Below are 1,153,433 nucleotides of genomic sequence, written 5' to 3'. Positions count from 1 at the left end.
GTGGGGGGACCTGTAGCACATTGCAGCTGCAGCCTTCACAGCTGGTGAGGTAGGGCTGCCCCAAAGAAGCAATCCTTTTCTTGGCCTATATCATCCACTTCCAGTGCCCCACTCTACCTTTCCATTCTGTATTTGCTGTGTCATACCTTTCCCATGTGAAACCTTTTCTAATAAACCAGCAAAGCTAAACTTTAAATAGAAAAATATATAAAGCTTATATAATAATTCTCCTTAATCAGCATCTGCTGATGAATTTTATATTTTATGACCCTTTCTCAGTTTATATTTACTTACCATATCTATGAAAATGGCAATAAATCCCATAAATGTTCAGTGCATAGATGAGAATTCCAAGATGCAGCTCCTGATTATATAGCACACAGAACGATGAAGAACACATAAGTAACTCACTGGAAAATGCGAGCCATACTTGGGCACATATTTTTTGTTCTTTGTATCAGTGATATGCAAAGGCAATTATGTTTATTGGTGCTTTATCAAGCACACTGGCAGGAAGATGCAGAGATGTTGGAAGAGACATGCTTCATTTCCTTACTAGTACCTGACTTTCAAGGCATTTCAGACACAGAGAGAACTTTAAAAATATTCTCTTTGCTTTTCCTTGTGTCCCATTATAGTACTAGATCTCTGAAAATAATGGATTTTATAGTTCAGTGGCTCAACCTGGGGAGGAAAGAAATAGTCCAGGTTGTTACCGTTCTTTTTCCTAAGCTTTTATATAATTTTCAGGTTATAAACCTGTACATTTTTTATCCTTGAAAAAGTTACATCCATTTTGAAAAGGAAGGAAAGTTTTGAAAGAAACCAGGGGGAAAAAAAAAAACAACAAAAAAACCACAACCTAAAAAACCCCACAACTATCCAAACTTTAAACTTCAATATATTCTGAACCTTGCTTTGAATTAGTGTTGGACTTCTTGAGTCCATGCCAATTCAGCCAAGTGTATCTGTGCATGACAATGTTTCAGTATGTAGGACATAAGCATTGCAGACTGAGGATGCCAGGACATACCCTTCTTTTTGTGGTCTTTCCAATTGCTGCTGTCCCTGCCATCTGTCCATCACTGTGACCACTCCGTTCTGCTTCCAGAGGAGTGTTATACTAACAGTGACCAAAATCATAAGCAGATCTTGGACACAGGTGTCTCTTCTGTGCTTCCACATATAGCTCTGAGCTTGAGTGGAAGCTGGGAAGATAACATGTAGTAATAATCATGGTCTAATGTATAATTCATACTGTGTTTTGCAGTAGCATCTCCACGTAGACACACCATTAGAGTGTGTCTACAAGGCACACAGGTGCCTATCTGTAGTTTTGTTCGGCTTTCAGAATATAATATTTGATTGACTTTTTCTTGGTTTTTCATAATTTATTCCCCCTGATACTTTATGACTTGCATGAATTTAATGTAAATTTAAGATGTCTGAAGACCACTAAGGAAAAAAATTGCTAGAAAAGAGCTACCACTGCTTGATTGGTATCTGTCAAATTCAGTTGGTTACAGACTTTTTAATTGGAAGGTAGTTCTTGCTATGACCATTCTGCATGACCATTCATGCAGAATTTTGTCTCTAAATTTTATAGCTAACTCAGAAGTACAAAGAATTAGATTTTAAGAGTTTAAATAATGAGCTGCTAATTAGACATACCATGGCCAGGCTCACATAATTAATTAATGTATCAATCAGCCACCTAGTCATCGTTACTCAAATTACTATTGGGAGTTTTGTTTTTATTCTGAATATGAGGATATTATTTGGCTTATGAGTCTGCTTAAACGTGTAAGTGCAAACACATTTCTAATTTTTTTGTCAAAGATACAGACAACTACCACAGCGAACACTGGCCATATTGTTCTAAAAATTGACGTAGCCTGTGAAAATACAGAACGATTTCTAACTGGCACATTCAGATAGTCTCATATTAAGGAAATATATAGGGCAATGATGGATAACGGCTGAGGATGTTAAAATATATAAGGTCTATTACTGAAAGACATCAATTAATTACCATGTAGAAATTCAGAGAATATATCATATTATCCTGAACTCAGTTTTTATTAATACAACCATTATTCTAGATTTGCATCGGATGCTGCAAATGGCAGGTCAATAATGCAGAAAGCTGTGGGATGATTTTGCAAATATTATAGAAACAAATATGCTGATTAACAATTCATCACATTAGCCTGTCAGAAAATTTTGTAGTAGACATAAGCTGGATATGCTCCCACAACCCAAAATGACCTATGCTTATGCAAGTTACTCCCCATTTCTTCATAATTTTTGTATTAGCACTGAACTGCTGCAGCCACTGAGCAGGACTCTGAGGTACCAGACACTGCAAATGCAGATAAAAGGAGTTGTTCTTGAGAGCTTACAATATTCTCCTTCATCTTCTGCGAATGCACGTCCTGCTTTGGCAGTGGAAAAGCTGCAGCCTCCCTCCTCAGAGAAGTCTCTTTGGACAACAAGGACTTGACTTTTCCCATTTATCACATCAGTAGTTTGGTTTTCCACTGCTGACAGCAGTGTACCATAGAGCACACGCAGGCCTTGGGAAAGCAGATCTGTGGGAATCCCCTGGCCCTTAGCACGTTCTATGAGTGTGAAATGGGGACGATGGAGAAGTGGAGGCCAAGTGGTGCCCAAGGACACTCCTAAGGAGCTTCAGTATCTCAGCAGCTGGGATGATACCCATCTCCTGCACGGGGCTGTGTGGTTTACAACTGCACCTCTAATCCTACTCCAAGTGATCTTGCTTTCAACAGTTGGCTGCATCGGCCACAGGGTTTTGTTGCTGGTTTTTGTTTTTCGTAACTGTGGTCTCTGAACCCCAGACTACCTATGAATGATTACTAAGGAGTTTAAAAAAGTAGCTATGAAAAGCAGAACTATTCTCCATGGGTTTCACCCTTCAGGGTCCACAGCTCCACTGGATAAATGGCAAGGGTCTGCAGGCCAGAGAAGTCCCCTGTCCTTGGGGTTGCTGGGTTCTCTCAATTGCTGCACCCACTCCCCTCCCTCATAGCTCTCCTCAACCTCCTGTCCACAGGGACTGACAAACACCTTGAGCCTGCCCTGTGCCTTATCCAGAAGGAGCTTTAGCAATGACACCTGTACTTTTTAGATGACAAATAACCGATAAACCAGACCACTAGCTCTCAGTTAATTTACTTGCAGAACAGATTTAGATCCCAGTGACTGAAAACGACTTGTACATTACAGCCTATCCAGTGATGTAGATGGTTATGGGGTATCCAGGATCAATACCAATTCACAGAGGATACTACCCAGGACCTGCCGTTAGGAGTTTCATTTCTAGCTTTAATGAAACTTGCATTCTACATTTGGTCAACAAGATTTCTTGCAGCAATAAACTGCACTTTTTACAGTGTGCCTCTACTGGGGGAGCAATAATGCACTAAGCTCCATAGCTTGCTCCTTCACAGGGGAAGTCCCAGGCTATTAAAGTAACTATCTCTACCTACCAGCTATACAAATAATGGTTCAGTAGTTATTAAATAACTGTTAAATATCATTATGTAAATATGTATATTGAAATAAATATTCCATAAATGAAATGTTAATATTAAGCAATTTTAAGAGTGCCTCGGGAATTGGTCTGGATAAAAAATTGAGTTTTTTCCTCTATAGCATAGGGCATGAACAAATGTTCAGCTCTTTTATATTAGAGAAGTCAGCTGGTTTCAGTGAACTTTAAAGATCCAGCTTGCTGTATCATGCTTTACATTCACATTTTGTTGCTTGTGCTTAGGTATAAATGTAGGTATAAAATTTGTTATTGTTGCATTTTATTAGGAAACTCTGAAGTCCTACAGCAGGAAAGCAGAGAACATGCTATGTTATGTTGAATAATATCTCCATTATCTTATCCTTCCTGTCGGTCTTTAACAGTGCAAATGCTCAAGCAGTGGCTTAACATGCAAGTAATAGCAATGCATTCAGATCATACACACAGAAACAACACACACATTCCCTGATGTGTTTGTCAGGCTGCTCACGCAATGACCACCAACGTAAAATGGATAGGAAAAGCCCCAAATGAGCAGGAAATCAGGCAGAGAGCTTGCAGCGCTGCGAGGGCACACAAAAATTATCAATTCTAGACCAAGGCATCACATGGTAAAGCAACAAGCTCATACACCTTCCCTAGGCAATTCTAGTATCTTCCTATCTGAATTACCATGATTGCACCCATCATTACCAGGAAACTGTGGCAAAATTAGAGAGTATTCACAGTAAAGCAGCAAAATTGCTCTAGCAGCTGAAAGATTAAATTATAACATAAAGGCTAAAAGTTAAAAAGATATATAGTTTGAGTAAAAAAAAATTGTTGGCAGTAATGTGTAAAATTAATTGGCTTATAAAATCACAATGATGTTGAGTATTTATTCAGTGAGACGCACAAAACAGTAATTAGGAGTAATGGGATATAAAGAGGAAAGATGATGTGTGGGACAGTTATCAGGATGCATGTCAAAGCAAAATTCATTAGATTGCAAACAACACTAACACTGAACATGATGGAATGCTAACATTCTGCAAATTAAAGATGTACAAAACTCAAAGCTTAGGAAAAATTAGCCTGCTCTGACACTATTTTGTTTTTTTTTGTTTTGTTTTCTGCTGCAGCTGTATAAACTATCACTCAAGAAAGCAATGAAATTACCCAAGTACAAACATGAGTGATACCACCAACTAATTCTACATCTAGAAAAGACCTAATGCAATTATGACTGGGGACAGTTATTGTACTCTTATAGCTAGATTCAATCAGAAGTGCTTATATATTTGGGCTTAAAATTTTGGTTTTTCTGACCCAAGTTATCAATCATTCTTCAGTTGCCACGTGAGTTGCCTGCCATTTGAAAATCAGTCACAGCACCACTGATGACAGTTAATGATGGTGCTCCATGGAAGTGTCTTTAACAGTGACATGGTCACACCTCTGAGAGTGAGGATGGGCTCAGGCACCTGCACTCTGCCACCCAGTCATAACCCAGGTGAATCAAACCAGTTTAAATAATCACATATTTATAAAAGCCAAGTAGAAGGGAGAAAAAAGCCACTGTGATCTTCTTAGCTTCTCTGCCAGTGTAAGCCTTTCGACAGCAATGAATCAAAAAGAGTAAATAAAATATTTTTTCTCCACCAAATAATGCATTCATCAGAAATGCTATTTTCAGTACTTCCCTAGAGACATTCTATCTAAGTGGTGGAAAATTAAAAATGTTAAAATGATTTTTCATGTAAGATTTTTTTTTTTTTACATTTATGAAGTGGTTAACTTATTTTTTGAAACATCATTTTTCAAATTTGAATTGACAACAATTACAGAAAAAAGGTTTATAAGAAAGGTTAAATAACCCTTAAATGAAGCATTTCATCCATTATCCTGAAGTTAAGCAAAACATTCTGTTTTGTCCCACAATGAATCCTCTATTATTTATGCAGCTTTAATTCTGAATCATTGCCTCCAACTTGGATGTGCAGAATTTTGCTAACAGAACTTCTCCTGGCGTGCAGGCAAGAGCTGATTTTCTGTCTAGTAGATCAATCCCTTAAGTAGCTTTATCCTTTATCACCTTGAAAAGGGATCGGTGCCAAGCATAGGCCAAGCATTTATTCTCCATATGTGATAAACTTATGATTATGGTGATCCTATAAACCATGCTTTGTCTTTTTATAGTTATAAAGGGGAAAAGCAGCACTGATTTATGGTTTGTTAACCAATGCTCCTGACTGCTTTGTAAACAGAAATGTTCAGATGATCTGAACACACCTGGGGATTGCTGGACTTGTAGTATTTTACCCTTTCCAGGTCTATCTAAAGTTATGAGCATATGCAGAATCTGGGATATGGTTTCAGAGGGAAAGTAAGCACAGCAGATTGATGAGAGGTTTGCAATTTTCTAGTCACTCCGTTAGCATTCTGTTGAGTCTAAATTGGCATCTTTAGGCTCCTGACTAGAAGTGCTGTTCAGAAATTAGTTACAAGTAACCATTACAACAAATCTGTGGTACTTAGTGTTTTGTCTCAAACAATTTTTGCTTAAATTCAGAAGTGTTGGCTTTAAGAAGCCTAACATACAAGCCAAGGTACTATCTCCCAGGCATTCAGAATTAGATACAGAATATCTAAGTGTTCCCACAAATACTATTACTGATCTGTAGATGGTTGTCTATTTATAGCATATAATACAATCATTGAAAAATATAAGTTCAATGTAACATTAGACATGTTTTCATGGTGATATTGTGTTTTGATTGAATTTCCATGTTGAATTTTTTCAGTGTTTGTGTAAAGCACAAAGCAAACCAGCTGTTCTTTGGCATCTGCTAATAAAAACCTATGACTTAGAGTAAATAATAAAAAGTAATCTGCCTACTCACTGCTAATTAAACACAGAGTAGCTTTAGGATGATGTATATAGGGAAAAAATCATCAAATAGCATTCCACATATAAGGGCTTGAATTAACTCAGCGTTTTGAATGGACAAAGTGATACACAGTGGCCAGTTCAGCACTATTGCAGGAATTTCCTTCGGTTTCTGCAATGAGGCATTAAAAACACATTCTAAGTCAGAGCAGCCATAAGGCTAAATGACCTGTGTTTTTGACCTACTGTGTTCTCAGTCCTTGATAATAATGCGAGGAGTTAAAACAACAGTGTACTCAGGAGAGGAGCATGCCTCATGCCCCAGCCTGCACATATTGCCTTTCTGTCAATGTTTCAGAGAAATGCCAGCATGTGCTTATTTTATCAGAGTGCGTGCACGCACGTGTGTGTTAGCAAATAATCTAGTAACAACAGATGTACCGTAATTATGACTGAGCTGATTAAATTTCCAGGAAGAAATTATTTCTTTTTCTGTAATGGTTATTTCCATCACAATTCAAAACTCAGTACCGGATTCAGTCGGAGTCCTGCAATTTAATAGGAAAAGGATTTCAACCTTAAGTAGACAAAGTACTTTGCTAATTGCTGCTTAATGTCCTGGGGTTTAGAGATCGCACGGGCTGCCACAGTACGAAGGCAGCCTGTGGCACTGGCTGTGGAGTTAGGTACTCTCACTATGCTTCAGAAGAGGCTGTATCCTTTGATGGCTAATAGTAGTCCTACGCTTGCCAGGGTGTTCCTGCTGCAGAATTCAAAAGTATGGTTTGACAGCTCCAACTAGAGATCTCTATTCTCTCTTTGCTCCTATGAAACTTCCCCATGAAAGCAAAATTTTCTCAGCATCGGTTTCCATCTGTACAGGTTCACAAAGAGGATCAGCAAGAGACCAGACTGTACCTTCTTCAGGCCATGCCACAACACATCACATTTCAAAGGACCAAAGCAGAAGAGACAAAAACCTTAGCACTGAAGTCAAGAGAGGACCGGCCTCTTCGTGAACCTCTTTAGTTCGTTCTCCAGTGGTACATCAAATGGGGCAGAAATCATTCTCAGGGGTTTTATTTAAAAACGAACACAGTAGAAGTGGCTTCATACTTACAGAGGGTCTTTATCTACTGTGGACCTCAAAGAACAGGAGAAGCCTCACTGCTTAGTGAAGGAATATTTCTACGGACCAACCTTGCAATGAAGTGTTTTCAATTTACCAGCCTTTTCCCTTAATGTAACCAGTAGAAAAAATTGACACCCGTCTTTATAGTCTGCACACTTTTACAGTGTATCAATGGCCTGTATCTACACAGTTGTTGCTGTATTTTGCTAGGAATTTTCACCAAAAGTAAAAGAAAAACTTGCTTCCGCTGATAGTCTTAAGATACATGATATAAATTAGACCACTGAGCTGCAAGAATAGAAGAAAAAGGAACTGCAATATTTCTGTGCTGCCAAACTCATGGCAGAGTTCAGTCCTAGGCTGATGCTTGTCCTTTGCCCAGACTTTTGGATTTGCCCCTTGAATTTTGTTGTGAATGCTAGAGGGAGTTAGAAGTGATGTGCACGGACGGCATGATCTTGTGCTTACAAATATTGCTTTGCAAAAAAGCAGAGCTTATGAACTGTATTTCTGAAATATATTACATACCTTGAAGTTTTATGGATCCCCAATGTGCTTTATTTTAAGATTACTAGGACTCTTTCAGGCAGGGACAATAAGAATTCTGAAGGGAGCGCACTTTATTTTGAGAGACTATAACTATTTCTTTTTCTTGCTTAAAGTGACCAACTAGCAGTAGAAACACTGTAGTAGAAGCTTAGATTTCATTTTAATCCGGATTTATGAAATTATTCTTGTTTCAAAAGCCTTGCACAAGATAGAACAGGAAAGATGGGAGAAATAATAACCGTTTTCCATTTAAATATCCACTTTCTCCCCTGAAGGGATTCCAGAGCACTTTACAAGCCATCAGACTTAGTATGCCTCAGGGACCACTTCTCTGAAATGCCACATCCTCTGGGGTGGAGCCGAGCAGGCGTTTTCTTGCACGTAGTAGCAAAATACAATGCACTATCACAGAAACCGAGAAATGCCTTCTCCAGCTAAAACCGGTTAAGAGAAGCTGTAGTGCAGCACTCCTGAGGCCTCGTCAGTGTATACAGCAGAGTTAATGACCTGTAGCCACACTGTCCTTGAGCCCAAGGACAGCCCTGCTGCCCAGATGTGTTCCTACCTGCCTGCCGCGCTGCAGCGAGGGTTGTCCCCGGGCCAGGGTGCTTGGGGCCGTATGGCTGTCTGTTCCCTTCAGCTTCTCCTGAGATGAGTCGTGACAGTTCCTATTACTGCAAAAAACCTCAGGTACAGCCTCCATCTCCCTGGGTCTCAAACTCCCATCCCAAAAGTACTTCCCTGTGGCTACCCCTTTTTGTGTTCTGTCTGCACGGTTGGTAAACCCTAGGGGACAATTTTGAGCATAATAAGGTACGTCACCACAGAGCTGAATATCCTCCAAAAATTTTTATCATTTAACTGTTTTGATTATGTTTCTAAAATACTTCCTATTCCTACGGCTAAAGTGAGAGGTTCTTACTCGTAGCTTACATATGAACCTCACCTCCCTTCAGTCTTCCCCATCTGGATAGATGCCAAAGAAGATGCTGTATCCTTATGTTACACTATATTAAACCTCCTGGTTATAGATAGACGGTGAGTGACAAGAATGTGCATTGGGACACTAGTGTATTGGACAACCCTGGTTTCAGCAGGGAAACTCAATTCTCCTCTGCCTAAGGCTGGGACGCAATGCCCTCTGCGAGGGAATGGACTTCCACCAGTGAGTGGACAGATACTGAACTGCTTTCTCTGCCTATTAAGATCATTGCTAACAATTTTTCTTCCAGTGAAAGACTTTGACGTTTTCATATTTCTCCTAAAACCCAGTGGAGTACATCAACTTCTAAATTTATGAGGAAGAAGAATTCAAAAACATTTTGTTTTAGAAAATTCTACAATTCATCAGAAAGCTTTATTTTGTGGGTGTCAAGATGGTTCATGTTGTCACCGTAAATGTGACATGCAAGGATACAGTTTAGAATCAATCTTTTAAAAATTAAAATAAGTGAAGTTTCAGTGAAATGAAAACATAATGTTGAAAAGAAAGCAAACAAAGTAGAATTGAAACAAAAATAAAGAAAATTAAATACTATTTAAAACTGTTTTGAAAATGTTGTTGAAATTAAATGTTTTATCCAAAACATCCCAGTGTTTTTGAAACAGCATTTTTCAGTAAAAAAAAAAAAAAAGCCCTCATTCATCAGAGATTTTCCTTGCCTTTCCTTTCCTTTCCTTCATCTTAGTTAGAACCCCAGATAGTAGGTACTTTTTGCCACATTCTGGTATGGGTAGGAGACTTTGAATAGCTTCCAAAAGGAGCTTATTTTGAGGAGTCTTCTTCCAGATCACCTCCAAACATTTTGGGACTTATCATAAACAGTGAGAAAGCCAGAACTGATTAGGCAGCATAATTAAAATAAGAGCCAAAGAGAACTATTTTTGCTTTTGAGAAGCAGTACTTCCTTATCTTCTCTGCCTAAGAGTCCTGTATGCTATTGATTTACATCTGTAGAGGATTCTGACTGTCAAAATGAGCCTTTGATGGAAAATGAGCAACATTACTTGTTGAATTCTGCAGCCTTTTTATGTAGTCCAAGAGTAAAAGTAATACCACTGAGCAGCACAGTGTAAAGAATTGAAGATGGATCTGTCTGCCTGCACCTCAGGACACTGGGCATACAATACCAAAAGCTGTGTGCAGGGTTTAATGTATTTAGGATGCATCCCTGCTGCTAAACGCATCCAGTCCAAGGAGTTAACCATAGCCCTAAGCAAACTAGTGAAGAGTGGAAAATATTTTTGCTGATCAGGGCTAGCCCCTTTTAGGTAGGCTTAGGGGTAGCAGGCCACTTAACCGAAATCTTTATATATGGAACCGAGGGTAGGAATTGCAAGTCCTGGAATATGTCAGGACTTTATCACTACAGACAGGTAAGAGGAGAGATGGAGCCCTGCAGGTGGGTGGTGGTCCCTGACATGGAACGCAAACAAGTGTTGTCTCAGCAGCTCTGGTTGGTTCACTGTAAAAGAAATCCCAAAAGCAAACTAACATCCATGCAGTGCAGACAGCAAGGACACAGGATCCAGGGACTGCAATGAACTCAGGAACCAAATTATGTGCCAATGTAGACAAACCCTAAAAAGAAATAAATTGCACAGTTAAGGGTACTTGCTTGTTACACAATCACCGGAATGGAAAGGAACTGCAATTATGAGCTTCTGACAAAGTTACCACGGAGTGCATTTTAGTTATCACTCATGTAGGTTTATTAATTTCCATAATAAAGTTCTTGCTTCTTCACACATAGGCTTAGTGTTTATGAATGGGGAAACGATGCTTATTGAGAGGTCCTCAGGAAAATGATTTCTGGTTCCAGAAACTCAGACAGTTATGTTCCTTAGGTTCAAGGGGAATGTTTGCTATTTGAGCTAGTTCCCTCTGGCTGATGTAAATTTATATCAGAAAGCTTCCCGCTTTTCAACCAAACACAGGATTTCACACTAGCAACTGTGGATGATACTAATTTATATTTAGATATGTGAAAGTTAGGTGCCAGTGTAAGCAGGTCATCTAAAATACTCTCCATAACAAGTGGAGGAACTTGCTTGAGTCAGCATCTATCCATTGTCTCTACAGGAAGATCAGAGCACTGATTTAGGCTGCCTGCCTAAGTTTTATAAAGTTAAGTGAAATGAATCATGACTTGGTAAGATAGTTCATGCTCTTGGGAAAAGTAACAAAAACTTTCTTAAGTACTTTTTTAAGTAAAATGCTTAAGAAAATGTACAGCCATGAGGATTTAAAGACAAGATGTAACTGTGACTATGAAAAGCGTGACATTTTCCAATGTATAAACTAGTCTGATACAGTAGATAAACTAACTCCCTCTTATAAATGTAATACAGAAGCTTCAAAGTGTAACTTTATTAATAAATTCCCCTAATGTATTAAGTATATTTTGGGACCGGAGATATGGCAAAATCATTTATTTCCCCATGGTATCACCAAGGACACATCTACATAGCAAATAGCAAAACAACTGTAATGATACAGGAGAGTTTCTGTGGGAGTTTAGATATCTTCTTCCATGTTTTCAGAGAATGATTAAAAAAAAAAATCTATTCTACTCCCTTCTTTGCTGCTTATCTTAAACTGTCAGGATTTTTTTTTCATATTCGGAATGTATTTTGCTGCCCTTTGTACAGCACCTAACACATTGTGGAACCCAGTGTAATGCAAGTAGTAACTAATAACAATATTTTTTTCTTGGTGCAATGATAATTTTAAGACAATAATCCTTATTTTCTTAAGCCATGGGAAAGTTACAGGCCATTTTTTTTAATGGAGTGAGAAAATACTGAGGACAACAGAAATATCACCATTACCTTCACTGGTGGCAGGTGATGTTTTCATAACTGACTGCATTTTAAAATGCAATTCAATAGGAAATATTAAGAACTGTCTTAATAAATTTTTAGTTTTACTAAGAAGGTTGATTTTTCTTCTTCTAGCTTGCTATATCCTACTGAAAATTTAATCCCAATCAAATACAGTGTTACCACTGCATGCATTTTTTACTGTATTAATATGTTCTTAAGATAATGCGGTTCAGTTCTTTGGGGCCACTTCACCTGTTCTTAAAACATGAGGGTATATCTTAGCAGTCTGCTATGGCTTCCATCAACGTTTTAAATGGCTTTGACCCCAGATACTGCACTTTTATTTGACACAGGGCACTAGCTCATGTTTGAAGCATCCATAAACACACATGTATTTCAATCCAGATTAGCTAGACATGAAGTAAAATCCTTCCCCCAGCTTGAGATACCCCTGTTTTATCTACACTGTTACAGAAAGTATTAAGGTGAAGTTTACCTCCACAGTGTTATTTCTAACCTTCACAGCATTACCCTGGATTTGTGTTGGCCTCAAGCTAGACGAAGGCCATGACCACATTCAAGTACCATGATTTATTTACATGAGAGGCAAGGAATGTGACTTTTCAATAAAGGCCATTCCCTACAGAGCTGCAGGATCTCATTTGCTTGGAATGCAAAGACTTTTTCTTGTGAACTAAACTCCTCCAGATTTAGGGAATGCATTCAGCGGTCTGTAATACTTTAGCTCTGTTTTTATCACATATCTATGCTGCCTCCTGAAAAGTTAGATAATGTTTGTGGATTTTTATTAAGGTATAAGTCTATATGGCCTGATCCAAAATGTCTCAGCAAAATGCTGGTCTCTGCTTCTAAGCTAAAGAGACTGATTCTAATCTCACTTAAACTTTTGGCATTGTGAAGTTAGTTTTAATATGTACTCATATCTGTGGTTACTCCCTCTCAGCTCTCTGCTCCCAAGACTGCAGACTCGTGCAAAGGTCCTGAATGTATCTTTGCATGACCCTTCAGTCACTCACTAGATTTCTTCAAGGTAAGATTTTGCATCAGAGAAAAATTTCCCTTCTCACATATTTTCCAATTTACTGTAATCACAGCCATGCCAGTCTGAGTGACTAAAAGCTATTTGTGTTTCTGGAGTTAAATTTTCACACAGGCATTAAAAAGAGACTCAAGTATGCTTTCATGCAGTATAAGGGGCAACTAAACCAGTAGGTTAAAACCCTACCCTTCAATTAACTTCTTTTTCCCACTCACTCATCCTTTCATTCCTTCATTCCATTTAAAAGCAGGTTAAGAGACATATGGGAGACAAAATCAATCAAAAACAATGGTTTTTGTTTTGTTTTGTTTCTCCTTTGGCAGCTGAAATGAAAGCCATCAGGTGGAAAGGATATTGCTGCCTAAGTGACTGGAGGTAAGTCACAGAACTGTCTGTGGGTTCTGTGGGAAAAGCATACTGAAAGTATACTTTAAAATATCACAGAGTTTACAGAAGTGCAGTATTGTCAAAGTATTCGGGATCACCTGCGAAAAGACCATTTAAGCACATCATAGTACTGAAGTATTATCAGATGCTTATAGTATATTGGTTTGAATCGCACCCCTCCCTGTGTTTCTGCTATGGATGGACACAGCATTGGTCTCATAGGTTGCATGGATGTGGCTGTAAAATGGTTGTACTGACAGTGAGGGTTCAGACATTTTGGTGCAGTGCTGGGGATCCAAAGGCTTTAGGGAGTATTTTAAAAAACAGAAGTAACGTTTTTAAAGCCCAGCTTGTCTCTGTGCCAGGAGGTTAAACAATCTCAGCACACTGCCCACCCTGAGCTTCCAGAACAGCAGCTCCAGACCTTATTTTTTGCATTCGTTTTGGACAGTCTTCTCATGATCTAAACCAGTGTCCTTAGGGAGGCAAGTCCTGCAGAAGTGAGCCAGATCACAGCCTAGACCCAAAAGAGAGGGCCAGGGTGCCATTGCCTTAACTCTGCCTTCAAATAAATTCATCTCTGTATCTGCCTTGAGTCGCAACCTGAATGAAACATTATAAAGGAGAAACCAGAGCAAGACTTTTCCTCTCCAACCCCCTTTCACAAGAAACAAACACAGAGAGAGTTGCTTGGTTATGTTGAAGAATCAGAGAGTTGAAGCTCCTAACTGAAAAGGAAGAGTGGTCACTACCTCAGCTGATATTACTCCCAGCAACAAGAGAAAGCTTTATGCTTTCAGTCCATGTCATGATCTTCATCAGCCACCTGATAGGCAGAGAGGCTCAGGGATCAACTACTTAAAAAAAGAAAGAAAAAGAAAAAGGAAAAGGAAAAGGAAAAGAAAAAGGAAAAGAAAAAGAAAAAGAAAAAGAAAAAGAAAAGAAAAAGAAAAGAAAAAGAAAAAGAAAAAGAAAAAGAAAAAGAAAAAGAAAAAGAAAAAGAAAAAGAAAAAGAAAAAGAAAAAGAAAAAGAAAAAGAAAAAGAAAAAGAAAAAGAAAAAGAAAAAGAAAAAGAAGAAAAAGATAGAGGGAATAATTGCTTTTTTGTTGTTTGTAATACAGAAGGACCATTCTGCTGCATGTAACTCTATGAAGAGTCTTATAATCAAGTTAGAAAAGCACTTTTAGTAGACTAGAGCACAGCTTTAACCTCCCCCAGTGTTAACTGGACGACAACAGATGGAGCAGATGGAATAGTGTCAGAGGCTGCAGGAGCAATCAAAATGTTGAAGAGTCCCTCAGGCAAGAAAATTCTGTGTAAGTGTAGTTTATGTCTTGGGATTTCATTCAAGCTTAGTTGAAATTTTAAGACGTGGTCCATTCTGAACTCTTAAAAAAAATATTAACAAGTTTGCAACAGCTACTGTGATGCTTCAGTGTGCAGCCAGATCTTTCCTGCTACTTTAGTGACAGACAATCCAAGCAGATGATTTATTTGCTTATTGCGATTTTTCACTGCAGATTTTAGCAACTCATTAAAAAAAAGCACATTCCTCATAATGCGGAATGTATTGAAATTTGCCATCTGCTTCACTCTGAGTATCTATAGGGTTTGGTTGACATCCGGAGCCCATCATTTTTGGCATTGGCTAAGCCACAGCCACATGGTTTTGACTCCCCTTTTCCTGAATTTGGGATTGTTCTCAACAGGTCTGAAACAAAACCTCCACACCCCTTCACAATTGCTTTTAACCTTTTGAGTGTCGCTACTGACAAGAATGGGCTTCTGGAGTGTGAAATTAGAATATTAACAAGAGTGTGAATCTTTTCTTCACACCTCACAGAGGAGCAGGAATGCTGGCAGATGAATCCTCTCCTCCCAAAATGTTGGCAGTTGAGACAAAATACCACAAAGTGGGTAAGAAATATATATGCTGGGATGTAACTGTCTGTTGCACCCAGCCCAGCTGGCACACACTGCACTCTATGCACAAGCTGGCGGGAGATCAGCATCTATCGTAGAAACATTTAAGATGCCTATTAAGCTTTTGGCATCGGCAATGGGGGCTGTTATCATCTCTCTCCTGCTCTATGGGATCCCTTTGCAGTTTCAGACCATTTCCTTGGAGAGAAACATCCACACGACAAAACTATGGGTGCAGCAGCACCCAGAGGAAGTATCTGGAGAGAGTCCAAGGGACTCAAGGGCACCTCTAGATACTGTACTGCCACCAGCTCTTCCACTCCATTTTGGTAAGCTTTCTGCTGGATTTCCAGATATCCAGCAGCCTGCCTCCTGCCATGCTGCCTGTCCAGGGATCCCAGCCCTGCATGGCCCTGTATCACACTCAGGTACCACCATCCATCCCACGGGATGGGGAACTGATCTGTGTTTGCTCAGAGCATTCCCCAGAACATCAGTTTGTTTCTGTGGTCCAGTGCTGGAAGACACGGAATAGCTACAGAAACCAGTCGCTTTTTCTCTTCTAGTGTTGTCTTCCATGCTCATTTGGTAGATAATGGTACTACAGTGCAGAGAGGCATATACTCCTTGAATTATTGTTGTCAATCAAAGGCAAATCATGCTGTAAATTAAACAGTGACACAAATGACAAATAATTTTAAAGGAAAAGAGAACCAGGACTTTGCTGCCTACTCAGTACTTTTCCAGGAGACAGACAAAGGACTTCATATTCTTATGCTGTCAGTCTTGCACCTTTTATAAGCACTGACTTAACTAAGAAATCTTAAAACACTAGAGAATGCTGATAAATATAGCAGCTATTTTATCTGCAGAAGAGCATTGCATATTTCATGTAGCCTGTTAAATGATGTTTTATCTATATTAACACTATCTTCCAGGCAGCAACATATCTTTTGTGTCTCTCCCTGCCTCTTTCTTTCTCTCACTCCAGAGGGCTAAAATGTTTATTGAGGAAAAATGTGGTACAAAGAGAAGTACTGGATTGTTGCATAACATCACCTTATTTTAAGCAACTCTTAATCCTATGGCTAATTAAAATTTCCTGCTGCTCTAACATTTCTGAAAGGAAAAAATATATCAGATACTTTCGCAACTGGGTATTAAAAGTTTTGTTGTACAAAAATGATTTATGCTAAAACATTTTCCATTTAGATCTTTTTAAAAAATAGTAAAACCTTCCACATCTAAGCAACAGAGAGGTATTAGTCATAGTCTGAACTGGTTGCTATAATCAGTGTAATCAGACAACAATATTTAGTTTATAGGTTTTTGTAATTGTAAGTTTATTCTATTGATAAGTTGATATGCCCTTTCATTTTTCTGGTATTTTTCAATCATGTGGTGTTATTCAATTGATCCAATTACATACCTAGTATCAGCTATGCCAAAAATAATTTACTATATCTGTCTCAGTCTGTGATTGGTGAACATCTTCCACATGTAAGCGTTAGGTTGCTTTTCCATTCTAGCATAGACAAATCTTTTAGGTATTCAGTTGTAAGATATGAACAACAATTGCATTTCACAAAACAGTGCACAACTCCCTTTTAAAATTTCTTCTACAGTCCCACTCAATAAGAAAATACCTTTAAAGCAACACCAATGCATTTTATACACCTATGAGCACCTTTCATTTAGAAATATCTTGTGAATATTGAGGTCTTTATTCTGAACGTTATCTAAATTAATAGTGTCTTAAAGTAATTATTACTAAACTCAGGATGTTCCTTACCTAACAACCTCAATCTGTTTTCCTAGTGAGAACTGCCCTGTTCATAAAAGACACAGTAACAGCAGTGTGGTATTTTACCCTTGGCGAACTCTGAAAGAAGGTCAAGGAGTCAAGGGCTACAGAGAGATGTGTATTTCATGCAGGCATCTTCCTGCTGGGTTTGAGGTGCAACAGTATCATTAGCATGGGGAATTGCATTGCCTCAGGCCATACCACAAGTTTCAGACCTTTTTTCACATGAATTAATTTTAATTAAATGAATTACAATAAGAGTAAACGGAAATTCATCTACGAGTCTGTGACAATTCAAACAATTATGAAAAGACATCTATGAGGGCTTCGTTGTCATGTAACACATATACATACAAGATCATATTCAAATAAAACTTGTCTGTAGTAGGAAATTTTGTTGTGTGAAAGAGTTATGACACATAAAAGGAGAAATTCTGTTACACCAGTATACAAAGGTTTATGCAGGTACATGTCTTCCAGTCTGTGATATGAAATGAGCTAAATCAGTGTAAGATCCAACACACTTACTAGCAGGTCTATAGCAGCAAAAGTAACATAAGTGGAATCATACTTCATGGAACTGACATAGTTTTATGGCTTTCAGTCTGTAAGCCAGGCCTGAAACATTGCTTCTATCTGATATCCTCATATCAGCAAATCAACAGGAGGGCCTCTTCATTAATTTTCAACAGATTCCATAAGTACTGTACATTAAATGTATATATGTACTGAGAAAAAAAACAACAAAAAACCCAGTAGGACTCTTCTTGCATAGTGTTTTAGGTAACTTTTTAGAATATCATGTTCCAGTCAGTGCTTTCCACTATGTCACACCTGCTTATGCCATTTATGACATGTTACCCTACACAACCATAATGCAAAGTGACTTATCTACTGTAACACAAAGTGAGGCATTAACAAATGTATAAATAGCTTTGGGAGGGAATCAGATTTAGCAAGGAAATTCTGATTACATCAGACAGTTCAGATTTTGATAGACTTTTAGTCAGTTTGCCACAGAAGTCTATATGTTTGCATTATTCAGTGCAATTTAATATGAATTACAAGATGAAAAATGTAAGGAGACATTCTGGTAAAACTCTCTGCCAGAATGCGCTAAAGAAACATGGGAGCTGTTTTTATGGACATTACATATCAAATTCAAAGAACGAAAAAGACCAAATATTTATAAACCCATGTCATTTAACAGATCATGTCCAAATCTTGACAATACTTAAGCTTATGAATAATTTAACGTACTAACAGTTAAGATAATTTACATCAGTTATTCTGTTGATGTTGAAGAGACTAAGCAGGTATGTGCATTTAAACATGTGTGGACAATGTATAATTAGTCTCAGGCTTTTTATTGTCTGACACTTTTTTTCTCTTTGCTTTGTAAAAAAAAGTACTTTTAATAATTAGGAAAATAAAATAAAGTTTAAAAGTACGAGAATATATGAAAAGATGCTAAATTATGTGAGAACTGTTGTACAGGAATATAGTTTTGCTCAATCAAATGAATATTCATAATTATATGGTTACTCTACTTCCATTTTTTATTCAGAACAAGTAATAATGAGAAAATTAAAGAAAGCTTCTTCTCCACATTCCTAGAATAAATGACTGTAAAAAAAGTTGCACTGAAAGTTTCACTCAATACATTCTCTAAAAAATATGTGCTGTTGACAGAAAGAGTAAAACTGACCATGAAAAGTGCGTTAGAAAAATAGCTAAATTTAAGCAGAATAAAACCTCGATGAAGAATTTCCATTACATAAAGATAAATATAGAAATACTATATATTATTAGTTCTATGACATAATTGGAAACTATCTGGAAAACATATACATAATGATACAATGATAATATAAGCAGTCTTTACATTGCTGCCCTGCGATTTAAGACTTTTTTATTGTGCTGCGCTAGTACTTCCTTTACACAGATTTGGATGAAGAATACCTAATACTTTTATAGCTCTTCCTTGATTACTCCAGTATGCTTTACAGGAAAACATAAATTCTATCAATAAATGTATGGGAAGCCAGCATGTCTTATTCAGGTCTGAATTCTGAAATATTTTTAATTTATGTAACATGGCAGTGGTATTTCCATCTACTGAAAATTACACATGTATTTCTGCAATGAACCACTCAAAAGTGACTCACAGCAGTTAAGAAGTGGTAGAACATGTGCGCTTAGCACAACTCTGGCATTGTAATTTTTGTGATACATTATTTTTCAAAAGGGGGAACATTTCTGCACTCATTAGCAGAGCTTGCTTTTTGCAACAGGATTGCACACATGTAAATTCCAGCATAGACTGGAATATAGATTAACACTGGAACATAGATTAGCAATAACAGGATAAGAAAAAAGAACAGGTTTAAATATTCCTTGAACCTAGAAATATTTCAGGTTTAGAAGCTTGTGGATTAGCAAATAGAAATTAATTACAAATAGCCAAAAATCCCTCATGGAAACAGGGGATTAGCTATAGTGCAGCAGAGTATTTTATCTGATATCAACAGTTAGTACATATGAAATACAATAGAGAATCAAATCACATAAAAGTAAAGTACAGGGTTTTTTTTATAATAAAAAGTTAACAATAAATTAACATACTCTAATGCTTTTTCATTTTTTTAGGTTCATGGGGTTAATTGACTGTCTCTGACTGTCTTTCCATACATTTGTAAAAGTTTCAGTTCTGACAAATAAATACCACCAAAAAACCCAAACCAATGACAAAACAAAACCCTTGTAACATTTCTGATCAATTCTGTTAATCCATCTTTTCCTGGTGGATAATTTTTTCATGCTCAGATTCCTCCCACATTCCTCTGCACTGCTGAATCTTTTTAAGTAAAGCCATTCTTTGATGTAATGGGGAAAAAAAATTTTCTTATGAAGTTCCTTAACTATATTTTTCCAGTTGTTCAGGCTGCCAAATCATTCTCATAGGAAAGATATTATTATACTTTCAGGCTTTTGAGGGCAGAATTGAAGAGTTCCTGCTTGCTACGGTACAACTGTAAACACTACAAAGCTCATCCTGTAGCAGTTAGATCCCATTTTATCTGCAGGACATGAGATACCTTCTATACAGTCATTTCATACTATCCATTTTTAATTATAGATCCCATGCATTTCACACAGGGACTTTTAATTCCCAGGAAGTGGCTCTAGATGATCTTGCTGATAAACATCGAAGACAAATCTGAAACTCCCTCTTCCTAAATCCATTCCCTGCCTAGTTCTGAAGAGCTGCTTCAGAAAGAAATAAAATATAAATGCTTAATCCAGTTTTACTTAAAAAGAACAATTTCTATTTATTTCTTTGAAATTTAAAATTACATAGGCGAAAAAAGTGATGAACCTCCAGAATCCTTGAAATAGGGGTTAAGTAAGCAATGTAAGATAACCAGTTGCTGATATCATCTTGGATTCATCTGATGCCACTTGGATTCATTCCTCTCTATCTCAAGCAATGACCTGAGAGACCCACAGTGGGAAAGAAGTTGTCCGATTTTCCATTTCTTGCGATAGTAAAAGACATTTCCAGAGGGTTGTTCAGAGTTCAGGTGGACTTTGAAGAGCACAGATGACAACATGACGAGTATGATTCCAATTAAAGTCAGGTAGAACAAAACCTGCTTCCTATGATAAGATTCAGTGTTGTGATTCACTGGTAGGATGGTGACAATACTTCTGGCTCTGAAGATGGGGCTGCAGTAGCCAGAAAGAGCAAAACCGCTAAGGACTGATTCATTTAAAATCATCAGAAACCTGTGGAAAATTATGTGGCAGAATTCACACAGGAATACTAATCTATTGTTTTACTGAAACATTTTTTAGTTCAATCTGAACAAGGGGGGTAATTAAGTGTCCTCATGCTAATGGAGAGAGGGAATTGATCAGATTATGGCTGTGTGTTTCTGTTAGAAGCAGGAGCACAAAGCCAGCGGGAAAATTATAAAACCAAAACACAACAAATCTGAAAAGCTATGGTACTACTGTATAGGCATTTCTGGCATGGAGAGAGTGAAGACAGAATCCTTGGCACTGCCTGGAACGAGCCTAAGAACCACATGGAGGGGAGAGGCTGCTTGGTTTTGTTCCTGCTATGTTGGCAGAAATAGGGTTTTGTCTGGAATTTCTGTAAATAGACAGAAATTTTGTAAATTTCATTCAAAAGCAGTTACTTCTGATCATCATTTTTTCATCCTCATGGAAATAATCCCTGAGACCCTGAATTCTGTTAGAAATGCAGAGTCAAAGGAGGTAAAGTGTCTTCCTATTCATGTGTGTATAATTACACAGACTGTCATATACTCTACATTTTATTGAAACTGCTACATTTTAGCCGTAATATATTTTAATCTGTAATTTAAGAAATACAACAAAAATGGTATTACTGAACCATTTCCTCTGTAAAATTTAAAACCCTTTTACTGTTACCTTTTAAAGCACAGTGAGGCCCAGGGCACTGTACTGTAACCTTTAGATTTCTTTAACGCATTCAAATGGGAATTGGAAACACTTTCATAGCTATGCATGCTATTAAACACTAACCTAATATTACAGCTAAGTATACAAGTAACAACAGTACAGAGAATAAATTTTGATGTGCTTTTTTCTGAAGAGGAAGAGAGTAAGAAACAATTTGCTGTTTAGGCATGGACTTCATATTTTTAAAGTAGATTTGCTCACAGTTATTTATTGAAATCTCTTAACAATAAAAATACAATGCTGTATTATTCACATTTCCCTATTTCCACAGTGACACTATTTTACTTAGTGTTCCTTTAAAATAGTCTGAAGTAAACAGATTCACAAACAGACGCAAATATATGCAGCAACATCTGGTTAGTTATTGCCCTCCTTTGATCTAGTACAGGTAATAGGGCAGGATGAATGATTTTTTAAGCAGTTTAGTACAATTACACTGCCAAAAGCATCATATGGTATGTTAAGGTGAGTACTGAGGAAAAATTATGCTAAAGCGCAACAAATGTAGTTCAGCAGTCATACTAATTTGAGGTAGAGCTCTGTCTTTAAAGCTAAAAGCATGTTATGTTTCTGATTTTGAAACATACTGGAATACTACAAGACTCATTTTATTTCCTGTTTCAACATATTCCCTTCAAACAGTAAAATCACTTGAAGCAGTGTCCAAAACTCTGGATACCTATACCTTTGTTTGCTAATAGACTGAAAAGGTAGTGCAGGTCACAAAATGAGCTATTTATTCCCCATGAAATCTTTGACTATTTCAGGAAAACACAATCCCATGCTCCCTCAACTCACCCAAAAGAGCACTTCAAATTGGAAATACTCCAAGATGCCTGATAACAGGCACAGCTCAAACGTAAGTGTTGCACGGCTTAACTATCCCCCGTCTGCTTTGCTGCCTCGTGGGAATTCCCAGGCAAACGCAGCCCCTCTGATGCCGCTTGATGCTGCCAAGTGAGAAGCCAGGCATGGATGACTGCCACGTGCCGCTGCAGACAAATGCTACTCATCTGTGGCTTGGCTCCACACCTACAGTGACACTCATATAGCATTTTTAATATTACTACCTACAAATCCAGCAATTTAGTCTAGGTAAGGCTGAAAAATATAAAGCTCTGTGTCACTTCACTGGTTTGGTTGACCAAAAACAATTCCTGGCAGAACATACTCTCCCTCACACTGGAAGCATTCTGGTGGTGCTGTTGCACTTTGCTGGAAAAGCTCTTATTTCCAACTAAATGAGAATGCTTTACAAGGCATTTCTCATTCATGGTAACAGCAGGAGAGAAATCAATAGCACATTCACAGCTGATCCCCAGCAGCTCTCATTCTCCCTATTCTTAAAAAAAAAAAAAAAAAAAAAAAAAGTGCTGAGGAGTTCCTTAGTCTGGATAACTTCATTATCTAACAGTAGTCCCAATTACAGGAGGTTTAAAAGGTGAAGAGAGCCCAGTCTCCCAAACCACAGAAATTCTATATTCCAGTTTATGTCAGGGATGGTGAACACCTCACATCATTGCATTTTTAAGCTACATCTAACTTGAGGAAGGTGTATACTGCTATCTTAGTAAGAGTACTTGTTGGTTAACCACAGTCAACTGATGTGAGGGTAGGATAAACCTTAGGCTCTGCCTCAGTGTTAAGCTTGTGAGTGAATGTATGTAAACACCACAAATCTTTCCGTCTATACCAGGTTATGAACTTATGTTAGCCAACACGTATTGTCTTGGTAAGGACAGGAGTTATTCTCCCTTTCTGTTTCCCAGTTACCTCTGTTTTCCTATCATCGTCATTGTCTCTTATAGCCCATCTTCATCTTTAGGTATTCTGGAGCACATAACTACACGACACACCAACACTTCACAAGTGTGAAGTCACAAGTGGTGTTCCCCGGGATTCGCTATCGAGGCCTGTTCTCTTTAATATCTTTATCAATGATCTGGATGAGGGGAACAAGTGCACCCCCAGTAATTTTGCAGACAACACCAAGTTGGGCAGGAGTGTTGATCTGCTTGAGGGTAGGAGGGATCTGGACAGGCTGGATGGATGGGCCAAGGCCAGGGATGTGAGGTTCAATAAGGCCAAGTGCCGGGTCCTGCACTTGGGCCACAACAACCCCATGCAGCGCTACAGGCTTGGGGAAGAGTGGCTGGAGAGCTGCCTGGCAGAAAAGGACCTGGGGGTGTTGGTTGGTAGACAGCTGAACATGAGCCAGGAGTGTGCCCGGGTGGCCAAGAAGGCCAGTAACATCCTGGCTTGTATCAGAAACAGGATGGCCAAGCAGGATGCAGGAAGCATTGGTACTCAGCATCGGTGAGGTTGCACCTCGAGTACTGTGATCAGTTTTTAGCCCCTCACTGCAAGAAAGACATTTTGACGCTGGAGTGTGTTCAGAGAAGAGCAACAAAGCCAGTGAGGGGTCTAGAGTACAAGTCTTATGAGGAACAGCTGAGGGAACTGGGATTTTTTAGGGGAGACCTTATCGCTCTCTACAACTACCTGAAAGGAGGTTGTAGCGAGGTGGGGGTTGGTCTTCCCAAGTAACGGGCGATAGGACAAGAGGAAATGGTCTCAAGTTGCGCCAGGGGAGGTTTAGTTTGGATATTAGGAAAAATTTCTTCACCAAAAGAGTTGTCAAGCATTGGAACAGGCTGCCCAGGGAAGTGGCTGAGTTACCATTCCTGGCGGTATTTAGAAGACTATCACGTCCAAACATCTTGTCTTTACTAAAAGATGTAGTGCTGAGGGACACAGTTTAGTAGTAACCTGGCAGTGCTAGGTTAACAGTTGATGATCTTAAAAGTCTCTTCCAACCACAACAATTCTATGATTCTATGATTCTGATTCTTCTGAGCGCCATTGCAAGAGAAATGTTACCACTTTCCTGTTTTGCACAGAAATTGAGTTTTGCTAATTATTGGTGTGTCCTCATTTGTGTGGGGTTTATTTTTCTTGTTTATTTTTCTTTTTGAACACAGCAAACATAGGTGACTTTTCTCACCTCAGACAATGATTCATAGTTTTCTCGGCTTTCAGAGCATAGACAGATGTGAACTGCTACAGCAGAGGGATTGTGCTATAATTCTTCTCTTTTATATAATTTGACCCCAGAGTACAATGTACTGCTATTCTTTTTTATATCTATTGCAGCACCTAGAAATCCCAATTGGCTATGAAGTTTCATTCATAGGGTGTTTTATAGTCCCCTAGTAAGAGATCCCAGTTCTCTGAAGCTGAAAACTTTAATGGTCAAGGGAAAGATGTGTCCCCATTTTATAAAGGAAGAACTAAGTTACAGACCACCTAAATGTCTTGCAAGTATCACCATCGAGGACCACAATAGGCAGGGAGCTCTAAATTTGAAACACCTTTGACTTTTCAAGAAAATCTGTCTTGTGTGCTCTGGCAACTTGAGGAGTCTGGATTTAGAGAATTTCCAGCTGATGGTTCTGAGTGTGAGAAATGAGATTTGTTCCCTTCCAGTGGCAAAATATGCAGTTCATGCATACAGGGATGTGTGATGTAGCTTCTCTCATATTTCCCTGGCATAAAGCCATTTGTGCAGTAGATGCAAAACAAGAAGCTGAGAAGACTTGAAAAAATTCCAAGAACTGTGACATGGAAAGAAAAAGGGTGGCAACAAGGAAGTGCATGGAATAACCCACAGAACATGGCACCAGATGCACAGGCGTAGCCTCCAGGAGTGAACATACCTGGGTGACCCAGTACCAGCTACCTGCATACCCTGTGCTCCGATGGAAAAAGAGGAAGCTGTGTCCTTGTAGCTATGGGAAAAGGGTGTTTTCCTTTCAGTGCAAAGGCAGAGCTGGAATCATGAAGCAGCAGGGCAGACACTGCACTTGGCAGTGAAAAGAATTGTCTTGTCCAAACTATTTTTATTTTTTTTCCAGAAAAGAACAAAGCCTGTGCTTAAGCCTATCATAAAACATTCTTTCTGCAAACAGAAATTGCTAAAGAAGAAAATTCAGTTATAGAGAATCTTCTTGGAAAGTTTGACTTCTGATACTTTCGATCTCGCGTTCAAAAGGAGTTGAAAAAGTCATTTGATTTATGCATGATGACTCAACAGAGTGGTTGGTAGTGCATGCTGTCTGGAGGATGGCCTCCTCCTCTCGGCCGCTCAGGAGAAAGCCTGGTTGCACAAGATCCCTGGGAAGCAGCGCTGCTGCTCGCCCATGGGCGGAAGGCTGGGGCTGTGCTGCAGGGAGCTGGGCTGCCTCTTACCTCTGCTTACCATGGCTGGAGGGGCATAAGCTTCTAGACAGGTACTGCCAGATGGAGCAGAGTACTCTTGAGGAGGGGTACGCAGACTGAGGGACTGAGTGGTGGAGAAGCCACCAGAGCAGGCAGGTGAAGAGGGCTCAGTGGTCCCATGGGCTGGAGCTGCCTGTACCCAGACGTGGTGTGCCAGGGCTGCACCTCCTGCCACCCTGTTCTCTCCCCCAAGGTCCTGTCACTCTCTGGGTGCCGACCTGCCTCCTCCCATGTGGCAGCTGCAGCAGGATGGGGCACATTGACCCCAGGGGACATGCTGACCCCAGAGCACCAGCAGCACAGGGGCCATGCCCTGTCTTCCAGGAGAAGTCCTGTCCCCGGAAGTCCTGCACCCCACCTCTTCCCGCCCTGGGGCACCATCCTGTGAAACTCCCTTCCTAGCTGGTCTCAGAACCAGATGCCTGCCCACTATACCCAGAAGTACATCAGGGCAGTGGGCCCTGACTACCATCAGCTCATCGCTGCCATTTATGACATCATAACCCATGTGTTCTTGTACTGGATTTACTGGTTGCTATTTTTTGGGAACAGACACACTCATATGATCCCAGAGCAACCCCTGGTTGGCTGCCCTTTTCCTTTGCATTGGGAATTCCTTCCGTCTAAAGATATGTTGCTTTAGTCATGCATATTTGTCTCATAGAATCCCAGAATGGTTCGTGTTGGAAGGGACCTTAAAGATCATCGAGTTCCAACCCCCCTGCCATGGGCAGGGACACCTCCACTAGAGCAGGTTGCTCAATATAAATACATTCTATTCTATAATATGCTATATAAATACATTTATATAATATATATAAATCTATGTAGAAAAAATGTACAAATATATATTTTATTTATTTATACATAGATACACTTTATACATATATTCCTATATATTTGTATTATAGCGTGTATGTAGGGAGGGGAACACAAACAGGACCCTGCGGTGCTGCTGGGGTCACCGTAGGGCTCTGCTGGGGGCTGCCCTGTATGGGCAACACGGGCCTGTCAAAGTGGAAAGCCAGGACAAAATGCCAGCAGCAGCAGCAGAATGTGTGTGAGGTTGGTAAAGAAATAAGAAACTTTGCATCAGTCTTGTCACATTGGTGCCTCGGGACTGTATTTTCCTTTATCTGTGCACCTGATTTGTAAAATTGTACTGAGGTGCCACAATCCTGCAAAATAGAATTTTCTTACTGGTCTGGCAGATATCATTGCTCTCAAGGTTCCTTCCAATCTGTCAGGGAGCAAGAGATGTAGCAGGGACATGCAGGGTCATATGAAACACATTTTAACTATTTATTTATTTTACCTTGGTGCAAGCTCTAGTATCTGGAGCTGGATGCCACACCGGGGCTGTTATGGAGGACAAGAACCCTAACCAATACAAAAGCCAGCATAAGCTGCTCTTCAGTGAATTAATCTGTCTTTGAACACACTCTTATTAGCAGATTTTCATGATCATTCTCATGACTCTGAAGCAGCTTTCCAAATTATTTACTTAGCCTGATGATAAAGTATTGGAACAGTTTCTTTTTTTGTATTATGAAATATTATTTGTCCAGCTGTTACTAGCAGAATGTGAGACTGAAGATACAAACCTTGTGTAGTTTTTAAAGTCATGTTTCGATGTTTAATCTTGTATGAGACATTTTGTCCTGGATTTCCAATTTGGTGAGGCGTGTAGCCCCAGGGCTACCCCAGGAGCACCACAAGTCCTGTGGGACAGGGTCTGGTGGGGACCTCACAAGGCTGAGATCTACCCTGCCCTGGCTGGTGGTTGCACAGGGGCCTTTGGTGGCCCCCTGGGACAGGTCCATAGACCTGGGTTATTTTCCCTTGTGTTTATGTCAAATGTCCTGGTATCTGACACCTCCCCGCCTCGTCACCTTCCCGCACCCCAGAGGGATGAGGGCTTCTCCAACAGCCTCTGGAGGTGGGGACCCTGAGCCTGCCTTTAGATTTTCTTTAACTAATTTCTATCCACATTAAAATGTAATTACTCATTTAATTTGCTGTTGTTTAAGAAGCTGTTTCTCATTACATACCTACACTTTTAAGGATATATATACTTAGTTCATACCTGTTCAAATATAGGTGTTATATATATACATGTCTAAATATATCTTTTAAAAATGAAGCTATGTATACATAAATAAAATACATATTTATGCATATTTGCACACATTTTTCTATATACCTTTATATATAATATACAAAAATATAGATAATACAAAAATATATAGCTTTATATTTCAAAAGAGAAACATATATGTGTATGTGTAAATTTGTATTTTTTTATATAGGAACACTTGCTGGCAAAAAGGAAATAGGGAGCCAATCAGTTGGTTTCAAAAAATGCCAACCAGCCAATCACCAAGCAATGAGAAGGCATTTTGGGTATGAGACCGTTGGGGATGGTGGCTCCCACGGTGCCATACGTACCCAGCACCACCAGTGTCCCTCTGGGCAGTGCCCCTGCCAGCTCCACCCCGAGCTGCACCATGTCCAGTTGTGCCTCTTCCCAGAGGCCAGTCTGTGCACTGGTAGGAGCCCTTGGCAGCTTTGGAGCACAAAATAAACACTCCAATTATTCAGCCATCTCAGCAAAATTTCCTGAAGCTTTGAAAGCTTTAATTTGCTTAATTTTACTTTGCAAATATTACCTTTCTGTCTCTATTAATTATTCCAGTAACAGTCCAATTGCTGAAATTGCTGCTGTCATTTGTGTTGCTTTCTTTTTTACCCGCAGTGCCTGCCTGTGGGCTAACCCAGGATGCCCCACGGCAGTTAATGGAAGCATTTATTAATGCTCTGCGGTTGCTGTGTATCTTTTTCTCTCCAACTCTTGGCCAAGACAGGAAAATTAAGAAACATATCCTGGTCCCTGGTTTACACCCCTCACTGCACATACCTGAACTGCAGAGCCTGCTTTAGCTGAATGTTGATGTATTTTGTACACACTACAACACTGCCAAGAGGAAACTTTATTTCTGTAGTCCAATAGTAAGGAAACTTTCCAGTTACATGAAGGGAGCGGATCCAGATCAAACAGAAGATTATATGAAGTTGTTCTTTTGAACTGTAGATGCATATGGCCACAGCAGGGATCCAGACTATTGGGTGTAAACTGGGCTGTGCCTCCTTTTTTTCTTTCTCTTTTTCTTCTTCATAGGAAAGAAATAATTGAATTTGTTGCTTAAGACCTAAAAAGTGAATACAGCTCCAAATCCCCAAGGAGATACCCATGTCCACCTAGCCCAGATTTAGCAACCAGTGTCATTCATGAGCACAGTAGCTCTACTGCTGCTGTATTACATTGCTATCTTTTACCTGTGTAATAAATGTGTTAAATTTTTTTCACCTAGGTTGTTGTTGGCTACTAAACATTTTCATGTGTTTAGAAAGCCAATAGGCAAAGGTAAAGAAGAAACCCACTGAGAACTATTAAATACAAAGGCACCTGGAAATCCCCGAGATATGAATTACTAGAGACTGGGAGTTATTTGCCCTGTTCTTTTATGACTGCTGCTGCCCAGTGTCAGAGAAAGGATCCCACGCCAGACAAGTAGGTATTACAGTATTCATCACAGAAAAAAAACCCCAGCATCACATTTATTTGCTTTGCAGTGCTGCATTCACATGCAGTAGTACTGCAGCATTTTCGTTTTCATTGGCATTGTGATCTGAGGAAGACAAGCTGTAACTCCTGATTTGGTTTGATTTATTGTGCTGAGCCATACTTTGTTTCTGCATGATCACAAGGAAAAGCTTGTTGAAGTGAAAAGATGACACAAAGGATGTGTCAGGTACCAGGTAACCAGCATCTGTGGATCTCACTGCCTGCTTGGAACTTAGCTGGTACTATCAGTCCCTGCAAAAAAACCCGCACCAGATTTACGTTGACATAAAACCCATGTGAAATTAATCAGATTCAAGTGAATTTCAGGAGCTGAGGTAGAGTTAGAGCTTGAAAATCCAAGCAAAATTTAACAAGATGAAAGCAGAAGATGAAATAATTACATGAACTTATCTGTGCCCAAGCATAAGATTTTTCAGTTTTGTGTCCATCTTTAACTAAAGCCATGCATTTGCCAAATGCATTACTTGTAAGGATCTCAAATATGTTCTCATCTAGTTTGACTGCACAGCCATCATTCCTTTCAACACCCAGGAAATTTTGAGTAGATTTACTCTACTATATTGATTTGTGCTTGAATCACCCATGCAATATATTTCAGACTCAGTGTACAGCTTATGTTCATTAATAAAACAAAAATATTTCATATATGACCAAAACCTGAGCATTATGGCCTAACTAGAAGTTTCCTTTTCTTAAGTGATTTATATTTCTTCATCTCTCTACCAGCTCTATGATCCTAGTTCATCCTCAAGTTTTCCTAACAGAAATCTTTACCCATGACACCCACATGTTGTGACCATCATGTGTGTACTTGTGTTACACGTTTTTTATAAGCATGAGCTTGAAATGAGACTCAAATAAATGGAAGATTCAGTAAAGCTCTATGAAAAGCAGAAGCATCTCTTGAAAAACAGAGCTTTAAGCTCTCAGTGTGCTCGAATATTTCCTATTCTTCTAAATCTTTTATTGCTTCATTGCTGCCTAGGTGGGAAATGAAGTCTCTTTATGACTCTGAAATGGAAAATCCTGAAAGCTTTACAAATCAGAATTTTGCTTTAAGAGTTTTTGCACAGAGAAAGTCTGTACGTAAAGGCTGTAATATGCATAGACATTTTCAATGTTGCTCCAATTTCCAGGAAAATAGGGAAGTCTGTAAGGCATAAGCTAAAAGAGTAGAATCTTCTGGAAAATAGACTCTGGTTTCCATATTTATTAAGTAATATAAATACCCATTGTAAAAATATAAAATATTCAAGAGAGAGAATATTTCCAATAAGATGGGGAGAAGCCATTATGGAAAGTATCAAGGCAAATTGCTTTTGTGATACCTCTGTCAGGAGGGTCAAGATCATACACATGCTGTCTCCTGCTGGGATGATTAGTAACAAAGTGATTTTGAAAGAATTTGATATCTTTTGTTAATTCCGTGACTTAAACTTGCAGCACAGCTTGCATTGTCAGTATGGCTAAACATTTACGTTAGCCATGTTTGTTCCACAGTATCTCAGATGCTTTGAAATCCTAATTTGTGAAGTTATTTCCATTCGGATTATTCTAGTTTCTCCTTAAGGAGAAGTTTCCTGTTATGCCCATTAAAAATGTACCAAATTGTCCTTCACTTTCCTTGAAAGCTGGTTCTTTCTGGATGAGAACAACTAATAACAGCTCTGAATTCGTCAATTAACTTGTAGGACCTTATGGATATGTATGATCTTAAATTTTTGTCTTTTATAGTACATTGCAGGTAATCAGTCTTAAAGAGTTCAGCTATAGTGTGAATACAGGGCAAGTGTAAATCTCCTCAGTAAACAACAAAGGATATAAAGTATGTTTCCACCATTTTACATAATGATGTATGAATTTATATATAATTTCTAGCAGTGATATTTTGTCCATAGCCCAATTTATAAATAAAGAGGAAAGATTTTAAATGTCATTCAGATTTATGAGAGTCTGAAAAGATGAACTGATCTATGAAGAAGAAAACGCCCAGATAACCTGCTATTCTTTCCCACAGCAATATTGAGCTAGCCAGGACAGAGACATAACGCAGCCTGGATTAGCTGGGAAATCAGGTCATAGTAGCAACACAACATAGCACATATGCACTTCTGTTTTGGTAAAATGAATAAACCTGTGCATGAAAAAATTACTAAAAAGTAAATCAAGTGCCTGAAAACCTGTGAGAAAATGGGGAATAAGACTTGCTGAGTAGCTGCACACAAATCATTCACCCAACTCTACAGACAATACACAAAATTACCTTCAAAATTCATCTGCCAATTTATGTACAATTTATTTAAGCTCGTTCTTATTAATGATGTGTCAGACATACATCTTCCTTTAGCAGGCAGTGGAGGCTGGTGCTCCTCTCTGGGCATCGGAAGTTCTACCAATTTGATTTCTATGTTTACTTTTTATAATAAAGTGTACGAATGTTAATAGCCCCCAAGTGTGTCTGCTAGCTGGCATTTATAAAGTTCATCAGGAGCACTTAAACTTTTTTATCTCAGATGGGATGGTACAACATTCCCCCTGATTTACAAGGGCCATCTATCAAAGGCAACACCTGCTGCAACACAAATATCAGCCAAGGTCATTTTTTGATCTAGTACGCTGCCACATCCATTGATTTTCTAACTTCTACCACCTCTCCACAGCATCCTCTGGAAACAGCCTTTTTCATTTTCCTTCATAATGTTCATAGCCATACCTAACTCACATTTCCAGAAGCTATATCACAGGAGGATCATTCCCTTCCACACCTACTTTGCAAATGAGCAGGAAATTCTCCCATCAACGCCTGGGGAAGACATACCTAATAACTTCCATTAGTATTAATAGAAGTTGCCAGCATAGATCTCTGTGCATTTTATTGAGAGAGCAGATTTCAAATTGGACTCTGAATGTTTTCATTTATTTTTAATTGTGTAAGTAAGCCCATCCAAAAATCCGTTGGAAGATTTACTTCCTTTCTAAACTGTTTCTGGATGAAATGCTAGCACCTTCCTAAGGGAATAAAAAAAGAGTCAATATTGCTCATGAGAAGCCAGCTACTTTCCAATAATAAGAACTATAAAAGTCCAGTTCAATGCAAAAGGAAAAAGAAGAAAATAGAAAGGGAAAATGCAGTTAGAACTACAGCAAGCTTCTGCTTTTAAATTAGGATATTAATTATTAAAGGTGAGTGGTCCATCTTTCATTTGCATCATTTCACAGTTCAGTATAATCTGACCTGCGGTAAAGAATGTATTTTTTCTGGCTAATATAAAATGTTCTTGTCAATAAACGTGTTGCTACCCTGATGACTAAAACATATCACCTCAGTTGTGCCCTCCAAAATATATCTTCTTGACAGAGTGATGTCATTGTCACACTTCCCAATTGTTTTGATTCATTCAGTGTCCCTTGTTGTACATGGGAAGCGGGCTGTCAACACGGTGAAATGGCTGGTGTGATACTGACGGCTTGTCAGGGAGAGACATTCTGCAGACACAATGAGCAAGGAAATTCATTGACTGGTGGTATCATGGGGAGTGGAAAAAATTATTTTGGGCATCTTTTTACTTACTGATTTATGCAACAACTTCTGGAAATACCAAGGTAATTGGCAAAACAACAAATTACCCGAAAAATTTAGAACCTGTCTTTGAAGACTTAGACTATTCTTGCATCTGAAAACTTTTTTTGAGAAGAAAAGCATCAGTACAAATAATGCCATCAATGTACATTAACAGATCTCCTACAGCCAGCATCCAAGATTTAGAAATTGAGATGATATAACAAATAACTTAAATCATTTACTCTCCCTTTCAGTTAGCTCCATCAGCCCTTCCCCTGATCTAAAGGATGTTAGGCTGTTTTCTGCCATGCTTTTAGAAAGGTAACCAAGAGTGATGTTTTTGCTGGCAGATCAGCTGTTAAAGTCTTTCAAGGGGCTCAGAATGAAGAAGCAAGCTGAAAATTTAATCCAAATAAGAACAAGAAACCCCATTATGGTCAACCTAAAAATGCATGAAATGAAGATGGGTTTGGCCCAATGCTCTATAATTAAAGAGTTGTGGGCTTTCAATCAGAGAAAAATGTCATCTCGTTCACTTATTAGGTGCCAGAATAACTTAGCTTCATTTCATGGTTCTTGCACATAAATTGCACTTAGATTGATCGGTGTGGAGAAGTTCCTCAGTGTTGTACATAGCAATTTATGTCACAGCAATTCCTTTGGGTTCTAAGGAGAAATAGAGCCATCCTAGCTGAAATATAATCACTAGGTATACCATGGCTACGCTACACCAGTCACCTTCATTTTCAGGTGCATGCTATATGGCTGGGAAGTCTGGGGAACATAAGCAGGTGAATTGCTCCCAAAAGTTTCTTCCCTCCTCTTTGATCAGTGGGAAGCAGAGTCCCGCATTCACAGTTTGTATTGAGATGTGGGAGGAGTGGGGATGTGCTATTTATTGTTAGTGTCATTGTGGGAAAAGGAAAGCAAACAGATGGGTTTTGCTGTTTTGACATGAAGCTCGTTAAATCTGATATCATTTTTCTGTATTAAGGTAGGCATCTCTATGGTGAAAGTTAGTCTCCAAAATAAGATTAATCAGAGTTGTCAGAGGTACACACCTAAATACTGCACATAAGGATGGGTAGACTCCTTCTCAAAGGAGACTCCAAGGTCATGGCATCAATTCCTTTGAAAGCAAAGCCTTTTATATTGCAGTTCCTATGCAGAAATTGAAGAAGTTAAATTTGAACAACAAGGTCTGAAAACGATGTACAAGATCTCCAGTTGTCTCAAAGCCTTTTGATGCCTCTTGCACATCTCCAGTCCTACTTTCTGCAATTAATATTAAAGTGCCTGGTTATTGCAAGATAGCCTCCCAAAAAAGATTTTTGTCGCACCAGTGGATCATAACTTAGACAACAGATCCAGAATATAATTAAAATCTGATGTGCAAAACTCAGGCAGAATAGCTAAGATAAAATATGGCATCTTAGCCATACCTACAGTTAAAAAGGAGCCACAAACTTCTTATGTAGAGTTATATCACTTAAAGAAGGGAGTTGACATCAGTCAGTCCAGCCATCTGCCTCAGGTGAAATCCAGAGGAGATAAAGTTGGAAGCCAAGTTTTCTGTAGAGTCAATATTAAAAAATAATTACCCTCAAAAGACAGCTGAGTCCACCCAAATCTGATTCTTAAATCCAAGCTGTGTCAATAGCTCTGTATAATCTTTCAGCTACCAAAGAGGTTCATGAGAGGTATTTGGGGGTCTCAAACTTGAATATAGACACTATTCCTTAGCTTTAGCCTCCTAAAATATCCCACATCAAGAAAGGAAAATAACATCCACAGTCTATACTGACTGCTGTGTAAGACCTCCTCAGTAATGCTGAAGACATGGTTATGACATCTGATAGATCACTGGCATATTTTTTGTTAAAGTACGTTCTGGTATAATACACAAAGTAAAGCCATAATCCCTTAATTAACATTCCAAACAGAAATTTTTATGGTTCATTATAAATCATTAATTTCATCAGTATTGGTTTTAAATCACCAATATATTCCCCTACTTGCTTAAACTCTGATTTTTTTCTTTCACGTGTTGATCTTGGGTTTGATGTACCTTTCTTCAAAGAGCCAAAACACTGATTAAACAATGATTCATAAGAAAATTATAATTATCATCATTTATTGATCCATATTCTCAATAAATTACACAAATTTATTTGAGTTCAAATACTGTCACTTCTTTTTACACCGAGATCTCTCAACTTATTTTCATTTCTTTTGAAGTAGCTACTTAGCAGATCAAGTATCACTATTGGAGTAAAGGTGTCAGAATCTAGCTAATCATCTCCTGGTTGCTTTGTGTAAAACGGATACTTGATGTTATCTTTTTTCAATAGTGCAATTATATCCCATAATTTTCATTTAGTTCCTTATTAATCACTCTTAAAATTATTTTGTGGGCTCCTCTGCTTTGACAGAGTCTGTCAAAGGATTTTAAGTGTTTTTGCCACTGAAATGAAAAATAAGAATATGATCCCCAGTGATATTTGCTTCAGAAAGTAAGATGGGAGAAATGGTATTAAAATACAGTCTAATCATTGAAGTCTGGATTAAGCACTTTCACAGAGGAATCAAAATGTGTAAGCTGATAAACTGTGGGCAGGTACTCCTGCCTCATTCATCATTTAGGAGTGATCCTCAAAGAGCTGCTGCTCTGCCAGCGTGTCTGAGAGAAGAAGAGGTAAGGAAATCTTTACTCCACACACTGCTTGATCACAGTTAGAGAACTAGCTGTCAGTCTGCCTCAGAACAGATGCAAAACAATTACCTTGCCAGAGCAGATCTGGAGGGAAGTGATGGTTGAGTGAAATCCTGACTCTTGGATGGGACTAACAGGCGCAACAGCCTCTCTCCCCTGGAAATGTTCTTTAAATAGGAGAACAAGATTTGGGCCACTTGTACAGTATTTACAATTTATCTGCTTTTGCACTGTGGGTTCAGCAGGTCTAGAGCACATCTGGCTCACCCTCATACAGAAGGCACCTGTGCGACATGTGTGCCTGTCTTTCAGCCCAGGAAGTCCCAGGCAGAAACCAGAGGACCAGTTCCTGGCTTCTTCCATTGATTTACATACACTATGAAGAAAGTCAAAGACTAATGTGTTCCAAAATGAGTGGGTTAGGACGATGTTTGTAGTTATATATACTACTTCAAAATGAGGTGTGGGGAGATTTGTGTCTTGCTCTGAAATATCTCACACAGTAAAGGAGCACTCTTTTGAGTCCAGTTTAGACTAGCTTGCAGTTTGGCCCTATTTATTTCCACCATTAGCAGGTCTCAAAAAATTAATAAAGTTATTTTTTATGTGATCACAGATAACCCCCCCTTTTACCTCTATATCTCCTGTGTCAGAATTTTCTTGAGATCCTTGGAGGATGAACCACTGAACTTGGTAGTTACAAATTAGTGTGCTATGATTCAGAACAGAGTGTCTCAGTGCAGATCTGCTGTCCCAGTATTCTCATTTCATAATCCACACTTGAAGTCTTCCTAGGCTGCAAGACAACAGCAGTACATTTTATTTTTTACTTGCCCTTTATTCTAACAAGGTCCCTATGAAGAATGTAAGAGAGCTGTAGACTGTGGATATTTTTCATAAGCAAGTTGTGTATTTTTGTCAGTTCGATTGCTTTCCAATGCCTTCAGAAACAAAACTTCAGCATAGCCACTACTCACTGCACCTTCCTCTAACATTGTTTTTCTTGTAAATTTGCTCACAAAATGCTCCCGAGCTTTATCAGATCATATCTAAAATAAACAAATCAATATGGCTCTAGTGCAACATTTCAATCTTAAAACAAAAACTACCAGAATCATTCATCTGCTACAAGAAACAACACAAATACTTGTAGATGTCTCCAAGCGCCAGTGGAGAAGGAATCAAGTTTGAACTGCAAATCTTTGCATACAGGCATCTTCAACACAATTTTTGGATGGGAACTTGAGTTGCAAAGAAAAGTGTTTGGTGCAAATGATACCTGTGACGTTATATTCAAAGGGTGATACACACTAGGTTGGTAGATAGCTGGTAGATAGAGTTGTATGCTATTTACCCAGTTCTGGGCAAATGCTGACTGGTGGACACAAATGAATACAGGTGAACATTTACCTGCTCTCTGGAGAGTTTACAAGGAAAAATATAACCTTATCCTGTGGTACACCTCATGACTATCAGTGATTATAGCTTCAGTTTGCATTAGTAAATTTATGGTGGTCTGAGGTAATGCTTCATATCTGAAAGGAAGTACAGTCCAAACTAGCAGACACTGTTTTAGGATCCAGACTAAAATTTGGCAATGGTTTTCGCACGATCAGATGATATTTTTTAAGCCAGTTTTCAACAGATTGGAGCAATACACTTGCACAGCCATTGCAAACATTTTCAAAAGTTTTAAGAACAAATCACAAGAAAGAAGATGAACAGATTTCACTAGGTTCAAGGCAACACTGAAAAATGTATGTGGACAGACTTCATAGAGACAACAAATATCTTTAATGGTAGTTGCGAAATGCTTGGAGATACAGGATTCGCTGAAAAATGATTTTTTCTCCTTTGTCTTCTCTGTTGACTTCCTTCCAAACAAACAAATCTTTTGATAATGGTGATTTGTTTGAAGTGTCATTTATTATGACTTTCAAGAGTCTTCTCAAAGTCTCCAGGCAGGACAGGAATAAAGCTTACACATCATTAAAATGGGCAGAAATAGCTGGAAGGAGTAGAAGATATCCTGTATAAAAATATTTTACAGATATCTGAGTTTGCAATCAGTTTGCTGTCTTGTTTCTTATCAGCACATTGTAAAGACAAAATAGCTTTCACAATGACAACCTTTAAAACAATGTTACTAATTAGAGTAAATAAAATTTAAAATAGCCATTTAGTGACTTTCACAGTAAACCAGTAAAGAACAATAGTATTCTTCAGAGCATACATGCCTTGGGCAAGCACATCTACTCCAGTACTTCACCTATTAAAACTGAGCAATCCAATCAGCCTGCTTGATTGAATTGATGGTAACATCTGGTCTATGAGCCTGCTGGTCTGTTTAAAACTGTGAATAAGTTTGCTCTCAGTTCTCCATGTCTTTGCCTTTTGTCTGTCTTTGAATGGCTTTTGCTGTTATAGTTAGACATCTCTGGTAGGTGCCGAAGTCTCTGGTTGTGTATGTAAATATATTAGTCAGCTTGGCACAAGTAAGTCCCCTTCTATTAACAGTGTCAGGTGGAGAACATTAAGCTTGTACCAAACTATTTCCTCTTATTACATATTCCAGATTCAGCTTTCAGGAAGCCAGGGGCCTTACAAGAGCCTCAATACAAGTCTAGTCTGAGAAAGGGTATGCAACCCAAGTTACACCAAGCAGTGCATGGTCAACATCTGAGAATTAGATGGAGAGCTTGAGAAATGTCTCCTATGCTTTGCCCCAGGTCTCAGAGGAACAAGTGGATCAAAGAGGAGATTTCCAAGATTTGCAGGGGAAGGATGAAATTTAGCTGTGCAGAGATTTTCTTTTGTCTTCATTTTTTTCTGTGATATAAGTATATGAGGCATACCTTGATCCGAAGGGTTGCCCTTTATCCCGACCATGACACAAACGCCAAGGAGCCAAGTCAGCTGGTGCCTCTGGTGAAATCTCAAATAGTGGAGAAAAGTCCTGTGATTTGGGTGTCTGAATGTGAGATAGATGACAGACTTCCACCCCAACAGACATCTAAGGATGAGTCTGTCACTTGGAAAAAGCGGCTTGAGAATTGAAGTGGGAAAGCACAGCTAACCCTAGAACTTCATTCAGATTTAGGACATTTCCAACTAGAATTAAAAGTTCATTCAAAATCACACCCTTCGTATTACTTCACTATTTAATTGCTTTCTGCAGCAAATCATATGAATCAGACATAATGATGATAAGCAGTTCAATTATCTGTAAACCAAGCACTTTTGCTCTTTGCCCGGTAAGGTACAGACTGTCCAGTGCTAATACAATATGAGATCTAGACTGTGTATTGCAGTCTCACACATCTTTAACGGACTACAGTGCACTGACGATTATGAGCAAGGGGAAAAGTATAGCCAAACGGAATGCAGATGCCAACCAGATTGCAGGCAAAAGATACCATAATAAGCACTTTTCATGACAAGATTACTGATGATTACCGAGTATCACAGATGGAAATCAACTTATCCAGTTATTATTGAAGTATACAATAAAACAGAGGCTTGATTCTATTAATAGAAAAAACAATGGGAAAAATCATATTTCGTATTTCACATTTCATATTTCATTTCTGTTCCTCAGTCTCATGGACAGGAAAGATCTGATGAATCCCCAGAGTAACTCCACTGGCTTCATGAAGATGGACAAAGCATAATATAGCTCAGAATACTGAGATGGCAAAACTGAAAATGAACTACTCTGGAAGGGAGAGTTCTATTTCCTGATCAATCAGGTTGCAAACCGCTGGGGTGTAAACTACCTGTCACTCATTCAGTGACCGGGTGTTGGTAAACCCTGTGTGAACAGGTCTAAGCTTCCACCTCAGCTTCTGCTTACTAGTAAACACAACTTAAAGTTCTGAAATCACCTTTTCATTGAATCTCTATTATAAAGGAACTGAATTTGTTATATGCTGAGATTAAAACCAAAGCCATCACTGGTTGAACTTCATTTAACTCCTGCAAATGGTTGTCATCAGTGTCTAACACAATGCAGTAAGAACAAGTTATTCAGTTATTCAAGTCATTCCCCTAGGGTTCAGGGCTCAGGTAGAGAGCAAAAGCAACTGGCAAGTGCCTAAAGACAGTGCATTGTCTGACATTACAATAATAGCAGATATTGAATGTGCTATTATATACATGTCCTTTCAGACCGCCAGCATTCCAGTGCCTGTGCTGTGTAGACTGGCAGTGATTTCTTCAGGTGACAGGCATGGAACTGCAGCTCTACGTCAGTTAATAAACTTGTCGGACCCTACTAGCTTTTGTCTTATGCTGTGCCTATGCTCTGTTGTCTGAAGCTGGCAATATACTTTGATTTGCACGTAATCCACATTTTGCTTTAATATCTGGTTTCACAAAAATTTGACATTGGTTTATTTATTTACAAGGTATGAAATTGTCATAAACTCAATAGCCATTAAACAAAAACATTATTCCACCAAATCTCTAATAGATTCTGCTTCACTTTCATGGTCAGATTATGTATTTATTCAGTGTGATTGGAGCGTTTGGTTAAGAATAAGAATATTTTTACTAATGTGTTATATACAGAGAAGTTTCAGATCATTTGGTTTATTCTTTTTGTATTTTTATGCACCTGCACATTCAAAATTCATTTCATTTCCCATAAAGTTTTAATGTTTTTTTGGTCTTTCTAGGTAGATTGTCAAACATATTCAGTTACAAGAAATATTTTGATTTTTAATTTATTTACGATGGCGAAACACTTTCTTTTAAGTGTAGTGCACTACAAAGGCAGGTTACAACTAATGACAAATATTTAGGCATACTTTGAATATAGGGATATATTCAAATATAGCCTCTTTGGATATAGGGAAATTTTAAATTTGAAAGTTATTTTCATTCTATGAGAATGGAAATGGATTTTTTATTCTTTCTGCATTTTCTGTATACATTTTAAAAAATATTTATCCATTCTTGGTAAAACACTCAATAAAAAATGGAAACATTTGAGGATACCTTTTAAAGGCTTTTTTAGAAAAAAATATTAGAAAAAATTGCCTCAGATTAGAATTTTGATGAAGTTGGCTGCTTTTCCATAAACTTCATTTTAAAATAAAGCATATGGTTTCCCTGAAATTTTCACTCATCTGTCAGAAATATTTAGCATAAGTAGCAGAAGGCAAACTATCCAATTGCTATTAATTCATTTTAGAGCTAAGCAAATATTTGGGTTTTCTATGTGAACAACCACAGAGACACTTTTTATATTCCAAATATTTGCTCACTTTCACTACATTAATAAATTTGAATACTTAGATTTTGTAAAATAAAATACCTCCATCTCATAAAATGTAGTCAGTAAGTTAATTAAAAGCAAAAAAAAAAAAAAAGAGAAAGGGATATTTTAATTGTTTGGCAATGGAAGATCACGTAGCATGATGGGTAAGTAGCTGAGCTCAAGGAGAACACATTAATATTAACTAGACAGTGCAGCAGAGGATAGGTTAATTAAAGAATAAAGAAGCAAGAATCAATCTTCCCAACTCAGAGCTGCTGTCAGCTTTCGTAAGTTAAGCAGAGTCATGCCTGCTAAAGAAATGGACATCAGACCTCCAGTGAAACCCCCTCTGCTTCTGGAAGCAATGTTAACGTTTAGACCTCAGTCCAGCCATGCCCTTAACACTGTATGGGGACCTGAGAATAATGTCAGGGCAGTTCTGTAGAGCAAAATAAGTTCATTCGTAAGACATGCTCACCTACAAATTCACATTTCAATCACACCCGCGGGAGGAAGGATTGAATTTTAGAAGGCAGTGAATCAGGAAAACATTTTGATTATCAATAAGGCATATGTTCTCAGTGTGATGTAGTGGCTAATATAGTCGTTGGATGCATAGGCGTGTAGGGCTGTCTACCCAGTAAGGCATGCCCAAGTTATCAGTCAGAGCTGGGAGCAGCATGTCTGTCTCAGGGCAGTGCTCCACGCAGACTAATCGGTCTTGCTGAGAAGTGACAGGGCCCTCAGCTGTGCCATTTTAAACCCACCGGAAAACAACAAGTCTTGGAAAAAAACCCACAACTCACCACTCTTGTACACAGTATTGGAGAAATCTGATGAAATATCACACACGTTCTGTGGCCACCTTTCATTTTAGTGAAGATTAAGATGAATGATTCAGTCATGGTGTACCAGCACGAACTTCCAGCCACCATCACTCACTATTGCTGGGCAGCTGTCACACTCAAGGAGGTTGCTGTGCTGTTGACTACAGCTGATACACTCGTGAGAGGTACATATGAAACCAGACTGGTAACCAGCTCCACCTAATTTTTTAAGTGTCTACAGTGTAGGTGTTTACAGACCAATCGGATTTATCAGCCTTCGGTACAGCTACTGAAGATCCAGATGATGCAGTCAATGAGAGAGGACTCAGTTGCCTAAATATGTGTATCTAATGCCATTTGAGATGCCTTGGAGGATGTCATACATCTACACAGGTCTGGGCTGTATGACCTCATCCCAGAGGAAGATCAGTGCCTTGCTGCAGCAGCAGCAGTACTCACAGGTTAGCCTGCAGCATCTAATGCTATACACCGATGTTTTGGCAGCTGAACATTGCCACTAGAGACTTATTTTTCTTCTCTGAGAACAGACGCCTACATCGAGAAGCTGAAAAGGTCTCTGGATTCTCTATGTTTACCAGATTTCTATTGTCTATACTTGTCTAAACTTATCACACATATAGGCACCAACTCTGTAACACCTAAATTTGGTGTCTAAATCTGGAGCTTCATTTCTGACAATCAAAAAGACACGGGATAACGTACTGGATTTTCCAGCCTACACATTGCTGAGGCACAGTGCTACTACTGGTTTCCAAAGGGCTATCTCATTTCCAGAAACTAATTCTTGGAACATAAATTCTGTTTTCCTTAGACTTTCCAAAATACTGATTTTCAAGGGATGATCCCAGGGATGGAAAATTTCAGCGGGTGAGTATATAAAGAATTTGCAGGTGTGTGAATGCAGGCTATTAATCCAGCGAGCACAGCTTTGCTGCTGCCTCCCTTTGAAACTCCTGATTTCACGGACGTTCGCGCTTTGACTCACACCTGCAAAGCAAATCTGTCTAATCCCGGTTCCAGAGGCAAATGACCTGAGACATGTCAAATGAAGTTTATCAATCACAATCACTAAGGCCAAACCTATTTCATGCAGTGGAGCAGCATACAGAGATTTAAGGTAGCACGGGTCCGAGCTGGTAACCAGCAGAGTGTGCAATACCTTGTGAATATGCCAACTTGGATCTGGAATTAATAGAGTTCATTTACATGTAGCTGTTGGCAGGGAAAAAGCTGAGGAGCAGAACCAAGCAAGGCTTGCTGCACAGATTTAAACCTTCCCTGCACTACTCAGCGCTTTGGAATCCAGGGTTGATGTCCCTGCCCCTCTTCCAGTGAGCCCACAGCAGAGCTAGTGAGGAAGCCTGAGCGGGAACCTCCACATCCCTGTCCCACGGAGTGCTATAACCTTCCATTAAAATATGAGACAGATAACAGGAACATCTGATCACCTGTATACAGAAAGATGAAAATGTCTCGGACATAAAAAATTCACTGTAAGAGGAAATGGATTATCAGGTATTTTGTGTTCCCTCTGGCAATGTGCTGATAAAAAAAGCATAGAATTCCATTTTTGTCTCAAATAACTGGGTGTTCCCCCCCCCAATATATTTGAGTTTGTTTTAGCAGATAAGCAGAAAAATATAATTTTAAAATTATGAAATGCTGGGCTTTGATTAAAGTAGTGGGTCCAAAATCATAAGATTCCTGAGTGAGCCCCAAGATCTTTTCAGGTTTTGTGGGGTTTTTAGCTCATTTTAATTATTTTTTTACCCCTATTTGCCTTTTTGGAATACGGGAAAAATAAATACACTTATTTTATTCAATGAGAACAGTAAAATGAAGTGCAACAAAATCCTTTCATTTGCAGATACTTCAAATAGACAAACTTTAAAAGAAATAAAAATTTTGAGAAATCCAATTTACGTTTTCTATCAAAAATGGAGATTTGGTGTCAGGCGAAATGACACATTAACCAATCCAACTTATCAAATAGTAATACAGTCAATGTAGAACACACTTATTTTTGTAGTCCTCTTGCACTAATACAAACTATTTTCACATGTTTTCCCTATTTAATTCCCATTTACTCTTGGTCTCATCACCTAGAACATCATCGACAACCTACAACATCCAGTTAAAATATTGTCCTTTCATTTTTCACAGACAAAACCCCCATCTGTAGCCTCCGGCAAGTCTTGATAGGTTACAAGGCTGCAACAGACATTAGATGGGTACCTGGAAACCTTAAAGAAATCTGCGATTCACTGAGTCTGTTTTAGGCTAATAGCCAGGAGATCTCTTGGCCCAGGCGTAAGGCAGAGATAACAAAGAAGCTTCCCACAACAAGCCCTCAGAAATGGCACGCAGGGGCTTACACGCCTTGGCAGGCTTTGCAGTGGAATGTGGAGGGAGGAGATAAATTTTACATTTCTGGGCCTTTTGGATACTCTGGGAAACAGTGATAAAAATTGTAATCAGATCATTATCACATTGCCAGAATGTCCACTTCAATTATAAATCTTGGATGGATAATAAATATGTATATGTAGCCTTGGGCTTATATTCTGCAGCTTTTCCATGTACTCAAACTTCCTTTGGCTACAGTACAAGTTTCAGACAAGCAGCAAATTTCAGGGCCAGAAGAATATCATGGCTACAGGGTGAAGCTCTCTGCTTGAGTGAATTTTGGCTTGACAGAACAGAGGAGGAGGAGCATCAGGGCTCTACTTGTGTGTCTCCATCTTACTCCAGGAGGCTCCAGCCTCCTGCCACACACAGCAAAAGGCTCTGGGCTTCCTTCTGCTTCACGAGTGTCCTTGGTACTGGGTGGCACCAGAGTAACATGGTGAAGAACACATTCTTCTTGGCCTTACCCCAGCTTTACATGAGCTTTTGTCTACACTAAGAGAATCTTCACCTCTGAAACGATGTTTAGATGCATTGAGACAGTTGCGATAGCTCTGGCCTCAAGCTTCACATAACTGTTCACACCCTGATGATCCAACAACCTATTCTTACACCTGTGACCAGGTTTTACTCTAAAGGCAGTGAAGTTGTACTCCAGATAGGGAAAGTTGTGCTTTGTCTGCTGCTAAAGGCATTTTCATCAAGAAGTTTTCCTTGGTCAAGGAAACGCAGAGCTGCTCACATCTGTGCTGCTCTGGGCTGCTCCCTCCTGGACACACTATTTGTGTCACTCTGCGTAGTCAGGGCTCCAGTTGGCCACCACATAGTGACACTGATGTCCTAACCTTTTTTTTTTGGGTTTCATTTCGAAGATCTCAGCATAGTGTTGGTGCTGCCAAAGTTGCCAAGTGCCAAAGCACTGCTTCTGTCATATGAAGTGGGGCTACCTGTTGTGTGCTAGAGAGACTAACATGATACAGGTGACTGTTTCAGTGGACAAGTCCTGCTGGAATAATGCAGGATAACTGCATAAAACAGGAGTCAAACACCATTGTCATCGATGGATGAGAACACCAGTAGGTGCAATGCAAAACTTGTTAGATCGATGCATTTCAGCAAGCTTGCTGAGTTATGTGTACACACCTTATGGCAGCGAAAGAAGAATCATCATGTGGAAACACAGGTCTATATCGTACAAGTTAAAGGTGATCTGTTATTAGCTACTGAAACAGAGTTTGCCTCAAAACCTCTTTCAGTCAGTTGCTGAAGGTACATTTATTAGCTCAATAGAACTAGTGAGGGTCCTTTCCTCCAGCAGAGAGCAGCTGAATAAACCTGTATTTCTGTGCTGGAGGAGGCTTTTCTGACCAGACTGATTAGAGTGACAGAGTAATTTATTTGCAAGCAGAGAATCCGCAATAATGTAATTTTTCATAGCCAGCCATAGAGGTCAACTATATTTCCTCCAGAGTCCTCAGCATGACAGCACTTTGAAATATTCAGTACATCACAGGATCAACCCCTTGGTTTATCTACCATCACACTTGGAGCTGAGCATCTTGTTTTGGAAGAAGTTTAAGCTGCTGTAGTTCATATTTATGGACATCTTTTCCTTTTTGTTGTTTTTGTTGTGCTAACTCCCACATGGATCTAATCCAGGCAGCTCAGCCAACCTAATTCTACAGATACAGAAAAAATAATTTACTTTTTCCTTATATCTTGTTAACAAAAGTATTTATCATTCCAAGGACTGATTTTTGTGGGGAAAAATCTTCTCCAGCAGTGCATGAATTCCGTAAGGATTATTAGCTGTATCACAGCATTTTTCTAATTTATGAATGCAAATGTAAAGGTGACCTATAAAGAGAAAAAAAAATGTTAGATTCTTCTTTGCTTATATGTGATGAATAAAAAAAGACTAGAAAGTTTCTGTTAAAAATTATTTTCCCCTTTGTGCATCTTAAGTGCACTTCCGTGTTTTGCAGGAATGGTCTGGGATTAATCAGAGAACTACTGGATGTACCAGAAACCTCTAATTCAGATTGCTTTGTCTAAGGTGGGAAAGGGACTTAGTCATACTCTTTGTTTCATTAAAAATTACAGAAATGAAACTTTAGCAGTACTGTTGATAAAAATTAGCTTTCAGAAAAATAAGAATTCTCATTTATTTCCCATGATATACCAGGAAATACTGCAAGGGACTGATGTTCCCAAAAGCACCTGTCTTTCTGCGTCTTGCCAACACATCTCTCAATTCTGGTGAATTTTTCAACCAACTGGCAAATTTCAACCAAATCTGATTTTGGGACCTATAGCCTGGAAGTACTACATTCCTGTAAATTTCATTGGAAGTAGTAGCGCTACAGAGGAGAAAAATCCAAATCAGCACATCTACAGTCGAAAGTCTGGATTATTAATTAGCGTTACAGACATCTATGTCAGCTCATCGATAACACATCTCTAGCTTCGTCTGACGGCTGTAAATGGAGATCATGGGCAGAGCTGAGGGTACTTTAGGGGACATGTTGGGAAAGCAGAGATACTGTAAGGGCTTTAGGGAACATGAAGCAAACTAAATGTTGCACAAGAGATCCATTTTTTCTTATCAAATTATCATCAAAAGAAAAGGATCTGGGCTAGATTCTTTCCCGGTATAAATCACCATGTATTTAATTATGGTAGTTGATTATCTGGCCATAGCTAAAGTGCTTATGAAAAGGGAGACTTAGCTCATAAAGGAAATTCTTGTGACAGAGAATTCCTTTTATTGTTTGTCCCTCTTATATCTGTTAGAAGGCCAAATAAATGTGTTTAATATTTAGATAAAATTGGATATTAACAGAATTCTGTTCAAATATTAATAATGATTTACCACAGTACCTCTGTGAATGACTCATACATTCCAGTAAACCATGGTAATGATAATGATGTGGGGGAGACTGAGTATTTGGTGCTTGGTGAGTATTTGAGGCTTGGTGGACAAGGGCAGAGCAACAGACGTCATCTACCTGGACTTATGCAAAGCATTTCACACTGTCCCGCATGACATCCTGGTCTCAAAATTGGAAAGTCATGGGTTCAATGGATGGACCACTTGGTGGATCAGGAACAGGCTGAATGGCCGCACTCAAAGGGTTGTGGTCAATGGCTCAATGTCCAATTGGTGGCCAGTGATGAGTGGAGTTCCTCAGGGGTCGGTACTGGGACCAGTGCTGTCCAACATCTTTGTCGGAGACATGGACCGTGGGATAGAGTGCACCCTCAGCAAGTTTGCCAACGACACCAAGCTCGGTGGCACGGTCGACATGCTGGAGGGAAGGGATGCCATCCAGAGGGACCTGGACAGGCTGGAGAGGTGGGCTCGTGCAAATTGCATGAAGTTCAACCAAGCCAAGTGCAGGGTCCTGCACCTGGGACATGGCAATCCCAGGCACAAATACAGGTTGGGTGAAGAATGGCTGGAGAGCAGCCCTGAGGAGAATGACTGGGGGTTGTTGGTGGATGAGATGCTCAACATGATCCGGCAGTGCGCACTGGCAGCCCAGAAAGCCAACCGCATTCTGGGCTGCATCAAGAGAAGTGTGGCCCGCGGGAGGTGATTCTACCCCTCTACTCTGCGCTCGTGAGACTCCACCTGGAGTACTGTGTCCAGCTTTGGAGTCCTCAACACAGGAAGGACATGGAACTGTTGGAACGGGTCCAGCGGAGGGCCGCAAAGATGATCATAGGGATGGAGCACCTCCCCTATGAAGACAGACTGAGAGAGCTGGGGTTGTTCAACCTGGAGAAGAGAAGGCTCTGGGGAGACCTCATAGCAGCCTTCCAATATCTGAAGGGAGCCTACAGGAGAGCCGGAGAGGGACTCTTTGTCAGGAGATGTAGTGACCGGACAAGGGGTAATGGTTTTAAATTGGAAGAGGGGAGATTTAGACTAGATATTAGGAGGAAATTCTTTACTGTGAGGGTGGTGAAGCACTGGAACAGGTTGCCCAGGGAAGTTGTGGATGCCCCATCCCTGGAAGTGTTTAAGGCCAGGCTGGATGGGGCTTTGAGCAACCTGGTCTAGTGGAGGTGTCCCTGCCCATGGCAGGGGGGTTGGAACCTGATGATCTTTAAGGTCCCTTCCAACTCTAACCATTCCGTGATTCTATGATTCTATGATTCTATTTCTTGCTCCAGAACATGCAATGAGTCAGGAGGACAGGAATTCAGAGAATCTATGCATAGTCCTTAGGAGGACACAGCACCAGCACAGCTGAAGACATTGACACTGAGAGTCCCCTATTCCCTATCCCAAGATGAGGAAATGAGGCAGAGGGTGATGTCAGTGATCAGTTACCTGAGCAGAGCCCTTTTACCCCGCAATTCCTTTCTGCAGACCAACATAAGAGAAGCTGTGCCTGTCACACCCGCACTACTAGGTTGCTGAGTATGTGATTCATTGGAGATTGTTCAGCAATCTTTAACTAGAGCATCTCTAACAGCTTTTACTTCGATAATCAAAACAGCAGCATCTGCATCCTTTCTTCCCTATCAATTTTACCATATTTTTCTTTCTTCATTCTGGGCTCTTCATCAGCTCCATCTCCTGCCAGCCTCCCCCTCGTCCCCCACCAGTTGCAACTGCAGACAAAGAAGCTGATTTCCATTGTGTGACAGCATCTTAAGAAACAAAACCTGAGAGGCTAACTCTAAATCGTTGGAGCAACCGCCATGGCTGCCCCAGCAGAGATCTGAGTGCTGCTGTTCTGCTCTGAAATTTTCTTCTTACTGCAGAATCGTCAATGCAAATCTCATACTGCAGTGACCAAGTCAGCTAACAGAGCTGGCAACCGGCCAGCGTGTGCTGTGATGGGGGGAGATGTGGGGGGAAAAAGTCCTATACAGGTGGGACAAATCCATGCCTGTGGACCCCCTAAATTAGGCAGGTGTAGAAATAGATCAAAAGAGTTAAAGCAGCAAACTTGCGAGATAAGAAAGCCATTTGAAAGACACCACTGGAATGAGAAGAGTTTTTTTGGCTTCTTCTACTGTGTGCTTAGCTCAGGCCAAGAGAGAGAAGATGAATTCTATGATCTGGCAATAAAGCTGCATAGCAATACTTTGCTTCTTAGTAATAACTTTCAGGGAGTTTCTCATTAAAATTGCACCACTACATTGCACATATACACAGAGCTCAGCTTAACAGTGTAGCCAACTGCATAGCACTTCATTATAACTCTCTTATACCCAGTTTGAACATGATGTGTAAAATGTGCTTTATTTTTATTAACACCCTGATTCCAGAAGACAGAAGTTACATGTCTCAGCCCATCCCTGTGAGAACTGCTGATATGAATGATGACTTTCCAATATCAGACAACTATATCTCACTATAGGAACTATCTGACTAGAATTTTAATGCCAAGAACAGACTCCAAAGGAACTGAACGCATAGTGATAGGGGTACATTAGCATAGGTAGTCCTGGCAGTTCCTGGAAGGCAACTCTGGGAAATGTATCTACTGGTAGAGAAGACTGAAAGGACTTCCTGATACTCTCAGTCGCTGTCCCAGAACATTTTGCAATAGTTGCCCTGGCAAACAGAAATAGAAAGAAGGTGAGTAGTGGCAAAGGGGAAATGGGATAGAGAAGGAAACAAAGTAGAGCAAGAAGTGGAGCTGGGTATAACGCTAACTAAAAGAGGAAGACGTAAAACCTGGTCACTGGAATCAGCACCAGCCTTGTAAAGGAAGGTAAAGAGGTCAATATAAGTGTGACTACTGTTCATCTGACCCTTGGTTTCAAACTACGGCTTTATACTGTATAACAGCTTCACTCTACAGGCTATCCCTTTCAGAAAGGGAGAAGTATAGCACTTTCTATGGAAGCTGCAGATAAAGGACAGGTGATACTGAGAGATCAGAGAAATGCAGTCTTAGGCAGATATTTGGAAGTCAATATTTGTCATTGTTTTTTTAGCCTAGTTAAGGTATTAGGTTAATGTAGCCATGTCATTTATTTGCCTGAGCTTCCTCACCTACAAAATGAAAGTAATAATATTTAGTCGCAAAATACAAATTCAAAGGCAGGTATGTTTCACCAGATAGCCCTTGGTTACATACACTTCACCCTGTGCTATTCCAAGGTCACTCAGGCTGTCAGCACAGAGGTTGAAAGTGTCTGACCAGACTTTTCTCAGTATTTCACTATGTCTGAAATAAAAACTGCCTTAAAATAATGTTTACATTTCTTTCTGCTCCTTGAATGTGTCTCTTGTGTTGTGAGACATTACAGAAAATGATGATCGAGAAAATGAGCTTCTACTTTAAATGATACCTACCCACTTAAATTGGCATGATGCTATTAGAACATCATGTGACAGACTCACATTGATTTGACCTTTTACTATGGCATATTCACTGCTTAATCAGATAAAAGAATGCCTTACTACCTCTTGAAAATGTTGTACCATGAACAGTGGCTAATTATCATATATTTACATATATTTAGGCAGCTTCTGGCAGTCTGCACAAGTATTTATCTGTTAGTATGATAGCTGTCTTTTTCTTTCATAATTAAAAGGTCTTATAGATTTTCAATTTACTAAAAAACATCTCCCAGCATTAATTTGCTGCTACACTCTAAAATATCCTCTATGGTCTAGAATAAGCTGCATGTTTCAAATGACAACAAAGGTAACTTGATGAAACCAGGTAGTACACTCTGGGTGATATTTGTGTGATATGTATTCTGGATGACAGCAGTCTGTATTCCTAATGCATTCAGGGACAAGGCAATCAAGTTTTACTACCTCTTTGACTTTCTTTGAGGCTTGATCTAGAATGAGCATAAGGCAATTACTGAATGATGCAAGTTGTTGGTCCCCTGAAAGGAGTTTTCTACGGAGGTTTCTGGCATGGACCATGAAAGCATGAAACGACTGCTTCACTCATTCCTTTTCCAAAAGGCTTATCATATGGGTTCTCTTCTTCTCATGGCATCACATTAGTAACTCATCTTACTTAGGATAGACTTAGAAATCACATAGGTAGAGTGAAAATATCTCGTAGCCATAACAGCTGTGATCAGCAGCACAAGTTAGGAAGCAGACTACCCTACAAGAAAACTTTCTGAAAGGAGTTTTTTTTCAAAGTTGGAAAAAATATGCTTATGAATGGGTGGTGCTGCTGACAGTGCAATTCTTCTTATTCATTTATCCCAACCCTTATTATTGTCTGAGATGAAAGACAGCTCTAGCATCACTTACTATAGATTACTATCATAGATAACTAGCTAGCTGGCAACAGGATCATATTCTGAATAAACACACCAGTTTAATACAGCATTAATATTATTAACAAGAAAGATCCCAGATGCTTGCAAAAGAAAGACAATACACTGAAACTTTTACCAGCTGCTCCTCCTGTATGTAGAAAACTTTAAAAGAACTATGCTCTTGTTCACAGCCCTGACTAAAATATCAGTATGTATGTTTCCAAGGGCTCATTATGAATACTTTGTGTCATGCCTGTACATTTACGTATAAATTTAAGAGCAAAGGCCATAATTGAACTCTCTGGTATTTCAATAGGAAGATATATTTTCCTATTAAGAATAGAGATACTTTAGTCACGGTCATGTTTATATTACATCAACAGAACATCAAACCAAGATAAAATCAAAGTAAAATCTTTTTTTTCTGCTGTTCAACTCTATGAGCTGAATACAAAATGGTTACATTTTTGTACAGCAGAGTACAGAGGTCTCAAAGTCTGGTATTAAAATGAAGGTCCAGAGCCTAATGATAAACTGTTTTGCGGTTATAAAGTTGCATTACATATTTGTACATGGCAAAGACAGACAAGACCACTATAATCTGAATGCTCCCATAAACCCAAGAATTTAGTTTTCCTGATTGACTTCTGCTTGCAGCAGAAAGTAGGGGAGTGGCCAGTGATTTTTAAATTTCCAGTGATGGAGAAGCTGTCTACCACAGCTCTTGTTAAACTGTACTAATGATTAATGGCTTTTGCTGTTAATAGTGTGTGTTCTACTTATTGACTAGGCTTCTTTAAGTTTAATTTCAAGCATTTGTATCTTCTTACAGATGTCACTGTAGGACAGAGGTGCCTCTTTTGTTATCAGATTTCTGTTCCACATGTAGATATTTAAAAAGGTGATTGAATCACTGCTTGTAACTTTCCTTTTGATAAACTTGTATATACATAACCAAGATTTCATTAGTCCTTTGCCCGAATAATTGTACTGGAGCCAATGTTTGGCTGATTATCCAATATAGTCTCAGTATGCCTTCTTCAAAACCATTTTTAATGTGGATAGTGCTTCCCATGCTGTAATCACATTCTGTAGTCTTCCTTCCTAAATTGGTAATTTTACAGTTGATTTTCTTGAAGCCCAAATTAATTGCTTGCAGATTGATTTATCAAGTCATGATTGTGATTGGTTTCTTTCTGTAACATATCCTCACCATTACTTACCATTTTTATTACTTGTGTCTTCTGTGAACTTTCTCAGCAGCAATTTTAAATATTCTTCCAGATCAGCAATACAATGTAGAACACATGAAGTCAAGGAGCAATTTCCAAAAGACCCTGATAAAGACCCCACTTAAGTGGCATGTTGAGACATAGCAGTTACTTTGCTTTTAAACTATTCTAGGTAGATTCTGGGTTCTCAGTGAAAATGCTTATCAATCTCAGTTTAAAAACATCACAGAAATCAGTTTTCAAACTGTTCCTTTTGTTAACCCTAATTAAAAGGAAGCAACAAATTCATTTTAAAAAATTGCACATCACCCCCTTTAAACTAGTTTATTAATTGTATTTTAACAGTTATAATATTATTGTGTTTAGGACTGATGGTTGAGATTATGCCTCTAATCCCCTGTTTACAACGCTTGCAGCATTTGCTGCCTCTCAGTGCTCCAGACCCTTGGTATTCCACAACTTCATGAAAATCAGCATGAAGGAGACAGAGAGTTTCTTGGTCATCTCTCTTAAATTTATTGGATGCAAGTTATATAAAGCTGAAACTGAAAGATAAGATTCTGTATCTGATGCTTAGCGTCCTCCTGAGTGTCTGCTGAATCAGTTCTCATGAACTCTGAATGTGTCCTAGTCTTTCAAAGCTGAAGAATTTATTGAACATGCTTTCTATTGCAAGACACCATCATTGTGTCAGCACTGGTCACTACAGTAATGAATGCAAAATTATGTCTAGGAGAAAATCCTATGCTAATCTCTCCTTTGTTAATCTGTTCACAATTTTCCTCTTTCCCAATCCTGTTCACCTGTTGAAGAATTCCGGCAGGTGATGTGCCAGTCCTGTGCCCAGCTCCATTCCCACTTTAACTGGGAGGAATTCAGAGCCTTGAAAAAAATGGTTTACAGACTTTAGGGATAAAACTTCTTATTTTCTGCTGCTTTGTTCACAACAAGGGAATTCTGTGCACTGCTGGACAATCACATTTCTAAAGCTCTATTGACAAAACTAAAGTATCCACTACTACTATCTTTCAACTTCACAATCAGAAGTATGCATGTCTGTCTAGTGGTATTTTTATTGCAGGAAAGGTTCAGATCATTGTTTTGACATCCTACAACAACTGTCACTTATACTTTTATTTGGGTGGTCATACATGTGCACTGCATGATGGATGACCTGGATTTCTGCTGTTTGTTTTGTAACTTGGAACTCTAACAGAATTCATTGGTAAAACAGTCCATCTGATCTAAATATGGCACAAACAACATCAGAAAAAAGAAGGCTATTGTTAAAGCTTCTCTACACAGAGTTACAACAAGTTTTTCAGGTGTCCATTATTTCATTTTCTTTATTTTTTCTCTTTAGTGTTTTCCTTTTTTTTTCTTTACTTTTTAAAACTTGTTTCTCTTTTAAAAACACTTAGCATTGAAGAAGAAAAAAATTCTTAACGCTACCTCATTATTGCAAATGCCAGCACAAAAATTAAAACTCAAGAAAACAAGGTTGTCTAGAGGAATACCATTTGAATTGATCTGCATGTGAATATATAGGCTTTTTTTTTTTTTTTAACTTACTTGCTTATCCATGTTGCACTGATTTTTCATTATTTAATCACAGTAACAGAAAGATTTTGGATGAGGGGAATAACTAGGTCTTAACTAAGTCATTGAAAGACATCTGCCTGACCTAATGGCAGTAGCCATTTTTATGTCTCTGTGTAGAGGAACAGATTTCCCCAGTGTGCAACATATTAAAAAAATTCAAGTTGTTCATGTCTGACGAACACTTCAGGGTGCACAAGACTTGTGGTGTGCTTGACATCTCCTTCTACGTGCTGAGTCAGATGACTCTAGCTGTGATGTTGAAAACCTATGTGACATGTCTTTGGGTCTCTGTAACCCTTCAGTAACACCAATACCTTAAGTCTGTCACAGCCCAAGACATACAGAAGTCTTGTAGTTTAGTTTTTATATCAAGCCACAGCTCATGCAGCTTCTGTATTTTCCTCAGTAAAGCAAGAACACACCTGTCTGAAGAAGACTGCCTGTTATAGTCAGAAATAATTTTTTCAGTCTGCTTAAAGCAGAAGCAGAAGATGTCAGAGATCTTGTCACATATCGTCACTTACTTAAGCAAGATAGGAAGGTGTTGCCTAGAGGAAACTAACACAAGGTCAGTGCAGATAGGTCAGATAACAGTACTGGATAAATAATACTGTGCTCACAAAATGGAAAACATATCAAATGACATTCCTCATGGTTCTTTTACAAGCCCAATACTATTCAATATTTTCATTAATGACTTCGATGATAGAACAGAGAGTCCCTTTATTAAATTTTTAAACATCATCCAGTTTAGAGGGATGGAAAGTATGCTGTAGGGTGCTGCAAATGACTGGCAAATCAAAGAAATAGTTTTGAAAACCAAGACGCAATTCAAAACAAAGTTCTATATTATGAGAAGAATTAGCAACAGCAGGAATACGGAATGTGAAGTTATTAATCAAGGTAGAGGTTCTGCAGTATTGGGTGGGGATGTAATAGTGAATCCTAAATTGAAGAGATATCTAATAGCTGTGCTGTTGCAAAAGAAGTCAAACTTTATACTTGAATCTGAAACAGCACTGTCACATGAAGTGATTTTCTTGCTTTGTTTAGATGGAGTCCTGTGCTTAATTTTGGGCATACAGTTCAAGTGTAGACTGCGTGGATAAAAACTAGAGGAGAACAAGGTGAATGTTTATAGCTCTTGGATATATAACCCATAGACAAGTCATAGAATCATAGAATCATTTGGGTTGGAAAAAACCTTTAAGATCTTTGAGTCGAACTGCTAACCTAGCACTGCCAAATCCACCAATAAATCATGTCCCTCAGTACTATATCTACATGTCTTCTAAATACCTCCAGGGATGGTGACTCAACCACTTCCCTGGAAGCCTGTTCCAATGCTTGACAACCCTTTCAGTGAAGAAATTTTTCCTATTATGCAATCTAAATCTTCCCTGGTGCAACTTGAGGCCATTTCCTCTTGTCTTATCGCTTCTCACTTGGGAAAAGAAACCAACCCCCACTTTGCTACAACCTCCTGTCATGGTTTGGGCTGGAAAGGCCACTGAAAAGAATGACAGACCTCTCTCTGACCTTTCTTCCTTCAGGGAAGGGAGAGCATCTCCCTTCAGGGAGAGGAGGAAGACAGAGAAAGACACTTATGAATTTAAAACAAACTAAATTAATGAACTATTAAGAAAACAATAAAAAGAAAATACTGAAATACATACAATATATACAAAATCATATCGAGCTCCCAGGATGATGATCACATCACTGGCAGGCACTGGGAAAGTCCCAGACTGAACACAGTGATGGATGGGAACTGGATTCCAGATCTGGATTCAGGAACACATGGGTTGGGATCAAAGGCAGACAGACAGAGTCCTCCTTGGATGCTGGCCGTTGAAGAAAGAGACTGACCTCCTTGATCCCTCAGCTTTTATACTGAGCATGATGCCCATGCGATGGAATACCCCATTGGTCAGTTTTGGGTCACCTGTCCTGTCCACTCCTCCCCACAGATGAGGCCCCTCCAACATAACAAAGTGAGCTGACCTTGGTTGTTATAGCAGCAAGTATAAGCAGAAGCCTCTCTCCATACCGTTCCTTGGCATTCACTATAATGAGACCTTATCACTGCCAGAGGCCGACACTGTCTGAAAAATATGCTGTTAATTTCAGAGAGTTCAGTTAGATAGAAGAGGCTTAACTGAAAAGTAACACTGCTGAAAAGAAATTTGGTTGTGTTTTACCTCAAACCAGGAGACCTGGTAGGTAGTTGTAGTTGTAGAGAGCAATAAGGTCTCCCCTGAGCCTCCTTTATAAACCACCATTATTTAATCTAGAGAAAAAAGGGCATATCATATTGTGTATCTATACAATAAGAGTCCTCAAATACATAAAAGTGACCTTAAAGAGGAAGGAAACAAACCATCCTAAATATCTGTTGCCAGCAGGGAAAGAAGTAACAGTTCTAAATGAGGACAAGGGAGACTTAAATTAATAATCGAGAAAAAAGTATTGAATAGCGAGAATAGTTTATCACAGCAAGGTTCTTATGAGTATTGTTGGATTGTTGTTATTTGATGTTTGAAGTTTTTGAAAAATATTCCAGCCAGCCATCTGAGGGGTGGAGGGAAAAGATAGGTTACTTGGCCCTGCCTTGTGCACAGTGAAGAGCCTGGCTGTGCTGCCGAGTTTCCTTCCAGCTTTCCTCTGCTGATGATTCCAGCTCTGCCTTCTCTGCTGCATCTTCCGCCGTGCCATCCAGCAAAGGTTGCATGGCGTCTGTGGGGCTCTGACTGCAGGAACGGGCATCATCGCCACAGTGAGAGAGAGATGCTGTTTACTGTGTTGCAAGAGAGCTTCTCTGTACTTGTCACTTCTCTTCATGCTGCGAAGTGCCTCACTGCAGCATACGGGTCAGTCAGCAGAGAGCTGGAAAGCTTTTCTGATTTTTTTTCTCAAGCTCCTGCTGGCATTTTGTCTTACGGGGGAGGCCATGAACACACCATCCTAACAAAAGGATGGTGTAGGTGTTGAAACTACCCTGAGTATTTATTGACACAGATCATGCGTTCCTGCAGCAGGTGTGAACCTCTGCCTGGGGTACCATAAAGCCACTCCGATTAGTACCTTTCTTTCTCTGCTGCAAATCCTGGTTCAAAACTACAAGTCTCGCAGGTGGAAAGGTCATTTGGATTGGATATATCAAGAGAAGTTGTCTCTGTTTGGAAGGGCTAAAAGCTGTTCAACAAGAACAGTTCATGGTTTATGTTTTCAAATTTCTGTGTAGCAATGCAGTGTCTTTTGTTCCTGGTATAGATATGAGTGAGCTCAAAGGGTACAGTTAAGAAGTGTGCCTTGGTTGGCTTTGGTAGATGACCAGTTTAAATATACTTTAATTCCTTTTAACAGTCAAACTGGTTTTTTTCTTCAAAGTTAAAAAAATTAATAACAAAGGTACAGTGCATCTGTATTTCATTTTTCATGGATTTCATACTTTAGATTTATTTTATTTGTCCATTTAAAATTAAGCATATTTTAATGATTTTTTATGTGCTCTGAAACCAGCATTGTTTTTACTTTTTGGCTCAAGTTACATCAATTGACTCTTATATGAATTCTTGGCATTTTTCTTCTCAATGATAAGGATGATCCTTTTCAAATCAACACATTTCTGACCAGATTAAACTGAGGAAGTGCTGGCTCCAATGACAATTTAATGTATCATAGAATAAACATAGTGCTTGAAAAGAGAATTTTTTTCCTGGTATTGTAATTATTCTTGTGATTAAAGCAACATTATTTTATTTTTACTCTTCATTATGAGACAATTTAAAATGTTACATTTATTTAACAAGTAGGGCAATACAAGTGTTTTGGCAGGATAATATTTTTGCTGTACCTTTTTTTTTTTACTTTAAGCCGTAAGTCCCAGCACTAGAAATATTGTGTTCTTGCTCACGACATGGTAAATATTTAATCATTCATAGTCACTGCTAAGCATAACTTTTCCTCTAGTTCTCTCTTTACAGTGTGACATGACTAACTACTCTTGCCATTACGTTCTCATTTAATAATGTCATCATGAAGCAGTAGCTTGTCATCCTCATAATGAGATCAGTGCCTGGAAAAAACAAAGCAGGGTAATCATGCATCATATTTACCATAACAGACATGCTTGGACAAGAACAAACTATAATGGATCAGCAGCATTCAATAGTGAACAAGAGAACTCCAGAAGCAAAGAAAAACAAGGTAACAGTCTCATAACAGAAGAGAGAGGTTCTGCACCAGGTCAGTAAATGGTGGACGCAGTTCTGTAGAGGATGTAAGTTCATGTAGCCGAGCTGCAACAAATGGAGGTACTCAGTTTATCTAGATTCACAATTTAACTCATAAAACAAAGATGACCAGTGCAGGGAAAGAACTGTGAAACAGAAGAAAAGGTTGTCATAACCATTGGAAAGTGCCTTCCGTGGAAACCATCTCAATATGGTGGCAGAAATGTAGGGCTACTTGCAGCCCTCATTCTACAGAACTTCAACACAAGGGTGAATGAGTCTGATTAAAGGAACTTAGCAAGCAAAGCAAAGATTAACTACCAACTTTATATGAACTGGAAGCTGGACAAAAATTAGTACCATTATTGAACCTTGATATGAATTTTTCAGAAATTCCTACCCCTTTTTACCTGGTAACATTGGGCTATACGTGCAGGTGACACATTATCAATACATCCTGCCATTGCTGCTTTGCGTTATGATATGCCATTTGCTCACTGCATGGCTCCTAGCATTTAGTAGTGACTGTTTTCAAAAGTTTCTTTAACAACTCTCTAGTTTTTTTGAGAATTTTAAAACTATCAGAGATTTCTAAGGGGAGGATGTTGTTTTACGTTTTGTACAGTCCAGGCTAGTGTATGCATAGTGAAAAACTTAAATGTTAATTCCAAAAATCCTGTGTCCAATGGATCACTAGGACTTCTTCACGTTGTTTATATGTTTGTCTAACAAAGTCTTCTCTACTTCTCCAAAATGCTGGAAGGTATTATTTTCTGAAAATGCCAGTGTCACTTGTATTAGTTCTTCATAAAAAGTGCTTGCTAAATTCAACCAAAAACCAAAATCATATTCCCTTGTGCCTTAACATTTTCTCAATCTAAAGAATAGGAGATCAGCAATGCAAAGGTCTACACCTGTTTTAGCTTAGGTAATAGAGCCATCTGGACAGATGGAAAGTGAATTCACAATTTTGTTTGTGACAGTGGAACCACACAGGAGGATGTTGCTGAAATTTCCGTGCAATCCATGCAACATGCCCTGCATGTTTTTCATGGGTAAGAACTGAAAACGGAGAACATACTTGTCTTTCAGTCTTAGCAGGAAACAGTCGAAATACACAGTTCTTCTACAATACCAGTTCTTCTTCTCATGGAGTTAGAGTAAATATTACAAAACAGCTGGGAATTAAGCTAAGAAGCTGGATGATGAGGGGTCCATCTCTTGAGTTCACCCTCTGTTTTTTGTTTATAAGTAGGAATGTACTCAAAGAGAACAAGTTTAACCAATCTAAACTTTTTATCTCCTTGCAGTGTCCCTATTCAAACCTTTTCTGTGCTCCTCATGACACCGAGGACATGAGGAAAAAGATCTACATGGGATTAGCTATACAGATGCATAAATTTTACTCCCTACTTCCTTCAAGTAATACCTTCTCCTAATCCTGATAGCAGTTCTGCTTTATTGTCAGCTGAACAAATCCCTTACTGACTGAAAATCTGTATGATGAAAGTACAACAGTACCAACATATCATATACACCCAACTATTCAGTGGGATCCCTGGGTGGCTGAGATGAAACGTAAGAAAACCCCTCACTACCAGGTCTGGCAGTAGAGAGAAAATTGTTTTTCTCTTTTGTAGTAGGTAAAGGCAAGTGGCATCATAACAGTGACATGGGGGAGGAATAGAACTCACAATCCCACTGTAAAATTGTATATAGCCTAAGAAAAGGATAAATAAGCCTCCACATGCACTGTATGGGGAAACAATGAGCTTTTGCTGAACCGTTCTATATGGCACAAGCAGCCAGGCAATCATTCTTTGCAGGTCTAGAAGGAGGGAAAAAATATTGTTATAGCAACAGTTTGGATTTTTATCCTCATCTAAAGAATGCCTCCAAAATTCTGAGGTTCCAGGCAGCCAGGAATTTTACAAGCTTTCCTGACATATAAAAATTATTGTGCCCAAATATTTGCACATTGTGCTGCACACTTTGATTGTGTGTGAATTAATTACTGGTATCATTAAATAACAAATACAGTGTTGTTAATAACAGCAGCACTAACAATATTAATAAGTGAGAATTTTGGTTTCCTGTCCAGGAAAGAAACAGCATCAGGAGGATGTCAGTTTGCACAAAATGTAGTGAAAGAAATAAACATGAAAGCAAAGCTTAGCAAAGAATTAAACCGTAAAGTAAGGCTGGGTGAGATGCCTGGCCAGCTGGACAACATTTACATTCCAAGCAGCGTTCCCATGATTTACTCTGAACACATGGTGAGGTCATGACTATCAAATAACTCTAGTCCAGATTCACATATCTTTGTGCCTGAAAAGAAAATTGAAGGACAAAAAGATTAAAAACTGGTCATTTAAAGAAGTATTTTAATATATCACAGAAGTGCATAACATCTTCCATTCACGAGGATTTTAAAAATCTTTCTGTAGAGAAATCATTTTCTCCATCATTGACTTTGCCAAGATATTTGATATGGTGGGATGAAACTGAAGATGAAGTTCCCATAACATCTAGTTGAATTTTCATGTTAGCTTTGTCGCAGTAAAAATATTTGTCAAAGCTGAAGTCACAATACTGGAGTGCTTTGTCATTATAAAAGACATAAAACAAGGGCATATATTATGTGCTTGATTTTTATCTATTTTTTTATCTATTTTCTGGAATCTTTCTAACAGATAGGAAAAAAACTACAGCAGGTTAAATAAGAAATTATAGGAATTCTAACGCTTAAAACTTGTATTTAGCAATTAATAAGCAGATTGTACACTTTTGACTCAAGAGTAGATTCATGTCCACAGCTGCTCATTATCAGCCTTCTAAACTTAATCCTAAATCTCCAATTCCATTCACTCTTCGGTACCCTTTCCCCATGTTCTACTAATAAGTTCCTCTTTTTTCCCACATATGCTTAAATAATTGACTTCTTCAGTTTCCTTCATATCTGACTTCGTGTACGAAACATACTGAATTCCTTCTTTTAATTCCTTCAGTACGGGTACATCAAATTTCTGTAGTCATTAGATTTTTTTCTGTCCATGTCATTATAATAATTTTTGATGTAATTTAAGACATTTTAGTCATTTTAACATTTTTACTTTTAGAGAGTGAAGCTCTCACAGCAAAATATAGTTGACATCTACACAATTTCTTCCAGGGTTCTGATTATAAGTTGATTTTTCTACTTTTCCAGATCCTTTTGCTATATATGGCATGTCTAATCTCCTTCAAACAACCTGCTCATATGAAATATCTCGAATCATTAAGCCTGATCTTACATATAAGATATTCTTTTGTCTCATATTCAGACTCTTCCAATTACTCCAGAATCATCCGGGTTTTCTGTCATTTCTTTTGGCTGTTGTTCTTATCTGAGAGAGTAACTGATGAGCTTTTCCTCTGACAATCTTTTTTGTCATACATAGCCTATTAACCACATTCTGAAGGCAATAAGATAGCCAAAATCATATATTCTGCAAATATCAGACTTCTGAATAACCTGTTTCCTGCCTTAGGTCACCCCTAAAATCTCCCAGATTATCATGATTTTGCTTATCATCTTAGGAAATTTTAGGTGAAGGCAATTAAAAAATTATTGAGAAAAAAGAAAAGGTCCAAGAAACACAAAAAGACCCCATATTACTTGTTGAAATAACTGAAGACAAAAGAGAGAGGAGCCTAGCAGATGGACCTAGACTGAATGGTGAATCCAGAAGTTGAGCACTAACAACATTCTGCAACCCAGGAGTTTTGTCTCTTTAGTAATCATAAAGTCAAAATTTACAGTTTGTGACAAACCTAAAAGGTGATACTTCTACTACCACCATACACTATGTAATGGTTTATTATCAGTGCCAACAGAAAGGGAAAAAATCTATTCTCCTAAATACCAAAATGGGATATTGCAGCGTCATGCCCCGTCTGGGGACAGCACAAACACATAATAACTAAGAAGTGCTGAAAGATCACAGCTAAATAAATTGTGCTGCAGTCTTAAAAAGTAAAAAATAAAGCTGTGTTTTATATAGGTACATGAAGTGTTAGATCTTGAATTTTGAAGCGAGCTAGATATAAAAAAAATATTGAGTAAAATGTTTATGATTTTCATAGTTCCATTTGCTGTTCCTAGTATCTGCAGGCTTACTGCCTGAGAGGTAATACAATTAAAGTGGACAATTAAGTCTCATTCAATTGCTGTAGTCATTACAGATTTGGAGTGTCACTCAACCTATTAACATTCAGGTTTCATTAATCCAAATTTTTGTAATGGATAAAGAGAAGCTTTATTATTATTATTGCAAATGACCATATTCCTTATGCTTTCCAACTGCATATAAAATATTATAGACAGACTGAAAGTTTTTACTTTAGGCACACTGGCAAAGGCTGACATCAACACTGAGGATCAGCTGGTCCTCAGTCTGTTCTACTCATTACCATGCACCTTACTCCTAATCACAGGCTTACCCTGAGGTGGGATCCCTGTGTCCAATGCACGGGTGTGAGAAACGCTGTGTATCACTTTCAGGCAATACTAATGTGCGTTGCTCCGGTTTTGGATTCTTGGGGGCAAAATGGGGGGAAAATCTAGTCTGGGTAGAATTGGAGTCTCTTGTGCTTTTCTAAGAGCTTGTTCTAGCAGGCTGTGCCCCCAGAGATGCTGCAGAAAGCCTGGCCCTTACCCACCAGCCTGTGCCTCTGCGTTGCCTTCCCAAGCTCTAGACGATCACACTGCCTTTCTGGCACCTACTGGCATCCCAAGTCATACAGCATAGCTCTCAAGGTTCATTTCTAATGGCAAAGGCAGAAAAACTGTTCAGCCACCATCAGCCTGGCCCTGTCCAGAATTCCCTGTGGCCACTGATGTGCACGTACTGGGCTCATGTACTCCATATTTATAGTGAAATAAGTCAAAGGGGAGCACTTCAGCCTTCCTGGCAGCTTACCAATGGCCAAGCTCCCAGGCTAATATAAACTAAATATAGGCCCTTCCGGGCATCTGTATCACAGTAGTTGCAATATAAAATCCTACCTTAAAGGTGCAAAGCATCCCAGTGACTCACCTGGGGGACGTTTTCATTCTCATTTCTTCAGCTGAGTCTAACCAAACTTCCAGCTGAAAACCCAGTGTCAGCTTTCTCTCCATAACCACAGCTCACTAACACCTTTTTTTTTTTTACACTCTTCTGATTTAAGTGCATCTTCCATTTGCTAATTATAATTAATGAAGTGCTTCTGAAACTCCTGTGATGGAACATGATAACATTAGGATTAGTTTACTACAACTATTATACCACCTTCAATTTTTCTACTGTTATTTTTTCAGTGTTAACAGATAATAAAATACTAAAAGTCCTTCCTCAAGTAAACACCAGAATATTAAGTTTTCCTAATAATCTGCAATACACAAGTGTACATTGCATTGAAAAATAGCTGCATTAATTCTAAATGTTTATATTGAATTTTCTATATTGAATTATTAAAATGACATATTAATTATTTATGTGCAGCATCGATGTACTCCCTAATAATAAAATATATGAAATAGAGTTGTCAAGTATGAAAGAAAGAAAAAAAAAGTTAATATTTTCAAAAAAGGACTCCCTACTCGTTCCAGGCTGAGAAGTTTGTTGTTATCTTATCCATCACAGGTTGCCATAAACTGCTTTTCACTGAGATATTTAGTTATCAGGACATCCAGATGATTACTGCCTTTCCACATTCATAGTATTAGGGATCGAAGAAATGCATTCACTCTAGAGTCAAAGGAACTAATTAAAATTTTCTGTTCTGATAGTGAAGTGACAGAATATCTTAAAGGTCAAAATGGCACACATTTGAACGAGCAGTGAAAACAAACTCCTTAACAAGAAGCGTTTGTGTAGTGGATATTTTATCATAGAATAATAGAATAGTTCAATGCCCTTGCAATAAGCAGGGACACCTTCAACTAGGTCCAGTTGCTCAGAGCCCTGTCCAACCTGACCTTTAATGTTTCCAGGGATGGGGCATCTACCACCTCTCTGGGCAACAAGTTCCAGTGCTTCACTGCCCTCATTGTAAAAAATTTCTTCCTTATATCTAGTCTAAATCTACCCTCTTTCAGTTAAGCCATTACCCCTTGTCCTATTGCAACAGGCCCTGCTAAATAGTTTGTCCCCATCTTTCTTATAGGCCCCCTTTAAGCACTGAAAGGCCACAATAAGGTCTCCCTGGAGCCATCTCTTCTCCAGGATGAACAACCCCAACTCTCTCAGCCTGTCCTGATAGGAGAGGTGTTCCATTCCTCTGATCATTTTTGTGGCCCTCCTCTGGACCCACTCCAACAGGTCCATGTCTTTCCTTTGCTAAGGGCTCACCTGGAGTACTGCATCCAGCTCTAGAGCCCTCCTATAAGTAGAGGGGCAGAATCACCTCCTTCAGCCTGCTGGCCACGCTTCTTTTGATGCAGCCCAGGGTACGGTTGGCCCTCTGGCCTGTGAGTGCACATTGTTGGCTCCTGTCCAGCTTTTCATCCACCAGTACCCTCAAGTTCTTCTTGGCAGGGCTACTCTCAATCCTTTCATCCCCCAGCATGTATTGATACAGGGAGTTGCCCCGATTCAGATGCAGGACTTGTTGAACCTCATGAGGTTCACACTGGTACAATTCTTGAGCCTATCTAGGTCCTTCTGGATGGTATCCCATCCCTCAGATATGTCAACTGCATCGCTCAGCTTGGTGTTATCCACAAACTTGCTGAGGGTGCACTCGATCCCACTATGTCATTCATGAAGATGTTAAACAGTGCTCTTCCCAATACAGACCCCTGAGTGCCACGACTTGTCACCAGTCTCCATCTGGACATTGAGCTGTTGACCACTACCCTCTGGATGCAATCATCCAACCAATTCCTCATCAACCAAACCATCCACCCATCAAATCCCCATCTCTCCAATTTAAGAGAAGGGTTTTGTAAGGGACCATGTAAAAGGCCTTACAGAAGTCCAGATAGATGACATCTGTAGCTTTTCCCATGTCCACTGATGTAGCAACTCCACTGTAGAAGGCCACTAGGTTGGTCAGACAGGACTTCACCAGTTGGTGAAGCCATGCTGGCTGTCTTGAATCACCTCCCCATCCTCCATGTGCCTTAGCATAGCTTCTAGGAGGATCTGTTCCATGATCTTCCCAGACACATAGGTGAGGCTGACAGGTCATTTTGGAAGATGTGAACAATTATAAACTGATTTTTCTCTTTATTAGTATACTGTAGTTAATATAACAGCTCAAGCAAAAAAAATCTTCCAAAGCCAGATCATTTGACAATGCACTCTCAGTAACTACTATGGACCGTACTACAGTGCTGGCATTAACAGGAGACACCTACAAAACCAAAGGTAGGTCTTCTTCTGAAGCACACCGTGGTCATTCTCTGAAGACAGTAACAGATTAAATGATGATAACCTTCTCCCATACACATGAATGACAAACTGTCTCTCGGTACACCAGACAGGACAGCTGATTTGAAATCATGAAAAATTAACCTGTTGTGATCACAGGACTGGCAAAAGGAAGAAAATGGGATACGAGGTTGAGATCCGCTGACACAGATCCCACTTCTGCCCTGTTCCCAGGGCAGTCAAGCAGGGTGCTGCCCTTGGTTTAGGGTTTATGGAATAATCTTAGATGTACAAGCCTCTGAAGAAAAGGAGGGGAGGCATGCAAAATCACCAGTTTGCAGAGAAAGGTCTGTTTGTCTGTTTGTTAGCCTGGTTTCCTACAGAACAGAGCAATAATGTTCTGAATACACGGTTTGCCTGCTCTCTGGGCCACCTAGTGGGTTTTTGGTAGCTTCAGCTAATGATAAAAAAACCCCAAGTCCTTGAAGACACTTAGTTCTTAAAAGCTTTATGAAAACAGAGGGGACAGTCTATATGCAAAGATGTAAAGGTAATGAAGTACAGTATTGAGCTCACCTGTACTTGAGATATCCCAGAAACTACGTTTTATTAACACACCAACCAAAGAAGGAACTGTGATAGGAACTTGAACCTACATAAGTTTAAATAAAAAGATTTAAATGTGCTGGAAATGAGGCATCATTAGTAATAGATTCACAGAATAATGTGTTTGCTATGATAGAAAATTCCAAATATATTGTGGAAATATACTTAGGAAATCCTCATTACTTTTTTTTTTCCCTGTTAAGTTTTTCATTGACACTTTTGAAAGCCAACTTTGAGGGAAAGAGATAAATTACTGAAGTTAGAGGCTTCCTCAGCAATTACATATACAAATTACCAAGTGGTCCAGAGTTGCCAAGCAGGAACTTGATAATTTCTGACCTGTAGACATTCTATAATAGTCACATACAAGTGGCGAGAAATAAATTTATAATTTAATGATGAAAGAGGATACAATGATCTCAATTTTCACAGAACCCTCTAAAATAATAAGAAAAACCTACTAATAGTTCAAAAAACTATGGCTAATCAGGAAATAGACTTTTCATTCCACAGAAACATTTCTATTTCAATGTTTGTTTGTTTCTAAGTTAGAGCAAGCTAAAAGAGTAAGTGAGAGCAGAATGATATATCCTGAAATCTTTTATTTAAAACCATAATATATCTTAATGTATGAGACTGATGGAAATAATAATTCCTTTCTATAACTAACCATTAATAATTTTATTTATGAAACTAATATTTTGCATTTCTGTATCGTTTATGCTAGAAGATTGTTTTCAGAATAACTAACTCAACTGAATGTGCATTTCAAACTTCACTTATGGATTATATTTATTGTTTGTCCATAGGTTTTGTACATAACACCTCTACCTTTCATCTAAGCATTTAAATAAAAAAACCACCCACAACCCACCATGTTGATAAATTAATCTCCACAGTTATTGAATGCAATGGAATCATGGATTTCACTTTATATTCAGCATTGGCAATATTGCAATTTATCAACAGTGATAAATATATATGCAAGTAGGGCAAATTGCATAAAGTTATAGGAGAAAAAACGTGCCCCATTATGCCTATAAAGCATTTGAAAGCCGATCAACTCCACTGAAGTCTCCGAAACTGCAATTATTTCAAGAAATTGGACATATTAAGAGCAGCCAATGTAGTCAGCAGTTACATACCCTCTTAGCTCAGAGGTCAGCCCTAAAGAGAATTCTACATTTATTAGAGAGTGATGTGTAATATATGTATATGATAAAGAACTATTTGTTGCTCCCTGAAGATTATTAAGATATCAATTATTTAAGACGTTCATTTTTTTCTTTCATCTGGAAGAGTATTTATGCTCTGCTGCAGTTTTTAATAAAAGATTGTATCACTTTTCCAGTTTAATTTCTGATTTAAACAGGTTTGCCATGCACTGTATGACTGATTAGATGTTCCATCTATTATTTGAGGTTGCTGTAGCTTTAATGTAATCCTTAGGTAGGTCCTTCACCTACTTAATCTACTGTGATCGAATCTATTAATATGAAAATTGGTATGAGTTGGACTAAATTATGCTCTCTATTACATGAGCAGAATATGGTGGAATGGGAAAACGTATTCTTTGGATTCAATACACCTTTTAACAGAATTGCCAGCCCATGAACATCAGTTGTGGTACGTGCCTGTAGTATTGAGCTGATCCTGATTTTCCAAAAAGCTTTGCAAAGCAGCATTATAACTTCTATACAGCTTTCACAGGGAAGAGTTATTGGATCTCACCCTGGAACTCTTTATCAGCCACAGGAAAAAAGAGTGTTACCCTACAATATTTTTGTGGTTCAAACCCTCGTCTCTGCAACAGGGAGGGGGAAGGCATGAATCTGAAACCCAAGACATCCAAGGCGGCTATGACAAGCTCCAAGCAGGAATCCTTCCTCCTGCTGCTCTGAAGCAGGTGGGTGTCAGACACTCTTTCTGGGCTTTTAGTCTATCTTGTTTTATTTTGTCTGTGAAACATCTTCAAAGAGGTTGTATTTGTCCAGCTAGACAGGGGAAATTAAGGGAATTGTGTTTTCAACCTCTTCCCTCACCCTACATTCTACTCAAAACTAATAATTTTGGAGAGCAAAATTATAGCTTGGGTAGGTATTATCAAATACCTCGTAAGTAGTACTGGGTAACATCTTCTAAGAAGAAATTTGACCCATGAACATAATTTTCAAAATGTCTTGTGCTGTTATGGCTGTTGAATGCTATAAAGTTACTGTCTAACTGGAAGTTTCACTCAGTATTAGTATATCTTTGGGCTATACAAACACATTCAAAGGTGCTTCCTCTGCCAAAACAACTGTTGTGGTTTATACACATAAAATGACAGGACCAAAATATCCTCACAAGTCAAACCCAGAGAACATTTGTGCAGTCTCAGATTTGTGCAGTAATAGATAAGGGATTTCTTAAACTGGGAGGAAAATGTTTAAATTTGGTACATTGTTACTTAACATTTCAGCAAAGGCAGCTAAACTATTTTATATTTTAGAATGGAAAAGGTCAGTTGCCTGAGGAATTGAAACCTCACTGTCCATTTTGTCATTTCAGTTACAATAACTTTGCTTTCAAATTGAGAGGTATTCCCTAAGACTTCAGGCCACAAATGTATTATGAACTGCTAGAAAGAGCAGACAAAGCAGATAATATTAGGCAACTTCTGAGACTCAGTGGATTCTGGATTATTTGGATTCTTTTTTTAACAGTCCTAGTTCTTATCCTCCCACAGACTTATTATTTCATCCTGTCTCATCTTCCCTAATTTTCCTCTTATCAGTTGTGAAGTGGATTTTAAATATAACCACATATAAATCACTTAAAATTCCAGTTCTCTATAAAAGTTCTGGGGACTAAGACCCTGGAAACAGGCTTTACCAACAGTAAGGAGAGCTGCTAGACCAAACCAGCTGTCTGCGTGGCCCATGAGAGGAGTGGGAGTTCATGAGGACGGTAAGTTGAAATATGTGGTATGAGCCTTGCTCATTGTCTTTTGCCAGTAAACTGAGAATAGCATTTTTTCCTTTTTCTTTTCTGTATCCCTCTAGTCTATTTGTTAACTATGCAAAAAGCAATAAAAGTAATGTACTTAAACAAACCATGCAAGTCGATGGATTGTAATTTTTTGCAAGACAAAAATTATATTAAAAAATTAAAATAGAGGAGAATATAGGGTAGAATTTCTAAAAACATAGATATAATTTAGGAGTCAGTCTCACCGAGAAAAAAATTAGATAAGCCAATCAATTTTAATGTTTAGTTCCAGAGGGCATAGGACTGAAAGATCAAATATAGAACTAGGTGTTCTTAAGCATCCATAAACAATATTCATATTTGTGGTTTAAAATTCTTCCCCTTTCACAGCCTATCTCATTTCTTGTTTCAATTTTGTTAGTTTTGGAAAATATATTCAGTACTTATGGGAAAGGCACATGAAAATAAAGAAAACATTTTTCTTTCTGATGCACCAAAAAGAAGAGTTTCCTATAATGTTCCGATTCTCTCCCATTCTTCATCAACAAACAGTAAGTGATAATTTAACTATTTATTCCTGAGACTTTTCATTTCTTGTTCTGTTTCTCTGTGATATGCTCAGTAAATGAATGCTTAAAACAATCACCATGGAGTTTTTACCGTGGAGAAATAGGCCATTAAGTTTCAAATCAATGTGGATGATTGCAACGTGAAACTAACAATTTTCTTGAAATTAATACTGGAAGTGAAAAGTTGTAGCAAGGAAGTAAAATCAAGCTTCATTATTAGATACCCTCCCACCATTTCCACAGAACCTAGCTGATCATCTTATCAGAAATGACATTTCTGATTTTTGACTCAATGCCCCTTTCCTAAAACCCACTAGACTTGATGAAAACATTTTTGATAACTCTCATAAAATCATAGAATCATAGAACCATAGAATCGTCCAAGTTGGAAGAGACCCTTGGGATCATCGAGTCCAACCATCTACCCTACACTACAAAGTTCTCCCCTATACCATATCCCCCAACACCACATCTAAACGTCTCTTAAACACATCCAGGGATGGTGACTCAACCACCTCCCTGGGCAGCCTATTCCAATGTCTGACCACTCTTTCTGTGAAAAATTCTTTCCTAATGTTCAGTCTAAACCTACCCTGTAGGAGCTTGAAGCCATTCCCTCTCGTTCTGTCATTAGTTACCTGTGAGAAGAGACCAGCACCAACCTCTCTACAGTGTCCTTTCAAGTAGTTGAAAAGAGTGATGAGGTCTCCCCTCAGCCTCCTCTTCCTCATACTAAACAGTCCCAGCTCCTTCAACCGCTCTTCATACGATTTGTTTTCCAGGCCCTTCACCAGCTCCGTTGCCCTCCTCTGCACTCGCTCCAGCACCTCGATATCTCTCTTGTATTGAGGTGCCCAAAACTGGACACAATACTCGAGGTGTGGCCTCACCAGTGCTGAGTACAGGGGCACAATCACCTCCCTACTTCTGCTGGTCACGCTATTTCTAATACAAGCCAGGATGCCGTTGGCTTTCTTGGCCACCTGGGCACACTGCCGGCTCATATTCAGCCGCTTGTCAATTAGTACCCCCAGGTCTCTTTCTTCCAGGCAGCTTTCCAGCCACACTTTCCCAAGCCTGTAGCGCTGCTTGGGGTTATTGTGGCCCATGTGCAGAACCTGGCACTTGCCCTTGTTGAAACTCATACCATTGATTTTGGCCCAATGATCCAATCTATCTAGGTCTCTCTGTAGAGGTTCCTTATCCTCCTGGGAATCAACACTCCTGCTTAACTTGGTGTCATCTGCGAACTTGCTGATGATACACCCTATGTCCTTGTTGAGATCATCAATAAAGACATTAAACAGAAATGGTCCTAACACTGAGCCCTGAGGCACACCACTTGTGACCGGCCGCCAGCTGGATTTAAATCCATTGAGCACCACTCTTTGGGACCTTCCAGTCAGCCACTGCTTGACCCAGCGGATTGTATGCTCATCCAGGCCGTGTGAAGCCAGTTTTTCCATGAGAATTGTATGGGGGACAGTATCAAATGCTTTTCGAAAGTCCAGGTATACAATATCAACAGCCTTTCCCTCGTCCAATAATCTGGTTATCTTGTCATAGAAGGAGATCAGGTTCGTCTGGCAGGACCTGCCTTCTATAAACCCATGCTGACTAGGCCTGATCCCCTGGTTGCCCATTATGTGGGTTTTGATGGCACTCAAGATGACCTGCTCCATGACCTTCCCTGGTATCGAGGTTAGACTGACAGGTCTATAGTTTCCTGGATCCTCTTTTTTTGCCTTTCTTGTAGAAGGGTGTTACATTTGCCACCCTCCAGTCCATTGGGACCTCCCCAGTTAGCCATGACTTCCTGTAAATGATGGAAAGCGGTTTGGCGAGCACGTCTGCCAACTCTTTCAGCACTCTTGGGTGTAGCCCGTCCGGTCCCATAGACTTGTGTGCATCCAAGCGGCATAGCAGGTCACTGATCTCTTCCTCTTTAATCGTGTTGCTCTCATTCTGCTTCCCCTCCCTGTCTCCTAGCTCATGAGGCTGGGTGTCCAGGGAACAGCTAGTTCCACTGCTAAAGGCTGACGCAAAGTAGGCGTTGAGCACCTCAGCCTTTTCCTCATCCTTTGTGACTATGTTTCCCTCTGCATCCAATAAAGGAGGGAGATTTTCCCCAATCCTCCTTTTGTTGTTAATGAATTTATAGAAACATTTTTTATTATCCTTAACAGCTGCAGCTAGGTTGAGCTCTAGCTGCGCTTTGGCTCTCCTTATTTTCTCCCTGCACAGCTTTGCTACGTCTTTATAGTGTTCATGAGAGACTTGCCCCCTCTTCCAAAGGTCGTAGACTCTCTTTTTGTTTTTGAGATCCAGCAAGAGATCCCTATTCAGCCAGGCTGGCCTCCTACCCCGCCTACTTGTTTTTCGGCACACGGGGACAGCCTGCTCCTGTGCCTTTAAGACTTCTTTCTTGAAGTATGTCCATCCTTCCTGGACTCCCGTATCCTTAAGGGCATCCTCCCAAGGGATTTTGTCTAGCAGTCTTCTGAACAGGTCAAAGTTTGCCCTCCGGAAGTCTAAGGTGGCAGTTTTGGTAACCCTTCTCCCTGTTTCTCCAAGGATAAAGAACTCAATCATCTCATGATCACTGTGCCCTAGATGGCCTCCAACCTTTACTTCCCCCACAAGTTCTTCCCTGTTCACAAGGAGCAGGTCTAGGAGGGCACTTTCCCTGGTTGGCTCACTTACCAGCTGCATGAGGAAGTTATCCTCCACACATTCCAGGAACCTCCTGGATTGTTCCCTGTCTGCCATGTTGTATTCCCAGCAGATATCAGGGACGTTAAAGTCCCCCACAAGAACAATGGCAAACAACTGCGATATTTCTCCCAGTTGCTTATAGAAGACTTCATCCACCTCACTGCTTTGGTTGGGAGGTCTATAGCAGACTCCCACAGCGATATCACCTTTATTTGCCCTTATCCTAATCCAAACACTCTCGACCCTGTTATCACTATACTTAATTTCTGAGCTCTCATAGCATTCACTAACATACACAGCCACTCCGCCACCTCTCCTTTCCTGTCTATCCCTCCTGAAGAGCTTGTAGCCTTCGATTGTGGCACTCCAGTCATGTGAGGCATCCTGCCACGTTTCTGTGATAGCCACTATGTCATAGTTTTCCTGGTGCATCATGGCTTCAAGCTCCCCCTGTTTGTTGTTCATACTGCGTGCATTGGTATAGATGCACTTTGGACGATCTAATGGTTTCAACATCTTTTTGTGAGTGTGGGCCTGTATCCCCCCCTCCCCCCTCATATCTAGTTTAAAGCCCTGTTAACCAGTCCTGCTAATTCCTGTCCCAAAATTCTTTTCCCCCTCTGGGACAGGTGCATCCCACCTGCCACCAGCAGGCCAGGTGTCTCATATGGCAACCTATGATTAAAAAACCCAAAGCCCTGTCGATAACACCAGTCCCGAAGCCACGAATTGACCTGCTGTCTCTTCCTATTAATTTCCTCACTCATGATAGCCACTGATGGGATAGAGGAGAACACTACTTGTGTTCTCAATCCCTTAAGCACCCTTCCGAAGGCTTTAAAATCTCTTTTAGTTGATTTTGGGCTCCTTCTTCACACATCGTCACTGCCCACCTGAAATACTAACAGGGGGTAATAATCAGAATGGTTGACTAGAGTAGGAACTTTGTCCAACACATCCCTGACCCGTGCCCCAGGGAGGCAGCAGACTTCCCTGTGAAGCGGGTCAGGACGGCATATTGGTCCCTCTGCCCCCTTCAATAGAGAGTCACCCACAACGATGACCCTTCTGCTTTTCCTTTTGGAACTAGTTGTGATGCCAGGTCTACGGCAACTTGGTCTTTCTGGCACTTCCTGCCTAAATGTACCACCCTCCTCTCCAACAGCCAGTTCCTCCTGCAAGATTCCGTACCGGTTCTGCAGGGGTAACTGGGGAGGTGGGAGGGGGAGGGAGGGGATTTGCCTGCTTCGCCTAGCAGGGACCTGTTTCCATTCCCCCTCTTCTCTGAGATCCCCTTCTACTGCCGGGTGAGAAGTGGGGAGAGGGTCCTCTGGTATGTGTGAGGCCTCAACATGTTCTCTTACTCTCAGGGAGCGGGCCCACCAGTCGATCTCCCTCTCGCACTCCCTGGTAGTCCTCAACCTTTCCACTTCCTCCTTCAGCTCAACCACCAGGCTGAGGAGATCATTCACCTGTTCACATCTGACACAGGTGTTATCCCCACTCCCCTCCACGGCAAGGGCCATGCCCTGGCACTCCCTGCAGCCAGAGGCCTGGACACCCACGTGTTTGTGTGGGGCCTCTGGGTGCCCACAGCTTTCTTAACAATAGCCTTTGACCTAGTTCTAACCACAGCTGGATGTCTGCAAGCGAGAGACGGTGGAAGGGTCAGGTGGAATGAACGCGCTGGTCGTCTGACTACTAAAAGGAACTGAACTTACCTTGTGCAATGGCAGAGGCTCAGGACCCAGCCGTACAAGTTACCGCCACGTGAGGCACCGACCAGGACACGCACCCAAGCACTGGTTTCTGCTCGATGGGCAGAGCCTCTGCCCTCCCCGGGGCTCCCTATAAGCTGGTGATGAACCGCGTGAGGCGCTGCCTCCGCCCAGTCTCAGTCAGCAGCCCCCCCGCCGGCTGGCAGCCCCCAGCACGAGGAGGAGGCTTTGCCCGGCGGCAAAAAAGCCCCGAAAAGAGCATTCCGTCGGCCTTTTTAGCTGCAGATCCCCTCTCCCAGCGCAGTCTTACCTGCCCTGGAGCCGGTCTCCGTCGCAGTGACCGTTACGCACGTTAATGGCTCGTTTAATTAATCTGAATTGAACCTTTGCTTATCCATGTGTATGTTCAAGTATATTTTCATAGCACCATTTCACCTGCATTTATAATACACAAAAATTCCTGAGAAACCACTTGGAAAGAGTATGGTCTTTGATGAGGAATGAGTGTGGTATGAACCCTGACATATGTCAATATGACATATTGACACACATGACATGTGTCAATACACACCAGCAGCAGAAGCGTAATCAATACTCTTGGAAGCTACTGAAATGTCTTTTAATTTATGTAGCTAGAGCCTATGTCAAATGAGGGCAAGAAGAAACAGGAGTACAGTCATCACAGAGGGTGCATTGCTTGCCCAAAAGGAACATAAGAAGGCTCTGTCTGGCAACTTATTAAAATAGATAGCCAAAACTGCCTTTATCATGAGGAGCTTACAATCTAAACAGAAAAGAAATGAATGGGCAGATAAATACAGCTACAAAGCAGTCAAGTGGCTTTGTTAAGGTTAGTGACAGAGCTGGAATTAGAAATGAAAGTATCCTAAACTCCAACCAAGGGATTTCAGATATACTGAAGGATATGTTGCAAGTGACTTTAATGAAGTTTTAAAAATTATCATAAAGAAGATACTTGTTCGTGAAAAGTATCTCATTGTAGCCTGGCTGCAACCAAATGCAACTTTTTAATGGAAAGCCTTTTTCTTTTCTGCCTCTTCCAGAAGAAATTAAGAAAGAGGCAGAAATCAAAAGGAATTTTGATGAACAACTGGAAATTCTTGTCTGCCGTTCCAGCATATTTTGCTAGTATAGAACAAAGAAAAAATTAAAAAAAAAAAAAACTGCAGAAAATGAAAAATATATAGATTAGCTAATTTGCATTTATTGGACCTTAATCCTTTATAACAACATAAAAAGACTAGCTTAATAGAGGAGAACATGAGGGACAGAGATTCATAGAGAGTAATATAATACATTGATACAACTTTTATTTAATGATGTGTCTGGACATGTACTTGCTTTCTCTGATACAGCTTTGCTCATTTTTTTCTTAACCTTTACTGTCCCAAAGGCCAGATTAGATCAGACAGTATCACACATCTGCAATACATAAAACAAACTATTAAATGCTCAGAATTACACTTTCCAAACCTTATTATTTCTTATTGATTATTTCTTTAAAAATTATTTTTAGGGGTTTTCATGTGATTTTTTTTTTTTTTTTTTTTGCAGATGCAACATAGAGCACAGGAAACTAAGCAATAACACATGATAAGAGCCCTGACCATCAAGAAATCACAGCTTCCTGCAGGAGAAGGCTATGAGGCAAAAAGATTTGAGCTGTTACAAAGTGTTGTAATTGAGAACAGCAATAAGGCAGAGAGGGAAAGAGAACCACATCTCTGAGCTGCTGGTTCAGCGGCTGCAGCACAAGAGACAGCTGATGCTGGTGCCAGCAGTTTCTCACACATATGGTATGAGTGTGAGCATGTGTAGGTGAGTGTGCATGAGAATATGTCAGAAAGGCTGCCAAAATTCAAGGCAGGAAGACACACCTGAACGATATAAGAATGCCTTTTTCTATAATTACAGATGCAATGAACAAAGAGCAAATTATTCATCTGAACTTAACTGTGACAAACTCTGATACTGTTCCAAAACCACATGTCAATATTATCTACTTTTAAGTCCTTTGGTTTTATTAACTCATAGGATGAGTTTTTTTAATATTCTCTGGACCATAAGCCAAATTTGCTAACCAAAATTTAGCAATAAAAATAGGAAAGGAGAAGAAAACTGCTCTATTTCTGGTATTAGCAGCTGCACCATTCCCTGAGGATCATCAGAAGAGTCTCAGACAGCTATTAAAAACACACAAAAGGTGCACAACGAGCACAATGCAGACCTAAGTAACTCCAGATGAGACACTGGCTGTTATGTACAAAGCACAAACAACAACTGTTGAGGCATAAGCACATGGTTGTGAGGGCAAATGTCTTTTCCAGTTCACTTAGTGACAATGAAGCTTCCCCTTGCTTGAACAATTAGCTTTTAATTTAGAGAGGGAACTTAACATTCATCTAGCTTATAGATTCAGTAAGGATGTCTTGAAAAGAGATAGGTGCAGAAAGGTGTAGGTTCATCTTAACTTTAGTTAAGTACTTAAATCTGAACCAGTCAGCTCTATCTCACTAGTCAATGGAGAGAAATAGGCATTTTGAAAGTATATCTTGGACAACTATTTTAGGAAGCGATGAATCATGCCCGAGAAACATTTATTTTTCTTGAGCCTCCTCAACTGTAAATCTCTTGAGATAAGGGTCTTTTATATGAGATTCTGATTCTTAATGACATACAACATTGACTCCTAGTTTCAGTCCCAAGAAGGAATAGCCTGTGAACAAGCATAAAGAAGAGGCAAAAGACAATTGTTTGGAGTAATTTGGAGCACCGCCAGAAGCCTGGAAGTGGGTGAGCAATGCAAGTGGCACAAAGGCAGAAAGACAGCCTTGTGGACCATTGACTTTTCTGACCTTGGTCCAGAAATCTATGTGCTAAGAACTGATGGAATAAATCAGCACAGCTAAGTACAGGGTCTTTGTCATAGGATGAAATATTGCCTCACAAATCTTCATAACCTTCATCAAACTTGAAACTTTATATCTCTGAAGTAAATTATTAGCTACCACTGTCAGTGTTTCCCAGCTAATGTAATGGAGATGAGGAACAGCTTTACCAACACTGAGTAACGAATCCATATTAGAAATGAAAAATAGCATGTGAGTCTTCTTACCAGGTTTGATTTCAGACCACTGTGTTTAATACAGTAATTTTCCACTGAATTTATCTAATACCCTGCAATCCTTGAATTCATATTGTTCATGCTTTCACAAAAATACTTTCCTTTGATGCATTGACCCATTGCATTAAAGTAATAGGTAAATTGTTTGAGAACATGCATTGAAAGGAATTTGAACCGTTTTCTCTCTGACTCTTTCAAAAGGACCATATATACCACGTAATAGCCTGCTCCAGCCTCCAGTGAAGTTCATAGAAAGACTCCCATTCATTTTAATGAGGGCTGACTCAGTCCTGTGGTTCTACTAATTTAAACCAACTATAAATGAGTCCCCTGGTTTTTAAAATAAATGGCACAATATTACCAGGAATAAGCATGTGTTCAGTAATAATTTACTTTTCTTTTATTGCTGACTTGACATCTTTTCTTATTCCCACCAAATAGCTTGAAGAGGTGAAGAATAAAATGTATTCCCCAAATAAAATATAAAATCCTATCTTCAGAGTCTTGACCATATTCCCAAACTTAGGCGATGGCTGCTTGCCAATCTCAACTCTCCTTCAGAGCTGATGAGTTACAGTGTTTTGCGGTGGGTTATGGCCAGCTACTGCTCCTGGCTTAGACAGTTGGAGCAACTATAAAAGGTGTCACCAGTGATAAGCCATACCTCGGCCTCACCTGGAGGTGAGAGCAAAGTGGTCGTATTGCTGCCATGTGTGTGATGAAAGAGTGAAACAGAGCAGAAACAAAACCACGGTTGCTATCAGTTGCTGAAATAATGAGTGACGCAGAAAACCACCTCTTAGCTAAACCTTTAGCTAATATAAACTGGCCTTTAGCTCCACTGAAATCAACTGATGTCACATCAGTGGATATCAGCTGCAGAACCGGCCTGTTGTCCCTGCACACTGCATGGCCTCAGGTTCAGACTGTGCCTGCTGTTAGACTCGTGCAACCACAAGTGGCTTTACAGCTCCACTTTGCCCTCTGGGCTCCAACTCACAAAATGCTGGCTGGCTTCACTGCAGACATGTTTCCACCATACATTTATTCTCTTAGTAACTAAAAGGTATTCTGTGTTACATATGTGCCTTCAAAGGTAAGCTTATGTAAGCATACTTTTAGGAAGCAACGATCCATATTCATCAGCACTACAGAAATGAAAACAGGTACATTGTGCGGAGTTTGAAACTTCTACTTCAGCTCTTCTTAGCCTTTTGGTAGATTATTCAACAAAGAACAGGGAAGCAGTACCCAACAAGCACTCCAGAGCTGTTTAACGGCACGATTGCTACCTTTCCTCTCGAATACAGTGGACACCGCAGCATGTTGGAAGGCTTTGCTCCTCCTCATCCCCAGGAAGGATAGAGACAGCAGAGGTCCTGGCAGCAGTGCGTTATCTCAACCTCAATTTTATTTAATATACTGGAAAACCTGCAGAGCTTGGAAGAGTGAGACCAATACGTAGGGCAATTTTCTGTTTCATCTCTCTGTTATTTCCTTATGGCTGTCTTGGATCAGTTTCCGAGCTCCGTTCACTTCTGAGAATTATCGCTGTCTTCCTCACTTTCTGCATTTCACCAAGTGATGTAATGTATTATATTAAAAAAACAAGCAAGCAGAGAGTCTCATAAACTGTTGCTAGTAGTTGCTATTCAGACTTTTTTTTTTTTTTTAGCAGTTTATATTTCAAGACAGGATTTCAGAGTTGATTGTCTTTGCTGCTGTTATTTCGGTAGGCAGCTCTCCAATATCAGCGCCTCTAGTTTGGAGCTGACTCAAAGGAGGCAGATGCATTTATTTCTTCAGATGTAGTTGCATCTCTTTCAGTATGTAGCAAAGTCAAGGGAGAGCCTTGCACTACTGCCAAAGGCTTTGAGTTTGAGCTTACTGAGCCACTAAGAGAGCCATTGGGCATGTCTTACCTGACAGCCGTCCTGCGTACTTTTCAAGGAGAATAATATTTTGTCTGCTTATTGATAACTCCCATTTTTTGAGATACAAATATAATAGAAACTATGAGTGCTGGTGAAAAACACCACAACTTATGACTTGAGCAATTTATTTAGCAAAAATTTCTGTAATTCACCTGGTAACTATATCGCAGATAATTAGTATTTCATGTTATTAACAACCCCATGTTTTCATAATAATGTTGTTCTATTTTAATAATCTGTTCCCATAAGGCTGCTCATGTGATTGTGATTCATTATAGCCATAAAAGCATTTGTTTTTATCTAAAGAGTCCAGAAATCAGAACACTGCATGCAATTACAAGATAAAAGTTGAGGAGCACCAGAGACACAGAAGAGAGAGGTATTGATCTTGCCTTAGTCCAAGCAGCACAAGTGGGACAGTTGCACATCACTAAGTGCCTTATCACCATACTGCGGTCTGTAGCACAAGTCCATGTATTTATAAACTGCTTTGGTCATCTCTGCCCAGTCCCTTTCCTCAAGGTGAGCAGCGTATGCAAGCAGCGGGCACAGATATCACGTTGCAGAGAATTATATTAAGCATTTATCCCAACTTGTGCAATCAGCCTCTGAATTAGTCCTGAAGAAAAACCTTGGGGTTTTTGTGGTACTCTATGCATAACTGTTCAGAATTAAGGTCACAGCACTTACACATATATGTAAAAATTCTGAAAGAGGGCTGGAAATGTTTACATTGCAACACAGACCTTTGGGTACTGCTGCCACTCACTGCACTTGTTCTTCGATGCCCTTCCCACTTCTATTCATGCCTGTAGGTTTGCATTTTGGACTGTTAGTCTTTAGATCCCAAAGAAGCAATATCTGACAAGAAATTATATGCTTAAACTGAAGTATGACATATTAAGGCTAGATGTAATGACAGTATTTAACGCTAAAACAGGTGAAACACTCATTGGTTGAGAAGGTTGTGGAGGGTCCATTGCTGGCTATTCCTGAGAACAGAGTAGATTAACGTGACATAAATGATCCTATTTAGGTCCAAAGACCCAATTGATGTGTTGGTCTGTTTCTCTCCAACATCTGTAAAGGAAACCTAGGTGAGTAGGTGTCTGTGAATGCTGATGTTGCAGGTGCATATAGGAAAGGAGATATATGTCTTTAAGAGTGACCAATTTAATAGCTTTTGTCTAAGTAGAAATACAGTTGCATGTATCTCCTGTATTATAAAAATGTGGATTTCTAGGATACTGGAGTCATTCACTCAACTGCCGAATTCAAACGATGACAAGTTTAGAATTGAATGCTGCCTGTGGCTGAAAATATCTATCTGCATGAAGTTTACACAGTAGTTTGCCTGTTTGCTGCAGCAAAGTGATCCTGCTGTTCATTCCTTAGCAAATGCTCTAAGTCACTGTGGAACTTACTTTTTAGAATTGTAATTTCACAAATCTCAGTTCAGAATTATCTGCATGTTTGTTGCAGCAACAACAGAATCACAGAATCACAGAATTGCAAAATGAAGAATTTGCAACAGTCTTCCTTGCGGCATCTTGGGATGCTTCAAACCTCTAACTTCTGCATTTTTAAAAGCAAAATTTAAGAACTCTAAAAAACAACCTGGCTTATCTGGACTTTTCAGGATATGCATTTTGAATTTTAGTCTGGAAATGACACTGAAAAGTATATTCTTCCACGTGATTTTGTCGCTGTCATTAAAAATCTTGTCAGAACACGAGCCACAATCACTGCCTACTTTAATAATTAGAAGAATGGTACTTGTTAAAACAATAAAATTTTAATTGAAATGTATCTTCACAACCATGACTTGGGAAAAGATCTTCAGGACTGCTTGCTGCTTCTGACAAGACTACATTGGAAATTCGTATCAAATAACATGATAATGAGCCTGCTGTTACAAAAATAATCCTCTTGGTTATTAATAATAAATAGAGTTGGACACTGATTAATTCATTACATATTATTAAAAGCATTTTATGAATTAGAGTCATAAAAAAAGGAATGTTTATGATTAATCACTTCTTCTTTTGAACCATTTCCAAAATCAATAGATAAAGCTTTAAACTTCCTATGTCTAATGAAAAGCACAGCATGCTGGCCAACAGCATCTGCTGCTCTCTTCATCCGGGGGCTGTTACCCCAGCTCCCAGGCTGGTCTGGCTGGAAAGTACCTGTCCTGCTACCAAAGGTACCACTGAACTCTGAACTTCCCTATTTTTCAACAACGCTGAGGCAGCGCAACAAAAGGAACAGTAGAACATGTTGTAGGACCAGAAACAAAAAAATCAAGGGGAATGCATTTGATTTTAGTCTGTCCACTTGACCTTCACATTCATTTGAGCTTTTCTTTTAGATAGTGTTCATTGTAGTTGTAAGTTCAAAACTTGCTAACTCAGCTTCTGGTCCAACTGCCTCTGAAGAAACAAAAATCCCATTAACTTTTCTAGAAAGAGGGTCATGACCCATGTGATCACTTAGCAGTGTTTCCTCTTTCCTTTAAAAAAAGGGAATAGCCAGAAGGCTAGCAAAAAAGTAAGGTGTTTTTTTTTTCCTAAAGGAAGAGTAAAAGAATTCACAGTACTCCCCTCAGGGCTTAATGAAGGAAGGCTGCTGGGAAGCTTTAATGAGTTTTGCATACAGAATCCCAGAGAGATCCTCAGGAGCGACTGTGCCCCTTCCAGCAGCAGTGAGTCCAGCCTGATCCCAAGCACATCTGGCAGAAAAGTCTGAATGTCTGCAAGCAATGTATTCCACTCTTTTACTATACTACCATGAAAACACTTCCCCTAAAACCCAACCTACATTTTATTTGTATTCTTCAGAGACATGGAGAACAGCTTGCTTCTTCACAGCAGTTTTTCATATATTTAAAGAGTGTTACCAGAATACCTGATTTTTTTTACTACATCTCAGTTGTATCTCCATTAGACTAAATAATTCTACTTTATTCAGCATCTTCTTGCAGGTTGTGTCCTGGATCTATGATTGCTTACATTTTTATCTATTCTTCTCACACTTTTGCTACTTTAGGTAGCAAAGGTGAAGAGCTAAGTATGTGCAGTGTATCCTATACAGTTCTTCTTACTCACAAGTTAAGAGATGCTAATAAACTACATGAATGCTACAAAAAGATAACACTTATATTTTTTATCAGAAGCAAATGAATAACAAGTGGCTAAAGCATTGGATAAAGAAGAGTCAACAAGAGAATGTATTTAAATAATGAGAAAAATGCCTTTAGAATAAAAAGCAAAGAATTTTTCATGGATGAAAACTAGATAGGAAACAGGAAATAAATAGAAAAAATTAAAAAAAAACCATAGCAAAGTCCATCAAGGCTCTATATTGAGTCCAGTATTGTACTTATCAGTGAACTAGAAGAACACAAAACTATTTGAAAAATACCATACTAAAGAGGGTTATCTGAGATAATCGTATCTTCCACCAGACATTTCTTCTGTAGAACATAAGAAGAAGAATGGTAGCATAAACAACACTAATTTCTTCAATTTTTCTTCTTACATCAGGTTTTCAAGGTCGCTGGTCATGTTTGTTTTTCCCCTCTAGACTCTTTACAACTTTTCTTATGCTTTACAACTATTCATTATGCTTAGTATTCACTGATAGGTAAACCCTCCATGAATTTAACCGATCCCATTTGATCTCCACAGTACATTATGTCAATATGTTCCACAGTTCAGTGACGTACGCTCTGAAAAAGGCTTTCCTTTTATTGTTTTAAACCTATTACACATTATTTTCTTGGCTGCCCTGCTGTTGTTGGATCGTGAGAAACAGTGAATAATCAATTCCTATTCACTTTCTGCAGGAATTTATAGACTTTTATCCAAACTGTCTAAATCATCTCTTTTCCAATCTAATTGTTCTCCTCTATTAATCGTCTTCTTTTATAGTTCTTGAACTTTTGATCAGCTTTGTTCTACTAAATCCTCTCTAAGATGGAGTGACCACAAAGCATTCATGACCAGACATGACTTTTCTTCATAAAGTCATGCTTGGCTGCTATTTACCTTGCCATATTCTACAGAAAATATGTAGCTTTTTAATATGATCATGTATTTTTCCAAGTGCTGGAGTTAAACTGTTAGATAATGCATTGGTTTTTCTTTTGCTATGTTTGAAAGACAAGAACTAACTTAGTATGTGAAACCTTACTGATTGTTTGTGATGTCTGCCGTTTAATATCTCACTGTTCAAATACTCAACAATTTCAAATGTCTACTAAATATAAGTACTTTTTAATCCGCCTTTTTTCATCCATCTTGAGTTTACTTTTTTTTTTCTGTCCTAGTTGTGCCAGCTGTCTGACCACAGCTGACTTTGTTTTGTGAAGATTGTGGTTAAAACCCCACTTGTGCCACCTCGATATATTGATGTGTTTATCTTCCTCACTCAGTAGCCGATCAGCTCTTCCCTGGGTTCTTCCTTTCTCTCTTAAGGCACTTACAGAATGTTTTCTTGTCCATCCTAATGCTTCATGCAAGCATTACCTCATTTTGTATCTTTTTGTGTGTACTTTCTGCTATTGTCCACGGATGCTTATCTCTACTTATATGTCCCTAGCAACTTGGCTAAATTTGTCCCTCTCTCGACTTCCTTCCTGTACTGCCAGCTCTTGATCGAGCCACAGCAGTCTCTTACTGCCTTTCATCCTCTGTGTTGGCACAGTTTGCGGTTGTGCCTAGGCTATCATTTTCTTCAGAGAGCCCATATTAGATAATATTCCTTTTTATATAGAATTGCTTTGAATGGGACTCTGAGTTTAATGATGCCCTCACAATGCAGAGAGCTGCAGTCTCAAGGATTTCCTTCCTGAACAAACTTTTGTTTTGTTGAAGGACCCCAGGGACATTACAGCTTGTATTATGTCTGATTTTAGCGCCTACTCACAAAAATCTGCATCTACCTCATCTTTACAGCAAATTTGTCTATAGAGGATCCCTGGTATAGCAATTGCCTTTATTACTGTTTAAAGAATTCCTCTAAGTACACCTATCTATATGTTCAGGATCTCAGAGTTTACATATAAATCTTTGACATACATGACAACACTTTTTTTTCCTGTAAAAGATGCATATTTTGATAATAATATTTTGATCATGTAAGTATTCCTTTCACAAGACATGAGAGTAAATAATGTGAGCAATACAAAGACTTTGTAAAGGAGCAAGAGTGTGGACGTATATATGGAATATTTGCAATACTAGCTGCCTCCCCTGAAATAATGTATGGTAAAAATAACAAGAATTCAAGAAAGAACAAGGGAAATGAAACTGTGCAGCATTACACATAGGGCCTCTAACTCCCAGACTTTGATAAGAAAAATATGGTTTGTGTGTGTGGAAGGTACTATAGAAGAGGCTTCTCACTGGTTTCACTAAAATATCAGTGCTTCACAAAGCTACTGAAAGGCTGTTCACAGACGTCACAGCATACAAAGGACGTTGGCCCCTTCTAAACCAGCACCTGGAAGGAATTGCAGCATCTCAGCTTCAAGTCAACTGGAATCCCAGAGTCATTACATTTCTACATGGACTGTTTTCTTGAACCTTACAGCAGAACTCAGCTGTTCAAGTCAATCACCTCATTAATTTTATTTCACATGATAAATATTAGTTTTCCTGAATTCAGCTAATATCAGAAACACCATATATTCAACTTCAGGCCATCCAGCTAAATTCATAAATGGTATTACCTTTAAAAGCCACTGTTCTGTTCCATTACTGTCCGACTTTGTTGGGAATATGTCATCATTGCCACTATTCAAGTTCACTCTCTATCCTTTGTGAGACTTCTATAACCTTTGTTAAAAGTCCTCTCATTTTTATGAGTGCATATCAACTGCTCTGCTTCACTATCTTTATAGTATGTCACATAAAAGAGCATTAGGACTTTTTGTCTCAGCATTTTGATGCACTGCCTGTAAAATTCTGAGGTTTTCTTCCCATTTTTTATGTACAGAAGCTTCTTGATTACATTTCAAAAATAACACAAGTGTTAAAATCTACCCTGAAGCTAGTGCTTTGTATTTTTTTTGTTCCATTTTTAGCATCAGAAATAAATCATGAAATTATTTGACAGTTATCTCTTTAACACAATACTCATGCTTGATATAATGGCATCTTTTCTTACAATTTTTCAATAATCCTTTCTCTGCTAACATATAACATTTTTTCTCCCTAAGAAACTTTTCAAAAATGAATTAAATATTTTAGTAGTTCACATTCCAGGTCACAATTACTAAAATTAAAGCAGGAAATAACCTAACAACTTTATAAAAATGTAACAAAATTCAAAACAGAAATCATAGCAGGTGAAAAAGGAAAACCAAAAGTGATCAACAATTAAAACTCATCTTCTATAAAAAAGAACGTGAATGCTATTGTATTTCTTGATTAGCTAAGTTGCATTTCTAGATAAGAAGTTCTGTGTCAGCATTTCAGGAAAACTTTATAAATGAGTGAGCCCAAAGTATATTATAAATTCTTTTAGCTTCTAATGTGAAGGTCTTAATAATAAACTTTCTTTTCCAAAGAAGAAGTCCAGTGTCTGCTACTGTTTGAGTTCAATTTCTAATAGCCCTTCAGCATTAATGGAGAAGAGAATCATATTCCATATTAATGGATCCCAGAAGTGCTATTTGGTGACAAATGTGCAAGTAGTCTTATCTTTTGGGCAGAGTAGCTGAATTTGTTTGACTTGGCATTTAAAGAACCAAGATGTGCTGGTAGCCTGATTTAGTACTGAAGACAATAATCTGGGATCATCCAGAGAACAAAATCCAGGGCTACCAACAGAAGCAGAGGAGGATAAGATTTTTTTTCTCCACACCACATAGCTGGACATGCATTCCTTATGATTATAAATATTTTTTTGAGGACTTGCACAACCCTGTCGAAAGGCAGTAAACAGAGAATCTTGGCAGTGTATGTTTCTAAGGGTGCACTTCAAGAAACAAGTAAAGGAATCTCAGCTACATAGCGGTAGGCAACTCTGAACTGTGTTTTCATGCCATGAGATTCAGGCAAACCTTTCCGTCCTCAAAGATAATCCAGGAAAAAAAGTAGTCATGTAAGCTAGTCACACCAAACAGGAACCCCAGTCTCCTTTTCTCACATCAAGCTTCATGTAGCTTCCTTAAATTTCCTAAAGGATAAATTTGGATCATTCCATGTTATCAAGTGTATTTATTCACTGTTACACAGTTTTAAAGATTAGAGAACTATTTAACTGAAGCATTATTTTAATTTTTTTTTTTTTCAAAATCCTGATTTATATCAAAGGACCATTTTAAAGTTTGTTACATTTATTCATCATTTATTGGCATTGTGTTGAGTTGGTTTGGTTTTCATTTTTTCCCCCAGAGTGTCATATTCTAGCTTATATAGGTAACTCCATTTAGGCAGTTTTCTCATTCAGATACAATGTTTTGCCTTTAAATGTCACTGCAAGTGCTGCGGCTGCTGAGGTTTTAAACTCAGCCAACTACATTCAGTCACAGATTCTCATTTCTAGATGAAAACATTGATACATTTTGCCAAAACTCTCCGTCCTGCAGCTCCTCATAAACCCATCTGTGTATTTAACGCATATAGTCCCCAGTTCACATCATTTAACTTTGGAAAGGCCCACTTTATTTTTTTGCCATGTCAAACAATATATTTTTCTCCTTTGTAACACTTCATTTGAGAAACAGAATTAATCTCTGGAATTGGGCTGTGCGTGGCCCCAGCCCAGGAATGTTGGAGCAATTGGGGACTTGTGTCTTTGCTGTAGCACTGCAGTTTCAAAGGTAGCAAGTGGGATCCTTTCTGACTCCCCCTTCTCTCTGGGGGGGATGATGGCAACCAAAAAGCAGTAAGGCAAGGCTGTGAACCAGCAAAATCTAATTTCAGATGAGGGAGTATTTGGTGGCCAAGGTTCAGAAGGGAGCACACTGTGGCCTTTCCACATCTCTATTGGTAAAAGAGAAGTGAGAGGAAGAAGAGACTGGTAGTGTTGTTTCCATTCACTGCCAAGGGCAGCACAAACCAGCTCTGGTACAGAAACCGTTTAGACACACAGCTGGAAAACCATGTAGCCCATGGCCACCAGATCAGAGCAGTCCTGTGGTGACCTGGCTCTGAGCACAGGGAAAATGAACGTCTGCCTGCTTGCACTTGGCTATGCCACACCAGGAATGTGAGACTGACCAAATGCTTGGGCTGAGTTTCTCTGCTGCTTTATGAGTTATATTTCATACTGACAGCATTGCGCTGGGATATAGTCACCCTGTATAAGCCCCCAACATGCTGACTATCTGCTGATCTGCTATAGAGGCAAAAACCTCCCAAGAACAGGACTTGCAAAAAACATTTCTTCTCACTTATTTTCCAAAGCCCACCAGAACTCATTCATGTAAAAATCTTATTTCCAAAGTCAAGTTGCAACTGTTCAAGTTGAGAACTACTTCTGTGAGCAAGATTGTGCCTTTTTGCGCTAGTAACAGAAGCCTAGCCCGTGTTTATTTCCCTGGCATGGTGAGAAGTGGCTGTTCAGACACTCCCTAGAGAAGCCCCACCACTCGGCAAGTCCCTTTACCCTTTGGCTCACCCTGGTCCTGGTGACCTGCAGGGCTACAAACCTCATTTTCTGTCCCGAGACTTTTTTGAATAGGGAGGGAAGTATAGGAAATTAGAAAGGTGGGAAATGTTGGAATTAGGAGTGTATTTGAGCTTTTGAATTGCTGAGCTTGCAGGTAAAAGACTAAATTGGGCTGAATCTTTGCTATGTTTTGGTATTCGTTTTTCTGTGTTTTAAACTATATCATTGTGGTTTTAGAGTGTTTATTTTGGATATAAGCTTTCTTTTAAAGCATATGTGAATTAATGAGTAAAATGAAATATTCAGGTTCATATTATTTTCAACTATCTAGTTTATGCAAGTTTTGCCAGCTGATATACAGCATGAAGCACATGAGTAAAAGATAGCAACATTTTTCTTCCCATACAACTTTATATTTTTCTTTCTTGAGATATTTTCGCAGTCACGCTGCGATTAACATACAGTCCTGGGGAGGTAGTACAGTATTCATATATATTTAGCAGGCCTCATTTAAGTTGATATAAAAATCATTGTTCCTTGAGATTACATTGGAAAGAAGTTTTACTGCAAATGTGGAGGAATGAAGGCACTATTGTGATGGGCAAAAAGCAGCATACATAGCTATTTTTAGATAAGCAGATAGCTATCCTAATATATAATATCATTAAAATATCAAAGCAAGTCCACTGAGGCTCTTGAGAAATAACAACGTGATGCCATCAGAATGCGAGATTACTGAAAAAGCACCACATCACTTTGCCAGTGAAGCTCATTTCCACACACAATAGCGTGGAGCTGCCATGCCAAATGATGTTACTGATGGGTTTTTGGCCTTCCTGGACTTCAGCTGCACAGATACAGATTTCTGCTACCAGATACTGTATCTGTATGTACAGTTAAACTACATCTCCCGTTTTTAATTGTATGCAATACCTTTTTTGACTATTTAAAAAATGCTTTGTGCTGTGTATGCTTTTCAGCTTTACTGTGCCTGAGTGTTTTATTGGAACATTAACTCAGCTTACTTGAGAATTACTGGGTAGTAAATGCACTGGTGAGGGAATTTAGATGTGGTGGGGTGTTAATTTATTTTTCAAATAATGACCTATGCTGCAACTTACTATTATTTTGTCTAATTATTCTTGTTTGAAGGCTATTAGTCATACTTTGCTACAGACTACCCTTGCAGATTTGAAGTACTTACAAAAATAACCCTGTGATTTCAGGAGCAAAGCACATACCTTTAGTTATGCATGTGCTACCTGATAGAAACTATTTTCATACATTCCCTTCTGTGTTTTTATTTCTAATTATTGATTTCAATGGATTTTTTTCTTAAGCTAATTTCTCAGTTGTAATGAACTATATTTGTCATTTGCTGTGGAGCCATGATGGTCTTCTGTTAATATTCCAGCTATATCTAGGAATTAAGTATTTGGAGTCATTCACTAGCCACAACTTTTCTGCTTTCACAGTAGCTCTGATCATTTTAAATGTGTTTCCTTGAGGATAATTACAGTATTAAAAATATCTTAGTTAAAACTCATGACTCAGGTTTTTTACCAGCTTCAGATCTTCAGGGATACCCTTTGCTGATTCAGCAGCACGTGAACTCTGTAGTATTCAAATTACTGTCTACAGATGTATAAACAAGTATTTGGTCCAAAAGACTTCATCCATCTGCCTTAAATACTCAGGATCTTTATCCAAACACAACGAGATACCTCTCAGAAGGAAATTCCCAAAAGCTTTAAGATAGAACCTATCTCTCTAGCCTATATAAAGCACATATTTTCTAACAGGGCAATTCAGCTTCCCACACACCCAGTAAGGAGCTTCCTAGAACCAGCCCAAAAGGGAGCCCAAGAATGGGATGGTCTGAACCATACTCAGACACAGCCCTGCACAGGGCAACCCAAAGTTCAGACTTATAATACCAGACCATTAATTGACTTTCTCCCAACATGGGAGACAGAGGTAGCAATGCTTGCCCGTAAAAGGAGATCTAGTCTTCAATGCATTTTCAGTCGATGAGAGCTGGGGAGCAGGCACACTGGTGCCTACAGATGCTGGCAAGTAACACTTCTCCCTTATTCCCATGAAATTAATTACCTACAGACTTTCCAATCTCACTTTAGGTGATGCAAAAAAAATAGTATGATTATGGATCTAGGTTATTTAAACACTTTGGGAATCATCGCCATATGTCTACATGTATGTACAAGCACTGATTTCGAACAAATAATTTTCTTTCTTCCTTAATGTACCTAAATGCCTTTGCTTTCCCATTTTCTGAGCAGACTGGGAGCTGTTTGCCGCAAAATCCAATTCTTTATTACAAGAGACTGCAGCTAATTCAGGGACCATCTGTGTGTACTTATAACTTAAATCATTCCTTTCAATGTGCATTATATTGCACTTGTCAAAGTTCAATTTCATCTCCAGTGGTGTTGCCTGTTTACCTAGTTTTGCTCTTTCCCAATGGAGCTCGTCAGATTCCTTCTGAGTTTGCACATAAATAATCTTGAGACAGCAGCATATTTTACAAGTTTTCTGCATTTTGGTGAACCATGCGAAAAGGACAGTTCTTGCACAGCTACGGTGCAAAGGATGCAGTACTGGAACTGCCACCCATCCTCCCACAGTGTTCCTCCCATAGGGGCTCACACCACCTGCCCCACAAACTGTACAACGGGCAAAGTGGAATTTCCATCCTAAAGAGAGAATGGGGAGGGGGGAGGGGGGGGGGGGGGGGGGGGCAAGAGTCTCCACCTCAGCATCCCTGATGCCCATGGATCCTAGTTCAGATCAGTGAGGAGGAGCAGGTGTCTGGTCGGATAGCAGGTGTCATTTTGAGTAGTCCACTGAAGATTCACGTGATATACTGAGCATCTTCTGATGGATGACTTCTTTCAGCCAGTGTGACTATAGCACAGAGAGAGATAATTAGCTCTAAGTCAGCTGTCTTAGGCACCAAGAGCAATGATGCCTGAGGCTTCAGTGCAGCTATGTAACCGTTTGCCAAAGACTGGGCTGCTGTGAGTATTCTGCTATTGATATCAAAGCAAGCTGGACTTAAGGTACTGCAGGCACATCAGCTGCAACCCATATGCACAGGCACGTGAGCGCTCTTTAACTTGTTTTCTGTACATTTGCTGTCTTTTCAGAGATGTCAGTATCTCTCATTAGGCCCAACCACTCACGGGAGGTATAAAGGGCAGGAATTAATCTTCCTGAACTCCAGCCCCCAAGTGCATTCAGCTGGAGCTGCAGTATTGGCTGCCGGTTCCTCTGCACCCTGTGCTCTGTGTTGTCAACTCCTTGGGTCTTACCATACAGTTTTGTAGCCTTTGGGGATTTTCCTGAAAGTCCCAGTTCTTCTGTGGCTTCAAATTTTTCACAATGTGAATATTTCTTTGTCACATGAAGAGCTGTAAAATGTTAAAACTAGAGCCGCAAGCACTGGAAAGGGAAAAAAAGACTAGCATTTATGATTACTAATGACACGTGATTTTTAAAAGCTTGAATTATAATTACCAAAAATTGATTACTGCTAAATGTAGCCCCAAATCAGAACTGGAGACAACTTAGGCACGCAGTACGTCCTGTGGTTGCTGTCAGCTGCCAAACTGCAGGGATGCCCATGTCTTCCCACGCTGAATCCTGGTCTCCTCTGAGAAAATGTGCTGTAGGATTCACCAGCATCACAGGAGCCTGCAGCTGGAGAAAGGAGGAGACAAAAAGTAATGAAAACTGGAAACAAAATGGCTTCATGTTAGGTGTGAAAGCTGAAAAAAAGGAGGAAAGGGGAAAATGGCAGATCAGCGGTGCTCTGAGAAATGGAAGAACATAAGCAATGAATGAACGTGGTCACCAGGATAGGAAACAGCTAGGAACAAGTATAGAAGAGAAGGGTGGGTACATCCCTGCCTTTTAGGCAGAACCATTAGTGCTGGTTCCCATCTGACTGTTCGTCCTCTTCCACAGAGTCTTACTGAACAGGAATCTGCCAGATGGTGATCTGAGGTGAAGGAAAGCAAAATAGCTTTACATATCTGTCCAGAGGCATTTCGCACTTGAAGAGAAGGGACAGTCAGGAGAAATCCTTTGGGAGAGGGGAGGAAATATCGACAAGGGTTTACCTGGAGTGTTGTTTCTCTCTCTCATCTGCTTAGGCTGCGCATCCTTTGCAACAGAATCTATGCCTCTGTATCTGCACAATGCCTGGCATCTTTCAGGAGCTTCAGTCAATAAAAGAAGGGAAATACAGTGAGAAAATGAAAGCAGAAAGTATATTTTTGGTGTACTCAAGAAACTCAAGACGAACTTACTGAATGATAGTTTATCTATATTTAAGGGTATCATTTTTCCAATGTGTTTGCTGGGTGTCTTTAGCTGTCTTAAAACCTGAAAGGTGATTTTATGGAACACAGATTCTACAAAAAATAAACATAAAAATCACAAATCATTCGCATTGATTCTCTCTGTTGTGCAGCTTTCCTTTCCTGGTTACTGGGAAGAACCATACAGAGGCAAGCCATGAAAGGCAGGAGGAAGGTGCAGGGAACAAATACTCTCAGAAAGGACAGAAAAGACGAGTAGAAAATTAGACACAGAAAAGAGAGGAAACGGTGGTAAAATGTAAAGAAAAGGAAATGAAGACCAAGCCCAACAAGAACTACTTACCTACATAAAGTTAAGCATATGTGTAATCATTTTTTCTGAGAAACAGTAATTTTTCTAAATAAATTGCACAATATTTTTGTGCATAAAAATATACCCTGCTATTGCAGTATTCTGCCAGAGGGCTGTATAAACCTGCTAACACTATTTCTCTTCTGTGCAAATCTTATCTTAAATATTATTTTATATCATCTCACTAATGAGTGCAAAAAATCAGCAAAATGTGAGGCGTATTACTTAATGCATATTCTTCTAGCATGTAAAAACTGTATTTATACAATTTATGGGGTACTGCTGAGGCTGTGATCCAGCATTTTTCCATTAAAAGAAAACTAGGAACATCTGTAGTATTTACTGATATGTGGTAAAATTAATTTGTTAATATAAATATTGTTTCTAAGAGCCCAGAGTCAGCATGTAAATCTTCTATTTTCTGGTAATGGTAATTCTGATTGTCAAACATGGCACCCCTGTCAGAAAAAGCCTTTTTCTCTGCAGCCACAGAGATCTGCAGTACTATTAAGGCTTCCCAGGCTTCCTAAAAAATTTTAAGCAAAGTAAGATCTTCCCAAATAAGTGTGCGCTTATTAAAGGCATGATAATCTACATAAAACCGGAGGTTATTGCAGTGCCTTGACTAGAGTGATGCAGTCCTCACTAGAGGGACTTTTCTTTTAACTCCAATTTCATGCATTTTTCAGCAGGAAACAATGAGGGAAATGTATTTACCAGCTGTAAGTTGTAAGAGGAGCTTACAGTATTCAGAGTTAACATCTAACACAGTTCTGATTATGAGGTAAATGCTAATAACTTACAGTGCACTCAAAATGCCACTGCATTACTCTGCTTGTTCATGTGAGATAATTATAACAAATGGGAGAGCTTTTCAGGTGAAAGGGTTGCTCAGCTCATCTCCTCTTAGTGCAGAGCTATAATTTTAAAGTCCACGTGTCATAGTTTTCTCATTAGATAAATTAGTAATAAATAAATAAATCCATCACTGACTTAGGTTGTAACCTTAGGAAAGTTTCTGCTGCCTTTACTTCTCTTTTTTTTTTTTATCTTATTTATCAATCTCATTAGATTTCCAAGGCAGGGACTATCTCAAAACATATTTTGCTCTCAGCTATGGCTCAGTATAAAAGACCTTGATCTCATTTAGAATCTGCTCACTACTGTAATATAATGTTAATAAAGAGTTCAAAAATAGTAGTATCTCTGTTGCTGACATTGGAAACTATTCTAAAGACCAATACTTCCTACTCAAAGAAAGTTTTCCTTTTTCATGTTTTATCACACCCCTTTCCTTCTCTGCACAACTCTATCTGTTCTCACCTGTTCTGCTGAATGCTGTCCTGAACACTCCTTCTCTACCTCAAAAGTCCATTCATCAAAGATTTATAAATTGGATTAATGTTTCATCACCTCTTAAGTTAAATACACAGATTTTCCTTTCTAAATCTTTCAAATCCCCCCCCAGTCCCTTGATTTATTTTTGCGGTTTGCCTTTGGCCACCCAGTATTTCATGCAAAGGTAGCCTTTTTCCTACAGACAGCACAAACAAAATATCACCACAGTAATTGATGTCCCTAAAAAATTGCTTCACAAAGAACTGAAATAGCAAAGCATTCTTATTTGTCCTGAACGTACCATACTGCAGGAAAGTAACATGTTTCCCCAGTGACAGACCGTAAACCATGCTTCTACCAGTTTTAATACCTTTCTCAGAAGAACAGCTTCCATCTTTAATGTTTAAAATAAATGCTTGATATTTAAAGCAAAAGGATTCCTTTTGCCCTTCAGATTCTTAGCCAGTCATAAGGCACAACAGGAACTCCTCTCCCAGCACTGACATCCGGCTCTCGTGCTGCTGGTGCCACAACTGATTACCCTTTACAGAAATATGAGAACTGCTAGCAGTAGGACCAGGAAGGCTCAGCCTTCTCCCACCTTTTAAAGGCTATGATTCAAAATGCAGTTCACAGCTCCTAAGTGTTTTTTCACATGTGGATATGCATTTAAATTGCTGTGTCAAGCAAAAAATGTTTGCTTTTCTTTTGAGGGGGTATGAATACAGCACATATTTTTCAAATAAAATACTCCAGAACGCTGTATTTAGTGACAATTAAGTGATTGTGTGACAAACTTTTTTTCACGCAGAGCTATTTTCTCAAGGTCAAATCCTGTTTCCAATGAAATTCAGAGGAGATTCACAACTGATTGCAGTGGGATCAGGATATTGTATTTGAGGCCAGGTGCTTAGCTTTTGTGTATGCAACAAAATAAGTGGTCCACAACAAACATTGTTTATGTGACCATTTGCAAACTTCCTTATGGCTCCTAGTATTATTTGTGTAACTCCAAGTTAAAGCTGGTAGAACAGGAATAAACTCTAGCAGAATCCATCTACCTAAAATATTTAGTGAACAACAATCGCAACCTATCTACAAAGCAAAATGAGAGGAAAACCAGCTTCATTTTCCTGTAGAGTCATTTGAGCCATTTTTAGTTATTTTTGCTTCCATTCTGTTTTCCTCGGTGCACTCCACCTCCTCCATTATCTCTCTCTTTCTCTCCCTCTCCTCCCATTTCTCTCGTCTTAATCCTTACATAGGAATATAAATATCCTTCTGCCCTTAAGAAGAGACAAGGGTATCTTTTGTTTTCCTAAGCACATTTCTGCTAAATAATAGAACTTCTGTTCTGATACAGTTCAATAGTGGCTTTTCATAGATATTATCTCTGAGATTTCTAGAGACTCCAGCTCTGAAGAGTTTCACCTGGACACTTTCTACGCTTATGGTGGCACTAGTGACCAGGAAAGTTATAAAAACAGGGCAGCCACTGTCAGTGGTATTCAGCTGACTGAAGATAAGTGTCTAATGATGAGATACCTTGAGGTATCTGAGACATCCACAGTGTTGGCAGACATGATAGAACACAGCAACTTTCTGCCTGCATTTGTACAACAGAACCAAGCCTTAGGTACCACTGTCCATGAAAGGTGAACTGCTGTACGAGATCTGTCCCCAGAATTGAGTAGGTCTCTCATGGTTATAACCATTATACAAGGGAGCTTAGATGCCATAACTGTCATATAGACACCTACATATATATGCTTAGATTTAAGTATCTTGGTTTAGAGCTGAATTTTATTTATATGGTTTTGATTGGCACAAGCGGCACTGCGATCATTGTCGTGTAATACTATACCCTAAGGATTTCTTATTACTTGGTGACAATTTTGATGCCAAGGCAAGGCAGGCTTTTAAGAAGATTAAAAAAAAAAACAAAACACAAAACCAACTAAGCAAAACCCCCAAACCCCAACAACCTGCTACTTAATAACCACTTCTGAGGTAAAGAAGTGTCTACAGTCAGCTTACAGATACACAACCAAAACCATACCATACTAGGCAAAGTATGGGAACCAGCTTATATCTTCAGTTTGCCATGCTGAAACCTATGAAAAGAAAGATCCTTACCCAGAATGGCAATGAAGCCTCCCTGTTGGGGCTCAGCAGGAACTGTAATTCAGAAGACTTCTGAGTATTAGCAGAGATAATCTAGTGCTAGAATATAGTCATTACTATTAATCTCATGCTCAATATGTGGAGGTTGCAACATGTATGGGATTATTGCCCTGCTGAGTTTGAGACAGGAGTGTAAATAATCTTTTAGTAAACTTTCATTATTGCAGTTCAGAAACAACTGACTGGCTTTAAAGAACTCTAATTGAAAGATTTTGGTTCCATACACCAACTAGAGCATAGCAGATCTTGTCTGGAAACATTGTGTTTCACCAATACAACAGTGCTACATGAAAATCAGTACTGTAACTGATGTTATTCTTCAAGAGGAGAGGGATGTATTTTATCTATTACATACTGGAGATCAGCTAGCTACAGACCTTAACAACCTAACAACTAGACCAGAAGTCCTTGGCATGCAGCAAAACCAACTCATGGTTCAATCTCACACTGCTGTAGAAGATTCAGATGTCTGCAGATTCCAGAAGGTCTTGAGGAAGAAAAACCTTCCATGGTGTCTTACATTATGGCCATTTCTGACTCTTCATGCCAGAGTCAGCTTTGATGCTCTATGTTCTTGATCCTACAAAGTGCTGAGAAATATGAAATAATGTTTAATCAAAGAAGTGCTTAGAATTTAATCTGCATTTGATTTACCTGCACAAAGCATTGGAAGAAAGTCCATAATATGAAATGTTGGCCATGTTGATGCATGAGCGGTGTCTTCTTCATGGAAGCAGGAACATGTGGCATTTATACACAACAGGAGAAGGACTCTTCTGTTGATATAAACCACTGCCCCCAATGTTTTACAAAAGCAGCTACTCTGCTTCAACCAGTTAAATTTCTCAAGACTGAAATTATAAAAAAATATTCAATCTGGGGCACAGCGAGAAAATTTAAATGTTTGAATTTAAGGTTTGCAGAATAGCAATGGATTTCTACCTTCCTTCATGTCAGCAATTTTCAGGGTCACTTATAACTTTACTTACACAGCCCAGGACCACATCAATAAATAAAACTAATATGGGACACAATCAGAGACTGTGCGTTTAGGAAGAAAATACTTCTGAGATTATGTGATCTTGATTGTGTTTTCAGTGTCTGAAGTGGAGCATTTCAAGGAGGCATCAAAAGGATATGTATAATGAATGATGTCCTGAAAATTCATGAAATGCGTTTTCTGATGGAGAAAACTGGTTTATTTGTGACTCTGATCCGACACCACATGTCTAAAGCAATTTTAATGCAATCAGTGAAGCTTTCAACTGTGTAAAGCTAACACAGTCTTAAGATTGGAACCATCTTGATTAAATCATCTTTAAAATCAGCTTTACTTTATTGTATCTATCTCTACAGTGCTTTTTGAGGCTTAATTTCATCAATAAATTAGCACTGATCACAAGTCTATTTTGATTAAAAACAAAAACACATTCAGACTATGAGACGACATCATGTACAAATTCTATTAATGGAAGCCAGTCCTGCTGAATCCTCAGCTAAGACAACAATTAAAGTATAATGTGTTGTTCTTTTAGGCTTTCACACAATGAAGGTTGTTACCAGCACTCCTTCAGTTTTATCAGATAATTTACGGGGAAAAAATGGAAATTGAGAAATGGTTAATAATAAGGAAAATGAGATAATTAATACAAAGAACTAAAGCCTTTTGAAACCAAAGTTTCTGTGTTGATCACTCTTGATGTCCACAGGCTTGCAAACTGAAATTTCAAACAATAGTCTCACCAACCAAGGAGAAGTGAAGGCAGGGTACCTCAGTTGCTCCTTTACTGCTCATGACTATGGGGCCCATGCAGCAGGCCTAGGGTGCAGCATCCGCTATAAAGTCTACCTTCAATAAAGTTGTATGTTCCATCCCATTTTGTTGATGTGGGTCAGGCCTCAGACAATGTCTGTGCAAGAAATGGGCAATAATTAAAGAACTGGCTGAAACTTACCTGAGTGTATTGGGAGAAGCAAAGAAAACGGTGACGCAATCTCAGCCTCTTTGACATAAAGCTTGTGGTCCTTCTTAAACACAGGAGGATGCATACAAAGGATGATTTTAGACACTGTCCCTTGGCACATGCTGTTCATTGACCTGGGTACAGAACCCACTGTGCTATTTTGACAAAGGTAACCAGCAAGTATTCATTTCTTTTAGATGTGATCTTGCTGTCTTTAACTCACCCACGGACACCTGCAAATTAGAATACCAAACCCAAGCATTACATGAGGCTCCACCACAATGCCATGGTGCTGGAAAAACTGCATCGGAGAATTCAAAGACAGTCCAGCATGCCTTTGCCTACAAAGCACGTGCTAGCAGTCTCATGGTCTTCCAACTGTTTCCAAGGTGTGGAGCTGTGAGGCATGCATTTCTTAATAGCGTAGAAAACACCTGTTTGAAGAACACTTCATTTCCTTTGGGTGTACTTACAGAGGTGAGATTAGCTGAGTGACTCAATCTAATTGCCTTTTATTTTAAGGGAAAGGGCATCATCAGAAGGGCATTTCCCATGAGGTGTGGAACAGATCTCACAGAGCTGCTACAAGATCTTCTCATGCATGCAGAAGCTATTGATCTGGCAGCTCTGGGGGAAAGTTTGCAGTTTTGGTCAGAGGGAGAGGTGAAGTAGAGTTTCTTCTGTTGCTTTTCCTTATTGGCTGGATGACTGATGCCTTTATTTATATCTGGGTTTTTTTGTTTGTTAGTGTCTGTAAACAGCAACTGTAATTACAGGTCTATTAAATTAAAGTCCATAGAGGGTTTGTATTGATATTTTTATTACAATTTAAATCAAAATAACTGCAGATCTATGTAATTTTCTCAACTATACAGTTAAGCATGAAATCCAGATAAATTCCAATAATAACTGCAGCACAAAGGAATACCAGCCACTCCAGCCAGTAAGTCAGCTTCATTGGGCCCCCAACTTAAATGCCTTTATGCAAATGCACATAGCATGGGGAATAAACAGGAGAAGTTAGTGACATGCAGGGCTATGATCTTATTGGCATCACGGAGACGTGTTGGGATGGCTCCTATGACTGGAGTGTTGGAATGGAATGATACAGGCTCCTCAGGAAGGACAGTCAGGGGAGACGAGGAGGGTTTGTCTCCCTCTATGCCAGGTGGAGTGCATGAAGCTCTGCCTGGGGATGGATGAGGAACCAACTGACAGCTTCTGGGTCAGAATTAAAGGGAGGGCAGGGACAGGTGACATTACAGTGGGGGTCTGCTAGGGAAAATGTGGACCCATTTCAGAAGGAAATGGGAGACCTGGTCACCTGGGATATGGAGAAAGCTGAGGTACTCAGCTACTTTTTTGCCTTGATCTTCACCAGCAAGTGCTCTAAACACACCATCCAAGTCACAGAAGGCAAAGGCAGGGACTGAGAGACTGAGGAACCACCCACTGTAGGAGAAGACCACATTTGAGACTATCTGAGGAACCTGCAGGTTCCTGAAGGCAAGGGGTTGGAACTAGGTGATCTTTAAGACCTTCCCAACATTAACCATTCTATGATGTTATTCTGTCATTCCATTACTTTTTTGCTTTTTGTACTTTCTGAAATGAAGTAGGATTACTGAAGTGAGAATTAGAAGAACGACGCAGACAACACCAAAGGTGTGGTTTTTTCTTTCGGAAAAATTTAGAGAGCAGTTAAAAGCTTTAAAGATGGAATCCTTGATTAATCTTAGATTTCAATACATACCTAACAAACAGGAACATGAAAGCCTATTTCTACAAGTCCAAGAATGCACACCATAGTTGTTGCCCTTGTATTGTGGTTTAATCCCACCCAGCAACTAAGTACCACACAGCCACTCGCTCATTCTCCCCTGGAAGGATGGGGGAGAGAATCAAAAGAGTAAAAGTGAGAAAACTCATAGGTTGAGATAAAGACAGTTTAATTAGTAAAGCAAAAGCCACACACACAAGCAAAGCAAAATAAGGAATTAATTCACCACTTCCCACCAGCAGGCAGGTGTTCAGCCATCCCCAGGAAAGCAGGGCTCCAGCATGCATAACAGTTACTTGCAAAGGCAAACACCTTAACTCAGAACTTTCACCACTACCTTCTTCTTCCCCCAGCTTTATATACTGAGCATGACGTAATATGGCACAGAATATCCCTTTGGTCAGTTGGGGGCAGCTGTCCTAGCTGTGTCTCCTCCCAGCTTTTTATGCACTCTCAGCCCACTCACTGGTGGGGTGGTGTGAAGGGCAGAACCTGCTGCTTAGCAACACCCGAAAACATTAGTGCACTATCAACACTCTTCTCATCGCAAATCCAAAACGCAGCACTATACCAGCTGCTAGCAAGAAAATCAACTCTATCCCAGCTGAAAACATAACATCTTATTGATAGAAAAGCAAGTCAGGCTGTTTTCTGTATGTGGTTTCAACCTTTCGGCCTCCTCAACTATCTACCTAAGTATCACAGATTTCAGGAAAAAATGTTGCAGTATTGATTTAGTTGTTCTGATTTATATTCAGAAATTTATCGTTAATTCTACAAGGGATTGCTTTGCTCTGATTTTTTAGCTTCAAAAATATTTTTAGTGGAGGGGAAGGGGTGTTACATGTAAATTGAATGTGAGTATCTAGTCTTTCACGACAACATTGATCAAATGATGATTTCTGTAGCTCAGATTTTCCTGTCTCTGTGTTTTGCAGTTTCCTCTGTTGTGACAGGTGAGGTTTGACTTTTAAATGGGAGGTGATAATGTGCTAGTCACATCATCCCATTTGGTTAGTTTTTTCATAAAACTATTTTAATGACTAATCACTTTTACTGTGTCAAAATGAATCCTACTCAGTTTTAAAGGTACTGTACAGGCATAGTAGTAATGGATTAAAATTACGTGTGGATAATGAGTCTAAAATTTTTAAAACACTGAAAGAAACATTAGTGCTCTACACAGTTTGTAAACTACACATATGTCTATGCATAACAATAAGGGAACACATGACTGGCTCCTGAAGTCTAGTCGTTAATAACACGTATTATTCTTTTCATAAACCGATATGGCTCTATCTTAAAGTCAATTAGGTTTTATACCCTTACTCTTCTAATTGGAAGTCTGTTCCAGAATTTTGTTTCTCTCATGGTTAAAAATCTCTTCATATCCAGCCTAATTGCATTCATAGCTAGTTTATATGCATATATTCTTGTGTCAGCACTATCCTTTACCATAAATAGTTTTTCTCTTCCTGATGCTTATCCCGTCAAGGATCTTTATAGAGCAGTCATATCCTCTCTGAGACTTCATCTGACAGACTAAACAAGCAAAGCTTCCTTAGTAACTTTTTATAAAAAGGCTCTCCAGTCTATTGATCATCCCAGCAGCTGTTACGTTTCTGATCTGATTTTGATTCCATTTTAAAAAAAAAAAAAACCAACAAAATTTGTAATATTTTAGGTGGATTTCCTCCAGCATCTTGAACAATCACTAATATTTCTATGATCCATCTGCTACATCTCACCGTTGCATTTTACTTCTTCCATTTTACTTCTAGTTATGATCTTTTATGTATTGGTTAGCACATGCTAGTCTCTACTGTTACCAGGACCTTCTCCACCTATTAGTTTCTATGTGTACATCTGTTTTCCCTAAAATCACTATCACATTTGCTGTGATTAATCACTAAAATCAAAGCAGAGTATCTGTTACCATACAGAGTATCTCTCTCTCTACCTGATTTATAGATAATTCAACTCTACACTAACCTGAATGATAAGAGTCCAAAGCAACATTATTTCATGGTTTTGTTCCACAGATTCCAAGTTCAAAGCACCTGAACTTCACCAAGAGGACTTCACAGTGAATTAGCAATAATTAAACCCACATTCAAGTTTTTGAAATGTCTTATCGGTACTGCAGTTAAAGATATGACAATTCACCTTGTAGATGGACTCTAGCAAACTCAAGTAGGTCACATACTGTGGGAACATGGAGTTCAAACAGCAAAATCTGCCTGGTATCTTGGGTAGAGCAGGCAGACATTGCTGAATGACATAATGAGGCAACAACATTCCTCTCTGTCTTGGAGAGAGCAAATGGAAAATTTGTTGTGAAGGGAAAGCAATGTAGAAATACTCTTAGGCATCAAATTTACATTAAAATTCTGTGACGTGCATCTGGCCACCTTAGATATATGTAAAAATGCCAGTATCAAAGCTTAGGCAGATGGACTGAGTATAAAGTATAAGTCAGAAAGATAAAACCATTTACAATTTGTATATATATATTGCTTTCATTTTAGAAGAATATTCCAACTGGAGAAAGAATTTTGCCAGAAAATGTTTTGGCTGAAAAACTGGGGTAGACCTGAAAAGCCTTTAACATCTAAACTGTAATGTGCTCTTGATTTAAAAAAATCTGACGCAGTGCAAAAAAAAATCATGAGCCACTGAAATTCTTACAATTAAAAGTGATTGCTTTTGCAGTGAATCTCTTCACCACTGTGTACGCAGGCAGTTACTTCAAGAGCTCCGTCAGTTTGAATGAGTTCACAAGCAGCTGTCACACATCTTTAGCCAATTTTTCCTTGTCACATACAAAGAGCTCTGTCACCAGAACTGGAATGACTGTCATTAGCAGTTATGCAAACCACATGGATTTCTTGTAATGTTTTTAAGTGAAATTTCTGTAATATTTCTTGAACTTATGCAGGATGGCAGCCTGCTGCTATGGGATAGTCTGCTAATACTCAGGACAGGTCCAGCACAGGTGCATTTTCCCACACAGCCTTGCAAAGCAGCACAGCTGTGTTTTATCACAGTGTGAGAACCTCTGGGAGGAAGGATGGGCTAGGGGCATACTTCTGCTGTAAACTCCCTGTGTGACCATGATCAAAACCAGTCTGTCAAGCGGAGATGAAGAGGTGATGATACTTCAACACTGGGCTGTGGACACACTTTAATGAATGGTGGTGGGATGTTTGTATGGGGCTCATACAGGGAGAGCTTTGCTCATGGCTAGATGCAAATCAGCTCTGATCTAGAAGGCATTTAGCCATGGTAACAGGGAAAGCTACCTTGGGATACCACAACACTAATGTAGTTATTTGGCTTCAAGGATGAAGACCGCTCTGGTCCAGGCAGCTCAGAACAGAAGTGATGGAGTTTATAACTGTCCAAATCTATCAGGCAGAAAGTTGCACATCTAAGAAGACGTGTTCAGAGGAATTTCTGCCTTCACTTCTATTATAAGTCTGATTAATAATATTTGGGGGTTTTGAACTATTCTGATATATTTAAAATGGTAAAACTGGCTTCTAGGATAGATAGAGTTATATCAAAACAAAAGTATAGCCTTTTCTCATTTGACGAAAAGTTACTGCTAAAAAGCACATCATGGTGGTGTAAGAGTGTCTACACTAACTCTTTCACTGGAATACTGATGTTTTAAAAATTGTAGCTTCTACTCTGTGGTCATAATGGTAAGGCTTTATACACAGATACAGGATAATACTCCCTTTTACACTGATTTCCCAAGGAAGTGTTCTGATGGGCAAAAGAAATCAAGCTCTAGAAAGTCAGTTGGAATGGTTCTCCTACAGATTAACGAACTTCCCTCAGACAGAAGTAACTTTCAGTTGTAACTTTTCTCTAATACTTTTCTCTAATATTTTCAAAATATATTAATGCACTCAACTCCTATTGACTGCAGAGAGGAACTGGGTCAGGAAAATCAGTGTAACCCTCTGCCATCTCACCACCTCTCTTGTTTCTCTGAGTTGTAAAAGAGGATTCCCTGAAGGCAATACCCTCTACTTTCCTTTATTGCTAGTTAGGAGTGGAATGACTGAAGAGGTAAATAAATATCAGCATTTCTACAAGGGAGTGACTGCATCAGTGGACAAGGGAAGATCTATGATGTTTTCTACCTCGACCAGTCTAAGAGCTTTGATATAGTCCACCACAACATTCTTGCTGCTAAATTGGAGAGATTTGAGTTTCACAGATGGACTGTTAGATGAATAAAGAATTGGCTGGATGACCGCACACAGAGTTACAGTCAATGGGTCAATGTCCAAGTGAAAACCAATAATGAGTGGTGTCCCTCAAGGGTCTGTACCAGGACCAAAACACTTTAATAACTTCATCAAGGAGATAAACAGTGGGATTGAGTACACCTTCACCAAGTTTGCAGATAATACGAAGCTGAGTGGTGCATCTGATTCGATTCAGGAAAGGAATGGCATCCAGATTGGCAGGCTTGAGGAAGGGGCCCATGTGAACCTCATGAAGTTCAACAAGTGCAAGTTCCTGCACCTGGGTCAGGGCAATCCCAATATCAATACAGACTGGGGAGTGAACGGATAGTTCAGCCCTGTGGAAAAGGACTTAGGAGTCCCCATTACAAGACATGGAGCTGTTGGAGGAGGTTGAGAGGAGGGCCACAAAAATTATCAGAGGGCTGGAGCACCTCTCTGAGAGAGCTGGGGTTGTTCAGCCTGGAGAAGGGAAAGCTTTGGGGAGACCTTATTGCAGCCTTTAAATATATAAAGGGGGCTCATAAGAAAGATGGAGAGACATTTTACCAAGGTCTTTAGTGACAGGACAAAGAGTAGCAGTTTTAAACTGAAAGAAGGTGGATTTAGTTTGGATATAAGGAAGACATTTTTTACAATGAGGGTGGTGAGATGCCAGAACAGATTGCCCCGAGAAATTGTGGATGCCCAGTCCCTGGAAGTGTTCAAGGTCAGGTTGGACAGGGCTTTGAGCAACCTGATCTATTGAAAGATATCCCTGCCCATGGCTGGGGGTTGGACTAGATCATCTTTAAAGGTCCCTTCCAACCCAAGCAATTCTACGATTCCACGATTTCAAAGCTTGTTCTGTTCTGCTTCTCAAAACATTAACGATGTATTTCTTGATCACCATAATATGTCTGCACAGATGTAATTACAACAGGATAGACTGTACAATTCATAATCAGATTGATCTTTGGCAAATTGTTTTCTTTGGCAGTATCATAAAGTTCAGCCTTCAAGCAAGGTAAAGGTCTAGGAATCAGTTTATTTAGGGCAAGCATCTCTTCTGTACTATAATTAAAAACTAGTAATTAGGCTTATGATACATCATTATTTGTGCTTTGAATCCTGATCACAGCAACACACTCTTCACTGGTGTTTTGATCTTTTCTTTCCCTATTGTAAGCAACACTAACTACAGTAGGCAGAGGATAAAATCTCCCCATCATACCAATTAAAAATTCAATGGGAGATCCAAACACGTATTATCAGAGGGAAGCAGTGATTGTAAAAAAGGGAGAAAACTGGGATTCTACTTCTGGCTCCCTCTCCAAGCTGAGTACGCAGCCCCACTACAAAGAGCAGAAGGGAAACACTGAAGCACTTGGTCCCCATGCATTCCTGTGGTACAGGCCTTTAGTCCAGAAGGACCTATTTCTTGGCTCTGCATAGTCCACAACATTTGCGCAAAGGAATAAGAAGGAAGGTATGCCAATAAACTGCTGACATGTGAGATACTGTCTTCACATCTGTGGAGCAGCCGATAGAGAGCAGTGATGGAGTTAAGCTGCCTGGTTAATTCCCGCCTGTTGCTGTTATTAGTGCATTATGGTAGTACATCTCTTCGCCACTTGGTCTCACTTCATCTTTAGATTATCAAGTCCTGTGCTGTAATAATTCTTACCTTATAATGTGATATCACTCAAGTACTTTTTTTTTTTAAACAAATTGAAATGAACTTAGCCTCACCCTACTTTTTTTTAGATGCTTGGCTGAGGTGGCTGAACAGGTTAAGCGTGTGGGTTCCTTTGATGTTCAGATAGCTTCTAACACCTATTTGCTGGTGAGACCTGTGAAAATCTCAGCCCCAATCATGACTGTTAATCCATTACACTATTTGGGTTATATCTCAGATAGTCCACATGACTATATTGTGGTCAAGGAGTAATGAACCAACAAAAGTTTCAGCTGAAGGTCATGCCAAACCCCATCTTTTTTTCTGTATGCTTTCCCCAATGAACTCCAACTATGTGAGCTTCTGCCAAGGGAAATGGAGCTCAGTCACAGGCACGCAAGTTACAGTCCTGAGCTCAGTCCACAATGTATTTACATGGTCAGTTAATCATGAATCTGAGCCCATCCCAAGCATCATCATGAGTATGCACTCCAGGGTTGATTGAGGCACAGGACTGTGCTCTTCATGATGCCCTATGGACAGATAAGGCACAGGCAGCTCCATCTATGAGAAGCCAACTGAAACTGGTTATTAACAAGCATATTATAGATCTTTTGTTCCTAAGCTACGGAGATAATAAAATATTTTCTTTGAGAAAGCCAGCTGAAATACAGAGAAGGGAAGTCCTTTGCAAGAGCTCCTTCCATAACACACTTTGCTGTTGCTGGTCTCCTAAGTGGAACTTAAATATGTGCCACTCATATCAAACCAAGAAATGACTAAAATAAAACCAGGGAAAGTGCCCCTCTCACTAAAATATCAGGTCACAGAATGCAATTCAAGTGGTCTGTCTCCTTCTAGGGCCTAGAGAGGTGGATGGCTGAAGGGATCGGAAACTGAACATCCTTGTGCTCAAAATCTCTCTACCTCATTGCTGACCTAATCATAAATTCATGACTGCTGTAAAAAACTCAGGCTGTGAGCTTTATTGACCCAAGCATGACACCCAGCAATTCAGGAGGGAACAATCTGAACATGTCGTTTCATTTTCTTTCATGAAGCCAAGAGCCCATGTCACTTTCAAGTTAATTTCAGCTTTCTTGTCTGCTTCAGCAGAAAACAGCCCCCCCATGTACACTTTTGGTCCACTAAAATTATATGAAATTTATCTATGCTGAATTTCACAGATTTTCTAAGGCCAACGTTATATAGTTTTTCATACAGAGAAATGAATCATGCTGAGAAAAAGAGTGAAATTTATATATAAAAATGTGTAATGCCTGAGTTATTGTATCCTTTAAATAGGAACAACCCTTGAAAAGAGTAAACAACTGCACAGAGCTTCTCAGAGGCCTGCTCATTTTAAATAGAAGGGATTCAGCAAGTACCCTTTCTTCCTCTCTGCTCGTGTGACACTATAGGGAGTGAAACAAAATAAAAAGTTTAAGATATTCAAAATCAGGCTAAAACAAAAGGAATGGAAGGACAAGGGTTGGAACAGGAGTTTCTAAATATATATATATATATATATATGTGATTTGGAATTTCCTTTCTTTTATTTGGAAAATCCCATGGATGTTCTTTCACTCAGGCATTCAGTTAGTAAATCAATCTCACTGGAAATATATTCAGTTTCCAAGAAGAGCTAACTGTATATTTCTTTTATGACTGAAGCACCAAAATTCTGACTAAGAATTTTTTCCATTGTAGATAGTAAAGTCATCTTGTATCTCTGAAAAATATTACCTGTAAGACACAGTTTGTTGACACACAAACACTCTAAAAGTTACTGTAAATTTGGGTTGAACATTTGTGGGTTAAATGGCATTAAGCCCATGTGAGTAGTTTAATTCACTTTCGGACTGAAATAAATGAAAACAAAGTGCAACCACTTGAATTCTGAATAAGGGTGCCCAATCAAGGATTCAATCACATTCATCTTCTTTAAATTCATGTTTTTAATTTGGATTAATGGCCCTAAGAGTCCTCACACAAGGAAATCCTGAGTCTGTTTGGCTCACTGAAAATTCAGATTTTTCAGAAGTGGGAACCTTTGGCAAGTGGACAAAAGTGTTTTTAAAAGGTGATATTAAAAACCTCTTGAGTATTTGTCATATGCATAAATTGAACGTGCAGCTAGAGTAACAGATGAGGCTCATTTTAGTAGATAATAATAAAGTAACAGTAGCTGAATTTATCAGATTTGTCTGCCGAAGAATCATAAGATCAAGTCAATAAATTTTAACGCTTATGTTACGAGAGTCACCTTCAGGTGAGCAACAGGGAAAACTCAGGGAGAACTTGATCAGGTAACGGGAGACCAATAGATTTTGGGAGTATGATTGTTTTTCAATCAGCTATATAGGAGAAATAGCAATGCATTTATTTCCCACCGGTTTTGCTCCTACTCCAGCAGTGTTCTTGCTCAGAACAAGCTTCTTATTTCAGGTCACGTAAGAACTTGACAAACTTATTTTGTGTTGCACACGGCCCACAGGGCCATCAGTCCCTGCTCCAGGGAGGCCATAGGACACATCTCCATTGCCACCACCACTTTGTCCTGCCCGGCCATGCGCTGTGCTGAGTCAGCCGTGGGCCAATGTCCCACCCCTGTCCTCAAAGATGTGCCCAATGCCCCAGGCTGGTGTTGCCCCAGTGGGCCCCAGCCTGCTTTGCTCCTGTTTGGGAGGTTCTGCCCCTCAGCCCCTGGGCAAGGGTGCACAGAGAGGACAGGTGGGGTCCAGGAAGCCGTGAAAAATGAGCTAGCAATAAGAGATGAGTAAATCACACCCTTTCAGGAGATTCAATAACTTGCCGAGCAAAAAGGTAACAGGGATTCTCCTGGATTGCTAATAGGACAGAGCAGTTACAAGTTCTCTTTTATTCAGAGAACAGCAGCTGAAGCTGACTCATACAAAATGTTAAATCTTATACTGCCCTACTATACCCTCTATTACAATTACCGTGTCTCTACCAGAAGAGTTATGTTCTCCATACAATATGTTCAGCTTATCAAAGTGATACATGCACACAAGCCTACATACTCATGCTGACTTTCAGGGATATATATATATATGAAAATGGATTATTGAAAGTATAAATATATATATATGCTTTTAGACAGGACAAAAATCTCCATAAAATATTTGCATATGAAGTCAGGTTGTTTTTTAGGCATACAGTTCAAGCTTGGTAATTGCTCACATGAATGCTGCCTGGAATGTGGTAGGACTTTTATCAAATATGTGTCTGTCCAGAAAATTCAGATCTGTGCACATACAGTATATTTGTAATGTGCAGAGGGAAATATTTCTTTGTGAAGATTTAAAGTAATTAGTTGGGAAGGTCATCAATCAATCTTTAGGCAAGGAAGACAAAAGTGAAAAGTCATTTTTACCTAATGCCAACCTCTCTCTCTGAAAAAGGATACTCGAAATAATAAGATTAAAAATAGTATCAAATTATCAATAGCATTTTTCTGATATGAATTTTCAATTTATTATTTTTTTAGGTAACATTTTTGATGTTTTCAGATCCATAAACACTTCTAGGAAAAAACATTGGTCATATGCATATCTATTTGCAATCAATGAATGAAATACTTCTAACACCCTTCTAAGAAATACTTCTAAGTCTCAAATCGAGCACCATCATCTTATTCATAACAGGGTTTTTAATCACTGTTCCCCAGCCAGCTCTGGAGCAAAACAGTACCATTGTGTGTCACAGATCTCTCTGTGCTCCCTAGCAGAACATACTGCAAATATTTCCTTGAAGACCTTTCATATGCAAGGGATCTGTATGTTTTTCTTTTTCTGGCCACCCTAAATATCTAACTTTACCTACCAAAACCTGAACTAAAAAGAACTCACTAGCAAAATGACGGATTGTCACATTTCTAACTTGATTCTTCATGTTCACGTTAAATTGATCTGTCTCAGCAAAAGGATCGGGACCATTGTTTTATAGACAAGTCAGTCTAACTGATCAATAATCTAGTATCATCAGGCCATGAAAAGTATTTGCTTGCTCTCAGTGAATGCCAAAATTCCCTGTCTAATTCAATAGGCTAACAAATGAGGACACATTAAATTGCTTTCCTGCATGTATATGTCTATTGACAAGAGATTTCAAGCTAATCTCCTTTATACCACAGAAATATTTTAATGGGTGAATGCTTCAGCCTTTGTCTCTGCTGGGTAGTAGAGGTAATCATGCTTTCTCTACTGTAATTTCTCTCCCCAGCCTGCATTTGTACACAGAACATTTTCTCTCTAAGTTTAATGGAACTTTACTTTTTTAAGAAAATGCATTTATTCATAATAAACACAAAGCTCTATAAATTCGATGCTCAGGTCTGGAATTCTGCATTTCATCCAGCACCATCACATACTTTCTGTGCTGTCAGGATATATTTTCAATATCTTGCCCACCTGCCAGGCCTAACCTAAGGATACTTGGTACAAGGCCTTACGAGAGAATCCCCAAGTTTTATCTACTGGGTTAGAGGCATGATTGTGACAATTTTATGATCTAGGCAGTCAAAATTTTCAAGAGTTGTACATATATCACATCAGGTGTTCAGAATGTGGTAGGAACCTGAAGTGAATCTTTCTCCCAGACATCATGGCCTCTCAGATGTCAGGGTAGAGTCAGGTCATGCAGTAGGTCACTACCACCCCAGTCCAAACAGATTGTATATGAAACAAATTATCCAAGACACACATGATTTCACTAGCATGGAAGCATGTTCCAGTAAGTCTCATCCACCATGCCAGTTCAGAAACAGCACCTTCATTACAGATTTGGCCAACATTTCACTAGGTTGATGTATAAGCTAAATTGGTCAGGAGTATCTGTGAATGTTATACCTATAACATTATCAACTATAAGCATGGCATGGATTTTACAAACATACCATATAATCTGATTTTTCAAATTCAGAGATACATAAGTAAATTAAAAAAAACACCCAAAACCTCATTGAATAAGTGATAGGACAGATCTAGCCATAGGTTCATGTTCATCAAAATACCACCCTAGCATCTAACTCATGATCATATGCTACCAGAAAATAGAACAGTATTTTTTTGCCACCCACAAGTAATATTTGCTGCAGTAGCATGCCAAGGTCAGATGAAGTCTTTTCAGTGCCTTTAACTGTTACAAATTTAGTTTACATTTACTTTCTCATGTTAAGAATAATAATGTACCTTTACGATCAGAATGTTAACTTTATGTTAACAGGCTTGATAAGGTGGATATTCTTCTTTTAAAAAAGGAATACCTAATGGCTTTTGAAAGACAGCCCTTCAATTCTTCAAGTAATATAAATCAGGCAATATCTCTCTGTGCTACCACAGCTGTGTACAGGTTCCTTTCCGCATCGTGTGTGCTGATAAGATAGTCAAATACTACAGGGCTGTGATTTGTAAACATCTGAATCAAGGGCACTGTTACATTCTCTGATCGTTCATGCAGTATAGTGCAGCAAAACAGAACAAAAAAGCTCTTTGGAGCTCTGACTGCAATGCCCAGAGTTTAATAAATTAGCTGAATCTGTGGGAAGGTTAAAAGAAGCAAGCTGGTTTGATTCAATTTATAATTATTTTGCTTGTATAATTTCTGGCATTCTCAAAGCTTGTTTATGCCCTAGAAAGGCATGTACTTCTTCCAGCTTCATGCAAATTATTACTCTATGCATGACCTTGTCAGGCAGCCACATTGAGCATTTCATTGTCTTTGGGAAAGCTCTGTTTTAATTCATCCAAATAATTGTCACAGAAGTGGCGCAGTGAAAAAATAAAATTAAATCCCTGGGTCTGATGCTGCATTACTCCAATTTTTTTAGTCACTTACAAGACATACAAAGTGGATGTAAGATAGTGTTAAATCAAAATAGTAGTGATTTCCACTCAAGCAACTGATAAAACAAAATCTCAAGGCAACAGGGCCATACATATTTGCAATTTAATCATAAGACTATGTGCTGCATCTCAAAAGGGACATCTGAAATACCACTAAAGATGTGACTGCAGTTCTTGTTACCACATCTGAACATTTGCCAGAAACCTACAGAATCGTGTGTATCAAGAGGAGCTTTTTACTCTCTCTCTTCATTTGACAGTTGCCTCTTCCATTGGAATAGGAATTAATACCCAAGGATCCCCAACGTCTCTTGGATTTTTGACGCAAATATTACAATGATGTTCTGTGTGGATTCTTTGCCCCCAGAGAAGCAAAATTGATTCACTTTAGAATATTAGGCAAACTTTAATGGCAAAATAGTTTTCCTTAACAATCCTGCTTTAGCAGGGGAGGTGGACTGGATGATCTCTAGAGGTCCCTTCCAACTCTGACAATTCCACGATTCCGTGATTTCATGAAAGATACATCTCTTCATTATCAAATGAAAATTTAAGAGGAAGCATCGCTCCTTGGGGAGCAATTCAGTTGCATGAACATTAGTACCTAACAATGAAGGTGTTGGCATTTGTTTTTCTTTATTTTTTTTTTCTTTTAAGAAAAGAAACCATAAATGATATATTAATCTAACATATATGAGCTATGGCTCAAATCCTTTCTTTTCTGTATGCATAAACACTCTTAATTTTCAGTCTTTGTGTTGCACACACCCAAGCTGTGTTTCGCTTCGTGAGTTCAGGTGAATGATGTAGCCATGCAATAGGGTTCAGGGCACCTGCCATGTCCTGGACTGTGGATCGTTACCAACCAGCTTAGCCCAGACCTAGCTCAATGCTGCTTGAGATACACTACCATTAACACTGAAGCTGATTAAAGGTAATTCCTGTAGGACCCCATGACCTGCTGTGACATCTTTGAACTGCAGGGCGAATGTACTATTAGAACATGAAACCACCACGAGAAGACATTACAGTGGAACCTAGTTCATTATACATTCCCTACACCAGTGCATCCAGTAATTTAAGGTGTGCAAAAAGGTCACAGAATCACAGAATCACAGAATCTTAGTGGTTGGAAGGGACCTTTGAGATCATCGAGTCCAACCACATTAAAAAAAAAAAAAAAAACAAAAACACACAAACAAACAAAAAAAACACAACACAAAACCAAACAAACAACAACCCCCCCCCAAAAAAAAAAAAAAAAAAAAAGCAGCATCCATCAACTAAACCCCACACACAACACCCCACCACAAACCAACAATCCCGGGCACTAGAGCATGCCCTGAAGAGCCACGTCTACACGTTTCTTAAATACCTCCAGGGATGGTGACTCCACCACCTCCCTGGGCAGGCTGTTCCAGTGCTTGACCACTCTCTCAGTAAAGTAACTCTTCCTAATATCTAATCTAAACCTCCCTTGCCGCAGCTTCATACCATTTCCTCTGGTCCTGTCATTATTCCCTTGGGAGAAGAGGCCAACCCCCGCCTCTCTACAGTTTCCTTTCAGGTAGTTGTAGAGGGCAATGAGGTCTCCCCTCAGCCTCCTCTTCTCCAAACTAAACATGCCCAGTTCCCTCAGCCTCTCCTCATAGGACTTGTTCTCCAGACCCCTCACCAGCTTGGTGGCTCTCCTCTGGACACGCTCCAGCACTTCAATGTCTTTCCTGTAGTGAGGGGCCCGAAACTGAACACAGTACTCGAGATGAGGCCTCACCAGTGCCGAGTACAGAGGCACGATGACTTCCCTGCTCCTGCTGGCCACGCTATTCCTGATACAGGCCAGGATGCCGTTGGCCTTCTTGGCCGCCTGGGCACACTGCTGGCTCATGTTAAGCCGGCTGTCCACTAACACTCCCAGGTCCTTTTCTGCCAGGCAGCTTTCCAGCCACTCTTCCCCAAGCCTGTAGCGTTGCTTGGGGTTGTTGTGACCGAAATGCAGAACCCGGCACTTGGCCTTATTAAACCTCATCCCATTGGCCTTGGCCCATTGGTCCAACCTGTCCAGGTCCCTCTGTAGAGCCTGCCGACCCTCAAGCAGATCAACACTCCCACCTAGCTTGGTGTCATCCGCAAACTTACTGAGGGTGCACTCAATCCCCTTATCTAGATCATCAATGAAGATATTGAACAAGACTGGCCCCAAAACTGAGCCCTGAGGGACACCACTGATGACCGGCCGCCAACCAGATTTTGCTCCATTAATCACAACTCGCTGAGCACGGCCATCCAGCCAGTTTTTTATCCAGCGGAGGGTACACTTATCTATGCCATGATTCTCCAGTTTCTCCAGGAGAATGCCGTGAGGGACGGTGTCAAAGGCCTTACCAAAGTCCAGGTAGACAACATCCACAGCCTTCCCCTCATCGAGAAAGCGGGTCACATGGTCATAGAAAGAGATCAAGTTGGTCAGGCAGGACCTCCCTCTCATAAACCCATGCTGGCTGGCCCTGATCCCTTGGCTGCCCTGCACGTGCCTTGAGAGCTCACTCAGGATGATCCTCTCCATGATCTTTCCCGGTACCGAGGTCAGGCTGACAGGCCTGTAGTTTCCAGGATCCTCCTTCCGGCCCTTCTTGTAGATGGGCGTCACATTGGCCACCCTCCAGTCATCTGGCACCTCTCCTGTTGACCAGGATTGTTGATAAATAATGGAGAGAGGCTTGGTGAGCTCTCTTGCCAGCTCCCTGAGAACCTTTGGGTGAATGCCATCCGGCCCCATAGACTTATGCGTGTCCAGGTGCATAAGCAAATCATTAACTACTTCCTCATGGATTACAGGGGAGTTGTTCTGTTCTCCATTCTTATCTTCCAGCCCAAGAAGCTGAACTCCCTGGGGGTAGCTGGTCTGACTATTAAAGACAGAGGTAAAGAAGGCATTAAGTATCTCAGCCTTCTCCTCATCCTTGGTTGCAAGGTTTCCCCCCGCATCCAGTAAGGGATGGACATTCTCTGTCACTCTCTTTTTGTTGATGTATTTATAGAAACTTTTTTTGTTGTCCCTTATATTAATGGCCAGGTTGAGTTCTAGCTGGGCTTTTGCCTTCCTGATTTTTTCTCTGTATGACCTAACACAATCTCTGTACTCCTCCCGAGTTGCCTGTCCCCTCTTCCAAAGGTGGTAAACCTTCCTTTTTTCCTTAAGTCCCATCAAGAGCTCTTTGTTCATCCAGGCCGGCCATTTTCCCCGCCCTTTAATTTTGCGCCTCATGGGGACAGCCTGCTCCTGGGCCTTTAGGATTTCCCTCTTGAAGAGCGTCCAGCCTTCCTGGGCTCCTTTGTCTCTCAGGACTACCTCCCACGGGACTCTCCCAACCAGGGTTCTGAACAGGTTAAAGTCTGCCCACCGGAAGTCCAAGATGGAGGTTTTGTTAATCCCCTTCCTTACCTCACTATGAATGGAAAACTTAACCATTTCATGATCACTAAGCCCAAGACTGTCTCCAACCTCCACGTCCCCAACTAGCCCTTCTTTATTTGTGAACAATAGGTCTAGCAAGGCACCTCCCCTGGTAGGCTTACCTACCATTTGTGTCAGGAAGTTATCCTCCATACACTCGAGGAACCTCCTAGCCTGCCTGCTCTCTGCTGTGTTATATTTCCAGCAGATGTCTGGTAAGTTGAAGTCCCCAACTAGAACAAGGGCTGGCGTTTGCGAGACTGCAGCCAGCCGCTTATAGAATACCTCATCAACCTGCTCATCCTGGTTGGGTGGTCTATAGCAGACTCCCAGCACAAAATCACCTTTGTTAGCCTTCCCTTTCACCCTTACCCATAAACACTCCACTTCATCACTGGAGTCTATCTCTATAGAGTCAAACAACTCCCTAATGTACAGAGCCACACACCCCCCCCTCCTTCCTTGCCTATTCCTTCTGAAGAGCTTATAGCCACTTATTGCAGCATTCCAGTCATGACCATCGTCCCACCACGTTTCCGTGATGGCAACTATGTCATAGCTGTCCTGCCGCACCATGGCTTCCAGCTCATCCTGTTTGTTGCCCATGCTACGTGCATTAGCGTAGATGCACTTGACCTGGGCTACTGATTTCACCCCCATCTTTGGCCCTTGACACTCAGGTTCATTACCAGCAGGCCTGGTTTTATCCCCATCCCCCTTAACTTTCGGCTTAAAGCTCTGTCCATGAGCTTTGTTAACTCTTAGCCTAGTACCCTTTTCCCCTTCTAGGAAAGGGTTTTCCCATTGTTCTCTAGCAGTAATTTCTAAACGTCTATCACCTTTCTCTGATGAAATGTCAGAGTGTGAGTCCTCACTAATGTGGCCTCCTTCAAACCGTGGCATGCTTTCCTCAGGCTTAATCTTGACAGGCCCAGTTATCTCCCCTTCCCCCCTCATATCTAGTTTAAAGACCGGTCAATGAGCCCTGCTAACTCCTGCCCCAAAATTCTTTTCCCCCTCTGGGACAGCTGTGTCTCACCTGACAATGGCATGCCAGGTGTCTCATATAGCCACCTATGTTCGAAAAACCCAAAGCCCTGCCTGTAACACCAGTCCCGGAGCCACAAGTTGATCTGTTGCCTCTTCCTATCAATTTCTTTATTCACAGTTGCCACTGGTGGGATAGAAGAGAAGACTACTTGTGTTCCTGACCCCTTGAGCTGCTGCCCTAAGGCTCTAAAATCTCTTTTAATTGATTTCAGCCTCCTCCTACCCATTTCATCACTACCCACCTGAAATACTAACAGGGGGTAATAATCAGAGGGGTTTACTAGGTCTGGGAGTTTGTTTGTCACATCCCTGACCCGAGCCCCAGGGAGGCAACAGACTTCCCTGTGTAGCGGGTCAGGGCGGCATATTGGTCCCTCTGCCCCCCTCAACAGAGAGTCACCCACAACTATGACCTTTCTCCTTTTCCTTTTGGAGCTAGTGGTGAAGTTGGGTCCGCTGTGACGTGTACTTTCTGTCTTCTCTAGTCTTGGTGTGCCATCCTCCTCTCCATCGGCCAGTTCCTCCTGCAGGACTCCATACCTGTTCTGCAGGGGTAACTGGGAAGCTGGGAGAGGTTGGGAGGGGACTCGCCTGCTTCCCCGAGCAGGGACCTGTTTCCATTCCTCCTCTTCTCTGAGATCCTCTCCTGTCGCTTGATGAGAAGAGGGGAGAGGGTCCTCCGATTTACACGGGGCCTCAACCTGTTCCCCTACTCTCAGGGAGTGCACCCACCAGTCAATTTCTCTTTCACACTCCCTGATGCTCCTCAGCCTCTCCACTTCATCCTTCAGCTGGGCCACCAGGTAGAGCAGATCATTCACCTGTTCACATCTTATACAGGTGTTGTCTCCGCTACCCTCCATTGCCAGCGCCAGGCTCCAGCACTCTCTGCACCCAGAGGCCTGCACACCCATATGTTTGCGTGGGGCCTCGGTCTGGGTACCCACAGCTTTCCTAAACATAGCCTTCGATCTGGTAGCAGCCATAGCTGAGTCCCCAGGAGCGACTGACCTTACCGTGTACGCCAGTAGAAGCACTGGGCCCAGCCGGTACACACACCAGCTCCGGTTGCTCCCTCCGTGCTCTGTGGGCAGGGACTAGTCCCTGCCCTCCCTGACACCTTTTATCCCCTGGAGGTGGGATAAACCGGGGGTGGTGGCGGCTCCGCCCAGGCTCGCTCAGCAGCACCGCCCCCCCAGCTGACAGCCCCCAGGACAAGCAGGGGCCTTGTCCCGGCTTCAAAAAAAGCCCTAAAAAGAGCTTCTCGTCGGCCTTTTCCGCTACAGAACCCTTCCCCAGCGCAGTCTTACCTGCCCTGAAGCTGGTCTCCGTGGCAATGACCGTTTGGCACGTTAATGGGTCGTTTAAAATGACCGGGGGTGGTGGCGGCTCCGCCCAGGCTCGCTCAGCAGCACCGCCCCCCCAGCTGACAGCCCCCAGGACAAGCAGGGGCCTTGTCCCGGCTTCAAAAAAAGCCCTAAAAAGAGCTTCTCGTCGGCCTTTTCCGCTACAGAACCCTTCCCCAGCGCAGTCTTACCTGCCCTGAAGCTGGTCTCCGTGGCAATGACCGTTTGGCACGTTAATGGGTCGTTTAAAATGACCGGGGGTGGTGGCGGCTCCGCCCAGGCTCGCTCAGCAGCACCGCCCCCCCAGCTGACAGCCCCCAGGACAAGCAGGGGCCTTGTCCCGGCTTCAAAAAAAGCCCTAAAAAGAGCTTCTCGTCGGCCTTTTCCGCTACAGAACCCTTCCCCAGCGCAGTCTTACCTGCCCTGAAGCTGGTCTCCGTGGCAATGGGGTCTTTGGGGTCCTGTTTACCCTGCATAGGTCTGAGCACTGAAGAACCCCTCACTTCACCCTCCAGAACCATAGCTTTAATACAACTTAAAAATAGCACAGAAGAGGTAACTTTGCCCCTCAAAATAACAGTCCTGTCTTAAGAACCCTACGTTTATAAGAGTAAATTAAGGGGGATAGAAACAATACTGTAATCAATGTTCATTTTTAGGCTCATTTCATTCTAATTTTTATTTCTGGGTTTCAAAATTGGATGAATAGTCTTCTTTATGAACTGTTGTATTGCTCTGTAAATCTGAAAGCCTATATCTTCACAGAAGGGCTAAATGTATAATATCTAATTTGATTCCGCTGGTTTAGGACTAAATTTATATTCTTACACAGAGCTTGTCTAGCTTAGTTTTTAATATATTTTCAGTCATTTGCCCTCTCTGTTTTTTGGGGGAGAAAAAAAAAAAAGTGTAATGTTCAATTGATCCTAAATCATTACGGTTAAGCAGCAAAATTTTCTTTGATAATAAAGTAAACCCTGAAGTCACATTTCTTCCCTTCAGGTTTTAAGCCCTGATAAGAAAGATAAATCAGATGTGAGGAAGAACCTGTTAATTAAATATTCCTCATAAAAACTGCTGATTGTCTCTTTAAGGTCCTGAGACACTTATTGATTGAGAAGTCTCCCAAAGCCAGATGTTTCAAGGAGGAAAAAAAAATAATGTATATTTTAAATTTTGCAGCCATGTATCCCCAGTGTTTTCATGTGCTCAAATTTGTTTTTCTTGTAAACCAACAAGGTTGTCCTTTGTTTGGTTAAGTAAACGTAAATAAAGTTAACAACTGTGTAATACCTGTCTGTGCTCACATGAGAGATTTTGTGGCTTTTTAAACCATAAAATTAAGCCTCAAACAATGTTGTTACTGCCTAGAGCTTCAAGACAGAAACATTTTGCATTACCATATGTCTGAGATTTTTCTCTCATTTAATACCCTCAGTTTGAATGAGGCTCTTTCAAGGGCTGCATGCTGGGTTTGCTGGTGGCATTACACGAGAAACTCCAGGAAGGCTCGATGTCCTCAGTCATGAAAAAACAAAGCAAAAATAGGTTTTATCCACACCCCCAAAGAGTATCTCATCTGAAAGAAAACATGAAAATATGAAATTGTATGTCCCCATCTGAACAACAATATGCCATAAAAGGACCAGAGGGGTTTTACTGGGAACACAATAAAATTGAAATCAGCAGTTAGATCTGTTTGCAGCAGCACATCTCACACTTGGTAATAATTTATCAGGAATAATTATCACGTTGTATTTTGCACTGATGAGTTTAACTTGGAAGCGGCATTTTGCTTGTCACCTAATTTTAAAGAAAAATATTAATGACTCGGAGAAAGACAAGAGGATGGCAACAGAAGATAAAATGTTTATAGAATATAAAAAATATTGTATGCAGATAAGATGGTAGGGAAAATGTTCTGCATAAAGAGGTTGATGATTTAGGGTTCAAGAAAGTTTGCTTCACAGTTTGTGGTCCTCAGATGTGCAAGGTTTTGCTGGTATGTTCTCAGAGGTCAAGAGTTAGCTAAGAAAAAAAGAACCTGCCAAAAGCAGTGTTCAAGGTACCATGCAAGGGTTGGTACATTCACTGGACAATCTCTAAAAGCCACAAACTGAAAAAGGCTGAAAATCACCTGGAAAAGAAAAGGAAAAGAAAGGAGACATGCTTTACAGCACACAGAAGTGTGTTATAAATTGGAGGGTGATACGTCGTCTGTTCTCTTTGGCCACTGGGAAGATGCCAAGAACAAATCAGCTTAATTGGCAACAAATGGTCTTTTTGACCAGTTGACCAACAAATGGTGCCCCAGGTGGGATATTAAGAAAAAACTTTCAAGCCACAAGAACAATGAAGCAGATTCCTCATTTCCACCAGATAGGCACTGAAATCAGCTGCAATACATGGAGGTGGTACCTTTGTAGCATATCCCTTAGACATCAGAAGTACCGAGGCACTTGTACGTCACAGGATCCAGGCTGCTGTTCAGAGGCTCTATGTAGTTTGTTCCCTTCCCTAAGAACTGGGATGAAGACTGATCCCGTGGAAAAATTATCATGCACTTCTTTAGAGACACAGTTTTAATTCTGAAGTGAAATTACAAATTTTTCAGTCATATTCTTCCTCCAAGTCAACTTCAAGATAAAATAGTCTCAGACTGTCCTTCACAATGGACAGTATAACCTGCTGAACTTCTTTTAGCTTCTTCCATTATTTTCTGCTTGCTTTCTTCCTTTTCTTCACCAAGTTAAAATACAGCTTGTTATAGGAACAATGGGAACCATAAGAATAGATGCAGCAAGGCACCACTATAGGAGGATAATGATGTGTTCTCCAGCACCTACCAGAAAATGAAAAAAATAATCATAGTTCCATTTTGGAGGACATCCAGCAGAGCGTTAATACTTGTGTACGTCTCACTGCTTACTAAGCAGCACAGAAAACACCTGATATTGAAGCTTTCTCTCAGGCTCAAAAGAAACCTCACATTTATTATTAGGGACACAGAAACAAATCATATCTGAAAAAGATACTCAAAATGTTTGTGGGGAGAGAACCAAGAACCATGTTTGTGAGCGTGATGTATTCTTGTAAACCAAGCCACAGAGGGAGTGAGATGAAAATGGAAATGCAGATCTCAGCAGCCCTGTGCTCTTTTAAGTCTCCAGGAATGCCAAATAAAATCTAGTCCTTTTTGAACAGCCAAACCTCTTTCAGAAAACAGGTTTCTCCTCCCAGGTTTACAATGCAACACTTTTCCAAGAAGCTCCTGCCTCCTACTGAATCCCTGGGCTTCCATTTTCCACATGTATTACATCTCTTTCTCAGCACACTTTATTTGTAAAATCATAACATAATCATCTTATCAATTTAACAACCAGGGAAAACCACTGAGAAAAATATAGGCTAAGCAGAATTCCAGATTGAAAGAATTCTATGATTTTATGAATGAAAGAATTTCTGGTTTTCCACATTAATTTATGCCTTTGAGAGCTTGGTTTAAAACTACTAAATCATCTCTTGCGAATGCAGATTGTACTTTTACAGTAAAAACAAGCTGAAAATTTCATTTACTATGATTGTAAGACCAGGTATTGAATTTTAAAAATGTATTTCTGCAAAGGAAAGGTCAGAGTTTTGAAGCATTGGGGAAATGTAGAAATCGTAGGCAATGAGTAACATGGCTGGAAACATTATGAAATCAGAGGAAAGAATGCAGGAGTATTGCTTCTTTCTGTAGTTTGACTTCTTCAGGATAGTCTTGATGGTGAACACTGGGCCAGTTGTGACTCCCAGCTGCATGAGGTTGGATCATGTTTTCATTATGCTGTCTATTTGCTGCTCTGTTTGTGGGTATTATTTCCTATACTAATGCAGTTACAGTCTTCCTGACTTCTTGACACTGTGACAAAGAACAACATGTGCCACAGTTTTCAGGCCAAATTCAGTGGTCATCTAATTGTGCCATGGTTTTGAAGAAATCTTGGTAGGCACCAGAATTTGTCATAACACCTGTGCTGTAGGGGAAATCCAAGGGCAGTTGGCCTCTGGTCCCTAAAAAAGTGTTTCCTAGGAAGTTTTGATAGAACCAGTTTTAGAGTATAGCAATGAGAATAAAGAACACATTTCCAACAGGAAATGGATCCGTTATTGGGTGAAGAAGCAAAGGCAGTAATGAGATGATATAAACCAGTTATGCCTCCTACCAAAATGAGAGCAAGTTAAATGCAGAAACAGAGCAAGTGCTCCAGCCCTGTCTGGGTAAAGTTGCTTCACCTAATCAACGCTACTGCAAATCTGCAGTGGTTCCTCTATCACCTCCAGCAAAGAAAGGGCACTGGCGTTTGATTTGCCAGTTTGCCACATTCTGCCACTACAAGTCATGTGTGAAAGGTTATCTCAGACTATATTATTGGGTTAAAGAAACCAGTATTTTAAAGAGCAGTGACTCTGTGTTTGTGCGTACGTGTTTTCTGGTCCAGCCTTCCCAATTGGCCAAGGAAGGGTGAAGGTGCAACAGTGTATCTTACAAATCTTCACAAAACCAGTAGAGGATTTAGCCCTCACATGTAGTCTAGTCTGATGTAAAAGTCACTGGTAGAAAGAACAGAAGACTAAGGAAAGACGACAGATACAGACTCTTCCAATGACAGAGTCCATCTCACCTTCTTGGTTATGAAGGCAGACAGAGAGGTGGCCTGGCACACAGCAGCACCTAAGCATCCCTCCTCTCTTTGCTTTCCAGCAGAAAGACACCACACCCTGCCATGCCCACACACTTGTACCTGTGTGTCTTGTTTGGTGCTGCTGGCCAGCCACTACAGATCTAGCAGGCACCTGGCCAGTGAATGCATTTGGAAGTCCTTGCTGGTCTGAATGCACTCAGTACTAGGGTATCCCTGAGTGACTCTGGGATGCACTGGTTTTGGCTAGAATACAGTCAAATTTCTTCATAGTAGGTTGTATGGTGCTATGTTTTGGATCTGTAATGAAGACAGTGTAGATAACACACTAATGTTCTGGCTTTAGCTGAGCAGTGCTTACACGGCATCAAAGATTTTTCTGCTTCTCACACTGCCCCACCAGTGGGTAGGCTGAGGTGCACAATAGATTGGGAGGGGACACAGCTGGGACAGCTGACTCCAACAGACTAGAGGTTTATTCCATACCATATGATGGTGTGCTCAGCAAAAAAAAGCTGGGGAAAGAGGGAGAAAGCAGGGAGGCATTCAGAGTTACAGTATTTGTCTTCCCAAGAAAACATTTAGCATGATGGAGCCCTGCTTTCCTGGAGATGGCTGAACACCTGCCTGCTGATGGGTAGCAGTGAATGTATTCTTTATTTCACCTTGCTTGCACATGCAGCTTTTGCTTTACCTATTAAACTGTCTGTTTCAACCCACAAGTTTTCTAAGTGTTGCCCTTCGATTCTCTCCCTCATCCCACTGTGGGGGGGAGTGAGCAAGTGTCTGTGTGCGGCTGAGCTGCCTACTGGAGTTAAACCACGACAAAGAGATTAATCCGATAATAATCCTATATTTAACCCCATTGCTTGGTCTGAAGGCATAAGGCGTTGTAACACTGAAAGAGAACACAATGTTTCTTACGAGTCACATCCTTTAACACTTACTGGGTTTCTGGACACATTCGCACCTCCTGGCTTAGTAAGTGCTTGTGAAGTGGACTCAAAGGTCAGAACCCTTCAAATTCTGTGATATTTGTGGAGCTATCTAGATCAAGAGAATATCAACCAGCTTTCAGTCAAAATTTGTTCATTTTATATGGATGAAAAGATGCACAGTTTTACTTAGTGGATGTTAGAACAGAACTCAGAACATTTGGTTATTCAGTTTTTGCCTAGGCGTGCTTCATCACAGCCCAACCATTTCTGAAACTCCACAGGGATTATAGAATATAAGAGATAAAGGGCCTGTTAGAACACCGTGGTTCTTATAAATTCTTATCTTGTCAATTTGTCGATTTTTTACCTGCAAGGGATGACACAAGCATGAAAAAGCATCCTAACAGGGTACAGAGACCATCAGTGCCCTTAAAAGAGACATGAGCCTTGTAGTCATTCAGTACTGTTGTCTTTGAAGGATGGATAAGAAAGAGCTAGAGGTTGCAATGTGCAATGAAGATTAAAAGCACTTTTCCTGTATAGAGGAGCGCATCTGACATCCATTTAAGGATAATGATAGCAGTCTGTTGAAAGCAGGTGAAACAAAGGGACAAGGGAAAATGTGTCTAAATAAAAAATAATGGTCATGAAGCTTAAAGGACTTAAAAAGAAACACACATCAGGTCACTAACTGGTAAACAATAAAATCTTAAGTGACATTTATCACAGAACTGAACAGATATACATAAAAAGAACAATGTTCTTCACCTCAAATGGTAAACCAAAAGTATGCTTTTAACCAGGAACAGCCCCACAGAGGGAAACAGAGAAACTCTTTTGATTCACTCTTCACATTGCAGAGATAATGGCATCACCTCTTAAGACAATGAAGGCCAAGTCTGAAGTCCCTTCTTAGGGCCTTTTTGATTTAATTAAAAATAAAAGTAATTGAAAGGAAGATAGGGAGTTTGGGAAGTAACTTGTGCTTTATGCTCGGAGCTGAGTGACAATGTCATCCAGCTGAACTGATATGTCTTAAATGATCTATAAAACTATAAAAACTCATAAAACTCAAACAGCATTCCCAACCAATCTGGTCACCACCAAGAGTAAGACTCATTTCATGAGTTTTTTAATTTCCCTCATTCAGACTGTGCTAAGAAGATAAGATACAAATACAGATTTCTGCCAGACTGCAGTTCACAGAACAGATTCTCAGCTTTTATACATGGTTGCATTTTGTTAAACTCCACAGGAACGTAAAGATTCAGAGAAGCTGAGTATCTTGTCCATCAAACAAGTAATGCTGTTGTATTTGCGGAAAGGAATGGTTTATTTTAGGACTAGAAAGGAAACTATTTTATGCAAGATTGCGCTAACCTTGCACAGCTTGGTTTGCAACAAAATTTGCACACAGAAACTGGATTTGGTTCACCTACTTGAAACTCATAAATAACAACTTGCTCGACAGGTCTGACCAAATTTCCTCAATAAGTTGTAGGACAACTTTTCTGTCTCAAGTATCTTCCAGAGTCTTAAAACCTGCTGGCATAGAAGCCACTTATACATGTTGGATAGTTTCTTCATACCGGAAGAATTTAGAACCTCAACTTCTTTCCTTTTATGCTAAAGGAAAGCGATTATTTGCTTGATCATTGGTACAAGTGTGGGCAGTTTTGATGACACCCAGCAGATGGCAATGGTATGTGCACACAGCCACATGCACAAGCATGCGTGCATACACATACATCCATGCATGCCAGCCGGTCCATTACAGTCTTTTTGAATAATGTTTTGCATGTGAAATTTTTAAAATTCCACGTCTACTTTGCATGTAACCCACCTGGAAAAGTCAAATGAAAAGCAGAAAGATGAATGTTTGAGTTAGTACTCTAACAGGCTTGGATTACTTAAACACACACTACCACAAAAACGGTGCAAGATCTCTCATGAGAACTTAATATACAATTTCAGTATTTTTACTTGTCTGGTAATGTCTCTGGAAAGCTAGTCATAATCATAACCTTAATTAAAAGATGTCCAAAATTAGACTGACAGAACCATGAGCCCAAGTCTGTCTTCTGTCAGGCTCACCATAATATGTTCTGAAGCTGCCCTGTATCCCACGTACTTTCTTGCTAGTTACTATGTGGCTATTAGAGAAAAATGTTTTTCTTTGCATTGGGAAGCACCAGAGAAGAATTTTAATGCATAGTAAAGGCTACTTACAGAGGAATATTTTTCAACCCTCAGTGTTTAAAAAAAACCCACAATTTCTATGCAGGTAATATATGCAAACCACTTAATGGAACTAGTCACAGTAATGCTTGCTTTGGTGTCAATTCCCTTACTTTGATCAGTGCCCCTTCAAGGTGGAAAATAGCTTGTGGGGAACAGTTTAAAATGCTTTATCCAGAGAAACAAATACTTAGAGAATTTCTGACTTTTGCTCCACAAAAATCACAGATGTATTTGACTGAAATGCTGAAATTAATCCAGAATTAATAATGGAGAAGAAATGGCTCATGTTCACTTTTTCAAATTTTCATTCTGTACATCAGAAAAAAAAAATCCACTGAAGCTGAAAATAATTCCCTGCTAAAAAAATGATGCAAATAAGATTTGACTCAAGCCTCCCTGTGTGTTACCTGTTTGTCTGATTTCAGATTCTGATGATTTAATGTTGTTCCTATCTCCATTGCATTCAAGTCTCCAGTTCACCAGGTTCCCAAAAGTGTGGAGTCGCCAACCTCCTTCCATCCTTTTCCTCAGGGGAAAATGAAAAACATCATGAGGGAAAGGTTTGGCTGTGAATAGAGCAGGGGATTTGACAGGAGAAAGCTTTTTTTGCATGTTCCCACCAAATCTGCCACCACCATCCTTCCTTCTCTTCTCCTTCCCCCACTGAAGGAGTGCAAACTTTGAAGATGTCTGTGGAAAAGTATGGAAGGAGAAAAGGGAAGACAGGAAAATCAGTGTTTCTTGGGCCACACTGCTCAGGGACTAAATCTGGTACCCTAGGCCCCCTGAATCATGAGTCTGATGTATTTCCTCCTTGCAGATCACGGAATTGTGTCACAGACTCTGTTTTGTTGAGGGTTGTGTAAGAATTCCTTGCAAGAATAAATTACTGTAGTCTAGCACAAATCAGTTGTCTATCTAGACTATTGTTCACAGAAACAAGTGATGGGTAGAACAAATATCAATATGCTGTAAAATAATAGCAAACATTTATTCCCAAGTTCCTAATGCACCCGTCTGTGCTCTATAAGGATGACCCATCTTTCCTTTCAGCCAGTTTTTCCTCTGGGTATACAGGGGACCTAAGTCACTTGGCTCCAAAACCACTTTGGTACTTTTTAAAAGGTTTCCCATTATGAACTGCATCAGACTTTTTCCTGAACCTTATGAGGTCTTCTGAAATGGATGAATTGAAATGCCTTTGATATTATCATTGTCTCTCAGAGTAATAATTATAATTAGCTCTTTTCTAATATCCTCTTTTGGCTTTAGTACAGCTAAGGCTATAAAACAGACTTGAAATTTATCCCAGGCACTGTTGGGAAGTCTTTTGTATTTTAAGTCAATACCTAAATATAATCAGCTTTCTTAATTCGAATGAAAAGTCTACAAAGTCAAAGGACTTTTATGACGTTCTACAAAAATATTAGACTCCTACTTCTGTGAAATAACCTTGACTAGATGCCTAGACACTCTGGTGAGGGGCACAGTAAAATGTTTCCTGTTTTTCTTCCCTCCTTCCCTCATTTAATGCCTTTATCCCTCTCTTACTCCTTTCCATCTACATATAATCTTCCTTTCCAAGTGACTTGAGCCTCTCCCACATTCTTGCCTCTCCAAAAACTTACTCCCTTTTCTCCTTTTAATTTTTAAATGCTTTATATGCACCATTTACAGCTACTGTATTTCCTTCTGGAGTCAGAAACCATTTTCAAAGACATCTGCCTACAGCTCCCTAATAAACAAGCTCATATAAAATTGTCTGATAAAAAGCAAGTATTCCATCTCCACCACTGCTTGCTGAGGACTGTCTTGTCTTCTCATATTTTGGAACTGTTGCTCTCTTTCAACTTTCATGTGTTGGCCTTTTGTTTGTCATCAAGGTGTCTACAGGTGTCCCAGAGGGTTCAGTCATTGTCCACTGCTCTTTCCCTTCTGCATAGTGTCACTGAGCAACAGAATTCAGAGCACTTTATTCTGAGGAGTCTCCATTTTACTTCCATATGGAGTTTTCACCTTTGATACTGATGTAAACCTCATCTTGTGTTTCTGCCATATTCTTATTACAGGACCATGTGAAAATTCAGATGGAAGGACATCAGGTCTCTGGTCCAACCTCCTGCTCAAAGCAAGGTCATTCCAGGCTGCTCAGGACTTTAACCAGCTCCATCTTAAAAAAGTTTCATAGAAAGAGACTGTGCAACCTCTCTGGAAGGCCTGATCTAGTGCTGGACTGTTCTTGTGAATCTCACTCTTGACATCCTGAAGAGTACTCAGAGCGCTGCTTTTCTTTACTACTCACTTACTATGAAAAATCTCTATTTCTTGTCATCAAGTTCCATCACCTGGCTGCTGGTCTCGCACAGAAACTCAGAGACAGAATTCTTTGTGTAGAAATTAATTTACTTGGATTGAGACACAGGGTCATGCACAGGGCATAGGGGATTGTGGCTGTCTGGTGACAAGAGGAATCACTGTTCCAACGGTTCTCATAACAGCGTCTTCAGTTGGGTAGAGTGAGACTCACTGATTTGCTGTTCTGCTCATTTCGTATAATCTAGCTGGCCTGTGGTGGTACGTGATCACTGCAGCACATGTGTAATAAATTGTTATTGATTGTCTCAACTATATACAAAACCTCGCCGAACTACCCTGCCAAAGAGCTGTCCTACGTGACCATTTCTGCATCTGTAGGAACATTTTCTATTGACTATTTACACGTTTTATTCACGTACAATTTGATTGATCCTGCAGCAAGAATCTCTGTGACACTCCACCCACAACATTAATCAATAGACTTAAGCAAATAAATTGGACTTGACAGCAGGAGCCTCCCGGTGGAATCTCTAGGGCTGTCTGAATTCCCACCTGGGGAGCTCTTGCAACAATCAATAAAATACTTAATTTTCAAGGTGGCTGGGGTTTCAGACAATCACCTATTTTTTTTTCAATTCTCAGTTGTAAAGTGACAATGAAAAAAGCTTAACTCCCAACTTTCATGAGATGGGGGAGTAATAAAGTCCTGGGGGTCTTTTGCTGTCACTGGTATGTATCTCAATCATTTCAATAAAACATTTATTCCTCCAGGCTCTAAGTGGAAGTCTCCAGCTGGGATTCAAATTAGCAAATTGGTTTACTATAGCACCATCATATTGACACAAGCATAGAAATGGATTTTTGCTTGACATTTTTTGGTTACTGTATTTAACTGTGTATAAAGAAGGACATTATATTCATTCATACAGGATGGACTGGTCTGGTTTGTTCTCAGCTTGTACACACTTTTTATTAATGTATTTTTGTTTCTTGTTGCAGGTGTATTTTTCTATTTTATTCAACTCTGCTAAGCCAGGGTTGGTGTCTGATAGTGTTGTTGTCATTTGGGGAAAAAAACACACACACAAACCCCCAAAACAAATAAAAAACCTTTCTTCTTTGGTCTCTTACTTTGTATGAATATCATATTATTGGAATGAAAGACTGAATGAACATATTCTGATGTTACCTTGTTAATGCAGATTCAGGACTGATGCTTGCTTGTCTAAATCCTACTTTCAGTTACCCTGGTATGACACAGCAAGGCTATTCATTTGATCAGGTTCAGAATACACTTAAAACTCAGAATTTATGCATTTGAGATTGTGAAGAGAGGGAGGGTATATGGTCCTATGAGAAAACTTTTACACAAAATGAAACTCTAAGTCCTCTGGAGCTTGGATATCTGAGGTGAAATGACAATGAGTGTAAGAAATTGTAATGAACATAATTTGCTTTTACATGTTACTTTAACCTTTTCCATGAAAACCACTGAAAAGTCTCGGTCGTGGTACTTCCTTGAAAGCTGCATAGGAAAAAGTTCATAAAATTAAATTTCCAAATCATTTAGTTACTATTCGGTCAAACAGTCCAGAAAAACTGTCCATAATACTGTAAATTATCTTTTTGTATTTTGTGTGTGTGATTTTTAATTAAGATAGTCCTTACACACTGGAAAATTTGAATATGCATAAGTACATTTGACCTGACTGACTGGAAGCTTTACTTTGACTTCAACCTGAAGACTGCAGTCAAGTTTGAGAATGAGCATACAAATGCACACAGAAGACCAGATGCTCCAACCCATGAAATATTTGCATTAATTATATTTTTACAAAACAAAGAAACTTCAAAATGCCTGTTGTTAACTTTGCTGTATGCTCTGGGTAAGGAAATTGTCCACCAGCAGAACGCACCTCGGTAAAAACATAATGGCAAGTGGATATGTCCTGTATAAGAACAGACACATGTGCTGTAAGATAAGCACAAAAGCCCGCCCAGCCTGGTATCCTGTGGCTGACATTAGAGCTAAAACAAATGCCCTGAGCATATGGGAGAGGAATAAGCACATAATGTTTTCCCCAGAATATTTTTCTGCCTCCCCACAGTTTGCAATTAAAGATATCTTGGAAGAAACATGATATTTTTGCATTTAAGAGAACTGAGGTAGGTAGATCATGACCTGTATAAGCAATATTCCGTTCCCTGCTAAAAAAATAAGGATGAGCAGGTAAAAAAAACTTTGGTTGATGAGCAGATTTCAGGGGGGGCAAAATCAACTTTGTTATTTTTCTTTCCTGGTAATTCATGTGATACAACAAGCACAAATCTTGCCTACGTGGCCCTGTCAAGTCTAACAGTACCTAAGAAAAGATAGGGTTTGGAGTTTGAGAATTAATATCTTTATGTTTGGCAACACAGTATTTGGATGTGTTTCATGCTTTTGTGTCAACATTTACATCTATTTGGCAGGGAAGGTGTGAAGGCATTCAGGCCAGCAAAGTTTCATAGCCCTTTTCCAACAGAATACAGCTTGCCAGTGGCAAGTTACTCTGGTTTAAAAACCTGACTTTCACTAGAAGGGGCATATGTATTACTTTCAAAATATCTTTAAATCTTCTGGACTGCAAAAAAATTGCATTGATCATTTAAAGATTTCCTAAGGTGGAGACACTGCTGAACAGGACTGAAGATTTTCTTCCTCCTTCCTATTACTTTTGTTTAACTAACATAGTCAAGAAAACCTGATCTGGTTAACCAGTTTAATTAAATAAGTGTGATCTTTTTGTGTAAACATTATTGTTTTGGGTTAATTGAATTTAGTTTTAATATTCTGAAAAATTTATACTAAAAAGAAATAAAAACAGTATTGGACTGGAATTCTTGTTCATATACAGATTTCAATGTTCCCCATTTAGCTCTACGGTTCAGGATAAGCTAGTGTGATTCTGGATCTTGGACAGTGTACAATGCCATTCCACAGAATAAATGATTTTTGAGACAATGTTTTCTGGGGTTGCAATTATTTCATCACCTATTTCCCCTTAAAAATTCAACACTGAGAAGAGCATTTGTTAAAAAATAAAAAGAGCGAGAAAATTATTTTCATGATTAACAATAGCAAAAACCATACTTGCAGTTTACCAATGTTCAGATCCAGAAGCTAGTGAAATCAGTGGGAAAATGCTTATTGGCATTAAAATTTTGGATCATGCCCAGCAGACCAAACCTTTAGAACTGATAACAAATTTTGTGGTGACTAACACTTTCCAACATTAACTTTTTCTCTTATTTGAAATACTAAAAAGAGCAGTTCCTTTTGGCTGTTTTAGAGAGCTAAGCATCAAAAGGGTCTATAATAGCCAGATTTAAGGTATTAAAAGGGAAATTTTTAAAGGCAATTAATGGCGTTTTTTGCAAGCCAGTGTCTTGTAATGTCCCATTTGTGACAGTTTTATGACACTCTATTAAGAAGCTTTTTTTACACACAGACTGTCAAAGGAAGTTTCTCTTCTTACAAACATTTTGTGTTAAAGCTTAGAGAAATTATTGTTAGATGGAAATTACTGGTACATTTTTTTTCCCCGATTGGGACATTACTTATCTTTAATTAAAGATATGTGTCAAATTATTGTCCACCCATACTATGCTTTATGAGGGACTTTTAGAAACTTTACTGAAACAAAACACAGAGCTGGTGACTGCAAAAGGTATTTGTATGTAAATGTCAGGGGCACTCAGGTCCTGCGTATGTACAGAACTGTATAAAGTGTCTTTGAGAGCAAATGAGATGTGCACCTTTTGTCATTGGCTTTAAAAGGAGCACAGCTGGGTCCTGATGGAGTGAAGGCAAGATGGCAGCAGGATTCTATTCCTCATGTATTAACAATGATGGAAACAGAGAGAAGAACTGCATGGGCAGCCAGGTCCACACCTCCTGGCCAGTGTCAGGGAAGGGATGAGATCATTGCGTTCCACAGCTTCCTGAGGGAAGTGCAGAGGGAGGTGCTGAGCTCTTCTCCCTGCTACCCAGTGATAAGCTGTGGGAATGGTTCAAAGCTGTGTCAAGGGAGGTTTAAACTTGACATTAGGAATCATTTCTTTACAGAGACAGTGGTCAAACACTGGAACAGGCTTCCTAGAGAGGCTGTCAATGCCCCAAGCCTGATAGCGTTTAATAGGCATTTGGACAATGGCCTTAATAACATGCTTTAACTGTTGGTCAGCCCTGAATTGGTCAGGAAGTTGGGCTAGATGATCGTTGTAGGTTCCTTCCAACTGAAATTATTCTATTCTATTCTATTCTATTCTATTCTATTCTATTCTATATTGTAAAACATCAAATTTCATCTATTCTTCAATGTGTAATAAGTTCCTATCTTTACTGTGATTCCTTAGCATTTGATGAAAGAGATTATATTGTTAGAAACAACCCAAAATTCCCCCCTCTAAAATCTGGGAAAGAGGGTAAAAAGTGTCATCTTTGATTCAGCAAATTCACTTTTAAAAATAAAATAAAATCTTCATTTTCATAATTTTTCAGAATATAACTTATTCTTTGAGCTCTCTCAGGAACAGGGATAACAGTAGTTCAGCAGATGAAAATAAATTATTCTCTGATTCTGATTAGTTTTTAGCCAGATAAGTCACTCAATTTTCCTGGTAGTCATGTTCTGAAGCCTCTTTACAGAGCTTTGCTAGCTCCCACCTTGTGTACGTTAGACACAGCTCCAAGTAGAACAGCAGCATGGAGAGAATATTGCATGCATTCAGATACCTCATGTTCTTGTTCCAAAAATTACGTTCTCACCAGGCAAGCCCATGAGATCTCATTAACGCAAAGCCCGATTCTCAGCTCTGTCTGTCAAGCTTGATGCCATTGAGTCCATGGAGCTACTCCAGAGCAAAATTGATGTAATAGAGTGAAGAGAAAACCCTTTCTCATCATCCACATCTTGTCTCTTTTAATAAAAAAGCATACATTTCTTCTGTATTCCTGAAAGAAATTTATATTTGCTGGGAATGGGTCTTGGGGCTTATAATATGACTGCATTATTATTCTTTCTCCTGCTTGCTTTTTTCCTAACCCAAGTTAACCTGAAATTGAATATTGCATTGTTATGTTTCAGTCACAGAAGCCAGCTGTACTTTTCATCTTTGATGCTTGGCTGGGAAGGGGTCCCAGAATCACGACCCTCTCCCAGCATTAGTGGAGACAGTCCAGAGCCATTTTGGCAAACTGCAGCAGTGGTATCCTTTTTGGTCCATTCAGACCACTTTATGTCAGCATATGTAATAGTTCTGCTCCCACTATGCAGCAGTCAAATGGTGTAAACTGAGTTTAAGCAGAACCCAATTTTGTTCCTGGAACAGGCAAATTATGGAAGCAGGATGCTTCTCAAGGGGATCTCAGAAATCTCTTTAACTCTTGTTCCACTCTAGAGTCAGTTTGGTTGTATTTGTGTGTAGATTCCAAAGCAGTCTTGGAGAAAGAGGTAGGCTCTGGTCTCAGTGTTTGCCTTTTCTCAGTTCTCTGGAGTATCTGCTGGCAAGAAATGGTAAAACATGGAGATCCCTTGGTTTTATTAATTGTCAATGTTCATGTTAACTCAGTTGTTTTAACAGATTTCAACAGCTGTGAAACCCCACCACAGAGATGTTTGTGGAATAATTATCTCCTGCTGCAGTCTAATCAGAGTAGAGATTGTGACTGGGTCAAGGCTTTGGAGTTTGTTAAGATGAGATCCATGTGATGATAAATAATGTATGTGTCTAATGTAAAACATTGCAATAAGATGCAAAAGAAAATTAATTCCAGAGGCACTTTTTTATTATTCTCGAATCTGTAACCTGTAGTCTTCACTGTAAGTCAAATGCCAAATTACAGCTAAAATCCTGTTCTGTAAATGAAATCCTTTAGTCATGCTAATTTTAATTTTAAATTTAATTGTTTGCATTTTACAACTCTTACTACTAGCCTGGAAACCAGTTCTACCTTCTAAATTTTAAGACACACAAAAAGCTATTTTCCTATTCTGGTACTGCAGATACAACTGATGATGCCCTAGTCTTACCTCAACTGCTTCTCAGGAAAGCCATGGATAATGAACTGAGAAGGAAATAAGGGCTATTGGGAAGGCTTGTAGAAAGCGGAGGACTTGGGGCAGGAAACATCTAGAGACCTTTGGTAGATATAGTATGTAGGCTACAAAGCTATAGAAACCCAGGTTTCATAGGTGTCATGGTTTAACTGCAGCCAGCAACTAGGACCATGCAGCTGCTTGCTCACTTTCCCCACAGAGGGAAGAGGAAGAGAAATAGAAGAGTATAAGTTCAGAAAAACTCGTGTGTTGAGATAAAGACAGTTTAATAAGTAAAGCAAAAGCTGCGCACACAAACAAAGCGAAACAACGAATTCATTCACTACTTCCCATCAGCAGGCAGGTGTTGAGCTCCATCACCTGTAACGGTTACTCAGGAAGACAAACATTTTAACTCTGAATGTCCCCTCCTTCCTTCTTCTTCCCCCAGCTTTACATACTGAGCATGAAGTCATATGGCATGGAATATCCCTTTGGTCAGTTGGGGTCAGCTGTCCCGGCTGTGTCTCCTTCCAACTTTTTGTGCACCCCCAGCTTACTCACTGGTGGGGTAGTGCAAGGAGCAGAAAAGGCCTTGACTGCTAAGCAACAACTAAAACCATCAGTGTGCTATCAACACTAATCTCATCCGAAACCCAAACCATACCATTATACCAACTGCTAGTAAGAAAATCAACTCCATCCCAGACAAAACCACCACACACAGTTACTGTGCCTGAGGCCTGAGGACAGTAACATCCTACCAGCTTTAACACTATATAGCTCAAGTGCTACTCTTATACCTCAACATTTGGATCTAGTCCTGAGCTCCAAATGCTTAAGCTTTAAAATGACTTCAAGGCACTTCACCAGCTAAAAACAATAAAAGATTCACTTTGGCCCTAAATGAAATGACTTTGGAGTAAAATATGACTTTTTTTCCACAGAATGAATCAATTCTAAACCATATTTTATTAGGGGAAATGAAACATACCAGGTGGAGCTGCAACAGGAATTTTTAATTGGCAAAGTTAATCAAACTGCAAATTTGACAGGTCAGTAGAGTTAATATAACCAGACTTTCAGAAAGTGCCCACTAGTGAACATTGTGCAAGGCTGTTACTTTCCAAATGGAAGAAAAGACCCAAACCATTTAGATGCCATCCGCTACGTGCTATCTCCCCTTGCACCCAAAGAGGTTACAGTACTGCATTCCATAACAAGTGACTGGACATGTACAAATGGCATAGATTAATCTTTTGCTCTAAAAATTCACTAGCTCCAGGCAGACCTCTGTCTGGAGCAACTGCAAAAGTGGGTTTAGATGACCTTGATGTATACACCACTGAGTACAGAGACAATCATCCGAGAATACGTGTCAAAATCTAAACTACTAAAGCTAAGTGCTAGAGCTCTATGTTCAGCTGAAATTTGTTTAACATATTTGCAAAACAGCTTGGCTAATATCTAATTTTAACAGCAGAATTACTGCTAATTATTTCAGTATTCAGCAACTGAGCTTTCAGACACCCTTTTCCCATTGACGTAGGTATATGCATAGACCAGTTTATGAGAAGACAAGTTAGTTAGAGAGGGAAAAATAACTAGTATCATAGCACACAACACAACTATTGATCTGGCAGCTGATAGTTTTGAATCTCTAACAGGACATTTCTAATAACCTAAATAAGCAACAGCTGAAAATACTTATCAGAGAATTGAAAACAGAGGAAGAGAAGACAAGGACAATATTCACTGAATCATTCAGAACGTGAATGAAAAGCAAAGAGTGCATATAAAGTTAAATAGGAGAGATGATAGGAATCTTTTATTGAGGTGAATGTAAGAATTTCTTTTATATCTACTGTACAGTATTCTTTGAGATAATCTTCAACTTTCTAACTGCCATTAAGTTGTCCTGGGATTCAGTAGTTACTAAACTGATAAAGTGAGCAGTGCTTTAAAACATTCACTCCCTCGGTGAGGGACATTCCAATCACAGACCCAGCAAAGGAGATTATACCATTTCCTCACACAAGCCATTCAGAAAATACAGTATACTCATTTTCACTTAGGGCCAACTGCATATGCCAAAAACCATGTGAGATCTTGTGTTCTTAGACTGGTCAAATTGCTCAAAGCTAGGCAGGATGGAGATGTCTAAATAAAAATCTCTGATTGAAGGAAATCTTTCCTGTTGATGACCCCCTACAGGAGCACTTAATTCAACATGTACATGTTCATCCTACTTTGAAGGTTTCCAGGCACCTGAACTTCTGTTTTTATGCATGTCTAGGATCACATCAGTGCCAGAATCTGGGTGCCAACCTCCCACCCAGCTGGGAGCAGGACTGGAGGCTCAATGGAGCATCACCCATGTTCTCCAAGGGACTCTGCAAAGATTTTTTTTTCTCTGAAATTGTAGCTCCATCTGCTTCCCTTTAAAATGGACCTGGAGGAGGCATTTGCCCCTAGAACCCTATTTTGGAAGTGGGGCACCAGGGTCTGCAGTCAGGGGTGGGAGTATTCCCCACTCTTCCTCATGATGCTATCCAGCAGATAATTCAAAACTTTTGGCTATAGTGGAGGCACAGGGAACATATCTCTGCAGCACAGCAATTATTACAGTCCCATGGGATAACAGGAATTACAGAACTGATACAGTTACCTGGCAGGCTTTCCCTAGGTCCAAGCGGATTTAAAGCACCTCATGTTTCCAGCCACAGGCCTCCCTTATTTTTGGCAAATGGCTTAATAGTACTGAAGAAATGTCACCAGGGGCTGGTGTGCTCAGGGGCCAGATATTTCATCAAGGACTACCCTGTATATGGAAATCCACCCATGACCAGGCAGGGCTCATGTGTAGTGTTACTAGCAAAATGTGGGGTTTGGAAAATATCTGGCTCACTAATCCTCTGCTACAAGTCACAATATACAAAGGAGTTCTGACACTTACTGTACAGGGACCCTGCATTCACTGTATAGAAGCCCCAAGGGCTCATTGTTTAATAGATTTGTGTATTTGCTTAGATGGGTGTCTTTTCAACAGTGTCAACTCCTCTGTGTCTCCAACTTTGCATATGGAAAAGCTTCACAAAGCAAAAGCTATTCTTGATTCTTTGGGTAAAAGAATATGGACATCTCAAGAGAATTGAGATGCTAGAGGCTATAATCACAAGATAATAAATTAATATAGCCTAAGAATCAAAACTTGAGGGTGATGTGCAGTCTCTTATAGATTGGAATTATGTATATTTGTACCATATACATTTCCAGAATTGAGCTTAATATCTTAAAAAGACAATGTAGATGACAGCCAGAAGAAAAAAGAAAAAGAAAGCTGTGTTGCTGTTTTCCATATCATGTAATTCTATACCAATGAATTCCTTAAAACATAAATTGCAACAAAACCTCCTGCTATTCTCATTGTAGCTTGCATATGCAGTAAGCTGTGTAGTATAAAAAAAGTATACAAGTCATAAAATAGTTCTTTATTCAATGGTCTAATGTTTTGGTATTTAGAAGGGGACATTTTCTGGGGGTAATGTTGCAGTACATTGCCACACTAAAATATGAACCACTTTTATGAGGTTACAGTACAGATCATTTGGATCTTTTTGTAAAACCTCTCCTGGCAAATACTTCCTATCATATTGATTTTTGAAGAATACTTGAGATTCTCTTGCTCTCATCATGGCTTATTAACATACAGTAACTCAAAAAATACATCTATTTTTGGACATTTTTTCAATCAATATTAATTAACTCCTGGCTATGCTAGAATGATTGAGACAGAAGACAGTTGTATTTTATCTTTTTCTGGGAATCTTGCTCACAAATTTTGAACCACATATGTGTGTTTTCATGAAGATAAAAAAATAATCAAAATTCTCCTAGGTTTCTAGGCTCAAAAATTCAGAAGAAGGAGGGAGAAGTAGGATGGCAAAAAAATCATTTATGTATGTAAATGCTGTCAGTCACTCTTATGTGCATCAAAAAAAAAAAAAAGGAGTACAAATAGGCAAGGTGAAAGGAAGACTGGGAAACAGGAGTTTTTGCTGACTGTTTGTGAAGAGGGAACTCATTCCTTTCTGTGCCCTTAACTACTGTTGCAAGACACTGTAATACTCGGTCCTCATTAGAAATCTACTGTCAGCAACAGCCTGAAGGCTTTTGCCCTTCAAGTTGTTGAAATGGAAAGTACAGAAGACACAATATAGTCAGCCCCCTCATGTCGGGCAGTTTGGAGCACACTGGATGCGCACAACTTTTAACAGCCAGGAAGAAAGGGAAGTTTCTTAAAGAATCCACTTGTGTACTGTGTATTCACTGATCACAACTGCTACATTCATGATGGAGGAAAGGCTCTTCTAAGGAATAATCTTGAAATTAAGGGTTAGACAGAAAATATAAAAGAAGCCACTAGAGATGAACTACTCCAGTACTTTGTGGTGCTCATGAATGCGTCCTTGTTTGATATGTTTTTAAGACCCTGTAAAGAGACTTTGCAGCCACCTTCTATGACCCTAAATAGATCCCTTTCACAATGATTAGAAAGTGTTTCCTAATATTTAATTTAAATTCTTCTGTGCCAAAAGTTAATTCACGTTCCTACTTTAGGCACATAGAAAAATAGCTTATTGTCCTCTATTATAACCTTTGACAAATCACAACAGCATTATTATGATTTCCCTTTTGTATCTCTCTTTCTTAGACCAAACAAAGCTAATCCCTTTATGGGTTTGGTTTTGACATTCTAATATTACTTCAATTACTGCTCTGGATAACAGTGAGTCTCCTTATCAAATGCTATCATTAGTAATGGTAAGACTATTATTTTTGTTTCAGTTACATTCCCTTTTATAAAGCTTGGAAGATAAAAGTTTATTTGATGTCTAAATATTGAACAAATAAGAGTGTTTCCAGATGGCCAGAGCAGAACTGTTAAACTACCAAAAAAACTTTCTATCATATTGTCATGGATTTGTAAGAAGTCCCTTGGCATCTCCATTGCTGGTCTTAGCATCTGAAAGTGTTTCCATTTACAGATGACCTGCAACACATGTGAAATGTTGGAGTGCCGTGCTTAGAAAAAGATTTTGTTTCTCTTTTGGCATGAAAAGCAGAGAATCTGTTCATCAGTATTCTAAATATTTAATAAAGGCCCTTAAAATTAGACACATCCAACATCAAGAAATTGTTCATTCCAGTCCCAAGGTCAAGCCCTTCCAGGGGAAAACACACAGATTGAACTACCTCATTCTTCATTAAAACATGACATTGCTTAGAAAAAATCCCTGGAAAAGCCTCTTGCAAAACATGACCTGTAAGATAATGGTAATAATAAATAAATAAATAAATAAAAGATAGGGAAAAAAAAGACCCAAACCAAACAAATCAAAATCTTTGCCTATAAATGATATTTTGTCTTAACAAGCATGTCAACCTGTCCTCTGTAGTGGGGGCTGGACTTGACCAGAGGATCAGTTCACCTTGTTATCCATCATTTAGAAATACCATACATCCTGCCAGCATGAATTTGTGCTGGAACACAATTGGCTATTGCTATTGCTTCTTGTCTCTTTAATGTCTTAAAAGCAATATGAGGGATGTAAATTCAGAGCGGTTTAGAAAAATCTGCCCACTGGTCACCATTTTAATTTCTCATGTCTACTGAGCCTTTATTTAAAAATAAAACCAGAAATTTGATGGAGGAAAGAAGGAGACCAAGTCACAAAGTTTCTGTGGACAATGGCACTCATGAGTTGAGAGTTTTGGCAACAGTTGATTTGTAAATCACTGTTCCCTTGGATTTTTCACAGGGAATGAAAAGTTCTCAAATCACTCTGTAGATAGTGTCTCTTTGTATTTGAATGTACAGTGCCTGATCCTAAAAAGAATATGATTTACTAATTGGAAAATTAAGGGTAAGAGGATGAGAATATCTGCATTCTTAGAGTGAATTAGTTCTGTCCAGAATAACCTCCAGCGAGAAATGGTCTCCTGATAAGGGAAGGGACAGATTATTGATTCAGTCTTATTGTCATCCCTCGTGTTGAAGAAAGACTTTCCCTCACGTTTCAATGGCTCAAGGCCCAGGGAGAGATCATGTGCAATTATTTACTGCTACTATTCATGGGATTCTCATCTTCTTTAAAAAATTATGAGATTCAAGTTCAAAGCAGAGCAGAAACACCCTCATGTCACCAGCGGATTGAATTACTATAGTCAGTTCAACATTAAAGAGATTCTCAGAGGTGGATTTAAATTGAACACAAAGCACTCCCCAGTCAGAGACACCTTCTTCCACAAAAGTAATATTTACAAGGTAATCAGAGATAGGAGAAGAGAAAAGATGTTGTGGCTAGTATATTAAACAATGGTGGGACTTGTGTTCAAGTATACAAATAGTGAAACCCACCAGCCCACCCATCCCAGTCAAATAAAGCCAATTCCATGGCCCAGAGAGAAGTTAGCTTCATCCTGCCAATACAGAATAGTTATCAATAAAATTGCATCTGCATGAAAAATAACATGATCCTATTGAATAATTTTAGGCTAATTTTCTATAGTATTCTAAATTTAAAATGGGAGAAAAAAGTATTTTATATTAATTCATACATGTCAGCCAACAGTAGAAGAAACCTTATGATTGTGTGAAAAAGATATTTACAAATGTTTCCATTTTGCCATTTTAAATTAGATTTGTGAACAGTTGATGGATTTTTGTATTTAATAGATACTGTAGATGTGGCTCCCATTATATTATAAAGAAAAAAAAAAACTTTTTCCTTCAGGGTTTATAACACCATTTGCTATTCACTATTTTGATCTAGTGTTTTCTGTTACTATCAGACAATGCAATTTAGTCTTTTCAGTCTATATAATGGCATTCAAAATCCCAACAAACTTTAAGGAAAAAACAATATACAACCTCCAGGGAAAATATGTTTACTTTATGTGCCTTTAATATATGCTTTTATATGCCAGCTTCTTTACTGCGACTTAGCCTGAAGAAATTTTGCCTGTCATCTCATACACTGGGAGGTGGAAGGATGATCTTTTCAAAGGCTTAAATGTGTATTAGGGTCAAATTGCCTTTAAACATTTTCTCCAGGGTCCTGAAGAAAATCTATTGTACTGATTGAATCAATTGGTTGACAGATATATGTATAGTGCCTTTCAAGTACAAGTTACTGGGCTTCTAGCGAGAATTCCTAGCAGAAGTTTTATGCTTCATGTGCTACAGAAGAAATCAGACTACATGTTCATTATGGTGTAATCCGTACAAAAAATTTAATAGTCTGTGAGTGTACCTCAAAAGTATGTTTCAGAGTAATTAAAACAAACATGTAGACCAAAGCAAGGCAAAAATTCATAAAATGAATATGTTTTAGGTTTGGTTTTGGTTTTGTGGTTTTTTGGGGGGAATATACTACTTCTTTCTTTCTACAGAATAATAATTTTAATATTAATTAATTTAAATACCTAATTTTATTTGTTTAAAATAAATAACGCACTATCTTTCATTGGTTAAATACCAGGATTTTCAGCATTTCCTGGAAAGAAAGTGGAAAAATTGAAAATATATGATGGAGCAAAAGTCAAAAGATCCCTAGAAATTAATTGGCAGTGTGATGACTGTCAAAAATGAAAAAAAAAAAATTATAGTGTCATAAAAGATAAGTGGGGCATGAAGCATTGATGTGGATTTTCACATTAGCTTGAAAACTAACAACAAAATTATTCAAAAATTACTTAAATTTGAACAAAATAATCTGGAAATGTATGAAACAGTAGAATTCAGTAGACAAAACTGGTAAGTTTGAAACTGTGAAGTATTTGAGTATCAGCCTATGAATACATCGAAGCTGCAAAAGACTGAATTAATGATGGAGCAGAGAGGAACCATTAAATCTAAAGGTCATAATTTTGGGTCACAAGAGAGATGGTGTAAAATCTGTTCTAAATCTGAGTGCAAAAATATTTCCTAGTGGGCATCATGTAAAAATACAATACAGAGTTATTACAAATTAATTCAGTGATGGTCGTATGGCCAAACTTGACTGAACTGTGCAAATCCAGCTGGAGTGATGCAGAAGAGTCAGTGAATACCAAATCTTCACATCACCTGAATTGACTGGAAATATGTTACACTGTAAAAATAAAGGGACAAATTGGAAAAAGAAGTGCATTAGACTTAAGAATAAAAATAACCTTCTATGGAGTGCAGTTGTTTACTGAAGCATAACTATAAAGCTTATTGCATTTGATTGGATGGCTGCAAACAGGAATTTCCTGTAATACATGAAAGGATTTGATTCAGGATGGTGCTTTATAAACAAATGTTCCTAAAAAGGCTGGATAAAACCCAGAATGCAGACCTGCAGACCCTCAAAAGGGGTGCAGACATCCAGGGACAGAAGTACAATGCTTAAACTTGACTTCAGCATCAATAGGTCACTTGAGACATTGATAGTTCTGCTACTACATTGTGCTTTAAAGCCACAGTAAATTTCCCTGTAAGAAAATTGCTACATAAGTGAGCCTATCACTTCAATCACTTCAAAACCACCAGGCAACGTAAATGGAAAGAGACTAGAAATAAATGCACAGCTGACAAAAGTCTTTAAAAAATTGATAGTAAAAGAAATTATATTTTCCATTCATCACTAAATTTTCTGAAAATCATCAATGATGTTAGATAACAAAAAAAAAAAGAAAGAATCTTCACAGGGTGCAGATGACAGCAACTAATTTTTGGAAATACAAACTTGCACACTTATTTAACTTATTTTAACAAAATTTAAAAACAAAAAGTTTAACAGCTTCTACTGTTGTGTGCTCTCATCTTTATGCTGGTGTTTACCCTTTTTTCTGGGGTTCTCTCAGGTATGACTGTTTTATTTGAATTAATGGATCCTGTGATGCTGTGAAAAAAAGACTCTTGGCGAATTCTGTCATAGAACGCAGAGTAGAAACATAGGCAATCATAGTTCCATTAAAAAAAAAGGTTTTGGTGTCAAAGTCAAATAAATGAAAAAAACCAAACAAATGAAAAAAAAACAACAAGAAAAACAAAACAAAACAAAAAAATTGTTGGAAAGAAGGAATTCAGGTTATTCAGCCTGGAACTGCTCGAAGTCAAAAGTGTTAAGACTATCCAAGAGAATACCTCTGTAGGAAAGGATTCCACATCTAACAGAACCTACAAAAATAGAAAAATGTTTTATTGAAACAAATGATTGACAGAGTAGTTATCAAAGGTTCATTGTGAAAATGAAAGGATTTATTGCCTGGGATTCTGAAAAAGTCTATTGTGGACTGAAACTAATTGATATTTTCAAGAATTACTTGAATGATGGAATTAAGCATATTTTTTACATTTGCTAGTGACACCATCCTGGATGGAACTGCAAGTTCATTCATGTAAAATTCAAACAGTCTTGATAACTCAGGAGACTGCCTGAAGAAGATAGCGTAAGGACAGCATAAGCCTGTCCTACAAACTAGGGCAGGAGTAATCAGCTACAAAAATACAAGAAAAGGACAACTGATTAGGGAGCAATTCTTCAGGGGTGTATGGCTTAGAGAGGACTAAAAAGTGAACCTGAATCCTTCAAGTGTCATTGTTGCAAAAAAGACAAATACCATCTAGGACCTACAAGGAGGAATACGGTTTCCGAAGTACTGGAAGCAATACCCCAGAAGCCTCAGCTGATGGATATTCTTGGCCTCAAGCATGGTAAGAATCAGTTGGACAGAGTCTGGAGAAGAGTAATGAGACAAATCTGTAGTCATGCACACAGGTTCACCCTAGGGGAAAAAAAAAAAAATAGGGACTGGCTGGCCAGAGGAAGAGACAGCTGGAGCGCTACCTCAACAATTACTCAAAATTGCAAAAAGTTGCTGCAAAGAGGACAGAAACAACCTATTATTCATGTTACTGGTGAAAAATGCAAGCAGTAATCCATTTAAATTCAAACAAGAAACATTAAAATTAAACAGCAGAAAGTATTTGATAGAAATTATAGTGAAATACTGGACTTGAGGAAGTAGGATAACCCCTGTGACTGGAGATCTTTAAGAACAGGTTAGACAACCATGTCACAGTGGTCTTGGTTTGGGACAGGAAGATGAACTAAATGACCTCTCGCGGTCCCTTTCAGCACTGCGATTCTATATTTAAGGTGTTAGAAATAAAGTGATACTGCGATAAAGTGAGACTTGTCTGAAGGAATGGTCAGGGAAATCTTGAAAAGGACTATGGGAAATAAGAACTAATAAAAAAAACCAGAATGGGTTTTATCCATATAAATATAAAGATATAGAGGAAGAAAGAAATAGGGTGTAATATAAGAAAAAGAAATAGATTTTTAAAATAATATTGAACTAGAACAGATATGTCAAATAAATGCTGAAAAAATCATTGAAAATCTAAGAGCAGGATGGCAAGTTTTTCATCTGATGTGGAAGTAAAAAGGTTTAGCATTTTAGAAGGACTGGGCAACCACCATTGCACAACGAATAAATAAAAAAAAAAATCTGGGCAAAATTCATGATGGAATATAAAATAATTTTGAGAAAATGTAAATGCCAGAAGTGTATCTTTAAGAATAATGAAAATAGAAACCATATGCCACAGGATAAAGAGATATCAATAGCTACAAAATCACTTTTTCTGACTTTAATATTATGCAAGACTTTAGAATAAATTTTTGTAGTAAAAATTAATTGAAAACATGCAGAAAAATTAAAAATGAGATAAAACATAATCTATGTCAACCAAACAACAGATTGTCCAAGGCTTGCCTGAAACTATTTTTACAGGAAAATTTAAATATAGTAGGTTTTTTTTTCTATCTGGTCTTCAAATGTAGTGCTTCAAATATAGAAAACAGATTGTAAAGCCTGACTGCGTGGGAATTAGTAAATGAATTCTGATGGGAAAAGGAAATGACTTATGGAAAATGACACCTGGTCATACTTGTGGGGGAAATACCAATCTGGATAGAGGTTACCATTCTCTACCATTATCTTTTGAAATGTTTTTCAACAACCTAAGCAGCAAGGTTAGGGTTATGCTGCTGAAATGTAACAGGGTTAGCACAGAGAAGGATTGGGATGTCATAGAGAAAGAGCAAGAAAGCCATGGCTCATGAATAGTAGAAATGGGATAAAACTCAAGAGTACAACATAAAGCACAATGCATTTAGGGACAATAAACATAAATTTGCGATGTATATTAGTAGAGAATGAGATAAAGAACATCAGCCTTGTAGATGATAAAAACTGGTTCTCCCACTCCTCTCTTTTTTATCACATCAAACAAGAATTCTGTCCTCTTAGTTCATAAACTATGCTCAGAACTGCCACTTGGTTTTCCTTTTTCTAGGAGGTCTAGCAAAATGCCTCACACTGGCACATCACTGGCCGAGCAGCTGGAAGAACTCAACTCAGAGGCTGTGGAAACAGGACATGAGTACTGGCTCCTGTTGAATGCAAGATATCTGATACAGCACCGTATTACACTCCAGTGACTTGGCTACACAGGTCTCCCATGTTCTTTCCATGCCCTGAGGTTTCTGACATATATCTATTCTGATCACTACACACACAGTTCAGAAAACCATGAGCCTAAGCACCTCAGATTAATTACTGGTAATTCCTCTCAGCATTTACTCAGGTATGTTAATTTTATCACTATCGGTACAGGGTCCTTTTGTAAAGCAACATAATCATCTGCACAGCCTCACCTCTCCATCTTTAAGTCTTAACATTTGACGTGGGTGCTCAGTTGTGTCTAATTAGACCTATCTCTACAGTGAAGAGGAGGACCTGGCCAGTCACAGAATCACAGAATCACAGAATCACCTAGGTTGGAAGGGACCCTTTAAGATCATCTAGTCCAACCAATGAAAAAAAAAAACCAAAAACAAAAACAAAAACACACACCACACCACACACAACCCACACACACACCACCACACCACCCAACACTAATCCATATTCCCGAGCACCATGTCAACTCCTCTCTTGAATACCTCCAGGGATGGTGCCTCAACCACCTCCCTGGGCAGCCCATTCCAATGCCTGATAACCCTTTCAGTAAAGAAATATTTCCTAATATCTAACCTGAACTTCCCCTGGCGTAACTTGAGGCCATTACCCCTTGTCCTATCATCTGTAACTCGGGAGAAGAGACCAACCCCCGCCTCTCTACAGCCTCCTTTCAGGTAGTTGTAGAGAGCGATAAGGTCTCCCCTCAGTCTCCTCTTCCCCAGACTGAACAACCCCAGCTCCCTCAGCCTCTCCTCGTAAGACTTGTGCTCCAGACCCCTCACCAGCTTCGTTGCCCTTCTCTGGACCTGCTCCAGCACCTCAATGTCTTTCCTGTGGTAGGGGGCCCAAAACTGGACACAGTACTCAAGGTGGGGTCTCACCAGTGCTGAGTACAGGGGGACGATCACCTCTCGGGTCCTACTCACCACACTGTTCTTGATACAGGCCAGGATGCTGTTGGCTTTTTTGGCCACCTGGGCACACTGCTGGCTCATATTCAGCCGACAGTTGACCAACACCCCCAGGTCCTTTTCTGCCAGGTAGCTCTCCAGCCACTCTGCCCCAAGCCTGTAGCGCTGCCTGGGGTTGTTGTGACCCAAATGCAGGACCCGGCACTTGGCCTTGTTGAACCTCATCCCGTTGGTCTCAGCCCATCCAGCCAGCCTGTCTAGATCCCTCTGCAAAGCCTCTCTACCCTCCAGCAGATCAACACTCCCACCCATCTTGGTGTCATCTGCAAATTTGCTGAGGGTGCATTCGATCCCCTCGTCCAGATCGTTGATAAAGATGTTGAAGAGAACCGGCCCCAGTACCGAGCCCTGTGGGACACCACTCGTGACCGGTCACCAACTGGACTTCACTCCGTTCACCACCACTCTCTGGGCCCGGCCCTCCAGCCAGTTTTTAACCCAGCGGAGAGTATACCCATCTAAGCCATGAGCATCCAGTTTCTCCAGGAGAATACTGTGGGACACTGTATCAAAGGCCTTGCTAAAGTCTAGGTAAATAACATCCACAGCCTTTCCTTCATCCACCAAGCAAGTCACTTTGTCATAGAAGGAGATCAGGTTTGTCAAGCAGGACCTGCCCCTCATGAACCCGTGCTGGCTGGGCCTGATCACCTGGGCATCCTTCATGTGTTGCATAATGGCACTCAGGATGACCTGTTCCATCACCTTCCCAGGCACCGAGGTCAGACTGACAGGCCTGTAGTTCCCTGGATCATCCTTCCGACCCTTCTTGTGGATGGGCGTCACATTTGCTAGGCGCCAGTCGGCTGGGACCTCCCCAGTTTGCCACGACTGTTGGTAGATGATGGAAAGTGGCTCTGCAAGCACTTCTTCCAGCTCCCTCAGAACCCTCGGGTGAATCCCATCTGGGCCCATAGACTTGTTTATGTTGAGGTTATGGAACAAGTCCCTCACCATCTCCCTTAGAATTACGGGGGCTTCATCCTGCTCCCCGCCCCTAACTGCTAGCTCAGGGGTCTGGGTCCTCGGGGGACACCCTACTCCACTGCTAAAGACTGAGGCAAAGAAGGCATTCAGTACCTCAGCCTTCTCCTCATCCTTTGTCACTATGTTACCTCCCATATCCAGGAGAGAGTGGAGGTTCTCCCGAGTCCTCCTCTTGCTATTAATATATTTATAGAAATTCTTTTTATTGTTTTTAACATCCAGGGCCAGGTTAAGTTCTAGCTGAGCTTTGGCCTTTCTAATCTTTTCCCTGCATAACTTTACTACACCTTTGTAATCTTCCCAAGTAGCCTGTCCTTTTTTCCAAAGGAGGATGACTGGGATGCTGACTAGGTGCTGGCCTGAGGTTAAACTGAACAGGACATGAGAAACTGCTGGACAAGCCATGAGAAAAATAATGGGTTTAACAAATAACAATGTGAGAAGTTGAAAAAAGTAACAGCACCATGAGAAATAGCTAGATTTTTAGGAAGGTATAAGGAGGACGTATGTGAGAAACAGACAGACTTCATAGATAATTGGTGAGGGAATAAGGGGGAGCTTCAGGAAGCAGAGACTTGCAAGACTACCAGTGCCCGAGACACATAGTGATACCATGTAAGGTTGCGACCTCGTTACCTGGGTAACTATCAGAAATACTAATTATGGGTACAGATACAGTAAAAGTGGGAGCAATGGAGAAAGTAAGCAGAGGCAGGTTGTGTATGTTGGATGGCATAAGGGTGGTAAATGGGAAGAACAGTGAGGCAAAAAGGGGACAAGAATAGACAGAAAATGCTGACAGAAAATAAAAAGAAATTTTCCTTTTTCTTCTGAAGAAACAGAAGAAGGAGATTTCTTGACTGCTTTCTGACAAAAGAAGAGGCAAAATTTTGAATTTGCAAAACTTTGATGGTATCCTTTCAAGAGCCCAGGTGAAATCTATCTGTGTAGTTCTGGTGCAACATCCTGACATTAACATTAGGAAAGGGAAAGGGTGACCCAGTGAGAATAAGCGGTAGAAGGAACTGTAGAACTGAGAGTAAATAAAAGAAAATTGCTTTCACTTCCCAAAGGATTCCAACAGCCTTGAAGCTATGCAAATCAGCATCTTCCTAACCTCAAGTAATCTAAAGCTATCCTGCACCTGTCCTTGCTGAAATTGTAAAACCAATACAACTTTGCAAGAAACCACTGCATGCTATAATAAGCAAGATCATTCAACTGCAGCCCAGTAACGGAAGTAATTAAAGACTTCAGTATTCAAAAAAGAGCTGTGTGCCAACTTGATCAAATTTGGGAAAAGAGTATGATCTGGATGAGCCCCACCTTTATACACATTATGGACAACTTGTATCAGACTTAGGAACAGCTAATATATTTTTGCTGAGCGTGATAAGGGCTATCTCTCTCTGCAATAGTGGTGATTTACAGTGGCTAATGAGAAAGAGGAAAGGAGAGAACTCGTATCAGGATCCTAATCCAAATGGATCCATTCCTCACCAAACCGATTCACTCAACTCTAACAGTCCAACAGTCAACTCTAACAGTTCTTACACTAAAGTAAGAAATTAATTGAATTCTGATATTCTTATATTCACAAAATTGCATGTTTTCTAGCGTTGGAGAACCTGAAATTCCCAAAAGATCTGCAATAACATTTACATTTTAAATGCCTAAATTGTGGCCACTGAACAATTTCCAGTTATTCTCCAGCCATCTGTTCAAGACAAAACCAAGCTCAACAGTCTAGCAGAAAAAACACTTAGGGAAAAAAAAAAAAATCTTTCGCTTCTTATTTTAGCATTTGATCATTTCCAGATTAAGGCATTCATGAATGATGATGGTGGGGATAGAGTATAGTAGAGTAGGGCAGGATAGAGAGAATAGAATAGAGTAGAACAGAACAGAAAGAACACATGCCCTTGTCAAAATATTCAGGTTGCACAAATGAAGCCAATTAGGAACTCAACTGAAAAGATCTCCTTTCCCAGGCAGGGAAATTCTTTCTACACATATAGCTTTATGTTTTCAACAGCTAGAGGAAATGAATTTACATTTCTAAAGAAAGTAATAGCAATGATTTTAGCAAAGTATGAAAGGTCCCTTGTTTTGTGAATCATCCATATTTCTAAGTGCTCACAATTATATGTCGAAAACTCCGATTTTCTGAAATTGTGCCCTAATTTGCCCTCAACCCAAAGAGAAGTGTTTTTAGACCCTTAAGCAAAATTGGCTGAGTTTACTATAAACATTTAAATACGTAGGCACAGCTTGCTGATGTAATTTAGTAGAATGGTTTCCACAGCAAGAAAAAAAACTTAAAGTCTTGGTTTTTTCTGTAGCTTTTATTGAGGTATATGAAAAAGGGATAGCAACAACTTGAAAAGATATGAATTTTTAAACACGCAGTTTCATACAGGCTTCTGAGACTGCTGAAAAGAACATATGGATGATGGACTTATTTTGTCCTTTTATATCTAAAAGTAGATATATACAGATTAGAGGTTTGGTTTGCCATGGATTGTGAAGGCCTCAACATTAGTAGGAACTCCCAGTTACCACATATGAAGCATACAGATTTTTGGAGCAACACCTATATACTATTTTGTTTAAAACTAATTGTGACATTTGAAGCACCACTGATACAGCTGCAATGCATAAAAGAAGAGAGAGAGAATCATAGAATCATAGAATGGTTAGAGTTGGAAGCAACCTTAAAGATCATCGAGTTCCAACCCCCCTGCCATGGGCAGGGACACCTCCCACTAGACCAGGTTGCTCAAAGCCCCATCCAGCCTGGTCTTGAACACTTCCAGGGATAAGTCAGTTCTATTAAAAGATGCTAAAAGAATCTAGGAGTGAATTTCTGTATCTACTCAAATCAATGGTAAAACTTGTATTCACTTTAGTGGCACAGGCCCTAAATTTGCCTTATTTTTGCCTGCAGTTCTCTCCTCAATCTGCCTCACCTAAAGTCATTCAGGTTTGGAAGAGAATTGTGATTCACTGATATTCCGCAAAAAGAAAGAAGTGTTACACCGTCTGCAGTAACACCTCCAGGTGGCTTTGTTTCTAACTAGGTGAGTACAAGAGGAAGAAGAAGGACAGTAAACTGATCTTCCGTTGCTCACCGGAAAGATGGGAATTGCCGTGAATGAGAGACCTCCAGTTGGATATCGACAATAGTCGTGCAATCGATGTTAGGCAGCAAGCAACGCTGAATAACAATGTTGCAGATACCTTTAGGGCAGAGCGAGGGCAGAGCGACTGACGTCATTTACCTGGACTTATGCAAAGCATTTCACACTGTCCCGCACGACATCCTGGTCTCAAAATTGGAAACTCATGGATTCGATGGATGGACCACTCGGTGGATAAGGAACTGGCTGGATGGCCACATCCAAAGGGTTACAATCAATGGCTCAATGTCCAGGTGGCGGCCAGTAACGAGTGGTGTTCCGCAGGGGTCGGTACTGGGACCAATACTATTTAACATCTTTGTCGGTGACATGGACAGTGGGATAGAGTGCACTCTCAGCAAGTTTGCTGATGACACCAAGCTCGGTGGCGCAGTTGACACGCTGGAGGGAAGGGATGCCATCCAGAGGGACCTAGACAGGCTGGAGAGGTGGACTCATGCAAATCCCATGAAGTTCAACCAAGCCAAGTGCAGGGTCCTGCACCTGGGACGTGGCAATCCCAGGCACAAATACAAGTTGGGTGGAGAGCAGCCCCGAGGAGAAGGACTTGGGAGTGCTTATGGATGAGAAGCTCAACATGAGCAGGCAGTGTGCACTGGCAGCCCAGAGAGCCAACCGTGTCCTGGGCTGCATCAGGAGAAGTGTGGCCAGCAGGTCTCGCGAGGTGATTCTGCCCCTCTACTCTGCGCTCATGAGACCCCTCCTGGAGTACTGTGTCCAGCTTTGGAGTCCTCAACACAGAAAGGACATGGACCTGTTGGAACAGGTCCAGCGGAGGGCCACGAGGATGATCAGAGGGATGGAGCACCTCTCCTATGAGGACAGACTGAGAGAGCTGGGGTTGTTCAGCCTGGAGAAGAGAAGGCTCTGGGGAGACCTTATAACAGCCTATCAATACCTGAAGGGAGCCTACAGAAGAGCTGAAGAGGGACTCTTTGTCAGGAAGAGTGGTGACAGGACAAGGGGCAATGGTTTTAAATTGGAAGAGAAGAGGTTTAGATTAGATATAAGGAAGAAATTCTTTACAGTGAGGGTGGTGAGGCACTGGAACAGGTTGCCCAGGGAAGTTGTGGATGCCCCATCCCTGGAAGTGTTCAAGGCCAGGCTGGATGGGGCTTTGAGCAACCTGCTCTAGTGAGAGGTGTCCCTGCCCATGGCAGGGGGGTTGGAACTAGATGATCTTTAAGGTCCTTTCCAACTCTAGCCATTCTATGATTCTATTCTATGATTTATATAAAACCCTCTATGCTTAACAATGAGGAGGTTAATGCATATTAGTTAATGCAGCCTCACTTACAGGCAGCACTCTGTTCTTCAGCAGCAGAAGGGGTGACAGACAACACGACAAAGCATAGGAATGAGCTGTGCACATGCACCAATGTCTGCCTGTGGCCTGTACAATGTGAAAATGTCTTGTGCCAGTTTTTACAAGTAGATCCTTTTTCTTGCATTGTAGGCCTCCTATTTAACATAATTTTCAGCTGAATATTGTCATTGACACAACCTGGATCTCCAAAATGTTCTAGAGTGTGCACAATGCAGTTACAAATTCAAATAGTCATTCAAAAAGTAGAATATTTGCAACAAAACCATGAAATTAAAGAACAAGGAGGTCTCTCTCATGTGACAGGCATAACACAGAGGAAGGGTCCTGCTCAAGAATTAGGGAAATGGGATTGGCCAGAAAAGATGGCTAATGAATGATAGGAAAAAGGGCAAAAACAGTGGAAACAGAACTAGGAAATGAGTCTGCCTTTAAAATCAAGAGCTGTAATTTTTAGTAGCTGCTGGACACTTTTGCTCCCTAAAATTTCTACTTTCTTTCACTCCCTAAATTTTCTACTTTGGTAGATGTTTCAGATGGTTTGCTTTACTGATAGCTAGAAGATCTCTGAGTAATTTGCACCAGATTCTTGAGTTGTGTGTGAAGTCACTGGCGGTGACTAATGAGGTGGATGATATAGCCTGTATTCCTAGAATAGCATGAGAGCAGCAAGAAGTGGTTTAAATATGCTTGGGTCAGCAAGGTGAATCTCAACTAAATGAGTGCTGTGATGGATGAGCTAAGATGAAGGTTTCAGCAGAGGAGGTATCAGGAAGCAGCAGTCATGGATAATGCCATGGTGTTCGTAATAGGATGATGAGCAGACTCAGGGAAGCAATAGGCTTCAACATATAGCTGACAACACTAGAATAAAATTTCCAGCAATCCTCCCCCATCAGAGATACACATCTGGCTCGGGTAAGGACGTCAGAGTGCAGCTGCCTTCTCAGTGACTGCTAATGCTGCTCAGTGACTCCAGACTAATGCAAGAGCCTCCAGCCACGCATTTGTCACTAAAGTAGTTCCCTGAGTCTAAACACCAAAACAATCTCAACCAGAGTGCCTAAACAGAGGTAGCATCATTTATCAGACAGAACAGAACCTCACCAGTTGCTCATGGAGGAAACTGAGGGTCTCTCTTTAGTCTCTGCAGCATAACAAATATAGGTGACGAATTTCTGGTAGCTGCACATAGAGAACTCCCCTCGAGTTTTCGTGTCTCAGTGTACATCCTAATTTGGTAATTGAAATGGTCAAATTACAAGCTCTTTTAAACATGGGGGATCTCATTTTATTACCACTAGGATTATTTTGTCTCATAGGTAGCTCAGTGGATTTTGACTCTGTTTTCATTAAACTGCAAGAAGAATTGGACTTCAGTAGGTAGAAAGCAGGATAAAATCTCGCTGCAGTGGTGCTTTCCCCTGCAGAATTACAGACTCGGAGTAAAAGATGTATCCCTGGCAAGGAAAAAGCAGTCTGCAATGAACATCAATTCATAAATTTGAAGGCCAAAAAAAAGATTATTAACATCATTTATGCCTTCCTGCATAGTTCAGGTTACAGAATTTCCCACAAGTGATTCCAGTGTCAATTCCAATAATTTATAGCTAAACTAGAGTACATGCCCTGAGAATGATGGGAGTTTTCCCATAATGATGATGCAGTGTAGCCCAGTGTGCTCTGTAACAGCAGCTCCCTTGCTAGAAAAGCATTGAGAAAATACAAATAACCTCACAATTTTAAGAACTTTGTTTAAAATAAATTTTCAGCATTCTTCCATATCTTATTTTGAATATAGTTAGACTGAACTTGGTTTTCAAAAGCAAATACCTTGTTACAGTATTCACCGACCTGTGCTACATAAGATGTTCATTGACAACTTGTCCAAGCACCACCTCTGACAAGTAGGAGACCTAACGCATAGCTGGCACGCCGCAGTTGCATTTCTGAAGTGAGGATATGTTGGTAATGAACAGTGTACATGACCTGATCCCTTCTTTGCCTTCTGCTCCGTATTATCCTTTTGTCAGACACAGTAACGCTGTACTTGCCATGGCTGTGCATCTGGGTACATGTGAGATGGATCTCGGGCAGTTTTCTGTGAGTGTTCAGTATATCTGCCCTTAGCTGTGTCAGGGTTAGTGTGGCATCCAAGAAACTGTTTCTTTGATGCAAGGAGCTTCCAGTCATTCAGCTAACACTCTTATTAACAGATCTGCTCAAATGGAGGCTGCAAAAGGGAATTTCATCTTAATATAATTTCAAGGTAATGAGTCTCAGTTCTCAGCTGATGCACAATTGGTTTAATTTACTGAAGTGAAGAAAGCTGCAAGAAAATCCACTCTAAGCAGATGGGGAAAAAATCTTCTCCAAAAACTCCTGAAATGGCAATGCTACCTGGAAAGGGCCTATTGCCCAGCTTCTGTGGCAAAATGTGGTGCTTAGGGACACGGTTTAGTGGTGGTTTTGGCAGTGTTCGGTTGGTGGTTGGACTCGATGATCTTAAAGGTCCCTTTCAAGCTAGATGATTCTATGATTCTAAGAACATTTCTCATCTGAGCTCCAGCAAGCTGCTTCCATATGGTCAGTGCACCCATCAGCATGCAACCACCATGGAAAATGTGCAGAAGAATGGAACCAATGGACTCCGTAGTGTCTCTTCTGCCCTAGAGTAACCACGTAGCTACTGGAAGTCCACTCCTAGTTCAGTGCATAATTATTGTTATATTTCTTTTGGAAATGACTGACTTTTATCAGCATTGATAGCTCCTCCCCTGGAAAAGGTCAGTGTCTCCCCAGGGAGGTAGTGCTCACAGCCTGTGAGAGATTGCCTGGGAGTCATACCCTTTTGTCAGCTGACCTTTAAATACAATAATGTCAGTTTGTTAACAAGAAAGTTTCATTTGTTAAAGTCCTTGGTGTTAGTCTGACATGACTTGCCATTTAAAACATTTATCTGATTTTTTTCCTACCCTGTGATCTCATGATAATGCTATAGTGTTAATCTTTGAGATCACGTACTAGGCAGATGCCCTCTCTAGCCCATATTTGCAAGCTTAATATAAATATTTTCCCCTGTCATTAAACTACTTTTAAGGAATTTCAGACATAAGTTCAAAGAAACATCACACAATTTCCAAAAGCTTTTACACTGGGGGCAAGAAATGCTCCTTCTGTTTCTCCCTGTCCCTGATTGCCAATCTTTGGGAAAGTTTTTGATTGATTTCATGGGTCTCGTTAAATCAGTGCTCTGATCTGCCAAACAAATACTGTACTCATCCTCTCTGTACTAAAGGGGCAAATACTGAGCATTTAATTAAAGACAACAAGAGTGCAAAAATGTTTTCCAGATAAGAGTTTAGCTAGAGTATAGTTGGGTGAATGTGAGTCATCCAACACTGCAGCATAAATTCAGACATGGTTTCCTGGACTCCTAGGGATTCCTAGATTCATAGATTGGTCCAGGCCGGAAGGGACCTCCAAAGGTCACCTAGTCTGACCTTCCCGCAGTCAGCAGGGACACCTCCAACTAGACCAGGTTGCCCAGGGCCTCGTCGAGCTTCACCTTGAATATCTCAAGGGAAGGGGCCTCAACCACCTCCCTGGGCAACCTGTTCCAGTGTTCCACCACCCTCATAGTAAAGAACTTTTTCCTAATATCCAATCTAAATCTCCCCTTCTCCAACTTAAAACCATTGCCCCTCGTCCTGTCACTGCAGGCCTTTGTAAACAGACTGTCTCCAGCCTTCTTGTAGGCCCCCCTCAGGTACTGGAAGGCCGCTATTAGGTCTCCCCGGAACCTCCTCTTCTCCAGGCTGAACAACCCCAGCTCCCTCAGTCTGTCCTCATAGCAGAGGTGCTCCAACCCCCTGATCATTTTGGTGGCCCTCCTCTGGACCGGCTCCATCAGGTCCATGTCCTTTCTATATTGAGGTGCTGCTGATCTTCTGGTGCTGCCTGTATTCAGAATTACAGGCATGATATTAAGCCTTTAGGTGAGAACATATATTAGTGGCAGAAAATAAAGAATTTTCTGTTGGACTTCTTGGGGGGACACCATTTTACTTGTCACACTCTTACACAAACAGGAAGTCAGGCTCTTATGGATCCTTTCCTAGGAGTTGCTCAAGTAGTTTAGAGACTACAGGTAGCAGGCTAAATGTAAATCTTCCCTAGAAACTAGCTGAGTCCCTGCTGCACAGCCCTTATTCCCAGATTGCTTGTATAGACAATCTATCAAAATGCGTGGGATGCCTTTCTGCCTACCCAACAGGTTTGCTTCCAAAGAAAACTGAGGAAAATATGTACGCTGGTAACAGCCATATGGGGACTAAGGCTGTGGGACACGATGCAGGGCACACCTGCCTCCAGTATGGACGCATTCATGGAGAAGGGAAGAAATTAGGAAGTTGTCTAGGCTGACTGCCTATTGTCATTTGAAACTCAGCTTTATCCGGACACCTCGTATGGATTGTAAAATCCCAGCCACTCAGTCCTGCTAGTGAGAACAAGGGGAGAGGGAAAGAGTGATGTGCCGTCACAGTCTGAGAGCTACTCAGTGTCAGAACACCGAGTAGACCAAATACGACTGAATATCCCTTACCCCACACTGCAAAAGCCAAATTAAAATAAATAAATAAATAAAAATTTAAGCCACAGTCCAAACTAATCTGCCCAATCCAAGAGAAAATGTTCTTCCAAACTCCGATAATCACCTTGATCATGAATGTGTGATTGCTTTACACTCGCAACATATCTAAAGACACGGCTTCCCTGCAACTCACTACAGCACTGGCAGATCCGTGCTTATGTTCTGCCTCCAGCTGTGCCCCATAAGCAATGCTTCAGGTGAAGAAGCACACACAGAAACTTCAGATTATTTTCCTACCTCTGCTTGATATATCTTCCCCTTAATGTAATTCTGAAGTTCGCATTATCCTTTTTAGTCACAGCACTGCAGACAGCTCATGTTATGGTAATTATCTGTGATGACCCTGAAGTCCTTCTTGGAGTCTAATGTACCTATCATGCTCATTACCATAATATCTGAGTCTCCATAGTATCAAGGCATCTGAGTCAGTCATGTCAACCTGCAGAGCACAGCCTGGAGAACAGCAGAGAAGTAAAGTAGATGAAGATTCAAGACCAAAAGCACAGGATTTTCAAATTTTAGAAGTAGATATTTAGGAGATGAAAAGGGGACTGTAAATTCTCAGTAATAAAACGAAGAAGTATTAGTGACAATGTTTCACTAGAGATACTAATGCAGAAATCACTTGGCAAAACAGCACAAAACTGCATTGCAGGAACAGACAGGAAATCCTTTTTACTAAGAACAAATAGATTGAACAGAAGCAAACTGCAATAGAAGACTAATGCCCCTGTCACGTACACTACCTAAACCAGGAGTAATTTCATTGAAACCCATGCAGTTACATGCGTGTAAGAGTGCTATAAGAGTAGAATAAAGCTCAAAGTAAGAGAAATTCGGGTGTATTAGTATTGCTGTGTTGCAGTGGACTGTCATGTAAAAAAACGCACATTACTCGGCATGGATTCTGTCAAATTATATATTCACTATACTCTTACAGATCTTTCCTTGGCTATTTTTTTCTTGCTGGTTAGTCATTAACTGACCTCATTTTACAAATGACACATGCTTCCTAGCATCTATAGCTTTGCAGCACTAATAGAGGAAGTATCAATCACACATTTTTTCTGTTGAATTACACATCTCCTATTTGTGACTGTATTGTGGGAACAGTCATGCTGGAACAACAGGGTCTCAGGGTGGGAATCATCTCACCTCACTTTGCATGTCTGCATTTCAGGCAGTCAAACTCAACTCTTCTTATAGCCAATAACAGGCATTTCTGTATTAGGGCATAAATGGCATCTACTTTAAGTGTAGATGAGTCATGATCTAAAAGTGCCTATTTCTTTTTATTGGCTGCAAAGGGAGCCAGGAGGGACTAGATCAAATATAGCCTTCTACAATAGACAGCTACAGAAAGTCAGCTGAGTATTGCCCCCGCAGTTTATAATTTTGACAAATCACACACACATTTTAAACCCAATTTTTTTGGTGAAGCATTCTTTTAACAGAGCTTTTGGCAACCAACATGCACTCTAGAAAATAGGTCTTTCTGTATAAACCTTCCCTGCCAACACACGTGCGGGGAAGCACTGGAACAGGTTGCACAGAGAAGCTGTGGATACCCCAGCCCTGGAGATGTTTAAGGTCAGGCTGGACGGGGTTTTGAGTAACCTGATGTAGTGGGAGGTGTCCCCACCCATGGTAGGGCGGTTGGAACTAGATGGTCTTTAAGGTCCCTTCCAAACCAAACCATTCTATGATTCTGTGAACCCGTGTGCTCTGTGGGATTTGTTGTCATATATTGTCTAGTACTCATGCAGTTAAGTGGTATCCTCATTCACCTTGTACTCTTTTCTTCCAGTTGCCACTGCAGGTACCAAACCATCCATGATGAGGTAAAGGCACAGCAGCGCAGATGCCCAGAGTTTCATATCTGTTTCAAGTCAATCTAGAACATGGTATTTTAGTCTACAAGACATCTAATCAGTGTAGGGCATGAAGGGCACTGGCTAGGACCACTCCTCTCTTTCCTTCTCATTCCCATCATAACAGTAACATGCTGACATCGCAAGGGCTTTGCTTACAAACAAAAAGAAAAAAATTTATATCCCAGATGATCAAGGAACAATACTAGATAGAATCTCCAGGTGGAACAGGTCACCTAGGGAGCTTGTGGAGTCTCCCTCCTTGTAGATATTAAAAAGCTGTCTGGACAAGGTTCTGGGCAGCTAGGTGGCCCTGCTTGAGCAGGGATTTGGACAAGATGATTCCCAGAGTCCCCTTCCAACCTCAGCCATTCTATTATTCTGTAAAAATTCCCACAAACCAGCTGTTAGGAAAATTGGTCAACAGGAAACGGACTTGATGCATTTGTACCTGTGCCTGTAAAAGCAACTTGTAGAATAACCTTTAAATATGCAGTGAGGCAGGGTATCACTGCTGCTGCTATGCTCACTGCTGCTGCTATCACTACTGCTGCTGCTATTAGAGATTCTTGTTCAGGTACCCAGGTAAAACCAGAGTTGTAGATTTAATCTGGCCGTACGAAGTAACTGGAATGTCATATGTCCCTCTCTATTCATGGCTCCCTTCAGTAGCTAGTTCACAGCAAGGTGCCAATTTCTGCTGTACAGTTTCAAATATAACAGATCTATCCATGACACTGCATAACAGCAGCTTTCATTTTTATTGATTTCAAGATGATTCTTACATAGCAGATGTTGGAGTTACTCTTACTTCAGTCTGCTCATAAACAGTCATAGGAAATCATGTAGTTGTTTGCAAATTAACCAGTCTAGAGAAAAATCATGTGCAGTAATAAAATTCATAAGATGCCAGCACACAGCAGGGCAGTATTTTCAAGGTGCTGAAATCGCACGAAAATGAAGGACTTTTTTTTTTTTCTTCACAAATACTATACATATGAACTAAATTGACACTCTTCACATGAAATATTTAAAAAACGCATGCCTCACCATGTTTTGGATATTTATCCATATTTCAGATTGGCTTAGGCTTCAAAATGAAGATCTGCCAAATGAAAACCAAGATCTGAATGATAAGCAAGGCATCTTGATGCTTGATGAACAATTATGTTTTTAAAACTTCAATTATTTTGCAAATAGAGGCACTAAGTCTCACTCATGATTCACCAGCTCACATGAAATACTGAGTTTCCAAAGAGAAAACAACAGTTCTGGGGTTTAGTTCTCATCTTACATCTTTAGCCTACAGTCCTAGAACCCCAGAGCTGGATTGTTTATACCACCTCACACTGATTACATTTTGTACCTTCTAGAGCTGCTGTAATTTCGGTATTGAAGAACACTGTCTTGTACCTTTGGTAGTATTTTTGTAATATGCCCATGCACCATCTTAGGAAAGACAATCTGCAGATGCAGAGTTTTCAAGATAGTCTTATCTTCCTTTGGTATTCTGTTAGTTATTACAAGTTGAGAGAAACACTGAAGGAATTTGTGTTTAACATCAATCCCAGAGAATGGTGTACAAAACAGCCTCATTCTATTTTCTGCATACAGATGCCTAGAACACTTTTAAAATCTTTCTTTTGGGGGGAATACATATGTAAAATTCTTTTCTGACACTGAATTTTCTTGGAATTTTAAGAATTTATATGAGATGAGAAGTTGCCTTTTAAAAAATTTTGGTTTTCTAGAAATTGACATTCAGGACACCTTTTAAAATTCAGATGACGTAAGATTGTAAATGTTTTTACCATCCCCAAAAGAGCTTACATGTCATTCTGGTCTTTAAAGAAAAGAATATAAAGCCAAAGAAATAATTTTCTCAGTTGTTATTTTATAAACATAAACCTCACATATTTACTACAGCAGCTACTGTTACAATACTTGTTCATGCTTTGTAGCTTTTGTATTCCGGAAATACAATAGGAAGTGAGGTGAGTTAGATCAGAATAGTTTTGGAAGTCACCTTTGCATTCATGGGGAGAAGAAATGAAGGGGAAGCTCAGCCAAAAGGGAAACAGTTTCCCAAATTACTCTATGACATGTCAAATGATGAGTATTTTCCCTGTGGGAAAGTGGCACACAGCAATAGTATCAGCGACATGAGGGCTTCGGAGAGAGAATTTGAGCCCATGAGACCTAGAATGTTGAATTAGAGGAACTGAGGAAGACAGGAAAATAAATCAACAGTGCTTTCAGGGACATGTTGGAGCCATCTAATCTTCAAACAGGCATAAGTTCTACTCAAAAAGCAAACTGAGAGCTGGAGCTGTTCAGAAAGGAGAGGTTCAGAAGTACCATAGAAGCTGCGAAAGGTAAAAAAGGATCCCAGTGACAGGTTTTCTCCATTAAATAATATCAAAGTAGCATCCTGCACTAAGGATACTCCTCTGAAATCAGGAACCCAAACTAGAAGGAGGGGAAAGGTTGGTAGGAGTAGACGTAATCATCAGGAAAAAAAGATAGATGTGTTTGCTACCTTGAGGATCATTGTAAAATTACTTCCCTCTTGCTCCTCATAAACGTGGTAGGCATCATGAGGAATCTGAATCACTGCAACACCAACAGGACAAGGCAAAAGGGAGGAGAATGCTTGGTGAGAAAATGATGGAAATAAGAAGTGACTCCAGCTCTGTTGTGAACAGAGATGCTCTGAACAGGAGAGATGAACTGTAAGGGAATAAACCAGCTGGCATTTAAAATCAAGAAGGTTATGAGGAAGCTTTTAAAATATGTTGGTCAGAGAATTCCAGTGTCTGGGATGATACTTCAAAGAAGAAACCTGCTGGAGCCCAAAGTATAAAGGAGACCTCCTTCTAACCCGCAACATATATGTTCCCTTTCTACCCCATACCATTGCCGTTCCTTTTGTGCCTTTGGCTATGCATTTTGATTTCTTTTCCTAACTGGGGTCCTATCCCCCGTGAATGTCCACTCTTACACAAATAAGTAGCTGTCTTGCCATCCCCTTTAATACAACTGATAGCCTTCCTTGCTTTCCATGCTGAGATTAGGTGCTAGTCCTGTACCTTCATGTTCCATTAGGCATCCTAAATCTTCTCTACAGCAAGGTCCCACATTCCCTTTCCAACGGCTTCTGTGGGATAGGCTAGGCTATATAACGTAAAATGAACAGCACAGGTTTTCTTTGATCATCTGGCATTCTGGCAAAATTCCTAAAATATTGTCAGCTGATTATGCAAATCCAGTGAAGAGGCTGCTTATTGAAGGAATATAGTAGCTATTGAACTGAATAACTTTTAAATTGAACTATAAAAGCGTAAATAACCAGTGATTATTTACACAGGTACATACATGCACAGTATGTACCCGTGTTTGTAAATTAGATCACTACAGATAAAGAGCCATTTTATAAGATGCGTATTCTCAAATGTAAATTAAATATTTTTTTCCTTTAAAAGAAAATATAATTTAATTCTGATTCTTTAATGCCCCTTAACATCGTTTACATTCAATGAAGATTTTCCATCACAGTTTAAACAAAATCAGGGCATGAAGAGCTAGGATTTATTGGTTAAAAAACTAAAACCATGGTCTATTGAAGTTGCTAAGCTAATTTTTGACAACAGTTGTGTTTCATGAAGATGCACAAGAGTATTTTTCATCTCGGTTTATTTGACTAATTTAGTTTAATGCCAAGCTGAAGGAAAGCTGTGAGATTCAGAGCGTGTTGAAAGAGGAGGAAAGCTCATTTTCCAGTTTCAGTTTGTAAGTAATGAAGAGGTGTGAAATGATGAGACTTACCCAATTTAAAAAATTGAAGAACATGGTAAGCAAAAATGAACAATTGACTAGTGATGGTTAATACTTTCTCTATTAAATACATTAATTAATTTTGCATTAAATCCTGTTTTGAGGAATCTTTTTCTGTAATTTCTGTAGTTTTGTTTCCCCAATAAACAATATCAAAATACTAGTTTGGTTCATTTTCAAGTGTCAATTAAACTGAATTTCCATTCAAATGCAACTTCACACAGATAATAATTAAAAAGATAAATTATCCACTAAATAATGAATTCACTATTCATTGATTTCCAGTATAATAAAACCGTAAGTACTAAAATGCACAATAAATGCATGTAGTTTTATAAAAGCTTGGACAAATATGTAGCAGACATGCACCTTTCACTGAGTAAATAGCTTCATTACGTTTATCAAATTATATCAGCTAATTAGAACAGACTTTATTCTGCAGAATATCTCAGTAAAAGGATAAACATTATTTAAATTAATGCATGTTGATTTAAATGATACTTAAAATCACTACAATTTAAATCACTCGTCTTGGTGTATGTATTGCATATACACTCTGTTTTTATATGCAGGAAATGACAACTTGTTTGGAAAATGTTGAAATCCACCCCTGTTCCATTGTTAGCTGTTGAAGATTTACATTTGCAAGTCTGATACTCTTCTATCATCTATGTTTTGAAGATGTCTGTTTGAAATTAATGTAAATTACAAGCATTGCCTGCTTAATCTGCTGGTGAAAGATCCTTGTTAAGAAATCTGAGTACAAATAGAATTTCCACAGTTGTCATAGATGTGGCTAAGGCATCTAGATAGGAGCGTCACACAGGAGTGAGTACATCTGCATTTTTTAACATTTGCAAGTGACAGTATGATTTGCAAATAATGTGAAAACAGAAGTTTCATAGTACAGCTACAGGATGTAAAATGGTGGAAAACTATGAACTACTGAACTACAACACTCAGCTGCAGAAACTTAACACTAGACATGATTGTGCAGTGCCTCAAAACTCTTCATGATTGTCACCTAGATAAATCAAGATATATGATGCTGAATTTTAACATGTGGGAGAAAGCCAAGATTAATTTCTAAAAGGCATTATGCACAGAAATAGTGCACTTGAAAACTCACAAAATAAATCAGGAAAGCTCACAATAGAAACCCCAGAAAAAATGGAATTGGCATTAGTTTATTAAAAGAATTGTATTTAGAAAATCTCTTTTGATGTAATTCACCTTAGCCTCCGTAATCAGTACTTATGGAGTTGGCTACAATAGCAAAATGTAAATTTGTATGGCATAAGCAGCCAGTTCACGCTGCATTAGAGGATGTTAGAGTGAGAGAGACGAATGTAGCAATCAAAAGTGCTGCACTACCTGCCAAACAAATCCAAAGAAGATATGCCACTGACAAAGCACAAGCCAAATAATTTCCCCCTGCATATTCATATTTGTCACAGGGAAAATACTTCTTTCTGAAGTACTTCTTAAGTTCAAATGTAAATATCCACATAGTATTTGGCAGGTAGCATAACTGTAGAACAAACTGACTAATTAGTATTAGTGGATATAAATACAATAGTTACATATAAGGTTAGATTGTCAGAGGACATGATTTGATTGAAATGTTTTGAGAGCCACAGGAGAGCATAGCAGTTGCTTTTAAAGCTAGATCACAAAGGATACGTATGGCAAATTATATCTGAAATTGAACATTACATTGGAATTACACATTGATTTGGAAGAATGCAGATGATTCAAAGAAGAGTAAAACTTCCATGCTTTCTCTGCTGTGGAGAGAAAAGCATAAGAAAAAAAAAAAGATAATATTTAACAGACATAACTAAAATACTTTTTCAAGGAAATCAGAATACAAGCTGGACTAAGAAAAACAAATTGCAGAATATTCAGCTGACATAGATGTATTCAAGTAGGCATGGCCAGATGTAATTCATCCTTGGATGATTAAGGAAATAGAAAAAATAAGCTCTGATTACTATCTTTAAGAAGTCGTGACAGGCAGATAATATCTTGAAGATTGGAAAAGGACTACCAAATTCTCTATCTCCATCCTAATGGGGAGAAAAGAGGACTCAGTTAAATACAGATCTAATCAGCCTAGTTTCAAATCTTGAAATATACTGGAAAACTTATTAAAGGTTCAATTTGCGAATGTCCAAAAGATAATGAGATGATAAACAACAACCAACATGATTTTGAAAAGAAAATTAATATGAAACCACTCTAGTTTCATTAAATAGCTTATTAGATAAGAGCAAAAGAAAAATATGCAATATAGCATGATTTTAATAAGATTTCTGACATTATCTAGCATGACATTCCTTAATGTAATAAAATAAGAATAAGAAGTAATAACTCCAAGATGAGTGAATAATTGGTTAAAAATTGGATTTCAAATTGGCTTTTACCTATGGTCAGCTTTTAAAATATTATGCACCGTCCTAAACAAGTCTGATCTGGGTTTCATTCTATTCAGAAATACATATTTAAATAGGAGGTTGGACATGTAATGTACTTCCTAGCTGGCCTAGAATTTTCAAACATTCTACTGAAATCCCAGCAGATGAGATTCACTGTATTTTCTATTTCTAGAAAATTAGGCACCTCTTAGATGAAATATGGCAAATTAGTTTGGATTGATCTGATTTAATAAAAAAATATTGCATTTAATCCCATTTTCCATTTATCTCCATGTCTTAATTATTCTTCTCTTCCAAATTTGTTCAAAAAACTTTTCATTATACTTAGGTCAAACTGGCAGATATCGAGTTTTCAAGATTACATTTTTCCTTCTTAGTTATCATTACTGTAATGCTGTTCTCACTGCTGTACTATGCCTAGTTTGACAGATTCAATAAAATTTCTTGCTGCCAACTTCGAAACTTTATGTACTAGTTCTTTCCAGGATTATGCAATGCACATTACTCTTTCTCTCCAGACTGAGCATAGGATCTTCACTTCCACCTAAAATGGACAGGCACATTCATCACTCGTTTTCTAAAAACTGCAGGGGAGATGCCGGATGCTGGTGCCAACCTTCCTGTCGAGGCCGTGCTTCATCTACTAGCCTGTTCTCTAACTTCTCCAGACATAAACTCAGCCCACACTGAGCAGTAACCAGGTTTCCTTGTGTGCAAGCAGTTTGTCAAAAAATATGTCAATGGCTTCTTGCAGGCTGAACAGCCACTGACATGCAGCTCTCTAGAAAGTGGAAGTTCAGCTGGAGGCTGTGACCTCCAGTTCCACTTAGAACTAAGCATCTATGAATATGCTCAGACTGTCAATCCTTTGATTTCTTTGATTAATCAGGCTTCTCATTACTATCCGTTTCAGTCCAGTTTCCCATATCTTGTCTCTTTATCAGAAACGGTCCTTCTCTGTCTTATGGGTTGCCATAAGTTACTACACTGACAGTCACTTATAGTTAGAGCCAAACCTGCACTGGTATTTCTCTGCCTTCTACAGAAATTGTATCTTCATGGGTCCTATCCTGGAGGCCCGTTGCAGACTCTTAGTATTGCCATCTCCAAAGCAATCCAAATCAGAGAAATTCTGTTTTACCTGTGTTATCACTTATCCCTCCAATTTGTTGTACGATTAATATGCAAAACCACCTAGCATGTGTATCTTTATTCCTACCTTTCCTGAATAGTTCTTACTCTGTGTATTAGTCAGACTTCTGCCATACTTCTGACACCTCTGTAATATCCTGTTTCACTTCATTCACCAGTATCGTTTTGTTTTGTTGCATTGCATTAGTGTGTGTCAGTGTCTTTTCTCTGTATATGTCCAGTCTGGTAGCTAGATAAACAATCTTTCACTGTTTATATTCCTCACACACTCAAGAACAGTGCTTTTGGTTTTGTTTTCTGTTGTCCCACTTTCTTTTCTTGGAGGACTACTCCCTTTGTTCCCTTCTTCAGTTCTGTCTGATCCCAATCTCTCCTTCATTTGTGAAAATCCTTCACTTTTATTTTTTTCTTTCTTCATCTATTCTGTAATTCTGGGTTTCATTTGTACCCATCCTCCTTCTTGCGTTAGACTTCACCCCAATGTGTACCCAGTCAGCACTTATTCAGGTGGTGCTAATCTGACCGGCACTCATGGATAGCACAGCCTGTGGGTTTTCTCATCTGCTCATCTTTGTTCTTTCTTCTCTCTGCATCATCTTCATTTATAATATGCATTACTGCACTCAACTCTTAACACTTCCAAAATATTTTGACTTCCCTCACTTAAAATATAACTTATTGAAGATTTCCTGCCAAAACACAGTTCATATATAATATTGAGAGTATTCTCCCTTCTAAAACCTCTGTTAGCATCTTGGAAGAAGTTTTCTTCAAGAAAAGTCATGCTGATTATGCAATACTTACTGTCCTCTGCTGCTTGAGCCCTGCAATCCTAGAATTAACTTCTTCTATAATTCTCAGCTCCTTGGTTAATCAAGCACAAATTTTACACTACTAGATAAAGCAAAATGAAATTTTCCTAGTTACTGATGTGCCTGATTTACTATAACTTCCCTCTCCATGCATACTAGGTCATGGATTATATTAATTCTAATGCCTAATTGTAATACAGCATATCACTAGTAATTTTTGCATGCAATTTTACAGCACTGATAGCATACATTTTCCATTGTTGTCAGAGTCAGACAGATTTTCAATCCCCTTGGATATTTTTAACAGGAATTTATTGAAAAACTGAAATAATATTGCATTATATGTACAGGTATAATAATTATGTTATTGTTTGTTTTCGAAGCAGCAGAAAAGAATAGATCCTGTTTTCAAAGATGGTCTATGTTTTTAGGGCTGGGGACCAAAATCCCATTTGACTTATACCAAAGACCCAGTAATTTTCTGTGAGGCTTTAACAGCCAAGGTCTTGGCCCCACAATAGATGTAGGTGCTCAACATGGATTTAGGCAGGATTTAAGAGCACAGCTTCAAATCCATGATTTTGAGAATTCTGTACTTAAGTGCTGCCTAACTCTGCAATTGCCAAAGCTCCATAATGCCTCAGGTTTTAATTTTTAAGTTCCCAAACACATGAAGTTCTCCCACTGCTCATTTCCAGGGTGATACCTTTCTTGACTAATTTGACCTCTTTGCTGCCTAATACATGCCTATACACCAGATGGACCACAAGGTTGGTAGTACTGGTCTCTGCTTGCAATCTCCATACTAAAAGGGAGAAGATTACTTTCTCCAAGGACATACAGATAAAAAGACCAGGTTATCGCAGCCCACTGCACCTCAATTGACAGGTGCACACTCTTGGAATCTCTATTACAGATGAACATTTCCTAATTCAGAGCTTGTTATATCCCTGTATAGAAGAATCCAATGTTGGACTTTATTTTGGCAGAGAGAAATAATTGAACTTCAAGTTAAAAAACTGTTGAAACAGGGCATGGTTCTTTCATATTTTGTGCAAACCACTGAAATCTGACCAAGTCATCTGGGCTAACATAAGCATTAAAAATTTATTGTAGTAGGTGAAATAAAACTTTACCGGAGTTTTTCAAGACCCGTCTGGATGCAGTCCTGAGTAACATGCTCTGACATGCTCTGGGCAATCCTGCTTCGGCAGGTGAGTTGGACTAGATGATCTCTATGGTCCCTTCCAACTCTAAAAAAATTCAGTGAAAATTCAGTGAAATTTTAAGGCTCTATTTGCCTTACCAGGCTGCTTACACTACTCTGTTCTGTCAAAACTAGAAAGTTGTACAGTCAGAAATAAATCTAGAGAAGGCAGGTTGATAGTGAGGGCTCTCACCTGTAAAGGCAAAAACCTATGAATCCACTTCACAGACCTTCTTTAATTTTTAATCTAGTGAATGTAGGATGTCAAGTATATGAACAGTCAAGGAGTACAGGCTAGATCAGGGCTGCAATAACTCACATTGGGAAACCCAGGATGATAGCACTAAATGACATGTAATACAACACCACTAGCCAAATGAAGGAGAAAAACTGTCTCCAAACCAGAAAATGCAAGCCTTCCGCAGCCTCTTCAGTCATATCTGTCCATTGCCTTTATTTCAGACCCAAGGCCAAGCTCATTAGCAGTGGAAGGCACCAGAATGAAACAGCTAGTACCTGATCCCAGCAGCTAAAGCAGACTACTCCCAGGAGCTAGATAGCCATTTACCATGGCATTAAAAACTGACTTGTCCCTAAAGTGGAAGGGAGTGCCAAAACAGTCTGCCAGGATTTCAGCACAGCAGTTTTAGGCCTAGAGAATGGAAATACCAATGGATTTCAGATAATTACGAAATATGTTACTCCTATTCAGCATTTGAGCGTTGAGGTCTATTTCATGGAGCAGATCCTCCTGGAATCTCTGCTAAGGTACATGGAAAATAAGGAGGTGATTGGAGACAGCCAACATGGCTTCACCAAGGGTAAATCGTGCCTGACAATTTTGGTGGCCTTTTACGATACTGCCACAGACTTGGTGGACAAGGGCAGAGCAACAGACGTCATCTACCTGGACTTATGCAAAGCATTTGACACTGTCCCGCATGACATCCTGGTCTCAAAATTGGAAAGTCATGGGTTCAATGGATGGACCACTCGGTGGATCAGGAACTGGCTGAATGGCCGCACTCAAAGGGTTGTAGTCAACAGCTTAATGTCCAATTGGTGGCCAGTGATGAGTGGTGTTCCTCTGGGGTCGGTACTGGGACCAGTGCTGTTCAACATCTTTGTCGGAGACGTGGACAGTGGGATAGAGTGCACCCTCAGCAAGTTTGCCGACGACACCAAGCTCAGTGGTGCGGTCAACACGCTGGAGGGAAGGGATGCCATCCAGAGGGACCTGGACAGGCTTGAGAGATGGGCTCATGCAAATCCCATGAAGTTCAACCAAGCCAAGTGCAAGGTCCTGCACCTGGGACGTGGCAATCCCAGGCACAAATACAGGTTGGGCAGAGAATGGCTGGAGAGCAGCCCTGAGGAGAAGGACTGGGGGGTGTTGGTGGATGAGAAGCTCAACATGAACTGCCAATGTGCACTGGCAGCCCAGAAAGCCAACCACATCCTGGGCTGCATCAAGAGAAGTGTGGCCAACAGGTCATGGGAGGTGATTCTACCCCTCTACTCTGCGCTCGTGAGACCCCACCTGGAGTACTGTGTCCAGCTTTGGAGTCCTCAACACAGGAAGCACATGGAACTGTTGGAACGGGTCCAGTGGAGGGCCACGAAGATGATCATAGGGATGGAGCACCTCCCCTATGAAGACAGACTGAGAGAGCTGGGGTTGTTCAGCCTGGAGAAGAGAAGGCTCCAGGGAGACCTCATAGCAGCTTTCCAATATCTGAAGGGAGCCTACAGGAGAGCCAGAGAGGGACTCTTTGTCAGGAAGTGTAGTGACCGGACAAGGGGTAATGGTTTTAAATTGGAAGAGGGGAGATTTAGATTAGATATTAGGAGGAAATTCTTTACTGTGAGGGTAGTGAAGCACTGGAACAGGTTGCCCAGGGAAGTTGTGATGCCCCATCCCTGGAAGTGTTTAAGGCCAGGCTGCAAGGGGCTTTGAGCAACCTGCTCTAGTGGGAGGTGTCCCTTGCCCATGGCACAGGGGTTGGAACCCGATGATCTTTAAGTTCCCTTCCAACTCTAACCATTCTATGATTTATTCTACATTGGACTGGAAGATAGAATGAAACATAAGCAAGTAATAACTCCTGCTGCTACTCTATGTGAGCCATTTGAGAAGAGTCTGAGAAAACAAAGATTTGTATTCATCTCTGGTTTTTCAAATAGTGAAAAGAAGTGTAGAAATTAAGTCTAGAGATAGTCATGCTTACTGTTGCCTGAATTATATTAGTCAACCTGCAGTCTGCGGCATACAGAGGAATCAAAGGGAAGGTATATAATCTGACTGTGTGTGTTCATGAAGTGGCATGTATATAACTCTTGTTCAACAGCCTTGATTTCTCTCTTCCTTCTCTCCTCTTTTCTCTGTCCTCTCTCCTCCTTTTCTTTGTCCTTCAAGATATCATACTTTAAAACAAAGTTTTTGATACAACAGCACTTGTAAAGTGCATGATGGCTCTTCAGGAATTCTCCAGGTTGGACCTGGTTCATGGATGCTGTTGTCCTCTCAGAGAAGCCAGAGAGCAAGTTTCAGGGGCAGAAAATGTTGCATCTTCCTGGCCCTACAAGTAACAGCAAGTTAGACAGGAGGAATCATTGTTAACCAACTACCTGATTGCCTTCAAGAGTAGATTGGGTGAAAGAAATAATGTGATTCTCTGAAATATAAGGAGAAAATACTGGATTTGTGTGTAGATATTATACCAGTAGTTTAGGAACTGTACTGCTGTTACTGAAATATTATGTCTATTTCCTGCCATATAGGATTGAAGAAGAACTGAAGAATGGAGAGGGTTCAGGGTGATTGAAGGATTGGAAAGCGTTGCCTGCAATGAGATCTTCAAAGGTCTGAATCCATTTAGTTTTAAAAAATAGTGATTTGGTTATGGGCTGTAAATTCTAATTTGGGTAACAATCTGATTGTAGCAGGCTCATCAACCTTGTAGATAAAGATAAAAGAAGATCCAGTGACTGCAAATTGAAGTAAGGAAAGTTCAGATTTAAAAATGAAAGAAGGTGAGAATTTTAAGAGGGATAATTAACCACTGAGATAACCTAACAAGATTTTTGTTAGGTATATTGTTAGGTTGTTGGGGGTTCTTTGCTTTTTTATCTTTTTTTTATAAAAGGAATATTTAATTCAGGAAAATTTATTCAGGAAAGCCTTATGGCATGCATTATTCAAGAGTTTAGAATAGATGATGGTGATGATGATAATAATAATACAGAGCTGACATCTCTTCTGAGTGGAAGCCCGAGCTTATTTAATCCACGAGTATTTTGCCACGGGCTTGATTTCATTGTTGCTTTTGATTATATTAAAAATTCTTTCACCGCACCAAATTTACTGATAAAATAAGCATACACAAACCCTACCTGAAACGAAATATATTATTTCTGAAATAATTAAAAGGAAAGGAGGAAGCATTTGCTGAATATGATTGAAATCCTCTTATTGCTTATTCCATTTTCAGAGCAGCGTATCACAACTGTGCCAGGGCAACTGCCCACGGCCCAAGCTCATGAAAGGGATCTCCCAGAAATAAAAGGTTTGTTGGGGTTTTTTTAAGCCCAATTTCCATGCACCTGTCTACAGTACACCGCCACAAATGTTTAAACTGGAACAACTGAAAACACAGCTGACTCTTCCAGAATAGCATGATGAATAGTCAAATCTGGCTTTGATAGAGGGGAATTTTTACCGCCAAAAGCTGCATCTCATGTAACTATCTCCTAAAGCAGGTTACTGGACATAAGAGGACAACACTGGTACATTGACCTTTTGTAACCAGGGTTGTTAAGACAGTAGATTTTTTAAATGCAGTTTATTTGACATGTGCTCCTTGGGCCTGTTAATGAAAGAGTGAGAACTGAAGTGCTTTTACCACAGAACAGTTTTGATGCAAACCGCAAACCCACATTACATTTGCTAATAGCTATACTTCACATTTCCAGTCTCTAAAGGAAATAATGGACAGTTTAAATTGCATTCTTCTGTTTGAAGTTCAGCCTCTCCCATATCTGTACATTACACCCAGCAGTCATCATGGAGGGAGAACAGGAATGTGTTTTCTTAGTGTTTAAGACTCAGTGAGCTGCTGACTCAGAACCACCTTGCTTGGAGATGCGCCTTCCTCACACGTGAGTCTTTGCTTAGACTATTAGGGCCATTTAAAGAATATTTGATTCTCAACAAGGCAGTAAAAGTTTTGAGCAATATTCCCATAGCACTTACTCTATGGTTCAAAACAGCATCCATACACAGTTATATCTTTAAAAGATAATTTATTTTTAGTATACAGCCCAGAGCATTTTTTATTGCCCATATTTCATACTACATTTGTCTTTGATTTGTGTTATGGAGAAGCCCTAGTTAATGCAAAGTTCATCCAATTTTTTTTTTTTTTTTTTTTTTTTTTTAGCATTTTTGAACTGACGTGCTATTTTTAGAAAAGATTATTTATTCCCTCATCTGGCTACTATATTTTGATCTGCTGCCTCAAGCCATCTTTAATATGTCATGTCCTAAAAAAAAAAGAGGAGAGAAACTGGAAAGGAGACACAACTGTGTATTCTTTGTAAAGAAACGCAGTTAAAAATTCTTGTAAGCTTCCAGGTAGCTAGTGTGCTAGCCAGAAGTCATCCTCGATAGCTTGTTAAGCTTTAGGTGGAGTGTCGCTGCAGTTTAAGAACCTACCAGAACAAGCACTCCCATCATTGCTCCTGACCCTGGTGAATTACTCCAACTACCTCATCTGTGATCACCCAAGCTTCAGGGGAGGTTTAGATTAGATATTAGGAAGAATTACTTTACTGAGAGAGTGGTCAGGCACTGGAACAGCCTGCCCAGGGAGGTGGTGGAGTCGCCATCCGTGGAGGTATTTAAGAAACGTGTAGATGTGGCACTTCAGGGCATGCTCTAGTGCCCAAGAGTGTATGGTTGGACTTGATGATCTCGAAGGTCCCTTCCAACCATGAAGATGCTGTGATTCTGTGATTTGTATCTCAGCTGGAAGCAAGGTCAGGGTCTCAATTCAGTTGAGTCCCTCACCTTGGATCAGGTCTGGCTGGGCGACTGATGGTGCTGTCACAACAGAGTGGGAACGTGCATCTCAGAGGGAGAGAGCTTGGAAAGAAGCTGTTCAAGCTGCCTGGCCAATGAATTCACAAGTCTTCCATGTGTATTAAATGCTTTTCTACTAAGAAATTAGGAGTATTCAGTCCATATGAGCTGACACAGAACCACTATCACCTACATTATTACAGAGCATCTACTAGGTTTTATAACAACGAGATTTAAATACAAACTATTTTGTAACGTATAGTCTTAGATTTAAAACCAAACTGCCATGGAAATTCTCTCCTGCACAGAGCTGGCTTCAACAGCCCCTAACCTAGCAGCTTCTCCATACACTCCCTCCTCACCAAATACAGTTAGAGGCCACAAGGACCGAGACTTGCCAGGTCTGCTCTGCCTGAACTTCTCTTGACCTGTCTGCAGCTCTAAGGTGTCTATGCTTAATTTGTTCTGCTTTTGCCTATCTTTGTGTGGTACAACCATGGTTGCACACAGATAGCTGTAATGAGCAGTTATTCTGTGTAGAATGAGATATTTACTACTCCAACACAATGATGTTGTGTAGAGAAATACAAGCCTGCTACAATAGCCGAGACCTTGAGAAGGGGAGAGGCAAGATGCAACATAGAAGAGTGTGAGTCTGAGATAAGAGATGGAGCACAGGCTGGCACTGGGGTGCCCACGGCTATAAACCACTCACCAGCAGGAAAAGCAATGCAGACCTGAAGCTGGACAAAGCTGGTTTTAACGGTAACAAAGAAAGGAAAACAGTAGTATCTAACATAAAGAGCACCACAGATAACAGGTTTGGGTGTAACATGGAGCGATGAACAATGCGAAATGTGCAAATGTATGTTAGTAAAAGTATAAAATTGGGTAGAGTAAGGAGAAAGAAAACAGGAACATCACCATTGGATTCTTCCCAGCAAAGGAGTCTGGAGATTGATGGCTTATGGTCTTATCCTCTCCATCAGCACAAAGCTGCTGACTATAAGTTCAGAGGAGAAATGCAAGGGTGAGCATTCCCCAAGAAAAGCATAGAAAACTAAGAACTGTGTTTTAACGGTTTAATTGTGTTATTACTATTATTGAGACTTTTTCTGTATAGAAGCACTCTAATTGCATTATTACTCTCTTTTGATTGTAACAAATAGATCCAGAATAATAATGAAACTTGAATTAGACTGTTAAGGTTTCCATTATACTAACAATAAATTTTTGGCTTTACATATATGTAGTGTGCTTCTCCTTTGCCCATAAACAAAATTTTGAGTGTAACAGCACCACCTCCTCCTCAGTCGCACTTGTTTACGTTTGTAAACAACAACTGCTCTGTGAACAGGGCAGTGACCCTGGTGATGGAATGAAGCCACATTCAAAATAACTCTGAAAGGAAATTCAGCAATCATCCAACAAAAACCACTTTTTTGTTCCTTGTTATCAGCTCCTTATCTGGTCATCCACATGCTCCACAAAAGTTATGCGTGTTATAATGAAGGGTGGTACGGGAACAGAGCAAGCAGAGATGGGCACCGCTTAAATCAACTGTCACCAATGGAACCGCAGCCACAGGTGCTGCTCTGGCTTCAGAAAAGAGCTGAGAAAACGGAACAGCCCCAGGTGCTCCAGCAAAAGGCTGAAGATAACATGAATACAATTTAGTTATGTTATTTGTGAAACAATATCTTTGTATCCCTTTTCTTCTCAAATGAGAGACTAATGATAATGTAAACCGAAATCATTCAGTTAGATTTTGCATATGTAAAACAACCACAAGTGACAAAGACCAAACCTGAAGGTACAAATATTGGAGGCACCTATAAACCTACTTAATGAGTTTTCAAATCAACATGCATATAATAAACAGTTAAATGGCTAACAATGACTAATTTAAAATTTCTATCCAGATTTGTTTTGTATCAGAGACAGTTCTCAGTTTGACAGTGTTACCTATGAATCACCAAAGGGCCCATGGATAGTTATGGTCTCCCAGAATGAGGGGAAACGACTGTGCCGTGAGAGAAATCATGTTGCATAGCTGAGACGGGGACATGATGCAGAGATATAAGGGTTATTAATGGTTTTACATATCTGGGAGGGTGAAGATACTTAAATTGCTTTGATATTGAATAACCTCTTGTCATAGGAGAGGCATTTTAAAACACCACCAGAAAAAATGTGGGTTTTAATGAACTTCAGATTTCCACCTTTCTACAAAATAAAGACTAACAAAATTAGAGATTTTTTCCTTATTTTTTGTTGAGCCAGACTTTTTCAATTATTTAGAGACATTGCTTTTGAAATTTTTTAAGATAAAAACATAATTTTGAAATTGTGTCTCATATTTTTATTACATTTCTACATGGTAAATTCGTGACATTTTTCAATACCTTCTCTTTGGTATCAACCTAGAATCAGCTTTTTCAGGAGAGAAAAAACAGAGCTTTATCAACTGCATGAGCTCTCTGAACAGCTTGATTAAGTCTATTGTGACTGAGATGAGTAAATCATTTTACAAATGTTTATTGGTTCTGAAATACCCATAAATTTGTATCAATTAAAAATAAATAAAAGTCTTTGTCAAGTGCATATAATTCCTTCCAGACTCTAATTTGCACCATCTTCTCTTTGGACTTTAAATTGGCTTCTGCATCTGTTGTTCAAGATCCTCCTTGACTTTAAGAAAATATTTCTTATGCTTCTCTTAAAATCTTCGCTATACTATTGACTGCAAAATATTCTTGACTCCAGTTAAACTAAGTAATTAAAAATCTCAGTTAATGCATGTGAAATGTCACATTGAACACATTTCTTCAGTGTTGATCAGTTCTTAAAAGCTTGGGTGAATTTGGCCTTAGAGAATGCTTCTTCTCTCAGAGCAGCTCTGTCTTGGCAAAATGAGTCGTCATCACTCATTTATCTGCTGCTGGTCCTCTTCAAAGAGGTGAGTGTTACCTTTTGATTCAGAACTAGATCTCATTGCTTAGACTTCAAAACCTGCTCATTTGAAGAAGTAATTAATGCTTATGTCATGAAACGGAACATTTTATTATCAGGTTTAAAATTTTTCATTAGGGGTACAGCTTGTTCCAAGGAAAAATAAAATAGTTACTATAGCACTGAGCACTGTAATGTCCTGAAGTTTATGTTCTTTGGCTCCTTATCCTCAGAGAAATTCTAAGTGGTGCCAATAATAAGAATTGTGTCAGCAAAGAGCCACCTAAATGTATTAGGACCCACAGGAGATTGGGGTATCTCATAAATCCCATCTGGCCGCAGAGCACCTTACAATCTCCTTACTTGCACAGCTAACTCAGCTCCAACCAGAGCTACTGTCTGCTTGGTACTACCAGACACGTGCCAACAGTCCCCCTTCAGTATGGAGTTGATGTACCTGAATCAAAAATTGCTAGACTCTCTTGAGTCATATGCTGTCCTAGCTCTGATGTGTGTCCAAGAAATTAAGAATTGTTGGCCACTGCAAATACTGCTCTGGGCTATGTGGCACTTAGACCTGAGCTGGTACAGCCATTCCTACCTTCTCTTAGAGCACGAAGGGTGAAAGTGTCTTCCCATGCTTTGCCCTTCTGAAAAGGGCAGTCCCACTCATCTCCCCACCACAGCCACATGATCCTTCTGCAACCTCGCCCCTGAAAAACATTCATGTGTGCACACTGAGCCCTGCAACTAGGTGATAACCCAGGAAAAATAAAGATTATTTTTTGGTTATGTGGGTTTATGATTGGATAAGAGCCAGGTCCAATTCCACTCACACCATGAGAGGACTCACATCTGCAAACAGTCTGAGGTGGGGAACAAATTCTGCTCTACCTGTTGCAACTGTAACTGATTATATCTTTTCATTTGTAAGATTTACCAGCTCTAACTTGACTTTCAGAGACAAGGAAAGGGAAAGTTTCTCCCAGGATCAAATCTATCACATCAATAGATTGCATTTAGCAGGAGCACATTACTAAGGCTTGATGGGGGACTCACGTGCCAACTCAAGCATCTCCTCTGCAGTACCTTTCTCCGCAGCTCCCATGTGCCTGTTTGTCTTCAACTTCACCTTCACTTTTTAGGGTAATCCTTCTTTCAGGGTCCTAGGCTGGAATAAATCTTAAATCTCCACATGTATAATTTAGCTACACAGATATAATTTTTATCTTTTCTTCTAAAAGGAATAGACATTAGTGGTTGGACTCAAAAGCACTTACTTTCTTGCATGTATCTATTTATCTATCTGAAACTGCAGTCTAGAGATGCCCTTATTCCTTTCCTTAAGTCTTGACCCATCTTATCTTCAGAAGATGTAACATTTGGTAGCATCCTTGTCATGTAATACGGCATGTAACTGTTTCTTTATTTTAATTGATCATTTTAGCATGTGATTTTTTTAGTGATTCTGCACAATTAAAGCCAGCAAACACATTCAGAAACAGAAACTCTACAAATTCAAAATTCCTTTCAAGCATAATTTTATCATTTGGGGAAGTTGTTTTAGTATATATAAGGTTTCACAACTGCCCAGCTGAGATACTGATTAAAATGTGTCTGGTTTAAGTATACAATTATTGATTTGGCATCCCTGGATCATAGAAAATTAGTACAGGTCCTACCCTGAGACATTGTATTTAAATTCTCTACAGGGTCAGGTGACATATAAGTCTGGAAGGAGCAGTTATTAAAATGATAAATGAGATATTTACACAAGTGCAATGTCTCAGACTCTTTTCAGTGGTTGCCAGTGAGAGGACGAGGGGCAACGGGCACAAGCTGGAACATAGGAGGTTCCACTCAAATATTAGAAGAAACTTCTTTATGGTGAGGGTGACAGAGCCCTGGAACAGGCTGCCCAGGGAGGTTGTGGAGTCCCCTTCTTTGGAGATTTTCAAGACCCGCCTGGATGCAGTCCTGAGTAACATGCTCTGACATGCTCTGGGCAACCCTGCTTCAGCAGGGAAGTTGGACTAGATGATCTCTATGGTCCCTTCCAACTCTAAAAAATTCAGTGAAATTCAGTGAAATACTGATTTCCTTTTTGCACGGAAGACCAATAAACTCTAATAATTTTAAGAAAGTTCCTAAGCATTTTCAATGATCACATGTGAATACAGAATCACAGAATCACACGGGGTTGGAAGGGACCTCTGGAGATCATCTAGTCCAACCCCCCTGCCAAAGCAGGTCCACCTAGAGCAGGTTGCATAGGAACATGTCCAGGCGGGTTTTGAATGTCTCCAGAGATGGAGACTCCACCACCTCCCTAAGCAGCCTATTCCAGTGCTCTGCCACCCTCAAAGTAAAGAAGTTGCTCCTCATGTTTAGGTGGAACTTCTTACATTCAAGTTTGTGCCCATTTCCTCTTGTCCTGTCACTGGGCATCACTGAAAAAAGACTGGCCCCACCCTCTTGACACCCACCCTTTAAGTATTTATAAGCATTGACCAGATCTCCCCTCAGTCTTCTCTCCTCTAGACTAAAAAGACCCAAGTTCCTCAGCCTTTCCTCATAAGAGAGATGCTCCAGGCCCCTAATCATCTTTGTAGTCCTCTGCTATACCCTTTCCAGCAGTTCCCTGTCCTTTTTGAACTGGGGAGCCCAGAACTGGACACAGTACTCCAGATGGGGCCTCACCAGGGCAGAGTAGAGGGGCAGGATGACCTCCCTCAACCTGCTGGCCATGCTCTTCCTGATGCACCCCAGGATGCCATTGGCCTTCTTGGCCACAAGGGCACATTGCTGGCTCATGGTCATCCTATTGTTCACCAGGTCTCCTAGGTCTTTCTCCTCAGAGGTGCTCTCCAGCAAGTCAGCCCCCAACCTGTACTGGTGCGCGGGGTTATTTCTCCCCAGGTGCAGCACCCTACACTTGCCTTTATTGAAGTACACCAGGTTCCTCTCTGCCCAACTCTCCAGCCTGTCCAGGTCTCGCTGTATGGCAGCACAGCCCTCTGGCATGTCAACGACCCTTCCCAGTTTTGTATCGTCAGCAAACTTGCTGAGGGTATAATCCATCCCCTCATCCAGGTCATTGATGAATATATTGAAGAGGACTGGACCAAGTACTGACCCCTGGGGGACTCCACTTGTTACAGACCTCCAACTAGATTCTGTGACCCTAATAATAACCCTCTGAGCTCTGTCTTTCAGCCAGTTTTCAATCCACCTCACTGTCCATTCCTCTAATCCACACTTCCTAAACTTACCTATGAGGATGCTGTGGGAGACTGTGTCACAAGCCTTACTGAAGTCAAGGTAGACAACGTCCGCCACCCTCTTCTCATCTATCCAACCAGTCATGCCATCATAGAAGGCTATCAGGTTAGTCAGACATGGCTTCCCCTTGGTGAATCCGTGTTGACTACTTCTGATAGCTTTCTTTTCTGTTAACTGTTAACTACTGTTAACTGTAGTTTGTCTTTCAGTGAAAGGATAATCTTACTTTTACAAGTCTTAAAACAAGATTATGTCCCAAGGGTCTCTTCCAACCTGAACGATTCTATGATTCTATGATTCTATGATTAGATATCTATGAATTAGCATTTTAAGATCTACCTCCTTTAATCTGCTCAACATAATGAAAATATTTCCATTTCTGCTGAAAACCGTTTCAGCAACTTTTAAACCAGACTCTCTGATAATGGTCATTTTATATCACTACTAAAATATGGGTTTAATATGGTACATTCTTCACAAGCCAAAACCTGCATTCAAGTATTTTCATCACTCCTGTAATTGCTATGGATGGCCACTAATACTTAAAGCTATCATTAAACCCACTAATTTTAATGATACAGCTTATAGGCTATAAATTAGGCTATTCTTCAAGCATCTAATCAAATCAAATCCTAAAAGAGTAGCTGGATCTGCATTTCCTGAATTCCTTTAATGTTATGATAAAGTAATTTGAAACGATTATGATATCAAATACTATTTTATACTTCTGTACCTCCTTGTATACAAACACCGCAGTGCACTGCAGAAAAAAAAAAAATTGTTACACTTGGAAATGACCCATTATTGCCCATCATTGATCATCATTATCGGAGAAACTTCAGTCGTATAGGTAATAAGATAACTGTGTCTGTCTAAAAACAGATGCGTGAAGTATAATTTTCAAATATGATTTCTAACTCCATGTAAAGGTGAGGTTTGATTCTCAAGGCTGCAGAACAACCCTAGCTCAAGTTATACTTTTTTCAATTCCTCTGAGAAATCAAGGTGAAAAGTGTGACCATTTTCACCTAAATAACATGCTGAACATCACCAGGGAATATAATGGCATTGATAGTACAAACCATATCTTCCCGATTCCATTTTTGTCATCAGCTATCATGAACTATGACAGGTACTGCATTCATTTTTTCAATGTTACTTTTTCAGAATGTATTTTCATGCTCTTTAAGGCGTCTCATCCAAGAATATTTTTGATCTGGAATCATAATAGTTGCTAACTTGTTTTTATGAATTTGTTTTTATGAATTTGTTTTTATCCTCATTTTAAAATAGATTTTCAGATCTTGAAAATACCTCTTTCCTCAACAAATTGTAAACCCCAGTGTATGCACAAAGCCAGTTTATTTCCTTTGTAACTGCCCTTTTAGCAAAGAAAAGATAATTGATATTAACATTGAATCAGTCACTTTGCAGAACTACTTTAAAAAGCCCTGAGAGCCAAAGTGGTAACTTTATGTTCTGATCGTTAACAGCAATTACTGTTCAATTGAGCACAGAAAATAAGGATCTTGACACACCCTCATGCAGAAGATAAGAGCAGCTCTCAACATATTATTCATAGGTATAGTGTCCATTTTACTAGAATCCCTGGAATTTGATGCAGTGACAAAGAATGGGCCATTGACTGCAATAGTAACACTTCCTATATCATGATTCTCTTCACAAATTTGCCACCAAAAGTAAATAATCTAGACTGGGATAGGTTCATTTGCAAAAGTGGCATGCATTGTGCTTTGACTTTTGAGCTGTTTTCAAGCAGTAGCATAAGAGCCACATTTTGCTGTTTTTGAGTAGCTTCTAGCTTGTGTGGATGAATTGTTGCTATTTTTTCACCTGGTGTTTGTTCTTTGCACAGTACAGAACAAAATCCAAAGCCCATGGGAGTTATTTTTTTCTTTAACTTCCCATTATCAGTAATGAACATTAACAAATCTCGTCTGGGTTATTAAAAGAAAGTCGGGAGCTACATAACCATGGAAACACAACTTCCAACCCCCTCAAGCACATGACTATTCTAAGCCATGACAGGCGAAGCCCTGGCAGCAGAAGGGCCTGATCCAGTGGATCTGCTGACAATCTAGGCTTTAAATCTTGTTCAAACTTATATTCAGTGGAGTTATCATGATGGAATTTGGCTTTTTTAAGGGAAAAACCAAACATTTAAAAGGACAAAGCAGTTTTTCCATTAACTTGAATGAGCTTTAAGTATTTTTTGCATGTCTGTTAATTTGTGTGTTATGACAGCACCCTGGGACCCAACCATGGACATGTTTTGTTTTAGGCATTTGGAAAAACAGAGAGTGCGACTTGGTTCTGGTTCTGAGGAGCTTATACTGCTTACAAATAAAATAGACAAAGTAAGTGGACAGAAAAAAGGTCCTCATTTGACCATGTCTTTAAACACATACTATCAATCACACCACCAGAAAATCAAGTTGCTTTACAGAGTCAATGCCTAACTGATCCTACAGATACACAGAAAAACTGTGCTGGGTCAAAAGTTGAATCTACGTTTCCCAAGTACCACTGTTGCCTCAGCAACAAAACCCTATCATCTTTCTAAAAGAGACATGCATCTCCTATTCTGCTGATCAGGTGCTTTTCACAAGAACAGATTTCACTACAAATTTAAAAACTGCCACTATCACACTCTTTTCACTCCTCCATAAGGGAAGACTACAACCAAAGATCTTCACAAATGTCTCACAAACAGCTGTTACCTTTGCATGCCAGGTACTCAGGATGGTGACAGAAAAGGTGTTGAAACAATGTGTTATTTCAACACTTCCTCTGTTGTTAAACCTGTCATTTCAACATTTTGCTCCTTGGGAAGTTCAGCTTTCACCAGCCATTATTATTCCTGACAGGCCATGCTGTGCAAGGCTGTTTCCAGAATTCAGGCATCTTCGATACACAGAACTAGAGGGAGAATCTTGTTTAGGAATAGCTTCAAAGATCTTTGTTCCTATTGAAGCTATTCCTAATATACCCAACCCAGCAAAATTTGCTTCCTGGGTTGTACATTTATGTATGAGCTTGCTGATCACATCACTTCCGAGAAGAATCCCACTGGCCCATGGAAGTTCCTAACATAAGTATTATCTCACTAATACACTTGGCTCTGGGAGCAGTCCATGATGCCTAAAATATCTGCCTCAGATTTCTGCTAGTGAAAACCTGCAGAGGGAAAGTCACCCGGCCTGAAGTGAAGTGCCCACACAGAGTACAAGAAATCAGTAAGAAATGTCAATGTTGTTTATCCACTTGTCATCCACACTACTCAGCCCTCTTCTAAGGACAAGATCTTAATGGACTAGGACTGCTGCTCTGCGTCTTTTGCATTTTAGTCCAGCAGTTAAGGCAGTGACCCAAGAAGTAAGAATTCTGAATCCACAGCACTGAATATTATTCCAGGAGCACAGGCAGCATTTTGCATCAGCTTGCTTTGTCCCCATCCTGTTAAAGCCAAGCCACTGATAGTCAAGAAAGCAGGACCTAAATGTCTAGAAGGAGACCAGGCAAACAGGAACCTGCTCTTCCTGTTTGAATAGATCTGCTGAAAACAAGAATTCTGTTTATATAACAGAATATATATAACAGAATACAACTTCAGCCCCATAAGTATAATGAAATGAAAAGCATAAATGAAATGAAAAGCATAAATGACAACCCTGTGGCAGATCTAATGCAGTGTGAGTTGCTCAGCTGCCAGGTACATGTGAGCTTCCCCACTGCTGCAGAGAGGCTTCCTCCAGTGTCAGTGCAAGCAGGACATGCCATTCCCACATCAGCCAGCTGAAGAAGTGCTCTGGACACACCAGTTGGAGTGCAAGAACACTTTTCTCTCATAAGATTAAAATGTCAGATTCAAACAAATATAGTCAGAGCATTGTTAGGAGTCCTGTCCAAAATGAGCGGATGTAACGACATACAGCTGCAGGAAGGGCAAACGGCTTCACCAAGAGCAAATTGTGCCTGACAAATTTGGTGGCCTTTTACAATACCGCCACAGGCTTGGTGGACAAGGGCAGAGCAACAGACGTCATCTACCTGGACTTATGCAAAGCATTTGACACTGTCCCGCACAACATCCTGGTCTCAAAATTGGAAAGTCACGGGTTCGATGGATGGACCACTCGGTGGATCAGGAACTGGCTGAATGGCCTCACTCAAAGGGTTGTAGTCAACAGCTTAATGTCCACTTGGCGGCCAGTGATGAGTGGTGTTCCTCTGGGGTCAGTAGCGGGACCAGTGCTGTTCAACATCTTTGTCGGAGACATGGACAGTGGGATAGAGTGCACCCTCAGCAAGTTTGCCGACGACACCAAGCTCGGTGGTGCGGTCGACACGCTGGAGGGAAGGGATGCCATCCAGAGGGACCTGGACAGGCTTGAGAGGTGGACTCATGCAAATCCCATGAAGTTCAACCAAGCCAAGTGCAAGGTCCTGCACCTGGGATGTGGCAATCCCAGGCACAAATACAGGTTGGGCAGAGAATGGCTGGAGAGCAGCCCTGAGGAGAAGGACTTGGGGGTGTTGGTGGATGAGAAGCTCAACATGAGCTGGCAGTGTGCACTGGCAGCCCAGAAAGCCAACCACATCCTGGGCTGCATCAAGAGAAGTGTGGCCAACAGGTCATGGGAGGTGATTCTACCCCTCTACTCTGCGCTCGTGAGACTCCACCTGGAATACTGTGTCCAGCTTTGGAGTCCTCAACACAGGAAGCACATGGACCTGTTGGAACGGGTCCAGTGGAGGGTCACAAGGATGATCAGAGGGATGGAGCACCTCCCCTATGAAGACAGACTGAGAGAACTGGGGTTATTCAGCCTGGAGAAGAGAAGGCTCCAGGGAGACCTCATAGCAGCCTTCCAATATCTGAAGGGAGCCTACAGGAGAGCCAGAGAGGGACTCTTTGTCAGGAAGTGTAGTGACAGGACAAGGGGTAATGGTTTTAAATTGGAAGAGGGGAGATTTAGATTAGATATTAGGAGGAAATTCTTTACTGTGAGGGTAGTGAAGCACTGGAACAGGTTGCCCAGGGAAGCTGTGGATGCCCCATCCCTGGAAGTGTGTAAGGCCAGGCTGGATGGGTCTTTGAGCAACCTGGTCTAGTGGAGGTGTCCCTGCCCATGGCAAGGGGGTTGGAACTCGATGATCTTTATGGTCCCTTCCAACTCTAACCATCCTATGATTCTATGAATGCTGTGCCAGGTACTGAAAGGTTTCTGCTCACACCATTACTGAGAGTGTGAGCACAACGAGAGGGAGAAGAGCAGGAGCATTTTGATCCCAGGTGTTATGCATCAGGCCCTGGAAACTCAGGTTCAGATGTGCAAGAGCAATTCCACAAAGTGCCACCACACCTGTTAACTATAACACATTCCTTGCCATTTTTTGTTTTAACCCCACCAGCTGACTGATGCCATTTCAGCCATTGCTTATTGTTCTATCTTGTCTTAAAATGTCTGCTGGGTCCTCACATACTACATTTGCTGAACTATTTAGAGGTTGATGAAGAAAGTTTGTCCTCTCTATTCCACAAAGCAGCCACCTTGTTTTTACTTTATCATGCTCCATAAGCCTTTTACTCCTGTTGCCTTTTAAAGATAAGCCAGGTAAATACCCATTCTTTAATTAAGTTCATCTCAGCCAACAGCCACAGAAAGCTGCTTGAGTTATTATAAGAATACCGTAATTTTGCATAACAGAAATGAAACATGAAATACCCTGTAATGTAACTTCAAAGCTCCCTGAAACAGATGCACAAAATTCAACTTCTTGATGGACAACTCTTAATTATTAACCTGTTTTGCAAAAAAAAAAAAATAAAAAGGAGGGGTAGGGGGGAGCATCACTACTAGTTGCAGTGCTGACCATTTTAATGTTGGCACTTTCTCTGGGAATTTTGCCTGAGGTGGGTGCCCATCTGGCTACAAAGCACCCTCAGGCAGGATATGGGAGCTCATCTCTCTCCTACTACTCCATGCAACTGAACAGCTACACTTAGGCATCCAGGGAACATTTAGGCTAAACAGAAGGGCATGTTATGGTTATAAGCACCTACAGGGGCAATATTCTGTCTATTCTTGGAGAATAGACAAGACTAGGTTGCTGTTGATTTTACATGTCCTTAATCTAAATTTAGGCAAGATTTAACTAGACTAAATTTCATTAAAACTGAGGCTTAAAGGAGAAAAAACCATTACAAAGATTATTTTCTTTATATGCATAGCCCTATTGTCTGGATAGGAACAACAGATATCAGAGAATTTATCTTTGAAGAAAAGAACTGCAGGAAAACCTGTCTCTCAGTCATGTTCCTTTCTCTCCAGAGCCATGTGATATACATTTTCAGTTGTGAACTCTAACTATCTGTGTATTTTGTCATGATCCTTGAAATAACTTATTTACTTAGTAGACCTCACATTTACATCACTTCAACTTTAGCCAGATTATTAGGGTCACAGTGCTGACAGAGCTTGACTTGCCCAGTATTGTTATATGTTTGGCATCAACAAAGTCTGAGTTCAGATATCTCACAATCTTAAAAGTAATTTATTTACATGCATGCCTACTCATATGTCCATCATACCAATTAATAAAGCTAGGCATCTCAGAAGACTAATTGATTTCTATTTATAAAAGCAATGTTTATGTCTTAATATATATATTAACTTATCTATATATAACAAAATCTTTGTTTCTTTCAGCCTGTTGCCACCTGTTTAACTGTTTGTATCTTCATTCTGAGTGATGATGTTTTTCTACTGTGTGGGAGTTACTAATAAATGGTAATATATCCAGTATCTGACCATCACACAGGCAGAGATTCTAGCCCCAGAGGGGTTCTTCCTTCTCCATTTTTATTTCCTGTGCATCATAGGACTACACAAGAAATTAAAAGAAAGAGTGCCAAAGAGCAGGACACATATGAGTCCCCAGATGAAAACAGATGCAATCATTGCCATCCTTCTCTGCTTCTGTGCAGGGCAAATGACGTTCCTGTTACTCCCAATAGGAGTGCTGGGTTCTGTTGTTCATTCTGACATCACTCTGGGGATGAATCTGCCTCAGCCAGACAAAGCAGCTCTCCAGAAGAACCAAGCAGACCTTACTGGGGTCTTGCTGGTCACAGTGAGGTACCCAAACCTCCTCCAATCTCACGGTGGGCATGACTATGTTTACAGCATGTTAAAAGCACCCTAACTGAAAGACATTTCCAAGAGGCAAAACTTTAGATTAATTTCTAAGGATGAGCAGAAATTATGAAGTATGTAATACATTCCTTTTATTCAAGTCATTAGTCACACAGATATCTACGTCATTCCCATGGAGTCCCTCAGTGTCAAAGGGGAGGAAGAAAATGCAATACTGGATCTGGAGGAGCAAATGAAATGCTGGGTGTGAAAAATTATCTCTGTATTGCAGTCCACTGCTCCTCCACTTCTAAATGTAGCTGGGCAGGTGACGTGCTATAGCTATCTCATATAAATTCAGCACAGCTGAAGAGCACTTCATCAGCCAGGAGATGGTTACGAGTACAGGAATAGTGAGAGCTGGCAGCTCGGATCCCACTCCTTTTCTTGTGGCTAGGACCATGGCATCATGCTACACCAGAAGAGTATAATGTTATTAGCAGATGCCTTACTCTGTTATCTACAGATGTGGATCAAGGCCCTTATTGTGCTTGGTACATGATGAATACACAAAGATTAAAAACATAAAAAAACCACTTTCAGAAAGTGCTTATGCTTAACAGATATCCAGGCAAACAGACAGAAGAAGTACTTGTCCTCCCTTGAAATATTGGCTATGTGTTCATTTAATTACCATGTAATCATTTTTAATGGGAATTAGAAATTTGGTTCTATTTCTAATCCACTGAAATAATTTCTGCTACCACTGATCTAAGCAAATAGAAGAACCAAACCCCAAACATGTACTGCCAATTACTGTCTATTTTTTAGCATTTTTTCTGCTCAAACACAAATAGTGGCTCCATCTACAAAAATTTTATGACTGTGAGATAATTTTTGTCATCTCTGCATCAGGTCTTTACTATGATATATATATTCTTCATAGTATTTAGTAACAAATACTCAATTATCAGCCTCCAAAGGTTCTTACAGTATGTCCTGCCAATAACAATTAAGTTGATATTGACTTTTAAATAAGTGAATATCCAGATTTATTGATCCAAGAGTTAAATATTAACTGAGGAGATGCCAAGGTCAATACTCTCCTAGAGCAACAATAAATCTTGATGTTCTTCACAATAAAAAAGATGCACCTAATCCCATGTGTACTGAAATCTGTTGCCTAGATCCCCAATCTTTGTGCTAGGCAAATAAAGGATATTTGTGACTGAGGGAAATCTTTGTTACAGGTGACAACAAAGAGGGAAAGGCACAGCCAGCGATCCCAGAGCCCATTTTCCATGATGATCTTTAAAGAAACTGCCTGTTGTTCTAACATATGCCAGGAAAGGTTTCAATCTGTAACCCGAACAACATGGAGAGAACAGCTGGGCGCTTGCCTCAGCTGCAGAGGTTACTCTTCCAGATCCATATGCTCAGACTGTGAGTCTTTATCCAAACTTAGGTGAAGCCACAGAGAGAATTAGATTTCTATTTTATGCCAATGAGCTGGGTAACCTATCTCAGCCTCATTTGGGGATCATCTGAAGTATTTGAAATTTCCTATTATGAACATTTATTAGAATATATGAATGTATAAGAGAATAGTTGAAAATGGAATTAGATAAGAGAGAAATTTCTGATGCAAAGATCTCCCACTTCTTTTCAATTAAAAAAAAAAAAGTAACAGTTTCAAGGAATCCACTCACCAATAAAAATTCAATGTTCATACCTGATCCATTGTTGCACTTTCATTGCAGATAGTCAGAAAACATTGAAGTTGACCAAAGTGAGATGCTAGCATTTATATTTCAATCATCTGAATTATCTGCATGTGTAGTCTCAGTAGGGGTTTATTTTTCCCCAGCTGCAGCTCTTTCAGACTCAATAGGATATATTCTGTTGCAAAACAGCATTCAAGTCGCACCAAGAAATGCAATTTAGCACCTGAGTGACTCACCCAGGTCACTCAGCAGATCAGAAGGCAGGGTAGGATCCAAACCAGCTTGATTTCCCAGTTTCGTGGGTGGAATACTTGCCCACCTCACTGTTTAAGGTAAGGGTTAAAAAATGATCTGTGAAATTATAAGGTGTCCTGTGAAAGACTTGACTATACATTAAGTTTAACTCTTACCCAAGGTGAGAATTGGAAGGCTGCATTTCATTTTGTTAAGTCAAAACAGCACTAAAGCAGCTGATGGCTTAGTTACTGTTATGAGATCAAAGCGATCAACACAACTCCACTGTGAGAAGCAAAGTCATGAAAGCATCTAAATTTGATTGATTAAGCATGGTAAATAGATACTTCCACAGATAAACTGACTGTACCATGTTAAGCATCAGGCTCAAAGAGAGTGGCAAAATGATTCTACGCGTAACTTGTGCTTGAGGAGCAAACGACCTGTGGAAAATCCTGACCCAATTAACTTTAGTGCATAGCCTGAAAGCAATGTGTTTTGTATGGATGTAAGGATGAATAATGCAAAGACAGAAAGATAAATAGTGCAAGTTAGAACATCAGGGTGGGAAATTACATTCTGAGAACTGGAAATGTACATTCAAAGAGCTGTGTGTACATATTAGTTACTTGCACGGGCCCGATTAGACACAATGAAAATTCTTCTAATTTTTCACACACACATAGCTTGTACAAGACATTACAGGATTCAACATTAATAGGCTTTTCTTTTTTTTGTATGTGTGTGTGTGTGTGTTAATCCGTTATTTCTCCATGTAGTTTCTTTGGAATAACGTTTATGGAATAAATTCAGATAAAGTTTTTGACCAGGGGAAGTTTAGAATCTATATGTCAAAGTGCATGATCCAATATCAGTTAAAGGAATTTTCAAATACTTATTTGTACTGCTGCATTTTCTCCTGTGTACGTATGATGTTAAGAATCCATCTCATCATATATTTTTACACTGTTTGATACTAACCATGGGGAAAAAAAGCAAGTAATTTTTTTCTTATTTGCTCATTCTAGCTTCTGATATTTAAATGCAAATCACCTACGGTTAGCAGGATTGTTATTCTTATCTCCTGAACCTTGTCTTCCTTGTCTCTCTCATTTGTTCTGCTTTAATACATGTGAACTGTCTTTTTTAATTCCTCCAGGGAAGTTCCCACAGGTCTGTTCTAAAAGGCACAGTGGTAAACGTTCTCTTCTTTCAGCTGGGAGAGCCACTCATTTACATTTCAATTCTCATGCTGCTGAAAATTGTGAAAAATAATCAGAAGATTTGTTTATATATCACTGTTTCTCTAAAGTTCAAACCATTATAATAAGAAAATCCTATCCAGTATTCATAGAGAAAAATGTCAAACAGAAAATATGGATATATCAGGTATGCAGATGACTGAATCTCAAACAATATTGTACTAGGGGAAGGGGACAAAAGCAAATTTTTAACTAAATATTTCAGATAATTTAGAAGATGAACAGCAGGCAAAGGTCTCTTATTCACAGCTCTTTGTGTGTGTGTGTGCTAAAATCCAAAATTGTAAGACTGTGACTGAGCAGAAAGATAGTGCAGAGAAAATTGTTTGGCTCATTTTTTGACCTAGGAGTGTATTGCTGTAACTGAATTCCAATTTCCAGCTAAGAAGGTTTTATTGAAAACTACATTTCTGAACATTTGCAAGATGGAAAATAAACTAGCAATAACATGCACAAGGGAATGAGCCTGACGATAGATTCTTATGAGTATGCCCAGATTGCTTTATAAAAAGTTTAGGAAAACTGCATAGAAACTGAAAGGATGATGCTTCTTATTGCACATAACACAGATTTAGGGAATAAATACTGGTCTTTAATTATTTGTTGTTGTTTTTATTCTTTTAATTTAATTTAGTGTTTGGGGGAAATGCTGAATCAGCAAACCTTTTCTACACCCAGAAAAAGGAAAACAGCCATAAAGCAGCTTCTCGTGCACAGCCCTGTAAATGCCTTTCTGCTCTGACCTAAGGGAACAGACCTCAACAGACCTTCCTGCTCAGGTTTTGGGTACTGTGATGTGGCTTTCCATAAGGTGGCCCTACTTGAGCAGGTTGGTTGGACCAGGTGACCTCCAGAGGTCCCTTCCAACCTCAACCATTCTGTGATTGTGTGAAGGTGGCTAAATGTGTTGGTAACTTTGTGGGAAGGGTCCTGGCCACCCTAAACTTCTCTGAGTCCTTTAGGCTTTGTTCCTATGGATCACAAAACTGTCAAGAGGCACTAACAAATTTGACTCCCTCATGGCCTGTCAGGTTCAAACGTCAGGACAGGGAAGACATTTAAGCGCATGAGTAGCTTCAATATATAAGCAGTGTCATCGAATCAAGCCTACAAGGGTTTTACTTATTTCTTTAATAGCGCTATCTATATGCTTAAAATGATGCATCTGCATTTGTGTTTTGCCCCAGGCCTCAGCCTTGTCCTGAGATTCCTCCACCCTGACCCCCAGCCCCAGCAGAAGCTGCTGCAGCTCTACATGGGCACTGGCCATATGGGGGGCAGTGAAGTACCAGGGCTGAGTGTCCCTCACTTCTTCCAATTTTCAGACTGTTTCCTTTCTTTCAATATTTATCATTGCTTAAACTGCAATACCTTTCTAAAAAGGTGTTCCCTTCACTGTAATGCTGCAAGTCCCCTCTGGACAGCTTCATTCTCTGCTGCTACTGTGGTCTTATGGCACATAAAGCCACAGAAATCCTTGCAGCTAAGCAGAGTGGTGACCTCTGGATTCTGAAACAGGTTTTTTTGTATCATCAGTTTGTGTGGGGTTAGTCTTTGTAAGACCAACACTTCTGCCTATGGCCAGGATAAATCCTCAAATGCTATTTAAAATCCTTCCATCAGCTTCTTTCTCCTATAGGTTCAGGGATAAACACTTCAGCCTGGTTCTTCTAACAAATACGACATTTTCTTTAACACTGAAAAAGGAAATTTGAGAGTGTATTACCACTTCATTTTTATGTAGGGATTAATAACTCAGTACTAGGATTAACTAGAGAGCCAAGGGTGGTGTCACTTTCTCCCCAGTGGGAGAAGCCCATCCTTGCTGAGCTTTCCCTGTGACACAGGGATGCCCCATCCACACACAACTTGGCTCAGTTCAGCCTGGGAAAAACAGTCCAGGAACAGACTGTGGTTTTTATACCTTAATTCTGCCTCTTATGTCAGTAGTAAGACTTGGAAGTTCCTTTGTAGTCTGGAAAAGTTGATATAAACCTGGTCCCCTGGGGCCAGGTTTTTCTCCTTTTTTTTTTTTTTTTTTCTTCTCTTTTAAAACCAGAGTATCTTCACTGAATCCTGTAACATTGTATCTGAATTGCAAATTAAGTAATTCAGAAAAAAAATTATCCTTACTTTCAGTCACACTGAAAGAGTTGCCAGTTAATCCCTTTTTCACAGAATAAAGTTATACTTTAGATATTAATTTTTCTCTCAGTTTAACAAGTATACTTTGAAAAAATAAATACTCAACAACCCAAAATCTAATATTTTTCCAGTCCTTGACCAATTGCTAATTTATTCTTTACGTAATGCAGAGCTGGGTAGCACAGAAATGATTATTTCACTATTTCTCTGAGAAAAAATGAGTTACGAAACATGCTGGAGCATTCTTTAGCTAGGAAAGAGGTCCTCAACTAGGCTTGGATAAAACTAGAATCTGACAATCAAAAGACAATGCTTCATAAAATTTCTATTTTTTTTCCACAGAGAGATACTTAGAAGGGATTTATAACCTTCCCTTTCCTAAATTGCCCCAAATCCAACTGCATGAATTTTTTTTAATAATGTGAAGCAGGCAAAAAGCCAGAAATTTAACACCTCCACACCTCCACCGCAGGTTTTGTTTTAGTGCCAATCTATTTTCCCAGGAATTTGTTCAGGCGTTGTAGCAATTGGCAACAGTACAAAACATGTAAATGGATGGGTCAGAGTGCTTATCGGCCATGTTCAGGCTCTAGATGTCCTTTTCTCAGTGTCAATGATGTTGACTTTAATCCTATTAGATATTTCTGTTGTGCTGCATTGGTAATAGGTCACTGCTGAACTGTATGGACAGTTCGTGGGGGAGAAAGGTTTCCTGTCTGTTTTCATTATATTTGTTATAGATAGATGGGCAGTGATTGTCTTCAGATCAGATTTAAGTTTCAGATGGGGCTTCAAAGTTCAGACCTAAGTTATATAGGTTTGGTTTTGATGGTGGCCAAATTCTGCAAGCTTACCTTGTAAGATCTCTGCCATCCCAAACTGGTAAAATTTTGCTCTCATGATGTTTTTCCTATGCCTATATTAGAACCAGAAGAATCGAGATTTTAGTTTGGAATTGTCCTAAGTGTGACTCCCTAGGAACAGATGAAAATTTGAATATACATATTTCAAGGTTCTGGGAATTAAAATATCACTTTTTTTTTTCAATCATCTTTAAATCCAAATCATTTGCTGTCCGTTTCCAGTTTCTTCTTGGGCCCCATAAACACAATTTTTAGAGCCCATTATCATTCAAGCACTTCACATTTACTTGTTTTCTTCAGTGATCTAAAACACGGATTACATTTCCATTCATATGTTAATATTGTGCCAGTTTCTTTGAAGATCAGTTCTAATCTTTCATCCTCTTCGGTCCTTGTGTGAGCTTTCCATGAGAAAATAAATGCCTGGCTAGTCAAGTACATATTAAAATACAATGCTAATAAAAGTGAACTATTGAACTGAAATATGCAACTTTCAGATGCCTTATTCTTTTCATTTTTTTCTCTGCAGTGCCCTTTCCTGGTCACACACTATCAATTTAGCTAGTAGGCTCAACAATATTAGGGTTCACTGACTATGTATTACAAAACAGCCATTCCTAAGAACACAAATGTATGAGTCGATTTGTTCAAAAAGCAAGGAAGATTAGCACCTCCTTTCTGAAAATTGGCTTAAGAGCATCATTTCATTTAGATAGAAAAAGAATACAGTATATTGCTCTAAAGACAAATGTTTTCACAGCATTTTAATATGACAAGCATAAACTATCATGTCCTTTTTATGGAAACAATGCTTTTTGAGATCTCCAAAGAGGAGGATGACTTAAATGGATATTTTGCAACCTCTATTCTTTCTATGAATGAAAAGATGAAGTATAATGATAATCTAAAGAAATACTACTGAAGAGTTTATTGGGATCAAATCTCTTTATTGAGATCAATACTAGGTCAAGTTACCAGTACTTTTACGTCAGAATGATGCTATATTCCCGTAGTAGCAGAGCACACGTTTTATGGCCACTGCACTTTACAGAGATCTGTCAACAGTTTAAGAATAGAGGACATAACAGCAGCTCATTTCTAAGAGCAAATTCTTTTGGGGAAGCAAAACCTACACAGGAAATACAGGATGTAATGAACACAAGAAAGAGTGATCAAATTCCTACTTTGTTATGCTTTCAACTTTAACTAGAAGCCCAGACACCCAGAGACATTTTTACTATATCTTAACTAATTCCTGTCAAGAATATTCACAAACCAGCTATTTCAAAATGAAGGCTTCATTGTTTCAGTGCTTCTCTCGCTTTACTTCGGGTTAACTGCTTCACAGAATCTTGGCTATTATTTCACGATATTCAGAAAATGTTACGCTGTGACCTTGAAATGAAATGGTCAAGCGAAAGGAAAGCCAGAATTTTATATTATTAAAACTATAATTTTTAAATTCCCAAATAAAAACAAAATAATCCATTGTGACAAATCGGGGTTTACTTGCCTTTGATATTTTTCATTTTTTTCTTCTAGTCTTCTTCCAAAAGGAAATAGAAATCAGAAAGAAATGAAGAATGCTAGTATGTTGAAGTAGTAATCTTATTAAGATTTGCCAGTCAGAGCTCATTTTTTCTTAACTTTCCATAATGACATTCATCTGAATTAATAAACTCACATACAGAATGTAGTTTCTGTTTTAAAAGGGGCTTTTTTCCCCTCATGAGATACAGCTATTGAAAACAGATACAGAATGTCTTAGTGGGATGGAGTCGGCTGCCTCAACAAACAAGTCATACTGACACAACAAGGCAAGACTCTCAAAGCAGTTGCTGTATCAGACACTTCCCTTATCAACCAAATTGAAACATTTGATTTACATAATTAATATAATTCTTCTTGCCACCTGCATAACATGACAAACAACTGACAATTTTTAAAAAGCTTTAAAAATATATTACCCTGAAGCGGTGACTCTCCAGACTAACACAGGTCAAGGTTCACTGAGCTGAGGTGAAATACAGGTAAGCAGCAATTGGCAGGTGATTCTAGTTGGCTTTATATGCTTTTCTTCCACTATTTCGTGATAAAAATATCACAGGAGTCTGTACAAGGTTTCGTCAGTAGTTTTCTATATTTTTTTTTTACAACTATAGAAAAATACATATTTTCTTTGCCTGCTACAACGCACATCTCTGCTGAGGAATTTAGCTGCAGAACCTAATTGCTATATTGTGTTCTCCATCACTCCTATGACACTCCAGGGAAGTAAGAATGAGAAATTTATAACTGCAAAAGGAATCTTTTCACCCCTTTGGGCAACTATGTCTTGAAATACTTTTAAATGGAACTTCAAGCATTATTACTTTAGCAGACAGTCATCTTTATTCTAACCACATCTGGTACTCACCCATCACTTGCCAGTCCACCTAAGAACAGTCGCTCTTTTTCACTTTAAAAGAATTCAAAATGAAAGAGTTAAGAGTGGTATCATTAGTTCTTTATTACATCTCAGAGTTAATGATTCAAAATTACACTGAGCTAACTGAAAACATTTTAATTCTGTCAGACCCATGAGACCTGGTCTTGATCTCATACTAAAATACATCAGAATTAATTTGGGTGAGCTCAGCAGGTCCATTGACTCCAGTTGTGTTAGAAACTCAGGAATTTGGTGTTGTATTTCTGAAGACAGCTCCAAACTGAGTTTCATTTTCTGTGCACTTCCATCATGCCACAACTCTTCCTGCAGTGGATCTATTGTGTACAAATGGTAGAGTTACTCTGGTTCTCAAGTCTTACAGGTAGAGTAGTCAAAATATCTATCCTGTTCAGCACCTGTGAAACCATAACATAGTGACTCAAAAAGAGAATGGGATAAATGCTAATTAATCAGCAGAGAAGAATTCATGGTTTCGTACTACTGTAATTTTTTAATGTTTTTTGGTTCAAGTCTTTGCCACAGCAAAATCACTTCCTAAATCCAGAATATGCATTCTGTTCTTGAACTCATGACATATTGCTCCTATTCACTGGACTCCACAGACTCCCTGAGTGCATCCATTCTCCAAGATACTGTCCAGCATTCTTCACCAAACCTTCCGAAAAGCCTATGGATCATCTCAGGCTGCAAAGGGACACTGACACTTATTTCTTCTAGTTCTGATCATTTTGCTACCTCATCTTTCCAGATTATTAGTCTGAGTTGCCCATTTGACTCTTCAGCTCAGATTAGTATCTCACCTATTAGATACCTAATATAAGTGAGAGTAGAATACTTGTCCTCAGTTCCTGTAAAATCGATGAAGAAAGACAAGCAACTCCCAAGAGCCGTTAATGGCTTGGGTGGGTTGAGTCTCCCCAGAGGTGCCCATTATTCTCCTCTCGCTGAAGAAAGATGCTACAACAATTGTATTTCTCATGGAAGCTTCTGAGAAAGGTGTGTAAAGTTAGCTGCAACTGCTCCAGACACGCAGTCTCACACCCTTCACTGATGTCAGTTTGCATGGGGACAATAAAATAGGGCCTGAGTCCTTGAGAGGGTTTTGGTATTATTGTGACACTATTTGTGCTGCTTTTGGCACACTTTTCTGCATACCATTTTTCCATTACCTCCAGTTTGTAGATTAAAAGACAAGTGAGCCTGATGTGTAATATTATATAATCGGAGCAGTAACTAGTCCCAGAAAAGCAGATGGGATTCTTTATTTTGTTTTCCTTCACAAGCCTTTTACTTCAATTTTCATATCACTATTGTCATAAAGTTTTAAGATATGTTTTCTAATGGCTTCTTAGTGGAACAAGAATTATACTCTAATAGACAGAGCTCTTTCCTAAAGCAACCAAAATGGCCATATTAAAATTTCTCACTTGAACTCTCCGTGAGATGAGGAATAGCTTGAAGAAAAGGAGCCATGCACTGTGCAGTGCCAGCAAAAATCTTTTTATCTATCTCATCCATTCCAGATGCAGGATGTTGACAAGGACTGTCTGCATGTTGGTGGTGGCCAACAAACCTACACATAGAGAATTGTGCTAGTACCTATCTGAGTGTGGAAACAAGGATGAGAGAGAATAGGAGGAAATGCCTGCATCAGTTTTGAAGCCTAAAGGAAAAGAATAACCTACTCCATATCCCCCAGAACCATCCACTCCTCCATTCCCCCAGCTGAGCTGAGGTGGAGAACGTAGAGCAGGAATTCATACCAGAAATGGATGTTACTGTAATTTGATCAGTTGGAGACCAAACTCCTGGAACTGATGTCAAACCCAAGTGTTTAGATGCTGCAAGTCACAAGAGTCACAATACTGACCCCAGGTAAAATCCAATTCCTCTTTAATTCACACATTTTTAATTTTCTGGACAGCCTCTCTCTCCCCCTTTCCATTCCTGCAGTCTCTGAGTGTACTTAGCTAAATTTGTCTGTTCTTTCTGCCATTATCATTAGGAAAGACTTTTTCTTTATTATCTTTCACTTGACATCATTGTATCCCCAATCAACAATCCCACCTACATACATTCTGTGAAGCCCTGCAATGCCTTCAGACACCAATCATGTTTACATATGCTGCATCTTTTCTCTCCTACTAATAAAGTGCTGTCACCCAACAGGTTTTTGTATCCCATCTGGCATGAATGTAACACACAAACTAATTAACCTGAGCCTGTTGATAACAGCTATTCTTCAGAATTATTTACAACATGATTTAACATTGCGCTTTATACTAAAGTTGAGTGGTTACACTCTCCTGGCAATACCTCATGGGGTAATATATACCTCTGGGGTTAGGACTGAGGGGCAAAAGAAGAGGCCAAAAGACTTTGAATATTCTCAAAGTCCTCCCAACGCATTAGAAACACTCAGCTTAACATGTCGTACTGTGAGCAGGAAATGAAAAGCAAATAGCAAGATAAAAAGGCTCTGCAATAAAAATGCCAGGGGTTTAACCTTTCCAACAACAAAGCAAACAGATTCTTGCTTAACATTACACTTCCATAATCATAATTTTTGTTAATATTAGCATGTTAATTATCTCTCCACTGTATACATAGGAGGTTGTGGTCAGAATATGTTTAGAAATTGTAACCTATCTGTGAAGGTTTCTCACAGTGGGAACTGCTTAGCCAGTTTTGAATCAGTAATGTTTTGATGCTGTAAGGTAGTCTCGTGCCCTGCTAATGTTTATCATTTCCATAGAGCATCTTCAGATAGTGCTCACCAACAGTAAGCTATTTTCTTACAGTACCCTAAGGGAAGAGCTGCACAAAGGGATGGATCTATAGAGGTATCTGAGCACCTTACGATGCTGAGAAGTACCTACTCATTGGGATTTACAGAAGCATCTAAGCACAGTTGAGTTTATCTAGACAGTAGTCTTTGCCAGCCAAACCCAGCTGTGTTCCCAACATTTCTTTGCCGTGTGACTGAAACTAGTTGTGTCCATACTGCTTGCAAAGGCAAAGTGCTCATTTGCACATGCCCCTGTGTGTTGCTGGAGGGTCCCTTCTCACTGAGCCTGCAGGTCCCATCCAGAAGAAGGTTAGGTGACAGGCAGATTCTTGTTCAAATGTCTGCTCAGCGTTGTCCTAGCTGAACAGCATGGCTTTCACCTGGGGCACTGGACGTCCAGTGATTTTACTCTGGCCCGAGGAGAGAAATTACACAAATGACCATCAAGGGTAAAGGTGGGATCACAATCCAAGTTTGGGACACTGAAAGTGTGCCAGGAAAGACCATTGTTCACTGTGCAAAGATCTAAGATAAATACATATAAAGCTTGCATGGTTTGTGTTAAGAAGAATGAGGAGCAGTGATTTCGGCAGTAGTTTTGAAAATTAAAGACAGGGATTCCGTTGTTAACTTCTCTCTCATACATATGAACATATATGTGAACATTAATCTAAGCATTTTAGGCTCCATTCCCAAATTTGTCACTGACTCAATGCATGCCTATGAGAAAATGATTTTCTCCCCTGTGCCTCATCATCCCTTTTCTATCAGTGGAAACTTCTAATATAATAATTTTAAAATTCTTACAGAGAAAAATGTTTTCAGGCTTAATATATTAAGATAAATAAATTGTACAAAGATGTTTGAAAAAAACAGACTGCATAAATGCTGAAAGATTTATCACAAAGAACAATTACAGCAAACACACTTTGAGTATTGTCTAAAATGTTTATAAGTGTATAAATCTTTAGAGCAAATCCTTTGAACAAAGCTGTTTCTTTCACAAGAAAGTCCTATGCAAGAAAAAGAATAAGATTAAACATTGTTTATGTATATTCCACACCATAATAATGTAGCTGCATTGGCTAAAAGCAGTAATAACATCACATTAATTACTCTAAAGCACTAAATTACACTGCAAGTGCCAAAGGCCTCTTAGCTCTAGCTGAGCTAAGACAATTCCTTCTTAGTTTAAAATGCGTTGTTTTATGATACACTTTTTGCACTTAATATATATTGTGTTCATATGTGTGTTAAATGAAAACCAAGCAAGAAGACATGATAACTATCTCTAAATAGTTGAGGTGCATAAATAGCAAGGATGAAGACATGTCACAAGGTAATAACAACAAGATACAAACAGAAGAGTTCAGGCTGAATATGAGGGGAAAAAGGTCTTAATGATAAGGCCTATTGGATTGTTGAATAGTCTTTAAAAGAAAATAATAGAAACCCCATCTCCAGGGACAGGTATAAGCACACTGGAAAAAAATGAAATAAAGTGTTGCAAGAAACAATCCTGATGTGACTTAAGATGAAGCAGATTATTGTAATTGGTTTTGTTCCTCTTTAATACCTGTGATTCACAGTGGACAAAGACAAAAAGAAAACTCACTACACAAGCGTTCTAGACTTGCAGTGACAGAATCAGTTCCACAGATTAACATTTGGAAGACAGTTTTGCCCACCTATTGGTCATTCCACAAAAGCATTTATTATTCAGAATATATATTGATAATAACTGATTATTCATATTTAAGGCTTGAAGTCTCTGTTCCTTCCCTTCATTTCTGCTGGGCTACATTTAACAAAAAATACAGTCAACAAAACAATGGAGTCTCTGATATTTATCTCTACAGATCCTGTCAAGACATGATCACTACGGAAATCGTGTTGTCAATGAAGTCAAATTTCCCTTGAACTTTTATCTTTATTGCCATGGATACTTTCATCCCTATAAGCTCAAACATACAGAATAAATAGAAGAATGTGTTTTATGATATTATGACTTCTGGAAAAAAATACTGAAATCATAGTCTACCTCTAAATTGAGGCCCCTGAGACGAAGAAATACAGTAGTATTTTCCATTGGTAGAAGAGGACATTCAACTCCAGGACAATGAAAAAATTACTGCTTAGCCAGTAATAGGCCAGCAGCCATAAATTTAGTCTCCAGAAATGTTAAGGTCACAGATGCTAAAAGAATTTTAGTTCAAACAGTCTCTTCTAGTTTCTTTCTCAAATCTGTATTCTAGTTATAAGACAAACACTTCAGAGAGGAACCTCTGAAGATTCCTCCACCTTCCAAGTCTTCTGCACTTCAGCAGACAGGGACTTAAAAGAACAAGTCACCAACCTTGAAAATCTTGAACTTTTGTTCCAGAAAGAAGATGGCAATGTTTAACAGAGCATAGTTCACAGGTATCTTCAGGCCATCATCCATGCCACAGACTCTGTGACACCCTGAAGACCACAGCAATTCCTGAGAGTTCTCCATCAATGCCTATGGCTTAAGTGTAGAACCAGATGAAATATTTCAGCTAACCTACATTATGATTATGCATACCATTTTGTCTTATTGTTGAGTAACTATGTATACTGTTGTTCTCTCCAGGAATACAAAATCTGGCCCATATCTGAAGCTGGGGCAAAGAAGGTGGCATGGCTCTCAGTGATGAGGATATTTTGATACAAAATGGACAAGCAGTTCAAACACGAGGTTTGAGATCTCCTAACCTGTCTTGCTAAAAGACTAAAATACATGGCAGATGCAAGCCAGTCTTGTCTGCTCTCTGCAGCTGAACTTTTGATCGTGCCTGTAGCTTAATTTTATCTTCTTTTATTTATACTCTGCTGCCATAGCAATTTAATTCTACATTCTGATTCCTTTCAAAATGGTAAGGATAAACAGAACAGAGACTTCTTAAATAAAAATTCTCACCTCACTTCTCTACTTAATATGACACATTGCATTTTAGTATGTAATACATATTTTCACCTGTGATTCCTGGTTCTCAGGTGTATGACATTGTGTGCTCATGTACGCTCTCCATCACAACTTCAAGTACATAGGAACCAATAGTTCTTTTGCTTCTGGTTGCTCTGTTTCTCATTCCTCATTTTCACTAGCAAGAGAGAAACACTGTGAGCAGTAGAGGGCTAGTTATTGTAGATAAGTACCTCACATGCCCCTTTTTCTCTGAACAAGTACATTGTATTCCAAGTTCTTACTCAGCATCCCTGGTGAATTTTCAGGGTAGGTGGTAGCCCACGTGTTGCCTGCTTCTGAGTTTGGGACACGCTGACTGACAGCCATGCATGCTGATCAACCAACTTGCAGGTACATTTGCCTTTTCCATAGCAGAGGGCAGTAATTTACTCCATCTCTACTTGGCTGCAAATTTTAATGACCAGATGGTTCATTATGGGGGTAGAGGGAGACAGACAGACGGGAGAAGAAGAGGCAGAAAATCCACTATCACTGTTGCAGTTTTTACCGATTTTATGTGCTGAATTAACTTCAGTCTCTTAATCTATTGAAAAAGGCTCACAATAGTATCTACAGATTTCTGAAACTATAAAGTGAGAAAATATTTCACTTTCTATGGTCAGTTACATTTTCTAAATATCAAATGCTATAGGTACCTGGGATAATGAAGAGAAACATTTTTCTATTTGCTGATACTTCCAATTATAATGTAGGATTTAAGATCATTAAAAGTTGCTCATATGTAGATGGCAAAAAACTGAGACAAAACCTGGTAAGATCTTTTTCTCAGAGGAATTCTGCGAAGCACCTAAAACCAGAATGACAAGCCATGTAAATCCACTGCTTTGGCTAAAGCTTTAAAGAATCCAAAGAATATTATATTTATATATAATAATACACAGAATATAATAATATCACAGAATATACTGTGATTCTGTGATTATAATTTGTACACTCTGAGCTTTGTGTCAGCACATAACTAAAACCTTAAGCTGGAGCTACCTTTAGAGAAAAGTAAAATCATCTAGGAAAAATGAATAATCCTGAAGTATCTTTTTATCTAGAGTTTGAAGAGAAGTGACTCTTGAGCCGTTATAAATGTGATCTTTAACGGATACGATTCCCAAATAGAGGTGATATTTATGTTACATTTAGCTGTCTAGAGTCAGGTATCCAGCCTAAGCCGGTCATCTAGATTCACTTTGTAGATGGAGGGAGGTCAGCATTCATGTCATCCTCCACTGTTCATCTAAGACAGGAATTAAATAGCCCTTCAAGGTGTCTACCATTTTCTGCAGTTATTTTAGAACAAACAGCTAACTTTTAAGCTTCTGAAGTTGACTAGATGACTCCTGACCAGGTTGAGTGGGTTGCTGTGCACAACGAAAGATTTGCAGACAGCTACAATGAAGCATATACTTAAAAAATCAGGTGAACTATGGGCACTTTTGTTACTGAGGGGTCGCCATGTGCTATTAGAAGGGAAGAGGAACCAAGGTGCAGAGGTAGTGAAGGGGCTGGCCACCTCAGCATGGCAAAGGCAAAACATGGGCATTCAATGCAAAATGATGTAAATTTGAAAGCAACAGAAGAGCTGAATGCAGTCCAGGACTTGCACTTCAGGCTTGCCTCATTATTGTACCTTACATTTCTGCAAACACTGGGCCTATCTTGAACTACCACCAGCCTGCTGAGCACCTGGCTTCCAGTGTGTCACACTGTGACTGAGGAACTTCTTTCTTTTATTCCCTGGAAAACTTGAACTCAACAATCCACTTATACATCCACTGTATAAGATGACACTGATGCAAAATACAGGACAATGCAGAATCTTAGGTCCTCAGATCTCTATGTTAATTTTTTAGCCTGTGGATTAATGTTTCCCCTACAGTTTTTAAGTTTTCAGAAGCCAGTAGCATTTTAGATCTGCAGGAGGCTATGAATAATAATATGCATTAATAAGGTAGCAGAAGACACAAGTTCCTGCTGATTGCATATCCAAGATTGTTGTTAATGACTACGTTACTTGCTAAAAAAGTAAACACATTCCTGCTTGGAGACATCCAAGATATGCCAGTTGCCTAGTTGCTAAAGAATATTAACATTTCAGCAAAGAAATGCTCAACTGTGCTGTCACTTTCAAGGGATGAATTTCACAAGTAATGTTTTTTTTGAAAGGATATCAAAAACATTTGAAAGTAAGAAACATTTTCAAAGGAAGTGTAAGGATTTTATTCCCTTCATTGTCCACACTATTATAGTTTCTAGCATCAAGTCCAACACTAAAATGCCCAAGTAATGAAGAAAACCTTCAGATATAAAATACAAATTGTATTTATTAAACTAAAATTCAACTTTTAGTGCTACAATTTAAAACACCCACATTCCTTTAACCAGCAGCTTAGTTTGAGAATCTCATGTGCCTGGTTAGAATTAGAATTCATCTCATATCCCTGAGGTGGATCCTCATACCTCCAACTGATGCCAACAGGCTGAGTCTTTCCTGTTGACTTCAGCCTTGCTTTTCCCATGAGGCTGGATTGTAAAAGGATTAGGCTGCTTCCATGAAGAATCTGCTTTAGGTATATGAGCCCCGAAGGAGTTTATTTTTGGAATAAGGGAAATTTAAGTAGGCTATTGCGTTAATAGGTTTATAGAAAGTTCTGCAACATACAACAATACATTTCATATTTAGCTTTCTAGATAAATAAAAAGCTGCAGAATTCTGGGATCCACCTAACAGAGCCTGACTTACAATTTTGTCTGGGAAATGACTTATTACTAGTCACACAATATATGGCTTCCTGAGCTGCATTGAAGAGAAAGTGCAGGCTCCAACTGTAGGCACACAAATACAATACAGCATTGTTTGGGGACTACCATAGAAAGCCAAGTAAGGGCATCCAAATGAGAGTTAGGCTCCTTTTCCCAAAAGCTTCCACAAAAAATAAGAAGCAACCAGTTGTGAGCTATTCCAATAAACAGTTTCATAAGGGATTGGCAGAGTGGGGTACCCAGTTAAGCACTGTCTGGCTGCTATATGACTCACTAAGAAAGTTCAGGTAATGGTTGCTCATAGGGTAAGCGTTTTCTGACCAGAGATGCCGACTGCCATAGCTACTACCATGAAATAAGCCCATATGTGACAGCTATTCCAAAGTAGCTTCTCCATGTGAACATCCATTTCCAGACCTTACTCCTCCAGAATAATGTTCATAATGATAAATTACTTCAAAAGAAATTGAACTACAGTTTATCTTCCAGAATAATTATACTTATCAGTTTACTCTTTAGTGACAAGGCTGAAGAAGACAATGGGAAAGCCTCAAAGAACTGCACCATGTCCTGGGCATGGGTACAGGACCTTTTTCTGAAGGTTACTTTCTTTCTGGCTAATATATGTTGCTCTTGGACAAGGACCTACCTAGATGCAGACAACACACCAAACGGAGATAGATCATCCACACACAAGCACCTGGTTTGTATTGATTAACGTTCTAGCAGAACTGGGACTAGGCACATGCTATTGGATTATGTACCATTTCCTCATGCATCAAATATTAGGAATGCCCATTTTAGGCATTAGTATTGTAAAATATAGATGGCAAAGCCTAGGCTGGGTGTAAGACATCTTTGGCAGTGGTTTGATTTCTCCATCTGATCACTGGTACCTGAGAAACACACAATACGCAATCATTTGCTATTCATATTTTATCATGCCTGCCAGTTTATAAAGTGTTAATGTAATTTCTACTTACATGTATAAGCAACATTATATAGCATTTGTTTATAACATGTAAAATTTTACTTTGCACATGGACAATTATTCTGAGTATTTGAAAACAACAAGATACAAAGCAAGCAGTGTGTAAAAACAGCAAGCACAATGCAAATTAGGAAAGTTTAGAAACACCAGGGCAGCATTTGAGCATAGTAAAGGCAGCTATTCTTCAAGATAAATACCTTGCTTTTGTCAGAACAGCAGTGTTTGCAATGCTTGCAGAAAGTTATTCTTGCTCTTGATGTTGCTAAGAACCATGTCTTTGTCATGGTTCAACATGACAAACTTCACAACATTTTTCCTAAATTCTCAGGAAATGTTTGGGGTTTTTTCTTCTTTTTTTTTTTTTTTTTTTAAATGGAAATTTCCTACTCCTTACAATGTTACTGGAAAGCTTGGAAATGTATGGGCCCAGAAAAGAGACCCAAAAGAGTCTCAAAAGAATCTCCAAAACTATCATTATTTTCAATACCCAAATTTTTGATGTGTATCCTACTTGTAGGTTTGTGGTACTGGCTTTACTTGTAAATTATAGCAATTTATTATTTAGCTAGTTATGTTTTCATATTTGGATACCTATATTACTGCATAATTTTAATCCTACTTGAGGACCTAAAGAGCCTAAACTTTAAAAAAATACAGAGTAAATCTGGGTGAAAAACAGGGTTCCAGTTTGCAGACATTTTTCTAGAACTGTGATTTTGGTATGAAACAAATGAAGCAGCAAATCAGTACAAACTTTATGCCAAACCAGCAGCTCCCTAGACACGGCAGCTGGTCAGTGAAACCAATGCCCTTGTTAACTTTGCTGTGGAGAGAAAGAACAGTAATTTTGCTGCTGAGAAGTGGCCGGGGGCTCCCTGCCTCCCTGGCACAAGGGCAGACCTTCCAATGGACTCCTCTGGGGACAGCATCCATGGTCTCCTAGACTTTCCCTGGGAATTTTTTATAATTTGACAAAGCACTCAATAACACAAAACTTCCAGATTTTGATAATGGCTGGACCAGACTAGACACAAAGCTCTGGGAAGCTGTAAGAATAATGACTTTTTTTTTTTGATTAATGACATTGTTGTATTCATCTTAAAGGAAATAATGGCAAAAGTCAATGTATTTCTAGTATGGTAATAGCCTGTAACTGCAAAGTGATCCTTTGGACAGAAACAGACAAAGCAAAGTATGTTCTGGAATCTGATAATAATATCAAAGTTTTGGGGACATCACCTGTACATAGGTCTGAAAATAGTGGTATTTCTTTTCAATATTCCCTCTCAATAGAGCAAATAAATGTTAGCATTGGGTGAGCAGGTTGAAAATCTGAGCCTTTCCAAAGGTAGCACTGGTTTAATCTTCAGTATCAGTATCAGACTCTCCATAAAGAGAAGGCACAACAACAGGACAACATCTTTAATCAGAAAGATGAGCCACGAGAGAGAGAGAAAACTGCTCATTCATCCCAATGATCATCCTATGTATTTCTTTCCTCATCTGACATTTCACACTGCCTTTCCTCTAACATGTTCTCCTTTTGAGGATCTCATCAGGAGTTGTTTTGGGTACAGTTTCCCAGAGCTGACTATGCACATTGCTGGGTGTCCCTGCTGCTCTACTGGGATACTGCCCTTCTCTGGAAACCTGCAGAAAGAAGGATGGAAATAGGACCAGCTGAGAGACCTCGGGCTGAGAGAGCTGGATTTGCTTTATTGGGTGGGTGAAACCTATATGTCACTGGCAGTTAGTAACTGGCATTGGAAAGGATAAAATGGACACGAAGAGCTAGCTGGAGCTGAATGCCTCCTATTTGGAAAGGGAAATAAAGTATGTGGAAGCTGGAACATAGAAACAATAGCAAAAACTTGTCTGTACTAAACGTTCAATGAATAATGACATGATTAACAAAATAATAGTTTTAGACGCTTACAAAATGCAGCTTCAAGCATTACAGCTTCCAGAGTGAGGGATTGCACTCCGCTCCTACTCCTTGAGCAGTCATTGAGTCCGACTAGCAGGACAGGAGAGGCAATGGCAGAGAAAACCCTTCCCAATGCACAAAGCAAGGAAACTGAGAAACTTTTTCATAGAATCATAGAATCATCTAGGTTGGAAAAGACCCTTAGGATCATCGAGTCCAACCATCTACCCTTCCCCTTTCAATCCCTTTCATCTTGATTCATCTGTTCTCACTGTTCCTATAGCATAGGCATGGAACAAGCAACCCTGAATTTAAGGTTAGACTTCTTAACATGGATAGTTTCTCATGGTGGGCACTGCAAAGAACTAGCATATGGCTCATGGAAGACATATACATTAGAATGAATAAATATCTGTGACGTGCTTGGATGAGCAGGGAAAACATGGTCCACTGGTCCCATAAAAATAGGAGAAGGCCATCTTTAAGAAACCAGGCAAACCCTGTGCTAAGGCACTAGATTGGGAAACAGTAGATGTGGTTTCCACTCCCATCTCTGCCTATGCTCCTCCTGCCTGAATTTAACAGGTCTCTAAGTCTTTCTCTGCTTCAGTCCATAATGGAGTAATAATATTTTCCTGACTCCCTGTGGGACACTGTTATCCAGATATTGTGCTGATGGGTGCAGTTAAACAATCTACCATATATTAAAAAGAAAATATGTTCAGATGGATGGTGACTTTATCACTGGAAAATGTCAAGTGAATGAGGTGCACTCATTTTTTTATAGGTTCCTTGTAAGTGCTTCGTTATAATAAGAAATAAACTGCCACTGCGGGGACCTGAGTCATCTTTGCCCTTATTCTAATTTTTTGTCAGTGTTTTTCCTTGAATGCAATATAGATAAATCAGTATAAAAATGGAGTAATACCATGGTGAATCAGAGCTTTTGTTTTTCTCCCTGGAAGTTGCGCTAGCCCTGCAGTCCAAAACAATTATTACCATGTAATTTATTTTCACTTTATTATGTTTCTCTGAAATCAGAATTGGAGTTTGCTGGTTATGCAACTGCTCCCCATATTCATTTCCCTTCACAATGAAACCTCAGCTGGGAATACTTACAAATTAAGGATTCAAATCTTTCTAAGAAGTTTTGCAAAACTTCCTTTATAGCTAGCTTCTATCGAATCCCATTTGGTTTTGTAAGCTGCTGAAAACCCTAATCAGAAGCGTCTGTGCTTATGGGCTCAAAAGAGAGTATCATCTACATCTTACCTTACTTCCCTGCAAGAATCCCTGAGTAACGTCAAAATGGCATGCCTTTCCTAATTCAAACATTTGGCAAAACAGTGTTATAATAAATGATGTAACAAGGGAGATCCTAATAAGAAACATGTGTACAGATTGCTGAAGGCAAGCTCAAAATATGTCAGAGTCTAAGAATTTACCACAAGGAAAAATTACTGACAAAAATATGTAAAAAATGTTTATGTTCAATGTTGCTTGAAATGCAACATGAACAAAATGCATAACAATACCACACAAGTAGACCACAACCCTCTTTTCATATTTACAAAGCTATTGAAGGGTTGGCACAGGGAAGAAAAAATGCAGTCCTTGACAAGCAGCAGCTTAGAAATGCATTTACTGTCCGTACGCACAGGTCTCTCCATGGTGCCTCAAACCGAGTACAGCTGAGCCTCATTTCACACAAATGAGCACATTCAGCCTTAGACCACTTGTGCAGAATAGAGAAAGACCATTATTTCTCCTCTTTTCATTAGAAAACTGAGGTACAGAGAGGTCAAGTCAAAATTGTTCCTCTGATCTGAACGTAATAAAACCCGGGCAATCAATTTCATTTACCTGTTACTTCACTGAAAAATGTAATGCATCTGAATCTTCCATCGCTTTCAGCTAAAGAAAACAGCATTTGGCCTCTTTGGACACCATGTCCAAGATTTCTCAAGTCAGAGACCCTCAAAATGAGTATGTGAACTTGAAGGTCATTCGCAGCATAAGGAATTTGCCGAAGGACAGCCTGATTCCCTGTGCTTCATCACGATACATTTTTCCTTTTTCACAGGACTTTTTCTTCATTCATCTGTACCAGCCTGAAACGAGTAAGGAAACCAAAGAAACTGCTGAAACACACTGTGTTTTCAAAAGCTGTACCGGGCCCTCACCAGCAGGTAGGGAAGGCGGCCACTGGGGCTGTAAACAGGGATATAGAAAAGAAAGTGCTCTCTGAATGTCATGCCTTTAGGCTCCAGGAGGAACAAGCAATGAAAGAAAAATAACAAGGAGATTAGACATATTCTGGAGAATGAATAATAAAGTTGGACAAGCGAGCAGCACGCTGTCAGCCGCCTGCTAACGAAAAGCTGACTTTGCCAGGAACTGATGCCCTGTGCCTGGAGTCCAAAGGCAAAGGTGCTGAGAGCCTTCAAGGTCTTCTACTTTCTTAAGGGCTTGGTCAGGTCTAGAAGGAAAATACTTGAAGTATTATGTAGTATTGAGTGGGGATGTCTCTGCTGTACCAGATACCTGATTATGAGAGCTCAGGGACTACTGACACTGATACTCAAACTAAAATTTTTCCTCCATGCTTGGCTAGTAGCTGGATTTTTATTTTTTGTCATTCCTCAGAGCTTTTCAAAGTGTGTTTTAAAAGCTGGAAAGAAACTGTTTCATGGTTTTAGTTGATGTTAATTGTTTCTCCACACATGAGGCTACATACTTTGGAGGAGAGCTGAGGATGGCTTTTTAATAACAAACTCTGTTACTTGTAAGTATGTAAAATATTTTTGTGTTCTATAAAAATAATGCTGATTCTGTTCAAATAAACTCACTGCTGAGATGCTGCAGTGAGCTTCAATATTTTTAGACCATTTGGGCCCCAGGCAATCTGAAGTAAATATATTTATTTTAGCTTATCCCTGGTGTAAACAGAGAAAACCTGAACATCAGGGTAAAGGTCGTAATCCCATGGGCAACATCTGCTCTCTTGAATTTTGAGGAATAGTTCTGACTGCATGTGCAATAAAGCTTGACAACCCTGCTCTAGATCTCAATCTTCTCACACGCCTCCAAGTCCCCCAGTTCCAAAATGTTGGAACCTTTGGATTTCACCTGGTGCATCAGACAGGAGTGGGTCAGCCACAAGTGCAGGACAAGCTTCAAACCATGAGTCACTCTCAGATTGTCCCAGCTTCAGTGAAAATCTCCAACGAGCTTTCACTACCTTTTATCATCACTCTTTAAAACAGGGAGCAAGAAACTCTACATATGAAGCCATCTATTTTCACCTTATTTTTGTGTAATCTGTACTTATTTTTCTAAAGAAAAGATGATGTTCTTCATTAAAAAACTGCAGACAGAACAGATATCATCTTTATGCTACATTTTGCCACACAGATATTCGCATTTAAAAGCTTACGCAGTTTCTAATAATTTGTTTTCCTTCTATTGTGCTAGAAAGTGAGGAATGGCATTTATTAATTGTTTTACTCATGATTTCCTGCTTTGGCAGGAATCAGAATCCATTTCAAAATGCCAGACGTCTCAGTTATGCCTGATTATTATTTATGCAAAATCATTTCATGTTCTGGACAAACAAGAAAAAATCATGTATCAAAAACATTTATTATTGAAAAGTGACTAAAAAGTGAAAAGTAGTTATTGTTTCATATCAGACAGTCCTTCAAGATTTTAGATCTAAGCAGATCACAATCTCTCAGATCTCTGGGATATTCAGATGTAAGACATTGCTGCAGGTCCATCTCTTGTTTTCTCAGTGTTTGCACTGCTTATATACAACAGAGTGCCTATCTTCTGTGTGCCTGAAGTTGTAATTTATAAATAACAGTTCATAACAAACTGTTCCTGTGCTCTTCTGCTCACAAGAACTGAAATACGCATAAAACATAAGTTCTTCAGGGATATTATGCACTGGGACTATATCTATTCATCCAAACTAATGAAACAGCTTGGTTAAAACCTCAGTATTTTTAACTTTATTTATAGTAAAGCAGCTGTACTAGTTCAAGGCATTTTATTTTTCCAAGTAAGCTTTTGCATAATGGTCTGTCTTTCTTGTTCAAATTATGAAGAGAAAAAAAAATTGGCAACGTATGAAAGGAAGAAAGCAGACATAAGAAACACATTCCTAACATGGATCCACAGTGACACAATGAAGACCCTAGTCTGGGAATTTACCAAAGTCTGGACATATTTGGAAGAAAAGGAGGAAGTCACTTGGAGAGGACTCTCTCAAAGTCAGAGATATTCTTCAGATGAGCTCTAGATCTCCTTGAAATGTCATATATCAAATCAATTCCTTACTGCAGATCCAGGCTCTGGAGCTGAGAGGGTGCAGCCTCCCCTGAGCTACAGTGTTTTATCATTCTAACTGAGCTCCATCATCTTTTGTTATCTAAACAAGCTGAAGTCATGCCTTTACTCCTACAAACCAGTGAAATCACAGAGGGACACTGAACATTGTTCTATGCCAGCATGCATAAGAAATTTCATTTTGCATTAAATCACATATTAACTGATAGCAAGCAATTATTTATAAAGCTACATGGAAAGACTCTATAGGAAAACCACATGCAATTGTAATTTCAAGCTCAACTCTGTCTCCTGACTGCTGATTGTTTGATTTCTGAAGCTGTGAGATGCATAAACACTGGGCAATTATTAGGTTATTTCAGATGTAGGCAGATTTAGGCCAACTATGGATATATCTTCCATATATTTACATATTATTTATACAGATGACAAAGGGTCACATCCTGAGTATGTTGGCAATTTATGAAATCTCAGGATCTGGTCTAAAGAATCACATGCAGCTTTTGCGTTTATCTAAAGTTCCCTGCCAAGAGGCCTTGGACTCCCAGACCATCCAAAGCAAAGGACCATGTCAACAGTCACAACTCTCTGTATTGCCAAGCTTTTTCTTTGCCTTGCAGGTGCAAGTGGTTCACAAATCACAGCATGGGAATCACTGTACTAAATTACCTTTCAGTTCCTGAATCATGCAATTACATAATCACGGAATTGTTGGAGTTCAAAGGGACCTTCTAGAGATCACGTAGTCCAACTCCCCTGCCAAAGCAGGATTGCCTAGAGCACATTACTCAGGACTGCATCCAGGTGGGTCTTGAAAATCTCCAAAGAAGGGGACTCCACAACCTCCCTGGGCAGCCTGTTCCAGTCTCTGTCACCCTCACCGTAAAGAAGTTCTTCCTCATATTTGAATGGAACTTCCTATGTTCCAGCTTGTGCCCGTTGCCCCTTGTCCTGTCACTGGGAGCCACTGAAAAGAGTCCGGCTCCATCCTCCCTCAAACCACCCTTTAGAAATTTATAAGCATTAATAAGGTCATGAAATTATGTGGCAGTTTAACTAACACTGGAAGCGACAGAATGGATCACTGAGTCCAGTCCTGCATAATCTCAGGCAAGTGTGTCATTGTCATGAAGGCCAGAAGGGTGCACAAGGATGTCCCCTCTATCCTATGTACCACTATGCACTAAACATCCCACTGACTTAAGACCTCTCACTTTAAGGAACCAAAAACCTAAAAAAATGATCATGTGCAACAGCAGGAGAAATTGAGACTCTCACCGATGGGGCGGGCCCTTGCGATGGCCAGAAAACTGCTGGCACTAAACCACATATGACCTATATTTATGCTACCCTAAAGAGAAAGAGTTCTTCCTCATTTCTGCAAAGGAAAAACAAAGGACAGACATTTAAATAATACAGGCAGTCTTATAGAGCTTAAAATGTTCAGTACTGTGAGAGATTTTACTGGTCCCTCCATGTACTGTTAACACCTTAGCACTGAACCTGTACTACAATTAAGAGACTGAGATAAAATGGAGAACATAGGCTCAAGGCAGAGAGACTTATAGACCTTAGAAATGGATTTCTAAATCTCTAAACACTTACATTTTTTCTGGATTGCAGTGATAACCTTTTATTGGAATCTGTCTTGTGCCGCTTTTATATTTTATCATTGTAGCACCAACACAAGTGCACTTGGGATATGTGGTCATGAATTCAAGCCTAATGTGTGTGTTTGACCGAACCTTTGCAAGAGAAACACTCTTGGTGTCACACAAGTGCCTGGATTTTCATTTTTTCCTACCAACAAGAAAATTTTGCCCACTTTCCAGGGTCCAAAACTGCAGTGGCACTAGGGCATGCCCCTATGATGTTGAAACAGGACCTCACCATGACACGTGCCTGACACTGGCACCACGAGCTGCCTGCCAAGCCAGCATCTGACACTTACACTGTATGAATGCACATGGAGAGGTAGAGCATCCCGGTACAGTAGCTGGGACTGAGACACCCTGACCAGGGCCCTGCACTCCAAGAAGTCCTTCTGAACGCAATTTAGTACTTAGGCTCCATGCACAGCAACTCCCTTCTTTGTCCTATGGCCTCAGAGGAGCCATATACATTGCAATATGTAAGCTGTGCCCCTGCTACCTGGCCCATGGCATGAATCCCCCATGTTGCTTCAATCAGAAAAGCAGATGGTCTGAAAGCTCCTCTACATATTTACTCAGGGAAATGCCTGTTTAGAGAGTAACCCCCAGCTAGGAAGAGGAGCTCGTTCCGACCCAAAGCCTCTATGTGGCTAACAGAGAGACTATAACAGCAGGCACATTTCTTTCATTAATAAGTGGTTTTATGCTGAGAGTTTCAAAGCTGCCCAGTGCAAATATCAACCTTGTCAGATCTCTCCACAGATATATCCACAAAGAAGTGAATATGACAGTACTATAGGGAGAATATAATAAATAAGTAAATAAAAATTAAATAATAAATACATAAATAAATAAAACAACCCCCAAAACACGAACAAAACCAAACAACACCCCCTTCCCCAAGGGAGACAAGGCATAGATTGCCTCCTACCACATTTTCTTCTTTGGTCATATTACCACAACCCCAACTTTTACCCTCTAGCAATGGATTTGTCAGTATCTCTATGGTATAAGTTATCTGAAAATGTGAAATGATATATATTTCATATGCTTCAGTAGATGTTTAAATACTTTGTTCTTATTTTTCCCTTTGGTTTATTTAGCATATAAACAGTTGCTTTTTAGTGTTCGGTATGCTTTAGCTCTTCAGACAAAATATTGTAAGCTACAGGTTAAAAAACAGATTTTCTATAATACTGCTCTGCTTTTAACCTACTGTGGCTGCTAAAATATCAAATATATCAAATATATATCTACTATCATAAAATTAAAGTAGCAGAGAGAAGAACTGGCCCATGGATTGATTCAATTCAGGATACCAAGAATCAACAAGAACCAAAGTGTCTACTTAACCCATCAGGGAACTGTGCAAATATGACTCAAAAATAATCTGCCCCATGGTGCCAGCCACAGCGAAATACAAAGCCTGCCTCACATGTACACATTTTAGCTCTTTTCACAGCCACAGCAAGAGGAGTGTTCCCAAGAGCTAAACGCATGTAGCCTCGCCAGCTGCTGTCACTAGCTCAGGAGAAGTGAGCACCAAGTCCTCTGAACCAGGGAGAGCTGGAGATGATGAGCATGAGCTGCAAGAAGCCTATGGAGGTAGCGGTCACTCCCACACTGACTATGATACAGCTGTGTGGAATATCTTTCTAACCTCTCTCTGAATGACCAAATAATACAGAAAATCAATTTTAGGGAAGTAATCACCTTTTGCCTAACTTTTCATATGGTTTGACTCATTAGAAATATGAAAGTTGTTATGACCAGCCAGCTCTCTGTGCACCATTTCATGATTTCTCCGGGGGCCACAACCGCCTGATATGAGGATCAGACCCATTTGACAACAGCCTCATTTCAGCAGAAAATGTAATAAAGATGGTAAGCCCCAAGAGAAATGACTGCGTTTTTCCAAGGAAGGCACATGGTATTAAACCAAAGAACAAATTCTCCCACAGTCGGGTGGACATGTCAATGACCGCTCCTGCTTCTGTTCCAGGCCAGCACATAACAGAATGAGCAATCATGAACATCTCTTAATTTTGAAACACATAAAATTATGTGTTTTAATGCAAATAAAAAAAAAAAAACCAACCCAAATCCAAATGCAATTCTGATCCTGTGTTCTGAAGCTTTTGGAGGAAAACCAAATCTAACTCCATATTCCTAATGAATACAAAAAAGCTGATTCTTCACAGTTGGCAGGTCAGTGTGAGCCATATAATGGAAATTTGTGGCTGTTCTAGCTCCGGAGTTAGAACTAGGGCTATCAAAATAAAATGATGGATGGCAAGAGATGTTTACAATGTCTGCTCCAAACCTGCTTACATTTTGCATGTAAGTCCCTTTCATTGCAATGTGCTGGGAAAGCAGCAGATCTGAATGTTCTCAATTATAATTGTCAGCTTCAAGTAACTCAGGTGGGATCAACAGCACAATACTGGCTTAAAAACAGCCCACATGAGAAGGGAATCAGGCCCAGCAGTTACAAAACAGCTATATTAGAAGATGGTTAGCTGTTTCCATAGAAATGGAAAGGAAATATAAATTCAGTCCCTTCAAATCAGAGGTCTGAATGAAACAGGAGAAACCAAACTGTTTGTAAACGTGTCATGTCAACCAGAAATGTCTGGTAAAAGTACAGACTTGCAATACTTATAATGCTAATGTAACTAATGTTTATAATATAAAGCTAGGCAAAATGCAGGCCCCAGTGTCTCCGGTCAGCCTCGCTCACTCTTGCTGCAGTGGGAAGAAGGAGGACTGGAAGGCAGTTATGGGTCGTGGATTATTGTGATAGCCCAGTTCCTGCCCTTGGGTAGGGCAATTTACAGTGTCCTGGTATTTCCCACGTACTGGCACTTACCCCCTGAACATTTCTTGTCACAGGGGGCTCATTCCTCACGTGGACAGTGAGAGGATACAGTGCCAGCAGATGGCACTCCAGAATACTCAGCGGCATCCCAGCTCTTGCTGCTGGGCAGCAAAGGTACCTCCCTCCCAGGGAACCAGTGGTCAGGGCTCATAACGAAATTGCTAGAAACCCTCCCAGGCAGAAATGTGTGTGGGATGGGGGCAATGACATCCCCCCCTGCAAGCATAAAGCTCCCCAAGTTGTGCCTGCAGCGCAGAAAGTCCTCGCTCCGTGCTCTGCAGCATTCAGTGTTCAGAGCACAGCCATCCTTCCCTCGGATGGGTTTTAAATACCAAAGTAATCACGACTGGGCGGGCAAAGCTACAGCAAGGCACCCAAGCAGAAACTGAAAAGAAAATCAAGGAGTAAGGGAGGAGAACAAGCAGCAAATTGTGAGTGCAGGAGGCACCAGAATGGCAATTAGGGCAAGGAAGACTAAGGACGGGTCTCTGCAGCTGGGAGATGCTAATAACAAACGGACAACCTGAGCACCAGTGGTGCCTGGCCTGTCAGGAGGGAGCCACAGCTCTACCTCGAACCCCTCCTGCCCCATACATAACAAAAATCAATCAGCAGACACTTCTCTTTCACATTTAATCCTGATCTGGGCTTTTTCAGTAGCTTGGGAGAGCGTTGGCGACTCCCACATCAGCAGGAATTTCCCCTTTGCTTTCAGAAAGGCTGCTGGCCGCATTCCTCTGAGAAATGCCTTCCCGTTGGCACAGCGCAAACAAGCACACGCATGTGCCACATCTTCTGAAAACCCTTTGCAGCAGTGAAAAGCAGACACTCCTCCACATGCCCTTAATTCTAAGCATGAACTTTGGCTTCTCTGCTTTTATCAGTACTTTTTGAAGAATTTTTTTGTGGTGAAAGGAAAAGAGGAAAGAGGGTAAAAGCAGGAAGAGTAAAACATAGCTAAAATAACTGTTTGACACTTCCTGGGAAAGACTGAAAAGAAAAAATTAGTTTTGTTAAGTATTTTGCAATAGGTTTTACTCTTAATTTTCAGTATATCCTCTTGTCCACTGTAGTTTCATATGGTCTTTTAATTATCTTTGTTCATAATGGCAGATTCCAGATGCTTATTCCTAATTTTCAGCACTTTGTCCTCCATGTCAGCCTACTGTACTTGCAACTGAGTAGCAGATGTTTGTGCTCTTGGTGAGGAATTTACTATGTGCCTTTGTTCTTTATTAGGAATGGCTGATTTGTGTAGGTTGAAACTATTGATGACAGCAACAAAAACATGGGGGAAATTCTGACATATTCCAAATATTAATTTCATTATTTTTGGGGTGCATCAGGAAGAGTGTGACCAGCAGGTTGAGGGAGGTTATCCTCTCCCTCTACTCTGCCCTGGTGAGGCCCCATCTGGAGTACTGTGTCCAGTTCTGGGCTCCCCAGTTCAAAAAGGACAGGGAACTGCTGGAGAGGGTACAGCAGAGGGCTACAAAGATGATTAGGGGCCTGGAGCATCTCTCTTATGAAGAAAGGCTGAAGGACTTGGGTCAAGAGGAAGGGGCCAGTCTTTTTTCAGTGGTGCCCAGTGACAGGACAAGAGGAAATGGGCACAAACTTGAATGTAAGAAGTTCCACCTAAACATGAGGAGGAACTTCTTTACTTTGAGGGTGGCAGAGCACTGGAACAGGCTGCCCAGAGAGGTGGTGGAGTCTCCATCTCTGGAGACATTCAAAACCTGCCTGGACAAGTTCCTGTGAAACCTGCTCTAGGTGGACCTGCTTTGGCAGGGGTGTTGGACTAGATGATCTCCAGAGGTCCTTTCCAACCCCATATCATTCTGTGATTCTGTGATTTTAAGAATGGTAACATGCTCTTCCACAGTATTTCTATTCTTACTAGGATGTTCTAGGTTGATGTTCAGGTCCTTCAGAATGGTCCTGTATTTTCCTTTCAGCTCAGTCAGTTGCTATAACAATCTCCTAAACCATCATTAGACTTGGAGACAGCAATTCAGTAATTTTAATAATTTTTGCTTAAATATTTATAAATTGAGGTAAATAGAGGTATAGAGCTAAAGGTCCTAAAATACTATGCAGATGTGTTCCATGCAGAGCTCTAGGAAGTCACGAAACAGCTGAACGTTGTACACCCACTTTTTCAACACTGTTTCAGAGAGCAATAAGTTGGTTACTATGTCATAAATACCTTACAATTTCTACTGACTTTGACAGAAAAAAGACAGGGAAGCAAATCCTATTTCTGAACCATGAATGGAAAAATATGTGGCTACATCAATGCTTAAAAAAAAAGAATTACTTGAAAAGCCCAAAGCATTTTTGAAACGAAATGATTAATTCTTGAATATTCTCGCACATGTAGATACAGACATAAAAAGCTGAAAAAGTACAGAAAACCCTAATCTGCCTGATTATGTTTCTTTTAAGCAACTGCTCATTAAAATGATTTCATGCATGTCCTCCTATCATGAGCAAAAATTAGACTGATTGTTTAAAAAAATAAATAAATAAATGAAGTTTTCTGTCTACCTTGCAAAACAAGGTTGAAAAATGAACATAATTTCCTCTCCCCTCTCACACCCACCCACACATTTTTTGTTCAGTGAGGATTTCTTTTTTCATTCCTACGCCTTTAGACCTCCTCCAGGTCTTCCTTCGAACAGTGCCCTGATCTGTCTGTCTGTGTAAGTGCCATACGAAACTAGCTGGAAAGGATTTGTGGCCACTACTAAACATGATTAGATCTCAACTGCTAGTCTGATGACAGACAAGTTTAGGCAGGGTATACTCATTCCTTCTTGTGGTCCCCTTTCCAGCTCCATGTCTAGCCCCTGTTGAAAATCACGTGCTAGGTTTTCCATCACCTCTTTCCTACAATCAGGTCTAATAGCAAAGCACACCCACCATTTGGTCCCCAGAATTTAGCAGCTGATAAAATACCCACCTCTTACCTAGCAGCTAGCACAGTGTTTGTGTGATGCACAAGAAAAAAAAAAAGGTGGTTTTTAGGTCCACGGAGCTTTGAACCTGCCGCATATTTTCCATGTTAATGCTTTTAAACACAAGGCTATTGGAAGCTTTGTCCTTCACACTGTTCCACTGTGCATGACACACTGGAATAGCCACTTGATGGAAACAAAGAGAGACATTATGTGAGATATGATGTATGCACCACAAACCTAAAGGTGATCAATTCCTGCTGGGAAGTTACATAAATTTCAGCCCTTGCTCCAAGTACTATTTAATGTAGGCAGTACAATACTGAATGTGTGCTCTCTACCCAAAGCTAGTGCAAAATGTCATGCCTTCTCTCCCTTGAATACAAGTAGTTATTTGCTCTTCGTAAAATAAAAATGCCACATCATGAGAAGTTGAGAAACATATGTAGTGTCATTACGCTGCAAAGGGAGATAATCCCAGGTTTTTCACTTATTGAGTGAAGACTAACCATTAGGTGTTGGAAAAATTAGGTATAAAACATGACTTATGCAGATAAATGTCCTTTCTTACAATTTTAACAGGACATGGGGTATAAGAATGTCGTGGCTCATACTGAAGACATTAGTGTGTATCTTTCTTGGTCATCTAATTCTTCCTATACGCCACACAGACATCTAATTATCGATATATAATTTATACATATCCAGGCATAAGCTCCGATCTTCTCCTGAATGCTCAAAGTTGACTCTGCAACACTATAATGCTGCAAGACCCAAGACCTTCTGGAGTCCTACATCTGAAATAAGTGTTATGTGTTATTGAAAGATGCTTACCCAGGTCTAGGACCAATTAGTAAATTATTCTCTTCCGCAGGAGTTTTTAGAAATCAAGGTGATTATTTATAATCCTAACTGGGGACTTTGGACCCCACCTGTTTAGTCCAGTTTGAAAAGTTTCACCACAGCCATTTTATCTGCTGTCTGCAAGATCTGGATTTGTTACAGTATTTTACAAAGTATATGGATTTAAACATTTTTTTCCCAATTAAGTTTTCGTATTTCCATGAAAACCTGGTTTCCAAATGATACTTTAAATGAACAAGAGCTCATTTTGGTAGCTACTCTACAGAAATATAGCACTTGGAGTCTTGCCCACAGTACAGCAGTTTTATGGGTATTAAGAAAAGTAGAATTTATACTTATACAGAATTATGTATATGCTTCTTGCAGCTACTAATGTCAAATTCTTTGAATATAACCTGTTATACACATTAATTTTAAGATTCAGAGTTCCCACACAAACAATGAGACAAATACATGTCCATATTTCACCCACATGTATCTAACTCCGCAGGAATATAGCACAATAATAAAGGATTAGTATCTAGTAAGAATAAGTTTCAAAGCATTTCACGGCTTTTAATGAAAACTGCCTGGGCTACCTGTAGGTAAGTTACCATGCTTGCTTTTTCAAAGGGAGAGGCTGTGTATGATTTTGGAGCTCCATTTTCTCACCAGTTACCCGCAGGTGGGAATGGGGACTTGGGAACACTTGAAAAGGGGTTAAAGGAAATGCTTGACCTGAAAAAGCCCAGCATATTTTTATGAGTCTGTGAGTGTGAAGGGAGATGCTGTAGACCTGATATACCTGTGGGTTTTACATACATGCTCTGAGCCCTGCCTCACCGTTGCTCTTTCCATATTGCTCCTGGGATCTCTTCCATTGCTGTGATGGTTGTCCAAGTGGACACCCTTTTCCCACTACAACTCTCCATCCAGCTCCTGGAGACCAGAGAGTTTCTGCTTCTCCTCTGGTGCTCCTGGAGACAGCTCTGGCTAAGCCATGTGCTTGAGGGCGCTGGTTGGACCTCCCTGTTCGAGATGTAGTGAGCAGAGGAAGATCTCACCTCTTTGACGTAACACCAGATATTGAGAAGGTGATAGTCATAGTCAGGTGATTCCACCCACCTCTTGTCTGCTGACAGCTCAGTTATTTCTCTGAGGCTTGCCAAAAGTGCTTGAGAGGAATCTGAATAGGGTGGCCTTTGCTGGGTGTACCCAGTTTTTTAGCTGGTTATCAAATAAAGCTTCAGACACCAAAACTAAATTTAACACCTATTTATTTGACCTGGAAGAATGAACACCAGCACCTTACAGACAAGAGGCACACCGTAAGGAAAGCAAATCCACTTCCTAATAATATTATCAAGTATTAATCTGCATCTCTTTCAGTCATCTAATTACCCTGTTCCATTAAAAACATTGCACTATATGTCATAGTATGGATTTGATCATGTTTGCACATACACATTTGTTAACAGATCTGGGAAATAATCATAAATAGTTTAAGTATTATGCTAACTTGTATTTGGACACAGTAGTTATTATTTCTAAATAATAATTACATTATTGTTTTCTCACTTTTGTGTATATAGGTAATTAAAGTGCCCCCCTCGAGAAACAGAATGATTTCTAGCTCACTATCAAAAGCTTTTTAGTATGACAGGTATATTAATGCTTCTAAGTCAGAGAAAAGTCAAACATGACTGCCATTCAAAGCCAGTTTTAAGGTAATTCCCTGCTCAAATCAGGGCTTGGCTAGATTTACATTAATTTCTTCCAACAAGGGATATGTAAAGAGGCAGAAATTCTCAGGCTGATGGATCTGACTAAATATGCCACGTACAGAGAAGAAACAGAAAAGATTAGCACAAGGAAAAAAAATAGAGAAGATTACATTTTCCATTACTTCTCTGTCATTTCTATTCTGTCTGACTATTTCTAACTAAATATTGTCTAACATAGAAAGCAGTGTGTTTTAACTTCCATCTACTATTCCACAAAATTATTCTTCTGTCCTGTTATATAAGTAAATCTTGTTTGAGTGCAATAATGCATTAAAAGGATAATAAATAAAGAACAACTTAATAGAGAATAAATTCTGCAAAGGGCAGTGCATGGCGACAGCATTCTGTCCAACTGATTCTTTCCCAAGAGTGTGGTCCATACATTTGGAAAAATTTCATTTGTTTAAAGTTAAAGATTTGAGCATCAGACTTTCATTACTGTGCTAGTAAAATCGAATAATGGATTCATAATTCATTGTACTAGTTGAAACTCTGTAGGTAAAGTACTTTTGAACACATTTTGTACACCTCAAATGTAATTTCAAATTCTTTACCCTTTTGCTTCTTAAAGGCCATATCAACACCATTTTCTATGTCAACATAAGCATTTAGGTCACTGATCTTAGAAACACCTGCAGGAATTTCGTACTCCTTTAATGAGTTATCCCCTTAAAGTAAAGAAACCGCTTACTTGTTTAAAGTTCAATGCCTATTAAAAAATGTGTGCATTCAGAATCTAAATCCATTTGTCTTGTTCTACATTGCCGTAAATCACAGTTTAACAACAGGCTACAGTAATTGTTAATACTTCTGTGAAAAAAACATCCAAAATCCAAATGTGAAACAATGAAACAAACCTGGAAAATGCAGGTTACTTTAAAAAGTATTAGCTATACTTTGGTTTTGCCGGAAGATTAGCTCATTGATTAATTCAGAAGAGAAGTTTAAGTTAACAGTTAATAGTTGCAATACTCTTCTTTTAACTTAAAAGCATCAATTAAATTAAATTCACCAATACCAAAATACTGTGATGGTAAATGGCTAAATTTCTTGACTAATTTAGTTTGGTGCATTAGATACACCAATCCCTTTTAATAAATTTTTATTTGATAACCCAAATAAGGACACTTAAGGAGGTTTATTCCTATTACAAGAAAAATGAGCTGCATCCTCAGGGATGGAGCCACAATGCAGTCCTATAGTTTGTTAAGTTTTGATGGTCATGAGGTAAGACTGCAGAGTACAATATTTGCCCTTCAGTTTGCCACAGTATTTGCCATTTAGATAATTATTGTGCTCTCTATGTTAAGTTGAATAGAAGCATGGAATACAAAAAAATCCAAGTCCCCAAAAGAGTTTACAAATCTGGATTATAGCCAGACACAACAGTGAGCAAAGTAAGCAGATGGAAGAATAAGGGCTAGGATAAGGAGCAAGTTTTTCCTGGTAAGTAGTAGTCACAGAGTAACACCTGCCTACTGCCATCCTCTGATCACTGCAGAAAGCCAAGTGTTAGTAGTAACAAATACTGTCAAGTGCCATGGTTTTGTAAAAAGGAGTGAGCTCATAAGGAGTGAGCACTCATAACAGTTAAAAACGCTGTTTGAATCATAATTTCTAGAATCTTAACCAAAAAAAAGTCTGTGATTCAGAATAAAAAAAAATCTAAGCAGTTACATTCATTGTCAGATGAAAGTAAACAATTTATGTTGCTTTCTGCATCTCCAGCAATTATCCTAGAAAATCACCCACTTTTCAAATGACAAACAAATCTTATAACTAAATGTCAAACTAAAGGTAAACTGAGGGATGTATGCACTTATAGTAGAAAACTGAAGTTCAAAATAAATCATTAAGAACAGAAATTCAAGTTTAATTTTTAACTCTTTTTTCCCCCTAGGATTAAAGTGAGTCTGTTAATATTAAACACAGACTTTGTTTTGATAATTAATTATAACATACATGGTACCCAAATCAATTCAATGGAGTTAAATACTATCTTATTTACACCAAGAAGGAGGAGTGCAAACTACTTTACTTGCTCTTTTGGGCCGAAATAGACTTGTTATTTCTAAATCACAAAATTTACTTATTTTCCTTAAATGTATAAAAACCAAGCCAACCTTGAAAAGGTTCTTTGACATATTTCTTATCAGTGCAGTTACTGCTGTTTAAGAAACAAGGTGACTCCTTGCTCTGTTGCAATGACTGAAAATGTGTTCTTCAGAAAGTCTTTCTGTAATGAAACCACGGTGAAAAATCTAGTCTGATTCTTTGTTTGCCGTGGATTTAATTTTTTAAAAATAAACTGGCTAACTTCAGAAGATAGTAGTTTAAAAATGAATGTCTTTTAGATTTTGCAACAGTACAATCCAAAAGCAATAACTTTCAGTATTTTTTCATATACAAAAGATTAAAAAAACCCTGACTACCTTTATCTCTTTTGAAGACAACACTATGACTGATGGACCTTAGCAGGAGTCAAGATACAACTGTTCAGATCTGCTTTAGAAAGATCAATGCATACACAAAATCTGCAGGTGGAAACCTGTAAATATTTTGCGAGAAGAGCATCCTGAGTTTACTAAGTACCAAAACTGAAGGAGTGATACCAGGAAAACACTGAAGTACTTCAGAAAACAATCTTGTTAATTGAGTAGGTCACACTTTTTCTCATACCAGTAGTGCAGGGAAACAGCTGCCAGTGAAGCACTCATTTTTTTAAGTGCAAGGAGAGAGGGCAAATTTTTTTTCCATTGACGTGTAAAAATGCATACACAACATTTACGTCAGACATTAAATGCAGCAGTATGTGGGGTCCACTGAAAATTTGATTTCACCTTCTGAGACGTCCTGTAAAGAGGTAAAAATATAATTCACTATTAGTTTATCTGTGCAGTATGATGCAACATCTTAGTCTATTTCCAGCACTCACAAAAGAGACAAAATCCTGTCAAATAAGTAAGTTGCCATTTTTGCTCATCACTGGGAGAGATCAGTTCCAATCTAAGACCTGCTGAACTAATACCAGTTGCACCCATTTACTACTCCAGGAATGCCAATATATTAACCCAGTTAATACATTATTAATTCATTCAGGGCTCCTAGGTCTGGAAATTAAGAGGTATATTAATCTGGGTTTGGAAGAAGTGTCTTAATAGTGCCAATTAATTTTTAAATTGAATTGCCTATTAACAGCTTAACCGTCAGGTCAAGAGGTGCTCAGAAGTCAATTTAATACATAAGTCAATGGGACGATTGGTATGAAGAAGTACTACTCAATCTAATAATTAAACAGCTGCTCTCCATCCATAAAAATATCGGTTTTGTACAACTTTATGGCAAAGTTGATGTGGTTCAAGGAACAGTTTTGTCATAAGACTCCAGAGACTTAGGTCGAGTTGACTTTGCTCCTAACACAATCACACAAAGTCACTGAATTGTTGAGGTTGGACAGACCTCCGGAGATCACCTAGTCCAACCCCATGCTCAGAGCAGGGTCAAGTATAGCAGGTTGCTCAGGGCTGACTCCTGTTGGGTTTTAAGTGCCTGCAAAGACAGAGACTCCACAGCCTCTCTGCACAACCTGTTCTAGTTTTCAAACACCCTCAACTTCTGTTGTATGCTCAGAAAGTAATCTTGGAGCTATGTGATCCTGCCTGCTTTTACCCATATCACCTACTACATCTGGGTTATAAACTGTTCAGAGCATGAACCATCTCTTATGATGTAACTGCATAGCACAAAGTTCATGGTGATAGCAGGAGTCCTACGAGAAATGCAAGTTAACGGTATCTGCCTGGGAGATCATTCAATTTGAAGGCTAAAGTGAAAACAAGACACATCCCACATCAATATGTACCACAATGTCTTGGAGAGGTAATTTAATTTTTTGTGACATTCTTTCTGATGACAGTACTTCTTTCCCTCTTCCTCTCCACCCTATGAAAAAACCCCAAAATTTAAAAATCTCAATGCATGGTGTTAGTCTCGTTATTTACCTGATGGTATGTTCATGCTTATTCCACTACCTCATTATTGACTTTGGGGTGAAAAACAATGGAGTGAAGGACATCATATTGCAGTAGGAGAACTATGGATTGGAGGTACCAATTCATACAACATTAGCTGAAAGAGACGAAAGAATTAGTGATGCTGTCTTCAGATACAGCAACCCAGACCCTGGCCATGACAAGAAAGAACAGGACTTGCAAATAAAGAATTCTTATGAGAAAAAAATACCATCATGGCATGAAGGTTATGAGAGCTCTGACATTATTTAGGTAGAAGAAAACCTAAATGCTTGTCCTTGAATGAAATATCTCAGATTAATTAAATAATCTGCAGGAAAATTCCAAAATCATCTAATTGCTCATGCAGTGTTTCTTTTTCAGGTGTTTTTCTAACTACACAGTCAGTTAGTAAGAACCTTTTTCCCTTTGAATAGTGATAAAAAATTCAGCACCTATGCCAGTCTAGGAAACACAGTATTTCTTTCATTTGCAGCTATCGTATAACAAGGCAAAGATAAAGTACAGTATCTTTTCCTCCCAGCACAAGCAAATACATTTCCAAAATCAAAATCAGAATAATTTGACTTTTGAAACTTTTTTTTCCTATTTTTATATTCTATGTGTTCAACACAAATCTCTCAACTGACTGCAGGAAGAACTACATTGTGCCTGTCTTGCTTCATGGGGGCGGGGGGCACACTTCTTTCTTCAAATTCAGTGCAAGTACCTATCTGAGAGTTTTTTGTGGGATAATTCATGGTTCTGTGGTTAAGTCCCAAATATTTCTGGAGACTGTGGACTTGACCTATGACTTACAGAAGAAAAAATCTTGAATTGAAATCTTGATTGTGTCTTCTGTCTTCAAATCATTAGATTCAGGTCATTATGTCAGCTGAAGCTTCTTTTTTCTGCAAAGGTCATCCAAGAACAGACCTAAAGCATTAGTGACCTGGCAATACAGTGCAGTCCTACTCTGTGAGCTACTGTTGATGGAAGCACCTGTGTAGAAATATGTTCTTATTGAGTCTAATGTACAACCAGTAGCATAGCTGAGCATTAAGCCATATTCTGAGAATAACACCAAAACTGCACAATAATGTGATTCAGCCTCCTTGAATGCACTTTTGTTTATCATCTCAATTCCAAAGCAAAGCCCATCACATGCTTTCAAGCGTGTGCACCAATTCCACAACTATATATACAAAATTGAGTAAAATCTCAGTGGCGAGTTCTTTTCAGGACACTATGCATATGCATGGTGGCACAAATGCCTTCATGTCACATCATCTGGAGCACACACACTCTGGTTGTGAGGCAGACAGAAGGGGTTATCAGCCTCTAAGCCTACGCTAGTATTCAAGTTTGGAGAGTATTTATATATCGTTCTGGAATGAAGCCCTGGAAATTGAAAAACATTTTTGCCACTAAACTCAGTGTGATGATACTTTTACCTAAACATACATCCATCACTAGATAATCTATCAGTACAACCAGCTTTTGGAAGCAGTCTAAATCTTTTTTGTGGTTGTGAAAAACACCCTCAGCGGGGACTGGAGACTAGCCAGAGACTGGTCCTCAGCAGCCTCTGACCAGTCAGGGGATGCCCTGCCCCCCAGCTGCCATGGGGCAGCACAGGTGAGCAACTCTGTTGAATTTAAAAGCTTGGCAGAGCAATGGAAATAAGACATCATCCTCACCCAACTCTAAAGCTTCAGGCTTACTAAGGCGACAAAGTTGAGAATTTGGCCAGTTCAGTGCTTCAGCACCACTTGCACTGAAGCTTTAAGTTGACTGAGGTGTAAATCTTTCCTACACACTTCTGCTCATGCTCGGCCTCTGAGCAGTGACAAGCATTTGGGTGAGTTTGTGCAGGTATTATTTCAGACCCATTTTCTCCAAACTCCTAGCTTTACCATGCTTTAATATTTATGGAAACTTATCTACAAAACATGTAATCTTTTATAAATTTCCATGGTGATGTCTGTGTGAAAATACGCTCCTTCCAACTTCAGAAGTATTTGTTAATTTTCATGACAAAAAGTCTTTGCAATCACATTAAGCGCAAGAATCTTGACATGGAAAGGTGATTCCTCTCAAAGAGATGAGAGAGATGTGCAAATAAGGTTCTGAATGGACATGCTGTCACAATTTTATGTGGAACATGAACAATACATCCCTAGAATAATATGCTTTCATTTTATCTTTTATAAGTTCATAAAATATTCATCTTCTTTCCCAGCTACGCTGTGAGATCAGTCTCAGCAGCACTGTTAGTTCATACGAAACGTAAAATGAAACTGATTATAGACATGAAAGAGGAAAGCCTCATTTTGCTCTAATCCGAGGGAAATGAAAATGCAGCAAGGAAAAAAGAATTCAGATAATAGGTCTTTTGTAGTTTGTTAATCTAAGATATCATCATGTAAGAGCGATAACTAATTTTTATAGATATTTTAATTGTGAAATAAATCATTGAATACTAAATATTACAATGGGAAATGAAGACACTAGAAATTCAAATTCAGTGATTCATCATTCAATGTGGTAATACCCTAGTGGTACCCAATGAAGCTTACCAGTGGCTATAGGGTAATTTAAGCCAGTGAGCACACAAACCAGTGCCACTGTGGTGGAGAAGTCATTATTCCAAACCCAGGCAGCTACCCGGCCACTTCACTTGGTATTTTTCAGAATCCCAGCCACCTCCGCCCTGTGTGCTGCGGGAATCTCGGCAGCAGTAATTCACTGTGGGAGCCTCACGCTTCTCTTTCCATTTGCAGTAACAGATACTTGTAGGCTTGCTATCTTTCTAGTGTGAGGTCGAATTTAAAGGATTATTCACTGATTCTGTGTATTCTGTGCAGTTTTGTTTCTGTCTTATTCTATCTCCTAGTGTGGGTATTTACTGGGATGCAATTTAAACTTGCATTTCTGTGGAAAGAGGCCACCATTTGTTTATTCTAACGGCTTTTACCAAATTTATTTTGACAGCCTGTCTCCCAGAACTTTCTCCCTGGGGAAGTTTTTGACCTCCAACAAGTTTCCTGTATCTCACCTTAATCAAGTCGTGAGCAGCTAGCAAGAGCAGCACAGGAAGTATGTAATACCGAGGTTTGATAAGAAGAGAGAGGAAGGAGACTGGAAAAGATCACATTTAAAACAAACACCAATACAGAGATGATGATAAGAGAACAAAATGTCTCCTGCAATCTTACAAACTCACTGTAAACTATACTATTTAGATGAACTCCTCTCATTAATTTGTCCTTCACTCCCAAAGGCAGCTTTTATTTTTCAGTACAGGCATGGAGGCTATTTTCTTTACACCTAGAAGCAATCAGATTTGCCCTCTGTAAGACCTACTCCCACAACAGAAATCCTCTAATGGGTTGAGAAAACTCAGTATTTCCCATTACTTTCCATTCTAACCAGATATATGTTTTACAAAGTTTTGAAGACTGCAATTAAATAACAAATTATTTTGAAGCACTGATGGCCAAAACCATGGAAGACTTAAGACTTTAAAAAAACCCCAAAATCCTTCTTTGGCTCTGTAGTAAAATAAAACATGTATTTTTTTATCAAAGCTCTCAGAATGTGGAGGGCTTGGGAAACGGGATTTTAGATAAATAGCCTCCAGTTTTAGCCTTTCTGAAGCAAAAGTTCTCAAAATCCAGAAAATTGGAAAAGACTGTATTATTAATAGTACAAGGCTCATACTATTAAAAGAAGGCTCATAAAAGACGTGAGTGGCAGCAGTAAATATAATAACAAACTTTCAGTGACTTTTTGGTAAAATTTGCATCTGCAAAGGCTAGGAATTTGCAATTTTTATCCAAAGAAAAAAAGGACTTAGAATCTTCTCAGAATTCCCAGGAGAACATTTAAAACTCCCAGCAGAAGACCGTGAAAGCCGCTAAGACACCGGAGCTCTCCTGGTGGGAAGATTAGCTATGACAATCTTCTCAGGCAACTAAAGACATAGGCAAATTTTTTTGTGAATTTGGATTTAAACATCTAAATTCTGCCCAGCTCCTAGATGAACATATGTTCTGTGGTGGAGGTAGGATGTAGAGTTGAGAAGCCTCATGTAAGAATAAGGCTGTCAGGTAGTGGACATCTAAATAGAAAACCATGAGAGAAAAGAGTGACTATGCCCATACTAAAAGGGAAAAAATAAGAGATGGCAATGTCATGTAGTTAGCATCCAGTCACACTGGAAGTGTGAGCCAAAGATGGAAATTTAACATCTTCTGAGTTCAAGTCCAATGTTTCAAACACAATTACAAGGTAGAGAACTCTATTCCTGCATAAATAATCGTAGATAATGGATGTATTTTCCCTTTTTGCCCTATGGCACATGCAATACATTATTTTCTACTTGAGGAATTCACTTATCCAAAAATGTTGCATAATGAAAATACAGACAGAATTCAGTTACTTTTTACTGAATCTGTAGTGTTACAGTAGGAAGGATTACTTTCCAGCTACAGAATACATTTATTTACTGAAGTCTCACACTTCAGCTTCCTCGTGTGCTCAACTTTACTCCCAAAAGTACAGTGGCTTACTGGTTCCTGTGTACCACCTTTAAAGGAATAATAAAAGGCATTTATGTTGTTTTTGGTGAACGTGTTTCATTATGTGCTACTGTTACTTCTCCTCATAGGAAATCCCTTGTGTTAGATAACCTTACATTCACGCTCAGGACCAGTTCACGCCCTCCTGGGATGAAACCCAGTGGAAGGGACTAACAGAAAGGTCTTGGCAAGTCACAAAGTCCTTTTCTGGCTCTTCAGAGGCCAGACATAAAATCTGCAAACTCGCCCCCTCAGCCATGTGCTGGCACACTTGCTCTGTCAGTAGCAAAGATAATCTTGTTTTACAGCTACCTGTCTCTCACCGTAAAACTGAAACACAGTTATCTGAAACGCTGTAATTGCTGCAAAAGGACCTTATATGAGGTTTATGTTCCTCACAATATCATAGAATCATAGAATGGCTAGAGTTGGAAGGGACCTTAAAGATCATCAAGTTCCAACACCCCTGCCACGGGCAGGGACACCTCCCACTAGAGCAGGCTGCTCAAAGCCCCATCCAGCCTGGCCTTAAACACTTCCAGGGATGGGGCATCCACAACTTCTCTGGGCAACCTGTGCCAGCGCCTCACCACCCTCACAATAAAGAATTTCTTTCTGGTATCCAATCTAAATCTTCCCTCTTCCAATTTAAAACCATTACCCCTTGTCCTGCCACTACATCTCCTGACAAAGAGTCCCTCTCCGGCCCTCCTGTAGGCTCCCTTCAGATATTGGAAGGCTGCTATGAGGACTCTGGCCAACTAGATTGTGTCTGTCTCATCTTGTTCTCTAAGGCTCAACTTTTTCATTTCAGTGACCTCTATTCAAAGTAAAGAAATTTCACACTCCTCTTGTTTTACTATTAAAGTAAGAACAAACAAGGCCGAAATACTAACAGTGTGATAAACGTATGTCTGTGTTTTGAAAAGCTGATGTGTAATATGTCACTACGACTCCAAAGCTGGACACAGTACTCCAGGTGGGGTCTCACGAGCACAGAGTAGTGGGGTAGAGTCACCTCCTGCGAGCTGCTGGCCACACTTCTCTTGATGCAGCCCAGGATGTGGTTGGCTTTCTGGGCTGCCAGTGCACACTGCTGGCTCATGTTGAGCTCATCCACGAGCACTCCCAAGTCCTTCTCCTCGGGGCTGCTCTCCAGCCATTCTCTGCCCAACCGGTATTTGTGCCTGGGATTGCCACGTCCCAGGTGCAGGACCCTGCACTTGGCCTGGCTGAACTTCATGGGATTTGCACTAGCCCACCTCTCAAGCCTGTCCAGGTCCCTCTGGATGGCATCCCTTCCCTCCCATCCCTCCCTTCCCTTCATATAGAAGACCAAAGCAAACTATGCATTTCTGTCAGTGTCCTTACTGCCCTAGAGCCCAAGAACATAAACCAGCGATGATATGATGGCAAGACTTCATCTATACATGGTCAACCTAAAACTCTAAAAGCTTATTCCCCCTATAAGAGAATGCTGAAGAAAAACCACTTAATCCCTCTGTCATCCTTTAATTACAGTATCCTTCACTCTACCCCGATCTTAACAGGTACAACCTGCCTTTCCACTCACCAACTTTTATCTCTAAACCTGAAAACTGCTATCTGCTCCTGGTGTGAAGATCAACTTCCACACAGCTCTGCTTCGGGAAAACTGCTAAGGCTCCTTCCATCTGCCCCCACCTCTCTGCCACACTGCAGGTATCTGTGCTGGGGTCCCGCTCACGCTGCTGCCCACCTTCAGAAGGCAAAGCTAATGCAACTGTGATTGATCTCCCTCTCAACCACCACCTCCATTAGCTCTACATGGGATTATTTTAGATGAATACAACTGTCTTAAAATTGTTAGAAATGAAGAGTTTGTTCAGCTTAATTTGTCCACAACCTGTGTTAAATCAGAAATGCTCTGACTTGTAGGCTCTTTAAAGCGGGGGTTTGTGCCACCACCTATTCAGCAAGGCATCTACCTACTACCTACTGTTAATGTCATTTGACTTAAACTGCTAATGGCGACTGATAATAAATCACAATACATTATCGGAGACCCTAAGAAGCTCCACCTGGAGTACTGTGTCCAGCTTTGGAGTCCTCAACACAGGAAGCACATGGAACTGTTGGAACGGGTCCAGCGGAGGGCCGCGAAGATGATCAGAGGGATGGAGCATCTCTCCTAAGAAGACAGGCTGAGAGAGCTGGGGTTGTTCAGCCTGGAGAAGAGAAGGCTCTGGGGAGACCTTATAGCAGCCTTCCAATATCTGAAGGGAGCCTACAGGAGAGCCGGAGAGGGACTCTTTGTCAGGAAGTGTAGTGACAGGACAAGGGGTAATGGTTTTAAACTGAAAGAGGGGAGATTTAGACTAGATACCAGAAAGAAATTCTTTACTGTGAGGGTGGTGAGACACTGGAACAGGCTGCCCAGAGAAGTTGTGGATGCCCCATCCCTGGAAGTGTTTAAGGCCAGGCTGGATGGGGCTTTGAGCAACCTGCTCTAGTGGGAGGTGTCCCTGCCCATGGCAGGGGTGTTGGAACTTGATGACCTTTAAGGTCCCTTCCAACTCTAACCATTCTATGATTCTATGAAATAGGAAAACAGCACCCACAGGATTCCCTTCCTCCATCTCCTAGGAATGTTTCAAATATTAATGACACGTATTTCCTGACGTATTTTTAAAAGCTGCATTTTTGGCAGATGCCCTAGTGTTGTATATATATTGTGGTGAACATAAAGTTATTTAGAAATTGCCTTTTAATCATCAGACAAATCAACAACTGCAATACTATGCTAGCAGAATGACTATAAACTATATTAAGAAACGGTGACCACTTCAGTAGAGTAGGCTTTAGAGAGAGCAGAGGACTCGGCAAAGAAGTGACTGTGGAAACATTTGAGAAACAAGATGTTATGTCTTGCAATTCCTCTTTCTAACCATTCGCTTCCTACCCGACTTATGAACTAAAAGGGCAAGGGCAGGGCTACAGAGAGAAACAAACCTACTGACTTTCTTGCTCACTTTCCAAGTGTCTTAGCCCATTTCTGTCCAAACTGGAGACCTTGCTCCTAGTGGCAGGAGGACATTCCTGATGGTCTTTCGAAAAGGAGACCACTACTGTAATCCTTGTCCCACCAGTGAAAACCTCTTAGTACCTTCCTGTCAAAGTACCTTTCCAGTCCCATCTTCAGCCATCTGTGCTCATGGATCTCATTTCCAGTTTTGTGGGGTCTTGGTTTTGGCTTTTTTTATTCTTTAACCCCACTTTTGTGAAGTCCCTCACACACAGAGCTTTGAACTACTGGTCAGGCCCGCGCAGCGAAGCAGGTGAAATGACTTGCAGGATACAGACCTTAGTAATTTTTCATTGCTTTCTTCCTCCCCCCTGCATGTGCCCATTCCATCTCTGAGTGCATGAGGACGTTAAACAAGTAATTCTGGGAGAACATGAACTGAAGAACCCTGGTTTCCCACAGACTTATACCGAGGCTGATAATGAGCTGTAATTGAAACTTTTCTCATTACCAAGACATTTATATGGTCTCTCAACCATGTGAATCACTGTTTAATAAGAGGCAAGTTCGTGTTACAGCCTTTGGGACATTTACAGGATCTCTCAGCCCTACCCAGCTGCCTATTTTCATAAAATATCTTAATTATATTTGAGATAGATTTGGGTGAAACTGCCCAACAGCTTCAAAAGTTATTGGAGAAGTAAAGGAGACACAGCCAAGCATGATCGCATAAAGGCCTGTTTCCATAGGAACCTAGAGGGAAAACAGCAATACAATTTGTGAAAAATTTCATTGCAGAGTGACTTTAATTTAAATTTTAAAAATATCTGACCAGCTTTAAATCACGTGCTGTAGCACACGCTACATTTCTCCCGCCTTCCCCTATTTGGTACCCGGTCTGCAGACCCCTGTCTTCTCATATACCGCTCTCCTGTATCCTCCAGGCACAAAAACTACACTTCTTAAAGTCAGGAGGTTGCTCTGCCTGTATTTTGTCAATCTCCCCTTCAGATGGAGACTATTTTTTTAGGCAAGGCAAGCATCTCAGAAAGCCATGCCAACTGCTACACTCCACTGCTCGCACACATGTTAGGCATATGACAGAACTAATTAAAGGCGAGCCCACAGGAGGAGCGGCTTACAGTATCACCTGCTGAACAGAACGCGCCCCAGGGTGATGCTCCGGAAGTTGGAAATGTCCGTCTTTGGCCACTAAGGTCACTTGGGGTTTAAGGCCAAAGAGCAGACAGCAGCCTGACTGAGGGTGAACATCTGGCGGGTGATGGTAAGTAGATTTTATAGAACAAACTGCCACCTCTCTCTTTGCTGTACTCTCTTCAGGTATAAAGGTATAACCCATCTGAGCTTTTAGCTCCTGTCTCCTGTGCCGGCAGTAACCAGTGTTAAAAATTATACCCATGTTCAACTCAACAAACTGAAGTGCGAGACCTCCGAACAGAGGGAAAACACTGTGAAGGTTCCTAAACCCGAGATCCTCGACCCAAACGGTGGCCTTTTCCTCTCCTGCCCACAAACTCCGTGGCTGGGTCCTTCCCCGCCGTGAGCAGCGCCTCGGGACCGCAGCATCCCCGACTTCCCCAACTCCGGCACGCCGCTAGGGACGATGCGCTACGGCCCGGGGGGCTCAGCCCGCCCCGGCGGAGGGGGAGGCCGGCCGGGAGACAGCCAGGGGCGGCGGCGACCCCCCTGCCCCATCTTTCCACGGGAGCCCCCTCTGGGCCAGGGCAGGGGCCGGTCTCCCCGCCGGGTGCCTTCCCCCCCCCCCCCCCGCCGCCCCGCCTGGGCCGCTCTCCGCCTTCTGCCGGCCGTGCCAGGCAGCCTCCATCTCGGCCTTCACTACCGGGTCAGGCGAGGCGGGAGCGGAGAGGCAGCGCCCGCCTCGCTCCGCCACCGACATCCCTCCTCCTCCTCCTCCTCCCGGCGGCCGTCCCCTCCCTCCTCCCTCCCTCCCTCCCTCCCTCCCTCCCTCCCCGCTGCCAGTTTCTCTACAACTAGTACATCCAGGCACAGGCAGGGTCCCGGCCGCCGCGGCTGCCATGGATATCAGCTAGAGCCGGAGGGAGAGGGCAGAGAGGCGCTCCCCGAGCCAGCTCCCAGCCCCGCGGGGCCGCCGCGCCCTCCCTCCCGCTCACAGCTCCCCGCCCGCCCCGAGCCTGCCCCGGCGGAGCCCCGGCTGCCCCGGGGAGGCGGCGGGGGGGGGAAGAGGAGGGAGGGAGGGAAGGGAAGGGAAGAAGGACGGAATCCAGGGAGGGAGTCGGGCAGAGCATCCCCACGGCAATGTCCAAGGGCTTGAAGAAGAAAAGCCACTGGACGAGCCGAGTCCACGAGATTGTAATCGTGAGGAACCCGGAGGGGCAGCTGGGCTTCGAGCTGAAGGGGGGCGCCGAGAACGGGCAGTTCCCCTACCTGGGGGAGGTGAAGCCCGGCAAGGTGGCCTATGAGGGCGGCAGCAAGTTAGTGCCGGAGGAGCTGCTGCTGGAGGTGAACGAGACCCCCGTGGCCGGGCTCACCATCAGGGATGTGCTGGCCGTGATCAAGCACTGCAAGGACCCCATCCGGCTCAAGTGCGTCAAGCAAGGTAAGGCGGGGACGGCCCCCCCCCCCCCCAGCCTCCAAGCCCCCCCCCCAAGTGGGCCGGGGCAGGTCTAGGGGGCAGCAACTTTGTTGCCGCAGTTTGACTTTACCCCCCAATTCCCCGCCGGAGCCGCCCCCCTCCCCGCCGGCGTAGGGGGGGTGTGGGGGGGGAAGGATGCGAGCGGCGCGGCGCGGTGCCCGCAGCCGGGCGAATTAAATGTGCGTCAGTGACAGCGCTTCGCCATGCCGCGGGAGGGGGCGGCGGGGCGGCAGCATCACCCACCCCCCGTCCCCGTCCGTCGCCCGCCCCACCGGCACCGGTACCGGCCGCTGGACCTGCCGGTGGGGCCGGAGGAACGGGGAGGGGAGCGGGGCTTGCCCTTGGCTCGGCTTCGCTCCGGGCGCCTCGGCGTGGGGACAAGGGGCTGGCTGGCCGCTGGGCGCCGGGTGGCATTAAGGGCGGCTTGAGCATCTCTTAAGTGTCATTAGCGGAAAAGTCATTCATTTGATCCCTGGTGAAAACGATCGCCTAATCCTGGGGAACGGGGAGCTGCGAAAAAGTGGGAGGGAGAGGCAGAAAGAAACTTTCGGGAGAGAGCGGTCTACTTTTGCCCCTCCTCTGTTCCTCGTATTTATTTTTGAAGTACTGTAATAGGTTAATGCATTTCTAGGAAAGTCAATAGAGACGCCGCAGATGCTGTTTACATGTTTGTTTCTGTCCTCTTTAAACTCTGCTGAGTTGGGCTATCTGCAGCTGAACGCTTGGGAGGAGGTTTCTGCTACCCCAGCAGCATTTCTGAAGCAGAGGAGCTGTGAGCTGCTCCGGGAACCGAGTCTGTAGGTGCTCCTTGGACATGGATGGTGCGGTGGCTGGACGCGTTTTGCTAAAGTATGTGTTTCAGCCGGGCAGTAACCTCAGCCGTTGAAAACTTGGGGATTTCTGCAGTGGGAAGACTTTTGATGCCGTGCATCAGAGACCTTTGTGCTCTGTGACTGTAGCCGGCAGCCTTTGCTCAGAGGACATACAGGCGAGGTCCTCTGACATTTGGTATAATTTTGTCATTTAACTTCCTCATTGTAATTGGCGGTTTATTGTTTAAAGTGGCGTTTGCGATACTTCTGAATGCTTGAAAGAGATGCCAATTACAAGTTTTTCCAAACACAGCAGAATCAGTAGAAAGAATTTGACTTTCACTCAGGCCTCCAGCATGTACTTTATGATGTATTCAGCTAGGTCAAACCTCTAAATAAAGATATGATCTGGGATTTTTCTGTTTGTCCTTTTGGGTAAGTTGTGCAATATGTTGTAGGTCATATCTTGATCGTCAGGCAATGCAGGGAGACACAAAAGTTTATGTGATAAGTGAAGATTAGAAAGGAGTATAATGGATTCTGTCTTGCAGTATAGTGTCATCTCTGGGCACCTGAACTCCTCTGTAGTTTCCTCTCTTTATCAATAATTTTAGTGTGAGTGGTCTTACTGTGATGGGATTCAAAAAGAAGCGGCAATGGAAGTGTCAAGAAGATAAGGGTATATTGTCTGTTAAGTTATTTAAATTCTTTTTTCTCTGCTTTACAGTAATGCCAATTTAAGGTTACGTTCATTTACTATGTGAAACAGTCTCTGTCCCACCTCTTCATTGTTTTTCTAATATTTCTCTTTAAGTCAAAGCAATCACCAGTGATTCATTAATGTGTGCACTCTCAATAAAGATATCTGTCATACATGAATTAGGGACATTAGTCAGGCTTTTAGTCTGTGGATTACTGCAAGGTTCTTGAGTGTGACATAGAGGATGAATTCTAAATTCCACCTAGTTTTTATATATATATCTGTATATCTCTGAGGAGTTTCACTTCAGTATGTTAGCACACTACACTTTTGATGCAAGTCCTCAAAGCACTGGCCAGATGACTGCGTGTTTGGAAGTGCCAGTTCTGCATAGATTCTTGGACTGAGATAGACTTCCTGGCTGGAATGATCTTTCTTGTGCTCCAGCATCCTTTACTTCGCCAAAGGGAGAGGCCTTCTGGATTCAAGTTCCTATTTAAAAAAAAAAAAAAAAAAGCTCAATGGTTTGTGTATTTTATGTCCTTCAGTGTAATTCAGCCTAATCTGTGCACCTCCTGGTTACAAAGCGCAGACAGCAGGCATCTATGTTACTCACAGTAACAAATTACTATTCCCCAACAGTACTTTGCAGCAATGTGTAGGAGAGAAAAAACATGGCAGTAAAATCTTTACATGTTTTTGTAACTTTTGTTTGCCTTTTAATTACAAAACACCTTTACTGTGCTGGAACAAGGTTAATGTCTCCCATTATCATTGTTTCTGCATAATTTATCAATGATATCTCTGTAAATTAGAATAGCATGACCTTGAATGCACCATGTGACTGTAGCTGCTTCTTCAGTGCTGCCTAGGAATGAAGTCAGAGAGAGAAATGTGGAGGTAGGACACGACTATTTATAATGTGATGTTTAAGAGACTGTGAGTATTTCTCTTGTTTGAAAGTTTTGCTAATTGAGCAGTGACAGTTCACTCGTAGATGAAATCAGGGAATGGCTAATTCAGTTTACAGGAATCAGCTTAGCTGTTTTGAAGTAAGGAAAATAAAGGTGCTTTCATGATTTTTCATTATGTTGTGTTTGATTAAACACCCCCCTCTTCGAAATAATGAAATACTTTATCTTTTATCACAATACAAGGTGAAATACTTCTTTAAAAAAGGTCCAATGGCATATTGCTGTTTTATGTTAACTGAACATCTTGAGCTAAAAATATTAACTTAGAAAAAAACAATCATATAATGTAGGAGTTGCTGTATATATTCAGGAGGAGTAAACATCATGAGAAACTAATTAGCAGTTCCACGATATCTGACATACAACTCTCCTAAATATGACAACCAATAAATAAGGTTTTAATATAGGAAATTATTGCCTGATTTTGCACGGGGAGAAAAGATTGGAAAAACCATTATTATTACTATTTTTCAATCCTAATTGTAAGGGTTCGCAGAGACCTATTCCTTGGAGACTATTTCCTGTTTGATTTTTTGTTAGTTTTTTTTGCAAGCCGCTTATTGTGCTACTGTAGGCAGAATCACAGGGATTCTCTTAAGATACATGGGGTGAAATCTTGGTCCAGGTGAAGCCAATGGCAAACCTGTCCTTGACATCAAATGAAGACAACAGGATTTCCTCTGTAAAGTCTTATGCTTTTTTGAATATCTACCCTTTCTGTGGGAGAATTTTGTACAGCAGTCAAATTAGTTGGGCATATTTTGCAAATGTTACGCATTCTGACCTTCTACTCACTCTGGTGAAGAGAAGAGCCTTACTGTTTCTGAAATAAATACTTCTCAATTTTGATGTGATTGTTTTTACATGCAGAACATTTTAGATTAAGTACTGTCTTCTTCCCACAGATGCACAGATGTATAGTTGTAAAAGTAGCAATGTGTTAAGGAAAGGCATCCTAATTTGGATAAGTAATCACACGGGGAAGAGTCATGTGAGGAGCAGTGGTGTCTCCAGTTCCACTCTCTGTTCATCACTGCTGTCTCAAATCCACAGCATCTTTCCCCAGCAGTTCCCATCAGTAGGCGACACAGGTCCATGATGTACACAGCCTCCAGTACAGCTTTGGTTTTAGTTTGAAGGGTTGTGGGAACAGCCCACTCAGTTCTACTGCATAAGCCAGGATCTTTTTTCTTTTCATGGAGTTATAAACTTCCACAGATGCACTCACCAGAGTCCCAATGAATGGTCTGGAAACATGGATTTCAGAAGTCAGGAGCATTGCAGCAGATTTTGTCCTGGAGCTGCTGCCTCACACATCTCTTCCTCAAGGAAAATGGTTTGGACATACTAAGTAACCAAGTGATCTGACTAATTGAGCAATTTAATTTACTTTTAGAAGTATGTAGTTGTATGACCATATGAAACTAGTAGTTGAATTGGTACTTTATGTTGACACTTTCTAATGTCTCTGATCTCACTAAATCGCCAGACTTTAGGCTTCAGCCCATAATGCCTTAGCTCCTTATGCAAAAAGGCATTTAGGACATATAGTGTAAGCAGGGACTTAAAACCAGTTTTACTTTCTCAGTCTAATCATTTGCTTAACAGTAAGCATACGATGAAATGTTTTGCTGACTACAGATGGACTTGGGCATATTTGCAAGTGCTTTCCCAGTCAGAAGATTTGGACCTTTATCAGGGAGTATAGCAACAGGATGAGGGGTAATGGTTTTAAACTGAAAGAGGGGAGATTTAGATAAGATATCAGACAAAATTCTTTACTGTAAGGGTGGTGAGACACCGGAACAGGTTGCCCAGGGAAGTTGTGGCTGCCCCATCCCTGGAGGTGTCCAAGGCCAGGCTGGATGGGGCTTTGAGCAACCTGGTCTAGTGGAGGTGTCCCTGCCCATGGCAGGGGGGTTGGAACTTGATGATCTTTAAGGTCCCTTCCGACTCTAACCATTCTATGACTCTATGATTCTATGACCCTCACTAGGATCGATACAAAAGTGGCTGTTTGGGCAGAGTGCAGGTCCACATCCTCCACATCCTATTTCTGGTAGTGGCAACAGCAGTTTCCCACTGAAGAATAAAGGGACAGGACAGGACTGTCCTAGCACCCAGTGATTTGTGGTTCTGGGATTTAATAGCCTTGTAGTGGTTTAGGGGTTTGTTGTTGTAGTTTTGTTTTGTTTTGTTTTGTTTTTTTTCTTAATGAGTTCATCCATGAATTTTGCAATTAAAACCTGGATTGCCGTAAACTTTTTTTTTTTCTTTAAAAGTCTGTGATGAGGCTTTCGATGGGGAAGTATGGGAATGTTTTGGTTTTCCAAAGTTTTGCCTGCCACATGTAAATACCATGTCAGCTGGTCAAAATGTTACTATTTTCCTATTTTCCTACAATCCTTTTCATACACATTTTCCTATGTATAGTTATTTTTTAAAGAAATTTATTTCATTATTTAAATTCATGAAGAATTTCGTTATTTAAATTCATCAAGAATTCCCTTCTTTGTTTATTAAAATACTCTGTGCATACAGATTGTCTTTTTGTGTTTTTTCTTCCTGGGTATTGATATATACTATCTTCCAAGATCTGAATTTGGATAAAATTTTCTTCACTAATATAAAGAACAATATTTTACAGGAGAAAGCTGCATGATTTTCCCAAATAAAAAAAAATAATTCACGTGTCTTGCAAAAACCAAACGCAAAGAACTATGAAAACCTGCAAGGTTGCACTTCTGGTCTCTTCTCACAAGCAAATAGCGATAGAACAAGAGGGAATGGATTCAAGCTGCAACAGGGTAGGTTTAGACTAGACATTAGGAAGAAATTCTTCACAGTAAGAGTGGTCAGACACTGGAACAGGCTGCCCAGGGAAGTGGTTGAGTCACCATCCTTGGATGAGTTTAAGAGTCGTTTAGATGTGGTGTTGGGGGATATAGTGTAGGGAAAAACTTTGTAGAGTAGGGAAGATGGTTGGACTTGATGATCCCAAGGGTCTTTTCCAACCTGAATGATTCTATGATTCTATGATTCTATAATGCAAAGATATTATTTGAAAATAAACTGTACTTCAGACCTAGTCCTTTTTCCTAACTTGTGCTTCCTAGGATTTTACTAACTCTAGAAATTAAATTCAGAGTTCTCTTTTTACCATTACTTTATGTCATTCTTATGGTTGTCCATCTTAATTTAAAGACCATTGAAGCTGACTTCTGACTCATGTAGCTGGTGATTTATTCTTCAGCTCCTCCAGAGAGATTGTGATGTTTCATGTCAGGAACTCTGTGTGTTCACTGGCAGTAGAATTATATTCATCAGTCTTTTTCCTTCTCTGAGAATTACAAATGTGTCATTAAAGGATGGGGCCATGACTTTGTTAGTGCATCATTTCCTTGAAGAAATGAAATAATTGAGAGTGCTCTGCTTAGTTCTGTTAAGTCACATATGGTAAAGTTCATCTCACACTAACATTTGTCCATCTGGTGATACTGTTGACATCAAAGTACTGGTATGAGGGGGTAAAATTGCATCTGACTTATTTTATACATCCTATAATCTCAACCAGAATTAATTCAGCATTTCATGCAAGATACGGATTTTGCGCTTTTGCTTTCAGTGTTCATGATCTTTTCCTTCCTCCTTATAGATGAGGAGCTCCTTTCATGACATGAAAGAGTTGATAAATTATTCATCTACATTTTTTGTGTAAAAGAAATGGTGTATACATGGAAAAAGTGCTCCTTCAGAAGGGATTTATGTGAGGAGGTGGTCATAACTGTGATTTAGAAAGGCTGATGGAGAGGAAGGCGCTGCAGTAGTTGTAGAAGCAGATGTTTCTTGTTCTTTTCTTCCTCATAGTGTTATAAACAAATGAAAAAAAAAAAGGAAACATTTTTTGCTGGAGACCATCAAGGCAAGGGTCGAAGAACATAGTGCTATTGCTCAACTGTGTTAACATACTGGAAGTAATTTTTTTTCTTCCATATGTATACTATGTGTTTATAAATATATGAGTATGCATATATCTGAATAATTTTTTTTGAGAGTTATTGGTAGGACTTTGTAGGTTGAGAACGTGTAAGACTGTGTAGTATTGCTACATAGTACTAGAATATCTAATTATATTTATGGGCTACAGTACTAATGTAGAATATTTTTCATGTAAGTTTTGATGCATATATATATTTACAATGAACCCATCCACTCTCGTGGCCAAGCAATGTGCAGTATGGCACGGTATTCTGAAGCAGCAAAAAAAAATCATAAACTTTGGAATAAGATTGACTAGATGCCTACCCAAGCAGGGCAGTCTATAGTGCAGAGTTTGAAGGTATTGATTTCAGTAGCAAAGTGCCTGTCTCTGGTTTTTGTTGCTGAATGTCATTGCAATGCTGGCCTTAACTGAATTTTCTAAACTCACAGGGGCTGTGATCCCAATGCTATCTCTTCAGCATGCCTAATTTATTACAAATCCACTTTCTTTCAGCTTCATGTAAATCTACCCAGTAATAAGGTGTAATAATTTTACTTGCCATTTGTATGGCTTTCTCACTGTAGGCTGAAGTTGCCACAGTGGAAACTGGAATAGCAGACAGAAGCAAGGGCAAAGGAACAGAGTGAAGGGCTTTAACAAAAAGGAAATTTATCTCGCATTCCTAAACTGGACAAAAATTCTCGTTGGTAATTGATAATCTCTAAGCAATACTTATGGTTTGAATGCTCTTTTAATATTGGCCTAAAAATTCTAATTTATTCAAACCTCCTATCCATAGTTTGGACTCATCAGTAGAAGCTTAGTTGACAGAAGGTTGCTGTTTGTTTATATCTGCCATGTATTTACCCTTTTTACAGTGTGTAAATGAACCAGAAATGCATTCTTTCTGAACTCTCAGTCAGGACATACAGATTTCTAGGATCCAGACAGCTTAATCAAAAGGTATGTTGCTGTCAACGCAGCACTTCAGGTGTCTTCTCATTCATATATAGGTTATGATTAGTAATATATGAATAATGCTGTTTCACTCTGCGTATCAGCTTCAGACACTTCTCCTGAATGTCTTTGATTAGTTCCACAATGCATGAAATCAAGACGAAGGAAAGTAAGACAAGGAACAAAGTGGAGAAAGTAAAATGTGGGAGATAGAGTCCCAGGAAAAAATATTCAGAGCTTGTTAAACTAAAATATTATTTGGTTTGGAAATCGTATGTTCTGTCATATTCAGGAGGGGGTGTACAGCCCTGAGGAGATTCTCCAGCACAGGGAAAGTCAGCACAGGGAACATGCATTTCCTAGGTCTGTCTTAGTTCCTCAAAATTGAAATCTCATGCTGAGCTAAAGCTGGCCCTCTGAAATGCCCACAACTGACCCAATGAAAAAATTGTGTTTCTTCTTCTTTAGCTGACACCACAAGTTGTTCTTAATGTGTCTCTATTTCTGTCCCAAGTTCTTGCCAAAGTGGGGTGAAACAATGGTGCCCCGTGAGAAACGGGGGAGAAACACATATTTGTGTTGGATGACACATATTTGTGTAGGATGACTTTTGTATGTGTGTGACAGTCCTACAAAAATGGAGATCTACCCAGTAGTGTTTAGTTGCCATCACACCAGAACTGCATGCCTTGCTGCTGAGGTGGCCCTTCACCTCCCCGGCTCACTGTCTGCATCCTCCCCATCTGTGGTACCAAACCAGTTGTGGTGACATTGACCTTCAGAAGTAGTGCTGGCCCACAAACACTTGAGTGAGTTCTGCGCCTTTCTTTTCAGACCTCCGACCTTGGGAAGCAAGGCTTACAGTTCAGGTGTTGAAGACTGTGTAAAAATGGAAGAAAAAAACCAAGCATGCATGTGTTGTATGGTTTACAGACAGACCAGAGTTTCCATGTCCACTGCCAGAAAAAAGCCATAGTTGAAATAATGCCTCCTTACATTTCTATATCACATTTTTCTGAGTCTCTTGAATCGTCCTTGGTTCAGATCAGTGTCCTTCAAGAAGCTCCCCCATATACCTTTTCTTTCTTACAAACCATGGAGTCTTACGTGTCGCCAATGTCCTTCTTTCTTGCCAACTCCACAGCTTTTCTGCTACTGAAGCATCTTTGTTCAGAGCTTGCTGTGTCCCTGGAATTCACCTTAACCCTTTCCAGTAGTGCGTCTTTCAGGTTTGGCATTAGCACCAGCTAGTTTAGTCTGCCAGTAAGATATTTCTACCCTCTGTGCTCAAATTTACTTAAGAAAGCATGCAGAAACTTGTTTTGACCCAGAATTTTTGCATTCCATGGTTCCAGATCATTCCTGTTCTGATGGGAGCAAGCCTGGTATAACAATCTCCCATTGTCCCTGGTCTGGGAGATACGTGACACAGCCTTGACAACATATGGTAGTCTCTATAGCCATCAATGGCAGTCATTTCATTGAATTATCCAAAATTACTAAATCGTTCACAGAGTCCCCACATTATCACACTGGGGGCCAGAGTTTTCCTTTGGAAGTCTGTTAGGTCAGACACTGAGGACAAACTTGAGATCAGTCACTGTCTGCAGAGTCATAGCGAGTTTGTTTGTGTTGAAAAACTCAGAATAGAAGAAATATTGCATCCTCAGTACACAGAAAAAAAAAAAAAAAAAAGAAAAAAACCAGAAATCGATTTTATAGTTATGAGTAGTGCTGATAGATTTGCTATGAATAGCAGAACAACTGGAAAATGATAGTAGGAATATAATGAGCAAAATTTTGTACACTGTATACTAGCAAGTTAATTTTCTAGCTGTGTTAATGTAACATTAGTATTCCAGAGTGGAAGTCCTTCCTGGAAACAGGTACAAGTCATCTTTTATTACTTACCTATTTAATCTTGGTATCTTCATATCTCACATTGGCCTTGCATTTGTCAAAATGAAATGTGGAATATGATTTGTTAAATTGCACATTTTATGGTGGTTTTTTTTTTTTTAATAAAATAAAAATTCTTCCAGCTTTGTTTCCTTAATGGCAATCATAAATTAATCTGCATATTTTGGATAAAATATATCAATTTCATAAGGCAACACCTAACTCATGCTACAGAAGCCGAAAGGGAACAAAATTAGGGCATCAGTCTCATTCCAGGACATCTGTTTCACACGTAAGTTCTTACAACATACACATTTTTTGGTTGCTTGACTTTAAGCTTAGATTGAAAATTGAGGAATGGTCCTGTTTGTACCGTGTATGAGTTATACTGAATAGTTCCTAGCATGTTGCATGCGCAGGGCTGGTTCTTTAACTGGTATGAAATGAAGTGGCTGTGTTAGTTTTTGTTATTTCCTTACTAAGTCCTTCTTTGTGCTAAATCTGCATTAATAAATGTCACGTAAGCCTCTCTTCCGCTTCCAAAGTGGTACGTTAGTATAAACAAGGATTAATCCCATTATATTTTAATTCTCTGTCCTTGTATAGGAACAGCATTTTATATTTCAAAGTGTTTCAAACTTAATAAGCTAATAGAGGACCTAGGTGCTCCCATCATTGAAGGGCAGTCCTTATGGAGCGGGAAAGGCAGCAGCTGCTGAACTCTTGTAGCAGGCTGGGGCAGGAGGTGAAAACCTTTTCAGTTTACGTTATCATGTGTTTTGGTTAGGTAAAGTGTAATTACCCCCCAGATTTCCCGCACAGCCACTACACTGTTCTTTTGCAACGCTCTCCTTGAAGCTGAGTGCTGAGGAGATGCCTGCTCTGCACTTGGCAATATTAGGTGGGGTGCTGTGACTCCTGTTCGTTATATTGACTTTTTTCTTTTTTCCCGGTATTTTTGATTTCTCTGCCCTTGTGGGTTTGCTACATCTGCCCGTTGTCTCATGCATAAAGTCTTAAACATTTTGGTGAGAAGAGCTGCCTTTTTGTTACAGCAACTAGCATGACAGTTTCAAGTTGGGAGTCTCTAGTTTCTATGGCAATGTAAGTAAGTATTCACATTAAATTCAGAGTTAGCCATAATGACTTTCTTGGTAATAGTTACTGGAAATATTTTGTATCATTTTAACACAGCATCTGTAACTCAAATTGGCAATATTTCAGTCTTGGTAATAGAAGCTGTAAAGTGGATGAAAGTTGAACAATAGGATTTAAGAGAAAATACCCGGTTATGACTAATGTGGAGAGTCTATTATTGGTAGCGCTGGTCTGTTGTCTCATGGTCTTTCCATCGCAGCTACTGCTAGTGAAGCCTGTTCAAAAAACCTTAGCTATTCTGAATACAGAGAATATATTTTCTGAACAATTTAGTTTTTTCTTTTTATCTGCTCCATTTACTTTTGGAAGAACATTTCCCCCCTGTAAACTTCTAGAAGAATTACTGGAATTTCTGATAAGCCAGTAAAAAGGGCTTTTTCAACACTCACTCTATTTGGTCATTTTCCAGTAAAAATAGCATAAAAGATTTCAGGGAAAGAATGCATCACAGCACTGGAAATTTTGTTGGGAAAATAGAGTAAAGCCAAGATGTTGGGTTTTCTTAATTAAAAGTCAGTAATTGAAATATTAATTAAAAGGTCTTCTGGATTCATATTTATGTTGAGTTTTTATGTTATGCCTGTGGTACTTATGTACTGAAATACCTTTCAGGGCAGATGAACCCATAAAATTTAAAAAGGTCTCCTTTAAATATGTGTGAAATATTGTAGGGGTTTGTGTACAGTTAATATAACTTGCAGAAGTATAACAGCTGCTTTGCTTTGATAGGGATTCTCGTTCATATGTGTATTTTAAGGGTAATAAAATTAATGTTTCTTAATGTTAAAGTTGGAGAAACTGAAGATTTTTATTTTTTATTTTATTTTTTCATACCTGAGAAAGCCCCTCCTGCATCGGAACAGAACAGTATCAGCTTCTCTTAGGAAACATAGCAGATCCAACTGGGATCCAACAGTGTTATTTCGGGTCAATATTAAGTAGGTTTCTAGTAAGCGGTAACCAGCTTTCTCCCCAGTTGCTTGAGGAGCTAGTTGCAGTGAGCTTCAGAATTCCTCCCTCCGTATCTGCAGGTTGTTGGCCAGCCAGTGAGGAGGATGCTGCTGGGAAAGAGATTTGCAGCTGAGGCATTAAAACAGAAGTCTTCACATGTATCCCTCTAGACATTAATATTACTCTTCTGAATAGCTTCCAGATTCTGAAAGGCCTTTATAAAAAGAGCTTATTCAGACTCCCCCAACAGGGAGCTACCATCGGTGTCCTCACCAACCTCACTGAATTTCAGTGCAGGGTGGGAAGCTGGGACGGTGTAAAACTTCCTCTCACCTTTGGTTTCCTGAGCTAGGCTTTGAGATATTGTTCTTAAAAACTCCTGGGAAATTGCTGAGTTTCACAATCATAGTGATTATATTTTCATCATGTGTGCTGTCTTTTTATATTTTTTTTAATGTTATTTAAACTAGCTTTTTAGAAAGAAAGGATTTATCTAAATATGTAACATTTCCCAGTAGAACTGGCACTGTATTTCTTCAGTGCAATTGCTTAGTTTTTTCTTTTTATTCTTTAAAAAATTAATCTCTTAAAACATGAACGTTATTATTAGCCTATCAAGACAACTGAAAACAGATCCCATGGAGACAGGTACTACAAGCTGGCAGTGAGAAACACTCACTGCCCCAAAGGGTTTATAAAGGCTAATTAGACACAGCGGATAGGTAGGAAGAGACAGAACCGCACAGTGGTGTAATGACTTGCCAAAAATCTCAGATCAATCAATAGCAGAGTGAAGAACCCTGCAATGTAATTTAAAAGTCTATACAAGCAGTTCTGCGTCCAAGTAAAGGCACACAAGCTGCAAAAAAAAAAAAAGCCCTTTTCCTGTTCAATGAGTATTTCTATTGATTGCTTGAGTAAAATATTTTTGTAGGTATTTATTTTAAATTCCATGACAAATCCTGTGTAAAGCAGAAGCTTTGTCAATAATAAAGAAGCACAAGCGTGCAAAGGTCTGTTCAGAGGAGAGAGTGTGGTGGAGTGTTGCCTGCTAAAATAAAATGCCTTTCAGAAAGATATTGGAAGTTGTGAAGTATAGGAAACCAAAGTAATATACATTTATATATTTTAATGAGATACTTATGTTTGTTTGCAGTGCTAATTGGACATGTAGGCACATCAACCACACTGTACAATGTATTTGTTAAAATTTTCCTGGCCTGTTAAGGCTGCTGCCTGATGAATGGCAAATTATAAATAATTTGAGTGGGGTTTTTTGGGATGTGGGGTGTTCTTTTCCTTTTCTTTTTGTTTTAAAAAACTTCTGATTTGTCTTGGAAATATGAGGAGTCCTAAAAAATGCTAGCACAGGCAAAGTTTGGTTTGCCAAGGGAGATGTACAAAATACTAATTAAAAACCCAGTGTGAACCTCTCTCTTTTCACAATGCTGGGGGGCTTCAGATTGGCTTTGGTGGATGGCGGCATCTTTCAGAGCCCTGATCTTGCCGTTTTTTGACCCAGATTGAGTGGGGTTATTGGCAGAATCCCAGATTTAGCCTAATTTGCAAATAGGTTAGGCTAGGGTTTGGAGCTGTCACTTGACATCCCCACAAATTACTGAGCAATCGTGGAGAAGTGAGACTGTCCTGATGTTATGAGGACATCTGGTAATGCCAGGCAGGGCTCCATTCAGGCCATTTCAGTTGCATGAAAGGTTATACTTTGTGGTACTGTACGTTTGCCCCCTCTGTGGAGAGCTGTTGGTCCCTCTTTGTGCTTTCACATCCTTCTCTTTGGCATCGGTTTCTCATTTCTCACTGGAAGCTCTTCCCCCCACTTCTCTTGGAGAGGCTGGCACGGAGGAAAGGGCGAGGGGACTCCCTAGCATTTACCTGCTGTGAGGAATGTCTGCCTGAGCTGGTGGAGTATGTTTCACTGTGAGGATCCTCTAGAAGGTCTCCATGACCTCCTCTTCCTGTGCATGGGGCCTGCATAGAGACAATCAGCAAGAGGCAGGGTAGGATTTTACCTTGTGCAAGCAACAAGGCTTAGGTCTTGATAAACCCACCCTCGTTTTTCAGGAGAAGGGAGTTGCGTAACATTAAAGATGTCATCCAGCTGAGGTTCTGCGATACTTTTTTTAAATCCCCTTTTATGTACCACAATACTGCTAGGTCTTTTAAATGAAACTGGCACAGGCCAGTGCAGCACGTTATGGCCACCTGAACTGATAAAAAACCTCTTGTCTTCATTTGACAACCAGACAGTACTGTTCACTGCACAGCACCCTTCGTTATGTCATTAGTCTGATAGGGCTTTGGTCCTGAAGTTCATCATGATCATCATGGTCTGAAGTTGCGGCAGGGGAGGTTTAGATTAGATATTAGGAAGAATTACTTTCCTGAGAGAGTGGTCAGGCACTGGAACAGCCTGCCCAGGGAGGTGGTGGAGTCGCCATCCCTGGAGGTATTTAAGAAACGTGTAGACATGGCACTTCAGGGCATGCTCTAGTGCCCGAGATTGTTGGTTTGTGTCTGTGGGTGGTGTGGTGTGTGGTTGTGGGTGTTCGTTTTGGTTTGGTTTTGGTGTTTGGTGTTCTGGGATTTTTTTTTTTTTTTTGTTGGTTGGACTCAATGATCTCAAAGGTCCCTTCCAACCAAAAATATTCTGTGTGATTCTGTGATTCTATGAGCACACTGTTGCCCTGCGTTTGCATTATTAATTAATTAATTGAGGCTTTTTACATCCCCTGTTCAGAAGCTTTCCTAGCGAAGAAGAGGCGACCACATCTCATCATGTTTATCTTCGAAGATCTGATGGATCACAGAACTAGCGTGGCGTTGCTTTGAGTCAAAAGTTTATGCACGTGTTTACTCGTGTTTCGCCTGAAAACAGTGTTGTGTGTCACTGCTGAGAGGCGATTTCTGATCAAATCCAGGAACAGCCGAGCCTCTGTGTCTCTATAGGCTTTTTGTAATTTTCTCCCCCTTGGGCTGGCAGCCTCAAATGCTGCTGTCTCCTGACAACAGCCTGCAGTTGGGGGGGCAGACCTGCAACGCGTGGTTTACACAGAAGTTTTTCAGAGGGGCAGCAGAAAAGAGAGGGGGAAAAAAACCAACCAAGGTGATTCACCCAGGTCTGCAAGTCAAGGATCCCTCTTTATGTTTTAGATTATTTTTTTTAAAATATATTTTTCTGTTATGAAGAGCATATCTGTTGAATTTGCAGTAATAATTTTCTGTATCACGGAATCACGGAATGGTATCAAATGGTTAAATTTTATTATAAAATACAGATAACTTTGCAAATACCAGATTTTTTTCTGACTCTTTTTTCCCCTCTTGCTGCTCTAACCTACACACTGCAAGGGCTGTTTGCTCTGAATGCTTTGAATTTTATGTAAAACATATCTTCATAAGTAAAAGGGACCTGTAGCAGAGAAGCTCCATCTATAGTCCTATAAGGTATTTTACATGTTTGAAGCTTTGTATAAGAAACAAGAAACTCTTACATTTGGAAAATGAAATAATCACTTTGATTAACAATATTATAGCTCATATAACTTCAGAGTTTGGCTTCAATGGGCTAGAAACTGCAGTTTTCTCAGCATAAATTGCAGGTTTTCTGTAGCTTTCAGGGTGAGATAGACATTTAGAGTGTCTGAGCCAAATGGAGCTGCCCGTGCTGAGCAGCCCAGCCACTGGCCCAGCTGGAAGTGGCTGCCATCCCCAGGGATGCTTCATGAGCCTGCTGGAGCCGGCTCCTCGTTCCTGTAGGAGCAGCCTGTTTCCAGTGTCATCCTAACATAACGCAATAGCTTCTGACTGCTCCAGCCCAGGGATGGTCATAACTACTTCCACCTGGGGTTTTTTTATTAGTCAGCTTGGAGATCTTCCTTGAGCTCATTTTCCTTTGAAAGAAGTTCGTCTGTTAACAATCAGCTGGGCGTCATGTTTGCTTGCAAAGCACCTGCAACAACACATAATTTCTGCTTTGCTTATGTCAAACAAGACAGCCAAGAATTACATGCTCGTGCTGATTTATGCTATACTGGTTGGGATTACATTGGAAATGCATGAGTTTCATGTGTCTTGCTGAGCTTTGCTTTATTTTTGTGTGCCAATATCAACTACTCAGGGCAATTTCATATCAGTATTATCAAGTTCACAGTACAATGTGGAATATTTTGCATTTCTGTTGTAGGAGAATTGCCAGTCGACTGTAGAACTTGCACTTCCATGTGTTAGAGCTGTGTTTTAAAGGTTCGTAATTGAGTTTTGCTTACTAAAGCTGTCCGCAAACAATGTCTGTAATTTTTTTCTAAGAACTGTTTATGAAACAAGGAGATTTTGGATTGTCTTGTTTTTCAGAAGGGTTTGTGAAGTATTTCTGTAATTGCTTATTATAAATATAAAGAATAATCTGGCTGGCAAAGTGAGGAAAGAGGAAAAAAAAGAGGTAGGTGTGGAAGACAGTGCTGAGTAATTCCATCCAGTTGCTTAACAGCCTACAAAGATTTGCCAGGCTGCAGTGCTGGTGCTACTGCATGAGAATTTCCATCTCTTCAGATTACATATCATAGCATAGGACTCTTTAGTTGTGTTTTTTTTTTTTTTAAGAAGGACAGCATCTAATATAAGAGCTGTGAAGTTTCCCTGGGAAATTCCCCTGGGAAACAGAGATGTCCTCCCTTCTCAGCCCTGGCTCTGATGCAGAGGAAGGGCTGTGCTGCACCCCAACCTAGGACATGGAAGAGGCTTGGAGCTGGTGCCCTAACCCTGACTACAGGAGGGGAGAAGTGAGGGAGCTTGCTCTCCCCAGGGAGATGATTCCAGCCTCTTCTGCTTGAGGAAACCATGGGAGACGGAGGGGAGTTGTTCTCTTAGCCCTGGGACTGCAGCCTGCCCTCCATTCTTGCTGCCCATCTCCAGAGAGGAACTTTGCTTCCCTCCCCTCTCCCCTTTCCTCCAACATCCCTTACAGTCGGATTGGCACCTAAAACTTTGGCTTAGCATCAAGTCAGCCACCTTGCGGACCCAAAGGCCTTATCCACTGATGAGCTCTGTGCTGTGCCACTTGTCCCGCGGCGTGGGCTTTGGGAGCGGGGCAGAGGCTGGTGCTCTGGGCAGGCTCCTCTGCGGTGCCTTGCCAGCCAGAACCGATGTGCGGAGATTGGTTGAAAAGTCTCATCTTAACAGCTCATTAAAACTGATTGTTGTCCTTCATGGTACAATATAATTCAGCTCAGCAGAGGAAATAAATGTACTTGGTCTAAAAAAATTTTATGTTCCTCCCAATTTTTATGAATCTGTATAATGAAAACCTTTGGAGAAACTGTATGTTTAATGCATAAGTGGTTAAGTTAAGGTAACATTAAGAATTTGATTTAAACCAACAGAATCAAGGATTTCCAGATGAAAACTAAAATCTGTCTTTTCTTCCAAGTTTTGTTAAGCATGTAAAATGTCCTGGGTTTGTGACCATTTTCTGATTTAGGACATGCTTTTTTTCATTTTATTAGCGGAAGAGTTTTTCTGTACTATGTCAAAACAGATCCAGAGCAACTCTCCAATCCCATGTGTTTGGGGCCTTACTGGTACGGTACGCTGGAGTATGTTCAACATCGATCAGATAAACGCTCTCCTGTATCGCAGCCTTCAGTCCTGTGATTTGAAGGGAGTTACGTGCATAATCTCACTGTGTTTCAAAGACGTTGGAGCTCTCAGCTCTTTTCACGCTTCTACCCTGTGTTTTAAATGTGTGTTTTATTCTACAGCTCAAATAGTAGAACACTCAATATATGAAGTATTATGTTGTTGCTATCTCTGGCACTTAATGGACAAAAAAACCCAAAACAACCACCTTCCAGTCCTGAGGAGCTCAATATTGATAAATGTGCTGTCTCAAGGAGTAAAGATATAATCACCGAAAAAACCCCTAAGAGAAAAAAAGAACAAACATTAGGGAATGAAAAATAAAATTTAAAGCATTCAGAAGAGGATTGGGAGACTCCATAATTTGAAACCAATATTAATCCATTAGAGTTGATGTGAAGCTTTAAAAACCTGACAGCAGTGATTTACTTGCAGCTGGTGGAGTCTGGGGACGCCTCTGCCGCAGCTCATCAGCCCCACGGCCAGGTGAAGGGAACCAGGGAACCCGGGTGCTTCTGCTGGGGGTCAGCACGGGCTTGGCAGGGGGGGCTGCTGCTGGGAGGGGAGAGCAGTGCCGGTGCCGTCTGGGGGCTTGGGTGGTGACATCTGGGAGGACAGAGGAAGGGCTGGAGGTAGGCTGCATAACCACTCCTTACGATACCACGACAGACCAGTACGTCACTTTTTGAAAGCTCACTTCTCGAAAGCTCACTTCTCTAGTTATTTATATACAACTGTATATGTGAAGGGGTCTGTATGTGTAGTCATGACAAAAGAACAGCGGTTTATGATATGTCTCTTTTGATACAGCGCTGAGATATGATAATGTCACTATCGTGTTTGTTACCTGTTTTAAAGTGACAAATCTACAGGCAGTTTCAGTATTTCCAATGAGGTGTTTGAAATGCACGGTGACGTACATTTTAAAATGTACATTTTTAAGTAGATTAGGCATTGGGCAAGCAGTCAGGAGATCTGGGCTCTCTCTGATTCTCTAGAAACCTTAAATAAATTTCTTGGTCTCTCTGCCTTAGTTCCCCAATGATAATAAAATCATATTCAGTATTAAACTAATAATAGGTCTGCTCCTCAGAAAGAGGTTCTGAGGGTAACTCAATTAATAATTGTGGTGCAACAGAAGACAGGGTAGCATACTAATATAACCTAGAGACAATGTAATTGCTAATTATTCAATATTGACCTGGGCCTTGAAAACTAAATTCTCAAAGGTAGTCAGATTTTGTCTAAATAAGAGATAAATTACAATGTGGTTTTTCTTTAGTTCAAGGGTGTATTTGTATTTGTTCATTTTCTCTACATATAATGCATTAGTCCAAGATGTTTCCCATATCAGTTTTGAGACAGTAATCAAGTCATTGATCTTTTTTTCCTGTGTCTGTCTTCTTTTCTTTTTCTTTGTTTTTTAGCTGCATGGCAAATAAGGGCTTTTCCCTTAGCTAATAAGTGTGTTTTCTGTTATTATTGCTTTTCCAGAGGATAGTTTCTCTCCCAGCTTACCTAGCTGGGAGAGGTAAGGAGGATGCTCACTGAGTGCATTATCCTTCTTTCACCAGGGTAGCATGTGTGCTGGAGGTTTTATTTCAGCATTTATTTAATACCTATGGCCAAATGTTTGGACTCTGGGGTAGTTCCAGACAATTTAATTCCTTACTTTCCAACAGAACTGTAGTACTAGAAGTTAATGTTGTTTGTGATTATTATCTTTGCACTAGATTTTTTCTCCTGAGGGTATGTGAACACTTCGGAAGATATCTGGCCAAAAATACATCTCTGTGTTGCTTTGCTATTCATTCTCTACATTTTTATCATTCTGTGATTTGTCTATTTTATTTCTTTATGTAAAGAATCTACTTTCTGCATTATATTTCTTTGTTTTTCTAAGCTTTTGCCCTTCATTTTCATTCCAAGTCATACTTGTGGGCATTCTTCTGTTTGTTGTAGAGGCAGCATTGAAAGCACAGAGAGTTATAAAAATCCCGGTCTCAGAGTCAATACTAAATGTAACTGGATTTAACTCTTGATCCGCGTTTGCTAGATTTTAATTGGCCAAATCCTACAGGCTAGCTGCAATATTTCAGTAAAATTTGTGAGTACTAGATGGATACAACATAAGGCAAGAAAAATATGAGGCCCCACTACACAACCAACAACCAAGTTTCAAACTTGATTCCAAATGAAGGTGGTTTTGAAAAGAAAAAAAAGTGTTTTTCTCCTTTGATCTTTCTGGTTGATATTAAAGGTATTGAATTTCAGCATTTTTTTCTGAAGATATTGATTCTTTTGTGCGCTTTCAAACTGTTTGGGATTTGTTAGGTAGCTTGTTAGGTATTCTAGATTCCAGGACTGGGGTAGTTCATTGTTCTCAGCTGTCAGGTAAGATAAGGTGTCATCTTCTTTTATTTTGCCTCAAACTGATTTTACAAAACTATGGTTAGTTTATTTGAATAGTCTTGAAAGAACAATTCTTTTAAAGGAAAAGATTTCAGCTGCCTCAACAAATATAAGATGTAAACAGGCTGAAATAGATTATTTCTGTTTGGAGATTTTTACCTACACTTTGGGGTCAAAATCTGCTGTCAGTTAGGACATTGTAAACCCTGATTAAATCTTCTGTGGAATTGCTCTGGATTCACGGCAAAACTGAAAACACAGTATACTCCACTTTGTTCTTTGTATTTTAAGGTACCAGAGACTCTCATTACTCCATTTACAGGGGCAATATCTGAGTTTACTGAAAACAGGTATTTTCTAAAATTTTTTTTTTAAATGTTTATTTATCCCCCAGAAATTAGGTTGAATTTCCTATGTTGAGTAATTGGCTTTGATGCATAGCAAACTGTTATGCACCAGAATATTTGTATGAACCCCAAGAGATTCAACAAGGCCAAGTGCAGGGTCCTGCACCTGGGTCGGGGCAACCCCCTGTATCAATACGGGCTGGAGGATGAAGGGATTGAGAGCAGCCCTGCCAAGTAGGACTTGGCGGTGTTGGTGGACAAAAAACTGGACATGAGCCGGGAATGGGCGCTCACAGCCAAGAAGGCCAGCTGCATCTTGGGCTGCATCAAAAGAAGCATGACCAGCAGGTCGAGGGAGGTGATTCTGCCCCTCTGTTTGGCTCTGGTGAGATCCCACCTGGAGTACTGCATCCGGCTCTGGGGCCCTCAGCACAGAAAAGTCATGGACCTGTTGGAGTGGGTCCAGAGGAGGGCTACCAAAACGGTCAGAGGGCTGGAGCACTTCTCCCATGAGGACAGGCTGATAGAGTTGGGGTTGTTCAGCCTGGAGAAGAGAAGGTTCCAGAGACATCTTATTGCTGCCTTTCAGTACTTAAAGGGGGCCTGCAGAAAAGATGGGAAGGGACTTTTTAGCAGGGCCTGTTGCAGTAGGACAAGGGGTAATGGCTTTAAACTAGAAGATGGTAGATTTAGACCAGCCGGAAGGAAGAAATTTTTTACAGTGAGGGTGGTGAAACACTGGCACAGGTTGCCCGGAGAGGTAATAGATGCCCCATCCCTGGAAACATTAAAGGTCAGGTTGGACAGCGCTCCAAGCAACCTGATCTAGTTGAAGATGTCCCTGCTTATTGCAGGGGAATTGAACTTTAAAGGTGCCTTCCAACTGAAACTATTCTGTGATTCTATGATTAACTTTCAGGCACTCTATGTTTCTGCTTTATATTTCTGTTTTATTATTTATCATAACGTCCAATGTGAGGAGTTGTGGGGGAAGGATTTGTTATTCATTCTTCTGCAGCATGAAAAGCTGAACTCTGGCTTGAAGTGATCTTTGAATCCATCGTCTACTCAATGGCAAATATCTTAATCTATCAAATATTCGTCATCCACATATAAACCAAGAACCAGTATTGTAAGCTTTAGTCACCTTTAGTTTCATGTAGTCTGCTGCCCACAAAGCAATTGAGATGGATGATGCTATGTAGTCCAGTTGCACTTCCTCAGCTCAAGTTCTTAGCCAGTACATAAGTTATAGAAAAGTATTTTTATTTTTTTAAACACTATATGGTAAATTACTGTGGTAAACCTGTGTTCAGAAGGGATCAGTACTGCACCACAGCTGACTGGAAAAGAAGCTCAAAGTTAGGTGGCTGCATCACAGTGGCTGAAAAAGCAGTTTGTAGGTGAAACACTTGTGTAAGGTTGATATCACGATCACATTATCTGGGAACAAAGCAGTAATGTGCAATTTTTTAGCATTCTGAATGAAATTCAAACTCTATTGTCAGATTTTAGAAATCCCCCATCAGCTGTAATGCAGATAAACAGGCAGAGTTTGCCAAGCAGCTGTATAAGCCTTGAGAATGTTTTTATAATTTAATTATAAATTTCTCAGTGATAGCTTTCTAATATGTTCTAATATATACCCTTCAGTTTAGCTGTAATGAGAAGCTCTACTACAGGTCAATTCATAGAGTAGTTAAAATTAGTATCAGGTTTGCCCTGGAATGAAAACCAAATAATTTTTCTATGTGTAATAAATGAAAGAGTAAAGTATGTGATAATTAAGACTTTTACCTTATCAAATTTATCAAAGGCCATTTGAAATGGAAAATATATTTTGAAAATCCTACCTGGGATTCACATAAGAAATCAGGAGTATTTTGGATTTCTTTTTAAATTATTTTAATAATTTGTTTAAATGCTGGGCAGTTCTAGCTTTCATTGATGTTAGAATTATGAGTGGTTGATATTTTTGGGTAGTAAACCCTGGTATCAAAGACCTAAATCCATTTGTTAAAGTGAAGTGCTGAACTTGGGGTGAAACGGAGATGGTTTTCATAGCTTCTCAGAATCATAGAATCATAGCATGGTTAGAGTTGAAAGGGACCTTAAAGATCATTGAGTTCCAACCCCCCTGACATGGGCAGGGACACCCACTAGACCAGGTTACTCAAAGCCGCATCCAGCCTGGCCTTAAACACTTCTAGGGATGGGGCAATCATCATTAATCTCACTAGGAAATATGTACATCAAATGTTTGTAAAAAAATCATATTTGAATTTTGGGCAGCCTGGACCATAGAACATTGAAAACAAGTTTTGAGGTAGAATATTCAGTATTGGGATGCTGCGGTGTCTAGACCTGCAAAAAAGCATGTCAAGACTAGGATTTCAGAAGGACATAAAGCAGCAGGAAATCACTGAAATGCAACAGTCCTTTTGAAACTTCCTCTAAGAGAATAAGGTTTCAATACTTGGTTAGCACAGTGTTGGTTTCCTCAAATGATTTGATGATCTGGGGGGCCCCGAGAGAGCTGTGGGACTGTCAAGCGCCGATGATCACTTGGGATTGAAGCCGAAGCTTGTCTCGTATTGACAATAAATGCAACTTGACCTCAGTCAACATCACAACTGTCTTTTGTCCTCTGGGGTTCCAGTATATGCACTAAAACTGGTAGGGCTATTAGTGATTTTGTTTTCTGCTGTCCTGTAGTGCATGATTTAGTTCGCTAATTTATTCATTTAAAAGAGCCATTTGACTGTTTCACCAGTTCATTATATTTGGTGCTGCCTAATTCCACTCAGTAATGCATGGTTCTTCATTTCTGCAGAGTGCCTTATTCAAGGGGAGGAAACATTGCATCTTATTCCTTTGTTGTATACACACATAAAATAAGAATCAGTGTTTACGGAAAGGGAAAAGGAAGTAGCCATACATCTCAAAGATGCTAATGGATTCTTTTTTATCTTTGTGGAAGAGACAAATAACTGGTTAATATGAAGAGGAAGTGAGGATTTGTGCTTTGTTTTTTGTTTGTTTGTTTGTTTGTTTTTTAATTAGGAGTGTCACACATCCCCCTTAAATAATTGAGTGACCATGGTGTATTCAAGTCGTCTTGGTCTTGGTAAAACATACTGATTTTCCCAGGGTAAATACACTTGAGAAGCGGTAAGTTGGAAGGTACCTGTAATGCTGCACTTAGAGAGCAGCAGTGTGAATTCCTTCACACCACAAACAGAGCAGCTCACCTCTGGCTGGGATGGTCCACCGGTGGCTTTTGTGGTGTGGATGCTGCTCCATGGGCATTTGGAATGAAACAGAAAAACATTTTTCCCCTAGGTCACTACCTAGAGGTAGGCACGTCAGGTAGGGAGGGTGCCCAGGGTGGCAGGTCTGGGGAGCCCTGGGCTGCACGTGCTGAGAATGCAGGGGAGGATGGTGTCACCGAGGTGTATCTGGTGTACCTTACAGGAACTCCTTAGGGCTTTGTAACACGTACACTAGGGTGGTTCTGCCTGGGTCCTGCAGGTATTCATGCAAAATTTCTGCATGTTTCAGTTACCAAAAGAATTCAAAAACTTTGTGGATCCCTTGTAAAAAAGCAGATTACTTGTAGATATAGTAGGCTTGGGAGCCATCAATGGCAGTGCTTATGTAAATTTATTACAGTTTCCAGTAACCTTTACTCACTAGCATTCGAGGCTGCATTTGACCACCTGATTTACAAATTTACAAATTTAAGGAAACAAAAAATATATATATTGTATTTCTGGAACGACCAGGAATAGTCTGTGAAAATGAAATACATAAAAGTTGTCATCACAACCCAAGGAGTAGGTTTGTGTTTCAGTATCTGCATCCTTTCCTAGGGGGAAAAAATGAGACTGAATTGAAATTAGCTAACTCTATTTTTAATATGAGATATTTGTACAAGGAAGACCAAAATTTAGATCCTTCAGTAACATAATAAGATTACGCAATGAATTTTTTTCTCCCTGTAGTTAAATACTTATTTTATTTTAATTTTATTTTATTTTATTTTATTTTATTTTATTTTATTTTATTTGTCTGATCCAGGCTGTAAGATTCTTTCTTTTGTTTGGTCATAGATGACTCTGCATAAGCTCTATATGCATTAGTATTCACTCTAACAATTTAACAGCAGCACAGGAGAAAAGTAAAAATTCCTTGTTAACTGCAATAAATAAATGGCTAGATTTTAATGCATAATAATAAAATAGGCAAGTATTGCCAAAGGCCTGTCAGAGTCTAAATTATTATCTGCATTTATAACTGCATGGTGGAATTTTGCAAGAAGTTCAAACTTCATCTGTAGAACTGTTGCCCAGAAGAATGCTCTTTAGCTTTGGCAATCTTAAAATTACTTAAGTTAAAAAAATCTAAGTCCGTTTTAAAGGGCATTTTTTAGAGAGTATATTTCAAGTGAGTTTTAATAATGGGAACACAGAACCAGAGACTGAATTTATGTCTTGTTTTTGATTTTTTACTGGACAGTAAAAGAATAAATTAATCTCCCTTTCTCTATGCTCCGGCCTGACCACTGAGGATAAAATTTACCTCATTTACATGTTGTGTTGATTCACTTGTCGTAAAGATGTTTTGTGCGGAAGAAAAGCAGATTTGGTCTCTTATTTGTGATATACTCAGAATCATGTGATTTAATCACTTTGGGTAGTAACTGGAACAGATAATCCCCTTGGAGCTTAGGAAGTGCTCCAAAATCAGGGTATGATCTTGCAATCCTTGATTACTTGACCAAGGACCATCAGCTCTATTTTTAAAGATTGGTGCTAGAAGGTGTAGAGGCAGCTGGTGAGATTTTCGGGTAGTTTAGGTACTCAGGAAAACTTTACTTACCAGCTGCATCTTTATACACTGACAGACTTTTCTGGATATTCCGCAGTGTGTGTTAATATGGGATTACGAATGGGAAGCCTGCATTTTGTTCAAACCTAAATATGTTCATGATTAAATTTAAGAATGTGGATCAACCAGTTTTAATTCCTAAATGCATTAAAGAAAAGTGGAGCGGAGCTCCTCTTCGAAAAGCAGAAGGGATCTCTTCTTCAGTGATTTGACCATGTGTCCCCTCCTTTCTTCAGCTTGTTCCCTGAGGATGTATGGATGCAGGAGAGAGGAAAAAGTTGTTACCCAGCTGGCTTCCAGCTTTTTGATGCGTTGGTTGGAACAGCACCCCTAATGATGACTAATAAGGGATTTTTTTAAATTTTATTCTATTTTTTGTGTTTCCCGATCTGGGAATCCCAAGCTGAAGGAAGAACACCTTTTTTCTGTTCTGCAAAACTGTTGTAGTAGAGTTTGTAGAGCTGTGATGTTGGGGAGTTCACCAGCCCTGCACCTGTAGTGGCCCTCCATAGCGCCTTCCTCCCTCCAGACCCCTTTGAACAACAGGACGGGTGCAGAGCAGGTGGGATTGGACTGGCTGGTTTCTCTGCCTCCGCCAGACCATGAATCCTTCTCAGTTCTTCAGCTTCCTGCATATTGTTCTGTCCTATTCTTCTCCGTGCTATGTCCCACCACCTCTTTAATGCTGTATGTAAGACTTACTTAACGTTGTAAAACTTTGGTTACATTTGCAGAAATGGAGAAATTAGTGGAAGTGCATTCCTAAACTTGGGAACAGGTTATGGGAAATAGTTTTGCTGACATCAAAAGCACAGGCTACTAAAGAGACTGCAGTTCCGTGGATGTTGAGCCTCTGTGAGGAACAAAAGTTTATAATAGCAGATAGTTGGCTTTTTCCTAGCAGCTGCAGGTAAACTGCATTTTAATTTTGTTTTCTTATCATTTGTAGTAGGAGTATCTGAAACTGTTTGAAGATACCTCCTAATCTAATTATTACAGAATCCAAATACCTGAACACAAATAAAAAACCTATATAGGATTTTTCTTGGCTTAGACTGCTTAACAGCTTATGTTTGAAGAATGATTTCAGCATCTCAGGGCTAGAATGGAATACCAATACCCAGTTCAGACTGAAGAATGATGCTTTCGCTGTCTTTTAGTGAATAGCAGCAGCCTGAAAAAACAAAGCATCTGTGATGTCTTCCCCATAGGAGCATGTGCAACCACTGTGCAGTAGTTCGCATGCTAAAATACATACTGCCCAAACTGGATGAACAATTTTTTAAGTTGCCTTCATACATATTTATATGAGTGAATGAATTATTAGTGTTTCACTTCTCTTTACACTTCATAGTTGAAATTTATGCCTATATGATCAGGTATCCATTACACTCTGACATTTCACTGCTCAGCCACTTTCCCAGAGGATAATTTATTTATTCTTTTTATCTGCTTGTTTATAAAACTAGTATAGAAAGAAGTTTTACATAAGGGAAAATGAGGTTTTGGCTGCAGGGAGGAAATATGGAGCATAAGAGAATAGCTAGAAACCCTGCAGGCTAAGAGGATGCTCTATTTCATGGTGTTGTTACATCCTTCAGTGGTACATCAATACCATATTATGTCGGAAGCAACCCCTGCAGTTTCCCAGCCAGAGTGTCTTGTGAAGTCTCTGAGTCAGCAGATAATGGAGACGAATTTGGGATTTGAGAGAGTCCTTAAAAGAGACTTTATTCTTTTTTTAAATTGACATAAAAAATCAACAGAGCTTCCTAAAACCACTCTCTTGGTCTTTCTATATTTAATTCCTTTTGTTCTCATTCAAGTGTTATTTTCGTAACACTTTGTTTCAGTCTGGTCTGTTTAGGTTTTTATACCATGACTATTGTTTCTGAGTGCATTTGAATACTATGTAAAATGACATGACAAACATCTGTCACATGTTGCTCTTTCATCCTCTCCCCAGGGAAGAATCATGCCTGCAGCGCTGCATTTTTGTAAGACTCTTGTTGTTGGTTTTGGTTGTTTAAGCTATATACATGTTGCTGTAAGTTTATGTTAGAGCAGGATGGCTCAAAAGAGAATCCTTTGTAGTTGGAGGAGAAGGAGGTGAAGATTTTGAGTTATCATCTGAATGCCTCCCCCATAAATAAGGGAAAGGGAGGCAATACTCGTCCACTTGCACTTTACTTTCTAAACCTGCTGGTATTTTTGTGGGGTTTTCCGAGGTGTGCTAAGAGGTTATTGTGGGAAAATTAAAACAAAGGACTTGCTTTTGCATTTGTCTCAGAATGTGGTAGAGTCATCCAAAACCAGCGGTCATCCTGGTTTGAGTTTGGGATCCACTTCCAGCTTCTGGGAGACTGTCTCTGGGACAAACCTTCTGCCCTCGCGAGTGATGGGCAGGGGAGGTCTGCAGGTACTGCCAGACACCCTGAGAACAGTGAGCCTTCCCTGTAGCGGTGGCATATTTTACAGCAGCATCTAGTCAAGGAAAGGGAGATAATCATGACCACCTGTGTCCTGTACAGAACGGACTATGGCATTATGTTAGGCAGTAGATTGAGACAAATATTCTCACAGTCAGAGTTGCCTGGACGTCTCTGTCTCAGTGACCAATTTAGTTGGAGCCTAAGGCTGCAAAGTGACATTAACTGGCAGAGAGAGATCATTGTAAGTGACTTCCCATACTTTTAAGGAATCTGGCTGCAAAACCTGCTTATTCAGTTCTAGCCAACTGCTCATGATGAAGTCCTGGAAGAAATGAAAATGGTTGCTTGAGTCTGGGATGAAGAAGCTACTGGAGTGGGTGATTCTTCCCCCTTCTCTTTTAAAAAGATCCACTTTTAATAGAAACAGCTTTTATTTTTCTGACCAATTACATGATTTAAAGCTGCATTTAAATTACTTTCTCTTTTTTTTTTTGCATGTTTTTTTCTAGGACTGTATAGGATGTACTGTAACAATATTCATTTCTGTGGGAAGGCTACTTTTACTCAGTAATGCAGTAGTTGATTGTGCAATATCACGCCTTCAGTCGCAGAGGCACTGATTCTGGACATGTGGATTTATCAGTGAAAGTTCAGCTGGGTCTGGCCTTTCTTGGATTACATCTTGCGGCATGCCTCATTTTAGGATGCATAGCTTTTTAGCCTAGGCAGGACTATTACCGTCACACAATTGACCCCACCTCATATTCACCATTTAGCTTTAATAAATGGGTTTTTTTCATGAAGGCTGTAAGTTTTTGATTTTGTGGTTTAGTTTTTTTTGTTTGTTTTTGTTTTATTTTGTTTTTTTTTTTTTTAAATTTAGCTTGAGCATATCTTTTAGAAATATGCACCATCTTGATTTATGGTCCTTAGGGGATGAGAAATTCATGATAGGTGAAGTGTTCCATTCAAACTCTTAAAAAACCTTTATTTATAATGTTTCTAGCTTCAGCTTCCAGTTGTTAAACTTTGTTAGGCATTTGAATGAAAACTGAAGAACTCTCAAGTATCAAAAATATCCACATACTTATACCTGAAGAGGATGACTAAATTACTTCTTAACCTTCTATGTGCATACTACATACATGAACTTTATTCAGTGATGCCTGTTTTCCAGATCTCCAGTTGTTTCTGTAGCTCCTTTTGAACTCTTTGTAATTTATCAACATCTGCTTAAAATACCAACACCAAAGTTGAACACAGTATTCCGCTAATGATCTTATGAAGGCAGAATGAGGTGCTAATAATGCTTCTGAGCATTGGTTGAATAGTCACCTTGTTATCCACGTAGTGATCATTTTCACACCGGATCACCATTTCGTATCCATGACTTAGTATAACTATATAGTTTCGTATTCTAAAACACAGAAAATGGTAGGATTTATGCCCAATTAGGCAATAAATCTGCATGAACGGAGCTGTGAGTTGTGAAATTAGACCCTGTCTCTTTACTTGCATGCTCCAGAATGTGTGTATCATACCGAGTTACTTGTAAAGTCGTAAGCACTACGTGTAAAAGTAACCATTCTGACAATTGCAGTGGGAAAAAAGGCAGACGTCAGATATCTAGCATTTCTTTGCAGTGAAAAAAATAACCCCATATTAACAGGCATCCATACCCATCCAAAAACTTAGAAAATAGGATTACATCATTACTAAGTGGTGCCCTGTATTAGTAACGCAGTCATTAGCAGTGATTTATGCCACTTTTAGGCAAAGATAATTTTGTGAGGTGTGGTAGGAAAGGAAGACAAAACGATGTTAGGAGATAAACAATCAACAAGTCAACAAGTTTAGGTAGGACTCCTAGTCACAGTTTCTGTGTGAGAATTTTGAGAGGATAGCGAAGCAGTTAGTTTTCCAAATTCCACTCAAACTCCACAACTGGTAGAGAGAAAAAAAAAAAAAGACAAGGTCTATCTTCTTCCCAAAAGGACAGGGTTGGTCTGGCCATAACCACTCATCCAAGCGAAGGAAATACAGCTGTCAGACGGCTCAGGAAATCTGTACTTTAGTACTTGCAGTAGGCTGGTGGGGTCTGCGACTTCAGCATCAACAGGTCAAGCTTGGCCTTAGCTGGATAATGTAGGATGCTTTGAGCTGCCCTTTTGCCTAAGGTAAGTCAATAGCTCGTGTCTGATCATCTAGGGCAGCTTTGCACAACATAAAAGCATATGGCAGATAGGAGGCATTAAGGTAGAACTGAAGGGATGAAGAAGGGAACATGGGGTTAAATGATAGGAGTACTGGGAAGAATATATAGGGGAGTCAAGTGATACTAGGGAGAGAAAAGTGACGAATGCCAGGGATTTCCAGAGGGCAAAGAGGATATATGGACAGAGAGATATCCCGGGGGAGAGATGGGAAGGGGTTGGTCAGACACAGGGTGTAGTGCAGAAGATGGGAGCGTTTTGCAAAGCGGGAATCTCTAATGACCTGCTCCTTCATCTGGTTTGCACACCACTCCCCTTTGGCTTCATTTGCACGGCTTACATACCAAAACGCTGTGATTTGCTGGGAAAAAATACTTAATCTATAAAAAGCAATTTAAGAAGCAGGATACCAAGAAGGTGCTCGGGGCATGAAGAATGGTACAGCGGATAGGAATGCAGTGCTTAGAAACATAAATAAGAGAATTTTAGCAGCATTATTTCCATTTGTAAAGTTTTTACTAGAGTGCATGTCAGTATAACAAGTAACATTTTTATGTCTTATCACAGTAGTACTCTGCACATTTATTCTACTGAACAAGGAGTAAACATAAACTATAAATAACTAGGGCTTCAGATAGTGGAGTTTTTTTCCCCCTTGGCTTTTCAGATAAGATGCAAAATTGGCTCAGCATAGAGCCAATTAGAAAGTGGCTGTTTGTTCTTATTTCCCTGCTTTCTCCATTTGAAAGAAGTTTGGCAGTACTCTATTTTATTGTCTTGGGTCTACTGGTCCTTGAGAATGAAGTTTACAGCCCTAGATTTACCATCATCTGCATTGTGAAGGGAGAGTTAGAACCTCAGAGAGCAATCCACAACACTCTGTGTGGTGCAGGGGGGGAGATGCCTCTTCCGTCCTCACCATATCCTCCTGCTGCTGAAATCCACCCCTTTCCTAAATTTATGGTGCAGGCAGACAGTCGAGAGGCAGGAGCCACCTCTTTACATAGCTGTTTGGGATACAGGTAGTACGCTCTGCCTTTTAAAAGATACCTAAGGAAGGATGGCATTTACATATGTATATATGTGTTTGTGCACATATATATATATATTCACTAGCCTATATTGTTTATATGTAATAGTCTAATGACTAGATCTCTTGGCCAGGAAGTGGAAGGCCCAAGTTGCAAATGCTCTTCTCCCTGATGAAATCTAAAACCTCATTTGCTACCTTCTAGGTAGATACCCTCACCCTAGATGCCAGGCTCGCTTGTACAGTGAGAAAACACTCAACATAGTACTTTTGAAATTATATGACTGTGAAGAACTGAATACAGGCTGGTCTGCCTTCACATTGTGTGCTTTTCTTTAATTTTGCCTTTAAAGAGCGAAGTGTTTGGAGTTAAAATTATCTTCTATGGTTGTTTATTACATACAATGGGGGCGTCATCCCAGTTGAGACCTTTTAATTCTGAATCATTTTTTTCAGACAGTTAAATAGTTTTTTTCAGAATATGAACTTATCAAAAGCCTAAACTTAAATGTTTTAAGACCGTCCAACCCACTGTTCTATATATAAATCAACATAAGAAGGGTGTTTTACTAAATTGTGCATGGTAGGTGGTTGCTCTTTTGAGATTTGGGGATAGGTCAGAATTTGCTGAACCCAATTTGTCATGGATTGTGCAGACAGAATTAACACAATATTTATGGGAAACCTAAACCTGGGGTTCTTGTCTCTTTTTTTTTTTTTTTTTTAGCATATCACTGACAAAATCTCTGGCTGTAATATGTTTATGATTAAGCCTTTTTTAGTATTACCATGGATTGCAGAGTTTAGTTCTAATTAGTGAATATTTTTTGCCTTACACAATTGAAGTTAAAACATTCGACAATCCTTTTTCCATTGAGAAATGTCAGAATTACAGTCGGCTCCATTCCTCTCATTCTGTGACTTCCATGTGAACCAAGGTCATGCCACTGTTCTCTGTTCACTGTTCACTGGCTGATTTTAAGATCAGATGAAGAGTTACACAGAACCTTGGCCATCGGTGGCCAAATGTTTTAGTAGTCTTTTACATTCCTCTGGTCTTACATGGAGAGTCATTACGGAATGAAGCTATGATGAATCATAATCTGGTGACATCTGATGTGGTCTGGTAGGAATGCTGGGGAACTGCCCGGAGTGGTGAATTAGTCTTGATCTATGGCTGGTATCTCCTGAATTTGGTAAATAATCAGCCTGGGGCCAGCACGTGACTCCTATTACATTCCATACCTGGATTAAGGTTTACAGTAAGCGCATTGAGCATGCCATATGTATGTTTGCCATAGCGGGATTTTTATGTAAACAAAGCTCTAGAAATGGCATGAACGCCACTCTCCATAGGGGAGCAGCCACTGGCCCAGCTGCCTGGTGAGCTTTGGGGTGAAGAAATCACTGCCATATTTCAACACACAGTTGCACAGTTTACCAGGCATGCTATGCTTAGGTAAATAATAATGTTATAGCAAGTAATTAAGTTCTTACTCCTAACTTTTAATTACTGTTTAAGCACCAAATTATTCCCATGTGGCACAAAGAATTATGGATATAAGCAGTCCTGAATTTTCTTTATTTTCAGCAACTGTGAGTTCTTTTGTAAGTCTGCCCTGTACTGCTTAGTGCACAGGCTTATATTAGGTCAGATTTTGGAATATAGTGTCCTTCACTGTGGGAAATAAGCAGCATAGAAGGAACTTACAATTTCAGGAAAATTGGGGCTTACAGGACAAAGTAATGTTTTGTACTGCAGACTGAAAGAAAGCACATGAATAATTGACTGGATGCTGAGATTCAGGTCCAGTTTCACGCCTACATCTTTTTTGTGGGTAACGTAGCTTTTAAAAAAAATGAAATAGCTTAAATGCTGTGCAGACTGTGTTCACACCATACTGATTATAGTCTGTCTACTTAGATGATAAGCTCCTTAAGATACAGGTTTTTTCTTCACACAGCAGCTACCATTATGGGGCTTTGATCTCAGGGGGTTTTTGTGCAAGCGGTGTGGTACAGTCCGTAATGATACCTGAATAGCAGGACTACTTAGTAAAACTCCTTCCTTCCATGAGACCATAAAATACGTTTTTGTTGGAAGTCTTCTATATATAGAACCGTGAAGTGTTTAAAAATGAGCTCAGAAACTGCCCTGTGTGGGTGTGGAGTGTCCCCATTTATTTCCTTTTCAACTGGAATGCACCTGGTTGGTTTAGCCCCAGTTGATTTAGGCTTTCTTTCCTGTGACGGAATCATTATTTCATAACATATATTCATTTTTGAAAGTTAATATAACTGTTTAATTACAGCTTGTAATTCAGTAGTTTATTCTTGACTGTATATCAGAAATTACATCGATTATAACAGTGGTAGGATGCTAAGGGCATGGGTGATTATCTACGCTATTTCTAAAATGCAGTTTTCTAAATGGCTAATTTATTAGCAGCACTTCAAAGCATTCTTTTTGAAAGAAAAAATAAATCTGCTCATGAAGGCTGTCTCCAGCCAAAAATGCCTATCAAATTTAAATTTGGTATGTCAGTGAATCGAAAGAATATACTTCTAATCTGAACACCCAGAATTTTAGGAAAGTCATGGGAGCTATGGGTACATAAAATATTTGAGAACTGGTCCTTAATTAGAAGGTTTTATGTACAAAGTTTCTTAATACCCAAAGTTTCTTTCATGGACAGGCTGCATTTCTGCTGTGGTTTGGTTTTTAACACATGGTAATTTATTCATATACAATCTTTATTTCACTCTAATATATTTAAAATAATTTTAAAATAAGAAGGACTGTATAGTTTGTTTTAAAACTATTGGGTTTTTTTAGATATAAAACTAATGAGGCAGATGAAATGAATTTATTTTTCTTAGGCGTCTTCTGTGGTTTCTCCTTCGATGGAGAAGTCTTACCTTGTGTAATCTGTGTTTAAGCAATCACAGCTGCAGAGTTCAGCACCTGTACAGCGTAAAAAGTTCCGTTAACGTGCAGCTCTGCAGCACATGTCTTGCCCCTGTGTCACTGGCAAGGGGTATCTAACTTTGGGGCAACGTGGGAAATTTGGTAGAGTTAAAACCTTATTCTCACTTTTCCTACCTGTAGGGACCTCTCCTGCTCCCATTAAAGTGGAGTCACTCACTTCAGACAGAATGTGTTTGGCTGTTCCTAGCTTTTAGTTCCTCATTGAATTTTTTATTTATTTTGGAGAGTAGCAAACAAACTTTGGAAACAATAATCACAGAAAACCCCACATTTTTTAATTCTTCTGAGAATTTGTTAGGTATTTCTACCTGCTGGGTTAAAAAATTGAAATACACCGTTAGACCTAACAGATAAATTTGATATGTCAAGAAAGAGTTCAAATTACCAAAAAATTAGTGGGCCATTGTACTGGTGCCTCTGAGGGAAAAAAGGCTCTAATGGTGAAAGAACTGGCATACACTTTTTCTGTGAAAGGAAAAAACGTGCATTTTGTAATAGCAGAATTGTTGTAGTTTGTGATTATCCAAAGTTATACAAAAGGTGGGATTTTTAGGGAGAGATTTTCAGACAATTATTATACCTATTTAAAAAAAAAAAAAGTGTTAGCCATACAGATTCTTCCTCAGATCTGGTCCTTTTTTTAAATATTTTTTTTTTTTTTTTTTTGCATGGAAAGCAAAAGTCTTCCTGTATATATTGAACTTCTCAATTTATTCTTTTTTCTTCTTGTGAAATGACAACAACCTCATACTCAGGGGAAGGAAAGCAAGCCAGTGTGTGAAGAAAAATGACCACCCCTTCCTCCCTAAGATTCACATCCCAGAGGGTCCTGAGACTTCTTGGTTTCTCAAGAGCTGTATAAGGTTTGGCAGCTTTTATCCCATATAGTGAAACTCATTGCAGTATGAAGTCATCCAAAGAGGCATTGTGTTTGCACTTCACGAGTTGGGGTTTTATATTCTGTAAAACATGAAGAAAATGTTTATCAGTTGAAGGTAATGAAAGAGTAGCCAATTAGTTGCTGTATAAACCTGACTGCGTGGATGGTGTCTGGAGAGAATTCGCACTCTGTCTGCAGCTGCATTGCAGTAGTACCTAGACATATATTTTTTAATTGCTTTCCTGTAAAAATCCCGTTTGGCCACTAGCGAAACCAGGATTCCAGCTGATACAGACAATTGATATAATTTGGTATGATAGGTGGTTTACTCTCAGGTAAATATAAATAGTGGAAAAAATATGAGAAAATGAGTGATACAAAGAAACAAACAAATAAAATTCCTAAAAAATATACTAACTCAACGTAGCATGTAACCAGTTGAATGTAGACAAGAAAGAGTCCAGCTGTACAAAACATAAGTGTGCCTTGTGATGAGAGATGAGCAATGCCTATTGGGTGCGTTACTTATTTTGAGAACAATCATTCTATTTTTGGACTGTTGTGACCAACCATTGCACAATACCCACCAGGGAAGGCTATTACAGTACTACCCATTATTTCAGTTATACTTAACATTCTATTAGCATTTGCCTGATAAATCCATTTCTAAAGGCTACAACAAGGCAGTAAACGTTCATTCAGCCACAAAGACAGCTGTGATTAGCCATTTAAAAAATTTAGAAATAGAAGCAGAAGTTCATGAAAACAGTCTTGGATTCTGGCACTTGTGTGGATTTTTCTGGTATGGGTTTGTACAGAACCTAGAGCAGTGTCTCTATCATGTTCTGCAAGAAAGGTGTGGAGTTGCCTTTGAGACCCAAAAATGCTGATTATCCAAACTCTCTGAGCCATTAGAAGTCCCATCTGGAGTGCCATGAGTGATCCTTGAGGACCAAGTAGGTGGTTTGTATGACCAAAATTGCCTGGAAGAGCCTGATGTCTATGAGTCTGAAAAACTAGTGCCATCACCCTCCTCTCTGTCCTTACATCTCTTGCTAGTCTTCAAGACCTCACTTGGTACAGGCAACTCAGTGTCAACTGGTCCCAACGGACAGCCGTGTCTCTTCTTTACGTAGGAAGAGTACACCTGGTACCACAACTTTGCCAAAGCCTCATTGGTGTAATGAACTCACTGCTTGGGAATATCCCAGCAGATTGGTCACCAGTACTACAATAAGGCAGCAAAGCTGGAGGAGGTTGCAGCCTGGTTAAGTACAGCTGCCCTTGCTCATGGGCTTCTACACTCAATATAATGTTTTATGGAACTCACCAGTTTTGCCATCCAGTTCATGCTTTTATGTCAGGCTCTCTGTGGGTTGGAGGAGAAGAACAACTCTTAGGTCTCTGGAGAGGACAGAAGTGAAACATCTGTATGTTCACATAGGTTCAGACCTCCTCAAGCACTGGTAAGCTTGCAGTGCACTGAGGCATACACTAGTCACGATCGTGCCACCAGTGGGAGGGACCAAGCTCTCTCCATAAACATTGTCAGATCTTTCTCAGCACGATCCTCATCCTGAAACAGGCACCACTTATCCCTGAAACACTCCAGCCTGTAGTCTTTGCCTTGGGACAGCCAGTCCTCCTCTTCCTCCTTCTGCCAGCAGGCCCCAGCTCACAGACAGGACTCAACTATTCATCTCCAGGCCATCACCACTTGACAGTTGGCTATGAGCCCTCTGGCTGAATCGTACACATCTGCCAGCTGATGTGGAGGAGAGCTTGTTCCAGGCATCCAGCCCAGATCCTGCAGAAGAAAAGTCTTCCTTCCTCCTACTGGACAGCAAGCAGGATTCAGACATTGGTGAGTCTGTTTTTGGGTCTCCTGTGTTTGGGAGAGGGAGGATAAGTTGAGGCACCCCTGGGCAATTTTAAAGGGAAAAGCTCTGAGGCTGTAGTCACATAAAGCGAGGCAGGGACAAGGAGAAGCTGAGCTTGAAGGAGAAGAACTGGAAAGAAGTGCAAAAGAATTGGGTCTTCTGCATGATCTGGACCTAGCACTTCACAAGTTTCTTTCGGAGGAAAGCAGGTTGGTCAGACTGTCTAGAAAAAAATGTGTCTGCTCAGCTACTGTCTGTCTGAGAATCTGACCCACCTCTGGTCAGAACAGTCAGTTAGGAGTGACAGACTTGTCCCTTGCTTTCTTCACAGAGTCATCAGGCAAAGTGGCTCAGTGCGATGGATTTTCCTGTGTCTCGCTACCTCTCCAGCAGAAGTCCAGGCTGCAGAGAGCACACCAACTGTGTAACATCCCAGATCTCCTGGCTCCAGAAGGCCTGTACGATTGCCATAACAAAGCTCACCAGGAGAGTGGATGAGCAGGAAACAAAGCTGCGGCAGGACCGTGTAGAGCAGAGTTTTGGTGCAGCTGGGAGCTCCTGAGGTAGAGCAACTTTGTGGCACATGAGGAGTTCCTAGCACTTCTTACTCCGGACACGAGAACTTGACTGCCAGTTTCCTGGGGAAGTCCATAACCACCTATCATGTGGAGGCAGCCAGGCATCCCACACCACTTCCAAGCAGAGAAAGTGTTTATGGTCCTGGTCTGCTGGCCAACTTTGTGAGCTTTTGTTCTCAAACCTAGGAAGTCCACTCAAATGGTTGCATTGATGAGTGATGCAGCTTTGGAGGGGGCACCTACAAACTCATCAATACTGGTAGTGGGATGTTCATAGTCTTTGGTGGGAATGAAGGTTGTAGTATTCTCTCTTTTTTTAAGGTTTTTTTGTTGGTTTTTTTTCCTTTGCTTTTGGCATTTGGAGGAGATGCTCTGTCACAAACTGGTAATTCTGATTAAGATTGGACACATTGTAATGTAATCAGTGGACAGACTCATGGACCATTATGGTAGGTCAGAGAAGACTAGAAAGCTTCATATTTTACTTAGCACGTTTCAACAGACATAAGCTGATGCTATAGGTACACTTTTTAAATCAGGTTACCCTTGAGAACATGCAATATTTTTGTCCTCTTTGTCATCAGCCAGAGGGATAAAGCCCAAAGAGAGCTCCTTGGTGCATGCAATTTGTCTGAACTTAAAGCCTTGCTCACTAAGGATGGCCAGTTGCCCAGTCCTGTGTGGCAGGACTGTGCCTGATCTCATCTGGTCCTAGTGAACAAGGGAAGCCTGTATGAACATTTATGTATGGGGCAATTCTACTTGTGGAGTCTGAGTGCACTGTCTGCAACAAGAACAGCTGCCCCATTTTGAAATGTCTTCTCTTTTTGCTTATCAGTGTCCCGTTGTGGTAGGTAATCCACAGAGTTAAATATTGGTTGGCTTTCAGGTCTACTCCTTGCCAGCAGCTTTTCTATATAAGGTTAGTACAGTTGCCTTGCACTTGTCAAACCGGAAAACAAATGTGGTAACTAATAAAAGTTTTTTTGCACTGTACAGTGTGTGACTGTTCTCTGTACTCAGTGTCCTGTGGGAAGACTCGTAGCTTTATGATTGCCTCAGCCGTCCTATGGAGTTTAAATGCCACTTGTCTGAGGGTTGGGGGACAGTTTTGGGATGAACTCTTAGTTTCTTACAGAGACAAATGGGGAATTTGGCATGGACTGGGAGGACCTGACTCCGCAGCAAAGCTGCTGTGCTGAGGAAAGAGGCAAGTGTTGGCAAATGTGTGACTGGTATTTTCTGGGCAAACCTATGGACTTGGCAGGCATCTGGGACATTTGCTGCTGCTCTGTATGTTTTGTGCTGTTGCCCACAACCCCTGGGATGCATCAAGCTTCCCTAAGTTGTAGCTACAGAGTTCAAACAAGAAGTTATTTTCCTGCTTTAAAAAAAAATAATGCTTTGGATGAGCAGACATAAGGAAATTTGACATTGGTTAACTCCTAACAAAGCTGCTGTCCATTTTCATGGCAGTTAGAGGAAGAACAGGCTGTTGTCTCCACATCTTCTCCAGACAGCGATAGTCTGTCTCTGGCTGTATCAGAAAGAATAATGTGAGAAAACAGAGGAAGAACTGTTTAAAAGTCCAAAACAGGAGTTTGAAAGGACTGGAAAAAGAGGTGAGCCTGAAGTTGCAAAATAAAGCTGATGCACGATGCTGGCGTAGGGGGACCTTGGTGGTGGACAGGAGATTTTGCAGATCACCCTTGCTTGCAGGTCCTGTGTTACTAGGGCTGCGTCCAGAGTTGCTGCTGGGCAAGGACTGGAGCACCTCATTCTCAGACAGCCCCAGTATGATTTATAAGTATATATTGTCTTTGCATATATTTGCATCAAGCCCATCTTACAGTCACTGTCGTTCAGCAGAAGCTGATGACTATTTGAAAACTCCTGGGCACCATGGTCACTGGAAAAGATCATACGTGTCACATGTGGTATCAGAGAATAGCTAGCTTTGCAAGTGATGAAGCCAAGTACTTCCACTCTCACACAGCGGGAGTTCTGTGGCAGGAGCAAGATGTCCCAGGAAGTACATGCTGGAGCTCTGAACGTGTGTGAGAAGTACATGGTTTTACCTCTGGGGTTCGTACATCACCATGGAGATTTCTGAAGCCTGACTGTGTGATGTGATTATATCCCTTATCATCATAATGATCATGTATTTCCTCCGGTAGCGTTGAAGGGGAAAATATATGACATTTGGACCCTTGCTTGTTACTGTACCTCTTGGCTTTGCACATCTTCAGTGGGGAATTACAATCAGCACAGCAATGGCCTTGTAAGCTTGACAGATCTGCTGACAGTGTAAGAGTTTAGAAGCCCTTAAAATAAACCCAGTGCCTGTCACTGCAACACTGATGATTGCACTTTTCCATTTGCCTGGCCCTCCTTGGAGCCTTTAGCTCCCTCCTTGCAAGTATTCACCTGTCATAGCATGGTAATGCAGCAAGATCAGCGTGAAGGCAGGAGGGCACCGACAAACCAAGCCCTTCATGGTGGATAACGTGATTACCTGTGGAACAGAGAGATGCTAAGAGAGATGGATGAAACATGTTGATTTGTGGAGTATCTGGGCATCCTGAAAGCCTCCCCTCTTCGATGTAGTACTGAGACACAGAACACAATGTCAGTAACATAGACACAGGTGGGCAGTTGTAACCTGCAGCTCTCCCCTAAGGTCCATGGGAGGTTGTACCTAGAAATTTGAGAGAATTAGGTAGATGGTAGGTTTTGGCATCTTTTCTGTGTCAAAATTCTTAAGGCAAAGGGACTTCAGCAAGGTCACACAGAGCACAACCTTGCCTGTGGTTTGAGTGCTGAGCAAAACATTGACCCATCCTGTTGCAGTTGTGCATGGGTCATATGTCTGGAGGGAAGAAAGGAATCCCTGTGCTGTCCCAGGAGGGAGAAGCAAGTTGTGGATTCTCTCTGGGGATTCAATATGCAGTTTACAGTCATGAGTTTACACTCAACAAGTGTTGAGAATAATCCTGAGGTGCATAGGGCCAAAATGGAGCCTAAAGAGATTCAGCTGGGATGGGGGGGAGATGTCAGCTGAATGTTCCTAAGATGTTCAGTTAGACTCAACTCTTCCAGTTTCTGGCTGAATGCCTTAAACATTACTTTATGTTAAATATTTAATACTTGCCTATATATTAAAGATGGGTAGTGGCCAAGTCTTTTCTTCCTTTGAAAGAAATTGGCTCTGTCTTTTCAACCAGACTGATCATGGTGCCTTTGGGGCATAGTAGGTAACCTTAGAGGAACCTAACAAATTAGATGCCTGTAGGGATGTAAGCATGAGTCTGAGTTATTGCCAGAATAGGCAGTAGCTAATTCTGCTGAGGCAGCATGGTGGTGACTTTAGATGTGCGCAGTCTACAGACCTCTAGATGCTGTTTTGGTTTCCTGGTGTAAAGTAAGATGCCTGAGATCTCAGGAGGCTGTGCACTTAAATAGGGTTTCCGTGGCTTGTTCACTTGGATTTATTAAATTGCCTGTCAGTAGAGAGCGGGTAGTAGGACTCCTGTACTTGACAAAGGGAGTTTTGAGGACAGACTATTAATAACTCTTGAGTGTTTATGTAGAGCCTTCCTTATTAATGTCTTCTTAAAAGTTAGAGTGTCCAAATACTTACTTCTTTTTCATAGATGATTATAAAAATGTACTTACAGAAAACATTGGTAGGGGGCAAACTCTGAGACTTTTGTGTAGTGTGACTGTAGTATCAGACCAATAGTTTTTTTCAGAAGAGAAGGAAAAAATTCTGGCCAAATTTGTACAAGATATTTACCATGAAAACAGCAAAAAATCCTGGGTCTAAATGCCAGGATAGTGATACTTTACAGAGCTAATGACTGTTCTTTCCAGCTAATTTTTCTTATGAAAATCTAGACCTAGAAGGGGAAAAAAGGGGAAAAAAAACCAGTCCTGGACGCTGGTACACGCAAACCAAAAACTAACTTGTAGGTTAAAATTCCTAGTCTGGATCTCCTGGTTTTCCCTGGGTTTGTAAGTGCCCTTTGGAAAGTACCTAAATATGGTTCAGATAATTTACTGCAACAGTTCTGATAGTTTGCTGGTCAAATATTCTGTGTCTGGAAATTTCCATATAAGGTAGTTTAGCTGCAACCATGAGGAATTACAGGGCAAGGAATTTATACCTCTAGTTTGTAAAAAGTTTATGAACTATAATAGAATCTTAATCAGATTCTATAAATCAGAGTGCTTAAAAGTGAGAAAGATTTTCCCTTCTTTTAGATGCTCCAACTAAACCCACCTGAGGCAGCCTCAAGGCACTGCACGGAATGGGAGCTGCCTCAGGTATTGAGTTATATTTACTTTTGAAATACATCCATAAAGAGCACTACAGAAAATCCTTCATTTGTGCTAAAAAGGAGAAGCTGTCCAAAGTTAAGGCTCTGTGGGAGATCTTACCTAGGGTACGCTTGGAGACAAAACTTCCATCTCACTTCACAGTGACCCTGATGCTGTCAGGTGGTAAGCACCTTCAACCTCCTTTGCTGTCCATAGGCGAAGACTTAACACCTCCTGAGATCAGGCCTTTGATCTTTGGTATTTGCAGACTCATGCTGTCGATACGTGTGCAATGGGATGGATGCTTGTGCTGGTGCCAAGAGACTGACAGTGCAGGTGTCCTGGAAGTACCGGTGTTAGGGGTGGAAGGAGCTTTTGCTTTGCTCACAGGATAGGAAGAGCTTTAGAGCTTCTCTGGTATTCCCTTTTGAGATATCATGCTAGTAATTATGGCTTTCTGTTTCTGTGCTTAACATTTTCTGGCTTGCAGCTGAGTCATTGGTGCTAGTTGTCTCTTGGAGACTGGAGAATCCTACCCCCATCTCTTCTTCTTTCAAAGAAGAGAATTCATAGCCATCAGTCACTCCGAGTGTCGTGATGCCCTGGCTCCCTTAGGTGCCCCCAAGCCCCTGGAGCCTCCTGTGCTGCTACAGAGACACCGTGGGTCTCAGCCCTGGCCAGCAGATCCCCACCAGCCTCTGCTCTGGGGGACCTGGGCTCTGCAGCTTGCCCAGGGTACCCATGCCCGAAACAGGGACCGGAGGAGGGGTGTCACTGTATTGAGTCAATGTTCTCTGCACTAAATCTGCTCAAGGTATCTGTTCTAATGTATTCTCCTCTTTGAAAGGCTGGGTAGTGAGTATGGCAATTCCCATTACTAATTCAGTGACTTTAAACAAATACCAGAGAACTACTGAGACTCCTCTCAAGGGAGAGCAGGCCTGAACACTGAAAAGGATAAATGGCATGCTTTTTTCCCCTTTGGTATTTTCTTTGCTGAGTATACCAGTGCATTTATATAATCGCAGAGCCCGCATTAAATGTATTTTTTTAAGTTTTGAGGTGTTTTTTTTTAATCCATTACAAATTCTGTTACTGGAATCAAGAAGTACATCTGGACTGTAACTAGCCTGATCGTAGTTTTATTGGTTGTGTGGATGTCTATATGCAATGTTTTCATGTGCCTTAACTTGAACAAGAATGTTACTTGCATTAGTGTGTGTATTTCATGGCCTTTCAGAATTAAATGGAGAAGATGGCCTTTCAGGAAGCCTTAATGCCTTTCCATATGGAGGCAGTGCCTTCTTGTGCACACGATGTTTGATTTCTTTTCCGTTACAAAATTTCTTACCTTCTAGTGTGTGTTCCTTTATTCTTTTTCTTTTTTTTATGAAGGAGCAGAATTAAACTTATTATATAAAGGGCATAGTTCTTTACCTCATAGTTGTGTAAAACTGCCTGCACAGAGATTATTTTCTTTTTTTCAATCTGAGCAATGGAACTTGATGTATTTATAATGCTGGAACTTTTCTTTTTCAGTGGGAGAAGTTGTAAATATAATTATTTTGTAACAGAAGAACAGATTGCTATATGAAATTGGAAAGATTTGCTGGAAGGCTGGTTTCTGTCCTTGGAATAATAATATAGAACTATAGATTGGTATAGGATACAAATTGCAGAATATGAAACAGAATCATACTATCAGAAATACTTTTTTTGTGTGCTGGGTGTGATTAGCTAGATCTTCACTGGTCTGAAAATTAAATTAGAACTAATAAACATAAATGGCCTGTCTGAACTGTAAGGTCAAATGTACTGAATCTTAATTTGATTGAGGTTACCCCTTCCCTCTGTCAGGGGATTTGATTTCCTCAACCTTAATAACTGGCTGGGGCTCAGATGCTGGGACTCAAAGTAAAATCCAGTGAACTAAAATCCTTAGAGACTAAAACCCCACCAACCCAGACAGTGATCCAGCAAATTTATTTTCCAGGACTGCACAACTGAGTAAGCATCTTCTTTCCTAGCCTGAAAGCTTCCTGGGTTCCTGTAACAAGGAGATAAGCACTTACCTCCTGCCTAGATTGTATTTGCAATTGGATTTAAGGAGGGAATCATTTATACCTCAGCTGGGTCCCTCGAGAAGCCCCATACAGTCAAGAATTTAAATGACTGTTTCAGGCTGACTGCCTGTCCATCCTTCCATGCTCTCCAAACAGCACCCAAAACGCTGAGCTCCTGTGACACATAAGGGTAAGGGCTGTATCAAGGCTGCTGCCACGATAGATCAGCATTTCTTCCAGCACGTCCCTAAATATAGCTCTTGATGGAGTGATATTAGTCACGAAGGGGATCCCTCACTCTCCATGCTGCTGTTCCTGGAGGAGGTTTCACCAGACATGAAATGAGGACAGACAGTGTTGCCAGAGTCAGGACGAACATTTAGGCACTGGTGTTGATCCTTTGGGCTTGAATTGCCCTGTTGAGAGAGTGGACAACGTGGAGCAGAGCTGTTTTTGCCTTTCTTCTGTTATTCAGCAGTATCCTTTAGAATCTGTGCAAAATCAGAGTGGTGGACTCAATACTGTATTCCCTGTAGCTCTCAACCTGTGATGCACCACATCTTTGCCCACAGGAGTCATTGATAAAGCTTGAAAAAGAGCTACTCTACGCCAAGCATCTTTTCATTTTTGATGTTGCTAGTGTTGTTATTCATGATTAATCTCTGTGTACAGCATACCACAATCCCCTCATACTTCAGCTGAATTTTGTGTTTTCCTAGTGCTTTGTCACCTGCAGTATGAATATTCAGTTGTTGACATGACTGTAAGGATTGAGCCAGTTTCTGAAGTGGTGGAAATAGGCTATGGTGCTTCAGCAATTCAATACCAGGAATTGTACCTCATCTTTAGTGCCCATATTAATTCAAAATGTCACACCTATAAACTAGCAACATAAAGCTCTTTAATTTATAGTTAACATAAGAAGTGTTATTAGATACATCGCTCCTACAAGAGATGGAGGAGAAGAGCTTGCTTTCATCAGGCTGCTTCCAAACATTCTTAATAAAACTCAGTGACTGCAGCTTCAAATCTGGTGGCATATGTATGTAAAGTTAACAAAACCAGTAGGAATACTGACTGTTATTGTTACTTTCATAGAAAATTAGAAAGGTTTGACCCAGCTGAGCGAAGTTCTCAGGGTTCTGAGCACCCTTAGCTTCCAGGAACTTTAAGGAACTTGAAAGCACTGAACTAACTAGATTGGCTTGACATGAATTAATCAAGACACACCATAAGCAATTTAGGAGAGTAAAACTGAGCAGTATTTGAGTGGTCAGATATCACTATAAGAGAGTGCTCTAACTCTCAACAGGAAAGTTATGTGTCTGGGGTAGTACATGATGATTTCTTGCTTGATGGATGAATAACCTGCAGGGTGATGAAATAAGTGGTGAAAAAGGCTTTGGGTCGCTTTTAGAAAACTTGTATTTTTTTGATGAGCAACATGCATTATTTAGTTAATTGCTACTTTAGTCCTTTTTATGGATACTAATTAAGGTAGTTTGAAAAGTGTGTTGGAAAGAAATATATATCCTGTTCATCATTGCCATGTGCACTCTAGCATGGGAGAATTGGGACAAATATACCTTTTTAGGTCAGAAGCTACTGTAAGAATTCTGCAGCTGTTGAAAGAAGATGATTTGTTTCTGAGAAGACTATGATCTGTACTCACCGAGTCAATGAGAGCTGACTCATGATTATGTAGCAAATAGCTGCTGCACTTTAAGGTACGATCAGCCCTATAATAGAAATGTCAGACGAATTACATCTGCCCACACCTTCAGTCACGCCAGTAAAAAACTGCCAGTGTAGCTCAAACCCATTTTTATCAATGTGCTGCAGGCACTTGGAGAGACGCTGTGTTATAGTGGGGTTGAATCAGTCCAGACAGGGGAGGAGGAAGGCTTGGATATCTTCTGCAATAGATCTTGGGCTTTGGAACTCCGTCCCAGCAGAGATGACAAAGCCCATCTGAATTTAGGAACAGGATACACATTTTTAATAGAATTACACTCCTACATGCTAATGTACAGCCCAAAGGAATAGGAAAATGGTTTTGGGTTGGTTTTTTTTTTTTTTTTTGTGAAGTCATGTGGCTTTATAGCTTTGTCATTTGTGTACCTGCTTCATTGTGAAAATGTGGGTTAGCATTTGGATGATACAAGCTGTTCACTTAGGTGTAAACACAGACATATGCAGCAGCCTGTGCAGGCTCTGTGTGTTAGCGTATCTCAGACTCCTGCCTGCTCCCCCCATATTTCTGCAACTTGTGTGTGTTGTTGGGTTCAGGCAGCAGCTCTTGAAGCAGCATCCATGGCTCTGGATCTACCTAGGACTTCCTTCCAGCTGACCAACCTGCCAGGTAGATACAGAGCATGTGGCCAGATGTGGCTGGAGCATAAAATCCCTAACGGTCCTAAGACACCCAGGAGTTAACAGGCAGGAGCCACGCTATGTGACTGCTCATTTGCAGCTGTATAGGCATCATCAGGGACTTTAAGAGAAAACGCCCAGTTTTTGGATTGGTTCCCTGAATTTTCCATCAATTCCTAAGGAGTTAGAACCGTACCTGCAATGGGCAAAGCAATTTGTCTCTTCAGAAGCTTTGCTGAGCCACATAGTGAAATAATCTCTGCAACATTTTTGTTGAGCTGTGTTTTTTTTATGGGCAAAGAGATTATAAATTCTTATTAAAAGAAGAATCATGTAAAAATAGAGATTACATTTGAGATAGTATGTCCAAAATTCCGCATGCTCGACAATGATAAATTACACCATTTAACATATCAGAACCTCAGTGAAGCAATATTTTAAGAGGATGCCTAGAACTAGTAAGTTCTATAAATTAATGAAAGCACATAGAAACTGGAGTGTAAAACTCAATGAAAAAAGGGATATATTTTAAAAGAAAAACAAGAGGATATAGGGTAGTTTAGTACATGCTTTCGCCCATGAGACAAATACTTCTGTGAGTGAACAGGAAAATTATCTGATTATGGTCAGTTTCATAATTAATTTCAATTTATTCTTTATAAAATATGTCAAGAGGAAATGCATTGCACCCATTGCTTCTAATGTTGGCAGGACTAGAAAGGAGACTGTATTTCACATACACTGCCACTTCTGAGTGGGAATGCCACTTCTGAGACTAACATTGAGTCTAACACACTTTCACAGACTAGAAAAGAGAGCAGAAATTACTGGTAGTGTTTCCTTACATACTTTCAGGTTTTGTTGTTAGAGAGCCTCTGGCAGAAGCCATGCTAGCTATAAAAAAATTGGTAACATGGACTTAGCTCTTTGCATCACAAGTAGCAGAAGCTCTTGACATTTCTTGTCATCTACACCAGACATGCCTTCACCAGGTATTAAAAATTAACCTAATCCTGCAGCTGAGTCTCCTGTGGGTTTGTATGCCTTTGGGAGTTCTGCAGTGGCAAAGGAAAAAGAAACAATCACAGAAAAACAACAACAGAAAGCAACCAGCCTTGACTGAGCAATCAGTTTCCCTTTCTCTAAGACTAGGGGAAGCTTTTCAGTGTGCTTTATTAGCAGGATTGGAAGCAAAGTCCTTGCAATAGCAGCTCGCAGTTCAGCCTGCTGCTCTGAAGACCATGCTTTATCTTCGTCAAAATTCTCTCAGGGAACATGAAGCTCCAGAAGTATGTCATGCCCTCAAGACTCTGCAGGTTGGGGCTCCTTTCCTTTGACACCTTTCCCCAGAACTCCTCAGACCGGCAGGGACACTTCACTAGATTTTCTGGTGTCTGCTCTTTACAATGATAATGAATCTGGCTGCTTGCCTCTGCAGCTTTGTCTGCAAGACAGAATTTCACTATTGCATCTATGCCATTGTCAGTTCACAATGAGTTTTATAACACAAACACATTATTACAAACCCTGTAGCTACAAAAATTCCAGAAATAGTTTCATGAGTTTGCTTCTGACCAGGGATAGCCATTCTGTCACCCACTGTTGCCACAGCAGTCGCTGCAGTAGTCGCGGTGTCACTGCAGCAGCAGTGCTGAACAAAGGTACCACACAGACACAAAGATGTTGTGGGTCTTCCCAGTGCCATCATCTGTCATTGATGGCTTATCTCCAAAGCAGCACGTGCAGTGCCTGAACAGTGTCTTATCCCATTCCCACCATCATTTGCAGAACTCAGCTGTGGTGTTACGTGTCTAGCCTCAGCTCCGATTCTTCATTCATCAGCCCTTCTTCCTAGGCTCAACAGAGGGACACAGAGATAGAAGGGAAAACTGTAGCAAAAAAGGCAGGGTTTAGTTGGGTTTTTCTTTCCTGTAGGGAAATTCATCTGGAGAATTCACCAAGGAGACAGCAGAACGTACAGTGAACGCACATACACAAAGTACCCTCCGTGTCCTCACTGTCTTTATGAAGTTCAGCTGTTGCCGGTGAACTGAGATAAGTTAAACAGATAAGCTAAAACTCATTATTAGTTTTTGGGTACAAATAAAGGAAGCTGTGCCAGAACTCTGCTCTTTTCCCCATTTTCACCCTTTTTTCTGGCAATGCATATACCCAAGAAAATAACGGGTGGAGACAACCTGCCTGGATCAGGATAGGAAGGCACATAGAGCAATAGTCTCCTTTGCACCTTGGCCCCAGCAGACCCTTTCTGTAGATACTAGCAGAAGCTGAAGACAAAGAAAATAGTTAAGACAGAAAACAGTTAAATTCCTTAAGAAAATGAGATTATAAGAGTGAAAATTGTAGGAATTAGGACAAAAAGAACGGAATTAAATGTCTCCCTTTATTTTTCTACATCTGCAGTTCATTAAGCCCTGACAAAAGCCCTCCAGGTATCAGGGCACTTACTTATTTGCAAGTAGCCTGTAGGATTTGTTGCCTGTGTTGTACTGTCGAACAGTTCAACAATAACAGCACTTGAGTTTGGCAGTGCATACAGAGCTCCTCCTGTCTTGGGATTAGGAACTGACAGTCTAGAAAAGCCTTCACATACCACGTTTTGTTTCAAGGAAGGATTTTTCTTAGCTTGTCTTCTTGTTTTTATTTTTTAAGGCTGAGAGTCTTGGTTGGGTTTCTTTTGTGTTTGTTTTGTTTTGTTTTGTTCTGTTTTGTTTTTACAGAAAGCTACCACCAATATCGAATCATGTTTCAGCTTTGAGTTTTCAGAGTTTGGCAAGTATTAATTGCCACACATCCCTGTCGATGTTTTCTGCTTGTATGGAAATAAAGCACCTCAGTTATATAGTTAGTCTAAGACCTATTAATATCAAATTAATAGCATTATTTTCATATAAGCTTATATATGTATTTGTCTTCCCCAGCTGTAGTGTAGATTCTCTCCTATCTTAACTATTAGTTATTGATTGGATCTCATTCACAGTTTATAAGAACAGAATGGTTCAGCAGGTGGGTTGTAAGCCACATCTGGACTCAGGATGGTATCAGAAATACCATAATCTTTTCTTCTGTAGCCTCAGTGCCTTCCCAGATCTGAAGATCCTTGTCTTTCTTGCCTAACTTTATCTAACGGTTACTGAGTGAGGGAGACTGGTGACTCATTGCTCTCTCCATTGGTCAGTGGCCATAGACAGTAATTTACAGAGGCTGAACCCACCCAGTATATGAAAATTTAGATTAGATATTAGGAAGAAATTCTTTACTGTGAGGGTGGTGAGGCACTGGAACAGGTTGCCCAGGGAAGTTGTGGATGCCCCATCGCTGGAAGTGTTCAAGGCCAGGCTGGATGGGGCTTTGAGCAACCTGCTCTAGTGGGAGGTGTCCCTGCCCATGGCAGGGGGGTTTGGACTGTGTGATCTTCAAGTTCCCTTTCAGACTAAACCATTCGATGATTCTATGATCATCTTCCTTGTTCTTTTAAATACTCATCTGATGAAACTGTCTGCCCATGCCTTGGATGGGAGCACTCTCTGCTGGGTTAAAAACTGTCTGGAGGGCCAGGACCAGAGAGTGGTGGTGAATGGAGTTAAATCCAGTTGGTGGCCAGTCATGAGTGGTGTCCCCCAGGGCTCAGCACTGGGCCGGTTCTTTTTAACATCTTTATCAATGATATGGATGAGGGGATTGGTGCACCCTCAGTAAGTTTGCAGATGACATCAAGTTAGATGGGATTGTCGACCTGCTGGAGGGTAGAAATGCTTTGCAGAGGGATCTGGACAGGCTGGATGGATGGGCCGAGGCCAATGGGATGAGGTTCAATAAGGCCAAGCACCGGGTCCTGCACTTGAGTCACAACAAGCCCATGCAGCGCTACAGGCTTGGGGCAGAGTGGCTGGAGAGCTGCCTGGCAGAAAAGGGCCTGGGGGTGTTGGTTGACTGTTGGCTGAACATGAGCCAGCAGTGTGCCCAGGTGGCCAAGAAGGCTAACAGCATCTTGGCCTGTACCAGGAACAGTGTGGCGAGTAGGACTTGGGAGGTGACCGTCCCCCTGTACTCGGCATTGGTGAGGCCCCATCTCAACTGCTGTGTCTAGTTTTGGGCCCCTTACCACAAAAAAGACATCGAGGTGCTGGAGCAGGTCCAGAGAAGGGCAACGAAGCGGGTGAGGGGTCTGGAGAGTAAGCCTTATGAGGAGGAGCTGGGGTTGTTCAGCCTGGAGAAGAGGAGGCTGAGGGGAGACCTTATCGCTCTCTACAACTACCTGAGAGGAGACTGTAGAGAGGTGGGGATTAGTCTCTTCTCCCAAGTCCCAGGTGATAGGACAAGACCAAACGGCCTCAAGTTGCACCAGGGGAGGTTCAGATTGGACACCAGGAAAAATTTTTACATGGAAAGTGTTATTAAGCATTGGAACAGGCTGCCCAGGGAAGTGGTTGAGGCACCATCCCTGGAGGTATTTAAAAGATGGGTTGATATAGAGCTTAGAGACATTGTTTAGTGATGGGTTGTTGTTGATTTATTTATTATTATTTTTTTTTTAATCAGAATTAGGTTGATGGTTGGATTAGATGATCTTAAAGGTCCCTTCCAACCTAGACAATTCTATGATTCTGTGATTCTATGGTAGGAGAGTTCAGGTTTGTCTGATTGAGGGTAGGAAAAAAGCAAGAACAGTCTTTAAAAGAGTGAGAGAACTTACAAAGCCTGGTGTACCATGCAGTTTTCTCTTATATTTCAATTATTGCATGTTTAATAAAATGGAAGTTTTATTAAATTTTTTTTGTAGTTCAGGTGTTCATAACAGCTTTGTCCCCTGTATTTTTGTTGTTGTCAGAGAAAGTAGTTGAGCAATCTTTCAAACTTGGCATTAATATGGATTACGTTTTCTATCCTGTATGAACAAGCCTTTCAGAAATACAGTATCGTAAAGACCTTCCCCCTCCTTTGAATTTAATTAAAATTAACTGGTAGGCTGGAAGGTATTTGAAAAGGCTTGATGGATAGTTGAATGAGCGACATGGTTGCTTAGGCTTCATTTCATTAGTCAGGTATATGACAGAGTAAAGAGCTCATTCCTGCAGTGCTCCATAGAATCTATTCCAAGCTTGGAAAACATGCATTCTAAATTTTTAATGAGCAGTATGAAGTTTCTTGGTTATCCTTGCTCCTTGGACGTAAGCACAGCAGGAAATGGAAGCTGATAGAACCATTTCTACAATGGACAGGAATAAACCAGTTCCACTAATTCACCCCACCACTCCGTGGAACTTCATAATCGTGCAAGACTCAGGTCTATGGGCTTGTGGTTCTTTTGCCTTTGAGACTTCATGGAAAGGAAAGGGAGCTTCCATTTATCTTTACTGTTTTATCAAAAAACCCAGAGCAGGAAAGAGCAGGAAGAAGTTATGTTACTAACGCAGTCAGTATGTTGAAAGCCTGTGACTTTCTATGTTCTGCATCTTCTAAATCCAGGGGCTTGCACAGGGCTCCCAAGGGAAGCGTTGAAGGAGTCCTCCAACGTTTGCGGGGACTCTAGTGCAAGAGGAAGAGTGGAAACTTTGTCAAGGCCTACTTTATTTCAGTATTTCACATTGGCATCAGCTGATGTCTAATAAATGCAAAAATGATATTTCTATCATTACTGAACTCAATTTGGCTGTCTTACTGTATTAATCCAGATAAAAGGAAGTACTCTGAGAACGTCCGCCACTATAAGAATGATGATTGCATTAATATAATACATTTCAGCTCAAAGTACTTCGCAAGACACCGAGCTTTACAAGCACAGAAATATAGGCCTCACTAGGATAAAGAAAAAGTAATGGTCATATTACAGTGCAGTGCACAGCTGTGGGAAGAATATACAATGCACAGAAATTTCTTACAGTCCAAAAAAATAATATAGATTGGAGGTGTGCTTTATGGTCTTTTTGACATCTAATATCCTGCTCTCAATTTGTTCCCATGTAAAAAAATCAAATTCCAAATGTGCTTTTTCCAGATTTGTGCATATTTATAGCAAAATTTATCCCTGCATTGACTTCTTGTTTAATTTAGCTTTAACAGTGTTTTTTCTTCAGCAATCTAGAATATACTATTCTTGTTTTTAAGGTACATGAGATTCTCAGTTGCTAAACTGGTGGTATGAGTTTACATTAAGGGAATTCTAGTCCTGTGTACTTAAGGTATATAAAATCCTTGTAATAGTTATTTTTGACACTTTGGTCTCTCAGATTCAAAGCCTGGTGAAAAGTCTGACTGCAGTTCTGACACTTCCCTACTGTAACACTGAAAAACCATCAGAGTATTCTGAATTTCCGGAGTTTTCACTGTTAATACTTTGCTAGTCATGATTGATTGTACGTGAGAAATGACGTGATAAACTCCTGCCTTGATTTTGGGGGATTTGTGCAGAGAAATACAAATTTACTCTTAAATTTTTCTGGGAAAGACTATTTGGAACACTTAGAAAATAGAGCACGTGGTACAAAATATAATTGGAAACAGCCATCGGTGACATCATTCTTTCTTATTTTTGATGTTTACCTTACATTACTGGATTTAACCTGACCTGATGTAGTATCTTGTTACATACGTGATATGACATATAGTATTAAAACCAGTTTCATTTTTCATTTTGAACAACTGATAATAATTTATTTGGAAAATGAAATTTGAAAGCAAAGTAGCATGGCCTGTTTGTGAAAAAGAAATTATTTACGATTAAAAACTTTTAAATTCTGCTTGCTTTCATCTTTTATTTTATGAAACTCAGTAATGAGAACAATTTCCAGTACTAAAAAGGATTTTTACAGGCTGCTTAAATATGTGCTTTATTTTCTAATTTGACAATAGATATTTTGATTTGCAATCTAAAAGACCTTCATTGACTTGAGGGAATTTTGAATTGGACACCTTATGAAATTGTCACCATTAGAAGTTTTACACATAATTTAAATCTATGTGAAGAAATACAGCATCATAAGAATCATAGAATCATAGAATGGTTAGAGTTGGAAGGGACCTTAAAGATCATCGAGGGACACCTCCACTAGAGCAGGTTGCTCAAAGCCCCATCCAGCCTGGCCTTAAACACTTTCAGGGATGGGGCATCCACAACTTCTCTGGGCAACCTGTGCCAGCGCCTCACCACCCTCACAGTAAAGAATTTCTTTCTGGTACCCAATCTAAATCTCCCCTCTTCCAATTTAAAACCATTACCCCTTGTCCTGTCACTACACTTCCTGACAAAGAGTCCCTCTCCGGCCCTCCTGTAGGCTCCCTTCAGATATTGGAAGGCTGCTATGAGAACTCTGGCCAACTAGATTGTGTCTGTCTCATCTTGTTCTCTAAGGCTCAACTTTTCCATTTCAGTGACCTCTATTCAAAGTAAAGAAATTTCACACTCCTCTTGTTTTACTATTAAAGTAAGAACAAACAAGGCCAAAATACTAACAGTGTGATAAACGTATGTCTGTGTTTTGAAAAGCCGATGTGTAATATTCAGCCTTGAAGGGTAGAAGCTTTTCAGAATAAGCTTTTCTATTCTTTATATGGGATTTAAATATCTAGCGCCTTGCAGTCTCTCTTAATTACCTTTGTGAACCCATAGGGACTTCAGAAAACCTCCATAGTTCATGAATTGCAACTGTCCAGTATTTGTAAAAATAATATACCACATAGATGGAAAGAATTAAATGTTCAGATGGCTGAGTTACATCTTTGCAACAGAGTCTGCATAAAGGAATGCAGAAACTGCCAGAGACCTAGGCCGGTATCCAAAAAAAAAGTCAATAAATTGTTCCCAAGAACTGCATCTTAATAAGGGTAACTCGGTGGAAAGCAGAACTTTCTGTTTTATGAGCACATTGTGAATAAATTGTCCTTTTTTATCGAAACTCAAGAAACTGTAACCCAGGAGTTTACCCAATGACTGGAAGTAATTGTGAAACACTAGATTTTACACAAATCCAGCCCAAGACTTGTTAAGATTGTCTGGATTCTGAACGCAGAACATGGACTTCAGGTTTGGTTTGGTCCTCCCAGAGTGGTCCCCACCTTGTGTGACTGAGTAGCATAATGTACAGGCAATAAACTGACAAGGAACAATGATATATAAAAGATGAATAATTAGTTGGGACAATGCAATGTCAGCTGATACCACCAGAAAACATACAGTTGAAATTTTAAATAAAATAATGGAGTCGTAATACAATGTAGCCTCAGTTGGCTTTGTGTGATTAAATATCAGTGGAGAGACAAGAAAGATGAGAAAGAGTGGAAATGGTGATAAAGCAAAGGAGTGGAAGGAGAGGTTCTTGTCAGTAGATTTTGTCCAAGTTGTTCCTAAGGGACTGGTTAGCTCTTGCCGCTGCAGACGGGAAAATTATTCAAGGTCTAGAGGTGTTTCACCACTTATCATGCACCACAGCTGCTTGTGCCCCATGATCAGCACTGGGCTTCAGTTTATTTGCATACTCATGCCATTTAGAATATAGGAGCTGTGACTCCAAGACTGCAAAAGATTTGCACATATAACTGTTTGCAAGATTTGTTGGGAATTTTGAGAAGTTTTAGACAAGAAAAAAATTAATCTTCAAGTCCTTGTTTCCATCTTCTTTCACTTTTCTGTGATCTTCATTTGGTCTCTCTAGGTGATGTGGGAAAAGAACACAGAACCAATGAGACAACTGTCTTTTCTCTGTGCAGTGACACTGTACATGGAGAGTCCTTTAAATACAGAATGAAATTGTTCCTTCTCCCTTCTAAGTATGCGTACGTTAGCTGTATAGAATATGCAGATCATTGATAAGCACACTAGCAGATTTCCAGCACCAGATTTGAATTTTTATTCAACAATCAATAACAGATAAATACTCCCTTACCTCACCAGAGCACAACAAAGATAGCTAGCATTACACAAAATAAGGACAAAGAGAAGGAACTTTACCATTTTATGTCGCTGCTCAATTTACTAAGAGGCAAAAACTCTTGAAAAGAAAGTTAGGGTCAATAAATATGACCAAAAGATCCACTTTTCAAGTGATAAATCTCTAGAGATTAGCATAAAACCTCAAAAAAAAGGCAATTTACACCGTTGGCTTCAACTATAATTTTCTTTCTTTATGTGCAAATCAGGCTAAGAAGTTTAATACATAATTCATGTATGTGAGGAAATTTATTTATTTTGATGGCACGGAATGATATTGTCTAAATAGGGAAGGATGTGAAAGCACGGCTACTCTGTAGGATCGTAAGATAGGATTCATTATCTTCAAATGTATTCTGTATATTGTCAATGGATGATTTAATATAATGCATCTCCATTGCCAGTGTTCTTTATGCCACACAAGCTTTAAAAGGCATTATCTGGCTAAAAGACAGGGATGGCCTTATTTAGATCTCTACTTATTATCTAACCTCTGACAGTGAAGGGAGAAAAAGCCCACAGACTTTAAAGGGGTTTTATGTTAAAGGAAGATATTTAAGCCCATTCATTTAAAGCTGAGAAATTTTCCATTGGTCCTGAGATGTTGAGATGATATATAAAGGGAACAACTTTGTAATTTAAATTCCTACCAACTGTTATTGTTTTGCCAGCAAAATTTTCAGCCTACTTCATATAAATTCCTGTTCTTCCTTAGTTCACAGCAGACTAACACGTGTGTCAGACATACCAGCAAGTCAAAGACAGATACCTGGATAGAAAAAGGTGATATTCTATATCCTAAACAAAACCACTTTAAAAAAAAAACAACAAAACCAAAACAGTTCAAGTAACTGTTCAGTGGATGTCACAGTAACACCAAAAGATGAGTGACTCAATCTTTATCCATTTCTAGGGCTGCAACCCCAGTACTCATCCTGCAGACCTCAAGAGCTCAGACCTCCCATCACAGACTGGGTGATGTGGTGGAGAGGGTCTGAATGGATGTTGTACAAAACACCTTGTGTTTGATAGACAGGAAATCCTGTTTCTCAAAGTGTTCCCAGCTTCTCATTAGCAAAGTGATACACTCAGAGTCTTATCCACATTAGGTAGAACTCAACTGCTTAAGTTGTTTCATAAAAATGTATATTGATGGTTCAAATCATTTGACATGGAGCAGGGAACTCTTTGGATACTAGGTGAGGAAACGGAAGACTGCAGGGGGATCTTGTTTACTGAAGCCTCGAAGAGGTGCAATTTTTTAAAAGATTCCAATGGGAGAATTATACAAGCAAGCAAATGGTCAGGTCGTCTTTTAAGATTTGGCATAATTGCATAAATTTTAATACTACCCTAAAATTGTTGCTAACCTCTCAGATTTGTTTGCTTGTCCTGTATGAAGCATGTTGTAGGAGGTACATTCATTGCTATGAATTCATTCATTGCTATGAATGTCCATTGCTATGGACAACAAAAAAAGTTTTTATAAATACATCCACAAAAAGAGAGTCAGGGAGAATCTTCATCCCTTACTGGATGCGGGGGGAAACATTGTGACCAAGGACGATGAGAAGATACTTAATGCCTTCTTTGCCTCTGTCTTCAATAGTCGGACCAGCTACCCCCAGGGTGTTCAGCCTCCTGGGCTGGAAGATAAGGATGGAGAGCAGAACAAACCCCCTGTAATCCAGGAGGAAGTAGTTAATGATTTGCTTACGCACCTGGACACGCATAAGTCCATGGGGCCAGATGGGGTACCAAGGGTACTCCATACCAAGGGTACCATAAGTACCCAAGGGTACTCAGAGAGCTGACGGGAGAGCTCACCAAGCCTCTTTCCATTATTTATCAACAATCCTGGTCAACAGGAGAGGTACCAGATGACTGGAGGGTGGCCAGTGTGATGCCCGTCTACAAGAAGGGCCGGAAGGATGATCCGGGAAACTATAGGCCTGTCAGTCTGACCTCGGTACCGGGAAAGATCATGGAGAGGATCATCTTGAGTGAGCTCTCACAGCAAGTGCAGGGCAGCCGAGGGATCAGGGCCAGCCAGCATGGGTTTATGAAAGGGAGGTCCTGCTAAACCAACTTGATCTCTTTCTATGACCATGTGACCCACCTTCTCGATGCGGGGAAGGCTGTGGACGTTGTCTACCTGGACTTTGGTAAGGCCTTTGACACCGTCCCCCACAGCGTTCTCCTGGAGAAGGTGGCAGATCATGGCATAGACAAGTGTACTCTTCACTGGGTAAAAAACTGGCTGGATGGCCGTGCTCAGAGAGTTGTAATTAATGGGGTGAAATCCAGTTGGCGGCCGGTCACCAGTGGTGTCCCTCAGGGCTCAGTTTTGGGCCCAGTCTTGTTTAATATCTTTATTGATGATCTGGATAAGGGGATTGAGTGCACCCTCAGTAAGTTTGCAGATGACACCAAACTAGGTGGGAGTGTTGATCTGCTTGAGGGTCGGAAGGCTCTACAGAGGGACCTGGACAGGTTGGATCAATGGGCCAAGGCCAATGGGATGAGGTTTAATAAGGCCAAGTGCCGGGTCCTGCATTTCAGTCACAACAACCCCAAGCAACGCTACAGGCTTGGGGAAGAGTGGCTGGAAAGCTGCCCGGCAGAAAAGGACCTGGGGGTATTGGTGGAAAGCCGGCTTAACATGAGCCAGCAGTGTGCCCAGGTGGCCAAGAAGGCCAACAGCATCCTGGCCTGTATCAGGAATAGTGTGGCCAGCAGGAGTAGGGAAGTGATGGTGCCTCTGTACTCAGCACTGGTGAGGCCTCACCTCGAGTACTGTGTTCAGTTTTGGGCCCCTCACTACAGGTAGAACATTGAGCTGCTGGAGTGTGTCCAGAGGAGAGCCGCCAAGCTGGTGAGGGGTCTAGAGAACAAGTCATATGAGGAGAGGCTGAGGGAACTGGGCATGTTTAGTTTGGAGATGAGGAGGCTGAGGGGGAACCTCATTGCCCTCTACAACTACCTGAAAGGAGGTTGTAGAGAGGTGGGTGTTGGCCTCTTCTGCCAAGGGAATAATGGCAGGACCAGAGGAAGTGGTCTGAAGTTGCGGCAGGGGAGGTTTAGATTAGGTATTAGGAAGAATTACTTTACTGAGAGGGTGGTCAGGCACTGGAACAGCCTGCCCAGGGAGGTGGTGGAGTCGCCATCCCTGGAGGTATTTAAGAAACGTGTAGACGTGGCACTTCAGGGCATGCTCTGGTACCTGAGATTGTTGGTTTGTGTCTGTTTGTGGGTGAGGTGGGGTGTGGGCGTTTGGTTTGGTTTTGGTGTTGGTGTTCTAGGATTTTTTGGGTGTGGGGTTGGTTTTTTTTTGTTTGGTTGGTTGGTTGGTTTTTTTTTGTTGTTGTTGTTGTTGGTTTTTTTATGGTTGGACTCGATGATCTCAAAGGTCCCATCCAAACAAAAATATTCTGTGATTCTGTGCTTCTATCACAGATGATAAAAATGAGGGCTGTTAGGGTTTAAAGGGTTATGATTTTTGTTACGGTCTCATTGTTTCGAGGTATTTCGCGCAGAATTTGTCTAAAGCAGTGTTATTTGAGGTTTTATTGAAGAAGTTGTTTGCCCACAAAAGACACAGTATCCTGAAACAGGTCTATTTCTTGCTCAGTGCCAATTCATTCAGAAGCTGATGTCTGAGCTGAAAATACAGAAGTCAACATTATTTAAGGCTGTTTTGATCTCCATGACACTGTTGGCTGTAACTTCTTATCCCAGTAGTATTGTCATTGAAGGTACGGGAATGACCTGCTGGAGAATTTCCAAATAGACTTGTACTTGTGATTCATTATTCATTAAAGGAGACAATCTATACAGCGTTTTTAGGCTAGTCTTCTATGGCGTGCTGCTTTACTCCTCGTCCCTTGTTCTTTTTTCTGCTGATTAGAAACTGAGTTTTCTGGGATAGAAGGGCAGCTTGTCTAAGACAAAAAGCAAGAATATGACTTAAAAGTTAGTGTTATGTAGAATGAGCCTAAGCGACAGAACAGAAGCCAAGAACCATGTCCCCAGCACACCGGTGCTTACTTACTGCTACTCGCTCCAGTAGCCAGAGCATGGCAATAGGCAGAGGTGGTCCTGGGATGGCATTTCTCATTGCCCTTGGATGAAGGGCAGAGCCCCAGAAGGTCATGCTGGCTTCCGCAGGGGAAGAAACCCAGGTGACTCTGAATTGGCAAAGACAGAGGACATGCCTTTTGGGCAAATCTCCTGATAGAATAAGCTGAATTATTTATTACAATTATTGATGTGATTCTGATGTCTCTGTTTTATACATGGAATATCCCCATAATAGGCATTTTAGAAAATAGCTAAAGAAGAACATTCCTTCTCTCACACCAAGCATCTCTCAGACAAACAAATGTAATGAGTGATGGGAGTCAGCACTTCATTCACTGTCCAAAATTTAAGAGAGCATGATTCTCAGTTTATTTTTGATTAATCATATGCCCCAGTTGAAAGTGATAAATGCATCATTTTCATTGAAATATTTAAGGCTTGTGCTCTGTAAGAAGTGAATGATGCTGCTGAATGCTGAATTTTGAATAATGCATATCTCCTTTTCTGAAGTATAAGGCATCTGCGACTTTTGCAAAGGCCCTTATTTCTCCCTTGCAAAGACCGTACTTCAACAAGTTACTTATGCTTGTGAATAGTTTTATGTGTGGATACTCTTATTGATTTTAGCTTAAACTTTTAAGCTTTAAAGCTTTAATTTGTTTAATTATATTACTGAACTAAGGCCAGGGTTGTTAAAAAAAGTCTTGAATTGAGTTCTCAGAGATGCTATAACGTTCAATGAAAATTTGTAAATCACTTATTATGGCATAATTCAGTATCCATTGTTAATTTGTACTTTATTTACTGAAGCACAGGATAAAAGCCTCTATACCAGAAGTGGAACATGCTTTGCTTTGCAATGATTCCACTATGTACCAGGCAGGGAGGAAATGAATATTTGGGGCATTTTTCTATGGCAACATTCTCCACCATCACTAGGACACAAGTCTATCCTACAACCACAATATTGAGAGAGGGAGATACAGGCTGTAAAATGAGGGAGAAAGCATTCACATACTGATAAGGGAGGAAAAGACAGTTGTAGAAGTGGGATGTGACATGATTTTCTTGTGGTTTTTTTTTTAGGCAAAATGCTCCCTTGACATTGTTTTACCTGTAATTGTAAATAAACCATGTATGGGAGGGAAGTAACTCTTTAGGGTCAGGTCTATAACTAGTCAGAGCCTATTTAAGTCAGGGGAATTACAACAGAGCTTTGGCACATAGAGTTTTAGTTATTCAGAGATGTCTCCTCTGATGGAAAGCAAAATAAAAAAATAAAATACTTGAAAGATATTGTGCCCTTTGAGGGTCAGTATAATCCTGTCAGTATTTAAAATTGATTTCCGTATTGGTAAAATGTGACTACAGTTGGTTCCGCAGCAGATTCCTGGTTCAGTGAACAAAACCTAAAGAGTCTGTGTCACTTTGAAGATAAAATAGTCTCTCTCAGGACATGCTGTCAAAAATCTGATGAGATGAAGTGCTGAAGCTTTGACTGGTTCTTTAGTTGTGCTTTGACTTCAGAGTCCTTTGGGTTATTTTTTATTAATCTAAAGAAATCACACCTTCTGGCTATTTCACACTGTTTGAATTGCTAAACAAGCCTGGCTGCTAGATTTCTGTTTCGAAAGGAGTCCTCTAGATCTTATGAATGACCTCGGGCCGTATTGCTGATACCTGAAAACGTTCTCCGGATTTAGTTACTAGAGGTGTAGTCAGTATTACACAGGCTTATTATGGGAATTTCTTTGAATGCAGAAAATTCACAATAGCAATGCTTGACTTTTTCTGGCTCAATCCTCAGTTCTGGGCTTAATCTTCAGTTCTCTGTGCTCTTGATCCCATACTAGCAAGGTACCGAAATTAACGGCTGTTTCAAATTAGCTGGAGTCACTAGGTTTCTCGGTATTGAAGTATTATCACATATTCTCCACATGGAGATTACGAAGGCTCCACTTTCCCACATGGAAGCTCTAAAACCCAACCTACGGATATGCTGCATTGAAAAATCCTTTTAACAGAGAACAAGAGAGCAGGTGACTTTTTTATTAGTTTCTTAATCTGTGCCCAGCACAAAGAGGCTTTGATCTCAGTTGCTATACCAAATAATAATAAAAGTAATTGCTAATGAATTATGGAGTTTGGAGAGTCATCATGGGATTAGTAGGAGAGTTTTGTATTTCCTTTATATCACTGGTCAACTAAAAGCTGCCAGAGCCAATCATGACAACTTAGTCCTCTTCCTACTGAGTAATAGGTTGGGTTGTTTCATTTGTATTATTTCACTGATGTGCTTATTGAATGTTGAAGTTACTTAATGCTGTATTTTGTCCAGATCTATTCATCCCAGAAATAGGAGGTTTCAATTTCCTCCTTTTTATGCTACTCAGTGCAGAGTAAAAGCAGACTGGAGAAGATTTCAAGAGACTGACAGTACATATTCTCTTGAGATTAATTGTTGTCTCAGGCTGGAGACATTTGGCTCAGATTCTGTTATTTTAAAGTCCTCTTCTGTTTTTTTGTTGTTGGTTTGGTTGTTTGGTTGTTTTGTTGGGTTTTTTTAACATTTAAATTATACCGAGTAACTCTGCTCTGATAATAGCTTCTCTGAAAATAGATGTTATTTCTTCCCACTTTATTAGCAGTGATTCCTGATGTAAAACATTGTGGAGGATGAGAGATTTGTAACACAGTAGGTTATTCATTAGCTGTTCCAGTAGAGGAGCTTGGCAGAAAACTGTTCCAATCTACTGATTATTTTATGTTTGGAGTAAAATGAGTCTAATACTTTTGATAAATCCCAGTTGATCTGAATATTCTTTATCCTTTTGTAAAGGATTTCTTAGGAACATCTTCTTTAAAGGCAATATTTGCAAGATCTGGAAAAAGCCTTCCATTCCTCCATCCCTGCTCTGTACCTTTGTTTCTCTAAAGCTACTGTCCCAGCCTTAGATCTTCAAGTTCTTGACTTCACTCTGGTGGACTCATCCACTGGCTTGTCCTTCTGCTTTCTTCATATCTGCAAAATCTCTTAGCTCAAATTTTTCTTGTTTCACTAGCGCCTCTTTTGCAGTTTTCCTGCTGGTCCTAATGGCTGAAGTCCTCCTGACGAAGCCTGCTAAGAAGGAGTTTAGGTCAGTCAGCACGATGCAAAGAAATGGTGCAGCTTTCCAATCTCTTAGAAATCTGGAGGAAATCACTCAAGTGATCAACCCAAAATGTAGTCACAGTGTAGAGCCTGGCTTGTCTTACACAAGTAAATCCTAAATTAGTATGGATATTTGTGGCAATGCAGACCTTGATGCATGGAGCCATCATGACACACAGTATTTCAGATGGGTTTGGTAACCTACACTGAATCACACATTCCCACAGCTGTTACTGGTACCTAAGCTGACTTGAAGTTTATATGTGTACATATTTGTCGGCAAGATAGTAGGATAGATCTGTCATGAGGCAACAGTTTTCCATAAGGACCATCAGAAAATTGTGGGAAAATGCTGTATAAGGGAAAACTCTGTTTTCTGTCACAAAAAGTCAATATTTTTCATTGAAAAATCTAATGAAAATGAAACCTTGTAATCTGGGAAAAATTCTCATGAACTTTCTGAGTTTTATTAAAATATTTATTTTCTTCTCTTGCTTCTATTTCTACTCATTTTTCCCCTTCTCTCTTCATACCAACCATGCCACTTAGGACCCTCACCATTCCCTTAACATATTCTTTCTTTCAGTTCATTTTTTAGCTCCTCTGCCTGTACCAAATGCTTCTTATCTCAGTCTTTTTTTACATGTTATCTCCTGCCACAAAAAAACCTTCTCAACTGAGTAAATAGGAGATGGTGTAAATCTTCAGTGAATAGAGATTCACTGAAGATTTACACCATCTCCTATTTTCTCAGTTGTTTCTGAATAATCACTTTTTGCTTAAGATCTTCAGTCTTACACCTTTGGTACTAAACAGTATTTATTCCTTCATTTATTAGATTCTTATTGTCCCCCAGGTAATCCTGCTCTTTACCTTTCTTTTGCGTTGTAAATTCCTTTTGTATTGGTCCTCTAAGAATTTATAGTGCAGCTGTTGTTCTGACTCTGTGCCTGGCTTTCTGTTAATGATATTTGAGCTGATTTATTGAAATCTATGGCAGTGAACTACAGTATGACCTTCAGACATGCTTTGAAATTGTGGAGTAAACATTCTAGATGATCAACAGTTTTCCCTGGAATCATCAGAAATTTATCTTATTTGTTGTGTAAGGGAGGAATATGCTTGCAGTATTGAACTACAAATTTTGGACATGAATCTTGATTTTAAAAAAAAGTTTAATGTCACTTTAATGTCACATTAGTGACCATTTCACTGCTAAATCAAACGCTGTTGGTATTGTTTTGGGGAGGAAATATTGCTTACATAGACTCATTTTTTTACGAATATGAAAGGCCACAAACATTTCCAGAATGCCTATGACATTTAACACTGTTTAGTTATTGTGTTGCATCATACACTGTGCTGTTATTTTTTGTCTTCTTCCATTCTTTGCTTTTTCTTTCTTCAAAACAATAGAAAATAAAATTAATAAATTTTAAAGCTTGGATGTTTGTCTTGTCAGAGTTTAACCAGAGCATAGACAGATGGGAACAATCCCCTGACTTAATGATGTTCTGTAACTGAGGTGTTAGGAGCAATTTTTTAAAATCATGCTAAAACAAAACACACACACAGTCTCTAAATTTCTTTTATAATAATAATATTTCCCGAAGCACAGTGCATGAGCTGCAGAGGCAAAAAAGGAGTCATCTCTGAGGAAGGCATGAGGAAGACATGTCTGTGGCTTATTTAATTTGTTTGATGGCTCTTTGGTACATTACATGCATGGTTTTGAGAGCTCTGTTTCTTTTCCGCTATGGAAGATTTACTCTAAGTCCACAAAGATGGCTTATATATTAAAATCACGTATTTTCATTTACAAATATCAGAGTTTTCTACCTTCTGTTACATGCTCCTGATTTTTCAGAGGTTGGTATGAAATTAAAAAAATATTTCATGAGATCTCAGAAATGGTTATGATAAATCATAAAATAATAATTTGAGCCTAATACTTTATTGCCATTATTGTAATGGAATTGCACCACAAGCAGAGAACTTACTTACTCTGTTATTATTTCTGCTATTTTGGATATTGCTGAAATAACCAATAAGCAAAATAAAGACTTCCAACTTAAATCAACAGTAGCTTATTAATGTAGACTGGCTCTATGCAACTTACTGGCATGAGCAATGACTTTCAGAATTTTGGGGCTTGCAGACGGTTGCCAGCCCTCTTAGTTTCTCCTTCTGTGCTCTGAGCATTGCACAGGAAATACAGATGCTCGGCTCAGCTGCAATCCGGTTATCACAGAATTGGGGGCTGTTGATGGTCGGGAGAACACAGTTTAGAAATCAGTGGGCAGAATATTCAGTCTTAGGACCCTGCTGCTACCGTTGTGCTAATAAAAGTGTTCTTTACCTCAGGCAACAGCTTACAGCCAGAAATGCTTCATTCAATTTATGGAAAACAACCTGTGGAAAAAGACCTTAAAAGTAACATAGAGTGTATTGAACATTAATGCTTTGTAAATCTAGTCTTCTAGACCTGCCTATGCACGAGGTCTTCTTTGAATCATTCTTCACCACTGCTTGCTGCCACTTAGCTTATATTTCTGTTTTCCAGTGCTGAAATGAACGGGGGTAACGATCTCCCTCACAAAGGCATTGGAAGTATTAATTAGCACAGCTCTTGAGCAGCTATTGCAGCTCTTAATGGTTCTTTTGTAAATAGTAAACAAAATTGTTCTCAGTGACTTATTAAGGATACTCTGACACACTTCATCTAGATGGTTTTCTTAACTATAAGAATTTAATAAATTGGGAGCCATTTAGACACCTTAGGCAAAATCCTGCCTTCAGCTGAGTCTGTTGGAGTTCATCCTGAAACGATGCCAGGATCTCATCAATTCCCCCGCGAGCCAGGCGCAAAGCTAGTACCTGTCTGTACCGATGGATTGAAGAGAACTGCAGCGAGACTGCAGTGGTGGTGATAACTCTGTGCTGGGTAACGGAGAAGTGTTGGATAATAAGAAGACATCTGAAAAATACCTGAAAGACTCAAGGAGCACAGAAAGGTATAGGTGAGGAAACCCTTCTCTCTTGAGGAGGAGTTGTCTAGTGGAGACGTACCCAGCATGAATAAAGATTTACATTCATTTTGGCAGATGCAGTGTGCCATGTGATGGTGCTCTTTTGACTCACAGGCAGTTGAAATAGAAATACATGGCAGTTTTAATTGCTCAACACTGCAAGTGATAATTTAAATATTGAGATCTGTTATAACAGTTTTTAAGGATGTGCTATTCTATGAGTGCTTTGGATTTTAGCTGTGTGCAGTGTAGTAGACTAATTCTCCCTCAGGAAAAAAAAAAGGTCAGACTTCTGATGCTTTTAAATATTGGCAGCTCTCTAATAACTGTAGTCGTGATGTTCATTTATGCAACAGCACAAACCTAATTTGAGGTTTTAATAATTTTAATTAAAGGTATTATTTCAACCTAAACTCAGAAATAAGGGTATAATCGGCAAGCACAGTGTTTTGACATCAGTGTTACTGTTGAGTTTGCCTTCCTACATACCATTTATCATATAGAAAAGAAATATTACTACAGGTGGAGTTTTGTTTGTCTATATTGTTTTTAAACCTGAGGAAGTTGTAGTTGGGCTATGTAAGACCTTCCCTGTGAGCGTGCTGGATGGCAACATGAGCCCTTTCGGTGTCTGCAAGGGCAAACTGTGTTTAATGAAGGGATGCTGCTTACAGAGAGGCTGCAGTTTCCACCAACAGTGTTTTCATTTGGTGTGATACTGGGACATCGTAGTGCATTTTCATAGCTCTTCTGATTTCTTAGCCTGAGGTTCCTCTGTTGGCTTTGACACAGGTTACTACTTCTTCCATGTTAGCAATCATTTCAGTTATTGTGCTATTTGTGAAAACAAGCTGATTCTGTGTGACCATAGTAAAGAGCCTGCTCTAGGTATGAGGTCTTCATCTCCCATTTCAGGTTGGTGGCCTAATAGTCCTTTGTGGTTTGTCCTACTTTTAGTGTGTGCTGCTTTTTGCTTCTGCCCCAACGGGTCTTTCATTTGGTTGAGCAGACACACATTGATCTGTCTGTGCTGCTCTTACACATCCTCCTGACTCTCCTGGGTCAGACCTGCTGAGTGATTCAGCTTATCCTACTTACTCCTGATCCTTTGACCCTATCCAGTCTGGTTTCCTGCCAGTCCTGTTCAGTTATTTTCCATTCCCGCTCCAGTACCATTCAACACCTGGAACGCTTTTTATGACTGTGTCCCATCAAAGTTCAGAGTGTTGACTTTGCCATTCACACTCTACTTATTTGGTGGTTGTATATGAATGCATACCTCTTGCTGTAAACAGTTTCCTGCTTCACTTGTCATTCTCCAACTAACAAAGTGTCATCTCATCTCTGTGTGCGTCTACAGCAGTGCCCATCATAAGAGGCGATTGTGGTTCTCTTACTCATCCACCTTGCTGGTTACAGGAGCAAACATGTGGACAGGACCAGATTTTTGCTTAAAAGGGCATAGACAACTTCACTAGAAGATTTAAGAGAAGATACTTTGCCCAAATGGATGCTTTACATCTTAGGAAAAACGCTTGAGACAAGTCAGTAGTGATATTTATACTAACAGTGATAAGAGGTTTAGAGCTAATGTGGACCAATTGATCATGTTCTATGACCAGCTGTACATCACGGAATCATCATGTACATCATAGAATCATCATGATTCTATGATCATAAGCCAATTTTATTTTTCCTGGCTTTTCCTGTCTTAATCCTAATTTTAATAGTAGATTTCCAAATACTGTATGATTTTATATTGCTTTTTGCTGCAATCTCCAGCTAAACTGATTTCCAGTAATAGAAACTGGAAAGGATATTTAAAAAAGTCTTTTTCATGGTTCATCTTTGTACACTTCTATGTTTTATGGAGAACTGAGGTAAATCTTTTCAGTATTGCTCACATATGCTTTCAAAAAAGATGCTTGATGTTGAGCACTGAGCTGAAGAAGAATCTATCCAACTGTTCCATAGCCTGCTGTAGCTGTCTTTCTGTAAATTGATAATGACAGGAAGACTTTAAAAGTTAACAAATTTAAACAGCCCAAACCTAGGATATTCATAATTATTTTGAATTTTCTGCTGGGTGTCTGGTAACACTTGAAACCCAAATTCACACAGACTTGCTGTTGTTTATACCTGCACCATTTGGTATCCTGAGATTTGGAGGGGTCATTTTTACAGAAGTTCTTACTGCATCCTGCATCAATTCCCAAACTGTATAAAATTTTCTGTTATGTCATATCTGATTTCTTTTTATTTTCAAGCTTAAATTTTTAATACTTTTATTTTCCTGCCCTGTCAAAACACTTTTATCATGAAATCTCATGATATCCTCAGTACCTGGTGACTACAGCATATTGCAAATATATTTGCTATATGCCTATTGCTTATTTATGAAACATATGCCCAGTGTTTGTCCAATGTTCTGGCACACTTCACAGAAGGTAACATGCGGCACCTTAGTTAAGGAAAACGCTGCTGATTCAATCCTATTAAGGGTCCCTTTGCTGCACACCCAAAACCCCACTGCCTGAGAGAAGAAAAGAAATAAATTGAATAACTTTTACTGAAAGCACTGTTTCATTGACAAATGTCTGCCTAGCCACTATGTTGTCCTCAGGATTTCCCAGTGTGCTACCGAGCCTTCACAGAGTTAGGCGGCTGCTAGCATCTATTAGCTGCTTAGGAAGCTAATCATAACTTTCTCCTGCTGTACTCTTTTCACAAGGATTTGTGGTTTCCATTAGTTATTTCCTATCATATAGTTAATATGATTGTAAAATCATTGGTTTTAATCTTTTTTCCTATATGAGTCCACAGTACTTAATGTGTATAGGTGCATCCATAACTGAAGCAAATAACTTTTAATACATTTCCAGCTTTCTGCAAGAGGATTTAATCAGTTCTATTGGAGAACTGCTGATTTCATCCACAGGAAATACTTACCTATCCATCCCCTTGGGCTGTGCAGGAGATAGATACACGTTAGATAAGAGAGCAGCAGCCTTTGTGCAAGTAAACTCAAGACTATTTCTCTATCTTGAGATGATGCACAGATCATCATCTGCCTGAAGAATCCCATGGTCTTGTGGAACTGGGACTTGCTGTCTCTACAGTTTTATTTAGGATCTTCTGCTTGTTTTATGGCTTCATTATCCCTTCTGTACCAGTCAGAAATAAAACCATCTGGCCTTTGATTTTCAGTTAGCAGTCATTCAGAAGTATTTTTTCAAATGTGTATGATTTTCCTAAGATTCTTCAAAGAAATGTAAACTGTTCTTAATATTGGTTTTTTCACCACTAAATTCGTAGAGAAATGGAGCTTTTTTTAGAAAGAATAACGTTTGCATGAAAAAAAAAGTCAGTTAATTATCTGTGGGACCAGCATGGTATTATATATGAGGAGGACAGAGCACAATAAAAGTTAATGTAAGAAATGTTTAGTCTAAACTGATTGAAACTTGTGTTCCTTTCTCTACTGGGTTAAGCACCATTGTTGAGAATGCGGTTAGGGATTTTTAGAGGGTCTTTTGTTGTTACTGTACATTCTTTTTTGCATTATGAGTTAAATATTTTTTAGCTTGCAATTTCTTTCTTATCTAAATCCTTTCCTAGCAATATTTTCCTTACCACAAGTTTAAATAGCCTGCTATCAGTCTGATCCCACAATACCCGTTGACTCCATCTGAATTTTCCATATTGGACAATTTTAAGATAAGATGTTAAATATTAAATCCACAATAATATTTTTCATTATTGCCTTGAAGTGTCATTGGATTAGATGGAACAAGCAAAGCTGAGGAGGCAGCAGAGAAAAAAACTGTTCAAAAAGTCAGAGAATATAATGTACAAATATGAAGGACAGAGAGTCTGCATTAGCCAACCCTGCCAGGAAGAGATCCGGAGACTAAATGAGTAGCCAATTAGAGCAGTTTGTTCTCACATAAAGATTAAATGCCATATTATACCATTGATCCACACCTTAAACACTCATTGATTTTTACAAGGTGTTTCATCTGTAAAAGGGTGGTAAAAGATAAAGCTTTTAATGAAAATTCATTTGAAGAGGATAAATGAAGGTAGAACCATACTGTTTCAAACCACTTAAGAAGATCTGCTTTTTGGGAACAAGTACATTATATTGGCGTGTGCTGTGTCCAGAGCTGGGCTGCCCAGTACAAGGACATGGACTGACTACAGCAAGTCCTGGGAAAGGCCACTGAAACACAGAAGGGCTTGGAGCATCTCTTCTGTGAGGAGAGGCTGAGGGAGCTGGGACTGTTCAGGCTGGAGAAAAGAAGGGTCAGGTGGATCTTAGCGCTGCATGAAGGGAGGGTGTAGAGATGACAGAGCCAAGACTCTTCCCAGTGGTGCCCAGTGCAGACAAGAGGCAATGGGCACAGACTGAAATACAGGAAATTACATTTAAACATCAGAAAAAGCACTTTTACTGTTAGGGTACAGGTTGCCCAGAGAGGTTGTAGGATATCCATCCCTGGAGATATGCAAAGCACACCTGGACACAGCCCTGAGCAATCTGCTCTGTCTCACTCTTCTCTGAGCAGGGGGCTGGATGAGATGGTCTCCAGAGGTACGTGCCAACCTCATCCATGCTCTGATTGTGCAATTCTGTCACATTGGACAGTTTTCTTATTGTCCTAACGTGTTTTCTAGGAGCTCAGATTTTCTCCAACTTCTGCAAGCCAAGATTAATTTTATAGATTTTCAGATTTGCATATGCTGCTAGGAGAAAGACCTTTTTCATGGTCAGGTCCATAGATTTTGTGCAAAGAAAAATGTCCTTGTTTTTCCCTAGGCTAAGTGGTTCTGAAGGACCATAAAATATTTGCAAAGAAGAAAATACTTTGCAAAGGGAGGAAAACACCAAGAATTCATTTTGAAAAAGAGAAATATTCTTGAAAGACTGTGTAACATTAGTTCAGGTTAAACATCTGCAGAATGATAGCCTGCATTATTCTGTCCGGGTGCTCAAGATTTTATGCAAATATATCCAAAAACTTTAAAGAAAGTATATTTTATAATTACATTTTTTGTATTTATTTTACAGTTGAGTAAATTGACCCACAAAGAATGTAAGGAAACAGTGCAGCAAAGCAGTGGCATACGCAGAAATAGAAACCTATCTAGCAGGTCTAATTTCTAGACGCTGACATAAGAGTCCATTGCATTTATCACACATCACATTATGTTATAGAATAGAGCTTGTAATAAGGAAATTCTGATGATTATATTAAATCGATCAGAAGTTAAATTTAATAACTTGCAGATTAAGTGACATTGTAGAGAAGAACAGACTTGCTCTTGTTCTGTAAAACAACTGGTTTTGAAGAGACCTAAGAAGGTGAAATCACATCTTCAATAGCAATTCAGTGAAAAACAAGATCCTGACTCCCAAGTTCTTTCAAATAGTGCACCCTCTACATCTAACAGCACACATTTCTGTAAACTAACAGAAGAGTAGCTGGAAAATAGTGTGAAAAAATGTTTGCATAAATACAAAGTTGGGCACAGCTGTTCTGAGAAAGCATGAAGCTAAAATAGTATAGGAAATGGAAGCAAGGAATTCTTTTATGTTTAAAAAATGAGCCTGCATGAGAAGAGATTAATGAGAATAGTTGTGAAAATGAATTTATTTAAATATAAGCTATTTCCTTTTTTGGACCCGGTAAGTTACGGTTTTGTGAATATTTGTCAAAGTTAATGTTGTGAAGCTGAGCTGTTGCTTTTTCTTGGAGAATAAAACTTGTTGTCTTCCTTTGTATTACATATTCTCTTTTAAAAATGGAGAGAATGCAATGATTAATACATATGCTGCTAAATTCTCAAAAGCTTGATTCAGCTACGGAACAAGAACATTTTGCTTCTTGTGAAAAAGTAATGAACTGTATAAATATAGGAATCAAAGCTTAAAGTTGCCTGAAAATGATGAACGGCTCTTCTCTTTGGCAACTTAATCTTTGTTCAGTTTCTTGACTTTCAGATAAGAAGAGCCATCAGGCTTTTCCACACTTGCTCATGCGCTATCACATCCATTATGGTGCTTCTGATCTTATGGGAAGAACAATGCCTTGTCCAGTTATAAGGTGACATACTTGGAAATAATATAGCTGCTACTGTAGATTTAAAATAAACAAAGAAAAAAAAAACCCTCATGGTTTTTCACAGTGAAACAATAAAGCAAAACCTTTGTCAAAGACAGTTTGCATATGTATAAAAATATGGTAAGTTTCTAAATTCTAATTGCACAAAAAGCCTCAGATATATGCTTAATCTTGATTTTTAAGAAGCCAGTATAATCATGCATTAATTAAACTTGCAAATCTATTTTTTCTGAGATGTGTTTTCTTCTTGGTAGGATATTATTTTAAATTAACATTCTGCTTTTAGGCAAACTAATAGCAGATTTCCAGGAAAAGATAATTTGTCTTTCCACAAAGAGTTTTCAGACATGGAGGAAAGTCTGTATTCATTTTTAGATTGTCCTCAACTTTCTTTCATTTGTTACAGTAGAACACAAGGCACTGAAAATAAAATTCATAAAAAAAATGTACAAAACTGAGGACTTGAGAGATGGCTAAATGTCTTTCCACAAGTTGCTCATAACTTGTAATCACTTTGGCCATGTTTGGTTTGTACATTGTTGAGAATTTTGACCACAAATTAGATAACTATGGTGTTATTTATTATGCAGTATTCATTTGTTTGATTAAAGGATTTATAAAAACATGGATGGATGAACCAGACTGTTTTGATGAAGCAATGAGGTTCCACGTAAAGCAGTACAAACCTTAGTGAGTACATACTCATATTCTAGTTGAAATTGGTAGGTTTTTGGGTATGGGATAAAAATATCTCTGAATACTTGAGATACACCCATGCTGTAGTTTGACGAAGTCACACAAGTTGTAGGAATTGTAACATCTTAAAATTATTTGTATAAAGACAAGGAATTGCTAATATGTGTTAATCCAGTATTTTAAACAGTGCATAGCTCTGACTTTGTCGATGTACCAGCTGTTACAAACCCAAGAAAGAAGATGTTTTAGATAACCGCATATGCCAAAAAGTGCCTATAATTGTTTCAGCATAACTTCTGTGGGGTCAGGGGAGTTATTCTGCCTGTAGTAAGCGAAGGTAGCACAGGTCTAAAGTGCAGCTGTTTGCCTGAGCGTACTGCTGAGTGGTGAAACAGTCAACATTATAATTGTATGTGCTAATGCCCTTCAACATTTGAACACAAAGAACTGCATTATTTTCAGAGTGTTAGGACTTCAAAATAATGTCTTCTGGGTAGACTTCAGCCAGTTTCATAGAACCTCAATATGGCATAAAATCTCAGTGAGAGCTTATAATGTGGGACTTGAAACACTTTTACAAAAAAACCCCTGGCATTGTTTAACTCTAAGGAAAATTTACCATTAGCTTTAATGGATCCAATTTTTTGCTGTACATTGGTTTCACCTTGAAAACTGGTTTTTAGTGTTGTTTATGACTATTTTTTTTCTGAGGGAGGAATGTTCCAGCCTATGGAGATGTTTATTAAAAGTTAAAATTAGTGCTTTTGCAGTTTCTAATCTTATTAAAGAGAAATTCTTCTTTGTGTTTTGAAATTCTATCTTCAGTACTCAAAAATTTACCTACACATATATCTCTAGTGCCATATGAGATGTAATACAGTCTCTGGCACAGCACAGCCAGGAGAGGAAGATGGTAGAACACAGGGTGATGGAGATGCTGTGCTCTTGGGAGCACAGGAACAATATTCAAAAACATCCCAAGTGTTGCTGGAAACCTTTTAGGCAATTAAACTCAGAGCCCAGGTTATATGTAGATACCTAAATCTAGATTCTTACTCTGGATCTGAATCTCTGCCTCATGGCTTTATTCAGTTAGCATAAAGGAGCTGAGCAAAAGGACGCAGTACTGTATTCTAACCATATACCTTACTTGAAATGTGTGTGTGTGTATATATATATATTTAACTGTAAACAAAGGAATAATCCCACATGGTGCATTGGTCTTGGTATACACATGTTCTTTTGAGAGATCCTCTCAAAATATCTTTTGAGATATATCTCATCCTTGGAGATATTCAAAAGCCATCTGGACATAGGCCTGGCAAATCTCCTCTAGATGACCCAGCTTGAGCAGAGAGGTTAGACAAGATGACCTCCAGAGGTCCCTTCCAACCTCAGTAATTCTGTGGTTCTGTGAGAAATGTTTGCTTATATGCAAATTATGAGCTAATAGGGAATATGCCAGTAGATGGTGCTCATGAATGTATTGCTTTGTTCTCATATCATTAACAATTTTTTAGTATTGAATGTTACCAGGCTTCCAGCATATTGTTCATGTGGCTCTTTTAATGGTTGCATAATTAAAGTTCAGCACATACATAACTATTTGCAAGTTAAGAACCTAAGTGATGTCTTAAGGTTGTAGATGAAACTGATCCTGCAGTAAGCCCCTCAGTTGCCTTCGTGTTAGCATGAGTCCTCCAAAGCCAAATTATTTCCACACTGTTTGAATTCCCCTCTACAGAATGACATTTTTTCTTGGCTCTGGAACTATCCAAAATCAAAGAATTTTGAGCACGTCAGGGAATTCTGAACATGAACTGCTGGCCTCAGCGCTTTATCACTGCTAAATTAGGATAATAACATTTTCTGTTTTCTCAGGCTGCAGGAACTGACCTCAGAACTGTATTAGACTTGACTCTGCTGAACAGATGTTGTAATGAGATGATAAAAAAAATCTAATTTGTTCCATAGAGGAAAGGAACAGGAAAGTATTTTATTTACATGGAGGGCATAACCACATTAAAACAGTTTGATGAAAACTTTATGTATTTCAGAAAGTTGTTACTGAATAGAGTTAGGGCTAGGGCTTATAAAAGACCCATCTGCAAGATGGTATCTCAGTGGTTGCTGTAGACATAATGACTCAATGAAAGTGCTACAGTGAGAACTGAGTGCCTGAGCTCCAGGAAACTGAATGGGGAAAACTGGAAGCTCAAAGCGGGAACCTGAATACCTAAGGCTGAATGAGAAGTCATCATAGGTTAGCTGTTAGAGAGAGTACAAGAGTATCTGAGCTCCTACCCCATGGCAAGAGCTAATCTCTGTCATTTGATCTGGCAGTGGGATGCCTCCATCCATGGAGAGAGCGGAGTTTGGAGTCCTCTCCCTGTACTAACCACCTCCAGATTTTTTTTCTGGAACAACTAAGCAGAACCTACTGCCGTCTTTATAAGGAAACAGAAGTAGCATGACAGTACCTGCCTTTTATAGGCTACCATAAGTGGGGGAACACCTCCGGGGAAGTAGGATAGCTGCCTTCTGCAGCGTCCACTCACTTCCATGTCTCCCAGGTGAGAACTTCAACCACCACGTGCCAGGCTGGTGCAGATGGGTGCAGATGGCCCAACAAAGCCCAACAAAGAGTAGCACAGGAATGGGACTGAACTGAGGGAGCAAAACAGAGCCTGACCCTGCAGCCTGGTGCCCGGGCACTCATTGGTGAGCTGTGCAGACAGAGGCATTTCACCTGAAATAGTCAATACAGAAACTATCCTGAGACCAGGCACCACGGATCAAGACTACCCCTTCTAGGAGATTTCCCTAATTACTCAAGTAGAGCCTGTTCCTCCACACTGGGTCCCCATGACGCTTTGTTTCCTGCCCACGCAATGCCTTTCTTGCAGCAGCACAAGGATATTATTTCTCCTGGCCTGCAGCCTGCCAGTGCGCACGCTCTCTTGGCAAACGTGCTGTCGTTCACCTCAGGCTAAAGAGAGAGTTCAGTCCAAAGTCATCTTTATCCCAGGAGAAGGTTCTCTTGCGTAGATCAGAGGCTACCAGCGTTTTTTCTCAGCTAGTGAAATAATTTCCATGCACGTTTCCAATCTTGTGACCCCTTACTGAGATTGCGATGCTCTGCGATTTGGGAAATGTCTCATATTCCCTGAATCCAGCACTGAAGACCGTTATTGCCCAGGTCTTCTAGAGAACTTCAGCATGCCCATTCCGCTCAGGACCCAGTGGAGCGCAGGGGGAAGAGCATCTGCCTGGTCAACTGGGCAGCTCTTGGCATGGGCAGGGCACAGACCAGCGGGGACTTGTAGAAGGAGCGGCTGCTAGAAACTGAGAGAACCAGCCTGGATCGCAGCTCTTGCCTTCAGCCCTTTCTGGATCTTACCCATACTTGAATAATACGCTATCATTATTTAGTAGCTTCTGTGAGCAAATTTGTACTAACAAATGATAGGGAAATGTTGTTTTATAAATTTTAGACAGAAAAACATACACTATCCTTATTTTAGTGCAGGATGTGGCAAAAGCTGAATGTTTTATGTTAACAGATTCACGTACTGTTTACATTTTATTCATATTATTTTGTTGGACCTTAAATATAAAAATATCATTATAAATATTTTAGATGTTTTCTACTTGTAAGATCTTTTCCCACAGCTGGTGGTCTATTTTGCCAATTTGGGTTGAAGGAACGTTGTCAGTTGCAAATCTAATCCATTTTAAACACAGAGTTAGAAGGAGAATAAATTTCTACACCTGCTAATAACCCCCCTGCCAATTTAATTTTCCTATTTTTTTTTTAAGATTTTTTTTTTTCCTTCTCCTCTTTCTCGCTGTGCCTGGGTTTGGTTGTTCCCTGGTTGCTGTGAAAGGCAGCATTGCTGTTGACCCTGCTGGGTGCGGGCTCTGAGGCTCTGAAGGTGGCTGCAAGGCTGGATGTGGTGTGGGGTGGGGAGTTGCAGAGCTGTAACCAGGTCGCGTGATGGACTGACTGCCTGTGGGGCCACCCCCCCCCACCATACATCTGCATTCAGGTATCAGCACTGCAGAGACTGCTCTCGGTAGAGATTTTGGCATTATCTTTAAATGAGGCAGCTCGGTCTTGCCATGGCAGAGCAAAACTGGGGGCAGGCTGATTTGATGTGCTTGTGCCCTCAGAGAGGCCGGCAAGCAGCTGAAGGAACTGGCTACAAAGGGAAACCAAACAACTGTGCCCAAAGGAACAAAATATGCACAAAGACTTAAATTAAGGGGAGAGGAGGAACAGAAATACTCATAAATAAACTTACAGCTTTTTTATGTGTGCTTATAAAATTAATTTCATAGCACACAGACTCCTGAGTGCATCATCTTCCACGAGGTACCTAGAAGATTTGTGAATGTGAAAGCACTGCCGGCAGATGGGAAGCTGCTGCGTTGGGCTGACACGGAGCTCCCCGTCAGTCTCACTCATCCACCCATGGTCCATGCTGCCAGCAAGGTCAGAATTCACGGGCGCTTTGCTTTCTCTGCCTTGTACCGGTTCCCGTTCTCGCAGCGGCACGTGGCATGCCCTCCCCTGCAGGACCACTGCGCCATCCTTCCCCGCTTAGATCCCTTGCCAGCTGGGTCTGTCCTAGGATGCCAGAAGTAGACAAGGCCATCAGTAATGGCAGGCTATCCAGGCAACAGGGCAGAATCGGGGTAGCTGATAAAATCAGCTGATTTCTTTATCATTAGTATAATGGTTTTGAACTGATTACCTGTCAGAATATCTCCTCTTCATCCTCCCCTCTCTCTTCACACATACGTACACATAACCTTTTGGTAGCCAGACCTCCCTCCTTTTTAGCATTTTAGAGGCAGGAGAGTGGCTGAAACTGCCTGACGCTCATTCACAGCTCAAAAATCGACATCCGCTGCCACAGTGCATCAGCTCTACCATTCATCTCGTTCAGCATCTTGCAACAACCGCTTACAAATGTTTCATGAAAATGTGTTACTCTCCCTCACTATGCAAGTCATACAACTACAAGCCTTAGAGGAGAAATTTCTTTTTAACCACAGGCATTGTAGCATCTAACTTGTCCTTTAACATTTTTTTTCCCTAGGACAAAAGGATATTTTTGTTTGTCACATGCATACCTTTTCGTGTTTCATTAATATAAAGGTCTTGATAAAATGACTTTCAGTTTTTTCCAGATTGTCTCAGGCAGGAAATGTTTTGTCTCTTCTCTGACAATTAATCAGTAAAACCCTGTTCCTGCGATGCATTAAAGAAAGCCGCGTTCAGCACTAAAGGAATGATTAATTTATGCAACGTTTGAATGATTTTCATCAGTTAGCAGATACAGTGATTTGATTTTCCTGTATAATGATTTCATCTTAGATATCTCACTTGCCGAAAGAACCTGACAGACCTGATGTGAATACTATTTTTTTATTATAGTAAATCTCTTTGTAGCCAGATTTTTTACATTTTGATACTTGCTTACCTTAAAAGATAATTCAAAATTATTATACTTTAGGTTTATTTTGAAGTTTTGTTCTTTTAAATGAGTCATTGATGAACCTGCTAATTCCCTAATGCAATTCAGAATCCAGTCTACTATTTAAAATAACCAACTGCTTCACAAGGAGTCCGCAGTGAGCAGTTCTGCCTGTCATCGTTTTGTTTTTTTGCCTATGCATTCAATAGAGGCACTTCTGAACATCTACAGGATCCAGCCTGTCTCATTTAAACACTCATTACTCTCCTTTGACTGCATGGGGTTTTTCAGCACCTTGAGAGACTTAGTCACTCAGATCAGGTTCCAGCCACCTCCACTGAAAATAGAGACATTTATTTGGCATCCAGTCCGCCCAGTCCTTTTCGGTGGTGGTTGGTAGTGTGCCAGCAACAACCTTATGCATTTTTATACGGATGCTTATCAAACCATAGGGGTCTACGGACTTTTAAGGAACAAGGAAGAGACAGCTAATTGTCAGTAATCTTAAAATCACTACGCAGAGCCTTGCACTTCTGTGTGAATTAAGGTTATAGTCATCGCTCCCTGGAACTTTTGTGTGTTTTACATTACATTACTGTTGTATAAAAACCTAAAGCTGGTCTAAGAAGCAAAGCCTATATCTCCCCCTTTTCACGGATGCTGCGTGCCCAAAGTTACAGGCTAAAGCCAGACCTCCTCCTCTGTGCTTTCCCGTAGGGCTGCGTCACTCACCTCCGGCTGCCTGGGCCAGCTGCCCTGCCTCGGGGCGCGCTCAGGTAGCCCAGGAGTGGCTACTCAGAGAATATCTGGCAGCATAAAACACTGTGCTAATTTGCAAATATAGGAATGCCAACGTCATCAAATCGTCGTATTCAAGTATACTTGGGTGATTAAATTTAAGCACGCAAGAGGTTTTCAGACTAACTGGAGAAGCACCTAATGACTTCAGATTTTTCTGGAAAGCAGGCAGTGGATCACTGTCTAGGACTTCAAGGGACTTTATAGACTCACCTCCATGCTGAGATAGAAACCTCCCCTTGGTTTTCCCTTTAATAGAAATAGATTTTTGCAAATGGCAGTGCTAGTTTTAAGCTGGCCTTCTGAGCTTAGCTTATAAGAAGGTCAGGAGATAGTAGAAAGGAAGCCTGGGGGGTAATACATTGATAAAAGTTTCCAACCTACCACCTTCATTAACACCATAATTGGGGTGCAAAGCAAGCACCCTAGCTGATGGTTGGCCTTTCTATTATCACACTTGCTGGGTGGGAGGCTGATCAGGATACCAGCTGCTGTTCAGAGGTGTTTTCCTCTCTCAGTCAGAATGCAGAAAGGTGTAGCTAATTAAGTACTCAACCCTGCATTAGTGAACTTGGCTAAACAGCTGATTGCTTTGTTGGCTTTATCACTATGCAGTCCTTCTGACCCTCTATTTCTCTTGTCTGGTGTTGAGGCTGGAGGAGCTAAAGTACTCTTAAAAGTTGCCTGGTAGGAGATGAAGAGTCTCAATTGATGCAGGTAAGGACGGAGCGTGCTGAGGCCTATGGAGGGAGAGGTGTGGGTGCCTGTGAAAGAGCAGAGGCTGCACAGTGGGTTCTTGTGGGGCTGGTAGTGGTGGAGTGAAACTCTGAGCAGCGGAGCTCCAGGAAGAATTTAAGGCTGGAGGGTGTAGGATTGATTAACCTGTATTTTGGGTAGGGGGGAAGAGAAGAGAGGCAAAACTTGTGCCAGGAGGCACAATGTTCTGGAAAGGTATGTAATTTCATGCGAATTGAAGAATTTTATTTTTTTTTTGTTGTAGTCTACTGGCAGATGAGATCGCTGGCGCTTACTACAGTGCAATTATGTTTGTTTTGCTCCTGGGGTAGGATTAAATGCTCAAGCAGTTACCCATATATATTTGATTAAATGTATATAAAAGTTTACCAAGAGTATCTTAGCATTGCTCTGTTTAGGAAGTATTCATTGGAATGGGTAAGGTAATAAAAGTTGTCTTTGTTGCCGAGTTAAAAATATTATAGATATCGAAACAAAAAAAAATCAGAAACATCTTGCTTGCCAAAAAGGGAATGTCCTTTTCTATGTTATTGTCTTTCATGAAGAGAAAGTTTTGTTCTTTTCTCCATGGTGGTTAGGAGATGTTGTTTTGGAGATGTATGCAATCTACATCAAGAAGAAATTAAGTCTTGAATAGTTCATAAATCAGTTATTCCTGGTTGGATTATGAATACTTCTGAGTTTAAAGATGTGCTTGTAAGAAAATTCAACTTTTGTTTGTAACAAAGTGTACAAAATCAATATGGAGCCATAAGCACTGTAATCATTACTTTTTTTTAAATACAGGCAGAAAATATCCCCCCTAATAGTAAAAATAATGGGAAGTTTTGATCCACAGGTGTGCGTAGAGAGGCAATATATTGAATTCTCTACTAGGATCTCGTTCTGGAAACTATGTTTATAGAGACTAGTCACACAAGTAAGTAAAGGTCTAATTGTAGTTGAAGGTTCGTAACTTTGATTTATAGGTTACATGGCTTTTAATTAAGTGTCTCATTCAGGAATAGTACACTTAAAAAAAAATTCTGTTCTGAGGGTTTACTACTTCAGTTTCTCTTATCCCTACCTGCTACAACATGCTTTTTAATTGTTTACCTGAGATCATAAGGCACATTCTATTGGCTTGTAACTGTTTGAAGTCAGAGTGGTGATGATCCTCCTCATGGTTCCCTTGGTGCTTCACAGCCAGGTAAGTGACTCTCTCTGTTGAGTTAGAGTAGCTTCCATGGGACTTGAAAGAAGCAGACAGGTCTCTACCACTCTTCCAATAAGTAAATTTGATTTGTAATCATGTAGAGGCTGGACATCTTAGAGGTGCTCTTGGTGTGAGAAGAACATTCAAAGAGGACTTTGGTGTCTGATCTGGTCTGTGGTGGGGAGGCAGCAGAAGGTATAAGTACCTTTTGGTACCTCACTTGGAAGTGCTACCATCAACTTGGAGGAAAATGTGACAATGAATCTGTAACATTCAAACCCTGTACATAACTCTGTTTCCAAGAAAAGCGTTAGATGTAATCAGTTTAAGACTTTTTTTTTTTTCCCCTGTGTTCAGCCTGTACTTCAAGAACTGGAATATAATTAAAACACTTCAAAGAACTAAGGATGATATCTTCTTACGCTTTTTTTTTGAGGTTGCTGTCTATAATTTTTTAATAGACTTTTTAATGTGATGTAAAGGTTTGATTGGTGAAAAGACTTTAAATCATTACTTTTGTGTGTTGAAGGATGGACTAGAAAACTCTACAGTTGGTTAAAATTCAAGTCACATTTGAGCCACTTGAGGAGTTGAAATGTAGTCTGTGTTATATAACTCCGATCATGAAAAGCCCATGAATTCTTAAATATGTACTTTGATACTGCCTGTCAGATTGATTTTACTGTACACAGACTCCTTCGCATGCATATGCCCATCTCTCCACACTAGAGCTCTGAATGGAAAGGGATTTGTCTCACTGAAGTCAATGCCAGGGGAATCAGGCTCCCAGCATGATACTAGGTTGTTGTAATTCCCTTTTTACTGAGATCTGATTTCTTTTTTTTTCTCTCCTTTTTTTTTCCCCATTTTTCTTTCTTCGAGGCATTGTATTTTTAATTATATGCAATTTTTGCTTACAGATGGGAAAGAGTTTTGTTATTGTGGTATATAACAGAATTGGAGAAATCCATCCCCTTTTCATGGCATTTTTGTGTAATGTGTGCTAACGTATTTGTTGTGTTTAAGGAGTGGGGACGTTCACTGTTCTTAAATGTTCTTACCCATCTTTGTGCGGTTGGACTAAAACTTCTTCAGAGCAGGAAACTGTTCTTACTTTGTAAGAAAGTCTTGAACTGAAAGTCTCCTGATCTTCCTCAGGCCTAAGGACATTACTATGCAACAAATTTAAAAAAAAAAAAAAAAAAAAAAAAAAAAAAAAAAAAAACCCAACCAAACAACCAATCTTAATTGCATTGGTCTTTCTGCAAAACCTGCTCAGTAATGTACCTGTTCACTCTTAAATCTTTTGTTGTGTGACATCTCGTAAAGAATGGAGTGTGTTCTTGAATACATGTTATAAATTATTGCTGTCCTTGTTGAATGTGTAATACTCCTTGGCTGAGAAACTTATGTTATGAAATGCTGTTTATTTTCTTCCCACAATACATCGGCATTTGAAGAGCGACATAAACTTCAACATCCCTAAATATCATCTGGCAGTTTAATCCACTGCATTTGCTTACTTCAGTGCAGTTTACATAGAACACAGCATGATTAAAAAGAAAAATCTAATGTTTGAAACTTTGTTTTTCCACAGTTGGAGATTCTAGTGTTTCTCAAGCCACAGTTGCATCTCTTGCTACTGCTTTGCTGCTTTTACATTCTCCATCTTTTGATAGGCAATTCTAGATGACATCTTTAAATTGTAAATACAGTTGAGAATCAATGATATAAACTACCTAAACAGGTATTTTTAAATGGTGAAAAAATAAAAATATTTTTTAAGTAGATGATTTTTAACTTTGACTCTTTATTTATTGATGATTATTTTTCAACATAACGCAATACATACATTCAGAAGCTTGTGAATGTAAACAAGACAAAACTCAACTGCACTTGGAGGAGCCTACTGAAAAATTGAAGTTGTTTCATTGTTACTGAATAAGTGTGCATATGAAAAGATAGAACTTGTTAAATATTAATAAAGCAATAGTATTTCTGACTCTGCATCACACCCAAGTATCCTTTAAATGTGTGCTAAGTGGAGGATTTTTCAAACTCGAAAGGTGGGCTGTTAGCAATAGTTTGGAGTGCTTGTGTTGGCTGCAACATTTCTTTTATAGCCCTTCTATCATTTTTCAGAAACGAATTGGTGCATACATTTAAGATGATTGTCCAGTGCAGGTTATTCTATTTGATTTGAAGTCATTGATAGAGCCCCAGGAACATCTGTCCAGTAGTATAATCTTGAAATTTTAGAAAGAATAATGTTTTTTTTCAGCACTAGTCAAATGAAGGATGTGGCTACGGGCTGAAATTAAATTGAATGGCAGGATTCCGCAGTACTCTCATTAGTTCTCTCACCAACACCAGGCTGCTACAGTGTATGGTAGGTCTGGCTTTGAAACTTTGAGTTATGGATTTTGTCTTTGTAAAGCACACATTTATGCAGTTATCTGAAAATAGTTATTTTACCTTTCAACTTCGACGATGTAAATCTATATGTTCTGCTTGCCCAGTAAGTAATCCACTAGAATTGAACTAAAAATCAGTGGTCAGACTTCTGCTGATGTGTCCTTGTTCTGCTACCAGTGTTCTGGAATCTATGTCCCCATTACCAGAAATGCCATTACTGATTATTTGAGGAGTTTGATCGCGTTCTGATAAGTAGCGCATACTTATTGTATATAAAGGACTTAAAGGAAGTTATAATTTTCAGTAGGTGGCAGGAATGTTCTGGGATCAAGCTGTTGCGTTCCGTGCATCCCATAATATGGGATCTGAAGAGACTTCCTTTGAAAGCTTCTACGTTTATACTCTGTCAGCCAACAGAATAGTGAAAGGAGGCAGCAAAGATTAACTAGTTCCCAATCCCCTTCCTTGAATCCATCTCCTTCCTGTGCTGCCTCTGCAGTCCTTGAATCAAATAAACTTATAAGTCCTCTTTCTAAACCCAAAACTATCTGCTCCTAGGAATTAAATCGCTCCCAGGAATTGCTGCTGTATATAACACGAGGTAGTGTATACAGCTGACATACAGAAATTGAATGTTTGATCACAGAGCATTCAGCTGCGTTATTTCTATTGTAAATATTTTATAAGCCAGAAAGTACTAATTTAGAATTTTCAAGGAAGTGCAAAACTTCTTTATGTCTCAGTGTTTATGTATGTGTGCAACAGTCTAGTTGTTGACTCTGAAATATTGATTTTAAAATGAAGCTGTTATATCTCCAGTGGAAATATGTTTCTAGAATAGAAGTAATGTTCATTCTATAAACTGGAATAATCTCATAAACTTTCTTTTATTGTGTGTCTTAGGGCTAACTTCAGAACTTTCCTGTGAATCTGAGAACTTCAGTAGCTGCATGAAACTGGCTATTTTTAATTTATTTTTACTTACATATAGAACATGCTGGTAAAGGTTACAATTTTTAATCAAATTTATCTTATCTCTCTGTAATTCATCTTGTTGGTTGGTTTGGTTTTTTTATTCAGTGAATTCGTGTATCATATTTTATTATAATTATGGAAAGGTAAATAACGTGTTCCTTAGCAGCAATATAACATCTCACTATTCTGCTTTAAGTTGTGCCAGATGACAAACAACACTATTGTGTAGGGCTCATAACGCTACAGCAAATAAAACTTTAAGGATAAATAAAAGGCTTCTGTGGAATATGTCAAACTGAATTTACTCCAGTCCTTTAGGAATAACAAACTTGTTCATGATCCTTTAAATAAAGAATTGGGAAAGAGAAATGCAAACAATAGATGAAATAAGAATAAAATTTATGCTATGGAAGTAATTAGCTTATTCTGCTCACAAATCAGTTTAAATAATTTATTTAAACTATTTTTTCCCCACAATGGAAAGTTTAAAAAAATGTAAAGACAATAGATTGCATGCAAAAGAAAATGGCTTCTTTCGTTGTAGATTTTTGTACTGGAGCAACTATCTAATAACTAGGAAAGATTGACTGAATTTTCTACACAGATATTACATATCTAACCAATAATTCAGCTTTTAAAAAAGCCTTCTAAATAAATGTATTTATCTCTTTCAGTACCATTAGACTGGGACACATCTTATGTTGTTTATAAAATACCATGTACATTTGCAGCACTAAGAGAATTTTATTAGTGATTAGGTCAATAAAAATCCCATTTAAAATCCCTTCATTATCTATGTAAGTGACAGATGAACCCTCTGAAGAAACCAGATAGGCTCATCAGTCCAGTAGTGCACACTCAAAGAAAATATCTAAAACTGATCAGTAATAGACCCTAATAGATAGCATGGAAAGCATGCACAGATTGTATTATCAAATAAATCTCAATACTCTATCTTTACTTGAAATAATCTAGACATTAAGATTTATACTTGCCATACACTGTCTGTAGTCTTAAATTGTTACTCTTCTTGGTTGGACTCGCTTTCACGTGTGGAGCTGCCCTATCCTGTGTAAAAGGGTTCAGCTTAGATATACTTTAATAATATAAGCAATAGTTAGCCTTTTATAATGCTTTTTTATCCATTATTGTCTACAAAACTTGCACTTCTTGAGTGGGTTATTGTAAAGCTTCTTTCTGTAGTGGATTCCTTAAAAGCCTGTTGTGAAGCCAGTTGGTTCTCTTACATCTCCCAGAGCTTTTCTTTATATCTAAAGAAATATTCTCTGTGTAGCGTGGCTAAGCATTGCCTTCCTCAGTGCTGCGATTGCCACTCTCAGGGTGTTAATTCAGTGCTGTACCCCATGTCAGTCTCTGTCCTTAATATTTCTCTGGCAAAGCTGTCCTTTCAAGTGTTCTTCCAATTTTAAAGCAGTCTTCACCATTATTGAAAGCATTTACCTTGCCAGACAGAGTGAGAAAAGAAAAGCAGCTTTTTTTCTTCTCTTGAAGCTGGCCCCAGACTTCCTGGTGGGGTCATGAGTCACAAGCGCATTGCTTGTTCACAATGCTCAAGTAGATGTTTTCTACAGTAAAAACTTGGGGCTGTGTTCTCTTGTCAGCATCTTGGTGATATCAGCTCTGATACTGCTATTAGTATTAGTGTGCTGTGTCCATTGAGAAGCAATTTGATGGTTGCTTCTTGTTTTCTGTGCTCATCTTGTTTGGCTGGCTTTTTTTTTTTTCCTGAAATATGCGTGTATAATCGTGACTTTCCTCCTGAGGCATTACTGTTCCTTTTAAGAGTCTTAATATTTGTGTCTGACTAAGGATTCCCACCTAACTTTTGCTTTATCGTCTTTGGCAATTGGTAGAGACCATTATCTGTTGTTGCTTTTATCATATCTCTCTCTGAAGGGATTTTTTTATCATATCTCTCTCTGCTTTCCATGTTGCCTTTGTTCATTTTATAGAAGGTCTCATTTTATTTGAGAGGCCTCAAGAATGGGTTCACTAAACTTCAATAATTTGATTTGGGAGAGGAAAATACTGTAAAATGGCATTGGATTCTTCTGTGAAAACACTGTGTTCCTGGACCTTTAACTTGGATGTAAATATTTCACAGATCAGCTAGTATAAATAAGATATACTTATATAAATATATCTTATTTTATATATATAAAAATAAGATATATTATAAGATATGCATATATAAGATATATATGCATAAACTAGTGTAAGATATATTATTGTTATGTATTTTGTGTTTGAGTTTAAGGACTTGGAATTTTCATTATTGTCGGTTTGTTTGTGTTTGTCACTCTTTATCCACTGGATTTGTTTCCTCCCTCTTTAAATTTGGCTGTATTCTGCATGTAGATAAGAAAAATATTCTAAGATAGTAACAAATTTGCCTTGCATCCTGGAAACAATCCTGAGTTGGCTGTAGAAATACTTAAATGCCACAATGAGATGACTTATACCAGCTTTTACTTAACTTTTTGGCATAAGTGGAATAAATGCTGATTAAAAAGGTTAATTTGTATGTGAGTATGTGAATATTTCAGGCTGAAATGAGATGGAGAGAAACTTCTTCAAGGTGAAGAAGATACGTCACTCAGGCTGTGAGCCTGGTCAACTAATATAGTTGGTCTGAGCAGGGTGAAGACCACGCTTGAGGCTTGAAGAACAAACCAGGAACAGACTTAGGAGCGCAGACTATGGCTTCTGAGTCACTGTGATAAGAGAGCGTACGGATCCTGAAGGCATTGCAGTTTGCACTGTCATAAAGCTTCATTTGGAAGTATGGGTTGCTCCAGTTGTCTTCCCATTCCGGGTACTTAATGTGGATGTACTTTAGTGAATGAACTTACTTTGAAACGATTGCACTCACCTGATTCAAAGTGCAGTAACACGACAGCCTGTACACGCTGTCACATATGTGGGGTGATTAAGTGGACACAATGAATTTTTGACTTTTGTTCATTAACATGACATTTAAATGAGGTCCTGCCATGTTAAGAGTGTGTTATTAAGATGATGTGTGTGTGCTGCAATAGCTTAATTCCAGCTGCTTTATTTTGTTGTCATGATTGGTGAAAACGTCAGGTGATTTTTCTAATTTTAAGTGTTGAGAACTTCTGGTAATTAGAGGGAAAGAGAAAGCACTGCTCGTGAAGTGAAATAGAGAGGGTGAAATGGAATTCTTTGACTGAAACTTTCAAATAAATTACTGTTCTACCAGACTGACATGTAGACAAGCATTTTCTTACAGAGCAGCTCACATTTCTGTGAGTATTGGGGTAAGCTTTCTTTATGTCTTGAAAATAAAATGATTTTTAGAGGATTGAGACTGCAAAATATATTGAATCCATCCCGGCCTTGCTGCCTGACTCGAGTGTACCTCGAGGCTTGCTAAAGTCTGTTTTAAAGTCACTTACCCTTGCTTGCAATATCTGCAGAGAGACTGTTGTGTCATAATTGTCACTCCTGTCCTCTGTCAAGTCAAAACACAGTGCCGGCAATCTGCTTTGCAACCTGTTGGCTCTCCAAGGTTGTCTCTGCTCATGCTGGTTGAACAGATTTTCTTGAGCCACTGTTTTTGGATGGGTTTGTTGGTTTTTGTCTTTATTTTTATTTTGGAGTATATTCCCCTTGATTTCTGCTGTCGCTTTCACTTCTTGCTTTTTTAGCTATCCAATGTTAAGGTACACAAGTGGAATCTGTGAGTCAGAGTTCATGTTATTCTGGAGTTCTGGAAAGTCTTGGGGGGGGGTTGTAGTCAGCCTGCATTTCATGGAGGATTAGGATGTATATATTTTTAATCTTAAAAATATCAGGGTACTTTTTTTATGAAGAGCATTTTCATGATCAAAAATGTGATTCTTTAGGAGACTGGGGGGAAGAAAATCTGTTTGACTGAGACAGACACTTCCAATGCACTTGGAAAGGATTCTCCTCGAAGCCGCCTTTGGACCAAGTCCTAAACTGCCACCAGTAGTAAAGCTGGGGCTGTCACTGAGCCTTCAAAAAGCTTAAAATTTAATTGTTATGATGGAAGCAAACAGGAAAAGATGGGAAAACATTAATTGAAATTCTTTTTCTCTTTTTAGATGAATGTTTGGTTTGCTTCTTTTAAAATTTATTTTCATAATATTCCAGAGACTTGATGTTTAGTTTCATTAGTCATCTGACGTTAGTCATGGCACAGGCCTTCTCAAAGGCTTCTTGCAGACTGTGCAGCTCTGACGCTTGTTAATTGCAAAAACTTAGTGCTAGACAAACTGATTTCTGTATTTGGCTAACCTAAAAGGCACTAGAAGCTACGTGTGTGTGGAAGCACAAGTTAGGTCACATTATTTTTTTTCTTGAAAATGCCGTGATACTTGCATGGCAAGTCCTAGACATTGCTGGTACTCTGAAGCGGAGTACGTGGGTACAGCACCAAGCGGTAGAGGGAAGGGTTGGACCTCCTCGGCTGAGTGTTAAATTGCTTTGAGTTCTAAATCGAATTGGAAAACTTCCGTGCAGTATCCCTGACAGGCCTTCTTCATGTGAAATCCCTCTGTAGATGGATCGCTGTTAAAATCTGTAAACTAAGGAAAAGAAACAGGAGCATTTTTCTAGTCCTGGGTCTGTAAAGATTTCTGGAGTTGGCTGGCTCTGCACCTGAAACAGCTAATGTAACCTGGAAGCCTTGTGCTCTCAAGGTATTTGATATCTGAAGTACTGGGAACTACCAAGATACCTATGATCTTGGTGTCTTCACAACTAGTGTCCTGAACTTTACTCTGACGCAGATTTTGCAAGATTGTTCCTTGTCTATTGGGATCTGATTCAGTGAAGAATAGTCTACAGTTATCTTCAATGAGAACAGGCCTTTTTCTGAAGAAGGTAATAGAATTTTGTCATAACTTTTGTGTTTGGCAGAAATGTGGAACAGTGCTAACTAGAGTTCAGTTTTAGTTTGTAAATATCTTAAATATCTTTATGGTTATTACAAGAAGCGTTATTTAATACCTGGCTTGTTGTTATATAACCTCAGTTTGCAGTACCTGTTAATCTACAGCAATATAAATTTGACTTCGTCTACTCAGGAAACATTTTCTTGTGTTACTGTATTGAAAAGCCAGTCCAGGTGCAGGTGAAGTTCTACTCTAGTCAGTAGCTGAAATGATTTCCCTTTAAAACTGAAATGCAAGCTATACATACCGAACTGCCAGGGTGGAGTCAACTGTTGATGAATTGCTACAAAAAAGCAATTCCAGAGCAAGGGAACAAAATGGCTGCATTAATAATGTGTAATGATAACAGAAATTTAACTACAAAGATCTCATTCTCCAGGCTTCTTCCATGGCTATTCACAAGAGAGGTGTCTCAGCTTTCCATTATGACTGGTCACGAGACCTGAGCAACATATTGCCTGACAGTCTTTGTTCAGGCTCTTGGAGATCTCCACCAGATCGGTTTCCACTGAGTGGTATGTGGAGACTACCATTTTGTTTTAAAACGGAGCTGAAGGGGTAGGTGATCCTCTTGCGTCTCCTTTTCACGTAGTAATCCAGGAATTGGAACGCTCCTTTGGTACTCGCTTTTCAAGTGGAGGAGATTCAAATACCTGCTTGACTGTTTGTAAAGTAGAGAGTGGTTTAAAAAGGGGGAAGGGTGGAGGGGCACTCATACTGTATCTTCTCATAGACTTGTGGAAAAATCAAAGTGAATCAGAAAAAGAGCAATTTAGATAGCAGGTATGTTCTCCTGTGACTGGGGAGTCTTAGAGACCAGTTATATTTCCTACTTCTGATTTTTAGTTACTGGTACATCAAACAGCCCTTGAGGAGACTGCAAACCCAAGCTTCCCATTTTCACCCAAGTGTCCTACGCAGATAGCCATAGACTCAAGCCTAAGCTTTCCATTTTCCTCTTGGTCCAACAGTTCACAAAGTATGCCCACTCCGGAGAGCACTTGCAACTGAAGGAGTTCCTGGACCAGGCTTCTCTGTACATTTAGAGAATACCTGTAAAGGAGGGGTTTGAGTCCCTCAAAATAAGGAAATTATTATGTTTGAAGTTAGCTGCACTTACTTGCCCATGTAATGTTCTGAGAAACTGTTGGATAAAACTGGTGCAACTAGCTATAATTTAAAACAAAATGATGACACATGTACTTTCTTGAAAGGAGACTGAGTGTTTGGTTTTAGAGCAGCTGCTGATGTATGAAACCTGAGTATGGAAGAGAATGCCGAAGACTTTCTGAAGGATAACATTAAAGGTGCACCTCTATCTTCTCCCTGTTTGTGCTAACTGAATTAGGTGCCTCCCTATTCGACCTGTTTTCTCTGTCTGGTCTCCACTACAGCCCCTGTACATGCTAATGTAAGAAGTTAAGGCAGATCTAACAGATAAACCTTTAGAAGTGCCTGATTCTCTCCACCAATAAGTAGGTAAAGTCAGTGACCAGCTTTAATTTAGATACCTGAATTTTGGCTTTCTACAGTTAAAAAAGATTAATCTTTTGCTGCTAAAAGGGAGACAAGTTTCTTAAATGTCTTGCAGTAAGTGAATGGCCTTTTCCTTTTTGCTTACGTAGTATTCTTACCCTTTTCAAGGTTTTGTGTGAACCTTACATTATGCTAGTCTAAAGAAAATTAATTTTACTGTTAACTTTTGCTTTTCCAGGGCACAGTTGGCCAGAATTATCAACTGCTGTCTTATGGTACTGTTAAATACCATAATTCTGAATACACTTCAGGTCACGTAATTTTTTGTTGGTGCTTTTTTGGGTTTTTTTTATAATAGCTTGCTGTTTATTACTACCTGATCTGAATAGTTATTGTACATCTTACACTTAGTAGTTTAAACAGAAAATAAAGATGAAGAATTGGCCTAACAGTCTCTTTCTGATGGATGACCCTGTATTATATAGCTAATAGTGACAAGTGGGTTTCTTGGAAGGGTTTGATCAATAAAATTCCCCTGGATTTATGATCCCATTGTCTTTGTCTCCTTACAAAGTAACAATTGCTGTTCTTGTGGGCTTGACTGGCATTTGATTTATCAGGTGCAACTTGCTGTTTTGCCCAGTTGAGACTGTCATTGTAATGCTCCGAGACTCTTAGGACACTAAACTGTAAGAGAAGAATCTGTTCGTTGTTGGTAATTGGTGTAATGAAGATTTTTTATTTTTTTTTTTCCCCATGGGTCAATTTTCAAGGTTTTGTAGAAACTGAGTTGCAGGTAGGAGCATATTCTGCTTTCTAGCACTGGGCTAGACTAATTGTAGTTAAAAGGAGGAGGGGTTGTGTGAAGCAAAATCATAGAATTTGCTTAGGTTGGAGAAGACCTTTAAGATCAAATCCAACTGTTAACATAACAGTGCCAGGTCTACCACTAAGCCCTGTCCCTCAGTGGCACATCTGCTTGTCTGACTCAACCACTTTCCAGGGAAGCCTGTTCCAATGCTTCTTAATCCTTTAGGAAAAGTTTCTTCACTGAATATCCAATCTAAACCTCCCCTCACGCAACTCAAAGCCATTTACTCTTGTCCTATCACCTGTTACTTGGGAGAAGAGACTGATGCCCACCTCACTACAACCTCCTTTCAGGTATTTATAGAGCGCTACATTAATCTTGTAGCTCTTGACCAAAAAAAAAAAGGCCAAGAGTTCACTCTAAATTAACTGGTTGCTCTAACTGGCAGAATGCTGCTTCATTGTAATTTTTCTAGTCTGATATCAGGACTTTATAGAATAAAGCCTAATTTCTCATAAATGCAAGTCATAAACCTATTAATGTATAAACAATTCATGCAGAGTTATTTTGTGGGAGTTACAGGAGTAGAGGAGTTAATATTTATTGGTACAATGTACTAGGAATGCAGCCAGATATCCTCTGATGCAGGCTGTGCTCAGTGGTGGCGAATATAAGATCAGCAGCACATGGAGGGAAAGGCTGGCAAAGGCAGGACTCCAGTTCATAAACAGAGAAGTTGGATTTGTGCATTAAAATTGTTATTGTACAGCACTGTACAAAAGACAGCGCTGGAGAGAGTGTTTGCCCTGGGTTTACCCCTACTTAACTAATTGCTCCCTGGCTAGCTGCTGCTGTTGTGGTTATAAATCTTGGCATAAATGCCTCCAGTTTTCACTATAATTGGTCATAATAGATCTTTTGCCATCAGAGCTCAACTGAACCCTTTCAGTGGTTTACTAACAATTATTTTCACTGGTCTCTTGCCTAAATTTGGCATATCCTTAACTTTATGTTAGTCCGCAGAGACCTGAGCTTGTCCAGATTATTTCCATGAATCTTCCATGTCCTCTTTCCAGAAATATCTTTAAGATCTGTTGCTTTTACATGGGCAGTACTGAAGATCAGATAAAGAAATTCCATCAGCTTGAAATAAACTCTACTTTTTTTTTTTTTAAGGAAAAAAAAAAGAGAGAATTCAACCTAGAGGGGCCTTTGGAAGTACAGTAATGACCAAGATAGAATTTATGCTTTCAATAGCTAGAAAAAAATTGCAGGAAGTGGCCTATGGGCTTGGCTAGCAGTCATAGGAACTGCATATATGAAAAATGGAGCAATTTGGATTTTGGTTGTTCCTTCTTATAGGAATGAGCAGCCTCAGTGAAGGCTTTTGCTCGAGAAGGATGCCTGGTGCTTGCAAAGCTACAGACTTGCTTTGCATTTGCGCAAGCAGTTTGTTCAGTAAAAGAATATGGAAATTACCGGGACAGGAGATAATCCCATTGATTTATAATTAGAAAACATAAAAACAAGAAGATAATCTGTCTTATTTACACAGTGGGCCTGTTTGACCTTTAACATAGTATGACTGCAATATTGTTCAAATGGCAGCTTTTTCTGTTAGTGTGTTTGGGCTTGTTGTTTTGATCCAGGGATTGTGCTACCCGGCATCACTTATGCTAGAGGAATGGACTTCATATAAGGAGGAGTCCTTTGTGGTAGGTGTTTCTTTTATCAATAGGACTGCTAAGCAGTAAAGACTTTGATCTGCCACTTGTAGATTAACAAGTCTTGATGCTTTAAATAATTCCACTTCTTTTCTAGAGCCTGTTTCCTTCCAAATGGTGACCTCCAGTAGGGTTCGTTAATAAGTAGCAATAGCTTTTATAAGGACAATTTACAGAAATATTAGCATAGTAGTTGTATATGGGATTATCCATCCAAGGAGGGCATGCAGCCTTTGTAACTACTGTTGTCCAAAGCAGAGCTCAGAGGACTTCTAGAAACCCCATTGGTGCTCTCACTGTAGGACCTGTGGCTGCTTTTAAGTATGAAATGCTGGTTACACCTCAGTGTGGCTGTATTGCCTGTCTCGTCAAACGTCAATGACTCTTCTTTCACTTCTTTAGTTTTGTATTAGGTACTGTACTTTTTTGCGAAGTTATTTGATGCCACAGTATCCATGCCACAGTGTGGCTGCATTATGTCTTAAATTTCCTTTGTTCTCCAAAATAATGTTCCCCACATGATCCATGGCACAGATAACTTTGAACACCTTTCTTCAATGTCTAGCAAGGCATTCTAAAGCATTAAACTGTTGTAGTCTATCCTGAAGGCCTTTTTATGATGTGATCGCTTTCTCTCTTGAACTTCATTTGCTCTACAATTTTCATCCAGTCTCCAAATTTTAGCATTCACTATATGGGAGTAAATAAGTGCCTTCAAGTTGTGTACTTTTTGGTCCAGCAGAACAATTTTATAAGATAGTTTGAAGCAAACTACCTTTATGTTTTGTTCCAGTTGTTATGAGAACTTGTTGATTAATTGAAGCCTCAGCTCTATGATGCAAATATTTATGGGGAAAATTTGAGGTGTAATGTAAAAGTGGTAAGACGCTAGTTCCCATGATGGTAGGGGAAAAAAATCTGATGATATGACAATGTGTACCAATTGATGAAAAAGACAAGATAAAATCCCAAGCCTTTATTAAAGCCAACTGTGTAATTTTTGGGTTACCAGATGGTGTGGTGGAGCTGCGGAGGTTTGTGTTTGGCATTAAAATGTATTGTAACTTTGCTTCTTCAGAGGTAAAAAAATTGCAAAGCCTTTTCCATTACCTTAAATAGAGGACACAGTGTGGTATGAAACTAATTACCCTTGTTACACATGAAACATATCATTGTCTTGAAAACATACCCTGGTAAGCATCATACTCCCCAGTTTTTCATAGCACTTGCACAGTAACAATCAGTTGCTTTTGACTGGATTAGTGTTAAACAACTCTTAGGGAAAAATATTTTAACTGATGGAGAACCAGCATTTGCCAAGCATATAATATGATTAAAGAGCTTGATAAAAATTCTGGTAGTAGGTTTTAGGAGCATATCACCTAAAACTTAGTTCTTTATCTGTATAAACAATGAAACTCTTAAAATAATAGTCTCAAAACACTTTGATCTGTTGTATTTATAAGAACTGATACAAAATTATTTTTTTATAAAGAAAATCAATCTTTTATGTGTTGAACTGATATAACACGTTGATTTTGTTTGACTCTTAAATAGGAATCTATTTGGGTTTTTTTGTTTTAGTTCTAACAACTTTTTTCAAACATTTAGAAGTCTATACTTTTAATTTGATTAACAAAACTAGAGAAGTGCTTTGTGGCAATTTTGAAAGATAACCTTTTCAAATACTTTTTGATTTTGACTTTTTAACATAAACACAGCTTCCAAGGAAACACTTAAAGGCCAACTAAGGTTATTTGCAGGTTTTTCTTTTTCCAAGTTTACGGCTAAGGATTGGAAAAGTTTCTTGTACTGTGAGGTTGTGGGGTTTTTTATTTTTATTAATCCTTGAAACTCTTAGGTTGTCAGTTTACTGTTTGGACGGATTTGGCAAACTTTCAGTGAACATCTTTGCAGTATTAGTTTGACATTAAAAGTCTGGGTACATTTTCTTTCTGAACATTTAGGTTTTCTGTGTGTAGTGGAGGGATTAGAAGCTTATAGCATGATATGCTTTTCTACTATGCCTGTAAAAATCCACCCACATTTGGCAAAGTTATAAACATTTGAAAAATTGCATTTCACACATTCTTGGTCAAGTCCTATTAGATTTCTTAGCAGCTACGTTTCCAAAAGATTATGTATGTATTGGATGTTTGCTTTCCTCAAGCAAGATAGGACTTTCCTTGAAATTGCTGCTCTGAGTTGGACACGCCAAACCAGTACAACCAGAGGAACTGAGATCAAGGTATTTGCCTGTCTTGTTTTCTAGTGAGCATCCTGTTAAGATCGGTTAGCACATCAACATGAATTAAACATTGAATATTAAACTTCAGAAGAGACTGGAAATGTGCAGGTGGGTGAGAGTGGTTGTTAGTTAAGTGTAGTTAGTTAAGTTGTGTTTGTCTGCATGGCCACCCAAGAATGGTAGCAGGACTGAGATAAGACAAGGATCATAGGCTGAATTAGTGCCCTTGAAGGAAGGGCATGACAAAGCAGTGAGATCCAGTGAGGAGCTGGATTGCATGAAGAGAGTATGCTGCAGCTGGAGATAAAACATGAGAGGGTAGAGAGACTGGGTGACTTAGCCTTGATATGGTAAAGGAGACAGCCTTCTTGTTCTGGATGCAATCTCCTATGTGACTACAACCTGAGTTCTACCAGGAGATAAAGTACTTCAAGTGTGCTGGAGGTGTGCTTGATTACAAACTATGTGGCACCAAGTATAGGTGCAAGGCAAACTTCTTGCTATAAAATAAATGCCTTCAGGGCATTAAATTGCTAATATAGATGTACGCAGTGTCCCCCCAACAATACTTGCATGTGCTGATGCAGAGCTTCTCACTCATTCGGTTATATTGACTGCCCCTTAAAGCCAAGATTCTTGTGACAACTTTCTCCTCCATGTTTTTTGGCTAGGCCATATTCCCTTTTCTTTTGCATTGTGGAAAATCCTTGCATTGATTAGACAAAGACCTATTAAAACGCTTTCCTCAAACTGTTTTTCTATAACTTTGAACTAAACTTACCAGCTGCAGTTAGAGCAGAGACAGCAGGTTGTCTCTGGTGTCAGTGGAGAAACTTGGACCTTTTTGCAGCAGAATTTAGCAGTTTCCGAGGTTTAAAAAAGAAGAGAGGACGAGTTGTGTATCTACTGACTTAGTTCTCTTAGGAGGTCCTGCATTACGTCTACTATCAGTAGATACTGTGTGCCTGCCTTCATTGTTTTGCCTGAAATCTATGATATGGGAACCTCCAGTATGTCCAGTTTTTTTTCTGGAACACTGCTGCAGTTGCTCAGTGCTTCCTTGGCCTGCTGATATCCTCTATAAGACAAGAATTACTTTCACATAAACTTAGCATTCCTTCCTGCAAGAACAAATGGTCCTCTCCTTTTTTCTTTCTCTCCCCCCCCCTTGTTGAATTACAACAACAGTGTAAATACATTGTTGTTGTGATTCTTCCCCTTCCTCAAGTGCTTTGTCTACTACTCTACGTCTTCATAGTCATACTTTTACATTTCTTCCTGTGTGTAAACAATTTGGTTTTCTGTAATGTAAAAGCACCTTCATAAACCTAGATAAGTTTATGACGCTTTCTCTTTTTCCATATAACCCAGAAAGGAGATAATTTGGCCTTTTATCTTTCCCTTTTTGCAAATATTGTTTGCATAAAGAAAAGACAATTGTCTGTCAAATGTGAAAATCAAATGGTGTATCAGCAGAACCTGAACCTGCTGAAATAACTTCTGCGCCCTGACCCACTGGGTTGAAGCTGATTGACACAGCTCAGTGTGATTGTTTGAAGTGAAAACATAGGGAAGCAAAGTGAGCGTTTAACAAATAGCTCCTTTGTGACTGGCCTGTTAGCTTAGGAAAGACAGCCATTTTATGACTCCAGGAAGTATGCTTTTCCCTTTATGCATCAACATCATTGTGATTTTTGGCTCACGTACAGTTGAGTGGGTCAAAAGTCGTAGGTAGCTTCTCTAACTCAAGGCAGAAGTTATCTTCCTTTCCCTTCTGTTCTGTCCAGGTTCACCTGCACCTTGCATAGGAGTTCAAGGTTTGAAGCAAGAATGTCTGGTTTTTGACTCATTATCGTCCTTATGAATGTCAATTGAACAATACCCTTCTGGAAGGCAGAATAGCCAAAGCATAGCAATGCCTGAATTCTGCACTAAGTGATGACTTCTTGGCTTTGACAGAAATTTTCTAAAGAAAAATAGGATGACATTGCAGCACTTTAGCAAAGGTTTTGATATGGAATTGGGGTTGGGTTTTTTTTGCCTTTTCTAATGGCATTCTTTGTTTGCTTCAAAGCAAAAGAGAAAGAAATAGCCAAAAACTGCATACAGGTTTTGATTTACTTTATCCTGGCCAAGACAAGTAAATCAAGTGAAGATTCAAAACTATACAGCTCTCTATAGTTGATTACTTTTTTTTCTGATTACGTGTTTTTTATTTTTCTTAAGAAAAGTGGTTTCTTATAACTATACAACTGAATTCTTTTGAGATGAATAGAATGTAAAATTGGTTGATGCTCAATAGAAAGGAGACCCAGGGTAGAATTACTAGGCTTTTCCCTGGGCGCATGGTGGAAGTTTGATCTCTTTTGTAAAAGGAGTAGCTTAGGCTCAATCCAAATTACATTGAATGGAGTGGAAAGAGTCACTGTACTTTTAATGGAAAAAGAGTTGGGGCCTTTATTAGTAGGTTTAATATAGTGCTGTCTCAAGAGGTTGCATTCTACTGCATTTTATGTTTGAATGTGACTGCCTTGCTGCAAATGATCCGGTTATTGTGATTGCAGCAGCAGCAAATTTCTTGAACAGATTACTATTACGAGTAATGGCATGGAGGGGGAAAAAGTTTATTGCCTGCTTGAATATTTTTGTGGATGAAGAGCTAGAAACACAAAAGTTCAAAGAGGAGCTGCATTCCTTAGTTTTAATGCACAGTGCTATGTTCCAGGAAAAGGTGGGGTAAAGGGGAAATATATGTGGGTATGGAAAATGTGTTATGAAGTAACTGATTTGATTGCAGTAGGAGCTGAGGTGCTACAAAAGGTCCCAAGAAGGTAGTTATGAAACCTTGATATCAAGCATTGTCTGGAGGAAGTGGAGCACAACTTTTCTTGTCATCTTAGTAGGAGAAATGCAGAGCTGTCTCCTTGCTTTTCCTGTGAATGATGCATCTAAATGCTACAGAGCAGTGCTGCACAGAAACAGGAGCTCCGTAACTGCAGACAAGGTAACACTGGCATGTGGCAGGACTAACTTACTCTGGCCCTGTCTAAGCTCTGAGCCTCGTTCACTTTGTAGGACACCTAATGCCACAGCTGATGTGCTGCCTACAAACTGTTGGTTCATTCTTTTTTTTTCTGTTTTTTTTTTTCTTTCCCTCCCTCCAGGAAAGAAAGAGGACATTGGTAGACTCTGCCAGCACAGCTTTCCTCCTGACATGTTAGAATAAATTGGGAATAGTTCCCAGCTCCAGATGTGAATTCCCATGTTCCCCAGTATAGCTCTGTGCAGAGTCTAGTGGTCATCTGAGTGGCTTTTATCTTTCAAACTTAGAGCTGGCTTGTTTGAAGCCAGATTAAATGTATCTGGATGATGCTGTATTGCATGGTATAGGTAAGGCCGTTCTGAAGCTTACTTGTTTTTTGTCTACTTGATGATTGCTATATTTCTAGATTACTTATATTTTCTTTTAAAGGCTGTAGCCTGCATTTCTGTACTGAAATCAATCACCAAACACATTAAAAAGTTAGGTAAATCGTATCTAGATGGTATTCTGACAATTTCATTGCCATCTGTGTAGCAATGGAAATGCAACATAGAATCACACAGAATCACAGAATTGATTACACAACAACTGATTACACAGAATCACAACATTGATTAGATAATCAGAAAATTTTACTTTTTTTTTTTAAACCAAATCTAAAATCTTCTAAAGTTTACTTTTTCTGTCACTTCGGTCATATTTTAAAATATACAGGCAGAAGATTGTGAAGTGCTAAAGTGATACAAATTAAAATTCTCCTTTTTTTGTCAATGCTGACATGAGGTGGTTGTGAAGTAAGACAGAAGAACATGAGTTTAAGCTTGTCTAGTGTCTAACTGTCTAAACAGTTAAGAAAACAGTTAATTTCACAAGGACATTAGTTTTAAATATGGTCCTATAAATGTACTTTAAAAATGCTTTTCAAATTAAAATATAGTAGAGCATAATTGTTTAGAGTGTGCTATTACCTAGCCATGAATTGAAGTACTTCTAAAAACCTTAGTTTTGCTGTTGAGGTTTAAATTTCCTCCTACACGTTCAAAGGAGAATATTGGAATATTGACTCTAAAAAGCTTCAGAATAAAAACTAGTATGTCAGAATTGGTTTTGATTGCCAGGGCGTTGGCCACAAGAGGAGACAGCTGCTGCCTTTTCTGTGTTGAGCATTTACTGGCAGGGTGAAAGAGAGCATTTTGTGACCCTGTCACCAAATGCTTTGTGTCCCTAATTTTCTTTGCAGTTTGCAAGGGCTTAAATACTTATGTGTATATATGTTTATGAATTAGTCACTCAAGGGTTGTTTAACTCCAAGTTTTACTTCAGAGATGTGTGATTTCTGATTTCATTTGCTCAGTCTAACAATGTTCCTTAGCTGAACCACCCTTATGCAGAACGTGAGTCTCTTTACAGAGTAATGCTAATGAACCCCCGTATCACCAGCTCTTCTAATGCTTCGTTTCCGATCAGTTTATTATCTCAAGAGGAAATGTACATTACTGCAGGTCATGACTCATCATAGACCAGAGTCTAGAATAAATTTCTGCCTTTGTTTCCCTTGCAAGGGTTTGTTTCTACTGTTTGCAGAACAGAGAATAAATGTTTGCATGCAGTGACTTTACTGCAGTACGTAGTATAAAAGGGGTTAAATTAGCTTAGCATCGATGTTTCCATTAACTAAAAAATATGAAAACTCTCTACGGAAAACAACATTAAATTAGTACAATCACATATCACCCTAATCACAGCAAACAGTAGTAGTAGTATTTTTACCAACTGCTATGGGCATGAAGTAATTTAAAAAAAAAAAAGTGGGGATGTGCACATCTCCACTTGTCTTTTTCCTGAAATAAGCTAGTGATTGGGGTGTCAGTAAGAAGAGATGATTTACAAGAAAGAGACTTTTCTTAGGGCTGTCTTCCTTCAAAATTCTGCATACCTGTTTTCTTCCATGTCCTAGTGGTATAGAAAGAACACTGGCTTTTTTTTTTGTTAGTTGTTTTTTGGTTGGTTGGTTTTTTAAAATAGAGTAACTGAACTAACATTCATTATAACACCCAATCCACTTTTGTGAAAAAACAAGGAGGCCATGGGAGATAATCAGCCTTTTCTTTCATCATGTTATTAGCTTCATCTGTCCAGGTTGGCACTTTTTGTGGGAATGGATGCCAAATACTCAGGATTATTTCTTTGGCCACACAGCAAAACTTCATGGCTTTCTGACACTTTGGTCAGTCACCTTTAATGCCTCCTTTAATGCACCTCCTTTGATTCCCTTATCTGATGCTGTTTTGTGACTTGCTCAGTGGTTGCTAATTTTGTTTCAATTAAAAATACCCCTTTTCAGCTACTGAAATATTTCACTTGCTACTGTGTTCCATGTAGCTATTAAAAAATTCTTGCTCTTTTTAATATCTTTTCCTTTGGGACTGGATTTCAAAGCAACACAGGTTTCTTTTTTTTTTTTATTTCATATTGCTTCATTTACAGTAGCCTGGATTCAGAAAAGCGGCATAAGCAAAATAAATTAGCCAGTATATTTAAAGTTAAGAATATGTACTTAGTAAAGGTATAAGTCTCTTGGGAGATGGTATTAAAAAGCCTGTGTAAACTGAGCAATTAGAATTCTTGCTTGGAAAGAAATTTACTTAAATTCTCTTTCCATTAGAAACACAATCAGAGGGTTCTTAAGGAAAATTGTGATTTAAATTGTTTTGTACCTACCGAAATTATTTTCATCCCTAGGTGCTCAAAAATAGTAATTATTCTTTTACAGCTCATTTTAAATTTGAATGATGGCTTTCACTTATTAAAAAAAAAAAAGTAAATAGATTGTTTAAGTGAAAAGTGCAAGTTGGTGAACAAGTACTCTATAGATCTAGTATGTGCTGTAGAATCTAGTACAGCTCATGGCTTTAAGGGTATCTGTATTGAATTTTGTAGACACTCCTGTACATTAGTACTGTGGGTTTTTTTTTCCAAATTAAGCACCCTTTTGCCTTTAGGCTTCTATATAAGAGAGTGATCAATAGCATCTTCATAAATCCCATTTAACCTTGAGAATACAGCACGTCCTTCAGTCTTTCCAGAATTGGGGCCAATAATTTTACAAATAGACTGGTAGTAGAGAAGGTTCATGAATGACAGTTTCATAGTTCATCCCACCCGCAGTCATCTATTCAGGTGTTGGTAGCGGGGAGAGAGAAGCACTGATTAGGCTAAGAGGAAACTGCAGGGGAAAATCTGAGGGGTTTGAATATATCTGTTACATTAATTGCATTTTCTGCCTATCCTTTCATCAAAAGAGAAATTGTGACTTTTGCTTAGTGATGTGCTCACACCTTGCTGAAATGGAATATTTTTTTTCTTCTCAACCCCTTTTTCTTGAAACAATGTGATGGAGGTAGTATTTGTGGGATATCCAACAGATTTTTTTTAAGACTAATAATAGTGATCTTTAGCATTCAGGTGTTTTAAAACTTTAGGTTTAATTTTGACCTTTTTTCAGGCTTCAAAATACACATGGATTTATGTTATTTACACTACTGGGTAGATAGTTTCTTACATTCCCTTTCAAATAAATTAAATTGGGGAAAGGGACTTAATTGATGCCTAGCTCACTCACTTGATTGTTTCTTGATTATTTTGAACTATGAATCTTAAATAGACACATAGGCATCTCTCCATCACTGGGCCAGATGGGAGTAGCTTTCTCACTTAACAGAATCCAATTTGACTTGAGCATATCTTTCTCTTATTTATTTTAATGTGTTTCATTTCATATCTCCAAATGTTTTCATTTTTACTCAACTCTGTGGGTCAGTTCCAAAATTCACATGCTATAACCCTTCCTCTCCCCACCTCTACCAAAATGAGCAATCGTATTTTATTCCTTGTTCTCCCAAGTGGGCTACTGCTGCCAGACTTGTGTTTGTTTTGTTCACCTGCCAAACTCCAGCAAATGTCTTGTGTTTTAAGGCTGATGGGCCCGTCTCCGTGTGAATTCAGATGGTTCTGCAGATTTTTTTGGAGTTCTTTTTTGGTTTTTTTTGTTGTTGTTGTTTTGGGCCTTTCTTTTGATTTTTACTTGCAGGGTTTTTTTAGTCTGAAAAAACATAGCAGCTAAAATGATCTTCAGCTAAAGAGTGAATTTTGTTCTGCTCTTCCAGAATGGTAAACGTTAAAATTCAAGTCAAAGCAATTGGGAATTCAGAGCACTGCATGGTAAGGTCTTTCACTCATTTATGAAAGAAATATCAGCTGTCCAGGAATTTGTGGTTTCAATACAGTATTTACAGCTAGTATGCTTTTAACAGCTCTTCACTGTGTTTACATGACCCGTTAAGGGCAAAACTTATGTTCACTCATATTCTTCTACAATCAGTGTAATCCTGAAACCTGCCATGAAAGTTCGATTTCAGTAGGTCACTGCTGACATTTTTATGAAACTCCTCTGGGATGTGAATTTTTACTTTACCACTGTGGGTAATGCCTATGTAAATCTGTCTCGGAAAATAAACCAAATTCCATCCAAGGCTGAAATTACTTTTTTTCCCCTGAACTATTTATCAATTCTATTCCATTCCACAAAATGATAATGATGTGGCTGTCCAAGCTGTCATCTGAATATTACAATGAGTATGGGGTATTTTTCATACTGTTGAGACCTCGGCCAAAATAAACAGTTATGAAAAATAGTTGGAAATATTTTTGGTTTGCTTTTTAAATTTTTTTTTTTAATATGAATTCAAACCTTTGTTTGGTGTTGGCTACTAACTGCCTGTATAGGAGGAGCAGAGGGATTTTACTGATCATATTCTAATTGTCAACAGATAGGTTGCACTTCCTTCTATAAATCTACTCTTTCACTTTTGTAAGATTCTGTTTTTAATGCAGATGGTTGTACACATGGAAGCAGGGGGTGGGATGGAGGAAAACCTCTTAAGCATGGTGTGGATGCTCAGAAGTTATCATGAAGAACTCCCATGTTTGGACAGGATGCAAGTTTGAGGTGAGGTAGAGATACAGGGAAGAAGAGAATGAGAAGCAATTATAAAATAATAAAAGAATACTTATTTTCAACTTTGTTAAAGACATTAGTTTCAAAAGGGACTTTACTGAGAGAGAGGGTGGAAAGAGAGGAATGGTCAAAACAGGATGAGGGCAGCCAACAAGTCTCTACAGATCAATCGTCTCTTCCGTGTTCCTGGACCCTTTTGTTGGGAGTCTTTACATTGGTCAGGGTGCTCTTTCCAGTCCCACTTCAAGCCAGCAACATTATCATTAAAAGAAGCAGTTGAGTTTATAGGCCTTTAACTTAATCATGTCCTGTACATGTGCCAGAATTGAGCTCAGTGAAGAGAACATTGTTCTTCTGATGGTGGAATGGATGGATGTGTCATAGTCCTGGGAAGGCTGTATCCTCGCAAGACCCTGGGGGATCCATATGTGCCTGGACCAGTTACAAGTTTTGGGAGATGATGAAGGTTGTGTGGCAGCCCATCTTCTAAGATGCTAACATCACTTCAACTGTTTTAGGCAATGACTCTATGTAGGTTCTGAAGAATAACAGGAAATCCTGAGAACGCGCACTGATCTCGGTAGTGGTTTCCCTCATTAAAACTCCTGCTAAGGGTCTGGTGAGGCCGGCCAGTCAGGTGAGAAGGGTCTGGTGAGGCCGGCCAGTCAGGTGAGAAGGAACTCAGTGCACAGAATATGTTACAATCTGGGGCTTCTGTTCCTCTGGTAGAGGTGTCTGGGAAGGACTATGAAAGGCGTCCAGTGTTGAGCCCAATTAATAACTAATATATTCTATTTTTCCATGTTTAAGACTTTCCAAGTGAGTCCCTTCTCCTACCAGTCCCTTTCACCATACTTTCTCAATACCAAATTCAAGAAGACTATTTCTGTTAATCCCAGGCGACACAGACACAGACAAATAGAAAAATGAGTAATTTCCACCAGTTTTCCTATTCCTGTCCTGTGAAGTCTTACGTCACAATCTAGTTACCAAAAATGGCAAAGGAGGGAGAAAAGAAGGCATATAAAATCATTTTCTTATTATCCAATTTTACAGCTTCATAATAGTGAAGTGAAGAGAAAGATTTAGCATTTGTGAATTACCTGTGGATTTAGCACTTCTAGATTGCCTTTATTTTGGAGGCACTTATCCTGATTGAGTCTGCTGTCATTCAAATAGAATCATCTAGGAGAGAAAAATTTTGTGGATGACCTTATAACATCTGGGTTTGTGAATCTTTTGATCCCAAAGTGCTTTGATCCCAGGGCAACTCAAAGTTGCTACTTTGAACCTTGTGCAATCATTTACAGCCATGAAATGAGACGAGATCATTGCGGTATCATTTTACTCTGATTTCAAAAATGTATAAATCATCTATAAGACAGTAGGTAGTGGAACCCTTGACCCACTCTTCTTCTTCAGGGAGTAATGATAATGTGCTAATTTAAGATTAGCAGTATTAGAAGTGGCTATTTAGCATATATTAAGTACATAGAATCATAGAATCATTTAGGTTGGAAAAGACCTTTAAGATCGAGTCCAACTGTAGATTAGAAATTGATGATTTGAAGTTTACAGTGGTGCACTTCAAAGAATACATTAAGCCCTCTGCTCTTTCCTGTCCTGGGGTTTTTTTTAGTTTGGTGGGGTTTTTTGTTGTTTTTTTTTTTCTCCCTTGTTTTTTTGTTCCTTATAAAAGAAGGAACAACATAAAGATATAAAAGGGATGTGCAGCAAATGTAAACAAAGGAGGGCTGTTACCCTTGAAAGGGTCAGTGAGATGTTTAGTTTCTTCTCAGCAAGTCCTATGTAGCTTGAATTAAAATATTTTGCCCCAGTGTCCAATTTTAGTGTTGTGGTAAGTATTTCATTTACAAATAAGGCTCCCTGATAAACCTTTTGGGCTCCCAACTTTTTTCATTTTTTTTAAAATAGTGTTGTTTAATCATTTCCTCTGTGATATCCTTTCCAGAGACTTAAATTTTGGACTATGAGAGTCAGTTTTGTTTACATATAGGCAGCAGCATGTAGAAACCGCTTTGCGGAAATGTCACTCTATGGTGAGTATTCCTTGGGTATTTGCACCAGGGACAAAGCCAAAAACCCACAAATCTCCAGCTGCTCTGGCATAAGGAGTTTAGAGGCCAGCATTTTAAGGCCATTTCAAGTAAGACTACGATAGAGACTGCTGATGTCTTTTTGTTACCACCATTCAAGCTTACCGTCCTCTCTTGCCAAAGAGTGGAATAAAAGAAGCGGTGCATCAGATAAAGCCTGATCCTTCAGCACTTTTCCAGTCTTTTGTTGTGTGCTGATTGCCCATGGAAATGTTTGCCAGATTCTAATGAGTTGTTTGAAGAGACTTTAAACTAGGGGTAATATTAGACCAAGCGATCAAATAGCATCTTTCCCTTCTGAAGGTACACTGGAGTATGATGAAACTCATTGGATGTGTAGCACTCTTATAATAGCAGATGATGAGCGAAAGTAGTTTAAAGATGACCCTTGAGCAGGGCTAGGATTTCAGTGAACTACTGCTGAAACAGAAATAAGTCATCTGCAATTTCCTTTGGCTGCATAATGTATAACAGAGATGCTATAACTGGTGTTATTTAGCAAGTATGGTAGTTAGGTGCAAAGATAATAAGACTATTTTTAAGTGCGTCTGCTGAGCATGCTACACAAAATTTACAACTGGATAGTACTTCTTAGTGACTGAAGTTTGTATGTATGTATAGGAGGCTGTAAAATATTGCACATTTTTAATCTAGAAGAGAAATAATTTTAGCAATGAGGAAAGGGAATGTGTGCCTCACATGTCCTCTCTTGCTGTTTTTATTCCTATTAAGATGGGCTTTGCCAGGATGAAGAGATTAAGACTTGTCCACAGAATCAATTTGGAACCCACCAGCAAATGAATCATTGCCTGAGGAGAACACGTTTGAGACCTATGTGTGTGTGTTTTTTAAGGAAAAATTCAACTTGCTTCCAGACTTGTAAACAGATGACACTATATTTGCACAAAGAGGTGTCAACATACAGAAGGAGCAACCAGAAGTCAGTGGTTTGAGGCATGAGGCAGACTTTTGCAAACGTGCACAGTGTTTGGGCCTGTGTGCCAGCTTTCCCATCCTCGCAGCAGGAGGCTGCTGCAGAACTTGGGTTGTAGCCCTCAAGGTACATTGTCCTGCTGCAGTGTCTGGAATGGGGCCTTTTCTAGGGCATGTGGTGATTTATAGAAAAAGTCTTATTTTGGCACATGCATGTGTCTGCATGCGTATGCACACGTATATGCTGTATGGACACAGTTCTAGTATACATAAAGAAGTCTTATTTGACAATATAAATTCAGAGATCTTTAAGACATTAATTACACGGCAAGAGAGGTGATAAAAAACCCTAAACCCAACTCTGTAGTAGTGAATGCTTTCTAGAGTGGTCCTTAAGGTAATAGATTTGATTTTTTTTAATTTTGTAATTCTTGAAAGTGCAACTTTGTTAATATCTGTATTGCTTTTACTTTTTCCAAAAGGAAAAGCAATTTTTTTTCCCACTTGCCTACTGGCTAATACATCATGGTAGAGAACATCAGAATCGCTGTAACTTCTATCCATTGATGGTGGGTGTAAGCTGACTACCCCAATAACAACAGGAAAATGTCAGATTTGTAAGAAACTGTCGTTTCAGTGCATCCTTATCTCTAAAGGCTGGATTTATTGCTAGGTCTATTTCTGTACAGTTCTGTAACTGGTTTGGGATAGTTGTCACTGAAGCTTTAATAGAATTGCATGTCAGACAAGCAGAAAGGAGAGTGGCAAAAGCTTTTTAGTACATCATCAAAATGTTATTTCTTTGCTTTTAATAAAATCTAGTTAGGGAAATGTATACATAGGACTTCTGGTGTATTTTTGAATTCTGTAATATAAAAGTCCTCAATGCTTGCATAGCTCTAAACCAAAATGTTGCTCTTCAGACATTTGTTTCCTTCTGCTGTTTTGGGTAACATCTTACTGAATGAATAGCTAACAGCACCAAACTCCTACGATCTATCACTCTATCACAGTCTCTTCTGTGCTGGATCAAGTACTTCTGGCTTTTAGCTTTTCCAAAATGCACTTTGCACTTGTGAGTGGAGCTGTTGATCCCTCTCTGGTATTTGCCTTGGCTTTGCAGGGTGGTTTTCCCTGATCTGCGCTGTCTGAGCAAATCAGGGCATGCATATGGATATACCTGCTGGTCTGTTTTTTTCAGGTCTGTCTGAGTTGTACTGCTTTGCCCTCATCTCATCCTCTTTCTTGGCTGGTGAGAGCACAGGAATATGGCAGAGGTCTCCATCTGACATTTCCAGGTGCCCTACTCGGGCAAAGAGAGCTGCTGTTTCTTTTGCTTCCCTCGCTTGTCTGCTTGCTGATGGCTAGCACTGGCCCTAATCTGGTGGACGCATGCTCAGCTCTTCCCAGTGATACACGCGTACAAGGTGTTACAGGCACACGTGAAGCCCTGAGCATCTTTGGAACTGTTGTTCCAGTCCTTAGTTCTCTGCAGCCCCTGGACTCTGCCAAGGCAGTGAGCTTGGCCCCATGTAGCAAAACCTGAGGGAGAGGGAACACATGTTTCTCTGGGGCCGAGGCACCAACATTCAGCAGGCTTGTTCCCTGTTTCTGATTCACCGAAAACTGCAACGATGCTGCTGAGCTCTTCTCTTCGATGAGCTAAGGTCTACCAATATATAACCTGAAGTTGTTTTGAATAACTTGGCATATAAATATACGATAGATTTCTTTTAAAAATACTTCTTCACAGGAAACTTGAAAGCACTCTATTCTGAATGAGGGATTGCTTTATACTTGCCACGTCTAACAAGAAAAGATGAAGAATGAAGTGATTCTATGGGGATGACTGTAAACAGTCATGATGTTAGTTAATGGTTTGCATTGTGCCTACTGAGAAAAGCATAAATAAGCAAGTTTATCTTTTTTCTTACTTTATGCTAATGCTTTTTAAGTTAGCAAAACAGTTATTTGACTGTCCGATAGTTCAGAATATGGTTTTCATTCAGTGTTTACTTTCTTTGAAATTTTGATTGAGAATAATGTGTATTTGCTTACAATTTTTAAGAGGTCCATACTGCTTTCCGAAAATAAAATCTGCGTGTTAGCTTTGTGATGAAATGAAGGTGTCAGTCTGACAGTGCTACCATGGTCTCTATAATTCTGATCTTGCCCTTTCTCAAGGAAGTTGGGGTGGGAGACATTAAATATAAAACAAGGGAGGCTGGCGGAGCACAACTGCTTTCAGCAAGAATGTGTGCATTTCGGTTGGTGGGGTTTTTTTTTTGTAATTTTTTAAAGTGCTTCATAATGAAATATTCATGCTTTATTTTATTAGAATTGTAATTAGGTCACATGCTTCTGGAGGGGGAGACTGCCAGGCATGACTGAGCTGTTGGGTCTTCCTCAGTGTTGGTCCATTTTTGTTTTACAGATTTAATTGACTCCAGATTCCCTTTGTGCACTGAATACAAATGTATTGTTAGGGTAAAATCCTAGAGTCCAAATCAGACATGAGTCCCACTGGCTCAAGGGGAAATCATTCCTGAGTAAGAGTCATAGGACCGAAGCAACTGAGTCTGTTGTGCTTCAGGGAAGCAAAAGCAGAATTATCTGCTTTCATATCAGAACTACTTAGAAAAGCATTAACACTATAAATTGCTCAGCTAAGCAGCATCAGCTCTTCAAGTTTTGGCTCCGTTTTTACTTCCTTTCTAGTTGCACAAAAATCCCTGTGGGTGGGGAGGAGTAAAGCTCTATGAAGACGGAGTTTGAGCTTTTTTAGGTTTTTCTCCATATTTCCCAAAACCTTCACATAGACATCCCTATTTTCTTTTATCACTGCCTTTTGGGTTGCCTGATCCCAAAGAAGCCAGGCTGGAGGCAGGGAAGTAGGCCCTTCTCTGGACACGCTCCAGCACCTCACTGTCTTCCTTGCAGTGAGGGGCCCGAAACTGGACACAGCACTCGAGGTGGGGCCTCACCAGTGCCCAGTACAGGGGAACGATCACCTCCCGAGTCCTACTCACCACGCTGTTCCTGACACAGGCCAGGATGCTGTTGGCCTTCTTGGCCACCTGGGCACACTGCTGGCTCATGTTCAGACGACAGTCGACCAACACCCCCAGGTCCTTTTCTGCCAGGCAGCTCTCCAGCCACTCTGCCCCAAGCCTGTAGCGCTGCATGGGCTTGTTGTGGCCCAAGTGCAGGACCCGGCGCTTGACCTTGTTGAACCTCATCCCGTTGGCCTCGGCCCATCCATCCAGCCTGTCCAGATCCCTCTGCAAAACCTTTCTGCCCTCCAGCAGATCAATGCTCCCACCCAACTTGGTGTCATCTGCAAATTTACTGTGGGTGCACTCGATTTGGTTGTCCAGATCACTGATGAAGATGTTAAAGAGAACAGGCCCTAATACCAAGCGCTGGGGGACACCGCTCGTGACCGGCCACCAACTGGATTTAACTCCATTCACCACCACTCTCTGGGCCTGGCCCTCCAGACAGTTTTTTACCCAGCAAAGAGTGCTCCTGCCCAAGCCATGGGCAGCCAGTTTCTCCAGGAGAATGCTATGGGAAACCATGTCAAAGGCCTAACTAAAGTCCAGGTAAACAACATCCACAGCCTTTCCCTCATCCACTAAGAGGGTCGCTTTGTCATAGAAGGAGATCAGGTTTGTCAAGCAGGCCCTGCCTTTCATGAACCTGTGCTGACCGGGCCTGGTCACCTGGGTGCCCTTCATGTGCCACCTAATGGCAAGATGATGGCTCAAAGAAATTTCTTTTAAATGTACTACACAAGCAAGGGCCTGGAATGGATTCCTGGTTGAGTAGCTTTGACTAAGGTATGCTCTTATTATCTTGTGAGCAAAGGTGTTGCAGTGCATAAAGTAATTTGAGAATCTCAATTTTGGAGCTATGGAAATCAGTAGGATGCATAATGGATGTTATTTTAATTTCCATGTGCTTTAAGATTTAATAATTTCCCTTAAGAATTAATTCAGTGTCAGTCCTAATGCTGCATTTAATGTGTTGTGAGGATGAGAAGTACAACTGCTGCTGTTGTTGCCCTCACAAGTTTCAGATGGTTTCTCTAGGTTATTTGTGTAAGGCAGAAAAAGCTTCATCCTGGCTGTACGAATTCAGTTATGGCTGAGACGAGGAAAGAGTTAGTTGGGTTGAGGTAGTCACAGTAAAACCTTTACTGAAAGAGCTAGGTCTAGAAGGACAATCCTTAGAAGGTCTCAGGTCTTGGAGAGGAGGAAGCTTGAGGTTCCACTCAAATATGAGAAGAAACTTCTTCACAGTGAGGGTGACAGAGCACTGGAACAGGCTGCCCAGGGAGGTTGTGGAGTCCCCTTCTTTGGAGATTTTCAAGACCTGCCTGGATGCAGTCCTGAGTAACATGCTCCAATGTACTCTGGGCAATCCTGCTTCAGCAGGTGAGTTGGACTAGATGATCTCCATGGTCCCTTCCAACTCTAAAAATTCAGTGAAATTCAGTGAAAGCTGGAAGCAAAATTGCCTTCTCTAGGGTGACTCGCTGTTACTCATCTTAAAAACTGAAGTTGGTGTAAGCATGTGTCTTATTAAACTGAAACAAGTGACTAGGTCCCCCGAGGTAAAGGGGAAATTAAAGGATTAACTGGTGAAACTTTTGTGTTGTCGCCCCCCCCCCCCCCCCCCCCCCCCCCGATTGAATAAAAGATTTTGACTGAGTAATAGAAATCACACTGCATATAAGTGATGGATGCATCTGCTGATTGGCTCCAATAATCTACACCTGGCATGGACAGATGAATTGAAGTAAATTTCTCTGAAATTAAATTTTAAGAAGTCTCCAATTTTCCTGAAATTTGGCCTAGCTGTGGTTTGCTTTCCCCTTTCTGGAGGAGGGGAAGGGGAATAAAGATTTTAATGTTATCAAAAATGTATGGTTTGGGAAATAAAGGGTATACATATTTTGCTTTAAAAAAAAAAAACAACAACAAAAAAAAACAAGTACCACAGCTACTTGAAATCAGTGAAATGAGAGGAGAAAAAAAGAAGAGAAGGAATGTTGGGAAGAGTCCAAATCCACAAACCCCACAGACATTCCACATGGGCAAATGTCTTTTGTTATTGGGTGATGTTTTTGACAATGCTCTAGATTATATATTGGGAGTGGAAATAGCAGATTTGCCACATAAATGCAGACTACAGCTGTGTGATAAAATGTAAGTGTGTAAATGAAGTGATATTGTTCACTCCTGCAGAGAGAAGGTGATAAAGGTTTAGGATAGTGCCAGGTGACCACAGAGAAATAGCTGAAATACGTAAAGAATTGAAGGATTTCACTCCTTAGCCTTGTATTTTTGCTATAGACAAATGTAAGAAGATACATTCTCAAATGTACTTACAGGTTGTGATCCACCAGGACTCTTTTGGGTATGCCCAACTTATATAAACACAAGTAGTGTTTACTTAATGGGACTTTGCACGTGATTAAACTTATTAACCGGCTGTAATGTTAGAAAGCAGGTGCTCTCTTGCCACTCACATTAGCAATCAGGTAAAGCGCACCAGGGAGAAACCAGCGATGTGTGTATTCCCACAAAATTCAGTGCAAGGACTAACATTTAGCAAATAGCAGCATCTCAGTCAGGAGGCATGGTGTAAACCATGTGGTTGTACGAGCGCATGTGCACATGTATATGTTTGGCAAAGGAACAGGAAACACAGTACTTTATTTTGACAAATATTAGATCATGCCAGCTACAAAGCTCTGGTTATTAGGTAAAATTAACTGTAAAATGAGATCTCTGGCTAGCTTTTTGCCATTAAAGAGGACTGTTATGTTAATGTCAAAAATTTATGAAATAAAGTATGATTCATTTATCTACTTAATTTTGGTTTGAAGCTTTGTATTTATCTTCTAAAAAAATAGTATTTATGACTTCAAATGTTCACTGGTAATAATTATTGTAGAAAAATTAATGTTAAAGGTTTATTGGGGTTTTGATATTGGTTTTTATTTGGGGGGGGGGGGGGGAGGGGGAGTAAAACAGACTTGGTGACTTTTGAATTCTTCAGTGAGAGCATACCAGAAAGTTTCTGGCAAAATAATTTAGTAATGAGAAAGTTACACTGTCATTACAGTATTTAATAAAACCATAAAAATAGCATCTCTGTTACTTAGACCTAAAATAAGGAGAGGGTTGCCTGGGAATTTGAGCGTTCATTTAGCTCCCCTCTTATCTGGAGGCAGGATTGACTATACCTACGTACTTCCTGACAGATGTTTATCTGGCTCTTTCTTAAAGATTTTCAGTAATGGAAATTCCATAGTCTTTGCAGCCAGGCAGTCTGTTCTGGTTCCTCTTTTACACCAGAAGCATTTTTTTCCAGCTTCATAACCTGAATCTGTATTACTGCAGTTCAAGGTCATTTTGTAGAAGAGAAGACATTCTTTTATCTGTAGCAGCAACTTCCATGTATTTATTTAAGGAGTTGCTATGATCCACCCAAGTTTTCTGTTGGTTAAACACTGTTACTTTTTCACTTAACATTTAACCCAGGATTATACTGAAATACAGAAACTGTAGTGTAGGGGATCTATCTACTGATTTGGAGTACTTGAATTATAGGTCTTAATTATAGCTGGTTATTCTAGCAGGTACTTGCGACGTCACCAATGATTGTCATGCCAGAATGGGAAGAATAAAAAGTGTGTAGAGTATTAAAAGCTTTTAACCATGTGAAGTTTGTGATTGCACTATTTTAATGTGATGGCATTTCTGTTCTACTCCAGGTACATATATTTTTGTTGCAAGTTTTATATATGATAATATTAAAACAAAGTAGAGGTTGTAATGTTCAAATTTGTATGAATTTGGGCAATATTGTTATAGAAAGTGTGAGATACGGGAGATTTATTTTTTTGTTTACATGTAGAATCATAAGGAACCTGCTTATTAAGAAGTTGAAGGGGATTCGATTAAAAGATTGCAGCAAATACTACAATTAATTTGTAATTAATTGCAAGTATTAGGGAAGCCTTTCCAGCTTTTACTGATCTTCGTTTCATTTCTTTTTATAATGTTCCAATTCTGAAAGCCAGAAAATTTCATGTTCCCTCTTTTTAAATTCAGAGGACATTGCAGCTTGAAGTTAGATGTACTGAATTATATTGAATGCATCAAATTTGCATTTGTGCTTGGCTTCTTGATTGGTTTTGTTTTCTTTTTGTTTTCATCTGGGAATAAAAGCAAAATGTTCCTAAAAATTTGTATTATTGAAATGAGGGACTACAAATAGAGTATATGATGGAAGCGGAAAGATCTCCAACAATACTGTTTTGCTGAGTATCCCATGAGGGATTGTAAGAATGGAGACTTGATTAGCTTGAAAGTCCAATTATATTAAAAACAAAACCAAAACAACAAAAAAATCCAACCCTAGCCTGTTCTAAATGGGAAATGTAAAAATGCCAACACATTTGTGATCTGCCAAATGCGGGGCTAGGGGTAGCCGTGATCAGAACAGAAAATCACCCAGTGTTTAAAGCAGTCTTTTTCTGGATGTAAGATGGATTTCTCTTAATTTAGTTCTAAGAGAAGTACAGCCACAAGCAACTTCAATGAGCTCTCCTGACTTCAGGTCAGCGTGTCAGAGTGGGCTGAAATACAAGTTCAGAGATACTCATCAGTAAGATCCAATAACTTGTTACACACTCTCCCTGTGCTCTCCTCATTCTTAATGTTTTATTTTAAAACATCAATTTCTTTTTTCTTCTGCTTCTTTTACCCAGAAGGCAGAAGCCAGTAACGAACAGTAAAACATCTACTGTAACTTCTGGTGTATGCGAGCTTTGAAAAACCTCATGAGCTTCACAGTTGTGGCATTCAGCTTCCTTTTATCTATTGCTCTGTCACACTTATTTTTGTGGTATCTCAGTGGCCATGACTGTTCACAAACATGTTTTTCTCTTCTCTGTGGGGGTGGCAGATTCTTCACATGAAGACCTGGACCTGGGCCATCCTTGCACCAACAGGAAATTGGGGATCATTAGTTTAGGGTGGGAGTGGGGATGAACGTTAACTCCGTATGCGTATAGGATGTTGTGGCTCGTAGAGAAAGGAAACTCATTGATCTGAGCGCTGTAAGTGCCTGCTGTACATGTTTTTGAGACGCAGGAAGCAAATTGATCTCTGAACCCAATAGGTCAGCAATCCTTGTGGAGAGTAGGTCATGAGTGACAGGCTCTCCTTTTAGATCGGTGATGCATTTACTCAATGCATAGGAGTGTTTTATCATGGTGAATTTTGAAATCGTTATTGCAAAGAATCATCTCCTTTCAACCTTTCCTGTTTGTGGTCATTCCCATATAGCAATTTATGTTGAAATATATATATGTATGTATGCAGTAATCCGAATTACAATTTTGTTTCCAGTGAAAGTAATTAATTTTCTAAATCATAAACTTGTTCTTAACAGTATGAAATTCAAGGTGGGTTTCATCTGAACAAATGTAGTCAACTAAAATACATCCTAAAAGTGTTTGCATATTCCCACAAAATATGAAAGGAACTTGTAGTGAGCAGCTAAAGATATATATATTCACAATGCAGATTTTAAGGTTGATTTGTCATGGGGTATTTTTTGGGGGGTAGTGGTGGGGGAGGTTGAGCTTGAGAAACAAAAGAATGTATCCTACATCTGGAAATCAGAGCAGAATTCTTGGGGTAATTGTTTTCTTGTGTAAAACTGTGTGTGTGTGTATGTAGATGTACGTGCATCTGATGCAACTGTGTTTTTATAATTAAGCTTAGTCCTCAATAGCACAAAAAAAAGTATGAACCTGTAGATGAGTATAAGCATAAAATATAGCATAGGCCCAAACACGAGCAGAGCTGCTGTCATAGACAAACAGTTTCTGCATTGTAGATTTATATCCTGAGCTAAGATGGTTGTGAAACATTTTGAATTATGGGGTAAAAAGCATTTCTTCTTTGAAAACAATAATATTGCTAGCAGTAATCCAAGTCGCAGTTATTAAATTAATGCAATTTCAGGAAAGTAATTAAAAATCCAAATTGTTGTTATTGAATTAATGCAATTTCAGTGAAGTAATTAAAGTTAAAGCAGAAAACTACTTTTTTGGCATTGTATCAAGCTATAGTTTTAGGAGGTATTATCCCAAATAATTGAATAATAAGCAGATACTTAAAAGAAGCATATGCCAATAAATTAAGTGAATTCACAAGCAGAATTTTGTAATGGTGACTTATTAAAGATACCTGTAGAATACAGTGAGGAAAATATAATCATGGATATTTAAAACATCAACGAACCCCCTTGGTACTTTAATGAATGTAGAAATTACTGGTGCCATCTACTGTTGGGAAAATAGAGATGACAGAAAGATCGAAGTTGAGCAGTGGAGAGGAGTGTTAGAAAAGAGAAGTTGAATAATTCCCTTCCTTAATATCAAACTGAAGAAAAATGTTTTGGGAAGATCAGATTATTTTATCATGTTTCTGAGTTCTTACCAATGAAAAAGTTGAAAATAATTAAGAAAATATTTGGAACCTGTTTAGTTTTTTTGTGTGTGTCTCAAACTCTGATTGTTCAGAGAGGAAAGTCAGGACCGGATATGTGTAATTTGGCTATTTTTGGATTGGAGTTTGTCTTGATAACTTTATCCTGTTTGTCTTAACTTTTAAATCTAATGAAATCAGTTCTTCAGCTTGTACAAACAGGTGGTGTTCAATTAATGTTGCTGTTGAAATCCCATACCAAAATATGACTGAGAGGAATGCTCTTGCTTTTTTTTTTTTTTTTTATGGAACAAATTTCCTTCTTTGGACTCTAAGAAAGCAGATAAATGTTGGAGTAGTTTGAAAAACATCAGCAGCAATAATAGAGATCAAAAGGGTGACTGTAATAGAAATAATTCAAGTTTTGAAGAAATAAAAAACAATAAAGAACAGAACCTTTCAACATAAGAAAACACTTGAGGAATTTAAGAAATTCAACTGCTTGGGTTGTTCAAGTGAGCTTGAAGCAGTGACGAGGCAAGCACAAAATGTTTCTGTCTGTGTGCATGTAGAGAACTTTGAGGGCTCTCCTGCTGGAGATTTAATCTTACTCATTAAGGTCTGGGCACTTTTTTTTTTTCCCCTTGGTTTACACCTTGGTTTCACTGAGATCGATGACAAGTCTTGATTACTTCAGCCAAGGTAGGGTTCTGCCCGCAGGTTACACTGAAATATGAAACTTGCTTCCAGGTCCATCTCCTGGGCAGAACCGTGCTCTGGAGCATAAGCTTTTGTTGCCTTACAACACAGTTTTGTAACCTTTTAGATGACTTTGTTAATGTGACTAGGATTTAATTTAAAGTTCAGGGTCAAGGAGGTGACCGCTCTGTCAACATCCAGATTGAAATATAAATTCAAAGGTCCAATTTTGTTTCTTCGTGCCGCTGGGAGCTTGCCTATAAAACTCAATGGGAATTTAAACGTCACTGGTGAAATAAATGTACCGTACAGAAACACACAGGTAATGCATCAGGGTTATTTTAAGAGGACTATAAATTTCAGGAAAAAAAGCAACCAACCTCAAACAAAATGTGGGCACTGATCTGCCTGAGGACAGAAAGTCTCTACAGAGGGATCTGGGCAGGATGGATCGATGGCCTGAGGCCAATGGGATGAGGTTCAACAAGGCCAAGTGCCGGGTCCTGCACTTGGGCCACAACAACCCCATGCAGCGCTACAGGCTTGGGGCAGAGTGGCTGGAGAGCTGCCTGGCAGAAAAGGACCTGGGGGTGTTGGTTGACAGCTGACTGAATATGAGCCAGCATGTGCCCAGGTGGCCAAGAAGGCCAACAGCATCCTGGCCTGTGTCAGGAACAGCGTGGCGAGTAGGACTTGGGAGGTGATCGTTCCCCTGTACTGGGCACTGGTGAGGCCCCACCTCGAGTGCTGTGTTCCGTTTTGGGCCCCTCACTGCAAGAAAGTCATTGAGGTGCTGGAGCGGGTCCAGAGAAGGGCAATGAAGCTGGTGAGGAGTCCGGAGAACAAGTGTTATGAGGAGAGGCTGAGGGAACCGTTTTGTTTTTTTTTTTTTTTAAGTCTGGAGAAAAGGAGGCTGAGGAGAGACCTTATCACTCTCTACAGCTACCTGAAAGGAGGCTGTAGAGAGGTGAGGGTCAGTCTGTTCTCCCAACTAACAAGTGATAGGACGAGGAAACAGCCTCAAGGTGTGCCAGGGGAGGTTTGGATTGGATATTAGGAAAAATTTCTTCACTGAAAGGGTTGTCAGGCATTGGAACAGACTTCTCAGGGAAGTGGTTGAGTCGCCATCCCAGGCAATACTTAAAAGATTTGCAGATGTGGCACTGAGGGACATGGTTTAGTGGGTGGACTTGGCAGTGCTAGGTTAGCAGCTGGGCTTGATGATCTTAAAGGTCTTTTCCAACCTAAATTATTATATAGTTCATACATGGCTTAAATTTAGGACAACTCCCCAGCAAAGCATAATCCCAAACGTGGTCTGTTCCCTGGGTTCCCTTGGTGGTCCTAGAGGAGAATGAAGCACCTCTGGCTGCTGATCTGGAAAGCTCATCCGGAGCTTAGTAACTACTTGTGGCTTTGTGTTCACTGGGTCCTAGGCCTGAGGAAGTGTTTGAAATCCCTGTCTGTATCCAAAACGGACAGCAGGAGACTGTGGGCTGCAGAGCTCCAAATTGATTCCTCAAGGTAGTCACAGTGAACGTGGTTAGAAATGGTACAGATGAGTGTGAGGTGCCAGTGTCCTTCAGCATTTACAGCAATTGATTGATCAAAGCTTCCCTTATAAAGGGATTTAAACAAGTGTTTCTGACCACAGAGCTGCGGGTTACCTTGTCAGGGTGAGGAGCATCACTCTCTGGTTCCTCCAGCCGTCTGTTGAAGCTGGCTGCTATGCAGCTCTGGCTGCGACATCAGGGCAGGGTGAGGAAGGGGACACCTGTCCTGAAGTCCCCAGACTGCTTATGCTTTTCATATTACACAGCCAGTTGATTACCAGCCCCGCCACTGCTTCAGAGCAGGGAGTGCTGCTACCCACGAAGACCAGTCTGGGTGCTCTTGTGTTTCTGGCTGTAAGGGTGGCCCGTTGTCAAGGTGGTGGTAACAGTTTGCTGTGCTCGCCTGCCAGCAGAGTCTGGGTATGTGTAGGTGTTGGTACAGTTGCAATAAAACCTTCATGGTCATCATCTTACTTCTAACATACACAGTACAGAGTTAATTTTCTTTTTGCCCAAAATTCCAAGCAGATGGCTTTGCCCGCTTGCTTTTTTTCTATGACACCACTAGAGGCATCAGTGGACAGGATGGAGGGGATTTAGGCAGAAAGGATCCTGCATATTGGGAGAGAAGGAAATTGAGGGACTAAGAACAGTTACAGCCAGGGAAGGCCAAAATTGCTGGGGCGAAAATAAAGAATCTCTATAGAAAACCATGAAATTCAGGGTTCTTGTGATTCACCATGGTTGATTTTTATAACCCTGTTTCATTTAATTCAGAAATGGGAAGGTATTGAGTGAATCAAGCAGGAGGGTAGAACAAGAAGGGACTGTCCTGTGTTTGAAGCAGTTCAGTGCTGCTCTGAAGGGCTGGATTATATATATGCCTGTGCTACAGAGCTCCTATATTGTGTTAATCAACTTGTTTAAATCTGATTTTTCACTGAAAGGAGAAGCTGGGATCTCAGTTTTAGGCATGCTGAGCACTTCAAATTGACAGAGAAGTTGAATGCTTTGGATATGCAAAGCCCAAGTAATGTGATGAGTTCCAGAAAGTGTCAGATTTTCTTTGGTAACTGGGCACTGAATCGCTAAATATGTGCTAAATAAGCTCTTTGTTTTACATTTCTTAATCTGAAAAGTGCAGATAATATGATAACCTTCCTATAAGGAGTCTTGTGAAAATAAATGAGTATCTATGATGATGTTATATATTATATCAAGGAACACTAGAAAAATTCCACAAGAAAATGAATCATTGTGTTTGCAGAGCATGTTTGAATGGAGTATGCTAAACTAAAGCATATGGTCACGCGCTGAACACTGAGGAGAAAGCCAGATCTTAAGTGTCTGTTCATTGAATGAGTATCGCCATCCAACTTTTGCATTAAAATGGGCAAAGGTCTTGTAGAAGAGTTTGTATATGGTCGTATAGTTAAGAGTGACATGATAGTGCACACATGTGGAAGACTATCACTTAATTAGGGCATTCTGTAAGTTTTTGAATGTATTTTAAGATATAGCTGAAGTTGCTGTAAGATACTGTGGTTTTATGCACTCTGGCTTTTACAGCCCTGTTCCCATTTAGTTTGTATATGTTCTGTGTTGCAGCTCTGTTCCAAACACTGTTCTCTGTTAAACTGATGATTCAAGAGTGAATCAGTACATATCAATGTATATAGACTGTGAAATTGTGCCTTAAAATGACTCAAGGCAAACCTAGAAAAAAAAATAAAATTCTTATTCTAAATATGTTTTCCTTACCCAGGTAATTGATGATCAGAGAGTCTGTTCCAGGAGTACAAATCACTGCATAGATGGCTCTCAACTGTGAAATTGGTCAGCCCATCCAAGGTCTATACTGCTTAAAATATTGAGTATTAAATACATTTTCACCTATGTGTAAAATCTGAATAATAGTGTTGTATCTTCCTGTGACTCTTCAAGATTTTTCATAGACTTATTAACTCCCGTTTAGGACTTCGGTAGTACAGATAAAACTGCTGGATTTATCTTTGTTGTGTATGCTTTACTTTTAGTATACATTGCACCAAAAGGTTTTCTGTGCTGTACGTGTATGGTTTTTGTTTGAATGTTTTAGCATTAGCTGTTGTTCAGTTTTTGTTAGTATTAGATTAATGCAGCAGTGCTGTTGTAAAGCTGTGGTGGTGTAAACGCACAGCACTGATCTGCATGTGTGTGTAGGGACAGGCCTCTGCTTTGATTGCTTTTTGGTGGGTGGTTTTGGGAGTCTTTTTTGGTTGTGACTTTTCTTGGTTTTGTTGTTTTGTTTTTGTTTTTTTTTTCTTTTTCTTTTTTTGGTGTGTGTTAATGCTTTAGTCAGTCTATTGTCTGCTGCAGAAGTACTTGTTTGTCCCTGGGGAGATGAGAGGAATTTTAGGCAGGGTATTGTACAGACTCTGAGTACTAGTGATTTGTGCCAGTATCTTCCCTTGAAAGGAGATGGTTCCCAGCCTTGATTGAAGCAAGAAGTGATTTCTAAGGTATGACTCAATGACTTGATAGCATCTCTGAACCTGGATGGGTCAGGGGGAGGAGAAGTCTCTGTGAAGGTTAAAGCTTTGGCACAAACCCAGGTTAAAGTCTTCAGTGTTGTTAAGCAAGTGGTACAACTGGAGATGCAATTCATTAGTTGCTAATCTAATAGCACTGCATTGCCTCTCAGCAAAGTTCAGGTTTACACCCTTCTAAAAAAAAATAAAATAAAATTTTGTATTGTTTAGTGGTTTAGGTTTCGGCCATTCCCTGTTAGTAATGAAAAACCTCATATATGTCATATTATCAGACTTTCCTTATCGGTATGTTTCCATACAAACATCCGTACTTCATTTTCATAATGATGTATAAGCCAGACAAGTAGAATTGGAAACTGAAGTAATTTTTACCCTATGTTGAAGGTACTTTGCCAACAGGTACACTAATTAAGTATATCAAAATAATGTATGAGTTTGCATCAGTTTGCACATCTAAATTACAGCTCTTTACCAGTGTTATAATATAATAAAGCTATTACACATTTGGCTTATCTAAATATCAATACGGTAAATTTACCTCCATTCTCCCCCTGTTCTGAGAAGGTTTCTTAGCAGTCCTGGTGACTGCGTCTGGCTACATGTTTAAATAGCAGGCATTTGTCTGAAGTGTGAGAAATTCCTGGAAACTGTCAATCTTAAGTTATTATAGTAGATAGGCATATTTAAAACTTTGGAATGCATGTCTTTTTTTCAATGTAGCTTTCCCAGATGACTTTTATTCTGGTCTAACTTGAGTGAAATAATTCAAAATCAAAATGCCTAGGTTTGGTATTTCATTTTAGTATATTTAATATGTATTTTTAAGGCTATGCATTTGAGTTTCAGATCCCACCAGAGGATAAAACTTGATAACATTTCTGGACTTTTGGTTTGGGGAGTGTTTTGTTGTAGAATGCTTCCTTGCTTTTTGTTAAGCAATTTTTCTTTCTCGGTCAATAGAAATCGTTTGTGCTGGTAGGGTGGGGGATGAAAAGATCAATCTAAGCTTTAAAATATTTTATTGGTTTTAGTTCAGAGCAAAGTGATTTTAGACTATATTGTACCCAGACTTCTGGTGAATGAGCTGTTTGTTGCAATGACCACTTTCCTGTGACTTGGCTCTTAGAGTGTTTTCTAACAGCAAGGTGACACTGCCTGGAGAAGATTTGTCAGGTTTGGCAACAATTAGCATCACTGGGAGAGGCTTAGCAGAAAGCTCAGGGTCAAACTGATTTCTTTTTTCCCTTTCCTAGGGAGGTGACCCTTGCACTGAGGGGTTGAGGCATTCCTGGGGTTGACTGGGAGAGGATAGATTTTTATGCTTTTCTAGATAATTAAAGGCCTTTAGTCTCCAAAGTTCTCATCCTGCAGCTTTCATGAGCATTGATTTTCACTAGAAAAAAAAAAGTCTTGGGGGAGAGAAAAAGCAGGAGAGACTGCATTACACTTCATTTATGAGAACTTGAGCTAAAATTCCAAGCAGATCAAAAGAGAAAATGTGTTCAGTGGACCTGGCATTTCTTAAGTGTCTGTTTTCCTCAGAAGACCAGCCTGCTACTGGGTGGTTTCAGCGATGTCCAGTCAGCAGAGTCCTGGCCATGAATCACCAATGACCTTGCAGTGCAGGAAAATTTCTTGAGCAGTATTTGAGGACTCTTGTTCAGATCCTTTCCTCTCTGTGGTCATGCTCAGGTTAGTGATTCCCACCCCCGCCCTTTGAGAGTTTAATGCTGCATTTTTAAAAGGGAAAATGTAAATGAAGAAGGTAGATAAAAGAGATATCTGTTGGACACCTCATTTTAAAAATATTACTTTATATGCAAAGACTGAAATTAAGCATGTTAATCTTTTCTTAGACTCAAGATTTCCTCACTCTTCTCTGCCAGAATAATAGTACAGCAGTTCCCACCATAACTGTCTGCATGGTGTGTAAAAGAAGGCAGTGATATTGCAAGTAATTGTTTTGGTCTGGAAAATGTTTTATTCAAATGTAATTAAAATACCTTTAGGATTAAAGAACTGAGTAAGACTTGTTATTCTATTATATTAACTACTCTCTTCACTTAAAAACTTTCTTTTATGAGTAGCTGTTTCTGGAGTCCTCCTGGCAAAGAGTGGGCAGTTTCTGCCTTGGTGGTGAGCTACTATGAACGCTCTTTGTAGTATATGTTGCAAGATTTATTTTTTTAAAAGCATTGAAGAAAAATAATCAGCTACTGAATATTTTTTTAACAAATCGGAATACTGTACTAAAACAGTAAAATAATATACAACATGGGCGTTACTTATTGGTGAGGTGACCAGAGGAAATGTCAAATAATCAATCACAGCATTTGACGACATGTAACTCTTATATTTTGCAGTTGGTTTGGAGCATTCTTGCTTGTTGGCAAACAAAAGTGTTTGGAGGCAGATCAGGTCATTTCCCCATGCTCTTTTTGGCTAGTAGGAAGCTGTTGAAGTTTCTTTTTCTCCCGTGGGGGAACTGAAGAAGAGAGAAATCAGATGGTCTGCGTTTTAGATCTGAATGTGTAGCTCTGGGCTCCCATGTTCAAACATGATGTTCTTTGTGTGTGAATTATATATAGTATCTAGAAAAACTGCAGCATTTACTGTCAGGGGTTCCCTGAGGTCAGGGGTCTGGGAGCTGTGGGTGGGGGTCAGGATCAGGCTTGTTGAGGGGAGCCAGGGTCAGACCCAGCCTGGGGTGGATGGCCAAGGTTGTGTGGATGAGGTGGGCCAGGACACGGGTGTGTGGCTTGGCAGGGCTGGGGATGTGTCCTGTGGCCCCTCTGGGACAGGGATTCCAGTCCCCAGGGCTGTCAGTGGGGTCCTGGGCCATGGGCAGGGCATGGGAGAGGAGCATTAAGACCCCCCGAGTGCACTCAGGTGCTACGTTTGCAAACCAGCATCATAATTTTAGCCAGTGGTACCAGAAATGTAAAATAACAGGCATCACTAATGCTGTGAAAACCAGAGCTATTAACTGTCCCAATGTTTGCAAACTGTGCACCACAAAAGTGTAAGATGAGTTTTGGGAACTGAGGCCAACTCTGTACAACATCATTTTACCCGTTATGGAAACTTGACAGTAAACATGCCTGCTGGTATGCAAATAAGCACAGTCTTGTAACTGTCTCTTTTCTCTGAAGTAATTATAAACTCTCATAATACTGTACAATAACACTTCAGAGAAGAGCAAGCTTTAGAAGACGTCTAAATGGGCCATCTCATGTAGATACATGGCTGTAGTCCCTTCGGTAGCTCTGGCAACAACTGTTCTGTAGGTGGACTGGAGATTTTCCTTTTGCTGCTTAAGTGAGAGAGTGCACAGCTGGATTCCAGCTGTGCTGAGTTTGGATAGAAGTGGTTTATGTGCTCTCACTGTCTCGGAAGAGCTGAGTGCTAAGCTTATTCACTTCAACTTATGTTGCAAGTTGAAGAATGTGTAATGGTGCCTTCTCAGGAATGAATGCTTATTTGCAAAAGGTTTAATTGCAACCTTTAGATAATTTCTGCTATCTCCCTAAACCATGTGTTTGTCTTAATAGCATTATTCTAGTCGATGTACTTCACTAATTTCTAAACATAAAAACACCAACTACAACAATGGGGGTGGGGGAGGAACCTTAGTCTAGCCATTTTAAATTAGTACCTGTTCCTACTATGAACTCAATAGTGTCTCCTAAAACTTAAGATATGGAATTATTGGAAACATTCTGTCTCATTTTATTGAACCCTGTGATTCATCTCACAGACTTAAAGAGCTTGTATTATCAAAAGCCCTGGTTAGTCTCTTCCTTAATATTGCTGTGCTTAAGTAGAATGGTATTTTGTCTGCTATTTATTGCACAGAACAGGACATCAGACACACTCTATGCTTCTTCCTGAGCAAGAGGAAAACAAACCAATATTGTCTAAAATCCTTTCCTGGTTTAGGAAAGTTGACTGACCTTACTGAACTACAAGGCAGAAACTGGCTGGGGGGATTTGATCCGAGAGATGAAAATCTGTGCTCTGAAGAGCAGGGGCATCCCAGGGGGCACTTAGTGGAAGTCTGCTTTATGTCTCTCAGGTTGTTTAACAAAAAAAAAAAAGTCTATAAACTACATTATTGTGCAAAATGTAAAAATGAGTAGTGAAAATAAGTCGACGATTTAAAAAATTACCCAGCCCAAACCACAGTGATTATGTAGCCTAATAGTTCTAATATAATAATCCTAGAATCATAGAATGGTTAGAGTTGGAAGGGAACTTAAAGATTGAGTTCCAACCCCCTGCCATGGGCAGGGACACCTCCACTAGAGCAGGTTGCTCAAAGCCCCATCCAACCTGGCCTTGAACACCTCAAGGGATGGGGCATCCACACCTTCTCTGGGCAGCCTGTTCCAGTGTCTCATCACCCTCACAGTAAAGAATTTCTTTCTGGTATCTAATCTAAATCTCCCCTCTTTCAGTTTAAAACTGTTACCCCTCGTCCTATTGCTCCACTCCCTGATAAAGAGTCCCTCCCCATCTCTCCTGTACCCTTCAGGTACTAGAAGGCTGCTATGAGGTCTCCCTGGAGCCTTCTCTTCTCCAGACTGAACAACCCCAGCTCTCTCAGCCTGTCCTCACAGGAGAGGTGCTCCAGCCCTCTGTCACTAGCTGATTTAAAAGATATCAAAGCTGACCTTTCCAGTTCTAAATGTTTTCCAAATATACTTTGTCACTAGTTCGAGTTGCAAAGAGTAACTTTTTTACTGTTGTTCTCTTCTTGAAACGCCTATCACAACTGGAGAGGTCTGCCTCTTCAGTGTTCTCCAAATTATTCGAAGTGTCAGCCTATGATGTGTCCTTTTTCATTTATTTATTCCTTTATCCCATCTTACTCCACTGTATCATGGCCCTGATCCATGTGTATGATAGTAAAATCTGGCTGTTGATTATTCCTTGTTGCCTCTTTACTGGAACTGATGGGCGTGATTTCCTTTGAATCCCTCTGGGAATAGAGTTTAAGAACTGCAGTGTTTGACTAAAATATTCTAATTTCAGAATGGTCATTAATCTGAGATTTGGCTGTGTGTAGTCCTTTTGCATTGGTAGCTCTGATGGGGCTGTCCTGCTAGCTGTGAGGTCCATTGGTCTCGTGTTTGTTCAGAGACCATTCAGTTAATTTCCCTGTCCTTCAGGGGCTCAAGCCCAGCTTCTCCCTCACATGAAAAAAGAGCAGTTGAGGATGAGTTTGTCTTGTGGCATGGCTCAAGTTCCCTGTTCTTGCCTCAAAATGAAGACAGTGTCAGAGCACTGAACGCACAATGGCCCTGAGTGGCCCTGGGCAGGCTTACAGGGGACCCCTACCTGCACCCTCGGCTCAAGGTCCAAGGGGGATGGTAGCCCCCATAGCTCCTGGCTCGCCTGCCCTCCTGGAGCAGCTGTGCTCTTGCTGGTCCCTGGCAGGCAGTTGGGTGCCCAAATCCCCTTTTCTCATTTTGAGACACTTGCCCCCAATGGCCTCTGCTTGTTCCCAGCGTTCTCAGCCCCCCTTTTGTCCTAAGGAGATTTTATATCTTGGAGAAAGCCATATCAGATTATAAAAGCCCATGCAGAGGTTAGATGGTGAGCTGGAGGGAAGGTAACATTTCATCTGCGTAGTCTGCTTCTTGTTCAAGGGCTTTTTGCCCCTGCAGAATCCCTGTCAGCCCTCAGGACAAGGATGTTTTGCTGCACGGAGAGCATGATCAGCTTTATTGCTTAGAGCAGACCTGTGCAAAAGCTGCATAGTATGGCTGAGAGCCCGAAGGGCAGTGTTTTTTCTAGTGGAGTGTGTATCATGAGAAGGATGATTGACTCTTACACTTCCAGTTTTTGGTGCTGATACTAGAATGAGCATTTCCAGCATGGTACTGGATGGATCTTAATTTGTGCACACAGCTCTCTTCTGGTTTTTCATCACTGTAGTTTGGCAGCCTTCATTGTTGTAACACGTGGCAGTTCTTGGGAAAGAAAGAAGTATTTTTTCCAAGCTTGGGTAATGTAATTTGATATACATGTTGAAATAATTGTGCTAGGTATTAATGTGCTGTTCCTGTCTTTCACCTTACAAAGGCAAGGACCACTAAGGAACACAATGACAAAGCACTTATGGGGCTCTAAAAAGCCTGATATAAGTGTTCTGTGCATTGACTTCATGTATTAGCTGGTGGCAGACTTGGTTTTTGTTTGGTTTTTTTTAAGTTGCTATTTGTAGTGCATGTTTGCTAAGAGATCGCACTCATCACAGGATGTTGTGGGTACTAATTTAACAAGGGTTAAAAGGGATATGAGCTGTGGTTCAGGAATTCCCTCAACTGCAGACTGTTTTGAAATATAGAGTATGCTATACAAGTACAGTATCGCACTATTTTCACACCGTTATTTCTGTATCCCATCTTGGCACCTGTTGGAGACAGGATCTTGGGCTAGGGAATCTTTGTAAGAATGTTTGTACTGAGCCGGAGCGCTTTTTACATTATGTTCTTAGGATATTCAGGGTAGAGGTACATGAGAGGCAAAATGATATTCCCCATTCTGAATAAGTTAAGTTTCATATAAAATCTTCTCACAGTGAAGCAGGCGTTATTTCCTATGATATTTGAATTCATTAAAGGTGAATAGTGTAGCTTTTGTAGAAGCTTAGAGAGTATTCAAGCAGTGTAAAACTATGGGGCCTTTTGGCCTTAGAGCCATTGGAGAGGTAGTTACTGTTGTTGAACTGCACTGGTTCGTTTCAGCATAGCTTTATGCATATAGGGTATATTTTGCTTAATATTTGTATAAAACCTGTAATCTAAAGTAACACATGCAGTTCTTCGGTGCACGAAGGTCTACAGTCTGTAAAAAGGAACAATTTGGAGTACTTCATGGTTGGAGTGATGCAGTGTGAGCAGTGACAGCAAAGACAAAGATGGATCAGAACCATCAATGACTGCCATTAGGTGTTGATGAAGGCTCTCTCCATGCTTTATAAACACCCAACAGAACAGCTCCAAAAACTTCTCATTTAACACTTTTGAACAATAATTGCAATTAGTCATCCAAGTCTAGCTTTTGCTTTTTTGCTGAGTCTTTCTGCCTTGATGCTGGCAGCACTGGTTTCAAATGGAGGAGAAAGCCAGAAGAAAAAGCAAAAATACCTGCTTCAGTTATTCTTCCTTGTGTTGCTGAGTAGCTTTTCATACCACACAGAGTTGCTTTGGCCAGAAGAAAAAGTACACAATATTGTAATTGTTGGCTGAGGTGTGAAAGGTTCCCCATTTTCTGTTTTCTTTCCCTAAGCAGATTACTGCCAGTGGGGCAGTGAAGAGACACCTGTGTCCTTACAGCTGTCTTGGCAGTCATTCATCTGGTTGAAAAACTCAACTTTCTGGACACGAGCTTGAGCATGCAGTCACAGAGTTCAGGGCTGCCTTCCTTCTTCACACCAGGCTTTTTCGGAGACATGTCCTGAGATCTCAGCCCTTCTTCAGGGGCAACACTGATCAGAGGTTTCACGTCTTTATTTTGAACCATTTCCTTGGACCAAGGGGAGTTCAGAGGAAAATTAAGTCTTGTTTTTCAGAAAGCTGAGACATCTGTAGATACCTGGAAATGTCTGAGTTCAGTTTTGCTCATCTTTCCACAAGGGAATAAAGGGGACAGATTCCTCAAAGTACATAGAGAGGGCATGCGGTCCAAAAGATAATCTTTTGGCACTTTTTTTTCTTTCATTTGCAATTTAGTAGGGAGGGATAATCTTTTAGCCTTCAGTTATCCTTCTGCCCTCCCAATGAATGATGGAGACTAAAGAGGAAAGAACAAGGCACAGATCTAAGCTGATTTCCCAAGAGGCATATACTCAAAGATATTTTCTTTTTCTTTTTCTTTTTTTTCTTCTTCAGGGAGAAAAGCCACCTATCTGAACTAGGAGATTAAATGGCAACATTTATGTATGAGTAGTTATTCCTCTGGGTGGAATTTCAAGTACTGTGAATGTGTACTTAAGAGGACTACGAGTATAGCTGCCCCAGAAAAGCTATAGCCACTTCTGTTGTTCATGTTGCTCGGGAAGCTGGAACTGAAAGAAAAGGACTTTATTGTCACTCATGAAAAACTAAAATAGTATCTGGCCGTTTCCACAAAGTACTGGTACCACTGTGAGTTTCTGTGCCCTTATGTCTGGATCAGTAGCGCTGCTGCTGCAGACTACAATTTTTTATTCCTGCTCCTCTCTTCCCATGGCTAAAGGGAGAAGACCTGATACAGAAAAAGTGGCCTCTTGCTTGCAACATATTTACTAGCCTACCCTCCTGTCTGCTCCATCTCCCAGACACACATAGTCTTCCCTATATTTTGTTAGGCTACAAAATTTATCTGTCCTAGTATCTGTACTCATGATTTACGTGACTGTCTGAAAAGGGTTTCTTCCTTGTTTTTAACTTGGAGGTGTTTGTTCTTTTTCATTTTAACCCTTCCCAGACTGCAGTCAAAGCTGTAAATTCAGCTTCCATGTATGTACACTAAAAAAATCTCTCAAAACCAAACTTTTGGCTTCAGCCTAATACCAATGAAGGTAAAAGCCTGAAATGTCATGTAACATTGTGCCCATGCTTTCACAAGTGATCCAACACTGGTCCTCAATTTATGGTTTCTACTCTTTCTAAATACAAAACCAAACCACTTTAGTAGGAGCGAGATACAGCTGTGTTGGCATGTTGTGCATAGTCTTCCACATCCCCTCTTCCATTGCAGAGTTTTATCTTTGAAAATGATATATAGGCATTGAAATTTGATGCTCTGGCAAATCCCAGTTCTTAGTGTCTTAGTGCCAGAGCAGAAAATTTTGCAGAAAGCTTGAGGCAAACCAGAATCAATCATAGTTGTTTGTGAGCCTTTTTTTTTTTTTTTTTTTTTCCCCTCCTTCTTTCCATCAGAATCCACAGAAGGGAATATGTGTTGAGTGGCAAGTCTGAAGCAGCCCCCAGAGCAAAACAAGAGGGAGTATCACTTTGCAAGCAGTTTCTGGAATAACTCCAGACCTTAGAGCAAGCTCTATGGCTCCTGACCCGCCCTTCCTGGAGTTAGTCCTTGCAATTAGCCAGGGGCTTTCAGTCTGGGAACAGACAGCTGACTATAGCTTCAGACAAAAGGAGGGAAATAGGCATTGTCCGGAAGGGGAAACTGGTGGAGCTGTCCAAGAATCTTGCTATAAAGATGCCAGAGGAGTAGAAGCCATGCAACGTGGATGGTGGATCACACCAATGTAGGATCTTTCAGAGTCTTTGAATAAAGCCATGAAAAGCAAACCAGAATTCCATCTGTAAATACCTCCAAAGGAGGTGCTGTTGTTAAATCCCCACTCACTGTCCACATCTCCTGCAGTACACAGGTGGTTTGATTAATTTAGGGTGTTAGCTTTTCTTTGCCCAATGTAAATAATTTTCATTTGACCTGAAAAAATATTTCTAAATAGGCAAAAGTCTCTTCAGGTTATAGAAATATTAAAATCAGTGTTTAAAAAAATAGCAGGTGGAAACATGTTCTGATGATGATCATTCCTTCCAGAGACAGAAGAATAAGTATATTCTCTTTTATGCAATATCATGATTTGTGATAAAAACGAGACCTGGTGTAGTAAGTGCTAACTAGGAAGCCTGGATGGAATATGTAGTCTGTTTTAGTAAAAGCTGATCTTGGGAGGATGTTAAGTGAAGATACTAATTAAAGACATGTCTGTGTCAGAAACAAAACTATAGCTCTTAGAGGAAACCATCTGGGAATTGTAATTTGTTTTACAAGTATGCTTCAGTGAATTGGTGCTCATGTTAATCCTCTCCAGTAATTTCTCCATACTGCATCATATTGCCCTACTGGCAGAAGTCAAGATCCTAAATTTCATCCATTTTTAATGGGTTTACCTATTCAGCTGACAGATGATCCTTAGTGAGGTGTTATCGGGAATAGTGAAATGAAATAATTTGGGAACTGGGCATTGAATAGAGAAGGTGTAATATCCCCTGAATCTCAAAAGACCATTGTAATCTCTCATGAATAACTGCTTTGTTCCCACTATGATAGCCAGTGTGCCTGGCAGGCTTTGCATGAAGAAATTGGAAGATATATAGTAGCCCATTGCAGCTGAGAAAAATCAGTATCTTTCTTGGACCAGGTAGCAGTACCAAGGAGAAAACTGACTCCAAGGCTTACAGAGAAAAGCCTGCCCCCAGAATATCCTCATGCATTGGAAGTCAACTTGATGTCCTTTTCTTCTTTTTTTGTCTTTTTTTCTACCTGGTACCAGTTATAAAACACGTTGTGGTCTCTTCAAGTGTTGCAACTCATCTGAACGGGTGATAAATGGTGTCTCGCAGATCAGAAAGGTTGCTGCTATATATCTTCACATAGCTCTCCAGAGCCAGATAAAATACAGGAAAGAAGCAGCAGCAGTAATATTCATGCCTTTTACTGAGAATGCTCTGGCTCACAGTGCTGATTAGCATGAGAACAGGGTTTTCAATATAGTTCTTTCTTCATTAGGGAAATGTAAGTAATCAAATTCATATATCAGTTCTTAGCAACTCAAAATAGATACCTGCATGAAACAGTGGTCCCTTTCATAACCCATATAGTGAAGCTAACAAACCTGGCTTATTCTGCTGTTGGAGTCAAAGCAATAGTGTGAATATATTGTGTCTGGTATCTTTATACTTGGATGCCTTGGTCCTGTTGCTGCATTAAATGCATTTTTTCTTATATTCGTTAAAACAGTCCCTTTAAATAGGCCTACGTTTAGCCTATTAAGGGATGATAATCTGCTTTAAAAGTTAGTACATCCCCTTGGAAGCCCTTCTGGCAGCATTACCTACACGGATTTATAGCTAACGCATACTTTCTGGTTTGTCCTAAAGTAGAGCATTGATCATTTGTTGAGTTGGAAGCCTTCTTGGATGAGACCCAGAATGATACTTGTACTTTGGAAAAGTCCTCCTAATAGCCATAACCACAAATTTCCTCAGCAAATGTGATAAATATTTATTTTCCCTTTAAAGGAAATCATTATCAGTGCTCTTACAAAATGAAAGTGGGGAAATTGTATGTCGTGTAACGGGATCTGCTTGTTAAAATGCTGTGGTGTTCTGCAAACTTTAATATGTGCATTTGCCAAATTACTTATAATGGTCACCTGGTGACAAATTTGACCAGGTGTCTTTTTCAATGGCCAGAGCTAAATCAAAACATGTAATTCTTAATTCTGAGCTGTTCATATTTAAAGAGCAATTATGTTTTGCATATTGGGGTTGATGATGCTATGAAAATCCTCTGTTGATAATTCTCCCTATATCATTACAGTAAAGAATAAGAAAACTCTGCTCCCTCCTTCCCTTACAAGATATGTTTGCTCAATAAACCTAGGCAATATTTACAGGTTTATAAATGTAAACTTCTATCAGAAGTTGTCACTGTATTACACTAAAGACCTGTGATAAGAATCACTAAGGAAAAACACACCAAGTAGGCATAACTCCTCTGTATTTTAGGAAAACAGAGTGGAGTTCTGGTTATAAAAGTTAGATCAATGGATTAATTTCCAGGGGTACTTGATATTGTTATGATGGAAAGCTGCCATCCATTTTAATTGATCTACACACATTATTAAAGGGCATAGAAAGAAAGAAAAAAAACCCAGCACACAAAACTCCAAACCAAAACAGTAAAAGTATATGTAGTTTACAGCTGTGCTAGGGTAGGAGTCTTAGTCTGTTATTTTGTGAAGCTACAACTGCTGATAGAGACTTCCAAGCAGAAAGTATGGAGTACTGTAGATTTGCCAATGCTATTTGCATGAGAAGAAACCCATTTTTTTTCCTCAGGGCTTCAGAGGTTTTCTGAAAACTTGTCCTTTTTTTTTGTGCTAAAATGTTAATGAGCATTAGTAGCTTATTTCCATTCATCTCCCCTGGGGAAATGAGACTTTTTGCAGTGACACTTTCTCTGAATGCAGGTAGTGGGATGCAGGTGATAACTTCAAAATCCGTTGTCCAACTTAAGCCAGGATTGGCAGAAAGATGAGTTTCCAGTGATTGTGACACTGCAGGCTTTGGGAAAAGGGAGAGTCAAATACAAAGCTTCAGTTTGAACACAGTAATATTAAGATGTTGGAGAATTCACATGGGGAAGAGCTGGTGTAAATGCCCCATGCTGGACTGGTACATTACCAATACTTTTCTTGTTCGGACTTTTGTAAATAAAAGTGTAGCAAATGTAGAGGAAAACAAAACAACCCCATAAACAGTTTCTCTTCTGTTTCTGGTTCTACGAAAATTCACACTTTCACAGGGAGCCAATAATAGAGCTGCAAGCAGCATAGTGAAAGGTCTTCTGCATTGTTTCTTTTGGAACATCTCTTTGTTTCTAACATTGCTCCTGATGTAATGTTTGTCTTTTTTTTTTTTTTTTTTTTTTAGGAAAAAGATAAAAGCTTATTTTTTCAAATGCTTATTTTGCTTATAACTCAGGTAATAAATTCAAGCCAAAAGGCACCTTTTACCTTTACAATGTCTTTAAAAGTTCTTAAAGAGATGTGTTGACAGCATCTTGAGAGTCTTGTTCCAGCCTGTGGGTAGATTCATTCCACAGTATGCACTGGCTCCTGCAGACCTCAATACCCCATCCCCCATGCCTCTCGGTTCCTTTCAACAGGGAAGAAATTCACAGGCAAATGCCACCTCAGCCTGCCTTACCATGGTCTTCACCAGGGGCTGCAGGGGAATCCCTGCTCTGGTGCCCGGAGCACCTTCTCCCCCTCCTTCTTCACTGACCTTGGTGTCTGCAGAGTTGTTGCTCTCACATTCTCACTCCTCTCTTCTGACTGCTGCCATGCAGGGTTTTTCTTCACCCTTCTAAAATATGTTATCCCAGAAGGTGCTGTTTCTGACTGGCTCGGCCTTGGCTAGTGGTGGGTCCCTCTTGGAGCTGACTGGCATTGCCTCTGTCAGACACTGGGGAAGCTTCTAAAAGCTGCTCACAGAAGGCATCCCTGCAGACCCCCTGCTACCAAAACCTTGCCACGCAAACTCAGTACAGGCATAGTCTATGAATGCTGTCCCTTTAGCTGACCACCTTCATCATAAGAAGAAAGATGATCTCTCTACTGGTATTTGTCTCAATTCAGATGTGTTTTGTAGTGGCTTATGAATGCATGAAGCCATTTCTTCTTGCAGCTACTACCATGTTCACATCTGTACCTCCCTTAATTGCGTTGGATCCAGAAATATCTCGTAATAGAATGAGCACCAGATTTTTCAGTGTCACTGCAGTCCCATCCATCAAGAACTTTATCCGTCATCTAATTGTATTAACCTTGAGTGATTTCACTAGTTCAGCAGAACACAAAAGAAAAAAGCCTTTACCTGTTCTGTCTCTATTCTTTAAATGTAGAAACAGCTCAAATATATAGGCAGATTAGCACAGAGCCTGCCAATCATATATTATTACCTAGAGTAATTTTATTGGTTTTTAATATTGATTTCAGTTTCATTTGAGTGAGATTTACAGTGGGCAACAAAAAAATCATATTCTTCTGGGACTGGTGTTGACCTCAACCTGGAACATATTTTCAGAATCCATCTCAATGTTCTCATATTAAAGATATTAAACAAGGGAACTTTTGCAGCCTATGTATTTCCTTGATAACATACAAGGCTGCGAAGTCCATGCAGAAAGCAGAACAGTCTCCACCAGCTATTCTTTCACTTTAAGTGCATTTCTCAGGATAGAGTCAATGACACTTCCAGCTCCAGTGTCATCCGGCCACTTCAAAAGGAATTTAGAAGAAAAGGTCATGAAACTTGCTGAACATAAGATGAATCAATGACTCTTCCTTTTATAAAAGGCAGAAATACATTATTTAGGGCACATATTTGGAGGAGAGAATCAAATCTTCATAAAGATTAGGGGGAGAGAGGGGTGGTGGTGTCTGTCTTATGATCCCAGAAGTATGTTGCCTTATGATGTATGTCATCTTAGCCTGGTTTTGAAACTAAATGTTCATTTGAGAGAATTCTATTCCTTTTTTAAAAACATGTCCTATCCTCAGATTTTGCTGAACACTTTATATGCATGTACTAAAGAGCTTGTTTAAAAAAAACCAAGCAAATCATTCATAGGACTTTTAGACCCTTAGAAGCTCTATTTAAAGGCTTTAGTTTTTAATTTTACCTATCTTTGATGTAATTATGTGTGCAAAAATGTTGCATACTAAGTCCCTAGCTTACTGAACATGAGCAAAATCGTTTCTTCCACTGTTCCAATTAAAATAAACAAACCTCTAATTCAGTTCTGGCCTGCAAACCCATCAAGAACGGTGCAAGATGTGATTATCACACAATACTATAGCACACAGAAAACAATGAATGAAAAATTCCCTTCTCATACACACGTGTACCAACACTTGTGTCACAGCTCAGGACCACTGAGCTCCTGGGGTTACAGCAGGAAAATGTTTTGCTATCTCTGCCATTCTGTAATTGCTCGGCTTGTTGGATACAATGGGCAAGGACAACACTAAAAATTCAGGTCTGTTGGAAGTGCTTGGATCTTGTACAAAGATGCTTTTAAGTAATCTGTTATAATAGTTGGCTGTTTTTATTCCAGACACTATAAATGCTTATGGTGGTTCTCCTTGGTTCTCTGTTACTTGCGACATACTCATTCCATATCTTCTACCTTTCACTTTGCTGGAGAAGATGGGTTTTACACAGAATGTATCCGTTTCTTATTTGTAGTTAGTGTTAAGAAAGTAGAACCTGGTATTTGTCATTTAAATAAAGGCACTGAACTGAATAAATAATTGAATTAAAAATGGTGAGTTATCTAGGCATCAGATTTTAGTAATTTGTCTTCCCAGTGCCACTGTGTGTGTGTGTATTTTCTGCATGACAGTTGGTTAATCTGTTTCGACAGCTACTTAATTTTACGAGCTAAGATATAAGGCTGAGCATCTATTGAAAAGTATTTATTGTTAGGCACTTGCCTGAGGCTAGTTTCTTATTTAAATGAAGAGCCCTCTGAAACACAGCAGCTAAGTAAATGTACCTGGGTGTGTTTGAAATATTATGCTTCTCTCTGTTACTAATCAGAGAATGGCATAGAAATAAGACTGAAAATCAGTGCGTGAAACTCAGTGTTAATATGGGATTCTTGTTTTCTTTTGTTTTCTTTTGAAGAGGAACTAACTAGTCGTTGTCCTTTTCTCCTTTTATTATATGTCTTCTCCTTTTAGGTTGCTATTATTTTAACTATCCCTGTATGCATTAAAAATGCCAAGTATTTGTAATGTGCTATGATTTTAGAAGTTGCACAGTTTATGCTATTCTGGTTTATCAGAGATGGGCTGTTGAGTAATCTTGGTTGAGCATTTGAAAGAAAAAAGAACCAGCAGCCACTTCTCTCATCCTCTTTATCCAGAGTAGGGAAATGAAATGAAAAGGCTAAACTAGTGCTCAAACATGCAAATGCAATATGAGTGAAGGGTGCAGCAGCTGAAGGAGCATCATGGCACACTGAGTCCAACTCCCGGCTGCCTCTTGCATCCAGCCAGGAACATCCAAGCTTCTCTTAGCATCTCTCTGTGCAGATACAACTAAAATATTGAAATTTGAAAGAAGAGTTTGAAGTAACTGGCCATGGAAATGAGAAGAGTTGCTCCATGTGCCAGGGAGAGATTAAATTATTTTGTATTTTGATGATATTTTAACCTTACTCTACTGCAAGCATTTTTAATATCATTTTGGTGCTCAAAAAAGAGCCAGAAATGTGTTGATACCATTCTGGGTGGAAAAAAACCCTCCAAAAAAGTGGACTAAGTTTTTTGCCTGTGACCTCTGAATTCGCTGTTTATGAAGGATTAATGACCAAAATGTTTAGAGAAAGAAGCTCCTTTCTGAAGAAGCATGGGTCTTTCTATCAATACATCTTGAGTCTAGATAAAAATAAAAAATGTGTGTGGCGGAAAGAGGGAATGGATGAGGGTATATGTCTTTGGTTCATATAACATCTGCTAGAAATAAAAAGATAACCATTTCTAAAAAAAATATCATTGGTAGCTGACCTCTAAGCCTATTTTTAGGCTCTGTTTTTATTCATTTTTATTTTCTGACAGGTGACAGTTAAAAAGCCATCTTATTTCCTACTGAAACGTTTTATTCCCTTTCAGTTTGCTTTCCAGAGTCTTAAAATGACAAAGCTATTCCTAGTCCTGTCCTTGTGGCATTTAAACAAAATTGAATGAAACGTGTATATTATCTGAAGAGAAGCTACAAGAAAGGACAGCCATAAGGAGAAGTGTGTTTGTCTAAAATTGTTTGAGCTATCATATTGCTTTACATGGCATAACCAAATGCAAATATGGCATTTAAAGAAAAATGCTGAAGGGAGCCATGAAGACTGGAGAATTACTGAAAAAAAGAAAATGCAGGTGGGTAAAAAACCAACAGAGAATCTAAAAGGTGGATTCTGGTGGGACAGGTGTGGCATGTGTGACAACAAGGAAGAAAACACACAAAATAAAGCAGTATGTGCAGGAGAGGACAAGAAAAGAGAAAGTAATAGTCAGAGATTAAGAGAATGACATAAAACTGGAATAAAAGAGCAAGAAGAAGATAAAGGAAAAAAAATAAGATTTGAGATAAGACTAAATTAAGCTTTAAGAGGCTAAATGGGGAATTAAAGCAATAAGAAAATAAAATCCAGACTTGGGGTAAACTGGCGTGTTTGGTAGTTGATGTTTAAGAAATATTGAACATTGTATGTAAATTTTCTCAAATTAGTGAGCTTGTGGTTCTAATATCACTTCAGCTTGCAAAAATTTTTGCTTTCAGGGAAGGCACCACAAAAACTATCTTTCTGGACAACCCCAGCAATTTCAACTTTTAATAAATAAAAGGCTAAATGCAATTAATGCAAATGCTCTGTTAAGTACTTGCTGTTAAAAATTCCTTTTAAAATGCTGTTTCTAGAATTACATCCCCTGTAGTTTTTTAAATATCCCAGAACTGGTAGAGTACCCACAATTTCCCTTGAGCGATTATTTCACAATTTAAGAAAGCTGTGAAGATAACTTCTGAGCTCAGCTTCAGTCTTTTTGTTTTACTCAGTTAATTGCACATCCATGGGCTAATGTAAAGCAACTCTCTCAGTATTAGCTTTTGTCCCTTACAAAGCTGTTTCCAAGCCCCTTCATGAGCTGTTGTTTAGCTGAATTGCATAGGTATCTGAAACTATCGGTTTAGCTTCGACTTCTCAGGTCATCCTGTGGTTCTTTTCTGGCCTCTTTGCAGTTTTTCCTTCTTTCCTCTACACTATGCAAAATTGAGATGGTTGATTTTATGTGGACACCATGGTGTGTTACTGCAATAGAAACAATTACTGTCGTATCTTTATCTGCGTTGTCTCTAACTTGTGATGTTTAATGCAAAGGTCAGAATTAAGCAGAGGTAATCAAGGTGTGATCTGATCTGGGATTTTTTTGGTTTTGGGGGGGGGGTGGGGTGTCGGTTGCTTTTTTCTTTTTGTCTCTGGTGTAATGGAAGCATGCTCGGACACTCCTTTACGGCAGCGCTGCTGAAATGGAGGGCACGGCCCCCAGATTTGTTCACATGGGCCTGTAGTGCTTGCAGCCAGATGGAGAAGCTGGCGGGCTTTCGCAGCAAGCCCTGTGCTGCTCCAGTGCTTCCACCAACTTGGACGTGGGCGATGCTTGTGTTGCAGCCTGCCCAGCGGATGCTTTAAACATTTACACGTGGACTATGCTCCGGCAGTGGTGTCGGCAAGCCCCGGGGCTGGCTGTGCACCAGGCCCTGGCAGATCATAGGGGAAAAGGGGACGTGTGGGTCCCAGAGCCCTGATCCCTCAGGATCTGGCAGTTCCTCAGCTCTCTGCTTCCAGGCTAGAGCATATGGGTAGGGACGGCCCATGGAGGCGGGAAAGAGGCAGAAGGCAAGGACAGATCAAGAGCTTAATTAGGTAAATTAGTATTTTTAATTTTTTTTTTTTTTTTTAATAAACTGTAGCCCGTGCAGTTAAAGGTCTGAGATCTCCTACATGCCCTGAGGTAGAAGCAGTTTGCTGTGCTGAACTATTATCATTTAATGACAGGCATGTCTGGTATGCATATCCAAGAAAAGTGCTGCAGTCCTTATCCGTGGAAAAGAAGTTGGCAGGTAGTAGAAACAATTTGCCATAAATAAAGAGGGATTGTTGGACAGCAGACCTCATTTGTGGACAGCTATCAAATGTTCTACTGAGAGTGCAGTAACTAAACCTTAGTTACTGCAGGTTTACAGTTAATTTTGTTCAGTGGGATTTTTGTATCACGTCAAGAGTCACGCACAGGGCAGAGTGTTGCATGGCTTCCTGTGGTGATTTCGGGTTTGGTTTGTATGGCCGTGCAAGTGTCCCCTAATTCCAGTTCATCAGTATTCCAGTTGCAGAAATGCTCCTTGTTCTTTTCGCTGCAAGTTCAGCTTCAGTCTTACTGGTCTAAAAAGAGATTAAATTACCACATCTATTGAAGAAGGAATGCAAGTAGGTCATTCCTACCTGAGTAACCTGATTTTGGCTGTACTAAGCCCAGAACTAAGATCTGCCCCTGTCCTCGGTGGTGGCTGACACAGGTGTTTAAGGTGGTCTCTGAGGATAGTCAGATAGTGATACTTCTCCAGACTACTTTGATTGCTTTCAGCACTTTACAACTCATAGATTTCATAAATTACAGGGGATGACTTGATATTCAATAGCTGTCAAAATATTTTTTTTTTCTTCCATACATTTGTCCGGTCATTTCGTGCACCGAGGTAAGTGTTGCAAGTTCTGTGGGAAGGAATAACATAGTCTAAGATGTATGGAGAAGTATCTTCTGTTCAAATCTGTCATGTGACACCATCTTTGATGCCCCTTAATCCTTGTATAGGAAGGCAGTGAACAAACATTAGCCATTCCGCTGCTCCGTACCAGTCCAGATTTCTTGGATTTCTTTCCTGTCCCTCTCCATCTTTCTTTTCCGGGTTCAGGAATTCCAGTGTGTACAGTCTATGTCCTCTTCTGTAACACTTTCTATTTTGCTTTGTTTCAGTGACTGTGCAAAGCCCATTAGCTTTGTATTCATTCCCCCAGCACTTCTTAACAGTTGTGTTGGCTGGATCTTTCTCTGAAATCCTAACCTTGAAATCTCATTTCTCAGTGGTGATAACTATTTTAGAGCCAACGACAGCATGCTGCTTTTTTTTTCCTCACATGTATCACTTCACTTCCATTCATATTTGATTTTGTCTTTCTTACCGTTCAGTGTCTTGAAGCTCTTCTACAACATATCGAGTTGGCCTTTGTCTTTACTCCATGGAATAATTTATATTCTCCACCACCATTGTTACTGCACTGTTCATTCCCTCATCCAGATAGAACTTGCCCCCTTAATTTTTTTTTTCTTTTCTTTTTTGCTGATTTAGCTGTAAATACACAAGAGAAAATAAAATTGAGATATCTGTCATTCTTGTACAGGCTTCCTAAAGCCTCATGCAAATTTGTCTCAAGCCTGTGGCTAAACCTTGGCAACTATAGGGATACCAGCTTTACCTTCTCCTATCACTGACAAGCTGTTCCACCTGCCTGCCAGGTGGAACTGTACTGAAGTAAAATAACCATTTAAAGCAACATTCAGTTTAACAGTTAACTTACTGATTAATCATTGAACATTTAATTGTTCACTTTCAGGGTCAGATGAGTCCTGTTGCTTTCAAAAATAGCCATTTATATGTAATCTGCTTTCGTAAGTGTTATTAATTATGTGTCCTGTGATTATCTATACCGTTTTTAATAGCATGTTCTATTTGACGAAATAAAATAGTGATTTATAATTCAGTAAAGACCCCTATCACTCTATCCCAAAGGAAGGCAGACATTGAGCTAATTTGGAATATGCAAAGTGTAGTGGATAACTGACAATTGAGAAGGGTCTGACATCAAGTATAGCAGCTGTACTTAACAGATAATTGAAAGTATTGTTATAATGGGAAAACAACGTAGAACATATTACATCTCCACTCAAGGTCTATGTTTTGTGGATTGAGTTGGTTGGTTTTTTTTTTTTGCTTTGTTTCTTTGTTTTGTTTTTTCCTAAGCTACTAAAACCATTTGAGTCTGAAAAAGAATGCTTAGTAAGTTTAAGAAAATTTACCAGGGTTTCATTTTGGTGAAGAAATCACATACTCATGTGTCACAAAGCCTTAGGGTCCAGGAGGTCAGGATCTCTTGTTGCTCAAACTATTCTGATAATCTTTTTCTGTCATATCCAGGTGGTTCTGTTTAACATTTTTGCTTTCTTCTGTTAGAATGTTGGTATTCCGAATTCCCCAAACTCTGACGCTTACTTTTTTGCCATTAGAAATAATCCTATGAATATCAAAAAACTAGAATATCATGACAAGATTGATTATACGAGTTAATAACCTAAGAAATTCAGCAAAGCTTTTAAAATAAAACCTGTTAATTAATCTGATGTGCCTGAATAGATATAAGAGTATTTGAGCTCCTTAACCAGGGCAGTAGTTTAGCATCCACAGTGGAGTATTTAGTAGCATGTGTTTGATGTTATTGTAGATTTTTCAGTATTTAGTCATTCTTCAAAATTAATTATGTCTGTCTTATTCAACAATGCCCTTAAAATTAGTAAGTTCAGCTGTACTAATTATATCTTCATTTTTTAAGGGCCAAAATCCTGCCCTGGTTGCAGCTGTTTTCTAAAACCAGAAGAGAACAAAGACACACTATTCCTAACAAAGACTCTTGTCTTTGCTAGGACTGCTGGCAGTGGCCAAGCGTATTACCAGAATATGTTGTTAAGACTTTGCACCAAGTGACATATAGCAAAGGTACCAAATCCTATAGGTAGCATTTAGCTCACAACAGCCAGTTCCCAACTGTGCTGCTTTCTGTGTCAACCATAAAACATGTGTTCTCTTACTGAAGCCTGACTAAGCAGCTTTGGATATTACAAAGGCTCCGCTGCGTCTTTTAATTTGCATAGATTAGTCTTTCTCCTTTTTATTACATTGACTAATCAGGAGAATTTCTTAGCCCTGACATGTTTATAACCTTGTATGATCGTGTTTGGCTATATAGATAAAATATCCTCTCATTTGCCTGATTATTGCATGAAAACAGTAGTCTTGGAAAGCTAAAACAGTAATTTAACAACCCTTCCCTGCCTCTCTACTTTGTCTTCCCCTTTTTCTTCCCAGAACCCAATTGTTCAAATCCTCACCTCCTTTTTGCTCTTCTTCACTTTGGTGAAATTCTTTAATGGCACAGACAGAACTACGTGGCTCGATTCACAGGCTCAAAACCAAGTGGAAATGTTGAATGTGCATTTAGCAGGGATGGGGTTTGCTGTGGCTGGAGATGACAGTGCTCAGCAATTGCCCCTTCCCTGTGTCACGCCAGGGGAATGGAGCAATCCAGGCAAGGAGAAGCAGATGAAGCCACTGAGGGAGCAGAGAAAGGGAAAGGGAGTGCTGTAGTTGACTGTAGAGAAAGTCTTGGGAAGGCTGATGACAATTTTTTGGGTGTTTGAAGGCCCACAGTAGAGTGGCTTTTGTGGCTGCCTGGTCTCTGCAGCTCCTTCCCAGGCCACATGCTGGCAGGCAGGAGGAAACACCCTGATGCTGAGCTGCTTCTCCATGCTCAAAACATAAACTGCCTGAAGTAGAAAAATAAATAATTGATTTCACATAAAATTTAGTAAAATAATAGGTTGCTATCTTTTTATTTCAGGAAACACAGTTATGTCAAAGTGTTACCAAATCTGCAGAAATGCAGCTATAGTAGCTGACTCACTGAAGTGTACAAATACAAATGCCTGGTGAAGTCTTAAAGGAACTCCAGGCCTCTCAATTTTTTTAACAGATGGATAAAATAATGTATAGCACAAACTCGGGCCTGAATACTCATTCCAAGTTTTCACTGAAATCTGTATTAACAGATTTAGGCTTTGACATTTCAAATCAAGTGTTTCATACCTCTGTAATGAAAACAGAAAATATTGCCTTAGTTTCTGATAATAAGGAGTGAAGCTTAGAAGTCAGTTATCAGGCAAAAGAAAGGCAAACTTAAGGATGGCACATGTAAACCAATCTGGCATCTTAGTTTTGCGAGATTTTCATAAAGCAAAACAGATAAACATCCAACAACGACTACTGACACAGTTTTGAGAGATGAAGAAATGCCATTTGAAAATGTGTGATTTTTTTTTTTCATCGTTTGGAAAGTGGGAATTTTTCTCCTAAATGGATTTTTGTGGAGATACAAATAATCTGTGAGCTCAACAAATAATTAAGACAAAATACTCTGGAAAAGTGCCAACTTCTAAAATCAGGAGATTCACATGTCTGTGAATAGATATGAGAAATTTTCAAAACTGTGATTAAAAGGGTTTAACCTTAAATGCATCTTCAATGCAGTACTTCATTTGTAACTTTCTTTTGTCTGTTATTTCATCAGAAAATGTAATATACACCTCAGTGAGTGGTATACTTACAGCAACTGCCTGAGCAACTGAAAAGAGCAATAGTGACTTAAGAATGCTGGGGAGATGCTTTTGTCGTAGCCTTGGCTTATTAGCTCTAACCCCATTACAAACCAGCACTGGCTGCGTGCTCCCAGTGCCATCGTAAACAATTCACTTAGTTTCCTTATACAGTCATCTGAACATTGTTCCAAGCAGAGAGAACAGAGTGAACTGTCTTCATAGATGGATGAATGTGCACTCTGATTTATTGTATTGATTCTGCAAAGCCAGCTGTTTGAATTAACCCAAGGACCATGAACTGCAGGCCAAGTTGCCATTGGAGAGCAAGGGAGAACGGCTGATAATTTCAGAAGGAGACAGGTAGACTTATCCTTGTACCTATTCTATCACAGAGCCAACAGACAGTCAACATGAAGCATTTTCGTACTCTGTTGTATGTTTTGAACACTGAAAATTTCTCACTACCTTATCAAAGAAATAAATGAAAAGCAAGTTCTCGTTTTTCACTTGGACTTGCTCCATTTATTTCTTTATCACCTGTCCTTATCTGTCTATTACCAATTTCTTTGCTGGTACACTCATGGCTTCTAAATTAAACTATAGGATCACGGTACCCTGATTTCTTTCAAATCATCATGTGTTTGGAATAATTGGAGTGCACTGTAGAAGGGTTAATTGTGGAACTGTAACATTATTTGTTGTTTTCCTCAGCTTTTCCCTCTCTCTTGTCTCTCAGTATGGGGTTATATAGCTGATTTGGAACAAAATGCATATTTTGCCAGCCTAATGTCTTTCACTTTGTACACTTATTAGCTATTGCAGTGGGTTTTCAATTCTAAGTAGGGCATCTCTGCACTGCTGAAGTACAAATGCTTCCATACATATTCTAGATGAGTGGGAAACTATTGCTGTATCATACCAGAACACCCCTTAATAGCACTGTTAAGAATGGTTTCCTGAAAATGTTTCCTAATAGCTATAAAGATCCATTTTTTACCCTTAGCTTCACCTACATTCAAAATCTTTTTGCTAGGACTTGTATGGTACAGTGTCTGATATTATTGTTAATACTTACTCAAAAGATGGCATTATGAGAAGCTAAATGTATAATTTCATATTCATGGCTTTTAACAAAACCAGTCTATTTTTCTGATCTTACTTTCTCTGTCTGGTATTGTACAAAATCATCTGAGCTTGTCTGGAAAACTGGGTTTGTGTTACTCCTTGGTCAGAATAGTAAGTTCTAATTCTGGCTCGGTATGCATGAACTGTAGTTTTCATTAATTCTTGTTACTACTTCTTTAGGGAGGTGAGGTAGCGGTTTGTGTCTGGATTTGCCCTGCATGTTTTTTAGTTTCTGTAGGGTGTTGTGAATTGTGGACAACTGTGTAATAGTTGGGACATGACAGGATTATTATTATTTTTTTAAAAATTATATTTAAATGACTGAAACGAGCACAGCAATTCAAGAGCGGGGAGCTGTCAGTACAGCGTGGACAATCAGTGCTGCATTAAATTCAGACCCCTATTACTAAAACAGTCATAATTTTAAAGTGAGTTTATTGAAACTTAGTCACCTGACTACCAGTTTCTGGTAAGAAATACATTCAATTAACACATGTACAGTTTTGCCGTTAACCAATCTCTATGTATCATCATAAAGTTGAGTAAAGTATTTACCAAGAGAGCTTACCCAGGCTTGGAAATCTTTTCCATATTATGATTCTTGCAATTCATTCCATATAAATCACATGAATAAATTGCAGAATCAAGCTGTCAGCTTTCTGTTTCACTTTTATTGCTTTAAATTATAAGCTGTATTATTATACTGGGACAAGTAAATCAGAAAATCTAAGGCAACACCTCCTAGGGTTGTCTTAAGCTGCTTATATTTCAGATTTTTTGCATAAACCTGGCTTGCTTACTTCTTATTCAGCATAAAATAATGTTTGTATTCCTAGAAGAAAACTTAAAGGACTGTGGGAGGTATTTAACAGTTGTTGAATGGAGAATGGCTTTTCACAAGTTACTGGTTTTAAATTGAAGCAGTTTGAAATGTCATTGAACTCCACTCCTTCAAGCACTAGCAAAAACATGATAGGTAAGGCTACCATGACACAGCTACGCTAGTCTTAGAAAATATGCTGTCAAGCGTTCTGTATGATAGCTTTCTTCACATTCATATTGAAAATTAATTTGCAACTGTCAAAATAAATGATACAATCATCCAAATAAATGACACAACTAGTAAATTAGAGTTTGACTATGTTTTTCAGTGAGTGATTCAAAAAAGTCATTTACTTACTCATGCAGTTACGTGATGGCCTGTCAAACCACCTGCCTTTAAAAATGACTCATTAAAATGTAGAGTTCTGTCAAATCTATCTCGGTGAACTGCATTCCCAAATGTTTTCACTCTAGTCTCTCAGCTTCTGCAATGCATAAGAGAGATGTTTGCTACCTTCCACGTGGCCAGAAGCAACATCCGATGAGTCTTGTTTCTGTGGTAGTGCCGTGAATACTTTCAGATCTAACTTTGAGTTCCTTCCCACTTTAGGCTGACTTTATGCCAAAGGTGGTGTGACTGAAGTCTTGCAGATGGTCCTTGGGTTTTGTCTCTTTACTGAGTGTAACTTTGCAAAAATGTATTGCAGCAGTATTCTTCCCCCCCCCCCCCCCCCCCCGTTTTTATCATAACCTTTAATCATGACTCTGAATAATTAAGAGCAGGATGTCAGAGCAGATTTCCACTGAAAAGGTGTGCCCAGTAATCACGCTGATCTCAGATGATAAAAAAGATTAATTACTGCACTCATCCTGGCTACTGTTGGAGATTCTGCTAGAAGGATCAGCAAAAAAACCTGCACAGCAATTAATTAATTGCTCTGTATACATTCCACTGCTAGCTCTCTCGCTCCTTTCAATACTTTGGAGTGTTATTATCATTTTTAAGCCTTTATGAACTCTTGTGAGTATTTAAGCACTTCTGAAAAATTACTTAACAAATATAACCTGCGACACTCAAATCCATTACAGTTTTTTCTCCCCCCAGATTGTGTGAGACTAATAAATCACATAGGAAAGAAAACAAAATGGCTATCAGTCTTTTTCTTCCACAGCAGATGTGGTATCTTATACGTGGCAGTGGTTGGATATAATTTTACCAGGAAATTTAAATCCGTAAGCAAATGTTAATATTGAAAACATCTACAGTGTTTTATCTACCACATTATGGAGAGTAAAACAGGTGCAAAATGTGTTCTTCTACAAGATTAATTTTATTTGACTAGTTTTTCTCTTCTTACATTAAAACCAAACCCAACTGCACCACACGCTGATTCTATAGTGCCTATAGGCTACACCTACAAGTGGTCGGCGCATTTGAAAATAGCGTTTCATACTCCTTCGTAATGTTTCATACTCATTTCATGACATTTGGCGCATCTCTCGGGTCTGAGTGTTTCAGTTTTAGCAGTTTTAGGAGAAAACACTTCGAAATGGAGGAAGAGGTGAGCAATGGCCTGGATGGCAGCTCAAGGCTGGCTAGCAGCCCATGCAGAAGTCCCATGCTGAATTGCTGCTGCTGCCCTGGAGGCATCAGTGGGACTGCAGGGTTTGATGGAGCTGGGGTGATGGTTAATGGAGAGCGTGTGTGTGCATATGCTCCTCAGCGGTGCTGTCACTCCTTCAGTGCATGACAAAACCGGGCCTTTCAGCAGGTAGCAGTAGTGGAAAGAGATACAGAAGTCTTAGTGACCTGACTGAAATTCTCAACATTTGTGGTAGGTGATTCTCGGCACTTGCCTCCCTTCTTCCTTGGGCCAGTACTTGTGCTTTTCGCATTTCTTGGTATTAACATGACACTCCTTTAACTCAGTTTCTTGAATAATGCAGTGAAGTCCTTTGGTCTTCGTCCAGATATTTCTGTTCATGAAGGCATAAATTACTATTATTTATTAATTATTATAGTATGGCAGATAAGGCCTAACAGAAATTATGGCCCCGTTATGCTAGGCAGTGATTCAGCACAAAACCAGAATGTTGCTCTGCCAAATAGTTTTATAGTTCTTACTTTTCTGTTTTATAGAAGGGAGTTAAAGGCAGAGCATGAAGATATATCTCTTCCAGTGTCACACAGGAAGACTGTGACAGAATCTGGAATTTAAGACCTTATTAATCTTAGTCCACTGCCTTAACCAAAGCAGCATTTTCTTTCCTTACAGTAGTTAATAATATTTACTTAGTGTACCTAAGCTTTCTCCCTTGGTTGGTAAGAAACACTTTTAAACTATGGTATAATAATGTCATAAATCTAAAACAATTAACAGTATATTCCCCGGGGCAAAGACTTTGTGGTTTTAACATGTAGAGAATGTAAAGACTATTTATTTTTGCTCTCAAGCAAAAATACATGTGAACATTATATGCAAATATTGTATTTGCTTGTATTTTGCTTTTCCCGTAAAGGAATAAACCAACTACTTCCCTCAAACAGAGCATGACATACTTGAGTAAATGTTAAGAAAAAAAAAAATAGCCAAAGTTAAAATGAGCAGTTACAGTAAAACAAAACAAATGCCCTCTGTGAATTCAATAAATTTGAAGTTAGACTATAACATGGCAAGAAGAAAATTACAGTAGAAATTTTCTGTGATATAAATGATGTTGCTCTGCAAGCAAGGATTATGTAGATCTTTCTACTCCATTAGGTTTCATTCACCTTGGAGATTATAGGATTCCCTAAAATCTAAGTGTAGATGTACCCTCCTGCAGGTGTCTGAAAAACAGCTCTGTGGCAGTGCAGAGAGAGAGGAAGAAATCTAAGTAAAATAATATTGATTTTTATTACTTGTAATTTATGAGTTGAGGAGGAGATAAATGCTGTTTCTCATACCTTTTATTTAGTATGCTCCATGAGCGTCTGTTTTTGCAGAGCTTCAAGCCATGTAAATGTATATGCTCTTAGCAATTCAAATGCAGCACTCGGCTCTGTAAAGTGATAGTGGATTCTCGGATCCAGTAACACTCCCTGGCCCAGCTTGTGACCTGGGCTTCACTATGAAAAGGGAGATCTTCTCTGCCAGGGCTGGAAGAGACTTATAATCTTCTTCAGCAGATCATGGTTCAGAAGTACCAACTGGCAAAGGTCCAGGTACATAAACGGGTTTGGAGTCTCTGTAGTTGTGTAGCTCTGGCCTGAAGGCTATTGCCAGTTGCCACCAATATGACAGCTAGAGTTCAGTTCCTCCTAACCCTCCCTCATCCAACTCTCATGTCTCCACTACCACACATTTCTTCAAGTATTTGTGACATATTTAATGTTTCTAAGTATTATATTGTGACATATTTGATGTCTTTAAGTCTTTGTTTCCATAGAGGTGTTAGTAGCAAACTAATAAGAATTATTCCTTAGCTGTTAAGTCAAAAAAAAAAAAAAAAAAAAAAAAAATCAATCCTGTGTGCTGTGAACTGCATTATAAGGAGTGGCCTTTGTAAAATACATCTGGGATTTTAGCTGGTATTATTGGATGTTAATAAGGAAGCCCTGTCTTCTAAATTGCTAAATTAAGCAGTTTACTTAGTAGTTAGAGGTAATATATATGCATTTTGGCACACAACTTTTCCAACTGTGTCAGTAACAGATATTGCCTTTCCCTGAGAACTTGGCTCTTGTAGTCAAGGTGTTCTCAAGATACTACGTTTAATGCAGCTTTTTTATGTATTTCACTGTGTCTGCATATTTATGAGTGCAAAATTTTGAGTTCTTCCTCAAAAAAAGAACTAATTTCATCTTTCTGCCTTTAGTGTTCTCAGCCTGTTTTCTATTCCATGTTTTTCTCCATCTCCTCTGCTTGTCACTGTGCTGACAGCTGGACCCCAGTGCTGTAGAGGGATGTCTGCACTTGCAGGGAGAAACCACAAAGGTCTCAAAGAGCGCCTTATTGTACTAAACGAAGGCATCAGGAGTACCACTCTCTTCTCAAAACAGAACGGAAACTTGGAAAGGGAATCTGAAGCTTTAAGAGAGAAATTGTTCAATTCCTACTTCTTGACATAAATTTGACATCTTTTGAGTAGGTAGCAGCCGGGAGCCTGTAATTTTAAAACAAAGCGTAAGAAAACTCTTTTTCTTGATCTTGTTGACTTGAATGGGCATGCATCAAAAGTGCATTGTGTACAGAGGATTTTAGAGCTCCCTGTTTATGCTTTACTTTTAACCTGGAAAAAAAAAAAAATGTGTGAAGACGGGGCTCCTAAATGTCAGTGTCAGTGAAAACAGTGCAAACTACACTTTTCAGTTGTATTTGGAAGTGAAATGAAGCATTAGCCAAAACTGTCTTTGGGAGATACAAAAACAGTTCATATATTGTAGATAATGCAAATAAAACAAAATGTGCATTCCAGAATAGGTTTTCCAGAGCAGTGGTACAGAGTCCTCTGTATCAGGCTCTGATACTTCTTTGGGGAACTCTTCCTGAATAGTCTGAAATCGTCCACTAATTCTGTGGTCTAAACTGAAGAGGAGTGAGTCAGTGATGACAGAGGCTTTTCTTGAAGGAAGCTATAGCAGTATCCTGAGGAAAAAAGATTCTCAGGCAGAACACAAAGATCATTGAGAGCCATACTGCTATTGTATCTCCTGATTTGTGGAGGAGTTTTTTTGCCTCCAGTTTTACAAAGACGTGATTAAGGTGAGGTACAGTAGAGGTTTACAAAAGAATGAATGGATAGAAAGGAAAACGACTCACTCATAAAAAATGGATGTTTTTATGTACAGATGAATTCTTTTGCCTCTATACAATTTTAAAATGAAAAGTTTTGTACTGTAACACTCAAACTTGCAGTCTGTGCTTAGCTAAACGTGCTAGCGAAATCAATCACTGAAGTCAGTACAAGTTTTCATCTGGATAAAGGACTGCAGGTTTCAGTTCATAATTATTAATATATTCCAAAATGACTGTCATTATAGCTCCATTATGGAAAAACTGTACTCCGTGGCTCTGATTGTAATCTGACGATAGGGTAAATTAGGCATGAGGTCAACAAAATTACAGGTACATAAAATACGGGAGTAAAACCTGTCCTGCCATCTCTGAGCTGGGGAGAATCAACCTAGAAATGATCCTTCTCATGACTCGGTCATGGTGGTACATTTTATGTAAAGTGGAAGGAAAGCATTAATGATCAAGGCCCAATGTCACTTTGATCTTGATTCATAGTCCACTGTCAGGTCTGTAATTTACCTTAGGCCAGAAGCTGCAGAGCTGTTTTATTAGTGAATTAAATCCTTGGAGATGAGAGGAATGCACATGCAGCATGACGATAATCTTTCGAACTACATCTTTGCACTCTGAAAGTTAAAGAGAGAAATGTTTGAATTTCAAAGACCTGTAGAGCATGTGGACCAAAAAATAATGGAAAAAATTCCATTAATTCCCTGGGCCACTTTGGAAACAACAGCCACTGTTTCTGTGGAAGCTGGTGTTGATTCAGGAGATCAGTGAGTGTAATACATGTAGGGGCATTCACTGAAATCTGTAGGATTTTATTATTCTAAAGTTACATATAAGCTGATGTACAGAGGAACGACTAACAAAATTCATTGTTTTAAAAGGAAAAGAAAATGTAAAAAAGTGTTACAGTATCTCTTGGATCCTGCTTTTTAAATAAACATGCCCTGCTTGCTTTCCAGAAAATTAATAGGTGCAAGGAACGTGTGTGAAATAAATTACGAAGCAGTAAGCTTTCCTTCTGCAGTTCCTTCGTTGTGCAGTCTTATCCCTCATCAAGTTAAAATATGTTCTAACTTGTACAGTCAAATATCTGACTACTTCATTACTAAGATGATCAAGACTTGTTCTGTGACAGCAGGTGGCAAATTAGTTTTTAACAATCTTGCCTGCTGAAAAAAGTAATTAGTTCCGTGCCTTTTTTAAAGGTTTTGTTTTAAGCAGTTGCTTTTCATGCTGCCTTTTTTTACTTTCCAAATTTAATACTCCTTTAGTTAGCTGTAATCCGTGATTGCCGTACAGCATGCAGCCACTTGCTTGGACAACTAGAATGTAATATTTCTCAAGTAGATATCCATTAAAAGGGATTTGTCTATCCAAATTTTATTCTTTATAGGACATAAATAGACATTGCAGTTGAAGTAAAGCAAAATGCTTGCTGTTCATAATAATCTCATATTATTTTGCATTTTTTTTCCTCAAAAATATTTTAAAATTTAAAAAAAATAACCTACAAACCTGTGTGAGAGTTCAGCTGTGTATCCAAGACCTTATCCACAAGAAGCCATCATGTCTGGTGGGAACTGAGATGAAGAATACAGATATATTGAATTTTAATTAAAAGAAGCATCTAATTTATTTAGTTATGATTTTTTTTTTTTTTTTGACCATAGGTAAGCATAGTTGACATGCCTGGTTTTAAGAAGATATTTCTGTTATGTGCTGCTGACCTCTGTTGGCTTATTTCCACTATATGCTGATGTTCTAGCACTGCTCTTCTCCTGGGAATTATGAGTGTGTGGTGTTTTTAATTTAGGGAATTTTGTAGTAGGGTAACAAAAACTTGAGCATATATTTTACTTGTCACACATGAGTACACTCATTAACTGACTTTCCAGTCTCAGGTAAGTCAATGGAAAAGCCATTATGTTGAAGTAGTGATTTGGTAGGGGCTTCTCATGTCTATGAATTTACAAATATGCTTAAATAGGTTTACTGAGGTGGGGCTCTGAATATACTATGCTGTAAAAATGAAAATAAATGCCGTAGTTGCAATTTTCCTCTGCCTCTGTTAGTCAAACCCTACTTTTGTTTTAGGATAATTTGGCAAATCATCAGACTGTAACACAGCCTAATTGGTTTTGAAGCTGCAACATAAAATTTAAATTGGAGAAGATATTTAACTGTGCAAAATATTCTATTGATTCCCTCTTAAAAGTCAATGCCATAAAGTTATTTTCTGAGCATTTGCTCTAATCAATTTTTAAGTCTATTCCTAATACTTTACACCATCTTTTTGATATTTGTACACAGGTGCATAATTTTATTTGCATTTCTAATAACACATATTCCAATGTCTTGGAATAATTCTTAGCCTAAAGTCACCTGCACTGGCAAATGCAAATATTAAGGATTCTAGCTCACACTGACCCTGTCAAATCGTGATTTTTGTGAGGCCACTTACAAAGGCCGCTTTCGGTCTTTGAGAAGTGGAGTCTGTAATGGATATTTTCCAAGTTTGCTTTATCAGAGAGAGGGCCTATGGTTAACTCTGTACCAATTAACACAGCCCAGTGGAGTGCATGCAGTAGGTAAAGTGATGCTCAGTGTGCGCTTTTTAGATGAAGCCTTGGCTTGGAGTTATTTTTGAAAGGAATAGTTGGTTTAAAAATTAATTTTTAAAAGCAGCTGTTAGGATTTTGCTGGTTAGAGTACTGCCCTGGAATTTCAGGTCTTAATGGCTTCACTGCCTTGAGAAAACGGTTCAAGGAAATAAATGTCTAAGAGAGAGGTTTTATATCATGGCGGCGTGCGTACGGGCTGCAGGGGCAGCCTGTAAAATCGTGACGATTCTCTATGTGAACCTTCTATAATCACTCAAGCCAGTGGGACCAGATGTAAGAAACAGGCTTCAATGGCTACATTAGGCTCAAAATTTCAGAGAATAAGGTCCAAAGTAATTTGGGATTTTCTTCTTTAATTTTCTCCAGGGAAACATAGGAAATAACACTGAGAGGGCGAATAATAAGGCTTAGGAAATGCTTAGGGAACGCTGTATCCCTCTGGGTGAGTTATGTGACACATGCAGAAAAAGCAGATCAATTTTCTTACTCTGTCTTAAAGCTGCCAGAGACCAGGAAGTTTCTAAACCATTGGGATTCCTTCAGATCTAAAACTGTCCTAAAACAAGCCGGGCCATCTTTTTGAAAAATAGAGAGGAAACTGCTGTTCTGGCTGTTCCCTATTGAAACTTCTGTTGGGCAGGAACGTTTTAAAGGTCAGTTCCTTTAAAGCCAGCACTTCGTAGACAAAGTCTGTTTCCAGAGAAATGTTTCATAGCTCTTGGCTCTCCCAGCAATCATAACTTTGCTAGTGCTTACTAAGTCAAAAATATCCCATTGCATCAAGGTGGATTTAACTGTATCAAAATTCTTTATAGACTGCAATTATTAGTGTTCTTGCTATATACTGCAGATTTTTCAAGCCAAAAAGTACTCTTAGCCAGTGGAACTCTAATGATTAGGCTATTTACAGTCAAACCTAAGGTTTAGGCTTTGAGCCACATAGCCAAGGTAATGAGGTAGCAGGGATCAGAAGGATTTGCTGAAGGTGAGGTGAGGCAGAACCAAGGGTCAGGCAAACAAAACATCTGTGCAGCAAGCAGAGTCAGGCAAGAAGAGTAGGGACAGCTTTGAACAAGGCAAAGGACAATGCTGAAAGAGACCCAGAACGTAGATCCTGATGTGAGGATGAGCATTGAAAACTGAGAGATACTGACTCTGTGGTAGGCTGGCAGCCTCTGCTTTGGAAAACCTGTCCTCCAGCAAACGGTGGTACCTACATCTCCAGCAATCACTGCGGGCACTGTGTAGTGTCTGCCTTTGGAGCTTTCAGGAAATAAATTTCAAATGGGAATGACACCAGATATGGGGAAACTGTAGTGTAACAGCCTCTGCAAGCACAGAGTGGCTGCATTAGAGTGAATGTAGAAGTGCCACTGGAGAGGTAAATCTGGCCCTCTTGCTTAACGGACTGCGTCCTGGACTAACTGGTATCTGATGATTGAAATTTCTAGGTATTTCAAGTGGTCTATTAAACTTCGCATTAATGGCTAGTAATCTCTATTCACCAAATCGCTATGGATGCAGCTAACCATATTTTATCATTGTGATAAGAAGTTTCAAAGTGTCCTGTTTAGTCTTACCACATAATGTATTCCATGGCTGTGCTAGGCATATGCTAAGGATCTAAACACTGTCTTTTCTGAGGTTTTTTTCTCAGAGGGAGCTATATATTATTATAATCATTATTATTATTTTCTAAGAAAAAGTATTAAAAAAATTGCAGGAGAAATTGAGTATTTTCCCTTGAAGATGTTATAAAATTCAAGCAAGGAAAACCACTCTTCCATTTCCCTTTCTTGTTTGAGTAATCAGCCTTGAAGAGCTTGAAATTAATAGAAAATGAAAGTCTGAAAGATTGTATTTTCAACTCAGACTGGTTTATCTGATTCCCACAAGAATTTTACAAATTAGATTTCTCTGTGTGTCTCTGCGAGTATATGATTGCATAATGATGGTGTGAGTATTTCTGTGTTGGTTTCAAAATAAGATCAAACCTGGTATTGAAAAATATCCAATAGGCTGGTACATCTCTCTTTGCAGGTGGGGAGAAATCTTTTTTAAAAGGCTCTACCAATTTCTTACAGTGGGGTTTGGGTTTTTTTTGTGAAAAGGCAATGAGCATGAGGCATCATGGAGAAACAGTGTGATCTTGGTAAGATACAGTTTTTGAAAGTTCTAACTGTAGTTTTTCTTCAAGCTTACATTAATGTTCAGTGGTATTCCAGAAGTTTAGAAAAAACTATTGTGCATTGAGTCTGTTAAGTCTTTGGCAGGAGTGTTTGATACTTTAATCTTGTAGACAGCAATGAGTGAATTGTGTTAATTAGCTCTACAGCTACCCTGCCTCAGTGGTAGCAAGAATGTTTCTTAAGAAAAATGTCTTTTGTAAGGTATCTTTTATACATTTAAAGCCTAAACTTATCCTCTTAAAATATTTATAATAGAGGGATTGTGTCACTACTCTATTTGAGATAGGTTTGTAAAAAGAGGACCAAGCCCTGTGGTATATGCGGTGAGTAATTAGCCCACTGGTGAGAGGGGCCAGAAAGCTCTTTGTATTTTTCTGTACAACTGCCAGGAGCAACGTAGTTCAAAGTAAAGGCAGTTTGAGGAAAAGTCTGCTGAATTCTGCAAAATTCAGTCTCGTGCATTGGATTAAGTTTTAAGAGCACGTATCATAGCAATAGACTCGTATAAGGTTAAGAATTTAGAATTTTTGTCCCTCAGAAACCAAAGAAAAATCCAAGTAACTTTCCTAAAATCATCATCATCTTTCAGCGAAGCACTAAAAAATTTTAACAACTATGTGGCAAGACGTGTAACTCCACCTTTTCTTCTTCAGATGGACTTACAATCAAAGAGGTTTCCTGCCAGCATTGCCCATTGCACTGAGGGTACATTTGCCCTATGAAAAGTTTCAGTGCTCCGTGTGTTTGTGCTTTGTGGCCGTAGGGGCTGTTTCCCGGTGCCGTGAAGAAGGCTACAAGAGCCTGATGTTTTCTTGAAAAAGCACTATTGTTCCAAGAATAGATTTAATAGCCATTTGTTCTCACCACCTTCAGAGTGCATGTGCGCTACAGTTCCTCCTTCTTTCTCCTTCCTCGGGTCATGGGTTATTAAGCGATGACTGGGGAGCAGTGGGTGACGTACGAAAAGCAGTTAATTATCATTAAAAGCATTGTTGTCAGAAGAATATCCAGCTGACTGGGTAAAAGCGTGTCCAAATTCAGTTTGTATTATTTGTCGGTGCCACCAGACTGAATTTGTGCAAATGAAATAGTTGATTGTTAGTATTTAGCCCAATGGCCTGCTCTACGTTAAAAAAGCTTCAAGTTTCCTGTGACTGAAACTCTACTATTTTAGCAATATTTGGAGCCTTAAATAAGAGACGTTGGAGCCACAGGCAATTTAAGTGTCTTGTAAATTAGCCTCCCTGAGAGCTCTTGCTTGTATCCACTGACCACAAGATTTGTTTCCTTCGGAATATATGTGGAATTAACCAGCGTAGGTGGGAAAGTTTTGATGTCTGAGATATAAGAAAAGGCTGAAACTTTTTACCCGTCACTGGCAAAATAATCCCTTGCTTGGGGATTTTATTTTGCTTGCCAGACTGGGAAACGTATCCAGCTGCTTAGCCAGGGGTGAAGAAATGACTATCCTTGTGTCCCTGTTGAATGGCAGCAGGGATGGGAGCAAAGCTGAGATCCTCACCCGGTCTTACTCTCTACTAAAAATAGGAAGAGCGTGAATATTGAAAACAAAGAGCTAACTGCTTATTACCATTTTGTTTACTTGTGTATTCGTACTACTGTTAATACCCTTATTGAGGAAGGAAGTTACATTTTTCAAACTATGCTATTGACTTCAGGTAAGTGCATCAATTTACTATAATTTCTAAGATTGTGATTCACACTGTACATACCATAGTCCAAAAGAGTCACAATTTTGACTGTTGCTGATAAGACTTGGCAACGCCTTGTAAAAGCTGGAAATCCAGAAGAATTTCTTGTGTGAAATTAAATGCAAAATCTGCAACTAAACAAAAAGAAAACTACATATTTGGAAAATAGTATATTTGTGTATCATCTTCCCTGGCTAGACGGGGAATACTGGATATGATACTGAATTTTTTACTTGAGCATTTCTTCTCATCGTATTTTTCTCTTCTAGACATGTTTTTCTCTTCCATGTTCTCCTCTGTTAAAAAAAATCGTTCTGCTTGAAGAACATATTCTTCTACAGACCTGGTAAAAAATGAAAAAGATTGTGACTTCAGGAGGCCCTATTTTTTGACAAAAGCAGATAAAGATAAGCCATACTGCTGATTCATGTAAGAGTGGTGAACAACTTGGATTAACTGTTCCTTGAAAGTCTCTTCCTGTTTTAACACAAATGAAGGTATTAGCTACTTACTGCTTAAGTAGCTGTGTTAAGGTAGTAATGGTGGACAGCTCTGTTAGCAACAGCTTTTACTCTGTTATAAGCAATACTCAGTTGTTTTTATTGTGCCCCATTTTCATTCTTCGTATTATTTTTATATCTGACCAGAAGCTCGGTTGGAGATATTCTGTACTGTACAATTCCGTTTTTGAGAAAATGAAGTATTTTGTGTGAGTATGTTTGAAATTTGAAGGGGAAATAAAGCGTCCTTGCTTGTTGAGGTTCAAGTATTTTGGCTTGGAGGAAAAATTAATCAAACGGGTTTTGGGTAAGGATGAAGAGTTTTATTAGGGCAAAAATAATAACAGGGATGAAATTTTAGGATTTTATTGTGATAGTTGCTGCCTATTAACAACTACTATATCTTATATAAATAGGAAATTCACTCTCTTGCAACACAATAGAGAGCTTTTTCTGTATAGGTGCTTATTCTCCTTAATTCACCCCTTAAAGATAAGAGAGCTTTGTATGCTGTACTTCATTATAACTGCAGTAGGACTGCAAAAAAGCAAAACTTGAGGAGTTGAATAATATGGTGAGTTCTTGATTGCTTTTCCCATTGAAGTTCTTTGCTGTGACGCCAGGCTGCAGTGTTCAAGTTTCAGGTGCTGCCCTGCTTAAGCTTCAGGTAAACAGAAAGGAGTGCCGAAGAAACTATTCACAGAAATGTTAAAACTCCTCTTGTTTCCTTACATCAAGAAAGCATTTATTTGAGAATTTCATTTGCAGATAGCAGATGTTCAATATTTCTGGGATCGTTCACTTGGGAAACTCCAGTAGTGCTACTGGATATTTGTGCTTGCATTATGGAAGTGCTCCCATGCGTTAGGTCAAAATTGACCATTGAGAAAAGTGTTATTCTCATCTACAGTGCAACCAGCTAAAGGTGTTTGCATATTATCCAAAACTGAGCAACTGTTGCCCAGTGCGGTGGTGGAATCACCATACCTGGAGGTATTTAAAAGGCGGGTAGACGTGGTGCTTAGGGACATGGCTTAGTGGTGGGTTTGGCAGTGTTATGTTGATGATTTGACTCAGTGATCATAAACATATCTTCCAACATACACAATCCTGATTCTATATCAAATGGCTATGATTCTATAATTAAATAACAGAATCTACAAGTAACAACAGTACTTCTGAGCACAGCAAAGTAGTGCTTTTGTGCCTGTTTAGGGGTTATCCTAACCCTCAAGTCTATCAGCTGATGTAAAGAGGTGTGCCCTGTTGTTCTGCTGTACACTGTAACATCTCCGGAAATACTCTGCTCTTACTGTCTCAAAGGAGCAGTGGGAGGCGAAATTACAGATCCTGAGGTAATATGGTCAAGGATGATTGCACCTGAGTTGGGAAATGAAATCAGATCCTGTGCTGTCCCCTGTATAATACTGGTTCTTACCATGCAGTGAATTTGGTCTAGCAAAGGGTCTGACAAAAAGTTGCTGTAGTCTTTCTGTGTCCACTTGCTTAGTATTTCTACATGTCAGTAAATTCCCTGTGATGCAGTTAAATATTCACTAATACTTACTATGACAGTACTTGCTATGGCGGGTGTAGAAGTATGGGAGGTGGGTTTTTTTCTGTCCAGGAGCTGTGTGTGATTTAGGAAAAATGAAGGAAAAAGTGTTTTAAGTCACCATTTGATCCCTTCAATAGTTATTTGCATCCAGTTTGAGTTGTAGAAAAGTGGCTGTTTCCTTGGCAGTTTTAACAAAGACTAGAACAGTTGCAATGAAAGGCTGTCTATAAAGTGCTTATTCCTACAGGATTTCAGACTTTTATGTTAAGTTTTAAGATAAGAGTAGTTTTGCATATTTGCTTCAACAGGCCTTTCATCTGTAATAATAATACTACTTAGCACTTTCCAGCTTCAAAGTGCCTTACAAATGATAATTCCACAACACCCCAATGATACAGTAAGTATTTTATTTGCCCAAGGCAATGAAGGGAGTTGCTGTCAGCACTAGGATTAAAGTAAAAAGGAGAAGGGTATGTATGGAGAGGAATATTTTCAGGAAGACTTTACAACTGTCCCTTATTTCATGCGAACTCCTCTTCTTCCTTCGCCTTTTTCAAAATGCACATTTTAATACTGAAATACTAAGAGCACTAGAACCAAACTAAGAGAGAAAATCTCAAATTTGGATTTGTTCATGGACACACAGATTTCATGCTCTTCTGTCTGAAGTCAGTATTCATCTTAAACAACTAGGGCTAGGTAAAAGTGTCTTTTGGGGAGGAGAGTGTGAAATCTAGTGCTTGAGATTATTTAATGTACTGAAAACAATGTAATATTACTTTAGTGGATAAGTCAGGGTGTAAAAATTAGAAATGAAATGCAATTCAATTGTCAGTGTTCTGATTTTTCATTTTTTGCTTGTTATCTACAGAGGGCAGCAAAGAGCTTCAGTTCAAAACCTGTGCAGCAGGTAACCTGCAACGTCTGGTTTGTTTTTGATAATAGCTTTAAAGTAACATCATGAAAGTATTTTCGGAGTGTTCCTCAGTTTTCTGAGTCCAAGTATAATGACAGGTTTTTTGGGAGTAGCTTTAAGTTATGAGACAGGATGGTCAGTATTAACAACTTGACCACAGGCAAAGGATGTTAGCAAATCAAGACAAAGTCTCATAATCACAACCTAAGCTCAATTTATCAGTCTCAGTGCCTCCTGGTAATTTAGGATATTAGAAACAGGATTTTTATTAAACCTCTAGAAACCTACTCATCATCAAATCCGTTGCCACGAAGGAGCAGGCTGGATGTGTACCCCAGACAGACTTAGCAGACATTAAACTGAAATTCACTGCTTTCATTACTTTTCACAAGGAAATCCTGCTCCCTCGTGCACAGATATTGCAGGAGGCTGATTTACTGCTGGCAGAGGTGAGGAGTCTTTTGCAAAGGGAAGGAAGGAATGTGGGCTATGGATATTTGGAAGGCAAATGTGCAAACACTCTGACATGAAAGAAGGAAAAGATGATGGGTACCAGTCCAATGTCCAGTGGATTCAGCGGAGCTGACTCCTTTGGAGCAGAAATGTAAGAACAGTAGGACATCTTTGTTAAATACAGACTCTTACAACATTTGAACTTTCCCTCACACTGTTCATTATTCACAGCTGCCTGGTGTAAGTCCAGATTTTGGTCCCAAGTGTTGCTAGTGGGAATTTTGCTACTAATTTCACTAAGACTGGCATTTGAGATTAGCAGAAGCATCCTTACTGAATTTCCTGTGTTCCAGCATGTTCATCTACAGCACTGTTGCAATGTGTCACGTTCACAGCCATCTCTGATTACCAGCTTGTATGTTTTGTGATTGGTAACTATGCCTGCCAGCCTGAACAAACCATGGGTTTATACCAGTTGTATTTTCCTCATACTCTGGGACCTAAAAAGGGCTTTATTTTTACTGTAGTGTATCACTCATACATTGTTTCTTTAGTATAGACGGAGCAGGCTAAGTGCTGGCCCTGACCTCATGCATTGACTAGAATTGATTTCCATAACATCCCTCTTGAAAGCAGAAATTTATATCCTCTTCTCGGTGGAAATTCACTGAGAGGGGAATCAGCACTATGTTATCTGTGCATATAAATATCTGATGGAGGGGTAAAGAAGACAGAGTCACTCTGCTCGGTGACAGGGCAAGAGGCACAAATTAAAATGTAGAAAAATGCATTCATACATAAGAATTAACTTTTGTTGTTGTTGTTTAAACTATTGGAGTGGATCAACCCTTGACACGGGGAGCTCAGAGAGCTTGTGGAATCACTGTTCTTGGAGGTACCCAAAAGCTGCACAACCTGCTCAGTGACCCTGCTTTAAGCAGGGGCTTGGATGGGGGGATCTCTGGAGGTAGCTGGCATACTTCTTGTATAATCTTCTTGTCATAACCTGCTTGAAAACAATTGAAAGTTATGAAAATCCAGTAAAAGCTGCATGAAATGTTTATTTAAATATAAACACTTGTTTTACATTAATTTGATTCTTTTCCCTAATTGTCTCAACAAATTAATATAGTATTTAATAAAAATGTAGTACAGTATCTGTTTAAAAGATGATCTCCTTATCCTGCTGATTTGCATAAAGATTATTTTTTCCTAATGACTGCAATACTGTATAAATTTCCTTTAAATATTCCATTTGATAATCTTCCTTCCATCATAAAGTTTTTGGATGTCAAATGTCATTTGAAAGTCCTGAGCACAAATAAAAACGTGAGTCACGGTAGAAATCTGTCAAAGTTGTAAAGAAAATGGGCTTTTTCTTATTCTTTGTTTGCTAAACGTTGTGGCATTTTGACTAAGAGATAAAATATAGCTTTTACTGAACTGTGGAAAAGTAATGGCTGAACTTTTGGTAGTGTTCACTGGACATTCCTGAAAGTCAACACTTGAAGTTCTTACATCGTTCTTACAGCCTCAGTGCTGTTGTGTGAGAGCTTTCCTAGTCATGAAACAATATCAAAAATAGTAATTTTAAAAAAAGTAAATAACAAAACTCCTGAAATTGTGTTGAACATTGAAATAATATCTGGCAGAGAGGAGCAAAACCAATTCAGAAATGGCTACACCATGCTGTTTCGCTTGTGTCAGAGAAGATTTTCAAGTGAGTTCTTTAGTAATCTCATATTAATCATTCTCAGATGTTGGGTCTATCACTTGCTAATAATCTCTAGCAAATGTTACTATCTTACTCTTGGCAGCAGCCTTTTGAGTAATTGAAGACTGTTTTCATGTTCTAGCTCTTCATTAGTCATTTTTAGACTAAGCTGTCCTGATCAATTGTTGGTTTGGGGTTTTGCCGCCACCACCCCTCACCACTCTCCTTTTCTTTATTCTTACTGCTACTGTCCAAGTGGTTAACATCTCTCTTGATGGATGGACAGACAGCAGTCATACTCTGCCAGCCAGCAGAGAGTCTGCTACAACAATTTAGAGTTGCACTTTTGAAATAGATGGAAATATGTCTGATGCTCTCCTCCTCCTAGGGTGTTTGCCCTTTCCACAACAGCCTGAGATGTTTCTCATATTTGACCGGTGGATGGTGGATCCATTGAAATCCATAGGTCCTTTTGTACTATTAAGCCAGTTGTTTCTCATCCTTAGGAAAATATGTAAGGAATTCTGTTCCTTATTACAGTTCATTTTTCTTCTTAGAGTCCTCTGCCCCATCCCCTGTGATCATCTTGAGTAGCGGCATTTTTTTTTTTTTTCCAAAGTGTATTTCCAATTTGTCAAGATTTAATTATGCTCTTCAGGGTGCTGGTGGCTCCTCCCAGCCTTCCTCCTTGGTGCCCTTCTGAAAATTTACTCTCTGTTCTATTACCCAGGTCCTTGCTGCTTCTGAAAATTGCTATTTTTAAGTAAGGAAGACGAGTCATATTGAATGAAAAATATACTCGTCCATAATTTCTATGAGTGGAAAACATATAGTAATGGAAACCACCTGCTATCTGTCTAGTTGTCCTTTCTTTTTCATCCGAATTTCCATCTTAAATACCTGAATGGTATTTATATTGAATCGTATCACTGTGAGGCTCTTATTTATGTTAAAATCTATTATTGGAAGTGGACATTTCTAATTTGAAAGATGGTGGGTAGATCCACCATTATATGATGGGAAAGTTATTACTTGTGTCTTTGTAATCTGCAGAGCCACAGCAGTGCCTACATTGTTGTTGCTGGCTAGGAGGAGAGAAGGCAGGAGGGAATTGCCAGTGAGTGACCCTCTGCGGTGCCTGCAATGGTGTGTCAGGTTTCTGCAGGGGAAGGGTGTAAGAGGGGGGGCAAATCTGCTGCCTCTCTGGGCAGCCAGGTCAGCCTGATCTCATTAGCTCCAGTCCTGAGACAGAAGAGTAAAGAAATTAGATAGCAGAGAGAGAGAAGTAGGTGAAGGATAATAAACCTTAAAAGGAAACTTTAAACACCAGCCTGGGAGTAAAATTCAAGGTGTGCATTGTTATGTTGTTAATTTGAAAACAGAAGACAAGTCAAGAAATGAGTGGGTTAGGATTGCTAGTATCAGTGGTTTTGTTTGTGTTGAAAGTGATGTTTAAGTTTTAGCTATTCACAGTTCCCTATGTTTGTTTTAGTTTGTTTGAAAATAGCTCAATTTTAATGAACTAGAACACCTGAAATATGCCTGAAGGAAATAACTATGGAGTTAAACACTGTATTAAGAAAACCAGCCCAAATCTTCCTGTGTGCTTATTCTTACCATGCAGAATAAAAATGAATTGAAGATAAGGGGTCCCAGAAGAAAGAAACTCAGAAGCCTTAGAGAAAGATAACTTCGTGTGCTCCGTGTTTTGAATGAATGCTATTTTTCATGTGACCTCTAGACTCCCTCAAAAAATTGGTTTGACCCTTGTGATGAGCAGGAGGAAAAGAGTATGACGAAGCAGCAGCTAAGGAACCACAGGGGAACAGACATTAATGGAATAGGCATTGCTTCAATCTCAGATCAAACCTTTTTATTTATTTATTTTTTAACTGCCTTGTTTAATGCTGCATAAAGTACCATTAAATATCCCTCTAGGCTTTAGGAGTCCTACTTTGTCTGTGATGGATCTCAGCCATTGGTAGATAGTCAAGGACTGGTGAAAATGAATGTCCTAGAAGAGTTCAGAGGAGACAATATGCCCCAAGGACACAACAAGAAAAAAGCTAGTCCCTGTCTCAGTTTAGTACCTACAGATTTGGAGCCAGTTATGTTTTCTTGGCCTTCAAATATATCTCCAGTACCACTGGTTTGCCAGCACTGTATCCTGGGTGATTCTGCGGGTCGGTGCTTCCTGCAATGGCTTAATTACACTTTTTTTTTTTTTTCCCCTCTTGATGGGATTCCACAGAAGTCACAATCATGCATTTTAAAATATAGTATTACAACGAAAGAAGATGATCATGAAAGCTTATTCAGTGAGTAATGTTGTGTAAATACTGTCATGGTATAGTTGGATTTATTTTTAATTATTAGGCCAGCCTGGGGAAGTGCTGTCAGAGAGCAGTGATAGCCTGTCCATTGCTCGTTTGAGCATAACAAAGGGCTTGACTTGGAGCAAGTTGCAATGCAGATAAAGTATTGTCTGAGTTTATTCTGCCTTTCTTGTTCTCAAGCAGCAGCAACAATATAATCTAGAGTTGCAATGGAATTTAATACTAGGGCAGATCCCTGTGGAGTAGTAACTCGACTACATTTCTCAAATTAACCATAGTCTTCCATTTTATTGTTTTGATAGGTTTTTGCCAGTTAGGAAATGATAATACTGCTCTATCAGGTCTGTTCCCTCCTTTACTTAATATTTTTCTTAAATCAGACTTTGTTTTCTTCTGAGAAGGGTCTCATTATATTCAAATCATTATATTGAAATTGGACCCAATAAAATCTTAGTTTTTTTGCCGCTATGGATTTGTTCACATTTTGTTGTTTTAGGTTTTCAAGGGGATTTACATGTATGTAAATATGTTAAAAGAAAATTGGAATAAACTGAGTAGAAATAACTAATTTACACAAAGATGCATACAGTATGTTGTCCTTTCTAATCCTCGACTACAAGAGTTCTCTTCTGTTTTAAAAACCCACTGTTCAGTCTAGTCAGACTAGTTGCTGCTTTTCAGAAGTAGATGTGTGCCGAGAAGCTGGTTATTTTTTCTGTTGCAGAGTTGAGGCAGATTGCTGCAATTACAAAAGGAGTTTATTCTATTTGTTTGAAGGAAATAATGACACACGGGAGTAGCTTGTGTTGAGACATTGATATTTCGGGAGAGGAGTTAAACCAGCCTGAATAATTCTGCAAACTGAGAGATGAGTAAATAGCCAGGACGTGACATCTGGAGCAGGACTCTATTGCATGAATATGGACACCTAGTGCTATTTAAGATGTCCTGAAATATCTGACACATCTGCAGAGGGTACAGTGATAAGGCACAGGAGCTAATGGAGACCTGTGCTGTTCTGGATGGGCAGCTTAGTGGCTAGGTGTCCAAAAACCACCTAAAATAGCCCCAGATATCTTCTTTTTGGTAGGCAATAAAAACTACTCCCGCACTCTAATTTAGCACAGCAGCCTTGTAGTGAGAGATGGCTCTCTGTGCTTTGCTGTCTTTATTTCATTCTCATTCTCCCTGTATCATAACTGATGCTTTTTTGGATGGGTTTTTTTTGCTTGTTTGTTTGGTGGAGTTTTTTCTTTGGGGTGTTTTTCCTGACAGAAGTACTGATCCTCTGGAAGCCATTTGGAAGGGAATACTTTCAGAACATGTGAAATGTAGGCTAGTTTTATGTATTGATTATAAAAGTGTTAGGAGCCTAAATATGGGCTCTTAAACGCACAACTTGAATCTCATGCCTACAGCCTTCCTGCAGAGGTTTTATGCAGGCAAGTTCAGCACAGCAAATACAGCAGTGCACTGCAGCAGCTGTGGGTGCTGAGATATCGGGAGAGCCAAACTCATCTTGAGCTCAATGAATTCAGAGGATTACTGTGGCATAAGCTGTATTTAGTGTCTAAAGGAGCTATGCTGCATTTCATTCAAATCTCTGTCAGATGAAATCTTCTTCTCAACCAGGCTTAAGTACATACATTTCAAATGTTTTGGATCAACGACAACAACAACAAAAAAAGTCCAGAAATTATTGTTAGGGTCTAGATTGAGAATGAAAGTCATGAAACCAAACCGCATAATGTCAATTTTCTACCTTTTGCACTAGAAAGAAGTCGTAGAAATGCTTGTGACTAGTCTGGTGCCCACAACTGGTGCGTAGTATCTAGGTGGCAGAACCGTGTTGAGTGGACTGGGAAAGGCTGGAAACCCAGAGGAGACGAATATGCAGAATTATTTCAACTGTAGCTTTTGAAACAACTTGGAAGGCCCTGGGGATTCTGGATGGGAACACAGCAAATATTGGCGCTCATTCCTTGAAGAGCGCCAGGATGTTCTCATAGTGCAAGGGAGATCCCTACACAGCTGTTAAAATATTAGAATTTAGAATGTTAATGTGTTTAATTTTAGGAAGCTTGAAGAAGGTTGAAAATGTCATGTACAACTTATTTTTTCATTATTCCTAAGGAGACATATCCAACTCATCATGGCAGCTGTTTTAGTGAGTGTCAGCTCTAATCCCCTTGAGAGAAGGCAGCTCTCATTTTATAAAGGAATAGAATGGCAGAAAGGCTAAAATATTATTGTTCAGAGGATCTGTTGAGAAGAATCTGTTGTTTGAGGCTCTGTATACATATAATAAGGGTATGGTCATGATATAAGAAATGATCAAGATAGCTTCTCCCTCATCTGAGAGCTCCTCATCTGAGAAATGGCTTCTGCGTGTACTCTTCTTGTCATCTGGAAACGAGCAGCAAGAAGCATTAGCTAATCCGCTTTCATGGCTAAAGGAAGATAGAGTATGTTAGTTTAAACCTTAGTGAAACCTTCTGTTCTCAGCTGGCTATAAACACACATGAGGTGGCTTGAGCTGACAGACAATAGTTTGGTTAATCTCACTAGATGGTGGGCTTTTAACCCAAAGAGAATAATAGAACTATTGTTGTGCTCTTCTCTATGGGGAGCTGAGGAAGCCTGTCGGAGAGCTTCAATGCAAGCCCTGTCTGTTGGTTCCCAGCCAAAGTCTCTATCTACCCAAAATCTCCCGTAGCCTTCATACTCTGAAAAATCACTAAAAGCTTCAGGAAAGATTTCAGCTTTCAACATTAGCAATAGAGATGCCAGGATGTGTTTTTGATGAAGTCTAAAACTCATATTTCTTGCAGTAAGTTCAGAGAAACGTAATGAAAATCAAAATACGTTCTCTAATAAAACTAGTAATGTCTAGTAATGTCTTAAATTCGGTTTTTATTATCCCTTAAATTTCCTTCCCTTTTAGTCTCATATATAAAATGATTAAATCTATTTGCATGAGCTACCTGATTTTGCTCAACTAAATATTTTCATATCTGTGAGTGAGATTAAATTAGATCACATGTATTGGAGTTTGTTCCTGTGGTGCAATTGTATTTTCTGTGAAGACATTGTCACAGTCTTTCTTCCCAGAAGTTGTAGAGAATTGTCACTGCTTTCAAAAACCTTTTTTTTTTCAGAGACATTTTTGCGTAAGAGCTTAGAAACAGACAGTTTCATGAGAAAAGCCCTAATGTGTGTGCCCTAATGCTAACAATTTTATCCTTTTTTCACCACTTAGACTTACTTTATCCGGTACTTTTGTCAAGCGCTTTTTTTAAAACCCTACCATTTCATAATTTCTATTTGGACAAGAACGTAGTATTAAGCATTTGCAGTAGCTAGCTTTTTTTTTTTTTTTTTTTTTTTCCATTCCTGACTGCAGTTATAATAGTAGAAAGTTGGCATCTATCCACAGGTTATCTACAGCTATCTACAAGTTTCCTCCTATTCATAAAAGTGCTGGGAAAAATGCAAAGAAAATATTCACAGAAATTTCCTCAAATGAAAGTAGAGCATGTGATTTGACCTCAGCCATACCTCTATTGTGATAATGCCATATAAATGTTCTAGTGCAAAAGTTAAACATGGAGATGTGCCTTCACTTAAGTTCTGTTCTTTAAAATTATTACTTCTCAGAGAAAATGACCTAGCCTGGTGTCCTGTTACTCCTGCATTACATAGGGTAATGGCATAAGACATGAACCTCACTAGTTAGCCTGCACTGAGTTACATGCCAGGAGCAGCCCATGATTCATCAAGTTAGAAACATGTGCCCAACTTGTAACTTAAACAGGGACCTTTAAACTTGCTATTGTCTGCATGTGAATTTTAAGGGACTTGGAAATCGTAGACAAAATCTGTGTTTGGCATAGCTTCTATAAGTGTCACAAGATGGGTAATAAGAATAATGTCTTCTCTAGCTCCTACTGAAGGTTTTGCTGATTATTGGGTGTTTAGCAACATCCTTTAAAATTTTTCAAACATGTTAGTGGAGCTGACGGGTTGTTGACATGTTTAATCTGATATCTTTAAATATCAAGCAATTCAGCTGATATATTTTGTAAATCTAAACCAAGTCTTTGCTATTCTTCATAAAGTAGTCAAATATCGGTGCTTTTGGCTGTGGACAAGGACTGCAGAAAACAGCAAAATTATTGTCTGCTTACCTTGATATTAATTCCAAAGTAATTACATGCACAAATTAAGTGCACAAAGTCTCAGTTTCTCCCTTCTTTTCTCTTTCTTTGTCATTATTTTTATCATTATATTGCACCTCCCTTGGCTCTGTAATCCTCTGAAACATTTCACAGTCTTGATTTTCACATTCCAGCTCTACATTTTTTCCTGTGCCTGGTCAGCTTTGTGTTCTTCATAATCTTTCCTGCTTTCATGCACGTTTTTATCTTTCCACATCACCTTATCTATTCCCTCCCAAATCTCCTTATCCTAGATCCAGAATGTACCCTAACCTTGCTTATGCTTCAGTCTCCCCCTTGCTTTGATGATGCATATGTCTTTCAGTTGCCCAGCCCTACATGTATGTCAGAGGTTTATCCCTTCTGGTTGCTTTTCCTCTGCTACAACACTTTCTGCCCCACTTTGGAATTTTTTTTTTTTTTTTTTTTTTGCCAATTCCTACTCAGTGATCAAACTAACATGCTGTAAATCACTGCAGGAAGCTGAAGAAAGACTGGCTGTAGTGTTTGCTGCAAGAAATCCACAGTAGTTCTAATTCAAACCTGGGTCCATAAAACCTATGAAAAATTCCCATTATCTTTATAGTAGGAGTTGGATCAAGTCCATTATTACTGTTGCTTTCATTCATTAGCTGTAGATTGTGAAAATTCATAAGGACACTAAGAGAACATAGATCTGAGCATAATCCCTTAAGTGGCCTGACAATGTCACTGTCAGAACTAGGAGTAATATTCCCTTTTATGTATGACCTGCTGAAGTTACAGGTTTATGTGGAATGGCCGCAGCAAGAGCTCCAACCAAGCACCTCCCAACCTACTTCTATAGCTTGAAAATGTGACTTTACCTGGTACTGAAGTAGTTGTTGATTCTAACACTCCATCAGTTCATGGAAATAAGTGACTATTTAACACACTGATGTGTGTCCTAGGCTTATTGCTGGCTTCTTGCTAAGTATGTCAAATCTAGTCTTCGCCAGTTTTGAAGAAGAATTTTTTTGGGGAGAGTGTGCTAAAACTACACCTTACTATTTATCTATCTATACACCTTACTTAAAACACCTTCTTGCATTGAACTGAAATGGTCAGTTGGTACAGAGACTACTCTGGTTTAGGTGAGAAAGCATGCAGTGAGTTTATCAAATTTGAACTTATTTTGAAATAAATTATTATAGGAAAGCCGCAGAGCTTTCAGGTGGGCCTGGATCCTGTCTCATGTTCTGCCAGACAGGAGCAGATCAAAGGGCAGCACATAGCTGAAATGTGCCAAGGCATTGCCTTTCCTGCCTTGCTTCTCCCCAGTCAGCCTTCTCAACAGAGAAGTGACACTGCCTGAGCGAGTACAGCAACAAGGAAGGGGAAGTTGGTTTCTTCTGCTGCTTGCAGAAATGATTTTTCTAGCTTCTTAGTAGGAATCTCTGTTCTCTTGGAGATGAACAATTTAGTGCACGAGGGCAGACTTTGCACTTCTGGCTAATACAATATTATTTAAATGCTGGGTAGTGTGTCCATTGAATTCAGAGGCTTTACTGATGTAGACATACAAATATCCGAATATCTCGTATCCTGGGATGCTTTGTAAAACAATTTTCCTTTTTTTTTTTTTGTGTGTCGTGTCCTCGGCTGCTGATTTGTGTTATTCAACATCTGTTGCCTTTTATCACAGTGAATTTCAGCAATAGGGGGAGTGATTACCTTCAGTTTATATATAATTTTTAGTGCAGTTATGGAAGGAGCAAGACTGAAATGTTGTACAAATACTGTAGACAAAAAACCACAAAACTGCCCAACAAAAAATCCCAACCAACCAAACCACACTACTCCTGTGTGTAACAATAAGTGAAATTTGTGTTTCTTCTTTTGACTGTTTTGATCTTAGGGGTGATTATTCTGAAAAATAATCTTATAAATACTAATACTTATGGAATTCTAAATGATAAAAATAAGTAATTGGATTTATAAGGCTACACACAATTTTGCCCCAAAGAGCCAAGAGTGCATTGCTTTAGAAATGCAGACTTAATCAGCTTTAGAAATAAAAGGAGAATTTGGTAGAGAAAACATGACGTGAAGGTGTCATGCATCAAGTGGATGTTTTAGACCTCCTTCGGTCTTTTGTCAAAAGCTGAAATTGAAGAGATGATTTTTTTCTTATTTTTTTTTTTTTTTTAAATCACTAAGATTCAGTGAGTAATTCATTGAAAGCTTTACCTAACAGCTTCTGAAAAGTTATCAACGGGAATATGATCAGATTTGGGTAAGCCAAAACTGAGTTAGAGTGCTATGGGACTTCCTTCTGATTTCTTTAGAGAGAAACTTTCCTTTTTTTAACATTCAAGAGAACTGAAATTTTACATTAAGACTTAGAGGTCCCAAAAGGATCAAACAGTTAATTATTTAGTACAAGTCAATTTTTTTCATTAGTATAAAAAGGCTAATGACTCAAAGTATGCATGAGAAGAAAAGTACACAGGGAAGAGAAGCGATGGCTATGCTTGTCTCGTGCAGGGGCAAATGGTATTTGGAATATACCATAAGAATGAACTTCTGAGGTCCTCAGAGAAGATGTGAATGGGGAAGGGATATACAGGATACAGCCTTTGTATTCTAGAGGTCTTATTCTGTAGGAGGTAAAGAAGTATTCAAAGATGATTAGACTAATGGGGGGAATTAACTGATTTTTTTTTTTTAAATTTTTTTTTTTTGTAGCCACCTTCACTTGGAAAGAGTTGTTGTGGCTTAACCCCAGCCAGCAACTAGGACCACACAGCCGCTCGCTCGCTCACTTTCCAACCCCCCCCGGGTAGGGAGAGGAGGGAGAAAAATGGGGGGAAAAAAGAACTCATGGGTTGAGATAAAGACAGTTTAATAAAACAGTAATGGAAGAGGAAAATAATAATAATGGTAAAAAAATATACAGAATAAAGTGATAGAACACAAGTTTCTCTCACCACCCAATGATTACTTGCCCATCCTATCCTGAGCAGTGATTGCAGATTCCCGCCCCCTGGCCAGCCCCCATTTATATCCTGAGAATTACATCTATGGTATGGAATATTCCTTTGGCCAGCTTGTCCTGTCTATGCTCCCTCTCAGCTTGTAAGATGTTAAGTCCCAGTCCAGTTGTTGGTCCAATTGTTGGCCTGGGTCTCTCTGTCAGTCTCTTACATATGGGAACCTGAAAGAGTCCTTGTCTAATGTAAACACTACTTAGCAACAAATAAAACAGTATGTGTTGTCAATATTATTCTCATACTAAATCCAAAACACAACAGCTACTTGAAGGAAAATTAATTCTACCCCAGCTGAAACCAGGACAGGAGCCTAGGGAAGCTGTTATGCTGGAACTGTTCTTTACAGAAGCAAAGGATCTGCCTCAAGTCAAGGTGCCAGTAGACAAAGTTATAGAAAAATAAGAGAAGAATAAGATAAGAAAGAACATGCTTGCGTTGACTAAAACAAGTCAGGAAACAGGATAGGAATGATGATTTTCATATTAGATGGTATTCATTGGTAGAGTTTTAAAAGAATTTGTGTTATTCAACCTGGTCATGAGTCATCTGCAAAATTATGGTAAAACTTGCTGATGATAGTAAATTATTCTGTATAGCAAAGACAAAGGCCAACTTGAAGAGCTACACTGAATAACTGAGAAACCCAATGGCAGAGAACAGGATGTTCAGTACCAAAAAAAGGAAAATGATGCAGATGAGCGAGAAACGTTCCCTGCTTTTGGCTCAGCAGCGAGCACTGGGATAGTGTCATTCTGGTTTCTATGCCTTATAAAACATCCAAGATGCTTTTTTTTTTTTTTTTTTTTAATAATTTGGGAGCTGAAGTTACCAGCTGGTGGTTTTCCCTAAAAATAGTTTTAGTATGAGCATAGTATGTGCATTTCCTTTCACTGATTTTGTAAAGGTACATTACTATTGATACAAAATAGCCATAATTTACTCTTGGATACTAGAATTACACAAAAAGATGAATGGGGTGTATATGTACTATATACACAGCTTTCCTTTTGTTGCTTTGGGCAACCATATAGTTAAGTGATAATGTTCCTGGAGATTGAGTCTATGAAGCAATAAATGGCTTTTATAGTTGATTAAATGCTGAAGTGCAGCTGGAGCTACAAAAGCCATCTCAAGCAGTAAGTATGTTATTACCATTATGGAAAGATAAAAGGAGAACATCATGGGGATAGGAATCTTTAAAATTTTGAGGCAGGGGGAAGAACAGAAAGGATAGTATTTTCATTTAAAGTATTTGCAGGGTAGATGTGAACCAATACTGTTAGTCTACAGCCTTTGCTTTTTGAACAAATCCACATCCATAATATATAACTGAACATTGTTAACATACTCTGTAAAACTTTAAAGCAATTTATGTGATGACACAAATTCTGAGCTGGTTTGGATCTGAACTGGGCTGTTCATTTCTCAAAATAAGCATTGAGAAGGGAGATCAGTGGGTTTTGCAGCAAGAGTAGTTTTGCACAATTTTCCTAAATTGATTCTAGTTCCACATTACGTCAGGCTTAGAAGCCAGCCTGTTAATTTGTCTTTATAAACTGTGGTCTTCTGAGACACTTCCCTCTTCATGGCAAATGTCTTTTATGTCTGCGGAAGGTTTGGAAGGGAAGGAACCGTGGAAAGAACAGGACTAGAGGACTTTCTGACTCTGTCTCTAGTTAAGCAGACAAAAGCCCTGCAGTGACTGAATGTATCCATTCCTTGTTCAAACCTACGGTGGAACTGAGGTTGCAGCTCCTTTTCCCAGGGAATGGGTACCAAACCCCTTCAGACTGGGACTGAAGTGAGCAGAAGCTTCTTGTGTTGGTGCTATAACTAGGTCCCTGATGACCAAATGGTTATTCCTGGTGTACAGTGTTGGGCTTCCAGGAAAAAATGATAATGGATTATGCCAAAAATTGAATGTCATGAAGCAGTGTGCTTTATCCTAAATATCTGAAGTGACTCATTTTCTCACGCTTTCTGACCCAGTGAAAGATATAAGAAAAGATGTATGCAACAAACCAATCCATAACTAGTGTTGATAATTATCAAAAGTGCTCAAAGCGTATGAAATATTCCCATTAACATTGTGGATGCCCCATCCCTGGAAGTGTTTAGGGCCAGGCTGGATGGGGCTTTGAGCAACCTGGTCTAGTGGAGGTGTCCCTGCCCATGGCAGGGGGGGTTGGAACTCGATGATCTTTAAGGTCCCTTCCAACTCTAACCTTTCTGTGATTCTATGAAATAAATCTTCCCAATTTATTACCTGAAAATCATATGCTTGCTTTTGAGCCAGCTCTTCAGGGCTGGGCAGGCAAATACATCAGCACCTAAGTGTATGAACTGAATGGCTCTCACATTTTCTCTGTCCCAGACCGTTTCAGTCATTGGCAATGTTTTATCCAGAAAATGAGGGTGAATGCGGGAATACTAGGAGTTTAAAACTGTGGGCATGGAGGACTGATTTTATGTCACATTTAGCCAACTATGTCCTAATCTCAGGCCTTGTAATCGGACCCAAACCTCCAGCAACTATTGTCCAGTGTATGTGTCCCTGAGTTCAAGACCTCAGGATGAGGCAAAAAATGAATAATGTGCTGAGCAGAGTTGCTTCTTCATGGCTTCTGCATTGCCTGAGATGTCTGGAGATCTCCAGGGCTACAGCTCCTGAATAATACATTTAGATTAACAGATGTGTCTTCTTTCCACTTATTTTAAGATTAATGAAAACTTGAGGGCCCAATCTGTTCCCATTAAGTCAACAAAACTTTTGTCAGTGACTTAAATGGAAGCAGACCCAAGTCCAGTACGAAAACATCCTGTCAGTAGGAAAACGAACTGAAAAAGCTCAATTTAACCAGGCTTGCCTTGGATATTATATTGTTTATATCAGGTTGTCTACAAGCAAATGTTTCTTGTTGGTACCATAGCTTTAACTCTAACTATTCATTGAACTTGAAATATGTTTACTGTAAATAAGTAACATTGGAAAACAGTTAGTTTTACTAGATCTTGTATATAGATCTGTAATGTATTACGTGACGATAGGAACACCATCGTTCATGACAGCTATCTTTCTGTAATGTAATCCTGATGAATAAAAATTCCCAGGGAATGAATGCCAATCTTTATTCTGAGCTACAGTTTGCTGCATGTCTCTTTTTTTCAGCCATTTGTCTAAATCCTTGCTTTGTTTCTTAAAAGAATTTTGAATGTCTCTGGGGGAAAAAAGTCTTGATACCACATTAGGTTTTTTTATATATAAAATAAAATAAAATACATGTTATTTTGTTTTGCTCTTGTTAAAGGCATGAGAGAAAAAACATACCTGCATTTTTCTCCTGGAAGCCTGTTCTTTTGGTCAGCCCTTGAGCAGGTCACAGTTCTTAACTGGAAACTTTAACTTGATCAGGTAATTATAGCAGCATATATTCACCCAGGTGGGAAGGATCTCAGGAGACCGTCTGCTCAAAGCAGAAGCAACACTGAATTCAGAGCAGGTTGTTCAGGGCTTTGTCCAAACAGGTCTTGGAAACCTCCGAGGATGAAGATCCTGCAGCCTCTGGGAAACCTGTTCCAGTGCTTAATTATCCTCAAAGCCATTTTATTTTTTTCTTATACCCAGTAGGATCCCTCTGTTTCAAGTTATGCCTATCATCTCTCTTTCTTCTGCACTTCAGTAGAGGGCCTGGGTCTATCTTTTTGGTGATCCTTTTGTTAGGTATTGGCAGCCTGTGGTAGTTACCCCTGAAGTGTTCTCTTCTCAGGGCTAAAAAAATCCAGTCCCTCAGACTGCCTTCATAGGCACATGCTTATGGAATTATATATGTTTTGTTAAACCTACAATGTCTTGAGCTGCAACGTGCATAATTAATTGCATATGCTGCTGTGTTTTTCCTGAGGTCAGATCATTTCTAGTAGTATTCATTACAAATTTCAGTGTGTTTTCAAAGTGGTAACTAAGCAAATGGCTTATAGCTATTAAAGATTAGTCATAGAAAATGTCTATCTGAGATTATTTGAACCTATAATTGCATTTTCAGTCAGTAGAGTCCATTATGATTGTGTGTTTATCTCAAGAAATGCTGATGCATACCTTTATACTTCATATGCTTTAATCCTTAAGCATCAAATCATACTTCTGTCTAGGGAACTGTTACGTTACTCCAGGCTACTTTTGCATAGACATATTAATGTAGGGCGCACACAAATGCATACTTTATGGAGTAAGACAAGACCTGAACATCTACATTCTGAGACACACACCAGGGATCTTTTCTTGCTTCAGTTGAATGTTGTGCCAATCGCATGGTCACCCTCAGAGGTGGCAGATCTACTGATCACACGCAAAGGTAGCCCACACAAGACATCATGCTTTTATTACTAGATAATTACCTACTTCACCCAAATGAGGCACAAAAGATCTTTCATTACTACATTAGTACCAGAAAGCTCAAGACAAGGTCCTGGAGATTTTAGTGTTCAAATAAACTGAGTGTGGTGTTGAGTCAGTGCTTCAACATGCATGAGTAAGACAGCTCAGAGATTTCTAAGCAGACATCGTTCCTGTAGCATCTCTCTAAGCTGTTGGGAGGTGATGAAAGAGTCAAGCTCATGCTATGGGACCCATATTTGAGACTAAATTTTATTCCTTTCTTCATAGTTACCAATATGTGGATGGGCATTCATAGCTGGTGTATAACTTTGGTACCTATCCACAAGATTTTCATGTTCAGTTAAAAAAAGTGCAAACAGAGACATTTACTTTTTTCCTACTTCTACAACTAGGAATTGAAGCAAGGTAGTATTTTCACTTTTCAGCAAATGACATAGGATGCTCCTGTTCTAACCCATATTCTACTAGAGTGGCTATGCTTTGCAGGACTTCAAAGACACAAAATTAGATAGTTTTAACTTTTTTTTTTTAGTCGTTAAATTAAAAGAGAGAGAAAAACCAAAAAAAACCCCACAAAAAACCCCAAATGATTGTGCTTATTTTGCTTATTTTCCACAAAGGTTGACATCTGACTCCTAGCAAAATTGGACTTCTTTTGTTGTTTGTTTTTCACCTGCGGAAGCAACTGTTAGGTAGGTGAGGCTGCTATAGATGAAAGAGAAGCCGTGCAAGATAAATTGGATTTCATAAGCCATTGCGTTTGAAGGAATGGGATCTTTTGGCTTTCTGATTCGTGGGAACTGAAGGAGATCGATAAGCGTATGAACAAGATATTCCTAGTTGAAAGAAATATATATAGACATTCTACTATGGGCATGTAACATATCCCCACGCATGGGACATGCTTGAAATGATACAGGCCCTGTACAGTTCTAACCTGCAGGTTGTATGTTTCTGGTGAGACATATAAATTGCATTTCTGTAAGGAAAGGAAATGCCTGTGAAGTATAGATTTGTAGCGCTTGATGACTGTTGGCAATACAGTTTATATAGCAAATAATTTTCTGACTTGAGGCATGCATGAATCTTCTTCCTCCTTTATTTCATCCAGTGGTCACGCGGTAGGTCATTCTGTCATTAGATGGCATATTTCTGTCTTGTAAACACAGATGTGTTTAGTGGTGAAGGTTAGTGGCAGTGAGAAATGAGCAATATCTCACCTGCTCTTGCCAATATTATTATTATTTATTATTTTTATGGCCCCCAAAAGTGTGCTAGGCTCTTGGAGGAACCATTAAAGCCATTTAATGCTGCTTGTAATGCTCCAATAACCAGGGAATTTTTTACACGTTTACCTTTATGTAGATGATTTTACAAGATATGCTGCAAGCAATCTTCTAACAACTCCTTTTTGTCACCATCTGATGGTGATGTGGAGGGCCCTGCTGATTTTTCCTGCTCTCCTGTTCTTTCCATTTCACGAGGCTTTATATCTAAGTGTGATATTGGGTTTGCATTAATTACAATATAATTTTGTGTTCTGATTATCTTTAGTCACGCTTGTATGTATGAAACCTACGGACCTAGAGAGACCATCTAATGTCCACAGACGTTGAGTCAATGCTTGCTTGCTTGAGCCCAAGGGAGAGTTTGTTTTAAGGGAGAATAAAGGTGCCTAGTTCTGTTTGCTCAAAGTTAGCTCTGCTTATTTTATAGCCAAATCTCTAGGTGTCCATTTACATTTGGAGCTATTGCCAGTTTATTGCAAGGGTTTGCAACGTGAAAAAGTCTGTTGCAGCAAGCCTTAGCACGTCTGGTTCGTGTGTGTGGCTGCTCAATGCTTTAGGCATGGTCTGGGTTAGTACTTGTACGTAGCTCATCTTTGTGTACATTCCCGATGTCATAAATGCAGAATTCTTCTTGCCTACAACACAATTCAGAATTCAGTGCTCACGTATGATACAATTCCATTGCACTTGCCTTTACCATCCAGATAAATTTGTTTTAGTTTAATTTATATTTTTATGTATAATATTGATATGTTATATTTATCTTATATAATTTATTTTCTTGGTATGTTTTTATGCTTGGAAAAATCTCATGAACATTTTTTCTGCATAATTTGTGATAAAGCTTCATCATCATGTTGTTAAATCAAATGAGGATGCTTTTGCATATAATATTGAATCCTGCATGTTTAAGTCTGTAGCCATCAAGAACGTGCAAAACAAATGGACTGTGTCCATCTCTTTCATTCTTAAGCGAACCTAAATCACTTCGTCTTAATTAAAATTTAACTTTTTCTTTCACTTGCATTTATGAATGAACTAGAATGAAGAGCAAATGCTGCTAGGTTTAATAAGAATAGAAGCTGTATTGAACATCCAAGTGGAATGCTGGAAGCACAGTTTGTTAATCAGATTGGGAATATTATACTTGACATTGTAAATGGGTGCAGTAGCAAAAGACCATTAACTTTAAGTGCTATTTGGAATAGAAGTGTACTATTTCTATTTGTATATGAGTATTTGGAAGCACGTAAATACTAGGAGCAAACAAATTTAAACTGCAAAGAATGTGCTTCTGTATTTAAAGAGTAGATAGAATTCATAAGCTATTGAAACCAGCCTATTAATTTGAGACAGTTCCATTATCTGAAAAAAAAAGAAGAGGGAGAAAAAAGGAACTCAGTGAAGTGTAACTGATTCCATTTATGTGCTGAAATGAAATCACAGTGATAGAGATTTTCTCAAACAGCTGCTCAGGGCAGATTGAATGTTGTTCTAGAAACAAGTGTGTATTTTTTAGTGTAGGTTGTTAATGGTAGAGGTGCTACATTAATATTTTTCATTTCAATTAGAGAAAGTCAGTGGGTGTTTATGAGTGCATGCATCCTCTTGGCGTTTGACAGCATTTCCCTGGAATGCGAATTACAGCAGTTTGTTTAAAAGATCGGTAAGACAAAGACAGTATTTTGTGAATGTCCAGAGGGTAGAAAGAGTTTCAGTGTCTGTTTATAATAACAAATATATCTTATAGTACCCTCCATTGTAACACATCCCAGAGAGCTCTGCAGGTTGAAACACAGATCTGTGTACCTGCAGGTGTTTGTTGCAGCCACCTGCCAACTCACAGGTGAAATAGAAAGAGTTTATTGGTGCTTTGCGGGAGCATGCACCTGCATCAGAGAGGAAAAGGGAAGTTTCCTCTAAGATTATCTGCCTGTCTTAAGGTTTGCTGAATTATTATTTTAATATCTAAGTTCTCCTCAGGTCTATCAGACTTGCGTAAAAAATGTAGGGGGTTGTTTTAATACTTAGATGTCCTACCTGGTATCGCCTGTTCTTCCATCTTGCTGTTCATGGGAGATTGTTTGGACCACACGTACATCCATACTAGCCCTTTCAGAGCCCTCAGCGGTGTGGGCTGCTTCTTTTGAGTTCAGTTCAAACGGAGAGTTAAGAGGGGGGATTGGTGTTACAAAATGATCCAGGCATGACTGAATGAATGTAGTATCTTCAGAAAGTTCTTCTGCCAGTAGTTACTTGATTTGTCCATAAAATCTTGCTGTGGAGATGGGGGGAGCTTTGACATCAGTGTGAAGGAGCTGTGTAGCAGTGGCAAATGCCCAAGAGTTGCTGGCTCCAGCGCTGCAGTGATCCAGATGGATACTGAGCCCCAGCATCAAGCATCACCACTGCCTTCATGGTCAGGCACGGTGTCGTTTCCCCAAATTAATAACGGCTACAGGAATGTTATTCTGCCTTTGGAGGGCAAAGATCTTTCTATAATAAAACATTGCTAGCCTTCAGATGAAATACCTATTTTTTTATTTTTTTTTGCCATTTTGTTAGACAAAAAAACCCTGTTAAAATCCATTAGATTAAGTCCTTGAATTTAAAAGGTCTTGATATTAATTTGGTTATTGAAGCTTGCAGAATATCCTTATTCAGGGCTTTTTATGCCCTATTCAAACTGCAGGGGCTTAGGAGTTGTTTGCACTTTCAAGTGTAAAGATTGCCCTGAGTGATTTGAAGCTTCAGAAATAAATTGCTACGTATTTACCGCTATAAAGATAATCTTCCAAACATGAATTGATGCTGCTCTGACTTCCTGAGGGTTCAGCGCTTTTACTGTGGAAAACCTTCCCAATCAACAAAAGAGGGGAACTGCCAATACTTTGGTAAGATTTGTTATTGCTACTGGGAAGCCTGAAGGACGAAGAGGATGTGATCTGCAAGCATAAGTACAAAAATATTCATGGGATGGGGAAAAAAAAAAATCACATGGCTAGTTGGTGGCTAGAAATGCTTTTGAGCATTCCGAGTAGAACTAGTTTTTAATTGTAAAACTGTGCCTGACATCTTGTTCAGTAAACCAGCTTCTGTACACTGTTAGTACATCTAATATTTGGAATTACGCAACTGAGAGTAACTCAACTCAACGCTCTTACATTTGTTTAAGTTTAACTTCATGAAATATAAAAAATGGGATTACTTAATTGAGGAACAGGTTTTTACTATGAACCTACCACTCCACTTAAAATTGTCTTTTGCCCCTGTTCCCTTGAAGATCCTTTGTAAATAAGGACAGCATAAATGGTGGGAGATAATCCTTTCTCATAAAAATAATTCTTGCCTTCCTGTTGTTCCAAGTCTCTGGGAAAGCAGCTTAGATAAGGTGACTATTCTATGTACTATATATTTTATATTTTTCTTTAAAAAACAATGTTAATAAAGAGTTAAAAATGTTAGGAATTTTAGACACTGTATGTGCTGAACGAACAAATTCAGAGATTGAATGTAAGTCAAAAATGTCTGCAAGATGAATGAGTAAAGGAACAGAATCGAGATGTACTGGTGAAGATTGATAGTTCATTTCACCTTACCTTTTCTAGAGCTGCGACATGGAGCATGTGAAGGCAGAGGTAGAGATAATGAATTTGTTTGGAGGAAAATTTTGGGAAAAGTGGATCAAAGCATTAAGTAGCAAACATTAAAAAAAAACAAACAACCTAACAGATCCATTAAAAAAATTAATTTCATTTTTAAGTAGAAAAATATAGAAGCACTAGAATAGACTAAAACCCCTTAATGTTTTTTATTGGATGAATAAATTATCTTTGAATGAGAAAATCAATGTATTGTTGATGTGCTAGGCAAAGATTTATGCACATCAAGATTGTTCCTGATGGATTAATTTTCAGGATGAAGGTGCCACTGTTTGGAATAGTGTGTGGTATATTTTTGTAATGCTTTCAAATGACTGAAATCACTGCCTTTGGAAAAAGAAAAAAAAAACAAAACCCACAACCATATTTCCTGTGAATACAAATGTACAACATGTTCTTTCCCTTTTTAGGAGCTAACCTTTGCCTTCTGTTACAGGTCTTTTCTATGGGCATGCTGAATTCAGTCAGTGTGACATGACAGTCACATTTGTTAACATATGTGACACAATCAAAGCTGTATTAAAAAAGGAGAGCAGGTTGTTTTTTTCTTTTTGAAGACACAATCTAAATGCTTTGAGAGAAACGATACACATCTTTCAAACTTATAATTATGTGGTGTTGTCTATTCAGTGTCTCTGTTAATCCTGAAAAAAGCTATTTTCGTTCTGTTAAGGATGTGATCCACTGCTACTGAAGTGAATGGTGAGAGTCCATTAGATTTTAATGGGCTTGGGGTGCCATGGGCAGTGAGAAAGGATATTCTAGAATTGATAGCCTTGTTGCCTCTTGGTCATTTCAATTTAAACTTTGGAATCAGAAAAGATGAATCCCGTAAAACCCTTTCGTAATCAGAGATTGTATTTCACTGCAGTTATTCAGCACAACAGAAGTACACACCACAATTTCATCTCTCCGGCTAAGGCTTACAAGCTGTTCCAGTACTGAATAACTTACAGAAGTGAATAAGCCACCAGCTTGTTTTCTTTTGTGAGTTCTCTAATCCACTCTAATCCATTTAAAAGATGTAAGTGATACTGGTGATATGTGCACTCCGCAGAGCTCCTTGGGATCAATCATCTTTCCTATTGCTAGAAGGTACCTCATTTAATGAAATCAGGAATTTAACATTAACTATTCATATTTTTTGTTAGCTCAGATAATGTTGTTGGGTCCAAGTGACATGTTTTGATGTTTCTTTACTGTGTTTTTGTATGTGTTGTGCACATATTTTGTACCATGCAAAATCTTGTTGAAAAATCATCTCCGCGTGGTGTCAGAACAGCTTACTGTCAACTTGAGACTGAAGTAAAAGAATTGGAAACTTCAGGTGATTTGCTTGTACTGAGATTCCATCTTTTCAATACTTGTACAGCTTTATAAAAAAAATATCTGATACTACCCAGCTGTGAGGATCAAAGAAGGAAAAGCTAGTATTAAATATAATACATGGGACATCTACATACTCCCTAACTTAAGCGTAAATTATTGAGTTTGTGGGGCATATGGTATCCACTATAATAAAATATAGGACTAAAGCCGTAGAAACCTTCTCTGCTGTTAATCAAGTTCTTTGGTAAAGCCACTTTCCTAATAGTATTGAACCATGTTTTTCTCAGTAGGATAGAAATAATTCCAAATGATTAATTGATTACAAGTTGAAGAAGTCCTGTGTGACATTCAGAGAGCTCAAAGACTTTTTTGTATTCTAGATAATAACAGAAGGTTAAGTCTGTTCTCACCCCCTGGTGCAGCTGGCATGGTCTGGCTCACGTCCCTATTGCTATACTCTTTTCCAGTCAGTGACAGTGGCAGTAACTGTAAGGCTGGAAAATTGATTATCCTATCCCTTACACTTTATCCACTGAAAAATCTATCCACTTTAGATATGTTTTTCATAAATTAAATCTTTGTTTTGGAGCTTCAGAAGATTTTCAAGTCAGTCATCTGCACCTTCTGAAGTATTATGTTTGCAGGCAGCTTTAAGATCGGTTTATACAATTCCCTGTGAGAATTTTCAGTTAAATTTCCATTCTGGTTTACTTTGTAATCCACTTTGTTCCCAAGATGTTAGCCTGCTATTTAAAGATCAGAGCTGCGCATGTTTTTCTAAATGTCACCATGAGCTGCATCTAATATTTTTTTATGAATACCCTTGTCATCTCTGAGTGCTTTCTACTGTACGAGGCTCCCAAATAGTTAAACCAAATAAGCTTGGTGCAGGAACTATTGTTGGGCATGTTCTGGTTTTCTGCTTGTAAAACAATGGCATAAGAAGGCAACACTAGGAACAAATACGTAAGGAGCTGTAGTGGTCAGTGGAATTTCATATTGTACTAGAGAAGGCAATGGGGTTTATGACTTTGGCTCCATTCCAGCAAAGTACTTAAAGCCAAAGCATAGTCCTATTATGTAAATCTATTTATAGAGGTAGATATATTCCCTCTTTAATAAATGCATGCAACTCATTAGCATTAATAGAATTTATGAGTTAGCAGTAAGGAGAAAAGGTAGCTATTAGTTCGAACAACAGTTCTTCTCTCTTTTTTTTTTTTTTTTTTTTTTTGGTAATAAAATCTGACCTTTGTCCAGAGAAAAAAGAATAATCTATAAATTAGGTTTGTTCACAGGATATCTCTGAGAGTCAAATAGCTTTGGCACACAGAAAAGAACATGATGTCTGTCACATTCATGATTCAAGCTGCAGCTTTTGACATATAGGTTATATAAAAGAAACAGAATTGTAAATTAAACGATAATCGATTAAAATTAAGAAGAATATTTAAAGCAGCAGCACAAGTATGCCTATTTTGCAAGAATGGAAACCGGTGATATTCTCCCTTCCACAGTGTCTTTTAACAAAGTATTCTCAAAAATTGTAAGTCATTGGTATGTCATTTGATACGGGATCCTGCAATTATTGGTGAAAGTTCAGAAGATTAATGTCTAGAGGTTCAAATCATCTTGACACATACTTATTCAACAGCTCTTGGGGAGTAAAGGGATTATTTGATTTAAAGGAAGAGGGCCTATAGACTACTAAAGTTTAGTCAATTTATATTTTTGAATTACATTAGAAATTAAGTAAGAAGCAGTGAAATATTGTTTGTGCTTTGAGTTCAGGTGCACATGGGTCACGTTTGGCCTAGTATTGCCTATTACAGAACTGCTTTTAGTTGCTGAACCCTAAAGATGTTTTCAGACTTGAACCACTTGGGAGCTCTGAGCCTGTGGAAACAGTGGTTGAGATTTTGGCAGACAGCCGTGAAGGCAGGAGAAGATGTGGCAGAACATATAATGGAAATTGGAAGAATTTCTGCAAGATAGGATGAAAGGAAAGGTTCAGCAGAGTTGGAAAAGAAAAGCATGAGCCAAACCAGAGCAAGTGCTGAAGAAGTGAATTTGGAGCAAGGCTGGAAGACTCAAACCTGGGGTAAGGGATGCAGGGGCAAGGAACAGACAGGGATGATAGGACAAAAATTGTGTGCTGCTGGTGGGATAGGCTTACTGCCAGCCCCAGAGCCAGGATTTTAATGGACAATGTTCAACATCAGAACCAGCCTAACGCTGCCTGGCAACTTAGACAAAACTGAGTATTTTTGCCCTAAGTAAAAGAAAAAAACCAACATGCTCTGGCTTTTGTGGTGTGGGACAAGAGTGGGAACACTTTCGTCTGTTTCCACTGCTTCCCGTGTGCTCAGGATGCTACTGGTGGCCATAACAGCGGCAAGACCATTGCCTCAGGGCCATGCCATTGAAGAGAGCTGGCAGCATGGATACTTCTTACTAGGAGAGTCTGCCACTGTGGACATCTACTTATTTTGCCTCTGCCTGAAATTGGCCCTATGTTCCTTTCCGGGTGGTAAATCCATATAGAAAGAATGTCCTTTTACTACCAGCCACTGCTCTTTTGCATGAGCAAGCTCTCTTAGTCTGGGTCATGTCCCAGAATAGCATCGTTAGGATTTTTATCTTCAATTTTCACATTTTTTAAATACAAAAAATCGCTTACAGTTTATTACCTCCTTCTTTCTTCCTCAGTGCCCCCAAACCCTTGTTTTCTTCACAAAATTCTTGTCTCAGTCAGAGCATGGGATAAGTGGTGATCACTGAACCAGTAACTACTCAATATTTCTTTTTAACATCAGCCATATGGTAAGTCTGTGATCATTCCCTAACTCGGTCAGGGCTTAGAGATGTAAAGCTTCTTATGCCTTTGTGAGGCCAGCTGTTTCTATTGGGAGGCTGAAGATCAAGCATCCATACTGCTGAATTTATCTGAAACAATCTTACTGCATAAATCTCAAAAAGGGAGGATTTTAAAAATCTGACTCTAATATGTGCTGAAAATTCTTACCTAAGAATTCTTACCTACTGTCCGAGGCTATTCAGGAAGTGAATCCTTCTTTCAGGAATTCAGGAAAGATCCTTCTTTCCTGTCCTTCTGGCTGGTTTTCTCCAGTTCTTAATCACAATATCAACCATCCCTTTCCTTTACTGTTTAGCCAATTTCAGCAGTGTCAGAAGGGAAAACAAGAATATTTAATTTCCAGTTTTGTTTTAAGCACAGTTCAAAAGTTTCTATAACAGTTAGTAGCAATGCAAGAAACATTTTGTGTCGTACTCGTTTCAAATAAACTTTACTGCTCTTGTGATAGCGCTGAAGCATTACAATTGCAACAATTAGTTGTATATGACACGGCCATTACATGACAGATTTCTAGTAGCTTCTCCCTTTGCTGCAGATTATGATCGGATGTGCTTTAAATGCACCTTATCGAATAACACTGTCCTTAAAGCTCTTCAGGACATGAATAAGCTTCCTGGTGATGTAGTTGCTGGGAGTGGGGAGAAAAAGGTTTATTACTTAGAAAAATAGGAAAAAAAGCTTGTGTTTTTCCTTTACACATAATGGCTTTAGCCTGAGAATAGAGGTGGCTACTGAGTGGGCTGTGTGTGTGTGCCGTGGTCCCAGTCAGAGCCCACCCAGCTCTGCCTTTGGCTTTCCCCAAAGCTCTCCTGTTAGCCCAGGCACTGGTATTGCTGGTCCCATTCCTGCGGGTGTGTCTCCTGCTGTTGTAAGTTGAAACAATTGGATAGAGAGAAATTATGCTCATCTTTCTAAGCCTTAAGCTTGAAAGGGGAAGAGAACTTGGTTGAGAGGATCTAAAAACATCTCCTGGAAATTAACTATCATCAAAATGGGTGAAGTGCTTCCTCATCTGCAGAAGGGTGATTGATTTTGCCTCTCCTCCCCAGCTTAGGAACTGTGGTAGAAAAAGAAGAATTTGTCAATCAAAAAAGTCCTATTCTTGAGTGCAAAACCACAATTAGGAGTTCTCAAATGGATCCTTCGAGATCAGTGTTGCAGAACCATTGCTGCTGTAGAGCCTGCACAGAGGGAAAGAGGGTTTTGTGCCTCCTGGAACGGGAGAAGGAGGTGTTGCAATTCAACAAATAGAGCTGCAGTATCTGAACGTATGCAGTTACTCCTTATTCTAGCTTTCCACGTGCTTCAATAACTGCTGGCAAGTATTGACTTTGGGAACACTAATCTCACTGCTGACTTGTTCAGGGTACCAGCGAGTTGCTATTATAGCATGTCAACCATTGTAGTTACTGCCCTTTCCATTTCTGCCTCTAGGTTAAGAGGCATTTTCCCGTGCTCTGTAATTACCAGCCAAACACCAAAGAATTAACACTGTCCATCTGACAGATTCTGTGATACTGTGTGATTGCTCCCGCTGAAGCAATAACCATTCGCTGACCTACCAGTTCTTGCAAGAGGCTTGTTTTATAGTTCCATTCAAACACATTTAAGAAAACAAGAATCTGAGGAGACTCTCTGGGCTGGTATAAGTAAAGCTATGACATTGTAGCTTACACACTGACATTTTCAGAGCTTTAATTTCAGAGAAAAAATGGCACAGTCGCTGAGGCAATCAATTTAGAATGACAAAAACATTTAGATAAACACAAAATCATCCACTGCATAAATACAGGTACGGGGCAGGAGGGCAAGAGAAAAGTTTGCTAATGGAAGGAAACAAGTTAAAAGCTTGCCTACAGAAGAAAACTGAAATAAAAATGGAGTAATGTAAAGGATCTCACCAAATAACTGTTTATAATGCATAGTCATTTCAGTTTATTACCATGAAGACTGAAAAATATAAGCCAAGCCTTTTCAGCATTGAGGGCTTCAGGCCAGATCTAGTCTGCTGATTGTCAGCAAATGGTGAAAACACTGTCAATTAGCAAAAATGATCTCTGTCCTCTTGCACCAAAACAGTGATAATGTGCCTTTTGATTGCCTGGCAGCCTTAGCAGGAGAGAAGGCATCCCTACTGATTGGGAAAGGCCTACGTAAATAACAAAACCCTTTGTATGGCTTAGAGGGGCTCACGAGCAGAGCTGCAGCCGTGGCTTGGCTGAGCCCGTCTGGAGAAGTGGTGATGTCCGATAGCCTCTGAGGGGAACAGCATGAGCCTGGGGTCTGGAAAAGTAGGGGAAAATTCCATTTTCATACTTATTTATACGACTGGGTGATGAAGTCATCCCCTGTTGAAGGACTGAGGAAAAGGAGGCAGTGGATCCCGGGTAGAAATGAATGATTTTTTCATAACATTTAACATTTCTGGCAGGTGTATGCAATCTGTATGGTGGTTCTGAGATGCAAAGGAGAGTGAGACATTAAGAAAATCGTATCCAGGATCAAGATGTTGCAAAAATTATTCAGGAACCATAGGTGCAGAAGTACAATCTTTTTTATTTTGGAAGATGGCCTCATAGGCATTGAAGTAAAATCTGATCTTGATTATGTTGCTATAAAACCACTAACTCCCGTAGTAAGCATAGTTGAGAGTAGAAATTGATCTATAAAAATCAGTCGTAAAACTGAAAATAGAGAGGTATTAGGAGTTTTTTAAAGCAGAAAAGGATATGGACAGACTGTGCAAGAGCCAAACCCTTTATCTGGAAATTCAGATGTGGTTCTGCTTGTCATGAGGTTGAGATCCTGCAGTGACAAGATCCTTACAAGAAATTAGACTGTACAAGTGCAAAGATAAACTGAAGACTTGGTCACCTTTTGCTTTAAATTATGGTAGATGGGAAGCAATTTTTCATGATCTTGTTCTCTGAAGTTTTCAGTTTGTTAAGTTCAACAATAAAAACTGACATCAGCAGCATAAAGTTTAAAGTAGCGAATTGATTTTTAAGCTCGAACAGCCAAAGGCAAAGTTCTCAGTAACATAAAACTGTTAAGCCACAGGGTTCTGAGTCTGAATGCTACCATAGATCATTTCCACTTGTAGTGCAATGTGTATAGGACAAATGCAGATCTTGGTAAATGCCTTGCTTTAATCCCTCTAGCACAAATACATTAAAATCATTCATAGGTACTTAGAGCAACAGCATCTGAGTAAGAGATCTGAATGAGAATGAATTTCTGCATCCCTACAGGTCATTGTCAGTGAAAATTCCTTATGACTAAAAGTGAAAGCAGTTGCTAACGGATATTCAGTAGAGAACTGTGTTATTGAATAATGTAAGAAAAGAAGTCCCAGCTGATTAGTCAGTGCACTGCTTGTAAATGTCAGAAGTACTACTGCCCCGTGATCACACCTTTGGACGGCTGCTTCTTTTTTTTTAATCCCAAGGTTCTGTGTTGCTCGTTGCACCTTTTTGCAATCCTTGCAGTTTTGTGAAGGTTTTAAGCTTTTCAGAGCTGAGCCTTTATCTGATGCCGGCATCCTGCACTGCGTAGCATAACGCTGTGCTCTTCTCACTTGCCACAATTGCTGGTGCTGCAGCAGTAGAGAATAAAAATGCAGGTTGCATCTGCCTATTCATTGCGTTTGGAACTTAATAGAAAAATCAAAATATTTTGTTATTTGGAAATTGGAAAGACAATACTCATCCTTAATTCAATTTGAGTTAACAACAAAGCCTGAAATCACTGCTGATATTAGGAACTGTGTGGTATGTGTTTACTTGCATTTTGCCTCTGTGACTCCATTGGTAATTTCAGGCTGCTGAGCAATGTTTATTAAATTGTTCTTAATATTCCTGGGTGCCGACTTGTGTGTGTGTGATTAGAATAGCAATCCTTTTGCACATTTGTAGACATTTATATAATATAAAAGGCTTCATGGAAATAGATGTGGCCCTCAAACAGGAGCTGGTTTGTAGAATGTGTCTCATCGTGCTTCTCCTTGCTTTGATCTCAGGACATGTTCTTCCTGAGGTCGCCAATGAACTTGGGGAGCTTTGGGGATTTCCAGAAAGTGTTGACGATGTTGGCACTTATTCCATGTTTGTGCGGGATGGAGAACATTTTTGACTTCCCCATTTCAAATCCCAGAAGTTGCTGACCCTTTCTGCCATCAACCTTTCTTGTATATCAATGCAGAAGGGCAGCAGATTGTGGGGGGTTACAATTTACAAGGTTATTGTTACATTAGATTTAATGTTTCTTTGATATTGAAGAGTAAAACAGCGAAGGAGGTGGTATCACTTCTCTTGATGCTTTGGTGGCAAAAGTGGTAGAATGGTTTCCTTCCTACATGTGATATTTTGTGCAGTTTCAATGGGAGGTTTGCGTCAGTGGTTTTCTTAGCAATTGTCATTCACGTAGTTCTGAATTTTCATAAAACTGCCAGAGCTTCTCAGAGGGATGGCAGAAGTGAATGCGCTCCTTATCTCTGTCCCTCACAGGCTATCCTGTCCCAGACTTATTTTTAACCTCGCAGTTTCTTTCACTGTGTAGGCAAACTTGCACGGCCTCTTGAGATATTAAGGTGGGAGAAACCTGGTATAAAAAATGTTGTAGAAAAAACAAGCTAAAGAAATGTTAAGCAGTTGGAGAAAAAACAGCATCACAATTAAAACTACTTCTAGCAGAGGATCGGTGAAATCAAGGGCTTTTAAAATTCATGCATTATTTCCCCATTGGGCACGTGTAGAGTGCAGGTAAAGAGTTACAAAGCAAAATGTTGCTGTATTAACCTTTTCTCCCGATTTTTAATTCACACAATCTAAATGCAGCTGCTGCAGAGAAACACAGATAGTTCCATAAGACAGTTATTCAGCTGGAAGAAACATTAATCTTTAAATATAAGATTGTTCAGTTTGTATTCTGTTACAGATTATTTAGTGCTTTTCATGTACTATAGCTCAAAATGTTTTACTAAGCAATGAATTATAGTAGAGATGTGCCATGAATGCAGAACTCACCAGAGCTGTGGATACAAATGCATTAGAGTTATTTTTTGTGTCTGAATGCTGTCACTTGCACCTATACAAATGATGGATAAGGATGAGTCCTGTGCAGAATAGATGTGCGCTTTTATGGACTAACCAGGAAATATGAATCCAAAAGTAATATTTGCAAAGAGGAAAGCTGTCTTTGAGATAAAGGTTTTTTGCCACCCAATGAAAACACAGCAGAGTACCTGTGAAAAATGCAGGCAGGGAAAATATTAGTAAATACAAAGCAATATTCTACTTTTTTTTTTTTTTTTTCCCCTTTAATTTCTTTTTTATTTCACCAGCAGCTAGAATTTCACAAAGTAACTAGACACATTTTCCCATGCGTTGCAAAAGTGCGTGGTAGGAGACAGGTCTTCCCAGAAGACCTTGCGGTCTGAATACATAAGACAGGAAAAGGTTGGTGGTGGCAACTAAAAGATGAGATTGATGTTTGAAAGCAAGCGAGTTACAGTTGTATAACAAATTAATGCTGAGCAGCTGTAGAACAATGCACGTATTTTTAGCCTGTTCAGTCATGAGGTTATATTAATTTGCTTCATCATCCTTCACTGGTAAGAGAGGAGAGTCCTTGCAACTAGTGATACTTCCTTGGCTGCTCTGAGGTGACTTTATTCACCACTGTGACTTGACCTTGTTCGATCATTTGGCTACATCCTCAGTCACATAGAGATTGAAATAGTTTGTGCAGTGTTTGATATTTGAATCTTGATGTTTCTAGTCCTCTTTCCAGTATTTTAAACCCTCTTATCTTCCATGGAAGTCCCCTGTCTTTTACTGTATTTAATGAGGCTTATAAGAAGATAAAAAGTCAGGATGGAATTAAAAAAGATCAGAGAATATTACATCTACTGTGCCTGTTTTCAAAGGTGTTTGCTTTAAGTCTCGTCCTACTGTAGCACAACAATGTGAAAGCAACAGTCAATAACTCTGGGATAAAAAAAGAAAGGTATCTTGAAAATGGAGGATTACAATACAGTGAGTATCTTCAGTCACTTGGTATATTGTTATAGCATTTCTTAATGGATCCCTTGGGCAAAGTGAGAATCTTCACCACTTACTGCTCTTACTGGTTATCACAGAAAGGAAACAAATCTGAAAATTATTTCAAATAAGAGGAACAACATTACACTGAAGAAACTACATTAGCTTTTTTTCTCTCTCTTTCTGTTCTTCACACTACCTTTATTCAGATGAAGGATCACCAGAATCAAGTTTTAATAATTTCCTGCACTAATAGTTTTTCTTATTGCAGAAGAGCAGAACCCCCATTTTTCTCTGTATTTCATGCTCATGTATACAGTATTGTACAAAAAGCACAATTTGATAAATATAATAATTGGCCTGATATGACATCAGCAGCAGAAAAGCACAAGAATGTTCCCTTTTTGAAGAGATGGATTATGGTCTAGGTAGCCCACTTCCCGAGTATCTATTCTTCATGTCCTGCTACAGGTAACTGTCCAGTGCCTTATCCTTTGGACTGGATTGCTCAAATTTATTTTTTAAAGAGAGTTTTATTTTGTTCTGTTGTATTTTTACATCTATGCAGAAAGGTTGTGGGGTGCATCTCCTTCAAGCACTAGGGAAACTGATTTTTCTGTGATTATTAGATTCTTATTCACAGTCTCTCTGCCCCCATGACTCTTGAGTTTGAAGTCTGATGTAAACAAACATTAAACTCTTTATTTCAATTAATCTTTATATTCCAAGTAATGGATAATCTATTTAGGTGTGCTCTGGAACTTTGGAGTAAATGCTTCAAGCAGATCAAACAGACCAGACCCATTTCTTTCAAAATCTTTTCTGTGTTATCCTCTGCCACCAAGGGAGGTCAGCTCTGATGCCATACATAATCTTCATGGAAAGTCATTAGGAACAAACACATTTTTCTCTGTGGTTATGTTCTTTTTTCTGTGTGGGTTTAATAGTCTTTCTGTTCTTTGTTATGAATTGGTTGATTCTTGCTACAAGCACAACAGTACATTATTATTTTTTAAAAAAATCAGTGGCCTGTTAACATGAGGTCTTGGTTAAGTCTAGCAGGACTATTTTTTATAACAAGATTGGCTATGGGTTAAAATAACAAGATCTGTGTTCTGCCCCTCACTCTCTAACAGCTTCTTCACTGCCCCTGAGCAAGTCACTTAAACTTTGACTTTCTTCTCTGAAAATTGTGGATAATAATGAATACTTTGGTATACCTCATTGTGCTGGAAAACAAAACTTCTGCTGGATAATCCACAAAGAGAAGGCAGTATGGCAAAGGAAAGATACATTATTAGTCATATTTTAAAACAAATGGTATTAAAAATGGCATAAAAATCACATGTGTTTCAGGGAAACATACCTTCCAAGTGGCTAATAACGGGCAGCATCTGTTATATACTGCAGGGCGGGGAGAAGAAAAATGTAAAATGTGCTGTGCTTTGTCATAGTTCTCGATGCACCCGTCGCATGCTTCAGCTCTCAGATCACACTGATGCCCTCACTGGACTTGCTCCAGTATGTGAATGTCTGTCTCGTGCTGGGGAGCCCAAGCCAGGACGTACACCAGAGCTCCAGCTGTAGCCAGTGCCAAAGTGGGGTGGGAATCACTTCCCGTGGGAAAGTCACATGTAGTGCAGAAATAGCTACTCCCTCCCCATTTAATCTCTTCCAGAGCTTTGCACATTACTTTTCTCTTTAAAACCACTGAAGACGTCGCAAACATTTTAAGATTGGAGCTATATTAATTTAACAGTCTTTTGCCCTAAGCATCCTGCAGTGCAGGGAGGAATCCTTGCTATTTTCTGTGTAGAAAACTCAGGATAGGATTCTTTGCTGTTAACTGCTCTGGACCAGTCTCTCTATGGAGCAGTTTTATTCATGTTCTCGCAGCTGGTGTTCAGCACATCTAATATATTAATTGTCACAGAAATAAAAATGTCTGACTCTTCTCTTGCATAACTTTTATTATTGTCAAGATTAAAAGCTCACCAGCAAAGACAAGACAGCAGTCTGGTGTGGCGGGAGGGACGGTGCTACCCAGCTCCACCTAGCACTTGTACAGGAAAAACACTTAGAGAGAAGTCACCTATAAAATAAATGAAATTGTTTGGCACTGATAAATACCATGGCAATTATGTAGAACTTAGAAGTGATAATAAATGGGAAAATGTGAAAGTTCATTTACTGAAACGCGTAAGTATTGTAACCAAAAGAGTGATTAAGACCCTGTTTGTCATTGCTGTAACGCATCTCAGTTCATGGCATAAAATAGCAGGGCAATATTCCAGTATTTGATGTGCCGAATAGAGCGTAATGAAATAAAGTCTATTGCTTTGCAACTTGTCAAACAGCTGTGTAAAATGTGAAACTAATCAAACAGGTTATGTTTTCTTTTTGGTCATTCAGCACAACTGATTTAAAAAGCTGCACGCGTATATAAATAAGGCATTAGTCACCTTAGAAGAATATAACTATGCAGCTAAAATGCTTATTTCTCTAGTTATGTTGTGATTTAGTGAAAAACCGTTTTCATGGAAGGGGCAGCAATCAGTTCTTAAAGTACATAAGCAATCTCTTATACTTGACTAACATTTAAAGCTGTCTTATGGAATCTGTTTCTTGCCTTGCTCTTAGCCATTTGAACTTTCCTGTTGTCAGTAAAATCTATAAAAAAATGACAAGGGGATTCTGGTTTATACACAAGTGAACTTTGAGCTCTTCTAAGACAATAGTCACAAGCAAAACCTGAACATCTCTGAATTATTATTATTATTTCAGAAAGCAGCGATGTCTGACTGTTAAGTGCACTTGATCTTCAGCTCATCCAGCAAGATTCCAAAAATGAATAAGCATTCCTGAAGTACGGCAAAAATTACTGCTGTCCAGTATGGGAGACAGGGTGTTTCTTAAGTTTCAGATGTATTTACCCATCAGTATATTTTGGACAGCAAACTGTTTGAATAGACCAGTTGTAGCTGCTGTTTGGCAGTGCCCCACATGCAAACACATTCAGTGCTTCTGTGGTATCCACCTCTAGAGACTGCTAAAATATTCCAGTAGGAAAAAACATGATAAGCAAGTCACAGCTTCACCTTTGAACCACAGCAGGATGCTTTTCCTTAGTCAATAGAATACTGAAGTCTGAATAAAATATTGCTTGGTTTTTGTTTATCTGCATTCATCTGTAATGCATTAGCTGTATTTCTATATCATTTAAATTTTGTGCCCTTCCTGGACTTAGAATGATTTTTTTTTTTTTTTTTTGTATTTTCATTGCATTTATTTCCTTAGGAAAGTATTGGTCTAGGAAACAGGTATTCTGTGACTGCTTAAATGAGCATTGCATTGAGGTTTTAGGTCAAATTCTAGACTTTATTATATATTCGTAAGAAATTACTTTCAAATTGCATATGACATATCCTTCAATTCTCAATAGTTTAGGAGGTGACATCCAGTAGGAAATATATTCAGAGACCTCGGGTAGCAGATTTATAATAAAATTGCTTTCCTGATTCCATAGCATGCTTTATAGAACGTTTATGAAAAAGAAGATATCAGGTTTCCTATTCTTTGAGGAATGTCTTTCATTATTTGGAATTTCTTTAATCTAAATAATCATCTGTAGCACTATTGCAACAATTAGTAGATGGCTTCCGTTTTAGGAACTATATACCAGTTTTACAAATGTGGAAATAATTTTCATTAGGTTGGCTGTAGCTTTCACTGTAGGTGACTGAAGGTACTGTTTAACTGGGTAAAAATAAAAGCACTTTCTTAGGCATACTGTGTTTTACTTATAATTTTTCAGTTTCTGTAGTACAGCACACTTACTGTGCTACTAAGCCGAGATTTGAGACTAAAATCATATATTCTATCATAAATATTATTTTTCTTTAAATAAGAATAACCAAAAACTGTAAAGTAAAAAACTCAGATCCATTCGGCTGGTGTTAAAATCCCTGTTGAGTTCAGCGTGCCAGGATTTTACAATCAGCCTTGCTGAGCCTCAGAAATACGTTCCTTTCTGGCGATGTCATCTGAGGATGCGGTTAACCCAGTGTCACTTCGAGTGCTCCCACACGGCTGCTAACAGGCCCTGGCAGCCTACTTGCAGGATGTGGTGCCTTCTGCCTTCACACCTAGACAAGTGCCGCCAGTGTTTTGTGTCATACGCTGAATGTACACTGTGAAAGAAAAGCCTTCAAATAATAGATCTTTCAAAACCGTTCCCCTGTGTAATGTTGTTTGTCCTTCAAAACATACCTGCTACGTGTCGTTAGTGCTTCTTGGAGTCTAACGTTGCTTGTCTGTGCAAAGGGTTTCAAAGATGTAAAAACAGATAGATGTTTGATAAGTAGGTTGGTATCCTTACTATAGGAGCTATGTATGCCAGTAGCAGGAAGGATGGAAGAATGCCTGAAATAAATTTGGAAAATCCAACTGTATTTTATTGGAGGAAAAAATAGCAAAGATTTTCTCTATTATAACATGGTTGTAAGTCACCAGTCACTTACCAAAAGGCCAACCAGGACAAAACCAAGAAACTCCCCTTCAAACAGATAAAGGAATTTCTCTTTTAATTTGTTTTGTATTATTAAATGTAATTTTAAGATTTTTGTATTTGTGCTGAAGAAATAAAAATCCGTGAACCGAATATTGCCACCCACAGGTCCTTTTTCTCAAAATCATGTTTAATTTTGTTTTTGGTTGTGTTACTCACTGTGACATTTGCAGCCCTTACAACTGTTAGGCATCTTTTTTCATCCTCTGTCTAAAAGATTGAGTTTGTTTCTCGTTCCACAGCAAAATTAGGCAGTACCTTTTGAAAAACATAAACAATACAATCAAAAAGAAAAAAATTTAGCTCCTTCAAAGACCTGTGTCAGTACCCACAGAAAGTTGTACAGCACGGACAACTAAAAAGACTGGGAGAGAGAAAGATTTGTTTAACCAGAGGTGCTGCAGGATAATGAAAAAGAAAGATTTAAGACTATTTTGAGAGAAAAATCCTTTAAATCTTAATCCTAGTGTCAAGACGTAAATAGGAAGGCAAACTGTTAGCTGAGGTATTACTCTTCCTCATGAATTATATATATATATAAAAAAATCTTAAAAGACTTTATATTCTTGCTATTGCAAGGCACTGTGTCTAATTTAAAATACAGTATCAGGACGGCCTCCCACACAGAGTTCAGGGGGGTAGGTGGGTTAGGCCCTGCAATCTCTGGTTCAGGTGTGAATACGCTGTGGTATAATGGGGAATTGTTGGGTCTGAACAATAAACACAACAGTTTTGCTGTTTTAATCTTGACCTCTTTGAATTTGAAAATAGAGGTCTAATTCTGCCGCTTTTCATTGTAGCGCTGCTTGGATGGCGCAGCGAGAGCCTTTGGATTAAAGCAGCAAGGGCTGGTTAGTGGCTGCACAACTGGAAAGCTTTTCAGCTTGAGTAGGCGGCTGGCTTTAACGAAGGTCAGCAAGGATACCCGCGGGTTTATAGATCCCCTTCGTTTACAGATGTTACCTGATAACCCTTGTTATTAGCACCAGCTCAAGAGGATGTGCAGGTTGTTACTGACTGAATTGCCAAAGCACTGAGAAAGGGCAAAACACACTTACAATTATCCTGACAAAGCAGATCCAGTCCAGCAAACCTCGGGCTAAAGCCTCTTATGGATGAGTATTTCATTCTATGGTATCCAGGTAGTTTGTTGTACAGCAACTTCTTTATAGATTTTGCAGTATTCTTTAATATCAGATGTGTCAGCTTTTCTTTTTCACAGCTGTGTTTCTGAGCACATACGTAAACCCCAATTTAAATATATGTGGACAATGCAAAATACCAAAATAACAGAGCTGAACTGAGCTACAGGCACAGCCCAAATCCTCTGTTAAAAAGCCACACTGTGAATTTGTCTCTATTTCTGTGGTCATGGCAGTTCAAATAATAGAGCAGTTCATACCCTCCAAATGTATTATTAAAAGTTTTTATGGCCGTGCTCAGGCAATTTATACTGCATGTGACTGATGAAAAAAATTATTGAGCAAGACAGAACATTGTAACTATGATAAGCAATATTTCATATCCTTACTAATTAAGAAATGCAACAAGAAAATATTTCACTTATTTTTCTGTAGTGATGAGGGTAAGATAATTAACTTTTAATAGAAAAAATATTTAAGCAAGTAATAGCAAAACAATCCACTTTTTTTATCCTTCAAAAATACTTCGTTATAAAAAAACAATTGTTTCTTTAAAAATAAAACAAATTGTTAACAAATTGATAGTTACATTGCCACAATCACAGAATCAGAAGTATGTCAAGAATATATAATTTGATAATAAAACAATTATTGTGCCTCTCTGCAAAGGCAAAAAAAGAGTTGGTAATAATAAATATACAAAACAAGTATACTTAGAAAAGCAATAGAAAATACAAACTAAAAATAATACCATTTTCCTTTTTTCTTTCTTTTTTTTTTTTTTAAGCAAAGAATGACTTACCATATCTTTTACTTTGTCCACTTCTGAAATACTTATGCACTTAATACACTTTGCATACTTTTAAATCGGCTACCCCAAATCCACCCTAAAATGGCACTTTTCACAGGCAAGTGAAAACCTTTGTAAGACCAGCAACTGACAGCAAACGAAACAAAATTAGGTCAAATAAGGAAGAGAATGGTTAATACTCCAAAGAAAATTGACTCAGTAGCGATCACCTCCTCTTAAAAAGAGTGCAACTAAACAAGAGGGGTTTCACAGAAAAGCAATGGAGATGATGAAGGACTTTTAGGAAGAAATTATCATATAAAAGAATTGTGAAAAAGGCTGAGATTCAATTTTTTAGAAAGGGAATTAATAATAAATGTATGTTGGATTTGAAGACCTAATAATGTGAAAAAATATATATTGAACTTCAGAATATTTAATCCTAATTAATTTCAATATTTTTAAAAAGCTGTGAAGATGTACCCCTCAAGGCTTATACTAATCTCTTCTGTTAGATATTGATCAAATGTAGAGAGTAGATTACTGCACATATGTATGATACGGGATTCTTGCACCTTTTTCTGAAGCATCTGTTACTGTTAGGAACAAGATACAGAGCCAACTAGAAATTTGTGTAGAAACAGCCTTGAATTTCCTTCTGGTTTTGATAAGCTCAGATCAATCAGTGGCTCACTGCTGTGTCCAAACAACTATCAATCTGTGAGCACTTTTCAGTATCTACGGTTTTGCATCCCCTGTTCATGAAAATAAATCTGTTCAGTTGGATAATTTTAGTTTCAGTCTTCCTGGTTCAATCTCCAAGGAATTCATCTTGCTGTCCTGGAGCCTGAAAATTCCAAAGGATTCTATTAGAAATGAGTTTTGTTTTTTTATTTTTATTTAGTAACTCAATACAGTCCACTTGAAATGTAGCAACGGCCATGAGTATTTTTGAAGACTTTATTACTCTTGATGTTATGTTCTTCAGTAGTGGGATTAGTGGGTATTTTGATTTTCACTTGCATTGTAAAATGCCTCACGTGCTTTGTGTTATAGCAGGAAATAATATTAGTGTGGTGTTCTTTAGAAAAGAAAAAATAATAATGAAACTCTCAACTTTTTTCATTTTGAAGTTGCCATTTCACCCGTGCTGGTGACTACATCGGCAAAGGAGGTAAACAGTTAAGGTCCATCTATCATCTACTTGACAGGCCTGGACAGAAGACTGACTTTTGAGGCTTCTTACCGTGGGAGGCTTATAGCTCCTTCAATCGCACCTACCAACAGTTGTTTCTGAAGTGCATTAGCTCCCTACTGCACCAGTGGAAACGGGGACAATTCCAGATGGAAATTCAGATCTTACTGATTTGCCTACTGAAGTTGCCTATTTCTTTTGTTGACTGTAGAGGCAGTTTACAGTAATTACAGTGTGATTAGGGTCACCTAATTTTAGATTTCTGCAGGCATTTGTGGAGTGAGGTTTGTGTGGCATATACTAAACAGCTGCTTTAGGAAGAGATGAATCATGTCTAAAAATGCTCATTTGTTCCCATTTACTCTAAGGGAAGTCTATATAACTACCTCATAAGTAGATGTCTCCATTTTCTGTGTAGGAGAATCATTAGGCCATCAGCAATTCTGCGATGAGGGATTTATTCAGAATTCCTTTCATAAGGGCTGCTCCACTTGGCCTAAACAATTAAGATCCACTAGCTAAAAAGAACGAACATTAATGAACGTTAACATAAAAAAGAAGAAGAATGTGGTTGTCGTAGTTAATTAGCCATACCACTGAGGAACACATGAGTTCTGGTTTCAGGAAGGTGCAGCAAGGACTGGAAGCCAGAACTACCATGACAGATAAATGCCTTAAAACTAAGCCTTGTGCTGAATCTGTCTTTTACCCAGCAAATACTTATGCAAAATGGAAAGCAGGAACGACTGAAAGTTGCCTGCAGCCCCTCCTAGGATACCCTACAGGCTTGTGCGTGGCATACCGTGTTAGTTGGGCTGAACCTGGATGTGTTTGAATCACCTTCTGCAGAAAGAGGGATTTGAACACAGGTCTCTTAACATATTTCTGAGCACATTTCTTAAAAGCTGAAAGGCAGAGCAGTACCATGGGAACAGCAATCACCATTTCCTTCAGCCATGTTTTGAAGGAGATTGTTAACTTCTGCATGGCTTCCAAAAGACAGGGCTCATGCCCGTAACTGTGAAGGTTGGACCAAGTGCCTCCATGCCTGGACAAGATCCCTCTAAGTTGCAGGGTACAGGTTGGGGTTCGAGGCTGGAGTTTCCTACTCCTTACCTCGCGTAATTTCACATGCAGCATATCTGTTGCAAATGCCTTTTTTTATTGGTGGCATCCAAGTCGTCCCAGCATTGTCCATACCATCAGCCTGACACAGTACTGTTCTTTCTAAAGGGAAAGGGAAAAATCTGTCTGTTCCTTCATTCTTTAGTGCTGAATTCTACTGAATTTTTCCAGCCTTACTGCTATATGACCAGACCTCCTGAACCACAGAGGACATACCTTCTGTCAGCTCAGGGAAGCATTTCAGTCTCAGCTGACAGTCTGAAGGTTATTGAAATAAAAGGAAATAGAATATACATGTGTGCAAATTACTTTTTTCAAGATGCAAAAGACAGCTTAGCGCCTGTTCCTTCATTATATTTTTTTCATTACTTAGTATGCTGCCTGTGTGAGATGGGGTTCATCTCTCAGGGATATAGTCTACCCTCAAAGTAAATGAAAGAGGTCACTATATCCTGTAGGGTCGTGCTGATGCTATATCTTAAAAGAATCTACAAATAAGCCCAGGCACCTTGACCAAACAATGGTATAATTTTACTGGGTTCAGTCTAGACTATGCTGGATAGTAAGACCTTACAATTATGTAGAACTTTTCATTTTGAATAGTCCATCTGTGCTCTGTAAAGAAACGATGAGTTCATGTGCCACCTGAGAACAAGCAGCCGATGAGCAGCGGTTGATGCTACACTGTAGAAGAGGGAATGAGTAGAAATCACGTGACCAAAAATAGAACTTGGCCAGATACTGGAAATAATTCCTTACTTATTACTTGCTGGTTTTTGACCTTTATTTAATCTGAATGAATGGACTAATGAAGTAGAACATTAGTTTTAAATGTTGTCACTGCTTTCCTTTTTTTATTAGCCAGTTTGCCATGTGAATGAGTATGCTTTCATAAGCAGACATTACTGTTGAATTTTTTAATGCTAATATTTATCATAAAAATGTGCATGCTATTGCCACAAAAGTGTTAAATTAGATGCTTTCATTTATGGGTGGAATGAACCAAACAGCAGTAAAGGAACCCAGGTAGGATCAAGGGTAACACTAAAGATGAAGGTAGAACATTTAGATTCATCAGTAATTTCATAATGTAAATTTTAAACTATAATTTTTTAAATTAACAGGCTTCTTCTTGGTAAAAAATGCAGAATTATCCTACTATTTTTAAAATTTATTTTCAAAAGGAATTGTTACCTATCATACTTCAGTGTGTGAAGTATGCAATTACCAATTAGTATGCAACTATGTAATTTAGGCAGAAATAAAGGCAGGTAATCTCATAATATCTATGCTGTCTTTATTGCGCTTTTCTTTGAAGCATCTAGATTAGCTACAGCCAGGAGTTCATTGGACTAAATGGACCCCAAAAGCAATCCCATTTGTTGATTTCTGAAAGGAATTATTCTTTTTTTATTATTATTTTTGTTGAATATGAGCTTCAATAATATATACACAATAAGAAAAAAAAATAATCATGTTTTAGAGTGCCTTGGTGGAGCTCCTGTATAGTTTCTGTATAGCCTTCTAACAAAAATCAAAAAAAGAAATGAAGTGGATTCTGTCTAGAAACATTTTTCTGTATGGAAGCATTTGTAATTCTTTATCATTTTCTGTTTTTATCAGAAATAATTTTAATTACATGCATTAAATAATAAACTAAAGGGGAGGATGTGGAGGTGTGGGGGAGATGATTGCATTTCTTACTTGGGATGCTCATTATGGATTGTTTGTAACATCTGAATGTATAAACTTCTTTAAGTCTTGTTAAATCAGTCATAAGATGGGCTTTGTCCCAAGAGAGCATCTTTGCTGGTGTCCTGTTAAATGGCCAAGGGCCAATCCAGACCCAGAAGTAGCTCTCAGCAGATGAGCTGAATGGTGTGTCTTGACGCTTCAAGCTGCTCGTGTGGGAGAGCTGCACGCCCACTTCTGTGTGCACTTGAGGGTCTGCAAGGGCTTTCCTGCCCTCAGCATGAGGCTTCCTGACCTTGACACACAACTTCAGCACACAGCACGTGCAGGGTGTGATCCTCCTGAAGCTCAAGCACCTTGCTTTGCATGATAGAGCACAGAAAAATAGGTCGTCATTAGTTGGCACTATTTTCAGGCTGCACAGATCTTTGTAACCGTAGTTTACAATGAACCGTCACTGAAGCATCATATTTTGCTAGTGAGTGTTATGAAGCTGCACAGAAAAAAGGGAGTTTTTCTTACTGCTTTGGGACCTATTAGGGCAAACATTTTAGTATTCATAACACAGACCATATAACTTAACTGAGCCATACTGAAAGATACCATTGGCTGTCCAGTGGGTTTTAACTTTGTTAAGCTTTATTGCATTCCGGAAAAGTACGTTGTAAGACTCCCTCTTCTGTGCTGGGAAAAAAAAAAAAAGACTCTTTTTTTGACACTAAACATATTTTATTCCAATGGAAACTTAGAAAATACAAAGCTGATTAAACTTAACTCTAAATAATGTATATATAGATAAGACCTGAACATTTGCTGTGTGCATCTATTTATGTTTTCTCTCTAAAGAACAATAACAAAATGTTGGCCTGTGACTCAGATTAGAGGACACATGAGTCAACAACATGCCATGAGAATATCTAGTTGTCAAATCAAATTTATCATTTGTGTTAGCAGACTTGTTAAAGCACAAACAATTATTTCACATTGGACTTCAGAGAATTAGGTCAAAACTTTATTTACAAAACAGATTAAAAATAAGCTGCCATTCTGTTGTATTATAACATTAGTTCTCACGGTAGTGATTTGGTCTTACCTGAACTTCTGTCTTGATGAGAGACACCACTGTTTTCTAAATTATGCAATGAGTAAAGAAGAAATTACCAGATTCTTAGGCAAGCAAGTAGCTTAAAAACATGTATAATGTGGAAAGTATAAATAGTCTTACCGGGAATCACAAGAGTTTATTCATACACAAACACCTCTCAGATTGGGTGGACCCATCGCTAGCAGAAATATATCTGTACTGGTGTTTGAACCTTTCAAAGTGAGCACATTTTTTTTTCCATGGGGAAGTATGCCTCTCTAAAATGTCTCTTGGAACTTCAAAATAGCTCAGACATGTTCATTCAAGATTTTGCTGTTCTTATGGTTCCTGAAACCAACCCAATAAGTTAAAACAACAAAAACCATAACAAAAAACAACAAACAGATAGAGAATTATTAAAATAGACTGAACCCACCATTTTGCACTGCAACTGCAATTGGTGGCGTGTGGAATAAATGTTACTTTATTTACCTGTGGTTGTTCCCAGGATAGGTCCAGATGTAAATGCAGTTTGTTTCTAGGAAGACAGCAAAGAGCTATTCCTGTATGTCAAACCTCTTCTTGCACAATTTTTCCTTTTGTGCACAGGCTTTCTGCCCGTGCAGGGCGCGCGGGGCAGTCTGTGCCCTACAGTGAGCAGCGTGGGCCTTGGTGGTGCCTGGTGAAGGGAAAATGAGTTGGTCTTTGCAATATCCAAACTGATTCCAGTTTGTTATCTCTAATAAACAGTCTTTAGAATTGGCTGTTATACCCACCTCAGAAGTCTTTTGACTCAGATATACAGATAAAACTGAAACCATCTCTTGGGAAAAGCTAAAGGACTGTCCTCCAGAGCTGTGAATAAACTGCTCAGCCAATATCAGCTTTTTAGCTTTTCTGAGCAGCTGCTAACATCTTCAGTGATTACATATCTCTACAAAAGACTGCGGCTTCAGTATGTTGCAAGGGGGAGTCTAAATTCAGTTCATTTACCCTCAATGGCTATTCCACAGCAGAGATACTAAGCTATTCCTTGTCTTTGTGTCTCTATTTAATGTATGATCATGGTTTCTTAATTGCATTTTAATACCTCCTGGTTTTTAGTTCTACATGCTCCCTCTAGGCATGCTTTTATTCGTTCACAAGATGAATGAATGTTTTTATTAAAACATTTTTGAAACTAGGTCATTTTGTTTGCTTTTTAGTAACAAAATTTATTTTAAATTATAAAAAATGCCTAGATCAATCTTACGTATGTTTCAGCTTTATTATTAAAAATATCTGATTCAGAAGAAAAAAATTACAAATTCCTGCTTTTAGATGGCAGCCCACCTAGTGACTAAAAATCTCAGCTTGAAGGTTACCTGCTTCTGCACAACTTGCTGCTAGCAAGAAAATTCACAGAAAGTTTCTTAAATCTTACAAAATTGCTAGAGTCAATCCTGACTTGACTGAGATTTTCTTTTCAAAAAGTACAGACTCTTGGGCATTAACCATGTCTGCCAATTCTTATTACCTAGGTATGCAGCATCTCCACATTTTGATTGACTTCAGTGGAATTATTTTTGATAAAGAGTGGACAAAGTGGCTGTCTTGGATGCGAGCAGCCCATTGTGTGAGTTAACGGCTCTTTATGCTAGAATTCAAATGAGATCTTTCCAGCTCTGCACAAACTTTTGAAAACAAAAATATTGCCAGCAGAGTATCTTCTGGGAGGAGTGAGGAATCCTATTAAGTGGACCTTCCTTCCAGGAAAAATGATTGGTAGAAATTTGAGCAAGCGGCAGAACTGGAAAGCTTCTTCTTAATGATAGGATTGTGGTGAGGAATGTTTGTTGCTTTGTGTTGGGAGGCAATTAGTTGTGGAAATGGAACAGTGGAATAAAGTTAGCCTGTTAGTAATGAGTTGGGGACAGAGGGAGGAAGGGGAGTTGCTCATAAACAGGTGGTTGAAGTAGAAGGATTTACAAGATGCAAGATGAGAAATCTCAGTAGGTCTATCTTTCTTTTGCAAGAACAAGCTTGATTAGAATTGTTTAGAATCAGGTTCATTAAGGGATTGAAGTACTTGCAGGTTAAAAAGAGTAGTCCTCACATTTTAGGCCCCTAATCCCAAGAGAGGAATCTGAAGGCAGAGTTGAGCAACCAGATTGTCTCCTTCAAGAAGGGAGAACTACTTCAAGCAGTCATTATTTTAATCTCTAAAATGTGAAAGATGAACAGGTGTATTAGGTACACCCTAGGTACACCTGAGCAAGGGATTTTTATTCTCCTCTAGTTTCTACATCCAGATGCAGTTTGGTCAGGATCTCGGGCTCTTTCTGCTCAGCTGTAGCCACGCTGGCTGTGAAGCAAATGTGTGTGCCTGAGAAATTTTCAAACCATGAAGCAAATGCTGCTTTGTTCTTGGAATCTCAGTTCTATTTCTTTTTGTACTTAAAGTACACCATACTGAAATATGATTTTTTTTTTTTTTTTTTTTTTTTTTTTGATTGGGCTCAAAGCACATAATATGCAATTACAAAGTGGATAAGGCCCTGTACACAATTTAACATAGTTCTTCAATAGTGTGAGGTATAGTGTAAGATATATATGTTCTCCTTCTGGTAGCACCAGTTAGAAAAGCGATGCTAGGAGAAAGGCCAAGTGATGTTAGCATGGATCAATCAGATGTGAAACTGGTATGTTTTAACTTCCTCCACTTGAGCCTGTGTTTATGCATTAATGCATAGTCTCACATTCTTCTTTCTGGCTTGGAAATTCTTTGCAAGTAGTCACTCCTTTTTTGGCAGTTTAAGGAAGTTCTTTCATTTATCAGTGTTTTGTGCTTGCACTTCAGAAATGAAGATTTTTTTTTCAGAAGGCATTCAGTTTAAGATGTTTCACATGGTAAGTATGCGCTGAAAGAAGGGATTATAATGTAGTTAAAGCAGTGGACAGGACATGGCACGTGGCCATAAATGGTTCAAATCCAAGGATATGGCTGTTGCGAGTGTCTGACTATTCGGAAAGTAGAAAGCAACAAATCTGCCAAGGATTGTAGTAAGCCTTCAACAAGTTATCTTCTCTGTGCTGACGTGTACAGTAACCTTAATAGGTCTTCCTGGTGAAGCAGACCATGAACTGAAGTTTGTAATACTAACTTGTACTGTGTCATCTAAATCACCATATTCCTGCCAGAAGCAGACTGCAAAAATAGTTTTGCAGTAAAAGACAAAGAACGATGATTGAGTCATACATGGGTCACTACAGAAACATTTTAAAAAAATGTTACCAGCTAATGGTTGCAGCACAGAACACCTCAATTTCAAAGTCATTCTTTCTGCCAGAAACTTCTGTAGAAAAATAACAGGGTTTAAGGTTTGCAGAAGAGGTTAGAAGTTAAGGAACTGGAAAGATGACTTACTAGAACTCATACATATTTTATTCCTTTTAATACCTCACTTTCCACCCCTCCAAAACAGCTTCTAATGGATTCTTAAGTGACCCTTGGGTCTCTACTCCAGAGACAAATTTTAACAATATTTTTTGATAGGATAAAGTGCATCCATATGCCTGCTTTACTGAATGTTCCTAATGCTCTTTGGAAAATAGCCCTTCTGTTGACAGCAATACTTTTTTTCTCTCAGTTTCTTCAGTTAAACCTTCTGAAAGACTAATCCCTGCAGATTTAGGATCAAATTCTGATTTTGGACACACTGCTATATGATGTGGTGTGAGCAGGTTTAACATTTCAATAGATGCCTGAAAATAATTAATTAAAAGATCCCAGTTTCTGCATCACTAAATCACTGTTGTGTCCTAAGACAAGGAATCAAAGTGATATTCTCAGTACAACACAAGAAAAACTTTAACAGCTTATTCACTTCCCATATGGTATTCTAAAAAGAAATTTAAAATGAAGATTGACAGATTCTTTGGCAAATTTTTAATTGATACTTTGGCTAGGAAACTAACTGTCCCATCATGAAATCTAATTAGGAATTATGCCAGAATATTGGAGGTGGGGAGAAATGCATTGGAAGGAGAGGTGATATTGGTAGAAAGTTTGGAAGTGGGTAGAACAAAAACTTCACTGTAAGCAGTGTTGTGAGACACTTCGGTGTCTAAATGCCGGTGTCAAGTTTTCCTGTGTTAACCTAGGATCAAATCTTTTTTTTTTCTCTTTCTCATTCCTGATCTCACTTCTGTCTGAAGTCATGTCTGCATCCAGGCCTTGTAACTGCAGTTCGCCTGGCCCAGACAGTGGAAGTGACACACCGCTGTCACAGCACTGGGTTGCGCTCCAGCAAATTAGCCTTGCTGGGAAGCAGGACTTGTAATGTGGGCACAGCCTTCTGCTGCTGGAGACACATCGAGCTTCTGTCTCCTGGTGCTCCGCTCTGTGCTGCAGAGGTGCTGGGCAGGACGTCTCCTCTCAGCTTAAGCGTGTAAAAATTAGGTAAATGAATTTCAGCCCCTCTGCTGGCATTGGAAAGAAGCAAGCTGTCCAGCACAGTCATTCGGTCATTCATTTCAGCCTGGAGAAGAGAAGGCTCTGGGGAGACCTTACAGCCCCTTCCAGTACCTGAAGGGGGCCTACAGGAAAGATGGGGAGTGTAGTGATAGGATGAGGGGTAACAGTTTTAAACTGAAAGAGGGGAGATTTAGATTAGGTATTAGGAAGAAATTCTTTACTGTGAGGGTGGTGAAACACTGGCACAGGTTGCCCAGAGAAGTTGTGGCTGCCCCATCCCTGGAGGTGTTCAAGGCCAGGCTGGATGGGGCTTTGAGGAACCTGCTCTAGTGGGAGGTGTCCCTGCCCATGGCAGGGGGTTGGAAATAGATGGTCTTTAAGGTCCCTTCCAACTCTAATCATCCTGTGATTCTATGATTCTCCCATCTCAGACTTCTGTTTCTGTACTGGATGATGGTACCCATCTCCCTGTGCTAACTGCAGAGGGAGACCAAATTACTAGTTCAGACTGGATGTCTAACTCTTAGATAGCTAAATATGAATCATATTTGTTCTGTTACCATTTAATTTTTCCCCAGTAAGTAAAGAATGGAAGATGAGTGGGGCTGTGAGAGTCATGAATCCCTCAGCTTCAGTGGTTTAGTTTGTTTTCAATTTTAGTTTTCCTTTTCTAATATCCCTAGCATCAATTCCCTGACAATTCAAAACAACATCAGGGAGGCCTTTAAGAAATTAAAAGCTGAAAGAGAATGAAAGCAAGTGGTGTATGACAGTGAAAAAAAGGATGGGGAGTAAGGACCTCTCTAAAAATTGCGAATAACCTGAGCAGTGCCCCACAGGCACAGGAAGCAGCCAGGCATCTGCCATCTCTCTGCCTCCCTGGCCTGTTTGGAGCTTATAACTTCAGAAGTTTAGACACGGGTATCTTCTTTTGCATCAAAAAATATGTGCCTTTAGTTTTGTAACTGTCCTAAAGGGATTTTGAGAGGAATCTGAAATTTATACCCTCACAGATAATAGAGCCACGTAGAGTTTTTTACTATTATTACAGAAGTGAAAGATGAGAAGTGTAGGAAGAGGGGACAAAACCAAATGGATAGAAAAGGATTTGATTTAGTGACATAATGCCTTTTTTCTGTAACTGTCATTCTCCTGTTTTATGAAAGTGGTATCTTTATTCAGGATTATGCAGTGTAAGAGCTACAATGCTGTCTTACTTTGGGAGAAAAGACTATGGGGAGAAGCAAACTGATTGATGAGAACAGCTGCTAACAGCCTAATACTTCTACTTTTATACAGTTGAATCTATGAGATTGTAAAGTGATTGCCTTAAAGAAAACCAAAGCTTGTACTTCTATAGGTATGGTAAAAATCCAATTGGAAGGAATCTGCAAGACTTTTCTGAGACTGGTCAAAATTTAAAAAGTCTTTCTGTAACAAAGCAACAATTTTCTTTTTGGGGAAGTGTAGCATGCTGCAGCTGAAACCTACTGATGTGAAAACACCATTGAGATATTTTGCTGCAAATATGTTCATGTGCAAAGCACAGGTTGTGAAGCAGAGCAGCAGATTATCTGTGAAATTTGATCTTTTGATCTTACCCATTTTGTGTAGGTATGAGTAGAATTAGAATTTCCAAACACAGTAAATATAGCAGTTGCATGGTCCAGAATGCAACTTCATAAACATGCTGGTTTTACAAATTGCTTTTAAATGGTGGTTTCAAATGCAGAGGCTGGTGAATGATCTTCTCAGATAGCACCTCAGCAGGAACTTATTAGACAGCCCGGGAGGTGGGTATTTAAACTGATTTCATTCTGTGGGTAGGAGGACAGCATTATTCTAATTGACCTTCAGCACATAAAATACAACTAGTTTTTTGACCACCTCATATGCAAGGGAGAGAGAACAAGGTTTTATTTTAAAAGCGTATATACTTCACTGGATCCTTCAGCTTTCTGGTGCATCTAGCATTTTTAAGGTAGCCTTAATATGAAATAAAGAGCTATATTGGTCTTTTTGTAGGCTTTTATCACTTGTTAGCTGTTTATTCTTGCAGAGAAAAGTAATTCATACTACAGTGAGGTAAGGGAAGTTCCTTTGATTTTCAGCATGTCTCTTCTACCTCTAATGCACTCACCTGCAGCAATCACAGTGCCTGTAACGAATCTGGCTCTGTTCCAGGAATTCCTGTTTAAACAATTATTTTCAAACCCAACACCAGCTATAGCACCACAGTATGTGAAATCCTATTTTTAAGAAGCCTGTAATGCATTTCACTGATGTTCTGTGTCTTTTATTGAAAAAGTTTGTAAAGGACTGTTTTGTTTCAAGAAAAGCATCTTCCAAAGTAATTTTTGAAGGAATATATGACATTTTAATAAATGGAAGACTGTTACTGAATACTAATACCATTTACAATCCAAACTTAGATCGCTTTTAAAATAAAGCTTGTAAAATTTTCAAATAATTAAAGCAAGCACGCCATATTTACTACTTTCCATCTTGAGAATTGTTGATAAAACAGCTGGAAATGAAATTTGACACTTCCTTTCTTAATCATACCAGCACTGGAGACAAACAAGCAAAAAATCCTGGTTGAGAAAGAGTCTCAAAAAGTTGAAAAGTCTCTCTCTCATAAGCTTCTTCTAGAGCAATGATAATTCCCATTTCTCAGAGAAATGACCAGCCCAAATGATTTTTTAAAAATGCAGAAAATCCTTTCCAGCAAAGAGCATTTTGTGTCGAATCTGATTTGGAATGCAAAAATTAACATACCAGCCAGAAAGGATCATACCTGATTATGCAGGCCAAGGCAAAATCGATTCCTTTTGAAAGCACTGGGACTTCTGGATGCTGCAGGAAGCTATCTTAAGACCTTGAGTGATGAAAACTTTTAACTGCAGTGCTTACAAACAAGATAAAAAACACACTGTAGGAAAAAATCTGCCCAGGCTAGAGTATCATTAATTTTACATGTCCTGTTATGACACAGGAGCAATTCAGAAAAGTGACGGTTTAGTTGACCAGGTCAGCAGTCTTTCAGATGCAGGAAGAAATCAGAGTTCCCATTATTCCTGGAAGAAATGTCTTGGTATAAGGTGTGAGTGGTGTACCATACCCATCATTATAGGCGTGTGCCATAATTTAGAGCATGGTCTCAGAAAAGCAGAGAAATCTTATTGTTACTGTAGGCTGAGGAAAATTGATTAAAAATAATAATTTTCATGCTGGATAATCAAAGTTCTGCTTCTGTGAGCATTGACTGCTATATCTTCCTTTTTGGGGGGACCTAGATCTGCAGAAAACCAGGTATGAGCTTTAATTTTTTAGAAGAATCCCAGGTTAAGTAGAATGTCTAATATAATAATACTATCCAGAGTGGTCTTCTCTCTTCTGTGATGTGCCAAAAAGAGTTTGGAAATTTTAAGAAATATCTTGTGTTGGTTAGAAAAATTTTGTCATTATTTTGTTCTGCTCGTCAGCAACACGTGTTTTCCTGTATAAGCATAGCAGCTACTGAACTATCTGCAGAGTGCTTTAGGGGGAGGAAAGAACCACCTAGCTACAATAACATTTGCCTTAGCAAAAAGAGTGGTATAAAGTACATCCCTAGAGTGTAAGAAGAATGTTAATGTTAGACAATTAAGCCTTCAGAAGCAGTGAAATGCCAGTTAAGGTTGAATGAATAGTGTTAACTCTGTCCCTTGTGCACATATATATTCTGATATTCCTTAATGATATGATTGCTTACAGTTTATCACTTAATATTGTATAATGTCACATATTTGTCTTCTGTGGCTTTAGATCTGTCTCTGTTATTACATATGACTAATAATAGCAGAACTGATAAAAATGAAAAGGGGCTGATTTTCTAATGGCCTTCCTATTATGCATACAATTTAAAGTGAGTAAGGTTTTAAATGGTTTTTTGGACAAGAATCATAGTTATATACTCATTTTAAATCTGTGTAAAAGTCTACTAGAAAAGAAACCAAGGGGTGGGGAATCTCAATGATTAGGATGTCCCAAAACACCTATTTTCCCATCACATTGCAATGTTTTATTTTGATAGATTTAAAATTTAAGATACTTTTTCAGTAATAATGAGAAACATGATTCTGCCATAGTAACTTTGTGCTGTAAAATATGGAGTTTGTTTTGCATCATAAACAACTTCACCATTTAGGGCTATGAATACATTAAACTGTAGGCAAGTAGGTGAAAATTATGGAAATAATTTTCCAAATGAGTAAATGGAAACTAGTTAGTAGAGATATTTGTGCAAAAAGGTGCAAGTCCAGTTTCATGGAGGAAATAATATTTAACACTATTGTTACCTCTTGCAAATATTTTTCTGTTTGATTTATCTTACCTCAGTTTTTCTCTTTCATTTTTATCTTGTGATGCTGAAGTTGTCTAGGGTTAGATCAGCAAAAGCATATAGATATCCACCTCCTATTTTAGTGCCTGACTGAAATAACAGTAAATTACTTAATCTTTTCAAATAGCTCCTTAGAGCATATCTTATACTGGTCACCACTGTCATTGAACAGAGTGATTTATGGTGGTAATAAAATATTTCCTACCTTGTTTTATAATTGTTTAACATTTTCCCTAAATAGTCGTATCTTCTCTTTTTCTGAGTCCTGTGACTGTCAGTTGGAAGAGCATCACCACTGAAAGCTTTCTTGTTCTGACACTGAAACATGCATAAATCTACAGTATTCTATAGGCGGTGCAAAAAAACAGGGGGCTTTTCAGAAGAGCTAAGGATTGATTTCCATTAGTTCCTGTAAAGAGGCATTAAACTCCCCCTGATTTCAGTTGTGGTTCTGTCACGAGTGCTCTGTAGCTCTTGGTGAGTCGGTGGGGAGTCTATGTGCAGCTCCAATCTCTTTTCTTTAGACGTGGTGGAGACAAGTTAGAAATCAGCTGCAGGGAAAAACATGCAGGAGATGTAAAACCAGAGAAATTCAGTCCCTCCATTTGTTCAGCTCAACAACAACAGGGCAAAAAAGAAAGGAAAGAAAGTGATTTCATTTACAACGTAAAAATTTTTTCATGGAGCTATTCCAGGTATTTCACTGTTGCAGGGACAGTGAGATACTCTGGCCAAGGACTGGAAACTGAAGTCAGAGACATTCAAATTAAAATTAAGGCATAAATTTTTAAGAGTAAGGCCAACTAAACTACCAAAGAAAGAGGAAGGTCTCCATCTTTTCTCATCTTCAAGCCTGTGGACCCTTGCTATAGCAGATATAAATTAACAGGCTTAATACAGGAGTCACTGGCTGAAATAGTGTCTCCTGCAGCGTGTGAAAGGTCAGACTAAATGATCTAATGTTGGTTTTTTTTCTGACCTTGAACATCAAGCATCAATATGTGTGGTCTTAAAATATAACTGCATGCCTTGGCCTATCTTTGTGTGATTTTTGATCTTTCCAAATCTCCAACCATCAAATGATAAATCTGACTTCTCTGTGTGATGCTTTTAACTTCCCCAAATTTGTGATGCATAAATTCAGAAAATGTAATTTGCCTTAAAACATAAAACTAAAAAAAAAAGTAATACTAGGTCTGTCTCGTGCTCAGTTCCGTGTTTACGGACATAGAAATTGCTCAGTGACATTTTTCTAACCCAGTCGTTGTTTCAGTAGCCTTTGGCAGCCTGGCTACTTTGAATCTGAAACTTTGAATAAATTATTTATACTATCCAGTATTTTTCAGTAACACTCCAGTAACAATTTTCTTTTTTTGTGGTGTATATCCCCAAATACATCCTTTTTCCTCTTGTGGTATTCTATTTTGGGCACAAATTAATACATGGATTATGATGATTATTACTATTAATAATAATAACAATAATAATGAAAGTAGCAATAGTACTGAGTATCTCTTCAGGTACTTGTTAGGACAAAAAATAACCTTTATGTGTTGCCTATAGAACAGAAGCAAAAGAAAGAGGCATAGCATATGTTAGTATAGCATAAAAAGAAAGAATTTATAACAACAGGAATGAGATACTAATTTTATAATATTACCAGTACAATTCTCATTTATTAATGGATAGTGATTTATTCCCAGCACAAATTAATCAAATTTGTGCAATGATTGCAAACTGAATTCCTCTGAACTGTTACTGAAAAAGTTCTAAATATAGTCAAAACCTGCTTTAGTTACTGCTTTTGTCAAAACACTCAGTGAAATATGTGTACACACATTACACATTATATCTCCACAGCTGTTGGATGAGGGGATAAAATCTACAGTCATTACAAAGATTTTTCTTCGGAGTTGAGGGTACCAATGGCAATAAGCAAGAAAGTAGATGTGGAGCGTATGCATTAGTGTTTCCGTTCAGATCAGGAATGTTCTTCTGAAATAAATATCCTGATGGTCCCTGTTTTGTTGCATTTTAGTTCATCCTGCAGATCAGTCTCACAGGATGTGGACTGGGTTTGTTTTGGATGAAGATAACCCAGGAGGTAGCCAGCTGTGAATGGTCACTGAGTCCGTGGGATTAGACTAGAACAAGTACTAAGTAACAGCCAGAAAGCATGTACAGTCTGGATGTTAGGTCCTCAACCAGTCACTCTACTGATCTGCTGGCATTGCGCCACACTATTTGCTAATACGTAGATATATCCTCTCTTTAACCATTCACAAAAGCATGCGATATTAGTTGATAATTTTTGGGAGACACTACAATGCTGGCGGTATCCTCAGATGTTAGCTTTCCTCTTGGTTTTCCTTGATGTACGGCATTCCCTTCATTGTTGAAATATCTCCAACCAAAAAAGCTGTTAACTCCATACATTGACTATTCCTTTCTGAATTAGGGCATCTGCCAGCTCTTCCTTGACAACTGGTGAATTAGTAAGTCTTTTATGTGTTCCTTAAGAAAAAAAAGAAACAAAACAGCTTCTTTCTTCCAGGTATCTTTGCTCTTTTTGCTGATTAGAAAGATACCTGTAGACTGCAGTACAGGAGAGACTACTCAATTTTCTTTGAAATATCGCTCCTCCGTTTGTTTAATTAAAACACAAAAAATCAGAGGCCTTTGTGGAATACTTCTGAATTCACCTCATGAATAAGAACATAGATTCAACTGAAGTCTGCCTTGAAACAGCCAGCCAGTCTTTCTGATGATTTGCTCCAAGCTTCAATCAACATTACACATTTAGAAACTTCTTGAAATGGTTTTTTTTTTGTTTGGTTGGTTCGTTGGTTGGGTGGGTGGGTTTTTTTGCTGGGGAAAATGTGATTTGCACTTCTTTCACCTTCTCAGTTAAAACAAGAATGTTCCCTGGCTCTAAATACTCTCTCTCAGGAATTCACTATTTTGATGTAGAAAGCTAGTACTGCATCTGGGTTTTAAGTTAAACTGGCACGCCAACAGTATTGCAACTTGCTTTAGATAGTTCTGCAAGAAATATTTGATCATTAATAGGGGGTCTACATGGTGTTTCTTTTATGATGTTCTTTAATTGCAAGCAAAAGCATTTTTGCCCCTCAATATTATAGACATACTGAAAGTCCTTAGGCTGGTTGGCTTGTGCTATACTGGTACAGACACATAGAGATCTTTCCCTTATTATAAGGTATTTCCTTGGCTGTGACATCTATTGCATGAAACAGGCATAAGGACATAGATGTGTTAGATTCATGCAGGTATATAAAGGCCTTTCTGATATTGCACTCGCTTGCTTGTTTGGGATATCAAGAGCTTTGAGCTTTCAGAGATGGCTTCTTCTGGGGTGGACTCAGTGTGACTGGGATGGCTGGTGAGGCGTGGAAACAGACTCTACAACTCCCGAGGAGTTATAAAGCAGGCATGTTTATTGTGGCGCCGGGTGCAAGGGGGATCACTCCTCCAAACTTGTACACTGGGTTGTAAAACAAGTGTCTATTTATGATAAAAAGCATACATATTCATTAATATGGGCTGGGTTATTATAATTAATTCTAAGAAAAGGCATTACTATTTTAATTATTTCTAGGAGCTCATTATCATAAGTCTCCTCCCCTTGCCGCGTGCATATTGTCGTCCAGTGGTTGTGGGCCAGGGTCTTCTGGAGGAAGGCTCATAGTCTTCTTCACCGTGTACTTTTACCTTTGGCTTAGAATGCTGAGCTGGCTGGACCCCAAGCCGCGAAACTGGTCCCGACCAGATGGACACTTCACCCAGACAATTGGGTTCCTCCTTAGCATGCAGGCTGTTCCTACTGTCTTATACACAAGGCCAGTTCCTTATCTTGGAATGCTGGTCTCCGAGCTCTGTTCTTTGCCAGGCTGTACTAAATCTACACTAACTACGTTTAACCATTCATTCTCCGAATCACTGGTGCTCACTCCAGCACTCACCAGCTTACGGCATACTTGAGCTGTCCTGCTAGGAAGTGAGCAGGTATTGAGAGCTTAAAGAAAAGAGTGGAGAGGTGGGAAAGGCAAGATGAGAATGCAACAGGGGAAGAAAAAGAGAAGGAGGAAAGGCTGGAAGGAAGGTGGAATTCAAGGTAAAAGGAAAGATTTTGAGAAGTAGGGAAAGGTTAAAGAACAAAAGGAAGGAAAAGAAAGCTGTTCTAGACAGGGTGTCTTTATACATTTCATGCCCTTAAGCAGTGAATTGGATTTTTGTGAAGTCTGAAAGATTTAAATTACTCAGAATGTCTCATCTACAATATGAGTATCAGTGCAAATTTTTGTGCAGCATTTTTCATGTATTAATATGTCCAACATGTTTCAGGCCAAAGCATAACTAACTGTTTATCAGGATTGCTAATATATGAAAGGTCAATAGGTAGACAATATTGTCTATTAATATTGATCCCCAAGCCACATGGTCTTTTCAAATATCTAGGCAGTTCTCAAGAACTTCAACTAGAGTAATTCCAATGCATTCTTTCAGTTCTTCTGTCACATAAATTAACATGATTTTGGGGGATCACTTCGCAGCTCAAGGAGCCTTCAGAAAGCAACCTCAACATTCAAATCAAATGCTTAGCACATTTCAGTCTGAAGGGACTCCTGAAACAAAAAAGCTCCTTCCTAAAGTGCAGTGAATGATATGGTTTATTTATTACATAGAAAAACCACTGTTTCTTCCTGTGTTATCATCCTTCTTCATCTATCCTGCTGAAGAGACTTGCAGAGACCCTAAATATAAGCCTCTGGGTGCATTTCTGTTTTCTCTGCTCTGACACCTTATACTCTTGAAATCTGAATGCAGACCCACTGTGGCATAAGCATGATTTGAGCTTATTTGTATAGGATGAGTAAGCAATCTGACCTGAACACTAGCATTGTTCTGTGTATGAGGCCCAAGTCCACCAGTGTGTGTTCCAGAAGGCCTCACAGTAGTGTTTTAAAATGGATACAGGTAAAAAATTGAAGCTGATGGTGAGGCTCTTCTGTTTCCTTTCAATCTTTATGTGTGTAGAAGAGAATCCATGAGATGAACATAAGTTTTTCTTTACCATAGCTGCATAAGGATCCAAGAATCTGGCCCTTTATTGTTTTAATTTCCTTTTTATTGCAGTCTTATAGAAACAGAAAATTTTTACTGCCTTCCTGATTTAAAAACATAAATCTCTCCATGATCTCTGCATGCTAGTTTAATACTGTCAAGCTGTAAAAAAAAGAAAAAGGCAAATTGGTTGCTGACATTTCTTATATGGTGTAAAGCTTACTTATAGTACCTTGGGTCTGTAGCACTAGAAGAAGGAAATGGCATTGGGAAAGTACAGATCAAATATTTTATGAGATGTGCATCAAAATCTCAACAGAGAGAGGCAGGTGAAATTAGAGGCACATCCTGCTTGACAATATTCATATCTGAGGCACTTTTATGGCTTCGTACCATATGCACACTGATACTGACCTTAACATGCACAGATAAAGCTGGAAATGTGTAACTATTAATCCACACCTCAGTGGCTTGCCAAATTCTTTATTGTCCCATGATTTTAGCCCACTAGTTTTCTCTTTTAATTAAGTAACAACTGTGAAAATGTAATAAATTCTGTATGAAACAACTAAGCATTCTTTTGAAATCCAGACTGTATTGGTTTCAATCCAGTAGATCGTAGCCAGGGGGCAATGTGCCTGAAGGGTAACAAAGTGAACCTAGAACTCTGTCATCTCATTTCTGTCCACTGTTGTGATACCTTCCTGCTTCTGGGGATGCAGAGTGAGCAATTTTAGTCCAGCTGTAATCCTGTGTTTTGTTCCATGGATCAGCAACCCGGGGTATTACCAAAGTGCAGCAGCAGTCTCTTCCCCAGAGGTTGAGGGCATCGCTTCTCTGCAGGCGAAGTGCATGCTCTTGCTGGAGTACCCACCATCTGCCGATCTGGAGCTCCTGGGAACAGCAGCATTTCATTTCTTTGTTGAAGCATATTATGTAAGCACACGTATTTTGCACAATGTAATTTTGCAGAATGCACAGTGTCTCTTTCCGTCATTTACATTTTCCAGCAGTGCTAATTAAATCAACACAAGGGGACTCAGCTACCCAACTGAGACTGTCCCAGAATATAGCAGCTTCTTCGTGCACTGAGCAGCTGGTTCAGTGCTCCAAAACCAAGTGCAGTCTTTTGTGCTGAAGTACCACACTGCAGAAAAGGTACCTTTGATTGCCTAAAGACGTTGCTTTATTGACTGGGCTTAGCAACATACAGTAATTTGAAAGTGCTTATTGAGTGACGTTACAAAGACTTTCGTTTCTTGATTTAAAAAAATCAAACCTATTTTTGTAGCTTTTTGAAAACAAGCTAGTTTGAGACTACCTTGTCTTTGCATGCTGGGGATCTGCTATTGCGACTGATAGAGACATGAGCTCATGCAGTCTGTGTCCCTGCCTAGATATGAAGAACAGTATTGTCACTGCATAGAAAGCACTGTTAGCAGTAAGTACATGGAAATAATTTGCTTGGTCATCTACAAATCTTGCTGTTGCATTTGATGTTTAGTTATTTGTTTGCTCCAATTTTATCCTGCTAGGTTCTCTCTGAAACAAGTAGGAAGACTTTCCTTTTTATATGTGGAAAAAAGAGGGAGCGTAGGAATTATATCCTAAGAGCGAGAGATTTGGAGGCAGAATTAGAGAAGATGTCTGCCCTGCCACATTGCAGCAGCTGGAGCACCCAGGCTCTCATGGGCACTTTGGATTTTCCATTGCCTTGGCAAAACACTTGCCAGAGACAGACTACTAAGTGTAATGGCCCAGAGCTTGACCCAGAGCAATAGTTCCCCTGATCGTAAATGTCTCAGTACCTGTAGCTGAGTGATTTTATGAAATATATGGCTGGATTTAATTAATGTATACGTAAGGCAAAATGTCAAAGTTGTTCTAAAGACACTCTGTAGCAAACGCACTGCATTGTGCTGCACAGTGCTATTGAGGCCTCAACAGCTTCATTTTAATTTTTTATATTGAAGTATGACTCAATCTTTTACCAAAATTTACACTACTTTTATTGTACTTTTACTGTACATCTTTGATGCTTGCCTCATGTGATAGATTGTGCCAGAAAATACTTTGAATGGGTTTTATATTAAGGTAGCAGATACCATCCATCATGCTGCTCTGCTACAATAGCTAATAAGTTTGTCACGATAAAAGATGCTTCACTGACAAATTAGTACTTTCTTCAATCTTACATCAAAACCAAGAAAATGCCTTGGATTATTTGTACCTTCAGTTTTCTTTCCCAAACAAAAAACTATTCTTTATGCAAGTCGTTTTATTAGTAGTATAAATTATTAATTATTCTTGTAAGGTTATTAATCGCTTTATAAGAAAGCACAAAAAAAGAATGATGAGGTTTTAGATTTCTTCATGAAAGAAATTAGGATTACTTACACCTTACTATGCAGTCATTTTAAACTGTAAATGCTTATTTTGTTATAGATTTTTCTAGCTATATCTAGCTCTTTTAAAAATTAGTTTTATACTGAAATTGTGTACTATTTCCAACTTTTTGTATACTCTTTATCGGAATTTTGGGGTTTTTTTCTGACAGTAATTACCTATTATCTAATAGGTACCTAATATCTATCCATCCTGGATGCCTTAGAGAGAACGGACCCCACAGACAGGGAAAGAAAACCACTTTTTGGTGAAAGGCTCTAATTCCCAAGACAGTGCAAAATGAAAAACTGAATAATATATAGCCTTAAAAATATGTCTGCTACACTCCTTAGGGGATTAACAGTGCATTCTTTTTGTAAAGCTTTAAAAACCATGTCCATTGCTAGTCTAGTGATTTCTTGGTTCATTTGGTTTTAAGCCTAATAATGTGTTCAATTAGTACTGCAACTTTCTTTCCAGAGAATTCCAAACACTCCACAGATTTCATCTCCTCTTCTGTCTTGACTGAAATGCAGGTCTCTTAGCATGTAGCACGTATCACCGCTTCAACGCTATCCGACGAGGACTGTATGGTGTGTCCACTGGCCATGTGGCCTCAACGTGTTGAGGCACTCGCCCGCTCTTGGCTTAGAATGAAGAGCGTGACTTGCTCAATTTCCAACATGACTTTCATTTTGGTTTCATGTGCTGAGGAATTTTCTGTTCAATTACTGACTGGGCACAACCCTGTTTAACTTGTGTGATGGCTGGGAGATGGTATCACTGTGGACTTCAGGCTGAAAGGAGCATCACACAGAAATGAAACAGAAGGGACCGTGTCAGTTAATTTTTCTTGAGTACTCTGTTGTGTATAAAGCTGGAGGACACCTTCTGGGCCTCAGGCTTATTTGCATGTTTTGTGTTGTCTTAACTTCCCATTACTGAAAAATAGCTATAAAGCACCTTTTCTTAGCATTTTACTCTTGCTTTGACGTAGTATGAATGCAATGACACTTCATTCGGGAGAACAGTTTTTGGGGTGAAGAGTATGCATTTGATAACATAAATGCTATCCAATCTCCGAGATTAGCAATAATTTTGTGAGCTCTGCTTTCAAAATTCAGTTTATCTATTGGAAGTTGAGTTCGCACTTGACAAGTTTCATGAGTATAAAGTCTGCAAAATGGTGTTCTGCTATTTATGCAACAAGCTATTAGAAAGCCAGGAAGTAATGTGTTGTGGTAGTGATTTTTCACGGTACATTATGGGTTCAGACTGAGATGCTGTGAAGACTTTTAAAAAACTGGGTTCCCATGATTCAGATACCAACCTAAATCATATTTTGGAACTATTATTATAACTCATACAACGGTAGCCTGGGAGCTTGCTTCTCTCATAAATTGTGTGTTACTGGGAATTTTTTTACCCAGATTAATCTTTCTCTTTTTACAAAACGTCAGCACACAATTCACAGCCTATTAATATGGCAATATTGTTTCCAGAAGTAAGGAAAATAAGTCTCTATCTCAAGCAATTAAAATTGGGCAGCTATGATTTAAGTAGAAAGCCTTTCAAATAATTCAAGTCTGGTAAAACTATGCCACTATTCCAATCCAGTCTTTCATATTTTATTCAAATACATGTCAAACCTCAAAGTTCCATCACAGTTGTCTTCCACAAAGAAGATAAAACTAAAAGAGTATTAGAGAAAAAGAACATTTGTGTCCCTAGTAGATGAGCAGTCATATTGCTGTATTCATAGAAAAAAGAGTATTAAACAGAACAGTAACTTTTCCATTAAAGTTGAGGAGCAATTGCTGTCTACTTTTAAGTGGAGATGGCTTTACCCATTGCAAAGCCAGGACAGGAGAATATTTGTTCACAGTAAAACAATTTTGAATATATTCTTTTAAGTTCAACTTTTGCTTGAATAATAAAACTTGTAACAGATTCTTCTTGAAGACCGACAATCTATGAAGCTCTCAGCACAGGTTTTTAGGAGCTGACAGCCCGGAGGGGAGCACACAGAGGACTGTAGAGGCTCTGAATGTGAAGAGCAGCGGTTGCATTGGGGACAAGTAAAATGTATGTGGTTGGTTCTGGAGGAATAATGTCTGAAGATGCCCTTCATGCAGGTGTTCTGGACATTAAAGTAGCTGCTCCACCAGATGACCCCCAGAGAGGTTGCAGGGTTTCAGTGCTGGGTGACTCAGCCTTACAGCACAGAGAATTGAACTGACGCAGTGAGGCATCATTTGTACCCAGCCAGAATGAATGAGCCCCATATTATCCCCATTACTGTGTATCAGTGATTAATGCTGCATTTAAGCTTCTCCGGAGAAGTCAATTTGTAAGTGTGTTTTTTTCTAATGAGCATGTCAGTAAGCAGCACACACAGAGAAGCGTGGAGGTTTTTTTCCAAGTAGATACATGAAAAAATATTCTGCTATAGTTTGATTAAAAAATAAATTTTTTACATCTTTATGATTTTTTTTTTTGCCTTGGCTAGCTTGTCTGCTGGACAATGTGGATTTTCCTAGAATTCAAAACAGCTTCCTGGCAACATGTCCAGCCCAAATAACAGTATAAATGTTTTTCTGAAGCTAAAATCAGCCTTATTAGTTCTGTTCAAATGCTTTTATTATGCTACATTCAGTCTCTGGTTAAGCTTATTCTGTGAGTTTTCAGCTTTATATGCCATCAATTTTCAAAGGGGTTTTGTTTTTAGAAGAATACCAATATGTTGTTTTATTTCCCTCTTGCAACTGTTCTTGTCGAAGTCAGCTGGGACCTTTCTGTCATTTTCTTTGGGAGCTCTATCTGGGAGTTCGGTCACATAACAAACATTGGCTTTAGCAAGATTCAAGCTCTGTTGTGGCACCCTTTGTCCAAATAAAAGGAGTTGTCTATGAGTGAGAGGATCTGAATACCAGGTAGTATTTGAAGTAAGACTTCTGTAAATACAAAAAAAGTTTACACAAAACTGATTTACACTTCTGTAAATACCTTCAAGTCTCAAAAGGAAAAGCCACGCCTTGCAGATATTGCTGGGCTCTATATAACTGCGCAGGCTGAGTGTCATTTTTGACATTCTCACTTTGTAAGTAAATGTGCACTTACAATTTAGTGTTTGTCAAAAATATCTGTAAAGGTAATTATTTCCCTTGTAGTAAGTCTTGTAGGAACAATTACAGTCTTTTAAATATCTCAGTAACAATCATTAGTGTTTATATGTAAGTTATCAGTCAAGTCAATGATATACTGGAGGCACCTACAAACAGCTCTGTTTCATAATTAGCTTTAGTGAATTTCAAAATTCGAGTAAAAGGCAGCTCATTTCCAGACAGCCTTTGTAGAGAAGCAGCGGCGGTGTTTGAACATACTTTTTACTTTATTTATGCATCTACTAACTAGAACACCGACTAAAATGTAAGTATTCTGAGGGCAAAGTGTCCCAAACTGTCCTCTCTGATACATGAAGTACAGCTTGACTTTTTTTTACCAAGCAGTTAAATCATGGTATTTCCCAGAAACTCCAGTCGAGAACTGTGCTGGGCGGTCAATTAACTGAAGAGAACAAAGCAAAGTACCTCTAAATAGCAAAGGTACAAAATGGTTTTACTAGTTAAATGGCAGTTCTGTGAGGTTAAGTTGGGAGTGCCTATCTCAAAGCCAATGTTGCACGCTGCCAGCAGGCTCTGGAAGATGCTGCAACTGCCTTCCCAATGGAAGGCTGTTTCTGTAGCCACGAGGACTGGAAATGTACTATTTTATTGAGAGCTGAAGTTCACTAATCTGAGACAAGGTACAAAATGCAGATACGTTTGGCTCAGCTGACTCTCCTGATGACACAGTCTCCCCGTATCACTACAAACCACGTTTGCTTCCAGCGCAGTGCACACTTGGGTCTCGTATTTCAAACAGAGGCTTAAGGTTAGCCACAAAACTAAGAAAATAAATCCAGGGCACGTTATGCTTTCACATTATTCCAGGGATCAGTCTACCTCTGGTGTTGCTGTTCTCATCTTGTTGCTGCTTCAGGGTCTCCTGTTGATCAAGTCCTTACTCAGGCAGCCCCAGTAGAAGCTACCACAGGGCAGGTGTAACATGGTGGAGAACGGAACCCAGGCTGTCCTTAGGCAGTGAGGATTTCTCCATTCCCAGCAACAGAGAAAGTGGAAACTTTCTCCATTGTGAAGATCAGAGTGTGCAAACCTCGGCCTGTCTCGTGGTCTGAGGATAGCAGGTGAAATACATCACCCACAAAGATTAGGGAATGACATATTTCCGCAGAGACGTACATCCAAATATTGATGTAATCTTGATGTGGTTGAGTTTTAGGTAGTCCTGCACGGAGCAGGGAGTTGGACTCGATGTTCCTTAAGGGTCCCTTCCAACTTGAGATATTCTGTCATTCTATATGAATGCTCAGGGACCTGTCATGGAGAAAATTATTCATTGTCTGGCTAGATTCTATTGTTTTGTTTTGTTTTTTAATACAGTCCATATTCTGTATATAGTACCATCCCTATGCAATTTATCCTGTAAGCCCTACACTCCTGTATTTTAAATCTTTGAATTTAAAATGCTAGGAGGGAGAAATAAAAGGATATATCTAAGGATGGAAAGGTGTGTGTATGATAAATACAATATGATATATAAAAAATCAATAAGCAAAAAGGTTAGTAGTATAATCCATATGCAAAGAGAAAAGGAAGGACTACAAAATAGTAGGCTTTAAAGAGAAGGCCATTTCTCCATCAATAAATTAAATCTCAGTGGTTTTCATCATATATGGCACATATAGGAACTACAAGGTGTACCTTTTTGCAAAGCCTTTACTCTTGAAATTTGTTTAGATCTCCAGTAAAGGATCATGAAATTGAATTTATTGCAGTAGTCCCAAGTATGAAAGAAATTAATTTTCTTCCTGAGGAGTCTAATTTTCTTGCATAATTCCCTCTTGGTTCTGGGTCACACTTTATCTTACCACATATTCCACAGTGACGATAGCTCAGACCTGACATTTGAGACCTTCCAGGTAAGTCTGATGGCAGACTTGGCTGAAGGTAGTGGTGGAAAGCAGGCAGAAGTTCAAAGACCCACAGAGTTTTATGTAGAAAGGCTTTAAAAATAAAACGTGTAATCTGCAGCTGACGACTGGAATGTAATACATGCTTCTTGTAATTTATTAAAGTTTTGTTGTACTGTTTTCAGACTACTGTTACAGAGATTATGTAATTTGAGATTATTTGAGCAACCTGGTCTAGTGGAGGTGTCCCTGCCCATGTCAGGGGGGTTGGAACTTGATGATCTGTAAGGTCCCTTCCAACTCTAACCATTCTATGATTCTATGATTCTATGTATTTTACATGGAAACCTGAAGGAACTTCCAGGGTTGAATATGCCCAATATATGATGATAATGACATTCCAACATTCATCTTTATACTCCTCTGAGCACTATATAGGTTTGTTGAGAATAATTTCCCTTAAATAATAGACTTAGCTGCAGGCTGTATTTTAATAACGAATCCTTATAAAATCCAACTGAGAGGTTTGATATTACTTGGAATTTTCATATTCTTTCTAAAAAGTGATTTTTTTTTGGTTACTCTCGCCAGTTAAAGAAACTATTAAAGCAAATCATCTCATGCTGGTTCAGAAATATTAAATGCATGAAATCTTGATTAATCAAGTACTAAGATAAGATACTTCATTTGTTTAAAAAGTATTGTTTGTACTACAAACACTAGCAATTTATAAGAGTGATGGTAATCATCAATTCCTCTTTAATGAATGTCTTCTTAAGGATTTTTTTTTAAGTTTATTACAATAAAATATCACTGGACTTGTGAAAACAAAAAAGCCTGGTGGACGTATTTTACCTCTTTGTTAACAAACTTTATTATGGTCCATGGGTTAGGTGGAGTCCTCAGGAGAGGGGAATGTTGCTCTTTTCCGGAGAGCACCATCTGGGGAAAGAAACTGAGAGAAGAGGAGACGTGGCAGTTAGTATTTTTTTAATGTTTAAAGTCTTTTCAGTTACTTTAGGGAGCTCCCTAAAGCTCCCTAAGTAAGCTCACACGCTCAATGTGGTGAGAAGCGTGCATTGGCAGGAGTGTTTTGGAGCCCTGGCTGACACAGACTCTCTCACAGCTGGGTGGTGCCAGGCCCTCACTGCTGCTCAAGCTTGCGTTGCTGATTTTCATGCATACCCCAGCCTAGAGCTGTGTGGGTCTGGAGAACAGGGCTGGAGGAGGGGAATTACAGGTCACCTCAGATTAGGTCGTATATGCCAGAATGAAAAAATCATAAAGATTTTTATAGGTACGTGGGCATGGTGTCACTGACCTGATGGGGATGACTGAGAGGGATTGTATATGATAATTTCAGGTATTCTGAATTCTTACTGGACCATTTTGAAACTATTCAGAGATGAGCAATTAAACCATATATGCAGCTTTATATTTATCACAGCTATGATTTTCTTGGTAAACCCTGGAGAGAGTCACAAAAAAAATTCTTGCAGCCACTTTCATGGGCAAAAGACCTTTTAATCTCATCAGTAGAGAAAAGAACTAATAAATATTCCTGATATTCCTGATATCTGGTTTAAAGAAGTCAGGCCATCATTTAGGGTACTGATTGAAAGGTCGGTTAGATCATCTGTGAATGATGAAAGATAAGTTAGTCTGACATGCACCAAATTGTATGTCTTCTACTGAAGAGGTACAGAAGAAACTTTAACTATTGTTGGATGTCCTTGGAGGCAAACCATAGTATCAATACAAAGCTCCAGGTAGCAGCTGAGCAAATATTTGAGGTAAGACTCCCCAGTAGAATAATGCTACGAAAGCTGGTGAAAGCCTGTTCAGCCAAGGCATTTGACTTTGCTAAATATGTCTTATATTTACAGTCAGAAGCGGGAGCTTGCTGAAAATGAGACACAAATTTATGCCATTAAGGCAGTAGAAGAGGAGAGGTATTTTATACTAAAAGTTTATGAGTTTGTCTGTTTTCACAGGTCCAGATCCTAAGATATTTCCTTTATTTTTCTCAGACACAGGTCATGTACAGATGCAAATCTAGATGTAAGAGTCTTGCTTGCTCATAGATTTTTCTAACCAGGAGTATTTATAGAGCTCAGGGAAACTGAAATCTTGTAAATTCTAATCCCAGCAAATAAAATATCTAAGGTAAATCATTCTTGTCTGAGATGCAATTGATTATACTGTTAAAAAACAAATAATGTACTACACCAGATTTTGGGAAGTCAATTCACTGAAAGGTTATGATACAAGATGAGAAAATACTAATGGGTGAGTACTCAAAAATGTTTTTTGAGAAGTTATAACCATAAAAATTGTGTTAAGGGTAAGAAATAAATTATTTAGAGCTAACGTTGTTGGAAAACAAGAGGGATATTTGTGTTTTGCAAGTAGTCCTTCACTGAAAAATGAAATACAGGAGTAGACTCCAGCTGCTGCATTGGTGGGTTACCAAATAGGAAGATACAAAAAAACATTTATATTTAGGGCTAGGGAAAATTATAAACCTTTATCCCTGTCATTTTCTCGGAAATGGCAATTATCTTCTTCAGTTTTGAATCTCTTAATGAGCTACAAACTATTCAATACCCTTTTGTACGTGTGTTCTTTATTGTATTTCTTTTCTGATTGGTCTTTGCTACTAGATTTTGAGAAGGGAAGGAAACTTGAAAGAAATACATTAAAATGCTATAAAAAGATATACTTTGCTCATTAAAGTCATAAGTAAAACATGCAAACAGAGCATTTTTTAGTTCATCCAAGTGTATCTAATTTTATAATCTCTGGAATCAAATTCAGTCATGGTTATGAGTTTGCCATCATGATTGGTACAGCGTACCTAAACCAGACATACATTATGCAAGAGATCGTTACTGGAAGTATTTAATTCACGTCCTGTATTTCCCAGCTAGCACAGCAATGGGATTCATTGGAGTGAAATGAAACTGAAACAGAGCATAGGCCTCAAGCCAGGAGGGAAAAAAAAAAAGCCCTGCATGGCTGCAAGCCAGTGCATGCTCCGTCGCACAGTTGTCAGCCTCGTCCTGTGGCAAAGAACATTTTTAATTATAGTCTCTGGGTTTCCAAACCTTGTGCTGTATAATAACCCTGACAGACAACAGCCCTTCCTTTCGCTGCCATGCACGGTGGGCAGGATGTGGCCCTCATCAGCTCCTTCTCTCTAGGCTCCTCTTCGTGAGCCGTTGTGTGGCTGCAGCAGGGCTGGTGGCACAGTACCACAGGCACCAGTGGTCCCTGAGCATCAGCCCGAGGTCCTCCACTGTGGGCTGGCTGGGAATAATAGAAAACTAGGGGGTTAGGTTCGTGTCAGGAATTTTTCAAGTAAACAATGGGAAGTTGAATTTTATAGAAACCAAGTCGCTCTTGGGTACCGGACACTTGTCCAACTGGGCTGGATGGGACCAGTGAATAGCGGAGTATTGTTACTGCCTGTAAAAACAATTTCTCTTTGATTGGTTCTCTTTCTGTGAACATATTGACAATGTCACTAAGTTTCTTTTTCCCCTTCAAAGTAAACCAAAAGATAATATTTTCTGTCTCTTATTTCAGCCTTTTGGAGGGCATAGTCCTACTATTATTGCTCATGTTACCCTTGATTTATATTGCCTGTAACACAAGAGTTCACTTATGTTACTTGTGTTCAACAGCCCTAAATCAAGGCTGGTTTACATTCTCACGAATCACTATAGTTTCTTGCAAAAAGTCTTAGGGCCCCATACTACTACGCTCAAGATTTTGTTCTGCTTGTACTTTAAAAGGATCAGGCTGCTCGAAAGCTCAGGTGTTTTAAATATCTGGAAAGCGCATCTGGAGTCAAGTATGCTTTTGACAAGCATCGGGTAAAACAACAAAGCTTTTCAGGGGAGAAAAGCAGAAGAATGACAACTGGAAGGATGAATTTAAAAAGTTACATCTGCTATTCAGGACTTTGGAGCTATTTTATTTTTTACACTTCCCAGGATGTAAAATTTGTTGTTATAACAGATTAAAAAAAACCCATAGCCTATGCCCGAAGAATTGAAAAATGTCAGTTAGGTCAGAAAACAGAATGACTTTCAAAGAAGGAAATTTGTCAATTGTACATGTGCTGTCTGTAGTTCATCTGGCTGGTCTTTGAAATAGACTTTGCTAATGTTACAGTGTATACTCAGATATTAAGAAAAAACCTCATGTTTCCCTTATGCTTGGAAGCTTTTTTTTTTTTCCTCTGCACCTTGTACAGTTTTTATTTCTGTTACAAACTTTTGCTTTTGAATCTGTATGTAACAAATACAAGGCTATAGGTATCTCCTCTTGTGAATATAGATTTTTGTACTCCAGTTTGGAATATGCAATTTGCCAAAAATATCAGGTGACTCTTTTGATGAAGCGCTTAGGAGGCTTTAGTGCATTCATTATCACATGGGGAAGTAAATGGCTGCGTTTGAAGCAAAAGGCTGTAAATAAAAAAATGCACTTTGAGGGTCAGAAATCTCTGTAGGTTCCTAAACTTACCTATGTCACAAGTTGAATGATTCAGGTTTATGTCAGTGGGCAGGCTACAGCTGTTGTTCTGGAGCTGGCATTTTCTCAGACTGCCAGAAAGCATCTGCATCACTGGGCATGTTCTGTATATTAGAGCAAGAAGAGCAAGAGCTGCAGGACCTTTACTCTCTGCAGCCGATCAGAAAGGACAGCTGATTCTGATCAGGAGCAGAGCGTCTCTCTGCAGCCTCCTCTCGCCCTCGCCTCCTCTGCAATCTCTTAAGAAATTAGCAGGACTAAGGATGGTCTGGTCTGCAAACAGAGACCATTGCTAGAAATAGGGTTAGTAGTGCCAAAGTAGTAACTAAGTGGCTCAACTGGAATCCTGGAAGAACAGAGATGTGTATGGAAGTTCTCAGCCTCTGGGAACTGAGCACACAGGTATTTCTTTGTCTGTTTTGAGTTGGGGCTTATTTTATTTTTTTTTTATTATGAAAGGCTGCTGTTTTTTTGCCTTTAGCTAAAGATGAGAGAAATTATTTATAAGCTTTTTATAAACCTGGAACAAAAGGTTTTGAAGTTATTGACAAAGAGCAGCAATAATAAGATCATGGACTTGTAATTGGCAGATAAATAGGAATAGCTGTAAGGAGAAATATATTTTAATTTATAGCCATTTGTGCACTGCAGTGACTTTCAAATAATTAGGTAGGAATGTTATTTGTTCCTTTTTACAGGAAAATCTTTATATAGTCCAAGTCAATAAGATTTTCAGCAGAGAGTTCAATAGCAGATGCCATTTGAAAAAATGTTTTAAGGTTGAATGTATGAAGCAACAAGTTAGGGAACTATCAGCTTGCAATTTTTCATCTCAGGAATATATGACAGAACTCAGTGTAATAATGATTTTCTGTATTTTTTTATGTCAGAATTTCAGAGAAGGAAGAAATCCAGTTTTTTGTAGACTTTTTTCCATAATTATAAACCTGATACATACTCCAGATCAAAAGAAATGGAGAGGAACTGTATCGGGAAATGTTTATTAATCGCGTTGGATTAGATCTATGGGTATGCCTTTAATAGTGGAACATGATACACCAGTTAGTGTAGTTGTTTTGTCCTAAAGTTATAGTAAAAGTGGCAAATACAGGGGTTTGAATGCAATTTTTTTTCCATGTTTGCAGTATTATGCTGAGATGTTTTGTTACTAATGACTCTTCTCAGTGGTGGAAATAAAATATGTACCTTTGTTTGCTATAGTATTTTTTTCAGATATGAATAAATTAGAAAAAAAAAACATAAAAGTTTATATCATTTATATGATCATTAAGTACAGCTACATTTTATTCTGGTTACGCCTGGACTAAAAACACTGAGCATTACAGAGACATTTCGAAGCAAGATATTTGGGAAAAGCTGGTGGAAAATTGATACAAGGTCTTGGGGAACACAATATCTAAAAATGTATTATTTAGATATATGAATATATGTAATATGTTCCAATTTGTGCAGAAAAAAAAAATGACACCTTTGTCTATAATTCTATATTTATTTTCTGAACTCTACAGATTTAGCCAGTTAGTTGTCATTAACTGTTTTAACCTTTGCAGTTATTGATAGCAAGTGATATTGTACCAACTGCATGCATTAACCAGAAAGCTCTGGTCATCCATCGTGACAGAAACACGAAGGAAAATGAGCCACTGAGACTTTACAAGTGATTCATTGCTTCCGTCAAAGCAATATATTTTTAAATCATTCTTTTATTTGTCTTTTCCTTGACAGGAGGCATTGTTGATAAGGACCTTCGTCACTACCTCAATTTACGGTTCCAGAAAGGTTCGGTAGACCATGAGCTCCAGCAGATCATAAGAGACAATCTCTACCTCCGCACAGTGCCATGTGAGTAGTGTGGAGATGAACAAATCTGTTTTCTTAGCGGAGTAGATGTCTGAATTAATGCTGCTGAGGCCATCTGCAAGGTGTGAAGAGGTGGACTGCAGATGAAACAGTCTTCCTGTAAATAGATTTGCGGCTTGGTTCCTGTCTTCCATGTTGTTGCTGAGAAACTGAACTGTCTAATGCTGAATTAATTTCTGAAGCTGCATGGTGTTTTCAAAGTTGCAGTTCTCATAAACCGCAGCTCTAGAATAATAATGTTTTTCTTCTGCAGTTTTAAGAAGAACAAATTGAAAGAAAAAAGCCGTTTTCTGGGCTGGTTAAATTGATGTCCAACAGAGAGAGTTTGATCTGCCTCGTATTTCACACTATTATACTTTACATAATACCGTGGGGTTTAGAATGCAATAGGGCAACAGAAGAAACAAATAAACTAGGAAATTTTGTTGTTTAGGTGCAGCAGGCATAGCATTGAAAGTTCATATTGTCTTGCATATGTGTTCTTTTATTGTTGCATAAGTCAATGATACCTATATCTGAAATATTCTGAAACCTCTAAAATAATTTTTGTAGCTATTGACATTATTCACCTATTTCTGCAGTAGATGTGAAATTAGGTAGAGTAACATAAGCCTTGTCCAACTGCGAGGGCTGTGCCTTTCAGAGCAGATCTACTTGACTGACAGACAATATATCATTAAAAATGGACTGAAGTGCCATTATTCTTCCCGCATAAAAATAACTGCTTGGTAGACAAAAAATGGAGCTTCTGGTTTGGGTGAAAAAAAGGGTGCACCTTTGAACTTGCAGGCTTGACACTGGAATGATAGGCAGAGGAAGGTATACTAAGTGACTGCTATTGATATGGTAATGAGAGGATGCTCTTTGAAAGCTATGTTGTTGTGAATGCTACTGTACGTTTTTTCTTTCATTACATTAAAGAGTGGCTCTTTGAAAAGCTCTATCAAAAAAGACACTCAAGCATTTCCCTTTTCTTTTGGAAGCTGAAGCTAAATAAATGTAAAGTCTTAATTTCAGGAGTTCCATTCATCCCTGATTAGAAAGGAATATGGAGAAAAGCCTGTATGCAGAAAATGAAAAACATTACATTAATATAAGATTTATGATAAAATAGGTTTGTCTGAAGGTGTTGAGAAACATCCCAGATGAAGTACAAACACAAGTACAAAGATGCTTTGAGATTAAATCCCACTTCTTAGGATGTATGGGGGGTCATTAGCATAGGACTACACTTATTATAGACCCAGCACATGCTTGTTAATGATGGAGATCCAGATTAAAAAGAAAGTCCAACGATATTGCAACTACTGCATACGTGTAATAGATACTGTCTGTTGGCAGTATGATGAGTAGGTTTTGGTTTGGTTTTGTTTTTAATCAAGGCAATAATAAAGTGCTCTCATTTGTCAAGTGAAATACAGTACTCACAGAAGGAAATTTATCATTCAAAAAGTAGCGCTACAACCACAAAGAATGCAATTTGGAACCTGTAAACACTTAATATTACCTTTTCTTTATGCTATGACTTATCCAACTTCTGTGTCATTTTACATGGTTAGATTCTTAAGTCATTATTCTATTACACATTGAGAAGCTTTAACTAAGAACCAGATTTTCAAAAATATTATAGTGGTGCAGGTGACAGCTGCTGAATGCTAGGTAGGCAGGCGTGTTCTTGGATAGAGTGGGAGACTCCAACAGTGGTGGTAGGAAAAATTAGAAAAAAAAAGTAGTGCTGGGTGGCATATTTTCTTTGAGATTTTCTTGAAAATCCTGTGAAAGTAGCCCTCCTGAAAGGTGGATGTTTAAAAATAAAGAAATTAACACATGCAGACGGGGTGATGTATGGTTAGCTAAAGAAGTTTCCATAATGAAGTAAATGAGAAGGATACCATCACATAGATTGAAACCCGGTTTTCCCTCAGTCATCATTGAAGTGAATTTTTTTTAATGCAATTTTATTCTATCTCCAGCATTCATCTTTAGGAGGGAAAACATTCTCAACTCTTTCCTTTTTTCCTTTTTTTCTTTTTTTTTCCCCATGTAACTTAACAAATTTTTGAATCATGAACTTACTTTTCAAGGGTGGTGGTATTAAAAATTTTGGGCTTTGGACACTCATGGGTTTTTTTTAAGCTTTGTATACAGGCTAAGAGTAATGGTTAGTCATCCAAACAGTATACTGTAAAACTGCTAGGGAGGTTTTCTTAGTATGCAGCAGTAATATTTAACTGATTATACCATTGCCCACAAGCTCACTTAATGAGAACAGACTAAACATGTAGTTATTACAAATCTTGCAATGGATGCCAACACAGAAAAAGCACTCAGTTTGGTCAAATTCTTGTGCAGAACAGAGAGAAAAAGGCTACGTTGCCTGCAATTGGCTATTTCCAATGGCAAGGTTGTAACATAAAGAGAAAAAAAAAAAATCTGAAAAATAGGTGGCAACCTTTTCCCTTTAAAAATGCACCTTCAATCTTTCTCAGTTATAGAGGTATAATTGCCAGTGAAACCAGGAAAACCCTTATAACAGAGTCCTTGACCTTGACTTTTTACTGTTCTTTGCTTTTTGTTCGGACTGACAGCACCGGCCCTAGCGGTGCAATGGGCATGACCACTGGCTTCTCAGCCTTCCAGGTCAGACTAAGACATCTTTCACTTATGTGAATTCAGTGAGTATTCTCTGTGAAATTTGGAAGCAGAGAACTAACTCCATATCTGTTTTAAATCAGGATAAGCCAAATGTACTTAGAACAGGTAAGCCAGTATTTATTGGATAAGAATTTGAATTGTACATTATATTTTACCCTGTGTGCACCAAAGGATAGATGGGCCAGAAATGCATGACGAGGATAATGGATCAATTCTGCCCTTGGAAACTGTGGCCTCTGTGGATGGGGTGAATTGGTTTCGTTTGTGATCCATACATTTCTCTATTTTTAATAATGCAGTGCCACATTCTACCAAATTAGAAATGACCGTGTAACCCTAAGAGTCAAATGCTGCCTTCCATAAGCAGTTGCAGTTCTCAGTGCCATACCAAATTGATTTTCCCTGCATTGTCAACAGGAATTACACACATATATCCCAGGGCAGAACGCGCGATTGTATTTGCAGCAGTTGAGATGCAGCCGTTAACTAGCTCTGTCCCCAGAGCTGTGTGGCAGCAGTAATGAAACTGATACGTAAACAAGAAAATGAAGAAAAAGTTCTGTTAATTTGGAGCTGAATTAGAAAAGCAATGAAGCTTCCAACAGACAAGGTCACAAAACTGAAACTTTTTTAAAGATAGAGTATTGCGAATAATATCAATGAAAATATGCACCCTTGAGAAGGAAGACTGGGCAGTGGTGTTCTGCCAGGGCACAGCTCTTGTATTAATGCAAGCAGGAGGACACAACTTCAGCTGTTGGGAAACAAATGAGACGAGAAATATGCTGAACATCTCAGAGGAAAACAAAAAATGAAAAAAGACTGTTCTGGGGGAAAGAAAGGTTCACAGGTCTCCAAGTTCAGAAGGCCTAGCTGAAGTTTGTCTCATGAATTTTCTTCTTGTTTTTCTGTTGCATGGGTTTCTAGCATAGTTTTCATACCATAAACTTATTCCTGAAGTTACTTAGGAGCAGTAGCCATTGACGTTGTCCTACAATACAGAAAAATATCCACGGTAAGAAGTGGTAGTTGTTAAACACAGGTAAGTAGTTTCTGACACTCTCCCTTTCTGCCCAAGTCCAGGGGTCTGGAGAAAGCATTCATAGTCCTAGATGTGTTTCGTGATCTATTTGCAACAACAAATTAGTCGTGCTGCACCGTGCTTGGTTTTCCTCTCAGCAAACTACAGTTGCCATGCGGGCAAGCATCTTTCCAGTCTTCAATAATGTGAGAAGAGATAGCTCTAACTTTGTGGTAGAGTATGTGACAGGAAAGCAGTTTTGGTAGTGACAGTCATGGTCAGACCTGTCTCCTTTGATATGTCCTTCCATGCAATTACAAATTCCATTTCTTTAAGAGCTGGCAAAATAGGGGAGATGTGGTTGAAAATAAGAGTCTGTGCTTTCTTCCCAGATGGGGAATATGAAATCGTAGTGGAAGGCATCCTGATTAAACAGCACTGGAAAAAGTCAATGACAAGCTGATTTATAGAAGTAAAAAATAATCTATTAATTTGAAGAGATTCCCGTTGACATCCTCTGGGATATAACTTCAGATTGACAGTGGCTCAAATGAATTACTCTATACCACTGCACTGATTTACACCACTGAAGGATACAGCCCAGAAGTGCATCTTTCACTGGGCACACGTCAGAAGGCATAATGTGAAATAATTTAAAAAGAAAAAAAAAGTCATGGGGATGAGAAAGTTTCCTTCCTAGTGTTTGAATTTGGAAAAACAACAATGATGAAAGAATAGAGAGGACTGGGTGTGTGGCTCAGGCTTATTGCACTGGATAATGCAGTACTGCTGTTAATGCAGAGGAGGGGTGGTTTATTTAAGACATTTGTCAGCAACATAGGAAAAAAGGTTTTGTTTGTGACTCAGCCACATGCTATATGTGAGTGACCAGAGGCAGGAAATGCAGTTACTATGTGCTATAGTTTGCCACGTATGAAATAGTGATAATTCCTTCTTTTGCCTTTTGCTTAGTTTGCCTATTGATGTTATGATTGCTCTGCGTTAGGTGAACATATGTGACACACTGAACTGCAAATATGAAACCTATGAACACTTAATAATATCCCTCCTTTCTGCTGTGATTTCTTTCTTTTATTCATTTTCTGTGAATAATTAGATTCTTGGGTCACTTTGAGTAACTTTAAATAAGAGCCTCATTTTCAAACATGATTTTGTTCGAGTAAAATCTGGTCTATGCATAAATATATTTAACCTACATGCTGCAGTATTGTCTGTGTACTTTTGAAGCCTTATATATTACAAAATGCTTCTGTTTATTTTCTAGTCCTCTTCTCAGAAGAGAAAGTGTATGCAGTGATTTTTTTTTTTCTTTTTTTTTTTTTTTCTGGACTTACTTTTGTCTGTCATATACAGCAAAGGTAGTACCATTAGCTTTTTTTTTTTCTTTTTTTTTAGATAACGTAGTCAATAAAATGTGTTTCTACTTGAAGCAGAAATTGCTGTAGGGTGGTGAGGACACTCAGCTTCAGAGGAATTCTCTCCACACTTTCAGCCCTGGAGAAATTGGCAGCTTGAAAACAATCAGGGTCTTTCCCTCTGGCAAAGAAGTGTATTGTGTTAGGAGACCGTAGTCACTTATACTCTTCTTCATGGGTACCAGTCAGAAAACTAAGGCACCTCTGAGTGTGTGCATACTGAGTTATGATGAAGCTTTCCTCTCCTGCCTGTCCTCACTGGGGTTGGAGTTAATAGGCATTATCATAGAACAGCAGTTCATATAAACTCTAATAACTTTTATATTAGTCACTATAACAAGGGAGTGATAATACTGAGTAAATACTGAAGAGTATTTACTGAAGGAAATCCCAATTGCATACCCAGGTTTTCATCTGAATCTTCTGAATTTAAAGGTGAAGAAAGAGTGGCAGAAGTCAAATGGGCAATAAATATATACTTAATGAGGGTACCTCCTGTGCAGAAATTCTGTGTGCGTGGTTCTGCTGCTCTGAATAAGGATGTGAGATGTATTTGACTAATCTATATTTGGACAAATATAAGGCCTTTCAGATTTCATTTGTAAAATACTTTTTTCCTCTTCTAAAAAGTGTATAGCCAAGAGCATTCAAAGGGGAATGTGTGAAACAGACTTGCCAGTGGTTTCATGTATTTTTCTTATAAGTTTGTTCAGTGTCGAAAGTGTCTTTCAAGGGTGGAAATTCAGTGCACAGCTTTGTTCTTAAAAGAAACAAATTAGAAAGTCCAGATATTGTCAGTTAAAAGATCTGCCAGTTTGACATCATATGGAACTATTCTTAGGATAAAATAACCTGTGCTTAGCACACCGTACAGCCAAGAAATGTCACCATCACTGGAAATAACTACCTAACTTTAATGAGTACGTTATTCTTTCAGACAAGTGTTAGTTATTGCTTAGGCTTGACTTTGATTGCTCAGAATAGAGCAATGGAGAGCTCTAGGGTAATGTACTTCTTGTTGTGTATCTAATGGAGCACACTTCCAAAGTGTATTTAAAGCAAAATCAATAGCAAAACGTATTCAGCCTTTTTTGTATCCCAAGCAATATTAAACCAAATCAGGTAATTACGTGAGATGAGGGCCCCACTGTGCTATGTGCAGCACAGCTACGTGTGCCAGAAGATGATGATGAGGTCACTGCTTCAAATAGTTGAAAGCCTAAATAGAAGAGGCAAAGAACAGTTAGCAAACAAACCCACAGCACAGACAGTGCCTGAGTTGATTTGCCTGAGGTGGAGTGGTGGTTAAACTGGTGTCCATGGACCTTGCTTTCTTTTCCGCTGCTACACGTAGTATTCCTAATTACCTCCTGGAAATGCACATGGTACACTGGCCTGTTTCTCTGAAGACACTGGGAATGTCTGGAAAAAAGACTTGGGCTTATGCATCTTTATATTAACTTTCTGTATGATTTTTATGTGGGTTTTTTTTGTCTGTTTTAGGGCAGGGTGGTAAGGGTTACAGTCGGCACTTCACTGCCTCTCAGTTAGTGGGCATGAAGCGTTGCTCGGGCTTGGGGTGTGTTCAGGTTGCAGGCACTGCATTGCCATCAGTGGGAAGCAGCAAATGAAAAGAAAACCAAGCAAGAAACAATTTTGGTTTTTTTGGTTTGTTGTGGTTTTTTTGTTTTTTTTTTTTATTTTATTTACTGAAGTAAATTACAATTTTGTCTTAATTTAGATCTAGGATAAACAGATGCCCAAACTTTGTCTACAAATAGCAAGGATGATGATAGAAAATATTGGACTGGTAGTTATAAGAGAGAAAACATATAATTTCTGTCACCTTTTCTCAGAAATTTCTCAACTCTACATATTGAGGACATCAATGCTCAGCTACTCAGTGACTAATACATCTGTTTTAAATACTCACCTTAAAATAGCAGGTATCCAAAGAAAATAAATACTGCTCAAGAACAAAGGGAGATGGAATGTGTCTGATGTGGTATAATTGTAGCATGAAGCGAGAAGAGATTTAACAAGATTAAGAGCTGTAGTTGTGTACAATTTACAACATTACAGCTTGAATGGCCCATAAAAGGTTGCCTGAAGGTGTTAGGATGATTTCATTGGCTGTGGAGTTACAACAGTTTGTGCTTCTCTGAGGTCCTTGCACCCAGATCATATCTGTAAGAAAGCGAGATTGCTAATTCTGTCCACCACTTCCATTCTTTCCACTCCTTCATTCCTTCCATTCTGCTCCTTTAAACACCAAGCTTTTCTCTCCCATTTTCAAAATCAAATCTTCCAAAGTTAGTGAATTTCTTTTACACTGCAGTGCAAATATAAACTATTTGTATAACAGGTAATGTGATGCACTGCCAACTGGAGAGTTGATATAATACCATTAAAGTGATTAGAAGTATTTGCTGTGGAAAAAAAAGGAGGAAAAAGCTCTGAAATTGCAAACCTGACCTTTTTTAAACAATTTTCCTAAAAAGAATATCATATATCTTCTTTAAGTGATGTTAACCAGCATGTGATTTAAAGACTAACATCTCTGGCAGGCAGCTTGGGTTGCTTATCGTATCTGTCTGTAGTTATTTGTATGTGATATAATACCTGCATAATCCCAGATGAGAAGTTTAGTTACAATATTTGTGCTGATTGCCCCCAAGAATTGATCCATTTTTCTTTTAACTTTGAGGAAGTTTTCTAGTGTTGCAAAATGAGTCCTCAAATTCACATGATACCGAAAGGATAAAGGATAGTGACAGTTTTAAATTAATTTTGATGATAGCACTAATCTTATTGATTACTTGAGAACTACCAGGAAACTAGAGGGGCAATAGCATAAATCTGATAAAGTACCTTGTCTCTGCAGAACAAGAACAGCAAATAATAGAAGAGGCCAGAATTAACTTATTTTACAAGTACGAGTCATAGCTCTTGACTCGCCTAAAGCAGCTTAAAGCTTGGTTAGAGACTCTATCTCCCTATGACAGTAGGCTTTTCCAGCCTGAAGGTCTTAGATATACTGTTGACCTTTTTCCTGAAATAACTATCCTTGAAATTATGAGAATTAGAAATACGATTAACAAAAGTTGTACCATTATTGAACATAAGCATTCCTATGATTTCTAAACCATGTCTTGTTTACTCCGTGATCTTTTTGAATTGACTTCTTGATATTAAAATATTTTAAAATAGATCCTCTAGATAAATTTAGCTGCCTTCTACAGTCAAATAGGTTAAAGAATTTTTTTTTTTTTTTCTTAAGGGAAGCTGAGGTACTTTACATAAAGGCAGAAACGTGTGTCAGATTGTACAAGTTTTGTGATAAAGCATGGGTAATGCTATTCACCTGGGAACATTAGAACTGCATAGACTGAAGTTGCTTCAAAAAGCTTCTTCATGTTGCAACTTTTCATGTTTTTGGATGACCTTTGGATTTGTTATCTTTCTTAGTATCATTTAAAGCCTTTTTTTTTTTTTTTAGTCCTCTGTCTTCTCTCAGTCTGTAGAAGATAAACTGTCAGAGACAGTGGATAATCTTTACTTTGTGATTTTTATCTGAAGAACAACTGAGCAGTGAACATGGAGCACCAACAGCTGCTCTTAGAAATTCAGAACAATAGCAACCAAAGAAAAAGAATAAGAGTTGTGTAAAAGAATCGATACTTAGAACAGGATGCCCAAATTAAGCTACTATGTCCGTATTTGCATTCAATAAAAAGGTCCAATATAAATTTTGGCAGGATGTGCTGCTTCTGTTTTTCTTTTCTGGGGCTTTCATCTACAATGACAACAAAAGAAAAACAGTGGTAGTGAGGATGGGACTTCCTTGTGAATAGATCTTCTAGTGAATATTGAGCAATTTATGTGAATTGTTAAGCAGTTGAACAAGTTCGGGTTCATCAGATAACCAGCTTACTCACATCTATGTCTCTCTCTAAAGTGCACCTGCAGTTCAGTAGCCTCCTCACACCAGCTGGAGACCAGGTTCTCGCTGGTTTGTTCGGTCACCTTCCTTTCCTTTAAAAACATCATGTCTACGTTGCATTAATGAGATCATACAACGGAGTTTACTTTAAAGCTTTTTTCAAGTTTTGCGATTTTTAGAGAGCAAGGTACACCTCATATTTTCTGGGTCTTATGAAAAAAGAAAGAATTTCAAACCTTTTGTGTCCAGTAAACCAATGTTAACGGACAAGTGACTCTAGAGGCACCACGTTATAGATTCAAAAGTAGCCTGGCTAGAATAAATCCTTTTGAGGAAAAAAAAATAGACACTGAAGATTAAAGAGGTGTCTTTTAACATCTGAAGAGTGAATAAAGCTTTGGTTTTACCAGTAGGAATAAGATTAATTTATAATTCACTAGTTGAAAACTCATTCCTGCAAGTTCTTTCCTTTTTATTTCCCTTTATCCTGAGGATACCACTGTCCTGTTTTTGTCCCATGACAGTTTGTCACAACTTTATATTTCTCCTGTATCTCCAGGTTTTGATTCCCCCCAAGCACTTTTCTTTTTCCGATGTATTACTGTTATTAACACATCAACCTCTTGAGTAGCTATCAATCTAATATGGATTATTCAAACCATTCTGTCAAATTTATTTCAATGATTCTGAATATGGAAATGTTCTTACTGTGGAGATGGCAGAAATACATTTTGGTTTAAAAAAAATTATAATAATGCAGAGGTTCCAGAGTGTATTTTGAATGAAAGCAGCAGTCTGGATTTAAATACAGAACAGTGTTATAATTTCAGCGTTAAAATTCTTGTCTTAAAATTTTAAAAGGCTGGTATGGACATACATAAAAGGCTCTAGAAAACAATATTATTTCCAGTTAGAGATTTTTTTTTTAGTAGTAAATTTTATAATAATAAATTATGTGTCATTAGTTTATGAATGTATTTCCTTTGTATTTTAGTGGAAAATAATCAGTAAAACAAAGAAAATATATTGATATTTTCACATTGTTCACAAAATTAGTGGATCACTTTATATGTAGTAAAGAATGAAATTCACTCTAGACTGCTGATGGTGCAGTCTCTACTTGTGTTCGAGTGGCCTTCAGCTAATGACAAAATGCACACCAGCACTCATTTCGAGTCATCTCTATTCTCTGATTCATCTCCCCCCTTTTTTTTTTTCCTGATTGACTGATAAGCTTTCTTTTTCAACTCATATTGGTACTGACCAATCCTTGACCTGTCTTTTGGTGTTTGTTAATCTTATCGAAACTCAGAAACATCATTTTTTTTAATCTTTAGATTGAAAATATCCTACCCCTTCTTGCAAAAACAGAATTTTTTATTTTTTTTTTTCTTTGCACAAGGTGTAGAGCACTTCTTGGAAAGTTTGATTGCAGCTGTGTCAGGAATCATGCAGTAGAGCTGTCCTGCTATGATTCACTTGTTTCCCAGGAGACTTCATTTGACTGGGAAAAGCACATTGCACTGTACTCCTTCTTGAAGAGCTCTTGGACGCCGAGAACAGCCTGTCATTTAATGACCTTTAATTCATTGGAAAATGTAAACTGTGGTGGCATTCAAAATATTTATTTTGCAAGATTTCCTTTCAGAAACTGTTTTTACACAAGATTTCCTGGTAGTAGTAGTAGCATCTGTAAAAATAAAATAAAATCTCTTGTTCCTTTAGGGATGTCCCATTCTGCATTGTGTTCTGCTAAAATGCATTAAATGTTGAGTGATTCTGAGCCTCTGCAAGTTCTGTTTGCTTGTGGAAGGTTATCAGCCCTCCCTGTGTTTCCTGACTGGGCTTGCATTCCTGGTGTAGCCTCTCTCTTCCCTTCACTACTTTGGATACCCCATGAAGTGATAAGCTGGGCTGCTCCCTTTTCATTCTATCCGTGCAAATCCTCTGTAAGTCTCTGTGTACCTGTTCTGATCTGTGCACTCTCATATAATAAAAAGGCTTTCCCTCTTTTTCCCTGCCAGAGGGAGCAACTGGGGAAAAGAGGATATGTGGAAGGCATTGCTATATGGTTCTATTATACAGTTGTTTACATTCTCAGTTAATAGTTGCAATGTAGACAAGTTGGCACAACTTGGTGCAGAGCCCCTCAGTCTGTCATCGTTGTGCAGCTTCTCCTGCTCGCCCTGTGCTTTGCTCAATTGTGGCTGATGAGGCTCAGCTGGCTGAATACTCCGGTTTTCATGTCTGAATACAATTTATTTGAAAAAGATGGCAAAAGCATTTCATGTGTATGAGTGCAGGTACTCTAAAGCATTATGGGCAGACTGAGCCTCTTCCAGTCATTTTACAGCTTTTGGCAAAGAATTAGTCTTACACTAATTGGAATGAACTTAGTTATACCAGGTCAGTGCAGTGCACCTTTTATCATTCCTTCTTAAGTCCATGTACCTATATACTGTCAACATCAATACCTAATCTCACTCTGATTTTCTTGTTGTGAATGGCTTTGTATGACTTAAGAAGTGGAAAGCAGAAGATTATATTTTGTATATTAATTTCATCTCATAGTGTTATCTAATTAGAATAACTTAAAATAATATGACTTGCGATGACATTTTTCAGATTAAAATAAAAAAAAAATAAAAAATATTTTTGAACTAGAGGCAAAAAAGACAATCTTTGATTAAAGAAGATTTTGGTAATGTACCACTGAAATTTGGGAGGTGCTATAGTAAATTAAAAATAGGTTAAAAGCATTCAAATTCCTCAGTGGTGTCTGAGTTGGCACATCAAATTCACTTAGGGGTCAACACTACCAGAACACTGCTGTGAAGAAGCTCGTATAGTTGCAGCTAAAACAGTATCTTGGTAGTATACACAGCTTACAGTGCCAAGTTTTCATGTGTCTGAACAGAATGAAATAGGAGGTAGTCACTGAGATGTCAAAAACTGCCATAGGTGCCTAAAGCCATCATTCTTATTCATGCTCCAGTTACTTTATATTTCCATAGCACTGCAAAGGACCTCAGGGTTAGAACCACAGAGGAACATAGGTAGGTTTAGGTAGACTTTTGGTTCTTTTCTAGATCTGTGGTCATTAAAATCCGTGTTTTTGCCATATAACTTTACAGAGAGAGAAAATACTTAGTTGCTTAAGTTTTCATCAGTACAAGTACTTAAGCACCTATAACATTTGTCTGGGCACTCATGAATGGCCTAGCTCATGTCAGGATTGATTCTATTAAGGTAAACATTCAGGTCCCCCAAGGAGTATGTTTTCTAGATAATCACGTAAAATGAATCAAGTGCCATAGAAAGCACTGTAGAAGTAGTTGCTTTTGGTTTAAAACATTGCTGGTGGAGAGAAGAGAGAAACACTCCTTGTTGTTGTCTCCATATTACTAAACCCTGGCTGACTCCCTGCTGGTCAGGGACTCCAAGCCTTCAGCGACTGGTCAGGGAAAGGAAGCTTATGACTCGAAGCTGTAGGTTTTACACAGGTTGGAGAAGGTGGCTTACACCAAAGCTAATTCTTAGGTGATGAAACTTTGTAAGTCTATTCCATAGAATAATCAAGGCTCTTTCCCAAATATACATCAAGGTTTATGTCCTGTAGATAATTTAGTGCGGCTGCCTTCTAAGAATAGGATAAAAATCAGGCTGGTTGCATGTTTCTCTCTTTCTCTTCTTTCCTTCTAAGTCCTTTGAGGAGATGGTAAAATGGACAGCTAAGTAGTGAGTCATTCTACTATTTGGAGTTTCATTCAAGGAATATGGGAAATAATGTAGAGTTCCCCGTTGATTCCAAAGGCTATGGGGCAGATTTTCTCTTTTTTTTTTTTTTTTTTTTGCCTGTGCATCATATAGAAAGAGGTTAGCTGTAGTATATATTATCTAATCTTTAGTTTATCTTTGAGTTTCAAAAATAATTATAATTTCCTATAGTGCTTCAAAACTTGCCATGAGATAATCAGTCCTTTTATGTACAATGCAAGTGCATCTGTACTTGGACCAAGATTTGGGCACCAACTCACCACTATTTAAATACACAGTTGAAATTGTACTGACTCAGAAACATGGCAATTAGAGCCAGAAACAATTTAGTAGTCTGGATTTTAAAGCTGTGAGAGAATAGTTGTCATTCTGGTTTTGTACTTTTTAATGCCATGTCCTGGAAGAGGGCGATGAATTTTGGAGAAAATCCTTACTTTCGTCATCTTCACACAAAGAAAGCATTTAATTACTCCTGTTCTTTCCTGTCATTATCCTCAATTTACATCTCCCAACTATGATTCGTCTGGTGGGCTTTTGTAGAGATTTTTACTTTTCAGACTCTTCTAAGTAAGGTGCAAGATGATTTCTGGCCTGACACAGGGCTATTCATTCTGAACCGGAGAAAGGAAGTGGAAGAAAGGCCAGGATATCTAAAGTGTTTAGTGGTCAACCATGTTTCCACTAGCTTCCATCTTTTTCTGAAAAATATTTGAAGTCCATGAGGCACTGTGTTTCCAAGAGCTGTTTTTACCTACTAAGTTGCGGAAAATATCCAAGCTCTATGCTTTAAAGAATTTATTTCTGTTAAGTAGTTCCTATTTTACTGAAATTCTTTCAAAAGTTTTGAAAAAGCAGTAAAGTCTAAAAGAAAAGAGAAGGCTTCTGCAAGATGCAATTATACTGTCTCTCTTTGTCCCTCTTTTATTAAATGTGGAAGACTTGAGCAACAATAATAAACATAAGAAAAAGTTAGTTCTTGTATAATCCTCCATTAGCATCATAAAAGAGAATTCTGAATAAAGATTAAAGGTTTGTTTTTTTTTAAAGAGGGTTACAGATTTAAGTTCTCTCTTTTACAAAAGAAGGAACCTTAAAAGAAGATGAGCATAAAGGAAAATGGAAAAGATAAAGTAGAAGGGTTTGTTATAAAAACAAATGTCTTTGCTTCTTGTGCCTGGCGTTTTTTGTCCATCAGACAGTGGAACGGCCTGAAATACAGAAACATCATGGAGGAAACTGAAGTGCAGCTTTGTCCTTTAGCTCAGCACGGACCTTGGAAGTGATGCTGTCATTTTTCAGTAAGAGTTTCAAGCAGTGAGCACATATACCAACATTTCCGTAACACTGTGGCAATGATGTATCTTCTTTTAGTAACTTTAGGTCAAGTGAACCCAATAATAACTTTAAAGATTCTAACTAAAATTCTAGTAATAAAGCTGCAATATTTTGTACTGAAGGAACAACCCTTACCGAGTTGCCTTTCAAGGTCATGGGTAAAGCTCAATAAAAAGACATTAAACATTTAGGTACCACATATATCACTTTCATTTTTAAAAAGCAAAGCTCCCCGTATAAATTCCATGTAGCTCATCAGTCACCTCAACCTTCTAATGGTAATTTTTACATTGAGGGGTTGCTGAGAGTGTGTCTTTAAGTACATTATGGCCAAAGGCCAGGTCGTGCTCTCGTAGAAAGGCAGAAGTCTTCCTGACTTGGACACGAGCTTCCTGAGGCGACAGCTTTGCTGTCGTCGTTAAGGACATGCTATGGCATGGACTGCAATTTATAATACAGTAACTGGTCTTTTACTCTGCTTTGGAAATATCTGCGGCCATAAGCAGTTACCAAAGGCTAGACAAAAGCTGAATTTGAAGAGGATAATTATGGTTTTGGAGAGACGGTAGTCTCTGAGCAAGAAATGTGCCTCTTATCCTCCTGTCGAGTGACTCAAGTGACCCCCCTGTTCTCAGGGTACACAATACAGGATAAGAGCACACGGCAGTTGTCGGTAAAGCCATTTGGGTGGTGGAGAGAACATGTAGATAACTTCTGAAGATAAATTTATACATGATTATGTAATACATTGAAAAAGTTCTACAAGGGCCTGATTTTTTTAATAATCTGCAAACAGTCCATTGTTTTAGACTGAAGATCACCTTAAATCCAGGGTGTGCTGTATATCCAGTTAAAAACAAAAGCAGAAAAACTTGTATTTCATTTCATGAAGCCTTTTCTGAAGTGATTATTATTTGTTTCCTCAATCCTGCTGTGAATGATCTTATGAGGAGGAGGAACACTACCAGCTTAGCCTGGCTTAGGCTTTGGAAGAAAAAAAAAAGTTGCTTGAGTGGTGATTTTAATTTACCAGCTAAGAACATAAGCAGTTACATAGAAAATGTATAGCCATAACTTGGAGTGCATTTTTTACTGCTCAAGTGAAATATCATCACGAACTTTCATTGAATTGAAGTGAGAATTAATTTAGTTTTCTAGTGGGAGGTGTCCCTGCCCATGGCAGGGGGGTTGGAACTCGATGATCTTTAAGGTCCCTTCCAACTCTAACCATTCTATGATTCTATGACCCTGGTAGAATTTTGTTAAATTACTACAGGCCTTGACTTTCTGCATCTTGTAAGATAATGCTTTTCTTCCCCAGACAATGCAGTGATGTTTATAGCAGCTTAATTTTCTTTCATTATGTGATTCCATGTAACACCTATAAAAATGTGATCTGCACAACACTAACAATTCTTCAAAGTTAAAGCTGAAGCAGATCGATGTCATCAGGTCCATTAAACTCAAAGCACAAAGCACTTCACGCTGCTGGCCAGAAGGATTAATAAAGGTGTAAGAGTAATATAGAAATAAGAAAACCATGAGTAATTATGGAAACTAGTCTTTCAACCTGAGTATTCCAGAAGTCGTGCACAGGAGGCTCTGCAGTGCTCCGGCGCTCCGCATTCCCCAGTCCACTTCTGTTCTGGTGAAGGATCATGGCACGAGGTTGAAAATGTCTTTTCTTTCTGTTAAGTACTCCATGATATATGTTAAATATGTGCTTATAGAAACTGCTTCTAATTTGTTGCCAAAACTACACAGAAGAAGGAGAGAAGGGGGATTTGCTAGAGAGAGAGGAACATTTAAAATGGGTTGATCTGTATTTTGGTTCATGTTGTGTATGTACATCATTGTGCAGAGCTGCTCTGTTCCCTGTGAGTTGTGTGCTGTCCCTGTTCAGACAGAATCGTGCAGAACTGCAGCATGTGGCAGACAGAGAAATGTGTCTCCATGCGGTATTCCATACAGTGGTTTAGCTTCCTTTCATACCCCAAAGAGAGACCACAGAAAATACGGGAACACTTAAAGAGCAATTTCCTTGGCCAATATCAGGTGGCCAGTGGCAATAACACACAGTCCTACCCCCTTTAAAGGTGGTGGCTGTGGCTATGCTAGAAAAACCACATAGAGATGAATAGACCGTAGTGACCCTGCAGGCCGATGGGAAGGGATTTATTTCCCGTCATCTCCACTTAAAAAAACATACGACATAGTTAAATGTTCCATTAGCTTTGTCTTCACTGCTCTGTGAATCTCTCACATAAGTGCACTGCTAAGTTTATTTTCCAATGACACATGCTGCCAGGTTTGAGATGAGAAAACTGATTCTGAATGATTTAGACCAATTTTTACTTCTGAGGGCTGAAGAATATCACATCATCTTGGAAAATATTATTCTGCAGCTATTATATCAAAGCAATCATAGAACTTTTAAAATATGTCCCTTAGCACGCATGTAGGGGTGGGATTTTTGTTTGTTTCTTGTTCTGTGTAGAATTATTTAAAAGATTGAGAGTCAGAGTTTGGGTGTTGTTCTTATTGTCCTTGGTTAGATTCATGATTCTGGCCAATTGCTTTGTTAAATCTGGGCCATATACTACTCTTTCTGTGTCACTGAAAAGCTTGAGAAAAGAGCCACAGTCCCAATTGTAGGAGAGACTAGCAGTGAAGAGAGTTCACCCTCACCTTCCTATCACTCTCCAGCTCTACAAATGAGTTCTGCGATAGCATAGGGAAGAGATGAGTACAGATAACCAGAGCCTACTCTAACTACATAGGTTCACTCATCAAGGCCAGAAATACACAAGCATAACTTGTCTGTTTGTTCTCTGCAGGCAGCCTGAACACCAATATCACTCTGCTAAGAGTCTGGGCTTGTTTGACATCCACAGAGGCAAGGATTTGGTTCTCTGTATTTCATTCTATCCATGAATACAGCCGTGCCGCAATAACGCTGCTGATTGAATATAATGCTGCTATTGCATATTGTTCATACGGAACACTTGAACGATATGATAGGCTTCTGCAATATATTTCAGATGAGCAATGCCATAGAAGTAAAAATAATTGGTCTTAGAGTTGTTTGGTAATTTGAGGAAACAGCCTACTTTACTAAGAAAAGTAGCTGGCAACTAAATAAACCGCTTCTTAACTTCTTAATTTTCTTTTCAGTTTCATCTGTTTTATTTTTTTCTCCTTTATTGTGTTACTCAAATGAAAATGCAGTGCATGACAACTAAAGCATAATGCATCACAAATCTATTTCTTTCTAAAAAGAAATTTCTGCATTTTCTATTTATCCACTGGTGTTTGAACCTATGTAAATGTTACTTTAATTATTATATATGTTGTTGCCTATTCATACTGCCTGCAGTTATCTCATTCATACATGTAGAGAGATTGCAATGCCTACATGGATTGCAGATGTGAAGGGATCCATACATCCTTGGTGAGCCACACACAGCATCCTGTGAGATTAAGGTCTGAAATCTAGTACGCTCAAGGACTTTGGTGGAGCAGGAGACTTGGAGAGTGTCAAAAGCTGTACCTTACTGATTTAATAGCTGAATTAGGTCTGCAGCTAGAACTCTTCTCATCTTTTGGAATTTGTTCTGTACAATGCAGTTTAAGTTAGTACTCTTAACAGTAACTCTTAAGAGTTTCCATTATTCTGAATATACTCTAGCAACCAATTCTCAGCTGATGTCAATCAGCATAACTTCATTACTGTTGGGGAGTTTTGGAGATTAACGCTGTCTAAGGCTTTAACCTTGTTATGATAGCCAGGAAACGGCAAGTTCCATTTCCAAATAATTACAGAATGCTAACAGCTCTCTTGATTTTACTGGTATAGATTGGCACAAATAGCTCAGATCATTGCTGAGCTAAATATGTTCCTGAAATATCAGAATAATTAAATTAGTAGTTTTGCAGCATTTTTCTATAAAGACTTGTAAATTGCTTTGTTTCCAGAATTGCAAAAGAAATTAGGTAAAACTTTAATCATAGAACCGTAACAGGCTGCAAATGTGAAAATCAGGATCTTCATTGCTTTCTTTAAATAATATGTTGTTATTGTCAATTCCATAGTTAAAAAAAAAAACACCATCAAGTTCAAGTTAAGAAAACTGAATTCAGTTATTTTTATGTTTTTGAAATAATTCACTTCTGCAGGCTAATTTTGCTGCACAGTGAAGTGCAGATTGTCATAATTGCTGCTGGGAAGGGATACCTTTTCCAAGGTCATTTCTGTCACTTCGCCTCATTTTTTTCTTTAATCTTACCTCTGAAAATAGGTGTCATGTTGTAGCTTAAACACTTATAAGCAATAGCATGCCTGAATGCAGCTGTAGTTGAGGATCAGCCTATTCTTCCTCTTACAAAATTGGTGCAGGTTTCACTGCTAAAGCCAGGTACACCAATCTCAGGTAACGGCAGGGTGAAAGACTGCAGCTCTGTATGATCTCATTTTCATAAATGTGATTTTGATTAGGGCTATTTTACCTCACATGTGCCTTTGTGAACAGAAGGATAGCAACAAGGCCATGGGCTAGGACTGTTCACATAGGCAAATGGTATTCATTTCCTTGAAAGAGAGTAGATATTGGAGGTAGACAGAATATTTTTATGACAAGAGGAGGTAGATCATGTTTTATCTTATTCTTCTGAAGAAACTAGTGATAAACAAAGAGGTTATGGGGAGCAAGTGTAAGTCACAGGATTCAATTACTTCAGTGATGATTTTTAGACTAGGAATGCTCTTTGTGGAGAAGGACTTCAGGCTGTTCCAGGGATTTTCACCACAGTGCAAGCAAGGTCAAAAGAAACAGGTGTGAGCAAGCCAGGACAACAGTTTGGTAAAGAAGATATAACTAGGGACAGAGGTAGGGAAGAAAAGAATGAAAAAATTAGAAAGAGTTGACAGTGAAGGATGATGAGATGATGCAGAGGAAATTCAACCATTGGGATCTGACCTCCTTCTGGAAAGTCAGAAGCTGTGTAAACAGCCTTTGGTCAGTGGAAAGGCTGAATTATACCTTTAAGATGGATAAGGACAGCAGGACGAATGTGGCAGATCGAGAAACACAGAAAAGAGAAGCAGAAGGTGCAGTCCAGGAGGATGGCTGATGGAGTTGGTCTACAGCTCGGCTTTAGATGAAAGCGATGAGCAAATAAGGGGAAGAGGGAAGATGCCATTGAACAATCAGAAGGAGTAGGGCAGATACAGGACAAAGACCTCAAAACAGAAAGAGCAAAGAAGGTGACAGACATCCCAGCCTGGACCAATTCAGGGCAGGGATCGTAGGAAAATTAGAAACCTTGTTGAGAGACGGCAGCTGCCCAAACAGCGCTTGACACATGCAGGTATGTTGGTAAATATGACCTTCAGCTGGAAGGATTGGCTGGATATGATCTAATGGGGTGGTCTGGGAGGTTTAGGCCAGTAGCGTAGGCCTCAGCCCTCCTCAGCTGGTGTATGAGGGACGGTGCCATACTAACATGCTCACCAGGTTCCTGCCCAAACTGCAGGCAGGTTAAGTTTGTGTACACTTGCAGACATTTATGTTGATTTTCTGCATGAGAACTAAGAACCAGAGGAGGGTGAGACGAGGCTTCGGGGCTTGTGATCGTGGGTTCAGAAACAGCAGGAGAGTGGAGGTGGGCATGAGGTTCTGTACGGCAAATGAAAAAAAGGGTGTAATTTTCACAAGACTGACTGAAGTGGAAAACCTGTGGGGAAAATACTGGGTGACAGGATCATTAAGGATTGCATTATAATAGAAAACCGAAAGGAGATGAATTAAAACAACTGCTAAACGATGACATTTTCTAATTTTTGAGTGCTATGGTTTACAAGTGCAATAATGTTCTTCTGTCATAACTTATAGAGTAGAGATAGTCATACAACATTATTTTTTTTTCTTGGAGGAACCAATGTATTTTGGGGGGGGAGAAATTCAGAGTTTTATTTTACTTTGCTTCTGCTTATAGTACTGGCAACACTAAACAGTGCTCTGAGAAAAATATTCAAGCTCGTTTTAATGTAATGCAACTACCGCTCTCGGTAAAGTGATTTCTTAATAGAAAACTCAGTATTACTTTAAATATTAAAAGAAAAAACTGGTTCACCTTATCAAGGAGACTTTCTGCACATAGATTTACACTTTTCAAATCTCTTAGTAGTTCTATGCAATCATTCTGACATTTTTGGAGGAAAGAACAATAATAAAATACATGCTGGCAGTTGCAGCTAACATTCTGGAGAGATACAGAAAACAAAGATAAAGAAAGATTCTGGAAAAGTAAAAACTTGTTTCAAGTATATCTAGCCCAGTGTTCATAAAACTGAGATTATGTTGTTTATATACAGTAGCTGTGTAAAGCTTATGTGAGCCACGAAATAATTAACAAAATGTGAGAGAACTAGTTCATGATCTTTGTGCCAAGCAGGCATTGATTTACCAGCTGGGGAAGCTGGTAGCATTCTTTAGAAAAATACAGTGGAGCTGTGCTAAAGCAAAAGAAAAATAATTAATATTTTCTGCTGTCAGTTGATGCAGATTATGCTCTTTTAATCTCAAACATTTCTCCAAGGTTTCTGGTAAAATCAGAAGCACTTGAAATGCATTGTGGGTGCTGGGGGAGCACAGAAATACAATGCAATGTTTAAAATGAGAGAAGTTTTTTGTCTAAATGATAGTGTGAAATGAGCTTTCAAGGAGTTTTCTCCACACGGTGGTACCATGCAGTGTTCCTTACCAAGAAATGTCCATGGACTGTCTTACGGTCAGAGGTGCTCGGACATGTCCTGGCTCCATACACCTCTTCTGAGGAATCAGGAATGACTCCAAAGTCTGCAGGAGGGAATGGAGTGGGAAATTAGGACATGTTCCTTATGAGAGATGAGATGGTTTTGACCAAACTTTTGCAGTACAGGAGACACTTACACACTGCTGCTACAGAGAAGAAGTCTGTATTTAGTTTATTTTATCTTTAGAGAGTTCAAACTTTCTAGTTTAGCCGAACATTTACCAAAAAAAAAAAAAGTTTTGAATCCTATTTATTATTCAGCATTCACCTTTGGTGTTATTATGTGTGTGTCTATTTTTCTTGCCTCACTATATTAGCATTTGAGCAAAATAAAAGAGTGTACATGTGAATTGTTTCTTGGTTAATTATTGAGAATTTTTTTCCAATAAGTAATTTTTAAACTTCCCTTCACAAGTGATAGCCAGGACCTGGAACAGCTTCCTGTTAGTGACACATCAGAAGGCCCGATAGAAGAATGTTTTCGAAAAGGTATTTTTATGTACGTTTTAGTCACAGAAGAACCCTGCCATACCAACAGTATGCAAATTAATGGATAGTGAAATGATTTAAACATGTTTAATTTAATTTAAGCATATTTGAATTAGTGATCATGAATCCGAAGGTTTCTGTTATTGGCAAGATGCAAACATCAGTTTACTTGCAAGAAAGATAGCTAAAACAGGAGCAGGTTGATATATGGTGATCTGAAATGCCCAAAATGAAATATGAACTTGACCAAGCTAAGCTTCACAGGATTTTGTGCTGGATCTGGCTGTACGTGCTGTAAGAAATTAAGGTCAACCTGTGGTTAGAGGTGAAAGTTATCTAAGGTGAAAAAAGTATTTGCTTCATTTTAGGATGTCTCTTGCTTCCTATGTGACATTAATAAGGTCTGTAAACTTTGCTGCAAATTCATTTTATTCATATAAAAAACAAGAGAAATAATTGTCTTTGTAGGTCTCCTGTGAAGGCAGAGTAATGAAGATTCATAACATGATTTCATATCCCCAAGCGTAGTGTGAAGTGGAACATGCTATCAAGTTAAATGTTTTTAGTTAGTATTGTCAAAATCAAACTCTAAAAAATTACTCAGACCAGAAAAAAAGTATCCCCAGGTAGACTTCAAATAATGACATATTACTTACTGCAGTCCTTTTATGTTTTGCTTCCGCCCTTCTCTCTGTAATAATTCCTCACTATGTTTTTTAGTGTAAGTCACAATACATGCACACTGGAGTGCTTGAGCAAGGTGTTTTTGTTAAACCCTAAATTTGTAAGACTTCATAATATTACGGGAGGACTGGGATTGTTATTCTTTTTGATCTAAGAGCATGGTTTTTATTTTCATGGTTATGGTTAATAAACAAATTATTTCATACCTTTCAAGAGGGACAACATTTATTGAGAAAAATGGTAAAACATTCCTATGTGAGTAATCTCTTTAACTTCATGGAACCCTTATGTCATGAAGACTTAATCTTGATATTTTAGGTGTTTATGAGTTCATTGATTTTGATTATTTTTCGTGTAAGGGTGGTGAAAAAAGACCAAAAAAAATCCAAATTTTTAGATTTGCTCTCCAAATGTGGGTCATTAAATACAGATCTATGTCCATGAAATAGCTATAGCTCAGTATTAGTTTCAGCTAATAGAAGTTCGGTTAAATGGAAATTCTGCAGTACCTTTTATGAGGTAGAAGTCCAGTTCTGATCTGTTACTCAATTCTGAGTTAAAGATTTGCAACTAAATTTGCTGATTCTCAGTTTATAATAGGCCTTAGCACATTTCTACTGCAGCTGAGAGTATCTCTGACTATTATTCATTAAATTTCTTGTTTATAATTTTAATTATGTAAACAGAGGCTGATAAAACTACTAAAAGCGTTATGGCCTACTGTGTTCATCACCCTGGAAACTGTTTTGTTAATTATCCAGTTATTGTCACTTGCACATTCAAGCACAACTTCTATGGACAAGAAACAGTCCTGGGGTTTTTTTGGTAAAAAAGGATTTTTTGTGGAAAAATAATATTTATTCTGTAGATAAAAACATCTCTAGTTTCTCTATTACACAAAAAGCATTATAGCTAACACAGTTAGTGACTCAGATATCAAGACATTTTTATAGGAGAAAGTAACAGCTAAGAAAAATGGGAAGTATCATTTCAATGGTGTACTGCATATTTGTGAATTAAACTCCAGACATCCATTGTCAGATAATGTCTCATAGCATTCCGTTCAGTAAACACTGACTAAACACTCAATGTTTTGATCAATAGGGTTAGAAAAATGTCATCAGTTCCACAAAGAAAGTTTGCATTTCATTTTTTCCAGTTTATTTTCACCTTTAATAATAAAAGACAAGTAGTGTATGACTCACTTGAACAAGAAGGCGGGAAAACCAGGTTGAATGATGCTTTGACAAATAAGCACAAAACCAAGTACATGTATGTTCACATGATAAAGTGTATGCTTTTATTATTTACAGATTTTATTCAAAGATATTCTTTCTGGAAAAATGTGGAGCTATACTAAGTCAGTTAATTTGGGAAATTTCATAGCCGGGGGTTGGGGCTTCTGTAAGATGAAAACATAAAATGATCCAGAATTTTCCAGGCAAAAGCAAAAGAAAATCAGAGAAAGATTTTTATCTTTAACTACCATAAAAAAAAATATTAGAAGTTAAGAGACTACAAGAAACAGAGAAGACATTTATCAGCCAAGAAAGTAAGCTCTGTTCTAGAGGTTGCAAAGTGAGGTTGAGAAAAATAAAATTGAAGTAGACCTTCCAGAGAACTAAATAAAATGGTGGATTCTTTGACCACATAAATAGAAATGAAGTAAATCAAGGTTTCATTGTCAGGGGGAGGTAAGGATTAGCTATATTCCAGACTAAAAAAAAAGTTCAATAAGCATCATATAGAACCTAGACATGGAAGAAGAATGACCAGTGATAAAGTGTGTAAACATATGGGGTTTGGATTTTGTTTTGGTGGTTTTTTATTTTGTTTGTTTGTTTTTAAAAAAAACCAAACAATTTGTTGCATCTGAGATAGAAGCAAAATCAAGAGCTTGACTTGGGATGTAGGGGAGCAGATTATCACCATATTAGAATATCTGAAGAATTTAAATATGAAATTGCAAGTTTTACATCCAGTATGTTTAGTGCATTTATAACATCACAAGTAATACTACGAATAGGAAATATAGCTCATTTTAGGAACAAAGCACCTTCCAGGAAACTATGTATTTATTTGTTCAACTGTATAGAATGCAAAACTTTAAAATAATTTTGAAGTGTTGACAAAGGAAAGCCATAGAGTTGCATGGAAAATGAGATAAAATATAACAAGACTTTCATAAAAGGTTAAAAATGTCAGACTAATCTGATAGTTCTTTGATGGAATTATTGATTTTATCAGCTGAGGAAGTGCACTATAGAACTAATCTGTCTGTAATTTGTTGTCATGTTTAGTATGGAGAGATAGGAAGAAGAAAAGCTGCTATATAAGAGATTGGTGAGCCCTCATCTGAAATTCTTTGTACTATTTTGCATACTCGTGTTCAAGAAAGATGTAAATTGGAAAAAGCGCTCAAAAGACACATGAAGCTGCTCAGCAGAGCAAAGTGCCTGTCTTACTGAAATAACTTACCTTAATTACTTTAGCAAAGTAAAGATCGATACATGAGGGGTTTTATTCACTCTCTATAGATAGATTCAGAAATGAATACCAAAGTGAAAAAAAAATTATTTAAGATAAAAGAGGTTTAAGAAATGGGTAAAACCTGAATATGACTCCATTAAGGCTGAAAATTAATGGTACTATTGAAAATCTGATGGGTTTTGGTTTTAAAGGAGCAAAAAGAAATTAATTTTAAATTTATGAAAGAGTCTACTTTGTATTTTCCCTGTGATTGTGAACTGCACTTGGTGATAGAAGGAATGTCTTTCTAGCTATTCATTCCTATGCCATGTGTGATACAGCCATTCACCTTCAATTATGTATTTGTTTGCCATAGCCCCATTGACAGGACTGGGATTCTATAATTCTTCTTGATATGAGTTTAAGTTTTAGTCCAGATTAGCAAAACATTTCAGTATATGCTTAAATCCCAATGAAGTCATGGGTTATTGAATTTAATTACTAAGACATACATCTTCGTATAAGAAATACTTAAAGAAAGGAACTAGGACATTATTTTGTTTAAGCCTGGATATAGATCATTCCATTGATATTTTAACCCTATAAAGATAGAACTTCAACTATACAAACTCTGAGGGACAGTGGAAGATAATTCAGGCCTTTTTCAAAAAAGCTTTTCCTCAAATCTAATTCACAGTTTTGTGATTCTCATCAGTTCATACCAGAGAACAAAACAGTGCTGATGTTAATCCATGGGCTAAAGCCTTTATTATCATATCAGAAGTGTAACTTGCTCTCCGAGTTGGCTGTTTATATGCTGAGATGGTCTGTATAGAGAATTATGATCAATTATTCTAAATGTAGTCACTACTGTAATTTTCTTGTGTGTGTGTGATAAGTGGGAAATAGACAATAGACAGATGTATGTACTTTTATGTTTTGGAAGCTTCTATTAAAAACAGGTACCTTTTCAGGTTAGGATAATCAGTGGGATACTCAGTGAGAAGTAAAAGAATAAATGTGACTGTTTTCACTGAAGCTAGAGGGAAGCAAGAATAAAAATTATGATAATGAATACCTTGCAGTGTGAGGCAACTTCTTAAATTTAAAAAATGGACGTTAATGGCTGTTAATTTATTTCTTTCATTCCACTTTTGAATTTATTTCAGAGCATGGTGTCTTTTTTTAGTTTTCTGTCTATTATATTTTTACTGGTTTGTTCATTTAATCCTAGCATAAAGGAGCTCCGTGTACAAAGTGCCATGATGCAGTTATTTAAAGACAGTTATTGATTTAAAATATCTTAAGTAAAATAAAAATATAACAAGTCTAGTGAATGGAGTGGAGGGCATGTTGCAGAATGAGGCAGTATTCATAAGCACAAACAAGACTTCTTCCCCACATCAACTGTTTCTAGTGAAGAAGGGCCTTTAGAGATGAAGACAAAAATGTGTCAATCCAAAACTGCTATACATTAGTTTGTATAGCGCAGTTTGGTACCAAAAAAACCCAAAACTTGAGTGGTAAGTTAAACCTTCCCTGATACCAGAGGAAAAACTTTGTTTATCCTATGCCCCTCCCACTCACTCTAGTGCATCTGTGTGTAAATTAATTTAGAACATAAATGTACAAGTTAATTGTTAATTAATATTTTTTTATTTTATTTTTAATTTTTATATGAGAAATGAGCTCTATAAAGCAGATAAACGACATTTCTACTATTTAATGTTATCTCATCAGTACAGAAGTGCTGATGGTCACCCACCCGATGCATCAGGTCTCCTGGGGGAAAGAGGCATTTTGCAAAATAGCAGTGGTTTCAAACACAGATTCTCTTAAAGCAAGTTACGTGCAGTAAAAGAAATGTGGCTGCAGTCATCAAATAAATTGCATAAATGTGCTCAGACCTCCAACAGCTTGTTTGCACAAAGATTGTCATTGCCAAAAAAGAAAACTCTGTCAGTGTAATGATACAGAACGAGATAAGTGCCTTGATAGTTCATAGCATGAGGCTTCTGTTGTTTTGAATAAACCTTTTTACCCAGAACTCAAAAAAATTAAAGAATATTTAATTGGTTGTATTAAGTTAGGTATTTACTCCTAAAGTTTCAGATGTAAAAGTCTCAACACAGAATTTAAAGTAGTGATTCTCTTTAGGAGTTACTGATAAGGTGACGTAGTATTTTAAGGCCATTTAGGTCATTGAGCAGCAATCATCCATGGAGTGTATATAATCCAACATAATTACTTTTCTTGACTATAGGGAATGTCCACTAATAGAACTTGTTCATTTCCATCTCTTTAACTCTGTATCTGGCTATTGAAAGTTAAAAGTCTTGCTTATTATATTTATAAAATAATCAATTCTTTATTGGTTACAGTTTTGACCATATTTATATGTGCTTCTGCCATCAAAAACACTAATTTGTCATTAGTACTTTTGGGAAGACTTTATATTGGCACTAAGTGGTTGCTAACCTCCTCCCTAAGTGTAATAAAGCAGACCTATCAAGAAAGGGGCTTGATTGCAGAATCTATTCACAGGAAATTTTGCATTCTCTCTTATGAGAGAGTGGCAGCATTACTTGTGAATTGCAATCATGGACATTAAACCATTCTGCTAAATTTCTTTCTCTTTGAGTAGTAAGTTTTTAAAGTATTGTTGCATCATAGATTTTTACTAAGGAAATCAGTGTAGAAAATAAGCAGTGCCATGTCACTCACTTTAACTTTATCCTCACTTTAACTTTCTTATTGACTGACTTTTTATGTGTTTGTCTGACTTAAGACTTGAAAATTGCGCAGTGATTACAGATGAATAATACAATATACAAATAATATCTTGATTTATGAAAGTCTTTCAAAGGAAAACATTCAAAAATACTTAAAAAGCTATCCAGGGAGCATTTTAATGGGCTTTAAGCTGTGTGTGTCTTTCATATAGATTCAGAAAGCTACTCAGTGAGTTAGGCAGGAATTTCCAGACTAGTTGGCTCCATTACCACCCATCAATGGCAGTGACAGCTGCTGTCATTGCAGATCTACATTTAAAAACAGAAAGAGAAATGTAATTTCCCTTCTCACTTTCCAAGCTGGAACCTACATACTATTATCTTCTTATTTCCCCTTATGCTCTTCCCCCTCTCCCTCACAGACCTTCCCTCATTCCTGCAGGAACCCAAAGTCATCCCTTCATCGCTTTAAGGACCATCCAGTCGAAGCCATAGTGTAATCATCTCGATACAGGCAGAGTTAAAAGCTGTTGTGTTTTCACCTGGTACAGGTGTGCCACACTGATGTGATTGCTACACCTCACCTGAGGAACTAGTCTTTTTACGTAATAAAAATTTTGGTCCAGATCACACAACTAAGATGATGCCAACATCTGATGAGCAGATTTCCTTATGTATGTGGAATTTATTTATTACCAGCTTTGAACTTGGCTTGAATACCATTTTCACAGCCTGTCTTCTTAGTGTCATTGGCTTTAAATATCAGAAACTACTAGGACTTTTCTTCTTTATATTTTGCTTACTACTGCCATAATCCTTTCGCCAAAAACATCATTTTGGGAGTCCAAATCTATCAGCAAACAGTGCTTCCTTCAGAACGAAAGTATTCCTTTGGTCACATCCCATTAAGTAGTGATGGGAACACTAATGTTGCCTTGGTCTCACTTTTAGGCAACAAGGTGGTAAGGTTTCACCACTGTACAGTGGTGGGATTGTTTTGTTTTATTTCTGTGTGTATTTAAACCATATATTTGGTCTATTCTGACATCTACCTTGGAAAAACCCGATCATTTCTTTTCACCAACTATACACATAGGCTAAGTAAGCATCTCAGACACAGATGTGTAGGTACATAAAGTTGGAGTGGATGAATTCCCCCCTGGTGTCACTATTCTGTTTATTCACCCCTTGCATTCATGATGCTAATTTCACTTTGGCTTAGTAAATTGATCATCTTTTCCTTCAGCGGGTATTTTAAATTCTTTGGCTGTCAAAAAGCCCTTTGTCAAAGATAGTTTTTTCAAAAGTTAATATCTTTTATCCACCAAATTATCAAGAAAGCTTAATTCACTTTAAAGTATATATGAAGGAAAGCGCATCACAATTGATTCTTCTTCATGAATTTTTTCTCTAAGGTGAGCTTGAACAGGCAAAAGAAACTGCAGCAATGGGATCCCAGTGGGGCCTCACTTGAAGTGATTTTTGCATCAAACATTTTATAGAAAATCTTTTGTATATGTTATGTAAGTCATCATACAATTGGTTCCAAGTTAATTCCAAAGGGGGCTAAACCTTTGGAAAATTTCACTGAATTTCACTGAATTTTTAGAGTTGGAAGGGACCATAGAGATCATCTAGTCCAACTCCTCTGCCGAAGCAGGATTGCCCAGAGCATGTCACAGCATGTTACTGAGGACTGCATCCAGGCGGGTCTTGAAAATCTCCAAAGAAGGGGACTCCACAACCTCCCTGGGCAGAGGGAGCAGAACTCATTTTATAAAATGAACAAGTGCTGAACTGCATTCAAGCAGTACCAAATGCCGCCAGAGAGTGGATGCAGCTATTTTATGGCTGACCCCTCCACAGGTGAGCACCTCACCACACTCTCCCCACCCCAAATGAGATGTAAAAGACTGGAAAATGCTGTCATCAGTGCTGTTGTTATCCATTGACTCTTATTCCATGGAAAGTGAAACTCTGCCTGCAGTAGGAATTAATGGAGTTTGTCTGCTCTGGTACACATCCGTTTAAATTCTGTGGATCGTACTTATCCCGTTACCTTATTTTACATTTCTTCATCGCTTCCAGAAGGTGATAAAATTACAAAGCTGTAAAACCCAAGGTAAACTTTCTGTTTAAGTCTGCCTTTTCTGAGGTGTGCTCTTTGCAGACATCTAGTTTGGATCTCAGAAGACACCCTACAGCTAAACAGACATTTACAAAATCCATTTGTCATACACGAGTGAAAAAATCATCCTTTTACCATGAGGTAAAAATAAACGGGAAAAAAGCTGAAGTAAATGTTTTATTGTATCCTAATGAAAGCCTGAGGTTGCAAATATTTTGGTTACGACTCTGAGACATTTTTTTTTCCTTTCCTAGTGAAGAGGTCAAGGATCTGTTAAGCTACTTCTGGCCAACTGAATCTTTTTTGTGTTCATACCGTACTCATAACAAAACACTGACACTTATGAGAGCTTCTGAAATACCACTGTATACAACTTATTATAAAGATAACACTGCCCAAAAATTTAATTAATATAATCCTAGTTTAGTTCATGTTCACTCTCTGACTTACTGCCGCCATTTTCTTTAAGTCAAATGAAAGGAGAATGCTTGATATAATTTAAATAACCTAAAGTCATGTACAGCTGTTTTTTATTAAGTGTTCGCCAGCCTGAATAATGACATGCTTTCTTTGGCATGTCATAATAATGCTGTGGTAGAATATATACATTATGATTACATGAGTTAGTAACCAAGGAAACAAAATTGGTATTGTACCAGTGTCCTCCAGGACATGTATAATTAAGGGCCTGTCAGGTTTTCTGAAAAAGATCTCCTGTGTCTCGGGACTTAACAACATCCTTGTAAAATTCTGATATACAGACTGAAATTAAGAGGTGAGAGAGCAGGTACTGCATCAACTGTAACACACTTGTCTTTGTCTATGAAGGTCTTTGTCAGAAAACTATACATACAGTTTTTATATTTGTTGATGCCTTTTTTGATGTCTTCTCAGTTGCTCACAGGAAGCAAATGCCTCAAAAATAAAGCCTTCATTTAAAATTCAAGCCATCTATTGCACTGAAATCAGTAGCTGTTGAAGACAGTGGGCAATTTCCAGCTGGCTAAAACTGTAGATTAGAGTTATTTTAGATGTTATAGTTCTCTACATTGAGACCTTCATTCATCTCCCTAACCTTAGGTGAAAATCCAGTCCAGTTTCACATGTACCTAACTTGAATCTCAGTCATAAGGCCACCTAGTCAAGATGTAAGGCAAAGGTATCTTATATAGGTAAAGTTAAGTTGTACGTGTCTTTGAAGACCCTCAGAGGAAGATCATATTCACTTGAATATCTGAACATAAATGAAACAGGAAGTCCTAAGACACCTGCTTCTTTCTATTTACTACATAGCTCATTAAGGTACTCGGGAAACCTGCTTCATGAAGTGCTTAAAATTTAGGCAAAGTTGGGATGGCTGAGGTGGGCAGATGGGATCCCATACATGCAGGGTGGGGGTTCGCCACTGCCCCACATGGGGAGGCAGTTTGTGATGCCGTGGGGCAACTGCTGGCAGTGACAAACCTGGTTTTGGCTGCTGCTGTCCCCACTCCCAGGTCTCTCCCCAGTGTTAACGAATTTCTACATTTCTTTTACACTTCTTTAAAGCTGGTGCCTTCTTTGTTTTGGAAGTCTCCTTAATACTCCCCATTAGTATTTAATCCAGTTGATGTTCATCTTCCTTTTTAATGTGATTTTTGGAAAACAACTGCTCAGGTGTTCTTAACAGCACTGGTTACCTGGCCCATTTTGCCAAGGGCTGGCTGTGAAAACCCCCACAGCTGCCCCGTTGTTCTCCTGTATTAAGTGGGAACAGGTGCTGCGTAGGGAATGGGTCAGATCCTAGGTGATCTGAACAAATCTGGAAACAGAGCCTTGGTGGACAAGAAAATCTTTGGCACTTCAATATGTGGACTCTAATTTTGAAGAGGACCAGAGTTGATTTCTACATGGTTTTACAACCCTTTGGATTTGATATATGTGGTTCATCTCTTTGATTTTGGATGCAAGCCAGAAATGTATGTATAATTTGCACATTTTTCATAGGAAGTCTTAAAAATTGTGTATGTCACAGCGGATGCTGCTATTTCTAAACATGCAGTTCTGAAGTTTTGATGTCTTAATTTTATGGACTCTTCCACTCTTGATTTTTTTTTTTTCCTATACAACAGGAGCTCTATACTGACAGTACTGTTAAAATAATGACTTAATACTTCCCTCAAATCAAGCAGCTGAAGCTTGACAGCTTTATAGTATTTCTGATAATATTAAAAGAGCACATACTGTAACTCAGAATTAGTTTGCTGTGAGCCACAAACAAAAATATTGATGAAATATGCTCATAATAAAAAAAATCCTAAAACATAATTTTTCCTTGACTCAAACATGGTGATATCCTGTTAATCTATATCACTGGGTAGAGCTGGTAATGAAAAAAAGTGTGGGTAGTATGCAAAACTTCTCTTGGACTAGGGAGTAAATTACCTGATCCATTTATCAAATGTGCAGGTGCAGAAGAAGACTTCAGAGAACACCTTTATCTCAAGGTGCTCATTTGTTTAACAACAAACTCTGCTTACTTTTCCTAATATTTTCAGTGATTAAAAAATAACTGGATCATGTAATTGCTAACCACATAAAATACCCAAAGATGATCACTGAGTTATATATCACTTCCTGATGTGTGTGAAATACCCCTTCCTCTTACTGGATGCCCACAGAGTTTGCTGCAGGTAAGTTTATGTGATTTCCTCAAGAAGTTGTGAAAGATGTGTTGTTGTAGAGGCATAGGATAAATATATTTAACAAATACACAAAACAAGTACAACGGTCCAATTGTTTTTGTGTTGCCACATATGAAAATTGTTCATACTTTTCACAGGTAAGAAATGCCATGATTTTGGGACATTTTTTTCAACTTGCATTTAAGTAGAGCGTTGTTTTCTATGAAAGAATGATGTTTTTAAGGGCAATTGGGTCTGCTGTGAGCTTTTTACTGTTGGCTAACTGGCCAAAGACTATAGAGTAGAATCAAAGTCACTTCTAGCATGCGGCAGAGAGCATCTCAAAAACAGGTGATTGTTATCGCCACACATTATACCATAAAGGTGCAGGCACTTTAATATTTTTCTTGCAGCACACTCCACAATTGCATGAAAATAATATGGGACAGCACAAAAATTGTATCATAAAATTGTTCTGAAACCTCCTCTGAGCTGTTGTCATGGCAAAGGAATCTATTGAGAATGCTTTTAATTCAACAATGTTTCAGTGGGCCCTAAAAAATGGGAGTTAGAGCCAGCTAAAAAATGTTTGTGAGTGAATTACAACCTGGTATCGTGTTGTCTCTGTCTTGTCTCTGTGTATTTTAGATTTTGGTTTTCATCATAACCTCAGTACTAGAGGCATGGAAGGGTGTGATCTTTCTGTTTTGTGCATCTGTCAGAGATAATTGCTTGACAACTTGCACTGTAATATTAGCGAGGAAGGAATCACTCCGTTGTTACCCCTGGTCATCGTATAGTGTGTGGAAAATGTCACCACCCTGGGAGGCCCAATCTTTAGATCTATGGACCTGAAAGATGTAAAATTAACCCTGTTTGGAATCTTTTATAGCACAACTGAAGCAATCTCAAATTACTTCTGCTTATGATTTCAATTTAGGATTAATTTCAAAATAATCTCTTTGGAAAAAACAACATTCACTTTTCTCAGTAATTTTCACCGTTTCCAAGGAAGAAAATAAAAAGATGATTGGTCATTCATCTGTTCAGTGTAGTGGCTGACAACTGTGTGCCAGTGAACACAGTTAGGGAACAGATTTATTATATGAGCATTTCAGAATCAGTAATAAAACTAATTAGTTTTCTCTTTTCCTGGAGAGAAATGTGAGTAACCCATATTTGTGTCTGTGGAAAAAAATATTTCAAGATCCAACAGCTGGAAATAGAAATTTGAAATATTCGGATAGGAAATAATATGCTACCTACTAACAATGAGGGCAGTTTGCCACTGAAAATTTGCTCTTAGAACAACTGATCAGAAAATGAGAAATTAATCTTTACTTGCAATCAATAATAGCAGAATCACAGAATGGCTGAGGTTGGAAGTGACCAGTGGAGGTCATCTGGTCCAAATCCCCTACTCAAGCAGCGCCATCTAGAACCAGTTGCCCAGGCCTATGTCCAAATGACTTTTGAATATCTCCAAGGATCGAGACTCCACAACCTCCCTGGGCAACCTGTGCCAGTGCTCAGTCACCCTCACAGTAAAAAGGTGTTTCCTTAACTTCAGAGGGAACCTCCTGTGTTTAAGTTTGTGCCCGTTGCCTCTGGTCCTGTCCCTGGACACCACTGGAAAGAGTCTGGCTCTGTCCTCTCTGCACCCTCCTTTCAGGTATTTACATACATTGATGAGATCACCCTGAGCCTTCTCTTCCCCAGGCTGAACAATTCCAGCTCTCTCAGCCTTCCCTCAGTGTAGAGGCTCCAGTCCCTTCACCATCTTCATGGCCTTCGATGGACTCTCCAATATGTCCATGTCTCTCTTGTACTGGTGAGGTCAGAACTGGACATGATACTCCAGGTGTGGCCTCACCAGTTCTGAGCAGAGGAGAAGGATCACCTCCCTTGACCTGCTGGCAATACTTTGTCTAATGCAGCCCAGGATGCCATTCACCTTCTTTGCTACAAGGGCACATTGCACATGTTCAACTTGGTGTGTACCAGGACCTCCAGGTTTTTTTTCTGCCAAGCTGCTTTCTGGCTTGGGGTCCCCCATCATATATTGGGGTGGGGGTTGCTCCGCTGCATTTCTCTTTGTTGAACTAGCCATCCATGGAAACTGGAAAGTTTTTTAGTTTCTTTAGTTACAAGATAATTTAAATTTCATAATTGGAAATAATAATTCTTTTTCTTTAAATTATTTGCTGGGGCTGCATTGTATAGGTTTGTCAATACGATGAGATTAATTGTTCTGACCTGACATTAAGAAGTGCCAGAAATGTGTGATGCCTAACATGAAGCAGCAAGTGATCTGAATTTCAGAAATATAACTACATTGTAGTACTATTCTGTTTTATTTTTCGTTCATGTTCAAAAAACAGATGAAGTAGATATTACCAGCTAAACAAATCTGTAGATTTAGTTTAATGTTTCATGTTATGAAGTTAAGAGCAGAACAATAATGACCAAATGGTTAGGTATTGCCATGGTTTAAGTCATAGTTAAGTATTAATTCATTTATTGCTATAAACAAAGTGTTTACAGCAAAAAAATTCAAAAATTTAAAGGAGGTTTGAATTAGTTCTCACAAAATAAATAAATTCTCCTGTTATAGTTGACTCATGTTTTTCTCTTTTAATTTCAACTTTAGTTAAATTTTATCCATCAGGCAGAACTGACAGATATGCTACCCTGTAATTTTCTTTTCAGGACACTGGAAGGGCGAGAGGCAGTAAGCAGCAGCTCTCATTCTAAAAACAAAAGTTGGTGATTTCCACCTAGTTTAGAAGTAGTGTGTATTAGTCTTCTGATTTTTAATATGTAGGAAGATGTAACCCACCCTGAAGCAGAAGGATGTCAGATTTCCCCGTTTTAATAAAAATAGAAACGGTCAGAAATGTTCTAGATGTTAATTACTGAAGACCCCATTACTGACCTCAAAAGTAATTGCAAGAAAAATAATATTCTGCTTTCTGCACTGAACCTTAGCTGGATTGGAACAGAGCTTCTGGCAGAGGAAACTGGCAAGGTTGTGGGGTGTATTTGAATGAGGAGCTGGATGTTGACAGCAACTGTGGCTCTTCCAGGTCACAGAAAGATGTCTACTAGACATCTAAGAAAGATGATCCTGTCACCGGGAAAGCGAAAAATAAATATCAACTGAATGGGCAGAAGGACAGTTTGAAATTGAATGCATGTTCAGTAAAGACAACGAGAGGATAGACAAATGCTGAAGAAAAAAAGGCAAACGTGCAAAATTAAGTTACTCTACGTGAGAGAGAAAGCAACTTAGAAGTGTGAGGGCATTATGTGAGATATCTGCATGTCAAACAATTCTACCGGTCCTTATGATACAATGGTACATCTTTTCTTGGCTTTCCATTAGTGTGTCACCTAGACCTGGAACAAAGGAGGTGAGCTAAAACAGATATGCTGAAGATCACAATGAAATGAGCATTCCTGCCATGGGTGTAGTGAGCAACCTACATGTGCGACATAACCTTTGTGGTCAAAGAGAACAACAGGAAAAGATAAAATTGTGAAATAGCAGTACTAAGCTAAGAGGCTCTTTGTTGTAAAGAAATAAAATTTCTTAGTGAGGATGCCTATGTAGCTGTGTCTATGTGTATAAAAATCCCAAATCAGAAGGATTCGTGCTCCCTGGTACCCCAGTTGCTCGCTAATTGGAGGAAGGATATCAAGGGTGCTGTGTTGCAGGACAGGAGAGAGGTGATATGAATTGAATCATTAATAGGTTCAGTTCTCTGTGTCAGAGCAGTCCCAAGGTAAAAAAGCAATTTTGTAATGCCTTAAGTGACTTAGAACACCTGATTTCTAGAGTACAGCAGAAGAAAAATTAGTATTGACTTAGTCCTGATGAAAATGCAGGCCTTGGCCCATTAAATAACAATAATTGAGCATGAGGAATAGTATCCATAAAATAATTATCTTCTCTTTATGATTAATCACAATGAAAAACTTCCTTTCTGTCTTCTCATTTTTAAAAATAGGGATATCAAGGAAATGGGGGAAGAATTAAAAATGATGCTAGAAATGAGAACTCAAGTTAGAGTTTAGTGAATCATCGTGATAGAAATGTCACTAGCGAGCAAGCTCCTAAGTAAATGGTGGGGAAGGCAAGAACAGAAACATATTCTTGTGGAAAGGTAGACACTGTTTTGGGTGGGGATACTATTTACTTTCTCTTAATTTAAGAGAATTTAAATAAGCTCTAAAAATAGCTACACTGAGTCATTTAGCATTTTGGTTTGCTGCCCTTAGAAAAATGTTGAACAAAATGGTTACCAATTTTGAGATGTTAAAATGTCTTGCTGTCTGGCGTGTTCACATCATTTTTTGTTCTTACATTTCTGCAAAGTTATAGCCTACTTGAACAGAAATGCATGGTGAAGTCTTTTATTTGTAATTTCAGATGTTTTTAGCAGTGAGGCATGGCATTGATCATGTTTTCAAGTCTTCCTGGTCCTTTTTGTCCTCCTCAACAAACAAGTATTACCAATATTTATACTAATTAGTAAAGTGAATCTTCCCCTTCATCAAAAATAGTGTGAAGCTTCATTTAAGAGAGGTGGGGTCACAGAAGCAGTGATATTATCAGAGGAGAAGATAATCAGGAGCAGTGGATATGGGCACTCTCTGTTGTGCTGCGTAGGGATTCCTTCCAAAAATACATGGACCCACTCTTTGGTCTGCCCTCAGTGCTACCATGAGAGGAGTTTGCGGTGTCTGTGTCCCCTCTAGATGTACTCATGCAATTGTAGATGCTCTTTCCCCACAGAAAGACATGGTACCCCTCAGAAAATACTTCACCTTTTTTCTTTTTTTGTGTGTGTGCCTATGACATTTCTAGAGAGCTTTTAACAGCTTGAATCCTGCTTTCAGCTATCTCTGAGAAGGCCCTATTCAGAGGTGCAATTCCATGTGTGGCAACTGTCTCTTCTCAGTAATTCTTAAATAGCCCACATAACAAAGCCTAAAAGCAATGCATACAGAGTTTGTTCCAACATTATTTTTATGAAAATTGTGTTTAAAGCCACTGCTTTCTAGAAATTTCTGGAGTACATTGTAAAATGTAATGCTCTTTTATATTTTTCCTTTTTTAATGTCTCTTAAGTTGGAGTGTTTCCATTGTGAAAGCGCTCCCTCGGTTACCCTGGTCAGACTTAGCTAGTAAGATGTGAGATGAACGGTTCCTCAACAGTTAAAGTAAAGAGCAGTGCCTTGCCCTTTTCTAGATGAACTATGACAGAATGCTGATGCCAGCAGACAGTTGGCACATCTCCAGCTTTTTGTATCCAAATAGTAAAATAAGTTATGCAGGCTGGTGCCTACCATCTTTAAGAAAACACCAGATCCAATACTACCATAAAGTAATAAAGTGCATAAAATAATGCAGAAAGAACACAAGTGGTAAGGAGAAGAATAAAACTTATGAGAAATTGGGAAAAAAAAATCAGGTTTGTACCAACAATACTTTCATTAAAGCCAGTGGAATAACTACAGAGCTTTTTTTAAAGAAAAATTAATGGAAAATCTTAATTCCTAAACTGAAGCCTTAGTAATACTGTTTTTATTTGTTTTTAAACTGAATCTGTTTTTAATAGGCTCTACTAGAAGATGAAATGAACTGTTCCATTAAAAATGTTCTTTTATTAAATGTTTATTTTGGGGTTAGACTGCAATCTGTTAAAAAGAGCAACCCTTCCAAAACTGTCAGAGTAGATCATGTAGGAATTTGAATGATGCAGAATATTTACTTAAGAGGAAATGGCCTAAGGATTTATTGCTAATTTTAATTAAGCTTTTTGCATACGCAATTGCTATATCTGGGTATATCTGGACGTCCTTAGAACTACTCGCTTCCTGCAGAACACATTGCTTCATGACTACCACAGTACCTTCTGGTCATTCATTCACAAAGATTGCTTGTCATTTGATCTTTATTAATGCAAAAGAGTAAAGAACAATGTTATTTTTAGTATGGTTAAAAAAGCTCTATTTGCTAAAAAAATAATTATATATGATACAGTGTCTTCAGAGTACTTATTACATTCATCATTTCTCTCCTTTTGCTTTTCACTGTGTGTATTGAATGAAATATCCCAAAAAATTTTCAGTGATGTCTACATATTTTCCTTTCCCTATACAAAACAATACATTAGCCATTTGAGAGGCCAGCTGAGACTATTGGATCACAGAAATTTTAGTTGAAAGTGACCGACAGCCCAAGCTGCACTCAAAGCCAATTTGCTACCTGACCCATGAAGTTTATGGAGGACATGAACTTGCTAACATGCCATCTAATAACCACTAATGGTCTGTTCAGGGTAGCTAAGGCTTTCTGCTCTTCTCCATCTCTTTTCTTGCATCCTGAACAACTTTGCATACTCGTCTTTGTTAGAAAATTGTAAAGACCTAAAGAGTTCAGTATTCCTGTAAAAAAGTATTCCTGGACAAGAGCTCCAATTCTAATTAAAAAATAAAATCGAACCAAAAACTAGACCAAAACCCACCAGAACCCTTCTGCTAAAGCTGTATTTCAGCCAAGGTAATGATACAGTAGAACAACAGTCCAAGCTTGGCTGTTGTTTTGGTGGGGTTTTTTTCTGTACATGTGCATAGTCTGTACAGTAAAAATCCCTAATCCAAGGAGCTACAAAACCACAGGTGCAAGGAGATTATGAAAATTCTCTGGGTAATTACCTGCGGCACTGTTTTTGTTTTTTTTCCTATTTTCTTTATTCAATGGCTATAATTACACTGCTTACTTTACAAGAAGCTTTTTGATTAAGTTCCCATTCTGTCTTACATGGGAAGTACCCATTTTATCTCAATAGATTTCTGATTTCCTCCAGTGAGTTGACTTGCCGAAACTACCACCATTCTCCGTCCAGGCAAGCACTTTAACTCAATAACGATAAGGTATTTAGAGATAAAGTGCCTTAAAAGAGCCTCAAAATTCAGCAACTATAAATGACGACTCCTGCTGGAGAGGAGCCCTTCCTGGAAGCCAGGGAGTTGCTAGATATCTTACAGTTCCTCACAACTTGATTGCAAGGAGTTTATTACCATGGCAATCACCAATTCGTTTTCCCAAGTGAGATGCTGTTTTGTTATAGCAGCAGTCAGGGAAGGTCATTTCAGAGAACAAAGTGGGACTTCTTGCATAGTTCTTTGGATATAATGCCTTTGATATAATGTCTTTACTCAGATCTTCTCATCCCTCTTCTTCACCACCTTAGGTGGGAAAACTCTCTTTCTTTCAAAGAAATGGTTTATCTGAGCGTCCAGAACTTGCACTGGATTGTTTTTATTTGGAAAGAATGTCGGATTGATAAGAGAGAGCAATACACAATGGGAGGCCTTTACATCGAAAGAGAATCAATCAGCACAAGATTTGGGGGGATAAAAAGCCTGATTCTGTAGATATATTTGTTGTGCAGTGAGTTAGCTTTCACTGTGTCAGTGACAGTATAGATTTTTGGGTTTTTGTATTTATAGGGGTCTGCCTGAAAGACTTTGAAAAGTGACTGAATAACTGGACCTGCAAATGCCAGTCTTCCACAGGAGGTTTTACTTTGGGTAAAACAGCTGTGGATTTTGGCAAACACGGATGTGAGTCCACTCCCAACTGAATCAGAATAACCGCAGATGTCAGCTTCATCGAAGCTGATACACCAGCATTCCACCTCAGGAAAATTAAAATCCTGTAGTAATAACAACTCATTAAAAATGCCCTTCCACGGAAGGATTTTGGTATTGAATCTCACAGCCGTCCTGAACCCTGTAGCAAGGTTGTCGTGGGCGCTTAGTTGTGATCAAACAACTCAGCACCATGAATGGGAATTTGGCTGTTGATATTCAGAAAGTGCCTTTGTGGATAGAGCAGCCTTTTCAGCAGCCTCTGCTCCCAAGAAAACTAGATACAGCAGGATATCTCTACAGGGGGTGTTTTCATTTGGAGAAGCAGCAGTTTCAGTAATGAACGTTTTTTATCCTGATGTAAAGTTAGGTGACATTGGTAGTGACCTGACAACGTTGAAATACAAGCTTGCCCTCAGAAGTGAATGCATAACCAATAAAAAGAGAAGGTGGATCTGTCCATAGGAAATTTGTTTCCATCTGTCCCATGGAAATAAGTTTGCTTAAAAGATATGCTAATGTATATAATGCTTGTACACTGCAACTGAGCGACAGGAGGTATATGTCTTTAATGACTCCTTAACCGCTTCAGATATTTTACAGTTACAAAGAGTTGAAGTGTCTGGAAGCAAGTAGTTTAAAGGGTCAACTTTCTCTCCACTTCCTCTCATCCAACTCTCTCCCTACTCCTATCCTACCTAACACATGCTGGGCATCCAAGCATAATTTCAATTGGCATGATTTGCAAAAAATAATTAAAAATTAATAAGGCAATGTTGTTCACGGATCTTGTTGTTACTTAGAGCACTTGGTAGATATTTTCCTTAAGGATGAATCCTGATCCATTTTTCTGTGGTAATAAGAAATCATGTAACGAGATACAAAGTTAATCCAAACAAGGTGTTCAGGAGCTAGGGAATAACTTTTTGTCCCACCAGACTGAATGTCTTCAAGAAGGGCACTTTGAATAATACCTGTTGTCTACTCTCTGGTTACACACAAACACAGACACACACACCCTCACACTCATTCCATCATCCTGGCCACCACTGCCAAGACGATGAAGGAGATTATTCCCATTTGAAAACAAAAATGGGATTATGAGACTCAGATTTTGTCTGTACCAGTGGACCAGTGCCAATTCTGGCATTCCTAAACCTAGATAGGAACCTAGTCTTGTCAAAATACCATGATAGTGTAAGGCCCAGGCAAGCACACGTCCCTCCCCCAACTGGTGGGGTTTTTTGTGGGAAGGAGGCCCAAGAGCATAACCTAGAAGGGAACTGTTGATCTCCAGCCTGGACAGGTGAGACACCGGGGCTGACCATGGTGTGCATCTGTCTTTCAGCCTGTGCGTAGGCAACCTGTGAGCTGCCCAGGCTGCCCTTTCCGCCGTGCAATGTGTTACATCTTGTGTGTGCCTGCCTGTGGTGTGCCCTCGCTTCTGTCAGGGCTTCTTTCATCTTCTCGTTCTTAGTAATGAGGGATTAAAAGTCTTTGAGAAAAAAAATAAGGTCAGCTGAAAGTGCCTTTTTATGACTGTACTCCTCAGCTGTACGAAACCTTAAATCAAGCATCTGACTTGGCATGAGAGCTCAGTGCCACTAAAATTAACATCTGAGAAATGTATTCATGTTTCCTAAGCAGTTAAGGGTACAGTTGTAATTTCTTTCCTTTTGGGTCTAGGTCAAAAGTATTAGTACCTATCAAAGAGGTGCAGACTGTTAAAAAAAAAAAAAAAAGAAAGAAAAAACCCCACACTACAGAGTGTGTGAATACTTCCAGGGAGACCATCACTGTCAGTCTTAAGCAGGAGAGAGGTTCTGCCATACCACAGGATATGAGCGTATGTCATGGAAAAGAGGGTTTTTTTAAAAAATCAGTAGAAAGAAAATGCAGAGGAAAATTTGACTATCCAACCAGAATTTGAATATAATTTAATATTTCATCCTTTTTTCTTTCCTGAGAGGGATCCGTTCAAGTTCTTCATTACAGACAATGGAATAAAAACAGCTTTTAGCCTAAGGTAATTACTCATTATCATAATCTTCACAAGAACCTCCTCAGACGGACATGAGTGTACCTGGGGATCTTTAATCAGATTGAATGGGTATTTTCTTCTTACTAATTAAAGCTAGGAAGTTTGGTGTGAAACAAATTAGCAAAACCTGGTTGTTCCATGAAATGATAATACAGGACTTTATTAGCACATCTCTATCTAATTGAAACCCAGTATATCATGCATCATAATGGTTCTTTAGAAATGCATACTGAAAAAGAATAGCTTTTTGAGAACTGTGAAGTATTGTATTTAATTTAGGAAGTGGAAAGTCACGCTGATTCTGCAGAAAGCCATATATCTCCACCTGTTTTGAATGGGTCTCAAAAATATTCGTGTTTCATACAATGCTAAAAATTCCATTTAATTATTTTTACTCTTTGTTGTTATATCCAACATAGATTTGTGAGGAGAGAGAGGAATTTCAAAGCAGTTGTGATACCTTCTCCCACAGCCATTGGCATCAAAAGCAATGCATATAACAGGATGCCAAATCTCTTGGGACTGTCTCCACCATAGGTCAGGAGCCACTGCGATGAAGTTGGGTGTTTGGTGCAGCCATTCAATTTCAATTTTTTTCAAATGTTCCACTAATTAAATGTTTAGACTAAGATATCTAGCATATTTGAACGCATATTTATGAAAACTCAGCTTATACGTGCCTCTGCTTTTTCTCTGGTCCTTTTTTTCCCATTATCACGTACAGCAAACATTAACTTTAGGCAATAATTTCATTTGAGAAACCTAAGCATCAAGATAAATTAGGCATAAGGCATTTTTGTTTTATTGTTAAAATGAGTGTTTCCTTAGAGGGCTGTGTGAATTTAAATCCACCTGGAAGGATCAGCATATCTGAACAAAATTAATTCAGAAGATAAGATTAACATTGGGTTGTTTAATTCATATCATGCTATAGTAATGTTAAGGTCAACCAAAACCAGACTTCTCGTATTTTGTCAGTACTACTGTAAAATCTTTTTTGCTGTTCATTCTGCCTGCTTTGGTATGTGAACTTCTTACCATTACCCTTAATACTTCAAAGCATATAGAACCTTTTTGTTTTTACCACTGTCATGTTATTGGAGGTCCAGGTCAGCAGTTTCACAGCAAAGGCAGTTGTTTGATGCTGTCATCTGGCTGCCTGTCTTTTCATTTTTTCTGCTTGTTTAGCTAAAACCTTGCATTTTTTACATTTGCAGCTGACAAGGAGCAGGAATCCAAGGGTGCAGAATTCTATTGTGCGAGAAGATACAATGACCTCCTAATTGACAAAAATGGTCTGTTATGTTTAAACCTGTTTCAGAGACTTTCTGAAATACAAATAAATTTAAGAGGGGCATGCAAGGTTATTCCGTATCTTTTTTTTTTCTTTGATTTGTAGAAAATCTCAATTACTTTGAATTTTCGAGATGAACACAAAAAGTTTAACTAATGTGTAGGCCATTCCATTCTTCTGGACTATTAATTTTCTTTACATATCAACTGGATCTTCATCTCGGTAGTAGATGGCTTGTGTGCGATATGCATGCTTTATAGACGGGTTTGCTAAACGAAGCCCTGGCCTGGCTTCTATCCTTCCAACCTCATATTTTCTTTTTACTTTATCCCTTCTTACCTCTATTCCGTAATACATTTCAAACACTCCAGCTATATTTATGTTCTGTCATGTCAAGGACTGAATTTAAGATATTAAAAATGCCAAGCCCTACATAATATCTTCATTAAATATTCTTAAGGTACAGACTCTCACCTGTAACATAACTGGTCAGGAGAAAATGATTGAATTGCAGGTACCACTGTAGTGTGTTACACTGGCTTTGTTTGAAAATACAACTTAAATGGATTTGGGAATCTGTTGCAGCAAGTAATTTAACCCTATAAAATTCAGCTAATACTTTTTCTTCACTAAAAACTAAAGGTGACCTGTTTCTTTTAAAAGCAAATTCAGACCAGGGCAAAATCTGTATATGTGCAGCTCTAGTGATCTGTCCTTTCTTCATGTAGACTGTAGGAAATATGCAGCCTCATTGATGCCGTGCAACTGTTTCCTGGCTGATCTGTAATTTGTATGCGATTCTTTCTCACCTCTGCTCCTCCGCATAGATACTTGACATTCAAACTGTGAATGTCCTCCTATGGAGGATTTGGACATGAAAGTACATAAAGCCCTAAAATTAAGCAATGATATTCAAGCTCCCAAAGATCAAGCAGTAGATCTCAACTAGTATATGAAATAGAAGTTGAGCCTAGTGTAGACTTCATTGTGGAATTCAGTGCTGTATGATAAGTTAGCATCAGAACGAATTTAGGAAGGAACCTTGTGACTGCTTGGCATTTTACAATTGTCTGATAGTTATTATTCAAAGCAGGATATTTCCTTTATCACAGTTTAGTAAGTGGATTTTTCCTGCTGTTGTGGCAGTGGTCGCTTTGAATATGCCTATGTCCCTGTCAATATGCCTTTGAAAATTATAATCATGTTCCTATATTTCTGTACTGTGAACATTCAGGTGCCAGGTGAAATTCCAAGAATTTTAGTAACTCATCCACCATCTTCAAGCATAATCAGCTGTGATTCGGGAAGTGATGAATCCTACAAAATTTGCAAGTGGCATCTGGCTCTCTCTTGATTTTGAGTTCCAGAAAAACAATTGTCACAATATGATCTGAAAGTGTATTGCTACTAAAGAGGAAAGAGATGAGTCGTAGCAGAGGATCTGAAACTTTAAACAGCAGCTGCAAAATACCATGGCCAAGAAATTACTCTTCATATTAGAATGCAGTAAAGGTCTTGACTAGTCCTAATTAGACTTGCAGAGTTCTTTAAGGGAAGTCAGATTTTGAGTCCTCCCTCACCTCAATGAATTCTTGTGCAATGACTAAAACCAATATAACTTTCTAAATTGTTGTTAAGAAATTATGTGTGCATATGCGACCTACGTATCAATGATATTAAAATACTGTTTCCATTTCAAATCCTCACATTTCACTGACGCTTTTAGGTTATGGAATCTTCCTAAGCTTCTGTTGTGGAATAAATACATTCCCTGCTCAATACTTCTTGTATTGAACACTGCATTATTAGCAAACTGAACAATATATTCCTTCTAAGACAATTGACCAGGAAAATCTGTTGCTGTGTATATGTGGGTTGGTCTTCTGGTTCAATATGTCACCAAAAGAAGGCTTTCATTTTTCAGTATAAGAACTTCAAGTTGGTAAACAGAGTGAGTAAAAGTAAGGTAAAAGTTTACTTCGCAAATTCTTAAGGAACAGCTTCAGTAACTCAGCCAGTAGAGGGAACCCTAATACAGTACATGGCAGGTGACCTGGGATTGCAGACTAGAGTAGCGTCGCAAACACAAGAGAAGACAAAGTGAAAAATGTGTTTCTGTCATATATCATGTGTAAAGCAAAGTACCTACCTCATATGTCCATTTATTATTTTGTTAGTTTATACCTTTTGTCTTATTTCCTTTCCTTTTCCCTACATCCTGTGGTAACAGTTCACATACAACATCTGCCAAATTTAAGGGATGGATTGCCAATGGCAATGTCACAGTTCTAATAGTTCATAAGTATTACAGATCATTGTACCGTTAGTTGAAATTTGGCCAGAATTAAAAAATTAAAGTTTTTTAATTTTTTTTTTTTAATTTTGTAAGATGTCACCATTATGTGGCATAATGGCACTGATAGTCTCTCTTAAAATGACTGACACGTCCTTTGGAGTAGAGAGGAACAGTTTACAACCCTAAAACATAGTAATCACCAAAAACCCAGCATTGTATGAAGCTGCCTTTGTATGGAAAGTCTCAAAAAGGAACTCACTCTCTTTTCTTTTTCTTTTTTTTTTCTTTTTTGACCTTTGGTCACCTGAATATACTTTCAGTTCAGTGTATCACTGTTTCATTGTTTTTAAGGCTTGATGCCTTCACTCAGTCATCATTCTGTCATTCACTGCTTTCCTTTTTTTGTTGTCCTTAGGGATAAAATGTCACCATGTAGGTTGATCACTAAATAGGTTTTTTAGAGAAATCATTTCTTGTTTCTTCTGAACTGTTAAAAGTCAGCAAGTGCATGAAATAGATGTAACATTTCGCTGTTGAAACTTGAACTTCAGATCCTTCCTGGGTCTGTCTTCATCAAATAGCCTTAGTTCTGCTCCTACACTGTGTTGAGGTATTTTTTTATTTCTACCCATTGAGGTATTCTGTGGGCTTCTAGAAAAGATAAAGAAATGTTTAAAAAATGCAAAGCATGCTGACAGCACTGAAGATTTTTAAAAGCCTCTTCAAAATATTTGCGCATAGGTTGGAGTATTCAGTATGAAGATCTCACATGAAAATGGATTGAATAATATGATTTTAAGGAGTAGTTTTTTCTCAAAGAAAGGACAAACATCCCTGCACATATGATGTGTTAGTACTTCCAGTGGCAGAATTTCTGACTCCATGCGCAGCTGGAAACAGAGCAAAAGTCGAACCCAGCATCCGCTGTGGACTTGGCAAGACCTCAGCCGTGACTACTGAAGCACAGTACAGTTGCCGCTGCTCTGCTTATATGTATTTGTAGAATTAAAGTTACAGAAGGATTGGCATGTTAGCTAACTAATCCTCCTTTTTCATGAAGTACCATACAGTACTGTCTTTTTCAGATGAAACTCAGCTTAGCTTTCCATTATAATTAGGTAGTAGCTTTCTTTGAAAGGAAATCATTATGGGTCATCTAGAAATGGTTGTTAATAAAGGAAGTTTCAGGGAACTGGGTTTATTTTGGTTACATGCTTACGTAAAGCCTGTTCTTTAATGCCATTAAAGTCAATGCAAAGCTATTCTTTAGCATCTGCAGAACCAAGAGGCAAAAACATGCAGGTATTCATATAATTTTTTCCAATATTATTTTGTAATTGCAGTGAAGTATAGCTTTTCAAGAACGTTTGAACCAAATGAAATCTAGATGTGAAATGTAGTCTTTCTCTTTACTGAGATCTTTTGCTGAGTTTGGATGAAGCAGATCCTGCTTCCCTAGGAATTAGTCTAAATGCTAATTCTAAAATGTAGCACAAAACCTAGGAGGAAATGAAGTCATGTATTCTAGAGGTCAATTCAGGATGGCCTGAGAATGCCCATAACTAAACCTGCCAAAAAATAATGAGGAATGAACTTCATGTTTCCCCTTTACTTCATGGGAACTCAGAATATGCATTGGCTCTAGGTTGAGGGGTTACACTAGATGATCCGCGGCAGTCCCTACCATTCTGTGATTCTGTGAATTCCAGATACAGAAGTAGGTAAGATTTGCAGCTGTGGTTAGCAATAACCATGCTGTTAACCGTTTCTGTTAAGTACCCTGCTATTCAGAAGAAGATATCTCTGAGGTTGCAGGCTGTGTGCCTGTTCCTAAATTCCCTGTGCTTAGTGTTTTGTATTAGCTACCTGTAGAGTATCCTATTCAATTATTAAATGTGTTAAATGCATTAAATCCTCCTTTAAATGTGTCAGTCGAGGGCGAAATAGATGCCTCAGTGAGGTTGGAGTCCTTCATCAGAGTTCTGCAGTGGTGTCAGCCTCAAGAACATCACGTAGGCTCCCTGAACGATTACACTAATGCCAGATATTTCATTTTATGAGTTACATGTCTAAATTAGGCATAAAGTGTGCAGGCCTTTCTTCAGAAAACTTGTGCCATGACAGGTTACTCTCAGGTTGGGTATTCTATTCTCTATTCATTCAGGATGACGAAGCAGGATAGCTTGCTTTGTTTAGAAAAACAGTTTCAAAAATAGAAAACTGTAAATGCATATTTATCCAGCTAAGTAATTTGAAAGCACCAGTCTTGACAGATATCTCTAGCTGCTGAAGTACAAATGCTAAATGATAATGGCTGTGTAGCCTTGACACGCCACACTTTGTGTGTATTTACTTTTGTTGTTTGTTTCAAGATACTTTTTGCTGATTTTTTTCCCCCTCTTTGTTTTCTGATCTATGTCTGGAGACAATTAACGAGTACCAAACATTTCCATTGCACCTTTTTGATCAAATAAGCAGGTTTCTTCTGCAAGAAAAAGACTTAATCTAGTATTGAATTCAGTGCCTCCTCCAAGATGCTATGCACTATTACATCTAATTGGTATTGACAGAGATAAGAAAGCAGTATATAGTGAGCAGGACGACAGGAAAAAACAGACCAGAAAAGATGTAAGGACTTGTTTTCACAAATTGTTCATAATTGGATTGTTCTTTGTGGGAGCAGTGCTGTAATAATGCAAGATTGCTTGTGTGGCCCTTGCGTTTTCTAGAGAACATTTCTCTTTTTTTGGCATTTCCACCAATTGCATAGGAAGCTTTTACATTTTTTGTTGTGAACACTTTTCTGTATGTACAATGCAAGGTGAGTCTGTGCAAATGGATTGCCAGTTTATGTTCTAGTTTTCCTGCTACTGCTGGCATCTAAAATATTTCTCACTTAGCATGTTAGAAATTGATTTGGATTGTTACTGTGTTACTCTAAGTGATGTAATGGATAATAATTTCCTAAAGTAAATGCAGGGCACATCATACAATATTAAAGGAAATATGTAGAGGGCCACATGTACAAGACAGGAAGGTAATTTTATCTCTGTTAAATTATTTAGAGCACATTTCCATTTAAGTAGGAACTAATGATAAGCAACCAGGTGAAGCTTTGTACATTGATTTATGGATTTGTATTAAAGATTTCACATGGTTGCTTACAGCTCAGCAAGCTTGTAGGGTCTCTCCTGTATATGGAGTGTTTTATGTTCTGCATATTGAAATGAGAGCTGTTGTTTATGTTTCCACTGCAAACATATGCTACAGGACAGACTTAAAAGGACAGACACTGAAATAATAGATTTCTTTTTTTTGTTGTTATTAATTCTGTGGTATACAGTGTTAGGATTGTATCTCAGGAATAATAGATTTCCTTAATGGATTTTGTCAGTATGTCAATATGCTATATTTGAAGAAAACATTGAGGAGTTTTTAAAATAATTACTATCTTGATTTGTTTGGAAAGTTGCTAATTAATAGATTATATTACAGCTCACATGCTATTGGTAGAGACAGCAGGATAGCTGAATCTGATTTACTGGAAAATATGCAATAGGTTTTTTTAAAGCTGCTACTCTTAGCGGGTGATTTGATTTGTCACTGAAGCAGAGACTAAATCCAATATATTAATCAACAATATAGCTTTATATTCAATATATGATTACTAACTTAAAGGGGTTTCATTTTCTACATTTATATTTGTAACATAATATTCATTGGATGTTCTGCGTCAGAAGATAACTCACATGCTGAACAAAGAGGAGGTCCTGGAACCTTCTCTTTTTGAAGTCTAACATGGGACAGAAATCAAGTGTTTATCTGGCATGGCATATAAACCTTTGTGTTTGTGTACGTGAATGTGACTGAGCTCATTTCCTCATTAAGTAACAGTTTGGCCTGTGATCTGCTGACCTCACTTAGAGAGTTTAGTCTGGATGTTCCAACCAGTGGATCAGAAGCAGCTCTTGGCCTTTGGCATCCATTCCCAGCCATGCTTAATCTTCACTTCCTTCTGTGAATACTCCCCTACACAGTTTGAGCCAGCAAGATGCACTAAAACTGCAGGATAATTTTGTAGTGCTTATGATGCCTTGAGCAATGTACCTGCTCAAGTAGAAAATCCAGAATGCGTATCTGCTGACTACAAACCCTTAAATAAATAAAATTCATAGAGCTACTGTGGCCCCATGATCTAGGATTCTTGCAAGTACCACTGATGGGGAGTGCATTAGCATGATGTTCCAGAAGCTCTAGCTGATGTTAAGTATATTTCTTTAACCATTAGTGTAATCTTTTTTTTTTCTTTTCCATGTGGAATGGGATTACTCTTTTGAATAACAGATGAGAAAGAATTCAGTAGTCCTTAACTTCTGCTAACTGGTTCAACCAAGCAGCATAAAGAGGTGTACAAATTTTCTATATATAAAATAGGAAGAAGAAAATCAGCATTTGATCAATGAATCATGAAAGTCAAAAGGGCATTTGTAAAAATAGCTATTATTCCATTTACTTTATCTGCTTGCCAAACTGCTTGTTCCCAAATGTTTGTTTGGTGAAAGAAGATGATAAATACACAGTGAATTTTCTAGACATGTATATGCAAACTATATAGGGGACACTCATGCCTTGGCAGAAAACAGAAATAAGAATAGAAAAGATTTAAAATTTTCATTTCTGACCTTACATGTTTATTATGTTCAGCCTCAGCATAAGGATACAGTAGAGGGGATTTATTTCATTTGATTTTGAGGCCATTCAGCACCTTTACAAGATCTTATACAGGTAGTGCTATATACAACATCTCTCCTAGGTACTTATATGATCCAATGATCATGTTATGTGGGTATTTTTATTGTGTAAATTTACAGCACCTTTGCAAGCAAGAAAACGTTGTTGGCCTCATTATTCAACTAGGAACTTAGGCACACCATTAGAAATTGGTTAAGGAAATAATGGTTAGTGGGTCTAGCATGTTTCAAAGTATTTTTTTACAGTTTTCTGGTATGTTTTGAAATTACTTTTAAGTTTTGCTTTCAAAGTCAGATAAAATAGAAACTCTTTTATATCCAGTTTGTCTAGTCTAGCCAGATCCATAACACAGAACAAGATTCCTCTCACCTATCTTTGTACATTTATAATGCCAATTTTACATTTGAACTAGTTGCTAGACTCCTGTTGTAGCCCTCAGAGAGAAATGGGCATTGAGAGCATGAGTCATCTCATCCTGTTAACCACACAGGGAGTCTGGATAACTAGCTGAGATATCTACGGAGAAGATGATTAATTAAGCTGAATCTCACTCAAAGCAATTAGATAACTTGGCCAAGATCACAGAAGAGCAAAACGGTAAATTGAAGTAATATCTCCCCATTCCTACATCTGTGTCCTAAAGATTAAAGCATCCTGTCCATTCATGACCTCAATTACGGTTTTATCTCCTGCTCTTAATACCTATCACAGTACAGCCATAAATTATAGAGTGAAGTTCATCCCCTTGAACTTCCAACACCTATGATGTGGCCACCAACACAAGCACTTGCCACTTTAGACTCTACTTATTAAAAATATATTGTAGCAACAGTTATTCCGTTGACTATCAGTGGAGATTAGAGGATTATCTCAGAAGTGAACGTTGATATGGTCTCATAGACAAATAGCGTGAGCTTTTGTAACCTTGAGGAGATCATTTAACACAAATCAGATGAAGGCAACTGAGAAACCAGATATTTGAAAAAAAAAAAACAAAACCACTATTTGACATTTCCAAGATACAGAAAAAATTGAACAGGAAACTCTTGCCATGATTTTTTCAGTATTTTATTGGTGATGCAGCTGCTTGTGATTTGATCACATTCTTTATTCCTGAGAACAGTAGTTGCTATGAGGAAGCATTTGTGTATGGATGTTATACACATCACAATATTCTTTCAAACTGCATTTTCTTTACTATAACATTCTTAGATGTCACAAGCTCAATTCTTTATCTGTAATTGAAGCACTGTGATCATAGAATCATAGAATGGTTAGAGTTGGATGGGACCTTAAAGATCATTTAGTTCCAACCCCTCTGGCCATGGGCAGGGACACCTCCCACTAGACCAGGTTGCTCAAAGCCCCGTTGAACCTGGCCTTGAACACCTGCAGGTATGGGGCAGCCACAACTTCTCTGGGAAACCTGTTCCAGTGTCTCACCACCTTCACAGTAAAGAATTTCTTCTTAATCACAGAATTGTAGGGATTGGAAGGGACCTTTGGAGATCAGCTAGTCCAACCCCCCTGCCAAAGCAGGTTCACCCAGAGCAGGCTGGACAGGAACACATCCAGACAGGTTTTGAATATCTCCAGAGAAGGAAATTCCACAACCTCTCTGGGCAGCCTGTTCCAGTGCTCTGCCACCCTCAAAGTAAAGAAGTTTTTCCTCATGTTGAAATGGAACTTCCTGTGTTCCCGCTCGTGTCTGTTACACTTTGTGGTAGTGGACAGTGTTCCTGTCACCAGGCACCACTGAGCCTGTCTCCATCCTCTTGACACCCACCCTTTAGATATTTATAAGCATTGATAAGATCCCCACTCAGTCTTCTCCAGGCTAAAGAGACACAGGTCTCTCACCCTGTCTTTATAACAGAGGTGCTCCATTCCCTTGATCATCTTCATAGCCCTCTGCTGGACTCTTTCCAGTAGTTCCCTGTCCTTCTTGAATTGGGGAGCCCAGAACTGGACACAGTATTCCAGATGTGGCCTCACCCGGGGCAGAGGGGGAGGATGACCTGCTGGCCATGCTCTTTTTAACGCACCCTGGGAGACCATTGGTCTTCTTGTCCAGTAGGGCACATTGCTGGCCCATGGTCATCCTGTTGTCCACCAGGACTCCAAGGTCTCTCTCTCCAGAGCTGCTTTCCAGCAAGTCAGCCCCTAACCTGTACCGATGCATGGGGTTATTCCTCCCTAATATCCAGTCTAAATCTCCCCTCTCTCAGTTTAAAACCATTACCATTCATCCTATCACTACACTCTTTGAGTGAGTAGTGATGTAATAATTGACAACAGGAGCTGTATTTTGAAAGCTTTTATCCTAATTTGTCCAGTAAGAATAGAATCTGTAGCACACAGAGTGTTTTCTGGAGTAGAAGTTTTTATTTTATTTCATGCTGTGTTGTTTGAAAGGAAAAGCTATGTAACCCTGATAGGCAGGTAGATTGTATATTTTTCGTTCTCCTGTCTAGTTAGGGAATCTACTGAAGGTGATGCCAGCTTTTTTTTTTTGTGGTTCTATAGATGATATGTGAAGTCTTGAGACAGGAGATTTTGCTGTATTTCATGAGGGCCCTTAAGTCAACCAAGGTGATGAATTGTGTGACTAGGAATATCTCTGAGAAGCCTCTGGGTTGCTGAGATTTACAACTTAGTCAAGGCTAGTCTTGTATAGTGGCTCAAAGAATATGTGAATCAACTAAGAGATTTGAATTCGAGTATCCTTTTCATTAATTTGAGCCCTAAAGAGAACAGAATTCTTTCTCTGCATCCCATTTCTATCCTTGAGTCTCAGTTCAAGTTCTGAGGCTTGCAGTTGTTGAGATGTGACCTGCTTCTTTATTTAAGACTATCCTTTTCTTATTTTTTCCCTCTGTAAAGAGCATAACAAAGACAGCTCATAAAATTTCAGGAAATTTTTTAAAAGTCTGAAAGGGACACGGCAGAAAATAGTGATAAGTGGAGTGATTTTCTGCACCCAGGGTTTGTGTTGAGTAGTTATTAATCACCAGTACTCTCTTTGCTCGCTGAAGTCAATGAAACCACTCAGCTGAGTGATAGCGTAAACTTTCAGAAAAACAGATCTCAACAGGACAGACATCATAATGAATTCAGAAAAGTTAAAGTACCAGTGGGTAGAAATGAATGAGTATTGACTGCAAGGAAAACCCATAAAAACTAAAGGGAAAATGATACTAGAAAACAACAAAAGAGTTAACACAGAAAGGTATGTGATCAGGAATGATGCTCCATTAGTGCGTTTTGAGAATAAGGTTAATGGTCATTATCGAAATAGCTATTTTATGAAAATCAAAGAAAAATATGGAATTTGCAAACTGTACTGTAATATTCCATATTCAAAGCTTTAAGGATGTCCCTTATTTCTTTTCTTTGCACTTTTTCACGTCACTTGCTGATGAAGACAGAGTACCCATATTTCTAATGTATTCAACTGTCAAATTGTTGTACAGTTGCACAAATAGTTTTATGTCTGTATTATGAAACAAGATGCACACATTTTGTGTGCATATGGGAAAGGGCAGGGCAGAATCCAAAGGTTTCTGGGCATAAGTAGAAGCTCCCAAACAAGGAGTCAATAGTGCAAATATATGGTAATTTAAAAAAAAAAAAAAAAAGTTTTACTAGTTGCTTAAGATCATACCTATCAGGGACTTGAATTAAGAACTTGAGTCAGTTCTGTAGTCTTAGGAAATCACTGTGTGAAACAAGTCCTGAGTTAAAGTATTCAGAAATAATAATAAAGGAGTTAAAGTATTCAGCGTTTGCTGTACTGCAGTACTAGTGAAGCTGCTGCAAACAGAAATTATATGTATAGTATGGGCAGAGAAAGGGAAGAGTAAACCGCGATATAAAAAATGACTGTTCCATCTATTTAGGTCAGCTTCTATATAATATCATAACCTGATTGTTTTGACATGTTTTTGTGCTGAATTTTGGCATTATTCAATAATTTTATTACTTGGCCAAAGAAATAATGTGAAAGGGTCCAGTTCTGAATAAAGCAGAAAGACATTAAAACATTAGTTGGAGCCAAAAGCTGTATTATGGTAATGGAGTAGTAACAGTGTAATTATGAAATATAAAATCTGTAACTTACATCCTGATAAACATAGGAGTAGCAAGACCAGTTTATGATTCAAATAAAAGTTAAGAGAATTAGACTTGATCTGGGCAAGTACAGGTCTTGCATCCTCTCCACAGGGGACACAATGTGGGATCCGTATGCTTTTCCTAAGGAAGCAAACCAGAGCCTTGCACTAGTGGAAACAGGAACAGCTCCAGGTTTGTTGTTGTTTCTATGGAAACAAACTCCCACTTTGTTTACGAGGCAGAGGAAATGCCTTATAATGCATGAATTAAGGGGACGTAGCATTGTGCAGAACAGGTGAACCTCAACAAACTCCTAGGACTCAAGACCTGCAAACCCAGCTGGTACCAAACTAGGACTTAACAAAAGCTCTTCTGAGCGCTTTGCTAGTTAAATGGAGGAGAAAACGAAAACATCGGTTGCTGCTTTAGGGAGGATGGATTGCTGCTATTATGCCAACGAGTGTTTCAGAGGTTCCTAAATTGTCTTCTGTCTCACACTCAAAACTGCCACATTTGAACACTGAAAAATATTGTTTCACTTCCAGCTAAATGCACTTTAATGGCTTCTAGACAGCCATAAAGCTGTGTAGCAGGCATAATTCTTCAAACGGGATACAACATCTAGTGTGTTTCTTGATTATCCAACTCAATCTGATTCTCTACAGATTTTCAGTGCCTCACACTTTTGTATAAGATATATTTCTAATGGAATGCACTCATTTACCAGCTTGGATATCTTTATGTTATACTATGAGGATTTATCAGTCCCCATCAGTCTGTATTTTATCAACCTACCCTCTAAATTTCCATAACAAGAAATTATTTTATTTCATCATCTCCATTAACTTGGAGGTCATATTTGGCTTTCTCCAACATTTTTTCAACCCAGCAACTTCAAGAAGTTTGGCTGCAGGTCAGTGATTTGGCCCGAAGTGTTAGGCCCAAGTAAAAGGCTGGATGATGAAAATTATGGGGTCTGTAAATGTTTCGTAGAAAGTATTTTCTTTCTTAGAATTATTAGAAAAAAACCTCACCAGTCCAACCTGTGCATCCACCAGTCACACAATCTCCACTGATACCCTGTGTATACCTAATTTCACCTCCAGTGGTCCTCAAAAGTCTGTACTGATAAAGTAGAATATCATAGAATATCTCAAGTTGTGAGAGACACATAAGGATCATTGTAATTCTAGGTATTTGGTATTTTACTTTACTCGTTACATCTCTGTAGTAAATGAGTGTCTTAGAATGATATTGGGATAAATGATCGTAAGTAGTATCTTCCTCAAAATCTTTGCACAAAATCATTTGCATATATGTGCTTCTACTCTAACATTAAAATTAGTAATTCTGAGACTGCTGTGCTGTCTGTTGCCCTGCAAGCTTCAGTCACTGTGACACTCTGGTTGCTTGGTTTTCATTCATATTGTTTATTCCTGCATTTTAAGTGAATCGATATACTTCAGTGTTTTTAGAGGCTTTCATGAATAATGTTGGATGGGTTTATTTTCTGCACTAACTTGGAAGAACACATGGTTGTAATGTCTGGTGAAGCTCATGCATGTGACAGTGAATATGAAAGGCAGGAGATGGACAAGTATCCAAAAGAATGAGGTTAGGATTAACACTAAGGTTTCTTGTTTGATTCATTCAATCAAAGACATTTGTAAGAATCTCTCATGACAGTTCTTTTTCAAAAAGTTACCCAGTAATCCCAAAGGCATTTTTTGTTAGGTTCAAATACGGTTATATTGCTCTCCATTCTAGCTCTCTGACATTTTGATAGTTAAATAGAAGAAACCTATAATCTTAGTCATCATCCTAGGGTCATGCAATTTTGAGAAAACAAGATTGGATAAAAAATTAGGTAGTACTTCTACACATTTTTGTTTCTCTCAGCCTTCCACTTCAACTGACAGGTCTCCCTGATGCATGGTGAATACCCATTCAAAAACAAAATGAGGATTCATTTACTGTGGTGACAGAGAAATGTATTAATACTGACTGTGATACAAAAGGCAAAAGGTTTTACAATAAAAGATGAAAAAGGAGAAGAAAAACCTGAACTACGTGTACTATTGTATGATTGCCCTGAAATTTCATCATGTTATTTGGTGCTGCATATTATGCAGTGGCAATTAAATCTTATTAGTTTGCTTTTCTCATTAATATTTGAATAGCATTTAATTCCAGGAAAACTGTTGAACATTGCAAGCTGGAAAGATGTATTGGCTACATCGTACTTTCATATATAGCTAGAAGACTATTAGTTTGAAGGGGGTCTTACAAGTGGAAGTAAAAACAGAGTATATGCCTTCAGTTACTTTGTTAAATTACATGCACAACTACCCTTGGAGTTTTCCTTCCTGATGATGCTGTCTTCGTTTTGAACTGCTGTTTTGACATTTGTAAAGTTTTAGCAAATGCTTCAGGAAAAGGTCAGATTATAGTGACATTTTCCCTTTTCAAAAACCTGTGGAGAGGACACTGAATACAGGTTTACATGATAAACCATTGTGGACTTAAAAACAAGGCTTTTCTTACTGTGTTTTCAAACACTTGTTTTTCACAATCTTGTTTTGTTTTCAAACTGATGCTCTAACCGTTTACTAGAAAGTTCTTTTCATAGAACTCCGTTCCAAATGTCTTCTTTGGGCAGTGTTAACTACAAAAATATTTCACACTTGGGTTTTTTTTTTTTTTGGATACAATAATAGAATATTTAGAAAACATAAGACGAGGGTATTAATATTACTGACTTAGATCCAAATGCACCAAAATAGCTCCTGCGAAAGCCCCCCCGCGTACCTCGCTCCTTGTGCCGTATTCGCTCCTGACCGGCCGTGTGTGCAAACATTGTTTTTTTTTCCATCCTACCACTGGGTCATTTCCATCTGTCACTCCGTTCTGTATTGGTTTGAAATACAACGAAATAATTAGAAATTGTCCAGTAACATGCATCAATATTTTCTAACACAGTCAGAGCTTCTGTAAATGATGCTGTAGAGTAATTTACTGTTTGGGGGATAAAGGTCCTTTTATGAATGAGAATATGTCACCAACCTTTTTTTCACGTCTTCAAATTATGAAAGTTCCAGTGCTTTCTCGCTGACATATTTTATGACAAAAATTATGGTTCTTCAATTAAATTCTCTAAATACTAAAGAAGAAATATTGCACTTTTTTTTCCCCAAAAAAGTATAGATTTATAGAATGAGAAAATATATTGGGATATGTATTTTTATCTGGATATCAGTATTTGTCAGTCCCTGAGAATTCTGTGCCTTCGGCTCTCCGGGAATTATGCTGGTGCCCCAGTGAACACAAAATCTGTTTCTATTAAAGCAAGGTCTATTAACTTTAAATAATGAGTGCTTAGAGGAAAATTACAATAAATTGTTTAATGTTTCTATTGACAAGGTGGTTCTTAGGAAACAAATACCATAGAAAAATGTCCATAAATACATATTTTTAACTGTGGAATTTAGAACACCACAAGTGCTGTATGTTTAATGACTGAAGGAACTGGCCTTTAGTCGTTATGTACTATACACTTCTTATACAGCAGTGTGACAGAATATGTAAACTGACCTTTTCTTTGAATGAATTAAAATAGAAATTCAACTGAATTTTCAGGACTGTGTGTAAGTAACTCATTAGTGCTGTCAAATTATCAGTGTTCAGTGATCCGCTGGGATAATACGATAGCAATATTTTATGTGGCCAGATGATAGAAGTCCCATGAGCAAAATGGCTCAGTTGAACTTAGATGAAAAGACTAGTCAGGACATCTTAATGAAATATATTTAGTCAAACACTATATAGCCACTCTACTATCAGAAAGCAGAGAGATCTGATTAGACATACTTGGTGAATTTGACGGATGAGGAGGATGAAAATGCCCACAGCAACATTCTTCATTTCTTGAGAGCCATTCATGTGAATGTTCAGTTTTTCTCAGCTTTCTGGTTTTTTACTTTTGTGGTTTTAGGGGGGATTTTTTTTCAGGATCTACATAGCATGTCCATATTGGTACACTCGTAGAGAGTATCTTTGGTTCCATTGAGAGCAAATATTTTACAAATTGCTTATCTCTCTTTTGACTGACCTACTTTATATCACAAGAGTGTCACCAAGTGAAACCTATGTTCATGTGTAGTTAATGAGAAGCACATGGTTATTAAACAGATGTGTTAACTAGGCCAATGAGAATATACATAGCATCTACTCTTCTGAACTGCTGCTGCACTATTACTTTTGATGACTTTACTTACAAGGTGATAATATTATTGGCAGAACACTTCATCAGATCCTAAGCAGAGACAGCATAGATATTTATTTCATTAATTGATGCTTTGCTCTAAAGGAAATATGTATTTACGAGTTTATAATAACTTTGTGTCTTTTAGTTTTCAATTAGTCGTGGACTGAGAATTGCAAGAAAACAGAAATGCAACTGATATGCATTATATCATTCAAGCATGAACATTATTTCCAATCTTTAATTTTGCATTTCTTCTTTGAACAAAAAATTTAATCAACCAGCCCACAAGAACTTAAAAGACCTTTCCTTGAAATATTAGCCACATTTACAAAAAGCATGATTTATAAGATTTGTGCTATTTTGACCTAACTTGATTTAATATTGTTTCATTGGTTTCTCTTGGTAACCTCTTCAACTCCTATAATTTATTACCTTTCATGTTTTTGTGTTTGAGCCAAATGAACAGATTGCATGAATTATTTCTTTTCCATACTAATTAAATAATTCCATTAGATATTTGGGAGCGTTTTTTCATTCTTCAGCTCAAAGCAGTGAAACTTTCTAAAATTTACAGTGTAAGCTCTATCGATGAAAATCTCTTTTCTATCTTCCTTCTTGCTTACCTGCCCTTCTTTCATCCTGCCTTGTTTCTTCATGAAAATTCAGTAGCGGGGAGAGAGACGCCTGCCAGCAGAGCAATTGCCCATCTGAACTAGTTCACTCACTCTGAGCAATAGTCCGTCCTGTTTGTAATTGACTGGTGGTTACTTGGGGATTTAACATTCCTGTCTTTTATGGAAGGGGCTAGTTGAAATTTTGGTTTGTGTACCTGCTGAGGTTAGGGCATGAGCGGCCCTTTCAAAATCATTGAAATTAACTGTATACATAAAGTTAACCATATATGTGTACTTTTACTGTCTCAGCCTGTGCCTTTAATATGAAAAGGAAAAACAGTTTAATGAGGTTTTTAAGCTACTGAAACAAAATAGAAGATTTAACTGTGCTTCTTTATGCCACTGCATTCTTTTTAAAGCCTATGATAATTGTCAGCTGGAGTTACTTGGAAAGCATTTTAAGTTTTCACTAGTCTAAGAGAAAAGAAGTTTCATGACAGAAGTAGAATATATATTCTGTTCAGTAAAACCTGCATATTTGGAAAGTATTCAGAAAATAACAGTAAGACTGGTTCAAATTCTAGAAAACCTGCCATAAAATCAAAATAATCTGAACATATTTAGTATAACACAAGAGAAATGAAGAGCTGACTTGATCACGCAAGTAAGTACTTAAGGAAGAAGCACTTACGGAGAGAGTAGTATCTGAGAGCAGAAACTTTTTACTTTAAAAGACAAAGACATAAAAAAAGCTAGAGCTTGGGACTGGATGTAGACAGATCCGAAGGAAAGGTAAGAGAGCATATAGCTCTCCAGCTCACTCTGAGGAAGGGCAGTGGATTGTTCAGTTGATTGCTCAGACTGTTTCTAGGGTCTTTTATTGTGTTGAATCAATTTCTGTTGAATGTAATGGTAGTTAAAATACCTGGCTTAAGTGTAGACACCTGTGTTAAGGTTTCTTAATCTCAAAGCAAGTCATTCCCTTCATGTTTTTCTAAGGAATATTCTCTAGGTCAAGGAGACATACAATTGATACAGGATTTACTGCATGAAATCCTGTACGGGCCGTTCTATTGAAAAGGTCAGATTAATCTGTCATATAGTCCTGTGAAAGGCATGCATTTTCTTACAGCCTGGAGCTTTTATTAATCGGTAGCTGTGCCTACATCAGTGGTAGAAATAATAAAGGATTTTCTAGATGCTCTGTCCAGTATATCAGCTGAGCTTTCAGGTTATTCTGTGCGCATCTGGGTCTTCTGGCTAACAACCATACGTTTTTGCACTCTTGCTAAAGAAAGGAAAATCATGGTTTACCCTGTAGATAAATACTGAGCCTTGCACTTGATTCAGATGTTTCCAAGTGTGCATGGAGGTGGGTGCACTCATGTGGTCTCCACAGGACTGAAAATGCGCAGGGTAACTTTCAGGACTAGCTGGAGTTCCTGAGTGCTGATGTAAAAGCCGTATGCTGGGCTGATGTCCCATTTACATTCCTGGATGATGGGAGCCAAGTCAAACACAGTAACAGAGTCTATAAGCCAATTAGAAGTGCTCAAGACTGCTTCTGTTTTAGAGGTTAGCATCTAGGATGCTTCTGAATTAAGACAAGTGAAGAGTTTGAAAGATATTTTGGCATAAAATATATATCTCAGAATTCATATCTACTGTTTTAAATAGAAAAACATCCTTCTTTTAAAAGCTTAAAAAGTAACAAAATAAAAAATAATAAACCATTGTATTTATATATTTTTGCACTATACAAATGTTAAAGTTCTTTGTGAAATATGCAATGCATTGGTTGATTTCAATATGCCAAGTAATCACAGAATTACATATCTAAACATTTCATAGCACCTTCAAAATAATGCTGCATATTCTTTTGTGATAATGCAGTGCTATGCCATTTTCACTCTCTCTGGATTAAACACAATATTATTTTCTTCTAGCTGATTTGAAGTAAATTCCAAAAATTTTCCTTACGTTCTTTGCTGTGTTAAAAAAAAATAAATTTCTTCTCTTTCAGTCACTAAAATAAAAGTGTTTACGGTGTTCTGTAAAAAGTATGGATTATTCTAAAAAGCAAAATAAGGAAAAAATACGTATTGAATGTTTTTTTTCTGCAAGACTTTAAAATGTGTCGGAGGGTAAATGAATGCTAAATTTTACAGTTGGTTAAGAAGTTCACCTCTCTTCTTTTTAAAGTTCTGAATCATCTCTATCTCTGAGATTTGTAATCACTTCCAATGGAGCGCTAAAGGTTGGCAGTCTGTTGGAGCAGTGGTGGATTTTTTTCTGCAAACTGCTTGCTTGATCAGCTTTTGATTTATTACTATGTAAAATGCTTTGAAATACCTTGGGTATGAAAGAAACTTGGAAAAAAAAAAAAAGAAAAAAAGAGTTATATTCTGATATTCTGTTCTGTGCAATTCTGTGCACACATTTCCTAGGATGGAAAATTTGTTGAAAAGATTATAGAGGAGGTCAGACTGGCTGATCACAATAGTTCCCTTGGGCCATACAAAAATCTATGACTAAATAACTAGTAGCAGTTTCTGTGAAGAAGTGAAAAGATAAGGACTATTTTAGTCCTGGAAAAGTATTGCATGGGTTTTTTATTTCTAATAAAGTTAGAGAAATTGCAGCTCTCTCTTCACTTATGACATATCATATGTATTAATCTCTTTGAATTTTGTTTATCCTGTTTTAGGAGAGTAAGTGAATCATTTCATCAGTTTTGTGTTACTTCAATATGTTCCTTCTCATTTGTAAAGAAAATAGAACCATTGTAATGCTCTCTAATCATTTACATAACATGTTGTTATAACAGGAAGAAAAACATCCTCAAGCAATAGTCTCTGTTGTCTACTGTGAAATTACTAGTATTTATTTAGGGTACAAAGTCTGAAAAATATAGTCAAAATTCTTATCACAAGACATTACGGAGATTATCAAGAGGATGATGACAATTCAACTGGATTAAAAATTTAGAAGCGGCAGGCCTGTTACTTAGATGAAGAAGTGATCAACCCTTCTCTCTGATTAGATGTGTACAATCAAGAACCTAGGCCAGGGGATTAACTTTACAAGGAAGATGGGTATATAATTGTGAATGCTACTTCACAGTGTTTATTTTGTTCGTCCATTTTGTTATCAGGAAGCTTCTAGGAGTGTTGGTTTAAAATAGATACCCTAATTAAAATCAATTAATTCAACACTTTCTCCCATTACAGCAATACTAAGTCTAGGTACATTTTAAAAAGGTTAAGGTACATAAACTTTTTCAGTTATCTATCTAAAATAGATGGAAACTCTGCCAAACTCTGCCATTTCCTTGGCATTCTTTGTGTTTTATACAATAGATAACATGTGAAGCTGAACTGAAAGTTAAGAATTTAAAATGATATTGGCAGTACTACTACTGCCTTTCTGGAGAAAGGCAAAAGATATCTAGGATCATAGAATCATAGAATCATAGAACGGCTAGAGTTGGAAAGGACCTTAAAGATCATCTAGTTCCAACCCCCCTGCCATGGGCAGGGACACCTCTCACTAGAGCAGGTTGCTCAAAGCCCCATCCAGCCTGGCGAGTAGTGGTGAATCTAGGCATAATTCTGATTTGTTGATATTTCTTTAGGTTTGCTCTTGCCCCACCAGTCCTTCAGCACAGGTTCTTGCAAGCCCAGGACAGGATCCCTTTCTGGGGTCTCAGTCCAACCTGACTCTCTCATTGAGTTTTTTCCTGATGAACTCCCTGGAGCTGGAAGACCAAGGCAACAAGTGAGCATCTTTGGTGCCTGCAACAGCTCCCTCCAGTACAGCTTTCTGCACGGCAATGAAAACAGGGAACTTTTCCTCAAAATTTGACAGAACTACTGGACCAGGAAGAATAACTAATCAGATTAAGCGTAGTAACTCTTATGACTTGTATGACAGAACCATGCGGTGACATTCACAAGGCAATATGGTTACAATATTACATCTTTTAACCCACAGCACATTCAGGAATCGTTTCATGCACCCTCTCAGCATGGCATAAGGCAGTTTAATAGGGCATAGCAATACTATAAAGCCTTTGGAGCAGGAATAAAAACTACCCTAACCACGCGAAATTCTAAACAGAATTTTGCTGTAGAGTAGAAATTTATGCAAAAAGACCACCACTTCATGACAGCCAGAAGCAAAATAAAAATAGAAGAGGAAAATCCAGGTTATTACAATAAATATTTAAGAATTTTAAGTGTCAACCAAAGTCATGTTGCTTACTATCATGCTCGTGTTTATCAGGCTATTCAGTCTGCGTTTCCTGTTTGAGACACTCTTTCTCATAACCTGATGGAAACTAAAGAAAAAAGGATAACAGAAATGGTTCTGTCAGCTTTGTTTACATTTATGAAACCTGTCCTTTGCTGACAGAATTTTATCTCACAAAAGTGAGACCTGTCCCTTCAGCTCTGGGAAGATATGAATTAAAGAATCCTCTTTTTGAGTTTTTGTGTATATGAAAAAATACATTGCCAACAAAAGACACCTCTGCACATGGAGCTGCTCCATTTGCAAAAGATATGTTTGTGGTCTCCGACTCCAAAACTGCCAGTGTCTGCAGAGAGGATCAGGCCTAAACATAATATTTGAGAATACTTTTAACTAATTTTAGATGATCATATGCCAGATTTTGTTAGTATTAAGGAGTGGTTAGAAGACACATTCGTATCTAATGCATGCTTGAAAAGTCTTGTTCCAAATATAATCTTGTTTAGATTCTGACAGGACCTTGCAGACAGTAGTAAAAACTCATCTACAGTGTATCATTTTTCTGAAAGTCCTGGTTGTTCCTCAGGGTGGTTTTGAAGACTCGTACACCCATCCTCCCTTAGCCAAAAATAAGAAGATAATTTGATTTGAAAACAACTATCTTTCATGCTATTTACCTCTCTCATGCTGCACCCAGAGTATCTTGCAGCCTGGTTTTTACACTAATAAAAGCCAGTAGAAGGCATGATTGGGGACCATTAACCTTTAGAACACAAAAACTTTAAGCTCAAGGAATATTTCTGAGCTGCCTTGTAGTGCTTTGAAGGCAGTGCCTCCATCCTTCATCTAAATTGCCTGAATTCATTTTCAGGGCTGATAAACTGTCAAGTGAATTATGAGACATAGGCCTTGGGTTAATTTATAGAAATGCTCCTTCACTGATGCTGAGTAAATCCACATTTCTTTGTTGAGTATACTTGCTTCAGCTTCCAGAACTATCTTATTTTGCCCCATTACAAGCTCAGCATTTCAAACTCTTCTTTCTTCATTCATAAGAAGCTAATTTACTAAACAGATTATTATGAGAGGGTTTTTCCCGTCACAAGTTTACACTCCTTCAGATACAGTAGTAGCAATACAATATGTAAAAAGATGATCAAGTTGGCTCATTAATATTTTTTTTAATAAGATGAGAAAGACTGTATCACAATACTGCCAGCACATCACTTGTCAAATATGAGTTCAAAGGAATAATTCATCTTTTGTCTTCCCTTACTCAATGGCTAGACAGGTTGCAATTTATGTTTATCTGGCTAACTGAGTTTGAGGGAATTACAGGAAAATTCTGTACTCGCCAGTTACCTTTCACTGTTAGACTCTGGCTCTTTATTTCCATATATATTTAGTATATGTAATATGGAAGTGGAAATAGCTTGGCTGTCCCTTTTCAATTAATTATTTTGCATATTTTATAAACGAGGGAGACAAGTATTTCAAGCTGAGATATTTAGATTGCATTCCCATGAAATTGCTAACAAAAACCCAATTAATCTCTGCCATGTTATGTTTACCTTTAGGTAGCACTCAGATTGACATTAACATTAATCTTTAAATATTTTTATGATTGGACATGCAAGTATATGATGAGAACTAGAGTATAAATTGTCGTACTGAAAGAAAAGATGTGAACATATTTCTTTGGAAAGGTAGAGTTAAGTAAACTTTTTAGACCAGGTTTTTTTTGTTTATTTTGGATATATCATTGTAGTCTCTTAGCACGTTGACTTGGGTAAAATCTACTTACACTTCAATCTTTATAGTATATGCATGATTAGTTCTCAAATCCTGTATCAACAAGATCCTTTTCATGGTAATGGTTGTAAAGACCTCGCATGTATAGCAATTATAGCATAATGTGCCCCTAGAGAACGCTTACATTTCTTAGTACTATGTAAGCATCTGAAAATCTAAAAGTCCTTGGGGAGGAACAGGGTTTACCAGGCAGTCATGGACTGTAAAAGAGACTGATAGAAAGTATTTCTTCTTCAGAGAAGGGGTACTATATATATCACCACATAACTAATGGTTATTGGCTCCATTTTGGTCACTTCTTTATCAAGAAATCTCCATTATTTGTGCCCCCATTACAATTGTTTTCAGGATGGAAATAAGGCTTAGCAAATACGCAACCTGTTTACTTCAGCATATCTTACTAAAAAAGCACCACATAGCTATGACATAATGCTATCATTTAATATTTGATAGCAAAATGCATAGAATGGTAATGTAAACCCACCAGACAGAGCTTCAGAGGTCTTTAAACTTTGTTACACATTTGGCACAAAGAACTGTGAAGTTCTGCAAGGAGAATGAATATTTGTTTCTTTCAATTAGAATACTTTGAAACAAGTTACGTTTTCACTCTGAGTTTTTTCCTGACCTGAATAATTAGAATGGTGATGTCTTCATACTTCAGAAGTGTATTCTGAAACTTAATTCACTCAGCACCATAGAAAATTAGTATTGAAATGGTAAGCATTATTTACCAAGGACTTGATCTTACAAAGAAAACGATGTGAGAAAAACTCGGAAGGAGCAAACTCACTGCATGCAGAGGAGGGGTGTGGAAGGAGATGGAGGAGGGGAAAGAGATTGTGGTTGCTTGGCACCGCTTACATCCCTACCATGGAAATGGCAGTTCCCACTACCTGCATTTTGTACACAGGGGTTGTTGATGGTCCTGCATTTCTTCACTTTCCTTCCTAAATATCATCAGAATGCCATTCTGTCCAAATGCAGATGCCTTCAGACCTTATCACAGGGCCTTGATAACCCCATGGTAGAGATGTTCTCCATAGTCATAACATAAAGTTCTTCCCCACAAAATAATCGAGACACACAGCTGCACATGCTGCAGCAAATCCATCTGGTGCAAACCATTGTTGCTTTGCATAGTCACAGTCACAGCCTCAGTAAAAGGACTGTTTATTCTCTAGGTTTTATGTTGCTCTTGCTGTATAGTCCAAGCTTAATAAACAGAATGTAATAAGAATGACCAAATATGAGAGAACTAGGGCTGATCAACCATCCTTATTGTAACAATGCATTTCTTTTCTATTAGAAATTATTCTTTTCTTTTCTAGCTACCTATAGAAGGTATGTTGGAGTTATAAAAACTAAATTGACTGTGTTTTCTAATTAAGAAGAAAATGAGGGAAGAGGCTGAATATTTATTCCAGAATTGCAGTGCACAGTATTTAAAATGCATGACAAGCTACAGTCTTGCTTCCTAATTACTTAGTCCCTGTCACTTCTCATTAACATGTAAATAATGTTATAAACATAGTAAAGGTGGAGTAAAATATGTCCTGAGGGGAGGGGGCATACTGGAAAATTGCTTTGAGCAGTGTGGTGATGAGAGTGTTTCATTTGCAGCTCATCTGTATTCCACTCCCATGGGAAGCTGCATATATGTGATTTAAAGCAAAATTTTCTTTGTCCTAAGCTGGAGTGGTTGTTGCACTTAAACAAATTTATCTGCAAGTTTTGAATTATTGACAAGAAAATTAGTTTACAAAATCTAAGTCTATCAAAAAGATTGAGAATTCACTTTTGGAGTAATTGTATTCTTCTCTAAAAAAAAATATATGTTTGTTTATGATCTTAGGTGATTGTCCTGAAAATAAGAACATTGTTAATGAGACGGTTTGATTCATAGCAATCCACTAGCAAAAGCCTCTGGGCACCTTACTATATAAAAATGGATTATACAAAAATAAGACAACTTTCAGAACATGCAGAATTAATTATGTTAATTAGTGAAGTTATTTGAAAACTGGAGATATGACTTCCATAAACCCAATTACCTTTTAATATCTAATTTTTAATATTTGTAAGAATAGTTGTTTCAAAACAAATTCATGCAATAACATTAACACTTTTTACTTACCCAAGGACTCACATGCTGAAAAGGCATGAAGGCCTGTAATTTTATTGAGAAAATCAGTTTATGGATATGGCTTTGCTCTTAATTTACTTACCTGCCACTGACTGAATGATGAATAGGGTAGAACTAGAAGGTTTTCTTATCAAACGCTACACTCAAAGCTGAGGAAAAAGACATACTTTAAAAAAAATAATTGTGGTGCTTTTTCCTCTGTTGACAACTACTTTGGAGTCCTTTATCTGAACCAGAAAACTGAGTTTGAAAATTTCACCCTCTTCTTGTAGTCCAGTTTCACAATGCTTCATGAATAAAAATACTTGGTTTAAATATTATATAGGAATGACTGGTTTATATGTATTTAGCATAGTTAGTTATCTAATTTAGCTCAAATTTCACTGATCTGGTGAAATGTAGGATAAAAGGTAATAGAAAGAAGTAGAGGTGAACACTTAATTGGTTCATTAAAATTAGTGTACAGCACATAATTATATATACGATGTATATATCATATTATACTTTTTAACACTTTCCATATGAGTATGTCAGCGTATTTAAAAAAGAGATATTGGCAAGTTATTAGTGGACAGCTGGGACTTCTGGCGTGAAGGATGTGTATTTCACACATCTAGAGGTTACTGAATCATTTAATATTGAGGGAAAGATGAATTTTCTATCCCATTTTGAGAAAGGGGAAACAATTTTCTTTATTCTGGGGAGAAGGATTATCTCATTCCCCAGCTTCTGAGGGTTTTGATGGCAGCTAGTTTTTCTAGGTCATGCCCCATTGTCTGCCATTACATCCACTTACGAGGGAGCAGTTGTATCGTTCCACTAGAATGAGGTAAGCGCTATAGTTAGTAACAGTGGAAGTAAAACTATCAGTTTTGAGCTAAGTTTTCGCTGAAATGCTTAGGACAGTTTGAGTGCCTCTGAGTCATCTTGTTTCAAGAAGCTGATACATTTAGGAAGACATTGTGTTCGCATGTTTAGTGTTATCTTCTCAGCCAAAAGATATGGAGATACATATTTTAGCGAATTAAAGTTGAAATTTTAGATTGTGCTTTGCAGCATGTTTTTTTAATTAGGTGGCAATTACACTACAATAACCACTCCCTCAGCTCATTGGTTTACTGGACATAAGGGGCTCTCAAACAAAAAGCAGATAATTGTCACAGCTAACATTAAGTGAATTCTAAAGTTCCTGAGTAAAGAGAGATTGAAGAGATTTGAGCACATGAGAATGACGAGAGAAGAGTTTTGACGAGCAGAGAGAGAAAAGGGATGGTCCTCAGGACTGTTGTATGCAGGGGTATGTGCTGAAATAAAGTTAGTTTTCCTCACATTTTTTTGGTAGAAGTCAGTGTTAAAAAAATTCCATTGATTATTATAAGAATGAGTTAAGTTGAATGTAAGAAAGGTAATTTATCTTCAGCTAAAAGTGCTTGCACACAGACTTGCCTCAGCGTACCAGGAGGCGAGGTAAAGCGGGGTTAGTCATCGCGCTGTGACGTTATTCCCCAAAGAGAGGGAGTTTAACCCGTACCTGAACCAGGATTCTGGCAGAAGGGTCAGAGTCTGTAATTTAGCAACAAACTAACGACAGCATGGATTTAAAGACATTGCTAAATGTCTTGAGTCACATAGGAAGAAATAGCTTTGCTTGCAGTGATGGGAAGAGGGAGGAGATGTGACCAGTTCAGGTTTCTCAGTGGTTATACCGGGTAGCATCAAGGCAGGAGGGGAGGTCGGGCTGCCGGGGGTCAGCACCCTGCCTGACAGGGAGCTCAGCTGCACTCTCAGCCCAGGTAGATCAGCAAACGTGGGGCTGACAGGGCCATTGCTCTTCCCATCTGCAAGGACAGCTGGGTGGCAAACACTGTAAGTCAGCCCCTTTCTGAGCCTCCTGGAGGATCTGGGTGATGAGGGACAGTACCATGTAGAGAAAAAAAGATGCTTTTTAGCAGAGAAAAGGACTCAGAGAAGCTCATGGCTAGTTATCTGGCACTGCCATCCGCAACTCATTCAATGGCACTCCAGCCAGCAGGTGGTTCCCAGACAGGTCAAGATGAGAGGCCATATTGATCACCTATTTCCTTATCCCAACAGTTACTTGCCTACCATCATAACAGCATTTCTCCCTGCCTTCTTCATTGGGTCATAAAAAAAGCCTGACTCTAGGATCAGGCACTTCCCACTTTTCCTTTGACCCATCCCCACCCTAGGGGGGATACCCTAGTTGCCTGAGAGCACTTTTGCTCCCCAGAGTATTATTCCCCAAGCACCAGCCTTGCAGAGCTAATCTGAAGCATTTACTTGGTTGCATATTCCTTGTAAGTGTGCAAAGTCACTCGCAGGTTTTGCACAGAGCATCATGCACAGGGCCAGCAGGAATCTGGGACCTGCTGGGAAAATATCAGGAGGGCACTGAAAAGGTGAAAGTTCCCTTTGAAATAGAAAGGAGGATCTGGAGGAGCTAGCATGGAGGTACAAAATCCTAAAAAGCATCGTGTACCGAGCAGGAAAATGTAGAGAGGGAAAAGAAAAAAAATAGCACCAGAGTCAACTTTCAGGGAACTGCAGTAAAGAAAGGGTGGGAAAAGACGTGATCACAGGGGGTGGGTGGGCGTTACAGTGAATAGATATTCAGTAGTGTTCTACAAACTCTAATTATTTTTGCCTCTGTAATTGTCTTCTGGTGTCTATGGGGTTTTTTAGTGGGTTATTTTAGTAAATAATTAAAAGACCAAGTTGTATAAGAAATGTCAACAAAAACTGTTAGTTTCACTTAACAAGAACAGAAGAGGAAGAGTTAAGGAAACCAGAAAATGGGCAGTTAAGAATAGTTTCCTGGATACCAAAAAATTATGTGAAGCACAAAGCAGAAAATGAAAATTGAAATAGAAGGTGGGGAGGAGCTATGCACTTTGGTTAAATTTTTTACATTTGAATTCTGACCTGTTATTAAAATTTCCTGAGCCAGACAGAAAATTGAAGGCAGCCAGGGAACAGTGCTCAATGACAGTGACATTTCCTGACAGAGCAATTCTTTGCATATCAGTTGTACTAATTGTATTCGAACTGACAGCGACAGTTTAACCCATTCACCAGAGGAACTGTCTTGCTGCAAGACCAGTGATCTATGTTTTCATTTAGATGTCAATCTAGCCTTGTGCTGTACATTTTAAAGGTACAATTAGCCTTAAATGATTAATACCAATTCCATAAACATCATCTCCTCTTGAAACATTGCACAACAGAATCTTAAAAAAGTAACTTGTTTTCTCCTGCAGAAAAACTTAGAAAACTAAGGGGGTTTGCCCTTTTCAAAGCCATGTTGAATGAAATCACTTCTTGCCCAAGGCAATTTTCTTTATATGACCATAAATGAAAATAATTTTGAGCATCAGGAAGTATTTTGCCTCCACAAACACCCAGAGTGCATCGTACAGTTGGAACAACTGAAATCCCACTGCCTGTGCCATTTTCTTGCAGTCCGAGTGGGTTTACATTTTTTACACGAGAGGCAGGAGACCCTATGAGGCTGGAAGACAGGAACATCAGATGAAAATCAGTTAAATACATCCATTCATTGTAAAAATTATTCTGCCCATAGAAAACTTAATTGTGGGTGGAAATGGAGAGAGATGAAAATCCTGTATGACTGGCCAAGCTCAGAGGGTTGGAATCAGCTTTAGATGTGTATTCGGTTGTCCTTTGGAAACTGCCAAGCCTTATAAATGCTTCCCAGTCCCATTTCTCTGCTCCTGCAACACTGCTAGCTGCTGCAGAAAATATCGCCAGAATAAATCTTCAGAAATTACACCCTGCCATTGGCTTGCACTGAAGATGATGGGTGCCTGAATAGACTATTGAAATACAGTTTAAGTAGTCACTAAATACAGTTATGGTGTGGAAAACTCCCAGATACAGGACAGTTAATCTATTTATATAAAATATGGGCTTAATTGCAAAAAGAGGAGAAAAGCGGAGTGCTGGGGAGGGCATTGTAGGTAACCTCCAGGACCTGAAGATCTGTGGCTTTTTAACATATGGCTGGTTCCTGCCTGGTGCTGTTGACTTGAGTGGTGAATAGGTTATACACTGTGTTAAGAATTATAGGAATCATAGAATGGTTAGAGTTGGAAGGGACCTTAAAGATCATCTAGTTCCAACCCCCCTGCCACAGGCAATGACATCTCCCACTAGACCAGGTTGCTCAAAGCCCCATCCAGCCTGGCCTTGAACACTTCCAGGGACGGGGCATCCACAACTTCCCTGGGCAACCTGTTCCAGTGTCTCACCACCCTCACAGTAAAGAATTTCTCCCTAATATCTAATCTAAATCTCCCCTCTTTCAGTTTAAAACTTACCCCTCGTCCTACCGCTACACTCCCTGATAAAAAGTCCCTCCCCATCTGTCCTTTAGGCCCCCTTCAGGTACTGAAAGGCTGCTACAAGATCTCCCCGGAGCCTTCTTTTCTCCAGACTGAATAATCCCCACTCTCTCATCCTGTCTTCACAGGAGAGGTGCTCCAGCCCTCAGACTAGGCAAAGAGTACAAGCAGAAAGTCTGAAAACAATTCGGGAAAAAAATACGATTAAATGCAAGAGAAAAAAAAAAGAAAAAAAATATAGAGAAATTAATGAAATAAGGAAAAGATAAATGGAGAAAAATAATGAAGATAGTTTGGGTTTTGCAGAAAGTCAATATAGAAATGTTAGCTTAAAAAAAATCGAGTAAAATGTTTGACATAGCACAGAAAACTATGGTAGCTGACATCTGTCGATGCATTTGGGCTTTATGACTACTTTTGCAGAGCTATACTATGAAGACCACGTTCACCTGGTAGCCCAGGCTCAATTAGTGCACCGTAGATTTTTCTTTACGTGGAGTTTGATCTCTGTTCCCAAGGGCCCTTGAGAAATAAAGGCTGTAGAGCACTCTTAAAGCTTTTAGTGGGAGGACTTCAAAATTTTCCTTGCTGAGAGACGAGGAAAAACTTAAGCTAGGTGAATAACCAGCATGATGGCAAATGGATGTTTAACTGAAAATAATGGACTTTGAGCCAATGAAAAGTTCTTTTAATAGACCTTGTGTGCAGGCTCAACATTAGATTGGTCTATGTATTTAACCCAAGTAAGGATTCTGTGCATTGTGATACAATGAGGTATCACATTGATGTTTAACTACTGTCTAAAATTTCTTACAGATATAAAAAGAAATACAGTATTTAATGCACGTATTACTGTGCCAATCCTAAAATGAAAGACAGATCATTTGAACAGGTTTAATTTCATGTAACTTCAGTCCTCTTAAAGTGAGTTGTCTAATTTCATGCTAGTCACACAGGCTTCCTTTCCAGTAAATGGAATAAATAGGCATAGCTGAAAGATAAATAATCTGGCCTACTTTAGAAGCTATTTTAGGATGAAACGTATTATCTTTTGGAGGTGCTTGTTTCTCTTTGACAACAATGAAGAGAACCTACAGTGACTGGCTCAGAGTAATAGATTTAACTTTTAGACCCCTAAATTACAGCAAATCAGTTGCACGCTTTGTTACATGAAGGAGGGTCAAAGTGTAAAACACTGTTCTGCCAACAAGTTCTGTTTTCATTTTTTTCAGAAAGCATGAGTTGTTGCCTGTTAGTAATTCAGACATGGAGTAATTCGAGAATCATCTCCTTTGTTCTGCCTTTGTTTTCTCACTCTTATCTACAGCTCTTGCTGGTCTATGTTTCAAAGGCTAATTAGCAAAAGTTTATGAAGAGTCTTAATGTAATGCATTATTTTTAAAGTACAGGAATATTTTGTGGAGGCTTTATATTTCCATATTTTATATGCTTCACTGAATAGCGTAGTAAAGTTAAAAATATCTTCTGGTATGAATTTTTTAACAAACAAGAAGTCTTTAGATGTTTTTGAAAATTGTATAAAAATAGAACAAAAAAATTCAAATGTAGAACAGCACGTTGGAATGCAGCTTATTTTGATAGGTGACTACAGATTGCTTATTCTTTGCGTTTACCTGGTGACTAGTTTTGAGTATATCAGCAGCAGTTCCCAAAAAAAGCTGTCCTGAGCTATTCTATCTGCATCAGAGTTGTGTACTTCTCACAGTACCACACTATAGATGATGCTGTGCTCATCTTCTGGACATTTTCCCAGTGTTATGTAGGAGAGTTCTTGTACACGGATCAAAATATGATATTTCCATAAAATATACACAGTGATCTGTTTTCCTTTGAGTGTTTGGAGCTTGCTGTTGTGAAATGCTTATGTCATCAGCCCAGTTGTTTTAAGTAAATATTTGGAGTTCTATCTGAGCAGAACTTCCTGTGTGGCAAATGGGCTTGTTGCAGACTGCCAATAAGATGCAGTGCGGGGCAGATACAGTTGTGGTTCAAACACATGCAACTGCATGTAATTCACTGCAGATATTGAAGACCTGATTTTGTCATTTACACGTTGCCAGTTTGTCTTATGATATTGATCTCACTTTTTACTATTTTGAAATTACAGATTCCTGCTAAGTAGGCACTTTGCTTTTTTATTCATTTGTTCAGAATTTTGTTTTACTGTTTACTCGAAATGCTTTAAAAATAGGAGCCACTCTTAGCAGAGCTACTGTAGTGTATCATTGTGAGGTTAAAGCTGTCAAGGACACGAAATAGCATCATAACATTTTGACTGAGCACAAGTGACTGTGCTGTAGTTTTGAGATTGTGGTTTGCAAGCCAAGTGTCAGTAGAGGTAACTCATTAGCTACATGGCTTTCAGTATAAGACCGTATAGTGGATTGGCAGTCACGTAACGTGTAGCTGTATCCTCACAAGTGTTGTTTTTTGCAGAACATAGCTTCTCAAAAGATTTGCTTCTAGGTAAGCAACCATGTTTATTTTGGGTCCCCAGACTCCAGTCTCTTCCTTATTAAAACGCCACCACCAAAGTAATACTCTTACCTTTTCCAAAGTAGGTTAAACTTCCTCAGAGTAGGCTAGGCCATGAGATGAGTTCACAGTGTTCAACTACCCTGAGACTTGCTGGCCTCTCATGCTAGACCCAGTGTAAGCAGAGCACCAGATTTTAATGAGATGTGTTGTGAACCAGACGGATGGGTGAAACGCCATGCCCTATACACTGCAATCTGCAAAGGTAACTGGGGAATCTTGAGGGGCTGGTGTGGAGGCAGGGTGTTCTAGCAAGTGTGTTGGCACAACCTAAATGACAAGTTGGTGCAGTGAAAACAATGAGTATCAAAGATCAAGAGGCTGTTTTCGAAGGGTGGTATATGCCTGTGAATTTGTCCAAACCAGATTCACCATTTCCATTTTAGATGAGGATAGGAGGTGAGGAACGGCTACTTCTCCGTCCTGAGAGTAAAAAAAGAAAAAAAAAAAAAAGGCAACAAACACACATGCACACACACACCCCTCTCCCCCCCAGAAAAAAAAACAAACCACAAACCTATTAGTAAGAATTCACAGTTACTGATCAGGGAGCAGTACAACGGTATATTGACCCTTTTACTAGGTAGGTAGCCATAGTTTGTCTAGAACATAGAATCATAGAATCATAGAATGGTTAGAGTTGGAAGGGACCTTAAAGATCATCTAGTTCCAACCCCCCTGCCATGGGCAGGGACACCTCCCACTAGACCCGGTTTCTCAAAGCCCCATCCAGCCTGGCCTTAAACACTTCCAGGGATGGGGCATCCACAACTTCTCTGGGCAACCTGTTCCAGTGCTTCACTACCCTCACAATAAAGAATTTCTTTCTGGTATCCAATCTAAATCTCCCCTCTTCCAATTTAAAACCATTACCCCTTGTCCTGCCACTACATCTCCTGACAAAGAGTCCCTCTCCGGCTCTCCTGTAGGCTCCCTTCAGATATTGGAAGGCTGCTATGAGGTCTCCCCGGAGCCTTCTCTTCTCCAGGCTGAACAACCCCAGCTCTCTCAGTCTGTCTTCATAAGGGAGGTGCTCCATCCCTCTGATCATCCTTGTGGCCCTCCGCTGGACCCGTTCCAACAGGTCCTTGTCCTAGCATCTGGTCTTACAGCAGTTTTGAACTCATGTTTTTAACTTTTTTGTTTTAAACTTATTTTTCTTCTGAAGTTGAACTTGACTTGTATTTAAAATAGAAATGTAAATAGAGCATCTCACATAAGAGATCTGTTAATAAAGAACACATGAACAACTTCAGTTTTCTGCACTGATTAAGAGTGTATCTTCTCAGACTCTCATTGGACTTTATGCGTCAGTCATCTAGGGAAAAGTCAATAGTGTCAAAAAGGTGACAGTCAGGAAGTTTCTTGAGAAGTTTTGATGGCTAAAAACTGAATTTTCTGTAAACAACCATCACTTATACGTAATATACCTTCTAGCTTCTGTATTCAACGATGAAAGCAACTGTGACTTCTTTCTTTCTAAGCAGTGAGTTTATATCAGGTATTTCAATGATATTTTAATGAAGAGAAATGAAATGGTGATATTTTTGTTCATGAAGTGAAAGGATCTTGAAAGTATCACCACGAGCTTCCTCCAGACTTGATGGGAGTTTGAATAATCTTAGAGACTTTTTTAAGTGTGTGAGGAAAGGAGTGTCAAAAGAAAAATTGCCAGTTCAGGGTAAAGTATTCTTATGTATATTGCATGCTATAGATGTGTAAATATTACCAGAACTATTGGAAGATGGAGAAGCTATCTCAGTCATATCCCAGTTATATTGGAAGGAGAAGAGGGTTGAGGATTCTTTTTCAGAAATATATTTATATGTTTGAAATGATATTAAGGCCATGAAAGCTTTACTCACTGAGATCAGTTCAAATCAAATAACAATCTGAGACAGCATATTAACTTTCTGGGTTTTTAAAGTTCTTAAGAAATAATTCATTGTTTTAAAAAATAAGATAGACAAAGGATAGTAATATTTTCCCATATCTATTCAAACTATGATTTTTTCTTAAGGACATCTAGAAAAAAAATTCCTGTAATTTCTAATTTATTTTGCATAATGAAATTACATTTTTTTTCTTGAATAGACACCATTGAAGATTTTAAGTCATGCCCATGCTTTTTAAGCAAATCAAATGTGGCTCTACAAGTCAGATATTACAATAAGGAAACTACGACTCTTGAACACCAACAGCTACACCACAGAAGCCTTACTAAATCTTGGCATGATATTATGTGTGATGGGTGTCATGTGTCTAAAATCTTAACACAAATCATGAAATGAGTGAAGGATTAAATACACCAAACATGAGAAGATGTGTCTCTGTGAGCCACTCTTTATATTCGTCCACTAAGGGTGTGAGACTATGGGAGGCAGAACTCTTTCTAGCATTTTTTTTCCCATCACCCTGAACAGTAGCTTCGAACATGGATGTTAAAGAAATACTGCTTAGTTGTGTGAGAAAATTTGTCATTCATAGTCAGGAACAATTCAGTCATCTTTAAAGCACAGATTGTCAGTTCAGTTTAGTTGGTGTTGAATTTGTGATTGACTGTACTAAAGACATTGTCATTGAATGGCCATAAAAGAGTCATCCTTCCTATCAGTCTAAGATAATAAAATGCCTTTGCAGTGTTTTGATTAACATACTTAGTATTGCACCAAGGAAAATAATTAAATATATTTCTCTTATCTGAATTTGTACTGAGAAATTATTTTTGGACAATTTGACGTATTTATAGGACTCAATGTAAAAGGTAGGATACCATTACCAAAAGTGCAAAGCACTAGGGAGGCTAAGATGTTGGCAGTATACTGTTTTCATCAGTACCTCTGAATATGAATTCAAAGATAGTGCGGATTACGCTGTCGGGAGACTAAATGGCCAAGTATAAGTTTTACAATACTCCACACAAGGAAGTAGCAATGATATGTCAGCAGTATATCAAAAATAATCACAACTCCAACAAACTGTGTTTTGACAAATGGGGTGGGGTTTGTTTTATCTGGTTTTGGTTTGTTTCGTTTTGTTTTGAATAGAAGCACTAGAAACATCTACTGCAAACCATTAGCTCTGCTGGAAAAAGAGAGAAAAAATGTATTTCCAAGGTGCTTTAAAGTACAATATATCCAAGTCAAATGAAATATTAATGGTCTAGATATCTTCTGGTATAACACAGTCACACAAACATGCATCAAAGGGTTTCCTAAGTTATAAAGGAGCTATCCTTGTGATTGTGGAAAGTGAGATTACATCTGGAAGAAAAGGCATTTAGAAATTATTCAAAAGAAGATGAAATTCTCTGAGAATGCACTAATCGGAGAGCTCTACACAAGTAACTGTGAAATCAGCAAGGATGTAAAATAGATCCTGTATTTAAAATAATTCACAAAATTACTGTGTGAGCTAATTAAAGAAGACTAGAGGGAGTTTTATTGCTTGGGGTGTTAAAAATTAGAGTGGATGAGACACTAGGGGGCCTGTTCAAAAACCTTTGAAACCTTTTGAAGTTATCAGAAGTCTGTCCCTTGAATTTCAGCAGTTTTTGAGTCAGCCATAGATAGTTGTGCTAAAGGAATTACTCTCCATTGTTAGGATGTGCAAGTACATCGACTGTAAGTGTTTTCCATTTTCTGACTTCCACATTTCTAAGTGTAGGAGAGTATGAAAGCTTACATTTTATCTCCCAGAATGGAATTAGTTGCAATATGAATAGAAATGAAAATAGATTTCCCACTTAAATGATACAAGGTTATATATTTCCATATTTCTCAGTATTAATAAAGGATATAAACTCTGTTCTTTGCTAAAATTCAAGGTCTTTCGCTAGCCAAGGTACACAGAAAGCAGTAAATTTTCCAAGCAGAAAATTACTGCTGAAGAAAATTTAGTAACTGAATTGGGAGTCAATAAGAAATATAATTTCTTATTATGATTACTAATTAATTAGGTTGTGAAGTGTGGACTCTAATATGGAATATAACAGGAAGGAACCATCTATTTCCTGTAAGTTTTTCATTAGGTATTCCAACATTTTAGAATAAAATTTTTAAAACACTTTAAAATGGATGAGTACATTCCATTAGACTTGCATATTCATAACTCGGTTTTTCTCTTGATAAAGACCAGAAAAGTCCATGTGAAGTATAACTTCTACTCCTGTAAGTCTTGCAAAACTGTGTTATACATAAGAATAACTGTATTCAAAATTCATAATTTTCCTTGAAGGACTAGACTTCCCCAGGCTATTTGTGCAGATATTTACATTTATTTATCTTTGCATGTGCAGATGCATGCATGTGCTCCCTGAAAAGCCAGCTGGGTGAAATTACTCTTCCACTCATTAATGTAACATCAGAACTGGATAAGGTGTTAACCATGGAGATGTCTCTGAAATCAGGGTAAATTGTGACCCTTAGCTATGGCATACTGAGTAACAAAAGAAACTGGAGGAGAGCAAACCCACTGGCCACCAAAACACCAGTGTGGAGCCATTCCCATGTGAAATGATAGCAAAATGAAAGTGGCTGATACCTGCTCACTCAAAATCTCTTCTGAAGTAGATCTTCTACAGACCTCCTAACTATTCCGCTTCTGTCTAAATTGTCATTATTATCTGGAAAGAAAGTTTATAGTTACTGAAGCTTGGGAACACATTTAAAAATGCCTTAAAAATTACAGTTTAAAAAAAGTCCAAGTTAATCCATTGAAATTTACAATTTCTATTCATCCCTGAAGTGGTGAATTTGTGTCTCTAATACTTGAATAATCCATTCAGTGTCTTCCACTGAAGCAAAAGCAGGTAAACAAAGAAATGGAGCCGAAAAGCTAAGACAATGATGTTTTAAAAATATCTGTAAGCATCATTAAATTGTAACGGCAGAATTTTTACTGTTTGCATTTTATTAGATCTGTATTTCTCAGTGAGAAGTAAAGAATAGCTTTTTTTTTTTTTTCAAAGATTAATGACATTCTGCCCAGTAGTTTGATCTGTTTAATTAGGTTTTTCCACAGACAAGGTATGAAGACAGGAAATACCCCCCAAAACCTCTCTCTTCAGTCTCTCTTATAATTTAATTATTCTATAATGTATTCCTTGGCATAAGAGGCTGCTGCAAATTAATAAGAAATGATGTAAATTGATGCAACATCACTTCAGTACTATAAACTTGAAGTTAGCAAGAAAAAAACCCCAATTTTCTGGCTTTCTATCATGACTAAATACCGAATAAAAGCACTTGCAAGTGTATCATTTGAAATCAACTGAAATATGGAAGAACATAAATTCATTTTTAGTGATCCCATATTAAAGTATCTGTTTATGTTTGCAGTACAAAGAATGAAATTAAAATGCCAGCGCTGTTCATACTTTTTGGAAAGAAAGATCAACAGTACATCTTTTGGAATGATAATAACATGAAAAAGTGGTGGTGAACCTACCATAACTGTGTAAAGGAGGCCAGACATTCCGTCCTGACAAAACTGGTTGAAAGTCATTCTGATCTTTTGGCTATAAACAATCCCCAGTGAATAGAATTTGACATTAAATTTTGTCAGTGACTTGGTTTATGTAACAAAACTGTTACAGACTAGACAGAAATGGCATGCTTTACTCAGGAAAAGCTTTAAAAAGAAAGGTACTGTAGGCATTGCATAATTTCTCTGCAGATAAGTCACATGAAGGACAGGCTTCATATAGTATGTGGTTCTTGTAAAAACCTCAAGACTAACAGTCCGTGGATTGGCAGCATCCAGGAAGAGTTTAGACAAGTGCATAATTGAGTACTGACATCAAATGGGTATGGGAAATATCATCCTCTCTTCGATCAGAATAGAAGAGATGCCACGACGACCAAGCAGGGTTTGATAAAAGATTCTTATGTCAAAACAAACTTTTAGCCAACATTTTTTGCTAGAGTGCAAAGCATCACTGCTGTGCTTTCCAATAATGGGAAAGACACATCACATCGAGAATACTATTGTATGTTGTCCCTGAATACTGTCTAATTCATTTTTCTTTTGCTATCTTTTCATAAAGCGGCTAGAGTGAATCTTCAAATAGTATGCTGTACATATTGATAATTATTTCTGAGGTCCTATTTTCTTCCAGTACATTTCAGTTCACTAAAAACTATTGTTCTATCAAAAAAAAAAACCAAACCAACAAAACAAAACGAACCACAGAACTGCTATGGGAACAAAAATAGCAAAAATTGGTAACCATTCTTAGTATCAGAAAGTTTTTGTTTTTACCCAAGTTTCTTTGTTTCTGCAGATAAGGCTTAAATAACAGATTTTAATATTTATAGAATATTTTCTTCTGCAGAAGTCAAAATACTGTGAAAATATGAAATCAACATGTCTTTGTGGAGATGAAAACCTGATAACGTAATAAGTCACATGAATTTCCTGAGGTCACACAGAAAGCTGGTGTGGAATAGTTTAGGAATAGACTAGGCATTTTGCTCATCTTTTAAAGTCCCTTGTCCCCCAAACCTGATTGTAAATTCATTAAATGTAGCATTTGCCCCAATGCTTGTGACAGAGAAAAAATAAATGTGTATATAGGAAAACAATTTCAATGTATTTTATGACTTTCCAGAAGTTTCATGCTTTTTTTATGAGAAATGAATTTTTTTGCCACATTGTTGAAAGGCTTAGATCTTATAAGGTCAAGGTGAAAATAGTTTGCATATGCCTCTATGAGGATTTTAAAAGAATCTAGGTATCGGACAAGACTTTCTATGGTTCATGGACTGACAAATTCTAGGTTTTATTTTTGATAGTGCAATTACTGGAGGCGAAAGTGTTAATAACTGGGCATTTGAAGGGTGATAGTTATTTTAAAGTTTCGGTAAGATTCAAAGATCTATTTTGCTGTTTGCTATACAAGTGTAGAAAATTCCTAACCTGAAACGCTAATTTCTAATAAGACGTAATAAAAAGAGAGTAGTGACTTAGAATATGACATCCAAACACATAAATATAGAGCTGAATTTTATATCAAATTTCCTCCAGGGCCCCCATCTATGAACATGGAAACTTGCTAATGCAATCTGAATGATTAGGTTGTGTAACTCCCTAAGTTATTTCAAATTTTATTTTCTGTGAGGAAGTGCTATTTATATATGAAACAATTTGGATGGCAAAATCCTTATAAACAAAGGTAGAAGCTTATTGACAATATGAAACTTATATTTAATTATGGTACTCTTCATCAATTCAAAAATCTAAAAAACTGCAAACATAACTACTTATTTATTGCACCAAAAGTTTTAAATCAATTTTCTCAAAAAAGGTAAACTTAGATTCCAGTTTAACTCTGCAGAACTGTCTATGTTCTGTATCAGGCCTGTATCAGGAACAGTGTGGTGAGTAGGACTCGGGAGGTGATCGTCCCTCTGTACTTGGCACTGGTGAGGCCCCACCTCGAGTGCTGTGTCCAGTTTTGGACCCCCTACCACAAAAAAGACATCGAGGTGCTGGAGCGGGTCCAGAGAAGAGCAACAAGGCTGGTGAGGGGTCTGGAGCACGAGTCTTATGAGGAGAGGCTGAGGGAACTAGGGTTATTCAGCCTGGAGAAAAGGAGGCTGAGGGGAGACCTTATTGCACTCTACAACTACCTGAAAGGAGCGTGCAGAGAGGCGGGGGTATGTCTCTTCTCCCAAGTCACGGGCAACAGGACTAGAGGAAATGGCCTCAAGTTGCACCAGAGGAGGTTCAGGCTGGATATTAGGAAAAAATTTTTCACTGAAAGGGTTATCAGACATTGGAATGGGCTGCCCAGGGAGGTGGTTGAGGCACCATCCCTGGAAGTGTTCAAAAGACAGGTTGACGTGGTGCTGGGAGACATGGTTTAGTGATGGCCTTGCATTTTGTTGTTTTGTGGGTGTTTATTTTTGTCAGTTAGGTTGATGGTTGGACAAGATGATCTTGAAGGCCCCTTCCAACCTAGAAGATTCTGTGATGTGACGTAGGGAAAGACGAATGGAAAATAGTAACATATGCAATACATCTCAGTCATCTAACATTGCTTGATAATGCAACTACTCCTTTTATGAACTGTTTTCATGTGAGATTTATGCATTGGTTAAAAATAATTTCAGATTATATTAAGCATTTATTTTTGTAATCTTCATTTACAGCAGTCTGTTGCCATTCATGCTTCAATATATAATTGCTTCAATGAAGGATTTTCTGTATTAACTGAGAGATAACTGAATATTTTGTGAGATTGCAAAAATCATTATTAGTTCCAGTTGACTATAATAATAAAGAGTCTTAATAAATAAGGTGAGTGAAATTTAGAAAATTAACTCTACCAAATAAGACTGTCTTGGAGCGCAGGTAATTGGTCAGATGCTTCTAACATTCTCCCTCAGCAATGTAATGTTATGTGCACAAAGATATTCCTCCAGCATTAAACATTATCTCTCTGAAAATTAGTAGCTGATAAATTAGGTGCTGATGGGGAGCCAACAGAGTGCAGTCAACTGTGAGTGTGAAGATAGCACTATTTGCATTCCTTATTATTCATAAAGAATTACAGGACGCCCACACATCTGACATGATTAGAACGCATAAACAGTAGATTAAAAATCGTACTGTATTAAACATACAAAATGAAGTGGAAATGAAAATACATTTTGGCCATTATAAGAAAGTAGTGTTTGTTCAGTATTTCCTAACTGCTCTCTGAATTTCTGCACCAGCTGTCTTTTCAAGCAAAAGAAAGCTTTACCTTTCTCCTAGAAGTGCTCTGCCTTTAGATCTCAGCAGACCTTATTGCCCAGGAATTATATCAGAGACTGTTTTGCAAAGCCTAACTCAGACTGCAGCTGACAACTCAGAGGTGGTATTTTTCCCTGTTTTGTTTCTCCTTTTTTGCAATTGTAACTTTAAGTAGTCTTAATGTGAATTTCTAATATTGGAAGGTTATTACTGAAGTTAATGTGTCAGCCTTTTGGGTGGAAAATGTATCTGAATCCTTATATTCTACTGAGCAAATGTAAACGTACCTGTCTTTAAATAATGACAGATAGTAATATTTGTTTAATGTTGCAAAAATATGACAAAAGAAGAGAAGTATAACATGCCTAGTAAGATACATGCCTGGAAGTTGGTGCAAAACTCCAAAGTCAAAGGGAGACTGTTCACAACATCCGTGCATTTTGGATCAGCCCCATGCTCCTGAAATCACAATATAAGTCCAGAAATGTGTTACTGCTTTCATTTAACTTGCAATTTTTGTGAGCCTTGAGTTTCTCCTTTCTATGAGGCCTTTCAAGCCAAAAGAAGTTCACTGAAATTTTCTGACAGAAATCTGATTTACACAAAAATATATATTTTTTTTTTTTTAAATCAAAAAATACAAGCTTTACAATAAGATGCCTAAATTCTAGTAGACACTTGACCCTGATGCTTACATTGGTATACTGTAAATCAGGAAAAATTCCACTAAAATCACACTGATTTGGGTATCTTTGCATGAGTAAACACAATCAATCATCTCTGCCCATGATCCTGACCACCGACCACCTGTGGTCCAGGTGGTGAGGAGCTTTGTTAGAGTGCTGAGCCTGAGGTTATATACCTGTTTCAAAACCACAGAGCTTCTGGATCAGGAGGTTATGGAAACAGGGATTTTGTTTGATTTGACAATTCATTTGTTTGATTTGACAATGTCTGTCATACTCTTTGAGCAGAATTTTTCAAAAACTCTCCAGGAAATGTGAAGAGCATCAGAGTAGAGGGGTTTGCAGATTAAATCACGATAGTCAAGGGGTGGGCATACTTAGCTTCTGAGAGACTTAATGAGCCTTCATTACATAGTCAGCATGATAGCAGAAGAAGTTTGAAGATGGCAGATGCAAAATAAAGAATATTAAATATATGCTTGAATTATCCATATACCTCACTGGACCTAAAGATATTGGAATTGTTCCTAATGACCAAGTTACCACTTCAGAAAGTTTTTTTAATAACTCTGTTCAGTGCACAGGAGCTTTCAAATAGACAATGATGTTAAAGAGATCAAAGACCAAGTAGAAAATAATATGGAGAGTATTCAGTATCACTTTATCAGTTTAAATTTCGTGTGCTAAATTTTAATCACCTCATTTAAGAAAAATTGAAAGAATTTGGAGAGCAAAATAAATAGAAGCAGCAGAGACTTTGAAAGGCATGAAGAGAGTTTGAGAAGTCTGAAGCTAACTTGTATACAAGACAAGTAAGATCTAATAGTAAGACAGTACAATAGAAATACATTAGAAGTACTGGTAACGTAGTCATGTCCCCTATTGTATCTTTTATCTTTATGCCAAACAAAAGGAATAGTCACTAAAATTGAAAATGGTCACTTATATTGAATGACAACATGCTTAATTATTTTTTATTGTCCTTTACTTTGTATAATGTTGAATTTGTCTGTGAATAAATTAAGACTCAGTATTTGAAAGTATTTAAAAAAACCTCCAAGAGATACATGTGACTATGAAGAATACCCATAGTCATATCAAATAAAGCATGTTCTTTTTAGAAGGGATACAAACCCATAGATTTTTGAGTTTAGTGCAAACCATTAACTAATGGCATTTTTTTGCCTATGGGTTGATTGTTTCAGAATTGTCAACTGAAGAGTTCCTTTCACCTTCATTTGAAGTGTGGGGTGGTGGCCTCTGTCAAAGATGTAATAGTGGATTAGATGGATAATTGCTCTGATTCCTTATGACAGCTCAAATAATTCTGTATCAAATCAAAGGGGAAGAAAATCAAGCTCATACATTTTGCTAAAGAGGAAAGCTACTCTCTAGTGTGGTGAGGTTTTTTGAGGGAGGCTAATTCTTGCAAGCATTTCTTCTACACATAAATAATCCTGAAGTGAGGATTTCTGGAGATCGTGCCAAAATGCAATTCATTGTAGAAATAGCTGTGCTAATTTAAGTGCTGGAAAAGGTCTAAAGCTGTATGAGCATGGCCTTTTGCCTGTACTAATACACTGTGCTATGTTACAAGCCTCATTCACCCAGGAAAAACGCACCAGTAGATATGGTGCTGTTCATTCTGATATCTGAGCCAGTTTATATTTGACCAGTTAAATATATGTGTGGTGCCATATTCTGCTGTATGTACTTACTCTTCTGGAACAAACACCCAGTAGTGTGTCAGCCACTTAGACTGGTTATAGACATTTTAAAGTTTTTTGGTCCATTACATTGACAAAGAAGATAACAATAGATATAGCTACCTTTCAACATCTATATGATTACCAGATCTGTATAGTGAAGTCAGCAGTTCATTAGAGAAATAGCAGGAGTGGTTCTTTTTATTCCAAAGGGTGCTTGGAAGAAAGAAGAGTCCTTTCCTTCCTTCTTGGCTTGCTTTTGGCCTTCAAGGTGTCCCGGTTTGAAGTAAAACCGAACCAATTTTCTGTTCTGTAATTTTACATCTTAGCTAGGCCTCCTCTAACTGTCTGAAATTAACGGCATATTGTGGAGAAAACTGCTCGTTCTCAGAATGATAAGACCAATGTTTGTGCTCCGTGCCAAGGAATGGTATGCAGAGAGGCCCTTGCTTATACTTATTGCTATAACAACCAAGGTCAGCCAATTTCGTTATTTGCCCCTTAGAGGGTCAGAAACAGAAAAAAACGTAGAGGGGTCACATCGGTGGGGAGGAGTGGACAGGATAGGTGACCTCACCAACTGGGGTATTCCATCCCATCTGCCCCATGCTCAGTAAAAAAGCTGAGGGATCAAAGGGTCAGCCCTTCCTGCGATGGCCAATGTCCAGAGAGGACTCTGTTCATCTGCCTTTGACTCCGATCCGTGTGCTCCTGACTCCAGAGTTGGAATCCAGTTCCCATCCATCACTGAGTCCAGTCTGGGACTTCCCCAGTGCCTGCCGGTGACATGACTGTCATCCTGGGAGCTTGATACGGTTTAGTATATATTGTATCTATTTCATTATTTTCTCCTTTATTTTTATTTTAATATTAATTCTTCATTAAAGTAGTTTAGTTCATTCTAAACTTCTAAATCTCCTTATCTCTTTCTCTTCCTCTCTCCTCTTTTGGCGGGGGGAGGGGGAGGGAAGGGCCATCTGTCGGTCTGGTTTTGGTAAATTCGGCCAAAACCACGACACAAGGAGAGTGTGCATGAACAGCCGTGGGTTATATTTAACAAATGCAACAATAAACTTTTCTTCTGTGCAGTCTCTACTGCTTAAAAAGTACATCAGGACACAGAGAACATTTTGTTTTTCATCCATGTTCTGTTGTTTTTTTATGTCTGCTTTTGCACTGTTTTGGACAGCTGTGATCACTGGAAGGACAAAATGCTGATCACAAGATGAAGGGAAGCTTAGAGAAAGAAAAAGAAACAATGTTTCTGGGAGGAAAAATAATATATGAATAAAAAAGGAAAATGCCAAGATTCATTATTCTTAGAACAATGTATCTCTCATATTTTCTGTAATGACTAATATTGTGTAGATCCAGCAACACCAAGTTCTGCACTCCTCTAGTGTTCTCTTTTGATAGGAGTTGATTACCTACTTTAGACCACTTATAAAAATCCTGGTATAATTCTGTTAGTAAAAGCCTGCTGTAGAATAAAAAACACAGAAAAACAACATTTTCTTGATAGACTGCTTGTCAAGCGGCAAAAGGAGAGGAGTGAGAGTGTAGAAATATGAGGTCAAATGGTCTTGACCACCCTGGATTTACAGCAGTAGCATTTAGAGCAGCACTTAGCTTCTAATCTCCAATTCCAGACACGTAGTGAGATCTTGAGCAAGTCATAAGTTTCTTGTGTGCGTTTCTATAAATAGCTGTACGATGGCCCATACAACCCTGTGCTTCTTGGGGCCATAGGGGCACCCGGGGCATCTTTAAACCTAATCCAAGCCAAACAAGCCTTCCAGGCTGCCAGACAGGGTCCACTGAATCAGCTCTTCATTGGTCAGGTGACCAGTGACACTGGGTGACCAGTAAAATCAGAAACATATTAGATGAATTCTCTTGTATAGGATGAATAGCCTAAGTCTGAGAATAGTACATGGTATGCAGGAGTAATGGAGTAAATGTCATGCACTGGGCTTTCCATGTTTTTATGTAATGTCTGCTATTTTTTGTTATCCTAGCACTTTGGTTAGTTGTTTGTTGTTATATCTTTAGCTAAATAGAGTACCTACAAAGCATAAAATGGTAATGAGTCCTCTAAGCAGGAAGATGGTAGTGTTCTGCTTCACCTGGCTCAAGCTGTAGCTTCTCTGGAATTATTTTACCGTAACCAAAATACAGCCAATTCCAGGGAGAAATATATGCACCGATATATATGGAATATACCATTAGCTCCCTACACATAAGTATTTTGGAGAGGAAAGGACAGTGCTTTAGCCAGGAATCAAGATGATTTTTTTAGACTTATCACATGTACTCACGTACATACTCATGCTTAATGTACTCATTGTCTATGCCTTTACTTTTAGTATTATCTGACATTGAAACAAATCCTCCCTCTGACTTGCCCATGTTCTTCCACATAGTGCCTGTTTTTTTCTGGGAAGCTCTGACCACGTATGGGAGGCTGCTCAGCTCATGCAGTTGAAAGTTGCACATTCAAATGTCAAGCACTGAGTGAACAACTGATTTCCACAGTTCCGTAATTAACTCCTTTCTCACGCAGTTGTAGTTCAGCACTGTAGCCTTTTTCTCATTTTGTGGTCCCAGGTGGGAGAAGCAGCTGGTTGGCTGATTTTGCATGGGTGATCAGCTGGGCCTGGCACCTATCATGGAAAAGAAAATTGCAATGCAAAGGTGCACTACTTAAAAGAACATACTGTGTCCACAGGTTAGTGTCACAGCCTGCCCCACACAGCAGCCAGATGAACCTCTGCTTTTCACATGAATGAATATGTCAAATGTAGTAGTTCCACAGACTCCTCTTTGTGTCCTAGTGCAGAGATGGTGCATACATCAGATAAAACCCATTAGGGAAATCAAGATTACATTTCATACATGGACTGAATTACATACCTATTTTACATATATGTATATACATACATTTTTTATCTGAGTCATGCAAGTTGAGATCCATATATAAATGTTAAAAGTCTGGTATTTGCAAATAGAAATTGTTTGACATGTAACAGGATGCTGCTCCAGAATGCACTGAGATAATAAAGTCTTAATGTGACAAGATTTAGATTTATCCTAAACAAATGGATTGTATTTAATCTTGCAAATATTAATATGACTTGAAAAGAAAAAAAAAAGCATTTGTGTCAATGTAGTTAAGAGCCCATCTTTTCAACTTAAGATAGCACATATTTCTTGCCTTTTTAGGAGGAGGTACAATTAGGGTAAATGCCAGAGTCTGCATTTTTCATTATCCTTGATTACAAATGCTGATAGTAGGGTTGACTGAATCACATTGCACAAATATGATGTTTGCACTATGGACCAAAACATGAAGTAAAGAGTTTCATGTGGCAGACAGGAATGAGTAATCCTGGACAAGCAGAGGCTTACCAGTAATACAACCTTCGGGCTATGCAGTTTTGTGTTCTCGCTTTATTAGGCATTCTCTAAAAGAAAAAATCCTTCTCAATGATGAAATGCCTCAGTGGGAAAACAACTGCATAGACTGGATAAGGAGGCTGGAGAGTATACCTGCTTCCAATATCTCTCTCGATAATTCGAGTTTTTAGACTTACCTACAGTATGTGTGTGCATAGCATTCAAACATCACTCTTCAATCACCTGCAACAAAACCAGCCTAAAATGTTATTGTTTGGTTTGTTTGTAGTCTTGTTTCACAATATGACAAGAGTTTTAGCAGTGTTCTAGTTTTAGAAAGATCAGGAGAGATAACTTGAATGTGGAAGAAGGGTCATAGTAGAAGATAACAGAGTAAAAATTGTTTTGTGATAAGTGGACAAAGAAACCTGAGCTGCTAAAGGACAAAATGAGCAAAAATGAGGTTGAAGGTAGTAAAGAAGTAATGGACACTAATAGATCATGGTCTTACAAGGTACTGAGCAGAAAGACATGGAGAAGATTAATGATTCTGAAGGAGGCCAAATGCATCCAGTGAGACATAGAAAAAGAAACAAAGCAGACTGATGACAGGGTTGAGCAAGTGGTAAACGGATGAGCTGATCCATGACTGAAACTCAGGCTGGGAGGTGGTGCTGTCATTGCAGCTGCACCAGTTACCCAGTGTGAAAAAAAGAGCCTTGAGTAGAGGAAGAGCTCAGTCAGAGCATTATTTTTCGCTTTATTTTCCTCAGTCTGTGTAAGCTTTGAAATAATACATGTATCATATCTATATTAATTTTTTTTTAGGATCTGAACTTTGGCAATGTCCATAATGTAATAGATAGAGCTGAGGAATCGTTTGATTCATAACTCTTTTCGTTTCTTTGAGTATTCACACACATGAATTTAGATTTATATATCTAGATATATATTTAAGGAGATTGAAGCCAGTGGGATAAGTTGGTAAACTGCCTGCAGTTTTCTCTGCTTATATTAAACAAGAACACACTGAATGCTGAAGCTGTCATTATCACACAATCAAGGTTGAGGCACCATTGTGGAGCTGTAAACTCAGGAGCTAATCTTTTCAAGGGCTTAAAGAAATTAGATGAATAAATCTCATCCTGGAAGAAAGTACTTTTTTTACGTGGATGGACGGGATTTATTCATTGTAGGCAGCCTTCTTTGCGTATGATGAATACAGAGGCAAGGTTGATTTGGCTTCGGATCTTAAAGAAAATGTCCCTGTCTGAAATATGGGGGAAATCATGTCAACGAGGTTTGTCCACATGTGTCATCTGGCTACAGGAAACGACAAACCAAATCAAAAGGGTCTCTCTCGTGGGACTTCAGAGACTGTCTTTGGAGATGGCTGTAAAGGTGAATTGGCATCTTTTGCAGAGTTTCCGTAGTCCTTACTACTCTTCTCTAGTGTTTTTGCATCTTTTCTCTTCTTCTATATTCCTAGATTATAGAGGGAGGATATAATTTGAACAATTTCATTTCCAGTGGGCAATTAGCATACCAGTATAATTGGCCCTATGGTTTTCTCCCAGACAGAGACAGAAAGGAGCACTTTACTTAATATTTCTTTATGAGCTCCATAGTTAGTACCCTAAAAGTGGGCTTGAGGGAAACATCTCAACCTTGCTAAAACCCACCATTCTGCCACTGCTTCTGCCCCCCACTCCTGTGCCACAGTTGTGACTGACCTCCACAAGGTCTCATCACACATTCGTGTGAGCTCTAACTGCTTTTAATTTTATAAGTAGGAAAAAGAAAGAGATTCAATGAAACAGGTTACTAACAGCAAAATTTTAAAATACACAGCAGTTTATCCTGCAATGAAAGCCAGTGCCTGACAAATAAAATTACAGCAGCAATAAAAGAGAAGTGTCCCAGTCTACAAAGCTAATGATATCTTTGGTAATTAAGATACAAAACCAATGTAAGCGCTGCAGTTTCTAATGTATAGCAGTGCTGGTGGAGTGCTTTTGTCTGTTCTATTTTCTTTCTGAGTGAACAGATAATAGGTTCATGGTTTAAGTTGAGAATAAACTGTATTACAACATTAAGTCCTTAATTACTTGACCATTTGGAGTACAATTAAATATCTCTAAAAAGTGGTTGTTAGTTTAGTTAGCATTCCCGAGTTTTAAATGAAAAACTGAATGATATTTTAAATCTAATTTACTTAAACAGCCAAAACAAATCTTGCTGTGAGCACTTACCAAAGTTAATCTCCACTTGTGCTTTTTATAAATTGGGAAAACCAGCTGGTTTCAATCTCCCTTTTCAACCTGGGTTTCTTTCAGTGGTAACAAACAGACATCTTGTTGAATAGGTATTATCTTGAACTCCAGTAATTGTTATTCAAAAGCATGCTTGCTGTCCTAGGATTAAAAAAAAAAACAAAAACAAAAACAAAAAAAAACCAACGTACCTAAAGCTTTGAGATAACAGAAGATATGGCAGTAATCTTATATTTAGATTGTCTTTTCTGCAAATAGTTGTTCAGACTTTTCAGCTGGAGATTTGAATGATCAGTAGTCACTTTCAATCAATTAACTCTCATTTTTAAAGAGAGAGGCCATCTTTCTTCATCCAGTTTCTATTTATTCTGCATTGTCCATCTGGAATCATAAAAGAAAGAGAAACAAAATGTTCTGAAATGTCCTCATGGGCATGCATTTGTGATTTTGTATATTTTTGGCATAATAGTACATTTCGACATTACCTGATTATAGGAGAGGTATCCATCAGCTTCTATTTGTAATTTGATTTTATGCTGATCCCGTTTCATACAGGGTTATATTTCAAACTGTGTATGCAGCAAAGTTGTCTGGCAGCAAAGTCCATGGAGCCAAATAGGGATTTCCTACCAGATAATTTGATCCTTTGCTTTCTGCACTTTTTTGAACTCTTCTTATCCTACTTTTCTATCATTTAAACCCCACAGGCCAATGTGAAAGTAATCAGTCATTGCATGAAGGTTAGTAAAAAATAAAATTTGTCTGATGATTGAGAGATATACTGGAGCTATATACATAACGTATTTTATTTTTAAAGAACATTGCATTGAGTAACTCCTGAAAGTTGAGGGGGCATTTTTTACGTATATATAATCACAGAATCACAGAACGATATGGGGTTGGAAGGGACCTCTGGAGATCATCTAGTCCAACCCCCCTGCCAAAGCAGGTCCACCCAGAGCAGGTTGCACAGGAACGTGTCCAGGCGGGTTTTGAATGTCTCCAGAGACGGAGACTCCGCCACCTCTCTGGGCAGCCTGTTTCCTAGCTAATAGTTGAATTTATTTGAATTTGTTTGTATACAGAAGCAAGACAATATAATAATAATGTATTTCATTTGGACCAAATTGACCATATCTGTAATATAACTCTACCCAAGAAAATAGAAATATGCTTTCTGAGTTTGAGTACAGAGACCTTAGTCAATTTAGTCCCATGCCAAAGCTATGGGCTGAAAGGAAAAAAAAAATTGAAATTGAAATCAGAATGCATAAACAAAATAAATTCATGAAACAGTTATTAAAATATCTTTTTCAGGCTGAAAGTACTGGTTAGAATTGCTTTTTACCCACACGCAAATATAAGTCAGAATAGAATAGTCCTGCCACTGAATTTTGAGTGGACAAGTGTGAATAATGGCTATTTCTCCAAATTTGTGAAAGCAAACCACATTAGAAAGAGCAGAACATGAAAATGGCTGTGACAGCCACAAACAGGCACTCTAATGTGGTACCCACAGTTGTAGTCAACAACTACTGCAATCTGTCCTCCACAGCCATCTCTCTTTATTTTCAATTATTTCACGGCTTGAGACACCACCAGGCAAGTTGCTTTCCTTCTCTGCAGGAGCCGCTGCAGCCTGTTTTGCCTGTGTTGTGAAGTGTAGTGAGGCTCAGGATTGCTGTGAAATTGAGAGAGAGATGGGTAAAGAGAGGAAAAATAAGAAGGTAGTCAGGAGGACAGAAGGGAAAATGGAGTAAAATCTCATGTGTGTCAGAATTTTTTTGGTGCCCTGGTACAAATCAGAAATCCTTGTGGCTTGTGTCTAGATGTTCTTGCGATCAGGGCTCACTAGCAAAGGTCAGAGTTTCTAGACCACAACAGAGGCTCACTGGCCTTTGCCAAAGGATTACCCCAGGAATCTTAAGTCTTTCTTTTGAAATTAAAACAAAAACAAAAAAAAAAAGGTGAGGTGGGGAAAGCAGAGAGAGCCACTGGAATTTATTTTGTTCCTCCTTATACCTCAGTTGTGATATCCTTCTTTCAGTGCAGAGATTTCTGATGTTGTTTGTTCTGTTTGTTGGTGGAAATCCTAAGTCCTTGGATTTCATCGTCTGTCCTTTATGCCTGCGTTCACCTGGAGGTTTGTTGCCTTCTCATGCCCTTGCTATCAGAATTCCATCCTATCCATTAGTGTAACACTTTATGAACTTGCTAGAGCTGAGACTGCAATTGAGACAGATCTATAGGCCCAGGTTACAACAACAAGATACAGAAACTGAGGATACTGAGATGCTTTCCCTTACAGCTTGGTGACTGTCCATCACTTTCACATCAGTTACTCTCACAAAATTCTACTTTGGGGATTTTTCTGGCCAGATATTACCTGTTATGTCTATTTGAGAAAGACACAGAATGATACCCCATGGATGACCACTGATTGGCTTTAGTGGTTGACCTGAGAAATGCTGAGAAGCTCAGTGAGGGCACTTCTCCTGTACTCAGTTACCTCTACGCTGCTATGAAGCCCTTAAGAGTGGTTCTGACAGAGGGTTTAGACATGCCTTGTATCAGCCACTTCTAAGTTCATTTGAACTTGACATCACCTTTCTTCATTTTATGTGGGCAAGCACAGTAATTCTGCAGATGTGAGCGGACAAGTAAGAAATTTGTCATTTAAACTGTCTTTATATTGGAAAAGTCTTTTTTGACTTTGTGTGTGAAAAGACTGCAAAATATTTTTCCCCAATAGGATAAATATATATTTTTTTTTTTTTGACCCATGTGTTTACGTTTCTTTGCCTTCTGGTGAATTTCTTCTTTTACTATTGATGAAGTTGACATAACTGCTACAGACAGGGGTAAATAATGCCATTATTTGTAGGACTCCCAGAGCAGACCACTTCTGGAGCTGTGGCCTTATTTTTGCTTTTGCATTTCCATTTGTATCCCCTGACATTTGCTTGGAGCTCTACTCTTTTTTGTTATAACCTTTACCTGTAGAGTGCAAAGGAAGGTGAAAAGACCTGTTTCAGCTCTATTTACTGTATCCTCCTTGTTTTAATTGCGATAATCAATTAGAGCTTTAGGTTGAATGGCTCAAAGGTTCTGCAAGCATAACGGAGCTTTTTCTTTGTAGCATCATTTGCATGGGAGGCAAGGATCATACGTCCCCACTGCCTGTACATGGCTGTGTCTTTGTGTTTCCTCTAAAAACTTTTGAACTTGGTGTATTTTAACTGAATGTGACAGAAGTAGAGGACTCTAATTAATTAAATAATTAGATTTCCACAGATTTATAAATATTTCAGTTGGACATCAAGGTCAATCAGTCACAAGACACTTCTATAAGAAATCATGTTTTATTAGTTCCAGTGATGCCAGAACTTACTGTTGACTTTCATGAATCATTCAATTACTTTGGTGCTAGAGAATATACAAACACACACAATACGTTTAGATGGCTGTGCAATCCATGGCTTTTAAACCATCCGGATTTTCAAACATCTTTAAAAGCAATTGTGATGGTATTTCAGCACCCAGTAAAATGTCAATACCTGATAGGGTTTCGTGTTTGAAAACCTGGGGTGTTAAGTGGCTAAGCATTTTCAGAAGTCTGTGTGTCTTTGCAAGCACCTATAGAATTTTGAAGCAGCATGAGAGAACATTGTTGTGCTTTTGTATGTATGAGCATCAAAGATGCCCTTTCAGTCTCAGTGATGTGCTCATTTTCAGGACACACTGAAGCTCTGAGTACCAAATTGCTCTCTGATTCCCTGCAAATAAACATATGGACAAATAAATAAAAAATAAATAAACAAAGCTTCAGATGTCTCAGTCAACTCTCTGGAGACATCTTTCTTTCCTGAGTTGCATTAAAAATACTTCACAAATAAGGTGCAATAATCAACTAAGCATATAAATCTGAGATAGTTGCCTGGGTTTTCCTAACAGTCAGAAGAAAGGGAAAGGTGCTGCCAGAGGCTAATTCATCTAACCTAAGATAAGTATTAAAGGTAAGTGGAATACATTGCCCTGTGGACATTCCTGTCTCTTTTTGTAAGACAGTCTAGGTGATTAGCTTAGGTTTGACATCTAGCATTTCTGTGGCTAAAATTAGACAAAATGAATACCTCACCTGTTCTGTAAATTGACATATCAATTTCTGTTGGATTCCACGTGAAGTAAAATGTTCCTTCAACATAAAACAGACAAGATCTGACCCTTAATATTCTTTTAAATTGTCCTTTCTTTTTCATATGAAATTCATCAATATAGTTTTGTCCTTACCTTTAAAACTTAAAGAATGAGGGCCAGTATTCAAAAAAGCATACTTAAGGTTCCAAATCCTTGTCTTTTCAGAGTCTAAAGGAACTCCAAATCTTCCTTAATCTGATTTGGAGCCCAGAGATTGATCTTGATCTTGCAAGCATTTTCCCTACTGATTTCCCATTGTTTGCAGTGGAAGTTTTATTAATTGAGAACCATTTGCCTTGACCAGTCTAGTGTCATAGTTATCACATCTCAGAGTCTCTGAAGTATTTATCTTTGTCGTTGATAGATAAACAGTGCCAGTTCTGTGTGAAAGTTGAGCTGAAAAATCTTCGCAATGCACTAGTTAAGGAATGCTAAAGATTGAAATTTTTCTCTGTCCTCTGTAAATTTACTTTGAAATTCTGCTAGGAAGAATTTAGTCCTGTATCTAATTAATCAGTTATATTGTTTGTGAGGAGTTTGTGTTGTTCCCCTAATCCACAACAGAGCAATGTACCTCCTCCTGGGAAGTGTGCAATTCATTGTCTCCATTCATATAGTACTGACAGGCTTAAGAATGTGGAAGAAAATTATTTAAAAAAATGATAAGGTATTAACTTTCCTTTTAAAATCTCTCAGTACAATACAGTAGCAGTAAGCCTGCAAGCAGCATACATGCTGCTTCTAAGTAAAGCTTTTCTTCCAGGCTCTCTTTTTTCTCACCTTACACATGCAGGCACACAAGGGACTCACTCTTGGCGGCTTCTGCCACTTCGTCTCTAAAAACAGACAATAGTCTGTCATCTTCATTGTAGGCTCTTGATGTCCTATCACACCAATGACAATTCAGGCAAAGCAAGCTTCCAAGCTTGGCAAAGGCTACAGTCTCCTCTCCTCCTTCCTATTCATTCTCCAGAATTCTGTTAGAAGCATGCGAAAGGAGGGATGCAGCTCATCTAGAAATGTGAGCAGCATTCACAGCCACCACTGTGTCACGTGGCATTAGATCTGGCAATGCCACGCTGGCCACACTTGAAGGGACAGAGCTATAACCCGCTCAGATGTCCCCTTTTCTCCCCTGTACCATTAATCTTTTGCTCATTAGCAGGGAATTTCCAAGGGCTAACACAACCCGATATTTCCAAGACTGGTATTTCTGGATGACAGGACAGGAAGGGCCACCTTCTGATTCTGAAAGATGAGGTTTCTGATAAACAGGCAGTGGTTTTGCTTTGGTCTCAGAGGTCACTACAGTATCTTGCAAACAATCAAAAATAGAAATGGGTCCCATATGTTACTGGAAATCTACTTTTCTGGGGAAAAAAAAAAAGGGGTAAGAAGTTATTTACCCAATATTTTATTTTTTTCACTATAATGTGTTAGAACAGAAATAAGTGCATTCTGTTCTTAAAGCATAAATCTATTATGAAAGTATTTTTATAACTAATGCTAATTCACATTGGCTTAATTTAGGAAGGAAAATAATGTTAATTTTGGAGGGATTTTTTGGCTTTTCTAAAAACTATTCCAAGACCTAGACAGACGTTGCAGATGTGAGAAAGGAGGCTGAACCCTTTTTGTGCAACAACTAGACCATAAGCCAGTGAAGCCTTGGTCAGTCCAGCAAAGGAACGCACACATGTGGGAAAAAGCATGGGTGCAGTCACTGCCCACTGGGGTCAGTGGAAATCCTGAGCACATTTGCTCAGGGAAAATTTGCTCAGAAAATCAGGGAGAATCAGAGTAGAGGTTGGTGCCCAAAGCAACACCCTGGACATGTGTGTGGTGCACGGCTCCCCGCAGTTGCATCTCTCCTGCTGACACATACCATCGCTGCCTACCAGTCCCCAAAAATTTACCTTCTCTTAGTAGCGTACACCACATTTTAAAAGGAGCTTAAAGAGGGCTATCAACGGTATCTAGAAATATAGCACGCAGATGTTTTAAGACCAGTTAAACAAGTTGCAAACACCAGTGCGTATTCAGTTTACCGACTGCAATCAGACATGCCATTTCATTTCATGATGCAGTATTGTTGAGAACTCAGCTGCAAATAAACATTACTTTGGAAAAGATGGAGAAGGAGGACATTATCACATTCATTTAAATAAAAAGAACTGAGCACAACTGACAAGGTTATTTTTTTTTTCTTCACTGCTTGATGTGGTATAATAAATCATCCTTGATGTTTCCCCCATTTTATTATCAGTATCTGTGAACAAGCTAGAAGTAAGTTGATTCTTTATGAGCTATGACATTCATCTGAAAAACAAGACTAAAAATTCAATCTCCAGAGGAAAATATTAAAATCTTTAGAGAAATATGGAACAGAATGTCTAATCAAATGATTATATTGGATGAAGGAAAACCATGATTTGGCAATGAGGCATTTTGCTTTGTAGTTAGAATTAACTTGGTAATTATAACGAGTTATGAATTTTGCAATTATTATTTTTTAGAAATATGTAACTGTCCAAGAGAGTAGATTTCAAAGCAAGTGTTTTCAACATCAGAAAAAAATTGTACTGAACTCCAAATTACTAAATACAATTAAAGTATACATACGCACAAAGCAGAACTGTAACTCTTCAAGTAAGATGAATATATACTGAAAGCATAGCGTTTACTGGTGAAAGCAGGTACGTGACCTGGGAAGAATATAGAGACACTATCCAAACATGCAGAAATAGGGTTAGAAATGTCAAAGCCCACCTTGGGTTGAATCTGGTGAGGGACATGAAGGGCAACAAGAAGGCTTCTGCAGGTACATCAGTAGCAAAAACAAAACTAGGGAAAATCTGTGCCTTCTGCTGAATGGCAGAGTGATGAAGGATGTGGAAACTGTGAGGTACATGGTGCCCGCTTTGCCTTCGTCTTTACTGGTAAGACTGGCCTTCAGCCATTCCATATTCCTGAAACCAGTAAGAAAGTCTGGAGAAAGGAAGACTTACATTCAGTGAAGGAGGATCAGGCAAGGGAACACTTAAACAGATAGGACAGGATAGGACACACAAAAATCCATGAGACCTGATGGGATGCACCCCCAACTGCTGAGGGAGCTGGTCAGTCACTGTGAGGCCACTCCTGTTTATATTTGAAAGGTCATGGCTGTCAGAAAAGGTTCCTGAGGACTGGAAGAAGGCAAATGTTATTCCTATCTCTAAGAAGGTCTAGGAGGAGGATCCAGGGAACTGCAGGCTGGTCAGCCTCCCCTCAGTCCTGGGGAAGGTGATGGAGCGAATAATCTTGGAAGCCATTACTAAATGTATTAAGGACAAGAAGGTGATTGGGAATAGACAGCATGGATTTATGAAGCAGAAATCATGCCTAATTGTGCCTTTGTACAATGAAATAACTAGCTTGGTGGACAAGAGGAGAGCAGGAGATGGTGTTTATCTCGACTTTAGCAAGGCTATCAGCACTGTCTCCCGTAATATCCTCATGGACTCACTACCGAAAAGTGGGATAGATAAATGGACTGAGATGGATTGAAAACTGGTTGAACTGCTGGCTCAAAGGGTTGTGATAAGCTGCTCAAAGTCCAGCCTTTGAGCTAAATCTATAACGTGCAAGGTAATAATGAAGCAACAAAAGCATCTTGCTTAGCAGGATGCTGTGAAATGTATACCACGCTTGTATAGACATACTGGTGCAATGCAGAATAGGCTTATTTTTCTCAGATAGGTTAGGCAACTACATTTAAGTTTAGGGTAGACGTATCTTAAGGAGTACGTACACCTTTGTGCTGGCTTGGGGACCGTGTGACTTGTGAGCAAGGTTGGGAAGCGGATCTGGCCCAGAATTATTTCTGTAAAAATACCTTGGTCAGCTTTGGTCCAGATTAGCATCTTGAACTAGCGTGACTAAGGAAGGAAAAGAGAGAGGATGAAACCATGGCAAATTGCTCTGAATTGACATAAACTGCTGTATCTCTCTCAATGTGAGGCTGTAGGTATAAATCAAAGAACAAGGTTTCAGGAAGAAGGCAGGTATGTGGGCACATACAGCTACAAATTATGAGATTTTTTCCTGCTGCAAATATATCCTTAATTACCTTTCATTTATTTATAGAGTGATTACCTTTCACTGTATAAATCACTTGACACCATACAATAATGTTGAAAGGAATAGCAGTTTAGGCAAAGTCATACTTCTCACATGGAAACTGTACTGCTTTGAAATGTTCCCATTAGATTGACTTTATGCATATCTGTTGTAAATTTTACTGAGATGAAAAACATTCTCTTTGAAGTAGAGTCACTAGATCTATATTGTGTTACAAATGAGGTTAGAAATATTTCATTATTGATTGTGTGATTAATTAGAATGGTAGCTAGAAGGAAAACCTTTATTAATGTTCAAGTGAAGTTGGTTTGTTTTTCTTTTGTTGGATAAAGTACTAAGTACATTAAGGAAAATTGCTTTGGAATGCGTCAGCTGACTTAAAAGAGTTAACTGCAATTCTGGGAGAGCAAATCTATTTGTTTCCTTATCTGTCTTGTACCAGAGAAAAGTAAGTCACATGGAAAATATTTTATAACTGTAGCTAAGCTGTTAATTAGAACACTTCTCAGAAACAATGGCTTATACGAGCAAGATGAAACAAATCTTTGATGGAGGAGAGCAATTTAGAGCAGTTAGGTATTACTTTTGCTTGCAGTTATTCAAATATTATAACTTAGAATTTTCAGCTTTTAGATATGCAGTTTTTAAATTTGTAGATGTGTATTAAAAATATGTATTTTTGAATTTATGTATTTGTTAGAAAAATACACAAATCTTTAAGTATAGGAATAAAACTGTCACAGCGCAAAATCTTTTTTTTGGTTTTTTTTTTTCTTTTCCAGTTAAATGTGTACTTACCTACCACAGGGCATTGGTAGTAATAGGCTTAGGTATTGGTTACATTTTTGTGAGGAATAGTATGTTTCCTGAAAAATGCAGTTTAAGTGTCAAATTCCATGAGAACTTTGTTTTAACCTCCCAGTTGAATTATGGAGAGGGAAGGGAAATATCTCCTTTCAATTTTTTTGAAAGTAAATATTGCAGGTTTTTTATTCCAAAGTACGACATTTAGAAACTTTAGTATAAAAGTGAGATTTTTAAGTGGTTAAATACACTGGAGAAAAAATATTTTATTTTGGAGGGGACCTCAGGCATGATGCGAATGTTACATGGACAAAAAGGAACATAGAACTGGATTAATTATTCATGCTAATGCAGAAACAGACATCTAGCGTTTACGTGCCTTTGCCATTGTTGTGTAGTACATTCTGTATGAAAGCTAAGATTGGAGTACGGTCACTTCTACCTGAAATATTCCTCCTAATTTTAAGTAGCAGGATAGTGTTGTTATGCATTTATTTGTATTCTGGAAACTGGTCTTTCTTTGAGTTATGTGGCTGGAATTATTTCAATAAAGTGTAGGTCCCTTAAAAAAATAGGAAGCCTAATGTGAATACAGTCACCATATTTTAATGTACTGTTATTACTGTAATGCTTTTGCTTTAAAGATGTTAATATCTGTAGACCATTTTTCTAGTAAATGTTGCTTAAAGGGACAATTTCTACAGTTGTTAACAAAGGTATTAGAACAAAAATTCAATCTTAATTCCTTAATCTCAGTTATTACTCATAAAATAAAATCATGCAAGATAATTCCTTGGCATTGTCACCCATCAATTGGTAATATGAGAAGAGTGTAAACTTCATAGAATTGGCATGGAAGCTGAGGGGCACTTCCGATTGAATGAAGCGGTCATCTCCTACCAGATTGGAGTCAGTCTGGAGGAACTTTGTGAGGAACCACGCAAAACTGTTGGGTTTTACTCATTTTGTGGTGGTATGAACGTTTTCAAAACCAAAAAAATCAGTGAATGCTTAATTTTGTTTTGCAGAACAGTAAGTCTATATTTTCAAACCAAATTGAACATCCAAAGTTCCAGCTAAGGTCAGTGGAAAGTGGCACAGCTCAACACTTGAAAAAGCAACTAAAGAGACCTTGATCAAGTCATAGGTGAGAGAGCCTTATTAGTAGACCTCCTGATTTAAAAACCAAAACAAAACAAAAACCTAAAGCCAAAATGAACTTACATCCCCAATGAACCAGAAGTCCAAGATGACACATGCAGTCTGGGAATTCAATATAAGTGGACAGGTTTTAAAACATTGTATGAGAAAATATTGGAAATTATATGTAAATTCCTACAGAGTGCAAACAAACTTACACGAGAAATAATTTTGTTGTGTAAAATATAATAAAGGAGAACGTAAAAAATCAATAGCTTAGTTATCTCACTAGTATTTACACATTTCTGCATTTGAGTATATAATTATTTTAAACTTCTTACATTAACTTTCTAGAAGTTAACAGAAGAAAAGGACTTTTCATTTTCTCATATTACAGAACAGGGACTTATTGCAAATCTAAACATAAATAAGGCAGTTGGTCCTGATGGGTTTGTCCAGTAACACCCACTGCTTGTGGCTGACTGGCTACTTGCCATGAAAACTGGGGGCTGCCAAAAGGAGGAGAAAAAAAAAAAAAAAGTTTTCTTTTGTGAACAAGAAATGTTTTACAAATATTGAGACTAAATTCATGCCATGTTGTCTGTGTACCACGTGTGCATCTAACATCTCAAACCTCTTTTTTCATGCAGACACTGAAAATAACAAACCTTTTATACACAGAGTGAGGAAGAAAGCAAATACTGAATCTTCAGACTGAATAAAATAGCTGAAGAAAATGATGCAGAAAGAGGCAAGCATTGGGCATGAATGTTAATTTTGTTATACATGTGACTTTGGTAGAGTTTAGCCAGAGAAATAAACTGCCTCTGGAGATGCTTGAAGAGAGAAAATCAAGCATTTCTCCTTATTCAGAAATAACACTATATTACATATTACGCTAGTCTTGAAGCACCAAACCTTTCAGTGAATTGATTCTATTAAAGAAGAAGTGCATGTCCGTGGTATACACATCTCTTTTCACACCACTATTTGTGGCAGTATCAGATCATCATTAATTAAAATACATGCTCGGTTTTCTTTTGTGTATCCATCAATGTGCTCAACAAATTATGACTATAGGCTGTGGCAGTGTGAAGGGAATTTGTCTTAAACTGAGTTGATCTCAAAATCTGTAAAACCACTTTACATGGGGGAACTGCCTCTGGAACCAGCATTACGCTGCTTCCCAAAGGGTGTATTTTAGCCATCAAATGAGAATCAGGCTTTTTTTTTGCCTCTGCTACTACTGTCCTACCAGCACAGTGATAAGAGGGGAAGAACAGCTTCAAATTTACATCAGAAGTGTGATTTTTGTGCTCTCAGCTGATGACTGGAATACAGTGATTTTTAAAATTTTGCTTAATTTTAGCATCTTCTCAAACATAAGCTGGGACATTCAATTTTACATCTTCATTTCCTAGTGACTGTAGATGTCACCTGAAGGTGCTTGATTTAAAATGGTATCTCATGTGCTTAAGCACTTAAATGGGTAATTAGCACTTTTTGTTGTAGTGGGTGGGTAACAGAGCATCTCAAAGGTTGTCTTCCTGTGGCGTTTTCCTTTACAGTTATGGATGTACTTTTGAAAATCATATTCCCAATGTTGATGGCTTGTCCCTCTTCATGGGCACTGCAAGTCCTCTAATGAAATATTTGGAAATGTGATGCTTTATATTGCTTTCATAGTCTTCCTTTCTATCAGATAAACTATTCAATGAAGGAATTTACTTTATGGTAACTTTAGGAACTTATTCAGTCACTGGATTCTCATCAGTCAGTAATATCCTACTGATACCAGACCTGTACCGCTAGTTCACCTTACCAGACTATGATCAGTTGGTCATCCTTACCAGTACTTGTATTTGTTAACATACTCTGCATCACATCTCCAGCTCAGGATTTAGAGAAAGTAACACTGATTTCTGCTTTAGTCTCCTGCCTTTGAATGAAAATGAAATGTAGCATTCCTGTCCTTTCTGACCTTTTCTCGGGTTTGGCATGTTCAGTTTTGCTGAAGTAATTTTCTATGAATGAGCAAACTTTTTTCAAATAGCTAGTTTCTTCCTTCCATTCTAAATGTCTTCTTTTGCTCTTCAGGATACTGATGTGTTTGCATCAAATTTTACAAGGTAGTTTGTCAGCACTTGAAATAAGAAATACTGTACAACAAATTGTCCATTCTGGAGTAATGCAGTTACAGCATAATTAATGCAGCTTTCAGGGCTCTCCTGCCTTCGTTAGTGTGTAAGAATATTTTCCATTCATAATTCTCTCCATGACAACTCATAAAATGAACAGTTTGTGCTCATTTTGTGCTAGTACTCGTTTTGTTTCTCAGTCATCCAAGACCATCTGCACATTCCTTTTACTGTAAAGATGTATATATATTTTCATTTCAAATCAACTTGCAGTTTGGTGAATATAGTAACCCAAATACTGTGCTTGAAGACCCCTTTAGATAAACTCAAATACTTTAATTTCTTCTTCTAAAATTCCTGTGGACTAGGTACTTCTTCTAACAGTACACATATCTCTGGAGTATAGACTTACCTAAATTTGTCTATAATTCAGGAAGCCCACAATGATTTGCAGTTCTCCATCTTAAGTTGAATGTGGTTTAAAGCCCAGATAGTGTGTTTCAATTTGCAGGATGTTATTTATTCTAAATAATCTTTCCCCAAAATCCAGCAGAAGTCAGGAAAAATGAACTCAGAGATGACTTTCTAAAAGACTAACACTTGGCAAGTTGCTATTATGACAAAACCAATTTTCAAAATTGACTGCCTTTTTTCTTAGAAAAACTATCTCCTCCTGAGTCTGCCACATGTCCTTTCATCTGACATCAGAAAGCGACAATAGTGAGAATGCATCTTTTGGTCTGTTCCCCCCAACACATTTTTCTGTAGTTTTTATCTCTTCTTTCAAGACTACAGTACTTCTGCACTATATGTCTTTAGGAAAAACTTACAGAATGAAGGATTTTCAGAAAGCTTTCATAAAACCAGAAATTGTCTGCTATTTAAATGCTGTACATTTTGCTGATTTATTTTTAATTTTGACCATAACTTTCTCAACTGACCTTTGTCTATATTATGTTGGATGATTTATTTTTTATATTTTTTGACTACAATTAAAAGGTAACTGCAATGATTTAGGGGTGGCCAGGGACGGGAAATGTAAAATGGCATAAAAAGAAGCTAAGCACTTTAGTCATAAACAAAGGAGAAAAAAAAGATCAATTAGCATTTGTTGTCCAGCGGAGGCCCACGAAAATGTTCAGAGGGCTGGAGCACTTCTCCTATGGAGACAGGCTGAGAGAGCTGGAGTTGTTCAGCCTGGAGAAGAGAAGGCTCCGGGGAGACCTCATAGCAGCCTTCCACTACCTAAAGGGGGCTACAGGAGAGATGGGGAGGGACTTTTTATCAAGGAGTGTAGTGACGGGACAAGGGGTAATGGTTCTAAACTGAAAGAGGGGAGATTTAGATTAGATATCAAGAAGAAATTCTTTACTGTGAGGGTGGTGAGGCACTGGAACAGGTTGCCCAGGGAAGTTGTGGATGCCCCATCCCTGGAAGTGTTTAAGGCCAAGCTGGATGGGGCTTTGAGCAACCTGCTCTAGTGGGAGGTGTCCCTGCCCATGGCAGGGGGGCTGGAACTTGATGATCTTTAAGGTCCCTTCCAACTCTAACCATTCTATGATTCTGTGATTCTGATTACACGGCTCCATAATATCTAGGTTACAACTTAACTAATAAGCATTTCATTCTTCCATGTTCAGGGACTGAGCACATTCTTTCACAAAGAACCAGCAACTCAGCACACTCCTTCACCAGCCAGGCTCCCTGCTGGACATTAAGAAACCCCTGCAAGGAGCCTGCAGTCAGGAAACATTAGCCCCGTACATATTCTTCCAAAAGTAGAAATCTGTGAGACATCTGCCTTCTTTTTTGTACTTAGTAGGGTAACCCACAGAGATTGACACTATTTAGATTTGAGAAAAACTAATAATCCATCTCCCTTAGTAACTCCAGCATCCAATGATGGGAATGATGGGAATGATTATTACCCTTCCACTGTAGTAACGTGGTCAGAAGTGGAAAAAAAATACTTCCTTTTGCCTAATGGCAGCAGCATCTCAGCTTTCAACTTTTGCAATAGCTATAGCCTCCTAAATCAACTTCAAGTCTTATATAAAAATGTTTTTGCTCTTATATTTTCACACCCACAAAACCTCACAAAAATGAAATTACAGTTTATGGAAAGTAGTCCAACAAGTTAATTGAAATTTATACAAGCTACCTACAGATCTATACATTTCCCTCTGTAGTCTGTTTCAGAAGTTAACCACCAGTGTCTTGACCTGTCAAATTCAAACTGTGGGAAATGAGGTAATATAAAATTAGCCTTAGCACTGCCCTTGCTTATCAGTGGCCTGCCATATATATTTTGCATTCTGGTTTTGCAGATAATATAAAAGAATCATGGAAAAAGCACATCACTTACTCCACAGAAACAGTATTTATTTATTTCTTTCTCCCCCTTTACTCACTATATCTTTCTACCACTCTGCCCTGTCATGCACTGCTTTTGAGACGGGCTGTCACAGATATTCCCAGTGGCTTTTGCAGAGGTAGAATTGGAGTGAGTTAGACTGAGCTGTCATGTACTGTAATTCTTTATTTTATGCTTTTCAGAAGGTTTAATTTTTCTGAAGTGATGCTCTGTAAGAGATACTAGTGAGAGTATTAAATGTGCATTAACAAACTTTTTTTTGTCAGAGAATCTGATTTCTTAATGTAGGAGGGTATAGATTTATATCTGATTTCTGCCATGCAGCGACATTGTCTCTAAGAATAAAAACCTAACTAAAACACAGAATCCTCCCCCCAACAACAACAACAAAAGAAAAACAAAAAACAAACAAACAAAAAACCCCAAACCCACGAAATAACCCAAGCTAAAACAAAACCAAAAAAAAGAGACTAAAACTGAACTGGGGCTGTTGGGTGAGTCGAAGGTACCAGGCATACAAATATCTCATGCTGTGAAGGTGGCAAGAAGGACACTTTAGAAAGGTGCTGCGGATGCACCTACCTCTTCAGCGTGACTATCTCCAGAGAAGAATGTGTATAACTGTGTTTGAAATATATAAAAGGTTTCGTGTTAAATGGTAAAATAATTTGCTGAACTATTTTGTCCTGATGATAATGCAAATGTCATAATTAAAGCTGTCATTTGGCATAGAAACAAGGAGCCAATCATGGTTTGTGTCTGTGCCACACAGTGATAAGCAATGTAATTTGTAACAGTATGAACAATGGACTTTTAGATTTCAGTGCATAACCTTGACTATCTTCCAGACAAATATCAGAAAAATGTCCTAAGGCTACAGGTTATTACATTTGGGATGATGAGTTCTGGATTCTCAGCACAATTACAAAGTTGTCCCATTTTATCTCAGTTTTTCTTTTTCTAATTATGTGTAATTTACTATACAATGATGGAAAAAAATGCCACCTTCTTTACACCTGCAATCCTGCAGATTTCATGTCTTTTCTCATTATTCAAAGAACAGTTGATACAGATGTTAAGCTCGTAAAAATTCACATGCAAATAATGTTTCCTACAAGGTTTCCATGTACTTTATGAGCATAATTAAGCCCTGCAGCACAGTTAAATGGCATTCCAGTTTCATAAACAGGTAAACTGAGGCATTGCAGTCATGACTTGCTTAAAATTACACCAATTTAATAACAGCATTAGCTTTGGAAGCCGGGGGCTCTGACTACCAGTTGTTTGATCCGAATCGTAAGAACATACGGCCTCCATTAACCCAGAACAACTTCAGCTACAGCCATGCTTCTTTATAACTTTGGATGACAAATGTTTTGCTTGCATTAAGCTATAATGGTTGCTGGCATTTATATTTCATCAGCTACCTTAGTTCCAAGTGCCTATTTCAGAGGGTTCATCTTTCCAAAGCGACATCATAAATCCCTTTTTATACACTCACATTTCCCCCTTATTTTTTAACATTGAGTTTCTACCCTGCTCTACAGAACCTCGTCACTGTGACCCTGCAGTGCACTAACCACACTTTAAAATTCTCTTTCCTTTCCTGATGATTTGTTTCATTAGTGACATTCTTCAAATCAAATGTACCTAATCCATGGTTCAGTCTACTAACAGGAAATCGGTTCAGTGAACAGGGATTTATATAACAAAAGAAGTGCTCACTTAGGGAGTACTTTTAATACTTTGTTCATTGAAAAAAATGCTAACCTTCAGATTTTTCTGACTTTAATGCTCTGGTGTTTCAGTTTGGATTTAACTGTAAATGAAAGCCTTTGAAAGCCACATAATCCATCGATCTCCTATTTGCTGAAGCACAAGTTTCATGGTACATGAACGTTTTTTATTTCTTTGATTTTTTTTTTCTCCTGTAATTATGTCAGCTATGTTACTTTCAGGCATGCTTAATTCTGTTTTCTGTTCTGCTGTGCAATTCTTAGGCAAGGTCCAAAGTCTATTTTATTTTATTTTATATTTGTTTGATTTGGGGATAGTGATTGTAATCCCGGCATCTGAATTTATTTTTTTGTGGGAGAATATTCCTCTCTTTTATGCTATCACTACTTGAGCTGTTGGGGTGTTGAGGCTTAAGTGTTCTGCTTTGAGATGTGGCTATCTACAGATACAGTCATCTTATTTGAGAGATTTATATTTTTTTGTATGCATGGATTTTTATCTATTTCCTGAGGCAAGCATTTCCTGTATTTCTGACAGGAATAAGTTTTATTTCTCTTAGCTTTCCAGGAGGGGTATTGATACGAGAAACTATATTAGACTGCAGATCATTAGATTATCTCATCACCTCTCAAATTAGTTTAAATAAGTCCACAATTCAGTGTTCCGTGAAAAGACCAAAATCTACTGTCACCACCACCAGTGTTAGCTTGGCTGGCTTTCAAAATTGTTAATCCATTGTTAATACACTGGAAAGAGAGAAAGTTGGACTTTAGGGTCAGCGAATGAAAACAAGAAAGAGCAATTACGCCAAATGAACTGTGTCTGGAAATTGTGACAGAGTCTAAGGAATGTTTGTACCCATTTATTATTAACTTTTTTTTTTTTTTTCCCTCAGGGAAGAATGATTTCACAGTGTTATTGATTAGAATATATAGGTCCTAAAGTAGCAAGGCCTTTTTCTGAGTCATGTCATGCTTCTTTTACTCTTTCATTTCTAAATTTAATAAAATAACCTCTTTCCCCCAAACACAAATGACCTTATGCAGCTCAGCTATGGTTAAATTATTAATATCAATACATTTTACATAGAACTGATCAGATTTGAATGAAAATAGGGTTCTGAAGAAAGGAAGTGAAAAGAACCCATCCAGAATGTGAACAAGAATTATATAATATGATATAATATATATAATATGATTTTATATGAAGAGCTTTTTTTCTTATGATTTGTCTCGTGGACTTTCCATTGCAATTCAGTGTATTCTTTGCAATTCAGGTATTCTTTGAAAACTGTACCCACAAAACCGTGACAGGTACATATCTTGCATACACAGATCCGTAGTTTTAAAGAAGGAGTCATTGCACTGCTTTCAGTCACTGCTCCTCAAAGTGATGGTCCAGCTCATCACTCACTTCTGGCGGTTCTCTTCCTTCCCTCTGCGATACTTATCTCATGAAATGAGCCGCATAGATGACAGTTTTAACCATGACCTAAATAGGAAAGAACTTCCTCCCAGTATATCCTCCTTGACCTTCTGAAAGAGAGGACAGAAGTAATCCAGCCATTCATTATCTAGTTTTCAATTCAGAATACACTTTATCTGACTGTAGCCTGGATTGAAAGAAATGAGTTCTCCACATTTCGATCATCTGTTTTTCTTGTTGTGGTGAAATGCCAATAATATTCAATAGGTTACTCTACTGGCCATAAGATCATTATATTGATTAAGCAACTCTTCCTTATCTAAGTCTATCTGTAAAATAGAATATTTCACTATGACATGAAAAAATTGACTGGCAGAAAAAGAATGCCAAAAGCTCAATGTAACATCTGCAATACATCCTTGTATGGATGAATAACTATTGTTCTTTATTCACAGTTAAAAATACCCATAATACAGTATATCTGAAAACTGCTGCCTGTGCTGTCACTGGAATCAGATTAGACTTATTTGCAAAACAAAAATCCAGAACTCCCCTTATGAATCTTTTAGGGATTCATGAAACCAGGATGAACATGAGACCATGAGACCAGCAGCCAAGATCATAGAATCATAGAACGGTTAGACTTGGAAGGGACCTTAAAGATCATCCAGTTCCAACCCCCCTGCCATGGGCAGGGACACCTCCCACTAGAGCAGGTTGCTCAAAGCCCCATCCAGCCTGGTCTTGAACACCTCCAGGGATGGGGTAGCCACAGCTTCTCTGGGCAACCTGTTCCAGTGTCTCACCACCCTCAGAGTGAAAAGTTTCTTCCTGAAATCTAATTTAAATCTACCCTCTTTCAGTCTGAAGCCATTACCCGTCATCCTAGACCTATAATCTAGCAATTTCAGCTCTCATTTAGGGGTAGCCATAGATAAGTTACTCATCCTACTCTTTTTTTTACTATGAAAAGTCCTTCAGTATCATATTTTAATGGAGTAGCAAGCCAGAAAGATTTGCAATACAATACTCTGTGTTTTGTGCTTGCTAGGCTATAAAGAGTTTTTAGCAACAATGCTCGAAGTTAGTGCTCAAAAATTATTTTATCAAATTTCATATCAGAAAGTAAGTTAGCATTCAGTACTGGAAGGGTTGAATGAATATGCACTGAATTTTGGTATACGTAACCTTTGCTCACAAGAATTTTTCTTTTCAGTGGAGAACAGGTGCAGTGAGGTAAGCTGCAATATTAGAAATCTTGACATGTATGTCAAAAACAGGTTTCTCTTCATGTGCGAATGTGTTCCACAGAATAAAGAAAAATGCAGTAGAAGGAAAAGCAAGATTAGGCTCTTGGTGTTGAGTGTGACAACTGGATAAAGGCCTGACACTCTGGAAAATCAGTGGCTGCAGCTACCTGCCTTCTGAGGAGACTGTAAGCTGTGTGCTTGGGATGCTAACACATGATTGTAAATCAGATAAAATTTTCACCTAAGGTATCATTGAAGATTGAGCTTTTAGTATTATTTCTGAGTTTTACATGTAGCAACTGCAAATGCTCATCTGTATTTTAACTGTTTCTAACGTTCCTATTGCATAGGATGTAAGACCTAGGAAATCTTAGCTCTCTGGGTCTGCTTATTGATAACCACTACCCGTTACCAGTCATAGCTTTTAGCTCAGATTAGCAGAAAAACAGATAAATAATTACCATTTTTAATATAAAAAAAAAGGTAGTGTGTGTTACTTGCAGAAGATCTTTGTATCTTGTATTGCAGCTAAACCTGATCATGTTTGAATTTACAGATTTCCTTTAAAATCTTTACTTGTCAAGTTTCTTCTGCCAAATGTGGGGCTGCTTAATTCTAGATTCCTTATAGAAAATAACACTTATGGTGGGTTATTGATAAGTTTTGATTGCCATTGTAGTCATCAGAAACACTTTAAAGAAAACATTTTTATTTGTGCTGGGAAAAAACAAGAGCCATTAGAGATGAAATATTATTTATTAGTAGCATACTGTGTCAGATTTGGTTTCCATGTGATATTCACTCCCAGTGCCTATAGAGTGAGTGGCATTATTTGGTCTGCTTTTCAATTTGAAGACATGAAATCTCAGTAATAATTATGGCACAATGAAGAGCTTCTGGCCTTGTAATGGGCATGGCTTGCCTTCCTCTTTCACTGCATATGGAAGACCTATGATTTTGTGCCATTGTGAGATCTCCCCAAGAAAGAGCTGCTTCTTCAGCCCAATGTGTTTTTTAGAGACTAACATTCACCTCAGACGTATGAAGGTTGTCTTTAGGGACTGACTGGAGCCAGATGGACTGTTCTTCATCCACAATTGCCAAGTTATGTAGTGACCTATACATTAGCCAAAACTGAGTTCTGAATGGTCCAGATTAAGGCTATAATTTGTTGATGGTGTTTGAATGTGATTGCATTTGTATGTGACTTTGACTTCCTCCTTCTTGTCTAAAGGATACATGTCCCCCTTTTTTTTTTTTGGAAAATATGTGGGCCTTACCCTTCACGCCTCCCATTTTATAATGCCTGATTTTCCTACTGTGTATTGAGAAGTGCAATGACTGGAAGTGGATTTCTGGTAGAAGGTGCCTTGGAGCCAATATAAGCCATTCTTCACAGCATTTCAATATAAGCAGTTTTCATAGCATTTCCACAGTTTGACTGTTTTCATTTGAGGATGTTTTTTTGTGTCGGAATCTTCTGAAGCACATTGCATGGAAGCTTTTTTTTGTTGTGAAAAAAGAGAGGCTACTCTCCCATTCTGATGGGGAGGCCATTGCTGAGTATGCACTCTGAATTCTGTGTGGCAGAGTAAACCTACAAAAGCCATGGTATTAAGAGAGAGATGTGAAATGTATTTTCAGAACTCTCTCAGCTTTGAAAAAAGAAAGCAAGCTTCCATGGTGTCAAGTCCACAAAACTGGCTTCTTATGAATTTTGTGGTTGAGCTCCAGAATGAGCTCTTTATTCAGCCTTTCCTTATTTCTCCTACCCCTTTGTATCTTCACAAAACTTGTAAAAGCTTGGGAGCTTGAAGATGCCAATTGAACTATAAAAATAATTTGAAATTGGCCATTGTACTCAAGCTTAGTAGGGGAGACTGAAGGACACACAGACAAATGCTTATATGTGTATGTATCATACCCACATCCTCCTCTCCTTCCTTCTTGCTTCCCTTTTATAATCCCATCACAGAAAGCTAATTTTTCTTAAGAAACCAACATTGAAAATTTCACTAATTTACACCAATGAATCTGTACTGACTTTTGGGAATCATTCTTCATTTATATCTGTATGAGAGTTAATTAAACTCTGAGCCTTAATGAGATAAATTAGGTACAGGCCCTGCAAGGACTTATCATGCGGCTTTGTACAGGTGAGCAGTTCCAGTGAACTGACTGGAATCATTCACTCTTTTAAGTTTTTGGGTGTTTAGTTATAATTTCAAACTTTAACTGATTTTTCAAGCTTTGAAGATAATCTTAATCATTCAAATGTGTTTAATACATAGAATCATAGAATGGTTAGAGTTGGAAGGGACCTTAAAGATCATCCAGTTCCAACCCCCCCCTGCCATGGGCAGGGACACCTCCACTAGAGCAGGTTGCTCAAAGCCCCATCCAGCCTGGCCTTGAACACTTCCAGGGATGGGGCATCCACAACCTCCCTGGGCAGAAAGAAGGAAAGAATATTAGTAACTACAATTGTATTGTTATGTCTGTAGTGAATTAATTTATATGACTGCAATCACAATAATTTTTGATTCAGGGTTGTTATAAAGTAAGTTTTGCAACAGTACACAGTGTAAAAGAATGCAGTGTATCTGACCAGATATATATTAAAACAACAAAACTGAAATGCTTGATACAATATTTCTATTGTATGGCCCATGATGATATTGTCAGCAATAAATATAAGGCAACCTTACAAAAAAAAAAAAAAAAAATAAAAAATGCAGTGAGTTTGAAGAAAGCAGGGGAGAACATTTTGTTTCAGACAAACAGGAAAGCTGCTGCAACAGTAAATGCTACTATAAAAGAAAAAGATAATTTGGGGACGAGGAAAGGAAAGACGTAGAAATCATAAGAGACATAGAGCAGAAGAGAAGATGATAATTTATGTAAAAGAAAAGCGCGAAGCGGTGTTTGCTCCCGCAGCCCAAGGGCCGCTGGCGGGGGAGCGGTGGCTGCGGCGGGGGCTGTTGCTCTCCAAGGTCCTGAACAGAGAAGAACCGCGAGCTTAGGGAGAGGGGTGACAAATAGAGGAGTCGTTTGAAAAGGAAACCTGAAGTCAGTGAGACCGAAGTCGTCGCATAAATTTAAATATTAGCTTAAATTGTTCTTAGGAAGTAAGAACATACAATAATTTTAGTTAGTGAGCTATTGGAGTTGGGATTGTGTTTTGTACACCTTGTGCTATTTCGCTATGGTTTTTACAGGGAATATGTATGTGTGTGTTTTTGCAAGCTCATGCACAATATTTAGAAAAGAGTTTGATGTGTTCTGCTGACACAAGCTTCCCATTGTTGCATTCCTTGTGCATTAAATCTAATCAGTGATATGCTTCCATTCTGCTTTTCATACTGAGTTAATTCCCTCTTCCAGTGGGCAAGCACACCACAAAGTGTTTCATTTACTTGTCATGGTGAGATCAGGAAATCTATTGTTAATTATTATGGTTTCAATTCCCAACTCAGCTGCCTATGTCAGATGTGCCATTGTGTGTGTGTTTGACTATTAATGACTAGATGGAATATTACTATGTACACTACGAATAGGAGGGTCTTTTCTTAGGCAAACTTTTCTAGAAAGAAAAAATCAGAATGGTACAGAAAAGTCTGAAAAGTCTGTTACACAAGTATCCAATAATTAATTTAAATGCAAAATTAAAATTATTTAATTCTTCAGACTGTTTTAAAATATACATAATATGCAAAGAGATTGCTTTTTAAATGGCATATGAAAGCAAAGATAGATACTATTAATAATAAAACTAACACATTTTTATTAACTGGAAAATGTTACCACGCATAGGTAAAATGCTGCAAATACAACAAGAAAGATGAAGTAAAATAATTCAAATAGTATCTGATCCATCAAGTGTCTATCATACCCCATACTTAAAGATAGACATATTTTTTATATATATTTTGAGTAATATCATTATGGATTTTTGTTAGTAGGAGCTACTGAGTCAAACAAACAAAAAATCCAGTATTTCAATTTAAACTCTTATCCTGTAGAGGTCCCAATGAGTTCCCCACATTGGGAGTTTTAGAGTGGAAGACAGAGTATGGAAAATGCTTACCTCCTATTCCTCTATGACACGGGGGGGAGAAAAGAAAAAAGAAAGCATGTGTAATAATTTCCAATTGTTTGTTGGCTTCAGTGAAAAATTATACTCTTTGGTAAGTAACCATAAGAGTTACAATAGTGAATGTGGTACCATTCTGCAACTGGCAAACTGTGGAGTTGCACTATTTATGCAAATAGTATAGGACTTCCATTTTCTTTTGCAAATGTACTATAGCATCCCCATATAAACATAATTCATTTTAAACAAAGTACATTAATAAAGTACAAATAGAATACCAAAATGGATTTTGCATTCTTTCGTAAGTTCCTTTATTTTATTATGACATTAAATACATAAATACCTTTTTTTTTTTTTTTTTTTACAATACTGAGGATTGGAAACATAATAAATGAATAGGCTTCATTTTTATTTTGTTATTAGCATGATATTAACCCAAAAATTGTAATTAAAATTTTGAGAACTGTTTTAAATGGGGTTTGCATCAGATATAGGGAGTAGTGAGTGCTGAGCAAACATGCAGATGAGCATATACATAATTACTTGGAAGCACAGTGCAGTAATACTAGTCAAGAGCCTTGGTATTTTACAATGTTGCATCTATCCCTCCTGCAAATTGAAATTCTCTCATTCTTTCTGTTTCATTCCCACTAGTGGCTGGATCAGTATTGCACACAGGGCTTAGGAATGTCTGCTAACACACAATTTATCTTTTCTTATATCAGGGTGAAATAATATTGGAGTAAAACACAGTCATGTCATTATTAATGCTGATACAACCACAGTGATTTTTCAAATTTACACCTTAGTTGTCCTTTACAGGTCATGAAATTATTTTTCTTCATGAAAAGATTTTGCATGTCAAAATTTGTTATGTTTGACAATTTAACAGGGGGAAGAACAAACATACAAAAATAATAATTTTTATTTACTATAATATTTCATCAAAATATCATTTGTGTAAAAGGAGAATTGGCAAATTCTTTGGCCAGTTTTCATGGATTTAGTTCATTTGCTTTGCAACACACTAAGTGCTTTTAACAAAAGCATTTGGTATCTTTACAGTTTCAGATCTTAAATCAGATAAAAGAGGACTAGGAAGCAGTCAGAAAGACAGGCTAAGGGATTCTTTTTATTTAATTGTTTCACATATTTTAAAGAGTTGAAATCTAGGGAAATTCTTTCCATACTATTCTGTTTTCTCATATGAACAAAAAAGTATGTATTTTTTTCCCCTTAGACAGGGGATGGTTTTGCATAATTCATAAAATGGTATCTTTTCTCAGTTCTAGGGAGGGACTATCAACATATGGGCAAAGTCACAGATGCAGAAGGACATTCCAGAACTAGCTGTAAATAAAGTAGGTCACATGCTGTAAGCTCAGACCAGGTAGAGCTTTAATTTTTGCAGGCAGTGCCACAAGAGTTGTGTGATTATGCTGCTGTTTTTAATAAATAGTATGGCATCCTTGCACAATACTTATTCTCTTGGAAGAAGGAGAAGAGGTTCTATAATAAGAGAAGTGTGCAGAGTGAGTCAATCAAGAAGAAGAGGTCCACACTGTGAATATACCAGTAATTGACATCTTGTGGCTACCCCCATTGTAATCCAATTAAACTTTATTGAATTCCAACAGGGGAAAGTGGTAGGGGTGTGGATCCTCACTGCCATACTACCATAGGCCATCCTCCTTACAGGCACTGGAAACCAATTAAAAACTTACTTATCCAAAATAGCACACTTAATGAGCACACTGTCTGGAGAGGACTATAATTATCTTCTCCTCCTCATCACGGGCCAATACAGGCATTAGTACAATCTTAGGGAGAAACAGTTGAACCATCCCAAGAAAGCTAAATTAATATCCTCCAAAAAATAACCAGACATTTTAATGTGTTTTTTTTCCATCATCACTACCCACCTGTTTCTGCCAAAGTTATTAAAACTACTGTGCTTAGCAGTTAGATGAAGACATTTGGTCTTCTCTGAAACACACACCTCAGAATTGGTTGGCAAATGAGCTGGCAAGAATTTTTTTTAAAGTCTGGTTGAAAGTTACACATTCCATTCCCCAAACCCTCTACAAATTGAATTCTATTAAATTGAATTGAACCATCTACAAATTTTGTAAAAGGGAATGACTTTGCCATTTCATGGATGGAATGCAATGTTTATGTGAAGATTAACAGCAGCACTGAAGACAGTTTAGATACAGAAGTCAGTTATTTATGTATCTTTTCTTAGCTGTATTGTGTTACTCTGAGGAATATGTCCTATTTTCCTTTTTTGAGACTGATAGGAATTACCCAGAGCACTGATCACGCACATGCATATACACAGGTGTACCCATGTGTCTATATGGCAAAGTAAAGAATAAATTTTTTCTCTCTTCAGTTGGGGTCAGCAAAACATTTATCCTGGCTCTAGATTCTAGCCAGGATATTGGTATTGAATTCCTGCTTCACAAAAAAGAGCTATGAGATATTTCACTGGCTACACACAGTCCAAACCCTCATTTTTATATTGTTAAGAGGTTTCCTGTAGCACAGTCTTCTGAAGCAGCAAATAAGGGTCTACTGCTGACATCAGTGTTGAATGGTATCTATCCAGTCAATTTCCCTTTTGCTCAAGCAGTTTCTTTAGTAGTGTCCAAGGTCTGAAGTCACTCCTGTATCACCCCCACAAGGAAAAAAACCGCATGGACATTCTAGCAGACTAGATGGTGAATTTCCTCCTTACTCTCAAAGGAATTTTGTTTCTTCTATTTTTATCTTTCATCTGGTTTTTGAAGAAGGCGAAGTTTCCATAATCTCTTCCTGTTACTTCCCATAATTTGACAAGAAAATTCCAAGAACTCCAAAGGATTATTTTTATTAACCTTGCTCATGGTCTCTCAGTTCTTTATGTCTGTTTTGTAGTCAAAGATAATGACTAATTCATTCCACAAAGAAGCCTGCATTAAATGCTATCTCTAGCACGGGTCACAGCCCACAAATGTCAAACGGCTTATTTATAATGTCACTGGAATAGGACCACATCTCAACCTCAGCCTTACTTCTTTCCTCTTGGCAATCTTTCTCCTAGGAGCACGAAGGACTGTAGGTACATCCAAAACTGAAACCAAATCCAGCCAAAATTGTTAACCTTAGTGATTATAACTTATAGTATTTCTGAAGATAAAAAGATACTAAAAATACTGTCAGTGCTAATTTTGTAGTGCTTTTCTCCATTGTGTAAGTTACATATGTAACTTGTATGCACTTGAGTATTTTCACTCATCAAACATACTGATGTAAAGGATCTGAAGTTAATATTGTTTTATCTCCTTTAACATTACTTTTGAAACACATACTTTCAAATTCTACATCTACAGAGTAATGGAAAAAGAAAGCATTCATGCCTGTTTGCCACATAAATTAAAAAAAAAACTTCATAAATACATGACATATCCTTTTTCCTACTGATTGGACATATTTTCATTTTTAAGCATATACCTTTTTTGACTTGCATATAAATGAACTTTAAAAAAAACGCAGCCTAGTTCTATGGCTTCTTTTAGGAATAAATCCAGCCTTAAGGCTGTTACATAGTACAAATGAAATAGGGGGGTTTATTGTTACTTTATGTTGATGTATGCATGTTTTTACTGTTTTAAAATTAACATTGCAAATATTGAGACTATTTCTATAGAAGTAGACCATTAATTTATTTTTGTCACGCCTCAATAATTTATGTATGTGGTGTTGTTCAATTTAAAGCTCTAATTTTTAAAAGAGTATAATTTCAAAGTAGTGATTCTGCCAGGAAACTTTCAAATTCCTCTCAAAGGATTATAGGTGATAATGAATAAAAAATACTGTATTTATTTCTTGAGTAGAGTATCAGTTTGTGCAGATTTTTATTTTTATAAGAATTACTGCACACAATTTCCAAAACGTAATTGTTATCTGTGTGGTTGAGATAGGTTTTGATCCATATTTGTTGTATGGTTTACGTTAATTATGTACACATTTCTGTATATATATGTCTATATATGGTATAGGTATACCCTTCAGACAGAATATAGTCATCCAGTTTCTTCCAGTGGATTAGGCCTGTGTTTATTACTGCATCAACACATAAATTCAGAATCTCTTGTTCCTGTCAATTTGTGTGGCAGCCCAGGCATTTTAAGAGACTTTATGGGAAGTCTAAAACCATTGCTTTATTTCTCAGAAATTAAATGACTATCTTTTGAGAGTCATAAACCATACTTAGCACTAGATGGGTGACCACAGCATTTTATTGTTGAAAATCTATAGCGTACTCTGGTTTGCTAAACTGAACATTTTTGGTGGCTGTAACAAGTATGCATAAGATGTGATCTTCTTGCTCATCAAGAAACTCATCACATTCAATGGGAGTCCTGTGCGCAGAGTGACACAACTGCATGCCGGTAGTTGACTTAAGGCTGGAAATTTTGTCAAGCAGCTCCATGATTTACACAGTATTATAACTACCATAAGTGGCTGGAAGGATAATGGTGTCTATTTGCCTTTTCAGCAATGATGATTTCTTTACTAAAAACAAGTTTTATGTTGACTTTATAGCAATAAAAGGCTGTTGCTGATATCCAAGTTAGAAAACACCAATATGTATGTAATTCTGTGTTATGAGTTTTGAAGTAATTAGAGTAAGAAAAATGGTCTGGCTGTCCCTGATAGCCTCTTCAGATGATTTACATGGCTGATTCTCTTCTATTTGACCCATTCTAGGCAATATATGCCATTACCCTTCTTTCACTATTATTGTTTCAGGAGGATGAAGGGAAAAAACTACTAATAGAGTAACTACATGTAGATATACAGAGTCCCAAAAATGCAGAATTCCACTTACATCCAGAAACTTAGATGATCAAGGTGGAACTGTCTGGTTCTTCTGGCTTCTGTTGGTTCCTATGACCTTCATTGTTGGTATCATCATAAGGTTCCTATGACCTTCATTGTTGGTATCATCATAAAGGTGTGCAAGTGTTAAGTGTACAAGGAATTAAATATGGTTTTAAAAGGATATGGTTACCTTAGCATGACAAGAGTCACACTTCTGAATTTTTTCCAACATATAATTAATTAACTGAAATCTACCACAAGCAAAACGCAAGTGATTTTTTTTCGATTTTTTTTCCTTTTTTTTTTTTTTCCCCTAGGGAGACTGGTTTGAAAGTACTTCATATTTTATAGATATGGTAATTTCACCAGCCCCTTGGAGTCAGTATTGGCTTCTGCCAAAAGTTTATGGACTATGGCAGAAACTTTGGCTATAATAAGAATGATGTTAAGCACTCCTACTGCAGCATCACTAACAAGGATGTGTCAGAGTTAAAACGTTAAGTCTCTGAAAGTCAGAGCAAGATAAAGAGAGTTGGTAGCATGGATCTCATACAGATTGCCTAGTAATATGGTGCAGATAATCCATGATCTTTTGTGTAGCTCTTTTTCCTTGGCTGCCCCTTCATGTGCTTATCAAAAGAATTACCTTACATCATAAAAGTGGTAGCATGGGACGCAAAAAGTGGAAATTTTAGTTCTGAGGGACTGAAGTGTGTTCTGTGGACAGATCTGCAGTTAATATGAGATGGATAAATGGTTATTTATGATATTGTTAGAAACATTGGGAGGCATTAGAAGTGCCTGAGCTGGATGATGGATGGATGACTAGGGTTTCTGGCTTTAACTTGAGTCTTTAAGAATATGGTCATAGGAGGGTGGGTTTAGATTTGTTCTGGAACAGGTGATATATTACAGCTACGCATTTAAAGTTTCTCAGAGAGTCTGGTTAAATATGAATACGTACTTTACCCTTTGTGTCTTGTTTTGCAGATGTTTCTTCTTTGCTAACATTTTATAATGAGTGCAAAGGACGTATGTTGGGTGAAATTCTGGTCTCATTAAACCTGATAGAAATTTTTTAATGACAACTGGGGTTGAAAAAGCAGTATTTTATCAAGATTTACCATCTTTGTTTCTTATAAAAGCAGTATGTTGCAAGCAAATCTAACTTTTGTAAAAATATTTGGGTATTTCTGAAAACTTGGCAATAACTAGGACTCTCACAGAATCTGGGGCTACAGTTTCATTCTTTTGGTCTTGTAGAGTCTAAGCTCCAAAGCCCTGCACAGTATGGTAGCTTTAATGAGGGTAATCCCAGGGAATGGGTCCATTGGATAAACTACAATTCAGAAAGTCAGGTTTACATGTAATGGCCCTTATGTCAAAGGTAATTTGAATTACAATGTAATAATGTGAATAAAGAACTAATAATTGTTTTCAGTTGTGCATGGTCCATTTGCTGTTGAGATATTAAATATGGCTTCACCATAAATATTTAAAGATTTTATTGTAAAAAAAAAAAAATACAATTAGGAAGAAGCTGTGAAGGGACTTATAGAATCAGCATAGACTCTATGAAAATACGAAAAATAATTACATTTATTTAGGAATAAGCTCCTACTTTTAAATATTTAGGAGTGTCATGGTATACAAGCTATGTGTGATTATTACCACTGAAAAGTTTAATTACATCTCCTTCCACTGTGCCTGCTTTTGTGGCTTGCTAGAGGAGAACTGGAAAGCTGAAGAATGCCTAATGATCTCCTCAGAGCTATATTTTTCGCCCTGCTTTGTAATGTAAATGGCTAGTTCGAAAACCACCACGGATTCACGCGCTCCATCCCCGAGCATCCTTTCTGTTTTTAACAGGAAGATCACCTGACCGCCACCTAAAGCTTCCCCTTTTACTGAAAAATCTGGGAAGGCGCTGGCCGGGGCTGGGGAAGGTGGTGGCTGCCGGGGGCTGGGGGGGGCGGCGGAGCCGAGCGCTCCGGCGGCCGCCGGGGGTGGGAGGGGAGCGGGAGCGCCGGGAGTGCCGCTGCTTCAGCCCCGGAGAGGAGGGAAAACAAAAGAGCTCAGCTGCAGTTTTGTCTTGCTGTGTCTGGTTTAAGCAGAAGATTCTAGACATTCGTGCCGAAAAAATCAAAGCACGGCTGAGACTACATCTACCGGGAAGATATTTTCTGCCCCCAGAATGGGCTGGATCAGTACAGGTGGTTTGCAGATCATGCGAAGACAGACGGGCTGAGAGCCATGGAAAGGTGGGATAAGACTCTGCCTCTCTTTCTTGCCTTTTTTTTTTTCCTCTCTCTCTTGATTTGTAAAGCAATATAGCCGGGACCTGAGATGGGGTCAGTTAAAGAGATTAGATGGGGTTTAATCCCACAAAACAAAATCAAAATTAGAGGCACTACCGTGTTCAGCCAGATGTTGAATCCAAACTTGGGCTGAGTCGGACTTGCTTTGCGCGATTCTTGTGTTGCTTTTGATGTTGTCTTTGTTTAGAATAGTTCCTGTATGAAACACCATGCTTTAAGACAAACTGCATGCTTCTTTCACAAATTGTCAGATGACTGTTGTGATGCTGTTAGGATTTTGCCAGGGAAACTGCAAAGGAAGGCTTTGATTATGATGTTTATGGAAATAAAAAGAGCTGTTGACTTTGAATTTCTTGTGATGCGGGCATGGGTAGAAGTTGAGCTGTGATTGTTGTTGTACATTGTCTGAATCGTAACAATGGGCAGTTCAAGTAGAGCAAGTTTGAATGGTGTTTCTTCAGCAATTCCAAATGCATTTCACTCTTACAATCTTTGGCTTTTCACTGATGGCAAGGAATATGATTTTTGGGGTGTGTTTTTTTCCAGAAAAAAACCAACAGAATTTTTAAAAAGGTGAAAGACAGAAGCAAATTAACATTTTTATTTGACTGGTTGCTGTTAACACCAGCGTGCCTAAACATCTAAAACAAACCCCAGCAATTTCTTATTTCTCTTGCTGGGCAGATGCATTTCTTTTGTTCCTGAAAAATTTTCCCTGCCTTTTTAGAACAAAAGGCATTTGCTTTTTTTCTTTTTTTTTTAATGGCAGCAGGAGAGATATACAAATTAGCAATTTTGTACAGGTTAATGCTCTGCTTCATTCTGAAGTAAACTGCCTTAAGGTATTAGGAGGAAAGGGGGTGGGCAAACGGGGAGGGGGGGGCTTGACCAATGTCCAAGAAACATTGAAATCAGATGGATTTAAATCATATAGAGAAGCATACACTTATCTGTAGCTGGATTTCAGCTCCATGTCATGCAAAATCTGCAGACCGTAGCAGGGAGATTCTTAGCAACCAATAAATCAGATTTGTAATGGGCCTTTAAAATTTGTCTGTAAGGGGTGACTGCCTGGGTCCCCTTTGGCCAAATTAAGATGCAATCTGACAGTACAGTAGCATCTGTGTGCTGACATTTTCTCGTGAACCTAGTGAAAAATGGCTCCACATCTCTTCTTCAGTCCCCAAAAGACGGTTTCTGAATAGCCATGCATTTTCCCTCTGTATTGTTGTTTGTTCTAATGACTGTTCTCTCTGATAATGTCTGACTGGCTTGTTTTGCTTTGCTTCGCTTCCTTTGACTGTCTGAGTAGCTGAGGGGCTGTAGTGGGCAGCGATTGTTTTACCTGAAATCAGAACCTCATGCCAATACTGCTGCTCACAAAAAAAAAAAAAAAGAATAATAAATGTTTGTGGCAAGTGAATTGTGTAAATACTGCTAATAAAGCAGCTTCTGCCTGTACTGGTGGAATTAGGTAAGTGGGTTGAAAAACATGTGTCTTAGATAATGTTCCGCCCACGATACAGGTGAAAAAGAAATGCCAACCAGTAGCAAGTGCAACTGACAGGTAAAACTGAAAATCCTGAAAAAAAGCATGAGAATAAATCCTTAAAGGCCAGAAATATACCTATCAGTGTGATTGCTTATCCAAGGAAGAAGTTCACATTCAGATACTACAAGACTGGGAAGCGGGGGGAGGAGGAGGGAGGAAGGCACTCCTTTAATTGTACTACAAATGTGCTTATTGGAAAGAGCCTCGTATGGAATGGCCATTCAGTCTGACACTGCAGCCCTGCTTTAGCGTTCCTCAGCAGAACTTGCAGCTCAGGGCTGGGAGAAGCCTCCATCTGTGCGTGTGTGGGGTGAGCGTGGGGGAGCGAGGAAGAGACCCGTGGTTCTTCATAGTGACCTCTGCCAGGGGATTCGTGGGGCAGCAGTAAAGTTCACTCCAGTGGAAACCGCTTCTTTAGGTGTTCCCTGAGATAAGGTGGCTCCATAGCTCAAAAGTAGGGCAAGTAGGAGGCAGAAGGATGGCTGTGAGAAGTTGTGCATAGTATGGATCCTCTCCAAAAACTGTGGCCGGTGTTATTTTTGTGGCTGCTTAATAATGTCTATGGATTGGAAAATCACTGTATTTACTGAACTCCTGTACTTTCTCTCCAATTTAAGGTAATAGTTTCTCTGTTATTACAAATATGATTTTCAGCAAGAAAAGAATACCTTAAAAGCTTCCCTCATAGAAAACAAACGGTATAAATATTATGCCATTTACCCATTGCAAGAAGCATTACATTTTAGTCAGTGCTTAGAAAGCATCTTGTATGGAGTACTTATAAAAACCCCAAATGTTATTTGCCAGACTTGTTACAGTCTTTTTAGATTAATTTTCGTAAACCTAAATGCTTGGAGTTATGGTATAAAATTCCACTACTGCTGGAGAGGAGCGAAAATGGAACTTTAACACCACATGCAGATCCCATTACTGCTTTTGTACAGGTAGATAATTTGACAGTAGTAAACAGTTTGCTTCATGGAAAGTGACACAATTGTACTGTGGGAATGTGAAAAAGAAAACAAACATATTGCAAACCATCAGACAAGCAGAAATGTCAACGAGAAATATTTGAAATAAATAGAGTTAAAATGGTTTGAATGACAGAAAGATTCTAGATGCCTAATTCACATTGACCGTAGTTACAAAACAAGGGAATGCAGCTGCAGTTTTAGAAACTAAACCAAATCAGGCTGATTTCCAGATGTGTATGTACATAATCAAAAGCATAGGAGTCTAATACAGAACAGGAACAAATTAGATTTCAGAACTCAACTGGGCACATTTAGAGAAACTGTATTGAAGGTTCACAGGCAGAAAAGTTTTTAGAAGAAATGAAATGAGCAAACTTAACCCAAATCAAACACATGCATCCAACTAATAGCATTGTCTATAGATTATGTGATTATTAAGTATACAACATTGTTTAAAGTGGGCTTCAACAGTGAGAATCTGACTTAAGAAATGAAGCAAGACTTTTGACATTTATTCTCAATACGAAATGAAAACTGCTCAGGGACTTTGCTTGCAAATACACATCTTTCCAGGGTACAGCACTGACACATTGGACCTCTGACAGGGGGAGGGGAAAAGAAAGATAGAAATAAAATGGTGGCACTTTGAAATTTTCTCACCATCATTTTCTACAAGCTGCATAAATCCATCCTATGGTTAAACATAAAGGACAGAATTGTTTTCTTGTTGTGATGTAAATAAAATATAAGAAGAGTGAGGTAGATTAATGTATACTGACATTAAAGAAGAATCAGACCCAGAGTATTGAAGTCTGAGGAAATTATATTTACATTGAAGCAGTCCAAGTAGCGATTGTCAGTGTTCCAGCTGACAGACTCAGCAAACAGCCCACCTATTTCCCATTTCAGCAGCAAATGCCTGTGTAGAAACCATCATGCTCTCACTGCAAAATAAGCTTAAGAACATTAAAGGCCATATAGTATTCCCGGTAGCCCTAATGCAACCAGGTTAAATCAAGTTTGTTGTAAATGATATCACTATGACAGAGCTGATTGTAGCCCACAGAGTCAAGAAAAGAATATGGTCAGCAGAATTTATGTTTTCTTTTCTTTTTTCTTTTTTTTTAAACAAGAACATCCCAGCTGTTCCTCTCTCATTGCTTCCACATTTATATAGCACATTCCAGACCCACGTGTCTTCATTGCTAGCACCAGATAAAAATTTCAGAGATGGACCTATCTCTTGTCGCTGTTGCAACAGTCTTCTCCTGACTGTACTACACTGTAGGATAAAGACAAAGCTGATTCTTGTGGTGGTCTTTGGTGTTTATATACAGAGCATAGCTCAGTGTTAGTGACTGTCCATTATTTTGTAGAAAATGAAACATCAACAGTAGGTTTAGCTGAAAACTGTACTGGCTGGGTTTGCTCTTTCTCTGAGTATGGAAGGTTAGATTGACTTTTTCACCTGAAGAAAGAAAATCACTCTCATCTGAAGAGATGCAAGATTTTTCTAACCTGACCTTACCATCTTTTCCCTGTTACCCTTCTAATTTCTTTGCTTTTCTCCTCTCATACTTTTTTCCTGACCTTTCAGAAACTACTTTATTTATGTACATCTTCTTTGATTTGACCTTGGCAACCATCTATGACTTTCCCCTCCTGCCCCAAATCCTTTTTCTTGGACAGTGAGATACACTTTCTGCCTCCTGGCCTTTCTTTGGTCCAAGGGAAGTCAAAATTTGATGCTGGGGAAGGATGTCGTACAGAAGTGCATATCCAGATACCTACAGAATGAGATACTCTCGATCTCATCAGTCTGCCTAGTACAAAAAGGAAATTATTTTTTATCCCAACATTAGTCAAATCTGCCGTAAAGAACTCAGGCAATATTCCCTCACTGCCGAAGGAAGCAGTTACAGCTGGCATCTTTCTCACAACACTTTGATCATCTGAATCTGTATCTTGAATACCTATGTCGTCATATGAACAGTCCTAAAGGAGAGTATGATCGTTAGGGTTTCGGGCTCAGCTTTGCCTCTGATGAAATCGGTGTCACTCTAGAGTAGAGACAAGAGAACGTTTAGTAGAGAAAAGAAAGCTGATCTTGCAGATGGGCTCAGGTTAAATGCATTTTAGTGTCTTCCAGGCAAAGAAAACAAGCAAATAGGATTGACAGTGGGTGATCACTGAACCTCTAAACCCCCTGACTGTTGTGCCTTATAAAAACGTGAACCAAAAAAAAAAAGTGCCTGGGAAAAATTCTTTAATCTGAAGGTATTAGGAGTTAAGTCTTTACAGCCATGACAATCCCCATTGACAGAAATGCTCATAACCCAGAGGTGATGGAATACAAATGGGCATGGATGTGGGAAGCATTGCAATGGAGAGCACATCACAATAAATGCTCTCTTTCTCAGTTATCCTTTCCTTTCCAGTCAAATAAATAAATTGCAGTGATGTACAGTGTGAAAAATTATTGCAGCTAGAGTGCTTTTTGATGACAGAGATGACATAAGTTATAAAAGCCTGTCCTAGATAATAGAAGGTAAAGAGTGCTGGAAGTTAGTAAAGATTTAGGAAGTCTTGGGGTCTGATTCAAGCATACTAATTGGATATGGATTGCTTCACTCCCAACTTGGTTATCTGCTAAGAAACCTGTGCTGATGGGAGCACAGAGACATGGCACTCCTGTCCTCTCTGACTCTGCTCCCAAGGTCCTGGCTTAAATCTTCAGGAACGTTCATGAGGTTGGCCAAAGTTGTTGGGAGTGATTGTACCCATCTCAGTGAACCATGATGGTAGAAGCCATGGTGAGTCCAGTGATCATAGTGGAAAGTTGGTGAGAAGACCCTCTGCAGGGACAGGACCTTCAGGGAAGAGTTCCCTGTCATCCAAGTGTTTTTCACCTTCAGAGCCAGATATAATCTAGCACGTAACCTAAAGAGGAGTGAGGAACTGTGCCTTTCTTGCTAATTAAGGTTCCCCATCACATGGCTGGCATGAAAAAGCAAAACTTAAATATGCCACCAGCTTTCTGGAGTACTCTGCAAATCTAGAATGTCTGAGGAGATTTGCAGAAGGCTGAACAAAGGAGCTTGGTCGATTCATCATTGTTCACTGTCTGTGACTAGAGCAACTGGAAGTGTGTGGGCCTCTGTCTTCAGGGCTCTGCAGCTCCTGAATGACAGAAGAAGACACTCTTGTCTTGGTGTTTCTTGTTCAGAAGATGCAATAGAAAGAGGTTCTGGGAAACAGAAGTGAGGAGTTTGTGGAAGCACGGGTGTATTTGCATCATTTACTTTTATAGTCCTGCACCCCAGGAATCCAGAAATCTTTATGGGGTGGGTGGTATCTATCCCTTAGACAACAGTAAGAGGACTGCGCTGCACAGCAGGAAGGGGTAACTCAAAATTTTCATAGCTTTTTCATTGCTGGATTTTGAAACCTGGAATAATTGAGGGGATAGTCTGTTCCCGTCACCTCCTATTCTGACATTGCAGCCATCAAATACCAGCATCAAACCAGCTGCAGTGACAAAACCATCCTAAAACACCTGCCTGTACGCCTATTGGAAAGTCCTTCTTAAAAAGCGGGAGTGTGCTGATAGGGAGCTTTTTATTGTGTTTTTTTTCTTCTGCAGATTCAGCAGGTGCTATATATTATGCTTTACAACCTTCAGCCATTGGGAGCTAGGACATTGTAATTATGTTCCCCGTCTGTGGAAGTTACTGCCTATTACAGTTTGAAATATGCGCTCTACTCGGGATTCAAAACTAAACTGAAGAAGTACGTTTGCTGCTGCTTTCATACCAGCAAAATAATTAAGTAGTGGTAATTTCCAGTAGTGAATGCTCTCTTCCCCTTATATGGTCGAACCTGTATAAAAATACCTTGTTGCTGATATGTAAAGAATTCAGATTCTAAGTGCTGACAGTTCACTTCCACAAATAATATTTTACATTTGTATAGTTCCTTTTACTAAAAAGTCATAGGGGTTTACATTCATTCATAAGTGTAAGAATAAACTGGGAGGATGAGACAGAGAAAGTACGTGACCATTTTTATACATAGGTAACATTAAGTCAGGATCTCACAGCCCTTCCTGACAAGTTGCTTTAATTGCACATTGCTCTTGAATTTGTATGTGGTTTGATCTTTAAGTGCCTGGACCCAGTTCCCACAATGACTCAGTAGCACATGAGCAAACAACACTTGGGTTTTCTAGCTCCTGCAGCTCCTACTTTTGTGGCCTCATCCACATTGTCTTCAGTGAGGTTTCACCACTTTCTCACTAGAAAAATGCAGCCTGGTTTTATCTCATTGTTCTCTCCTGAAGTTATTCAGAGGAAGTGAGATATGGTGGGTACCTCATGCGCTATTCCTCTAGGATAAAGAATGTATGCTGACTTATTGTGTGTAGAAGAATGTTCCAAAGAAAACTCTCTGTGGCATAGTTGTGATAACAAGCAGGAAAGAAATAAATAAAAAGAGAGACAGCACAAGAAAATTTAGCTGCTTTGGTGTAATCTGCTAGTTCAGCATTACAGTAGTTGATACTAGCATGCTTCCTTTGCCAAGACTCTTGGCGATAGCCACAGCAGTCCACAGTGTAAGATGCTGTGTTGCCTCAAGCTGCCCTAAAAGCAAAGAGAAAGTTTTTGTTGCTATGTTCCTCCAGGAGATAATGTGCAGAACGTCCTTGGCAGGGCCACAGTGCAGACTGACGTGCTCTTGAACATTTTCTTCTCCTGCTCATTTCTTCTGTCCACTTTCATTTAAATAGGAAAGTCCCATGTCATTTAAATAGGAGAGTCCCATGCTCTCTCATGGGACTGACCATAGCTCTTAAGCACCGAGGTTCTCAGTTTGTCTCTGCTCACATCAAGTGAGTGAGGCTGTGAATGAGTATTGCTAGAAATGCTGGTACACCAAACACACCAGCTCAGGAGTGGAAGCTCATGAAGGTGGAAGACACTTCTTACTCTCCTACCAGACATTATTTTTCGTTGTACTGTGTCTTTTATAATCACTTCTGTGTACAAAGCTTAGTATATTTGAATTCTCCACTGTGTTAAGAATACATGATCAGACAGCCCAGACTCCACCTGAACAGGAAATACAAGAATTATTGTCAAAATATCTTAAATGTTCGAGATGAAATTTGCTTCCCCAGCTGGAGTAACAGCAGGGTATTTGGCCCCACAACCTGCTTTTCATGCTGGCCAGTAGTGGATACTCTGGGAAAAGTAGATGCACCAGAGCAGTATAGGGTAAAAAATTCCTTTTATACCTTCCAGTTTCCAGTATAAGTTGCCAAGAAACTGTTTTCCAAGTGATATGACATTCTTCTTTTAAAGCATGAATTGTTGTTTATGTGGCCACACAACACAGAAGAAATGTCCTTTCCAGCCTTGTTCCTATGAATACATGCTCACTGGTGTGTATGCAACCAGACCTCTGCACCTCAGTACAGGGTAACCCAGTCATGGAGGAAAACCAGTTTGTTATGCTTTCACCTGAGCTTACTGCTGCCTTGGTGATGAGTCTCATATCTTCAAGCACATCAGACCTTTCTGTCATCATCATTAGAAATACTTTAAAACTTTAAAAGTCAAAAGCTTTATGTTTTGGCTACCTTAGCATATAAATCTGAAAATGTGTTTCAATTGTGATAAGCACATTTTTATGCATATGAGTCATGCCCAGCAAAAGCAAAGTACTGTAATCCAAAAAAAAAAAAAAAAGGGAAAAAAAAGATTCAGAAGAAACCCTTTTTTGAGAAGTTATTATCAAACAAATCTATTAAAGTGTTTGGCATAGAATGTACCTCTTCTGCTGTGATCATAGTAGTGCTTCTACCAATCACCTTCTCTGTTACAAGAACATTTTTCCCTCATTTTTGCAGGCACGCCTTTCAAATACCAGTTCATCTTATCAGTGTGCATGTGGTTTTGGTTTGCCTATTTGCTCATCATTAGGACCCTCATTAGGGTCCTCCCACCCTTCCTGAAGGTGTGAGGGGAGATTGAGTCAAAATAGAAGCTGATGAACAAATGCTTTCTGGTCTTTGGGTGCAATACAGTTGTCTCTTTAGAGGCAGCTTCTGTTTTTCCTTAGAATTGCTGACCCTCTCTGAAAATGGCTATCCTTGAGTCTTGGCTTGAACCTTTCACACTGAAAGAGAGAATTGGCCATTGTCTACAAAGGGTTGTGACCAGCTGTCGCTGCACCAGAGAGGTCAATGGGAGAGAGCGCATATAACAAGCTATGAGTGAGCGACACAGAGGAAGAAGGAGCACGGAGAGGAGCTGAGAGTAAAGCTCCAAGAAGGAAAAGAAATTCAAGAATTTATAGAGAAGCAGAGAGGGCAACAAAAAACAAAATTAAGGGTATGAGAAAGAAAAATTAAAATGAGTGAAAGCAGAAACTGGAATCCTCATGTGCATCCTCAAGCTGTCATGGTAAAGAATATAAGCCCTACAGCTTTTCCTGCGCTTCTCCATGGAAATAAAACAATTATCATGAAACTATTCTATTTTATTCTCCAGATAAATGATTTAAAAGCAGTTCCCTATTGTGGGAAGACTTGACATCAAGAACAGTTAGTGTCTCTCACAAGCTCCTCTTTATGGTTACTGTTTAGCTCAAATGCCAGAAAGCTGACACCCAGATGCCACCATGCTACCTGAGCAGAAATGGATAGTTTCGCCTTATGGGAGCTGAGGGGTAGGGAGAAAAATGTCTGCAAAAGGAGAAGAAAAATAATTGTGCGCTGGTTTGTCCCTTTGGTCTGCACATGGAGAGTTAAACCAGAGTTAAAGTTTCCTTCCCTGGGTTGGAGATGCTTTCAGGGCAACTGGACCTGTCCCTTCTCCCCCAGAAACTGCTCCTTGCATGGTGCTCATGCCATTCCCCTCTCATGCTCAAACATCTACGTCCCACTTCAATCAATTTCCTTCTCCAGAAGAGACCCTGGGACTCGCTTATTGTACTGGATTCCTCTCTATCAGGGCTATTTTGGGAGGGGTTGATGCTAGGGCGCTTGTTGTGGCGAAAGGTCAACTTCAGGTTTTCAGCATCCGGGTGAACCACAGGCTGTCAAGGGAGGAAAGAGTGGGCAGGTGAAGATGGGAAGACCCAATCTTTGTGGCCTCCACCTGGCATCCCTACTCGCGAGAAAAGACAGAGAGGAAACTGTGAGAGAAATGGTTCATAATTCCTGCTGCTTCCTGGCATATTATTATGTGAGAGTAAGAGATAACAGTGTGCTCTTTGACAGAAAGTCACCTTCTAGCACTTTGTCATTCAGGTTCAGCCTGAACGAAACCTGCCTGAATAAAGCTCTAAAACACGTGCTTTATCTTAAACTCCCTGAAGAAGTGTCTTCACTCTTGAAACACATTGAAGCTTTATTACGAGCCAGACTCTGATCTCAGGCACAGCGGTGTAAATCTGCTATTACTCACTCAAACTCAGTGGTATTATCCTAGTGGTGGAAGAGAGCAGGTTCACCCCTTCCTCCCAAGCAGAGGGATGAATTCATTCCACATTGTTGGCACTGTAAACTTCTCCTGACATAGTGCTGGCACTTACTTGCATCCGGATGATTAGAATTAAGCATCGCCTTCCTTTTGCAATTATACTAGATTAAGTTAAATCATTATGTTTTCAACCCTCTGTTACACTGTAGAAAACTTACTTTAGATAAAACTCACCCTTTTATTTTACTTTAAAATTATGTGCTCAGGAATGGCTCCCCAAACATGAAAATGCATATTAAAACCACTCAAGAGCTAGTTGTCTCTGTAATGGTGCTACCAATTTTTCTCAGTTTTCACAGTTAGAGATGCAATAACTCTAAGGGTGGTGAAAGGTTTTTTGTCAGTTCAGAATAATGACTAAATTTCTGGGTTTATCAGAGGAGAGGTGTAGATGGTGGTTAATTAAGAGTCAATGTCGGAGTTTATATTAAAGTGAATGTTTAGAACAGCAAGAGGTAAGACTTTAGGCCAAGAAGGGTGAGAAGGAGCCTGTGTGTCAGAAGGCTGATAGTGCAGCTCTCACAAACCCTTTCAGCCAGCACCTTGCGGAGGTGCTGACCTGACCATGTCTCGCTGATGCAGGCAGCCTCGCAAGAGACTAATAGTGAATACGCATGAGAGCGGTGAATAATTTTATTTGCTTAGACGCCATCCTTCTGCATGCCAGGTGGTGGTGTCAAACTGAGAGGATATTCCAGGAAATAATCACAAGAGTTCACTTCTAGGACCATTAGTCCTAATCCTCTCGTCGTCCTTTTTTTTTTATAGTAATATCATGCACTATTTGTAATGAAAGTTGCTCCCTCTTTGCAAGTCCTTCCCAGATAATTCCTTTTTCCCCTCATTAAGATAACTATTAACTTATTATTTATTATCTATAATGCAATAGGTCCGACAGATCTTGATTAATATAATTTGTACACATTTATAAAGAGAAATTCATTGTCTACCTTAAAAGGGTTGTGAACATGCAGTTATGCATTTGACAAATTCTGTAGCTGTAGAAATGGTTTCTGCTGTTCCAGGTATTCAGGATTCTTAACATAAAAGCAGGTTGTTCAAGGGTTATTTTTTAAGAAGTGTAAACCATGCAGTATTAAAGCATTTAAAAGAACATATCCATCCACAATGGAAGAGAGACTCTAAGATGTTCATATACAAAATTCTAATTTTCTGCTTATTTTTGCATAATGCGGGCCAAACCTGAAGACTTGCTGCATACTAGGGACAAAAAATTAAATTATTTGACAATTTCCTGTTAATGAGAAGCAAAATAGTGACCACCCATTGAAATGACCGGAGTCCTAACACTGTATCACAGATTACATCTCTTCTTGTTAATTAAAATGCCTGTACCATTTCTCAGGACTGTAGAACTGGAGGAGATCCCTGGGCCATTGAATTCAGTCCCCGTACAATCACAGGCAACTATATCATATAATCTCTTGCATAAGTATACCAATTTTGCTACTCTAAATGTTTGGAGCACCAGCTATGTTCTCATCTGTTATCAATGTTTTTCATTGATCTCAGTGCTGTGCTCTATTCACCAATTAACTGGCATATCACCTTCACTGACCTGGATACAAACACTTTGCAGAATAATCTCTCATCCAGCAGCCAGATTTGCTGCTTTATACTCTTCCACCTGTCTAGCTGCATTGTGATCACATTTTCTCTCTACTGAATTATTTTCCTTTTTATTTGTTAAGTCATAGTCATAATATATTAGCTAATGGGTAACTTTTAGATGGGTCAGTCAATAGAAGGAAGAATAATTTGTAATTTGTGTTTAAAAAGTAAATTTAATTTAGGAATAATCTTCACAATAGAGGTTGGTTTGGTTGCCCAAGTACACACCCAGTTTGTATCAAACAAATCTAATTTGGTAATACAAACAAGCAGCGTCCTTGGCTCTACAATCCAAGGCATGAACCACAGAAGAGAGTAGATCATTAAGCTGTTAAAAATGCTTGATGGTGAAACTTCCATTGTGCCAACTATTCTTCTGAACTCTTGGTTGTATCTGTGGTGCTGATGGATCAGTAAAACAACCCTCATGTATAAAGATGCTGTATTTACTGCGCTCTCAGTTCTGGATATGACATTTCTTTAGGTTTAGCACCTTCAACTGTGATGTTTGCTGTGTTCTTCATTAAGGCTCACATGAATTTAACTTAAAAGGAGTTATGTCACAACCCTTTCATCATATTACATTTTTTCTTTTTTTGTGCTTCCACATTTCAACATTATCTTAAATTAATCGTTCTGTGACTTTGGTTGATTGAAACTTTCATTAAAGGATTTTCTTATCAAATTAAGACAGACCATTCCTTCTACACCGTTTTGTTGTAGGGATCTCAAAAAGTCCGTAGTCGACAACTAAAATGAATGTTTCATGAGACTATTAGAATAGTCTCTTGAGTGTTGGAAAACAGCAATGAAGAAATCATTTTTGATTATAGAGCACCCAGCTCTTCATATAAACGATCTTCCTTTGATCTTCTACTGGAGCTGACAAGATAGGAAGCAAATTGGTAATTTTGGGGGGTTTTTTCTTTAAAAAAAATGGGTAGAGAGATTAATTGCAAAAGCATGTTTTACATCAATGTGGGACTTAAAGATTCAGACAGGCAGAAAACAAAAGCTGGATTTCTAACAGCAGTTTAGGTACTGTGTGAACACAATCCCATGACAAAAAAAAAATATTTCCTGTTCTTAAAATTGCAGTTTATGTCATAAATTGTATAACATTAAAAAAACCCCCTATGCCGTGTAGGTGAGGTAGCTTTTGTTTCTTTAATATTTGGTTTATCAGGTTCTTTAAAATAGTGTTACTTTGTCCATTGAAAGCTGGTGTGACTCTGGGCTGTTAAATCTCTAGACCCTTCTGTCAAGGAGAATTCAAACCACTTGTCACTTTACAGGCAGCATTGCCTGCAGAGAAATTAGAGGCTGAACTCAGTAGTGAAGTGGTAACTTTTAGCTGTATTCACAAGTGTCTCTCAATTCTGAGATGCCACTTGAGAAAAAGCCATATTCCCAAATGCTCTGAGATGCTGCTTTTGAAGTGACAAGGGGAGAGTAACAGAAGGGAGAGTGGGCTAAAATCAGGTACAAGAGAAGCAAGAAATGGCCACATATGGATGACTGGGTGCTCTAGCCTTTGATGAAAGATGTGAGTGATTTAGAATGTATATATAAAAGCTACTGCTACTGCCAAGCTTTTATGGCCACAGCACTGAAGACAAACAAAGTAAAAATCCGTTTATTCCAAATTTGGTTGGAGAATATATTTAGCTTCCTGAAACAGTCTTTTTTTTTTTTCTTTTTCCTCCTGCAAGAAATGTTGTATGACGTATGAAGAGATGACTGGGGGATATAAGAAGTACCACAGTGACCAGAGAGTTCTTGATGAGAAATATATTTTCACCTAAGAATTTCAAAATGGAGTGTATTTGGATATGCTCTGCAAAAACGGCCATTTTGATAAACACCCAGAAGAAATTCCTGGGAGATTTCTATATCTGGCCCTAGAGATGTAAATTAAAAAAGTTTAAATACTCTTCACACATGTAACATGATGTAGGAGGAGTATGTACCGTGCTTTTCATCCCATGTAGCTTATTGTCCAGCAGACCCACATTTTGATGCCTCAGAGAGACTTAGGCCTCTGCCCTGATCATGTAAAAGAGGTTGTGCCCAGCCCTGCACAGTTGTTCTCCCAGTAGCCCATTGTACCCCCCCTGGTTCAACTGAACTATCTTATACTGGTGGACGTTAAGGGGGCTCTCTGTGTGTTGATGTTCACAACATTGACCTCCCAGGAATGAATTAGTTATTAATTTTGATTCAGAGCAAGTCACAGTAAAGAAATGTGATGAAATGACAAGAAACCAAAAGATAAGCATTCAAGTATTTTACACCCACATTTATGAGTGCTGTTTCAAAATTAACAAAAGTGAGAGAGGTAGCAAATCACTCCAAGCAAAGTGTTAGGACCTGTGACACAGCTTGTGGTAAATGGAGAAACAATGAAGAAAAATGTTGTGCATTTGTTTAGAAAATAACAAAGGGATTGACATAGTAGGAAGCTGTGTAATTTGCTAAAGGAAGGATATTATTATTTTTCCCATTAACCTGATGATGGTGTTAGTACAGAAACCAAATCTGAAAAGAAAATGTTATTGTAAAAACAAAATCTGTAAAGGTCAATAAGCAACTGGAGGAACAAGTAGAAACTACTCCTGCTGTTGACAGGCATTTCTAAACAAGCTGAAATTACAAAAATCCCTAAAGATTAACTCAGTAATTTAGAAATTACAAGGGGGGGAATACAGTGGCTAGTGCTTTACACTATGCTAACTCTGGGTATTCACCAAGCCCTTAATGGGGCAGTATATTTGGGTTGCTCAACTCTAAGACCATGTCAGCTGAAACAAGGCTCAAACCAAAAAGAGGGTGGGAAGAAATGGGAGTTACTGGGACGGCTCAGCTCATTCTTACTGTTTTTTGCGTAGTGATTCTGCTCTCATTAAGATTCATATAGTTAATGAAAAAAAGGCATACTTGGAGTTTGAGAATGACATTTTTATTTTAACTGTAATCTACATTAATGTAAAGCTTTCTGTGTTTACACTGTGAAAGTGCTGACACAAGCTGAGCCACTCATAAAGCAAGTTTATTTTTCAAATACATCAAGTACAGAATGAACAAAAGAGCTTACAAAAGAAGGAAGCATATCTTAGACTGACAGAAAAAGATTTCAAAACACATTTTATTATCCTAAAAAAGATGCTGGTTTTCATATAAGTCTTTTCCTTTTTTTTTTTCCTTAAAGACTTACCCATAGCGTGTAACAGAAATTGTATAGCTCTAGAGATACATCTTTTTCAGATTCATTGGGAAACGTCCAATATTCCTGCTCGAACCTTTCGTATAACCTTAGCTAGAGGTTTTACTTAAGGCTAAAGCCTCTCATGAAGTATTAAGGCTGTCCCAGCTTTTCCCATTTCATTTCTTCAGCCATGCGGTTGCAGAAATGAAAGTACTAATCCTTCTCACCATGGCTTTTAGTGCCAGGCGGAACAGGAGTTGAGGGAGCAGTGGGGCTATCAGATTGCGTCATGCCTGGAAGCCGCATCCCATGTTGCCATGGCAATGACATACAACAGTTTCTCCGAGCTGTGCCACCTCGACCAAAGAGCAGCTCCCAGTAGGTGACACGCACAGGTTGAGCAGCGCATCCAGGTTTTGAGTTTTCATAACCACGTTTTCTAGAGATGGGTTGTGGAGTCCCTGTGTGTGTGTCCCCCGTGTACTTATATCAGTAAAAATCTGAGTTAGCATGTATTTACATAGACTCTGTATAGCAGTAAAACTCACCAGCTTGCCATGCAAATAAGTTACACTATGCTTAGTGCATCCACCTAAATCGGAATTATACTTATCCCAAATATACCAATACAGACAGAGAGATTAATGTTTGTGGCAAAGGTGGGTTAGTTTGAGAGAAGTCCTTTATATTGTTTCCCTCAGACACGTGACCTGGCTGCGCTCTGTTGGGCTGAGCAAGCTGTGACTTGGCTTTTTAGGGGCAAAGACGGCACTGGAGATTGGGCTGGGATTGACAAATTCGGGGTTTGTTTGGGTTTCTCTTTGATAGTGCTCTAGTCTATAATTCTACCAAAGTCTGTAATGCCTTTGATCTTTTGCCCATGAAATACATACATCGGTAATGATGCCAGTCCTTCTATGCAACCTGCTATAAATGGAGGGTGAAATACACGAATATGAATTCTTCCGAAGTGACCTGATTCGTGTTGGCAATAGTAAGAATTATGGCTTCTCATAGATAAGATTTGTTGGCTATCTTACAGAAATACCGATTTCTTTTATTTTTAAGGGCTTGTTGCTGAATATTCTAGTCACATCTTATTTTCGTCTACAGTTTTCATGAGAATGCTGCCACTTCTATCAGGTGCATAGCAAGTGCCATAAATACTCACTTTTGGGTGTGCAAGGGTAGGCAGAAGAGAGCTTACTTTTAACAAGATTGCACTCAGATTTCACTTATGTTAACTTGTTCTGCATTATTAGAAAAGATGTGTAAGATGGAAGAAAAGGATTGCACTTCCTAAATATGCTTATCTTACAGGACTTGCTCTTCATTCGTTTTTACTTAGGGTCTCTTTGACTCATGCTAACTTGATGACAGAAATCATTGCTCTATAGGGAAGGAAAAACTTCAGCAGTGTAATTCTAAAACTGATGAAAGGTTTCTTTAAACACTGGGAGAATAATCAACTCACCTTAAAATCATCTCTCTTGTTGAGATGAGCACAGTGTTATCTCAGTTTGGGAGAATGAATGGTGCTGATGTGTCTAGTACTTTACATAACTGCAGATACCATGTATTTAAAAAGCAACACATCAAAGTGATTTAATGCATTAATTGGATAAAAGAAAAAACAAGTCTCTAAATGAAGGAAACTTAATAAAGCTGGCAGATCTTTTTCAAACAGAGAAGTATTCTCTTTGTGTTTTACAGGATTTTTCTGAAAGGGTTTTTTTTCTTTGATTTAGCCTTGATTAAGTGTTTCAGGGGTAAAAATCCAATTATGCCTAAACTCAGTGTGTTGAAAATACCCAGAAGAGAACTTAAATCTAATTGATGTATCTGAATTCACATTCAGAGAGAGGAATTACCTAACATATGTTTGTAAAGCATTGTACCAAGGTGTTAATTTCCTTGCAGCATCTTTCTTCTTTCAAGATATTGCCCTCAAAAATTTAAATCAAAATAACCAAATTCAGTATCTCAAATGTACTGATTGCTTTTCAAACTGTCTAAAAAGTTCAAACCATGTGCTGGATTAGTGGATCAGAATTCTCTACCACTTTTTCCTTGACTCCAATTAACTTGTTTTGTGACCTTGGGAAAAGTCATTGCGCATATATATATTTATATATATTTTCATATATTGTCTATATATCAGTAATATTATTGATAGTAATGCTCATTTAGGTTTTATTTTTTTCAAAAATGCATATCTATAAGCATAAATAGATAGAAATGTGAAGTACCACTCTTACTAGCCTTCCAATCTCATTAAACCCAAAATCTCTAACTTAATGTTACTTTTTATGTTGTGTATGAATGCTCTGTTTTCTCTGTGATTATTGGGATGTTGTTAATGTAGCTGCACCTTATTAAGGGCAAAGGTATCATTTTATGTTTCAGTGGCCTAAGAGCACACACACCAACAGTAAGAAGCCAGTAAGATGGTAATGAGTTTGCGATTTTTCACTTTAAGGGAAGGACATACTTTGGGCCTCTCAAATGAGAAAAGAGTTATTTTTCCTTTTCCTTATGAGCTGGAAGATGAGCTGCTCTCAAAGCTGAGGAAGATTTAAGACTACAACAGATAAGCTGGCGTATTTTATTGGCAGTACTCATTTGCTTTCTTCATGCTGTGCAAGCTGACACGAATAGGTTGTAAAAAGAGGCAATAATACAATGAGAGATAGTTACAGAGAAAATTGGGGGAAATGTAACCGTTTTATTTTCCCCTAAAATGTAATTTAGTTTTTCCAAACAGCAATAAAGCACAGGTTTTTAGGATGGTAAGTGGAGGTATGTCTGTGACCCAGCTGGACGTTTAACTGGACTGTATATTTACCAACTGGAGGGACATTGTAATGATACTGGTATCTGTTGAAAAATTTCAGCGAAGATCAATTACGTGTTGTGTGCTAAAATAGTTGGAAAATGACACTTCCTGCCAGTTTTTTTAATTTGTACTTATGGTCAAATTTCAGGCAAGGCTGAATTATCTGCCCTGTGGATTAACTGTGCAACAGCAAAAGAGACACTGAAGTAGTTCTTTATAGAGCCAAATCATGCCTGGCAAGATTTACCTTAGCTACAGTGCAGCATGAATCCAGCAAACCTCTTTCCAAGGCCAGTCCAGTGCTGGAACAGTGCTGGCTAAAACTGGGCTGATAACTAGGTAGGTCCCCCCTAGTGCATCTGTATCACTTTGACGTGACCAGGAGTTGGGTGATTTCTGTGCAGTGATACCCCCCCATGACTAGGTGCAGCATCAGAGCAGGATCCTGTAGAGCTTATGCACTGAAACGGACATATGGGGATGCCTGGTTCCCAGTTGGGTCAGGCTCAGGGCTGCACTGGGAGATGGCTGGTGCATTCATGTCCCTGAGCTGGTAAATGAAAACAGTTGTGCAAAGCTCTGCTCCCCGTGTAACAACCAGCACAACTAAGAAAAGGCAACGGGTGCTAGTAGTAGGTGGCACTCTTCTGAGAGGTACAGAGGCACCCAGTTGTTGACCTGATGCACCTTCTAAGGAGCTGTGCTGATTACTAGGGACTCATATCAGGGATGTCACCAAGAGACTACCAAGCCTCATACAGTCCTCCGACTACTATCCGCTGCTGTTGTTTCACGTGGTCACCAGTGATACCGCCATGAGTAGCCTGAGGAATATCAAGAAGGTTTATAAAGCCCTGGGCGTAGCGGTCAGGGACACTGGGGTGCAAATAGTTTTTTCATCAGTCCTCCTGGTCAAAGGGAAGAAGGTTGATATAGGGCCGGTCAAATCTGGAAATCAAAAAATATGTATAGGACTGGTGCCACAGCCAGGGGTTTGGCTACTTAGACCATGGGACTCGCTTTGAGAAACCTGGTCTACTGGGAGCTAACGGGGTCCATTTGTCAGATCAGGGGAAGAGCATCTTTGGTCAGAGGCTTGCCAAGCTCATGAAGAGGGCTTAAACTTCAGAGTTTCCAGGGGAGTGGAACCTCAATCAATGCCACTCCTACCAGTATGATGTCAATGACAGTAATAGATGTCCAGATCCTGGAGAGGGGTCGCAGGTCAAGAGGAGAGCACCTGGAGTGCAGCACCACTCCAGCCAGTAAGTCAGCTTCATCAGGGGCCCAACTTAAATGCCTCTATGCAAACACATGGAGCATGGGGAAGAAATAGGAGGAGTTAAAGACGTGCTCACGCCTGCAGGGCTATGATCGTATTGGCCTCATGTAGATGTGGTGGGATAGCTCCTATGACTGGAGTGTTGGAATGGAAGGACACAGGCTCTTCAGGAATGACAGGCTGGGGAGACAAGGAGAGGGTGTTGACCTCTATGTCGATGACCAGCTGGAGTGCATGGAACTCTGCCTGGGGATGGATGAGGAGCTGACCGAGAGTTTATAGGTCAGGATTAAAGGGGGGACAGGTGACATTACAGTGGGGGGTCTCCTGCAGGCCACCCTACCAGGAAGAACGAGCAGATGAGGCCCTCTATAGACAGATAGAAGCAGCTTCATGTTCACAAACCCTGGTCCTCATGGGGGTCTTCAACCACTCTGCTATTGTTGGACGGACAACACAGCAGCAATCAGCTGCAACAGCACAGCAATCAGGACAACAGCACAAGCAAACCAGGAGGTTCCTGGAATGCAGCTTCCTTCTCCAAGTGACAGAGGAGCCAATGAGGAGAGGTACAATGCTGGACCTTGCTCACTAACAAGGAGGGGCTGGCAGGGAATGTGAAGCTCAACAGAAGCCTTGGCTGCAGTGACCATGAGATGGTGGTTCAAGATCCTTAGGGTGGCAAGGTAGGTGCACAGTAAGCTCGCTACCCTGGACTTCATGAGAGCAGACTTCGTCCTCTTCAGGGATCTGCTTAGTAGAGTACCATGGCACAAAGCCCTGGAAAGAAGAAGGGGCCCAGGAGGTGATTGGTGACAGACAGCATGACTTCACTAAGGGCAAGTCATGCCTGACAGATTTGATGGCCTTCTACAACAGCATCAGAGCATTGGTGGATAAGGGAAGAGCAACTGATGTCATCTACCTGGACTTGTGCAAAGCATTTGACGCTGTTCTGCATGACATCCTTGTCTCTAAATTGGACAGACATAAATTTGATGGATGGACCGCTTGGTGGATAAGGAATTGTCTGGATGGCCGTGCTCAAAAAGTTGTGGTCAATGGCTTGATGTCCAAGTGGTGACCAGTGATGAGTAGTGTTCCTCAGGGATCAGTACTGAGATCAGTGCTGTTTAACAACTTTGCTGGCAACATGGACAGTGCACCCTCAGCAAGTTTGCCAACGACTCCAAGCTGTGTTAGGCAGCCAACACGCTGGAGGAACAGGCTGAGACAGTTGGGGTTTTTTTAGCCTGGACAAGAGAAGACTCCAGGGAGACCTTATAATGGCCTTCCAGTACCTAAAGGGGGCCTACAGGAGAGATGGGGAGATTTATTAGGATGAGAGGTAACAGTTTTAAACCAGAAGAGGGTAGATTTAGATTAGATATTAGGAAGAAATTATTTACTCTGAGACATTGACACGGGTTCCCAAGGAAGCTGTGGATGCTTCATCCCTGGGGGTGTTCAAGGCCAGGCTGGATGGGGCTTTGAGCAACCTGCTCTAGTGGGAGGTGTCCCTGCCCATGGCAGGGGGGTTGGAACACGATGATCTTTAAGGTCCCTTCCAACTCTAACCATTCTATGATTCTGTGATTCTATAAGCTAATGTGGATAGTTTGCACCTCCCTCCCAGCCTCAGGTTCAACATATATTCACCAGGTACAAATGTCATGTTATTCCTCAGCCTCAACTGATGCTACTGGTACACTATATATTTACAGTGGTCTTGTAAATACAGGCAGTTCAAAGGCAGAGTATAAAGGATATAGCAAAGGCTCCAGGCGCCTTTCCTTTGACGTTCTGAGTTGTGGATGAAGCCTTTGCTGCTAAAAGAATTTTTTTATGTGAGGTCTGTTCAGCTCTCACTTTAGCACTGAATACTGAAAATATGCTATTTTTTGACTTGGTGTTGGTATCAGTTTTTACACAAAGCTGTAAAGTGGATAAGCTTAAGAATAATTTGAACAGTTATTTCTAGTGTGCTTAATTAGAATTGGGTTAAGTGAGGACAAATCTAGACTTAGATTTCGGAGTGACTGCTCCACTTAACCACAGATCACTAGTCCATGATCCTTATTAATATAACTGCTTCTCTTGATCCTGGGGTCATATTGCTAGGATGTCAGATATGAAAGATGTACACTAGTGCTTACTCCGCTTACCTTTGGGTTTATCAATTAATTTAAAAGCGCATAAAAGAGGATACATGTGTATAGGCAATGGATAGCAGCTCCCTATTTATCTAATTGCTTTATGTTCTGATGATTACTTCCTCAGTATCTCAGACAATGGTCAAATAAACAAGCATAAACAGACCTAAATATGACATAATTAAATACATTCTTGGGGATTAGCTTTATTTGCACCACTATTAACTTCAGCCATTTAGCTTTTGTTCTCAAATGATGTAAGTGAACTTTTCAGATGTTAGAGGCCCTTTCACCAGCTTTGCCAGCGACATTCATGTGCTTCTCAAAGGAAATGCATTTTAGTCTGTGGCTTACTCAGGACTTCAGAGAATAAAAGGGAACTCTAGAAATTGTGAAATGCATTATATAGAGTGACTGTTAATTCCCTAACTGATATAATTGGAATTTAGTCAATGGAAATGCTACATAGCTGGTGAAAGATTTTGAAGTATGGCTGTGATTAAAGGTAACTAAATATTGAAATGCATAAAAAATATCTATGAACCCTGATTCAATAGCATTTTTAAGTATTGTTCTCAGAAGAGGTACATATTTCTGTAGTACCTGATGACTTCACTGACTTCAACTCTTGTACCAGGTGTACTTGAAATGACACCAGGTACAGTTGATTCAGTTACAGAGGACGTTATGTCATCTTTATGTATGCGTAGCAGTTTGTGTAAACTGTATGAAAACATGTTTCAGGTACTTTAAAGGAATAGCACCACATGAGTTAGAGCACCCTTCCTCTTCTGAAGGTCTTTGCCAATGCATTGTACGAGCGTGAATTGATGAACTGTTGACTTAATTTCACTTCCCTGTAACCTCTAGTAGCCATTGTATTGTCTTAGACAGCAGGTGAATGAGATTGTGGTGTACTTTGGAAAACAGATCACAACTGAGAAAATACAGTTCTGTTCCCCTGGAAATCAGTGGTAAAACTCCAGCTGATTTCTGTGTTGTCGGGGCTTACATATGCCTACACATGCAAAACAGGACCAGCAGAAGCTGGACCATGGTTAACTTTAGCGGTGCCCAGATGCAGTCATGGTTTGCATGTACCTAACGTCTGTGGTCCAGAGAATCTCACTGGGTTTTCCCATCAGGAACCAGGCATGGCTTCAGTTCTGTGAGGTACCTGGGTGTTAGTGTTCAGCTACATGCATGGGGATAGACTGAGACATAGAAGTATTCAGAAACTCCAAGCAGGCAGGTCAGGGACTGCACTACAGTCCCAGGTTTCTGTCATCGCCAGTAAACATAAACTCTTTTTTTAGTTTCTGTACAGCTCAAGCACTGCAACAGGAACCAGGAAAATTGCTGTTCCCACTGATTTCCAAGCCCGCTGCTAATTGAGACATAACATTAACTCTGTAATGCTGCTGTATGTGACAACCTACACCCATTTACTGTCTATTACTGTTATTCTTCTGACTTTGGAAACTAAATCTGGCATTGCATTTTACAGCTTGGGAAAAGATCCTGTGAGGAACAAAGCACTAGGATGCAGTCAGAAGTGTCTAGTCATTAATACCAGCCACTATCTCAGTTCTCAAAAGTGCCTGGATTAGTGTTTGACAAGAGCCTATTTGTTAAGAGAAGCAAAAGGTCTGTTTTAAAAGAGAATAACTTGGTGGGATGCCTATTAAAATAACAATTACAGCCTGTGGAAACAGCAGGTCTAGAGGAACCCTGGAAATGTTTTGTTTGTCTTCTACCCATCCTGCACAAAAAACTTGTGCAGATAATGATGTCTTGAGTTTATTAAGGAGACTCTCGCAAGGCTGACGGACTGGAAATCTGAACTTTCCTAAAAACAAACAAGCTAAACCTACATTTTTTTCCCATATAAAAATACTACAGTGATACCCAACATTTCAAAGACTAGGCATTTTAAAATTGCAGGAAGCAGGGGATCACTTGAAGCATTGTTCATAAGCCAGAGTATCCCTTCGTTTCAAGGGATGCTGCTTCAAGTTTGTAGTAAATTAGAATACATCCGTACTGCTGAGGTAAGTCAGCGTTTCACGTCAGCATTGCTACTAATCAAACAAGCACAAAAATCCCTAATTTGAGAGTGCTGGCACGTGAAGCCTGCCCTTGCTGGCTCATGGGCAGAGCAATGCTGCTGGGGTGAGATTAACTCTTGCTGATTGCCGTCCTGCACTACATAGGGCTGAGCAGGGACAAGCGGGTGCTCAGCCTTCCCTCCTTGATACTCCAAAAACCTCCCTGGCTGACTTTGGGGTCTCTAGTTCCTTGTTCCTGCATTCTGGTATGGAAATTTCCTTCAGCTTTCATACATAGTCAATAATTTTTGGTCCAGCTCTGTTCTTGTAACATTTACATACTACTTCTGGAAAACATTTCCATCCTGCAGCCAGCTGTCTGCAAGGCAGCCCCAATCCGCTGGTCTGGTCTTGGTGATTAGGGTACTTCTTTCTTCTCTGTAAAGTCTGCTAAGTCAGATAGTCCCACACTCAAGGATCCACATGAGGCTCTGCCACAGTTTGCTGCTATCTGAAATTAACATTTAAGCCTGACAACATATTTGAGGACTTGTGGTGTAGGATTAGGAAGACTCAGGCTCCAGAGCCAAACCCAAAACTTGCCAGGCATTTTCTCTCCAAAGTTAACTGGAAAAAGCCCCAAAAAATTCTGTATTAGCCATCAAGTTTGGAAAAAGAGAAAATCCACAATACCTAATGCATCACTTCTAGAATATACATTTTTAATGGGAATTTGAACCTTTGCCTGAAGCCTGACTCAGAGAAGCTGGATCTGGAGTAGACAGTAGCACTCACCACCTCAACCCACCTATAAAAAGAATCTTAGGGATAAAGAAACAACAAAGATTAAGGGGTAAAAAAAAAAAGGTAGGTAAAGTGGAAAAGACATGTTTCTTAAAGGCAGGACAGTATGAGAGCATAGAAAGGTCAAGACTGCCTGTTTAGGGCCAGTCTCTTAATTTAATGCACTGAGGGATGCTTCATGCTGGAGGGGAGGCTTTTCATGCAGTGTCAGTTTACATTCAGCCGAGGGAAGAAGGATTAGCATCTCCTTTCCAGCAATGTGGAAAGCAGGCCACCATCCCACTCATCTGCAGGCATGTGGAAACAGTGGGGGAAATTAAACTCACAAACAGCTCACACTGTTTCATGTGTCCAAGTCAGAGATTATAATAACCAAAGCAAGCACTGGCTCCAACACATTGCCTGAAGTGGCTCCAACAGACTGCAGTGAGTCTCAGATCAGCACCGATTGATGGCATTTTTACAGGTATTCAAACATCCAAAAGGGACGAATGACTGAGGAAACAGGTCTGTAGCCTTTGCAAAATCTTTCAGCAATATATGTCAGGACAGGCTGGATGGATGGGCCAAGGCCAATGCGATGAGGTTCAACAAGGCCAAGTGCCTGGTCCTGGACTTGGGCCACAACAACCCCATGCAGTGCTCCAGGCTTGGGGCAGAGTGGCTGGAGAGCTGCCTGGCAGAAAAGGACCTGGGCGATGCTGGTCGACTGTCGTCTGAACATGAGCCAGCAGTGTGCCCAGGTGGCCAAGAAGGCTAACAGCCTCTTGGACTCAGGAGGTGATCGTCCCCCTGTACTTGGCACTGGTGAGGCCCCATCTCGAGTGCTGTGTCCAGTTTTGGGCCCCTTACCACAAAAAAGTCATTGAGGTGCTGGAGCGGGTCCAGAGAAGGGCAACGAAGCAGGTGAGGGGTCTGGAGAGTAAGCCTTATGAGGAGGAGCTGGGGTTGTTCATCCTGGAGAAGAGGAGGCTGAGGGGAGACCTTATCGCTCTCTCCAACTGCCTGAAAGGAGACTGTAGAGAAGCGGGGGTCTGTCTCTTCTCCCAAATCACAGGCAACAGGACAAGAGGAAATGGCCTCAAGTTGCGTCGGGGGAGGTTCAGGTTGGATATTAGGAAAAAATTTTAACTGAAAGAGTTATTAAGCATTGGAATGGGCTGGCCAGGGAAGTGGTTGAGGCACCATCCCTGGAGATATTCAAAAGACAGGTTGACATAGTGTTTAGTGACATGGTTTAGTGATGTGTTTTTTGTTTTTGTCAGAGTTAGGGTGATGGTTAGACTAGATGACCTTAAAGGTCCCTTCCAACCTAGACAATTCTATGATTCTATGTGAAAATCTTTGGGAGTTCAGCTTCTGCGGACTCTCCAGATACAGCTGCAAAAGCACACTGGTCCACCAGCACACTTTCCTTATATGCCTCATATCTAACCTACCTATCTAGGAGCTCCAAGCTAGTTTCTGAACACAACAAAGCTCTACACTGCCTGTCATTGCTGCTTCCTGGTACAGAGTGTCCACAGGGTCTGTCCCACAGGCTTCACACCATTTTCAGCCTGTGATCCAGTCTTCACACTCTGCTTCATGGCCTCACACAACTGATGTAGATATCTTGTGGCTTCACAAAAAACTTCACTCTCAAGATTGTCTATTGATCATCATTTGTGAGCCCTGCTGTTCCCACTGTTGCTCTCCCATGAATTGTTCCGAGCTACTCTGAAAAATTTGCTGCTTTTTCTGCTCTCCCCATAAGTCACCACCTCCTTCTCATGAGCTGGCAGATGATTGAAACTGATATGAGATTTTCAAAGCATTGAAATAATATTTAGCACTCTAATTATGTTTTTGTAGGTGCTAGTAATAATAATGTAATATTGATTCATCAGATCTCAGGCTGGAAAACTCAGCAAGTCAGCAAGATTGGGAAATGCAAAATAATTTTTAAAGGCGCCCGGTTCTCCTAACCTGAAATAAAATACTAACTAAGAAATTGTGATTGTGGAGCAACAGTGAATATTTCCACACACTGTTCCCTAAATGAAAACTTTAAATAGCAAGAATAGATTGGTGTATGGCAGAATTATGCTAAAGCAATATTCCAGCAAGGGAAAAAAAAAAAAGAGTGAAAACAATTCGTAATAAGTTAGAATAAAAGGAGAGCTGAAAGAAGTCCTGTCCCTTCTGGCTTTAGGAGGTGCACGTGGGATGGTGGTGTAAACTCAGAGGTGAGCATGCAGTGCTGCAGAACAGAAGAATGAGGTCTGAATTGCTGCCGTGTTGGCTGTATTTCTTTCTTTGGAGTCCTTGCTAGTGTTTAAATTAAATTATTTTCCTGTGGCTGCTCCTATGAAATACATTAGCTATTCATAGCCATTGAGATCTATCGGGCAGGAAGGACACTGGGCTAGAGGAAATTTGCATTAGCCAGTGTGGTTGAGGGTTCCTGTAAGCTTTGCAGCTGAGAATATGTCTCTATTTAGTGAGGCTGCAAAACCTCAGAAATTGGTTAATATTCTTTCCGTCGTGCACACATCTATTCCCTCTCTGCTGGAGATGTTGAGGCAGTCCTTCCACTGAACATTGGCTGACAACATAAGAGGTGCTTTGGAGATATCATGGACAGCTTAGCTTTGGGTTTCAGAAATAATCAACGGGAAGAGGAGCTGAGGGACAAGACATCCAAAAGGTCACAATAAGAAAGGCCATTGCATCCCAGTTTTAACAGCTGCCAGCTGCACGGGCATGATGAAGAGACACCAACTGTCTGGAGGTCCATGTGAAGCAGCACATGGGGCACAGGGAGCTCGGCGGAATGAGCGCTCCTCACCTGAGGCAGCTCTGTAATTGCCATTGCCCGGCTCGTGGCTGAGCGGGTCCGGCTGCCTGCGGAGTTCCCCGGGCTTGCATGGTTCTCTTCCTTAATGCTCTCTAATGGATAAATGCCAACACAATGCAGCAGATAAATATGTGCTATCAGTACTATTGACACTGAAGATCAGGCGTTCATACTTAAGGCTTATTTTCCTCATTTGCTTACTTAGCTACAGAAAGAAAAGAAAAGGGAGAAGGTGCAAGAGGCAAAGTGCTCTTTTTGGGGGAATAGTGGCAGTAATAACAAATCAGCCTAGTTATTGAACGGTTCAAAGCTGTCAGAAGCTAATCATTTCCTGTTGTTTTTGATGGTGAATTGGGAAGGCAATCTATTCCCCTTTCTAGTCTCTTGTTCTTGAGAGAGTTGATCCTTTCAGCAGGGAATTTCAGTGAGAAAACTCATACAGACTTCAAAAAGATCAGATGCTGATGGCACCATAGAGGTAACATCCTGAAGCTGGGGTGGGCATTGTGTCTATTTAACAGAAAATCATGCAGCCATCTGATGAGCTATAAAGAGTCACCTCAATTGCCTTTTCCTAGAAGAGAGGCTGCACTACAAAAATCCAAAAGCTGCTTGGTGGGTTTGTCAGGGATCTAACATGCAGTTTGCAGAAGGAGCATGAGCTTGCAGGGCTGACTTTTAAACAGATTTATGGTTTATTTGTTTTTTCAAGTTCTAGTTACTGCAGGAAACCATTGCTCGACTTTCTTCATGACAGCAAGTGCATGCACATAAGCAGTTTTCCTCCTGTACTGCCCCGTGCTTTTGTTACTGCAGGCAGACAGCTAAGTGGGATATGCAAAAATCCTACCGTCTTGTTCTGTGGAGTACTCACAAAGGCAGAATGCTTATACATTTCACCTCACCACTGTAATAAGAAAACAGAGCAGACAAATGTGGCTGGGAAAACCATGATGTGTACATAAACCCCAGTCTAAAACATAACTGCTCGGTCAGATCCTTTGAGAGCAATGACTTCAGCTCAGCATCTCTGGTAACAGCATTCATCTCTGCACACAACTTCTAGCCTGTAGATGAGAATGGGTTTGGATGAATAAATGAGAGTGTCTCTCTTTTATATCAGGAACACAAGAATAAGTTTGAATCGAATAATTATAGAGCAAACTCTGCAGCCCAGTAGTCCAACATGAAATAGCATCGCTTCAGAAATCCTACATCTCGTTGGTGAAAATTTCAGAATTTGGCTTCTCTCATTAGATAAAATACTCCAAATGTCAGCCCGGATGTGAGGCAACACCAACAAAAGTTTGGAGGCCTTCAACTTTGGAATTTTATTTCGCGTGCATGTTGAACCAGGAAACTTGCTGAAATTGTGGTCTGAGTTTAAAGGGCGGAGAGACACAGATGGCTCCTGTAAAGTTGGTTGTTCTCCAGAAGTTTTGTTTCTATGCTAACTTTAAAAACGTAGCTAGGATTTTATAAATAGGTATCATATGAAATGCAACATGGCCTGTGAAATTTAAGCAGCTCTTGGCCTAACCTCCAAAAGACTGATTTGGTTTAGCTAAACCCTGCCAAGTCAAGAGTTGATTTGAAGGCAATTACCAAGCCATATGTTGTCCTCTTCTTAACACAAACAGAAACCTTTTTTTATAACACAGCTCCTGCGCTATCACGTGCTCCTTCCCAGGAAGACAGCCCAGTCTCACACGGGTGGTTGTTTCCCCTTTGGCTCTGCCCACCTCTGCCCGCAGACCTCGGCGTGCTGGCCGGTTCCCCCGCTCTCCTTTCAAAGCTGTTTTGAGTCTTCTACACGTGTCAAGCTCCGTGGGCAAGATGCCATGTGAGCCATTGCCTGTAGCTGAGGAAGGGGAAAGCAGGAAGGTGTGATCATCAAAGGCAGCAACCGCTGCACACATCCATACATCGTGAGGCCCTGGGATGCAGTTCACATGTGAAGTACTAAAAAATTGTGGTGATGGTTAAGGGAGAGGGCAAACTGGCCTATAGTCTGGAATAACCCAACAAGGGAACATGGCTTTTCTTCTGCTATACGCTGAGCTTTAGTGACCATATATCGTTAGCAGCAGTTAATAAGAGAGCCGTCATGATAGTTTTGTTAATATTTTATGTGCAGGGAGTTCATTAAACTCTGGTCAGTTCTCAGGAAACATGCAGAGAGTCCAGGTCTCATGGAAAAAAAAAAAAATTATTGGGAAACTGTTTTGATCAGTTACCTGTAGCCCAGGAATCTCAGATGGAGAGTTAGGTACTTTTCAGAAGTGCTTTTGACAACTGTTTTCTCCCCAGTGTAAAAAAACATGCTTAAAATGGTGGCATATGTCATTTATGCCTTTGAGGATGCATTACAACTCAGCTTACACTTCCTGCTGCAGATTCCTTCAGTGGTAAGCCAGTTGCTGAGAAAGGCCGTAGTGGGAACTCACGGGGTTTACAGGCATTTGCAAACCTATAGAAATTAGAGACACAAAGAAAGAAAAAGCTTGTAGTCCTTCCCTAGGGAGAAATGCAGTATTGTTCCTCTCCACTGCTTTGCACAGCTGAGATTTTTATTGTTCATTCATTTGCAAAGAGACACATATACTTTCCCATGAGGCCAGAAAGAATCCACAAAGCTCCTCAATACATACACCTTTCAAAAAGCCCATGTTAGTATGCTTCCACAAGACCTCAGCAGGGGTCTTTCTGAAGTCTCAGGCAAAATTCAAAATTATATTTAGTTACAAGATTGTTCCACTACAATGTACTTGTAGATTTCAACTGGTTGATGGTAAAGGTGCAGGTGTGGAACTTGGAGGGTTAGGCTCAGTCTTCATCATTGCCCAGATTTTCTGCCTGACCAGGAATCACTTCCAGTCTTAAGCTTTTTAATTTTTAAATTTGGATGATAGTACTGCTGAATGACCTGCAAGTGCTCTGCAACCATGTTACAGGAATGGGCACAAATTTGGAGCATCTCTTATTGGTTCCATTCCTTTCCCATCATATCATATTTTATTGTATCGTATCTTATTCCATCCTACCCCATCCTAATTGCAAGGCTGTCCTTCCTTTTCAGATGACTGAATAAGTCAATGCACAGTTCACTATCAGTAAGCATTACATGGTCTTTAGCGCTGTGGAATGTACAATTGCTTTTAAACTTATGGTATAAATCCCTTGGGAAGCCTGTGCCATGACTGCCCAAAAGGGGTTTGCAGTGAAGGAGTCATTCGGCTGTCCCAGCCCAGAGCCTGGGATGTGAGTTCAAGCTTGCTGCATACCTTCCATGTAAACACGCTTCTGGTTGCAAAGGGGGAGGAGGAGATGAAGGCAGGATGTGATGCCAGGCTATCAATCCCTTGAAGTACCTCTAACTCTCTGCAAAATTCAGGGCATATTAAGTCTCATATTATAGAAAAAATAAGAAGAATACACACTGATATATGTTAAAATATGATCTTAAAGGTCCCTTCCAACCTAGACAATTTTATGATTTTATGATCCTAACATGTAAATAACTTATAATGTCAGCTAAATAATTTGTTCTAAATAATGTCCTATATAGCTACAGTGTATTTTTAAATTTTGTGTATTCTTTGAAAACTGAATTTAAAACCAGACGCTTTCCAATGTACGTACCATTTTTCAAAGACTCTAAGTGTTAGTGAAGTTTTATCAATGAATCCTAAGTTAGGAAAATACATTATTTGGTCTATATACTCTAGACAGATGGTGAGAGATAGCGACATAGATATTTAAAGCAAGGAAGGACTATTCTGATCAAGTAGTCCAACTTTGTGTATATCTGTAAGCACAGAATTTCACCTGATAATCCCTAAAGCAGAGGGAATTATTTTTCCTTACTATATTAGCAAACATTATTAGGCCTAAGAACCTCTGGTAGAATTTGTGCATATCTTTATTAAAGACTGCATCTCAATTTAAAGACGGTTTAACGATGAGGCTCGCTTCCCTGGTGCCAGCCCATCACGCTGCTTCAGGCGAGCAGGCAACAGGGCAGTGCACGCAGTAGGATAATTAGCACAAAATGCGATGGTGCTTTCTCTTAGGTGCCACATCTTTAACTGGAGGAGCCTCTTCTGGAAGCTCAAAACCAGGCAGAAACATGCCCTCTTTTCTTTGTCTCTCTTGCCTCTTTCCTTTCTCTAAAATGCCATTGATATGAAAATGCAATTTTTCTTTGTTCGCTGCACTTGAAGTGCCCATTGTATCATAGCCCTCTTGCCACTCCATGCACTTAACTAAAAGCCCTCCGTCATTCCTCCGGCACGGCTTCCCACAGTCCCTGCAAACCCCCGGCAACAGGGGATATCTATTCGGGTAACAGCAGGGTCCTCTGCCGCTCTCCGGCCGTGCCGCTGTGCAGGGGACCGGACACAGAAGCATTTTTCTGCACTGCTGATGCTGCGTAAGGCCACATCTGGAGTGCCAGCGGCAGCGTGCGGCCCCCGGGGCCAGGCTGGGGGCATCTCGCTTGCCAAGACTGGCTTAGTGGCAGATGATGAGCTATCCAAGCTTTAGCAACGCTAAATTAGATTTTGGGGCATTTTAAGTAAGGAAGTAAGGTGACACGTGCTTGGGGAGGGGAGGAAAAGAAAATGATTAAATGATTCCAGATTAGCAATAGAAATTGGCAAATTAAAAGTGTGGCTTTAAAATGCCACTTTGTACGCTGCATGCAGGACGCTGCGCCCTGCTCTCCCATCCGTTTTATAGTACAGTAATCCCATTGACTTCGCTGTAGTTTTTCCTGATTTACGCCCATCTGAGATAAGCACAAAGCCCAGTGTCTTTCCAAGTCATCCGTCTTTGTTTGTGGAGAACTACTTGTGAGAGAAACAGCTCAGCCATGCGTAAGGGGAAGTCATAATCTGACTGTAAGATCTGCAGTGGCATGTTGTATTATTAGCTCCTGAGTAGCCTGTTTTATAGCACAAATGAACTGAAACATACCTTTTTTTTTTTTTCAGCTTTAGAGAAACTTTTTTTTTTAAAGCAGACCAAACTACGTCTATAATCTAGGATACTAGTTTTTCTGTTTCGCTCGTATTTTCGCTGTGTATGAAAACTTGTGCTGTCCCGGTATATTTTCTACAGTGAATCTGAGCTGTGCCTGTTAAAATTGGAAAATACATTCCAAAGATGTGAAAGACTGTTTCCAGAGACCTTGGTTTTATTCCCTTCCCAAGGTCCTGACGCAGGTTACAGCCTTTGCTGTCTGCAAGATCTACTATAAAAGTTGTGAGCTCTTTAAGACAGGATCTGGTTTTAGTGAATCACATTTTCTCCCTTGGTGTGTTTCTTTTGCTTCCATTTGCAAACATGGAAGGAATGTAAAATTATATATCTTGGGTATGTGCTATTCTAAATTGATGCTGTCTTAGGATGCACTCAAGAATAAAGCTTTTACTGCTGTACACAAAGCTGCACCAAAAAAAAAGATATTACAATGATTTAGGTTTCTCCTTTATTATGCTAGCGTACTTTGGGTTGAGTAATGAGCTGAAAAAAGATATTATGTATTATTTTATTTTAATTCAAATGAGTTTTCATAAATTCACCCTCAGAAAAGATAGAAAAATACAGAAATCCTCCAGCATCATCTAAGTGGCCTACGGAAAGCTTTAGATTCTATTTTTCTTCACTTGGAAATTTCTGGTAAAGAGGATGATCTGCGTATTGTACACAGTAATTGCACAGCCATTTCTAATTCCTACCATCAGGAATTTCTCAGGTTGCTCCATTCTTTCTGCACAAAGCAAACGGTAATCTCTATTGACCACGTATTTTTCCTTTCTTTCTCCTGGAGCTCTTGAGCTGTGTAATGTATCCTTTCCAACTTTTACTCCTTGCCACTGACATGGCCCGGCTTCCCCTTGCTGCAGACACCAGTGCCAGGAGTTCCACCTTGCATCTTGAATGCCTGTGGTTTCCTATGAGTAGTAGTAACCTCCCAATTTCTTCCTTTACAAATTGTCCTTTTCCTCACTCTGTACTCACCCAACATTCATAACTGACAGTACTCCAGGGCGGTAACTTCTTGGCTTGTCTTCTCCATACTTTGGTACCTTTCTTCTGGGTTATAATCATCATATACATGATGAAATATATAGAGCTGTATAGAAATTTCACAAGAGAATAACTTTAGACTTTATACAGTTAATTTATCCTTATACATTAATTTTGCAGTTCAGTCTCTGAAGGTAATCCTGCTTTATCCTGCTTCGGCAGGGGAGTTGGACTAGATGATCTTTATGGTCCCTTCCAACTCTAAAAAATTCAGTGAAATTCAGTGAAATTCAGTAATTTCATGCCATTGCATGTAGCATTTTCATTGGAAAGCTCTACTAATAGTAGTGGTGTCCACCTTTTGACCAATCGATCTGAGTTATGGATTTAAAGATTGCAACGCTACAATGTCAACTCAGTTTTCACAAAGTTGTTTCTTTCATTAGGAACCTTTGGGAATATCTATAACTTGTGGATTTTGCCTTGTAATTCTTTTCTGTCAGAAGATATAAGCCAAGCTATATCCCAGAGAGACTGAGCAAAATTAAGCCTCAGACTGATACACAAAGTAGATAACACTGGGATACAACAGTGGGGTACAGCTCACCTTCCATGGTTCTGGATTATTGCAGATGTTAGTTTATAACATATCTCATTTTTCTTTTCAGAAATTTTCTTTCTTGAAAAAAAAATCTGAAGTAAAATATAGTGAAACATTCTGACTATTCAATAGTAGGTATTTCAAATTGAATATCAGTAGTCCTTCCTGAATGTATCCCTGATTTTTACATGTACTAAATTTCTTTAGATTCTGGAGTTAGAAAATGCTCAGAATTTTAGAAAATGTGGAAAAACACTAAGGTGCCTCCCTTTAAGTGCTTACTTTTGCAAAATGTGGCCATCGAACATAAATATTGGTCACAGATCCAGTACAGAAAATGTACCACTATCACTCTGTTTCCTTTACTGGCTTTAGATCAGGCCCTACATTTCTCTTCATGTGCAGCCTGACAGTGAGTTGTAATGGTAAGACTAATTATAATAATAGATGCAATAGTAGCTTTTCAGCACTGGATGGATTTTTCAGTAACTTGTTGAGGTCACTAATTCCTTTCACACAGGCTATGAATAGAAGTGATTTTCCAACACTAACCTAGAAGAAAAATAGTCTGTGATCTGTTATCAATTCATAAATCTATGTCTCCCAGTTCTTGCAAAGTGACTGATAGTCTATTAAAAAAAAAAAAGTGATATACTGCATACAGAATTAAAGGTCTAGATTATATTTATACTTCATAATAGCACTTTCTGTACACTAAAAGTAGTACTAATGATTCCCCTGTTATAATTTCCAGCTACAGAAATTGCAAAGGTATATGTTTTGTTTTAAACAAATTATGCACACAAGAAGACTCTAATCAGAGTGCATTAACCTTTTAAAAATCAAAATTAGTGGTACTACAGAGATCTGAAACACGTGATTCTCCTGATGGCTTCTTCAGTGTCAGTCTGTAGTTTATGGGTATTTTGGAGTAGCTGGAGCTGGCTGTGACTGTTTGAGTTAGGTGCTACCACTGGGCATGCTAGAGGACAGAAGTACGTACACATGATTTTGATATGTGTACCACAGTCAGTTTGGGAAGCATTTGGTTACCTGAAGGGACCAGAAGAAGTCTTATGTGAGGCTTGCATGTAAGAACAAGTGTCCAGCCCTGATGGCCAGTGGGACTACTCCTAGGAGCACAACGCGAAGACTTAGGAGAAGCAACTGTCAGGGTGCCAGCTTGACTCCTGCACCCTGCCATACATTGGCCAGATTTTCTGTGCTCATCGATCTTCAAAAAAGAAATCTTAAGACGTATTTTATCTGCTTTGATGGAGATGACTGACTGGGCAGGACATTCCAAACTAAAGGGCTTTATGGATAAGGAAAAGGTCCTTTTTGTAAATCTAGACAAATGTCTCCATACTTACTTGATTTCAGAGATTTCACTGGAAGCTAGCTTAGAATAGAAAAAAATAACAAGAAATAAACACATAAGCAAGCGTATTTATAACATTAGCATTCATATCTGTAATGTTTCTCCACAGAATTCTCTAGAGTCTGTTAAAGTAAGATTTCATTTGGTGGAAAGGAGGTTCTCCCCTTTCTGCTCTCTGGTGATCATTGCTCTTAGGTCACTACTGTCTATGGCAGGAATAAAGAGTATTATAGTAATTTCACTGAATTTCACTGAATTTTTAGAGTTGGAAGGGACCATAAAGATCATCTAGTCCAACTCCCCTGCCGAAGCAGGGTTGCCCAGAGCATGTCAGAGCATGTTACTCAGGACTGCATCCAGGCAGGTCTTGAAAATCTCCAAAGAAGGGGACTCCACAACCTCCCTGGGCAGCCTGTTCCAGGGCTCTGTCACCCTCACCGTAAAGAAGTTTCTTCTCATATTTGAGTGGAACCTCCTATGTTCCAGCTTGTGCCCGTTGCCCCTCGTCCTCTCACTGGCAACCACTGAAAAGAGTCTGACTCCCTCCTCCTTCAACCCACCCTTTAGATACTTATAAGCATTGATAAGGTCTCCCCTCAGCCTTCTCTTCTCCAGGCTAAAGAGCCCCAGCTCTCTCAGCCTTTCTTCATAAGGGAGATGCTCCAATCCTTGAATCATCCTCGTTGCCCTTCGCTGGACTCTTTCCAGTAGTTCCCTATCCCCCTTGAATTGGGGAGCCCAGAACTGGATGCAGTATTCCAGTTGTGGCCTCACCAGTGCAGAGTAGAGGGGGAGAATGACTTCCCTCGACCTACTAGCCACACTCTTCCCTATGCAGCCCAGGATTCCATTGGCCTTCCTGGCCACAAGAGCACACTGCTTGCTCATTGTCATTTTGCTGTCTACCAGGACCCCCAGATCTTTCTCTTCAGAACTTGACTCCAGCAGGTCCACACCTAACCTGTATTGGTGCCTAACATTCTTCTTCCCCAGGTGCAGGACCCTACACTTTTCCCTGTTGAACCTCATGAGGTTCTCCCTTGCCCAGCTCTCCAGCCTGTCCAGGTCTCGCTGGATGGCAGCACGGCCCTCCGGGGTGTCAGCCACCCCTCCCAGTTTGGTGTCATCAGCAAACTTGCTGAGGATACACTCGGTCCCCTCGTCCAGGTCGCTGATGAATATGTTGAACAGGACTGGACCAAGTATTGACCCCTGGGGGACACCACTGGTTACAGGCCTCCGGCTTGAACCTGCTCCATTAATCATTACCCTTTGGGTCCTGTCACACAGCCAGTTCTCAATCCACCTCACTGTCCCCTCATCCAGCCCACACTTCCTTAGTTTCCCAATGAGGATGTTATGGGAGACAGTGTCAAAAGCCTTGCTGAAGTCAAGGTAGATGACATCTGCTGCCCTCCCCTCATCCAACCAACCAGTTATAGCATCGTAGAAAGCTATCGCATTGGTCAAGCATGATTTACCCTTGGTAAACCTATGTTGCCCACTTCCAATAACCCCCCGCTCTTCAACTTGTTTGGAGATGACATCTAGAATGAGTCTCTCCATTACCTTCCCAGGGATGGAGGTGAGACTAACTGGTCTGTAGTTCCCAGGGTCCTCCGTCTTGCCCTTTTTGAAGACTGGAGTGATGTTGGCCTTCCTCCAGTCTTCTAGCACCTCTCCCGTTCTCCATGACCTTTCAAAGATGATAGAGAGTGGCCCAGCGATAACATCTGCCAGCTCTCTCAGCACTCGTGGGTGCATCCCATCAGGGCCCATGGACTTATGAATGTCCAGTTTGGCCAAGTGGTCCCGAACCTGGTCCTCCTCTACTGGAGGAAAAACTTACCCTCCCCCTTGCCTCCAAGGCCAGAGATTCATGAGGGACAGCCTTAGCAGTGAAGACTGAAGACTGTAATATTACAACTTTTTTATAGCAGGAAGGACTGTATACAATTATGGAAGGAAATGTAGGCTATTAGCATGTGGGTTCCAGTCCGTGTATCTAAACTGCTTTTTGAAGAGCATCTTAAGACCATGGTTAAGACCGGTTGTGCTGTCCATCCAGATAACCAGGCAGACCCTTGATGCAGGTACAGACTGTCCTTAGAAGAAAATGTGCTTGGGCATTGCCAGGAGGAAAATGTGGCATCAGGATATTTTTTTAGGTGGCTTAGTGTGCTGCCAGAGCACAGTGCCATATGCAGGCAGAGCAGTAAATGATGCTACAATCCTCTCCTCTTCATACAAGTTCTTGAAAGCCCAGGTATTAAAGTCGCAACATATAGTCACTGAATGCGACTTTAAATGCTATCTTAAAAAGGCAACTTGCAATTTTTTTTTAATAGAAAGAAAGCTACTGCAATTTATTTATAATAATCAGTAAGTCTAAAATTCAAGCTTAACCTCTGTGATGCACATATTACTGTACTGCCTGTGTTCTGAACGCAGGCATACTTCCTTTTTAGTGAGACACTAAAAATAGCCGTGGCTGTAATGTATGTCATGAGTCATAAATCAATAAGAATGTTCTGCACGACAGTCTATTGATTTAGTGCAATTAAAGTAAAACATCTATTTTGGACTTCTTGAGTGTGTGAAAAGGGTAGCATTTCTGTCAATGGATTGTATTTTGGATGTAGGGTTTTTTCAGTGCTAGTCTGGTTATATTAAAAAAGGATATTCTTTATTTTGCATGTTTGCCTATCTTAAGAAATAAGCAGATCTGGTTAAGACGGAGAAGCTAGGCACTAAGGAGAAGTGTTTACTCAACTACATTTTTTTAAAGAGGATGACTAATAGTTTCTTCATTTAAAGTGCAAACATAACAGGTTTTTTAAGTGCAAGGCATCAGTGATAAAAGTATTATCTGTACTAGTGTTTAAAGTCTCAATGTACAACTCAAATGTGACAGCATAGATGAGTTTGCAAATGTATTAATCTAACTTCTTGTTTTGAAAAAAGTGAGAGGAGCCACTGACACCATGTGGAAAACTTGGAAAGTGCCTTGTTAAAAAATAGTTTCCAACTTGATAGCTTGTTACATCGCTTTCTTTCTGATTCATCCACTCTTAATAGGACAGGGTGAAGAAGGAATGGTACTCCATGAGATTGCAGACTTTTAAAGGTGGAAAGGCTGTTCCTTGTGGTTAAAGCCACGTCTGCCACAAAAGACCATGGAACAGGGACAGCTGGGTTGGATTGGAAGAACTCATGTCAACAAAGTTGTACTGTCTGGTCCACGAACCTGAGAGTCACAGGGGGCCATTAACAGCAGAATAGCATGTTGAGGAAAAAAGGTGGACAGAGAGATATTGAATGTGTCTGCATGTATTATGTGTCTGATCATAATAGCTAATGTGGGCTATCTCTTTGTGGGCCAGGTTCCCAGCTCTATGCCCAAAACTCTGTAAATACAGACAAAATATGTTCCTTATCTTTTGGGGAGTGGGAAAAAACCACTGGTATTATCTTCCTTTCTCCATACCTCTTTTTCTGTCTAATAATAATGTTTCTGAGAATAAATCTTCCTCCTCGCCTAACTTCGTGGCGATGTTTAGACCATCACATTATGTAGAACAGGATTTAGCACTACCTTCAGAAAGATAATATTATCAGATGGCCACTGAACCACAGGCAAGCTACAGGACGGAAGGAGATTCCTCCAGAATTAAACCTATTTTCACTCAATATTCCTAGAGGTAAAAATGTCTCTAATAATGTACTAGGTGAGGCAAGAAGCAAAGGTGCACAGAGAAAATGACTCACACACTTTGTTGTCTCTAAATAAAATGGTTTTGAAAGCACAGAAACAGTAACAGCTTCCTAATGGTCTCAAGTAAAATGTTCACCATAGCTGTCATAAATAAAACTTCTGTTTCTTCTTATTCTGAAGGATATGTTTAACAGATTCATGATGTATCATTCCTTTTCATGACAAAAACATTTGAGTGGATTTTTGAAAGATTTGTTGAGACATTCAATTCAGCTGCAAAAGGAAAAGCTGCATTAAAAATTCTTTGACTTCATTCAACTTTTTCTTCAGTGAATTTTTTCTGTTTTGCTCCAGTGTACATGATGTGTACTTTAAAACTAGATTTTCTTTCATTCTCTATGTAATTACTTAAATTGTCTGCTTTCATTATTGAACTCATTCATAATTAAGTGTGATCCATTAAGGTCTTCTACAGGGCTATCGTTAGCAAGTCTGAATTGTTTCATACCTCTAATGCAATTTTTGCTTAGTATATTCCTATGGTGTCCTATGTTTTATTTACAATAATTAAGTCCCTTGAAGAAAGCGTGCAATTAATAAAATATATTATGGAGCACCAAACATACCCACAGATGTGTTGACCCATTCTCATAATTTCCAGTTTATTTTTCAATAACTTTGGTTCTTAAAGGGAAATTTATTTGTTAGAACACAGCATTATTTAAATGAAAATGATCCTTAATGAAGGAACCTGATAACTTTTATGAAGACAAACTGAGAAATAATTTGTCATTTAGGTCAACATTTCACAAGTAGGCCAGCAGAAGCTAATGATGAGAAGTGGTTATACACTTACAATATGCAATCACACATTTAATAGTGCCACGTAGATGTTCAGTATCTTATGTGAGACTAGTGAACAATCTCCGTGTAATCTTAAAGTCTCATCAATCCCAATTGATTTCAGTGCTTATTTCTATGCAATGTATCTACTACTTATTTGAGTTCTAACAGTCTGTTAGTGCTCAGGTGCCTATAGCATAAAATCATCTGTAGTCATCTCAATAAGCCTGTGGTTGAAGGAGCTCTGATAAAATACATCTTGTGTTTTAAATTGTATTTTTGTGTAACAGCAATGCAAGTTCTGATAGACTAATGTTACAACATTGTGACATTCACACTATTTTCAGTGAGCCTGTTTTGGTCCCATTTGGGTTCCAGTCCTCCAAGTGATGAATATTTTGAAGGATGCCTACACCTAATCAGATCACTATTTAAAGACTTAAGAAGTTCTCACAGGTACAGAAGCCTATCCGTTTGTGGGGAACTGCAGAACCAGGGCCTTCTTGAACAAACCAAAGGCTTAAATTAACAAAGTCCTTCTTTTGTAAAATATTGCATTCACTTTAACAAACTGAGAATTTTAAAACTGCGTACATTTGTGGCACTCAGAGTTGAAGACACTAAGGAGGAGATCATCTTTGTCTTGCTGCACACAATTCTTATTTATAAATGGTTTGGTATATTATCTACATTCCCATTTTTAAGCAAGCTGTTTTTTCTAGAACATTACCTCTTGTCAGCCTGACTTTCAAATCATGATCAACTTTTCATTTTTCCAGCAGGTTTTATTGTATTTGTAGCTCTGTTAAAATATAGATTCAAGGTGAATTGGGAAACAATATTGGAGCAGTTGTCGAGTCCTTGTGGCATTAGAAGCATTTCCTCCGTAACTTGTAAGATATGGGTATTCTAATGACCTATATAAGTACCTCAATAACGCCAGCATTAAAGGACATTAAAGGAGTTTTGTTGGTTATTGTCTGCCCAAGTTTGTCAGACAAGATCTACTTGGAGACCTACTACTTACGTCTCCTTATCACTGCTACGTAAGGAGCTAGTCATCGGTCCTTGAGGGTTATTTGGGGAACTTGGGCTTTTATTAGACAAACAAAAATGTGAGCAGGCTACCAAATGATATGACTACACAGAGAATTCCGTGTGATATTATGAAAAAATATAGGCTGGGTCACTCCAGGGCCTTAAGTCCTAGACCATAACTTAATATTTAAGATATTCTGACATGTATATTGGAGAAAGTAATACAGCCTCAACTATTTAAAAAAACACAGCTTTTTCCTTTTCCTACTTCAGTTGAAACAGCATGTTATGACACATTAAGTGACTTTAAAAAGCCTCAGGCAAAGGGTATGAAAGAGGTTCCACTTACTACCAATATTATTTCCATCTAAAAATATCTGATTAAACGGTAGGCAGATAGGGTTTGGAGGACACTGACACTTTTCCTGTCAATTGCATGGGTTATAATTAAAGGAAGATTCATACAAGTTTGTGCAGAAGACAGGACTCTTCAAATCAACCAGTGACATAAAGTTTCTCTGTGCCCCTTTACCAACTGCCTTTCAACTTTCCAGCAGAAACCCTTTCCCACATCGCCATTGCATGCTCCAAACTCCACTGTCCCCTTTTTCAGGTGTCTATAAAGTAAGACTTGGTGTTTACTTTCTTGTATGTTTCTTAGCTGCCTGTTTTGGACTGAAAATGAAGTTTAACTCCTTTAGTTCCTTTTACCCCACAGCTGCTTTCTCTTCAGCAGCTCTAATCATGACCTGTAGGAGCGTCTCCACTTCCATTTCTCCTTGGATTGGTCACACCAATTTTCCAGCCTCCTGCCTCCCATGGTGTGTTCTAAGACACATGAAAAGAGCAGTTACCTGATATTGCTGGAGCAGAGTGTATCAGTGTACTGAGGAAGCCAAGGTAGCCTGCCCTGCCTCTAAATCCATTACAAACCTTGAATCTCCATCTGGAAACAACCGGGTGGTTGTTTAGGCAAGACCAAGATTTGACACTTGGACTGGCTCTGGTCACTGAGTATTGTCTTGGTGGCACATGGAGCTGTAGAGCTTGTGTTACACAGATTCCAGCTACCTTAATTCCTCCAAAGCTTCCTGCATCTGTGTTGATGTGCACAGTTAAGAAATATTATATCCTTACCGGAATTTTAGATATACCCTGGCTTTAGGCCGTTCTGGGTTTTAATGCATTGTTCTGTATGTCAGCCCTGCTAGACCACTGCCAAAGATGAACAGATAGGTTCTGTAGCCCAAATAAGTTCCTGGAAAATTGGCATTAAATGTGAAGAACAGTGAGGAAGGAGCTAACCCTTTGTCATGCTATTGTTGGAGCTGGACATCGATATCAAGTAGCTTTTCTTCATACTGAATCTAAAAAAGACATTTGCAAATAAAAGTAGGAAAATTGCAGTAGGAAAATATGCTGAAAAGGTTGCTGCACATCTGCTTTCACTAATGACTGATTTCAATAATTAGCAGCAAACATACAGATCTATAATTGTGCCTACAGATATCGTGTTTAACCAAGTATTAATTAATTAAAAATGAATGTGATTATTCGTATTGACTTTCGGCAATATTCTCCTTAATGTATTGGTACCAAATGAGTCAAATCTGAAATGGGAATGAAAACTCTAAGACTTTATTCTAACGAACTTCATTTTATTATTTTGAAACCAGTAGTACAAAAATTTTGAGACATTGGGAAAACTGAGTTGGAGCAGTGATAAACACACCTGAGATCAAGGCCCAATTTAGTAGTCCTGCATACAGGCTGAGGTGTCTGAAAATGTAGGTTTATGTTTAAATACTGCAGAATCTGTTATAAACTGATAAGGCTCGCAACTCCCATGTTTTGCCAATCATGTAGAATAGGTAAAAATTTTTGAAAATGGTGGCTTGGAATCCTGTAATTCTTGGAAATTCTTGTATATCTTGGAAAATACTTTTTCTTTATGGGTTTCTTTTAAGACTGGCCGTTGTATATGCAGTGAGACCTGAGCCTGCTGGTACTTCATGTCAGTAGCTCAGCTGAGATGAGTGGGATGGCTCAAGTGCACAGTTTAAGCTTCTCCAAGTGGGGTTTCAAGGAAGGGTTGTTTGCCAGGTTTGTGCATTCCCAGGTAATCCGGCAGCTGATGTTTGATACACAACTGCATTTGTGCTGATGCAGCGAGAGCAAGCACTATCGAGTTTATTATGCCGGTTTTAAGAAAGGTTAGACTCGCAGGAAGATACCTGGGCAGCCAAGGCTTGATCTGGGAAGAAAAAAAGTCTTCCATTAGAATTTAACTCATCAGAAACATTTTGGCACATTTGAAATGGCAATGTGTGTTAACACAGGGTCAGCACTTTGTTGTCTTATGATTTTGACATTTTTGATCTGGTACTAGGAACCCTAAAGCTGGATTTACTTTGTTACTGAACCTCATCTGGGAGTCAGCAGAATCATACACATGGGACTTTTCTGTTTGAAAGCCCAGAGAAAGACATTGATACCTGATTTTTTTTGCTTCTTGCAATGCCACCAACTTTTATTTTCTGATAGCTGATGTAAACATATTTACACAGTAAGTAAAGAAATTTATAGAAGCTCTATTTATCATATATTAAATTGAACTCCTCTTTATCCAATAGCCTAGAATTGTTGAAAATCATTCCAGTCCAGTGGATAAGTACATAATTACATATTTAAGAGAGAGAGATAAACATATAGTAGAGGTATCAGTGAGGAAGATTTTTAGCTGCTGTAAATTGTTACACATTCCTTTGGAGTACTTTTATAGTACCTTAAGTTTTAATCAATATTATGCATGTATTTATGGTCTAGACTGTTCTAATATTTACATTAAACGAACAATAATGCTATTAAGGCAAGTACTAAAGAGAAAATTATCTTTAATTTTATTGTGTGAAGGGCAGCTTTTTACCTGTGCTTAATACTATTGATTTTAGTGAGAAAATATATTAATTCAATTATTCTTTTCCTTAAATGTATGTCAGAACTGGGTTTTAGATGCAATCTAAAGGAAAGCTTGTGTAGGCTGTGTGAAAAGCAATTTTTTTATCTCAAATTTTGTTGTAATTCTGATGATTTTGAGTTTCTACACTTAGAAATTACCCTTCTTTCCTCCCCATGTGTGTTTATTATGCAAAAATAATGGGATGCAGCTAATCATATTCATTCTCAATAGAGTTAAGAGGACTTAGTCAAGTTACTCATTCTTGAATATGATACTCATTAAACATGAGATCCAACAAAGTTAAAATAGACATTGCTGGCCATAGGTGAGATATACCCATGAGCCACAGTCTTGCAAATCCTTGTTCTCCGTCTGGATTCTTTTTCTGGGATCTTGAGGCAGCTTGTGTTACCGACCATGACATGCAGTTGTTAGAATCTGAAATGAGATGAGTTAATGGCATTGCATTATCTCCTGATGACAAATCCATTAGCATATGTCACCACCCTCACTTATAATTCAAGTCCCTGCTTGTTTGGTGCTCATTGCAAGGGAAAATCTGCAACGTTTTATATTTCCATTTCTTTACAAATGTTTTGTACAGCTTTATAAGGCTGAGCAATGCATTCAAATGAGGGACTAATTTGTGTGTTCTAATGGCTATACATAGATTTGCTGTCTTAAATTATTTAAAATCTTCTTTGTCAACAGGAATGACCTACAGTATATAATTCATATTTGTTATATTAATTATGAATTGCATGGTTTTTTTTACTCTACTAACATGAAAAATTCAAATAACCGTTCTACACTTTTTTTGAATAATTTGTTTTACAGAGATGTATGAAGTATATAGAGGAAAGTTTTCATTGTTTTACCCTGGGTGAAAGATTTGGGATTGCAGAAAGAAGCCTTAGTGGTCCCTGATGTTACGGACCCTCCTGGGATGTGGGGGGGAGGCCAGGGTGCACTGCAGAGTGTGTGAAGAGCACTGCATTCCTTAGGATGGGATGGGTTGGATGAAGTTGGCCCTTCAGGGTGGTGTCAATTATGGAAATCGCTGCTCAAACACAGGGCAGGACTGAGCTGGGAAGTAACACAATGGTTGGTAGACACCTTAACCTGTCTAGCTGCTGGGTTTTAATTCTGTTCTTTACCTCCCGAACTCAATGCAATAAGCATGAAAGATTTGTACTGAGAATTAGGAATGAGAGATTTGTCTGACTTTGGTGAGGCGAGGGGCCAGCAGTGAGGGAGGGCAGGAAATGTGTTCAATGCATAATAGTTGGAAAAAAAGCAAAGGGAAGATAAAATGGGAGAAATGAAGACAGAAATGGATGGATAATTGTCCTGGGTGGAGGCAATAATGAAACACTGATCTTTTGAAGTGAAGATCAGGAATTTGTAAGAAGCCATAGGTGGGGAAGAAGTTATTATGGTCAGAGAGTCAGTTAAAGAAGGGGACATAACTGTAACAACTTAAAAGCAGGATATAATGGAATTGTCAGAATATCAGTCAGTGATATTCTAACAATGATTTTATAAAACTGCATTTAATTTATAAAAATAAAAATTAAAAAAGGTTGAATAGTAGACTTAACAAAGAATACCTAAAATTAATGGTCTCTTCGTAACAAGTTATTTCGTTTTTAACTTAACCTGCTTTGGAGTCTACAAATGAAATAGTATGGCCTATATTCACCATACCTAGCTTTAAGCATTTAACTGATGCATTAAGTTAGATCAAATACCAAATTTAGGAATTAATTGGTATTTAGTAAAGCAGTGATCCTCCAGGAAGTGCCTAAACACGTTAAAAGTATCCAAGAAATGAGAGTCTTAGCAGGAAGAATTCGCCCTCCCAGCATATGTGCTTCATTATATTGTCTTCATATGTATTCATATTGTATAAACTCATGTTTTCATTATATGAATTCTTACAGAGCGTTTCCTTTTGTATAAGATTTATTGCTAAGGCTATGGCCCCATCTATGTTAAATGTCTACCAGTATGGAAGATATTCAGCTAATTTAACCATCATCAGCTGCCAAATTCCAATTTACACAACTTCAAAATTTAGCACATGCAATTCAAGTTCTTTCCCTCCCAAGTAAAGGCCTTCAGGGAGAAAGAATAGAGCAGTGGTGACATTTCATTAATTATTATTCACCCATTGTTCCTTGCGTTGTTCTTTTATGCTTTTCTTTTTCCCTCTAGTTCTCTTTCTCTCATTTTACAATAGGAAATGATGAGGACTCTCCATTATAGGGAATCATGGCATAGTTTTGTCAGGGTTGACCATGCAGTGTTTAAATTAATTGTCAGTTGTTAATGATCTGCCTTGTCTCAGTTGGGTTAAAGCAATCTGCACTGCTCAGTGTCATTATAAAGGGCAAACACAGCATCATAATTGCAAGAGAAGATACAAAAAATGCAAGATGGCTTTAGACTCCAGACATAAAGAAAGGCAGCTTTCTGTGTCTCCACTCTGATATCTTCAAGTGTTTAAATCTCTCATTGTTTAATTTTTACCATTGAACCATAGGGGTTTGTTGTGTTTTTTTAAACTTGTCCTTTGTAGGCTAAGTTTTCATTAAATTTACAGTTTTCTTCTTACAAGTTCAAGATATTAGCTGCTTAGGAAATAGCTTGTTATTTAATATTCTACAGATAGAAAATGAATAATTAGGCTTCACTGGAAGTACTTAACAAAGGAAGAAAGCCCTCACTGCCACCATTTTATGTACGGGGTGACCAAGGCAGAAAGGTAAATGATTTCCTGCTGCCTCCATATTTCCAGGCTGGGAACTCATATACGGGACCTAAATAACAGTTAACTGCCATAAACTTTGAAAATTTTCTGAAGAAATCTGGTATTCTTCTAATTCCATGTGAAATAGGTTTATGTACCCTCGGCCTTGCGTGGTTCTGAGCAAACTCTTCATTCACTGACTTTGGTAGCTGAGAGCACTCAGCATTTATTAGATGAAATCCTTTCTAATTATAAATGGGGGATGAGTCAGGCTGTTCTAGTCATGATAAATGAACCTGATTAAACATTTTGTGTCAAATATAGCACAGTGGAAAGGAAAGTTAAGAGTAAGTGGATTGAAGGGCTGCATAATTACCAGGAATGGTGCTCATTCACTTTGGGGAGGTAGTGCTGTGCAACGGCGTCAACGCTCTGAGGTTAGGAAGAGAATTACAAAAATGGTACCAGCTCTGTTTTCCACTGGAAAACAGCCTGGCAGCATGCGTATTTAGCTTTTTGGCCTCCAGATACCCTCTGAGCTTTGTGTGGTTTTGCTGTACATGCCTCAAACTTTAAAGGCGAAATGAATGACTCCTGGTGACCTACTCAGACCTCGGCTGGAGGATTCATGAATCTTCTGCTAGAATAGCTGGCCAGGTGCTAACACAAGTTTCTGAGCAAAAGCCATCTGGGTCAGATAAATAAAAAAAGGAAATTATTAATAATTGAAAGAATTTGAATCTGTTCTCTACAATGCCATATTTACAATATATTTTAATTTATTCTGAATCTTAAGTGTCTAATTTTATTATTGTGAATGGTTATAAAAGCAATCTTTTTTTAATCTGATGAATATCTACTTACATTTCTATCTGTGAATCGCTGTTTTATAGCATTTCTCTTGATTAAGAAAGTCACATTGTTTGCTTTTAAGCTTTCCAGGGAGTTCTGATATATACTGGCAAATGAGGGGAAGAGGAGAGTATGTTTTACTGTTTTGTAGAGATTTAATAAATATAAGATTTTTCTGTTGCATAGACTAAGATTTTCAGAGCTGTTGGAAAACGCTTGCTGCCCAGGACTGGAATTTTGTTTCCTTGCTGGGATTGTTTGCTGTAAGATTTTTTGCCATAGTACATTGCGAGTTTCAATATGCAACATATTTTTAGTATGGCCACCAGGGGAAAACTGCAAAGCTGGCAATTAGCATCTCCCATGTTTCAGATGAAATATCAATAGCGCAAAAATCTGCAATCCCACAAGGACTCATCCACGAGCTTGACTCTGCATACACCATTAAAGCATTGAGGCTGTGCAAGCATTTTTGTCAGGATCAGGCATGGGAGAATGCAATGAATATGTGAGAGCCTTTGACATTTAGCCACTCTCTAGCATTCTCTTGGCCTTACTGCTTGAGAAACTAGCATAAATTGAGTTGCGTCATGAAGGAGAAAAGGCAGTACATGCTGTGCTTTGTGACGGGATGCTTTTCAGTAGGGGTTGCTTTGGAGTAGGTCATGCTGCAGGGCATCCTCTGTCAGCAGTGGAGGATGCCCTGCCAGTCCTCTAGCCTTGTCTGCCTCCACAGCCTCACATCCCTGCACAGCTCACCAGCAGGCTGGTGGGATCTCATAACAGGAGAGGGGCCATACAACTGCACGGCAAGCCTGGGAGATGCCAAATGATGAGATGTGTCATAAATACTGCCTGTGTTTTGACAGGACTGGAATACGAGTAAAGGAATAATGGTTTTCTCCACTGATCACTTCTCACCTTCCAACATGAGCTTCGTGGCACACCTGAATGCATTGAGCCGTAAATATTATCTGTGGCCATTAAAACATTCAGTCTTATTTCTAAGGTAGCCACAGTGCTTGTCTCTTATCTGTCATGGTCACTCCAGGCATCAGTGGAAAACTGGTGTTCCAAAGCACAGCTGCATTTCTCAGAAAAAATACAAACTTCTTGTCAAAATTCCATCACAAAAACTAGGATATGGCAAATCTCACTCTGTTTTTCAATTTTTAAAAATATCTTATTTTTTAGTTCTTTTGTTTTACATGTGGAGTTCTTGGGGTGTCCAGTAAAAACATTTCTCTTGCAGTTTATTAAAATCTCTCAAACTCAATAAGTTGAGAACAAATAGGACTGAAAACATCAAGCATGGTTTGTACTGCAGGACTAATTTGTCTTAATTTTAATGAGAAGCAATCTGATACAAGGATATAGAATCTTTGATTACTCTTTAAAATATTCCATTTCTATCTCCTGATCACATTTTAAGGACACATTTTTTTAATGATGCCCATTCCACTAAAGAATTTCAAAGACTTTGTGTACTCTGCAAATTTATCATATAACATAGGCGAATATACTCTTAGAAGGATGTATGTACCAGATAAATTAAAGATTTTTCAGTTAGTTTAGAATGCAACAAAAAAAAAGCTTGCTTGTTTCTCCATCTCCAAGGATGCTGCTTTAAGAGAAATTAAATAATCCAGTTGGACATGCATGAATATTTTGAGTTCAGAAAATATAAACGATAATCGATAAAGCAAATTTGATACACTGCTTTCTTCAGATTTAAACAGTGATCTTTTTTTCAGTTCTATTCACAAAACATCTTGAATGAGCAGAATGTCAGTGTGCTGTGATGTAAGCTTTTCACAAGAGGTACTGCCATCACGGCCTATTTAACTACTGAATGTGTTATCAAAAACTAATTATTTCTTCTTCTTCATTTGTTTTTGATGATATTTTATTTGATTTAATGCAGATAAAGTCACCCAGAGGTTGAAAATTTAAAGATTACATTTATTTGTAGATATAATTTAATCAAAATGCATAGTATAGAATATTCAGTTCCCTTTGCTATCTTATAATTTTTTGTCCAAAACAATGAGAATGATCTCCTAGCCATTGCAGTCCACTGTAATTCAAGACCCTGCTCACTGTTGCTGTATGCTTCTTCCATGGAAACAGCTAGGCTTTTCTACAGCTGGGCTTTTCTTCCCCTGCACCACTTTGGATTTGTCTCAGGTTAATGCCTTCCTGGATTTAGCTCCTGAATTCTCCAAAAAGTGAGAGTTTGTGAGAAAACACAAAAAAATACCCCCAAAAAGGTAAATATTGTTATTAATGTCAAGTAACAATGTCATTGTTCAAAGACAGGTCAACCTTCCAGTTTATTGACAGGAATATATTAATAAAACTGGTCTTGTAAGTGGCAGAGAATGGACCAGAGAGTTAGATGCATAGTATAGAATATTATTTTGTAAACGCCTGTGGAAAGGTTATGCCAAACTAATGAGTATGTCCTTAAAGCAGAGGAAATACTTAAGCTTTGCTTTCATCAAGATTTTTTTTTCAGCTAATTGTGTTGGAAGGCATCATGCTCCTTGAATTCTTGGCTCATCTAACGACTGAACAGGAGATGCTGCAGAATAAAATTTAGTCAGAGGATTAGAAGGATTTTTGTAATTATTCAAAGAATGAGGATCTGAAATGAACTTCCAATATAAGAGTCAAGAACTTGCTAGCTTCTATCTGAAGGCTTGATCAGTTGATGGTCAAGGTTATTTGACATGGTGAACTCTAGCAGAAGGCAACTGGATTTGAAGACCTAAGCAATTCCTTCAAGACTTCCTTCCCTTCTGGTGGGAGTTGGTCTGCCTGAAGGCCTTTTTCTCTTGAACAAACTCTGGAGTCGTTGCATCAGGGAAGATCCAGTAAAACAATGCTGTCAGGATCCTTTTGCCTGTGGCTGTCTAAGAAAGCCTCCCTAGAGGCAGTTACACTGGCAACATAAAGCCTCAAGATATAGGCATATTTCAGTATAAAAATCCTGCTTACCTCCTGCGGTTATATTTCTATCACCAAATTAAGAAATGTCTCTTAATGACTGTGGTTTCTCTCTCTCTCAAACATGTACCATGGCTTATTTAAGACACCTCAAAATCTTTCCTGGTTTTCACAGTACTCTTTTGCAGTAGCAAAAATGTTGTTGTTTTACAGTGGGGGAAATGAGGCAAAGAGATTTTTTTTTTTTTGTAGAATTTAATGCACTGCACTTTTCTCATGGTAACAAAGGTATTTCACATGGTCAAATAAATTCTGTCTCCAAGAACAGACAGAGAGTGGCAGAGCTCTGTGCTCTGTGCTATCTACTACCACGGGAACTCGTTTCAGAGCTCAGGTAGCTTTGCAGAGCAGTGCATTATTTTTTTGTGTGGACATACCTGGTAAGTCCACCTGATTTCCTGCCCATAGAGAGGAAGACAACTGACACTGGCTTTTCTGAGTCCTCAAGCCACTGCCTCATTTCAGATTTGTACCTGTGCTTTGACTGTATTGAGGCCACTTTGCAAACATACACCCTGAAAGCAGTGGAGAAACTGCCAGTAATTACATGCCTGCCTTGGTTAGTGAAAAAATGGTGAAAAGTAACTGTGACTCTGATCAGCTGTGATTGTCAACACCTCCCTCAGTGTTGGCAATCTACTAGCAATGCTAAAATAGTCTATAATCTGGCCCTGGCTCAAGAAAATATCACTCTAAACTAGTAGTCTTGCCAACAGCTATCCTTGTTCTAATCTTTTCTACTTAAGTAAGGTGATTGCCTTACTTTTACCCCCCAGACCCAAGAACCTTTTGAATATGTTTTAGTTAGACCAATGCATGCTCTTATAATAACTAAGGACAAATATACACACTTTTAGGTCTATCAGCAGAATTCAACCTAATTCATCAAGAGATGTTAATATGCTTAAAGAATCTGGCAAACAAAGCTAAATTGAGCTGATTCTATTCGCTCTTCTCAAATGGATTCTGCAGAGGTTGGGATGAGTGGTTGTTTCCTCTTACCGGACATTCTCATTTCAGTGTCCCTCCACTCAGCCCTGTTGTTTGCAGTTTTTGTGGAATTCTTATCATAGTTTTCCCCCTTGAAATACAAAGCAAGCCGTGACTACTAGAGAAGGATCTTTCTTATTAAGCAGTGTTCATCTGAGACCTTGGAACCATGCTTGTTTATCATTTTATATATAAATATCTGTATCAAAGTGTGTGTGTGTATGTGTTTGTGTGTATGCGTGTCTGAAATATGGATTTTTTTCTGTTTATCTGTATCAAATGATAGACATAACTTCTAATTGTTTTCCTCTTTTCTCCTTAGTTATCACCTCCCTCCACCCTCATATCCTCATTGCTAACTAATGTTTGCTTCCTCCAAAAAACATAAAATCCAGTTCTGTTATCATAATTAAAATATCTCACCACTATATACTTTGTGTTTATCTTTACTGATTGAAATACGATTATTTCTGCCCAGTCTATTCAAAATCTGTAGCCTTCCTTCCCTCCTGGAATCTCTCCATGGAAAAGCGCTGGGAAGGATAACTTCATTACCTCATTTTTTCCTGCCATGCACTGTCCTGCTGTTCTAATTTAAGTGTGAAGGCACTATAAAGATCTGTAAACATTCTGATCACAGACGATTTAGGAACAATGAGATTTAAGCACATCCAAATGTGTTGGAATTTTATGGGAAATGTCAGCAAAGTCAGGAAACTTGCTATCTGCTGTAAAATGCTGAGGAAGTGAGGAAACTGAGCTCTGAGAGTTTTGGTTTTTTTTTTAAATTTAGCAGACACAAATTAAGATTTTACCATCTTTGCTTTCTGCCCACAACTTTGTTAAAGATTATCCCAACAACAATGGAAGCAAGAGCAAGAGTCCTGTTCTGATTCCTCAGCCACTGCTATTCACAGCCCTAAAGTACCTTAAGCAGAGGTTTATGTTAATACCACCTTGTGAATGGCAGTGCTTGAGAAACTGGTACGTGTTTCATTTCTGACTTTGCCTTGAAAGCACGAAGAGGACTGCAAGTATCGGTATCATCTTCACCCATGTCTGCTGTATCCCAGATAGACTGTCAGTCTCCAGCTGCACTCTTTAAAAATGAAAAAGAGTTAATGGGAAATTAGGAAGGCTTCACCTCGGCTTGAATATTTTTAACTAGTTTTATTAGTCCCAGCAGGGACTCATGTGCTGTTCTCCATAAAGGGGCTTTCAGTATATGTGGCCATGCTGCCTCCATACCATCAAAAATATCACGTTAGGTCTCCATGATGCACATTATAAATGTCTCCAATATTGTTCCTGCAGCTTGCTTTGTTATTATGACCACTAAGAGATTTTATAGATAGATTGAGTGGTTTATGTGCTGGAATTTTTCTTTTGTTCGTATTCGAATTCTACCAATTCATTTTACTGGCCTGGTGTGTCACTGGCAGTGTTCTCTGTCATTACCTTGCCTGGTAAATTTGAATCACGTGCGGAAGGTCTGGTGCCTTATTGTTGCATATGTGTGAACAGCTTTAAATGAATACAAGTACTAAAAGATTTCACGTAGCTCCTGTTTCCAGAGAAACCAGTTTCCTCTTGTCTGGGCATGTTCAAAGAGGGTAGGTCAATTGTAAACTAAGCATAAACCTTGCTGTGGCTTCGCACTGAGAAAACAAACAAGAAAAAAGCAGGTTATGATGGAAAAGCTGATTGATTGTGATAACAAAGTATTAGAGAAAATTCTTTTAACACTTGGATTGGTGAATGGGTGAGAGGTTGTCTCCAGGGATAAAAGCAGAAGCTGATGGGAATGTTCTCACTTTTCTGAGTTTCTTTGATTAATTCTCTCCCTTCTTTTTTTCTTCTTTTCTCTTCTACACAGCTATTTGTATTGGACCAAGGGAAGGGAGTAGGGCAGGGTGAAATACGTCTTGGGAACTTTAATATTTAGATATTGCTCCTTTTTCCATTCTTTCAATATGGAAGACATAGCATTATAAAAACCTTTTCTGGCATGTATCTTTTTCTCTGGGATTTAGATTTACATTTATCAGCATTATCTTGCTTTATGCACCTATGACTGTACCATAACTGCCTAAAATCCTAGGGTTTAGATCCCTAGTTCCTGCCATTCTCCCCCAAAATAAGCTGAACATTTCACCCTGTGTAATGATCCCATGATACCTCGTGCTAACAAGGACAATAGTGACCAAAGCCACATTTGAGTTGCACATTAAATGAAGAGGACTGGATTTGCTTGACCTTTTCCCATCCCCTCAAATGTTTCAACTCATTGTAATGCTTAAATGTACATGATCTGCAGCAAAGGGCTTCTGGGCTAAATGGCAGGATGTAAGCAAGGGGAAGCAAGTGTTAAGGAAATGAATGATATCCAAAGCCTCCCTTTTTCTTCAGCTGGTTCAGTACAGCAGTCTGTACTGCAGTATTGGCTAACAGGGACTGTCGTTAGGAGCTATCCTTCATTTTAAGGCACAGCATTCAGAAAATATTGGCTCCTTATGAGGAATAAGCATGGATCAGTGCATATGTGTGCTGCCTGGGAGATAAGAAGTAAACAAGTTGTTCCTCAGAGCAATAGAGTATAAAAAGTCTGATTTGCTCTGGATGTGTGTCCTGCATTCCCACTCTGTCAACCGCCAAAGTAGACACCCCTGTCCCCTTTTTTTTCTATTTACTCTTCCAATGCCATTAGTTCTTCCAGGCCCTGGACGTGTCTCCCAGTACGCTCAGATACATGGATGAGAAGTGCCTGGTGCTGTGGCTGTTTGGGTACAGCTGTGCACCAGTCAGTAAATGGAGCTAGTGGACCAGCAAGCAGGCCAAAGGGATGGCAAATGTTGAGCTCTCACTTTAGCCCTACCTGTTTGGTCTGGCTGCCCAGCTCAGTGTTAAAACATTATTTTTGACATCTAACTATCTCCATTTAACACTGGTAAAATCAGAAATGGCTTTGTAAGCCATTTGTTGGGTGAGGAGGGAAGAGCAGGCGGATGGCACAAGCCTCACTTCCTTAGGAAAGCAGGCTAAACACTTTGAATTCACAGTGGCAGCCCCACAGCAGAAGGACAGAGAAACAGAATATTTCCCTGTGGGTTTCTTTTGCCTTTGGAAGTGAAAAGCACTTATTTTCACTGGTGAACAGCTAGAATAGTGACTCAAGAAAGACTTAACAGGGATTGTAGAGGTAGGGGTCTCTTTCCCAATATGAGGCTTTCCCTTTGTAACATTTCCATATATATTTGGGGTAAGAAGTGGAAACTCTTTAGATCTGTCTGTAACGACAGGATAGCACTGACTGAACAGAAAACCCATAAGTAGTCATTACAGAAGGGACCTCTGGAGGTCATCAGGTCCAACCCCCAAGCTGAAGCAGGGCCACCCATGTTGCCTAAATCTCCCCATCTCTGCGGACAATATGTGCTGGTGCTCAAACATTGTCTGCATGGAGAACTGCAGCATCTGGCTGGTCATCCCAGCCCAAACTAGAAGTGGTTCAGGTCTTATTCCAATCTCAGTTAACTGAAAATCTGCTGAAGACAAGAAAGTGACACATCACTTATACCAGAGTTAGTAAGATCAAAATCTGTCCCGGGGCTCTTATTCTTACATAGTTGACTTGCAGAGGAAGAGGTTGTGTTCTTTATGCAGATTAAATTTTGAATTAGGGGATTTTTGGCTTTGGTTGTAGTTTGGGGGTTTTGGGGACAAAGGGATGGGTGGATGGGGGAGCATAGAGGACGTTATAATTTAGAATATAATAACGTACCCAATAATGTACCTGGGTGATTGAGGGGGTGGGGGTAGTGTTTGGGTTTTTGTTGGTTTTTTTAAAGCAAATATTTCTTTACCTGTTATAAAAAAGCAATGTTAGCAACAGGTTTCAAATGTAGGATTACTGTATACCTGATCTATTTTTCTTCTACTGAGAAGGATAGGTCACTAAAGAAATTATTTTAATTTATTTAAGTAAGAGTTTATAAATTTTTTTTAAGTCACCATTTATTATTCTTAATTTTGCTGGGAAAAAAACCCACAAACCAACAGAAAACAGACTAACCAAAGTAGCTGTAATAATGTTATGTATCCAGACGAAAAGAAATTTATTACTTATTTGAAAGGTATATTGTAATTCTTTAGTGTTTTTAATAATAGCAACATAATTTTTAAAAAATATTTTAATACTTCATGCTAAGAATTTATCAGTTTTTCAGCACACTTAGATCAGTGATCCTAATGCAGTACTTTTCAGCTATTTTTGGATTTGTTTCTTAAATGTTCTCCGGTAAGGCTTTCTGAAGTGTGTTTAAAGCAGACATTATCCCTATTTTATAAACTTGGATCCCTGCCAAGTCCACACAGTTAATCCATCCTGTGCCTGGTAACAAATAACATATTATTTGCAATTCACATTGCAAAACTGAATGATGTGAACCCGTAGATCCATTTTTATCCCCCTGCATTTGCGCTGTCTGAAACAATGCAAGACATTATGAACATATTTGCTATATGACAATCCCCCAAAATGAACCTTAGCTGCCCCAAGAAATGCTCCTGAAAACCTGCCGTTGCTCAATCTTCCTTATCATCTTTAAAATTTAGATTCTGTACTTCACTTATTTAGATTTAATAATTATACCACTGCATGGTGAACTGGGAAACTGTATCCAAGCCTCTCTGGAAAAGCTGAAGTACTAAATACAGTAATAGGCACTGGTGCAGTCTGCGCAGGGCCTTTTTTTCGAAAGTGGGAAAAATGGGAACAGGAAGCTTCGTCTGTGATGATCTTTCTAATGGGGTTGAGGACTGGAGTGAAAAGCCTATGTGGGAGTGTTACTTCTTCCTAGAAAATTTAGAAGTGATAGACTAAACATTGTCAAGCACATTATTTTCCAGGACCCTTCCCTTCCTTTCATGTTTCCTTTCATTTGTCTACATTGTGGATCGGTAAAGCCATAGGATTTTCAAGGGTAGATTTTGGGACAGAGTATTCTCCACAGCTCTGGAGTGGTAGGCAGGAGGACAGGTCCTTGGGGGTTACAGCACTGAGGGCACTAGGCCCCCTGTCAGTTTGCCCCAGGAGAAAGCCTGAAAATGAACCTCTTCCCGGGTGAAACATTTTTCAAAAAGACATCTTGATTCCTGGCACCGAGGTGCTGCAGTTCACCACTGCCTTTCTTCAGGAAGTGTTCCTTGAACCTCCACAGACAGAGCTGGAGGACACACCTGGCAGTGTACTGTCCTCGAGCTGCTGCTTGCAGTGCAGTGTGGGAGAAACATCACACCCCAATGCCCTCACAGAAGACCATCATCATGGGGATAATGTTAAGGGCCCTTCAAGACAGCAGAGATTAAATATAACATTTTATTGCTATTCTGGGGGAGACTGGCTGTTGCTGATAGAGTATGTAGATAGCCCAGCTGGGAGGGAAGTACGTACATAAGCACCTTCATAAGCTCCTTTCTCAGCTCATTTACCTGCGAAAGATTCAATACAGTTCTAAGATTCTGTATAGTTGTAAAGTTCAGCAGCAGTACAAGAACGATCTCATGTTTGTTTTTCACTATACTCTATAATAAGTCCTATCCAATTCAGAAAAGTTGGGGTTTTTATAAGAAATAATTTATAAAATATCTTTGAAAGACATCTGCAGAGAATCAGGATAACTTTTTGTTGAAAGCAAGGACGTCTTGGAATGATGTTGAATAGATGACTCCCTTTCAGGCTGATATACTGTGGGATGCATTGTGGGTCAGTGTGACTGCTGAAAATTTAGGGCACAGAAGGATATCTGAGCATAACAAAAGCAGCTTATTTGCAGTGACTATCTATTTCTTCAAAAATACGTTCATTGAAAATGGAGTGATTGAGTCATGATTCAAAACAGTAATTTAGTATGCCCACTTATAACAGTCCACAGTTTAATATATTTTGTATGAGAAGCATCTAGTGAAATGACACTACACTATCAGTAAAAATAAGATCAAAGTCTAACTGTCAAATGCTGTCATGGTTTAGTCTGGGCTGACCACTAGACGAACTCCTTCAGTTGAAATGAAGTTATCAGCAAGGATAAGTTATCCTTATCAAACAGCAACATTCACTGACTTCAATGATAGTTTAATAGGAAATCAGATTTTTTGAGAAAAGAAAGAAAAAAGTCAGATTTCATGTGAAGCCTATGGTACTTTGTAGTCAAAGTCTGTACCATTAATTTCATATTTATTTCTTAATAACATTATTTGAAAAATACAGTTATTTCACAAATTGTCTGCTTCCTCCTATGTCAGTATTGTTTAGAGATGCCCACGCATATCAGAATATTCTTATATTGATAGTAATTGCTCTGAAAAGTACATGTACTTGAAGAGAAAATTCCTACCTTGTTTTAGGAGACAAAATGAGCACAGTCAGACAAATGTCAAGAAAGAACAAAGTTAGATCTGTCTTATGTAGAGAATAATAGACATAATATGTGATGTAAACACCACATATTTTGCCATGTATTTGTCTGTATTATTGATGGAAAAGATCTGTTGCACACATGAACTGTAATTCCTGTTTACTAAGATTCTTCTTTGTGCCTAGGGAGTAAGTTTTAAGTTAGGCATTTTTCAGTGCCTGCTACTAACCATGCCTTGTTTTAAAGAACACCTCATCTGTAGTTCTGCAAGAAATTAATACTTTTGATACAAAAGGATACAAATTGATAATAAAACCATGACTGTTAGATAAGAAAGTGATTTGTGACTCTAGCAAATATACACTTTGGTTTTACCATGCTATTTTCTTTGGTATCTCATTTACGACTATATAACTGATGTAACAAAGCCATTGCACTACAGAAAATAACACTTTACCAAGCTGGGGTAAGAAAAACAGGAACAGAAACCTCATTTTTTTTTCCCAGTCTGTTAAATACCTCTAGTTCCTGGACAAGAATGTTGAAATCATTATAAATACATGAAAATAAACAGAGGGCTCAGAATTTGTTGCTTCATATAAGGAAATAAGTTTGAAGAAAAAAAATCATGTCATTTTCAGGGCTGATTCTAATGTAATATATAAGACATGGCATTAGTGGATAAAGAAATACTAGAAGATGATGGAATGAGCATGGAAATAAATTAGTAACACTGAATGAGATCAGTAGACATAAAAGGGCAAGGGCCGAGCATTAGCATGACACATCAGAGAAATAATACAAACGAGGACAGAGAATATGATTCTGTTAAAAACTGTTGCTGCAAGTATATTAAGAGGTCCTCTTTCGATTATACTATGACTCTTCTGTAGGCTTTTCTGGTCAGACTGTAACATAGAGCAGAAATTCTGCCATATACCGATTGTCTTCAGTATCTTTGTCAGGGACATGGACAGTGGGATTGAGCACACCCTCAGCAAGTTGACAATGACACCAAGCTCTGTGGTGCGGTTGACACACTGCAGGGAAGGGATGCCATCCCAGAGGGACCTGGACAGGCTTGAGAGGTGGGCCCGTACAAACCTTATGAAGTTCAACAAGGCCAAGTGCAAGGTCCTGCACGTGGGTCAGGACAATCCTAAGCACAAGTACAGGCTGGGCAGAGAATGGATTGAGAGTGTTGAGTTGATGAGTGTTGGTTGATGACATGAGCCAGCAGTGAGCTCAACATGAGCCAGCAATGTGTGCTGGCAGCCCAGAAAGCCAACCGTATCCTGGGCTGCATCACAAGAAGCATGACCAGCAGGTCAAAGGAGGTGATTCTGCCCCTCTACTCTGCTCTCATGAGACCCCACCTGGAGTACTGCATCCAGCTCTGGAGCCCTCAGCACAAGAAGGACATGGACCTGTTGAAGTGAGGGGGAGGGCCATGAAAATGATCAGAGGGATGGAGCACCTCTCCTATGAGGACAGGCTGAGAGAGCTGGGGTTGATTAGCCTGGAGAAGAGAAGGCTCCGGGGAAACCTTATAGTGGCCTTCCAGTAACTGAAGGGTATCTTTCACCTACAAGAAAGGTGGAGAGGGGCTTTTTACAAGGGTATGTAGTGATGGGATGAGGGGTAATGGCTTCAAACTGGAAGAGGGTAGATTTAGATTAGATATCAGGAAGAAATTCTTTACTGTGAGGGTGGTGAGACACTGGCACAGGTTTCTCAGAGGAGTTGTGGATGCTCCATCCCTGGAAGTGTTCAAGGCTGGGTTGGGTGGGATTTTGAGCAACCTGGTCTAGTGGGAGGTGTCCCTGCCCCTGACAGGGGGGGTGGAACTCGATGACCTTTAAGGTCCCTTCCAACCTAAGCCATTCTATGATTCTATAGAATGGGGGTATAGAATGGGGGAGCGGGGTGGGAAGGAGGGAAGCAGGTATATGAAAACTCTAGTAAGTTTGGTCACAGTGGTGTGTTGTAAACATCTGGCTATAGCCTGTGCTTAATAATAGCAGTAAGTTCCAATTATACTCCTTTCATCACCAACTATTCAACGGACCAAGAAGAGGTGATTGTCTTTTGAACTTAGTTTCAGCAAAATATTATAGAAGTTACAGAAAACAGGCTGAATGTTCATGAATTTATTCAGTTTAAATTAAATGGAAACATAAACAAAAGTAGTTCTCTAGTTAAAGACTTTAATTTTGAAAAGGGAAAACTGAGAGATTAAGAAAACTAATTAGTGAAGTCAACTGGAATGAAGAGCTAGAGGATTTTAATATAGACAAGACTTGGAATGTAGAGGAGGCTGACCTAGAGTGCATGCAAAGCCTATGAACGCATTTTGAAAGGAAGAATAATTAGGGATGTAGTGGTTAAATGAGAAATGCATCATGGGTTTACTAAGGTTGATCATGCTAAGGTTGTCTCTCTCTTTATAAGGTAACAAATTTTCTGAAAAAAAAAAAAAACCAAAAACAACCAAATAACTTTCTGCAAACAAAGCTAGATTTAATCTGCCAGGATTTCAGAAAAGCATTTCATATGGTGTCACATAGGAAATTATTAACTGAACCTTAGAAAATGAGGATTAATAAAAGAATTATGGGGTAGTGGACCATAAAGGAATCTAGCTAACAATAGCAGGCTTCGCTAAAAGGGCACTATTGGTCTGAAAGGGATTTTATTAATAGAACTAACAAGGCTCATTATTAGGATAAATTGTATTTTATGATTTCTTTAATGGTGTTAGTGTAAAATACAGAAGATAGATGAATTTTCAGTACAAAGGATGAATGGAATATCATAAAAGAGTACAAATAAGATGAAACCTCAGATTATCCGATAATAAAATCACATAGATTTGCACTGAATATTTCTGCTATAATTTGGAGACTCATCAACATGAAATGTTGATGGAGATAAAAAAGCATGGACTGATTAAACTGGTGTGGTGATGTCTGGAATTTTATGCACAGTGGTGGTAATGAATATTTAAGAAGACAAATCGGAGTTGTGCTAGGAACAGAGAACGATATTGTTCTACCAGTTGTATTAAGAGACTATTTTATGACAGGAAAGAGAAAGATCTTTATACAAAGAAAAATGTGTGTTGATAAATGATCACTTCGTTCCAAGATGCAAACACAAAGGTGGTAAAGCAGATACTTTACTGAAAGAGTAATCTTGGCACAAGAGTAAATGGGAATAAATTGACCATGAACAGATGTTGGCTGGAAATTGGAAGATGTGCCTTATTACTCAAAGGTGCTAGACCAGTTTTTCATAAAAAAAAGTTTAAGGGTAAAACCTTAGTTTTAAATGAAGCTGGCTGCCTTATGAAAGTAAAATTAGAACCTGTCTCTACAGGAAGAATGGACTGGATTTGGTAACTCTTTCAGTCATCTCTCTTGTGTTATGCAGATAGACATTGTGTGTCTTTGTTGTATGCCTTGCCAAGGTTTTTATCCCAAACTTCTGCAAGTTCACAAAACAGAACCATTAAATTATTCCTACCAATATTTATGCATTGTAACTATATAGTAATGCTTAAGTGTTCAAACTATTCTGTTAGCACATCTGACATTCTGACAACCCTACAGGGGTTTCCTAGTTTCCCAGTTTCCCGAAGACACAAGCACATTAGCTTCCTCAAGGTTATATTACAAGCAGGGGACAAAGATTAAATTGCAGGTGCATCAGACATGGGTCTTTGGTTGTAAGCCCTAAACTACAAATTTTGTTTTCAGGAACAGGGTATGAATACTTAAGAAAAAAGTTGACGTGAACTCTGTTTTCCTAATCAGAAGTTCTTCAGAACAAGATTATTTCACTTCTAGTCTTTTTGTTCATTCTGTAGCAGCATTACTCAAGCATTGTTCATTGTTATGCTGAGAAGGTAAAACTAAAGAGTTTATGGATAGGTAAGCAGGTAATGCTAATTCCAAATAGTAATAAAATTATAGGTATGTAAACTCAAGATGATCTCATTAAAGTAATAAACTCAGAAGGATATTGAAGACCAGATGGAAATCCAAATAGGAAAATCTATAATAGGACATAAGGATGCAAATTACCCAGAGCAGAGTTTTTCCACATTTGAATGTAGTTCCTTATGTCATAAAAGGATATATACATAAAATACAATCTGTTAAAGTATTTGTATTGAAATCACAATTTCTAAATAGATGTACTTTGGATGCTTCGCAATTAATGAATATGTATGGAATTGTTACCTTTCATGCAAAGATACAGTGGAAAACGTCAAACCTTGTATGATGTGTGGAATCAAAATTTCCCATTTAACATGTCTGCAGCTTTTCGGAGGCTTTAGACCTGTATGCATATATGCATGTGAAAGTACATTCACTGAACAGTCCACCTATAGAATATTAAAAGAACTTATGGGTCATTACAGAATAATAGGAGACTTCTTGTTTAGTCAGTATCCAGTATTCTCCCTCTATCGTTTAGTCAGTATCCAGTATTCTCCCTCTATCAGTTTCTATCCATCTCTGGTGGTAGGAACCATGCCAGAAGGATTTGAATGTGATCTGGGCAGAATCTGGGCTGTGATGTGCAGAAAGAGCCATCATACTGCCTTTAGAGATCCATCTGTTATCCTTACGCAGATATTATTGCAGTACTAGAAAAAACGGCTACTTTGAAGACCCTTTATCACTGTCACAGGTCTTGCTTAATTAATATCTTAGGATAACTGTCAGAATGTTTCAGTGTTGGAAAAAGTCCTGCATATCTCCACCCAAAGACGGGTTGTGTCTTTTCTGTAAGATTTCGGACTTGTGGCCTACAGCTTTGTTCACACTCCCTCTCCAGCAGTCCATTCAGACTTGGTGGGTTTTATTTGTCTTTTCTGTGGGAAACATGCTTGGAAAACAGTAGAGACTGATAAAAGCCTACAGGAAAACACAATAAGCAGAATAAGTGGATTAGGATGTCTACTGTGGGAACAAGTGTTGCCTCTGAATCAGTTTCTATCAAATACAGACCATATCTATCAGTAAGGCACAACAATTGTTTGTTTCAATTTAACCCTTTATATCAAAAGGATAAAAGTGTATATGCATGCATCTCCTCTCTTAAAGGCAGAGAATCAGATGAAATAGGGAATAATCACTATAAAGTGTTATTCGCACACTGGGTAGTGTGCATGGTGTCCTTCTGTGGAGTGTTCCAGGGGAGAAAGCAGACATTATTTCTACTGTGTTTTTTTTTCAAGAAAAAATATTGACTTCTAAGAGTGCAGAGACAGTATTTAGCACTCATTTTCAGTTATTAGTATTACTGAAAATTAAGCATTTAACAATGGCTCAAGTTCTTGCAATGTGTTAACACTTGCTCTGACTTTGTTTCCTCGGCACACTGGCTAGCCCTGGCCTGGAGATTGCCCTCAATAGCACTTTTTCAGCAAAAAAGAATCTATAATGTAGGATAGAAATGTCAGATGCAAATATTTTTATGCTTCCTTCCCTTCTGCTACTTCTTTCCCTCGGTTACCAATTCTAAAGAAGACTCCTGTGGGGGTTTGGCACAAGGCAAAATTGAGCAGCTGGCAGTCCTTAACCAGCAGAACAATCCCTGTAGCCCTTTCATATTAATTGATCTTAAGTCATTCTTTAAACCACATTGTTTTACACTAAGGTCAATTTGGTTTTCAGACAGTCTGTAAATCATGATAGCAAATAGATGTTTTGGAAACAGCTTGCCCTATTGCTGTCATCTGATCTTGCTCTAGCACTAGGCAGGTGAAGGCGGAGAGCTGATGCACAGTAAAAAATAATGAGACATCACATATAGTGTGTATAAAAAAAGAAAAAAAAAAAAAGGCTTGGCAACATATTTCCTAATTGTTTGGGGACTGGAGAGTGAAATGAAGGTTGCAGTGCATATTTGGGATTACTGCTCTGGGAGACAAATGTTCAAAAGCACCTTTAAGCTTCACTTCAAATTTTAAGTATTTTAAGTTACAAACCGCCTCCATCATAAAGCTTACAGTAGGCAGACAGTGTGTATTTTGGACTAAAGACAGCTAACCTTCTTACAGCAGGATTACTTTTAGAAAGCAGTCAGCATGTGACGTGGACAGCTTTCAATAATGAGCTGCCAGATTCTGACCTCAGCCTGGTTTCACTCCAGCAGGAACTCCAGTGGAGTTAGCAGAAGTCAATGGGGCTACTTGAAATTTACACCAGAGATTAATTTGGAGGCTGGCCCATGCCTGGGTAGCACCTCCTGAAGCAATGCTTTTATTCTAGCTGCTCTCTGAAGTTGATGTTTTTCTGATTATGGGGGTTAGAAGACTACCCTGACTTTAGTTCAACAAAAGGTTGTTATCCAGTAAAAATGGAACATTAAATAGTAATAACACTTTTTTCCATTTTCAAGTTTTCCATCCTGGATTCTTCTGTTAAGCCTCAAGTGATTTTGGATCCTGTTCCAGGGTCTAAACACAGAAACAGCTAATTTCAAAATGGGGAATTATGTATAATTAGCAACAAAAAAATTAAAAGCAGTTTAGAGTCTGGTTCATCTGAAAGGATGGGCTGAGCAAAACCACTAATCTATACACGTTGATCATTCTAAAGATGCTGCAGCATTAATTTCATGAACTGCAGTGTATAATAGATTTTACTCTGTTATTTTACATGGATCTTTCCACACTAAACCCATGCTCAAATATGTATTTCCTCCAAATTTAAAGTTAAAGAATATGCCAAATAACACTTTTTTTCCCCCATATTCATAGGTTCTGTGAGTCAGGGTAACGTGAAGAATCCTATTGGTCATTCCTATTCATAATTATAGATTATGAGTAAAGATTGTTAGTTCTACTCACATAACAAAATGAATATTTTGTAATTTCAAAGTCCAAAAGGCAAGTAGAAGGAATTTATTTTTAAATCTCTTTTTTTAAAAAAATATTTTCATAATTTATGAACTCCAGCTATTTTGTTAGCTGAGATTGGCGGAGGCTGAGAAGAGGCAGAGTAGTGTCTTACGGTGTGACGTCCCCAGCTAAACAAAGTTCTTTGCTTCTCTGTGCAACTCCTCACCTTACAGACTCATTTGGGTATTGATTCTCCTTGGAGAGAGAACCGTGCCTGAGAGTAAGTAGTGAGAGTTAGTCACTCTGCAGAACTCCTAACTGCATTTTGAAAGCTCGTAAACTGGGAAATTTTGCCTTTGTACCTTTGTGAGCCTTTCAGTGTGGAAAACATGGGAGTATGGATTCATATTTGCCATCAACGATGTAAGTGAATATTATAGACCACATCATACGTTTGCAGAGTTAAACTTCCCTCAGAGCCACTGGTGAGCAGTTCAGAACAGAAGATTAGCCTTACAATGGAGTTTTAAATTCTGTTCTTAATCAGTTTCTTTACTCATTATTTATTTCTCTGTTTACCTTCAGATTCTATTTACAGCACACATAGACAAAACAATTATTTTCTCTCTTTAAAAGATAAAGCAAGCTGGGATAATTGAAATAATTGTTCAGGTTGCTTGTAATAGCTCTTGAGAGAGAAGAGATTCATCTGTATATTGTATTAGGATTCATACTTTCTACTTTACTTGCTTGCTTAGTCACATAGTGCTCTTTAATGATTGGTTATATGGAAAGAAACATCTAAACAAAGTCAAGATATTGAAATATATATCTAATTTTACTCTCCTGTATCCAGTTTCCCAGTTTTATGTGGCTATTCTGACAACCAAAATGACCAGCTCAATTAAGGTCTATGCAGTAGGTCTCTTTCTTCTTTCCACACCTCCCAGCGTGATTATCTTCTGTCTCCCCCGACTGAACTGAACAGTAACAACATGCACAGAGCTTTCTCTGACACCTGCCAGGTGTCAGAATGCCAGGACTGACATTCAAACTTTGTGTGTGACTGGATGTAGCAGAAGTTTAGGTCCTAGTTTCCCAACAGTTACATAAAATCAGCTTTTCTGGAAATACATGTATGCATTTTTGGGGGCGTGAGGAGGGCATTTCCTGCAGCAGTTCTGAAAAACTATCTCTTTTAATAACACTTTTGATATTTCTTCCCTTTATAAACTCACTCTTTACTGTCTAAGGTCAGACTGAAGATAGGCGTAAGAACGATGGTTCTTAGAGTGTATCCATTCAGTTTGACTTCCTGAAATTATACCACACCTGGATCAGTAATTCTGTCTCTTCCTTCCTTCTCCAAACCACAGTGAAGTCTAATAGTTGTGCATATTTTAGACTACTTAGAATGTTTGACCTTTAAGCAGAAAATGATTCTCAGTCCTAGCTAGAGAGGAGATTGTACTTTGCTGTGATAATTAAGAGAACAGGGATATTAAAGTTAGTTTAAAGTGTATTCATGGGAATGAAATGCATTAATATTAGAATTTAATCACGATGCAAGGGTATGATTGAGAATTCTAGTCTCATCTGTGAGGAAGAAATAGATGTCGCTCATCAGTACTGAGAACAATAACGGCTTAAGCTAACCCATTTTCTTTGCATTGCAACAGGATGGGAACATAAACGTGTTCAGCTACTGCGTGTCATTCAAGACCTGGCGGTTTTCAGCTGAAAGCTGTTAATTTCTAAGATGAGCTAACTCCTTTGCTTGAGATAATGAACGCATAACCTGTCTGATAAATTGCACAGGAGTGTTTGTAACCTTGTTACTCAAGGAGAAACGATTGTATATCAGAAATAAGTACCAGAAGCGAGCACGTAACATCAACTCAATTTTAAAACTGAGTAGCTCAATCACTTCCTGAAACTTGTAATGGATCTGTCTCCTGCTTTTTCTTTAACATGGAAAGAAATAACTGAAGTGCTTAACATTGCTACGGTAAAGGAAAAAATAATTTGAAACTATAGGAAAATGGCAAGAGTGGGGTTTTGTTTGGGTTTTTGTTTGTTTGTTTTATAATAGTTGAAACATTTGGCATATCTGATACTTAAGACATTTCAGACAGGCAATGGCATGGCTTGTCACGTATACTTGTTGGATCCTCTGTTGGATCTTTTCATGTGATCAAGTCCATTTGCTACAAATGTTGATAGACCCACACTCCATTAATTTGCAAGCTAGAAGTGGTCATTTCAATCATCTGTTGTGACTGACCACATTACACAAACCCCAGACTTTCACAAATCATTCTTGCTTGAACCTTATAGCTTCTGTAAGTATTACATCCTACTTTCATTTTAAAGACTTCATATGAGGGAAAACCACCAACAGAAAAGTTGCTCTCTCTGCCCTCAATTCTTGACTATTCCCTTGAAGTACATTTAAACCTATGCTGCACATGTACTGGTTTATGCCCATTTCAATTATAACAAATATACTAAGCCAATTTGTCACTTCAATGCCATTAGTGAAGCAATGTTGTTCCTTGCAGGAAAAAGTCTGTTAAAAGCCTCTTGACAAGATAGAAATTAGGTAGGTGACACCACCTGTCTCCTGTAATACCGGCCTATTTAAATTTACATTCAAGTGTACTGAAATTAATGTAAAGGTGATAAATCTTTGAAGTTCTGGATTATTAGATGAAACCTTGAAGCAAGACCTCATAAGCTTGCAGAATTTGAGAGCCGTGTACCCTGGTTCTGCACAGGCTGGACTGGTCCTGCCTGGGACCACTTCGTTGAGCTTTCACTCTCCCGCAGTAGAACTGCATCCTTGCCTGGCTTGTGGTCTGGTCCCCAAAGCTACTCACTCACCACAGAAGGGACTGCTGGAATGACACTGTTTCAGATGGCAGTAAGACCTGACCACATATGTACTCAGACCTGCAGGTTGAGCAAAAGATTTTCCCCAAAAAATGTGGCTACTTCCCTACTTCAGCCCTGCTCCCCCTCAACCTCACCCAGAGCAAACTAATGAAAGAACCAACATTCCACAAAATAAAGTGAAACAATAAACTCTAAGAAGGGAACAGGTCTAGCAGAGGCTCTCCCAGTCTTCTGTAATTTTCCTTTTGCAAACAGTTTCACTGCTTTTAGTCTCTGATTCTTGTGGTTTGAAGATTTTAGTCTATGATTCCTGTTTTTCAGCCTGGGTGAGTCAGGCTAAGGTAGTACTACAGCTAAGGCAGATTCCTCAGCTAAAACAATTAGTCTCAGTAACAGTCAATGATGATTTATGCATTGGCTTGTTGAATATGAAATTATTCATCCCTGCAGTGCACATAGAAGCTGTGTAACTTTCAATCAACTTGCATTCAAAGCTTCTTTCAAATGGGACTTTAGAAAACATAAAAATGTTTTTTTTTAAATAACTGGTTAGAAACAAATAGCAAATAAAAAGAAAATGAATTTTAAACATGCTAAGAAAACAATAGAACATTAAAACTAAGAGAATGCTGTCCTTGGAAACGCAGTTAGCATAATCATAGGAACATGGAAAACCACACAATAGTTGGCTTTTTTATATCCACAACTCTTCACCAAATTTACTCATAGACAATTCTGCATATAAAAGAAAACAAACAGATTCTTTAGTGTCTCTTCTAAAGCTGCCTTGAACTTCGCAGGTCTTGGTAGTTCTCACAAATGCTATCAAGCACAGAGAATGAAGGTACAGTGAACACTGGAAAAGAGAACAGCTTTTAGAATAGTTTTTTCTTTCTTTTTCTCTTTTTTTCTTTGTTCCTGTCTTCCTGACTTCCTTTCTTCCCTTTTCCTCTTCTTATTCTTTTGCTTTCATTCCTTCTTTCTCTTTCTCTTTCTCTTTCTCTTTCTCTTTCTCTTTCTCTTTCTCTTTCTCTTTCTCTCTCCTTCTCTTTCTCTTTATCTCTGTTTTTGTTTGTTTGTTTGTTTGTTTATTTGTTTTAAAGTGTCCTGTGAATCACAGAATCACGTGGGGTTGGAAGGGACCTCTGGAGATCATCTAGTCCAACACCCCTGCCAAAGCAGGTCCACCTAGAGCAGGTTGCACAGGAACGTGTCCAGGTGGGGTTTGAATGTCTCCAGAGAAGACTCCACCACCTCCCTGGGCAGCCTATTCCAGTGCTCTGCCACCCTCAAAGTAAAGAAGTTCCTCCTCATGTTTAGATGGAACTTCTTACATTCAAGTTTGTGCCCATTTCCTCTTGTCCTGTCACTGGGCATCACTGAAAAAAGACTGGCCCCATCCTCTTGACACCCACCCTTTAAGTATTTATAGATGTTGACCAGATCCCCCTCAGTCTTCTCTCCTCTAGACTAAAAAGACTCAAGTCCCTCAGCCTTTCCACTATGGCTTAGTTATGGACAGAAATATTCATTTTACTTTGAAACTGTAACCATTTATGAAATCATATGGGATGCTTTTAGCCTAAAAAGCAGAAAAATGCAAAAATAATGACTGAAATATTGGGGGGATTCTGTTTCAAAATCATGCTTATATTTGGAAAAAAAAAATCAGATTTTAATCAGGCAGTTTTAAAAAATCCATTATAAGCCTGGAAAGCAAAATGACGTATTTCACTTTGATTAACAACAAGTGCTTGAACCACACAGTGTAAAAATGGATTTTTTACATATATTTTTCCAATTCATCCATAAAAAGTCATTTTTTTGCACAGCTGTAATCATAATTCTGACTCTCTGGGCTTCCTTTCTCTGCTTCCCATCCTTCCTTTCCTTCCTCCCAGAGAAATGTGCTACAGGTTTGTTATACGACAATTTATCTTTAAACATTTTTGTTGGTGGCTCTGTGTGCTCTGTTATATTTCCAATTACAAAAAAATATATATCATTTTTAATCCAAAATTTGAAGGTCACTAATTAGCTAATTTTTGTTCCATAACAGAAGAAACAATGTTAACTTCCACAGCATCTAAACTGAATATAAATGCCTCATTAATCTTAGACATATCAAAGCAAGTATCCAATGATGGATGACAATGCAGAAAAATAGCCCTGGAGAGGAAGACACAGAAAGATTAGACAGTGTTTATTATCATAAAGCAAGTGTTATGTGCTCTATGGACTAAGATAGAAGGGCACAATGCAACGTTATGCATGAAGAACAGTGTTTTGAAGAATAAGGAAGATGTTCTCCTGAGTAAAGTCATGTATGTAAATTGTGAGATTTGCTTCAGATATCAGACCTAAGATATGCCAAAGTTCTCCCAAGGCAATGCTCAGCACCTTATTAATTTTTAAAGAAAGAGGCGTTAATTAATATATTCAGACAACAGAAAGCTTCCTTCTAGGACATGGCGTTTAGTCTGTGTTTTCATATATTTTATTGCTGGCTTCCCTGAGGTTCTCCAGCAAGGCACTGAAAATGCTTTAGGAAGCCTGAGCAGCCCTCAAAGTCCAGCTGGACTCAAAGCAGTGGCCTGAAACAAAATTTGTGCAAACATCAAACATACAGAAAGCAGCATCCCATCTGGTGGTAGCAATCTGCAGGTGATTCGGTGTTCAGTTAAATAAATTAAACAAATCAATGGATGATGATTTTACATAATCATGTATCAGTTGGAGATGAAAACTTATTCATGAAAAATGAAAGGTAATTGTTTGATAGTGCTATCTTTTACAGAAAGTCACAGAAGTTTTCATGTATAAGCCTAAGGATTTTGAGATTTTCTTTCATATCAGATGAACTGAAAAGTCAAAGTTTATGTTTTTCTGGGTTTTCTTTAGGAATATTTCAATAGTGAATATACAGTATTAAATATATAAAATAATATTATAATGCATAAATCAAAGTGAATAATAAGGATGAATCAGTAAAATGCTAATGCCTCATTTCTGCACATTTGTTACATCTTTTTAAATTGACATGTTCTGACAATGCACTTTGATTTTAATGGAGCTGTCTTTCCAGTTGAAGAATCTTCCACTGTAGTAATTAAGATTCTCTTAGTTTTCCAGTTAAAGTACTCTAGAGAATTGCTTCTTTTTTCAAAGTGTTTCTTTTCAAAGAAAAAAATATCAGTTCTTTATAAAAGGTTTGTCTCTTTAGTTAAATCTAACTTGGGATAACTAACTCTTTGATGAAATCAGGACTACTTCTTAATGTCTCTTAGCCAAAAAATCCAAACACAACACAACAAAACAAACTATTCTTACCTTAACAACATTTTTCCATAGATATTATGGAAGCATGTAAGAAAGATGAGACTGGCGACAGTTTGGTTTTGTGGGTTTTTTGGGTTTTTGGTTTGGTTTGGGTTTTGGGGGGTTTTTTTTGTTTGTTTGTTTGTTTTTTTAAAGAACCCTTTAAACAGCAGCTTAAATCCCTTTTATATTTTATTCAGTCATCTGGCTGTAAAACAAGTTGCCATTCACACATTTCTGAATTGTAAAATCTTAACTTAAAATTTCTCCGTGTTCTTTATCTAATAATATTTCTTTAGATAGCAGAGAAATAGAAATATTGAAAATAGATGAAACTTGGTACCACCTTTGAAACTGAAGAAACAAATCTTGTTACTTCACTGTTTTAACTCATTTTGTACTCTTTGTACCCTGAATGAAACTTCAAGAGACAATAGTAAAATTTTATTCAGTTTCTGGTGTTCTTGAAAAAAACTCACAAAGGAGATTAAAATATTATTTTCTGTGAATATTAACAGTGCGTGCTGTGTCCCAGTGCTAACTTTGTCCGTTGTGGGAAATCTGATGTACATCATTGGAAGTTTCATTTGAAGGACCATCATTTGGCTTTTAGAAGACTAACCTATTTATAGGAGAGCATACCAGAGAGATGCATGAGCTCTCTTGTCAATTAAAAGATTCTTTTATTCCTGTAATATTTTTGCTTTCACAAAAGAAATATACTTTGTGAGAAGAGACTGTAGTGTGAAATACTCAGATTCTGTTTTATTAACAAAGCTATCAAAATGACAGTTGCCGAAGTGTATTGAGAAAATTTAAAAAAAAAAAAAAAAAAAAGAGACTCTGAGACTCTGGTTTCCTATACATACAATAGCTTTTGCTTGTTACATCATCACGTTGTAATTAGATTTATTACAGCTGTGTGCTCACGGTTTAAGTGGAATATGTGATGTGATTTTAATTGGCTTACATGTCATGCTGAGTTCCCCAATGCGTTAGAGCCTGCCTTGTCCTGGTGCTGAAGGAAACATTCACTGTAAAAAAATTCAGCCAGTCCGCTGCAATCTTTCAGAAATATTCCACTGCAGCAAATGGCAACATTTTCTAAATTAGATTGGAGACTTAACCCATCAACAAAGTAACTATTACTGCCTGCCTTTCCCCTCCTTCTCATCATGTCTGAGAAATCTCTGTTGAAGTCTGCCCTTTCAGATCTGGTGCAAAACCTGCTCATCAAGAAGCACAAATTCTCTTTTTATTTCTGCCACAGGCTTCAGACTATTTCCAGCTACTCGGATAATGAATAACACTGGGGCAGCTCATTTCATCTGTCTGTGTCTTTATATAGCAGTTCTGTGAATAGAAGGAATAGTTCTTAACCCATCTCAGAGATTTCTGAATGAGGTATGCAGTATGAGCATAATTTGTAATGAATGTTATGGATACTCAGAAGGAATCATGTATAGTAATGTAATAATATATTTGCTCATGTTATAGGTGTTACTGCATGTACATTACACCAACCATATCAAGGTGGATTACAGTTAGGAAATTTGAATCTACAATTGAATGGTCTGAATTTGTTTTTCTTTTCCATCTACTTATAAAAAAAATTGTGAGGCCTATTTTAACATTACTATAAATAATGATCAAGTCTAAATTGGATTTAAACATAAAAAGGTAAAAACAGGAGGAAATTAATTTAAATCTGATCCTAAGAAAATGTTCAGACCAAGTGCAAGATCTTATGGAGACTGAAACCGGCTGATATGATTGTATTTGAGGAATCTGTTATTGTTAATACCAGCTGCTCTCTGCATGTCCGTAAAGACTTTTTACAAACTGCTCCTATTTATATTACATAATCTGTGCATATTTCCCCACAAGTGGTTAGTGCAGAGTAAATCATAAAGTGGAAGTTTATATTCATATATTTAATCTGTTTAAATTATTAGTGGCAAACAAATTTTTGGCAAACACACCCATACTCTTTGTAGAGAGAATTTATGGTAATTCTCCACTTACAGCCTTAATTAATACAGTAGATGGATTTTGTTGTCTTGTTACCTTAGGAGTGGGGAGTGAACCTGTATTTCAATCATGCAACAATATTAAACAAACAAACCAATGAACAACATTCAAGTATTTGTCTGAATGTGTGAGTAATCTAGACTGACCCATGGTCCAACATCCTGTCTGGATAGATGGGATAATTTGAGTTGTCTTTGTGCATCCTGGGTTCGAATTTCCCTTTTGTTTGAAATCAGTAGACTTGCATGGGTAGTAAAGTCCCGTCTGCTCCCTTAGGACAACCATTACGTTGGGGACTTTAAAAAACAAACAAAAGTTAAGTCTGGTTTTGTCAGGTTACTTTATGATTGTGCAACATATTTCTTCTTGCTTATCTTAGGCAGGGAGTTTGGTTTTGGTGTTGATGAGCTCTAGACATAGCTCTGGCTGTGCAGTTTGTTGCAGGATTTATAAAGGTTACACACGTGTGTGGAACAGACAGCTTTGAAAATGCTACCCTATAAATGATTTAAATAAGTCCATGAAATAACATGGAGATGCATTTATTCTATGGGCTGCATATAAAACGTCCATATATTAACCATTGAAATTAAATGCAATAATGGGTATAACCTGCTTAAAATAATAGAATATTTTGTGTAGAACTGTTTTCAGTACTATTTTGTCTGACTAATAGTATTTGTTTGGTTTTTTAATTATACCTAAAATGAAAGTCTTTGGTGCCTGATGGTTTGTAATTTTCCTTTGTCTGCTCTGCAGGTGCTATATTATGACATTGTTTGCTTCCAAAAATATAAAATCTAGTTATAGAAATGTGCTACTGTTTGCTTTAGAAAGAGAGTTGATCATGTACAAAAGTGGAATTGCTATTACATGTTTTTGAACAAAAGGTAAATTATGTCTTAAAGAGAAATGTGTGCACAAACTGCACATTTGCATTGCTGAGCCCTCTGATGTCAAGGACGTGTTAGACATTGTGTATTAAAAACAAGTTACCTATGATGCAACCAGCAATGGCAAATTTTATTTTAAATTGCTCTGCTGAGTATTGGGAACTATGTCTTGATCCTGAACTGCTGAAGTCACAGCAGCTTTATCATTGACTTCAGTCTATATGGGATAAAGGAGAAAGAAAAGGGTGAGGAAATTAGAAAACAATTAGATAAAAGAAAATAAATTTGAAAAGTAGGAGATAACAGGGATGGTTATAGATATAGCCTTGTTCACTTGAGGAAAATACAGAGGAGAAGCAGGAAAATTATCTACAAATGTATAAAAGACAAGAAAGAGAAGAGTGGCCAATTATTTTTCTTAATAATGAATACACAACTAGGAGCAATGGGCTGTCTTCCTTATAGAAACTTATGGTTAAACAGTAGAAATAAACTTTATAGAATACAATCGCTCAATAAAATATTCTGCCAATAGAAATTGCAGAATTACTGGATCAGAAGGTATTTAGAGCTAAGACTTGTAAAACATATGTAAAAGAAGCTTCATTGTGACCAGATAGAGCCAGCTCTGAAAATCACAAGTATAGGAACACAAATCTAGCCAGAGGTAACAGCCGCAAAAGAGTCCTATGAACCCTAGTAGTGGCCAGGCCAAGAGTCCCAGACTCTGGAGTCCTTGTTCATGGTGCAAACAGAGCTGCTGGGTGATCTTCTCCTTTTGCACGAGAAAGATGACGATATTTCTCTCCTTCCTGCATCCCAGGTGTTACACATAGACACTCTAAGGTGTCTTAAGCATGTAGAAGAAAGAGAAGTAGTATAGAAGGACAGGGAAGAAAGGAGTGTCTGTATCTGGGGGAGGTGTTTGCACCTACATTCATTTCCTTAACTGCTGTGGTCTTAACTTCTCCTGCATGTAAGCAACCATGTAAGCAAGTCCCAGCATTTGGGTAATTGTAATTAATGTAACCTAATCTTGTCAGGTGTTTGCAACCATACATTTCCATCTATGAAAATCAAGCCTGCCCTGAGTCTTGGTGAAAGGCAAATGCTTTCGAAAACGCTAAGCAGAACCCACAGGAAAATTTTCTGTAATTGTTTGAAATATGAAATGTAATTTATATTCAAGAAAAGCAGTATTCATGGAATAAATAGTTTTATTGGTTTGAACCCATAGATTTATATTAGGAGTGGATTTGGCCCTTTATATGTTATCATTTAGAAGCTGTCACAGCTCTTGGATTGTTCTTACAAAGCAATAGGTCCCCATAAACCATGTAATCTCTTCCATGCCAGACTCTGGATTTGATTTCCTGCCTCTCCAGGAAATAAAAACCTGATGCCTGGTATATAGGATAAGGCCAACATAAAAAAGCATGAGACAGCACTTCAGTACATCTAGAAAAATGTCTTACTGTTGGTTTCTGGTGGGTGACTGGCATTATCATTATTTTCTTCTTTTTAGCAAATAGATTAAATAGATTTGTAAATTCCTCAGAGTCAATAGTAAATAAATGGAAATAGCATCAGAAGACAGGAAAAGAGATAAACATCTGAGCTTCTGCAAGTCTCTAAAATGACACTAAGACTGCCAGTATAACTGAGGCTTACCAAGAAATCTGAACCAGTGGGAATGATATTTGTACCTCTCAGAGGCTCTGTCAAGGGAGAAGAGACAACGATGGAAATGATGCGGCTGAAAATGTGCCTGCTCACTTAATTTTGATGTTGTAAAGGTTCTAAGTATTTCTCTTAGCAGTATCATATTAGCTTTTACTGTCTGGTTATTCTCCAGTAATCTGTCAATGTTTTGTAATTATTCATCCCCTGAAGACTGTGTATGAAGTGTTTGTGTACAGCTATAATTACAGAATGGGGGTTTCAAAATGAGTGTGCAATATTTGTAAAAAGAACTGCACTGATATAGGTGTAAACCAAAACAATGTTGTTGATAATCTTTCTTGCACACTATTTCCTGAGATGCTTTACATATTAAAATAAAAAAGCCATAAGAATTAAATGATAAAGAAGAGGGAGTAGGGGCCATTGAGTAGTAATGTAAATACGGATGAAGAGTATTTTCAGTTGTGGTTTTAAATGAGACAGAGCTGCTGAAGCAGAGATGTAACAGGAGTTTAATTCAGACAACATGATCATAGAATCATAGAATTATAGAATCATAGAATCATTTTGGTTGGAAGAGACCTTTCAGATCATCAAGCCCAACTGTTAACCTAGCACTACCAAGTTACCACTAAACCATGTCCCTCAGTACTATATCTACCCGTCTCTTAAATACCTCCAGGGATGGAGACTCAACCGCTTCTCTGGCCAGACTGTTCCAATGCTTGGCAACCCTTTCCGTGAAGAAAATTTTCGTAATATCCAATCTGAACCTCCCCTGGTGTAACTTGAGGCCATTTCCTCTTGTCCTGTCGCTTGTTACTTGGGAGAAGAGACTGACCTCCACCTCACTACAACCTCCTTTCAGGTAGTTGTAGAAAGTGAGGAGGCCTCCCCTCAGCCTCCTTTTCTTCAGACTAAACAACCCCAGTTCTCTCAGCCACTGCTCCTAAGACTTGTGCTCTAGACCCTTCACCAGCTTTGTTGCCCTTCTCTGGACACGCTCCAGCACCTCAATGTCCCTCCTGTAGTGTGGGGCCCAGAATGATCTGCAGCAACTTGTACTTTGCCATTTCTTTAGTGAGGTTTGCATAAGCAAATTAGACATGTGACATGAATATTTTGAAGCAAGTCAATTGTAATAGTTTATGGATACCTGCAGACTTCTCAAACTCTTAAATGTTATTTTATGCAAACCAAGACAATGACAGTAGTATCATCAGACTTTTTGTCAAAGTTGCACCTTTGGAGCAATTTCCTAGGTAGAAGTCCGTCAATAATCTGAGTGATAATAGGAAATGAGAACCCTGTAAAGACACTGAGTCAGTCTTGCTATTGTTATTTTTACTATCCTATGCTCATCTACCATCTGTAGTTTGAAATGCTTCTGATTTTGGACTCAGCACATTTTGAGCAGAAGTAGAAAATGTCAACGTTTTAAATTTCTCATTTCTATGGGCTAGAGAACGTACGAGCGTGTAGATACATGATCCGTTCAAAAGAAGGGGGTCATTGACAGGAGGTGGAGCAGCACTGCCTTAAAAATTACAGCAATGACAGTAAATGTCTGCAGAATTGCTCTGCAGGAAAGAGAACTTTTTCCTCCTTACACTCTGCTTGAGACCTCCATCCTTAAGAGTGTGAGTTATTCGTGCCTGTAAATTGGACCACACCAAAAGGTGTATTTATAGCTCTAGCTGGCCATAGACACGGAATCTGAAATTAGTCCTCCTTCTCTTCCTGAGTAGGTGGAATTATTTTCAGAAATTATTTTCAGAGCAGTCAAAGTCTTTTAAAGTCTCAGGAGAAATATTTCTACATGGCCAATGCAGAGTCCTTAAATGGAATTGCCTTAAGGGGGATTCATGTATGTTCCAATTGATTCCATATTTAAAATCTAACCTGATGAAAGCAGACAATTATGTAAATGTTCAGAAAAGGACAGCAGGATGTATGTTTTCAACTAAATCAAGAATAGGGAAAGGTTATTGTGTGTTACAGGCGTATTTTTATAACATACATATTATATGTCCATGTGTGTGTGCGTGCACATGCACATCTGTATTGCAGACAAATCAGTCATGTAAAACTTAGCAATAATATGTAATATGCAAAAATAGCTATTTCAAGAGACCTTGTAGTGTTCAGCCAGAGGATAATGAATGAAAAAAATCTGTATAGATCTTTGCAAAGGATGATAAAAGTGGCAATGTTCTTCCAGACTTTCACTTTAAACTATCCATAATGAATTAATACACAACTGTGGGGTGAGCAGACAGTGCTGAGATATCTTGGGGATGAGATGTATAGTCCAAGTGTTGAGGTTTACTAGAAATGACCTGGAGCTTTCTTCTGGTTGTTCTGCAAAGGTCAACCCAACAAGAGTAGTTGCACCCTTTCCACCTTTCGGCGCTTTATTTAGGAAATTGTTAGCCGCACTTGCGGACATTGCATTTCTTCATTATACAGATTTTTTTCTGCTCTCAAATCTCATAGTTAACTAGATTCTGAGCTCATTTACTCTCCCAACAGATATTCTTGGTGAAAGTAATCTGAAAAAAAAATGTGTTGAGCACTGTCAGCTGCAATTTATTTGCCCAGTTAGACAGTAGGTGCTATTTGCTTGATCTGTCACGCATAACAGCAATAGAGTCACTATAGGCACATTAAAAGATGCATTTCTTAAATGTTGGGTGCAGACTGAACATCACAGTGTATATAATCATATGACAAATGCTGCCAGGATTGAACTGGTGTTTTAAGTGATCTTCCTTATAATGAAACACCAGCTCCTATATTCAGTACCTCTCACACATTATGTCTCTAACACTGCAGGACAACACGAATGTATCAAGAATGGACTGTGCTTTTCTATTATTAAATTTTAGCCTGAATATTTCTTCTATGCATCTTAGCATTTTCAGTCTGTGGAAATAAGTACTGGGTTAATAATTTTGCTACTGTTACCAACATAGTATAATGAGGAAAAATCTAGAATAGAATAGAATAGAATAGAATAGAAGGATTTTTTCAGATACGAGGGTGGTTATATCCTAAAACCTAACTGAAACCATAACTCTTGAGTTGGTGCATTCAGAATGTAGGGCAAGATCCCAAGAAAATTTGAAGTTTTGCTATATTTGTGCAATATTTACATATAAGGTCCCTGAATCAGTGACTGTTATCGACTCATGGTATAGAATAATTTATTTTCAAAATAAAACTTTAAAATACAAAAATCAGAATTTCTGAGAATTTTGTTTCAAACTTTTTATCCTATTCCTCAAAACCAGCTGAAATCTGCAGTGGTGGGCTCTGGGTGGCACATTCATTGAAGCATCCCAAGTCTGTATGGAAATAGGGACTGAATTATACTTTTACCCACTAAAGGGGCTCCAAACCAGGTCTGGCAAGGGAGCAGAAGGATTTCTTTGCTCTCTTTTGCCATAATGGTGGTATGAATAAAAAGGAAACACTGGCAGGGTCAATTGTAATTTAATTTACTAATGCAAATGGCTTAACAGGATGTCACCTACAGGTCAGCAGTTCGGATTAATGAGTGAAAGAGACAGTGAACATACAGTGGCTATACATGGCTGAGCTCATTCCAGTATCTGTTGGATGGACACAGAACATCATATTTGGAGGAACAGACCAAGAAATTAAGGACAGAGACTGAATGTTCTTAATACGCGAAGAGTCCTTTCAATAGCACATGGGAGCAGAAAACACAAGAAATTTTTCTTCTGCAACCTTAGCTTTGTTGTTCTTTTACATGTAAAAAAGCATTGCGTTTGAAGCTTTCAGAGTAGACCTATCCACAGGTATTAAACAAAAAGGGAGTTTTAGAAGAAAACAGGGAGAAAATGGACAGTGATTTTCTAACAGGTAGGGTATGTGCATCCCTCCCTGCCCTGCATTCACTTCAGGCCAAATTTTGTATGCCAGACTGCACTGTAGGATGACTCCTCATGAACAATTTTATGAACATGTAACTGAAGGCATTTGTGCTAACCCAGTATTTTTGTATTGTAGTATTGTAAAGATAATTTTTTTAAAAAAAATATAAATTACCTGAAGTGAAATTTCAGTTTTCATTTTCCCATTAATTTTCTGAAAATAAACTAGATTAACAAGCTGGTTTTCATTTTTACCTCTTTCGTACATTGCTAGCTAGTCTGAAGTCTGGAATATTCCTGATGGTGTGACATAAAATTGTGTAATAGTACATTTTATTGCATGAAGGTGAAATGATTTCCCTTCATGCTGTGAGCCACATATAGAAGGTCATATTGCAACTGGTGTAGAAAATTTATACAATGAATAGTGGTTGTGTTTCTGAAGGAATGGATGTTAGAGGAAAAAAATACTCTTGGTAGGAAAAAGCTTAGTGTATCAAGGAAGGACACTGGGTATCAGTTCTACCTCTAAACACAGTACGGGAAATGTTTGTACTTCAGGCATAAGGTGATATTTTCTCGTTCACATTTCAAGGCTAAAATAACTTCTTATACTTCAACTAACTTCCCCTGAGAGCTAGAGTTTAAATGTTTTAGGTAACATTTAAAATAATCACTTTGTTCTTATATTAAATACCGCATTGCTGAGAACACAGTTACATTAGTTATATTGTTCATATTATATATGAACTGTTGTCTTCACTGGGACTTCTGTTGTCAACTTTATGTCATTTTCTACTTTGTGTCTTTTTTTGCAGTATGTTTTGCTCGTTTATGCTGTGTAGTTTGCATTGTTTCATTTCTCTGATTACTATATTTATTTAACTACAAAAGTTACAAATAGGGCCTATGTGAAATAATTAGGAGTCTTAATCTAAGCTTTGGTGAAACATCAACCTATTTTATGAGTAATTACACTTTTTCCTGCTGTTTATATTTCATGTGATGAAACAATGTAGTAAAATTGTTTAAAATCAGTAATCGGTAAAATCGCCAGGCTGGATGGGGCTTTGAGCAACCTGGTCTAGTGGGAGGTGTCCCTGCCCATGGCAGGGGGTTGGAACTAAATGATCTTTAAGGTCCCTTCCAACTCTAACCATTCTATGATTCTATGAAAATCAGTCTAGAGCCCCTTGGGGAATGCAGCTTAAAACTGTAGTAAGTGAAATGGAAAGAAGGATGAAATTACAAGCAGATTCTCCTTTTTCCAAGTTGGACCTAATTTCCAAGCAGGAGTGAAATAGTAACTTTCCTTGTAGCCAATCTGTAGAAATCATTCCATAAATTAATACGGCATGATAGTAAGTTTTACAGGAGCAGCTACATTATATTTATTTTACCTCAATGGAAAATGTCAGCAAAAATATTATATCTTCCAAAAATAAAATAGCTATGTATAAGCATTTCATAAAAAAGCAAAGTAAGTTGTGCACCTGAAAAGTATCTCTTCATGTATTGGATACATTTTCACACCAAAACCACTGCTCTTTAGAAATTTGTTGCAACCAACATAATAATGGGTAGCTCATTCAAAACCTTTTTAACAGAAATGTAGGATTCTCAGATCATCAAAGTATCAAGCTTATGCTGGAGAATCAAGAAGTCCATGGAGAATGAAAAGTTAATTTCAAACCTGTTAATTAAAGAAAAGTAAAAAAGTGTGTTGCCAGTGGGAAAAGCCTGTTGCCAGTATGTCTCCCTCACATCTGTACCATCTTGGCTTTACAACAGGCAGCTTAAAGAAAAAGGAGAAATTACATATCCCCTCTAGGGCCTGAATCCAGTCATTAGTTTTCTTTGACAGTATAAAAGTATTTTTTACAAAAAAAAAAAAAAAAAAAAAAATAATATTCCAATAAACCTGTTTGTTAGTTCTGTATTCCCCAATCAACAAAACTGAATCATTATGTCCCAGCACAAGGGAGATGGCTTTACAGGATGAGATTTCAGGTTCATCTATGTCCTGTTCCTAATTATGAGTATCAGGTAACATGTCCCTGCCTCGGAAAACATATATCTATACATTTGTGTACAATCAGTTCTATTTGTTATATCTCTTCTGTTAATACCAATTAACAAGGATGAGTTCCTGCAGGGCTCCTGTGGGGCTTTAGAAAAGTGAAGTGCTAAAGATCTTCGGTTTCTTTGTTCAATGAACATTACTATGGTTACTTTTATGTAACATATTTCATTTTTTATTACAGCACTGTATCTGTCAGCAGAAAGAAAACAGACCTTGTTTTTCATAAAGTAACAGATCATTCTTTAAAATACAATATATTTCATTTCCTAATTTTTGTTCCCAGTGATTAGCTTACTGTAACCAAATTATAATATATTCTTTGACTCCATTTTTAAGTCAGATAACATTTTCTTTAATGTCTTCCTGTTTGCTAGCCAGTTTGGGAGAAGAAAGCATAGGTGCAAATGAGCATTCAGGACGGGCTTAAGTGCACATGGAGTAGTCAGTGAAAAGTCTGCTACATGTTTTGGGACTTGTGCTAGACACTCTTGAGTATCTAACTGGAAGAGAATAGGAATGGCCCCTCCTAAATGCAATTTTTGATTCTAGATTCAAAAGCATAAAACAAATCTTAAGCAAAGCCTGGTGCTGCTGATGCATTTAAACTTGACTTGTAGAAAAGTGGCACCTTATTAGGCATTTGTAATTAACCAACAACAGCCACTTCTTGTATTGATAAACTTCATTACAGGTGCATCAAATAATTAATCTAGAAAGGACCTCTGGAGATCATTTGGTTGACCATTCCACTTGCAGCAGGACCAACTTCAAAATTATATCCATCTTGGTTGGTAGATCATTTTGCTCAAGACTTTGCCAAGCTGACTTTGAGCATCTATGAGGATACAGTCTCCCTGGGTAACCTGTTCCACTGTTTGATTATCCGTAATGTAATTTTTTTTCTCCTCTTAATATCTTTATTGATAGCATTTGCTACTGTTTCTTTCTGTATATTTGGCATGATTAGGGGAGGGTTTAAGCTGGGGAAATTAGTCCCCCTGGCATTCTTGGATGTCTCTGGCAAAACCACTGTATTGGCAGATCCAGTTTCAGTTGGAAGCAGTAGATGTTTTTTTAAGGTGAAGAAAAAGACTGACCAGAGAGTGGCAGTTAGCAGTCTGCTTGCATAAAATATTTGAGATTGGCTGTGAATTCTTGGGTAGCGCTGAGATGGTTTTAATCTCAGGAACTTGAAGTTCCTGAACTATAAGTACACAAGATAAGTGTCATATATCTTTTGTAGACTGTAAGTTATCCCTGGATGGATGGAGGTAAGCTATTCATATGATTGGAAGCTGCTGCTTCTGTGTGAGTCTCATCCATTTACCTGCCTTTGCTGAGAGGCAGCTTGAGGAAGAGTAGGGGTACACGAAAATGAGCATGCTAATACTTCAGTAGCTAAATACATCACTAGCTACGTGCTGAATTCATAGTGTCAGAAGTTCTACAGCCAGAGGGAATCGTTATGTTCACCTTGTCTGACCTCCTGTGTTACATAAAGGTTAGATTTCTTCAATCGTTTTTAACAATTAAGACCAGTTCCTATGAAAAAAAACCTTAAAGATACAGAGAATCTACTACATGGTAATAATTCAAATAATTAATTAGCCCCTATATTAAAAACATGCACCTTTCACTAGTCTCATTGCATGAATGCTCACCTTCTAGCTACTAGATAGATCATGGTACCAGACATTTTATGAGGCACATAATTATTCATTAAACTGAATGTTTGCTTTAAAAATATTTTATAATGGGAGACATCAATCACTTTTCCATAATGGAAAATTTGAAATATTAATTATATCACTCCCTTGTGAGATTCTAGAATATACATACCCTGGACCTGCATCTGATTTCACTCGTACTCATCTTTACTCTTCTGTCTTCCATCTTTCTGTTATCTATTTATACACTACTTGCTGTAGCAGGGTCAGCATATTTTGAGCTTATTTACTTTAGGTGTGTTTAAATGTGTTCCTATAATAGCATAAAATCTTTAGGGACTCTGGGATCATTTGTATAAAGAATGTGCATATGATTTTTGTAATTTTCCTTCTCTTTTCTAATGGCAAATACGTTTCTTTCTATTATACAACTCTATGCATCAGGTGTTCTTGTATCTGTGTTGTCATTACCATTATGAAGACAGTTAGTGAATATAAGCAAGACTGGTGTATGTTTCAGCCTTTTTGACTTACAACTTCTTCAAGAAAGAGCGACAATGAGAGAACATTTGTGGCACTGTTTGGTTTTTCTTTGTTAGAAGGACAGTAATATTTACTATTAAAATGTCTAACAGTATAAACTCAGGTGATACTTTCATCAAAACTTAACGCATCTACATACTCAGCAACATCCAAGGTCAGAGAACCAAAGAATGAAGATACAACCACATTGCTATTGAACAAGGCTTCCTGGGGTAGTGGTGCTTGGGGTGATGGCAGATGATTTGGTGTTGTCTTGTACAGTTCTCTATTCTCGTTTCTTCCTACTGAGGATACTTTTGAAAGAGTTTAAGACCCATTATGTTTTACCTTAGGATATTTTCTTTTAGCTTTTTCTCTTTTGGGAGAAATGTGTTTTATTTCATTCAGCAAAATGTATTTCTTCTTGAGATGGCTATCATATCATACAAAAACAATGACTTTTGCAATGCTAATTCCTGTATATTCCTAATGTTTTCTCTGTGAAGTCTGTTGCTTCTGCCAAACATTTGGACTTGTCTACATTTTAGATAGAGAGCACACTTATGGATCTTACCGTTCACAGATTTTTTTAAAAAAAGAAAGACAACCCCTCCCCCCCAAAAAAACTCTACACAAGAATCCATGAAGGTTTAACAGGTGATGTAATGGTGCTTTGTGATATTAGTGAACTAATTCACCTGCAGTGAATTCCTTGACTTTATTGGATTATAAGATAGATAAAGAAGCATTAAGATAGGGAGCATTATTTATTGTATAATTTTAGATTGTAATTAAAATTAAATATTAAAGTGTGAGGAAATTGTACTGTGTGATTTATGATCTTGATTTCAATTACTTGAAAATTTTTTAAGCCACAGGTTGACTTCTTGGCTGGTATAAATCAATAAAATTGCTTTAATTTATGCTAGTTGCAGATATGATTACATATTTTTAGTTTCTTCATAACTGTATTCTTTCCTTCAGGTATTTCAGAAGCAAAGCCCCACAGCCACAGTCCAGAATGTCAGTAACTGTAGAACTGATACCTGTGGGAGATTTGCATCAGCTGAGCCCATTTAACTTGGTCATTTTTTGCTTGTAGCCGATTAAAAATCTAACATGGGGTATATGGTGCCTTTACCTTAAAAATCTAACAAGGGTATATCGTGCCTTTACCTTCTTAGATAGTGGCAACTTGGGACTCCTTTGAAGAGAGAAGAGATGGGTATATACTTATTCAAAAATTTGGACAAATCACAGAAAAAATGTGAAATTGTGTCAGAATTTAGATTCCATTTCAAATAGGAATATAACATACTCCCTAAAGTGATGAAGAGGTTATTTCCAAAATCTTCATGAGATTATAAAATGACTTATTCAAAATGTTGTTGACTAGTAAAACCTGAAAGCAACCTTTTACATTATGGTGGTACCTCATATGCAATAGGTTTTATTGCATACATATTTTTAATAGTATCTCAACAAGAAGTTAAAATGTTTCATTATATGTACTTAAATGCAAGATTTCTGGACATATGTCACCATCCTTAGTTCTATTTTCTGTGAAGATTCTGTGAGTCACAGAACGTATCGGTGGTGAATTAACTTTCTCTACACAGATGAAAATAAATTCACAAAAAGAACAACTGTGAGTTAAATAATAAATAGGCCAATTTGCACTCATAATTCTTACATCCTTGAATTATCCTAAAGTGTCATTAAAATTCTGTTCCTTATACAGAATGATGTGCAAGCAATACATATTGCAAAAATTAGATTCAATGGATATGTAAGAGGTGGGTTTACACAGTAATTATAGCATTACTTCATTTATAATTATTATCTTTATTAGATATAATTCAGCCAACCACTATAATTTAGATACACACATGCATCTACTACTTCAATAAATATATACTTGCTGCCCTTGACAGCTTCATTCAAGTCTACTTCTTCATGCTTTGTTCTTGTGGAGTTCAGCCAACACAAAGCTTTGTTGTTGCTGCCATTGTTTTATTCTACTTTCAGGAAACCATTTACTATAGCTCAAATGAAAAAGGCCTTGTTTCTAGTCATTTCTCTTCCTCTTCCTTGTCCTTGACAGGAAAAGGGGTAACGGCTTTAAATTGGAAGAAGGGAGATTTAGATTAGATATTAGGAAGAAATTCTTTACTGTGAGGGTGGTGAAGCACTGGAACAGGTTGCCCAGGGAAGTTGTGGACACCCATCCCTGGAAGTGTTTAAGGCCAGGCTGGATGGGGCTTTGAGCAACCTGCTCTAGTGGAGGTGTCCCTGCCCATGGCAGGGGGGTTGGAACCCGATGATCTTTAAGGTCCCTTCCAACTCTAACCATTCTATGATTGTAAGATCAACTGATTCAGTAGTGTTCTTGACTAGATTTTCAAAACCTAAAGAAGTGTTATTAGATGTGATGTTTCTTTATTTAATAAGCTTTTTATACTGGAATTTAAATTAAATTATTTTAAGTACATTTTTTTAAACAAACAAACAGGCAAATTTCTTAAAAATAAGAAACAGTTATAAATCAATGAACTTAGTGTTAAACTATGCAGATTAGTCATTAAAGTCACAGCTTGATGTGAGATCTACTTACTTAGTCATTGAAGATATGCCATTTTTGTCAAACAAATGACAAAGATGCTCCACCAGTGGTACACCTATGTAGTCCATGGGTTGATAGTTGTGGGTTTTTTCTGGAGGATTCTTGAGTTCCATGCCTGTCTCTGGTAAACTAGTATTACAAAGTGGGAGTTAAGGTTAAAATTCAATCTGACTCCTGGCAGAGAAGGTACATGATTTGAATGTTAATCCATGTAAGCTGGTTCAACAGCAGTATAAAAGAAATCCTACTGCGTGGCAAAGTTGAGGCTTGTTTGTAACTGAGAAGACAGTTCCCAAGGTGTAGATGACTCCTACCTTCTGCTGAGCATGGTGGCCCAAGAGCTGATGTGTGTAGTGTTGATGTGTTGCTGTTCCAGTAAAGACAGCAGCAGTGCCTCATTGTTGTTCTCCCCTGGAGAAATAATTGTAGCAGCAGCATTAGCTGAGGTTTGGCAAGTCTGCATTCAGTAGTGTATCCTGACTAGTACTGAGTGAGCACAGCAGTATTCGTGTTTAAACAGCTTAGTGACAAATCTCATGTGCTGCAAAAACACAAGGAAAGAGCCTGAGCCAAAATAAACTGCCTGTCTTCCTGTTCTCCGTCACAACAATACCAGTGGTAGCAAGTCAACCCTGCAGTGCAACTGTAGGGACACGACCTTTTCCTAGAAAGGATCATGATGCTGAAAAGTTCTCCTAAAAGAGACAACTGTCCTCTACACACTCTTCAAGATAAAACCACTTAATTTCACTTTTACTTTTTGTTCTGCTGAATTATTTTCATCATTATTTTTTTAGAGTGCATATGTTTCTACTACATTCATGTTATATGTCTGGACATTAATAATCTTTGGACTTAAAAGTGATCTGAGATGTATTTAATTTCTGAAGTAAATTTTGATCTTCACTCATATAAGTAAAAAATAAGCCAAAATTAAACATTATAAATTATTTCTAAGTAATGGGACAGCATTCCTTGGGTTTTGTTGGAGATGTATCTTTAAGGTAAACTGACTTACTTTCATTAATAACTGCGTCCAGCTTTGGGCCCCCTACCACGGGAAAGACATTGAGGTGCTGGAGCAGGTCCAGAGAAGGGCAACGAAGCTGGTGAGGGGTCTGGAGCACAAGTCTTACGAGGAGAGGCTGAGGGAGCTGGGGTTGTTCAGTCTGGGGAAGAGGAGACTGAGGGGAGACCTTATCGCTCTCTACAAGTACCTGAAAGGAGGCTGTAGAGAGGCAGGGGTCGGTCTCTTCTAGGGGGTAGAGAGGCGGGGGTCTATCTCTTACAGATGATAGGACAAGAGGCAATGGCCTCAAGTTACGCCAGGGGAAGTTCAGGTTAGATATTAGGAAATATTTCTTTACTGAAAGGGTTGTCAGGCATTGGAATGGGCTGCCCAGGGAGGTGGTTGAGGCACCATCCCTGGAGGTATTCAAGAGAGGAGTTGACATGGTGCTTGGGAATATGGATTAGTGTTGGGTGGTGTGGTGGTGTGTGTGGTTTGTTTGTGGATGTTGTGTGTTTTTTGGTTTTTTGAGGTGTTTTTTGTTTTTTTTTTTTTTTTCTCATCGGTTGGACTAGATGATCTTAAAAGGTCCCTTCCAACCTAGGTGATTCTGTGATTCTGTGAAATGAGGTTTCTGCTTCTGTTTCACTGATGAGAGAAAACGCTCAGTTGTTATGTAAAGAGCACTCATGTGACGTTCTTCATGACACAGAGAGCTCATGATTTGGTAGATGCAGCACTCTGTATTGGTGTTTATGATGTAGTTCTCATTTATTACTGTTTGGGGCAAATTATGCTCTCATTTCAGTGTACTGCAGTTTTGCTATTAACCACAGGAGTAGAAAGGAGAGGCCTATTATTTTACTTGTCAACTTTAGGGAAGTCACCTCCATTTGCAAAATATTGTCTCTAATGCCTCTTGTGTTATCTAGAAGCAAAAACATAGTTTGGTGGATGAAAATCAAGCAACAGAGGAGAGGCAGTAGGGAACAGCTTCTGAAATCACTTCTCACCACATTTTGAGTGCAGTTTGTAATGCAGTTAATCTGATTTATTCTTCAGAATTGGTTTAAACTGAATTTTTACCTTTCTGCTAAAACAGTTGGATCATTTACATGGTCAGATGCAGCTGGTGTTCTCTTGGTCTTTAACACTTCTTAGATGCTTGTTGCCAATTTAGCAGCCACTCCATAACATTGACCATGTATCAATGTAAAGTTCTTGAGGTAAGCAATGGGTATTATCAAGAAAAAGACCAAACACACAGTGTGCATCCTTTCTTGTGGGTAAACTCAAAAAGAGATATCTGATGAGGACATCTTGGTTTATTATGTCAATTTTTATCCTGGTTAGAATTCACTTTCAGATTTTAGAAGCTGATTTATATTCTTGTGGCTTATTGTTGGTTACCAGTCTTTGTATGCTTTGATTCAGATTCACATTCTATCGATAGACAAAACTTGTAGTGAGCTACTACCATCTGAGTGTATTAATTACAAGTTCTGCTTGTTGGATTGGACACTGGCTGGAAATTTTCAGGTTTGTCAGTAGTATGGTTTTCAGATAAGAGTAAGGAAGCTTTCTTACTTCTTGTAACTACAGAGATCACTTGAAACAGTCACAATTGATTGAAGCTGTCATTCCTAAGCCAGTGAGCTAGTTGCCACAATGATGTATGAATTGTCCCGTCTGAGTGGTTGGGGCCATATTTCAGTTAAGTGCTTTCCAGAAAAGTGGTGTTTGAATAATTTGAGAAGTCTCTTGGTGGGCTTATTGATTGTCGCTTGGAAGAAAACATCTAAAAGGCCTTTGCTGGATTTATCTAGTGAAAGCCCCTTAGCTGGGGCCTAGTGCAAAAATGCTGTATCTTAGGTTCACCTTACCTAACTTTAAGCACATATTGGAGGCTTAGAAACAGGAGGCTACTGATCCTAAATGTCTTCTGAAGTCAATAGAGAAGCTGGAATTGTCAGTCTGACTGAAATCACTCTCTGCTGAATACACGAGAAGCCTTGGAGGTTTGGTCGTACAGCTCAGGCCTACACTGAATTGTATCAGCATAATTGTGAAACCATCAATGGATATTAGCCATTCATTTTAGGAGTTTAAAATTAGGGTGGAGCAGCAGAACAGTATTCTGTTAGTAAAGAAAAGCACAACAAATCTGCAAAAATGGAACTTCCCTTTTTTTCCTTTTTTTCTCCTTTTTGTTTACCCTTTCCTTTTTCGGACAAAAAAAAAATAAAAATATATATATATATAAAGGAATGTTGTCCAAGACAGCTAGGAGAAAGGTTAGAGAAAATCAAGGACAAGTAGCAAAGGAAAGTTTTCCTAATATTACTGTCAGCATTTTGATGAAAGTATACATAATGAAATAAGCAGATGAGCTTAAGTGGAAGCTATGGAATCCATTTACAAGGATGTAGAAATAAGCACTTTGGCCAGATTCACTGCTAGCCTCTTTGTGCTTCTAAATATGGATTTTCACTCTAACATGTGGAATCTATATGCACTTCTGAAAATTACCACTGAAGATTAGACCTTTTTTTTACTCTAGACAATTCATGGAGAAAAATTAGTGTGTTTGGTTTAGCATCATTTGAATCAATTGTGTAGAGTCTTACATACATATATATGTTGATTTAACATATATATGTTTGATTTTTTTCCCAAACTGTAGGTAACAATATCCACTAAAAGTACATGACACTGGGTTAGACAGTAACACCCCAATTCCATCATATAACCAGAATTTAACATCTCTCATGTGTGGGGATAAGAACATATGGTTTTGTTAATCAAGGTACTGAGGACCTTTAACAGTTGTCAGAAACTCTGTTTCACCGACGGTGAATTTAAACACCTACAACTAGTTATTATAACTGTTTGTTATTCCCCTACCCTGAGAAACTGGACTACTATTAACTGTCTCAAGAGATCACAAAAAAAAGGGTTGAGACTAAAAAGATAATACCCCCAAAACAGTGATTTAGGTCTTTTAGGGCTACTAGATATAATGGGGGGTAAGAATACAAAGTAAAAATACAAATATTATGCTGTATTTTTTCATGAGGATATTTTATTTTCAAGAGGAACTTGAAACTCTTGAAAACTTGAAACTCTTAGCTAGAGAATGACCACTGCTCAAATAAGAAGCTAGGCTGCCATGAAAATTTCTAGAAATGTAGTGTCTGAACATGAGCCCTACTTCATGACAAGCACATATTGAAGTTAAAAGAATGAGATATTTATTAGGCAATGTATGTACATCATGTACACCACTTCCAGTAAATTGTCAAGTTATAATTTTTCTCAGATTTTACTGTTATTGAATGCAGTGGTACTTCTACATATTGGGATGAAGGAACCACTGTATTAATGGCACATGGTGCCAGAAAAAAAAAAAAGTCACATTAGGATTTGGATCGGAGAGATGATTAGTGTGAAAAAGCAAAAGCAATACTCTACATAGCTATACAGAGCTCATGAACAGAACTTTGAAGAAGCAAAAATGCTAAGATGCTTAAAAGGAAAGAAAGGGCATAATTATAAACGAAGGAATATTCACATTCTCTGATAGCTGGGGAGCTAGAATCATTGACCCATCCTCTTCAGGGAATTCAGTTTCCTGCTACTAATTATTAGAGCTACAAATTCTTAAATAGTAATTAATAACATCTATAAAAATAAAAGTAGTATAATTAGATATTTTTCAGTTTGATACAGGTACTTTTAATTTGCTCTGTTATCATCAGTAGCAACAGATGCCAGTTCTTGCTATCCATTTGGAGCTAAAATAAGTGGAATTAACTCATCTCTAGTGACTACTGAATTGAATGTTGCAAGGTTGATTATTACAACTCATCATATCAGAAAATGAAGCCTCACTGTTCATTAAAAGCAGCAATTTTAATTAGCCAACCACAGTAACACTTGCCACTCACCAACAGCTTTTCTTTCAGCACTGCTGAATGCAAGAAGAATATCAAGGTCACACCTGGGCCTGAAATCTTTCAGGTTGTTCCAAGCCCTTCTTTATTCAGATATAACCTTCCAAATAACACTTATGTTCCTCTTGAATAAAGAAATTGTCTGTCAGTTGGAGCATATAGTCTTCATGAAATGACCTTCACCAGTGCTGTAGTTACACCTCAGAAATAATTCCTGTAGGAGATAAGAGTAGCAGTGGGCTTCCTCCCAGTCAAAATTACATGACATCTATTTCCTCACCTTAACTGTATTTGACTCCTTTGAAGTTAAATCTAAGCTTTCTTTTTTTCTATCTTCAGAAGAAGAATGAAAAAAGCTTTTTAAATTTTCTTTTAGAAACTTGAAGATAGTCACAATATCTAAATCTGCAGCAAGCACTTTTAAGTTTGTGAGTATGCTATAAAATAATGACTCCTGTATAAATAATTTATTCAACTTGTTACTGAAGAATGATATTTTTTTTATTAATGTGCGTTAAGCTAAAAACAGCTTTTTTTTTCCTAAAAACAGATGGGAAGAAATCTGTTTCAAATACTTGGGCTTTTATGGGGAGTCATGTTTTTACGGAAAATAATCCGATATAAAAACTAAGATGGTTTAAAAGTAATACATTTCTTTTCTGAATAACATAGTAGAACTGTTCCACGATGCATTCCTTTATCTGAAGGAAGGAGAATACATTTTCTATCACGCTGTTTTAAACTGGACTTTTTGGAGCAGAAAAATCAAATATTCTCTTAACTTGGAATTCACTGCCTAAGTTCAATCAAAACTTTTGGGCTATGAGAAACGGTGGATGAAGAAGAGCAACAGAAAAGTTTTTACCAAGGTGTCGACATCATTAATGTGTATATCCTACTTCTGCTGTTTGTAGTGGAAAGTAAGAGGAGGAAAGACGGAACAAGATGCTTTCTCTTACTCTAGAAGCAGCCAAGAAAACACATGCTTGCTATGCCAATGTGCCCGAGCGTACAGCGTTTGATAGCCTGTAACCTTCACAAGAGAAATGTGCTTCTACACGGACAGAGCAGCGCTGCCGTGGGAAGGAGTCTCCCAGCATGACTTCTCCTTCTGCTCAAAGCCTTCCTGCAGCATGTGGTGCCATCCCACAGTAAGAATTCATGTCTAGCGCTGATGGGAGCCCTACTGAGGGAATACGATTTTCTGCGTTTCAGTTCAGTGTTTGCACTGCTGTCTGGATAGCAGTTGGCCACCACAGATCTCAGCTGTAAATCTTCTGGAGGTGTTGCGCAGCCACTCATTCATTTCTTAGAACTCTGCTCATTAAAAATGAGTGCAACAGTATCTGCTATTATATATGAGCATTTTTTGTCACCAAACCAAAGTCAAGTCCAGCTGTCTGGTGAATGGTGCAGAGATTTGGCTGTATATATCAACTTTTGGGGTGAAAGCCAAGGAATTAAATCATCAAAACTATGGACTGGAAGAAAACCAAGTACCTTGTAACTGTCTTCTAGTATTCAGGCACTATTTACTGTAGTTTTCCAAAGTACTTTTTGATTCAGAAGAGGAGATGTACTCTGGATTGGCTTTTACTCCCATGCCTTTTTGGATAGATACTGTTCAGAGGTACAGCAGAACACAACTATGAAGACTACAGAGGGAGAATTTTAGACTTGTGTCTAAAGACTGCCCAGTTTTAAGTACAGATTTTTTCATTCACATATATTAATTAGCTTCCCTATTTTAAGCATAAACCCCCATCATTTTTCTGTATGTCATCTGCCCTAATCAGTAAATAACCCTTAAAATCCTGTTAGTATTTTATACTATTGATTCATTAATTAACTGTTCTGTATTATTGACATAAACTTCAAAACCAGCTGAAGTGAGTTTGCCTAAGAAATACATCTGTGGATGGTTTCTATGGTAGCCTATTCCACAGTCCCTCTTTTAATGCCTCTCAAAGTAAGACTGTATATTTAGAAAATCCATTTATCAATATTTTCAGGGACTGAGTAGCAACAGCTAACAGCTTCACAAATCCTTTTTAAATATACTATTAAATAGACGTTCTACAGGGTGGCTGGCTCCCTAAGTTTGAGTAAAATATGTAAATAAGAATAATAGTATTTTTTCAGTTTTAACAGTATTGTTGCAAGCATTGCAGAATCTGTCGAGGTACACTATATGATTTAAGCAGGTTCTTCAGTCCTCTGTAGTAACATGTACAAGCAGCCTAACAAAAGTCATCCAGAACAGTTTATTCATAATGTTAACAAAATCAATTGGTATAAAAGCCGTGTGTGTGTGTATGCACCCCACCATAGTTGTTGATAGCAGAAGCGTTGTCCCTTATTCCAGATGTGATGTGCTTCCAGGATTTCTGAAAGTATATTAGTGTGCGGTATAATAGACATTTTGACACCACAGTTGAACAAACTAACCCAAATCCCACTTAATAATATTTTTATTGGTGCTCCAGTCAGTTGGACTGTCAGTAGGAATAATAGAATTGATAACGCTGAGCAAAAATTCAGCTGTAATACTTGACTGTTCAGCAGACCTACGCATGCCAACTGACTACTATGCAAGTAGTTCGTTAACTACATCATCTATCCTCTTGAAGAGCTGCAAAAAATCAGACATTTCTCAGAAAAGGCTTTGTTCTTCCAAACACCTTAAGAAACTATGTTCTAATTAATCGTTTCTAGTAGTAGAAAGTATTTTGCATTTAATTAGGTGTACCATTATTTTATTAGTAACATCAAAAGTCTGTCTAGATCTCATTAGCAGAACACTTTTATAAATCTGAAGAAATGTATGGAAACATAAATGCTCACACATACATGATTCATCAAAATGCACTAATGAATATCTTGATTCTTTAGGTAGTTCTCTTGTGCACATATATTCACTTTCATATAAAAACCTGTGGTTTATAGTTGGAATAAAAGTTTATGGGGTTGTAAACAACTTTGTGCAATGAGAATCAAAGCCTAAACTTCCAGAAGGGATAAAGATTTATCATCATGTTTCAGTTTATATCTTTACCTGAAGGAGTGGAAATCCCTGAAAGAGCAACACTGAATGTCTAAAGCATGTACAAAAAATAATCTTGGATTTTATTAATTATTTATTAGCTCTACAAGTTCCTAATTAACCAAAATAACACAACACCCCCCCCCCAACTTCCTACCAGCACAACCTACAATCCATTTATCATCAGGTTTTCCAATTTCCATTCTCAAATGTTTCTTTATAGCAGGTCACTTCTTTCCTGTCTGTTTAGAAAGCTGATATTGCTTTTAGTTGTATAGTAAGCGTGAAAGATACTGGGATATATTGCAGGGGTGTCTGCTAAGATACTAAAATGTTTCATGAAGAGAATACCAGTGTCTTCTAGAGCTTCATTGTTGGTACTAATTCTTGCCTTAAAAAAAACAAAAACAAAAACACTTTTGAGGCAATAATGTGGAATCTAGAATGATTCATAACTGGTTTTCCATCTTTTCACTTTTTGAGCACTGAAAATCAGATTCCTCAAGGCCCATTGCTAACCTCTGCACTTTCAAATGCCATAATACCCATAATTTCCCAATTTGGTATTTTCTAGGAGTTACACAGAATATATTTTAGGTGTTTATGATATCTGCATTAGCAACAGCTTTTCTGACACTTTTTACAAGTCTCTTCTGCAATATTCCATGCCTAACTTGACACAAAGTATTCACATTGCTCTGTTATTAGCTTTTATCTCTGACATCTTTTGTTAAAATCTTAAAAGATATTCTTGGCAGAGATAATGAAAAAAAGATGTTTTATTTGCTCAAATGCTGTGCTGGCAATGGAGCTTGCATAGTTGGGCTTAATGCTGGGTCAGAGTTGTTCTTAAAAGAAAGTGCTCTGCAGACTTAATGAGGAATTCACCAACAGCAGGAAAGTGACCTAATTCATCCTGTGATTACCAGGCAATGAGTCACGTACCTTTGTAGAGGGAACACCCAGTATATCAGTGCCTGTCACAGGATAACAGCATGAAAGTGCAATGGTCATATCTTTGCATGGTGTAATGGGTAGCTCTGGATATGTCACAGCTTATTTTAAAGAAAAGTCTCCAAGTGTCTGTCTCAGCCTACAGCTCTTGCGCTGCGTTTCTTCTCTGGGTATCTTGCTGGTTCCGGTGGTCCTCTCATAAATAACAAAATAAATAAACAAACAAATAAATAGCCTTCCTACCAGCAGTCCTCAGCTTGAACTACTGCCATTCCCTCCTTCTTCGATTTTTACTTTGCTCTTCAGGTCCAGTATGACTTAATTCTTAAAATGCATAAATTATCTGTTTAGCTGGTTTTATGCACACTGTACAATGCCTGTCATATTGCATGAAACCAAAATAACAAATAGAAAACCCAGGCTGTGTTTAATTGGAAGCTACTGAATGCATATTGAATCTAAAAAAAAAAAAAAAAAAAAGTATTTGAAAGGATATATGCATGATACATGTATCTGGAGTGTAATAATCCTGCTAACCAGCAGGCAGGAGTTTATCTAGCTTACATAATGCATATGTCTCAAGTTTAGAAAAAGTGAAAATCTAAAGAACCATAGGCTGAATGTATATTCTTTCCATAAAGGACATGCTTATCTGTTACTGTGTGCATCATAGATCTCAAATCCAGTAAGTCACTGCCTCTCTTTTACACTATAAAATATATTGTCCTGAATAGTTATGTGGTATTATAGAATGTGAGCATTAGAACATAGTACACAGTCCTTTATGACCACTTTTCACAATCTTACATTTTACTTCTTCAGGAAAAATCAAACTGTAGCAAACAAGGTCATTAATCCCAAAGTATACTAGAAACTGTTAAAAATATGGGTCAGGTGCTTGGAAAAAGTCCTTTTATTCACATGAATTAAACACCCAGAAATGAAACTATTAGTTCTGTGATGAAGTATGGCTAAGTGCTTTTCCCTTTCTACAAAAACTTGGTCAGAAAATCCTGGATGTAGTAAAAAGATGGTTTTCTTCCAAATAGTGTCTGAGGTTTTGCTCTGTGTAACATTGCAAATAATGCTGCAGTCTCACAGCTCGGCACCTGCTAAACGCCTGGCTTTGTCTCACTGTAGAGCATTTAGCACCTTTGCTAGTGATGTTTGAACTGATTAACTTGGAGATCTTCTTCAGGACCACATTTGCCAACAACCAGTTGATTGTTGCAGTTTGATGCAGTTTGAAAATATTATCCCTGAAACATATTTTCAGGAATCTGGAATTCATTACTTCTGCAGTTATTTTTATAAGGATACATTAGACAAATTGCTGGTATTACACACTTAGAAAGAGGAAAAACTTTTCCTCTTCATGACCCCTGGCAAGAAGGGGTTTATGCCATTGTGTTTTATGTTGTTGTTATCAGAAGTATCATAAACACTTGAAGCTTCCTGCTTTGTAGCACATCTGAAATCACTTTACTTGAAAATTATGTTTATTATTCTCTTCAGCTGGGAATTCAGTAGATCAAGATGAATGTGGTGTTTCTCTACTTAATGCAGTTAGTAATTTGACAAGATAGGTATAATTTCGCATACATTTCAGTTCCTCACAAGTAATAGTGTCTCAGAGTAATTTGGCAAACAAACAAAAGAGCTAATTAAACATTGTTGAATTTTTCTAAGGCAAAGTGTATGCAAGGTCGTACCAAGGGCTCAGCTGAAGTTTATTAAAGATTAGCAGTCTGTTTCTGCAGGAGGGATCCCTCCAGCTACTGTAATGTATGACAGCCTGGCATACCGCTTTCCACAGCAAGCTGTTGTATAGAGCAGAATTACAGAACAAATTTTCAGTAGAATGTCTAATAAAAGGGCTTTCTATAGTAAAGATTTTTTTTCTCTTTATGTTTTGTTATACTTGGAACAAATAAACACAATAAGGCCCTATTCACTTCCATACATTTGGAAAATGAATCTAGGAGCAGATCATTATGCAAAAAGGGTTAGGTTATTACTGTGCCTTTCATCTACGCTATAAATCCTTGTGGCAAAGACACACCTTTGCTTTTCTGTTTACCTCATGCAATAGGAACAAACCTCTGAATACAAATGCAAATCAGCTAAATAACCATAAAGGTGTTTGGATAGTGGTGTGCCATGTTTGCCCTTAACTTGAAATTAAAAACATAATCATATAAATATTTATAATATGCCTATAAGCTCAGAGCAATGAAACCAGTGCACAAAGTCTGTGAGTAGGTATTGGGCCATGCAGGGACTATGGCCTTTACTTCTACTCTGCTGACCATCATATAGAATGTACAGGAGCACCACTCATGATATTATCCATGTAATGCTGCCAAAGACTGTAAAATACAGATTATTTACTGTAAATTACAGATTATTTACTCTGAGGTGTTCTTGAAAATGTGTCTATGGTACTGAGCACAGAACACCTTTCTGAATCTTTCCTGTCATAGTTCTGGGATTTTTAACTAACGTTCATATTCCAGTGCTGAAAAATAGATAAATTTGCCTCTTTTCCTATCATGCATAAGTACATGACGTTAGCAATAAAAGAAACATTGAGAGAGCACCTTTCCTGCTTTGAATGTAGCAGAGCTGGATAGAGGCTGTGAAGATTCAGTGTTTCTAAGAAGTAGAAATATCTGTTATGTTATATCCTACCTGTACAAGCTGGTGTGGAGCTTTCCAATCCTGGAGTTCTTCCAGAGTTGGAAAGTACTAATAATGGAAATCTGGACTGAACACTGCATGAACTGACCATTTTTCCAATCTGTGCTAGCAGTCAACATAAAACTTCCATGTTACATGTTATTTATTGTTCCCCAAGCTCATATAAGCAGTATTTCAAAAATAGTTTACTGCTGTGAAATTAACACACTCCTTTTTTTTATTCATTGTAAAGATTTCTTAGGTGTCTAAGTTTATACCCTCAGGTGCCTTATACTCAGTTAAAAGAAAAATGCTCTTTCAAAGGCTATTTATTTAAACAGCACCTAATTCCTCTCCAGAAACATAGCACTATCATATAACATAACATTGAGCATGGAAAGCCTGCGCGGAAATATGGTGAATCACCATGTTTCCCCTGTAGAACAGAAGAAGAAACAAGCTGCAAAGGCAAAGGGTCTTTTAAAAAACAAAAAATAATAATAATCTGCCACAAGGTTCAAATATCTCTAAACTGTATCAACTATCCATCTTGAAGTTATAAATCCAGACAAAGTAGTTCCTGAGTAAATGACCTTAATATTAGTTTTGAGAGCAAATTGATGAATGATGCAAACAGTGCTCATGAAATCAAAGAAAGTCAGTATCAGTCCAGACTTGGTAGATCAAGCTCCTGTAATTTCTAGGGTACCTACACGTGTGACAGCACTCACTTGTATGGACTGGTTGTGGTTACTTGCAAGCTACTCCTTTTGCATCTTCTGTTCAACAGCAACAATAGATTGCATTTGTCATAAATATGCATAGTGGAAATATCTCTTGCTGGTTTTGATCCTGCAAGATCTAAAAGTATCATGTTCTTTCATTATGGAATTCAAAGATTATTTTTTCATACATTACCATGGTAACAAAATAATAACTGGGTTCCTATTTTCATTTTACATTAATAAAAAGCTAAATATTATAAGCAGTAGCAAGTGTGTCCTATTAAACCTTGATGCTGTATAACAGAGGTGGTGTGTTTCTGTAAGGCTTGGAATTAATCCTTTGTTTTAAGTCTTGAATCACCATAGCTTTTAGGCCTGCTTGTCTGTCTATGTGAATGTAGTGAAAGACAAAATTTACTAAGAGCAGTAACTCTACATTAGATTAAAGGCAAGGAAAAAGAAAAATTGCCTATAGTCTATAAGATTCTTATATATAGACCTCAATGTTCAGACCTTAATGGGTGTTTAATATTCTCCAGTAACTTCCTCCAAGTCTGTAAACCTGCACATTGCAAATGCTATGGTGCTTACAGAAAGGTGTAAAGGACAGCAGAAGTATTAATAGATGCAACTCAGTTCCTCCAGGGTGAAGGAGTAAAAGAGGCAATAACTATTGATTATTCCATTAGCCTGGGAATTGCTTTAACCATTTGCAAGATCTCAGGTCCTCCGGGCTGAGGGAATGAGAACAGATGCAGGAGGGAAATGGGACTCAGTAAGATTTTATGAAGAACAATAAAGTTCTGGTGGGGATGGAAACTGCTGTACCTGGTGTAAGAGTCACCCTGAACACATGCAACTAGTGATCATGGTTTGCTCTTTCCTCCATTTTTTGAAGGAAGTGAATAGTTGACATCTTATAAGAGCAGTACCCTCAGCATATGATACAATGCAGAGCTCTTGGAGCAGACTCCCTAAGGATTATAAGAAAAGAGGATGGAACCTTCCATGTTGCCATCTGAGTGACAGTATTATCTCCAGGCATTGAGGACAGAAATAGCAAGTATAGGTAGAACAGGCAAAAAATTTTCTAGAAAATCTGCTTTTCATGAAAAATGTTAATTTGTGTAATTTACCCATTTCAATTCAACTTGCATGAGAAAGGATTCCTTATCCCTATGCTGGGAAATCTAGTGAAACCATGGGGTGCAAGAGAAATGGAGAAAGAAAAACATACTGTAGAATTACCAGTAGCTATTTAGTCACCTAGGAAATTCAGTGGGAAACTGGGATTCGGGGAGACTAAATTAAGAAGTTGCTGTGTACTGTAGCACACTGGCAATTCTAAAATGGAGTTCTGGGTCTTTTGGTTTTGCTACAAAAATCCATTAGTTTCATCTTGAAGTGAAATAGTATTACTATTTGAAATCTTGGAGTGCTATAGAACAAGACAGTGATTACATCTGCAGCTCTAAATACAGAGCATCTCCTGGCTACCTTACACGTGGAGATAGGTGATGAGCAATTTGACTGGAGAACAGACAGGCTAGAATTAAGCTGTGTGTTATGGATATAGAATTAGTCTATAATTGGACCATGTATTTCATTTGAAATAGGGGAAGTAGATTAGACAGAATATTCAATTCATAATGCAAGGCATGTGCAAACATTCTCATATATGTACCATATCCAAAAGAACAAGACTAAGTCATATAAAGGCAGAAATGTCTGATCTTTAGCTTCCAATTTCAGAGAGGGATTCAGAATCTGATATTTAGTCTATTACACTTTATTAGGCAAGTTGACCAAAGACAGTGACCAAATGTCCTGGTTTGAGGTAAAACAACCAATTTCTTTTTCAGTAATTTTACTTTTCAGTTAAGTCTCTTTAACTACCCGCACCTTCTGAAATTAATAACATATTTTTCAGACAGTAGCTGCTTCTAGTGGATATCTAGCAAATAAAGAGAGCATCTGTCATTCATGTAGTGGCCAGCCCAGCCCAAACGATGATGCCGAAGTAGAGAAACAAAACTGCAGTATTAATACTTAATATAATAGAATCATCGGAAATTTAGATTGAGAAGGAGCTTAGTAGGTCACCTGGTCCAACTTTCTACTCAAAGCAGGGCTTACCTCCACATTTTATGTAAGTTTTATTTTTGTCTGATTGATAAACTTCCAGTAATCCTAGTTTGGCCACATAAAAAATATTGAAGAAACCATAAGTTAGAGGTACTCATGCCAGCTTCTTCCCCATGCCATGTCTAGGAACAACTTAGCCTTGATTTGCCAAAGCTTGCTTGTCTCTTGGGTTTTATGAGGAAGATACAGTTCCTGTCAATATACTTTGGGAGTGAAAAATTCCTCAGGAGAAAGCATGCAGATCAAACATCTGATGCCTGTGCTGTTAGCAGAGCTCCCGGGAGCTCAGGGCTTGCCAGAATCCCTGTATTTCTGCACAGTTCTCACAAAGGGCTGTAGATCTTTGAGGATGGTGCTGCATCCCCAGGGGTCAGGTACTCCGTGGGGAATAAATTCAACATTTTTATGGACACTCCAAGCGTCTGAGCATTTTAACCATACCATCCCTGAACCACAATAGTGGTAATAATCCTAACGAACCCATTTCGGCAGATGTGAAATTCCCAGAAACAAACAGATGAATCAGATGAATTTTAGTTTTAAATGTTGAGATGAGAAGGGAATTGTAATCAGGCAAATGAAGAAAGTGTCTTATAGATTTATCAAAACATATTCTTTGATCTTGGCTACTGAAATACTAGCTTCTCAGGCTCATTCAGTCTTTGCCATAGACCTTCAGGCTGCCTGTGAGGAGAGAACGGTGTCTATGACAAGCAGTGCAGGTAACCTAATTAAGGCACCATTATGTCTCTATGTCTCCTCTGACAACAAGGAGTTTGGACAACTCTGAAGGCCATCCAGTGCTTTGGCAAAGCTGAGCACTGGCCAGTAGGAATCATTGAGCATGGAAGTCCTGTCATTATCACTGAAAGAACCTTGCACTTCTAATGTGCTCTTCATTGCACAGAAGTCTCCATTAGACTCTAGCTATAGAGTGGGATTCAGTATGAGATTAAGACAGCTGCATTTTGGGCAGTGCAAAGGACAATCTTGTGCATTTGGGCCTATGCAAGGGATATTTTGTCCTTGGCATATCTGCTATCTTCACATGGATATCTGAGGCTCCCACAGACACCTATGTATGGCCAACTGAATTGAGCTCTTAGCAGGTAGGCAGCTGAATAGCTCTTTTGCTTCCACCATTGGTGAGATCTCTATTGACTGTAATAGTTTATACACATGGCAGAAATGTAGACAATTACACTTAATTTTCTTGATCCTACAATGAGTCTCACACAAAATGATTCAAGAGGTTTAAATGCAGATGTCTGAATCATAGACAAAAAAGTAGATTAAATAGATTTTTCGTTAGCTGACCTGAAGAGACATCTTAGTCACTGCTGTGTAATATGAGAGTCACAATACGGTGTTTAAGGTGGTGGATTAATAACTGAGGAAGAGACAGTGTCTTTTGTACTGTTTTGCAGTGTCTTTTTTCATAATGTTTAACTTTTATCCAGGAAGTGGAAGGTCTGGTTTCTAGCCACTTCCCAGTGTCAACAGTCTTGAAACCAAACCCTGTCAGTGTTATGGAATCACTAAAGTACTGATAAAGAATTGATTTATTAAGATGTTTCAAACACCCTGAGACTGAGAGGACCTAAAACTCTCCCATTTCCAAATGGAGTTTTGAGACTTATTGAGTGGTTTCAGTCAAAGAAGGGATAGCCTGACCACAAAAAACTGGACCATTAAGAAATTAGGTCAAATTCAGATGCTTCTCTGTTAGCATGTCAACTTCTGCTAGCTAAGCCGAGTCGCTTCTCAGCATGTATGAAATATTGTCTGTTGGCATTTATGGAGTTCTGTCATGCAGAGATGACAATAGAGGCAATAACTAAATAAAAGCACCTTTGCAGTTTGACAGCATGGTTAGCAGGTGATTTGAATCACTCATTCCCTTAAGCCTAACCATTTATCAAGTCCACTTATGGCATTGAAACACGCGAGGTGAACGTAACCCTTACAGATTTACGTACAGGTTGTGTACTAAATAAATGTTTAAAAGATCATGAAGCAGATGAATTGTAGACAAGAGTTTGTCTGAAGCCACAGGAAATACACATCAAAGATTTGTGTTACTTCTGAATGCCTGGTGTCACTGGGGGTCTGTCTAGTAACATAAAAAGAATAGCAATATGATACATTTTCATTAGTGAAAATAAATAATATGGATCCAAAAAGCATCTGGTATGATCTTAAACATGCATCTCGTATGCGTCTGTCAGCTTCAACAAGTATAGCTGTATGGTTTGTCCTGGTTCCGGCAGAGATAGGGTTAATTGTCCCCAGGTTCCGGCAGGGACACGGGTATCCCATCCCAGGTGATCCCTGCCCAGGGGGGAGCCTGAGCTGCCAGGGGAGCGGGCAGGAAGCCGCCGCTGGGGAGTGGGCTGGGGGTCCCGGGTCCGGTCGGTGAGCGGTGGTACTGTAATCGTGTTTGTACATTCCTCTGTCAGCGTTATTGTTGTTTTCTTGTTCCCTTTGCTGTTCTGTTAAACTGCCTTTGTCCCAAGCCACGACTTGTGCCGCCTTCTTAGGATTCTCCCCTCACGGCTGAGGGGGGGAGAGAGGGGGAGAGAGCGGCTGCGTGTTTGAAAGACATCCTCACAAGGAGGACATGCTGTATAATATGTTGTATTATACATATATATATATGTTGTATAAACGGTTTACTCCGCAAACATTCCAAAACTTGCAAAAAGGTCATTCTACATTTAGTTCATGTGCCTGACAGTGTGTCTTTCCTCCTATTACTAGGCACCACAAGGCCGCATAAGGAGGGGGAAGTCCCTGGTGTGGACTATATTTTCATCACTGTTGAAGATTTTATGGAATTGGAGAAAAGTGGTGCTCTCTTAGAAAGTGGAACATATGAAGGTAAGCACGCTTTTACTGCTAAATCTGTCTCATGTTTCCATTATGCTGTTTTTCTAATTTGATGGATTTGCACTGGGACATCCCATTACAAATGTGTCATTGCTACTGCTATCAGAAATTTGTGAAGAGCCATATGGCAATTATGAAAATATTTTCATATGCAAAAGCTAAATGCAGATGGGTTCATTGTAATTTTAGTATATTCTACTGGTTAAGAGAAACAGGAAAATACATTGCACTTACAGGAATGAAATGCTATGGCTGTCTTTATGCCAAATACTTGAGGAGATTTCCACAAAATTTCAAGAAACAGCTGCTTTTCTAACGTAGGACAAACAAAGTCTACTACAGAAACCAGTTGTAAGGCTGGCACTTCTCCTTTGCATGTGTGATCCTGCAAATACCAATCTGTATCAGAGGTTGAAACCTCACTATTAAAGTAAGACAGGTAGGATTTGCTATGTCATGTCTCATGGGCTTTGTGAAGTTATTGAAAAGAATTTACTAATTTTGTTATATGACAGAGGGATAGGAACTGTCCTAATGACTGTATCAGAAAATGTCTGTATGTGGGGCAAAGAGCCAGCAGCTTATTGCTGAACAGTGCTTCCCAGGAGAACTGATGATTCATCTGTTTTTAAACCTTTTCCAAAACACCACTATCCTGAAAGTGAAACTACTACAAATGGAAGGGCAGTTACATAGCAGGGCATTTTAATAAAACCAGAATAATGCTATGCTATTTTAAACCAGGTGCTTCTTAGAAATACACTAGTATTTCTACACGAGTAGATAATTGAGTAATGGATAGGTGTTTTTACTGTAATCTCCAAAATGACAGGGAACACCCTTTATATGAAAAATGTGGCCCATACGCATGAGAATACCTGGGTGAATAGAGCCATTTACAGGAAGCAGCTTCATATTTTTACCTTGTAGCAAAAGAAGCAATGAAGACCTTTTTGTCCTGACTTTGTCCCTGTCAAGGAAAGCATCTGAAGATAAATAAGAAGCTATTCGCCCCAAAGAAAATCATTAGCTGTGTTATAAATAGCAGGAAAGAAGGTAATCCTTTCTCGCTTAATCAGCACAAAGTACCCATTGGAAAGTAAATAAATTTTCATAAAGAGTTATATCAATACAGAACTCGTAAGAAAGATTTCCATTAAAGAAGGTCAAATAAAGGAAAATATATTCTTTTCCTTTTCTACTTTTTCCCCACTGTCTGACACCTAATGGTAGAAGTTACCTAAACTTTCATACAAGTATAACACCACAATTTTACATTTATCAGAGATTCATTAAATAACAAACCTTTCTTAAAATATCTTTTTGTTACCTTAGGTGTTTGAAACTAACATTACAGGAGCTTAAGTGTAGCACCAGTCTGTCATTGCTTGACCATGTAATTTCATTAGTTTGTAGCAAGTTTGGAGAGATTGAACTGCTAGGTTAAATTAATTCACAGTGCTCATCTGTCCCTTGAGGGATACTGAGAGGTGTCTTTTGATACCAGCTACCAGAGCTGAGTGGACAGCAAGGTGAAATATTGGTTGGGGAAGACTGCATAACTCTTTAAACTGGCTGAGGACTTAGATGAAGAGAGGTCCAAAGTCATGACTATGCAATATCTGTCACGTCATTTGCTGATCACAGATGACAAGTTCACTGAAGCCAAGTCAGAAACTAAATGCAAAACAAAATAAACTCAACAGAACAATTTCTGCATAAGTTCTGTCTTCGATTCCTACGTTTCTCAATCACCAGATATGCATTCTGACAAAAAATAGATAATATATTATCTGTTTATGTATTATGGCAAATAATAAGTAACACACTGGAAAATATACCTAGTTTACAGGCACTGTTTCTGCTGTTCCCAAAGACCTTTGGACATGACCTTGCAAAGTTACACCCCTCACTTCCTGATTAATTCCTCATGACTGTAGCACCTTCCTCGGGGAAGGATTTTGCTAATCATTCCGTCACAAGGTTTCCTGTGCACATTAAGTCTGCAGTGATTAAGTTTACTGGTGACAAGTATTCCAACCAGAGCAAGGAAATTTTCAATTCCCCCACTAAAAGAAGACGATTTTTGAATCCTTCCATAGATCAAGCAACTTATGTTGTTGTTATGTGAGCACGCATGTTCTGGGAGATGAATTTTCTCTCCTTATCAACACTGGTTATCAGGCCTCTGAAACGAATCAGCCTTCTTTTTAATGATTCTTAATGTTAATAGATTGGTTTTCAGATTTCTTTATTGTTTTGTTTTGTTTTGGGTTTTTTTGTCTTGAAAAAATCATTCTATATTTAGTTAAGTTTCTGTAGTTTAGCTGAGTCAGTCTATGCTGATCCTCTAACCACGGCCACTATGTACCAGTTTGTCTCTACCAGAAAATTGTTTTAAAGACAGGATTTCTCATTTAGTTGAGATAAAAAGACAGGCTTTGTGTACGCGTGTTGTTTTCCACCAATTCCTGACTAGAAGGGTTGATTCAATCAATTTACCTTCTACTGTATGAATTCCAAAGAGAATCAGAAACATCCAGGTAAACCAGAGGAGAAGGAGGCCAAGCGGAGACCTACTGACACTGAGTCTTTGTATTGTTCGTTATAGTATACAGTAGTGTTGGGAGGGGGAATATTTTCTAATAGTAATGAGAAAACCATTGAAAACAATCAGAAACTTTTTGTTCTGGTGCAAGCAAGTAATAGTTGTGATTCCAACCTGGACAGGATATAATCTAAAAGTCTATATTCTTAGAAAAGTATAGTTTTATAGTTCTTTTTTTTTTTGTAGAACACATTATTTTTTGAGTTTTAAAATAGATTTTTAAGTTATAAAAGCTTCAGAATTAAAAATAGGATGCTCTGTGACCTCCTTACTACTAAGGCTTTGAACATGCCTTTCTATGTCTACCACTCTCATCACAACTGTGAATGACTGTAGTATTCCAAAGGGCTGTAGAAAAGCAGCAGTATGTTCATGATAAAACCTCTACAAATCTCTTTTATTTTTTATCAGCCTTGTAAATATGAAAATATTTAGTTTCAGTAAGACCAAATCCATTACTATTTTGACTTTTGCTATTTATGCCTTTTTGAGCAACTGCTGGAAAGACCAAGCTATCTTTATAGATAGGAATTATTTTAAACATAGATAATGGTACATAAACAGTTGCTGCATGTTTTACAGCTTACCTGTGCTAAAGTTCCATGGCAAACTAGGTGACACTATTCAATGCCACAAGAGAGAAAGAAGAATGCAAGGCTTGCTTCCAGTCTCATTCAGATTAACAGTCCAAATCACAATCTTCAGTGAGATTGTCGTTGAGTTCTGAATTTGTAATAAAATTTCAGTGAATTCCACCAACACATTGCTATTTGGGGCAGGGAGTGTTTGCCTGAAGCACACCAAGCTCATTTATTTGGAGGTCTTTGTATAATAGTGCAGCCAAATCCTAAAGGTTTCGTTTCTTTTTAGCAAAATTCCAATTTACTGTACTGATTGAAGGAATTCTGATTTGGCCCAGAATGATAACTTAATTGGAGATAAAACTTGTTTCCAACACAGATATCGGGACAAGATAAAATAACTATAGTTCTGTACCAGAGGAGGAAGTGCAGAGTGAAAGCCACCTGCCTCTGTAATGCAGACTCATGTAGCACAGAAGGACATGCCCCAGCAAAATAATCCACATTCTTTTTCCAGTCTCTGGAATGAAGTTCATAGATGGTCTTTGAATTGGCACAATATGTGCAAATCTATAAAATGCAGAATAACAAAGCTGTGGTGAGCGGACAAACCATGTGTATGTGTGTGTGCCGTCTTTTATGACTTCTCCAATTGGAGATTTGGCTCACTATACTGTCATCTCTCTGATGTCAAAACTTCTATGGAGACTTCATGGATCACTGACTTCAAAGGCTGTTCCCATCTCCTTATTAGATCAGCAGAATTTCTTAGCCAGTGCAGCGCATCAGTAGACTGAAAATGTACTTCAAATGTATATTTGTTAAGAATGTCAATGCTCATAAACAGAAATGTAACAGCTTCAATATTATTTCCAAAACCCAGATATGTTAAGGCATATGATTGAAGGTTATGGTAAGACATCATTATCAAGCATTAATAATGTAAGAGTGTAAGAGTAATGCATACTATGGGTAGAACTGCCTTTTAAAAGTAACATATGCAGCAGCAGTACCAAAAATAACAAGAATTTTTCAGTGTGTAAATACTGTAAGAAAAAGAAGTGTGCTTGTTGATAATCCGCAAGGACATAAATGCATTTCAAATACACAAACGCAAGAAGGGTTTTAGCAGTGTGAAACTCTGTAAGAAAGGCAAACATAGAAATGCTTGTTCATAATTGTTAAAGATGTGGGAAAATTATGAAAATAAGTGAATTCAACCAATACACCTATGAATAATGTACTAAGTAGAACTCTCCTTTTTCCTATCAAATTTTTGTTTACCTCAGAAGAGCTTCATAACAGTTGTTTTATAAATGACATCTTATTTACTATTAATGTAAGAATAGTCCTTAATTTTATACCATGAAAAGCAATCGTTTGAGTCATTGTGCCATTAATTTTGTCAAAAATTCACTTTTTGGCATTTGTTTGATTGTTTGGAATTATCTCAATTTCATTCACTGTTTAAAATTTGAAGCTCGCTGAAGCTATTTAATGACTTATGTGATCATGGGCTTCCCTTGGTCCCACTGAAGTCCATGGTAAAATTCCAGCCGGCTTAAATGGAGACAGAATTTCACCCTTTTTTTTTACTGATGAAGTATTGTTTGGAAGAAGGCTGAATTTTAGCTAGAATTTCCTTATTATTCCAGAACTCTGTAATTATTAAGTCTTTTTAAAAAAGGTTGAATACCTCCCATCAGTAAAACTTTATTGTTCTGTGTTACTTGTTTATTTGAGGCCACAAAACTTAAGAGTTGTTTTAGGAACAGTTTTCACAGGTCAGATTACATGTTTTCAGTTGTATCACCATTATGATGAGCTCCCATGGGAAATTGAATGTGGGTTGAAGCTGAGGTCTTGCTGGTGACTCTTCCCACACACCGGCACATAAGCAACACTGGGAGGTGCTCTGATTCCATTCACCTGCAAAGAGGCCTCATACCCAAGAAAACATTGTTTCACGTATGCTTTCATGCCATCTCTCAATCCAAATTTAGCCTAAAACCACCTAAACGATCTAAACCCTTCTGTTCAGCTAATGCAATTTCAATTAACATTTCATTTTACTATCTGTAAATTTAAAATATGAGTTAAAGACTGCTTCGTGTAGGAAATGGAGTTTATAATTACTGCATTGTGGTGACAATGGTTTTATAAAGAGGTGGTGTTTGATTCCAGTAGTTTTGATTCCATTCTTCCATGTAAAAAAATGTAAGGAATTCAAAATTCCACCTACTTATTGTATGTAGTGTTCACAGAATCACAGTCACAGAATGGTAGAAGTTGGAAGGGACCTTCAGAGACCATCTAGTCGACGACCCACCCCCCAAAGAAGATTCATCTAAAGCAGGTTGGACAGGAATGCATCCAGGCTGGTTTTGAATATCTCCAGACAAGGAGACCACAAGCTCTCTGGACAGCCTGTTCAGTGCTCTGTCACCCTCAAAGTAAAGAATTTTTTCCTCATGTTGAGGTGGAATTTCCCTGTGTTCCAGTTTGTGCCCGTTGCCCCTTGTCCTGTCGCTGGGTACTGTTGAAAAGAATCTGGCCCCAGTGTTCGCTTATGAGAAGGACATCCCAAGCAATCTACAGCAGAGGGAAACAAAGGAAATAAATCAAAATTAACATAAGAAAATACTACCCTCCTAAAATCTGAACACAGTAGTTAATGAAGTATTCTGATTTAAAATGGAAAACAAAGGAATCCTGAGGGTAATGTATATAGATAAAAATAGAAGTTGTCCTTCAAAAGGCATGTCTTTTAACAACAGAAAATGTTTTCAAGGGCATAGACAAATGACATGAGATACTTTATAATAAAGATCACATTCCTGTTGAAAGTGCCTTTTGAAGTGGTAGATCACATATCAATATTATGTCCACTTCTTACCACCACATTCAGAGAACTTGTAAATGTGGATATATGAACATTTAGGGGAAAAAATAGGACAAGAAATCTTAAATACAGTCAATGACTTCATGATCTGATTGAGTTCTTGTACCTGTTCTATATTAGTAAGATAGAGCTGAGATGCAGTCGGCTGCTAGACTGAACTCTCTGCCTGGCCCGCCAGACAGCTCTGCTGCCTAAGTGGAGGGTGGTGGCCTCCTAAGGTGGCCGGAGCAGTGTTGCCAACCATCCCGGGGTGCCAGCCAGTGCTTTCCCTGAGTCAATGTGCAGTATTTCTTTCAGACAGTTGTGTCAGGCACAAGGTTAGGGACTATCCACTGTCACACAGGGCTTGGTAGAAACCCTAATTCTTTTGGATAGTGCTGTGTGGCTCACCAGAAGTGTACATGGACATTCAATTAATCTAACTTGTGTTCTGTTGAGATTTTGTCGCTACCACATGCAGCAACTTATTGTCAGCTCAGGGTTGCCTAAAATTACATCAGCTGGTAATTTTCCAGAGGAAATCGGATGGATGGATGTTCCTCAGGCACACAACACTCTTTGCTCATGTGTGTTCCCAGGATGTAGAGCAGGACTACTATATGGTCCGTACTGTATGGTTCTGTGTGCTCCAGAAACCTTTTCTGCTCAAACAGGCTCACTGAAACAACTGTCAGTATACTTCATTTTATATCAAAACTATATCAGCACCAAAAGGATCTCCGATGGAGAGAAATTGAGAAACGACCTTTGCCTTTATGTTTTTTTCTCAGCTGGGTTGCTATGTGTCTGCTCAGCCCAAGACCTGCCCTATTCTTTACAATTCTGTGCAGTCACAATCAGAAAGGTATTAACAAACTGAATTGTCCAGACTGAAGTAATGCAAATTACCAGGAGAGCTGTAGGGAATAAATTTAGGGAACTCATCAGATAGAGCTTTGTTGAGTAATGATTGAGAAACTCAGAGAATTTAAAATGTGTGAGCCCAATGGATGAATAAAGATAATTCAAAGGTGGGCAAATAAGTAACCAGGGCTAATGTGATGAATCTGGATAAGATGAACATTTGGATTTAATATTGGGAACAAATTTTCTCATACTGATGTGATTTAAATGTTAGAATAACCTCCAGAGGTGGGATCCAAGTTTCACCTCTTAGGAAGTTTAAAAATATTTATTAGTAGAAATATTCCTGCACTAGTAAAGGCTGTAGTATACAATTGTCTCCTTCAGTATAGTATTTATTAATGCTGTCAATGTGACACATCAGGTTCTGAATGTGGGGGTTTCTTATAAAACAGATCACAACCAGTTAATATGTGCATTTCAGGTATGTTTTTAGGTGAACTTTGACTGCAGTATGTATTGTGCTTTTTTAGTTTAAATGCAGATTGATAGAAGAACACTGTCAAACTCTGTACAGCCTGAGCCATCAGGATATCACACTGATAAGGCACATTTATCTGAAGATATTACAAAATATGTTAAAGAATTTAGCATCACAAATTGCAAATCATAATGACCTCATTGCTCTGGAGAAATGTTCAGCTACGTTGCTCAGAGAACTCCTTTTTTTAATATACTACTGGAAAAACACAATGTTTGTTTTATCATATCCAGTTTACATGCAATTGTCATATTACTATGTCTGTATGAAATTCCTCTGGGTTTTATATCCTCTTGGATACTACACGTTTGTGTTTGTGATATTCCTCATTATTCAGCTTTGATGAGAAACTATTGCCTTCCTGTAGCAAATGGTATTCTGCTAAATACCATAAACTGCAGTCCAAAAAATATTTGGGAGGTTCTTCCAAAAACATTTTTTGGAGAAAATTCCCATTGCTACAAGTCTTTCTATTTTGTCAATCTCAGCATTTTCGAAATATATTGAAGCAGTTTTATTTTCTAAAGACAAGATATACTGAAGCTTCCATAATACATTCCTATCAACATCTTCCTATGAATCAAAGGATTTATTTTTTTTCTGAGTATGTTCCCTAAATCCTTCTTGCCTTTTTTGAAGACATTTTTAACAGCTGCTTTCTTTAGTCTTTACTCCCTTAATAACCACGGCTTTTCAAGCATCATAGAGAATGGTCCCAAGATAACATCAAGCCAGCTTCCCAGCACCTTCATATGCATCCTATCCAGGTCTATGGACTTCCATGTGTCCAGCTGACCTAATTAACATCAAATTTGATCCTTCTGTATGATGAGTAGTACCTGTCTGTCAGAGCCAGGTACTTTGCTACTAAGCAAAGACCTGAAAAGCCTGGGAGTGAGCAGCAGACTTTGCCAGTAAAGGCTGAAGGAGTGAAGACATTGAGTCCTTCACCAAGTTATCCTTTTCTATATTCTCTATCACTTGATCACCTACCACACTGGGCAGCAGGTCCACATTCTCCCCAGTCTTTCTTTTGTTGCTGTAGAAACCTTTCCTGCTGACCTTGATATCCTTCAGCAATTTCAGCTCTAGCTGGTTTTTGGCCTTCCTAATTCTGCCCTGTGTATCCAGGAAACATTTCTCTATTTCTCCTTGGTTGTCTGTCCATGCTTCTGCCTCCCTGATGCAACTGTAGTGAGGATTTCCCTGGGAGCAAACCTTAGAGTCTTCCCTTGTTTGCACAGTGTTCCATAAAACCAGGATAAGGCTTCTCTGTACTAGCAAGGATTGGATTCTAGTTTCTGTATTTCTGTTCTTTCAGCAGAAATTGCTTGGCAGCAAGACATAAAAAATTCCTGTTTATGGCCTTGGGAGGAGTTGTGGTTTTTTGAAGTCTTTGATTACTCTGTTTCAATAACAAGGTGTTGTAGGACTTTGCAGTACTGCATGCAACCTTGGTCATGGCTGTTATGGTGGACTCCAGATGGGTGAACAAAAGTGTGCATCTTGCTGCCTGCTGGCACAAAACAAGAGAAAGGGCTGTTTCCTATCAAGATGACCTTAAAATAATGAAGAACACTCAGAGTAGTAGATTGTGCCAAGTGTGGAATAATGCAGTATAAGTGTGGGAGGAGGGCCTGGATTTGTATGGTTAATTGAAAAGAAGGATTCAGCTACTGATACAGCTTTTTCTGCAATAGTGTTACATTACTTCCCAAGTGAGCTAATTAAAACAAGATAAAAGACCAACAAAACCCAAGCACTAAAAGAAGTGTTTGTGTTTCAAAGCAAGGCAGTTTTTGATTAAAAACAAAACAAAACAAAAAAACCTAAAGATATTAAAAGCAAACAAACAAAGCCTTTATAGTGTAATCCATATATGGGGTCTGTGCTGTTTTCAAATATAATTACTCTGTTTTACCTTGTGTAAATGAAAGAATAAATAGATTCACAGGGTTTTTTAGCCAATGGAAGGGTCCCCTTGTATTTCCTGTAAAGGTAATGGAGATACAATCAGAAATCAAGGTCAAATATGCTGGTAGAGAATGCAATACAATAGCCCAGTTGATGACCTACATCTACAGTTATTTAATGTCAGAAAAAAAAAAAAAAGCCAGGAATATAGAATACACTTTAAAGATCCTACTGAGGCAGAAAAGCCTACACCAACGTAAGGAAAATGCAATATACTCAGTGCACCAGCACTGAACGTGGTGCAGGAGAGATGCCCTAGCATCTGCAAATTCAATGGCTTTTCATGATTTAGGTTTATCTTTTCAGACTCATTTAACTGTGTCTAAGCTCCCTCAGTCATCACCAGGAAGAGATAGGATGTGACTTAGCTATGACCACACCATGTTGATATCTGACCTAGTTTAGAGCTTCCTCAAGGCTGCTGAAGATCAGAGGAATGCAAAGACAAAAATCTTGCTTTGATCTTAGTTCCCCCCCAAATTATATTGCATACTCCATCACTGAATTTTGGACTCCAAGAGAACAATAAAAACAAAACAAACAAACAAACAAAAAGGTTTAAGTCCTTCTGAGTTGCATAGTGGTGTGCCTGATCAAAATAATGAACTTTCAAATTGGTGATAGGGAATCAAATACCCTTCCTGCCCATGGACAGACACATTTGCAGGACCTTCCACAGACATTGAGGTTGACTGTAGGGGAATGATACAGTTCTTCTTCCTTTGTGTTTGTGCCTATAAATTCTTTCCCCTAACAAGCATAGATGTTATAGGAGTTTTAAAAGAAAGAACCAAAGTGACCTTATTTTTTGTTGGTATTTGTACCTACACGGTGTCAGGGAGCCCCAGGCATAGACCAGGAACTATTGGCTAGATGCTGCAGAAGCAGGAAAAAAAAAAGGAGAGCCTTTTTCCTCAGGAATTTACACTTGCAGCATGAGAAGAAGGACAATAGATGAAAGCAGTCAGTAAGGGAAGCATAAGGAAAAAAAAAAAAAGACAATTGTAGCAGAATATCAAGCCATCGATGTCCACAGACCAGCGATCCAATTGCTGTCACCACTGTACATAGGAACTCCGCTGGGTTAAAAACTGGCTGGAGGGCCGGGCCCAGAGAGTGGTGGTGAACGGAGTGAAGTCCAGTTGGCGACCGGTCACGAGTGGTGTCCCACAGGGCTCGGTACTGGGGCCGGTTCTCTTCAACATCTTTATCAATGATCTGGACGAGGGGATCGAATGCACCCTCAGCAAATTTGCAGATGACACTAAGTTGGGTGGGAGTGTTGATCTGCTGGAGGGTAGAGAGGCTTTGCAGAGGGATCTAGACAGGCTGGCTTGGTTTTTTTGTTTTTTTGTTTTTTTTTTTTCATTGGTTGGACTAGATGATCTTAAAGGGTCCCTTCCAACCTAGGTGATTCTGTGATTCTGTGATTCTGTGAACACTTATAGAGATGAATGAAAGAGGTCTGAAAGAGGTTAAAAAAAGGTATTGAAGAGGCAATGGGCACAAACAGAAACAGAATCCATCTGAATATCAGAAAACACTTTTTTACCATGAGGATGACCAAGCACTGCCACGGGTTGCCCAGAGAGTTTGTTGAGGCTCCATCCTTGGAGATATTCAAAACCCGTGGACGTGGTCCTGGGCAACAGGCTCCAGATGACCCTGCTTGAACAGGGGTTTGGATGAGATGATCTCTGGAGGTCCCTTCCAACCTCAACATCAGGGAGATACAAAGATATTTTGTAAAAGCTGGTGCTAGCAAGAACAAGAAAGGTGAAAGCAAATGCTGAGTTGAGTGAGGAGTTATGCAGATGGGGAGATGGAGACAGTATAGAAATTAAGTGAGGAAGGGAGAAGAGGTGGGTGCTGTGGTGAGTAAAAGGGTGCTGGTAAGTTAGCCAAGAGTGGCAAACTGAGAAGATTGTTCAAAAGATAGGCAAATACAGTGACGATTAAATGGGAGTGTAGTGTTCTCTCACTCTAAGGAGGTGGAAGGTGCCCTTTTACCTTTTTTATATTACAGTAGGCTGCACAGCTGCTTAGTATCACAAAATATCCTGTTAACAGTATTCTGTGATAAAGTTTTCAAAGACTTTTATAGAGAGGCAGGGGGAAGGTGCAAGTATTTCCCCCTGCCTTGCCCAGTATGTGCAAGGTCTGTCAGAGACGCCACGACAGAGGATACAGGCTGTGGAGCAGACCCTGCACCACCGCTGTTTTGAGGAGCTCTTCACTTGCTACCTGTGGACAAAGAGTGTGCCAAGGGAATCAGTATCCTCCTCACCAAGCTGACACTTGGGATATGTCAGACAGAGGTTTGCTTTATGAGTTAGTGCTAACCAAAAGCCGCTGGCTGTTACAACTTCATAATTGAGAGTCCTCTGAGAAAAATTGTCTAACTTCCCTGTGGAGATTTTGGTTGCAAGTAGTTGTGTTGCTAAACCTTAGCACACGTTTCATTGTCGTATTTTCCCAGCTGTATTTGGATACAAGTCTGCTGAGCATAAAAACTCTGCAGCTAAAAGAAATAGAAATAAAATCTCCTGTCAGCTACTGAAATTGTTATTATCTTTGGAAAACCTCTGCTTCTCTGTCTGAGACAGGATAAAAATCTCTTGATCAATGAAAATTCAAATTAAAACTCTGATCAATTCAACTATAAAAAATATGAAAGGGGAGAGATGGTATGAAGATGTGCCTGATTATATGCTCAGTGGTGAAATCTAGCTGAAAAGAGAAAGGAAGCAAATCAAAGTGATGGAAATGAAGGAATTCCCCCCATAACACTGTTTAACAAATTCCTTCATAATCTTACCTGGCAGTGCCTTTCCAGTATCACTCTGCAGGCTTTGCTATCTCATTGCAACTCCCACACTTGAGGGGTTACTGGCAGTGTCAGGATGGGTTCTTCTAGCTAGTGGAAGAAGATACTGTTTTGCCATCCATAGGAGGGATGGGGCTGTTGCCTTTACTGGGAGTGTACTTAAGGGTAAGGTAGAAACCTCTGATAGGAACACAGTCAACAGGAGGTGCTTTGTGTCACAATGAGGTTGAGCTGACTATGGTTTAGTAACCTTCTTGCCTCACTCAGCGCAAGCTTAGGGAAACAAGGAGAAAGGGGTTTTTAGGGGCTGTGAGGTGAAAAGTTGATGTTATCTTCGATGTTGAGGCTTAGGCTGAATCAGCTGGAGCAGAGCCTGCACCTGTGACCTTCTGGGCTTCAAGCAGTCGCTATCTAAATTCTGTATGCATTTTTTTTATGAATTATGAGTAATATACTGCATCCTAAAATGTTTTTTACTCTTGGTACTAGTGATTTTGTCAGTGAAAGTCACTCCAGGCATAAGATTAAAGGATGTCTTAGGAAAAGCATTCTGTTTTTTGAATGTTTCATTAGTTCCTCATCTTATGTATGTAGAGTGTGTGTTTGGAGTGTTTACCTTAATGGCACATGGCCTAATTTTTATATAGTACCTTCCCATGATGACAGCTAGTATGAACTCAAGAGAACCTTTTATTGAAGCGTGGCAATCCAATTAGATAAGCGAGATTCAGGAAGAAACCTGCATTACATAGGCAGTAAATTTTTCAAGACAGGTTTTTCCCCTTAGAAATGCATTGTTCTTACAGAATACTGTTAATGTATATAAAAAGTCTTTGTGTGTGTGTGTGTGTTTTGTTGTTTTAATTACAGGTTGCAGTTTCCACTGTTTTCAGCACTGCCATAACTTTTCAGCTTGTCAGTAAAATCTTTATTTGTAAAAAATTGTTGGGCAAAGTGTAGTGATATATTTTTATAGTGGTCTTCATGCAGCTGAACTGCAATTTACAAAATAATTACTTTATTTTGCTGCTTTATCTCATTCTTTCCACTCTTTATTCTGAGGGTGCTCAGTAATATATTGATTTGTGAGACAGCATTTACTTTCAGAAGTGCCATTCCACATAAGTCATCAATGCAAAAGAAGGTAAAACAAACCAGCTACTTTCAATGCTTTATTTCTGTTTTTTGATTAGGGAATAAAAAAATTCTCCACAGCACCTCTACTTCATTAACTGCAAAAGTTTACATGATATGTCTTATGAAGACATACAGCATTCAGATAAAAATAAATATTGAATACCCATCTTTCTCACTGAGCTTTTTCATTCTGTATATTTTCATTGTGTGGATGAGTCAGGAATTCACCAGGAAAAACAGCATGTGATTGAGAGGTTATTCACACTATGTAACGTTAAGTAGTTAGCTTAATGCTCTTAATCACCCCCTAGAGGCATTCAGTTCTCTCTGTTCTCTATATTGAGAATTTCATTTCTTAACTTTGGGTGCACTAAAATGCACATGCTGAGGGAGTTAAATAGATGAGGTGAACACTCTTATAAAGCTAAATACCTGCTGAAGATCCCAGAAGAGGTCCTTAGCAGAACAGAGACTGTACTCCAGGGCTGAGGGGCCTCTTCAAACAGAGGATGGTGAAATGCATCAACATTTTGGTCTACTGGGTACAGATACAGACACGAGCTGCCATTTTCATCAGTAGCAGTGATGAGCATAAATTTAGATAAAGTCAGCTCTAAATTTCCCTGGGATTACAAAAGAAGTCTGATAGGTAGGGGTCAGGTTCCAGGTTTACTCATATCAGTTAACCTGATATTACTCAGTGACAATCCTTTTGGCATTGCAGTAGCTGTTATCTGACAGACAGATTGCCACAGTCTGTCTACTCTTCTTGTCTGACACAGACGAGGAAACTGTCATCCTCTAGATCACAGATTCACAGAATCATTTAGGTTGGAAAGGGTGTCTTCAGATCATCTAGTGACTAGTTTTGTGAATGAGGAGAGGGAAGTGGATGTTTTCTATCTGGGTTTTAGTGAGACTTTTGACACTGTTTCTGACAACACCCTCATAGGCAAGCTAACAAAATATGGATTAGATAAGCGAACATTGAGATGGATTGAAAACTGGCTGAAAAGCCAGGTCCAGAGGGTTGTAATGAGTAGTACAAAGTCGAGCTGGAGGCAAGCCACACTAGTGGTGTATCCCAGGGGTTCATACTGTTCCTCGAACATCTTCATTAATGATCTAGACAATGGGACAGCGCATCCTCAGCAAGTTCACAGATGATACAAAACTGGGAGTGGCTGATACACCAGATGGTTGTTGTGGATGCCCCATCCCCGGAGGAGTTCAAGGCCAGGTTGGATGGGGCTTTGAGCAACCTGGTCTAGCAGAAAGTGTCCCTGCCCGTTACAGGGGGATTGGAACTAGATGATCTTTAAGGTTCCCTCCAACACAAACCATTCTATGATTCTGTGCTTCTGGGGTTGTGCTGTCATTCAGATGGACCTGGACAGATTGGAGTATTAGGCTGAGAGGAAATTAGGTTTATGAAATTCAGCAAAAGGAAATGCAAAGTCTTGCACCTGGGGAAGAACAACACAATGTATTAGTACACTGTCCCCAGGCAGAGCTCCAGGAATTCCAGCTGCAGTCTCATAAAAGGTCAAAATGCTCCCCTCAACTTCCCAGCCTGTCTTTCCAAAGAGCCTGTGTCAAATCATTGCAGAAATTTAGATGTGTGAGTTATCCCATCATGTCTCCATTAGCTCAATGACTGTAACAGCACATAGACTTCTGATTCCTCCTGTTGGTTCCCCATCCTGCATCCATTAGCATCAAAGTATTTCAGAGAGGCACCAGAACAGTCTCAACAGCTTTCCCTGCAAGACTGTTGCAAAGACACTTCCTTCTTTATACTCCTATGCTTAAAGTGATTCCACTTCAGCTTGTGTTGCTGATTGCTATGTCCCTTCTATTCCCATCTTCCCTGGCTTTTAGCTTGCCTATCCCATTTACAACTTGCTCACTTGCTTGTTGAGGAATCTCTACTTCTCCTGTAATTCCTATTTTAAAACTCTGGGTTTGGCTGTCCTGTTGGCACACATTGTATGCTTCTAGTCACATGCTTTGGCCACAGGAGCCTCCTCCCTCATTCTGCATCATTAGGTTCTTGCTAGGAAATGGATTCCAGACTTCTGCTGTTACAAACTTATTGATTGTGACCTCACAATCATATAATATTGTGTCCTTATTTCATATAGAAATACTGCTCTAGAACATCTTTCCTCTTCTACATAGAAAATGATCTCTAATTTCTGGTCTTTTTTCCTTATAAGCCCATCCATTCTCTTTTATGTCAGTACTGGATTTCCTTTACTTGACTCTTTGTTTTGGTAGCAAATGAAGAGCCTAGACTTAATTGTCCTTTGCATTTTTGAGAATGGGTATGAATGATATCCAACATAATTTCTGTGTGGGACTGGAAGATATTACACATGGCCAGATTTGCGCTTTTCTGGAACAGTATATGAAAGCTACACAGATAGCTTACAATGTCTGAAATGGCATTAAAAATGATGGTTTAGTACCAATTCATTTTCATTTCTATATCACCCCTCACAAATGTAGCATCTTTGTCTTCTGCCTTATCCTTATTCTGCTAAAATGAATATTATTTTAATCTCTTTCTATACCAGGTTACCATGTCTCTTCTTCAAAGTATGTTGTAAAGCCCTGCATAGTTTTGAGGCCAGAATATGGCTTAGTGTGTTCTTGGATATTTTCCCCTCTTTCCTAAATATTGGTATTTTATTTGCTATTCTACAAACATATGATCTGATAAATGCATTGAATACCCTCACTCCTAATCCAAGAGGTCACGTACTGGTTTTCTGCAATGGAATTATTCGTCATCCTTGTTTTAAGAACACTGAACTCTTCTTTGCCATTCTACTTTTTTGCTCCCACATTCTGTAATATATAATTACAGATATGTTAATTCCTTTTCAATCATGGAAATTAACTGTAAAGAATAATAAAGAGGCGAGCGAATAGCAGAAGTAGATTAAGAATCAATTATCAACTTGTTCCCTGTGTTCTTTTCCTGTAAACTTCCCCAAAACTCCATACTAAGTCTTCTTTCTCTCTTGAGCCCATGATGGCTGGAATTCAAGAAAAAGCAAATGAGGTATTCAGTCCTCTGAAATACCTGCTGAAAAACTCACACAAGAAAATTTAGGATGTCTTGCTGCTCAGATATGAATGGTTTCTACCAGCACTGTCTTCCTTTCTGCTGCTACCATTTTTGCTTTGGCATTGCTCAAAGGGTGTCTGCAAAGTTAGATATTTCAAGCAGTAGGAGTCCAAAAATATATGCTGTAACCATAATCATTCCAGGTATAACTAAATCTTGTTTATGTATTTGATTACCCCTGGCTGGCTCACCTTCTGGCAAGGAAAATTCATCACTTCAGTAGGGAAGAGGTGGAATGCTTTAAAACAACTTCCTAAATAATAACACAAACCAGAGAATAGTTCAGTTAATTATTAGTTTTACCTCTCAGATGTCTGAATATTTATGACAATTTACTTATTTTTCATTTGTAATCAGTCACTTGAGGAAATGAATACAAGTGCTTCACAGAATGCTATTTTTTCTCATTTTCCTTAATAGGAAGAGACTAAAATTAAATGGAATGACAGGAAGGAGAGATGGTTGAGACTTGTCGGGTCATTGAGGTTGTCTGCCTGCCAATGAAGCTATGTTGCCTGCGGTATATGCAGGTGCTTTGTTTCAGTCTAATTTTAAATGAGTCATACAGTGAAGCTCCTTGCACCATCTCCCTTGGGAGGCAGCTCTGTAATCTAACAACCTAACAGTGAGAAAATGATTCCTGATACTTGGCTGGAGATTTCCTTTTGCACAGCATCAATCCACTGTTCCTATTTGTATCCACTGAGGCCATCTTAAATCATTTTTCTTCTTAACTGGGTTTGACCTTCCTAAAAGAGTTAATGATCATACTCCTGCCTGATTTCTCCCACCCTGCATTCTGACTTATAATTTCTTCAGTCTAACTATTACTAAACTGTCCCTAAATACTTTCTAATAATTCTTAGAATCAGTGCATGTATTCTGATGTTATTCTTTCCTGATATGTTTGCATTTTTTGGTTTGTTTTTTTTTTACTTGATTTGGCACTACGATGCTCTGAATAACGGACCTGAAGTGTAAATTATCAACAGGTCACTTCAATGCAGCTCTTCCTGTCAGTGCTTACTGTCTCTTCTCCACCAGCTTCTCTGCTTTAACACTCTCTTGACTCACATGCAGACAGGTTTGCCATATGTAACCTAGGACCTCGCCACAAAGCATCACAGGAAGGGAGAAGAGGAACCAAGCTGAAAAAGTAAATGGAAGGACTGAAAAAAAAATTAGTATTTGCATATTAAATTAGAGGGAGTAATGTGGTCTTAAATATCTTTTGGAAGTGACAGGAAATTGCAGGATGTTTAGTCTGAAAGAAAACAAAACTTTGAGGTACCACAAATTTATGTAGGATGACTGGAAATTAAGTAGATAATACAAGGTGGAAAAAAGTTAATCTGGACTATTCTTATTACAGCAGCAAGTATATATATATATTTAATATTTTTTTTTCAGAAAACAAACGCATGGAAAGTTATCCCATTTGTGCTTTATTTCACATTAGAGTTGATTTAGAAAAGCTTCATGTTCTGTGGCACAGAGGAAGATTGAGTTAATGGTGCCCAGGTCCCTCCAGCCTCTTCACCCAGGTCTGCTGCTCAGAGGAATGGAGTCTTGCAGCAAGAGCCCTGTCTTCCCCTCCAAAACAGCTGGATAAGGGACTCTCTGCCCACAGAGGCAGGCTGTGAGCTTCATGCTCCACACCGGGCCCCCCTTGTACCTCCAGCAGAGTTTGGATACCAGTTATCATTACTTATTAATAACTTATATAAGGGGAAAATTGCTGGCATAATTAATAACTTTGCTTTATGCCAGCAATTTTCCCCTTATATATTGTATTTGCAAGTCAAATCAAGTACAGCACATGTCCTTTCTCTCTCTTGGCTAGAATTACTTCATTTTGCCCTTTGCTGACACTGTCAGTTTCCTTGCACACCTTCACTAACTTGTGGCTCCTTCTTTGACATGTTCTTGTTTTCATTGCAGCAAATATAAGTAATTTCTGGAGGAGCTTTCTTGCCTCCTTATTTTACTAGTTCCTCAGGGGTGATGCTTGCTGGTACAAAGTACCCCTTTGCGACTTTTAAGTTTGTCGCAAAAAGTGCGACTTTTAAGGTTCCCCAGCCTTCTTCCAGCTAAAGGGTTTCAATGGTGCCTTATGAAGAACAGTAAGGACCAAATATCTTAAATCCCCAAAGAACTTACTTCTCAAAAGTTAGTGGTTTTGCTTTCATGGAAACCGTTTCTTAATAAATGCAATTGGTAGCTCCTCATTGTCTTCACCAAATATTCCAGTTTTCACCAGTTCATTTATTATTTCACACTTTTTAATAAGACATATATTTTCTCTTGCTTTTCCTATTATTTGTACTTTCTAGACTCTGAAATTTTCTATCTGTTCTGGTACTTGTGTGGTATACTTTGCAATGATATCTTTTGCTCTAGGTAGCTTAGGAGCTTTTTATGAAGATCTGTGTTTAAGGTATATTTTTACACAACAGATACATTCCTGAACGGTCCCACATGAACTGTGAGAAACTAACTGAAAATTACTATCTTTCACCTATAATTGGAGAGCAAGGATTGCAATCGCAATGCAGTAAGATAGCAATAAGGTCAGTAAAGTAGACATCAGTGAGGTTGAGATAATATTGCTTCTGAAGCACCGCAATAAAACGAGATTTCAAACGTATGTGTGAAAAGGGAACTACATCTGAGCACTTTGTCTCCTGCTATCCTACACAATTCATTTAGGTTCCAGGCCCTAGTAGGAAAACATGCCTTTTTTTTCCCCTACAAACAACATAATTTTTTAAATAACTAAAATGACAACAGCAGAATGAAAGGCAAATTAGGGAGTAAAGAAAGGAAAGATACAGAAGGGAGGATGTATAGACATAACCTGAAAGGTTCCAAAAAGGTCTAGAGAGGACTTTCAATATTAGAAAAGCTGCCTTATAAAGGAGACAAGATAAAAAATAGTGTATCTGAACGAACACTGAATTCTGAGGTACGAACAGTATGTCAGGAGTTTGAATAAAACTTTGAATATGTGGCAATCTTTTGCTATCATTAATCTTACTTACTATATAAGTTAATTTTAATTAGTTTATGCAGTAAAAGCAGTAAGGATTGAATTGCATTAATTGTTTATTGAATTAAAGAGTTCTTACACTAAAACATATTTGCTGATATATTCAAATCAGAAAAACATTCTTGAGAAGATATAGCCTGTGTTAGCAAGAGAGGTTTTATAAGGACAGAACTCCCACTGGTTCCTTGAATAAGACAAACTATCCCAACAAAAGGCGTTCTTTGCTAGTATAAATATGTCCAGTCTGGGGCTTTTGCTAATGCAGTTGTGTTAATTGAGGGGGCTGAGAGGGATATTTTTTCACACCCACAATCAAGTTACTGTTACAAAAATTCTGATTATTCCTCAGTCATTTCATAATTAAGGAAAAAACTAAGACATCTAGGTGGCATTCATCTGCCTCTTCTGAGGAGGGTATAGGAGCATCTGTTGTGTTTTGGATAATTAAAAGAATAGTCCTTGAATATTTTATCATCTAGAATACAACATCTGTAGCTAGAAAAATTTGTGTATTGCCTTTCATAATTTCATAGTCACTATTTCTTATTCCAGTAAACTGGTTCAAATTCTGGCTAATTAACTAATTACATAAACCATGGTTTAAGAACCAAAGCTCTATTTTTAAAACAATGCATTTTATAAGTCTGCAAAGGAAATTAATTTGTGTTAGTGAACACAACTGGACAACTGATTGGGCAACTGGTATTTGGTTCTCAGGAGATTCACAGGATTCTCATTGAGGAGATTCTTATCCATAGTTTTACGTTGGTAAAACCTGGCAATTGCATCACCACTATAATAAGGCTTCCCAAGTGTGTCTCATACTGGAGCAGCTACAGACATTTATAGAAAGTGTCTTTCTCTGGTCATCTTATTACTGGGGCAAAGTTGTCACTCATCATTTAGCTGATAAAATTCTATTCAAAATTTTAAAGAAATCATTAGATAATTCAAATTTATTCTAAACGTGTTTGAAATATTAATCCCAAAATCAATACTTAACATTTTCACAGAGCCCTACACTTAAGAGGCACATTCCAACAAGAAATGGATTGAGTGTTTAGAAATTGGATCATGGAGTATATATTTGCTGAACATATAATGACACTACAAATGTAAAATTTGTAGCATATAAGATAACTTACAGTTTTGAGAAATAAACCCGAATGCAGTCTGTGTCTAATAATGTGAAAATACATGACTAGAAGCATCTTATTACCAGTAGGAAATGGATATCATAAGGCTAAGAAAGTAGTTAAACTTGAAAATTACTGATGAGATGGATTTAGATGTTTGGGTTTGGGATATTATAGCTGTTATTTTCCCATCTTAAAGTCACTTAAAAAATCACCATGCTGTCCGAATGTAAAGTTACGATGTACTCACCCAGGTCAGTTAATGAACCTGAAAAAACCTAAACCAGAAGGTGCTGATTTGTGTTCCCTAATCAGTAAAAATTATATTTTCACTGATAGTTATCAAAAATTGTCTTAATGCATGCTATTTAGTCAGTGAGTTTAAAATAAATGATGTTAAGAAATGAAAATACAGTAAATAATATGGCATCTATTTTAGTGGTTATTCCTTTGGGAATTGAAATATCCCTTCATTAGTACAGTACTTGTTTGTACTTTCATTTTACTGATTTTCTTATGCTTTATTCTGTGTTCTGGGTATTTGGATCTCAGCAGATACATTAACAATCAATGTGAATATTTGTTATAGTATTTCCATAAATGTGCTGTTTCATGATTGTCCTCCATTTAGGATTTTGCATATTATTATTCCTGTTATAACCCAGAACACATGACCTCTCTGTTCAAATCAAATCACTAATCACAGCTTAGAATTTTAATAATCCTTGAAATGAACTTGTCAATAAACAAGTTACCCACACAACGTGCTAAAGTGATAAGAATAGGTATATTTGAGAAATTGTAAAATTAAAAGACAGACACATCTTTGTAATCATATTGTTGTTTGTTTTTTTTACTTCACATGAGTATGGACTATCAGTATAGTCAGAAAAAAAACTTTCCACAACTGAGTAGGAGAAAGTCTTTACTGTCTAGAGCAAACACTTAATGGGGCTCATAAATTCCAGTGGAAATTTTCTTATATACTTTTATATCCTCAGAGGTTTTTATTATTACAGGAGCCTGTCAAAACTCAAGATCCTGTATTGGGAGTCACGTCTCTGGTGTTAAGCAGTTTTGTTATCAATTATCTCAGCATTAACTAAAGTAATGAAATAATTTCTGAAGATTTGTCCTAACTTTTGAATCCAGTTACTTTAGGTTAAAAATGACCAGCACTTAAGATGATTGAAAATACTTGTGGCAAAAATCCTAGTAGTGCCAAGGTGAGTTAGAAGATTTTCTGTTGAATGCTGTTTAAGGTTGTATTCAAATTAAGGTTTACAATATTATTTAGGAAACAAATCCAGAGAAAAGAGTAAGCTGTAAGCAGTGAGGATGAAGTAGATTGGGAATTTTACCTGATTACTCAGAGTATTTATGTATTTATTCAATTTAATTTTTAATCGAGTCCAGAGAGACCAGCATAATGAAAAGATTAAATGATCTATATACCTATGGTGAAAAAGTGATAGCAAAACACGCTCTCAAATATTTGAAATGTGTAAATGTCAGCAAAGAAGATAGGTTATTTAGGATGTTGTGAGGAGTATTAACAGAATAGCCAGATTAAATTTGAAAAGGAAGGATTTCATCTAGCTCTCAGGGTTAATTTTGGACAGCAAAACTCTTTGGAGTATAGAATGTCTTTGAAAAGAAATAACAGAAAAATTCTCATTTAGGAAATCGAAAGTAAACTAAAGCACAGACTGGGAAAATAATTTTGGGGAATTGTTATCCTGATGTGTCTCTGGAAACGAACTCTAAGAGCAAAATAATTTTTTTCCATCTGTAATTTTGATAAAAAATGCTAATTTTTATTTGTTTATTTTACAAGACTTATCTTAGTGTCACATGGTGAATAAGTATTGTTTACTTACATTTTATACAAGATTTGAGTAGCTTTCAATTTGTGTTATGAATTAGGATTCTTATTTTAAGCTAAAATAAAAAATCACAGCTGCAACTAACATCTGGCTACAAATAACAGAAATTTGTTTTTCATAGGCACTAACCTGCCCCTATGACTCTTGTTCGTATGTTAGCTGCAATTTGTTCTCCTTTAATTAAAAATTAAGTAGTACTTGATGTTTTGTTTAGGTTTTCTTTCAATATTTAGTGTAGATCTTCTGAAGGATATTGGATGTATAGACAAGAACATCAGAGAGCTCTTTTTACCTATGAGATATCCAAGACCACCCACACTGTTTCAGCCGTTGACAAGAGACCATGTGTCTAGGAAGACTATAGTTTCTAGTTACCTTTGCTGAGGACGGTAACAGAACTATTGTCTCTAAAAGATTTTGTGTTGCTGACAGAAAGGGTGGGAGTCAGTTCAGTGCTAAGACACCTGTGTCTAGTAGTCTGATGTCGCACTGCTGTCAGTTAATGAGATCCAGTTAATTATCCAAGGGGAGCCTGGAGAGGGATTCAGCTGATCAGCCACTAGATGTCAACTTCAGGCTGAACCGAATCATTCCCTCATCTCTGCAGACAGTTTCAGGCCAGGGAATTTCAGTTGCTTAAACGAAGATGTTTAGTATCACTTGGAAAAACAGAGACTACCTTTGCACTAGCAAGAAATACAGGAGCAGATCTGTAAAGAGAAACACGTGTGTGCTGTGGTCCCAGCACTGCGTACATCCTGCAGGTAATACTCTATTCTGGTCCTACGGATTGAACGCACCTTGCTGACCAAAGGACATCTTCTGTGTTAGTTTCATCAGAAAGGAGTACAGTTTGTGTGCTCTGAGGTGGCTTCACATGGACAATGATACATGGTAAATAGGAGCAATGGGTGGACATCAAAGGTGCACTTCTGATCCAAACTCAAATGCAAATATATATGCAGACCTCATGTATCTCACTGGACTTTAAGCTGCTGTTCCAGAACAGCACATGTCTCCTGTAGGTCCTCTTTCAAATCTTCCAGCTCTGTGTGAATGTCCAGGGCCCAATGCTGCAGGGGGCACTTGCATTTTGTCAACTGGATTGTAATCCTGATCTCCACTGTATATTCTGGGAGTTTATACATTAAGGGTAGACACCTAAATTCAGATTTTTATATCAGTTGCTAAATCCCACTCAGTGAAATGCATTGAAGTTACAAAATTCAGTTGCTATTGTGAACAATGCACTTCCTATTGCAGAAACTTAATCATCTTTTTTTTTTTTTCCACATTTCTGACATTCCCAATTGTTTCTAAATTCACTTTGTGCTCTAGTTTCACATACTTCATTTTTCATTTATATTCATGTTTGTGTAATGTAATATTTATACATTTGGTCTTGGCATCCACTGAATGCTAATGATAGTCAGACATTCTCTCAGTCCCAGAAGAATCAGCAAAGACGTTTGTTAATTACACATTGCTTATCACATAAAATCTCAGACAAGTATTTGGCTGTGTGTCAAATGCCTCTAGCTTGCAATTGCAGAATTAAACTATGGAAGATTTGGGAGTGCTCTGTTTTCTGCTTTATTTTAGATCAGTGTTTCTAGTTTCTATAACTGGTAACCTTGTGGACTTTGTTTTATCCTGCATCTAGCCAGACTCTGGAGTAAACTTTGTTAGTCATGGCTGGACTTTGAGAGGGTTTCCTTTACACAAATTAGAATATTATTTTGTTCTTTAGATAGGGCCTTCTGCACCTTTGGACTCAGTAAGATACCCTGGACGTTCTCACAGGGCCTACAGGAGACGTGTCCTTTCAAGAAACAGCGATGAAAAACAGGTTGATGTAAAAGTAAAAGTAGCTGTGAGACCACATCCACACTTTAACATCTCCAGTATGGTACTTTTTCCCACAGTAACATGAGGAAGAAACAGTTCTCGTCATCTATACTTATATCAAAGATGCATACAGCTGTCCAGGATGAGCCATCTTATAAAAGGTGACACTAATCTGTAACTATAAATGCTGAAAAGATGGTGTGAACGCTAAATGACAAAACAGGCTCATAACACTCTATCCAAATAATTGCAATTTTTTTCCCCTCATTTTACTTCCCATATATTTTCCACAACATTCAAAGCCATGGGAAAAATACGTCTGCAGACAGAATCACTATTGTAGGATGAGCTGAAGTGTTGAGACCAAAAATACTGAAAACCAGTGCCTGAGTAGCAAATCTGGGGAGAATTCAACTGAGGGCAAATCAGCCACAAACTGGTGTGAGACTTCTTCAGAGCACTGGATCCAAATGGCCACTCCATTCTACAGTCCATTAATTAACTGCTGCTTTTTTCCCCGTCTCTTGATGCTATTGAAGGTATAACCCGTGCTTCTCTTAATCTCCTATATATTATAGCTATCAGATCAAACTTCTGGTAAAAATGAAGTGTTAGAATATTTTGCTCACAGCCTGACACAATAAAGTATCTCCTTAAATGACTCACTGAAAATAATATGAATAATTCCAAATGCTGGTGAATCTGAGTCATCTGATCCACTAGTTTATAAATAGCACAGATACCTTTGCTTGCTTTCATGCTGTCTCTAGCCATTACAGTTCATTAAGATCAGATGCATGTTGCTTTTCTCTGCTATTTGGATTATTCAAGCCGTTAAGAAGACACAGGAGTAAGAGAGAAAATCATGAGAGCTTTTGTGTCGATATTGTTGCTAGGGAAACCACTTTCTTTTTATTTCAGTGCATGGGACGCAAGTGTCACTTTGAGTCTGACTTGCAGAAAGACAACTTCAGACAACAACAGAATTAATGAAATCCTAAATTTCCATTGTAAATAGAAAAAGAGTTGTACAAGATGCTTCAAAAGCAGCTTGAATGACCTGTGATTTTTTTACTATTTTTTAAAATCTGAATAGAATTTTGGAGGGAATGTTAAAGATAATAGATATGAGAGACTTGTGGGTCTCTCCAGACATGTCTTAGGTAATCTCCCATGCCTTTTTTCTGACATGCATCATTGTGGTGCATCAGCATTTAAGGAGAATGGAGAATATCTGGCTGGAATGACAAGGAATATTTCACTTTCTCCAGAACTGTCCTCCTCTGCTCACAGCTATCTGTACAACCTCACTTTTACCCTCACATGCCTGGAAGGGTTTGCTGACTTAATCTAAGCAGTCTTCGACCATTCTGTCCTTTAAAAGCCCTTTATAAACCACATTTATTTTAAGAAAACCTTTATATGTATTTTGTGAAGAGCAATAATAAAGAATGTAGAAATGAAAACCAGAACAAATGCAAACCCAGTCTGAAGCTATGAAGTCCATATAACACATGAGAGATTTCACCACTGGATTGCTTTATGTCATTTAAAGGCAGATCTTGAGAATTAAAGTATACATAAAAGGAAGTTGAAGCAGCATCAGTAAAATTATTCTAAAAGTAATAATGTTTCTTCATTCTTCAAGGGGAGGAAACATTGACAGCAAAGAACCACTGCAGCAAAGCAACCTGAATGGTTTTATCAATTTCAGTGCAATACTTCCAAGTTACAACATCCCCCTACCTCTCACTGAGGAATTGGAGTATTCATCCAGTGGCTGGATAAAGAATGTGTAAAGTGCTCTTTTCAAATTACGATACTTGTTAGATTCTGATTTCTTCTTTCTCAACAGAATTTATCTTAACTATATATTTTTCTTTCTTTAGGGGGATTGGATAAAAAAAAAAGGATGAATTAATATTGATTTTATGCCTTAATTATATTTAAAATAGACACAGGAAAGCACTATACCTGCAGTGCAAGAAAAAAACTCTGTACTGGTAGGGGCTGAACTAGATAATACTATGGTTCTTTTCTGTCTCTCATTTGTTATGTTCTAGATGAATAGTACTAAATAAATAATAAGTTTTGAGTGATCCTTTGGAACACTAAAAAGCATAAAAATTTAGAGGGAGTGGGGATTTCACTTATTCGTAAATAAACCCAAATAGGTTCCTAACATCAAAGCTTGCTGTCTTCACATTGGTTTTATCTCCTTACTTTTCTTCTTTCTGTTGCCCACTCAAAATAAACATGAGAAGTGGAAGCCGGTTTTTCACGAACAGTATCAGAATCAGGTTACAGTCTGAGACAAATTTACATGCTAAGGCTTTGTCAGTCATTTTGTGAAAACTGTAGTTTTTCAGCTACATTTACTAATGTGTCATTGACACAGCATGTTCTCAGCATAATCTATGAAGGTGTCTTCATTAACAAGTCACATTAAACAGATACAAACTGTACATCCACATAGCTTGCAGCAGGTCAAGAGGATTAAAAGTGATTCCGATCTTTCTTCCATTACAGCACATACTATAGCTATAACCAAATGTCCAAGTATGTTGTGACCTGGATGGATGTACAACTAGATGACTGAAAACTGGTTGGATAGAATTTATTATGTAATTTATAAATATATAAAGATTGTTATAAATATATTTAATATTTTATTAAAATAATTCTTTACATAATTCATAGATGATAAACAGCTAATTATTGTGGTAGCCTAACTAGGAGCCAAAATACCCACGGAGTTTCTGTAATGTGGAATGTTGGTAACAGCCTTGATAAGACTATACCTCTTGCTTGAGCACTTGAAAAGAGATTATTAAAGTGAGAGTAAAGAATTGTATCAGTTAAAAGTCAGATTAGTTGAAATTTGACTTTGTGCTTGCTTGGTCAAGGTTACAGTGTTTCAGTGGTCTGTGATGCATTCGATATATTGTATATCATTTATTCTTCAGTTACAAAACCGTAGAGGTAGCTAATATCATCTCATGTATCATTTTTGCTCCAGTAGTTTGTCATGCAGTTGCTGTCAATAACAGGATGGAATCCATGCTTTTATATATATATATACATTTCATTGTTTTCTAAGGTTTTGACATAGGTCTTCTTGTTATGTAAACTTTTGTACATCCAACCCTCAAAGGTTTCTCAGTGACAATGACTTATTAGGAAGCAAAATATTTCAAAAAACTATTTGTCTGTCTGTGTTAGCTTGTCACTGTTAAGCTTAATTCATTTTATTCTCACAGCTCCTTCTGTGCAGCACAGCCCCCCAAATATCTTTCTTATACATCAGTAGGCATAAAACAGTATATAAATTGTGTTCGTCTGATAAGCAAAGGCCATAGCTTTCAGTGTGAGTTTAACTTGTGTTTAACTGGATCATGCACTACAAAGTCATAGAAACCAAACTCCAAGCATCTGTAAACGGATCTTTTATTGAGTGGAAGGGTGGGTGCTAAATGACAGATTTGGAGACAACTGCATTAGATGATCTAAGTACATGATAATAGCTTGTAAACATAAAGGGGTTTTTGTGAAGGAATGATTAGTCTAGGGCACATATACACAGGTCGTGATTTTTTTGTCTCATAATTGGTGGCAGTTAAAAGTTATAAGACCACAGCAGACCACATTAACTGAATGCGAGCTCCCACTCTGGTGCTAGGACAAAGAGATAACGTGATCACGGAGCGGAGGATCAGGCCAGTAGGACCTGGGAGGTTACATCCCCTTCATGTGTGAAGCTGCTTGAAGCTCTCCTGGCTGTCTCTGTCCAGTTGTGGTGTGTGCAGTTCAAGTAAGAAGATGACAATTTAGAGAAGGGTTCACGAGAGATAGTAAAGGACTAGAAAACATGATTTATATGGGCCCAGACATGAATCTGTCTGGCTTAGCAAAATAAAGCTAAAGTGGTGACTGTTGCATTTTGCAAGTACATCTGCGGTGTTTGTAGAAACAGATACCAGGTAATGGATAGCTCTTCAATCTCGCAGCCAAAGTATAACACGATCCCCTGACTGTAACTTGAACCTGTTCAGATTAGACATAAAGTACACGTTTTTAGCAATGGAGGCATTAATGAGATACCCGGGGTTATTGTATATTAAATTTTTAAACGTAAGATTTTATTTTTTCCTAAAAGGCAGGCAACAATTCAGATGACAATTAATACAGAGAAGTTTACAGAAGCATGTGTCCATGAAGGTTGTGGAGTCCCCTTCTTTGGAGATTTTCAAGACCCGCCTGGATGCAGTCCTGAGTAACATGCTGTGACATGCTCTGGGCAATCCTGCTTCGGCAGGGGAGTTGGACTAGATGATCTTTATGGTCCCTTCCAACTCTAAAAATTCAGTGAAATTCAGTGAAATTCAGTACCATGCTACTTTACAGTTTGAGAACCTGAATATGATTCCGTCTTACCAATTAACCAGATTCCTACAGGGAAAAAGAGAGATGGCTTGCTTCAGGTCACATTAGCTCCTGCAGAACCCTGCTACAAGGAGTATTTCACTGTGTTGATACATCCCTAACAGTGACAAATGCCAACAGCCTGGACGAGGTCAGAGCTGGAGTCATTCCGTGGCAGGAGTCCTTTTTCTCTCTAAGCTCAGGTCAGAAGTTGTGACTTGCCTGGTGCAGTGCTGTTGCATAGCGTCATGAGTGAGTCTATTTCTGGCATCCTCAGCATTCACAGCAGATGGGGCCCTATAATAGTTTTGGCATTCCCAGTATACTGCTGCCGGTGTCACACTATGGGGCAGGGAGTTTTGTGTGTAAAGTGCTACCCTGAGCATGGTTAGCGGCTACTATGGTTAGTGGGCATTGCCAGAAGGTGCTGTGTGAGGTGCAGGTATGTCCCATGCCACCGCAGACAGCTTTTGGGGGCACTGGAGCCTGCGCAGGTGCGTTCACACCCAGGTCTGATGCAGACGCTCTGCTTGGGTATCGCACAGCACGTGGGCCACGTGCACGTGAGATTTTGGCTGCTTAGGAACTGCAGAATAGAGCTGTCCCAGAAGGACATACTGTCTGTTTAGTCTATAATTGTAAAATGTCCACTTAAAATCTACAAAGAACATTGGAAACCTCTTTGGTTTTATAATGCCAGAGGTATTTGGCATTATCAGTGCAGCACCTTCCCAACACAGAAGCAGTGCCAGAGGTTTCTGATAGACTGTAGCTGTGCAACGCATTGGCCTCTTCATCCAGTGAAAAGCTCCCTCTGGTTTTCTCCCTGTCCTCCCTGCCCTGTTCCACTCTGTTGACAGCATCATCAGCCAGGAAATTCCTTTATTTTCAGTCAGCTTAACTTAAATACCAATGTTTTTAAAAAGAAAGATTCACAGAATGTATTGAAAACAACGTGTGGGCAAAGCAGTTCTTTAAAAATACAGTTCTTAATCTCAAATGTCTTCTTTTATAATGCTTTTGCTAAGAAGCTATAATCCAGGTTAGAAAGACAATATATCAGGATGCAAGTATGTGAAATCTTAGGGATAAATTTGCTAAAACAATTTGCGTTTTACTATTTTTCTGTTCCTTTAAAAAATGTTCTCAGTTCAACAATTTTTACTTAAATTAAAATGTAATCAGTTGAATGACAAATACCTGCTAGCTTTCCTCATAGAAAATAGTTCTGCATGTTAACTTTTTAGTTTCATCTAATGAAATGTTATGCCTGAAGAGGTAAAAAAAAACTTAAATAACATGGCTATAAGTGTGCTTAGCCTGCTATTCACTTGGTGACTGACGTCTACACTGGCAGTAGATATGTTAGATCTATCTGAAAAGCTTCCATGAAGAAAGTTCTTATGCAAAAAATGTAAATGCAAGGAAAAATATTTTTAAAGGAAATAGATATCTTCATTTTTCTGGAAAAATACAGTCAAGTGATTAATCAGCGTGGCAATTTATAAAACATGTCACGTGGGTGAGAAAAGCACCCGTATTCATGGCAATCCATACTTCATTTTCTTCAAATAAAATTTCTGAATGGATTTTGTCCAACGGTCTCTAACTACTCTTGAAGCAGTTCATTCTGTTTTAAAGCTTTCTCTCCCATAAATAGTCTTGCTGTTTAGTCAACAGACTGACATATAAACAGTCAAGTTACCTGTCCCAAACCTCATTCCAAGTTACAGAAAGTACTAGCAAAATCAAGCAGTCCTGATTTTTTTCTTTCACATTTACCCAATGCAACTTTTATGTTCATTTACTACCCTCAGGTTTCTGAATTTCCAGTTATTCATTTCTGCAGTGCAACCCTGTACTACGTTCTTTGTTTTACAGTCATCTGAAGGGCATTTGGTTCTGCATTTAGAAAGCTTTTTGGACTACTAATCTGAAATATCTGTATTTAATCCAGTCTTGCAAGAAACTGAAGGAGGTTTAGAGATAGATTACAAAAGAGTTGAATGTTAAGGTAGTACTAGAGCCAAAAAAGACCTAATGGGTTAAAAGACACTTGCATCCTTTATTGTGCAGTGTTTGAGTTGAATTAATTACGTCAACATGACAGCTGGATTTCACTCCTTTGTTGGGGCATTGACAGACATCCTCCCCAGCACCAGCTGGCCTGGTGGAGAACCAGCCACCTTGGCTGCTCAATGTCAGTTTCTCCCACCCTTCTCTTTTCCATAGTTTCCATTCATCTTCCAGCAGAGCGGTTTGTACTTGACAGCCCTCTGGTCTGCTTCAGAAAAATCAGCTAGGAGTTCTTGTGTGAGCCATCAATAAGGATGACGGTCCAGTAACAATGAGGGGTGGGGGTCAGGTACAACTTCCACTAGCCTTGGATTTTGTTCCAAACTTGCAACGCTGCTGCAGTCCAAAAGCTATTTTGGGAACTTTACACAAAAATAGGTCTTGCTCAGCAAGGTTGGTGAATATAGTGACAATGACATCTGTAAAAGCAGTAAATTTAGTTCTTCTGGACAAAAAGTGTGCATAGAAATTCAGCATTTCCAAAGAAAACACAAAAACTTTGTAGTAGGGAGGCACTGACAAAGTTTATGCTAACACAGCACTTCAACTAATGGCACACAGCAGCAACTTATAGGATCATTCTGAATGACACTTTTAATGTGGGACATTCAGCTTAAAAATCAGAACTGACAACAGCTCTGTAAGTTTTTCCTTGCAGCCTGCTCAGTAATCACTGATCTTGCCTTCTGTCTGAGGATCTCATTCTTGTGCGTTCTCCCTGCCTATGTCACCTTTGATCTTCTGATGCTGGGAACCATTAATAGCAGGGCTTACACCGTTGACTTATTTTATAGTAGTAAATATGCATTCCTTTGATTTACTATGCATTTTGGTTAGAATGTATGTACTGCCCAGCAGGGGCAGTGTCTGCATCATGTTGTCATTGCACTGATGCTTGTAGTATCTTCAACCTGGCAAATCTGTAATTCTGTAAACTTTGCTGTTTAGACACAGTGGTTCAAGTTCAGCTGTAGCAACCGGCCACAACAGCATCAAAGCGCTTTAGAACTGAGCAGAATTTGGCACACTTCATAATAAATGATTAATTTTGCAATTTTGGACTGCCATAACTGTGTTTTGTACAAACAAGTCAGACCAAGTGTTAGGTGGGCATAAGTATGAACAAGGAATATACTGTTTTTAGGAATACGGAACTCAGCTTTGTTGTCATTTATATTATCAAAGACACTGATTTCATCAATACTGTTCTAGATCTATGTGAGGGTAAGAGAGTTCATTGCTGTGTTTTGTCTTAGGAAGAGATTGTTGGTATTGCCCAAATAAACCGTTCTACAAGGGTCTCTGCATATTGCCACATGGTGACCAAGTTATGGACAAGCTAAGAAGCAGTTTCAAAACTCTCTCTCACGTGGGTGCATAAGAAATCTTGCTTAAGCATGACATTACTACTGTATGTGTGTGTATAACGCATGTATATACATGTGCACACATCCGGCTGCATGAGTTGTCATTCTTTCTGGTGTGGAGAGGACATAGGTTGGTCCGCAGATTATTTCTATTTTGTCTGCTAGTTATTATTTTCTGTAGGGGACTATACATCATGCCTTTGCACACATAATTTGCCCAAAAGCTCATGGACCAGCATTAGAATCTAGAAGGAATTTGTACATATCAACCAGCTGAAGACTGACTCCCACGTCTAGTCCCAGTCATGTCTAGTCCTTCTTATCCTTCACTCTCAAGGACACGAATGTTTCCTGTGGGTGTCAGAACCTGCAGCAGCATTGTACTTCAGAGCCCCCGAGAGTATCAAGACCATCCTTTGCACCCTGCTGCTCTGATATGTGAAGTAACTGTGTACCTGCATCTTCATCACTGCCCTCTGTCAAGAAATGTAGGCTCTTTGCCTTTTATCCCAGAATCACAGGTACAAATTAAAAGACATTATAGAAAACTCCTGTAATGACTTGGTGGGTACATCCTTTCTCGTCCCATCACTGCATGTCTGACACCTTTATCTTAGTGATGACTGCAGACCATCCTCTGGCACTAATAGCTGTAACTGCATATGCCCAGCGCATACAGATGCCCAGCAGTTAAAAGCCCAGGGTTAAGAAATATTGCTGGGAACTGAATTAGTAAGGATCCAACCTCCTCTGTAATAATGCATCCCAGCTTTTAAGAGGGAAAAGTGGCAGTGGCCTTTTGAAAATTTGTAAGGCTTTTCCAGTCTAGGCCGAATGATGAGGAAAAAGGTTTCCTGCATTTCCAGTGCAGTTGTGTGTTCCCTGCTCTTTCTTCCCACCCCACACTTTTTTCGCTACCTTCTGGCTGTTCCTGTTCTGGTTTCTCCAGGTTCAAATCAGAACCCCTTTGCTTTGAATCTCAGGTCAGCACCAGGCAAGGCACTGGGCACTACCGTTGCTAAGAGCAGCCTGTCCTCTCCCAGTTGCATGCTTGTGCGTCGACAGGGTCAGAGCGTGATTGAAGGGTGAGAGATGCACAAAAGCAGAGAAGGCTTGAAATTAAATAGTCTTTGAAGCTTTTTCTTAACTAGTCTCACTCTGGCACAGACCCCTGCCTTAGGGGGATGATCCAGTGGAATAGCAATGACCTAAAGCTACTGCTCTGCCCACTCAAGCATGCAAGGAGGAGAATTTATCTCAAAAATGACCATATGAGAATATCTGGGATGCAAATAAATGCTTGTAAAAGATGTCCATTAACATTAAAAGAACAAGGACTTTAATTTTTTTTCTGAAAAAAAAACCTGTTTTTTTTGTCTGAAATACTGAATGCTACATAGAAGGAAAAAAAAAAAAAAGGAAAAATCCTGGTGGGTGAGACCTTTATCTCTTCTCTCATTTATTACTAGTGCCAATGGAGTAGCTGTCCTAATTAAAAAGAACTTGCCCTTTCAAACAGAGGAGCTGGATTCTGATCCAAATGGCCTTGTAGAAAAGAAATTGCTGAATGAAGTCATTACTCTAATTAACATTTATGCTTCTAATGTTAACAACGTACTTTTAAAAGGAACCAGTAGCATAGATATTCCTCCTTAAATCATCTAATGGTCTGGTGTGGGTAGTGATTTTAATTGCCCTTTGGTTATCAATTTAGAGAGATCTACTAGGGGCGATTGCATTGTAAATCAGATATCTCAAGAAAGTCATTAATGAGCTAATGAACGATAGATGTTTGCAGTGACGAACGGCACAGCTGATAATGCTTATTTAGCCAAGTGATGTACTTAAGTGTTCTGTGTTGCATGTAGAAAGAAGTGACCATTCACCAGTAACTAGGTAAAAATGTATTACCTATTACTCAGTCTGCTCCATGGTTTTATCTTCCACTTCTCAGGATTAGCCCAGTCCCCTGTGCTCTACATCCCTAAGCTGTTTCTGTGGTTTGTAATTCACTGAACTGTAATTTGGAGCCCTGCATCTCTGTTTGACTTTGTTTATATATTTCTTGTCTCCCTTAGCATAAATCATAACGACAGCTTAATTGGTTTATATTTCTGAAGCAGTTTGAAATGTGAAGTGTTGCATAAGTGTTCAAGGTTGTTATTACTTTGTGACTCTTCCCAACCATTTTCTTTCCAGAATGAAAATTAAAGAGAAATTATTTGCCATTTACAAAAGTAAATATGGTGAATCCTGTCATAAGTAATCACTCAAGGATCACCAAAAAAACCCTTTTGTTTCACAGCATTGCACTTTTTAAATGCTTGAACTTTGAATTTCCTTTATAACACAGTGAATCCATTAACTTCACTGGAAGTATTTGATTTATGCTCATGCAAACAGAGAATTAGATCTTTGATATCTGTGGCTGTGAGAGGGTAGTTTTACGATGGAATAAAGGTCCTGGAAAATACAAGTCTTCTGCAAAGGTTTTGCTATAATTAAAACATTGGACCATTTGATACACTTAGAATCTGAGATTATGACTTCTTTATTTCACAGGAGGAACATATATAACTGCACTGGTCTTTAAAGCACAGAGTTATTACAGACTGGCAGATCCCTTCATTCACAGATGCAAATTTTACCTAAGAATTTACATATACCAAACTGGTGGGTTTTAGTGCTCTTTTTTTTTCCGTAGAGCAGCGTTGGCTGGAGACTAGCTCTCTAGCTTTTCCTTTGGACATGGCCAGCACTTAGCATTACCAGAAAATTTTTATCAGGTGCAGTGTTCAAAAAATAAAGTCACACAGAGACAGATGTTTGTGCATTTAATTCCCTTTGTTGCTTCCACTGGCTCACAGGGCAGAGTCAAGAGGTATCCGTGACAAAGTAGAAAAGTCTTTTACCCCAGAACAGGATTTTAGGATCAGAAATGAAGTAGGCAGGCAAAACAAGGACAGCCAACAAAAAGTAGCCTGGGGCAACACAGTGTGTCAATGAGAAAGAGAGAGATAAGAAACACTTGGACAGTTGTGCATGTTGGCTTCAATCTGTAATGACTATGCAGACTACACATCAAAACCATTTGGCTCTCCTTGACAGAGAACAAAAAGCCAAGATTTTTCAGCTATTACTATTTTTTTTTCAGTTGAAATTATTTAAACAGTCAACCTGGTGAATAACAATTCATTTATTTTACCTCTGTTTTTTTTAGTTGTCTAACTGCCTTCAGGCAATTATTAGATGTCATCTTAAAGAGACGAAGTGAAAGCTCTCTTCGTCTTCTAACAACCACTTCCTGCTGTTGATCAGCTGGATCTACATCTCTCACTGGTGTAAACTCCATTTTTGCTGTATCTTTCTAGAATAAGTTAAGGGCAAAATCTGGACCATCAGCTCCAATAACACTTAATTTAGTCAACACTGACAGCTGCTGCATTTCTGCAGTTCTATGCATGCAGAAACCTCCATGGCCTTGGGACCAAAGTGTCTATTTGTGCCTAAATTCTGTCATAGACAATAAATGAGTGGGAAGCACCAATGTCCCACACATTTCCACCGCAGTCCTATCTATGCTCAGAAAATGCGTAATATGAGTTGGACACATGGCAAAATGCCCAGGCTCTCATGGTGGTGATGACACTTTCTTGATAGCCTTGTGGCCGCTTTCTGGGTAGCCTCATGGCTGAAGAAAAGAAGCAGTGGAAGGTCAGGGTTTATTTATTGTCTGACCTTGCACACCCAGAGAGTGCCCTAGCTATGGGATGAAGGTGACCCTCCATTCCTTCTTTTGGAAGAATGACACTGTTGGGCCTGAAGAAGGGCAAACCTTAAGTGGCCTGATTATATCATTTGGAAGTGAGAAGACTCATCAAATGTGGCCAAGTTAATTTGTTAGAGACTCCCAGACTATCTCTTTCCCTACTCTGTTCTTCTACTAACATGTGATAAACTCACCCCAGGAAATATCTATTACACCATTCCCTAATATCTATTAGTTTGCCTCTAATCTGAATTTTTCTGAATGACTCAAAAATAATTACTTTCGTTTAAAAAAAACCTTTTTTTTCCTCCTGGCTGAAAGTTGTATTACAACACAAGGAGGCTGTGTTTTTTTAGGACAGGTTTTTAGGACTGGGGATTGCTTCATCATGCATCTTTATATGGTAACTGAGCTCTGGAGGAGCTAAAATTCCTTGTTATAGCACAAGAGCTCATTAGTAGTAAAGTTATGGATTAAACCTCCCATGAGAAAAGTAAAGCTCTGTATCTCTGTCATATCTGGACCAAGGTGGTAGACAGCAAATTGAGTGAAAACATACCACATTAAAAAGATATCATACTGGCTTTAAGGCAAAATGGGAACACAGAGTCTTCATTAAATGTTTAGTTATTGCTTAGTATTTAGGATTTATAATACCAAACTACCTTAAAAAAACCCTGATGATTTACATTAAGGTAGCAAAATAATAATCTTCTGTCGATGAAAACAGAATTTATATATTTTTTTCTCTGGGTTGTTTTTTGGGTGGGTTTTTTTTGTGGGTTGTTTTTTGGTTTTTTGGGGGTTTTGTGGGTTTTTTTGTTTGGTTTTAATTTTTTTATTTTCTTTGTTTATTTTCTTTACCTGGAATTACTGAGAGTCTCTGAGAAGTATTTGTGTTAATTCTGACAATTCCTTAAGGGACGAACTAATAGGGAACATCTGATTTATTCACGTTGTGCAAGATGACTATCCAGGACAACCTGTAGATGCCTTTTTAGACATATAAGGCAAGGATTCCCTATGTACCTTTCCAACTGGCAAGATAACTTTCTCTGGCAGCAGCTTGAATAAATGAATACAAAAACTGATTCACTACAGGGATCTCTTTTTTTCTTTAAAAAAAAAGTTTGAAGAAAATGTCAGACGAAATTAACATTCTAGAATGCCGTCTTGAAGTTGTGAGGGAAGTTGGAGATGACAGGTTTCTAACTATAAACCAGAGAAAATGCCACTGTGAAATTGTATAAGTTGTCTATAAATGCAGCTTTTAAAATAAGCCTAAATTCCTATGAAAAAAATGGAAACACAGTACTGATCAAACCAGGGGTGGGTGCATTAATCCAGCATCTTGTCTCAGTCAAAAGACAGATGTCAGGAGTATAAGACCTCTACAATATACATTTTTGAGTAAAGTCTCCTGGTCCCTGCTCCCCTACACATAGCATTTTCAGATAGATCTGTAGCAACTATGGACTGATTTAACATGCGGGTAATATCTCAAACATTTCTGGTATAGTAACTGTATGTTATGGAAACTAATTCCCATTTTTGACTCAAAACTTTATCTGAAAAAATTCAGAAGTTCTACAGTTTAATTCATTCATAAATACATTTGATTTATATTATAGGAAGTTTATAATTTTCTTTGCTTTTTCCAGAGCATCTTTTATTTCTGTAATTTTTTTCCTTAAAAAAGCCTGGGTCAACACTATGCAATAAAGTTCTTAATGGCATTATTGAGCATTGCATTACACATCTTCTATTCTTCCCATGAGCTGCCTTCCAGTTTACAGTTCCAGCTTTCCTTATTATTTGGCAAAAGGAAGCTGCCGCTGTACAGTGGGCTGTCTGCAGTAATACCAGTATCTCTTTAGAAAGGACAGTCATTTTATAACCTGATGGTTCCCTGATTTGCATTTGTCAATAATAAATTTCAGTGAACATGATGCCTTCCCATACAGTTATATTTTTTCTTTTTTTCAGTCTTTCTGAAGCTTCAGAAATATCCACTTCTGTGGCCCAGACTAAACTAGATAAAACGTTGTCTAAAAATGCTCTTAGTCTTTTCTCATATTTGCTTTCCAGATCATTTGCAAGGGTATCAAACCATCTAGGTGCTACTGTCAAAAGGGAGGGACTCTGCTACAAGCTGTTCTGTAATATGCAAATGACTTCTACAAGAACCTCAGCAATAATGTATAAATTATACAAAATCAGAGCTATAGGGAACTGGGCAATCTCACAGTTTGTTAAGCCTAAATCTTTAAATGATGGCAAAAAGCAATAGCATGATTCAGTGTGTTGGGACCTTGGCTATTAAAGGCCTGAATTATGTCATCTATCATTTGCATCTAAAAGGTGTCTGGACCTTATTCTAAGGTCAGCAGCCAAAACCATGTACACTTCCAGAGGTCAATTCATCCCACCTAAGATCACTACCCAGGGTAGGTGGGTCGAGAGAGCTGGTTACTTAAACACCTAATTTCTAAACAGCAAAAGTGTTGCAAGTTAAAAACCTCTTCTCTCTCACCATTTAGGGATCAGACACAATGACAAATGACTACTCAAGGGCAGAATCCGGACAACAGTCAGCTCACAACACAAAAGATATGTTTGCTGTGGAAAGAAGTATCTTGGTATCTCTGCTTAGCTGCAGCAAAGAATATATTGTTTAGGAATTGAACCATGTCTCTTTTATGGGAAAGCAGGGGTTTCAGATTGTACTGTTGCTTTTTAGAAGAGGATGTCAGATGACAGAATTGCTTTAAAATGTGCAAAATACTATTACATAGTCATTAATGTATTTATCAAGCTGTATTGTTGCACAGTCTTATTCCAATATCCTGCATTCATACCTCTGTGATTCTTTCTTGCGAAGTTCAAATGCCCTTTTGTATTAATTATTAATTCCTGTCCCTTTGTCCATGACTTTCCTTAAATCAGTAAGAGTAGCCTTTTAAAGATCTCTATTGAGATTTTTCACTTCTGGTATGCTGTGCTCACTATAAGATCAAAACATGGAAGTTAAAGGTCACTTCATATTTGCTGGTGGCTGGGAGACCTGTGATGATGTGCAGTGCGTGCCGCACACTGCTGCATCTGATAAGCAGTCATCTCTCTTCTAGGCCATTATCTAAAATTGATTTGTTCTACTTCTCAGAGAGAAATAGAAACTTGAAGAATATTTGGGAGAAATAAGGTCAGGACCTTAATCTTTGAAGAATCTTAAAGCAAGCCTGTTCCCTCTCCGTAGCTACCTCCTCCTGGTCTTAACACAGGATGGTTTATAGTTACTTTATCTGAAATGTATTTACACCTTCTACCCATGGGATTCCCAGGTCTGGTGGGAGAACTGTTATTTCCCAACTGTGAGAGATTTAGTGCTCAAGAGGGTTGTATCTGTTCACATGGTTTGGTCTTGGTAAGAATTAAAGGGATGATGAAAACAGTTCAGGCAGGATCTGATTCTGTAAAGGTGAAATTGTTTTTTCTACTTGCTTCTTGTACTTTTACACAGAATTTTTATGGGTTAGCCTCGCATATATGTCTAAATTTGTAGATGGGCTACTGCAAATAGCTAAAAGATTAATTAACAAAATCTAAGGAATGCAGAATATTTATAGAATAAAACCACACTAGTACTTAAAAAAAAAAATAATTAAAAGAAAAAGCAGCTATGTAAAATGGAACTATGGAAACACAGATGAAGAAAACTTCGGAGTCTGTGCTCTCTGCAATACACTAAAGCATGAAGTAACCTGTCTGAGGAAACTTATTTTTTTTAATGAGAATTAACTTTGTATGCCTTAATTTGGGTGTCTTCAAAATTTCTGAAAATCAGAATTGGTTTAGGTCATCCCCTATGCAGATCCAATATACCCTATCAGTACCTTAAGGTTACAAAAATTGATTTGTTCCTAAAATTTGCCTTGCAAAATATGAGTTAAGAAATTGAAACAAACTTATATATCCTTACTTTTACAGTAATCCTAACTTTCCCAGTCTGTCTGTAAAGAGAAGTTCTTATTGGGGGCAGTTGGGGTCTGACAGTGAGAGAAGAGCAGGTCTGTCACATTGGAAGGTTTGACAGCCCTTCTGTCTCCATTCCTGTGCTTGTGAATTTAGAAACTTCCTCTGTGATTGCATTCATTGGGGACCAGAACACTCTTGGGCAAAAATCCGCAGCTATAATTAGTGATTTAATTTTAATGTAGATGAATAGACAATCCTGAAGCCAGTTATTAAAATGTCATTAGTTGACACAGAAGTTAGCATATCTGCCGAATGTCTGTTAGCAGAAGCTGAGAGACCAACCCACATGAAAATTCTGCCTGGGGAAGAGTCGTGGCAACACAAGGCATCAAAAATCTTCCTACCTCTGGGAAACAGCTGGATAGCCCCTGCCAGAAAATGCTCAAATGTTTGTTAGGAATGCACGGGCAATAACTCTGACCCCTCTGTTCCAGCAGAATCCTGAGATCTAGTGAAAATATTCCTTTTGAGTAGCTTTAGACATAGCTAAAGCCCAATGCAGTTAGAAAATAGCAAGGGTGAAAAACAGACTTTATAACAAGTAGCCTTGGGGATCCCTATATCCAACAAGTATGGAATTAGTTCTGTATATCGTGTATAACTCATTCTGACAGCACTCCCAAAGTAAATAAATTTTAATCTGTATTTTTAATTCAGACGTTAATGTAACAGCAAGGATCATAGAACTAAGCAATCTGGATTCAAAGGCTTAGTTAGAAAAAGAAGGGCAAAGTCTTCACTTCAAATCTCTGGCTGAAAGTACAGAAACTAAAAGTAGTGGCTTTTATTAGTAAAAGTATAACTTTGCTTGTAAATATTTCAGAGAATGCAGTAGAAGTTAAGAGCTATTGTTGAAAAACATTGTCGCAAATCTATATTTAATAACTTTTTTCTCCTAAATCCTGACAGACATGAACTACGACCTGTCCTGGCCTCTTGCCATCTTAACAATGCAAGATCATGAGTAAAAATAATAACAATGTAAATCTAAAATCTAAAGGCTTTAGAAGGCTTCATTTTTTTAATTCCCCATACTTAAGCACCACACTAAGAGTGCAACTTTGATCCATCAAGCAGCATTGCCAAACCATCATGAAAATGTATGAACCCAAGAACAAAATCTACTCACTCAACCTTACAGCAATGATTAAAAAAGCCCTAATTATAGTATAGTCACTCGTCAAAATAAATTACTCACTCAGGGTGAGTGGGTGAAAAAAAGTTTGCAAGGCTTCCTTCAGGAGGTGGTAATTGTCTTGAATTTTGTTAAAATACATGACTGATTATATTTTAACAACGTCTATGTACTGTTTTCCTCTTTGGGAATTTTATAAGGTGGTTGTAAGAATTCTGAGAGAGCTTTTGCAGTTTTAAAGTATTATGTACTTGTGCATTTGTTTGTACTGCAGAGCATGTTTCATGGCATACAAAAGAGTCCTATAAATGACTTGTACAGATGACCATAAATGTTAGAATAAAACAACTTCATAAGAAGACACAATTGATTGGACTTACTTCCATGACAAACTGACATGTGGATCTAACAGCACAGTGAAATGGGAGTATGGTGACACCACATGGTTGGCTCCTAGAGGTCTATACACAGTTTAGGAGGTCCATGGAGCCTGCATTTAGGAATCTTTCCTGTCTTCAACATCCATTGCACATGAGACCAAATCCTTCAAAGAAGGTATCTGCCACCCATTCACCTGGGCTGTGTTGGCCATGAAAATTTAATGAAAAGTTTGACAGACTACAAACCACGTATGATCTTATGCTGCTGGTTGTACTGCCAGCATGTTGCACCTGCCCTAAGCAATACCAAAAACACAGGCTTTTTTTCCTGCTGTCTTCTGGAGGTTGCCAGAAACCTAAACTTAAATTTGCATCCAAAAAATGGTCAATGCATGGACTCCAGACTGCAGCAGACTTGAGCCTGACGTCCCAGGGCTTGCAGGCTGTGGGCCACTACAGATGGAGAAATTGGTTTTAGATCTCCTTTCATTACTAACATTGCACTTTTTAGTTGCTTCCAAAGTCTGGGGTTTTGTTAGTTTTTTACTATCATTTAGAATGATGTTCTGACACCTTCATTATAGATTATAAACAGATGCTTCTTGATGTATGCAATAGGCCTCTAGTCATAAACAAATGCAGCTATCATCTTTGAATCAAATAATAAAATATTCACATTTATTATTTTAATTAAAAAATAAGCTGAATTCTGCCTAGCTAAAATTTTGTATGTCATTGCGTTTTGTTATTTTCCATATGTATTTATTTGTGAGCTATTAAAATATCAAATGTAACTTATATCCAGACAATAACTAGACTCCACAGTACCTTCCCCTTATCACTAGTAAGTGACCACAAAAGCAATATGTAGAGATTTAACATTCATCATAACATTTGCAGTTATTGTTCTAATAGCTGAAAAATAAGATTTGTCTTTCATTTCCTAGAGTTGTGGCTGACTCACACAATTTTGACTGATACTTCAGCAATTCGGTTGTATAAACAGTACAGACAGATCAATCTAAATGAGGGTGCTGAATAAGCAGAAGCAGGGGTATATTTGTAGCTGGGTATTGTTTCATCCCACTCTAAAAATAAGTGTGAAAAGGAATGTGTATCTCATTCTGGGCTCAGAATCTGAGTCACACCATAGCTGGAAATATTCATACTAAAAGCTTTTGGCTCTGGCACACCTCTCATTTTCTGTCTGATTGTTCATTCTTACTATAATTTCCTAATTCCTCAGCACCACTTTTAACTTTTCACAATACTTAGACTTTTAAACTAGGTTTTTTTCATTTCTTAAATGAGATCAATGGAGCTTCTGGAGCCAAGGACTCTCCCAGCAATAACCCCTTCTTCCACAACCTGACAGCTCAGGTAGACCGATGCCAGGAGCTAAGGGAGTATGTCCTCCTTTACAGCCAGGGATGTAGACCTGGCAAAAAGCCCTTCCGCTCCCTTCCCCATGTAGAAGGATGGAAAGGGGAGATGTCCACTCTATGCTGCATTTTGGGCTCTTTCCTCATAGAAGTGGGGAGCTGGTGCTCGTCAAGGCCAGGCAGAGGAAAGTGCCTGTAGCTCAGTCCCTGCAATGTACTGCAAAGTGGAGCACATCGTGGGAGACACATTTATAACCACATCCAGTAATTGGGATCACTGGGTGTCAAGCACATCCACCCAGTAGATCTGAGTCCTGTTATCATTTCAGCATGATGATTCTTCTGCTTCTTTACTACCACACAAATGCTTTGCCTTTTTTTCTTCCATAAGGGCTTACCTTTCCTCAGGAAGCAAGTTAGGATCTATTGCTTCATCATCAAACACTACATCGATAAAATAAAAGTCTTACTATTCCTGACATAGGTGAGCTCAGGTTAAGAAGAAAAATAGCTGTTTTGTCCTCCTCATTTTCTCCTATTTTCTGCTTTGTCTGACTTTCTGACTTCCTGATTTGGTCCCTCTCATCAGGGCTAACCTCCCCAGTAATTTTCTCTGACTCCCTCTTTGCAGAATCAGGTAGACCTTTTCATACAGCTTAGGGGTGGCAAGGAATACCTGGTAATTGTAACTGTTCAATGGCTTCCAAGCCATTTTGGCAGCAAGTGGGTTGGGTTAGGCCATCTTCAGTGTTCAGCTGCGCTCGGGAACAGGCTGGGAGCACTGGGGCAATCAGGCACAGCGGCAAGATGGATTAAGCAGTGGTGGGTTTTCCACAATTAAATACTCGTTCTGCACTGCCTGTCTGCGTGAAGTCAGGTCCAGCGCAAAGAGCTTAGTTTAAGCTCTGCTGGCTTAAACTGACCTCTTGACTTTGTGCTGATGTGGCAGAGGAGTATGCACACATATTTTAAGTACAACAAGGAGCCGTGTGAGTAAGAGAGCAGCTGCACGCAGTTGAACCAAGGGAAACTGTAGCCCCATATTCTGCCTCTCCTACTGCCCCTTGGTAGATGTTAAGGCAAAAAATATAAGAACAGGGAAAGCATGCAGAGATACATTCTGCGCTCCACCAATCTGTATTGTATGGAACTCTTGATTCAGAATTTGTACCTTTACATTTAATCGGCTTTCATGGTTTTTTCTTCTATGACTTTGTGTAATTGCTTTTTGACCGTGTTTATGATACTGGCAGCATCTGACAGTGAATGCCACTATTCTCTTATGCTGTGTGAAAAAACACCACTTCTTTTGCTTGTTTTAAACCTGCTAATTTCATTGGGCATCCTCTTGTTCTCATGTAGTGAGAAGCCAAGCATCCATTCATTTATTTTCTAGGCACTTTCCCAGGGTTCTCCTGATTTTATACATATCTGCCATATCCCCCTTCAGTTGTCCCCTTTCCAAGCTGAAAACTCCAAATCAATTTAAGCAGTTCCAAGCTTTAATTGCCCTTCTTTAGTTCCCCCATGTAATTTTTGAGAGGCAAGTACCAGAACAGCAGGCAGTATACAAAAGGGAGTGGTTTTGTATAGTGCTATAAAGGTGTTTTCTGTTTTGTGCTCCATTCGTTTTTTTAAAGCTCCTAACTGCTGGGGGTTTTGACTGCCAATGAGCATGGGATTATGTTTCCTTTTGGTAAGCTTTATTTTTTTTTTATTAATTCATATTTTAAAAAATTAAACACAATTGAAATTATTTATTTGGTGTGCTTTTTGTACCCACAGGAAGCTGAATTTCAGTACCTTATGATTAGTGTTCCAAGAGTAACCTCTTGAACCAGCCCTGTCCTTTGCACAGGCAAGATGAAAAGGAGGTGATTTTATCAGAGATTTCCCAAACAACATTGCAACAAAAGTTACAGTGTTTAAACATTTAGTTTCTGCATTATGCCTAGATATGACCATCGAGCCTTCACGAGAGAGTTTTCCATTAGCTTTAATGCTGATTTCTAAGGCTCAGGCAAGGAATTTCAAGGGACGGAGAAACTCTTTTTGTTAGAAGATACAGTTTACATTGATTCTATTTTTTCTTTAATGGAGCATTGCTTCTTCATTGAAATGGCTGGGTCTCTCATCTTATATGTTTTTTCCTTTGGAACTGTATAGACTCTTTTCATAATTTTTATGATGCACTGATTATGTCCATAACTGTAGACCAGTTTCTTATTTTCATTTGCACTGTTTATGCATATATTTGAATTAAAGATGGATGGATGGATGGATGGATGGATGGATGGATGGATAGACAGATAGATAGACAGATAACAACTAATAATGCAAAGCTCACTTTTAAATCAATGGTTACTGGATTATAAAGCCTATAACGTGTTACGTTAGAGGACAGAAGTTGGAAATTATACTGCATTTTCAGTTTGAAACTGAGTAAAATCTTCTTTGGTTCCTAATCTTAAATGTGCTTTTTTTCATTTTTTGTATTTTTATATATGTCATATTCATATAATTTTTTTTATTATGACTTTTGTCTTTGTCTCCCACTAATGCATACAGTCAGTCGAAGTGAAAAAACGTTTAATATCAAAAAATAGAACAAGCATGTCCTTGATTTAAAACATGTTATTACCTATTCAGGTTATTAGCATTACTGCTAATTAGAACCGCACTCAATTTTGTATGACAATGGCAAAACTAGGAACAAAGGAAAAAAATCCAAGGTACTGCAGTTTTAGTTTCACAGTTCGTATCACACTGGTCCTATAAGCCTGGGATTTGTGTGCTGATATTTATTAAATCAGTGCGTACTTCACAAATTTTGTGAAGCTTATGGCATCTGTGGCGCTGATTAACATTCAGATTGGTAAAATGGCCAAGGACACCTAAGGGTCAAGGAGGAATTTCCTTTTTTCACAATATATAATATTTCAGACATGCAATCTCACCAGTAAAGATAATGTGCTCTTAAGGAAAGACAAAAGTAGACTTCCAACTGAGCACCGCCTTCAAGACTGTTGGTTTTCAGGTACTCTAAAAATACCCTGCACTCTCAGAGCTTAGAAGTTTGATTGTGACCAGATCTGATTTTGACATTTTTTGGAGGTACAGTTTTGAAAGTGGATCAATGTAGATTTCCTTTCCCCCCTTAGACCCCAAATCCTGCTCCCCTGCTTTAACCCATGGAGAGAAAGAGAACTCCTGCAGGCTGTGGGAGGGCAGGTCACAAGCAGGCATACTAAGGCACAACTGATTGCCCTGTTGGCATCGGGGCTCTGTGTTAAACCTGCTGCCATCTCATAAAATCAAAAGAAAAGGTTCAGTGAGTCCATTTTTCATTCTGCCATCCCTAAGCCCAGAGTAAGTATGAGGGCCATTTAACACAGCAATTTTTTCTAGTGTATTACAATTACAGAAACATCTGTTATGAATATTGTTTTGCTAAACCACTGCAAAAAAAATTCATAGACTATTCAGTACTTGCAAGATGGCTCAATTACTTACCTATATTGAGGGTGTCGTGTGGCTGAACGCTGTAACTCACTGGAAACACACAGGAATACTAGTACCAGAAATAATTTTTACTCTGCCTGCAAAATGCAGCCTATGATGGTTTACTGTGCAGATATAATATATTTCTTTATCTGTGTCACACTTATATGTGATTAAAATAGTTTTTTGTAGTTGCCAGTATTATTTGATTACACAGAAGCCCCAAACTGTGGGATAAGAAATAAATATGGTCATACAGTCTACAAATATCTTCAGCAACTTAATATTCTTACATAGGTGCTTTTTTTCTTTGGACACTATTTTTAGTTTCCCATGCTAACTGCTGAAAATCTACTTGTAAGGCATCGCATTCACTGCCCTTCAATGCAACTTGCAGATGAAAAAAGATAACTCTGCATAAATAGCATGTTTTTATCTTTATGTCTTATATTACTTTTTATGCTTGCTTCTAAAGAGGACTTGCTATTTTTTTTCAGTAGTATTTTATTTAATTTTTGTAATATTTTATTTTTAACCATACTTTGAAAGACAAATTTGAGGTATCAGTAAGAATCCAGTTTTGAGACCAGATGTGCTAGAAATGCAAACATACAGATTTTGATAGATAAGATCAGACCGTGGTCCATCTAGTCTAATAATCCTTCTGACAGAAAGAAGGATTCAGAGGAAGTTGCCAGAAATTTCATGAGAGACAAATAGAGGATAATCTGTCAGGCACCTTAAGTCTTCTCAGTATTCCTTAGTACTTTGAGATAATTTTAAACCCTAAAGCATAAGGTTTCAACTTTCTTTGAAAATACATTAGCATTAACTATTACAAATCTGGAGTTCATGAATAGCAAAAATTTGACAAATGTGAAAAATGAGACATTGCAAGCATTACTGAAAACTGCAAATCTCTGAATCGTTGAACAATTATTACTTCCTAAGCAGGTGAGATAATTTGTGGGGTGTGAAAATGACATAACATAATGAATAGCCAATATTTCTATGGTCTTTTTGATCCTTCAGAAACTGTTATATTGTGGCATAAATGTTACAAAACTAATTTGTCCTAACTAATGATTTGAAATAAGAAAACAGCTCTGGTATGCTGCCTATTTGTCAGGTATTTGGATGAGAGGAATGTTAACCTACCGTATTAAAGTTTCAGGAAGTGTTAATATGGTATATACTTGTGAGCATGATTTGATCACTAGCGCTACCACCATGAAAATTAGTTACCATTTCATGAAAGGTGAATATTTAACTTCACAGAAAACATTTTGAACACATCTTTATATTGGTTGATGAACCAGATCCTACCTCACGTAACACCATTAATCTGAGACAAAAGAAGAAGAATCAGCATATGTATTTCTGCAAATTTATCTGCTATTCCTTTCCTTTTCTTTCCAGACAACTATTACGGCACTCCCAAGCCTCCAGCAGAACCAGCTCCATTGCTGTTAAATGTAACAGATCAGATCCTCCCAGGTGCCACTCCCGGGGCTGAAGGCAAACGTAAAAGGAATAAGTCTGTGAGCAATATGGAGAAGACAGGTATTGAGCCGCCGGAGGAAGAAGAGGAAGAAAGACCTGTGGTCAATGGAAATGACGTGACAGTAACACCAGGTCTGTTCTTCCTTCTTACTTTGCAATGCGTTTCTGTTATTCAGAGTCCTCAGTTACCTTCTTCTGCAGTGAGAATATGCATGTTCAGGTAAGGATGTTCTTGCGAGACTGAAAGCCAGGAATCCTGAATAACAGAATTTCTCTGAAGCCTAAAACACATTACTTAACCTCCATTTTGGGGAGTCATCTCATTTATCTCAGCTACCGTAAAGATACCTGTCTCTGAACTAGCCCCTCTTTATACACCAAAGACAAAAATAATCTGCTTTCTGAATACAGTTCATGAGACCTGGTTTAGATTTCTAGATTAGGAAATCAGTCACAAGTGCCTGTTTCTCTCCATTGACTATAGAGGGAGTCTAGAGAACTATAATTTGGTCAAATGCATCTCATCTCTGTGTTTCAGGTCTCCTTGTTCTCAAATGGTGATACTCACAACAAAGTTCACTACATTATAAAGTGAACTTCTGTAAATTGTTATGAAATCTTAGCAATATTGTGGAAGAGTAAAGTTGTCATCATATTGACAAATTTGTGGAAGCGACGATGACACTTAGCTGGCAACACTATCAGGAAGGACCCTTTACAGCAATGTTCCAGAGCCTGCATAACGCTGACAAGATTTCAGATGTCTAGTTCTAAAAAGCAGCTGTTGTTTTACCCCTCAGATCATAGTTCTTCAGAAAAAAAGGGGCTCAAGATACTGACTGGTATCTTGAGTGGAGCACTCCAGCCTTTTCCCAAGCAGGTAATCAGCTTCCCCTTCAATGCTTCAGCAAGTCATCATTTTACATTACTTAATCATTTCTATTCTGAAATACCATTTAAGAAATGATTTTTTTGTTGTTGTTCAAGTAGGAAATTAAAGAATTCAGACTTTTATATCTCTCTGAGAAATAACTCTGTGAATCCTTTTTGGTGAACTGAGAAATTCAGAAACATATTATTGAAGTAGAAGTCTTTAGTGATAATCATATGGATGAGAAGATAAAATAGAATACTGCAAGTTCTCTAAATGTATAGGTTAATGTGAAACAAAAATTCTATTACCTGATCTTCTAAGCACTGTAAAAAGGATTTTCATAATGCAGATTCTCTATATACTTTTTATTCTCCTACTGCATTAGAAAGTATATCAAATTGAGTGTCTTTCCCATCAAGGGTGTTTTTGCTACATTCTTGTCTGTAGTTGTTGCCTAACGTTACATGTAAGGGCAAATCCCTGTGTAGAATCCATCCCCACGTACAGGGGGTGTAGCAGGGAGCAGTGGGGTGAGAGTGGATCTTCTTGTCCCCTCTCAGCTCGTCAAAGGGCCGCAGCATTACTCCCTGGCTGTTGCCATCCCATGTTGTACGGGCCTTGCTTGTCCCTTCTACACAACATTGCATCTGTCGGCAATGCTCTGGCACTTAGTGCCTTTCCTACACAGCTAAGCAGAAAAGGATGAAGCCCAGAAATCCTTACATAAAACATCAGCACTGGCTCTGTTGCCAGGATACTTCCACAGCGAAAGAGGCAAAGGCAGGATTTGGTCTCTGATGTGTGTTATAGAAATCATGAGAAAGATCATTCTTTGCAGTTATTCGAAATATGCCACATAAATGGACCATTGCCGGGGAGCAATTTCCAGGCCAATATGTTTCGGCTCAAACTGGAGCAAGAGGCAATGTTTACCTGCTTTTCTCTATGCATTGTACACCCATAATTTGTTTCTCCCAGGCAAATTCCATGTGAACGATGACAAGGCAGCACCCAAGAAACGGGCACTGGCACGTGCTGTGTTACAAAATGAAATACACGAGCATCATCGGTGTAAGGCAGCCCCCCGCCTCCCCCTCCTCACCCCCACAAAGTCATTCCTGTAGGTGTGGCCAGCAGAACAAGCAGTGCCTGTGTTGGCTATCATGGTTTCATAAGCAGGGTTTTGTTGTTCAGTTACACTGATTGAGGACTTTGGGGATTGTAGCAAAGCAGCTCTGTACGTACATGCTGTGTTGCCTTTGTTGGGTAGTGTAGCTCCCACGGACCCTGTTACTGCAGTCATTTTCTCTGTGAGCTGACAGAGTCTCAGCTACTTCTAAAATGTGTGTGTGCATTTGTAGTTTGTGTCTTTAAACAATCAGGAAAAACAGAATATGTTAATTTTTTTTTTTTTTTTAAACTCTTGGTGAAGGGAGCAATCTAGTTTTTATAAAGAAGTGATGAAAGTATTGTTTTGATATTTGTTATCGCCAGTGCATTTAGAAAGTGTGTTCTATTTTAAATGCTTCACTTCTAACTGGAGTCTTTTATTAAATATAGGACTCTTGGGACATCCGAAACATTGGTACATTTTTTTATAGATGCTCAGCAACTTAATGACTTACTAACTGCCTAAGGTATCAGAGTCTGGCAACTGAAAGGACTACTGTAGCACCTAGGACTGCTAGGTTGAAATAGTAACAGATCTAAGATGAATCTGAAGAAAATAAACCCATCTTTATCAGACCAATAAGTGACATTTGTAGTTGCAGAGATCTCTGTGCTTTTGGTCTAATTTTTCCAACCACTTTTTAGTGTCTGTTGAGATAAACTGTGCATCCATTGAGCTTTATTGGTAGGAATAAATTTTCATTAATTCACTTCCACATACCTTGCTTAATAGGCCATCAGATTTCCCTCAGACACTTGTATATGGACAGACTGGAGATCTTCAACTATGATCGATAATTGTCTTCTTATTAATTTGTGCTGCCCAATGTGTTTATTATCTCTGATTTTTGTCACCTGTCCTCAGCCCAGAACGCAACAGGAATCCTTCTCAGTTCCTCAGGACGGAGCTTTTGGCCATTTTAGAATGGAGCACTCTCAGTCCTTCGTCCTGGATCAAGTTCTCTCAGGACAAAATAGTATTAATTGGGAGATGGGATTTTTCTCATCTAGCTTCAGTAAATTATATGCCTAAGTGCCTTTTTGTTTGAGCTACTCCTCTCTGCTCTCTTTATATAAAATAAGGAGAAAGAGGCAATTCCAAAGAGAGGATAGCTGGTTTAGATACCCATTTTAGGGGATCACCTCTACAATCGAGAATGCTTGATTCAGCCTACAGATACACAAAAGCCTACTTGGCTAAATTTAAGTGAAGAATCCTACTATTTGCCAAGCAGCATATGAGAGACACAATCTACAGATTAGCTGTTAAGGTGGCCAAGTCTAGAGTTAGCATTGGATTTCTCACACCTAGTGCAATCGCCCACTTTACTGGACTTCTGGCTGCTCTGGGTTGGGTCTCTGCCGTTCACTGGTTTGAGTGAGACATCTTGCACATGAGAAGCCTTTTCTGATGGACACTGTGTTGTAATGAATGATTTATGTAAAACTGATGCTTTGACAAAAGAGATAAAAAGAGTCTTGGTTAAATTGCAGCCTTCTTGTCAGACATTCAGTTGTCACTGCTGTTGCTGTTTGTGTCTGCAGAGAATTAAGTCAGTCTCCTTCACAACCAGCATCATGATTTGGCGCTGTGTTGGTCATGTCACATTTCCTTCACACTTTTGACTGATTAAGTGTTTATCATCCAAACCATAGAAGAACCACTTTAACACTGAAAGAATGCTTATGTATGTGCATTATTCTGACATTACTTGAGCAATGATAAGTTGCACCCAGAGAATGAAAGTTCTGGCAGGCTCAAATTAATTGAGGGATAAGATATGACATAAAGTTTCAAAATAATCATTCCATGCCTTAGGTTCATAATGAAGCAAAAGGCTAGAGTCCCAATGCCGTCAATCACCATGCAAGGTGCAGTAGTCCTAGGCAACAGGTTGAGCTTATTCTTTTATTATTACACAGCAAAGACAGCCAGAGGCATGAAAATAACACATACAGCATCCAAGAGCCATGAGATTTTAAAAAATACAAAAGTTGGTATCCATTGATATTTCTATTGTAGGTGTGTTCTTTAAACTTAGTTTATCACCACCAGGTCACAACCTATGGCCTACAGAATACCCTATGGTTGCCAGGTCTCCATGTCTCCTGTTTTCCTTCCCCCACATCAGCTCCCAGCTCTCCTTGTGGTAGTAGTCAGTGGGAACAGTGCCTCCATGCAAAGCCTCCACCAAAATCCAAATACGGCTACAGCTCTGTGGGAAAGGGAGCATCTCCAAGGCTGCAGAGTGATTATTTTCACAGGAAAATAGATGCACATAGCTCAGCAAACATGAGTTAGACTACTCTTGTATCCAACAGTTATTTAAAATGGATGGACTCTTTCCTGTGCAGAATTTAACAAATTAGTCATTTACATACAATAAGGATATAAAGAGCTGCAATATTTTCTTTAAGAGCTGCTAAAACCCCTCCATAAATTACTATTTAATAATATTTCCTCTAATTTCTTCTCTGCTGATATTGCTTAGGTCATGTGAGTTGGTTCTTTTGGAAGAAAAGAACAAGTTTTTGAACTCTTGCATGAATAATCTGCAGCATTAAAATAAAGGAATAAAGCAACAAGTTTTATTATATGTTTAGATGGCAAATATCAAGAATTAGACTGTAAATAATAGAAATAATTTAAAGTGCAAGCAAAACAGATGGTGAAGGCTCCAATTCTGAGACTATCATGATATAACTACCAGTTATTATAAAAAAATGGTCACCATATTGTCTAAGAGCTGTGTAGAGAATATGCCATATCAGCCAGTAATATTTCAACTGCTAGTATTTGGAGTTGGAGTATGACAGAGATGAACTTACAGTATTTAATGATAAGTAGGTATTTTTAACATACACATTATCTTGTTCTCAAAGTTCTTTGTATTCCACAAAGTTCTTTGTATATGCTGGTAACTTGCTGGTGCTTTACTGGTGCCTATTCTGTCACTTCCCAGGACTCTCACTCTTGAGATACTGTACTAAACAGCTTTTAAAAACTGGACCGTGTAATCTGTTTTGTAGTGAGACAGCAGCTCCAGCAGGCTATTTCACTTGATGTAAAGTCAATTGATTGGTTTTTTAGTGACAAAAATAATTCTGGACTCATATTATGGTACAATGTTAGGACCTTTTTTTATATCATATATTGCCTGAGGATAAATATTTGTGTTCATAGTGTATTACTGTAGTATTTCAAATTTTATTTGTACATTTAAGACACTGCTAGTTTTTAACCAGAACTCCTGTTTTTTATCAAATCAAATATTACATATGAATATGTATTAGCAGAAAGAAAACCAGTATGGTGAATACCTACCTTACCTGGAGTATATGAATGATAGCTATATATAACAAAAGATAAGATGACATTGTAGGGCTGTATTCCAGGTAAATGTGATAAATGTCCAATTTGTAAAACTTAATGTTATAAAATGGCATTAGGCAATTCTACCTTAATTGCTTGGGGTTTAGTCATCATGATGCCTTCTCCATTATCAAAGCAAGCTATTAAAAGATAATAATCCAGTAATTAATATTTCATGAGATTGGCTTTAAAATAATTATATTTTTAAGTTGTTAAATAAGCATCAGCTTCTTTTTTTCCCTGCTATATTTTGATGGCAATCTCTGTCTTAGACAGGCTTAGAATACTTCTTCTAATCCTCAAGGCTTAATGTTCACGTTTTTTTCTGCCATCGTGATGGTCGGGCTTTGTTAACATAGTTATTGAAAATCAAGAATCTGACCTCTTCAGACCTGTTAAAAATAAGATCTTGAGGAAGAACACATATTACAGATATCATGGTAAAATCCCACGACACAGCAATGTCACCACATCTGTGTCCTACCAGACCAACTGATTGATCATTAGCCATTGTGTGTGATGCACCTGTGCTCTAAATCTATTTGTTCTACTGTGGTCATATGTACCATGTGGCCTTATGTCTTGTCTTCAGTTTAATCTGTACAGCATCCTTATCGTAGTAGAAATGTGGTGAAGACTGAAGGTAGCCTCAGAATACAACTCACAGATCTGTCAATGATGCTTGAGATGGATGAGAACTTACTTTTGCTTTGCAGAGATAAGAACAAAAAACCCAAAGAATTTATCAGCAATTACATTGTCCTGTTCTCATGGGAAGTGGAGACCATATATCCTCTCCGCTTTGCAGGAAACTTTTGCATATTTGAAAGTGCTTCCCCTATCCATCAGTCTTTTCTCTTCAAGACTAGAATCACTTGTTTTTCAATCTTTCCATATTTCCAATGTTTGGGGTTTTTTTTTCCCTTCCCTTCCCTTCCCTTCCCTTCCCTTCCCTTCCCTTCCCTTCCCTTCCCTTCCCTTCCCTTCCCTTCCCTTCCCTTCCCTTCCCTTCCCTTCCCTTCCCTTCCCTTCCCTTCCCTTCCCTTCCCTTCCCTTCCCTTCCCTTCCCTTCCCTTCCCTTCCCTTCCCTTCCCTTCCCTTCCCTTCCCTTCCCTTCCCTTCCCTTCCCTTCCCTTCCCTTCCCCTTCCCCTTCCCCTTCCCCTTCCCCTTCCCCTTCCCCTTCCCCTTCCCCTTCCCTCTGGACTGTTTCCCATCTTCTTTGACATGAAATTCTCAAAACTAGGCATAGTATTCTTAATTAAACCTTACTGTAGCTGAAGGTTGAAGGACTTATATCACATATGCTTACTGATTCTTCCTGTTATGGTGCTTGTTTCTCTTTTGCAATAGTATCATTATTGACTGAAGATGATGTCTAGGCATCCTTCACACACCCCCATACCCCCATTGGGTTTTCAGTAGTAATTCTGCTTAGGCATTTGGTTCCCGTCTTGTATTTTTACAGCTGATTGTGGCATTTTGCACAGACAGATGCCACATTTTGGAAAGCCAAGGCAAGGGAGAGAGGGGAATTTGGGAATGGTAGATAAGGGGGAGGGGACTTCAGCTCCCCTGGCATCCCACTGCTCTGCTGTGGGATGCAACTAAGCAAAACTTGTGCTTCTGTCCCTTGCTAATTCATTATTTCCCACAGACAGATTCACATTTCCAAACAGCATAAAGTGATTGTAATACCACATAGTTCAAGTATGAGTTAAGATTTAGCAGCATGAGCTGCATATGGCTGTAGAGTTATAGACCATCACCCTGTTCAAAACCGGATCTATTTTTTTTTTCACACTATTCTAAAAGGCTGTATGTGTCAGTGTCAAAAGTCCTTTTTTAAGATCACGAAAGCTATATCTACCATTTTTCCCCAAGGAGCAGCACCTGTTACTCTGTCATGAAAAGAAATAAGATTAGTTTGGCACAATTTCTTCCTGAAAAATCTTGACAATTATTTATCACCTTTGAAGAGCTTACATGTAGGTGGTTTGATTGCTGGTCCCAATGTCCTTCTCAGAATTAAATATAGAAAGATGTGTAATTACAGTTTCATGGGTTTTCCTCCTCCTCTATTATAAAAAGACATAATGGCCTAATTGAGCGAATTATTTCAAAGGGAACTTAGGTGCTCAGAAATTAAGAATATAAAACTATCTAAAAACCCAAATTATAGATACTTTGCTGAAACCAGGACTGTGTCTGTCCCTTCTAAGTTTCTTTTCTTCTTGAAGTCTCAAAGGTGTAGCTGTTACTAGCCATGAGTCTGCTTCATTGGTTCCTTCAGTAGGCTAGGTTTCATTTCATCAGGCTCTGCCAATTGAGAATGGCTCCTCCATTTAAGTTTAACCTGACCACTTAACTCTGTCCACTTTACTCCACATTCTTTAGCCCTATTGCTGATGTTAATTATGTTAGTCATTTAATCACAGGTAATCTTTTTGCAGTAGTGACTGAGGCAAAAAGAGCGCTAACTGCCTTGTTTTTTTATGCGTCATATATTATTAGCTTTCCTTCCTTCCCACATAGTGGAATGAGTCTGCTTTTGGTCTTCTTATTGTTAATGCATGTACTGAAAGTTTTCTTGTCACTTCTAATGTCCCTGAAAATTCCATTTTCTAGACTGACTGTTCTGCTTTGCTATTACATGCCCATATTGTTTTTCTGTGTTCATCGTTAACAACTTAATTTAGTTTTCACCTTTTGTACAATTCTGTATCAAGTAGCAGACCATTGAAAAGTCATGGCTTAATCAAAATGATCTCTGATTATACTTGCTACGTTTCTTTTTCATTAGAACAATGTGTGCTTGCCCTCTTAGTACTGTTTATGTAATCTTTACCCATTCTCCTGAACTCCTTTTCTCTTACCATTGCTTGCCATAACATCAAATTTAATAATTCCGTACGTTTATTAAAACCTGTTTTTTTTAAGACCATTGTTGTTAAATTTTTTGTTGCTCTTCTTTCTAGCTGTCCTAATCATCACAAATTAGATCATTTCACCCAAGTTGTCTTCCACCTCCTACATGTTTCACACAAGTATCTACATAGTTCTGTGCTCTGGATGCACCATTAGTTCATTTAAAAAAATGGAATTCATCTTCCTGAACTTCATTGTAGACTACATTGTTGGCTTCTTTTAAAAAAGTATTTTCTCCTTTTTTTTTTTTTTTATAATTATCCACAGATTTCAATATAGTTTCCATATAGTATTACTTGGGGCAGGTTTATATATATTTTTGATGATACAAAGCCATATACACTTCCTTCATTCCTTACATATCGTTATGAACAAGCTATAGTAGTCTCAATCTAGTCTCTATTACACTGATTATGCACCGGTTTTGGTTAAATACTGGTATACAACTTCACAGTTTGTTGTCAGTTTTCCTCTGATATTCTTTGTGTCCCTGTGACGTTATCTGTTGGTGAGCTTATGTCACTAGCCTTCACGTAACCTAATGTAAAGCCATGCTCACTAGGTCTGAGATTCATTTCCCCTCATTTTAACTATCTAGAAACTGAGAAACTAGCCTAATCAAGACTAAATTTTGTTTACCTAACTTAAAATGCAGAGTCATTTCAGCCATCTGACAAGGACACCATCATAGTCAGTGGAGATTGGGTCAATATATTAAAATTGTGAATGGATTTTAGTTGCAGTTCATTTGGCCAAAAACAGGGGTCTGAATACTTTTTCAGTGAGATCAGGTTTCATTTACAGAAAAAAAGATCCAAGCATAAGAGCTTCTGTTGTCCACTGAGGCAGCAGGTTACTGTCACATTTTTTTAAGAAATAGTTCCTTAATAGACCATAAGATAAAACGCAGCTTACAAAAACATATATAGTAGACCAGTCAGCCAAATTCATTCACCTCCAAGGATGAAGGAATCTCTTTGTGTAGTAGGACAAGGTCTCTCAAGCATCCTCTATTTGAGCTACTAGTAGTCAAGAAGCGATTGTGTTTTCTCCACTGTCAATAGTTGTGTGCCTGGAAGCCCTGCTATGTCACACTCATTCATGCAGATGAACATGTAAATTCTTAAGTATGAAGGTAAGTGTTCAACAATGTGGATAAGGCACATTTAGACTCCTAGTATTGCACACCTGGTCCCTACTTAGCTGATTTTTTGGAGGTATCTTTGTGGTTTTCTCTTATATTTGTGTTCAGCAGAAGTTTTAACAGGTATCGCTAAGTTCTACGACACTTGCTTAACTAAAAGTATGTGGATTGGACTGTGGGAACTGTAGAGATACTGTTGGACACCACATTTATTAATTTCTGACTTTATGGAAGTAAAATCAATAAAAAGTGAAAGATCAAGTACTGAAAAAGACATGGGAAAGGAAGACTCCTTTCTGAGTATGTTCTTGTGACAGTAAGACGCAACAACATTGGGTATAGAAAACATTTTGCATTGACTGTGGGAAACTAAGCCTCCCACAGGTTATATTGGTAGTAAAATCACAACCACTTTCTATACAGTTACTGTATTGCTATAAGTTGATGGATATCATATTGATTGTTTTGATGTATGGATATAGGTAAGGCAATTAGTGTGTATATTTTTAATTGAAAAGACCTGCTCTCTGTAGTAAAACAGCAAGGTACTTGCTTTATGGGTGTACAGCTTGAAAAGTTAAGACATAAACCAGTAGTGTTGCTGGATACGAGACTGACTTCTGCTCAGTGCTAGCTGTTGGTCTAGAAGGACTCCTGGGACAGAACGAGCCAGAACTCTTTGGCTTGTTTCTTAGCTCTTTATTAGTTTCTTGTTTCAGTTTGGTTTTATTGCTATATTTTCTTTTATTGTGTTCCAGATAAAATGCATCATCAGAGACACCTTTGTGTAAACCCAACAGAATTTTTCTCTTTATTTCAAGACTTGCAGTTCATAGACTATTGCTAGGAGACTTGCAACTGGTAAATTCTCCACCATTAACATGGATATCCAAAACCTGTAATTTCTCTTCTCTTGTAGAATCAAGTGAACATGAAGAGAAGAGTACAGGTGTCTCGGGTGAGGTACCTTCCACCCAACCTTGTCCTGCACCAGGATATACTCAGCCTGAAGAAGCAAAGGAGGATATGGATTTAACAAAGCAGACTAAACCTGAAGAGAATGACGACTTGGGCCCGCTACCTGATAACTGGGAAATGGCTTATACAGAAAAGGGGGAAGTCTACTTTATTGAGTGAGTCTTATTCTTTCTCTTTCTAACAGCTATATCGTTTTTAACTGGGTGGAGAAATGGTTTACATGGTGGAGTGGAGCATTGCACTCCTTCTCATTAAAGCAGCAGGAATGTTCTGGCTGTGAAGGCTCCTGAGAGCTGGTGGCAATCTCTTCGTTACTGACGTACATTGAAGCATGCTGGTTTTTAAGACAGGCAACGGGACTGCTTAGCACCTCAATGGCAGCAATTAAAGCTGTTGCTTCTTCTGTGGAAAGCAAGGCTTTTGTGCTGTTCTGATGCTCATGGGAGAGTAGCGAAATCGCTAGGTTCTTCCTTATGCGGACAGAGGTGGAGAGGGTTGAGCTTTTTGCCAATTTAAAGAAATATAGGCATGATAAAAATTAGCTGGTGAACAGTAGAGGGGGGCCACGCTATATTAGAAATAATAAAATAAATGAGTGGACAATAAGGAGAATTAATTATGTGTAGAAACTTTTTCCTGTTGGTAGGCTATACATACCTGTTGCTACTGTTGCTAATCAGCCAACAAATGGATATGAAAGTTCTTTCTTCTCTAAGTGCAGTCATTAATACACATTTACCAGAATAAGAACACAGCAAGTGAGTGAGTTCATATAAGCACACAAAAAAGAGAGAAAAGGAAAAACATCTTCATCAGCAGAACACTACTACAGTAGCATTTATGTTTCCTTTAAGAAACTGCCTTAAACAATTTGGAGTGTTAGCCATTATTCTGATTATTAGTAGGTAAAAATAACATTTGGTGGTATCACTTCTGCTTTAAGTCCCTAATTTAATGTAAAATGTTATGACTATCACATGAATTGTAAACAAATGATAAGAATAAAGTTTATGGACGTGATTTTTCATAAACACTGGCATGACTATAGCTTCTGGCTTATACAAGGCTGAAAAGAGCAGTAACTCTTAAAACATAAGTGTCTTTGCCGAAAAGGGCAAAAATGTGCTTATTCGAGAAAAAGAGTAATTATTGTAACTTTGCCCAAGCAAGCAGAGAACTAGGATGACCTCAGGGCTAGCTCAAACTCTTGTTTCCTTCTTACTTCACTCCCAAATTTAATTTTTCTGCACATATTGAATGCTCTGACAGTGAGCAGACTGAATTATGTGGCATTTTTATTTTACTTGTTGTAACAAAAACGTGATACGTTTAGGGGGTGAGGGATGGGATGACGGGTGGGTCACTAACACACCAAACTGCAACAGTGGTAAATACCACAGCAGGCAATTTAATCGAAAATAGATGTATATTTTGTAACAAATACAGTGAATGCAAATAGCCCTGCTGCCCTACAGAGCAGCCATTCCACTCCACAAATGCCTTTGATGTTACAGTTTACTTCCTTTCCTGGAAATGCTCTGGTTTACACTGCAGTTCTGACAATGCTCATCATTCACTTCCACTAAATGAATGTTATGTAAAGCAGAGAAATCAATCAGAGGTGCAGACTGGATAGAAAGGCTGTTATAAGGGCTCCATGCCTTTGGGATTATATTCTTGAATTATGTAATTGCAAAAAAAGTGCAATTGCACATCTGTAAAAATACCAGATTATTTACTAGAATCCTAGTAAAGCAACAACTCTTTGATTGTTTGAGTTTTCACACTGCAGTCTTCACAGGGTTAAGTAGGAATGTAATGCTGCGGGGAAGCTGTTAAATTGCCTCTTTGTTTACAAGTCACTTTGGTTAATGGCATGAAGAGACTCCATTTGCTTTTGCAAAAAACGGAAAGATAAAAAGACAACAAAAACCTATTTGTCTAACAACATCTCCCTGAACAGTAGTAAAGATTGTACTAGATTATTAAATAATAGATGAAAAACAAACATTTTTAAAGTGTACATCACAATGGGTGGAAAAAAGTCATACTAGGCAGCAGCTTTTATAGCTTTATTTGAGGCTCATGTGAATTGTGACTTTAAACCCTAAGGACTTCAAGCAGTAAGGGATCTCAAGTTCCAGGTTGTCACAGGTATACCCAAAGGTCTTAGATTTCATGACAGCATTTTCATTCATTCACCTCAAACTAACCTCTAAAATTTGTATGTGAGCTCATTTATCAAAACTACCTTGAGAAGTAACATGGCAGATTTACAGTGAGAGAGGGAGTGACTTCAGAAGAAGAAAGATAACTGTCTGTAGTCAGTATTATTTATTTGTTAATCAGTAATGGCCCAGTTAGCATTTTGTAAAGCACACTGGAAGGAATTTCCTCAGCCTCAACGTCTAAAAAAGAAAAAGATTCGCTGGATGATTTAGAGGACAGTTGTATTTTAGAGCAAGACTTGGTCTGTTTCTTCCTTTCTTTTCCTTTTTTAATGTAGGTGCATGACCTTATGTTTACCTATATTAGCATTCACAGTCAGAACAGGAAGAGATCCTTTCTTACTGCATAATACTTACCACTGTTTTTCAGGAAGAGCTACTTAAGTACATTTCTTGGGCTGTTTCCAGCCTCCCTTATATATGAATCCAAATTTTCAAATACGGGCACACACCACACAAACAGGAGTCCATCTCCTACGTTTGATTTCATTGGGAACATATGCTAATGAGAACATGCAATAATTTAAACGCTGTATATAAATTGGAATACCACCAAAAAAACCCTTCAGTTCTGCTCCTTCTCTCCTAATTTAAATAGGGCTGATGAGTGTGACCTATTTTGGCATGCTCAAATAAATTTCATCACTGATTTTTAATTTTTCCCTTTCCCGGGCCTAAGGAAAGGCTGCAGTTCCCCATAACCTTCAGACCTTACCTTGCCAACCATTCTCAAACCACATTCTAGAGACATGAGTATTGTGTTGTCCTCACAATGTCAGTCAACAAATGTTTACTTTGTTGGATACCGGGCAGTCGATGTTTGCTGTGTTGGTCCAGTGCAGTGTTGAATGAAATACAAAAGGACCAAGACTCTCAGTGCATCTGTTATCATGTACAGTCAACTTTAAATGCGACCCTCGCCCAACTCATCACATACACCAAGGCATTATAGAGTCTCCTGTAGAGATGGTTACACATTATGATACTTATTTATAAAAGGCAGAATTGATTTTGCCTCTCTCTCCAGCCCTTTATCCACCTACAGGCAGCAGAGATCTCTAGAAGGGGTGTGGGGAGAGTAAGATATTCAATCAGGAAGAGCTGCCATTCGTTAAGCTGAGCTACAACTAAGCTTTGATGAATAGTCTCAAGGACATTACATAGCCTGTAACAAAAGCTATTTAACTCTGTACTGTTCAAAAGGACATACGGTTTCCCTTGCTTATACTACATCAGTAATTGTTTTACTAGTGGAAAAAAGTCTAGAATAAACTCAAACCTCTGTAATACATCTTTAAAGGATCATCTTCTTTGGCTTCTGGTGATGATTTTTAGGAGAATTTGGCCACATGAGGTTTAACAAACCACTTCCCGGTATATCTCACAGCCATTCAGTTTCTTCATTTCAACACCTACTTCTCCGTGCAGCGCAGTCAGGCTTTGCTTTTTGGACTTCTTGCAGTACCTTTTTCTAGTTGTTAAAGCTGCTTTTTTTATGAGAGCACCATAAAAGACTAGAAAACAGCTATAAAATAGGCCTCTGCCAAGGACTCTCCTCCTCACAGTAAAAAACAGCCATTATTTTTTGAATACAGCTGCTGCTATTTCAGGTGTTACCTGAAAAGATGTATAGCTACACATTGGAAAAGTAAAATCCTGACCTAGTTTGTTTCTAAGAATATTGCTACTGACTTCAATGGGATCAGTATTTCTTCTCAGTAATTTTTAAGGTAGAAAAGTCTTTTGATTGCAGGAATAACATGTTTATCCTTACATCTTGCTTATCTGAAGAATCATGATATATTTAGCTGTTCCTGGTTGCTCCATCAGTTCACCATCAGGAAGTAGGATATATTAGTTAAGCCTGGCTACACCATTACATTTGATATCTTTATCTTTTGTATTAAAAGATACTACAAGTATTGAGGTGAAAGTACACCCTTCCACCTGTTCAAGATTACTTCCATATCCTAGAGTAATTACCCAATCTCTTATAAGCTAGCTTGGCACTTTTGAGGGTATGTTACGTCATTAAAGTATCAGTGCATAATATTTAAATTCGCCGTGTTTTGGTTGTATGGTTATTTCTGCTACTTTAATTACGCAGCAATTAAGATGAAGGATTTTTTTTCACATGCTCTTTTAATATTTACTTCTGATGGGATTCTTCTTTGGGAATCAAGCCATTTTATATCAGTATGACTTTATTGTGTAGACAATTCTGAATCATCAGGGCTCTTGTGAATATGATCCTAGATGTCCATAATTCTTTTTTCTTGTTTGTATGTTGCATTGAATTCATCAGTTTTGGTCAGCATAACAATTATCAGATCTCTAATGCTCTTTGGACTTCAACATGACATACAGTGGGACAGGCAATAGAAAAGATCTCTCTTGGTTTCTTTCTCCTGAGACTACTTCCTTGCCTCATGGCAAATTAATTAGAAATGGGGAGATGGTAGAACTGGAAAGAATATGGGGAATGCTGACTTTTTTTTCTTCTCTTGTCTTTTGATGTGATAAAGACATTCTCAGTCTGTACTAGTGGTGTATTGTCCCTTGCTCTTACTTGTTTTTATCTATGTGGACATACAGGTCAAACTGCCAGCTCAACTTCTGTTGTCTTTCCTCATTTTCTTATTTCTTCTCTTTCCCCTAAATGTCTCTGCTGCTCTGCTCTGCGGAATTCCTCTTCCAACATCTTTCCTCTGATGTTTGTACTGGTGTTACAATTTTTCTCCTTGGTATTTATTGAACTAGAAGATTCAGCTCACCTGGCTTGCCGTATACCATTAAGTATCTAGCATAAACCAGTTGCCAAGGCTCCTCCTGTGATCAATGGAGAGAGATAATTACCTCCAGAGGCTGATTCATCCTGTCCAAAGATAAGGGCAGAATTTATTTGCCGAAATGTAGGGGCTTCTACCAGTAAAGTTGCCCACAGATATCCAAGGGTACGTCTGCAGTAGTATAGAGTTTGTGTCATATAGTATAAAGTTTGTGTCAGGAGTACACTTATGAAGCAAATCTTCCAGTTTTCTCACCGCACCATGATTTGGGTCAGGTTTCAGAGTACATAAACTGGGTTCCTTTCAGATGAAACTAAAAAGAAAGTTGATCTCTAGGAGTGCACCTAATTGTCTCCAACTCATGAAACCCTGAACTCAGTCCATGAGGCCAGATTTGAGTTAAAACCAGTCTGAATTCCTTCTGATCTAAACCACGTCCTTATCTAACTTAGCAACATTAGACTGGTATCAGTGAAACACTTGGTGCTCATGACTCAGCATCCACAACTATGAGGTCTTTTCAGGTGCCATGGGCTGCATGTCTGTGAATGGTTTGTAATGCATTAGGTGAGCTCTTGCTGCATATCATCTGGTTTAAATTCAAGTGAAAGAAGCTTACAAGCTGGAGGAATGCTCAGTGTGTAAGTGAAGATAACTGAGAGATTCACTTGAAAAGTGACCTCCTGATCTGAGCCAAAGCACTATTGTAGAGGCATACTAATAGCCCAAGACATCTCCATGAACCTGGAAATATGACACAGTACTTTTCAAAACCAGGACCCTTCTGGAGTGGCAGCCAGAGCCCGCTTGAGGGATGCCATAGCACCTAGTATGTCACTAAGAGCCTGTGGTTAGGTCCCCAATCCCACTGGAAGATAGGTAAAATAAATTATTCTGTGTAGGTGCCTCTCCCTGAAGTCACATGAGATGAAGCCCAGTCTTTGTCAGAAATTAACTGCCTGAGTCAGAGTTACTTAAATGGCAGAAATTACCACAGGAGACTTTAGGCATTTATATATTCCCCCCAAAAATCTTACATAACCATTTTCTGCTCCTGTGAATGCCCAGAGGCACCACTACTGTGTTTAGACTTAATACATAAGTGCGTACCTACTGCCTAAAGCCAGCAGGATATTCACAGGATAGGCACCCCCAAACCTGTGTCTCTTAAGGACCACATACTCCAAGCACATCTAACAGACTGACAACATGAAACGCAGCACACACTAGCAGTCATAGCCGCTGCCATTCAAACCACAGCCAGAGGATGACTCCTTTTTGTATCTGTCCCTACATGTGTGCAAGAAGTTTGAGTAGCACCCGACAAAGGATGAATTGCAAAATTGCCGTTTTAATGCTCTGTTTTCCTGTCACTGTCCCCCTAGACATAAATTACTTGAAAATCATTATTGTGCTATTTGAAAAGCTCTGCAGACCTACAGGTCTTAGGCATAGAAAAAGGAGGGAGGAGTAAGCATTTTAGATGTCAGGTGGCCTACAGTGCACTTTGTTTTTCTCTGTCTCGTATTCTCCCCTTTGCTCAAGCTGTTATATTGAGGACCATCTTGAATGTAATGCATTCACAATAAAAACCCAAACAAACGGATGTGTGCTGTCCCCAAACACACTGAAGCAGCACGTTGGTAAATACTCATTTTGAAATGCCTTTCACAATAACACGCAAATTACATACCTTGCAAGAGTCACAATTTAGAATAGGTTTGCAGTGTTTTCAACAGACATTAAGGCTATTACTGTCAGTAACTACTTTCTATGTTCCCTTCAAAAATGTTTCAAGAGATTGTCTCAGGGCTTTGATAGTACAAGAAACTTTATCAGTCAAAGTGCTTTGAACTGACAGGTTGCTAACACAAATCCATTATATTCAAATCTTAGGTAAAATAATATACTGTCTAACAAATAATTATAATAAAAAGATAATACATTGTTAAATAAGAATAGCCACATTCCTAATGTTTTTTACTTCCTAAAGATATGGATGGGTATCCAGTGAGATTTCCAGAGAGGCTCTGGTCCCGATACTTAAATCCAGTGGTGAAAACAGGGAACTGGGGCATAATCAGTCTTTGTGAAGTCTTAAAAGCAAAGTTACAAAGAAAAGCTGGAGAAGATCAGGGGTTGAGTCAGGGTTTCTGGGAAGTATTCTGAGCTTTCTTTCACGCTGTTTAAACCAGCTGAATAATATTTTTTTTTGTAGATGTTTAAAATTGTCTATAATTGATACCAGGGAACTCTGATTATAATAAACTATTTCTGCTGGATGTAAATACTTGGTAAAGAGGGAGGATTTAAGTTAGTTCAGCAATAATTATTTTATTGACTTTTGTCTACAATATTAAGCTCTACTGCTTTACTGAGTGCCTTTTTTTTTTAATTATTTCTCAAATTTGCAATACATTTCAGGCCTATAAGTGGTTTCTATTTTGTATAGCAGGTAACAAATTAGGATTAATTTTAAAATGTTATGCTATTCCCATGCTCCACCTACTTGAAGCAAAACCGAAGGGATCCTTCATTGACTGTTTTCAAAGTTTCCAAAATTAGGTATTTGCTCTTGATTTTAAGACAGATTCTAAGATGTGAATAGTTGATTTGCCCATACTTATCTCTTAGCTCAGTCGTCCTAGCTAGTAATCAAGATCACTGAAACTGTGTAAGGATGGACTTTCTAAACCTACCCCTTAATGATGAGGTATGGTTATCGCTGAGTAATGAAACAGTGGCCAGTGGAAAATGCTGGTGGAGCTACAGCTGTATTTCTCACAGGATGCTTTTATTGCATCACTTCACTCTCATTCAGTCAGTGACAACTGCTCTGACTGCCTGTTTGTGCATTTATTCCACAACTGCCTGGGCTATTCATCTGCAATTCATTCATAACTAATCTGTAAATCCACAGCCCATTTTCCTTCTCATCTGTCTATAAGACTTTCCAAATGGACACAAATGGTTAGACCTAGTGGTAAGGCAGGCAAGTTATACACTGTAGATTTTTCAAGGTTTTTAGTGCTTAAGAAACATTAATGTTCATAGCATAATGTTCGCATATGTTAATGTTACTTTTGCTATTGGTGTTAATTTGGCCATTTTACTCTTCCTCCTGTTTTCTTTCCCATTGTTAAAGGTTTCCTATCAAGGCTTCTTTAAATTAGATTAAAAACTGTTTAGGTGCTAAATATTGCTTCCCTTTAGCTTTTACAGATCCCAGTCCATTTCAGAGCTGAGGAGTGTAAAGGCAGAGCCCTGGGACACAGGGGAGGTTGCATCTTTCCTGAGATGTCCCTTGCAGCTTGCCCTGGGACATTAAGCAAGCTGGCACCACCATGGTTTTGTTCTTCTTCTCATTCCCAACGTGTCCTAGCTGTGTGGGGAAGAAGCCACCTCTCTTTTTCTGTATAGTTGGCTAATCCCAATTCTAGTCCTTGCTGGAAGACAGGCAACCAGAGATTACTCTGAACAACACTGGATAGTGCTAGGGTGGCACTGGCTATCACAAGAGCAGCATCTCTCCAAAACCCACAACTTGAAGGCTGGCACAAGAGAGGTTGCAAGAGTACCCTGCCAAATAAACCTCCTGTGTACGACAGAAGTAGACATGTATAACAAACCACTGTGCTATAATGCAGGACTACTTATTTCCTTCTTTTACTGAGAGCAACACAACACTATTCATGTCTGTCCTCATCGTGGGAGTGTTTGTGTGTTGCGTACCTGGTTGCTGAGATGATCCAATCAACCAGTACTATGCAGCGCTAAAGAGGACAGCGATGGTACTGTAGAGGTGTTAAAAGACAAGTGGTGTTGATTCTGCTTTCTTTCAAGTAGAGTCTGTCTTCAGAGCAGGAACATTTTTTTTACCCACTGAAGCACCTGCCTAGAAGCGTTTAAAGTCCCATTGCAAGACGTAGCATGCGTGTTTAGTAGAGATGATAAATTGGAAAGGCAGAGAAAGGGAGCAGGCATGGAGATTGGTAAGGAGGAGAGGGATGATTTTCAAAAGGCACTTTTCTCCTTTAGTTCACAGAATCATAGACTACCAGGTTGGATGGGACCTCAAGGTTCATCTGGTCCATTCTTTCTTGGCAAAAGCACAGTCTAGACAAGACGGCCCAGGACCTTGTCCAGCTGAATCTTAAAAGAGTTCAGTGTTGGGGAGTCCATCTTCCCTGGGAAGATTATTCCAATGGCTGATTGTTATTGTGAAAATTTTTCCTCTTGTGTCCAATCGGAATCTCTCCAGGAGTAATTTATACCCATTATCCTATGTCTTTTCCATATGACTCCTTGTAAAAAGGGAGTCTCCATCTACTTTGTAGCCACGCTTTAAAAACTGGAATGTAGTAATAAGGTCTCCCTAAGCCTTCTTTTCTCAAAGCTGAACAAACTGAAATCTCTAAGCCTTTCCTCAGAAGGCAGCCTTCCCAGTCCTTTGATCATCTCGGTGGCCCTTCTCTAGACCCTCTCCAGCTTGTCCACATCTTTTTTGCATGGCAGCAACCAAAACTGAACACAGTATTCCAGGTGTGGCCTGACAAGCACGGATTTGAGTGGGATAATGACTTCTTTATCTCTGCTTGTGATGCTCCTGTTGATGCAACCCAGCATCTGGTTGTCCTTCTTTGCTGCAGCAGCACAGTGTTCACTCACACTGAGCTTGTTGTCCACCAGGACCCCCAGGTCCCTTTCCACAGAGTTGCTGCCCAGCCGGGTAGATCCCAGACTGTGTCCTGACTCCCAGATTATGTTTTCCCATGTGCAAAATCTTACACTTCATAAGGTTCTTGTTAGCCCACTCTTCCAGCCTACCCAGGTCTTCCTGCAGAGTGGCTCTCCCTTCTGAAGTGTCCACTTCCCCACTCAGTTTGGTGTCATCAGCAAACTTAATCAGAGTACACTTGATCCCATCATCCAGAAGATCTTCACTTATGAAGATACTATACAGCATTTGGCACATATCAGTCCCTGGAGGACCTCACTTGTGACTGGTTGCCACTTTGCAAAGGAGCTATTTACCACCACCCTCTGGGTGCGGGTGGTCAGCTAGTTCTCCACGCACCACAAAGACCGCTTGTCAAGTCCATAAAGCAATTTGTTATAGATCAAAGTTCTTGCAGATGACTTGCTTTTACTAAGTAGCTGAATGGGTTTGAGAGACAGGAACTAGAAGAGGAGATTGAGTGCTTCAAGAGCTGATCTAGATGAGATACCATCTTCATTCTCTGAAATTTCTCTGCAGACTGAAGGACCACTCTTCTGTTGGAAACGATGTTGACTTTAATTTGTTTATGGTTTTGTTTAGAATGGCCACAGTGCACAGAACTGGAAGACATCAGTCCTTCTGGGTTTATGGAAGACACATTTATGCTGAAGGGAAGCATAACTGTTTGCTTACTCTCGTTCTGAGTTTCAGCAAAAGCCTTGGAGGCTGTAATTCACCTAATTCACATTGTAAAATATTAATACTGGATTGGGCTGAAAGACAGCTTGGCACCTGTCTTTACAGATGCCTGAAAACTCATTTCTCAGGTCTAGTCCAGAAATGTCATAGGGGTATTTTCAGAGCTGGTGAATTGGCCTGTTCTGATGCTGTGTTGACTTGTGCAGGAAACACTGACCAGCTGACTTACAACAGAGTTGCTTCTAGTACTGACTTTGCCACCGGCTTATTTGGTGGCTGTGGATGGTCACTTGGTGACTCTGTGACCCCATGTTCCCGCCTTTAAAACAGCAGTGATGAGTTTTATTTCCTTTGTAAAACGCTTTGCAATCCACTTTATACCACAGCAAACATCACTAATAGCAGTCATATGTATATATTACCCTTTTAAAGCCACGGGAAACTGTGTATCGGACTTAGTCCCTGCAGCCAGTGGGGGTCCCTAAGCTCATTCAGGATGAGTATCTGGGAGAGAGTGGCTATTGTGTAGACATGCCCACTCTCCAGAGATGCTCCTGCAGCTTCCACAGGTGTGTCCAAGCTGGCCCTGAGCTCTGGCGCTGCTAATGGGGTACCCACGGTAGCGGGGAGCTCGGCGAGGGCTGCTGGTGCACCCAAGCAGCCCAGTAGGTGCTGGGGTGATGAGCCCACACTGAGCTCCCTACTGCTGCAGTGACCTTGTTGCCAGCATCAACCCGAGTTAATGTAAAGCTAGCTCAAATATGTCTGCACAAGCTGCAGTTAGGCTGTGACTGCAGTATAAAAATACACCCTACAGGAGACCACAAGCAGCCGGAGCTTCAGAGAAAGCATCTTAGTTACATTTGCAATCAAGCATGGGCTGCAGGCATCGTTTCAAATTTATTTTACCTTTGGCTTATCGTTCTTCCTACTCTGCAAATATAGCCCGGCTCTCCAAGTAGGGGAAGGTTTTGTTTATCCTCTTCACCTGTCATGAATGGTGTTCTAGACTAGGGCATGCTTAAAATAGGAATTTAAATGCCTCAATCTTCATTTTAGTTGCCACTTTATCTGTACACAACTCTCATCTACCTTTGTTCCCATCTACAATGTGAAGAAAGGTTTAACATTGTGACAGTAATACTGAGAAGCAGGTAGTATTGCTCTGCTTTTAGAGAAAGAGAGAAATCGAGGCAGAGGAAAAGTTATCTGCCATGGACTAAACAAGGAGTCAAGGTGAGAGAAGGAACTGGTTCTATGCATTTCTTTTTCCCTAGGGGAACCAGTGGTGTCCGGACCACATGGTCTGTATCGGTTAATCAGTAACTCACCAGCTAATACTCAATACTAATCCATGTTTTGCCAGGTCCACTGTTTTTGTACACCTTATACTGATGTTTATAAGAGAAGTCTTAAGTACATTTTAAAATGGTATAGCAAATTAATAATAAACTAAATAATTCAATACTATATAAATTGTTTGGAACAAGCATCCTCCTAGGATGTATCAGATAAATAAAACATGGGTTAGAAGTGACTCTGAATGATAGTATTGTAGGAAAGGCATCTCAAAAAATAAAAGAGTAATGATCACATCCTTTTCTGTTTTCTAGTCTTCCTTTCTTAACATATTTAAAATATTTGGATCCAAATTGTAATGCTTATGGGAAAGGTATACATTGAAAAGATCTGGTTTTAAGTCTCATTAGTTGTGCTAAGTATCAATTCATTTGGCAAAATATTCTCGCAGAAAACAGGTTGTGCCAGTTCAATGCTATTTGATGGCTGATTCCTCAAAGATCTATTCTGAGTATAGAAAGGAGCCACATGATTCATTCAGCTTGTGCATATCTATTTTATCTCGATAGAAGGATTATATATGGAGAGATAAAGGTTTGTTTAACAAAGTGTAATTAATCACTCTGTCCGGAAATGTAGACTTTGCAGGAGCATGCTGTAATTTGCATCACTTTTGCTATGCCTTGCCAGTGCTGCTGGTGAGAAATAACAAACCTGTATTTATGAAAAGGACAGGTTTAAGATGAAAATAATTCTATCCGAAAACTGTGAGAATGCTACAGAATCCTGTCGCCTGCACTCGTTCAACGGGAGAACACTGTATTTGTAATAAATTCCTTTTGCTCTGGATGAGTTCTGCATTTTCAATGAGGTTAACTTGGCAACATTCTAGTTGATTTTAATAAAAATAGCTGCTTTGAGGACAGGGAGCTGAGGTTGCCAAATTTACAGCTGCCTTGCACAATTACTCTTACACCTCCTTCAGGGCTACTTAGAACCAGTAAGCAAATTAAGTGTATCGATTGCGATTTTGTTGGACTAACCCTTTATTCTTAAGGAATAAACTTGATTCCTTTCAGTATGTGTCTGCTCAGAGTGATCTCTTTTCTTTTCAGCCATAACACAAAGACAACATCATGGCTGGATCCACGACTTGCGAAAAAGGCTAAACCTCCAGAAGAGTGCAAAGAAAATGGTAGGTTATTAAGTTTTCGTTGCTGCTCAGAGGGGATTTGCCTTTGTGTGTGTGTCTTTCTCTCAGTTCTTACAAAAATCAGGCGTTTGGGGGAATGATGAAAGGTGTTTAATTGCTGCTTTGGTTAGAAGCCATAAGTGATACCAGTTCTCAGTGTGCCATGTGTTTCTGCTTTTTATTCCCCTTTCTGATGCTATCCAAAGCTGAGGATCACAAGTGTGTTTTCTGCCTGTTGTGTGTGTGACTCCGGGACTGACCCTCTCCCTCATCTCCTACAGAGAACTTTGGTCTGCAGAACAGAATCCCTTTTCAGATTCTGAGCTTTTAATCTACAGGCGATTCAATGCATAAGGGAAACTAGCAGCACCGTGGGAATATGAATATTGTTTGATTTGTATTTAAAGGTACAGTGCTATGCTATTTAGTAGCCAATTTAAACAAAATAGTGTCTGATAAAATAGGGTGTGGGAGGGAGAAAAGAGATCAGCGTCTGTCAGAGTTCAAGACTGGATTTGGGGGGTACTGCATTGTTAATGGTTTAAAATTTAAAAGCGTAAATACTGTTGAGGATGCTTAAAGGAGCTGTAGCTGTTGTGCAGGAGAGATGGCTATATCGAGAGATTCAGAGATATGAAATAATACAGATCTTATCGAACTACCTTACATGCATTCGGTATAATTTCTATTTTTTCTCTGGTAAAGTTTCAGTCATCAAAATCATTTAATAAAGCCAAAGTAAAAATTGTATTGTGATAGATCTTTCTCTGTGGAGGGGTTTTTTCACTGTTTTATAGTTCAATGTCAGTTCAATTAGCCAGCTAAGAAGTAATGATTTGTAAATACTGCTACTTATTTTATTATTGTGAGGTACAGAGGATTAAATGCATGCATTCTATGTGCATTAATTCAAAGCATTTTTAAATATTTTAAATGTATTAATAGGCTTTCATCTGCATCTGATTTATTTTAAATTTTCCAAAATATGTTAATTTGGTTAATGTAAATACTATTAACAGAAAGAAAACTCAGTGCCGTTTTGGGCTGATAAAGAGGTCACTGAGGAGTTGCTGGCTTTATGGAATGCAGGGTCAGTGGTTTGGTAAAGAATGTTCCTGGGTTTTTTTGAAAATGGCTTCATTTTGAAAGGTTGCTATATTCCAAAAATCCCTTCCTTATTTCAGCAGTAATTCTGACGTTCTCGTCTGACATCAGAAATTATATGTCTGAATGATTTTGTGATGCTTATTCTAGCACTGACAACTCTAGTTCCCAGAGTAAATTCCACAGTGAATACAACAGAAGTGTGTTACTGAAACAAAACAAGGGCACAGGAGTTTTGCATTATAAATCTCTCTCATTACTTATATGAAGCTACTTCTTTGATTGCTCCTTAAGCAATACTAGTGGAAAAAGCAGAAGAAAAATCCATCAATATCTGTGGAGTAACATATCAGAGTCACTTGGAGTAAATGTGTGTTGCTTTTTTATTGTCATTTATTTTTTATTTTTTCTGTTAACTGTTGTACACTGAGATCACAACAAACACTGAAATATTTAAAAAAATGCCAAAGTTTCTGAAACAATTTAAAATGAAGGTCAGTGCATTAAAGAAACAATATTATTTTGTTGTTATTTGACTACTGGAATATTGAATTACTATAGTATGCTGGGTCATGTTGTTCTTTTAAGAGTTGCTTGGCTCATTAATGCAAAGTACTTGAAGTGAAGCATAAAAGACTTTAGGGAGAGATCTAGTCTTACAGAGATTGTTCTTGCAACATCCTCTCTTTTCCTAAGGTTCTTCAGTTGTTAAAAAATGTGGGTTTGGGTTTTTTTAATCCAATAGCTGCAGAAGAAAAGTTTCTTAAAAATCACTAATATGCCTTAAAATGACTGTACCTTGCCATTGAGGTGTAACACCAGGGACTTTGTTATAGCACACAGGGATTTGGAATTTTTGTTTAAATTTAATGTCAGATCAAGGATTAATTTCACATGCGTTTCAGCTGTTACTAGATAGGTGTTTTTTATGCCAAACCTCTTTTCTGTTACACTTTATGATTTATTCCAGTACAGTTTACTCAGAGATACAAAAATTTAGAAAGACATCAGTGTTTTAGATAGGAAATGATACTTACCTTGCTGCTTTATCACTATCTGCATAACTTGTGTTTTTCATTGACATTCATTTTGTCACATCCGAAGCTTGTATTGATTCTCTGAGATACATTATGATGTCCTTGTCACCTATCAGATTCTGCTATCAGTTTTTCATTCTGAACAACTCGACTTTTGTGTTCTCCTTTTATGGCAAATCCTGCCAAATCCTCCTTCTTCATTCTGCCACCAGCACAAAGTTTCCACACCAAACAACATCCAAGCAGCATATAATATTTGAGTCCAGGTGTTCTGGGATAGCAATATTAAGGGCCCCCCTCCACTCCAGGATTTTCCTCTCTTCCACTTTCATCTCTTCAATACTTCTTTGCAAAATACAATTTCTTCATTTTCTCTGGCTTCTATATCTGAAAACCCCAGTGCTTGCTCATTTCTTTTTGCAAAATCCGAACCAAACTTCCAGCACATCCCTCCTCTTGGAAAAATTTTCACATGCCTTTGCCAAGAGATTGACAAGCTCTACCAAGTCAAACTTTCTTTGCCTCCGTGCTGTGGACTCTCTTTGTTTTCCTTTAATGACACCCACTGCTCTAAACCCCTTTGTAGGTCAGGTTTTAAGGGCTGATCTTTATTTCTGTCTGTGTCATGGAACTTCTGTGTAAGTTTCAGCAAATTACCTCGACTTTTGCTCTGTCAGATGTACTTAGACAGTAGGTCTTTGAAGCAAGAATTGCCTCTTACTGTCTGTTTGTATAGTGCCTAAGTTTCGTAATAACAATAAACAGAAATAGCAGGCAATTCTTCAATAAGAACTAGAATTTTTTACACATTTCTGATTTCCTCCAGAAAATCTTGACTTTATTAAAAATAATTATGTTTTCTCTCTTGAAAATATGTATTAAATATTTGGGTTTTCTGGATTGAAATCCTTTTTTTTTTTCCCCCACATCAAAATCAGTTAGCTAATTTTTATCTGTTGAGTACTACAGAAGTTCTAGTTCTGCCCCCTTCGGTTCTGTGAGCTAGATTCCCTGTTCAATACATCTTCTGTAAAGTCATTACATAGTAGACTCACAGGATTTACATGATTACAGGTATATTATGTGAGTGGTCTACTAACAGAGTCTGTTAGTAGAGAGAGAATATGGAAAAGAATGACAAGTCCCATAAGGCAGTAGAAAATGTAGTTTAACATTAAAAGGCAGTTCAGCCTTAGTGACATGAAATATCTCAGGTTTTAGAAAGTTCATTTTTGGTTAAGAAATGTAACAGTTAATTTTTTCAAATTCTTTAATTAGTTTTAGGAAAATTTCCATTCTGGAGAAAAATGAACATTTACTTCTTTAACCAATTTGGGAATTAAACAGCTGTTGAAATTTCCTGGGATCAGAGACATCAAATTTCACTTATTTCATTACTGCAAATTTTACTTATTTCATTACTAATCCATTGCAATCAGCAGTCTCCATCACTCTTAACCCTCCCTTTCATGTCAGCCTCCTTTCTCCTATCTCTCAGTTTTCAAATACAAGTAGGCTTAAGACTATAAATAAAGTTTTGATTTCACCTAGCATTCATCTGTCATCTCTCTTTCCATCTCCTCTACACCCACCAACTTGACTGCAAAATATAGATGTTTATTTAGGGTGAGCTGAGTTGCCTTTAAACTTCATTGACTGTGAATATCAGATCTATTTTGACAATTAGAGGGCAGAGATATCTGGTTCACATATAAACACCTTCACCTGTACATAGACAGACTACTACATTTAGGTATCTTCATCTTGAACTGAATCCAACCCTCCTGTCACGTTTTGTTGGGTTGTCCTTTTCCCCATTCCAGTGGTTAGTGGCGATACTTTTTGGTGAGCTCACTGCCACGCACAACTTCAGCACTCTTCTTCATGCCAACGACACACACATTTACCCTTGTCTTCATCTTTCTATTCTAGTTTCCTAGTTGAGCCCCTTCTTTCATGCTACATATGACCTCTTCCACTGGACATCTCCCATCTTAAGTCCTCCAAGCAAATTCCCTTTTTCTAATATCAGTACTTTCCACCTCCATATATCCTTGCCCTGCCACTTCACAGTGTATAGAACTTCTCCCTTTTTCTTTTCATCCAGACAGCAGAGTTCCTTCTCAGGGCTTTGCATGAAACATGCAGTGTGCACATGCAGTCACAAACTTGGGAATTCATCTCCCTTTCCTTCTTTGAGAACACTGTCATCATCTTGATTGATCATCTCTCAACATTTCAGAATTTCTCAAAAAAAAACCAACATAAAGTTGTAGATTTTTTGCTATAACTGAATTTTTAAACATATATGTTTATATAGTTAAAATTATTCTACCAGGAGGAAAAAAAAAAAAAAACACCACCAAAAAACCAGAAGACAAATTAATTTAAATTCAGAATCATAACTGTGGTCACTGATTGATCACAAGGGTATAACAATCCCAGGAAACCAGTAATCTTGAGTAAATAAGCCCACTTTTCCTTACTTTTTTATGAAACCTTATGTGGTGCATTTGTGGCTGGACAAATTAATAACTTTTCGTAATATCATTAGATTGTTTGACTGTTGGCATGAAAGAAATAAAACCTAGGACTGTCTTTCTCATCTTGCTTACATTTAATAAATTTTTAATTTCTTGTTAAGAGTTCAAACTTCATAATGAACCATTGCATATATCCATTTTAACTTCAGCTGCCAGCAAATAAATCCTATGCAAAGAGATCCTGTAGATTTTTTGAGGTAATATTATTATTATGAGGAGTAAAATCCAACCTACTCTACTGCTTTAAGAAACAAGATTTTAAATTCATTTTTCTATTTTGTATTTGCTATCTGATACTTTTCTTCTTCCTTTGAGAAAATTATTTATATGGAATAAAAATAAATAATTAAAAGAAAGAATAAATAATTAGTGTTATCATTAACCTCCATAATTCCGGTTTCATCATGAGCATCTTAAAAATCTATTTGTGTTTGAAACCATTTTGGTTTTTTTATAAATAATTTTTCTTTTCACTTGTAAAGATTTTGCAACTGAACATAAACAATGAGTAAGAAACGGTCTCAAAACTGGAGCACATGTTTCCTTGTTTTAATTCATACTGAATACCTGTCCATATTTTTTTCATCAAAAAAATATATGTGACTCAGACTGCATTATGACACAAGCAGTTTTTTCAGTACTTTTAGCCACACTTTTTTTTCCTTATATACATAGAATTTTTGATAATTTCTGTCACAATCGAACTGTAGATCGTCTGTCTGCATACACCTCCTTTTAGTAAGTGCAAGCTGCTCTATAGTTAAGCATATGCATCACTCTATCCAGCAATTAAACTTAAAGTAAATCACAAAAATAATAAGAAATAATTTGTCATTGTTTACCTCATTCTTCAGTGTGCTATAGTAAGTCTTATCAACCCTTTATATTTTTGTTTCGTAGATGCATTTGGGCATAGACATGCTGGTTTTATGGGTAAAGCATTACTTCTTGATTCCCTTATACATATTTTCATTTTTCATGAAGAAACTCTTTAGTTTGAGGGTGGTGAGGCACTGGAACAGGTTGCCCAGGGAAGTTGTGGATGCCCCATACCTGGAAGTGTTCAAGGCCAGGCTGGATGGGGCTTTGAGCAACCTGGTCTAGGGGGAGGTGTCCCTGCCCATGGCAGGGGGTTTGGAACTCGATGATCTTTAAGGTCCCTTCCAGCTCTAACCATTCTATGAGTCTATGATTCATTGGAAACCAAATACTGAACCTTTTTGTCTTGTATGGATACTGTTTATGTGTGTCAATGCCTACTAGTGGCATCTTGAAGCAAGTAAATACTTATCTACAAACAGGTTTTCACTTGATTGAAATAGTAATAGCCCTAAGTTTGAAACCAAATCTTTCAGCAGTCTGGGGTACAAAGGGGTTTGGGGCTTTTGGGCTGATTGGGATGAATCCGTATCAGAGATTTACATGTGAAACTTGGACGGAGCAGTGCTGTACATGGGTAGAGGAGGACGTGGAATGGGGAGGAAGTGCCCTACACTGTTGAGCGGACAAAGCATTAGGAGGACATCTTTCAACTCCAGATCAAGCTCCTGTCCCTGTTGAATGAATGGATCCTAATATGAACTGGGAGAGAAGGCTAGCTTTGGGGTTTGTTTTGTGCTGCATGACTCTGAGCACTGTGTCTCTCGACATGGTATTCTGCTCATTGCTTCCTACTAATTTTTCTCTTTGTGGCTTGTAAAAGGCTTTTTTTTGGTTTTGGTTAGTGGTTGTTGTTTTTTTAAAGTTGTCTCTGCAAACCAAATCATCTTGTGCCGGCCAGACAAGTACCTGCTGAGCTCAGGGTGTAACAATACCTGATGCAGGGGCAACGTGTTTATCTTTGAGATATCTGCGTCTCAGCTAAATTTCATTGAAAACGTAACAATAGATTCAGACTTTAACATAGGGAAATGGTGAACAGACAGATAGTATGAACCCATAAAGTTCATTTCCCCAGGAAACCAAAGTAGAAAGAGATATCATCTTCAGAAAAGTAGGCTTTTTCCTAATCAAAACAAGAACTCCTAAAATGGTACAAGTCATGATTGATATCTGATGCGAAGTGCTAGTTACATTGTGTGTTAAATGGTACCATTTGTTTCACTGTAGTCAAGGGTCTACCAGCATTACTATTTTAAACCTTGTTTCCAGGGTATTATGTTTGCTGTTGGAAATATGTTGAGGAAAGTCTCTTTTTCAGACTTTGCACCAGCATAGCTTAATGCTTTTCTTCGAATGCTGGAATGTTGTTGGTTATTAAATAGGTCACCATATAAAATAATGCTTTTATATAGCATGAGACATGACTATATTTAAAGAGACCTTTGTTTACTTTAGTAGCAGTTCATCTGTGTATTTTTTCAGGAGAGCTGTCTTGGAGAATTTTGGTTTCATCTTAATTTATGACATATGACTAAGCCACAGATACATAAAGAAGACAGAAGTGTCTGTCTCTAGTACAGTTTTCAGTCCATGGTCCATGGCAGCCATGCAATTCATAAAAATTTGGTTAGTCTATGTTAACTTTTATTGTTCGTTTTGGCCTCAGTTAATATAAAACATATAAAATATAAAAACAAATTTTATATTGTTAATATAAAACATTGAACAAACTTTCTGCCTATCCACCTGTCTACCTCACGTGAAATTTCAGAAATATTTAAAGTAGGTCTAACTTCTTCACTGAAGCCATTTGGAGGCTGGAGTCTAAATTCTAATTAAGATTTTCCATGAAAAATATAGAATCATTAGGTCTGAATATGGTCATGTTAAGTGATTTCAAATGGAAGATAGATAGGAGATGGCTGAGGAGGTGGTCTCTCTGTGGAGGGAAAAGCCAAGAATACCCCATTGTAGCTGATGTACCGGGTACTTTCTGCAACATCTGATATGTGATAACCCTGAAACGCAATCCAGATCCCCGCATTGGGAATTTATTTGTGGGTAGGGAATTGAGTACAGAATGACAAGCCAGAAAGGCTGCACAGAGAAGAGGGAGACAGCTGCAGACAGAAAAGAGGAAAGGTTAATCACAAGCTTGCGTCTCGAATGTTGATACTCCCCAGAGCTTAGCAAAATATTCAAGGCTCTGAAGTATCACATCCATCTAAGAGCTGGAGTCTGGCCTCCTCTGCATCCTCTGTTGAGGATGGGGCCTATATGTGTTTCTCAAAAAAATGCATGGGGACCTTTTTTTTTTTTTTTTAGTTTAAAACACAACAACTTTCTCTATTGCAGACTGGAAAAGATACTGTCCTGCAAGTGAGAAAAACATGTTGAGTAAGCTCCTCTGACAGGTGGGGTACAGAATATAATGTCAGATTAATCAATCCAGAGAGAAAATAGGAGAGCAAGGTAGAGCATGACATTGTCCATAGACATTTTAAACCATCTCCTCTGGGATGGTTTGTGTTGCCGTGCCAAGGACTGTTAGGTTTTTTCCCAAGGGCAAGTAAGCAATGCTTACAGAGTTCAGCTGAGAGTGCCAGGCACACATGAATAATTTTGCTGCAAACTTTTGATACTGCTCTGCAAAGGCTTTTCAATTCAGACATCAAAACCCCTCCTATTCCAGGCCTGAGTCACTTCTGAGTAGGGACTGCCCATCACGCACTCCTGCCTGGTGGCTTTGTGATATGAACAAATGACTAGGAATTAGGAAATGGATTGACAGACTACCAAATTCATTTCCAGTTTTGACTTAAATCCAGGTGTCTCCAGATGATAAGAATATTGCACCTTTAAACTACAGAGTTTTTACTTAGAACTCTATTTTGCAGTTTATTAACCCCATTTTTAAGTAGCATATAATGCCATCAGTTTTGTAATGGAGCTGGCATTACTTGTAATAATATTGATCACAATGAATTTTTTCTGTCATTTAAGTACATATTGAACGTGGTTTTTTCAGCTAGCATTTTCAATTTTGGGACAATTAAACAATAACAGGAAATCTCTTGAACTGTCATGACCTTTTGAAGGGCATTTTGTGCTGGCAACACCAGCTGGACATTAATTGACCAATAAAAGCTTTGGTGACAAAATCACAATAATGATAATAAAAATAAGAAAGGGGGCACCTCGCCAGTGTTTCTTCCTGAGAGTTCAGAAGGTACTTCTCTGGACAACCTGGTTGCAGTGACACAGCTTGTAAGAGTAATTCTTCTTCATCCTTGAATAACATTGAGGTCAAAATAGCTGTCCACATGTACATACCTTGGCTGTCTATGCCTTGGGGCCAACCCTGGGAAAACTGCTGGTATCTCCCCGGGGAAAATCTTGGGTGCACAGAGCACTGCCTTGGAACACACTTATCAGTGTGACAGATAAGTCCTTTAAGCTGTAATGGACTATTAACTAATACTTTGCTTTCAGAACCATTACAGTTTCTCACAATCTCAGACATACAAGTCCCTGTAGAGTGCTAGCCTTAGTCTTAAATGGAGTTGGTAATTGCAAGGATAAGAATGAATAAAAGTATAGGAAAAATGTCTATTTCCCTTGATTGTTTAGCTCACGCTGTCTTGCACTCACTGCTCTCACTGCTCACCCAGACCATGTATTTAAATGAGGAGGTGCCTGAGACCCACAGGCATCCTATGGGCTGTACAGATATTTTCAGCCTGACTAACTCTTCTACTGACCTGAGGATTTTAAAGGTTGCTAAATGCAGGCTGAAGAAGCTGGTCTGATGGTCCTTGATAAGGAAAATCACAGGCTTTCATTCTAATTAGTTCATGATGTGATGAAAACAAATCACTTCAAGTTTCAGTGTTTTATGAAAGGGGGTCATGTAAACATACCTTTCATGTGACTGTAAAACTTATTTGCTTGTAAAATGCTCTGAGATTCTCAGCTGAAAAAGTTCATAGAGATATGAAGTATTATTTTTGATACATGGCCCTTTATGGTTTAAATCTTTATTATAACACATATAATAAATACCTGCTGTAAGGAATGCAGCATGTTCATCAGTGATGTAATATTAATCTTAATATTAATATAGTAATCTTAATATTAATATTAATGAATAATACATTTTAAAATGGCAATAAAGGTTGACTGTTATTTTGTAAAACTTTTTCAAATTATAATTTAATTTCAGAATAAAATAAACACATTCACCAGTGAGGATGCAAAAAGAGAGCCAGCAAACTGAAGCTAACATGATAGTACAGTTTAAACTAGACTGCAACTGAAGGGTGGTCCAAGGCTACAGGACCAGCATAAAATGGCTATCGTAGCTTGAGTTTCTGCTGGTGCTGCTGGAGCTCCTCACGTCCAGTTTCTGATAGCATGCCTTTTTCATTTTGCTGCCAAGTTAAGTGGCTAAGCTTAAGCAGTTTTCAGCTGGAATGTGTAATGAAATTTAGAAAGTGAGGGAGAGAGATTTTTTTAAACTCATCAGGAGAAACAGGGCCAGAGTTTTAACAATTCACATCTTTAACAAGCTATAAATTGGATTCCACTCACCACTGAAGCGAGTAGCAAAATTCTCACTGACTGCACGAGGTTGATATATGTGCCACTAATATGCAAGCATTGTGTGGTATGAGAATAGAGGTGGCCTGAAATATTCCTACAAGGACCATTGAAAGGAATGCTCCAATGTAGGAAATTCTGAAAGAAAATCTTTTCACATAGAAAAGAATTCACAACACCATATTTAGCAACAATCCTACTCAAGGTCTTGATGCCAATAAAGAAGAAAAGATTATTTTCAGAAATTCAGAAATTCCTTCTGAAATATTATTTAATCATAAATAGAAATCAGAGTACATGATTTTTATTCCTATTCTCTCTATAGCCCTAATCCTTCAATCTTTGACTTCTAAATGTCAATGAAACACGATACATTTAACAAAAAGGGGCTTGTGGGATTATATTCATTGCAATATGTCCAGCTGCCTTCATTTTTATTATTTCTCCTCCCTCTGGCTTTTTTATGAAAGCTATTGTTTTTAACAGAGATCATTAATGAAAAAGGAAAGGCAATCTTCTCCTTTTTAAAAATTAATCTTTGTAATGGCCTCATTTTAAATTTCATCCAGAAGGTCAGCAATTTCATTGAATTTAGGAGTTAAAACAATCTGGTATTCTTTGATGGAAAGTTTGCCTTGTTGTGCAGACCTGTTGGGTATTTCCTGGTAATCCTTTAAAAGCACGTTGCTATCAATTAAGAAATATAATGACTTGCTAATATCTCTAGTAACACTCACTCTGTTTTAAATATTTTTAGAAGCAGATTGTCTTTTTTTTTCAACATTCTGTGATTGTTCTTTCCTTATTATGCAATGCATTTATAGACAAGTGAAGACAAATCCAAGCTCTTGCGTACCTTTAGCAGTTGAGCTTCATAAATACAGTCACCTCAGGGTTTCTACTTAGTATTAACTGAATTCCTTATACTTATGACTTCCTGGCTTCCATTTTCTTTTTATTTTCATAATATGCTTTAAAAAAAGGTCTTAGTAATTTTCCTTTTGTGAGACCTGGGCTTTGATTCTAGCCTAACCTCCTCAAAGTGAGCGCTGGAGTCCCTGTTAAATAGAGCTGGAAAATCCTGCCTGAGCACAGATGTCCTGTATTTAAGATTTGACAGGTAACTCGGCACTTTAAAATGCCACTGTCTTTCATGACTAATACCTTTGTGGACCCAGTGGCAGATAAGAACTGTTTGTGGGAGAGAAAAAAATAATATTGTGGTAACATTTAAAGCTTTTTGAGAAGTCTATCTGCCCGAGTGGGAGGAACGTATAGGTATTTAGTATGTGGATGGTGGCTGCTGCAGAACAATTGGGAAGGAAAGAACTACATTTCCCGAATTAGTAGTGGAAGGCTTTGGAGTAGAATAAGTGGCTATTAAAGGTGGAAAGTATAAAAAGCAGAAATGTGGAGAACATATTGCAAGCTATATAAAAAGAGATTTGGATTTGTGATGCCTTAAAACACTAGAATGATTTCAGCAGAGACAGATAAAGAGGGGAAAATCTCTATGGATATGAGAAAACCCTGCACCTAGCAAAGATAGGAGTGAAGGACTGGTGAGGCAAACAGGCAGTATACTGGAATCCGGATGGGAAATGTTAGAACTTGTTTTTTTAAACATCAAATCTTTATATGTAATTAAATCATACAGAATATAGTCTAATGTTTCATCAAAATAATAATTTCTGATTACACATTCTGGTGAAGTGTTGGATCTTTGTTGTCCACGCAACTGTAAAAATGAGAAGTCCATAGAAATGCAGAGGGATTCCAGATAAATGTAATCACTTGCTGTAAACAAACACAAATGAGCCATACTTATATATCTACATATGTGCATATTTCTGTAACCGTGCAGGCCAGATTCTGGTGACTCCTGAGACTGGGAGGCTGCCCAGAGAGCTTCCCTCTACAAAGGAGTAACACCCAGTCTTTCCACTGGATCTCCTTCCTTCTGGTGCATGAAGGAGGGGGAAAAAAGTCACATCTTACTGTTAAAACTATTAACAATAATGCAAACTATATTATCAATTTTGTCTGGGAAGTTATTTAGTCTAGATAACATCTCTGTTAATAGCCTGCACTGGCACTGCAGCGATAACATTGTTTGCTCTGCTTGACTCTGGAGATAACTTAGAAGCTACAGCTTCTTTTGTCTACATAGTTAAATGTACCAGACATTGGACTTTGTTTCAGTGTAATTTTGCTCAGCAAGACTTTGAAAAATGTGAGAATTGTTTTAGTTTTAGAAATTATGGTTTCATCTTTCAGCACCGATACCACCATGAAAGATACGAATCCTCTGTCAAAAAGTTCTGCTTTTTGGAGGGGAAGGAGCAAGGGGTAAGGGAGAGTTAGATTTATTTTTTTAAGCCAGCAGACATCTTTTTCCTCTTTCAGTCCCAGATGGATTTCTCTTATCTGTTTTCTCTTAAGTAGTCCATGATTTTCCCTTTTTACAAGAAAAATTTTTGCTTATGGAATTTATAATTATAGTTAACCTTCTCTATAATAGAACACTTAATTTTGGGAGCAAGGTTTTCCCTTATGGAAGAATACAATTCTGCATATTTTACTCCTTTAAGAAAATTTTAGTGATCCCAGTTTTCCTATTACAGAAATAGAAACATTCTGTCCATATCTGAAAGTCCTGTTCCTTCTGTCCGAAAAGAATCCAGAATAATTGTATATCACTTTCATAATTAAACACTTTCAGAGATACTACAGCAACCCCTGATAAATCCATCATGATCATGTGCGGCTATTGAATCTGTGTCTGCCACTTCTCTCACAAGGTGGACCTCATGCTTTTCTTCCTATGCCTTTTGCTTGACCACCAATTTATCTTCAACATGTAATTTTTTTAAGAAATTTTCATCATTACAAACAGGGTGAAAGAAGTCAGCTTTAGCTATTTTGGGACTGGTATACTTTGTATATTCAGACATTCATCTTTTAAGGGTTTCTGCCTGGAACCGATCCCCAAGTTTCCTCCATTGGACTAGAAGAGTCATTTCATTTCTTTCTGGTTCAGCTGTGGAAGTGGGAAAGCTCTGCCATCATTGGTGGTTTCGGGGGCAGGCCATTTTGTAGACTTTTCAGTCTCATCATTGCTTTTTCAGTAGGTTTAATGAGGGTCGTTACGCTATTGCAGGTTGTAGCTTCCATTAGTATTCATTAAAACTGCCAATTTTTTCTGGCAGTCCACTGTGTTCAAAGAAACAGATGTTTCCATGTACTTTTCTAACCTTCAGTTCTTTGTGGTCACTTTCTGTGCCATGATATTTCTGCTTGGGCGTTCTGTCCCCATCAATATTTGACTTACCTTCCTTCTTCACAACTCAAAGAATATGCCTGTATTCCCAAGCTGTACATTAATATGCAAGACCATACGCTGTTGCTCTGATGAGTACTGAAAAATGGTATGGAAAGACCTTAATTTGTATGGCTTCCCAACTATTAAAAGCCACTCTATGTAATACCTGTTCACAGCATAGGGGACTTTCAAAACTGTTTGAACTTTCTGTGTTTTATTTCCTTTGTGTCTTCTTTTTTTAAAGCCTTGAAGGATTTTATCACCTTTAGTTTCTTTAGTTCCATCCTTCTGTTCTCATGCTACCCTATGACATCTGGTCTCATAGTGCCATATTTGACTTCTACTGAGTAGTTTAGATTATTCATTAAATTTGGGTGTTAATTTTTGATAAGTTAAATTGTTTCTTTGGAATTTTTTTGGCCTAGTGAAATGATCATGATAAGTGGAACAATATTGCCTTCTTCCTGCTTGCTAGAGTTTGCACATCGCTTTTTTGTTTAAAAAATTTCTGATTGTAGCTCTATAATATCTTTTAACATGTAAATTTCTATAAACAAACCAAACAGGTAATGCTACGTAGAAAAATATAGTCCCAGTTATCCATTTCAGTAAATGGTATTGTATTAAAATTTCATTACATCCAGCTTGAATTTTTCTGGGTTTTTTCTTCTTAAAATGGAATCTAACACATGGTTAAAAGGAGTAGAATTTGATCTATCAAGGAGTAAAAGAAAACAATCTTTTCCTCCTAATCTTAGTCCTGCAAGAAATAAATTTGTTAGTTTAAGGAACATTTCCTGTAGTAAAGACTTGAAATATTTGTTCTATCCTGACTATCACTAGGTAGGCAAAGACAGAATTAGAATTAATTGTTAAGGATAAAGGAAGGTAATAAACATGCATTCATCTCTTACTTAAGCATCAGTAAGATTATGAGTGACACTAGTACAAGAGAAGAAGAAAGCTGGTAAAGCCTCTTGTTGTTAATTTTTTTTAGGTTAGTGTTGAAAGAATCCTACAGATTTATTACTTTTTTAAAGAAGTCCAAATAAACTCTCAATTAGTGAAAGGTGACAGGGGAATTCTTCAAAACCCACTGAATGGCTTCTGTTGAATCCACTGAAGAGCATTGAATTAAGTGGAAAAATATATTGTCTGTAAGAAGGAGGTTTTGCCTTTTTCTCAGTGTAGGCTCCCATTATTGATTGACTTGAATGGTTCCTTATTCAGAGGAGGACTGTGCTTTTTGAGATTTTGTTTATGCAACACGAAATTGTAATTATGTCTTCATGAATATTCTTTCCAGAGAGAACGATGTGTATTCTGGTGGCAGTGCAATCCACATTTAAAATTTGTGTGCAAACAGTGTTTATTCTGCATTGTGGATGCCTTTGTGATAAGTTTTCCTTCTCTCACTTCTAATGGTTTTTGAATCACTGCGGCAGAGGTCACCGACAATTAATGGCTGATGGGCAAATTGCATGTGTGCTGGCTTTCTTCCCGCGATTACTGGGACACTTATAAAACTCAAATCAACCCCCCCACATACATTTCTCTGCCAACCATCATCTCTGAGTTACTGTCGTGCTTATGTTTCCTTCATTTGTTCTTGAGATTTACAAAAATGCAATAACTTTTTCTCCCCTTGGAATATTTTTTAGTAATGATAAGATTGGTATGAAGTCCAGCTAGAATTTTTGGTGTGTTCAGGTTATTTTTTTGTTTCTTATCTTTTAATCTGAAAAAGAGACGTAATTGCAGGTTGTTATTCCTTTCCTGGGATAGCAAATGTGCCCTATTATTGCCATAGCTAAACATTGTTATTACAAATACAGTTGGCCTTGAAAAATCAATAAGAAAACTTTTTAAATGTTTACCTGGGGGAAAGGTGATGCTGATATTTATATAATGTCCTGCTTTTCAAAACAAATACTCGTGTAAGAAGACTTACATGAAAAAGTTAATTGTGCTTTATGTTCCTGTTGCATGTGCAGTGTTATACAGAGATAATGTTAATAATTTGCACATATTCAGCGTGCATTCACAGTTACTAGTGTGGTCAATTTAATGCTTATACTTCAGGCAATAGTGAGGGCATGCTCGTCTCATGTCCTTTTGACCTAATCCAGCTATTTCTACCATTCTAATCACCATAACTTCTGAGCCGCCGTTTCACTGTTTTGCTATTTTGCTCTCCTTATGTATGCAGATCTCCCACTGATGTTGCTGTAGGGAGCTATATCAGGAAAGCAGAATATTGAAATTCATTACTATCATATGCAACTGAGAGGAGATGTTTGAACTGGGAATATTGCCCTTCAGCTTTTGCTGTTGTACATTGCCTTTCATATGACTCAATGCCCATCAGGTGAGATTTTGTACGATCTTGTGCTGAATTTGAGGTTGAAATAGTGCCACCGTGGTTTTGATCCTTCTGAAAACTGAGTCCCAGATCTTATTTTTTAAACATTATGTGTGGCCAAATGCTAGTTGAGCTTTGCATATATTCATGCACACAGAATTTTGCAACACCAAGCAAAGCAAGATAAGCTTTTAAATTAGTTGAAAGAATTGTGGATTTCTTCTTGGAGTTTCTCCCTCTATGCCATGTATTCCCATCACCTTAAATCTGTGAGTTTAATGCCAGAGATATATTTTCTCCACAAACTTAAAACATTGCCTTTGGGAATTGTTCATCAAAGGAGTTGAACTAAAAGGATAAATGTGATCAGGTGTTCCTAGGCTGCATAGCTCATACAATGTGGATTTTTGTCGTGCTGTGATGAGAGTCCCTGACGAGAGATGCCAAGTTCCTTGCTACTGTTAAAATTAAAATCATGTGTGGCTAACACTCAATTTAAATTAGTATGGAATGCCTACCTGAGCTTGGATTTTACAGAATGTTACTAGTGTGATGGGTTTTATCATAATTTTAAGTTGGATTTTTCTTTGGCGTAAATAATTTTTTCTTGGAAGGTAAGGAAAGTCAATTTGCTCGAAACTTCAGCACTAGAATAATGCACTAAGGTTGTATAAAGGCAAGTCTCTACATTACAATTCTTTCAGGCATATTCAGTGTTGGTAGTTTTCATGGACTTCAGTCAGAACTGGGAAAGTGTAGTCCTACAAAAATTTTTATTATATATCTAGATGACTAGGTGTAGAAGTCTTTTTGTTCTGAACTTAACGTGTGATATTGACCAGAAAAACTAAAGATATACATAGTTTTAAAGCTGCTTTTATTCCTGGACAAATGAAACCTGGTTTTCATTCTATTATAGCAACTATCCAAATTGTTTTTCAAGTAATACATTATTAAGTGGAGTAATTTATTTATATTATGTTGTTATTAGAATGAATTAGAATTAGAATTAGAATTAGAATTAGAATTAGAATTAGAATTAGAATTAGAATTCTGGAGTTCTTTATTGTCGTTCCATAGCTGAAAGAAAGTTGGATCTGTTCTGAATAAAGATAAATTCCTACTTTACACATAGTGAGGAAAACATAGTAAGAACATAAGGTCTGCTTTACTGGCTCAGAATAGCTCTCTGCCTAACCTGTATCCTGTCTCTAAGTACCGCCTGGAGCAGATGGTTGGGAAAAGACTACAAGAAACAAAGCAGACATAATCTTCTCCCTCTCACACCTTCCTACTTCCTATCTCTCAGTATCTTAAAGAATCTCTGAGCTGGAGGCTGCCTAAGGTTCATTGGGCTTAACTATCCTTTATAAATGCATCTAATTCCTTTTTAGGGCCATTTAAAATTTCCTCTTTCCCAGCCTCCAGGGCAATGAGATCCACAGTTCAGTTACGTGTTCTTGGGCGGGGCGGGGGCGAACACAAAACAAAATCAAACCAAAAATTTCTTTGTTGGGTACCTGCTTGCTGATATTTTCACCAGGTAATCATGGGTTTTTCATTATGAAAAGTGCTAAATAATAATTCCCTTTGCACTTTATCCATATCATTGCTAATTTTATATGCCATTATTGTATCCCTTGATGTGATATCTGTTCAGTAGGAGAGTCCTAGTCCACTAAATCTCCCATTTCCAAATGAGGTCTTCCAAGCATCTGATGACAGTGGCTGTCCTCCTCTGCACCTCTACTAGTTCTGCTACGTGCTTTTTGGGTTGAGTCACCAGAACTACACCAATACTTGGGATATGAGTGCACTATTGTTGGCATCATGGTGTTTTCTGGTTTAGCCTCAGTTCCCTTCCTAAGATTGCTAACATTCTGTTTGCTTTTTGAATACAGCTGGGCTTAGGCTGGTGTCTTGAAGTTCTTGAGTGGTAATAATTACTTTAGAGCCCATCATTATGTATGTATGTGTATGCACAGTTAGAGTTATTTTTCCCTCGGTGCATTTCTTTGCATTTATGAAGATTAAAATTCATCTGCCATTTGATCAGTCAGTATTATGAGATTGTTCTTCAGGTTCTCACAGGCAGCTTTAATTTGATTATCCAGAATAAGCTTTTAGAGTCTTTAATCTGTATCTCAAATCAGGAAGGTGACTTCAGAATCACAAGATCTTAAAAAGGAATGTGTGGCAATTTTTATTTACTTTCATTTTGCTTGATCCTTTAAGATGATTATTTGCATACTTTTATCCACCAGTGAAATGGACTAAAACCATGCTAAAAAAGGCAGAAAGACTGTTAATACATCATCTTGTTTCTGAAATGGAGGTTTTAGGAATGCATGGTAACAGCAGCTCAGTTTAATTAGCTGAATTTAATTACCCCACAAATGAAACCAGCTGGCTCAGCTTAGCAATGGAAAAGTGGGATGTTGGAATCCAGAGCTGGACACCATGGGCTCTTTGTAGCTATAGGCACCTCCAAAGGGTGTTTCATCTCACCCTGAGCTTTTATGCGAAATCAGACAGATTTTCCTTCTGACACCCCTGTCCTCCCAGGCAGCAGTAAAGGGAGTCAGTGGGAATTGACTGTGCGTGAGAATGACATAGTGGTCTTTCAAGTAGTTGAGAGGCATCCTGAGGTGTTTAACCAGGGAGGGGGGTTGCCAAAGAAATTGGTTTAGTGTGGGGTCTCCCGCAAAATTGCTCTGAGACAGCCATTACCTTCCTTTTCTTTCACAAGGCACAAGAAGCCAAAAGGACGCTTGTCCTTTATCTCCACTCCCCTGCAACCTCCTGTTGATGCCGTGATACTAAAGAGCTCTGCAGGAGATGGACAACAGGCAAATTTGTTAGGGAATAGGCTGCTGGCTTCACTTCATTGCTTTGAGAATATTTCCAGAACCTATTGGGTGTCTTGTTCCTAAAGGCACTATGGTTATGCTGGGATAGAGCTCTAGGTTTAGTACTGTGTTTTAAGCACTGCAGGCAAAGGGCAGATTTTGGTTTTTAGATAGATATATATATAAAATTTTTAATTCTTAAAATAATATTTCCATATATTAATTATTAATCTAAGAACTTTGAAGAACTTTGAATGAAAAGATAAAAATTTGGGGCTAAATTTAAGCTAACTTCATCCTCTGATATGTTTTGAAATGTGAACTTTGAATACTGTAGTAATATTGAAAATGTTAAACTGTTCTTCAAGATTAAAATTGTTTAGAATTACAGGAAATAAAACTTGTAACTTTAGAAATTTTTGCTACTGTGTTATATCTCTAGAGTAAACTTAGCACTGAGAAAAGGAAATAGAGAAAACTTTGTATTAAAGGAACTTTTCAAGAAATAATGCTAAAGTTTAATGGCAGCTTGGTGATCCAGTACATGGGTTCTTTTAGGCTTATTAGGAATATGTAATATTCACAAATTCAGATTTGTTTGTGATATAAAAGCATCACACTAGCAAAACTCTCCTATAGCTTAGTAAACTGCAGGACACTGCATCTGGGAGTTTCTGAATAATTTATCTGAAGTAATGAGTATCATCATGTGATGCCGTATCAAAGCAACCGCTCGAGTGAAAGCCAGCTGGGTACAGCCGTTGTATATCAAATAGTTGCTTGAGTTGTCTCTCTGGAAAAATTAGAGAACATAATGAGCAAAATTAGAAAACCTGGGGAGCAGCCTCCATGGATACCTATTAGCAAGAAGTAATTTGATTAGTGTGAAATCTGTGAAAGTTCATTATTTACAAAGTTTGCTAGCATTATAAGAGAAATGCATGTCTATATACACACATCTACTTATACAGCATGGACATACAAATATATAACGTATGAGACGAGCACTAGGTGTAATTACTTTGCTATATCAGCTTTATGAAACACTAATAGAGTATATATTTGCTCAGAATTTAGAAGGAACTAATTTAATGCCCAACCAAAGCTTTTGGTTTGAGTTTCCCAAAAGGCTTTATATAGTCTCAATAAAAGTAGATGCTTTAAAAACAAGATCCAGAAGAGGCTGACAAAACACATTTGCTAAGGGAAAATGCACAGCTCTGTTAAGTATTAGACTGATGCTTTTATGAGGCATGTATTTTTAAAGTGCCGTTTGTGCCCACTCTGCACGATGCTGACTAGGAATACAGAACCATGACGTGCAGAACTGAGAGAAGGACAGACCTGCAGAATTTTCAGCAGAGTCAATGGATGGTCTGCATCTCTCGGGATCAAGTCCTGCTCTAAACATCATAACTGCTTTTACTACCCTGTCTCCTAGTAAATCTAATATCTGAATGGTTTAACAATGAAGTCATTTACGACACCTTTTGGATCCACAAAACCAATTTGATGATATATTTGTGTCAATGGCTTTTGTAGTAGCTATGGCAAATTGTTTTTTTCTTACAGAGGGAAATACTGCTTCATAAGGTTGTCATTAGCCTGGTAAAAACGAGGCCATTGATCAGAGGCATGAATAGAATGGCTTGTAAACTAAATTACCAGTTGGGGATTTCCGAATGGCCAAGGGCACAGCCTGTCTGATCTTAGCAAAACTCTGCATTGCAGTGGGGAACTCCCTAAAGGATACATTATCTTGTGGTGTTGACCTTAAATCAAGACTTGTTGTTTGAAGGAAATAAAACAGAAGGCTTTTATTTTCAATAACAGATTTGAAGTATGCTAGTTCAAATATGATCCAAAAGCAAAAAAAAGTCCATAGCAGTTTAGAGCGACAGACATATTTCTTTGACATATTTAGCTACATTTCTGTAGTGTATGAAAGCAAGAAAAGTATTCTACTGAAGTACATGAAATGTGGATATTGCAGCATTATTCTATTACATGGCAATTTGGAAGTGGAAGACTGCATAATAATTCTTTAATATTATATACTAACATAAAGCCATGACATTCTTAAATTTTAAAAATAGCCAGAAAACTATAACGTACACCCAGCCAATGCTTTTGTTTCTTTTCATGCCAAGATATTTAATAAAAATATGCTTTTCAAACTAATAGTGCCCTTTGACAGACATTAAGAATGACAAAGTGGAATCTTTAGTTATCCAAATTCAGAGACCTACTGTTACCGTATTTAAATTCACTCTGCTAAGAATGTAATATAAACATGAAATGTGTGTTGGAACATTCTTATCAGCTATTGAATTGAGCTTGGTAATATCTTTCGAAAGGAATAAATATTAGTAAATTCCTTGACCTTAACTGTGAAATGGTCCATTGCACATAAATGTACAGAGGTGTGCATCATCAGTACGTCAGCTTGTTTACAAGTTAATGGAGAAAGGTAAAATAAAAAACTTCAATTCATAAAAGCAGTTTAAATATTTACAGGCTGAATGAAGCATTTTATTATTTTCTGTCTTTTTACTTTGTATGTTGTGAAGGTTAACTGAGCCAAAATGAAAAGGATAAAACCAACCTCTTTTACGAAACTTAATCTGACCTCCAGATTTTGGACCATTACAGGAACACAGATATTTTTAGCAAGGCCCACAGTATTATGATTTCATAGAATGTCAGATTTTTAATGATTATACTTAAATTGCTAAATCAGTGATGAGAGAACAGGGCTTTCATTTAGTATTGTGAGTCCCATCCATTTAACCCTTTAAGAGAGCTCACATCTGCTAGCCATGAGTGCCACATTCTGCCACCAAAACCTTCACTGAAATCCTCAAGTTGTTTTCTCAAGTTCAGCATACCTTGAAAGGGCTTTTGAGAAGATACTTTAACAGGAGCTTGAAACATATTATCCTGAGAAATACAAAGCACTCTTCTAACATCCCTTTTGCGGAAGGCGAGATTGGTAAATTGCTCTACAGCACCTCTGTTAGGAAATGCCCTTCTAAGGAGGGCTGCTGCAGTGGCTGCTGTTTAAGGAGTCTTTGCCTGTTATTTTTTCCCTCACGGATCCCACAAGTACTGTCTGGTACCACCCCTTTTGCCTTTAAACTGGATTCTGAGGATGAGAAGTACTCTCCGATTTCCACTCCCTCACCTGGCAAGGCAAGGCAAAACAAAGACGGGATTTAGTCTCTGCTGAGTACTGGAATTAGTAGTGTTAAATACTTTATCACCACTGGGCTGAAAATTGAGTTATTTATTGTCAATTGGAATGCCATTCTGGAGTTCCACTGTGGTTAGCTCTGCGCTACTTTCATTATAAAATCAATTTCCTGGAGATGCCTATCTCCGTTGGTTTAATATATACCAGATTGAAAGTTGGCATAGAGGTGCTGGTGCTCTTCCAAGGTAGAAGTACTGACTGCTGAAGAGGAGGTGCAGCTAAAATAGGAAAAAGCAATAGATTTTCTGTGGTTCAGACTGGCTGGTATTCTCCAAGCCTAAAGGACACGGCTCAGCTATTTTGTATTTAAAGGTACATCCCCATTCCCACACTATCGTATGGGGCACAGCTCCCTCTCCATCCTGGCTGTCTTTTGAGAAGAACCTCCTGATTAGTCCTAGCCATCCTTTTTCTCTGAGATCTCAATTGTCCTTCAATGGGCCTTTGCACAAGGATCTACTCTAGATTTCAGCTTCAGTAACCCTCACTACACCAGCATGGAGGAGATGGAGGAGCTGAGCTCCTACTGGGATCGTAGATGTGGGCTGCCTGGCTCAAGAGGTATCCACGTTTCCCTGGGATGATCTGTCATTTTAGGCCCTCACTGCAGTGCGGAAGGGAGATGCTGTGCCCAGTTCTAAACGGCTGTGTTTACATGCTGCCAGCACGGCCATGCAGAGCTCAGCAGGCTCAGCATCCCTGTGGTAAAAACAGCATCACCTGTATCCTTCAGGTTTCAGACCAGGAAATCCCCATAATAACTGAGAACATAAAACTTATTCAACACAGAGAAGTTTACGGCTGCCCTTGCTTATGCTCTGGCAATGTCACTGCAATCATGAGGTTACAGGAACAACGAAGGCACTACATCATGCTTTTAATACATCTGGGTTTGGGGCGTTCTAAGAGGATTTTGCAGATTTAACAGTTTTATGTGCCTACAGATACTCTTAGTCATGGATTTATTAGGATATTCTTTCTCTTTAAGTCTTATTAGATATATCTTCAGAAATGGGGTTTAAACCTGTCTTTTTTGAGGTAATTTAACATGTACATAAAGCCCAACTTCTATTCCTCTTGACTAGAGGGCTACTTCAAAAGATATTAAACTGTTTGTCAGCCTTATAACCTTTCTTTATATCATTTCTATTCATCCTATTTCCTTTTCCATCTTTCTTCCCCTCCCCACCATTTAAGTGATCTTAGCACATGCTAAAGACATCAGACTGATAGCTCTGCAGATACAGGCTCTCTCTTTATCAGACTTTAAAGACATTGTTAATTCAGGAGTAAGCAATGTCAGTCCTAGATCACAGATTATCTGTCAGGGACATTACTCAGGCTCCTATTTAGAGAAGGAAAATCTATACAACGTGTTCTTTATCTTCCTCAATGGTGGCTGCTGAAATATTTGCAGATCGACCACTGATGATTAATTAGTAGGTAACAGGTATATGTTAATCTGCATTATGTCATTGTGTCAGAGATTCCATGTTTGCTGGCATTTGGGCTATTAGCCGCTTACAGTCGTGCTTACAGAGTACCTGTACCATGTCATACATCGAATAAACCCACTATAAATGCATCACTGAAAATGCAAAACTGAAGGCCTCAAATGCTGAGCTAATTAGCAAAATCCTAGACGGACTGAGAAAGGAAGGAAACAGGGCAATTTGGCATAATTTATTAAATACAGCCCAGTTCCCTCTTTTATAGCAGTTTAACCTTTACATATTTTTCTTTTGCTGTGTATTGTAAACCCTGCCTATTTTCTCCTGCATTTTTCCCTTTCAATAACTTCTGCCTATTTGCTCTCTTGATTTTTCTTTTATTTATTAAACTCCACTTTTCTGCCTATGTGTATTTTAGTTATGTGTTTGCCCATTGTCACTCCTTCTTTGGAGTTTATCTGAACTCTAAGCCCCTAACTCCGGTAGCCTGCCCGTGGGTCTCTGCAGGCAGGTACCCCCGCCCAGGAACAGACCCTGGGAGGTACAGTGTGGGGGATGTCATTAGTCTGCCTTTTGTACTTTTGTCTGTACGTAAATTGCTCTGTTCTCTCAGCAGTTACTTTTTTTCCCTGGATCTTGTTGGTTTTTTACCAAGTTCCTCAGACACTGGGTGTCTCCACCAGGCACACAGCTACAAAGCCCTTCTATAGGGCATGAGGCTGCATGCTCTCCTGTCAGGAGTATAGACTTGACTTCCACTCAGTGCACCAAAGAAAAACCTGACAGATGATCTTAGCTCTGCTGGCTCCCAGTTCCATCGTTTTGGGAAAATTGTTTGGTATTAGATTGTCTAAAACTAACAAAACCATTACCATAGTTTATCAACTGCTTTAATTTCAGCATTATCACCCTCCAATAAAAGCAAACCTACGGTCTGTTTTTGCTCTAGTCCTATAAAGAGATACATTAATACACTAGTACACGAAGATAATCCTTGCAAGCTCCTTTTTTTTTGTTTAAAATGCTTATTTAAAATCTTCACTATAAAAAAGGCACATATCAGTTTAGAAGTTTTAAACATCAGTTCAGGAATCCACCATCATTTTAGAATTTACTGTTCAGGCACTGAAGGCCAAAATAAAAGCTATCAACTTCAGAGCAGGTATTATTACATAAAAAATATAATATACATTTAAATTTAGAGCTTGGCAATTGGTAAAAGACAGTCACCTGTTCGGTGGTTATGTAAGGACATGTCCAAAGCTATTGAGCTCTTTGTTCAGACATTTTCTGTTAGGATGCCGATAATGTCGATAATTCTTTTTCACAGAAAGAGTGGTCGGGCATTGGAATAGGCTGCCCAGGGAGGTGGTTGAGTCACCATTTCTGGATGTGTTTAAGAGACGTTTAGATGTGGTGTTGGGGGATATGATATAGGGGAGAACTTTATAGTGTAGGGTAGATGGTTGGACTCGATGATCCCAAGGGTCTCTTCCAACCTGGATGATTCTATGATTCTAATGAATGCAGTAATCCTTATGAAAGTTTGCTGTGCTATCTAAGGGGGAAAAAAAAGTTAAGCCTGTATTATATTTTTGTTTTTAAATGCGTGGTTTGCATCAATTTGATTCTGTGAGCACTATCGTCTTTTACTGGGCAGGTTTACTTTGGTGCCTAGTCCTCACCTCTAGCTAGTCCTAACCATCTACTCCTACCTCAAGCTCCTCTGTACCAGGAGTTTAAAGTCTTTTACATGAACATCCTTGCAGCTGAAGGAACAGCCCAAGGCCACACATTCTTCTGTGGTTGTAGTTGCCAAATACATCTTGTGGCAATTGTCAAACATAGGCTTTGGGGTGACTTAGCAATAGCAAGCAGCTCCAAAATCTTCATGGTTCTACAAATACTGCTATTCAGCAATTTCGATTTTGTAATTGTCACTTAGGCTTGCGTTACTCATTAAATGATCAGCTTTTAGTAACCTCCTCTCAGCTGCGAGGAAAACACTGACTGCACATTTAGTTGAAGACAAAAAGAGGTTAGTTTTTTATTTTGGGCCTTGAAATTTGACTCTAAGTGCTTGCACAGCCATTTTACGTGTTTCTACCATGGTATTTTACTTAAGTGGATGAAAGAAGGTTTCTGAGTTGCTATTCACCTGTTTCTAATGGTGAAATCAGTCCTATTCCCTGCTAAATATGATGAGAGCTAATTTGGTAAACTTTGCACCTACATGGGGGAATCTGTCACCCAGCAGAATCATGTCTGAAGCTGGTGCAAACATCTGACTGTACCTTGAGTTTCTGCTGAGCTCACCAGTGCTTTATTCTCTACAGAGTATCTAAAAATACAGCTGTGACTCTCTCTGAGTTGGACAGGGTTTTACCATCCCACAAGAAAGGACTTCGTCAAATAATTGAAAAAGGCATCCTGGCATAAGCAAAGGATTTTATTAAGTGGACTGACAGGGGATGTTTTGTCTGCTCTGGCCTAGACTTGCAGTATAGACCTGTCCTTAAAAGTTGTAACAGGGAAGTACAGAGAGTTTTGAAGATCAGGTCTTTTGTACCAGCTTCTTTATCACAATGAATGCTAATTCAGTAACTTAGTGTTCATCTGAATGCATATTACAATGCATAGTCAATCATTTTTCATTTAATTATTTAACATGTCATTTTTCCAGTTTGCCACTTGCAGCTGGCACTTTTGCAATACATTTTATTTTTCAGACATCTTTCAGTGAATCACCAGATAGAGCAGCTGTGACAGCTGTCCGTTAATTATACCTCTGTATTAAAGTCTAATGAAAATATGACTTCCAAGGGAAAGTCTCCAATAGTGCCTAAGTAGTGGTAGTTAAACTACCACTATCTGGTAGTTGATTAAATATTTGTATAGATATTCACATAGTTGTATTAACCTCAAATACTATTTATGAAAAGTTTGCCTTTGGGATTAGAATGAAGAAAAGCAACAGAGCTTTTTTGTCTCAGTAGTAATTAGTATCGCTTTGATGCACATTTACCCTGTGCCAATCACAGGCAATCCAAAATCATCAACACGTGCCGTGGCCTTTCACTTGATTCAATGTAAGCCAGGCAGGACTACCACATTTCAAATACAGGAAAGTGGAAGCAAAAATAACTAATGAGAGTCTAGAGGTCTTTTAAGATAGTAAAAGTGAGTAACATGCAAGATGAGACCAGCTATTTCGCTTAAACTACAACCAGAAATTGAAATCAGGATGCAATACATAAATGCATTCATAATTTTGTATCACAGCTCTCCATAGTCTCATAACTCTCCTTTCCCAAATCCCTGATAAAAGCAGACTTGTGTAAAGGTCAGATATGAGCCATTTGGGTACACGTTATTAACCTAAAGGCCAGAGTCTCCCTGTCGGCTGAGGCTGGGGAGACCCCACAAGCTGGAGCCACTAGAGGAAGGCATAAATGAGAGGAATTTAATTAAAAAGACGCCTACACAAGATGTGGCTGGGTCTCGGGGGGAATTCCCAGGAAGATACGTAAAAGCCCAATTCAGTAGGTTTCTATTACAAGCTCATTCAAGAGTAGCTAGACTGAAGCTCATGCTGGAGTGGAAGACCTGTTTCATTGATTACCAGAACTTTCTCATCAGTTGATATGATTTTGACCTCTTTTTTAAATGAAATGGAAACTTTTCAATTTTCTTATTGAAAATAGAGGCAAGTGCTGTCTGCAGGAGCTATAGACATACCATTTCTGTTAGCTTTGTGATTTTTCTGTCATTTTTTTTCTTTTTGTTACTGGTATGCCATAATGCTGACAGCTTTTATTCTTTGAACAAAGCCTAGCAAGGAAGTTTTTGTTGAAATGTGATTATTCCTTTCACCAACACAGATGGGGACCGTTCCCACTTACTTCTGATTCTGTAACTGTGCTCCCGAAAACTATCGCCCTTCACCTTATTGGGTTTTTTCAGACACCAAATATTTTCTGAGGCCTGGCAGCATTCCAGAGAAAGAGCTGCTCTGCTCCTGCTGAAATTATCAGCAGAAGTCCCGTGTAATTCAGCTGCAGTACATTCAGGCATAGATTTTTGCTTACCACAAATACTGAATATTCCTTTACCTTGTATCCATTTTTTTCCCTATGAGCCACAAAAATGAGCTTCACTACGGTTACATTTAGAACCCATTTCTCTTTAAATGCTATCTTTTCTTAGCGTTGAAAAATCCACATCTATGCATTTCCTAGACTTCTTTTATTCCTACCAGAGGTAAAAGGTGGAATTAGCGTTGCAGATTTATTGCTACCAAATTTAATACTTCACAAAAAAGAATATGTCTACTAGTTGTTGTCTTGGAAATATAAATGCTCAATGATGGTTTTCAGTATGCCTCAAATGTTTTAAAAGGCTCAACATTCACCTCACCCATTATATGGCACTCACAGCATCTCTGGTAAAGCAATTTTAACTTGTCAACAGAGAGAGTAGCTATGAACCTCAGTATTCACCCTAGCCCAGCCGGATGTGCATAAGCCCATCTCTCTGCTCTGTTCTGTGAACTTGAATTTTCCATGGACTGACACATTGCTTTTGCATGGGAAATAGCATCCGTAGAGGTTTTGGCAATCTAAATGTGTACTACCTGCTTTCTATATATGGACTGCAAAGAAAGTCCTAAGACTTAAAATATGGTGGGCTTCTCTCCTTGTCCCTTATCTTTGTAAAGATCAAGGAATCCTCTTGGTAATAAGGCTGGAAAAAAAAGATAATTAATAAATCTAAATTAAGATATAGCTTGTCATAAACATGACACCCCACTGTTAAGGAAAATGGGATGGAGGGATAGATAAACAAAGATAGAGGATTCTGTCCAAAGGAAGGAAGGGAATCTAGGTAAGCAGAGCCCAACAGTGGGAACTGAGGCTTTGGTTTGGGAAATAGCCACATCTGTAGACAAGGAGGCATGAAACATTTCCATAAAGAGCCTGTTGTAGGGAGTTTTTTGTTACTGTTGTTGTCATGATGACTTCTAAAGTGCTGGATGTTTAGTGACAGATGAGGAATAACCTGGAAGGCAAAGTGTGTTGAAAGTGGGTTGTTGCAAAATTGACTAGGCTGGACCTGGAAAAGAGGCAAGACCTATCAGTCCTCCTCTGAATGCTTACAGTTAGTGAAATCACTAGGTTAAGAAAGTAGGGGTTTGGGTATAGGTCAAATAAATAATTCTTTACTCCAATTCATCTCACCTAAGCCTTGTACCACTTACTACTGCTATCACAGTGAATGCAATGAGAGTGTTGCCACATAGTCCTGTTTACAGTTGCTGTTGCTGGATTACAAATTCTGAGCACCTCAAACCATGACCATATCCTCCTTATGAAGGAGCAAAGAACAAGGGGTAAAAGATTCGCACTAATAGACTGTCTTTGATGTCATCCCATCAGTGTCTCAAAAACAAATCTAAACAATTACTGTTGCTTAAAACAGTGGCATCTCCTGCTGTTAGCATTTCTCCTTCTCTTGCAAAATGCCAGTAAATTCAATGACAAAAAATAAGCTTATAACTCAGACAAACTAGCCCTTATCCCAAATCTCCTAGCAACTGGGAAAAGGAATCATGGTCATATATTTCTAAATGCCCCAACAGAGCCAAATGCTCACTTTGTGTATCAACTACGTGTCATGAGGCTGCCCTATATGCATATGCAGTCTACTCCACAAAAAATCGCAACTGTTAAATTTACGACACCTATTTACTCCCAACCCTATGGGGAGTTAACCTCCATGTTCTACTATGGAACATTATGAACAAATCAAAGTTGACTTTTCAGGGAAGATGTGTATGTTTTTCCTTTCACCCTTGAAAGTAACTCAAAGACACTTGATCCTGCAAGATTATGTCAACATATGCCAACTTGTTCTAAATGACCTTTTGACCAGTTAATACTCTATACTGCACAGTCACCCAACACTTAGAATGGCTCTATAAGTTGCTTCCATTAACTATTGCCATTATATGAAATACAAACTTTGTTGAAACAAGCTCCTTTCTGATAGGAACATGGGCCTCAGAAGCATGTGATTTGTGTCTCTTTCACCCCTGATATATAGCCAGTAATTCAAAATTATAACTAATAATAATCAAGACAACCACCACAATAATTGCACACAGTAAATACAGTTTCTTGGTGCTAGATTTAGGATAAAATTATGTTCATGCATAATATATTTGTGTTCTTTCCAGTTGATTTCCTAGAACTTTTAAGTAATCCCTAGACTTCTTTAAAGATTTCTAATATTTAGAATCATAGCTTCTTATATCCCTCCTTTATATTGCATCTTCTTATATTCCTCCTTTAGACTGCATCTTCATCAAGCAAGCCCTGATGAGTAGAAGGGGCCACTTCATAGTTTCCTCTATGGTCTTTCAGATGGGTGAAAACAAAATGCAGTCCATAATACAAGACAAAAGCGAAGAATTATAAAAAGTGTTTCTAAATGCTGGGAACATCAATGCTTTTAAAATAAGGAAAGCAACATTACTCTCAAAAGTAGTTTTCTATGGTTTAGTGCTCTTTCTGTTTCTTCTGTTTAGAGTATAAATCCACTCCTCTGTGTAGCTGCTGTTAAACATGAACTATGGATACCAATTCCACATGTAGGTCTATTAACATTAGAATCCATGTTACGTAGGCTGTCTGGAAGTGATATATGTCCTTCTCCTCTGCAGTCTCAGAACCCCAAATCTAATCAAGTCGCTAGAGTCCTAGGGGAAAGGCTAGGATCCAGCACCGCTATGGAAGATGACAGACAGGAGTTGTATAAAGGACAGTTTATTAGTTAAAAAGCTCTCTTGTCTTCTTTGTGTTAACTGTTAATAGTTTCTAAAAGAAAATTTTGAGCAAAAGCATTGCAGGACTTACTCCAGTTCAAAAAAATTAAAGTAGATTTTCCGCTGTGATTCTTCTACTGCTCATTTTAGATTGTGAAATTTGAAATCTGCAGAGTTTGCAAAGGAGAAGAAATCGCTTTACCTTTATAAGTTTTCTGTGGATCAACTCAAAAGTGTGGTAGTTCAGACTATTAAAGGACTACAAGCATTGATGGCTGAAAAATGAATCCTCAGGATTTCTTAGCAGCTTGACATATTCATCTTAAATTTTCTTCTACAGAACTGATTTGATTTAGAAAAGAAAGATATATCTAATGACAAGAAACTAGTACTAACTCAAAACCTAATTTGATAGGGATTTTATTTTCACAGAATCACAGAATGTTATGGGGTTGAAAGGGACTTCTGGAGATCATCTAGGCCAACCCCCCTGCCAAAGCAGGTCGACCTAGAACAGGTTGCACAGGAACATGTCCAGGCGGGTTTTGAATGTCTCCAGAGATGGAGACTCCACCACCTCCCTAAGCAGCCTATTCCAGTGCTCTGCCACCCTCAAAGTAAAGAAGTTCCTCCTCATGTTTAGGTGGAACTTCTTACATTCAAGTTTGTGCCCGTTTCCTCTTGTCCTGTCACTGGGCGTCACTGAAAAAAGACTGGCCCCATCCTTTTGACACCCACCCTTTAAGTATTTATAGGTGTTGATCAGATCCCCCCTCAGTCTTCTCTCCTCTAGACTAAAAAGACCCAAGTTCCTCAGCCTTTCCTCATAAGAGAGATGCTCCAGGCCTCTAATCATCTTTGTAGCCCTTTGCTATACCCTCTCCAGCAGTTCCCTGTCCTTCTTGAACTGGGGAGCTCAGAACTGGACACAGTGCTCCAGATGTGGCCTTACCAGGGCAGAGTAGAGGGGCAGGATAACCTCCCTTAACCTGCTGGCCATGCTCTTCTTGATGCACCCCAGGATGCCATTGGCCTTCTTGGCCACAAGGGCACATCGCTGACTCATGATCATCCTGTTGTCCACCAGGACTCCCACATCTTTTTCCACAGAGCTCCTCTCCAGCAGGTCAGCCCCCAACCTGATGCATGGGGTTATTCCTCCCCAGGTGCAGCACCCTAAACTTGCACTTGTTGAATTTAATCAGGTTCCTCTCTGCCCAACTCTCCAGCCTGTCCAGGTCTCGCTGTATGGTGGCACAGCCTTCTGGTGTGTCAGCCATCCCTCCCAGTTTTGTGTCATCAGCAAACTTGCTGAGGGTACATTTCATCCCTTCATCTAGGTCATTGATGAATATATTGAAGAGGACTGGACCAAGTGCTGACCCCTGGGGAACACCACTTGTTACGGACCTCCAACTAGATTCTCTGCCGCTAATCACGACCCTCTGAGCTCTGTCTTTCAGTCAGTTTTCAATCCACCCCACTGTCCATTCATCTAACCCACACTTCGTAAGCTTACCTATGAGGATGATGTGGGAGACTGTGTCAAAAGCCTTGCTGAAGTCAAGATAGACAACGTCCACCACCCTCCTCTCATCTATCCAACCAGTCATGCCATCATAGAAGGCTATCAGACATGACTTCCCCTTGGTGAATCCGTGTTGACTACTTCTGATAGCTTTCTTTTCTTCCATGTGCTTTGAGATTGTTTTAATCCACTGCGGTTTGTTGGTTGGTTGTTTTTTTAATTCATCAATGCAAAGAACTTTCACATGGTAAAAGGAAGAACTACTCCAAAAATTATAAAGAAACAGATGCAGAACGTTAATTCAGTTTATGCATAACAAACAAAAGATAAACCTGACTGTCAATTTGTGCAGGAAAGGTTTTGGGTTTGATAAAAGGGCAGAAAAAATATTTTCTATTTTTTTCAGGATGTTGTAAAAGTTAAAAAAAAAAGTTATTTTAGCTTTGCAAAACCAAGGCAATACACTGATCATCTTATTTTTTATTCCTGATTTTATCATTAAAAATGCTGATTTTATTCAAAAATGTATTATCATTTACCTTCTGCTGGGAGATTGAAAAGTGGTGGTTCTAACATTTTTATGTTTGATTGGAAGTGGCAGAATAAATTCTTTTTTTGGTGAGCTGATTTAATTCTGTAGGAAGATTCCATTTGTCAGATACTGTTGTAGTTCTGCTGTCCTGGGCTGTACAGAGAAAGCAGATAGCCTGAGTTCTTGCTGTTTGGATTTTCTCTCTGGAGCAGAACACCTTGAAAATTTCAGTGAACACTGAGTAAGGACGTATTGATAATCCCAGGTGTTTAACTTACATTGTGCGTTCTGCTCTAAGCACTGTACACATAATAGTAGGCATCGTAGCCCTGAACTACATGCTTTCTTAGATTCTGCTTTGTGGACCTAACTCTCCTTGCTTAGGCATATAGAACATTTAATAACCAGTGCTTCAAGGTTAGTTACTCATCACCACAAAATAAAATTCTTTTGACATGTGTCCAACATTAATAATAGATCTGTTGTATGTGAACATCAAGACCAGAAATCTTTCCATCTGAACTTTTCTTTTGGATAAGCCTGAATTAATAGATTTTAAAGTACACACAGTGGACTTCTTAGAGAAGAATTCAGTGTGTTTAAGAAAACTGTGTGTTTGTTAAAAACACTGGAGGCATAAACTTCCTTGAGAAATAAATAACCAGATTGGAAAAGAAACCCTATGTAGTTCTTCGTTGTGATTGTTAACAATAGGTGGTATGCCATCCTGTCAATAATAGAGGGGGGGGGAAAACCATTTAAGTGCATTACAAGCAACTTGCTTTTCTGCTTTGGTGCACTTGCTGTATTGTGTCCTGCAGTCTTTATTAATACACTCCACAAAGGATAATAGTAATGTGTCATCCTAACTTGTCATTTAGGATAATAAAGCACAGATGAGAGAGCAAATAAAAATTACAATTTACACTGAGTCGTATATGCCAAAGTTTCTGCATTATTAGTTAATCCAGTGACGAAATACAGCAATAGAAACAATCTTTTCTCACAAAAATCTTAAATCAAGTGGACATCTGTGCCCATAGAAGCCTCATCTACCTCTCACCTTTGAGGAAATATTACTAATTTACTATTCCAAGTGAAAATTAAACCAAGAAAAATGATCAGTGGTATGTCCTTAAATTTGAGTTAAAAATGGGGCAAAGGAAAATAAGCATATTATGAAATACATGCACCTTGAATCAAGGTGGTGTAAAGGTGTTTGTCTGTGCAACCTTAGGGGTCTGAACATGCCAGGCTGTGGTCTCCACTCTCACCGTATAAATAAGGTCAGTGGGGGATTTCTAATCTCAGTGCAGAGAGTGATCCTGATGATTTGTTGGAGGGCACATGTTTTTCAGGCACTCCTGACCCAGTTGCCCAGCTTAATAATGGGGATGCTTTCTGCTGAAATTGGCAGAGATGTGAGACTGGCCTTTAGAAGTCCCATAGCGTTTATCGCAAGGGTAAAGGCACACCAGTGTACTCAAATCCCATCCGTTCCAGTGTACAGGCTGAAGTAGCACGTGTGAAAGAGCTCCATCTCTTGTAACATCTTCAGTACTCCAGCTGCCCCTGCAAACCAGAGTTTCTTCAGTGTTAGGTCCTCATTCCTCCAGAGTCCTAGGAGTGAATTTGAAATACCTGAGGAGAGCAGTGCTCTGCCATAAGGATCCACGTTTGCCTTCCTGGACCTCTTCCCATCCTCTCCTATGTGCCTTTCTCACCCCAGACTGAAATATTGTTGGCTCAATTATATGCTATGAGAAAGCTACTTGTGTATCAGGGGACAACTGAATTCACTCAGCAAACTAGATAAGGTTTTTGGTAATGTTGTTTAGTGTTTTAACAGTCTCTGCAACTTAGCCACAGCAGGAGACTCTGTCAATGTACAGTAAACAAGAGCTGATTGATTTTGTAATCTCATGAGGGAGGCCTGCCTTCGCATTTGACTAAAGCTCTCATTTCTTTTGCTCTAGTAAATCTACAAGCTATGGAACAAACTGCACTCTAGTACTTCATATGTTTAAAAAAAGAAAATCCATTTCCATCTTCCAAAAGACAGAACTGCAGGTGCAGAAGGTCAGCACAAGTTCCCAGGCACTCTGTAGCGCTGTGCTCTTGAAAAAGAGCTTTTTTTTTTTTTTGGAAGCAGCTGAGACAATTTTAGCATCATCTCACCTGTGGTATGAACTGCATCTTCCTTACTGCATGAACTTTCCTTTTGTACAATTGTATTTGTATGAACAATGAGAAATAATTTTTGCAAAACCAAAATACAGGAGGAAAGCAGTCAATAAGTATTAGAGAGTAATGTAAAATTTGTGCTTTTTTTTACAGGGAAGCCAAGACTTCCCTAAGTCATTAGTGTGTTTAGAGCCTTCTTGTATGCCCCATGAGGCCTGTAAAACTTCTTTCTATGGCATGTGCCCAGGGTTTAGAAAAGGAGATCAGTTAAGGGCTGAGGCTTTTGGACATTCAGTATTTTACCTCCCACTCTTGTTTCAGCATTATGCACCTTTTTAATGCCTTGTAATTATCAGATGTTTGGGGGCTTTTTGCAGTGCTATATTTTCCTATAATCTACAAATGCATTCTTTCCATTATTTATGGTGAAGTTAAAGAAAATTAGAAGTCTTCAAAGAAATTACTAAGAACAGCTTTTCAAAAATTGTAGTTCTAGAAAAATGTTTCCGTTTCATTTTCACATTGAGGGAGCACCTTGTTTATTCCTAAGGAGCTGAGAGCTGTCCCAGGAGTTGTGGTGTCGGAGCCGAGGAGCCGAGAGCTCCCAGCCCGGTCCTGAGTCCACAGGCACCCAGGCAGCCGGGTGCGTGCTGTGACCCCACACACTCCTTGGGATGCTCTGCTGTGCTGGGAAGCCAGTTTTCATAAGCCTGTTTTATCTAAATTCAGTGGATTCTACCCCTTGGCAAAATTTTAAAATGTCCCTAAGCCTCATTTTGTTCTCCAGGCTGCACCCTGGGCCCCGTGCTATCTTTTTGCAGTAAAGTCCCCGTGCAGATTCAGCACACCACCAATCCTAATATTAGTTTCAGTTCCTTGTAGAATTCAGCTGGAAGATGTGTCTCTGCAAGCTCTAACTAAACTTACACAGCTCTTAAATTTACAATTGTGTCCAAGATAAATGCATTAAAATAATAAAGGGGGGTGGGGGGTGTGTTATTCAACATTAAACACCCAAGGGAGAGGAAACACCAGAACTTGGGCTGCATTACCAACTCTAGTCCAATCCTTTTTCTGTGAATTGAAATATACGTTAATTGCATGTTTTTCTTAAAAATAATTCCTGGTCTCATTTAGTATGGCAGACACCCAGCACATTTTAGGTTAAATGGTTAAGTATTTACAAAATCTTTAGGTAGTTAAAGATAGTTTTAAAATGGGATGCGTCAACCATCTTAAGCCATCAATAGCTGTGCTTTTCTTTGTGCTATCTCTTCATCCCACTTCTTTACCCAGCCTTCCTTCAAATTTAAGTCTTGCTAGCTTAACCTGATCAACAAAACTGAGATTTACCATGTTAAATGACACTAAAATACAAAGATTATTTTACATATATATATATATTTTAAGATGTCCAAGTTTTTTTAAAGAAAATGAAGTTTCTAACAGTTTTAGCATTTTATCTTAAGTGCTAGCAAGTTTCACTTGTTTTAATGACAAGGAAAAATGCTCGTTGTGAAGAGCAGCAGCTAAATATTGCAAGGTATTTTGAAAGGAAGATCATAGGCTTTGAGTTAATTGACAGCAGAGTTATGGTCAAAGGAAAGTATTTTTTCTTCAGCATTTAACAAAACTTTCACAGCTGCAATTGTGTTGAAAGATAATATTAAATTCTTTAAACTTCTAGTCAGCCTGTCAGAGATTCAAAGCACTAACAAAAGTGGCGTTCCAGCAATTGAGGTGCAGTGTCTCAGGTACTGTGTACCCCATCTCTTTCTGGTGCCATTGGGAGGCATGATATTTTTCAAATCACTTTATTGAGGTTTTTCAAAGAACTGAGGTACCTTTATTAGTATTTTCTCTTCATATGTCAGTTGCTTCTATTTTAAGTCTTGCATAGGAAGAAATGGTAATATAAGGAAGCAAGTGCAATGTCCTAGGTGAGAATGTATTTTGCAAGTGAGTAAAACAAAAACTTAATATCTTAATATGTAAATTTTTAATTACAAAATAAAATCAGTTCTGGTTTGTTTTTTTTTTATTTTTGGAGTCAATATCAGTTTCAAAACTGTAAGAGAAGAAAAGAAAAAACATCAGGCAACGTTATGTCCTTAATCTTCAGATTTTACTCCTCCAGGCTGTCATTAGTCATTGATAGTCTCACTGATGGGAGCTGGACAACTTGCATGATATTCTGAAGTCCTGATTTTGATAAGGCAAAATTAGTAACATTTGCAAAGTGCTTAGCAAATCTCTGCTTTATTTGAAAGGCAACATTTCTTCCTTCAGCCTAGAAGCCCTAGAATTGAGGATGCAAGATCCCAAGAGAGGATAATTCCCTTCAGAGAGAAGTTCATGTCAGCTTTCCCTTTGGAGAAGTGGATGAATTTTAATTGGGTGCACCTGAGACTTCCCCCAGCCCCTCACCGAGTCTCTCTGCTGACTTCCAACTCTGGCAGGGTCAACTCTCCCCAGCTGTAGGGCTATATTTGATCCTTTGAGAAAGTGTCAGTTGAGCTTTCATAAATATATCTTGACAAAGAGTGCCTCCATCTCCATACTTACAGCTTTAACAAAGCCACATCAGAAACAGTAACGTAAAACACACCAGATATTGAAATGGAGAAATGGAACAACTTATGCAATCTTTTATCTATTGAGGTTAGATAGTCCCAAAAACATTATGCAACTTCCAAAATGACAGAGAAACTTCCTTGATACTTTTTTTTTTTTCATTCTATTCATATCCAGAAAGAGTTAAAAAAGACTGAGCATCAGATGTCCCTGGGCATCCCTATCCCACTATCCCGATCGTCTGGGTAACCTCTGTCCCACACTTTCCAAGCTCATCAGTCAGATTCTTCCTGGTTAGAGATATTTGCACCCATGCCAGTGAATCCAGTGTAACCAGAAGCTGTTCCTCTGCCATATATTTTGTATTCCAGATTTGAAAACATATATTGATTAGCTGTAGTCCATAGTGCTTCCCATGGAGCTGTTAGATTTTAAGGGAAAGTTACATTATTGCTCTAAAAATTGTAGGTTTGCCCTAATTTATAACAAAAGCAAAGGACTGGTTTTCTTTGAAAGTAGTGCTAGTGAATGCATGGTTCTGGTTACCCCTCAAAAGGAAAAATTCTTCCCAAGTCTGTGATTCTTTATGGCAATAAAGTTTGATCTCATCTCTTTGTCCTTCAGACAGCCTCGCATCACTCCTGTAGTACATTAGTAACCTTCGCCACCCAGATCTCACTGAAACATCAATAATTAGCTGCCATCTAGAAACCCAGTACCCCGCAGGAGGCTTGTGTCACTTCTGAGAGAGTGTCTGAGAGAGGAACAAAAGCAAAATCATGTCTGACTGTTTGCCAAGAATGCAGAGGAAAGTGGTATTGCCAGAGAGAGCAGGGCACTCGGTGCAGTGAGGCTGGAGGGTGTGGAGCGGCAGGAGAGGTTGGGTTCCTTGCCCTGAACTCAAGGTCAAGCTGAAGGCAAGATCACAATTAGTTACTTTGCTGTGCTCTTTTTGTTCTTTTGGTTTGTAATATTTTTTAAGAGAAAGATGTCATCAGATGGGAAATGCTGAGCCACAGAGCAATGTCAGCTGCTACCTTACAATACATACCTTAAAATATATTGCCCAAATTCTCGGTCTCAAATCTGATGTCTTCCTTACTGACTAGCTGGAAAAGACATTTGGGAAAAATCACCATGCTTCAAAGTTAGGCATGTCATCAAAAGAGTCCAAGGGAAAAAGAAGATGATGCGAGAAATGCAAATTTGACATGTACAGTATTGAAGTTCAACCTATACAAGGGTGCAGAAATGCTGAAGCTTCATTATGGACGTCTAATTAATATTTGTTGTTCTTGATGTTAATAATATCTAGCTTGGCATTAGATGCACATGACATCTCTCTGTCTAGCTTCATCAGATCTGTCTCTCATCAGATCTCTATTAAGACAGCCTTTGATAGAAACTGACTAAAGTTATTCCATAACATGAAAGTCTGTCCCAGCGATATATATATTTTTAATTGGTCAGAGCTGTTGTTTATGCTGTGCCAGACAGTTCCTTTACAATCTTCTGTTTATCATTTAATAGACTATCAGGAAGTAATTATCAGCTTTGTTTCACTTTTGTCAGATTGGCTGCAATATACTTTCATTAAGGATTCAAATAAATTTTAAGTGTTGAATTGTATATACTGTCTGGTTTTCAACTCGTAAAAGTACGTACTAATATAACCTGCAGAAGAGGGGTATCTGCTTGCTAAGGGTACCAAGTAGCTTCATTTTTAGGTGATAACTTATTTCTTTTCTCTTTATAAATGAACATAAAATAACTCATATATTTAAGCATTGTGGTATGTCATTAGTTCTATATAGAAGCTGTAACTACTGTTCCATTCAAATCTATAATTTAAGTGAGGCTCTGCACTTCATCTACATGAACACAGGTGACAGATACCAAAATAGCTTGCAATAATTGACCTGGTGGAGCCATTTTGGAGTCATCTGAGAGTAATATACTTGATCCTGCAACCTTTCCTCCCACAGGCAGTCTGATTTCAATCTTAGAGTTGCAACAGAGGCTATTAGCATGGCATCATCTCTGATTCACGGGGATATGAAGAATGAAAGCATTATATATGGGAAGCTGCATTTTGCTCTCTCAGCCATAGCAGGATGTTGGAATGGAGAGGGATCATAACACGTTGTCTGAATCTTGTACCTGAGATGATGAGGCGTGATCAACAGGGGCACATGGGGGGATGGGTGCCAACAGGTTTCCCTGGTGCAAGCTGGGAAATTTAAATGTCTTGCCATTGAGTTGGGCTGTCTGAACAGGAACATTTTTGGGAAGGCAGAAATTCCTCACTAACTGATGAGTATAGTTCTTTCCTTCCCCTTTGCTCACTTGGGAGGCACAGATTCAGGTAAGGCCCCTGTTCTCAGAGGAAACCAAGATGGTGACCTTGTTGCATTTTCTGTCCCACTCAACAAGAATTTTAGGAGTAGCAGGAGAAGCAAAATGGGGTCAGAGATGGGAACAAGCATAGGATGGATTTGGTGGGGGGACCTAAAGAATATAGTATTTGGTGACAGAATAAACTGCTTGGGCAGGAAAAAGGGAAGATGTGACACCACTACCACCCTGGTCAGAACAAGGCTCTTCTGACTCCACTCACAGTTCTCAGCTGTGATGAAGGGATGTGGGTTGTCTCTGTCACCAATTAAGAAGTCACTCGGGGTAGACCACCCTCTGCCCTTAGTATTCCTCACACTAAGTGCATGGAAAGGCTTAGCAGCTCCTTATAATTACTCAGGCACTTTCATTGGGGCCACCAACAGTTCTAAGGAAGGGCAATAGTCAGGTGAAGGCTGGAGGCTGTATGGAGGTCGAGATATATAGGCTGAGAACTACTGAGGTAGTCAGGATGGGAAAATCAAGCTGAGCAAGAGGAACGAGGTTGCCATTGAAGTTCCAGAGACTGGTAGTTGTCGGTAGCAGTGGCAGCCCAGCCCCCCTGCAGACCCCAGACCCGAACCGCTGGTGTGGCTTTCCTGAGGTTTGGTAGGTGAAATGGAATTGTGGATGCTGAAGGCTGTCTTGGGTTGGACTTAGTGACATCATGATTCTGCTCTTTATCAACAAAGTAACCTAAACTGACTCTAGAAAATTCACTGGAAAGGTTGGGGGAGTGAGCATGGATGCTTTAGATCTCTCAGCCTCCGATTAAGCGATGCTTCCTTAACAGCATTGGGGGGTGGGGGTGGGGGTGGAGAGGGGACAGAAATTAGACCTCTAAGTATCTGAAGCTTCAAACTGTCTTTCTTTTTCTTGTCAGAGGAAAAAAATATTTCTGCTCCTGCGGAAAAGATATTAGTGTCTCAAGCCTGTGGGGGCATGGCAAGGCAGGTACTTCTGTAAGGACTCTTGTGCTTTTAAGTGGCTCCAATTATTTTTGAACAACTAAGTGGAGTGCTCATTAAGCATTTCACTTAAATGAAAATTTTGACCTACAAGGTCATGTTAATTAAGAAGCACAGTAAGTCAGTGTGAAGAGGTTCTGTTAGCACAAACAATGGACCCAATCCTGCATAACACTGTGCTCACAATTATTCCCAGCTTGTGTTCATCCTTGTAATATTATGAATTTGTAGGACAGGATCATTGCACAAATAAAAATGGCTGCAGGTTAGTTCAATCCGACAGCAGCCACAGGCTCATTATGTGATCATGAGCTCTATCTGCTTTTAGATAATACTGACCAGAGCGCTCTGGCTTGCTGTGATCAGGAGCAGTGCCAATTTACCCTGTTGAGAAGAGTTGACATATTCCAAGACTTTTACTCGCTTTCCAGAGTTTGTCATTTGGACTGGTATGGTGCAAGATCATACACAGTGATGAAATTTTACAGTTGAATCATCACATTTCAGCCACAGGTCCCATTAGCTGCAGGAAGCTCTAGCTGTCAGACACCCTCCAACCCCAATTAGCACAGCACAGCCTGCACTGGGGCATGAATGTCTTCTCTGTGAACCAGTTTAGACGAGCCGAGTCCCACATGTTCTTGCAACACATTTACTAGCTCTCACCTCCCATTGCCCCACAGCTTCTCTCTCATACTTTCTCAGCACAGCCCCACCATGTCTGTGTGGGAAACCCATTGGCTGCTGGATCTGGGATACACAGGATCCCAGTGGAGGGACAAGCTGAGGAGATAAGAGGAACATAAGAGGTTCCACTCGAATATGAGAAAGAATTTCTTCACGGTGAGGGTGACAGAGCCCTGGAACAGGCTGCCCAGGGAGGTTGTGGAGTCCCCTTCTTTGGAGATTTTCAAGACCCGCCTGGATGCAGTCCTGAGTAGCATTCTCTAAGCAATCCTGCTTCGGCAGGGGAGTTGGACTAGATGATCTATACGGTCCCTTCCAACTCTAAAAAAAATTCAGTGAAATTCAGAGATGCACTGCAGCCGGAGGTTCATAGTCACACACAGCCCTATGCTGCAATGAGTCCTCCTGAGTAACATCTTGTTGACCATCTACAATTGCATCCCATTCCCTTTACATGACACACCTCTCGTATAACCAATACTTGTATCTATATGCCCCATTATATAACATCAGGGCCTTGGCAATTCATGGGATTTGGCACTTGGCATCCCAAACATTTGGACTTTGGGAAGATGAAGTGTCCATGCTGTTACCAGGATGACAAAAGCTTAAAATCAATAGCCCTCTCAGAGGGTATATAAGATTGTTCCAGCTGACAAAGCTCTATGCAATGGAGGAATATCCTCTGATTTGGCCCTAAAACTATAAAAACAAGTTTTAAATTTCTGTCTTACTTTTGTAAAGGAGTTAAAAGGCTTGTTTATAATGTCTGTTCGCAACTGTACACCCCACTGAAAACTACCAGAGTTTGGAACATTCTTGCTCATCCTTGTTTAGAAAACAGTTTTCTTCTTATTGTTAATAAAACTTTGTTAGTACTGGAGGATTTATACTATTTTTAACAAGTTTATTTCCTAAAGTCCTAACTTTTTCCGTTGATACAAGAAGAGAGAGTTATTAATTAAAAACTGCATACCAAAAAAGAAAAATGCAGAAATTAAAAAGGTCTGGAATATGAGTTAGCAATTTTCCTCATGAAATATTAAGATTTTAAGGTGGAATTTTGTGCCTTATGTTACAGCATTCTACCTCTTGCCATTGCTTCTAAGTGACATAGATGGCTACCTGCTTTTTTGCATTCAGCATTCAAGGGCATATCTCTGCTGATGCAAACTGTGACAGCTCCGTTGAAGCCAGCAGAGCTCGGACAATATATGCCAGCTAAGATCTGCCCCTTAGTATTCACCCCCATCTGCTGTGTGACTCAGTCATACCAAAAGTGCCAGGCACCTGCTTGCCTGATGTTTTTTTAATGAGTTGAACTCTTCGTGTTGGGTTTGTGTCTCTGCCAGGTTCCAGTTTAATCACATACAATTTTTAGTGTGAAATTTCACCTTGGGCTTTGAACTTGTAGGCGCAGAACAAAAAGTCCTGTTTCTTGAGGAACTTGCATAGTAATAAAAATAATAATAGCTAGAATACAAGGCAAGTATTTTAATTCATAGGTTATGACATTTAGCTTTTATGAACAGAAAGGAGGAATTATCCTCGCTAGACAGGAAATAATGAGGTTGACCCATATTCCATAGTAGTGTATGAAAATTAACTAAAGATTTGCGTAGCTAAGATAATGAGCACTTATATTTAAATTTATAGCCTGGCCTAATTGTGTAAAAGTTGGTGGGAGAAGATGTGTGTGTACACTAATAGATTAGTGGCTGTCTCTGGAGTTTCCAGTCAAATCCTGTAAAGCAGTTCAGTGTGTAATAAATCAAACTCAGAGGGCTTACTTGTAAAATGTTTGGCTAACAGTATCCTAAGATGCATGAGACTTGCTTTCACGGGAATCCAGTGTTCTTTTTTAACTTTCAGGTTGGAGTCAGTATATGATATGTGTTTTGCAGTAAACCAAAATACGCTTATTTAAGTAATAAAATTTAAATATTTATCCGGAAGTAAAACTGTCTGAAAGAAAAAAAGAAAAGAAAAAAAAGCTCTGACATCCTGGAACCACTAATGTACACTTCTGGTGAGCTGTTTCCAAAGCATGAATACGCACTTCCAGTGGTATTTCTTAAATTCTTAATTTTGGATAAGTGATTTTAATCTTTAAAATTTGGGTTTTGGAAAAGCATCGTAAAGGAGAAAATAAATGGACACACACAAACTTGTTTTCTTAATGTAAATTTTTTGTGAATTTGTTAGTTGTCATAACCATAAAGTACCTTTGGAAGCATTTGCATGGTACTAATAATATTATTTTTGTAGCTTTGTTCTACCGTTTGTCTGGGAATTTTATGTAGTGATTAAGAAAATGTAATAGTCTGGGATAATATTGAAAGGGAAAGTTCCCCTAGTGGTACATTAGAACATTTTAGTGAAATATAATATCAGTAAAGAAACATTTTAGGACAGGAAGTGAAAAGAATATTGCTAATCTACTGAAATGGCAGGAGAAACTTGTGGGGTGACAGTTCATTGTCCCTTTACCAAGGTAGGAATTTCACTGGATAACCCGCATTCACTTTGTCAAAAGAATACAAGTAGCCAAGCTCCACTGGTTGAAATATTATATATGCATTTTGTTTGAAGGAAAAGATCCTGCAATATCATTTCTGTAACTCATAAAGAACAGCCATCAGGGAAGAACTTCAACGTGATTATTTAAAATTTGAATACGCAACAAATACTCTGATATAGAACCCTTTAAACTGCATGTCCTGATTTGTATGTAATTCATTCTAAAAATGAGAGGATATTTTCCATTGCCCTGTTGCTGTTAAAGACAATCATTTGGGACAGCCTGACAAAAGCATATCAAAGAAAGTCAGGCCCACAATTCTGTCTTTTCTTTTTTTTTTCCTCTGCATCCTGCATCCCTGCCTTTTCTGTTTCACATTTTGCTGTGACTGGTAGAGTGTTCTTGGTGAATATTCTTTTTGCAGCCTGGGCAAGGGAGAGTCCATCAGTGAAAGACTGACATAAACAATCCACAACATGCTGCCAAATCACAGAGTTAAAACACACACAAAAATATTTTCTCAGTGGCTGTTTCTTGCAATAGAAATTACAGTGCTTTCATAGAAATCTGTAGGGTTTTTTAAGTTAGTGGTCTTGCTTTGCAGAATGTTATACTGTGAGCATAGGCACTCCTGTTGCTGATCAACACTAGCAACTGTCAGATGCTTCAGAGAAAAGCACAGGAAACTCAGGAGTGGCAATTAAAGATTAATTTGAATTAGGGGAAGTTTCCTCTTAACCTTCATTAGCTTGTGATATGACCTCAATCTGAAGGACGTTTTTCCTTCAGTTATTATCACAGATATTCATTATACTTATAAATTGCTAAACCTGTTTTAAATCCTGTGAAGTCTTAGTGATACTCTGTGGTGGTGAGTTCCCCAGGTCTTATAAAAGGAATTTATTTCTGTCACTTTTAAATTTACTGCCTTTAAATTTCCTATTTAAATGGGCAGAAGGAAGGTAACCATGTTCAATTTATTTTCCATATATCCATTTGTAAAACACCCCCTGCTCCCCCCCCCCCCCCCCATTTAAAACAGTTCTGATCTTTTCAACCTCCCTTTTTATAGAATTAATTTGCCTCTACCTTTTTATTTAATACTAATTAAATTCCCCAGTGTGATGCTGAGGATCAATGGCCTTGTCTACATCTGGACTGCATTACAGACAGCCCTGGGCCACAGGCAGTCTTCCAAGTTATTTCTACACCCTTTGCATTGTGTAGGCAGAAGTATTTGGCCCATTTAATCTCCTTCAGTAGTCAAAAGTTGGAAGAGACAGCTATGAAAGCTTTTTTCTCTCCTCTACCTGCCAGCTGGGTTTTGCAGTGGATCTAGCCCTCATTGATGGGCTTGGGTGTTTCAGGGGCAGGAGTCCCAGAGGGGGTCCCAGTCCAACTTCTCAGGATATTTCTAGAAATAGTTCCAAAGCTTATCGGAGGTGATGGTACTGATGGGAGAAAGGCTGGAAGTAGGCACGTGTAGCAGCGATGCTTCCTCCAGGGTAACTGCATTTGGCGATAACTGATGAGCAGTAGCTTGATGTGTCACACAACAGCCAACTGGCAGTGCGTGGCTCCCAGAAGAGCTTATTCCCACATGAAGTGTGGTGGGGGATGACATGGTGTTGGGCTCCCACTTTCACATATGTGCAGAAGAAAGGCTAAAGTAATGGAATGAAAGGAGGAAGACGTTGATGCGTGCGTCCCTGTGACAGGTGATGCCAGCGTCTTCCTGGGATAGGTGGCATGTAGTGTAGCCTACCCAAATTGTCAAATATTGCTTCACAAGCCAATGTCTTAGTTGGAGGCTGCTGAAACAGTTGCAGACCTCCTAGATCTGTCCTTAAGGCTTGTTCTGAAGTGTGAGGGCATCAACAATTCTTAAAAGCACAAGGTGCATCCAAAGCTCACACTTGAGAGCAGTTGCACTTGAGCTGCTTCAGAACAGTCATTCAGAGCATTTCTGAAGGCAAGAAAGATGGCTGGCTGGTGAATTTGATCCCAAACCTTGCTGACACGTGTTCTTACACTGCATTTTAAGTACAACTTACAATGTGTGGGTTTGGGAATAACATATTTTGCATAAGACAGAGATCCTAGTAATTTTTGTTACAGACAAATCCGGTGATGCTTTCACTGAAATTCTGACCAACTTCCAAAGCAAGTAGATATGCCAATAACCACAAGTTCTGTTGCTCTGGGGGGTAGCTCATTTCTATGAGCCAAGGTAAGATGGCATTTCTTTGTCCATAGCACAGGATTTTCTTTGCAGTGGTTTTTCCCAAACTTTACAAAGAGATAAACTAGAACTATTGCTATAAAAGTTCTAAAACCAAATCAACCACTAATATTATTGCAGCAACTCAAGGGAAACTGTCTCATTAGTGCTAGTCAAACTGCTGTAACAACTGTGTTACAGTTACAACTATTCAACTGAAAAGTAAATATCCAATATCAAGAAGACAATTTTATTAGCTAACTGTACTGTGAAATCACCATTTCAGCCTATACATATTTCCTTAGTACAGAAAATAAGCTGGACTACTACTAAGATTTAAAATAATTAATGCCTGGGGCTACTTATATAATAAATATGTATTTGTATTGTTGGTTGTTTGGTACTACTTACCTGATAAGCATGTTGCTGAATGAGATTAATTAACAGTATTTCTATTCAGAGGACAGATCACCTTATGTGGATCTCAGCTAATAGAATCAGTAAAACTTATTATTTAGCTGTTGGATTTAGTTATCAGATGGAATCTCTAGAGATTTATAATCCACCACCTGCTTTTTACTTCTATTTACCCGTTTCAGCTACTCGGTACTAGTGTGGTGTTTTAAATGGGTTTAAAACCCAATTGCTATTTGCAATATATATATACAAGTGGTCAAGTTGTCCCATTTCCTCTTCTGTCACTGTAATAAATATCCAGCTATTTCTTTCCTCTTCCAGCTTTCATGACTCTGTATTCTGCTCCCTTCAGAGTTGTGTGCTCCATCTTCCAGGTACCTTAAAAACTGGTGTCCTTGCTCAGAGTAACATTGTTTCCATGTTGCTGTATATATTAATCAATTTACTGTAGTATCTTTACACCACCAAGTAATCAAACCCAGAAACTACAATGTTAATCTCACGCTCTGCGTTCCATTTGAGCTTTTACAAGAAACAGGGTTTTTATAAGTAGATTGGCTTTTCTTTGAGCATATTAGTGTGAAATGTTGAGAGAAATCTCAGGTATGAAGAAACTGCTATGTGATAATTGTCTTCCTGAAGCTTATTATACACGTGGAGACAGAACAAAACTTTGACCTAGATAATATAATTCAACACATGAAATTCAACATGAACAAAGAAACTGTTAAAATAATGCTGTTAAAATGGCAGAAACATACTCCCAAAAATCCAAACACATTAAAACTTGCGTTTCGTGTGCAATTTTGGTTTTGGGTTTTGTTCCTAAGCAAGGAGGGTTATTACGGGAGTTTTCTGGCAGCCTGGTGACAGTCATTAATTGTGATCAGCACTGCCTATGATATAAGGCTCCCAAACTGCTACAAAGCAGCTTCATGGACAACTTGTCTTCCAGGCTGATGTCCTACCCAGGAATGTTCTCCTGTTTGCCTGCAACACTGCCAGGAGAACCACCTAGGCCTGGGCCCACATTTTAATTGTCCCAATTACCACAGAATCGTGGGCTAGTTGCTTTAAAATACAGTTGCCATCTGTTTGAGGGTGAATATGGCCCTGGTAGGATGGACATAGCTGTTTGTATGACAAGTTTCCTGTACAGAGGTTCTCTTTTCCATTGCTTGATCAGAGAGTGATGCCACAGGAATTGGTTAGATCTGTTCAGATCTACCTGTCCCTGCTGTAAGCAGGAGGAGCCATCCCTGCTTTCATTCATGTAATACTTATAGAATATCATTGTTTGAAGCTCCCATTTTATTACTGATGATTTTCTGCACTGCAGTTACTTTTTCCTGTCCTGGTTTGGTGGGTTGTTTGGTTTTGTTTTGTTTTGTTTTTTTTTTTCAAGACCAATTATTTCTTCTTTGTCTCTAGATCCTAAATTGAAGTGAGTCACACTTCAGGCCTTAAGTATATTTGAGGAAATCCCTCTGAATCTAGTTTAAAGAGGCAAACCAAGTAGATTTCTGTCTTCTTGTATTGTGGAGATGTTAGCATCAGATACCATGGCAGGATTTTATTTCTTATGTTGTCTTATTCTATGTTCTTTTATCAAAGAAGTTTAAAACTACTGAGTTAAAACTCTTTAAAAAAGGATGTTTTCCAGCATGGCTTTGCATAAAAAAATGACTGCAAAAACTGAAGTGCTGTTTCTAGCTGAGGTTATTTAAGAATTTAAAGATCGTAATGCTATGTTGCAACTTTAATATATTCTACAGTGAGATAGTACAGACTCAGTCGCTGCCTTACTAAGATTTCTTTTTTTCATTTGGGTTTGGTTTTCCATTTGTTTTAGAGCAGTTCTCTGCTAGCTTGGTATTTCTGTAAGGAAGAGGAAAAAATGATGTCAGTGGTAAGAAGAAAATACTGTGAAAAAATCCATTGAATTATGAAATCACTCTTCATATGTCTAAAGGTTCAAGAGTGAGACCTGCAAAGTATTGCATGTGTTTAGGTCCACAAAATCAGTTGCATACTCCTTTGGGTGCCTGCTCTGTTCAGCCTGGAGTACGGCTGCTCTTCAGTCAGCTCTGCTCCTTGAGCTCTGTAACTCCAACACCAGGGCAGTAAGCCCAGCTTAATACACCCTAACTTTGATTTGAAAATGCTTATAATTCTCTCTGTATTTTACATGCCACGCTAACAATTCAAGTGCCTGTACAATTTCAGGAACTCTTCAGGAGATGAATTTATTATAATACTGTTGTCATAGTTTCATTGGTCACCTGCCATTCTGCAAAATCTCTACCGTCTTTTCACTGCTGCTTCATGATGTCGGTCTGATTCTGAAAAATGAAATACCATATTTATACTATACTTTCAAAGCATCTACCAGGGACTGCTAGTTTTAAGCATTCTGTGACACTGTCTGCTGATGCCTGTGCACCACAAATAAAATATTTTAATAGTTAAGGATTCCAGAAAAACTAAAAAATTTGCCACAAAGGTATTGCTGTCTGTTACGTCATTCAGTGTTTTCAGATATTGATGTGCAAGAGTTTATTAAACATGCTGGATACCCTTGTTCAAATTTACAATTTTTATATCCAGTACATACGCAATGGTTTTTATTTCCACCACGCATTCTAGTATAGCTGCAGTAAATATGTAATAGTATCAATAAAAGATTTATATACAACTCAGTATTTCACTGTAATTGATAAAAACTGAATCATATTTATTTTACAGGGATTTTAGAATGTAACGTAATTGCCGTAATAGGCTGGGTAAAGGATGAAGAGAGAAAGTCAAAGAAATATGAACAAGTGTAAAGCTTGGTAGAAACATTTCCACAGTAATGATTTTATCTACCATTTTCAAATTAGGGGAATGAAAAATACAGATCAGAATTTGTCTCTTTGAAGAATTTGTCTCTGTTCATAAACATTGAAAGTTTTCAGCTATATTAATGACAGAATCAGCACAATATATGCCTTGCTGTTTGGAAGGTCTGTTATAAAGAGTATTATGGTGGACACTTCTGGTTTTATCATTTTCTTTTAATTTTCATTTGGATGAACAGATTTCAGTGTAATAATGTTAAAGAATATACACCAACTAGGGCAGAGAAAATTTTACCATATAGTTGGCAGATTTCTTATGATACCAGAGAAAATAACTGAATACCTGATTTAGAAGTTACATTTTGCTGCTTGCACAATAGCACTATAAGCAGTAAATATTTTTTTCATTAAATTAAATATGTCAAAAATACTTTTTAAAATATTGTGGTTCAGCACTTAAACTCACACTTTCTATGAGAATGTTTATTTCTCACATTGTATTTCAGAGATCAATTTCGCAATTTTGACATAGCATAAAAATTTACCTTCTTTCCAAAATTTTACATGTAAAATTTCTACTCCCTGATTGGAATAAATAGCTTTCAGGAACAGTGCAACAAATCACTAAATTGTCATAATTGCCTTTCTCCATATATTTTAACTCAACCTTATCATTCATATAGATGCTCCTGACAGCTAACTCCTACACTGGGAAGAGTAAAGAAAAAGCTGATGTGAACATAGAAATTACACATATTTATGTATCTACCTGTTCCAATAAATCCTGAATGTTTTATTGTAAGACACTAAACAGAAAACAAACATTTTATTAACGATGTCCATCATAATCATCAAAGTCTTTATATATGGGCAGAGATCTCAGTTACAGGTGTAAACACCAGGCCCTTGTACATCATTGCTTTCTTAATGCCTCCTATACTATTTATATCCCTGCCATTTTGTAAACAGTCAACCAGTAAAAATACAGACTATGTGTAATTTTTTAGCCTAGTCAGAAGGACGCTCCCCTTACAGGAAAATATGTAAACTCCAGGTTCTTCTTTGTTAGACAAATATTCATAAGAAGTGAAAGAGCAAAAGCAAATGAAAATCTTTGCTTTTTGACTGAGCACACTGGTAAAACTATACTTCTGGAAAGTGGGAAATTTGCTTCAAAACTCCACTGAACATGAAGGCCACACCTTGATGGGAGACTAGTCACACTCTGTGTTTAAATTAAATATTATCCCTTATGAATCTCATCCAGAAAAAATATCAGCAGCCAAATCTATATCCCAAATCTCATTCTTAATTTCTGAATAGTTATGGAGTGACCATTTTATGATCTTTAGGCAAATTTACTTTTGATCCAGCTACATTCAGAAAAAATATTGTCAAGCTTAAATCCTGTCTTTTTCATATTTTGATCCCTGGTTATGGATTTTGTGTTCTTATACCATCATTCCAACTTTCAGTGACAAAATTAATTCCCTGGTAAATTCTCAATTTACAATACTATTGCCCGCATTATTATTTGTAATTAACATTATCTGATCCATGATCCATGTTTGGCTGAAACTCAAGGTTCTCAAGAACTAATCCCAAAGCATATTGCTAAATCAAAAAACCTGGGAAATAGGATGAATGGGAAAAAATGGAATTACAACTACTGCATCTGAAACCCTGTCGAGAATCTTTTGCAAAATTGTATTTTATAAAGCTGTCTTCTGACATTGAGGGTGACTCTTTAAATAGTGCTGAGAGGGAGTGTAGTCTAGTGGTTCACAGAGTCAGGAGTCCTGGACTCTGTCCCATGCATTGCCAATGATTTAGTGAGTGACTATGAGAAATTCCATCTTTTTGTGCTTCTATATCCTCATCTTCAAAAAAAAAAAAAAAAAAGCATAATGATATTTGCTTGCTTTATTTGATATTTAAAAACATTGGTGTGTTCTGAAGAAAAGGCATTATAAAGATACTACTTTTCCCATTGAATGAAACATTTTCCACTTTTTCGGTTGAGGATGGCTGCCCCCCTATATGAGCAAAACATGTTATTAAAGGGAATATTTTAAGTGAATCTGAATAGGAGCAAAGGACATGACTGCCTTTTGTGCCTTTGAAAGTATCCATATTTTTGCATTCCAGCAGTTCTTATGATAATCATTGCTTCTGTAGGTAAAGCATCTATGCTTTTAGAAAACTAAGGAGCAATTTTGCCAGCTCTAAATGTCATGAGTTCATTTCTGATGAATTTCAGTTTATGCAAATTTCCTTTCCATTGACTTTAATGTGAGTTGGCCCCAATCCAAGGGATTCAGTACAAGCTGTAGCTACCAATCTCAAAGCAACTTTAATGATGCCACCAGTAATAACAGCTCCACATTCAAAACCAGGTGCAGTTATTTTTTCAGATTTAATCAGTTAATCTGTTGGGTTTAATATCATGAATCAAAAGCACAGTTTAGGCTAGCATATCTAAATACTTCTTGACATAATGTTATTGTATTTTGTAGGTATTTTGGAGTAATCTGTAAACACATATCAGTAGCCATGTGGAAAAGATAAGCTGAGCACAGTAACCAGATTTAGCACTTCATATGGAAAATATTCTGCAAAGCTGTTGGAGAAATTAGTTATTCAACTACACATTTGAAAAACAAGTTTTGCTTTGAGCAAGTAATTTAAAGAACAAACATAAAATACCTCAGTGTGAGGATGATGCTGTAGAGAACTATGATTTACCTGAAGTCAGCACATAAACTCTTGAATATAAGGATCCTTGCAATTCAATAAATGCTGAGTTGTAACTAGAGGCAAATTCAGCCTTAATTGAATAGAAACATATCTGCATGTCCTGGAAATCTCAGAAAAGTAAAAATGTTCAACAGTATGGCTCAGAAGCTAAAATGCCATCCATCCTATTTTTTATCATTTTCTCCATCTGCTTCCATCCCAACCTGCTGATAAGAATATAGAATTGTTTTTTAGTTTGCCGTTTATAGTAGCTGAAGCTCTTTTCATTATATATCTCAGATAAAAAATTTTACGACATCCTTCCTGTGTTTCTTTATTGTGTTTGCCTAGAAATTTTCCAGAATAAATGATTTTCGATTAGTGCGGGTTTTTAGCAAACATGTTTTGCCCCTGCTTGACCTGTTGCTACTGTAGCTTTATGATTATTAATTTGTACACAGAACATAAAACACAGACTTCTTTTTTTGTAGTTACCAAACAAATGAGTATTAGCTGATCTCTACCCAGAAGAACTTAACAATATAAGAAATCCCTTGACAACTCCAATGCAGTGAACAGAATAAAATCCGCTTTCAAAACAAGTTGAAGGGATGCCTAACTAGCTCTTAAAAGTCTTATTCTGCATCGGAAGTGGCAGGATAAATTTAGTTTGTGTGCAGCTTTGTGCTGCCAAGTCTATGGCTAGACTGTTGCTGGGACCTAAGTTATCTCATTCACACCAATAGTGTAAATGTGTCTGCAATTCTTGGGTCTTAGACACTACAGACCCTTTCATTCAATGGAGGTTCTACACGTCCACCTCAGTTCACAGTGAGAAAAAACAGAGGAATTGAGTGGACCTGACAAAGGAATTTAGATGAGAGAATTTAAATTGGCAATTTTGCTTGTCTTGATTTTACATTTTTACACTTAATTTTACATTTTACACTTAGTTTTTTTTTTTTACATTCTTCTCTTTTCTTAAACATCAGAACAGCTGTGTTTAATGAGCTGGAACTGAAATAGGTCAATAAAATGTTACCTGCATGATTAGAGAGAACCTACTGGGTATGTGAGTGTGATTAAGAGTCTATAGCTTAGATTTGTATGAGATGGCGTGTACAATTAAGGATTAAGGGAATATTTTTATGAAACAGAAAAGCAATTTTCTCTTTAATATGCAACAAATTTCAATTAAAATTATTTAAATTAAAATTAAAAGCAGGCAGTCAACAACACATAAGTGTTTTCAGAAGGTGTGTCAGCCTCCTGAGTAGGCTGTGCATGGAAACACATCTTGGAACCAGAAGCTGAAATGGACAAAAGGAGGAATAAATATAGAGGCTAAACTTATTACACCCATTACATTTTTTCTGTGTATTTTTATGTACATGTTCTGGTTTCGGCTGGGCCAGCCACTAAATGAATGACAGATGCTCTCTTTAACCTCTCTCCCTCCCTTCCCACAGGAGAAGGGAGAGAAAGTAAGGGAGAGATTTATGGATTGTAAAGAAAACTAAAACTGCTTCAATGAAATATTAATAATAAAAACAAAAAAAAAATACTGATAAGAAAATAATGAAATATATACAATATATACAAAACCAGTATCAAGCTCCCAGAATGACAGTCACGTCACCAGCAGGCACTGGGAAAGTCCCAGACTGGACTCAGCGACCGACAGGAGCTGAACGCAGGAACTGGATTCAGGAACACACAGATCAGGATCAAAGGCAGATGAACAGAGTTCTTCTCAGACTCCGGACGTTGAAGAGCGAGCCTGACCCCTTTGATCGCTCAGCTTTTATACTGAGCATGATGCAGATGGGACGGAATACCCTGTTGGTCAGTTTTGGGTCACCTGTCCTGACCTGCAGGTGCCACCCCTCTTCCGCTTCCAACTGTCCAACATGGCTCACAACAAAGTTATCTGGTCGTTATAGCAGAAGTATAAGCAAAAGCCTCTCGGAATACCATTCCTTGGTATTCACGATAAACCTGCTAGAAGCAGACATTATCTGAAGAATACCCCCATCCCTGGAAGTGTTCAAGGCCAGGCTGGATGGGGCTTTGAGCAGCCTGCTCTAGTGGAGGTGTCCCTGCCCGTGGCAGGGGGGCTGGAACTTGATGATCTTTAAGGTCCCTTCCAACTCTAACCGTTCTATGATTCTATGATAATATGTCATTAATTTGTCAGTGCAGCTAGTTAGAAGAGACTTAATCGAAAAGTAAAATTACGGAAAAGAAAATTGATTCTGTTTTACCTCAAACCAGGACAGTACACTTGCATTGTCTTTCTTGTGTCTGTTTCTCTGCAGTTTTTTAAGCATGTCTTTTTTCATACTTTTGGCAAATCATAATCCAAGTATTTATACTACTTAAGACATCGTAGATGTTGCCAGTGTCTTCTGCCCTACCAGAATCAAAGAATGATTGAGGTTGGAAGGGACCTCTGAACTCCACCATCTCATGGTCACTGCAGCCAAGGCTGCCTTTGACTTTCACATCCCTCACAAGTCCCTCCTTGCTGGTGAGTATGATGTCCAGCAGACCACCTCTTCTCTTTGGCTCCACTATCAGTTGGGTGAGAAAGTTGTTGATGTGCTTCAGGAACCTCTGCCGTGTTGTCCCTCCAGCAGATACCGTGGTGGTTGAAGTACCCAATGAGGACCAGGGTGTGCAAATGTGGGGCTGCTTCTGTCTTTCTGTAGAGGGTCTCATCTACTTATTCTTCCTGGTCAGGCAGGCTATAGCAGACAATGACTACCTGTCTTTTGTTTAATCCTCACCCTTAAGCTCTCAGTTGGCTCCTCGTCCATCCCCAAGCAGACCTCCCTGCTCACATGAAGGGCAACTCCACTCCTGGTCTTCCCAGCCTGTCCTTCCTAAGGAACCTGTAAAGAGCCCTCCTCCCCTCACTTGAAAATTTGTTGTCAATCCAGTCAGGTTTTTCACACTGCACACTAGATCAGTGCCTCAGACATTCAGGATGCTCTAATATCATTACTTTGATGGAAGAATGCCATATAAATGACTAATATATTATTTGTCTGCCTCAAAAAAGAAGTGACAATCACACTTTGCTGGACTGAGAAGCCCACATCATCATCAAGAACGAGTGGTCCTGAGAAAAGCCTCTTTTTGACAAATTTTGTGGAAATCACAACACTTTTTAAGGTTTCTGAATAATTTCCAATGTTAATTCAGGGTGAATCAATCCAAATTATTAGAAATAGCATGTAAAGAATTTTTATTGAAAAAAAAAGAGGGAGCACATTTGTGGGAAGATGTATGAGAATGGAACTGGGGATCTGGAAAAAGTATCTCTTAACAGTGACTGAGAGAAAAGAGAGAGACAGAGAGCAGCAATAAAAGAGGAAAAGTAGCTCACCTGTAGAGAAACTGAAACTCCTGGAGACAAGTCGTCCACACATCATTCCTACATTATTCCAAATCCCATAATCATTCATGTTACCAATTATCCTTAGAATCATAGAATCATAGAATGGTTTGGGTTGGAAGGGACCTCTGAAGATCATCTAGTTGTAAGGTCAGTTCTCACGTCCGGTTTCTTACACTAGTCCAACACCCTTGCCGTGAACAGGGATATTTTTTCACTAGATCAGGTTGCTCAAAGCCCTCCTTCTTCATTTCTGCTGAAGACTGCAATTCCATTGGAGTTTTTAGTGTAATTACTAGCATATAAATAATTATCCCTTCTTCTGAATATAAAAGGGAAACTGAAGAATCCAGTAGATCTATATACTTTGGAAGCAGAACCTTGAATACAGGAACTTTTCATCCTTTTCATATTTCTAGCTCATTTTTAACATTCCATCCTTGTGTATATGTGAAGTGTTCAGTATTCAGCTGAAGTTTAACCTGGTAAAAGATGCTGTTATTCCAGAATAATACCCATGCATAGCAAGAACTATAGAAAACCAAAGTACAGTCTACTTTAATCCCAGATTTCTTTCAAGTGGAAATAAATTCTGATGGGAAAAAGAAATGGGGTTGAAATGAGAAAACCTAGACTTTTATTAAAACACTAAATTAGGCAAGTTGCATATTTCACATTGACAAAAAAAAAAGGGAATTTTGACAGACTAGCATATATAACACTACAGTTTGAGGCTCTGAGGACCACTAATATGTGGGCTGGTGTTTTTTGATATATCAGACATAAGAAGCTTACATTTTCTTGAACTATTCAAACCATAGCTCCTGGAAGATTTAATTTTAAGAAAAATATACTTGGAGCTACTGGTCAAAGATAACATCAAGATCTCTGATAGTAAAAGAAACTAATGGGAGAATCTGTAAAAATAGTAATAATGGGAAGAAAGAGTGAAAAAAAAAAGGGGAACCTTGAAGGAAAAAAAGGGAAAAAATAAATTTTTAATTTAAAACTATTACCTTACACATCTTTTAATTCTTTAGTAGATTTTTTTTTAGGGAACATTTATCTTTGCAGCCGTTTTATATATGATAGTGATGGGGTGTTAATGTACTATAATTTGCTTCTGTACTGGAACATATGGCAACACTGTCTGGTTTTGTTATTTTGATCATTTTCATCTTGCATCAACTGCATACAAATGGAGTTACAAGGTATTTTCTTTGGAAAATGTGAAAAATGGTCTGTACATGTTGTCGGTCTACTGGATGATTTGGAATGGACAACACAAAGGAAACTATTCTAATTGAAAATTACACTTTGTTGTTTTCAAAGTCTGCCTATGTACATTTGCTTCATTTCTATTGTTCATTTTATTAGGTTATATCTCTTTGAAAGGGAACATGAAATGCTAAAAGTAGAACCTTCAGCAGAGATTCCTATTTTCAGCCTCTAGATAACTCAGAAATTACCACAAATATCCATTAAGATTTAAAAAAAAAAGTAATACATAGGTAAAAAACTGATCTAGGGAAAATATCGAGGGCCTTTGTGTGCTGTCCTTAATAGATGAAGGTGTTATTTTGGTGGAGAGGGGAGAAAGTTATACATTTTATTCTGCTCTTTTTTCTTTCTTCCAAATGTTTTCTTCTACTTAATGTGATTTGCATTAGGTGTGAGTCTAAATCAAATACTGTAGACATACAATTTTAGATAGATTAAAAATTGAATTTTGTATTCATATTTGGACTCTCAAGACCATTCATATCACAGTAATTGAATGACTTTTCCCTTTCGTTAATCCAATATTTTGTTCTCAAAAGATCAAGTGCTGATGTCCTTGATTTTGTTTTTTATTATATTTTTTTCCTTTTATCGTCACAGTCTTTAATTATCCTTAATAACATAAATGTTTATCAATTTATCAAAAATAAAACAGATAAGTTGGCAAGCCTGCTTATGTTTATCTTAAGGATTATAGATTATTTTAAGGATTTATCTTCTTCTGACCATTAGATTAGCTAAAATAAGACAGAAAAAATCTGCCATCAAGAGTTCTTGTTTTCTAAGATAAGACAGTGGATATTGGGCAATTGGCATGGATTAAACTCTGCTGCTTCCTCTGAGGTAGTGAAAATGGTGCATGTTCTTTGGGAGAGAAGGACTCTGTGCTGGGGACACCTGCCTGTGCAGAGCCGAGTCCCACCAGGGCTGGGCAGCACACAGGTGCAAAGACCATGCAGGGCCAGAAAGTTACTGCAAGTGGGAGAGGCATCGTCCTGTGTCCATGCAGAGAAGCGTTTCTACTGGGGCGACTTCCACATGATGTCTGTCTGTATTTCCTTGGCCCTTTTGCCCTGCTAAATATTCCTTCTCTTTCATTCCTGGAGAATTACCCAGATTATCTCAGGTTTGCTCAGTGATAGGAAGGAAAGGCTTTGGCTTATTAGTGTTAACCTTGACTTGCAGAAAACCTAACAATATCTATACCAAAGTCATATCCTCTGCATCACAATTTGAGCCCTTTATTGAGAGCTTCTCCTCATGAGGCCCTGGGCAACCTGGTCTAGTTGGGGGTGTCCCTGCTGACTGTGGGGAGGTCGGACTAGATGACCTTTGGAGGTCCCTTCCGGCCTGGACCAATCTATGAATCTATGAGGGACAAGTGTGATTACACAGAACAGCACAGCCTTCAATATAACCACAGCAAAATTCCACTCCTTTAAATATTTTTTTTATGTTTTCTGTTGGAACAAAAATAAATAATCCTCTTGCTATTAACAGTTAAAAGAAAGATCCCAAAAGGAGATGGCAAAACTTTCGTAAGAATAATAGTTAAAGAGAAAAGAGCAGGAAGATGAGCAGGGCTGAATGTAAGTCCCATCATGCAAGGATAGTTGGAGCCATGAAATGATGTTAATTCTTGTCTGGTTGCAGTGAATTACTTTTGCTACAGCAAAGAAGGTGCTGTTGTCTGTCATTTTTAGGTCAGAGCAGCCTCCAGACTCCAGATTTTCATAGATTCATAGATTCATAGATTGGTCCAGGCCGGAAGGGACCTCCAAAGGTCATCTAGTCCAACCTCCCCGCAGTCAGCAGGGACACCCCCAACTAGACCAGGTTGCCCAGGGCCTCGTCGAGCTTCACCTTGAATATCTCAAGGGAAGGGGCCTCAACCACCTCCCTGGGCAACCTGTTCCAGTGTTCCACCACCCTCACGGTAAAGAATTTTTTCCTAATATCCAATCTAAATCTCCCCTTCTCCAGCTTAAAACCATTGCCCCTCGTCCTGTCGCTGCAGGCCTTTGTAAACAGACCCTCCCCAGCCTTCCTGTAGGCCCCCCTCAGGTACTGGAAGGCCGCTATGAGGTCTCCCCGGAGCCTCCTTTTCTCCAAGCTAAACAACCCCAGCTCCCTCAGCCTGTCCTCATAGCAGAGGTGCTCCAGCCCCCTGATCATTTTGGTGGCCCTCCTCTGGACCCGCTCCATCAGGTCCATGTCCTTTCTATATTGAGGGCTCCAGACCTGCACACAGTACTCCAGGGGAGGTCTCACCAGAGCAGAGTAAAGTGGCAGAATCACCTCTCTGGATCTGCTGGCAACACTTCTTTTGATGCAGCCCAGGATGTGATTGGCCTTTTGGGCTGCGAGAGCACATTGCCTGCTCATGTCCAGCTTCTCGTCCATCAGCACCCCCAAGTTCCTTTCCTCAGGGCTGCTTTCTAATACCTCATCCCCCAGTCTGTATTTATACTGAGGATTGTTTCTTCCCAGGTGCAGAATCCTGCACTTGCTTTTGTTGAACCTCATGAGGTTCATCTGGGCCCACCTCTCCAGCCTGTCCAGGTCCCATTTTGTTGCGTGAAGAGACAAAACTGAGAATTTATTAAGAATTTTTCAAGATTACCGGGACTTAGATACTAATACAATATTTTTCGTTACTTTCATTGGCTATTTCAATGTGTTTTTCCGCTCTCTGTTGTAACTAACTGGATGAGGATGCTGGTGATGGATTGCTGTGAATAGCTGGTGTCTCAGTTCACTTTATTAAATTATTTCAGAACCTTGGTAACATCTGAACAGCAGAAGTCTGACCTGCAAATCAAACAGTGGGCAGAGTTTAGCTCAGAGATACCGTCTGACCCCAATTGCTTTTAACAGCTCTGTTCTGAAGGGATATGAGTATGACCTTGATGCTTGTAGGATTACAGTTGATCATGAGGCCCCCGTTTTTTCGAGGTAAGCATAGAATCATAGGATGGTTAGAGTTGGAAGGGACCTTAAAGATCATCAACTTCCAGCCCCCCTGCCATGGGCAGGGACACCTCCCACTAGACCAGGTTGCTCAAAGCGCCATCCAGCCTGGCCTTAAACACTTCCAGGGATGGGGCATCCACAGCTTCTCTGGGCAACCTGTTCCAGTGCCTCACCACCCTCACAGTAAAGAATTTCTTTCTGGTATCTAATCTAAATCTCCCCTCTTCCAATTTAAAACCGTTACCCCTTGTCCTGTCACTACACTTCCTGACAAAGAGCCCCTCTCTGGCTCTCCTGTAGGGTCCCTTCAGATATTGGAAGGCTGCTATGAGGTCTCCCTGGAGCCTTCTCTTCTCCAGGCTGAACAACCCCAGCTCTCTTAGCCTGTCTTCATAAGGGAGGTGCTCCATCCCTCTGATCATCTTCGTGGCCCTACGCTGGACCCGTTCCAACAGGTCCATGTCCTAGGCTGAGGACTCCAGAGCTGGACACAGTATTCCAGGTGGGGTCTCACGAGTGCAGAGTAGAGGGGTAGAATCACCTCCCATGACCTGCTGGCCACACTTCTCTTGATGCAGCCCAGGGTGCGGTTGGCTTTCTGGGCTGCCAGTGTGCACTGCCGGCTCACATTGAGCTTCTCATCCATGACCACTCCCAAGTCCTTCTCCTCAGCCATTCTCCGCCTAACCTGTATTTGTGCCTGGGATTGCCACGTCCCAGGTGCAGGACCCTGCACTTGGCCTGGTTGAACTTCATGCGATTTGCATGGGCCCATCTCTCAAGTCTGTCCAGGTCCCTCTGGATGGCATCCCTTCCCTTCAGCGTGTCGACCAAGACACTGAGCTTGGTGTCATCGGCAAACTTGCTGAGGGTGCACTCTATCCCACTGTCCATGTCTCCGACAAAGATGTTGAATAGCACTGGTCCCAGTACCAACCCCTGAGAAACTCCACTCGTCACTGGCCACCAATTGGACATTGAACCATTGACCACAACCCTTTGAGTGCGGCCATTCAGCCAGTTCCTTATCCACCGAGTGGTCCATCCATCGAACCCATGACTTTCCAATTTTGAGACCAGGATGTCGTGTGGGACAGTGTGAAACGCTTTGCATAAGTCCAGGTAGATGACGTCTGTTGCTCTGCCCTTGTCCACCAAGCCTGTGGCAGTATCATAAAAGAACACCAAATTTGTCAGGCACGATTTACCCTTGGTGAAGCCATGTTGGCTGTCTCCAATCACCTCAGCAGATACTGTCAGACTTACTGTAAGAACGCAGGGTACTGGAAATCTAAGCAAATAATGATTAAGTGTCATGAACTTCAGACTCTTTAAGACACTCTAAAGTTGATAGACCTGGTACAACCCATACTTCTCCTGTTTACAGTTGTGGTCCTAAAACAACTGAGTGGCATTAATTACCTCTATTAAAGAAAGACAAGGAAATGCAAATATTCTCAGGAGAATCTGAGACTGACATCTAAATGAGTTTTAATTTTACAAAAACCTTGTCATACTAAGCACTCACTTGTGAGTTACATGTTCATATCACAGGTTTTTTTGTGTTTTAGAGGAACAGCAAGCTCATGATCTTAAAACCACATGATACAATCCCCGTTCTCTTTCAAACGTGAAACGGATATCCAGACTCAGATTCTGCAAACTCAGAAGTTATTAATACAAATATTCTCCTTTCTTTAGGCTGCGTGGTACAAATTGCATGAGCAGTTGTTCCGTTTTTAACTTGGAGGAGATACCATTGTCTTCCATCACTTTTAGGAAACCAAAAGGTATCCTGTTTGTTACTGACTCAAAGAATGTAAAAAAAAAAAAGAAAAGGAGAAAGGAAGCTAATCATAAAATTTTAAAAAGAGAAAAATGGAGGAAATGGAACTAGAAAAAGAGAAGAGATTGACAAATAAAGGACAAGAGAAGATATGGAGGGAAATGAGCAATTTCAGGGCCAGTCCAAGCAATATTTTCCCAGCCATTGTGCCATTCATAGCAACGTATCTTCCTCTCCTCAGTGTCACACTGATGCTTTCTCTCATTCAGTTCCACCCATCTTTTGTACTCTCCTTGTCCCTTTGCCCTTTCTCATCATCTACTCATTTCACAATGGCAGAAGGAAAAAAGAGATTAAAGAGAAAAAGAGGCAGTTGCAAAGCAACTCTGTCTTCACTCCTTCACCTTAAATTCCTTTACTGTTAAACAGCATGGATTTTCCTGCAGCACCAGCTGCATTGTGTAATTAGGACTGCAACTGCAAAGTGGAAAACTAATACATTTTTATCATTTCACTGTGTAGTGAAAGGCTGGCAGAGGCTGCCTCTGCCACAGGTGTTGCAAGTGTTCAGAGCCAACCATTTTACAAACATGGCAGTTGCACAACTGACTTTGTCAGTGGAGCAGAGAAAAATATGCACCTAAAATGCATGTAGCATTCAATTCTCCGCATTTGTAAGACTTTTTATAAAAGATTGGAGGCTTATTTTTTCCCATGATACAGAAATAATCTTTTTCTGTGGAGCAGACCGGTGAACCAGATGTGAACCAGGCCTGTGAAATGCAAGCACCTAATTACATATCAAAGAAGAAAATAGACACTAGTTTAAATCCACAAATCCTGACTGCAGCTCAGCACAAAAGGCAAATTTAGGAGCTGAGCACACTGAAGCATACAACATTTTCCTCAAAATAATTAAAGTCCCCCAAAGAAAAACATAACTAGCTGTTGATTAGTGCACACAGTGAATATATCATAAAATGCAAACAAACTTAATTTAGCCCCTTCTGCTGCATCTGAAATTATATAGATAATCCCAACAATATATTTTACAGCAGTACAAAGCAAGCATTAGAGTTACAGTGTTAGGAGTGCCTATTGAGAGAGACTTAAAATCAACTCCCTTCCAGCTCTGCTTGACTTTAAGATAATAATTATGGTTTCCATGCCTGTCCAGCAAAGAAGTCCCAATAAAATTCTCATCCTCTGACTTCTGCCTGCAGATGGCCAGTAGAGTTTATTAGGTGTTATGGAGACTGCAAATTAATTAAAAGAAATACAATCAGCCATTAAAAGTTGTTCTGTTCCGTGCTTATTTGCTCTTCCCTGGTTATATTACAGCTATGCTTAGTTACAGACAATGACAACAAAATCAATCGTAAAAAACATATTGCCGCAGCCTAATTTCTCCTGCTTGCAATTTCTCCAGTTGATTTGTCTGAAATCCTCAGCCTCCTTTCTACTGATTTAGGGACAGCTTTGGTTTAACAGTAGCTTTTATATTTTCTTTTATGCCCTCATACATGTATTTTTTTGAAGTGACTGAGGCTCTAGTCGGTAAAGTCATGCTACTGCCCTTCTTACTGAGCTTTCTGAACAGGATGTGCTGATGTTGAGGTGACCCAGCCTAGGCACTCAGTCTGAATTGTTCTCATGGGCCAGATGGAGAAATCCTCAAAAAACTTCAATAAAGTATCCCTAGGTCAGTCTGTAAAAGTCATGCTTTTGTATGCCTATATCTGATTACTTCTAAGCTGGTTTACAGGGGAATTAGAAAGATGTAAAGTAGACTCAGGCAAAGCTGGGCTGAAATGAGATACTGCTGCGAGATTATTTGTTCAGTCTTCATGTTTGGTGTTCCTGTGGGGTCCCTGTAGGGTCTGTTCTGTACTAACTTTGTGGTAGACCACACATCTTTTGGGATAAGTTGTAGGGGAAGCAGTTTGGAGGGTCTCTTTTTATTTAAGAACTTGTAGTGACCTAGATATTTAAGGAGCTAAAGAAACTGGAGAACAGTAAAGAGCAGACATTAAAAGACTAAAAGAGGAGCTGAAATTGGAGATTTGTTTATTATGCCACTGAGTTGGTACAGCTTCACTTTGGGGACCTACCTTCAACCGTTAAGTACAAACACATTTAAAAGTAATTAATTTCATTTAAATAATTAATTAATATAGTACCTGTGCAGGAATCAAAACTGTACCAGATGGTAAAAAGCATGGGCATACACTGAGGAAAATGTTACTTCCTGTTGGAATAACTTAAGTAGATCAGTTGCTAATTCCAAAATTATGTATAGCTGTATCGTGAAAGTCAGATATCTCATTTCTCTGGGCTGATGCTTAAGATAAAGCTAGTCATATGACTGAATAACCTGAAAGTCCCCTGACTTATACAAATAGGCTATTGTTGCACGTGAATGAAAAAAGTGAGCAGGCACTCCCTTCTTCCATTAGCTGTTGTGGATATGCTTTTTCTGAGGTAGCCACAGCAGTCTTTTGGTTGTCTTTATAATCTTATTCCCCTCAGAATTTCTGGGAATGGGAAAGATTCGGGTTTAGATACAGCAGCAGACATGCTCCTGCCCAGTGGAATTCAGGGGGACTGTGTCACTGGTGGTAGCTGGAAAGATGGAATCACAAGGGGGAGGAACAAATTCTTTTGGTAAAAAACTCCTAGGTTTAGGGACAATTAGGAATAGACTGCCAGTTGTCTTCAAAGGAGATTTGAGTTTTCTCGGGAGAAGTAAGGGGCTTTTTTCTTTGGGAAAAGAACGTAAAGGATTTTGGAGATGTTTAACAATAAACAAGATATATGAACCACAGCCTGCCCTTTGTTTTTCTCCATCTCCATCCTATTCTTCTAACACAGTACCCTTTTAGTCCCCTCTCTGGTGCTTGGGTTACTACTCTATTCACCCTTAGGAAGGTCTTATACGGAGAAGAAAGAGAGAAGGAAAAAAAGGAGTAGAAAATATGTGCGTTTCCACTTTTCATGACATTGCAAATCATAAAAATAAAAATAATGGTTATAAACATGAAAGTACTATTTTGCCTTCCTTTTTTTCCTTCTTAGTTACATGCTAACATTACTGAACATTAAAAGATGAAGAAAACATGGGTAGATCTTAACTGTCTTATTATTATCCTATACAGTTAAAACTCCTGAAGGAAAAGCAACTTAGAAACCTGATTATTTTTAATTTGTCACAAATTGGTGTATTAATCGGACAGTACATTTGCAAAGTGCCCTTACAATGCAAGCAAAACGTGTCTGGTAGATGATTAACAAAGGACCGCACACCTGTTTCTTATGCACAGTTCCTTTCTGGTGCTGTCACAGAACCATACTGAGAGAGAGTTTTGGCAGATGGCATTACAATTCAAATAAAGAAAAATAAGCTTCTGAATTCATACATATTTCCTTGTCATTCAAATGCCAAGGGATTTTTTAACATAATGTTTAAAGTACGAAGTGACTCAATTTGAGTGTCCTCATAAATATAACTAATGCACAATGATGAATAAGTTATGACAAGAAGTTTCAGAAAGCAGTTACATGCAACTAAAGCAGATTTTTATCTACTGTGCAACAAAGCAAAAAGTAATAAAAGATGGGACTTCTAAAGTTCTCACCTTCATCTCAGTGAAACCACTGAGGAGACAAAATCAGATTCTAAGCTAATTTCACTAGTATAAATCAAGAATTGCTGCCTCAGCAGCTGCTGTATTAACCTGAATTTTCCATGGTGCAATGTAATCTCCCTCATCAATTGTATTGATTTATCTATTTCATCAAATACTATTTAAACAACTAATGTATCTGCATTACATATACCCGGCTACTGTTCAGAACTGTGAAAACATATTATTAAAAAGCATGGTAGTCATGGAAACAGATCACATAGGAAGTACCTTGAGGAGGATTCTTCTAATCAGTTGCATACAACTTCATTGACAACTTGAAAATAAAATATAGAAATGTAAGATGTCTTGTACTTGATCAGAGCTGGAGTTTATTTCATCTGCTCTGAGATTTCCATCCAAGGCCAGTGTCTGATGCTTCTGAGGCAGTTGCAGCTCATCACAAATAAGTGATGTAGCTATGCAATTTTACAGTCTGGGCAGGATAGCTTTTTATTTGTGGACCACCCACAGATAATCAGTTCATTGCAAGCATACAAAGTAGTTCTTGGCTTTTGTGGTTTTTTTTCGTTATCACTATAGATGCTACATTTTCCCAACTCTTTTAATAATATGTCTATCCATTAGCCTCACTGGTCTGTCATGTAAAATCAAGCAATTGCCATTTGGTTAATAATGTGGCAGAAAAAGAAGAAAACAGAAAGCATTATTCTGGGTGCTTTGTTTTGAAACATTGACTTGAGACTCTCAAGGCCCGGTGAGACAAATGAAGTCATGAAACAAATGTTTCTAATGTTGATTGAAATTGTAATTACACTTTAGTGTTGCCATTTTGAAAATAAGTCAGAAAGAAGGTAAAATAACCTTTTTGACCAGGAAAGATGGTTAGGGAGATGAAGAAAAGGGGTTGTCCTCTGTGCAAGGAACAATGTGGATATATGGAGCTCTCCCATGGGATGGATGGATGGCTGATGGAGAGTTTGTGGGTCAAGATCAGAGGAGAGGCTGGCAGGGGAGACTTGGTGGTAGGTTGTTATTACAGACCCCCTGATCAGGGTGAGGAAGTGGATGGAGCCTTCTTTAAACAACTCAAAGAAGTCTCCGATCACAGATTCTGGTTCTCATGGGGGACTTTAACCTCCCTGACATCTTCTAGATGGGCAGCAAGGCAGGAAACAAGCAGGCAACAAGACGTCTGGTGGTTTTCAGGGGTAATTTCTCAATTTAAGTACCAGATGGGCCCATAATGAAGGGTGATACACAGCTGGACCTGCTGTGAACTAACAGCAAGAACTAGTGGGAGATGTGATAATCAATGGCAGCTTTAGCTATAGTGACCACAAAACAGTGAAGTTCAAGATGCTGTGGCAGAGAAGCTCAGGACACTGGCAAGTGACAGGCCCTGACAATGTCCCTGACAAAATCATGAAGCAAGTCCTCTGAGAACACATTTCTGGGCACCCAAAGGAGAGGATGGTGACTGGGAACAGCCAGCGTGGATTTACCTGGTGCAAATCATGCTTGACCAACCAGATTGCTATGCTAAAATGACTGGATTTGTGGATGAAGCAAAAGTGGTGGATGTCATTTACCTTGACTTCTGCAAGATCTTTTGCACTGTCTCACACAGTATTTGTGTATCACACTTAGGGCATTAAAAATCTGGATGGATGGAGAACAGCACAGGTAAATAATTGGTTGCGTGGTGGGGCTCAGAGGGTAGTGGTTAATGGGCCATACTATACCTGAATGCTTATGCAAGAGGAGTATTGCAGGGGTTTATAGCAGAGTCTGTCCTGTGTTGACATCTTTATGCACAGTCAGAAGGAGGAAACAAAGTCAACTTTGCAGGTGACCCCAGGGGGACCAGTCAACATGGTCAAGGACGGGGCTGCCATTGAGGGACCTAGCCAGGCTGGAGGAACGGGCCAGCAGAAACCTAGCAAAATTCAACAAAGACAAATGCAAAGTCCTGCATCTTGTCAGGAAGAAAATCTTACAGCATCACGGGTTGGGAACTGAGTAGTTAGGCCGCATCTGTAATACTGCATCCAGTTGTGGGACCCCCAGTACAAGATAAACTGGATTGATACACAGAACTGAGTTCAGCAGAGGGCCACCAAAGAATGTCAGGGGCAGGAGCATTTGCCCTGTGAGGAGGGGCAGAGGGTAATCCTGTTTCCCCTTTAGTAAAGTTTGGCACTGAAAATAGCATTAAAATGTGTCGTTTGGGGTTTTTTACAGAATAATAGGCTTTTTTCTCTTTGTTGTACGAGAGGTTAAGAGGTGAGCAGCTAGCTAAAGTGTGTTGAAGCTCATATATGAATTTGAGATACTAGTAACAGAATACCTAGCTGCCTCCCATGAGGTCTAGCCTGCACTATTAGTAGCTACATACTTTTATAGGGCTTTTTAGGTCAGTAGCCAAACTGCGGGTTTTAGATTATATAATAACAGTAAATTCAGTAACTCCAGCAATTCACAGGGTATGTTGTTAAACATTTAACAGCAAAGGAAATAATATAAATAAATGAAGAGACTGAAAAGCAAATAGAAGAAGAAAAGCCTAACTTCATGAGTTCAGGCAGTTATTAGGTAGAAAACACTGGTTTGTAAGAAGGCTGAATTGATACAGTCAGTAATGAGGTACAAGCACTGGAAGATTTGAACATCCAAAAGATCAAAAAGAATGTTTCTTTTCAGTCTGTTTTCTTCAAAGTCTAAAGAATATAGCATAAGAAAAGCTGTGTTAATAAAATCAGTTTCAAAGGCAGAATCTTTCACATTGGAGCTGTACGTGGCATGCAGCAAATCTGCTGAACTTCAGGAATAGAAATTGATAATGCAGCGTGCATTTGATGTTCTTGGGGCTCCTTTTCTGCTGGTAAAATGACTGTGCAGGTGACACATGCATGTCTGGACTTTGAAGCAGCTGGCGGTGTCATCACAGCTCCTCGGCATGCGTGTGAGTAACCGCTGGGGCACGTGCTGAGCTTCTCCAGCAGGTTCGCATTCTGCACTGAGAGTCATCCCGAAGTGACTCCACTCCTAGCAGTGCCAGTTTAAGGCTAGTAGCTGTGAGGGTAAGAGTTTCAGTGACTCTGTTCAGATGTACCCTTTGTTATATTAAAAATGAGATAATGTGTAATTAACACAGAATTCAGAAATTACCCCAAACTATTCTTGGAAGCTAAGGCACATTGCTGTTTTATTATTCCATGGAAGCCTGGATGCATTCATATCCAGTCTCCTGGGCAAGAACTTGCAGCTAAAAATTGAGATCTTTTTCAGTGATTCCTAGTGATCTCTATTTCCCCAGCAAAACACTAGTCACTTTAGTGGGAATTGTGACATCAATAAGGAGCTGATTTAAGCTTCTCTCTCCCCAGACATTCTGTAGTACAAAGTACTCAGCACCAATAACACAGGACTAAGGACAGAGAACAAGTGGATAACATGATTTGATGAAAAAAATTTCAAGTTTTAACAATAAATATTTTTCAGTGTGTATTTCTGTTTTCCTTGACTCTATTATTTCTAAGTGCATGAGAAACAGGATTTTGTAGTTTATTTGGAAAATTTTAACAGAAACTCTAAGCTGTCTCCTTGAAAAGATCCACACAGACTACTCTGACCAGCATCAGCTATTGCCCACTAAACTGTTGAGAATTGAGTTCTTTATTAAGGCTTTATTAAGGAAACCATCTCAGGCAATGCCTGCAATAACCTAAGTAAATTCTCAACATATAAGGTATTTTTTCCCTTAATTCCTTTTTAATTGCCTTTTTTTAAATCTGAATTAGTAGCTAACAAGCCCTTTTTGAACTCTTTTTTGGTAGTTAAAACTCAGTAAATCAGTTGGTACTTTTTCACTGTAGTAATGCAAATCTTGATTAAACATTATACAGTTCTGCATGTCAGAGGGATCAAGTACACCCAATGGTAAAAATATCCTTGCTGTTGGCAACTTGGTAACAATGCTGGGAGAAGAAGATATTATTGAATTGATAGTAATACTTAGTAATCTACTAAGGATCTACTAAGTAATCTGTTAAGGATGTAGCATGTCAGAATAAGCTACACAGAAGGAAGAAGATGCATTTATCAGATATGAATGTTACTTAGACATTTGTTTCCATTGTGCAAGAAGAAATTATGCATAATGTCATTGTATTTGTGATAATAAATTGCACATAAATGGTTTGTGATTACAGACAGAACATAAACAGTCATGACTGTGAAATTTGCTGGTATGAAAATGGCAGCTGGAGAACATGAGTTTAATTGAAATTGAGCTTACATGGCTTGGCTTGGAGTTGGTACATTCCCCAAGTTTTCCAGATCTTCCATTATAGGAAGAATGAATTGGTTTTGCTATGGAGGTGTGGTTGTCTATCCTGCCTTTGTTGTTATTTTCACTGAGACAGTGAATAGGCTTCCTTTTTTTTTAATCTAATTTATTTTCTCCCTCAGTTTTTGATTTGTCTACTAGCATAGGGAAGTCCACGTTAGTAATTGCATTTTCCAGCTTAGGCAGTGACATTTAAAACATGGCTAAGGGGAGGAACCTATTGAGGTAGTATAAGGAATTTTACCATAGCATGCACCTGTTGAATTTTTGGGGGTTTTCTTGGAGCTCCCAGATGGTACATAGATAGGTGATCTAGCAGAATTCACACAGGCATGTGGATAGTAGGTTAAATACTGATTTTCAGTGAGCAATGTTATCCTCTCTTTCCTTATGGCAACCTGTAACAGAAAGTTTCAGGAGGAACACAGCAACTACTATATCTGTTTCATGTATCCGCTGGGCAATGTGGACATGCACTATTGAAAGCATTCAAACTGGACATAGAATCATAGAATTGTTTAGGTTGGAAGAGACCTTTAAGATTATTGAATTCAACCATTTATGTAACACTGCCAAATCCAGCACTAAACAATGTCCCTAAGCAACACATATACATGTCTTGTGAATACCTCCATGGATAATGACTCAGCCACTTCCCTGGGCTTGACAACACTTTTGGTGAAGAAATTTTTCCAAATATCCATCCTAAACCTATTCTGGCACAACTTGAGGCTGTTTCCTCCTGTCCTATCACTTGTTACTTGGGAGAAGAGACCGACCCCCACCTCGCTACAACCTCCTTTCAGAGGGAGCAGCACAGGATGCCATGAGCAGCATCCGCTCCCTGGGAATCTGTGCGCTGTGCCTTAGGGTATTGCAGGCAACTGTTTTTTGTGTAAGCTATGCAGTGAGGAACACTGGTTTAGACTTACAGATAAATATTTGCCAAGACTATATCTCTTAAAAAAACTGGAAGAGCGTGCAACTGAGTCGGACTGTGGAGCTGCACGGTATTTTATAACTTTTAACCCAGTTCTTTTGATAACCTCTGTAGTAGGTAACTGACCTGAAATGGCAAAACTGAATTTGAAACAGGAAGAAAGAAAAGAGAAGAGAGAAAGCAAGAGATAAAAAAAACCACAGGCTGTTGAGTGGAAAGATACAATATTTCTCTGAAAAGTCTCATATATAAATTAGAAAAGGATTCCTGACCTGTGCCTGGGTGTTAACATGGCAGGTGAACCAAACTCATGCTGACTCCCACAGCTTCCACGTCCTTACTGACAGCATTTTCAGGAACAGCAGGCATTATATTTTCTTTTTCTCTCTCCTACTATATTCTTTTGTACTATACAAATATTTTGATTACAGCCGATTCAAGAAATATGCTCTCGTCTTTCTTTCCAGCCTGTCAGTAGGGTAGTGACACGATGCTGGCTGTTGTTCTGAAACCTTGAGAGGTATTTATGACTCTCTTTAACACAGTTAGTAGTTCATAAACTTCAGAAAAATTAATCTTTGGGTTTGGTATTATGCCTTTACACCTTTGTACATTGAGATCCAAAAGGTACTCCTTCCTTCATCCCCAGAGAAGTTTAAGTGGCACCATCAAAAATCATTCTGAAACACAACAGTTTCTGAAGGCAGAATAAGAGCATCTGGACCATTAGCATAAGCAGGCTGTGATGAGAAGACACTACCACTGATTGTTCAAGTGACCTGCTTGAATTCATATTAGTCTTACCTTTCTTTTTTCCTTCTTTCTTTCTTTGAAAATACAAGGGCTTTTTTTTTTACCATTGGGTATTTAACTTCCAGAAATGCAGCTCCTTCTGCATTTAAAAGCTTACCCAGATGCACACTGAGAAAAGTGCCTTATTAACAGCTTCACATTTTTGATCTTCTTTTTTTTTTGTATGACTTGCTGCAGTGTTAGCTAGATGCTGCTTCTCTGGTAAGGAATAAAGCATGACATTTGAAAACTGGAGCATGTATACATACTATACAGATTATCCAGCACCTTTCCATCCACTTGTGGTATCAGCATTGCCAAACGCTGGACAAGTAGTGATTTTTAAACGGTGATTTTACAAATGTTCCTGAACAGGCCCTCCACTGGAGGATTTCACTGAATTTCACTGAATTTTTAGAGTTGGATAGGAGGAGATTTGTGGGAATGCAATGTTAGATGTTGAAGACTGAAAATAAAGGATAGAATTTTTTTTCCTTCTATACAGATAAATTCTCCTGGAGTCAATAGAATTGAAAGACATGGATGGTAAAAGTGTTTGAGCTCTTGAAAATGAAGACTTCATATATAGCATAGTAATCATGAAACTGTTGGTTGCAGAAAGTATACGTGAACTAGCATGGTAACGCTACCAAATGAATAGCAGAATTTTTTTCATTTATAGCTCCCTATCCAATTCAAAATATGGAGGCCAACAGTAATCTCCTTCACAAGTGCTATATAAAAATTCTCTTTTATAAATGTTTACTGTTCACTCTCATCCCTAATGATTGTCACTGAGAAAAGTGAAATGAAAAAGAGAATATTTAATGCCCTCACCACTAATTTGGCAAATGCTTAACTTCGTATTTTATGAAGCACTAAAGTATTTCTGTCCTGTAATCTTTCATTTCAATGGTGGAATATGGAATAGATGCCACTATTTAATGTAATGAAAAATAATCACAGTGCTCCTGAAAGCAAATGTAGCAGAAGATTCTTCTAACAGAAGCTCTGTAGTAAACTACACTCCGCTAACCTTATCTGGCATACTTTGGCGGGTGCATAGACCTTAGGGTTTATGCTCTAGCAATTCCATTTTACTGGTCAACACAGAATTTTAATTAAACATAGCTTATAGGCTGTATCTCAAATGGAAAAATGAAATTAGGGAATAGCCTTATATGGAGTTTATATCTCTCTCTCTTATGGTACACAAAGGTAATTTTTTATTTCCTTTCTTCTGAAACCATGACTATTTTATGATGTTAGATAATTGGTGGTTGAATCCATGCATTTAAAAATGTGTTCTCCATAATATGTCCAATTCATTAAATTTTTACAGACTTTTACAGTAGAAAATAGGTTTTGCCATTTGCCTTCTCAATATTTGTGCCAGTTCATAAATACGGTTATGCATCATTACTTTACGAAAAAATGGGCCAATAGGTTAATAGTAAATCTGCAAATTATTTCAGATTTGCATAAATACGTAAGATAAAATATGTCCTCTGCATCTATACACTTTAAAGTGTATACATTTACAGAAAGATACGTACTTTTAAATTTGGGCAAAATATCTACTTTTTATTTTTCATTGCATAATTGGAAAAAACTCCATCTACTAATACACTTTTGCAAAGGGACCTCTGCACACATATGTCTCTCTCTGTGTATGTGTGTGCGTGTGTGTATTTTTAAGTATGTACAGATTTTACCTGTACCTGCCTCACTTTTCTCTAAAGGAGTGTAATTTTTGATGGCCAGATATGAAAACAACATTAAGTTAATTAGGGGGAGAAAACCTTGCAAGGTTACATGAAAATAAAATGTACCTATGGCATTTAAACTAATACTTTATATTTATTCTGTGTCATGGGGTTATAGCAATTTATTGCCTTATTTATCATGAATGCACTGGGAATGAAACTTACTCTTGGGGCAGTACAGGATTTGTGCATCAGCTGGTTTATTTTTGAATATTTAGGGATTACAATCCACAATCTTGTCTCGGGATATACAGGACTTTGTGGGAAGAGTATCGATCTCCTACAGATTTTACTGAAGTTCTGGGCAGGTCTGGAAAGAATAACACCAGGTCTTTCTAATGTTTGGTTGCTTGACGATGAGCCAGTGACATGCCCTTGCAACAAAGCAGGCCAACAGCCTCCTGCGCTGTATCTGGCAGAGCATTGCCAGCAGATCAAGGGAGATGATCCTTCACCTCTGCTCAGCACTGGTGAGACACAGCTGGAGTTCTGGGTCCAGTTCTGGGCTCCCCAGTACAAGAGAGACATGGCCATACAGGAGAGAGTCCAGTGAAAGGCCATTGAGACGATAAAGGGACTAGGCCATCTCTCCTATAAGGAAACGCTCAGAGAGCTGGGACTGGTTGTCCTGGGGAAGAGAAGACTCAGAGGGATATTATCAATCTAGATAAATACGTGAAGGAAGGTGCAAGGAAGGCAGAACCAGGCTCTTTTCAGGGGTGCCCACCGGCAGGACAGGGGGTAAAGGGTACAAACTGAAATACCGGAAATTCTGCTTAAACAAAAGAAAAGACTTCTTCACTGTGCGAGTTATCAAACACTTGACAAAGTTGCCCAGAGAGGTTGCGGAATCTCCATCCTTACACATATTTAAAAGCTGATTGGAAATGGTCCTGAGCGACCTGGTCTAGATGGCCCTGCTTTGAGCAGAGGGGTTGGGCTACACAATCTCCAGAGGTCCCTTCCAACCCCAGCCGTTCTGTGATTCTGTGACCTGCTTAAATACCTTATGCTACATTTATTCCTATGAAGTGACAATAACAAAATAGCCCTGACAAAAGCAGTTCAGGGTGCAGACTTGTAAAGATTTCAAAGCTAATATTCTAAGAATAATAGGAAAAATTGAGCACTACATTAAAGAAGCCCTTGAGCTTTTATTTACAAATTTGTGGAGTTCATCTGCCAGTCTTTGGCAGAGGGTTCCTGAATGTTTTGGATAACAACAATTAAATATCTTCTCTATTTCTGCAAAATGTAAAATTAGTTTTAAGGCCAGAAGATGCTATAAGATCTTATTTTGGTTTGTACTTCCGTGTGCTACTATATACTCTGATGTCCCTGATATACAACTAAGCTTTGGAACAGGATGCTTTTGGAGGCTGTGGAATTGCCATCACAGTGAGACAAACAATACAAACTTCTCAGGAACATTTAGGTATACTTACATGGCAGAAGGCAAACTCTTTTTGTTCCATCAAGTCCAACTTTTCCAGGATCCCTAGCAAAGGAAAAAGCTCAGAAAGCAAAGTACTTTTTTTGTGTGTTGGGAAAACAGAACGTCCTTACTTCATCTGGTGGCCATGTCATACAAGATGTGCTACCGTTGATGGCTGGCACAGCTTTTGGAACAATAAAGTAGATCAACTAAATATGTTGTTCTGGAGACTGAGATCGGTGTTTGCATGCCAGTTTTCACGTTACTACTACTTGTGGCTGTCATGGTATGTATTCAAGATTTGGCATTTGCTTTGGTCACTGTATCTAATTTCACTGCCAAGTTATTTCCCTCAATGCCCAGAGAAGATCCGCAGTTTTGTTACTAGAAATCTTAACATTCTGTACTGCATTTACTGAGAGAGATAACTCTTTGTTTTTCAGAGCTTCCGTATGGCTGGGAGAAAATTGATGATCCCATTTATGGCACTTATTATGTTGAGTAAGTTCCCAAGTTCAATATTAAGTTGCTGTTAATATGTTATAACCTAATACCAGTATCCTCTGCAGTGCTTAGCCTGGCAAGGCATGGGTACAATTACTTGGCATGTTAAACTGAAGGTATACCGGGAATTCTCAGTCATCAACATAGCTAATGTGTCCAAATATATTCAGTGTGTCTCAAATCAGTGACTAAGTCATTCAGTCATTCTCCTTCTCCAGGGTCTGATTTCATGGTATCATTCCAGATAATACTTGTACAAAGATCATATTCATTAAAGAAATATTGTATTTTCTATGTAAGGTTTGGATATCCAGTGAGGTAAAGATCTTGTTAAGCAATGAAAAGAGAAAAGCATAATCATTTTAGCTTAGTTAAGATCCTTTACTAGGTAATCTTTCCTTGCTGCAAATCAGATGTTTACACTATTTGTACCAGAAGGCAGGTTATTTATACACTGCATATAAAATTTTAGAGATGATGTGTTTTATTTTGTGCTGAAAAGTGCAGCTGAAAATAAGAGAATATACTTTTCTATTTTCACAGCACAATCCTTGCTTTCATTATTTTCAGATTTTATTTTAGTCGTGAAACAAGTAAAAAAAGATTCTTAATCCTCTGTGCAAAGGGCAGCAGAAAGCTTTTGTTTGTTCTGGCCAGTTCCTACATAAAATAAGTAAATCAGAGAGACGGTTTTCTCTGCTTTTTAGCTGATCACAGTGAATAAGACTTATGCAAAGTGAATCTAGATTCAAAATCATGATACCTGTTCAGAGTGGTCAGTTCTCACTCTGCTCTCTGCACAAAGTATACGGAAGAGGAGGGAGAAAGCCGCTCCCCGTCACTGTGCAGACAGCACTTTGGAAGACTGAGAAAGATCTATCCACTAGTTCCTTTTTTTAAAGAAGAGGGATCTTTAGAGAAGATGGCCCCTGACCTAAAATCTCAATTTCAAATCCTGGCACTCAAGCAGTAAATTTATTCTAATTGTTTCATACAAAATAGAAAATTTTAGTTTGTGCGTTGCATCATTCCCTTTGTCTCTCGAAACCATACCGATACTTGGACTGCAGGATCCCTCTGGACAGATACTGGGGCTGCAGCTTTTCCAGACCTCAGGATACACTAACATTAACATGCACAGGGCAGAGCTGAATAGAGAGCTCAAAAAAAGATCTGATTTCTGGAGGGTTAAAAGATTAAGATTCCCTCTTCTTTACTGCTGTAACAGCAGCATCTTTTGGATGCCCCTGCACCTTGCCTGGCCCTCCTACAAAGCAAACAAACAAATGAAAACAGTGTCTGGCCACTGCCCTGCTGACTCCTTCTGTCCCATCCTCCAAATGCAGGAACACCTGCTCTGCTTATTTGTCCCCGGTTTGTTCCCTGTCCTCAGGTGAGAGAGCCAGCAGCCCCATCTGCTTTGCTGCTCAGCCCGAATCAGCTTAGTCAGTCCAGATTCAAGCAAAAAGATAAGTAAGTTTTTGAAGTCCTCACATAATGCCATTAAATTACCCTCTCACTTTATGCCTGAGTTCTTTTATGATGTCCCCAAGTAGCTAGGAGCTGGAGTTCTCATATCTCTTTGTACTTAACCCCCCCTGAAGATTTCTGCACGTGCAATTATGCAGCTGCTGGGTGTAAGTCTTCTGCCCCCAGTGGTTTTTAGTGTATTTTTGGCGAATAACAGGTGTTGTGCAATTTCTGTGCGTTAATCTCTTAGTGAGACCCCGCCTTGTTGTTAGCGCAGCCCAAGGCATTCTGGCACCAGTGAGGCTCACACTTCACCGCAGAGTCAGAAAAGGAGAAGTATTAAACTCCATTTCATGTCCATCCACAGGTAAACAGACACAAGGCACCAGGCCCAGATGTTATTATGCAATTACCTACTTTAAGGTTGTTAATGCCAAATTTATTAATCCTACCACAGATAAGATTTGTGAAAAGATATATCAAAACTACTGCAGGCTCACAGGGTTTTAGAAGTGAAATGGATGTTCACAGGATGGCATTAAAACTGCAGCAGTGCTAAATTCATAAGGAGTTTTATAGTCAGTAAAATGTAGCTGTACTTTAATTTGCTATCTGAGCTCAGTAAGTTTGAAACAAAGATTGCTTTCCATTTTTCATGCTAAAAAGTGGCAGTGACACCTTTTTTATTACCAGTATTCAACAGCTGAGTTCATTTTTAACTAGATAAAATCAGATTACATTAAACTCTCTTAATTATGTCATAAAACTGGTTAAATCATGAAAAGTTAGGTTAGGAACTTTCACACATTCAAGCCCAGTCCAACTTTACATGCAGGTCTTTAAAACTGTCAGTGAAAGATGGGCGTGTACTCTGTTCACTGAAATATTTGTATCCCGTGGGAAGTTTGTAAGGATGAGCAATGAGGCAGACAGACTCAGGTTCACCTTACAAGGGCCAGCCATGCTCAGCTCCAGTATTCTGAAATTAGTGGAAAAGCTAAAAAAGAAACAAAGAAAAACCTTCAAAGGTCTTGCTAGCAAAATTAATAAAGACTAATCACAATGTATTTGGAAATTCCGTTAAAAAATAAGGTCCCCAGTAAACACCCTCCCTTAATCATGCATGAATGTAGGTGTGAGGCATTATTAAAATTTTCATTTGCCTTGTTATGCAGGTCCAGGCTTCATTTTTAAGGTGTAGACGTTTGACATATATGATAAGTGTTTGCTAGAGATGGGTTAACTTTCATGCAATTTTCTCTTAATTTATAAACTAAGAACTAGCAGCACTTAGCTGTGCAGGGCTATGGAGAGAATGCAGTTATTTGGGTGCACTGGGTCTTTCAGCATTCTAATTGCCAAAAGACTATTTCCCCCTTAAAGGATGATTAACTACAACACAGAGCTCAGTTGCCAGACATGATGTCCTTAAGACAACAGCTAAATTTGCCATACAGGTATTTATTCTGGAAAAGATACCTCCTTAACTTACAATTTCTGACAACACTCTGTTAATACTCAAATAGAAAAGCTTATTTCAGGTCTTTTTGTCGCTATAAAATATCAGTAAATGGAAAACGTGAATGGAAAGAGGACTTGGACACTAACAAATTATGCATCAGCATGTCCATCTTTTAGGCATTCTGATCCTTAGAATTACCTTGGTGGGTTATAGGCAACAATTTCAAAAGCTAGAGCAGCAAACTACCAAAAAACCATATACATTAAAGTGGCTAAGAAAAAGAGACAGGTTGAACTCCTGCTGATGCACATGCTTAGATGTGCTACCATTTTTGGCAGGGCTCCGTATCTTGGCCATCAACTAAAATCTGCATATTAGGCATTACTGGCCATAAGCGTCCCAAGAATGTGTTTTAGTTGTCTTAAGAATATCTAACATGAAACACCTCGACAAAAACAACTTAGACTGGCTGCATTCACTGATGAGATGGCAGACTGGTGCCTATGTCTTATAGGATGGCTGGTGGTGATAATACCTACTCATAACACAAGAGACACTATTTCAACTGCACAGCTAAATGCAGCCCAAAACCAAAACCAAATCCTACCTCTGAGGGGTTGTCCCCAGTTGACACACTGCAGACTAACAGTAGCACCAGCCACCCCTTCTGCTCTGCAGAGGAAAATTCAGGGTTCCTGGAACCAGAAAGCAAACAAAAGGTGGCATGATTCTTCTGTACAGTCACAATGGCCCTAGGAGGAATTAGTTGGACTCTCATCTTTGGATTGGGCTTTTATGTTTAACATGCATGGTATAAAATAAAGGAAGAAAAGTGAAGATAGAAATGCTCACTGAATTAGATACTGTGAACAAGTAATACATTTTTGGATCACGTCCAAAATCTATTTTAACCACAAAAGCACTTATTTGTAACCATCTCTAAAACTTGCATTTGGCTTGCCTTGTTAAGGCCTAGGTTAGTAATACCTATTTTGTATGCAGTTGAAGTAGCTAGATGAAAGGCTAGAATGTCCTTTCAAGGGAACTACTTAGCTTAATAACATCTTTCTCAGGTAAACTCATCAGTAGCAATATTTCTGATTTAGCCATGAAGCTGTATAGCACTTAAAATTGTATGAAAGGGAGGTGCTTCATGTCTCATCAGTCTAGGGGCATAAATCTAGTGTTCCTGACTGATAAAAATGACTGATTATCAGTATAATTTTCTTTTCTTTGACTCTTCTTGGACACAATATTTAATGCAGTTGTTTGAATTTGTTGGAATTCTCATATTGTGCTTTGGAGACTGTACACTACCATAAAACAATCAAAAGACAGGAATAAATTTGAGTTAAGGATGACTAAGATTGCACCAGTACCTTGAGGTGCTTCAAGTACCTCTGCTAGCCTTCCTGTCTGATCTGCTAGGACAAAAATGTCATTTTCAGGATAGCCATTACTGAAGACATTTCTGTGTAAATGGACTAAACCACAACTTAAACTCTACCTGCAAACTGCAGAGAGACAGTGGATAACAGATTCTAGCTGTGATGTTAGTACCACAGGAACTGATGTTCCTTGAGCCATGGACACACCCTATATTAGCTAAAATCCTGTCTTTTTTTATACCACAGAACTACATATAAGTTGTAACTTAGGTCTGCAAGAGGCCTCCTGCAGCACTGAGATGTGCCCTGCAACTACAGCATAACACTGAGCATAGTGCAAGGTCCTAAATGCAGATCTGTAGGGTGATCTTGGTTATCCGTTACATCTGCGTAATATTGCACAAAAGCTATAGGAAACCCATGCTCTTCTGGCAGGGCAGCTGAAGACTAGGGCAGGATACTTTAGAGTCTCTAACATAATACATGATTCCTATGTTGAAGCAATTAACCCACTGTGTAGCAACCCTGGTTTTAACCTTATCAAATGCCAACATAAAAAAAAGCTAGATATTTTACCCCATATCTGCTATTGGAAGCTGTTTTGTATTTTCACAATTCTGCTTGTAAGAAGCCTACAGATTTCAAGTCTGAAATCCTGACATCTTTAATACATTCTAGTATTTACTTCCAAATGTATTCCTAGAATGCAATTATATATCAGAATTAATTCTGCTTGAATAAAAAGCTAAAACTCCTTTGGTCTTCTATCGTAGAAGGCTCTCTGATTCACTGGTCTTCCTGTAAAACCTTTTCTATGGATTCATTTTATTTGGTCATGGGTGATCAGAGCTTTATGCAGTATTTCACATGATGTTTCATCACTGACTTGTATAATGGCAAAAGTAGTATTTCCTTTACAGTATTGAAATACCTCACATGATAGGTGGTAACACAAAGATTACCTTTTTCATGCTTAGGAAGGGAAAGGTTGGGAAAGGAAAGCCTACGATCTTAAACAGCCTGTCTGAAGAAGGAAAGAAAGAGACTTTCTCTGTCTGCAGCATAGACTAAAATTTACAAGAAAACTATTAATCAAAATTAAGTACGAGCGTGAGTTAGCAGCCACTTGAATGAATTATAGGCATGTTAACAAAGTAGCAACTCCAGGATTTATCACATTTGCTTCCTCTTATTAAATCAAATATTCTTTTACATGACTGGAAATCTTCTCATTGCATTAGCTTTGGCCACTAAATCCTGATTTTCCAAGGGTTTTGCACTCCCATAGGACTTGCAGCCTTTCCTCTATCTCATTTCTTAATGGCAATTCCACTTACTTTCTTTGAAGCAGTGGTAGGATCTGAATCCCAAGGGACCTAAAAGTGCTTAATGTGGCATAAAAGGTCATTTCAATATAAATTGAAGGTATTCAACCCTTTTTAAGATCTCGGAGTTTCAAAAGTTCCCAGGTCACCTCTCCAAGTGCTTAAAACCTATGACTGGGATTGGAGTTTCAGAAGAGCTGAATACATACAAGCTCAGTGAGAACAAATAAGGAGTGACATGACTGAAATCCTGCCCTTCTGTACATATGTATTTGTTTCCCCTGAACAATGTTTGCAGCACAAACTCAGTTGTGATCAGATCGTGATCCTGTCTTGCGGAGTTGTTCAATGCGGCCTACTAATTTCTTTTGCCTTCTTCAGAAAACATGTGAAACGTATCACAGGACAGGATTGTAGGATTACTCCTTGACTGATAAACTGTATACTTTAAATTAAAGATTGACGAAAGTAACTAGTTAAGACAGTAGTTCTAAACACAATATAGAAAATTAGTGGTGTAACGACAGAGATGTACTTACTGACCTATTGTAGGAAATGTAAAACATCAAGAAAAAAATGTGTACATTAACTTTTCTTATATTTCAAATATTTATCTAGGTAGTTCTAACCTACCATCAGACTTAGTTTCTGCAACATCCCGTTTTACTGAACAGCTGAGGAGATATATACCATAAAATTAAGAAGAAATCATCCTCAGTTTATTTCCTCTGTTAGATTTATTTCTAAGCTGCAATCATAAAAGCACTCTGTGTCCTAGGCTTTACCTTTTCTGTACGTGATTAAGTAATTTCACCTACAGTTAATCGATAATAATGCACAAAACTGGTTCAGATCCTTTGAATCATGGACAGAACAATGCTTGTACTAAAAACATGAAAAACTGTTGTTGTAGCATGCTTCAGCAGTACTGCTATTTAATATGTAGTCCCACAGATCAAAACCGTTTCTCTGTAGCAGAGTCCAGCATATCGAAATGACAGGACACTTCTCAGTGCTGTTCATTATGCAATGCGCGAGATGGTGCATTTCTCATCCCCAGCAAAATTGTATGGAGCGTAAGGGACATGCTTAGGCCCATTGGGTTTCATAACGGTTTTGCTATCTGACCACACACACCTAAGTCACATACAGCATCCTACTGTGAAAATGATAATTTTCCCCAACTGAACCCAATTTTTAATCAAAACCAAATTTTTTCCAGCCACATAAATAGAAGAACACAATTTGAAAACCCTGTCCTAGAAGCAAAAAGGAAGCTACAGCAGCATAACATGCCCAACGCAGAACTTGGAACAAAGCCTATGCAGGCCCAAGGTTTCCGAGGTACAGTACTATGTCAGCTATCTTAGTTAAGATTAAAGATCCTGCTCTCCTGTTTATGCGACAATGGTTTTGTCATAGTCTGATTAAAACAATAGTGTTGCCAAATCTCACAACGTTATCACCTATCCTCCAGCATTTTTCTTCCCTAAATGTCTGAGCTCCCAGAGTTGCGGGACTCACGAGCCACCTAAGGTACTCTAACCATCAGAGGCTTTAGAGAAAAGACAGAAAAGTTGACCCTAGTGTTTCCTAAAGACTGAGAAAGAGAAAGCACAATAAGAGCCCCAAAGTAATTTTCTAAATAAAATCATAAATTCTATTCTTGGGAATGTACGTCTCTCTCTTGAGCACGCGAGGTTGGCAACACTGAAATAATTAATTGTACTTTCCCTAAATTACTGTTAATTGATGTTTGGTATGTTTCTAAGCTAGCTCATCTAGCAAGCATCAATTAAGTTAAAAGCCTCAAGCACAGTGTTATAGTAGTTTACAAGAATACAGCTTCTTGGTAACGTAAAAATTAATGTGCTTAAAATGAGCTGTACGTGCAGCAAACTGTATTGGTGGAGACGAATAAACTTTAACATAAGGTTACAGTGAGAGAATGAGGCTTCTTCTCCTTTGTAACAGTAGAAAGCTCCTCATCAACCTTACCTAGACCCAAACTCGCCCACCTGCGCCCCGCTCCCAAGAGGTCCCGCAGCGTGAATGACCTGTCCCAGTGCCGGTGCGACCCCGCCGGGACGCGCAGGCTGCACGGTACGTCCCCCGCTGCCGGCCAGCCCGGCCCCACCGCTGCGGGAGCAGCCACAGCAGCCGATGTCACCACCTTTGCACCTTCCCCCCACCCTTTCTCACCAAGCGCAGCGCGGGAGAGAGGCACCGGGAGCCCACACTGCACACCCAGGCACGTCGGAGAGGGGACGCGGAGGTTGCACAGCCGTTACGTGTGTCACTAGTTGGATGCCAAAACCCTGCGTGTTTGGAGAGAAAAGCGCACCCAATATTTAGCACTGCTTGTTAACAAATGGAATAAGATATTCAGGGCATATTTTCCATCTTGCAGGTGGGAGGGAAATTATGGATAATGTATTGCTTTGTAGAAAAGCTGAATTTATAGGTTAGGAAAGAGGTTTTAAAATTACCTCACAGATCATTTTTATTGTTGTAATTATTTTAGCTACCCAATACCCACTTCTAAATGTATTTCTAATATGAAAGAATATTTATAACTCCCCACTTATGGCTGATCTGCCATAGATAAGAAATAGGTGTTAAGCTTTGTATTAATACAAGAACTCACAAATCTTTTTTTCCTGGAATGCCTGCACTCTATTTCCTTGGTTTTCATACACTGTCACCTGCTGTCAGCCAGTATTGTTATATGCTGTCCCCGCTGTGTTGTGACTAGATCAGAACTTTTGTCTTTCTTGTTTGTGTTGACTGATGTAGAAAAACCACTCTTCACCCGTGATGCATCACAGCTGAAGGGGACTTTCCTCAGCACAACTCTTAAGAAAAGCAACATGGGTTTTGGATTTACCATCATTGGTGGGGATGAGCCAGATGAGTTTCTCCAGGTGAAGAGTGTAATTCCTGATGGGCCTGCAGCACAAGATGGGAAAATGGAAACAGGTAATTAATATGGTTCCTATGTTCTTTTATATGAGAAGTAGTATGAGACATAAATTTTGGGTCTCACTCTTTCCATGAACGCATATATTTTTCCATGTTACTTTCTGTGTTAATGTGTAACATGTCTGCTCTATAAGATAAAATTCTCAGATAAAACTTTCTTGTCATTTTTCTTTCTAGTAATGCCAAGTAGCTTATTTTTTCCCATTTCACAATTTTTAAGGGAGAAAAGAGCTCTACATTCTCCATTATAAAAATGGGATGTGATGTTCTTTGGTTTATAGGCTGTTTACTCAAGAAGAGTCTGCATGGAAAAAAAAAGAGACACAGAGAGAGCACAGACTACTAAGCGCAAATTTATTTCTGTAGAAAGGATGGTTTTGCAAAATAATCAAAGTCAAGTTTGATCTAATGTTGTTCTCATTAGAACCATCAAAACAAGAGTTTCCAGTGTGGCATATGGACACGTAGGCATTTGTGGCCTACTAATGAAGAATCTGTGAAAACTAAATAAATAAAAGAAATCTCCTCTGAAGAGATTTAAGCCTGCTCTTAAGATCTAGACCACCACTGGAAATATTTTCATGTCCACAGTTTGATAAAGATTGCAAACCACTGTCTTAAAGGTTTGGAGGGTCACATCAGGGCTATATATGGATGAAACATTTTTGGAGGAAGATGAACTCAGTTTCCACACCAGTTATCATCTCCTGTAGGAGAAGACAATGTAAGAGTAATAGAATAATTTCAGTTGGCAGGGACCCCCAGTCACCAACCTCCTGTTCAATGCAAGGCTAACTTCATGGTTGGATCAGGTTGCTCAGGGCTTCATCCATGGAACTTCAGAAAATTTTATAGGATGGAGCTCTCCCAGCCTCTGTGGGCTCTTGTCCCAATACTTAACCACTCTCATGGTGAAGATTTTTGCTCTTTAGATCCAATAGAGATTTTCACTGGTGCACCTGGTTACCAGTGTCTGTAGTCCTGTGTTCGTGCAACCCTGTCGCTGTGCGCTGTCTATCCCCAGCAGTCCTTGTTCTTCAGATAATAGTCAGGCTGCACATTGGTACTGGGATATGTGCATAATTTTTCCTTCCATTTCTCACCAAGACTTTATAGAAGTTCTAGTTTGGGATTTATCTCTGCAGAAAACCAAGTTCATGGTGGCCAGAGTCACTGTGAAGATAAGAGAATTTCCCAGCCTGTGACAGGTCACTGTGGATGGACCACAGGAGCAGGATCCTTTTAGTGTGTTACAGTATAGGAGGCAGACACATAAACACACAGAGGCACCAGTAACGTAGGTGGAATAGTCCCAAGTAATTCTTCTGGAAATTTCTTTTCAACCTTCTTTTGTGTAGCAAAGAAATTATCTGGACTACCGTATGTCAGAATAAATCACCCTGAACTCTAGTTTATTCTGTAGGACTCTCCAGGACTTTGCAAGTAGGAAGTGTGAAGGTTGTGAAAAGCATTATTTTTAAAACACCACAATTTGCCTCCAGTCTTATATTACAGCTGACATGATGTTTCTGATGCCAAATAGATAAACAGATAATTTATATAACAAAGTGAAACATAAGAAAGAAGTAGAATATAGATTGTTGGCATTGGTTTTATAAAAAAAAATTAGTCTAACAACTTTTTCATTCTCAATTCTTTTTGCCATTTAAACTTAATGCAATTTGGCTCCCAAAGGCAAAATTAAATTAGCAGATTAAGTGAACAAAGGATACAACAGATTTCCAGAAGTTCAGAAGATTTTAGTAACATGAACTTTGTTTTTCCTAATATTTTCATATCACCTTATACAAGGCATGAGAGATTTTCCTTGCTTGTCATGGTTTAGCATTCTGAGATCCAGCACTCAAATATAGTTACATGCTAATCCATCTGAAGTGTGGGCTGGTTATTGGTGAACTTCATTTGGGGTTCTTTTCTCTGGAAAAGATAGTATCCTTGCAATGTACTTAAATTTTGATGTTGCAATTGAATATGGGTGTCATAATACTATTGATGGTGACTATTGTAGTCACAGATTGTGATGGAAACATACAGGAAAAATGTGCTTTAAAATACATAGAAATAACATATTTTTTTTTTCCAAGGTAATTGATTCAACTATATTAAGAATACAAAACAGAAATATACATTGAAATATATAATCACTCTATAATTATATGAGCCAAATATGTACAAAATTACATCTCAGAATAAATTCTGGCCTCAGATGTCTTCATTTTTGAGAAGAGTGACAGAGTTCTCATGTAAAGTAATTGGAGAATATCAGGCTAACGACTGTGACATGTAACATGGTTTCTATGAACATTTGAAGTAATTTCTAAATATGATAATGGTAAAATGAAAAAAGATATTTAAGGTCAGAATATTTATAGAAGTACTGTTCAGCAATATGCTTCTATTTCCTGATATCTAATCCTTTTCATGTTTCCTGAGGTAGGATTTCTCTCCCTATTCAGCCATTTTACAATCTAAACAACTGGAGATATGAAAGCCTCCTGGGTTCCATCAATAGCATTTTGTTCATAAAGCTGTTAAATTTTTATGTTTTAAAACTATTTGGAATTACATATGTACCTTTTGTTTGTTAGGTAGGCATCAATGGATGATGAATACAGCTTTTAAAATAGATTTTATTTATTCTTTTGATATGAACTGTGTCTTGTTGTGCAATTTATGTGCACTCCAGCTATGATCACAGTCACAGCAGGCTTTGATAAATGATCAAAATATCATATTGTGGCAGTAGGGCATCATAGTAGAAAGCTTGAGGACAGTGGCACTATCACCTGTGAAGGGATAGCCACAGGTGCTGGTGGTCCCAGCTGTAATACGCCTCTGGAGACTTTCCCTTGCAAGGCTGATACTTGGCCAAGTGGTAAACAAAATCCTAGTGGTTTAGACCTGCATCAGATACAGGGTAAAAAGGAAGAAAAGGCATCATCTCCATCTTACCTGATCTTGGTCCCAGGCTGTACTTCATCCTAGTGGTTAAAGAAATAAGCTCATAGAAAACTGATACTGTAACTTCAATTTACTTCTCTGCCCAAAATCTAATTTAGGGGTCAGATACAAATGCGATTAAAAAAAAAAGGGTGAATCTGTGTAAGATGTTATTGTCACACTTTTAACATGGTCACAACACAGTGATTTCACCTGCATGTTTCAAAATGAAACAGTTTTGGATTTCATCCCTTGGAACATGGAAGCAGCTGCCTGACAGTGACTTGGCATTGCTGTGATGCTATGGAACAATTAAAGCAGTGAGGCAAACTGAGTGCACTGAGATGCAACGAGAGATACCCGAGGTCCTGGTGATCTAACACCACCGCTCAATGACCAGTACTGGGCAGCAAGAGGTAGCTATAATTGTCCCAGACCCACAACAAACCTCACAAGCAGACTCAGAGAAACCACATCTCAGTGGATGAGTCAAAAAAAGCCAAAATTACATTCCTGATCCCATTTGCCAGATGTTTCAGAATTCCTAAGGGTTATTATGCCCTCGTGTAAATCTAGCATCTGTGAGCTAATGGCTGTTAATAATACTGCAAATGCCTTTCTAGGACATGTTTTACCATTTGGAGCTCAATCAAGCTGCTGGATATGAACATTACACTCCACAGCATCTCTGTCTACCTCAAGACAGCCTAGGAGCTGATACCACATTCTTTCTTGAGAGGTTACATTGCTTTGTCTTGTCTGAAGCCTCACACTGCCGATAGAAAACTGTCTGCATTTAAGAGGCCCCTGTATCCCATTAAAATGCTTAGTGCATGTCATTGGTAAAATACTGCATCTACATGAAAAGATTTTTATACAGTGAGTGATTTTGAATGACTGCTCTTCTAAGGCAAACATTTAGGCCTGCAGCTGAGTCAGATAAAAGCTCAAGCTGCAAAGGCAAAAACTTTTCTACAATTCTCAAGGTTATTCAATGGACTAGATAAACTGAAACACTCCCACATAATCAAGCTGAGGAAAGATTCTCGCTCTACGCATTTCAGCAAGTTCCCGTTCCTTTGGTGAAAGTTTCCAGGAAACAGCTCAAAGACATGATACACAAGTGATTAATTGAGTCTGTTGATGACCCTTGTGACTGATGAATAGCTATGGTCATTGCTGGCTGAACTTTCCAGAAATGTATATACCTCTGTGATGAACTGTCATAGTTCAACAGTGTGAATCAAGAAATGGGAAACGTGCTCTTCAATTCACCAGCCAAGCATATACTTGGCCAGCTCCAGGATGCTAAATCATCTGTAAGCAATGCAGACTTGGGCTTTTTTAGATGCTATTCTCTCAGGAGTGGTAGCTTCACTATATTACTTAACCTATTCTAGAGATAAAAATTCATAAATGTAAGATGAGGTTCAGCTAACAGATATAGATGTCTACAAGACAGACGTCTACACCTACCATATGAGTAGACATCTACCACTTCTAGATAACTGTATGTGGAAGAAGCCTAGAGACTAGAGGTCTAGAGTCTAGAGATCAGTCTCACATCTACCACACAGATCTTCTACTGCACCTGAGAGATCTCCAAAGAGAATGAGCCAGCTGTTAGAAATACTGGAAGGAGTGACCCATGGCATTCCTGCTATCCATGGGCCCACTGTCAAGACCCATAACAATCTTCTATATATGACGATTTTTTCAAGATTAATTACTCTAAATGTAAGCAAATCGGAGAGATTGCACACTTAGAATCATAGAACCATAAAATTGTCTATGTTGGAAGAGACCTTTCAGATCATCAAGTCCAACTGTTAATTAGCACTGCCAAAACTGCCACTAAACCATGTCCCTAAGCACCATGTCTACCCATCTTTTAAATACCTTCAGGGATGGTGATTGAACCACTTCCCTGGGCAGCCTGTTTCAATGTTTGACAACACTTTCTGTGACCTCCCTGACACCCTATTACTACCTTAACTGGTGGCACTCTATTGCTACCTTACCTTACTGGCCTCCCCAAATTAAGGCATTGCATTAGGAACATGGGAGATTGCTCTGCTCATTGGACTGCTGAGGAAGGAGTATCTTTTCATTATCCTTACGCGTCTCCAGGCTAAACCACTCTTTTAATATATACGAAGGCCTCACCAAGTGTCTGTCTTGCAGCTGAAAGCTTATGCTATGTGGCAGGTCTGTGAAAGTGGAGAAGCAGGCAGAAAGACAGCTTGTTATCAACTTCCCTCAGTACCGTTGCTTTGTTTGGAAGCTTGGATGTTTCACCTACACTGGCAGTGGTCCTTTGTCTCCCCATCTCAGTCTAGCTAAGACCAAAGATCTCTCTCTCTTCAGATGTTGCTAGTGATCCCATGGAGTTAAGAGAAGGAAAATTAACAGTTTGGAAAGCAACTAACAGCAATAGCAAAAAGTGTTTCAGGCATCATGGAGAGTGAGAATTTCTCCAACCCGTGTTAGGCCAGTTGGTGTGGCCAGGTTTGGTGGCCAGGTGGTGTGTGTGTTCCTACTCCCTACAGCACTGGCAGCTGAGGAAACAGTGCAAAATACAGCACAAACAGTATATTTGCATCCTGTACGACCAAAATCATTGCATTCTCTGTTCAGCCACGGCAGTTACAGTTCCTTCCACCAGTGATATTGGTTACATTTTCCTGTTCATGAGCCAAACTAGGAGTAACCATTTGTTAAAACCTCAACATGGATTTCTGAAACCAGACTTCTTTCATTTCACGGTTGATTTGCCTTTTCAAAGACAAGAGATTGAGAGGGCATTGAGACTGGAACTGCAATGTGAATGCTGTGGTCTTTACACCCTGCATGAGGATGGACCTAATGGATGCCCTGCTAGTTCATAGCTGAGAGCAATGGCCAACTAGGGGCTGCACTTCACTTTTTTTTTTTCCTTTGTGCAGTACAAAGCATACTGCTTCATCCAATCCACTTTATATTTTGCACTATAAAAGCTTGCATATCTCATGTAACTAATGCCAAAACTGTTCAAGAGGTGTGTGGGTACAACTAACCCTGACTTTTGAGAATCTTCTCACGGTAGACTGATGCAGTGTTGCTAGTCCTCACAATTTTATGAATTTGTTAAAGAACAAATCTTTTTTTTTTTTTAAAAAGAAGGCTAAATGTGAATCTTAGCTTAAATAAAAGATAGAAGCTTCTGTAGTTTCCTCTATAGAAGTTTCCTCTAGTTGCTATCTGTTCTGCCCAATACAGAGTTAGAGCTCTGAAGTATGACCACATTATATGGCTTCAAGAGAAGGTTAAGAGGTTTCAAACAGAAAGCAAACTAAAAATGCCATTTTTACTGTTTATTTGATATTACGTATTGAGACTGTCACTTTAGCTGGGGGAAGGGATATGACCTGTGGTTTTGAATGCTTCATGGTGACAGTAAAAATACTACTTGCATTTTAGGAATATTAATAGCAATGAAGAGCTTGGTAGCAGGAAGATATTATTCTTTTTCAATCCCCCTTTCTTTCCTATTTTAAAGTAGGCAATGCATTGAACTCTGCATGTAAATAGACCAGAAGACAGCACTTATGTTGCTAGAAATTGTTAGTATTTGTGCTATTTTTTCTAATATAAATTTTCCATTATATTTTTGTTGTTGTTTTTATTGCTTTCATAAAAAATTAACTTGCTACAGTGGTCATAGTAATATCTGTAAATTGCTTTTCACATTAACCAAAGACTTGGGAAAAGTGTCTACTTCTGTCAAAAAGTTACTGAATTTTAATCTTCATGAGGTTCCTATTTTAGTGTTTTCTTCATTTTTTTATTCTTTTGGTACTCACAGGGTTTTTAGGTACAGATTGAATGATAACGAGAACAGAGATGAGCCTAGACTAAAAACTTTGTCTCCATGTTTTGTATACCACACGCTGTTACTGTCTACATCCGAGGTCTTTGTGTGCATCTTGTCAGATTTCTTTGGTTGACTGGTGTGATATTCAATAGCCTTGTGTTCTCCCTGAGGTGCAGAAAATCCATATGTCGCTATCTGTTCGGCCCGATACAGAGTTAGAGCTTGAGTCCATGTTGCCCATCTATCAAGCTACTGAGCATTCATTAAGCACTGCATACAAATCTTTCACTTGAAAACCATTCCACTTCGCATAAATATTCCTCAAGGTATGAACAGAACTATTGATTTTTCTTAGCCCCATCATTTGGCTATTCCCTTGAAGTCTTCAATTAAAATTATTTACACAAACTGGAAGAGCAATTACAGGAGACCGTCTAACCCGGATTTCAAAATGTTTCTGAAAAGGGACACTGATTTCTTTAAGTCATAGGAATAATTAGAAAAGCTTCTTAGGAACTTCTTGTCTTCACCTCACATGCTGTTTGGCTTCATGGGATGATTCTGTTTCTGTGTTACTAGTACAAATGTGACTCATGATCTCGGCTCATATCTTGGTTTTTAGCCCTAAAGTTTGCCGTAATTTAGAAATTTTGGAAATCTTCTATTTCAAGCTTCAGGGTCGAGGTGGTTCAAAGCATCACATTAAGGAACATAGATCCCCAAGTACTGTGTCAATAGAGAGGGAAAGGTTGCCTCCAGCAGAGAGCCGAGTCTACCAACATTTGGAGTCCAATTCAGCTGCATAAATATAAGGGTCCAGTGCCATTAAATGTGCCAGAGATCCCACCTAGCCTCCTTCTGCCCTTCAGGCAGTAGTCTCTTGTAAGTCCTGTGTCATACCTGCAAGTCCCATATTAACATCTCAAATGCCTAAGGCATTGTAAAAGACCTTAGACGTCTACTTAAACAACTACATTCCTCGTCCAAGAGGAGTATGTTAATAGACTCCTTTGTTTTTCCTTATGTCTATTATAGCAAGCAGTGATTGATTCATTACTGTAATAATAACCCTTTTCTGACAATTTTGAGGGTAGTTGTTTCCCCTAGCCTAATTCCAAGTTCACACTTGTGGTTTTATGAACACTTAAAAGAAACGGCAAAAACACTTTTAAATTTTATAGGCTTAATTTTCACTCATTTCACCATTCAAAAAACGTTGATGGTTGAGTTCAGCTATACATTGGTAATTATAAATTAATTTTAATCTCCAGTCCTTATAATATTTCGGTTCAGATATTATTGGTGCCCGTGAAATATATAACAATACTAGGACTGAATAATATGTGTAACTTGTTCTCTTTCCTATAGTGACTTTTCTTCAGAAAACTAATTTTTTTCAAGTCCAGATAATACACAGAAATGCAGCAGGAATCTGGAAAGAACAGCAGTATTTCATTTTTTCTTTGATAAAATCCATATTTATACACAGGAGAAAACTCATAGTATACATGGTTTATGGCACATTTCATTTTGAAAGAAATTCACATTTGTTGACACTATATTTTGATCTATGTTTATCAGTCCTAAGAATGATAATATGTACTTGCTACTTGAAACAGTAAAATATTGGACTTGAAACAGTAAAATATTGGACGTGTAAATAGATGCAGTTCTGGAATATGTAAGTGTGCCGCATAGTCTTCTGCAGGAGGGAATATATAAGCAGATCTGCTTATATGTCGTACGTTAGTTCTAATGGCTGAGGCATTAAAGCAACTCTTCCCACACCGACCATAGGAAGTTGAACATGTTTGATTAGAGACGGCTGAGATCTGAACATGTCCAGCCATGCCAGATTCCACGTGTACAGCACTTACTATCTTTCTATCTGACTGCTTCACCTTTGACCAGATTTTCTCTGCAGCTATGTTTTTATTTAACCCAGAAACCAAAGGTGAAGCAATTTGATGGGAAGAGAGGGCATAATGCAGAAAGAATCTATGATAATATAAACAATCCTGTCTCTTATGGACAAATGGAACACAAACCGTATACACAAGACATACACGCTCTGTTTAATCTAAGCCACGAGTATTGGTCTCTCTAACAAGAGCAAATGGAGATCTTCTGGTGCTTAAAGGTGCCGTACCTTTAGCAGAGGATGAGATAATACAGAAATCAAGAAACATGGTGAAGTAAAATACAAAAGAGTAAAGGTGAAAAAGCAGAGAGAGTATTTGGAACACAAACTGTTCCAGTATGTGCAGCCTCACTTTTCTGTTAATTAAAGGTCAGACTCCATGAAAAACATGGCTATAAAAGCCAAAAACATAGACAAGGATACTAAAAGTATGTCATACATATTGTAGAATGCAAAATTAAAAGGCAGAAGAGATGTTACATAATTTTTTCCTGTCTATTATCACATACTAAGATACTTTTGTCCCATTTTACTCTTCATACTGTCATACACCAAAACAGTGTGTATAACAAGTCTCAGAAGCCTATAAATGAATTCTTCAATCTAAACTCCTCATAAAAAAATCTGTGGATTCCACTGTTAGGATATTTAACATAGGCCAGGAGATGAAAAATATATTGTCATAATCCTCACATTTTTGGGACAATTTTTGTAAATTTTGCAAGTTGCCAGTTGAGTAAGCAGTGTGCAACGAACTCAGTGGCTGCCAAAAATGCTGCAGTTGCAGAAATAACTTTTCTCCTATCAAATGTAATTAATATCTATCTTGCATGATTCAGCTATTTGTATGAACAGACAAAAATATACATTGAAAATAATAGTCCTCATCTTCTCATGTACCATTTCATTCAATAAATAATGACATCTTATTGCTTAACAAGAAGAATGATCTGGGGGAAAGAGCTTCTTTCTATATAAAGAGATGACAGGGAAAGTGAGAACTTCATATTGCAGTAATGAAATTAATAATCTAATACTATACAGCCAAGCCAACTTTGATTTTCTTTTAATTTTGTTTTGTCATATAGGACTTTATTGTACCATTAAATTATCAACACAAAAAGTAAATATTTAGCTGAATTTCAGATTTTTGTTCATTTTGTATTAAAAAATAAATAGATTAAAAATGCATAGTCACCTCTGCCTCCACATTTGTACAATCAAATACAATCTCTATGTATATTAAAATCTGAGTTCAGAAATTCAGCTCTTCATTTGCCTTTAACTATTCTTTGAGCATAAATTTTAAAGCTAAAATTTAAAGCAAATTTTAAACACTTTAAAAATTTAAGAATTAAGTAATGACTTTAAAGATACAGTTTCTGCTGTATATTTAGAATGGTAAATATCTTTCTTGACAGAAAATATTTTACTTGAGCAAATTAGTTAATATCCCTGAATGTCCCCATCCAAGTGGAGAAATAATCATTTTAGAACTTTGTAAAGTCCAATAATTATTGCAGTTAGCAACTCCCATCATAACAAATACAAATGTTAGTGAAGAGAAGCCTAATGGAGTTCAGCTTAAGATATTTAGGCTGACTACTGTATATGTCCAGTTGTGAAGTGTACATTAAAGCAGGAATCTGTGCTCATTTGCATGTAGATCAATTTTTTGTCAGTTCTGAGTTTTCCATTTGATGCATGGCATAGAGTAAACATATCCAGAGTTGCATTGGAGATGAAGAAATGTTTTCAGGCATATAAATCATATTCCAGGAGCTTTGTGAACCTTTAACTAATGGAGCTTACAGAGACATTTCAGGCAATTTTGTTATGAGTTCACTTCTAAAGCATCTTTCACTGTCTATTGCTGGAATCGGGATATTAGCATGGATGCACCTCTCATCTGACCCTATTTAGCTGTTCACATAGTCTTTGTAAGAGGAGCAAAGTTTATTCCAGCACTTATGCAACTGCCTCTTTGTAATTGATGATTCTGACCTTTTAAAAAATGGCTTGTTTGTTTAAAAACCTGTAGTGAAAATTCCTCAATAACACAAGGAGCACTTTTCAAACCAGCAGGCAGGCATGAAGTTAATCCTGATGAAAAGCGAGAAGCCCCTGGAAAATTTCATCCAGCCTTTCCTCTCTCCACCCCACAGAAGTCTTCTCCCCTCAGCAGTCGCATAAGTGCAGTATTTATTCTGAGTCGGTGAATGGAGATGGAGCTCGAGATGCAATGCTGTTACTGTATGCTCTGTGCATGCAGCAGCAGGGAGTTGCCCAGGCAGCACTCGCTTCTCCTCGTCTCCTCTTCCAGTAGACACCACAGGTGAGCGGTGCTGTGGTGGTGGAGCCAGGGTCCCCTAAACACCAGTCCTCCATTTATGCCCAGATAAGCGAGGACTTATACAAGAGCTAGACAAGTTCTTGGTGACTGGAGTTCATGAGTTTTGCCAGGTGTCAGCTATCGGTCTCAGGGGGTGACTAGGTGCAGGGGGGAGAAGAGGGTCCTATCTCCAGAGGCTAGGTGCAGACCTGGGAGAAAACTGACTAGACTAGAATTTGCTGGAGCTGAAGATGTGACAATTTGTTTTTCTTCTGTAGGGAGGCAGGGAGAAAAGGCAGTAATTTTATGCTCAGAGATGGCTGGAGAATGGATGTTTATATGCCTGTGTGGGCACCCGTAGAAGAAGGCAGGAGAGGGGAGGGCAAGGTACTACAGAAAAGAAGAAAAGGAGCTCTGCAAGAAAGGTCTGAGAGCAGTGATGCGAGTATAGAACTTTTAAACACTGACACTTTCACTCCTTTTGATGTATTGCTTTCTTCTTCAGCTCCTAGTGAAAGTAAATTAAAATTCTTTGTATTCAACTAATTTATTCTGCATTAAAATCAGCATCATTGTATGCAGTATTTACTGAGACTTACTTTGCCATACTGAGCATCACCTGTGGTACTGCTGAGGAAAAGTCAGATAATATTGGACACCTCTTCTTTTCTTGATAAGTCTGTTCCTTGAGAATTTATTCATAGGCTAACAGTGAGCCATGAAGGATGCTGGGTTATGCTGCTGCTCTGTTATTCGTAATCTTTTCTATTCCACCTGTACGTACACAAAATAGCAAGTCTCAATAAGCAAAAGCCATCAGCAGTTGATGATTATTGGCCTGAAATCACACCTTTGAATCCTGTGATCCTGTCAGCTCTGCAGAAGCTGGCAGGGCTGAGCTGGGGGCAGGAGGGGCTGTAACACAGTGAAGGACTGAAGAAACACAGGAAAAATTGGTAGTTTTGCATTGCGTCAATTCAAAGAAAGCAGGCAGCAGAAAGAGGTGGGAAACTGGAAAAAGAGGAAATTGAGGTAGTAATGGGAACCTGAAAGTGCTTTTGTGTCTTGTAAGGGAGGGGTGTAGGTTATAGTTTAATAGAAACATCATTGCGATTGTATGGGAATGAAGGACATGCAAGATGTGCAGGGTGGCATTAATCATACCACCCTCACCAGCATGTTGCTAGGATTATTCCCCTGATATTGCCCAGAGCCTCAGCCACGGCACTTGGTACCCATCTTGTTTGACTGAGCTTGGTTGATTTTATTCCACTGAAACGTCTAGAAAAGTCCATGCATCACAAGGTACCTGGTGGGCTCAGGCAGGTCGTCCTTAGGCAACCAGAGAGAAAGGCATCCAGCCACAGCTCAGAGACTCCCTCCCATCAGACCTCATCACTGGCACCAGAAATCACCCATGTATTTAACCTTGTTTAATTAATAGGTGGATTTGGGGTTAGATTCCTCTGTAAAATTCCACATGAAATTCATGCAACACTTACGTGTTCATACTTTTTATATCTTTTTAGAAGGTTCATTAATTTTAGGGCGGATTTGTTCTAACATAGACAAGAGAAGTTAAAAATACTATCATTTTACCTCTGGTCATTTTCCAGACAGGTTAGAATGGCAGCATCATTACTCAGACTTCAAAAAAGCTTTCTTGGTTTTTTTGTAGATTGTTTTCGGCAATCTGTTTAGTCTGTCTTATTCTGATTATTTTCCATATATCAGAGTATATTTTTTAGGCCAAACTTGATTGCATCAAAAGGAAATGCAGTTGACTATTATATAAGAAATTCAATGTTGCTAACGCAGTTCCAACTTATTTAAAAAATAGTTCTGAATTGTTTTGGGAAATAGGGATAATAAGAAGAATTGCACTTGAAGAATTGAACAAACAGCACAGAGAAGTCTCACAATTGCTAGCCCCTCTCCTGGGGGACTTCCACTTACCAGATGCCTTCTGGAAGTACTGTACAGCAGGAAACAATCTAGGAGGTTCCTGGAGTGTGTTGGGGATAGAATCATAGAATCATTCAGGTTGGAAAAGACCCTTGGGATCATCAAGTCCAACCATCTTCCCTACTCAACAAAGTTTTTCCCTACACCATATCCCCCAACACCACATCTAAACGACTCTTAAACTCATCCAAGGATGCTGACTCAACCACCTCCCTGGGCAGCCTGTTCCAGTGTCTGATCACTCTTACTGTGAAGAACTTCTTCCTAATGTCTAGTCTAAACCTGCCCTGTTGCAACTTGAAGCCACTCCTCCTTGTTCTAAATAACAACTTCCTTACACAGATGGTGAGTGAGCCAACTAGGAAAGGTGCCCTACTGGACCTGTTGTTTTGAACAGAGAAGGACTTGTGGGTGATCTGATGGTTGGAGGCCATCTTGGGCACACTGATCACAAAATTATAGAGTTTTCAATTCTTGGAGAAGTAAGGAGGGGGATTAGTAGAACTGCCACCTTGGACTTCTGGAGGGCAGACTTTGCCCTGTTTAGGAGTCTGGTTGACAGAGTCCCTTGGGAGCCAGTCCTGAACGGCAAAGGAACCCGGGAAGGCTGGTCATTCTTTCAAGAAGGAAATCCTAAAGGCACAGGAGCAGACCATCCCTATGTGCTGAAAGACGAGACAGCGGGGAAGAAGACTGGCCTGGCTGAACAGAGACCTTTGGCTGGAACTCAACGGAAAAAAGAGGGTTTATGACCTTTGGAAGAAGGAGTAGGCAACTCAGAAGGACTACATGGATGTCATGAGGTTATACAGGAAGAAAATTAAAGGGGCCATATCCCAACTAGAACTTAATCTGGCTACTGCCAAAAAAGACAATAAAAAATGTTTCTATAAATGCATTAACAATAAAAGGATGGCTAAGGACAATCTCCATCCTTTATTGCAAGAATAGTGGCAAAGGATTAGGAAGAGGCTAAGGCACTTAATGCCATCTTTGCCTCAGTCTGTAATAGTAAGAGCAGTTGTTCTCTGGGTACCCAGCCCCCTGAGCTGGAAGACAGGGACAGGGAACAGAATGAAGTCCCTATAATCCAAGGGGAGATGGTGAGTGACCTGCTACACCACTTAGACACACACAAGTCTATGGGGCTGGAATGGATCCACCCAACGATACTGAGGGAGCTGGCAGAAGTGCTCACCAAGCCACTGTCCATCATTTATCACCAGTCCCAGCTAACCAGAGAGGTCCTCATTGAGTGGAGGTTAGCAAATGTGACATATATCTACAAGAAGGGCCAGAACAATGATCCAGGGAACTACAGGCCTGTCAGTCTGACCTTGGTGCTGGGGAAGGTTATGGAGCAGATCATCTTGAGTGCCATCATGTGGCACAGACAGGACAACGAGGTGATTAGGCCCAGTCAGCATGGATTTATGAAACACAGGTCCTGCTTGACAAACGTGATCTCCTTCTATGACAAGGTGACCTGCTTAGTGGATGAGGGAAAGGCTGTGGATGTTGTCTAGTTAGACTTTAGTAAAGCCTTTGACACTGTTTGCCACAGCATTCTCCTGGAGAAACTGACTGCTCATGGCTTGGATGGGCCTAAAACATTGCTGGGTAAACAACTGTCTGGAGGGCCAGGCCCAAAGAGTTGAGGTGAACGGATTTAAATCCAGTTGGTGGCGAGTCACGAATGGTGTCCCCCAGGGTTCAGTACTGGAGTCAGTTCTCTTTAATATCTTTATCGATGATCAGGACAAGGGGATCAAGTGCACCCTCAATAAGTTTGCAGATGACACCAAGTTGGACATGAGTGTTGGTCTCCTTGAGGGTAGGAAGGCTTTGCAGAGGCATCTGGACAGGCTGGATCTATGGGCCGAGGCCAATGGGATGAGGTTCAACAAGGCCAAGTGCCAGCTCCTGCACTTGGGTCACAGCAACAGTTGTCCGCCTGTACTGGGCACTGGTGAGGCCACACCTCGAGTATGGTGTTCAGTTTTGGGCCCCTCACCACAAGAAAGACACTGAGGTGCTGGAGTGTGTTCAGAGAAGAGCAACAAAGCTGGTGAGGGGTCTGGAGAATGAGTCTTATGAGGAGCAGGTGAGGGAACTGGGGTTGTTTAGCCTGGAGAAAAGGAGGCTGAGGGGAGACCTTATCACTCTACAACTATTTGAAAGGAGGCTGTAGAGATGTAGGGGTCAGTCTCTTCTCCCAAGTAACAAGCGATAGGACATGAGGAAATGGCCTCAAGTTGCACCAGGGGAGGTTTAGATTGGATATTAGGAACTATTTCTTCACAGAAAGAGTTGTTAAGCATTGGAACAGGCTGCCCAGGGAAATGGTTGTGTCACCACACCTAGAGGTATTTAAAAGATGCCATCTTTTAAATTACCATCTACATGTGGCAATTAGGAACATTGTTTAGTGTTGGACTTGGCAATGCTAGGTTAACGGTTGAACTTGATGATCTTAAAGGTGTCTTCCAACCTAAATGATTCTATGATTCTATGAATTGTTCACCTCAAAAATGCTACTCCATTCAAGGTGCCGAGCTGATAGATTTTTATTTTAAGCTGTACAGTGTTGTAAATGCTGTCTTTCAATAGTCTGTTCAGTTCTGAATGCAGGTTTGTGATATTTTAAACATTTCATTTCCTACAAGAATAATGAATTCTGCTTTGTTAGAGCATAATATATGTAATTTCAAGTCAAGTGGAAGTAATAATTTTCAAAAAATGTTGGCAAATAATTTTTTTTTTAAATTCAAATTGAGAATAATACGAGCTTAAGAAAATTCAGTGAAGAAACAAAACCATAATGATTCTAATTTTTAGTTTTTTTTAATTTAACTATTCCAGGAAAATTGCCACAAACTAGCAATTTCTTCTACCAACACCCCAACCTAGCAAAAATTCCCAGAAAACACATATTTCTTTGTATAACCTCTTTTTACAAGCTGTATCTTAACTTTCTGTTTACGAAAGCTCCTAATAATAAGAATTTTCTTGAAGATACTAAGCAATGTACGTTTGTAGTGCATGTATGAGTATAGATATTGTGGTCCAGCATTACTGGAGCTCCCTGAGGCTACACAGCACCTCAGGTCTTTTTACAGCAACATCCTATACAACCATTTTCAAACCAGAATTTCACCTGAGTCATCCAATTCTATGTCACATTTCCAAATATATGCTTTTTCTAATCACAGTCTGTTAGAGATAATCTATTATAAAACAATGGTATGCATATTATAGGTAGTACAGGTATCTGGATAAATCTAAATTTGTTAAACAGTAATATAAAATGGATTATAATACTAGCAAATGTTGAATATGTATGATGAATTGCTTTTATATATGTATGCCTGTGGTTAGGTGTGCAGAAGGTGTATCTCTATAAAAATATACACGTGCATGTGTGCATATATATACATTTATATATATATAAAATAAACATAAAATTGAGTCCATTTCAGAAAAAAAATGCAGTTGTTTCTAGGAACTAGGGGGGGTAGAGGAACTATAATATTGTTTCATCATATCAAATATTCTTACAGACATATCACTGAGGGGCTCCATGCTGTGAAGCAGTCACTTTTACAGTGATCAGCCTGGTCCCAGTGATATGGATTTTGACTTTCCCATGTATAAATACATCCACATGTAGAAGTTAACTCATTTTGCATGTGTCTGTTAGCTAATTTTCTTTCACTATGACTACTGTGTGATCCTTTATCTTAGGTTGACCTTTTGGTTAGGACCAAAAAAAAGCTCAGCTTTCCCTGATTTGTGTCTTCTACCAATTCAGTGCAGGAGTGGCACTGGCCACAGAAATCAACGTCAAGACTCTCTATCTCTCACACACATTCCTGAAATGCAGCTGAGGGCAAGAGCCAGACCAAGTGCAGGAAAAAGGAAGGACTAGAACAAAAACACTGAAGCAAAGGATAAAGTACAAAATGTTACTTCAATAAAGACTGTAAAAATCTGTTTGCAGAATGCAAACACATCTAATGCATGTCGACAACCTTTAATCCACCATTTTCCAAATTTGAAAGTTTTCTTTTTGGGCATATAATAGATATCATAAAAGAGATTTGAAACAATCCTTTTGTGACTCAAAACTGGAAGGGGAAAGTCAGTGTGTTTAGTCAGTCTGCCTATAAATACCATGAAAGCAGCCCTATCCAGTTGACAAGCAGAGTGGTACATTATACCTTGTACAGTATAATTGCATTTGCTTCAACAGACTTCAGCAAAATTTTGACTCCTTGCAGTGGCAGTAAGTTCTTCTCCCAGATCTTAGGAATGACATGGGCTACCATGACTTTTTTGTGACCTCTGTTTGCATCTTGCAATAGCAGCTTTTAGGGACAGCCTATATATCGAACCTACCTCCTTCAGAGTAATTTAAATTCCTCATGCACTGTAGCCTTACTATAATATTGCTATCAGTGATGGAATTAGATGTTCCTTTAAATCCTGGTTTAGCTGGAAAAGAAATAAAACACATTAAGCTTGTATGATTTTTATTCGTTTTTCTTTCACCTCTTTACATTTCAGTCAACTTGATGAAACAGTATTAATTTGCCATTAGATGAAGGCACCGCCCGTATTTTTGTGTTTGAATTAGGCAGCAAGTCTGTTTTTTAATTTGGGAGAGTGAGGGATTTGAGGAAATTGCAGAATGCTCACATAACTAATTTCTCTTTTAATGGCGACAGTTTTTAATCTCTTTCACGTCTTGTTGGTATCTGAGCATATCTGTGTCTTACTTAGGTATTCAAAATCTTTGTTATGCCTCGAGAGCATCCTTCCTGAATGGATTCTATTTGTGCAAGTGAAAAAGAATATATTTTCAGTCATCTTAAACAGTCTTGCTTTTGCACATTCCCTTTAACAACACAAAAATAACCATACAGACAACTACACTTGTTCTTTTCAGAGTTGAGGGGAGGGGTAAAATCCTTCAGTAGAAGAAATACAGAGAGTGAGTAAGAACTAAGTTGGGAAAACACTTAATTAAAGTTCAAAGTAGAACCTAACCAGATTCCGGTGGAGGAGAAACATGTCTGTTATATGCAAAGAGTTCTTCCCTGTGCATGCAGAAGACTTGCAATTGAACCTAAACCTCATCTTTGACATTACTTATTTTAAAGATGGTACCATTTGTTGAATGCTAGGACACAGTCATTAATAAGATTGGGTAACATGCTCTTTATAAGGTTATGCAAATCCTAAGGCAAGGATTGTGCAGGTACAGAAATGCCTTTCAGCTTCTTTGGCCAGCATGTGAAACAGTAGCCACCAATATCGGAGGGATTTATCCTACACTTTCTCCACACCATAATGTTTCTCCCTCCATTGCTTCTAGTATTTGCTTTTTTCTCTATTTCCATGTCACTTAAATAACATTATCAGTTCCACTATTCCCTGGCTTTGAGGGATGTCTGGTGCTATGGAGCTCTTTCTGATAGCAACAGCCTAAAGCTGGACAGAGGGGCAGATGGTCTCAGCTCCCTCAGAGTAAAAGCTGCCCTGTGCCTTCAACACAGCTGGAGGAAAATGTGCCACCTGTGGTTATCAGCAATACTGCACCAGAGAAACTTCTATGCTTGCAGTTATATAAATTCAAGATTGCCTCAGAATCCAAAACACACTCTCCAGGTCTTAGACTAGATGGACCTTTTGAAACTAGCTGAAGCTATATGAATAAGTGTGAAAATACGCATACCTCTGTTCTCCAAAAGGACCTTTTAGATGAGTTGTGCTATGAGTGATTTATGGTATTCAGTATTTAATCTGCAGGTATTTGCAATTAATCCTGGAGGACAGCGAAGTCTGAGAAAGAAAATGGATATGGTCACTGCAAATACCAAAATTAGTGTTATCTCTTTTTACGGCCTTTGTCATGTAACAACATATAAACACATTAAGAAGCATTTCACATTAGTTATCCCTAGCATATTAAATAATTCATAGAAGTAGTGTTGATAATTGTACTATAGTGACATTACCAGTATACTATCAGACTTTTTCATTGCATAAACCTCCTCCACTGTCCCCAGTTAATCAGTATACACCTTACCATGATAATGCAAACGGTGCTTTTACCGTAGTTCTGTCGTGTGGGATAATAATATACTTATTTTCAGAATGATAGTGAAAAGACGGGATAGTTTCATTCCCAATGGAAACAAAGTGATAGAACTTTTCAGAACTTGTTTCTTCACAGTGTTTAATTCCAGTTGTTTATTAATGCTGAAGATACAGTCTTGACAGTGTTTCAGTAGTATTTTACAGTATTCCAGGTTCAGTAGGCATTAAATACATTGATTGATTGGTTCACCTATGTATATAAATTTGTCAGGACTAAACAGTTTTGGTATTCCTTGCTGAGAAAAGCTAAAGGACTGCCAGTTTGGAAATGCTGTGATTGATTTGTTCTTCTAAAGATTAAGTGGGAACATAATATATAATTTTTCACTAGTATAAAATAAGAAAAATATAAGAAAAAATATTATAATTATATTTTGTCATTATAACATTTAGTACATTGTTTTCAATTATTGAAAACTTAATAGCTTGTTCTATTTTACAAATTGGTTTATTATCCTATGAACAGGTACACATTGTCCCTGCTATATCCGTTGTAAAATCCATGAAATCAAAACACACTAAGTCAAAAACACTGAATTCGTTCACCCAGCCATGCTTAACTTTGCTGATAGGACAGTATTATTTATAGTAATGTCTCTCTTTTTAGTGTCAGCATCCCCAGATTTGGTTTGAGTGATTCATAAAGACAATTTTGGGTTTATTTTCATGAACCTGTATGGTTTTGATTATACTAAATGCAGAAGGAATTAAAATAGGAGCACTGCTTTTATTTTTGTGCCTAGGGCTGTTTGAATTTTCACTTTAACCTTAGATGAGTTTCTTCTGATTGTAATCCCCATTGAAATTAATGACTGTGACACTTCACTGTATATCTAAAAATCACACATATATACAGTTGACACCTTACTGTGGTTTCTTGTCTGGAAATTGCTTTTTGGTGGGGCATGTGTGTGAGCATTGTGTGCACACAAGACTGAAAAATTAATAATTTCATACTGGAACTGTCATAAGAAGCAAAAAGAACAAAAGCAGTTTTAATACAAATAGACATCCATTTTTAAAACAATTTTTTAGCAGGATTCACAAATAGACTCTAGGCTTCTTACACCTGCCTGAAGCAGGACAGGGCTCTTAGTCACACAGACAGTTAGGATATATTTAAAGACAGAAGAACAAAGCACCCAGTAGACATCAGTTTCTTTTCCTCTTTCTCTATCACTCTGCTGCTGGCATTTACATCCCAAATTCCTCCTGCTCCTTCTACTCCTGTATCCCACAGCACACACATTCATCCATTGTTCATCCTTAGTTATCTCCTGTCCCTAATGTGCTGCATCCCTGAACATATTGTACTTTTACCCTTCTTTGTGCACTTCTCATGCAGCAGATAGTTAGTTCTTAGCAGGAAGTTTGTGAAATGGCTATCCCATTTCCCACCATTTCACAGGCTTACCAATTGCAGTAAGCGATGCATAAAATACGCTTGAGATGATATATTTTTCATTTTCTGTCACTATGGCTACTGTCTCCAATCAGATGGGAGACCACAACTTGCTCTCGATTTTTGACAGACACAGAAGCAATACACTCTCAGAAGAGACGGTACCACCTGCTTTGTCAAGAGCAGGATGGAAATATTGTATGGAAGCAAATGACAATAAGTGGTAGCCTTTTGAGGAAAAATTAGATATAATGAACATTTTTGGAAGGACTTTTTAACTACAGGCCACCCATGGGATGATTCACAGTGAGAACAGTAGGAGATGGCAGGCAGACTGTGAGACTGCTTTTTCAGTCTGAACAAATAGTCTGATATGGGATCACAGTCATTCATAATAACCCATTTTAATTTACTTGTATTCATTAGCTAATTAACAAATTAATAAATTCAAACATCCAGAAAATTAATTCTTTTCTAATGAGGAAGATATGGCATGTTCTTATACACAACAGAGGATTAATGGCCCTTTAGATACAAAATCTGAGATTTGACTATTGAGCAGTAATTGATGTATCCATAACGCAGCTTAGTTTGTTGCAAGTGTTAGGATCCAAGTATTAAACTGAACCCCTACATTGCACTGGAAAATGATAAGAGTATTTACCCTGCAGTGCTGTTATTATTGTTCAAATATTTACTGCAGTGAAAATGAAGTCACGACGAAACTGTGGCTCCTCAGCGCTATAAACTGTGCAAGAGTTTATAGCTATTAACTGTGCAAGAGACGACAAATTCTCATCTCTCTCCCAGAAAGCTGATAAACCAAAACAGAAAATAGAGAAGGTGAATGAGGCATACAAGGAGGCAGAATAGCCAGTGGGAGATTGGATAATCCTCATAAAGAGAGAGTCTGATTCTTAGCCATACAGCTATAAGGGTGAAAAGTGATCTTTTCTTAACCATCATAAGGCTGGAGTTTCCTGTGGGTTATAAAGCAGTCTTAAACAAGGGGCTTGGTAGGACTTCTGTTAATGATTTTACCTCCTTCGTCTCACTAAAAAAATTATTATGCAAGCTGAATTTTGTAGTTTAGACTCAGTGTGGTATTCAGGAATGGGCTGGAAAAGAAAGCATGAATTATTCAGTGGTGAAGGTGTTAAATTGTTTTGCAAAGAATAAAAATATATTGTCCTTGAAAATGAGTGCTTGGCAGTGAAAGAGGCTCTAGAGATATTAAGATAACATTTGCTTGGAAGGAAGGTCAGTTTGATAATACATTACCCTCTATTAACCTGGAAAAATACAGTAAAACCTGAGAGAACCAAAAGGAACTCCACTATTTCTCTTTGCCATACAATTTTAAAGGAACTAATATATTTATACATGCCTGAAAAACTATTTAGTAGATTTTTGGTATAGAAATGATGTGAGAAACTGTCTGAAGTAGAGGTAACTTTTATGTTGATGATTATGATTATGATTATGATTGATGATTATGTTGATCAAAAAAGATAAAATAGAGGTAATACATAAGATGAGCATGTATCAGCCTAAAGGCTGAATGCCTTTTATAAAACTTAAGTAGAAAATTACTGATATACTAGCCATACATTTGTATGATATATTCGTTAATGAATGAGTGATGATTCCATTTTAAATGCACTGAGGTATTTATACGTAGTAGATTATTAGTAAAAATCCACTTATTTAACTGGAAATTATTTCACTGTTTTGATACATTTGAATTCTGCTTGATACAAATAAATGCTTCCTGTCTTTGGCATAAAAGCAGTAATGTGTAGTAATCCAGACTTCTTTGGACGTATCTGTCTCTGTCTCTGAAAGGTGCTGACCTTGTAAATCTAGTTGACTGCTTTCAAGATACAACAAGATTTGAGGATTTGTATATATGTACGAGTATGAACACACATATAGATATTCTGAATTCGTGGTTTGGCAAGAGAGTAGGTGCTCTAATAACTAGGATGCAGTGAATGAACACACAGTTCGTTTCAACTGGCAGGATTAAGGACACAAGATGTTTAGCCAGAATCAGATTCTTCAGCATAAAGTTTGCGAGTGAATTAATAGTGTTAATAGCAGTGCCTGGGATGACAGTATTTGTAAACATTTCTCATGGGAAACATTTGGGTGCATATTATTATAATGCTAAACGTTACGTCATAGCAACACCTTCAGATTTAGTGTCTGGTGTTTTGCTTCACATCCATGGTTTGGCTCTGAAATAAGCATGCTGATTTTCAGAGGTGCCGAATACTGGCATCTCCCATTGACCTCGGTCAGCAGAATGTGGACCTGAGCAATGAATAGACAGAAAAAAAAAACCCACCCACAAATCAAAGCCTTTAATCTTAGCTTTAAATGAAGTTAATGACCTAACTCATAGTGAAATCATATTTGCACTGGTCTCAGAGAGTCAGCTGCTGAAGTTAGGCACCTGGATGAGCACTATGTGTGAGTACAGCAAGAAAAGCAGAATATTGATCAAACAATGTTGAAAATCATGGTCTTAGTAAATAGATAACAGAATTATAAAACTGCCCTAGTTCTGGCAGTAATACTCACTTCAGTTACAGGGAATGTCCTCAGAAACCATAAAATCTCTAAAATCAAAACGAACTTTCAAGTTGTATCTCTATAGATTTAAAATGGAGACTAATCCTACTTATCTGTCTTTGCATATGTTTTTAAAGTCCGACTAACTGATGTTACTTTCACTAAGTACTAATTTAGTATGTGAATTGTTATTGCTAGTCCTCATGGTGCTAGCATTGCTGAAAGAAAGGAAAAATCCTCTATTATTCCAGTTTAGAAGTAAAATATAAATGCCCATTACTAAAAATTCCCAGTTACATATATATTTCAACATATAAAGACATTTGTCTTCATGCTGCAGCCTCTTTGTAAGTGCTCCATCTAGTTCCTCACCTCATTCATCTCCCTCTTTCCTTGACGGCTGTTTATGTCAAGAATTAGCAGTTGCAATGGTGTGCGGTTGACAATGCTGCCGAAAATGTCTTCCACCGGGGACAGGTGGCACATTGCCAGGAGTCCCAGGCGGGGACAGGGGCTGCTTGGTATTTACATCATGCTCTGCCATACCCTTATGCCTTTAGGCTGCCGGGAGGCTGGCTGGGCTACTTTCCTCCTCCTGGGAGCCATTACCTAGATAAATGTGATGCTCTGCGTACAGAAATAAAATGTTATGCGCACAAAAGCAAATGTGTTGTAAATTTTGACCTCCTTTTTCTAAAGAAAAAAAAAAAAAAGGGCTTCGCTTCTACATGAGCCTCTGCACACAGTGACACCTTTCAAAGTGATCCCAAATAGCTATGCAAACACGGCATACATTTTTTATCTTGCTCTTCAGATCCACTGATGTTTTGTCACGCGGTTCATTCACACCAGGCATTTCAGGATGCGAAAGTAGTTCCTGCAAGCAGAACCTGGACAGAGCAGGCTTACATAATTTGTAAATAAAAGGCTGACTTCAAAATTGGACCTTACTCTTTTTATGTGGTCTTGCTTCCAAATTACTTGTCATCTTTTAAATAATTACTTTTTTGTAAAGTGGTGTTTTTAACATCCATGCTATGCTTTCAAATGCTTAAAGAAGTGAAAAACAGTCTAGCTAGGAAGAGAAATTGCCTGCTCTTTAGCACTTTGTGAAGAGCATTCATTTAAGTATTCTATTGCTTTACTTACGTTTTTATTCTGTAATGTTTCATGTTTACTGGATCAGCAAATAATCAAGGTCTTTAGATTTTTTTGGAATGTACTTTATCCCTCTCTCCAAAAAAGTTAAATGCCTCTATTTAAATAGCTTTTACCACTATATGCAAAATACAAATAAAATGTAAATAGTTTCTTCTACTAATCCACATCTGCCTGGGTGTAATTACACGATACATGCTGGTTAAGCACAAAAATTTTGAATAGACAGCTTTTTAATTAGGCATGTGCATTGGGTCACAGTAGAATTAAAATGGGTTCTAAAAAATTGATTGTATAAAAATGGCACCTGCTTACTCAACAGATCTGATTCTTGGGTAAAGTTGCAGACGTGTGTCTGTGTCAGATCCCTCTGTTGGCTCTTGTAGAGGAAGCCAAGTGTGGAGCCAGGGTGCTCAGTCTGTCCAATGATGGAGACAGATTTTAGCCTGAGCTAACCACTTGTATAATGATGTTTTGTAGAATTACTGACTTTCGAATGTGACAAACAGCTGATTTACATCTGTTGCTCAGTTTTTATTCAGAGGACAATATAGGCCTGTCTGATGCAAGTTTGAGAACCTGAATGCATAGAAATAGGTTTTGATTTCACTTTTTGTCAGATTTAGTAAATAATCATTTTTGTTACCCTGACTTTTTTCCTCTGAACCTCAGTTCCCAGAGTCCAGTGAGTGAAAGGAGGATCTATGAACAGTGGTTACTTGTCAGCTTTGCAAAGTTTGTCAGCACATGGGTAAAACTTTCTGTACAAGGTAAAGATTGGGAAATGGTTCTTCTGCACCAGTCTAACAGAGATATTTTAATGGGCTGTTCAGTGTTCTCACCAGCAAGGGGTCCTGAAATTATTTCTGAGTGCAGAGGCAGCTGAGCAATATGTCTCCCAGCAGCTCTTTTCATTTCACTGTGGCTGCCACAGTGCTATCTATCAGATAAAGTTGCTATAAAGCTAATAATATAGTGGTCAATTTTATATTTAGCTCTTCTAATCAGTAGCTATGGTTATTATATGCATGTACTTCTCCCCAGGTTACATTCTTGATACGTTTTAGCAGTTAATTTAATGTTCCTTTTTAAAAGAAATAAGTTACAATTTTCTTGGCAGGTGTTTTAAGTATTTCAGTATTAATATGCAATAGTCATCTTACACTGAAATCTCCTTTAAGAAGTTATTATAATTCAGTAATTTTCATTTTAAAAAAAAGAGTATTTATGTAATGAGTATTAACAAAAAGTAGGGCCAAATTTTTTAGAAAAAGATAAATCAGGCTACCAGGCTAACTGCAGGATCCTAGGTTTTGTCTTTTGTCTGCAAAAGTTATGCCATGCAGATGCTAGCAGCTGGAGCCAAATTGGTTTTACAAGGTTCTGTGGTGGGTCAGAGTACAAGAAAACAGAGGATTTTTGTTTATGCAGAACCTGTTGAAATCTTCTACATCCAAAGAAATGACTGTACCTACTCATTACAAAAAATATTTATTCACACATTGGATTAACACCTACAGCAGTTGGAAGGAAGTTGAAATTCAAAGTTTCAGAACATAATTTGGCTGCTACTGTTCAACTAAATGATCCCTCACGCACTAGTTCTCTTTGCTGCTACTAGTAACTGTACGTGCACATATAAAAATATCTCATCTCTAAAGAATCTTCACCTCTTCCATGACCATCAGTCACGTTCTGTTGTTATTAAAATTACCCTCGTGTTTCATATCTCAGTACTGAAAACACGCTAACACCTCTGAATTTATTATTAATAGGCTACACTGCCAGCAACGTTACAGCACTTTGCAGAAAGAGAAGACAAGGTCACCGCTGAGAAGTGACAGAAATAGCTAGTAATGACAGCAGATAGTGTGGGTGGGCAGGTGGAGGGAAAGCTTCAACAATAAAGTAATCATGTATTGCTAGTTCTGAAGCTCATGTAAAGCGTGCATATGCGAAATTTAGAGTATATGGTTGAGAAATGCAAGTGGGAATAAGCAATGCTGGAGAAGTTGGTAGAATTTACCTGGGCTATAAATGCAGCCAAAAAAAAAAAAAAAAAATGCAGCCTGAGCCTTGCAGAGCTGTCTCTGCCCCCCACCAAATCACAGCATTCTGTCATATTTTAAGCACAGGAACAAAGATACTAGGAGCTTGATCCAAAACCCATCAGAATCAATGGAGATTTTTCTACTCAACTTTGAATGTGATCATAAATTAACAACAAAGATTGAATCTGCATTTTTTTCCTCTCTATTCAGATGCTGAAGTTTAAAGGATTCTAAATAATAATAAGAAGGGCAGTCCAGTACGCAATTCAGTTCACTGAGGCACCATAAAAAATTCCAACCAGGAAACTGAGTGCACAAGAAACAATAAGAAGAAATAAGCAAAGTTTGTATACAAATGGTAGGAAAACAAGAAACTTTACCTACTAGTGCAAGATGTGTATATAGACATTCCAGGGGTAACAAAAACATAGCAGAAACAATCTATGGAGTCACTGAATAATATAGGTTATTCAGAAAGGAGGCAAATAGAGGCGGTAGCATTACATGAAACATTAGGATAATTTTTAGTGAAATTAGTTATGTCAATAAAATAGATTCTGTTTGGATCAAGCACTTCAAGCATGAAAAAAGTATTTTTTCAGAATAAATGCTTGTGGAAAATCCCTGGGGTGTCAGATTTGACTTTGCAACATTACTGTAGAGAGGAATGTAAGTACGAATCTGTCATTAGAGGATGTTGAAGCTCAAAAATTTCTTCACCAGTTGCTAAAACAACAAAAAGTAATGACAGTTTAGATCTAATTTTTGCTTCAAAATATGTAGATAACAAAATGTAACCTTTAATCAAGTATTCAGGCATTGAGTCCACTTACATTACATGACAAAATACGCAACGATCAGCAAACTTTAATAAGCAAAACAAGCTAGTTAAAGAAGTGAAATATTTTGGGTCTTCATGGATATTTCTGTGAAGAAGACATTAAATTTCATCAAGTGTAGCATACTGTGTTGTATCTGACAACAGGGGACTAGATTCAGCCATCCAGAAAGTCCTCTCCAGTCCTATGTTCCTAAATTAGTCAGTTAAATGCAAGACTCCTAAGTAAAGCAAAGGTAATTGTAGGATAGCTTGACAAATTTGGTTGCTATCAGTATTCTCTAACATTCTTTGACTCAATGCAGAATTTGGTCATTGGCTGCTGGACAGCAGAATCTGTTCTTGTGATAGCGTAGTGTTTGAGATGTAGGACAGGACAGGATGTCTACTCTACTAGGTAACTATCAAACCTGCCTCTTCATCTAGAGAGCCTCATTCAGATGCCTTCTTCATAGATCTCCTGGTCTCTTTCATCCCTGAGCAGTCTCAAGTAAGTGAGGGTTGGTTGGGGTGTGTCTACAGTTTGTACAGGCTAGTGAGGAAGATGAAATTGGGGATAGCACCCAATAGTGAGGACATTGAAGTACACAGATGTTCAGCCTGAAGAAGAGAAGACTCGGGAGGCTCTTACCAATGTATGCAAATACCTGAAGAGAGAGTGCAGAGAAGATGGAGCCAGGGGCTTTCCAGTGGTGCCCTACAATAGGACCAGAGTCAATGAGCACAAAGTGAAACACAGGAGGTGCCATCCGAACATCAGGAAACGCTTTCTTACTGTGAGGGTAACCAAGCACTAAAACAGGTTGCCGAGAGATGTTGTGGAGTCTCCCTCCTTGGAGATATTCAAAAGGCACCTGGACGTGATCCTGGGCAACTGTTTCTAGGTGACCCCGCTTGAGCAGAGGGCCCCGCTTGAACAAGATGGCCTCCAGAGATCCCTTCCAACCTCAGTCATTCTGTGATTCTCTTAGCAAGCTCCAGCCATTTTAGTAGGTTTAATTCTAAAAGCAAAGCAAAGTTGGATGCTTAATATAAATGTTCTGCATAACTTCGAAGATACCCACTCACTGTGAAACTGTGATTTCTGGAGGCAGACTATGGCTTGCTTAGAAAATCAGGCAGGAATTATAAAAAGGATCACTATTATGCTTGTCCATACACACCCATTATTATTGGAAGCAACAGGAGAGAACAGGCAGAAAAGATGCTACAGGAATCTTTCAGGAAGTTTTCCTAAAGTAGAGAGGTTTTGAACTTTGCGTTAGCATGGCACTGGCTCTGCAATGCTCTTAACTTATCTCACTTTTCCCACCAAGTGCTGGGTACTTCTCTCTGTGTCATCAATGAGGAACTCTCAGCCTGAAAAATGAGTTAGATTTGGAGAAACTCCTACAGTACAGACATTTACTTGAAGGATTTCTGAAATGAACCCTTTTTATTCCTCATTCATGTACCATGATCTGAAACTGTATCTTCCCAGTTTAACACCACTCCACTGTAGCTATTTCTTTGAGTTGAACTTAGTAACTCATGCCTTTTTCCCCATCCCTCTTAACCTTCAGCCATATGTTCTCTGTATGACAGTACAGCATTATGGGTCTCAAATGGTTCAACTGTGAGTGAGTTACAACTTCAGAATGTGCCTAGGCATGCTATTCATGTTATACTTGAGAAACCACAAAGACCTTTAAAAATATTGATTCAGGAAATGCTGAAGAATTTTCTGCTGTGTTGTGAGGGATAATGCAGGGTCATTATTTGAAGAAGGAGTTCTTACCCATGCTCTTTTTTGCCTGTTTAATGACTGGGGAAAGGGGCTACTTGGCCTGTATTTCCTGACTGCACTCCTTGTGCACAAGCTAATTTCTTTTCACTGAAGACCTATGTAATGTCAACTCGTTTATCTGATTTTCTGATTTATGACAAACATATCAGTTTAAGGTTTAGATCATAACTAGTCCTGTAAAAATGCATAAAGTGAAGGGGTGAAAACTGACAATAATTTACTTGCCCAACACAATAAATGCATTATTCCTTTTGCACCCTGCTTAAATATTGTAAGAGAGGATGAACAAACAGATTGGTCTCCTCCCACCATGTATCTACATTGCCAGCACTCAGGGAAATAAAGACTGCAAGGATTAAAAAGTTGCAAGGGTACTATTAAGGCATAAGCTACTGAAACAGGAGCATGCATTGAAGAGGTCTCAGTTCAGCAGTATCAGTCCTATTATGAGCAATGTCAGCCTCAACGCTAATGCGGAAGCCAGGGATGAGAATGCAGGTAAGGTCTTTCTATACCAAGGCATGAGCAACTCGCAATGAATTGCAGCCATTGCCACGATAATAGAATACAGTATATTCTTTCTCTCTTTTAAATCTTAACTTTTGAAAACTGTTTTACTCTCAGCCGCTTGAGACAGAAGCACCGGAGTTCTTTCAGCACTGCCTGTGAAGTGATCTTACTGCTTTTGCTTATAGTTTTTAATATATTTATGATGCATGTTTAAGACAGTATTTGCAGCTCCTAGGGTTTCTGTGAATAATATTCACAAACATTTAAACAAATTCTCTTAGCACTTTTTCCCTAGACACCCTAGGAAGAAATCTTTCTCTGAATCACAATTTGTGCATATGCAATTAATTACTGTCAGGCTGTTAGACAGGCTGATCATGTGGGAATTGACCATTTCGTTTTCACATAGAAACAGCCTTTGCCTTTCATTGTCACATAGAAACAGCCCTTGCACTGGCATCTTGGTGATGCTCTTTTTTCCTCACTTCACTTGATTAGGTCTTTTGATTGAAGTACTTGAAAGACATAATTTCATAAATACACTTCAAGCAATTCCACACAAATCACCTCATCCTCCCTAAATCATTTTAATTTTATTGCTGAATTTTCAAATACCATTAAAAAGCATTATGTTATGATAAGTCAATTATTGAACTGTGTACCATGTAGACACCTCACAGTGTTGTCTGCATAAATGGTTTCTTGTTCCTAATTAATGGTAGGATAATAAAGTGATCTTCACTTAGAAAAGTACTTTAACTTGTGGAGTTCTCTAACCAAATATCCTTCTCCTTTGTTATAAAGATGCAAACTTTTATTAAAGTGGAAACCGACTGTGGGTCATCAAACTATTCTGAATATCGTTTGTGCTGATTATTCATTTTTGATTTAACATGCACCTTATCAGTACCATAAAAAAATATTTATCGCTATAAATATAGAGATCCATCCTAACAACAAGAAGGAACTTGAATTAATTTCTGAAATTTTCGGTAACAGAAGCTGGTTGGTATGTGAGCAATATTGAGACCCATCAATAGCCTGTTGACTTATGCTTTTTTATAAGCTCTGACTGGTGGTATTGGTGGTAAAGGTGGTGTATTTATTTTTATTTGACCAGCTGGGTCAGCTGGAAATACTAAACTGATTTTCAGACATTTGCCTAGATTATCCTAATGAAAAGCTATTATACCTAGCTATAAAATTTTTCTGGTCATTGTCCTTGAACCATCATGGCTACAACAAAATGCCACTAAACATCTCTACAATAAGCAAGATACAGTTTAGTTCATGTCTAGAATAGGAAATGACTGTAGTAATCCTGGATGTCTGATGGCAAGTAATGATATTTAGTAGGAAACTGTCAATATCATGATCAATGCAAAAAGTATTTCCTTAGGCATATGCATGCAGTCTTGCATCCCTATTCGTTGATTCTTAAGTCCATGAGTACTTACTATTTCCTTTTTATTTTTCCTTTTACTCTTCACCAAACAGTAGTATTTCTTGAAAACCAGCCCTCCAAATAAACTTCCATTGTATCTTATAAAAAAGTAATCTGTGGACTACACTGAAAAGTAGTTAAGAAAAGTCTGGGTCAAGCTTAATTCTCCAGCTGTGAGTTTCCACAGAAAAGAAATAGTACTGTTATTTTCTATTTGTATTACATTTAAGACAGCATGTTGATATAACTTATTTTATTTTTTAGTAGATTTCTGTCTCATTAAAAAAAAATGCACTGCATATATAATAACTGAAGTTGTCTCATGTTTTGTCACTATTTTTTCTTCTCTTTCTAGGTGATGTCATTGTCTATATTAATGAAGTTTGTGTCCTTGGACATACTCACGCAGATGTAGTCAAACTCTTCCAGTCTGTTCCTATTGGTCAGAGTGTCAACTTGGTGCTATGTCGTGGATACCCTTTGCCCTTTGATCCTGAAGATCCTGCCAACAGCATGGTGCCACCCCTTGCAGTAATGGAGAGGCCTCCGGTAGTGGTAAATGGAAGACATAACTATGAAACTTATTTGGAATACATTTCTAGGACTTCTCAGTCTGTTCCAGACGTAACAGATCGACCACCACACTCCTTGCACTCCATTCCAGCAGATAGTCAGCTTGATAGCACATTCCCACCACCTGCCCATGATGATAATGTATCAATGGCTTCTTCTGGGGCCACCCAAGCTGAACTCATGACCTTAACCATTGTGAAAGGGGCCCAGGGCTTTGGCTTCACTATAGCAGACAGTCCTACAGGACAGAGGGTGAAGCAAATTCTAGACATTCAGGGATGTCCTGGTTTGTGTGAAGGTGACCTCATTGTTGAGATCAACCAGCAGAATGTACAGAACCTGAGCCATGCAGAAGTAGTGGATATACTTAAAGAATGTCCTGTTGGAAGTGAAACTTCTTTGATTATCCATAGAGGAGGTAAGTTTGGAAAGTCTGTACAATTACAAAAATGTGTGTAAAGGGTTCTAAACCGTAAGACATACATATACTCACTACATCCTTGTGTACTGGATTGGAAATTAATTTCCATGTTGTGGGAGGTAACACCATTTGGTCTGGAAAAGTGTGTCTGCAATTAAGTATACCAGGCAAAATCTAACAGTTTGTCATGCGTTCCTTTTTGTGTTTTGAGTGTCAATTGTCCCACCTTTGTATAAGGGTAAAACTAGAGCAGTTCCGGACCTTTCAGCCCATAATAATTTTATTGTGTCTGCAGCAAACTCTTATAGTCCCAAAGCAGTGCTGCAAGCTTTAGGTGTAATTGAATAAATCAACTCATTAAGGTAGATCAAAATCAGAGCAATCTGTTATCCCTTTACAAGGTTACTGGTTTTGATAAGCCATTTTGCCTCCTTTTCCTTCATTGTAAAACTATTGTGCAGTAGTTGGTTTGTTTCTTTCTTGATCACAAAGATCCATAGCATATTTTGCTCTGTTTTAAAAAAATAACTTCTAGCAACTGATTTTTTCTAACCAGTCTGACACAGTAAGCTTGAATATACACCACTGGAAGGGGAGAGTCAAGACTTATCTGTAAGGAAGCATAACAACAGAAGAAGTTGCAATACCTTGACAGTAATTTCATAGCTTTTAATATCTTAGCCAAACAAATTTTCTTCAGTAGTTTCAGATGAGCATCTTGAGATGAGTCACAATTTATTATTACCTGAAGTGAGTAATGATTGAATTTCTTTAATTAAAGATCTTCATTCCTCTAAAAGCATTCTTATGTCACTGAATGTACATTACTTTGTGCTTCAAAAGAAAAAAGGGTTCTATACAGAAAAGCCAATTACTTTCCTTCTGAAGAGTAGAGGTTGGAAAGTGAACCTTTAGTGTTTGCGTAAGCCAAATCATTAGAACAAGGAATATACTAATATTTTATCAAATTGCAGAAATAATAAACATAAGGTGTTCTAAATATCTGCAGATTTACATAGTCAATAAAGTATTTTTTTATATCTATATTTGAAAGAATGATTTATAAAAGACAGAATCTGACATTTCTTTGGAATGAAGCCTAATTGAGTGATAAGTAAAGGCCAAAGATGTCACTATAGTATATGAACTTGGAGAAAGTTAATTGTTGCAGAGGTGCTATATTAGTTGGTATTAAATCTGGTTTTATTTAACATCCATTAAGAATCTAGAACAGTGGAGTAAGCAACATTTTTTTCTGAAGATGCTGACAAATCAGGGAGAATTGCATAGCAAAAAAAAAAAAAGAGTATAAAGGGGATTAGAAGGGTTAATGTAACCCCAAAAGATGGGATTTTATTTTGAAAAATGCAAGCTAATCCCCCTCTAGAGGAAAACAATTCAGAACACCAATCTTCAGAGAGAAGTGGAGTGTGAAATCCAGTATGCTGAACAAGCCTGAGTAATAATAGACAGGAAAATAGATATTTCAGCAATCAGTGCAGGACAGTAGAAAAAAACCCTGAAGCAGCAACATACTCAAGCCCATGAGGGTAATTCCTCTCTCTCAAGAGAATTTCTTCTTAGAGCATCGATTCATGATCAAAACAAGTTGATCAACATGATAGTTGAACAAGTTCTGGTACATTAACTAAGCTGTGGCTATTTTCTACTCATTGCTGTGGCAGATAGATAGGAGATGCTGCTCTGAGCTCAACCCTCAATAAAAGCAGTAAAGATTTACACCATCTTGTCTTCTGCCAGGCCAAGCATGGAGGTACAGATAGTTACCCTAGCTCAGCTGAGACAAAATACTAGGTCCAAATGCAGTAACATGTTCCTGAGTCTTATCCCTCTGTTGCTGGGGCAGGAGTGGTCGGTTGCTTTAGAGAATGCAGAGAAGGGAACAAGAGCATGTTTTGTTCATGGTAAAACAATGACTAAGATTAAAACAACTGTTTGGAAGTACTACAGAGTAAATAAACATAATGGGATGATACAGAAGAAATGAAAGTTTACTATCAGAAATTTCTGTGCATCAGAAATAAGGAAAATACCTTAATGCAAGGACTCTGAAATTAAAGAAAAGGCTCATTTGTTTGAGTGATTCAAAAGAAGTGTATGAGACAAACCTATTCTACCTGAGAAGGCTAAATCATAGCTTAATGGAAATATGAGAACTGTTTTAAGGGGACAACCTGTTGGGTTTTTTTTCATAAATTCATAGGAAAAGGGAATCCATGTGACCATGTATACATCTATAATGCAGGTAATCATATCTATGCTAGTCATCAGGTCTCCTGTTATAGTCCCTGGGCAGAAATAGGCCTTATTAGGGTGCAATTTATTTCATTCCAATGTAGATGTTTCAAATAATTCAGGTGTACCCTAAAAATATATATTCTGCTTGACTTACTATAAAGGGAATTGAGGATGACTGCTTCAGATGTATGTGCCTATCCCACACATTATGAATAAGAAACAGATGATAAGATTTGGTCATGTGAGATAATCTGAATACAAAACAAAACTTAGAGAAACCTTCTATGATTCTAAAATATTTAGTCTGTGACACTGGTGAAGCAAGGCATCCTTTTTTGTTACTCACGGATCCAATTTTTATTTTATTATCTTTAATGTGTAATGACATTTGAATTAATATCATCCTTTTCCATCATTACCCTATGCATCCTGTCTTTAGCATCTCATTTTTAAGATTAAGACCAAAGTATTATTCCTGTCTGTGGAAGAGGAAGACTGTGTTTTGCATAAGGTTGTGTGTTGCCTTGTAATGTATTCTGTCTCTGATAGGAATATGGCCTGACTGCATAGTTCACTGTGACAAATCCATTTTTTGTAAGTGACTTAATTCCCCTCTTTCATCGAGCAATCTTATCTGCATTGCAGACAAGAGAGATCAACATTGGCTGATATATATTCTCACTGCAGGAAAAAAAATCATCTTCTACAGGAAAATATACTCTCTCCTATGGATATAGTATGCATGCAACAGCATTTAAAAAGCCATTGTCCCTTAAGCTTAGGAAGTCAGCAGCCAGAGTATGCAGGGGAAGGAAAGGTCTGCATGTTTCAAAAGGTTGGAGAGACTAGCAGTACCCAAATTTAAAGAGGCCACTAAAGAAGACTATCTGAACCAATGCCAAACAGAGACTTGTCACGGGGTATTACCCAGCATTTTAAAGTTTCGTGAAAGTGTACGCATTTTAAAGTTTCTAAAGCAGAAGTAGTAATTTGCGTGCATGTTAAAAAAAAAATAATCATGGAAGTAATATCATTGTATATCTAAGAAAATGCTAAACAGCCCTTGTTTAGACAACAACTCTATGGCTAGAGATCTTACAATTTTCTTTCTGTTTATTAGTCAGGTTCTTTGCTAAACACAGATGCTCTGCTTAGTACAATTTCTTTGCTGACCAGCCATATAGTTTCCATTGTTTACTATAAGCTGACAGAAGTGTTCATACTGAAAAAAATAAAATGCAAGGAGAAGATGGTGGAAAAGTGTTGCCAAAAAAACGAGCAGAAACAAGGAAGGTAAGAAAAAGATATGAAATTGTTTGTTACCCAAACAGATTTACTCCTTTCCAGCTTTATTTCAGCCTTCACACTTCACCCTCAGCTTGTGCAGCAGTCTGCGTCGACTATAGGCTGCTGAAATAGTGTGGAAGAGCCCTCAAAAATCAGTCTTTCTGAAAGTAGATAGAGCAGAAATTCTGCATTAGTCCAGAACTACTGAAAAACAGCTTTAAGTGGTTGAAGCGGCATGTACTAAATTTACGTAGAGCAAAATATTCGCTAATTAGGACATTAAAAATTAGTTTTGGCATGTTCTACTGAATGAGCTATCCAAATACCTGACATATGCCATCTCTTTTGGAAAGTGTCTTTGAAATATATAAACCTACAGACAGCAGCCCAGCCCCAAAAATGTTCCCATCTAAAAAAGAACTAACACATTCAAATGCAGATCCATCGAGACTATGTCTGAAATACTGTTGTTAAGGAAATCTGAAGACAACGCAGGACTGATTCGTCGCAACTCCTAAACAAGTGCTGTGAGTTAAACATTAAAAATAAATGCAAAAATTGGGAGCCTGACAAAGTTCCTACATCAGATGGCGATTTCATAATGGTGGAATCCAAATAAGCTCTGAGAAACTGAGACTGTTAGTACAAAACAGACCCAGAGAACTGATGTACTGTCCATAGAGGATAGTTGTTAGCTCACTCCAGGCATGGGACTGGAATAAGCCAGCAGCCAGTTTCACCCTGGCACAATATGGGAGATAGTGTGAGCCACACACAATGCGCAAATAGTCAAGAGGAGGAGGGAGAATTTAACGATGTAGATGTAAACTGTGAGAATAAAAGGGTCTCCTGGTATCTTTCTCAGATTTTGTACAAACCCTGGTAGAAATTTTTAACTCCTTAAGAGTGCTAACAGATACCAGTACATCACATGAAGTGCCTGCAATTTCCAAAACATCCGGAAATTTCACAAAAAAAATCTCTGCGTATTCTGGTGAATAAACCTAGCCCCTCAAAAGGACCAGACTTCAATAGAAGGGATACTAACTACATCCTTGGTGCCCTTTCCATGGACTGATCTCAGATTTACCTCTCTACTGCAGGGATGAGGCTGCTATAAGGCTTTTTGTCCAGGCTTGCTATAAGATGTCTTTCAATTCCTATGGTCAGGAAAGCTTATACTTCTTTTTCTCCAAGTTGTCCCCTCCCTTGGGAAGGTTGCACAAGGTAAAGCTGCAGGCAGCACCATCATCCTGCCAACACTAGTCTGGCCCAGGCAGTTCTGATCTCCTGGTTCCACAACCTCAGCCCACCACTGAGGTCTCTAGAGCTTTGACTCTGCTTCTGCAGTTCTTCATTCAAAATATTAAGAGAGTACCTGGTGCAAACTGGAGACCCTTTGTCTCATGGCTTGCTCATCCCCAATTCAGGACTTTCTAGTCAACAGTACTGTGGGTTTGAAGAAATGAAATTGTTAGAAGGACGGTGTAGGTTTTTGATTTGGGACTTGTGGAGGTTTTCTATCATCCGACAGTCTTTACTCTTTTACATTCCTGAGTCACTGGTGATTTTTTTCCTTCTAGTTGTTTCCTAAAGGAACCCAGTCTTGGTTTAATTGCTTCTTATGGGTACTCTAAATTAATAGCAGTCTGTTCATCCTTAATTTGTTCCTGAAGGTATGCTTCTTTCTGTTGTCTCTGACGAGATATTGGGAGATACAAGGTCTGATAGCTCTCCTGCTTCCTGCTATATTTCCTCCTCTCCAGACAGTTATTCCAACTGTATATTTACTCCTGATCCCTTTTCTCCCATTTCTTGAGAATATTCTGATGTTGAGAGGAACTTAGATTCATTTGTCAACATCTGCATTTTTAGCTCTGCTGTATTCTTAAATGACACATATATCTCTTCTTTGTGAGTTTAAGGGTCATTTGATCCCACAAAGGAAATGTACACATGAACCTAGTAGTGAACCAGTGACCCATTAGAAGTGAACCGTGTGAACCATTGATACCTAGAAGTCAATGACATAAATTTCTTCTGTCTAACATGCTGCTAAAACATCCTCTTTCAAATTTCTCTTTCCGATTTACCATATCATTTTACCTTGCCATCCCTCTGTGAAGTTCTGTGTTGTTCCTAGGTCTGTGCTTTAAAACTGGTGGAAAACAAAGGTCCATAGCTGACCTTTTTCCTTTCCATCTCAAAATTATGAGCTTTTACATGACATCATAAACTCAACAGTTTCCTCAGCATGAGTTTTCTGTAAATGTATCCTTCTCATGCTGGCTTTTGAGTTGTTTCATTTTTTTTCTCATTTTTGTTGCTGTTCTTAGCTAGTCATGCCAAAAATATTTAATGATCAAAAATATTGTGAGTCATGCTACATTGTCCACTTCATTGACTTTGCTGTTAGATGTCATGTTGCCCTTTTCCCCACTCCCAGCTTTGGCCACTTGTCCCTCCCTACCTTTCCTACATAGAAATCAATACTTTGGGCAAGATAGTTTCATAACAGCCTTGTGAGAGGCGCAGTTGTCTTTCCTGTGTTAATTCCAGAAATAAAATCTCTGAAAGGCTTTTAGAAAATACTGTTACCATGCAAGAAATACTGCTGTTCTATTAACATAACTCCTGGAAGCACTGATTTCTAGATTCATTTTTACAAGGCATGTCTCACCTTACAGGGTATCGTATTTTTAGCTGTGAGATATATCATCTCCTACTACCCTTCAAATTATTTACATCTTTTTTGTCCTACACATTGAGACTGTTTTATACTTTGGATTAACTTGAAATATTTTTAAGTTTCTTGTTGTAATCATATGGTATGAAATTTATTTTAATAAATATTTTACATGTTATAGCAGGTAAACTAAAAAATAAGTTACACAGATAGCCTAGTTTTTGAAGAGATTCAATCTAAATCTTGTTAGTAAGAGAAATGATAACCTTTCAGTAGCACGGGAAATGACAAATTTGAACCGAGGGAGTCATGGCAGAAGACCAGTTATCCTAAAATTCACACTAATGAGACTTTCATATCTTTTCTTGTATAGCTCTGATTAGCAGTGAAACAGTGTGCAATTGCTTCCATATTTCTGAATAAAAGAAAAAGAAACCATAGACCTCCTTAATGAATATGGATTCCTGAAAAAATAGACATCAATAATAGTTAGTAGCTATTACACTGTATTAATGGAAGTAGTATTAATTGCATTGCGTTTCAAAGTGGTAGTGTTATGGGTTTGCTGCTTCTTTCTTATTAATGTTTGTGCAATGTGTGGTATGTTTGTGGATAATTTTGCAAAGCATTAGATAAATCTTTTTTACATATATTGCATAGAAGGTTTTTAATGACTATTAGCAAGCATTTTGTTTCAAAAGTACTTTTATTGTTGGTGAAACTGTTTTCTAATGTAGGCTTATATGGTCTGTATTAAATCTGAACAGTGCTTGTATTAAAACTTATGGGGACACTTCTCCTAGGGATGTGTGTGCCTGACTCTTGTTGATATTAAGAGGAGTTTGCACACTGGAGAAACAGGTCCCTCTAGAAGACCTATTAGCAAACAGAAATACAAGTGTGTAGACATAGATTCTCATCCTTGCATGTCATAAAGAAGTAACTACCATTGCTCCAGTGGCTATTTTGCCATTAAATTCTTATGCCCAAGATGAGGCTACATACAGTAAGCAGTCAGATGTTATCATTGTTAAGTCTACACAGAGACTTGCCACACACCTAGGCTTTGTGCAGGGCTGCAGGAACTCTACCTTCAGGACAGGCAGATACTTGTCTCTATTGAGGAGTGCAGGGCACGTTTGTCTCTGGTGGCTGCAGCCCTCGTCACTGCTCGAACCCAAGAGCTCTGCTGACAGCACTGCAGCTTGATTTCAGTCTTACCAATATTACTGAATGAATTAATACTAATCGAAGAACAGTTTGCTTGAGAAAACAGAGTTTTTGGCTTGCCTACACTGGAATCTGGCCAAGCCAGAGAAGTTTCTCCTCTGTTCTTGCAAGCAGTTTTATCAGAAAACTAACCAGGTTATCTTGGACTGTGTATCTCAGTGCAAAATGGCATCTTTTGAAGCCAAATACCTCCCAAGCGTGGTACATGGGAGGACCTACTGCAATACTGGGGCATGAAGCAACTTGGTTTTTTTCGTAATTGCCCATAGTCTAGGCTCTGAGTGAATCTAGCCTTCCTCAGAGGAGATCTGGGAGATCTCAACCTAAGGAGGGAGACCTACAGAGCTGGACTCTAAGAAAAGTACCATACAACCTGTGCTTGTGTACTGAGGCATGTCTAAAGTTTAGTCTAAATGTGTTGAATAATGTTTCTGTTGGTTCAGTATAATGTAATGTCCTATTAAACAACATTTGTTGGGTTTCCAAATCTGTTGTCAAAGTACATTGTGTAGATGTTGTGACGTGGTGATTTGTAATATAGTGCAATATTTTATAGTAATAAAGTAAGCTAATACACTATGAAACAAGTGAGTACATTATCTATTGTGCTACAGACACGAGACACAGCACTGGGAAGATGGGAAGATGTGATTTTCAGGCACTTCCCAAACCACTTACAAAAGCTACAAAACTCTCTTGGCTCCTACCGTTTGCCTATCCAGTAAAAATGCAGAAACTAAAGTAGTCTTCTAGATAAGGTATTTATCCCTGTACAATTCTTTAGGCAATTTTCTTTTACATTCTTAAAAAGGGAAGGAAGGCTTTAACAATGGCTACACTTGCCCTCTATGAGTAATGCTCAATTTTTTTTATTTTTTTATAAACCAAGAGCATACATTTATTAAATACAACACTGCCCTTCTCAGGAAGCCTTTAGGTGACTCATAATTCAAACACAATCAAAAGCAACACCAGGGTACATACACCTTTGCTGTGTCACCTTCAGATTACAGTATAAAAAAGGACATGGAAGCCAAAGCTGTCAGGCACAAACACTGCAAGTTGACTCCCAAGTGGGTCAAAACAGATTTCTAAAAGAAATAAATTGCTTTCCAAAGCCATATTTGTCATGACTTGGAACAGTATTTCAGTGTGTAAGAAACATACTGTGCAGTTTTCCTGTTTGATAAACGAGAAAAATCTAGACATTTTTTATTATTATTTTGTATCTTTTATTACCATGAGCTTAAAGAAGGCAAGCTTTCTGTGCACACATTCCTAGGGTCACCTTATTTTTGTGTATATTTCAGATAGGTACAAATTATATTTAATGGACTTTTTAGAATATTTTTTTCTCTAATGTAAGCATTTTTTATTGCATTTCATGTGTTCTAGATAGAGAACTTCTAAAGATCCTATGATAATTATAAAAAACCTCTGTATGCATGAATTAAAGAACAGACTTAAAACCTCTGAATGAGAAAATATTTTAATCATCTTTAAATTCATTTATCAATTAATTTTCATTTCCACAATGAGTTGTTTTTTTCCCTAGCAGAAAGTTTGCTAATATTTTAAAAGGATAAGTGATGATGATGATGATAGCAATAACAATAATACAGTTTTTCTTAAAGAATAAAAAAAAATCATTAAGTAATACCTCAGGGATTAGTTAGCATCAGAGAAAATGTTTGCTGATTATGGGAAATACCGCAGTATTATCTGCATATATTTTAATAGCTTAACTAAATACATTTGCCAGTACAAAGACAACATCTATCCATGTGAAATAATTTCTGTATTTTGAACTGCTTGTTCTCAATAAATGTGATTATTTTAGGCATCTGGGGCCAAAGCAGTGTCTCTGCTGCAGCATAACATTATCATATCTCTCAAGTAGTGCAGAAGACACCCTTATCTGTTCCTTAAGGAAAATAAAAGGAATGACCAGTGGAGAAACTTGTTCCTTTTTATTTTGTAAATATGATCCTAGTGGGATAGTGCATCAGAAGATCTAGCTGCTCTTTTGCATAGCTCTTCAGCCTCACGCTATTTAACATGTAATGTTCTCAAGAACAAGTATCAGGAATTACTAAAAGAACATGGAAAGATTCTGGCAGAGTAATTCAACTGTGTAACCAAAATGAAGGACAGTTACATAAATGGGAGGTCCTAGATCAGTCCAGAGAGAAGTCTGGGGAATACAAAAGTCCATGGGGCTTGGATCTGTGGCCAGTGAGTGACTAACAAATGTGGTAGAGCCAAAGACATTCATCTCCATCCAATTTCTGCCCTTCTTCACTAGCTTTTTCCATCCTTTACCTTTTTCCATCCTTTACCTTTCCATCCTTTTTCCATCCTTTACCTTTTCCATACAGATCCTTTCTTGGTCTGTATGCTTGTCATTCTGGCTCCATTTTCCTTCATTTGAGCAATTCAGAGAAGCTGTCATTCATGAATGTCAGCCCAGTCTTTGAACTTAGCCTTGCTTTGAGCAGGAGTTTGAACTAGATGATCTCCAACTGTCCCTTCCAATCTAAACATTTATGTTATTGTATGGTTCTCCATCTTTCTGATGTTTGGGGGCCCAAGGTGCTAAAAGAGGGTCTCTGACTGAATGTAATAAGTCACCATCTGGATAATTTTAAACTTCTTCCACAGTACTTCTCAGAGATAAAGAGAAACTATTTAATCTTCTGTCCTTATTACACCATATTGAAAATATATATTTATATAAAACAAATACTTATTTCTTTATATATGAAAGTTCTCTAGAAATCAATGCAAACAGAAAGAATGAAGACATGCTTTTTGATTTCAGCTTGCCAGTTGTGTTCATTGAGATTACATACACAGCAAATTATTCTCACACTATAATTGAAAATTAATGCAGTTTTTGTTTCTTTATTATGTAGCTTTCCCGACAGATATCAATGGCTTATGGGGTTGGCTCTATAATAGAAACACCTAGATAGTCTGATCCAGCTAACATTCACTATATGGACATCAACTACAATTATTTCTACTAAGGTTAATCTTAATTAAGCAAGAGGTTTATCTTGTAACTTGTTCATTGTATACCAAACTTTCAACTTTATCCAGCTCTAACAGAAGCACTTTTGGGTGCATTGTTCTAAAAGAAGAACCAGATATATATATTTTCAGTCAAAGTGGCCCTTTTTAAACAGACATCTCATGATAATTAATTGTGAATATACATTTTTACAGGTCCTTAAAGGCAAAGAAGCTGAAACTGTTTTACATGCTACATACTTTGGCCTATCTTCCCAGGCTTGCCTTGCAACACATGCAGCCATGTTCATCTCAGCTGTTATCAGGGATCCTTTGTAGACAGCTACAGGGCATCCTTCCTCATTTGAGCTGGGCAGCAAGCAGGGATCCCAGTATGATGGGGAGAACAGGCACCCCTAAGGTGCCATTCAGCTACTGTAAACATCTAAAGTAGGTTAAATGAATAGTGTTGTAAAGAGTCTATTCTTCCCTGTTGATTTTAAAAATTCACTTACCAAAGTTTTCTATTTAAATTTCTACTCACATTTGGTGAGATACATCCCAATTTAACTGTAAAAAAGTTAGATTTCTAGCCTACACTGGTCAAAATAGTTACCCCTGCAATCAGTGGTGGAAAATAGGCACCTGAAGAGGATGACATGTCATTTTATTCAGTCATTGCCTAAGCAGTTTGTTCTTCGAGTTTGCCCATCATGCTCCAATGATTACAGGGAAGTCTGGCTGGGGACCTTAGCTTAGCTGACCAGCCAGACAGACAAGGGTGTGTGAGATGAGTCCTGCCCAAACACCAGAGGCAAGCATAGAACAATTGAAGGTACAAAAAAACCCCGACCTTTATTACCACAAAGGTTGGCATCTTTCTCACACACTATAGCTAAATCTGGAATCCCATTTATGCTACCATAGAAAGTAATCTGTTGGGTTTTTTTAATAAAAGGGAAGTCATAAATGTGGTCTTGCAGAAACAAAAATTATTTCTGATTAAATATATATTAATATCTTTATTAATATTACAAGTTTGATTATAAAATTTAATTGTTTTTATATGATGAAATTTTGTAAGGCTTTACATGCGACAGTCCCACTCCTTATTTTAAAATGGAAAGAAGTAAAATTAGTATGGCTTACACTGAATTGAAAAATTCAGTGTAAAAACTGACTGATCTTTTAACATAATTGTAAGTAGGAAATCAGTGAGAGAATCTATTTTTAATGAGCTTCCTCTAGGATAAGTTCTTGGCTTTTGACTATTTTACACTTTTTATGAAGATCCTGTAGAAAACGTAAAATCAGTACTGATAAAGTTTGCAGATGGCAGAGAGATTGGTCCACGTCATTGGAGAGATGACACATTACTGATAAAGACCACTGTGTAATACTTAATAAATTAAACATCAGCAAACAGGAAGCACTTTCATGCAGTCTGTATAAATTAATTCCTGAAACACAGAGCAAAGAATGCAGCCCAAACCTGCCAAAGTGCTTTTGAATCATTATGAATAATCAGCTGAGCATAACATCCCAATGAAAAAGGCAAATTCAGCACAATTTCTTAAAATAAAACTTATTGTTTATATATTTTTCTTTGTAAGATGCCACTGGTAAACTATTTTATTGCATTTATTATGAATGTTGACAAAATCAATGAGATTCTGCTCCAGATCGTTTTCCCCTGCTTCTTCAGTTCGTATTTGTTTTTCCATCTTTTTTTTTATTTTCCATATTTACTTCAAAGTTATTACATGACACTTCCAGCCTCTTGCAGGAGTCTTATCTTTAACTGAAGTTTCTATTATTAATGACCTGAAATGTGGGATTTCTCTAGAATTTTCCATACAGTTCTTCATGAGCAAAAGTAATCACTGATTCAGTTGTCCATGTGCAAGGTAGATGGAAAGATGCTTCCTTAATACCCAATTCCTGTAAAACAATTAAGCATATAATTTCAGAATTTATTTCCTGTGAGGAATCTTACAAGCAGTTGTTCATTAAAAGCTTGTAGAAATGGAAGAAAAGGACCTGGCTTGGGAAAAGTGGTCTAAAGCAGAGCTGAAAGGATAGAAACTAGATAGTGAAGAATTAGGGATTCAGAAAAGATGGTTTGAATCATGTAAACAGTTCTCTAAGAAGTCATGTTGTAGGGTGATCCATTATTTCAGCAGAAAGGAAGCACGGTAGCACAGCCCCTGACCTACAACACTCTGGATACCAGAGTCTACTATCTATAAAACTGCTTGAAGGACATTTATGGTTATCATGAGGGCCTATTTACTTAAAACAGCTGCAACCATCCTCTGTGTCAAGTAGATAATAGCAGTCTGATGGAAAGCATCTATTTGGTTTCTTCCAAGTGTGTGTGCTACCTTCCTTACTCTGGAGAAGTTCCTGGGTCAGGCAGGTCCTCCTGCAGTGAAGACAGACTACTCCTCCCTTAGGGCCTCCTCATGGAGAGACATTTCCAATGGCAGTGGGATCTGAGCAGGTGGAAGAGGAGTCAGGGCAGAGAGCTGGAGATCTGCAGCCAAACCTAGAAACCTGCTGAGAGCAGCAGGGAGCAGACACATAGGCCTCAGAGGGAACGGGATCAAAATCTTCTGGGGACTGGCAGGGACTGTAAAGAGCTTGTTTTAACTCAAGAAGTCATTGATTTGACTGGAAACGAGAACCTGTAATGTAGGGAAATAGTGAGCAGGGCAAGCTGTTCAGAAACCACTTTTGATTCTATATTTTTTCTATATTTGCTTCTATTATTATATTCTAATAAATGATTATTCCAATTTTACATTCTCTCTATTTGAAAAAGTTACTTATTTTAATTTTATTATAATGGAGCCTGGTGGTTTGGGTTTTGATTTATTTTGGAGAGCCTTTAGAGCTGTCTGTAAGGTGGAGTCTAGGCAGATCTAGCTTAAATCTTTAGTTAACCTGGGATTCCATCGCAGGCAGGAAGGAAACGCCTAAACAAAATCTGCTACGTAGCCACAAAATAAAAAGCAATTTCTTCTGCCAGCATCCCAGGTTAGCATATTCTGCACGTTGCAGATCAAAGTCTTGAATGCTGGAACTAAGGAGTGATGATGCTTCTCCTTTGGAGCACTAACTCTGACATCATTTCTGTGGCTATTTAAATAAGAGTTAATAATTAAGAGAAAAAGTTACACTGAAATTCTAGGGATTTCAGAATTTTTTTTAAAAAGGGGAAAGTAGTTTACACCAATTTTACAATTCGGGGTGATAAACACAAAGATAATATGCATTGTTGCAATTATGAAGTCAGAAAAAGAACCCTAAATGGAAATTTACTATTACTACTTTTCCAAAATTTCCCCTTCTGCTATTTAAAACAACAAAGGTTATATTTGGAAATATACACAAATCTCAAAGAATAGTGGATATAAAAATAAGTAGTGATTTGGAAGGCAATATAACAAATAAGAAAACTTTTTTTTAATTCTGCATTGAAAATAATGTTGCAAATTAAACCAAACAAATTCAGGAAAGAAAAATAAATGCTTCTGAAATTTTGCATGTGGAGGATTAAACCCAGTTTCTAGAGAGTGAGTATTAATTCTGAAGTATTCACAAGCTTTTTTTCTGCTCCCCCCCATGTTGTCTGAGAGATAAAGAACTGCAGTGTAACAGGATATGTATTTTTGTCATTAAATCAAAATGCATCTATTTCAAAGTGCTGGTGTAGAAGTTGCAATTCAGTTGCACTCTAACTCATTCATACTAGGAAACGGATGATTAAAAATTAATTTCTTGTGTTTGTGCACAGAGGTACCCACTTTTATTCATTAATATGTGACAGCAACTTGCACACTGTTTTTTCCAGTTCTCATTAATAGTAAATAATCTTTACCAGATTAAAGATGTTCAGCATGTCTCCTATTTAGGGTCTGTCTTTGTATAGCAGAATAGTTACCCAACTTTCAGAACATTCCTCATGAAAAAGCTGTTCCATGGAAGATCTGAAGACTTTTTTGTTTGCTTTCTGTTGTATATTTGCTAGTATTTTCAAATTGCTGCAATAATTTCTGAATTCTTAAATTCTGAGTAGCTGGATGTATGATTTTATTGAAACTGGAATGGGATTGTAATTGGTTTCCTCTAGCCTATGAAATATTATTAAATTTCAAACACCTCCTCCCAAGATTGAGTCCTAGACCTTTTAAAAAATTTCACCAAAGAGAACACCCACTGAGAAATAGAGCAACTTAGTCTACAACTGCCAATTGCTTGATAGATCAAAAACTTTCTTATGTTATGAGAAACAAAGGGCTGTTTATAATAGGATAAATTAATTCAGGTTCCATGTTATCAGGACCATCTAATATTTAGTGCTTGCTAAACATTAGATGGTTGCTAGGTATTTTATCTGGAACTTAACTAGAAATTTCATCTGAGAGATGGTGGTGGTTTTTGTTTTCCAATTAACTGTTCAATATATTCTGGAAATGCAGCTGCTTTTCACAAAAATGGCTTTAGCAAATCACCATTCACCAATGAAAACTCCCTTTGTCTGAAGAGCACTAACAAGCTCTAATTTAAATCAACCTTCTCCTTCCTCTTCTCCTGAAGTAGACCTTTTGTTGTTGATCCCTGTGACAGGAATTATATTTTTTAAATTAGTTCATCAGAGTTAAAAACAAATCCCTAAAAAGAGCCAGGGGTGTATTCCCCGACAAACTATTTCCTATCCTAGCTGATTGGGACTATGCACCAGCAAAACTGTGTGGTGACTGGGTAAAGAGCATGCAGATCTACCTCCAGTGTCTTTTTATTTACTTACCCTTCAGGAAGGAAAAGGTATTTATCACATCCAGTTTTGTGACCATCACTGGTTAATTTTACTGTTCATTTGGATTCCTTCAGCCAGCTACAGTCTTCAAGCATAAATTCCTAGTTTTTGTACTGTGATCATATGGACATACTGAGATATATGGTTATACTGAGGAAGAAAAAGATCTTTCACAGGTCCAAAGGCACATCCAATTTTGCTTTCTTATTCAGTAAATTCTCATTTTAAAGATGGAGGTATCCTAGCTAGGTATCCTAACAAATCTTTTTAAAATGCTAATTTTAAAGCTTAGGCCAGCTGTGAGGTGCACAAGGTGCTTCACGGTTGTCAGCACCATCTCTGTTTAACTTGTCATTTTTACGTACTGTTCCAATTTTCTCAGTATTGAGGGGTTATTTCCGTTATGTTAGACATGCCATCTAAATCTCAACAGTCTGAGATCAATTTATGTTCCTCTAAGAGAGAGAGCCCTGTCACAGGGAAAAAAAATTACCTATTCACAATTTTTCTTGCTTTTCCTTGTGATACGTTAATTTAATACTTATCACTTCCCAACTATCTTGTCAGGATCCTTTATCAGCATCATTTTTTAGTGTTCTGTTCATTAACTTTTTAAAGTACTGCACAGGACTATGTGTGACTAGCACACAATCTAAACATCATAAAATTCACATCAATACTGTTCCTCTCTCACTGGACTTAAGGACACAGCCTTTCCTTATGTTAATTGCTCATCTCCAAACCTTCAGAAATTCAGAAAAAATGTGACATTTCTCAACACTTTTTTGCAAGCCAGATCACCTTGATCGATTTATCATGCTTTACACTCTTCAGTGTTCTGTACTGCAATAGTATCATGCCCATCAATCATTATTTCTCTCTCATTTTTTTTCTTTCAGGCTCCTATGGTCTTATGCTAAATCTTCTGAACTTCATCTCATTTTAACCATTATAATTTAGATAGCTGCAAAGCTGTTACTAATTCCAGTTTGTTCTTCTTGATATGTAAGTTGAATACTGAGAATTGCCTCCTGACTGGGTGAACATGAAAGTAAAGAGGTTTATCTCTATTAGGTGCATGTCAGTGTGGACAGTATCAAATCTTCAGCAGCTCAAAGCAAAGTGAATTATCAAGGAGTTCAACCAGGGAACTGAGTTTAGAAATTCACTGTTCTCTTCACAGTTTTGTTACTCCTTGGACATCCCTTGCCGAATATTCCGCTTTCCTACACTAAACAATATACATTCACAGCTAAGACTCAACCATGTAGAACTTGAATCTTGTGATTAGTTTTTGTTCCACTGTTAGCCTTTTCTTTCACCATCTGCCACTGTTTGTCAACCTTTCTGTTCTACCTGAATCCCTATAACTAGGAATAAACTGGTCTGTCAAGCTGGTGTGAAGGAGCAGGAAATTGGAAAGAAATTATTACCTTGAATAATGTCTGGATCCGAAGAATCAAATAAACATGCTTATTCCAGCATCCACCACTGTGGCCAAGTGGCACTATTACCTTTTAATTATGTTGCCATCGGGTGTTTATCATTCCGCCATGTGGTATGAAAATGAGCCAATTATAGTTAACACACCTGAGCTCCTGACACTTCCCATTGTCACAGAAGAGGTTTCAAAGGCATATCAATAAAATTCAGAACCCTGCTGACAGCTTAATGCATATTAAATATGAAATTCTGAACTTACTACAATGTAATTTAATAATGACAGAAAGGCAGTCAGGTAAAACCAGCAGGCACTCTCAGTCTCTTATTAACTTATTTGTTGCTTTATGATGAACTTTTGTCCAGTGCTCCCAAACCGCAGAGAAATCAAGAGGAGTGAGACTCTAAGCTCACTAACAGACATCCGGGACCATCTGAGGTACCCTGAGGTATCAAGAAATCTTTACTGGAATGGCAGAGTCAGTGGGAGACACAAGATTGTCCAGGCTGACAAATGAAGCTCTGAAGTCTCCCATAGATTCCATGTCATATCCGCCAATCCAGCACAGATCTCTGAGTAATGTAAAGTACAGCACTCTTGGTATTGGACCTATAGTTGTGCAGCTGTGTTAAGTTCCTAATTCACAGACTGTCACATCAAAATTTAGTTGTCTGCATGTCAGTGTCTAAATTTGGTGCAGGCGTCTATGTGTCCGTTATAATTGATGTCAGCTTCAGTAACCTGAATAAATGTAGGCATTCTGTACTTATTGAGATGCTCTAGGGTATTCCACCTCACCTCCCACCTATAGTCCTTTGTCACAGCTGGCAATGCCATGAGGATACACATTCCAACCCAAAAGACGCTGGATGTTGATGCAACTGAGTGGATTTCTGGAAGACTATTCAGAACAAACAGAGTCCAGACAGTTTTTCAGGTCACTGTGAGGTTGCCATGTCTGTCTGGTTAGCTGAAATCTTTCTAGACTCGGTTCTTGGCTGTTCTGCCTCAGTTGCATGGTTCAACACTGCTTCTGATGTGCTGTTTTTCTGTCTCCCATTGGAGTGGAGCATTGTATTGCGAGGTTTCCCATTCAGAATCAGTCACAGGCACTAAGGCCATTCCCCTACATTTATCTATTTTTATTCTTTTATTAGGAATTCTTCTGATCACCGTTTCAGGGATAAGATTACCTGGTTTTCGAATCAGGATCAGGACACAAAGAGGGAAATCCTGGGAACAAGGAGGGAAAGTCTGTGAGAGTTTGGGAACAGGCATTTGAAGAAGGGGGTAGCTGAGAGAGAACATGGATGCAATGAAGGAATTTAGAAGAGGAGTAACTGTCAGCATAGATGTCAACACTAAATATCTGATGACTCCTTTTCATCTATCCCTTAATATGAAGCTTACATATAAGCAAAGGAATGGATTTGTTATTGAATACTTTTCCCTCACACTTGCTGAAGACTTTTTGTGAATGTATTTTCATGAAAAGGACTTTAGGACACTGTATACAAACAACTTATGCTCCATCTAAGAATGGAAGGTTAAAGAAAATGTACCCCCCCCTAATGAGCAGCAATGGGGAACTTGTATCAACGGAGGAAGAGAAGGCGGAAGTTCTCAATAATTTTTTTGCCTCAGTCTTCACTGGCAACCCCTCTCCTCCTAGCTCTTGTGTTGATGGCCCACAAGTTGAGGATCCAGGTGACAAAGTCCATCCCACTATAACTGAAGGCATGGTACGTGATCACCTAAGGAATCTAAAGATATACAAGTCCATGGGACCTGATGAAATCCATTGCAGAGTCCTGAAGGAACTGGCTGATGAAGTTGCAAAGCCACTTTCCATGATATTCGAAAAGTCATGGCAGTCAGGTGAAGTCCCTGCAGACTGGAAGAAAGGAAACATCACACCCATTTTTAAAAAGGGAAGAAAGGAGGACCCTGGGAACTACCGACCTGTCAGCCTCACCTCTGTGCCTGGGAAGATCATGGAGCAGATCCTTCTGGACGCCATGCTTGGGCACATGGAGGACAGGGGGATGATTCAGGACAGCCAACATGGCTTTACTAGGGGCAAGTCCTGCCTGACTAACCTAGTGGCCTTCTATGATGAAGTGACTAGGTCAGTAGACAAGGGACGACCTATGGATGTGATCTATCTGGACTTCTGTAAGGCCTTTGACACAGTTCCTCACAACATCCTGCTTGCCAAATTGGAGGGATACGGATTTGATGGGTGGACGGTTCGGTGGATAAGGAATTGGCTGAATGGTCGCACCCAGAGGGTGGTACTCAATGGCTTTAAGTCCAGATGGAGAGCAGTGACTAGTGGTGTCCCTCAAGGGTCCGTCCTGGGACCAGTACTGTTTAACATTTTTATCAAAGACATAGACAGAGGGATTGAGAGCACCATCAGCAAGTTTGCAGATGACACCAAGCTGTGTGGTGTTGTCGATACACCAGAGGGACGGGATGTCATTCAGAGGGACCTGGACAGGCTGGAGAGGTGGGCCCAGATGAACCTCATGAGGTTCAACAAAAGCAAGTGCAGGATTCTGCACCTGGGAAGAAACAATCCTCAGTATAAATACAGACTGGGGGATGAGGTATTAGAAAGCAGCCCTGAGGAAAGGGACTTGGGGGTGCTGATTGACGAGAAGCTGGACATGAGCAGGCAATGTGCTCTCGCAGCCCAGAAGGCCAATCACATCCTGGGCTGCATCAAAAGAAGTGTTGCCAGCAGATCCAGAGAGGTGATTCTGCCACTTTACTCTGCTCTGGTGAGACCTCACCTGGAGTACTGTGTGCAGGTCTGGAGCCCTCAATATAGAAAGGACATGGACCTGATGGAGCGGGTCCAGAGGAGGGCCACCAAAATGATCAGGGGGCTGGAGCACCTCTCCTATGAGGACAGACTGAGGGAGCTGGGGTTGTTTAGCTTGGAGAAAAGGAGGCTCCGGGGAGACCTCATAGCGGCCTTCCAGTACCTGAGGGGTGTGGGAGACTGGCTAGCTGAGAAGGGTCGCGTAGACATGATCCAGCTGGCCGAGCAAGAACTTGAGAAACATCGGATTCAGCCCCCGTAACTACTGAGCTGGCAAGGACACCCTGTCCTTGACTGTAACTGTTGTATGATAATAGGGAGATTGCAGCTGCTCAGGCATGGGAAAAGAGGATGAAAGTAACTGTAAAGAAGGAACTAAGGGCGGGGTTGAAGTTTGGAGGACAGGCCAATCAGAAAGATGTATTGCAGAATATGTATTGGCTAATTATAACGAAGCATAAAAGACGGCTGTACTATTCAATAAACGAAGCTTGCTGATCACTCATATTGAGTGACCCTGTCTTCCCTCTGTCGTGACAGAGGGGGGCCTACAGGAAGGCTGGGGAGGGTCTGTTTACAAAGGCCTGCAGCGACAGGACGAGGGGCAATGGTTTTAAGCTGGAGAAGGGGAGATTTAGTTTGGATATTAGGAAAAAATTCTTTACCATGAGGGTGGTGGAACACTGGAACAGGTTGCCCAGGGAGGTGGTTGAGGCCCCTTCCCTTGAGATATTCAAGGTGAAGCTCGACGAGGCCCTGGGCAACCTGGTCTAGTTGGGGGTGTCCCTGCTGACTGCGGGGAGGTCGGACTAGATGACCTTTGGATGTCCCTTCCGGCCTGGACCAATCTATGAATCTATGAATCTACATTTTAACACAAAATATTGGGAACATGCCTTCATCAAAGGGCATTCATCAAAGCGACATGCCATAATGTAAACTGAGATTTCTTTAATGTGCTTAGAAAGTGTAAAAGCTTAAATGGGAGCAGATTCTAAACACATGAAAGAGCAAAGACTCTGGCATAGTTAAGCAGAGTTTCTGACTGTCAGAGAGCTCTGAAAATGCGATGCAGTATTCCGAAAAGTTAGTTTTGAAGCTTAAATCTTTTAATAAAGCCAGGGTGAATTGTCAGGCATGTTCTTAGCCAGCCTACAGAGTCTTTATGGCTACAGCAACACTCACAGGCCCTTCTGGAAGCAACAGTCATGAGCTGTCAGGACTCTGAAGACTCAATTTCTATTCTAAATTATGCTGCTGGTTCAGTGTGTGTGACATATGCCAGTCTTTTTGCCTTGCTGTGCCTGCTGTGCTCAGGGAGAATTGCTTGCCACAATATGTATGCCCCAAACAGCGCATTATTTGCATTACTCGCTCTTGCCACATTAGAGCAGTACAGTAGAGTGTAATCCCTAGCCTGGGCACGTAAACTAGCCACATTGATTTTAGCAGCAGTCAATGGACAACACACATGAGCAAAACTGGAGGTTCTTCAGGGAAAATTTCCTTCTGCCAAACAAAAGATTCTTCTTCTTGACCTTTTCGAGGTCTTGGTAGAGTTTACAACCTATGAGCAAACTTCTTTCTCCACTCCTCATGTGTTAGTATCTGGGCATGCAGACTTTTGCTAATTGGGTTAGTATTTACATAAAATATGTATATTATAGATGTCACTGAGGAAAATAAGTTTGTCCAATACAACCTGCAGTTACAAATCATAGGCCAGGATACGGACCTAGGGATTTGAACTTTTAGTAGGAACTTCTGCAATAGAAGGTAAGAGACAAGGGTCTTCCTCCATTCCATAAGATATCTTTTCTACTCCAGGGCAAGTTGTCCCACTAAAATCTGTTCTGAATTGTTCTGTAGCAACATTTTTGCTATTCTGAGACATGGCTGTCCTTCAGGTAATATGGTTTGCTATCAACAAGGAAATAAATCTGTAACAATGTAACACTGTTCTGGTAATAGGTGCCAGAAAAGAGAAGAAAGATCATGGAAAAGTGTCATCCAATGAAACATTCTGTAAATGTTAAGTATCAAACTTTGTCTGTGGAAAATAATCTGCTTTTGTTGACTATGTGAAAAGCTGCTTGTTCCAAAAATTTATCTCTCACTTCCAGGAATTGTTACAGATTTTTATTATTTTTCCCAACTCTAATACATTTAAGCATCAAAAACTGTCACTGGCAATGTTGCATTTGCCTCTGCACTTTTTTAGCCAGAAATTCTCTGCTTCACATCCAGATTAATCAGAAGGAGACAGTATTTAGTTTGTTGGGTTTTTTTCTAGTTTCATGAATTATTTTAAATCTCTGACTGATAAAAAATTCACAGAACTGTAGCAGCCAAGCAAAATAAATAGCTGTATGTCCATTAGAATGTAAATTAACTCATTACTATGCCAGCATCTGACCTTTTCTGATGGCTGTATTCCTGCTAACAAAGACTCTTTGCTATTCATGAAAGTGAAAACTTCATGGTAGCTTGAGATTCTCTGGTGTATTTTAGAGGATATTCTCATAGAAACAGGTGACCAGTGAGGGTCCCAGCTCACCGGCAAGTACTTCTATCATTCATGACTTTGAATAGCTATCCTTTTTCTAATTATTTGTGAAGATCTGAGTATTATTGAAAAATTGTTGCTTAAGAAGGCTAGGTCAGTGAAACTTCATGAACTTCACAAAAAATGCTCCTGCATATAAAAAGATGAATATTAATTTAGCACCTGATCTCACAGTCAATTACATTTTTGTATCAGTTCTGTAGACTTCAGTGAGATGAGCTCAGATTTAATTTCCCAAGGCACTCCTCTACCTCCAGTCCTTTCTGATAAACCTCTCCGTGTCACACTTAAAGCTATTCATCAAGAAATTTGAAAATTTTAAGGGAAGAAATGTAGACTTGGACTCATGATGCCCCCAAGTCATCTGGAGATAAACCACAGAAGGCGTTACCCCAACGGGATCTAAAGATCCTGCTGACTTTCCTGTGAACTGTGCCTGCTCTTTGCCTTGCTTCTTCAGAAAGTGATTATCTGTGGACAGGAATGTGTTAGTTCTTTGGTGTCGCTTTTCACAGGTGTAGTAGGACAAAGAGAATGAAAAATAGTGCTGATTTGAACTGGAGCACTACTTCTGTAGCAGTCTCACTTGGGCTGAGATCAGGAGCAGTGGAATAGTGTAGCATCAAGCAACCGCTGAGAGTCAGTTTGTACCATTGCTAGCCTCTTTCAGGCAAAACTGATTAGTAACATCTGGGAATATGTATATGGCCCTAAAGACAACAGACCTTTTTCACAGTTTTATAAATCTGAACCTGCATTTGGTATAACAACTGATGACAGTAACCAGCCTCAGTGTAGCAGTAACCAGTAACTCAGTGCAGCACAGGACTACATCAGTTACTTGCCCTGCTGCCAGTGCGTAGCCTACTGCAAGGGAAAAGCCACTGGGTCTAATGTTCTGGACTTGATCAAACATGATGGGTCATTCATCTCACTCTGATGTGGACTGTGTTGATTTTTGACCCGTGGCATTGGGTGCCATACCAGCCAAAGACCAAATGGATCCTCCACGGCACGGCATGGTCACTCTGAAGGACAGCTGACAACAAGACTAGCTACCTTCATGGTTGAAGAGCTAGAGTTCCCAGTCGTCTTACACCTACTCTTTATTTCAAGGTAAATCAATTTTTTGTTATTGCTAGAGGATGAGCACAGTACTTGAGGCTGCTTGAAAGAGATGGACCTTTGAAAAAATATTACGTGGTAATGATTTTATTAGAAATGGAACTTCTAATTTCCATTCCCAACACATCATCTGATATTTTAAATATGACATGACTCATTCAAACTTTTTATCACCTCCTTGTTTTCGTAAGCATTATTTCCATCTATTTTAATTCATTGTTTCCTTTTAGATTATTTTCACTACAGTATATAAATCATTTGAATTTACTTGTTCTCCTTGACCAGGTTTGTTTTCCTGAAAAGGGGAAAATATTTGAAGAATAACTGAATTAATGCTATATATTTAATTTATGTATGCAAAAACCCACCCCAATATTATCTCTCCCACCAGTATTTTTGGAATTTTTTCTGGAAGATATTTTGCATCTTAATTAATGAGCCCAATTGTAGCTTGACTTCTGTGCACCTAATCCACCCACACAGCATGGCTCAACAAAAGGTAAACATAAAGAAGGAGACACCAGATGTAACATGAATGGGTATGACAGCATACACCATGATTCTGAACTCTCAGAGAAGTCCTCCACTGTCACATCCATTTGAAGTTAATGGGTATTTGGAACTGAGGCCCAAGTGTAGGCAGGTGATGGACATCTCAGGGATCCCAGTAAGAGAAAGAAAAAGTACAGAAAAAAGATCTACTGCTGCAGTAAATTTATACAGTAACTTTACTAGAAGGGAAGACTTTTGCTGAAGTGAAGTGTTGTCACATGGACATTGATAAGATGCCCATGGAGTCAGTTAATGCTCTGTGAGTGCTCATCAGCCATCTGTTCATTGACTTCCAAGCAACTACGTGAGAAAGGTCTGTGCAGTGCTTGAGACAGCTTTGCACAGGAAGCCAGATGCAGCAAGGTTTTTACAGGGAAAAAAAAAAAAACATCCCAGCAAAAGCTAATGGGCAAAACACTTGCTGTATCATCAGTGTGACAAGGGATGTGGAGGGAAGTTGACATGCCCTGAACATTGCTTTGGATGAAAGGACTTTATCTTTGACGCTGTTGCGTTCCTCCCTGCAGCACTACCACATGCCGTCACTGCAGAAATCAAACTGTTCCCAGGCTTCAGTTTAATTATACATACACATCTGCCACAGAGGTGAACATCATTAAAGGATTTCGTGGTTTGGCACCACCTACATTAGTTACTTGTGATTTTACAAGGTCTTAAGAACTTTTCCAGGAATCAATACGAAATAGTGAGGAAATTGGTTTGTCTAGTGGAAAAAAAATAATAGAGCAAGAAATGCAGCAAAAAGCATGCACTTGGCAGCAGACTAATAACCAAAGGCTGGTTTTGTATTACTGACATTACGGAATATGCCAAATTCAGGATTTTTACTGGGAAAAAAAAAAAAAGAAAGAAATCAGGACTCTATCTTGCAAGTGCTAAGTGCTGTCTGATAAACTGCTTCTAGAAAACTAAACTTTCCAACAATAAATACTGGCTGAAGTGTAGGGCATGTGAAATCTGTAAGCATATTTTATGAAAAAGCATACTTAAATTTGTATCTAAGAAGAAATAGATACAATGAGTGTGATGTAATTTGTCTTTTGTTATAGGACATCTTCATCAAAAAGGAGGAGTACAGTAAAGTGAAGCTGGAATTTGCCTTGATCTGAAAAGAAAAAAAAAAATTTTTTTTTTCTTCTCAAATACATTTGAATCCAAAATTTGTTTTCTGTTACTGGTGTTTTCTAGTGAAGTTACAACATAGAAACCATCACAGCTCTGATTTCCAGGGAAGTTCATTTTGGAAGGTGGTAAATACAATTTAAAAAGCGATGTCAAAAATAATTTTTCTAACACTGCTTTATAAGAAAATACAATTCTGATTTTTAAAAAGCATATGGTTGTTACTGTACCTCAGTTTATTTATTTAAAGTGAAACAACAATTCAATAAAGGTTTTGGCCACCAACTGCTATACCTTATTACACTGTAAGTGGTCGACACCAAAAAAATAAATCATTGTATTGACAAAACTAGCATTGGAGAAGTATATGAGGTTACATATTTTATCCCTACACGCTTACAGGTTCCATTACATTACACTAGGTGGTGACCATAGTATTTTCCTGGTAGCATCTAGCCTAGTGGTGGTGGTTGCTCTTTGACAGAAGCCAGTAAACCCACTCCCCTTTCCAAAATTTATTCAGACCTCTACTGCTGCCTTTACAAGGAGTGTTAATAAAGACTTATTTAAATTTAATAGAAAAATATAGCAGTCTTTAAAAAGTGAGCCACAACTTATGTGGTAAAGCTATTAGGAGGAGGGAAGGCTGTGAGGCACATGGGTGAGAAGAAAGCCACTCATGGGAAGAACAGGCTGCATGAATTATTCTCAGTTAGATCTAAGCTGACTTTTATTTCAAATTTCAAAACTGTATGTGACTAGGGGGGTGGTGTGTGTATATATGTATATAGATGTAGTTATAATAATATATGTATATATATAAAATATTCTCAGCCATTCTGTTTTTTATAGAAGACATCACAAGTTGGACAGTCGAGGGTAGGAAGTTTGGGGAAGGAGAATTGGAAATCTGGGAGTGGGATAAGGAGGTTATGAGAGTTTATCCAGTATGTGTGCCTAGTTAGATGTAGGTTGATCAGGTCAATCAGTATTAGTACCGTATTAATACTCAGATGTATTAAGTTGGAAGTTGCACTCTTTGAAGAACAAATTTTCGTCTTGCCCCCATATCAGTACTGAACTGATGTCAGCCTGCTGGCGGCTGCCATGCAGTGAGGTCCCACTGTCTCTGGTGGAAAAACTCACAGCAGGTAATGAATCAGCACCAGAAAATCAAGGGAAAATGTGGTGCTGTGAAGTGAGGTCAAACTAAGTGAAAGTCCACTGCTTCTCATTGCCAGCTGTAAAAGTGGCTGCAGAAGGCCAGTGCTGTTGGTTATGCACTGAATACACATTATTAAGATATATTCTTCAGGTGAGCTTCTGAGCCTGAATTTTCTACATGTAGAGGATTTGGTCCCATACTTATGCAGAACAATAGTTAAAGGTGAAAGTTAGAAGAGGGCATGCAAACTACACAGGAAAGTGCATTTTGCTTTTATGCTTTTTCATGTGAATTTTCCATTATGCTTACAATGTACTACTTATGCATTGTAGTCTTGAATTCTCGAATTTGCAGCAATGGTTCCATGTATCTAAATACCAGTGATAATTCTGGACATGTTTACTTCACAACAATTATCCATAATCAGTCTTATGTTCAATAACTGATTGAACATACATTGTCTAAAGGGCAGTTGTGTTTAGGTTGGGAAAAAGGTTGTTTAATTTGGCTGAGAATACAGAAGTTGTATGAGGCAAAATTAAAATTGCCATGAAATATGTGAAAGATAGAAGATAGGCTTTGTTTTATGAAACTAGACCTTCATCTATTTAATCTAGCATCTTGTCTTTGACATAGGTAAGAAAACATCTTAGTTTACATGAGGTCTTGATATAATATATGCGTTTAAATTTAAAGATTGGATTTTATTATCAGTTCCAATGTTTGTTACCTTTAGAAATTTTACCTTCTAACATGCTTTTTTACACATACGGATATCCAATACTTTTTTACAATCTTGCTTTGAGTCTTTTACTTCTGTGGCATCCTTTATCCATTAGTTTTCTTAACATAATTTCATGCTGTGTGAATAAATATTGCCTTTTATTTGTTTTGAGTGTAGATGTTGTCATTTGTATGTTGCAGTCTGTGCCCATTGCCTCCAAGCTAAACATAAGTCAGTGTTCTCCCTGTTTGGGTGAATGATTATTTTTTTTTTTAGTTGAGGCTTTTTTTATTTATTAGTAATTGATAGTAAAATTTTGTGGTAACTCCAGGAAAATATATTTTTAGGTGGAGGCAGTAAATAAACAGGAAAAAATGGCATTTCAGTTTTACCTGGAACAATTTTTGCTGACAATGACTTATGGGAGGTGCACCCATACCAGTGGGGAGGGAGTGTTACCTCTACCAACTTTTCCCAAACACCGTATCAGTGTAGCAAGCTGATTTGAGCTACCTTTCATCAAGCTTCCTTGCAAGTTTCAAGTCTTATCTTTAAGTAGAAGGGGGAAAATGCTTTTTAACTTTCACTCTTATTAGCTGTACAAAACAATAGCAGGTAATAAAAAGGTAGCCATCTACCATGCAAGAAGTTATCGAATAAGTTTCTACTACAGAATCTGTGATACTGAAGGCGGTGTACAAGCCAGATCTATGTAGGATGCCTGTTATCTCAGCTTGAATTTGCAGATGGAAAGAAATCTCTCTACTTGTTAATAAAGCAGCTTTTATCCAAACACTGTAGAGTCAGTAAATGTAAACCTTTCCAGGATAAATTTTTCCAATAGCCTTTTTGTTTAAAAGCACTATCAGCATCTACATCAGCATTACAAAACAGCCAGTCTTTCTTTGCAAAAGGCTCAATTGCTTTTTTCACTCCAAGATTTTTTCAGTCAAAGTTAATTAGGTATCACAGCAGAAAAAATTACCTCATTATCACAGAATTCTGGGAACTTTAAATGCTATGTACAAATATAATTCCTGTTGTAATGTGTCTGTAGAAAGATACTTTCCTGAATGTTCTTGTGATTTTAATTTTTTTTCTAGACTCACCTTAGAAATAAAAAATAATGAAGTCACTACTACTCTTACAGCTTAATTCATTTTTGAATGAAAGAGCAGACTTTCCATTAGATGTCTCAATTTAAGCCCCGTTTGTGTTTCTGACAAAAAATGAGCTCTTTGTTATTAGCTTTTAATCTTACTTAGGCAGGTCCACAGGCTTTTTTTTTTTTTTACTTGCTATTAACTGAGAATGAGTTTTTTAATGAAAGCTATGCTGAAAGCTGGCAGTTTTAAAAAATGTGACCCGGTATCCTTTGAAATTCTTCTTTTTATTTAATATTTTGTAAGTGTTTTAACATTATGCTGCATAAGATAAAAACAGTGTTTACAATGAATGTTTCAAATTATCTTCTTTTATGAAGGGGACATATCTGGAGTTTTAAACATTTGTAAGCTACAGTAGCTGAAAATCATGAAAGTCACTCAACCAAGTTGTAAGTCAGTCAATAATCAAGGAAAAGGAGATAACTAGTTGTGTAGAAGAAGCAGTTGTGTTAGACCACTTGCTAACTGACAAAAAACCAGGATGGTATCAAAACAAGCAACCATTCCAAAACTTTGCTACCTTATCTACACTGATGAAAGGGTTATTTTTCTCCAGGCTTTTCTTCTAAAAAAATGTCTTGTATTATTAGGTTTTGTTGATGCAATGTTCTGGATTGCTTCTTCTTAAAGGTGCGACTGCATTTGACACATCAATACCAGGTCATTTGGTGTCTTATCCAATGTCCACCAGACAATTGGAAGACCTTTTGTTTAGTTCTTTTAATTTCAACCTAATCCCATGCTGTTTGTAAAGTATGGCAATGATCTCAAAAGCTCCGCTTGCATATATATATATGTGTATGTATGTATATATATATTTGCATATATTTTTTCTTAGAAATTATCCCCTGTGGTTTGTGTTTTCATCCCTTCTGTGTAGAGAATTTTCATATGTATCAATATTATCTGCAGACCTGAAAAAGAATGGGAGCATACACCACTTAGCCTCCACTCTTTATGCATCAGAAAAATCTGCTAATGTTATTTTTTGTTTATTTCAGGTTTCTTTTCTCCATGGAAAACTCCAAAGCCTGTAAGTTCCCTTTCAAAATTATACACAGTGAGTTCTTAAGATGGCTATCATTGAAAACAAATTTCTGTAGACTGTCATATAACCTTCCTGTTCCCAGCTCATGAGACACCTCTCAGCAGTGCTCCAAATATAGGTGAGACAGCATCAGGGGTGGCCTCACTAATAAGCTCTGCAGATCTGTTGACTTGGAGTCTGCCAGCAGCAGTCTGAAGAAAGGAACATCTCGATGTTAAGATGGGTGTCAAGAACCAGAAATGCAATGGCTCAAAAATGAGGGATCTGGAAGAGAAGGCAGCAGAAAGCCCGAGCAGTGAGGCGGGTCTAGTTGATCTTCTAGTTGGCAATATCTTTGAAATGGACAACATGCACTTTTTCTGGTTTACAACTGGCTTAGGCTTAACATCCTCAAAGTGATTGTTATTCTTTCTTGCATTAGTAGATCTAGAACTGCAAATAGTCACACTTCATGAGCATTTTATTCACCTAAGTAGCAGGACATTCGTGAAAATAAATCTGGCTACTAAGGGCTAGCTTGTTCTCGCCCATTTAAGGTACCTGTCTGACTGGGAATCACAGAATCACAGAATGATATGGGGTCGGGAGGGACCTCTGGAGATCATCTAGTCCAACCCCCCAAATTGAACTTTTAATCTCAGGTAAAAAGTGATGAAATAGAGAAGTTGGAACTTACTTATTAAAGATCCAAATTCAAAGACCTCCCACTGTCGTTGCTCACCCTCTTTGTATAAATATCAAACATACAATTGTCAGCATATTTTTAATGATTGTCTGCACTTTGTTATATAAATGGCATAGTAGTTCATACTCGAGTAGCACTTGTCAATACTCAGAATCTAGGGTAGCAACATGAGTGATGCAGTTTTTCATGCAAGAGTCTGAGGAATCCAGGTCTCACAAAAAATATAAAGCCATTGTGTGCAGATAGCGTAGCTGCTTGCAGGCTAACCATACACAGCTAGCCTATTTTGGGGTAGTCTCAGAGAGAGAGTTTACAAATGATTAACCACGTTAAGACTGTGCGCATTACTCGGTCTGTCACCACTTTAACTAAAAAAATAATCAGACATAAATTTCTAGTGCCCATGACATGAAGATAAAACTGAAACCAAGTGCCTCTGAAGCACTGAGTGTCCGTGGCAGTCTGGAGCAGTAAGGCCAGCACCGGGAGCTTTAGAAAGCCTTCCCAATACCACAGCACAGTCTGTAGGTGTGTAACAGGAAAGAGAAACTGTAGAAGGCCCAAAACGGGGTTTCTTTTCTGCTTGGGTGACTACTGCTGCCCCTATGCCTCTCTGGCTGCACAGGAGAGAAGCACTCGCCATTCTTTAAAGCAAAAAGGGGACCACGGGCCATTGGCTGAAAGAGGAGAAGAGACAAGCTCCTCTCCCTGGGGCAGAGGCTCAGGTATGGCGTGCACTGCATCTCAGTGTGCCCAGCATCCCAGAGTAACCTGGGCTGACAGTAATTTCCTGTGATTTCTATGTATATAGTGCATATATTACATATACTATATGTAATACAATGTGATTAGTGCAAAATGAACTTGAGCAATGTCACCAGACCACTACCTAGCTTAGGTGTGATGCACTGCACCCAATACCATACTTACTCATTTCCAAGAGCACCTTTATCTGTGAGCTAGCATTATGATAACTCATGTTGCAAAACACTATGTAACTATTTAACTAATTGATATGGGTTTGGGAGATATAATTCCCTTTGTGTTTTTCTGTTCATGTAACTATTTATGTTAGCAGTAATACCCACAAGTAAGATTGTTTTTAACTTCACACTTAAAGATTTAGAGCTAACCAGCAAGCAAGAATTAGATGTATGGGACTCAGTAGGGCTTCGCCAATTGATCTCCAGTTTCTTGTCCTTTCTCCTGGGAAAAGTTTGCTCATCAAAGATAATTATATTTTCCTTTCTTTTTTTAAAGCTTTCTTTAAATATTTTATTTTTATTCAGTTTCACATTTTGAAAGAGGTAAGTGTTCTATTTCTCTGGTACTGTCCAGGAAATTAGAAAACATTCACTTCTAGATAGACAGGGCCCCACATGTCTTTCTGCTTCATACTGATAAGATGGATAGTTCAGTTTCACTGTCTTATATTCACTTTTAGATTCCTCACTGAAGGCAAAACCTAAACATAATTCTCCATTATTTTCCCTGATCATAAGGAACTTGTATTAAGCCCAGTTCTCCTTTTCTGTTTAGACATAGGTTTCATAATGAGGTTTGGTTTTGGAGACCTTTGAATTTATACTTCTGTGATACAATGCTATGCTTTATATATGTTCGTATATACCTGAGGTAATTCCTTTAGAGCCAGAAGAGCAATCAGAAGTATTACTGTGATATTCATGTGACTTGCCAATTGGCTAATTTACCCAACAGAGAGGATAAATTTATCTTGGTATAAAGGGTACCTGTACCCTAGGTACTTTCCTGTACCTAAGCTATTTTGATGATAACTCAGGTAGCTCCATATGTCACTGTACTGCACAGGATCTACATACCTATAGTGCCCTCTTATATTGCATTCTAGTTACCGTCTCTTGTATTTATCTGACCAAAAATAAATGTGTCTTTCTTGAACATTGGCAAATATTGAATACAGTATTCCATATCTTCATCATTGGCACTTCTTAGCACTAAAACTTCACTTTTTCAACTTAAATATGATACCCCACACATACTAATGCATGAGATTCATCCTGTGATTGACTGAGATACCTAGATCTTCCTTTTCTTCATTGTTTCCAATGAACCAGCCCTACTTATTGCTGAAACTCTGGCAGAAGCATAGCCTGAATTATAATACTACTATGAATAAATAATGAGGTCCTCAACAATTCAAAATGGCCAATATCCCTATTCTGTTTATTTTGAAGTATGAAGTCTCAGATCACCTGGGATGCACAGAGTGAAAGTTACTCAGCATGTTCTCCAGGAGGACTCTAACACATCTGTAGTCCACACATACTGGATGTGGGAAAAGCCTGATGCTGTTAATCATCAGAATAGAGAGCAAAGCCTGCCTGCTGAGCCAAACACCCTCTGAAACCAAGGAACTAACAGCAAATGATAATCACAGAATTTGTAGACCAAAGTTGCTGTAAACCTGCAATCGTCTTTGATAAGCCACTGCTGATACAACAGTCGAAGTCAGTGGTACTTAATTACAGTTCAGTTTGTTTCCAAGAGTCATTTTATGTGTAACTAAGTGATTCTTGGCTTATGTGCGAGAACACACTGTTCTAGGGGCTTTCTTGCCCTTAGTTTCAGGAGGTGTTACAGGTAAAGACAAATATTCATTTTCTGGGATAAACACTTGTGTTTTGTTTAACTTAGCCTCTTCAAATATACTTGGTAATGCAATTTAATTAGTAGTCAACTCCTTCAAAAAGAAAAATGCAGATCCCCAAGTCTTCTTTTGCACAGCCTATCATATTATCTCATATCTTGATGTACTTCTGCCACCACTAAGTCAAGCAGTCTTGAAGAACAAATGGATTGAGGTGGCTTTCATGCTTAGACAAAACACTGCTATGTACTTCTCTCCTGTAAATCATCTGGAAGAGCTGAAAAACTTATCCTGTACTTGGGAGTTTGGTTGGATGACACCAATGTAAGTTTTGATGTAAGAAAGTAACAGTTAGAAATGAAAAAGACTGCATCAGGCTAATGCCCACTTTTCTCTCACTATGTTCTGTATTTTATCATTGAACATTCAACTATCACTAGTTGCTCAAATACCTGCTGTAATAATTTTCCCTTTGAGGTTTTTTTTTCTTTTCCTTCAATTGAAGCTTTAAATTCTGCTCACAGTTACAGTAATCTACTTCTCCCTGGGCAGAGAGCTATTTTCATGCATTCTTACAAGTTATAGCATTAAGATCATTCAGTTGCTTCCCAGTCTGGCCACTTCTTTGTTAAGGATTACTTTCAGTTATGTATTTTGATGACTCTGTTAATTGTATCTTCACAGACCCACAGATTCCACCTTTAGCAGAAGAACTTCCAGAAACTCAGTGCATCCTCTGAGAGGCACTCAACATGCCCCAGGGGTAATGCTGGGCCGTATTCCACACAGGATCATACTACCTGAGAAAGATCACATTTTGCTATGAGCAACAAATTAACAACTAAATTTAACCAAGTAATTTTATAAACAGCACAACATGCACCTTCCATCTCAAAAGGCAGCAAAGGGGTTTGCTGATTTTACAAAATACATCTTTAATTAAAATCACTGTCTTTGGTCTCATTGTGGAAGTCAGTTTTTGCAAAACTTCATCTTTATTCTCTGTATGTTTTTATTCCAGATGATGGAACGATGGGAGAATCAAGGCAGCCCTCAAACAAGCCTGTCTGCTCCAGCTATGCCACAGAATATTCCCTATCCACCCACTCTTCACAGGAGTTCATTTCCTGATTCAACAGAGGCCTTTGATCCACGAAAACCTGACCCATATGAGCTGTATGAGAAATCAAGAGCTATTTATGAAAGTAGGCGTAAGTGAAAGCCCTGTTCACCCTGCTGACCATTTAAGCTTTTGCCTATCAATGCGTCACTGCTGACACAATTTCCCATAATTGTCTTTTGTAATTTAAAGAAAGCAACTATAATCCCAGTTAACAGAGGCCATTATAAATTATGCAAAAACTCTACACGTATATATTTTGCTAGATCTTGCCTGATTCTCAAGTTTGACTTTCATAGTTTTTTTCCTTATATTTTTTCTCTCTTCATTTTGACTGTTAAATCCTTAGTGAACAGCAGTACCTAAGCGACCACATTTTGCAGTGCTAATTTTCTTCATAGTTAACCAATAGGAGGATATGGATTTATCAATACCAAATCTTTTCACTTACTTTCATTTTAAAATGAAGTTTACTAAAGAAATTTCCCATTTATTTGCTTTCATAAAAATGACTTTTACAAGTTTTCATATTGTCCTTGGTAGTTAGAAAGAAACCCATAACACTAATAAGTACTATTTGAATATCTATACAAAACACTACCGAGCCATCAAGATTCCTGTCTTGATTTTATTTCTCATGCTTTTGAGACGTATACAGCATACTTTTTCATAACAAGGGTAAAAGGGTTTAAACTTATTTACTCCTTATCTTAAAGAACATTTTAGTTAAAAATTTTATTCAAAATTGTCCACAGCTTTTGCAATTATTAATATCAAAGCTTCAAAATAGATTATTTTTTTGCTGAAAGCTGTTTCGTAGCAGGTATTACTTGCACATGCCACCTTTCAATTGATTTTATAAACTACTTTAGCCTATAGATCAAATTACTTTATAAATTACATATAAAATACTGCATTGCAGCTGATCCAGATTAGCTCATTAATATTAGTTGGGCCCTGAGACATAGAGGTAAATCTAAACTATTGTGATCCATGATCTGGAATGTACAAATTTCTCCAGCATGCAAAAGTATAGTCTGAAGTAAATACATCATTGTCCCAAACACTGGGTTGGTGCCACTTTTACTTACCTTGGCACTTACACTTTCGTTACAGCATCAGCATCTCCTGTTTGGCTTTGATGTTTCCAGTCCTCAGCAGGATAAATATGCTGGAAGAACAACAGGGTCTTTTTACATCAACTCTAAGTTAACTCTAACCTAGTCTCTAAATTGCATCTCAGATTCCTCAATTCTTTGCCACCGTGGCCAGTGCCACCATCTTCTGCCACCCTGGTACATTTAGCGGAACATTTTTCAGTAGAGTTTGACACCATAAAACTCGCTTTCTGTAGTCCAGACCTTTTTTGAGGGGATTGAGTTTGGTTTGGTTTGGTTTTTTTTTAATAGATGCCTGAAATTAAGATTCTGAGTTTAAATCTAAGTACTTAAATAAATTGCTGACTTTTTTCTGCAACACCAGGTATCTTATCCCCCCTAAATATCAATTTGAGAACTTATGTTAGACCCTCTATAAAAAGTATTTGATGTTCAATTATAAACTGTTAGGAACTGAGCTTGCCAGTGAATTTACAAACACTATGTAGCCCATGCTGGCTACTATTTTAATATAATAAATATTATTTATTAATGTAGTATCTTCCTCTGTTGCAGATGTAATTCTTGATTAGACAGGGTACTCAAGACAATGCACAGAGATTATAATTTTGAAACTTTAAAACTCTTTGAATTATGGATAAGGATACAGTATGGAGCAGGCCAAAAAGGTTTGAAAGAAATAGGACTAGATTTGAGCAAAGTTTGGAAATAATTTTCAGACATCTCTTGTCTTTCTCTTTCTTTCTCTTTTCCATGTGCAGTAAAAGCTACAGTCACAAAAAAAAAACTTATTTACCAGAGCTGAAACGCTATTTCCCAAAGTGCTGGGATTTGGGACTATAAAGATAAATTAAAGGAAATAGAGAGTATTCCATAGTTAACAAGGGGCTTGTCTAGTTCAGCACCTCTACTGAAAACAGCCTTGACTTCATATACTGCTTTAAGGAAAGGAAAACCCTTTGCAAATAATTACTTCCCATATGGCTGTTTCTAGAGGTGAAGTGTTTTAGCAAAAGCCTGCACTTTCAATTCAGCAGAGTCAGAACCATCTTTTGTGGTTAAAGCCATCAAGCCAAGAGTGGAAAAGCGCAGATTACAGACTTCCTGCATTGAAACAAATTAACTTTGTAGACAATTAAGAAAAATTTATACATGTCATATATGGGATACATATTTATATGGCATCTTTTTTCGTCTTATCTCGCAATATGAATTGCAGAATTGCCCTAAATATTAATGAAAGCAAATAGGCTCAATCCATGTATGCCCTTCATAAAACTGTGGGAATATAGATCTGATGTCAACTTCAAAGACTGAATTACATCCCAAAAGATGATATATTAGACCAAAAGATGTGTTACAACACTCAATAAAAGAATAAAGTCATTCATTATTATTCATGGATGCCTTCTACAAGTTTTCTGCATACTTCCTTGACTAACAGAACTCCATTATTCTACTGATATACCTACTGTGCTCAGGAGCATATGCTACACCAGGGGAGGAGCTGACACCTTGTAGGTTAGAGTTAGGCTAAAGCCTGTGTTTAAATGGTTTAATTGTGTTTGAGTTCTGTCCAAGAGGCAACCGGAAATTGTACACAGGCCTTTTTAGCCAGCTACCTAGACAATATGAGAATTAAAAGTCATGAAGGTGTTAGGCCCAAAACAAGAAAGTGTGGGATGAAAAGCAAGAGTTCAGTAACCTCTCCTCCCAGATTTCCACCAGTGTCCTGATCTTCCAGCTAATACTGAAAGCTTTAATCTGTTCTCTTCTGACACTGGTATCCTTTGAACGTTTTCTCCAAGCCTTGGTTCCACTGTTCCCTACCAGATCTCTTCTGCATTCATTCATATCCCTTGGTCATAAATAACTGCCTCCAAACATCTCTGTTCTCCCTGACTATTTTTTTTTCTTGAATGCCATAAGCACGCATTTTAGTAAATTCAATTTGTCAAGCCTTTGACTGCTTTTATTCTCTGCATAGTGCTAGCATTTCCTGAAGTGAGAGAAACAACAGGCAGGAAATCCATTACTGAGTCAAGAAATTGTCATCTAAATTGAGTATATGGGAGGGAGAGTTTCAAGATAATACACAGTTTCCTACCATATGGCTATGTCAGGTTGGTTATCTTCGGTAAAGACATACACTTAAAGTGCACAGGAAAAGTTCAGCTACTTTGGTTTTTTTAAGCACTTCTTATCTCAAAGCAAGTTTGCCTTATCTCCTGGCAAGACCGGAAAAGGAGGAGGTTCATCTTCTAAGAATAGTGCAAAGAAACGAACAATCATGACCTGAAAAACTCAGAAAGAAGGAAATAGTGTTAGGTTTTTGTTTCTCTCACAGTGAGACTTTATTACTAAACAGTTCATTTTTGTACTGCTATAGCTCTGAATTTCTACAGATCCTTTTATCAGAGGATCTCACCACAGTCAGCACTCACCAGGACCTCATCAAAGCCTCCTACTTCCCTATCAGGGAGTTGAGCAAGTTATGCATCACAGCGCAGTTCTGTGAGGAGCACAAGTGACGTGACTCGAAGCAAAGTGAGAAGTAGACCCAAGGAGCCTGATTCACAAACATTTGCTCTAGCTGCTAGGTGTGCTCTTCCCTACCTAACAATAGTGAGAAAGGGGCTTCAGGCAGGAAGTCTCCATGAAAAAGGATGATTTTCATTCTACAGGAATGTTTTTCCACCTTAGGCACGTGAAGGACCTGCATGACCTTGTGCAATAGGGAGTTTTCAATTTTTAATGATCACATCCGATTTACAAAGGACTACTGCTTCCCCACTGGAAACGGTTTTGTAGAGGCAGTTCTAACAATACAGCTTTGAGACAAATCAAATGATGGATGAGTACGAAAGTGGAGTGAAACTATTTTGTAAGTCATAGCTCCTTCGAAAATTGTTTGTCACATGCTAGCTGTTACCTGTCAGCAATAACCTGTTAGCTGTCACCTGCCTCTGCTGCCACCCATCAACTGTGCTCAAAAGCTGTAGCCAAAAAGCAGCATAAAGTGTTTCCAAAAACATCATCCAAAACAGCTGCCTAAAAGTAAAAGAATGGAAATTGTTTTCTTCTTTCTTTCTCTGTCTTTTCTGCACTACATCTCTCCTCCTCTCTGCTTTTCTTTTGGAGTGGTGTTGGGCTTTTTTTCTCACTGATTTCTTCTCCCTGGTAAAGAGAACATACCCAGCTTTCTGCTGTAAACATTATTTTGCAAAACTCAGAAATGGAGGATAAAACCTGCTCAAATAACTAGATTCTTTTTCCTTTTTTTCATCCAACTATAAATTTGAGATGTCTTAAAGGCAAATCCTTTACCTCCTTTCTCCTTATGAAGACTCTTAGAGTGTAAGGGGCAGAGTGATTCTGCTGATAATCATAGAATTTTGGTACAGGAACTAGAATATGGAACATCACATAAGAAAACTCCTACTAATGAAAAAAATTATAAGACTTGATATGCACCAGTTGTTACAGCTGTAACTGGAATTCTGCAGTTGTCATTGGCAAAACTCATTCTCCTGAATTTAATATATTTGCCTTTGTAAATTTTCTTTATTGTCTCTTATATTTTATATCGCACACTGCTTGTTGTAAATACACAGTTTATAACAAACTTTGTTTGCAAGTCTGTATAGGCAGATGTTAGTCAAACAAGGGACTCAAAGTTGTTGGGAATCATAATGCTACATTTCTCTAGTTATGAAATGTATAATAGAAATTTGGGGTTATCTTTCTCTAAAGAAAGCACTAAAATAAATCTTTTTTTTCAGTAATTAGGTTACATTTGTCCTTCAGTGAGTATGGTAGTCCAAGACTGGTGATATGACACAGAAATGCCAGTAGGAGGAATTAGATAAGGCAGTGATAAGCTCTCATTAAAAGTGAAATCTGAACAATTACAGTTCCACCTTTTACTGGAAGGACAAAGGTTCCTTGCTTCAAAATTTCCTATGTTATTTTCTCTACTAACCATGTATCATGAATTCATCAAGTTCTTTTCAAATCCATCATGTGTCTTATGCACTGTAAATTTTTTTGTGCCAGAGAGTTAGACAAATTGGAAAAGAACCAGAAAGCAAAGTCCACCAACAGCTGTGGAGCATGTAAATAGAAAATGTATTAGCATAACGCATTATTAGCCTTCATAAAACAAGGGTTTTTTCTTATGCAGATTTATGAATACCTTTCTCTAAGGGCCACAGACAAGCATTTCAATACATGTTTACAGGCTACCTTTCCTCTGGAATACCACTGCAGGTATTCAGCACAGATATACATTAAAGTATCAGCAATACAAAAGATTTGTCGGACAGCACTATACTGATTCATAATCTGTAACTTTGAAAATACTGGTTTTGCAGAAAAGTACCAAGGCCATCAGGGTTTCCTAAATTTGTTACTCATAGAACACAAACACAAAAAAAATATTAGGTGCATAGAACTGAATGCATTATCCCGTGAGGGGGGTCTATGGCATAGTCTACAGCTAAGCAGAAATTTCTTGTCAGTGCTTGTTGGCTGAAGACCTACACAGTTACAGTCTTAACAACCGAAGGAAATTTTTCCCGTCATTGTTACTGGAATTTTTTCAGACATATTTTCCTGAAGAAAATTTTGCCAAAATAGCCAAAATTATTTTTCCCATTTTTGCTCATCTCTAGTGTGAAAAGGATCACATATTGGTTATGGTGCTTTAAAAAGATATGTGCATATGTATATAGATGTAGCATTGTGATAGGATTAAATACATAGTATTCTGAAATATTATAAAATATAAAGGATTGGGGTTTTTTTATATGGTAAAGGGTTTGGCTCTGTAAATTCCGAAAATTAGGTTCTAGTTTCAAATCTTCCATGAGCTCAGTTTGCCATATCTTTCAATATTTCTGTTCTCCAGTTATTGCCCTTTAAATCAGTAAGACATGCCTGCCTTCACTTAGTAAATTAAAGACTATTGGGAAATTATTAGATATTATCATCAAACTACTGCTTTTCCTAGAGTATGAGTAACTGGGGTATAGGAAGTTAATTTCTCAAAGTAATTTCCAATCAGTACAGGTTGTTGCTTCCTTGCATCTATCGCTACCCAAAGCAGCAGCATAAGAAAGTCTAAGAACTTATATTACTAAATGAATGTAACCCTTTTTTTAATGAGGTGATACATAACTAAAGGAGAGGAAATTTAGCAGGCCAATGTCAAATAATTTTGTACTGTTCATCACTGCAGAAAGGGTTACTTGCCATGACAAAATGGATTTGTTGGTTATAAGAACTGACAGTGAAACCAAAAGCATTTTCAAATGGAATTATGAGAATATCACCATCGCAGTACTCTGGATGTAAAGTGATTTTGATTGCTGGATTGCAAAGTAGGTCCCAAATGACCTATGCTAATATGAAGTGTCAGTTTTATAACTGATGGTGGTATTAAAAATGCAGTATTTCTTTCTCTTGAACAATTTACAATTTACTAAAAGGTATACAAATAGATTTTCATCTGCAAAGTGTTAGACCATACTTAATCAAAGTAATAATTTAAGAAAACTGTCTTGTAATCATTGGGGAATTGGTCACAGGTGCATGAGACCAATGGGGACTGCATTGCCTACGTGCTGTTTCAAACTGCTGCCCAGCTTTGAAAAGGACATTGCAGCATAATCATATTTATTCTGCTCATTTGTAAAACTCCTATTTACCTAAAGCCTGGCTAGGACTGAGATGCTGAAATATAAATGTTTCCTAGTACTAGTTTTGTTCCATGTATGTAACATCCAACAAAGTATGATCCAGAAAATAACACAGTATGGGCAATAAATATTATCATCCCTGTCTTTCATCAGCATAATTCCTCCTCCAGAGAATACCAGTGAGTACAGTTGTGCAAATAAGAATACCCTTGTGTCATGTTGTAGATGAACAAAGCAAAGAAGTCTGGTATTTTCACCATTGGTTTCAGTTAAGTCAGGATTGTGTCCCAGGTCTTGTTTATCATATATCCGTTTTCACAAGTATTTTGCAGTTTTCAGTTTCAAAACCATTAGTGTAATTTATTTTAGATTAAATATGAAGCCAGGTGTGCAAGGTTTTTACTATTCAATCTTCTAATAGCAAAACTAACCTTGGCTTTGCATTCATCTGATATGGAAAGAATCTTGATGTATAGCAAGACTCATTCTCCAGAGCACATAGAGTAGTCCCCATGGTGGAGATTGGTTTCAGTTACAGCTATATACAAGTAGCAGTTCAGAAGAAGGCTTCTTAGTTTTACTTTCCTGATTCTTGTTTCTAGGACAGGTTGGCTGAACTAAAAAAAAAATGCAGAAATTTTACCAAGGAATTTATTATTCATTCAAGCTCTATTTTGTAATTATTTCATTCCTATTTCATGTAAAAGACTACAACTACTCATGGCAATGAAGCCGCTAAGTTCAACCAAAAAGGCTTCATATGGAGAATACAGAAATCTTATGTCAACATTTTAAAACTTTCTGCACTTTGAATGCCTGTTCATGGCAGAAGTGTTGGGTAGTCTGGTCTCTTTGTCCTGACCTCTCCAAACATGCCTTCTGCTGTCTAATTTCCTAAGATGAAGGCAGGAGGTTTAACGTAGTAAAAGTTTAGGAAATGTCAAAACGAATTTAATAATAACTAAATGGAAAGTTTCAAATTGCCTTGTGTGAAGGTTAGTTTCCTATAAAAAACTAATTGACAGGTTTCTATAAAACAAAGCTTGCTAGAGTCTCTCAGTATTTTGGTAAAATTACCAGTTCAATCAGTTTGTTCTTGGCAGATACAAAGCACCAATGCACAAACAACATGCATTCTGCTTGACTGAGGACCAGTCCCAGTGGTCCTTCCTCTTCACTTGGCAGTCGCCACTCTGTAGGGTCTTTGAGCCCAGAACTATGTGAGTTTTGAAAAGCAGTATATATATCTCTGCATTTGACACAGAGAGACATCTCTAACTTCCTTCTCTAAGTGCCCTAAGAAGTCCCTTCTTATATGTTAAATGTTCTTCATGGATTTTTCCTCTTTTGAAGTTTCCTACTAGTTGCCAACAGTTTGCCTATCACATGAGCAAAGCCATCTAGAGGTTATATTCTCTTTTTCAAAGTGACAGTGACATGATAACAAATATCCTGTACTGCACACAGACCCAGACTGCTGACAGCAGATTCTTCCTAAAATGAACATCGCTTTGCTGTAGTTACCAAAAATACAAGTCTGCACTTAGGTTTATCTTTCTGGTGATTGTAAGTTTAAGACCTTTAAGGCTTGATTCCACACCTTCAGCATAGCACAGTTCCAAGTTTCCTGTGGGTGAATTCCTAAACTACAATCAAAACAAATGCTAGATGCTGAATGATTGATTACAAGATGATAACTAACACCATGAGACTCTATATGAACTTCTGCAAGGCAAAGACATCTATTCAGAAACAAAAGACAGACCAAACAACAAGATTAGCTTTGAAGGAAACTACCCCATTGACAGGCACTTTTGATTGACCGCAAACAATAGTTTACAAAAAAGATACTGCTAATTTACTTAAATTATACGGCTATCTCAACATAGCAAGTTGTTCTCTAGTTTGTCACAGTTTGAGCATGGTTGTACTTCTTTCACTTTGCTGCTTGGCGCCAATTCTGGGGGATATTAGGGTGACTGCAAGCAGAAATGGAAACACAGACTGAACCAATCTCACAGCGACTACAGAGTGATTCTAGCTGGATGACCAAGAGAAAAGGCTTACATCCTTTCAAACCTAAAAGCTTATTGAGACTATCAAGATGAAATGGCTTTTTGTACATTAAAATCATTCTGTCTCTTTTAAGAATTCCATTAAAATCTTGAAAGGATGTGAGTACAAAAATCATTTCTCCAAGTTTGCAGTGGAGCAGCATCAGTTTCAAAGGTTTTGGTTCTCAAGAGTTGTGCTGGTGGAATATTTACATTTAGATAACAATTCTCATCTTAAAGGATCCCAAATCACTTTACAAAATCTGAAGTGCATGAAGGAATCACCTCCTTTAACGACCAAAGTAAAGGCGTGCAGCCACCTGTAAACTAAAACACCATAGCCCACATGGCACAACTCCTAACACAGCAGGTGAACACAAATACAACAGGAACACCAAATCCAAAGGGATCTTCCCATCCAATGGAATCTCTAGACCATATTTTAGATGACCATGGTAACAGGTAAGGTAGGTAAGCAATTCATCTTAATTTGAGCAGGTCATAGCTGTTAAGTAAATACTCTTACAAAAAAAGTTTGTAAGACATTCAGTGGTCTCTGTATTCATTTTTAGAAAAATGTCTTTGCCCTAGAGCAGTATCGACTCAAGTGAACTATTAATTACTTGGCTGATACCATTACAGTACATGTTGTCTTTAGGAAGCAATCCATCAGAAGTCAGGTACCTTTAGTCCAAACTCTTCCAAAGTCATGAGGAGCTGCCCACAGAGAAAATACTGTCTTCTCATTTCTCTCACCACATCCACATATTTCCAGAAGTCTTAGCCAAAATTGCTGGCCTCCAATATCCAATCCACTCCTGTCTTCCTTCTATCTCAGGAATATAATATATACTCATATGTTGCATCACTGTCCTACAGATGCTAATGTGACAGACCTTATCCCATTTATACTGTGAAATATGTGTGGTATGATATTTCTGATTAAGAGTCACATCAATGCATTACTGCTTTATTTACCTTTTTGTTGTTGGTAGGCCAATGGAAATCACCTCTGTTTTGGGATGTTTTGCAATTCACTCTGGATGTTGCAGAGATAATAAGACAGAAATTCTTAGTCAGAACATTTCAAAATCAGGAAAGGAAGTGTGATAGTTTATTCAGCTATGGACTTGTTCCAGATTCCTCTAATGCCAGAAAAGTAGTTGTATATGAAAACAAAGCAGTTATTTGCTGAATTTCATCTAGTGAAATGAAAATACTTTGAAATTACCTGCATAAAAAGTAGGTTAAATGGGTTTACCTGCATTTGCCTTCACGTATATCCATTTGTTGTTATTGGCAACATACATTCTTCTAGCAAAATCTTGCTGTTCTTGATGATAAAAGACATTCTGCAACTGAGCTGAATAAAAGTGATGGTCAAGTCAACTAAACACAGCCATTAAACTTTCCTTTTTATTGCTGTACTTGAATAAGCACAAATATTGTCACTAACTTTCAAAATTTTAAACACAACAATTTTATCTTCATCGTAACCTATGTTATGTCAAAGGAAAATTATCATCTCACCGTCTGTTTCACTTTGCATAGAAATGGACAGGGAGGTCTACATCTAGCAGGAATACGTATAGGTACCACCTAGGAAATCAGGAAGGAGGGGAGGATAAAAAAATGCAATAAAAAGTAGAAATTGCACTTCAGTAATTCAGAACACAGCAGAGAAATTGATGCTGCATCTTTAAATAACTTGGGAAATGTATTTCATCTTTGATTCCCCATTTTCCTATTCAGAACAAGTGCTGCCCAGGACTGGTTTTCGAGTGGATTCCTCTGGCAAGTATTCTTCAGCCTTCATTGTTCTGTAAACTAATTGTCCTTCATTTTATGTTTCTTTCTTCAATCATTTCTCTAGATAATGGTCAGTCATGGCTTCCCAGTCACCATTTTGTTTTTGTATGAGCTTTGTGGGGTTCTAGAATGCTATCTCTAAGTCTTTTTATAATAGATTTGCAGTTTGAGGAAGGAAAAGTATTTCTTTTTCCTCAGCCAGTCCCTGTATATATTTGATGATGTTTTGCGTGTGCTTTCATACATTAGTGTTCACTCTTTAACAAAAAAATGTATCTCTCTAGCTCATGCCCAAGCCTAAGCTTAAGGTATATTTTGTGTAAAACTGAAATTAATTCTATCTTCATTTGCAAAAGAACAGAACTGATCGTCCTTATAAACTGGCAATTGACTTGTTTAAAACCAGCAATACTTGATTTCCCAATGTGATCAAGTTAAGTGAGCAGTTTGAACAGGCATCCCATACAAAAAAGGCTGTTTTGACAATGCCATTAAAGTTTTTTCTAGCCCTGCACAGGTTGGACAGAGATCCTAAACTAAAGATGATATTGGGCTGGTTTTGCATTCCCCAGTAGGCTTTATACGTTGAATAACTGTTAACACATCAATTCTTTTATTTCTTTTTTTTTCTGCTTTGCTGACTTTTTATACTGAAGTCTGTATTTACGAGATTTTCCTCTCTATAAATATCAAGAGGAAATATGTATGTTTTTTAAAAAGCTACATGTTGGAGACTGGCAGACCCGTAACTGTTTTCAAGCTTTTCATATCTTCAAGAGCATCTGAAATTGAGATTAAAAGTTATTGTAGATTTGTGTTAATCACAATTCACAGTAATGACTTATACAGAACAAAAATCTTTTACCATCTTCAGCAAAGGAGTCCAAATTAAATTTACTTTTAGTAGGAAAGTTGAGTACACACAGAAAGACAGTAAAATTATTACAACAAAGCTCTTCATCCTTGTTTTAATTGCAATATAGAAGAGATTTAATAAAAAAAGAAATCCTTCTCAACATTTACAGCATCATCCCAAATACCAGGTTTTCACTATAAAAATCACATAGCTCTTATGCAACTCGACTCATACAGAAAATGAATTAATCATTTTCAGGGATGTATTTTCTCTACATGTGCACTTATCAATGTGCAATTCACCTAGGAGTTCAAATGAATACAGTACAGAAATGTAGCTGAGAGTGAGTAATCACACCCTCCCCTATGAGATCTCACTATTGTTCAGTAACAATCTATTCTGGTACCTTTACATTTAACACAAATTCCCCATCATCCAGGAACCAGAAAGCAGAATTTCCCAATGCTCTTTACCATCCTCACTGGGTAGCAATGATCATATCACAGCTTGTCCAATACCGTTCTTAAATTCATGGGGAAGCCAGCTGGTTTTATAACCTAGTAAAGTGACTTGGTTGGGGTTTTTTTTGTCTTTTAGGCCAAATGATCAGGTAAGATAGTTTTTCTTTATACAAAAAGAAGAAACAAAAAGTTATAACTACAAAAAAGACAAAGTTACTAGCAGACAAATCTAAAGCTCTTTTTCTAATACAAATGTGCAGAGAGGCAAGGGAGAACAAGGAACATTGTCATTCTTGCACAGGATACCCATATTATAAAATCAGAAATACTGACTTTAAGCTGAAATTCTCCTTTCAATGAAACTGGTAACAGATGGAACATTCAGGTGTATTAAGTTGACTGGAAGGAAAAGCAAATTGTGAAAAAGACTATATTAATTCAGTCTTGGCTTGACTCCTGTGTCTGCAAACTTACTCATTTCTTTTTATTTGGCATGAGCCACAAGGTGCTAATCTAGCTTACAAAGAGAAAAGAAAAGGCGCATTTTCTATAGAGAAGTTATATTAACTAACAGTTTGCAGTATATTGCAAGGCATAGGAGCACCATTTGTCTGTAACTATAGATAATTTTCTTTGTATGATCAAATGAAACTTTGCTCCAGCAAGAAAAGGTAAAATTTAGTTTATCTAATGATCCTTTTTGAGGAAAAAATAAGTACCAGAATCATAGAAAAGCCAGCACTGAAGAAATATCAGATGAAATGCAATCACTTACATGGGTAAGAGTACTTGATTAATGTACATTCAGGAATATTGAAACTGCTTGTTTAAAATAATTGTAGGGGCTTTTAGTGAATCTACCAAGCATGAGCTCCTCTAGTAAAAACACATAGTAGTGAACAACTTACTTGTCTTTAAGAAAGAGGAAAAAAGGAATTTCGCCATCAGCAAGATTTTAGAACATATTTTTGATTAAAGACTGCCAATATGGAGATAAACTGACACCTAATGCAAAAGGACTTTACCAAATGTTGGTGGTCAGTAACCTGGTAACTGATTTTTTGCACCAAACAAGCAGTGCATGTTTAATTAATCTAGACTTCAACTAGGCATTTTACAAAATGCCAGTTATAATTGAAGCACTTCCTTCTTAGCCTAAAGAAGACAGTGCTTAGCGCAGAACGTAAAGGGGAATGGTTAGGAAGTGGATAGGTGATTACACTAAAAGAACAGTTTCTGGACTGAAGGAATAATGTTCGTGCAGAGCCTTGCAATAAGTCTTCTGTGTTATTTTCATTAATGACCTAAGCACAAAAAATCAGGATGGAAATTAGGTCTGCATTCAGACATGTAACTTCAGGAATCTGTGGTATGGTTGTCTCCAGACCCATGGAGAGCTGGTCAGCGCAGCCAACGTAGTCGTATCATACCAAGCATGAAAGCCAAAACAACCAGCAAGAGCAGTGGAGGAAACGCTCCTAAATATACTAGTCAGTTGCTGGAGATAATATGATATTACTGTGAAAAAGTAAGGAAACTCATGGGGTGCAATCCATCAGTGAAATGCTGAATGAGGCAGGTGACCTAGTGACAAAGGCCACAAACAGGCTTAGGCATGCAGTGTCTTCTTTACTGGTAAGGTATGCATGCTGTTTGCTTGCAGAGGCTTGCAATAACAGGGAGCTGGACTAGATGACCCAGGGATTCTTTCCAGTTCCGTGTTTTTTGTCTGTTTGGTGGGACAGAAAAGAACGTGGGGTTGTTTAAAAACAGTTTTTGGCAACCTGGTAAGAGTTGGCAGAGAACAGGCTCTATAGGCTTCCAGCTCTTTGGGAAGGAAGACTCCCCTGAGAAAGCATGATGGCACAGTTAGATAATCCAAAGACTTCCAAACTGTGTTAGAGCTCATAGAAAAGTATGCCCATATACAGTATTTTTAGCCTAAACCTTTTCATGGTCAATCTGGCTTACCCATTCCATTCTAAATAGATAGAAAACCAGCCTCTTCTAAAAAAAATAGTACCTCTAATTTGAGTCTGGTGCAGACATTGTTTTGGATCAGCTTTGTCGACATATGTGTCTGAGGGATGTTTTCATCTCAGTGTGCCAGAGCATCTATCCTTCACAGCCTGACATTCTTATACTTTCTTAATGCATTCCCAGCTGTGCATATTCATTCATGTGTGCGCAAATAAAGGTAGTGCTTGGTTTGTGGCAGGCCGCTGGAAACAGTGCCTTTGAGTGTTAGACCTGGGCTATAAATGGTGATCCTACTGTGTCTATCTACAAAGCCCTCTCCCTAGTACTGAGCCCCATCCTTGTTAAACTTAGGCACAGCAAATCAGTAAAGATAAGGTATCACTTTCATCTTAAAATTCCTGTGCCTCTTGCAACTATGGAAAAACCTTTGCATTAAGTTAATGTACTGTACACGCACAAAATTCATTTGTTCTTTTATTCTCTGTTGAGACACTTATCAAATAAATAGAAAAAATTAGGATAATAAGCTGTTAGGATCTGTTTGGGTTTGTCTTCTAAATACATGAGAAGCATGTTTGTAGGGAAAGGTAATACTTTTATTTACCAACTGAAATATCTGTGGTTCATTCTCACTCGTATTGATATACATTGCTGAAACAATGCACTCTGCTGCTGGTCTAGAGAGGATTTTTATTGCACGGTCATAGTATAGAGCCACTGCATATAGCTCTGTCTCTGTCTTTGTAAGACCTGACTAAAACTGGAGTGGCTTTAATCCCAGACTAAAGCTGGGATCTGCCCAACTCTGCAGTTTGTGAGGAGTCCCCTGATGGCTCCGGGGGTGATCTGTAAATGAAGTCTCCAAAGTACCATGTTTCAGCCATCTGTAGTCCCTCACCTCCTGAGAAAACAAGGCACAACTGGAGACACTATGAACAGTTTGCTGTAATAAACCTAATCATCCCTTTTTTTCTTTTGGGGTTAGCGACAAGCTGACATTGGCCAAAAGCTGTCACAATTTATAGACCAGAGTGCCATTTGTACGAAAGACCAGGTTAATCACTGTCCTCATCACTGAAAACATCTCTGAACAGGCAGACAAAGCAATAGTCAAAATAGACAACTTCTTAGTTCTCTAACTGCTTAGGATTTCACTTTATACTATTTGTAATTTTATTTGAAATTTTCCTTTTGTATTTTGAGGTCATCAAGACCTAAAACAATGGGCTCATTCAAATGAAGCTAAAGACACTTTTATAGGAAACTGACTTTTAAAAAACACTGCTTTCCTGAACTGATATATTCCAGGGCAGGATATATGTTTACAGGCAAGTTACGCAGGCATATGGAAGCACAATTTTAATGATTCATATAGCTGTTGAGACTTTAATTGAGTAGCATTAAGGAGTTCAAGTTAATGATGTTAGCTTTCAATTTAAACCCTAAGACTCAGAGGCTTATAATGAAAGCTTCCATCAAAACTCTTTATTGAAGATATTACCTGAAAGTGGAGTACTTAAAAGCTACATTACAGAAAAAGACATACTGATTTATATCTGTATGTGGAACTAAAATGGCCTGTAACAATTATTCATCTTTTGTAAGTTGGACTGATAATTTTTCTATGTATCTTTATCTCCCATTTCAGTTTATTCTCTTTAGGTTTTAATGAACTGCAAGGAAAACATAAATTAAATGCCAGAGGTGGATGAACAGCAGTATTTTATGCAGTCACATGTAGGAAGAAGGCACCTTTATAACCTCTATTTTGGACAGACTTTTCCAGTACTATTCTCCTGTGAATGTGTTCTGGCTTGGTTTAGTGTATTCTACTGAACATAATCATCCTCCAAGATACCTACATTTTCAAGTCTCCTCCTTGTTTGTGTACAACACATTGTGTCCCATTTGTTTCCACCAGCTCTAACCAGGAGGCCATTAGTCATGTGCAATGAACACAAGGTGGGAGGGAAGATGGTACAAATTCTCAAGACAAAGCCAAAATGCTTTGCTCAGTGGGATTTCCCTTTAAACCAGGTCCCGATTACAAGGAGCTGGATGTTCACCTTCGGAGAATGGAATCTGGGTTTGGCTTCAGGATCCTGGGAGGAGATGAGCCTGGACAGCCTGTGAGTTATTTATTCCTGACTTTCCTTTTTATAACTCTAAAGTCTGTGTAAAGGTCAAAAAATAATTAGTACATAGCAGAACCCAAATGAACACCACATTAAGGGTGTAAGTAAAATGGCTCTTTTATTCATCCATAGAAAAAGACAGGACTCTGGTTGTCCACATCTAAAAGATGTCACAGTAAATTAAGTTAGAATCAGAAGGAATTAAGTTAGAAATGGTGCATCACTCAGCCCTTTACTGCAGAGTGTGGCCTGGCATCTTCTAATCCTGACTTTCCAAAACTGAGTTTAAGCAGAAGATTTCAAAAATCAGGTTATGTAAGACTATGCATAACTGCGTTCAAGGTGGACAGACTATATATATATGCATAAGGTTGAAAGATACTGTTGACAATATAATTTCCAGAACCACAGAAAGCCCCAACAGGGAATGGTAGTCCATGTTCCAGGTTAGATGACAACATCATGTGATGCATCAGGCATAAAAATGATAGCTTTATGCCATTAGAAGGGAGACATCCCCATAACTAAATAACAGGTAACAAAACCAGCATTGATTCGTTGCAGGTGAAATAAAATATAAAATAAAACATATATACAACTTTTAAAGGAAATGTGTACACATTTTGGTAAATTAGAGGTATATGTAAATACTATAATTTTGAGAGAGCAGAATAACTTTGATGGTGTAACTATGGTTAGTCAGTGAGACTAATCCCAAGTCTACAATGATAACATTTTATTATCCCAAACTTATGCATATTCTGAGTCCTGTGTTACCACATTTCTGAGATAATGTATAATTAGTTGATAGAATTATATATTCCATATTCAAATTCATACAGAATAATATAGTTGTCATTCAAGCATTAACATTAACCAAGGCATGGCTCTGAGGAACAAAGAAGCTCCTCTATTTTAAAATTGTCAACAACTGTTGAAGTACTGATAAATATTAATAGTTTATTGACGCCTCCTGTAAAAAGAAACAAATGCACTGTATTCTAAGGTGCTTCAAGTGCTGATTGAAATGCAGAGACCCTATTTTAGAATAAGTGTTTTGGAACAGATTTTCAAAGCTAAATAAGGTGTAGCTGTGCAGAAGGACTCCGAAACAACACTGTTTCATCATCTACATTTGCAGTGTGCCTGAAGCCACTCTGGCATCTAACTTCCTTCCCCAGAACATGTCCCAGCACAAATAAAATGAAGCCACTGACCCATCATCTGCACATTCTCCAGTTAAGCACTTTTCCTGTCCTTTCTGCATGGCCCAGCCAGTATGTGTTCTCAAAGCTTGCCTACTGGGTAAAGCCAAAGAGGAAATCTGTTCGGAGCTAGAGAAAATGTCCCATTTTATTATTTTATCCTGCAACGAATTGACACTAATGGAAGACTTCGAAATATCCCTCTACCTGCTTTAGACAGCGGTGTCTAGTGGTATTTTCCACCTCCTAGAAAGTGTCCCTGGCTACAAGGTTGCTCAGTGTTCTGAGAAAGTCTGTCTTGTTGTCTCCTTTAGTGCTTTCTTCATTACAAATGGATAATTAAGTAGTCACAGACTGAGTGTCTGACTGGCTCTGGAATTTGGAGGTTTACGACATTCGTGTGGGGAAAAGTGCAGCTCAAATGCCTCATCTAAAAGATGATTATTTATATAAAATGGAATTATTTCAACCTAAAGGACTGTGAGAAAACTGGTTTAGAATATCTAATATTCTGATGGTTAAGAATACATGCTGGAGTTGGGGGGGGGACAACCAGAATTTATGTCTCTGCTCAACAATCCAGTAGAGTAGGAATTTGGAGAAGAGTCCTTTGCTTCCCAGGTACACGTATTACGCACTGAGCTGTTACAGGGGAAGCAGCTCTTTCTAGTTTCTTTTCAGCAAAGGACTGACCTGGCTTTGCTGTCCAAAGTCAAAGAGTCATAGCTGGATACCAAGTGCAGAGATAAGCTATTTTTGGAGAGCAGGACCAAAAATGCTGCCTTCTGTGAACCACCTTCTAAGATGCTTTACTGTCCTGCTGAACAATTGCTCTCAACCTGCACTTAGCCTCAAGGTTGCTGTCTCTATTTCAGGGCTTTCAAATACAAAAGCATTTTTCCCCCAGATGTATCAATCTAACAGGCTTTATGTCTCCTCGCAAACCATGTCTCAAAGTTCTCAGGAATGAGTAAGATCCTAGCTTGAGGCTGAGGATCCTAGACAGTAAAAAGGCACCTACTTAGAGTTAGGTGTTGCAATGCTGAATTTCTCAATTCTCACTCCCTCTTTGTTGCCCATCTACTTGTTTTCAGTGCTCAAATTTATCACTAATAAAGACAACAGATGTACTCCACTTATATTTATTTTCCATCAATTTTGAATTCAGAATACAAGAGTTCTTAACTCTGTTTTCCCTCCTCCACTGCTTCCCTGCTCCCTCATGGACAGCCCACCTGCAGCCTCCCATTGCTTTCACCTCCAGAAAAGGAGAGGCAGTTTCTGCCTGTCCTCCAAACCCCTGTATTTCCCATGAAACAAGAACTGAGATGCTTTGAAATGTTTGTTTCGGCTCTCCTGCTGTGCAGTCAGGTAACACAGAACAAAAGAAAGCTTTCATTGCCTTTTGTCTTTGTGGATTGGTTTCTAAAAAGGAATATGGATTCTTCAGCACAAGGCAATAAGTTTTTCAAAGAAGAAGAATCCACACAAAGTTTTTTAGGAGGGTAAGATTGACACTACAGAGGGACTGTAGCTTAGTTTCTTCCTAGTTGTACCAGCTACCCGACACCTTAGAAGGAGAAAGGGCTGCTGAACTACTCCACTTTCCGTATTTGTAAGCATAAAGATGCTTTCCAAAGGAAAGACTTAAATTTATTGAGAAATTTCAAATATCAAGACTGTGGGTTGTGTCGATTCCAATCACCTCTGAAATCTCATGAGGTCATGCCACCACAGGTATTTATCATATCTCCCAATAACGTGAGGAGTTAGAGATAACCTGACTCTATTACAGTGAATAATAATATCACTGAAACGTTGCAAGTATACGTAAACTGGAATTTAAATGAAGTTGCAAATAGCTGTCCAAAGCAGAGAAGTATTTTGGATACATTTGTGCAGCTCAGACTCAAAATCACAGGAACATATACGTAATAACACTAAGAGTTTCACCTTTTCATCACAGATTGACTAGGATTCTTCCCCAAAATGCTTGCAAGATGTATGTCTATATTCCTTTTACCATCAGTGCCAAGAAGCAGACATTTCTAAGGCATAACAGATGTCCGAGAAAAACGTTAGGATAAAACAGACCACGCCTTAGGAGCTCCTATTTTTAGCAGTGATTAGACAGATTTCAGATTATTACATTGGATTTAGACATCACAGACACTTATAATTAAGTGAGATGAATCACACCATTTATGTGTATTACTTACATTTTACTATGTGCCTCTGAAGCTACCTTGTTATATCCAGAGAAACTGAAAAACGAAATCAAATAATTACCAAGAATCACAAAGAAATTCAGTATCAGAAACAGATTAACATGTATGAGTTAATAGATCCAGGCTTCATTTCAGATTATGGTCTGCCACAGTCTTCCTAATCCCAGTATTTCTCATGTTTAATCTCAAGCAATGAGTGAAATTTTTCCTTTTTCTCGATAACACACTCTTTACTGCCTACATGTCATCATCCTTTTCCTCGCATATTCAAAGCAGTCTCATGCTAGTTTGAAACTGTATTACAGAGGTAATATAATTCTGATAAATATTTTTCCAATTTGTGTTTTGCTTGTAGAATTTATAACTATTATGGAAACTACTCAGCCATGAAATGAAAGCAGATACTGGATAAGAAACAAGTTCAGACACAGAAAATGAAAAAGAAGGAAAATTAAGTTATTATTGCTATTAAGTATACCCAATAACAAATATGGTGGCCGTCATCTTGAAAAACTCACCTACCTGAAGTGTTTAAAGTAGGACTCTGCTGCTTATGTTAGGAGGCAGTTCCACCACTGAGATGAGTAACACAACCACATTCCACTGTAGACATGTGAAATATCAGCAATAATTACTTAATTAGTCAAAACTAGAAAGAGTTTTTGCACTTTGCTGTAGATACTGATGACCTACCATGCTGTGAGCTCAATTTGTGTTTCTCCAAAGGTTAGAGATGCACAAATTGTTCAATACTTTGGCAGCCAATTATAAAGAAACTGCAAATGCTCAATAAAACCAAAGGAGGAAGACAGTCTGTGCAATCTTCCAAGCTGCAGAGGATTATCACCCATCTCTTCCCAAGATAACTAGGAAAAAATTTGACTCATATGAGATGCCTAAATGTAAAGGTTTTGAGGATACTTTGTGGAGATCTAGCTAAACATAGTTTTAGCCAACTTTTTTCCTGTCCAGTAAAGGAGCATAAATACATATTTCATAGTTAGATTTTGCACAAAGTGTTTTCCAAAGCTTTGAGGTATATTCTTGCACTGTTTGAAGAACAGAATGGAGAACGTGAAAGAGTCTCGCTGGCAACTCAGCCTGGCACTGCTTAACAGGATCCCAGGAACGCCAGGAAGCAGGAAACTGCCACATCGTGTTCTCTCTTTGCGAAGTTTTGAAAGCAGAAGTGAGCCAAAGAGAGGGTAGAAACTGGGGAAAAATCTCCAGGCTCCACATGAGGTTTCATTTAAACACTCTGCTGGGATATTTGCAACTCTGCAGCTGAGATCACAAAAAAACCCACAAGATCACCTGCATGACTACCACATCTAGCCTTTGCAGTTCATCGTGAAAAGCAATACTCGATAGCTTTTATCTTTTATTATTTAAAGCGGATTGTCACACGGCATGTCATATCCATCATTCTGTGCTCACTCTCACACTGAACAAGAGAAAGGAAAATTTGGAACACGCTCTGTGAATGCTTTAATGTTCTTTCAAAGAAAGCAGGTTTTGTTTGAATCAATCTCAACTGTTCTACCAGTTATTCCACAGGGAAAATATATATGTCTTCTTCTAATAAATTATGTGAATTTATGTGCATAGAAAGTGGAGAAAGTCATTAAAAGGTTTTGAACAGATTTTTTACTAGTTTATATGTCCCATACAAATTACATTTAAATGTCGATTTGGGAAAACAACATCTGCCCAGAGTAAGCTGACATTTTTCTCCTTTTCCATTTTGTTAATCAACCGCTACCTGAGCAATTATTCATTATGAGTAACAACATCTGATATAGCACTTCTTTTCCCCTAAAGAGTCCCAAAGCAAGCTCTGTGTAGTGCGGTCACTTCCACTACTGACTTCAGGCATGCTTAAATCACACAGCAGTGAGGAACCTTTGATAAGAAATATGCAGACTAACTAATTTCAACTCAAAAGGATCATTATGTGGAATTAGTCTGTTTAGATCTTCTGCATAATATAGTCCATGTAAACTCAACACTCCTTATAGACAGATTGTCTTGATTTAAAGATGTCAGCTAGATCATCCTTAGATCAGGATTCTCAGGTGTATCGCTCCTACACAGGTAAGAAAGATCTTACCTTCTTACCAAAGGCAAGGAAGCATATTCAATCAGACCCACAGAAGAGGAGCACAGCTTTCAGACACACAAAGATATCTCCACCTGCAGTGAATCACTAGCTTAATTTCAAGAGAAAGGGCACTAAATTGGAGGCTCAGTGTATATATGATAGGGTTTTGTTTCTTTGCTGCCTAGATTCTCATCGGAGCAGTAATTGCCATGGGCTCAGCAGACAGAGATGGTCGTCTCCACCCTGGTGATGAGCTGGTGTATGTAGATGGGATTCCCGTGGCCGGCAAAACCCACCGATATGTGATTGATCTTATGCATAACGCTGCCCGGAATGGGCAAGTGAATCTTACTGTGAGGAGAAAGGTGCTACCCACAGGTGAGTGAAGGCTGGGGAAGGTGAAAGGAAAAACAGAAGTCAATGCTGGTAGCCTAAACAGGTGCTGTTTTTTAAAAAAAAATAGAGAAAATTAAAATCAAAGTGAATGTTTGTGTCATTTTGAAGAAGTAATAATTGTAAATATGCGTCCCTTGTTCCTGTGGCAAAAACACTACAGCTGAGTGTTGTTTCCTTCAGAAGTGGAAACAATATTGGCAACCCCGGTGTGGTGATCATGAGTGCTCTGGATTTGTTCCATGTTGTCTTGGTCTTTGGTGTCTCCTCTTGTCTGCTTTTGGGGCAAAATGTTCACCTAAGTTAAAGCTGTTAAAGCTGACTGTGTCAATAAACAATCAGAGAAAGGCTCAAAGACTGTTAACTGTTTAGGGCAGGAACTCATTTCACTCCTGTATGTGTTAAAAGCCCATTTCTGGTCTTACTGATGTCATCTGGAGTTTTCTCCCCTGAGTGCAACACAAGCTTGCTGCAAACCTTCTGTATGGCACAAGCGGCTCCCAGGAACAGGGCCGGATCCTCCCTTCAAGCAGACTCATTCAGAAAATAAACCTAAAACAATATGAAGAGTTTGAAGCAAATTAAACGTTTAGACTAGCTCGGTCTCAATTATTGAAAAACACTGGAACCTGGAGAAACGTGTGGCAGCACCCATTAAAGCTTTAATGGAGAATTTGCTGCTGTTCCATTGCAACCTTTGCTTACTCAAGAAAAGAAGTTTATTTAAGAACTTTTAAACCATTTGTGGTGACTACACCTCACTGAGGCACCAGAAATGAGCAAAAACATGTTCCTCAGCCTGTCCTGTCGCCTGCTTCCCCGTGCCCTAGATCCGCTGTCGTTGCCTGCGCCGTTCCCCTTGGCTCCCCTGCCAAAAAGCCGCCCTCCCACTCACCTTCGTCTTCGCAGTCCCCCTCCCACTGCGGCACCGCAGCTCCCTGCCAGCCGCGCTCTCGCGGGACTGACTTTCTTCTGTTACTGACTCCAGAGTCCTCCAGCCAGAAAGGTCCCCCTCCGCCCGGCGCGACGCCCCCTCGCAGCTCCCCCAGCGCTAGGAAAATGGCCAATAACCAAGGTAATCCGCCGAGCGCTTGCGATTAGCACCTTTCCCGGGTCAGCTGGCTGTACAGACTGCAGGCAAAATTAGCAAGAGGGTTAGCAGAGAGTGGATGCCAGCCTTCGCTGCTGCTTGTTAAATATTAAATAAAAGGGTCTATTAGGCACTCTGGTCTCCTGGCACAGAGAATGAAGCAAGCTGGTAAAACACCTGGAGTTATTCTTGGGCCTTGAGAGTGCCACACCGGGGAGTATAATGTGTAACTCATTAATGTTTAAGCATTTCAGGAGCTGAACAGGATTTTAATTTGGTGTGTTACAACATAAGCTTTGTGGAGAAAATGTAAAATGACTGATGGTGGGCATGACTGAAAAGTACTATACTAACACATCAGGCCAAATGATTTCATGTGAATTTCCCACGAGCGTGAATGTATACAACAGAGGGATCTGGGGCTTCCTTACCTGCCTGACAGCTGGTGTCCGTATCTTAGCCCTCACCTGAAATCACCATTTTGCACAGATACTTACCCACATCTGAAATAGAAGATCACCATTCAAAGCTCTGGAAAACCATTTGATTAGGAAAATGTGGTATTCCGAACAACGCAGATTAAAATGCCTTTTTTTTACAGGCAGAAGCAAAAAGTAATTTTTCCGATGAATATCTATTGCACAGCTGACAATTGAATAGCCATTTAAACTTTTCATCCTTTATCTTTCTTTTCCTATACTTGATGGCATTCAGTTGCATTCGTTTATGGCCAAGCCAGCTCTTGGTCATTCTGCAGAGTAAGATACTCTGCAGAGTAAGATTTGGGCAAAGTCCTTTCTGTTGCAGCCATACTGATATAAACAGTATTCAGTTTTCTAAAACATGACAGCCAGAAAATGAGATCTCTCTTGTCGCTGACTATGGCATTTAGTTGCAGATTTGGTTCAATAACTTGGAGATTTTCAATTCTAATGCAGGAATATAATAATTGTTTGTTTTTCTTCCTCTTTATTTTCGCTAATCACTTTATTTCATAGCTGCAGAAGGACTGCTAAAGGACACACCTGACTGAGAAAACAACAGCTTGTCCTTGGATGATGTTTATTTTATTAATATATACACACTGAAGGTCTAATTTGCAAGCTCCCTTCCTAGGATGTATGTGTGTACGTGTAAGCTCTTCACATGTTCAGTACAATGACTCTGCCACTCTTGTCGCTCCAGACAGAAAACATATTACTTACATTCATCTGAAAGTTCTGTATTAAAACTGTCAATAAATACTGATTTGTGTAAACAACTTAGATCTGCGAGGAATATAAATCTTTTTTCCCATCTGGAAGTATAACTTTACTGTTTTCAATTGCCAAAATGCTTGTACTAAAAAAGTGTGTAATCCCACAAGATTTAACTTGTTCCCTGTTCTTGTTACTGCAAAGCAATGCTGAAGTGTGGATGGACTCCATTTTCACTTCTGCCCTTTCCAACTCGCCGTACAAGAGCATCTTCAAAACTTTTAAATGAGCACTGCTTCTGTCACAACACCCACAGAAAAAACTATTTGTGATTATTTTTCATTGTATAACTGCTCTGTTCCATTAATGTCTTTTGAGCATGCTAATCAACTTGTAAGAAGAACATTATGCAGCTAATCCTAATTACTCTATGTTAGCCGTCTGCTTAAATTCTTTTAATCCAAGCACAAATAATTTTATATTGGATTAGACAGTCACATTTTTCTCTTGATGACAGATCAACCAACAGACAAGGCTATAGTGCTTGCTAACATTTTTGCAATCCAGATAACCACTGTTTCTTACTTTCCTTTTCTTTCCTCTCTTTTAGATAGCTTAGCAGTGAGTGCTCATGCTTGCTTTATCTGATTGCCCTTGAATGTTTTGCATAATTGTGTAGATTCCTGTCTCTCTGCATCTATTACAGCTCCTAGTTTAATACTGGCGGTAGTCTGGGCTGTAGACAGTCAACTGTATTCATGTTGCATTAGCAAATGTAGTGTAAGTCACAAAGCCACTGAGCAAGTCAGACCGTAATACTGGTGTGATTTATGTTGCAGGAGAACCGTGCCCAGAGAATGGCAGAAGCCCAGGCTCGGTGTCTACGCACCACAGCTCTCCAAGAAGTGACTACACTACTTATGCTAACAGTAATCACGCTGTGTCTAGTAGCAATGCTACACCCCCCGAGGGCTTCACTTCTCACAGCCTGCAAACCAGCGACGTTGTGATCCACCGCAAGGAGAATGAAGGCTTTGGCTTTGTTATCATCAGTTCCCTGAACAGGCCCAAATCTGGGTCCACAATAAGTAAGTAAATCACATTTTTCAGCTTAGATTTTTTCCAAGTTCACCCCTAATAATAAAAATAAATTAGTTAAAACCTGACACCTGCTAATTTATCACTGCACAGATTAAAGCTGAAGGGACTCTCAAGATTGTTTCCAGGGGCACCATTTGTCTGTTGTGTCTTGGAGAAAAACCAAAGGTTATTCTGGCCTCCGAGGTTCTGTGCTTTGCATGCTCATTTAGCTGTCAGAGTACAACAGGATTTACCCACGAAGTAGATTTTCTTTGTTCCTATATCCCAAAGAGACACTCTGCAAGTAATCACCAGGGTTATGTGAATAAGTTATTTGTCCACACGCAATTGAATGATCCCTTTTTTTTTAATCAAGATGAAGTTCATGAACTGAAATAAAAGCTGAGATCACAGCAAACTCCATGACAGCAGCTGTCCAGTTCAGGCATTGAAGAAGAAACTGTAAAATGGGAAAACTGGTTAAACAGAGGTCCAAGGAGGCTGACTTTTTTCTAATTAGCTGGACTATACATAATATAAAAATTACGATTGAGTACAGGGAGATGGTGAATATAGTGGCAGGACCTGCCGTTAATGATTATAGTTTACTTTCTGTCCAGAAAACTAATATTTACCAGGGCTCAATTTTATTGCTTTAATATATATATCTGGTGCCATTTGAGATGTCCTAGGTACCTCCGGGGGAGGTTGGGCAGATGTGACATAAGACCTACAAGAGACTCAGACCCTTTGAAAGTGGTAGCTGCAGGCACTGGGCTGCTGTTGGATGTTTTAAATGGCATTTAATCAGTTGTGACATGAGCCCCTTGGAAGGAGGAAGTATAAAAGGCTTTATATTGAGAGACATCTGTATCTCCCACCAAATCCATCTGAAATTGTGAATGCTAACCACTGCTGGAGAAACAAGACAAGTAAGAAAATTTGCCATTTTGCAAGTTGTAGCCTAATGCAGTCCTTTCCCTGCGTTCAAGATATGTTTTGAAGGAACTGTTCTTTTGCCAAAAACTGCTTCCAGAGGAAATAAAATAACAATTTCAACTTTTAGGGCCAGACTTAACTCTTCTAAATTCATAGCAGAAAAGCAACTAAGAGTACTGGGAAAGTCATATCTTACAATAGCAAACGATCTCAGAAAACTTCTTTGCAGTATTTCATGATCGTGCAGTTATTAAAAAAGTTGCTTTTCATATTACCTCAGCTGAATTTTAAAAATCCATGATTTCCAGAATTAATATTGTAACAAAACCATGGATAATTATCCTCTTGGGACTCTGAGCTTTCACTTTATTGAATATAATAGCCAATTGGAAGTTCTTTGCAGAAGATCAGACAGGAAAAAAATAATCCATAGAGGACATTGAGATGCATATATATTAATCAGTTAAGTCAGTCATGAATTTTTCAAGAAAATTATTTCACAGATTGGGTTTTCAACTGGGGGAGATGGAGAGGAAAAGAGGAGTGGAAGAGAAAGAGCAAAAGTTCTGTGCAAGCAACCAAAAGTTCTATGACTGGAGTATTCTGCTGAGGACAACAGACCCACGTTCAAGATCTTGCTTTGCCTCCTACCCTCCAAAATGTTCTTGAGGTTATTTTCTTTCTTCCCAAGCAACTATATAGGTAGCCACTGTTGAACCTCAGCTGAACACCTCCAATAGTAAATGAAAATGACAGTCTGCTGTGGAAGTGACAAGCGAGTTTATTCAAATAATAACTGCATTGAATTTCAGTGATCCCAAAGAGCACCCAAATCCTAAGTTTAGAGAAACAGCAATGAACCAAAAAATTACATTCGCTGTAGTCAGTGACAGAATAGAGAAGAAATTACCCTTTCTATGTGAATTATGTTCCAAAAATGTAGTAGAAAAAATAAGCTGAAAATGACATACTCTGTCATCAGTAATAAAAAAAGGTTTAAAATCTCTGGTTATTTATAGTTTAAGGGAGATTAGTTTTCTTAATATTTATTTGGGCAAAATAGTTTGGGCTATAATAACAGGAGCACAGCCACTAGATTGAGGGGAAATTATTATCCCCTTTTACTCAGCACTCATTAAGACCTGCCTAGAATACAGCATCCAAGTTTTGGGCCCTTTGATAGAATCAGAACAGAAAAACTTCAGCAGCAGCCACTAACACCTCCTGAGGTCCCTTCCAGCTTGGAATAACTTGAAATCCTTTGGTTAAAATGCACAATCGGGGTAGAAATTGTATTAACAGTAGGAAAGTATCAACTGGATGTAGGAGGTGTAATGTTCAAAATACAGCTTACCTCAGTATCAGACTCTGGATCTGCGTGGTACCATGTCAAGCACCCTCGTAGCCACTCACTTCTCACAGCAGTAGTGCATTAGTTTGGTGAAATGTTGTACTATATTTCCAGTGTTTCTAGTTTTGGAGCCAGTGCGCTTGTTTCCAGCTCATGCATCCCCACATGGCACAGAATGATGACCAGAGGAAATGGTCTGAAGTTGCGGCAGGGGAGGTTTAGATTAGATATTAGGAAGAATTACTTTACTGAGAGAGTGGTCAGGCACTGGAACAGCCTGCCCAGGGAGGTGGTGGAGTCACCATCCCTGGAGGTATTTAAGAAACGTGTAGACGTGGCACTTCAGGGCATGCTCTAGTGCCCGAGATTGTTGGGTTGGGTTTTTGTTGTGATTTTTTGTGTATGGTTGGACTCGATGATCTCAAAGGTCCCTTCCAACCATGAAGATTCTGTGATTCTGTGCAGACATACCCTAAACATACGCAGTTAAATGTCGATGTTGTAATTGCAAGACAACTGTGAAAGAATCAAAATGGGCAAAACAAGTCAGAAAAGGAAATATCTTGTAGTGCCAGACACTACTAGGAATAGCACAGCCTAAGAAGTCGTCTCACTGGGAGCATCCTCAGGGCAAAGTGAGGAAGAGTTCCTTTGATTTCAGAGTGTTTATTTTGACAACTCTATTCCTCTCTCTACTTTCTTATAAAAGCAAAAGACTTGAGGACTTGGAAGTGTAAGTATCATCATTGCTTTTACTCAAGAAGGCAATTAATCGTACACTGAAAATATTTTCCTTGTTCTTGAAATCACTCTTATAAACTATGTTTTACAATCCAACAAATTACAACAGCTCTTGCTCAGTACAGGAGCGTGAACCTTATGTCAGTTTGCACTTGTGCTTCAAGCACTGTTAAAATCGAGGTAGTCATTCAAACAGAGCTGCTACTGGCCTCAGAGCTGCAGGTTCATGGGTTTGCTGCTTTGCAGTTGGCCTAAAGCTCAAGGGGTTACACGAAAACTCACCCTCTGGGTGTTTGCCAGGGGAGTTAAAACCGGCTCTGGCTGTGAAGCTGTAGGACCACCCCATGAAGCCAGAGGAGCAGTGCTCCAGCTGTGCCTTATATCCCTTTCCCACCCTCTGATGGAGTGTGCACTGCCTATTAGGAGTGCTTCACACTCCCTCTGACCTGGAAAAGAGCCACGGAAGGCTCGGGAGCTCCCAGAATTGAGGATGTCATTCTTCTTACAAGGCTTAAGTTCTTGGTAAACTTTTTTCTCTACATGCTTTGGAAGGGATTCATCATCACTGTTGATTTACAGACCTGCTTTTGCCTTGCAGAAGTTTTTAAAACACTAAGAGCAGGGTGAGGGCAGACTACAGCCATAATAAGGGAAAGACTATTTTTTCACATTTTGTAATAGGCAGCACTGTAGTAGTTGTCATTTAAATAAATTACTATTAAGTAGTTAGGAACCAGCCGTTAGACCTGGATATAATTTTGACTTACTGGTACCTGCTTAAACATCCAATTCTGGTGGCACATTTCTTTTCCTGTATTCTATAATGGTAGAAATTTTGTCTGCACTTTGTCAATGCATTGCTTGGGATGTTCTCTAATCCAGCACAGGGGATTATCTTGCAGCAAACTACAGTTCTGATGTGGCACAGATCAGGAGTGGAAAACAAGTGACAAGGATTGAATGAAGAGATTTCACAGAGCAAAGCAGGGGCATAGGCAAGGACAGCCATGCTTCAAAATTGTATCAGCAAAAGAAGATAAAGTGTATAAATAAAGAAATGTGTTTGAGTGGTACCTCCAGGAGCAGGTCGTTTGGGCTAGTGTAGAATCCAGAGGATCTTAGAGCACTAGGAGATTAAAAAAAAGAAAATTCACCTGGCCAGTCTCCTGACTGGTTCCTAATGAAAGGATCAACTTCTACTGCCCCTAAAACACATTATCATGCTTTACCCCAGACCTCATCCGTATTGAAGGGTGCTTTGTCGCTCATCTCTTCTCCAGACAGGCCACCTAAATTTGACCTTTCTCTGTGCTTTCTTTTGCTATGCAGGAGACATAGGTTATCAAAATTTTGTCATCTCCAGTGGTATTTCTTTCAAGGACTCAGTGTCACATTCCCAGCTGAATTGCCTCACAGGACAATACTGAGTGTCACATTACAGCTGAAACACTGAAACTGAATTAATTAATCTACCTTGGTTTAGGTTTAGGATAATACTCAATAGTGTGTGTCCTCTGTGGTAAAACTCCATTCTTGTGGAGCTTTTTAGGGTATCAAGATAAGTTCACTGTGCATCCCATGGAAAAACACTTGCAGCTAGCTGCAAATGGTCAAAAGGAGATTTCTGGGTGAATTTGTCCCAGAACTTTATGGAGTACAATTGTCCCTGCCTACTTCATATCTTCCTGCTGCTTTTACTTCATGTGCTTAGGACGCAGCTTCCTCTAGGAGAAGAAATTGTGATTCCCTGTAAATCTCTTAACACCCTAATTTCTGTAGAAAGAAACCATGTGTTGTAACCAAATCTTGTTAACTGGCAACTTCCAGTGAAATTGGAAAACTGGCAAGATTTCCATGAACTTTACTGTAGCAGGTACTGTCAATTAGCACAGTTATAAAATGTAAACAAACTGAAAACAAAGCCATAATCAATAAGTAATCTTTAAAAAATTAAAAGCAGAAGACTGTGCATATCTGGTATGCTCTTCCTGCTGTTTAGCAAAAGCGGATTTGAAGATTCAGTTTGCTGCTACACTGTGTATGCCAATGACTCCTGAATTTTCAAAACATGATAAAACAGAGTCTAATGGAAGAAGTTTCTCTCATTTCTCAAAACATGCAGTCTTACCTAAAAACATAAATCCAAGATAAGCCTCTGCTGACTGCAGAAAACATCGTTCTGAAATAAGTCCCATTCAATCCCAGTTTCTTTGAACTCCTTGCAGTTTAGAGATAAAAAACAGCTTATTGATCAATGGTGACTGAGATCTGAGACTGTTATTCGTGCTGCAATTTCACCCATGCTTCTTCGTGGGTAAGATGGTGCCTGAGGACACATTTTTCTACCAGTGACCAATCTACAAATTCTAAAGAAAGCAGAGCTTTGGAAATTAGGATGTCTGTCTACCCCACCTTAGAGATCTTTGGAATGGAGCAGTGAAAAGCCACCTGCAGCATGAGATCCCTGTGGAAGATACTTGCAAAGAACACTTGTGGGCAAAGAATCTGGTTTCTCATTTCTACTTGGCTTTGATATTCAGGTTTGAGCTGTTCTTCTGCCTCTTCGGCTACAAAAACACACTTTCTAAGCTTGTTTAATTGGTAGTATAATTTGGAGCTAAAAGAAATTGTTAGATTATTTAGTTTTTTCAAATCAATATATGCAATTAATAATAGTGAAATAACCTTAAGAAGTGAAAGAGATTTTCAATATCACTGAAAATACATTGCTGCAATTTGCAAGCATGAAATACTCAATTGGCTATTTGATATTTTCTGGAGAATAAAGCACAGAGGATCTTAATCAAACCACTCCCCTGCTTAGACAACTTCTGTCCTCCAGCGTGTTCCTTAATAGGTCATTTGGACCTAGTGGTGCTGCTCGTGTATTTTCAAAGAACAAATTCTGTAAGTTTTCTTAGCACAAACCTGGGAAGGGAATCAGGGTTTTTCTAATGATTCCACAGGGCCCATTTTGCTTTCATAAGAAGCCAAAAAGTACCTAAGTTCCATTAATTTTTTCTTAGATCTCCAGATTTCTAAGGTATGTGCAGTCCTTCCCACCTACCTTTTTATGCCTGTGTTATGCAAGTAAATATGCTCCATATCAGCATACAATGGAATGCTTCAATTCATAGATTCATTGACCTTATAAACAAAAGGGATACTTGTCATCTGCAATTATCCAGCATGCCACAGATTTCTATTTTCCAAATGAGTGTCACATAAAATAGTCCATCAATTTCAGGAAAATATTTTACCTTGATTCTAATATTAGCCCTGATAGAGAGTCCACCATACTCAGGCTTCCCAAATTCTAGATTATTCAGTCACAATGAAATTACAGATGTTTACATTTAATATATTCTCCCAATTAAAATCTGCTATGCTGGAACCTGCTGGTTGAATGAAAACTTTGCATGTTTTGAGAATTGAGGATATAATAAATATTCATGTGATCAGCTGTATAACATTAAAAAGGACAGCTGGCTCAGGAATGTTAATTTGCGTAGTTTACTATCTATATTCGTTAACATTAGAAAAGATTGCTAGGATTTATCTGCCAGAGGGTTTAATAGATAAAGTAGAGGTTTGATTTTTTTTTCCCCTTAACAGATCATTTTTGACATTTAGCTACTATATAGGGGAAAACCAGAAAAGTTGCTTTCTACAAAATACAGTCTCAACAGTTATCACTAAAAGTACTGAATAGATGTTGAAAAACTTCTTGATGTAAACCAGAAAAGCATTATCTGTGGTTACATCTTCTTGGAATCAACCATTTCTAGCATATGGGTCTCCCAAGTGAGGAGAAATAATTTTTATTTCCAAAAAACAAGAGGCTGATAAATACACGGTGTTAGAAGGAGTATCTGCATTCAGCAACTGCTCTGGCTTAGTGTACAGCTGACCCGAGCATATGGGCCCTCAGATGTAACACCACAGAATTTACTCTTTCCTTTCTATGACATGAAGGTGTGGGAAGGATGTTGATTTGGATCACAGAGAGCAAAAGTGGGTGGTTTTATCAAATAAAAATATTAATATAGAGAAAAATGTATATTTGTAGTTATCAGTAAGTTACTGGAAGCAGGCCTTAAACACTTTCTTAATGCAAAGATTTATTTTATACCATTTTGTCTCAAGTTTTTCATTTGGTTTCTCATTTGATAATGAGCTTAGAGCTGATCATTGCACAATTAACTACCTTCTAGGAAAGCATCAGCTGCTAGATGCCAGTGCTGGGTCAGTTTGTGTTCCTGTCACAAATGCTGTAAGTATCTAAAAGAGATTTAGGGAGGGAGGTTGATGGCTTCAAGTATCTGAGAAGCTTTGGTGCTCTCAGAATTCAAATCTTCCTGAAGTCATGAATTTTTTTAAAAACACACAGCAGAAAACTTAGATCCCATCATAAGATCCATTGTTAGAAAATGCTTCTACAGCATTGCTATTCTCAGCTAGATGTTTTTGGATCTAGGATTGCGACTTCTGCCTTGAAAGCTTTTTTTTTTCTTAAGCTAGATATCCATATATATCACTTAAGTATCACATTTTGGATGACTTGTTAGTATTACAGAAAAAATACCTATATATCTGTTTTGAAGGAATGTATGTTTCATATACACATACACTGGATCTCACTAATTTCCCATATTTTCAATAGTTAAAAAAAATCTGTATAAATCTCTGTTTACCATAATATTTTTCCCTTTCAGTATCGTACATTGTGTAGTCTGAAAGAACTAATAAATGAATTGTCCTGCAAAGGGGTAGCTTGTTTTCTGTGCTCACTCCTAGTGTGAATAATGGGATTCCTTAAAAAAAAAAAAAAAAACCACCACAAATCCAAGTGTTTCAGTGTTTCTATATAGTCTTCTAATATTAAATGCTGCTCAGGTAACTGTGTTTTGAAAGAAGTAGATCAAATTCTCTGCAGTCTAATCCAGCACGTGCTGCCACTGTTCAAAATGTACATATGTTTGGAGAACAGCTTGTGGCGAATTCTTAAAAGAGGTGTGAATAGATTAGTAAAAAATTTTAAGGGCGAGTGGAATCATTTATCACCAGCCAAGTGATCTGGGACTTCCTTTAAAAGATTCCATTATTAAATGCTCTCTTAAATTAAAAAAAAAAAAAAAAAGAAAACTGAAGATGCAATTTAAAAAAAAATACAATGTCTTAACAAAGCTGTAATTCAAAGCCAAACATGGGAGGTTTCTTCTTGAGAAGAGACTTGTGATGCTGGGAGAGATGGAAGAGCTGCAGAGCTCCATGCTGTCCCTGGCCATGACCAGTGTCAGAGAGGACAGCACCTACAGCAGACAGGGACCTTCCCCAGGCATCTCCTCAGCTTTCACAATGACTTTATTACTTAGTCAGCAGTGGATTCACTCCTGTGAATTTGTCTAATCCCTTTTTGAATGCATTCATTCTTCTGGCCCTCCAGAACATTGCCCCACCTTCTCTTCTCCAAGCTGCAGACAGGGAGCTCATGAGCTACTCCTGTGAGCAGAGGCTGTTTTCTGCTTCTGCCTGCCATGCTGTCTTTCTCTGAATCTTCACTAGCTCGGTGCTATGACTTCTGATGAGGTTACTGAAACTGTCAGCAGTACTCAGAACAGGTTGCCCAGAGAAGTTGTGGATGCCCCATCCCTGGAAGTGTTCAAGGCCAGGCTGGACGGGGCTTTGAGCAACCTGGTCTAGTGGGAGGTGTCCCTGCCCATGGCAGGGGGGCTGGAACTTGATGATCTTTAAGGTCCCTTCCAACGCTAACCATTCTATGATTCTACGATTTGGGTGCACAGTATTAACTAGAAATAGAGAAATAGTTTCTTTCATTTGCTACTCTTTTTCTAACTTTTAAAATTCTATTTACTGTTTTATTGAGTTTGTTTTTAGAGAAGTAGGCACACTTATTTCTAGATCTCTTGAGTGGTGATAATTAATTTAGGGCTTATCTCTGCTTAAGCTTAGGCAGGGTTATTTTTTCCCCATGTGCATCATCTTGCATTTCTTTTCATGAGACCTTGTCTGCCACTTCACTCAACCCACTCAGTACTGACAGTTTTACAGCTCTTCCGTGCCTGTTTTAGATGTGACCACTCTGAATGATAAAAATTCTCAATTATGGAAATTCACAGTTCATTTCTACCTTTGTTCTTTAGCTTTTACCTAATTAATTCCCTATGAGAGTAGCTCATTTTCATCCCTTCACAATAAGTATTTCACCATAAAAGGTTCTTAAAAATTAAAAGTTTTCTAACATATTCTAACACATTTATATTTTCATGAACAACCTGCATATCAGATAACCCTTAGAAGCACTCATGCTTATAAATAAATCCTTAAATAAATCCTTCCCTCCCAAGGCAGCAGCAGGGACCATGGTGGCCAGGATATTGTGGCTTAGAAGGAGACTTAGGCAGAACTCCACTGGGGAGAGCAAGCAGAAACTGGAAACTCCTTTGAATATTACTGGGAGAGAAGGAGCCAGGAGAAAAACTCTTCCTCATATTATCTAGAAATGCACAGAAACCAGCTTCTGCTGAATTGCTGTGAGTTTCATTAGTAATTCACTGGATTTGCCCATAAAGCCCTGATATAGCGTATCAGTGATCTCCTTTGCAGAATCTGATAGAGACTCAGGTTCCTTCTGCAAAAGCTTTCCACAGCCTGCTCTGCAGCAAGATCATATGGCAATATACTGCATAAATACAGCTTCAGAAGAGGAGCATTAAATCCTCAAAGACCAAAGTGCAGTAGAAAGGTTTGTCCTTGACAGACACAAACCCTGTTCTGAAGGTTATCTACTGTTGATCCTTCCATAGCACGGCTGAAGGAAGGGAGTGCAGTGATATCAAAACATTCATAGTAGATACCATTTTCAGGAAGGTAACGGCTATTAGACTTAAGAGGAAGGAAAAAGGAATACCAAGTTTCTCCTCTTTCTCCCTCCCTTCTCTTTTCTCAGGATTTAGAGCAGAATTGGACTCTCATGGCTCTACCACCTCCAGCTTTGAGTTTAGCAGACATCTCAAACATGCGGACATCTGCTCTGCTCACTTTTCAGGTGCAAGAAGTCAAAAAAAAAGTTGTTCTGGCAAATTAGATTTGCCAGATCTGGCAAAGATTTCCCACACATGCACCCCACTTGCTACTGAAATGATGTCTCTACTTAATTATTTAGGCCAACAAAAACATCTTCTTTAGGGTGAGCAATGGCAAACATGGGAATTTTAACTATGGCATCTCGGCCATAATATTTCCCCTTCTTCTTTCCTATTACATTTCTTGCTTTTTCATATAAGGCTAGATTTCATTTCAAGAAATTTCATTTTCAGGTCTCCACTGGTGTATAGTACAGACATAATAATTTCAGACAGAACTTTTGTTAGATATACCAGAACAGGCACATTTTAGTCTTAGCTTAAATGACTTTTGATGATGCTTTAAGAAATTATTTGACACGAAAGTTTCTGTGTGAATGTAAACTCTTTCAGTGTCAAGTTAGTCTTTTACTTGTTTACTTACTGATATTCAGGTGTGGCAGTTACACATCTGCATAGAGGGCAAAAAAAAATGCAAGTTTTGTACAAAGTGTGGCTATTCATATTTAGTTTAAAACATAAAAAAAATTAGGCATTGTGACATAAATTATGTGCTTATTTCCTAAGCAGCAAGACATTTCTGAAGTACACTAGTTGTGTCCATGTTACTAAAGCCATAATTTGATTTATATTCTTGCCTGAACTATAGTGGTAAAGAAGCATGCAGTTTGATTAGGGCTTGCAATTCAGAGTACTCACTTATATTTTTAGTTCTCAGAAAATTAATTTTTAATACTGTAAACAACACTTGCATCCATACTAGAAACAAAAGTAATTTTGATGTATGTGTATTGTGGCTTTGTGTGAGATGTGCAAACTGTGTTTGTCACCATCACCTGCAGGGAACGTTTATCGGAGGGCTGAGAAATTTGTTCTGCAGTGATCGAATATTCTGAACACGTCCTGTTAGGGCTTTGTTTTCTGTGAGCATTGATAGCCTAGATTTTTTTTAAAAAAAATCTTTTTTCACCTTTTCCAAGTTATCTTTAGATATTACAATTTTAAGAATATATTATTTTTTAAAAAAGAAATATAACTGGTTTGAAATACCTATTGCAAGTGGATAGTGAGGCCAAGCAGCTTTGTGCTAAATTTGCCAAGACTGAAGTGTGGGATTGGTAAAGGATACTCAGACACCATTAGGTGTCTGATATTAATAGAATATATAGTCAAATTTAATTGTCATAAGCATATTTATAAGTAGTAGAAAGAAAGAAAAATAACATGCTCTATGAGAAACCTAAATAGAGAGAAAAGAAGAGTCAGCTATAGTATAGGCATTTAGTTAAAAAACAGAGGAAAGTAAGGAAGAAACACTGGGAAAAAGATCAAGAGTAATATTTAGAAAATTCAATGGAAAATGAGGGAAAAGACAGAACAAGGGAATAGATTAAATACTCAGAAAGGCGGAGAACCACAGAGAAGAGCAAAAGGAGAAGCAAAGTTGATCTGTAATGTTTTGAGAATGGGAGGGGAGGGGTGTCTATTTGATGTAGTAAATGTGTCTATGCACTCATAATTAACGGTAAATTCATGCTGGCATGTATCTAATTAGAAAGCTGCACATCTCAATAAAACTTCAGTATGATTTCTATTTATCAATTAACATATCTGAATGGAGGAGGAGAACAATTTAGTGAAGGCTGGGCATTTTCAATGCTAACACCTATTTGTAAATAAAATAAATCATGATTGTAGTGCCTCTATTGCAACATACAAATAAAGAAATTCTGTAAACAAGGAGGTGGGAGGCAATTTATGACTACTACTTATTGTGCAAATTTATCCCCTTCACTGTTCAATGCCTTATTGTTCTCCTGAACTGTTTATTATCTTGTTACATGCCAGTTTTGCAAACTAGCAGGACTATAAACTGATTTTGGATTTCATATGTATATGCCATGTATATATGCATATCTGGATTCTGAATTTTCAGTGAAATCTCTACTGTGTTAATGCAAATGACATTGTGTAAGAATTTATATGCTTATATGTTTATACACAAGCTGTGTTTTAGTTCATATAGAGTTTTCTTCCAAATAAACTCATTTTCTTTTGCTTGTCAGCATCACCACTGATTTCACCATAAGTTAATTGTGACTATTGTTCCTTGTCTAGCTGTACCCCATAAAATAGGGCGGATAATTGATGGAAGTCCTGCGGATCGCTGTGCGAAACTTAAAGTTGGAGACCGGATCTTAGCTGTGAATGGCCAGTCTATTATTAACATGCCTCATGCAGATATTGTGAAGCTAATTAAAGATGCAGGTCTCAGTGTAACTCTTCGCATCATTCCTCAGGAGGGTAAGTCAATGGCCCTTAAAAACAGGAAGAAAATTTTAAGTAGCCTCCAATTAGCTTGAATTATGTCACCGCTTGAAAGAACATCTTTTGTTTCACTTTCTCAGCTGTAACGTACAGCACACCAAAATTACAGCCTTAGAACTAGCTCGAATAATATCTGCATTCTTGAAAAGGTTTCTAGTTATGAAAAGGGTATTTAAAGCAAACCTGGAGAAACCTGAGAGCAAGCTGAGTACCGGCAAGTCTGTTTTAATGTCATTTGGACGAATTGTCTTCTACATAGAAAAGCACCCTACAAAAGAGCCAGGTTTTGAGTTCATGTCCTTATATCCTGCTATAAACCAAACTAAAGTTTGGCAAAGTGACTCACAATGACTGCAGTGGCTGTCACCAGGCATGTTCAGCTGCCTGTGACAAAGTGATGTGAAGGAAGAGTTCAGATTTGGTAGTTTCCTCCATGTATATCACTATAAATGCACAAGGCAGGAAAGAACTGAACTCTAAATTATCTCATTTGTAATGTGAGGATAAGGGGACAGACTCATTATTCTGGTCATTACTCCACAACTAATCAGTGAAGATCTTTTGATGTTGGTTTCATAGGTTTTGGGGTTGATTTCAGGGTTTTTTTTAGTTTAGCAATGTGCTGTACTGGTGTATGAATTGTACTGTATTAATGAGACTGTGGCTTTATTTCTCAGTATGAAATATCATCAGAGATAGGAATGTCACATAGCAAGTAATGTAATTACTTAATGATCCATGCTCCAGTTAGACAACCTTCACCTTCTGCTGCTGCATCCGACAACGGGACAAGGAAGAGTCTGACATTGGCCGTGCCCTGCAACTGGGGGAACTTAACTACTTTGTTAAATGAATTCAGTGAAGGGAAAACCACAAACATACACAAGTTCAGAATTCATACCAAAGAGCTGCTGTATAATCACTGGAGGTCAGTTATTCAAGCATCTACAAACAAGTGTGATGCTACATACAGTCCTTGCAGCTTATTTAGGCCTCCCTGGTACCCAGATTAATTCATATTAGTAAATTGCTAATAGTTCAGTGGTAGAGATGGATCACTTAAATTAAAAAGAAAGCAGAGGTGCACCTGAGATGAAGTGCTACAAGATGTTCTTGGGTGCTAGTGGTGAGAAATGATTTGTGCCCAAGGCATGGCTTCCCTGTGTGACACTGGACACCTCATTTGCCTTCTTGATATTAGCTTCCCAGCTTATAAAACTAGGAAAAAATCTAATACCTCTGTAATGTACTTTCAGGTGAAAAATGCCATATAAATGCAAAGCAGTTTTAGAAGCAGCTTATGATTTGACTAGTTCATCCATAGTTATGAGAGTAATGTAGAAATAAGGGACAAGATTCCCTATCTTCATCTCTGAAATTTTGCAATACAAAAGAGACTCACAGATGCAAAATGGGCAATTAAAGCCTTAAGCATAGTAATTACACAGACAAGTATTGCTTATGCCTGCATGAGGAGTGTTTTAAGTGCAAATACACAAGCTTTTTTGACAATTAAGCCTAAATTGAAAAGATTTTTAATAAAGTAGCCAAAATATTTAAAATAATTATAAGCATAAATTAAATAAGTAGGGAGCCATTAGAAATGTGCAGTCACAGAAGACAAACTCTTGTGTTAAAAAATAAAAACAAAATCATTCACAATTCAAACTAGATTCAAATATAAAACTAGACAAGATCTGGGTGGCGCACAGCTATTGCTGTTAGAGATGCTCAGCCATACGCCTGTCCATTCTGGATGCCTTGCACCATGCCACACTGGCCTCACTCATTCCGTTGCAGGCAGGAATAAAAAAATATAATGTGTGCCTTTGCTGTTGAGAAAGCATGAGCAATTACTTCTGCAGTGCTCTGCTCTCTTGTGGGTGGAGTCTCATTTACGCTTCTTAATAGGTAAATGATGAGCATCATAACCACCAGTGTGTCAGGAGAAATATATTCGATAGGAACTCAGTGCCCAATATGTCTTCCTCCAAGTGCAGCAGGAAACCTGAAGAAAGACCGGCATCCTTTATTTGTAACAAGGCTACAAAGCCACATTTCCTACCCCAGGCTCTCTAGCTCTTTGAATTTTATGTTGTTTGGAAAGAAGGATTCTAGTTTTCTGCAGTGTTCCTATGTGAAACCCTGGTCATTTGGCACAATACAGTGAAATAAAACATTGGTTTAGCTGATTAGTCAGAATTTATTGAGATTGGTTTTACTGTTCACAGTCCCCAAAGATTTAAAAAAGGTAGGAAACTCTTGTTGAGCTCAAAGACAGCAGAAGCTAACACAAGCACACCAGTGTTTTAGCTTTTGTGATGACAGTCTGTCATCCCCTAACAGTGGTGAAAGCAATAAAATCGTTCATTCTCTCAAAATGAAAAGTTTTCAAATATCAGTATTTCTAGGCTTTAAAAGAAAACATGAAACATGGAAGCCATTTGCCTTGTTCATTTGGGTTTTAAATAATGGAGGTGTCAACTGGAGTTATAGAAATGACCAAGATTTCAAATTCCACAGACTATCAAAAGGAGCCCATTAGGTTCAGATGTCTTAAAATCTAATTATAACCCAAGAGAGTAAAAGCTACAAAGCATAAATTTTCAGAGTTAGCGTGTGACCCAAAATGATTATTGTCTACCTTTGCCCTTTACTAAATGCCACGCTGTGACAGGTCTTTAATCTCCAGCTTCCCATTACACAGAGTTGAACAGCCCAGCCTCGGCACCCAGCTCGGAGAAGCAGAGCCCCATGGCCCAGCAGCACAGCCCCATGGCCCAGCAGAGTCCCCTGGCGCAGCAGAGCCCCGTCGCCCAACACAGCCCTGTCACCCAGCCACCACCTCCGCAGCCCCTCCAGCTGCAGGGACATGAAAACAGGTAAGAGCGGCTCCTCCAGCCTCTGCCTCTTGTGAGGACCAGGGGACACCCTTGTGCTGAGTCTTCATGCTGTGAGCCATGGCTTGTGGGGCTCTGACAAGCCACGGTCCTGTGGTTGCACTCGCAGAGCATGAATTGTGCATGCCAGGATGGTCTGTAAGTCTTGTTCAGGTGTGAAACACGTTATTATGAACAAACGTCTAGCCAAATGTCCTCAAACGTCCATCAGAACTGTATGTTTGCCAAGGAACTAAACACTCAAGTATTCCTTGCTAATAATTTCATTGCTAACATACTTTCTTATGTCACTACAGCTTACAAATGATGGTTATATCAGTACCTGATCATGAATTGGCCTTTTTTTTACATTATCTTACATGTCTGGTTTGTTGGGGGGTTTTTGTCTGCTAGAGTTCTGGAGTCAGGAAGGTATTTTTATAACAGGTTTTATCTATGGCGTATCATTTTCCAGCCAATTTATCACTTGTAATTTATGCATATGCATTCACAAATTTATCTGTGATGGAAATTAAATGGTAAGAGGATAGAAATTTTGTGACCAGCTGTATTAAAATCTGTATGTATAAAAAGCATGCTCAGGCTGTGGGATGATACAACTTTCTGTGATCTTCAATCAACAGACTATTTAGTCTTTGGATTAATTTTTGGCATGTTAAATGAGGCTGATTACACTGACTGTCTTTATGCTAATGTTCAGTAACCAAGATACCTCATCAAGACCCTCTTCCCCAAATAGTAGATGCTGGTTAAAGAACTGTAACTTCTTGCTTCTGGAGATACTTGAGTTCACTTGTGATTTAGACACTGTGACCCCTAATTCTCCTTGCTTAACAGATGTAGCATTTTCACTTGCCTGAAATTATTTTCTCTCAATTAGTCACACTTGGCAAATTTCTTTGCCTTATATTTCATTGAGTACTTTTTCCAAAAGCGATCACCTCCTAGAAGACATGCGTTTCTGACAAAATCCAATGCAAAGTTTTCACAAGTGTCTCTGCACAGTTGTAAATCAGAATTAAATATATGTTGAATTGAGAATTTTCAGAGGGGACAAGTAAACTATATTAATTAACATTCCAAAACGAAATTCTGTAATAGTTTTACTGAAAAGCATAAGCTATAATTGGTCATGTCACCATTTACATATTCAGCAAAAATTACAGTGCCTCCAACTGTAAATAAAAGCATCGTCTTCTGGGATACAGCTTTGTTTGTATATTGGAAACCTGCCTAAGGATGACTTTTATTCCAGAAATAGGTCCATTATTACTAGTTCATATAGTATCCCTTTTCAGTAGATTTTATCAGTCGTATTACCACTTGTTTATATAGCCACATTGTTTCTGTATCAAAATCAAAATACCATAAGATATTTAAGTATCTTAGGAATATTAACCAGTAGTGTTACTTCCAATATTAATAAGGCTCAGCATCACAGTAAGCTTGTTTGTTCTCTGTCTTCTTTTTTAGAGGATCATGATACTAAGAAAGTAAGAGGATTGCATGTATACGTGCAGGTCTTATTATAGATGCCATGTACATGTTTTAAAATAACATGTGGCAGTAGGATATTTTCACCTCTTCAGGAAAGGAAACGGGAAATAGTTCTGATATTTTTGTCTGCTTAGACATTTACCTAATTAAACCTAGTGTGTAGGAAGAGTTGCCATAATGTTACTGTAACTGTTCTAATAAAGTAGTGAAGTTTTGAAACATCATATTTTGAAATGTTTAGATTATTAGGTTACCTTTTCATAAATAAATTAACATCATCAAAAACAATGCTGTCATTTATTCAAAATGTAATGTTTTTAAATCCATAAGTACATTTCAAAATCCCTTTCATAGTTTATATGTGTCCATGTATCTGCATGTGTACATGTATATACATGGTCACTTTGTTGACTGAAAACTTCTGGAGCATTATTAAAGCAGAGTTTGAAATGTATATTTCCTATATAGCAAAAAAAAATATTTCCTTTGGCACCTAGAAGAGAGTGTAAAAACATCCACTATTTGAAATTTTTTTTTAAATCTAACTCAAACCACTATTTACCTTGCTAAATTACCTTGCTGAAAAGGTTTGGGACTTCCTTTGTGCCCATTCAGCACGTTACACGTCCAAGGTACAGAGGTTTGCAGTGAGAAATATTCCTTACTTCACGCTGAAATGTGAAATGCCATTATGCACTGATTTCCATGTGGTAAGGCAGCCACTCATTCCCAGCTGAGTAAATTAATTAACTATTTTCTGTACTAGAGAAAATCACATTTTCTTTGAAATGTTAGGACTCATCTTCCTGTAACCAGTTACCAACTAAAGCAATATTTTACTTTCTATTAATTCCTCATTAAACAATATTGTTTTCCTTTCACCCTGCGTTATGTCTGTGCATAACTACTGATATGACCTGCTACAGGCTTGTAGCCAGATAGCATTATAGGGAGTGTGTAATAATAATAATACAGACTATATTAACAGATGTTAATTCAAAGGAAACCTTTCATTTAAAGATAACAGCTAGTACAAAGAACGTATCCATTTTAACTTAAAGAAGCTCACAGTATACTAAATCACAGAATGACATGGGGTTGGAAGGGACCTCTGGAGATCATCTAGTCCAACCCCCCTGCCAGAGCAGATCCACCTAGACCAGGTTGCACAGGAACATGTCCAGGTGGGTTTTGAATGTCTCCAGAGATGGAGACTCCACCACCCTCTCTATTCCAGTGCACTGCCACCCTCAAAGTAAAGAACTTCCTCCTCGTGTTTAGGTGGAACTTCTTATATTACAGTAATAACAGTTTATGGCAATGAAACAGAAGGGCTATAAATGTCCGCACTAATGTTTCATTTACTCTATAGAAATCTTAATTCTGGAAAAAAAAAACACTTTATAAATTCAGTGCATTATTTCGTAGTGAGTACCGTGGGTGTTTCCACATGCGGTTTCATCTTCCAAGTAGGCAAGATAAGTGGGAATCAAGATGGTTTTCCTGTTTCTGTCCCTCTGGTTCTGATCCTGATCTCACTGATACAAGCTGGAAAATTGCACAGTATGACCTCAGGAAAAATTGCTTATGTCCATGTTTCAAAAGCTCTCACTTTTTTTGGACGCCTCAACTATTTACCCTTTAAAGTTTTGCTTCCCTGTGAAAATCTGTTTTATGCAGTTTTGCAGTCAGGCAGTTTGCTTTCACTCCTCAATATTGCATGTAATGCCTATTCGTAATGTTTCGCCATGTTCTGAAACAAAGTCATTTTGCCTTTCTCAGTTATAGGTCAGAAGTAAAAGCCAGACAAGATGTGAAACCTGATATCCGACAACCTCCATTTACAGACTACAGGCAGTCCTCAACAGACTACCGACAGCCTCCGCTGGACTACAGGCATCCCCCGGTGATGGATTACCAGCAGCCACCACCTCTCGACTACAGGCAGCCGCCCCTGATGGATTACAGGCAGCATTCGCCCGACACCAGGCAGTACCCTCTGTCGGAGTACAGGCAGCCCCAGGTGCTAACCGAAATACTTACTGCGCTCCTAAACAGAAAGAATTAGGTTTGTCAGGAGACATTATGTCTCTTGGTAAAAAAGATGACATTATAGAAGAAAAAGGCACCTTTATTGTTTTTACTCTGAGTTACTATGTCTCTGTAGAGGAAATTACTTCAACACAATTAATATTAATAAAGAACTGCGTGATCTATCAAGTAATACTACATTTATAATTGTGTGACTATAATGTTAAATAAATGATATTTTTAAGGTACTGGAAAGTTAAAAGTTCTAAAATAAGCTGCCTCTGCATCAGCAGAGGATTTTTTGTTCCTAGGATCATAATACAGTCATCAAACAGTGGAGGTACTTAGGTCAGACTGCATTTCTACAGCATTGTTGAAAATGAAGATTTTAGCTAATCTGAATAAATAAATAAATAAATGTGGATCTTGATTGATATAATTAAATTTCTATTGGTAATAAACTGGATGAGGAGAAACTAGCTTGTGCAACTAGTTTCTTTGACACTAGGCATGATCTTACCAATTCAAAGAAATAAATGTTAGATGAAGAGTTATGTTACCTTGGACAAAACTCCGCTGATGACAAATATTTACGGATAGCTGTGAAGGTTTGAGGATTTAGCCCGAAATTCAGACTTGCAAAAAAATCCTCCTTTCTCCTTACGTAAGGGCAGAAAAAAACAGAGGGCAGAGAAATATTAAATTAGAGAATGTAAACTTCTGGACACTCTATGCTGGAACCTTATATAGATGGTTTCTCTGTCCATATATTCACATAAACCGTATCAATGAAAATATCCAAATTCTTAAATGGCATCCAGAGAACCCTCTAAAAACTTTATACATTTCAGTACCTAAATAGCAAATCCCTATCCCCATGTGCATACCCTATAAGATGCTTCTTAGCATCCAGAGAGATAGTTAGACTGCCTGTTTCTCACTGTGTCCAGTTTAATTCTCTAACCACTGATCTACACAACCCAAGCTTGCTCTCATTTTCCTCCCATGGATCAGCCTGGTCTAGTAGGAGGTGACCCCTGCCCATGGCAGGGAGGTTGGAACTGGATGATCTTTAAGGTCCCTTTCACCTCTAACCATTCTATGATTCTATGATCTTACAATCCTGGATGCCAATGGATCAGAAGCAACAGAGCATGTTCCCACCCAGATCCCTCTATGGGCTGGTAGCTAGGGTCCACCAAGGAAAAACTGGAAAGATGAATCTCAGTCTCTGCAGGACACAGAAAGAGTGAAATTCTAATCTCCTACTCCCCACCTCCTCCTCAAGGCATATGTTTTAACTGAATTGATGAGAGTTGCTGCACTTTGTGAGTCCATGCAGTCCAGCCTGCTGATCATGTTAGGTTCTGCTGGGAATCTAGGAGGTGTCCCTCCTACTAATTTTTAGTTGGGATGATGCTTATACAGGAACTGCCTGCTACCTCACTTGCCAAATCGGCACTTCTGCATAGGCATAAACTCTTACACTCAGGTGCCCTGAAAGTATTGAGGGTGAATATGGAAATCATCTAGAGAGCTTTTGGTACCAGGCAACTGCTGGAAGATGCCCTTTCAGGGTGGTTTAGACTTAGGCATTTACATTTTGCTAAAGTCCCTCTTTCAGAAATGGCCAAAGTCTGTCAGTGCAGAGGTATACTTTGAAGGTCTTTTGGCTCATATCAATTGGATACATGCACTTTTGAAGAGATGTCTTTTAAAGTTTTCTTGAACATATACCATGACATTCATATGGTTGATTGTCTTTCATTTTGTGTTTGTCTATACAGGACTTCGATTATTTCACCGTTGATTTGGAGAAAGGAGCCAAAGGTTTTGGGTTTAGCATTCGAGGAGGAAGGGAGTACAAAATGGATTTGTATGTGTTGAGGTTAGCAGAAGATGGACCAGCAATACGGAATGGAAGGATGAGGGTAAGTAAAACGCATTGTAACAATTTTTTTCAACATTTACAGGTCTGTTTGGTGATGGGGTCAAAGAGAAAGCAATTTTTTCATCTCTGATCAGGTTTTAAAGAACCAATGCCAAATACCTCTTATAATATAAACTTCTGTAGGAGTTCAAGAAATTAGTTGAAACACTTAGTAGGTCTGTGTAGTTTCTTTGCAGAATAAATGTATTACTTCTTGTTGATAGTAGCTTTTACTGTGTTATACATTTTTCTCCTTATTCTTTCACTCATATCTAAGCAACTTAAACATCAAACTTTTTGTCAGAGATTTTTATTTTATAATAATATCAGCATCATTAACAGTTAAGTCTTTAATCATAAAGCAAAGTGATAGTTATATGACACTTAGTGGGTAACTATGAAACCTAAGGCCTGGTCTGTGTTATTTTACTAATTTAATCAAGTTGGCTTCATAGTGTTTTCTAAGTTTGCTTATTGATAATATTCATTCTTGTTTGTAGGAATCAGTTTTCACTATTTTTCCGCAAAGGTCTTAGTGCATTTGAGTCCTGTGTTGGTGGAAATCATAATAACACTACATGCAAATACTAAATCTAGAAGCATTCACTTAAGAAATTCCATGCTAAAAAAAACAAACAAACAAACAAACAAACATGTTCTGTGCAGGAAAAATAACCTACTCAAAAACAGATGGTTTAAATCTGTCCAGTTGTGCCAAAGAGGAGGTATGAACTCATCGAGGGTTGCTGATACCTTGCAGAATATTGAGTACACAAAAAGGAGAAGGAGAGAACATTGGTGAAAGAGACTACCAAGAGTTAACATGAAAAATGGTTTATGTATCTAATTAGTGCAGCCTTGTTGAATATTTAATTATAAAGATGGGCAATGGAAAGTGTGTTCTGTACAGTAGTAACAGCAGACTTTGCAAATGTCATCGTTGTAACACAGATTCTGTTTCATGACCCCAACAATCTCATCAAGTTTGGCTTCATATCGAAAGAGCATTTTCACTGGTCTAAATATACAATCAGAGACTTTCTGTATATAATTCAGGAGTTTTAATATCATTCAAATCACTCTTAGCTCGTTCAGTTAGTCCTCAGTGGTGCCATGGAGTGCAAACCCCTGGCATAAGGGAGCAATGGTGTAAACAGTCCCTGTGATGAGGAAGCCAGGCAGGCAAGCAGGCAGGCACCTGGTAACGGAGAAATACTGACACAACATTTGTTGTGTGAAATATAGGTGAGTTAATGCTGCAACTAGAACTTTGACTTAAGAATTTCTTCTCTGGTGTTTTCATTCTTTCCTTTACTGTAGCAATATCATAGTCAGTTGCTCTTAATGGAAAGCCATAAGCAAAATGTACATTACCAACCATAATGTGATTAAAGATGGGGAAAAAGTTGTGCTTTTAATAAGCTCTGGAATCACATATGGCTAAGACTACAGAATGACATAAGAACAATGCCTTTGTCAAATAATAAACTGTTTTAGGCAGAGTAACCTATTAAAAGCTGTGCAGCATATGGGCAAACTAGAACCACAGAACAAAGTTAGACTATCCACTCTGTGAATAACCTAAATATAAAATGTATGTAACACAAATACACAGCTTTTTTCAAATTTCTTAGGACAAGTCCTGTATCTTACAATGACAAATGTGAATATATTTTCTAAAATAACTTATTTAAAAGCTTTTTTGTTGATGTGGCCACAATACACAGCCAAGCATTATCCTGGCCAGATAGTTCTAACTGGGTTTTTTTTTCTCCCTCTTTAAAAGCGTTGTTCTTTGGAATGAGTTTTACCCTCCAGCCTTGTCACTGAGTCTTGTGTTGTACGCTCCTGTTTAACAGCCAGTTTAACCTGACAGTCACAAATGGGTTTGGAACTTGTAAGACTTTTATCTCCAGTGACCTGTAACTGATGGACAGCAAAAGCTCATGAAACAGCTTCTTCAAAACAAAAATAGAAAAACAACACAAAAAATAATATTTGCTGAAAGGAATATAGTATATAGGAAGCAGAGTTCTGTACCCATATCTCCTTTCCTGAGTTTACATGTACTGTTAATAATGCAGGTTAGTTCCCATTTCTTGGCTGGGACCACCAGTCTGCTTACTGCAGTCCTGCATCTCTCTGTTTCACAGATGCATCTCTAAGCAAAACATGCAAGAATCTGTTCAGTGCTTCCCGCTTCACATACCATCATCATTAAAGATCAGATTCTCTGGTCCGAGGCTTTCAGCACTGGGGATAGTAAACCATGCTTATGTGGTAGGATCTTATCAGGAGCATTTTCCAGCTAATAGGTCTTCTCATGACCTATTTAACTCCATTATTGTTTTGCTTTCTTTTTCCTCCTGCTTGAACAGCCTTCTTTGATTTAACTGAAGCCTTACAGAAAAACGTGAAGCCAATAACACAAGGTGCAGGTCATGCTTATAGAAAGAAATAATGCATATAACTCCACCATTATTCCCACTCACCAAGCCAAGAAAAGAAAAATTAAATCAGCTAAGCTTTTGAAAAAAAAAATCATATAATGAAACATAAAAAGTCCTGATAAAGGCATATTCATATTAATATAATTCTCCCTACTTTACAGAAATAAATAAAAGAATATACAGTATTTTAAAGTAATAGAGCTGCATCTATACAAGTGGGTTTGTAAATTTGTATAATTGAAGCAATGCAGTCTCTAACTGAAGACAGCTCCAGACAGGCAAGTCAATCTCTGCATGTTGTACTCTGTTAGTGGGCACTCCAAAACCATAGTGATGGGATGAGCCCAACAGCTGTATTCCACTTGGACACCTGTTAAAAAATCTGAAAGTCTATCAGCACACATTCAAAAGATTCTGAGGTCTAAATACATGTACAAGTGCTATGCATTACAGATGGAGAGTATAAATTTAAAGAAGTAAAAGCTAAGATCATAGGAAATCAGATGTAAATAACGAACCAGTATGGAACTATCTCTTGTAAAAGAAAATAGGGTAGATCCATTGCTGAAGAAGGAAATTGTGAAAGGAATACAATATACCAATAATAAAAGCAAAGAGAAATTGAACAAAAAGGCAGTGATGAAGCAACATGAAGAAAGTGACACCAATATTGGAGTTTCCTTACAACACTTTCAGTTTGATCTTCAGGCTTTTATGAACTCCAGTGAAGCCTGGGAGCAGATGAGAGAACAGACTCATAGACTGAGCAGGGAAAGCACTGGAAATGATGGTCTTCCACTGGCCCTGCCAGAACTGTCTGGATTTGAAAAGACTGTGGAAGGGGGCAAAGGTTTAATGAAGTTTGTTATCGCACCACCATTTCGAATCAGAAGTCCTGGTCTTCCTTCCCAGTGGGAATTGCATGCTAGGCACTTTGTGTTTTTAGTGGAAAAAAATCCACTGAGGAACACTCCATTTCAGAATTACAAGATCTAAAATGGTCTTTAATTGCCCTTCATGACTGATGGAGCTTTCTACTTTGGGAACCAGAAAGGTGGAAGACTAGTGAGTTGATGTCATACAGAGTTCATCAGTCTCACCAGCATATTGCTTTTCTACTCAAGGATCCCTTTCTGCCAGCCTATATAGACATGGCATTCAGTCTTAAGGTTCAACAAATTATTCCCTTAAAAACTGTTTTAAAACTTTCACAGACTTCTTACACTGTTCTTAGTCAAGATACTTTTACATGCACTGAGACTTTTATATGGGCTCATAGATTGTACTTCTGGAGAAAGCCCAAGCATACATCGTAGTTTAACTTGGATTCATCTGTCACTGGACATGGGAATGAAACATCCATCAAAGGACTCAGAAGTCTAAAGGAAAAAATGCTTCTTCACATGCATCATCTGCCTGCATGCTTGGTAGGCTATTCTCAACCAGTATTGGAAAGCCACAGCCATAATTGTGTAATTTCATATAAAACCATAGGTCAGGAAACATACCACAATTAACTTTGGCAGGATTTTACTGAAATTAATGGATAAGACATATGGAGATTCCTCACAGAAGACCTCTGTAGGGGGAGACCTCATCACTACACTGGAAGTAAATACAGATCCTCTTAATTCTGACAGCTGAGCAGAGACCAAGCTACAATGGTGAATTCTGAAAAGCCTCCACAGCAAAGATTTGCAGAACTTGAAACATGTGACTCAAAATACTTCCAGTAAATTTTCTGAATTTTCACAAAGAGCAAGATGTCTTACAAATTAGGAGTAACGAATAAAATTTTAATTAGATCTAAGGAAAAGACTACAAAAGAAAACATGATCATCCAAAACCTTAAATGGCAGATAGACTCACTGAAAGTTCTGAGTTCTAAAAATTTATCTCCACCCTCCTTTCTTCTTCAGGATGAGGGATTACCATAAATATAAGCCTCTGTCCACATCATGGCAAAAAAGGACTGAATAGGACCATGCCTGTGCACCATAAGACAAGGATGTAGTTAAAGAACCACAAGAAAAGTTTGGAGAATTATTAGTGCCTTTGATATCTTATCCCAAACTGGTAGATGTCTGAGCACATCAAGACTCCGTTTCTCAAGTAATCCTAAGATCAAGGAAAAAAATCGAAACTAGTTGTGCTGGCAATACTGAAGAATAAAGATGCAAGACCTTGTCTCAGAGTAGGGCAAGACTACAGCGTCCACACTATCAGTGACAGTAGCACTGAGTTGAATCAGTCACCAGAGATGTAGGACATAACACAGCTAATGTGGAGCACAGTCCCCCCAGCCTTTGAAGATTCAAATGCTACTGGCAACAATTTTACAGGTCTATTTAGATGAGGGCCATGATAACGCATATTTGTCTTCTTGTCTCACATTGAGGACAATGATTGGCAGAGCTCTGCTTGCAGATCTCTATCCCTTCTTGCCTTAGAGATGGGAAGCTACTGACTGCTCTCAGGAGAATTGTTAAGGATGGTCATAGCGTTTGCTAGACATGTGAGATATGGCCAACAGATCTCTTACTGCCTTGAATGATATCTGCTGCAGCCAGCATGCTTACTGAAACCAGCATCAAATAAAGAGCCTGTGGCTGAGGGCTGCAAAGATACAGAGTATCTTGCATAAATGGGTTTAGTGAACGTGAAATTCATGAAGAATGAGGGTGAAATGTACTTTTTCATATACAGTGTGCATCTGTGTCATTTTGTCACTTTGCGAGTTACATCCTTTTTTTCACATCTTCCACGAAACTCATACTTCTCATCTCTGACATTTCTAGTTTTATTGTCTTGTCAACTCATTTTTCTCAGTCCACATAACACCAGTTAGCCCTGTGTCTAGCTTCCTCATATCTCATAATACTAAATTACTTTTTTCATTCTTTTGTAGATTTTTCTTATATATTTGCAGAAGAAACATCTGAAATACAGGCACTGGAGAATTTTATATCCTTCATGCTTTGCAGTCCTCCTTTCACTCTTCAATTTTTCTGTTTGCTGCTTTTCCTGCTGTCTGTGTCCCTCTCTTTGTTTCAGCTGTACACAGCTGGAGATAAAAATAGGCACAAGGGACAGGAAACTCCTACAGTGTCAATTATGAGCTTCTGTGTTGTCCTTGCATAGGAATCTGTGTGGCCCTACTTGGTCTGTTCTAGCTTGCCGAGTTGCCAGCACGGTGAGACTCAAAACAGTAACCAACCTATACTGTGGACAGGCTCCCTGCAAATTAGCACAGGGATGTGTATTTCATCCTTTGCCATGATAACAGAGCTCATACCAACCTTATTTGTGGTTATTCAGGAAACTCCATCCATGTACACCAAGAATTACTCCTAGCAAAATGGGAGAATTCAGTATTCAAGAGCCAAGGGTCAAAAAAGGTAGGCAGACAAGAGGGAGCCTGTCTCTTATTTGGAAGGAAACAGAACTGAAGTTTCAGATCATGGAAGGCATTTGAAACTGCTGTCAAAACCCATGTATGAGCATTCGACACCATTCATAACAGACATTTCCTTCTTTGTAAGCATCCCAAATACAAGGTCAGGCAAGTGCTTCTGGTGTTTTCCTTCTGAAAACATGACTTGTGCATCCTTGTTTGCAATAAGAGGGACAGAGTGCCTATGAAACTCATAACCTGATATTAAAGTGCTCTCTTGAGCCATAGGAGACACAATTTTAAGTCCCCTTTGAAAAGCCTAGAGGCCTTGCTCCTAAACAGTAGAGTGTCACGTAAGAGTTGGCTATTGCTAACTATGTCTCCCTGAAGAAATCAATTAGGATCAAGACTAACTCTTCAGGCTCCTCAAAGGAATAGGCAGTATGTAGGCAGTTACTTATCTGGGCTCTGTAAACTGTGTAACATAACAGTGGAGTTCAGCAAGAGAATATCAATCTGTCTCTCTGGAGCAGGACACTCCTGGGCGTCTCAAGTCAGGCACTCAGAAACCACTTGCGCTATTCTGGGTTCAGTGGATAGATAGACAGGGCTGAAAAGCAGGCAAAGTTTACAGCAGCTTTAGTTAATTATTTCCCTACAGTGTATCAAAAGATTTTTATACCATGCAAAGCAGAAGTCTTTTTCTTCTGTGTTCATTGTGGGATTTTTCCATTTCAGCTTTTTTGATTGTTTGTTGTTACATTTAGCTTGGTTTTCATCTAGTCACTTTATCACTGTATCTACTTTTAGCAGACCTTGATTTCTAGGTTTTTAGAAGATCAAAGTCATTTTTTCCACCAATTAAGAAATCACCCCCTGTCTGAGGCTTGAACATAATACAGCTTCCACAGACAGTTCTTTTAAGCCCATATCATTAATGTAAAGTATCATTATTCTTTTTAAAATGTATTTTTAGTAGCTGTTGTCTTGCACCTCAGAGAAGACAAAATTCAAGCACAAATAGCCGGGTTACCATGTACACTGTTTTATGAGATTTCCATTCCAGGGTCAAATTTTGTACCAGAAATCACATACCATTCCTGTAGTTTCACACACAGGGATCTTCCCCTGATCTTTGTGATTCTGCTGTCCTTGCATTACTGCTGTTTTTCTTCATTCCCTCCAGAACAGAGTCTCCGCAGGGTTATCTCAGCTTTTTGTAGTCCTATTGCCAGAGGAAAGGGGTAAATATGAAAAAGCGCTGATCATCAACAGGACTGATTGTTTCCTATCAGAGACCATCCAATAAAAGCCCAAAAGGAAGAATGAGTGATTTCTTACACAAGAGTAAATGGAAATCTTTAAGAGCATGCTGCCATGCAGACCCCACAATTTGCACTGACTCCTCACTGGTATACAGCCTCTTCTAGATTTCGTGTTAACAAAGAATAGAGCATCTGTTTTGGACGCTCCATCATTGATTAACCCCACATCAAAGGGTCATTTCTTACATTCTGCAGTGGAATTCATCTGAGGTTGCAGTCAGTAAGTACAGCAAGCAAGAGTAGCTCAGCTGAGCTTGACGGTGGTTAAAGCAAAAAGTATTAAAAATAGGAGTCAAGCAGTTGTCACACAGTAGAGATAGTAGATGATAGATACAAATATTTCTTTACACAATCAAGAAAGCTGCAGCAAGGAAATGAGAAGGCGGCAAGAATGGCTTGATCTGTCATAACATTCTTACAAACATTTAGGGCAATCGCTGTATCCAAAAATAAATCAGGAGTTGGCCAGCGTAATATTTAATTTTTGCCATAGCAAAACTTCAGCTCCTATTTTGGATCAGAAAGAAAACTGAAGAATTTGAGATATTGACTCATGCGAATCTCCAGGTTTCAAAAGGTAGTGGAGTCGTATGTTCAGAATATTGGAGAGAAGTAGATATTGCTGTTGGAAAGCGTATTGCAACTTTACTGTAGTCACAGCAAGCACAGACGTGGAAGGAGCAGTGGTAGGTCCTAAAAGCCAAAAAGATCTTCCCCAGGTGGTGGGCTGGGAGCAGTAGGGAGTTAGCTGCTGAGCACTTACCGTGAGTGAGGTCTTGAGAAGGCCATCAGAAACCCCACTGAAAAGTCACTAATATTTAGATATAAAATATTGACCTTATGCACACACATAATGGACAGAAAAATGCTCCAGGAGCGTATAGCACTCCACCAGCCTCTGTTTGACTAAGGTCTTGTGCACACATCTGAAAGACAAATGCCTACAGAATGATAAATGTCAGTTAAGTAGCCAATCTTTTCTACATAAGTAGCACTTACTCTTAAAACCTCCAGAATACCTGGCTTACTTTATGATGTAATATAAATCTTACCTTCATAGTAAGTGTTCAGTGAATGTCAACACAGTCATTACAATGGAGCACAAAGGCAAAGATATTCTTAGTCCCATCCATTTATTCTGTGATTCGTGATCCATCTGAACAGTACAGGAAGATGTTAGCTATGCTTTCCCACCAAATTGCATGTCCCTTTGGGGTAATCTCATTCACACGCCAATTCCCTACTACATACATCACTGTCCAATCTCACTTGTAGTGAGACTGGGTGTGATTGATCTGAACTCTGGGAATTCAACTGGGATACTCGAGGATGTGAGCTGTATACCAGCCTGTGGCAAGATGCCGGGTTAGTGTAATTGGCAGAACCCAAGGAAGAATATATTGACATGCAGACATAAAGCTGATCAACGCTCTTGTATTTCCACAACAAAGAAATGCAAACTGAAGTCCTCAGGGATCCTGAATATATTTTCACAGTTTAAAAGCTTAATAAATTGAGGGGGAACTAACTGTAGGTAAACTATTATTCAGCATTTCTTCAAAAAGCCATGTGTTTTTTAGAATTTGTTTGCAGAAAGGTAAGGCAAAATAATATTCCTCTCACGCATGTAATTAACATCATTCTTGTAAAAAGGTACTCAATTTAACACGTTCGAGCATCCTTGTAACTCTGTGCCTAATAGCAAAATCCTTCAAGCCAGCTCTGAAAAAGACTTAATAATCTTGCTAAAAATGGTTTATTATGAATTTTTAAGAATAAAATTCTTAGTTGTCAGGCATGCACCATATTTAAATCTATATTTCATGGAAGATCTAGAAAGTTTTTCAGGTCTAAAAAAATTAATTAGCCCTTAAAAAATTAAGAATCAAGAGTGTTAGAAAAAAATAAACACAACAAACAATGCCACTCTGATAACGGAAACACTTTGTCCAGCAACAGGAATGACAGAGGCAGCCTCTTTTCTGGGTTTTCCCAAACCAGGACAAGTAGAAATCAGGAGAGCTCACCTATGAAGGTAAAAGGATACAGATATTAGACCCATTCCTACAGCACACCAAGCCCAGCATCCTGACTCCAACCAGGAGAAGTAGAGGATGCTCTAGGAAAGAAACATAGGACAAGTTCAGAATGATTCTTCACTGGGTATAGCAACATCCAAGCCCCTGAAAATCAGCAGTTTAAAGATTTTTTTTTTTTACACTAGAATTTTCATATTTAGTGTCTCAGACTTTTTTTTAACTATTTATTTGTATTTGCTCATGCTTTTGAGATTCCTGATATATTTGCTAAATATTTGCGTTGTTTGAAAAAAGCTCTTTTTTTAATTTGTAGCTACAACATAAAAATCTCATGATTGCTTCTTTATTCTCCATATTATTCCTTATTCTATCGACCTATATCATATCCCCCCTTTTTCCCACTGAAGCTTACCAGTCTATTTCATCTTGCCTCATGAGGGAGCTGTTCTTTACCCCTGACCAGCCTCATCGGCCTCCTCCAAACCATTTCCCAGTCTATCACATTTATTTGGAGGTAAATCTGCAGATTTCAAGATATTGGTGCTCCTAAATGATGTGATGATGGTTTCTCCTTCATAATCTATTCTTTCCCTAATGGTTAATATCCTGTTTGGGTTTTTTGACTGTGCTGACATTTTCAGCAAGCTAAGCACAAGGACTATGAGATCTGTCTCTTCAGGAGTAATGGTTTATTTAGAGTGACTGTGTATGTAATTTTCCACGTGTACTGTACTTAGCGCTTAGCACTTACTTGCCACCACTGAATTTCACCTGCTGCTTTAACACACAGTACTATGCTATCTTTTTACAGCTTTTAACGTTAAATTTAGATTTGATAATTGTGCATGGTAATGTGTTGCCTGCAAATCTTATCACCCCAATCTTCTACCTCTTCACCATGCCATTTCAAATATGCAGAACAGAATAATCACTATGGTAAGGTCTTCTGATTGTGAAAATTGACCACATATATAAAGCATTTTTTTTCCCTCGAATTTAGTCTCTTACCTAGAAGACCCTATTCTTTCTCATCCCACAGCAGAGACTTTACTGAAGGTTTTACTGTTAAAAGCTTTCTGAAAATGTCAGTATACTAACCAGATCACATTTATCTATATAGTCATTGACAGCTCCAGTGACCTGCAATAGATCTGTGAGGAATAGCTTCCCTCTTCAATAGCCACACTGACCCTTCCCCACTATATCATCATTATCCATCTGCCAACTAACCCTCACCATCCTTATTGCTTCCTTCCGTTGCTCAACTGAACATGAGACTCGCTTGGTTACTTTCTGGGATTGTCCTTAAAGACTGGTGTCACACTTGCCACTTCCCATTCTTCTGCTGCTCAGCAATTTACTGATTTAGGCAGTAGATTACGTCCTGTAGCTACTGGTTCAGCAGCTTCATATCCAAATTCCTTTAGAGTTGAGAATCAAAGCCAGTTTGTTATAAAATCTTTGCCACTGACCCTCCGTTGGAGTCAGTTTCTCAGACTCACCCCTGTGGTCTGGAGACCCTCTGCAGAAGTTTTGCTGCCCTCCTCTTTAGCGAACATTGATGCAAGGAATTAATCTAACTATTTTCTGCAGTCTTTTCTACCATGCAGCCAAACTATCTTTTGAGAGATTTGATGGGCTCTGCACCTCTGGTGTGCTTGAAAGTATGTTCTTAGCTCTTACATTTTAGCAATTTTTCCTCTGCAAACTCTTTTTGCAGTTTTATATTTAACTTGTCAGAGTTTATGTTCTTTTCTGTTTTCCTGTGTGGATGCAACTTTGAATGACGCAGTCTCCATGATCATTTGTGCCTAGGCTTCTATGTAGGATCCATAAAATTGACTTGTCAAGTCTTGAATTTGCGTAGTGGGAACTGGCTGAGACCATCAAGAAGATACCAGAAAATTTTCTTCTTCCTTTTTAAGTCTTTACTGTTCCTATTAATGATTGTAGTGGTGAAATAGATAGTATGTGCTATTAATATTACATTATGCTACACTGAGTCATCCTAGTCCACTTTTAAAAAAGTAATGGTATACCAATTAACTCCAGTAAGATAATGAACTTTCCTTTTATCTTTCACACCTTTAATTCACATATACATGGATTATTTTGCAGCAATGCTGCAGAAGGTATCAAGTCTACTGTAATACCAGAAGTCCACTTTGCTGTCTTGCCAGCCACTCACAGCTGCAAACTCCATTTCTCTCTCCTGCACTTGATCATGCACATTTTCCAGTTTCCAAGCTCTCTTTTTGTAATAGCACTTCTAATGTTTCTCCATCTCTCAGGAAAAGGTGAAAAAACTAAAAGAAAAAAAACTAGGGCACCTGCTGAGGAGTGAGTGGTGTGAAAGGCATTTCGTGCTCTGCACCAGCTCAATCCTTGTCCTGTGGCCTCTCTCTTCCCCGCAGCATGCCCTCCCCTCTTGGGCAGGAGGCAAGAGCGGCTTTCTGCGGGAACAATGAGCTGGGTGTTTCCAGGGGTAAGAAGCCACAGCTGCTTAAACAGCTGGTTAACCACAGAATGAAAGAGTTTGTGACTCTAAACCTTCATGGACGGTTGCTTCAAAAGTGGCACAGGTTATGTTAGTGTAATTCTTCCAAAGAGAAATGCCGTGTCTCTTTCACGTGCCTAAAATGCACTGGAAGAAGTCCAGGACTAGAAATATCCCATAGCTTTGCTCAGGCCACATGTTACACCTGGGATTTCCAGGCAGCACAGATTCTCTGATGTGAGGTACTTTGCACAGCAGATATCCAGCCTGTATCTAATTCCAGGCAACGGTATTAGGGCTTGACAGGACTTGGAAATTCACCAAAATAGATATTCTGGAGTTGTTATTCAATCTGCAAGTACAGACAATCTCTCAGCCTTTTGGACTCATTAACAACAGCAACAAATAATATGCAAAAAATGTTTCAGTTATAAAAATAGAATGCCCATATAAAAGGAATTAAGTGTAATTAGTCTCTATCCTGAGGTTTAATTATAGAATGCATTAATAAAATGACAGATAGCAATGCCCTCTGCACAAATCAGTTGAGGCTGCTTTTATCATTAGATTTCCTCATTTAACATAGAATTAAAATGTGCATACACAATTAATTTCATTTCGTGCAAGCGGGAACTACACACCTGCTTAGAGACTGTTCCTTACCCACTGACGGAGGCAAACGTACACAAGGCTACCATCAGTAGTTTAAAAGTACACTTCAGCAAGGAAAAACCTCCTTGATACATTAAAGCTATATGTATTTTCTTCTGATTTAGCCTACTTCTGAAATTCTGTTTATATGTATGGTTGACTTTTTTTAACAAGACATGTAATAATTATTATAAAATGTGGCCAGAAAAGGGACGCCACAGCTAAACTCACATGTACTAGAGGCACTCTATTCTAATGATTCAGAGAAGCTTTACAATTTTCTTTCTAATTGACCTATCAATAGTGATGTCACTTAAACACTCCTTAGGAATATTATCTTCTCATTATTGCCAGAAAACATGCTACCCAATTTTATAGCTCAGTTGTTCTTACGCATGGATGGAGCATCCGAATTAACTTGAACCGAAACACATTTTTATAAGAGACATTTCCCATACACACAAACTACTATCATAATTACATTTAAATCATTAATATTCAACTTTAAAAACATTAAGGAGGGGAGAAGCATTCCATGTTTCCTTTTGTGCTTGCACATTGTAAGAATATAATAGTGGAGCATTCTCTTCCATCAGGTCAGGTGGGTTTGGGTAGGCATTTATCCCAAACAGCATGGAAGTTCAGCCAGGGCCATGTTCTGTAGGAAGAAAGAAATACAGTGTGAAACCAACCTGTGTAAAATTACCAGATTCATAGCCACAAAGAGCATGTTTCTTCAGGATAAATGCAGCTCAGGCAGCAGCCATCCAAGCTTCCCAGGCTGGCTGGCCAACATGCTTCAACTTTGCACGGCTGTGAAAGTCTGAAGGGTGAGGAGGCCGACCACTCTGGCTTTGTAGTCTTTGCTGAAGATCGATAGGAAGGTTACAAATCAGAGCTGATGCCAGTTCGAGGAGCGTCCCATGATGCAGGGCCTGCCTGTTGGGAGTGGGGTCCATTGGGTTGTTTCGCATCGCTGGCCGCCAAACAGCTGCCAGCCTTGCAAAGGGGATGCATTCATTGCAGCTCCGTGCATGGACCCCGTGTTATGACATGTCAAATTAAAGTGTATTGCAAAGAGCCGAAGGCAGTCTGTGGCTGTGTGAGATTACAATATTAGATTTCAAGGGCTGCGCTCTCAAACGTTTTCCCTGCTATTTGTGGATTTAAAACTCGGTGATTAGGATGCGTGCATCCTTTCAGGCTGTCAGGCAAAAATTGTACCTGAATGGCATGGGAGTTGAAGGTAACATTTTAGGGAGGGCTAGCTCTCCAGATGTGGGGAATTGTTTTTCCTGTTAATTTCTTGACAAAAAATGAAATCCATGAAGTGTAAAATGACAGAGGACCTAAATGCCATACAAAATGATAATGTTGCTACTGAAGTTTATCTTTTAAAATATTCTGGTGTTTCAGCTGAAAAGCTTTATATCTCCACAGAAGACAGCTTGCTGAAATGCCTCTTAAAAATAATGGTCTGGTATTCAAATGTGTCACTTCCCATGAAAGGAGCTAATGCCACAGGGTCATACCCAATAAAACATTTAGACACTCAATGCTTGACGCTGCAACACCTGTTAGGTGGCTGGTGTCCTGCTAGATGCAGAGGGAAGATTAAATATGTCAGAATGATATCTAAGCAGTCTGCAAGGAGAGTATGAAAGGTAATAAGAAAAGGAAACATAACGATATTAAACGAAGTAAGAAGAACGGGAAAAAAGATGTCCTTGCTTGTTGCAAATGTGGAGAAGGCTGAAATATCCAATGCTTCTTTGTATCAGTCTTCATTGACATATTCAGAAAGACCATAAACTTACTACATCAACTTCCACAAAGAGACATTTGTGTAAATCAGGATAAGGAGAATACTGCTTAAAGTATTAGATTCAAGTTGACTGAACTGCTGATGTTTGTGTATGCTCAATGACTAAGAGAAAGTAATTTCTAGACTATTAGTAATTATGTCCAAGAGTTCACAGAGGAAACAAGAAAACTTTCTAACAAGAAAGTTAGTAGCAGAAAACATATTCCCTATTTTTAAAGTCAAATAATAGAGAAAGGTCCCTTTAGCTTTCAGTCTCAGAAATAATCTGTGACAAGTTATCGAAAAGTTGAAAACATCCACTAACGTGTAAATTGTGGAAAGCAAATCTTGTCACATCAGTCTGATTTTAATTTCTTATTTCTTATTTTCATTTTGATTTCTTTGTGGAAAAGGGGAAGGAGAATGTACAAGGCATCTTCTTTTCACCTTTCAACCCCACTTTGTATGAAATTCACAGAGACAGGATGGGGAAATAGACTTTAGATGGAATCACTGTCATGTGGTTAGTGAGAATAACCACTCTCAAAAGCTGCTCTGAACGGTTTGGTCCTGAATAGTAATTGCAAGTGTGGTTCTGAGGGGTCTGGGATTAAACCAGCTTGATAGAATAATTTTATTAATAATTGGAGACCTATTGCTAAATAATAAAACAAAATTTTATGATGCCAAGATGTCACTATTCATAGAGGGTTTAAAATTACTTTGAGGCACTGACTTTCATTATAAAATAAAAATTTCATACTGAAGCAGTCAATCTGATAAAATTCACTGAGATGCACAGGTTTAGGGCAGAGAAATCAGATGCACAATGTAAAATGGGGAATAACTGTCTAGACAGTACTGCTGGGCATAATCTTGGAATCCAAACTAACCGTGAGTTGTAAATCTGATGTGTTACAAAAAGGCAAAGGTCTAATTCTGGGAACATTATTAATAAGTGTTTCTCCCACATGGGAAGAGTGTTTTTATTTTGATCTGTTCTATCTACTCCCTACCTTAGTAATATCTCCAGTTTGGAGGTATCTTTAGCAGATAGACTTGGAAGGATCCGGAAGAGCAGTATAGACAAATGTCATGTGTGTATGAGACTGCAGGAATCAACTTTTGATCATGAAAACAGAGTAACGAGGATCCCATATTATAAGCACTAAGTTCTTTCTGGACCTGTTTCTATGCTTACCCTCACCTCTGGCCTCACCTTGGTGTATCTTCATTATGTGGGTATATCTAACTCCCCTTAAACAATAACTGGATTTTAAAAAAGACATAAATAGCCCCACAATATCTAAAAATATATCCCACGATAGGAAAGAGGAGAGAACACGCACATTTGAATGCCTGGACAGAGAGAGAGCATACAGCATGGTTTCTTCTCATATCAGACATCAGAGAATCTACGTGGGCCAGGGGAAGGAAGGAGAGGTTATAAATGTTTAACTGCACAAAAAATAAGAATAGGAATTTTTACCTTATTAGACAAATGGGGAACCACTCCTCAGTCAAGGTTTTCTCTTTTGTATGAATTCCCCAGATATGAGTGTAATGTCTAATTGAAGCTTTTCTTAGGGTAAGAGTGTTGGCAACTTTTCTCCTCTGTGTTGTTTTTCTTATCTAATCAGAGCTGGGCTTGTACTGCAAAGGCAATGTAATTCAGTTATTCATCAGTCAGCCAAAGACACAAAAGCATGGAACACAATTAACCCGCTGCTCCTGCAACTATTCATTTTACCTCTGGTCTCACACCTTCTCATGTAAATTTCAGCGCACTTAATTTTTGCAGACTGGTTTCTCTCCCCTCCTTCAGTCACATAACCAACATGCTGGCCTTTTTTAAGCTTTCCCAGGTTATTTGCACATAAAATTTTATATTAAAAGAGGGAACTACCAAATCAACAACATGCCGCATATAGAGAAAAAAATATTTTAATCAAGTGAAATACAGAAAAGGTTACATTAATACAAGATAGTTCCCCCATATTGACCAATGAGAACAGAAGAAAGGCAAACAGCAAGGAAAAAATGTGACATTAACTTAACCTTTTTACATATTAAACTGTATTAAAATCTCTTTCTGCTCCAGAGTGCAGAGGATTTTATTTGAAGGACTGCGCGCTCTGAACAGCTTTCATCAGCACTCGTTTTAAAGGCTATTTATCAAGGAGTGTTAAAAACACCTCCTTCATTTGATCTAATCTGGCACTTCTTCTCTCAAAACATGCTAACAGGATCATTTTAAATACCTCCTGCAAAACATGGTCTATCCAAGCAACATGACACAAAAAAAGAGCTGTCTTCAAGCCTTTGGAAAATCTCAGTTTACTTTTATAGGATTTCTACCAGGGCTTAATTGTTTCATGACATTTAGAAACAGGTTTTCCCAAACTGGTTGAATTTGGTCTGTATTTGGCCTGACTAGTATCCTCGTGGGGATGCTACAAATCTATCTTCTGCCTGTGCTACAAACGTGGTAAGAGAGATTTTTGCTCTGAGCGTGTGCAGCAGCTACATCCTACCAACCGCTCCAGAAGTCAGGGTGATGCAAACAGCTCTGCACGGCTGAACCGAGGGGAGATCTCTCCACTATCCAGAGAGCACCCTCGCTGTGTGTCAGTGTAGACTGGAGGTCATCAGAAGTGTCTAAAAACATGTACCGCATGGTACAACCAAATGCATTCCTCCTGACAGAGAAAAATCTGCTAAAGAAGAAATTTGCACTGCAAAATAAGGCCTTTTTGCACAAAATAATCCTGATTTTTTCCCCCCACTGCTCAATCTGCAGCATTAACAAAGCGTGATAGCAAGGCTGAGAGGTTTTATTCAGATCAATGGCTTTTTAGTTAAGTAAAGTACCGGCATAGATTGTGTGCAGGATCCTGGGTGAGTTCTTAAAATAGGCTGCAACTCTTATTGACAAAGTGTGAATTTCTATTGAGAAACACTGCCATAGTGCTTTTAGTAGCATTCTTTCTGTCTCTGAACAAAAGTAGGGACTAGATAACTTCTTGACATCCCTTCCAGTTTTCTTTTATGCTAGGAGTCTTGTTGACATTTCATATTATGCACATTTATTTGGTAAATACTATATTTCAAACTCAGGAAGGAAGGAAAGCCCTCAAAGGATTACTCTTTTACTTGACAGAAATACAATAGGAGCGAAGAAAAATACGGAACAGAAAACATTTCAAAGTCCAAGGCCAGCAAAGAGCTGGTTTTGTCAAGACAGGCTTGTAAGAGGAAAAGGAAGTGCTCGTCATCTTGAAATCTGTATAGCCTCCTTAAAACGCTCTCTAGGATGCCTGCAGCATTGTTATTTTAGTGTAGCGGATACGGACGGTGAGGAAGGTGTAGATTCAGGCCAGGGCAGGTGTGATGCTGCCAAGCAGATGTAGTACTCTGGCTCTGATAAACGAGTTTGCTGAACCCATTCATCTGAGACCCTCACATATCCCTCTTGGCTGCCCATCACCTGGACCTGCACCCCTACCAGTGCCAGGAGATCAGCCCTGCTTCACCTGGGTCACCCCTGCGATGGGGCTGGGAGGCTTCTGCAACGCAGCTGCAAAACACAAACTCCAAAGTGCTGCTAATCCAGGGCTCACACATCACCTCACCATGTTGCTCAATTAACTGGCTTACACAGTAGGTGGGTGGCTGTGGCACTGCAGCACCAGGCAAGCTGTACAGATGCTGCTTACTACAGGTGCTCTCTGCCCCGCCAACCAGGCACAGCGAAAAGCAATCACTCCCCTATTCATTGAGAAAGTTTCCAGCATCGAAAGCCAGCTCTTCTCATGGACAGAAGAGCAAAACCAAAACATCCCGGCAGGAGGCGAAGCTGGGAGGGAGATTGGGGTGGATGGGAGACAGATATCAGTGCCCCATTTTACAGTTGTAGAAACAGAGGCAGAAAAATAATAATGAAGCTAACTCTGACTGGAAGGCCAGCGAGGAGATGAGTGGAAGAAATCTGTAATCAGAGTTGGCTGCTCTAACTAAACAGCTCAGCCAGGGCTGTGCTTACTCTGAGCAAAAACCTGTAGACAAGGATTTCAAAGCACACTCCCGTGAGAGTTCCAGAAAATGTGTGTGATCTGTGCCATAGCCACTAACTTTTCTTTGACAACTTGCTTCATAACAGCTCTTGATTTGGTGTGAAACTTTGCTACCAAGATTTGGATATTCAAATGATGGATCTTTGTATTTATGCTTTGAACCTCTCTTTCCTCTATGGAAACAGCAAGTTAAATGCAGCAAAGGTCTTCTTGGCTACACACAACACTACAAGTTAAAGTGTAGCAGAGATAATGTTTCCAGTGACTCCAACATATCAAGCAATTCAAAAAAAACCCCTCTTATGTGTAGAAGACATGAGGCAGGTTAGAAATACATTACACCAATTCCGGCAGAAGACAAGCAGCATTTGATATACCACATTCAGTGGTATAACCACTTTGGAGGTTATTTAATCTGCCAGTAATATCCCTCAGACAGACAGGAACAAATTTACCTTGATGTGTCTGTCTGTCATTCAAGTAACCTGTGATCCATTGAATATGTGTCTTTCTGAAACGCTCATTTTACTGCAATTCTGTCTGACTCAATATTCTTCTTACCTGACAGGTAGGAGATCAAATAATTGAAATCAATGGAGAAAGCACAAGGGACATGACACATGCCAGAGCAATAGAGCTAATCAAGTCTGGTGGCAGGAGAGTGCGACTGTTGTTGAAACGTGGAACAGGCCAGGTCCCAGAATATGGTGGGTTTTCATCTTTATGTTTTTCTTTGTGCATGAACCCATATAAATTAACTATATTGCTTTTGAGTTAAGTACCAATTGCAGATATTTATATATTGTAATGTCTTGGTGCACATTAAGTATGGGCTTAAGTGCTTACCTGAGTAGAGGTGGACTTATTCACATGTTTAAGTGTTTCCTTGGCTCAAGACCATTTATGTGTGTACATCACTGTCGTCTGCTGCCCTCCCGACACAGGCAATGGTTTATAAGATGTGCATTGGAGGAAGCACTTTGAACTCTTTAGGGGACATCTCTGAGTGTGCTAGGAGTTGTTATTTGTCCATAAACTGTACTTTTCTTCCTCTATTGGTACTTCTCTGCACATTTTGAATCACAGCAGATGATCTTGTTGCCAAGCAATTCAGTGGCTCAGGTTTAAACTTGTAATGTTAAACATTAAAAAGAATGTACTTCTTTCTTTGGCAACCTCACTCATTATATTATCTCTGAATCTTTGACAATATACACGGATGATCAGGTAGAAGCCAACTCTGAATAAAAATGAGACTTTGCTCATTGTGGCTAGAAAGCAGGATCTATTCTTCTCGTGTTTTGTTTCAGAGAGACTTCTGGGACTTTTTTGAATATTTCAAAAAGTGTGAGTCATTTAGACAATACAGGACCCTTATTTCACTACTGAAATGACAAGAAGTAAAAATAAACTATCCAAAGGTAATTCAAAGACAAAAAGCTCTTTTTTAAAATTGAAATCAAAGCTTACTCTAAAGGATGGTGTGACAATGTCATATATTTACATAAGTTTTATGATGTTCTCAGATGGGCCTGAAATCTCAGAGGAAAAGGGGTTTTTTAATGAAAATTCTCTGACTTGTTTATGCTATGACATCTAAAACTCTGTTAAACTTTTCTAATGTTACTTTTGAAGTTCCAGCATCATTTCCCATTAGAACCAGAAACTGCAGGAGCATATGAAAATTCAAAGCAATACTTAGGTTCAGGTCAGTCTTTGTTACCAACATAAATTCATTACCTCTGTTGGAGACAGCTCCCCTGAAAGTCAGCGCTTTGCCGGCTGTCAGTACACATCATAATTGCACCATTTTCTTCTCTAAACCAGAGGCAATTCTGTGTCCGCAAATGTGCTGCATTTTTTCCAGCTTCCAAGAGCTTCTGAATCAGGGCAACAAGGCTGGGCCGTAGCCCACTCGTCTGGTGATAAAGTTAGAGAGTTATACTTTTGTTGAGTAGGAACAAAGCCAAAATTGCTTTCAGAGATTATGATAAATAGGTACTAAGACATTTAATATCAACTTTAAACAGTGTGTTTTCCTTTCGGAGAGACCTCCAACAGAGATTCAGATCACCTCCAAAACCTTTTGTAGGGAGAGGTGCATGAATTTTAATGAAAGAACAAACAGATGTCCAGGAATGATATAGTGGTAGTAATCCTTCTCAAATAGCAGAACCATATACCAGCAGTTCTCCGGTTCCTCAGAAAACAATTTAATCTGTGGGTGGGTCGCAGGAGACTGCTGTGAGCAAAGAATTGATTGCAGTTCAGACCCATTCCAAATCCAACTTTCTTAAGATCCCAGTTCTAGATGGCACTTAAACTTAGGTTTACAGGAGATCCAAAATAAATTTCTATAGTTATATGTTATAAATCTGTACCTTATTGCAGAATCGTGAGAAAATGGATGTAAAAAATGTTCAGTGCAAACAGCGTTGGTTTGGGAAAACAAATCTTCCAAATCTCATACAAGTGCACGAGCCATCCCTTCCCCAGAAGAACATGAGTAGAAAATACAGATAAACCACTACAAATCCAGGCACAGCTTATAGTGCTAACAGAAGAAGCAAGATGACTTCACAGGACTGTTTAAAGCCCTACTCACCATTTGGAAAGGCACTTGGAATGCTTAGCATTAGTTGTGTAAAAATGCAGATTACTGCAAAATAAAAGTTGCTACAAAGAAGTGCCGTTTAATCAGACCATTTTCCTAGCCGCATCCCTGGCTTACAGCTCCGTACAGGAGGAGAGCTAAGTAGCTGTGCTTGAAAGCCATGTTGTCCTACTGCACAGAAAAAGTAGTAAAAGTGTTCAGGGGTTACTTTGTAATGTACACACAACCTACAGAAAACATCACAGCAAAGGATAACATCCACATGTCTCCAGTTCTTAATTTGTGCATTACGCAGGCAGAGAAACGTTAGTGCTGTATCCCGTCTGCAGGCAGAATGGAAGCAAAACAAGAAGATGCCTGTTGACTGAGATATTAAAGTCCTCCCTAGGTCATTTCCCAAAGCAATGAGAAATACTCTAAGAACAAACAGCAGGTGAACATAAAAACCGACAGCAGCCTGCTTAGGAAGTTAAAAACAGAAATTAATGAACAGAAGCGATTAAAACGAGAGGCTGTGTCTCAAGAAGGTCAGATCTCAAGGGTAAGTCATCATGCTGCAAAGAACGTCTGTCAGAGTATTAATGACAGAGACCCCCAGAAAGAATGTCCTTTCCAAACAATGGAAAACTGAACGCAGAGAAGATTGTGACAATAAGCTCAAGTACAAATTGGTCCTAAGGACAGCAGATAAACTCATCAATATTTAATAGTTCCCACCAGAATTCCACAGTTGAGATGTAACAAGACTAATTGGAGCCTTTTTTTACTGAAATTATCAGCCCTTTTAATATTTTTTTTAGCAAGTACATGTCAGAAATATTTCTTATTCTCATTAGGGTCCAGCTCTGAAGACCATCAGTAGGAAATAAGACTTAGTTGAGTACAAAAATGCAAAGCTGGAGGACTGAGCTGGAACATGGATTGCAACAGTCATGTGCAGCAGAAGCCTAGGGAGAAATATGGAAACAGAGCAAGTGTACCAGGGTCCTCTCCTGGATATTCTCTCTCAATCTCTGACAAGACAAATGGTCAGGGACTTCCCATGTCAATTGTAGTAACGCTGCATTTAAAGACCTTTCCAATAGCAGTGGCATTCAGACTCACAGCATTAAAACAAAGGAAACTTACCTAGAACAACCTAAACCAACCAGCTGAAAATCATCACATTATTGCCTCTCAGTCTTCAACTTTTTTATTTTCCTTGTGCAATATAGCCAGTGCTTTTTAAATTCCAGAGCCATGTTTCTGTTAGTACAAAATATGGCGGTATATACTTAAGTGCAAGAAATATCAGTGTTCGAATGACGATGGGATTGACATCAGTAAAAGCAACGCTAAGGGAAAATCATCAATGGTAAGAAAGTGATTTGTGCAAGAAAAGAATGTGCATTGAAACGAAGAAAGCACTCAGTGAAGAAACAAAGAACAAGCTCCTGGGAGGACGTAAATCTCCTGAATGAGTTATGTCAGTTTGTGCCGCCTGGAAATCTGTCCCTACAAGTACAATTTGGAAAATTCTGGCTGAGCTAAAGCACTATTCAAACCTAGGGGAAGAAATAAAGTGTATTGCAAATGCATCATTTACCTCAACTCCAGCTGCTGATTTTGCTTGAAAACAAATGCCAAAGATTCCAGAGCACTTCAGGGGGAGAAATACCCTCATAGCCTGCACGGTAGCATCAGAATATATGGGAGGGAGCACAGATATGATTAATGCTCCAAAATAATAGCTGATTTCACAGCACGGTACAACAAAAGAAGTTTAGAAAACAGATGTTCTATCACCCAGCGACTCAGAACGTGTTTGCTGACGATAACGATAGCCAGAGGAACTGTGCTTCCATTGAAGGTGAATTATCACAGCTCATCCAAACCTGAAGAACATCAGCACCATGTTTCATAGCAAACAGTCTGCCAGCCAAGTTCTCCAAAAAACAAAGTCATAGTAAGAAATCATATTACTGTGCAAGAAAGACTAGAAGCACTGCTGGGAATCCTGATCCTCAAAAGCACTTAATGCCTGGGGAGGCCTGCTGGAGTGAGTGTGAGGTTTCATACATGTCACAGGACACAAAACTCAGAGTCGTCACTGAGCACGTCTCATCCTGGCATTACATGTAACTTTTGAATAAAAAGATAGACCAAGATTTTTCTTGCCATGGCTGCCTAATTCCCTATGTATGCATCTACCTAAGAGGTTATTGGCTTCAGCAGGAGCTACTGGGTGTGCAGCACTTCTAAAAATCTGTCTGCTCACACTGTGGGAGCCTAATTACAGATGCTCAGATTTTTCAGGCCTTAGCCATAGCTGTATAAACACCATCAAAAGGGCATATGCATTGAGCAGCCAAACCCTGGGATGATGCAGCATCCCTAAAGGCAAAACGTGGGAAAACCGTTCACAAAATCCCACATTAAAGATTAAGTAAAACTAACAAATCACAGCATCTCCATCCAGCAATGAGCTCTGCAAGAGGCAACTTAATTCTAATGACAGATCAGCCCCAGGAAGCTACAGTTCTCTCTGAGAACAACCACTATTCTCTCTAAATGTCTATGGAAGAAGGTCCCTAGGAAACCCTGGGATATTTCATTCTGAGTCCCAGCAGTCCTGGCAGCTTGCTGCTTCTGCTCCTAGCCTTTCCCAACTGGAGCTTTCATTACTCAAAGCTACATTAAAATATGTAAGTTCCTAGAAGTGTCTGAAAGCAATGAGTCTTATAAGCAAATACTTGCAAACAGGGTGTAAAGGCTGAGGCACAGTTAACACTTGTAGGTGGACTCCAGCCCTCCAGCAAGACACAACCTCCTGCCCCGCATGCTTTCTGTCTGGCACTGCAGAGGGAGCACAAACACTGAATTTCACCTGTGAGGAACATCTAGAAAAAAGCTAATTTGTTTCCCTTCCTGCTTTCACAGCGGGACTTCAAAATCATACTTTCTATAAAATTTGGAAGTTTTTCACTTAGTTTTAAGTCTCTTAAAAGCTCCTGCAGAAAGTTGTAAGTTTTAGAGACTGCAGCCCATTCACACTGAGATTTTGGAAAACATTTCCATTGCCCTGTCTTGGAAATCTGGATCTGGCCCTGACCGTGCTAGGTTACAGTGTGATGCTAACACACACAGAGCAGCAAGAACCAGAATCTTGAGGTTTGGTGAACAAGGAATCTGTGTCATGGGGCTGGTTGGTGCTTTATACATTTACACAACAGTGATTCTTTCCCTCTCTTCCCCACATTGTTTGACTTCGTTAAAAGACATGTCCTAGGGTTGCATTGTGCATTTTTGGAATCTCTGTTGGTTCACACAATGATAAATTATGTACAAAACTCACCCCATGGGTTCATGGTATTCAGGTGATTTTACAGAACTAGAGTTTAGATTCAGTTTTGGCTATTTAAAGGAGGAAGAGTTCTGTATGCAATAAGTAAAGTTTCAGTATACACCAAATCATTGCTGGTTAACAGATAAAAGCTACAAGTTATTTAGCAGGAAGTCATTTTTGAAGGGCCTTGGGGAAACTCTTAGCTCATGTTTCAGCACTACTACACCAACAAAGCTAAAAAATGTCAGAGTCGATACCAATACAAGGATTTTTCATAGAAATAAATTGGCACATTTCTGAAATGCATTAAACCCTTTGCTTTTGATTTGTTATGACTCCTTCAGAAAGCACCTCAAGATGTACTCCACCCCTGTAGTCCAGGTGAATCTACATCCTGAATATTTTTGCACATTAGTTTCAGTCATTCACTAATATGTAGACTTAACGGCATGCTTATTTGTCTTAGCTTTACAGAAATACTTCTTTCCTGTTACATACAAGCTTTTTACTTAGTTGTTCTAAACTTACTAAGAATTCTCTACTCTAACAAAAGTGAAATATCTGTATGTCACTGGTTCTGTTAATTCTAATGATTGGTCCTAGGCTGTTCCTCCCCTTCCTTTAGGAATGGTACCTTCCAGTCTCTCCATGTGCATGAAAAGTGACAAGCATGGGTCCCCATATTTCTACTTATTGGGCCACCCTAAAGACACGGTTTGTAAACTCTGCATGTATATTATCTTTCTCTAATACGCTTTTGTTTCTCACAACTGTTAATAGAGTCTTTTCCAACTTTTTCTTACATGCTAGTTCACTTAATAGTTTCTATAGTATTCAAATTTTCTATCATAACTGATTATCTTAGATATCAAAGCAGCTATGCATTTTTCAAATGTCTTTTAATATCCTAGATAACTCGTCCTTCATGTTACACTGCTGCTAGTGCAAGAAACACAACCATAGGTCTGCTAGATATCCACTTTTTCTCCTGACAAAAATTTATCCTCTGAATATGACTTTTCAGGTAGAAAACCTTAAACTTTTAAGAACCAAAGCCATAATTTTTCTCCTTCCTTATGGTACTTGGCTTGCAAACATATTAGTAATATGGAGGTGGAAGTTAGATGTTGTTCTCAAACAATATTTATATGCAGCCTATTGAAGAAATAACTAATGTAAAACTGAAGACTTTTTGGAACATGCTGTACGGCAACACTCATTTTTTAAACCCAGTGGCTGTGCTGAATTTACACATGGCACTTTGCACTTGATTTCAAGCTATTTTCTTCATAAATCAGATCAAACTGCACAGATTGTTCAGATACATCAAATTTGTAATACAGAGTCATGGCCCAGAAATGATACCTGGAAAGAAAAGGAAACGAAAAACTTATTTTTCCTATTTTTTGTATTGATTGCTGTCATCACGGAAAACACAGAAGTGTTCAGATGCATTCAGCTTGTCTGCTGTTGACTTTGCACAATGTCTTTTAATATCCTAGATAAAAATTATAAGGCCAGTCTCACATAATTGAAGTAGATAGATTGGAAATAGAAAGGGAGTTATACCCAAAGGTATCCTCCTAGCCTTTGAGGTTCAAGCAGCTCCTCCCATGTGATACCCACAGAATTCCTGCCCCTAGCAACAGGCACTAAGCTGTGCTTAAGGTAACAGTCTTGTGCACGCAAATCTGGGTAATCTAATCGATTGCTTGCATGCGTTTCCAGATACAGCACGTTTCCAATTCGTGTCTGTAAATAAGAATTTAATGAACACAGACATGTCCCTGTACTTTGGTAGTGCAGAGCTGGCCACATCTAGAGGCCATTTGAAAATTGTACCCATGTTGTTCAGTGTGTGTGTGTCACCATCGGAGACCTCCTAGCAGCAAAGAAGTTCCTACATCATGTAGAAATCTTAATTGCACTGTTCCTTGCAGTCGTTCTCGCCTTGCTTCTTCTTTGCTCTTCAGTAAAAGTAGTTCAGAGAGATCATGAGGTTAAAAATCCAGGCTGACATTAGGGCCATTTTGCAGGTCCCAGTTGTCAACCATAGGAAGTTCAGTGAACTGCAGTTCCACCACAAGTGTTAGATATTTATAACCAGGACTTTCTGTGCATTATCCTTATTTTTCCTCCTATAGCATAATGGACACAGGAAATAAGTCTTTTTTTCTTGAAATAAGTAGAAACGTAAATCCTCTATAAATACGGCTAAAGTTAGTTTTGCACAGTCACTCAGCTCTGAATGGTTCTGATTATTTATTTGGCAGGAAGCGTTAGGACAGATTTTCTTTCCCAGTAAAGTATATCCAGAAAAATCAAAAGCAATTTAGTTTGAGTCAACACTAAAACCGAAATACTTGATTGAAAGAAAAGTAATATCAGGTCAAATGAAAAAATGTCTGTTAGAAAATGTTTCCTTTTCAGGTGTTTTTAATGAAAGAGTTTTGAGGGGAAGGATTTTCCTAAAGAGCCAGTTTTGCAATAGGCCTTTTCCCAACCAAAATTGTGGCTGTGCTACCATTCATTAGAGCACTGACCAAGGATGTAAGTCAAATTTCCTGATGTAGAACAGATATATTGACCATTCTGGCATGCCTTAGGAGAGGCCCCTACCATAACATCATTGCACTGTCTGTTATGAGTCCGCATTTCTCCTACAGTAATTGTTCCATTTTGTGTAAATAATCACTTATGGACAGAAGAGGATCAGCAGGTTTACTTGGAGTTAGATAAAGCACAGGAGAGATATGGGTTCTAGAAGGTGGTTTCAAAAGTACATCCACATCAAGTGACATGTGCCTGTGCTTCCTTGCACCATGGGTTTGGTAGCCCTTACTCGTACCACTGCATTTATATTTGCAAAAATATATGAAAAATTGGGAGCTTATCCTGTGTTTTTATTGTTTGAATACAGCTAAATCCTTCAGAAATCTCCACTCAGCTGCAAACTGCATTTTTCTAGTTCTTTAACTCTGTTAGTATGTCTGAAGCTGTTATGTTTGTCTAAAAAAGGGTGAAAGCGTCTTGGCCTGTACATTCAAGCCAGATACTCCTACCTGTTCGGAGTACTGATCAGATAATCCAACTCATCCTATTTTTAATGCTCATTTTATAAATCTCCAGAGCTGAAGTTGAGTGTTATTCGAAAGTTGAACTGCCCCATATATCATTCATTTGATGTCAGTGCAAAAATCAATAGTAATTTTGGAAAAGCGCCCTCTCCTTCTGTGACCACCTTGGTGGAACTGCAAACATTCATTCATATTCCTGCTGCATTTCCAATACCACCTTCTTATTTCTAGCAATTGCAACTTAATTTCAGGAACCTGTGGTGTGTAAAAAAAAAAAAAAAGTAGGACTAACTGAATGAATCAATATACCGGTTAATAAAATTGGTCTAAAACCATCAGGCAATTTGAATATGGGCTCCCAAAGGTTCTAGCCATTTTATCGCTATGGGTAAAAATTATTCAAGGACAAAATTGAATATTAAAATTTGCTTTACAAACATGTCTTTAGTATTTAATAAATATGTAGCAGCTGGCAGGAAAGTAGAACATCCTTCTGTTAAATAACAGTGTATGTGTACGTGGGTGTGTATAGTTATTTCGGTCTTGCAGCAAATTTCTATTTTAAGAGATATGTAGACCTTTTACATAGGTATCCCTTAATAGAAATAGAAAACACAATTTTGAAAGAAAGAGGGACACATTGGAAGACCTTTTCCCTTTTGTGGCAATGTTTCTGAGCTTCCAGGGAAGTAATGCCTTTTTCTTACTTTTTGAATGCAAAAATACTGAGTCCTTTCCATAGTCATAAACATTGCTTTGGCAACTACATTCCCAGTGGCTTTGACTAGTCCAGCTGAATTCTCTAACCCACGCCTCCCCCATCTGTATAACAGGGATAGTAATATTTACTTACCTATCTCATGGGAGTGTTATGGGGATTAATTATTTAATGCTTGAAAAGCACTTTAAAGATTAAAATTCCTAGTCGACTACTCAGTATTATTATTAAAGCAGAACCTCACTAATCCACACATATTATAATCCACACCAAAATTGGCAGTGTCCCCCCACATCTGAGCAAAGATTTAATAATAAGGCTGTTGAGCAAGTTCTCTTATTACTAAGGCTTAATTGTTATAATATAATATTATGGAGTAGATTTACTAATATGGTGTAAAGAGCAGATAATTACAGCTAAACTACAGTGAATAAAACAGATGAGCAAACATTATCCCTGGTTTAGTTCACATAAACTGGCAAGCAGACTTACCAGCCAAAGAAAGGAAAAGTCCCACCCACAAATCTTTTTCTAACTCTTTTTGTGGCTTCCTGTATTTTCGTCCAGTTGACGATATTAGAAGATAAGCACCCAAAATACAGGGCCTGAAAGAACACAGCCGTCTCTCTGTTTTCACAGCATCGGCTTTTCCTTTCTTCATGTAATCCAGAGAAATAGGAAAAATGGGAATTCAGTAACACTTACTGAGTCTTTGCAGTTTGACACAGGAACAAGTCCAGGCTTCGCTGCTGCAGTTTAGCGTACTATAAAATCTCTCTCCTGCTGACGATTTCACAGCCCCTCTTATATGCAAATTTGCAATGGGGCCTCAATTAACAGCAAGACTGCATCACTCCAACTTTTTCTTAATCAGTTATCTTACCTATGTGTCTCTGATGGTGTCCTCACAATATAGAGCTGCGTATCGCAGGGAACAGTATGAAGGCACAAACCATTATGCCTGTGGCCTGGCCCAATAATTCTCATCATGAAGGTTGTGCAGTAACTGCTTCAATGGCTAGACTACAAGGGATCTAAAAGTGGTTCCACATAAGATCATAGAATCATTTAGGTTGGAAAAGACCCTTAAGATCATCGAGTCCAACCGTTGACCTAGCACTGCCAAGTCCACCGCTAAACCATGTCCCTAAGCACTACATCTAGAAGTCTTTTAAATACCACCAGGAATGGTGACTCAACTACTTCCCTGGGCAGCCTGTTCCAATGTTTGACAATCTCTTCAGCACAGTCAGTTTTCTGCAATGGCATGCATTTCCCCGTAGGAGAGCAGAGCCACTCGTGCATTTTGACATAAATAGTGATTTGGAGAAGTCGAACTTCATACTCTTTAGAAGGACCCGGAACTTACTGCATGATATGCTATGATACCCAAGACTAAATTAAACTAACAGGGCCTCTTATGATTCTCAAAGTTGGCATGGGAAATTTTATGAGTCTAAATTGTCACATAGTGACAGGAAAAACTGTTATTCCAACCATTAGAGAGGAGAAGGCAAGCTTTGTCAATAGAGGGACTTGCAGTTGGTCCTACCTCTACCGTTCTCGCTCTGCCATCCCATGATGCAATTCCTGGCTGATGCTTTGTAGCCTGACCACAGGGAGAGGTGGTCTCTTGTCAGATTTCTTGTAGCTAGTTACTCCAAGCTTGGGAAAAAACCGTGAGAAAATGAAATGCATTTTTTTCACTTTGACAATATTGCCAATCGACAATCGACACTTAACGAACATGACTGTATTTTGTTGAGCTACAGCAACGCATATGCAAACCAGAATTTTAAACATCTGGTTTTTCTAACAACATGTTAATTTGTGTGTCATCATTAGGTGCTGAATATTACAATGTGACATTCATTTATTCGTCCACTTCCGTTTCACTACACCGTTTTCAGAGAAAATTGTCTCAGCATCCAAAGGATGTCAGATACCACAACAGCCCCGTCAGCAAGCATGGCCCCAGGGTCAGCTCTGCACCTTCAGTGCCCAGCGGCCACCAGTCTGAAGAGAGTTTGCTAAAGAGAGGCTAAACTAACCCTGCAGCTTCTACCCTAAGCAGGATGGGAATACTTATTCATGAGCCTTGTAAATAAGGATGCGTTCAAACCAAGTTATGTGTTTTGTTTAAGATCCTGCTGTGATCTTAAGTGATAACCACTAACTCTCAGCACCTGCCAGAAACAACTTTCTAGGGGCATTTCCTGTACAGTCAAAATGCTCCGAATTCCTCACTTATTAAATACATTTTATATATTATCTACATACCTTTAATAATGACAGTCATTTATTGACCAGACAGGATGTGATGCCTACTGTTAATGCCCATTTTAGCTGTGATAATTAATAATTTTAATATTTAAGTTTAATTAAGTGTGTAATATCAAACTCTTAAATTATTCAGTCTCTGCAGAATGTTTTTCATTAATATCACACATTCTATTAACATATTTATGAACACCTTTTATGACTTAATGTCACTTAATTCTATTAATAAAAACTAATTTTAAAGTCATTATCTTTTTTAATTACATAGTAACTTGCAATGTAGATTTTCCAGCTCCAACATGGCCCTGCAAGAGAACTGCTGAGGTTTCTGCAGCTTCTGCTCGGCTGCCTGACCACACAGAAAAAATAAAACATTCTTTACTGAAAGGATGAGGTTCTTTTGCCTGAGTAGCTTTGATCTGATAGATATGTGAGGTGCTCAGCATTTCAAAAAGGATCCCAAACCACCTGAAGGACCTAGTGAATGACAATCTGTGCTTAGAGCAACATCACTCAAGACTGGTACTTAGGCTGTCCCTACACTTAACACTGATGCAGTGGTGAGGAGCTTGCTGCGGAGGATAAAAGCACTGTGCAGGCTGCAAATTTTCATTCTGGCTGTTCTCAGTATTAGTGAGTAATCCCGTAACCTTTATGCAGATACATTAACTCGATTCAAGGAAAACTCAAATTTACCAAGTTCACTCAGATTAGTGATTATGATCATTGGCTTAAATATTTAATGGATAGGACTGTTTACTAGATCCATATCTATTGAACAGGCTAAAATGAGTCTTAGAATGAGTGATACACTGTGTGTTCATAATCATCTGGCCTTAAGATTCACAGCCAGAAGACTATTACAGTAAATTAGTAAATTGATTTGCTAAATTAATTTACCTGTTTCAAGTCTGAAATATAACCGGTTTGTAAGTGTGGCTCTTGATTCTTTTTCCCTCTCCCATTCTGCACTTTAGGTAGTATTCTACTGCACAGAAAAAATTACCTTTTTTTATTCTTGCTATTGTAACAGCAGTGTTAAAATTATCTCAGTCCTGCTCTAAGGTGTGACTGATGTTGGAGAGAGCCAAATGATGCAGTGTTTAGGCATAATTACAAAATCACACTGAATTGTTTATGGACGTGATTTATAATTAAGAGGTGAACAACGGCAGGGTAACCAGGAAAGGGCTAAAGCTAGATGCAGCACCCCAGGATCATCCAGGTCCTGGAGACAATACAGTCTACTTGCTCCCTATAGCAGAAGCTCTGAGTGTTTCTGAATTCATTAGTTATCTCCTGTATTAGCCTGAAAGGTCTCAGGCCACTTACCTGCACCGACCCGTGCTTGATAAAAAAGGCCTCTTGTGGGGCAATGGGTGTAGATCTCTGTGTCCATCCACTCAGCTTTGACCCACAGCCTCCAAAAGCGCTTCCCAGAAGGAGCTCCCCCGCATTGGTTGTGTACACATTCAACAGAAAAGCAGAAATCTATTTCCAGAGGTCTTCTGAGGCACCTCTCTCTCTGACTCTGTAAGGCAATTAAATTATTATCTCAAGTGATTAGGACTGAGGATACACTGGGTCTAGCGTAGGATCAGAAACAGTGCAGAATACGAATAGGAACTCTCCAAGTCAAATCAGTCACTTCCCATGTTTCTTCGTTAACTGCCCTTAAAGAATACGTTACATAAAAAACATAAACATGTTTTCATTCATAGCACTCTCTACAGATTAAAGCCAACACAAATCAATGTGTGTGACTTTCTTGTTTCAAGAAAACATTCATCATTTTTTTAAAAAGGGTTTTTAAATATTTTTTTTCCTTGCAATATGCAGTTTTGCCCTCTCTGCCCCAAGTTTGAATTTTCCCCTTCTCTCTGTTGCCTTAGCTCCAAAAACAAGCAATATCATCTCCTGAGTTTCTGCAGATTTGGTCTTCCAAGCATAACTAACAATCTACTCTTTCTGAAGTGTGTTTCAATAATTCTCAAATTAGATCTCTGAACATGAAAGCACTTTTTCTAGCAAACCTCCATGCAGAGTACAGAAAGGGTGATGAAAGTGAATTTTACCTGAGAAGTGATCATTCCAGGAGATCAGATGGCCCTTGCAAGGACTCTATGAATGCCATCCCCATTTAATATCTAGGTAAAGTATACAATGGAAGATGGATATAATGAACCCAAAGGAACTAAATTGTTGCTCACCAGTAATGATTAGTAACATGAAAAGAAGTAGAGCATCAGAGTATCAATGGCACTGGGAACTGAATAAAACAGGAAGCAGGGTTGTGCTTCCCGGTGTTGGAATGGGTCAATGACTGAATTTTCTGAATTTTCTGGATGTAAAATTAAATGTTTGAAGTCTACTGAGGAGATAAAAGTATTCCTCACTTGGCCTACATTTACAGTCACATCTCTTCAGTTCTTGTGGACATCTCCAGAAGCCGTGTCACTGGTAGCTCCCAGTACTAGTGGTGTCCCCCTCTTCCAATATTAGACCAGTAACAAAAAAAAAAAAAATGCACAATGACTTTGCTGACAGAGAGACTAGGTCTGGCACTGTTTAATGCTCCAAACATCAGTCTTTCTTAACAAATCATTCTACTTTTCTGAAAACGCGGAGCACAAAATTCAGAAGTAAAAGATGTAGGGACTCAGACACGTTTGTTTTCCTGTATTCTCTCACTTTGTTAACTGACTCTGGTTACCCTGACAAGCTACATTTATAAGCTACTATAAACATTCAGAGTCAGCATGACATTAGTCAGTACAAACAGGCAAGCAGTATAATAAGTGTGGTTACATTAAGATAGCAAGAAATTAGATTGGGTATTCATTGCCTCAGAAACAAGACTTCACAATGCTGAGCACATCATTTAACTACATGTGCGTGTAGCAAAGAAAAAGTAGTTCGTGTGCCAAAATAACTGGGTATAGCCTGGATTTATTTTGTAAATGTGTATGGTATATATGTAAGTCCTCTACATAGAATCAATATTTTGCACCCATAGCACGCTGCCATCATAGCTTAAAAAAAAAAAAAAAAAGTGTAAAGGCATTACTAATGGTGAAAAGGCGATCCCACCTTCCATGTGTCCATGGTGACTGACCAAACAAAGGACCATATCACAGCAGAAGGCACCACCTAAATCCATTGATGTTTATTTCCAGAGCTATTGGTGTTGAGGGAGCTGAACATGGATAAGAGCAGTGGAAGCTGAGCCAAGCAAAGTGTAATTTTAAGCCAAGCAAAGTATAATTTGTGAGAAAACATTTGCATAACACTGTTGAATAATTAACAAGAAGGGCAAGTTTACAGCCAGAAGTATAGGGAGCCTGTAAAGTGGGGACAGAGCCCATTGCCACTCACTTTCCGGGGGAGGCTGGGGGAAAGGGTGGCATATTGTATCACATTTGGATGACACTGAGTGCTGGACAGAAGGTACCAAGAGCTTCTCTATCAAAACCTCATTTTTTTCAGGAGACAAAGGGTGCTGCTTGTCTGGGTTATGGAAAGATTTCCAGGATGAAAGATTAAAGATTCTTTGAATATTCTGAAATAACCCTCCTTAGAGAGTGTTAAAGACAAGCTGCAGGAGACCAATGCAATCAGGAACATCGCAGACATGTCAAGATATAATGAGAAAGAGCCAAATGCATTCCTGGTGTAACACTGCCAACATTAGTGGATACTCACCAGGGGACAATTTGTCCCATTTTCATTATTAGCAGCATCTGTAAGAACTGTTTGCCATCTTCTGGCAATACATAATTTCAGACAAAAAGTGGGGGGAAAAAAAAGCACCATATTTTTTATTTAATCAAAAACTCTTTGATTCCCTAGGAAAATAATTCTGGGAAGATATGAAAACAGCTGCTTAGACATTTCAGGAAATGTTTCATTCAGATTACTGAAAGCATTCAAAGCTTTAATGTATTGTTCATTATCCGCATAATTTGGAAATTTAAAAGACATTGAGATTTTATTGTACTTAAAATGTGATGTCCCTTTTACAATACTATTAAATATTAAATAAATCAATATTAGTGCCTTATGGTTAATTTTATGTGATGAAAATCACACATTCTTGATAAACCACCAAGCAATTATTTAAAATATTTTGATGCAAAAGGAGAACAAATCTGAGGTCTAATCTCTCTTTATCTGAGATCTTGGCAGAGCAGAGAAGCACAGCAAGACTAGACCTGACAGAATCTCAGAAGGGCAACCTGTGAAAAACCATAAGTATTGCAGGAAATTTAATAAACTTATCAGTAGGCTGAGCTCTTTCCTCTGACTTGGTACCTTGACAATGCTCAGAAAGTAAGACAGGCAGAGCTCTCTTCTCCATTAGCAGTAAAGACAGGTTTCTTTTTCTACTGATTCAGATGTAAGTCATCGGCAAGCAGTGGATCCAGGTAGAAGACTAGGCTTTAGTTAAGAAAGGAGCAAGCAGACACACGAGAGTAGCACCTTCATTTCGCCTCCGTTGAACGTGTGTAAGCTGATGTAGCAAAGCAAACACTTCATGTATATGGCAGTTCTACCTCAAACAAAAAAGCCTTTAGACAGAAAACTTCTGTTCCTGATGTTTTCCCCTTGTCACTCTTCCTCCAGAACGGCTGTGTTTGTCTCCTACTTGTCCTCCTACACACTCAAGATCTTGTGTCTGTGGTGTCTCTTACTCAGTTAGCAATTTACTCCTTGCCTGGGAGTTATGTGAAACAGGTCGTAGGTGAGTCATTCTTACACAGCCCATGGAGAAGTGCTGCCAACCTGCATGACAGTAGCTTGTGGAAACTAAAAGCCACCCGGAAAACACCTACTAAATTACACCAAATCAAATGCCACCGCAGCGACAGATTACAGTGCTGCTCCCAACTCATTTGTCTTGTCTAAATTAGTAGGTCAAGGGAGATTTTCTCCCTTCAAAGAAGGGAGGAAGACATCTATTAGCCTTCAGTGAGATGTATACCTTTGAAAAACAATTTCTCCCACAGTAAGGATGATATCCATTGTGACAAAGTCAGAAACAAATCTAAAGCTACATCGTCTCTAAATTTCTCCAGCAGTTTCAAATGAATGTGATATCCGTCACTTCTGCTTTTAAGTCATTTGGCCATTAGTAGCTCATGCTCTATTAAACAAATACTGTCTTCAGCCTCCCAGAGGTGAAGGAAGAAAAAAATAAAATTGTTGATCTGTCCCTGGTTCAGTATGCTTGCAAAATGTTTTGAGATACTTTGGAATAACAGACAGTAAAAGTAGGTTATGTTCACAATTAACATATAGGATTTATACAAAGCTTTAAAACTACAGGGGAAAAAAATATTCAGAATTATTAATAACTCTCTACAAAATGCAGCCATAACTTCAGAATAAGCATAAAGAGAAATCATTAGTTTGGTTGCTCTACAGAATAGAATTTTGCATTTTTCTCATGTTTATATTTGTTATGGAAAGACAATAATTTTAATGCTGTTTGAACTAGTGCAAATGAACCCTTATAGCTTGAACACAGCTCTTTAAAAGGTTTCTCTTTTGAGCAACAAATTACTTACATTACTGCACTCTGCTCTACTGTAGTAATTTTGATATTTTCCCATAATGATCAAAGACTAGAGGAAAGTTGTTTACAATACCCTCACATCAGTATTCTCCTCACTACCCAGTGACGTATTGCAACAATGGCTTGTTGACATTAGCGTCTACCAACGCCGAGGATGACTTTCTACGTAATTTCATTTCATTTGAAAGAAAAAACAGGTTAGATCGGGTTTTGGCTGTCTCAGATGATGGTACTTAACCCTTACGGAAAGTCATTTTGTCAAGTACCATATTGCCACAGAATATGAATGACAGTTTTATTTCATGGCAGACTTTTCCCCCGGCCACAGGAAATACAGCCTGTATAGGTGCCTCCCCAGCAAGAAAACACAGTATTTTAAACAAACTGCAGCCAGTGGCCCATCTGGGGTTCTCCCAGAGCCAAACTTCCCTTTAAACAGTGGCTACAAGTCTTCTTGCTTAGTTGGCCAAGTTGCCTTTTTCTTAGGGTATTTTGGGGAAGAGGCAGAAATCCAGTAATAGGTATAATACTGCATGTCCTAGTTTATAGATATCTGTATTTATATATCATTACATGTAACAAATACGTTGATTCACTTTTGTTGAAGTAGGTTCGAACCCACTATGATTTCTCACTGCAACATTTGGTGTTTTTTCCCTCCCATCCAAAAAGAAAATAGAATAAAAAAATTGTGTAGGGGGACAGTCCATTAATAATTCAGTTCTTTCATCTCTAGGGAATAAAACAGCAGGCCACTCACCCCCACAAATAACTGGTACAATATTGCCCCTTGTGCCTCAAAGGACTTGTGAGAGGTGTTTGCCACCCTGATTTTGAATGGTGGCCACCTGGCTTGTCCTCCTGGACAAGAAACAGACGATTTGAGCATAATGGCACATTTTGCACCAAGGGAATCTTGCTTCCTTGGGCCATTTGATGTTTTTACTGGTGTGCAGCTGATACTTCCCAAAGTAACAAACTATTTCTGTAACTTTAGATGTTCTCAGAGCCTTGCACGACATCTGGTAATGACCCCCTGCTCTTCACTGCCACTCAGTAAAAAACATCAGCTCGTAAACAACTGGGAAAGAAGACTGTAGTTGAGTCAAATATGTTGATAAGATGAATGTTGGGCACCACCTCTGCCCTGGGGAGGTGTGACAATGCCATAAATTAAGCACAAACTTAATTTTATAAGGCCCAAGGTTGCTTTTTTAGTGCTAGCTCAGGTACCTCGCGGGTGCACACAGGCAGCTTCATGCTGCTTGGTGGAGTCCAGGCATAGTTTTTATCTAGAATCAGGCAAAGTAACCTGGACCCTATGCATGGTCCCTGATTCAAGTGTTAACAGAAAATGTGATCCCCTGGATTTCAGATGTAAAAAGAGCCAGGGTGGGATCTGTGCCTCCCTTCTCAGGCGCAGCCTGCCCTCCTGCACTGGCGGGGCAGCGCTGAAGAGCAGAAGTAAAGAAGCAGCCCATCAAAGCAGATGCTTTTTGCAGGCAAGCTCCTAAGAGCTGATCACTCTACATGCATGAGCCTTCCTTTTATTTTTTCTTGCTCAAGTGCCAAGCAGGGAGCAGATGGTACATTACTCAGTCTTAACTGGAGGGTAAGAAAGTGCGATTTAAAAAAAAAAACACTCAGTTGAGACCCTCAGCCCATTTAGATTCCCAGCTCAAAGTTTATTTGTCTTACACAGAACTTGTACTTTCTCCCCTCTCAAATGCTAATCCTCTCCACACATATGCTCATTATGCAAAAGCATATGACAAACACCATCTGGGAAAATAAAGAGCTCCTCAGCTAACCGCACTGCTCCCTCCCTTTACGTCACCCACCTCACTATTGTCTCTCCTATTTTTATCTGCAAGACAGCAATCACTCAATCAAGCTATTAACTTAGAAGTGCTGCCTCAGTCAAGCAAGCTGCAGGTCCCAGGCTGGGCAGTAAAATCCGTTCCGTTTTTCGAAATGATGTACATCTTCATGATAATTTGAAGGCAGCCATAGCACTGAGTAAAATAAATGTATCTTTTAAAGGACAGTTGATATCACTGAGAGATACTAGTCCTGACCCGCAAAAGCCCATGCTTGTTCTGCAGCTAGAAGGTTACATTTTCTCCCCCCATGAAATATGCGGCTCTTGCCACGAGTTCTACCTCGTTTCCATGGATCCCTGAGATAGTCCTTCATCTCTGACAGATTATTGCTCATACCGTTCAGAGCCAGGCAATGGTGCTAAATAGGGAATGACATTAGCCAAGTTCAGTGATTTCTCTAACCTCCGTGTAGACGGGTAAGAATAGGAGTCATGCTGTCATTAGTCATGATGGATTCGTTGTCTGCCAGAACGTTAATCAAAAGAAATAAGGATTGCGTATGCAAGAGAAAGGCATCTCAGAATATTCTGCTTTGTACTGATGGATTAGGAAAATCATCATGATTCAGCAAAGGAGATGTCTATTTAGCTAAATTAAACAGGATCTGCACAATCCAACCATATTGTGTTGAGGCTAAGTAACCAGGAGAAATTCAAAATGCACAGCCAAGAGACACAGCAGCTGACGCTGTGATATAAAGGCAGAGCTTTGTAAGTACCCTGTAAGAATTGTGGGGCCATAAACACTGCAATATTATATCTGTTTAGAAAAAATATGAGACAGAATTCAATGATGACCTTATCTGAGCTACAAATTCTTGTCAATTATTATATGCTTGTAGGGACATGTCTAATAGATGGCAGAAAGTCCTTCTCATTTGTCCTCAGAGACAGCGCTGATATTGCCCAGCTAAGAAATCCATTATGCGGCTACAAAAGAGGCAATTTGATTTCATGAGCACGTGGCTTTATTATTTTAAGAATAATTTAACGTAGGCAGAGGAAAGCAGAATCTGTGTGAAAAAAGACAGTTTTCCAGCCTTTACCAGCCCGGTGGTTTTTGCTTCTCCTGGACTTTTGCTTTGGGAGGGAGGGAAATTGTTTTTGTTTTCCTCCCCATTGACTCCCCTGGGAGTTTCGCCTCATCCAAGAGAGAGGAGTTTAAGCCTGGTGTGTGGTTTGGGTGTTGGTGTTGCTCAGAATACGTGTGCCTGTGCAACGCACGCTCTGTGCTGCTGAACGTGCCCCTAACTCCCTTCTCTTTGTTGTTACAACAGACGAACCAAACTCCTGGAGTGCTCCCTCTGCCACCTCCCCAGGTCTGCCGGAAGTAGCTCTTTCCCTCGACGACATAATCTCACCATTATCTTCATCACACATAGCCCCACCCTCTGACCCTTCTCACCAGATAAGCCCAGAGGCAACATGGGATATCAAGAGGGAACACGATGTAAGGAAACCAAAGGAGCTTTCGGTGAACGGTCACAAAAAGAAAAGGTTAGGAGAACAAAGAGAAAGGTCAGCAAGTCCTAAAAAGGTAGACAGGTCAAAGCATGAAGAGGCTTCTTGGAAAGGATATTCAGAAGGCAAAACTAAGACCACTGATGGTGGCAGGCCCACCTCAGAAAGCAAAGTGGTGGGACACAGCATTATGATCGAGGCTGGCGCAAGAGAGCACGTGTGTGCTGGAACCAGTGATGAACAGTTTGGGAGGCTGAGGAAGCCGGAAAGCAAGAGAGGAGGATCTCTTAGCAAAAAAGAAGATCACAAACCCACAAATACCAGTGAGAAGAAGTCAGCTGCAGCACCTGACCATGTCAAGCTTGATACAGGTGCTACCAAGACGTACAGTAGCAACCGCTGCAGCTCGCCTGGAAGCGATATGGACCACAGCCAGAGGGACCCTGACGGGAAACCCAGCGAGTTCCCCAGGAAGGGACATCTCCACTCCATTAGCACTCGCAGCACCAACCCCACAGTTCGAAAGGCAGCGGTCTCCCCGGGGCCATGGAAAATCCCTGGCTCAGATAAGCTACCTAGCGTCCTGAAGTCTGGTACTTCTGCCATGAGCAGATAAGCAAGGGACTGTTGCCCTCTAACTGTCTCAAACTGACGCAGAACATTCTTCTTAGTTTTTGTCTCACATTGGTTTGTTTTAATTTATTTTAACTATCACACATATACACAAAGCATTGAGGAATGAAAACATTAGTGTGTAATTCCATGACAATGTGCACAGTACCTAATAAGTTCAAAAGCATATAGTCAACACGGAGATTTAAAATCGACCCTAAAGTCCCAGTTCCATTTTAGGGACTTTGGCAGCTATGGAAGAAACCAAAACAATATGAAGGACAGTACATCAGAGAAGGATAGTGCAGTGTAGCTTTAGCATTTTTTTTCCCACTGCATGAAGGACTTGGATTTCATTCAAACTTTATATCAAGAAACTGGAACAAGTTAGAGCAATCACAAACTGGAACATCGCCTTAAATAAAACTGCACGGAGCAAGCTGAAACCGAGAGAGGATCTTTTCATGGAGCTAAAATGTTGTAAATAAATTGTTCTCGACATATCTAGACAGGGGTTAAAGGGTTGCTTTGAAGCATCATTTGGAACTGTACACCCATGACATGTCTCCGCTGTTAACACTTTGGGATAGTCCACGTGATAGTCCTGTAGCACAGTTCACTGGGCGCTACGGGAGGAGTGGGGAATCCAGTGGATTCGTTTCTGTGATACCATTTCTACTGCCATTTTTGTGAACAAACCATGTTTCTGTACATTGGAAAGGAGTTAGGGTGGAGTTGTATTTGCAAATTATTCTCAAAAGCGATTTACTACAGGTTCCCCAAATCCTGCGAGGTAGCACGCAAACCAATTGGCCAGGCTCAAAACCCAGACGTCTGCAAGGCCCTTGCAATGGAAGGAAGAGTGCTACAGAGAAAAAGCTGCAGTTTCCTTAAGGAAAGGCCTTTCCCTCCTGCAGAAAATGAAAGCTTCATTTATCAACAGTGCTATGTTTCATACCCATCCTCGTTTACTTAGGACACTCTCACCTTTCATCCCCTCAGGTTGGCAGAGCAGGCGCCTTTCAGGCACACGTTAACGATCATTAGACTGGTTTCTGAAATACAGTTGTCAGTGTCCTCATTCAGTAAATTCGATATATTTTCCATTTTCAAAATGGTTTTTTTTTAATCATTTCTTCCCTACCTCCATTTCTTCTTTTTTTTTTTTTCTTTTTTGGTTTTATCTTTCTTGCTTGTCTGTTTTGAATTTCAAGCCTTAAGTGCCAGGTAAACATTCCAGTCTGCCTTCACAGGAAATATCTCCGAGTTCAGTCAATCAGTCATTACCTTGTTTCAAAAAGATGCGTATATGTCTGTGTAAGTGTGCATATGCTTATTTGTCTGTCAAAATTAAAACAAAATCCTGGGCAATAATACATTGGTAATTAAAAAACAAACAAACAAACAAACCATAAAGCTAGGTACTGTCAAAAATTCGTATTTAAAATTTATTGTTCTCTAGCAGTCTTAGTTCCTCACATGCTCTGCTGAAAAATTAGATTGAAATTGGCTTTGTTCCAAGAAATTAGCACATTACTGTATGTCTCAAACATTGCACTGGACTGACAAATTTATAGGCATGTTTCTTCCTGTCCAATTATTTGAAAAGCCTCAAGTCAAGGATTTTGCAGCTTTCAAACAATTTTTTTTAGAAAGAGAAATCCATTTATAATTTCTAAAAAAGCACAAGTCCACGTAGCTGTTTATAAAACTATTATTTAATGGAAAAAAAAATCTTTATCCCCTGAACTAGAATCCAGTATAATTTGCCATTAATTTATTGAATCTGATTTTGGACAATGCTTCTGTAGTGTAGATGCACGTCCCAGTATCTTATTTTTATGTATAAAGAAAGCAAACAATGAAATCTGAAAAACAGTTGAGATTATGCTTGCATAAACTCTAATTTGCACAGTTCACAGCTACTCCTTGTGCAGTAATTGCTTTATGCGGCTGTAATCGATAACCTGTGAAGACAGCACATCATCTAAACCCCATTCCAAATAATATTTCTGTGTAGTGTTAGCTGTGAATTTACCCTGTACAGCTCTATCTCTATAAATATAATTCCATGTATTAATAGTCACAGAAAGGCTGTAAGTGAGCAACTATTTTTATGAAACGCACCACTATGGATAAATTAACTTTTACAGAAATCTTGTTTACTGTATGATATTCTAAACCACTGTCAAATAAAATATATATCCAAAAATCTTTTTTTTTTCAATTTCTGTGTTAATTTTGAGTAACAGGCTTCAGTGTTACACTGAGAAACAATCATTTACATGCATATGAGTAGAATTAATTAACTAATGCATTATAGAAAAGGGAATGCTCCACTTTGATTTCTTACTCGAAAGAGGGGTAGAATTTATGAATTTATATGTAGCTGACTAAACAAATTCTGTATAGGCAAGTTAAGGCATATGAGGCTACACAGGTGCAGAGAAATCTCTCCCTCAGTGGAGACGCCTTGACCCTTATTCTTCCAGTCCCAGGAGACAAAGTACCGAGGTGGACAGGCTCCCACCACTGAGAGACACTGAGGTGTTCCCAGCAAACACCATATATACAAAAGGAATCTGGCAGCTCCAACTAGCCCCAGAAAGTTTGTTTACAAGCTGAGTGAAGGGGACATAATTTGGTTTCCAGTTTTCTTTACAAACAATGTCTCAGAAAACATCAGAAGGATGTAAAAATAATGGTAACCAGGCAGCCTCTTCTGGGGTCTGATCCATCCCTCGTTGGACAGAACAGAAAAATATTCCTCACCTTCAGTCAGGCAAAATAAATCACCAGTTTACAGACTGTAGGCACCATAAGATGTGCCGGCTGGAAAACTACCAATATTTTTCACGTAAATATGACATTTTTTAAAATAAATATTTCCTCTTTACTTAAAATAAAATTGTCTTTAAAAAAAAATAATTTGCCTTCATACACTCTGAGTCAGTTTTGGCAGAGCCTCATTTTTCAGAAGATTAATGTTCCGCTTAGAAAATTTCAATCAGCTGAACTAATGACATCATTTTTCATTACAATAAACACATAACAAATTTGAAGCATCTTTAATACTGTAAAAATAGTTACTGCTCTTTAAATAGCCACCATTTTCATGGTCAGAAATCTGTGTATGGGCCTGATTCAGACCCAGAGGTACCATGGGGAAGGCATGCTGAAGTTGTGTAGCATCACTCTGCCCAATCTGGATTTTTCTGATAATAACATGTCCTTTCTCTTTTAAACATAATAGTTTAATAGCATTCGCATTGCATTGCCAGTTTTACAACCCCTTTTTCTCTAATTTTTCATATCTATGCAATAACACCCAAAATTGGGTGTTTATTTTGATGCAGATTCTCTGCTCCAAACTCCAATGCATCGACTTAGGTAAGCTTGCCTGCCTGTGACCAGCAGTGCACATCTGGGGAGGAGTTTTGGTAGAACCTCACAGGCAGATGTTGGTGCAGCCCTTTTCTAAATCAGTGCCAAATGTCAGCTCTGGGGTCCCCTCTCTCTCCAGGTATTTCTCTGCTCAGTAGCTTCAGGAAGTGCACACAAACTGCAGGGCCTGGAAGAGCAGATCTTCAAACAAGTTTTTAAAAAAAGCCAGAAAATATAACAACTCCCGCAAGGTCTTGCCAAAGATGCTATATTGTCTTACAGAAAGCTGTTGGACTGACAACACTCCTCATTTAAGTACAACAGAGCACAGACTGCACTGGTTTCACTGCACTACCCTCCACTAAACAGGAGGGACATTTGTAGCCCATATATCTCCCTACTCTGTGGCTTTGGTGATGAGACTGCCAACAATTTAGCATCACTGTGGATGGCTATCTGCTAGGAATTGATGCAGAAGTTCAAGCATGGCCCCATTTCTTACCTGGCATTTTCCATCTCCCATCTGAATGTGCAGCCAGCCACCATTGCCAAGAAGTTCTCAACAACATCAAAGATCAGCTTCGGCCTGATTTGCGCCGCCTCTGCTGAATATGAACATCTCATGCTTAGCCTCCTCTACACCCCAGGTGCCCTCAGCACCACCACATCTATCCTGAACCTCTCCTCTTCTTTCACAGCTTCCCATTGCTTTTGTTCTTAATCCTAACTCTCAGATCAGAGTCCTGCTGTCTTTCAGTGGATTGATTCTTCCATTCTCCATTTCCCCCTTCTATCCCTCAGAACGTTGTCTTCCTCTCTTTCCCTCTTTCCTTCTGGCTCTCTCTCACCAGCTGACATCATTTGCCATTCAACCTCTACCTTACACTCTCAACCTCTACCTTACCTCAGCCTCTCAGCAGCTCCACATTAGACACCTCTGCTGAGAGGTGCCATGACCAGTTACTGGCACTGGCCAAGTCATTAACATACACCTGGGTGTCATATAAACATATAGACATACCCAACACATTGTATTGAAGGCCAAACCAGATCATCTGTCTTGGCCTCCAGAAACCAGCAGTGGTCACTGATTAGACATACTAACTCTACATGCAGCCAGTAACTCCCTTTGCAAGTACAAATAATGTTTTTTCATCATAGTAAAGCTACATGATTGTACTGATAATGATTCAAACATTCAGGCCAGGTTTCGTGGCTGCAATATGCTATGATCTTTACTGGAAGTCTCCAAATTCATTTTACAAAGACAAGGACAAGCAAAGCCACAGGCACATTTCTCTCAGCTACTGTGCTCTTTTTGCACACCACTGCTGCAGCAGAAACACCGGGCCAGAACTGCAGAGGTGTAAGTAGAAGAGCACATCTCAGCTAATGAGGACGTTGCCTTCCACATTTCTTCTTGCTTGGAGGGAAGCTTTGGTGTGAAAAGTTTTTTGGTACACTGCCATGGAGCTCAAAGTTAGAGAAGGCTTTGGACTTGCCCAGGGATGACTGATCTCATTAGGGATTTACTTCACAGTTCACTTCTGTGAGTCTCCAAAAGAGCCCTTTCCCTCTTTTGTCGCCTTGACGCCTAGGATATTTTCCATAATTGTTGCTAAAAAGGCTGTACAGGCAAGGCAGGCTGCCTACTCTGATGACTAACAGAGGACTTGGAGAGAATTTCCAAAGCTGTGTCATGCAGGGCTCCAACCTCCACGTCTGTTAGACTCAAGGACTCTCAAGGCTGTTTCTCCATCTATCACGTCAGAGCTGAACATCACCTTTACCTTCCCAGCTGTCATGGAAACAGTGAGCCTTTTTAATTAGCCAATACTCCCAAAGGAAAATCCAGTTCACCATCTGCACAGAAATATCTGTATTTTAGAAGGGGCCAAGCCTCAAATGTCACCTATGCCCCAAGCCCCTCACTGACCGACCTGCAGGTCCCCTGCTCAGCACACAGGCCTGGACTCTCCCTTGGAGTAACAACAACATCTTCCCGCTGCCCAAAGACGTACCCATAGGCTCTGGATAGACCATCACCCTCCCACAGCCAGTGCAGGCATGTGCAGTCCGGTCTTTCCAGCCCCCAAATATTCCTCTTGGTATTTCTAAAAATAATGACCTGATCACACATTTATCATCATAGCTGGTACCTAAGCCTAGAGCAATTTTTTTTAAATATATTGCCAAGACACAGTAACATAAGCAATATCTCTGAATTATAGCCAATCTAGAAATGATGTTCTGTCCTTTCCTGCCATTAGTGCCTCCATGGCAATAAGTCACTCTGCCAGTTCAATTAATCAATAAGGAGAATTTTTCTTACAAGGTAAAATATACCTCTTTTAAACAGCTGGGGGAATGCCACTGCACAAATAGCCACACAGAGACCTGGAGCACCACCTTCCACTCCCACTCAGGCAATTCCCAAATATCTGTGTCTGAGATGGGTGGCTGTCCCTCTCAGAAAAAAAAAATAAACCAACACATAAGGATGCAAACTGATACAGTTCATCTCTTCCACAAATTAACCGCTGTGTTTTAAAGGTAGGAGACATTTAAACTGAAAAAATAAGCAAGAAAGGGTGTGGTGAGAAAGAGGAGGACTGACAGGGCTTTCTGTGATGTGGTCGCTCACTGACCTGTTCTATTTCCAACTTCTTCAAGCTTAAAAATGAAAAACGATGACCTATCTAACATGACAAATGCTGCAACAAAGCACTGCAAGTTTGGGAGACAGTGAGAAAAGATATTCAGTGATTACACTACTAAAAAAAAAATAATTTAAGTAAAAGGCCTGGTTAAACACAAGGAGAAGGATAGAGCCAGATGAGAGGAGAGCACACTGTCCTCTGCCCTCTGGGGCAACTCTGGGGTGCTGATGAGCTCTTCCACATGGACTAATCCCTCAGATTCTCCAGAGGTTGCAGCCGTGTCGAGTGGCCTCAGCAGCGTGCTGGCATGGCAGTGACAGCCCAGCAGCAGCAATTACTTCCCTGCAATGTCGGAGGGTCAAGAACCCAACCCCTGTGATGCTTCTTTATCTTTGTGCCCCAGGATGCTGCGTACCACCAAGGGACAGCCTTGTTGCCCACCCAAAGATGCTGTAGATGTGGAAGCCGTGGGAGGAGTAAGTAAAACATGAAAGCCAAATCCAGACCTATGGTGAGAGCTCGGGCGCAGCTGCAAGTTGGAAGAAAGGATCTTAGCAAGAGCAGAGCCCCAGCTACAGCAGGAGACCCAGCAGGAGTGAGACCAGGGCACTGGTGTCCTTCTATCCCTCCCCTCCCAGTAAATTGGGGCCACTGGTGTCACTGAAGCCACCTGAATTTTTACAATACTTTTCTAACATTCTACAAAAAAAGTAAGTTTTTGATTCCTGCATTGCTCTTTGCTCAAAAGTAGTGAAAAACAACAGGCAACCAAACCAGGCTGTAACACCCTCCCCTGCCATCACCAGGCAGCAGGGCTGCCCATGGCTCTGAAGTTTCTATTTGTATGTATGTATGAAATTAATTAATTTTGGTATTTTTACTTTCCCAAAATGATTCAAAACTATGCCAGGAGATTTAGGTAAAGTATTTAAAGAATTGCAGCCCATAAACCAGAAAATTGTTCACCCTGTCTCTAAACCAGCAAGTACAAAGAGCTACATTTAGGTACCTATTTAATTCAGGAAGAAAATCAAGCCTTTTCCTGTATAGTCCACAAAGCTCACCATGTACAAAACACCTATTCCAATTAGCACTTCACTCACTCCAGAAGTTTTTCAAAAATAAGCCCAGCAGGCAATACAGAGCACTGCAATGTGTTAGTACAGAATATTTCAGAGTACCTCTCAAACCTCCAACATCATGAACAATACTAATTGATTAGTCTTTTATGTCACCCCAGGAAAGATAAGCATGAGGATGTGTCTCCTCCTGGATGACTCCTGTGCCCCATATCCCTAGCACTGCACAGCTTTTCAGAGTGGTTGCTGGTAGAGACATGCCCTGAGTGCCACCGTGCCATGGTAGCTGCAGCAGGTCACAAATGTTTTAGAGGCACCTTCCCACCCAACTGGTACACCAGCACCACAGCATCCCCCCTGCACCCAGGAGCACGGAGAGCCATCCTGCATGGCATCCAGCTGAGAGGGGGTCACACGCCTGAGCCATGGGGCTACATGAACAGCTCTGTGTCCCCGGGCCACGGCACTAAGTCCTATGTTGTGACAACTCCCAACAACCTGCACCCAGCAGCACAAGCCCCCAAACTAGCTTTGTGCCATGGAGCAAAAGCTTTTTCCCTAACCACAACAGTTTATCCTGTAATCCTGTTTTGGGGCATACAGCTCCCTTAACGTGGCTGCTAATTCAGTTACCATATTGATTTATAGCAAGGCACTCTTCCTGAGAGCGGGCAGCTTCAGCAACGTTTCTGCCCTGACTTCGCATCCCAAAATACATGATAGGCTTCACATTTAACAAAACTGAAACATCCCAGCCCCAGGCTCTGCTCATAAAGCATTTCTGGAGGATCAGCAGCCTCACTCCCAGTGGGCAGACTCATTGAGCAGCCTCTGCCCAATTCCCCTCCCTCTTCTCTCATCCTGTTCTCTTTGTATTGAACGTTTTTCATGCTGGCATACAAATGCAAATGCAGCCTGAATTGATCCCTTCCATACCTCTGGTCCCCTGAGGTTAACAAGTAGGTCTCTACTTCATAGTTTTATACGTCCATTATGTTCTTTGATTAGCAGCTCCTTCCCAGACTAAATGGCTTTGAAATAAATTCAGAAGGTTTGATAGCTAGTGTTTTTAAGGCTGATTGTTAAAGTGTTTTGCAAATTACATAGAAATTATTCATATTTCAGCCTCACTTATAAGCACTAACATCCGTGAACTTCATTAGCTCCAGCTAAATGCCAGCAAGCACCCCAGCAGTGGGGCTGGAGTTGACAAGGCACCAGGTGCGTTGAGCCTGGATACCTCCGGAGCTCTCTGCTCTCAGTCAGACCTCCCCACTTAGGTGTCCACGCTCTGCTCTGCTCTGCAGGACCCATCAATCCCCATTGCTCATGCAGCAGCAGAAGTCCAAAGGGTGTAAATGATGGACCAACCCAGTGACAAATCCCGCCCATTCATTTCAGGCATTTTCCTCACACCAGCAGGACCCAGTAAATAATGTGCACAGCAGCATCCAGCTCGGTCACCATCAGCCCAAGAGCAGGCTTGCCTGCAGCAAACGGCTCTGGAGAATCAGAGGCTGATTTTCACCATCCAGGTCTGGATTGCCTCCTGGTGACCCGGCCAACACAGAAAAGTTGTTGGGGACCTCTGATCCAGGACTGGTCATGTAAACATTGTGGGCTCAGACAGAATAAATGGGCCCCGGGAGTCAAAGCAGGGTGGTATGAGCTGTCGCTATACAACAGCAGCAATTATTCTCACATCAAGCTACCAAGCATAGTAACATTGGCCAGCATGGCCTGGGGGACAGCAAGGAACTATTACATCTTTTTTTATAAAAGAGTGTGTTGAAGTAATAGATAAAAAAAGCAAAAAAGGCACTTGTAGCATGTAAAATTTGAAGTATAAATTGACCCACTGATTTTAATGGCATCTCTTACTCCCTCTCCTTGCAGTTCAAGACAGCCTTTGTATGTAGAAAAGCTGTCCCTGGCCAGCTTTTATAGGATACAGGAATGATGGGAGCTGCTCTATGGGGAATAGGGGAAAGTTAAACGAAGGGGGCTGCTGCTGACATTGCTCTGAACACAGCGCAGGCGCCCATAGACGCATCCGAAGCAGAGAGAAGCAGGCAGCTCTGTTGCTGGTGCAGACTCTTCCTCGCCACCTCACCGCTGGGAAAGGACAACCCAGACGTGTGATCTTCATGATCACTCCAGCCTGCAGCAGGCTTGCTGCTGGGCTGCTTGGGACCATGCCACTGGGCATGCCATCCATGCTGGCACAGCCCTGCTAAAGCTCTTCCTCTCCCTATACAGATTTATAGGCAAGAGGAAATAGACTCTATAACCCAGTGTTGATCTTCTGAGCTTTAGCAGTAAGCATTAGTAGCAAACATCATATTTTCTACTGAAGTCTTTCAGTAGAAAAGTGATTCACCTGCATAATAAAAAACCCATAATACTTTAAGAGGAAACAATTTTGTCCTTTAAATCATAAATAATATATATAGTCATAGAATTCTTATAATTAGCTAATATCACACCATTTTAAGGAATTATTGCAAATTACCTTCTAAGTATGTAACCTTAGGGAACTACAAGATATTTTATGACGTCTAATGGAGCCAAGGCATGAAAATGCAGAATAAAACTGACACAGAAGAAACTATTAAGTCATGAGAACTCAAATCACAGCAACACAGTTACATAGACTGACCTACAGCCTAAGTAACTCAATGGATACAATCTATAAACAGTAAAGAAAACTACAACTATATAAATCTATAAAAATAGGATTAGAAAATCCAGTTATAAAAAAACACTCAAACTTTGAGTCTTTGTCCTCCCCCAGACTGGTATCTGACTGGTATCTGATCAACCTAATACCAGCTGGGCTCAGCTTCACAAGGATAAGACTTTTCAGCGAAGAAGTTCTATAATTTCTTCTCTGTGTGTTCATTATGCAATGACTTTTTAATTAGTTTTCCAGTCTGAAACAGACTTTTTTGAGCTTTCCTATTGCTTCCAGCGTGACGATTAGCTATTTTGTAGTGGGTTACAGTCAAAAACTCAAAGGACACATAGCCTTAATCAATATCATGAATTGGTAATCAATGGCTGGCTGTACTATACAACAAGAAGCTCTGAAAGCACAAATGTAGGATGGCAGCAGAGGAACTGCCAAAGGATGCGTTATAGGAACAGGATGACATTGGGGTCCCAAGGTCACAAACACAAAGCACAAATTACCAGTTAGCGGGCCCAGAAGGAATGCAACCTCAAAAGCTGGGAGAAACCTGATTCTAGTACACAGCAAAAAACATAATATGAGATATTCTGCATAGGGTGACAGCACAAACAAGCAAGAGGGTACAAAAGACAGTTATGGACCCTACAAGAACAGGATCAAAGGAAGAAGAGAGAAAGGAATTGCTCCAGCACCATCTCCCTTTGTTAGAGACTCTACCCCCAATCAACATTGCTGCATATCTGCAGTGGTTGCTCCATCACCTCCGGCAGAAAAAGAGCTCTCTGTTGGATTTCCCGTTTGCCACATTCTGCCGTTGCAGCTCAGCAGTCGTCTCTATAAGGTTATCACTGGGTAAAGAAAATCAGGATTTTAAGAGCAATGCATGTGTATTTGTGCATGTGCTTTCTGCACCAGCTTTCCTCCATGACACAGCGATGCTGGAGTGCTCAGATGCACAACTAGACATTATAGATTCTCTCCCTGTAAACATTTATATGATATAGATCATGTGAGACTGAGACTACACAGTAGCCCAATGGTTAGGAAGATGAATGTTAGCGTCCCAAGCTCAGCCCCTCCTCCAGAGACCAATGGGATACAAATGCAGAGCAGGATTCATCTCATCCAAATTTAGATATCTACATTACTGTTACTCTCTTCAGGCTTTTTACAAAGGAGACCAACAAGCACTTTTACAAAGAGATTTGTCCAACACCTTTAAGATGAAATTAATTGTCCTGCAGACACATCTAAATCTTTCCATTGACTGGAAAAAGCGTGCACAGTTACTACCTCCAAGTCATGGCCGACGTCTCCATTTCTGAAGTCAGGATAGATAAATCCATGCCAAAATGTTCCCAGATGCTTTCAATTTCCGACATGTCCTGAGTGTATCTGTAGGATCAGGCTGCATGAAGGAGATAAGCAGGGAAACCCTGAGGGTTCAGACGGAGCTATTAGGTACTGTGTGTAACATCTCTGCTCAGGTACCCACAGCTGAGGCAGGGACTCAGCCCCACGGGCAGTGAGGATGTAGCTGAGCTGCAGCTCTGCTGGTCTGGGGCAACCGAGAGGATTGCCACCGGCACTGACGAGGCAGGAAGGTGACCAGGCTCTTCTCAGAATCAGGACCTTCCTGCCCAGAGAGTCCTGCTGAAACCAAAACTCCCAGCGTCTGTAATTGCCCTCCCTGAGCTGCCTGTGCGGCCACTGCCCCAGAACACGCGTGTGACACTCCAAAAGTAACAAAAAAGTGAGTAACTGTGGAAGTCACGGGTATGTAAGAATGAATATTTTGCAGTGCATCTAACTAGCAGGTAATTACTAATGTGTTTGCAAAGGTGTCATGTTGGTAACTCAAAGTCGCTCTTTCTGAAGTTCACATTTGCATCGCAGACCCTGTGTCCTCTTCCCAACGCAATGACACTGCTGTTCACCATGGTGTGCATCCAAGTGTCTAGAGACAGTGGCTCAGGGTTTGGTGTACAGCTGTTAGAGAAAAATGCGTGTTTCTAACAGAGCACACACACAGTTTCCCTCAGAGTGCAATTCCTGCACGGAGCATCACAGCTCCTTTCTTTCAGGTGCTTCTGCCTAGAACCCATCAACGCATCTGTCCCTGACACATAGTCCACCATCCCAACTCTAGCTACCCCAGACTTGTTTATCTTTCCTTTTTGCAGGCCTCCTGAATTATTTGATTTGTTTGGTCTGCTTTTTCCCCCATACCTTGTCCTTAGGATTTTTTTTTTCTTTTTTTAAAAGAATACTGGATATTTTAAAAATCGAAGCCCAGATCTCTCAAAGAAACAGGAGCAAGTCCTTCCAGAATATGGAGGAAACCATTACCTGGGTATTCCCTTCTTCCTTTGGGGACATAGAAGCAGAAATTGTTTCTACCTCATTGCACATGTGTTATGTTTGGTGAGGAACAGAGAACGAAGCAAAACTTTCCTGCCCAAACAGGGCACAGCAAAGAGGACCTGTACAAGCCCACGCGCACACACACATTGACAAAGCCACATCCTGACAGTCACACAAGCAGCTCTGCTCAGTCAGAGTTTTGCCAGTAAAGTCTCTATAGTCATATTCAGGCCTGAAGCTCTCTCATTCTAGGATCATTTTGGCTTTCTTGTCACGAAACCTGAATTTTGCATTTGACGTTATTTTTCTTAGGTTAACCATGTACTTGTATTTATGTATATCAAATTATTTTTTTATTCTCAAGGAAATAAAAGGTGTCCCATATGAAGGCAACGAAGTGAGTGTGCTTACTGAGACCTGCCTGCACCCTGCCTGAATCCCGAGATACTCTTTAACTTCCTCAGTTTTCTGAAGGACAGATAGGGGCTGGTTAACAGGACAAGTGATTAAAACTGTTATCCTCCCTGCACCATGCAGTAGCACTGGTAGAAGAGTAGAATATTATGGTCGCTATATGCTGAGCACTGTACCTGAACCATTAGTCCCATCCAGGATTTTTCATATCATAAGAAAAAGGAGATTGTAGTACAACCAAGCAAAATCCATATATATTTGCACCGTTCACAGCTCAGTTTGACACTCTTGTTGCTACTGAGCAGGTGACATAAGAGTACTGTGTGAGTTGGGACACCCGGAGGTAATTTTTCTATTTCTTACCTAGGTGATATCTTAACCAGTTGTGTTTGTAGCCTAGGGATTTTGAGAATAGGAATTCAAAAGGACTTTTTTTCTTAATCCCTTTTACCAACTACAGAATTTTTATTTCCTTCTAAATTTTCCTCCAAGGAAGAAAAAACCCTTTGAATTAAAGTAACGTTAGTTGTCTATTACTGGATAGCACAAAGAGAGACAGAAATTAAGAACTAACAATATTCTGAAACTAGCGTGACCTTAAATTACGGCAGGTTAATAAATCACTTCAAATGTGAATCTCTGTCTGCGCTCACCTTGAGTTCTGAATACTTTTAATCAAGTAGCATAATAGAAATTTTGACGATCAAAAGGCTGTAACTACTGGCGGAGTGAGACTACAAGTTGGAGAGACAGCTGGGACTTAAAGTTTGGACTGTTCAACAAAAAATGCTCTGGAAATTCAGCCTCTCAGGAACCTGTAAAACCTAAAAAAGTGATGGAAAAGGTTTCAATACTTAACAAAAGACATTGTAAAGCCCAGCATGGGTGATGCAGGTGGGAACTCAGAGACACCAAGGAGATAGGAAGGGAAGAGACTTTGGGGTGAGTCATAAGATCAATGTCCACAAGCACAACTGTGGGATGAGTTGTGGCAGCCTGTGTCCCAGCAGGGCTCTTCCATAACGCCACTCCCCTGGGACAAGAATAGTTGACACCACCAGAGTTTGGACCACCTGCATCCCTGTAGCTCAAGCACATACAATGTATAGTAAAGCTAAGCCTCGCAAACCTCAGAGAGCCAATGATAAATGTGGGGATTCTGTCCTGCTAAGGAACCTGAGAGTAGCTGCAGCACCAGCATCCTAATGCCACCATCCCGTAGCAGCTCTTTGTGGAAGCTGAGGCAAAAGATCCAACGTCTCTCATTCTGCAGTCTTTTTTAACATGAACACAAAAAAAGACTTGGATCTATCTGGGGTTTTTCGTGTTTTTAACCTATAAATATACCAAAGATCTGCAAATGTAAACAAGCGGAGTTCATAAGCCTTCAATCTGAAAATCTGGGAGAGGACAGACATAAGGGCCGATTCAAGACAGAGAAGAAAATTCAGAGTGGCATTCCCTGACTCACACACCTCCCTCCCCACCTGGAATTTGTACTGGGCGGCTAAATTTGAGGTGTTCACATTTTTCTGAGCATGCTCTCGTTTATGTATTTACACCCTATTGGGGTGCAAAGCAGCATAAGGCTGTCATGGTTTTCTCCCTGTTTCTCGCTGTTACTGCTTACAGTCACAAAACCACTCTCACCTTAGAGACATAATTTGTGGGTCTGCCTGTCTCTCCACACTTCAGAAGCTTCTAAACCAGCAAAAAAATGTATCCTTACAAGAATAATAAGTTTTATAAAGCTCTTAATCATATAAATCAGAGCAAACTCCCTATGAAATAAAAATGAAAGCTTGGCTCCACTGAAATCAAACATAAACCTCTGATTTCAGGGTGTACAGAATTTCATATAACACCTGGAAGAGAAATTGGCTGTCATGCCCAGTTTATTACAGTGCAGGGAGAAGCACCCCCAGCTGAGTACCAGGCTACTTGAGCACTTCAAACCTTTTACGAGGAATGTAAAAGCCAGGTGCTGAGTCCCCTCTCTCCAAATTCTTACATGTCCTACAAGTTTTCAGCACATTCTGGGATGCAAATATCTAGATTTGCTCCATCCAAAGTGAAACACTGCCTGCAGGCGTGCTGAGTGCTGCGGCACCACTCTGGCCTGCCGCAGAGAAACCCGGACACCTCCAGGCAGAGCCACCCAGGTGGCTTGGTCGTGCCTTTCCACATCATCTCCAAAGCTGAGCTGGCCTGGGAATATGCATAACCACAGTCCCACGGCACTCTACCTCAGCTGAGAAGCGTGATGCACAGCAGCCATGCCTGATTATCGGTGTAACAAATGCAAGCTGGATCATCTGCAGCCCAAACATCCCATTCACAGAGAATCAATAGCAGGCTTGCCAAGCTGCCTTTCCCTGCTGCTTCACGGCCCAGTGTAGGTAACATGAAGCACGCTTCAGCCATGGTTTTGTTTATCTAGCATTTTCTATTTGATATATAAAACAGAGCATACTAAATTCATATATGTGTACGTGTGTGTATTTGTATGCAGTTACACATGTTTGAGCCAATTTTTTATAGCAGTCTGCACTGATAAATTATATCTATTGCTGGTCCTTCAGGTTCCTTCTGTTTTTCAGCAGAGGACCTGGGAATTAAGCTCAAGGGGAAGGACTGCTGCTCTTTAAACACTGCATTCCCCTCTTCAAGAAATGCGGGTCTCAGGAGGAGGTAGAGCCTGGCTTGCCGGGGATGAGTAATTGCCTTCTGGAAGCGAGCTGCAACGTGGCTCGGTGTAGCTGTGCCTTCAAAATGCAGTTTTCAGTCCCCATCTGCAGGCAGGATGGAGCAGAGCAGCTCAGCACCCCAGCTGGGCTGGGGGGCACTGGGCTGAGCGGGGGTAAAGCAGGGGTGGATGAGGAGCAGCCCTGCCGTGCAAATCATAGCAGTGATCTGCAGGTAAAATCCCATCCACCGTTCATCGCTTAATCACCTATCAGCCAACACTCTGAGGGTCTGGTCTCCTTACATGGCTGTAAATACATTCTGCTGTTCTGCCAGAGAGTCTGGGGGATAGGTACAGGTTTGCAATATGCATATGCACCCACTTTAGTAAAATGGCAGAAAGTAGGAATTTTAAAATTAAGGAGGAAAAAGCTATTCAGAGGCACGTACCACACTTGTGCACATGCTGCAGAGCAGGGTGGCAGCGTGTAACGCTTCGGGGCAGCACCAAGGGTGCAGAGAAGAGCAGAGCAAAGCCCTGCAGAAAAGGGGGACTGCATCGAGGGCTCAGGACAGCACTTTGCTCCGGTGACCCAAAGCACCCCCCAAACCACAGCAGCTTCCCAAGACTCACACCAGACTGGAACTCCATGACAGCTGAAAGAAGAAAGCGAACTACCTGCTCAGACAGCAACACACGTATCAATTGCATGAGCAAAACCAGATGGATTCCCAGATTTCCAGCTCAAGGACAGGGCTACACACATGAAGAATTTGGAGAGAGACGTTCATACAGTTGAGCTGCGAGCTCCATAGCACCTGTAAGGCGGCTCACTGCTCCCTCAAACACAAAATCACCAAGCTCCTGCCTATACCAAAAAATCTGTTTGCTTGGTATATTGGTGCCCAAGCCCTAAGGCAGTAAAATCTTAAAGGCAATTTTTCCTTGCTCCCTACTTTGGAAAGCAGTGATTGAGAGCAAGGTTTTTAGCTTCAGCTCAAGGCAATAGGAAAGTACAACTCAATCAGTACTTTCAGGTAAGAGAATGTTCCCTTCAGCTGAGGAAGCACAAGGAATCCAGAGGTTTTGATTAAAGTCCACCTTCCAGCCCTTCCTCGTGTTAGGAGGTTTCACCATTATCTAAGCACTCACTTTCACCTGCTGACGGACAGCTTGCTAATATATAGAATATTATTCAAACTTGTCAAAAGTCATTTAAAATCCCATCAACATCAGCAAACCAAAAAGGAGAGTATTAACCCCTAATTCCAGCTAGTCAAGAACTGCATTTTCACTAGTTTCTAATGAAAACTACTCTGTAATAAGTTTGTCTTCATTTTTTGTTGTAACACAGTCCTTTAATTAATACATTTTTACAGCCAAAGTAATGAGTTTTCTCTATCATATCTGTCTGATAATACATCTTCTAAGAAAAATGAGATTACTCATTATTTTTAAACATGGGCTTCATGATTTTTTTCATTTCATTTATGATATCTGCATAGATAAATCAAAAAAAAAAACCCCAGTTTCTATCACCCTCGCAGAATGGGATTAATTTACTATAACGAAAATGGATGGGAGCATCAGAAGTGTTCACTCCAAATATGCTCACAGTGAGTAATACCATGAATATGAAAAGCTATCTTAACCGATTCTAAGTTGCAGATGGATCTTGGCAGAAAGGAAGCCAGAGGAAATGAATGTGATTGCTGCAAAATATGTAAAAATGACAGAGAGAAGTAAAGTCTAGACAATGTGAGATGATTGCCATGCTCTCCGGCTTGGAATGCAAAGCTCGTCTTCTGATTGTTCTGGGGTTTAAACTGCCGAACACACATCGCTCTTCGAACCCATATGGGCAAGTAATTTGCCATATGTTTTAGTACATGGCACGAGTACCCAGAGATGTACTACTGAAAACAGAAAAAAAGCAAGAAATGTCACGTGTGTGTCTCTGATACTCTAACAAGGGGGTGGAGCCTTCTGGGGCTGTTTTTAAACCAAATACCAGTCCTTTATACGGTATCTTCTCCTTCTCCATGCTCATAGCCATATGAGATCTCCCTGACTCCCAGAGCCCTGGGACCACGGAAGGAGATCCGGGGGTTTGGGTTGATGGCAAGTTGAATATGAGTCAACAGTGTGCCCTGGCAGCAAAAAGGGCCAACTGTGTCCTGGGGTGCATCAAGCACAGCACAGCTAGCTGATGGAGGTGGGGGATTGTCCCACTCTACACTGCATTGGTGCAGCCCCACCTCAAGTACTGTGTGCAGTTTTGGATGCCTCAATATAAGGACATCAAACTATTGGAGTGTGTCCAGAGCAGGGTGACTGAGATGGTGAAAGGCCTCGATGGCAAGACTTACAAGAAGCAACTGAGGTCACTTGGTTTGTTCAGCTTGGAGAAGAGAAGGCTGAGGGGTGCCCTCATCGCAGTCTACAACTTCCCCACGAGGGACAGCGAAAGGGGAGGTGCTGATCTCCTCTCTCTGGTGATCAGCAACAGGACACCGCGGGATGAAGCTGCGTCAGGTGAAGCTCAGACTGGACATTAGGAAAAGGTTCTTCACTGATAGGTTGGTTGGTCACTGGAGAAACTGTATCCCTAAGGGTCTGAAATGTCTTCTCAAATGATAATTGCTTTTGATAAGTAGCATTGCAGGAAATCAACAGCCCTGCAGTCCTGCTTGTTGATCTTTGCTGTTTTTTATCTGTTGGCTTACTTTTTATTCTGATACAATGGAAGTCTTTGCATTTTCAGAACATAGGTCTGTGTATGCAAGGAAGTTTTCCATGGCTGAAATAGGCAATTTGTACCCATTGACCCTTGTCTTCTCCATATGGCTCCTTGTGAATGGAGGTCCTTGCCGTGAGGTCATCCTGAACCTTCTCTTCTCCAGGGAGAAGAAACCTAACTCCTTCAGTCTTTCCTCATAGAGCAGGGTAGGATGGTATTTTGATCATCTTCATGGCCCTCCTTTGGATCCTCTCCAGTCTATTCACATCTAAGGTCAGTAGAACTTTTTTAATGTTTGATACCACAACCACTATCCAAGCTGTCTAATCTACATCATTTTTCTTGTACTGCGATGACATCTATTAGTTTTGTAGAGCCAGGCTGGTATCTTGATGAGTAGAAGTCACATCTGTTGTTAGAAGGAGCTGGTTCAAAAGGTCAGATCTGGAGGAGAGTGCATTGTGGTTCTCAGTACAATCCCCACCTGTGAGCTCCAGGTGTTAAATCTGCATTATCAGTAGTAACTTCAACAAGGCATCAACCTTATCTTCAGTGAAACTAGACTTTTTAATTATTTTTTTTTTACAACCAGATCTTGGGATTTTCAAGCATTAATAATCTATTTTGCTTTTTATTTCAAGAAAGGTTACTGGTCCAGTTAAGAAAATTCAGAAGAAACAAAATATAAAGATAGAGGGAAAACCTGCTACACTAGTCCCAGTAGTGCTTCCTTTGGCTGTGCATTATTAAGCTAACACAAAGAACATTTTGAGGAATACCGTTATGCTGCTGCTGCACAGAGAAAAATGTTTCTGATTAGCATGTACTCGATATGCTTGGAGAATTAGTTCTCCTTCAGAGAGTTCCAGCAACAAGTGAAACATCTGTTGCTTCCTCCAAGTTATAACAATTATTTCACAATTATCCTTTTGTGTACTTTGAATTTTTAATTTTTTATTTTTATCTAGAAAGCCAGGATTTGTGGTGCGATTGAAATGCACGATGTGCCCATGTGTGGGGGAAAGAAGAATAGGAAGTAATTGCGGTCTCTAACTGCAGCGTTATGTCACCTCTAGGCCAAAATTGTTGGCTGTCTACGTTATTTGCATTCACTGTATTAATTCCACTCTAAACACAACGGGAATTAATCCCATTTCAAGAGCTTCAATGGCTCCTATTTATTCCAAGGTTGATGCCAGTGATCACTGTTGCGTGTCGCTACACAATACACTTTCTGCAGCCAACAAGCCAGGTTCAAGTTTCTACCCCCTCACCGCTGTGCATTGCTAGCACGGCTGTATCAGTACCAATGCTCATGGTATAAACACCACTGAAATAAATCCTGTTAAAAGAAAACCCCAACTGGGTTGGAGTAGCAAACAGCATGGCAGCAAAAATGCACAGCTGCACTCAGGAGAAGAAGAATCACAGAATCTTCAATGGTTGGAAGGGACCTTTGAGATCATCGAGTCCAACCACAACAAAAAAAAAAAAACACCAAACCAAAAAAAACCACACCACACCCACCCACAAACAGCCACAAACCAACGATCTCGGGCACTAGAGCATGCCCTGCAGTGCCACGTCTACATATGTCTTAAATACCTCCAGGGATGGTGACTCCACCACCTCCCTGGGCAGGCTGTTCCAGTGCCTGACCACTGTCTCAGTAAAGTAATTCTTCCTAATATCTAATCTAATCCTCCCCTGCCACAACTTCAGACCACTTCCTCTGGTCCTGTCATTATTCGCTTGGGAGAAGAGGCCAACACCCACCTCTCTACAACCTCCTTTCAGGTAGTTGTAGAGGGCAATGAGGTCCCCCCTCAGCCTCCTCTTCTCCAAACTAAACGTGCCCAGTTCCCTCAGCCTCTCCTCATAGGACTTGTTCTCTAGACCCCTCACCAGCTTGGTGGCTCTCCTCTGGACACGCTCCAGCAGCTCAATGTTCTTCCTGTAGTGAGGGACCCAGAACTCAACACAGTTCAGTTCTGAACCAGAACTCAAGGTGAGGCCTCACCAGTGCCGAGTACAGAGCCACCATCACTTCCCTACTCCTGCTGGCCACGGTATTCCTGATACAGGCCAGGATGCTGTTGGCCTTCTTGGCCACCTGGGCACACTGCTGGGTCATGTTAAGCCGGCTGTCCACTAACAGTCCCAGGTCCTTTTCTGCCGGGCAGCTTTCCAGCCACTCTGCCCCAAGCCTGTAGCACTGCATGGGGTTGTTGTGACCAAAACGCAGGACCTGGCACTTGGCCTTATTAAACCTCATCCCATTGGCCTTGGCCCATTGATCCAACCTGTCCAGATCCCAGGGAAGGGATTTCTTCAATCAGCTCCACGAGCAGTGAAAACAAGTCATAGCACAAGCCAGCAAGAGCTGCGAACAGGCAGATCCCTCATAAGCACAGAAGTTGAAAGACTTCTCTTCTGGGCAGAGAATGGATTGAGAGCAGCCCTGAGGAGAAGGACTTGGGGTTATTGGTCAATGAGAAGCTCAACATGAGCCAGCAGTGTGCGCTCACAGCCCAGAAAGCCAACCGTATCCTGGGCTGCATCACAGGAAGTATGGCCAGCAGGTCCAGGGAGGTGATTCTGCCCGTCTGGTCTGGTGAGACCCCACCTGGAGTACTGCATCCAGCTCTGGAGTCCTCAGCACAGGATGGACACGGACCTGTTGGAGCAGGTCCAGAGGAGGGCCACAAAGATGATCAGAGGGCTGGAGCACCTCTCCTATGAAGACAGGCTGAGAGAGCTGGAGTTGTTCAGCCTGAAGAAGAGAAGGCTCCGGGGAAACCTTATAGCAGCGTTCAAGTATCTGAAGGGGGCCTAAGAAACCTGGAGAGGGACTTTTAGAAGGGCATGTAGTGATAGGACAAGGGGTAATGACTTCAAAGTGGAAGAGGGTAGATTTAGATTAGATATCAGAAAGAAAATTTTCACTCTGAGGGTGGTGAGGCACTGGAACAGGTTACCCAGAGGAGCTGTGGATGCCCCATCCCTGGAGATGTTCAAGGCCAGGCTGGATGGGGCTTTGAGCAACCTGGTCTAGCAGAAGTTGTCCCTGCCCATGGCAGGGGGGTTGGAACTAGATGATCTCTAAGGTCGCTTCCACACAAACCATTCTATGACTGATCAGAGATATTGTCTCATGGCAAAATTCACATTGATAAGACTAGGGACAGGTTCGCCTCATTATATTCAGTGCTGGTTATCTACCATCAAGAGCTACTACTTTAAAAGGCAATGAGCACATGGGAGATGAGAAATGCAGGTTAAATGTGGTACTTTGCTTTTCCTGCAGTGTTTGCCTGCACGGGAACAGCACAAGTGCCGGGGCCACAGCCTGGTACAGAAACAGGGCTCCAGAGTCAGCCCCTGGTTGTCATCGTAGGGTTATTTCAGCCATCCACAATAGGGCAGATGAATTAATAACTCACCAAATACACTTAGAAGCAGTCTAACTCCACAGCATGGGTTTGGAAAAGACTGGAACCTGCATGCCTTGCTGGGGGATGGGGGTAAAATGTCGTGGCTCCCCCTCTGCAAGCTGGAGATTGTTTGGGCAGCCAGTGAAGGCCTGCTCGGAGTATCTTTGACTCAGCTGCAAAACTACAGCTGGAAGATAAGGCAGGAGACATACGGAAAGCCTTGTCTCTCTCACCTCTGCTCCTTTCGAGCACAGGGTGCCCCTGGTTCCAGCTGCCGGGAGGAGGCAGGTGGCAGTGTCTGACCCGCACACAGGATCTTTGACAAGCAGGGAGGGCTCTGTGCCTCTGGATGGGCTCAGAGCTCTATGGCGTTGCACCTTTACATCTCACACACAGCAGGGTTGCCATACGGGATTTTCAGCGTAAGAGGAGAAGAATGAAAGCAACATTACCCCTATGACTCCCTGCAAATGACAGAAGCGGCACATCCCCATGAGCGGGTCAAGTTTAGAGCTGATCTTATCCGGCCTTCAAGTTACTCATCTTAGTAATACAGAAGCAGATCTCTTCAGGTACCTGAGTGTTATTCCAGCGCCGCGGCTACGCCTGCGCCCTGCCGCCTGCAGGCTGCGGAGCAGCGAGATGTGCAGGGGCGGGCAGTTGACCAGCCGGAGTACCGCAGCTTGGGGAGCCCGGGGGAGACTTTCTGAGCACTGGTGCAGGATTATGGAATTTGCATTTGGAAACCTTTTTTTCCTAGAAGCAAATCCATAAAAAAAATTTTTTTAAAGTCTTCCTTTCCAAAAGCAGCTGAACTAATTACACAGCTGCGAACACTGAAGGCTTCACTGCAGAACAAAACAGCAAAGGAGGATTAATCTGCCTTAATTTAGGTAGCTAATAGTTTCACATCTGACTCCACACAATATTTCCCTTTTATACTCAACACAGAAATACCCCAGAGGATCACCAAAATTAGTGTCAAAGATCAACTGAACAAATCCCCCTCTGAAGGTCACCGCACGTTTCTAGCGACTGCAAAGGGAGCCTTGGGTCGGTTGAGCAGCTGACTCCAAGACACGTGAAGCCCAGGTCAATGAACCCTACACAAAGCGTATGACCACGGCCATAGGTATGGCAAGAGGGCAGGCAGAGCTGCTGGAGCGTGACCTTCCATCAGGGTCAAACCCTTATCCTAGACTGGTTTAGCTGGCTTTGATCCCAATCAGCACTACTGTAGAGATGGTTTAATGAAATATTAGAGCGCTTCTGGATACACCAAAGTAAAACAACTATTTCACCTAACCTCGCTGTTTTGGTGGCCATCTACCACTCAGGTCCCATTTGTTTAACTGCATTTTTCAATTAGCCAAGTAATTCACTTCCCACCCATTCACACCTGTGAGACAGAGCAAAAGCATAAGGTCACACTTAATTTACAACCACGTGTCTAGAGGCTTGGGCTTGGATCGTGATATCGTCAGGAGGCTGCCACCTAATCCCTGACAAATTCCATTAGCAATAAGATTGTGCTCGAGGGGCAGGAGCTGTTTGTAAGTAAGGGCTAGAATCCAAGAGGGCTGGGTGGATGTTTAAGGATACAAGGGGGCCTAAACATAAAGTACTGTCATTTTTAAACATAAAGACTAATTCAATAAATGAAATGAGTAACAAATGGAATAATTTTAGAAGCTTGTCCCTAAACTGAACGTGCTTTCTTTTGCCTGAATTTATTAATCAAACCTAGGAAAAAAAGAAAGCAAAAAGGACAGATCTTTCTGCAGCATGACCTTATTGCTTACTCCAGATAATAAAAACCTGTACTGGAAAAATTGAATCTGACCAGCAATCGGTGCTGTTCATTTTATCACAGGTGCTTGTGTCCATACTAAAAGTTGTAGCTTCCTCTCTCAAGGGCTAGAAAGGAAAAGGAAAATCCTCTCTTGATTTCTCTCTCCAGAGAATCCTGATACCAGTAGCAGCAGACATGGCATCACTCACAGCTCAGAAAATTGACTTTTTATCAGGAAACCCAATCTGCAGCAGTTTCAGAAATTTTGTTAAAGATGGCAAGTGTCATCTCAAGTGTAAAATGATTAAAGAGTGGAAAAGAATAGGAAAAGAAAATGTAAAAATATAAAATTTTAAAATTAATTTTACATTATTTCATAATAACACTTTGGGAGTTATTTTTAACTTGTTGAGGTTACATATTGGCTCTCTAACATTTAATCTAAACTATCTCTATAGGGATATGGTACACTTACATAATTAAGACATTCCATAAGGACATGTACTGAAGGTGACAGCAGGAAGTTCTCAAATGATGAGCTCATACTGGCAACCTGACAGTTAATCCAGCCAGCATCATCCAAATAGTTTTCTGTGCTCTTTCCTATTTTTTTTCCTATAGTGCAAACTTTCCCTGGTGAAACCAAGATGGGACTTAGGTTCTGGCCTGAGCTTTTTCAGCAATATACGACAATTAAAATCCACGGTCTTACATACCTGCTTAGAAAATCCTCCGTTGCATCTTTGGCATGATGCCACTAAAGCAGGACCTTCTGACATCTTGTTGCCAGGCGGCCCCATCTGCCTTAGACCTGGTGGAGTCCCAGCTGAAGCGCAGAACAGCCAGCAGCCTCCAGGCTGCTGTGGTGGTAGTGGTGTGTTCCACCACTGACCCCAAGAGAACATCTCTGCAAGGGGCTGGCCTGGGGCTGAAGAAGCTGATCTAAGTGGTAAACTAGGGGTACAGTCAGAAGAAGGTTGACACATTTTCCTTCACATAGAACATCCCCTATACAAAACATCCAGTATTATGCAATAGTCTGAAGCGTCCTCAAGACTGCAGTTCCCCATACTTATAATAAAGTCCATGAGGATTCCACAGTATTCATGAGGATTAAAATGACTAAAGAGCAAAAACGTCTGGTGGCAATAGTTGACCAACCTCAACACTGGTTGCAGACGATCTTCTACATTTAGATCCAATCTCTGCACATGATTTAGTCTGATGACACAGTACCTACCGCTGGGTCAACAACAGTCTTGAGCCTGCAAGATGACCATCTTGCCATCCACAGCAAGAACAAGTGACAAGGGATCAGACTCACAGACTCCTTGCTGACTGCTGTAGTTTTCTGTTAGTATCACTGAAGTTTCCATCACCATCCACTGCAAATTCTGTCTCAATCCTAATCCAGGGAGCTAGAAACACACTCTTGAAGAAGATCTTGGAGCCCCTAATGGAGGGACTGTAGAAATACAACTCTCCCTTTAGGAGGTACCAGGAGGGTGGTGAGGCACTGGAACAGGTTGCCCAGGGAAGTTTTGGATGCCCCATCCCTGGAAGTGTTCAAGGCCAGGCTGGATGGGGCTTTGAGCAACCTGGTCTAGGGGGAGGTGTCCCTGCCCATGGCAGGGGGGTTGGAACTTGATGATCTTTAAGGTCTCTTCCAACCTAAACCATTCTATGATTTCCCAATCATAACAACCAGTAGAAGACAGAGGACATATGAAGCATGTGCTGAATTTCTGCCTGAACACTGAGAGCTGCTTAAGTTCCAAATAGGATTTTATACTGGATCAGGCAGTTTTAAGACGGTCAAGATTGATAAAAATGGGGCACTATTTGAAGCAAGAAAGTAAGCAACAACGCACCAGTCAGACCCTGTCATCTTCAGCCCCATAACTATTTTTAAAGGTACTTAGACAGGATCTATACTAAGGAAACTTGCACTATGCATAACGTTTTCTAGCAGTATATTCACTCTTGGGTGAGAATTCTGGGACACTAGGGTGTCAACTAGAGATGGAAGTTAAAAAGAATGGCTCTCAGAAAAATGTTAATTTCTCATTGTATGTAGTGTCTTTCATGACCATCAAAAGAAATTTTAAATTGTAAATAGCCTACATTTGGAGTAAGTTTAGAAAGTGAGTAAATGAAGTGAGGAGTGTAACCCACTGCCCAGTAACCAGCGGTCGTGGGGATACCACTAGAAGAACACATTTAAATTCCAAAGACTAAGCTTTGGAAAAGCCAAAATTAGGCTAATAAAAATGGATGTTTGAGAGCTGTTAACAGAACGCTTTTCTGTTGAAAAATATTTCACTAATCAGTAGACAAACAAATAAAATACATGTTATCACACATTAATTCCGTCCAAATATTCCATAAGATGTTATTGAAACATTTCGCTTTGATTTTGCTTGTATTTTTATTTTTACATGGAAGTGTATCTTGTGACATAATGAAACAGTCAAAATGGTGATTGAAATGAATCCCTTAAATCCTGGTGAAATAGGTCTGAATTTTGTTTCAATGTTTTTCAAATAGAAACAGTTATTTGGAAGCTGCATGCCCAGTAGTCTCAATAAAATTGAACTACTTTGAATAACTAAAAGTGTCTGAAAGTTTCTTTTCTTGCAATAAAGTGCACTTCTAACAACAATTGTTTGCATTCCATGTGCAGGATTTCTCTCCCAAATATGCTTTCATTTAAATAGAATATATGGATTTAAATCAAAACAGGCAGACTCAGAAATACGCTGGATATCACTAAAAGATAGAGCTCACGGCCATTGGTTTTTTCTTTTTTACCATCAACCATAGAAAGCTTTATTCCAAGCCTGATCACACTTTCAGTTACAAAACGTGGCAAAAAATAACAGTTAACACGCAAGATCTGCCATATTTCTACTTGCCTCTATTCTCATACTGGATTTTCCATATTGAGGGATGGAGAATAAACCTCTCCCATTTTTAACATAATGAATATACCTAATGGTAGCAAATAAAGGTTTTTTATTATTTTTAATTTCATTTCACAAATCTTTTGCTCTCCCCAAGCCGCCATTTGTTAGTGCAACAATCCAGCACAGTGCTAGTTGCTGAGGTATATACATGGTTAAACTAATTTCACTTTCAACCGGAACCACAATGTTTTCCCTCCCTCCCCCCCCCCCTTTTTTTTTTTCTTTTTTTTTTTTTCAAGGTACTGAAGACCATATATTCACCATTTTAGATTTTTAAAAATAATTCCATTCTAAAGAATGGTTTTGTAATAGTGACAGGCTTTAAAAAGCAATAGCCTTAACTTTTATCACCCATAGAACTCCTGCTGTACTTTTTTTCTTAAAATATATTTTGTGCAAAATTAAGTTCTGTGTAGGTCTGTACCATAATCTGGAAAAAATTGAGTATAAAATGTACTTAATTTCTAAAAACAATCCCAACATCAAACAACAGAGAAAGAAGAAACAGATCAGATGCAGCTGAAGTTTTCACATGAGAAACTAAATATAGTATGTTCTTAAAGCTCCAGTAATACATTCTTTGAAAAACCAGAATGCACTTTGGTTATTATTAAACATTAGTACAGAGGCAAATAAAATACAAAATGCTTGTTTGTGTTGCTTTATATATAAAAATATTTTTATACCACATAAGTTTAAGATCCATTACTTCAAATCTTTCAAGATTCTGAAGATTAGCAAACACAGTGCAATGTCCAGATTCTTGTCACCTAATTACTTGTCATTTTTCAATATGAGCCCACTATTTTAGAAACATAAAATGTAAGAATACTTGCGCCTGGTGATATTAATCCTCCCGATATAATTTGTAGATGGAAATGTTGTTCCAATTAACTTAAGTCTACAGTTCTTCAACGTTGTTCCAATTAACTTAAGTCACACTGAATGACTTCTCCCTGGGGAAGGCAGGGAGAGGTGGGAAATCCAAGCTGGGAAATCCCAGCCGGGAAAGCGCCAGGGAAGGACCCCTACTGGGGAGGAACGAGGTTATTTGAAGACACAAATGTGCAGAACACCAGGCTTCATGAGCTCCGCTGCTCACCAAAGGAACTTGTTTTCTGTTTAACTATTCTTAAACTTCAATGTGGTATGAATGGCATATACTATAGTGTACAAGAGGAGAGCATCTATCTATCTCATGCTCAGTCATTCATAGCATTCCTTTCATCAGTAAATCTTTCGCTTGTTTAAATATTCAACTTCAACATATAATATATACTGCTCCATAGTTCACCATAATATATTCCAATTAATATACATTTATATGTATATATATAAAGTTTCTCATTAAAAGTAACAATAAAAAGTGCACATATTGAGCATGCACAGTCAGAGCTGCGCAGAACAGCTCAGTATTTCAAATAAATACAATATTTAATTTTATCAAAATATCATACAGCATGGTAATCATTTACAATTATTGCTCTAATAAAAGTGTTATCAAAGAGCACTTGTTGACTTGTTACATAATACCTTATTAATATCCCAGGATATTTAAACTGCAGCCTACATAAGTTTAGATCCTGGAATTACTCAAAATATTAAAAATTCCTCCCACTTGCTTCTAATAGTAATATAAAATACTTCTGCTACCTGTCATACTGTATTGTCAGTACTTTATTTTTTGTACGTCTCACTTTTCTATTGCAACCAAACATCTATTGATGCTATGACTGGTGCAAATGAAATACTCCAATCAATTTTACCACACTATCAAAAATCAAATTACTCCCATGTAGCGTTACTGTAACTAAAAGTGTTCAGCATTGGCTTCAGCTTTAAAAACAGATACAGTAATTTAGTGTAATAAATTTCCAGGATTTCAAGTTCTCAGACACACAGTTTTTGACCTTTTGCAAATCCGACCCTTTTAAAAACTAAACAAATAAGTTTGAAAATAAAATATAAATGTCAACTAAAATGAACATAAAACAGTGAGAAGATGAAATAAATACGAAGATTGCACAAGACAGTCAGATGTAAACACTTCAATTTTCCAAACAACATCCTTGAAGAGGTTGTAGCATCTGAAATACAGATTCAGTGGCTGCTTTGAGGCAGTTTTGTCAATCAATGAGCTTTTCTATAACACTGTGTTATCTCATCTTCTTTATATATTGTCAAGATTTGATCTTCCAGAGCTGGAAAAGTTAAGAGCAGTAAATCAACATTATTGCCCATCTCAGCTTTCTGTTTACCAAAACTGCAGTATCACCACATTTTTTTCTTTTTCCATTTGCTGTATATTTGATGATACACAAAATAAATTTTATATTCGTTTACTTCCAATAGGAAAAAAATGGGTAGACACAAGCAAACTCAATGGCCAATTAAGGGCTTTGTGCTACAAGCTTGTGGAAACTAACATGCCTCATAACCCAAATCTTCAACTAGTTTCCAGAGTTTGCAGTTCAGAGGGGGCCGGAGAGTAGGACCTAAGAAGGCAGTCCTTCAGCCATGACAAAATGGCACTGTGTAAGGCTGGTCATGGTAAGACTGTATCTACTGTAATACTTTACTGCAGTGCAAGACAAGGATAGCTGGCTTCTTTCTGCATCCCTCAAAGAGCTACAAAGTCAAAAACAAGGAATTCAAGAGAGAAATCAGATCCGGGATAAATAAGGTCTAGTACTTATGTGTATGAATATTTCTGTATTTATGTCTAAAAATTCTTGGTAATTAAGTGTCCTAAATGAAGTTAGAGAGCCACAAATGCAAAAAAAATGTTAAAAGGGCTGCTTTGACAAATACACCACTATTCTTCTGATATAGCTTAAATATCATAATAATTTTCAAACAACAAATCTTCTAGTTAATACAGTTAAGAATTCATTAGGCTACTGTGTATGACCTATCTACCATAACATTCTGAATGCCATGGTGGAAAAAAAAGGATGCTTATCAACTAGTTACCTTTAGATTAAATCCAAGCAGGTCACTGATGACACCAGAAACAGCTGACAGGATCACAACTTGGGTGATATTATAAAGCAGTGGATTCATGGTAAGCCCATACAACCTAAAGGGACTGTCCAGTTCCTAGTAATGCAAAACAACATTGTTAAAAAACAAAACTTACAAAAGGGTTTTTGTTCACATATGTATTGAGCGATATTAGGTAGTTAGGAAGTCTAAGTCACAGAGGAGTAAAACATTCTCCTATTCTTCTGCATATAAAAAACAATGCGCAAGAAAATACCCATCACGTTAACTGACTGCTGACTCATGGCATCTAAACAAGCCTTCAAAAAATTGGAGGCTACCCATCTAGAGCATCTACCAATTTGTTCATGGAACCAGGAAAACAGAGAACTAGTTTTCCTGGCACCAAGGTGCCATCATTTTAGAATTCGTTATGATTTTCCAGAAATCACCTTCAGTGTTAAAAGAGCTGATAGACAGCGGAACCACAAAAAACACAAAAAGACTTATTGTCCACTGTGAGAGAAGGCTACTTCAATACTATGAAAATTTAACAAAAATGTCTTTCCTAATGCAATGCCCCTTCTTTTCCATTAATTTTGAGAATAATTACTGATGAACATAGCCAGAAAAGGAAAGTAAAGGAAAAAATACTAATAACCTTTTAACTGCCAATATTTTACTTTGGTTTTTGTATTATTGGAAGGATCAAAAAATCTGCAACTTGAACAAAAAGGCTATTTCACCAATTTTCAATTATCGGTGTGTGAATAAAGGCACCCAAAGTTTTCCGGCCTAGAAATACGTCAAATAAAAGAAGAAAAAAAAAGAGTTTTAAACCGTAAGAGTGGATTATATAAAGTATAACAACTATCACTGCTTTGGTCATTTATACTTTCTAGCTTTAAATTCATCTTCATCTCCATCCTGCATTGCATCCTGGGCCTTGAACAAGGCCTTATAAACCCTTTTTTAATAAAGAAGTATTTCAGAGCTCTGCCCCTTCTTTCAAAAGAAGTGAAATAAGAATGAACAACCTTTTCATTTAGATGTAACGTGGTATAAAACTGCTGCAAATATAAAAGATACAAAAGACATGATTCTGAGAAGAACAGCAGAGAAATTCTTTAAAGAAAAAGTTTTTTAGATTATGGATTTACCTTACCAATTTTGGGAGTAAGAAAATAGTAAGAATATTGTCTTCAGTAAAAGCTTAAGGATCAAAAACATCCAACCAAATAAAAAAAAAAACAAGCCAAAACAATCAAGCAACTCCATTTAGCTACTGGGTATGAAATACGTAATTGAGTTGATCAGTAGGTACCAAGAATTCACTTAAAGCTCGTATTAGTTGGCTTAGAAATTCCATCTCACTTTTGGGCACACTCTCATAGTAACTAGGTGATGGTCTGGGTCTGTGATTTGTTGCACAAAGGCCAAGTCCCCTGTTGGAAAGGCCATGTCAGTTGATACATTTCTGGAAAGAGTAAAACGTGAACATTTTTTTGAAAACACTGAGAAAAGAATGAAAAAGACTGAAGTGAATCAGATCAAGGATTGATGCGCATCCTGCCACTAACAGCATCTATTTCTCACCCTACCTATGTTCTCACAGCACAGAAACATTTCAACTCATGAGATACCCTGAATCTGTTGTGCTTTGTCTAGTCTGCTTGTCCAGTCTCTCCTTGAATCCAGATAACCCTTCTGCATCCACAGTGTCCCTTGATCAACAGTTGCACAAGTCTGCTACCCAATGCACAGAGAATACTCCCCTTCATTTGTTCCAAAATCAAGTCCTAAAAGCTTTGTGGTGCCTTATTCTTATAATACCAAGAGACACAGTCAGTAGCTGGCTTAGCCAGGCTCTCCATATAGCTGTACAGTAACTCTCAACTTACGTTGTTTCTTTGTCAGCTTTGAGTCTTTGCTGACTCCCAGTCCTCTCATGGCAAGTGCTGCAGACTTTTTTTGAGATGAGGGGACCACACACACTGTTAAAGGTGTGCTGCTTGGGAACAATTACTCTCCTGACTAGAAGAAATACTCCATCATCTCAGCTACTAGCTGGATAGATTAAACAGAGGTTAAGCTACATTTTAAGAACTGCTCCTTGGAGCACAGGAATCAATGGGGTAAGTGACCAGAATCCAATGTGTGGTAGAATGAGGCAGCAAGGTCTTAAAGCATCATTATATGCAAAAAAACCAATTGTTTCTCTTAATAGGGTTGAAATTTCCTGACTGCAGAGGAAAGGTATAGAGGCTTACTGTATGACTCAGCCATTCCCTTTACTGATGGGGATCTCCGCACACAGAATCAGTGTCAGTTGTGCGATACTCAAATATGGTGAGAGGGGTGTGTGGACTGAATGAAATTTATCTGAGGGAGAGGAAAATACTTTTACATTTGCCAGTTGTTCCTGGGGAACTGTTCTACATGACCTATCTTGGACTAAATGAAGAAGTTGATTCCCTGAAGAAGAAACCAAAATACTGTTGTTACCTCACTTCTGAACCCAAGAATAAAAACTTGGCACCATCTTTTTAAGAACTTTACCTAACAGCAGAATGTATAACAACATCTGAATACTAAAAGCTGAAGCTAGACAAATTTAATTTAAAAATAGTTTACACAGCAGCAGAAGTGATCAAGTCCTGTAACACCATGCCAAGAGAGGTGGGGAGGCAAGCCATGAATTTGGTTTTTGTAGTATCAGGACTGGCTTCCTCTTTGAAGGGCCACTTTAGTCAATTATAAGTTACATACTGTTAATTTTAGTGTAAAAACACATAAGGAATACTACATCTAACTTATTTTATTTGTTCATAAAGGCCAAACCTAAAATAAATAAAAAAAGTTTTTCAAGTGTTAAGTTTATCACTCTTATTTGGCATTCAGGTAACCCTTAATTAAGTTTTGGATTAGGGCAATGTTTAGTCTGAAGGAGAATGAGACATTCCTGGAGCAAGCTCCCAGACAACTGAAAGAACAAAACAGCTTGCTTCCCAAATTATGACAGATCTCTGAGTTTGATAGAAAAGAAGAACTCAACAGAGGCAATCTAGGATCAAATGTGTCTTCCTAAGAACCTCAACCACTGCTTTGTTAATAATAATAACAACAGTATCAACAAGTTTAAAAAAGCCCAAAGCATATCCATGCTCTTATTCCAGATGAATGAAAGTAAAATGATTTTTCTTCTGTAGAACTCTAGAAATGGGAGGTAATAAAAAAATTAATGTTCTCTCAACATGAAGAAATATCTTCTACCCACCGAATATAGTTAGCTGGCAAACAGGATATTGCATAAGCAAAAAACTTTTCTACTAATAAGCAAAATTCCATGAAAAAAAATTGCCAAATAGTTGAAGGGCACAGCTGACTTAAATATTTGAATTACACTAAATTAAATCCGTATCTTTAATTCACTTATAAATGGACTTATGTAACGATTTCTGTCTGTCTTTCAAAAGGATTCTTCTATGACAGAAAGTAAAGAAGACATCAAGTATAATCTAGTTTTAATTTGAAACGCTAACCACTGACAGCTTTTAAGAGGAATTATTTTTGTGGGAGAATACAAAACCTCAAGCAGGTTATTACTAGAAACAGATATTGACACTCAAAATAGACAACAAAATTGCAACATTAATTTCCCAAGGGTTCATCATCCTGTCCATCCTGAAGTACTTTCTCTCACACTGCTCATATACTGTTAAAGAATAAAACTTATCGTATATAATAATAAATCATAATCCATAATGATAGCAACAAAGCAGACTGTAGTGTATGAACAACTAACATCAGTGTAACAGAGCAGATTGAAACCAAAGCACACTGTACTGCCTGCAGAAGTAATACAAGTGACTCATTAAGCAATCTATTATTCTGTTTTTTAGTTATATATAAGACTGTAATACTATTTTTATTCTTACCTTCAATAACTTAGTAGCAAGTTTTAAAACGTTGTTCACTAGTGTCAGTTCCTCCTTCTTATTAGGCTTTTTCTCCATTTTCAAGTACAAGTTTATCTGATTTAAATAAAATGAGTAACACCACTTATTCAGATTTTAAAGAATTTAATTCATTTGCAAATATTTAATAAAAAAATGAAGAGATGTCTAGCCACCATATGATAGAACAGCAATGACATTTCTGCAACCGAGCAAATTTTTTGCTGCCTTTTTAAATTTTAAGAACAAATACTGGCTCAGTACCATAGGAAAATACAATGTTTTATGACATAACAAAATACGTTTGACACCCTTATAGCAACAACTTTAAAGTTTACCGTAATCTACAAATTAGGCAAGAAAAAAACACCACATGTGTAAGGTTATAATTTCTTGTTCCTCCTTCAACAATTGCCTGAGGTTTGTCAATTCATTTCCAGAAAGTTTTATTACTAGTATGCAGACCTTACAAAGCATAACAGCCCCAAAGGTTACTTGAATAGAATGAAAAGCTAAAACCTAATTCTGCTAAAGTGTAACTTGTCTTAAAAGATTTTAGTATAATTGAGTACTTCATGAGCACCTTGAGTGCAGAAAATCAATCTTTCCAGTGCCTTGAAATATTTGAAAAACTATTAAACTCTTCATTGCTGTAGAAGAACAATATATTGATCATTTCAACACTTCTGTGATCCAGATTTTTTTTTAGGTCATTGTTTCTGAGAAAGTTTAGTTAAGAGTACAAATTAGTTCTCTTTCAGTCTTCCAGCAATTTTGAAACATCAGCTTTCATTCTCAAATGACCTATCTTTGACACCCTAGACCAGACAAAGGTTAATTTTTCTTTTTTATTGCATAACAAAAGCACATCAAAGGAAAAATATATTAAAAACACATGAACCTTTTATTTTAGAATGATGACCTTCAACAAAATAAAAAAAAAGAATTCAGCAATATGCTGAAGTAGTCCTTCAGAAGACAGAGACTCTTACCAAGCTGCAAAAGCGAAGTTGCAGAAAGGAAGCAATGCTATATGATGCTATGATATATTTTACTACCTTGTAAGGTGGTTATTGAAATAAGGGCCACAGACATCTAAACAAAGTAATTGAATATAATCAGATCTCCCTGAAAAGGTCACTGTAAGTTTCCTATACAAATTAAAAAATCAAAAACTGAGACTAATATATCCCAAGGCCTATTAAGCTCCTGAACTATCAATTTAATTTTAAAGTAAATTATGCTTTTAGAGGCAAAGAGATCCCAGTCTTTAAATAGAAAATTACTGATTTCAACAATTCAAGTGTTTAGAAACAGTTCAACAATTCAAGTGTTTAGTGTTATAAACTAAGAATAAAGGCTCCATATAGCAACTCTGAAAAAATGGTAGGTAATAAACCCCAGGAATGTTCAAATCTCTTTTAAGAGTTACTACGATTTCATTCATTTATGAAAAAAAATCAACATTCAATCACAAACTTTTAATTAGGAGGGGAGCTTGAATGCGTTTACGTACAGTCATCTACCATATTTGTACTGAGACCAGGAAACTGGCAAGACAACAACTTTGATCAGACGATACATTTTATTTTACTCAACAAAGAATCACTGAGGCACTTAATTTACAAGACCAACTAAAAACACTTTTGGATGGACTTGAAAAATTACAAGCAAACAGCATACAGTCAAAAAATCCCTGGATGTAAAATTATTATTCTTTTAGTTTCCCAATCATGAAAATCATAGATTGAATATAGAGCACACAGAAGTGGCTGGAACTTTGCTGACAGAAAGTAGAATTTGCGATTTTGTCTTATCCACAAAGCATTTAAATTGAATCTGGGGGTTGAGGCTTTTTAGGTTTTTTGTTGTAGGTTTTTGGGGGTTTGTTTTAAAGCTTCATTCTCCCCTCAGTAAGCCTAGTAACACTCATATGCGATTTTCAAGGACACCAGTTCAGACGTGCTTTTTTAAATCACATGCGTGTCAGTCAATTGTTTGGGCTGGACCTCTCATGAGAGGCCAAAATGCCAGACTTTCATGAGCTTGTCTCAAGAACACTGTAAATACGCTTTGGCATCCAGCTACTATGTGAAACCAGTCCAAAATGAATTCTACCCAGGGTGACGTGTATCCTTTTTATTTTCTGAGAAACAATCGTGTGAATTCTATTTTGGTTTTCATTTCATAAAGCTCTCGGGCGTTTTTGAGGGAAATGACTTATAACAGGATAAGCTGGATTCAATACAAAGTTAAGTGTCTGATGACATAGAACTTTTTGAATTTTTTTATATTTTTTTTAAAGTTCTGGGGACAGAGGGAGTGACTCTTTCCATGTCCATGCTGGCTTAAAATGTTCAAACGCTGACTCTCATGAAAAGCGTAATATAGAAACCTATGAAAGCAAAACAAAGGCCTGACATTCTCTGTCTCTCTCTCACATCGCTCTCTTAATTTTCTTCCAGTCCTTATCCCAAACATTTCCCTCAATTTTCAATCCAGAAAGAGGACTGTGTTGTTTCACTACACCATAATTAACTCCCCAATCCAGACTATTTTAATACATCTAAAAGGCATGCCTGAGACCTATCATATGAATGACTTGTTTAGATATAAAAATATAGGTCTATACAAATTCTCACCTGCTCAGTAAGTAATATTGAGGTATTGCTGTACTTTTTACTGGTTTCAGATCCAAGAGTAACAAATCTTAAGAGAAAGAGAGTTAGTGAAATGCACCAAATTACAAGTTCCCAGTTGTAGTGACAATCAAGGAAGATCTCATGCATGTGAAGCAGCTGAAAACAAAAGAGAAAAAAAAAAATCAAAATTTAATTCAAAGTAATATTTACATTACAATATAAGAAAATAATTATGTATCTCCCCAACTCCAAGAAAAAATTCCCAGTAATAAGTATATGGATTTTTTTTAGGCACAAAAGATTTTTGAATCATAATTTAAAATCAACATTGTGTCAAAGATATGAGGCTTGAGAAATTATCTGAAAGACTCAATCAGAATTTAGACACATCTTTTTTCATTATCCCTAAAGCAATAGAAAAAAAATTTTAAACTTGTGTTCAAACTTGCAAAGACACTATATGAGATAAAAGCCAAAATATACTCTCAAATGTACTGAATTATACAGAAAATTGAATCCAAGTAGTGGTACTGCAAAATTATATTCTTATTAAAATACTTACAGTTAGCTACCAGGAAAACACATTAGCATTAAGTAGGGAAGAAAGTAGAAACAAAATACAACCAGAAGCCATTCAGAAGCTTCCCTGTATTCTGAAACAGAAGCTCAAGGAAAAGTCTTAAGCAGTAAAAATTGTCTTCAAACACAGAGTTGCTTACTAAAAGATGTTCCACTAGAGGGCAGACTAATATAGCCAACAATTTTGTTTCTCACAAAAATCATCAGCCAAGGTCAATCTCAACCATCTTTGCAAAACTGTGTTTTGATGCAAAACGTTGGAAAAACACCCTGTGTTCTAAAATCCACAACAGAAAATGAAAGAGGACACAGATTTAAAAAATAAGAATGATGCTATCAATAAGTTTCCTTAGTTCTTACAGAATACTATTCTAAAGTAGATAAAATGAACAATAGAAAATGGAGCTTAATCTTCTGAAAATCTGTAACTGCCGTTACTGGTTTTTCGCTGTAGTCTTTTAACTTAGGAATCACGATGCAAAAGGCACTCAAAATTATTTTTTAAAGTATTTAAGTCATGGTTCTTTCTATACATGTAAGATTTCCTCACCTGTGCACAACAGATAAACACAACCGAGATAGTCAGTAGGAAGGCAGATGAAACTATCACATCGACTGAGCGTTGAGGACCTCGACGCTGGAAATAAAGGATACACATATGTGAGTGAAACCCTGCCCAATCAGCACTAATATTCAGCATATCCATTAGAGTCACACCTCAAACCTACATTTCATCATGGCTCGCAATTTGGCAATCTAAGTTCCAAACGGCATATTGGAACCTAATAATAACACTACATTTGAATACCCTTAAAGGCATGTGAGATTAATTCAGAATCAAAATGCTCTGGGGCTTGAAAAGATCATTAGAGAGATATAAGAAGATTACTCAAATATGACCTGAACATATAATAGAGGGATTGGAATTTCTTACAGATAATACTTGGGCATAATTTCTAGATTCGCCTGGCACGTATACACTCAGAACAAATATGCAAATAATTTCCTTCTGTGTTAATGACACTAATTGGTGGGGCTCTTACAATAAGGAATTGTCTGTATTATCCTACACGTGGTCATATTTACCCAACATATTCACCTGAGAGACTTTTCTGCTAGCATTAGTAAGACAAGATTCCAACTCTGAACACACTCAGTCTGGCTGCCTGCAGACACTGCTGGCCCAGAGTCACTAAAATGAAATGTATAGGGCACGTGTGCAGCAGCAGGGGTGAGTGCACAAGAGGAAAAATTCAGACTACAATACCACCTTCCGTCAACAGCATATGAGATATTTTATATTAAAGTGGTAGAAAACCAATACATTATTTTACCTTTAGATAGGACCTGAGAGAAAGCCACATTTTTATATTCTGTACTTTTTTCAAGCGGAAGTGAGGAACCTCCGATTTTCTCGCCCTTCTGGCAGATGTTAGATGACCAAAAAGTTTGGCAAAAAGTAGCCTCTGCAGAGAAGAATAAAAAAATTACTTTAACTGTTAACTGATTTTCAAGGGCACTAAAAAGAAAATGGAGAAAAGGCTTCACTTAATGTCAGTAATGTAAAATGTATCAGCATAAATTAAAATACATTAATATAGTGCAGAAATAAACGTAGTATGTTACTAAAAAGAGAAGACACACTAGAAGGTTTTAAAAGTCTTCATATTCTAATGATAAACAAAGTTTAGCTACACTTTGAGTTCCTTTCTTCAAATTTCAGACATGAAATATCTGAATGTTGTTAAAATTTGGGAGAAAAATCAAACCTGCCAGTCATTTCAATTAGAGAGTGCCTATATCCCAGCAGTTCCTTCCAACAGAAATGATTATCAGAAGCAGGTTAATTCTAGCCTACTGTATTAAATCACGTATTTTGGCTATAATTTGAGAAAAGGAAGTATAAAAATTTTTCTTTTGCAGATAAGTAAGTACCCATACCCTGCAGCAAGTGGGGGATATTGGTACTCTCTTAAAAGCTTAAATTGCAATACCAAGCTATAAATTAACAAGTGCATTACTTCAGAGAGCAGCTCTCACGGTCTCCAGCTGTAGGACAGATCTACCAGCGAAGCAGGCAGCGCTCTTGGCTAGGGTCTACACTGAACTGTTTTGAATTAAACTGAATTTTTTGAATGAAAAGCATTGACAGAACAAACGGGAAATTTATAGACTTATTTTATTGAGACACTTTCTCCTTGGGGAAAACTGAGACAAACTGGGACATGACTAAGAGCTGGGATAATAAATTGAGGCAGAAATCTGAAATAAAAGATTAAGAAGTTTTCCCTCAGAAATGCTCTCCAGGAAAAAAGGTTTAGCTACAGAGATTGTACAGAGACTTCAGTCCATTGCAACTGAGTCATCTCCTAAACTGTAAGCCCACTGAAGTATTTGTCATCACTGATCTATGAATCAGTGAAGAAAACAAGTTTAAAATATCCACAAAGTCAAAAAACTGCAAATATTAAACCTTGTATTTCTTTGGATGAAGCCTCTTGGTTTGCTGTTCATACCTGTTTATATGTCCTCTCTGCTACACATAGCAGAAAAAAGAAAATCCACACTAGAGACACACGGACCACAAAACTTATAATAACCATTGAGAGGACCAGAATGTCTCCATTTGATCCAAATGCAGTCATACAAAGTTCCGTGGCAGAATGTGTAGCTAGTTGTTCCAAATCTTTAGCTTGGGAAAGTCGAAAGACAAACGGCATTAAACCCAAGATTAAAGATATGACGTTTCCAAAAATCTGATAACCAATTCCTGGTATATAGCTGTTCACCTAAAAACAAAATAAAACAAGGTATATTTTTAATTTTGGAATTAAGTCAATAAATAAATTATTAATGTTACTGTCTTACTATCACAAAGAACACTTTATAACTTGATAAGCCATAGGAAACCTTCAACCAAGCATTTTCACAATTTACTATTAAGAAGGAAGTCCTCAAAGAGCACTTAATGCACAGGAATCAAATCGGACAAATCATTAAAAACCCAACAACGTAACATTGCAGTTAAAAGCCTCCAGTGCATATTCCTGTATTAAAAATTCATTCAACGCTGAATTAGCAAAATGTGCCAATCAGACTGTGTTGCTTACATCCTGTATGTTGCTCCTATTTGTGTTCTGCTTTTAGGTTGTGTGTTTTTTAAAGGAATCAAAGCATTCACAGTGCAGACAGGACTGGGATTCTGTTGTGCTGGCTACAGCTTTAAGTTTACTTCTACTGTGAATTGCACCCAAAATAGTATTGCCACAGAGTCAGATCTGAACTAGGTTTGTGAATACATTGTTTTTTAGCAAGTTGGAGATGGTAAGTATCAAGTTATCAGAATTAGTGATCGTTTTCTTAAGCTACGTTAGGATTTTATGTTCAACTCTACAAAATGCCTATGCTGTCTATATTGAAAAAGAGTATGACATCTTTTAACTGCTTTTACAACTGTTTCCTGAAGAGGAGTACTAGGAAAAAGAAGGGAGGACTATTGAGACATTCCACTCATCCTCTTAGATGTTTGCTTCCTAAAGAGGAAAGCTTTATTTTCCAACCTGAACTTTAGCATCCAAATACTCAGCTCTATATTTTCCTAACCCAACATATTAGTTACTCATTACAATTAAGGAAATAAATAAGAATAAGCACAGCATATATCCCTTTGGAACAATAAAACAGAGATTAGCTATGTTAGTAAGGACCTAACAATACAAATATATCTTATTGTCCCTACACTTAAGATTTCATAGCCCTTTTATCTGACAGTAACATGTAAATCAGAGTGATGTAAGACATGGAACAGTAATGTCAATAACAGATACTTTAAACAAAAACCCACCAACATAATACAAGCTTATTTTTGGTAGTGCTTAGACTTCTAAATACAATATTTGCATAAAGAAAAAAGAATACTCACTCTGTTCATTATCATACCACTGATTTCAAGCACAGACATATCTGCTTTCTTGCAGTCATTACCTTCCCATACAATTGCACTTATTTTTTCTAGTCCTGGATTCAAACTGTGGATCCAAGGCAAATGACTCTGGGGAAGACAAGGGATATATTCCATCAGAGATAAAAATCTATTGTTGTATCAATATGTCTTTGTCAGCAATACACTGACAAAAAATGCTTGAGGCTGACGCAAATACAGTTATATAGCATTTACTTCTACTATATGTTACTATATGTTAACTACATTCCTCAAAATCATCCACTTCTTTTCCAAGAAATAACTGTGAGTAGAGATCTCTCCTTCCCCATATTTTATTTTCTAATAATGTTGAGTTATTGTGGTTGAGGATTAATTGGCTTCTTTTTTGCTCAAACACATCAGAGAGGTATGAAAACAAAGGTCTATTTATAAGCCATGTTTAATTTTGCCACATGTTTTGTAGTATATTTTATTTTTCTGATTATTATATTTTCCCCTAGCATTCTGGAAAGTACTCTTCTCAGGTTGAGCCTAAAGCCAACAATTTTTTTTATTTGTTTTTAATGATATATGTGTACTTTACAATCCTTGTTAGGGCTAAAGGCCCCCCTTTGTTAACTGTATCTGGCAAGACTCAGAAGGAGTGGTAGGAGTCTAATCAATATGCACAGCTCCAAGATCCAAGCAATCCCAGCCCAATTTACTGAACGCACTTATGGCTGAGGCACCTTTACCCTAAACAAACAGCCAAGTGAGAACTGCAGGATTTGGAAAAATGTTGAGGCAACAAGGTCTGCTGCAGCCATTGCCTGACTTCCCTCAGCCCCATCTCACTCCTCTCCCATTCAGGTGAGTAAAATTCCTCTCAACTCTGCCTCATCACCTAGCAATATGTGCATCAAACTACTGGGAGTGGTGGTGCTGGGCAGGCAGTGGGAAGGGCGTGATATTATTTTTAAAATTTATTTTATCATGGATTAAAAGTAAAGCTTTTTTTTTTTTTACTTGCTTTATCAGTATTTATCTGAAATTTTTCTATTCTGCTAAGTACTCAATTATCTCCTTTTTTTTTTTCCTCCATTGGATGAAAGAAAATTATTTGTATTATTAAAACAATGCAAATCCTAGTTGCCGGATTTTCTTATTCACATATTTCCAAGGTCTCCCTCTAGAGGGAGTATCAACACCAAGAGCTGAAACTCAAAAATTCACAATCTACAATCAAAACACTCAACTGCAGGAAAACAAAGTCAATGCATAGACTGCAAATCAACTCTCTATCGTAAGGTTTCCGTTCTAGTGTTTATATGGAATGTATGCAAGAACTAAAAATAAATAAAAAAGCAAAGACTGCATAAAATTCAAATTGCTATCTCTTTGGGGTTTCTTTGTGGGGGGAGCGCAGAAGAGGAGTTTTTTAAAATCAACAAATACGTAATTTTCAATTCTGGTTATGAGTGAAATGCCTGTCTTTTGAAATTCTTTTCCTTAGCTTACATTAACACCATCTCTTGCATGACATTCCTTAGTAGTGATGATGCACTACCAACACACATATGGCATGTTTACCCAGAAGAATGTTCACATTCTCTCCATCTCTTTACTTAAATGGTTCAAATTAGCAACGCAATTAACATGCAATTTAAAGATAATACTTGTACTACAAATATAACTTGCACTGTGACATCTGGATGGATTTTACCAAAGGAAGACTAATACTTAGAATGTTAATGATCAAGTCTAATACTTAGAATGTTAATGATCAAGTCTAATACTTAGAATGTTAATGATCAAGTATGAACAATGGATTCCGTCCAACGCTAATCAAGGCAGGCTGCAACTGCAGTGTTTCCCAACAAACACTAAAATTTTCAGAAATCACTGAAATAACTGAATATGTTGCTACATAATAGCATTAAAGAAGCAAAATAAAATTATTTGCTTTAAGGTAAAAATAAAATTATATCTAAATAGAATTTAGACATATATAACACACATACACATCATATATACACATCAAATATACATATATAACATTAGATACTATGTATCTTATCTTTCTGTTTGCTTTTTTATATATACACTTATATATAAGCAAATATAAAGGTGTCTGATGTGCTCACAAAAAAGTAATTCCACTAGAGGAAAAAAAAACCCCAGAACCATCTACCACATAGGAAACTTCAATCAATCACTATTTATCCTAAACTAGAACTAAGATTCAAACACTCAAATATTCTGTAGGCTATTTCAGTATATTGTCATATCCTCCTCATTTGACAAATTAATAACTGAGTAGCAGAAATCAAATTTTCCTTCCTTTAACTCTATCAAATCACTTTGGCTTTGTTACTTTCATTTAATATAGAGTTCTTTCTCCCAGGCCTCCTGATGTATGATAAAGCCGATAATACTAAACCTGTGTGTAGTGTAAAAAAAAAAAAAAAAAATCAAAATTGGTGGATACCAACCTGATGAAATGGGTCATCTCTGTATTCTTTCTTCACACATGGATTCACTTGAGGGCTTTCTACATCTGTCTCACTGGTACAGGAGGAGTGGCACTCTGCACAGTGCAAGAGGTCCTCCCACAGCACATCTTCAGTTTCCGATTCTGGCCTCGCACTCTCAGAATCTTGCCTGGAGCTTGAACACCGAGAACTGCAGCTAGTACCTGATTTAGGTGTATCCTGAAATTAAAATATGCATTGCAATTAATGCAGCTTTTTCATTCTACATTGTTTCCTGACAGAACGGTTCTAAAGTTCAAATTAGTGAATCCACATTTATCTGGTTTTTATGTTCCAATCCATTACCTTTTTCATCAGAAAGAATTACATGTTTGTTGAAGGAATGTCTAAGAGGTTGAACATTTTTAGACACTGTACAAATAAGTAACAGTTCACAGTCCCTGCTTTGTGAAGAGGGGTCACATAATGAAGAATCAAATCATATTAACTATTAAAAGGAAATAACTATTTTACAGATTTTTAGAACTCATTAATTTAGACTTTAACAGCAATTATCGAGCCACAGACTCCAACTATGTCTCAAACTTCTGATTTTATAAGCTGTAAATTAAGCCTCTTTAAAACACTTACAGCCTTGTTATCGTAATGAAAATGTGAAAGACACAAGTGAGCGTGTGAGACAAAAGCTATATACACCAGACTGAAATTGTAATAGAGAAATGTGACTGAGAGAAAAGCATCATTAACAAAGTATTTTAAATTAATCTGGGATTTTGATTTTCTGCCTCTAGCTATTTGAGCTGAAGTACTTTAGCTACTTATTAACTTCTCCATAAAGTAAGGAATTTTTTCCTCTAGAAAGGGCAAGGCCCTGGAGGAAGAAGGGACAGATACTTCTAGTCATCCAAGACCTGAGGCACTCAAATAGCTTGTCAAGCAAGCAGCGTGGACACAATTTAACCAGTTTTAAAAGCAAGCTTGGTATGTTCCAGAAGCACATTTCTAAATGTAAAATTTATGTAAAATAAATGAGGAAGTTCCCTAGAAATCACATTGCCCCATTGTTACCACTAACACACCTCTCAAAGAGAGAGTGAGCTTGTTTGAAGACAGTTGTGCATCAGGTGTAGAGAGGAAAAATAAGCAAGAATATACATAGCTACTGCTATGTATAATCTCTGTGTAATCTATGTAGTCATACATAAAATTTTAATTATTTTAAACAAACTGCACTTGAGAAACAAGCATGCCTCATTATGTTCAAATTTTACCTATATCTCTTAGATAAAGAAAGAAAAGTATTGTTTGGGACATTCAAGTCTTCCCATGCATACATATGAAACAATCTAGCTTTGCCTTCACAACAAGAACTACTCTCTACAGCAAGCAGAATCCATTTCCTGCATGACAGGTAGGTAGTCTTAAAAGCAGTACCTTCCTACTCATTGCCATCCTCTGCAATTTCTGTTCCAAATTAACACAAAATTTACTTATTTCTACTAGTTTCTGTTGACAATATACACAATCTTTTACACTGAAAATAATAATCAAGCAATTTTTCAGCAGACCCACTAATTTAATATAATTTTTAATGCATAACTATCTAAAGAAATGTTCTTTGTTCTTCCTGAAAATCATGCTTCATGTATTTTATGTAAGCAATTTTGTAAAGAAATATTTAGAAGAAATTTGGTCTGACCTCTTTCCCTTTTATTTTTTTTTACAAAGAGAGGGATAACATCAATGCAGGAAGAGTCTGAACTGTTTTTCTTAAAATAAAAAAAGAAAAAATTGTATACAGAAGGCGGTTGCTACTGGGTACCATTGAGTCCTGAAGTTAATAAAGTAAGAATATTAAAAAAGCTTGCTCAAAAAACAATTAAGTTGACAAGTAAACATGAAGATAAAAGAAAATGTAGGACAGAAGTTGAGAGTATATCCACTGACTTCACTAATTATTTTTTTTTTAAATACAAAGAAAGCTTTCACAGATTTGAAAACTATTGTTTCATTTCCTTTGTAGTCATGTGGGGGAGGCGAGTCGGTAACAATAAAGAAAGGCTTCCTCTTTCACGGCATCAGTCAGATAAGTAAATGGAGAACAAGTGAAAATATTACTACCAAAGCTACGCACACAGCAAATTCAGTCTCTTCAGTTTCTGAACATATCTAAAGAGTCTTCCCTAGTTCTGCAGCACTCTACGCAAGAGAAAATATATTTAAGGTGAAAAAAAATTGACGGTAATCATATCTTTCTGCTTCCTCTTGTCAAGCACTACCAACTGCACAAGTATACAGTCAAGAGACATCTTCTGTCATATGAAACAAACAGTATCGACCTGCTCAATTATCCTAAACCAAATATGCATAAGGCATTAAACACTCAAATCAATTAGCCTTCTGGATCTTTTTAACCAACATCTGTGAGAAATAAGTGAAAGGATAGAAGAAAAGATTATCTAATAATGTTTTTATGCAAAGCATCAAGCTTAAGGCTTTGCAACTGTTATCAGAGAAAGTAATATCTGAACTCTTCTAAGGAAAGGTTTCTTGTATCAAGCCGAAAGCTTACTCAGGAGGCTCTGCCTATTCAACCCACCTGTAAGTGGGCTTCAGTTGGTGCTGGAATTACTCTTTACACTCTTTTCTCATGGTTCTAGTGAAAAAATGGCAATGCAGCCTTTGAAAAGAATGTTCCATATATCTGCTAGGTTGCACAGCATTTGCAAAAAAGAGCATAATTTCTTTAAAATTATAAATAAATAAAAACACGATAACGTACTGCTTTCTCTTTCAATGTCTGAGGCCTTAAAATTAAGAACTCTGCTAGAATGGAATCCATGAATTCTCCTTTTCTAAGCTATAATGTCATCAAGTCTCTTAAAATTTCAGTATTTTTATGCATTAACAATTTTGTTAAGATTTCATGACAATATTTTAAATTATTGTTTCAATAAATATGAGGGAATAAAAACTCAGAGGTGGAGTCAATCAAACTTCTCCACAAGAAGGCTAGTGAATCCAAAATACTAACTTAACAGAGAGAAACAGCAGCACTAGAATGACGAAAATTTGCATATTGCCAATTTCTACTGATTTTATAACAGATCAAGTTTCCATAGGAGATAACTGGTATCAAAAGACAGCAACAGAGTTTGCCATAACCTAATGCAAGATCTATAGAATGTATTTTAGGCTCCTTACAACAAATTGAAAAATAGGATGAAGCTCAAACCAACTAAATAAAAACATCTTAATTTCAAAATGCTGTCATCAAAATAACATAATAAAAAAAAAAATTAAAATCCCTGTTCCCCGCTAGCATGACTTCCAATTAATAGACTCCTAAAATCCAACAAAGAATAAAAAAGGTTTGAGAAAAATTTATCTATTCAGTAAGAAATCAAGATGCTTTAACAATTTACAGAAAAGAAGCAATGGAAAAGAACATACCTCCAGAGGATAGTGTTTCTTATAATGGTGAGATTTCCTGTTTCGAAGTGTACAATCACTACAAGTGCGTTCTACATTGCGACGTAAAGAATATCCAGTTTCAGGCCCTTCTTCGCTAGAAACCTCATCTGATAAATTTGTCACAGTCCTGTGAGTATCCTAGTGCAAGAAATATAGTAAGACGTACACTCATACTTACTAGGTCTTGTTCTTAACTACTGTAATCAAATTTCTTTCTGCAACATTATTATCTATGCTCAGTTAAATATTAACACATTTCCAATTGTCAAAATGAAGTGGTACGGTGGGAATTATAAAACAGAAATTGTAATATCAAAATAAACATTTCTCAGACGATGAAGGGCTAGTTCATATTATACTAAAGAACAATTCTAACATGGCAGTCAATATCAGCAAATGTCAGTGGTAAGAGAGTCAGGAAAAACATTCTGGAAAAGCTATTCCATAGAATGGTAAGATGAAAATAGGATATCCAGGAGATAATCAGACCCAGACAAATTAAAAGTTCTGCCTTCTTTCATGACCACTTCCTATGGTTCCAGAGTCCTGCCTACTTCATTGAGAGGGAAATCGTACTTTCCTCATCTTAAACAGAGATCAATAAAATACTGTAAATACAAAAATAAATAAATAAAGGAAAAAGAAGATGATTCACAGGGAAATGCTCAGAATGACCTCAAAATTACCAACTGTCTGTAATCCAAAATCTGTTCCATTTTAGCATAGAGACAGACCTGTGCCCAGAGTATCAAAGAGGCAGGAAAAGGTACAGTGTGTTTAGCTGGTGTGGAAAAAGCCACAGATAAAAGACAGCACACAAATTTGTGCACTGAAATACAGAATGGCAAAGAATATTTACAACTCAGTAAGGATCCTCCTACAAGAAAAAGGAAAGGCTAGGAATATAAGCCTTAATGTAAGTTAAGATTTAACATAAGTTTTTGGACACAAGACCCTAAGCCTAATTTCATTTTAAAAACATTTTCACGAATAAAGTAGATAAGAATGCATCAAAAGCATCACAAAAATACACCTCACGTATCATTTGACAAATTAATAATCCTGCTTTGAAAGCAACAAAGCACACTTACTTTGTGATGACTGTGATTGCTGAAGGCATCTCTCACTGTTGCAGTGCTCCACCCTGACTCTTCTGGCCTAATCACTTCACATCGACGTTCGTGGGCCTGTGCACATTCTTCATTACTTTTACCTGTCTTTTTCCCATCAAGGGACACGTAGCCATTATCAGTCTCAGTGGATTTATCTATTGAGCTTTTTGCTTTCTTAGATCTATATTTGAAACAAATGTAATATTAAATTAATGATTTTACATTTTTTTCCGCAGTCTAAATCCTGCCTATCTGTCTCAACCCATGTTTTAGTTTTACTACTAAGATGACCCCAAACTAATAATATTAACATTTGATACAGGATTTGTAAGTATTTCATTTTCTAAATATTACCCATTATCCTTTCCTAAAATTGTTACAAAAGAAACTGTCAGTGTCCAAAAGAAAATTATACCATTAGCTACTGAAAGAAAAGGACACCCATGTTTTAAAATTAAAACTTCACAGCAACTTTGGCAATAGAAAAACCCACAAGCTTCAAATTAAATAGAAACTTTTCTATTCTATCTTAACAAAAAGAGAGGTATGCTAAAAGTTTCTTTAAGTGTTACAATTCAAAGCGAGTATGCTGTTTCCTGAAGCTGCAAACAAACATGCTGTTTAGTACTCTGTACACAGATATTTTTGTTGTTATGTTTTTAAATGCACTCTTCTTATTGTCAACTCTACTAAACAGAAGGTGATTTACCCTTTTCCTTATTATCCAGTAACACCCTTGGCAACATATTTTGGTATATCTTACAAACACACTAATTAAGCCTGTTTTTAAATCACAAAATAAGTTTATGAATTATGCTTCAGTATTACTCTTAAGACTACTAATATTAATGAATAGTCTTCCATAACGTTCTTCAGGCATCAAAGCCCTTATCTAGTCAATAGATGTAGCAGCAAGAATATCTAATATTAGAAAAAGGCTTTCTCAAAGCAAACATTTGGATGATTGCACTTCCAAATTAGAAAGTGCAGTCGATGAAGGAATGAAAAGGAACAGCAGCTTGCTACCTTATCGATAGAGACTACTTTAAGTCTTCGCTTAAGCTTCTGTATTCTCAAAGTAAATGACATGGAAAAAAAATCAGAAAGTCAATGAATATCTTGTATTTACTAGATTTTGTTTGTTAGATTCCCAGAACACGTGTGAGAGAAGAAAAGTGTTATAAATCAAGTTTTCTGATTTCTCTATTTTTATTAAAAGTAGAAGACTGGACATAGGTCATAAAACTATCAAGAATCTGCTTGGTTGATCTTGTGCTCCTATGAGGGAACATGCATTGCCTTTCTCTTTAAGGAGTGAGGCACTCTGTGAGAGCTTGGATTACACAGCAGAAGATTAAATTCCTCTTCAGTATGTACATCCAACGAATCGGGATAATTGGGATAGTCACCTCACATTCCTCCCAAGATAAGGTATTCCACCTACACAGGGAAGACCTGAACACAAAAATATGGCTAGGGAGAGCTGGATAAAATGGAAAAATCCAAAAAGGAACAATTTATCTGTTGGAATGCTGACAATTTTACAATGTTACAAAGGTGTTTCATCCTCCTTTCCCATCTTTAACCTTACTCTACTTTCCCTCACTCCTTCCTGGAAAAAAATCATTTTTAAACCAAAGTAACTGCTGCTGCACTTCTCTTGTAGGAAGCTCTAGAACTCACCTACTATTCCCTGACCTATTCCCAAAATCCCTAGTCAACTTTATTTCTAAATGACTACAAAACCAGTAGAAACACTTTCTGTAGTTATTATATATTTGCATGGATTAATTTTATTATAAGTTTACAAAGGTAAGGAGAGAGCAAGATGCTTTAGCATGTGTTTTGTGTTGAAGCTGTTAGTAAGCCTCCTGTTTGCAGATCACCGATGTGCTAGTTCGCATACGGAGTTTTAATTTTTCTAGGTCCATTAAGAAGATGATCTAAAACATTATTGAGGCCAATTTTTAAAGTATTAAATATACTTTTGCCCCTTTGTAAAAGTTTCTTTTAAACAGTACAAAAGGGAATCCAGTTCTCATCACATCCATCCATCCAGTCAGAGACTTATTCCAGAAGTCACTAAGCCGTATGAGTGGAGTAACAGGACAACTCTTCCAAGTTTGATTTCAGAAGTTTTTATACATTTCACATGAAACTTGAAAGCTGCTAGGAAGAAGTAGCCTCAAACAGTTGAGTAGGAATAGATAAGACAAAAAATTATGTATGTATCTATGTATAATTTGTTCATATAGGACTTCACTACTCAAGCTATGTTTAAGTGCTAAAACTGCAAGACAAACACTAGTCTGATATCAACTAAAGTTCATTTTGAAAAGCAGGTACTTGACTGAAGTCTTTCATTTGTTTCTAATGTAGAAACCAAAGTTATTTTTTTGTAAGAATCCCTAAATTTAAGTGTAAGCCTCAAGCATATATTTGGGCTTAAAGTTAGGCTTTCACGCACTATACTGTGTTAAAGGAAAAAAACCAACAATAACAAACATGAACAATACTTCCCTAGCTGATATAAATGTGTAGTTTCCTGGAATTACTACATATATATACATCATTAATCAACTTTTAAAATTTCATGCTAGATTTAAAAGTATTTAAGAGCAAGCCAGGACAACACCATGAATAAATCCAAGGTCTTTAAAAGCTTGAATATGTGCAAAAGCTAAGTCAAGAATGACTTTCAGTCTTATCCATGCATTAGTTAGAGAAAATATTAAGAAAGATATAAATCAAGTTTCTGGAAGACTGTAGGTTTTCACTGTCAAGTATTCTATTCCCATGCATTTTCATTTGGGTTGGTCAAAAAAACTCTCCTCCCTGTTCATGCTGCAAAACTTTTAAGAAGCTATAACTGTAAGATTTCTGTAATTGGAGTAAGGATACACACAGAGCGCAAAGTCCCAAATCAGTACTACATTCTGAATAAATTACCTATTTGGATATTGCTCTCCTTTCCACTGAAATAAATAATTAGATTTTTTTTAATTGCCCCTGTGCTGGATTAAAGTTTAGAATTCTATTTTATTAGTCAGACTGAGTTCTGCCATTCCAAAGGATATTTACTGAATACAGTTCCAGATTACCAATGACCTGAGTGTAGGCAAATGGTCTAGGTACCCAGGGTCCTGCCCTAAAGCAAAGAACATAATTTCTGAGGTTAGTTTTGAAACCATGTGTTATAGACCTATATTTAAAACTCCAGAAAATGGTATCTCAAACCTTAATGTATGTGGAAAAACTGCTGTACATGAACACTAATGAGAAATTCTAATGTGCTTTTCTAAAGAGCTTCAAAGTGTGTCTTAAGAAGCAGGACAGACATCACTTTACAGCTTCTTTGCGCTGAGGTTTCATAAGATTTTCTTCAGCAACATCACCAAGTAGTCAACAAACTCCATGCTGCACTCCTGCTTACTCATTCCCAGCCCCACTCTGCCATCCCGCTGTGATGACAAAACTGTTTGTATTATCATGAAAAAAATTACCGATCTGCATGATCTCCTAGGAAAAAATGTTATTTTTTCAAGTTCCTGATTCAGTTTGTATGGCTCCAGACATACAAACAACTGTGTCTCTGCAATTGAAGAGGTAAAAAATGACTAAGGGCTACTTACAGCATTCTCAGTCACTCTGTGCTCTTTATCCTTTGAAGATACTATATATACTAAGTAGTCATCATTGAGGCTTAACATCTATATATATACACACTACCTCTCATTAAATGGTTTAAACAAGTCCTTAGAGCAAGTCTCACACAGCCCTTCTCAACTGAAAACACTCTGAGCATAATACGAGGGAAGGTAAGGAAAAAAATGAATCTTCCAACGCTCCTTATTGCAGATCAGTATCTTCAACATAATGAAAACATCCAAAGGTTTACAAGACTACACTCCAAACATACCAGAAATTAATGCATACAGACCCAAAGAACAGCAGTCACGTCTATTAATATGACTCATAGTTTGTCAAAGCTACCTTAATCTACACAAAGGAACAAGTCGCATGAACTCTCCTCCTACAATATTTTTAAATATTTTTAAAACTTCTCCAGAGTTTCAACTAGACATTCCCAGAACGTAACATAAGATAAGCTTTCCCAGTGGTTAAGAGCACATATCACAAGTATGACAGACATGTTAGTGCTGCCATATTTAAGATGCAGCGTGCACAACAAAACACCAATGCAATAATTTGCAGTATCCCTTTTCTCAATTTCATACTATTTTATGAGCATATTTTCCCTTGTTAATAAATACTGATATATAGCACTCACAATGCTGTGTGTACAGCATATCTTGAACACAAACTACTACAGAATGTTTTTTAAAAAACTTTGTCATTGCTCAGAGCACTGCATTAACAGATCAATCATTTGCAAAACAGCTCTTGAATGTAACAGGGTTAGATGTTTCTTCCAATCATTAGAAAATATATCTTCGATGTTTATTTATAAACTAAATGCTGTGACTATTTGAATCCTGAAGGCTTTTCCTTCAGAAAAAGTGTGTGATTTGATGACAGTGATAGAGTTCAATAAGCATTCTCTCGGAGTAATAAACAGCTAATGTAATAAAGTAAAATTAAAGAATCAAATTTTCTCATTGGATTAAAATTGAGAAACTGCATTGGTTCATTCCTGATAGCCCACACAGAGTGCTCCTACATCACTATATAATTTAGTTAAATGTTAGTAACATATCTTTTCAAAATTATTCCATCAGCATTTGCAGAAGTCAAGAAACAACACATTAGTACACATTCAAATACTGAAATGAGTTTACTATTACAAACAAAAACTGGATCAACAAAAGTTTAATCATTAGATCAACGTTTACTTTAGAAAAGGGATACTGCATCTCTAACACATATGTAGCCTTGAATAAATACAAACCCTGATAAAAAGAAAGCGGCATGCCAGATATCTCTGAAGACAGCGCCAATACTGCAAGAGGTGCTGGTACCGTAGCTCTGCACTGTTCCCTCCTGTGTGTTATCTGTGGTACTAGAGCCATCTCCTTCCCTATGTACTTCCAAATGTGCTGCTTTCCTTAATTTCCTTCATCAGAAGAGATTAAAATCGGAAGGTAGCTTTATAAGTGAAACCTACTAGTTCTATTAACGTGTTCAGCAGTTTAAGCATGCAAAACCAAGCAAGATTTCAAAATATTTTGCTAAAGTTTATCATGTCAATTTAATAAATGCCATTTAATAGAACTAAGCATAACACTTATTCATTAGCATAACACTTAAACCCCAAAATACATTTCATCTCATCATCAGTCTTAGACCTGCAAAATTCTGCAGGTTTTCCCATTTTAATGGGACAATTCACTTGTAGCAAACCATCTTTAGTGAAGTGCCAGAAGACTTAAGTTCTACGCTTCCAATAGCATCTCCTTTAATGTATATTTCCCATAGAGAGATCATTAATCAGTACTGTATGGAATTCCAAAACAAAATTTGCACTAATATAAATACTGTCACTCAACCCCTATTCAGATACAAACTGCTTTGAGGTAAAATGTCAGATTCAATTAAAATGAGGCATAAATTACTCAATGCGTAACAGTCCAAGAGCACCAATTAAGTACCCATTTTAAAGTTTCAGATAAAAACAGAGCATCAGTTTCTCATTTCTTGCAAAGCAGAGACTGTAAACCCCAACATTTTTTTTCATGCATGTTCTTTAGAATAGTTTAACAATCCTAAATGATAAGTACTTTAGCATAGACTATACCTTCTTCTTTTACCCCCTGTGCTGGGAGGCGGCTTAGGAGTTCGTGTAGAAACAATCTGACAATGCACAGTTCCAAGGAGCAACATTAGCCATATTGGCCCAATTACTTCTGTCAGAGGTATATTATGTGGGCTTTGGGCTGTATAGAATAACGCTACAGCAGCAACTGCAAAAGAAGGGAAATTAAGTTGAGTTCAACATGTGAAATGTCTGAAATGGCCAACTTGTTAAATTGCTTTTGTTAAAAAGAGAAACAGTCAGATATAGTCTTTACCTGCATTTTAAACGAACCCACGTAATTCTGAGAAGAAGGAATTATGATTGCAATGAAATAGGTAGTAATAAAGATTTAAACAGTTGCCTACTGTCTTAATATCCATCTTTTCTTTTACACTTTTGATATTATAGCTATTGCTCAAAAAAGTTGGCAGAATGAAGTAAGGAGGGGGGAAAAAGCATTTGGAAAGGTAGTTCTATCATAAAACAACTTTAAGGTGAAACTTCAGTAGGAAACAAAAACAAAAAGCAAATTACATCCTTAAAGCAGCCCAAATAAATTTAGTTCTGTATCACCTATAATGCTGCAGCATAATCCAACAAATTAGGTGACCATAGGAGCCATCAAACCAGGAGGATGTCATCCAGAGAGGCCGAACCCTCTCCATCATTGAAGATATTCAAACCCTGGCTGGACACGGCTCTGAGCAACCTGTTCCAGCTAACCCTGCTTTGGGCAGGGATTTGGACTAGACGATCTCCAGAGGTCCCTGCCAGATTCAACCAGCCTGTGATTCTGTGGAACCGTACATCTGTTTCAACATTGTAGGGGCCAACAGATTTGAGACTAGGAACTTTTTATATTCTCCAGCAGAAAGCATTATAAACTGCATATTCCAGTCAAATGACAAAATTGCCGATATGGATAGACAGACATAAATAAGTGCAACCCTGTACACATTTCATATATACTTGTGTGTATATTTTCTAGTAATGAGGAAAGATCAAAGACAAACCATGAGGCAGTCCAGCTGAAATGACCGGGACTCCAACTAGGACTTGCGGTTGGAAAAGAAGCAGCTTCCAACTCCACAGTTAACTGTTAATTTTGTAACCCTATAACCAGTTTTTCATGTATAGCCAACTCCCATGCAGCTCTTCTTGCTCCTGTACCCAGAGCCCAACCACTTCTATAACTCAGAAATGTCTTTACAGGCTTCAAGTCAATCTAAAGACATTCAACAGGTACGGGGCAGAGAGAAGAGGCAATCCCTCTCCTTTCTCTGCTTATTGCACATTCTTGTTGCTCTGCCTCTACGGCTTGAAGTGCTGTGTTCTGTAATGGCATTCTGTAACTTAGCTGAAGAAGCCACCAAGAAAAAAAAACAAAAACACAAACAAACCTGAAACTTCAAGAAACAATTTGGAAACAGAACGGGAATAATTCTTCATGCCTAACACCCGCACATCCCATGAGAGCTTGGGTTCATTCTTGTACCACTAAGAAGTGAAAGTCGTATTACTTAGACCTATTCCTAGCACAAGAAATACAAGGTACAAATTCAACAGCTTTCACCAGCTCTCTTCTAAAATTAATTGAAAAAAATATAGCCATGTGCAAATTTATGTGCCACATCCAAACACCTAAAATAGATCACATGAAGCCACACCTAACACAGCAGACACCTGGATGCGATGTTTTCCAGTAAAAAGAGATGTGTTTTTCATGAAACAATCTTTAGCAAGGCAACAGGTATTAGAAAGACAATAAACGTACAAAACAATGCAATTATTTTTGATTGTGGTAATCTACTTCTAATTTCCCATCAGTCTTTTTCCTAAATTAAAGCACAAAGGTCTTATGTAGAACACATAGGGTATCTTTTATTACTATATGTGGACTAAGTTTTTGACGTATGAGGTTTCCCAGAAAGTATGCATCAATCGGAAATCCAACATTAAAAAATAGACCAAAAAAGGTACAGACAGTAAATGGTACAGACAACATTACTTCTTTCAAAATGAGCTTATCTGAGTTTCTCACACATACAATTAGCTTCATAAGGTATAAAGTGTAATTAAGTTGCCAATTTTGACTCCTACCATACAATTTGGATAAGTTCACACTTCTGAGAACACAGAGCTCCACAGATCCATGTGAAATGATTTGTGGGAGTAGGTCTCCACAAAGTGATTTCAAACTTCAGTACAAGATTTCTTCTGCTACTTAAAAAACATTTCGCAAAGCGGAGTGATCTAGAAGAAATCATCTTCTTCCAGAAGATACAAATCCATAGATTGCAGATTCCCACCATGAAGTTTCACACAGATTTAAGAAAAAGTTCCCAATTTCCCGATCTTTTCAATAGGATGGGAGGGAAATCCAAGAACTTCTTTCTGCACAGTGTGTCAATATGTTGTAGTTCAGATTATCCTAGAATGGTTCCTACCAACAACTAGGTCTCAGAGCAGAATTTCTCTCACTTTTAATTATCTCTTTACTTCTTTATAGTATTTTGACTTGTACTTTTCTAAATGACAATGGTTTATTTTGTGAAACAGACACAAACAAAATTATATCATGTAGAGCAAAAAGCTGTATGAAAGAAAGCAACTGTACATTTCAAAGACCAACAAGCATTTATTTTTATAGCATTTAAACCTTTGAAATATTTCTATTACCAAGTTTAAAAATGCATACATATATATGTATGCATCTCACCACGATAAATAATCATATCACTATTAAAGTTTCTTGTTTAATACTTAAGAAATACACATTAGAGATACACACTATACTTTCACACTTCATTTTCCTATTAAAATATAGAAACATTTTTAAAGTAAAAATAAGGTAATGCTATAAACTAAATGGATGAGTCAGAAGAAAAAGGTTTTACTTCTACCTTAATTAATTCGTCTGTTCCATGACCTTGGACAGAAAACATTTCCCTGTAGTCCTCTTATCACACATTTTGCTAAGCATACTTTATACTAAAGGAAACCAAGGCAAATAAAAACTGGAGTTTAAATCTACAGTGAAGGAAAGAATTCTGTTCTGTAGACTCACATAAATGCTAGCAAGCATCCTGCTAAAGCTAATCAATTTCAAAGCAATGATTTCAAGTACTGCAGTTCATAAATCTAGAGAAAATACTTCATAATTAAGTAAAATTGTTCAACTAAACATATGTAAACACAATAGTCAGACCATTTTACAACAGTGTCAGTGAGAATCTGTCAAAATGACAAAAAGTCTGAGCTACAATACAATATTCAGATTCAGGGTAGAAATATGGCCACTGGAATTTGAAGTTTTTTTGTTGTTGAGTTTTCATAATAGATTCTTGACGTTTTGGTGCTGCCTTACCAATTTCATATGAAATTAATAAATGAGCACACTTTGAGTAAAATATAAAGAAATCTTACATAGAAGTGCTAGAAGGAGAAACTTGAGGGCGGGGTTTTAAATAGTTTCCAATAACAAATTTTGTCAATTTTATTTCACTCACGTGTACATTTTAATTCATTTTAAAAAACACCAAAAACTCTGCAGTTAATTCAGCATAATTTAAATGACAAGTGTTTCAAACAGTTGGATTATAGTGTAATATGGAATACTATTAATTTTTTCCCAGTAATTGTTAATTCACAACCTTAGAAATATCAGAAATATTTTGTCACATTACAGACTGTATGGATTAGGGAAATGATGTATTCCAACCATAACTTTAGTAAACCATAGATCCCAAGAAATCTGAGGAGGGAAAAAGTTAATTACAAGATAGCTCTGTAATCATTGTCTTAAAAAACTTGCTTGTGCTTGCACTCAAAATCTGCATTGTCTTACTATTTTGCTGCTTTTAGAGTCTTATGAAGGCTTCACAAATGAAGTGTGAGTATATTTTTTCAATAAATTTAAGAATGGGAACATAAAAAATTACTATAATGGCATTTCTCCAAATAAACCACCTATGAACATGGTAACAAATGAACTATAACTTACATATTTTACTACTTATATTACTATAAATGAGATTAAAATTATTAACACTATGGGATCTCTTACCGTAGTATACACAAATGCAAACATACGCAATGATACTTCTCTAGCACCTATCTCAGAAATGGAGAAAAGGAGCAGTTTTAACAGGAGACCACATGAATATTTCAAGTTTTGGGGCACTGGTACTGTGAAATTCATTCCATAGCTGCTAACATTATCACACAAGAGGCACTGTCATCTTTTTTTTAAAGAACTCCGTTTCTTGTTTTACATACAATTCCAACTGATACAGTGATTCACAACTGCTAGGACAGATGGCAAAATTAAGAAAGTAATATTGCATTTTAATTGGATTTCAGTGGAAAACTTATCAGTCATTTAGCTTCTCAGGGTACTTAAATTGCTCCCCAGGTTTCATTAACCTTCTGTTCCATTTCTGTTGAACACGCTTCTGATAGATTTATTCTTTTGGTGACTTTCACACTATTAGATACTGACTTTACATTCTTCCCTTTCTAATTTTCCTATTTTATATTACATATACTTAAGAGAAGCCCAATGTCAGATTACCAGAACTCAAGACTGAGCGTCCCAGAAGCTGTGAATTGCCTTCTGTTTGTTAACAGTTGCCCAAAAGTCCTTCTATAATATAGGAAACATAAAATTAAGATGCATAGTCTCACCATTGCAATGGAAAAAATACCAGAAGCACACAGGACAGTAAGACCCCCCAATTTGCCAATCATTCAAAAGCACAGGTCTAACTAAAGCATAAGCTAAAAGTTCGCTGCCTCTGATGTGACAAAGTAACACATGGAAGGACAACTGGAAACTGGTGAAAGAGATCATCCTACGAGGCTGCACAAGCAGCATGCACCTTAGCAGGTTTGGCCTTTCTTGCTTCTTGATCAGAGCTCTTGATCTGCACAAGTACCAGAAAAAAACAAAAGCCCAAGACAAAACACACTGCCTAAGACAAAGGTTTCTTTGACGTTGCTCAGTCCTGAAGTGAATCAGATAGCCCTGGAAACCTAAATTATATACAGAGATGACTAACATACATCCTAAATGCTGAAAAAAGCCTGTGAGGAAATCCTTAAATTTTCAGTATGCCTCCATCTATGTAAAAGAAATGTTAACCAAGAGACACATGCTTGGGACTGTGTCATTCCGACATTTCAGAAAATACTGGAACGAACTTCAAAAATTTATTCAAAGCTGATCCTGTAATCCAACTCTACCTTGAAGAAGGTAAAGAACAAGCAGCCAAAAAAAGATGACCCTTGATGTCACTTGTAGCCACCAGCTGTAGAAGAATGGAAAGAAAACAACTCTCACGATTCCTTTGCGGGTCAGAGATGTCCAAGGACTTTCAGGTTTTGCTTTAGCAAAAGCAGATCCTTTAAAAAAAGAAAAGAAATTTCGATATATTTCATTGTTATGGCTAATAATAACTTTACTTGTTCAATAGCAGGGTAGTTAAGATAGTTGTTTAAAGGAGCAATTATTAAACATAATTATTTGAATAAATCTTGTACTTCCACCATTTCATTATCTCCTCAATCCAAAATTTGCATAAATTCTTGGTGCCCTCTCAACTGCCATTATCAGGAAGTTCTACAAAACATTGCCATTTCTTACTATGTCAAAATTATTTTAAAATAAATTATTAAAATTTATTCTGTTTCATTGAGGTATGAGAAACCTGATATGAGGCAACAGGAAGTCATGATAACTCCACATGCCCATGCACGCACAGCAGAACTTTTTCCTGATACAGTAAAGAGATATAAAACATCAACGTATGTAAGTTGCTCTAGCCACGTCATTCAGGGAAATGGAATGAGGTTGACGAGTATAGAGGAGCATCTGTCCAACTGAGGACTATCCCCAGGAGCAAGGAAGCCACCCAGAGAATAATCTATCTTTGTCTCTCCTTCTACACCATTTTTCCTCTTACTCATTTAAATGTCCTTTCTCTCTCATATCCTTCCATTTCTTTTTCTTCCTTCAAATTCCCACTTCTCTGGCAGCTAGAAACTGTAACATTTACTTAATGGGGGTGTGATTTAATTATGCCAAGGTTACTGCTCGGAAAGGGAAACTACTGCGTGCTGCTATGCTATCTCCACCTTGTTTACGAGCAGAACTGGCATTAGTGAGCTCTGCGCTGGCACAGGTAAAACACTGCCAGGGCTGGAACTACTTTAATGCCAGCTTAGACATACATGCAGAGGAGTCATTTAAGTGCTATTAATGTATATCACTATATTGAAGTGGTCTACTGTTGTTCCTTAACTCCTATAAACATTGAGTTTTCAGTTTTTTCTTTAAAGTTCAAATGTTACTTGATTTTGTTTCTTTCTCTCACATTCCCATTTTTAAAAAGTTGTATTGTTAGGTGATGTGATAAAAGCTCATCTGCACACCCGCAGAGGAGTTCAAACAGACAATGGCAGGAGGGGGAGCCCAAATAATACCCTGCCCGGGTTCTTCTAGACACATCACTGGGGCCATCAGGCCACAGAAGGCCCATCTCCACAAGCCCAGAGCAGGACAGAGGCACAAGGTCAGGCGGGAATCCAAATCAAGAAAGGAACACCTTGACCAGCCCCTCCCAGGGCTGACCCAGCAGAGCCATCAGCCCCCTTGTCCAGGTGTGAAACCTGCACCATGAGCCACTGGGAGCAGCTCTCCTGATCACCTTTCAGACGAAAGGGGGTTGCTGCCCAGGGTGTGGGACTCATTATGGGATGCAGGGGAAAAGGAGCTTAGATTGCACAGGACTTATTACGGGAACAGGTTGCCCAAGGAAGTTGTGGATGCCCCATCCCTGGAGGGGTTCAAGGTCAGGCTGGACGGGGCTTTGAGCAACCTGGTCTGGTGGGAGGTGTCCCTGCCCATGGCAGGGGGGTTGGAACTCGATGATCTTTAAGGTCCTTTCCAACTCTAGCCATTCTATGATTCTATGATTCTATGATTCTATGTTTAGGGAAGAAACCAAGGGTGGGAAAAAGGAGGCGTTTAGGTGATTTGGGGAGGAACAAGCATGGGGAAATTGAGAGGTAAGGGGCTAAAAAGGACTGGTCATGTGTAAATAGCTGTGGCTCGGTACTCTGCTTGTCATAGAATCACAGAATTGTCTAGGTTGGAAGGGATCTTTCAGATCACCTAGTCCAACCGTCAACCTAACAATGACAAAACCACCACTAAACCATGTTGCTAAGCACCTCATCTACTCATCTTTTAAATACCTCCAGGGATAGCAATTCCACCACTTCCCTGGGCAGCCTGTTCCAATGCTTGGTAACCCTTTCAGTGTAGAAATTTCTCCTAATATCCAATCTGAACCTCCCCTGCTGCAACTTGAGGCCGTTTCCTCTCATCCTATCGCTTGTTACTTGGGAGAAGAGACTGACCCCCACCTTGATACAACCTCCTTTCAAGTAGTTGTAGAGAGCGATAAGGTCTCCCTTCAGCATCCTTTTCTCCAGGCTCAACAACCCCAGTTCCCTCACCTGCTCCTCATAAGACTTGTGCTCTAGACTGTCTGGCTGTGCCACACGCCTGACCAGCATAGTCTGTACTATCTTCTTATTAAATTCCTTTAAGTCTCTCCTGGGCGAAGGGTGGTCTATTCATGCATACAGGGGGCTGAGTTCCAGCACTGGGAGTCAGACGTCAGAGCACGAGCTGTGGGGCCACATGTCCATGATGCCAGCAGCCCAAGGGAGTGCGGGTGTTCAAGTGCTAGGAAAGACCAAGGCAGAAGCGGCCTGGGAGCAAGAGGGTGAGGGCGTCTCTAAGGGCCAGCTCTGGGTGTGAGGGTACCTGTCTGTCTCTAAGGGCGAGAGCACAGCAAGGTCTTCAGTTAATTCCAGACTGAATGCAAAGAGCACTACCTGGAATGGATTCAGGAGACCGTGATGGCTGCTGGGCTCATGGAAAAAATAATGCTAAATAGTATTTTCCCTAGTCTGCATGAAATAAAAAGATAAAAATAAATTAAGACTAAATAGAGACTTTTTTAAAGTCTCATATCATCTGACCTTCTGTTGCCATTTTGTCATTTAAAACAGGCAAGAAATACTCAAGGCAAGAACTATTCAAGGCAATTTTTGCCTTGAATTTCAACATAACCTTTTCTCTAGATGTCAGAAGATCTGGAAGAAGTCTGAATGCATGGCAATAGGAGATTTCTGAACTAATAACTCCAAAACTTTGATCCATGACAATCCACATGTTTCTTTTTAATAAAATCTAAATTCATATAACAAAATTTAAATCAAGTTTTTAAGCCTTCAGTTTAATCTAGAGGTCATCTGTTAACAATATTTCCTATCCATCTTCTTCAGAGAAGAGTTACGTAGGGTTGGTTGGGTTTTTTTTAATATTTACAAATACACCTTTGTTACAAGACACAGGATGGCAGATATTTTTATACTGAGAAATTCAGTTTTTCCTAGCTCAGGACCTACCTCTCACAAGATCAACATCTATGAGGTCTGGTTTCACATGTCCTGTTTTCTTTGGTTTGTTTCTCAAACCCTGCAACAGGCAAATACTATCAAAATACATTTATGCAGATGACAGACATTACAAAAGAAAAACACATCGATGTGGTCAGTAATTGTATTTAACCTATACTGCTATTGAAAATGTCAACTGCATAGACTTACAGCACTGAAAAAAAAAATAAACATTCCAAGGAACAAGGCACAATAAATGCCTTTTACACACTTCACAATCTAAACAAAACCCAACCAATTACTGACCCGTTGGGTAATTTTTCAAACATAGTTAAGCACTGAGCACTCATTGCCCATGGCCTGGGGTTATGCAGACAACATATGCACACGCTTGCAAGAATTAGTAACACATTTATATTAGGTTTTCAGAACTTTTGCAACAAATTACTTTTCTGAATCTCTTATGTTCTTAGATGGCTAATTAAACTTCACAAAATGCTTACATTGCAACTCCTTATTTCCAAACGTAGATAACAAATCATGTTGTAACCCCAGAGCCACTAATCAGCAAGATCCACTGTCAGAAATCCAAATTCTAGAAAAGCATTGACTTCTTAATAGTGAACGTAGATTAGCCTACTAAAAAGAGGGAGAAAAACCCCACACAATGGGAAAACAGCAGGAAAAAAAAGTAAGCTTATTTTGTCTTTTAGAAACAGCATCTTCCTTTGCTGAAGAGCCAAACTATCTCGCAAAACTTCCAAGTTTGTTTTTAATGCTAAAATGGGATGCTGTACTCTCAAACTTCAGAGACATCTGTGAGTTTATTCTGATGCCTTTAGATTAGGCTCTTGGTTACATTAGCCAATAGTGATTCCACAGAGTACAATTCATGCAGAGTAAAATACAGTATTTCAAAAAATATCTTGGGTACAAATGCAATTATGTTGGAAGTGGTTTAACTGTTTTCATTCCAAAAGCAGGTAAATTCACTGGCGAACTGTAGATTTCCACCATTGTCATATTTCAGCCATGTGTAAAAACATTTATTACTTAAATGTAAACATTAAATTCAGATGAAAGCATGAAAATGAAATGATTATCAATGAGAGAAAGATCAGTGAAATCTGGTCATGTTAATCTTCATAAGAACAATATCAAGCAAATTGTTCAAATAGGTAGAGTGCAGCTCAAAATATTTCTCACATCTAAATTCAACTGGATTTATTTTTCATGCTGAAATAAAAATAATAATTAAAAAAAATTAAACTGTTCACAATGAACTAGAATGATCACCTGATGTGTCTATTAGAAGAATGAGAGTTTGCTTTAAACAAAGCAAAATTAATACATAGAACTGAAACATGGATAGGACAAAATGTGCTCTGAGGATGACAACTACAAAAAACCACTTGTATTGTAGACTAAAGCACTGCAAAGAGCTTAAAGTGCAAGATTTTTACAGTAAAACTTAAAACTGCAGAAATTTTATGTGGAATGAGAAACCAAGTCCATAATTAGAATTGGAAATTCTCAAAATTCCAGAACCAGCTACAGATTCTTGTGAAAACTTGCATAAGTGAGCCACTCTATTACATGAAAGAATGTAAAGCTTAAAAATAAAATGCTGAATATTATAGAATGCTGAATGAATCAAACTTATCACTGATTATGGGCCCCAAGATTTTTCTTGAAAGTCTAAATAAAGATGTATGTGCCTCTTAGAAGAAATAACCCCCTGGAAACACATGCACAGTCCTAGAACAAATTTATCAGTGTGGCTAAAAATTATGTTTTCATTTTAAAGAAAGAATTCTGCAAAACATAAGTCAACAGTGTAACTTGATGCATCTTTCACAGGAAAAGAAGTGGTGACACATTCTTTAAAAATTCCATCAGTCAAATCTCAAACGTTTTCAGTGTCCATGGACTACACTGAATTAGTTCTTCTACTTTTTGCCACAGGCAGTGAAAAAATTCCATTTATTAAGATGCAATTTCTCCACTCTCTTAATGCCTCACAAATATCTGTAATATATGTGGAAAACAGTAGTGTTCCAAACCAAAGTTAATTTAAAAAAAAAAAAATATTCACACTGTTCCATACTGTTCAGGCCCATCCAGTTAGTTCATATAATTTCTGTTCAGCACCGAACACATTTCAGCTAACTAAGAGTAAAAATAAAGCTTAAATAAAAATGCTTAAAAACAGTTCCTATTATTGTAAAAATTTTTTGCACAAATTTTAAAATTAATCTTAATAGATTCCATTATAGTTCTAACTAAACTATACATTTATAGTATCAGATTTTCTACTAAAAAATAGTAATTTTTTAGATTTTTAGTAAAGTTCATTTATAAACAATACTGTAGTAGCTTTGAGATTAATGGGCTAACCTGCAATACTTGAACTCAGAAGCCTGTTTCAGTGTTACCGTTATTACACTAAACTCAGTTGTCACAAACTCATATAGACACCATCTATATGGTGAGATGCATTTCAAATAAGCACCAAGCATTATTTGCAATTTGAATAGTGTCCTATTATATAGTAGTTACAAGAATTTCTGTCATAATGGCCATTGGTTTTCATGGTCGTGGAAAGGACCCTGAGAACAACACAGGAGGGTCTCAGTTTGAAATCAGTTGTAGTGATTGTCAAGAACATTTCTGAAAGCTCTCTCTCTGCGCACTTCAGACACACAGGACACAATTTTCCTGCAAAAGACTCCTGCTTGAATTAACAGCACTTATCCCTGCTGTAGCTGGTGCTGAGCCCAGAATCCTTCCCCCTTTAAGGTCCACCAGGCACCTCCCAGAAACCCGAGGTGCCTGGCACATCCCCAGCCACCCAACTCTCCTCCGAGCAGCTGAATCAATGTGCATTTTGCTAACGTTAAGAATTAGCAATGCCTTAAAATTCATGCAGTAATGGCATATTTCTTGTGTGCAGTATTTGAAGAAAAAAAGGTTAATTGCAAGAAAATGTTAATTAAATTAACTTTAACATCATGGAGTATGACGTAATATACAATCCATAAAACTCTTACATATAGGATTGATTTCTTTTTCTCCAAAACAATTTAGCAATGTGGCAGACATTGATGGCACTGTTAGTTAAACCAAAATGCAAAGAACGCTGTTAAACTGCTTGTTCAGGGAAACAAAGCCTGAAGTACTTACCAGTCTAATAAACTGTACAAAACAATGACAGCATCATAAAGGAGGAAAAGTAAACTGCAGGTATAAGGTAACTAACTGAAAGTAAAGAGAGCTCAGATAACTGACATTAGAATTCATCACAAAGAAAAGTGAAAGACAGCGGCACTAAAACAACTAAGCCCTGGCTTAAGGTAACTGAAAAGAAAAAAAAAAAAAATGCACTGAGATACAGAAAGATGCAGCACTTCAAATGCTGCAGAGTTATTAATTATGTAAAATAATCAGAGCATAATATGCCAGTTACATTTGGTTACACTCCAGAAGTCTGGTTTTACTTTACCAGTATTAAATACCACCACATGTATTGTAAATTACATCAGCATACATAACCACAGACAGCACTGCTGATAACTGGCCAAAAAAAAGTAAATGTTGAAATGCTATGATATTATTACCTTTATTTCTCTTTGCTCTACTGATTTTTCCCATATTTGTTGATCATATGCCCCAATCTAAAAAGAACACACAGAAAAAAATCTAATTAGGTTTTAAAAGACATCAATCAAACAAAATCAATCTTCAATAAGACAGCAGATTATTTCCTTGGGGAGACTTATTTACAAAGAAGCCTTTATCTTCTCCAGCCCATCTTGGCTGGCTCTTCCTGACCTGTGAGTGAGCTGTGATGGAGGGGAGAGGCGCGCAGACGGCCGCAGCCCCGTGGCATGGCTCGTGCAAGCCAAAGGACTGGTAGCACCAGGCTGCCTACCACCCTAGGTCGGCATTCCAGGCTTCGTACTGACAGAGAGCAGACCTACAGCAGCTACAGTCCTTCAGTCAACTTCAGAGAAAATACCATGCACATCTACTTGAGCCCCATCATAGAGATTATCCATCGCTATCTCATCTCCCTCTATATTTCCTGTTCCATTGCATTTGCTCTTACAGCTACACCGCCTTTATCTCCTAAGATCACAAACAACAAAATATCTGTTCAGGCTGGTAATCAACTAGATTACAGGCCAGGGAAAACTCAAAGAATATCAGGAAAAGGCACTCTTCCCGCTGAAGCACTGATGAAATAATGTTCCTAGTAGACCTAAGTCCCAGATTTGTTCACTCTCATTAAGCTGCTAGTTTATTTATTCATTAAACTCTTCTCAAGATGTTAGTTTTGTCTAAATGTGAACAAGTTTAAAAAAGGAATTGTTTTCTCCTGGGCTCTAATCTCACCACAGCATTGTAGAAAACATTCTGCATTTATAAGAACAGAATCACAGAAAGACTAAAAGGTTGATCCTGCAAGCACTTATTAAAATCCTAGTGCCAAGATCAGTTTTGATGAGTTATGTCATTTTAAATAACCATCAATACAGGTGGCTATAGATCATTTACGAAATTATGTGCACTTGCTTATACATGAAAGCCACTGTATGACTGTCAGATATTTTGAAGAAGGGCAACCTGAAACTTCAGAAAATTCACATGCAAGACAGTGACAAGAACAAGTCGATATATGAGACAATATATTCAAAATTTTTAAGAAGTTATCAAAGACCACCAGGTCGCTTCGAACTCTGCACAAACAGTATTTCTAGAAAATATTCAGTAATGATGTCTTTTACTATGTCGATTTTAAAGCCTTTCCATCCCAGCAGTTCCGCCTAGACATGTGCACGCATGTGCACACACACTACTAGATATCTGGAGTTTGACTCATATCACAAAGTCTGAGCAGTTAAGCACAACATCACTGTTAGGTCATGAGGGATCGACAGACGCACTTCCCCAGACTGAAAGTCCCTTTACTGGCTGTGCCAGGAGCTGATACAAGCAGCTTAGTCCAGACACCTGGCAGAAAGGCAAGAGGAACCCCCATCATCTGAGCAACCCTTCTTAAATTCAGTCTTGCTGTGAGAGTGTGACTTCTCATTCCACTTCACAAACTGCAACAGACATAAAAGGCCCAAGCATGAGCCCATACACCTTAAACCAGAAAACATCCTTCTGATTTGCCTTTTACTATTTCAGTCTTCAGTGTTAAATTAGACGACGTTATTGAAAAAAAGGATCTTTTGACCAAGGATCCAATATAAATGTAAAAAGATACTCATGGAAGAGGCATCTTCTGTGCCTCTAAACGTGACCCATCAGGAGAGATAAAAGAAAACAAAAAAATAAATTCTAATTTATGCAGTAAAGTCCAAAGCATATTTAAAATTGAAAGTGAGAAGAGTGATTTGAATTACTGAATTACCTATTCTCAAATTTAAATAATAATTCCCATTCAAAAGAGCTGAGCACCCAAACGCTTTCTGGAGTTTGCTGTGTTAAAACTCTGGGGAAAAAAGAAAAAAAATGGCTTTTTGGTAGTAATAATAATAATAAATACTTTGCACCTCTCATTTGGAAAAAAAAGACATAGACTGTGGAAAATAATTAGGGAGTCAGGCACTGTACTGGACAGAATTAAGCACTTGCTACAATTAAAGTAATTAAACCAAAGGAAGTGTAAGAGCTAACTCCACATGGATAACAGCCAGCAATTAAAAAGTCAGTATCTTGAATAACCACTCCACCCAGACATTTATATCTAATTGCTCTGACTTTTTCTCTAAATACTTTTTAAACGAAATCTCAGGCCTTCCTGTTTTTCATGAAAGTTATTGAGAAGAGCCCCAAGTGAGGTTTTTGTGCTCCATAATATTGTGTTCTTCCATCATCACTTTCAAGAAAGATTTCTATCAACAAAGAGAGAAAAGGGGATGCAAGTCTGTCCCCCTCTCGATTATGCAAGAAACAAATGCGGAAGGAAGCCCTTGTGCCAATAAAGCTGTCAAGCAAACCCTGTATTCCTCATTCCATTCATAGCTGAAACTGCTGGAGAGTTGAAAGAGTCTTTAAAAGAGAGTTCTTCTCTTAGACAAATAACGGAGCGCTTGTTAAAGGAATTCTGGGCAAACACAGATCCCAGAAGACATCTGAGGCAAGGAAGTTGACTGATTTAAAATTTAACAGATATATTTTCCTACAACCATTTCTTCTCCCTCAAGGCTAAGTAGCAGCTTCTTTTTCCACAAAAAGACAAGAAGTAGGGATTTTGCCATTCACGTTTTTCTTTTAAGATTGCCCCATAAGGCAATTCTTCCAGCAGGAGGTAAAATGAGAGAGCCAAAACAACTTTAAGGGAGGTGGTCTTTTACAGATGTTTTATTAGACTAGTGGATCTGGCCAATCACCTCTGGTAACTTTAATTATTAAAATCTGAGCACAGGGCTATTAAGTAAAAGCATACTGCTGCAAACTGAAAAGAGTTAAAGGGATAATTACGGACAGCAAGTATCATTACAATCTCTCACTTTTTTTTTTTTACTTTTTAATCTACCTGATTTCACCTCTTTGTGTTGTAAGAAAGTTTTAGAAGCATGTTAGGGGGCAGGCGTATGTGCTCAGCACCATGAAATTTAGACCTGATACTCAATTTCCCTTCTCTCCACCTGCATAAGCATTTCTCCACGCTTCTCTTGCAAGTGTATCAGAAGGGGACACATGAAAACAAAGGCATCGTTATAAAGCAGCACACTGGCACACTCCATTTCTCACATTAAATAAAAATAGGTAGAAATAGTGTTACTGAAACAAGGCAAGCAAAAAAACACAGACATTAATTTTTTTTCTTCTCTACCTTATGTCAGGAAATCACACTTACAGTTTGTGAAACTTACCTTGCAGAATTCATTGAAAAGTGTTTTTCACTTACAACAAGCTAAATTAGAATATATGATTACCAGACATGCTAGACACCTGTATGAATTAAATTCAAGAACGTAATTCCTGAATGAATTCAAGAATGTAAGTTAATACTAGCAAACCTTCCTAGTTTTAAATTATTGAGAGCACCAGTCAATTCCATCTTCAAAGAGTTTTGATTTACAAGTATTTGCATCTAAATTATGTTTCATGTTAAATCTAAATATTAAGTTGTTAAAGGTTTGCATGTAGGCTCTAGCTCTTGGCTATTCATGCAATTCTTTAAAATTGTACATACCTGCAGGACACTGAAAAGAAGTCTAGCATTTAGTACTGCCAAAGAAATTAAGCTCTAAAGGCAAATAAAATGAAATTAAGCTCTAAAGGCAAATAAAATGAAGGAATAACCTTCTAGAGATAAGATCATTCATGCTTCCAACCTGAAGAATTTAAATATACACAAAACTTGATCAAAGCAAGCTTTCCCTCAATATGCAGCAGTCCCCAGGGCTCCTCCACAGGTGTCAATGAATTCCTGTATCTAGAACTGTTAGGCCAAAGTCAAGGCCCCAATCAAATAAATCAGCCACCAACTCCACCCGGAGTCTTATCCGTGATAGCTGCAAGTTCCGCAGTACTCTTCAGAGAAAATTTAAAGTACAAAATACAAGAGTCCAAAAATTGTCCAATTTCTAAGTATACAACAATAAGTAATGCTTTTAAAAACTGTCCAAGAATTAGGGCAAGACTGTGTGTTTAGTATCATCACCGGTATTTTCAATCCATCAGTCCAGTCTACAACTGGCAATAGACTTTTTTAAGCAAACTATACAATATACAATATCCCAATTCTAATCTGATTTATCAGAGAAATTTATTCTACTTTAATTTATAAAATATCTAATCTAAGAGGATCTGAAATTTATATTCACAGCATTTACCGATTAAGATTTGGCAGAAAATAAATTAACAAAAAATCTCCCATGATCTTTTAAAAATTATTTGTTAATTCAAGTTAGATAACAAGCCTATCCTATCATTTTTAAATGTAACTTCCATCAACAAGGCATCAACAGCAACATAACCCTGTTGTAGGAAACTTGTTAGTAATATGTTAGATACAAACAATTGTGGTATAACCTACCTGTAGCAGAACTAGATAAAGTAGCAGATGTTATTTTATACACATTTATACACATTAAATCACACATCCCAGACTTCCTCAACGCCAAGATTCTGTCCAGCCTATCCAAACCAGTTACCTCTAAAATGTTCAGTTTTCAAAACACCGTGCCTCAATAAAGACTGAGTAAAGATGATGAAAGGAATTATGTTCCTTTATCTATTTCTAGAATTAACAACTATTCTTCAGGCAGCTATTAAAATTTTCAGCATATAAGGAATTACATGCAAAGACTGAAAACTCTGCCAGTCTTCTTTCACAATGGAAAAGTGGGGGCTTAGCACCCTAAATTAACTAAGCGTAAGAAAATTTCAAATAGGTTTTCTAGGAAAAAAACCCATTTCCTCACAAGTAATTAATTGTCAAAAAATTATTAACTTGTATGTACGTGACTTGGGATGCGATATTAAGCTATACAAATACACATTCTACAAAACTAAACTAAACTCACCTGATAAAGCTAGCTCTTTACTGAAAGATTAAATAAATTTATGAGGAGTCTGCACTCTTTAAGTGCAGACTCGTTATAATGTTTTCTGTTTTTAAGAGATATGTGCAACTCTTGAAATTACCTAAAATAATTGCACTTATTCCTTCCCAACCAAGTACCTCAGAGAGCATTTGATCACATTTCCTTGTATATTTAAAATTTGTTTGGCACCTGTGCAGTTTGGTTTTATCACATTAACAGCAATTTGCCCAAGTAAAAAGTTAAGCTGCTGAAAATACAGTTAATTTTTACTTCAAATAAAGCCCAGTGCAAAGGGTTTCTGCACTGCATAAAATTTCTTCCCAGTGTCTTTCTCATAACAAGACATATGTGCATCAAGATTGAATTTGAGCTTTGTGAATGACACTGATATTCACTTTAAGCTAATTTTGTGATGGTATCAACATGTAGCCCAATACTCACAAGGCCTTCTGATTCTAATGGAATCAATCAATATTTCAGGAGACATTTATAATTTATGACCAAGCAGACTAGCAAAGATTATAATCCTGAGAATACATAGCATTTCCTGCTGGATCTTAAAACTTTAATGTTTATCAATAATGAAACCTGCATGCTAAGCTTTGCTCTTTAAAACCTCTAAACACTTTTACAAGCAACATCACAATAGTATTACAATTCCAAAAGATACAAGATACAGAGCTTGGTAAATAAAAAACAAAGTTGCTTCCTTGGAGTTAATTTCCAAGGAAACTAAGAGTTTAACGCCTCATTAAAATATTTTGTGTTAAATTATTAGCTAATATACTTTATTAACTTTTACAGTCCAACATTCTTCAAAAAACTGCATGGTTTTATGTATCAATTTTAATATTAAGATATCTATATGTATTTCCTATACATGTAATATTACTCATTTAAAAATATTGTTTAAAATTATTCATGTTTATGTGTAAGTATACAGTTTCAGATATTAGACAAATCAATTCACATTCCCTCCAAACTCAGGATTATTAAAAGTTATTTTAAACTCCTTTTTTTTTTTTACGTGAACTGATTCTCACTGCAGCAAAGGCAATAATCTAGTAGCTCACTGGTATAATTACTTTTGTTGGAGTAGATTTTTACTGTCAGGATGATTTTTTTTTTTTTTTTACAGGATGTTTTTCATTTTCAAGGGCGGTGGGGTTTTTTTAAATTTTGTTTATGGTGGATATGTGGACCAGACAAGCTAAGCTAAGACAAACTCCGCTAATAAACCACAGAGAGAAATCACTATATAATAGTTGTACACTGTCTGCTAATAGTGAAGAATTTAGTAACTTTTAGTCAAATGGAGACGGACATTGAAGGGATGAAAGCTGTACATCCTAAGGTGCAGAGCTTTGGATTTAGGACTGCTGAATTGTTACTTCTGATTACTAAAAGATTCTGAAATTCCCCTCCCTTCTCCCTGTTCGGCCCCAGAGGGAGAGCTGAAACCAACTATTTAGAGTAAAATGAAGCAATTTACAACTTTAGGAGTTATTTATTCTAAACTGTTTGAATTGCCAACTAATGACCTGCTTAAATTCTGGCAATAATTGCAATAGCACTGAACTTACAGCCATTTCACTGATCAATAATTTTAACAAAGCTTACTTCAAAGACACTGTTCCTTTCAGAGTACGATATTACATAATTAAACATTTATCAACTATGTATTAATGGTTTTTCTGTATCATTCGTTACAGATTAATTCTTTGTCACGTCAGTCAGCCCTACTTATTGCCCTGAGTAACATTTTAGAGATTTTAGCATACCTACTAAAAACACGAAACGTCTTTTTTCATTGCACAATTAAACAAAAAGGAAAATTTTAAACATAAGAATAGTTAGAAACAATTTGCAGGTTAAATTAAATGAAAGTACAGGAATAACCAACACCTACTCTAAGCCATTTCCTAGTGACATGAACTGGATACTAGAGGTAAATTTAGGTATCATTTCTTTGGCTCAAAGTGGACTATAAAGAAAAACCTAAAAAGAAGCACAAACTGAATGAGATTCCATCTCTGTCATTAATGGTAATTAAGCACAATCCCTTATGATAACATTTACTCATCTTCAAATTTCAAACTAAAGTCATCACAGAATCGCACATCTTGGAACCTCTGGGGGTCATCTAACCCAACCTCCTGTGCAAAGCAGGTCCGGTTACAGCAGGTTGCTCAAGGGTTTATCCAGTAGAGATCCAAACATCTCCAAAGATCATGCATTTCACAGTCTCTCTGGGGTCCTGTCTCAATACTTGGCAAACCTCATGTTCAACATTTTTATCCTTATATCAAATCAGATTTACCCACATTTCAACTTGCATCTATTGCCTCTCACGCAATCCCTGCACACCTCTGAGAAGAGCCTGGCCTCCTCTCCACGGCCTCCAAAGCAGTAGTGGTGGCAGCAGTAAGCTCTCCCCTTTACCCTCTTTAAAGAATGAACAAACCAAGATCTCTCAGACTCTGTACGTCACATGCTTCAGCCCCACAACAATTTTGGTGGCCCTCCCCTGGGCTTGCCAAGGAATGTCAGTGCTATTCTCAAACTGGACAGCCCAAAGCTGGATGCAGCACCCTCAGTGCTGTCTCACATGAGCTGAACAGAGGGGAATAATCCCTTCCCTCGACCCACTGGCTACACTATTGCCAACACAGTTACTCTCCAAGAATTAAGGATTTAAAACCACTGCAACACTTTTTGTTTGTTTGTTTTTTAAACATTTATGTACTTGCACAAACCAAAAACAGCCTCAAAATGTAACTGGGAAAAGAAAACCACTCTGACAGCCTCGGGATTCAGTGTAATTCCCTGAAGACCACTGAAAACCCAGCAATTTTACCAGCATCGCAACTAGGATTTTAAAACAGCACTGCCCTTATGTCTCTGATCGTTTCTACTTCCCAGGGCACGCTTTCCTTGTGCCAGCGCATTGATCTGGGTGGCTGAAAGATCAATCAGATCACTCAGGAAGAAAAAAGAAAATAGTAGATTACAGTTTCACAAGACATAATGAAACAATTGAAGAATCAGTATTATGGACAGAGCGATATAATCTCTTCGCTCCTCCCTCCCTTCCACCCACCCATTATCTAGGTTCAGCTCCTTAAAGATTCAGTCTTAATTTTAACTGGATTAGTCCCCTGACCAAATTCACCAGGTAAGTACAATGAAAGTCTATGGGAAGGCAAATCGGGCATGGGAGGCAACAGCCAAGCAAAATGCAAGCCTGCTTCATTCAGCCACAATCAATTTTGGAGTCACCTTGTGTACAAGTTCAGAAATGAGTTTTGTCTCACCAAAACAAGGTGCTGAAGGCAATCCCCACTATTTGGTCAGATGACAACTTGAGTACCGCATCCCAGCACTACACAGAATGAAACTCTTCTAAATATACCTTTTTTCCCCTCTGTACTTTCACAAATAGGCAGCTCCAACATTTCTCAAGTTTTGGCACTCAATGGCAGACCTTTTTCAACTGATGCAGTTTCAGCATCCGAAGTTTTAGGTAATACAGCCATACAGCCCAAATATTTGGCAAAACATGGCTTTGGTGCCAGGGTCACCAATACATCATGTGAATTCAGTGCCAAGAAGGGAATCAGGTGGTTTCAGGGAATGACATAATTTTCAGGTTTTTTCCTCCTTTATTAACTTGGCAAGTATAATCTTGGACTAATGAGCTGTAAAACACTGAATATTACAGATTTTAAAGCAATGAAATTAGAACTCTAATTTTGTCCTTTAAAGCCATGCAATGGAAAACACCTCATTTGTTTTACTGTGCCCTTTAACAGCGGTACCCAAGGGACACCCAAAACACCAGAAAGCTACATTGGCAAAGTTAACTGATAGGCAACCAGGTGCAATATTAAAGTTCAATTCATTAAGTTCCATTCTCCCTTCCCCTACAACCAGCCCCAAGAGAAGGAACAACATAATTCTCTCCCGCGATATTATCAATGAATTTGTGTGAAGTTCCCCATTTGAGCAGCAAGGCTTCTGTGAGGACTGAAAAACAGAAAGTTGTTAAGGTAAAGTTACATAAAAGTCTGCGAAACGGAAATGAGACCAGAAATAGCACGTCTACTATTACCTATAAAACTTGAAAGTATTATAAGAAATTAATGCAAAAAGCTTGTTACAAGCAATATTTTAGATTATTACCAACTTTATTATTTTTAGCATCAGCTACTGTTACTGAGGCAACACTTCAGTATGCACAAAGTATCAGTATCAGAAAGGTACACCATAGGATACTGAAATTGTTTAAAATAATTGTGTCAGATTTTTTCAGAAGAAACATTGTGATGATTTTCTCCATAAAATTCATCAGCTACAAATCTGAACCAAATTCAGTATTTTGGTATATACATAATCCTAAGGATATTAACTAACAAAGTGTATATATGTGAATATTAGCCCGGTAGCTGTCTGGGACCAAAGCAATGAACCGTTCCCAATGCAGACACCCCTGCCACACCCTTATATTGCAAGAACCAGTGCAGCAGAAAGTGTTGAAAACAAGCCAGACAAAGCCTGTCTGACACACAAATATCTCAGCATCGCACTCCCCAGTGCACCCAGGAACACAGCAGAGGTTTTGCCTTGCAAAACTGTTCATACCAGCTGGGAAACGCAAGCTATGACTGGAAGCGGTAAAGCTACGTCCATGCAATTTTCTCTTCTCAAATAATAAGCTGGTATAATACACTATCTGAAATCCTACAATGCAACTTAAAATTACTAAGAATTGATTATTGTATTTTTCCAAGACAGTAATCAAGAGCTCCAATGCACTAAAAGCAGAGTAAATCTATTGCAACAACAAAAAACAAGTTTACATAATAAAAGGTCTGACCTTTTAAACGATTAAGTGCATTACCAAATCATCCTCGTGTGAGGAACTCAATTTCAGACAATAGTATGACTCATATGAGTAAATTTGGTGTTTGGAAAACTTGCCTGAAGTGAGGTTGGTAGAGCTCAATTTCTTAACTCTTTCCATTAAAGAAATATAAAAATGTCTTACTTTTGAGGAACCAACAGACCTTTGAAACTCAGTGGAGACATAAAATAAATACATCCAAAAATATATCAAAAAATACATTAAAATTGAAAACAAAGAAACACAAGGAGCAAGTTATCTGCTTAGTACTTCTTATGCAGACTCCACTTACTCAAATACATGACTGCAACCCTGGTTCTGTCTTGCCCCAGAAACAATGTTTTACTGCCAGAATGTGCTAAATTTTGATCTCTCCCCCCCCCCCCCCGTCAATTTCAATTACTGTTGTGAGGAATCAGCAGATCTAAAAAGCAAGGTAATTGGGACAACTTTGACAACTTCGAAATAAAAATATAAAACTGAAAGTAACCACGGAGTTCACGGAGTTCACCATTTTGCCATCATAAGCAATCACTGAAACATCTGAATCATCTGAATTAATCTGAAAGGACAAAAAAAAAAAAACTATCTGGGACCCACTAAGCACTAGCATAGCTCTTCCTGTTCCCCAATTTGACATTTTTGGTGCAAAGGAAAAAAAGTTCTGTAAGAGATTTAAATAAATAGATAAATAAAATCAAGGACATGGGTGAAAGAGCCTAGATGTTCCCAGGAAAGGATCACAAACCACGCTACAAAGTTAAAAAAAATCCCTTGGGGTTATCAGACTAATCCAGGAGAACCTTCAGTAAATAGGACCTAAGCAAGAGCAATCTAATTACCCTGAATATTTGCATGAGATGCAACATTTCTGCAGTGCAGCTATTTGTCCCAAAATAAGACTCCATTTCCTCATACCGAAAGAAGAAGAGCCTGCTTATTTGGCTGACCCCATGCGGATTGCAATTAAATTTTGTTCACGCCATGGAAAACATTGGCATCTGGTTTATGCAAGATCTTATCCCTCCTGAGGACAGCCCAGTCCCTCATGAAGTAACAGGAGTCACCTCATCACAACTCCTTGCCACAAATACAGCATGCCATTTCTGGCTGAGCAGACCTCTGTCAAAGCCTGCAGAGACTTGCAGTAGAAATACTGTTGTTGCTATGAATGCAATAAATGGAAACGTGTGTGAAATTGCTGGAAAAAACCAACAGAACAAGGGTTAAAAGAATGACCTGTCCTGATAATGAGTAATCCTGTTAGAAGCAGTGTTCTGGGAAAAGTAAAACTGAGGAATGAGTTGTTTATATGAAGACCAGAAGGCCTGTCCTCTCTAAGATCACAGCACAGTGATTCAGCAGCAGAAGATCCTGCTTTCCTAACATCAGGAGGATAGAAAGTTGGAGCATATCATATATGGCATTCCTTTTCCTGTATGACCAACAGGAAAACAGACATATATTGGGGGAAAAAAAAAAAAAAAACAAACCAGATAACAAGCATGAACTTCACTTAAGATTTACTAAGTCTTCAGACTGTTTCTTGCATCAAAGGCCCACTAATATATAAAGCTGAAAACCATAAAAGATCTGTCCAAAGACTAGTTCATCATCACCGATGAGAAAACCTCAGAGACGTGATGAGGATCTGACAGCCAGCATCTCTCGCATTGCACAAAAGAGGTCCTGGCCAGGCCAAACACGCACACTACTTGGTACTTGTAGGTATTATCAGTGTGACAGTGTGAATGAATTATATTTATAAGAGAATGAGTGGAAGCAGGTAAAATCAGCATCACTTTCCCCTTCCATAAGATCCTGCACTGAATTTCATTACACTAAATCTTTTACAAGGCATCTTGCAAATTTTTAAAAAATGGGATTGGACCTGCAATCAAGAAACGGTTCAAAACCACTGTGTAATTCCACTGATACTTTTACAAAAATACTTTTTGTAAAGCTTGAATAAAAGAAGGGAGAGAGCACACAGTACAAAACCAAAGAAAAAAATCGTCATTAAATTCAGAATTATTTTCAATTTTTAATACATAATTGAATTTTGGTTATAAATGAAGCAAAATTCATTTTGATGCTTTTCCAACTGTACCTTTAATTCACAGTTGTAAAGATCTCAGCAAACCATACCAGTATTGTCTTATTGCTAGAAATTAACTGTTGCTTAGCTAGAAGTTAACCAAAATTCCTGTTTTGAAGACTGATGCCATCATTGTCCTAAAGACAAGATGCATCCTCTCAGAAAGACAGCCATAGGCTCACGGAAAACAATAACTCATAGAAACTTAGCAAATCATTGAGAGCGAAGAAATAAAAAATAATCATCACACTTGTTTATGAAATCTTTTTCTTCTTCCCCCTCCTCACCCCCAGTTTTTTTTCCAATTAACTTCTAAAAAGCCCCAGCCTACCTGTTTTGGGTAGAGATTACACAGTTCCTTGTTACTGACAGAAAATAAGTTTCAATTCTTACTTTCTACTTAAATACAAGGATTCATTTATGTGCTATAGAAACAACATTCTCCTGTTCATTAATTAACATTCTACTGAGAATGATTTTTTTCCATAGCACAAGTAGCCAAGGGATTGAGAATTTTTCAACATAGAACAAGTTATTCAATTTCATTAGACACAGTCACTAAATATTTAGTTTCAAGCTGCTCACTCTCAAACAATGCTAACCAATAATGCAGTGGTACTTTATATTTATTATACTTTACACAAAATACAATAAGCCACCATAAAAACAAATAGAAAGCTTACCTTCTTCTGGTACCAAACTATAGCATCAGTTACTTTGGACGCCATTTATTCCACTGAATTCACACAGTCATTTTAGGCTGTTAACAGAAAAAGACAGAACTTTATTTCCACCTTCCCTATGAAAGCAAACGTAGGGAACGTAGAAACATTCCCATTACCTGCAAAGCACTGAACACCTATATTTACTTTACACCTTGCCTCGTTACTATTTTAGTAAGAGTTTGGGTTTTCTCCTCTAAGTAAACAAAAAAATAGAAATCTGCTGCTACAGGACATCAGAAGCCTCAGTTTTCTCCATCCTTCCTAGTAGAACACAGGTGGCACAGAGACAATCTGTTACTGTCTCACAAGAGTTATACTACATGCAGCTTTTTTTTTTTCTTTTTCTGAGAAATTAAGCAAACTATAGTTATTACCACAGCATAGTATTCTGAAGTCCAGGAATAATTGTCTTATAAAATGCAAGAAAATTTCATACAGGCTATTAGATATTTCGGAGGGGGGGGGGGGGGGGAAGGGGGGGAATCATTGCTAGAATTCCACTAATGATAAAATTAATACACTGATGAAAATAGTAGACTAAAACTAAGTCAAAAGGAAAAATAACAGTAGAATGTTTGTTTTAATGGTAGCAAATAGCAATAGTATTAGTTAATCCTTGATATCACTGTCATTAGTTTCAATGTGGAGGAAAAAAAGCAACCTTTCAGCCTACATAAAACATTCCTATCTTGAAAATGAATTTTAGAAGTTTTCTTTCATGTAATCAGTCAGACAGAGTTAGTTCGGAAAAAAAGTAAGAATAAAGAAACATAAAAAGCCTTCAGATTTAGAATTATTGTCTTTCTATAAAACTGTAAACATTCTCTCATACTGGACATTCTGTAAAATCAAAGGAAAGTTTAGGTGAGAATTGCAGAATCCTTTCCAGATATTTTATTATAATATGCCAGTTCTTTCAGATATGAATGTTATCATTAAAACCAAACTAAAATATTTCACTAATAGATTACTTCAGATATCAACAGATTAATAACAGTTAAACTATTTTAGTACCTACATTTCAAACTGTTAAGGCACGAAACAGCCAGTGGAAGAAGAGAAGGAAGAAGGAATTAAAAAAACACTGTTAAAATATTTGCAAAAAAATGAATACTTTTGTGTTTAATAATCTTTCATCTCACTGATTCCCTTTTTAAAATCTATGTATGTAAACAAATAAGCCACACCTAAGCCCAGTTAAAAAAAAAAAAAAAAACCATCAATGGGGCACACTATACTGCATGTGACCTTTTAACACTCGTTGGTAAAAGCTTGAGTTTTCAGCTCCACCTAATATTCAGCATTCTTTCTATGTTTACCAAAAAGTTTAAGAATGTTATTTTCGAATAATTGCACCAAGTATTTAACATGCAAGGAAATTCCTACTTTATTCTGTAAAGCTATAAATTCCTAACAAATTATGCAAAAGGTTTTGTAAAAGTTAGCATAAGTAGCTTCAAAATATTAAACAAGTTTTCCAAATGTACTATCTGAATGATTCCAGGATCAAGCATAATTGGTAAAATTCAAGACAAGAATACCTCTAATAAAACATTGCAAACACAGTTTCACAGAATGACAGATGGCTGAGGTTGGAAGGGACCTCTGGAGGTTGCCCCGTCCAACCCCTCTGCTCAAGCAGGGCCACCTACAGCAGGATACCCAGGCCTGTGTCCAGACAGCTTTTGAATATCTTCAAGCATGGAGACTCCACAACCTCCCTGGGCAACCTGTGCCAGCACTCAGTCACCCTCACAGTAAGAAAGTGTCTCCTGATATTCAGACGGAACCTCCTGTGCTTCAGTTTGTGCCCGTTGCCTTCGGTCCTGTCCCTGGGCACCACTGAAAAGAGCCTGGGTCTGTCCTCTTTGCACCCTCCCATCAGGTACTTCAAGACATTGATGAGATTCCCCTGAGCCTTCTCTTCTCCCGACAGAAGAGTCCCAGCTCTCTCAGCCTTCCCTCAGAGGAGAGATGCTCCAGTCCCTTCACCACCTCTGTGGCCCTTCCTTGGACTCTCTCCAGTATGTCCATGCCTCTCTTGTACTGGGAAGCCCAGAACTGGACCCAGCATCCCAGGCGTGGCCTCACCAGTGGCGAGGAGGAGGGGTAGTTTAACGCTCAAACACCAAACTATGCATCAAGCATTCCTCCAAGATCAATCGATCTCAGAAAAAAAAAATGTAATTAAGGGGTATATTTCTGATAAAAATATCACACATCATAACATTGTCAATATCAACAATGATATTGCACCTTATAATTCTTCATTAAAAGGAAAAAAGAATTATTATTCTGTAGGTGGTTTTTGTAATGAAAGATTAAAGATGATCTTTGTCTTTAAAACAAAGGAAAGATAAGACATTTGTTTACAGCATTTGCACAGATAAGAAAGGCAAAGAAAAATAAAATGTTCAACAGATAGGATGGAATCTGAAACTGTGCAATAGATGAAAATAGAAGTATCTTTATGAAAAGCCTTAGCATTAGAATAACTTGCGGCACTTTATTATACATTGTTCATCACCAAAAATTTCAGTTCTTAAAAAACAAAAGCAGAGGTTAGATTACCTGATCATAACAGCTGTTTGTATGAAAATCACAAATACTCCCTCTACAAAGGCCCTATCAACACTCCCATCTTCCAAGACATTTCTCAGAAAGAAAAGAGGATCCTCCAAAAGACTCATTTCTGCACTGACACCTGTTTATTCAGTCTTCCCTGACTCATGTATGGATGCACTCATATTTTATACAGCACATTACTTTAAAGACACTGTATTAGTAAGTTTGGATATGTACCATATACACTATAGTACAAACCTTCAACAACTAGATTGATTTTATACCAGCTCCTGAGGATTTCTAAGAAACACGCCATACATTTTCTTCACAAAGCTTTTTCAAAAAAGAGAAATCAAATACCCAAAAAGGAACTACACTTAAGAATTCTAACAGTGTAACTACAATATACTTTATACAACTTCAGATAAAATTACAACACAATAGAAAGAAGTGTCTCGGAGAGAGCTTAGACAGTTGTTATCAAATTTCAGAAATATCAGGACACTGACTTCTGGTGCGAGTGAGCAAAAAAACACTGAAATTTTTCCACTGTTGACAATACCATCACGTAAGTCACATCAAGTCAGTTAAGGCTGGCAGCTATGACTGTGTCAACATCTGTAATTGTTTCTGACCTAGTTGTTTCTGATAATAGTAGCAGTTTTTCTAAGCGCTATCAGTTATTAAGAATTCATTGGCACAATAAATATAAAAATATTTCTATCACATAAAGCATGGAGCCCAACAGAGACTTTGATACAACTTGGTATATTACATAGACTGGTTACCCTTCTTTCTCACCCATGCAAAGCTTAAAATAGGATTTGCTTTCTTGTTTGAATACCTACTTATGTAAACTTAAATTTAAAATAATTTTCTACACTGGACTATAGACACAAAGCGACATAAAACCCTTAGCCATATATAACCTCCGCACATAACATGACCGACATCACACAGTCACAGTGAAAGCAGTTCCACTGCTCACAGAGGTGCTGATGTAGGAAGAATGCTGTACAGATTTTGATCATGCTTGCACCACTCGCCTTCCCCTCCTCTGTGAACTCATCTTGGAGGATCTTTAACTCCTTCTCATTTCTCTTAAAACAACATCGCCTCTCACATACAAGACACCCTGCTTCCTACCATCATAATTACTGGATGAGAAAAAGGTTGGAGAAACTCGCTACCGGCAGTAAAGAACTAACTGTTGACCCTGCACAGAAACCTTTCCCTCAACAGCTACATTAACTTGATCTCTCTCTCTCTCTCCGAGGTCAACAATGTTTCAGGAAATCAACACTAACTTATGAATCTAAGACTTCCAACTGTGTCAAATACGGCTAAAATTGGACATGCCATTTGAAGGGCAGCAACCTTTTTTTTTTGCAGCAGTTCTCCAATTGACTCAAAACCCCTTTGCCTCGAGAAACAACTACATCACAAAACTATAAACCAAGCATAATGAAGTAGTTTTATTCTAAATTTATTTGATTTCTCTCAACAAAACTGTCATTTAGATTACCCATGATTTTCACATTTTTAAGAAAGTCTCTACATTAAATCCTCCGTAGAGTCTATTTTGGTGGTGTTTAAAGCATATTTGCATACACATTTGCATACACAAATGCAAAGATGATGCTTATAAAAGTAAATATGACAAATTCATGGGATGAATGTCTCAAAAGACTTTAACAGAGTTTGGTGTGCTAAGTAAAAATACCTCTACAAGGAAATATCACATGCTTTCTTCAAGAGACATACAACAATATCTGAGACAGCACTGAAATTAAAGGTGAAAAGGTTCATTTCATTACTTCTGGGCAGTGTTTTGAGACAGTACAATGAGTTTGATACACTTGGCCTCAAGCTAACTTTTCTGGAGGAGAAATGGATGATAACAACTCAAGGGACTTAAACTGCAGCCCTGGCTATGCCTCTGCATCTGCCCCCAGCTCACTGAACAAGAGACCTAGACAGGAAACCAAGTATGGCAACAATTTCAGAACTCTGCATATTCATTACAAGTTAATATGTTATTCAGCTGGCAATTTGTAATGATATTGATCCTGAAGTCAGACTGTACAAGCTGGGCTCTGAGGAACATCAGTACCAAACAGGTAAAGTGAACAAATCAAAGCAGCTGATAGACATCCACAAGCAGAAGAGTGCACTGCCTACACTTCTGCCTTCTCCTCCCATCCCCTCTGGATCTGCCATTTGCTTCATGTTCTATGTCGAATTCCTGCATCTGGGACAGGTACCAGCTTTTGCACTCAATGGTGGTGGCACAATGTCCTGTGCAGAGTAACTACAGCAAGGTTAACTTAATCTTAACTAGTTGGAGACTTAGGAGCAACATAAAAAATACTCCTACCTTCAGAGATCAGAGAGAACATCCAAATATAAAAGCTTGATCACATCTCTGTGACATTCAACAGAGCCATTCATTACATTTACATCAAAGTCAGTTAATGCTATGAATAACGCAACATTTTTTGATCAAAACTTCATTATTTCCTTAAAACTAAAAATAGATGACTATCTGGTTTTGGTGATCCCCATTCAGCAGTGAGGTTTCTTAGTTATTTCTTTTCCATTTCAGAGCATAATCATATTCCATTTTAAGTAAGTACACGCTACACTTTGCAATTAAATGAGCATCTTTTCGAAAGCCACAGAAATCTATATTTAGATATTTATGGATAGTTAAATGCTCATTCAAGCATTGCAGTACTTATTGTGTAAGATAGGATTAGTTACTACACTACAGATATTTAAATAAATTCAAAGTATATTTAAAAATTTTACTTATATCCGCAGGGTTTTGGCAAAACCAAGTCAGACATAAATACGTATATTTCTAAATGACAATCTACAGAAAATAAAATCTATTCTGAACTCTGACAGAAGTTCAGAATAAAACTACTCCTCACAGTGACAGTGATTTTTAGAAGAATATACAAGTCTAAGCAGTGTCAACTAACAAAAGGACATAATTAAAAATACAACACAAGCAAGAAAGCATAGGCAAATAGTTGTTTTCCTTGCCTGTAAACACTGTGAATCACTAAATATTTCAAGGAGCCTGTCTCCTTTGTAACAATCCTAACCTGAATGGTCAGGATACCATCCAGCTGTTGAGTCAAGACCTGAATGTCCTTCTCAACACATTATTATCATGGGATGATGAAGTTGGCATGTTCACTAGATATCATTAGGAGTAAAACTGCAGAGCTGTGGCATTTGTCCCAATTTTTTTTTTTTTAAATGCCATCAATTTTTATTACCTTCAGAAAAACTTCTCTTAGCAGCAAATTAAAGGCAATTTTTAAAAGTTACTGCATAAAGCCATGAGAATACTAGAACTTGGTTATAACTGCTTTCCACAATACAACTATTTTACCACTACGTTAGGTCCTCCATATCACAATTTCACAATCACAGGCAAATTTTCACTAAGAATCCTGGTATGAAGAGTAAGAAGAAAAAATGAAACAGAATAGTAAAGCCTACGACCGAAACTACTCATTTTGTAGCAACATTTATATCACACAAACTCACTTAAAAGTAAACATTATAACTGCTGATGCCAAGCATAGCTAGAAAATAATGAGGAAAAAACACCCTCATTTTCCAGGTTCAACATCAAAATAGAAGTTAACATCATCAAATTGCTGACATTATTTGATATTTTAAGTTAATTTTAAGTGAGCCCAATAAACAGCTTAGTCATACTAGGCATCCGCTGTTGACTGAAAAGCTGTTTCTGCCACGACAAAACCAACCAACAGGGGTATCGATGTAATGCAGATACACCACTAAAACTTACCAGGAGTCATCCTTCCGACACTCAAATCCATGGGAGTTCTGCCACTGCCACCAAGAACAGGATTAAACCCTTGAAGCAGTGTTTCAAAAGACACATTCCTTTCATGTGCATTACAAACAAACCATTAAGCCTACATTTCCTTTTTTAAAAGGAACATCAAATACTATATAATGCACTCAGTGTTCTGCTTAAGTACTTTATCTATGCATCGCTGTTCTCAAAACAGCATTTCAGAATTGCAAATTGTATACAAGCAAACAGAAACTTGTCACTCCCAGGTTCACACCTTTTAGCGGAAGCTTTATCACGTTCCTTTCAGCTAGCCTTAAGAAAATCTGAAGCAGCCAAAGAGGAGGAAAAGAATAAATAATTTTTTTTTAAAAATCAGACACTGGTAACCTAACGACCCTATCCAGCTGCCTGCATGAAAAGTACTCTTGCTGCCACGCCAGCCACAGCCCCCCCAAGTTGTTGCCTTGCAATCCAAGATCATGATAGTTTGTAAATAGAAAAGAATTAACATACTTGCTTTCCCAAAGGAACAGCAGGATAGTTTGTAAATAGAAAGGAATTAACATACTTGCTTTCCCCAACTAACACTAACAATTCTGCTAAATTTGGATACCAGCATTCATAAGACTGCTCATGAAAGAAAATGAATTTTCAAACTTTGTTCTCACTCTATCTCAAAAAAACCACCCAAAATACCAAAAAACAATCACAAAAAAAAAACCCACCAAAAAATAAAAACTGGTGAAAAAAACCACTGACTATCCCTAGATACTCATTTGAGGAGTTTTGCTGGTTTTTAAAGGAGTTTATCAGGCCAACAGCAGCAACAGGAAAATATGAATCAGACCCCATGCTGGCTGCTGTGTATCAAGCCCTGACACATACAAACATTTGGCGGCATATCCATACCTGCCTGTGCCTCCAGTACGATGTCAGCTACTGAAAAACAGATACTTTCTCAGGCCTCTGTATTTTGCCCACAAACCACGGTATCTGATCCCATTTCTGCCACTGCATATTTATTCTTCCTTATAAGCTCATGCCCTTTATCGCTTACCATCCCAAGCAGGAAGCTCTCACAGCTGCAGCTGCAGCACAGAGCATGCAACGAGAATCAGTTTTCAAATTCTGATGGGAAGTAGGCTCGACTTAACCATCTTCACTTTCACAGTAAAAATGCCAGTATCTGAAGGACAAACTAGCAACAGAGTACCACAGAAAATAACTGTCTCCCAAGGAATACTTGTTTTGCCAGTGAATTACACAACTGTCTGAAATAGCAACAAAATGTTGAATATCAAGATTTCTGAGATTTATTTCAAGTTCTGGGAAAAGTACATTGCGTGCAGTTGTTGCAACTGCTGTAGCCATTTCTGGAATCTATGCCCTCAGACTTAAGGTCTGTGCAAATTTCCTAATTTTGAAGGGACGTGACACAATTTGACAGTTACCTTACTTGTAAAAACAGGGGGGAAGGACTCTGTACTGAGAAGTCCAGGATTCTACACCTCTCATAATTTACTCCTGAGCCTGCTGCAGTGTTTATTAATTAGCAAAAAGCCCCTAATATTTAAACTTATTCTGCTGTTTAATGAAGTGGGAAAAAATCAAGCCCTTAAAGGGGACTATGATCAAGTTAATTGTGCCTCTTATCTTCTATAAGAGATGTCAGTTTCAAAATTCCCATCAATCCAAATAAAGCAATTGCTGCTAGCAAGCCAAGACATTTCTGAAAATGCTGCATCTTTAAATAAATCAAATAAAACTTGGTCGATCTCAAGTTCTGCTCTTTTTAATTCCCATTTTTTGTATTGAATACTACACACATACATACTTGTCTCATTAAACATATTTACAATCTTATAATGAGAAATCCCTGAAATATTGCATGTAAACATCTCTTAGAACTGTAAAAACTTTATGAAGGAACAGAATTTCTATAAATACTACGTTTTTCATTCATATATACATTCTTCTTAACAAACACTCGAAAAAACCCCGAAACCCAAAGAGAGTGGCCAATGCTCCTTTTCTCCTCTTTGATTCTAAACACACCAGTAATTTTCTGCAACAATAAATCCTTCTCACTGAAAATACTGACTTGGTATTTAGGAAGACGTGTTTATCTGTCACCAGGCAATGCACAGCGGAGTTGTGGCTGCTCGATGAGTACAGTCAGGAAGTTGAAAACCACTCCTAAGTGACCAAGTTTGCATCATGTTCTACAAATAGTTATCCAGCAAGTTTTTGAAGCAGCTGAGGCATGAAGTAGCTGAGCTGTCAGAAAAAGCTGCAGCCTCTTATAACAGCCACTGCTCTGTAGGAACATGGTAGCAAATGCTGAGCCTGTATTTTTTTTAAGAAGTCTCTGGAGTGATCCAAACAAGGAATTGCAGGGTAACAAGCCTTACATGTGTATCTGGCAAGCTCCTCAAAACAATCATTAAAAATAGAACACCATTATACCTGAAAGACTATCTGATAGGGTCTAATCAGCAGTTTCTGCAAAGGAAGATCATGTCTTAGTCTATCAGTATTCCTGAACGTGTCAAGCTAACTGATAAACAAGAACAAGTGATAAAACATATGTGGACTTTCAAAGAGCCTTTGGAAGGGTGTCAAAGACTTCTAAATAGACTGCTGTTTGAGAAAAGCAAACATTGCCACAGATCAAAAGCCAGATAGAAAATGGAAAAAAATTTTGAGGTCAACATTCTTCATTGCAATAGGCTAATTGGATAATAAAGATTAATAGCAGCATCCAGTCTGAATAAAACAGCCTATTTATTGCCTGCTCAGGTGCCTAGAAGCTCCTTGGATTGCACACAGCCAGTCTGCCAGGTCTCCCATTCAGTGTCAGTCCAAGTTAAAGAGCACACAAATTCTAGGGAGGCCCATCTGGGACATCCCCCCCCAGTTCTCCATATAGAAGTGTCCTAATCCCAAAACTAAACTCGGACTAAATCTTCCCAGTCTTTCTTTATGTTCCTCTAGACTTCCCATACCTGAACACCTTGTAGTGACAGAGGTGGACATTCGGGATCTGATTCAGTACACACATGCCTTTGGTGGCATTTTTTCCAGAGGTTTGACATTAAAGCCACTCAGGATGAGCACACCCAAAAATCATGACTTCCAACTTTCTAAGTACACTAACCATTAGACTTTTACGAGAAAGACAAACTCTCATCACGCCACTGCTTCATCAGGCACTGACAGCTAATGTTAACTTGCAAATAAATAGAAGATGCCGCACATTGCTGCTTGTTCCTGGAGCTCTTAAGAGGGAACTTTCAGCATTCACTAAAGACACATGAGGTCCACACAGAGCCAATGGAGAAGGTCAGGGTGGCCTAGCAAGCCTTCACAACTGTTTTAACCACTCTAAACCAGTATTAACACAATCCACACTCCTCCACAGTCACCAGCTTCCATCTCTCTTTTAACTAGCATTGGAGCCCATTGTCCAGGAGACAGCTTCAAGGATCTGACTACCATTACTAAGGAAATGAGCAGTTTTCGCCTGAATCAGCCCCACAGATCTATAGACCACAGAGTAAGATGAGCACTAATGCCATTGCCAGTAGTGAGGCAGCTCTGACTAAAGCCAGCTCGAACACTCTGCAAGCCTCCACCTGCAAACCTTCAAAAGTACCATTAACAGAGTTAATCTGGACTAGTAAAGCTGTTTCCCTCTCCTCTTCCCCCTATTTAAACTAGACTTTTTAAAGTACTGCCTAAGTTAAGTCCTTAAATGGTGTGAACTGTGCCCTCCCCTATGACTCCAAACCTCAAGCTTCTGTAAAGTGCAAGTGCTCACTATATTTATTTCTTATACATCAGAGAAGAAAAGAAAACCTGAAGTAGTAACATTTCCAGATTACAATTAATCTTACATTAGCAAAGCTTAAGAAGATGGATCAACTTTAACAGTGAATAAGCAACATAAGCAGAATTTAGTATCAATAATGCAAGTGATATCTATAAGGGGAGGAGTGAACTACATGCACCACACAAAGCTTTAAAATCAGGTATCTCAAATTCAGAAAGGAAATTTGGCAGCTCAGTGAGCTCTTCCATTCGATATCCTATGGTCAGGGCAGTACCAAGACACCTGAATAAAAGAGGAATGAGAAGGAAAACACTGCAGCACAGGTCTGTTGATCAGTTGTACTATCTGACCCGAAATGCATGTATTTTATTTGAAGAAGAATATTAAAATACTGGGGGAGAGGAAGGCATTCTGAGACAGACTAAAAATTAACCACTTGAAAAACTCTCCTGTTGAGGCAGGTGAGTACAAACAGAAAAATAAGGAATTATAAATTGAATGAGACTTTAAAAAAATATACAGAAAATACAGTCAAGAAAACAACAGCTTCCAATAATACTGGGAACTTCATTCATTAACTGAGCTTAGAGGATAGCAAAGCCAAACTTTTAACAGAGAAATATTATATTACAGTACATAATTAGACTGTTAAACTCAGTACCGCAGGAAGTCACTGAAGCCAAGATTTTACTCAGATTCTAAAAGAAAGCAGCTACTTAAACACACAATAATAAGAAAAAAAATAAACACACAGCTGAGGGAATCCATGATCCAGGATGCGAGAAAACATCCAAAGAGATCACTGGGCTGTATTTGGCCACACAAACTCTCTACCTAACCCAGCCCCACAACGGCCAGTAGTCAATACCAAGCAAAGCGTATGAGCAGCACGGCAAACATAGAACAAACTGTCCCTTAAGACAGCTGAACACGAAGAGTGTTTAGCTGCCAGGCTGGCATCTGCCAACCACCTAACCCCCAAAAGCATCTGGCGCTGGCCAACTTCCAAAATGCAAGGCTTGCATGACTTCATATTTGAGGCTATATTGCTTTAATTTCTTCTCCCACTTTGCAATCGTATTTTATTTTTTAAGAACAAGAACCACAAATGTATTTGCAAATAGGAGCTCAATCCAATGCTTGAACTCATTCCAGGAAACTATCTAGTCTCTCTGGAGTACGTCTACCAAGACCACCTCAAACAAACAAAGAATTAAATACTGAACACTACATGTCTCACTTAAAGTGTATTCCCAGCAGAAGTGAATTTGGAAAAAATCCCTTTCGCACATTTAAATTAAGAAACGAGAAAATAGCTCTATGAACTCTTCAATATCCTCCCCTCAACTTAAAAAAAAAAAAAAACAAAAAACCCAAACAACACACAAACATAAGCTATATTTCCAGACTTCTTGACAGCATAATGGCTCTCTCTATATATGCATACATGTTTGCTCTAACTTCAAAGCTGGCCCTGCTTTGAGATGGGGTTGGACCAGACTGATGACTCTGGACAGCAACCCCTTTCAACCTAAATTATTCTATGATTACATGTAGAGGATACCCAAACACTACACAGTAATACATTATAGCCCTAATTACTATTAACTCTTCTTTTCCCCTATAGGCAATTTATTAAGCTCTTATGTTCTCCTTACAAATTAGAATATAATTTCTTCAAGCAGTTAACCGTTTCCTCTGTACCCAGCAAGAAGGACCTTTACGAATTACGGCACAGTAAACTCAAGAGAGAAAACATGGTATTTAAAGCTTTCTAAGTCTTTTATTTTTCATGCCACTACATATCCCAAAGCGAGTAATGGTCAACTCTCCTTGAACAGTCAGAAGGAACAGTACCTCTGGCAGAGGTATCCTAAGAGTTTTGTTTTGTTTCCTTCATAAAACATAAAAACATTACAGAAAAAAAAGAAGGCCTACCTTGTTCCGTGGGCAGAAACAATTAAGTCTGTCTGTTTTTACCAGTGTACCATGGCTCCCTATTGTCTTCTCCACCTCACCCAACACTTTTTTTCCTGCCCCCCACCCATATTACGGACTGCCGCAGCTATTTGGCTGGGCCAGTAGCAGTACACACCACGATGGCTCAGAGCTTAGCACACAGACTGGCCAGCAGTTACTTGCTCTCCTTCTGAGGAAAGAAGGGACTCAATTATAACTTCCTGTCTTTGGGTGGGAGCATTAATTTGGGTCCAAAACAAATATGAAATTATAAAAGTTATAAAACTTTTGTCAGGTACTTTTGACAAACATTTTATAAATTTGTCACCGTGTAAGTACTCTATGTCTTTCAGCTGCCATTCAATTTGTTTTCATTGTCTGACTGACTGAAGTTACTCAAACAGTAGAAGACGGACAAAGAAAGTAACTGCACAAGCTTTGTGTCCTTAGCAAACCTAGCTAAAAATTCACATGAACTGTTGGGTAATGTTGGTTTATTAGGAAGAGAACTTCCTCACAGACAAAAAAAAAAAAAAAAAAAAAACACCACCCAACCCTGTGACTGTTATCACTCTCACTCACAGAGGTCCTGAGAAAAGGAAAAAAAAATGTTTTTATTTTGTTAACAAAATTTCTACTATAAACAAGTAGAAGATATGATACTTAGAAAAAGCCTGGGAAGACAGTATATGTAACTTTGGAGAACTGGAAAAGAAATAATGTCCACTGCTTTCCAGTGACCCCTGCCAGCTGTGACAGGAACAGCATTGTTCAACTCCAAGAGCCGCTCCACCCTTCACTGCTTGGTTTACCGCCTCAGACAACGTTGACTGGAAGCCTGTTTAATGCACTTATGCCTCCCTTCTAATACAACATCAATACTCTGTTTCCTATTTCAAAAGCCTACAGGGTTTTGAGTTCTCCCAGAATTCTCACCGATATTAGGTAGCTATCGATACAGCCAGGACCAACTTTTTGAGACAAGCAAAGCTAACTCTGCTTTGGGAGAAATCAAAAACTACTGGAGTACTTAAAATGCTCTGTGGAGTTCCCAGCAATTCCCGACAATTCATTTGTACGTTACATTCCACACAACACAAGAGGAAAAAATTCTACTACAAGCATTGAATCAAACTAACTAGGTTTCCAAATTCTTTTTCGGATGACTCAGGCTCCTGTTTTATCCTTTATAATATTTATATCCAGAATAAAAACATACATTGGCAGCAAAACATAGCAACAGAAAAGTCAACTGCACAAACATTCCACTTCAAACGAGGATCAGGATCTTAAACACACCAGTTCCAAGTATCACTCTCAACCTTCGCCTTCAGAAATGAAAACTGCAAAATTTTGTAGAGCTCTGGGAAAAGAAAAGTCAAAACTGACAGAAGTATGATGTGTGTACATACATCCGTTCATAAACACCTTACTGGAACAAAAATAAGACTTCTGAGAACAGGATTATCCTTTCCAGGGAGTCACAAATAAAGAGGCAAATCAAAGAAGATCACCAAAACCTTCAGAGCTACAGAAATAGCCAAATACATACAGCTATTTATAACCCAGAGATTTGATCACAGAACACTTTTAGCCTCTAAACCCAGGAAAACAAAAACATTTCATGCCAAGGACTAATGTATATAACAGAAATATATCCTTCTGCCACTAAGTGACCATTCTAAGTGCAGCTAAAGATACTAGGATTCACTTACTAGGATTAGCAGGTTATTTCAAGTGATGGACTTCTCTCTGATAAAACAGATACCACCATCTGTTTAACATCATCAACAGGAAGATATAAGCGGGCAAATTACTGATGACACACTGTATTTAGTCTCATTCCTATTAGAGAACTTGTGTGTCAAAATCGTAAAACCAGCTGTATTTTCTGTAGGAATGTTTCATCACAAAGAATTTCAGAACATTAATTAAAGTTCTTTCAACAAGTCAGGTTTTCCAATTAATTACTTTTTCCAAGTAATTATATGACAGATGGATAAGACACTGGCAAATTTGGAACAAAACGCAAGACTCAGCAGCATTACTTTTCAAGTGACCAGTAGCATGTAAAAGCAGCAAAAGACAAAATACCAAACGTAGGGCTTGAGAATATGGACTTTTTGTTGCTGAATCTGATACACCTGAGCCACATGCACTCAGGGACTGTGTATGAAAAACAAAAGAAGCAAACGCCTGGGTAGTTCTACTACGGGGTGATCATTTTCCCCCACTGCTCTCTCCTTTGTTTCTCATAGAAAAAACAGCAAATAAGACACCTACCAGAGAAATAAACCTGACAGAAGAAATTTTAACTTATGGAAAGTGGCCTAACATTTAGATTCCCAAACTGAAAAGCAAGGACAATACGTGGGGTGCAGACAGGTTGTCATTGGATTAGGGTATAAAGGGGAAAAAGTGGGGTAAGGAATAAGAAAGCACCAAAAGAAGAGAAAGGTGTGTAAAATACAAGAAAGAGACGAGGTGAGAGATGAAGGTGAAGATGCTGAAATGTAGGACCTTGAAAGGAAAGGAGGGGAAAAAAAAAAAGTCCTATCACCTGACACAGGCGTTAAAGCAGCTCGATATGCATTAAGGCAACTTACCAAGGAAGAGATGTATTATAGAAGTCAGACTTAGCAAGTCGGAATAACGCGTACGGCAACGGCTCAAGCCTTGGACCATAAACTCAGCGATGGGAGGCCAACAACCCTGGTCGCCGAAGACTCATCAGGAACGGCCGGAGCCGTGACACGGCCTGGCGGGAAGGGCCCCCCTCATCGGGGGAGGCGGGGGGGGGGGCACCCGCGTTAGCTCCCGCCTGAGATCCCTCCCTCCCTCCCGGAGGCCGCGGGCCTGTGGGCCTCCCCCGGCCAGGCTTCACACCGGGGGGCCGCGGCGGCGGGCCGGCGGCGGACCCTCTCCCGCCGCCCAAGAGCGGGTCCGCCGCCGGCCCGCCGCCGCGCCCCCGCCGGGGATGCGCCTACGGCCGGGCAACCCCCGGCCCTGTCACCCCTCGTGGACCCGGTCGCCCTGTCGCCCCTCACCGAGCCGGTCGGCTCCCTACCCCAAGCGGCGCCTGGAACTTGCCGCCCCCCCCTCCTCCTTCTTCTTCCCCATTGACCGAGGCGAGTCCCGATCTTACCGGTCGCCCGGTGCCGCGGGGAGGCGGCGGCGGAGCAGCGGGGCCAGAGCAGACAACGAAGCGGCGAGGGGAGCGCGAGACGGCGAGGAGGCGGGCGGGCGGGCGCGCGCGAGGCAACAGCTGAGGGGAGGGCGGGGGGATGAGGAGGCGCGCGGCGGCGGCAGCAACAGCGCGCCACCTGAGAGGGCGCGCGCCGCCGCCGAGGGTGGGGCGGGGCCCAGCGCGGGGCGGGGCGGTAGCCAGCCGCGCCCCCCCCACCTCCCGCCTGCAAGGCGGGACTGGCGGCAGCGCTGTCCAATGAGAGCGGGAGGGAGGCGGGTCTTCGCTTTTGACGGACAGCTCTCGGGGAGAGAGGCGGGGCCGGTGTGACAGACAGCCCCCTGCACGAATTGGCGGCAAAGAGAATGGGGGAGGGGGCGGGCTCAAGGCTGACCCGCCGCCGGCCGTGAGGGGGCGGGCTGACCTTAATGGGCGTCGACACGACGGGGAGGCGGGGATTACCTTGAGCGACGTTGCCGCTACCCAGTGACAGCGGCTCGCGTTAGGACGTGCATAACCACTGCCCAATGGGCAGGCGCGGGGCGGTGGGTGAGGCGGGCGGTGGGTTTCCTGTGGCGGAGCGGGCGGGGAGGGCCCGGCCGCCCCCTCAGCCGCGCGTCCGGCCCAGTGTAGCCGGGCGAGAGGGAGGGGGATGCGCCCAGACCCTGCGCGGGGAGGCGGCGGCGGGTCCGTGCGAGGGCGGCAGCGGCGCAGGGCGGCCCGGGCCCCTGCGGTAGGTGGCGGGGGAGGGACGGGGCTGGGACTCAGGTTCCCGGCAGACGAGGCCTCCCCCACGGTGAGGGGAGCGGGCCCTCTCAGCCGAGGGAGGCGGCGGGCCGGAGCGGGGCTGTGGAGGAGGCCGGGCGGGCCGGGGTCAGCCGCGGGGGCGGTGAAAGGGGGTGGGAGCGGCGGGCGGCCTCCCCTGCCTGCCGGGCTGCGGGCTCGGCCCGGCTCCTCTGGCCGCAGCCCCACTGGGGGCAGCCCGGGCTCCCCCAGCCGAGGGCAGCGACCGTGCCCGGCCGAGACCGGGTCGGGCCCGTGCTGGAAGCGGCCATTCTGCCTCAGGGCACGGCGAGAGGCTGCGAAATCGCTGTCGGGGGCTTTGCTTGGCCCCGCACCCTCGGTCGGTTTGTCTCCTCCTGTGCCTCTGAATAGTTTCAGATTTTTTATTTATATTTTTTTTTCTTCCAGCCGAATTCAGCAATTGGGAGTCTTAAAGACGCTTAAATTACTGTTTTGCTGAAAAAGAGTGAAACAAGCACTCCAGTTAAGGGGGGTTTGTAGTTTCGTGTTATTTACACTTTTAAACCTGCATAGACTACCTGAACTAAGAACGCACCAATTGCAAGGACAATTTGTGAATACCTAACCTGTGTTCTTACCAGACTAGTTTAAGCGTGGCTTTAAAACGGGGCAACCGGAATATTTCTTTCTAGGCGTTAAATTATTCATACCTACTGAATTGGTTTTAAAATGTCATTTAATCATGCTGGAGTTCTATTTAATTTGCTTTCAGTATAATATTATTTCTTCAACTTTGTTAGGTAACGTTCAAGGCTTAAATTTAAATTTATAGATGTGTTATCATTAATATTGAGCTGAATGTCATGTGTAAGTTTCCCTCCTCTATTTTTTTCCTTCTAAATAGGATATAGTTAGCTTTCATAATATTCTTAATTATGTAGTCCATCCCATCAAGGTTAGTAATGCTGCTTAGATAGTGTTTCTCATTACTGAAAATTTTCACTTCCTACTAATTTTAAGAGTCCTATAAGGAGTCAAGAGCTTTTTTTTTTTTTTTAATTTTTACACTCTGCCTTTAATGTTCCTTCAGTGTTTTCACAGAAGAGCTGGTTCAGACTTGTATCATATCTGCATCCTTTTTCCAGTGTTAACCTTCTTGTGGTAGCTGGCCTGTAGCTGAGAATCTGCCAATAATCCCCTTTCTTTCCTAATGAGAGATGGTCGAATGCTCCCTGTAATCAAACCCTGCATTATGTCAGCTGTATCCCCAGCTGTGAGTCTTTAAAATTTGGTAGCTTCTGTTACTTGGACTAGAGGACTAAGATCTCAAAAGTACACTTTGATTTTTTTGAGTTCTCACAAAAAAGCCTCTGAAATTGGAGTCCTGCCCAGCCTTGCAGTTATGTGTCTTAATTAGGTCAAAGAAAGGTAGTACAACATCCCACAGTGAGTTTTCTGCCTGTGCTTTTTGAAATTGTTATAAAGTGGTTCTGAACACTTAGGAAAACTGAAAATCTTTTCATCAAGTGAGCAACCTTCAAATTGAGTAGCCCCATCTAAAACCTCTGTAGTAGCTTTCTATTTCTTCCAGAGACAGTCGATAGCACCTCCTCCGAGTATCTGATACCCTGATACTTCTAACAGTGTTAAATTCCCTTTTTCCCTTTCAGGCCCAAGTTTCCAGTCTGTTTCTTTGGTTTCTGCTTTCTCCAGTTTGTTAGTAAGAGATTCTCCTCCTTGTAGCATGTGTAGTATTGATTTCTAGAGCTGGTTTTCAAAAATGTTCTCATGAAAGGAATGTTGAAACTTCATTTCAGATCACTACTCTCTTCACTTTAGCTGCAGACTTGCACTTGAGAATATTGGGAATGTTTTCAAAATCCTGGAAGTACTTCAGGCAGGTCATAGTCATTGCTCTGTAATCCTCAGCACCTGCCAGCTGGTTTAGGTATGTTTCTATAACAAGAAAAGAGCAATGCTGTCTAAACCTATCTAAACCTCCTAGCTATCTAAAACTCCTCCTTTAGCTATCTAAACCTTTAGCTATCTAAACCTCCTCCATTTTTTTTCTGTCCACTTAGGAATTAATTCTTGTGTTGAGTGTCACTGCTAAGCTTCACCCCTTCCAAAGGAGTGGGTCTCAGGTCCACACTGCTGGCAGCTGGCTTTCACCAGACCCTTCAGTGATCTGAGTGGAACTGAGACAGCAAAAAGCAAAGTGTAAAAATCCTATTTAAACTCCTTTTTTTTTTTGGCTAGTTCAGCTCAAGGAACTGGCCTGCTGTGGGTCACACAAGTGTCAGCCCTAACACAAGGGAGGGGGTGCACTGACAGTAACTCCAATTTATATTATTTTAGGCTAATCTAGGTCTTTTCCTTAAGAGAATTGCCACTACTATCCACTAAATTAAGCCCCTTGAAACTTCAAACCCAGACTGCACAAAAAAGTAGGCATGTTGAGTTCTGTATCGCATGATACAGATGTAAATTGTAGGATAATTTTAGCGGTGTACAAGATTGTTATTCCTTAGCTCTAATGTAGCAGGTCATCTCCTAACTAGTTAAGCCAGCAGCTTTTACTCCCTTCCTCCTGGGAGATAAAAGTTCCAGTGCTTATGTGAGCACAAAGTTGGTTCAACTTGCTAAGGTGGCAAAAAAACCTAAACCAGTTAAAAAGAAAAAGGTGCTGATTGATAGATTTCTGCTTGTTCAGCGAGTTTAATAGGCTTGATGGGGTGATCTTGTGGGCATCAGTGATAACACTGAGGAAGCAGCAGCTTGTGGCCAGGGTCATTGAGGAGGCAGGGGAAGCAGGTCTTGTGCTTCCCTCCCAGCGTCAGCTGGTAAGGATTAGGTGCTTCAGAACACATCATCTCACTTTCAGTAATTCAAATATTTTTGTAATCTAGAACAAATCAAAGCTCAGTTTCTTATTTCAAGTGAAAGAATATCTGTGTTCTAAAGGGAAATATCAAATTTTTAAAAAAATTAAGAAACCTATTTCAGCACTGTTTCACTGGTATGTATTAATTATTGATCTTTGTTGCATGAAATCTTCAGGAAGGTTTCTGAAGGTAGTTCTTCTCACCCCTGCTTTTTGTACCTGCAGTGAAAAGCTTCTGGCAGATGCAGTGGTAAAAACCTTGCAGCTAGGAATACAAAACCTAACTTTTACGACTGTAGTGGCAGATGCACTTATCCTTGTTTTTCTTTTGTCATGACTATATAGACATTTGAATATACTACCAAGCCAATAAACCTGAACAGTGTTTCTGTCAGCCAGTGTCTGCGTACTTGAAACACCTGCCAGAAAGCAAACGTTATCCCTAGTTTTTAGTAGTTCTAAGGTTGCTGCTTGGCAGAAAGTGCTCACTGGCTCAGGTTCAGCCTGGGTCATTTCGGCTGCAGCTCTGCAGGCTACAGGGTCTTTCAGATGACTTGTTATTCATGCTTGTTAGTTGGTTTACATGTTGTTATGATTATTTTGTTACAGAGAGAGAATTGTTAGGTTTATTTTCAAGTGTTAACTGTGAGTGCCTCAGTACTGGAGGAAAATGGATCTAAACATGTTCTTAGCGTACAGAAATCCCTAAATGAGTTTGACAGCTAGTTTAGGATTAAAGTATAATTTGTTTCACAGAACAAATTTAAATTAAGGCAGTTGCCACAGCAGACTTAAAGCATTTAAATGGAATAGTTGACAAGACCAAAATGGAGTGCTTTGCTGAGAACGGTAGTTATAGAAGAAACGCTAGGAAGCAGTATGTAGGTGGGAAAGCAAGAACAAGAAATTAAGTCTCCTTTACAGAATATGCTTAACGGTTGTGCAGAGACATCTTTTGATGCCTTCCCCCTTTTTTGTTTTGTTAGGTTGTTGCTGGCAGTGAAAGACTTCCTCCCAAAGCTGTTTAAATGAGAATGTCCCTGGCGCAAAGAGTACTACTGACATGGCTTTTTACGTTACTCTTCCTGATCATGTTGGTGCTGAAGTTGGATGAGAAAGCACCATGGAACTGGTTCCTCATTTTTATTCCAGTCTGGATATTTGATACTATTCTTCTAGTTATGTTAATTGTAAAAATGGCTGGACGGTGCAAGTCCGGCTTCGACCCTCGCAACGGCTCCCAAAACATCAAGAAAAAAGCCTGGTATCTCATTGCAATGCTACTTAAATTAGCCTTCTGCCTTGCCCTCTGCGCTAAACTGCAGCGATTTACTACGATGAAACTAGCCTATGTATTTATCCCTTTGTGGGCCTTGCTGATCGGGGGTATGGTTGAACTCGGATACAACATCTTCTATGTACGAAGAGACTAAGCTATACTGTGCGGGCTTCAACACTGAGACTGGTACCAAATTACTGGATTATTACTGCTTTGCCACAAACTTCATCTCCAAATTAGAACGCCAAATAAGAAACCAGTTGAGCTGGAGACTTTGTCTAAACCAGGCTGAAAGTAGACTTGTTCCATTTTTTTTTTCTTTTAAAACTGTCACATATGTTCTTGTAAATAAAAGTATTTGTTCAACATAAGGTGTTCTAATATGATTATTATTTGTTACATGGAGTAAGACACAGGCTCTTCACACGCAGGTAGAAGATCTCAAAGGAACAACAAATGTTCTACCCCAGAGCATTCAGTGGAGTAATAATCCTTGGAAACAGTAGTACTACTTGTGTTGTCACTCAAGAAATAACCAGCTACTATTAACTTCTATAACATGCCAGATTTGCTTTAAGAATCAGAATTGATAGCTGCCACGTAAGAGTGAAAAGGGAATAAAGTGACTCAGCGTTTTCTTTTTGATAGTGAGAAGCCACCTCCAGCCTGAAAGACTAAAAATAAGCACTTTTTTTAAGCTGCTGAAAAAGACAGGGACCGGTTTGTAGCTGAACTGTGCCAGCAGTCCAAGATCCAGAGAAGAGGGAGACAATGGTGATGACTTTCCAAGGGAGAAATCCCCAGTGCGGTAAAAGGGAGAGTTCTGTAATGCATTTGTACCTGCAGGAAGTGATACTTTAAGGAGGAAGATGTTTTTTAATACCCTAGTATATTAAATCTCTGGGGGTGAAGCCTTGGCTTCATGGACTACTGGCAAATTCAGATGTGAGTAAATGAACTTTTTCAAGTAACGAATGCAATGAATGGGACTTCTGGGAAGAGCTGGAACCATGGGCGTATTTTGTGGACTGGAAGTGCTCTTCCAGGAGCTGCAGTGACACCAAATTCAAATGTAAGAGTTGCCTAACACATTATTAATGTGCACGCTGAAGAGACCGATCCCTTTACAGTTCCTAGCTGCAAAAGAATGACCAGTGAATGAAAAGAGCCCAGGAAAAAACGTCTAAGGTAACAGGAGGTGACTAGGTCAAAGCATCTCACAAATGAAATTTTAATTATGTGCATTGAACTGTACTTGTCCATAAAAAAAAAATATCTTCCTGAAATGTTTGGATTTGCTTGTGCTGTTCAGTCACACAGATGTGGGCATAGATACACGGGAACCATGTTGTCAGAGACTGCTGGAAGGGCTTTATCTAAGAAAACCTGTTCCAGTCCAAGGCAATGGATCTCCATTCAGAACATTAGGCAGCAAGAATTTAAGTCATGTTTGCTTCAGAGTGGTTGACTGTCCCACCTTGCTAAAGGAGAAACCAAGGACTAACAAGAAAAAAAAAAGCTAATCATTAGCTGTTGTTAAAAAAAATGCAAAATATTCATAACCCTTTATTATAAAAATAACACATCAACTTTTACTAAGGTTAACATAATTTATAGGGAGCTGAAACTTCCATTTAGAAATCGTTTCCCTCGGTGCCTATCGGGAACAGTTCTTTTTGGGAGGTGCATCTGTGCCCTACATAGTTGTGAAAAATACTTCATGGAAGGACCTTAAGTCTCTCAGCCACAGAGCAGAGTTTTACCCACTTACACAGGGTTCCTGTGGCTGCTTTCACTGGCTTTGTGATTCTTCATATTAAAACAACGCTTGTGATTAGGATTAACTGGGGAAGGGGGAAGAGTGTCCACCTCGGTACGTGCTCTTGGGCCTGCTGAACATAGGAGACGCAGGAGTGAGCATGCGCGTATACACGCTATGTGTAGGTATACGTATGTGTGTGTATATATACGGTATAGAGAACACGCTTAATTTGTGCATCCAATTTAGGTCTCAAGTGGTTCTTCAGTTCTTCCAAAGGGAAGCTAGGGTCACTGAGCTTCCTGGGATGCAACATTCCAGGTATGGCCCACAGCAGGCAAGCTAGACCTCACGTCCAGTTTTTACTGGAAGGTTTAAAAATTTATGGAGAAGGAGTGTCTAAAGACCTACCGCCAATTAAGGTAAACTTTTATGAACCATTTAACAAACACTGATGGAAATGCACAACAAGCATTTACAGACACACACACTCACTCGTGGCTGTTGGTACATGGTGGCACCAAGCATAAAACCCAGTACCCAGAGTTGTTCCCCACAGAATAAAGAGCAAAAAAGCCTTGTTCCCACGATGCCAAAAACCCCCTGCGGAGCTCAGAAGAGCAGAGCAGCTTCCCTCAGTCAAGCTGAGGGTGTCAACAGATCGTTACAACTTAGCAAACGATGGGAGAATAAGAACTGGCCTCATTAGGACTTGGTATATTATTAGCAAGATGGGCCACAAATGGAGACTGCCCCCTTAATAAACCCCTTCTGTTCCACAGATGTAACAATTAGCTGAAAGTTTGGCATCTCTAATTAACTAGAATTGAACACAATTGTTCCAAATCTCCTTTTAATTGCTGCCTTGAATTCAATAGAAAAAGATCAACATTTCAGTGTTTTGGTTATGGGTTTGGCTTTTTTTTTTTTGAAGGGTGTACGTATCTTGAAGTAAGTGACGGTACTTTTGAAGCCAAAGCAGATGTTTCTCTCTGGTGTCCTACAGGAGTCACACACAAATTGATTTCCTTCCATTAGCAGATGATGTTTTTAGGACGCAGCCCCTTTGTTCGCAAGTTCCCTGTCCTTACGGAGTCACTCCGGTAAGAGCAATGTCCCTTTTGACTTCGCATTTTGTATCAAATTTAAGTGACCTAAATGGTGCTGGGGCCGGTGTACACACAGACGTGCTTTTTTGTTGTATCAGAACCTCATTCAAAACAGTTTATGATCCAGAGTACACCGCAGCCTGCAGTGACCTTTCTAGAAGCTGCTGCAGGAATTACCGCTATTCAGAATTACCCTGTTCTCAGCCTGGAAAAGGGAATGAGTCTTCCTCGCACCTTAAGTTTACGGGCTGACCTTCACGAAGCAGAAGTTGATGCTGAGATGGCTCACGCTGATCTGCCCGAAGTGGGCAGGAGGGAATGACGACCCGTGGGGACCCAGCGCGCTCGGGAGCGTCTCCTCCCAGGTACCTGCGGCAGCGGATGCGTAGCGTGGAGGGGAGAAATTTGCCCGTGTTTTAAAATGCCATTCAAGAGCTTGCTGTTCTGAAATGACGCTGGAAGTATTTATCTATACGCATAATAGACTGATGATACATATTCTACATCGTTTATTGCTCTTCATTTATACAAGCTTGAACGCTTCGTTAGAGGCGAGTGTCTGCTTTTCTCTGATTAAGGAAAATACTCAGCGCACAAGTGTGAAAGGTCACAAAACTAAAATTTTATCTATTCATAGTGCTTTTCTTGATTTGTCACCATTTGGGACTAGTATCCATTCTCCTGTACTTTTTATATTTGAGAAATACAATTATGTGACACACACATCCCCACCTTCAACAAACTTCAGCCTGAATGTAATTTATGAGTCTGCCAGAAACTCAGAATTCTAACATTGTTAACTATTGTAACACCACTATATTTTGGTGAACAAATAACATTGCTTTTTCAGTAATAAAGCTCCTGAATTAATTGCATCCTCAGAAAGAATGTCTTTGAATTTATTGGCACAGAGAGCAAAGCACTATCATGTAACACATCAGGCTTTTCTCAATTAAGATTGAGGTAAAATTAACTACGCTGAGTTGGAAGAGAGCGTTTGTACCTTTTCACTGTACCCCTTTGGGACGGGGCTTGTCTCCCACAGGAGCCTTTCACCCCCGAACAGGCTGGCTCTCAGCCGGCTGCTGGAAAGCATCGGGCTTTGGGGACTAAAACAACGTGAGGAGTCACCGCAGTTGGACCGTTAGAATACTATCCAGTATTAATTCAACTTTTTTCTCCTTGTACTTGGAAGTTGGATAAAAAGTAGAAAAATCTGCAACTCAAGTAACGCTATTTCCTTCGGTCTGCCTTTTCTAACAAAGCCAACCTCACGAGCAGGCAAAGGTAAGGGAAGTCTTCACAGAGCGCAGAGCAGCGCAAGAGTAAGAAACAGGGAAGAAATGAGCAAGCTTAGTTTGTCTGCGTTAGTTTTTCTCTCAGTGTTCCGTTTGAGGTTTATCAAGAACTCACTGCTAAAAGACGTCTCTCAGTCTAAAAACTTCGTTTCTGGGATTAGCAAAAGCTCTCGGCTGCATCGACTGGACAGCCGGGTACCCCAGTGTTAGCGCACGTGTAGGATACAGCTTGAGCAGTCTTGGCTTGTGTCACGTTAGGCTTACACACACAGGTCTAATCGTAGAATCATAGTTCTCAAGGTTTTCTTCTTCTTCAGACACTCGGGGAATAGTTTTCTCAGGGAACTGCCCTATTTTATCTCAATACAACCAGATAAAAAAAAAAAAAACTGCCATAAAAAGCTTAGCCCTTAAAACGCAGGCCTAAGCTCTACCAAACACTGCCCTTTGATTAAGCTGGACCGGAAATTCATGGGTAAATGAAAACATAATACCAAAATAGTTAATGAAAAATCAAACTTGATAAAAATAGAAGTTTAAACTGCTGTTTTAATCAACGTTTGTATCAGATTACCATAACTGTACACCAAATATTAAAGGATTATTTTGGACTAATGCCCTTATCAGTAGGCTCATCTATCAGCATGACCAGAACACGAGAAGATCAATGTTTAGCTGGCACTCAAGTACAGCACGCTCCAAAGCAGAGGAAATATTAGCATCGTAGCACAGAGAAAAACAGTGGTTAGAATATCATACACTAAATTTGCAAAGTCGGTATCATCCCTGATGATTCTAATAAAAATAGCAACCTAGATATCGTGGAGTCAATCACTGCTTCTGAACAGAACACAAAATAATTTCCATTTCTAAGAAAAATTAAACGAGTGACTGATGGGAATCGGTTTCCCAAATGTTCCCATGTATGCGGCAAATTCAGTGGGATCTGCACAAAATATCAGCATCGCCTATTATACAGTTTTTAAAGTGCATTTCATCCATGTGAGAACGTGGGAAAATACCAGTTGAACAGCGTGACTCACAATCAAAGAAAGCAAACATTCTCAACAGTGTCATTCACAGCGAAGCATAGATCCGTGAAAATCTGTCCCTCTCGAGCTGTACACGTTCACAGTAAGGTCACAGGCGCTGCCCTGCCTAAAGACAAGCTTCTCTACACATCTGATCCCTAGAAGAAGTGAGTAAAATCACACTTGAGAAGCCTGCAAAGTTCTTGATCACAATTAGTACAGCTTTCATCCCAGCAGCGTCAGGTGGCAGTCTGCTATCTCACAACAGTTGATTTATGAGCACGGAGAACACACAGATTTATTTCAATCAATTCAGCATCCTTATTCACATGCGGATATTGGAAAATAGTCATTTTGATCAATGAATTCCAGTCCTGTGTTTCTTGGAAGACTTACTCAATTTTCCACACCTGTAACGTTGGGATCTGTTTCACAGCATTCCACTATTTTATGTTTCCATTCCCTACATCATTTGCAATGCCAACTTATTTACTGTGCACATGTGTATCTGCTTCAAAATCAATTTTATTTATCACCAAGGAATTCTTTCACAGATGAATACTTAAATGATCACCCTCTGAAATAATACTTTATTTCTAATACTAGATAGAATTAATATTTCAGTTAAAGAAGTATTGAAATATTCACTCTAGTAACAAGGAAGGAAGGGAAAATCTGCATGCCAACAGTACCTGTAGTGAAAATGCTGTTTCAGAGTCAATTTGCAGGCATTTGGAGGGCTGGGGGATGACACAACACTGAGGAACACTTGTATGTAACACATGAAGTCAGTTGCCAGTGAAATGCAAAAGATCCCGTAATTTTAAATAAAAAAATAAAAAAAAATAAGTAGCTACCATCTTGAAAGCTATTGGTAGTGACAGTAACAACATAACTCTTTGCTACCCACAAATATGGTACCAATATCTAGGCAAAACATGTCTAAAATTTCTGCACATCATGTCATTAACTGGAACACCACTGCAAACGCACAGATGGCACCACCACTGCGGCACAGGCAGCAGTTGTCCGAGCTGCAGAACAACGAGGGCCAAGGGAAACAACTAAAACACTGGAGATTTCAGCCAAAATAACAGAAAGATTTCTACATAAGTGAAGTCCAGGAAGGAGAGGGGGGAAAAAGCAATAAGCAAAGACTAGTTTCAGTACATCGGAAGGCATGAGAGATTTATTGCTGAAGCAAAAGTCTGAATATGAAGTTGTACTTGGCCAGAATAAAGGTTATCGCACAGGACCACTGGAAACCAAAGCAAGACCTTTCTCGGACTAATGAGCAATTTGGGAGCCGAAAAAGCCCTCAGCAAGTGTGCTCCCCCTTAAAGAGCAACCACATCAAAATGAAAAATGAGTACACCACAGGCAGAGGACAAAAAATGTCTTTTTTTTTTTTTTTTTTAAAGCAGAGTAAGAAGTATACACTACTACAGCCAGTCAGCCCAGACTGCCTACACCTTTGAGTAGGAAGGGAGTTCCGACAGCCATTGGTAACCCCAGGATCGTTCACGTTCTGTCTGCAAGGAACTCTAAAAATGAGTCTTCTCAAAAAAATCAGAATTAGAAGGATGCATAAAATTTGCAAAAACTGCTGCTTTTTCTTCATCTCTTAAAATTCTGAAAGTGATTTTATAAAAAAGAAAAAAAATATGGGTTGAAGGTGTAGGCAGTTTAGAGGCCAAATGTCAGAACCAGGACATACCTGAGCAGAAGCGTGAGGCCATATCAGCCAAGACCCCTGAGCAGGTCTTCAAAAGGAAACAAAGCTCTGCTCTGAAGTGTAAAGTCATATTTGCTCAACCATTTTCAAAGATGTATTTTTTCAGCCCAGACAAGGCCTATGGTGCAGAAAGCCGTTTGCTGCCAAGGGGGATGTACACACTTCATTGAAGTCTGACAGATTTAAAAAAAAAAAAATACCTAAACCAGAACGAATGATCAGCATACGGATCACGAGCATACAAATAAGAATTGTTTAATTTTTTTTTTAGAGTAAACTAAATAGTTGTGGTGTGGTTTTGTTGTTTTGGTTTTTTTTAAAAAAAAAAAACAAAAAAACAACAAAACACAAAAACCACAAGGTATCTGGCAAGGCTGTTTTGATAAAACTGGAGCCTTCCGCTAACCCACTTGGAAAGCTGCATGTTCAGTACAAACTACAACCTGCAGCTCTTCTCTTCTGCTGTTCTCCAACGGCTGGCACAGAGAAGGGGAATGGAAGGTTCCGTAATTGTGTACGGATGTTCATAAAGCCAAAGAGATTAGGGGTGGAAGTTTCCAGATAAACCAGAAAACACAAAGGGAGCTGAGACCACATTTCTACTATCAGGAAGGCTCAAATTCTTACATGAACCAATTAATTTTTCAAATGAGAATCTGCCAGACTAACAACTTACCACGTCACACATGAATCACTTGCTCATGGCGTGAGGGGAAAGCAAGATCCCTGAGGCTGCAAAACTGATAGTAATCTCTTAGCCAGTGTTAAAGAAAACAGCAGTAAGACTTAAGGACATATTAGCCACATACAAGAGATTCATGTTTCTATTGCTTCTCTAATACGTAATTATGGCTCTATAGGAGTAATGTTTAGCAATTCAAATACTGATATAATGCCTTGACAGATCTATTTTAGACTTAAACAAATCACGGCACTCACCCGTTAAATGGCTGATTTTAGTGCCAGGCGTAAGTACACAGTAACATTTTGAATTTTAACAACCTATGAGCAAAAAACGTTTGCAACAAAAAGGCCTCAGGCAGTTGAATTAGACATCACCCGGAAATCACACTGTTCTGTTGCTACAAATGAAGCCAAAGTGATCACTAAGTGCATCAAGGGTTATAAACTGGGGGTACAACTTTCAGAAGTTATAGGCAAAAATACAAAAAAAAAAATCAGAGATACAGGGGGTTTTGGAAATAACAGGCATAGGATCTTAAGTTTTAAATACTTAGTTGAAGGACAGGCTGTAGGGCAGTTTACTGCTATTTGTAGCTACCTGAAAAAGAAACATCATTCAGACGTATTTGAACTATACAGTAATATGTTACACAGAATTAAATAAGGTAAATGACAGGGGTTTTGCCATTACCACATCAGATGCTAGCTAGCCTTGAAATCCTCCTCCCTCAGAACGCAGCTTAAGAGAATTGAAGCATTCCAGAGGCGGCGAGAGGGGAGAACAGTTAACTTGAACGCCACTGTATTCTCTTAACAAAACAATTCTTACTTCCTAACGGGGACTTGTGAGGACACACTGGCAAGTATCTTTATTGCCTGGCGCTATCAGCATAGGGAGCAACTCACATCCAAATGCGTCTCCGTGAATTTCAGGTCACTGCTAGAGTTGAGGCCTTTACAGCTTGGTAAGTAACCATCTAAATATTCTTTGTTTTGATTTTAGCCAGATAACTTATTTTAACTTATTTAAGTTGGGGGGGGGGGGGGGGGGGGGGATGAGTGGTTGGTTGGTTGTTTTTTTTAATGTGAAATGGAACTGTCTTAACTGTGGTGTGAGCAGGGGAAGAGGCAAGCGTGGAAGGGAGTCTGCTCCCTCACACCAGCTCACTGGAGATGCTCACAGTTACTGGTGGCCTCCTGGAGCCCAGCGGGTGCCCAACTGCCCTCCACTACAGGGCAGGGTTTGCCTCTCTGTTTCACCTTAACATCTGAGAGCAGAGTTTGGGGAGTGCCTTTAATGAGCAACCGTAAGGAATCCTGTGAAGGGAGGACTGATTTTGCATTCTGACTAACCTCAATTTACAAAGAATGCCTCAGCTCTACCTCAGTCTGCTACAGCTCCATTTCAGGCTGCTACAGCTCCTCACCCCACAGCGGCATAAGGGCACCCTATGCATTAGTGCAGGTAGAAACATAACCATTTAGAGAGGCAGTTTAACTGAATTATTTTTTGCAGACCCAAAAATAAAACCAATCTGTTATTATGAACCTTTATTAAGCGGCTCACATTTCAGTATAAATCACACTAAAAAGATCTTTAAAAAAGATATTTACACTACAGTGCTGACACATTTAAAATGAAAAAATTGGTATAAATAAGCTCTATGGAAAAGCCTGGAATTGTCAAAAAGAATTCTGGCTCATCTTACAAAAAATATATATGTTAAATGTCAGCTCTACTCTAAAACCTACAACTCAAAATTATTTAAAGACTTCTTTATGTTAAACCTGCAGTGTTTACAGTGCATCTGGCCCTAAGTGCTTTGATACTTCACAGTTATGGACAGGCACTGAGGAATGTTACAAAGCTACATAACTATTTTCTGTAACAGATGCGAAGGCAAGTCACAAACTTGCCTCACAGAATTTATGAATCTTTACATTATTACATCATTAAGTTTAAAAAGGAATTTAAAACCATATATACAAATTCAGCACAAAAAATCATCCTCTCTTTGTCCATGCAGTTTCGGATATGATGAACTATGTTGTCTTGTATCATCTGGATGTATGTGACCTCCAGGGCATAACTTGCCTTGTAAGTCCTTGGTGCCAGGTTCGAATTTAGAATCCATTTCCAACTTAAATGCCGCCAATTCGACGTGATCCAACCGAGTCTGAACATTCTGGGCCCCGACGTCATTAGGTGCCACTGTCTTTTCAGCACGATCAACATTCATGGGTTCTTCTTTTATTCGGTGAGATGCAATAGGTTCATGTTTTATCGGCATAAATTCCTGCTGCAGATACTTCGTCTGCAGAGCATCTGAAAATTTGGTGTCTTCGGAGGTATTTTTGCTTATCGTACAAATTCTGCTGTCAGTCTGAAGTCCAATAGCCGAAGACTTGGAGTCTGCAGAGGTCCCTACTTCAACAGTACTTGTATTTTGGGAAAGTTCTTCCTCTGAATGATATAGCTTGAGCCGGATGTGCCAAGCCAAACTGCACACAGCTGAAACTGTTTTGAACTGGTGCACAACATTCCTTGGGATAAAATAAATGTCATTATCGAATAACTGAATTCTGGCATATCGGATGCCTTCCCTTCGCAGTTGGTTAAGTTTTGCATCATCGACCCACTGGACGCACTGGAGGAAAAAAGGTGGGGGAAAAAAAAAGAAAAAAAACAAAAAAAAGGTGAAAACTCTGATTTAGGGCTCTGAGGACACCTCATCAACAGTTCATAGCATCCTTACCTGTGAGAGTGGAGGCTCATGCAAATCTAATTGCATTCGCTGAACCACCTCTAAGAAGTCTTCAGCATGAAAACAAATTACGTCTTTGGTTATACGAGGCTGCTCAGACCTACAGAAGAGTAAGAATTGCACAGTCAGAGGCTGGAACTAACTATTATGGCTTGAGAATAATAAAGAAAATCTGCAGGTAAGGATAAAACAAATGATGGGAAAAAAAAACAAACCCAAAACAATAATTCCAACATAATCTACATTTTGAAGAAAAATGATTAAAACACAACCTCATTAGGCTGGTTAAATGAATTAACCACAATTTGTTTACAAGTGGCAGTAAAAACAGCAATGAAAAGTCAAAACACATTATTTTTCATTTCTACTGTTAAATTGCCTCTGTCTGCCTTGACCCTGCAAGACAGATGCCCCAGATGCATTGGGCTTACTCTGCCAACACTCTTAACGTGATGCATCCATCAGGTACCTCAAAGCATACAGTGATCTGACGAGGGCTACAGCAAACATTGCTTGGTATCCGACTCAAACACCTTGTTCGGAGTTAAAAGTAAAGCTGAATGTACACAGAGCTTCCACAACGCCAGTAAGCAGCAAGTACTGGAATCCTCTACAAAACTTCCCTTAAAAATACATTCCTATTTGTGCTCACCAGAGAGCTACAGAAAAACAAAGTCTGGACTGAGGTTTGTCTCCGTATTCAAACTGTTAGAATTCACCTCTTGTCCCACAACATCTCCCCCAAAGGAATGCACACTATTTATGTAATTCCTTGTGGCACACTATCTAGAATTTAACTAACAAAAGACAAAAAGCCAAACTCAGTTCTTCAACAGAAACATACAAAACTAAGCTCCTTGTGTTTGTTCTTGAGCGATGTTTGGTTTTTAGAAGGTTTGTTTAAAAAATGGCAATATGAAGATTTTATTTACATAGGATAAAGCTCACACTGGAGTGGTTTCACAAGGAAAATTTATCAGCCAGAAAGAGCCTGGTTGATCAACTTCCTTCATCCTCCCAGGGCTGACAGGAGTGACACCTTCCCCGCAGCTGCCTGCTGTGCAGTCACCACAGAGGGCCCAGTGTCCCCATCACCACCGCCCCAGCCAAACGGGGACATGGGTTCAGATTCACTGGAGCCCGAGGCAGGCTTTTTTAAAAGCAAGATGATAATAAATTTTTATCTATATATATATGGTGTTATTAATATTCTAAGAAGCAGGCAATGATGTACAGTTTATTGGGCTTTTTAAACCGAGAAGACGTGTTTATTTTATTTAGGTCATGACCTCAATAAAGCAAAAAATAGCCAGTCTGAGGTTATTTTCAGGGGAAAAAAAATCCCAGATCTGCTACTGAAAGTACGCCAGGGAGAATTTCAGACCACGTATTTTACTTTCAATTTTACGAAGATTAAAATGTCTCTCTATATTTCGGTCTCCATACCCCTGAAGAGGATTTAAGCAATCAGGAGCCTACAGGAGAGCCGGAGAGGGACTCTTTGTCAGGAAGTGTAGTGACAGGACAAGGGGTAACGGTTGTAAATTGGAAGAGAGGAGACTTAGATTGGATACCAGAAAGACATTCTTCCCTGGGAGGGTAGTGAGGCACTGGAACAGGTTGCCCAGGGAAGTTGTGTATGCCCCATCCCTGCAAGTGTTCAAGGCCAGGCTGGATGGGGCTTTGAGTAACATGGTCTGGTGGGAGGTGTCCCTGCCCATGGCAGGGGGTTAGAACTCGATCTTTAAGGTCCCTTCCAACTCTAACCATTCTATGATTCTATGATCATATAGAAAAGCACTAACAACTTTACGCTCTGGAAACAAACTTGAAACAGAGGGGGTTTAATTTCACCAATAATGATACCATGAAGCGTCTTTTGCTGTCCCTGTAAAAACCCACCCAAGTTTCCCACGTAAAAAAAAAGTCTTCCAAGTTTCCATAATTTAAAATTTCACTGGCACTTCTTAAGTTCTAAAGGTTGCTTGTTATCACCTACAAGAACGGCATTAAGCAGTTAGCATGATCACACCACCAGCTTCTATCAGTCTTCAGTGCAGTGCAGCCTTTAAAATGTTTGCTAGCCATAGCCAGAGCTCCTCTACAATTTGTAAACATTCAGAGAAATAAAAAAATAAAAGATGGTTACCTGTTAATTTTTACAAAACATCTCAAATCAAGAGCCTGTCATATTTGGGAAAGCAAAAATTATATTTTTGTTCTTCTAAATACTACATGTTGTTTCCAGTTCTGTCCTCTATCTGCAAAAAATGCTTTTTGCCTTTCACCAGCTCTGTTCCTGTCTGTTCCGAAAGGCACCAGTTATCCTACCTAACATTAACATTCAGCCCTACCAACTACAAAGTAAATCTCACTTTCTTTAAATCTACAGCAGCTTCTTGATTACAACGCTTTTTTTTTGCGTCCCCAATTCATTTTTACACTAACTGTACACAAACTAACAAATCTGTTCAGCAAGTCTAGGAATTGCTTTATTTTTTCCACAAAGAAAACATGAATTTTATATATGGTACCTCCTCATTAAAACATGTGCTTTTTAATTGCTATAGTGTTCTTATCAGCCCTGGAATATCTCCAACTTTCACTTTTGTTCAGAGATTATTTTAAAAAACCAACAAAAACCCACACCCAAAGTTTTCAAAATTTCCATGGATGTTGTTTCCTTTAAAATAAATCTACCCACAGATTACAAACTATGGTAACGCTAATACCCAAAATTATTTTCATGTGTTATGATAATGAAGTGTCGTTAATTAATGTAAGCCCTGATTAGTTCTCTTCATATAAGTACAGTGAAGTGGCTTTTCAGAATTATACAAAAAAGTGGAAAGGGAAAGGAGAAATTATCATTGAGGTCAAATCAAGCTTGGAATACATCATGTTGTTTGTTATGTATTTTTCTCCTCTAAATATATCAGTCCCAAATTTTTAATTCTGCATTAAAAGATAGTCCTTACACTGAAGTGAAATGCTGATACTTTTTTTTCCCAAAACTGAAGTACTTTCAAGTTTGTTGGGCAGTTTTGCCTATTTTCAGGTCACTTTCTAGTTTACACAGCTTTTTATTTTGACTAGCTCCATTCATTTTTCCAAGTTTAAAAAGAATTTAATGGAGGTTGAATAGACTTTTCCACAAGTTCCAATATATGAGATGATGGTTTAGATCTGAAAAGCACGAAGAGCAAGAAAATTCATTTTCAGAATGTAAATGAACAAGTAATGATTTCCAAGGGAGGAACATCTTGTTATGAAGGTACAGGGTGAGAATGGGAAGTTCCCACAGACATTTAAATTACTATTAATTTAAATTGTTGTTGATTTCATCAGGCACGCAAGTTTGGAGGGTGGGATTTTGTTTTGTTTGGGGTTTGTTTTTCTTTCTACTCCCTTTGATAAAGATTTGAGTTTCTCTCTCTCATATGTGCAAAGTATAATTTAAAATAATCAAATATACACAGTATCTCAGCTCTTGCCCTGCTACCACTGCTTAGTCTTAATTCACTCCAGCTTCTCCCAGAGCAAGCAGGAAATTTACGGCTCCAGCTGCCATCAACCTGAAGAGGAAGTAAACTGCAAAACCTCGGAGCCCAAAATAAAAACTCATTAACATCTGAGCAATCCAGTTCTTCCCCAACGGCAATCATTCTATTTTCTGTCTTAATGAATTCAGGCACCATAACACAAATTTGCATCATTTCCTCCAAAGAGAATTCACTCTTCTGAATTCTAGACAGATATAAAGAGCAAAAGGTGTTTTTAGTGTTTATGTAAGCAAAGGTAACCTCCAAAACTAAGGTCATTGTCCCAAACCAAGGTCAGAAGATCCTGAAAAACGCTTCTTACAGCTGGGCCAGGAAGCCCATGTGATTAAGGGCTTTTTATTTGGCTAAAACGTAAACAGCTTCAAATGAGATGTGTTCGTTTCCTGAATCTCCTATGGGAATTCTGAAGACAGACACACAAAAACATAATTAAAAAAAAAAAATAATCACACAGCCTCCTATAGGATTCTACCAAGGTGATCTACCATAAATAAATCTGGGTTATAACAGCCATGACTTTGAAGCGGAAGCATAAAAACTTTGCTCATCTCCAGACAACACAAAGAATTGCCAGAAGGTTTTCATGTGCACCTCTGAGACAGAAACTCGGATGTAAAAATACTTTACGCTGACCTAATATTAACTCAGGTACAGCAACTCAATTATAGCTACTAAACTGTCATTGCCAAGCACCTTCTAGTTTCAACCACACAGCAAAACTGTACCCAACCTAGCAGAGGGCTGACAAACTCAGCTAGTGCACAGAGACGGGGGAGGGGGGGAAGTCCAGTATCTACTGAGTCTTCATTAAATCTCTAATACTAGATTAATCTATTCTGTACCCCTTCTACCAATTATAAATGGAAATTCAGGCAAATATTTTTCAAACACCTAGGTAAGTCAATCAACACGTACCACTCTCCACAGTGCACAGCCTTCAATACTCCCACAGCAGCTGTAGTCTGGCGTTCAAAACCTTGTCCTATGTGATCTGCATGGGCTCGTGTCCGGTCTTCAAATAGCATTTCACGGGGTTCACTGGTTCGAGGTAGGTACTGCAAGTTTTTTATTTCATTGGTAGTTCTGTATAAGAAAAACAATACTAGTGATATAGGAACATCTCTTAATTACCTAATTTCCACCGTAGCCAACAGTGTTGTTTTTCTCCCTTCAGTGAGAACATACAGTCAAATGACAGAACACTTAGAACAAATTAAAAATGTAACGAGCTATGCAAAAAATCAGAACACCTATGCAATTAAAAGAAAACAAAAACACAACCACAGTGTCAGAGCCCTGAGTGCACCAGAAGACCCTAATGATGGAGCAGCCTCACCTGCAATTTCCACCCACAAACCCAGACAAAGAGCCCAGGAATTCTATTTAAGCTCAGGCCTGGGCCTTCGGTGCTGGCATGAGCTATGCCGTAGGAGCACTGGTTTTCTCCTCAAGCCAGAGGTGTGCTGGGCCACAGCCTTGCTTCCCATGTTGTCCTCAGGACTTTGTCATGACAGACCTGCCTGGCAATCACTGGACCTGATCCTCACTGGCAGACTGACTTCCTGGCTTGACGTCAGACATGCCCCATCACCACACACTTGCCTGATGCAATGGAGTCTGGGCTGAATCCGCCCCTCAAACTCCAGGTCTGCCCATCCTGCCTCCCCCAGGTGCTGAGAGACTGGGCCCTACCATGATCAGCCCTTGGCAGGGAACAGATGGCCTTTGCTGCTTTCTGACAGATACATTTTGGTTGTCCCTGAAGTCATTCTTCATCATTGATGTTTCTACAAAACCGCTGGGAAATGTGCATGTATGTTTAGTTCCATGTTGTAGAACTCTGAATGAGAAGCAGCAAAATATTATTTCCTCAGGGTTTAGTGGAAATGAAGGAAACACTGCAAAGCAAGAACAGAGCCACAAGACCATTTTTGTGGCCACCTGGAGCCGACATTGTGTGCCACGTTTTTCCAAGAGCTGTTTATAATCATAAAATAGACAAGGTTGGAAGGGACATCTGGAGACCGTGTAGTCCAACTTCTCCCACACAATTAGAGCAGGTTGCTCAGGATTGTATCCAGTCAAGTTTTGAGCAACTTCAAAGACAGAGACTCCACAAGCTTTCTGGGCAACCTGTCCTAGTGTTCAGCCATCCATACAGTAAACTTGTTTTTCTCCTTTTTTTAAATAGAATTTCTTGTAATTCAGTTTGTGCCTATTACCTCTGGTCACATCACTGAGCACTGCAGAGAAGACTCCTTCTTACAACCTCCCATCAGATGCTTATACACATTGATATGATCCCACTGAGCCTTCTTTTCTCCAGGGTAAATCCCAGTTCTCCCATGCCTGCTTTTCACGTCACCAGACCTGCTCCAATATGCCCAAGTCTGTCTTGGACTGGAGAACTCAGAACTGGATGTGATACTCCAGGTGTGTCTCACCAGTGATGAGCAGAGGGGGAGAACTGCACCCTCAGCCTGCTGTCAGTGCTCTTTTAATCCTGTCCAGGAGGCTGCTGGCCAGCTTTACCAAAGGCTTATGGGCAACCCGTCATCCACCAGGACCCCCCTAAGTCTTTGTGTTGGGCTGCTGTCCAGCCAGTTGGTCCTCAGCCTGTGCTGGTGCACAGGGTTATTCCTCCCAGGGGCAGGACTCTGCACATTCCAGTATTATCTTCATGAAACTTCTACTGGCCCATTTCTACAGCCTCTCAAGGTCGCTCTCACTGGCAGGACAACCCTGTGGTTTGTCAACCACTCCTCCCAGTTTTTATCACCTGCAAACTTGCTGAGGGTGTGCTCTGTCCCATGATGCTGGCCTTTAATGAAGATGTTGAACAGCATTGGCACAAGGTATCAATACCTGTCTTACTCCAGTACCAACTGTTTTCCAACTGGACTTTGTGCTGCTGCTCACAACCCTTTGAGCACAGGAGTTAAGCCAGTTCTTGAATCACTTCACCGTCCATCAGTCTAGTGCGTCCTTTGTTAACTTGTCTATTAGGATGCTATGAGAGACAGGTGTCCAGTGTGGAAAGCCTTGCTAAATTTAAGGTAAGTAACACCCCTGGCACTCTTCTCATCCTGTGAGCCAGTCATTTTGTTGCAGAATGCTCTCAGGTGGATAAGGCATGATTTCCCTTTGTAAATCAACACTAGCTACTCCCAATGATCATCTTGTCCCTCATGTTTGAAACTGCGTCCTTCCCAGGATGAAGGTGAGGCTGACTGGCCTGCAGTTCCCAGGTCCTGCTTCTTACCTTTCTAAATGACTGGACTGACATTTGCTTTCCTCCAATCCTCAGGAACCTTTGCCAATTGCCATGACTTTCCAAAGACCATCAAGAGTGGCATTGCAATGATACTGGCCAGCTCCCACAGCACTTCTGGGTACATCCCATCAGGTCCCATGGACTTGTGTCTGTCTAATCTGAATGTCTAATATGTTCTTTAACCTGATTCTCCTCCACTGAAAGTAAGTACTCCTTGCTCCAGACATTCCTACTGTCTCCGGGACCTGGCATTCCTGAAGGTGAATCTCACCAGTAAAGACAAGGACAAAGAAAGAATTGAGTATTCTTGGCCTTTTCTGTGTTCTTTCTTTCTAGGCCCACTGTCCCACTCAGCAGATGCCTTAAATTTTCCCTAGTCTTTCTTTTGCTGTCCATATGCCTGTAGAAGTCCTTGTTGCCCTTCACATTCCTTGCCAAATCCAACTCCAGATGGTCGTTGGCTTTAACTGCATCCCCTTCATGGTTGGGCAGTGTCTCTATATTCCTTCTGAGGCATCTGACCCTGCTTCTACTTCTTGTTATGCTCTCTTTTTGTGTTTGAATTTTGAACAAGAGAACTCTAAAGACAATTTCTCATGACACATAATATTTGAATTCTGCAGAGGACACCCCTGATCTTAAGCTGGTACTTATACCCAGTACCACAGCAAAGCTTGAAGATGTCATTTAATGTTGGAGGTGTTACCTTTCAGATGAGAGAAGCCTTTGCCCCTTGAGGTCTTTTAACACACACTCACATTGAAACTGGAGTTAATACTCCTGTTCTTATCGCATACATCAGTAGCTGTATGCCCACGCACATTACCCTCCAGTTTTTGCCTTAAATTCCTATTAAAGCTCAAAAAAAGACTAGCACCTTACTTGTCCAGACAGTAAAAATTTTTTTAAAAAAATTCACATCCTTACAAAGCAACCTAAAAGTGTATTTTGAGATGAAGATTTACAGAAACGTATTCTAAGATATAGTATTAACCAGTAAAAGGTTTGGGATAAAATGAATCTGTAGAGAAAGAATATTAATCAGACATTTATAAAGCAAAATAATTCAACATACCTCTTCCTTTTGAAAGGTGACTTTGGCATGTCAGCCACAGGGATCATCTGCTCTCCCGGACGTACCCACATAATGGGACCATCATCACTGTCTTTACGACTCTCTAATTTTAAACTAGAAAGTGTTCCCCATGGCAGTGTACACTAATGGGAAATACAAGCCACAATTTTGAAGTGAGTTACTTTAAAAGCTTTTTAAAAGCAGCCTTTATCTGTCACGATGAAAACATTTATTAGACCACTCTACTATCTAAGCATGTATCACATACTCTCACTTTATTATAACAGCACTAAATAGTATATTGTCCCCCTTCTCCCAACCCATTCCCTTCTGTCCTTACTTTTAAGAAGGGTGATTCTTCCAACATATCAAGGAATTCAGGGAAGTAATCCCCCACTTCCTCATCAACTGCTCCAACCAGGCTGATCTGTCTCATTGGGCCAGCTCTATACGTACCATGAGAGTATGTTCTTTTTACCTACAAGTAGAATATGACAGCAAAAGTTATACCAAGTCCACTATACTGCGCAAAGTCTACAATCAGTAAACACCTTTAATTTCCATGCTTATGTTTTCTGATATAAGAATATTGAAGACTGTAGGATTAAAGACTATTATGAAATCAATTACTATGAAGTCATCACCAAAGACAGAAGCTCTTATTAGAGATACGTGGTAACTTGTATTTTATTTATTTTAAAGTCTGAAGGTAAGATTGAATAACTACTTATCACCTTTCAAGAAAATAACATTCCAAAGTAGTACTTGTGAAAAGTTATTAACATATATTCTGCTCAATAACTAGTAAATAAGGATTCTTACCTGGATTACAGGAAAAAGGTTAAAATTTAGTTTTGAGTAACATTTGGGCAGAACTCTGAGTTACAATTAAACAAACTCTAAACATCTTCTGCTAATCATTCTCTCCAGTATGGCCTCTGTGTGAGTACACTAACTGGAGCTAATTATCACAGTGAAGACAAGGCTTGTAAAGCCTGAGTAGAGGAACAGAGAATGACAGTTATTCCTTCATTTTTGCTGTGCTAACACATCTTGTGCTCCCTTAAAACTTTAAGCACTGTAAAGTTCACCTCATGAAAAATCTTTTAACCTGAACAGAAACACATATTGTTATAAAGTTTTTTTTCAAATAATCTGATCTGTCTTGTTACATCAACAAAGTACTTAGGCATGAGATTGATGAAAATCATTTTCCCTTAAGGTTCCGATCTCCTACTTAACAAGCTGAAAGACACAGTGGCATTATTAGATGAAATATGACCAGATCAGAACAGAAGGAAGAGCAGATGGATTACTGCACAAACCAAGTAAGGCTCTTGCACTGCATCTCTAGACATTCTGCATCTAAAGCAAGAAAAGAAAAAAGGTGCAAGGAAAACAGCTAACGAAGTACTGCTTAGCTATCATCCTCACCCAAACAGACCATTAAAATTCCTAGTGATTATGGCATTGCAGAGGAGAATTAGCAGCAGTTCCTGAGAACAGGACTAAATCATACAACATGGAACAACATTGAAAAGCTAGATTGATGTAACCAGATGCATTCCAGAACTGCAGAACAAAATATTCTTCACATCATCTCCGTCATCATACACATTCAGGAAATGGAAGACTGACTAAAAGTAGGATTTTACAAAATGTCTGAGCTAAAGTAACAGCAAGCCAACACAGCCATATTGAAAAGAGCAGTACTGCTAAGACAGAACTACTCCCTTATTCCCCAAATCCTTAGTCATACATTCCCGCTGCTTTTTTGCATGAACAGCTGGTGATTTTGTGATAAAACATCAGAAAACATTAATTTCTGCTGAATCTGCATCGGCTCAGCCCTCAGCTGTATCTGCACTGGCCCAAAGCACACAACTAAAGCACCGAGACAAGGAAGGGACACCCATCATTACTGGCTTACTGGACAGACCAAGTCTAAAGTACCCTAGAACCACTTTCTGAAGCGACAGATAGTCATAGATCTGTTACTCACAGTTTATTGGTAAACCTAATATGCAAAAGCATGTTTCTTTCACTGGCGTAAGTAGCATTCCACTACTCCAGGCCAAGACATTAAGCTGCTGTTTTCATCCACACCCCTGATTAATGGGAACCATTTTTCTGCCTTTTTCCTTGCTTCCATCCACTACCACTACTGTTCTCCCATGTAACAAGTGACAGACAAGAGGAAATGGCCTCAAGTTGTGTCATGGGAGGTTTAGATTGGACATTAGGAAATATATCTTCAACAAAAGGGCTTGTAAGCATTGGAACAGGCTGTCCAAGGAAGTGGTTGAGTCACCATCCCTGGAGGTATTTAGAAGATGTGTAGATGTCGCACTTAAGGACATGGTTTAGTGGTAACCTGGCAGTGCCAGGTTAATGGTTGCAACTGGATCTTAAAGGCATTTTCAAACCTAAATGATTCTATGATTCACATAGCATATGATAAACTTGTTGTGGAACTACTCCAGCTGAAAACTCTACAACTCCCCCAAAAATTACTAAATAAAGTGAAGCTAGGAGAGGCTGTGAAGCTTTCGGTTGATCAACTCACCCATCTGGCTTATATACCACTACACGTTGGCAGTGAAGCACAAAGTCAGCAAAGTGTTCAAGTGCAACATATCCTTGCTTAAGGTGGATCAATTGAGAAATCTGTTCTACATTCCCAAAAAGACCATGTCAGTGAAAGTTAAAACTAAAAGAATAACTCAACTTTAAGCATTCTTTGTCCATCCTAATTCACTCCTAGCTCTCCTGATCAGACTCCTTTGCAGGACTCAGCTTGGGAGAGGTGAAATACCAAAAATAGTGCTAAGATAATGTCAAAGTTACAAATGATGAGCAGTTTCTTCTGGACCCATATTCAGTCATATCATTGCAAATACACAGAATGAAATGTTTGAGCACTTAAAAACTGTGGTGTGTTAACCCCAGGTAGCAGCTAAGTACCTTATAGCCCCTTGCTCACCTCCACCCCCACAACGGTGAGAAACATGGGAGAGAACAGGAAAAGCAAGGAAACCATGGGTCCACCTAAAGAAAGTTTAATAAGTAAGGAAAAGAGGAAACTGGAGAAAAGAAGAAAAAACATCAAGTGGTGTTTTCACCACTGACTACCTCCCACAAGCAGATTAGTGCCCAGGCAGCCCTCAAGCAATAGCTGCTTTCCAGACCAACACCTGCCCCAGCCCCCTCAGGTTTTTATTGCTGAGCATAATGTTACACGGTAGGGAATATCCATGCAGTCAGCTTGGGTCTGCTGCCCCAGCCATGTCCCCTCCCAGCTTCTTGCCCACCCCAGCCTACTCGTCAGGGGGTCCAGTTTGGGGAGAAGAAAAAAAAAAAGCCTTGACACTGTGCAAGTGCTGCTCAGCAATAGCCAAAACAGCAGTGTGTTATCAATAGTTAGTCACAAATTCAAAACACAGCCCCGTAACAGGCTGCTATGAAGAAAGTTAGCTCTAACCTATCCAGATCCAATATAAACAGAAAATAAATCCATGCTGGTGATGAAAGGGGAAGATCTGTTCTTTTTCCCTTCTTTCCTGCTAGTATTAGGTCTCCTGAAGGTGGACAGGGAGCCAGTTTAGGGAACTGATCTGGTTTTAATCCACAAATCACCTAAAGAATTTTTTTTTTTATTTTTAGAAAATTATACAAATAAGAATTCAATAAAAACATAGGTCATTTAAGACTAATGCCTCCCCAGAAAGAACAAGAGGGAATCTGAAAGAGGTAACTGCTGGCAGTGAAGAGCAACTCCTACCTCGTCTCATGGACTGGGTTATAGCATCCTAACCTCTAGACTCAGGTCAGGGATTGCTATTTAAATGACACTATCTTAGATTAGGCTAAAGAAATAGAAAAACATATTAAAAGGTGAGATCACTCTTAAAGGGAAGAGCTAGTGGCCAATAAAATTAATTTTCACTCACTCCAAAAATCAGATTGCTATTAAGTAACAGTGTGAAAGCACCAAAAACCTTCCATTGATATTTAACCAACAATAAAAGTAAAATTAAACCCCTTAAAGACAACAATAAAATAAGTAGTATCTATGGCATATTAAGTAACAGCAACATTTTCCTTTCCTTTTACTCTCAGTATACTTCGGTTTGTTCATGGCAAAGAAAAGTTTCCTCCATAAATTTCTAAACTCACAAAACCAATGCTGATGTACTAAAACCAGTACTACCTCATCGAATTCTATATGTTAAATCATGCACTGACCACAATTCAGGAAGGTAATCTTCCTGAGTGCAATTTTACAGGTTACAGTGTGACTACGTTTTTAGAATGTTACAAGTTTGCTCAAATAAATAGCTGAAACAATCTAAATCCAGAATAAAGAAGGAATCAATGATACGCAGTTCTAACATGTGGCCAACATGATCAGAATAGATACATACACAGACAAAAGCCCCATCAATTAAACACAGAATAATACAATGGACAGCTAAAACAGATGGAAATATAAAACTGAATAAATACAACATAGCCTAACTTCTTTCTTCTCATGTAGCTTAAACTTGAAGTATGTCACCTGAAAACACACAAAAGGAGACCGTGTCATTCTCTTGCATCAAGGTAATGGAAAATTATGACAGTAAAACCACCACTAAATTCAAAATTAGCAAAACTTGAGAATTATCTGCTTCTGTGACTTGTATGGCACCAACTGATTTTTTAGTGTAACTTAACTTGCACAGTTTTAAGTAAGGAGTTCTAAAAAGCAAATATTATGGCATAAACATCTTGGCATCTAAAAGAATCTGAAGACTAAATCTGAATATCTATAATACCCCCCAACAGCATATTTGAGCATTTTCATCCTACAAATAGGAAACACTTTAGATACTATATGTTAAAGATGTTTTTCCATTTTCTGTTTGAAAAAGACACAAATGGGAAGGAACAGTCCAAAGAAACCAAGCATTTAAAAAGACTCATTTAAAAGAATGTAAACTGGGGCAAGTCACAACTGAATTCCTATTTTTAATATAATAGTGTTTTGGTGGCTTTTTTTTTTTTCCAGTTGAATTTCTAATATATTCCTGCGAGAATTTTAAAGGTTTAAATTTCTTTCAGTTTCTAAGCTTTAAAGCCAAGAAGTCTGGAAAAGCCATCCTCATAGAACGAAACCAAAAAAATCCACACCCACTCACTGAACCCAAAATAATTTCAAGAAACCCACAAAGAAAGCCCCACCAGAAGACCAACAGAAAAAACAAACCCCAAAACATTAAATCACCATAAAAATATGCTGGGAGATCAGAGGGAATAGTGGCGTTCCATTTCACTACACAAGTGCACAAGCAAGGCACTCAGGTATTTGTATTTACAGCCGTAAACAGATTTAGAGTAGTAACAGTGCATATGAAGCTGGATGTTATCTCAAACGCTGTAATCATGGAGAGGCAACGCAGCATTCTTTTTTACTTGGTACATCTTGAAAAAGTGCCCAAAAGGCTTTCTGTTCCTTGCTAACTCTTTTCAAATCCTTAAAAGCGTATGTATATTTTCAGTTCCAAATGGGAACTGATACTAAAGCAACAAAATTTCACAGAACGATTATTCACCAGAATTGCTGAATTTAAAAATACTTGCAAATCTACTTAGTTACTTTTTTTTTTTTACTTTTAAACCATATGTACTTCATACAACTTTTTTTTTGGGGGTGCTGGTGGTGTGTTTGGGGTGGGTTTTTTTGGTGGGGTGAGTGTTTTGGGTTTTTGTCTTTTTTGGTTGGTTGGGTTTGGGTTTTTTTAGTCAGGGTTTTGGTATAAGAATAAGATACGTTGACAGTGTACCATTATTCAAAGGTGATCCAGTATCACTAAAGCTTTAATCTTAACAAATATACATTTCCCACGTGGGAGTTTGTGGAAACGCAATCCCAATATTTTTACTGCAGTATAGTTCCACCAGTGTCCTTTTACCACTGCGGTTTGTGGATCACTTCACATATTCCACCTTGCAGCTGAAATCATCAAATAATAAGATGGACGGACAGACATTTTCAAAAGCAGGATGACCAGTTATTCTGAATTCCGGTGCCGCAAAAACAGTGAAGCAGTCAATAAAGAATTTTTAAAAAGTGCTTTAAGAATAGCATCAATTAGATACCTTCATGGAAAACAATCCTGTGAAAGCAAAGTAGCTATTATGCTCTTGTAGCTCAAGAAGATCTATGACAAGGTTCAGTCTCAGATCTTGTCCAATCTGCCCATAAAAACTTCCAGTACAAACCTCTAGCATTTTGTTTAGGTTTGTTTTTTGTGACCCAGAAGAGCAACATACATCTGTCATTTCACATTTATGGGCTGAAACTCTCAAGAAGCAATCCAGAAAGGTAACTACTTTCTAAGTAGTTATGAGCATGTGTTGCATATTTCTAATGCCGTTCCATGTGAACTGATTCTTTGTTCAACGCCCTTCAATGAGTGAATTTTTTTTTGCTTGTAAGACAATAGGCTGCCATCATCTATCAAAAGACTCTTACACAGTCTTACAGTTTATCTGATAGAAAAAGAGCAGGGTAATATATACAGTTTAACAGATGTAAAATTCAATTCTTCAGGGAAAATTAAGGAGGTGGCTATGCTTTGGGGAACTTGAGTTAACAGCAAGCAGCTGCTAAAAACCATTAATACTTTTCAATAACTAAATATTCAAAGAGCTTAAAAGCGAGAGTTCTATTGAAAGCAAGATTCTGCTGAAAGCTACTGAAACATGACTGGACATACATAGTTCCAATATAAAGAATTCTTTCCAGAACACAGGAAAATAATACAATAGATGGAAAGAGACACTACACAAATCTTTAATAAGAAGAAAATGAAGCACTAACCATTTATTTCAGATTCTCTTTGAAGAAAGATATTTGCAGCAATTCCCCTTCAAATACTATAAATAGTATTTTTCAAGCAGAATTTCACAAATTAGAAGAGGAGTAAACAGCAAAAACCTCCCCACAAAAGATAAACTTTTAAGAGCTCAACAAGGAGGACAGCAAAGAGAAGATTAATAGTAAAGGGGCTAAAAGAAACCTGGAATGAAAAGCACTGTATGCAGAACTTTAAGTGAGGAGAACCACTCATTTGAAAAATCACAACACAAACATGAACTATTATTTCTATTGCATTTCTTCCTCTAAAATACTTGTTACCCTTTATACTGCCTGAATAGCCAGTGTCCCATGCAGTTAACACAGGCAACATGGAATAAGTTTCTTCACGCTGAGGAAAAAAACCAGGAAAAATTATTTCTCTGAAGATGCAAACTGCCTGCTGTTATGGAATTGGGCTGATGGTGTAGGCTTGCGCTCATCCTTGAGCTGCCACTGGCATAGTAAACTAATATAATTTGGTAACTCGGCAATAAAAACAATTTCCAGAAAAAACAGTTTAGCTAGATACTCCTGCCTGAACCACCCAGAAAATAAGATACTAAAAGCTAATGAACATGGGCATGTCAAAAAAAAAAAAACAAACCCATCGAGCCAAACTACCCTTTCTTTTTATGACAGGATAGGCTTTTCCAGAGCACCAGTACACACGTTGACATTTGCATTATGTTCTCAAAACTGCACAGAAACATGGTCTAGTAACAGCAAACAGTGGGCAGATTTAATTTGTCGGTGTTCACATAACTATCAATATGAAAGGACCAATTTTGTGGCATGCAGCAAGGATCTTTACTTTGAATATGATGTATGCTTATCAAACCTGCAGCTAACACAAAGCTGCAAACCTACTACAGCAAAGGACCAAAACTAACAAGGTCTTTGATAAACTGGGAAGGGATCTGAATACGCAAGGTAAGTCAATTTGAATAAAAGCAAAGAACTACACTCAGATATATATAATTACCCGCATAAACATGAAAAGGGGAGTAACTCAGCGGGAGCTGCCACTACAGATCAAACTGCTCTGAAAAAGGCAGGAATAGATAAAAATGAGCAATAATGTGCAAGACACTTGAAGCAATCTTCTCATACTACTTGACAACAACACACCAGGCAGACTCTATCCTTTTTCAGTACTGTATTTTAAGAAAAATAAGGATGACTGAAGAGAGCATAAGAGGAGAACAGTAAGACTGCTAAGGGTATAACACATAATGGCAGACTGAAGTAATTCAAATTACTTCATGCAAGGAAGGGAAAAGAAAAGGAGCTGTTGAACAATCTGCAAATACAGAGAATACTGAAAGAAAAGCATAAACTTTGCCTTGTCCACTAAAGATCAGAAAAGAAAAAAAGGACTAGCAGGAGGATTAAGATAAGAGGGCAAACAAGAATAAAGATTGTTCAACAGATTTCTTTGGCAAGTGTGGAATCACATATCTCCAGCAAACACATCAGACAAGCATTTGTCAGATACAGCTTAAAAATTAGTCAATCTTGTCTTGAAGCACAGGAATTGTTGGGTATTGTTCAGCATTTTACTTCACCTGTTCTAAGAAGGTGCCTCTAGGAGAGGCCTGAAATACAGTAAAGTCAATCCACTACACATTGTTTGGTTAAATACAAAGTGTATACTTTGGGGTTTCAGCAAGGCAATAAAAATTTGGGCTTACCCAGCACGAGGGCACAGTAATGGGTTCTAAATATTAGAGGCATTTCCCTCAACAGCACTAAATAGCTTAACTGAAGCAATGTAAGCTGCAAGTAGATGGCAAAAGCTGATTATTTACGTTCTTTGAAATCTTCGTAAGAGCCTGACAAGTACGATTCATAACTATCAGGTACCTGATGCAGCTGTTGCTACCTAAACAAATGATGGAGCCCAGGGATATACCCACAGCAGACAGTTTTCCACCACCTGAAAGAGTAACTTACTGGTTGTAAGGATACCCAGACTAATTCCACTTTGCCCAGTTATAGAAACAGTCTGACCAAGCCTTACAGAAACAGTTCACAGAAACACGGCTGTTCCACTAACCTAAAAAAATTAAGAATTAAGGAGTACTTAAACATAGGCCCAAGCTAGGTGATGACAAACTCCCAATTCCTCTCCCTCCAAAATTCAAAAGCTCATTCTGATGAGACAGAACCAGCTCCAACACAAACTCCTCCCACCTGTGCCTGCTGTAACCACCCTCAAGCTTTTGCCCACTTCTAATCTCCTAACAAGTGAAACTATATTACTTCTGTCTGACACCGGAATATTGGGAAGCAGAGAAGAGATCATTTTTGACTCTACAATTGTGAAAACCAAATTACTGAAGAGATGCAGACTTCCCAGGCAGATTTAAGAGGACCCCAACAGTTTTGATCTCGCCAACAGAATTTACTGTGGGGAACCTGTCTTATACCACAGAACTCAGTGACTTTAAAATACACATTACTTAAAACCAAGAAAACCCATCTGCTGCAAAACAGGAGGTGGAAGCTTATTGAATAGTAGTGAAAGAATCAACCTGAGAAATAAAACCTGATAAAATACTCTAAAATAGTTTCCATTTCAGGCTTAGCTCATCTGTCTTTTTTTCATTTATACTTTTTTAGATCTTTTTAAATATTTACATTTGTCAGACTGATTACATGTGCTACAATGAGTCCTCAAAAACAACCAAAGAACCTCATGTACTTAAGTGAGCCTCATTTCAGTTAAAATTAGCAAAGCAATACCCAAGTTTCTTAAGACTAAAAAAGGTTGAGATAGATACTTAAAGCAGATTTGATGAAATGAAGTTCCTACTTAAACATCAGAAAACCACTCGCCTGTCAACTGAGACTATGCAACATCTGCTGGACATCACTCAGGCAGCTCAGGACAACAAGGAACGCAGCAGCACAGAGCTTTTACAATGTAGGAACAGAAAACTACATTTAAAGTGTCATTGAAATACACTGCAACAGCACATCTGAATCCCTTTAAAAGACTGACAACTCAACAAAACAGGAGACTATTATCAATCTGCACAAAATGTACCAAGTTATGCAATCATTTATCACCTCTTACAAATGTAGGTAGAGGCAGAACATGGAAAAAGAGGGGTAACTGATACTTAATGAACCAGAAATTTACACATACACACAAAAATACAGCTGAAGGCTAAAACCACAGAATTCACAACTCTCAGATTCAAAAACACCTGTCACACCCCTGGAGGATGAGCACTCTGACACAGGATCACTATGAGCACTAGACTCTCATACTGCTTCCTAGACATCTTTGATACCTGCCCCAGTCAGAAAGGAGAATGCTAAGCTAACAAAACCTTTCAGATGTAGCAGATCACCCAAGTAAGACAACAAAAGCAGCCAGAATAACACCAAAAAAAAGTGTGAAATAATAAAGGAAAATAGAATCAATAACTAGGCAACCAAGATGCTGACTTAAGTACTCCAGGGATCACCGATGCTGCACAGAAGACGATATGAGTAAGCCCAGTGTATGCCTGTGTACATTATACACACTACATCCTTCATGTTAGCAAAAATACACGGTGCCAAGAATTTTCTGTCAAGCAAACTCTTGACAAGTGATTAAATGCTACGAATACTAACTGAAAAAAAGAGAAAACAAAGGAAGATACCAGAACTAAACCTCCAGTCAAGCAAAATATGGATTAGAAGACAGACTGTAAAGTTGACTATTTGAATGCTAAAATAATACAATTTGGCTTCTTTCATCTACTACATTCTCTCTGTTCCTCTTTCACTTAAAGAAAAAAGGGAAATTATAACGTCAAAACCAATGACCACAGGACTAATTTAAGTACAGATATCGATGACACCATCACAGTACGAAGTTAATCCATCCTTTCAGTAAAATAACTCCATTATAATTCAAAAAAATAAAATTTGGGCTTTTCTTAACAGTTTCTTTAGGGTACATACCAGTACACAGCTATGTTAACATTAATACTGCTCAAGACATCAGGTTGGACTTAAAGAACATGCTTACAAGGACAGATCCACCTTTTTTGTATGAAATTACATAATACAGAGCAGTTCCAGGTAACTGCCCATAATATACTGATTTATGATTCAGTTAATATACAGAAAAGAAATAGTGAATATATTTCATAGAATATTCATATTCCATGGCAGGGGAAGTTTTCTTAACCAGCACCGCAAATATTCTCTTGCAGCAACATTTCAGTTCTGTGTATCCTTGTGGATAACAAACAAGTGAAATTTGTCAATAAATGCAAGTGTTCCATCCAAATGTTTATACAACCAAAGAAAACAAAAGCATGTTTTTCATCAAGAAGATGACAGTATAACTTACACTTGAACTCTTCATAATTGTATAAAAAGTGAAGACTAAATAGTTTAAAGGTGTTCCATAAAACATCTAAATTCACAATTAGGGAGTTAAACAGGCAATTTTGAGCTAAAGTTGATATAATGAAAAACAGCATTGAGTTTCTTCATAAATTGTTTCAGAGTATCTGTATGGACTTTACATACATCACTAAGGTGGCAATCTAAAAAAGTTAGATTTTTTTTTTTTCTCCCCCTGAACTTAAAAGATCTGAAATACAAATAATTTACATGCAACAGTGGTGTATCTTCTACTGCAAGTTAAGAAATAGCAAAGGTGATGTTTAATCAGTAGCTGTTGTTAAGACAGTATACGGACATTTCTCTCTGGAAAATAAAAATTTAAAAAAAAAAAATAAAAGAGATTCAAAAGCTGCCTACAAATTTGCCAAGTAACTTAATAGCTTTCAAGAGAATACAGCTAACTGGGGGGAAATGCAAAGGTGTAAGGATCAAATTAGTAGCTATGTTAACCATCATTAAATTCTCCTTTAGGGATGGATTTAAAAGCTTCAAACTACAAATGCAACTTAGCTGTGCCCTACACAGGTTTTATGTATAACATTGTTCTAAAGAATTAAAGCATTTCAGTTTGATGAAGAAGTTCAGACAGATAAACTACAGTTCAGAGCTCGGAGAGCCGCAGCTAAATCATTTTAACCCTCCAAAACTCAGTTATGCTTCAGCTACAGAAACAAATCCAAAGAAACCTACACAGACACACACATGCAAACACCTCCCCTTCCCCACAAAACCCAACTATTAACTTCATTAGTAGGCTCCTTATGTTTAATATTGCAGAACTTGAAGAATTCCCTTGTTTCTAGGCTTCTGCGTCATCCACACAGCCCAGCTAATAGTAACTGTATTCTAAAAAGCCCCATTCACAGTTGTTTGAAACCATTACATGACTTTAGAAAGTAAAATGTATAACCTCTTACCTGAGCATGAAAATTTGACATAGTCGTTGTCTCTATATCTTTCTTTCCCAAAATCTCCATTTTCACTGGTGAATTGGGAAAATTAAACGAAAAGTAGTCTAAAAAGTCAGGTAAATAAGTAGCTGCCCCATGAACAATACCCATTACATAGTAAGCTGCACAGTTTTCATTTTCACTAAAAACCAGACCCACAAACTCTTCTGCAAATCTCTCCATCTCCACAGGAGATAAGTGGGAGAGTTCATTACTGTAGGCATGGATAACTGATGCACCTCCGTTAGGCTGGTGCTCAATATGAATCAGCTGTTTGAACTCCAATGTGTCCAACCTTTTGAGTTTATTTTGAACCCGTGGCTCCTTTAACGAGACAAATGGAAACTCACTGTTCTCTGGTATCTTGGACTCACAGTCCTTCTTGGGATCCATATTTTTCCCATTGAAATCCTTAAGATGATCATCTATGATGCCTTTGGCTTCCTGATCCTCAATATCAGAAACCAATCCTGAGCAGATGGTCTGAATGGATTTGCTGTACATTTTTGGACGCTTCCTCTTCTCGTTCTCTTTGTGTTTCTTTTTCTTTTTCTTCTTAACTTTTTTAATCTGTAGCTCTTCTGCATTGGTTTTTGGTTTCTCCTTCCCAGCTGTTGAGAGGAAAAAAAAGATCTCTTAAGTATTTTCATATCCAAAATATGTACTTAAAAATCAGGATTCGAAGTTACCAAAATCCTCACTGTGGCACACGCAGACCAGAGACCAACACCAAGGGTCACAATGTGTATCTTGCTGAAAACGAGTAGTAAGAGACACCTGCCATGTTTATATTGTGACTGACAATAAGCTGGGGGGGAGGGGGGGGAGCAAGGGTAGGAAATCACAAAAAATCACAAGTTTCCCAAGAATGCTTTCATGATGAGTCACAAACCTTAATCATATCCTTTAACTGGTCACCAGCAGTTACTATACCACACAGTTCAGAGACATTCTATGACAGCTGTCAACAAACGGTGCCAAACAAAGGGTTTACAAAACGGGCAATGAACATCAACCAGCATGAGCAAGCTGTTCACAAGGCACCACTGCCAGAACCTACCTGGTCAGATAGTTTTACATGGTCATTCTTCCAGAACTAAATAAACTTTGTTGAAATACATGTGGACATATCTAAAAACTGACCCCATATGTCTTAGAAACACAAATAAACAATTTAAACAGAACAAACAGAAATCCCAAATAAAACAAAGAGCCAAAGTAAAAAACCCCAACCAACCAACCACCAAAAACCAAAACTTCACAAAACAGACTAGTTTCAAGTTTCTGCAATATGCAAGCTGAACACACTCATATGGCCTAGAGCCAAAAGTACCCATTTGGGGACAACGCATTCAAGTGACTCCCAAGGTAAATAGTCTCTCTTGTTTTAAAGTCTTTTTCTTCAAATGCTTTTGAGGTATTTCTGCAAGTAATAAACATGGTAGCCAAAAAAACTTCTGTCACTACACCGCACTAAAGTCATTTCACGATTTGATAAATCAAATTACTGGCCATGTTACAGCACAAAATTATATTCACAACAAGCGATTCAAGATCAGCAGGTTCAGACACAGAAGTTCCATCTTGCAATGAAATAAACAATTTCTAAGTAATCTCAAATTCACAGGAGTTACATTAGCCAATCTCTACTACTATGCTGCAGCCAACTATTTTCAGCTTGCAATACTCAGCCTAAGTTAATAACAGTCCTTGAAAAAAAAAAGAAGACAACTAGATCACAACTGCCTGTAGATGGAATCACACATTCTTGCTGATAATTAAGAGGTTTGGATGTGGAAGGTGCAGATACTGGAAAGGAGAACAAGCAATTAAGACACTTGCCTCTGAGCCTCTTGAGGCTTGTGACAGCAGCTACATACCTCTGGGATTTCTGAAGTGGAGGCAGGCAAGCTAGTTATCTCTGCAGCTTCTATTTTCTCATCTTGTAGGGGAGAAGAAGTGCCCTGAGGTCACTCATTTTTTATTTAGCCCAAACAAGGAAGCGGGCTCTAGGATTTTTTAACCTTATGCACAGGGTTCATAGAATCACAGAGTAGTTCAGGTTGGAAGGGACTTTTAAAGGCCATCAAATCCAACTCCCTGCAACGAGCAGGGACATCTTCAACTAGATCAGGTCCATTCAACCTGATCTTGAATGTTTCCAGGGATGTGGCATCTACCACCTCTCCGGGCAACCGGTTCCAGTGTTTCATCACCCTCACAGTGAAAAATGTCTTCCTTCTATCTAGTCTAAATCTACCCTCTTTTAACTTGAAACCATTACCCCTTGTCCTATTGCAACAGGCTCTGCTCAAATGTTTGTCCTCATCTTTCCTGTAGGCCCCTTTAAGTACTGAAAGCACACAATGAGGTCTCCATGGAGCCTTCTCTTCTCCAGGCTGAACAACCCCAACTCTATCAGCTTGTCCTCATGGGAGGAATGCTCCAGCCCTCTGATCATTTTTGTTGCCCTCCTCTGGACCCACTCCACCAGGTCCATGACTCTTCTGTGCTGAGGGCCCCAGAGCTGGATGCAGTACTCCAGGTGGGTTCTCACCAGAGCCAAGTAGAGGGGCATAAAGAATCACCTCCCTCAACCTGCTGGCCACGCTTCTTTTGATATAGCTCAGGATGCAGCTGGCCTTCTGGTCTGCAAGTGCACATTGCCAGCTCATGTCCAGCTTTTCACCCATCAGTACCCCCAAGTCCTTCTCAGCCAGGCTGCTCTCAATCCCTTCACCCCCAGCCTGTATTGCCACCAGCAGCCGCCTCGCCCCAGGTGCAAGACCCTGCACGTAGCCTTGTTGAACCTCATGAGGTTCACATGGGCCCACTTCTTGAGCTTGTCCAGATCCCTCTGGATGGCATCCCATCCCACAGGGGTGTCAACTGCACCACTCAGCTTGGTGTCATCTGCATTTAAGAGCTACAAGGACTCCCTTCATTCTAAATCAGATTTAACATAGTATGCTCTATGAGCACAACTTCACTTTGAGCTAACCAAGTTCAACTGCCCAAAGGCAGAGTATCCTCATGAAAATGTCTTTTCATTAGGCTAAATTTAATGTAAAACCAGCATGGGTCTCTGCAACAGGACTGCTTCATCTGGTGGATGCAACATTCATCATTTGTTAACATCTTCCTTCTGCCAAAAGAGTCTTTAAATCTAGTGGGCATGGAAAGACCAGAAAGAACTACAACACATGTACAACCAACTACCTCAACCTTAGTCTTGAAAATAGTTCATTGAGGGTGCCAGGGTACTCCAGTGAAATGTCATCACCTGACAAAAATCACCTACTGCCCTCGTTCTGGGGTATTGTCACTGTGTCATTACAGCACCCATTCCATTTGGGGGGTGGGGGGAAATAACAACAAATAAACAGTTTATGACAGTCAGAAGTTCCATATTATAGGCTTAGAAATCTCAATCCAAACCTCAAAATACGGACTACAGAACAGACAATTTTTTCTCTCCTGACTGCAGGAATACACAACTAGGAAGCATCCTAGAGTCTACAAGCATTTCAAACTCTTAAAAATGCTTTAACTTTGCATTTTAAAATTGTTTCACTCTAAGCACGAAAATTAGTTGCTATACTGACGGGTATCATGAAGAAATCAAACATTTCCAGATACTACATTAGTTTGAATACAAAAAATATGGAATTATAGTACCAAATGCTGCATTAAGGTGAGGCAGGGGCTACCTGTCAACCCCCTTTACTTGTTCTCAAATGGAGCTCAGATTCTTGTAGGTGCTTGTCACTCAGATCTGGAACTTCATGCACAGCAGGGAAAGGGTGGAAATTAATCTTCACTGGGGTTCAATCAGCAGTAATGTAATAGGCAACAAACACAACATCTTCTAAGTTTAAACCAAGAAGCTATTTGCTACGGCAAGAGCCAAATTGCTTTTTCATACTTTAGCATGTCCATAATCACCAAAGAAAACCTTAAGACAACTGAAGATCAGCATCTGTATGTCCTTGCTGAACATCCAGCTATTAAATTACATTCCATTATTACTAGTGGAAATGTAAAGTACTTACATAAGAGACAGATATCAACCTGTATCTGTGCAAAACTACCTCAGAAATCGTAGACTTCCATTGCTACAGCATGAGAAGGAAGATCATCTTATTTCCCCTTTCAATCTGGCCCATTCCCTGCCTTTGATCATATTTTCCGAGAAGTTTTATTAACGATCAGCTTCTTTCAACAACTCCTGTTGTATGTGGTGGCTGGTTTTTTTAATCCATCACTTAATGTATTTCACAGATGCAGCTACACAAAAAAAACCCAAAACACACATACACCCCCAAAAAAAACCCAAAACAAAATAACTACCACCCAACCAAAACCCAACACTTTTAAGGTTATAAAACTACAAAGCTACAAAACAGGCTTCCTAGAGAGGTGGTCGATGCCCCAAGCCTGTCAGTGTTTAAGAGGCACTTGGACAATGCCATGAACAACATGCTTTAACTTTCAGTCAGCCCTGCACTGGTCAGGCAGTTGGACTAGATGATCATCATATAGGTCCCTTCCAGCTGAAATAGTCTTATTTTGTTCTAATCATCAGTGAACAGCACTCAAAAGAGCAAAGCCATAGTCTCAAAAGCAGTGGTATTTTTAAGACAGAAACAACAACAAAAAAAATCCCAATGTAACACATACAATTAAAATCAGATATACAGGATGTAAATCAGTGTAAAATTATGCAAAGTTCACACAAACATATCCAAAAAGGTTTGCATGCAAAACCAGTTGTAAGGCCATGTTTGAGTTAACTTGGTATACACCTACGTGAGTACTCAAAATCTTATTAAGAGAAATTACACTAAGACATTTTTGAAGTGAAGAACATTTATCATTCTCTGTGTTTGTTTTCACACCATCTCCATTAAACCTTCAGAAGGGGGAAAAAAAGCTCTTAACCACAGGATAAAAATAATTTTTCTGGTATCCAACACAGTCCTCCTTCCAGCTTGAAAAGAATTTTTCTGTTCAGCTTTAAATACAGGTATTTCAATAATACAGGCTGGTTTTACTTTTGATCACAGACCACAAGGATTACGCCATTTACACATATATTGATTATTTAGGTTCGTAATACACACTCTCCCAAATCATGATTAGTTGTTTTGAGTCTTTTTCAAATTCACACAAGCCTATGCTACTGCATACACAAGACAAATTCTGTCAAGAATTCTACTTCATTTTTAGACTGGCAGCAAATGACACTTAGGAAAAATTATTTTTAGACACTTCAGACAATATATTACATAGAGAAAATTGTATGTATGTTATAACATTAAATTGAACACTGAAAGAGTGGAGAAATGTCAAATTCATAATTATTTGTTTGGCCTTCCAATGTGGGATATATGATACACTGGAGCAATCCAAGATCTCATTGCCACAGATGGGTAGATCCAACTCCCCACTCTCCTCTGCCACTGCTCCTGGCACTCAGTCCTGCACCATTCCTGGTACTGACTGATGCTCATCTGATTGCACAGTAAACTGCCTTCACTTAATGGCTCAGCAGAAAACCATTCACTTTGCTGCTAGATTAATGAACAGAATTGGTTCACAGCACTGTTAAACAGGAACTAGAACATGGAGACCAATGATAGCAGGCAATGAGAAGCAGCAGAACCCACCCCTCATCAGTAGCAGCAAACTACTCAATCTGCTTAGCCACACTGCCCACCTTACCTTCATCTGCCTGCACTGCGCACAAGGCTAAATTTTTAAGGGTAAAAAAAACCAAACCCACCCACCCACCACCTTACCACATATATGAGATAGGACCAAGAATGTTGCATGTTTACTAACCAAAGAGCTTGAACTTTTAAATTTAGTATTAAAAGTTACACAATTTCTCATTTTTAAAGATAACATTCTAGTACATTTAACTGCAATTAAAAAAAGACTACAATTTCTTTCCTCTGCACCACCCACACACTCACTGCACAGTGCCTGTTCCCAATACTGCCTTGACATCAACATATGCTCAACTTTAGAATATTTGTGTTCAATTATTTTAGCGTACAGCCAAACCTTTCCTGAGGAATACAGACACGAAATGGAAAACTGATTTCTAGAAGTATATTTCTCAGCAAAGCTTGAACAGAATTTTACAGAACAAGGAGGGGGCACATTTCTAGCCTAAGGCCTCTGCTCTGCTGAATTTCAAAGATGCACTCTGAAGTGGGTGTTGAAAGCTGCTCAGAAGTTGCCAAGACTTCAATAGCAAAGGAATTAGTTTGCTGAAATACTGGAACTGCTATCAGCAATGCCCAATAAAGTACTTTCATCTTATTCTTCTTTTGCATTAGCTGTAGAGAGGAGCAGAAACACACTCATTCAGTAACTCCACTGCTGCATGTATCAAAATACTTTAAAGCAAAACGTGCTGCTTCCTCCAAACCCAATAGCACTGCTTTGACACAGCTAACAGACACCGAAGAACAGCTGCCTTCAGTGTCTCCATAGGGCAGTCAGCAAGTTGCCTCACAGCAGACATGCAGAATTTGATGAAAACATAAGCAAGCAATCCAAAAGGCTAAATAAAGATCCAAGCACTTTAAGACTGAAATATACGAGCTAGCTTTGTTTTAAGCAAGATCTGGCAGCAGCAGCAGCACAGTGCTTGATGCAAAGCTAACTCTCTTGCACATCTCAAGTAGTTACTATTGAGGGACACACTCGCATCCCAAAACCCTCCCAAAAGGTAAATGTTTGGGAGAGCCTTCACCAGAAGTCACAATAAAGATGTGTACATTCATATATATACAACTGCTGGAATCTAATTTCAGCCAAGACAGTAGCCATTTTGAAGTGTTCCAAGATGCATTTAGACAAACACAGCTACTCAAAACACCTATAAGCAAACAACTTTTCACACTGCACGATTCAGAAACACAAGACAAGGAAGAATTTTCACTTGTATTAAAAGTCTTTTAGTTAAGGTGAGTGAGAGAACTGCTTTAGGACTCCACAAATGAATATCAGGGGCGGGGAGAAAAACCCTCAGCACCCTTACACATTTACTGGACCTTTCCTCTTGACCTGATGTTAAAAAGCAAACTGAGCTCACACTCTACTGGAGTGTAAACAACCAAAGAACAGCTGAATTTTGATTTTGCTTCTGCTCTTATTTGGCTAGCAATATACACACAAGGATGGAGTTATAAAACTTGCATTATATTTTTAAAGAAATCAGAAGAATGGAAATCTGAGTTCATTCTGTTCGTGCCTGCACACACTCAGCAGTAGCAGAACTACCTCTAAACAACTTTTAACCATCTTCTAGGCAAGTCAGGCCTTACATACCACTAACACTTCTGCCACCACATACATGACAGATAGATCTTTCAAGGTAATTCAGTAAATTTATTTCTTCTGGTGCCACAATATCCCTGTTACAGCACAGGACCTATTACTAAGGACTGAAATTCTGAACTGTTCAAATTTCATGCAAATAAGCCAATGCTCTGCTATTACTAGATGATCCGTACTTGTAATTATAACTGCTGCTACAGAGCCTGAACTCTGGTAACTACAGATTCCTTCCAAGTGTGATTTTTTTATAAGAAAACTCAGAAATTACCTGACGTTTATTTTATGTTGCGTTTTGCCCATGAGATCACTTGATCTGAAGTTTTATGTAAGCAGAGGGCACAAAGTTTTTACTCCATTCAGTTGCTTCAACTAGAGCAGCGTTTCTCAATTTCGAGGTCACAGCCCCCAAAATTATTAGGGAAGAAATTTTAAAGTTAAAAATACCAAAAAACAAAACAGAAAAAAAAAAAACACAAACAAAAAACCAAAACCCCAACATTAACAACACGGAATTCCTCTTTTCCCACAGTTTTCTAACTGACAGCTAGTAGCAGGAAGGGACAAGCATTTTTATTGCAACCAGTAATTAAAGTCAGTTTTCACTTCCTCACTTAGGAGAACTCAGTCACCAAAATTTAAGAGTTGAGAAGTGCTTGGTGGGGGATTGGAGCACAGAGGGAAGAATATCAACAGAGTAGCCTAAACAGGGACCACATTTCTTAGATTTTTCAACTGAAGTACTGCAACACAGAATCTTACTCTTCTCTCTATGGCCCAGGAAAAAAATCACAGTAATTACAACCAGCTGCAGGTACACTGCTTGTTCTGCAGTGCGAGTTCAGCCTGGCTAACCCTGTCATCAGCTACAAAACATTATTTAAGTCTTCGTCTTGGTCCTGTACCAACTATCTCCCTACTGCAGCACTGTGAGACATTCTGCCTAGTACTCTCAAGTAAGGGGATAGGTAAGAAGTAACTTCCAATTAATGATCTTCATTTTCTTCCTTCCACATGGCCAGACACATATAAAAAAACCTGGGGTTTTTTAGCCTGGAGAAAAGGAGGCTGAGGGGAGACCTGAACGCTCCCTACAACTACTTGAAAGGAGGCTGCAGAGAGGCAGGGGTCAGTCTGTTCTCCAAAGTAACAGGTGATAGGATGAGAGGAAGTGGCCTCAAGTTGCACCAGGGGAGCTTTAGGTTGGATATTAGGAGAAATTTCTACACTGAAAGGGTTATCAAACATTGGAATAGGCTGCCCAGGGAAGTGGCTGAGTCACTATGCCTGGCGGTATTTAAAAGACGGTAGACAGTGCTTAGCGATATGGTTTAGTGATGGTTTCTTCATTGTTAGGTTAATTGTTGGAATCAGTGATCTGAAAGGTCCCTTTCAACCTAGACAATTCTACGATTCCAGAATTCTCACTGCAATTCAGACCATAGCTACTGACTATTAGAAATTTATGACAACTCAGATCTGCTACACCTCTTCAGGCTAAATCTTTAAAGAGCCAACACAGAAATCCCAGTTCAAATTACAGAAGCATCCCCCTGGATCTTCCAATGAGTTTAAAGTTCATAACCACAAACTGAAAAATAGCTCAGAACAGGAATAGCCAAGACACCATTCACCAACCAGTAAATAAATAAAATACGCAGTCAATAGACAGTAAAAGTGTTCTTTGAGGTACTGCCACTTAGAGTAGCAAAAAAAAAACCACAAAAAAAAAGCCACCCAGCATAAGAAAACCAGTGAGAAGCCTTTAGATCCTAAAAAAAATCCTCAAGTTTGTACCAGCCAGATACTTAACTGACAGAATTTTGTATTTTGATTTTAACATATCTTGTGTTATAATTTTATTGTAATATATTTTCCAATAAATATAATTTTATATTATAATTTTATAATATGGTTTTCATTACTTTTGAACTATTTGATGAATTATTAGAACAACTGACTTCCTAATAGAGATAAAAAATGCACATGGAATTCTGATCAGACACAAAATGCAGTCACTTCGCAATTAAGGAGAATGAGTAAGATCAAGTGCCAACAGGCTGAAAAGCTAATAGACCATGGGCTGAAAACAAACCTAACTTCAAGGTGCCTCAGTACACAGCCCAGGAAACAAACCAAGCAGCAGGAGGACAGCTGAGAACCGGCAGCTATCTTGTTCTATTTATAGGCTTGAAAGCTTAAATACTAAACATCAGAAGAGTCAAGCCTGAAATACATCAAATACAACAAAAAATGTTGTCTCAGCTCTCCTGGAAGTTGAATAGTCACAACCACCCTGAGAAAAGCTATTAAAGATTTTCAGAGAGTGACACTTATAGGCACACAAACACAAGATGTGATAAAAGCTGCTACAAGGACATATATTGACTTCTACTATGTTTAGCTCGTTAAGATAACTGTCTCTTAGCCACCAGAGCCACACAGGAAGATCCTAACATGCAGGTAATTTTTTCATTATGCAGATTTTTTGAAAAGCAAGTTTAAATCATTTATATTTCCTAAATTTTTAACAATATGCATGTGCCAAGAACCTTTTTTCTAAGAACTGAGCTCTTCCACAAAACAGATTGAGAGAAAAAGGGGCAATTAGATAGCTTTATTTCACAGAGAATACATCTGCAAGTGAAAAAGGATGACAAAAAAGCTTTTCATTCTAAATGCATAAGAAAAACCATCAGGCTTTCTGAAAGAGCCAAACACATTTCCTTTAGCAGCCTCAGAAACTGCAGAAATGCCTACGCTGGAGAAGGGCAACTTAAAAAGGGTAAATTGTATCATTGCTTTCAACAGAACGGCAACCCAAGTTTAGGCAGATGAACATCTTACACCCCATAGCTTCTAATATAAGTAAACTCTTCCACATTCAGCTCAAAGCACAAAAATCAGGCTTATGCACCAGCTCTCCCTCAAGAGTGTGGCCAGCAGGACTAGGGAAGTGATTGTCCCCATGTACTCAGTACTGGTGAGGCTGCACCTCGAATACTGTGTTCAGTTTTGGGCTCCCTTCACTACAAGAAAGACACCGAGGTGCTGGAGTGGGTCCAGAGAAGGGCAACAAATCCGGTGAGGGATCTGAAGAAGAAGCCTTATGTGGAGCAGCTGAGGGAACTGGAGTTGTTTAGTCTAGAGAAAAGGAGGCTGAGAGGAGACCTTATTGCTCTTTACAACTACCAGAAAAAAGGTTGTAGCCAGGTGGGGGTCAGTCTCTTCTCCCAAGTAAATGGCCTCAAGTTGTGCCACGGGGGGTTTAGGATGAATGTTAGGAAATACTTCTTCATCAAAAGAGTTGTCAAGCATTGGAACAGGCTGCCCAGGGAAGTGGTTGTGTCACCATCCCTGGAGGTATTTAAAAGACAGGTAGATGTAGTGCTGAGGGACATGGTTTAGTGGTAACTTGGCAGTGCTAGGTCAGGTCAGACTCGATCTTAAAGGGGTCTTCCAATCCAAATGATTCTATGATTCTAAAAGCCATCATTTCCTCAGTACTGACCTCTTTTCCTGTAACTAGCCACCTTTCATCTTGGCCAGCTCGTTTAACTAGTCAGGTAGGTTATTACCACCACCTTCTCAATGGAAGCAAGGCACAAACAGAAGAAAACTCAAAAATTATAAACACCAAAACATTAACAATATTCTCAATCTAAGAAGAAAAGCATTCAGTAGATGGTCAGAGTAATATTTTACAAGATATAGATCTAATGCCTAGAAGGAGGAAATAAGCTATCTTTAAAGACCAGCACTGTAGCTTCTTAACACACACACAAACCATCCACAAAACCAAAACCCCAAAGAAAAGGAGAGTAGACTAGTTCCAAACCCTTGTTCCTAAGCCCACAAAGCAAATTCCGAGCTCACAATAAAAGGGCTTGCACCTTAACTTTTGTTCCACAGTAAGAAGATATCCTTAGATGAAGAGTTAATAACCTCTGAGCAGGTCACAGAGGCACTGACCACTGACACATACAAGAAGTTGCATCTTAAAGCACTTTTGCCTTTGCTGTCTTGCCTTCAGCTCCCAGGACGTAAAAGCAGTTCAGCAGAAGGAATCAGGAGACGTTTTACAAACTTCAAAACACATACAAGCCTATCCAGTCAGATTCTGGAAGCCCACAGAAGACTTCCAGAGCTGCCATTCTGAACGGGATACAAGTGCAGTGGAAAGGATCTGCCTGTTCTCAAACCACTCTCCTGATACACTTCCTTCTTTCCCTGAAATAGGAATCAATTTTGCAGAATACTGGCAAACCAAACATAGCTTCTACGAAACACTTCCCACCAACACCTTAAAGAAAACCTAAAACATGATACTTGACTGATATCAGGTGTATGAAATAGGGATAAGGCACCTAATGCACTTGTAGCACTGTTCTCTCTGGGAATAACCTATACTGCTACTAAATCAGTAAATATTAAATCAGTAAATTCTAAATAGCAGAGGTGTTCTAACACAGCCCCTGTGCATATGCTTTTTTATATTAACTTTAAAATAAAGCACCATTTGAGGCCTAATACCCTCATTAAGTATCATTTATTATATCTGCATAACAAGACTTGCTGTCTCTGCAGCTTCCACCTTATCTGCTGAACAGCAACAGAAACAGGACGCGGGGTAAAAAAAAGGCCAGTACACAAAACCTGAAGACCTCACTGTTGAGGCAGTTAAACATCTCAACCACCAACTTCCTTTCATGTTCAGCAAAGACAAGCCACATCTGTTCTTTTCACGGGAAGTCAAGTCACCAGCTTACACATCCCTCATGGTCTAAGCTGATACCTTGAGATCTGATCAACACAGCTTTTAAGCTTTCATAGTTGCTAATACAGTTACTTGGAGCTGTGTGTAGCATGTAATACGTGATTTAGTAATTACAGCGTTCCATGCCTCTGACCTCATATGAACGTGTTGAAGACAACACTTTGTTTTGGGTTTCAATTTTATGTTTGTAAATTAAATTCTACCGCAGACAAGACAACAGAAAAATATATCAGGAATTTGTTCCCAACATCAAAAGCAGAGTCTGAAAATAACAGATAAAAATATATTTGGTCTACTTAAATAAGCAACATCCTGCTAGACAGCAGCCCAATGGAGAAGGACATTGATCTAGAGCAGGTTGCCCAGGACCATGTCTGGTCAGGTTTTACAACCTCTGTAGGCAACCTGTGCGAGTACTCAACCACCCTCAGAGTAATAAAGTTTTTTCCTTACATTCAGACAGAATTTTACGTGGTTTAATTTAATAATGTATCCACTGCCTCCTGTCTTCTCACTAACTACTGCCGAGAAGTCTGGCTCCATCTTCTTCATCCCCCTCCATTTATACACACCAATGAGATGCCCCGAGCCTCTTCTCCAGGCTAAGCAGTCCCAGCTCTCTCAGCCTTTCCTCACAGGAAAGATCACAGAATAAAATCATAGAATAGTTTGGGTTGGAAGAGGCCTTTAAAGGCCATCTAGTCCAACTCCCTTGCAATGAGCAGAAACATCTTCAACTAGATCAGGCTGCTCAGAGCCCTGTCCAATCTGACCTTGAATGTTTTCAGGGATGGGACATCTACCACCTCTCTGGGCAACCTGTTCCAGTGATTCACCACCCTCATCATAATAAATTTCTTCCTTATATCTAGTCTGAATCTATCCTCTTTCACTTCAAAGCCATTACCCCTTGTCCTATGACAACAGGCCCTAGTAGATGCTCTAGTCCTTTCACCACCTTTGTCCATGTGATGGACTCAATCCAGTAAGCCTGTATCTTTCTCATACTGGGAAGCCCAGAATTGGACACAGTACTCCAGATGCAGCCTTAGCAGTGCTGTGTAGAGGAGAAGGATGACCTTCCTCAACCTGCTGGAAACGCTCTTCCTAGTATAGCCCAGGATTTATTTTTTTTGCCACAAAGGTGCCCTGCTGGCTCACAGTCAGTAAGCTTGTTGTCTGCCAGGGCCCCAAGGTCCTTCTCAGCAAAGCTGCTTTCCAGCTGGTCAGCCCCCAGTATGTACCGGTGCTTGGTGTTATTCTTCCCCAGACACAGTACTATTATCAGAGGTATCCAGTGACAGCACAAGAGGTAAAGGGTACAAATCGAAATAAAAGAAGTTCCTTTTAAACATAAGACAACGCTTTTTTTTTTTACTGCAGGAGTGGTCAAATACTGATACTGTTTCTCCAGAGAGATTATGGATCTCTACCCTTGGAGATACACACTCTGATAGTCCTGGGCAACATGGTCTAGTTGACCCTACTTTGAGCAGCAACATTGGACTAGGTCCCTTCCAACCGCAACTACTGTACAATTCTAAGATTCAGTACATGTACAAGCAAGAGTGAGAATACAATCTTCATTACATTCCATTACAGTAAATGAAGTTGAAGAAATTAGCCAAAATGAAGACTGCCTGTTACACAGAATTTTTTTAGTATTTGACAAAGTTCCTGAATTGTGACTCCTTAGTTATTCAGTTTTGTGTATTCAATGTTGGATATAAAACATGACACGGATTCATTTTTCTTCTCTACGCTATATAAAATACCTACATCTTCTCCGTAGCTACTGAAGAAGGTTATCACCAATATTATTCCTTAAAGTACTAGTCTTTACTACTACTGTATAAGCAATATTGTGGTGATAGTTATAATCTCCAGTACCTAATACAGTTGAAAAAAAAATATTAACATATACAGTTAGGTTTTAATTTGCAACCCTCATACCAACTAATGAGGGAAAATGGCATTTAAGTTAAATGAAAAACATAGTATTAAAACTCAGTATCAAATCCAATTACAGAGATTTTAAAGAACAAGAATGAAATACCACTACATAGTTTGAACCTACCTTTCTGCAATAATTTGATCTCTCCATTTTCTTTCTTGATTTCATTCATTATTTTGTGCTTCTTCTTCTCTTTTTGCTTCTTTTCCCTTTCTTTAATTTTGTCTTTGATTTGAGCTGAAATGCAAATATTTTACAATTAAGTAGGAACAGAAAACTAATTGTCACATGCACATTTCATATTACTCTTATGTAAGCTCTATTAAGAGGATAAAAGGAGGAGTTACAAGGAAATCCCAGTACTTATAATATGAAAAGCTAATATTTATCTGTTGCATAATCCAACATAAGCTTATTTAACTCAGACAAGTTTTGTTTCTATTACATTGGAACTGTATGCAACAACTCAGCATGTTAACCATACACAGTTAATTTTTGCTTAGTCCTACTACCCTCTGCTCTTATTTTGCCTCTGTAGTAGGCTCTCATCTGTTGAAATTCAAATTACACACGTTAGGTAAAAAATAGGGAAAAAGAGTATGGCTTGCATATTCCTGGGTGCGCATATACACTAGAAACCTCACATAACTGTCTTCACATAGTCTAAACATAAAAGGCTTTTCCAAGTATCTTGGACCGAATCTGCAAATTTTTTCACATTAAGTTCACAGGCTACACTAATGCATTAATAGCAGTAAGATGTAATTAACAGAAACACATGAAATGTGCTGTATTTGCATAGCAGATATAATGCACTGGTGCTTCCCTTGCCTACCTACAATCAACAACAGCTTACCTCAGCAGTCTCATTATTAATTTACTTTCTTGTCAAGTCACTCCAGGTTTTCAAATAACTGTCATACAAAAGCAGAGCCTTTAGGCATGCTTTCTATGTGAAAAATACTAGACCCAGAGGAATTCATAATTTCAAGGAGTAATCTTTTCAAGCCGAGTTTAAATTTACTTTGGAGGCCGAGCATTTAGGGCAGTCAGATTTTACGAGGCCTAGAAGTACTGCAGCCAGCATTTCATGCCTAGTTTCTTGGCCTGAAGCCAAGTACCTGCTCTGAGATTTTACTGGGCTTTTTAACCTCCACAGGGAAAGAAGAAATCGGATTTCAAGCTTTTACATAATGTTATGCTTCAGAATGCATTCTCAATAATACAGCTGAGAGACAATCCTGATGCTTTATTTATGCTACTTGCACTATAAACCCATAGTGGAAGCAAAGAGAAATCCAATTACCTTTCCTCAAGCATTCACATAAAATAGAAGCAGCTGATACCTTCACTACTAACAAACCACAAATATTTCTCAGAACCAAACTAAAGAAAGCCTTCAATTCTAGAAGGCAACACAGAGTGTCCTTTAACCAAACTATTTGTGAAGTATGTTAATAGTTAAACAAGAGGTGCAAAGGGTTGACAGTAATCCACATAAACAAATGCTGTAACCATGACTCCACAGCATTCGTATCTTTCCTTTTAGAAGTCTTCTAGTAAGGCTACAGAACTTGAACTGTAGCAGTTGTTAGGATGAAGAACGTATTTTTGGAAGAGCCTAATAAAGAAAATAAAAACAAAAAAAGATGGCAATTGAGGTATGTCTGTTCTCTGTCCACAGATTAAGATAAGCAGGGGGGAGAGAACAGAAACTATGTTGGCACAAAAATAATAAGGAATAAGGTAGCTGTGCTTAGAACTGTCTGGAAGTCTTAGTTCTAAGTGACTGAAAAAATCATGTCCAAGAACAACCTTCTAAGGGTTCAATGAGAAGGGATGACAAAGCAGATTCACCTGCACAGCAGACCATGGAATCCAAACAAGTTTTCCTAAGCAACACAAATCCATACTTTCTAGGAATAGGTTAAACAGACATGAATCTTCCACTCTAGTTTGCTTCTCCCCTGAATGAAACCCCCAAATTCTAAGTCCCCTGCAACTAAAAGTATGAAGGAGGAAATAATTTACACAAGAGGAGTTTAAGTAACCCTGAAAGCAGACACTCAGCAAGAAGGCACTAACATCAGGCTTGATTTGTAGCCTTCATTGAACGCTCAACTCAGCCAGGATTATAATTATCATGGGAAAACCTAGATTTTATCTCAACATTTGCATACTGTTAAGAGGCACACGACTTCTGCTATCACTTACAAATCAAACAAAGATTGAAGAGCGTATACAAACGCTGAGCCTTGCTGCAAGAGAACGAGAGAAAGACTGAAAGAATCCTTTATTGCAGGCTCATGAATAGCATCACAGGCCAATGAATCTTCCAGTTTTGTCAGAAGCAACACATAAGTAAGGACAGAGAACAAGCTGAAACCTTTTAAAGAGTCTCTAGTTTATTTTCACATCTAGAAAGCAATTAGCAGAGTCAATGATGAGACGTTCCAGACAAAAAAAAAAAAAAAAAAGAACTGTCCTGTGACCTCCTCCAGCAACAGCCACAAGCAAATCATACCTGAAGCGATTGCAAATAGAATGTAAATGCAGCTGAAGGAAGTTTGAAATAAATTAAACATAACCTTTTCCCTTTTAAAAAAAGTCACAAAACCAGCGTACAGCCTGAGGCAAGTAAAGAACAGTTGAGAATCTCAATTTAAATGTACAAATTCTCACGTTTCCTCCCTCAAGGCCCAGAGAATAGATAAGCAATAGATCGTAGAGTTCTCTGTAAAAAAAGCGTAAATAAATATTGAAATAAAGACAAAACATAATATAATTTAAAAAACCCTATGTCGAAATTAGTCATTCCATGGATTAACACTTGGTCTTAATTCTCAGTTCAAATATCTTCAGTTTATGATTAAAAATAAGCATTTTCTAGTCTGGCTGGCTGAACTCAAACACAACTCAAACAAAACTCTGCACGTTATTTCCTTCAGTGGTAGATAATCCATTTCACAGGTTTCAGTGGGATGCAGAGATAAAAATCAACCAAATTATTTTAAGATTGAATTTACCACAAAATCTATTGCAACTTGGCTATGCTGCCTCTGCAGAGGCAGTAAATTTAGAAGCATCCAATAGTCATTATAATCAATAAACAATCAAAATATGCCTATGGCACATGTCTAACAAGGAAGAGCCAGTGCAATTCTCCAAGTGTAGACTCCACATTAACTGCTGCCCCAAAAAGTTGATACGGTTCAATACAGGCTAGAGCTCCTTGAGACTTTCCAAAATGCCACATAGCAGTCTCTCTCTCTCCTCTAATATTAGGTATCAATCGCCTCCAGCCATAGATTATTTCAGTCCAAATCTCACTGTCTCAACCAAGAAATATGAAAATTCCTCACAAAAATCCCGCTTTAAGATTAATGCCTCCAACATTAAGCAATTTACAATCTACAAATCATATAATAAACAATCAGCAAGTGAGGTTGGCAAGGGAAAACAAGACAAAACTTGTTCTGTTGAACGAGTTAAGAAAACTTGGAACACTCTTGTATAGCTTTTTGAAAGTTTACTACTGATCCAAAACCTTAGGACTCCACTTTATTTGTAGGGCAACAGCATCTCAAAGTAGTAAAAGGTAAAGAGATGTTCATACTAATCTTTCCATGTCCACAGAATATTCTGCAATTAGATTTCACCAATACCACTAACAAATCTAAAAAAAAAAAAGGCAAAAAGAAAAAGAAAAAAGAAAAAGAATAAGAAAAGAAAATAAAGCAGGCTTGAGCTGCAGTAAGGAACAGAATGAAGTAAGTCCCCAGGGAAATAATGTAACCCAAATGGTCAGGTTAAGAGAACATCAAGTACCAACAGCTATTACCTCCGTATGTTGCAGCATTGCAACTGCCACTGGAATAGTTTCAATTTTCACAATGACAAAAAACTGAAGCTTCAGAAAAGCAACTAGCAAATTGAAGTTCCATAGGCTAATGAAAAGATAATTTGAGTTCAAAGTATGGTGAAGGGGTAATTTGACTCAAACAAGGAAGACAAGTTTTTATTAAAAGGTCTTCACTCTAAAAAAACAACATAAATAGATATATCAGCGACTAGAAGCTGAAGTCTGACATCCCTGGTCCATAAATGATGATATTACGGTTCCTTTTTGTTTTGTTTTGGTTTTTTTTTTTTTTTTTTAAACAAAGGCACAAGTTAGTCACAGGAACAACTTACCAAATAGTTGTGGTCCATTATTGGAACTTTTTCCACAAGGATGTGGGTGTTTGTTTTGGTGTGTATTTTGTTGGTTGGTGGTGGGTTGGGGAGGTGGGGATAGGGGTTTAAAAAAGTCCTAGTCTAAACAAAAGATTAAATAAAAAAAAAAAAAGGAATAGGCACAGCATGTTTTACAGGTTATCACAAAAATATTTATAATAACCCTTTCAAAATTCACCAACATTATACAATATTTTTAAGTGAAGCCACCCAAGCATATTTACATTTCAGTAACTATTTTTCCATTTTAGCAAATATTAAAAAATACTATTCCAGCAATATAAAGTTCACCTTTATTTAAGCTATGTGCTCTGTCCCTTTTAACAAGGTTGTTCTGGTAAGTGACAATCAAAAGACAGTCAGGTACTCAATATTAGGATTTGTTTAATATTTCATCTGTTGAGGAGTGGGGGTGCAGGTGATTTTTTTTTTTTTATTGGATCAAAACAGACACAAAAAGCTTCTGTTATGTTTGCTCTACTTTGAAAAGGGAGAAAACACCAAATCTTAAAAGTTGGTATCCCAGTTCTTCCAGTGAGAGAAAAAGTCAATCGTGATGCCATGAATCACATCTGAAGTGACAGAAAATATACTTAATAACTATATAAAATACCAACCAAAAAATGCAATGAAACAAGTCTCTCTGGGAAAATATCGGTTCCTCAACTACAGATTTAAATTAACACTTTTTGTGTTTTGTCAGCCTATCGCTCATACCAAAATCCTTTAAGATAAAGTCATCCAAAAGCAATGCACTAGCTCTCAACTTGGCAGGAACACAGCTGGATGGATGGCTGATGTCTCTCTTTGTACTCACTACATCGTACCAAGACAGCCGACAGCCATTTCTCCTTAGCCCAATGCCTACTACTGCTGCAATAGCTTCTTCATGACATTCAACACCCAAAGAAGTCAGTGCTCCTCAAAACATTATCTTATTGTTTAATTGATGAATTTTAGGGACTAGCTCCAAAGAGCAGATGATATATTCAGGTCTCTCCACATTAATCCATATTTTCCACTGTTTTTTTAACACTCACATTAGGGACAATTATGACTAAAATACAGTAACTATTACCTACAAACTTTTCATACATATAAACATTATTGTAGCATAGTAACCCTTAGAGTGTTCCACATCATTACTCATTGTACTATGTGCTCTTCCTGCACACACAGACTTCCTATTCCTTCACGTACCTCTAAATGCTCTAAAACTAAAAGCCAGAACTTTGAAGCAATTTGTATCCCAGAGCAAATATGAGAGAGCCCTGTATCTTTTCATGAAGTTTTTCCCCTATCAAAATGCACTTTTGCTTTATATGCTTTGACAGAGAAATACACTGCTCGGGAAATAACTCCTCACAGACTACACAGAGTTTGTAAATACTCCCTACTAGGGTAATAAATAAATAAATTCCAAGCACAGCAGGAATCAGCTATGGAAGGTCCAAGTAAGAGTTAGGCTCCCTCCTTAGCTTTCAAGCTCTACTGCCTGAAGAAGAAGAGTCTCTATTTTAATAGTGTTATTTTTTACCCTACTAAATAAGGCAATGCCATGTGTAGAATTTTTAAAACACAGAGGTTCTACAGTAATAAGTATCCCTGTTTGGAGAAAAAGCAACACCCAAGGAGTAAAGAGATTTCCAGATGTCTCATTCAAGTTCAAAATATGAGAGTCACCATGAAGTCCGTATTCTTTGGTTTAATGTCATAGAAACAGGACACTTATGAAACACAGCAACAACAGCATATCAGAAAAGAAGTGTTATACCCTGATAGGAAGAATTCCATTATGAAGAAGTGTTCCACCCCACCTTCCTAAATGGCATCTGAAGAATGTGTTCACTTTACAGTGAATCCACATGATTAACTGAACTAATTCAGAGTGATATGCATACTTCCTCCTCAAACCCAAAAGCTCCTACTTTTTCTGGATGTTGGGTTACATATAAATACTTCATTGCTTTTATTTTTGTAAGGTAAACAGCCATATACAACTAACTGCTACAGAAAAAGTTTTCTGCTTCCTAATTAGGTAGATACCTTCTCATAATGACTGAAGTGATTTCGTAAGTAGTAAATAAAAGAACACAAATTCATAGACCATACCATTCAGATTTCTGAAATTTAACCAGATCTTGGCCTCTATTGCAAGCTTTCTACAGACAAAAAGGGAAATCGAGCGCACAGAGAATGAGTCAAATGGGAAATGCCCTGTAGTGGATTATGTGCAACATGGTCACTGTCACATAGTGAAATTCGCACCTTGAAGCCGACGCAGGAGCACAAGCAAGTTCACATCAGCACTGAAAGAGCTTTACAACCTTGCCAGATGCCAAAAGCTGCAGCTGCTTTGCATCAGTTTTCCAGATGGTAACCCGCATTAGTAGGCAGTCATAGATTATGTTCAAAGTACTCTCGCCTCTCTCTCTCCTCCCTTTGATTTAAGGGCTGTCACTGCACATCAGGCAAAATATTTACAAACTACTGCTAACGGACACCATCAATATGGTTAACACCAACAGTACTGTAACTGAAGGGAAAGGGGAGGAGGAGGGGAGTACAAGAACATCAGTCACCCTTCCTTCCATCAGCACTCTCCTTCCTTTATACAAATACCCATAAAAATAAAACCTCAAGAAGCCATGCTTATCTTGTTAGGCAGATACATGAAGTACGTTTAACACCACTATGTTAACGGTTTTGACACCTGCAGTTTTATTAAGTCATACTAAGGTACACTGGAGAGCAGGCTTCTTAACTTAATGAACATGAAAAAACCCATACAGTATTTCTGACCTCAAAAAAAAAAAAATAATGACAGCTTTCTCATTCCATTAACCAGAATTATTTGGCTGACATCCCTTTCGGTAATAAAAGTTTAAAATCTAAGATATAACTACAGAAATCCCCTTACCAGGCAAGAACATTTCCCCAAGCCCTCCAGTGAATGGAAAGGAAGACAGATCCCTTCCAGAGTCAAAACATTTCCAAGAAATTTAAATCTAATCTTTTCAATTCCTCTAATCTCTGCACTTCTAAAGGAGACCTTCTACATGCAGAACTGAACGAGCCAAGTTTAAACTCAAGCACTGGGGAGTTGCATCAGAAATCAGGAGTGGAGAACGTGACAGCTGCAAACAAGGCCTCCACAAGAGGTTTCAGATCTGATGTTTCAGCCTACTGATCTTGTTTCAACTAAGGAAAATTATTTATTATTCTACAACCAGAATAAGTTTCTGCTGTGTGAACTACACTCAGAGCTAGACTCTGGGGTAGAAGGGGGCTTTGTTTGTTCTCCAGCTTAGAAAATGAAAGATTTTGTTCTGTATAGCAAAGCTTCACGGTTATTTTATAGAAAGGAAAAGGAGGCAGGGTCCCTCAGGAGGAAGATAAACTCTTCAAATTCATCCCAACATTGGATGCTTACATTAATGCCACTGTTAGTTCTCAAAACTAAACTGCATATAAATCTCCAACAAAGAAATTTGAGAAGTCCCTCTTCCTTCTGTATACCCCAATTAAACCCCTGAACGCTTTCTAGACATTGCTGATTACAGTGGGGTATCTAAATAGAAACATATTAAAGAATTCAGAAGAGAGTGATCAAGAGGCCTCACAAGCATGAAAACGACTGCTAATTTAATGAGTTTGGCAGGGGGAAGGGGGAAGTGAGTCAAGCCACACAGTAAAAAAAAAAAAAAAAAAAAAAGCAAAGGAAATAGAAGTAGAATGAGGAAATGTTTAGCAGAAGAAAAAAGACAAACTAACTAGCAAGATGCATGGTCCCAGCTCTGAAGAAGAGGAAAAGAAGATCCAAAACTTTCTCCAACCTACTTCAGTAAATCAGACTATGACATGATCATCCCACCAGACGCAAACCAAATTTAACCAGCCTGAAAGGTGCTATTTCTTGAAAGATTAAAACCCCTAAGTGTGATGCAACCCAAAGCAACAGAGTTATCAGAAGAATCACTGGCAAATGCCCACCTGAAATCTAACCTAAGCAGGAGAAAAAAACAAACACACACAAAAAGACTAGAAGGAAAAACAAGAGCTACAATACCAGCTTTCTTCTCAAACGGGGAACCCCCATCTGCAAGTTAAAAAGACCTGTCTCATTTTGTAACTGCTTGCACACTAAGGTAATCTTATCAGTAAGTGGATCATTGAAGGAAAAAAAAAATGGAGGGAAAGGGAAATTGTACACAGAAATGGCAAGAAAAACAGAAAAGACGGTTCATGCATCTGGATCACACCATACAGCAGGTAAGGTCCACCTGTGGACCAAAGGAAGAAACTTGGGGCGGGCATTGCGTGATGAAGTGGGGAGTGGCTGAGCTGAGCTTTGCACTGTTAAGAAAACAATTTCAACTATGAACTGCTGGAGCCGAGTATCAGTTAAATGACTAACTGAATCAGTATAGTCATGAACTGGAACAGCAATCACTTCCGTCAGATTCACACCATGTTTTATAACAAAAATAGTTACACAACTTTTAATTCCACTATCAGAATGTACTTGACAAGTGAAGTTTAAGCTTATTTAACAGCCTAAAACTCGTATCTGCAGGATGAATCATGCATATCGCAAAATGGTCTTCCAGGTTCTCTGCATGCTAAATCATCATCTCAAAATGGTTCACTCAACTCCATTCATTTAATTTAAACACAAGCTGTAAGGCCTGGTTATGACTCTGCAAGTTAAAAGGTCTTTCCAATTAATTAAAAGACCAGAGAAATAAGTAAATGAAGATGTGTTCAAGAAAATACAAAAATTTTAGAGCGCTTTAAACACATCACCCATCTTGGCTATAACCATGCTTAACATCTTCCTATCACTTCGGAAAGAAAGGTGCCTTAAAACCAGGCTCTCTTACCTAGTGAACACTATTGCAAGCAAAAGACAAACATCAGCTCCTAAAATCAGCTTTTTGAATGGTAGGTAAATAAACTTCTCCCAACTTCCTCCTCAGTGTCAATATCCCTTGTCATCACCACAGTAATTAAACTAGAATTAGGAAAATGCTACTGGTACTACTTAAAGTCCTACGATGACAGTTCTCTAAGTCCTCACATTCATTCACTCTGCATCACTGTGTGCCCTGATTCCCTGCATTATCTTGTCTACACCACAATCCCAGCAATCCCATGAGACAAGTCTTGCCATTCTTCCTCCTGATCCCACCTAGCTTCATTCCTCATGTTCTCCAGTACTAAGGTCTGTGCAGGCCCACCCATCTTCCCTCTCTCACCAGGGTAACGCTTTTTCTCCAAGCACTGTAATTGCTATATAACCACCACCGTAATTCTTACACATAGCAGAGTACGCATACAGCTCCCCAATTAGAAACATGACTCCTCCCAATCCATAGACACTGGCACCTTTATCAGTACAAAGTTCAATTGGGAATTCCACTCCATCCTGCGTACCCACATGCAATGCATCTCTGCTTTGGCTGCGAAGACAAGAATGGAGTTTTTCCATCTTCAGAGCCTTGAAACAACCAAGGAAATCTCATCCCTTCCATCTGCTTATTGTTTGGCAGTTTTGACTCTTTTAGAGAATAATGCACCTCTAGTCCTCTCATCTGCACAATTTTCTTCCTGGCAGGTGCAACACTGGTATTTGTATCAGTTCTGAATGCTATGAAAGAAAAACAATCAATACTCTCAATTCCACATTGCTGGTCATTTTCCATAGCACCAAAATCAAAAAGGTTGTCCAACTGCAGACTCCAGGAAAAGGAGACTGCACTTACCTGCATGAGGCTGATTTTCAGAAAGTATTACCAGCTGCACGTACGACGATTTCTATGAACTCATCACATTACACCTAAAGGGGCACATTTTATTCCTACTTTCCCCTTATATATTCTGTGTGTGTAAATCTCTGTTTTTATTATAAAAAAATCCCCTAAATTTACTCTGATTTCATATCTGTAGGCTGCCTAAATTTTTCACTCCTTCCTTGCCTTTCCTACAGCACCTACACAATGTCTTTTGCCCCAAAACAAGATCAGAATCACCCCCTCTTACACGGCTTTTGTATGCCATTTCCTCCCTCTTTCATGTCAATATCTCAAATTCAGTCACTCCATTCACTCATTCGCTGCTGCAACCAGAGTCCCTACAGTATCCCCTCTTCTCATCTACGCCATAGTACCAGCAATCCCAATGCACAAATTCTGCCTATTCCACACTCCCACCCTAATGCATCATTCTTAGTTTTCCATTGTACTTCGGATTCTGCATGCACCCCTCCTTCCCCGAGTCATTCTTTCCTCCTCATAACTGCATTTCTCCTTCCTCTCTGAAAAGTAAATTATTCACAGGATTAACAGCACAAACCTGTTCTTTAATCTACAGTCAAATACAGAACAATTTTAAAAAGGCTGGCTGCTCTCATTAGAAGACTTAACGCAACCCTCACTTTCTTACAGTCTTCTATGCAAAAATATAGTCTAATGAATACAAAGTTTTTCATTTATATAGGAAAATACACCACAAAATTTTAGCTATAGAAACTACTTCCTCTAAACAGAAATCTGGAGAACCAGATGCCATACAGACATCATTTGCTTTGTGTTGCCTGTACTTAGGTTTTCAAGAAATAAATGAAAGATATATATATTATTTTTTTTTTTACAATTTTACAAAGACCTGTTCTGAGCAAACAGCAACTAAAAAGTCAAGTACTTGTGCCTGTCAGTATATTAGTTATGGGAAAACATCCTTCCAGATACAAGGTGCAGAACCTCCTCTTTAAAGATATACCACTGCTTCCAGGAGGGTTCAATTAACAGTTATTCAGCTGACACCATCAGTGTCATCTTTTCTTTTATCAATGAGCAAAATAACATTTCATCCTGTTACTGAAATATTGTTCTCAGAGATTTATTAACACGATTGTGTAACAATGGTAGGACACTATAACAATCTGAGTGAATGTGGTTATTATTTCCACTCGTACACCAGCAATCAAGAACCCAAGAATACATGCAACATGCTGACCAAAAATAACAAGTAATAAAAAAAAAAAATACTTGAAGGAAGTGAATCTGAGACTAAGATACTAGTAGAAATTAGTGGAAAATGCAGTAAGGCAGCCATACAACATAATTAAGTAACTGATGTTAATAATTGTTCTGTACAAGCTTGGCTCATCCTGAAGGACAGGTATAGGCCGCAATCAAAGTAACCTAAGCCTACATAGCAGCTAAAATTTCTCTTTCCTTTGAAAGAAAGGAAACTTGCTTAAACTAGGTAATGGAGTGAATGTTTCAAGTTCTCCATATTTCAATGTAAATGCAAAAGCATCAGCATCTGGTTTAAGGTCAGTGGATACTGGGAAAGCATATACTGGAAATAAGAGCATGTATTCTTGTATTGTCGTCATGTACCGTCTTATACTTCCCAGGCACCTACTGTTAATCATAATCAGCAAGAATCTAACCAAGAATCTAGCCCAGTATCTTGTCTTACCTGATATGGCCATTTTTGCCAAGCCCCACTAATAAACTAACCCAAGACTCCCCCCTTTCTCCCAAAGGCCTCAAGCATTTCTTGGAAGATTTTAGCCCAGTGATCTTCAAGAAATAAAGCAAACCTGAAGCAGCAACTGAACGAGATTTCAGAAGTCTAAGTATCTAAATTTTAACTGCATGCTCTCTAGTATTTGATGAGTTACCCTGTAAAAATTAATAGCCTAATAAATGAGATCATTCGAGATTTAATTTTAAAATTGCGGGTTTGGTTTTTTTTTTTAACGTGTGGTCTTCTCTGTTTTTGCACCAACAGCAATGACAGAAATTCAGTTTTGTTCGCAAATCTCTAGTAAATTCCTAGGCACCCTTACTTCCCTAATAGGTAAGAAAACCTAAGGCCTCTGGCAGCTTCTAGCTGACGACATCGTTAATTCCACACCCCCTTTTTTTGACAGGATTGACGGCAGCCTGAGCCGCCGCTGCCTTCCCCACAAACTCAGGCAAGGCCAGCGGTCCCCCAGCAGGGTCCGGCAGCCGGCCCGCAGGCCCGGCCTCCCCCGGCTCCGCCGCGAGCAGGGCGGAGAGGACAGCCCGGTGGGGCCCCCGTGAAGGGGCACTGCCCCGGGGAGGGCGGCCATTCTAACGGCTCGACCCCAGCCAGCATCGCGACCGCTTCCCGCTCCCTCGGGGCAGCTCCGGGCACCTCCAACCTCCAGCACCATACCCACCCTACCCAGCCCGGGCCTGCTGCCCCTTCCAGAGCTCCCCCCGGCCTTCACCACCCCTCCTCCCGGCCCCTCGGCCCACCATCCCCCGCGGGCCGCGCGCCGCCGCCGCGCCCGCCCCTCACCTTTCGGCAACAGCAGCTTCACCTCTCCGTTCTCCTCCCGGCCTGCCGCGCTCAGGCCCCCGCCGCCATCTCCCACCGCCGCGACCACGGGCAGGGCCCCGTGCTTCCTCCTCTCCTTGTCCCGCTTCTCCTTCGGCCTCTTCGGCTTGGCGCTCCCGCCGGCCGCCCCGCCGCTCCCACAGCTTCCCGCCTCGACGGCCAGAGCCAGGCGGTGCCGGTGGTGGCGGTGCTGGTGCTGCTGGTAGGAAGAGGAGGAGGGGGAGGCGGACGACGGCAGCAAAACGGCGGGCGACAGCAGCTTCCGGGGCAGTTGTGAGGGGAAAGCGAAGCCCCCCGCTCCTCCGGAGGGGCCAGAAGGGAGAGCGGGGAAGCCCCACGCCGCGGAGCTGCCGTAGCTCGGCAAGACCGCGGGGAGCGGCAGCGCCTGCTTGCCGCTCCCGCCGTTGCCGCCACCACCGCCCCCTTCACCGTTGACGCGCTTAGTGCCCTTCACGCTCCTCTCATCGGCTGCCTTCATCTTCTTAGCGGCTGGCTGGGACCCACGGGAAACCTTCGCGTCCGGTGCCGGCCTAGCGCCGAACGGCTCCGGCTCGGGCAACACCACGCCACGAAGAGGACTCGGCGGCTCCGCCATTTTGGGCTCCTGCTTCTATTTACTCTCGGCTCGCCTCAACCGACAGAACCGGGAGGGGCGGGGCGGGGTGGGGGGGGCGCCCCGGCCTCGCCCAATGGGCAGGGGAGGCGCCGGAGAGGCAGCAGGATCGACCAATCGCGAGGTGAGAGGGGGGCGGGTTCTGAGGGGATTGGGGGCGGCGGGCTCGGCTGAGTGCGCAGTCGGAGAGCGGGGGCGAGGGCGCAGCTGTGAAGGGACGGGGACGGGGCTGGGGACAGGGACGGTGCCCAGCCCCGGCGGGTGTGGCGGGGAGCGCCCCTCACGCTCCGCTGGGCGGGAGCAGGGCGGGTAGCCGCCCCGAGGGATGGTGGGCAGGGCAGGGCCGGGCCGGGCGGCGGCAGCCAGAGGGGGAGGCCCAGGCCTGAGGGGCCGCGTCCCGGGAAGTCGCATCTTGGGAATGTGGGTGGTCGGGCTGTGGCGGGTCCTGGAGGCGCTAGCGAGCCGGGAGCTGGTTTTCTTTAATTCTGCAGGTTTGGGGCTTTCCCCGCTGGCGCTGCGCACTGCGGGGGGCGCTGAGGGGAGGCCTGTAGCCCCCCGGGTCGTTCCCTGAGAAAGGGTTTTGTTTAAAAATCAGGAAAGTTTGGAATGGCGCCTTTCCCAGGAGGTGACGCTGGCACGAGGGGATGCAGCCGCTCTCCTGAGCAGAGGCTGCCGCCGCTCTCGGGATAGGACATCTGTCCTGGGGCTGGGGGGTTTGCTCTGATGGAAACCACCTCAACCCTGTGCACAAGGCTGAGGTCCCAGCGGCGCTTCTGGCTGAACCTGAGCTTTCCACGCTTTCCCAAATCATCAGAGCAATTCAGCTTAAGGCCTGGAAGCTTTTGTGGGCCTGATGGGAGGAAGGCAAATGCTGCAAAGGTTTGCTGCTGTGTGAGATGCCATCCCACCGGAATAGTCGGATGTTGGTCTCATGAGCATGATCACTGACACCCAGTGCTTCAGGAAGGAGATTGTGCTGCTGCTGCCTCCAAAGCAAAAGGCAGCGTGGCCTAGAAGGTGGAGTTGATTGTCACAAATAGGAGCCCCCCCCCAGCCATGCCTTTGGCATCTACAGTTGCCATAGACAGGTGCAGACTGAAATTCTCCAAAGACCTAAAGTAAGCAGGAAGCAGTCACAGAAATAAACAGAAGGTGAGCCTGGAGTGTTTCCTGGAGTGTTTGCATTGCCCGTCTCCTGCTTCCGTCAGTCATACCTGCAGGTCTCCTCCTGGTAGTGGAAAGAGCTGACACGTTAAAACTTTATCTGGTAGACTACTGCCAAATCAAATTGCTCTGTGAAGTTTTGTATATGATGTATTAGTAGACAAACGAGGTTTTGAGATGAGATTTTTTTGCTTAACAAACTATTTTCATTTGAGCCGCAAATGATCAGCCTCAGAATCAGCTTGCTCCTAGCACTCTGGCCTTCTCCTCTGTTTCATTTTTTGCAAATTGGAAACCAGGC

At 38.8% G+C, this 1,153,433-nt stretch overlaps 4 protein-coding genes across 5 annotated transcripts; 2 read left to right on the top strand and 2 right to left on the bottom strand.

Annotated features, from left to right (window-relative positions):
- Positions 1-235,162: 235,162 nt before the first annotated feature.
- On the top strand, positions 235,163-995,922 carry MAGI2 (membrane associated guanylate kinase, WW and PDZ domain containing 2). Of its 2 annotated transcripts, XM_074161614.1 has the most exons (24): positions 235,163-235,489; positions 464,659-464,775; positions 689,585-689,704; positions 737,668-737,883; positions 748,158-748,371; positions 761,067-761,146; positions 835,782-835,839; positions 842,710-842,831; positions 843,462-843,590; positions 844,284-844,466; positions 875,785-876,420; positions 905,433-905,464; positions 909,815-910,004; positions 920,537-920,578; positions 925,928-926,019; positions 931,745-931,937; positions 932,941-933,027; positions 935,078-935,326; positions 947,574-947,759; positions 950,491-950,665; positions 953,963-954,203; positions 955,999-956,142; positions 974,943-975,081; positions 995,123-995,922. In XM_074161614.1, exons 1-24 carry the CDS (start codon positions 235,189-235,191, stop codon positions 995,920-995,922), a joined length of 4,746 nt encoding a protein of 1,581 aa, XP_074017715.1. In that variant the 5' UTR covers positions 235,163-235,188. The 2 variants fall into 2 exon arrangements, with proteins under 2 accessions (XP_074017715.1, XP_074017723.1); XM_074161622.1 differs by lacking the exons at positions 843,462-843,590; positions 932,941-933,027.
- A 26,056-nt stretch (positions 995,923-1,021,978) lies between these two features.
- PHTF2 (putative homeodomain transcription factor 2) lies at positions 1,021,979-1,061,573 on the bottom strand. Its single transcript, XM_074167701.1, has 18 exons — positions 1,061,547-1,061,573; positions 1,061,133-1,061,189; positions 1,060,699-1,060,710; positions 1,057,525-1,057,594; positions 1,054,288-1,054,446; positions 1,049,044-1,049,209; positions 1,048,198-1,048,362; positions 1,043,268-1,043,469; positions 1,042,156-1,042,314; positions 1,038,703-1,038,921; positions 1,036,211-1,036,339; positions 1,034,805-1,035,077; positions 1,033,623-1,033,754; positions 1,032,839-1,032,925; positions 1,031,710-1,031,865; positions 1,029,050-1,029,145; positions 1,025,103-1,025,228; positions 1,021,979-1,024,330 (listed from the first exon to the last, which is right to left on the bottom strand). The coding sequence occupies exons 1-18, from the start codon at positions 1,061,571-1,061,573 to the stop codon at positions 1,024,310-1,024,312; spliced, it is 2,256 nt and encodes a 751-aa protein (XP_074023802.1). The 3' UTR covers positions 1,021,979-1,024,309.
- A 32,275-nt stretch (positions 1,061,574-1,093,848) lies between these two features.
- TMEM60 (transmembrane protein 60) lies at positions 1,093,849-1,094,253 on the top strand. Its single transcript, XM_074169159.1, has one exon. The coding sequence runs from the start codon at positions 1,093,849-1,093,851 to the stop codon at positions 1,094,251-1,094,253; it is 405 nt and encodes a 134-aa protein (XP_074025260.1).
- Positions 1,094,254-1,103,706: 9,453 nt separating this feature from the next.
- Positions 1,103,707-1,151,987, bottom strand: RSBN1L (round spermatid basic protein 1 like). The gene is made up of 8 exons (XM_074168288.1): positions 1,151,317-1,151,987; positions 1,138,864-1,138,977; positions 1,124,627-1,125,270; positions 1,112,733-1,112,870; positions 1,112,393-1,112,535; positions 1,108,959-1,109,126; positions 1,104,472-1,104,580; positions 1,103,707-1,104,363 (listed from the first exon to the last, which is right to left on the bottom strand). The coding sequence occupies exons 1-8, from the start codon at positions 1,151,948-1,151,950 to the stop codon at positions 1,103,707-1,103,709; spliced, it is 2,607 nt and encodes an 868-aa protein (XP_074024389.1). The 5' UTR covers positions 1,151,951-1,151,987.
- Between the last annotated feature and the right edge of the window lie 1,446 nt (positions 1,151,988-1,153,433).

Source organism: Numenius arquata, chromosome 2 (genome assembly GCF_964106895.1).
Source record: "Numenius arquata chromosome 2, bNumArq3.hap1.1, whole genome shotgun sequence".
Classification (NCBI taxonomy): domain Eukaryota; kingdom Metazoa; phylum Chordata; class Aves; order Charadriiformes; family Scolopacidae; genus Numenius; species Numenius arquata.
The sequence above is the reverse complement of the archived record's forward strand: the minus strand, read 5'-3'. Positions and strand labels throughout refer to the sequence as shown.

Excerpts from the sequence above, each read along its gene's own strand:
- MAGI2 (XM_074161614.1), top strand. The coding sequence starts at position 235,189 with ATGTCCAAGGGCTTGAAGAAGAAAAGCCACTGGACGAGCCGAGTCCAC. Across the intron at positions 910,005-920,536 it reads AGCTATTTATGAAAGTAGGC|AACAAGTGCTGCCCAGGACT; the intron begins GTAAGTGAAAGC and ends TTTCCTATTCAG. Across the intron at positions 947,760-950,490 it reads TCGCATCATTCCTCAGGAGG|AGTTGAACAGCCCAGCCTCG; the intron begins GTAAGTCAATGG and ends CCCATTACACAG.
- PHTF2 (XM_074167701.1), bottom strand. The coding sequence starts at position 1,061,573 with ATGGATAATCTCTATGATGGGGCTCAA. Across the intron at positions 1,054,447-1,057,524 it reads AGATGTTGATCTTGTGAGAG|GATCTGCTTTTGCTAAAGCA; the intron begins GTAGGTCCTGAG and ends CTTTTTTTAAAG. Across the intron at positions 1,048,363-1,049,043 it reads ACAGGGGGTAAAAGAAGAAG|GAAATTAAGGAAAGCAGCAC; the intron begins GTATAGTCTATG and ends CTTCTGATGAAG.
- TMEM60 (XM_074169159.1), top strand. The coding sequence starts at position 1,093,849 with ATGAGAATGTCCCTGGCGCAAAGAGTACTACTGACATGGCTTTTTACG.
- RSBN1L (XM_074168288.1), bottom strand. The coding sequence starts at position 1,151,950 with ATGGCGGAGCCGCCGAGTCCTCTTCGTGGCGTGGTGTTGCCCGAGCCG. Across the intron at positions 1,138,978-1,151,316 it reads GAAGCTGCTGTTGCCGAAAG|CTCAAATCAAAGACAAAATT; the intron begins GTGAGGGGCGGG and ends TTTGCATTTCAG. Across the intron at positions 1,104,364-1,104,471 it reads ATGAGCCTCCACTCTCACAG|TGCGTCCAGTGGGTCGATGA; the intron begins GTAAGGATGCTA and ends TTTTTCCTCCAG.